Source organism: Monodelphis domestica, chromosome 1 (assembly GCF_027887165.1).
Source record: "Monodelphis domestica isolate mMonDom1 chromosome 1, mMonDom1.pri, whole genome shotgun sequence".
In the NCBI taxonomy this organism is placed as follows: Eukaryota; Metazoa; Chordata; class Mammalia; order Didelphimorphia; family Didelphidae; genus Monodelphis; species Monodelphis domestica.
The window spans coordinates 310714533-311701202 of record NC_077227.1 but is presented as its reverse complement, the minus strand read 5'-3'; the positions used below and the strand labels follow the sequence as shown (position 1 = coordinate 311701202).

General features: G+C 35.8%; 1 protein-coding gene, 1 non-coding gene and 1 pseudogene across 2 annotated transcripts; 1 reads left to right on the top strand and 2 right to left on the bottom strand.

Moving 5' to 3' along the window:
* Positions 1-121490: 121490 nt before the first annotated feature.
* On the bottom strand, positions 121491-978532 carry FSTL4 (follistatin like 4). Its single transcript, XM_007473404.3, has 16 exons — positions 978231-978532; positions 970475-970610; positions 922120-922153; positions 654255-654503; positions 447665-447855; positions 441971-442091; positions 246273-246439; positions 208605-208725; positions 182669-182830; positions 181222-181356; positions 178343-178369; positions 165728-165846; positions 151188-151337; positions 148226-148333; positions 133316-133428; positions 121491-132456 (listed from the first exon to the last, which is right to left on the bottom strand). Exons 2-16 carry the CDS (start codon positions 970598-970600, stop codon positions 131751-131753), a joined length of 2529 nt encoding a protein of 842 aa, XP_007473466.2. The 5' UTR covers positions 970601-970610; positions 978231-978532; the 3' UTR covers positions 121491-131750.
* Positions 638928-641250, bottom strand: LOC103102711 (cellular tumor antigen p53-like; annotated as a pseudogene).
* LOC130456655 (U6 spliceosomal RNA) lies at positions 649606-649708 on the top strand. Its single transcript, XR_008915720.1, has one exon. It is a non-coding gene; the product is annotated as a U6 spliceosomal RNA (small nuclear RNA).
* Positions 978533-986670: the final 8138 nt, after the last annotated feature.

Sequence of the window (986670 nt, the reverse complement as noted above, 5' to 3'; positions counted from 1 at the left end):
TCTCAGCTGAGAGAATGGGGAAAGAGGAGCCATGGGAGGTCTGAGGAGGGATGTAGAGAACTAGAAGAGCCTCTGTGGAGAGTGGGCTAATGAATAGATAAGGATATTTGGTAGTAGGATCCCATTTCCAGACCTGGCCCTCTATCCACCTGGCTCTTCCTCCTAGCTTTAACAAGATTCTCTTTGGCTGAATAACATATTAAGTATAGATTATATTACATGTGTAATGTGTAACATAGAATTAACAGATTAGGGAAAGAAAACTAGTTCCTACATTTTCCCTTGTGTCTTAATTTTCACAGTGTTCTCAGTGACTAGCATAGAGGTCTATTGTGGTCTTTCAGAGACATGTTTATTGTGGTTTCTACTTTGGGTTGCCAGATAAACTCCAGGTGGAGTTAGTCCCTGAACCCTGACTTCCACAGTCTTTTGTGTCCTGAAAGGTATCTCCTTGCCATTGTTCAATGTTGGGACAAGTGTAGGTTTCTTTTGCTCTAAAAGAGCAAAGGTACAATGGCACTGTAATAATTAAAATGGGTTTGGCAGATATAAGAATTAAAAAAAAATTGTTGTGGTCATTGTTTATAAAATTAACTCCTAAGTCACAAGGCTGTTAGCAACTTTAGTAACTTTATTACAGTAGGGCAGAGATAGTAAAGAGGGAAATGTAGGAAGGTGATAAGGGAATTGTCTAGGCTACCACTTTAAGCCTGCTCCAAAGAAATCTAGTTTGCTCCCTGACAAAGTTCCAATCTCTGGCCAGAGGAGTGGGAGAGTCTCAGCCTCCAAAGCAGAAGTCCTTCAATGCAGAGACACCAATGCAGAAGTTCTTCCTCAGCAAGAGCCACCAGTGCAGAGGAAGTAGAAGTCCTCCCTCAGCAAGAGCTAACAGCACAACAGAAGCAGAAGTGACTCAGAATGCTCTTAGCTGGCTTTTAATAAGCAGTTTTCTCCATGTCACTTCCTGTCTCTCTGGTTCCTCCTGCCTTTTCTATCACATCTCAGGAACCAATCAATTTGCCTGACATTACCCAGGGGTCAGTGTCTGTGGGATCTACCTCCTGGCCTCTGAGGATATGAACTCTTATCAAAAGGATTCACAAGTTCCTGACTGATTAAGTTAAAAGGGTGGGACACTCCAAGTACTTGATTAAGTTAAAAAAATTCCCTTTCACAGCACTTAGACTTAATGGACATGGCCCCCATAGTTTCCATCTGGAAATCAATGTCATCAAAGTTCTACAAATAATATGGTCTTATACGCACACCAAATCTAAGAGGCCTAGACTTTATATGGATGAGACTTATTATACCCAGAAGTTGCACCAAGGAAGTCAGGACCAGTTGCTTTCCAGGGGCACCTTTGTTCTGAGCATGTCCCTTGTTGGCTGAAGGAATAGGGCAGAAGGCTCTATCTTAGAAACTGAAGATGAAAGCTCCAGGAGGAGCTCCGCCCTCTCACATGTGACTTAACTCATTGTAAAATGTCCCATAAGATCAAACTGCTGAAGTTCTGCTCCCACAAATGAATAAAAAGTATTTTAGGATTTGACATTGTATGTCAACCTGCTCACTCTCTGCATAATCCTGATGTCAATACTGAACTCAGAACACAATCTGAATCTTGGGGCCCATTCATTGGTTAATGATGTCAGTCCCTAATAAGACAGGATACATACATAGACAACTTCCAGAGTGAGGCAAAGAGTGGCCTCAGGATTCAGCCTTCCTTTTCTGAGCCTTAAGTCTTCAGGCTAGGGCAGTCATGGAAGGACCCCCCCCCCCCCTCATTCACCCAGAGGAGTGGGGCACTTGGTGTCTAAATTAGAATCCAGATCTTTCTATCTGGTGTTACCTGTCTCCACAATTGAATTGAGTCTTTCTCCCAGTGTGCATTTCTTCCTTCCCTCTCAGATTTCTTCCAGGGGCTGTCATGGAGATAAATGGCCACCTCTTGTGTCTATATTTTTCTCAATTTTGTCTCTCGGGTATAAAAATGGAGACTTGAACCTGGGACTCCATTTCCCAGCAGTCCTTGCTAGCTCCCAGAATGCCCTCTAATCTCACTGAGATTTCCACCTGGGCGAGGTCAAAAAATTCTATTTAACCTGGCTGTAAAGGCTACTGGGGATCTTTTTCTACTTCCACTTCTGAGTACACACGGCTCTCCACCTAGCAGGCAAGATGTGAGTGGTTCTTTATCTAAAATTCTTCTTTAAAGGGAATTTAAACTTTGCAATTTAAAATAATATTATTTTTACACAGGTAGCAACCTATACCAATTTGTAGATTAATCTCCTGAGTTCCCATCTTGCACAATGTCTCAAACTTAAAGTCTCTCAGTGAGGCCTTGAGGTTGGCCTCTCCTGTTTAGCAGAATGCATCCCATGATGTTAGATGCCTTCCATTTCAACTTTTTGCTTGGTGACACACTTATAACCCCACTTTTATATAGCTCCCTATATGCATGGTTCTATCTCTTTTTTTCAAGAGGGCATAGTGAAATGAAGAAAAACTGTACCTGGAATGAGAGGACCTAGGTTCAAATTTGGCTCTGCAATTTATGGTTTTAGGCAAAAGACGTAATCTCACTTTCTTTAGCTGTAGAATGAGGGGATTAGATCTGATAACCTCCATCTTTATGATCCTCTCACCTGACAGAACCCCCTCTCCCCCCCCCCCCCACATACCTAGGCACAAATTTTATGGGATTCTGACTATTGCAACATCAGTCAGTCACTCAAGCATTAACCACCCACTTTTTGCCAGGCACTGTACCAAATGCTGGAGATACAAAAAAAGGCCAAAATAATCTGGCTGCTATAAAGGAGTTCATAATACAATGAAGACAACACACAAACTACTATGTTCAAACAATACATAAACTAGATATAGTTGAGAGAATCAACAAAGAGAAGGGATTAGAATTAAGAGCTTGAGGAAAAAGCTTGTGGAAGTTAGGTTTCAAGCTGGGACTTGAGGAAGCAAGGGGAGCCAGAAGGGAGAGCATTCTGGATATGGTGACAGCCAGCGAGGATTCCTGGAGTCAGGAGATGTGGTGTTTTCTTTGAGGAATAGCAAGGAGGCAAGTGTTGCTGAATATATATATATATATATATATATATATATATATATATATATATATATATATATACTTGGAAAGGAATAAGTTGTAAGAAGCTGATGTCAGAAGGCAAAATGAGGTCTTCTTGAAGGCCACAGTCGGCCTCCAACTGGCCATACCCTGGCAATAGTTTATATCCTGCAGGGGCAGGCTTCTGCTTCCCTTCATGCATATTCATGCATGCCCATCATTTTGGGATGGTTGCTTTGGAGATTAACTACAAACAGGTGTAGGTTGCTAGCCCAGAGCCAACCAGCGAATAGCTTTCTTGCCTCAGTAAGGGCAGCAGCTCATGATCCCTATGAGGAGAACCACCACTCCTCTGCCCCTGCCAGACCACTGACTTTGGCCCCACTACCATCCCACAGGGGAGAAACCCCAGTGGAATGTATCCCTACCACCCTACCACCAGCCAGCCAAATAAAAGGTTCCATAAAGGAGAGTGATGTGGGGGTCCACCGCCTCGGGCATCTGCTGGCAGTCTCCCCCCCCCCCACAATCCTAAGCTCAAGAGCATTCTGGGTAGTAGTGTTCCTGAGCCACAGGCCCTACCTTCAACCTGCTGGTGAAGACCTGGAAAAGAAAGTTCTTACTATCAAATGGTTAATTATCAGTAACATGATTTTAACAATCAAAATGACTCAAAAATAAGTCACCTGTATCTACACCCTAGCCGGACTAAATTACTTGCTGTCCAGATCATCAGGCTTTACCATCTGCCCAACGATTATTCCCTAAAGATCCCTGGGCATCGCTATCTGCCCTGCCACTGCATCCTATGGACCATCAGATCATAGGGAAAAAGACTTGTACAAGCATATTAATAGCTACACTCTGTGGTGGCAAAAATTTGGAAAATGAGGAGGTGTCCATTGATTGGGGAATGGCTAAACAAATTGTATCTGTTGGTGATGGAATACTATTGTGCTCAAAGGAATAATGGACTGGAGGAATTCCATGTGAACTGGAAAGGCCTCCAGGAAGTGATGCAGAGTGAAAGGAGCAGAACCAGGAGAACATTATACACAGAGACTGATACACTGTGGTACAATCAAATGTAATGGACTTTTCTACTAGCAGCAATGCAATGATCCAGGACAATTCTGAGGGACATATGAGGAAGAACACTATCCACATTCAGAGGAAGAACTGTGGGAGTAGAAACAGTAGAAAAACAACTGCTCGATCACATGGGTCGATGGAGATATGATTGGGGATATAGACTCTAAATGATCACCCTATTGCAAATATCAATAATATGGAAATAGGTCTTGATCAATGACACATGTAAAACACAGAGGAATTGTGCATCAGCTATGGGAGGGTTGGTGGGGAGGGGGAGGAAAGAAAATGAATCTTGTAACCATGGAAAAATATTCTAAATTAACATTAAATAAAATCCCCACCCCCAAAAAACCCCCCAACAGAAAACAAAACAAAAAAACTAAGTATGATCAGACTTTACTATCATCTGCCCTGAATCTTAGCCTAAAGACCTGAAACCTCTACCATGTGAACTTTAGATTACTCCACCCTATTTAGTCTAACAAAAATCAGGAAATTGTGATTTCAGATTACTCCTCCCTATTTAGTCTAACAAAATCAGGAACACCCATACTTAAGGATTAAATATTTAGGAATATGGCCTATTACAGACATGCGCTAGCAAATGACAAATCAGAAACAACTGACATACCCCTAGGCTGTCCTAAAGCAAGCCTAAGATATCATTGGTATGTGTGAGATGCAGGAAAGTGATGTAAAACTGTCTATATATTTCACGTCACTTCCTCTCTTCAGTCTCTGACAGCAGAGAGTTGGCTGGTAGCAGTAGGCCGAGCGTGTCGGTATCTTGGCATGATGGCTGCTAATGTTCGGGTTTAGCAGTGAGTTTTCCTTGATACCATACTGGAGGAAGCCTAGTAACCTAGTTCAGGTGAGGCATCTTCTCTGAGATCTCTTGGAGTTTAGGCTGATTTTTAATCTCCTTTACCTTCCAAACAATATCCTCTTAGAGAAAGCCTCTAATCTTCAAAGATCTCGCGGTGGAGGTCTTTGAACTCACCTGGCACAGGCTGGGTGGGAGAAATCCTATATCTTTCCCTCTCTCTTCTCCTTAATTTCTTCCCAAGAAATCCTATACTTTTCCCTCTTCTCCTTGATTTCTTCCCTATATATTGATTAAACCACCATATATTTCCAAACTGACTTAGGTATTTTATTTGGGATATCCCCTGGCGATCAAAAATCAAACTTAGATTAGGTCACAACCCTAAATTATTCTTACAGTCTGGTGACCATGAAGGGTGTGACAAGGACCCTCAAGTTTCTGTGAAATCCCTTTCCTTTATCTCTTTATTACTTGCTTAAGTCAGTCAGTCTTTTAAACAGCTAAGTTGGCTTCAAAACACAGCTGCTAGAGCAAGTAAGTATAAAACTTTTTTTCCCTCTCTTTTCTTCTTAATTTGAATTGAAAACAGCCATGTTTTTTTAAAAACCTAAAAGCGGCAGGAATGGAGAATCTGTTTACCTATGAATCCCCTTTCCCTCAGGGAACAAACAACCCAAATAGGCAAAATATTCAATGACAATATTGCCTAGATTACTCTTAATTAGCACTGAGAGGACTCTGAAGAAAGTTTTGGCTTTGTCCTGCTTTCCATGTGTTTTGTGAGGCCTGCTAGGGAAATAACTACAAAATATATTTACATAAAAATGAATACTACATTCTCCGACATGTATATGGTGGTTGAAGAATTAGGAATATTAAGGAAATCAGGATACCTCCAATTTCTTATGTTATTAGGTAATGTCATTTTTGTACTCGATACAAAATGCTATCATGAAAAAATTTGAAGCTGAAATGCAAAAAAACATGCAAAAATCTGAAGCTAAAATACAAGAAATTATGCAAAAATCTGAAGCTACAGTGCAGAAAAACATAAAAAAATCTGAAGATAAAATAGAAAAACAAAAAAATTTGAGGCTAAAATACAGGAGAATATAGAAAACCAAATGGATAATTTAAAATGCTTCTTACAGGATCAATTGGCAGATATCTACCTTACCAAAAATAGGTCTGAACCTGACAAACCTGTTTCTGAACTTTTAAATGAGGAAATTCCCTTCCCCGAAAAGGAGATAGAAAACACCTTCCCTATAGCTCAGCTAACAGACTGCTTCTCTCATGGTCTGCAAATCTTGGCTGAACTTAATCCCCAAAACCCTTTTCCTGAAACCCAAGCTTCTGAAATCCCAGTTTCTTCTGTACCTTCTCTTGCCCCAAAACCAATCCTAGCCCCAATGAAATCTCAACCTTCTAAAGAAACTCTTTCTAGTCAAATGACCCACAGATACCAAATTTAATTACAAGCCTTTTTCCTTAAAGAGAAGTACCTGAAATGGACGCAACAGGGATGTGGTGACTCTAAGGCACAATATGCCATTTACTCCCCAAGAAATAAATGAATTCACACAAAACATTCCCTCATACGAACAAGATCCTTTTTTGATAACGAAAAAGATGACATATATTTTTTCAATATAATCCGTCTTAAAAGGTGTTGAAAACTTGCTACAGGCTTTTTTAACTAAATGTGAGAAAAATAAAATAATTTCTCATGTCAATAAAACCCGGGGGTGCAATACAGCATACTGGCCATCTCAGGATCCTGAATGGGACTATAACAACTCTGAGGATTATCTACGACTATACCATTGTAGGGAGGCCATCTTAACAACAATGAGAGAGTGTGCAGACAGTACAGATAAGTGGTCAGAATTTGAACGAATTAAGCAAAATGAAGAGACACCCTCCAGATTCATGGACAGAATAATTGAGTTTGGGGGTCAATACCTGGATTTTGACCTTTCTAAAGAAAATTGCATAAGACGAGTTAGAAGGCTCTTTGTCAATAACTCTTGCAAAGTGATTAGGGATTATTTTAGAACACATTGCCCAAGATGGCTGGAGATGGACCTTGAAGAATTGTGGAAAACAGCTCTATATGTTTCAAAGGGAAACAAGGAAAAGTAGGAAGAGAATAATGATCTCATGGAGAAAAATGGAGAAACAATTGACATATTTAACAGATAAGATGGCTAAACTGGAAAGAGGGCATGATACTCAGCCAATTGCACTTGTCTCTCTCCAGAAATCTAATTATCGATCCATTACCTGCAATTCTGTGAGAAGGAGGGCCACAGAATGATAGAGTATAGAACTTTATTCAAGGCAATCAGGAGGAATATGCAGTTTAATAACAATTACAGAAGTGATCATTATAGAAATAACTATAATAATGATTATGGAAACCACAACTTTAGGAATGATAACTATAGGAATAGATATTGGGAAAATGATAACTCAAACCAAATGACTCCACAACAATATAACTTAAGTGGTACTCGTTCAAAAAATACTCAGGGTGCTAATGCTCTTCAGGGGGGTGCCCACAGAACTACCCAAATACTATGAAGGTGTCTAGGAATCAGAGTATACAACCTTTGATTTTCCAGACCCTGATGTCCTACTACCCATTGTTCCTATCCACTACCGCCCCTATACTGATGAGCCTCATGTTACCTTAAAGGTAGGTAACACCTATTATGATTGTCTTCTAGACACTGGAACTACCAAGTCTGTATTAAAGAGTACACCTGATTTACATTGCTATTCCATTGGCTCAGAGAATATAATGGGAGTGTCAGGGATATCCCAAAGGGTTAAAAAGCTTTCCCCTAGAATAGTGTCTGTAGGACCTCTAGAAGTAGAACATTCCTTCCTTTTGATGCCTGACTCCCCTTTAAATCTGCTGGGGAGGGACCTTCTTTTTTAAACATTTTATTTGGTCATTTCCAAACATTATTCATTGGAAACAAAAATCATTTTCTTCCCCCCCCCACCCCCACCTCTCCCATAGCCAGCGCATGATTCCACTGGGTATCACATGTGTTCTTGACTCGAACCTATTTCCGTGTCGTTGGTATTTGCTCTAGAGTGTTCATTTAGAGTCTCTCCTCAGTCATATCCCCTCCACCCCTGTAGTCAAGCAGTTGCTTTTCTTCGGTGTTTTTACTCTCACAGTTTATCCTCTGCTTGTGGATAGTGTTTTTTACATCCCTGCAGATTGTTCAGGGACATTGCATTGTCCCTAATGGAGAAGTCCATTACCTTCGATTATACCACAGTGTATCAGTCTCTGTGTATAATGATTTCCTGGTTCTGCTCCTTTCGCTCTGAATCACTTCCTGGAGGTTGTTCCAGACTCCATGGAATTCCTTCACTTTACTATTCCTTTGAGCACAATAGTATTCCATCACCAACATATACCACAATTTGTTCAGCCATTCTCCAACTGAAGGGCATCCCCTCATTTTCCAATTTTTGGCCACCACAAAGAGTGTAGCTATGAATATTCTTGTACAGGTTTTTTTCCTTATTATCTCTTTGGGGTACAAGCCCAGCAGTGCTATGGCTGGATCAAAGGGCAGACAGTCTTTTATCGCCCTTTGGGCATAGTTCCAAATTGCCCTCCAGAATGGTTGGATCAATTCACAACTCCACCAGCAATGAATTAGTGTCCCTACTTTGCCGCATCCCCTCCAGCATTCGTTACTTTCCATAGCTGATATGTTAGCCAATCTGCTAGGTGTGAGATGATACCTCCGAGTTGCTTTGATTTGCATCTCTCTGATTATAAGAGATGTAGAGCACTTTTTCATGTGCTTATTAATAGTTTTGATTTCTTTGGCTGAGAACTGCCTGTTCATGTCAGGGAGGGACTTTCCAATGCAAACTCAGAGCCACAATAGCTTGCTCCCCAGATGGTTCCTTATCATTGGAAGTACCTGAGGAATCTTTAAAATTACTCCCTGTACTTCTCTCAGATAGTCAGGAGGGGAAAGAGCACCCCACCTTTGTGATACCTGCAGATATACCAGAGTCTCTTTGTGCCACATCTTCCGATGTAGGCTTACTTAAGTCGTCTGTTCCTGTGCAGATAAAAACTAAATCTAGCCAGCCTCCTTCCATCCCTCAGTATCCCCTCCCAAAAGAGGTAATTGAGGGTATTACCCCAGTAATAAACTCATTAATTGACCAGGGAATAACAATCCCTTGTAAATCTGAATACAATTCGCCTATCCTGCTTGTTAAAAAACCAAAAATAGGGTCCAATGGCAAGCACTTCTATAGATTTGTACAGGATTTGAAGGCTCTGAACAACCACATTATAAAGAGACACTGTAGTTTCCAACATACATACAATTATTTCTTCTATTCCTAGCACAACTACATACTTTACAGTCATAGACTTGTGCTCAGCCTTTTTTTCCATACCCATACATGAGAACTCCTGGAATATCTTTGCTTTTACCTGGAAGGGCTCTAAGTCTAAATGGAGTTGTCTGCCACAAGGGTTCGTGGAAAGCCCGAGTTTATTTGCACAAATTTTGAGCCAAGACATAGGTAATATAAAATTTAAAAATAGTAAATTAATCAAATATGTAGATGATCTACTCTTGGCCTCAACAGATGCAGAAGCATGTCAGGAAGATAGTAAACACTTTCTTTTGAAACTACACAAAAGGGGGCGCAAGATCTTGAAGAATAAAGTTCAGTGGTGTCTCCCTAAAATAGAATATTTGGGGTTTATCCTGACTGCAGATGCTCTTTTTCTCCCAAAAGAATTGAAAATATTCAAAATTTAAGTGCTCCTACCACAAAGAAATAGTCGAGAGCAATTTTAGGATCAACAGGGTTTTGTAGACAGTGGATTCCTTGCTATGGGGAAATTACTAAACCACTTATAGCACTAACAAGGGATTCTGTCCCTGAACCCCTCAAATTAGAGCCAGAACAGCTGTTAGCTCTATCAGATCTAAAACAGGCTATCCTGTCTGCCCTGCTCTAGGCATCCCAGATTACAACAAGCCATTTACTTTGTATGTACATGAGCAAAGAGGGGTAGCTTCAGGTGTTTTAACTCAGACTTTGGGCCCTTCTCAGAGCCCAATTGCTTATTATTCTCTATATCTGGCTCATCCTCTATGTGCAGTCTTCCTCTGTTAGTATGTGAAATTTTTAAAGTAGAGATATATTCTTAGCAATGGCATAGTGCTTGGCACATAGATATTAAGTAATTAATTAGTTATTTTTCATTCATTCACTCATTCATTCTGGGCACTTAAAGACTCATGTGGGAGCTCTTTTAAAAAAAGTCCTGGGGGCAGCTGGGTGGCTCAGTGAATTGAGAGCCAGGCCTAGAGATGGGAGGTCCTGAGTTCAAATCTGACCTCAGATACTTCCTAGCTGTGTGACCCTGGGCAAGTCACTTAACCTCCATTGCCTATCCCTGACCACTCTTCTGTCTTAGAAGCAATACACAGTATTGATTCAAAGATGGACGGGAAGGGTTAAAAAAAACAAAACCCTGATGTCTATTTCATAGACTACCTTTCATAGTCTGAATTGTCTATAGGATTTTAGGCATTCATTATATATGGGATTTAATTATCTTGCTTTATATAGGAAGGCTGTACCTTACATGTAGCAATAGGATGTCATTGTGTGCCTCAAAGGAAGACAGAATAGATAGCTCAAGCCTCTTCTCCCCACCACCCCTTTCTCCAAGAGAGACTTTCTTTCTTGAAGCAGGAGATTGGGACCAGCAGCCTGGCTACTCTGCTCTCCTCAGAAAGTGGAGCTACCAGACTGGAATTATATCTACTGCTCCACTAAATAGTATTAATTATTATTGTTAGTCCAGGGCAGTGATGGCAAACCTGTGGCATGAGTGCCAAAAATGGCATACAGAGTGCTCTCTGGGCATCCAGCCCTCCTTCCCTAGTTCATTACTAGGAAGACAGAGGGACTCAGATGGACCTGCTCCCCTCCCCATCTCCGCCATGCATGATGACAGTTTTTCACATGCCTGGCCCCTCTGCCCAGCATCCCAAAGAGAACTCTCAGGGGATAAGGTGGGTGGCTCACAGGTGGCAGAGCTGTAGGGGAGCAGAGCACTAGGGCCACTCCCCTCCCCCTTTTCTACACTCACTGAGGACATTCCTTACTTCACCCACCTGCCCCTCTGCCTGGCAGCCTAATGGGAGAACCTCTCTCCCCTGTGTAGGTAAGCGGCGGGGCAGGGTGTGCCTAGCATTTGGTGAGGGAAGGGCACAGCCCAGTCTCTAAAAGGCTCACCATCACTGGTCTAGGGAATGTAGTTTTCAGCCTCAAGTTAAGCTTCTAATCACTATTTCTTGATGAAGAAGGAAGGCCACAAGCTTTTTGTTCAAGGCTTGACCCACTGAATGCCAGTTCCACATAGCAAGTAAGAGAGAGACCCATTCTTTCACATCAACAGCAAAACAAAACAGAAAAAGAATAGACTGGAAATTAGGTTCCAAACAATAAAGAGTACAGGAACTTTCCTATTGTGAGAAAAGTAGCAGAGCTCAACCAAGAGAGTCCTAATCTCACCCAAAGAGAAGTTCCCTGAAGTCTCTAGGGTAAGAAGCTGGGGGCAGGGGCATAATGGAGGCTGCTAGCTTCCTTCTTGTCTTTCCAGTCATTTATCTCCTTTTGGGGCAACTAGGTGGCTCAGTGGATGGAGCATTGGGCCTGGAGCCAGGAAGACTAAAGTTCAAATTCACCTTCAGTCACATACTATAGGTGTGTGACCTTGGGCAATTCAGTCATCTTCTCTTTGCCTTAATCTACTGGAGAAGGAAATGGTAACCTATTTTGCCAAGAAAACCCCAAGGATAGTATTGACATGCTATAGTTCATAAGCTCACAGAATTGGATGTGGCTGAATGACCAGACAACAACAATAACCATCTCTCTAAAAAGCTGAAATGTAGAAACAGTCACAGTTATCTTGAAGTCCAAAGAGGCAAGAACTTGAAGAGAACAAGTCTCTCTCCATTCTGGTTCTCACCAACTCTATTGCAGCCCTCATGCAGAAGGAGTGCAATGATTCTACCAAAGAAGTAAAAGTCCATACCAATGGACTTTGAGCCTCAAGTTACATTTATAGTTGGGAACCCATAGAAGGGTAGGGACAGGGATTGGGCCTATGATTTCACAAGTGCAAGGAACTGCCAGTTTGAGGAAAAGACCCCGTAGCAACATAGTTTAGAGTTTGAGAGTTGCCTAGAGCTCTGTGAGGTTTAGGGACTCTGCCAGAATAGCTAGAATGTCAGGAATAGGGTGTGAATTTAGATCTTAGCTCTGAGGCCAGTCCTCCCTCCATTGTAACAGGATACCCGTCAAAACAGAGCAAAACAAATGCTTTTATTCCATCTGTCTGGATCTCCTGATTCTGTTCATTGCTTCTCTTTAGATGCACTTTTCTCACCTCACCTTTACATAACTATCCCTTGGGTATGTGATGCTGTGGGTGAGGATTGCTCACAGTGTTTACAGAGTGAATGAAGGAGGCAACTCAGTATAATGATTAAAGAGGGCTAGAATGGACCAGGAGGGAGGAAGACCTTGTTTCCGCTTCATCTCTGACACCATCCGTCACTATGAGCCAAGTCAATTGATCATTCTTTGCTTCAACTTGCTCATTTGTAAAATGGAGATGATAATACCTCATGGTAGGAGTTGGAAGATTCAAATAAGTTAATAGAAGTAAAGCCCTTTGCAAACTTTAAAAGCATTTTAATTTATTTTAAAAAATTTTATTTTTATTGTCATGCAAAATGCACTTCCACATTGGTCATTCATGTAAAACCAAAGCCGTAGATAACCCAAGCCCACAATAAAACCACAAATACATTGATGTGAAAGACGACTGCAATAGTTCTTTCTCTGGAGGTGAACATAGCATTGAAGTCCTTCAGGATTGTTCCACATCAGTGCATTGCTGAGAGTAGCCAAGTTTTCACAGATAATCATTGCTCAATATTGCAATAAAAAGTGTTATTATTATGATCACATGCATCAGCTGATTATCCCTGATGGCCCTTTTACCTCCTTTGCCCAATCTATGATAAAAGAATAATAGAATAATAGGATTTGGGGTCAGAAGGGTCAATGAGCGATTCTCTAGTATTAGGGGTTTAGCCTTTTTTGTATCATTAAACCTCTTTGGCATGCTGGTGAAGACTATGGATCCCTTCCCAGAATATTTTTAAATGCATCAAATATATATAAGATCACAAAGGAAATTAATTCTTTAAAATATATATAAAATGTTATAATTTTTTAAAAGATAGAAGAACCCCTCAACTAGTTAAACTCTATCTTAAGAAAGAGGAAACAGGGATACTTCGAACTTCTTTGGAGTTGACATTGAATAATTAATAATTAAAGATCTTTCCCTAAACCCGTCCCCAAACCCACCAAGCTGAAACTATTGTCTAGCCTGCATGCCCAATCAAATCAAATCACACCATGAAAAAATGGGGAAATAGGCATTATATGATAATATATGTACAAACTGTGTAATATTACTGGCTTTCTTGGTGTGGGGTGGGAGGGAGAGGGGAAAAAAAAAGAATAGGACAGATTTCCAGACATAGCTTATGTGAGAATTTGTTTCTCTTGGAGAAGCATATTTTTATATTTTCTTACAAATTTATAACAAATCATGTTTTATACTATCATTATGCTACATATGATGTTATATATTAAAAAATGGCAACTTATAAAAACACAAAACCCGGGGGCAGCTGGGTAGCTCAGTGGATTGAGAACCAGGCCTAGAGACGGGAGGTCCTAGGTTCAAATCTGGCCTCAGACACTTCCCAGCTGTGTGACCCTGGGCAAGTCACTTGACCCCCATTGCCTAGCCCTTACCACTCTTCTGCCTTGGAGCCAATACACAGTATTGACTCCAAGACGGAAGGTAAGGATTTAAAAAAAAAAAACCCAGCATTTATTAAGAACGTATCCATCACAATAATGTTATAACTTTGTTAAACACTTCACTAAAATATAAGCAAGGCTATGAATGATTTTTGCTCTACCTGCCCAGTAATCCTGATGGAAAAAGTAATGAAATTAGTCTTATATGGTTGCCTCTTGGTGATCACTGCTTCCTTTTCTAAATATTCACAAAATGTTCCATTTAAGACATGCTCTAAAGATAGGCTCCGCAGAAGAAATGTAACAATATATTCTCATTCGACCTTTGCAGAGGTTGGGAGCCTGGAACCAAAAAAATTGATGCATTTGTTAGTTCTACTGAATTTCTTTTTTTCATCATTCTTTGTTACAAGAGATGGCTCACTAGGGATGGGAGAGACTACATCTTTGGAAATCAAAGTGATATAAAGTAAGTTATCAATACAATTTTATATCAATTTTAAAAAAGTAAAGAGGAGAAAACTGAGGCAAGAAGAGAGGAAGTACTCATGTTATATGTGGCAAATATTAGACTTGAACCCAGATCTCTTGACCCTATGTCCTGTGATCTCTAAGGGATAGATTGGGAGTGAGGAGAGCAAGGTCCTGGTCCAGCTGTGCAGATATATTTCTTGTGCACTTAAAACAAGAGGTTAATGAATCTGTACTAGAACTATTTGTACTTATCTTATTCGACCCCCTCCCTGATTATAAATTCTTTGAGGGTGAGACCATTTCTCATGTAGGATTATACTCTCTAACTTCAGCATCGCTTGACATGTACACAGAAATTCAAGTATTTGTTGAATTTTAATTGGTCCTCAGTTTTCCTCTCTGTGAAAATGGAACTCAAGGGTTGATCTGAGAATTAAATGAGAACATGCATTAATATGAAGAATTATTATTAATTTAGAATGTCTTCCAGAGGTGAATAAATGAAGAAAGGCATTGAATGAACAATAGTGAGAGGGATATTAGATTTAGTGGCAGCAAGATGAATTTCTGGGACCAGGAGAAAGAGCCCTGTCAGACGCCAAAAGAAATCTTGACAAAAGCTTTGGTGCTCAACTTCAAAGTCATATTCACATGGTTATTTCTTAAATCTCCATAATGTATGTAAACCATTTTATAAATTTGAAAACAATGTAGACAATATTGGTCCACATCTGTTTTCTTTGACTTACTAAGCTGCTTCTTCCATCGTGGATCTACAACTGTCCTCCAACTTAGAGTCCTAGCAAGCTGCCCAGGAGCACACAGCTAATATGTGGCAGAGGAAAGACCTGAACTTAGACCACCCTGCTGCTCTCCACCTGCTAGAGCCACTAAAGAGCCACTGCAACCTGCTGACTCCTGGTGCTACATTTCCCCATTATTTGTCCAATATTGGCTATTTGAGGGTAACTGTTTAAAAGAGAATTAAAATCACCTGGAAATTCACCGACTCTATGTGCATAAAGGAATTTTAGGAAGAATTCTATGTGCATTGTGACGATTAAGACAAGGCTGCCCACCTGGAAATCCCACTGAAGGAAATCAAATGCCACGGGACTGCCCAGAAACCTTTTGTTCAGGCTCTGATCTCAAAGATGCCACAGGGAGGCAGCATTGCCCTTCACTTTGGCTTCTCTGACTACTGGAAAACAGCATCTTGGAAGTATTGGTTGCTTTAGGGGTTCAGAGGCCCAGAAAATAAATTAACGACAAAATAAAAATTAACCTCTTTGCCATTTTGGTGAAGTGGGCAGTCTCTCCTCTGGAGTCTGAACTTGTAAGGACTTAACAGTGATTTATTTTATAGATTAGGAAACAGAAAGGAAGGCACTAGCCCAAGGCCACATGGTTAATTTAATCATGTTGGACCAGATCTCTCCCAGTGCTTTGACTACACAAAAGGGAATCTCTCTCTCTCTCTCTCTCTCTCTCTCTCTCTCTCTCTCTCTCTCTCTCTCTCTCTCTCTCTCTCTCTCTGTCTTTCTGTCTGTCCCTCTGACTCTATCTCTGCCTATCTCTGTCTCTCCCTCTCTTCCTTCCTCCGTCCTCTCTCTTTCATCCCCTCCCTCCCTCCTCCCTCTGTATCTCTGTCTCTCCCTCTTTCTGTCTGTCTTTCTCTCTGTCAAATATTGACTTTTTTATTTTTTTAAAAAACCTTTACCTAAGGGCTAGCCAATGGGGGTTAAGTGACTTGCCCACAGTCATAGCTAGGAAGTGTCTGAGGCCAGATCTGAATCTAGGACCTCCTGTCATAGAAGAACTGCAAGGGCTAGGCAAATAACTTGCCCAGGGTCATACAGCTGGGAAGTGCCTAAGGTCAAATTTGAATCCAGGACCTCCCATCTCTAGGCCTGACTCTCAATCCACTGAGCTAGCTACCCAGCTGGCCCCCATATAATGACTTAAAAAAACCCACATATTGATATTATCCAAGTTTTACTGTATTTTAAATTATTTTGTTTAAAATTTCCCAATTAATTTAAAACTGATTAGATTTTGGAGCTGCATGTTTGATTCCTCTGATCTAGTCTCATTTCCTCATTTCACAAATGAAAAAAACTGGTGCAACAATTTGCCTTGGGTAAGTACCCAAGCTAGGATTTAAATCCTGTTTTTCTGACTCCAGTGCTTTCTTTCCTCCTTTATCTTACTCTACAGCACTAATTATCTCCTCCAATCACTTGGCATTAAACATATACATTATGGGAAACCTTAGAAAGGGGTTCAGGGGCAGAGAAATTGAAAATGGGACCCTGCTCTGGAAGTTCCACATTTCTTCATCCCCCTCCCCCACCATCCCCTTCCCCAGAGAAGATTTAGGGGAGATGCAGGTGGAAACTATTATTGCCTGCCTTTGTGGGACTGACTCTGCTGTGTACTGGAGAGTATAGAAACAAATGGTCATGTCATACATTGGCTCTGATGAAATAATTTGCTGCCCTCCTCTGTCCTCCTTCGTGTCTCCTGTTTTGTGTAACTTGTCTGGGTGGTTCTCTTCTCCTCATACACACCAGTGTCTGCAGATGAATCTCCTTCCTGTGCCCTTCCAGCCTGAGACACAGAAAGAGCCACGATGGGATCTGAGGAATGAAGGCGCACATCTGGCAGATTTTCCCTAGAGCCAGGTGTTCAGATGCTCGCGCATGAGTTCCCGTGCTAAAGGGATGTGAGAGTAACTCCGGATACAATAATCCAGTGTGGTCTCCCTAACTGCATTCTTCAGGGACCAATCTTTTCCTTCCTTCCCATCCCCCACAGTGTGGCAGAGTCCAGGATTAGGTATATATAGATTCTCAGAAATTATTCTGAAGTTTGATCTTTGAGGACACTTGCAAGATCTCTTTACCACAATCTCTGCATGCAATACTTCATCTTCTCAACAAGAAGAGGGGAAGGGGATTTAGATAGGGTTTCACTGCTTCAAAGACTCCTTACAAATCAATATTTCATGCTTTAGTAATGCTGAATGAATAAATGAACAATTCTGTGTCCCCAACAGATATTGCCTTTGTACAGACAGGCACTGGGGGAGAGAGCTATATCTGAGTCATTAGTTAGGGTGTAATATCTAAACTGTACACAGAGTGGCACTCCAAGCTTAAGATGCCAAATACACCTAGCATCCTGGCTCTACTTGGGCAAGCCATCAGATGGTGCTCCAACTCCTAGCCAGATTGGTTTAATAGCTAAGCTTGGAGGAACCAGACCTAGCAAATTCCTCCTGGTGGGCTTCTCTGGGTTCTTACCTAGGATATGATTATTCTCAACAATAATTTCATAACTTATGGAATAACCTTAACCCCTATTCCAATAAGATCATATTCTCTATTCCAACTTTTTTGAAGAAAGATTACTCACGTAAAAATTAAGTAAATCAAAATGAACAAGATATAACTTTAAAAGAAATATTTACAGCGGCACTTTTTGTGATGGCAAAAAAATTGGAAATTGAAGGGACGCCCATCAATTGAGGAATGGCTAAACAAGTTGTGACATGATTGTGATGGAGTACTACTGTGCTGTAAGAAATAACAAGTCACTTCATTAAAAAAAAAAGCACAGGATCTACAAGAAATTATGAAGAGCAAAAACAAGTGGAACTAAGAGAACATTGTATATAGCAACAGAAATGTTTTTTGAAGAATAACTTATATATGTTGATATTCAGAGAAAGAAATGACAAATGGAAAGATGCAAGACATAATTTTAAATATACATATATCTTTTTGTTAGATAATGCTGTCTCTAGTGCAGGGAGAAGCAGGGAAGGAGATACCTAGGAACTTTAATGAAACAAACTAACAAATAAATTTAAAAAAAAATAGAAATTCTAGATGAGTAGAAAAGCCCCACTACAAACTCCCTCTTTATTTTTTAATATCCCACTAGGGATCAGTAGGGTAAGGATGACATCCTAACCAGCAAAGTGAAAAGACTGCTAAATTTGGAATCAAGAGACCTGAGTTCAAATTCCAGTTCTGCTGTGTGGCTTTAGACATATCACTTTCTGAAGCTCAGTTATTTATTTTTATTTTTTTGAAACCTTATCTTCTGTCTGAGAATCGATACTAAGTATTGGTTCCAAGGCAGAAGAGCAGTAAGGGCTAGGTGATGGGAGTTAAGTGACTTGCCCAGGGTCACAGAGGTAGGAAGTATCTGAGGCCAGATTTGAACCCTCCTGATTCCCTGTCAGGTTCTCTATACTCTTAGCTTTCTAAAATGCAAAAAGACTGGTGATAGACTTGATATCTAAGGTGGCTTTCACCTTCAATCTGTAAGAAACATTTCTAAATGTCTTCTGACATCAGAATTAGAAAAGGGAACATTCATGTCTTCATTGAGAAATCACTTTTCACTAAATGATAGATGATCTCAAACATTTTAAGAACAGTTCAAATTCAAAGAAACATCTAAATTGTACTGGGTTGATACAGGAACAAGGTTAACTAATGAAGCTACTTCCCGTTCATTTGAGTTTGAGAGGTAGCAGAATGATGCATTGCTTAGAGCCACAAAGCCTGGGAGACTTGGGTTCTATCCCAAGTGCAGTCCTGCCACATAGTGATTTTGTGGTTCTAGGCCAGTGATGGGCAACCTTTTGAGTTTGGTGTGTCAAAATTTGCCAAAAAACCAAGCATAACTTGGGTGGTATATCACTTTGAGAAAAAACCCCATAATTTTATGATATTTATAGTTTAAATAACAAAAATGTATAATTGTAATATATAACTATTTAATAAACCAAAAACTAATTATGTAACTTACCTGCTTAGTGACTTCTTTGCTCATCTGTCAGTCAGTTTCTTTTGTTGGTCTTGATATTATTTAACTTATGTGGGGTGCCATGAACTAAGATAAGTGAGGGGGAGGGGGAATTCTTTAACTAACCTGCCTATTAGTGACTTTTTTGTTGCTGAATTTCATTGGCTAAATCTTCAATTGAAGGTTGGTATTTTGTACACTTCAAGCCCAGGCAAGTGCTACTAACTTCATCTGTCAATCTGTTTCATTTGTTGGTTTTGATATTATTTAATGCTGAGAATAAGGTCTCCCAAACATACATAGAGGGAAAAATTGTGAGTAAAGCTATTGCTATATTTTTCAGGGTGCTAAAAGTGTCTGGTAATCAGTTCCAGGCACTCCAAACTTCCTGTTCATAGTGGCACTCCTCTTGATTCTCTAAGTGGTACCCATAGCACAGGCCCTTGCCTCTCCCAGCCTCCCCCTCACTTATCTCAGTAATGATGGTCAATTAGAAATCCCTGACCCCAGAACAGTAGATTGGATGATGTTATGTGGTTGCTGGTAATAGTGATCACAGGGCCCCCAGAAATGTGTCCCCTGTGGCATTCTGCTGCTCTCTGCTTTGCCAGCCGGAAGTGAGGTCAAAGATCAGATCTTGGCCTAACCAGGAGTCCCAGAACTAGACGCTCTGTGTCAGAGTTCTGATGTTTTGGCCTACAGCCCTCTGGCATGTAGTCTGCAGTCCACATGCGGCTGTGTGTCATTGAAAATGGCTACAAGTGTCAGTGCTGACATGTGTGTCATAGGTTTGCGATCAGGGCTCTAGGCAAAGCCATCTAAGCTCTCAGTACTCCAGGTAATTCTCTAAGGTTCAGAAAAGATGCCCACCTACAATGGTAGAAGGAATTTCCTCAACCTGGAGTTCTTTATACTAATGCAATTGTGGGTCCAGGCCTTGAGGCAATTAAACATGACAATGGATAGGGCACTGGACTTGAATTTTGAATAACTGAGTTAAAATCAAAGCATTTATTAGTTGCATGACTCTGGGCAAATCACTAAACTCTTTCAATTTCCTTAACTGTAAAATGGGAATAATAATAGTGTAAAATGGAGATTTGAACTCCAGACTTCAATTCCCAGAAGTCCTTGGGAGTTCCCAGAATTCCCTATAATATATATAAGGACCCTATATATATATACATATATATGGACCCTGAGTCCTCACCTGAGTGCAAGAACACAATTTGTATTTAAACTGACTCTCCTCCTACTTTGCCCCTCTCCCTGCTTCCACTTCTAAGCACATGTGTCTCTCAAGATGTAGAGTAAGTGGCTGTGAATGGGCTTTTCAGCCCTCCTAGACATGTGCTTTTCTTATTTTGTATTTTCTTTATTTCTTAATCTTTAATAAACCTCATAAAAACACAATACTTTTGGCAGAGAAACAAATTTTAATTGTTACAAAAGTACCAACTTCTAGGGTTGTGAGTCTCACATGAGATTATATCTACAGTGCCTGGCGCATAGTAAGTGCCTAAGAAATGCTTATGTCCTTCTCCTCTCTCCTTCAACTTTTACAGGATAAATTTTTCTTGGTCTCGCACTCCTTAACTTACATCCTGGCATTTAAAAAAACCATTAATATATTTAGGTATCTCTTTCACATCAGAGTTGGATGTGGAGCCCCTGTAATCTGGAAAATCTGCATAATTTTTTTTGCCTTTTGCATTCTTTTAGCAAAGTTTACTTTTTTCTTATTTTAACTTTTAAAAAGAAATTGTATATTTTTATGGAATTAAAAGTCAAAGTATATTGACTTTGTATAACACTGTACATATGTTTTATGCATTTCTGAATTCTAACTTTTTATTTGTCATCTACTGGTCTTTGTGTGTCATCTGTGGTTTCTGCAAAACTACCCCTCCCCTCCCCCGGAATCCCATTTGATTTCTTATGCTAACCTATGATATATTGAGATCGCTGTGGGAAAAGTCATGATGTGGAAGGGATATCTCTATCTTCAGGAAATATCTCCTTAGGGGAAGTCACCATCCTCTGTGGTTTTTACCTTGGATTCCAAGTCAGTTGGGGATACTCTGGTCATCAGGGCCAGGGCCTGAGAAAGTTAGAATTTGGAGATACCTTACCTATGGAATGATCTAATCTTGTTATTAAAATGGGAAAAGAGACTTGGAGAAGGGAAGAGCTGTATGTGAATGGGAGAGCCAGAACTAGAGTGTAGGACTTTTGCTTCCCAATCAGAATTGATAAGGCATTTACCATGTGCTAGATGGTACCACTAGATGGGAGACTGGGCCAGAATTAATCCTTATTTGTCAGTTGAGTTTTCAATCCTCATAGCCCTTTCATACATAAACAACTGAAGTCTGCTGCCCATCTCTTGACCTAGACACTCCTGGGACTCAGAGGGAGATTGACTTTGAACCATTGTTCACTCATTGAACTCAATATTTGGTGCCTGCACCGTGTAGACAGCAAAGGAAACCATAGACACCGTCTCGTCCGGGAGAGAGGGCTACTCTTCACCGAGAGGCCAGGTGGGAGGGAGAAAGGTTTGGACGGAGTCAGGGATCCTTGGTCTGTAATTACTCGGATCTCCTGGTACCCTCATTCCAAGGCTTCTTATGGGCCACATCCTGCTCTTACAACGAGCTCTGTTTCTTCTAGGGGTGACTGGGTGTGGCATTTGGTGGAAAGAAACCTGAATGCCAGTCCTAACTCTGCAAGTATTTAGTTTTTCTATGGTTGGTGAGAAGGTTGCATCAGAGGATCTCTGGAGTCCTCTCCGTGGCCAGTCCGATACTGCCAATCAAACCCCCAGGGGCCTGGCTATTGCATTCCTGCATGTGGCAGAGGCTGCTCTAGTGTGAGTGCGCTCGCAGGGAGGTAGGAAGATGTAGTGCCTCGCTCCCCAACTTGGGGCATGTACTGACATTCTGCAATACCACAGGATGAGGAAGTAGATGGGTGATTGGCCCTTAGTTGAACTGGGGAGTACTGAAAAGTGGCTAGTCAGCTAGAGTCCATCCGTAGCCTTTCCTGGAAGACTTGTTGCCTGGGTGAGAGACCATGATGCCTCTCCCTGTCTGAGGCTAACATGAGTGGCCTGTGAAGACAGGAGTCTGTCCTTTGCCTATTTTTTCTTTTTTCAAATCCCTTCCTTCCCTCTTCGAAGCAATAATAAGCATCAGTTCCAAGCCAGAAATGCACAAGGTCACACAACTAGGAAGTATCTAAGTCCAGATTTGAAACTAGGACTTCCGAAGCCTTTGCCAATTTTCATTCATTTTTTAGGGGAAGGCAATTGGAGATGGTTACGACTTTGTGGATTTTAAATGATCAGGAGGTCTAAGAACATAGACCTTTCAGGGGTTGGCAGCCAGCTTATCTAGCACTGATGCCCCAAGGAGCAACCTTAGAGACCCAGCCTGGTCGTAGTTGAGATTCACACTCATCTAAGTGTAATGCCACTTTTGGATACGAACTTGGTGGCTTTAATGCTATATAGAAATGGAATTAAATTTGAGTCCTTTCTTCCCAGAGACATAAGTGAGATGAGAGGGGGTGCCCCTAGGGACTGTGAGGCAGAATGTTTGCATAGCTGTTCTTGCTGGATTTTTCAAGTAAATATCCCATTGTAAAAGCGAATCAGTCAGTTAAAAACCACTTGTGAAGCACTTATGGAGTGCCAGGCATTGAGCTAAGCACTAGGGGTAACAAAGAAAGGAAGAAAATAGTCCCTGCTTTTTAGTAGGTTATAATCTAATTGGAGAGACAGCATGCAAAAATTATGTACAAACCAAATATGTCTTGGATAAATTTAAAATAACCAACAGAGGGAAGTTAATTAAGTGAACAGGGAGTGTTCTCACTGGCAAATAATAGTGGGAGGAAATAAGTTAGAATGCAGACTTCAGTAGATGGTATGAGAGGGAGAGATCATCAACCCCTTAAGAGAACTACTAGAGGGGCAGCTGGGTAGCTCAGTGGATTGAGAGTCAGGTCTAGAGATGGGAGGTCCTGGGTTCAAATCCAGATTCAGACACTTCCCAGCTGTGTGACCCTGTGCAAGTCACTTGACCTCCATTGCCTAGCCCTTACCACTCTTCTGCCTTGGAGCCAATACACAGTATTGGTATAGGTAAGGGTTAAAAAAAAAAAGAGTATTACCAGAACTCTGAGGCGGTACCCAGAGAATCCTAAGGGGGATACCCTGGAAGAGTAAGAAAATTATTATTTCATGAGATTATCATAATTTAGGGTCTCCAAATGGGCACTTTTGACAAATGCATACACATTCCTGACCTACTCTTTTCCTGTTTCCTCTGGAAGTAGGACTTGAGAGACTCCGTGTTTTAACATGGCGATTTCCCCATCACGGTTCAACCATTCTAAAAAAACAGAGTGCATGTAAGGGACTCCATTTGGTCTGTGAGCTCCCCGATAGGAGCCAAGATGGTTTTTGCCTAGAGATACCCACCAAACCCATAATAGATTCTCCTGTTGGTTGATTAAGTAAAAAAATAAGCCCACGACTACAGAATTCTTCAGGGATTCATGTCAGATAGCACACGGGACCTGACTGGGAACAAGCCTGTGCAATGTGATGAAAACTTTGTTTGGGAATTCACTAGCCAAAGGAAGGTAAGGACATACCCATTAAAACTTCATTCGGATGCCTGGGGGTCGCTTGGAGGGGGAATACCTTGGGCCTCAGAGCTTGTTGATATAACATAAACATAAACATTAATACTACAATAATATTAATAATCACCGACCCTTTCATGCACATGTTCTCATTTGATCCTCAACAACCACTCTGTATTGTAGGTGATGTTATCTCTATTTTAGAGATGAGGAAACTGAGGCAGAGAAAGGATAATTGACTGACCCAGGGTCATATAGCCAGCCAATATCTAGGGGATGGGGATAGGGAAGCAATATTTGAGCACAGGGTTCTTGACTCTTTTAAGTCCATATCTTTCTTTACTAAACCTGGCTGCTTTTGGGGAAATCTCATGTCTTTAAGGATAAGGAATTTTCCTCATTTGAGATCACTTGACTGGCGTAAGCCAGTGTGGATTTGAGATGCACATGGTTATCAGGCCTATAAAAGGAGGAAAGAAGATTTACCAGAGTCAGTTAAGAAAGATTCAGAAAGAGCTAAGTTAGACCAGAGACTTATAAGAAGACTCCCTCCACCTCAGCCCCAAATATGGCAGTCACTATAAAGGGCAGATCATTAGTGGAGAGAGTCCCTAAGCTCCAATGCAGATGAGACATATTTCCCTAGACCTGGTAGAAGAACAAGGGGCCAAGCCACAACATGGAATAACAAAACCAGGACTCTGTCCTCCACTACAAAGGAGGCTAGGTAGCCCATTGGGTAGAACCCTGAGCATTGATTCAGGAAGGCCTGAATTCACATTCAGTCTCAGACACCTAATAGCTGTGTGACCTTGGGTAAGTCACTTAATCTCTCTTAGCCTTAACTATAAAATGGAAATAATAACATTATCTATCTCCCAGTATTATTGTGAGGATTAAATGAGATAATATTTGTAAGACATTCAGCATAGTTCCTGGAACATAGTAGGTGCTTAACAAATTTTTTGTTTCTTCCCTACTATTAGTTGTTCAGATTCCAAAGTTCTGATAGTAAGATAAGTTTCCATTCTAGAAACTCAAGACTGTTTTTCTTCTGGAGTGTGTGTGTGTGTGTGTGTGTGTGTGTGTGTGTGTGTGTGTGTGTGTCTGTGTGTGTGTGTGTGTGTGTCTGTGTGTGTGTGTCTGTGTGAAAGAGAGAGACAGAGACAGACAGAGAAACGGAGACAGAAAGAGCACAGAGAGAGAGAGGAGAGAAAAAGAGAGAAGGGGGAAAGAGAGAGGAATAGGAGAGAAAGAAAGGGAGAGACAAAGATGGAGACAGAAATAGAGAGAGAGAAGAGAAAGAGAGAGGAGATAGAGACAGAGACAGAGAAGAGAAAGGGGTAGAGACAGAGATAGAAAAGAGCAAAAAGGGAGAAAGAAGAGGAGAGAAAGAGGAGAAAATGAGAGGGAGGAAGAGAGAGAAGAAAGAAGAGAGGAGAGAGAGAGAGCCAGAGAGCCAGAGAGAGAGAGAGAGAGAGAGAGAGAGAGAGAGAGAGAGAGAGAGAGGTAGGGAGGGAGAAAGAGAGAGAGAGAGGGGGAGAGAGGAAGAGAGAGAGAGAGAGAGAGAGAGAGAGAGAGAGAGAGAGAGAGAGAGAGAGAGAGAGAGAGAGAGAGAGAGAGAGAGAGAGAGAGAGGGGGAGAGAGGAAGAGAGACAGAGAGAGATCCAAACCCTTAGGTAACATTAATATCGGTTACTGGGGTATAAAGTAATACTCACTGGAGAGATGAAAGGAGAATATCTTGATTTTTTTGGACTCTTGTCCTTTGTGATTCCTGTATTATTTTTGTAGGTAAAATAAAGGCTGCCCTCAACTCAATAGACTTCCATGTATTTCCAATAGTACTTCTGTGGGAAGAGGACAAAGGCACATTGGAGCTCAGACTTAAATTTTCAGTATGAGCATTTATATCTTGGAAATGAGCAAATGCTAAAAATCAGATCTCGATTTTTTGTTTTATTGAGTGTCTAGACTTAAGAAAGTGAGAAAATGGGGACAGCTAGGTGGCTGGACTAAGATACCACCTGGCTGTGTGACCCTGGGCAAATCACTTAATCCCATTGCCTAGCTCCTACCTTGGAACTGCCTTGGAACTATTATTCTTTTGATTCTAAGACAGAAGATAAAGATTTTTTTTTAAAAGTGAGAAAATGTTAATGCAGATTAAACTTAAAAGTATATCCTGCCTTTTTAAAGAACTGGTTGTAATACACTTAATAGCATACTCCTGGATTGGGGGCCACATCGATGAAGAATTGGATCTGAGTTACGTTCTGAGTTGCTTAGAATGAATTAAATTCATAAAAACCCAGGACATGGGTTCTGAACTATATATTAGAGATGCACTAAGTATTTGGCATACTGAGCATCAGCAGTTGAGTTTTCCTTTTTTCCTTTTATTTTTTTTTCTGGATATTTTCTCTCTTCTTCTCTCTTTCTCCTGAGAGAACGTGAGGACAAAAAGGTGAATATCTGTCATTCCAACCTCCCCCACTCTGTTTTGGCTTGGGTCATGGGAACAGGAGTAAGAGAGAAGGAAGAATAAATGAGATAGAGTCTTACCATCTGTGATATTTCATACTCAACATTCTTTGCAGCATTTGGCACTTTGGCTTGTTTCTCCTCCTAGGTTTTACTCTCTCTTCTTTCTGGGATTTCATAACCTTCTCTTTCTTGGGTATTCTTACCTGTCTGATCCTTCTTCAGGCTCCATGCAGGACCCATATCATGCCCATTAACTGTGGGTAAAAAGGGCTTTGTCTTTATTCTCTTTTTTAGTAAATGATCTGATTAGCTTGAAGAGCAAAGTTATTGAAATGCAATTGAGTTCCAATTTGATTTATCCAGCCCTTTCTTTTTTTTAATTTTTAAATTTTTATTTAGAATATTTCCCCATGGTTACATGATTTATAATCCCCCTTCCCCACTATTTCCTCCCCACCTTCCAAAGCCGACAAGCAGTTCTACTGGGTTATACATGGATCATTGTTCAAAACATATTTCTATATTATTCATATTTGCAGTAGAGTGATCTTTTAACATCAAAAACCTAATCAGATCACTATTGTTCTATGTGATCGAGCATATATTTTTCTAATGCATTTCTGGTTCCACAGTTCTTTCTCTGGATATGGATAGTGTTTTTTCTCATAATTTCCTCTGGATTCTCCTGAATCATGGCACTGCTGCTAGTAGAAAAGTTTGTTACATTCAATTGTATCACAGTGTATCAGTCTCTGTGTACAATGTTCTCCTGGTTCTGCTCCTTTCGCTCTGCATCACTTCCTGGAGGTTGTTCCAGTTCACATGGAATTCCTCCACTTTATTAGTCCTTTGAGCACAATAGTATTCCATCACCAACATATATCACAATTTGGTCAGCCATTCCCCAATCAATGGAAATCTCCTCATTGTCCAATTTTTTGCCACCACAAAGAGTGCAGCTATGAAAATTCTTGTACACGTCTTTTTCCTTATTATCTCTTTGGGGTACAGACCCAGCAGTGCTATGGCTGGATCAAAGAGCAGACAGTCTTTTATCACCCTTTGGGCATAGTTCCAAATTGCCCTCCAGAATGGTTGGATCAATTCACAACTCCACCAGCAATGCATTAATGTCCCCACTTTGCCACATCCCCTCCAGCATTCATTACTTTCCTTTGCTGTCTTGTTAGCCAATTTTTTAGGGGTGAGGTGATACCTCAGGGTTGCACTTCTCTAATCAGGAATATCTAGTCCTTTCCCCCGAGATATGGTCCTGTATTATAAACTACTTGACACCTCAAACTTAATGTCCCGGAGGCATCGTAAAATCAGTACATCTAAAACAGAACTCATTATCTCTTCCCCAAAACTCACCCCTCTTCTAATTGCTGTGCAATTGTTGGTTGTCTCTCAAACCGAGGATGACGATTGTCTTTGTGTGTTTTTGTGCACAAAGACACCTGTGCATGAAGATTTAAGTGGAAAAGTTGATGCACAGAGAGTCCCACTCTCTCGGCGTTGGAAGCCTGGGTCCAGTGGCACGAAAAGTCGTTACACCTGGAGACTTCCTCAGTCGCATTGGATGGCTGTGTTGTCTTGTTGCTGTGTTGCTCCATCACGCCTTAAGCACTCCACAGTGCCTTGCTGCATTGCAATCTTAGCCATTGAACCTTCTTGTTGGTTTCTTCCGCCTGTTCCGCCGAAGCAGTCTTTACATGCTGGGTGAGCAAAGCCCTAGTTCTCCAGGGGTCGCCGTCGACCCGATGGCTACCCTCACAAGGTTTAGCCAGTCTGTTGAAGCCATTGCCCGGGGTGTGGCCGCTGCTGCATGCTAGCAGCTACTAGGAGCCACAAGTGAGAGCTGGGTGTCAGGTGAGGGTCAGCGGCTGGAGAGCTGCCCTCGGAGGGCACGACAAGCCCTCCATACCAGAGATATTACCCCTCCCTGAGCACCCCATACACCCCAACTACCATGCTTCCAGTAATCCAGATTTGCAACTCCAATGTCAACTTTTTCTTCTCTCTCTTTTCCATCCCATATAGCTAATTGGGTGCTGATTCTTTTCATATTTCTGTTCCATATCTCTTCAGTATTTCCCCCTTTCTTCACTAATATAGCCACCATACTAATTTCGGGCCTGAATAACCCTTGCTTGGACTATTGCAATAGATTCTTGATGATATTTCTTACCATAAGTCTGTCCCTGCTGTAATTCATCCCTCCACCCAGCTGCAAAGTGATGTTCCTGAAGTACAGGTCTGACTATGCCACTGTCCTATTAAATAAACACAAATAACCTTCAATTGCCTCTAGAATCAAATATGTGCTCTCTATTTGGTACTTATAGCTCTTCATAATCTGGCCTCTTCTTTTTTTTAAACTTAAATTTGTTACATTAAAATACCCAGTTAACTCCCTCCCCACTCTCTCCTCCCCCACCCCATTAGAAAAGGCATCATTTGACAAAAAATTATCTATCTACCTAATAATAATAACTATGTATAATGAATCTTTTTATCTATTGATCGATCTATCAATTGATCCATCTCTCTCCTGTCCTCTCCTCTCTCTCTTTCCCCTCCCTCTCTCTCTAACTATGTTTGGCCTCAGATACTTCCTAGCTGTATGACCCAGTGCAAATCACTTAACCCCAAATGCCTAACCCTTACCATTCTTCTGTCTTAGAGCACATATTTAGTATTGATTCTATGACAGAAGATGAGGATTAAAAAACCTTACTACATCTTATTTCTATTTATCAGTTCTTTCTCTGGAGGTGGACATTCTTTGAACAGTATTTCTATTGCTGTCTAAAATGTTCTCTTGGTTTTGCTCATTTCACTCTTCATAATTTCATGGTCTTTCCATAATTTTCCAAAATTAACCTTTTTTATGGCACAGTAGTATTCCATCTTCTTAACCTTCTAGTCTTCTTAAACCTTACTCCTCTCTACATGGACTTACCTTCTTGCCATTTCTCTATGATCTTTTCATTGACCATTGCCCACACCTGAGGAATGATTTGTGAGGATGGGCATACCATACTACTCACACTTAAACCTGAAATGCTCTTCCTTAAACCCACTGATTTTAGAATTCCCAGCTTCCTTTAAGACAGTGTAAGGATAAATGAATTATGACTATAATGATAATGAAATGCCCTGTAACTGTTGTTGGTCCTTCATTTTCGAAAAGAACCAGTGACATCATCGGTGCACTTGGACCTGCACTTGAGCTGGATTTAAGTGAGTCCAAAGTGGACAAAGTCATCAGCTTCATTTTCTATTCCAATTATCAAAGTCCAGAGGTAATGCAAAAGTCAGGATGACTGACAGTCGCCCAGGTTGCCCTGGATGACCTTGGTATCTTCAATGTCTGACCAAGCTCTAAGCATTCCATAGCATCTAGTTCAGCTGCCTTCACGGTGATTGTAACAAATTGTCCTCATTCCTCCAATCTACTGGAAGAAATCTTCATGTGCTTCATAAATCTTCATATCCCCCACCTAAGACACTGGCAATTATTCTCAACTTAGTTTAGTCCATCTGCTGATATTGTTTTTAGTTCATCTGCTGATATTATTTTCACTGGGGTATGATTGCTGCACATGTGATTGCTTCTTGGGGCCCCGGATGAGAGTGAGTGACAGTAGAAACTAAAGGTGGGTGGGTTGCTCTGAAAAGGGACCAGTAAGCCCTCACACCATAAGTGCTAGTCTTCCCTGTATACCCCAATGAAATGCCCTGAGAAATGAAGAAATTAATGGTTTCAGAGAAACCTGGGAAGAAGTATAAGAATTAGTAGCAAAGTAAGCAGAACCAAGAAAACAATTTTTATTATAACTATAATATTGCGAAGGCAAACAACTTTGAAAATCTTAACTCCAATCAAAATAATGACCAGTTACCTAGGTTGAAGCATGCTACTCATTTCCTGAGAGAGAAATGATGGACGCAGGGTACAGGAATTACATATTGGAGTAGATGTCCTCAAAAGTCCCTTCCAATTATGACCAATTCTATGAACAGAGTAAAAGTTAATGTGTTAGTTGAGCAAATGATTTGGAAGCTTAGGTTATAAATCTTTGTGTTTTTATATAGTATAATTATACATATTGAAATTCATTGTGACAAATAGATGTAGAAACCAGTTATGTATAAAACATTATGTTCCACCTTTCAGTCTATGGTTTCTACTTTAATTCGCAACTCATGGTTGAAGTATTTTAGTAAAGTGGATACTATACCAGTGATGGGCAACCTTTTGAACTTGATGTGTCAAAATTCACCAAAAAACTGAGCATAACTTGGGTGGTGTGTTACTTCAAGAAAAAAACAACATAATTTCATGATATTTATAGTTTAAATAACAAATATGTACAATTGTGATATATAATTGTATTTAATAAACCAAAAACTAATTATTTAACTTGCCTGCTTAGTGACTTCTTTGCTTATCTGTCAGTCGGTTTCTTTTGTTGGTCTTGATATTATTTAACTTATGTGGGGTGCCATGAGGGGGAAGGGGAATTCTTTAACTAACTTGCCTATTAATGACTTTTTTTGTTGCTGAATTTCATTGGCTAAATCTTCAATTGAAGGCTGGTATTTTGTATACTTCAAGCCCAAGCAAGTGCTACTAACTTCATCTGTCAATCTGTTTCTCTTGTTGGTTTTGATATTATTTAATGTTGAGAATAAGGTCTCCCAAAAGTACTTAGAGGGAAAAATTATGAGTAAAGCCATTACAATATTTTTCAAGGTGCTAAAAGTGTCTGGTAATCGGTTCCAGGCACTCCTCCCTTGCACATGGACTGGAGCCCCACCTAATCTTCCGTAGGCTCAGCCATGCCCCACCCCTCCACAGCAGGCTGGTCCAGGGGCTCTGTGAGAACAGTGGATACCTCCTGTCAGCCTGACTGCCCACATGCACTCCTTCCATGCATGCTCTTCATCCCTGTCCCTGGGAGCCCCATGTGCCCCAGCCACCTGGTGACCACCACCCGCTGCTTCCCCCCTACCCTTGCGGCCAGCGCATGGCCACAGTCACAACTGCAGGTGCGAAGTTTACTGGGAGGCCTCAAGGCACGCTGAGCCCACATGAGGCTATGTGTCATTGAAAATGTCTACACATGTCAGTGCTGACATAAGTGTCAGAGGTTCACCATCATGGTCACCATTTTATATATGCAATAACTAATAGGGAGGGGAAGGTAAGAGAGATTCTTGTACTTTCTTTTTTTTTTTCCATTTGAATTAGTTTATTTAGTCAATTTAGAACATTATTCCTTGGTTACAATAATCACATTATTTCTCTCTCTCCCCATTACCCACCCTTCCCACAGGCAATGTGCAATTTCATTGCGTATTACTTGTGTCCTTGATCAGAACCTATTTCCATGTTGTTGATGTTTGCACTAGGATGTTCATTTATACCAGTGTTTGTTTTTAATCAGTCGCCCTAGTTCCCACCCTTGTTTTACTTCCCTTTATACCCCCCTCCCTTATAATTCCCCCACTTCTTTTCCCTGTAGTCTTTCTAAACTGCCCCCCACCCTCTCCCTCCCTTGTACTGCTTCCCTCCCTACCAGTCCGTTTGTTACCCTTCTACTCCCCTATAAGGCGCAAATCTATTCTCTGCCCCAATGAATTGTATTGTTCTTCCCTCTTTGGGTCAATTTGAAAGCATGTAAGAGTTGAGTATTTCCTATCTCCAACCTCTTTACCCTTCCAGTGTATTGATGTTCTCTCCTCCTCCCGCCATGAGCTTTTTTGTGACATATAAATTTACCCCCTTTTGTTTCTTTTCCCATTTCTTTTAGTATTAACCTCTTTTTTTAGCTCTAGTTGTATATATATACATGTATATGCATTTATGCATACTTATACATATAAATATACCTATTTATGTCTTGTCATTTCATCCTATACAGTTTGTCACTATTCCCTCTAAGTGTTATTCTTCTAGCTGTCCAGGTGATAATAACAATTTTAAAGAGTTACCAATGACCTCTTTTCTTATAGGGATACATATCATTTTAACTTATTGAGTCTCTTAAAAAAAGTTTTGTTTTGTTTTGTTTATCTTTCTTTCCTCTTTTTAAATTACCTTTTGATGATTCTCTCGAGTTCTATACTTGGGCATCAAATTTTCTGTTCAGGTCTGGTCTTTTCTTTACGAATGCTTGGAATTCTTCTATTTTGTTGAATGACCATACTTTCCCCTGTAAGAATATAGTCAGTTGCTGGGTAGTTGATTCTTGTTTGTAGACCTAGTTCTCTTGCTTTCTGGAATATCATATTCCATGCCTTTCAGTCCTTCAGTGTGGAGGCAGTCAGATCTTACATTATCCTCACTGTGGTTCCATGGTATCTGAATGACTTCTTCTTGGCAGCTTGTAATATCTTTTCTTTGGTTTGATAGTTCTTGAATTTGACTATAACATTCCTGGGTGTTGTCAGTTGGGGATTAAGTACAGGAGGTGATCTGTGGATTCTTTTAATCTCCACTTTTCCCTCTTGTTCTAGAATATTGGGGCAGTTTTCTTGGATGATTTCCTGTAGTATTGTGTCCAGGATTTTTCTTTTGTCATGGTATTTTGGTAGACCACTGATTCTTAAGTTGTCTCTCCTTGAACGATTTTCTAAATAATCTTTTGTGAATGAGATGCTTCATATTTTCTTCAAATTTTTCATTCTTTTGGTTTTGTTTTATAGTGTCTTGCTGCCTTGTGAGGTTGCTCGATTCTAGTTGTTGTATTCTGGTTCTTAAAGACTGGATTTCATCCCTGACTTTTTGGTCATACTTCTCCTTCTGGTCTGATTTTCTTTGGAGGTCATCTTTCATTCTCTTTACATCATCTCTCATCTCCTTTACCTTGTCTTTCATCTCCTTTGCCTCATTTTCCAGCTGGTTTTGGCTTTCAAGACATTATTTTCTGATTCCAGATGACTTATCTTAGTTTTTAAATTCTTTTCCCAATTGTCTTCAGCCTCTCTTAATTGTGTTTTGAATTGCATTTTGAGTTCTTCCAAAGCCTGTATCCAATTCGCTGGGATTTTGGTTTTATTTCTTGCCTCGTCCTCTGTTCCGTTTGCTCTTTGTTCATTGCCTGTACAGAGGCTGTCGATTGTAATTTCTTTCTTTTTTTTCCTGTTGTTTGCTCATATTTACCCCTTCTTTACTCCCCGTATTTGTCTGTGCTCTTGCTCCTCTCATGTTTTGGTTTTGGGGCTTTCTGTTAGTCTCCCCTCTTGGAGCTTTGTCAGACCTCTCAGTGCAGTCTGTGGCAGAGGGGTGTTGGATTTTGAGCTTTCCTGTCCTTTGGAGGCTTTTGATTGGATTAAAGTCCAGCAGTCTGTGAGGGAGAGGTGTTGGAGATTGGGCTTCCCTGACCTCTGAAGACTTTTGATGGGATTAAATTCGGCTGGGTTGGGCTGGATGTGCTCTGAGGCCAAAACCTTGGAAGACTGGAGCAATATGGAGGGTCTCTGTTGCTCTGACGAGACTGCCCACTCTGCGCTTCCTCTCCAGCTCCTTCCCTGCTGACTATGTTTGAAGCTCTGAGTCTGGCACAGCCTTGCCCACAAGGTACATCCTCTAGATCAGCGCCTTTGCCTGTCTAGAGGTTTCCATTGCCACTGGAGGATTAGCGCTTTAGGTTGGGGGAGAGGGGTCCTGGGACCTTCCTTCTGCCTTCCCCTGAAACTCAAGTGTTCTCAGATTCTGGCTTTGGGGGGGGCGTACCTTTTATATTGAGTCCAGCAGGAGGGTTCCTTGGCTCTGTCTTGTTGTTAGGTTTGATTTTCAGTCACCTAGGAGCATTCAGTTTGTTATCAGTAAGGAATGGTTTTCAGAGGTCTGAACTTTTGTTGCTTCTATGCCGCCATCTTGACTCCACCTCTTGTACTTTCTTTAATTTAAAAATTTTGTTTTTTTCCCCTTTGCTTATTTCACTTTGTATCCTTTCATATAAATCTTTACACAATTTCAATTCTTCATATTAATTGATTTTTATAGCATAGTAACATTCAGTTATATGCACATTACACAATTTGTTGGATCGTTACCCCATTTATGGATATATACTTTGTTTCCCTGTCTTTGTAACTACAAAAAGTACTACTATGAATATCTAGGAATATTTGGAACTCTTCTGTCTTTAAGCTATTTATGGAAAATGTCTAGCAGTTGGATCTCTGTCAAAGGGTATGAATAGTTTAACCACTTTCTTTCCATAATTCCTAAATTGCTTTCCAGAATTGTTAGATCAATTTACAACTCTCCTAACAGTGTATCTATGTGTTTTTCTCAGTCCCTCCAACATTGACTATTCCCATCTTTTGCCATGTTGGTTGTAAGGTGAAACCTGAGGTTTTTGTTTTGTTTGTTTTTTAATTCAGATTTCTTTTATTAGTAGCAACTTGGATTCTTTTGAGAATTGTTCATATTCTTTGACCATTTATCTATTGGGGTTCTCTATATGTTAGTTTCTTAGGTAGTTTGCCTATTCAACCCTTATCAGAAGTACTTGATGTGAAGTTTTCTTCCCAATCAACAACTTCCCTACTTGTGTTGATTTTATGTAATTGAAATTATCCATTTTATCTTTGTGATTGCCTCTATCCCTTGATTAGTTAAGAATTCTTCCCTTAACCACAGCTGTAAAAAGTACCTGATCTTGTTTTAATCTATATTTTTTGCATTTTGATATGATTAAAGCCCTTCCCTGATCTTTCATGGTATCATGTAAATGAATCTTGTGATCTCATAGCTTAGAAGTGATTTGTGTTGATGAAAAAGGTAGGATAGTCTTTTCTTCTGGTTGATCTTGGAACCTTATACTGTCTTCTCATGTCTAAGTCATATTTTTTTTGTGTAGGGATGGCCTAATTTATAATTTCCTACAACTCCACATTCCCTGCCAAATGATTAAAAATATTTAGAGTTGGAAGAGGCCTTGGGCATCGTCTGGTCACTAGTTATTCAGGTTTACAATCTCAGTGCCAACCTGGATTCCGTATTCTTATTCACTCCAAGTATCCAATAAATTATTATTTTATTGATTTTTCCTCTCCAACATCTCTCATATCTGTCCTCTTCTCTCTGTTCACACAACTGCTACCCTACTTCAGTTGCTCATCTTTTCTGGCCTGGACTTTTCCAACAACATCCTGATTGATCTCCTTTACTTCCCGTCCTATTTGCCACACAATGAACAAAGGGATTTTCCTAAAGCACAAGTTTTACCAAGTTGTTCCCCTATTTTATAAACTCCAATAAGATTTTTTGGGGGTGTTTTCCAAACTTCCAAACTTACCATTCCCAGTTCATTACTTCTCTTGTTGCATTCTATGGTTAAAATGGCTTTCTTGCTACTCCTTACACACACACATCTCATCACTTTACAGTGCACCTCCTATCTCTGTGGCACTGCCCAAGCTGTCCCCCATGCCTGGAATGCACTCTGTTCTCCTCCTCACCCAGAATCCATAACTTCTTTCAGAATTTAGCTTACCTGCACCCTCATATATGAAACTTATCTAGGTTCCCTAGTCAATAATGTCTCCCTTCCCTACCTCCAGGTAATTACCTGGATTAAAACATAGATTATATAAAATAGATATTAAAATATGTAAATTGTATGTATACATATTGTCTCCCTCAGTAGAATATAAGCTTCTCAAGGACAGGGGCTATTTCATTTTTATCTTTTATCTCTGGTGCCCAAGACATGTGTTTAAGAAATGCATGTTGATGGGAAGCTGGATAGTACAGTAGATAAAGAGGGTTCAAATTGGGTGTTAGACATTTCCTAGCTTTTTGACCTTGGGTGAATCACTTAATCTCAATTACCTAGCCTTTACTCTGTGTCTACCTTGGAATAGATACTTGATGTAGATTCTAAGACAGAAGGTAGGGGTTAAAAAACAAACAAAAATAAGAAATGCTTGTTGTTTGATTGATAGTCAATTTACAAATGTGGAAATGAGGATCTTGAGAGGTTAAACGATTTGCCCAAGGTTATAGAGGTAGGAGTAGCAAATTCAGATTTTGAATCACAATCCTAGGACTCCAGAAAGCAGTCCAAATGCAGGAATTTATTCACTATGTCACAGAACCTCAATTCCACCTTCAAGAAAACTATTGAGTTAGTTGTGCATTGGCTGTGGGAGGGGGGTGGTGAGAGGGGAGGTAAAGAATATGAACCTTGTAACCATAGAAGAATATTCTAAATTAATTAAATAAAAATTTCAAAAGTAAAAAATTCTAAATTAATTAAATAAAATTATTCAAAAGTAAAAAAATTCTAAATTAATGAATTAGATATAATTTTTCAAAAGTAAAAAAAAAGAAAACTATTGAATTGATCTTTACAAAATTATGGAAGGGTCCCTAGTGGTCCTTGATAAGAGTGGTTGAGAGCTGAAACATGGAGAGATTGCTGAGAATGGAGACTGGATGGTGGGTGATGTTGGCTTAGCATGGGACAGGACATCTAGTCCAGTTTTCAGAACCTCAAAGGAGTTCTGGCACTTAGGCATGTTTTAAGCTTTTTGTTGTTTAGTCTTTTCAATTCTGCCCAATTTTTTGTGAACCCTTTTTGAGGGTTTTCTTGGCAGAGATACTGGAGCAGTTTGCCATTTGTTTGACAGATGAGGAAACTAAGGCAAGTAGAATGAAATGGCTTGCCTAGCATCATTTAGCTAGTAAATGTTGAAGGCTAGATTTGAACTTAGGTCTTCCTGACTCCAGGGCAGCTATTAGAGAGAGTACAGGGCTTAGAGTCAAGAAGACTCATCTTCCTGAGTTCAAATACTGTCTTAGACACTTATTTAGCTATGTGACCCTGGGCAACTCACTTAACCTAGTTTGCCTCCCTTTCCTCATTTGAAAATGAGCTGGAGAAGGAAATGGGAAGCTGTAGCATTTTTGCCAAGAAACCTCAAATGGGGTCAAGAAGAGTTGGAGATGATTGAAAGATAGCTGAAAAGAAAAGTCTTCCTGACTCCAGGTCTGGCACTCTGTCCTGCGAACTACCTAGTTGCCCTGGTTTTATGCCTAGACCCATAGTTATTTGTATGCCATGGTGGTGAGCTGTCTGTCACTTAAGAATGTAACAGCAAAGCAATTTTTTTCCCTGTGAAAGCAAGTGTCCAGCCCATTTACCTAAAGGCATTTCGTGGGTGTTCCCACCAGGAACTAGTATGTTGGATGGATGATTTAATGAATTAATTAATAGATTGATTAATGAATGATTTAATGTTTGCAATCAGCCAAGACCTTTCCAGGCAGCATAAAAAGACCAAAAAGGTCGATATGAGAAGAGGAGATAGAGAAACTGAATAATGCATAGGATGTCAGATAAGCTTTGAATGGGAGAACATATTTATTTGAGTGATTAAAAATAAAACAAGCAGCCAGACTCCACCGAAAGAAAAAAGAAAAAACAACAACAATTCCCAAATAGCCCATAACTTTTTGATTTAGAGACTACACATCTTCAGTCAAATAGTTGATGATTTGACTTTGATAATTTCCCCATTCTGGTTGATTCTGCCATTTTCCACTCTTTAGGACTAGAGCAGTTAGATGGTACAGTGGATAGAGTCAGGAAGACTCATCTTCCTGAGTTTAACTCTAGACTCAGATACGTACTAGCTGTGTGTCCCTAGGCAAGTCACTTCACCCTGTTTGCCTCAGTTAATGAGCTGGAGAAGGAAATGGCAAACTATTCCAGTATCTTTTCTAAGAAAGTCCCAAATTAGGTCACAAAGGGTCAGATACTACTGAAACAGTGGAAATGAACTCAAAGAAATGAATGTTGCCACCCACACAGATTGTCTTGAACCTAATTGGGGTTTGAGCCATGGAAATAGACTGCTAATTTTTCAGAATTCTCTTATGAGGTATTGGTCATTGGGATATTTTCCTTCTGTGCCCAAAAGTTTTCCATTGTTAGTAGCATTGAATGAAGAGGACAGTAAGACCTTCAGGCTTAGAGGAAAAAGGTTTGCATCTTAGTTCCCTTATAATTCACTACATTCAACCTTTCAGTATTGTTCCAATATCTTGTGGTTCTCACTCCATCTACTTTATGCTAATCTTTCTTCCATGGAATTAAGACCAGTCATGGTGGGTACATGAGATCAAAGAAAGAAGAGAAAAAAGGGAACTGAAAACTCTCTGGGGAACAGTGAATACTTTTCCCCCCTGGAAATTCATGAGACCAGGGAGCACAGTCTTGTGAAATTAGAGCTAGTTGCAAATAACCTACCACACACTATCCATGTTGATTAGTGGTCAAGATAATATCTATTCTGCTAACATTCAATGGAACTAAATTTTTGACTCTGATGGAAGTACACTTTCTTAGTCCAGATCTGGCCATTGACAAGCACCAGGAATTCCAGTCTCACCTAAGGTTAATGCTGGCTGCAGGCAGGGTGCTGGACCAAGTGACCTGTCTGAGCTACTTCTGTCTACAATAAAAATCACAGAATCTGAGAGTTGGTAGGAACTCAAAGGTCATCTGCTACTAAATTATACTTGAATTCCACTTAAAAAAAAGTCCATACAATCTTTACTTGAAGACCAACCTCTAGTGAGGGGGAGCCCATAACTTCCCAAGGGAAGCTGTTCTTCTTTTGGATAACACTAAACATAATATGCTAGTATCTCTGTGGAGAGAGCCCTAGGCATGGAGTCAGGAAGACGAGTTCAAATCCAGCCCCAGATACTTACTAGCTGTATGATCCTGGGTAATTCGGTTAACTTCTGTTTGTCTAAATCTGCTGAAGAAGGAAATGGTTAAGTCACTTCACTATCTTTGCCAAGAAAATCCCAGTGACAATATTGGTGTTATGTGGTCCAGGGGGTCACAAAGAGTCAGTGCAACTGAATGGTTGAACAACAACAATTATAACAAGATGGTTTTCCCTACATAGGTTCTTGGCACCTTTGGTCCCTGTTCCTAGTTCTGGTCTCTGGGGCAAAGCAGAAGTCTATTCCCTCTTCCAAGTGACAGTTCTTAAGATACTCCAAGATGGCTGTCACCTCTCTTTCAAGTTCTCTTTCTCAGAATAAGCACCACCAGTTCCCTTAACTGATAACATATGTAATAATTTGAAGTCTTTTAGTTCAATTCAAATTCAGCAAACATTAGAAGAAACAGAGTATAAGAATACTTCAATGGACCAAGCTGTGACAATTGATGCAATGTGTTATTTTTTTTATCCACCAGGCAAAGAAAGTGGAAACATTAGGTTAAAATTTTTTTCAAAGTAAAATTATAGTATTTTCCTGTCAATTGCTATGTCTGTCCTTTTGTTATTAAGGAGCTTTTCTGTGACAAATATATTTTACCATCCTGGGTCCCTATTTTTGAGTACACTCTAGTTTATTAATGTCTTTCCTAAAAATATAATGTCCAGAATTTCAAGGGAGTCTGACCTGGGCAAAGTACCACAAGGAAGAGTTCCCTAGTGTCAAATTAGCCAGTTGGTTTGAGGTCCTGGAGACACTATCCACTAGCAGAACACTTGAAGAATCTTCCAAATTCCAACATAGACTTTGAATTGTAGTATATCTTGTTTTAGAGTCAAGAAGGGACAGAGGGCTTGTGTTTACCACTTCCTTTCAGGATGGAGAAAGCTAAAATTCAGAGGCTCTTCTGGAGGTCACTCAGCAAATTCATGGCAGAGGTTAGACTTTGGACATAGTAAGTTCTTAATGGGTATTTGTCAAGCTAAGTAGAGTATGGACCTCCTGACTCTAAGTTTGGCTTCTCTTGACACTCCACCACACCTCTGGCCCTTTTATTTTATATAAGGGGAATAGAACATAAATGGGAACCACATGCATTTCAGTTAATTTCTGTATGTTTATCAGAGAAACAGGATGATTGCCAGGACAACAACTTTAAAAGCCAGTCCTAGCTTTGGACACAGGGGGCCCAAATTACAGAATTTTCAATGCGAATCTAGGTGCATTTAACATTAATGAGGAGCAATAATGGAATCAAGGGGTATAATCATAGTTGTTTCAAACCACACAACATACTTTACTCATCCTCTCAAACATCTGTTTCAAAAAGGAAGCAGAGTGTCAGATAATTGGGTTTCTTTTTTTTCACTTAGATCTATCAGTCAAGCACCATCAACTTTATTATCGATCCAAACTGATTTATTTGTCATCAACACTTGGGTATGGGTAGGAGTATGGCTGAATGGTAGTGGGGAATGTGAAGTATTACCTAGAGCTTTGTTGCCTAGAGTTTGAATGCAAATGTCTGACTGAATATGGATGTCAGGTGGCTGTAGCGTCCCCATGCATTAGACTTCCCTATTAATGGTACTAGAGGCTGCACAAGGCTATACTAGAGATGAGAAACTGTTCCTGACTCTTCTGAATAAGCCAAATGAGTGTCTTAGAAGAACAGAAACTGGTGTTCCTATTGCTAAGGCAAATTTAATTGAATGGAAGTGGGGGAGAAAGCTGTGGGAGCTTGAAGAGGACAGTCTGCCCTCCTATGTAGACACACTGAAAAACAAGGAGTTTCATTCTCCACATGCTGGAATCTGTTCCATGAATCCTTATTAAAGAGGAAGACAGGCCCTGGGAGAGAAGGAATGCCATGGCAGTGGGATTGAGGGAGTGTGCATAAAATGGAGATTTTTAAACCTAAGGACTTCTGAGGAATGAAGTCTAGGGTTCAAAATATCCATCTTTATAAAATATAATATTTTTATTATTAGAGATATAAATTTAATTTTTACAAATGATAGCCTGGAATTGTTATGCTATGTGGTATAGGAAGATGGATGATGTTAAGGGAGACCAGGAAAGGAAGTAGAACTCATTTTTACTTCAACATATACTTATTAAGCACCTACAATATATAGTTCTCTGGTGATACAAATGAAAAAATCAATCAATTAATCAAAAATAATTTATTAAATATTATTTATTAAATGCTCTAGACACCATTTCTAGGCACTGAAAATGCAAGGCAGCCAAGAAACAGCCTTTGCCTTCAAGGAGCTTACAAAATATAGGGAGATTATCTCTCGATCTACTGTGTCACCTACCTGCCCCAATTTCATTGTCTCAACTACCTATGATTTTGGAGGGAGATACCATTGAAAATCATATTATGATTTTAATGGTCACTATTTGGTCTGCCTTCGTCAAGTCTCTTCTCTCTCTAGTTTATGGTTGAAAAGGCCATGGATACATAATAAATACTAGACTGATTGTGGAGAATGGGGCAGGTGCTGGCAAATGGGGATCAGGAATGGTTTTATGCAGAAGATAGTGCTTGAGCTGAGCCTCAAGTGAGGGATTCTAAGACATAGAGGGGAAGAAGGAGAGCATTCTAGATATGGATTATGGCTAGTCTCCACAGAGTGGAGACAGAGCTGGGTGCGAGGACTAGTAAGAGGGTCATTTTGATTTTTTTTCAGTTTTAAAAAAAATTATTTTAAATTTATTTGAATGGAAACATTTTATTTAATTAATTTAGAATGTTTACATGATCATGGTTACATGATTCATGTTCTTTCCCTTCCCTTCCCCGCCTCCCCCTGTAGCCAATGAACAATTCCACTGGGTTTTACATGTGTCATTGATCAATATCTATTTCTATATTATTGATATTTGCACTAGGGTGATCATTTAGAGTCTACATCCCCAGTCACATCCCCATGTGATCAAGCAGTTGTTTTTCTTCTGTTTTTCTACTCCCACAGTTCTTCCTCTGATGTGGATATTGTTCTTTCTCATAAGTCCCTCAGAATTGTCCTGGATCATAGCAATGCTGCTAGTAGAGAAGTCTATTTCATTCTATTGTGCCACAGCATATCAGTCTCTGTGTACAATGTTCTGGTTCTGCTTCTTTCGCTCTGCATAAATTCCTGGATGTTGTTGCAGTTCACATGGAATTAAGAGGGTCATTTTGGTTGAACTTATCTGTGTATCTGATGGGAAGTGATTGTAATAAAATTAGGAAGGTATATGGGATCAGTTTATGAAGGCTATTAAATACCAAGTAAGAGAGTTCCTATTTGATCTTATGGGAAAGAAGGAGCATTTAGAGTTGAATTAGAATATCTAATCTTTAGAAAAAATCATTTTGGCAGCTAAGTGGAGAATGAATTGGTGAGAGGAGAAACTTTAGATAGGGAGGCCAAATAGTAGCTATTACAATTATAATGTGAATTTCTGTGGCATTTTCCTCCAAGATCATAGATATGTACTGAATTTTTAAGGGACAATGAAATTGGGAGAGCTAGGTGGCATGGTATATTGAGACTTGGGCCCAGAGAAAGGAGGTGTGGGGTTCAAATGTGGCTTCAGACACTTCCTATCTGTGTGTCCCTGGGCAAGTCACTTAACACTAATTGTCCAGCCTTTACTGCTCTTCTGCCTTGGAACTAATACACAGTATTGGTTTTAAGATGGGAGGTAAGGGTTTAAAAAAAAGACAATAAAATTGGGACAGCTACAGGTGGCAGAGTGGATAGAACATCAGGCCTGGTATTAGGGGAACCTAGTCACTTCATCATTGTGACCCCCGGCAAGTCACTTAACCCCCTTTGTCTAACCCTTGTCCTTATATCTTAGAGTTGTTATTGAATAAGAAAGTAAGGGTTTAAAATAAAGAGAGAGACAATGAATTTTGGAGTTATAGTTTAACTGTTATTCTAAGAAGAGTTTGTGAGAAAACTGAATGTTTACTTGTGATTCCAGAGAGACTGTTAACTTTGGTAGCTGAAGAAAAGAGAGAAAAAAATACTTAGAGAAGTTATATCTGAGAGAACTGAGTTTAACCCTTATTTTTTGAAAAAAACATGAATAGAATTTTTGAAAAGACACTTTTATCCTAAGAGAAATGAATTTTGGGAGACCATGTTTCCAGAACTGAGGAAAAGTCAGCAGATGTAGTAATGGTCAAATGAGAATTTTGCTGTGATTTTTCTCATAGCTAATATGTTATAAGTTTTTGTTTTATTGTTTATTAGATTACTAATAATATAGTCATTAACTGTGATGTTTTCTTAAGCTTAGGAGATTATGGGGCTGATAAAGAGCAATAGGCAAACAGGAGAAAAAAGCTCCAGTTTATTAAATAAACAGTATATGATAAACTAAAGTGGAGACTCATAACTAATAAATAAATGAAAGCTATTGTAATTTTAATAATTAATGTGAAGATATTAGAGCATTTCTCTTGATTATCTTAGAACCTTGGATGAGAATGAATAAGAAAAATTGCCTGGTAACAGGCTGGGAGAGGGTTAAGTACTCCACTTTAGGATACTTATGAAGTATTAGTAGGACTATGGCTATGTGAGGAGAGAAGAATAAATAAATGTGAAAGATGTTATGGAAGTAAAATTGGCAAGATTCAGCATCTGATTGGATAATGAAGGTGAAAGAGAAGGTAGGGTCAAAGATGACTTTAAGGTTTTAAATCTGGGTGACTAAGAAAATGTTGATATCCTCAACAGAAAAGAGGAAATTTGGAGGAGTAAGGTGGTGTTTGCTGATTGTTTCAGTCATGTCTGACTCTTAGTGAGCCCATCTGGGGTCTTGGGGAAAAGTTATCCTTGGCAGATGTTGAGTTTCCTCAGCAGTTCTCTGACATAATGGTCCTATAGCTATATCTGTTAATTTGTTTTACCTTACTTCATTGTTAGTTCTAAGAGGCTCTCCCGTCACCCACTTTTAGAATTAATCACCAGAAGCGTGTCTACACCCCACTTACCCGTAAGTATGGGGAGGTCTGTGACCCACGTATACTATAGTTGGTAATGAATCAGAAAGGACTGACTGCCTCATGGGCAGTCCTAAGAAAAGCCAAAGCTACAATTGGTCCATGTAAAGTGGAAGGAAAGCACAGAAAGTGATGCAAAGGAGCGTCTTTAAAAGTAGTGGCAACTTTCTGTGAAGTTCAGTTCTTTGGAGGTTGGAGTTGGAGTTGGAGGCTGGTGAAGGATGTGCTTTGTGGACCTGAGACTTAAATTTGGTGAGACTGTTCTTGAATATCTCCCTTTGAACTACCACATGGCTGAGTGAAAAGGCTGACTCCCTTTCCTGGCTTTTCTGGAAGTCCCTCATCTTGGAGGAGGCCTCGTGGCTAGACCCCTTGTTTAATTTACCTCTGGATTCCCTTTGCTGGGGCCTCTGAAGCCCTGCCTGGTTTGAACCAGGCCTGAGTAATTATCTATTCTCTCTCCTATTTCCTTACTTTCACGCTTTCTCCTTTGTAATAGGGGATTATTTAAGTAGAAATGATAATTTAAGATCAGATCTGCCAATTTCCTCCCTGCCTCCCTGCTTCCTCCCTTTCCCTCTCTGGTTCCCTCCCTTCTTGTCTGTCCTCCCTTCCAGTTAATTCTTCTATTGGTTTCTCTAAAATCAACTCAGGGCGGAGTTAAGATGGCAGCCTAGCAAGCAGCAAAAGTTCATACCTTGTGGAAGACCCTTCCTTACCAATACAGACTGAATGCTCCTAGGGCACCGAAACCCAACCTGAACAACAGGACAGAAGCGGGGAACCCTCCTTCTGGACTCAAATCAAAAGGTACGCCCCCCAAAAGCCGGAATCCGAGAATACTCAGGGCTAAGGGGAAGGCAGAGCGAAGGTCCCAGGACCCCTCCCCCACAACCAAGAGGGCTGAGCCCCCAGCAGCAGCGGGAACCTCTGAGCGGGCAAAGGTGCTGGTTTGGAGGGTCTACCTTGTGAACAGTGGGGCGCTGGGCTTGGAGCATCCAGCTTGGACAGCGGGGAGGAAGCCAGGGAGAAACGGACTGTGGCTGGGACCCTCCATTGGGCTCCAGTCTCACCCTTGCCTCGGGCACATCTAGACCAATACAGTTGAACTAATCCCATCAGAACTCCTCAGAGTTTAGGGAGGCTGGCAAAGGCACTTGCAGACAGCGGAGAAGCAGCTGGAGAGAACTGGAGAGAGCCTGGGCGGCCCAGCCTTCCAGGAGTCTTCAGAGCCTCAGTGCTTCATACCACATACAGCCCAACCCAATTGAACTCAATCCAATCAAAAGCCTCCAGAGGACAGGGAAGCTAACATTCCTCCCCTAGAGACTGTACCAAGAGATCTGACAAAGCTCCAAGAGGGGAGACTGACAGCCCCAAAATCAAAACAAAATGAGAGGAGCAAGAGCACAGCCAAATATGGGGAGCAAAGAAGGGGTAAACTTGAGCAAACAACAGAAAAAGAAGAAAGAAATTACAATAGACAGCTTCTGCACAGGTAATGAACAAAGAGTGAATGAAACAGAGGGGGAGGACTCAGCAAAGGAAAAATCAGAAATCCCAGAGAATTGGATACAGGCTTTGGAAGAACTCAAAATGCAATTCAAAACATAATTAAGAGAGGCTGAAGACAATTGGGAAAAGAACTTAAAAACTAAGATAAGTCATCTGGAAACAGAAAATAGTGTCTTGAAAGCCAAAATCAACCAACTGGAAAATGAGGCAAAGGAGATGAAAGATGAGGCAAAGCAGATGAAAGATGAGGTGAAGAAGTTGAAAGATGACCTCCAAAGAAAATCAGACCAGAAGGAGAAGTATGACCAAAAATTCAGGGATGAAATCCAGTCTTTAAGAACCAGAATACAACAACTAGAATCGAGCGACCTCACAAGGCAGCAAGACACTATAAAATAAAACCAAAAGAATGAAAAAATTGAAGAAAATATGAAGCATCTCATTCACAAAACAGAGGATTTAGAAAATCGTTCAAGGAGAGACAATTTAAGAATTATTGGCCTACCAGAAGATCATGACAAAAGAAAAAGCCTGGGCATTATATTACAGGAAATTATTAAAGAAAACTGCCCCGGAATCCTTGAACAAGAGGGAAAAGTGGAGATTGATAGAATCCACAGATCACCTCCTGTACTTAATCCCCAACTGACAACACCCAGGAATGTTATAGCCAAATTCAAGAACTATCAGACCAAAGAAAAGATATTACAAGCTGCCAAGAAGAAGTCATTCAGATACCAAGGAACCACAGTGAGGATAACTCAGGATCTGGCTGCATCCACACTGAAAAAAAGAAAGGCATGGAATACGATATTCAGGAAAGCAAGGGAACTAGGTCTACAACCAAGAATCAACTACCCAGCAAAACTGACTATATTCTTACAGGGGAAAGTGTGGTCATTCAACAAAATAGAAGAATTTCAAGAATTCGTAAAGAAAAGACCAGACCTGAACAGAAAATTTGATGTCCAAGCACAGAACTCAAGAGAATCATCAAAAGGTAATTAAAAAAGAGGGGGAAAAAGAAAAACAAAAAAAAAATTTTAAGAGACTCAATAAGTTAAAATGATATGTATCCCTATAAGAAAAGAGGTCATTGGTAACTCTTAAAAACTGTTGTTATTAGCTGGGCAGCAAAAAGAAGTATACTTAGAGGGAACAGCAACAAACTGTATAGGATGAAAGGACAAGATATAAATAGGTATATAGATATATGCATGCAAAAATACATATGCATGAGTATGCATATATATATATATATATAACTAGAGCTTAAAATAGGTTAATATTAAAAGAAATGGAAAATAAACAAATGGGGATAAATCTATACGTCATAAAGAAGCTCATGGTGGGAGGGGGGGAGAACATCAATACACTGGAAGGGTAAAGAGGTCAGAGACAGGAAATACTCAACTTTTATGTGCTTTGAAAGTGACTCAAAGAGGGAAAAACAATCCAATCCATTGGGGGCAGAGAATAGATTTGCACCCTATAGGGGAGTAGAAGGGTAACAAACGGTCTGGTGGGGAGGGAAGCAGTACAAGAGAGGGAGGGAGTGGGGGTTAATTTTAGAAAGACTACAGGGGAAAATAAGAGGGGGGATAAATAGGGAGGTGTGTAGAAAGGGAAGTAAAATAAGGGTGGGAACAAGGGGGACTGTTCAAAAGCAAACATTGGTGTAGAAGGAAATAGTGAAAGAAGAAAAGGCAGGAAAAGGAGCAGAAATCAAAATGCTGGGAAATACACAGCTAGTAATCATAACTCTGAATGTGAATGGAATGAACTCACCCATAAAACGCAAGCAGATAGCAGAGTGGATTAGAGTCCAAAACCCTACCATATGCTGTCTACAAGAAACACATAAGAGAAAGGTAGATACACATAGGGTGAAAGTAAGAGGGTGGAGCCAAATCCATTGGGCATCAACTGTGTGACAAGGAAATCACTTTAAAAAACTGATATATATATATTAATTTAAGGTTGCCAAGGAATTCAGCTATGTAATTCCTTAATGAAAACTCAAGTCAGCAGTCAACCTTTTATGGAGTTTAATTACAAACAGGAGGAAGAAAGGTATTAGAGAGAGAGAGAGAGAGAGAGAGAGAGAGAGAGAAGAGAGAGAGAGAGAGAGAGAGAGAGAGAGAGAGAGAGAGAGAGAGAGAGAGAGAGAGAGAGAGAGAGAGAGAGAGAAGGGAATAGGGCTTAAATACCCCCTCTGTTTAGGCTGGGCCAAAAGGCCCAAGCCCTTAGATAGCTGAGGCAAAGAAAAGAGATCAGTCCCTATCACTCATGTGACCAAAAATGGAGAAACAGTCTCAGGGGCCTCCACCTCCAGCTTCCTTCAGAGCAAGCTTCTCAGAGCACAACCTCTCAGAGCAAAACCTCTCCAACCACCCTTCAGTCCTCAGACCCCTCTATCTTTAAGGAAACCATCTCAGTTCCCTCCCCTCAGTTCTCACATCTACCAATCACTCTCCATGTCTTCCCTGTGCTAATGGTGGCTCTAGCTTAACCCAGGACCTCCCAGAGGTGTGTGGCTTTGCACATGTCTGTTGAAGGTCATATTCTCAAATAATTAAATCTTGATCCTTTGCTGCAGCCCTTCCTAAATCCTGTTACCCTGAGCAGAGTGGAGATTGGAAGTTCCAAGACCTGGCTCTGTCATTCCAAGTATCTCTATTGTATCAATTCTAAAATCAATCATGACTCAAAGAACTTCCTGTTCTATGCTTAAGCATAGGTCAAAGCCCTTTCCATTGTTCAGCAAAAGGTTTCTGTCCTAAAGTAGTCTTAGGTAGGGAGGAGAAGGACCCTCCCTACCTAATGTTGGAAATGGGGAAATTTCCAACATTCACAAGTCTAAGAAATTTTAAGGTTTACAACTGACAAAAAGAAGGTAGGAGTTGCAATCATGATATCTGACAAAGCCAAAGCAAAAATACACCTGATCAAAAGGGATAGGGAAGGTAAATATATTCTGTTAAAAGGGAGTATAGACAATGAGGAAATATCACTAATCAACATGTATGCACCAAATGGCATAGCATCCAAATTTCTAAAGGAGAAACTAGAGGAACTCAAGGATGAAATAGATAGAAAAACTATACTAGTGGGAGACCTAAACCTTCCTCTATCCGAACTAGATAAATCAAACCAAAAAATAAATAAGAAAGAGGTAAGAGAAGTGAATGAAATCTTCGAAAAATTAGAGTTAGTAGACATGTGGAGAAAAATAAATAGGGACAAAAAGAAATATACCTTCTTTTCTGCAGCACATGGTACATTTACAAAAATTGGCCATGTATTAGGGCATAAAAACATTGCAAAGAAGTGCAAAAGACCAGAAATAATAAATGTAACTTTCTCAGATCACAATGCAATGAAAATAATAATTAGTAAGGGAACAAGGAGAGGTAAATCGAAATTCATTGGAAATTAAACAATACAATTCTCCAAAACCAGTTAGTTAAAGAACAAATCATAGAAACAATTAATAACTTCATTGAAGAAAATGACAATGATGAGACATCCTTTCAAAACCTATGGGATGCAGCCAAAGCAGTACTCAGGGGGAAATTTATATCCTTGAGTTCATATATTAACAAATTAAGAAGGGCAGAGGTCAATGAATTGGGCATGCAAATTAAAAAGTTAGAAAGTGAACAAATTAAAAATCCTCAGATGAAGACTAAATTAGAGATCATAAAACTCAAAGGAGAAATTAATAAAATTGAAAGTCAAAGAAGTATTGATTTAATAAATAAGACTAGAAGCTGGTACTTTGAAAAAAACAAATAAAATAGACAAAGTACTAGTCAGTCTAATTAAAAAAAGGAAAGAAATAAACCAAATTGACAGTATCCAAGATGAAAAAGGAGAACTCACTTCTAATGAAGAGGAAATTAAGGCAATCATTAAAAACTACTATGCCCAATTATATGGCAACAAATATGGCAATCTAGGTGATATGGATGAATACTTACAAAAATATAAATTGCCTAGACTAAAAGAGGAAGAAATAAATTACCTTAACAACCCCATTTCAGAAAAAGAAATTGAACAAGCCATCAAAGAACTCCCTAAGAAAAAATCGCCAGGTCCAGATGGATTCACAAATGAATTCTATCAAAGTTGTTCAAAGAACAACTAATCCCAATATTAAACAAACTATTTGATAGAATAGGCCAAGAAGGAGTTCTACCAAATTCTTTTTACGACACAAACATGGTACTGATCCCAAAGCCAGGCAGGTCAAAAACAGAGAAAGAAAACTGTAGACCAATATCCCTAATGAATATAGATACAAAAATCCTAAATAGGATACTAGCAAAAAGACTCCAGCAAGTCAACACAAGGATCATCCGCTATGACCAGGCCGGATTCATACCAGGAATGCAAGGATGGCTCAATATTAGGAAAACCATCCACATAATTGACCATATTAACAAGCAAACTGACAAAAATCACATGATTATCTCAATAGATGCAGAAAAAGCCTTTGATAAAATACAACACCCATTCCTATTGAAAAACACTAGAAAGTATAGGAATAGAAGGGCCTTTCCTAAAAATAATAAACTATATATCTAAAACCATCAGCAAACATCATCTGCAATGGGGATAAACTAGAAGCCTTTCCAATAAGATCAGGAGTAAAATAAGGATGCCCATTATCACCTCTATTATTTAACATTGTACTAGAAACACTAGCAGTAGCAATTAGAGAAGAAAAAGAAATTGAAGGTATTAAAATTGGCAATGAGGAGACCAAGCTTTGCACTATTTGCGGATGATATGATGGTTTACTTAAGGAATCCTAGAGAATCAACGAAAAAGTTACTTGAAATAATCAACAACTTTAGCAAAGTTGCAGGATACAAATAAACCCGCATAAGTCATCAGCATTTCTATATATCTCTAACCCATTTCAGCAGCAAGAATTAGAAAGGGAAATACCATTCAAAATCACCTTAGACAAAATAAAATACCTAGAAATCTATCTGCCAAGACAAACACAGGAACTATATGAACACAACTACGAAACACTTTCCACACAGCTAAAACTAGATCTAAATAATTGGAAAAACATTGATTGCTCATGGGTGGGATGAGCTAACATAATAAAAATGACAATCCTACCCAAATTAATTTACTTATTTAGTGCCATACCCATTGAACTACCAAAAAACTTCTTTACTGAATTAGAAAAAACCATAACTAAGTTCATTTGGAAGAACAAAAGATCAAGGCTATCCAGGGAAATCATGAAAAAAAAAATGCAAAGGAAGGAGGACTTGCAGTCCCAGATCTCAAACTATACTATAAAGCAGTTGTTATCAAAACAATTTGGTACTGGCTAAGAGACAGAAAGGAAGATCAGTGGAATAGACTTGGCGTAAATGATCTCAGCAAGACAGTTTATGACAAATCCAAAGACCCCAGCTTTTGGGACAAAAATCCATTATTTGATAAAAAACTGCTGGGAAAATTGGAGGACAGTGTGGGAAAGATTAGGTTTGGATCAACACCTCACACCTTACACCAAGATAAATTCAGAATGGGCGAATGACTTGAACATAAATAAGGAAACTATAAGTAAATTAGGTGAACACAGAATAGTATACAGGTCAGACCTTTGGGAAGGGAAAGATTTTAAAACCAAGCAAGACATAGAAAGAGTCACAAAATGTAAAATAAATAATTTTGACTACATCAAATTAAAAAGTTTTTGTACCAACCAAACCAATGTAACTAAAATCAGAAGGGTAGCAACAAATTGGGAAACAATCTTCATAAAAACCTCTGACCAAGGTTTAATTACTCAAATTTACAAAGAGCTAAATCAATTGTACAAAAAATCAAGCCATTCTCTAATTGATTAATGGGCAAGGGACATGAACAGGTAGTTCTTAGCCAAAGAAATCAAAACTATTAATAAGCACATGAAAAAGTGTTCTACATCTCTTATAATCAGAGAGATGCAAATCAAAACAACTCTGAGGTATCACCTCACACCTAGCAGATTGGCTAACATATCAGCTATGGAAAGTAATGAATGTTGGAGGGGATATGGCAAAGTCGGGACATTAATTCATTGCTGGTAGAATTGTGAATTGATCCAAACATTCTGGAGGGCAATTTGGAACTATGCCCAAAGGGCGCTAAAAGACTGTCTTTCTGCCCTTTGATCCAGCCATAGCACTGCTGGTTTTGTACCCCAAAGAGATAATAAGGAAAAAGACATGTACAAGAATATTCATACTGCGCTCTTTGTGGTGGCCAAAAATTGGAAAATGAGGGGATGCCCTTCAAATGGGGAATGGCTGAACAAATTGTGGTATATGTTGGTGATGGAATACTATTGTGCTCAACGGACTAATAAAGTGGAGGAATTCCACGGAGACTGGAACAACCTCCAGGAAGTGATGCAGAGCGAAAGGAGCAGAACCAGGAAAACATTGTACACAGAGACTGATATACTGTGGTACAGTCGAAGGTGATGGATTTCTCCATTAGTGGCAATGTAGTGTCCCTGAACAATCTGCATGGATCTAAAAAACACTATCCACAAGCAGAAGATAAACTGTGGGAGTAAAAATACCGATGAAAAGCAACTGTTTGACTACAGGGGTGGAGGGGATATGACTGAGGAGAGACTCTAAATGAACACTCTAATGCAAATACCAACAACATGGAAATGGGTTTGATTCAAGAACACATGTGATACCCAGTGGAATTGGGCGTGGGCTATGGGAGAGGTGGTGGCAGGAGGGGAGGGAAGAAAAGAAAATGATCTTTGTTTCCAATGAATAATATTTGGAAATGACCAAATAAAAATAAAAAAAAAATTAAAAGTTTAAAGCCCACTAGCACATTTGCTAGGGGGCCATTTTTTTTGTTGTTGATTTTTTAATTAAAATTTTTTCTGTTTTTAAAAAAAATCAACTCAGAGTGAGTATTATGGTTTATCAAATAAATCACTCTTTTCTCTAAGATTAAGTAAGGGATTCATTGGGGAGAAAGGCAAAGACAAGAAAATGGAGGGAAAGAGGGTTTGGGGTTTCTTTAACACTAGAACAATTCCTAGGTTGCAGGGTGGTGGAATATAGTTCAGATTAGGGAAAATTGGTTAACAGGTCTGGAAATTCAGTTGCTGTAGTACAGCAGAGAGAATCAGAGAGCTGGACTTTTGTCCTTCTCTTTACTGTCTCCAGGCAGAGACCAAGATTTTCACTTTGCTTTTCCTTCTCAACTGCCTTTCTCCAGTCCTCATTCTATCGAGAATGCTCATCTTGGGTGACAGCTCAGCAGTCCCAGCTACTCCTGCTCTGTTGCAGACTTTTCCTATTTACTCTCCTCCACACCTTTGCAAATAAACTACCAGAAAAAGTCATCCTTACCTGAGTAATAATTTTGGCGACCAAATTTTAATATATTTAGTCCAACCTTTTAATTTTTTGCACTTACAGGGCAGAGGAGAAAGACCTTTTCCTCTGCCTTATTCCCTCTCAATGCAGCCATTTCCCCACGCGAGGAACCCTGATGCATTTTATTTTGTCTCTCATTTCATTAGAGCCTCTAAGGGTTGCTGTGAAGAATGACTGGCTGAAGTCTCTCTCCCTCTGGGGAAAGAAGTGAGCTTGAAGTCCTCACAGATCACTGTTCTCTTCCCATGTAGAGCCGGCTTATTGTGGGAGATTTTCTTATAGTCCATCTTAGCTCCTCCTTCCCTTAATTCTCATCCTTCGTGACCTTCTCCAGGGTAAGGGTGGAAGAAGAGCATAAGGCCACTTGCCCAGGATCATGTAGCTAATACCACATTAGGCTGAATAGAGTGCAACGTTTTTTCCCCCCACTACGACGTAAGTCGCATTTGCTCTATATTTGATCAATTCCAGCTTTGAAACCATAAGTTGTGTATTGTGCACCTCAGCATAAAGCATGGCTATCTCCTGGGGCAGGTGGGAAATGCTGACCAAAGGCCTGTTTGTTTTGATAGTCCATCAAATGTCACCATTAACACTAAAGGCAGCAAATCAGTGCTGATTAGAACTACTGGAAATGAGAAAACTAGAATGTGCATGATGTTTGCAGTCACAGCTGACGGGCAGGAACGTCTCCTTATGTAGTTTTAAGTCGTGAAACATTACCTAAGGAAAGGTTACCATCAGGAGTGATCTTTAGGGATGGATGAATGAAGAACTTGCGTTACATTGATTGAATGTGATCTGGGATAGGCATCCTGGTGTGTTACTGCATCAGAGAGGAATGCTGGTACTCTGTGTGTTCAAGGGTCACCTGACTGAAAATGTGAAGAAGAGAAGTGCTGAAATGCACATAGACCTACATAGTTGTTATCCTTAGAGGAATGACATCACAATTACAAGTGTTAGATGTAGTAATTAATAAGCCCTTCAAACATCATTTGAGGAAAGAATATAACCAGTGGGTGTTGGATGGAAACCATGAATTTACTCCATTGGGAAAAATAAAGAAACCGTAGGTTATTGTATTAAGGAACTGGATCAAAACCACTTGGAAAAAATCTCTGCCAAGTACATTGTGTTTGGATTTAAAAAATGTTGTATATTAAACAGTACGGATGGTAGTGAAGATGGTGTTTTGTGGGAAGAAGAGGGTGACAGCGATGAATCGAATGACGTTTCTACATCAGGAGATAAGGAAATAGAAGAGGGAGAAGAATATGATTAAATATTGGAAGGTAGTTTCTCACAAGTATCTATAAAATTAATACATATGTAATAGAAGTGTTGGCATTAAAACTTCTTTGACTTATTTTCAGGACCTTGAAAAAACTTTGAATATAAAGTGCCTGCATTATTCATGAGTTAAGAGAAAATTGTAATTTAAAAGGAGAAAAATAAAAAGGGTGTTTCCTCTTTCTGAGTTGCCCTTCAGAATACTTGGGATCACACTATATTCGGGGTCATATTATATTCAGGCTAATATGGTAAGTGTTAGGAGTCACATTTGAATTCAGAACTTCCTGACTCCTGTCTACTATTCCACCCTACCTATGTTTTCTATACCAGGTCTGGCAATTATACTGGTACTTTCCTTTTTTTTTTCTTTCCTCTAGGATCTCCTCTCTTCCACAATACCTGACCTATTAGAGACACCACAGTATTACTCCTCCGCTAAATTTTTCATAATGACTTACCTCTTAATGTCCTGCCTCCCTCCCAATCTTCACACTATTTCCAGAATTGTCTTCCTTATATAAAGATCTTTTTGTATTACTATACATATTAAATTATATATATATATATATTATATACTTATTCTCTATTTAAAACCACCAGTGGTCTTCTATTGCCTGCCAGGTTTGTACTTCTTTTCTTAGCAAAAGGTCTTCCACAATCTGGTACCCTCAGACCTTTCTAACTGGATTTCACATGGCTTTCCACTATCCCTACCACATGGCCTCCATCCTCTGCACCTTTCTCAACTATTCCTTCTGTGTGAGTGACCCTCCCTCTCTGTGTCTGAATGCTTTAATAAAGGTCTCACTCAGATGTCACCGTCTCCATCGATCTTCCCTTGATCAGCCCAGTCCCTTCTGAGCATTCTCTCCTGAGGCCCTCTTGAATGAGTAAATGAGTGAATGAATTGTGGTAACACACTCCAGGCACCTTAAGGAGCTTACTGGCCAATAGAGAAATATCCCAATAGCGATGGTCTGAGAGAGATGTTTTGGTTTGGAAAGTCACTGGGAGAGTGATGGGAACCTTTGGGGAGTGGATTAATTAATGTGCCTTTTCTAGTAACAATGACGGTACTGATTTGGAAAGGGGAAGATGCCCAGAGGATGATCTCTCTTCTGGCAGGACTGCAGGAGAATACTTTAAAAGCCACATCTGTGTGTCTGATCATCTCTGATCACCATCATTGATGGAAGGAAGGCGCCAGGATTTATTTAAACTTTGGATCTCTAAGTATCTCATCCTATTTTCTGTGCATAGTAGGCTCTTAATGAAGGTTCCCATCTTGAGCCTTTTGTCCCGTTTCCAAACTCCAGAAATGAAGATAAAAGAAATGACTGCCTCTAGGATTTTAGCACCAAGAACTCTCAAACAGGGGCTTTCTCGAGTTGTAGGAGAAATCCTGCTGACTTTGGTCAGAGGCCCTGGGTTTGATCCAGAGTCCTTGTCTTTTTAATTTTTTTTTTAATTTAAAAAAAAATTTTTTTTAAATTTTCCCATAAGGCAGACTTCTTGGGCTAGAGGAACTCTAAGGACAGACTCAAAATCTAAGATTTTGTCATCTCCTTTGAGACCAGTGTGTAGAGCCAAACAGGGTAAAAGGACACCCCAGTTAGAAGATGAGTAAAGTTCAGAACAAGCTCTATTGTCTTGACAATCTGAGTTCATGCTTCAGTGGGACCCTCTGGGGCTGCTGCCTGTCTGTCAGCTTGGAGCCTGAGGCCGGATCCAGATTGCCTTTCCTGAGTGGGGTTAATTAGGATGTGGCTAGAGTTTATTTGGGGATAATTAAGCAGCGACTGTGAGGCAGTTATTACTTGGAGTGGTGCCAGGCAGAGGCCACCTCTTAGCCCAATGACCCTGACCCTAGAGCTGCCACAAAAAAAGATGCAATTTGGAGAGTGCGACTGGTCCAAAAGATGGCAGAGTCCTTCTGTGTTCCCAAGTGACTTCATGCTGCTTGAGTCTCCTCCAGTGAGTTATTTTCTTTGAGTGTTTTGCACTCTATAAAGTAATGAAAGTAGGACTTGGAACTCAGAAGGCAAATTGCAAACTTGCTTCTCTTCTCCCTTGAGGGAAGGACCTCAGTGGGTCCTGGAGTGTCTCCCATGCATGGTACACCTCATGAGGTAAAGGGTTAGCAAAAGTGAGCAAATAAGATATGTCCACCATTTAGTAGGCAGGGTATTCATCTATAAATTGAGGGTAATGTTTGTATTGCCGATCTCATGAGGTAATTGTGAGATTTATAAACCTTGTTGCTGTTCAATCATGTCTATCTCTTCATGACCCCATTTGGGATCTTCTTGGCAAAGACACTGGAGTGGTTTGCCATTTCTTTCTCTAGCTCATTCTCATTTCACAGATGAGACAATGGAGGCAAACAGGGTTAAGTTGCTTGTCCAGGGGCAAACAGATAATAAGTAGCTTAGGCTGGATTTGAACTCAGGTCTTTCTGAATCTAGGGCTGGGGCTCTATCCACTGAGCAACCTAGTTGCCCTTTATAAATCTTAATGGTCTGTGGAAAGGTTTTTTTTATATTTCATATTATTTTTTATTCTTATATTATTTTATATTTTACATTATTATTTATTAATTGAAAGTAGAAGCTAAGAGATGAATATTATACTATTCAGTTCAACTACTAAGTCTCCCGTGTGCTCTTCTCTGAGCTAGTTGGTCATGAGGAGAAAGGAGAATGCTAATAGCAACTGACATCTCTATAGAGCTTTGAGGTTTTTCAAAATGCTAAATAAATATGGTTTTATTGTGTCCTCAAAACAACTGTGTGAGAATATTATCCCTTTTTTTACAGATGAGGAAATTGAGGTTCAGAGAGATAAAATGACTTGCTGTTAGTCACACAGCTGGTAAGAATTGGAGGTAAGTACTGATGTTAGGTTTTCTGCATTCTAAGTTCAATGTTCTTTTCACTATACAATGCTGAGTAGGAAGAGACGACTCTTCTCCTGGCAATTTGCTTTGTTGGAATTGCTTGGTTGGAAAGACAGCAAGGATCCTCATAGTAGATACTTAATGAATAGTCAAGTTGAAATGAACTAGACAGATTGGTACAAAGCAGAAATTTACCTAGAAAACAATGGTGCAATTTGGAATTATGCTGAGAGAGCTATAAAATGTTGTATATTCTTAGACCCAGCAATACCATTGCTGAGTCTATTTTCCAAGGAGAGCAAGGGAGAAAGAAAAGAACCTATATGTTCCAGAATAGTTATAAGAGCTCTCTTTGTGGTGGCAAATAACTAGAAATTGAAGAGATGCCCATCAGTTGAGGAATGCATAAACAAATTGTGGCATAAGATTGTGATAAAATACTACTGTACCATAAAAAATGATGAGTAGATAAATTTTTAAAAACTTGGAAAGAACTACACAAGATAATAAAAAGTGAAATGAGTAGAACCAAAAGAACATTATCTATAGCTACAGATTTAATATTTGAAGAACAGCTTGTAAATGTTCACCTCCAAAGAATGAACTGAAAAGTGGAAACATGAAAGACATAATTTATATCTACATATCTGTTTGCTGGATGATGCCTTTTCTGAAAAGGGGAGGGGAAAGAGGAGCTGAGATACTTGGAAACAAATTCTATTGATAAAAAAAAATGAATGGTGCCAGTCATGGGACTCAGAAGGAAGAAAGAATATTAATTTGAGTACAAGGAGTGCTTGATGACTAAACATGCCTTTCTTGGTTTTCCACTACTTAGGGAGAGAGAAAAGGAGACTCATGTCCTGTCCTTAGGGAGTTCACTATTTGGGGAAAGAGAAGCAGAACTGAATTTTGCAGAGGGAGTTCCAAATTTGGGGAAATTTAAAAGTGTGGACCTGAGTCATAACCTTGAAGGTTTTAGGTTGAAATGGAGATAGAAGAATAGTTGATCTAGCTTTTGTCCTTAAGTCTATGTCCAGGGCGTGGCTGGAAAGATACATAGGCATGGAACAAGGGAGGAAAAGGGAGAGGAGAGAGAAAAAGAGAGGGAGGGAGTCAAGGAGAGGAGGGAGACAAGGATAGAGAAACAAAGGATGAAGGGAGGAAAGGACTTAAGGAAGAAGGAAAGAAAGGAGGAAGGAAGGGAAGAGAGAAGAAAGAAAGTAGGAAAAAAGGAAAGGATGTAAGGAGGGAGAGAGATAAAAAAGAAAAAGAGAGAAAGGGAAGGAAGAAGATAGAGGAAGGAAATGAAGGGAAAGTTGGGAGGGGAAGAAAGGGGCAGAGAAAGGAAGGAGGTATGGATGGAAAGAAAAAAATCCCATTGTTTATGATAATCATTATCAATCAATAAACATTTATTAAGTACTTAAACTCTGTGATTACAAAAAGAGGCAAAAGACAATCCCTGCCCAAAAGGAACTTACAATTTAATGGAGGAGGCAACATGTAAATAAATAGAAATATAAACAAACAAATGAAATGGGGTAAATAGAAAATAATTAACAGAAGAAAGATACTAGAAATAAGAAGGACTGGGAAAAGCTTTCTATAAAAGATGGGATTTTAGTTGGGACTCAAATTAAAGCAGCCTGGGAAGTCAGCAGGCAGAGTTGAGGAGAAAGTATTTGAAGCATGAAAGTTAACCAGAGAAAATGTCCAAAACCAACAGATGTATCTTGTTTGTGGAACAGCAAGGAAACCAGGGCCACTAGTTCAAAGAGTTTGTGGGATAAGACTGAAAAGTTAGGAAAGGGCTAAGTTATGATAGACTTTGCCAAACAGAGCATTTTATATTTGATCCTGGAAGCAATAGGGAATCTGAAATTTATTGTATAGGGAAATGAAGTGATCAGACCTGTACTTTTTTAGGGAATTCATTTTAGTGACTTAATGGAGGATACATTGGAGTGATGAGAGATGCTAGTCAGACAAACCCACCAGCAGGATGTTGCAACAGTCCAAGCAGGGAGGGATGAAGACCTACACTAGAATGATGACCAGGTCTGAGGAAAGATGAGCATAAAAAATTACCAAGCCATGGCAACGGATTAGATATAGCAAGGTGAGAGATAAGTGAGAACAGGTTACTCCTAGGTTGCAAGCCCAAGGGTCTGGGAAGATAGTGTTATAGAGAAGGTAGAAGGGTAGGAGAAAGGTTTAGGTGGAAAACTAATGATTTCATTTTTATATATGTGGAACTATCTTAAATAAGCATCTTAGCTTAGTGGACATCCAGTTTGAGATATCTGAAAGGCAGTTGGAAATGTGAGACAGAGGAGTGGTCAGATAGATAGAAAGAGAACCAGGAGAAAATAGTGTCTCAAAAACCTTGAGAGAAAAAAGTATCACATTGGAGAGGGTGATCAAAATTATAAAGGCTATAGAGAGTTTAAGGAGAATGACATTAAGAGAAAAAAAGGCCATTGAATTTGGCAATTAGGGGATCATTGGTACCTTTGGAGAGAGAAATTTTGGTGGAATGATGAGATTTAAAGCTGGATTGTAAGAGACTTTTAAAAAAGTGAGAGGAGAGAAAGTGGAGTTCAGAATGTAGATGTCCTTTTCAAGGAGTTAAGCTGCAAAGGGTAGAAGAGAAATAAAATAATAGTTAGCAGGGATGGAAGGAACAAGTGAAGGTTTTTTCAGGATAGGTGAAATATGATTATGTATGTAAGAAGTAGGGAATGAACCGGTAAAGTGGGAGAGATTGAAGATAAGAGAGAATGGGGATGGCAGAAGGAGCATTTTGTTGGAGGAAATGGAATAGAATGACATCATTTGAGCAAGTAGAAGAGTTTGCCTTGTTAAGGAATAAGGCCAATTCATAATTTGAAGCAAAGATAAAGACCAAAAGCATTTGAGTGACTAAAAATGAGGAAGAGGGAAGAAAAGGGAGTTTATGGTTTTTATCAATTTTTTTTTTTTGTAAAATATATGGCAAGGAAGATGAAGAAAAGAGGAGCAAATAGCTACTAGAAGGGAAGTGGTCTGGCCAAGAATATAGGGGTCAAGAAATTGGAGGTCATGGTGTAGATGAAGAACTAGATGCCCTCTGAGGTCCTTTCCAACTGTTTTTTGTTTTTTGTTTTTTACCTTTTAGAAAGTGGTATTTACTAGGGTGGTATATTAAGAACAGTTGGTACAGAACATTCTAAATCTATGACACATTTTCCTAAGAATACATACAGAGTCAATAGGGAATGTGGACTCAAGTTTAGAAAGAATATACTGTAGAGACCCTTGGATTATCATTTTTTATCCTGGTGTGATGGAAGCACTGGGTTTGGGCCAAGACCCAGTCTTTGGTCCATCTTTATATGCATCATGTGACCTTAGGCAAATTTCTTCCCTTCTCTTTTTCCTTATCTGTAGTATAAATCTCTAAAGATGCCCTGAATTCTAAGAGTCAGAGACATAAATGCTGTGTGAAAGATGGTTAGTAGCAAAGTGAGACTCTGAACCTGAGTTTTCTGACTCCAAATTGGGTGTTTCTTTCCTTCTGCCATATTGGCGTTTTATGTATTACTAACTGATGACAGTTGAAATTTATGTGGTGCTTCTATAGCTTATGAGGTACTTTCCCATCATTTAATTTTCTTCTGTTTTTTAAAAAAATTATTTCTTTTTAAAAAATTCTATTTTATTGATATTTTGTCACCTGCATTACCCATTGTATTTCACTGTCTCCCTCCTACACTGCAATCTGTCAAAGAATAAAAAAAAACCCCAAAAATGAAAAACAGTTTAGCAAACCTAACCACCATTCTGGAAAGATATGAGATATGATATTCTAGAGAGTTGCACCACCATGGTTTTCCACCTTACATAACTCTTCTTTTGGGCCAAGTTTGATCATCACAATTTTAAAACATTTACTTTCATTTGCTTTCTCCTTGTTCTTTCCATTTACCTTGCTGAAGTCATTGTATATGTCACTTTTATGGTTCCATTTGCTTTATTTTACCATCGACTACCAAGAGATTTAATTTTGAGTAAGTCATTTAATCTTTCTGGGCCTCAGTTACCTTTAGAGTCAAATAGCTTGCATCTGTTCATAGAAATCATCTCGTGCTTTCTTATATGATTACATTTATCTTTTGATCACTTATTAGGGAATGACTTTTGATTCTATATTTCTATTCTTGCGGTTATAAGACTCTCACCATACAAAGTTGATACAAAGAATCCTCCTGCCCTGAGTCAATTGCTTTCTTTTTGTAATGGTCCGCACATGTGTACATCTAAGGAATATGTTTGATGTACGGGGATTGCATTAACAAAGGCATGGTCAGACCCATGCATGAGCAGTAAAGGTCTGACTTGGCCATGAGGCCTTTGTTCTCATTCTTAACATCCTTTGTCTTTCACAGGCTAGAGTTATCCACACCTGTCGTCATTTACATTTGAACCAATGCTATTCAACTATGCTTTGTTATTAGATACCACCCAGGACACACTCAAATAAATGCAAAGGTGCCTCGAACCCTTTTTCCCTCTTGGAAGCCTCTTCTCTGTAACTCTGATTTCTATCCTCAGGCTTGTGCTCTATTCCTGTCTAGGAATCTTCTATTCCACGCGTTCTTTGATGTTCATGTTTTCCTTCATAGAATACCCTCAAAAGGAAGATATTACAGGGGCACGCGCCGCTCCTTATTATAATTAATTTGTCTGTGTCTCTCCATTTATTATCCCTTTCTCCCGACTTCTTTCTCTTCCTCACTAAGGAGATTCTTTATGCAACAGTCGCTGGTCGCCCTTGTACTTTTTTACTCAATTGGCAAAAGTCTTTAAGAGTTACCTGAGGCACTGAAAAGTTTATTGATTTACCTAGTCTGTATATACCAGAGGCAGAACTGGAACCCAAGTCTTTCTGACTCTATTTGGTATGCTATGCGACTTCTATTTTGTCCTGAAAAAGATTCCTAGGATTATGGGTTTAGAGCTAAATGACCTGTGAAGTCATCAAACCCAACCTCATCATTTTGCAAATAAAGTAACTCAGGAACAGGGAGCAAAGTGATTTATAAACTCTTTGAGAGTGAAGATTGTCTAATTCTTCATATTAGTATCCCCAGTCCCAAACACAAGGCATGGCATATGATTGGTGTTTACTAAATGCTCATTGATTGATTGGTTGCACATGGTCACACAAATAAGAAGTGATTGAGCCAGGTTAGGACTCAAGACATTTGACTGCAAATATGCTCTTAACTTATAACGGTGTTTCAAATCTAGTTATATCTGGACCTCTGGCAATGATAGATTTTTCTATGGATCCTTTCTTGAGCAATGATGGGTTTGGATATTATCATATGCTTTCATTTATTTATTTATTTATTTGTTTATTCATTTATGCATTTATTTATCTATTTATTTATTTAGTTGTTTGTTTATTTTTTTTTAACCCTTACCTTCTGCCTTGAAACCAATGCTGTGTATTTATTTCAAGGCAGAGAAGAGTGGGAAGGGCTACGCAATGAGGGTCAAGTGACTTGCCCAGGGTCACACAGCTGGGAAGTGTATGAGGCCGGATTTGAACCTAGGACCCCCCATCTCTAGGCCTGGCTCTCAATCCACTGAGCTACCCTGATGCCCCCTATCATATGCTTTTAGATGGATGGAAGGATGGATTGATTGAAAGACAGATGACTAGAAAAATAATTTATTGAGCAATTACATTATCAAGGCAGTGTGTTAAGAGCTGTTGTTACAAATATTAGTAAGCAAGACACCTTCTACCTTCAGGGAAGAGAAATGTAGAACATAATACATAAGAGGGAAGGTATGGGGTAGAGTGGCAGTACAACCAGTATTGAGAAGTCCAAGAAAGTGAAGTGACAATCTGAATCTGGACAAGATGTAACCAAAACTGGTCTGCAAAAAGCTCAGGATGGTTCTAAAGGTAGATCATTTGATCTCAGATTCAGAGCTAGAAGGGACCTGAAAAATCATTTGGTCCAACCACATCATTTTACAAGAGAAAGAAGCTGAGGCCCTAGGAGCTGAGATGACTTGCTCAAGGTCACACAAGTTATGTATGACAGGACCAGGACTTGAATCTATTTGCTTTGATGCCAAATCTTTACCATTCTCTTCATTGTACAACCTGTCGTTACAGAGGTGAGAATTTCTTCTGCTTGCCAGAACAGAAGAAACCAAGGTAAAAAGCTTCTTTAGAGGCAATGGGAAATTAGAGGAAAGGATATCTGACTTGGAGATGGGACGCCTTATTTCAAACCCTAACTTGGCTGTATCACTTCTATCCATCCATTCCTCGGCTCCTTCAAGCCTCATCTGTAAAGTGATGATGATATATTTGGTGCTAAACTTCCAGAGTTCTTGTGAGGAAAGGTCTCAGTAATTTTAAAGTGCTAGATAAATATCAGGGTTTTTTTTTGAAGGAATGAAGAGAATGTTCTCACTGGGAGGCAAATAAATGTCTTAGCCAAAGGTGCGAACGGTGGTGTTAAGAACCTTGGTCTTTTTCTGGACTGTAAGGTTGTTACGAGGAGCTGATGAAACAGTTTATGTGGAAAAAAATTAAGTCCTGCACAGGGGTGAGACATTATTAGGATGACAAATGGGGAACTGACCTAAGTGTGCCTGGCAGGCTGCCAAATAAAGTCTGGTTATTTCCTGATTATTTCCAAAAGCTCCCATACCACCTTGAAAACATAATGCTGCTCAGCAATGCTGGACAGAACACAGAAGAAGCAGCACTGGTCTTGGCAAGCTACCTCACAGACTCATGTTTCTCACTGGTGTTTTAAGTGAGGAGAAGCACCATATATTATTATCTGGGGAGAGGGACTGGGAGGGGGTTGATATTCAGGACTCTCTGAATCCATCTTGCTTAAGCCTTGGCAGGAATCTGCAACCTGGAGGTTCCTAAGGATTTTCCTAAGGACTCTTTTTTTTTTTTCTGTTAGGAAGTTTGTTTGCTTGCTTTTTCTCCTCAGATTTGGCAAGAATTGGAAACTGGCAGCACTAAGATTTCTAGCTGGTCAGGAGATTCTTCTGCAAAAATATGGAATCAAAGTGACAATAGGCTTTGGCTGTATACTGGGCAAGAGGTACAAGGAGCCAAGATTTCTCTTAGATTCCTCTGACAAGAGGGTAGCTTTAAAAATAATAATAACAACTGGAATTTATATATTGCTTTAATGTTCAGAAAGCAGTTTATGTAGATTATGTAATTTGTTCCTCAATATATTTATGAGATACTAACTGTTGTTACAATTAAGCTCATTTTACTGTTAAAAAAATAAGGTTCAGGGAACCTAAGTGACTTGCCTGTGGCCACACAGCAAGTAAAAAATAGAGGCAAGATCTGTCCACCAGGCTTTAATAAGGATACCCCTGAGAAGCTGAATTTCAAAAATTGATTTTATAGGACTAAATTGTGTTTCCTTGGACTATCAGCTATCTTAGAGCAAGGACTTTATGTCTTTCTTCCATGTCTCCCTGTTTCTTATAAGGTATATCTGAATGATATTCTCTGGAGTGGAAGCATTAGTATTTATTTATTTATAATAAATTAAAATTTTTTTCCAAATTACATGTCAGTACAATTTTTGATATTCATTTTCTGATGTTCTGGAATCCATATTCTCTCTCCCACTCTCTTCTACTTCTCCTGCTTCCACAAGAAGGCATGTTATTGTTGTGAATATATTATTGTATAATACATATTTCCTTGTTCATCATATTGCAAAACAAGACACAGATTGCTTACACTAGAGAAAAATCCATGGAGGAAATAAAGTGATGCATAAGTTTCCATCTGCATTTAGACTCTGTTTGCGGCATTTGCATTTAAACAGTGGTCAAAGCCTCAAGTCAAACAACCTGAAGTCCCAAGAGCAGAATTTCAGGCATGTAGAGAGGTATGTAGGAGGAAGCTTCCTTTTCTGAATCCTTATAGCTTCTCTAGTATGGATGAATCTAGCAATAGTCTGAATTAAGATCTGAGTTAGCAAGATCCAAGCAGAATAGACACTGCAGGCAAAGAGATTTCATCCACCCCTCTGGCATGCTCTTGGGCAGAGAGCCTGCCACTCTATGTACCTCCCTAAAACAGACTCTGGTTAGGAGCCAAGAAGCCTGCCTGTGAGGGTCCCTAACCACCTGGCAGCAGCCAGTATTGGGGAGGCTTTCTAATGGATCTGAGCACTTTGGGTCCATTTTATGGTCTGTGTGTTTTTGAAGGTGAAGTGAAGGGGGCCTGGGTCATCTGGAAATGTTATCTTCAGAGAGAGAACTGCCATCTGCCCACCACAAACAAATCTGTCCCAGGAAAGTCTTGTTTTCTTAAAAACCTTGGATTTAAAAAACCCCTGGTAGGTATAAGCCATCTTGAGTCAATGTCAGGGACATCCGAAAAAATCCTGATTCCCCAGAAATCCTACCCTAACCTCTGCTGGAGGCTGAAATTCCACTCCTAAATTTCAAAGATTAATAGAGGAAGAACACTCAAGGCTATTCTCAGATTCAGCCCTCAAGGGATGAATGAAAGGCTGGATATCAGAATTTAGACAAAAAAACAAAACCAAACCAAACCCAAGGTCTTTTGGGCTGTTGGTTGTGGCATTTAAAGCTGTCAAGTCTTTGTAGTGACCCAATTTTCTACTACTTGGTTCCATTCATCATAGAAGTTGTAATGTAAAATATCATAGTCTTAGCTAAAAGCTGAAATCTCAGGGTCCCTCTATCTAGTCCAACCCACTTCTCCCCTAAATCTTCTCTTCTCCATTCTAAATATTCCTTGTTCCTCCAGCTGATCTTCCTAAACCTTCTTGAGGCTTTGAGACCTGATGGCAAAGGGACTATGATCAATCATTCTGTGAGTGGAATTTTCATCCTTTTGGCCACAGACAGTTGTGGGCTTCTCTTGAACACAATTGCACCCTCTGATTCACTTTCCATAGTGTAGCACTTTTCTACTCTGTCCCCTCCTACAGTTGACCTCCAGATTCTCTTGTAATTGGCTTCTGAGGATGAATATAATATAAAGACCACCCAAGCACCTGCTGTAGATGGACATGCAAAATTCCCTGTCCCTTCCACTCAGTGTCTATATGTTCTACTTCTTGATCACTTTGTGGCTGCCACAGGAACTTCTCCTCAGTTGGGTTCAGTGTTCCTATGTTCATTACAACTAATTATATCAAATCTTCTGAATTTTCATATTTCTGCCTTTTCTTTATTCTTAACTCTTCACTCAGCCAAAATTTCTTTGTCCACAATGTGAAAAAATGAACAGATTTTTATCAATCTTTTGTTCTTACATCTCCTATATTTCCCCTTGTATCTCTTCTTTTCTCTTCTAGAGACATCTTTTTATAACAAAAAAATTATGAGAAAAAGAAAAAAAAGTCAGCAGAACCACTCACCACAATGACAAAATCCCCCCAAATCCCAACTGCCAAATCTGATGGCCTTTTTCCAATCTTCATTCTTGACCTCCACAGCATTTGATACTGTCAACCGAGATACTCACTTTCTTACTTCACACTCTTTGTCATAACTCATATTTTCACATCTAAAAAACTTGGAAACTGAATTTCCTAACTTGTTAAATCTTTTAGATGAAGAATTTCATTGGTTAATGAACTCATTTGTTAAAAATATAAAAGTGGAGACTTGCGGTCAATATGGCAGCTTAGAGAAAGCTAAAGTTCAGAGCTCCAGAAACCCTTCCTTACTGATCTCAAACTGAATGCTCCTAGGGCACCAGAATTCAAAACAAACAACAGAATAGACCCCGGGAACACTCCTCCTGGACCTGGATCAAAAGGTATGGCCCCCCAAAAGTCAGAACCCAAGATCACTTGGATCTAAGGGGTAGGCAAAAGGAAGGTCCCAGGACCCATCCCCCCAACCCAGAGCGCTGAATCCGAGGCAGCAGCAGGAACCTCAGGACAGGCAAAAGGGCCTCAGGAGCCAGCTATTCTGAAGGCCGCACCCTGAAAACAACCTGAGCCAGTTGTGGGGGAACCCAGACAGCAGGGAAACAGAGAGAGACAGGAGGAGCCTGTAGCCCCCTGATCAGATCCTTCCATCTGAGTCTCACTGAAGGTCCCTGCCTCAGGGCATACTCAGTCTGAGGTCAATCCTATCACCAGCCCTTGGAGCTCCAGGAAGCCAGAGCCCCTCCCCCTCAGAGTGCAGGGTCCTCTGAAACAACAGTAACCCTCAGGGCTGGCAAAAGGGCCTTGGGAGCCTGCTATTCTGAAGGCCACATCCTGAAAACAACCTGACCCAGTCTTGGGGGCACCCAGACAGCAGGGAAACAGAGAGAGATGGGGGAGCCTGTAGCCCCCTGACCAGATCCTTCCATCTGAGTCTCACTGAAGGTCCCTGCCTCAGGGCATACTCAGTCTGAGGTTAATCCTATCACCAGCCCTTGGAGCTCCAGGAAGCCAGGGCCCCTCCCCCCTCAGAGTGCAGGCTACTCTGGCCAGCAAAGGCATTGAAATACACCTGAGAGTGTCAAGCCAGGCGCAGAGCATAGAAGTAAGGCAACAGAGAAACATTTGGAGGGAACTGAGGAGGGTAGTAACACTGAAACACCGAAACACCAGCAATTCCGGGCTTCCTGGGGAAGAGAGACAATTTACCTGGGGCTAAAACCACTGAACACCGGACAGATAACAGAAGAGCCAGCCCCCCTCACTCAGATAGAGATGGCAAACAGCACAGAAGCAAAAAAGCCTCAAAACAACAGGAAAAACAAGAAGGGGGAAACTTTGGAGACATTTTATGGAGCAAAAATACAAAATACAGAGGAGATAGAAGAGGAAACACAAGCAAATGCGCTGAAACCTTCCAAAGGAAATGGAAACTCTCCACAAAATTTTGAAGAATTTGAATCGAAAATGATCAAAAAGATGGAAGCCTTCTGGCAGGAAAAGTGGGAATTAATGCAAAAGAATTTCACGCAACTACAAAACCGGTTTGACCAAACTGAAAAGGAAAACCAAGATTTAAAGGTCAGAATTAGGCATCTGGAAGACAACGAGCAGGTAAAAGAGCAAATAAATAAAGCAAAGCCAAAAGATCAAGAAATAAGAAGAGAACATAAAATATCTCACTGACAAGGTGACAGACTTGGAAAATAGAGGGAGAAGAGACAACTTAAGAATAATTGGACTACCAGAAAAGCCAGAAATAAACACAAACTCGACATCGTAATACAAGAGATAATCAAAGAAAATTGCCCAGAGATTCTAGAACAAGGGGGCAATACAGGCACTAAAAGAGCTCACAGAACACCCTCTACACTAAATCCCCCAAAGACAACTCCCATGAATGTAATTGCCAAATTCCAAAGCTTTCAAGCAAAAGAAAAAATCCTACAAGAAGCCAGAAAAAGACAATTTAGATATAAAGGAATGCCAATCAGGGTCATACAAGACCTTGCAAGTTCCACTCTGAATAATTGTAAGGCATGGAACATGATTTTCAGAAAGTCAAGAGAGCTGGGTCTTCAACCAAGAATCAGCTATCCAGCAAAACTGACTATATACTTCCAAGGGAAAGTATGGGCATTCAACAAAATAGAAGATTTCCAACTTTTTGCAAAGAAAAGACCAGAGCTCTGTGGAAAGTTTGATATCGAAAAACAAAGAGCATGGAAGACCTGAAAAGGTAAAAATGATGGAAAGGGAAGAGGAGAAAATTGTTATCTTTTCATTTATTCAAACTCTCTTCTATAAGGACTACATTTATATCAATCTATATATCTATATATCTATATTAATATATGAAAAATGTAATGTGTAATTAGGGGGGAAAGAAAAATCAAATAGAATAATCTTTCTCACACAAAGATTCACACGGGAAGGGGAGGGGAAGAAAACTCCTATAAGAAGGAGAGGAAGAGAGTTTTTACTTAAATCTTACTCTCAGGGAAATCAACTCTGAGAGGGAAAAGCATCCAGATCCATTTGGATCTTGAATTCTATCTTACCCAACAAGGGTAGGGAGAAAGGAAAACCAAGGGGGGAAGGGGAGGAGGGAAAACAAAAGGGGAGGAAAGGAGAGGGGGCAGGGGGAGGGAACAAAAAGGGAGGGGCTAGAAAGGGAAACATATCAAGGGAGGGGACAAGGGGGACTGATTTAAAGTAAATCACTGGATTAAAAGGTTAGAGCTAAAGAAGAAAGGTTAGAATTAGGGAAGGATATCAAAATGTCAGAGAATTCACAAGTCACAATCATAACTTTGAATGTGAATGAGATGAACTCACCCATAAAACGTAGACGAATCGCAGAATGGATTAGAATCCAAAACCCTACCATATGTTGTCTTCAAGAAACACACATGAGGCGGGTAGATACCCACAAGGTCAGAATTAAAGGATGGAGTAAAACCTTATGGGCCTCAACTGACAGAAAGAAGGCAGGAGTGGCAATCATGATATCTCATAAAGCCAAAGCAAAAATGTACCTGATTAAAAGGGATAGGGAAGGTAATTATATTTTGTTAAAAGGGATTTTAGATAATGAGGAAATATCACTAATCAACATGTATGCACCAAATAATATAGCACCCAAATTTCTAATGGAGAAACTAGGAGAATTGAAGGAAGAAATAGACAGTAAAACAATATTAGTGGGAGATTTGAACCAACCATTATCAAATTTAGATAAATCAAATAAAAAAATAAATAAGAAAGAGGTAAAAGAAATGAATGAAATCTTAGAAAAATTAGAGTTAATAGACATATGGAGAAAAATAAATAGGGACAAAAAGGAATACACCTTCTTCTCAGCACCACATGGCACATTCACAAAGATTGACCATACACTAGGTCACAGAAACATGGCATACAAATGCAGAAAAGCAGAAATTATAAATGCAGCCTTTTCAGATCACAAGGCAATAAAAATAATGATCAGTAAAGGTACATGGAAAACCAAATAAAAAATTAATTGGAAATTAAACAATATGATACTCCAAAATCGTTTAGTTAGAGAAGAAATCACAGAAACAATTAATAATTTCATCAAGGAAAATGACAACGGTGAAACATCCTTTCAAACCTTTTGGGATGCAGCCAAATCAGTAATTAGAGGTAAATTCATATCCCTGAGTGCATATATTAACAAACTAGGGAGAGCAGAAATCAATCAATTGGAAATGCAAATAAAAAAACTCAAAAGCAATCAAATTAAAACCCCCCAGCAGAAAACCAAACTAGAAATCCTAAAAATTAAGGGAGAAATTAATAAAATAGAAAGTGATAGAACTATTGATTTAATAAATAAGACTAGAAGCTGGTACTTTGAAAAAACAAACAAAATAGACAAAGTACTGGTTAATCTAATTTAAAAAAGGAAAGAAGAAAAGCAAATTAACAGCATCAAAGATGAAAAGGGGGATATCACCTCCAATGAAGAGGAAATCAAGGCAATCATTAAAAATTACTTTGCCTAATTATATGGCAATAAATACAGTAATCTAGGCAATATGGATGAATATATACAAAAATACAAACTGCCTAGACTAACAGAAGAAGAAATAGAATTCTTAAATAATCCCATATCAGAAAAAGAAATCCAACAGGCCATCAAAGAACTTCCTAAGAAAAAATCCCCAGGGCCTGACAGATCCACCAGTGAATTCTATCAAACATTCAAAGAACAGCTAACTCCAATACTATACAAACTATTTGACATAATAAGTAAAGAGGGAGTTCTACCAAACTCCTTTTATGACACAAACATGGTACTAATTCCAAAGCCAGGCAGGCCAAAAACAGAGAAAGAAAATTATAGACCAATCTCCCTAATGAATATAGATGCAAAAATCTTAAATAGGATACTAGCAAAAAGACTCCAGCAAGTGATCAGAAGGGTCATCCACCATGATCAAGTAGGATTTATACCAGGGATGCAGGGCTGGTTCAATATTAGGAAAACTATCCACATAATTGACCATATCAACAAGCAAACCAACAAAAATCACATGATTATTTCAATAGATACAGAAAAAGCCTTTGATAAAATACAACACCCATTCCTATTAAAAACACTAGAAAGCATAGGAATAGGAGGGTCGTTCCTAAAAATAATAAACAGTATATATCTAAAACCATCAGCTAATATCATCTGCAATGGGGATAAACTAAATGCACTCCCAATAAGACCAGGAGTGAAACAAGGATGCCCATTATCACCTTTACTATTTGACATTGTACTAGAAACACTAGCAGTAGCAATTAGAGAAGAAAAAGAAATTGAAGGCATCAAAATAGGCAAGGAGGAGACTAAGCTATCGCTCTTTGCAGATGACATGATGGTCTACTTAAAGAATCCTAGAGATTCAACCAAAAAGCTAATTGAAATAATCAACAACTTTAGCAAAGTTGCAGGATACAAAATAAACCCGCATAAGTCATCAGCATTTCTATACATCTCCAACATAGTTCAGCAGCAAAAACTAGAAAGAGAAATCCCATTCAAAATCACCTTAGACAAAATAAAATACCTAGGAATCTATCTTCTGAGACAAACACAGGAACTATATGAACACAACTACAAAACACTCTCCACACAACTAAAACTAGACTTGAGCAATTGGAAAAACATTAACTGCTCATGGGTAGGATGAGCCAATATAGTAAAAATGACCATCTTACCCAAACTTATCTATCTATTTAGTGCCATGCCCATAGAACTTCCAAAAAATTTCTTTACTGATTTAGAAAAAACCATAGTTCATTTGGAATAACAAAGGATCAAGGATATCCAGGGAAATAATGAAAAAAAAATATAAAGGAAGGGGGCCTTGCAGTCCCAGATCTCAGACTATATTACAAAGCAGCAGTCATCAAAACAATTTGGTACTGGCTAAGAGACAGAAAGGAGGATCAGTGGAATAGACTTGGGGCAAGTGATCTCAGCAAGACAATATATGATAAACCCAAAGATCCCAGCTTTTGGGTCAAAAATCCACTATTCGATAAAAACTGCTGGGAAAACTGGAAGACAGTGTGGGAGAGATTAGGATTAGATCAACACCTCACAGCCTACACCAAGATAAATTCAAAATGGGTGACTGACATGAACATAAAGAAGGAAACTATAAGTAAATTAGGTAAACACAGAATAGTATACATGTCAGACCTTTGGGAAGGGAAAGACTTTAAAACCAAGCAAGACATAGAAAGAGTCACAAAATAATTTTGACTACATCAAATTAAAAAGCTTTTGTACAAACAAAATCAATATAACTAAAATCAGAAGGAAAGCAACAAATTGGGAAGCAATCTTCATAAAAACCTCTGTCAAAAGTTTAATTACTCAAATTTACAAAGAGCTAAATCAATTGTACATAAAATCAAGCCATTATCCAATTGATAAATGGGTAAGGGAAATGAACAGGCAGTTAGTTCTCAGCCAAAGAAATCAAAACTATTAATAATCACATGAAAAAGTGCTCTACATCTCTTATAATCAGAGAGATGCAAATCAAAACAACTCTGAGGTATCACCTCACACCTAGCAGATTGGCTAACATATCAGCTATGGAAAGTAATGAATGCTGGAGGGGATGCGGCAAAGTAGGGTCACTAATTCATTGCTGGTGGAGTTGTGAACTGATCCAACCATTCTGGAGGGCAATTTGGAACTATGCCCAAAGGGAGATAAAAGACTGTCTGCCCTTTGATCCAGCCATAGCACTGCTGGGTTTGTACCCCAAAGAGATAATAAGGAAAAAGACTTGTACAAGAATATTCATAGCTGCGCTCTTTGTGGTGGCCAAAAATTGGAAAATGAGGGGATGCCCTTCAATTGGGGAACGGCTGAGCAAATTGTGGTATCTGTTGGTGATGGAATACTATTGTGCTAAAAGGAATAATAAAGTGGAGGAATTCCATCGAGACTGGAACAACCTCCAGGAAGTGATGCAGAGCGAAAGGAGCAGAACCAGGAAAACATTGTACACAGAGACTGATACACTGTGGTACAATAAAAGGTAATGGATTCCTCCACTAGGGACAATGCAATGTCTCTGAACAATCTGCAGGGATCTAAAAAACACTATCCACAAGCAGAGGATAAACTGTGGGAGTAAAAACACTGATGAACTGCTTGACTACATGGGCTGAGAGGAAATGACTGAGGAGAGACTCTAAATGAACACCCTAATGCAAATACCAACAACATGGAAATGGGTTCAAACTAAGAACATATGTGAAACCCAGTGTAATTGTGCGCGGCTATGGGAGAAGTGGTGGGAGGGGGTGGGGGGAGGAAAAGATAATGATCATTGTTTTCAATGAATAATGTTTGTAAAGAACCAAATAAAATAATGTTTAAAAAGTCAAAAAAATGAAAAAAAATATAAAAGTGCAACACTTTCTGATTAGTTTGTAAGAACAATTTATTTGATTGACATCAGAGAAGATAGGAATCTACTAGTTGAATTTCAGCAAAAATCCTTGAATAATTGGAGGAATGATACTAACAAATGAGTATCAGGATTTAGTAACTAGAGATAGAGATACTTCTTTCATTTTTTTCTATGGATCTTTGTGAAGCATCTTTTTCATCTATGGCAGTCATGAAAACCAGTTATTAAAAATAATGAAGAATATTTAATCACAAGTCTCTTGCAAAATGATAATATCCCTTAAGGGCAGGTAATATTTAGTATCTTCTTGCCTATTTGAAATTTCTGTTCTCTCTTAGCCATTTTTATTTTGTCCTTTCTAGTCCAAAGATCACCCTCCTAGACAGACAAAAGATAAGCAAAATAAGAATTGAATAGTTTTGCTTTCTTTCTATTGTTAATTTTCATTGACCCATTGACTCCAAGCATTGGTCTCTTTCCTTCTTGAATTCTTTTCTTTTCCCCCTGAAAGGGAAAAAAATAGCTTTTATTTAGTTGTCCTAGCATTCTTCATGAACCATGGCATACTTTGAGTACTCTGACACCATTCTACCCACCTTCCCCCACCATTGCTCAGTAGCTATAAAACTATATTAATAACTTCTATTTTTATTTCATCATTTCTGAATATAAATCTCCTCCTTTTTCCAGACCAGTCTATAATTCCCCATATCAAAGATTTTCAAAGAAAGTGAAAATTCAGTAAAACCAACCAAAACATTAACTGAATCTGACAGTACAACATGCACTATTCCACACAGAACTCTCTAACTCTGCCATGATGGCAGAGAGGAAAGTTTTTTCAACCATTCTTTGGGACCAATTTTAGTCATTATACTCACATAGCATTCCTAATACAATTATACTCCTGCTTTCATCTCTTTTCCATGTTTATTGCTTTCAATAACTCCCTGCTTTTCTCTTTATTAAAATGATTGCTATTTATGACTTCAGAATATCATTCTAGTAAGCTTGGAGTAAGTCTCCTGGACTGATTTCCCTTGCAGTATGTTATGCCATTATCCTTTTTCTGAATCCTTTGATGTCTTCCTACCCAAATGGAGGGTGCATATGCCTGACTTTCTCCTCCTCTCTCTCTCTAACAAAATCTAAGATGGAATGGCCATAATTCCTTCTTTCCTACCTCTAAGAATTCCATCATAATTCCATCATCTTCCTTTTTTATTGGGAGAGCTACTTACCTCACTGGCTATTTCCTCTTATGAAAGAAGACATTATTAAACCTAGCCAACACTGGATTTTCTGTTTCATTTTGATTAAGAGAATGTTCCCACACATGTCTGGATAATTGAAATCCCCTTTCATTGCTATATCATATCCCTATTTCAGGTTTGCAATCCATTTCCCAAACTATTTTCTCCTTTTGAGCAGGTGGCCTATAGGACACATTGATGGGTAACTTGATTTTTGTTTCTACCTAACTCAGTTTCTCCCCTCTACTTTCTGAATTTCCAGGAGAATACAGTCATAATATATCTGTTCTGCTCACAATCCCAGCATCTTTTCTTTCTTTTGAAAAAATTATATTTTCCCCAACCCATATCTCAGTCAGGGGTCTTACCCAACTACATCTCAGTGTTCCTTTTTCATCCTGGCTATTATTTCCTAATAAGGTAACTTTTTGTTTTGACTGGCTCTCCCTATCTTGCCTAGACTCAAGGGGCAGAGGCCACTCACAGCCCTGATCTCACCACTGATTTGCATGGAAGCTTTGATCTGCTCCATTTCTCACTTGGGCTGGTTTTTTTCTTCCTTTGGTGACCTGATTCTCCAAACATCCCCAGAGAATTTATTGTATTTTATCATATACTTTTTTTACCAATTACAATTTTAATTTTAAGGATTTGCACTTCAGTTCTAACCATGAACCAGATTTTAGTTGGAGTTTTGATTGGTTCCTTTCTCCCCCCTCCCCCAATACTGCAGTCTATGGGTTGTCCCTCCTGCCTGGAATGCTCTCCCTTTTTTCTGACTTTCTGGGTTTCCTTCAAGTCCCAGTTACAACCTCACTTTCTACAGGAAGCCTTTCTTTACCAATCCCCCTCAAATTGGAGACCTCCCTGCTGTTATGTACCTCCAATGCATACTGTATAGAACTTGTTTGTACCTAGCTGTTTCCATATTGTATTTTCCATTAGCCTTTGGATTCTTTGAAAGAAGGGACTGCTTTTTGTCCTTCCATGCTTAGCACAGCGCCTGATATATATTTGGTACTTAATAATTGTTTGTTGACTGACTTGGAAGATCAATCTGGAGAAGGTAACAAAAAGTAGTAGAGGCTTTCAGACTTGCTGGCAGATGGCACCAAAGAACAGCAGCAGAGATTTCCAGCAGATATCTGCCAAGAGGAGAGCAGAGGACTTTAGTTGCAGCTGGCTGAGGACCAGACAGAGGACATGGGAGCCTCTCTTTGGAGGATTGAGGGCAGAGCACGAGGCTAGTTTCCTGTCCTCCCCATTTATTCAAAGGCCCTATGTGTCTGATGTTCTACCCTGGGTTCCCTGTGTGTTCTCTTTCTCTCCCTGGAAGTGTGTTAAACTCACCAATGGGTGCCACAAGGGGAGCATCCTTTTTGTTAGGGGTGTGTGTGTGTGTGTGCGTGTGTGCGTTCCTGTGTGTGTCTTTTGTGATGAATTAAAAATGTCCTCTTGTTTGGCTAAGAGTGAAAACACAGGAGTGGGGTCATGGGAGCTACATTTTTAGATAGATACTGACATTTGCTATAGGCATGGCATGTTGGGGGTGTAGTTTTCTGGGAGCTGACTTGAGGGGGATCACTGGAACTACACAGACTTATTCCTGAATATATTTCCTTGCCTAGTTTGGGATAACCATGAAATTATTCCTCTTTAGCATTAATAAGATCACAATTTAACAATCATTCCATTTAGGCTGTGCCAAGGGAATCTTAGTATTCCTCACACTCATTCCATGTCTTTCCCAGTGCCTAGAGGAGGGGTGGGTGACATTCCCAGGAATTTGCCTCTTCCTGGTGGGCCCACAGGAGCAGACTTTTGGAATAGGTGCTGTTGCTAACTCATTCTCCTTCCTAATGTGGCTACAGCCTCATTTGCCTGATTTATGTCTAATACTCTGCTTGGCTAATGTCTTTTCTCAGCAGTTTAATAATGAGCCATGAACCTGTCTCCCCAGGCCTGGATTTGCAAGGTCTAAATCTCTAAGGAACATTTTGATTTTATGAATTTTCTGAAATAACTGGCTTGTCTGAAATCTGTCCTGGCCTATATATATTTATGTATTTCCTAAAGAGGCTAGTTTGGATTTATTTTGCTCTCTGATGAAGCTGTGACTAGCTCAAAGGAAGGTGACCTTCTCTCACATACTTCTGCCATGTGAGGGCTGAGGGAAGAAGCAAGGAAACAAGACAGAAGGCCAAGGGCAGGTGGGAGTCATCACTGGGTGGTCTGGTGGATACAGGGTCTGCGAAGGGAAGGGCATTTCACCTTGGAGATGTCCTGGGAACTGAGCTGCTGCAGTCATTAGCAGTCAGATCTAGAATAAAAAAGCGTAGATTTTTTCTTGGTGCTAGGCAAGGAAGAAAGGCTGAGATCTTGTGGTCAGGGGTCCTGGGATAGCAGCAAGGTTATTTATCAATTATTAAGCTAGATATGAAAAGGGAAAAGAGAGGCAATGAAAAGTGAGTTTCTACAATAACTACAATAACATAAGCCAAACCGTTTAATTTTATATTAAATTTATTTTAAATTAAATTAAATTAAATTAAATGTATTTACTAAATATAAAATGCTTTTTGCCATTTAAACGATATTCTGGCTCCTCCCTTACTCTTTAATCCAGTGGACGTGGCCTCTTGCTCTTTTTTTTTTTAACCCTTACCTTCTGTCAGTATTAATTCTAAGACGGACCAGTGACAAGAGCTAGGCAATCTGGAGTTAAATGCCTTGCCCAGGGTTACATAGCTAGGGAGTTTATGAGGCCAAATTTGAACCCAGGTCCTCACTGTGCTACCTTGCTGTTCCTCCTCCTTACTCTTCTTGGTATACTCTCTCTTCTGATTTTTTTTTTTAATCTGGCTGTCCAGACTGATGCCTGGTATAATCTTATTCTCTTCATCTCTGCCTTCCCTGTCTTACTGAGTCTCCACTGAAGTCCTATCTACTTCAAGAAGTCTCTCCTGGTCCAACCATTCTGGAGGGCAATTTGGAACTATGCCCAAAGGGCTTTAAAAGACTACCTGCCCTTGGATCCAGTCATAGTATTATTGGGTTTGTACCCCAAAGAGATAATAGGGACAAACATGTGTACAAAAATATTCATGGCTGTGCTCTTTGTGGTGGCCAAAAATTGGAAAATGAGGGGATGCCCTTCAATTGGGGAACGACTGAACAAATTGTGGCATATGTTGGTGATGGAATACTATTGTGCTAAAAGGAATAATAAAGTGGAGGAATTCCATGGAGACTGGAACGACCTCCAGGAAGTGATGCAAAGTGAAAGGAGCAGAGCCAGGAGAACATTGTACACAGAGACTGATACACTGTGGTACAATTGAATATAATGGACTTCTCTACTAGCGGCAATGCAATGATCCAGGACAGGGGATATGACTGGGGTTCTGATGTTAAAAGATCACTCTATTGCAAATATGAATAACATGGAAATAGGTTTTGAACAATGATACATGTATAACCCAGTGGAACTGCTTGTCGGCTGGGGGTGGGGGAGGGAAAGGGGGAAAATCATGAATCATGTAACCATGGCAAAAAAATTATAAACAAATAAATAATAAAAAAGAAGTCTCACCTGATCTTTCTTAATCTTAGCATCTTTTCTCTTGAGTCTACCCTCAATTTATCTTATATATATATGTATAAGCGCTTATAAACATATATACACATATGTATAGGTTTGTACATAATTGTTTACATGTTGTCTGTCCCATTAGACTGTGAGCTTCTTGAGAGCAGGGACTGTCTTTTCCCTTTCTTTGTTTCCCCAGCATTTAGGCACCCAATAAATATCAGTCGACTTGTCTAAAAAGACGCCAGTCTTGGATCAAGTGCAATAACTAATTTCAGTCTTTGAGAACTGGCAGTGAGCTCCGTCTCCCACTTTTTCAAAGAGAGGCAATGGACTAGGAATGTGGGATACTGTCAAATGGGATCCATGTTATTTGGTTTTGATTATTTTATATTCTTCAGAAGGGAAGGTTCAATGGGGAGGAGGAATAGGAGAAGGTGATGATGTTGTAAAAATGTAAGATATCAGAAAGACTTTTTCTTTTAAACCCTTACCTTCCATCTTGGAATTAATACTGTGTATTGGTTCCAAGGCAGAGGAGTGGTAAGTGCTAAGGCAATGGGGGTTAAATGACTTGCCCAGGGTCACAAAGCTGGAAAGTGTCTGAGGTCAGATTTGAACCTAGGACCTCCCAACTCTAGGCCTGGCTCTCAATCTACTGAGCTACCCAGCTACCCCCATCAGAAAGACTTTTAAAAGAAAATGGTTTATCTGGCTTTATAAAGCTGAAACCTGCAAAGATGTCTTTTGCAATTCCTAAGCTGCAATCTGAAATACTGAAAAATGTACGTTGGACAGAGGATCACAGTGGAAAGAGCTCAGGGGTTGGAGTCAGAGTGACTAGGTTGAGTCTCAGCAATACCATTTATTATCGGTGTGACCTTGGGTGAGTCTCTATACTTTTCTAACACTCAGTTTCTTCCTCTGCTAAATGAGAGAGTGATATCTAGATACACAGACAATTTTGGTGTCTAAAACCTACTAAACTTCCACTTGACTACTTATAGCAGAGAGAAGAAAATTAGCACATATTTTAATTTCATTTTATACAATTCAATTTGTATTTTTATATCATCTATTTTCCATAAATACAAATGTCCCTAAAGTCTTTGTGCAGTTTAAACACTTAACTTATTTTGTCATAGTCTCTCGGTAACCGAGGATGACTATTGTCTTTGTGTGTTTTTGTGCACAAAGACACCTGTGCATGAAGATTTAAGTGGAAAAGTCGATGCACAGAGACAGTCCCACTCTCTCGGTATTGGAAGCCTGGGTCCAGTGGCACGAAAAGTCGTTACACCTGGAGACTTCCTCAGCTGCATTGGGTGGCCGTGTTGCCTTTTGTGCTCCAACACGCCCTGAGCACTCCACAGTGCTTTGCTGCGTCGCCCTCTCAGCCGTTGAACCTTCTTATTGGTTTCTTCCGCCTGTTCAGCTGAAGCAGTCTTCACATGCTGGGTGAGCAAAGCCCTAGTTCACCAGGGGTCCACAACGACCCGATGGCTACCCTCACAAGGTTTAGCCGGCCTGTCGAAGCTGTTGCCTGGGGTGTGGCCGCTGCCGCATACTAGCAGCTACTGGGAGCCACAAGTGAGAGCTGGGTGTCAGGTGGGGGTCAGAGGCTGGAGATCTGCCCTAGGAGGGCACGACAAGCCCTCCATACCAGAGATACTACCCCTCCCTGAGCACCCCATACACCCCTTAATATAAATATATAAACCCATATACCTATATATTTAAATAGCTATATATACATATTATTTCTATGTGTATGTATGTGTAAATACGGTAGGGTTTCACTTTACTTGAACTCAACACATGTGAATTCAGATATACACAATTGGCAAATGACAAAAATAAAGGCAGAAAATTGGTAAAATAAAGATTTTTTATTATATGCTAAATTTGCGCCATTTTCCCAAGTGTCATAAAGTCTCTCATAAAGCAGTTGGCCCAGTCACTCAGATTCTCTCTGAGAGGCACCAGAGTGAATCATTACATTGTTTTGAGGCAAACATTAGCTCCTGTATCAATCTTTGTCCAGAGTTCTCGCTTCTAACAAGTCATGTCCATGTCAGAGCAATGTTTCTCTTTATTTCATTAACACTATTTCATTATTAATAATGTCCCCAAAGTACAAGAGAAGTGATGCTGGTTAGCTCTGATAAGCCTAAGAAAAACCATGAAGTCCCCAGGTATGTTTGCATAAAAAATACTTATTAAATAATAACATTTGCAATTATATATGATTTTCAACTTGAATCTTAGGCCATATTGGCCACATAAAATGAGGTTCTACTTACTGTATGTGTGTGTGTATATGTATATGTATATACACACATATATAATGTATATAAATATATACATATACACATATATAGTATATACTACTATATCTATAGATCTCTCTTTATAATATGTATCTAACAGGGAACTTGGACTCTCTCTTGCTACTTTAAAGTAGCCAGAGGTATAGTAGAAAAAGCATAATGGATTTAGTTTGAATTTCAGATGGGCTCAGATTCCATCGCTGCCACTTGCTGGATGGTAATCTTGGGCAGGTAATTCAATTTTCCCAAGCCTCAATTTCATCATCTTTAAAATGAGAGAGAGGGCCTCTAAGAGACCTTCTTGTTCTAGATCTATATTCCTATAATCCATGGATTCCAATATATTTAATGGCATCTTCATTTTCAATCCCCTTTTGTTGATATTTTTAAATTGAATTTTGACCTGCCTAACTATAAACAATTTCCCAGCTTTCCCCTTTTCTTTCTTATTTTAAAAGAGGACATCTAATAATATCTGGTCATTTAGCAATGACAAAATTGAAAAATAAAATCATTTGAGGGGGTTAGACTCAATAATTTCCCAGCTCTAAATCAAGGATCAGAATGTAACTTGAGTTTCCAGCCCCTCCTGGGTATTTGGAATGAGACTCTTTTAATTGGTAGAGAGAATGCTGACCCAATGCTGCATGCCCGTATGATGGGAGAATAATGCAAGAATTTTAGAAATTGATTGACTCCTTCCTACCAGCCTGCCAACTAAGTGCCATCTCCTTTATTTAAGGGATAATGTCCAGGTAGCAACTTTTAATTTGAACTAATTATATCTTTAAGCCTCAATATTTATATGTAATTCTAGTCTAGTCTTCCTCTTAGGGAAGGATGCTTAAGCTTGTGTCCCTTCTTGTGCTTCCTTCAAGGCAAGAATTGCTATTTTCTTTGGCAGTGGGGGGTTGGGGGGTGGGTTAAGATTGCAGACATAGCTATCAATGTCTCTCCTCAAGTCTCCTGCCTGTAAATTTAGGCATTCTGTTTGCATATATACATTTTACATGGGCACATTATACTCTGATCTTAGGACAACTCAATAATGAAAATTCAATAATAATTTAGGGAACTATTACTTGTTTGATGCAAAATTTTACCACCAGAGACCTAGAATTTAATGAATTCTTCTTGTGCAGTGGTGTGCTGGTAAATGTTTAACAATCAGCTTTCTGTTTGTGTGTGTAAAAATATACATAAATACACAGATCAGTTTATTATAAATGTTACTGATATAAAGTAATAATATTGTATATCATAAATAAATAAAAAAGTAATAAAATGTTGACATTAAGACACACAATTTATAAATGATAACAAAAGATACAATATTCTTTATTATAAATTCTCTGTAGCTAATTAATCCTCACAGAATACGTTCAATGATTTTTGCCAAACTCTTGTATCGATAGCCAACCTAGGGTTTCAATTCAAAGTTGATTTGACAAATATATTTGTATCCTAATCTGTTAACTCTTTCCCTTGGGCATTTATTATCATTGAATCAAACATATAATTTACTGTTTTTTTTTTAAAATAACCCTTACCTTCTGTCTTGGTATCAATACTAAGGAAATTGGGGTTAAGTGATTTGCTTAGGATCATACACTTAGGAAGTACCCAGGACTTCTCATTTCTAGGCCTGGCTCTCAATCCACTGAGCCACCTTGCTGCCCCATATAATCTACTATTAAACTATTTTCTACTCTTGTACAAATTATATTCATTAACCTGAAAACTCCACTTTAGCACTACTGATTGCAGTAGTTGCTAGAGATGCTGGGATATTGTTTGATGCTTCATTATTAGCTACACAACCCCCAAATCATTCAAATCAATTTCATGCTTTATTTTATTAAGGCAAGACTGATCTGTGATGAGAATGAGAGATGATTTGAAAAATAATAATCTCTGCGTGACTGCTCTGTACTGAGGGTAGCAAGTCTCAGCTCCCTCTGCAGTGTCTTTCCCAATCCATAGCTCCAAAGCAGAGGCTGAGAAAAGTGGGATTGTATAGGTCCACTGAGGGAAGAGGCCCTTCTCTTATAAATCAAAAGATTTTGGAACTAAAAACTCAGCCCTGGCTCTCCCTCATCTGGTTGTCTCTCTTACTCTCCCGGGTGAGTCATGGTCTCTCTTGAAATGGTGGCCAGTTTTTTGGTTGTTGGAAAAAGCATCGTTAGTGCTAAGAATAGTAAATTTTCCTGCCTGGCAAAAGATGTACTCTTCTCTTTTATTTATTCATTGTTATGAATTGCAATCACAGACAGTTTAATGGTAAAGTTGCCATAAAAACTGTAGAAGACACATTTCTTTGGGTATTAGTTTTGTTTTAGTAAATTATAAAGTAGTGACTTCCTGTTCCACCCTCAGGATAATTTCTGCCTCTCAGGAGGATGATATAATCAACAAGATGAACTCTGGCCTTCGGTTTCCTAGAGCAAATGATAAATATTGCTCCTTCTCCCCTCCCTGCAGGTTCTAGTACAAGGTAAAATAAATGTGAATTGTGAGAGCTTCCCTTCCCTTCCAGAATGCACAGAGGACATTCTGGCCAATAGTTTGGGAATAAAATTTCTCAGTGTTGTGTGCTAGAGGAAGAGAAGGCAGATTGCCAAATGGGAAGTTATAGGGATAGGAGCTAAGGGACAGAAGCTCTGTCCTGATGGTTCAGGTGGGAATGAGTAGGCATTTCAATGGAAAAAAACAACAACTTCAAACATCTGTTGGATGAGGCCATTGGGGAATGTTATTGTTCAGTCATGTCCAACTCTTTGTGACTCTATTTGGGGTTTTCTTGGCAAAGATACTGGAGTAGTTTCCCATTTCCTTCTCCAGCTCATTTTACAGATGAGGAAATCGAGATGAATAGAGTTAAGTGACTTGCCTACGGTCACATAGCAAGTAAGGGTTTGAATTAAGATTTGAAGTCAGGAAGAGATGTATTCCTAACTCCAGGACCTGCACTCTATCTGCTGTACCACCTGTCTTCCCCCCTAGCTGGGGATATAAGGCAAAAATAAAATTGGATTGCTGCTCCAGGTGTTTATATTCTATAGGAGAGTTCAATCAATTGTATAGTTTGGTAGTTAGGGAACCATCCTTGAAATCAGGAAATTCTGAAAAAATGTTGTGTAACCTTGGACAAGTTATAAGTTAACCTCTGTGCCTCAATTTCCTATCTCTAAAATGAAGATGTTGGACTCAGTGATTTCTAAGTTCCCACTTCTAGCTTTAAATTGTTGTCCAATGAACAAACATTGATAAGTCCCCACTTTATTCAAAGAGCAAAGAGGTTGGGAGACAAATAGAAAAAGTGAAGCCATCCCTGTCGTCATGGAGCTTATCTTCTAATAGGAAGCAGGATATAAAACATCTTCTGATGAAATTAATATATGAATAGGCAGTTCTAACAACTTCCAGGAATTGATGCGGAGTGAAAGGAACAGAACCAGGAGAACATTATACACAGAGACTGATAGACTGATACACTGTGGTAAAATCAAATGTAATAGACCTCTCTACTAGCAGCAATGCAATGATCCAGGACAATTTTGAGGGACTTATGAGAAAGAACACTATCCACATCCAGAGGAAGAACTGTGGGAGTAGAAACAGAAGAAAAACAACTGCTTGATCACATGGGTCAAGGGGATCTGATTGGGGATATAGACTCTACACAATCACCCTGGTGCAATTGTCAATAATATGGAAATAGGTCTTGATCAATGACACATGTAAAACCCAGTGGAATTGCACATCGGCTATGGAAGGGATGGGGGAAGGAGAGAGGAAGAACATGAATCTTGTAACCATAGAAAAATATTCTAAATTAATTAAATACAATTGAATATTTTAAAAAATAAAGAATTCTATTGGTAAGTGTGAAAAATAGACTCGAATACAGGACTACAATCCCCATGAGCCTTTGCTCCACTTCCCCAGAATGCCTTGTAATCTCACCTGGGCCGAGATCGAGAAGGGATTTAAGCTCATTCAAGGCTTTTGAAGGGCTCTTGGCTTGGCTTTTTGGACTTCCGTTTTGGAGCAGACACAGCTCTTTCCATAATGTAGGTGAGGTCTAGGCCTCTGGCCTAGACACGTGTTTTTTCTTATCCTGTATTTTCTTTTAATCCTTAACTTTAATAAACCTCTAAAAAATATAATACTCCTTGCAGAGAGAAACTAATTTCTACCTGCCTCAGATGCCTCAGTCTCCCCATATTCCTAAATTTTAATCTTTACAGTTGGCGACCTAATGGAAAAAAGAACTTTCAGTCTTCTGATTTCTTTTCTGATCTTAAATTCAGTTTTAATATCTAGTACCTAGAAAAAAAAAATTTTTTTTTGAGCCATATCTCTCTGGCCAATGTTTTCTACCCTCGCAAAGCTGCTACAGGCTCCGGACCTGCCCCGCCGCTTCCTGCCTGCAGCCTGCAGCCTGATCATCCTCACCTGGTACCTGGTCCCGGCCTTGACCACCCCCACAGCCGCTCCTGCTCCTAGCCTCTCACTGGCCGCTGCCTGCCTATTTCTGTGCCCCAGACCCAGGAGCCCGACCCAGCCGGCTCATCACCCAGATCCTTGGAGCAGATCGCTCAGGACTCATTGCGACCAGCTGGTAACAGTATTGGCCATGTGGGCGGAGGGGAGAGACTAGAGGGAAAGGAGACCGGGCAATTTTCCCTTAGGCTAAGCCTCCACGTGGCTGGGGGTATTGGCCGCAGGGGTATCAGAGAGGGGAAAGAGAGAAAAGACTAGAGAGAAGAAACAGACTTTTCAAACAGAAACTTAATAGCAATGGGCTGTTTAAAAGGATTTTTGACTCTTCTGGCAATTTCATTGATTTTGCCTGCCTGTCTGGGAGCAGACTCAGCCCAAAGATTCAACTTTAACTTTGGGGAGGAAAATGGGTGGCCCAGCGAACTGGAAGCCAGGCCCAGAGACGGGAGGTCTCTAGCTAAAATCTGGCCTCCAATGCTTCCCAGCTATGGGGCCCTGGACGGATCTCTTGAACCCCATAGCCTAGCCTTTACTACTCTACCTTTGGACAATAGGCATTTAAATGGATAATTAAAAACAAACAAACAAACAAACAAAAAAACCCCAAGGAACTTTGAAGAGACTAAAGGCTATATTCTAAGGCATTTCAGACTCCAATGGTTTATAAAAAAATCTCTGTATTCTATTGCATTGTTTTGTTATGGTTTAACTTTGTGATTTTAAGTTCATATATTACTGGATTTCAATATTATTCTGCTTGAACTGAAGGTTGATTGAATTTATTTTGAATGTACTGAGTTTTGAAATTCTGTTGTTTTTCCCCTATAACTGTTGAACAAATATTGTTGTGAATAAGCCCATATATGAAAAAACAGCTTTTTTTTAAATTTTGCTGAGGATAGATGGACTTCAGAACTGGTTATAATTGTATTAACAACCTTGGAATTTTAATGTGCTAAATACCTCAAATGATTTGATTTTAAGGGTTTTTTTAATATGATTTTTGGAATTTTTTTTAACAATCTGGTTATTTTTGCCTGCTCCTACCACGAGGTAAGGCCCATTACAGTAGCTGAAGTGAAATGTATTTTATAACCCCCAACCTTCCCACATGTGAATGGAAGTTGGGCAGTTAATCTCAGGGCATTTGTATCCCTAAAAGCCTCCAAAAAGGAGCACCCCTTTATTTATACTCTTCAGCTCACTACTTTACTTGCACCAGAATGATATATAGATTCTTGATTATGTTCTAAACCCAAGATGAGTTTTACTTTGTTTAAAAAAAAAATATGTTTAAATACCCAGGTTGAAAGATTGCTATGTTTGTAAAAATTGTGACAAATGTCCATCAATTCATAGGTTTTAAAAATGTCATACAGCAACTTATGTGAAATATGAAAGTGTGTTTGTTTGCTATTGTATTAATTGGGCTATTGAGAATTTTGGGGATTTTGATATCTACATATTTGTACTACTATATTTTTAAAGATGAAAAAATTGTTAACTTTGTTCAATTCATTTGCCTTCTACTCACAGTGATCATGGCCAGATACAAAGAGGAAATGGATCTCAATTTTTGGTGAGAAAGCCTTGCATTTTATATTTTCTTAACTGACACAGAGTGTCAATGATTATAAGCTATATTTTTGAATTTTTAAAAGCTCTTTTATTATTATATTTTTCTTGCATGTGCAATATACTTTTTCAGTTTTTTTAAATTATTTTTTCTCTCCTTTTTATATTTGAAGCACATGTCACCAGTATTAAGATTTGCTTTAACCTTTTGATTTTTAAGTTTAAGATACATTTGCTAATACGTGCCCTAAAAGGCTTGTGACTATAAAAATGATGCCACTAATTATTTAAATAAATTATGGGACTTTGCTTAATGATTCTGTCTGATTCCAGGACAAGAGCTACACACAAGAGCCATTTCATAGGGCCAAAGAAAGGCCAATCTAGGATGGATTGATGCACTTCTAAGCCAATACAAAGGTCTTGAACCTAGTGTGAAGACTCAAGGTTACTATGTTTAACATGTGTTAAGACATAGGCTTTCCTTGTATCTACACTCACTCTGAAGATACTCACAGACCAGTATCCCCGAAACCTTGGCTTCTATAATCTGGTCCCCTTTTCTGCCTCTCATAGTGTGGTACCTTTCTGTAGTCCTGGCACTGACTGGGTAAATGCATCATTACTTAGATCATTTTGATTGGGCCCTGATTGAAGGACCTGTTATAGATTTATTTTTCTTCTACTTGGAATTTTTACATATAAGACTTTGATAGTCTATATTTTCATCCAGAAATTTTTCTTTTCTTTTGGATTTTCTGATGTCTTTTTTAATATCTCTTGCCAATTGATTCATATACCTCATACCTCAGCCATGCATCCCTAACTGATTCTGAATCTTTCAATCACCCACAACACGGGGGAATGTAAAAAAATATCATTATTTAAATTGCAAAGTTTAAATTCCTTTTGAGAAGAATTTTAGGTAAAGAAGATGCTACCTCTCTGAATCCAGAACTGAACTGTTGGAGAAGCCACCATGAAGAAGCCTCCAGACCACAAGTTGCACAAAATTGAACTTTGGGTGTGGTTGATTGAACATTTATTTGTATGTATACTTTTATGCCAAAGGGGACTGCCCCCTAACGGCTTTTTGCCAATGTGTTCAGAAATTATTGGTTTTATTCTTTTTTCTCTTATCCTCACACTATTGTAATCTTTTAAGTTGATTTTGTTTTCATGATCCTTTGGAAAAAAATTAATTTTTTTGCAAATGATCACACGGGGGAATGTGAAAAATAGACTCGAATACAGGACTACAATCCCCATGAGCCTTTGCTCCACTTCCCCAGAATGCCTTGTAATCTCACCTGGGCCGAGATCGAGAAGGGATTTAAGCTCATTCAAGGCTTTTGAAGGGCTCTTGGCTTGGCTTTTTGGCCTAGACACGTGTTTTTTCTTATCCTGTATTTTCTTTTAATCCTTAATCCTTAACTTTAATAAACCTCTAAAAAATATAATACTCCTTGCAGAGAGAAACTAATTTCTACCTGCCTCAGATGCCTCAGTCTCCCCATATTCCTAAATTTTAATCTTTACATAAGACTGCCTGGCTACCAGCTTTTAATAGTCGTAGTTGACCTGGATTAAGATTTTGAGTAGGGATTATGTATAAATCAAAAGTAAGATCTTCATAGTCCGTATAGTCATAGCTTCAATCATTGGTGACCTGTAGCTTTGACTGTTAGGTATGGGTTGCCCAGATAATAAAATACATGATACACAAAGATTATACAGTGTTTGGGTGAAGGAGGGCTATCAATAACTAGGGGAATCAGGAAAGACCTCTGAAAGGACCTGGTCTTACATGATGAGCCAGGACTATCAAGAGGTAGAAGTGAGTAAAGAACATTCCAGGCATGGGTGATATACCGCTTATACAAAGACATGGTGGTGGGAGATAGGATGCCACATACAGGAAGTGGCAAGTTAGCTGAAGTTTAGAGAGAGAGTAGGGGGGACAATTTTTAATCATCCCTGAAAGATAGATTGAAGCCAGACTGTGAACGACTTTAAGTTGTTTTTTTTTTTATCCTAGGGGCAACAGGCAACTATCGAAGCTTTTTGAACAGGATCAGAATAGTATTAATATCAATTGGATATTAAAATCAATATGGAGGATGAAGTGGATACAGGACAATTAGGAGACTCTTATAATAGTCTAGGCAAGAGGACTTTAAGTATGAGTTAAACAGAGTGGAAAGATGTCAATGGTGTTGAGAAGGTAGAATCAACAATAAGACTTGGTGACTGATTGGATATCAGGAAGTTAATGGTGAAGGAGAATGAGTAGAGGGTCTGCCTGTTAAGTTGTCTTCTACAGAAATTGGGAAATTAAGAGGAAAGATGACCTTGAGGAAAAAAATAATGAAGTTTATTTTGAGCATTTTTTTTTGTGTTAGAAAGTTTATGTTTTTCTTTTTTCATCTTTTATTTGAATAGTTCACTGTCAAGAAATGGAGTGTATGATCAGTCTTGTGAAGTCAGAACTAGGAAATGCCTTAGAAGCTCCTGAATTCAATCCCTTTTTACAGATGAGAAAATAATGGCTCAAAGAGGACCCAAGTGAGGGTTACACAGGTAGTATTAGTATCTGAGACAAGATTTGATTTTGGAATCCAAATCTAGTACCATATTTACCCTCAGTTTCTTATTCATTGTATTAGACATAGATCTTTTCACAGTTGTTTTCCTTGGCAATGTCATAGTCATTGTATATATATTGTTTTCTCAGTTCTGTTCACTTCCTTCAGAATTAATTCATGCAAGCTCTTGAAGGTTTTGATATTTCTTAGGGTGTAATAATATGCCATCACATTCACATGCCATAGTTTGTTCAGTCATTTCCCTAAGTGATGGGCACACACTTTATTTCTAGTTCTTTGCTACAATAAAAAATGCTGTCATAAATATTTTTGGTATATATAAAGCCTTTCACTCTGACTTTGATCTCTTAAGGCAGGAGTTCCCAAACTGTGGCCCACAGGCCACATGTGGCCCCCTGAGGCCATGTATCTGACCCCCACCGCACTTCCGGAAGGGGCACCTCTTTCATTGGTGGTCAGTGAGAGGAGCACTGCATGTGGTAGCACCTCAAAGTGTGGCATTGCTCACGTACAGTACTACTTCCAGTGACATAATCCTTTGCGTGACACCTTAGAATGAGGTTCCTTGCAAAGGATTATGTGGCTGCACAATGGAACTTGTCAACATGGTGAGCGGTGATCTGGGGGAGGGGATTCTGCACTGTGTATACTGCTGCCCAGTTAGGGTTAGGGTTAGGGTCAGGGTTAGGTCTTTATAGTTTTGGCCCTCCAACTATCTGAGGGACAATGAACTGGCCCCCTGTGTAAAAAGTTTGGGGACCCCTGTCTTTTTTTTTTGTTGACTCATTGAAATGGGTATTTAATTTATTTTATTAAAATATTTTGTCATAAAATTTATATTTTATAATGGATATTCATTTTATTTTATTTATTAAACATTCCTCTCACTCTGGGAGTCTTAATTCTAATTGGTACAATGAATGCTAAGCTTTATAAATCTCCCACACTCCCCTCAACCCAACACAGTTTCAAACAGCAAAATCATAGGCTCACAGCATTTCCAAGATGGCAGGGAGATCAGAAACTTCTAGCCCAATCCATAGCTGCATAGGAATTCCTGCTATAATATCACAATGAGTAGGTGCCCAGTTTCCACTTGATCTCTTGGTGGCCATGGAATGTAGTGAGGAAGTCCATCTACTTTTGTATAGCCCTCATTGGTTGGAAGTTTTTTTTTCTTCTACTTAGGTTGAGCCTAAATCTGTCCTTAGGTAATATCTAGCTATTGGTTCTGTCTTTACTTTCTGGAATCAAGCAAAACAGAATCTAATTTCCTGCCCTTAAAACAAACAAACAAACAAAATCCCTTACTTTTTCTCTTAGTATTGATTCTAAGAAAGTGGTAAGCACTAGGCAATTGGAGTTAAATGACTTGCCCAGGGTTACCCAGTTAGAAAGTGTCTGAGGCCACATTTGAACCCATGTCCTCCTGAATCCAGGGCTGGCATTCTATCCATTGTGCTACTAGCAGCTCCTAAGCTGAGTCCCTTTTCCGGACATATTTCAGCTTGTCAATATCACTCCTGAAACGTAGAACCAAGAACCTAATATAGCACTGGTAGTGGATACTTGGGAGTTAGGAAGACCTGAGTTCAAATCTGTGTAACCCTGGGCAATCACTTAATCACTGCCTGCCTCAGTTTCCTCATCTGTCATATAGGGGAAATCACAACACTTATCCTGCAGTAGCGTTGTGGTGAGGATAAAATGAAATCACATTTCTAAAATGTTCTGCTAACCTTAATGCACAATATACATGCTAGTTATTATTATTATTTCTCTAGGTGTGACCTGACTAGAGCAGCATCGAGCCTTCCCATTAGCTCTCACATCTGAATACTGCTCCTCTCAATGCAGCCTAAAATCAAATTAGCCTTTCTGGTTGCCATATCTTCCAGACGACTCATAATGAGCTTGCTTCCACTAAATATCCCAATCTTTTTTACATGAACTGCCATACCTCCCCCATCTTGTCTCATGGAATCAATTTTTGAGCCCAATTTTAGGATGTTAGATTTATCTCTATTAAATTTCATCTAATTAGATTTGGCCCATCATTCTAACCTATCAAGTTGTTTTTTTTTTTAATTCTTACCCTGCCGAGCAATATGTTATCTATCCCTCCCAGCTTTGTGTCATTTGGAAACTTGATAAGCATTCAAATCTTTGATTAGGAAAATACTGACCAGCATACAGCCAAGGAGAGAACCTTGGGCCACTCCATAGGGACCTCCCTCCAAGTTGACACTGAGCCATTCATTATAAGCAACTCTTTGGGTCTATTTATTCAACCGATTTCAAATCTAATTATGCTGCAGTCTAAGTGGATAGATGTCCATTGATTAGAGAATGACCAAGCAATGGTACCACATGAATATAATGGAATATCACTGTCCTGTGATAAATGAGAAGTATGAAGAATGTAGAGAAGCATGGGAGAACTTGGATGAAACAATAGAAAGCAAACATAAGCCAAACCAGGAAAATTATATACACATATATGTATATATGAGCGACATCGACATCTTGCTGCTGCGCGTGAGCGCTGACACCAGGCCACAACCGCACCTCCCATAACAACTGGCGTCCCATGCCCCATGTGCCACAAACTCTGAGCCTCAGCCTTTGGACTCCAAAGCCACATGAGGGTACACCGTAGATGAAACTGCACAAAGACAATAGTCATTCTCGGTCACCGAGAGACTACCACTGGTATATGTATATATATATATATATATTATATAGTGACTACAATGTACATAAAAGAAGGGACCCCTGTCTTAAGGTATAGACCTAATGATGATATTGCTGGATCAAAGGGTATTCGTAGTTTAGTAAAACTGATTTCTAGAACGCTTGAACCACTTTCATAGCTCTACCAAGACTATTTCTGTGCTTGCTTCTCAAAAGCTCCTTGAATAATTGTCTTTTCTTTTTCATCTTTGCCAATCTGAGATATGAAATAAAACCTCAGAATTTTTTTGATTTGCTTTTTTCTATTGTTATTCATGATTTAGAATATTTTTATATTTTAATTTTTTAATATTGCTAGTCTCTTTACAACTCTACATAATCTAATTTTCATATTCATAATCTATTGTCTTTTATTTGATAGGACTTCCTGTTTATATCCTCTAGTCACTTATCAATTGGGAAATGACTCTTGTTCTTATGTGTGTATTCATTAATTTTGGTTATTAGACAGCAGAGAAATTTGCTGCAAAGATTTATTTTTCCAGTTCAGTTTCCCTATTAATTCTAATTCTAATTCTTATTTTTTTTTGTGCAGAGACTTTTTCAGTTTATATATGTTTTCAGTTGTTTTATAATCAAAATTACTCCCAACTTTTCAGGCCAGATAATTGCCACCCATTTCCAATGATTCATATGGGGGACAAATGATATTGCCAGAAAATATTGTTAAGGATTTTGAAGTACTGAAGTTTATTGCCATTAAGTTGAAAGCCATGAAGACCTAGATAAGTCTGGCCTCTGGCATATATGACTGTGTTACCCAACATAAACCATTCTGTGCTCAAAGCTCTAGGACTCCAAGTTATTGAACTTATATACTGGTAAAGGTAATTTCCTCACTTGGAGGTTCTTGATACTAAGATCCAAGAATTCATTAAGAAACTGGTTTCTTTTATGACTTTTTCCCTATTTTGCTCCCTAGAACTCTAAATATATCAGGGATTATTTAAGGATATGGTAACCAAGGCTTCAGAGGTCTATAAATAAACAGGAGCCTTTGGAACCCCAAGTATGGAATAATGGAATAAGCATTTATTAAGTGCATGCTATGTGCCAGACACTGGGCTAAGTGCTTTACAAATGTTATCTCACTTGATCTTCAAAACAACCTTGGGAGGTATGTGCTATTTTTATTTATTTTACATTTGGGGAAATTGCAGATTGCACAGACTTGTCCAGGGTCACACAGCTATTACAATCACATTCAGAACTTCCCATTCAGTGGTCAACATTAAGTTTCAATTGACCAGTTTCTAGTTTTCATCAGGCTAGTGATATAGCGGACTTGGAAGCAGGTGATTCAGTAAGAGTAACTCAGGTAAACAGAACTAGTTTTCTATTTATTTGAGGCAGGACTCTATTAGATCATGATAGAGAGCAGTGACTCCCCACCTTAAGCACAGCTCTTTCTTAATCAAGGATTAAGTCCCAAATCCTCAAAAAATAGTCTGGACTAGGTTCAAGGCTGTTATCTTATGATACTTTTAATTATCTTTTTAATTTTTTTACTTATTAAAAATTTTTTACTTATTTTATTTTAATAACAAATTTCCACAGAAGTTTTGTGATCCAGATTGTTTCTCTTCCTTCTTCCCTTGCCACTCCCAGATTTGCAATTAATTGGCAATTCAATCTGGGTTATATTATGATACTCAAAAAAAAAAAAATCCCTTGCCTTCTGTCTTAGTATCAATTCTAAGGCAGAAGAGTGGTAAGGGCTAGATAACTGGGGTTAAGTGACATGCCCAGAATCCCACATCTAGTAAGTGTCTGAGGCTACATTTGAACCCATGACCTCTTGTCTCAATGCCTTATACTCTCCACTGTGCTGCCTACTTGCCCCTTCTCATGATATTTTTGTTGCATCTGACTCTTCATGATTGCATATCAGATTTTCTTGGGAAATATACTGCAATGATTTGTCATTTCCTTCTCCAGCTCATTTTACAGATGAAGAAACTGAAACAAATAGTGTTAAGTGACTTGTCTAGGGTCACACAGTTAGTTACTGTTTGAAGCTGGATTTGAACTTGGGAAGAGGAGTCTTCCTGATTCCAAGTCCAGTGCTCTATCCACTGAGCAATCTAGTTGCTCTTAAAGTATATTAAAAAGCCATAATTATAAAAATGGCCTAGTAATGGGAAAATAGAAAAATAAATGGAATCAGAAAGAAAATTCAGAAATAGAACCCTATAAATATTTAAAATAAAGATATTTATTTTAAAATATATATAACATGCTACATATTATATATTATGTTATGTATATATTTTGAATATATTATGAATATATATTATATATATTATGAATAACATAAGTATATATAGTTATATGTATAATATATTAATATTTGATAAACCCTTGCCTAAAAAGCACTAGAAAAAAGCACAAAAAGTCTAGAATAATTTCATTCAATAAAAACTATTTAGAAAATTAGATTACTGTATTGTGAAAAATGGTTTTAGATTCATACCCCACACCATACACTACACTACAATAAACTCTAAGTAGATCAATGATCTAGATATTTTTAAAAGTCATAAAAAAAGAAGAAAAACAAATTATATATTTATTTCAATTATGGGGAGGAAGAGCATCTTTGTAATCAAAGAAATGGAAAAAATAGTCAGTTCCCAATGGCTAAATAAATTATGGTATTTTAATAAGATAGAATACTATAGTACCATAAAAATATAGAAGGAAATATGGGAAGATTTACAAGAAGTGATGTCAAGTTAGCCAAGTGAATTGAGAACTGCACATGCATTATACTATATGTTTGTAGATAGATCAGGTATTGTTATCTTCTTCCTTTCTTGCCAGCAGCTGTCAGATTGGTGGGGAATTTCTGTCTTTCCCCGTTTATTTCTGTGTCCTGGAAATTTGCCCCCACCTACTTAGCCTGAAAGGGATTTGTGATGTTCTAGGGATAATTCAAAGAAATTAGGTCCTTCCCCCAAGCTTTTAAACCTGAGGGAAGTACATACATTGGCAGGAAATATCCCATGAAATGACTTTGTGTCAACTTGCTCTTTTCTGGCTTGACTAATTTAGAGATAAGAGGATTCGAATTTGGTTCTGACTCTAGGATGAACTATTGTTTTAAGTTCAGAAGTGAGGATGGGGTTGAAGGTGGAGGGAATGAAAGATGAATGAAGGCTTTAGAATATGAGAATCATGGCCATAGGATCACAAGATCTCTGTTTTGGAGTTAGAAGGGACCTTAGTGGTTATGTAATACCATTCCCTCATTGTCTAGAGGGGGTTTTTGGAGGTTGAGTTACTTGTCCATGGTAACACAATTAGTAAGTATTAAAATTAGGACTTGAATCCAGATTTTCTGACTCTAGAGCTAATATTCTTTTCACTGACCCACTGAGATGGATCCTACAATGGGTGACTAATTTTTAAAATTTAAAATGTAACATTTTTTATTTTTATTGTCATGCAAAGCACATTTCCATATTGGTCATTGTTGTAAGAGTAAACTCATACCTAACCAAAACCCCCAAATAAAACCATAAATACACTGATGTGAAAGATGACTTCACCAGTTCTTTCTCTGGAGATAGATAGCATTTCCCCATCATCACAGATCTACCTGCCCTCACCCAGGCTTCTGACAGGGAAGGGAAGATAATACCAAAGTTAAGCCCTGCAAGACAGAAGCTAAGAAAGCAATGACCACCAACATGCAGGAACTCAAATCCACTAGTGGCAAAAGGAATAAGCAGCAGCAATCTTGACTCTGGATAGTTTCTATGGAGAAAAATCAAAATATAGAAGCAACAGCAGCAGAGAGTGAAAAACAAGCAAACACATACAAACTCTCCAAAAAAAAAAAAAAGGGAAATTGGTCATAAGCTCTCAAGGAACTTAAAAAGGAGTTCAAGAACCAAGTAAGAAAGATAGATGAAAAATGGGAAGAAAAGTGGGAAAAAGAAATTAAAGTAATACAAAAAGAAAATAACAGTTTAAAAGACAAAATTGCCCATATGGAGAAAGAGGCATAGAAATCAAATGAAGTAATAAGCAAATTGGAGACCAAAATCGACCTGCTGGAAGCCATGAAAAGTGGGATAGACCAAACTGAAAAGGAAAATCAAAAGAGCATAGCCAGAAAAAACAAACAAACAAACAAACAAAAAACAGTCTTTAAAGAGTAGAATTGGGCAAGTAGAAGCTAATGATCTCATGAGACAATAAGCATTAATAAAACAAAATCAAAAGAATGAAAAAATAGAAGGAAACATGAAATATCTCATTGAAAAGACAACCGACCTGGAAAACAGATCCAGGAGAGACAATTTGAGAATCATAGGCCTACTGGAAAATCTGGAAATAAACAGAAACCATGACATTATACTACAAGAAATGATCCAAGAAAACTGCCCTGATATTCTTGAAGAAAAGAGCAAAATAGACATTTGTGATGTTCTTTGTGTAGCTGGTGCTTTAAAGCACTTTGCTGTGAGTCTTTCTTCCACAACTTTTGCCACTTAGATTTCCAGCTGCTCTATGTGTTTTGACCTGAGGCTAACTTTCTAGTCCTTACTTCCTCAGCTATGGACAGCAATGTTTCTGCCCAAGCTCCATGATCTGCTGCCCAAGCTCTGTGCTTTTCAGCCTGAATCTCACTGCCAAGGCCTTGAACTGCCCTTAGGGGTAAGTTGGTGGTGCTTTTAACCAGACCCCCAGAATTTAGAGATTGCCGCAGCTCTCACTGTAACTCTGGCAGTGATCAGCTTATGCTTTGATTAGTGAAGTTTTGCCTCCTTATAGCATGGGAATCTTTACTCACTGCCTAGCTTTCATGCTGTGTCCAGAGGGAAAGCACCTTTACTCAGCTGGTTTTGATTTCGGTCCTTTAGAGTTGCAATGATTGGTTGGAAGGAGATTCAGAAGGCTCCTGCTACTATGCTGTCATTTTGGCTTCACACCTCTCAGTATTTATTTAGCAATGTTGTATTTTTCCCCAATTTTATTGGGTTATGTGTTCATGAGTTAGCATTGACTTGACTTACTCTTTATAAACAGAAATATAAAACCAAAAACTTTAAGGAATATTAATTCTTTGATCAAACTTTTTCTTCTTATAATCCCAAATCAGGAAAGTTATTTTCCTTTTATCCACTAAATTTTCTAGTTAAAGCTTTCCATTTTCTCTTTTTAGGAAAAAAAAAAACTCCATAAAAAACTATTAAACTCCTTTACAAAAAAGTATTTTGTCAAGATTCAAATTTTCAATAAAATGGTTACTTACAGAGACACCCAGGCAACAAAATCACAAGAGCTGAAATGCACTTATATGCAGACAGACTTTTCAATGTTTAATATTGAGAGCATTAAAAAACTTCTTTCTTCACTAAAACCTTTCTGGGTCAGATTCTACATTGACATGTTTTCCAAAATCAGTCAAACACAAACTACTAAAATAAAAGTAGGGAAAGATCATTGAATCTTTGGAGAAATTTCTAAATTGGGTAGAGAAGTAGATAAAACTACAGATGGTAAAAAATAAATCATCAAGTTAAGTGCTTAAAATAGTAGAAATCTTAAATTCAGGAGCTGTGGTTGGTAGGGACACTCCTATAGCTTGCAACTTCTCTAAGATGTTCTAGGCTAGATGAGTACAAGAGTATGCTAGTAAATGTTTAAAAACCAGATCTCTGGGGGGGAAAAGCTACTTATGACATACTTTTTAATTTAATCTGAATTACTTAATATTTTCTCCATCATTTTGTTAAGACTAAATAATCATCAAAATGAATTAAGCTGAGATTTGTAGTGTTTATTGGTTTCTGAGGTGTAAATGAATACACTGAAAATCTACCAATTGGTTCTTTTAAGTGGGTTTAAGCTGGCTCCAGCACACCACAGCATACTTCTGGGGAAGGCTGGTCCTCAGAAGATAAGGACTGTCCTCTCCTAGGCCCAACAGAGGACCAGGCTGAACTTAGGCTCCTCCAGCAGAACTTTTGAAAAACCCTTTTTGTTCCCAAGAAGTAGTTGGAAAAAAAATTTAATGGAAGAAGGCACTTTTTATACTTCATGACATTTGCATTACAACTATTACAACCATCTCAGGGTTCAAGTAGAAACTAACACATTCAGTCTTTTTATTTGTTCAACATCGCTTGAATACAAGTATTTACATTTAAACTAGCTCTCCCTAAGATAATGTAAAATTTCCATTCAAAGATTAGCTGGAGAAGAGAACAGCATCCCTGCTTTCTTTGCAGAAGCAGTAGAGAGTGAGTGGGGAGGGATTTGGTTGTGGAATATTGTGTGCTATCAAACACCATAGGAATCACTATCCTTTTGTTGTATCCCAAGTTCATCACCGTTCTGCCCCACTTCCCTTCTCCCCATTTATGTACCCTCCTACAAAATTTACTTTAGGACTATCAGGGGCTTTAGTCCTCCTATCTTAACTTCTGTTTCTTTCAGTTCCACTGATTTTTAAAAATCCCTTTGTAGCCTTTTTTTTAAAATCCCTGGATAGGTCCCTCCATGTTCTTTTTATTGTTTCGTGAATTTGCAAGTTGTCTTTTTAAAAAAATGCATAAAATGACTCTCTTATGTTGAATATCCATCTTTTCCAATAATGACTAGACTCAGGTTTGTAGGATATGTCTTCTGAGGTTGTAACTTAAGTGCTTTTGCTTTTCAAAATATATTATTCAATTCTTTTTTAAAAATTCTCATGGCTGCAAAATAATTTTGTGTTATTTGAATCCCCCAATCACTCACTTTATGTTTTCTAACCCTTTGTCGGTAGGTAAGTCCCAAGGCTGGACTGTAAAATCCTTTTAGTTAGCTTTTCAAATGTGGGTTGTAGACTTCAGATATTAAAAATTCAGGTGCCTCTTCCATGCTGAGACTGGGGTAGGTTACAGGTGGTGCCCTCACAATGTGGGAAATCCTCTCTTTGTTACAGAGAAGTCTGAATTTTTTCTTTTTCCTTTATGGGATATTTGGAGTATCTTGTTGTAAAATTTGGGCTAGGAATTTGATCATAGGCTATAGAGTTTCTAAGCTTTTTCTGCAACATCTGCTGGCCTTCACATGACATCTGTGCCTTCCACAAAACTCCCAAATGAGCATTTAATTTCTGATGCTGAACTAAGTTGATCAAACCAGTATAAGATTGTGGACTTTAGATATTGAAAATATTATGTAGCCTTCACTGTATTAAGATTTAATTACAATGAAGTAGAATATGACTCATATGGGAATTTTAGGGGCAGAAGCCCCTGATTTCTGTTAAGAAGCTAACAACCCCAATAAGACTGGTTGAACTGGTTCTAGACAAAGCCCAACCAAGATATCTTGACCCGATAGTCTAATGAAAGTACCCTAAAGTGTCCAGACCTTCTCTTTTGATCTCTAAGGTGTCTAGAGCTCCTCCTTTGAAGATTTGGCAGCCTAATATTTGGTGTCAAACACTGTAGGAATCACTATCCTTTTCTGGTGTATCATCTGTTCATTATCCTTTTGCCTCACTTTTTTTTTCTCCCCATTTATGCACCCTCTTACAAAATACATTAATTTAACTTAGGAGTATCAGGGGCTAATTTAGTCTTTCTGCCTTCACTTCTGTTTCTTTCAGTTCCTTTGATTTTATTTAACCTTCTCTGTAAACATGTCTGGTCATAGATTCTCCATTTCTGATTGAGTTTATAACTTGGCCTCAACTATGAGACATCTGGCCCTAAGACTCAGTGGGTCATTGTATTGCTGAAACCTTGAGACTGAGTTACTTCATAGTCTTGCCATCTTATGTAAAAATCTGTACCAGAGATATCCAGACAGCCAGGCCAGTTTTCTGACACTGAAGTTCCCCAAACCATGTCTGTAGAATTCCAATGAAAGAAAAATTCTCTGTAACAGATTAGATTTCACTCCTACGGTAAGTTCACTTCTAGTGGGAAATCTCATAGTCCTTTAGCCTGCTCTGAGGTAACCAAAATCCCTTTTATTTTTTCACTGTGGTCTATCTTAAATAAATGTTCAGATTGTCATTATAATTCTGGCGAAGGCTTATGATTTTAATAGAAAATAAATTATTATTATTTTAACTCCTTGGCCTGGGTCCCTGTCCTGAGGGGGAATGAATGAGGAATGGGACTAGCTCAGGTAGGTTTCCGTCCTTTTTCCTTCAGCCTCAGCATCCTGGGCTCCCACCTCTAATTATGGAGAAAAATGAATTTTTGCTCTAGGACCTTAACAGTAGGGAGAAGATATGATATCTGCTTCTTCCCCACAAAGACTGTTTTCCTGACATCTCATTTTGTGTTTCTCTAGTGGTATGTGACACAATCACAGCCAGCAAATACCCTAAGGTAGTTTTCTCTTAAGGCTCACCTTCTACTCCAAGCCCCATGAAGATTCTTTGTAGACTCTAGTGGAATGTAAGCCATTTGTATCTCATTTTTGTATTTGTATCTTCAGCACATAATAGTGTCTGGCACAAAAGAGACTGGCTTATTTATTGGGTGATTGGCCAATCCATCCTGGTATTATTTCACCTTCACTGAGATTGTTCTCTCGCCTGGAAAGATTAATCTGTCAACCAAATTTGGTTCTTGTGAATGAGTTCGAGCTGGCAATTATGACTGTTTCTTAGTGACAAATCTGCTGATCTCCTCTGAGAGATCAGCTCATATTAAGCTTCCTCATTCCTTATAATCCTTAAATAGCAGATAAAGTTGATTACTACATCCTCTCAACCCTTCCTACTTTGTATGATTGTCAGAGTTTATACCAAAGAATGGCACTGCCATGAAAAATCCAGGGTTGTCTATGTGCCATGAGATATTAATAGGTTTTATGGAGGTTTGAAAAGTAACCTTACTTAAGAATGGGATCAAACCCAACCCCATTTGGCTCTGGTTGCTGGACTAATTACAAACACCTTTTTGGGAGTGAATCAAGCCTTCAGAACTGAAGTAAACAGGACCTGCACACCTTCTTAAGTCAAAGTTGTTGTATAGATCATGCCTTTGTATAAAAGGAAGAAGCTTTCTCAGAATCAGAGAAGGAGAGATTCTGGGCATCTGCATTTGAGAGTTTAGAGCAAGCATGAAGGAAAGGGAGGATCAAGCTTTGAGTGAGAAAGGAAATCTTGAGAAGAGTTCTTGCTTCTATGAGCATCAAAAAGAGGAGGATTTAAATTGAGGAAAATCCCAACAAAAGGTTGGCTCTCCAACTTCTTCTCCCAGTGCCTATTGATTCAAAAACACTATGATATAATCTGCCATTTTGTTACCCAATTATTTTCAGTAAACTGATTTTTGCCTCAAGTATAAAGATGCCAGATAGATGTAAATACTGTTTGGTTGGTTGTTGGTTGTTGTTCTTTGGTTGGTTGTTCTTTGTGCTACAAGAGGAACAAAATGACATCATGATGATGCCTTTTGACTTTCACATAAATTGGATATAAGTGAGGCAGAGATACATAAAGTCATTCGCTTCCAGAGTCTTTGAAGCTTAGTGTCAAGACAAAAAGTCAAGATGACTGATGATGTAAGGTTAGACAGAAAACCCAACCTCTGCCCAGGTTTTAGGAATTTTTTCTAACTAGGGGCCAAAGAGCTATTGTGTCTGAGCTAAATTTTTTTTATCTAAAATAAATTCTCAAAAGTCAAAAAGAAGGAAATGAAGTAGATTTCTAAAATGACTTGATTTTATTAAATTGTTAAACATATTTTAATTGATCAGTATTAAATTTTATGCTTATGAAGAAATGTCTCAAATCTAGGACTTACCTTAAGCTAGAGATATTGCAAACTGTGCAAAGTCAGGTTTTTGCCAGACTCGTAAAAATTGAGTTACCCTAAAATGTCTCAGCAAAGGGAAAATATATGATTCCCTTCTGAAATTTTTGGACTCTGCTGCTTATGACCTTTTGGGTAAGTGACCGATGATAGCTGCTTGATAGAATACCTGAAATATTTAGGAAAAATATTTCAATGGAGAAATTTCTAAAGCCATAAGAGAAAATAATGTAGGTTAACAGCATACCCATCCCTAATAGGCACTTGCTCCCTTTACCTACATGATATAGATATTGTGGGAATATTTAACTGTCCTGCAACTAGAAAATAGTATCCTCCATGTCAAGCCCCAATGAGATCCTGTCATTCACTGGAGACACTCCTGAAAGAGAAAATATATATTGACCCTGGCCAGGGGCTGTTAAGCTGTGGTCTTTGAAATTGTTTTTAAAAATATTTTATTAACTGCATTTCAGTATAACTGATTTTCTTTGTAACTTTTTATATCTTATTTTAGGCATTATCCATAGGCATTACCAGGCTGCCAAAGGTTCTCCATGTCACAAACAAGGTTAAAAAGTCTTGGCATAAGCAAGTGTTGACTTCACTAGCTATTTTCTTCCAAGAAATGACTTTCTGGAAGGTGGATGAGTTTCTTCCTCAAGGAAGCCTATAGACTTCCTGGCATCTGGACTAGGATTTCTAAAATAACTTCCAGATAGAAATCTTTATATTTTATTTTTAAAATTTTATTTGACTTGATATGCTTTGTTATTATGTCATCTACATTTCTGCATAAGCCACTCCCTAAACTCCACCTACTGAGCAACAAAGAGAAAAGAAACTAAATTAACTAAAAAGAAAGAGAAAAAAGTTATGCAAAAACAACCTAAATATTGACCATGTTTGATAGTATCTGTAATATCTCAAATCCATAGTCTGCAATCTCTGAGAGGAAAGGAAGTACTTTTTCTTCTTTAACATTTCTACTGACATTTTCTATTTTTGAATTGCTGTCATTTCCAATGCCTAGAGGTACCTAGATGGTACAGTGGATATAGGACTCACTTGGCCTGGAGTCAAGAAAATCTGAGTTTAAATGTAGTTTTGGACACATACTTGCCATGTGACCCTGGAAGAGTCATTTAATTTTAGCCTCAGTTTCCTCAACTGCAAAAAATGGGGATAATAACATTTATTATTGACCTCATAGGTGAGGCTCAAATGGAATAATATTTGTAAAGTGCTTAGTGTAGTGCCTGGTTTATATTAGCCACTTAATAAATGCTTGTTCCCTTCCTCATTATTATTCTTTCCCCCTATCCATTGGCCATCCCTTGAAACACAGAATACAAAAGGGGAAAAAAGCACGTGTTTTTTCTTATTCTGTATTTTCTTTAATCTTTAACCTTTAATAAACCTCTAAAAAATATAATACTCCTTGCAGAGAGAAACTAATTTCTACCTGCCTCAGTCTCCCCAATATTCCTAAATGTTAATCTTTACACAACCCATCAGCTGAATCTGACACTTTATACAAAAAATCCACAATCCTCTCAAAGAAGGGAGGGGCGTGTATTTCTCAACTCTTCATTGGGGCCAAGCTGGGGTATTATAATTATAGACCATTCAGGGTTTATTTTTTTTTCTATTTACATTATTATAATTGCTTTGTATATTGTTTTCTTCCTTCTGCATACTTCATGCTACATTGGTTTAAATTAGTCTTTCCATACTTCTCTGAGTTTTTTTTGCATTTGTTCTTTCTCATAGTACAATACTAATCCTTTGAATTCATGTACTACAATCTGTTTGGCCATTTGTCAATTGATGGGTATCTACTTTCTTTCCAATTCTTAACTAACAAAGAGTCCATCTGCAAATCTTAATCTGTACATATCTCATTGGTTTCTTCCCTCCATGACTTATACTTCTATGAATTCTCCTGACTAATCAGTAGGGTTGGGTTCACCTCCCCCCCATCCCCAAAACAGTTGTATCCCTGACAGTTCCCTACCTTTGTATCTTCTACTTCCTGGAACACATAAGAGATTGAGATTGAATAAGGAAGGTGGCCATGTCATTACAATTGCTAAGGACCTTGATAGCCTCTGTATTCCCATTCTGGGTAGGTATTGTAATGGTGAGTTGAGTATATATATATATATATATGAGGTATTGTGACTGGAGAGTGGGGAGTACCCAGTGTATATGGAGCAAGTGCTTTTTTGACTATGTTCCTTAAAGTCATTTTCTTGTCTTGGATACTAAAATGTTGTCTTTCTAGGGTTGTTTGGGGGCTGAGTGGCACACTCAGCAAGATGCTAGGTTAGCCACATTAGTGATAGCTTTAGTGTACTCCTGTAGAGAGTTGATGGACTGTTGTTGCACATCACAATGGTGGTTGAAAACAAGAGCAGAAGAGTCATCAAGAATAATAGGTAAGGAGGGCAGTTGGGTGGCTCAGTGGATTGAGAAGCAGTCCTAGAGATGGGCGATCCTGGGTTCAAATCTGGCCTCAGATACTTCCTAGCTGGGTGACCCTGAGCAATTCACTTGACCCCCATTGCCTAGCTCTTACTGCTCTTTTGCCTTGGAACCAAGACACAGTATTGATTCCAAGACAGAAGGTAAAGGTTAAAAAAAGAGGTAAGATGACAGTAAGAAGGGGTGAGTCAGAGGAACGTGACTCAGGAATGAAGCTGTCATCAACAAAATTAGTCAACAGGACAGTCTCAAGGTCACCTAGAAGCATAACGGACAGGCCAGGTTCTTCCCCTCTGCCTATTTTTTTTGTCAATTGTGTTTCTATCCCATTATAGGATAATCTATCATAATTTCTTCTATACTGTTTCCTGTACTTGCTGCTCTGACACATATGTAAATATATCACATACATATATACACGTACATACACATGTCTGCATATTTGTAGGTATGCATGCATATGTGTGTAATTCACTTATTACCCTTTGAATGTTTATTCCAAACCTTCACACCTGATTCTACTTAGAAGAGTTCCAAAAAGGTGGAGGAGATGAAAATAAAGCCTTTCTATGGTTTTGACAGAGAAGGCTTTCTGGGTGGACTTAGGAAAAAAAAAAGAGGAATGAAGTGAACCAGGAAAGTTATCTCTTTCCCTTCTTGAGAGGATAAAGACAGGCCCTTTTATCTAGGGGAATGACAACAGGGCTCTTGGATTGGAGTTCATGCTTCTCTCAGACTAAGAAAAGAAACCACCTCCTATTTAGACTTGACTTTGGGGTAAAGAAGAGAGAGTCAGTTTGAGTACAGTATCTGTTAGCTGCTGAAGTTAGTCACATTCCTTCTTCTCTATCCTCTCCTAAATGTGTTCAGAATATGGGCTAAGGGAGAGCATCTCTTTCAGGGTTTGGTGGACTTTATGATGAAGATTGCAGAAAGAAGGTTATCTAGCCATTCTTTTCACGGGTCTCTAAGTTTGTTTTTAACTATCATTTCTATTATTCAAGTATTCCAATTGTATTTAGGTACTGGGTGATACATTATTCTTAGACACAATGCTGGATAAAGGCAGCACAAAAAGTCTCATTATCAGTAGATGGATATTAAAACCACCCACAGAGATGAATCCCAAAGATTAAAATAATTTTAACTTTCTAATAAAAAACCTTTTACTTCATCTCTTTCAGAAATTCTAGTTATATTTCTCCTTAAGCTATTTTTAGTTGAGGTTTTGTTTATAGATGTTTTAGAGTCATTTTCTTCTTCTGGATTATATCAATCATCTTTGTCGCCATAAAATTTTTTATGGTGAGGTTTTTTGACTTGTATGCTCATTTTGCTAGCATGACTTTAGATTTCATATTAGGACTAGACTGCACTCTTTTGGAGGGAATTTCTGGACTAAGTTTGTGTTCTCTTGATTCTCTATGCTGCTTTCTTGGTAGTTATTGAGAGTTGTGTTATTCTAGGATCTTGGGGACAGCTCAGGGTAGGGTTCTGCAAGTTTTCTGAACTTCCAAAGTGGTTTCATACAAGGTAAAGTACTGCTCTTCAGGTCTGAACTCTTTAAGTTCCTGACCTGGGTTTGGGACTGAGCAACATACCTGTGGACTTGTCCTTGGCTGCAGTTCCAGTAGACTTCTGGATTTACCCACTGTCATCCAAATGGAAAACTGTAGTTTCAGAGTAACAGAAAAGTAGGCTTCTCATTGGTTAGGGATTCCTGCCTTGGCTATTCTCCTGGAGTCTTCTGACTGGCTTAGTGGTTGGATCTAAGATCCTACACTACTCCTGGAGTCAGACAACTGACTTCTGCTTGGCTTCTGAAAAATTTTTTTTTGTTAAGTATTCTTCCTAGGGGCCATGATTGCTCCTTAGCCTAGAATGTCACTCCTAGGTATAGGTCTCTTTCCCAGTCTTCCTTGGATATGTGATTGGACATTTCATAGTGAGTGACAGAGTTGCCAGTTGGCACCTGTTTATTCATCTTGCATAAGATCAGGCTCCTTTGAGTAGGTCTAGAATCTCTTCTAGCATGGTTCTTCCAATCGTTGTGCTGTGACATTTAATCTTCTCCTGGCTAGACTTAGCCCCCTGTATCTGACTGGATAAATAATTCCTTGTGATTTTCTTCCTGGATTCCTGATTGGGATTTGATGTGGTATGTTTTCTATGTCTTTGTGTAAGATTTATGGTGGGGAGCTAAGTTATACTTCTCTTTACCATTTTGGTTCTTTCTCCCCGTACTTTGAAAAACTTGCTATATAATATTAAAACCAATTTTTTTTTGGAATGTTTGATAGAATTTACTTTCCTGAATTTTCTCTTTAAGGTTTATTTACAGCTTATTCTGTTTCTTTTTCTGAAATGTGGTTATATGAGTCCTTTATCTCTTAATCTCTTAAATTGGGCATTTTCTATTTTTGTATATTTTCATATATTTCATTTAAGCAGTTAGTTTTTTCTATATAATTAGGCAACATAATTTCTAATAATCATAATTTCCTTTATTCTTCAGTATAACTGATCGATAACAGATCTGAAAATATTTTCATGGTACATTCATGGAGCTCCTACCTCTACAAAGAAGCAAGGAGAATGTCTTATATAACCTTTTTTTGGATTAATGCTTGTTCTTTGTAATTTTGCAACATTGTTTGCTTTGTAGTTGCTTCTATTTACAGTGTTGTAGCCATTGTGTGCATTGTCTTCTTGACTCTTCTTAGTTCTCTCTGCATCAGTTTATGGAGGGAGATTTTTCCATGGTTCTCTTATTCATCACATTCATCATTTCTTACAATGTAGCAACATTCCATTACATTCGTGTAAAACATTTGCTTATTCCCATTGTTTAGACCCAGTTGATGAGTGTCTACTTTATTTTCAATTCTTTGCTATCATGAAAAGTGCTACTATAAATATTTTGGTACATATGATTTTTTAAAAAATCAATGGCCTTCTTGATGTTTAAACCTAGTTGGATTCTCTGGGCCAGAGAGTATGAATATTTAAACCACTTTACATACATAGTTCCAAGCTGCTTTCCAAAATGGTTATACTGATTTATACAACTCCATTGGGCAATTGGTATGTGTGTCTTCTCACTACCCCTCCAATAATGACATTCCCATCTTTTGTCATTTTTCTCATCTTTGCTTGGAGCATTTCAAATCCAAATCTGGCACTTAATAAGGGTCTTCACAGTTAAGCTCACATCTTCTTTTCTAGATGATTTCAAATTATACCTCCTCATGTGTTTTCTGTTCTAATCAAATTGTCCTGCTTAGGTGTTCCTCATTTATGTCATTTTATCATTTACGTTTATGCCTTTGTACAAGTATCTGGACTGAATCTCATATCTTATCTTACAGAATCTATAACTTCCTTCAGTGCCTAACTCAGATATCACTTTCTTTATGGAAACTTTCTGACTTACATGGTTACTTGTACTTGCATCCAGTGAAATTTCTTTGTGTGCGCAACATTCTTAACTATGTGAATCTTACATAAAATGAAACTAATATTGTTGGCCCCAGAGAAGTGATGAGAAAAGGCACCACCCCATCTTCCATGCCTAGAAATGAGGCTTTATGAGTGTGGAACATTGTATATATTGTCAGCTGTTGATGACTGTCAGTAGGTTTTACTTAAATTTTTTTTCTTTTTATAAGGGAAAGTCACTGGGGCAAAGGTTAAGGGGTCATATCTGCAAATGACTGTGATATAAAAATAAAAAGAATCAATGCTGTTTTGAAAAGGAGTTATATTCTTGACATACTGGATCTATATAATCACGTTGAGCCAGGAATTTCTCTACTGCTCCTGGACTTGATGGCTTTCATTTCTCAAACAAAAGCATACATTTATTTGTGTGTTTTAACTTACTAAATGAACTGCAGGACACCTCCATCAGAGAACCTTAAGTGAAAAGAACATTGGCCCTTAGTGGATTTGGGTTATTACAGCCTCATTAACAGATGATAGATAGAAGGATACAGGCAGTTAGGTAGCTAGGTAATCGGCGGAGAAATCAGTCTTGTTAATACATAGGCCTATCAGTCCTGGCTGTGGCCATTATGAGAGTGACCTATACAACCCTGAAGTTAACTCCCCAATTCTGGGACTTATTCTTAATATCTGCAAGGGTTTCAGCCTTATTGTAAGTCGTTTGGAGCTTATCAATCATGCTGAACTCCATTGCTTATAGGCAACTCTAGCTTTGGTTCTATAAAAGGTTTCCCTTCTTAACTGTCCCTTACGTGGGTCACTGTACAACAACAAATCTTAATAGGTGTCTTAAAAAGGGGAGAAAAATTAAGAAGAGATTTCTTCTCAATCTCTTTCTTTGATGAACCTGTCAAAGGAAGGAAAAAATAATTTATTAAGCACCTACTCTGTGCCAGGGACAGTGCTAAGAGCTTTACAAATATTATCTCATTTAATCCTCACAATAATCCTGGGAGGTCACTGCTATTATTATGCTCATTATAAAGGCAGGAGGAGGAAATCAAGGCAGATAGAGATTAAGTTGATTTGCCCACAGTCATAGAACTAGTAAATCTGCAGCCATATTTGTATTCAGGTCTTTCTGATTCCAGACCCAGTTTTTAGACCTTAGCTTCTTTCTAATCTATAAAATTAGGGAATTAGACTAGATATCCTTCAAGATCTAAATCTGTAATCCCTATAGTTCAAGATACTTGCCACTAGTATTCTCTTATAAAGAAGAGTTCAACTACCTATTTTTTTTGTTCCAAAGCAGGCACAAAAAAAAGGAAAGATCAATTGGCCCTTCCTTCCTCCTTCCCTCCTTCCCTTCATACTCCCTCTTGTCCTCTCTCCCGTCCTCCATTCCTTCCTTCTTTCCTTCTTCCTTTGTGGATCCCCAGGTTAAAAAAAAAAAACGTTTAGTTGTCAATTAAATTGACAATTGTTAACATAGCCTTGAAAATGGTAGCTTTTGATGGCTTCTACTTCTACCTCAGGACCCCTTTTCTAAGTTTCTGGGTCACTACCTAAAATCATCTCCCCTCCCACAATCTCCTTTTTGTTGTAATCCCTAGAGAATTCTGTAAAACCAAAGAAAAGTTCTCTCTCCATGAACAGACGGTCCTTTAGCCAGCTTTAAAAAATTGTCTAATTTCTCTCTGAGAAACATTCATAAATTATCTGTCCAGTCAGCAAACAGAAAGTCAGAATTGACTAAGCAAACAAACCCATTTCCCTAGACCAGGAATGTCCTTATTTCTGTTCCCTTGGGCTTGTACAGCCATACATCAAGTCAGTGTAGTGTGATGAGCTCCAGGAAAGTAGAACCGAAGGTCTTGGTACTCAATCTCTCAGTGGCCACAGGCACTCCTTTCTATGTCACACCTGACTGGATAAAAAATGGAATTCGAATTATCAGGGCCTAGAATTGTCTGCCTATTAAATTTGAGGGGAGAAGTATAGCTATACATTTGCAAAGACAAACTGCATGGGCTCTCTAAGAACATATATCCCCGTCCCCACCCCCACTATGCTCTAGTTTCTGCAGCTCCATCTCATGCTCCGGTGTCTGGAGAACATCCTGGAAGGCATGCTAGCTCCCCCAGTGGTGCTCCTTCCTGGAAATAAATACACGACACAGGTGATTATCTGATCTTGCATTTAGAATTAATGAGAATAGAATTAGAGACTACATAGAAACTAAGTGTCAGAGACAAGAGATGAATCCAAATCTTACTGACTCCAAGTTTGACACTTTATCCACTAAAATTTCATCCATGCCTTCCTTCTCTTCCAAATTGGTGACACCAAAGACCTGAAAGAAAGAGGAGCCCCTAAATTAATTTGTTTTGCCCTTCTTATTCCTGACCTGACTTGCCCTTCAATATGTCTAGAGCCCAGGGCTCATCGTCAACAAGTAAATAGCTTTGGTAATCACCTCAGAATAGTGTATATTTGATAAGCATTTCACCAAGAAGGTCCCGCACTTTATCTTTATCCACTATTAGAATTTTATTCTTGTGAATCAAGTCCCATGTTAAATTATGTTTTTATGTAAACATTAATTGTAAATCCCTTTTTATATTTTGTTATTCTTTCTGCCTTGGGAAAGGAGACCCAGATCAGAGAAGTAACTTACCTGTGGTCACATAGCAGTTGGCAACAGTTCATAGGTAACCCACTGCTCTGGACCCCAAGTCCAAACTTTAATGTGACAAAACAAACAAACAAAAAATAAAGTTTCTTTCTGGTAATGACTTTGTACTTTCTAATATTCTTTTCCCTTCAGGCAGGTTTTAATATATCCTTTGAAATGAACTGATTCAAATGTTTGTCAAAGATGTAGAAAGGATTAAAATAGAGACAGGGACCAAATAGCCTTTAAGGGTCTTTTTAACATTAAGCTATTTTACACACACACACACACACACACACACACACATATATATATAATGTACCTCATACATAATATAGTGTGCTTAGTATACAATTATATATGATATTGAATAGTTTTAGAATTATATTTTATATAAAATAATATATATAATTTATATATAATGTTATAACATTATAGAAATATGATTTAATATATAATAATAGAATAAAATATAACCATATATTAGATATTCCTAACATAATATACAAAAGTTTAATTTTATAAAAAACTTTAAATTTAGAAAATTTAGAAAAACCTTAAGTGCCATTTGGCTCATCCCTCTATTTCAACCCCCTCTATAACATATTCAATGAGCAGTTAAATCAGCTTATTTCAAAGGCTATTTTAAAGCCTGACCCTGAAAGGCAAAGGATATTAGGAAGTACATAGCCAAGACCTGAAAGAAACATATATATTTTTCACATTTAAACTAGTTAATAGCCTTGGACTCCAGAAGCCTGAGTTAAGCAGTGAAATGTTGCCATTACCACATGATTGGGCAAGTCACTCTTCAGCTTTGGGCTACTTTGTCCAAGAGAGATGGTTAATGGCCTCCTGTGACTTCACAGGCACCTTTATAGAAGAGGTGACAAGGCTACAAAACAGGGACACGGGCATATTGGACCACGAGCACAAAGAGATGGCTAAAGAGGACCTTGGTGGAGATGAGTATTCCAGATCTGAGCCCTATTTTGTGTTTAAAAAATCTTCATATTTTTGCTTCATAATCCGTTTCTACTTGCTTCACACCTGCTTCTACATTTGCAACAAACATTTGAATCAGTTCATTTCTTTTTTTCAAAAAATTTTTTTATTTTTTAAACCCTTACCTTCCATCTTGGAATCAATACTGTATATTGGTTTCAAGGCAGAAGAGTAGTAAGGGCTAGGCAATGAGGGTTGACTTGCTCAGGGTCACCCAGCTAGGAAGTGTCTGAGGCCAGATTTGAACCTAGGACCTCCCAACTCTAGGCCTGGCTCTCAATCCACTAAGCCACCCAGCTGTCCTCTGAATTAGTTCATTTCAAAGGATATTCCTCTCTAGGGAAACCTGGATAGAGCCTAAACACTGGTCCGATTCTGAATACTGAGTCCTGTTTGAATACCAGGTACAACAAGTAAATGAGCCAAGAGTTGCCTCTGGACCCAGAAAGTGGTTCAATTGTCATAATCTCCCATACTAGACATTTGATCATCACATTAGTCATAGGATCATATAACTAGGGCTGGAAGGGACCCTGGAAGTTGCTTAGTTCAAATCCTTTATTTTATCAATGAAGGAAATGAAGTCACTTGCTCAGAGTCACAAAGCTGGTAAGTATCTGAGGCAAGATTTGAACTTATATCTTTCTGATGTCAAGCCCAACATTCTCTACTGTTCCACTTTGATGACAAATCACTTGATCTCAGTCTCCTCATCTATAAAATGAAGTAGCTGTTTAATGTAGGAACCCTATCTGCTTGAGATCCTTTTTCTTTTTAAAAATTTTATTAAGAATATTTTCCCATGGTTCCCATGGTTTCCCATGATTCATATTTCTTCCCACCCCTCTTTCCTCCTCCCTCCTGGAGCTGACAAGCAATTCCACTGAGTTATACATGTATTATTGTTCAAAACCCATTTCCATGTTATTCATATTTTCAATAGAGCCATCTTTTAACATGAGATCTTTTTTCTAATCATGACTTAGAATGAGATGAGAAAAGAGAGCACTGGAGAGTCTGCAAAAGCACATTTTGTTTCTACAGCTTCCCTATTTCTCAATGACCCAGAGATGATCAAATAAAACAGACCACTTGTGGACTTCCTGAATGCTTGGCCTCTGCAAAGGAACGGAATTGTCATCTTCATTGCAATCATGGCTTCTACAGCCTCATCTTTGTCTGTCCTTAGAGTACTAGAACTGGGGGTGTACTGGAGTGAAGGGTTCAAATTTGGCCTCAGATACTTCCAAGCTGTGTGACCCTGGGCAAGACACACAGCCTAGCCTTTATTACTCTTTTGCTTCAGAATCAATACTTCCTCTGGAGTCCAAGATGGAAAGTAAAGGTTTTAAAAAAAAGAATGGAACTTACAAAAGGGCTCCTTGAAAATAATGACAGGAATGGGTAGCTCTCCCCTTGAGACTGATCTATTCTCAGTTATTTACAGTCATGCAGGAGTAGGTTGCATTGATTAATGCATGATTCTTCTTGCAATTTCCACAGTTCTTAGCAGGCCGTGTTGAATCATTCCTATCTTAAGCTGTTTTTTCCCCCTATCAGCTACTCCTTGTTCCTCTCTATCCTCAAGAGTTGCAGGTTTTTGCCTACCGAGAATCATAAAGCAGAATTTTCCTTTCTTGTTGGGGATGGCCATGCTACCGTTCAATTGCAATTCCAGAAAAAGGATTTCCAGTCTTCAGCCTCTAGCTTGGGCTCTCTGCTATCTGACCTCATGGTATTTTACCTAGACCTGATGCAGGAACACAATCCGCCACTCTCAGGTAGAACTCGGAGATTTCTGACATGGATACCAGGTAAAGGTCTGGCCACCCCACAGCTCACTCGGATGCTCTCTTTTTCCCAGGCCTCTTCTTCCAGAGCCAGCAAGCCTCACACTTCTTATTGGCACTAGGCAGGGTTCTTGAAATTACCTAAGGCTGGGTAATCTAGCCGCTCTTCCATCACCACTCACTGGAGAATGGAGGGAAGTGAAAAGCAAATAAATAACCCAGCCACAGAACAATTCCTATTTCACAACCACCAGGAATTTCTTTGCATTCATGCCATGCAACATCGCCCAAAAGCCTCTCCTAGGCTCTAGTCAAAGTAATTAGGCATGTAGTATGAAAGGCATGCATTTGAGCTTGTATAATATATGATGTAATTATGTCCTATAATGTATGATACCAATCCCATATAATTAAATTCTATAATACAAGATATCAATCCCATTTCTGTTGGATATTGAAGAGTCAGTTCCATTCTCTGGGCTTTATGGAGCAGCCAGACAGGGTCGGTTGTGTGTCCATGCCTTTACCTTGTGGCAGAACTCCCCCCACACACCATTTGTCTTTACTCTGCAATTACTCTCGTGTGGTTTTCCATATTCTCTGCACAAGCTTATTGTATGGTAACCATCACTGAACACTCACGTATTTGATTCTAGTCAGACAGCCTGAGCCAGGGGTTTCACTGGGGAGAATGGCTCTGATACCGTGAGACCCATTTTATTCCACAGTAAATTCTAGAGAGTTTGTTCCATCTAGAAAGACCCTATGATTACCTAATTGAGTCCACCTGCTCTGGCTTTGTGCAATCAATTGCTCTCCCTCCTCTGATGGTTCTTCGGGCCTTTAAAAAACCTGCACTTATGTCTTACTGATGGTCTGACAGCTGGTCGAGGCCCAAAGAGCCGTGTTTTCCTGGGGAATATTTATTAGTTTTTGAATATTCATTATGATGCTGACACATTAGATGAGGATTTAAGGACCTCCTCCCACCACACCACCAAATGATGTTTTGTGTTGGAGACATGCAGGGCTAACTCAAATCATCATCATTGACAGCACACCCTTCACACTCACTTAAAGCTCACAGGAGGGATGGCTTTGCCAAGGTAGTAATTTACCTTTATGCTTATGGCAGGTCTAGTTTGCCTGCTAAAAATGAGCTGTTTCTCCCTCCTGTGACATAGCCACAGCTTTTGTGGGGAGCTCTGCTCTGGAAGGGAAACCCAGGGACCGTAATGGAAGAAATGTGTTCCCTTCAATCATTCAATCAATTAATTAGTCAATTCACAAGCTTTAATTAAATACTTCATTATGTCCTAGGTACTGTGTTGGATGCCAGTGAAACAAAGATAAAAATGAAGAAATTCTTGCCCTCAGGGAGTTTGTATTCTGTCAGAGAGAAAACATATACAAACATGTAACGGAATGATTGTAATACAGTTTGGGGTAATAACTCTAATTGCTTTTTATGAATCTATAAGGAGAAGAGAAAAAAATCTGTCATATTCTTTAGTATGGGGTGTTTTAATTTCCAAATATCTTATGGGAACAGGTCTCCCAGTCAATTTAAATTAATTTCCTTTTGTGAACGATTTAATGGGATAACACAATCATCACTTTCCACAATGGCAGGAATGGTACAGTGGAAAGAGCATTGGCCAACAAAAAGAATGTTTAAATTGTTTTTAAATGGAATAGAAGAAAAAGTAAAATGTTATTTTAAAAAAGTGTTAGACAGGAATTAGAAGGCCTGGATTCAAATCTAGATTTTGTCATTGATCTTGGGTGTGTGATCTTGGGCAAATAATTTGATCTCTATGGGCCTCAATTTTTTCAGCTGTCAAATAAATGGTCTAGTCCAGGTTCTTTTCCAGCTTGAAATCTATGCTTTGTTTAGTGCTTTCAAAACCCCAAATCTGGAATGACCTGAATGTATTCAACCTCCTTCCATTCTTCTCCCCACTTCCTGGCTCTGCAAAACACATCTGGCAAGAGTTCACATCTGCTGTTTCCAGTCATCAAAGTTGGCTCCCTATTTCATCCCAGGACAGAAGCAGTCCTCCACGAACTGGCATTTCAATCCTAAACTTTGGGAAAGGGAAGGGAAAAACCAGCAAGCCGTCCTCTATATCTCACTAATGACTCTAAAAAGGAATCCTAGACATTCCAGACTATTCATATTCATATTCTGAAGTTTCCTATGAAGAGTCACAGAACCATCCCTAAGCCAAATGTGATAATGAATTTTACAATATTTACTTGCTTTCCCAAAGTCCTAGAAACTCAAATTTACTAGCCTGAGTTCATAATCTTCTCTGGAAAACTGTGCTTCAAGCTTTTTTTTTTTTCTTCCTATTTTGGAAACAGCCTTTACTCTGTATTTTCTATGGCGATTTTGCCATTTCTTGCACATACCTTATAATTGCCCTTCTCTGACATGATTCTCTAATTTACCATTTACCTGACATTCACTAACCAAGGACACTTTGAATCAGACTCCTTCTTTACTTCTTTTAAATCCATCTATGATGTTCAGAGAACCATAGGATCTAGAGTTGGATAGGACCTCAGAAACCATTTTGTCTAGTCTCTTTTGAAAATGGGGAAAGAGAGGCCCAAGAAAATCTAGTGGCTTAACCAATGTCACATGACTGGTAGGATTTGAATTTGAATTCAGGTCCTTAGAACCTGAGCTCTAGTCCTCTGCTATCTGGACAATCAAAACATATGGCTAATGGCTTTATCTGGATGTTGTTTCCATCTCCAGAGGTGACTTTCAAGACTTTCAAAGAGGTCAGACCTCTTTGAAGAATGAATTGCACACAGCGGGACCTGGAAATCAATCAGTCCAGCCAAAGACTACCAAGAAGCTGCCATCTGATAAGTCAGGACCACCCGTCCCCCCAAATCTTGCAAACAACTTTGTTGCCCTTTAGGGAAAAATGAGCTTAACTCACATTGCAGAAGTCTGAGGGGGAATCCTAGTGGACATTGGTCCTATCACAGAGGAAATGCATGTAAAACACTTTGTATATCTTAAGGTACTGTATAAATGTCAGCTGCTGTCATCTTCATCCCCATCATATCTTTTCTTTGGTTACTTGTTCCAAAGGTAAATACCAAAATTCATTCATACCTTCTTCTCTTTGTAATTCTTGTACATTTTCTCTCATCAATCTGTCAAGGATTTAGAAGTGCTATTTAGAAGTGTTCCTCTAGTTTCTTCCATATTTCAAGGTTACCAGCACAACCCTGGGGAAATCACTGCCTTCCTGCATGACCAGCCAACTTGCTTATTTGATCATTCATTTCCTGTATCATATCATTCATGTCACTTTTTGTGCATAAGTTATCAATTGTTAATATGTTGCAACTTCTATATACCAAGGACTTAAGCTCTCTCTTGCCTTTCAGGTTGCTTAGAATTGAGATTCTTTGGAGGCGTGAGTGTTCCATGAGTGAGTGTTCCAATTTGTAGATTCTATAACATTGGGAAAATTATTTTCCAATCCAAGTGTAAAGTTAAAAGACACAGAAACAAACCAAAAAAACAAGCACTTTAATGGCCTTTTGCAGATTCTTGAGATGGAAATAAAATCCTCACCCCTTTCCTCTGAATAAGTTATGCTAGTTTTTCCTTAAAACATCATTGAGATTTAATTAGTTCAGGGAACCAAAAGGTTGGGGTGTAATACTCCTTCTTGCTCACCTGAGTACAAAATATCTGTTAGGAGCTCAGATAGTTCTCTGAGGCATGCAGGGCTGTTCCACTGTGATGGGCAACTCAGAGTCAGGAAAGGGTTAATTAGCTGAATCAATTTGTCATATCCTTAATGAATATCCTTGTTAAATATCTTTCCTTTGATTTATTCATGTAAATTTCCCTTTAAAAAAAGCAATGTAATAGCACAGTTTGTTCTAATACTGAATTTAAACTACCAGGGGAGTGGCCTGAGGTAGACTAGCCTAAAGACCTTGAACAATATATTTTTTTTGCATATTTATTTGCATATTTGCATATTTGTTATATTGGTTGCCAAGTTTATGGGACAAAATAATGGTGCCCTCTCAAAAAGAGGATTATGGACATTTTTTGACACCTCTCTACTATCAGTCATTAAGTTGTCGCATCCCATTTTGGTTCCATTCACAGGATGATACACAGATAAAAAAGCCCTCATCATGGAAAGCAATGTTAAACTCATGTATCTGTCTAGCCGTTGTGTCATGGCTCAGTGGCCAGTTGAATGGTTGAATGGTTTTCAGAGATGATTTGCTGCTCAATACCTGGTACATCTCGTCAGACACAGGTCTTGACTATGTTGAGAATTGGGGCTCCTCACCTGTAGCCTTCCAAGGTGATCTATTGCTAGGGCTAGGCTCTAGCTAGGGCATGAAAGGCCATCTCAAGCTTAAAATCTCACCACGAATGGGATTTCAGGCATCAAGAAACAAGTAAATGAATCCATCTAAGGAAGAAAGCTTACCCCACCCTATGCTAGCCAAAAGGAAAAGAACCCCCACTATCTTTAGGTGACTCCTTGGTGTCAATTGTAGTAGTCTGGTGGCCACAGGCTCTCCATATGTGAAGTAAGGTAATCGTAACCCTCAGAGAATGAACATACCCATGTAGAACAAACATATCCCTGTTGCATTTTGTCCATGAAAAATGCATGACAAAACTCAAGTGGATCCTGTGTGTCAGACAATGTGCTGTCATAGCAGTCCCTTATGATTTGGAGATCTAATTGAGAGCTTAGAACTTGGGCAATCAATCTTAGCAGCAAAGTTTTTTTTTTCCCCAGTTTCTCTCTGCAGATTTCTACCCACTATCCTTAATATTTTTTCCTAGTAATAGAACTCTGCTTAAAGAGTGTAAAAACTAAAATTAATGTGCAATAATAAAAATATTATATTTTGAGAGATTTATTAAAGAAGTAAAGGAATAAAAATGTAACACAATAAAAACCAGGCGCCCATGGCTAATCAGTCTGTTCAAATCCTTGCTTATAACCACCATGCTCACTGACAGGAAGCCAAAAAGAGGGCCAGAGCAGGCATGCCCACTGAATTTATCCCCTGTCTGCAGGAAGTACATAACAAAAGGAAGTCAGTAGGCTCCAGGGAAATGTAGTTTTTTTAGGGTAACAGATTTTCAATTATACAAGAGAATTGTTTGGTCCAACACACACACATACATTCCACTACAATCTTGTTATAACAAATTCATCCCAAGGAGAAAAGGAGCTTTTTTTTTGTTGCTTAGTGCTAAATGGATTTCCTTGTTTCAAGGAAGATACTCAAGGTCATTACTAAACTTGAGGAAGGGAACTCTCTCTCTTTAATGCTATTAGATCCTTTATGATCATGTATATCCCAGATCAAATTGCCTGCCAGCACTGGGAGGGGGAAGGAAAGGGAGGGAGGGTGACAAGTTTGATTATATACTTTAGGGAAACTTATGTGGAAAGTTGTTATTACATGTAATTGGTAAAAAATTAAAAATTAAAGAAAAAAACCCAGCAATAGATCTTGGCAACTGAAAGAGCCAAGTATTTGGGGCAGAACTTTGCTTTGAATCTTTTTGGGCCAGGGGCATAGGGGCAATAAATAACCATGCCGATCCCTTTCACTCCTCTCTATCCATGGGCTTGGAAAAGGGATGACCCCTAAGATGTAGGGCCAAAACAAAAACAACAGGGAAGCATATTCACTTGGCCTGCCTAATAATGACTGGAAGGGATTTAGCCCAAGAAGAGGTAGTTTCCTGGTATGGGTATGGAAGGTCCTGAGTTCTCATTTCAAAGGCATCAGAAAGAAACATTTGCATATTGAAGGCTATTACTCTGCCTTCTCTTTGAGGATTAGTAACACTGACAAGCTTGCTTGTCCTTTTAGAAAGTCTGAACAAAATGCATCAAAGTAACTATATCTTTAGGACTAAATTTAGGACTATTAAAAGTCTTAATAGTCACTATAGCCCATCTTATAATGAGAACAACTTGAATTTCAAAAGTTTGCTGGATTTGTGCCTAATAATCTGCAAAGTAGATATCAATCAATAAGCATTTTTTAAACTTGAATTTATTTGTTTATTCCATTAAAATACCCAAGTAACCTCCTCCTTCTCTCCCTCTCCTCACCCATTGGAAGGTATCATTTGACCAAAAAGATAGATGTATATATAAAACTATGTCTTGCTTATTGATTTCTATTTTATCAGTTCTTTCTCAGGAGGTGGACCTACACAAACCTTTCTTCAAACAATATTTCTGTTGCTGTATATAATGCTCTCTTGGTTCTGTTCATTTCACTCTTTGTAATTTCGCGTAGGTCTTAAAATGAGATTTTCAATAGTATGTGTTCACAGATGAGAAAAACAGTCTCACAGTGGTTAAGTGATTTGTCCATAGACACAGAGACCGTAAGAGTTGATGTTGGAATTCAGACCTAGATCTCAACTCAATTTTCAGAGCTTCTTCCATTATATCAGATTGTCTCTCTTGACAAATGAACCTGAGCTTAGAACCAGTCAGTTACCCCAGTGAGAAATAAACAATTGATGGTATAAGGAGTTAAATGGTCAGTAAATTAAAATATTTTAAAGCAAACTAGAATGGGAAGATGATATTGGAGGGTATATTTGATTGATAAATGATAACTAATGGATCTTCTTTTGCCTACCCTCCTCTCTTTATACCTCACTTCCTCCCTCGTCCAAATCTCCTTTCCTCCCCATTTCTACCCTTCAGTTTCCCCTTCCCCCTTCTTCAGCCTCCTTCTAAGGCACCCAGGGTGAGCTATGATGTTTCAGAGGAAATACTCTTTTCTCTTCTTTATCTCAAATAAGGATTTATTGGGGAAAACAGGTAAGATGGAGGATGGAGGTAAGAGGGATGGGAATTCCCTATTATCTACAGTGAATCTTAGGTTGGAGGATATTGAGAGAAATGGCAATCCAGTCACTAGTATGAAACAGAGCACATCAGAGAGAGAGATAAGTGGACTATTGTCCTTCTTCTTCTGCCTTCAAATCAGCCAGGTCACCTCCAACTTGATTATCCCAAGTCCCAGAGATAAACCCAGCTTCTTCCTTCAGTATCACCACCATTAGCCCAAAGTCCAGAAAAACAGTCACCATTGGCTTGGCTCCAAACTGCTTTTCTGGTCACATTCCAAATGGAATTTTCCTTTGATTGATAGTTGATCAATCTCCAGCTTCTTGTCTTTTGCATACATGCCTCTTCCACAAAGGAAAAGAGTAGTAATAGTTATAGAAAAATATCTGTAATTTTGTGGTAACTGGTTCATCTTCTTGTCTCAATCAAATTCAAACAGCAAGTATGGAAAGACCACAGAATTTAGCAATAGAAGTGACCTTTACGACTGTCTAGACTGACTTCATTTTATAGATGAGACAACTAAGGACCAGGAAGGATTAAATAATTTATTCAAGATCACATGGGTAGTAAGTGGCTCAGCTAGATTTGTAGAGAGGACTTTTCTTTTATAAACCTTTAACTTCTGTCCTAGAATACAACTAAGGCAAAACAGGAAAGGGTAGGTAAAGGGGGTTAAATGACTTGCCCAGGGTCACACAGCTAAGGAAGTATCTGAGGCCCAATTTGAATGCAGGTCCTCTTAATTCCAGACCTCATATTCTATGCACTGAGTCATCTAAATGCTCCTTACAGATGCTTTTTGACTCCAAATCCAGTATTTGTTTACTCTGTCCGCATTTACCTTAACATTAATGCTTTATATTATATATAACACATTAATGCTCTAGCCAAGGCTAATGGCTCCCTCTGTCTGGGACGTAGTCTGCCATTTTCATGGCCATGACCACAAATTATGGTAATAGAGAAAGTCAATAGCTTTCTGTTGGTCTCATAAAGAAAGATTCTCCCTCCTCTTCATCCTGGCATGAAAGTCCCATCCTAACCAATTCACACTTCTGATAAACAGGAATACACTTGTACAAGATAAAGGTAAAATCTTGACCAGTTTTATTGTAAAATTCTCAGAAAAAGAGCATTTACAATGACAATACTTTATGAGAGTCTATGATTCATCTTCTTTATACCAAGTGTTTCTGCAAATACATTATGTGTTCAATACCACAGAATACGGCAAAGGAAACACAAACAGCTCAAATGCCACATACTGATACTGTGTTGGTACAAAGTTCTACTAAAGTTGATGTATTAAAAATAATTTATATATTTTATAAATAAGGAAAAAGTCACATGTATAGTAATTACAGGAGGCCTTTTGAGAAGTACTGGTGATTACAGAAATATATCTATTTTGGAGTCTACACAACTGCTCAGAATAATGACATAAAATAGTTGAAAGATTTCTGAAGTGAGGGACAGGGCAAATCTAAACTGGAGACATGGTATATGGCCAGGTTCACATTTTCAGGGACTGTTCAATTAAATGATCCTAAGAAACTGTGAGACAAATCACTTCAGCAAAACTCCGTGACTGAGTCCTGTCTTTAAATCATAACACCTGGTAACTTCATAAAACATAATATAAAAGCAATATGCTAAAACTAATGACAAAAGAGCAAAAACTGGATGTCTTAAGAGAAGCTGCATGGAAAATGGTGTCAGGTCAACTGCAGCGAAAATAAAGGAGGCAGGAGAGGAAGAACAAGGAAGAGAGATGAGAAAGAAAGATGGAGAGAGTCATATTCAAAATATTCATTAATATGCAGTGTTTGATACTTAATTCATATGTGTCATCTACACTATTAGCTAAAAGTAATGAAGTAATGAAGCCACTGAAATGAGAACTGACCCACTGATGGCCCCCTGCAGGGATATTTTATTTTGGGAAGTCTTCTCTTTATAAAACTTAATCAATGAACGCCAAAGCAACTCATTCCAAGCTGAGCTCCCCTTGCACAAAATCTTCTCAGGTGAGGCCCACCCTCCAAACATGGACCAAGGTTTCAGCTGCCATGGATGAAGGGAATGTGTTTGTGTGGAGGTAGGAGGAGATGATTTTGCTTGTTACATTTTCAGAATTTCCCTTTGTGTTATGTTTCAAGAGATGCTGATTCTCCCATCTTTCCAAGTAAGGATGCAGGACATCTGTCAGGGTAGAAAATATTCTGATGAGGTCATGGAATTGGGGACAAAGGACAGGTGGCATTCTAGGTGACTCTGAGGACAGTTATTGCTTGACAGAGTACAAGACAAGCCCTGTAAAACCAGGGCCATTCCATTGACTCTAAGAAAGAAAGGAAAGGAACAATATTTCCCTTCAAGCGAGGACAGTTGAGCTCATTGAGTATTTATGCTCCAGTGGGTATCCAATTTCAAGAAGCCATCAGGACCCTGAGGAGGGGGTGCTTAAGAAATACAGAAAGGAAGGCTTCTCATTCTGCATCACATTCTGGTGCCTGCAAACACTGTGTGTATAAGCCACCTCTTTGTCCATGTAAACACATTTTCTATGCTCTAGAACAGAGGGAAAACTGCACTGATAATCCTTCTGAAAAGTGAATAATCATATCAACTCTCTTTCTTAATGAAAACCAAATTTGGCTAAATAGTTCCCTTTCCCTGCTGTAATCCTGATGCAAGAGAAGCTGCTTAGGTCCTTATGAAATTAGATAAGGCAAAAAGAATAGATTCCATGAAATTAGTAACAAGAACATGACACATAATGCAGGTGTAGACAGAAACTGACGGGGCCAGAAAGTTCACTTTTCATCTGGTTCTTTTGCTGTAATATTGATGAGAAACACTAGAGTTTGTATATTTTTCATTCAAGTTTATTTTTCACCTAGGGAGTTCTTTTTATGAGAGATAGATGGAAAATAATCCTTTTACACAAAAAAGCAATCAGCCAGTACCAGGGTATTTAAGAATACTCTGGCCTTGATGTTACTATACAAGGAGGTAGACATATTCTTTGTGACCTCACTAGAGAAACTTCAAGAGAACCAGGCAGAGAACATCAATCTGGCACTGACATGAAGAATCCATCAAGTTTGTCCTGTGGAAGCTATGTGGCAAATCAGAATCATCCAGAGATGGGGACTGCCTGGGGAGGTCTGGGCTGTCCCTCGAATTTCTGGTTAATGCTGAGGGGGTCTAAGGGGTCCCTCCAAAGCAAAAGGAAGAAAATAAAAGGAAGGAAGAAAAAGGGATGCAAAGAAAGCCAGATAGGAAAAGAGGAGAGAGAAAAACAAGCTAAGAGAAGTAGACAGAGAAGGGAAACAAATATCTTATCACAGGGACTGGAGAGGAGAGTTGGCAAAACTTCCAAGGAGAAACAATTGCCCAAACTTTTCTAAGGATGCTAGTTTCCCTCAGCTTTCCCCCACCACCTACCTTGATCAGAATACTGCCTGAATTGGACTGGACTCTGCTTTGCTTTGCAATGCTCTCTCCTTAATGGACACAGTGACACAGAGCCAGCTTTGTCCCTGTCACTTTTACTCCACCTGTCTAGAAGGATTGTAAATTATAGTAGACTATAAGCTCTTTGAGGGCAAGCCACAATTTTATTTTTCACTTATATTCCCACATATTTGCCATTTGGGGCACACACTGTAATAGGTACTGGAATTAAATTGAGACAACAGCATATTTTGGAGAAACCGCTATGTCATAGTTGCCCTGAACCCTAAATGTGGCCTCTCCTATGAGTTGAAAAATTCACCTTAAATGCTGTGCTTCTCAATTGAGTAAAGCTGATATAAATATGTTTTAAAAAGTGACAAAACAACCTCCCCACTTGTGAGAATAGGAGCTAGTCAGACTTAATGACCATATACACATCTCTACCTTCTTCCAGGGGTTCCTTTGGGGCTAAAGGGACATTTAGTTCTGATGGGGGTCACAATGACAAAGGGTTCAAAAAGTACCCCTAAATCTGGAAGCATCATTTGTATTTTTTCTTTCAGTGTGGCTGAGAACTGGGAGTCCATCAGTCCGTTTCTGAAGAAATCTGACCTTGTGATCTGAGCATCAAGTGCCTGAATTCATGCACTCTTTTATGGTTGACACCCCTGGAAAAGAAGTAAACCCTCAATATTAAAAAAAATAATGTCCACTTATCCTCCTAGGAACTGACACCTTTGGATACAAATGGCAAATTCATGCAAGTGCCTGTGTTTTAAACTCCTATTATTAGTATCTATAGATGCTCTGGAGCTGCTTTTAATGTTAGTGCCAAAGAACCCTCTTTATGATAAAGGGGACAGAACACATGATGATTTTGGTGGGTGCTATGAGGAGATCTGGGGAAGCAGAATGATCCATCCAATTCTGGGACTCATAAAGTCATGTTAAAATGAATTTCCACTCTAGAGAGTTACTCTGTTCAGGGTCCCTGGGTCAGGGAAGACAGGAAGACAGATGAACTGTCATCTGAGATCAACTGTTTCTATTTCCAAAGGCACTAATGTAGGCATGGAGGATTCTTGGAACAAGCTGAGATGTGGCTGTAAGCGTGAGGTAGATACATGTATGTGAATGTGGGAGGCCAGGATATTCTAGCAGCAGTCCCAGAGATCAGGTCCCCAAAGGTGGTGTTTGGGACTGAATGTATTCATGTATTCACTGTTGACAGAAAAAAAGGGGACATCAGTATTAATATAACCCTGAAACTTAAATTATATGTGCCATTTGGATAAAATGTGTCCCAATAAATGAATCAATACCTTCATAGCCCCCTTATTGAAAAATATATTCAGAATGACTTTGCTTCATTGCAGTTTTCCAGAGTCCTTTAGTTCACAGGTTTTTGGTCAATGGAAAAGAGAGGTCCCAAAGCAAGACCAAGAAGTGGTATAAATACATTGGATACTGCTCATTCTTCCTAACATGAAAACTTATTGACCTAGTTCTCCACAGTGATTCCATAAGGCCTTTTCATCTGCAGCTTATATGCCTCCAGCACAATAAAAGGCAATTTCGCTTTGCTTGGGTGGTTGACTGCCATTGAGATGTTCTGAGTTATCCTGACTAAAGCAAGAAAACCCCCCCTCAGAAAGCTCCTGAGAAGCTCAGAGGTAGCTTTCCTTTTTTATCCTCCTCAAGAGATCAAATCAAGGTTTCTAAGTCTCTGAATACATTGTAGTAATGGCTAAAAATCAGTTGCCTAGGATGTGCAATCCTTGTTTTAAAAAAATAGTTGCTTTTGTTTCTCCATCTCCTTTCCTAGAAATATAGGATGTTTTGTCTTTTGCTTTTTGGGAATAACCTAGCTGAGGTACTGTGACCTGAGATAATATGGGCCTGAAAAAATCTGGAAAGTAATAGATAAGGAGACAAGAAGGGAGATTGGAGAGTAGCATAAGTGGAATACCAAGCAGACTGCAATGCACTATAATGAATCAAGCAAGAGGAATGAGCATGTCCATGGGAGAAAGGAAGATGGATAGAAGAAGTAAGGGAGGGGTAGGTCCATCTAGTAATTTGAGGCCAAGACAAGCACTTAAAAATGAAGATCAGATCAAATGGGAAAAGATTTTTGCTTCAGGTTTCTTTGATAAGGATTTGTTATCTGATATATGTAAACTAATGAATGATATGCATTTGTGTGTATATGTACACACATCCTAAAGCCATTCCCCATTACATAAATGGTTAAAGGATATTAATAAACAGTTCTCAAAAGAAGCAATGTAAACTCTGAACAACCATATAAAAGAATGATCTCAATCACTAATAATAAGAGAAATGCCAATCAAAACAGCCCTGACATTTGACCTGTCACATAGCTAATTAGCAAAGATGACACAGTTAGCTCATTTTGGAAGGGTTGTAGGAAAATAGGCACATGGATTTATTGTTAGTGGAGCTATGAATCAGTACAGCCATTTTGGAAAGTAATTTATAATTGTGCAAATAAAGTGACTAAAATCTTCAAACACTGAAACCCAGAGATTTCATTAGTAGATTACTATTGATATCTTCTATAAGGGATAAGAAGAAAGTCCTGATATACACCAAAATATTTATAGCATCACTTTTTTATGTGATAGCCAAGAATTCTTAAGAAAATAAATTCCTATCAGTTGGGAATGGCTAAATAACTATGGTACGTGAAAATATAATGGAATATGATTGTGCATAACAAATGAAAAAATATGATGACTACAAAGAATCATGGGAAGATTTACACAACATTATGCTTCCCACATTTCTTTGTAGTCATCACAGAAAATGACATTTTCAATGACTATTGTAACAATCTAAATAGAAAGAAAACTGTCCAAGCAATTAAAAGGCATTGTGAAATTTCAAAGAACAAGCACCAAGAAGACCCTCCATTCCTTTCCTTTGCAGAGATGAGAGTTCCATAGATGCAATGCTTTCAGACTTTTTCAATGTATTAATTAGTTTGTGGGTTTCCTCTCTTTTTTGTTTAAAAATATTATTTGTTGTATGGGATGACTCTTGGGGGAGAGGGAAAAAGATAGTGAGACAAATAAAAACCCCAAAGATATCAGTAAAAATTCATTAAAAAAATCAGTGGCAACCAGGTTTCTCTGAGTGTGATGGATGACTTCTTCAATAAATCCAAGATGGAGAATACAAAGGACAGAAGTCCATATTGTTTGGAGATGGAAAGCCATACCTGCTCCTCAGAAATTCCTACTCCTTAGCCTCTAGTTCTATCTTTGGCTCAAAGAGGTCATAGTCCCTAAACTATAGATAGACCAGGGATCTGATGTGGGGATGGAAGGTCTTTCTATGGCAAGAAGAGAAACAGATTTTTACATAAACCTTAAAGAACTAGGAAGCAGTGCAATATCATGGGAATAGTCTCAAATTCTGTCTTTCATTTGTTTAACCTTAGGCAGCTAAACTTTACTGGACTTAAGTTTCCTCATTGAAGGGATTAGATTAGGTGGCCTCTAGTTCTATGACAAAGGCACCCATTGACAGGTTGGCTTAGAGAAGACATATATTTGCCCAGAGAACTCAAACCACATTCTTGGATCAATTACTTTGGGGGGAAATGAAATGTCCTAATAGCAGGGAACAATTTTATTTTTTAACATTGGGGATTGGACAGTGTCTTATAATCTTGTCCCAATCTCTGAAGCCTGACCCTTTCCAAGAAGTTGCTCTGCAGTCTTATTTCTTACTTCTCTTATCTCTGCAATGGGTAGTTGTTATAAAATAGCTTATCCTTAAAGGAGGGAAGGATTGTGTTAGCTGAGCATGGGTGTCTATGAGAGGATGATGGTCAGAGTGCAGAGGGCACAGCTTGCTTCCTGTCCTTTTAAGTTTCTAACCTTCTCTCCACAGGCACAGAATGGAATGTCAAGTGTCTGAAGCACTAACCCTTTTCTGGATAGATAAGGAAGAAGATGACAAAGGAACAAACAGAAAGGATAGGCCATCCAGGGAACAATCTCTAACGTTTAGGATTCTGTTGTCTCAATCAAAGTATTCTCAAGTTGTCTTCAGATATTGCTAAAAGAACCCTTTGTAAAGAAAAAGACTTCCTAAGCATCTCATTGCTGCCAAGGTGGTGCTTGAGGTTCTGTTGTCACCTGTTGTTTTTCAGTCATTTCATTTGTGTCTGACTCTTCACGTCCCCAGGTGGACTTTTCTTGGCATAGATACTGGAGTGGTTTGCCATTTCTTTCTCCAGCTCATTTCATAGCTGAAGAATGGAGGCTAATAGTGACTCACCCAGGGTCACACAGCTAGTAAGAGTCTGAGGCCAGATTTAATTTTAGGAAGAGGAATATTCTTGACTCCAGGCCTGGTGCTCTGTCTGCTGAGCAAACTAATTACACCTGTCATCCATCACCTGGCAGTGTTGTATACCTAGGAACTATTATTTCATTGATATAGGGAGCTTCCAGGTGAGGAAACCTCCCTTGACTAATGCAAATAGGACACATTTTCTACCACTTAGGGTTTTTAGAAGGTTTCCTAAAACAGTGAAATTTTAAGTGACTTGCTCAGGGCCACACACCAGAATGTGTCGGTGGCAGGACTGGAGGCAAGATCTTCCAGGTTTCCAGACTAGCTCTTTACCACCTATACCATGTGGTTTCTGCTTGAATTAATACTACTAAATAATAAAATAAATAATAATAATTATAATAGTTGCTAACATTTAAATAGAACTCTGAAGGATGCAAAGCATTTCATATAATCTGATTTGAACCCCTCAACAATCCTGTGTATTAAGTGTTACCGGTATTATTATTTTCATTTTACATATGAAGAAACTGAGGCTGAGTGTTTGGGTGACTTCTCTAAGGTCACATAGATAGAAAGTATCTGAAGCTAGATTGGAATCTTCCAGATGTCAAATGCCACTTTCTACTGACTATACTAAGGACTTGCTAACTAAATAATGTATTGGACAGCATAGACCAATACAGACTGGCTGGGTCAATTTACATGTTCTCATTTGAGACTGAATGACTTACAGATTTCACATACAGAAAAAGTGGTAAAAATCTCACACTGTTTAAAAGGAGAAAGGGTGGCAAGGGATCCTCCCTGCCTCTGTCCTATGGAGTTGGACGGCATCTCAGGACTCTAACTAGGTTTTGTTTTGCAGACTGCTAACTTCATGGCTGTCCTGCCATTTAAAGTGAACACTAACTTTATACAACAAACGTGGTCTTGAAAACTTGTGCGTGCGTGTGTGTGTGTGTGTGTGTGTGTGTGTGTGTGTGTACACATATTGATTTTGTGGATGCAGATTCGCATGAAGGGAATTCAGTATTTAAAAGAATCCTACAATGCATCCTCCTGAAAAGTGAATAATCATTTTGTCATGCCATGAATCTGTTTAGAAGACATTACCCAAAGAGGGAGGACAAAAGCCTCCATTCTTTTGGAGGAAAAAGGGACAGTGTAGTAGTGATACCCTACATGATAAAAGTCCTTTGGAATCAAGAGTGACATCCTATCAAAAGCTCTAAAACAAAGAGAAACAGGGGAGAGCTGTTAGGCAATCTTCCAAGTTGTCCAAAGAATAAACCTTCCCTTCTCAAAGTTATTGACCTCAATGGATATTTACAAAATTTACATTTATAAAAAATAAGAGCAAAAAGTCTTTTTTGTTTACTCCCGACCACACTAATTTTTTTTAAGTAAACACACTAAAGAACAGGGGCTACAGGAGGTGGTGAGACAGGAGAATAATGGCTGGGGCTCACAAACACCTGGGTGGGCAACAGAGGTAACAGATAGACACAGTTCGGGTTTAGAAAGGAATTGTGCATATTTAAAGAGTACTTTACAAAGTCCATCCCTTCCTTTCCCTGAAAGACATGATTCCTTGCAGTGATGAGGCAGAACAGAGGACACAGTCAAAGGTGAAGGCTATGGTCAGGCTTTTATGGCCACATTGGGATGATGGCAGGGCCTCATCCAACCTCCTATGGCTCATAAGATCAAATATTCTTGTTCAAGACTAACAGTATATAATAGGCAAGTTTCATCCCATTGACATTAAATAAATTGCAGGGGTCCCTCCTTCCTCACTGAGTACATTTGACTTATGATCTTTACAGAGAGAATTGCAATAACAACAACATTTTCTTAGTGGTGCATTTGCTTTGATGGATATCTAACATAGTCTTCATGCTCATCTGCCTCTCTTCAAAGGGCTACAATTTTCAGGAAATCATAGCTGGTGTCCCTTTGATTCTGACTACCCTGGGGCCACATGATGTGGTAATAACCAACATCTATAAGCATCTGGGGGAGAAAATGCCATCCTGTGGCAGCATCTGGTTTCACTGGGGTTCGGTGTCATGGCCATGAGGTTTCAAATCATGACATAAACCTGGAGCAAAATCAGGTATTTTAATGATCTCGAGGCACCCTAAGAATGAGTGATCTTACCATGTACCCATGGGATTGCCACAGAAAAATCTGCAAAGAATAGACTTAAGGATCGCTGTATTAGTCACAGCACATTCAGCATCCAGCCTCATACACTTTATCCACATGTGGATAACCTCATTCATCTTAGTAGGATGCCTGCAAAAATGTCACTCTCACAGGCTACAGGCACCTTCTTCAATAGTGAGATGCTCGGCTCATAAATAGACTCGCCATGAAAACCTTCTTTTCTTGTTGCCAGAAGCTCAGGGCAACTGAATATTCTCTCTGTAAACCCTTTACCAGAATCCTTTGGAATATGGTGATGAAGTGATATCCACCTTCCCAATATGGCAACTTGGTCTGTGAGGTGTTTGAAAAATGTGTGTAATGTCCACGTGGAATCATGGTTCTTCAAAGCTACTTCCTTAGACTGCCATTCTTTGCTAATATTAACAGTTCAGGGAATCTTTATTCTGGCTGTATGGTGTGGCATTTGGATGTCCAGGAAGCTGCCAGGGATCTCGTATAAGGCATGGAGAAATGTTGCTGTACCTTAGGAAAAACCCTAGTTCACTGGTGTGTGCAATTCCAACAATTTCAGTAAGTCAAGGGAATGAAATCTCCTATTCCTCTGAGTTACAATATGGATGGGACAGGTATTCTAGCCATGCTGGTTTTAAGGCCCACAGCAGCAGAAAGAAGAAAAAAAAAGAAGAAAATTAAAAAGTCAAATGCTAAAGGGAAAAAAAGAATACCTGATGAGGAGACCTAGAGGAATCCCCATAGAGGCTATGCACAGAAGCTTCTCAGGACCTAGCTACTACAATTTGGGGAGGGAAACAGTCCCACTGCCACCTGCCCATGGCTCTGAGAGTCTGCTTCAAGGGTTATGACCGCTTGGGGCAGAAGGTAGTCACATTTTTCTAGATCACTTCATCTCAATGTCCATGTTTCATCAGCTTCTTCATTTCTTCCACATTTCCTCTATTTTAAGGATCCTGCCCATAGGCTATAAAGCCTAAAGTTAAGAGGAGCTGGGCTGAGTCAGATGGAAAAAGAGACTGACCACTTGAGCACAATTGACAAGTTTATCAGCCCAGAAAAGTACAAGTTTTCAGTTGTATGACATCAACAAGTGGCTTGTACTTCAGCCCAGAAATGAGTCCTTTATGCAGCATATGTTCTCGTCACAGCTCAAGGCATAAATCATACTTCCTAATGAAAAGCCCCTAGGAATCCCCATTCTTGTTAGCAGAGCATACTTTATACTAGAAAATTTGCAAGGAGACCAGTGTTGCACCACAAAGCTTATACAGGATTTTTTCTTTCGTCAGTGTAAAAATATACAATGCTACTGCTTATTCATTGCAGTGTCAAGGTCCCATCATTTCTCTGCTTTGAGACCTTCTCATACCTCTCCGACCCAGACCACTGTATTACCTCTCTTCATGCCTGATACCTCACAGTGTAATGTTTTTTGTTGCCCGTTGATGAGAAACAAAGACTCCTTGGCTGATGTGATGAGGTACTGTCCAAATAATCCACTGTCTTTCACAATTCTCGTGTTGCTGTCCCATGGCCAGTCCTGGGCTAAAATAGGTTCCTTTAAGTTTTTCAGCATATCCACCCTCCCCGTTGACAACTCCATAAAAAGTAAGTCTGTTTGGAAAAGTGATGTGGCATAGATATAGTATTGGTTGCTTTCAGTAAATGATGGCTGAAATGTCAGATCACAGAGGTGCATATCTGTCTGTAGGTCATACATCAATTGGATTTCCCCTCTGGTGGTTATGGCCTGCACTTGGAGTCGGCCACTCTCCTCATCTGTGCTGACCAAGAAATGCCCATCAGGAGACATGTGGGGCACCCCTTGGATGTCCCCATTGGGGCCGATCACTGTATCTGTAACACTGTCAATCACAACCTGTGATGATGTAAGAAGGGTGGTTTGATTCTTTTTGCACTGGACAAAAAAATAGCCTCCTAAGTGGGTGTAGGCCATAGCATGGGGGATGCAGCTGTGGTTATAGAAGCTAATGGTTTTGACAAGCATCATTGTTTCAAGATCAATTTTGTGAACTGTCAAATTTGACTTGTTGAAGATGAAGCCAAACCTGGAATAGGAAGGACACTGAGATCAGAATTGTTGATAAGCTAGAACGACAGCTACCATTCATCCCATTAATTATGTGGAAGAATTTTCATTTTACAACTTTTGTCTGATAGCATAGACAGTTTAGTAGGTGGCTCTCTATTTCTTTCAACACTTCCACTGTTTGCCTCTTTGCTTCCTCATTCTTTCATAATCCTCAAAGTGGTTAATTAGTATTCCTGTTTTGCCTTCTTAAATGATAATTACACATTTGGGGGATTCTGTGCCTTTTAATGATAATGCCCTTACCTAACAAGGAAAGATTTGAGGAAACACAATTAGGTAGGAAGTGTTTTGGAAAGATCTTATGTAGCAGGTAATATATAAGCTTTTTTCTTTTTAAAACCTTACCTTTTGTCTTAGAATTGATACCAAGTATCTACCAAGGCAGAAGAGAGGTAAGGGCTGGGCATTTGGGGTTAAGTGACTTGCCCAGGATCACACAGCTAGGAAATGCCTATGCCACATTGGAACCCAGGACCTCCCATCTCTAGGCCTGGCTTTCTATTCACAGAACCACCTCACTTTCCTGATATTTTAACTTTGAAGGAAAGTAAGGATTGTAAGAGGCAGAGTTGAGGAGGAGGTAAATCAGTTATAAAGAGTGACTGACACGATTTCATTTGGTCCTTTCCCAACAGGACATTATCCCCTCATACTCCCTTTCTCCTCCTTTAGAATGCTGGGAAGAACCCAGTCAGGGAAAATGCTGATCCTTCATTCCAAGTCTACAGGAACTCAATTCATAGTCCTCCCTAGGAGTATTATGGTGTTTGTCCAGCAGATGACACTCAGAGAATTGTCTTGAAAGGGTATTTTACCTGATGTGATTAATAACAAGGTTTGTAGGTGGGATAAAGAAATCATCCACTCCTTCGAAGGGTACTCGAATGATGTGTGGTTGGCTTTCACCTACACTTGCTTCAGGTATTACCTGTAAGAAAGAGAAGACATTATTTTGAATTGATGAATAACCACAGTCTAAGGAACATTCTTTTTTTTTTTTAAACCCTTACCTTCTGTCTTGGAGTCAATACTGTGTATTGACTCCAAGGCAGAAGAGTGGTAAGGGCTAGGCAATGGGGGTCAAGTGACTTGCCCAGGGTCACACAGCTGGGAAGTGTCTGAGGTCAGATTTGAACCTAGGACCTCCCATCTCTAGGACTGACTCTCAATCCACTGAGCTACCCAGCTGCCCCCTGGAACATTCTTTTAGGAGAATCATGATGGGGTGCAATGAAGTGCCTTGGAGAGAACTTGAACAAATGCAGACTTTCTATAACTAGGGAGACAAGATCATTCTCATTATATATATACATAGTGCACCATAGGCCAGTCTCATCAGAGACTGTGGAGGAGGAGAGAATGTGAATTGTCTCCTCAAGGATTTGTGTGTGGTAAGCTAAGATCTAGTAAACCACTCCTCAGAGGAAGAAATAAGGAGATGAGCCTGTGCATGGAGCTGGGTGTGAGGATGTCCATATATCTGGAGTATGGTGTTCAGTTTTGGGCACCAAATTTTGGAGAAGACATTGACCAGCTAGAGAGCGCTAAAAGGAGAAACTCAATAAAATGAAATATAGCTTGAAGGAACTAGGGAAGTTTAGCCTGGAGAAGAAAAGCTATAGCATCCATTTTCAAGTAATTGAAAATTTTAGAGAAAGAAGAGTTAGACTTGTTCTTTTTCTAGATCCAGAAGGCAGAATTAAGAGCAACAAGGGAAACAGTATAAATAGAGATTTAGAAATGGTATAATAATGAAAGTTTCTTCATAAATAGAGCTAGGAAATAGTGGGTTGAACTTTCTTACAAAGGAATGGGTTCTCCCTCACTTGAATTCTTTAAATAACAGATGGATAACCATATTTAAAAGGGATTATATCAGGGGTGTTCTGGTAAATATTTAACTGGCTCTTTAAAATAAAAAGTATAAATGATACATTCTTAAGATTAATCCAAATTAATTGGTCAATACGGAAGTAGGGAAAAGTGATAAATGTTGGAGAGGATGTGGCAAAATTAGGACATTAATGCATTGCCGGTGGAGTTGTGAACTGATCCACCCATTCTGGAGGGCAATTTGAAACTATATCCAAAGGGCTATAAAACTGCATATCCTTTGATCCAGTTATACCGTTACCAGGTCTGTATCCTGAAGAGATTAAAAAAAAGGGGAGGAGGGAAACGACCTGTTTGTAAAAAAGTATTTATAGCAGCCCTTTTTGTGTTGGCAAAGAATTGGGAATTGAGGGAATGGCCATCGGTTGGGGAATGGCTGAACAAATTTGGCATATGATAGTGATGAAATATTAGTATATTGTAAAAAATGATGAATAGGATGATTTCAGAAAGCCCAGGAAAGACCTACATGAACTGATGCAGAATGAAATAAGCAGAATCAGAAGAAAATTATACATAGTAACAGCAATATTGTGGGATGATCAACTGTAAAAGACTTTGCTACTCTCAGCAATATAGTGAAGAAGGACAACTCTGAAAAACTTATGCCAAAGAATACTAACTCCTCCAGAGAAAGAACTATTGATGTCATATTATTTTTTTACTATAGTTTGTTTTTGTTTTATATGAGTATTCTCTTAAAACAATATTGAAATTTGCTTTACTTGATAATATGTGTATAATGCAGGTCAAATTGCTTACCATTCTTGGGAGGGTGCAGAAAAGGGAAGGAGGGAGACAATTTGAATCATTTGTAGTATATGGATAGTTGTTATTACATGTAATTGGGAAAATAAAATATCTTTGAAAATAAAAAAAGGTTAATTTGAATTATTAACATCATTTCTCATTTTCTTAAATCTATATAATTAACATAATAATAAGTCTAGACTTAATTTATTGTGTTTACTGATTTATGAGGTAGAAGGGCACATATGAAATTTAGCAATCAGCTCTAATTAATTTACATCAACTAGATCCGGAACACAACTTGGATTACTATTCAAGTAAAAGTTAAAGTAGGGGGCCTCCGAGGTACTTTTCAATTTTGAGATAGAATGATTAAATAATTTTGTTCCAGAAAGGAGTAGGATGTTGCTATGCACTGACAACACAGTATAGTTGTCCTATCAACATGGGAAGTAAGAAGAGAAAGGGGGGGCAAGGGAATAGGGTCACTCCCACAACAAATGGCCACAGTGGGGAGGCCCCGAGTTGCAAGCAGTTTGTGAGGAAAAGATTTTGGAGGCCACACTATATGGCTAGTCTCAGGCTAGAATTAATCAGTTAACACCTATTAAGCACCTACTAAAGGCCAGACACTGTGCTAAGTATTAAATACTGAGGATACAAAGAAAAGTAAAAGACAGTTCCTGCCCTCAAGGAAACATGCAAATAACCATGACAACCATGTACAAACAAAGCTATGTATGGCTTAAACTGGAGATAGATAACTGACAAAGGGAAGAGATCCAATTTAAGGGGGACTGGGCAAAGAATGAGAGAAAAGGAGGTCGAGGTGTCTATTGTAGACAGCTTTCTTATGAGGGATGATGGCTAACAGGGATTTTTGGATCAAATGAGAGGTTTCGGTAGACCTAGGCATGTTTGTGGGCAGTAGGCAGCAAGCAGCAGAAATGAAGAGACTGAAGATTTAGGAGATAATAGGGACGAGAGAGGAGAATAAGGGATAGAATGGGATCATCTGTGCATGTAGAGGGGTTTGTTTTGGAAAGGAGTTGGAATAGTTATTCTTTTTGTTTGAAATATCATCTAAGGCTGGCATTGCCCTAATTTTCGTCTTTTACTTATTGGATTCTAATAATAACAACAGCAATGTTGGTTAGGGAGTGAATAGAGTGAAAGACCTCGAGTTAGGCAGACCCGAGTTCAAATTCGCTGTGTTATTTATTATCTGTGTGATCCTGGGAAAATTGCTTAACTTCTGTATAAATTCAGCTTCCTCATCTCTAAAATGAGAATGATGGGCTTTGCCTTCCTGTGTTGTCTTGTAAGGATAAAATGAGATAATGCTTGGGAAGCACTTTGCAAATCTTTAAGTGCTATATAAATGCCAGCTATCATCATTAAAAGCATCATTATCATTATCACAATTTCACTATCATGGCAAACCTATCATTGCACCTTCAATACTGCTAGAGGGCTTGGCTTCAAAGAGAAATGGAGATACACAGAGGGAAGGAACGGCAGGAGCCAGCTAGTCAGCCAAACTACCGAGGTCTGGAAGCCCTAGAGAAAGGGCCAACTGTCTGAGGAGGGAATGGAGGGGAAATAGGGCAGAGAAATACCAGCTCAGGACCCTGGATTCCAACACCGAAGGGGAGGGGAAACAGATACGAATGTTTTTTGCCTAGTGAGTCCACTAGGCAGGACTGGAGCTGTGTATGAAGTCAAAGACCCAGAAACAGAAGGAAAACCAGGAGGGAAGAGTCAGCCACGAAAGGGCAAGTCTCCTGTCATTGACCAACAGAACTAGGATTAAGATAACTATACTATTTTTAGGATACTGGATAAGGGAAGAAAGAGAAAATTATAGTTTCCTTTTGACACCAGAGATAGCGATAGGGAATTTAGGCCACAGAACTGAGGGAGGGACAGCAAAATCTAGGAAAAATCCAAGGGCTGCTTGCTGGAAGAAAAACAGACAACTGACTTTTCTGGGCAAGACAACAATTGGGAGGATGGATTGAAAGCCACTCTTCTGTGTTCTGGGGTGGAATGTATTCAGGCAGAAAATACTAGAATAGTTTTGAGTGGCTATTGAAGAAGAAAGTAGGCATAAGCTGGCATCTTGGCACATTCAGGCTCTGTGATTTCAGAGGCTGCCTTCATTGCCATAATAAAGATCCATCACACAAGTGAGGCAACAATGTGACAGGACTAAATGTTCTTAACTAATGCCTTCCTTTCCAGACAGGAATTTTCTCCCTTATAGATCTCACTTGCATGTCACCGACTTAACCTGACTGCCCAGAAATCGGCTCCATGCCCTTGCTCTGAACCAATAAGCTTTTGACCCAGGCTGGCACCTTAGTGGATTAGAGGAAGAACCGCTAAGCAAGATCTGGTCCTTGTGTGTCCATCTGTGCTGATGGGTATTCTAGGACAATATAGTTCCCCACTACTGCCATGGAAACCTTTCTTAACATGTGAGCAGTATAATACAAATAAGTGAATGATTGAAAAAGTATTTGTTAAGTATTTACTATGTACCAGATATGGTACCCTCTGGGTTGCAAATGCGAAGGCAAAGATAGTCTCTCCTTGAGGAGTTTCCAATTTATTAGAATAGTCAACAGACATGAGAAAATAGTGGCTAAGGAGGGAGATTTTGGTCTGTGAAGTTTGGGGATGATAAGTGGGAACAAAAAGACACAAAACCCCTTTCTTGGCACAACTGTTGAGTTAATGTGATCGTGATTTAGGTACTGGAAAGGCAGGGATGGGAGAAGCAAGGTCCCTGCTGAGAAAATGGGAGAGGAGTTAGGGAGGAAAGGTTTTTTGGACTGGAGTTTTCTTTTCCTTTGATGCAAGGTGTTGTGGTTAGCACAGGAGGACTTTTCAACCATATATTGTTCTCAAAATAATATCCTCACACATTTGGCAAATAGGGGAAAAATCATGAAGGTACAGTCTCAAGTTTCCTGCCATGCCAGGAAGGCAGGGACAGAGATAGAGATAGAGAGAAGAGACACAGAAACAGAGACAGAGACTGCTGTTCCTTTATCACCAATGCCTCCCTGCCTCCCACAAAGTAGGGAGAATTAAGCCACTTGAATCAAATGAGTATGGTCAAGCATATACTATGACTGCCAGGACATGGTATGGTTTATGTTGGGACCTGGGCTCATTTTGCTCTAGAGCTGCACATTGTCCACTTGAGGAACAGTGTTTAGATCCCCTGTGTGTAAAGCCAGGGAAGGCAAATAACAGGCAGTGAAGGGGTCTCAGAAGGCAGGAAGGGACAAACGGAAGAGCAGAAGCCCTCAGACATTGTTTCTGCCCGGAAGCTTGTGTCCCCTCCACCACCCATTCGCACCTGGAAAGCTCTTAATTAAAGAGAAGCAGTCCTCACTCCTTACCTTTTTGAAGAACCCATTTTGTGTTCAACAAGCCAGTTTGCAAATTCAGGGGAATTACTGGCAGGCCAATTACTGATATAATTGCAGGACTACACACCAATTAACCACTTTACTAGAGATTTCCCTTAAAGTCATTCTCAATCAGTCAGTCACCAAACAGTGATTAAGGTCTTCTGTATGCAAGGCCCAGGGTAGGTGGATGGGACAAATTTGGAGAAGAGGCAGCACCCCCCCTAAGGCTTTTTTCAACTGTCCAGTCGGGGCAGGGAACAGGGGAAATGCTACATCCAGAGCTGGAGCAAGGCGCAGAAAGTCCTGGTGAAACTGCCATAGGACAGCTGAATTTGGTTGATAGACTGACTGGCAGGCCTAGAGTGATAAAATTAAAGTTGAAAAAAGAATTTATTGACAATATAACCCTTTCATCCCAGATGGGGAAATGAGAGTCTGGAGAAAATGGACTCAGGGGCAAAAATGGATAGCTCACTCACAGGACCTGCAGTTGGGGAGATCTGACAAGTGGTGTGACTCTGTCCAAGTCACTTAAACTCTGTCTGCCTCAATTTCCTATACTGTGAAATATGGATAATAATAGCACTACTTCTCAGGTTTGTGGTGTGGATAAAATGAAAAAAAATCACAAACTCTTCATAAAAGGAACAGATGGAGACTGAATGCGGATTGAAACTTACTATTCTTCACTTTATTTCTTCCATGAATTCTACTCTAGGGTGAGCAATATATCTCTTGTTTTGCAATATGATGAACAGGAAAATATGTACTATAGGATAATATATATAATATTAGCTGTTTTTTTGGGGGGAGGTGAGAGGATTGGGAGGGAGGGGGAAAAGAATGAGGCAGATTTTTATACATAACTGATGTGAGAATTTGTTTCTCTTGGATAAGCTTATTTATAACAATAGGTCTTAAATTATTATATGTTATATATTAAAAAAATAAATCTATGCTTTCAAAAAATACCTCTCCATAAACTTAAAGTATTGTAGAAGTGCTAGCTGCTAGTGCTAGAGTAAGAAATACTTGGTTTTAAAAGGTATAGTTTACAATTCTATCTCTATGTATGAGCCGTATGAATCCTATCCCTAATGACTGAAACACTCTCTCCCTTCTCCTGTACTCTTAGAATGCTTGGCTTCCTTCAAGGCTCAGATGGTGGACCACAGACTCCATAAAGCCTTCTCAGATCCTCCCAATACTCATTGTTCAAATTCCTACATCATATACTTATCTGAGTATATGTGTTATTCCTTGGTAAACTGCCAGTTCCTTGTGGGCAGAGACTTATTCATTTTTATCTTTTTTAACAGACTGGGTCTCCCCATTGCGTATGAACTAGAAGTTCAGGATCTACTTACAAATCTAATTCTACTACTGCTTGACATCAGAAATTTAAATCATTCTGTTTAGGACATGGTCAGTTTGCCCTTCCTTATGTGCTGTGAAATTTAGATTACTCCACCCTACTTAGATCCTACTTTATGGTGAAGATAAAATTGTAATCTTCTGATTGAACAATAAAGGTACTTAGTTCTTACTTTATAGTAAAGCTAGAACTTTAAGCTAAGTCTATTTTTAGATCTTACTACAAAAAGGTGGTAAGTAACTATAAAGGGTAAATTAATCACAAAAAGGTTAAGTAACTAACAAAAGGTGAACTTAACAAAGAAGTGTTAAGTAACTCAAAAGATATAATCTAATCAAAGAAGATGAGAACTAAAGAATGGGCAGTCCTGGAGAAAAGCCTCTGATGTGATTGGTAGACGTGAAAATTGAGAGGAGGGGACACAAGAGTAAAAGGTCTATATATTTTGCATCATTTCCTAGGGTCTAGCTCATATAAGAGTATTGGTTTTTAAGAGCTGGAGGGGACTCTATAGGTCATTAAATTCAAACTCCTTATTTTACAGATAAATAGGTAAATTTCCTAAGAGTAAATTACATAGCTATAATCCAAATCTAGCATTCTTTCCCTGATAATAAATTGCCTCACTGCATGGAAGCTTCATTTGAAACTTTTCCAGTTTTGTAGGACTTGTCAATGTTTATATTCTGTGGTGCAGCCTTTGAAAACTAAAGACTACCTCCATTTACAGTGAAGACTTGAATGAAGTGGGGATCAGAATATATATCACTCTCCAATGCAGATGTAGACAGATGAAGAGGCATTCAGCGTAATTAGATGGTCAAGGTACCTCAGAGCTAGGAGGGACCATAGGCCATCTGGTCCAACCTCTGAACCAAAGGAGAAATTCTTAGAATGATAAACTAGGGAGTGGGGCAAAATCAGAAAGGGAGGAGGAAGGGAATAAAGGAAGGAAAAATGCATTTATTAAGCACTTACTATATGCCAGGTCTTGTACTAAGTGATTTACAAATATTATCCTATCTGATCCTCACAACAACCTAGTGAGATTGGTGCTATTCTTATCTTCATTTTTCACTTGAGGAAACTAAGGCAAACAGAGGATTAATGATTTTGCCTAGGTTCACACAGGTCTAATGGACTCCAAGCCCAGAGATACCATATCACCTAGCATCAGGAGACTGGCAGTGGGCGTAAGAGGTCTGTGAGCATTGGGCTTTCACATTTCTTTCCCAAAGCAGAGAAGCAAGAAAACAAATTAGAGTTTTCTCTGAGGTAAATGAATTAATTTAGCAAATCTTTAAGGAAGACCTTTTCTATTCTGGCCTGTGTGTTGGACTATGCTGAAGGAAAGTAGGATCATAGAAAGATGAAGATACTTTAGGGTTATCTAGGCCAACCCTCTCATTTCATATTAAATGGGAATTGAGGACCAGCTCTAGGTCATATGAATAATAATGGATGTGAATCCAAGACCTCAGATGCTATTTCTACTGCACTTTGATGTCTCAAAAAATGTCATCATGGATTTAGACTTAGAAGGGATCTTAGAGTAGGTGCTCTTATCCCCATTGTTAAGAGTAGAAAACTAAGTCCTGGGGAGACTAAATGACTTGGCCAAGGTCATTTAGATAGTAAGTAGCAGAACCAGATTCTAAACCCTTCATAAACAAAATTCCTAACTTCTGTCTTCAAAGACAGAAAAATATAGTGCAATAAATAACATGTACACCCAGATTATCAGTAGTATAAGCACTTTGTGATAGAGGCAACCAGAGAGGCACAAATGAAGTATCACTACCAGATAGGGGCTTCTGAAAAAACCCTGAAAGGGTAGAGCAGAGTTGGAGAGCAGGGACTCAATCCCCTAGGCTTGATGGAGAAAGAAGATCGTGACCAGGCTTGAGAAGCATCTTCAGGGAGTTCTTACTTACAGCAGCACCCCTGGAATGGAGGGCTAGAAGAATCAAAGCTCCAGATCTGAAAGGGACCTCAGAGAACATCTATTCTAACCCCTTCATTTTACAGATGAAGAAGCTGAGGGCCAAGGAGATTAAGGCAGTGGATAAAGCCCTAGATCCAGAAACTTTAGTACAAATCTGGCCTAGGCAAGTGACTTAATCTCTATTTCTCTTGATTTGCTCTTCTGTAAAAAATGAGGATAATATGACTAATAGGATGAATTCAGAAAAATCTTGAAAGACTGATGCAAAGTGAAGTGAGCAGAACCATGAGAACAATGTATACATTAACAGAAATATCATATGATGATCAACTGTGAAGGACTAAATCATTATTAGCAAAAATAAGACTCCAACAGAAACTATATGGGACTCATGATGGAAATGCCATCCACAGCCAAAGGAGGAACTGTTGGAGTCTGATTGATGGCAGATCAAAGCATGAGTTTTTTATTGTATATGTAATGTCTCTTCTGTCACAACATGAGTAATATGGATATACGTATTGCATGAAAGTATTGGGTTATAACCATCAAATTATTCACTGCCTCAGGGACGAGGAGAAGGCAGGGAGGAAGAAAAAGGAATCCTAAAATGTTAGAAAACAATTGTCAAAAATGGTTTCTGCATGTAACTAACTAATAAATAATACAAATTTAAAACTGGGGCACCTACCTCCTAGGGTTCTTGTAAGGATCAAATGAAATAGTACTTATAAACTACTTTGACATCCTATACCATGCTGCTTCCAACTGAATCAGAGTCAATCAATGCTTGTCTGAAGCCTATCCCCAAGGTGTATCAAACTGTATTCACATCAGGGGTAACAATGCAACTTAGCAGAAGACACAAGGCCCATTTTTTACCTGCCTCTTAGTTTTCTCCCATTCTTATTCTCTCTCTCTCTCTGTCATGATGTCAGAGCATCGTAGATTTCAGGTGCTTCTTAGTCCCATTTCCTCTTCTTTCTCTTCTTTATAAACATAATTTGGAATAGGCTAAAAGTGCACATACTGACTCCAATGGCTATTTATTCAGCCTTTTTTTCTATCAAAAACATTTACTAAAACCCTGACAGAGGTGCCACAAAAATACCTCTAAAATCAAACTATAAATGTTGCTGGGACCTTACAGAGAGGTTCAGGCATTATAGTCACAGGAGATCCCCTCAGATTCTAACCTTTAGACTCACAGACTTTGGTTTTATCCAGAGCTATAATGAACTTTATAGTCTGGTTGCAACAGCTTAGAAATGTCAAATTAGAAGACCATGTGGACTGCTTGAGGCTGTACAAAGAAATGATAGGTGGCAGCAAGATAGGAGACAGAAGTATATAAAGCTGACTGCATTCCCAAAATATTGCCATGAGAGGCCATTTAGTCAGTGGCTAACAAGTTCTTGCACCTTACTATCCTGGAAATTATCCCTGTATTTTAAAGAAGCAATAACATTAATAAAAATAAATTAAAGTTCACAATTATATGGTTTTTAATTTTTACAAAGCACTTTATTCCCAAAAGCTCAGTAAAGTTGGTATTGTGAGCAGACAGAATTGGCCAGCAAATATTCCTACTATGTTCCTTTGCTAGGCTAGTATGGATAAAAAGACAGAAAAGAAATAGTCCCTATCCTCCAAGAACATGAGGAAAAAACAAATGTACACATGAGTATAAACAATATATATATTTATATATAAATAGGGTGATTTTAAGTGTGCAGATAGAAGAGCAAGAAGGGCTATAAAGTGGCCTTGAGCTGAGCTTTTAAGAAAGAATTGTAAAGGAAGAGCTGGGAAGAAGGAATATTAGAGGAATATTGGAATAGTCTATACAAAGGTTTAGAGACAAGGGATAGAATGTTATGTGTAATGAACAGTAAGCAAATTAGTTTGACTGGGTTTTAAAGTATGGATCATAAGGAAGGGGGGAAGTGAAAAAAAGCCCTATTTGTTAAGCACCTGCTCTGTACCAGGCATTGTTGCTAAGCATTTAAAAAATATTATTTTATCTGATTTCCACAACAACTCCAGGTTAGTTGCTATTCTTATGTCCATTTTAAGGTTGAGGAAACTGAGGAAGAGAGAAGTTAAGTGACTTGTCCAGGGTCATACAACTAGCGTTTGAGGCTAGATTTGAACTGAAATTTTCCTGACTGTAGGCTTAGTGCTTCATTCACAGCACCAGCTTGCTAGGGATTAACATGTATTAGTCTTTAAAAAGATAGGGAAAATGAAGTTCTGAGAGATTTTGAAAGCCAAAGAGTAGAGTGTTTTTTTTTTCTTTTATAGGCAGTAGCAGGGAAATGACATAGTTAGACTATGTTTTATAGTTATAGTTATGTGGAAGATGGTCTGGAGTTGGGAGAGACTGGAGATAGAGAAATTGATTAGGGGATTACTAGTATAGAAGTCCCCTAGAATCTCAGGTATTTGGTATCATTATAGTTCCTGGGAAATAAACTGTTTTGTGCTATTGCCATTGATACAACCTAGTTCCACAAACATCATTGGTGATACTTTTACTGCCCACTGTACTCTTCCAGGCTCATCCTAAAATTATGAAAAGAGAATAAGCAATTTGGTAAAATAGGAGCAAAAAACACTGAAGAGAATAACACCTTAAAAACAGCTTGGTCAAATAGTGAAAGAGAAATGAAAATTCAGTGAAGGGAAGAATTAAAAAAAAAAGTAGAATTGGCTAAATTGAGAAAAGGAGTATAGAAGCTTGCTGAAGAAAATAATTTCTTAAAACTTAGAATTGAGCAAGTACAAGCTAATGACTTCATGAGAAATCAAGAAACAATAAAACAAAATAAAAAGAATGAAAAAACAGGAGAAAATATTAAATATCTAATTGGAAAAACAACTGAACTGGAAAAAAGGACCTGAAGAAAAAATTATAAATTATTAGACCTCAAAGTCATAATAAAAATAAAGCCTAAACATATTTCAAGAAGTTATCAAGGGAAGCCACCCCAGTAGTCTAGAATTGTAGGGAAAATAGAAATAAAAGAAATCCATTTGTTATTTCCTGAAAGAGATCCCAAAAAGAAAACTCAAGGGAATATTATAGGCAAATTTCAGAATTCTCAGATCAAGGAAAAATATTGCAATCAATCAGAAAGGAATATTGTGGAGCTATTTTAAAGATCATATAAGATACAGCAGCTTCCACATTAAAGGACTGGGGGTGGGGTGTTGGAGTATGTTATTCTGGAAGGCAAAGGAAGTAGAATTTCAACCAGGAATAAACCTAAATAGCATAACTCAGTTTAATCCTCTGGGGGTTGAAATAGGGAATTTTCAAGCATTCCTGATGAAAAGAACAGAGCTGAATAGAAAATTTGACTTTCAGATACAAGACTCAAGAGAAACATAAAAAAATAAACAGGAAACATAAACCATAAGGGAATCAATAAAGTTAAAATATTTACTTATTATATGGGGAGATGATAATTGTAATTCCCAAGGACTTCATTATTATTAAGGTAGTTAGAAGGAGAATAGACAGACCATATAGATATGAGGTGATTATGATAGGATGATTAAAAAAAATAAAATTAAGAGAGAGATACTGAGAGAAGAAGGTAGAAAGAATGGGGGAAATTATCTCATATACAAGAGGTATGAAAGGAAGGGCTTTTACAATGAAGGAGAAGATGAGGGAGATGGCAGTCAGTGCTTGAACCTTACTCTCAGAATTGTCTCAAAGAGGGAATAACATAAAAACCATAAAAATCTATTTTACCTTACAAGGAAGTAGGAAGAGAAGAGTATAGGAGAATGGGAAGAAAGATAATAGAAGGAATGGAAGATTAAGATCAGAAGCAAAGCAGACTTTTGAGGAGGGACAGGATAAAAAGAAAGAGACAGAAAGAGAGAGAGAGTTAGAGAGAGGCAGACAGAGAAGGAAAAAATAATATGGGGGAAATATGCAGTGATAATCATAATTGTGAATGTGAATGGTATGAACTCACCCATAGAATGGAAGCAGATAGCAGAATGGATTGAAAATCTGAATCCAACAATAAGTTGTTTACAAGATACACAATTGAAACAGAGAGGCACATACAACAAAAATAAGGGGATGGAGCAGAATCTCTTCTTAACTTTCTAGTCTGGTTTTCAATCTCATAATTCTCCAATAATAGCTCTTTTTAAAGATATCAATGACTTTTTGCTAAATCCAATGAAATTTTCTAGATCTTCATCCTTAACCAGTTTCTCGGCATCCTTTAATATTTCTTTTTGATACTTTTTTCCCTGGATTTTTTTGTGGCATTATTTTCTCTTCATTCTCATCTGTTCTATCTGACCACTCCTCATTTATTTGATCTTTATTTAGGTCATGTCTGCTAATAGTGGATGTCCCACATGGCTCTCTTTTCTACTGCTATATACACTTGGGAATCTCATCCGGTACCATGAATTGAATAATCATCAATATAAAGAAGATTTTTAGATCTGTTTGTATCCCCTAACTACTCTCCTAAGCTTCACTCTCACATCTTCAACTGCCTATTGGCAAACTTAAACTGGATATCCCATAGACATTCTGAACTCAACATATCCAAAACTGAATTTCCCCATTCATCCAGGTTTGCAAAATTAGTGTCATCCTTCACTCGATAATATCTTTCAACTATATATATATATATATATATATATATATATATATATATGCGCTGCCATAAAGTCTTGTTAATTTATATTTATAAAATCTTTCATATACTCCCTTTTCTTTCCTCTAAAACTGTTATCACTCTGGTGCTGTTGAATTGTTTACAATCTATATAGGAAGATGATAATTATAATGTATAAAATATTTATAACAACCTGTTAGTTATTCCCCTTTCTAGAAATTTTCTCCTAATTAAGTCTATCCTCTACTCAGCTGTAAAAGTGATCTTCCTAAAGCATGGGTCTGATCATGCCCCTTTCTATGGAATAAACTCCAGTGATTCTTTATCACTTATAGGATTAAATATAAAATTCAATGTTTGGTGTTCAAGCCCTTCATAAGATGAAGCTCTTTTAACTTTCCAGTCTTTATATCTTATTTAACCCATGTGATCTGGTGATACTTTCTTGCTCTTCCTTGCACAAGATACATCATCTCCTGATTTTAGACATTTTCTTTGGAGGTCCCTCATTCCTGGAATGCTTTGTCTCCTAAAATCTACCTTTTGGCTCTCTTGGTTTCCTTCAAGTTCCAGTTAAAATCTCACCTTTAACAAGGAACTTTTCCTGGTCCCCTTTAATGCTAATGTCTTCCCCCTGTAGGTAATCTCCAATCTATCCTATATATTTCTTTTTTGGATATAAATGTTTGCATGTTACTTATCCAACTGAGTCCTGTTAGGGCTTTTGCCTTTCTTTGTATTCCCTGATACATAGTAGGCATATAATTACTGGTTGTTGGCCAACTCTTAATATTGGGAATATTTTTATTTACATAAATCCTAAATATACTTCTTTGTAACTTCTTGCTGCTAGTTCTGTCATCTGGAATGAATAGAACATCACAGTAATATTCTTTATAAATACACTTAAGCAGGCTATAAAACAAGGCCCTTTTCCCATGCTGATGCACTTGGATTTAATGTTCTGTGCTAGTGAATGATTTTCCACAAGGCTGGCCCTGCATGAATAACTCAATAATTTTAAAGAGAAAGGAAAGGCTCTGTTGTCACTAACTTCAAGGCTAAACTGAAAATAAGTAAGAAGTATCCATTCAGATCATTAGAAGCTGAAAGCTATTTGGACCTGGCCTGAAACTATCTAAGGAAACCATCTGTTCAGAGGGAGACCAATTCCTCAGAATCAATTCTAAACAATGTAGAACTTTGGTTATATGACAAAAGAACAGACTGTCCCAAATAGAAGTTGTCTTCCTATGGAATTTTAGATGACTCAGTCTATTAGAATGGAGGACATAAGGACAAGATGTGATGCAAATGTGAGAGAGATTTGAGGCAGATATGCAGGGGAAACAGAGCTGGAGAAAGAAATATTTAATGGAGTGGAATATGTTGGCAAAGAGAAAGGAATGGGAATTTGGGGGGCAGAAGAAAGAAAGATAAGAGGAAAATAATGGATATAGGGAGAAATATCAGGAGCAAGGGGGAAAGATGGGAGAAATAAAGTTAGGGACAAAAGAAGAAATGAAAAAGAGTGAGAGAAAGAGGAAGCAGAAAAGAGAGGAGGAAAAGGGAAGAGAAAGAGAAGATAGGAAGAAGGTGGTTGCAATTTCCTTTTTGTAATAAAAATAAAGAATTGAATTATCATTACATGCAAATATATGAGGATTTCACAAGTGTACCTGAAGGCTTGGCTGAGACTTCTGCATATCTCCCCAGCTTAGAATCCAGACTTGATCATGAGACTTGTCATAGAGCAGCTTAGCTGGTAGGGAATCTACACCTATGGCCTTGAAAAAAATGAAGCAAGATTCTGGTCACTGTTGACTTAGAAATCAACTTTAGAAACTAGGTGAGGAGGGGGGCAGCTGGGTAGCTCAGTGGATTGAGAGCCAGGCCTAGAGGGGAGATCCTAGGTTCAAATCTGACCTCAGATACTTCCCAGCTGTGTGACCCTGGGCAAGTCACTTGCCCCCCCCCCCCATTGCCTAGCCCTTACCACTCTTCTGCCTTGAAACTAATACACAGTATTGATTTCAAGATGGAAGGTAAGGGTTTAAAAAAAAAAAAGGAAACTAGGTGAGGTCTTCCTAATAGGCATATAGGGCAGTGATGGCGAACCTTTTGGAGACCTTGGAGACCAAGTGCCCAAACTGTAATGCTCATGCTGCATGTCACCCCTTCCTCCCCACCCCCCAGCCTTACTCCAGACAGGAAGGGAGGAAGAACTCCCATTGGGCTACTGGGCAGAGGCGTGGCTGATGTGAGAAATGTCCCCAGGTGAGTGTGGAGAGGAGGAAAGGAGCAAACCCTCCAGCATGAGTGCCATAAATTCACCAACACAGGTATAGGGGGAAAAGCAGCTAATCAGGAGTCAGGAAGATGTTCTGTTTTCACTTATGTCACTTATTGACTATAAGATTGTGGGAAAGTTACTTTCCCTCTCTGGGCCTTGGTTTTTTATCTGTAAAATGGGGGCAATGATAGGATTGCATAGGATTGTTGCATGGGAAGTACTTATGGCCTCACTAGCTCCTTATTTGGGCATCAGAATATTCTTCTAAAATGACAGATAATTTCTCATGGACTTTCCAGTTCTGAATTTTAGTAATTTTGGGATTCCCTTCAATTGACAAAAGCTCATGAATATGTCATATGTAGCCTCTCCACTGGCTCAGCTTATTTTAAATATTTTATTGAAGAGACTAGAACTGGCTTTAAGCCTTTATGAGCAGGTCAGATTCCAGTACTCAGATAAAAGAACCCTTCTGTGTGAGGGAACATAGTCTCCTAGAAATGTCCCTCTAACCCTAATCTTTCAGGTCAGATGCTTTTGAATGGCTGTTATCAACACTCTACTTGAAAGGGAATCATAGGATTTAAAGTTTAAAGGATCTTAGAAAATTCAACTCTCTCATTTTACAGATGAAGAACATAGGGACTACAGAAGTTGTAGAATCATGGGAAAATACATTTAAAGATAGTAGGGGCCATTCAGCAACTTCCTTTTACAGATGAGGAAACTTAAACTTGGGGAAGATGAATAACTTGCCTAATCTGACATATGTTGTAAGTAGCAGAGCTGGGCTGGAGTGAATGTCCAAGGTTAGGTACCAAACCCAAGTCCTAATGACTCCATATCTATTTTTCATTATAGTATAGTGCCATGCCCATTATCACTAAGCTATTGAGGACTTCAGTCCAATCTGCCTCCCCATAAAGGAAGAATTTTGGCATCCTTTAGAGGTAGGTCATTCAGCCTCTACCAAACTGTTCTACCAACAGAGAAATCAAACTTGTGCCATTACTGGGTAGCTCTACTTGTAAGGAAATCCTTCCTTATGCTGACCCACGAGAGAATGAGGGAACTGAGAGGCACCTGAGCCCCAGGAATTTTTTTCAATATTTGTCATTTTAGGATTTGATTCCTTCTACTCTATGTTATTGAATCTGGTGGGAAAACCTTTTCTTTAATCTCTGTCAGTGATAATCAGAGGATATAGGATACAGGGGGTAAAGATTTCCCTCTTAGGGCATATCCTAAAAGGCAGAGCATCTTGGTTCAAATTATGAATTAATAATTTCTGTTCAGTAAGCTGAGTGGAATAGCTTCTCAAGGGACCATTTATCTTGGCTTGCCCAGTTATGATTTTCAAACCTAAATGTTGCACCATTCTCCAATTAGCCATTCTATCTGGCCTGATTTAGTGGGAGGAGAGGGAGGCCTTACTACTGCTAGCAACATCTGGATTTGGCCCAAGCTTGAAATCTGCCCAACAATTCTCCTCAATATAAGTCACTAGGAAACTTCAGAGGTCCCAGGCCCTGAACATTGCCAGAGCACAAAACATCCATCCTGAGTCCAAAGCTCAATTTGTTAATCTGATGTGCATACAAACTGTGAATAGCTATCTATTTCAGAGAATTTCTGTTTGTAAAATTTATAGAGTCTAGATCAGATCAATCACTCTGAGAACCTACCAGAATTTGGAAATAGTTTGACTAAGTGTGTTAGAACAATGGACATAGGATGTCTTACATCTAATACTGTGTTCATATTGACAGGCTGGGATTGTTCAGCAAGCAATTATATTTTCAGGAATCAATACATATGATTTTCTATAATCGTGGCCTGAATGAGACATTCTTAAAGGCTAGGATTTTTCTTAGACTGGTCTGATGATCATTAAACAAAACAGTCTTTCGGGCCCAGATAAGGCTCTCTTTCCTCTGTGCTTGCCTCCTCTCACCACTTCCTGACATGTCTTTGCCACATAGATCCACTTTTTGTTTTCTTGTGGGGAGGGGTCCATGGAAGTGATGCCCTCCCCTCAAAAGCTATGACTACAGAACAGAGAAGGTGCTAACTCTTAAATACTCTGAGCTTCACAGGAGGTAGACCTCACCTCCAGCCACTGCAATACATAATATATCTGTGTGGGCAAAGAAGTCCTTTTGGATGGGGATCAAGGATGGAGACTCAGTATAGAGAGTTCTGTTCTGTAGTGAATAATATTTAGAGAAGCCTAGAGGAAGGGGGATAGAACAAACATTTATGTATATACTAGGTTCTTTGCTGAACATTTTGAAAAGTATTAATGTGCTTGGAGGTTCTCAGGAACCTGCATGTGAAATTATACATACCTGCTGGACTTTCTGGGTTTGTACATCTATCATGAGAATTCTGCTCAGTACTGGCTGGGCCACATAGATGTATCGGTTCCTGACGTTGACTGCAGATGCCCATTGGCAGGACTGAGTAGTTTCTCCTTCCATCTGAGGGCAGATTTCCTCCTGAAAATGAGACAGGTACTCAGTTTCATTTAGCTAATAATGCCTTCTTAGGCCCATCACGTGCTGGCTTAGGAAAGTTGGTGGTAAAAAATCATGTTCTAGAACTAATGGCTCACTTTTAACACACTGAATGTAGCAAAATATTTCAGTTTGGTGAGCTATAATCCTAGAGGATGCCATTTATATTCTGATCTTCATGGTGTAAACAGTTTTTCTGAGGCAGAAATACTTTTAAAGCAAAGAAAATTCATTTACATTTTTAAAAAGGTGCTAATATAATGCTTTAAAATTTGCATAAATGGCAACTTTGGGTAAATATTAGGGCAAAACCCCTGGACCTTGGAGTTGCCTGGTTCTGTGGAAAGTCCTGCTACATGGGAAGAGATCATATATCTTATCTTCAAGGGCATGGGTATTGGGATCTCCCTGCCAAATACAAAAAAAAAAAAAGAGTGACTTTCTTGGGTATATTGTATGTTGGGGACTCATGCGAACTAATTTGATCTTTAGTTCATGCATTTGGCTACTGACTTTAAAGCAAAGCGCTGTGGCATATGGAGAATTAAGAACCCTTAAATTAGGTTTAAGATGAACGCTTCATAAATAGAATTTTCTCTATAATGTACAGTGGTGGAAAGTTTGTGGTGCATTTCCCATGCATTCATCTGTTTAATCCCACAAACATTAACTCCTCCTATGGGCTACACTAGGCAATAAGTGGATTGCAGAGATGAAACAGACACTGCTTCTGTCCCTTGAAAGTCTATTAGGCGAAGTATAATCAAAACTACAATACCAGACCATCTAGTCCCATTATCATGTTGGCATTTTGTACCATGAATGAAATAAGGAAGCCAAGACATTGGAAAGTATGATGGAGACAAGCACATCAGTTTTGCATTCATGCAGAGAATTCCTATACTCCTAGTGTCCCACCAGAAATGGCTATGAGGCAGAAGAGAAATGGAATAGATGGGTTCAATATGGCAGGCCTGTAGAAAGGCATATTTACTTAGACATACACCAGAACTTGTTTCTACCTTTACAACACCTCTCCTATATTTCTTGTTCTCTCCACTTGAATAGTAACTATCATAGTTCATCTGTAGTTCAGATTCTCATCACCTTTCATCTAGAATTTTGCAATAAGACATTTTATATGGTCTCTCTGCCTGAATTTTCTCCCCTCTTCAATCTATCATCTACATAGCTGCTGAGATGATGTAGGTCTAAGCATATCAACCCCAGTGCTCTTAAAGCAATGTAACCAGTTGTCCTCTATTACCTCCAAGATCACATATGAAGTCCTCTGTGTGGCATTTAAAATGTTCATTAGTCGGTCTCTTCCTTCCTTTCATAGCGTAAAATGTACTCCCTTCCATTCACTCTTATGATCCAACAACACTGATCTAATTTCAGTTCTTCTCAGGGGATACTTCATTTTTTGGTCTCCCTGTTTTGTACTGGCTTTCCCTCCTTACCTCCATCAATCCTGTCTGTAGTTCCCTTGGCTTCCTTCTAGGTTCATCACAAATCTCACTTATGGATTATGTCAGACTCTGTGTTTGAATTGCCTGTATGTCATCATCTTTCATGACACAAAGAACTTGGGTGAGCACATCTCCATTTTATGTCTTAAGTGATATTAATAATCAGATTGTTAAACAAAGTTATCTCTGTCATTGCTTCTATTAAAGAATCTCATATAATATTAATATCAATGAAATAAAACATTTGTTAAACTACTATTATGTGCCAGACACTAAGCTACATGCTGGGAATGAGGAAAGGAGAGGTATTACAAAAACAACATAAAGCTCTCATGGGGCTTACAATCCATCAAAGGTAATGTATTGTTACATCTTTGGGAGGAAGCCCTTTATTCTTTATTTGTTTTGACAAATACAAATTCTTCTGTTATAATCATCAAACAAAACTCAGTGGGGTTCTGTGTTCTCTGGATCTTCCAGTCAATTATGAGACTTTAGTGACCTCCTCTAAAGGATTTTTTTGTGAAGGCTCAACTGTTAACTTTCATATTTTCACCATCAATTTGTATATGTGTTCTCTGCATAATGAGAAAGTGGTAAGTAGAAATGAGATAGTAGGTAAATGTGTTGGTAGTTATAGCTATCTCTAAAATAGGTATCCTTTTTTAATTTTTTCACCAATTTTTCTTTATTTTTCTCTCATTCACATAATTTGAGAATTGATGCTTCAAGAATTTTTTTGTTGCCTGCATGGACTTTCCTTGTGTATTCCTGATCTGATCCAGTTTTACTTTATACCATTTTTTCTCTTTAGTGTAATATCAAGTTTTTTTTTTATGCAAAACACTGGCAACTATGATGTTGGGGTCCAAATGCGGCAGCTCCACTCTCACTAATAGAGAGCAGAAATTATTATAGCTATCTCAAGATGTTATTTATTTATTTTTTTAATCTTCCTCTTATTTTCATCTTCAAGTGTTCTTAAGATGGTCTGGTTGGTTGGTCTCACACTAAGCTCTGTAGACATATTTCCCCCTCCATTGCATATCACTGTTTTATGAGACTAAACTGCTTATAATCCACCATCGTCCTTTGTATTTTTTTACAAATCAGTTTATTCCAACCAGTGATGTTCTTGGCCACTATATCTCTGTGCCTGGCAAGGAGATTGGGAGTTTGCTGGCTGTTTGTTGGAGGAATTGATTTATTCAAGATAAGCTACTGTAGGAAATGGCTTTAGTGTCCATTGCTGCCTATTCCTCTATGCATTTCCCATTTTTCTTTATCAATGTTTAAATAGTTCATACTGCACCTTTCCTGATTGACCTCATATCTCATTTTTTATTCTCCTAATGAGGTACTGACTTTGCTCTTTGCTCTAATAAATCAGAGGAGGGGGAGGGTTTGATTGATTCAGAAATGCCTGGTATATCATTAAGCAGACATTTTTGTCTGCAAAGATAGAATCAATTTCATTTTCTTATGTTGTTATTTGATGGCCACATGGTCCAATAGATAGAGGGTTAGTCTTGAAATCAGGAAAATCTAGTTTTAGATCTATCAAATGTAAGTTGTATGACCATAAACAAGTCAATTAATCTCTCAGTGGTCTGGGCAAAACTAAAAGTTAGAAGGGAATTGCCAATCTCCATCAGAGGAAGAGTATGTTTACTTTAGGGAATTATTTTTTAAAAAGCCAAAGACCTGGACAAAGGAAAAATATTATTTAGTATCTCCATATCTAATGCATCTAGCCTTTCTTTTTGAATGAAAATACTTATGATATATAAATAGGAGACTTGATCATCTACAAACCTTTGGCCTCTTTCATTTCTCAATCCTTACATATTTTTCTTCCTTTCCCAAAAATTATCTTTATGTACTTTGTTAAATATTTCACAATTACATGTAAATTAAAAAAAATCATTAATTTTTTTGTGTTCCAAATTCCCTCCCTTCCTCCCCTCATCCTCTTTGAAAAAACAAGAAGTTTGATTTTCATGTGCATTTTGATTTGCATGTTAAGGCCATTCAAAATATTTCCTTAATAGCTTCGTTGCTAAGAAAACACAAACAAAATAAAAACAAAATAATTAAATAAAGAAAAATATTCTTCATTCTGCATTCAGAATTCATCAGTTCTCTCTTTGAAGGAAGGGTAACATTTTTAACCATGAGTCTCAGAATTTATTTTGATTATTGTCTTGATCAGAGTAGCCAAATCTTTCATAATTGATCAGTGTTTTAATTCTGTGTTCTTTACTTTATGTCAATTATGTAAGTATTTTTAGTTTTTTTCCCTGAAAGCACCTGATTCATTATTTCTTAAAGTGCAATAGCATTCCCTCACAATCATATATCACTACATGTTTAGTTAGTCCTAAATTAATGAGCATTCTCTCAAATTCCAATTCTTTACCATCACAAAAATAGCTGCTATAAATATTTTGTATGCATTATTTTTAAAAAAATTTCTTTGATTTCTTTGGGATACAGATTATACTGGTATTGTTGAGTCAAAGTGTATGCACATTTTTATAGATCTTTGAGCATAATTCCAAATTGTTCCCCCAAACAATACCAGACAAGAAACCATTCAGCCTTTTTTGGGAAGACTTCCAGTGAGTGGAAAGCCATTATTCCCCCAAATGAGTCTATTCTGTTTTGGGGTAATTTGTTATTATTACTATCATATAATATTACTTTGATAGGAGATTCTTGTTATTATATGAATATACATATAATGACTTATATTTCCCCAATATCCCCCTAATTCTCCTTTTTAAGCTAAAAACCCAACAATTCCTTCAACTAAGGTTTATATGGCAAGTTCTCAAAACTCTTCACATTATTGGATACTCTCCCTTAAATGTTCTCCTTAACTTATAAAAGTCTTTCCAAAAACACTGAGTCAAGAACTAAACATAAAACTAGATTAGTTAGAAGAAAGCAGAATTGTGGGATTAACTAGATACTATACTTCTCTTGCTGTCGTCTAGCTTCCTGTTGATTCATTGAATTTGTATTCCATTAAAAGCCTCAAAACTTTCTCAGAAAAACTATTGTCTAGTGATACACACCGAAAAATGTCCATATCATCTTGTACTTGTAAAATGGACTTTTTGAATTCAAATGCATAAACTTTACACTTATTCCCAGTTAACTTTATCTCAGATTTGTTCCAATGCAGCAATCTGTATAGGCCATTTTGGATTCTGTCCTCCAATGTGATTAATCTTCTAGGAAGATTATAAAATAATGCCAACTTTCTGTCTTCTGGAGATTGTAAACATGATGATACCTTTCTCCAAGTCACTAAAAAAATTTTAAATAGCAATGGGGTCAGGCACAATGCTTTGTGAGTCTTTTTGGAGTATAGCCATTCTAGCAATTCTCATTTTTATATTCTTTCTTTGAGATTAACCTAAGAAACTTTGTCAATACATAGCTAAAATGTAGGTAAACTCTATTTACAAGATTCCTCTGATCCATTTTTCTAGGAAACTCGTCAAGAAATGAGTTTTGGTTGACATCATCTATTCCTGATGCATCCATGTTGGCTCCTTCTGATCATTATTTCATTTTGTACATATTCATTAGTCATTCATGTAATAATAAGTTTTAGAATATTCTAACCATTAAATTCAAGCTTACTGGCCTATAGTTTCTATTATATTCCCTTTTTTGAAAATCAAGACATTTGTTCTTTTCTAATTTTTTGGATCCTCTCCTGTTCTCCATGATCTTTATTTACAATGATTCAATAATCATACCTGCCAGCTCTTTCAGTCATTTTAATGGAGTTTATCTGGGCCTGTTTACTAAAAGAAATTGTTTAATCCTGTACTACTATTACTACTACTATTACTACTACTACTACTACTACTACTACTACTACTACTACTACTACTACTACTACTACTACTACTACTACTACTACCAAACATTCATATCACTGACTATGTACCAAGTACTTTGCTAGGTGCTTCACAAATATTATCTTGCTTTATTTTCACAAAAAGCCTGGGAGATAGGTTTACTATTATCATGCCCATTTTTTACAATAGGAAACTGAGGCAAATGGAAGTTGTGTTTTGTCCAGGGTCACATAGTAAGACCAGAAATGTAGACCTTCCTGATTACAGGTCAAGTGCTATATCTACCATACCTTTGTTAAAAAAATCTTTATATTAAAAGCAATCTCTGACTTTTCAATTGATCAAAAGAGATATTTATTATATTTACATACTGAGGATGTAATATACTGATATTATATTCAATGTATCAGTGATATAATAGATGTTAGTCCTTTTCTCCCTGGTACTAATTGGGTGGAATACATCCCAAATACCTCATGTTAATGCTTTATGTACTACCACAAATCCACAGAGAACTCAGCCAGTACACTATCAGCCTCATTTGAAAACTTTCCACTACAGTATTCAAGCTATCTGCAATAACTCATTTGCCAGTCAACATCCTTAACCGATTATAAATTTCCATTTAATGCCAATTCTTTCATGCAAGTCATTGCTGTTGTCATGCTGTAGAGAATTTATACCTAATATTTTATCTTGCTATTATTCATCTATAATTTGGATTCTTTAGAGATTGTTTTGTGTGTATGTGTGTGTTCAACTTGGTATCACTGAAATCCATTACAATGTCCCAAATGAAATATAGCTAACTTTCCCCTTCTTATTTAATTCCATCTGCATCTACTGTCAGTCATGTACACATTCAGGGGTTTATAGGGGAGAAAGAGACTAACCTTTTAGAGACCAAGTGCCTAAACTGCAACCCTCAGCATGTGACTTCTCTTCCTTGCCTTACCCCAGACAGGGGAGGGAGGAAGAGCTCCCATTGACTGCTGTCTAGAGGGGCAGTTTAGGTGAGAAATGTCCTCAGGCACAGGGGAGAAGGGGAAGGGAGCTGATCTCTCTGGCATGCTCCAGCACATGTGCCATAGGTTTGCCAACACAGACCTAGGCTATGAAATACTGCTGGATAGACAGCCTATGGATTTGACTTTTGTAGAACACATTTGATGTGAATGAATAATCTGAAAACCCAAAGGTCATAAAATGCATTTTATGGCAATCTAAATAATCACTCAGTGAAAGAAAAATGTTTGTAATGCCCATTAGATTTTAAGAAGCTGATAACATAGAGACTGACATTTCCTTCACCCTTCACCTGGCTCAGTTTGTTAATTGGTGGCACAGCAGAAAGATCCCTAGCATGGCCAGATCTGGATGCAAACCAACATTTGGCACTTATCCAACATGCTTAATCTCCACAGGCCTTGTTTTCTTCATTTGTAAAATGAGAAGTTGGAGTAGAAGTCTTCTCTGATCCCTTCTGTGTTTAGATCAATGATTGTATAAATCTTGTCTTAATCATGAGCTTTCCTAAAATGAGATATGAGAAGCCCTCTCTTACATAGCCTGGTCGGCTTGCCTTTTGGACACTCATTTGTTCATACAGGTTGATCACTCATTTAACCCATAGCTAGGGCTACTGAGAATGCTTACAGCTAAAGGGAACTCATGACAAAAATATCCACTTGTATCATGTTCTTTCTGAGATGGTCTTTGCTCCTGTGTTTTGATACAGAAGATATAAAAGGGCGTTCTGTCTGGAAATTAAATAGAACAAACAGGGCCACCTCAGGGCCCTTGACCTAGGATCTATTATAAATAGTCATGACAGGCAAACAAAGAGTAATGTTGTGGATTTCATGGCTTTGGCAGGGGTTCAGTTATTTCAGCACCTTGGGTCAGAAAATAAGGATGAAGAAGACAGGAAAGCATTTCATACCTAGGTGAATATTTGGAGCTGTATTATTCATGCTAGAGCACGATGTCATGTCATGTGCAAAGTGTGAACTAAAGGGAACTGATAAAAAGAAAAATCCTCATTGTTATGGGTACAATCAGCTTCATTCACCTCCTGCCTCCTAACACCTTCAAGTTACACCATCTGTCTCTAACACATTTCCTGCTGAGTCTCCTGGATTAGTCACAGCTGATGCTTGGCATGTGATATGCTTTTTAGTTCCTCATTTGTTCTTTTGGAAAAGGCTGGCAGAGAAGGGGTCTTAAGGGTTGAGAGACACACCTGAATGAATTTAGAACATGAATTTGGAAGGGTAGAGGCAGAAGATGGCCTCTGAGACTCCCTGGAAATCCCCAAATTCTAAGCATTTCCAAAGCTCCTACTGTGTGTCTGACACAGAATGTATGTTAAAGTGGTAGCAGAGGCAGAATGGTGTAAGAGAAAGAGAAATAGACTTGGGATTAGGAAATCTGTGTTGGATCTGGACTCTGCTACTTACTAGGTGCCCGTCTTTATAACTTTAATCTGCATTATTAGCATCCCCCCCTTTTTAAGTCTAAAAATAAAGAAAATAAGTAATCAAGCCCTGATTTGAAGCAATTGCTGATTTTGAAGATGTGTATCTGTACATGGAAAAAAAAATCTCTTACCTTCTATCTTAGAACTGATATTAAGTTTTAGTTCCAAGGCAGGAGTGGTAAGGGGTGGGTGGTTGGGATTAAGTGACTTGGCCAGGGTAAAATAGGTAGGAAGTGCCTGAGGACAGATTCGAACCAAGGATCTCCCATTTCTAAGTCTTCCCTGGAACACTGAAAAGTTAATATTTGGCCCCTAAGCTGACTTCAGCACATCCCGCAGATCAGAATATTTATACTATTTATCTCATAGGGATATTTTTGAAGGTAGCACTTTTAAACCTCTAAAAATGTGAACTGTTATCATTATTACCATTGCTGGTGTAAAATACAATCAGTAAGAGCTTTTTAAGCTTCTACTATGTGCAGGGCACTGTTAGTCACTGAATATGCAAAGAAAGGGGAAAAAATCCAATTACCATCCTCAAAGAGCTCAAAGTCTAATGAAGCCAACAACATGAACCCAACTAGGACTAGCAAGCTCTTGAGGATAAACAGTCTCTTGGTTCAAAGTAGCTCTTACTCCCTGAGCATGTGCATGGGGGACAGAACATACAAGGCTTGCGTGCTAGAAATATCTTCTTAAGAGCTCCGGGCTCATGTTCCTAACTTCTCATGCATGTTTTCACCTAGATATTTTTATCACCTTCCTCCATAGACCTGCCTGACCTCTCAATTTTTCAATTTGTGTTAATGGCACCACTATCTTCACAGATTCATTCTCATAAACTTGGAATTATCTTTGGTGCTCCTATCTTTCATTTTCCCTATATCCAATCAAGCTATTAATTCTAACTTTACAACATGGCTTCCTTGGGCATCCTTTTTCTAATATTTTTGCCCTTCTGTCTTCTCATTGAAGGTGCTGTAATGGTTTCTTAGTTGATTTTCCTCCTTACATTCCTAGAATTGCAGAATCTCAGTGTTGGAAGAATCTTCAGATGCCAACTAGTACAGCCTATAGATCAACAGGAATTTTCTTTACAACATACTTAATTAGGGCTTATTCAGTTGTTTTAATGAAGACTTCAAGTGAAGAACTCACTTCCTTCAGAGATAGCCTCATCTACTTTTGGATCGTTCTAATTGTATGGAGTTTTTCTTTGTATAAACTCTTTGCAATTTCCATCCTGTGACAGAACCAATATTTATCTGCTTTTTTCTTATGATATTCTTTCCCCTCACTCACAACATGGGATGTACCAGGTCATACCAATTTCCCTTCTTTGATAGGGATTAGCTTTCCCTAAACGGTGACAAAGATATTCCCAGAATGTGACTGGCCAAAAATTCCCTAATACATTCCCTAATACAAGTACTAATACTTTCTGATCACATCAAATCCTAGGTTGAGGCAAGTCTGGGTCATCCAACTTGGGTGAATTTCTGAAGGCAATGCAAGTCACCATGTTGTTCACAATATCTTGGCCTGGTGACCGTATGCATTTAATATGGGGAGGAGAGACTGCATTAGGAGACATTAAGTGCCACTGTATTAGGGCAAAACAAATCTCATTTTTGTCAACTGTCCAATGATTTGTGAATGCCTCATTTTGTCTCATATTGGAACCTGTACGAAGAGAACCACCTCAAACACATCCATTGTTCTTTGAGTAATGGTTAGGGTAGCTAAATAGTACAGAGGATAGAGTTTAGTTAAAGTCCAGAGTCTCTGAGTTCAAATCTGACCTGAGACACTAAGTAGCTATGCAACCCTGGACAAGTCACTTAATTTGTTTACCTCAGTTTCCTCATCTGTAAAGTGGGAATAGTAATAGCACCTGTTTTCCATGGTTGTTGTAAGTATTAGAGATAATAACTACAAAAGGCACTATTGGGACATAGTAAATACTACATTTTCATTAGCATTATGCTATCCTTATTCTACATGTCACCCCTTTAAATACAACAATGCAGTTTTCATGTGTGCCCCAAATCTTCTCTACTTTAGGCTAAAGCTATCATGATACTTTTATGACTAAAACTTAAGGCCCTTCACCATGCTGGTTAATTTCCTAAGGATACTCCTGAGCTTGCCAAAATCTTTCAATATGGTATCCAGAATGAAACACAAGACTTTAAATGCGGTCTGATGAGGGGAGAGTGGAACAATACCCATTTCCCTGATCCTGAACGCTCTGCTTCTCTTACTATAGTCAATTACTATTCCATTAATTAATTGGTTGGTTGCCATATTATACTACTAACTCATCTATAGCTGGCAGTTCTTTACATCTCCCAAATCTTTTTGCAAATTGCTGTCTGGTCATACCTTCCCCACCTTGTCTTTGTTATGTTAATTTTTGAATCAAAGTGCAGGACTTTACATTTACATTGCATCTTATTAGTTGTGGCCCAACACTGTAGAAAAGATCTTTTTGAATCCTGAGGCTGCCATCCAGTGTGCTGGCTATGACTCCCAATCTATATTCCTTTCTCCATTTATTATTCTATATGATGGGGTTATCTAGGTAGCACAGTGCCAGGGCTAGAGTCAGGAGGACTTGGGTCCCAATCTGTTCTCAGATATTTCTTAGCCCTGTGATCTAGGGCAAATCACTAAACCTCATTTGCCTAGCCATTGTCCTGTTTGAGTCATCTTCCTAATATACTGCTCTGATTTTATTACGCTATTCAAAGAAACTCCAGAGGCCCCATATTTTATGTTGAATTAAGTATTAAACTCCTGATTCTGGCATTCTAGACACTTCATGAACTGCCTCTAACTTCTTTTGTGTTTTTTTCCCCCTTCATAATCCTCTTTATATATTTTACCATTTAGATAGAACACATTATTTTCTCTTTTAAAAAAATTTTTATGAGCTCACCCTTTGTCTTAGAATTAGTACTGTGTTTTGGTTCCAAGGCAGAAGAGTGGTGAGGGGGTTGAGTGACTTGCTTGGTGTCTTAGAGCTAGGAAACATCTGGGGTTAAATTTGAACCCAGGACCTCCTATGTCTAGGCTTGGCTCTCAATCATTGAGCCATCCAGCTGCCCCCAGACTATTTACTCTTTATGTCCCCTTCTATTCGAATCCTCTTTCCTGTCTTTATATCATGCATGACATGATATTCCAGGCATACCTGGAATGAATGCAGTGCCATTTCTTTTCCTTCTAGATTCATTTCTTTCTGGATTCATTCTTCATAGTGTCATTTCCTTGAAGCTTTTTCAGCAGACATTCCTTTTATTGCTAACCCCACTGTCCCTTGTATCACAGTTATTTATGTATGTGTCTGTTAGATTATAAACTCTTTCGTAGCAGAATGTGGGTCATATCTATCTTTTTACCCTTCAGACTGAGCAGGGGATTCAATAAAATTATTAGAGATTTAATAAATACTTATTGAATCAAATTTGGAATCAAATCAAATCAAATTATTAGAGCTGGTAACAAAACTGGAATTGTTCTGAAGCAGGTCCACTAAGGATAGTTAGGCTGGGAGCTAGAATAAAAACCTCTCTTAATTATAACCACTTTACATATATACTGGTGGTTTATGTTTTCTTAAGCCTTTTCACTGAGTCCCTTTTCATTCAGTCCTCACAATGTCCACTTGAATATGTGAAAGACAAGTATGAGGAACATAATATATTGGACGATACATCTGACTCGGAGTCTGAAGAGTACTGGGTTGAAACATCACTCTAAAACTTAGCTGTGTGATCACAACTTTTTTTAACCTCAGTTTCTTGATTTATAAAATTGGGCTGTTAATACTTGGCTTATTGGATTATTGTGGCAGTCACAAGATATACTGAATGTAAAATGTTTTGTAAAACAGTTAAGCACTCTAAAAATGTCAGCTAGAGACATTATTAGGTGATTATCCTCAATTCACAGATGGGGAAGTTAAAACTGATTTTAAAATATTTATTAAGAATCTCCTAAGTTCAAGGCCCTGTGCTAATAAAAAAAAAAAACCAAAAGAATTCCTTTAAAACAAGAAACTTATTATCTCTTTGGGATGGTAACTATAATATGGGCCCAGAAACTAACTAGAAGGTGTTGTGAGGAAGGAGAAACTATGACCAATGTGGGGGAACGGAAGGTTCTGTGGATGAGGTGGTAAGGAGATCATGGGGTTGAGGACTTTTAGTACTATAGATGACCTTTGTGAATATAAGATGGTGGGACAAAGAATGTTTCTTGGGGAAACTCATCAAAGTTCAATGGCTTATCCAGTGTCAGTCAGAGGTAGGACAGAGGGCAAGATCATGGGCCAAGGATTTAGACCTGTGATGCCATCACTAAAGAGAACTTCTGGTGAGCAATTACCCTCTACCAGTACAACCTGGCAACTTTTTTGCAACTCAGAGTCATTAGCAAAATATGGTCCCTCCACTAGGAGGCAGTTGACTTCTGTCAAGGCACAGATTGGATTTTTGTTAAAATACACAATTAATACCAACAAAAGCTTTATATGATTATTTTAAACTAACTGATAAAAATTGATTAGGAACACTATCTCTAAATGATCTTACAGTAGTTAAGTAGAGGAAAAGTGTTAGTAGAATTTAGTGCATATTTTTTATGATTATTTCAAATTAAATAGACTGGAAAACTGCCTGATAACCGAATCTCAATTCACAGATAATAGAAATGCAAAATGAGGGAGATAATAAGAATCAACTGTTAATAATGACACAATCCAATGAACTCGCTTCTCTGTGGAACTCCAAGCCCTTTTGCTTAATTCAGATCATTTTTCATACTGTCTTCATGACACAATAGTTGGATTTGTAATTCTCATTTTCTCCCAGGTAAAACTGAGTCACGGGAAAGAGGAAGACACTTGCCTTGGGAAAGCATAGAGCAGGGAACATAAATATAAGGCAATGTGGTGTAATATAAAGAGTATTGGTCTGAGTCAGTTTTAGTTTCAGTTTCCTCATCTGTAAAATGTGGTAATGTCATCTGCCTCACAGGTTTGATGTGAAGCTCAAATGGGATAACGGATGTAATGTGCTTTGCAAACTTCAATATTCTATTTAAAGGCTAGTTATTATAATTATTACTTGTATCCTTGGGTTCTAGTCCCATCTGTCTCTTAAATCTAGAATTGGCTTCAGAATAGTCTCTTTTTCTAGCTCTTGATTTGGGTGAAGTTGGACATATTTAATTTTAAAAAGCAACTACATTCCTGAAATTTGACTGTACATGAGTTTAAAATGCCTGAAGTACACTTATTCTTTATGGGAACCACACATGGGAATTCTTTTGTCATGGGAGTGATTATTCTTTCTTTCTTCTCCCTCCTCCACTCCATGCCTTTTTTTTTAAATCAATTTAATATAATAATTTCCACTTTTCTTTTGTATCAGGTTTTCCTTAAACAGGACCTACTTGTAAGGAAAGGAAAAGGAAAGAGACTAAATAAAAACATCATAAACCATTACAATGGGGATACTGGGAAGCTTCTATATTAGATAAGGAATATCCACCATTGAATAAGATACCATTCAATTGTAGTTTTTCGAAGCCCTCCTTAATCTTCCCTCAGTAGAACCTAGCCTCCTTGCTCCTGCACATTCACTTTCTATTCTTGTCAAGTCAATCTCTTCTTTCCTTCAACACATCCCTGTGGGCTCTTTCCCACATCTGTGCCTGTTCAAACGCTTCTACTTTTGGGGAAGGCTTGTCCTATTTTCTCCACCTAAGAGTGACCTATCTTCCTTCAAGACCTAGCTCATGTGTCACCTCTTCTAGAAAGTCTTCCTAGATTGATTACTCCAGTTCTCATTCATTTTCCTCTTAGTTCCTACAGCTTCCCCTTAAAGTTACATTCCATCTCCTTTTTTATTCATGTGATTATTCACATGTTGTCTTAAAAAAAAAACCCAAACAAACCAAAACTCTTATCCTCCATCTTAGAATCAGTGCTATGTATTGGTTCCAAGGTAGAAGAGTGTTAAGGACTAGGCAATGGGGGTTAAGTGACTTATCTAGGGGTCACCACACAGCTAGGAAGTGTCAGAAGTCAAATCTGAACCCAAGACTTCCCATCTCCAGGTCTGGCTCTCAATTTATTGAACCAGAAAGGTGCTTCCACAAGTTGTTGACATATATTAAGTCCTTAATTAATGAATTTTGACTGGATGAACATATATGATACTTATGTGCTATCTTGAATCATTTTCTAATTATTTCATATTTTTAGTTCTGTCTTTTCACCTGCCTTATGATCTATTTCAAAATAGGAAAGGATAATGTCTCCTGAGTGCCTTCTGTATCCCCATCCTGTCTATTATACTTCTCGCACCCTTCAAGGTGATTTGTTTCAAAATGAAAAAAAAAAAGATGGAATTGAATCAAAGCCCACTCAAAGCAGACCCAACCCTTTGTACAGAATTGCTGGTTGATTGATTTTGAGCTTTTCAATTGCCATCGTGTCCCATAGTTGTTGCCTCCAGAACAGAAACTTACATAGCTTGCAATAATCTTTTCACCGGGCTTGATGTGTCTCCTGATCTCACAGTCAGTTGGTTGAATGATCGTGATCCCATCATCCGAAAAGACGTAAAACACGTTTCCCACACTGAGACCTTTCAGAAAAACAGGATGAGAAAACCAGAACAATCATTATGTCCTTTCAGCCAGTTTCCCGTGGACCATCAAAGATATTGCCTAACATAAAACTGGCTCTTTGATGTCGCTGGTGGAGTCACAAAATGAAACTTTGTGGCATGAGGAGGGGAGGAGAGGTAGAGAAGAAGATGCATTTGCTTGGTGGTGTGTATGGCAGGGAGTGATAAAGAACCTTGAAAGTCTCATGAATAAGTACCTTTAGAATTTGAGGGGTTCATATGATAAAAGGCTCCTTCCATCAAAAATTATTTCTCTCTCGCTCCAGCATCAGTGGCTTCTACTATTACTTTTCTAGTGAGAAACTAGCCTTTAGGTACATTTAACCGTCCCTCATGTAGAAGGAAACAGTTCCTTTCACCAAAGCTGATTACATTTTAGTAAACTTAATGTTTTGGGTTCAGTGGAAAGAGCACAGGACTTGGAATCATGAAGACTCCTCTTTCTAGGTTCAAAATTGACCTCAGATACTTACTAGTTGGGTGACCCTGGCCAAGTCATTTAATGATATTTGCCTCAATTCCCTCATCTGTAAAAATGAACTGGAGAAGGAAATGGCAATCCATTTTAGCACTTTTGCCAATAAAACCACATATGGGGTCACAAAGAGTTGGACATGACTGAAAAAATTTAATGTTTAAGTGTGGGAGAATAGAGACTCTGAAGAAAAGAGCTATTTCTTGCCCTACTCCTTTTCTTTTTAAATTTTTTTTTGCCTTGGTATCACCAATGCCTAGTATAGTGCCTCAGACATTCACAATGACTCTGCTTCTATCTCTGTAGAAAACTCCTAATATGGGAACAGCTTCCAACACAGATTGGATTCCTCTCTATGATTTAGAGATAAGAAGTTATCTGAGGCACCAAGAGGTTAAACTATTGGGTGAGGGTCACACCACTAATAAATCTCCAGGGTAGGAATGAAATCCCAAACTTCCTGACTCCAGCCTTCCTAGTACTCCATCTCCTCCACCGCAGCTGCTTCTTTATACAGTAGAGGCTTAATCAAGCTTTAGTGAATTGAACTGAATCTCTATAATGTGGTTCTTGGCATGGCAGCAACACAATGCTCTAATTAAACTGGGGCATTCCAGAGTTTCAGAAAAGTAATTTTAGAGGTGAATCTTCTATGAAGACAGACATTTTATTTTTGTGTGTTTCTTAGAGTTTGTGCCTTAAAAATTGACATCAAACTTCACTAGTTCTTCCGAAGAATGCATGCAAGAGCAATAAAGTTGTTTGTTTTTTATTACATTTAAGATCTTTTTGCTGTAATTCAGTAAGAAATGTCACCTGATTGCCTTCTGTATCCCCACCCTGTCTATCATACTGCTAGCATCCTTCACATTTTTTTTCCATATTGTTCCTAATTCCAAACGGCACAGCTGGTCTTGTCCTTATCTGCCAAATGTCCCAATCAAAGCAGGGAGAAACAGAATTACAGAGTGACAGAGCTAGAAAGATGACAAGTTTGTAGTTCTAGATCAGGAAGGGATCTTTGAGAGCAGCAAGTTCAACATCCCAACATACACCTGAGGAAATTATTTGTCCCACAGTCACACAGTGACTCCATCATCGTCCTGGGGTTAAAAACTAGAGGTGCTGACTTTGAATTGAATGTTCTCCTTTTTGGACCACACTACTTTCAAAAAGTCATAAGAATAGAGATTTGGAGCTAGAAAGAAGGTGAGAGGTCATATAGTTCAATACTCTCATTTTACAGATGGAGAAACTGAGGCTTAGAGTGAAATCATCTTGCCCAAGGTCACACAGATGGTAAATGGCAGAGCCAGGACTTCAATCCAAGCCACTTACCACCAATTCCACTGTATTATACTGCTGTGCAATAATATGGGTATCATGAAAGTATGGGTTTAAACTGTATCAGATTATTCACTGCCTCAGGGAGTCAGGAGTAGGAGAGGGAAGGAGGAAATCTGATCTTAAAATGTCAAAAAAACAATTGTCAAAAATTGTTTTTATATGTAACTGAAAAAATAAAAATTTGGGAAAAAATAATACTGGTATCTCTATGAAAACAAAACATTAAAAAACAAACCTGAGTTTTAAAGAAGTTTGGATAACTGTAGCAAATAAAAACTCTTCATCTGAGGCATTCTTAAAGAGTCATATTTAACACTTCTATATTTTAAAAAACTCTTACCTTCTATCTTTGAATTAATATTATGTATTGGTTCTAAGGCAGAAAGTAGAGTGGTAAGGGCTGAACAACAGGGGTTAAGTGACTTTCCCAAGGTCACAAAACTAAAAAGTGCCTGGGGCCATATTTAACCCAAGACCTCCCATCTCCAAGTCTCTTCTCTATCAAATCAGTCATATAATTGCTCCCTTATATCTATTAAAAAAAAACAACATAATTTTTCTATTATTTGACATAGCTATGTTCTTATTACTTGGTTATGCTAAGGATATGATATAAGAATTATCTTTTACCTTTAATATACCTTTGTACATTAAATTAAAAAAAAAAACATCTATTAAGTAACTGCTATGGACCAGATTAAGGGATTCCAGAGCTTTTAAAAACGAACCCATAGGGGGCAGCAGGGTAGCTCAGTGGATTGAGAGCCAGCCCTAGAGATGGGAGGTCCTAGGTTCAAATCTGGCCTCAGACACTTCCCAGCTGTGTGACCCTGGGCAAGTCACTTGACCCCCATTGCCTAGCCCTTACCACTCTTCTGCCTTGGAGCAAATACACAGTATTGACTCCAAGATGGAAGGTAAGGGTTTTTAAGAAAAAAAAAATGAACCCATCTCTGTCATCAAGGAGCTTACATTAAATTAGTGGGGAACCATATGGATACAGAAAACAAAGTTAAAATATACAAAATACACATTGAAAATTCCTCACTAGCTTTTATCATTCTCGTTAGTTATCATATTTTCCTTTTCCTTTATTCAAATTTCTTGAGAAAGTCATCTATACCCAATATTTTCACTTTTTCTACTCTCACTTTTTTTCTAAACCCTTTTCAGTCTAGCTTCTAATCTTATTACTTAACTGAAATTGCTCTTTCTCAATAATCTCACCAATAATCTCTTATTTGCAAAATCTGATAATCACTTTCCCAATCTTAAACTATCACTTCTAGATCAAATATAAACTTGTCTGCCTCGCATTTAAAGCCCCTTCATAACCTGGCTCTATTCTATTTTTCCAGATTTATTATACATTATAATCCTCCACAAACTCTACAATCTAGTCCTGTTGACCTTTTTTTTCCTCACATCTGGTGCTCCATTTCTCAACAACATTTGTACTAGAGATCCCCCATGCATGGGATGCTTTTCCTCTCTTACTTTCATCTTTAAGAATTCCTAGTTTCCTTCCAGATTTGGCTTAAGTGCTACCTTCTGCATGAGACCTTTCTTGGTCCTCCAACTACCTGTTACCTTCCTTTATAATGTTGTCTTGTATCTACTTAGAATATATTTTGTACACATACTCTCACAAACACACACACACACACACACACACACACAGATACACCAAACCTCAATTAGAATGCATTAAGAAAATAAACAATTTTTATTGTATAGAATTCAAAAGCTTTTGCACAGAAAAAAGACAATGCAGTGAAACTTAACAAAGGAAAGTATAGAAGGAAAAAATCTTTGCATTAAGTTTTGCTGATAAAGGTCTTAAATCCCTGATGTGTAGGGAACTGTTTAAAATGGTCAAGAACAAGAAACACTCCCTAATAGATAAGTGGTCAAAGGATATTCGCAGAATTTATCAAAAGGATAAAAACAAACCAACAACAAGCACATGAAAAATACTCCAGGCCACTAAAAAAAGTGAAGTAAGCAGAACCAGAACATTGATACTGTTACTACAGTACTGCCAAACAACATTAACAAAGATAAAAGCTTAAGCCTCCTAATCAATAAAATGACCCATCACAACTCAGATGATGCTAGCTACTTCTTGACAAAAAATGAAGGACAGAAAGTGCAGAATGAGATATATTTGCACACAAAGCCAATATATACATTTGATTTTACTTGACAGTGCTCACTGGTTAAAGGGAGAATTTTGGAAAATTTTTGAGAGGGACAGAATTGGGGTGGAGATGATAGGAATAAAATAACAAAAGAATGATAAGGGCCAAAGAAACACAAAAATGCACAGAAGAGGATTGGAAGTGGTTCAAAGGGAATCATAGATGAGTAGACTAAATTTGAAACAAATATGCTAAATTAACATAATTATTATCAGTCTCATATAATTGAATTTTGTGTTTTCATATATAATCCCATTTTTCTGTTCTTTGTTTCAGGAACTGCTTATATTTGATGGTGTGTGTCAAGTTCAGAATAAGAAAAAAATTTTTTAAAGAAGAGCTCCATAATAACAGATATTGTCTTAAAAAAACAACAAAACTCTTACCTTCTGGAATCAATACTAAGTGTTTGTTCCTAGGTAGAAGAGTGGTAAGGGCTAGGCAATTAGTCTAGTGCCTTGGTATTCAGTGTCACAAAACAACTATGTCTGAGGTTAGATTTGAATCCAGGACCTCTTGATTCTGTCTAATGAGCTATCTAGCTTTTCTAAATATTATCTTCATATTCATCTAATGCTTACCGAGAAGGTGGTGTTTAATAAATGCATATGGATTGATTAAATACAAAATAATTTTAGATCAGGAAGGCCCTAACTCTGAAGAAGTAGAAATTAGGTGTGCTACTTGATCTAGGACTTGAAGAAAACAAAAGATTTTAGAGGGATTAGGGGAGAAGGGAGTACATTCTAGGAATGGGGACTATAACTGCAAGGCACAAAGATGGAATGTCATGAACCAGGCATATAAAATGAACCTGTTTGGCTATAATGTAGAGTGTGTGAAGGGGAGCAATGTGTGATAAGTAAATCTGGAAAGGTTAATCTGGAGTCAAAATGTGAAAGGTTTTAAATTCTTTACAGAGGAATTAGAATTTTATCCTAAAGGAAGTAGGGAGACCAAGGAATGACAAGGTCAGACCTTGGTTTTAGGGTCATTAGTTTGACAGCTTTGGAGAGTATATACTAGAGAGGGATAAGAGTTGAGACTAGAAATCAATTAGGAGATTATTACGATGGAACAGATGAGTACAAATGGCAGCTTGACTTATGGTGGCATATTTAAGAGTGGAGAGAAAGGAATACCTCCAAGAGATACTATAGAGGTAAAAGATGTTTGTTAGATTGAAATGACCTGAATTGGATTATTAAATAGAATCACAGGAGTTAGCACTAAAAGTGACTTCAGTAGTCATAAACACAAAAGACCATAAATAAAGAGCTAGAAAGGACTTATTTTACAGGTGAGAAAATTGAGGGCAGGGAAAAGACTTTGAAGTCTCTTAGTGTGAAGATTAAATTTAACTTTCCCCTAATTGTGAAAATGAAATTAATTAACTCTCCCCTGATTGTAAGGATTAAATTGTAGCCCCTGCCCATTTTTAGATTTAATCACCAAAAGTGTAAACATCTCACTTAATCATTATATGGGAGGTCTGTGACCCATGTGTGCAATAGTGGGTGACAAATCAGAATCAATTGACTGTCTCCTGGGCAGTCCTAAGCAAGGCTTTAGATTATGATTTGTCCATGTAAAAAGTGGAAGAAGACACAGGAAGTGACACAAAAGAAAGTGTCTTTAAAAAGGAGTTACAACTTCCTGAAGGTAGTTCTACTGGCAGTTCTTCATCCTTTGGAGTGGAGGCTAGTGGAGAATCTGCTGACTGGACCTGAGACCCTGTTCCTGGTGAGGCTGTTCTAAAATCTCTTCCTTTGGACTGACACATGGTGAGTGAAAAGCTAACTCTTAACTGCTGGATTTTCTGAAAAAAACTAGCCTCAGGAGAGACTTTCCTCTTGAGAGAGACTTCCCCAGGTCTTCGGCTTTGCCAAGACCTAAGGACTAACTCTCCCTGCCCAGGGTTGGGAGTAAATTACTTAGTGCTTAAGCTAGATGTCTTACTCTAACCTCTCTCTGATTTTCTTATTTCACTCTTTATCTATTTTGTAAATAAATCTCTTTGGAATTAATATACATTCCTAGTGACCCTATTTATAAATATAACCCAGTTCAACCTTTTTATATAAATAAACCCCTTTCCCCTCTTACATTTGGATACAATAAAATATGATTCACACTTATATCCTACTTAACATTATTTTGGCTCAGATGATTCAGAAGTCATCTTAAGCTTCTGTCAGGATTCAAGGGTTGCAATTTTGAGTTTTCATTCTGATTGAATCTGGGAAGACCAGAAGAGCCAAGCTATCACAGCATTCTGGTGAAAAGAAGGAACATGTATTTCACTGTATGAACTTTTTGTTGCTTGTATTGGGAATGGTGTCCTGGATCACTGAGTCTGTGAATGATGTCACCATGGAAATCCCTGTTATATGGGTTTGAATAGAGAAGCGTTTCAGGGAAATGATGGCATAGGAAAAGATTATGCATTCATTCAATGGTAATATCACGGTGAAATTTTGACTTCCTTAATATTTAACGAGACCTTGCAAATATCCAGAGTTAGAATTAAAAAACAAATAGGTGGTTTGCTAAGCCCCGAGCTCTATGAAACCTGAAACCCCAATGTACTTAAACCATTAGAAAGTTTGTAACTACAAGGTAGGAGAGCTGTTATCTTTGAATCCTTCAGAATAAAATGCTGCTGGCAGATGCAAACATATAGCTCCCAGGTGAAATGGGAAGTTGATTAGGATATCTCATGCATCTCCTTGAGAGCAGAATGGTGAGGACTTGTAATGGTTATGACTGACCACTGAGAAATGGCCTGTCTGGTAGCAGGTATGACCTATATTTAAGTCCTTCCAGGTTTCATTTAGAAGGCAGAATTTTTGCCGAGGTACAATCATTGTTTATTTAAGGTACCTGGCTGCCCTCTTACACACACACACACAAACTTGCATACACACATACACACACATAATTTTTTTTGTACATAGAATTCTAATGACAGTATTTTGTTCTTATTGAAAAGAGGCAAAGTAGCATAATGGACAGAGAGCTTAGCCCTGGAGTTAGAGGTTGGGGTTCAAATCTAGCTTGTGTTACATACTAGCTTCATGATCATGGATAAGTCAGTTAACCAAAACACGGGTGTAATTATCTTTTTTAAAAAACTCTTACCTTCCATCTTAGAATTAATAGTATGTATTAGTTTTAAGGTGGAGGAATGGTAAGGGTTAGGCAATGGGTTTAAGTGAGTTGCCCAAGGTCTCATAGCTAGGAAGTGTTTAAGGCCAGATTTAAACCTGGTTTGAATGTCTTTAAAAAAAGTTGTAATGATGTATTTTTTTTGCATTCATAGCTTCTTTCTGAGAGGCCTCTTTTAACCAAGTAAAAAAGTTAACTAAAATTAATATGTGTGGATAGAATTTACTCCCCAGAATTCCTTTACCCAGCATCCCATTTGCATGCTTACACTTGTATAATTGAAAATCTATTACCCTAAAAAAAGAATTACATATTCCAAGAGCTCACTGACTTCTTGTCATTATGTAGACAGAGGATAAAGGGAGTGGGTGTTGAGACTCCTCCTCTCTTTGGGCATGATATAGCAATCAGCAGTGATGGTGGTGAGTGGGGATTTTGAAAAGGGCTAATCAGTCATGGGTACGTGGTTTTTATTTTGTATCCTCTTTATTCCTTGATTCCTAATGATCATTTAATAAATCTTATGTAATAGATGATATTTTGGGGTATATTTTGATGAATACTGACACTAATGGATCAGAGTTATTTTCTTTTTGCCTAACCTCCTCCCTTTTTACCTCTCTCTTCAGAAGCCTTTCAGCCTCTCCTCCCCTCTTCTTCAGTCTCCCTCAAGTCACTCAGTGTGAGCTGTAATGAAATAGTTCTTAATCTTCTTTGCCAAATACGAGGTTTATTTTGGGAAGACAGGACAAGGGTGGAGGATGAAGGTAAGAGGGATAGGGATTTCCCTATGTGCTATGTTGGAGGATATTGAGAGAAATGGCAATTCAGTCACTAGCATGAAACCAAGCCAGTCAGAGAGAAATATAAGGACTATTGTCCTACTTCTTCTTCCTTCAAATTCAGCCAGGCCACTTCCAACTTAATTATCTCAAGTCCCAGAGATAAACAATCAACTTCCTCCTTCAGGTCAGCCAGTCCAAAGACTTTCAATCCACTCAGTTGGCTCTTGCCTCCAACTGTTTTCCAGTCACATTCCAAATGGAATCTTCATTTGACTGACAGATGATCCATCTCCAGCTTCTGTCCTTTGCATGCATGCCTCTACCACACTCATAAAATATAATATTTTGTTATTAAGATATAATTTTAATTTTTAAGCATTGCATGCAAATGCTGTGTGAACCTATGGAGGATAAAGTTTTGGTGTGACCCTGCCCCTCTCTTTCTTTTCCTTGGACATGACTGTTGAAGTTGGCTGAAAGTCAGGAGAAGTTACACACCTGGTCATACTTTAGATTAAAAAAAAAAACAACAAAAAACCCTTACGTTCCATCTTAGAATCAACATTACGTATTGCTTCTAAGGCAGAAGAGTGGTAAGGGTTAGTCAAAGGGGATCAAGTGACTTGCCCAGGGTCACACATCTGGAAAGTATCTGAGGCCAGATTTGAACCCAGGACCTCCTATGTCTGGGCCTGACTCTCAATCAACTGAGCCACCTACCTGCCCCCTTTAGTTAGATTATTAAGCTTTGAACGTCTATTTCCTTTTTTAAATTTCTCCTACTTCAAGTGATTATTAATAAAATTTATAAAAATAATACTTGGAGTTATTGATTTTCATTTAAATCTTTCAATGACCTCATCTGAAAGTACAGGCACTATTTTGAGAAGGGAATTTGTATTTTTATTTGATCAATCAGAGACTTAACTTCCATTTGTTTTGAATTTGGGTCAATTAGTAACCAGGGAATTGATCCCACAGGCACTGCCCCTTGAGTGGTGCCAGGCTAATTGAGGACTTGTGATTGGTTCCTGGGGAGGGATGTAAGAGAGCTAGAGGGTGTAGTGAGGACTTATAAGATGAGATCCAGCAGGAAACTGGGAGTTGCGGTGAGTTATTTTCTGAGGCTGAGATTCAGCGACAGACACTGAGTTATTAGGCTCTGGCTTATTAGGCTAAGAAATTCATCACCTCCTTTCTATATTTCTCTCTTATTTTTTTTCCTTACTAATAAATCTAACTATTAACAGTCTTGTGACTTAAGGGTTAATTATAATTTTGGCTACCACCCATTCTAAACATTACAGTATTTTACATTTACATTAACCCTAGTTTTCTATTTAAACTCCCCCCACATAACTTAATGTTCTTTATCCCTGACTCCATTAAAAAAAAGGAAAAATTTTAAAATAAACATGCAGAGTCAATAAAAACACTTTTCCTGGGGCAGCTGGGTAGCTCAGTGGATTGAGAGCCAGGCCCAGAAGCGGGAGGTCCTAGATTCAAATTTGGCCTCAGATACTTCTCAGCTGTGTGACCCTGGGCAAGTCACTTGACTCCCATTGCCTAGCCCTTACCACTTTTCTTTCTTGGAGCCAACACACAGTATTGGCTCCAAGATGGAAGGTAAAGGTTTTTTAAAAAACAAAACACTTTTTCTCAATGGATGTATAAAAAAATGTATATTTCCTATTTAGTGCACTGTCTATGTAAAAAAATCCTCTGTAATGGATCACATGTTTCATCATCAAGCCTTTGGAATCACAAATGGTGAATTAAATTGTAGTAATTTTAGTTCTTCCTACAAAAGTATTTTTTTTTACATAGTATTGTTGGACTTATATAAATTGTTCTCCTATTTGTGCTCATTTCAAATCCAAGCACCACAGAATCCATTAAGAGAAGAGCTCTGGGTGCCAATGTGGGTGGGACACAATGGGCCCCTGCAGGATTTTGCTAAAGGGTAAAGCCGGAAGAAAAAGAAAAGGAAAAAAAAAACCCAACAGTTGGTTAAAGAAAGAAATGCTTTATGTTGCTGAGACACTGGGAATGGCTGAGAATGGTCCCGATACCTCATCTCCCTAATGAAACTCAGGTGGGACAATGCGTGGAAAAAGGTAGGGAGCTCTTGGGAATGGAGCCTTTCTCCCTACCAGGTTGGAAAACTTTCCAGTTTCAACATGTTTTTTTCAGGTCTCACTTTCTCTTAGCATTCAATCAGATCATCATAACAGTAACACCCAAGCCCTGTGGACAGGAGGTCTAGATGGTTGGTATAGCCAAAAGCCTATTAGTCTACACCCAACACAACTTTTCATGGAAGATTTTTATTTTAAATGACAAGGTCGTCTCTGAAGGAAAGACCATACTCATTTTCTTGAAACAATATTTATTTTCACTGACTCTTGAATGGATTTTCAAATTAAATCTTCAGGAAGCTAATGCTCAAAAATTTGAGGGAAATTTCTGCATGCCTTGAATTCAGCAAATAAATCATTCTAGGAAAGAGGAAGAAAGAAATAGCCTGAAGTTTTGTTCGCTTTTGCTTATCACTGGAGGCCTTTTCTTAGAAAACCTTCTTTCTTCTATAAAATTACAGGAGTCCTTTATATTGTCAAAATACTGGCCCTTCAAATAATTAAATCACAGATTTAGAGCTGAAAGAAATTGCAGAAGTCATTTTGTTGAACTTCTCCACTTTACAGATGAAGAAGCCAAAGTCCATCAACAAAGTTAAAAGGCAAAGCCAAGACTGGCCGGAAAGTCTTCAGATTTTAGAACTAGTGCGTTTTCTCCTCTGCCTCTCATTGGATGAGGTTTTGGTACAGCGTTTCAGGGAAGCTAGACAATCTACAGGATGCTACTATGGTTTCACAGTAGGGAAAACATTTTTTTCTTTCTGAAATATCAGATATGAAATTATGTTTCTATCAGAAAAATATATTATGTATTGCAATATTGTGTTATGAAAATAGGCTGTTTCCTCTATTTTCTTCCCAAGTTTCTCTAATCTTTATGATGAGTCTGTTTTGTATCTGTCAGTTTCCTGCAGTGATGAGCATTTATGGGATTATTTTAGAAAATAATCTTCTGAGTTAGTTGAAGCAAAGCACGAAACCTCATAGTGCTGCTCTGATTTTGCGTTTGGGAAACAAAGGGGAAAACCCCATTGTTTAGGCTTCTACTTTATCCTCATCATACTCAATTACACTTTTGTGTGTGTGGTTAGGCACAATATCTCCCCTTATGCCCAATACCCTTTAGTTTAGAAGTTCCTTGAGGGTAGAGATTATGTCTTTTTCATCTTTGTATCTCTAATATTCAATAAAGGACCTTGGAGATAGTAGACATTAATACGTTTTTAATTGATATCTTTTCTTTTTAACATAGTAGACACTTAACAAATATCTCTCAAATTAAATGAAATGGAATAACATGTTTTATGACCATCTCAGAAATAAAATCTAAAAGAAATAAGCCAAAGCAAAGTTAGTGATGGAGAATTATCATCTATTGCTCCTTAAATGTATTAAAATATTAAAAAATGTTTTAAAAGTGCTATCAGGTGGAAAAGAATAGGAAATAAAATAAAGGTCCATCAAATGAGGAATGTCTAAACAAATTGTGGTAGTAGTAAATGTATGTAATGGAGAATTACTGGGCTATAAAAATAATGAATATGAAATTTTTTTTCTGGAAACACAGGAGACATATGAATAGATACAGAGTGAAGGAAACAGAGTCTAGAAAACAACATATATATACATATATATATATATATAATAACTATGATAATGTATGTGGAGAGAACAAAAACCTCAAACTGAATGCTGTGCGGTTATGGTGATTATGCTTATTCCCCAAGGACAGATGAGAAAATGTATCTCCTCTCTTCTTTGAGAAGGCCTGCTGGGAGTGGGGGTGCTATAGGTATGGAAGGCTGAATATAAAGTCCCATTTGGGTGATGTATTATTTACCTTTGCTGACTTGATTTTTTTCTTCTCTTTTATTTTGTTATAAGAAATGATTCAGTGCAGAGGGGAGAGGGATACATATATCGTGAAATAAAGATGATTAAAAATAAAAAATGCTAAAATTAATAATAAAGAAAACAGTGCCACCACATTTAAAATATAGTAGGTGCTAGGGAGAATGGGAACTGAATGGTAGGCATTCTCTGGGGACCTTCTACTTACAGAAAAATGGGACTACTGTACTCAGGCTAATGCATTTCAATGCAAATTCCCTAATATGCACAATGCCCTAAATTTTAATGATTCCCCCAGCCCTAGAATCTATTCCTTCCCAGACTAATCTTTTGTGCAGCTAATTCTTTAGCGCGTGGGCAGATAGATGGTGGAAGCACTGAGGCTGGCAGAGGTGGGAGTGTCTCAGTGAAAGATGGCCAGTTATGGAATTTTTAAGGTTAATGAGCATATGGGAACAAAAATCAAAACCAAACGTGGGGCTTCAGTACCTTCCTCTCGCCAAAGTATGTTTGCGACTGTAGCAGCACACGGGCATTGGGAGAACCAGGAAGTCATCGAGAGCAGGAAAAAAAAAACACAACAAAGTCACATCAAAACTTTCATAAAAACAACTTCTTTAAAGCCACTATTTTAGTATCAAGTAATCACGTCTCACATAAACTACAGCATTAGATCTTTCTGTAAATGGCATAAGTACAATTATGGGAAGGAATTCCCACCTTCAGATGCACCAAAGTTTCCTTCTGGGTATACAATTACATCCTAGGAACATGTCAGTTTGATTCTAAGCTAACAGTACTCCCAATAATGCAGCAGTTTCTTGTTTTGTAAAAAATATTAATAAAGATTGAAGAACATCTATCTAGGGTCAGGAACTTCTGAATTCCCTTCAAGATATACTTATCTAACATGCAAAACCCAGTGGACATACACATTGGCTGGGGGGGGTGCGCGGAGAGGAGGGGAGGGAAACAACATGAATCATGTAACCATGGAAAAATATTCCAAATTAATTAATTAAATAATTTTCAATTAAAAAAAGATTTACTGATCTAAGAACTGAACACTGCACTTTTATTTAGGATCCGTTATTCTTTCAGGACATTTGTTTGCTCTTTGACATTTGTAACATTTTCAATTTGACAAAATTAAAGGGAGAATGGTTGATAATAAAGGAAGTCATTTTCATAGATGCTCAAAATAGAATAACTTCTGACCGAAACCTTATTGGGTTCATAGCAACTTCATTGGGGCAACTAGATAGCCCAGGGGATAGAGTGCTATTACTGTAGGGCCTGGAGTTAGGAAGATTCATTCTTCACAAATTAAAATCAAGCTATGTGACCCTGGGCACTTAATCCTTCTTGTCTCAATTTCCTCATTTGTAAAAATGAGCTGGAGAAAGAAATGGCAAACTCCTGTAAGATCTTTGGCAAGAAAACCTTAAATGAAGTCATGAGGAATGAGACATGTTTGAAAAACCACTAAAAACAATTAGTAATAACAATAATTATATAGAACATTCACGTTTGCAAAGTTTACAAATATTAACTCATTTGAAACTTGCAACAATGTGGGGAATTAGGTACTATTAATATCCTTATCCCCATAGATGAGGAAACTGAGTCAAAAAAAAGATTAAGCACTTTTCCCAGGGTCACAAACCCAGGAAATGTCTGAGGCAGGTGTTGCTCCTGGGGTTTAAAGCATTAAAAGAAGACGCTTGTCTATGTATAAGTCAAAAGAGATGCTAGTCCAAGAAAGAACCAGATTTAGCATCCTACTCAGAGCTTTCAAAACTCTGTATCTGGTCCTCTTTTGCACAATGACCACATATTAATTTGTATTTTGCATATCACATGCTAGGTACTGAGCTCCTTGGAATCACGCAGACTGTCTAATTCAAGGCTTTTTTTTTCCTTCTTATTCATCTTTTTACCTCTCACTACTGAGTATGGCCTCAAATATAACAAATATGGAATCCAGATCGGGTCTCATTGACTGGGAGTCTGAAGTTGGTTTGAAGCATTTGTAAAACGGGGAGCTGTGAATGTGAATTCAGGGATGCCCAAGAAGTGCTCTCCTTCCACTTTCCATGCTCCATTCACAAACATGGGTTCAGAGATTAAGTGCTAAAGGGACCACAGAGTTCATAGAGTCCAACCCCAGTTCCTTTGGCTTCCCATTTCCCATGGATTGCTGATACCTGAAATTCCACCTTTAGTAAACACCATCTCCATTAAAATGCAAATAATGGCTTTAGAGCCAGGAGGAGAAAGAGTCAAGGTCAAAACTATTCTGAGCCAATAACCCTTCAGTGTGACTGATTTTCAGATCAGTTTTTACCAAGAGAGATAAGGATATTTGGAGCTGCAGAGGAGACGTTCAACCTAGTGGGGAAAAGGCACAGAAGTGGGAGGCCAGAGGCACTTAGAATAAACTTTACTTGGACAAACATTGAATTCATCTTCTCAAGGGTGAAGAATGACAATGCTAGGTCTGATCTCGCATGGGGGTATGAAGGCCAAAAACATGTAGGGTAGCAAAGTCAATGGAAACTAATGCTAATAATAATCACTAGCTGACATTTATACAGTACTTTCTGGATAACAAAGTGCTCTTTTGACTAATTTTATTCCATGATAACCTTAGATTTGCAACTTGACATTGCTCAATCTATTTATTCAGGGGTTCTTAACCTTGGATCTGAGAACTTGTTTTATTTTAATTATTTTCTTTTTTAATGTTAAATTTTAATTTTAATGTTAAATTATTATTTCTGTATTTCAGGGTAATTGATTTAGTTTCTAATCTCATGGATTTTATTTTATGCATTTAAAATATTCTGAGAAAAGTCTAACAGGTTCCACACAGACACACACACAAACATTAAAAATTCCCTGGTCTACAATAGATAAATCATTCCAAGTGTGGCCAGCTCATAAACAGACATGAGGAGAATCTCTTAAGAATTTAGATGATGGGACTGTAATGGGTTGGACATATTTTTCTCATTTTCTAATAATTTACCTCTAAAAAAGACTAGCTGCCACAGCTCAATAGTGACCTGTATACAGATTTTTCTCAGTAGAGAATCACCTACTCCTCTCACTTTAATTTTCTTTATTGTTTATAAGATGGTTATAAAATCTGTAAGTGCATCCTATTTATCTTTTATGGTGATTCTCCTTCCTGGGAAATTTGAAACTGCTATAGTTAGTTCCCCAAAGAACATCTTTTCCCATAATTGTAAAGGCTGGCCTCTATTGTTCAGACCAAGACAGGTACTGGTTTAAAATCAAGCAAGAAACTATATCCTATGAACATATACAATTTCAAAAAAATTTTAAAAAAGCACCAAACTTACGAGTCTTTCTGGCTGAGTCTTCAATAAAGAGAGAAGAAATATCCTCATCAACACCCACTTCGTTCTTAGCAATGCATGTGTAGGCTCCTGTGTCTTCATAACGCACACTGTTGATGTGAAGTTCACTTCCATTGGCTAGTATTAAAAATAAAAAGTTAAACTAATCCAAGCCTTAGTAAGCCTTAGGCTTACCATACTTATGTCTGCATTTCTGAAAGGCTCTTTGTACTTAGTTAGGGCTAGAGACAAGTGAGAGAATTACTTCTGGTTACCTCTCAGAAATTCACTTCAGAATCTCATGAGAGCATAAGAGTTAAGTGGAACCCCAGAAGACCCATTTAAAAATGATAAAACTGAAGTTCATGTTAAAAGTGACTTGCCCAAGGTCACAGATGGTAGTAAGGATCAGATTTTAAACCAGGTCTTCTCATTCACAATTGCTTTATTATATCATATTTATGAAGCCAGGATTGGCCTCTCAATTTGATGATTAGTTGTTCAAAATCATTATGACTGGGTACAAAAAAAGATGTTAACAGACATTTTCAGAGGGTAGCTGTAAAGTGTTAGTCAGTAGAAAATAGTTGAGAATGTGACAAGATTATGCTTACAAATTCTTATTCAAATGCTCTAACACTTAAACTGATTGGACCACCCTTTTTGGGCAAGGTGCCATTAGAAGTCTCTTCCTTTTTTTTTTTAAGAAATGTCAGATGTTATTGTAGATTTTTAGAAAATATTTTAAAAATTTTATTTTAATTGATATTTTTTATTTTTATATTATCTTCATTTCCAATCAAAGCTGTCTGTATTTCTGTACCCATGCAAAAATATTTTAAAAAGAAAAAAAAAAGTTGCTCAGGAAAACCATCTAATACACCAGTAGTGTATGACAATATATGAAATATTCCATATCCTTTGTCTTCCATCTCTGCATAGAGGGGCAAAGGGATATGCTTACTCAGCTCTTCTTGAGTGTTAAACTTAACCTCACCAGAAGCACGAGAAGAAGCCATCTGTCCATCTAGGCATTTTTCTCCTTAAGAGAAAACTGTATTGCTTAAGACAAATTTTTTAAAAAAAGGGCAAAAGTTTTCCTTTACAAATTTCTACATATGGTTACAAAATATTGGTTCTTCTCATACTTGTAAAAGGAAACCTGATGTTTAGGTAAAGGAAATACAGGCATAATGGTAGGGGAAGTCATTGGAATGTTGGTTTAACAGTTTGGTTGTGAAATATTTGCTAATGTTGTAGAAACTTTCCTACTATCTTACTTCCACCCCTTAACACACCAATTTATCTGGGAAGGACCAAAAAGAAATTCTCAATAGTATAGGTGAAATTCCAATATGCAAATAAAAAAACAATTGTTTTCCCTACATAACAGGTACTCTAACTTGTTTCCAATTATGAAAGAAATACACAAACCCCAGCTGATTCTTACCTATGAGAGAGAGTTGCTTAGAGAGTTTAGGTCCCACATCCATGCCATTTTTTAGCCAGGTAATTCTTGGGGTGGGAATGCCTTCTGCATGGCATTTCAGACTGGCAGAGACTCCAGGTTCCTGGGCCTGAGTTTCTGGGTACACTCGGATCACAGGAGGCACTGTGGAAGGTAAGTATTGACGATTTTAACGAGCCAACTGGTCAGAGACAGACTCTCATACTGCCTTTTAATTCTTCTTTTTTTTTAAACCCTTACCTTCTGTCTTAGAATCAGTACTTATGTATTGGTTCTGAGGCAGAAGAGTGGAAAGGGCTAGGCAATGGGGGCTAAGTGACTTGCCCAGGGTCACACAGTTAGGAAGTGTCTGAGGTCACATTTGAACCCAGGATCTCCCATCTTTAGGTCTGGCTCTCTATCCACTGAGCCACCCCTCTGCCCTCATCCCTTTTAATTCTGATAAACTGAGTCTTGCAGAGTACATGTGAAAGGTAACATCAGACATCACAACCTTAATTGAACCCCAAATCAGAGTCACTGAAGGTCTAAAAATCAGTTCTCTCAGAATAATAATAAGAATAAGAATAAACCTTCAGAAAAGTCTTATTAGGTTCACTAACCACATCCAATCGGAACATTCCCAGAATAGAAGCTTACAATCACTAGTAGCCTGCTCATCATTTTCTTTACCCCATTCTCCCTGACACATGCAGTACCCAAACTGGAAAATATGTGGCAAACAAAAAAGCTAATGCAATCTTGGGATGCACTGAGAGCCATGCCTTTGAGGAATAAGGAGGTTATTGTCCTTCTGTACTGTTTGAGTCTGATTCCAGATATCCTAACAAGGTGTGCTAACAAGCCACTGATCATGGATCAGGATTAGGATGCCAGTGACAAGGCAGGGAGAGCTGACTCAGGGAGGGTCAGAAGACCAACCATTTGGCAAAGACTGAGGTAGGTCTTTTCTGATTTTGTTTCCCTGGTAGGACATCTCCTCTCATGGAGAACATTCTCACCAATCTCTGAATGCAGCTTGTTATCCCTAGGACACTTGTATGGAGTAGAAATCAGACCAGGGGATCACATTCCCCTTTGTCCTACTTCTGCCCTTCTTTTTCTTTGGTATTGCAATTTTCTATAGTCATGGCAGATGGTTGGTAACTGCAATATTGTTTCACCTGACATATCTGTTTATAGGATATGTTATCTCCATTAGAAAGTAGATAAGTATCGGGGACTAGTTATAATTAAAAAATGTTTTCTCTTATTTTTGTGAAAGATATGAATGTTATTTGGATGACATTTAATGCATTCTTAATTAAATAATTGACCTAGCCATATATCCCATACCAAGGCTATTGTAAAAGAATATATTCCATTCTGGAAAGTTATTTTGTGTTACTATCAAATTATGTAGGTGCTTGTATATAGGGTTAGATTCTTGGCAGTATCTCATCCTCCTGAGGGGAGATTGTGGAGCTATCCTAAAGATTCATAGGTTAAGATTTTTAAAAAAGCAATCTTGGTTGTGTGTCAGTAGTGAGAGGGGGTGGGGGAAAGGGAGGGAAAGAATATGATTCTTGTAACCAAGGAATAATGTTCTAAATTGACTAATTAAATAAAACTAAAAAATAATAAAATAAGGAAAAAAAGAAAAAATTCTAAATCTCAATAAAAAAAAATAAGAAGCAATTTTAGGGAAAGATATTGCCAGTGACTTGGACCAGGAATGCAGATCTTCTGAAGAAAATGCTGTAAAGACCATCATAATTCCAGATGGACTAAAAAGATGACAGCAAGAGAAGATGACTACAGAAATCAGACACCAAATCATGAGACTCTGAGTGAGCTTTTCGTTATAATGAACTGAAGTGTGGGAATTGGGCCATCTGTCCCTTCAGTCCTCCCCATGCTGGGCCATCCTCTTCATGCATATTTTATTTTGATTATAAAACCCTTGTGCCAACAAAAGGGGAATACCCTCTAATGGCTCCTCATCAAAGCCTCTATCAATGATTTTTTAATATGTCAAGAAACACCTAAATGTAGTTAGATCCATATATACACACACATGAATTTTTGGGCCTTTATGTATCCTGGTGAGACAATCCTGAAATGGATAGCTATTATATATGAAATGATTCATTGGGGAGATTAATATATCTCCCCAATGAATCAAAAGGGGGGAATTGTGGAAATTTAACACTAGTCCATAACCCTTTTTTGTGGTACCTCCAAACAATCTTTTTGATTTTAAAGCAAAAGATCTTACTTCTGAACCTCTGAACTGCATCTCTCTGAGGCATTGGGTAGAGTCCTCACTTCCATGCTAGGAAATGCTGTACCAGTACTGGGTGGCCATTCTAAAGACCCACCTCTTGTCTGTAGTGAGGTCAGAATCCTCCCAATCAGAGGGGCTTAGGAAAGAGATGTCAGGAGTAGCACAAATAGAATGGAGTAGGGGAAGGAATTAGGGGCTTCTGATCTTGGAATCACAGATGGAGGAGGAGGTGGCTAAGAGAGGTCTGGCATAGCCATGGTGCAGCTGGTTGGGGCAGAGGGACAAGGTGAGCCAGCTAGGAGAGCGTGGGTACTGTGCAAGGCTAGGGGCTGGCTAAGGGAGCCCTGGCACTGTGCTGTGCAGAGTCTGGCTTGGGGCTTGCTCAGTGGACTGAGAAGACAATGGCAGGCCACATGTGGCTGGTACTTTTTCTTTCTCTGGCCCACTTTTTATTTAACAAATATTTATTCATTAAGATAGGGTCTCTAGAGAATTTTAATCATAATAATACTCTGCCTTGATTGGATGACATCTAGGCTATTATATTGAGTTCTGAGACCCATAATTAAAGAAAGACAATGACAAGTTAGAGAATACACAGCGTAGGGAGGAGAAAGGGATTGAATCAAAGCCAAATGAGAACTGATTAAAGGAACTGGGAATCATTGGCCTGCTGAAGAGAAGACTCTGGAGGAACATTAAAGCTTCCTAGTATTTGAATGTTTATTATGGGGAAAAAGGATTAGATTTATAGATTCCTAAATGAAGAGTTGGAAAGAACTTCAGAAATGATGCACTCCAACTTTTTTATTTTAAAGATAGAGAACATTTTGGAGCATAGTTCCAAATTATTTTCCAGAATCACTGCACCAATCCATAATTACACTAATAGTGAATTAATGTGCTTGTTTTCCTGAAGCCTCTCCAATATTTGTAGTTTCTTTTTAAAATCAGTGTTGTCAATCTGATGTGTATGGGATGTTAAAGCTGCTTTAATTTTCAGTTTTCTAGTTATTAATGAGTTGGAGCATTTTCTTCATGACTATTAATAACTTAGATTTTTCCTTTAGAGAACTGTTTATGTCCTTTGACTATTCAGTAATTGGGAAATGTTTTTATAAATAGCAATCAGTTTCTTTATACATTGAAAATCAAATCTTCATCTGAGAAATTTGTTAAAAAGAATTTTTTTTCTCAGCTAACAGTTTCCTTCCTAATTTTATCATTGCTTTTTTTTTTTTGGTGCACAGAACTATAGACATTAAAAAAAATTTTAAGACCCTTACCTGTATTGTTTCAATGCAGAAGAGTAGTTAGGGCTAGGTAAAGGAGGTTACAGAGGTAGGAATGTCTGAGGTGAGGTTTGAACTTAGGGCCTCCTGTTTACAGGTCTGGCTCTTTATCCACTGAGTCACTAAGCTGCTCCCAATTTTTTTATTTTTGCAATTGTCCATTTTACCCTCTGTGATTCTCTGCCTTCTCTTTGACCACAAATATTCCTAGCTCATAGATATGAGAGCTAAATTTTTTTCCTTACTCTTCTAATTTGTTTATGATTTGTCCTTTTATATTGAATCTCTGTTTGGAGTTTACCCTGATATTTGGTGTGAGTTGTTCACTTTAAGCCCAATTGTTGCCAGGCTCCTTTTTCCATCCCCCCAACACCCCAGCATTTCTGTTGAAAAAAGAATCTTTATATTAGTATTTGGGGGTTGGTGAACATTAGACTTCCCAAGTGTATTTACTTCCATATGTTATTTTTCTAATCTCTTCCTTGGATCAACTATTCTATTGTTTTGATCAGCCAAATTGTTTTGATTACTACTTCTTTGTAGTAGAATTTGAGATATGGAATTACTAGACCCTTCTGCTTGCTTCTAACTTTTTTCATTTTTCAATTGAGATCCTTAACCTTTTTCTACCCCAAGAAAAATTTTATTATTACATTTTCTATCTGGGCAACTAGGTGGTATGTGAAAAGTGCTAGGTTTGAAGTAAAAATGATTCCGGTTCCTGAATTCAGATCTGGTCTCAGATCCTTACTAGTTGTGTGACCCTGGGCAAGTCACTTTACCCTGTTTACCTTTGTTCCTCATCTATCAAATTATCTGGAGAAGGAAATGGCAAACCACTCCAGCATCTTTGCCAAGAAAACCCCAAATGAGTTCATGAAGTATCAGACATGACTGAAATCGTTGAATGACAAAAATCTATATGAAGCAGACCTACAGTAGCATGATTGTTACAGCACTGAATAAGCATATTAATTTAGGCAATACGGTCATTTTGATTATATTGACTTTTTATCCATGACCAATAAATATTTCTCTAATTATTTAGGTTTGTATTTTAATAAACAGGATTTTGTAGTTGTATTCATATAGTTGCTGTGGGTATCTTGGTAGGAACACTCCCAAGTATTTCATATTTATTATAGTTATTTTGAATGAAATTTCCCCCCTTTCTTCCCGCTTGGTTTTTCCAGTTATGGAAATGCTGATGCTTTATATCCTGCAGGAGTCATTATTTCAGCTCATTTTTTAGTTGATTCTCTAGGGTACTCTAGATTACACAACACGGCATCTACAAAGGGCACTAAAGCTTGGATTTCAACACAAGCCCTGGGGTTCTAAATCCATCACTTTTTCCATTTTGCTGCTAGTGAAGGCTAACTGTATTGCAGGAAATAAACTTGGCAGTTTTGGTGTCTCTACTATCCCTAGTTGACTTTATTACTCTATTCATAATCACAAAAGACTTACAAAAATCTAAATATTTAATACTGCTCATCTCTTAGGGAGAAACAAGTAACAATAATTGAAATGTATTTCCTTCTGAATGACTCAAATACAGATAAATTATTTGTTATGGGAAAACAGTTGGAAGGGGATTTAATTTCTCCCAGGAACCTCTTAATGAGGCATTTGTGGGCACTGAGTATGTAGAGCTACTACTATGGTTGTAGCATTGCTTCAAATGAATCCATTGATTTTTAACCATTAAAGCATACATTGCCCTTTGCAAAAAATTCTATCTCTTGCTCAAATGCTTTTGCAAAATTGTTCTCCTCTGCTACTTGCCCCTCCTTATGTTCTGTTCTTACAAAAATTAAAACAAAATACTCCCTAACAGAGAGTTTTTTGTTTTAATTTTTGTATCCTCAGTGTCTGGCACACAGTCGACATTTAATGAATGCTTATTTGAGTTGTCTTCCATCTGGCACAATTGGATATGAAGTGCTAAATGAGAATAGGAATGAATGTACACATAGAACAACCCATCACCAATCTACAATCTTTTTCTGCTTCTTTTTTTTTTCTTTTTCTAAGGGGCTTCATTGGCATTTTGCAAATAATTCAAGATTTAGAAAGAGAATCCTGGTCTCCCTGGAAAGTAATCTAGAGCCTGGAGACATGCATACAGTCTATTTACAACCTCTGAGCTCTGGCCTGCTTGCATGGGAAGGAACTTGTTTTCGTCTAGTAGGGGAAATTTGGCCTGAGACTTCAGTCAGAGTGAAGTGAGCAGAAACAGAAAAACAATCTATACTATCACATCAAATTTAGAAAAATAAACTTTTCAAAGATTAATGAAAAATAGAATGAGCAGAATCAGAACAATTTATACAATTTTATAACATGGTAACAAACAACTTTGAAAGCTAGAAGACATAGGATCAGTCCAATGACCATTCATGATTCTAAAGAATGGATGATGAAACATTCTGTAACAGAGTGATGATGGACTTAAGATTCAGAATGAAACATGGTGTGTGTGTGTGTATAGTTCCCGGGAAAATTTGTTTTGCTAGACTATGTACATTTGTTAAAAGAAATTTGCTTTTCTTAATAAGAAGAAGTGAAAGGCATTTTTTAAATAGACAGGTGGGGAAATGCTATAGATGTGAAATGTTGCATGCATACTTAGATAAGGTCATTGTATATTAGTTTAAATTAACCATTTCACTTTGTTACCAGAGATCTCTCACAACAGAAGAGTAATCTGTAAATTCTTGTAATGTATAAACAAATGCCTTAATAAAACTGAAAATATAATAGAACTCCCTTAGATCCTAAGGTAATAAAGCAACCATCATTATTAAAAAGATTTGGGACTTTCATCTCTTTCCAAAGGAAGTTTCAAGCATATTCTCAATAATTTTTTTCTAGCAGGAATAAATTTTTTCCCTTTAAAATTGCTAATCTTGGGGGCAGCTGGGTAGCTCAGTGGATTGAGAGCCAGGCCTAGAGAGGGGAGGTTCTAGGTTCAAATCTGACCTCAGACACTTCCCAGCTGTGTGACTCTGGGCAAGTCACTTGACTCCCATTGCCTAGCCCTTACCACTCTTCTGCCTTGGAGCCAATACACAGTAATGACTCCAAGACCGAAGGTAAGGGTTTAAAAAAAAATTGCTAATCTCTCAATAATCTTCCTTTCTCCAAATCTACCAGTTACTTCCCAGCTCTCTTCCCCTCTCCTTAAGTAGCCATTATTTAAACCAACTGGCTCAGTCAACGATTGTCCTGGAGCTTTTTCCTTTTGAGATTAAACTCCTTGAGAAAGTTGTTTATAATATATAACTCCAGGGGGTGGAGCTAAGATAGCAGCACAGAAATCTGGAACTGCTGTGAAAATTCTTTCAAACCAACCTTAAAATAGTGCCTCAAAAGAAATACAGGAGCCAGAGAATCAACAAGGGCTTGGAGTGAAGTAACTTTCCTACATAAAATACCTTGAAAGGTAGGCAGAGAGCATCTATTTCATTGGGGATCAGAGGGGATCTGGAAGTAAAATCTTGCATAGAGGAGTGCAAACTGCCCACCCAGCACCTACTGTGGCAAGTCCTGAACCTGGACACAAGTCAACTTTGGGATCCTAAGACCCTGCCTAAGCCAGCAGCAGAGCACCCTCAAAAGACCCAAGCCCTGGCACAGGACTGAAGGGAGGCCCCAAGCTCTACGGAAGGGCAGTCCACAGTGCGCCAGGCTGGTGAAACCCCAGAGTGAGGCTCAGGACTTCTGTACAAACCAGCAGTGAAAACCGAAACCCCAGAACAGCCACAGAGCAAGGAAGTTCCTGCCTGGCTGGTGCTAGCTTAAGGGGAGGCCCAGAGTCCCACACTAAAACCCTAAGCCCCAGGATGAGGTAACTCCAGTGTATCTACCCTGTAGGTCCTGGAGGAGATTGAATCAGCAGCAGGAGGTGACTTCCAGAGCTCCCAGCCCACCTTGGAAGAACTAAAACTTGTAGAAACCCAGAAATAGAGCTGAGGTAGCCTCAAGGAAAAACTTAAGGTTGGTTTGAAAGAATTTTCACAGCAGTTCCAGCTTTCTGTGCTGCTATCTTGGCTCCACCCCCTGGAGTTATATATTATAAACAACTTTCTCAAGTCTGGAAAAATGAGTAAACAGTAAAAAAAAAAATCTCACCATAGAACATTTTTATAGAAACAAAGAAGAGCAAGGCACAGTCTCAGTAAGGGACAGTGTGATCAAAGCAAAATGGAAATTGGTCTTAGACTCTGGAAGAACTAAAAAAGGAATCAAAAAATCAAATGAGAGGCAGAAGAAAAATATGGAAAAGAAATGAAAATAATACAAAAAATAACAGTTTAAGAAGCAGGATTGGCTAAATGGAAAAAGAGGCAAAAAATCCAACAAAGAAAAAAATTAAAAAAAAAAAAGTAGAATTAACCAAATGGAAAAGGAGGTTCAAAACATCATGGTAGGAAATTATTCTTTAAATTAGAATTGGGGGTATAGGAGCTAATGACTTCATGAGACAACAAGAAACAATATATGTCTCTACTTGTCCCCTTATTCTTTTCTAAACTTTGTCCAATTTTGACTCCCACCTTTCCATTAATTTACTCTCTCCAAAGTTGACAATAATCTTTTCATTGACAAATGGAATGTCTTTTTCTTAAATTTCTTCAGCTTTTAACCCTATGGGACCTCTCGTCTGAATAATCTCTTTTCTAGGTTTTCTGATAAGGTTCTCTTGATTCTTCCCTTATTTGTTTGACTGCTCCTCCTTAGTCTTTTTTTTTTTTTGCTGAATTAAAAAAGAAGACATTTTATTATCCCAATTTCATGTAATAACAGTTTTCCACATAAATAACCTGGTTATGAGATCCAAATTGTCTCCCTTCTTCCCTTCTGTTCCCATACCTGGAGATGGCAAGCAATTTGATATGGGTTTTTCATGTATTATCATGCAAAATGCATTTCTATATTATTCATTCTTATAAGAGAATTCTTGCTATTGGATTCTCAGTGAGGTCATGGTCAATAAATATAGGTGACTCATAAAAGTCTGTCCTGGGTCCTTTTCTCTTCTTATTTGACATTATATTTAATGTCCCAAAGGATTAAATTATGATGTCTATGAAGATGACTTATGGATCTATTTGTCTAGGCCCAAGTTCTCTCCTGGCTGAAAATTTTGTTTCATCAGTTACTTCTTACATATTTCCAACTGGATGTCCTGTAGATGTATGAAACTCAGTGCTTCTTAACCAGAATTCATTATTTCCTCTACAATCTCCTCTCTTTCCAGTCTTTCTTGAGGGTGCGTTTATCTTCCTAGTTATAAAAGGTTTACAACTTAGGTGTTATCCTTGACTTCTCTCTCAAATTTTCTCCACATATCCAATCTATTATGAAGTCTTATAATTTCTGACTTCAGAGTGTCTCTCACGTAGACCTCCTTCTTTCCAGGCATATAGCAAGCCACTCTGGTATAAGACCTCATTGTCTCATTCCTGGACTATGTTAATTTTCGGATCAACTGAATATTCAATTGGTGGTCACCAGGGATTTAATTTCAAAATCCCAAAATGAATTACTCAATTAAATTGAATTTATAGTAATTTATTTTATAATAGAGGGAAGGTATTTAAGGAAGAGAGAGAAGGGGAGAGGGAAAGAGAGAAAGAAAAAGCTCTGGCTTCCTCTGAACCAGTTAGAAATTCTATGGCATCAGTCAGGGGAAAGGAATCTCGAGACCATGGGCCTTTCTTAGAGGTTCACAACTCCAGAAAGGCCAAGGAAAGAAGTCAGCCTTTACACTGACCACAGCAACTGTCTAAAAAGAAAGCAGTCTGAGGTCTTCTGCACAAGCTCCTCCAGGGGTCCAGTTCCACTGCCAAGTGTCTTCACTCCAAGTCTGAGTGTCTGTCTTCCAGTCTCTCCTCAAGTGTCTGTCTTCCCTCCAGCTCCGAGTGACTGTCTTTACTCCAATTTAGAGTGTCTGTCTTCTAGGCCAACTCAGAGTGGCTTATGATCAGTCCAACTCCAAGTGATTGATTCTGAAGTGATCACTCTAAGTCCGAGTCACTGATCCATCTCTGTGTGTCTCTGTTTCTACTATTTAAAGACCTTTTTCTCTTGTGTCACCTCCCCTAAATTTTATGTCTATCAATCACAGCAGACACTCCTCTCCAGGACTCCCTACTCTCTTTCACAGACCTCCCACTCAGTATATGAAATGGCTGTTCATACCTTTTTGTGGTTAGTTCACGACTTTTTGTGATTAATTCATACCTTTTTGAGGTTAAAATGGGTAGATCTACTTTAAGTACTGGGTTTACACTTTGGGGATTAAAATCTAAAAATAGTCAGGGGATTACAATTTAATCTTCACAATCAACGAAGAGCTAGGTACCTTCATTGTTACAATCATGGGAGAGCCAAATCCAATCTTCACAACTATTACAATAATATGTTGGTTGACATTACTGCCTGTCAGTATCCAAGTCCATTTTCCACTCAGTTGCTAGTAATTTTTTTCTTTTCTTTTTAAACCCTTAGCTTTTGTCTTAAGGCAGAAGAGTGGTAAGGGCTAGGCAAAATGGGGTCACATAGCTAGGAAGTGTCTTGGGTCAGATTTGAACCCAGGTCCTCCTGACTATAGACCTGGCACTCTATTCATTTGGCTACCTAACTGCCCTATGTGATTTTCTTAAAGCTGAGGCTTTCCTTCAAACCTCACTCAAAAACCCTATGATATTTCCTATTACTATTGCCTCTAGAATTGAATATGAAGTCCTGTTTGACTTTTAAAGATCTTCACAACTTTTCCTCTTTCCTACCTTTCCAATCTTCTCCAATTTACTTCCCTGAATGTACTTAGTGAATTAGCCTACTTGCCTAGTTGCCTACTACACTGGAGTAGAACTAAACTTACCCATTTGCTTTTCTTTGTACACAATCCATTTCCAGATTTTTCTTTTCTTCTAGCTGGGCATCTGGGTGGTGCAGTCCCAGTATTCACTGAGACTAAAGTCAGGAAGATTCATCTTTCTGAATTTAAATCTGGCCTCAGACTCAGAGAGCTGTGTGATCCTGGGCAATTCACTTAAGCCTATTTGCTTCAGACCTCAGTTATAATATGAACTGAAGGAAATGGCAGACCACTCTACTATCTTTGCCAAAAAAAAAAAAAAAAGCCCCAAATAGGTCCAAGAAGAGTCAGACATGAATGAAATTACTGAACAACAATTTGCATGTAATGCTCTCCTTCCTTATTTCTACCTCCTGACTTCCTTCAAGGCTCAACTCAATTCCCTTCTTCTCATGTCTTCCCTCTGAATATACCTCCAATCTACATGGAGTATATCTTGTATGTTGTTTAGTTTCTAGAATGTAAGCTCCTTGAGGACAGGTATATTATTTTGATTTCTTTTTCAGTATCACCAGAATTTCACACATTGCTACTATATAACTAGCGCTTAATAGATGCTTGTCAATTGACTGCCTGTACTTAGAATAGGGGGAAAGAAGAACATTAGGAATATCCCAGATAATCCACATGCCTCATTTAAATTACTTTGTGGCATAGTCTTTCTGTGTTCTGTTGCATTATTATTGTTCTTACTGTCATTGCTTTATTATTGCTAAGGCAGAAGAGTACACATTTCAGAGGAAGAAAAGATTTCAGAATCCTCTCAGTAAATTAATAAGGAATCCCAATAAGTTTTCATCCAAATGAAGACTTCTATTTGGGTGGAATCCATTACACTCCTAATAGCCCCTTCCTCTTTTGGATAACTAATCCATAGAAAGTTTTTCATTACATCAAACAAATTTGTCTCTTGGCGTCATGCACTCATCATGATGTTCTTTATTATAGTACTAATTATTATTATTTATTATCATTATATTTCTAATCCTTTCAATTATCAAGACTGAAAAAAACATGAATTCATTAACAAATCCTTCTTGAGTACAATCTTCCTTCTAAAACAACCTAGACTAGTCTTCCTTAGGTTAAAGTTCCTTAGTTCCTTCAACTGATCTGCTCATGGCATGTTCTCCATACATTTTATTATGGTGGCCAACATCATCTGGATGTATTTCAGCTTTCCAAGTTCTACTTTAAATTTACCATCCTAAAAAATGACTTGATATAAGAAATATGCAAAAGCAAAGAGTTCAATAAGACTATCATCTTCTATGTTCTTTTTTCTCTTTTTAGTCTGATCCTATAATCTTATTGGATGTAAGGTACTTCCCTTTAGGAAATTCCCTCTGTTGATATGGAATGGCTACTCTTTTGCAACTTATTATCTTAAAGAATTTGAATGGGACTACTGAGAAGTGAAATTATTTATCCTAAGCCTCCTGATGACACAGCCTCCCTTGACACCTTGCCAGTACTTGCTGCATTTTCACTCATTTTCCTTGACTAGCTGGTCAAGGTGGGGGAATTGGAATATTCTTTGTCCCCTATTGCCACTCCAAAGTTCCCCCTTCCTCTATCACTCAGTAACCTCTCTTCCCTTGTAGGCCATGCTATTCAATAGCTACTAGCCAAACATAATCCTGGTAGCAGTTGTCCAAAGACCTCCAAGTCACTCCCTTTCCTTCCTCAATGAGTTTGAAACAAGGAGAACTGAAGCCAGATGGGACACTGAGCTGGCACCAGAAAATGGAAGGTAGCTTGTGCATGGAAATGGTTGCTTTAGGGCATACAGAAGATGGAAGAGGAAAAATTATGAATTTATTTTCAGAGGTTGTGTTATCAACTCCAGGAATTCTAGTTGAACTTATACCTAAGCTGTATTTTTATTTGATGCTTTACTTGTTTATGTTTTTGTAGTCATTCTCTTTTTGGGTTTGTGTCTTGGTTGTTATTGTCACCATAACAGCTCTTTATGTGGTATTATTATTTTCTTACTCTTATTTGCTTTGCTTTTTGTGGCAAGGCTCAGATCCACTTAATTATTTCTCATTTCTATCCTTACTACACAATCATAGAGCCCTTTACTACTCTTTGCTTTGGATTTCCATCACTAGGTGAAAGTCTTCCTAGGGTTTTTGCAAGGAAATCTCTATAAACTGTAAATGTGGGTTCTTATTTTTAAAATCATGTGATTTCCATAGCTAGCCTCCAAGTTTAGGCCTTTTTATCATCTATTTCCTGGATAATAACAACAGCCTCCAAACTAATTTCCCAGCCTCTGGATTTTGCTCTCTATAATCTACTCTTCACATACTCAGTCAGGTAATTTTCTACATGGTGCCCTTGCTCAAAAGGCACTGGGTGTTTCCTTGCATCCCAAATGAAACATCAAATCAATACCCAAGCTTTTAAGGTCCTTCATCAAACTGTTCCAATCGACATCCCTTGTAGTCCTACTTCATTCTAATTCCAGCCAAATGAACTACTTACTATTGTGTTGCCATGTTATTTCCCTTTTGTGCCTTTTGTGCACTGTCCCCTCATTGATGAATACGATGCCTACCATTTCTCCAGTTAACATCATTCCCTTACCTCAGATTCAAATAGGCAGTTGGTGATGTGGGACTGGAGGGAAAGACTGCAGGGTTTTCTGGGCTCTGTGTTGCTCTAGGCATATTGAAGGTGGTGAAGACAAATTTAACTAGTATTCTGAGGGGCAGCCCTGCAAATGCAGACACGTCTCTCCCAGGAGAAAAAGAAATGCCTAGACCAAAATCAGAAGTGTCTCCAAACTTCCAGACTTATCTGAATAGCCTGGGCATGGCTCATTCCCTTGTTGAAGGATTGCCTAGGAATCTTCTTTCCCTCTGCAGGAAGCCTGTATAAGCATGCTATAAGAATCCCTCTTCTAAGGTGCAGCTAGATGGCTCAGTAGATAGAGAGCCACATATAGAGATGGAAGGTCATGGGTTTAAATCTGAACAAGGCTAACAAATCTAAGCAAGTTGCTTAACCCCCATTGCCTAGCCTTTATTGATTATCTTGACTTGGGACCAATGCACACTATTGATTCTAAGATGGAAGGTAAAGTTTTTTTTTTTTTAATCCTCACCTTCTGCCTTAGAATCAATACTGTGCATTGGTTCCTAGGTAGAAGAGCAGTTAGGGCTAGGCAATGGGGGTCAAGTGACTTGCCCAGGGACACACAGCTGGGAAATGTCTGAGGCCACATTTGAACCCAGGACCTCTCATCTCTAGGCCTGACTCTCAATCCACTTAGCCACCCAGCTGCCCCCAAGGTAAACTTAAAAAAAAATTAAAATGAAAGAAAAATAAAAGAATCCCTGCTCTAACTAAAGCATTCAGAGATCAGGAATGTATTCTGAAGTACAAAGCAGATGAGTTGTGTATAGTCCAAAGGGTACATATATATATGTATATGTATATGTATATATATATATATATATATATATATATGATAACTGTGGGATAGCAAATTCAGCTTGGCATTCTGGATAGTTTGGGGGTAGGAATAGATAGGTAGAATATGGACTGAGAATTATGGAAGTCAAGGGAAGGGGAAAAGGTTAAAAGGTATCCAAAGCCAACAGGAAAACTTGAGGGGGGACTTTGAAGATGGAGAGAGAGACAAGGGTAAATCCTATGCGGCTGTTATCATGGGAACAACAGTTATGAGCAGATCCGCCTAATGATCAGTTGAAGAGAGAGACAAAAGAGTGAAATGTGGTCCTATGGCCAGGCCACTTTTGTTCCAGATTTGGCTGGGGTGAGGACTGCTCCTTTACCCACTTTCTCATATTGAGTTTGGGATACCTAATCCCAGGCTGCAGAAATGCTGATTGTGACAGCATCATTTCACTCACTTGGTCCAAGGTGAGTTATTGCCATTGCCCATCTACTGGGTACTGCTCCACTACTGTTATTACATTGTTCCAATTATGGGAATGACTTGGCATGATTGGTTCAATAGAGGAGGCTCCCTCAAGATGAGGCTGAGACAGTGGCATGATTCATAACCCTCTGAGCAAACCTTCTGCCAGCCTTGCAGAGCAAGGAACTGAAAAGTCAGACTTAGATGATTAATCTATTAAATTTAAAAGACCCATGACCTCCCCACAGTTCAGATGAGCAGCCATTCATCCCCAAAACAACAGAGTAATCTACCAAATCTGTTTATTACTCTGGCCTGTGCTTTGTAGACTGTAGTTCTTACTTGGTGACATATTTATGCTGCCTTTCACCTTGCAAGCTTCACATTGGGGAATGAGGAATGCATTGCCAAGAAAAGAGATCTGCACCTTATATTATTTGCCTTTTTTTAACCTGAAGGTTTTGCAAGCTTAAGTGGAAACAAATATGCTTGTCTGCAATACCTTAATTAGGAAGAGAATTTTTAGTGGTGTTATGAACACCCAAAATATGAAAAGAATAAGTGACTTATTTAGAGAGTAGTTGAACAGTTTCCATGTTGAAGGGGGAAAAGAACAAAAGTCAGTTACACCTTTGTCATTTAGAGGACATTTTCCTCTTTTTCACTCAAGCACAGAAAAGATGAAAACCTGAGGAGGTGTGCATGGGGAATTTGCAAAGTGACACCATGGACAGAGGCAAAGTTGCAGTGGGAGGGTACATTTGAGATCATTGAATCCAGTGCCTTCATTTTATAGATGAGGATTTGAAAGCTAGAGAGCCTGGGTTTGAAGTCAGATTTTAGAGGCTGATACTTGAGTGGCCAAGGGAAAGTCACTTCCCTGATCATAGCCTTTGGAAGTCATTGGATACAACTTCATTTTACAGATGAACAGAGGCATAGAAAAGTTAAAATAATTTGCCTAAGGTTATATAGATAGCAATGGAGGCAGGAATGGAACATTAATCCTTTGGCTTCATATACATCAAGTTTCCAGATTTTCAGTTATGCTGCCTCCCAAATCTCAGGACCTTTATTTTACTTACCTGCAAAGAGGTTTAAGTGACTTATCCCTGATCAAACAGTGAATGCTTAGAATCTTTTGTCTAAAAACTCTTTTTTGACATGCTGCCTTTTTATTTTAATTAAAAAATTTTTTACAGGCAATAGGCGGGGGGTGGGGGTGGGGGTTGAATCTGGGTAGCTCAGTGGATTGAGAGCCAGGCCTAGAGATGGGAGGTCCTAGGTTCAAATCTGGCCTCAGACACTTCCCAGCTGTGTGACCCTGGGCAAGTCACTTAATCCCCATTGCCTAGCCCTTACCACTCTTCTGCCTCTACTGTGTATTGATTCCAAGACAGAAGGTAAGGGTTATAAAAAAAAGGTCAATGGGGGTCAATCCCCATTGCCTAGCCCTTACCACTCTTCTGCCTCTACTGTGTATTGATTCCAAGACAGAAGGTAAGGGTTATAAAAAAAAAAAGGTCGATGGGGGTTAAGTGACTTGCCCAGGGTCACACAGCTGGGAAGTGTCTGAGACCAGATTTGAACCTAAGACCTCCCATCTCTAAGCCTGGCTCTCAATCCACTGAGCCACCCAGCTGCCCCATACATAATGCCTTTTAAAGGAGAAATGAGACACTGAAACTTTACATAGTCTGGTAGAGCTGATGGGATTTGAACCCAGATCTTTTAACTCCCAAGTTAAGTGCACTTTCCATTTCATTGTATTGTCCTCATTAAATTACATTAATTTATGGTTCCATCTTCTCTCTCTTATTAAGCTTTGAGAGCAGGGCCTGATTCATCTTTTTACCTAAATCATATCTAGCAGGTTGCTTTGAAAGTACATTTTACTCAGTAAATACTTGCAAGATTTGAATGTCTTTTCTCTGTTGTAGCTTGATCTACTCAGCTTTAAAGGCAAAGCTCCAGTCTATTTCCTCTATGAAGCATTCTTTGATTACTGTATTTCAGACCATATCGATTTCCTCTCTCTCTGAATTTCCCAAGCAGTGAGAATCTTGTGAAGATTAGCCTATTGCTAGGCTCTCGCTGAAAAAAAGGTAATTCCATGTTTTACCTCTGCCTATTTGCTTTCCTAATATAATAGAAAGTTCTTACATTCCCAATGATTATTTTACTCAGGTCTGTGAAGGCAACGAATGTAGAGCTCTGCTGATTACAGTCAAAATTCATCTAATAACGGCGAGGAAACTGTCCAAATCACCTTGCCCTTTTGATAAATGGAAGAGTGAAAGGTGCACGTTTATGCTCCACTTGCTGATTGACAGACTCTAGGGTTCCCTCTCCTATGAATGGTCTAATTAATCTGCCCAGCAACAGCAATCAGATAGATATCAAGTCAGAGACCTGGCGCTCTGGGCTTCCCACCTGAGTCTCCCTTAAACTGTATACCTGCACCTTAGTCCATAGTTAAACCTTTGGGACTGAAGAGCTGGAAAGCCTTCTGCTTGCATGCCTATAAACAATACAGGGCTTGACGTGATCCTCTGAGTACCTCACAAATCCACATCCTGACCATTAAACCTCGAGTCCTATTTTATTATATTTCCGTGAGGTAATTTTGTCCTGTCGATTTTTCTTTTCTTTTTAAACTCTTAAGCTTCCATCTTGGAATCAATCCTGTTTATTGCTTCTAAGGCAGAATTGGGGTAAGGGCTAGGCAACCTGGTGAAGTGACTTGCCCAGGGACACACAGCTAGGAAGTGTCTGAGGCCACATTTGAACCCAGGATCTCCCATCTTTAGTCCTGGCTCTCAAACCAGCTGCCCTCAATTGTCAATTTTTTGAGAAGAGGCTAGAATACTATTTATTTGGTAAGTTTTAGTGTGCCTTGTTTTCTGGGTATAAGTTGGACTAGATAGCTAATGAGATCACCTCCAACTTGAAAATCCAGAGATTCTGTGAGCCCATGATATGCTCCTTTGACCAAACAGAGTCCTTGGGCCTCTTGGGGAAGCTACTTTGTGCAGAATCCAAAAATTCCCATGGGCCTTAGAATCCTGAAGGTACGGATTATTTTTCACTAGGCAGATATTCTGCCTTTCCAGATCTCAGGCCTGAGGTTAGTAGTTTTGGGAAATAATTTCCTAAGAAAAGCTGAGCTGCTCTTATCTCCTATTACACTGGTTTATACAGCATTTGTAAGGGGCTCACAGATAGGAAAAGGATTATGACTTTATGTCTTATTCAATAGGGAAGGAGCCAGTTTAGATATTAGTCCATTAGAGATATTCATACTAAATTCTATGCACCCTTACCCTGTTTCCCTGGCCCTCCATGATGTGAACAAAGGACAAATATATACGGACAAAATCCAGAACTACTAAATGGGATCATTTGTGGGGGTCCCTGAACCTAGATCCATGACTCATAGATGATGAAGGAGCAGGACAGGATCCCGTATGTGTGAGGAAGCAGCAGTTCAGTAATCTCTGCATTTTGTGTAGGGAAGGGATGGATACAGAGGAAGGGAGGGGAGTTTAGAATTCAATAATAATGACAATGTTAATGAAAATGTATGTAGTACTGTGTTTAGCACTTTAAAATCATCTCTTTCAATCCTCACAGCAACTCTGGGAACTAGGTGCTATTATCCTTATTTTAAGGCAAATAGACATTCAGTGACTTGCCCAGGACCCCACAGCTAGTAAGTATATGAGGTCATATTTGAACTCAGGTCTTCTCAACTTCTTCTCTGGGGTTCAATCTACTGTACTACCCATCTGCCCTTGTAAATGAGGAGAAAAAATGAATAACAACTTATGGAGAGATAGATTAATTGTCCTCCCAGAATTCACCCTCACAGGTCAAAAGGAGGCACTCAGAGATTTCTAACCTGGTGTCCTTGAATTTTTAAAACATATTTTGATAACTATATTTCAGTTTTACTGATTTCTTTTATATTTTCATGCATTTTATGTACTTTAAGACATTATTCTGAAAAGGGGTCCATAGGTCTACCAATGGAATCTATGACATAGAAAAGATTACACTTTCTAGCTTTCAGCTTTCTAGTAATTTTTTGAAGGATAAAGGGCTACACAGAAAACACAGTGTTGTGTATAAAAAGCTGGCAGAGGAGTCAGGAATATACTTGCTATATAATCTCCAACAAATATTACAGTATCCCTGGCAACTAAGCCAGTAAGTTTTTGTCTGGATGTTGATTGCATCCTAGATTTAGGTCCTCTGTACCTTACCATGTTGTACTTCAACCATTCTGTCCAATCTACCTTATCAGACAAACCACCACCACCTGGCAATGGACACCAGTGGAGACAGATCAGGACACAGAGTTCAAGAGGCCTAGGAATAGCAGGGCCCTCCTTGCTTCCCATCCCCACCCCCTACTCCCAGTTCTCCCACTGTCATCCAGGGAGTACATTTATAGAGGATGCAACCTATGAACTGCCTTTGCACAATCTGCAGCCCTTCCTTCCTATATCTACCAGAGATCCAGCAAAGAAAGTTTTCGTCCAGAGAGCTCTAATTTTATCAGGAGAAATGATATAAATAAAGATGCAATTTCCTCTGCTTTGCTACTACTGGCTGGGCTGTCTGTGAGGGAAAGATCCCTCTGGTGAGAAAAGGAGGTGTAGCAACTTGGACTGAGTTAGTACCTTGTTCTTTTCATTTCCTAGTTGGGCAGAACATATACCCTAAAGGAATACTGCAATGGTCCCCACTGGGTATCTTCTATTTGCCCAAAGGACTTCTCCCGATGCTGAGAGTCTATCTACTGTTTCTTTCTGCTGCCTCATTGCCAGCCAGTGAAACACCAATTCTATTTCCTGCTGTCAGTCAAATTTCTCAATCTGAATATAGAGAACCTCCAATGAAAAAGAGAACAATGCTCCCTTTGACTTCTGGCCTTCCTTCTCCTGCTGCTGTCCATTGAAGGAATAAGAAGAGCAAGGTTGCTAGTAAATGGGAATTCTGTTTCCTGATTTCAGTCTCCAGCTTTGCCCTTTTCTTGCCAAATCTACAGTCTTTTGAGGGATAAGGAGTTGTGAAGAGGGGCCTCCCATCTGACCATATGCCATCCATCTTATATTTCATTTGCCTACCATTCAGTTGCAAACCTTTATTGGAAAGAAGAAAAGCTGCCTAGACTCAAAGGTAGATATTCTCGAATTTGGTTAGACTTACATTCTAGTGACTCTAAACTCCTGTGGATAATCATAAAAAAAGTCCACCTCTATCTAAGAAATTCTTTATTCCTATCTCCCTTAATCCTGATAATTCAAAGATACAACCTAACTCTACCCAGCCATTTCTCCATGCCCTCCAGAATTCACCCATTCCACAGGCAATAAGCATGCCTTCATCTTGACTCTTTCCTCCTCAAACTCATTCTATTTTCTAGTTCTTATTGAAGCCTGGCTTCCACCTGATAACAGAGCCACCCTGGCTACCATTTCTAGTAATAGTTGCCTGTCACTCACTGACCTTAGCTAAGTAGGAGAGGTGGGGGAATTGGAATACTTGCTTCTTACTGTTATTTCCAAATTCTCCTCCCAACTCTGTCACCCAATATCATCCCTTCCTTGGAGATTCAGGTTATTTATTCATATATTTCACCCAATCAAGAAAAACTAGTGGTCTACAGACCACTAGGACACTCCCCTTCCTTTCTCAATTAGTTCAGTAACTGAATCAAAACGTTTCTCTTCTCAACCTCAGTTCTCATACTAGGGGATTACAACATACATATTAATTCACTCAAATACCCCAACTACTTGGTTCTTCAACCTACTTATTTCAAATGGGCTAAACTTCCATACAAATTTGCTCACACAGAAAGATAGTCAGACATATGGTCATACCATCACTCTCAAATGTACCAGCTCTATATTCAAGAATTTTGAAATCCCCTTATTTGACCATAATTTATTAGCTTTTTACTTCTCCCTCTTCCTTCCCTTATAAAACCCTAAATTTTGCCCATTCTATGACCTCTAATACCTTGAGTATTTATTTATCTTCCAGGTAATTTACCCTACATCAGCCACTCTCACTTCTAACCATCTTGACTCTTTGGAGAACAAGTTCCACTGTACTGATTTCCTCCATTAAATTCCTATCTTCCTTATCATTTTGCCAGTTGTACCGAGTCAAGTCTCAGCTTTGGTTCACTTCAGCCACCACCTCATCTATACACATGCTGTCGATGAAGATGGAGAAAATCATGTAATCATTTTGACAGGGTCCACCATATTTATATTACACAACCTCAATTATGACTTTATTGCACCTAGGCAATCCTACTATATCTCTCTTATCAGCTCATTATCATGCTCTCCATAGTGTCTCTTCTAAAACATTTTATCTCTTCTCAAACCTACCATGGATGGCTACCACAGCACCATCTCTCTCAGCTGAGAACCTTGCCTAATATTTGACAGTAAAAATCGAGGCTATTTGCCAAGAGCTCTTTCTTCTCCCCTTTTCCTCATCTCCTATCACTTAGATGACTTCTGCAACTGTATCTTTCTTCATCTGTATGTCACATGAGGAAATGACCTTATTCCTTACCAGAACTAACTCCTCCACCAGTTCAAGCGATCTCATTCCATCCCATCTCTTTCAACAGTACCCCTCTCCCCATCATGATCCCCACTCTCACTTATTTTCAATTTCTGTCTCCTGGTTTATTCTCTTCTACATACAAACATGCCCTTGTGTACCCTCCTTCCTTCCGAAAAAGACCTTCATTTGAGGCTATTATCAAAATTGCCTCTTCCATTTATAACTACATTTCTCAAAAAGGCAGTCTACAATAGGTGACTCCACTTTCTCTGCTTTCATTTCCTTCTTCACCCCTCATGATCTGACTTCTGATCTTATCATTCCACTGAAACTGTGACTGAAACTGCTCTCTCCAAAGTTACTAATGGTCTCTTAATTGCAAACATCAGTGTTTTTTTTTTCTTTATACTCATTCTCCTCAGCATCTCTAGCCTATGACCCTGTTGATCATTCTCTCCTCCCTGATAATCCCTTCTTTCTAGGTTTTTGGGATACCACTTACTCCTTGTTTTCCTACCTATCAGACCACTCCTCGGTTTTTTGCTAGATTCCCCACTGGATTACATCCTTGACCACAGATATTCATCAGGGTTCTGTTCTGGACCCTCTTCTCTTACCCCTTTATATAGTTTCAGTGGGTAGTTTCATCAGTTTCTATGAATTTAATTACCTTCTTTATGCTGAAGACACTCATATCTACCTATCCTGCTTCAATCTCTCTTCTCACCTCCAATCTTACATTTCCAAATACTGTTCAGACATCTCAAACTTCATGCCCAATAGACATCGTAAACTCAATATAGCCAAAATGGATTTCCTTTTTTTTTGCTCTTTCTTTCCCCTCACTCTCACATTCCTTATTGCTGTAATGTACAACATTATCATCCAAATCCCTTGGACTTGCAAACTAGGAGTCACACTGGAGTCCTCACTTTGTCTGATTACCAAAGCCTGTGGATTTCACCTTTGCAAAGTCTTTTGTACATGCCGCCTCCTCTCATCTGACCCTGCCACTTGTCTAGTGCCAGTCCTCATCATCTCTCTGCATGATATATTTTCTCAGATACATAAAGTGCATTTAGGTACATACTGTATATCATCATATAGTAATACTTTGAACTACATGCACCAGATACTGCACTCTGTGGTAGGGCTGCAACTCTGTACCCCAGCGCCCCCAATACAAGAGCATGTGACTTTGTACTCCCAAATACTATCAACTTATATGAATAGCAACTTCACTCATCATCCTTATGGTTCCATACATCTCTAAGGTAAATATGGCCAGATAGTCCAAACTTTTATGGTGACTTTTTTTGTGAATTGTTGCCTCATAATACAGACAGAGAGGTTGTGAAAATAAATTTAAAGTCACTTTAATTTTAAGGACATTTGGGTCTATGAGTTCTTCTTGAGTTCTTTACTTGCCAAATATTATTTATTGTATTAAGGGTGAGGTCCCATGTAAAAAGGAAGCCAATAAAGTCATCCATTCCTTTATCTGTGAAAACCTTCTTATCCTTTAAGACCATATCCTCCCTGAAGTCTTTCCCAAAGTTCCCAGCTGAAAATGATTTCTCATTATTTTTGTGTTCTCACCAAGTACAGTATAGTAGTAGAGTACAGTATAGTATAGTATAGGATATACACTAGAGTACCTTAAAAATATCCTGTGCATTTATTTATATTACAGTTGTTAGTATAACTTAGCTTCCACACTAGACTGTAAGCCCTTGGAGAATATAAAATTTATACTTCTTATAACACATAGCACAGAGTCTTGTAAAGGTGCTTAATTAATGTTTGTTAACTTGAATTTTGCTTCAATAATATTTGCATTTAAAAAGAAGCCTTCTTCCAAAAAGGCATCTCAATTAATTCTAATGGGGGAAGTTTTAGGCATTCTTTGGGGCAATGGATAACCTTGATAATCTTCAAATCAGATGGCTCCAGTGGCTGTCTACTGAAAAAGAAACAATGGCTGTGGTAGATATTATTCAACAATGGGAAAGTGAATCATCATCTATAATAGATCCCATTAGATTCTTCTCACTGCTAAAATCATAACTTTTGGGAGACAGACTAAAGTTCTCAAAGTAAGAACTTAATGAAAGATCTTAGCACTTATGGGGGGGGATCAAAATCTATAAATATCTCAAAATTTGTAGCAAGTAAGTAAAATTTACCCAAAGCTATGATTCTGCAGAATTAGAGCAGGAAAATTTTTTCCAGGAATAGATAATACCCGAAATCTTAAGAGCAACTTGTTGGATCAGAAATTCAATTTTGTGTATGTGTGTGTGTACATGTACATGTGTGCATGCACAAACATGTGTGTGTTTAAAGATGAACTTATCTCAATAAATTTCAGTGACCATGCTTGCTACTATAACCAAGAAAAAATTTTCACAATTTTCCTATGTGAATCATGGAATTTAATCCTAAGAAGGAATAGGAGAATTTAGAGAGTGATCAGCTGAGAGTCCCTATTCCCTAGATTTGTAAGTCAGAAAATTAAAACTATATTAAAGAAGAAATTTGGGGTCTGGATCTAAGAAAGTTCAAAACCCTTCTTTTCACAATGTGCTTCAATACCCAATAGTTAATATTATGGTGGGAAAATGGTAAGAAAGTTTCTTATAGTTTGGAAGATGTTGGGATGCCCTGACACTATGGTCCTTTCCTGTCTTACCCTGTTTCATAGGTTTTAGTAATGGAAAGGACCTTAGAGATGAAGGAGAAATAAAACATAATAAATTATTCATGGATCTGGGATAGCAGAAAGTCTAATCCACTATGATAAAAACCACTTAGTGTCTGTGGATAGGAGATAACTCATAGAGGGCTAGAAGCTAGCTTACTTTCACCAATGATCTTCTTGCTTTCAGAGAACAAATAAATTCTGATTAACAATTATAAAAGATATCTAGTCACTTACTATTTTCTTTCCTCTTGAACAAGACTGTGTCTTTTAGTTCCCCTTTCTTTTACTCTTCCTTGCACTATTAAAACAATTATTTGTTTTTTTGTTACATTAAAGTTCCCAGGTATTTCTATCCCTTCCTTCCCTATAGGCATAATTTGACTCCAAAAATGTATATATAAAACTATGTCATAAATGTTTCTATTCATTAGTTCTTTCTCTGGAGGTGAATAATTACAGTTAATCTTCAAAGAATATTTCTGTTATTGTATATAATGTTCTTTTGGTTCTGCTCACTTTGTTATTCATGATTTAATGTAAGCCTTTCCATGTTTTTCCAGAATTAACCTGTTCATTATTTCTTATGGTACAGTATGTTCCATCACAAGCATATACTACAACTTGGTTAGTCATTCCTCAACTGATGGGTATCCCTCAAATTCCATTTCTAGATGCCACTTACCTGACTTAAATTCTCACAACATGTTGCTACCACAGTATAATTGGCTGTGTACTCTAAGTGGATCTAAAGAAGTCATATAAAATAGCCATGTAAACCTTAGAAACTAAAGCTACTACTACTAATCAGTCTTCCATAGTACACGAATATATTGCTTTTCTTTCAGTTTAGCTTCTCACTTTATTTGATCTCTTGTCATCAGACCCACTGGTCAATGAGATACTCACTGGGTTCTCCAGGAACCAAGACTAAGAAATTTCCCAACAGAGACTCTCTAGTTCAACCCATTTTTTATAGATGAGACTTAAAGACATCACCCAGGAAGGAATTAGTGGTGCCAGGATTGGAACCTCAGTTTTCTGATGATGAATCCAATATACTAGGCAATACCGACAACCCCTATGATGTATAGATAGAGGAACAGGATGTGAGAGATGAAGTGACTTACCTAAAGCAAAATGTCTATGTAGTGGCAGTGATGGGATTAGAATCCAGCTCAAATGACTCCCAGCAGGGCTTTTTATTATTGTAACATTTTAATGTAATCAATAACTTAAAGTTTATCTTGCTATACATTTTTAGGTGCATTATTTCAGAATGTACAGTCAGAAAAGAGTCTGAGCATTCTTAGAAACTAATGAAGGTATTATTTTTTAAATTATCATTTTATATATTTTGGTGAGGAAGGATAATGTAAGGCAACTAAGGACTCAGCTGAGGACTGAGCTAGGAGAAAACCACTGCCATGTTTGGGTTGGAGAGTTATGAAACTAATCAACTAATCTCTTTAGATCTTCAGTTGCTATTTGGTACTGTACACTTCTTCCCAGTGCTAAGATAGTGCTAATATGGGCATGAATACATTAAAACCTTTGTGGGCCACTTAGCTTGCTCTCTAAACTCTGCTAAAGCCCAGGCTAGTTATGGGCATGTCAATGGAGTTTCTAGAGCTAGGAGAAGAGGGGTGGAAAAATAGTCATGAATAGACAGAGATCCATTCAGGTTCTGACTTCTAAGATCTTGCCTGAGGGAAAGTTGTCTGAAAAGCAAATGTATTTGATCCTTGCATCATTGCTGCCAGCAAAGACGGTGGTCTTTTCTTTTTATTTTAATTATTTATTTTTGGTATTTTCTTTTGAGATGCTACTTTAGACCCACAAATTGTATCTTAACCTTTCCTTCATTCCCTTTATTGCCAAACCTGTCACATTCTAGTATGTGCATGGCATGAGTCTATCCAAAAAAGGAACCATATGATATTACTTCTCACTCTCATCTCACCCAAGCAATTAACCATGGGGAAAAGTATAATTTGGGGGGAGAATTGTAGACCAATGGGAAACTCCTATTATTAGTCATTGCATAAATAGTACCGAGTTCCTGACATAAATTAAATGAGAATCAAGGTCTTGAGAACTCAAGTTGTCTTTCCATTGGAGAGGAAAAGGGGTAACTACTATATTTTGGGGTATGTGTGTATGTGCCTGCATGAACAAATGGAGTTCCCAGGAATATGTGCACAGGTAACATAACAGGAGTAACATTGCTTAAAAGAAGACTGTCAGCAGGGGAAGGGCTGCAGGTGTACCATTTACTAACCATTCACCTGAAGGATGTGAGTCTGGTACAGATCCTCATAGCCGTAGGCATGACAGGTGTAATTGCCCATGTGAATAGTTGTCACCTTGGTAATGTAGAGAGAATCATCTTCTCCAAAATCCTGCATTAAACACAAGAGAAAAGAACTGTCTCGTTAGTGAACAAACGATTTCAGCTTTTCCGTGATTACAGTTTGTATCCCCTGGCACACACACAGAAACCTTAGCTCTGAGGATTCTCTCCTAGTCATTGCCTCTGGTCAGATCTTGCCCCTTCTAACTTTATAAAATCTTTCCCATCTGCCACATTTTTCCCACTTAGACAGTCAGTGCCTCAGGTGAGCCCCATAGCATCTCTTACCTGGACAATTTCGGTAGCTTGTGAAATGGTCTCACTTCAAGTCTCTCCCTACTCCAGTTCATCTTCTAAATTGCAACCAAAGTGACTTTTGCTAAATGCTGGTTTGACTATGTCACTCCCCTACTCTATAAACTTGTGTGGCTCCTTTCTGACTTCAGGAGCAAATATAAACTCCTTTTTGGTACACAAAAAATACTTTACAAACTATATTCCACTCCAAACACATCACACCTCTCCATGTATACTGTAGTTCAGCAAAATGACTTTTTTACTGTTTCAATAAATGACATTGCATCTTTTGCCTACATGCCTTTTCACTGGTTCCTCCCTATATCTGAAATGCTCATCTTCCTCTATTTAAGCTCCACTTTCTACAGGAGTCCTTTGTTAATCTCCCTCAAAACTGATGTTCTCTAGTCTCATTCATCTTGCATCTACTTATTTTATTCCCTTATATGTATATGTTGTCATTCCTGGTTAGATGTAATCTTCTCTTAGAGGTATGTTTTGATTTTTTCCCCTTTATCTCTAGAACCTCGCAGAGTGCATCATGGATACTACATCAGTGCTTGGTGATTGATTATAGGAGCAGGCAAAAATCATTCTCACAATACCTTCCTCTCAAGCTCAAATCAAGCTCAGTCAGTCTCTTCAAATATCTCGTGCCTGTGTATCTTTGCTCATGCTATTTCCCCATTTCTGCTACTCTCTGCCCATGGAAATGCTGCCCATCTTTGCAGGTTAAGGGACGTGTTTCACTGATGTTTGTTATGCCCCCTCCTCCTAGAAGAGTATCCTGCAAAGAGGTATTTAAAAAATGGTGCTGAGTTTGAATTCAAGATTTAGCCACAGAACCACTTCCTCTAAGCATTGGAATCTTCCAGGCTTACCCACCCGGATCTCACCATCTTTGGAGCAACTTCAACATTTATTATCAGTGCCACATATTTTGACACTTGATTCTGGCCAAGCTATTTATACATTCTCTTTTTAACCCATTATTTAATGTTTGAAGTTCAGAGATCATCCAGGCAGGGAAGCAGAAAAAAAGGCATCTAAAGTGTCTTTGGAAGGCAGAGGAGAGGAAAAAAGTAGGTAATTAGATAAAGTCTTGCAGGTAATCAAATTTCTGTTTAAAACCTTAATGCCTAAAATATCTGAGGGTAGTTTCTGTTTGCATTAGGGCTTGGCAAGAATCTGCTAATTGGCAATCAAACGCAGCTTAGTGAGCAAGTGTCAGAAAAGGCAGGAAACTTGCTATAAATAGCATCTTGAGACAGGAACTGGCACAGGCTCAACAGGTAAGACAAAGAAGCAATTGGCCTTAGTGGTTTGCCTTAAGAGTTAGCCACAGGGCATACCAAAAATAGAGGAAGGACACAGCATATTGCTTCCATTAAGTCCATAGGGAAGTGGAATTCTGCCACTTTTAGGATTCTTTTGCAAATGGAATGTGACTAGGAAAGCATTCACTAGTTTGATTTTCCAACAATGCTATGCAACAGCTATGTATCTACAAATGGTAGCTTAGTTCCCGTCTTCAAGGATAAGGTGAAAAAAGGAGCTGGCCTAGTAATGCCTTTCTCTTTGACAACTAAGTGTTCCTTGAAATATTAGCTGCAAAAATGTGCTGGAAACAATTCTAACCAGTGGGAGAATTGTTGAATTTTTAGTGTGAACTTTTACAACTCTGAAATTTACAATGCTATAAATCAGGGCTTGATTTATTGTTCAGTTCATTGTCTAGACTTAAGAAAGTGTTAATAAGGCAAATTAAACTTAAAAAGTTTATGGGCATTCCCCCTGTCCTTAGCTTCCTCCCACTTTGTGAATTGTTTACCACTTGTATTGCTCTCTAAAGGTTGATTGAACTTAGAAGGAGTGTAATAGAAGGCTGAGAATGAAGTTATGATCAGTCAGGAATGGTGGAAACTCCAGACTAACAGTAACAACAACAATAAAAATAAAAATAACTGGCATAACACTTAAAATTATTTTAAAATGTATTTGCTACACTAAAATGCCCTGGTGACTCCCTCTCCCCACTAGAGAAGGCATCATTTGACAAAAATGATATGTGTATATATATAAAACTATGTCTTGCTTGTTTCTATTTATCATTTTTTTCTCTGGAGGTGGACATGTACAAGTCATTCTTCAAGCAAGTTGCTTGTGCTGTATATAATGTTCTCTTGGTGATGCTTGTTTCACTCTTCATAATTTCATGTAGGTCTTTCCATGTTTTAAAAAAAATAACCTGCTTGTCATATCTTACAGTGCAGTAGCATTCCATCATAATCATATACCACAATTAGTTTACTTTAGTCATTCCCTTCAATTTCCAGTTCTTTGCCAACACAAAGAGAACTGCTATAATTTATCATTGTTTCCCTGGAGGTCAACTTTCACAAGCCATTCTTCAAACAATATGTTTATTGCTGTATATGACATTCTCTTGGTTCTTAGGAAATGAGATTGGCAAAATTTTTTACATACATGATCTCATTTAAGACTCATATCAGCCTTACTGATGATACTTCAAGAAGGAAGCAAGGGAAAAAATGTGAAGAGGTAGAGAAAACTAGTGACCAAAGTCAGCAAATTGGAGGGGCAAAGAATGTGACATAGGAAAGGAGGAGCATAAGGGCACTGAATACTGAATGTTTAGACATAAATATTATCTATTGGCCCTAGAGTCAGGAAGAGTCATCTTTCTGCATTCAAATTTGGCCTCAGACATTTAATAGCTATGTGATCTTGGGCAAGTTATTTAACTCTGACTGTCTCAGTGTCCTGCTTTGTTCAAATGAACTGGGGAAAGAAATGGCAAACCACTCTCATCTTTGCTAAGAAAACTCCAAATGGAGTCAGGAAGTGTTGGACACAACTAAACAATAACATCGATAACAATAGCTCTTTCCATTAAAAAGGATGTTAGAACTAAAATTTCTCAGAGGAAAGCCTTTTCTTGGGCTTCCATCCTGTGGATCCATGGGCATCATCACAATAGAGGATAGATGAAAAGTGGAGGAAGAGATGGCTAGTTTTGTGTTGTGACTCTCTCATGAAGGCTTCTAAGGCAGCTTTATTGAACAGACAACCAAAAGAGTGGTCTGCCATCTTTCTTGGAGTATCTCTATGGGCAGAAATTTCCTAACTCTAAAGACTATTAATCACTTTATGATAAATGAAATGACACTTTAAAAGGAATCTCAAAAGAGGATGAAAACCTGAGCAAGAAATTGAAAACCTTAGGGTCAAAAGTAGTACTTTCATCAACAGGAGGGACACCTAGCAGGCTAAAATGAAGTTGTTTGGAAATTGAATTTGGATTCCTGGCCCATGGATTAAAATGTGAAGAAATTAGTCAATAATTATATGTTAAATATCCATTATGTGCTAGGTATTATGCCTGGCCCTGGGCATACTAGTAAAAAAGTATACAAGTTCATGCCTTCAAAGAGTTTCCATCCTATTAGGGGAGATATCCAAGTATATAGGTATATACAAAATAAATACAAAGAAATGCAAAGGGAAGGGTTGGAAGAGGGAGTTGTTAGCAGTTGAAGGATGAGGGAAGGAAGAACACAGAAAGAAGAACTTAGGCCTGAGGGAGCTTTTGGGGTTCTAAGAGATGGTGTTGGGGGCGGTAATTCCAGGCAAAGGGCATGTCAGTAGAAAGACTGAAAATGGGTTACTGAAAATGAGGGAAATTGGGAAGACAAAGTTGCTCAAGAACTAGACCTTGTTTTAATTTCTTAGCCTTATCTTTCCTTTAGAATAAGAACAGATTGTTGGTAGATATTATTTCATTTTTTTTTATCTGCAACCCCAATGCCTGGAATATAGTAGATCCTTAATAAATGATTATTGATTGAAGTCTAAAAAGGAGCTTCTTCAAGAAAACAAAGTTTCTTCCCTCAAAACCTCCTTATTCACAGGTTCCAGCCCCATCCTCACTACAGGAATACCATTTCCCTGGAGAGGGAGGATGGGAAGGAGGCATTACAGTTAGGTTAGGTTGGTTGGAGATTGTTCCCTTTCTGTCTCTCATCAGCATCTTCTCCACTGGACAAGTTAGGCTTCCATTCCGAGTCTTAAAAGAACCCATGCAAAAGCAATAGAGAAATGCCTAAAAATAGGGGTTCCTAATCTGTTAAACATGGTCTTCTTTAGATGCTTCTGGACTCCTCATAAGAGTGTTTATAAATACATAGCACAAAATAAAGGAATTAGTTATATTGAAATATAGTAATAAAAAGGGTAGGTAGGGAGAGAATTAGATAGTGCAAGGCCTGATGTTGGGAAGCCCTGAGTTCACTTAACTGTTTCAGTTTCCTCACTTGTACAATGAGAGAGAAGGAAATGGCAAACTTGAGTATCTTTGTCAAGAAAACCCCAAATGGCATCATGAACAGTTGGTTAGACCTGACAAGTGTGAACAACAAAGTAATGAAATAATATAAATAATATGAAAATAAAAAATGAGTTCACCATCCCCAAGTTAAGAACCCTTTCATGCTACAGGTCTGGAGGAAGGTATCATTAGCACAGCATCTAAAATGCTCTGATATTGCACTAAAAGGAATTTTCCTTAGGCTAGAGATGCTCATCATGGAAAGGGAGCTTGTATTTTTTATTTGTTTTGGAAAAAATAGTTGAAAAATGAACAATATGTGAATGCAGACTGCTTTTGGGGACATATATACAGAAATCTCACCTAACTGAACCAAATAGCTGGGCTAAATGCAAAGTGTTTGCACTGAAATGCTTAAAGGGAGCTGATACTAACAATGGGTATTAATCCCCACTAATAAAAATAAACCTGCAGGCAGCTCAGTTTGTCCTGGATGATGAAACATCCCTATATACCTGAGGAGAGGCTGGAGTTTCTCAAGAAAAGTTAATGTTGAGCCAATTCTTGAACTTCACATATTTCTGGTCCAGGTTATTCCCTGTGTCAAAATCCAAGGTATAAGAAAAGCAGATTTTCCTAAAGGACAACAAGGGTACTGCAACTTCATCTAGTCAATTGTCAGCAAGTGGGGGATTCTATGAAGCAAACTCAGGTGGCCTTCCTCCCCTGTCAATCTAGTGGGTTCCTTGGTGAGAGAGCCATCTTTCATAGGAATTCGGAGGCTGTATTATAGAGTCGTCAGAAAGATGTCAATGCAGCTTAATAAAGGAGTGTTGAATACAATTAACCAACAAGCATTTCTTTAGAATCTCCTAAATTGCTGGGACTCTTAAGTGTAGTTGATACAAAGGCAAAAATGAAACAACAAAAACATATTTACTTTATGCTAATTGCTGGAGATTTTTTATTCCCAGCACTAATTAGTAAAATACATTTATGATCTATTGATAAAGTCTCATTACTTGGGTTACTGACCAGTCCTCAAAAGTAACTCAATGAACACAAAGAGTAAATATTACAATGGCTGTTGTTCAGTATCAATTAATCATCAGGCATTTATTAAATATGCTCAAGGCACTGGACATATAAAGGAAAAGAAATTAAATAATATTTGCATCACATTATATACATTTAAATGTTTAATCATTCTCGGTCTGCCTACTTTATTTTCAAAGGAAAAGAAGAATTATAGAGATATAGAATAGTTGTCTTTGGTTAATACTGGGCGTAGAAAAAATATTTCTTCACTATTTCATTGGTCTGTGATCTCATCAAATGGAGTACACATTGCTTGTCTGCGCTGGTGCACATTGCAAACTATTTGTGCCTTATCATGTGTTATTGTCAATATTCTCCTATAAATCTGACATGAAGGGTCTACTGAAAGCAATCAAGGCTGTCTGTTGGTTCTTTTATTATTCTGTAGGCACAGGGGAAACACTCAGGCCATTCTGCTGTGATTCTTTGCTCGTCCTACATGATTGGCTCATCTCTTCTCTAATCATACATTAAACCACTTGTGCGATGGAGAAGAAAAATATCTACAATAGAAAGGAATTTATGAAAGTCTGCCTGTTCCTTCTAATCTTTTCATCAAGAATCTCACTAATATGTACAGTAGGTCATTCACATAAAGATTTTATGTAGATGAAAAAGTAGACATATAGGTAAATATTTATTAATGTTCTCAATTGTCTGTTCTAGAATGTAATACAGAGTGGTAATTACGTGTCTGTATCTATTTGTTTGGTATCAATATGCACATGTCTCTGGGCCTGTCTTCATGATGGTCTGTCAATGATCTATCCAGGGGTGCATGGGAGCCAGCTTTAAGCTCTATGGCCATTTGTTAAATGTTTAGTGTGAACATTTACATTTTAGAAATTCAAAATAATATAAAATCAGGGAATAATTAATTTTTATTGGTCTCTAGACTTCAAAAATATTAATAGTGAAGATTAAAAGTGGATATGCATACATTTTTAATTTTTATTGATTTTTAAAAATGTAAATTAATTTAGTTAGTCAATTTAGAACATTATTCCTTGGTTACAAGAATCACATTATCTCCCTTCCTTCCCTTCGCCCACCCTTCCCATAGCTGACGCACAATTTCACTGGGTATTACATGAGTCCTTGATCAAAAGCTATTTCCATGTTATTGGTGTTTGCATTAGGATTAGGAGTCTACATCCCCAACCATATCCCCTCAACTCATGAATTCAAGCGGTTGTTTTTCTCCTGTGTTTCTACTCCCACAGTTTTTCCTCTGAATGTAGATAGTGTTTTTTCTTATAGATCCCTCCAAGTTGTTCAGGATCACTGCATTGCCACTAATGGAGAGTTCTGCTCCTTTCGCTCTGCATCAATTCCTGGAAGTCATCCAGTTCCCATGGAATTCCTCCACTTTATTTTTCCTTTGAGCACAATAGTATTCCATCACCAACATATACCACAATTTGTTCAGCCATTCCCCAATTGAAGCCTATCCCCTCATTTTCCAAATTTTTGCCACCACAAAGAGTGCAGCTATCAATATTCTTGTACGAGTCTTTTCCCTTATTTTCTCTTTGGGGTACAAACCCTGCAGTGCTATGGCTGGAACAAAGGGCAGATAGTCTTTTAGTGCCCATTGGGCATAGTTCCAAATTGCCTTCCAGAATGGTTGGATTAATTCACAACTCCACCAGCAATGCATTAATATCCCATCTTTTCCACATCCCGTCCAGCATTCATTACTTTCTGTTGCTGTCATGTTAGCCAATCTACTAGGTGTGAGGTGATACCCCAGAGTTGTTTTTATGTGCATCTCTCTGATTTTAAGAGATTTAGAATGCTTTTTCATGTGCTTATTCATAATTTTGATTTCTTTAACTGAAAATTGCCTATTCATGTCCCTTACCCATTTACCAGTTGGGGATTGGCTTGATTTTTTGTACAATTGGTTTAGCTTTTTTATAAATTTGAGTAATTAGACCTTTGTCAGAGATTATTGTTAAGAAGATTGTTTCCCAATTTGTTGCTTCCCTTTTAATTTTGGTTGCATTGGTTTTGTTTGTACATAAACCTTTTAATTTGATGTAATCAAAATTATTTATTTTAAATTTCGTGATTTTTTCTAGCTCTTGCTTGGTTTTAAAGTCTTTCCTTTCCCAAAGATCTGACATGTATACTATTCTGTTTTTACCCAATTTCCTTATGGTTTCTTTCTTTATATTTAAGTCATTCATCCATTCTGAGTTTATCTTGGTGCAGACTGTGAAATGTTGATCCAAACCTAATCTTTCATACTGTCTTCCAATTTTCCCAACAGTTTTTATCAAATAGTGGACTTTTGTCCCAAAAGCTGGGACCTTTGGGCTTATCATAGACTGTCTTGCTGAGGTCACTTACCCCAAGTCTATTCCACTGATCCTCCTTTCTGTCTCTTAGCCAGTACCAAATTGTTTTGATGACTACTGCTTTATAGTATAGTTTGATATCTGGGATGGTAAGGTCTCCTTCCTTCAAATAATTTTTTTCATAATTTCCCTGGATATCCTTGATCTTTTGTTCTTCCAAATGAACTTTGTTATTTTTTTCTAATTCTGTAAAAAAGTTTTTTGGTAGTTCAATGGGTATGGCACTAAATAAGTAAATTAATTTGGGAAGGATTGTCATTTTTATTATGTTAGCTCGTCCTACCCATGAGCAATTAATGTTTTTCCAATTGTTTAGTTCTAGTTTTAATTGTGTGGAGAGTGTTTTGTAGTTGTGTTCATATAGTTTCTGTGTTTGTCTTGGCACATAGATTCCTAAATATTTTATATTGTCTAGGGTAATTTTAAATGGAATTTTTCTTTCTAATTCTTGCTGCTGTGATGTGTTGGAGATATATAGAAATGCTGATGACTTATGTGGGCTTATTTTGTATCCTGCAACTTTGCTAAAGTTGTGGAATATTTTGAGTAGCTCTTTGGTTGATTCTCTAGGATTCTTTAAGTAGACCATCATATCATCCACAAAGAGTGATAACTTGGTCTCCTCCTTGCCTATTTCAATGCCTTCAATTTCTTTTTCTTCTCTAATTGCTACTGCTAGTGTTTCTAGTACAATGTTAAATAATAGAGGTGATAATGGGCATTCTTGTTTCACTCCTGATCTTATTGGGAAGGCTTCTAGTTTGTCCCCATTGCAGATGATGTTTGTTGATGGTTTTAGATATATACTATTTATTATTTTTATGAAAGGCCATTCTATTCCTATACTTTCTAGTGTATTCAATAGGAATGAGTGTTTTAATTTGTCAAAGGCTTTTTCTGCATCTATTGAGATGATCATGTGATTTTTATCAGATTGCTTGTTTATATGGTCAATTATGTGGATGGTTTTCCCAATATTGAACCATCTTTGCATTCCTGCTATGAATCCTTCCTGCTCATAGTAGATAACCCTCATGATGATTTGCTGTAGTCTTTTTGCTAGTATCCTTGTTAAGATTTTTGCAACTATGTTCATTAAGGAGATTGGTCTATAGTTTTCTTTCTCTGTTTTTGACCTGTCTGACTTTGGAATCAGTACCATATTTGTGTCGTAAAAGGAATTTGGTAGAACTCCTTCTTGGCTTATTCTGTCAAATAGTTTGTATAATATTTGGATGAGTTGTTCTTTGAATGTTTGATAGAATTCATTTGTGAATCCATCTGGACCTGGGGATTTTTTCTTACAGAGTTCTTTGATGGCTTGTTCAATTTCTTTTTCTGATATGGGGTTATTTAGGTAGTCTATTTCTTCCTCTCTTAGTCTAGGCAATTTATATTTTTGTAAATATGCATCCATATCACCTGGGTTTCCATATTTGTTGCCATATAGTTGGGAATAATAATTTTTAATGATTTCCTGAATTTCCTCTTCATTAGAGGTGAGGTCTCCCTTTTCATCTTGGGTACTGTCAATTTGGTTTTCTTCTTTCCTTTTTTTAAATTAGATTGGCCAGTACATTGACCATTTTATTTGTTTTTTCAAAGTACCAGCTTCTAGTCTTATTTATTAAATCAATAGTTCTTTGACTTTCAATTTTATTAATTTCTTCTTTGTTTTTTAAGATCTATAATTTAGTTCTTCCTCTGAGGATTTTTAGTTTGTTCACTTTCTAGTTTTTTAATTTGCATGCCCAATTCATTGACCTCTGCCCTCTCCAATTTGTTAATATATGAACTCAAGGATATAAATTTCCCACTGAGTACTGCTTTGGCTGTATCCCATAGGTTTTCAAAGTATGTCTCATCATTGTCATTTTCTTCAATGAAATTATTAATTGTTTCTATGATTTGTTATTTTAATTAACTGATTTTGGAGAATTGTATTCTTTGATTTCCAATTAATTTTTGATTTGCCTCTCTATGTACCCTTACTAATTATTATTTTCATTGCATTGTGATCTGAGAGGTTTGCATTTATTATTTCTGCTCTTTTGCAGTTGTTTGCAATATTTTCATGCCCTAATACATGATCAATTTTTGTGAATGTATCATGTGCTGCTGAAAAGAAGGTATATTCCTTTTTGTCCCTATTTTTCTACACATATCTACTAAGTCTAATTTTTCTAAGATTTCATTCACTTCTCTTACCTTTTTCTTATTTATTTATTTATTTATTTATTTATTTTTTGGTTTGCTTTATCTATTTCTGATAGAGGAAGATTCAGGTCTCCAACTAGTATAGTTTTTCTATCTATTTCATCCTTGAGCTCCACTAGTTTCTCCTTTAGAAATTTGGATGGTTTGCCATTTGGTGCATGCAGGTTGAGTACTGATATTTCCTCATTGTTTATATTGCCTTCTATCAGGATATAATTACCTTCCCTATCTCTTTTAACTAGATCTATTTTTACTTTGGCTTTGTCAGATATCATGATTGTGACTCCTGCCTTTTTTTTAATCAGTCGATGCCCAATAGATTTGGCTCCATACTCCTACTTTTATCCTATGGCGTCTGCCTTCCTCATGTGTGTTTCTTGTAGACAGCATAAGGTAGGGTTTTGGATTCTAATCCACTCTGCTATTCGCTTGCATTTTATTGGTGAGTTCATTCCATTCATATTCAGAGTTATGATTACCAGCTCTTATTTTCCACCATTTTGATTTGCACTCCTAGTCCTACCTTTTCTTCTTTCAGTATTTCCTTTTATACCAATGTTTTGTTTTTAATTAGTCCCCCTAATTCCCACCCTTATTTTACTTCCCTTTCTTATTTATTATTCTTATTCTTATTATTCCCTCCCTTCTTATTCTCTTCTTATTTTCTTTACAGTCTTTTTTATACTACCCCACCCTCTCCCTCCCTTGTATTGCTGCCCTCCCCATCTGTCTGTTTGTTACCCTACCTATAGAGTGCAAATCAATTCTCTGCCCCAATGGATTGGGTTGTTCTTCCCTCCTTGAGTCAATTTCTATATCCATCCTCTTTACCCTTCTGGTGTATTGATGTTCTCCCCCCTCCCACCATGAGTGTCTTTGTGACATGTAAATTTACCCCTTTTTTTCTTTTCCCATTTTTTTAGTATTAACCTCTTTTTAAGCTCTAGTTGTATGTATATATATATATATTATACACACATATATGTTTTTATGCATACATATATCTATTTACATTTTTATGTCTTGCCATTTTATCCTATACAGTTTGTCACCTTTCCCTCTAAGTGTAATTCTTCTAGCTGTCCAAGTGATGATAACAATTTTCAAGAGTTACCAATGACCTCTTTTCTTATAGGGATACATATCATTTTAACTTATTGGATCTCTTAAAAAAAGTTTTTTTTTTGTTTTGTTTTCCTTTCCCCCCCTCTTTCTTAATTACCTTCTTATGATTTTCTTGAGTTCTGTACTTGGGCATCAAATTTTCTGTTCAGGTCTGGTCTTTTCTTTACAAATGCTTGGAATTCTTCTATTTTGTTAAAAGACCACACTTTCCCCTGTAAGAATATAGTCAGTTTTGCTTGGTAATTGATTCTTGGTTGTAGACCTAGTTCCCTTGCTTTTCAGAACATCATATTCCATGCCTTTCAGTCCTTCAGTGTAGATGCAGTGAGATTCTGTATTATCCTCACTGTGTTTCCATGGTATCTGAATAACTTCTTCTTAGCAGCTTGTAATATTTTTTCCTTGGTCTGATAGTTCTTGAATTTGGCTATAACATTTCTGGGTGTTGTCAGTTGGGGATTAAGTACAGGAGGTGATCTGTGGATTCTTTCAACTTCTACTTTTCCCTCTTGTTCTAGGTTGTTAGGACAGTTTTCTTGGATAATTTCCTGTAATATGTTGTCCAGGATTTTTCTTTTGTCATGGTCTTCTGGTAGACCCATGATTCTTAAGTTGTCTCTCCTGGAATGATTTTCTAAATCTTCTGTTTTGTGAATGAGGTGCTTCATATTTTCCTCAATTTTTTCATCCTTTTGATTTTGTTTTATAGTGTCCTGCTGCCTTGTGAAGTCACTTGTTTCTAGTTGTTGTATTCTGGATATCATCCCTGGCTTTTTGGTCAGCCTTCTCCTTCTGGTCTGATTTTCTTTGGAGGTCATCTTTCATCTCCTTTGCTTCATTTTCAAGGTGATTAATTTTGGCTTTCAAGGCACTATTTTCTTGTTTTAGTTCAAGTGCCTCTGTTTCCAGATTGCTTATCTTACTTTTTAAATTCTTTTCCCTGTTGTCTTCAGCCTCTCTTAATTGTGTTTTGAATTATATTTTGAGTTCTTCCAGAGCCTGTATGGAATTTGCTGGGGTTTCTGTGTGGTTTCATTTATTTATTTATTTATTTGGCTTGGTATTCCCTCATCCTTCTCTGTTCCATTTGCTCTTTGTTCATTGCCTGTATAGAAGCTGTATATTGTAATTTCTTTTTCCTTTTTTGCTCATATTTACCCCTTCTTTACTCCCTTCAGTTGCCTACACTCTTGCTAGTCTCATTTTTTTGTGCTTTTGGGCTTTTCTGTCAGTTTTCTCCCTTGAATTTTTGTCATCAAATCTCTCTGTGCAGTCTGTGGGGGAGAGGTGTTGGAGCTTGAGCTTCCCTGCCCTCTGAAGGCTTTGATGGGATTAAGTCCCACTGGGTTGAGCTTTATGTACCCTGAGGCCAAAACATCAGGAAGGGGGGAGCAATATGGAGTGTCTCCGCTGCTGCAACTAGGCTGCCCACTCTGCCCTCTGTGCTTCTTCTTTGACTACTTCCCCACTGCCTGTGTTCGACACTCTGAACCTAGCACCATTTTACCCGCAAGGTACTCCCTCCAGAGCAGGACCTTTGCCCACCCAGAGTTTCCAGCTGCTGCTGGAGGCTTAGCGCTCTAGGTTGGGTAGGGGATCCTGGGACCTTCCTTCTTCTTTCCTCTTAAACTCAAGTATTCTTGAATTCTGGCTTTTGGGGGTGTACCTTTTAAGTTGAGTCCAGCATGAGGGTTCCTTGGCTATGTCTTGTTGTTAAGTTTGATTTTCAGTCCCCTAGGGGCCTTTAGTTTGTAATTGGTAAGGAAGGGTTTGCAGAGGTCTGAACTTTTGCTGTCTCTATGCCACCATCTTGACTCCACCACCATACATTTTTTTAAAAGAGAGCAACAGTTAATGTTGGGAGTTAAAAATTTACCAGGACAAACTTGCATTGCTTTATAAACATTGCTTGAGGTAGTGTAAGGGTTGGGTGGAGCCAGGATGGCAGCTTAGTAGCAGTGGAAGGACAGGAGTCAAAGCAGGATGAGTGAGGGGACTCTCCCACTGAAAACAATGTGAAAGGAAACCAGAGTATACAGATTTCCACAATATAAGGGGGGGAACCAGAAGCAAAACTGCAAACAGAAAAGGCCAGGCTGACTCCTCCTTAGTGCCCCACTCCCCTAACCATGCCAAACTCAGAACCAGGGTGTATACAACCGTGGAATCCCAGGTCACCAGCTATACCTACAAAAGATTACCTCAGATCCATGCCTTGAGTGGCAGTGAGGTTTGGAGGTCCATAGCACTGGGTACTCTCAAGCCTCCTCAACAGCATTGAAGATAGCTCCAGGATAAAACCCTGTGAGCCAGATGCTAAGACAGAAATGGCTAGCAACATGCAGATTTCCCAGTCCACTGGTGGGAAAATGAGCAAAGAGCAGCAAAAAAAAAAAGACGATCCTTGAAAATTTCTATAAGGAAAAACGATCAAAGTATAGAAGCAACAGGAGATAGTGAGATACAAGCAAATCCATACAAAATCTCCACCCCTCTCCCTAAAATGGTGATTGGTTGCAAACTCTGGAAGAACTTAAAAAGGAATTAAAAAATCAAATAAGACAGGTTAAAAATGGGAAAAAGAAATGAAAGTAATGCAAAAAAGAAAATAACAGCTTATAAACATTGTTTGAATTTAGCAGGAATAGAGTAGGAGGCTCAGAATTTTAAGCCATCATTAGTTTGGATGCTTGATGATGTGAAGACAAAAAAAGCAATAATGATATCTGAAATTTATATGGATCTTTCAGGTTAGCAATCTGATTTATATAGATTATCTCTCTCCTTTCTCTTTCTTTGTCTCTCTTTCTTTCTCTGTCTCTCTGTCTTTGTCTCTCTCTTTCTCTATCTCTCTCTGACAGTGCGGTAGGGAGAACAGGACTTGCAGTGGGGCAGTTTGGTTGCCCTGTTGGAGTGGTTCTATACTTGACATTGTAAATCATTCTGGGAATTTGTGTTTCTATTTGGAGATAATGGTTAGACACTCACTTAAAGGTCTCTGGGGCTCCATTTTTATTTTCCATCTTTCAATGAAACTTTATCTTGTAACATTACTTGGAAGGATGTGTATATGGAGGTGGTCAGTACTGATATCACTTCATATCTTGGGGTGTATATACCTCATACTCTTCCTAGGTTGGGCTGAGTCAAGAGAAGTGACAACCACTGATTCATGTAATCAGAGTCATTAACACAAATGTGTTTTCAAAAGGGGTGAATTGAGTCACTGAGATTGTTGTTGTTCATCCATTTTGTTTTATTTTTAAAAATCCTAATCTTCTGTCTTAAAATTGATACTAAGTATTGGTTCCAAGGCAGAAGAGCAGTGAAATCTTCATATACTTGGGGTAGACAACCTTCCTAACTCACTGATAGGTTTGAGGACTGTCAGTGACTCCCATCCTGGTTTAGCCCATCTGCCAGAAAATTTTATTGGAGTGTGGTTGTTGTGCAAGGTATAGCTTCTTGGAGCCACAGAGAGCTGGGTGGCCCCAAAGATAGATGGGCTGCCCCAATAATGGCTCAGCAAGCTAGCACCCCAGAGATGCTAGTCCTCCCCAAGCACACCATACACGCCTGAGACCCTGATGATGAATTTCGATAAGTAACTCAAATCATATTTTCTCCCCTCAGACTTCCTGAAGTCTCTTGCTTTCCACTGCTTTTCTTTCTGTCTCTGAAACTTTGATGTTACTGTGATATAAGGCAATCTGAGGACTTTTTTAATGGTGCTCTAAAACCAAAGGATGGAGTCTATAAGAGGCACAGTACAATTTAAAGGAGAGAGTGCCAAATGCAGGTGTTTTATTCCTGACACTTTTTGTGTCTTTTGGTGCCAACTCTGAAAAGCCTTTGAACTCATTCTTCAGTTTCTGCACTTTTGCGAGAGAACTTCTTCATTCCAAAGGTGTGTTGTTAGGAGAGAAGGGGAGGTGAGGCAGGGAGCAATACTGCCAGTAACTAGGATGCTGCTTTCAGACCTGTATTAGCTCTTCAAGGACACATGGGGGCTGTTCAGTGTATTACTGTACTGTTTTAAGCACTAAGTAATTATAGGCAGTAACTTCAGCCCTGGGGATGAGCTCCCTTTGCCATAAATAAAATAATAAGGTAAAATGTCTTTGGGCTAAAACAATAGGCACTTTATAATTATAGAACAAAATGCATATTATTTATTGAGACATGAACACTAGCTACAGAAATCAAATCTACTTCAGTGGATGTGAGAAAATTACTTTAAAAATTGATTCATAAGAAGCTACATAAAAATGAAACGTGAAATCTTTTCTCTCCTGAATGTTCTCTAAAATGTGTCTGAATAATTCCATCAATGCTTGATTGCTTCTCTATAATTGTCTTTTTATGGATGGCTTTTTTCCCTCTGATGCATAGAAATATATTAGGAAAAGCAAGGTTCCTTTCAGAAATAAACAGATGCCAGATTACACCATTTTTGTATTTAGACACATTCATTTTGTGGAAAGAAGAAAATTCCCTTTTATAGGTAGTTTATACCTTTCCAAAGAAGCTATTTCCTAAACAATAGTCCTAATAAACAAAGTAATTAAGTGGGATGTAAGTAATAACAGACATTTAAGTAAAAGGAAGACTAGGTACTGTCAAAGCACGGCTAGGCAAGTTATATGCAATATTAAATAGGAAAGTTATATGAAAATGGGCACATAATCATATAATATTCAAGTTCAAGATAGTCGAGGCATTCAGAATGATATATGGGCTTAGCTTAGGCTAATAACATAGTTAATGTGGGAAGTTAAAATTAGGTTCAGAAATGATCATTCGTCACCTTTCTACTCTGTTGTTCAGACCTCTTCAAACCTTGCCTCTTTTAAGAAGCCAGCCTCTAGTAAATAGAATTTAATTTAATTCAACAGACACTTATTAAATAGCTATTATGTTCAGGGAGGACATTGGGCCAGTATTGAAGTCTATTTCTTAATCACTACCCAGATGTTTAGTCTCTAATAAAGTGAAATATCCTGTTTGCATAAACTGTTTTGGAAAATTCTGACTCTTTGAATTGAGTGTTAACCTCTAAACATGGCTGAACATTCACAAATGCAAGCAACACAATGCCATCTGTAAAAATTAGACCATAGACAAAAGAAGCATATAGTTAGAGCCAGAAGTGAGCTTTGAAGTAATCCAGTCCTACCCCTTTCTTTTACAACTGAGGAAATAGAGGTTAAGAGACTTGCCAACTGTCATATAAGTTGTTGAGTGGCAGAGGTAAGATTCAATTTTTCTGAGTCCAAATACTGTGCTTTTCCCACAGACCCTAATATTTATTCAAAGCACAAGGCAGAAAGGAACCTAACGACCATTTATTCCAACTTTTTAATTTTATTGATGAGAAAACTGAGTACCAGATCGGACTGGAGATGATTTGTTCCATATCATATTGTTTGTTAGGGGAAGAGAACAATAACTTAGAACCCACCTCTCTTTAATTCTTGTTTAAGGCTCTTTCCACTATGAATCAGTGAGAGATATTCATGCTTTTTTGTGAAAATGGACAATTTACCCTACCCCTTTAAGTAGTGCAGTGGATAGGATGCTGGACCTAGAGTCAGTAAGAACTGAGTTCAATCTGCTTGTAGATACTAGTGGCAAGACATTTAGTCATTGTCTTTCTCATTCATCTGGAAAATATAATAGTACTTAGAAAAAAATAATAGTACTTCCCAGGATTGTTGTCAGATATGAAATTGTATTTGTGAAGCAAATTTTAAAGTTTTATGTAATTGCTAGCTATGAAAATGATGATAATTCTCTTGAGTATTCTTTCCAATTCTAAAATTCAATGTGGCACCCATAAATACTTCTAGTACATACAGTATTATATATATATATATGTATATACATATATATATATGTGACTGCCTCTAAAATGCTTCTCCAATATTTTGATGAGAAAAGGAGCTGAGATATTATCTAATCACAAAAATACAATGAAGGGGTTAGGAAGAGCCCCATTGTTTATATTCCACAAATCTCATGTACACAAGAATTTTCCTCTAAATGTGACAAGGTGCCATTTTGATGCAGGGTGGTTAAACTTGATCCTTTTTTTCTGGGGAGAGAAGAGAGGAGGACATGTAGATAGCAATAAATGGAATGACTGGTGAAAATCCATCAGTGTAGTCTTTGACTACAAAAGAATATTATTAGCCCATGGCTTTAGTATCTTGCCACACTCAAAATAAAGATCAAGTTTCCCCAAAGGCAATGCCAAGAGAGTTCCATATCTGGGAAGTTTTTAAGTTCAGGCCCACATAGCATCAAGAAGCAGGCTAGCTAATTATAGAGAGGCTCATCATTAGATGTCTAGATACCAAATAATGACTGTCTGGGTCTAAAGCAACTCATGAAGAAAGACATTTGAATAAAGCATTGAGATATTGTGTATCTCTAACACCTAGCACAATATTTTGTATACAATTGATGCTTAATAAATATTTGTTTTGTATAAATGAATGAGAGAATAAGAAGAAATGCTATGGGTAATTAGAAGACTTGGAAAGTCTTGAAAGGTGAAAGGCCCAAGGGAAAAAGGGCAGAGTCCCTAAGACTTGTTCAAAGAGGAGAGGAGAAGATCAAGTCAAGTAAAAGTAATTGCATTCATTAGATCTGGGGTTGGATGAAACTTAATAAAATAGATTGATAGATATGATGCTAAGCCTACTATAGCAATGCTCAATTATAGCTTATAATTGTAATTAAAAATAGAAATCCAAAAAACTATTTTAGGTGCCAATGGAAACTTGAAGTCTAGATGTCTGGAACATTTCAGAGTCAGTGGCATCTGTTAACAAAGATCCTCCCCTTACCCCATATCCAGGTAAAAAATCCTTAAGGACAGGTCATTTACTTGGGAAGGGTCACTGAATCTGAAGACAAGTAGAACACTTAAATAATAAATATATGGAGCAATTGCCACAATTTATAAAATGCTGCTTTGTCCTTACCCACATATTGCATTTGAAGTCCACCTTGCACTTGTGTGATTGAAGGGGACACCTGCTACATTTGAGTGGACTGTTCTTCTTAAATGCTAGCCCAGCTTCTAATTTACATCTCAGGAAAGGTGGGGGCCTTTTGAGAACCGTCTAGTGGTCTCTCTGAGGGTCTGGGCTTACTCTGTCCAGATGTGACAATTCCAGTAGAATAATGGAGTGAGAAGCACTATGTGTCCAGTTCCACATACATAGGCATCACATAGTGTTCTGCCATGGCGTAGAGGTTTGTTTATTATATAGGCTTAGTGAGTACATAGTTCTTTGGCACACAATCAATTTTCTACATACATGTTTTCATGGAACTTGACAATAGATGCATAGCCTAAAGAGATAGTCAATGAAACATTGTTGCTATAGATGAATGACCTAAACAGGGTGATCTAGAGTTTAGTTCTCCCTGATCTAGGAGTTGACCAGTTAGGAGGATCATTGTTACTTTTGGTCAGCTTTCACAATCAATCACAATTACTTAGGAGATGGGTAACAAAACATTTCATAGCTAGGTACATGGTTAGAGGGTAATTTAATGACAGACCAGATTTGGAGTTTTCCTCAATTTCCAAGTCACATTTTTCTTGTGTTTCCCTCGGGTACTTGGAGATGTTGCTCTGGTTATTGTAACATGACAAACCAGCGAAGGGTGTCCTGTCGACCTGGGCTTGAAAGGTGATTGATGTTCTTGGCTTGCCTGGCTTGTAATGGGAGTGAATGTAACTCTGTGGAGAGGGAAAGGAGGGGGGGTAATGGGTATTGATCTTTAGGTTTTAATTCTGTGAATCTATTCTTTTAGGGTAACAATCTAGGTGGATTAAGGTGGGATATATGTTTGTTCTATAATTCTTTGCTCTTATATCATTTCTTTTGTATTGGAGAGAGAACAATAATTATCCATTAGTGAGGGGAATTAAAGAGAGAGAAGTCACAGAGGGGGATCAGTGAGGGCCTTATTTTCTGGGAACTGCAAGGCAGCCCCCATTTCCCTAGACTGTGACTGTCAGACAGCAGGGGTGATGGCTTTCCACAGGGGCCCCTATAACAGCTTTTCTTCAGTAAGCTTGCCATCTTCTTTGATCTCACCTATACCATATAAATTGTCCAGTGGTCCTGCCAGCTCTCTTGCCTTCTTTCTCAGCTTCCTATATGGCTTTAGCTCTGCCTCACAAATATCGGACCCTCCCAGTTTGCATTTCCCCCTGGCAATAAAGAACAGACTAATTCATTGGGAAATGGATTTAGAACTTCAGAGATGGCTTAAAGTGAACATTTCCCAAAGAATATGTTTTGATCTCAAATGGTTTTAAATCACTGTACTGGTTACAAACTAAATAGCTTTAGGCTTATTCAGAATGGTCTTCAGCAAGGGAGCAGTTTAAGGTGATTCATAGTTTAACTAACAGCCTGATACCTTGGTTGACTTTACTTATCCATTAAAGCTGTCTTCAGATATCTGTCTCTGCTCTTGGGGATGTGGATCCCACCTCCTCCCCATATAGGTCTTTCAAAAATATTACTATCAAGGGATAGGACTTTGGTTCACAGACATTCCTAAAGACCAGAGCTAATGCATCAGGGACCTAACCAGGTTTGCTGTGTTGCCTGTCTCTGAATTGACTGCTTTGGATTTGTTAGATTAGGACTGACAGATCCTCCCCTAGCAGGGATGAGATAGTCTCCCACCAGGAAACCTGGGAGGAGGTGTTTGAAGAACAGATGAAGTGTATTAAGGACATCTCTCTTTGAAAAAGGGATGAGAAGGAAAACCTTATCTTTCTAAGACTAGAAGGTGGGACAAAAGGATTATAATCTGGGAAATACTATGAACTCACTTTGTAGTCTTGGGCAGATCATAAGAGCTTTTGGAGGCTCATTTTCTATGTTTAATCAGTCAATAAACTGACTTTTTAGCTTGTTAATCAATTCACAAGCATTTACTATGTGCCACTTACTATCTTATGCACTGGGGGGTACAAATGAAAATGTAAATGGCTGACCTGAAGGAGCTTACATTTCAAATGAGAACACAATGTTGGTATATGCAGGGGTATAGAAAAAAGGGTATGTACAAGGTATATACAAAGTATAGTGTGAAGATTGGATGTAGCTATAGAAGAGGCAATCAAGGAGAAGAGTAAAGGAGATAGTGGGGTTGAGAGATGAGTGAAGGAGAGAAGAGGGAACATGATAATGGACCAAGTCTCCAGCTCCCCTCCTGGGGAATACTCTTGCCTTCCTGCTCAGAAATTACTTTTTTTTTTTACCCTCAAACCATGGTGCAATTCTATTTCTACTCAGCTGTCTATGCAGTCCTAAAACAGCCAAACAACTCTTAGCTACCATAAGAGGAGGGAGGACCTACAACTTTCTACCTGAAAAATAACAGATGATTACTGTTCTCTGTGGTTCCTGGTAGCTATTGGGGACTAAAATGACCCTCAGAGAAGAGCCCTAGAATCTATTCTACTTTTTGCCTTAATCAATCATTTAGTGCCTGCTAGGAATAAGGAAGGCAAGGGCTATACATCTTTCTATTCCTTAATCAATCACATTTTCACTTCAAAGAGAAAACAAGCAATATTCAAGCTCTCGCCGAAAGCCTAATATATTATCCTCATCAGTTATGAAGTCTGCCTTCTCAAGACGCAGAACATGAAGATATAACTGGATCAAATAAGATGTCAATGAGGTCCTTCATTTTCCTAAACCAATGATATAGTTTTCTCTTTTGCTGGGGTAATTCCTATCAGGGACTAAGATCCCTTTCTATATATCACACTGCATACAAAATTACCTATTGTATTTAAGACTTTCTCCTCTTATTTCTATGTTCAATGATAAGTATAAACTCTAAAGGTGGCTGGGTGGCTGGGATCATTTGGGCAAAGATATACTGAATTTTGCCCAGATACTTTGTGCTGTGTTGTCAGGGTAAAATGTCCATCAAGTCTCTCTTGGGATCATGAGGTAGAACAAGGTTTTAAAAAACAAACAAACAAACAAAAATCCTTACCTTTTGCCGTAGAATCAAAACAAAAAATTGGTTCCAAGGCAGAAGAGCATTAAGGGCTAGGCACTTAGGGTTAAGTGACTTTCCCCAGTTCACACAGGTAGGAAGTATCTGAGGTCAAATTTGAACCCAGGATCTCCTGTCTCTAAACTTAATTTTCTACCACTGAGCCACCTCGTTGCCCAAGAACAAAGGTTTTTAATCTTCTTTGTGTGTGTGTGTCATAGGCCCTTTGGCTGTCTGGAGAAATTTACAAATTCTTTCTTCAAATGTGTTTAAATAACTGAGGGAAATGGGAAACATTTGAAAGTCAATAAAAATATAATTTATTTTCCATCCAAGTTCATGGATGCCCAAAAATGTATCCATGGATTATAGATTTGGTTATAGATTTCAAATCAAAGATTTTAGAATTGAAAGAGAATTCTCATTCAATTCATTACATAATGAATGACAAGAGTCAGGAACCCCTATCTTTCTTGTTCCCCCCTAGGTTATCACCTCTATTTTGAGGTTTATTTATGCTTTGAGGAGCAGCAGAAACAATGAAGTTGAATGCCAATAGACACCTAGGAGTACATTGAACTTTTCACAAAATGCAAAAATACAGAACACAGAAACCTCTTCCTAAAGTTACCTGGCATAATATTCTCTCCACCAGTCACTATGTACAAGTAGGCTGAAAAATGATAAAGACTCCATTTTTTTCTGATTCCTTTAAATGTTACAGTTAAATGGAGCCTTTAATCAAAGTGCTAATAAATCTGTTTCTATAATGATTCATGTTTTCTGCAATCCAAGAAGGACAAAAATGTCTTGGGGAACTCCTTCCTTTTCTCTGCCATGCACATACTATGGCCAAGTCCCTTTTTGTTCTCCTACCTCAGAACTTCCCAATGTTCTCTCTGACAACAAATGAATGCTCTCTTGTATAGTGAAAAAGAGAGGTTGCCATTTCCTGATCATAGGGAATTCAAAATCTAGTTGTGATAATAATGTTGTTTGTCCCTTGTTTTTGAAAAGGATCAATGACATCATGGGGTGATGTCTTGACTTGTGCACAAATTGGATTTTAGCGAGGCAGAGTTGAATAAAGTTGTCAGCTTTGCTCTCTCTTCCAGTCATTGAAGTCTACTGTCAAGACAAAAGTTAGGATGACAGGGGTATAGCCCAGCATGTGGTGGATGACCTTGGCATCTTTGATTTTCTGACTGAGGTCTAAGTGCTCCACTGTTCCTGCTTCAGCTGTCTTCATAGCAATTGGAATAAATTGTTCTCATCCACTCATTCCACTGGGGGAAGTCTTTGCATGCTTGGAGTAGACAACTAACTAACTCATTGATGGTTTTGTGGTCCATTGGTTACCTTCAAACCGAGTAAACCCATATGCTGAGACAGTTTACTGGGGTTTTTCCACTGAGCATGCTAAAGTTGAGACATTAATTCACAAGTGGAATTATTTCAGAAGCAATATATGACCACGTACAAAATATTTTAGTTCAAACTGAGTAAGAAAGATAAGTAACTAGAGAACACAGAGAAGACATGGTAGCAAAAAAGAAAATGAAGGCAGCTTCCTAGAGATGGTAATTTTGAGTTGTGCATTTGGTAATGGTTTGGAGGGGGATAGAGAACTTCTAATGAGAGGATCAGAATAGGTAAAAGGACAGAAGTGGGGCTAATTGTAGATGACAATAATATGGTTTGAGTTGGAGGAGAATTAGCTTAGTAGAATGACGAACTTAGAAATAGGAAGATACGGATTTTTATCTTGCTTCAGATGTTTGTCTGCTATGACTAGGGATCAGACATTTAACTTCTATCATCCAGTTTCCTCATCTGTAAAATGGGGATAATAGCATCTGCCTCACATGAGGCTCAAATGAGATTTATATGTATATGTATATGTATATATATACATATATATATATAAAGTACTTTGCAAATCTTAAAAATATTTATAAAAATATTATTATTTGTAATGATAATAATAATTATCATCTATAAATGACTGGGGTAAATTCCAAGACTTTATTTCAATTAGGAAATGTTGCATGAGTTTCCATGATGTTAACTCTTATTTATAAATCTTATTTAGAAAATAACAATTTGAAGTCTGCCTAGTTTCAAAAAACACAGTTGTTCAGTTGTGAATACAAGCTTTAAAACCTAGTCTGTGGGAAAGAAGATCCATAGCTGTGGAGTCCATCAAATATAGTGTTTTCGAAGATTTTAAAACAAAATGTATCCAGGCATTTAATGAGATTATTATAATGCAGATCCAACAACAGGGAGATCACTTTGAAAATGGTTTCTCTACACTAATCAAAAGCCTCTCTTCCTTTTACAATGAATTCATGACTGATTCATAGAAAGACAATAAAAGTTAAATGAGTCATGAGCTCCAAAACCACTTTCTTCTAAGACTCGTTAATAATTCACTTCCAAAGACGAGTTGGCTGAGAACATATGCTTCATTAAAACTATTTGTGCTTGGTTTTATACAGTTTAAGCATTGAGAAGAATTTGATGCTTTTAACAAATCCTTCAAAATGCTTCTACAAATACATGTGATGGATTTTGTTTTTCTGCTTTTATCTCTGCACTTGGACTGCCAAGTTCAGAAAGCACCAATATGGAGACCTGGTGAAATATGGAACTAGAATTCTTTCAAGGGAATGGAAATAGGCTGGAGTGAAAAAGGGCTTATTGTGCCTCTAGTGAGATTTTGTTTTTATGTCACTGCAGTGTTTTCAATAAAAACAAGAGAAAAATGTATTATATTCCCAAGACTATATGGAAACAGAAGAATATACATGGTTCTTGGGATTTAGGGCATTTTCATACATTTGTAAATGAGAGGTCAGTGTCCAGTAAGAAATATTTTTTTAACTAAGCATTACATTCTTTTTCTAGGGCTAATTTGTGCTCTGTTTGGCATTAAGAGTCTAGGTCAGGATCAAGAAAGAAAGCCAGGGCTTAGGACATGGTATATTTTTTTGAAGCATATGGAATGAGTACTCCAAGTGAAAGGGGAACTATAAATTCTGACTAGATACTTTAACTTGTTGCTCCAATGTAACATCAATCAGATTTGTCCAACAACCTTCACTCATGGACAAATGTGTCACCTAGGACATCACAGACATTACTCACAGAGATGTGGAGAGCCCAGCCAATCATGGGCAAAATGTGACAACTTGGGAAATAAAAATGAATGATAATAACTGGCATTTATAGAACACATTAAAATTTGAAAAATGCTTTATGTGCATTCTCATTTGAGACTTAACAACAATCCTGAGAGATAGGTCCTACAGATATAAACCCCATTTTGCAAATGAAGAAATTAAGAATTGGAGAAGTTAAATGACCAGAGAATGAGAGGGGAATTGAAGTGAAAGAAATTTGGTGTAAATTTCGTACATGCTATTTGCTGTTGGTATGACTTTAGCTCCTGGTCCTCACTTCCCTCCTTTATGTAATGAGGAACTTGGATTGTCATCTTCAAGGTTCCTTCTAGTCCCAACTCTGTGATCATATTATCTTATTTCACATAGTGTGGAATTGTCTAAAATGGAACCTGAAGTTGGTTAAAGCACTCTTTTTCAGATGCCAGACTGTCTCTTTGAAACTGAGTTAAGTTTTTAATAATAGAATATTATGAGGGTCTGGGAAAAAAGCTCACTCAGCAACAAAGCAAAAGCTTGATCCTGGAATTTATAGAGGCTTTTAAAATTACCCACACAATTTTCATTATATTAAGCTTTTTTTTCTCCCTCTGGAGAGCTTGATAATGCAGGTTTCCTAGCCTGTAGTTTATTATCCCTGTACATATGCTTACATTAATTAGACATTAAATGTCCAATTGAAAGACTTGGAGTAAATAAATGAATGACTAACTCCAGTGAGACCAAAGAGTCAGAAGGCTTATTCATCAACTTTATATTCTCAAACTCTCTGCCAGTTATACTCACAGTAACATGGGACCTTGTTGCTCCCTTCATTCTGGAGAGAGTTCGTTAGTGAATATATACGAAAACCTTTGGCAAACAAGGCCATATTTTTTTTTTGATCCAACTTCTAGAATCAAACTAGTAGTTTTCTAATACTTTTCTTTCTTTAATTTTTATTAAATCTTTTTTGGTTATATTATTTTTATATAATCCTAATTTCTAAATATGTATCGTTCCTTACATTATCAACTGAGCCATCCCTTGTAGGAAAGAATAAAAAAAGACAAAAGGGGAAAAAGTAGATCAGAAAAACTGACAGGTTAAGAAAATCTGATAACATTTTAAACTTTACAGTCTTCTACCTCTGAAAGAAGAGATGGGGCTGCATTCTCTTATTTCCTATCTGGAAACAAACTTGCTCATCATAATGAAAGCAAATTCAGATTTTTTCATTATTGTTTTTATTTTTTCTACTCATATTTTAGTAGTTATTGTGGATATTGTTTTACTTAATTGTATATCAATTTATCTGTCTTCTTGCAAGTCTCTGAATTCTTCATATTTTTCACTTCTCATGGCATAAGACATATTAAATTATTTTCATGTTCCAGTTCCTTCGGTCACTCCTAAATCATTGGTAATTTGTTTTTTTTTCAACTTCATTACTAACAAATAAATGCTGTTACAAATATTTTAGAGTATGCAGAACCTTCCTTTCTGTCTTTGACTTATCCATGATATAAACCTAATAGAGGGATCCCTGGATCAAAGGAGACCTCCATTTTAGCTATTTTCTTAACATAATTCCAGATTTCTTTTCAGACCTGTTGGACCAATTGAGTTTTCCACAAAAAATATTAGTGTATCTATCTTTCCAAAGTCTGCCTTAGGATATTGTTTCTGTTATTTATTAGTGTTATCTATTTATTGATATAAGGTAAAAGGTCATATTAATTTTGATTTCTATTTTATTAGTAGTAATTGAGAGCAATCTTTTATAGCATTGTTAATGGTTTGCAATTCTTTAAAAACTTTCTTTTTCTCCTTTGACAATTTATTCATTAGGGAATTTGTTCTTGTACTCATATAATTGTGTAAATGAATTATATTTCTTAGAAATGGAATTTAATCATAGTTATTTTATATTATGATCCCTCCCAATTTACAAGATCTTGTGGGGGAACATTCTAAGTCTTTTTAATTTCATGATCTATTTTAGACTGATTGTTTCCATTCCTTGTTTGGCTAAGACCACTCCTCCTAGAGAGAGCTGTGAAACAGATCTTATCTCATTTTCTTCTAATTTTGTTTATGTGGGTACTTTTCAAATTCAGAAGATTTTTGAGCAGGTGAGTGACACAGGCAGATCTATGCCTTATCAAGATTATTCACATATAACTCTGTGTAAGAATGAAATGGAGAGTAGAGCACAGGGAGCACAATTAAGATCTTATGGCATACTATTGTGCTCAAAGGAATAATGAACTGGAGGAATTCCATGTGAATTGGAATGACCTCCAGGAATTGATACAGAGTGAAAGGAGCCGAACCAGACTGGTCACGGAATTGTTCTACCTCATTCTATTCCTGGTAGCCTTCCAAATGTTTAAAAAAAAACCCCAGGACCCAGAGAAAGGGGTCCTTGGCTGTAAGCAAGGTCTTAGACTCATTAGGGTCTGCCTAATAAATTGACTGATTATGCTCAAAGCTCTGTCTCAGTAACTTTTGTTTTATATTAGATATTTTTGACTCAATCCAACTTGTTCTTGAAGGCTTTACTTATGACCCCTTAAGATTTCCTAGATCAAAATACACTTCTCTCATAATTGCTCCATTCTTTGTGTTGCTTTCACCTATCAAAATGTAAGTTTCTCAAGGACACAGACAATTTTGATTTTGCATCCTGAGTACCTGGCAGATAGAAGACACAGATGGGTGGCAAAGAATCTCCACATTTGATGAGAACCCAGATTCCACTAGAGGATATTGATATGTGAGGGTATTTATGGCAACAAACTTCATCTATTTCAGGACCTACTATAATTTAGAACTTTCATTAGCTTGAAAAGGAACAAATCCTTCCCATCCTAATTACAATGAATCACCAAGATTATGTCCTATTGGCCTTTCAAAGAAAGGCTCATCTTGTGTTTTAGTATAAATCAACAAGCATGTATTAAGCACCAAGTACTGTGGATCAAAAAGACAGAAATGAAATAGTCTCTGCCAAAAAAGAGGGAGTCAACATGCACACGAATAAGCATATATAAAAACATACAAATAAATACAAGGTAAATGGTGATTGATTGGTACAACTATGGGCAGGGAGAGGTGTTAGGAGTTGCTTCATGAACAAGGTGGCACTTAGGCTCAGTTTGGAAGGAATTAAGTGATTCTAAGAGGCAGAGAAGAGGAAGTAGTGCATCCGAGCAACTGAGGATAGCCAATATGAAAAGAGAGGTGGGAAATGGTGCATTGGAAAGCAAGGCAGTAAGACAGTTACCTCAGGGCACCAGATGAGCCTGCAGGCAATCTCTATGTTAATTCCTATAACTTTGGCAAACCTCTCTCCTGGTGTATTTAACAGGATACTCCTAATGATAGATTCATAGAATCCATGAACTGGAAGGATTTCAGAGACCATCAAATCTGACATGTTCCTGTCCTAGAATCTCTGTGACAATATCTCTGATAAGTAATTATCCAAACTGTGATTAAATACCTGTAGGCAAGGGGTTCCCAGAATCTCCAGAGGCAGCTCTTTTCTCCTTGGGATGACCGAACTGTTAGGAAGGTTTTCATTTCAGCAAGTCTACATCCTTCTCTCTATAACTTGCATTCATTCCTACTAGCTCTTGTACCTGGAACCAAGTGCACTGCAGGTTTCTTTTATTCTTTCATTCACCTAAACTAGGAATTCGATGGATTCTACTAAATATAAATGTTTCAAAGCATGTCCTGGACCTTCTGCAGATAACAAAACCTGCTTCCATGACAACATTTAGGGATGAGTTTGATCCCAAGTAAAACTGGGGAGTTTTTCAGGGGCTGGGTCATTTCACATGAGGCTGACATTTGAAATTAAAATGAGAAAAGCAGGTTTCAAGGTTTGGGGGTGTGCTGGACAATATTATATGGCAATTATTTCTCTCACATTTATCTGTCACAGTAAATTAAATGGGTATACCTCCAGCTGAGGGATGAACAAATCACAGGCAGTCCCTTGGTAGATTTTGGGGGCATGCTCTTGTTTGGATATTATTGATTTTTTATTAAAACAACAACATCAAAGTATAAACTACAAGCAAAATATTCATTTTTTCCCTCCAACTAATTCCCTGAGGTGTCTTCTATAAGCCATGAATTGACTTTTGAGAGAGCTTTGAATTCATTCATAAATTATAGCACAAAATAGTTGGAATGTTTTTATTTCATCCAACATTAATGAGCAAGAAAATCCCTTCTAGGTAATGGTGCATAATGAACACTGGATCACCATGCAAGGACCATGCTATAGAAATGTAAATCTCTTGCCCCAGGGGCCTACTGAGCAAACTGCTCCCAAAACAGACCAGAAGGAACTCAGGAAGCTACATGATTGATAGGATGGAATCTGATTTTAGGAGTTTTTCTTCTTGAATTATGTACTCTTACACATTGTATTTGATAAAGACACTCAGGCCCAGATCACTATTCTACCTTTGATGATTTTCTTAAGCATAGATCTGCCCTTATCTTCACCTTTCTGACCCTTCTTACAAACACTCAATAAATGCCAGTGACTTCCTATTAATTCAATGAAAAAATAGAAACTCTTTTTAATGTTAGTTGTTTTTATAATATTGTTATGTTATAGATTATTCTCCTGGTTCTGGTCACTTTGTTCTTTATCAATTAATACAAGTCTTTCTAAGTTTTTCTGAAATGAATCCCTTTATATTTGTCATAAAATAATAGGGTTATATTATATCCATAAACTGTGTTTGGTTTAGGCAATTGCCACTAGAGGTGGAATATTTGTTACAAATATTTGTGTGCATAAAGATCTATGTTATTTGAGTGCTTTGGAGGTAGACAGCTATTTGTGGTAAATTTTGGTTAAAGGAAATGAGTAGTTCAGTGGCTTTTGGGGCATAGTTCTAAATTGCTCTTCAGAATAGATGGACCAATTCATAGTTCCACCATTTATCTGTCATTTTTCTATTTTAATCTATTAAAAAATCTGATAGTTGTGAAGTAGAACCTCAAAATTGCTTAAATTTACTTTTAAAAAATTGTAAGTAATTTAGAGCAAATTTCCCCTTCCCAAATGACTACTGATAGCTTGGATATCTTCTCTTGAGAACAGCTTGTTCATTTGCTTTGACTACCTATCAGTCAGAGGATGGTTCATATTCTTATAAATTTTAATTAGTTCATTAGTTAATGTTCATATCTTAAAAATGAAAGAAAAACATGCCACAAAGATTTTATTCCAAGTAAATCCTTTGCCTTCTAAACTTAATTACATTGGGTTTTTGGTGCAAAAACTTTTTTATTTAAATTGTTTGGCTTTTTTTTTAGTGATTTTCTGTATCTCTAAGCCTTCTCCATAGATATGAAAGGCAATTTCTTCCTTGATTCTCTAATTTATGATGTGACTAATTAATGCAATGACCAACCATTATTACAGGGGCCTGAAGATGAAGAATGGTATACACTTTCTAATTATACAGAATGAGACACATTTATGAGTAACATGGGAATTTGTTTGGCTTGATTATGCATATTAGTTATAAGTGTTCTTACTATCTTTATCTTTCCCCCCTTTTTCATTGGCAAAAGGAAATAGGAAAGAAAGAGTCAATACTTGTTAACTGAAAAAAATTAAAATTAAACTCAAACTTCTCTATTTAACCTTTAAAGAAAGAAGTTCACACTTAGCCCCAATCTATCTTCCTCACCTCCAATCATGCTAATACGCCCCATTTCTTGCTCTGTGATCCAGCTAAACTGGCCTTGTCTCAGCCCTGATACGCAAAACTCCATCTTCTCTCCCTGTTACTTTATTACAGCTATCCTCCATGTATGGACTGTATGTTTTCCTCAGTTTCACCTAGCATAATCCTTCATTGTTTTCAAGAGTTGACTCAAGCTTCACCTTCTCTGTGAAACATTTCATGATGCATGCACTCAAATTATAGTGCACCTCCTCTCAAACTACCATGTATTTAATTGTGCTTATTCACTATAATTTGTATTATTATAGAATTATTTTAAATCATTACCTTAACATTCTGTCTTTGAATTGATTCTAAGTATTGGTGCCAACTCAGAAGAGTAGTAAGGACAAGGCAATGAGAGTTAAGTGATTTGCCCAACATAACACAGATAGAAAGCATTTGAGGCCAAATCTGAACTCAGGTCCTTCCATCTTTAGGTCTGACTCTCAATTAAATGAGCCACCCACCCACAGGCTTAAAGTCAGTTTCTAAGCACCTAAAATCAGCCCTGAGGCTATGTCCTGATTTTCTTTAATGGGTCCTCAGAATTATAAATTGCCTGCATCTTTTGGGGGAAAAAACTACCTCTCATTTACTCCCCTCTTTAAATATATCTTGTACCAACCTGATTCAGATTCAGAAGAACAATCTTTGCAGTTTTGCAAGGATTAGTTTTGGGGATTTGCATTGTTTCATTTGTAAAATAATGGGTTTGGACTAGATGATCTGATGTCAGGGACAGGGAGTCTGCAAGTATAAGGTGGGATTTCCTTGGGATTTATGCTGGGTCTCTGTATTTTTGAACACAGAGCTATCAACTCCATGGCACTGAAGAGAAATTGAGGGGAAGGGCATTGGTTTGGATTCTGATCCTGGCTAGTCTTGGCTGTGCTACTCATTTGTGTGTTAGAGTTGGAGTCATGAAATTCTGTATCCCATTATGCATAGCCACTTACTAGCTGTGTCACCTTGGACAAGTTATTTATTTGATCTAATCATCAGTTTTCTGCATTGTAAAATGGTGTTAATAATATGCATACTTTCAAGTTATAATATAAAGTCCCTTGTGAACTTTAATGTTTTATTCAAATGCTAGCTATATTTATCACTATTCTCAACTTAGCTTTAGTTTCCTCATTTACAAAATGAATGGGTTAGATTCCATGGTCACCATTGTTTTTGATAGTCATAACATTCCCTGATTGGATGAGAACCAGCAATTTGACATGATACATGAAAGAGGCAGCTAGGTGGCACAGTGGTCAGCGTGCTAGACAGGGAGACAGGAAGACACAGGTTCAAATCCTGCCTGAGACACTACCTGTGTGACACTGAGCAAGTAACCTAACCTCTATTTGAATTTCCTCATCTGTAAAATGGGGATAATAAAAGCACATATCTCCTAGGGTTGTCATCAGGATAATATTAGCAAGAGTGCTTTGTAAACCTTAAAAAGAGACAAAAATTATAGATTATTATAATTGTCATTACTGTTATAAATAATTCCAAGAACCTATAGAGTGTGCTACAGAGTGAAAGAAGGAAAGTGTATTAGGGTATGAGCATGCATTTTACCAAGGAGTTGACAATTCTCTATCAAATTACCAGTGGGCATAGACAGGAGAGATGGTTTGAGGATATAGTTAAATTGTGCACATCCCATTTGGATTACCTACTCCTCTGAAATCTCTCCCAACATTGGCACACATGAGATATTCTACACTTTCAATGATATTCTACATAGTTTTTGTTAAGCCTCTAATAAAAATCTTCAAGGCTCTTGGACCCTCTGACATCGTTAGGTTTCTTGACCAGGCCCTTAGCTCAAGGAGAGAAACAGTAAATGCTTTTTGACAGTAATGTCTTTCTCCTCTGGAAGTTCATGTAGAGCGTTTCAATTTGTCTCCTGGCTAGCGGGGGGTGGGGGGAGGTTCATTACTTTCTGATCAAATACTGTTCTGGTGCTCACAGCATTCTTGATGTTTGCAAATCAGAAAAGTTTAATTACATGTGTCATTAAAATGACGCTCTATAATGGCTGTGTAACTGAATTCATTAATGGGATTCTTAACATATCAGACAAGACAAATTACTATTGTGTTGCTCCTGAAAGCTTCTCATTAAAAGAGCAGGGAAAAGTGATTAATATTTTGTTGCCAATCAAGATGTCTCATAAAAATGATAAAGAAAGGAGGTGGATAAGTCAAACAACTGTCTTCATTTTTCTCTCCTGGTTTTGTCATAAATCCAGGCTCCACCTTCTCCCACCCAGTTTTCAGCTTCAAATGATAAGGTAGAGGATCTTCTTTCATGTCCAATTTTGTATTTTCTTAGATGAATGTGTTTCTATGAAGCTGACACAGAACATGGCAGTAAAGCAGAGGCAGTGACAAGTCTCTGTGGCAGAGGAGGAAGAAGTACTGGAATTTGGATAAGAGGACATGGGACTAAGTCAAGGCTCTGCTCCTTACTGTATATGTGAATTTGGGAAAATCCTTTAACATCTCTGAATCTCAGTTACTTCACAACAAATTGAGAAGGCTGGTCTAGATTACTTTTAAGGTCAATCCAAGCTCTACGTCTATAGTTCTGGGCTCTACTGAGTTTGTTTCAATCAGGGTTACTCCATGTTTTTCTTCCCCTTATTTCCTACCTAATTCCTACCATAAGAGCTACAAAGTCCTTGGAACTCTGAATCCTTTTTGTCAATGGCAATGGATTATTCCTTAGATAGGAACAAGGTTGCCCGATCTGTTCTTTCTTAAAGTAGAGGCATCTTCTACAGCCCAACATGGACAAAGTCATAACTCTACTCAGAGTCAATTGGCTTACTAGATGAAAGTACAAAATCTTTAGCATGGCATTAAGGACCTTCCATAATCTGATCAGGCTTTATTTCACTGCCTGATTCTATTAAGACAAAATGTCTGTTTCAATCAATTCCCTGTCATTATCAACCTTAAAATAAGACTCTGTGTTCTTATTCATCACTCCTCTGAATGCCTCTCCTCTTCCTGACCCATCTAAATTTCAACTCAATCAAGGCCAAAATGAGGTTCTATTTTCCCAAGGAAGTTCTCCAGGATGAGCTTAGCACACTTTTCAGAACTTTTATAGCACTTATTATGTGGACCATGTAGATAGACTGAGTCAGTATTTTAGTTGATATAGGGAGTTCTAGGAGGAAATACTTGTGACCAGTGTAGGTAGGAAGGTTCTTTGAAAGTTAAAGTCTCAACTGGAAGAATTCCATGTGAACTGGAACGACCTTCAGGAATTGATGTAGAGTGAAAGAAGCAGAACCAGATACACAGAAGAAGAGAACCTTATACACAGAGACTGATATGCTGTGATACAATTGAATGTAATGGACTTTTCTACTAGCAGCAATGTAATGATCCAGGACAATTCTGAGGGACTTATGAGAAAGGATGCTATCCACATCCAGAGAAAGAACTGTGGGAGTAGAAACACAGAAGAAAAACAACTGCTTGATCACATGGGCTGATGGGGATATGATTGGGGATATAGACTCTAAATGATCACCCTAGTGCAAATATAAATAATATGGAAATAGGTCTTGATCAATGACACATGTAAAACCCAGTAGAATTTTGCATCAGCTACAGGTGGGGGTTGGGGGGGAGGGAGGGAAAGAACATGAATCTTGTAACCATGGAAAAATATTCTAAATTAACTAATTAAATAAAGTCCCCCCCCCCAAAAAAAGTTAAAGTCTCAGAGTAGTCGAGGGCACTGATTTGCCCATGGTCACCATTATATGATAGAGCTGGTACTTGAATATAGATCTTCTTGAATTCAAATTCAGTTCTCTAAATAGCCTCACAAGCCTCACTGCTTGTGTCATCACCTTCATTGACTTGTGTATGTCCCTGAAATTTCCCCAACATTGTTATGTGAACTGAGTGCTTGCAACATACATTATTATTTTGATTTCCTGATAACAGCTGACCATCTAATACAAGCCAATCCTAGCCAATGAACTTTAATCAGTGCTTAACAAATATTGACTGAATCATGAACTGGTTGGTTGCCTTGCATGAAGCAGGCTTTTAATATGTGTTTGTTGAATGAAATTGAATTTACATGCACTTTGTAATGAATTTCCATCAGCATGGATACCCTGTAATCTGCTTATACAGGATGAAGCATGTGGACACAAGGAATGTGCGTGGATTGTGATCATTCTGGAATTCTGTTCCTTCTTACTTATGTTACTTAAAGTTCTATGACGAGTTGAAGTGGTTCTTCTTCTCTGTTGTTCTAGTTCCTGGATTTGCTTCTCTACTTTGCTTAGAATTTATTCTTCCCTCTCAATTAAGGGGGACATTTAGCTCTCACCTCAGGAAACCCTGGGGGTGCACAGTTTGAGTTTTATACTACAAAAGTGTTATATGAAATGTCAAATGACATTATGTGCAACACTGAGCAACATCTTTAGAGAAACCTTCATATTAAGGATATGTAGTTCTGGTTACATTTCAGAAAAATGATGCTTCTAAGAAATGAAAATTAATTATAATTATTGAATAAATCCCCTGTACCTCTTGCTCAGAAAATTACTACCACAGTCAGGACAGGTATCATAGACTATCCAAACTATAGGCATCCTATTGAGAAATTTATTCCTGGTTCTGAGGTATGCCAAGGAAGAGGAAAAAAAAAACCTCCCCAATGTGGGCATATACAGAGGAGGCACTTTTCCACCTCCACTTCAGACTTCCAATCCTAATCTTAACCAGCCCTGGTTTATAAATCTAACCAAAGTCTACTCATGTTTGACCCTGAATAAGTCAATTGGTCTCATTAAGCCTCAGTTTCTTGATCAGAAAAATAGGCAAAGAAACACTTCCATAATCTACCTTAAAGAGGTAAATTGAGGAAAATTGTGCAAAATTAAAAGCTTTATAGAAACTGGAGTTTTTTTCCCCTGTTGTTCTTATTGTAGTGATAATGGTGACAGTAATTGTAGTTCTATATGACCTCAGAAACATCAGCATTAGCATTTAAAACCAGTAATACCTCCTGATTGATCTAGAACTTATGCAAAGTTATCTCTAACATTGACAATAGGTCAAACTGTTAGATTTCATGCATATTTGTGTATTAGTGGGAACTCCTGGTAAGGAAAAATTCTGTCAAAACAGAGAGGTAGCTCTCCTGCAACTTTTAGTCTTAGAGTTGCCTAGATTATTAAGAGGTAGGTAGATAGTACAGTGAAAAGAATGCTGGGCCTGCAGTCAGGAGGACTCCTCTTCCTGACTTCAAATCTTGCCTCAGACACTTACTAGCTGTGTGACTCTGGGCAAGTCACTTAATTCTCCCTCAGTTTCCTCATTTATAACATTATCAAGAGATGGAAATGATAAATTACACCAGTATCTTCTCAAAACAAAACAAAACAAAACAAAACAAAACAAAACAAAACAAAACAAAACCCAAATCAGGTCATAAAGTCATAAAGGACTGAAATGAATGAACAACAACAAAAAATCAACAACAAAAGAGCATTATGAGGTTAAGTGATTTACTCAGGGTCACATAACCAATTAGAGGAAGAACTTGAACTAAGTACTATCTAAATCAAAGTCTAGTTCTTTAGCCACTCCACCTTGGCTCTTGGTCTTCATTTAATTCATTCATATTCTTTTTAAAAAAGTAATGAATTTGGATTTTTTTTTTGTAATCCTATATTCCAGTTTTACTATACCACTATCCTCTCGCTTGGTCTCAGTTTCTTAATCTGTTAAGGGACAATGTTAGACTAGTTGACTTCTAATGTATTTTCTGTATGAGCCAACATCTCTTATTCAATTTTGGGATGATTGGAAAGGACTTCAAACAATGAGTTTCTAAGATGGAACCTATGATTTCATTGGTAGATGGAGCTCTCAGGGAAGGACTTTCTCCATCAGAGCATGTTGGTACCTCCCCTGCAAATTCTATTCTTACAGAATTATCTATAGCACTGAGGTTAGATGACTTGATCAATTTCATAGAAGCATTAATTATAAAAGATGGGGCCTTCAATATATCTTGGAGGAGTTCCAAGGTGTGAAAGGGAATTCTTTGCTCTCTTTTTCTATTTTGAGTTAACACTTGGTTAAACAATAATCTAAGTACCCCTACTTAGTACCTCACTAGATTGTGATGACAGGATTAACTCTCCTTTGTCCACTTTTGGATTCTAACAAAAGCTTGAACTAGATAGAGGAGTTTGTAAGTCACTTACTTTAATGGGTAACAATTCCAGAAACTTGTGAATCCTTTGATAAGAGTTTACACCTTCAGAGGATGAGAGGTATGGATTCCAAATTTGTGAATCTTATGATCAGAGTTAACACCTTCAAAGGCCTTTGATAAGAGTTCACCCCTTCAGAAGGTGAGAACTGGTTCCCACAAATACTACCTCAATGGGCAATGCTAGCACCATAAAAGTCATGAATCCTTTGGCTTGAATCAGTCTTGTGGAGATAGTCTCTTGACTGGAGAGAGTCTTGAAGGGAGTTTAGCTGGATCATGGTCTTAGAGCTCAACTTCAACTTGGACTCTGACTCCTGGACTACTTCATGGGGTGAGTGAAAGGCTGACTCCTTTTCTAGTTTCTGGAGAGACTAGCTTCCATCTTGGAAGAGGTCGAGTGGTTACTACTGGTCTTCCTGGTTGAGAGTTAATTAATCTCTGTCTGAATTAAGATAGGATAGATAACTTCTCTATCCCCTTCACATTTTACTACCTTATTGTATCCTCTCTATTTTGTAAATATTTGTAAATAAATTTCTTCTCAAGATATAATAAATACTGGTGACCACATAATTTCAGTCAAACAATTACTTTTTAATCCTTATAAAGGCCAACTTTCTACTCATTATATCATGTCACCACTTATGAATTTTCACTAAGAAAGGTGACAACTGATTGGAATTTAACATGATATTTGGATGTGGTCACCATTCAAGGCTCTCTTCAAATCTGGTATTCATGCATGACCTCTAGTCATTTACCCTAAACACAAGAAGTCTGCTTCTGTCTGACCAGTATATAATGCCTATTCAATCCAATTTTATTTATTGGGAAGTATAGCACCCTGAGAAAAGATTTGGGAGGCAGAATTGTTTTTGTTTTTAAAGAAACTGAAGACTTACATTGATATCTTCCAAATCCATGAAATTTAGAGTGATTCCATTACGCTCCCATATGATGGGTGGCCTGAGGGCCCCTTGAATGCCACAGGTTAATACTGTACTGAGCCCGACTGTCACTGTAGTAACAATAATCCTCTGTTCCTGAGGAAGACTCAGATGAACCACTTCTGCAGGAGAAACAGAAAAGAAAGTCATGGTCAAGGTCAGGGTCAAGTCTTTTATAAATAGTGAATTCAAATTCAAGGATTGAATTGCCATTATGTTTGTCTGGAGTACAATGGAACTAAGTGGTGATGCTGAGAATGTAGGACAGGTGGAACTGACATCTCTTACTTCTAACCTGAGGGGAAAGGCAAGTATTTGAACTTCAAATCTATTCTCTTGTTCATGCCTCAGGGACAGGTTCTAAATGAGCTTGTTTCATTGATTCATTAAATCATTTACTCCTTAGTTATCAAAATGATATTTTAAAACATTTATTAAATGATTCTTGCTTGCAGACACAGTGTTTAAGTACTGGGGGCCATAAATAAATAAGAGAAGATTTGGATACTGGCATTATGCAATTTATGGCCTAATCTTGATGCAAAAGAAGGAACCATCCTTTGCTTTTTGAAGCTGATAGGTCTCTAACCAATGGAAACAAATTTAAAGAACCTCCTGCCTAAATTCTGTGTTATGAAATCTCTTACTTTATAAAATCCAATGAGAAAACTTGCTTCCCTTTTGGAATCAATTGGAAATATACCCTTTTTGAATATTCTTGGGTATTCAAGTAAATATAAAAATGTCAAGTTTATAGAAATAGCACTTGATGATCAGCACGTGTTAACTGTAGGGGTTGGGGATTATGAATCATCATTGGAGAGTTGGGAAATCTATAGGCCATAGAGACACAAAGGGCCCAGTTCTCTATCTTCCAAATGGGAGTACTCTACTATTATCTGTGATTCTGTTAACCTCACAGATAGAGAAATCTGACAGAGTAAACATGAATACACTTTGGTTTTGTTCCTTTAACATATTTACATATTGTTGTTTTATGGTTACTTGTCTTTGTATCTTACTTCTATAAGAGATATAAGCTCCATGAAGAAAGGAACTCTGCCTTACTGCAAGTTAATCTTTCCCCTGGAGCCTAATACCATATTCTAGTCATAGAGCCCACTTAAGAGACAAATGGGAAATTAAACTGAGTTTGTTGGATCACAGTCCAAAATACAGCATAATCAGATGGCCAGCTAAATTATTTTGTAGATAAAATGGATGAATGGGAAAAATATTCTCTGTGTTAACCTTGAAAATATTTCCTATCTTTCATCCCTTAAGGAAATATTGTTGAAAGTGGATCCATAAGACTCTCACATTTCCAGAGAAGATATTTCAACATTCCTTGGCCTTCCCAAAGAGTTGGTGACTTATTTAGTGGGATTCTCCCAGAACATGAGCCATTCAGCCATTTTTCACTTAGTGAGTACTAATTAAACAGCTTCTATATATCAGATGAAATGAAACATATATATGTGTATATATATTTAACATATATAAGATTAAGAAAAAATACAAAATAACAATATAAGACATCATATGTTACAGTAATATCCAAGAGTTGATGTTAAATCCTATAATACTTGTATTGGAATTTAGAGAGAGGATAGATCTCTCTGATATGGAACTATCAAGAAAGATTTTGTGAAAATGGTGGGTATTAAAAGAAGAGTCTACTTCCTCTTAAAATCTAGTCTAGGTAGGGAAAGGAAGGCATCTTCTCCTTCCCATGGGTGATGCTTTTAGCATGGGAATGAAGATAGAAAATTACAACTTACGTAAAGAGGAACCTGAGTCCAAATCTAAGGTTTTCTCTTTATTTCTTATGTGATTTGAAGCCAGTAGTTTAAAGCTTCTGGTTTTCAGTTTACTCCTTTGTGAAATGGCACAGTCAGATAAATGGCATCTCAGGTCACTTCAACTTCAGATTTCTGCTACAATGATCATGATTTGTAATAAGCAGAAGCTAGACTAGACTGCTACAAGTCCTTCTGGCTCTAAAGCATGTGATGATATGTTCAAGGGACTCTAAAAGAACAGCCTGATTGAAGGACAAGGAGTTCACAGGATAGGAATAGAAAAGATTAGAGAGTTAGGGTGAGGTCATGCCAGGGTGATTATGAATGACAGGCTAATAAATTAAGACTATCATTTGAGACAGGAGGTGAAAGGAGAACTTTTCAAGGACAATATTGGGAGTATTCTCTTTAGGAACTTGTAAAACCAGCCTGATAGAAAGACATTAAATAAGGACTCTGACCTCAATGGGATCCTCCTAGGAAGTGGGAGGACTGTACTTCTCCCTTTATTTGCAATTATTATTTACATTTAAAGTTTTGAATACATTTCTGATAGTGTGCATGTAAGAAGAGATTTATTTTGTTTAGGTAAAGATGCCAAATATAAAGGCATGAATACTAAAGAATGATCAGAATTCTGTTCTTGCTAGCTATGTAAATATTAGCCTAAAAGTAAACATTGGAATCACTTAAGGTTTAATTAAATGAATATTTTATAGAATTATATTCCTATCAATATTCCCAGGAAGCTTTTAAAATTCTAAAGAGATTTGTGGTAACAGAATTCTCTTTTCCTTCTCCTTGTCTCCAAATATTTACCATTAAATAATCTTCAATAACCAAGCTCTTATACCCCCAAACAATGGGAAAATATAGGCTTAGCGACCAGCTAGGAAGATTACATTGAAGAAGGTGGGGAATGAAACCACATTGAGATCCTTAATCTCCAGTGAGAATGGGTAATTGGAAATTTCCTCTGGAGACTCTAGTAGTCAGTGCATTAAATCTCTTGTCTCTCAGCCACAGAGGACTTTTCTGGCCACAGGGATAAAGGGCTAACATTAATGATGAGAAAGAATAACTAGAAATAAATAGGGGAAGAATTCTACAATGTCAAATCTTATTGTCCTCATCCAAGTGACAGATATAAAAGATTGAGGAAAACAGGTTTAAGGGCATTCAAATTTGACATTGATTTGAATTGCCAATCAGCACTCCCTAGTTCTCTTAGGAGAGTTTATTTGTAAATCATTCACTGCAAGCAAAAACATTTGACATTTGAGAGTCAGAGATTGATATGGAGGTGCATGGAGGCATTGGCTTTGGGAAAGAAGGGGGCCAAGTCAGCCAATGACCCCACTGGGGTTGGGAGTGAATGGGGTCTATGGCAGATGGGTAACACAAAGGGGATTCTGAGAGTAGCCCCATGGGAGTAAGCAAGGAAGAAGGGTTATGTTATCTAGCACAGGACAATGGAGTCTGGGTACAGGCTAACATAGGGAAGAAATGCCTTGCTCTAGTTATGACCCTGGATTTGATTGTTTAACCAAATTGAGAGGGAGTCAGATTTGATGAGGCTGATTTGTTGAATTTCCATTTTAGATATAAAATATGGCTAAATGCAAATGAGATCTGTTAGAAGTGGGTCATTCAGAAAGGAATAGGCAAGCAAAGAAAGATCAAAACTAGGTTCATTGTAGTCTACTGTTAGAGAGGACTGAACCAGAAGAACCATTGTAACATAAACTTTACAGTTTTTATGTTGTTATCTCCTTACCACACAGTTTTTGCTGGTACTAATTTGTAATAGATCCCTTTTTGGCAGATGCCTCCTACAATCCTAATACAGATTAGGCTAGATTTTCCCTAAAAGATAACTAGCAACTTGATTGGTCAAGGCTCAAATTGTGCTATAGTTTCCTGATAGTCTAGCCATACTGATGTAACTTCATGGTCACTGAAGAGCATAAAAAGGCTTATGTAATAGGACTAGACACCTTCCTTTCCTAAGGAGATAAGGGTGAGGTGGGAGAATCTAAAAAGCTAAGCACAAGTATACCTTCCAAATCATGAAGTCTGTAACTCCTGCAATCTGGAAAATCTGTGGACAATTTTTTGGGTCTCCCTTCATACTAGAGAAGATGTCTGAATTTTTTCTTTTTCTTTTATGACCAATAAAAATAGTTTGTATGCCTTAATTACTAAGTTTTTAAAGATATCTACATTTCTAGTCTTTATGTGTTATCCGTTAGCTTTTGTGTTATTTTCATAAACATTAACTTTGCATTTTAACTTTAAAAAAGCAGCTGTCTATGTTTGTTGTATTAAAAAATAAAATAGGATGATATTATATACAATTATACATATGTTTTATGTGTTTCTGAGTTTCTAAACTTTTTCTGTGCTGGCCTTTAAGTCTCATCTGTGCCTTGGGCAAAACTTACCCCAAATTCCCATTTAATTTCTAAAGCTGACCAGGATGTAGTGAAACCACAATGGTGAAAGTTATGATGTGGAAGGACTATCTATACTTGAATACCCTTATAGAATAACTAAGAAAACCTTCTGTTTTAATATTTGAATGACTTAAGAGATCCCCTCAATTTAAACTAAAAGTGGTTATTGAGGGCCCAAGTCAGGTCTCTATCCCTAACACTTTTTAATATAGGGGAAGGGAAGTGAACTACATAGAGGATTAGGAAGAAGAGTGAAAGGGCAAAGAAAGAATCAGAGCATTAATTAGATATTTATTAAACCAGGAAACAGAAGGGAAATTGTGCCAGTGAGGAATAAGTAAAGTATACTAGGTGGTAGGATTCTGGGATTATTCTTGCTTAAAAGATATTAGATTCAGGTGTTACTCTTTCCTTCTCAAGTTACTGGGAGAACAGCAGCTATTGGTGGTGGGGACAAAGGGTGGGCCTAGATAAACTCAAAGGACCCATTCAGCTAAGATAACCTAGGATCCAACTCCTTTATAAATGTAAAATGTCATAGATCTGTAAGATTATTAATTATTTTAGTATTATCAATAAAAAGTTTCATACTGTACTAAATGGATGAAGGATATTCCTAATTCCTTTAACCTAATCTGATTTCAGCTTTATCCAAAAGGTATTAATAGCAGCTACTTAGTAAATGCTTGGTTGAATGAATATCATTAACTTTATTTTCCCATCTTGAGGATTTTTATCATTCCTTTAAATGTGAGAATTTAGATTCATCAGGGAAGTCTTGAATACCTTCATTAATTTACTTGGATCAATTCAATTCCACAATTAAATACTACTGATTTACCCAGTGCATGTACCTGAGTGTAGCCACTTTGATTTAATCCGGAGAAAGAATTATTTATTATTGTGGGCAGAGGTGTCTATTGAGGAGATAAGGCTCTTATGAGAAGAAGTTAATCTTATCAAAGAGGAAGTTAATAAGATACATTATTATTAAGTGATAAAAGTAGTGGCTTAGATAATAGATTTAGAGAAAGGAGAGAAAAACAGGGAAGAGATTTGTAAGAGAAGGTTTCTCCCCATCTTTCTGTGCAAACAATGCTCTTCCTCCTTATTAAGTTCACTAACTACTTCTTTTGCATTTTTGACCTTGGGAAGTCATCTCATCTAATCTCTCTGGGCTTCAGAGTCCAGAGAGAGCTCCAGTTCCTTCAACTGGAAAATAAAGACTAGATTATCTATCTGGTTCATTTCGGCTCTAAAATTCTATTCCTATTTTATCTTCAGCCTGTTGGTCACCCTCTTCTTGAAAAACTGCTTCTGCTTCCAAGAGACTTATGCCCTCCCAAACTGGCCTTATTCTCTGAATGTTCATATTTCACTGATTCATCTAAATTCTCTCCTCCCTAAATTGTTTCCTTTGCTCTTCTCTTTCTACACTCTCTTTATAAGTAATATTGAGTTATTATTTTGTTTCCCATTAATCCACCTATGTATGAGGGCTGTTTCTAAATCTCTTATTTCTAGACCAGGCCTCTCTCAAAAGGATCAATACTGATTAATGACCAGTTGATAATACTAGCTTCAATCATGATCCATTTCAGTAGAGGAAGAATCTGGAGGTGGGGAATCTCATAGCAGGGAATGGTCCCTGATATAAGAAGTGCTAAGAATTTATTCCAGTTTCTGTGGTTTCTAAAGGTTGAGTCTATAGTGAAGAATACCAACTTGATATCTGAAGTTTTGTGAATTATTTTGGATTTATCAGGTCAGAAACAATACCGAAGCCAATACCTTTCCAAACTCTTTCTCTTCCTTCAACTACTGTTTCCTAAGCACTAATGAAGTCAATAACTATTATGAATTACAAAACATGTTTAGCTGCACAACTATTCTTGACCTGTAATCAGTAAAAGGAATGAATAATACAAAATAGTAATAAAACAAGGTGTAAATAAATTTCCTGCTTGAGGGTAGAGTGGAGGCAATGAGACACCAATTCTCTTAGGACTTAGTAAATAATTGGTCCTCAAAGCAAGACTTCTAGGGAATGCATGATGAGTTTTACTCAATGCCACAATTCTAAACATATGAGTGATTGAGGTGAAGATGGAATAAATTTGGAACTGAGATTTTGACATGGATAATGAAATTGAGGAACTATAGGCACATGGAAATTAGTGCTTTTTCCAGTCTGAGTTGTCCATTTGCCAGCAGGGAACCCAAACAGATATGGCTAGCCCATTCAGGAGGGAGACTTCTGCCAGAAGCAGTGCTGCAATTCTAACCTCATATCTCTATCATCATCAGATACATCAGTAACTCCCTCCTGCTTCTTGATCAGATCCTTTTCTATGACTACTTCCTGTCTTGCAATGAAACTCAAGACTTAGCTACTATGTGCAAGATAGATGGTATCATTAATTATCTGCCAAACACCTCTGGATTATTAAATTGGAACTGAAACTTGGAATGTATGACCTTATGTTCCTCATCCTCTACCTCTGGCAAATCATTTCCCCAAGTCAAACTAATCAGCGCTCATCACATCAGATTTTCTAGTATTATACTGATTATGTCATATTTCTGTTAAAAAATATCCAGCAGTGCCCCATTACCTATTCACTTGTATAGCTATTGGATAATTTATCATTTTTCTGTTTGACATTCAAGGTATGCTACAATCTAGCCCTTTTACACTTATGTAATTTTACCTCCCCCTTTAAAAATTTACCTTTAATTTCAGGTAGGTAGTTTATAATGTCTGTGATACCCTCCCCACCCCCTCAGCTAACCCCTTATTGCATGCTCAGCCAATTTATTGTCCCTAGGTGGAATGTTGTCTCTTTTCCTCTCTAAGTTTTTGAGTGCTTTATATCCACTAAGTCTGAGCCCCAAGGATCATATGAGTTCTTGCTTTTCTGGGGCATGGTAGCTCTCATGTAAATATATAATTTTTTTTAATATAGTGAAAAGCAACAGAAGAAAAACAGAATTGGGCACCAATTGTGTTTGTCACTCTCTGGCCCAAAACTCACCCTTCTTTTAATGGTTTGACATTCTAAGACTAAAAAAACAGAAAGAAAAATACTGGGTGGTAGTTTGCAATTCAGTGATGAGAATTTGATTAGAATTCCAGCTGCTTCTCTAAAAATATGTCATTTCTGGAGAGGCAATTATTGAAGGATTATAAAATTAAGTATTTTAGCTCTATTTGAGAGCAAGAAGAAAGCATAAGGGAGGTTCAGAAAATGTATGTACATGACACCAGGATATCTTGACAATCTGCAACTACCATTGCTATTCTTACAAGAGGAATGGTCGAGGGTATATGAGATCTGGCATTTGGATGGGTAATGAGAGCAAAAATGAATTGCCTTGGTGAGCATTCACTTTGGTTCTGAAGGGGATGAAAGAGTCACTTAGCAAGGCTTCAGCCATATTCTAGGTATAGTAGTTAGAGATGAAAGAGACTTTAGAATTTATCTAGTTTGATTTATTGAAAAGGAAACTGTAGCCCAATAAGAAGTAAATTGCTTAATATCACTTAGTGGAAGTAAATGGAAGAAGCAGGATTCAAACCTTGATTCTCTGACTTTAAATCTAGCATACTTACACGATTCCATCATGGCTCTTCTTTTTTTTCTGGGAACAGTTCATAGCATGCCAACAGTGTCAGGCAAGTTAATGACTAAAATAAAGTCACAATACGGGCCATGTATTTTTAGAACTTATTTTGACTTAATAACAACCAGAGAAATAATAGAAAGTGAAACTATGCAGGGTAGAATTTACTATCCTGATAAAAGTCAAGTCCTCTATAAAGTCCTTTTTATACTCAACAAATGCAGTTATAACATCAAAATGGAAAGGAACATAACTTGTCTCAGGGAAAGCTTTGTGTATAAAAGCATCTTACTCTTCCATTCTTCATCTCTATGCCCTGTGAGAAGTTTATTGTAGGAATCCGCAATGCCCTCCTTTAGCAATGGAAAGTGGATAACATCATCATAATCTTTAGTGACCTATATAGTGATGACAATCATGGATCATCAAAACTGGAAGAGATTCTAATCATCAGAAAGAGAAGGAAACTGAGGCCAACAAGAGGGGAGATCTTTGTTCAAGGGAAAATAATGATTTAATTCAAGAATTGGGAAAACTCATATTTCCTGGTTGCCAGGGCAAGGTTTAGCAAAATGTGGAATGAAAAACTGGTAAATAACTAAGATACATTGACTTCAACCATTTTTCATTGCCCTGCCCCTAATATAAACAGTGAATGTTCACAAAGGATTCAATGAAGTAAACATTTACTACATGTTACATACAGAGGAGGAAGATATAACAAGTTTAGATAGGACATAGTTTCTGTTGTACACCTATTTGTTGCTTTCATATTTTATAGGATGGTAAGGGGTTAAGGAAAATTAGGTAATAAACAATATTATATGTTGCATTAGGATCATAGGATCAAAGGTTTTGAGATGGGAAAAACATAATCTACTCAAGTAGAAGCAAGTAAGGACAAAAGAGACTGGACTAAGGTCAAACAAGTAGCAAGGAAGAGAGTTGTGATTTGAACTGATGCATTTTGATTCCAAATCCAGTGCTGGTTGTGATTGGGTGTGGATGGGTTAGGACTATGGTAGGTGAAGTGGGAGGAGATTCAAGACAGTAAATAACAAAAGCAACAACAAAGGAGCAGCATCCTGGTGGGAATGTTTCAGAGGTTGGAGTGTGAGAGATGAAACTGGAAGAGTGAGGTCAGATGGGTGGAGGAAGGAATATCAAGCTGTAGAGGCAAATTCTTTGGAAGCTTTCAGCAAGAGCTTGAAGATCCCTTCTAGGTCTCAATTCTGTTCTGAATTTAGAAGGTGTGATTGATTTTCCTTATTCTATTCTGAATCCTGGAAGAATGGGAACTAAAAGTTATTAAAGACCCCCCTGCTGCAACGACCCTTAGGGAGCACATCCTTAAGTGTTCTTGGAAAGTAAAATCATGAAGAATAATAATAATGTGGCATTTTTATAGCACTTTAAAGTTTTCAAAATTATTAGTGTTGTCTAATTTTATTATTTATTATTACAAACCAAGGAGGAGGGTACTAATATTATCCCTAATTTACAGAGGAGGAAACTGAGGCCATATAATCTGCCCACAGTCTCATGAGTATTAAGTATCTGAAATTGGATCTGAACTGCAGCTTTCCTGACTCCAAGTCCAGTTCTTTCTCCATTGAGCTAAGTAACTGCCTCTCACTAAAGACCAAATCCTCAAAAGTATGATACATCAGGATCCTGGGGCAGTTCAATAATGTATACAACTTAAGGAAAAGTCCTGGGGATTTCATAGCATCGCAATCATACTGACTTCTTGCCATGAATGTTACACCTTTCTTATTCTCTTTCCCTGTACTTGACTATTCAGTAGAATTGAAAATTTCAATCATATGATCCTTGTTCTAAGGAATAACACCAGCCAGAATCTCATTATTCCTGAAGACCTGAATATGCTGGCTGAACACAGTGTCAGGACATGTGTGCACACTGGTGCATTCTGCTGGTACAATAGAGCTACCTGCTCTCTCATTGCCTCTATGTAGTTTTTACAATTTGCTAGCCATTTCTCCCTTTCAGAATGCACAGCTCTGTCCACACAGGGATGGAATTAATGGTTGTGGAATGGATTTGAACTAGATGTTTAGCAAGGAAACTATCCAATGAATATCATCTCCTTCCAAGTAATTCCTATGGGGATAACTACCATGAGCCCTGGGGAGAAAGACAGCTTTTCCCTGATGGACCAGGAGTGACTGAGCTATAAGAATCTGAGGAGAATAAAATATATTTCCTATGCAGTCATCAGAACAGGCCAAAGTGAATGGTTATTATCTCAATTCCTCAAGCAACAGAGATTCTAAACACCTTCATTTTCTTGTTGTAGTCTCCTTGGGACACTCATGTTTTAACTCATCGCCCTGGAGTGGGGAGTGCATTCTTTATAAAGACATTCCCTAACACAGCACTGATTCTCATACACAGAGGGTGGTCAGTAAATGTTTTCAGAGTAAATGACTTCTTCAGACATTTATAACACGTTGAGGGAGGCAGAGCACGGATTCCTGTTTCCATTTGCAGGAGGAGTGCAAAGAGCTTTAAGGAGGTAAAGTTCATACGTTGAAACATTGTCAGAAGGACTTAGAAAATGGTGTTTTTAATCCCAGGTCAGGGTTCTTCCCACAAGCTCAATATGAATTAGTGAAGAGGTTATAGTCTAATGACAGTGGAACCAAATAGAAGCACAGCGACAGCTTGCTCAGTGTCTCTGATGTCAAATGGTATGAGTTCATGTTCAATCTTTAATAAACATGTATAACCTTGGGCAAGTCACACCTTCCCTGAGTACCAAATTTTCCTACTTTGTTAAATTGAACTAGATAGCCTCTGAGGTAGTATCCCTTTCAAATCTAAATAAAAAACCTAGATGAGTTGTGATACTCTTTTCATCTCTACCAAAATTTAGACCCTATATTGAATTAAATGTTCTGTTTTTAGTGACAATTAAGAGAAAGAACTGGAGTCAATGTGGTAAAGTGAAGAGTACCCTGGTTCTGGTAAAAACAAAACAAAACAAAACAAAAAAATCCCACAGATTTGAATGTTCTTTGAAACTTTTGCTACCTCTATTCCATGACTGTCTCCCTGGGCTTCAAGTTTCTTGTCTGTAAAATAAAAAGGGAACCAGACTGGAAAGAACCATTCAGCTCTAAATCTAGGGTCTAATTAATTTTTAAGACTCTTATATAAAATAAAGCCAGTCTGGTCAACTTTTTTTCACATTGGGTAAAGGGAAGCCTACCTGCAATGAATATGATTGAGGGGGGAAAGGATAATGTGCAAAACCAGGTTTCTATTTAGTACAAAAGAGGAATGGAAAACTTCATTAAGTATCAAAACATTTCTCCAGTGCCTGAACCAATGGGCATAATCTTGCGATTTTATGAGGATGGAAGTTAGCACCTGAGAGCCAGTGTTTTGCCATTCAGTGTCCTTTTCCTAGAAGCTATATCCAGCTGCTTCTTATAATGACTATTTCATTCTTGCAGAGTAAAGTTTATTTTTTATTCTTATTTTTTAAAAATCCTTATCTTCTTAGTATTTGATTCTAAGACAGAAGAATGGTAAGGGCTAGGCAATGGGAGTTAAGTGACTTGCCCAGGGCCACACAGTTAGGAAGTGTCTAAGGGCAGATTTGAACCCAGGACCAATCCACTGAGCCACCTAGCTATCCCCCAGAGTAAAGTTTTAAGCAAGGGCAGACCAGAACCAGTGAGAAACTTTGCTCATCATTTAACCTTCTCTTTCTACCTTGAGTTCTATTATTTCCAAGTTCTTAGTGATAGATGCCCCTTCTTTCAATCTTTAGCTGGAGCCACCATTATTGTTACCTCAGTGTTATGATGCCTCCAAACATCTGTCTGCCATTCCTTTTATTCACTTTACAGTCTGAAACTTAAGGCATCATCATCCCTCATAGATAGAAGGAGAGAGGGTGAGAGGTCATGAGAGCACAACACAAAGAAAAATTCAACCATGATAGAAGACATGAACACTATGAAAACAAATATTCCTTAAAACAACCCCATGAATTAGGGAGTTCAGGTTTTATTTATTCCATTTTGAAATTGAGGAAAATGAGGTTTAGGAAGTTTAAGTAACTTACCCAAAGATATAAAGTTAGCAAACTTCTGAGGAAGGATTCAGACTTAGGAGTTGACTTGAAATCCAACACTATTCAGTAGAATATACAGATTACATAAAAATTAATTCCCCAAATATACATGATCTTTGGGAAAATCTTTTCACCATGGGAAAATAAAAAAAAATCATTGGATTATAGATTAAATGATTAGAAGAGAATTTAGGAGTTAAGATGACCTCTCTCATTGAGGAAACTGAGGCATAGGGAGTTTATCTGATTTATCTGACCACATTCATAAAGGGAGGAATTGACAAAACTGGGTTTTAAACTGAGGTCCTATGGCTATAGATTCAGCTCAATTTTCTTTGCACTATGTGGTTTCTCAACTGGTTATCTGCTAAATTCCAGGAGTAAGTCAATGACGGTTATCTCCTTTTAATTGTCCCCTATTGCCCTTGGTATTTCAGAAAAGCAGACAATTTTTCTCCCATTGCAGGGAAGATATTGAGGCAAGCCCTGCCCTTGCATTCTAAGTGAATTCTCAACGGGGGGTGTTTTCCAACACAAACTTCATTGAGCCTGCCTTTGGGCTGGATCAACAATGACACAGCACAGGCTGCACAGGAAAGTGATTTCTGAGACCACATAAAAATTTATGCTTCGCTTTAATATTAATGCAATTTATAAATCCTCAGTTCTACGTGCTGGGAACTTCAAGAAACTTTTCTCTGTAAATCCCCTATTAAGTCAGCAGCAATGCCTTCTAAATAAGAAAAAGGGACATGTTTAACTCTGGGAAGCAATTTAATACCTTAAAGATTGCTAGATCCCTAGGGAATCCACAAAGGAAGGAAGGACTGCTCATGATCTAACTATGAGGGGCTGCATATATAATGAATACAGGCAGTTAATACTAACAAAACCCAGGATTTGGGGCTTCATAAAAGGCTTATCTACCCCAACTTTCTAAATGGTATTTTTTTGGACTCAGTCCCTTAAGTAGAACAAATTGGTAAGTGACTGAAATTAGATTTTCTTACTTCCTCTTCAAAATCTCTTTTCTAAGACCACTTTTAGCTTTTATCTAATTTAAAGCCTCAGGCCCACACGACTTCCTGACCAACTTACCATTCAGACTCATGAGTAAGAGACACAAAGGTTTGAGCCTACAAAAGGCTGTATACCTTTTACTAGATAAGCTTAGAGAAGTATCTTAATCAAAATAAAAGTATAGTATTGATATGGAGAGATGGGGATATTTTTTTTTGAACAAGGGGACACCCTCAGGTTAATCCTATACCATATGTTGTAGACAGCTCAACTAGATAAGGTTCTGTCAGGTGAAGTGGGCCCCAGGACCAAAAGGGCCACTGATATTTTCTTCTGCATCTCTGCTTCAAACAATGTCCATGGAATAGTATATAATCTTTGGCTTTCTGTATGAGCCTCTAGGAAGTCAGAGAATGACTAAGAATGGATAGCCAAAGGCATATCTTTTCCTCTTTTTATGTGACTTTAGCCTCTGAACAATTTTACCAAATTAATTTGAAATACTCCATGAAAATTAGAAAATGTGTTGCTAAGGAGAGACATATAAGGCAGTTCAAAATATGAGCATTGACAGATTATCTGTTGAGTACAGTAAGGCTGTACCATTGAAGAGAAGGAAGACATAACTTTTGTCCATGGGGAGCTCAATTTGGCTAGATAAATGAGCAAAAAAAGTGAAACAATTAGAAAATGATACTATAGGATATCATTAAAGTATAAAATAAATGTCTTAGATAATAAGGGATAAAATCACAGTACCAGAGATTGAAAGGGTCTCAAGGAACATCTTGCATTTATTAATCATCTACAATGTGCTGGGCCCTGTGCTGAACAATGAGGATATGAAGGAATGGGAAAAAACAACTTTCACTGTTCTAAAAGAGTTTACAATCTAATGGGAGAGAATAAGATATTCAATAGCACTACTCTACTTAAAAGGAATTAAGAATGGCTTCCTTTAGAAGGTAGGATTGTGAAAAACAAAAATAAAAATAAAAACAAAAACAAAATAGGAGAGAGAGAGAGAGACATGAGGGAGGTAAGAACATTCCAGGCATGGGGAACAGCCAGAGAAAATATACAGAAGAAGGAGAGCAAGTGTTTTGTTTGAAGAATAGAAAGGGAATGAGAGTCACTGGATCAAAATACTGGGGAGATGAGATTAATGAATAAGAAGACTGGAAAGGTGGAGGAGGAAGGAGAAGAAGGTATGAAGAGTTTTGAATGCCAAACAGTATTTCACTGGGGTTAGTTGAGTAGGAGGTCAAGCTTTAGGAAGATCACTTTAGTGGGTGATTGGAAGATGGATTGGTGTGATTTGAAGCTGGAAGCAGGGAGATGAGTAAGTAGTTTGGAGAAATAATTAGGGCAGGAATGAGCTGATAAGGGATATAAGAAAGATGTAGCAAAGTCAGGAGAGAAGGGGAACAGGAGAAGTTCTATCAAGGTAAAATCAGCAGGTGTTGACAAGAGTTGAAAATGACACCCAAGTTGTGGGTTAAATGACCCAAATGACCCAGATGATAGTGGTGCCTTTGACACTAATTAGGAAACTTGTAAGGGGAGAGAGTTTAGGATGAAAAATAATGAGTTCAGTTTAAGGAATAATGAGTTTAAGTTTAACATCCAATTTGAGATGTCTATTAGGCAATTGGAGTTGCAATCTGGTGGTTAGGGGAAAGGGAAGTGCTAGATCTGAGGATAAAGACAATAATTGAATGTATGTGTGTAATTAGAATCTGTTACCCTAAAAAAAACTATGATTCCCAGCAGCCCACTCTCTTCTTGTCATTACATACTGACATAGACAGGATATAAATTCTGTGGGGTTTCATCTCTTGCTCTCTTGTCTTCGTTTTGGGGCTTTGGAGGAGTGGGATTTTTGAGCAGGTAGAAACACTTATAGTCACATGGTCTATTTTGTTAGATAATAAACTTTATAAAATATAATATTTAAAGTTTTAGACATTATTTTATTTTTTACCTATAAATATATTTATTTTTTTAATTTGGAATTTTTTAATTTAATTAATCACTTTACACGATTCATGTTCTTTCCATCCCCTCCCTCAAAGCCCCTCTTATAGCTGAATCACAATTCCACTGGGTTTTACATGTGTCATTGATCAAGACCCATTTCCATATTATTGATATTTGCACTAGGGTGATTGTTTAGAGTCTACATTCCCAATCATATCCCCATCAACCCATCAAGCAGTTGGTTTTTTTTCTGTGTTTCTACTCCCACAGTTCTTCCTCTGAATGTGGAAAGCATCCTTTCTCATAAGTCCCTCAGAATTATCCTGGCAATTTCAATTAAAAGATGAAAAGAGGATTGCAAAAAATTAAAAAGAAAGAAGATTGTGAATGCATTGTCTAATTTTAATGAAAAAAAGAATAGATATGAAATTGATGGATCAAATCAGGGTTTTTTTGTTTTTGTTTTTTTTTGTATGTGAACGATGGCATATTTGTAGGCAGGAGGGAAATAGCCAGTAGATACTGAATCTAATTAACAAAATAGGGATGATAGAAAGAACAATCTGATGGAGAAAATGGGATAGACTAGGATCACATTTACATATAGAGGGGTTTACTTTGGCAAAAAGAGCCAATTCTTCATGTGAGACAAGAGTAAAGAAAGAAATAATGGCAGAAGACAGTTGGGTGATGTGAGTTGAGAAAAATGAGAAATAAGAGAAATGAGCAATGGGGAAATGGAGAAAAGGGTTTTCATATGGATATCTGGTAGTAAAAAAACTACAATGATTTAAAAGGGTATGAAGGAGGCATTTTATTAATCATTGAGGAAAGAGTTCAAGTAGGTTTCTGTTTTCCATAGAAGTCTGGCCTCAGATTGCAGGCAGATCAGCTGAAGGAACAAATGTTGTGAGCTGAAATATTAAATTAAAAAAAATATTTCTAGTAGAAGGTAAGAATAAGAGCAGACTTGATGGGATAGAATGGGATTTTCTGCCCTTATCTGAAAGGGAGACTGGTAGCACCATGGGATGGCATTTTACTTTTCCCACAGGAGGCAGCTGTGCATGAAAGAGGCTTGAACATAAGGCCACCTAGGGCAGAAACTATTTCTTTATCTCTATGCATCTATGCTGCTCAACACAGTACCTGGCATGTAGGTATAGTAGTCTCTCGGTGATCGAGAATGACTATTGTCTTTGTGCAGTTTCATCTACTGTGTACCCTCATGTGGCTTTGGAGTCCAAAGGCTGAGGCACAGAGTTTGTGGCACATGGGGCATGGGACTTCAGTTGTTACGGGAGGTGCGGTTGTGGCCTGGTGTCGGTGTTCACGCGCAGCGGCAAGATGTCGATGTTGCTCATCTTCAAAGGTGATGGCGGCATGGTGAATGTGGGTTCGCCAGCTGCTTCTGTCAGAGGCAGCGAGTTCTAGTTGCTTTGTTGTAATGCCAGCCCACTTCAAGTTTGACTTTAGCTGATTCTTGAATCTTTTCTTTGGTCGGCCTTGTTTCCTGAGTCCAGCTGACAGTTCACCATAGAATACCTGTCTTGGTGTTCGCTGTGGGTCCATGCGGATGACGTGTCCAGACCATCGTAGCTGGGTTTTGAGGACCATGACTTCGATGTTGGTGGAGTTGGCTCTGTCGAGGACTTCCTGGTTGGTGATTCGGTCCTGCCAATGGATCCTCATGATTGACTGGAGGGAGCATTGGTGGAATTGCTCCAGCTGTTTCATGTGCTTCCAGTACAGTGTCCATGTCTCGCAACCTTACAGGAGCGAGCTGAGGACCACTGCATTATACACTTTGAGCTTCGTCACAGTGCTTACACCTCTGTGTTGGAGGACTTTGGAGCGCAGCTGCCCGAGTGCCTGGCTGGCCTTTTGGATCCTGGCATTAATCTCGTGGTCTAGGGACCCGTCGTTGGCAATGGTGCTGCCCAGGTACTTGAAGGTGTTGATGTTAGAAAGCTGTGAGCCATTGATTGTAATGCACGGCTGGTTAGTTGGCCTCCCTGGTGCAGGTTGGAACAGCACCTCTGTTTTGCTGAGGCTAATAGTCAGGCCAAACAGTTTTGTTGCGGTAGAGAAACCTGTCCACAATGGTTTGAAGATGATTTTCTTGGTGGGCCATGAGAGCACAGTCATCTTCAAAGAGAGCTTCTAGGATGAGTCTCTCTGTTGTCTTTGTTTTTGCAGTCAGGTGGCGAAGGTCAAATAGTGAGCCATCCAGTAGGTATTTGATGTAGACGCCCAGGTCTAGATCCATCACAGCATGTCGTAATACTTGGGTGAAAAATAGGTTGAATAGTACCGGAGCGAGGACACAGCCTTGTTTCACGCCATTGGAGATGCTGAAGCAATCGGAAGTCTCTCCACCAGATAGGACTTCCCCTGTCATGTCGACATGAAAGAGCTGGATCAGTTTGACAAATTTTGCTGGGCAACTGAGCTTGCTGAGGATCACCCACAATGCGTCCCTGTTCACTGTGTCGAATGCCTTTGTCAGGTCTATGAAGACAATGTAGAGACTCAGGCTCTGCTCAAGGTATTTTTTCCTGCATTTGCCTCACTGTGAAGACCATGTCGATGGTGCTGCAATCTGGTTGGAAGCCACATTGTGATTCAGGCAGATTCTGCTCTGAAACAGATGATAGGAGTCTGTTGAGTATAACACGGGCATGGATCTTTCCAGCAGTGGAGAGTAGTGAGATGCCTCTGAAGTTGTCACAGGCTGCTCGTGAGCCTTTGTTCTTGTATAGGGCTACGATGGAGGCATCTCTGAGTTCTGGGGGCATGTCTTCCTCTTCCCATATGCTGGTCAGCACTATGTGGAATGCCTGGAGCGCCTTTCCATTTAAGGCCTTGTATACCTCGGTTGGGATCCTGTCTTTACCAGGTGCCTTGCCTGCACTCATTTGTTTAATGGCTTTTTGGACTTCCTCTATTGAAGGAGGGACATCAAGTTGTTCAATGGAGTGGTTTTGGGGGATCTGGTCAAGGGTGCTTTGGTTGACTGAAGAGGGTCGGTTGAGAAGCTGACTGAAGTGTTCTTTCCACCTATTGCTGAAGCCTTTTTTATCTTTTATGAGAGTGTCACCATCAGAGGATAGCAAGGGAATGGTGGTGGGTTTTGATGGTCCATAGACAGTCTTGAGGGCACTGAAAAATTGTTTGTAGTTTTTGTATCAGCAAACCGCTGGATTTCTTCTGCCTTTTTTTCCCACCATCGGTCTTGCAACTTCCTGATCTCACACTGCGCCGTGGCTTGGAGAGACTTGAATCTATCCTTTTTAGGAGCAGAGTTTGGGTTATTTTGCCACTCCATAAAGGCTTTGTTCTTCTTGCTCAATAGGTCTTCAATAGCAGTGTTGTTCTCGTTGAACCAGTCCTGGTGGTTGCGTTGTTTTGGGTCTAGGACTGCCTTTGATGTTTCCTTCACTGCGTCTCTGAACTGGTTCCATTTCTCAGTTGAACTTCCAGTGAGTGGTCCCTTGGCAGACAGCTTGTTGTCCAGGAAGGACTGGAATGTTTGCAAATAAGATGGGTCTCTAAGACGACTGATGTTGTAAAATGCGCGAACTGTCTGGGCACATTTTGGATGGCGAGGCGCAATGCGCATTTGAAGAGTCGCTCTAACCAATCAGTGGTCTGTCCAGCATTCAGTTCCTCTCATGGCTCTAGTGATCTTTACATCCTGGATGTCTCGCTGGCGTACAATGATGTAGTCAATGAGATGCCACTGTTTTGACCTTGGGTGCATCCACGTTGTTTTATATTTGTTCGCCATTCTGAACACAATGTTCATGATGGTGAGTTCGAACTCTGAGCATTTGCTGAGTAGCAGTAGGCCATTGTTGTTTATTTTGCCCACGCTGTGTTTGCCGAGCACTCCTTTCCATCTTTCATGGTCCTGGCCAACGCGGGCGTTGAAGTCTCCCAGAAGTATCAGCTTGTCATTTGTGGGCACTGAATGCAGGATGGCACTCAGGTCAGAGTAGAACTGCTCGATGGTCTCCTCTGTGCTGGTCAGTGTAGGTGCATATGCGCTGATGATTGTGGCATACCAGTCTTTGCTGAGAGGCAAATGGATCTTCATGAGCCTCTTGCTGATGCCCACAGGCAAGTCTGGCAGCTGTTTGAGCAAACTGGTCTTGATGGCCAGGCCAACACCATGAATTCTGTCTTCATTTGTGGCTCTACCTTTCCAGAAGAAGGTGTATCCAGTGGTGGGTTTGCTGAGTGATCCCTCTTCTGGTAAGCGTGTTTCACTTAATGCTGTGATGTCGATGTTATATCACACCAGTTCTTTACTGATTAGAGCTGTTCTTCTCTCAGGTCTTGGGGTATTCTCTCTATCAAGTAATGACCTGATGTTCCATGTGGCATGTAGGAGGGACTCAATAAATGCATATTGATTGATTATCTCATTTGTTTCTTTTTGAATTAAAAAATCTGAATTTCAAATTCTCTCTCTTGCTTTCCTACCCCCTCATTTAGAAGGCATGCAGTTTAATATAGGACATGCATATGCACTCATGGAAAACAAATCAGTCATGTTGTGAAAGAAAACACAAACAAAAACTCCCAAGTAAAACAAAGAAAAAATTTAAAAAAAGTATACTTTGATTTGCATTTAGATTCCCTCAGTTCTTTCTCTGGAGGTGACCATCATTTTTCATCGCGAATCCTCCAGGATTATCTTAGATCACAGTATTTCTGAGAATAGCTAAGTAGTTCACAACTGATCAACACAATATTACTGTTATTTTGTACAGTGTTCTCTTGGTTCTGCCCACTTCACTACGCATGAGTTCATATTTCTTTTCCCAGGTCTTTCTGAAAGCATTCTGCTTGTCACTGCACAAGAGTATTCCAACACAATCATATATTACAACTTGTTTAGCCATTCCTCAACTAATGGCATCTCCTTAATTCCAATTTTTTGCCACCCTAAAAAGAATTATTATAAATATTTTTGTACAGATAGGTATCCTTATTTGCTTATGGTATCATCATTCATATCTAATAGATCCATCTTTACCACAGTACGGTGTGAGATGTTGGTTTATGTTTAGTTTCTGTCAAACTGTTTTCCTAGCAGATTATTTTGCATTTTTCCTAGCAGGCTTTTGTCAAATGTCGAGTGCTTGTCCTTAAAGCTTGGTTTTATCAAACACCTGCATGGAATAGTTTACTTTTCAGATATAAGGATAAGGGAATAATTTATAACAAAACAAGAGATAGTGAACATTATAGAATATAGAATGAATTCTTGAAATTTGCAGTCACAAAATCCTCTCCTTTGACCCTCACAAACAACCTTAGGGAAGAGATACTATTACCATCATCCCCATATTAGAGTGGGAAAGAGATAGATAATGATTATCTGCCCAGTATATGATATCTAGTAAGTTTCTGAGGCTGAAGTTGAGTAATAGTCTTCCTAACTTCACTCAGTGCAGTATTGTTTTTAACATTTAGATGCTTCTTGATTGTTATATATTAGCATCTGTCTTCTACTTCCTTCTTCCCTTTTATGTACCCTTGACATTTTGTATTTTAGGTGCATAAAATACTTAGATTTTCTGTAGATAAATTTTGAGAATTATAAATGATGATGTTTCAGGTCTGTTCTACTACAGATACTTCTCTGATTTCATTAAGAGTGCTTTTATTTTTATTTTTTCTTCTATTTTTAGAAAGAAATCTCTCATTGTTCATATGTTTTTAATTTACTTGAAAACCAACAATTTAAATCTTATAAATATTTCTTTCTTATTCCCCGAAATAAACTCTAGATATGGGATAAATTATTTTTTTATGTACTTTCCTTAGTAGGTATAATGATTATCCCTATTTTACCTATGAGGACATAGGGGCTGAGAGGGATTAAGTGACTTATCCAGGATCATTCAGCTATGATGTGTCTGAGACCAGTAGTACTCTGCTTATTTCGGTTATACTTCATCTCTTACCCATTAAAGAAATGACTCATTGAATGGTTGTTCATGGTTGTTCAAATTTCATCAAAAAAGACATTAAGGAATTAAGTAATCAAGGGTAAACATGACAGTCCTTTTTATTCCCTTTCCTACATGGCTGACAAGAGTGCCAAATAATTTTTATGTGTCAAACCATAGCCTGTAATCTGCAATCCCAGGTTTAGTGTCTGCAAAGGAGGATAATTTAATGGGTCTTGAAAGTACATTAATAAGTATAACTTGTTTCCTGCTTAATTATCCAATCTCTTGAGGGTGCTAAGTGATGGATTCATTATGTAAACATGCATAAGTAGACTGTTTGGGAGAACTGCTTCCAGAAATCTATTTGCTTTTATTTTTAATTCCAATCGCCAACTCCTTCTCAGAGTGTGTTATTCTGATTAATTCCTGATGAGGAGCTCCCTAGTTGTGCCAACAGTGCCCTGCATGTGTAACAAGGAGCACACGCTTTTCTGGTTAAGTTATTCATTGATGAGATGCACTTAGTAAGGGAGCAACGGCTCTTCCTAATTACTTCTCCCTCCATGTGCCACTGGGACACTTGACTCGCAGTCTGGCTGGGGAATAATTAATATTACCACATGCACATTCCATGAGTTCAGGAAAGCCATTTTGCAACTATTTTATACCAATAAGCTGAACTTTTCTGGCCTTAGTTTGTCTCGTTCCTCTGACCTGATACAGATCCCATGGCCTGTATCGCACAATTTTGCACTGTTTTAGGAAACACTGTTAGCAGCCTAAAGCTTCTGAGAGTAGATGAGGGCTTGAAATATCCCATATTTTAATGCTTAGTCATGTTTTCCAGAGTGTTTTGTTTAATGTTCTATAAATGCCTCTTTCACATGACAGTATAAAATATTAGGATATATGTGGATTTGGATTGGGAGATCTTTTCAAGTTCTTGGGGACTTAATGGGTCAGGATCATCAGTGAAAATAACTTCAGTTGATGTGTCAACATCTTGTAAAGACACATCAACTGAAGTTATTTTTATTGATGGTCTTTTGATTTCCATGAATACTCCTAAGAATGCCCAAGTGTTACTTGAAATGTTTTTCCAGCAGTTGTATAGATGATGGGATCAATATAGCTAACCTTTATTTGATTCTATGAGAACTTTGAGTTATCCTTCAAATTGGTAGTTGGGTCACAATAACACAGTAGACAAAGGGAAATAGAGGAATCTTTTCAGAGTTTAGTTTTTTATTCTACGGTAGGAGTGACAGAAGGGACATGTTAGGAAACTGATGAACTTTATATTCTCTTCTGCTCCCAAATTCATTGTTTCCTTGTCCTATAATAGCTTATAAACTGTCAACACACAATCCTACAATTCCCTAAGCTTTCACCTCCTCTACTCCTACTTGCATATGAATGAAATCACTCTGGAAGAAGTAAAAGAATAGTTTTTACTGGCTGTGTTCACTAGAAAATGATGTTGAGGATGGAGCCAAGATGGCAAAGAAGATACAGACTCATCTGATTGCTATCAAATTATCCTCCAAATAACTCAGATATAACATTTCAAAACTAATTCTGGAACAGCACAACCCACAAAAAGACCAGGTGAAATAAATTTTCAGTCTAAAATAACTGAGAAGGTTGGCACAAAACATCTATTTTGCCAGGGTGGAAGTGGAGTGCAAAGCAGCACATCAAAGTAGGCCCCACCATGGTGACAAACCTTGGGGTTACCTGAATCAGCAGCAAAGGCTTTAGGAGCTCTCAGCCAGAGATGATAAATGGGAGGGCAGGTCCAGACAACTGCTCAGAAGGACATTATGGCAGTCTTTGAGTGTATGACTTGTTAAATTGCCCATAGAGAGATCAAGGTCACTACTTGTGGCCACAGTGGAGCGGTAGACCACAGTCATAGTTCTAAGGGGGGAAAAGAGTGCCTCTTGTTGCTCATAGACCAGAGTGTAAGCTGAGAGAGTATTTAAACATATCTCTTCTTAGATCATACCACCTTGAAAGAAGTGAAAATGTCTAAATCCCAGAAGGCAACTGTACAAAGAACCCAAAGTTTGGAACAGTGCTCTCTTCACCACATGGACAGAATCCAACTGTACCAGTTTTTTTAAGTTAAAAAAAAAAAGAAAAAGGCTGGAAAATGAGCAAACAACAAAAATAGAATAGAAAGTAATTTTGGAAATAGTGACAACCAAAACAGATATTCAGAAATAAGAAATAAGACAACAAAATACTGCTGCAACCAAAATCTCTAAGAAAAATAGAAAATGGTTTCAAACCCCAAAAGAATTAATGTATGGCTTCAAAAAGGATTTTAAATATCAAATAAGAGAGGTAGAAGAATAACTGGGGATAGGGGGAAGAGAGGGATATAGAAAAATATGAAAAAAAGTCAAGAGCTTAGAAAAGAAGGCACAAAAATACTGAAGGAAATACTACCTTAATAGCAGACTAGGCCAATTTGTAAAGGAGGGACAAAGATCCACTAAAGAACTCCTTAAAAAGAAGAACTGGCTAAACAGAAAAAGATATGCAAAATTTCATTGAAGAGAAGAAGTCCTTAAAAGGCAGAATTAACCATATGGAAAAAAGAGGTCTAAAATTCACTGAGGAAAAGACTCTTCAATAAATAGAATTGGCTGAAGGGAAAAGAAGATATAAAAGCTCAATGAAGAAAATAATGCCTTATAATTAAAACTGGGCAAATGGAAGCTAATAATGACTCCAGGAGACATCAAAAAACAAAGTCAAAAGAATTAGGAAAAAAAGAAGAAAATTTGAAATACTTCTTTGGAGAAACAATTGACCTGGAAAATAAATCCAGGAGAGATAATTTAAGAATTATTAAGTTGACTGAAAGCCATGATCAAACAATGGGCTTAGACATCATCTTTCAAAATATTATCAAGGAGAACTGCCCTTCTTTACTAGAACCAGAGAGTAAAATAAAAATTGAAAGAATTCACTGAATACTTCTTAACTTATTCACAATTGTTCATTGTACAGTATTCGTGTCATTATGTGCAATGTTCTCTTGGTTCTGCTTACTTCACTGTGCTTCAAAGGAAAACTACCAGGAATATTATAGTCAAATTCCAGAATTTCCAGTCAGGGAGAAAATATTTCAAGCAGCCCAAAATAAACAATTAAAATATCATATAACCACCGTGAGAATAACACATGATCTAGCAGCTTCTATATTATAGTATTGGAGGGCTTGGAATATGATATTCTAGAGGACAAAGAAGTTAGGACTTCAGTCAAGAATTACTTATCCAACAAAACTGAGCATAATTCTTCAGAGGAAAAAATGGTAATTCTTCAATGAAATAGAGGACTTTCAAATATCCCTGATGAAAAGACCAGAGATAATAAAAATTTTCTCTCAGTCACAAGACTAAAGGGAAACATAAAATGCTAAACAAGAAAGAGAAATCAAGAGACATTCAGTAAAGTTAAACTGTTTACATATCATGGGAAGATGATTCTTGAAACTCCTAATAATTTTATATCATTATTAGGGCTTTTAGAAGAAGCATACATGATGTGATGATATCTAAAAAAAAATAAGGAATGAGAAAGAGAAATGCATTTGGAGAAGGGGAAAAGGGAGAAATAGAATGGAGGTAAATTATCTCACATAAAAGAGACATGAAAAAACTTTTACAGTGGAGGGGATTGATGGGGGAAGTGAGAGGGGAGTACTTGAACCTTACTCTTATCAGAATTGGCTCAAAGAGGGAAGAAAAGACACAATTGGGTATAGAAAGCTATCTTGCCCTACAGGAAAGTAGGAGAGGAAGGATTTAAGAAAGAGAGGTACTGATAAAAAAGAGGACAAGTTGTGGTTGTGGGCAGATGCTAAACACTTTTTAGGATGGACAGAAAGGAGAGAGAAAAGGATAAATGGGGGTGGAGAATAGGATAGAGAATAACATACAGTAATAATAATAGTGAAAAAATTTTGCAAGTCTCTCCAATAAAGGCCTCATTTCTCAGAAACATAGAGAAATGAGTTGAATGTATAAGCATAAAAGTCATTCCCCAATTGATAAATTGTCAAATGATATGAATAAACAATTTCCAGATGAAGAATTCAAAGTCATCAGTAATCATATGAAAAAAATATTCTAAATCACTCCTAATTAGAGAAATACAAATTAAAGCAATGCTGAGTTACCATCCCATACCTGGCTAGTGGACAGAAAAGGAAAATGACAAAACTTGGAGAGGATGTGGGAAGGTTGAAACACTAAAGTACTGTTGGGGGAATTGTGAACTGATTCAACCGTTCTGGAGAGCAATTTGGAGCCATGTTCAAAGGACTGTAAAACAGTACATACCTTTCAACCCAGCAATGCCATTATTAGATTGTATCTGAGATAAATAAAAGGGGAGGAAGGACACATGTGTACAAAAATATTTAAAGCAGTTATTTTTATAGGGGCAAAGAATTGGAAAGTGAGGGAATATTCATGAATTGGGGAATGACTAAGTTATAGTATATGATTATAATTGAATACTATCATTCTGTGAGAAATGATGAGGAGGAGCTCAGAAAAAACTGGAAAGGCAAACTGAAGGAAAGTGAAGTAAGCAGAATCAGAAAAACATTTTTCATAGTGATAGGAATACTGTACATGAAAAACTGAATTACAACAATACAATGATTCAAAATAATCCCAAAGGACTCATGACAAAAAAATGTTATCTCTGGAATCTGAATCCAGACCAAAGCAAACTTTTTCACTTTCTTTCTTAATCGTTTTTGGTTCAAATTTTCTTCCAGCAAAAGGATTTGTACAGAAAAAGGTTTTATGTGACTGTAAAATGTAAAAATATTTACCACGTTGGCTACCATCTCAGTAGCGGAGAAGGGGTGGTGGTAGTAGTGGTGGTGGTGGTGAAGAGAGATAAAGAGAGAATTCAAAACTCAAAATTCTTTTAAAAAATTGAAAGCTCTTTTCATATATAATTGGAGAAAAATAAAATAAAAAGAAAATGATGTTATCTAATCTCAACTATAGTCTCAATACCAGAAGGGAATTCACTAATTTTCCCTGATTGATTCCCTACTATATTCAATGAAGTGACTGTTTCAAATTTTCTGTTCTTTCTTCAAAAATATCAAAGGACCTCTTATGACCTCTCTCTCTCTGCTAAAAACAGATTTAATTGAGAAAATAAAGTGAATTTTTTTTCTGCCTCAGTTTTATCTCAGAATCTCTTGACATCACAATTTGTTAGCCTCCACATTTACTGGAGTCCATAATGAGTTTTCCTTTTCTCTTGCCAAGGCCTTTAACATAAAACTTCACATCTTTCCATCTCCTCCTATCTTCTCAAGGAGATTTCCAAACTTTCTGTAAATATACTCTACTCCCTAACCCCTACCAACTGCTTACCAAGTACTACTTTTAAAAAGTTCAATCTCTTCGGATCCATTGGCTCCTTCCCTATTACATACAAACTTGTGCAGGCTCTCTCCATCATTATAATGATAATGATAGCAACGAAAACCCTTCACTTGTCCATTTAATGCTCTCAAGTTTTACTGTTCTAAATTTATTGTCCTTTTCACAGAAAAAAATCCTAGAAAAAATTATCTAGAATTATTGCCCACCTTTTCTTTCCATGCACTTGCTTCTCAGACTCAAGAAACTGGGTTTTTTTTTACCTCATTATTGAATTAAAAATGATCCCTCCCACAGTTTTAGTAATCTCTTAAGCCACGAAATCCAATAGACTATTTAGTACTGACTGTTCTTGAATATGCTATGCTATAGCATTTGATGTTGCAGATCTCTATGGATTCTAGTTTTTCATGACAGTGACTCTTGTTTTTTCTCCTCCCCACAAGGCCATTCCTTTCTAGTTTACTTTGCTGATCAGCAACTGTATTAACACTGTGGATCGTGTAGGTATATCCAAAGGCAATGGCCCTTCTTTTAAAATCTTTTTTGTTTGTAACATCACCAGGTTTCATTGGCTCAATGGTTATATTATGCAGAGGGCATAAAAGATCTATACATCCACCCAAAGTTTAATCCTATTAAGCTTTAGTCCTACATCATCAATTATCTGTTGGATATTTCTAGGTGTATTTCCTTTATCCATTTCAAACTTTTCATTTTAAAAGCAGAAGTCATTACCTTTCTTTTTAAACCAATCAGTCTTCCCTTAAAAAATACTAAGTATCAATTCCAAAGGAGAAGAACAGTAAAGGCTAGCCAATTGGAGACTTGCTCAGGGTCACACAGCTAGGAAGAGTCTGAGGCCAGATTCAAACCCAGGACCTCCTGACCAGACCCTGGCACTTTATCCATTGAACCACCTACTTATTCCTGCTTTCATAAGTCTTAACATATTTATTTCTGTAAAGGGTATCAGTATCCTTCTTCCCATCCAGATATCCAGATTTACAATCTCAAGAGTCATTTCTGACTTTTACTTTTGCTCTTCCACAGATGTCCATAAGTAGTATGGACCTCCAGAAAATCAATTACATCTATGTACACTCCCAGTCAGAAGCCTTATTCAGGCTATCATCATGCCACTCATAGACAATTATAATGTCTTCCTAATTGATCTCTTTGCCTCCAATCCCTTCACTCTTGAATCTACCTTCCATACAACTACAAAATTAATATAATAGAGGCACAAGTTTGACCACAGTCTTCTCTGCCCCTGAAACTCTGTGCAGTAGTTCTCTATTGCCTTTAGTATGAAATACATTTAAGGTCTGTTGTCACCCTATTTTTGAGGTCTCATTATACATTACACCCTTTTGCATGTTCCATAAGGAAGTTCAAGAAGAGCGATGGTTTTAGGCTAAAAAAGTGAGTTCTGTCTTAGTTGTGTTAGTTTTGGGATATCAAAAGGACACCCAGAGAGAGGTATCAAGAGAAAAATTGAAGCTCAATAGAAACCTGAGTGCAAATAAATTGATTTTATGTCTTCTACTTAGGAATATCTAGATAAGTAAGAAAGAGAAGAAAATGAATGAACCTTTGTGAACCCTTAGTATCACTAACAAGGTAGAGTAGAGCACAGAGCCTAAAACAGACTATGAGGGATAGCCACAATTAGAAGGCGAATATTTTGACGGAAGGAGATTAATCAGAAAGGTGAGAGTGATAACCAAGATGGAGAGGAATCATATTTCTCTATCATCTAGTGGCTCCAGTTTCATATATTGGACTGCCATCATTAAAATGTGAATATTTGTGGCTTTAGTGCTGCCACTCTCAACTGACCTCAGAAGAGAGTAAGCATCTGAAAGATTTAAAAACAAACAAGGGATCTAAAAGGAGGGAGTAAAGGGGATGTAGTAATAAATACGCGCTGATCTCCAACTTCTCAGTTGTGACATTTGGCAATATACCATTTTCATTATTGTTTCTACACAGAAAACAAGTGTTTTATCATTGATGACTTTCAATATAGTCAGACAACATTGCCAAGTATAGGATAGTTTTCAGATCCTGTCTATGAGAAATTTCTTTTTGTTAATCAGGATATTTATTGCCCTTTTTATGATAGTGACAGTTTAAGATTATTTTCAAGAAAGAAGAATATAATGTGAGATTTATCCAAAGATAAGTCATTGTAGGAAAAAATATCTATGCTTTTTTTTTTGTATCTTTAGAAGTTTTAACTCAGGTTAGAAATCTTCAGATGTTGATGCTCCAGAAATTGTTTCTAGGAGGATCTATATTTTGAATTTTTAAAAATATGTTGATTTCCCCAAATAGTTTGAGTCAGTGTTCAATGATAGGGCTAGATGAATCCAGAATATATTTGTGGTTAGTTCATCTGTTTATTTATTTTTGATGTCAGAGAATTCTTTTTTGAGTTAATTTTACTTTTAAATTCCAAATTCTCTCCCTTAACCTTTCCCCCCTTAAATCTCCCCCCTCAATCCCTGATAAGGCAAAGAAGCACAACAGCTATCAATGCTAAATATATTACCATATTAGCCATGTTGCAAAAAATCCGAAGAAAAATGAGGAAAAAAGTCTTAATATTTAGTCAGAGTCCATATTCATTCCTATTTATTCTCATACATATTATTATGACCAGATATTTTTACATTCATTCTCTTAAAAGCTTTAATCTCATCCTCACACTATTATCTCTTGCCTCTACCCATTGGCAATGGTGTCTAGTAGTAACTTGCCTTGAAGGAGACTCCCATTGTAGCAGTCCAAGAGTTAATGCCTTAATCAGGCACAATCAAGGAAGTAGAGATACACATTGCTTACAAACACGGATAAAGAAGTGAGGAAGTAGTTCTGATAATGAAGAGGACAAAGCTGGCAGCATAGAAGCGAGTTGGATATGAACACTAGAAAGGGCTCTCACTGACAATTGAGAATTATGCTATTGAAAGAAATGGGCTCTGGGAGTTTATTTGAACAAGCCAGTAGAGAACCTGCATAGAAGGAGAACTCTGAAGGAATTTTACAGAGAAAGAACTTTTAGTTCTTGTAGAAGCCAGGGTTAGGGTTAGGGCTGTCAATTACTTTTGGCAACGCCTATATTATGCTTTAAGAAATGCTCTTGCAGACTTCCGGGTAATCATGGCTGCAATCTAGATGCCACACGCTTCCTCTCCCCGGCATCGAACGAAATAGACTACATCAAAGGAGCATAAAAATCACCTTTGGAGGAACAGAAGGACTCCCCAGTACTCACCAGTACCCCACAGAGGCAAAGGTACGTGGGGTTTGAACATTTCCACAATATAATAAGAAGGAGGAAAAGCTTGCACAGAAACATGAACTGAGCCGCCCTGCCCCCCCCCACCTCCCCCACCAAACCAGAGTGAGCTACCGGAGAACTCACTGGGACAGCAAGTGAGTGGGGAATGTTTCTGTCTGGGGGGGCACTCCAGGGTCCTTGGGATCTGGGGACTGTCAGGAAAAAACGTCTCAGGGCAGTTTCACGGGAGAATTCTGCGCTGAGCACAGGGGGACCAGGGAGCCGTACTCGGGGCGGTTTCACTGAGCATCTGGGTGGAGCTAAACACCAAGGGTGGACCACATGCTGATTATCTGAGTGGAGCTGAACACCTGGGCAGTTTGGCTGTGATCAGGGGCCCAGCTCTCTAAGAAACCTCAGAGGCTGGGAAGAACTAGTCTGAGGCAACCTAAATTCACAGAAAACCCGCCCATATCACCCAGACCCCAGACCAAAAAGGAAAGGGGAATAAGACCACCAAAGGGATGGCTCACATGGCCCAAAATCAAGCCTCCAGGAAGAAAGGGAAAAAGGTGACTATTGAAAACTTTTATGGTGGAAGTACCCAAGGAAAAGAAGAGAATGAGGATGAAATCCAAAAAAAATCAGTACATGCCTCCCAAAATGGAAACTATCAACGAGCTCTGGAAGATCTCAAACTGGAACTTACAGAAAAGATGGAAACCTGGAAAGAAAAATGGGAGAAAGAGATTAGCAGTCTGACAGATAAGACTGCTCAATTGGAAAAAGAGCTGGAAGCATTCAATAGAAGGGCAGACAAAGCTGAAAAGCAAAACCAGTCCCTAATGACGAAAATTAAGCAACTCGAAGAAAGTGAGATCATAAAACAGCAAGAATCAATAAATGGAAGCCAAAAAATTAATGAATTAGAAGAAAACATAAAATATCTCACTGAAAAGGTCACAGACTTGGAAAACAGAGGAAGAAGAGACAACCTCTGAATTTTTGGTCTCCCAGAAAAACCAGAGATAAACAATAAACTTGATGTTATTCTACAGGAGATTATAAAAGAAAATTGCCCCCACATTCTGGAGCAAGGGGGCAAAATAGAAATAGAAAGGGTTCATAGAACACCCTCTATACTAAATCCCCAAAAGACAACCCCTAGGAATGTAATTGCCAAATTCAAGAGCTTCCAAGAAAAGGAGAAAATCCTACAAGAAGCTAAGAAGAGTAGCTTCAGATATAGGGGGGCTCCCATAAGGATCACACAGGACTTAGTGGCTAACACACTAAGAGATCGCAAAGCATGGAACACGTTATTTAGAAAGGCAAGAGAGCTGGGTCTCCAACCAAGAATCAACTATCCAGCAAAACTGACTATATACTTCCAGGGGAAAGTATGGGCATTCAACAAAATAGAAGATTTCCAAGCATATGCTAAGAAAAGAACAGAAATTAGTGGAAAATTTGATATCCAAGCACAGAAAGCAAGAGAAACATGAAAAGGTAAATATGAAAGAAAGGGAAAAGGAGATAAATCTTATCTTTTTCTTTAAGTCAAACTCTCTTCTATAAGGACTACATTTACATCCAATTATATATATATATTAATATGTGGGGAAAATGTTTTGTGTAACTCTCAAAAATTGTATGCATCATAAGAGTAGTTAGAAGAAACATGCATAGGGAAAGATTGGGGCATTAAGAAGATTTGGGGAAAGTTGGGGCAAAGAAAGGAAAAGGGAGGGGGGAACCGTCGATAACACTAAGATTTACTTCAAGAAATAGGGGGGGACTTAATAGAATAATCTTTCCCATATAAAGATAAACATGGGAAGGGGAGGGGAAGAACTCTCATATGAGAAGTAGAGGAAGAGAGCGTGAAGTGGAATTACTTAAACCTTACTTTCAGTGAAATCAAATCTGAGAGGGAAGAACATCTAGATCCAGTGGGATCCTGAATTCTATCTTATCCAACAGGGCAAGAAAGAAAGAAAAATTAAGGAGAGGGGGAGGGAGTATAAAAAGGGAGGGAAGGAGAGGGGGAGGGGAAGGTAGCATAAAAAGGGAGGGGCTAGAAAGGGAAGCACCTCAAGGGAGGGGACTAGGGGGACTGACCTAAAGTAAATCACTGGTTCAAAAGGAGATAGCTAAAGAAGAAAGGTCAGAACTAGGGGAAGATATCAAAATGCCAGTGAATCCACAAATGACAATCATAACTTTGAACATGAATGGGATGAACTCACCCATAAAAAGTAGACAAATAGCAGACTGGATTAGAACCCAAAACCCTACCATTTGTTGTCTTCAAGAAATACATATGAGGCGGGTTGACACTCACAAGGTTAGAATTAAAGGTTGGATTAAGACCTTTTGGGCCTCAACTGATAGAAAGAAGGCAGGAGTTGCAATCATGATATCTGACAAAGCCAAAGCAAAAATACACCTGATCAAAAGGGATAGGGAAGGTAAATATATTCTGTTAAAAGGGAGTATAGACAATGAGGAAATATCACTAATCAACATGTATGCACCAAATGGTATAGCATCCAAAATTTTAATGGAGAAACTATGAGAATTGAAGGAGGAAATAGACAGTAAAAGCATATTAGTGGGAGACTTGAACCAACCACTATCAAATTTAGATAAATCAAACCAAAAAATAAACAAGAAAGAGGTAAAAGAGGTGAATGAAATCTTAGAAAAATTAGAGTTAATAGACATATGGAGAAAAATAAATAGGGACAAAAAGTAATACAACTTCTTTTCAGTACCACATGGCACATTCACAAAAATAGATCATACACTAGGTCACAGAAACATGGCACTCAAATGCAGAAAAGCAGAAATAATAAATGCAGCCTTTTCAGATCACAAGGCAATAAAAATATTGGTTGGTAAGGGTACATGGAGAGCCAAATCAAAAATTAATTCGAAATTAAATAATATGATACTCCAAAATCGGTTAGTTAGAGAAGAAATCATAGAAACAATTAATAATTTCGTTGAGGAAAATGACAATGGCGAGACATCCATTCAAACCTTATGGGATGCAGCCAAGGCAGTACTTAGAGGAAAATTCATATCCTTGAATGCATATATTAACAAATTAGGGAGGACAGAGATCAAGGAATTGGAAATGCAAATAAAAAAACTTGAGAACGAACAAATTAAAAAACCCCAGAAGAAAACCAAACTAGAGATCCTAAAAATTAAGGGAGAAATTAATAAAATCAAAAGTGACAGAGCTATTGAGCTAATAAACAAGACTAGAAGCTGGTACTTTGAAAAAACAGACAAAATAGACAAAGTACTGGTCAATCTAATTAAAAAAAGGAAAGAAGAAAGGCAAATTAACAGCATCAAGGATGAAAAGGGGGACCTCACCTCCAATGAAGAGGAAATTAAGGCAATCATTAAAAATTACTTTGCCCAACTATATGGCAATAAATATACCAACCTAGGTGATATGGATGAATATTTACAAAAATATAAATTGCCTAGACTAACAGAAGAAGAAATAGATTTCTTAAATAATCCCATATCAGAAAAAGAAATCCAACAGGCCATCAAAGAACTTGCTAAGAAAAAATCCCCAGGGCCTGATGGATTCACCAGTGCATTCTATCAAACATTCAAAGAACAGCTTTTGGGACAAAAATCCACTATTTCATAAAAACTGCTGGGAAAATTGGAGGAGAGTGTGGGAAAGATTAGGTTTAGATCAACACCTCACACACTACACCAAGATAAATTCAAAAATGGGTGAATGACTTGAACATAAAGAAGGAAACTATAAGAAAATTAGGAGAAAACAGAATAGCATACATGTAAGACCTTTGGGAAGGGAAAGACTTCAAAACCAAGCACGACTTAGAGTTACAAAATGCAAAATAAATAATCTGGAATACATCAAATTAAAAAGTTTTTGTACAAACAAAACCAATGTAACCAAAATCAGTAGGGTAGCAACAAATTGGGAAAAGATCTTCATAAAAACCTCTGACAAAGGTTTAATTACTCAAATTTACAAAGAACTAAATCAATTGTACAAAAAATCAAGCCATTCTCCAATTGATAAATGGGCAAGGGACACGAACAGGCAGTTTTCAGCCAAAGAAATCAAAACTATTAATAAGCACATGAAAAAGTGCTCTACATCTCTTATAATCAGAGAGATGCAAATCAAAACAACTCTGAGGTACCACCTCACACCTAGCAGATTGGCTAACATAACAGCTATGGAAAGTAATGAATGCTGGAGGGGATGTGGCAAAGTGGGGACACTAATTCATTGCTGGTGGAGTTGTGAATTGATCCAGCCATTCTGGAGGGCAATTTGGAACTATGCGATAAAAGACTGTCTGCCTTTTGATCCAGCTATAGCACTGCTGGGTCTGTACCCCAAAGAGATAATAAGGAAAAAGACTTGTACAAGAATATTCATAGCTGCACTCTTTGTGGTGGCAAAAAATTGGAAAATGAGGGGATGCCCATCAATTGGGGAATGGCTGAACAAATTGTGGTATATGTTGGTGATGGAATACTATTGTGCTAAAAGGAATAATAAAGTAGAGGAATTCCATGGAGACTGGAACAACCTCCAGGAAGTGATGCAGAGCAAAAGGAGCAGAACCAGGAAAACATTGTTCACAGATACTGATACACTGTGGTACAATCAAAGGTAATAGACTTCTCCATTAGTGTCAATGCAATGTTCCTGGGATCTAAAAAATACTATCCACAAGCAGAGGATAAACTGTGGGAGTAAAAACACCGATGAAAAGCAACTGCTTGACTACAGGGGTTGAGGGGATATGACTAAGGAGAGACTCTAAATGAACACTCTAATGCAAATACCAACAACAGGGAAATGGGTTCAAGTCAAGAACACATGTGATAACCAGTGGAATCGTGCATCGGCTATGGGAGAGGGAAAGGTGGTGGAAGGGGGGGAGGGGAGGAAAAGAAAATGATCTTTGTTTCCAGTGAATAATGTTTGGAAATGACCAAATAAAATAATGTTTAAAATAATAAAAAAAATGCTCTTGCATACTATGCACTATAGGAATATGAGTGAAATGTTTCTAACTCATATTTTTTTATGTCATCTTAGAAAATGCAATCACTGGGAACCAGTGAGGGCTTGTTGTATGAATGCTAGTACAGTCCAGAGAAGTACTCATGAAGGGTCCTATATCTATATACACTATGTATACTATACTTGTTTCTGATTAGTCAAAAGAAAAATTTTAGGATAAATGCATACTTCATAGTGTTCAGACAATTAATGTTTTTATTTTTTAAATTTAGAATTATATTGTAAGAAGATGGGATAATAGTTGGCAATGTGTTCCTGCAGGACAGATGTGAATTACATATGAAACTCAAATATATAGGAAATGATGAATAAAAAATAATAACAGCATGAAGGAATCTGCTGCTTTTTGCAATAAGGCATTTATGGCCCAATGCCTGGTTGCCAGTGAACTAACTAATGTACATACTTCCAGGACCAGCTGTAGATGGGGGCAGAATTTATTTTTATTTCATCTATGTCATAAAATTTGATTTCCTTATATTAAAATGTTACAGGAATCTGTCATTTGAAATAAACATCTCTATTTGGAACTTAGGAGATTGTAGTTAATTTCTAAATAACCCTTAGTGCTTATACATGAACTGACAGAGTTATAGAAGACTTTGCCAAATAGTGATAGAGGCAAATAGTAGTTTCTTCTGATCTCATTTATCAGCAACTTTAGTTTTCAATGAAAGACCTTTCCATCCCTCTAATATCCAGGGTCCTTAGATGCTACCAAGGATATAGGGAGCTACCCACTGCACCAATATCCTCAGGTATAACTTGCCCTGGATTCAATATGATACTCATTCTTCTGTTAGAGGCATTTAAAATGCACAGTGGATAAAGAATAGAGACTGGAGTCAGAAAGACATGAGTTCAAATCCAGCCCCAGACAGTTACAAGTGATATGACTATGGGAAAGTCATTTAACCTCTACTTGTTTCAATTTCTTCAGTTGTAAAATAGGGATATTAATTGCACCCACTCTACATAGTAGTGGAAATCGAATGAAATAATGATTATAAAATGCTTAGCACAGTAATTGGCACATACTAAGTGCTACACAAATGCTAGCTATTATGACTATTATTATTATCCTGGTCATTTAACCTGACTACCTCAAATATAAAATGGGGAAAGTAATAGCAACTATATTCCAGGGTTGTAATGATGATCAAATGAGATAATAAAGTTTTTAGCATACTGTCTGGCATATAGTAGGTGCTTAATAAATGCTTATTCCCCTTACTAACCTCAAGAAAATATCACATACTTTAAGAACTCTGACTCCTTGCTCCTACAAAGAAAAAAACCCTTCTAATACACCATTATTACCTAATAATCAGTTGATGAATTTCCTTCCCATCTCGATGTTTTTAAAGTAGGAACTGGCTATGCTAAAAGAACGAGACTCTAACACACTATGATAAGAAAGTAGGAGATAAATGGTGGTGGTGAAGTTTGGGATTTGGGCAAAATAAGGTCTTTAATGCCTACAAAATAGATTGATACAGAACATACAGACTTTAGAAATATGTGGCCAATAGTTAGGGTACAAAGACTTCCTAATAATGGGGAGGGGAACAAGTAGGAGCTGACTTGTAGACAATTGAGGGCATAGCATGAAGTCATTATGAATCTTGAAAAGAGCTATGCAAAGCAGTGATAGATCTTAATCATGAAAGTAGGCTCTGGCAATGTCTCTTGGATCTGTAGCTTCACATTTGAACATCACAGGCCAAACACTCATAGAAAGGTTTTGTCAAATCATAACCAGAGGAAGTGGAGACCAGAGAATGAATTTTATTTCTCCTCCTAATTTAAACAAACAAACAACAACAACAAAAAAACAAACAAGAAAGATGCAGACAAAATGAATTGTTACTTAGAAACTTTAGACTGATTAATGAGATCACCTAACCAGAAGTTTCATCCTAAGCTTAATAAGTAGATGATTAATAAGTAGATTAATAATTAAGTAGATTGATAAGTAGGTGGCTTAGTAGATAGAGTGCCAGCTCTGGAGTCAGGAGAACCTAGGTTTAAATCTGGTTTCAGATCTTTTTCAGCTGTGTAAGTTTGGGCAAGTCACTTAACCCCATTTGCCTAGTCCATGGTGAACCTATGGCATGGGTGCCAAAGATAGCATGTATAGAGCTCTCTGTGGGCACATAGCTGCCCTCTACCCTAACCTCCCAGAGTTCCTTACTAGAAAGGCAGAGGGACTTGGGCAAAGCTGATCCCTTTCCCCTCTCCACTAAGCCTGATGACATTTTCCCACTTCATTCACCCCTCTGCTCAGCAACCCAATTGGAGTGCATAGAGGGTAATATAGGCAGCTCACAGGTAGCAGAGCTGGAGGGGAGCAGAGCCCTCGAGCCACTCCCCTACCCCTCTTTACACTCCTTGAGGACATTCCTTTTTTCACACACCCCTCCATCAAGCAGCCCAATGGGAGCCCTTTCTCCCTTTCCTGTGTGCAGTAAAGGGGGTGGGGCACACCAAGCAGTCAGTGAAGGGAGGGGCATGACACTTGGTCTTGTGGGGTGTGGGTGGGGCTTGGCAGTCCTCTAAAAAGGTTCACCATCACTAGCCTAGCCCTTACTGTTCTTTTGCCTTGTAACTGATACTTGTACCAATTCGAAGGCAGAGTATAAAAGCTTGAAACAATAAAAATTTAAGATGCTACTAAAAAGTAACTTGTTGCAGAATAATACTTGGGTTTGTTGAATATATGATAATATATAGGTCCTGAAAGTGAGGGAGGAAGAGGGAGAAAGAAAGCAAAAAGGGAGATGAATGGGAGGCAGAGAAAAGGAGAGAAAAAAGAGGAGGAAGGAAGAAAAAGAGGAAGAACAGGAAGAGAATGATAGGAATTGGGAACAATCTAAGTCTTTCACCAAGGTTCTTAGGGTATGACTTGAAGAGACAATGCTTCTAAAGTCATTGAATACATCAAAGTGCTATAAAAATGTCAGCTATTATTATTAGTATTGTTATTATTATATAACTATGATTCCTAGTAAAAGAAAATTAGATACTTGAACATTTTGATTATCTGGGTAGTATCAGCTCTGTTCTTCCTGAGCAGTGGAACAATCACAAAGAGGTGGTCTCAGGTCTTTCTTGTCTAGCATTCATAATAGTTCTCATTCCTTAATTCTTAGACTGGTATTATTCTTAATAGGTAGGCAGTAAATCTAGCCTGGACTGAGTTTGTACAAATGAAATAGAGAAAATGTTATCCAGAGTGGAAATACAATCCATATCTATACCTAAAGGATAGAGACAGTATCTACTTAGTGAATCAGAACATTATTGGCTGTTCAGCTTCACCCACTGTACTTAAAAGTGTCCTAAATTTGCTTTTCTCTCCCTTGGAATTGCCAGCTTCAATTACCACTAACCAGGAGTAGGAGCAGCCTGTCCTTTCCCACTCACTTTTAAATTCAAAGAACATTTATTATCTACTATGTCCAAAGCCCAATGGGAGACAGAAGGTTAACTAAGTTATGAACCCTGAAGGCACTCATGGACTGTGACATGAGACAATAATGAGAATTTAAAGTAATACATGATGGATCCAACATAAGAGGTAGGAGATGGAGATCAAAGGAGACTTCATGGAGGAATCAGAATGTGAATTAACTCTTGAAATCTGAGTAGGGATTCAAAGAATGGAGGACAGAAAAGGGAAGAGGAGAGACTTTCAGGCATAATAAACAGTGAACAAAAGTACTGAGGGAGTGAGGGAAATATAGAAAACATGTTTCAGAGACAGTAATGAAGGCAGTTTGGCTAGAATGCAGAAGAATGTACTAGAGAATGTTAAGAGATGAGGCTAAGAAGTGTGGGTCTGTTATAGACAGTGGAGATATTTAAATGTTTAGGTAAAGGAGTGTAAATCTGGGAAAGACAATAGACAGTCATTTAAGTCATTTAAGAAAAGGAGAGGTACAAATAAAATGTTATTAAGTTCAAAGAGGGAAAGAACATTACTAAGTGAGGCTATTCAGAAAGACTTCTAGGAAGCAGTCATTAAAATGAATGTTGGGAACACTGGAAGGATGAAATGAGTTGGAAGTACAGGGACTGTTCAGGGAATTAAAAATTCCCATTCAAGTGAGATAAACCAAGCAGTTCTGTAAGACAACAGTGCAAAGGTAAGGTGGAACTAAATTGTGGAGGGCCTTGAATGTCAGACTAAGTTGACTGAATCTTATATGGCAGGCAAAAGGAAGACCTTAAAAGAGGTACAGTGCTAACTGTTTCCCTGGAATAAAAGGACATATGCTCAAATTCCAGTGATGATGCTTATAGCCTGCTTGAACTTAAGCAAGTCACAACCTCCTGGAAATTAGTTTGATCATCTTAAATATCAGCAAGGTTAGATTAGAATAGAGATTCTTAACCTTTTGGCTGGCTATCTGGTGACCATTTTCTCAGAGTAACAAACCCTTTAACATTTTTAAACATATAAAATAAAACACACAGAATAACACAGTATACCAATTATTTTGAAATAGTTATCAAAATATTTATTAAAAATGTACTCAGACCCTAGGTGAAGAATCATGAGAAATGGGGCAGCTAGGTAGTTCAGTGAATAGAGAGCCAGTCCTAGAGATGAGACATCCTAGATTCAAATCTGACCTTGTACTTCCTTGTTATGTGACCCTAGTCAAATCACGTAGCCCATCACTTAGCCCTTATAGCTCTTCTGCCTTAGGTAAGGTTTTTAAATAAGGAATCATGAGTTGAAACAGTCCTTTCTAGTTGGAGAGATAGGATACTAAAATATTTTGAGCAAAAACAGGACATGACCAGATCTACACTTTTTTTCCTTTGCTGTAGAAAGAGTGTGGAAGTTGGGAGAGTAGTTAGGTGATACTTCCTAAGCTAAACAGTTATGAAGGTTCCACAACATGAAATTGGCAAACTTTGGATTCTAGTTCCAGCAGACTTGCCTGGTGCCAGCTCTAAGAAAGACAAAGCAGTAGGGTCTTGAGGGCAGGAAAGAGACACAGCTAGATGTTCCTCTCCCCTTCCTTCCACTGCTTCGCCTACCATCTTTTCCCCTGCCACATTGCATTGGTGGGGAGGAGGGAGGCTCCTTCTCTCTGATCCTAGGCAGGTTAGAATCTCTCTGCTAGCTCATCAATTCAAACTCTCCTGTATGCCATCTATTGAAAACAGCCCCTAGAGAGGCTGAAAAGAGACTGGATGTTACCAGAGTCCATCTTTTCTTGCTCTTTTTTTATCCGAGCTCTTTTACAGTGGTTGTATCAGCTTCAGGGCAGTGCCCTTGAGCGATGTGGTCATCAATAAGTCATTGAGACAAATGGTATGTCTCCACAGGCACTATTGTGTATGCTTAGATCATTACTTTTTTTTTTACTATTAGTCAGCAGGGGATTTATTTCTAAGGATCATTCTTCAGGAGAATAACAGGTATAAGGAGGAAGATATGTTGGGAAAGATTAGATTTCAATAGAAGCAGCTCATTTCTAGCAGAGGAGGAGGGGCTTAGTTTTGTAGGGACTATGGATAATGGCAGGTTAAAGGAGGAAATACCTTTGGAGTGAAATTCAAAAGCCCAAATTTTGGGGGTTGCTGTGTGACCTTGGATGAATCACTTCTCTGAGATTCTCTTTCTTCACTTGCAAATAGGAATCATAGACTTGTCCTACCTCCATAAGGAGGGATATTGTGAGGAAAAAAAACCACTTTGTCATCCATAAAGTATTATTCAAATGGGAGCTATTTTCACAGGCTTCCAATAGAAAACAACTTCCCCCAAAATGGGGACAATCATAGACCATAGACACATAATAGGTTACTTTGGGAAATCAGACTATGTGAGGCTGGTGTCAAGGAAATGCCAAACAGGAAGACACCAAAATATACACTCAAATACACTTACCATACATCACAGTCCTTAATTGCTCCACGAGGGAAAGAAATCTAGAGTGACTGGAACACTTAGAAAGCAAGCTGAATGAAGAGCGTATATTAGGAGACTAGTAGGTATTGAATACCTTCTTGTGGCAGTCACTGGACTAAGTGCTATATAAATACTATTGCATTTATTCCTCACAACAATCCTGTTAAGTAATAGGCTATTATTGTTATCCCCATTATACAGTTGAGGAAAATGATGTTAAATGAAGCCTCACAGGTATTAAGTGTTTGAGGCTAGTTTTGAATGAAGTCTTCCTGAGAGCCACTTCAGTGTTTCATGCAGAGAACCCCATAGTGTCTGAAATAGTTCTACCATAATGAATATTTCCTATTTCCTATTTGCATATCATGTAAACATTTAAAAATGTTTTTATATTAATTGCCACATTTGATCCTCAAAAAGCTCATGTGAACCAGGAAGGGGAAACATGGTTACTCCCAACATCCCAGAAAAGGAAAACAGGGGCTCAGGTGGGAAGTAACTTGCTTAAGTTCATATGGTGGGTTACTAGGGGAGCTGAGACTCAAACCCAAGTGTCTAAATGTGCAGTCAAATATTCTTTATATCACATTACATTTTATCTTTGGTCAAAGCTTTATGGATTTTATAACTTCATAGATTTTAACTGAAACAGTTATAGGTTGAGACTACATGAGAGACTACTTTGGCCACAGGAGATACACGTAGGTTAGCATGTCACCCCAGGACTGCTAACACCCCTTTTCCTCTACCCTCTAGTGGCTGTGTTGTGTGAATAGCAAAGCTTCTTTATCTGAGAGATAGTAGTCACCAGAGGCAGGGATAGAGTATAAAGAGTTTATGAATATCAATTTTCTGGAACAGCTTTGGAAATGAAGCAGGTAAGAAAGAAACTGCAATTACATACGCTCTCAAACAAATGCCCCTAAGAGGGAACTGTGTGATCATGAGATGGGAGTTGGCAAGAGTGTGCTGGTAAATCATTAACAACATAAAAAGGATGCATGATGGACTTTTAAATTTCATCAGAATTATTAATATTTTCTCCATTAGTTTCTTTATTAGATAAGAAGACAATTAACCAAGTCCTGATTTGTAACATGTAAAAATTCTGGAGTTATTCTAGCTGGCTCCTTGGAATTACTTGTCCCAGCTTCCTAGGGAGGAAGTCAGAATTTTCTGGAGAACCTTGAGGTATAGAGAGAGACCCTTCTAGAGATGGGGGGGGGGGGGGGGAAAGATTCCTGTGCAGTGCTAGGCTATCAGGGAGAAGAGGATCACATGAATGTCCTAACTCTGATTGATTTACAAAAGACTGAAACATATGAAAAAGCAAAAGCCCTTTATTTTCCAATCCACAACTATAGTGAGTTATTTTAATAATGTAGATCTAATGGGAAAATAGATTGCCCCTCTACCCACCCGAGTGTATTTCCTTCCAGGAAGATCCACAGGACTGCAGATTTAGAGATATAAGCAAACTTTAAAAATCATCTAGTCCAGATTACTCATTTTACAGATTAAAAGAATATCAAAACCCAAATAATTTAAAGTATCCTGCCCAAGAAGAGAAGAAGCAAGTAATAAAGTTAAAATTTGAACCCAGGGTATCTAAGCCTAAATCTATTCCTCTTTCATTTATACTATGACAGCTCTTGAAGAAGTATCATGAGGCCAAATGCTTGTATGCATCCCTGGAGTAAGGAAGTGGTTCTTGAGAACGTCAAGCTGCTTCCTCTTCTCAGCCTAGTTCAAACCCTTATTACTTTCGTACCATAAGATAAGAGTACATGCTTGTTGTTGGTTCTAGAGATATCGATGATACTCACTAATATATCAGGGGGTCACCTTCCTAGTTTCTGTCTATTCCAAGAGGAGTCTAAGTCATAGAAAGGAGCAGCATATAAACATTCCAAGGGGAACTTTGATTCACTGGAAAGGGAAGAAAATTCCATCAGCTGCTTATGTGTTTCTGTGAGTCTTTTTTAAAAAAGCATTTTGTATGGAGTACAAAACAAAAACTGGTTAATATGTTTTTAAGTTACAGGCTTGGACAGGAATTGAGGACATTTTCACTCATGTCTACCGAGACCTAGATATTAACTATATCATATGCTTCCTAAAGGAAAATGTTTGAGGGTACAATGAATCATATGATATCATAACGAATCATAATGAATTTGAATTGAAGCCTTCTTGATTAAACCAAGCCAATATAATCCCAGAGTTTAGCATGCTGGGACACAATATACAACAGTAATGGCTTAATCTATTGACCCTGTCCTCATTTTCTCCCACCTCAAAAAATAGGCTATTATTAGTAGCATTTCAGCAATCATCAACAGGTTGCCAGGGGGAGCTACTTTGCTACTACAGTGGGTACCAATCAATCACACTAAAAGCCCATAATCTTCTTCAACCTATAACAGTTTCAGTTAAAATATGTCTATAAAGATCTGCTAAAGGTCTCTTAGCTACCTTTTATGCTCCCAACTTCATAGACATTAGGTATCACACACGATTGTCTAAAATAAACACATTAAATTTTATTTACTAATTTACTAATTCTTTTTTATGTAACAATTTATTTATTTACTAATTAAACAAATTTCCACGCAAGTTTTCCCAAGTTATATAATCCATCTTATCTCTCTCCCTCCTTTCCCTGCCCCATTCCAGTGTAGGTAGGTGGATTTGTCCATCATTAATTCTTATGAAGTGGGAATGTTTCTTGGGAGTAGAAAATGTGTTTTTTGCTCTTACTAAAATGCCAAAGGGCATTTCTGTATTGCCAAAAGGGAGAAACAAACTCCTCACAAAAAGACTCCTACTCCTATAACCTTATCAAAGTGATCAAGAAATTCCTTTAACAATCCCCTCCAATAGCTCATAAGATTATAGATTTGGAGAACATGAGCCTAATTTCTTCATTTTACAAAAGAGGACATAAGATCTGGAAAGAGTGAATTACTTACTCTAGAGTATAAGGCTGGAAATTGTCAGGTTGGACTTGAACTCAAACTAAAGGTTTTTGACTCCAAATTCAGTGCTTTTTTTCCATTGCAAAGACTGCCCAAAGTGCTGATTGTCACTTCAGTGTAAGCTAATATATAAACTCAATTCCCACTATGAACCTGGCTTTTGATAAGAAATGTAGCAGAGAGGACAACAGCCTAAGAAACGAAAGAATCAGTAGCTACAGGATGCAAGAGAACAGAGAAGGAGAGTGAAGGGAAGGGACAAAGCTGAGAGATAAGAGGAAGAAGAGGTTGGAAAAAGAAAGAGAAGGGAGAAAGTACAATACTAATCTTAATGAATAGTAGGTAGTAGAGAATTTATTAGGGGGCTTTCATCAATGGAATCTATATATCAGAAACAACGTGGGGATTAAAGATTTGCACTTGTAGCATGGTGGTTCCTTATCGGATTTATTTTAATGAAATTTTATTTCAGAAAAGGTTCCTTTAAAGGAGAAATAAGCTCCTGTGTACTAGTGTTGGGATTCTTGAAGGTAAAAAAATTTGCCACCAAATTTCCCATGTCCATATTGTCATGAAAGAATGTGTGCCACAAGGGTTATGTAAAGCTTATGAACCAATCAATTCCTAGAATCAGGTGGAGTATCATTGAGGTGTATTTTCACTTTGCGAAAAAACACTTTGGTCTGCAAATTGTCAGTAAACCATCTGATTGAAATGCCAGAAAAATTACATAAAATGGTAGAGTAATCCTCAAGGTAACACTTAGAATCTTCAGTTGCATTTGTCTGAGAAGTCCTCTGCTTTAATGACCATTTTTAAAGGTCATGTTAGTCTGTACTTTCTAATTCACTGCCCTGCCAATTCTTCCTCACTAGGAGTGAACTTACCCCAAGATGCCACTGTGCAAACTGATGTGGAACGACACTTGCTAAGAAGTCTAAGGAGCTGTGAATTTATGGCCCATGAAACAAGGGCAACTTTTGGGCAGGCATTCTAATTAACATTCAGTCACCAGTTCAGCTTGATAGTGCAGCTGTAGGAGGAGGTTCAGCTGCAATGTCCCAAATCTTCTAAGACAACAACTGGAAACACAATTCACAATAGGATCAAGGATTTTTAGAGCTAGAAGGCGATATGGAGACCAGCATTTTCCAACCTAAAATATTCTTATCACAATGCCAGCAACTGACAGTGCTGGAATTTGAAATGAGGTTTTAGAATCATAGATCAGGAGCTAAAATGGACCTTCAACATTTGTCCAACACTGTTATTTTACAGAGGTTAAGACTGAAGTCTCTTAAGGTGAAATTACTTGGCCAAATTTTTACAAGTAGTTAATGGCATGACCAGCATTCAAGTTCTTGGTCTAGTGATGCCATGATCAAAGCTTCTTATATTACAATATGCTTCTGACTCTAAGTCCACAGCTTTAACTAATACATCATGAAATGTCTAAATGAGGACGAGGAATATCTTTTTTCAATTTTTAAAATCTGGCTGTAATATTGACTGAGCTATTAGGATATTATCAATAATGATTTTAGTTTTCATTCAGGTTTTTATGTCTTCTGTAGACATGGCTTACATGTCAGTTGTCATTTTAATGGAAAGAACTATTTTGAATTATAGAAGAAAAGAGAGAAATGGGAGCCAATGGGCATATAAAAGTTTTAAAAACATGATGAAATAGTCCTTGACATTCTCCATTTATGAAATTTTAGAGCTTAAACAGGGTTTCCCCTTGAATAAAAGAGCAGAAATTATAGTGACAATGAGTTCTGTACATGATGGGTAATAAATGAAGAGAAACTTTGAAAGGGTTGATATATTTACTGAACCAACTCATCATAGCACTATGGAGTTCTCACTCACTAGAATTATTACTGTTAACCAAAGCTGAAGTATGGGGACATTTTCACAAATTTTCTGTAAAATATACATGAAATACATAGCCCTGGCATCCAGATCACCATATCTATGGTTGTCAATCTAAAATGCAGAGAAATTTGATAAAATGGTACAAACCTGTAGCATTTCTCTGGAATCACTATAGGTACCTACGACATAAAATTTTTGTTGTTGTTCGGTCATTTCAGATATGTCCTTTGTGGCTCCATTCAGAGTTTGTCATTTCCTTCTCCAGTCATTTATATTGGAGGAAACTGAGGTAAATGGGGGTTAAGTGACTTGTCCAGAGTTACACAGCTAGTAAGTAACTGAAGTAAGATGTGAATTCAGGTCTTCTCTCAGGGCCCAGTACTCTAACCACTTAGCAACCAACAGAAGCCTTTTTAATATGGAAAGGAAGTTGATGAGCTGAGAGAAAGTGAAAGGCTTACTGTTTTATTTCTAATATTGGACTAGCAAAAACTTTGTCATGACATTTCCCTGATATCCTCCTGACTTGAGAGCTGCTAAACTCTTTTGGAAGAACCCAAAATGTGAGGAACCGAAAGAAACCAGTGGAATTCTGAGGGTTTTAACACCCAAATTCAACAAGAAGAAAAGGAGCCCTTGTCTTCAAATTGATTCAGAAAGTCATCACCACTGCCCAAGGACTCTAGTTATATAAATGTAGACCTTCATTAATGCTTCATTCTACCCAGAGAATTCCTAGGGCCACCAAAATCTTATAAAGTCTGGAGGAGTTCTTATTCATTGGTATAAGGATTATAGTCTAAGAACCCTGTATGGGAGAGGAAAAACAAATAGAATTTGACACATTTGTGCTTGGGACTGTTGGGTCAGAATGGTGTAGGGAACTGCCAGTGAAGAAAATCAATGTATTTTTGCAGAACAGTAACTGAGTAACTGAATTACACAATAGTCATAAATTAGTGGGAGTGGAATGTGGCACTAAAAGACCTGCTCAGAACTGGTCTTGAAACTCATTTCTTCCTGATTTGGAAGCCAGCTTTCTATCCACTGAGATACCCATTTTATGTCTCTTTCAAGGGTAATTTTGTTGTCTGTCATTTTCAGTCAATTTCCCATTATTTCAGTCATTTTTTCATTATCTCAGTCATTCAGTCTATGTAATACCTTTTTTAGTTTTCTTTGCAAAGATACTAGAGTGGTTTGGCATTTCTGGTTCTAGATCATTTTACAGATGAGTACCTGAGGGAAACAGGGTTAAATGACTTATCCAGGGTCACACAGTTAGTATCTGAGGTCAGGTTTCAACTTTGAAAGATGAGTCTTCTTGACCCTGGGCCTGGTACCCTATCCATTGCACAACCTAACTGCCCTTTCTTGGGCAAAAGTAAATACTTTTTTTAATTGAAAAATCTTCATTTAATTAATTAATTTATAATATTTTCCCATGGTTAAATGATTCATATTCTTTCCTTCCCCCCCCCCCTTGGCTAATGCACAACTCTGCCGGATTTTATATGTATCATTGATCAAGACCTATTTTCCTGTTATTGATAATTGCACCAGGGTGATCCTCTAGACTACACCCCCAATCATATTTCCATCGACCCATGTGATCAAGCAGTTGTTTTTCTTCTGTGTTTCTACTCCCACATTTCTTTCTCTGGATGTGGATAGCATTCTTTCTCATAAGTTCCTCAGAATTGTCCTGGGGCATTGCATTGTTGCTAGTAGAGACGTTCATTACATTTGATTGTACCACAGTGTATCAGCCTCTGTGTACAATGTTCTCCTGGTTCTGCTTCTTTCGCTCTGCATCAATTCCTGGAGGTTGTTCCAGTCTCCATGGAATTCCTCCAGTTCATTATTCCTTTGAGCATAATAGTATTCTATCACCAACATATACCACGTTTTGTTCAGCCATTCCCCAATTGAAGGGCATCTCCTCATTTTCCAATTTTTTGCCACCAGAAAGAGTGCAGCTATGAATATTCTTTATAAATCTTTTCCTTTTTATCTCTTTGGGGCCAGCAATGCTATGGCTGGATCAAAGGGTGGACAGTCTTTTAGCATTCTTTGGGCATAGTTCCAAATTGCCCTCCAGAATGGTTGGATCAATTCACAACTCCACCAGCAATGCATTAATGTCCCAACTTTGCCACCTCCCCTCCAGCATTCATTACTTTCCTTTGCTGTCATGTTAGCCAATTTGCTAGGTGTGAGGTGATACGTCAGAGTTGTTATGATTTGCATTTCTCTGATTATAGGAGATTTAGAACACTTTTTCATGTGCTTATTGATAGTTTTGATTTCTTTATCTGAAAATTGCCTATTCATGTTCCTTGCCTGTTTATCAATTGGGGAACAAAGTCAATACTTAATATACTACTGATTGCTGAATTGAATTTTAATGGGTTGAGGCCTTAAGCTGGAATATTGGGCTATTCACTTCTTTGGTTTCTTTTGACATGAACTCTCTGAAGCCCTCCTTAATTGAGAATAGTGCCACCTTGGTGCTTGATAAAGAAGAAGACTCTTTTGAGGCTTTGCTGGGTTAATAACAATGGGACTAGGCCAATCCTGCTTTGCCCTTGAGCCAACCTTGGGAAAATGATTGTGACAAAATAATTGGCTTCTATAATTATAAGAAGAATGAGGCATCATCATCTCTAACATAATTTAGGAACTGGCTACCATGCTGCCTGGTTTTGGATTTTTATTGATATTAGTTTAGTGAATAGTGCATATTATTAAATTGATAGAGTGGGGAAATAACTTGAGTGGATAGTGGATTTGATGGACTTGGCAGTTCATTGAAAATTTACATATAGGAATTATCACCAGTATAATCATCCAGTTTCTTTTTCTCCACTTCATTTTCATGCATATGCACCATGTTTGGAATTAAGGCTCAACTCCTACAGGGCCCACAGAACAGCAGACCATGCCTGTGTGATGGATACAGGGTTCTACTCCATTATCTTCATAATCTAATACTGGGGCTCAGGAAGGGGATCATGAATGTGAGGAGCAAGTACAATTTCACAGGAGGCTTTAATGATGGGGTGAGAATACACACTGACCTCATGTAATAGGTGCTAAACTGCTACTTTATAAGCATGCCATTCATTTTGCTCTGACTGACTTTCCTCCTTCAATCATATGCTGGTGTCATTTTTATGATACAGATCCAGTGATTGAGACTACAGGACTGTGAAATGTCATATTAAAAAAAAAACCAATAAGAAAAAAATAAAATTAAGTTGCAAGCTGCATGCATTAGGATTTCAAAAATGTTCTACTGCATTAGACTTTTATTCTATCTCTGTCAAGGGGAGGCCAGGCTCTGCTCGCACTTTCCTAGAGTCATTGCTGTGGAATGAATTAACTCACCAACTCAGGAACAGAGGCTGCAGCTGAAGGGCATAGTTACTGCAATGGGGAAATACATTTTAGGTCTAAATGGGAGAGGACCCTAGAGCCAGGCTCCTCCTCCTCAGGGGACAGAGGAATGATTGCCTCTCTTCATTTTTTGGGTGATAGCAATATAACTCATGGGCTTTTTCAAAATTAATGCTTTGAGAATTTTTTTCCTTTGAGAAAAGAAGGAAAGGAAATCTATTGAGTCAAAGGAAATAATTGTAACTATAAAAAGTCAGGGCTTTGCTTTGTAGTTGTCAGGGTACACAGTAGGATTTCATGTAGTACATGATAATTTTTTACTACTGTACTAGGGAAGCACCTTCACCTGTTACCAGTTGCCTCCCTTATTGAAGAGAATGGAAGGAGAACTAGGCATGATGGTAAATTTCTTAATATCACTAACAGGCCAAAAATGCTCTTTTTTTTGAGGTTAGGTTCTGAGTGAATGTAAGGCTGTGTTCAGTCATGAAATTAGAAGGTCATTTATTTGTAAATTCCTAGGGGGCAGGTAGGTGAGAAGTCAAAGGATAGACTGCTATCTAATGGAATCAGGGTTGCCAGGAGGATGAATAACTTGAAGATTCTGTATGACTCTCTTTAAAGTTCAAGACTTTGATCCATTGATATTCTTGTGATCTAATTTGGAATCCAGGCAATAACTATTTATGAAGGCAGCAGGCTGAAGAAGACAGACTGTTGGGAAACCCATAAAAATATTGGCTTTGAAGCATCTACTACATTTTCTTGTTAATTATTTGAACAATGATTTGTTTCTATGAGTCAAAATTTTCTTAACATATCCTAATAGATTATTAAACTAAGTTGTTTAAATTTCAGATATACTTTATCTTGAACTTCAAAGAAAGCTGAAATGTTTTTCAGAGGACTGGGAGTATGGATAGAATCAGGATCTTTTTTATGGGGTTAGAGAACTTGGTGAGGAATCTTTGGGTACTGTCTGCCACTAACAATCAGAGAGTTTCTTGAAAGGTATTACATTAAGAGGCTGAATGACTGGCCCAGGACACCTTAGTTCTGAGGAAAGATCTCTTATCCCATGATGACATTTCTTCTTATCTTTATGAGATTTAAAATTTAATTTCACTGTGTTGAATTTCTGATCCCTCAATGATGGCAAAGTATATTTAGTAGCATTTTGGTAGGGAGAATCAGCTTTGAGGCATGGAGATTCCATTGTTTGATATCTTCAAGAACTGGATTCTCCAGAGACTCCTTGGGAAAATACTGTGAAGTCAGGTCAGGGAAAGTGAATTCTCAATATGAGATGTTTCATGCTACTAGTGGGAAACCTTTAAAGAGAACTTTTGCTGAGTTACATTTTTCCCAAGAATAGCTTGAGTCATAAATTTCCAGTCTGAATTTTAATGCAACTAGTTACTACTTGAACATGGGCTTGAACGATTTATGTAGTCCAATGAGAAATTACCTCTGTTATCTATGGGCTGGAGAAGAGGCTGCTAAGACTGCTAATCAATTCTAGAGGTACAGCCAAAGATATATAAGCAATTGGCCTAGGAATGCCATCTATTTGTTTTAAGAATGACTCAGGATTCAGTATACATTCAGGTCTTGCTTATTCCTTGGTCAGAACAAACACCAACTTCTACATGAACTCTCTTGTGATCTGTTTGATGGCTCATTCCCCCTCCCCATACTAGCCCTATTCATTTTGGAATATATGTGTGTTTAGTTATCTTCACTATTAGAATGTAAACTCCAGGTGAGGGCAAGGATTATTTAATTATTCCTCCTAGTATAATGCCTAGCAAAAAGGTCTTTTAGAAAGGCTTACTGATTGGATTGAATGCTTCTATTTATCTACATTCACGTTGATGTTAATAATCATGGAAAATGGAAATGAATTAACACAAATACAGATAAAATTTTTTAAGCAGGGATACCCCTATTTGGATTGGTATTTTTCTTCACTGGGCATTTTCTTTTTTTTTCTTTATAAATTTGTTTTCCAGGGACTTCTGGGTAAACATGGCAGCAGTCTAGACACAGGACTCTTCTTCTCCTCAACACCTACTGATATAGACTACCTCAAAACACCAAAAAACCCAAATTCATATGAAGGAAGGGACTCTATAGTAGGGTGCAGCATTGAAGGTACATGGGATTTGGGCATTTACACAGTGTAAGGGGTGAAAAAGCTTCCACCAAAACAGGAGCTGATCCACCTTCCCCCACCCCACCTATGGAGTCAGAGTCAGAGCCAGCATGTGCTAGAAGCAGTGAGTGAGCGAGGGGCATCTCTAGAGTGAGTGAGGGACACCTCTAGGTCCTTGGCAGCTGACTAAGACCACCAAGGACCTACCCCTGAGAGCCACGGAACCTGAAACCTGAGCAGGCTGAAGAGGGCAGACCATGGAGCCTGCTGGGAGATAGCACAGAGAAGGGCAGCAAACAGTAGAAGCTGCAGAGACTAGAGAGTTGGCCTCAGGCAAAATCCTTGCTCCTTAGCTCCATACACAGAGAGTCTATTCTCCTCACTCAGACTTCTGACTGCAAAGGGAAGAAAAAAACACCATAGTGATGGCAAACAGTAGCCAGGAACAACGTCACAACACCAAGAAAAACAAGAAGAAGGGCTTGACCCTGGATAATTTTTATGGAGGAAAAATCCAGACTACAGAGGAAATAGCAGAAGAGGAAATACAAACAAAGGCACCAAAAACTTCCAAAAAAATTGAAAATTGACCACAAGCCAATTCAATTTAATTTAATTTAATTTTAATTGGAGCTTATCAAAAAGATGGAAGCCTTCTGGCAAGAAAGGTGGGAATAGCTCAAAAAGAAAATAACAGTTTAAAGGACAAGAACTCCCAATTAGAGAAAGAGCTGGAAGCCATGAAAAGCAGGATAGACCAAATTGAAAAGGAAAATCAGTCTTTAAAGAGCAGAATCAGGCAATTGGAAGTCAATAATCTTGCAAAACAGCAAGAATGAATAAAGCAAAGTCAAAAGACTGACAAAATAGAAGAAAAAATAAAGTATCTTCCTGAAAAGATGACAGATCAGGAAAACTGTAGCAGTCCAGACCATAGGCATTATGGAGAGACAAGGAATGTGAGTGAGCTCATGGCCATCCTGTGCATGGCAATAAATTTTATTGCCAGCGTGGCTGAAGTTTAGGCGCGAAACCTGGCTTTCCTTTGTCTCACTCTCCCGGGGATAATAACCCCACCTTCACCTTGTCATAAGTTGCATTATCCAATGGGAATACCCCAGGTAACTCATCCATATGTATTGAGGTATCATATAACTGTTCAATATGTATTGAGCTGTCAAGACTATAAATAAACGAGCCCCAGCAAGCTCCCCCCACTTGAAGAGCATTCCCAGCTTTGGCAAGGGGCATCTTCTCCCCTGCCTGTCTCTCTCTCTCTCTTCTCTATCTTTCTCACTAAGGCCTGGCCTTTAGGCCAGGCCTGCCTTACTTCCTCTCTTTCTCCTAATGCTACCTAGCATTATCTACCTCCTGTAGTTTCTGATCTCCTTTCCATCTGAGCTAGCTTTATCCTCTGACCAGTATGGTGTTAAATCGAGATCATTGGGTGGTTTTAGCCTGAATAGTCACACTCAGTGGTCGGAGCTTAGCTGTGGCTCATACAAATAATATTTGTCTACTGACTCGGTTATTCACATCTCTAAAGTCGGCTCGTTCACGCCCTTCGCGGGATCAATACTTCTACTCTATTTCTATCCTCTTTCACCCCTTGCAGCCTCTCGCAGGCCGGGAGGCTACAAAAACCAATCATGAAGATACAATTTGAGAATCATTGGTCTACCTGAAAACCCAGAAATAACAGAAAACTTGACATCATACTACAAGAAATTATCTAAGAAAACTGCCCTGATGTTCTTAAACAAGGGGGCAAAATAAATCCTCAAAAGACATCTCCCAGGAATGTAATTGCCAAATTCAAAAGGTTCTAAGCTAGGAGAAAATTTTACAAGAAGTCAAAAAGAGACAATTCAGATCTTAAGGAGCACCAATCAGGATTACACAAATTCTAGAAGCTTCAACACTAAAGGACCACAAAACTTGAAATATGATATTCAGAAAGGCAAGAGAATTGGATCTTCAACCAAGAATCACCTATCCATCAAAACTGACTACATACTTCTGGGGGAAAGTTTGGACATTCAACAAAATAGAAGATTTCCAAGTATTTGTAAAGAAAAGACCAGAATAAGTGAAAGTTTGATATCCAAACACAGAAATCAAGAGAAACATAAAAAGGTAAATAAGAAAGAGAGGGAAAAGTTTTTTTTTTATTTAAGCTTTCTTCTTTAAGGGCTTCAATAAGATCAAATTGTTTATATTAATATATGGGAAAATGTTATTTGTAACTCTCAAAAATTATATTCACTATTATATTAATTAGAAGAATCATTCATAGAAAGAGATTGGGGTAATAAGTGGTATAAAATGTTATGCAAAAAAAGAAAAAAGGAGGGGGGAATCAAAGATGGAACCAAGAGAAACTTGAAGAAATAAGATAAGTAGGATAATCTTTATCACACAAAGGGACACATGGGAAGGGGAAGGGAAGAATACTATTATAAGAAGGAGAGGAATAGAGTGCTAATAGGTAACATTTAAACTTTACTCTCAGTGAAATCAATTCTGAGAGAGAAGAGCATCTATGTCCATTGGGGTACTGAATTCTATCTTACCCTACAGGGAAACTGAGAAGGGAAAATTAAGGGGGCTAGGGGCTGGGAGTACAAAAAGTGAGGGAAAGAGAATGGGGAGGGAACTTAATAGACCCTAAAACAAATAAGAAGTAGGGAACAAAAATGGAGGGTGAAAAAGGGAAGCATATTAAAGATGGGGATTAGGGGGATTGATTAAAAGCAAACCACCGGTTTAAATAGGATATAGAAAATGAAGAAAGGACTGAACTAGGAGAGGATATCAAAATGCCGGGGAATATACAAGTGGCAAACATAACTTTTAACATGAATGGGATGAACTCACCCATAAAATAAATACAAATAGCAGAGTGGATTAAAAACCAAAATCCTACCATACATTGTACTAAATGAAATACACATGAGGTGGGTAGACACTCACAAGGTTAGAATTAAAGGTTGGATCACAATCTATTGGGCCTCAACAGAGAGAAAGAAGGCAGGAGTTGCAATCATGATATCTGACAAAGCCAAAGTAAAAACAGATCTGATTAGAAGGAATATACAAGGTAACTACATCCTGATAAAAGACAGTATAGACAATGAGGAAATATCAGTAATCAACATGTGTGCACCAAATGGTATAGCATCCAAGTTTCTAAAGGAGAAACTAGTGGATTTGAAGAAGGAATTAGATAGTAAAACTATACTAGTGGAAGATGTGAACTTAGCACTATCAAATCTAGATAAATCAAATAAAAAATAAATTAGAAAGAGGTAAGAGATGTGAATTAAATCATAGAAAAATTAGAGTTAATAGATATATGGAGAAAAATAAATAGGGAGAAAAAGGAATACACCTTCTTTTTAGCAGCACATGTACATTCACAAAGATTGACCATGTACTAGGGCACAAAAAATGGCAAACAAATGCAGAAAAGCAGATATAATAAATGCAACCTTTTTCAGATAATAATTCAATAAAAATAATAATCAGCAAGGGTACATGGAGAGGCAAATAAAAAATTAATTGGAAATTAAATAATATGATTCTCCAAAATTGGTTAGTTAAAGAACAAATCATAGAAACGATTAATAATTTCATTGAAGAAAACGACAATGATGAGGCATCCTTTCAAAATCTATGGGATGCAGCTAAAGCAGTAGGCAGGGGGAAATTTATATCCTTGAGTTCATATATTAACAAAACACGGAGGTCAGAGGTCAATGATTTGGACATGCAAATCAAAAAACTTGAAAGCGAAGAAATTAAAAATCCCCAGAAGAAAACTAAATTAGAAATCCTAAAAATGAAGGGGGAAATTAATAAAATTGAAAGTGATAGAACTATTGAACTAATGAATAAGACTAGAAGTTGGTATTTCGAAAAAACAAATAAAATAGTCAAAACACTGATCAATCTAATAAAAAAAAGAAAGAAGAAAACCAAATTAACAGTATCATAGATAAAAAAGGAGAGCTCACCTCTAAGGAAGAGGAAATTAATGCAATCATTAAAAACTATTTTGCCCAATTATATGACAACAAATATGGTGATCTAGGTGATATGTATGAGTATTTACAAAAATATAAATTGCCTAGATTAATAGAAGAATAAATAGAACTCTTAAATAATCCCATATCAGAAAAAGAAATTGAACAAGCCATCAAAGAATTCCCTAAGAAAAAATCCCCAGGGCCTGATGGATTCACAAGTGAATTCTATCAAACATTCAAAGATTAATTAATTAATCCCAATACTATACAAAGTATAAAACTATTTGACATAATAAGCAAAGAGGGAGTCCTACCAAATTCCTTTTAGGACACAAATATGGTACTGATTCCAAAGCCAGGCAGGTCAAGAACAGAGAAAGAAAACTATATAGCAATCTCTCTAATGAACACAGATGCAAAAATCTTAAATAGGATACTAGCAAAAAGACTCCAGCAAGTGTTTACAAGGGTTATTCATTATGATCAGGTAGAATTTATACCAGGAACGCAACGATGGCTCAATATTAGGAAAACAATCCACATAACTGACCATATCAATAAGCAAACTAACAAAAATCACATGATTATCTCAATAGATGCAGAAAAAGCCTTTGATAAAATACAACACTCATTCCTATTGAAAACACTAAAAAGTATAGGAATAGAAGGTCCTTTCCTAAAAATAATAAACAATATTTATCTAAAACCATCTGCAAAAATCATCTGCAAAGGGGATAAAATAGATGCATTCCCAATTAGACCAGGAGTGAAACAAGGATGCCCATTATCACATCCATTATTTAACATTGTACTAGAAACAGTAGCAATTAGAGAAGAAAAAGAAATTGAAGGTATTAAAATTGGCAATGAGGAGACCAAACTATCTCTCTTTGTGGATGATATGATGATCTACTTAAAGAACCCTAGAGAATCAACTATAAATTTGTTTTCCAGATTACTCTAAATAATTTTTTTCTGATATTTTGCAATCAATATTCTCTCTCTTCTTCCTTCCCCTCTCCCCTCCCCAAGAAGGTAGATAATATGATATAGGTTGTACATATATTATCATATAATACATATTTCCATATTTTTCATGTTGTGAAAGAAGTCACACATTCATTGGGGAAGTAAAGAATGGTATGTTTGAATATGCATTTGGACTCTATTCCTTCTATGGCAGAGGATATCCTATTTTTGTTATGAGTCTTTAGGAGTTATTGTGGATCTTCGCCTTGATGATAATAGTTGTCATTCACAGTTGACCATCATACATTATTGTTATTACAGTGTATAATATTTTTCTGTTATTGCATCACTTCATAAAAGTTTTTCCAGGTATTTTTTTGTGATCATCTTGCTCGTCCTTTCTTATGGCACAATAGTGTTCCATTATAAGCATATACCACAATCTGTGCAGCCCTACAGTTTCCACCACAAAAAGAGCTGCTATACATATTTTTGTACAAGTTGGTTCTTTTGCCCTATCTTTAATATTTCTGGGTCAAAGAGTATGCACAGTTTGATGTATGATCTTCACAAAGGTCCTATCAGTTTCTTGCTCCATTAGCCATGTATGAATGTCCTAATTTTTCCACAGCCCCATTGGAATTTATCATTTTTCTTTTTTTGTCATGTCAGTCTGATGGGTGATGGTACCTTGGAACTGTTTTACCCTATGGGCACTTTCAATAATAGTATCCTATACAATCAAATTCTAACTACTACTGTCAAAAAAGGCTGAAAACACAGGAAAAAAAAAACAAGGGGAAAAAAAGTAACCTCCCAGGCTTAGTTTGAAATCCTCAATAAACAGAATGAATTTTTGCCAAGAAGCAATTGCTTTTGTTCCTAATACTTCATAAATCGTGACTGTATTGTTTGACCATAAAATGGAGTTCATGCCTCATGACAGTAAGGAGCTATTGATTGACTGCAAGCATGCAAATGGTGGTAACTCCTGGGTGTTTAGGGTTATAATGTAGATATACATTTAGTTCCAAGGCCATTTGCTAAAAACCACAACTGATTAATATACACAGTGCCTGTTCGTTTACCCAGTGTTATGTTTAATCATTTAATTTTGCAAGAGTCTTCAGATCTTTTAATCATTCTAATATTCTTCTTATTACAACATATTACTGAGCTGTTAGTTCAATTCAATTAAAAAGTGTCATCTGAAAGTAATTTATTTCATGAGCTGCATTAAGTGGATACTACAGAAAGGTCTGCATTTTAGGGTAATAATAACTCTTCCAATTGTACTAGTCAAAGAATGTCCAAGTACCTAAGAGAATATCTCAATGAACAATGACATCTGGAGGAAGGAAGGAAAACTTGTAATGGCCCATAATCTCAAAATACCTGTGGTAGAATGTTTATGCAGTATACATATTCAATAAATATCTTTAATATATTGCCATTGGATTTTCACAAGAAATATACTTGATCTTCTAAGCTTGACTACTTTTTCTTCCTTTTAAAAATAATTCCTATCTCATTCAAGTGAGAAGTGCAAAGTCTGTTCTCTAATACTATTAATAATCAACCTGAAAGCTTTGAATCAGTCTATTTCTGATTTAGGTCAGTTCAGTACTTCTTAGGGTACTTGTTTTCTCCCTGGCTTTCTAACTGGAGACTTACCATAAATATTAATTCCAAACTTAGTGTAGACACCTGATTGGTATAACCCATTCAAAATCACAGAGCTCAAGAGATTTGTGAGATTCAGCTCCACTAGTACCTGGGATCACAGGAGTCACACACCCAACTGATTCCTTTTTGTTCAATGAAAATATTATACATAAATCATGGTCATTCCTCAAAACCCACCACCATTCCCTTGCTATCCTCTGACGGTGACACTCTCATTAAAGATAAAAAAGGCTTCAGCAACAGGTGGAAAGAACACTTCAGTCAGCTTCTCAACCAACCCTCTTCAGTCAACCAAAGCCCCCTTGACCAGATCCCCCAAAACCACTCCATTGAACAACTTGATGTCCCTCCTTCAATAGAGGAAGTCCAAAAAGCCATTAAACAAATGAGTGCAGGCAAGGCACCCGGTAAAGACGGGATCCCAACCGAGGTGTACAAGGCCTTAAATGGAAAGGCGCTCCAGGCATTCCACATAGTGCTGACTAGCATATGGGAAGAGGAAGACATGCCCCCAGAACTCAGAGATGCCTCCATCGTAGCCCTATACAAGAACAAAGGCTCACGAGCAGCCTGTGACAACTATAGAGGCATCTCACTACTCTCCACTGCTGGAAAGATCCTCGCCCGTGTTATACTCAACAGACTCCAATTATCTGTTTCAGAGCAGAACCTGCCTGAATCACAATGTGGCTTCCAACCAGATCGCAGCACCATCGACATGGTCTTCACAGTGAGGCAAATGCAGGAAAAATGCCTTGAGCAGAACCTGAGTCTCGACATTGTCTTCATAGACCTGACAAAGGCTTTCGACACAGTGAACAGAGACGCATTGTGGGTGATCCTCAGCAAGCTCAGTTGCCCAGCAAAATTTGTCGAACTGATCCAGCTCTTTCATGTTGACATGACAGGGGAAGTCCTATCTGGTGGAGAGACTTCTGATCGCTTCAGCATCTCCAATGGCGTGAAACAAGGCTGTATCCTCACTCTGGTACTATTCAACCTATTTTTCACCCAAGTATTACGACATGCTGTGATGGATCTAGACCTGGGTGTCTACATCAAATACCGACTGGATGGCTCACTATTTGACCTTCGCCACCTGACTGCAAAAACAAAGACAACAGAGAGACTCATCCTGGAAGCTCTCTTTGCAGATGACTGTGCTCTCATGGCCCACCAAGAAAATCATCTTCAAACCATTGTGGACAGGTTTCTCTACCACAACAAAACTGTTTGGCCTGACTATTAGCCTCAGCAAAACAGAGGTGCTGTTCCAACCTGCACCAGGGAGGCCAACTAACCAGCCGTGCATTACAATCGACGGCACGCAGCTTTCTAACGTCAACACTTTCAAGTACCCGGGCAGCACCATCGCCAACGATGGGTCCCTAGACCACGAGATTAATGCCAGGATCCAAAAGCCAGCCAGGCACTCGGGCGGCTGCTCTCCAAAGTCCTCCAACACAGAGGTGTAAGCACTGCGACGAGGCTCAAAGTGTATAACACAGTGGTCCTCAGCTCGCTCCTGTACGGTTGCAAGACATGGACACTGTACCAGAAACACATGAAACAGTTGGAGCAATTCCACCAATGCTCCCTCCGGTCAATCATGAGGATCCGATGGCAGGACCGAATCACCAACCAGGAAGTCCTCGACAGAGCCAACTCCACCAGCATCGAAGTCCTGGTCCTCAAAACCCAGCTATGATGGTCTGGACACGTCATCCGCATGGACCCACAGCGAATACCAAGACAGGTATTCTATGGTGAACTGTCAGCTGGACTCAGGAAACAAGGCTGCCCAAAGAAAAGATTCAAAGATCAGCTAAAGTCCATCTTGAGGTGGGCTGGCATCACACCAAAGCAACTAGAACTTGCTGCCTCTGACAGAAGCAGCTGGTGAACCCACATTAACCATGCCGCCGCCACCTTTGAAGATGAGCGACGTTGACGTCTTGCCGCTGCGCGTGAATGCCGACACCAGGCCACAACCGCACCTCCCGTAACAACTGGAGTCCCATGCCCCATGTGCCACAAACTCTGCGCCTCAGTCTTTGGACTCCAAAGCCACATGAGGGTACACCGTAGATGAAACTGCACAAAGACAACAGTCATTCTCGGTCATCGAGAGACTACCACTACTAGCAGTAACATGAAAATTAATACCTTTGCTTTAAATCTTATTTCTAAGCCTAAAAGGGCACATAAAAACAATTACATTTACTTTTTAAATGAATTTTTATATTTATTCTCAATATAAATACCAAGAAGAATAGGCAATTCTTTGTAACTAGAACAAAAAAAAAGTTTTATGTGAAATATTAGGGTTCTATTTTGTAAAGTCTGCTTTGAAAATATGCATTTACATCAACTTACAACTTTCAAAATTGTCTTGCATATTGACTCTTTTCCCTGGAAGCACTACATTTCATAGGAACTATGTAGGTAAAGAAAGACAGTATGGCAAGGTACTTAGAATGCCGCCTTCAGAAAGACATGGGTTCTAATCTAACCTCAACCTTACTCTGGATTTAGAGCTGGGCAAATGAATTAATCTCTCAGTATCCTGAGGCAGCTTTCTGAATCTATAAACCAGCTATTTCTATAAGAGATCTACATTTGTAGGAGGACTTTTCTGACTTGGCTTTCCCAATACCACTGATATCACAGTTCTTGTCTTAGAAAAACAAACAACAAAAACATTTAGGCAACATAACATGATGAAAGCAAAAACAGATCACTTTTGCTCACTGGCAATAGAATTTCAGCAAACTTCGAACCACTGCAACTTTTCTGGGGAAAAAAGTAAAGATTTATGAAGACCAGTTAGTTATCAGGCCACAACAGAGAGAGGAAGAGGAAGAGACTTAACTTAGGACCCAGGCAGCTATTAATTATTATTTTTTTCTGATACTACTTGCAAAAATAAATGCCAAGCATAGAGGGTGGTGGGTGTAAATTGAAATATTAACACAAGTACACAGACAGAAACAAACACATATGGTGATATATCTATCTATGTCATATTATCAATCTATGTATAATGCCTCATTCTGTACTCATTTAAATTGAACTTAAGCATAAAACTTTATATTTATTCTTATTAACTTAATTTAGATTTAGAATTAGCCCCGTTTTTTATCTTGTTAAATCGTGATTTCTATCTGTTTTGTGAGCTATTCCTCTTAGCTTTGTCCTATTAATAAACTTACAATTATGCCTTTTATACTTTCAGCATTGGTAATAAATAAATTTGTTAAGAACTGATACAAATGGATATTCAACTAGAACCCTTACTTGAAGCTGACACAGATGCATATATACCTATATTAATTGGGTCCCAAATTTGTCTAATGACACTCTAATATAATCCATACCTCTTCATAAAATCATGTGTTATACATAGCATACCATACTGTCAAATACTTTCAGGAAAATTAATCATGGTAGATCTATGGACTTATCTTGACATAGTTACTCTGTCAAAAAAAGGAAATGAAGTCTATCTGCCCTGACCTGTTTTTTTTTTTTTTAAACCCTTACCTTCCATCTTGACTCCAAGGCAGAAGGGTGGTAAGGTAAGCTCAGTGGATTGAGAGTCAGGCCTAGAGACGGGAGGTCCCAGGTTCAAATCTGGTTTCAGACACTTCCTAGCTGTGTGACCCTGGGCAAGTCACTTGACCCCCATTGCCTAGCCCTTACCACTTTTCTGCCTTGGAGCCAATACATAGTATTGACTCCAAGAAGGAAGGTGAGGGTTTTAAATGCGGGTCAAGTGACTCTCAATTCACTGAGCTACCCAGCTTCCCCCCCCCCCCACTGACCTATTTTTGATGAACCCATATTATCTGTAATTGAGCACTGCTTCAATTTCTAAATACTCACAAATCCCTTCAATAATGTGTTTCACAATTTTGTAGGAATACAGATCAAATTCATGGGACTATATCTTGGAGACTGTATTCTCTTCTGATAAAAAAAAAAATAGGAAAATATTTGTCCTTTTCTGTTCTTGTGCAAACATATCTCTTATAGTCCACGATCTTTCAAAATCAACCAATAGAGAAAGGAAAGAAGGAAATGAACACTTAATAAATAGTTATCATGTGTCAAACACTGCTAAGAACTTTAAAAATTAACTCATATAATCTTTATAACAACCTTGGCAATTAGATGCTATTAACATCATCCTCATTTTACAGTTGAGTAAGCAGTAGCAGACAGAGGTAGCTCAAGTCTTTCCAACTCCAGGAATCATCCCTGTGTCTGCTGCATCATCAAGTTGCCTCTGGTGGCACAATAATCACATTGTTTAGTAGATAGCATTTATGGTGGAAAGAGTCCAAGACTGCAAACAGAATTAGGAAGTTCTGGCTTCACATTATGCTTCTGAAAATTGGTAGCAATGAATACTTTGTAAGTCATTTAAATTTTATGAGCTTCATTTTTTCCATGAATAAAAAAGGGAATGATAATAGTATAGAATTGTGAGTGTTATGGTAAGGATCAAATGAGTTAATATTATATATGATGATATAAATATATGAAAGTATATATTAGCTATTTGGATGATGGTGATAATACTGACAAACTTGCACATACCTAGAAAAATGTGGCATATAAAGATGAATAGAAAAACCTGGGAATAGTAAACCTAGAAGAAAAGATTTTAGTGGGATATGATAACTTTCTAGACAGTTTGGAGTAGTAAAAAGAATGCTAGATTTGAGCAAGGAGATTACAGCATTGTATTATAAGGATAAATGCAGGGATGGTTGAATATTAGGAAAACCATCAGCATGATTTACTGATAAATACAAATTTACATTTACAGTTAATAAAACCAGCAGAAACAATTTGATTATCTCAATATAAAAAGAAAAAGCTTTTGATAAACTACAACCATTCCTTTTAAAAAAAATTAGAAAACCCTGGAACAAAAGGAAATTTTCTTAAAGTGATAGAGAGTATCTATCTAAAACCATCAGCAGGCATCATTTGTATAGAATTCTTCCCAACAAGATTGGGGGTGAAGCAAGGATGCCCATTATCATCACTACTATTTTATATTATACTAGAAACACTAGCTAGAGCAATAAGAGCAGAAAAAGAAATCGAAGGAATTAGAAAAGGCAATAAAGAAGAGAACCCCAGAAGATAAAAAGAAAATGATAGAAATAATTATCAACTTTAGCAAGTCCAACAGTAAGAGGTAGAAAAGGAATTCCTCTTAAAACAGTTCTAGACAATATAAAATGCTTAGGTGTATATTTACCAAAACAAACATAGTAACCATATAAACACAATTACAAAGCACTTTTCACAGAAATAAAGTCAGACCATATAATAAAAATGATAATGCAACATAAATTTATTTACCAATTTAGTAACATACAAATCTACCCAAAAATTATTTTCAAGAACTGCAAACTTCATCTTGAAGAAAGGTCAAGAATGCTAAAAATGAAGAAGGCCTAGCTATACCAGATTTCAAATTATACTATCAAGTGATAATCATCAAAAAAATCTTATAGTGGATAAGAAATAGATTAGTATATCAATGGAATAGGTTATGAAATTGACAGACAGTAGTTAATAACAACAGTAACTTAGTGCTTGAAAAACTCAAAGATCCAAACTATTAGGGGAAGAACTCAAAATCTGACAAAAATGCTGGGAAAATCAGAAAATAATATGATAGAAACTAGGCAACAACTTATTATCTATCATACACCAAGATAAAGTCAAAATGGATACTTGATGTAGAAATAAAGGAGGATATCATAGAGAAATGAGGGGAACTTGGAAAATTTTACTTGTCAGACTTATAGATAAGCGAAGAATTTATGAATAAACAACACAGAGGACATTACAGAAAATGAAATTAATAATTTGATTTCATTAACATAAACTATTTATATAAACAAATAAAGATATTTTAATTTGGGAAAGAATTTGGGAAAGTTGGGAAAGAATTTAAATTGCAAGTCATCTCTGATGAAGGCCTCATTTCTCGCCTATGTAGAAAACTAAGCCAAATGTATAAACAAAACAAAGCATTCCCAAATTGATAAATAGTCAAAGGATATGAATAGGCACTTCTCAGTTGAAGGAATTAAAACTATCTATAGTCATATGAAGAAATGATTCAACTCACTATTGATTAGAGAAAAACAAATTAAAACAATTCTGAAATACCACTTCACAAATATAAGAGACTAATATGACTCAAAAAGAAAATGATAAATGTTGGAGGGGATGTAGGAAAATTGAGACACTAATGCACTGTTGGTGGAACTGCATTCTAGAGAACAGTCTGGAACAATTCCCAAAAGGGCATAAAAGTATTCATACCTTTTCATTCAGAAATACTTCAACGTGATCTGTATCCCAAAGAGATCAGATATAGGAGAAAAGGACCTACTTGAAAAAAGTATATTTAACTGTTCTTTATAAGGTGGAAAAGAATTGGAAACTGAGGAGATGCCCATCAATTGTGTAGAAGAGAGGAATTGGGAAGCATGCAAAAGACAGAATTGGAGGCTGACGACTTGTCAATCAAACGAAGGTTCCATTTGGAAGGTTACCCGGAGAAGCAGTTGAAGGAAGGAACTGACCAACCGAGGGATTATATTTTTTAACCTTGAAAGACAGTAAGGAGAGGTGGTTCTCTTGATCTTGGAGATTGAAGCAGGAAGGACAATAGTCCAGAGACATCTCTTTGATTTGCTCTGTTTATGATAGTGACTGAACTGCCAGACCTATCAATCATTCCTCTCAATTTGAACTCTATCCCAATATTCTCCAATCTAAGGCTTCCTGTAGAGTTAGGGAAATCCCTAGCCCTCTTACCTCTATTCTATATCTTTTCCTGTCTTACCCAAATAAACTCCTTGCTTAAGATAAAGAAGAGGAAAAGTATTTTCATTTGAGACACCACAAACTCACCCTGAGTGATTTAGAAAGAAGGGGGGAGGGAAGCTGAAGAGGCTGAAGAAGAGGGAGGCTGGGAGGAGAGGGAGGAAATGGGAGGAAGGGAGGGTAGGCAAAAAAGAAGATAACTACCTGATCTGTTAGTTATCAATTACCCATCAAATATAGTCCCTTATTATTATCTATTACAATTGGAGAATGGCTGAACATGATATGGTTCATGGTTGTAATGGAAAACTATTATACTATAAGAAATGATGATCAGGATGAGTTCAGAAAAACTTAGAAACACTTTTATGAACTGATGCAAAGTGAAATGAGTAGAACCAGGAGAATAGTGTGCACAGTAGCAGAAATACTTTTATGATGATCAACTGGGAAGGACTAAAATATTTTCAACAAAAAAAAATTCCCCGATAATCCCAAAGGACTCAGGATAAAAAAAAAATGCCATCTACAACTAAAGAAGGTATTGTTGGAATCTGATTGTGGAACAAAGAATGCTATCCTTCACTTTATTTCCTTCATAAGGTTTTTATTGCATATATGATATGTGTCTTTAGTTACAGCATGGGGAATATTTATTGCTTCAAGATGGTCGGAAGCAAGTGAGGGCAGGAGAGAATCTGAATTGCAAAGTTCCAGAAAACAATTATAAAAAATTGTGTCTATGTGTAATTTAAAAAAGATATAAAAAGGAGAGGTGGGGGGTTCACAAGTGGCTTGTTTGGGCACACAATCTCTAAAAGGTTTGCCAGCAAACTAGAGGGATGGAATGTGTTTCTAAGAGCAACTGAGATCAGGATGCAACCCAGAGTACCATATCCTGAAATTTTTTGCCTAAACATTGATGAAAAAAGATGAACGTTCAAAAAAAAAAAAGAGGCATTCAAAATGTTCTTTGGCAAGAAAACCTGATGTGAACAAATTATTTACTTTTCCAATAACTCAGACAGTAGAAATACAAGAAAGGTAAAGAAACACAGCAACCAAGGACAATAAAAATAGAGTAACAACAAACTATTAGAAGATTTCTTTCTCAATCTACACAAGGAAACAAAGGTGAAAGAAACAAAACAGGCCCGATGAAGGAGAAACAAGTCTGAAACATCTTGGACTGAACTTTGTTCCCAACTATAGATGAATGATTCACTGCTTTTGTGAGACTAAATCACAGAATACGACACATAAAAGGGAAGAGATAGGAGGAAGAAGATAGAGGGGAAAGTGTTATATATCCTATATCCTAATCAAGTCAAAAGTTAACAATGAAGGGAAAATGACTACTGTAGTCTCTCAGAAAAAAAGAAAGTATAAAATGAATGAAGTGACAAAGAGAAAAATTAAAATGGGAGTAAGAAAAGGAGAAGTCATTTCAAGAGTGCCACTAATCAGTTCTCCTCTAGGTGAAGAGTAATAATTTCTAAAGGGATATAGGGACAGTATAGCAGGTGTAATCTTCAGGGTTTGATTGCTTAGAGAGACCACTCATCATACCTCAGAAGAAGGGGGTGTCAAAGTGTCTGAAAGCAATTAACATGCAGAAGAATGAGAGGGTATGGACCCAGGAAAGAGATTTCATGTCAAATGAGGGTATTCAAAAAGATAGCTGTGAATCCAATCAGAATATCACATGTAAATTTAGCTATCCTTTCCTGAAAAAGAGAAGAGGTAAGCAAGTGAAAGTTGATATCTTTCAAAATACTATTTCAGTTCAATACATTCTATCTTATGGAGAATGTGACTATTCACATAAGTGTAACAAGTGACAGTGAAGAACCTCTAGATGTCCTTTCTGACAATGAACTGGATGGTTCCATTCCACTAAAATATGAAGCCAGATTCCAGTTTTCCAGTTCTGCAAGTGAATATCCTATTTCAATTGTGGCCATTGATACAGTTCCTGATGTTATTAACTCAACCAGTAACACTGGAAATGAAATATATGTTTTCTACTTCATCTGAAAAAGTGACCATATTCCTATACCAATGCTTTCCCTGAAAATTCCATTCCCCAACTTAACAGCAAATGAATATCCTGTACTCTACCTAACTGGATGGTCATCTTCTGATAATGTAAACTGCAGACCAAGGAGCCTTCAAGATCCCTTCAATATCAACCTTGGAAAGAGACATACCAAAATCTGGAGAACTCAAGAGAGGCACCATTTTGGACTGTGATACCTGAAAATATGCAATTATTAAGTGTAATGTGATCCCTTCTGATATGTCAAGTAAATTCAGAAATACTTCTACTTGATTTGTATCCCAAAGAGATCAGAGATAGGAGAAAAGGACCTACTTGAAAAAAATATTTTTAGCCATTTTTTATGAGGTGGCAAAGAATTGGAAACTGAGGAAATGTCAATCAATTGGAGAATGGAGAATATTCATCCTGTGGAAATCAACATTCATAAACACAAGTTTTTCCAGTTTAAATCTTACTATAAAGGCAGAACTTCAAAGTATAAACTCATCACTGGTGTTAAGTAGTGGTAATCAGAAAAAAGAGAGCTGGCCATTCATATATCAAAAGATCTTCTGCCATAATGGGTGATCCTTTTGAGTGCTTTTGCAGGATTCTTGCTTTTGATGATTCTTATATTAGCACTAAGGAAGATTGGATTCTTCAAAAAGCCACTAAAGAAGAAGATGGAGAAATGAAATTTCATACAGGAGAGAAAAATGGAAATTGTTCAATGATCTGTCCTCTAGTTTGCTTCAAATCTGTGACCAAAAAAAATTAAATGTAATTATCACCTATATGATCATATACTTTTGTTCCAACAAGGAATTAGTCACCCAGAAAAAAAAGAAAACAGATCAAGAATGAGCCAAAAAGGCAACCATAACTTTATATTTGTAAAATATCAAGAAATATTTTAAAATAATTACTCATTTTTTTCTGAGTAATTGAATTTAAGATTACAAAGTGTTTTGAATAGGAAGGACAACCTATTAAAATATGCGTATATATTAAATTATTATTCCAAGTTTTCTAGAATGAAGAAAAAGATGTTGTCAGACTCATGGAAACTTTTTTTTTCCTCCAGAAAAATACAAGTTAGACTTTCTTTCTCTGACCCCAGTGAAAATCTAGATTTTCAGACTTTGAAAATGCAAGTACATGCCAGGGTCACTTCCCATCATGCACAACTGAGCTCAAGGGAGAGAATGTTCTGTAACATGGACTCAAGATACAAAGGAGAAAAAAAATAGATGAAACAGGGTCTTACAGCAGGTAGCCTTTGGCTCAATCTCTATACATGGAAAAATTCATTTCCTAGAGTTTCTAGAAAGCAAGGTTTATCCAGCTGAAATTCTAACCCAAGTTGAGAAATGAAGATAAAAGCATTATTGTGTAGCAAACAAGCACACTGAATGGCTGGCTTTATCAGCTTTTACAAAGCATGTGAAACTTGGATTTTTGAGCTTTAAGAATCAATGTAAAACTTTATGGTAGCAAACAAAGCACTTAAACAATTTTAATCTTATGGGTACCTTTAAAATGTGATGTAATTTATCCCCAAAGAATGCAATGTAAAGGATATGATGAAATGAGTTTTGAAAATGGAATGTGGTTTGGCAAATTACTATGAAATACTTATTGCAGCTTTGAGTTTTGTTTTTGTTCAGTTATGTCTGACTCTTCATGACCCCAACTGGGATTTCTTTGGCAAAGATATTGGAGTGGTTTGCCATGTCCTTCTCCAGCTCATTTTACAGGTGAGAAAAATGAGGCAAAATTAAGTGACTTTCCCAGGGTCACACAGCTGATAAGTGTCTGATCTCAGATTTGAACTCAAGAAGAAAAGCCTTCCTGACTCTGCGAGACCCTGTGTTCTCTCTTATTCACTTATACCACCCAGCTGTCCCATTTGAATTTTGAGGGACTCAGAATTCTCTTTTCCTAAGGCAACCCAAAGAAGGAATTCTCTCAGGTCCTTGTTACAGGTTTGGTGAAAACCAAAAACCATTGTTTTTGGGGTTTTAATTTAATTTAATTTTGTTTTGTTTTATGTTTTTTTTTTCTATTTTGTTTCTTGAGGATTTGTTTTTCAAACATTTCTTAGATTCTGTAAAATATAAAATTCAATTTAAAAATAAAATTTCACCAAATAATAAGAATTTTTAGAACACAAGTTTTACATTTATATTAAGTAAGTAGATCATTAGAAATATAGTTAAAGCATTTTGAAAGCTAGCAACAAGAAGTCACTAATCCATGTTTATCTTCTTTGCTTTTGAAGTCATTTTCCTAAGGCAAATAGGGTTGACCAGATCACCAGCTGCCACCTATGAGATATGGCATAGAAGAAAGTTGGGGGGATAGGGATAGAGGAACACATTGAAAGGAAGTCTGACTTAGATAACCTTTGAAGGAACTTCAAATCAAAAAATTTTATAATGCTGTTGTGCTTATTGGGCATCAATTAAGATGCAAAAATGTAAAAAAAAATACATTATTTGCAACAAGACTAGGTGTTAAGGGTGCCTCACCCCATTTTAGTCTTCTTGAATTTGCATCATGAACTTTTTAAAATGACCCTTATGTATTGGATAAAGCATAGGCACTGGAATCAGAAGATTTCAGTTAAAATCTAAGCTCTGGCACTTAAAGGCTGAAAGGCCTTGAACTACTCATTTCCTCTCCTACATCCCTTAGTTTCTTCATCTGTAAAAAGAGAATAATACAATCTTCTTGTATAAACGTACTCATAGCATGTCACCAAGTATACCCAAGTATACTTGATATACTAGATAGTCTAGATACCCACGTATCTAGACAAGTTGTCTAGAATCAGTATAATGTTGCAGAAAGAGCTAAGCCACCTAATCCACCAATTTGTTCAGACTTCTACACAGGCTGAGGAGTTTATATTTTATCTTAAAGTAATGCATGGTTCATATGATGTTATCCAAACCCAAGTGTCCCATGCAACTCTCCAGCAATATTGTGAAAAAGGACAAAGAGAAAGGAAGTTTAGAGGGAAATACAAGCAAACAGGTCAGCTTTGGGAATAATACTCTGAATTTACTACAAAGTATGTATGTGTATCTGTGGTTTTTAATATATATTCACATATATTTACATGTATTTAGAATAAACTATAACTTAATTTATCATCTACTATAATGCAAGCTGTTTATACTAGAGATTTCCATTTTCACTTTAAATTCTTTTTCTATTCTTTATATATTAAAATGTGAATGTTTGTTCTTTCTTAAAGTTCAGAAATAAAATTTCAGAAACTTAGACCGTGAGCAGTAATGGAAGGTGTTTGAACAGGAGAATGATATGATATTAACTGTGGTTTAACTAGTCAGATTTAGATGTGTCTAGGACTTTATCCATGAAAGGGTCAATAAAAATAAGAAAGTGGATTCCATAGTAGATGAGAACTTAACTTTAATTATCAAGTCACATCTAGTATCTAAAGGGAAACTGCAGGTAAAAGGGACAAGATGAATCATACGCATATCTGTCACCCATCCTTTCCCTTCTTCTGTTGGTGTGTCAAGATAAACTCTTTCAAGGTTTCTGAATAAGCTTAGTCCTGCCTCTCCAGGGATCAGGTTATATCTTTATCTCCCAGGTAATGACAATCCTGCTGTATATTTGGAAAAATTTGTAGCTTAAACTAAATTGTAGGGCCATTTTATGTTTGTACATTAGCTCTGTGAACTTTTATCATCCATGTTACCTTTTCTATCAACAACTTAAACATTGTTCCTCTTGGGAGGTAAAATTCATTTCTACTAAGGATTAATTTTTAGCATCACTTACCAGGTCTATAATTCCTATAGAAATCACTAAATCCTTGCAGATTAAACATATTGAGACAATTGACATTTCAGGACCATAATATGTCCTCAAATAAAAAAAAAAAAAGCTGACTGCTTATTTTTTACTACTCCTTTTTACAAACTCTTCCTTTTCTACTCTCTCCACTATCAATTTACACAAACTAAGTTCCATGTTTAAAACAACTTGTTTGACTCAAGATCGGCTTCTCTCTTGATTTTTCAACTTGGCAGTATCTTATTTATTGCTCCCCCAAATTTCCTTGTTCTAACTTTAAATATGATTCCTACCTCATTCACTCATCTTCCTACCCAATAGGTTGTTTAGGGAAGAGTTTATATTTTATTATCACATCTACAGTTCCCAATATAATGCCTTGCTCATAGCAGGTTCTAGATAAATATTTACTGGAATGAATTGAATTGAATGTTTATACTTTTTGCTTCATATTTTATGAGAAAAGCACTGCTAAGGACTAAATAAATGTGGGCTGCAGATTTTAGTATGGTCATTTCATTTTGTTTTTGTCTTCATTTTCAACATAAAAAACATATCTCTATATAAATTATGCACTTCTTACAGTTGGCCAAAGATTTCAGATTCTATTATTTTGTATTAGTATGAGTGTTGGACACACAATGGACTTCCAGGAATCCTTATTAAGTTTTTTTTGAGTCACTTTTATTCCCCATGATATTAGATGAATTGGGCTTGGAAGATCAAGGCAGTTGTATTATTTTCCTGATATTGAGTTTGGTCCTTTCCAACAGATTCAGTCTTCATCAGATGATATCTAGAGCAATGTCACATTATACAAATGATGAGACTCAGTTTCCATTTCTATAAAATGAAGACGTATTAGCTAGCTTCTGTGGTCCCTTCTACCTTAACATCTGTGCTCATATGAGCCAATGAAAATATATATGTACTTGAAGATACAGGTGTTCATTTTTTGTTGACAATTATCCCAATCAAGAACAAGCTTATAGATTCCTTATACAGGAAGTGTGTGAGCTCTGGGAAGAGTGGAAAATATTGACTATGGTTTTACAACTGTGTGAAGTGCAATTCTGGTTTCATAGAACTTTAAGCAGTCAATTTCCTGTGTCTGTGACTTCTATTTGGGGCAGCTGTGGATCCTTGAAAGTGCCAAGCCAGGGAGTTATAGAGAGACCACATAAAATCTTAATGTTAATTTCTTTGCTCACTGTGGTTTTATTATTATTAATGTCACCCTTCGTGGAAAAGGCTATGCGTGCTGTTTTAGGAGAGTTGCAATAAAAAAAGGAATTAAATTAGCAAATCTCTATGAGCAAGTGATATACAAAGGTATCTTTGGAAACCCAACTTTATTCACCAAAGTAGTTTCAAAACAATAACTAAATCACATCTGGTCCAATTTTATAAAAGGCATCATAAATAACATTAGAGGTCAACAAAAAGGGCTGGCATCCATAGATAACTAGTGCAAGAGGACTTGAAAGACTGTGTACATAGCCTGCCATAGATGATTGGAGATACTTTCTTCTTCTGTAAATACTCAGTGAGACTTTACATCTTCAGCTGCTAGCATTAGTCAAATATATTTACTCACTGAAATGAGGTTACTAAGCTTCCAATTAAATAATGGAAAGATAAAGCCACATCCATTTAAAAATGTCAATAGGAAATTGTCTTCTATACCAATCTGGAAAACCTCAGCACTGCCTTTCATAGTGAGCTTCCTGAGAAAAAGTGATCCTGTTCAATACAGATGCTGGCCCAGGGGATGGAGAACACTGAGATTTAAATATATTTCAACTTCCTGTTCAAAGACTATAGAACTGCATCCATGATCAAAACGTAATCATTTTCAATTTTTAAAATACATTTGCTTTTAAAAATTGGATTCTTCAAAAAGTACTCAGAATGTAGAAGTTTTGTACACATTAAAAGTTTACAGGGCTCTGGTAAAGGAAATTACAAAGAGCCATGAAACCTAAGAAATTACTATGATGCTATTTGGTATGTTATGGAAATTGCAATAGACTGAGACTATGTTGACAAAGATTTCAATCCAAATCCTATCTGTTGTTCTCTGAGTGACCTAGATAAAGATGGTTCCTTTCTTTGGGAATGTATTTATGTCTTGAAAATGGAGACAATACCACCTACTTCATCTATATGGCAGGACCATATTAGAATGTGTATGAATTAAGTTCAACAAAAGCCTCTTGGATGTCTATTATGCATTGAACCATGTGTTTTCATCCTAAGGGTGACACAGAAAATAATAAAGAATGGCTCTTGTTACAGATCTGTAAAAACTATAAGACAAATATACAGAAAATTGCAATATAAGCAGGATATGATCTGAGAGAGATTACTAAATCATTTGGGGGTTTGGGGAAGGAAAGGGTATTAAAGCAATTTTTAAACTGTTAAGGGTACTTAGCATTCAACATTTAATCATCATTATCATAGTAATCTTTCCTGTAGGACCAGGAGGGACATGCCACTCTATCATGCTAGATACTGCTGCCCAGTGCCCCAAAGTCTCCACCATGAGATGAGAATCCTATGGATGATTTAAAGGTCCTTGAACTCATTTCTTAATGATTAACAAACATTGACCTCATTATACATTATTTATCCCAGTAATTCTGAACCACTAGATGTCATATTTCAAATTCCATTCTCCATTCCCCATTGCCTGCTATCTAATTATCACAAATTCAACCCTTACTCTCCTAGCCACCTCACCCTCTGCCACTGCCATTTCCCACTTGAAAGATATCAAACTCTTCCACTATGCTCACAAATATACTGCCACTCAACTAATGGTAGTGATAGAACTGGGATATACCTTGTCCCTTACAGGCTCTACCTCTTTTCATCACTTAATCTCTTCCTCTGAAGTTCTTTCAAGTCATACCTACCAATCAATTAAGATTATAGTACCTTTTATCTACTGAACTACAGGAAAATTCCCTTCTTTCTTCAGCAGTGAGTTTGGTGCTTGATTTCATTTCTTCCACTACATCTGTGACTGACTCTCTCTCTCTCTCTCTATCTATCTGATACCCATGCTTGGATTGCTCACATTATATTAACCAACTGGATTCTCTGTCATTTTTAAAATCAAAAATTAAAATCCCTCATTCTACAAGAAATCTTCCATGATTTCATGATAAAACCTACTTGTATTTAATTTTAGTGCCCAAAACTCTATTTTATGCTGTGTGTACTTTGTTTCTACCTAATTGTTTGTGTGTTAACTTACTGTTTTGACTATGACAAATACAAGTTATTTATATTTCTTTGTATCCTTAGTGTTTTCACAGTGTGAGTTCAATGACTTGCCAACTAATGACACTTGCACTATTGCAAATAGTCTTTAGACTGGTCTCATTACAACAGTCTAACCTCTAGACTGGCAAAGTAATCTTCCTAACTAAAGAGCAGGTCTGATCATGTCATATCTTTTTACATGAAAAATTCTGAGGACCCTACATCAATTCTAGAATTGTATGTAACATCTTCTATTTGGTGTTCTACTTCCCTTCTTATTTTGAATCCTCCTACTTTAAATTTTTTTCCCCCCTGATTTCTTTAATCCAATTATACTGTCTCCTTTGGTATTCCTTACCAAGCAACCGAATCTTTGTATTCAAAGCAATTTCACTGAATGACCCCCATGCCTGAAATTTTTCCCTTCTTATTTCTGTTTCTTGACCTCCTTGATTTTTTTCAATCCCAACAAAAATCTCACTTCCTACAGGAATCTTGTTCTGATCCTCTTTCATGTTAATATCTTCTTTGGGCTGGATATCTCCAAATTATCCTATCTATATATTTTTATACATAGCTGATTCCATATTTTTCCTCAACAAACTCTTTGAGAGCAGGAGTTGATGTTTTGTTTTTCTTTGTGTAACCTGAGCTTAGCAGAATGCCTGACACATAGTAATCACTGAATATATACTTACTGGTGGACTTCTCAACTAGATTGTAAATTCCTTGAGATCAATGGTGAAATTTCACAATCCTGTTTTCCTCTAACCACCAGCATATTTATGGACAATACAAATAGTAATACAACACATTTTTATTAAATTCTATTTTTGTACAAATGGGACCATACACCAGAAGTAATGCAAAGTTTAGTTAAGACAAGGCCCTTACCCTTACAGAATTCATTCTTTAAGATAGGAGAGATATAAACTGTTTGTGTGTGTGTGTGTGTGTGTGTGTGTGTGTGTGTGTGTGTGTGTGTGTGTGTGGTCATCTGAGAACCAGTCTTTGAAGCATGTAAAGATATTTCCTACTAATGCACAGGAAAGGCAAGACAATGCCAAAAATATTTATTAAGGAATTACTTTGGGTCAGACACTGTTAAGAGGTAGAGATACAAATATAAGTAAAAAAATAGTCTTTGCCATGAAGGAAATTATATTGATAGGATGGAATATAACACTCAAAAAGTACCAATAATACAGAGGAATGTAAATGGTACTCATTCTGGGACATATTGATGTCCAGAAAGTCAGATGAAGAGATTGTAAAGGAAAGAAAAATTGACTAATCTAGACCTTACCCAAAATGGGCCTAATAGAAAATCATGAATGGAAAAATGAGTCTGCTATGGCAAAAGAATGTTTCAGCTATAGGAGCCCTGAGGAAATGAGGGAGATTCCATGAGAGTTAGCAACTGATACATGGTGTTGAAGTCCAAAAAGTCAAAAGTAGATCCAGAATGGAAATGAGAGGAGGTCCAAGGAAGAATCCATTAATGAGAAAAGAGGCAGGAATGGAAGAGGGATCTTTCTGGGTTAAATCAGAGCCAATATGCCAATATGAAGAGAGGTCATGATTTTTCCAAAAATTGGCAAATATACTCACCCTAAGATTCCATATTGTTCCTGGGACTGAAAATAGAAGAGGATATCTAATCATTCTTCAAGGATTGGCCCCCAAAGGCAACTCCTTTTCCACATTTAAATACAAATTGTTACATGATTAGTTCATATAGAAATAGGTGCTTCCATTTTCTCTTCTTTCACTCTCTGGTTTCCAACTTCATTATTCCACAGAAATGTCTCCAAAGTTCAGAATTAATCTTAATTGCCAAATCCTCATTCCTCTTGGTGTTGCTACAGTCTTTGACACTGTTGCTTACACTCTTTCTTCTTGAGAATATCTTTTCTCTAGATTTTCAGGGTATTGCTTTCTCCTGGTACTCACTTTACTTATAAGACAGCTCTTTCTCTGTCTTTGCTAGTTTCTCATCCAAGTTTTGCTGTCCAAGCATAGATGTTCCTTAAGCACTCTACCGGGTCTTCTTCTTGACTCTCTCTATGCTATTATTTCAATAGGTGATCCTATTGGATACCATTAATTCAATGATTATCTATATGCTGATGATTCTCATATCTACATATACAGCCCTTAACTCCGAGTGGGGTGCCAGGTTCCCATTTCTAAATGAATTTTTGACATCTTGAACTGGATTATCAGTAGACATTTTAAAGTCCTCAGGACCACATTGGAACTCATGATCCATACTCTCAAACACAACTCACTTATTAGACTATAACTGTCAAGGGCATGAATATTCTTCCAAAGAGGCAGGTTTGAAACTAAGATGCCATCGTCAACTCTTCATTATTTTGGACTCTCCATTTCAAATCAGCTATAGGTCTCAATCATGTCCCCTTTTCATAGTTGAAATAAGAAAGTGGTCTTACAGAGACTTCAATATATTCTTCATTAAGAATTAAAAAAACCACAACCTATCATACCCCTACTCAATAAATACCAGAGACTCCCTATAACATTTAGAATCAAAAGCAAAATTCTGTTTGACATTCAAAGCCTTTCAGAATATAATCCCTAACATACTCCTCATCCCCAATTTCCACTCTTCATTGCAGGTTACTCTCTTCCCATATTTTTCTTGATCCAGTGATACTGGCATCCATGAAATTCCAAGAACAAAACCTTCCATCTTCTGGGCATTCCTTTGAGATGTCTTCATATCTGCTAAGCTTTCCCTCTTCATTTCTCCCTATTGGTTTTCTTCAAGTCTATACTAAAATGCCATCTTCTATAGAAAGTCCTTCTAATGCTTTCCCACTGTTAATTCCTATATAATGTTTATTTATCATTTTTTTCTGTGTTATCTATTCCATTATATTGTGACCTTCTTGAGGGCAAGGACTTTCCCCATATTTTTTTTTGTATCCCCAGTGCTTAGCATAGATGCAGGAACAAAATGGATGTTTAATAAACGCTAATTTACTGATTTAAATCATCATAAAGATACAAATTCCTAAGGGAGAGAAGTCAGCTCAAGATTATACACCTGTCAAGGTAATAAGTATTAAGTGACATTATGAGCTGTGCTGACCTTTAAACTCTGCTGTCCTCCAATATCAAGTCTCCAACTGCTTTTTAAATAATATTTTTACCAGGATGTCCAGGACACTCAACATGTCCAAAGTTGAAATAATTATCTTTCTGCCTAATCCTCAATCCCTCGTCTTCCAAAATACTGTAAAAGGGAACAGTATCCTCCAAGCCCCCTCAGGCTTGAAAGCTAGGAGTCATCTTGGATTGCTCACTATCTCTAATTCCCCCCAACCCCCACTGCATATTGAAGCTGTTGCCAAGGCTTGGTAATTTCAGATTTGCCACATTTCTCTAATATGTCTCATTTTCTCTTTTGCAGGCCCTTATCAATTGCACACTGGTTTGTCTGCCAGTCTCAAGTCTCTCCCAATTCCTATCCATCCTCCATTTAGCTACCAGAAAGTTTCCTCAAGCACTGATCAGAACATGTTACTCATCTATTAAAATAAAAACTCAAAGGATCCAATATAAAATGTTCTATTTGGTATTCAAAAGCTTTCATAACCTAGCATCCTTTATCTTTTGCCTACTTACACCTTGCTACCCATGAAATACTCCTTGATCCAGGGGCACTGGTCTTTTAGCACCTCCATGAATAAAATTATCTTTTGGCATTGAGGATTTTGTTTGACAAACTCCTGTGTCTGAAGCACTCTCTTTTCCCCAGTTTGACTTCCTGACTTTCCTGGATTCCTTCAAGTCCTAACATGAAACCCCATCATTTATAGTAAGCCTTCCCCAGTTTCTCTTAAGTCTAGTGTTTTCCTCCTGCTAATTATTTCCAACTGATCCACTATATAGCTTGCTTTGTTTATATTTCTTTGCATAATGTATCTGATTAGAATGTAAGTTACTTGAACACAGGAACTATTGTTTGCCTCTTTTTATATCCCTGTTGCTTAGCATAGTGACGGGCACAGTCATATAAATAGTGATTAATAGAGATCAATAAATAGTGATCAATTGATATTTGGTTGTGTTGTACCTCCATGAAAATATGTTCTTTGAGGTTGGTAATGACTTTATATATGTATGTATGTATGTATATATATATATATATATATCTGTCCCCTTGCACAGTGTTCAGCACTTAGTAAAATATTTTTTTAATTACTTTGAATAAAGTCTTGGAAAGAATGGAATCTGGGTAGAAAGAATGGGACAATCTCTTTGCCTAGAAAACATTCAGAAGAAGGGACACAGAAACCAGAGTAGTCAGCAAAACATGCTATATATATATTAGGATCAATTTAAAGAAGAAAGAAAAAGAGACATTCAGAAGAACTTGATAATTTGGTATTCCTAACTATTGTTACAAATTCCTGTCTTTGAGAAGACTATTGAAGAGAGAAAATACTTTTAGCAATGGAAATGTAACATAATTTTACCTTGACAGTGTTGTAATTTCTTTTTGAAATGTTAAAAAGTCATTTTACCAACAGGTGTTTAAACTGAAAAGAACTATTTACTGTGAGATTTATATGAAAGAATCAAGTGACCAGCTTTGGTTGGCAGAGTGAATATACTTTTGGCAGCATGACAGGAAGATGGGGAGGCCTCTAAGGAAACACATTTATTAATTAGTGTTTCTGACTTTGATCGGAGCATCGTTTTCAAGAAAGAGGCTGTTGTTCTCTTTGCACAGCAGGTGTCTCCCTTTCTTTCCCTTCAACAGAGCAACCATTATGCCATTAATGGGGGTGACCTTTCTAGTCCACTCCTTTGCAAGTCTTATTTGCTTATTCTCTCAAGGATAATAAAAACACCATTTCATGGTTAGTTGTACTGAATCCCGTGTGAAATTGGTAGTACTTTGAGGTGTACTAAGTAATGCCATTTGTAAGGAGGAGTGCACAAAATCATTACTATCATAGGGGTATTTAAAGACATAGAAAATTTGTGGAAAGATTCTGTCCCTGACAAGATAGCCCATTCTGGTCCAACACTCTCACTATCTCTACCTATCTTTGACAGAAGAAACCTCAGGTTAACACAAGATCAAGGGACAATTTAATACAAATCTTGGTAATTTTTTCCTTAAATTAACAAAGTATTTTCCTTTTGATAAATGCTGGAAGATTTACAAAGCACTCGAAAGTCTGTGAAGTAGTGGGTTCATTTGTCCTTTTTAACAAATGAGAAAACTAAAGTGTACAGAATTTATGCTAGCAGAGCTGATAAATGTCAGAGGTGAGATATGACCACAAAGTTCAGTGCTCCTTCTCTCATAGCTTTCCTTCATTTACAACATCTCAACTCTATTCCAGAATTTCATTTTAGCCTCTCAGAGACAACACAAGCACAGAGAGACAGGATTTAGGGTTAGGGAATGATTAGTTTCTCTGGAAGGGAATGAACAGTTTCTGAATTTGTGTAAACCTTCACTTCTTATTATTCATTGTCAAAACCTAATGGTGAGATTTTTGGAACCAACAGGAAGTTTCCTTATGCTGTCGACTCACAGATGACTGAAATTCCTTTCTCAGGAGAACCAGAGACTTTGCACTAATAAGGAAATGATGTGAAACTCTTTTAATTCTAATTAAATTAATTAATTCTAATTAAATGAATCATTTTAATTCTAATAGTTAATTTTAATTTCTAATAATTAACTTTTAATTCCATAGTGACATACTTGAGTTTAGCATTTATTTATTCAACTTTTCATTTGTGTTTCTTTTATGACAGAAGCATGATTTCCTAGCACCATCTGATTGTCTATGCACAAGCACACAGTATTTTAAAAACTCTGATGAAATAAAGGAATAAAAATGAGAGAAATCTGTGAACCAGAGTCAGAGGAAGTATGTATTTTTATTTTCCCAAGCTCTGCTGAACCCCATGCCATTTTATGCTAAAACATATAGTGTCCCATTCTCTTTTGTTACAGAAAAGGTTCCCTGGCTTTGGTGATTTTGATTTAGCAAATCTGTCTTCTGGTTCTCTGTCTCTCTGCAGTATTGTGAGTTTAGTATCTGTTAGGGACAACTTTCTTTCACATCTCAAATTTCATATTCCAAGCTTGGATTTGACTTCACCTTCTGAATACTATCAGACTGAACTGTTGGTTCTCAGCATTGGACTATACTCAGACAGGAAACAAAGTTCTCATCTCTATTCACTGGCAAGGGTTTTGGACAGGCCTCCTTTGACCTACATAAGACCATTTCAAAGAGAAGATGAATATATTTCTAATACCACTGGAGCTGTCCCAATACCCCAAAGCACGAGGAAGACAAATGGTAAGATATAGTAAATATAATGAAGATTTTAGACAGTTAATTTTCTCCATTAGACAGACCTCAAGCCTGAGAGAATAACTCCTCCAATGAGAGATTGTAGGCCATTTCATCACTGAATTAATTCCTGTCTGCAAGTCAGAGTGGTCTTATATGTGCCTCAGTGACTCACTTTTGTAGAGTACCACCTGGTGACAATGTAACCTTGGCTGAGATCCAAACAAGTACAAGGACTATCATGCTTAGAGATGATATTAGTAGGTAGTTGTTGCCACATTTTTAGAAAAGAGAGACTATTCCCAGAGGTGGGATTTTTGATACTTGACTATGACTAACAAGATTAAAGTGGGAAATGTGGAAATAAGGGTAGAAATTTTATGAGTGGGACTGAAGACAAAAAAGTCCTTATAAGACAAAGGATATCAAACCATCTGTCTCCTTTTATTTGCAAAAAGAGATTTGCTCATACTGAGGAACAGAGGGAGGCATTACTTTTGATGGCTGGGGAGGACTTAGAAGACTATTACCATGCATTATTACTATGTTTTAGACTTGCCAAAATACTTTCACTTACACTAAACTCATGAAATAATTCTTCACAATTCCAGTGGCATTCAGGGCACAGATAACCCTTAATCTCAAAGAATGAGATTATACTCTATTGGTGGGGGAAGAGGAATGGCTACCAAATTCTACTTTGGGGAAGGAGGTTACAGTGAACAAAATATTAAAAACAATACAATTTGATAAGAAAAAGAACACTAAAAATTAAGTGAATCAGGAATGTTTCCCAGTTGGAAATGTCATGTAGGTCGAGCTTTTAGGTATTGTAAGAAGAGTTTTATGAAAAAAAATTTGCTAGGTGATGGATACTATGGCGGATAGGCAGAGAAGTCAGAAAAGAAGCCATCTTAACTTTGAATGGTCTCCCAAGGGGGTAAGGATCTATTTCTATGAAACAATTGGAGGACAATACAGGGCAAAGGAAGAAATACTTAGTAGATGATAAATATCCTGATATGTTGGAATGGGGAAAGAGCTCAGGTAGGACTGGGCAGGGTTGCTAGGACTCAAGGTTATATGTGGGAAAAAAGCATTCTGCCTCTTCGGATTCTGCTGAAACATTATATTCATTCTTTTTTTTATCTTGAAAAAGTAACTTTTTTTTTAATGCACAGAAGGGAATAAAGGAACTCTAAAGGGAAACAGATAAACAGAACAGTTTAGGAATTAACATGTTAAATTTATTATATACTTAAAAATGAGTTGTTTGAAAATAGAGTTTCACAATTTCATGTCTAATTCTTTTCCTGAACTTTTTTCTTATTGTGGAAATTTCATATATTTCATTCCTCTTTCACTCCCTTTCTTTTTTTAATTTTTTTTGTTTTTGAAAAATTTATTTAATTAGTCAATTTAGAATATTTTCCTCTGGTTACAAGAATCATGTTCTTTCCCTCACCTCCCTCCATAGCTCTTCCATAGCCAGTTGACAATTCCACTGGGTTTTACATGTGTCCTTGATCAAAACTTGCTTACATATTATTGATAGGCACTAGGGTGATCATTTAGAGTCTATATCCCCAATCATATCCCCATCAACCCATTGGGTCAAGCAATTGTTTTTCTTCTGTGTTTCTATTCCCACAGTTTTTCCTCTGAATATGGATAGTTTTCTTTCACATAAATCATTCCAAATTTTTCTGGATCATTGCATTGCTACTAATAGAGAAGTCCATTACATTCAATTGTACCACAGTGTATCAGATTCTGTGTACAATGTTCTCCTGGTTCTGCTCCTTTCATTTCACATCAATTCCTAGAGGTCATTCCAGTTCACATGGGATTCCTCCAGTTCATTATTCCTTTGGGCACAATAATATTCCATCACCAATATATACCACAATTTGTTCAGCCATTCACCAATTAAAAGGCATCCTATCATTTTCCAATTTTTTGCCACCACAAAGAGCACAGCTATGAATATTCTTGTACAAATCTTTTTCCTTATTATCTCTTTTGGGTATAAACCCAGTAATGCTATGGCTTGATCAAAGGGCAGACAGTCTTTTAGCGCCTTTTGGGCATAGTTCCAAATTGCCCTACAGAATGGCTGGATCAATTCACAACTCCACTAGTAATGTATTAATGTCCCAATTTTACCACATCCCCTCCAGCATTCACTACTTTCCATTGTGGTCATGTTAGCTAATATGCTAGATGTGAAGTGGTGCCTCAGAGTTGTTTTGATTTGCATTTCTCTGGTAAGAGCTTTAGAACACTTTTTCATATGCTTATTAATAGTTTTGATTTCTTTATCTGAAAATTGCCTATTCATGTCCCTTGCCCATTGACCAATTGGGGACTGACTTGATTTTGTTGTACAATTGATTTAGCTTTTTATAAATGTGAATAATTAGACCTTTGTCAGAGGTTTTTGTTATGAATATTTCCCCCCAATTTCTTGCTTCCCTTCTTATTTTTGTTGCATAGGTTTTGCTTATAGAAAACCTTTTTAATTTAATGTAATCATAATTATTTATTTTACATTTTGTAATTTTTTCTAACTCTTGTTTGGTCTTAAAAATCTTTCCTTTCCCAAAGATCTGGCAAGTATACTATTCTGTGTTTACCTAATTTACTTATAGTTTCCTTCTTTATATTCAATTCATTCCCTCATTCTGAGTTTATCTTGGTGTAGGGTGTAAGATGTTGATCCAAACCTAATCTCTCCCATATCATCTTCCAATTTTCCCAGCAGTTTTTGTCAAATAGTGGATTTTTGTCCCAAAAGCATGGGTTTACCATAGACTGTCTTGCTGAGGTCACTTATAATCTATTCGCTGATCCTTCTGTCTGTTTCTTAGCCAGTACTGAATTGTTTTGATGACTACTGCTTTATAGTATAGTTTGAGATATGGGACTGCAAGTCCTCCTTTCTTTGTGTTTTTTTTTTTCATGATTTCCCTGGATATCCTTGATCTTTTGTTCTTCCAAATGAACTTTATTATGGTTTTTTCTAATTCAGTAAAAAAGTTTCTTGGCAGTTCAATGGTTATGGCAATAAATAAATAAATAAGTTTGGGTAGGATTGTCATTTTAAATGGAATTTCTCTTTCTAACTCTTTCATCTGAAATGTGTTGGATGCTTGTACCCTGCAACTTTGTTAAAGTTGTTGATTATTTCATTTAGATTTTTGGTTGATTCTCTGGGGTTTTTTAAGTAGACCATCATATCATCTGCAAAGAGTGATAGCTTGGTCTCCTCATTACCTATTCTAATACCTTTAATTTCTTTTTCTTCTCTAATTGCTACTGCTAGTGTTTCAAGCACAATGTTACATAATAGAGGTGATAATGGGCATCCTTGTTTCACTTCTGATCTTATTGGGAATGCATGTATTTTATTCCCATTGCAGATGATATTTGCTGATGGTTTTAGATAAATACTGTTTATTATTATTAGGAAAGGCCCTTCTATTCCTATACTTTCTAGTGTTTTCAATAGGAAAGAGTGTTGTATTTTGTGGAATGCTTTTTCTGCATCTCTTGAGATACTCATGTGATTTTTGTTGGTTTGCTTCTAGATATGGAGTTTTCCTAATATTGAACCATCCTTGTATTCCTAGTATAAATCCCACTTGATCATAAAGAATGAGTCTTGTGATTACTTGCTGGAGCCTTTTTGCTAGTATTCTATTTAGGATTTTTGCATCTATGTTCACTAAGGAGATGGATCTATAGTTTTTGACCTGCCCGACTTTGAAATCAGTACCATATTTGTGTCATAAAAGGAATTTGGTAGAACTCCCTCTTTGCTTATTATGTCAAATAGTTTGTATAATATTGGGATTAGTTGTTCTTTGAATGTTTGATAGAATTCACTTGTGAATCCATCAGGCCCTGGGTTTTTTTTTCTTAGGGAATTCTTTGATGGCTTATTCAATTTCTTTTTCTGATATGGGATTATTTAAGTATTCCATTTCTTCTTCTGTTAATCTAGGCAATTTATATTTTTTGTAAATATTCATCCATATCACCTAGATCTCCATATTTGTTATCATATAATTGGGCAAAATAGTTTTTAATGATTGACTTAATTTCCTCTTCATAATAGGTGAAGTATCCCTTTTCATCAATGATATTGTTAATTTGGTTTTTTCTTTCTTTTTTTATTAGATTGACCAGTACTTTTTCTACTTTGTTTTTTTTCAAAATACCAGCTTCTAGTCTTATTTATTAATTCAATAATTCTTTCATTTTTCATTTTTTTAATTTCTCCTTTAATTTTTAGGATCTCTAATTTAGTTTTCTTCTGGGGATTTTTAATTTGTTTGCTTTCAAGTTTTTTGATTTGCATGTCCAATTCATTGACCTCTGCCCTACCTAATTTGTTAATATATGAACTCAAGGATATAAATTTCCCCTGGAGTACTGCTTTGGCTGCATCCCATAGATTTTGAAAGGATGTCTCATCATTGTCATTTTCTTCAATGAAATTATTGTTTCTATGATTTGTTTTTTTAACTGATTTTGGAGAATCATATTGTTTAATTTCCAATTAATTTTTGATTTCCCTCTCCATGTACTTTTACTAATTATTATTTTATTTGCATTGTGATCTGAGGAGTTTCTATTTATTATTTCTGCTCTTTTGTACCTGTTTGCCATGTTTTTTATGCCCTAGTACATGGTCAATCTTTGTGAATGTAGCATGTGCTGCTGAAAAGAAGGTGTATTCCTTTTTGTAGCTATTTATTTTTCTCCACATAACTATTAACTCTAATTTTTCCAAGATTTCATTCACTTCTCTTACCTGTTATTTATTTTTTGGTTTGATTCATCTAGATTTGATAGAGGAAGGTTCAGGTCTCCCACTTGTATGGTTTTACTATCTATTTCATTATTGAGCTCCACTAGTTTTTCCTTTAGAAATTGGGGTGCTATACCATTTGCTGCATACATGTTGAGTACTAATATTTCCTCATTGTCTATACTGCCTTTTATCAGGATGTAATTACCTTCCCTATCTCCTTTAATCAGATGTATTTTTACTTTGGTTTTGTCAGATATCATGATTGCAACTCCTGCCTTCTTTTTCTCAGTTGATTCCCAATTGATTTTTGTCCAGCCTTTAATTTTTACCCTGTGAGTGTCTACCTACCTCATGTGTGTTTCTTGTAGATAACATATGGTAGGATTTGGGTTTCGAATCCATTCTGCTATTTGCTTTCATTTTATGTATAAATTCATTCCATTCTTGTTCAGAGTTATGATTGCCACTTGTGTATTCCCCAAAATTTTGATATCTTCTCCTAGTTCTGCCCTTTCTTCTTTCACTTTATTCTTTTAAACCAGTGGTTTGCTTTTACGCATTCCCCCTAATCCCCACCCTTATTATATTTCCCTTTCTTTCCCCCTTCCTTTTTGTTGCCTTCTTTGTCTATTTTTTTTTGTTAGGGTCTATTAAGTTCCCTACCCCCTCTCTTTCCCTCTTTTTTTGAACTCCCTACCCTCCTCCCCTCTTGGTTTTTATCTTTTCACTTTCCCTGTAGGGTAAGATAGAATTTGATACCCCAATGGATCTAGATGCTCTTCCCTCTCAGAACTGATTTGACAGAGAGTAAGGTTTAAGTATTATACATTAGCACTCTTTTCTTCTCCTACTTATAATAGTATTCTTCCCCTCCCATTCCCATGCACCTCTTTCTGCAATATAGATAATCCTATTCATTTTATTCCTTCAAGTTTCTCTTGGTGCCATCTTTTATTCCCCCCTTCCATTTCCTATTTTTGCATGTCATCTTAGACTACTTATTACCCCAATCTCTGCCTATGAATGCTTCTTCTTATTACTCTAATAGTGAATATAATTTTTGAGAGTTTACAAATAATATTTCCCCACATATTAATATAAATCATTTGATCTTATTAAAGCCTTTAAAGAAGAAAATTTAAACAAAATACATTTTTTCTTCTTTCCCCTCTCTTTCTTATTTACCTTTTCATGTTTCTCTTGATTTTTGTGTTTGGATATCAAACTTCCTGCTTAGTTTTGATATTTTCTTTACAAATACTTGGAAATCTTCTATTTTGTTGAATGTCCAAACTTTCCCCTGGAAGTATATAGTCAGTTTTGATGTGTAGGTGATCCTTGGTTGAAGATCTAATTCTCTTGCTTTTCTGAATATCATATGCCAAGCCTCGTGGTCCTCTGGTGTAGAAGCTTCTAGAATTTGTGTAATCCTGATTGGTGCTCCTTGATATCTGAATTGTCTCTTTTTGGCTTCTTGTAAAATTTTCTCCTTATTTGTAAGCTCTTGAATTTGGCTATTACATTCCTGGTGGGTTGTCTTTTGAGGATTTAGTGTAGAGGATATTCTATGAACTCTTTCAATGTTCATTCTGCCCTCTTGCTCAAGAACATCAGGGCAATTTTCTTGGATAATTTCTTGTAATGTGATGTCAAGATTTCTCTTTATTTCTGGGTTTTTAGGTAGACTAATGGTTCTCAAATTGTCTCATTGAGACTGGTTCTCATGATCAGTCATTTTCTCTGTGAGATATTTCATGTTTCCTTTTATTTTGTCAATCTTTTGACTTTGCTTTATTAATTCTTGCTATTTTGCAAGATTATTGGCTTCCAATTGTTTTCCACTATAATCTTTTGATTTTCCACTTTAATCTTTTGATTTTTCTCTCTAATATTTTGATTTTTCCTTTTCAGTTTGGTCTATCCTGCTTTTCATGGATTCTAGATGTTTAATTTTGGTCTCCAGTTTGGAATTCCTGTCTTTTAAACTGTTATTTTCTTTTTGCACTATTTCTCACTTTTCTTGCAATAATTCATCCACATTTCTCATAAGCTCTGTTTTAAATTCTTCAAGAGCTTGTGGCCAATTTCCATTTTTGGGGGGGGGGAAGGTTTGGATGCATTTATTTGTTCATCCACTTCTGCTATTTCCTCTGTAGTCTGGATTTTTCCTCTATAATAATTATCTAGGATCAATCCCTTCTTTTTGTTCCTCTTGGTATTGGGAGGTTGTTTATCCTGGGCATTGTTTTCCATCACTATTCTGGTTTTTCCTTCCCTTTCTAATCAGAAGTCTGAGTGCAGGCTCTCTGTTTATGGAGCTAAGGAGTGAGGTTTTTGCCTGAGGCTACCTCTCTAGACTCTGCAGCTCCTATGGTTTGCTGCCTGCCCTTGCCTACTCTATCTCTGTGCCCAAGGTCTGTGCTCTTCAGACTGCTGGGGTCTCAAGTCTAGTCACTCTCAGGGTCAGTCTTTGGTGGTCTCAGTCAGCTGCCAAGGACCTAGAGGTGCACCTCACTCACTTCAGAATTGCCCCTCTCTCACTCACTGTTTTCTAGCCCATTGGGTCTGACTCTAGCGCACTGTGTGTGGGTTGGGGAGGACTGATCAGTTTGTGCTTTGGTGGAAACTATTTCACCCCTTTATAGTGTGGAAATGCTCAAATCCCATGTACCTTAAATGCTGTGTCCCACTGTGGAGTCTCTTCATTTATTTGAATTTTGGTGTTTTTGTTTTTTGTTTTGGCCTTTTGAGGTAGTATTTATCAGTAGGAGATGAAGAGAGGAAGAGTCATGTGTTTACACTGCCACCATGTTTACCTGGAAGTCCCATTATATTCATTCTTGATTGATAAGAATGTAGGAGTCCTACCAAGTCCTGGGCTAAGACTGCTTGAAAAATGTAGAGTTTTATTTAGAGAGTACCAGTATAATTTCACTGACAGGCACATAAGAATACCAATTATTTCAGAGATGTGATTTGAAATAGTGTTCCATTAAATATGGGTTCCCAAGTAGTAATTTCACTGTTTCCAGTTTCAGGGAATTGGTAATACACATTTATTCATAAAATTCTGGTGCCTACAAATGCTAAGGTACAAAGCACATTTAGTGATTCATTTTCTATAAAGTCGTTGTCCAAGTATTTTGCCTTCCTCCCATTGAATTATTACCCCATGTGAGGTCTTCAACATAATCGAACAAGAATATTGCAATTGTCTTCTACCTCTATCCTTGCTTCTAAATTCTCCCCTTTCCATTGCATTGAATACAAGTTATCAGATTAATTTTCCTAAAGTACCACCTCTCTTTTCCTTCCAAATTTGATGATTATTTCATTCGGCAGATGAGACAGAAAGATACTAGACATATAACAATAATTTTTCAAAGAGTTCAGGAATTATATGAGTCAATCTTGCCATTTATCCTAGAAAGGGATGTGTCAAAACAATTCTATATGACAGCATTTCACCCTACTTATAGGACCCCTTATTTGGGAACACTTGCATAGGTGTGTTCATTTCCATTAAAATACAGAGTGCAAAGTCTCCTTTGTTTTTATATGTATGTACCCAAAATATAGCACCTTATTTGGCACACAGTAAGGACTTAATGAATCCTATTTCATTCATTCATTTATTAAAAACCTTTCAATGTTTCCCAATTGCAAAAGGATTAAGACCAAACTCCTTTGCCTGACATTAAGATTCTAAACAATCTGATGCTACCCAACCTTTCAACCCATATTTCCTCCGGCTTCCTACTCTATGTACTCAAAATGACAGCTAAATTGGAAAATCTGACATTCCCTACATACTTATATAGACTTAGAACACAGTAATCATTCAGTACATCCTTGGTGACTGATTTAACTGAACATTATTATTCTATATAGAAAGCATTTCCCCTCCTTCCCATTCTTTTCATGAATTCAGGGGGAAAAAGTCTAACCAAACATCTTGATGAATTTTTACACTGTTCCCATTTTTATACTCTGGTTGCCAACAAAGAATTTTAATTCTCCATTTTAGTCTAAAGCTGAGAAAATAATAAATCTCAGAGCACCACAGTTCTACATTGAGAAGAATTATCACGTTTCCAAAAGGCCCAGCTGAATGCTATACAACCTCAAATTTTCAGTATGGATGCTTTTTGCTTGATTGACTAATTCAGTCAAATCAATGGACAGCTCAAACCCAAACAGTTGAGATTTCACTGGGCATGCTGGGAGAATCCACAAGAGGAACAGGGAAACAGGTATTGGTAACATCCATTTTAGTGATGCAGTGTTGCTTCAGAAGAGCTTCCTTATATGTTTTTGAGGTATAAGAGGATTTTGAATTACATCTACATCAATTCCCTTATTTTATGGATGAGACAGATGTGGAGCAGTGAGGGGAAATGACATCAAATGTGAAATAGGTAATGAGTGGAAGGCTAGGGAAGATTACACAGATCATTCTTCTAAAAGCTATTGACAAGAACTTTAAGCATTAGGTTAAAAAATGAGGTAGAAAATTGGAGGGATTTTTCTATGTCTTTAATGCCATTTCTACTATATATTTCGGAATATACAGCTTCTGTTAAGGTGTTCCACATGTGCATAAAGGGGTGCTGGCTCCCATGGAAGCACACAAGCTAACAATATAAATGCTGTCCAAGAGATAGGAACTGGACAAATATTATTGTTGATAGAAAGAACTGTCAGATGAAAATATTCTCTCTTCCAAACAGATTGACACTTTCTCTATAATTTAGCATTTGAAAAGGGGACAAGAGCAGGGAAAGGTTACAAACAAAATAAATACAAAGTGATAGTTTTATTTTGGGGGGGACTAGGGAAGAGCAGAGGGAAAGTCCTGAAAGGACATTTTAGTTTGGTTGAGTCTTAAAGGAGCCATAGGGGAAAATATTTGGCACAGGAGGAAGATTTTGAAAGCAAGCTGAAAAGGATTTTCACAGATTTCTATAGAGAGAGGTAAATTTTAGACAGCCTCAAGTTCTGAGGAGAAGACTTTGAAAACACATGATCCTCAGTGCAACCTTGATGTTTTATCTTATAGATTCAAAGGTTGAGAGGTTGACTTCAAATTGCTTTGTTCTTTATATGGTGAGTTTCAACCCTTTGGGTTATAAAATTAGTGACGAAGACCACCTAGTCTATGAGGGAAGAGGGAAAGGTAGGATTCAACAGAAAGGGAACAATAATTTTAGTAACTCTGTATGGGTTATTGTGAGTCTATTGTACTTTTCCATTTTGGACATTAAAAAAAATACTTCATTCAAGACAATACACACTCTCAGTCCTTAAGGTAACATGCTACAACTGTAAGTTTGCATTTTACATTAGTAGAAAGAGTTTTGAAATTAAAAACTCTCGTACTTATCTTTACTACCAACTTCACAGGGTTTCTTCTATGACTAAACAATTTTGTGAACTATCATATGATAAAGACATGTGAGAAGTTATTACCATTGCTTTTCAACACTAATATTTACTAAAACTTCTTTAGAAATTTACTGATTGAGAGGTAATACAAGGAGTTATTTGGGAAGTCATCTGAAATGATCATGAATTTTTAGACATTCAGATTTTGAAGGCATAGAATAAAATAGGTTGGGGGAGGGAGATTTGCCAAAAGGTGCTGAAATTTAAAAACTGAACATTATTTCTTTAGCAGGTTGAAACAACTAAGTTTAGCAACAGGTCAGGAAAAAAAATGAGACTGAACAGAAAGATGGATATTCTTCCTCTATATGGTCCTCTCCATTAGAAATCGTGAGGTAACTAAGACTTTATGTCCATGGGATTTCTAACCACTTTCAAATTAACTTATTTAAAAAAAACCCCAATGATCATACTAAGTATCTATGTTCGATTAATAGTAATACTTGAAGGGATCCTTATAGAGAAAATATGGAAATCTCTTTTGTTGTACAAGAATTCTCTCTTTAACTTTCCAGACTGATGCCATTAATATCACTCAAGTTCTCTATGAATACAATGGTTTGGATTATATGTAAATCCAAGGATTCACCCAGCTCTGTCAGTCTGTGCTTCTATAGTAAGAATGATAATTCAGGGACAAAATTTTGGTGGATGAATTTCAGATATTGGCAAGGAAATAAAGAAGGATTTTTTTTTTTATCAAAGCATTGCATTTACCCCCTGAGATATATGTACAAGTTTCCATAATGGCATAGCTAACAGATATTAGACTTAGAGAATGAGATGTTGGATTCAGTCTTTTCTCTGATATTAGATTATTAATTATTCACTTCTTTCCTTATTGATCAAATGTGGAGAATAGTTAGACCCAGCTCACAGTATTGTTGTGAAGATTAAATGAGAAAATTTCAATAAAGTATTTTAAAAATATTAAAGTATTAAATAAATGAAAAACTTATCCCCTTTCAACTTGTTTCTTCAGTGGATTTCTTACTGTATTGAGAGAATTGTGGGAACTGCATGAATCAAACTGATGTCATCTTGTGACTTAATTATGGATACTTTATTACATTGTTTGAATCTAGCCTTTCAAGGTTTGGAAGCTGGACCGCTTCTACCTGTTTCTTGGAGATCCTTAAATAAGGCCACGTGTTTTGCTCTTTGGAAATTCAGCCAGATTTAAAGACTAATGCCAGGATTTTTCTCACAATGATAAAACCCAAGCAACTCATATGTCTCATTTGAAAAACTAGTCTTACACTAGTCACTTCGTTACTGCTTTCCTGTTCCTTTGATTAAATACAGACATTTGTGGGGTAAGTGGGACACTTCTTTTCTAATTTCAGGGAATTTATATCTGTTTTCTCTCCCCCTCCCAATTTAGAAGGCCCCTAATCTTTCCTCCATTTAGGAAGTAGATGGCCTAATCTTGCATCCTGGTAGATATTTTGTTAATTGTTTTCTTTTAATATATAAAAATCTCTCTCCCCTAGTTTTTGGGGCCCAGTGCCAAGCTGAGGACACTTTGTTATGCAGTGGCATGCATTGTTTTAATAAACTGATATGCTCAGAAGCTGAAACCTTTGTTTTATCAGTTGTTTCAGACCTGTTATACTATCAGACCAATCCTCGTATTCATCTTAAATTTCTCCCTATAGACTGGTTTTATCCCTAATATACCAAGTATGCCCATGATTACAAAAATACACAAAAAGTACTTATTTGATACACCAGTTGTCATTAAACAACCATTTAAATTTTTCCTCTTTTATTGCTCTTTTATTGATAAGAAGCCTATGCACTTGATTTCATCTTACTCTTTTCTTAATTCTTTGGTTTCCAAACAGCCTATTCACAAAGGTATTAAGGATCTCTGAATTGTTTAAATCCAACAATCTTAATTGCTAAATCAAATGAATGGCATTTTCTCAATCCTAATTCTTACTGACCTCCCCAAAGTCTCTGACACTACTGATAACCAAATAATTTTCTTTAGGTGTTTCTTTTTAGATTCACATGATACTATTAGTTATAATTTAGATATTCTTCTCTTTTCCCTCCATTCTGTTTCCTTCAGTAATTTCATGATCTCTCATAAATTCAATTATTATCTCTCTAGTAATGATTCTCTAATCTACTTAACTAGCCCTAACTTTTATGCTAACCTGAAGCTTCCTAACTCCAATTATCTATTGAACATCTTGAACTGGATTTCCCTCAGATATCATAAACTCCACATGCCCTAAACAAACATAATATTTCCCATGGAAAACTTTGCATCTACCTCCCTTTTCCTGTTAAGGGTAATGCCATATTCCCAGTCAACTAGGTCTTACAATTTAGGAATGATCTTCTCTATCCCTTTGTGTGTTCATTCTGTTGCCAAGGGCTGTTGGTCTTGCCTTTGTAAGATCTCTTAAATATAAGCCTTCTCTAATACCATCACAACTCTGGCACAACTCTTGTCAATTCACATAAGAACTATTGCAGTAGCCTTCTGGTAAGACTCTCTGACAAATGTTCCTAGTCATCACCATCATCATCATCATCATCGTCAGGAAAACAGTATTTATATAGCAACTATATGCCAAAAGATTTACAAATATTGTCTCATTTGATTGTCCCAGAAACCTTTCAAAGATGCTATTAAAATTATTCTTAATTTATAGTAAATAACTGAGATCAGATTTGAACTCAGATATTCCTGACTTATGGTCCAACCTTCTGTTTCCTGTAAAAGTTGGCTTCAGTCCATCACCCACTTAGCTGACAGAACGATTTTCCTGTAGTTTAGATCTGACCATATTTTCCTCCACCTTCACCAGAAATAAATAAACACTAGTGGTACTCTATCACCCACTAGATACAATTTTAAATGCATAGTTTAACTTTTAGAGCCTTTCATAATGTGTACCTAAATACTTTTCTAGGATTTGTGTATTTTATTCCTCTCCATATACTCTATAGTCTAATGACACTGGCTTCCATTTTATTTCTCATAGGAAAATCTCCATCTCTTTCCTTTGGCAGTTTTTATTTGCTGTCTTGTCTGCCTTGTTGAAAATTCTTTTCTTAATAATTTTCATCTCATGCTTTCTCTGTTTTCCTTCAAGACACAGCTAGAATCCTTTTCTAATGTCCCTTAATGCTACTACTACCTTCCCTCTGCTTATTTCCAATTAATCTTGGATATAGCTTGTTTGTACATAAGTAATTTTTATGTTGTCTTTCCCATTATACTGTGAAATTGAAAATAGGGGTCGTCTTATCCCATTCTTTGCATCACTAGCACTTGGGATAGTGTCTGCTATATATTAAGTGCTTAACAAATGTTTATTGACTGATTAGTGATTAGTGCTCCATGAACACAATATGAAGAAGAAAGAAGGGAAATAGGAGGTAAGTGCTTTAAAAAAATCTCCTTAGAAAGTTCAAATTCAAATAGGGTGCTTTGTGTACATTTGGGGTATGAGGATACTTATCAGAATACTCATGGAAGTAGAGTAATACAAAAGTACTTTCAATTTCAGTAAAAAATGGGAAGTATGTGTGCTTTTGAAAGTAGATTTTGCAGGGAATAAACATGAAATTCATTTCACAAAGGCTTTAAAACTGTGCTTATAAAGTGTATGGTTTCCAAGTGCCTGGTCTTACATATGAAGTTTATACAGATAAGGAAAGAGAAAGATAATTTTGAAACAACATATATTAAAGTTATACAAACTTTTGTCCTAAAGGCAGTCTACTCAGCTATGCTTCACATCCACCATACCTACTCCCATTAAATCTTTTTCTCTGGTGGAAAATATTTTTCTGGGGATGTTGGATTATCTTTGGGGAGGAACATGTATAATTACTCTAAGATATCAAAGTAATATTAGAAATTCAAATCTATATCCCAAAGCTACATTTTGAAATGATTTCAGAAAACTGACCTTGTAAAGGATTATTTAAAGAAATCAGGATATCAAAGACATATATTGCAATTTGGGAATGGACCCAGTCCATAGGCAAAGAGAACATATATTTTGTTCAAAGCTCTGAACAATTTATTTTTGCCACTTTTAAATTTATAAACAAATATAACTTTTCTCCTATCAGGAAAATTAATTTCTTCCCATATAGATTATATTACATTGTTGAGCATTGATCATTAATCACTGACACACATCTGCCTAGTTGTAGAAAGGGAATAGGGTCAGGGAAGAAAATAGGGACATTTAATGTTGACATTCTCAGAATCTGAAAAAATCCTTGGAAACCACTTTTCCACAATTTTATCATCACTGAATATTTTGAATAGCATTGGTGTGCATACTATAGTTTTCTAGCTATTCATCTAAGCTTTTTCATCTTGTGTCTTTTATTTCTCTTCCCCTATAATTGGGATCCATCCAATATAATGGTTGTCTTTCTTTAGATCTCAAGAAAGCATAGGAATCAATCAGCACAAATGCTGTCCACATGCTTCTTAAGGCTGGCTTGCCTTATTTTGTAGTCATATATAGGCTAATAGATCTGGTTCTAAATGGGACACCAGAGATATTTCTCCCTCGCTGTACTGATGAGGAAACAGGTAAAGGGAGGATAAGTGATTTGTTAATAGTTACAAATGCCATGAGTGCTAAGGGGCTCCACCCTTATTTGGGCCCAGATCTTTCATCTCTATAGGTATTGTTTTCTACTATATCTCCTTGATGATACTTTTTAAAAGGTTTTGGCCATGTAATTTATTTTCGGTAATATGCTCTAATCTATTTTATGCCAAGTATATTTCTCTCCATTGCCTTTTGATCAATTTGCAATTAAGTCCACAGAGACAGTGTTACTCCACAATGTGTACCATTTAAAAAAGAATAATCAATCAGTCAATAAACAAGTCTTTATTTGTAAATTGCTGGTATATTGGAGGCACTGCCCTAGGTACTATTAACACAAGCCCAAAATGAAACAATCTTTGCCTTTGCCATTCATTGTCTTTTTTTATCACTGAAAGAACTGTGATTTTTCCTAGATGTAATCCAGCTATTTTCCTCTTATTCTATTAATTGTTTACCAGTGGTACTTGACCAAGAAAGATGAGTTGAAGAATGAGATGCTCAGCAGATTCATTTAATTATATTTAGTGGAATAGACAACTGTCTTTCTTCATCCACCTGTTTTAATTCTATATGAACTTAGTCCCAAATACCTCATTTAGTAGGTTTAACAGTATTTGGAAATTAGATATAGTGAGTATTATTTCATCTGTAAACCGAAGCATTTGGAGAAGTTTATCATAAAAGAAGAAACTGCATTTGGATGTAATGCTGGACATCCTCTATGATAGTGACCATCAGGAAACATGGGCCATACTGGTTTTTTTTATTTTCACTTAAAATTGTTATTGATAGAAGATCAAAGTAGACTAAGGTAGAGTATTTTAAGAAATATTATGTGATCCTAAAATACCTAGAGAAATATATTGTTAGTGACTTATTTAAGGGCACATTTTAGCACATTAAATAAATTTTAATATCATGAATTACCAATAAAGACCAAGTACAATATAATTTTTAGTCATTTGAGTGACTATAAAGATGCAATGGAGAATATAATCTGTGAAAACTTGTTTAGTTTATTCTTACATGTTCATTAAGGATGTTCCCAATTTGTATAATTATTGCATTTCCTAAAGATTTTAGGGATGAGAAATGAGGCATATTGGTCTATAGTTACTGACACCTGCCCCATTGTTTTCTTATGGTTACATTAACATTTAGGATTTATTCAAGTAAAATTAAAACAAAATGTTTGTCATTAGATGTCAGTTTATTATTAATCATTAATAATATTTATAGCTTTTGAAGATTTCTGAAGTACTTTTCTCACAAGTTGTCTGTGAAGTAGGCATATCAACATTCCAGATTACTGCAAATAAAAGTGTTGAAATGGATACATAATCAATAGGCACTGTATGTTTATATTGAACTGCAATCAACAACTAACAGAATTTAAAATGTTAAAACTTCAAATACATGTGAGAAGTTCTTGTGATTGATTCTTTGTACTGTAAGATCCTACCTGTAATCCAAGTCTTGTCATTCCATGTCGAAAGATGAGGAATAAGACCCCAAAAGATCCATTAATTAGGTCATGACTACAGAACTAGAAAATATATGAGATAGGGTACATAAACAGGTTTCTTAATACCAAAGTGCCTACCTTCTACAGGGATAGGGATAGGAACTAGATGAGTGTGATTTCATTGGTATTTGGAAATCCCAGGTGAGGAAACTTTTAACAATATAAGCCTATAACTTCTCTACAACTAATAATTTAAGTTTCCTATACAGAGTGACACAGTCAGGATTCATTGGAATTGGATCTTGAAACCAGATCTTGCTGATTAAGAGATTTGTGCTGCTTTGAGATCTGTTTCAAATTTAAGAAACAAAAAAATGTGTCTCATAGAAATGTATTACTATTTTTTAAAAGACAAGATATATAAATATTATTAAGGTTAACATAGCATTTGAATTTATAAAAATAATTCATAGTAACTTTTTTCTTGTATATTTTTTAATGAGTAGATATTAATAGTGTAACTACTGCATTGTCAGGATATGAGAACCTGTTTAAAATTCTTTTTTAAAATTTGGTTTTCCGAAAATCAACTGAGAATTTGAAATAGAAGGTAACACTGATCTAACTATTTGCTTACAACTCCAATATAAAAAGCAGAACCACTCCACCCTCCCAATACCCAGACCCATGTTTTAATTAGGAAAACCAAAAAAAAAAATCACAGTCAATCATTTCTCCAGCCCAAATATATACCAGAGGGCACTGGAGTTGAGGGTCAGATAGGACCTGCTCATAACTCTGCAGAGGTCAAAAGGGAGTATCAGATCTAACACATAGAGGGACCAGACTTTGTACAAGGGATAGGAAGTGACATCAAAGGCAGCCTTAATTTTATGACTGTGCTGAATTATGCATCCAGATTATAAAGGACCAGGTCCCAAGGTTAGTGGTACAGGGTGAGAAGTGGTTATAACCCTTATCAGGGCAAGGTATATGGCAATGACACCAGTATCAGAATAAAGCCAGTCAACAATGGAATTCAAGGGAAAGAAGCCCATAAAATGGAGTTCCTATTCTATCACTGAATCCTAATAAGGTTTCCAGGTAGATTATTGCTGAATGAGGTCAGGAGCAGTCTATTGGAACTACATCCAGAGCAATTCTATAACTGTGGTACTCAAACTCATACCCAAGACAGGATTGCGCTGATATTCAACAAATGAGTTAAGAGCTCACACTTTCCCCAATATCAGATAAATCTGGGTATATTGAAAGCTTTCAGTTACTGGATCTGAGAAGACCCTGAAATGTTAGAGAAATGAATCATGAAATACAGGCAAAGAAGCAGCAACATGAAAGTCCAAGAAGTGAAAAATGAAGATTAACCATGACAATTATTGTGCTCCAGAAATGTATAGAATCCAGACTCAGAAACCAAATCTTGTTTAGTTATAAGGCAGAAAGAATGATCAAATAACCAAAAAGTCCTACCAGAATCCTACCTATTATGGTGACAGGGACACTCAGTATTCAAGTCCAAAAGAAGAATGACTTCAAATTTCTACAAGCAACAATTTAAAGAAAAATACAGCTGGGTCAGAAAGATATACACAATCTCTAAGAGATGAAACAAAAATTTAAAAAAGAGCTTAACATTATTAAAAAATGATAATGCTAGAGGAAGTAGGAAAAATAAGAATCATTGGGGGAAAGAAATGGAAAAACAAATGAACAGATTGAAATAAGATATGTAACCTTACAGCGAGGTGGCTCAGTGGATAGTGATCCAGGCCTGGAATGGGAGGTCCTAGGTTTAAATGTGGCTTCAGACACTTTCTACCTCTGTGACCCTGGGCAAGTCACTTACGCCTAATTGCCCAGCCCTTACCACTCTTCTGCCTTGAGACTGATACTTAATATCAATTCTAAGGCAAGGCAAAGTAAGGTAGTTTTAAAAAAAATCTTTACATTCCATCTTGGAATCAATATTGTATATTAGTTCCAAGGCAGAAGAGTGGCAACGGCTAGGCAATGAAGTTTAAGTGACTTGCTTAGGGTCACACAAGTAGAAAGTCTCTGAGGCCACATTTGAATACAGGACCACCTATCTCTATGCTTGGCTCTCAAATCACTGAGTCACCTAGCTTCCCCCATTTTTAAAAATATGGATGGAACAAACAGAAGTTAATGACAATATAAGAAGACATATTAAAACCAAGTCAAAAGACTGAATTAATGTAAAATTCCACACATGAAAAACAACAGACATGGAAAAAGATCAAGGAGAAATCATTTAGTATGATTAGAGTAAAAATCCAAGAGCAAAAAATAAGCTTAGATAGCATGTCTTAAGAAATCATAAAAGAAAAATGATGAGTCTCAGAAACAAAAAGCAAAGTGAAAATTTAAAGAAACCACTAGTCAATTCATGAAAGAAATCATGCCAAATTAAAAAAATCCATTTATAGCCCAAATCAAGATATTCCAGGACAGAGAAAAATAATACACATAGATTTTTTAAAAATCAAGGAAAGGAACCCAAATCAGAGGAGTAACTAGAATAGCAGTGCTGTTTCATCACAAAATTCCTCTCTGACCAAGAGTAAAATTTTACCACAAAACAAATACAGGAGTGAAAGAACCAACAAGGAAACAGAGTGAAACAATGTTCAGATAAAAGAAAAACCCAAAAGGTAGACAGATACCATCTGGGGAACTGAGGGGAGAGGGGAGAAGAGCTAGAAGGAGGCATAGCAGCAAGTGAAGAACAAGCCAAGAGCAAATTACAACTCCCACCCCACATCTGCTCTCAGGTTCTGAACTTAAGCCCTCCTACAGGCAGACCCTGAGATCCTGTCTGGGCAAATAGTGGTCCAAGTCAACTCATGCCCCTTAAAATTTCAAATCTGTGGAGCAGTCTGGAGTCCCATCCCAGGGCAATCTGGGCTGAAGGGAATTGATCTGCTTGGACACAGAGCAAATCCAGGAATCACAGTCTTGGCTTGGGATGAGTACATAATCCATGGTTTGGGGTAAGGACACAGTTCTCAGAGGGAACCTCCTTGGGATCTTTTTGCCCCAAACTAAGGGTAGAGCTCTAGGACTGGGCAATCAATGGTGTGCTTGTTTGAATCAAGAACACCTTTAGGCCAAAAACTTGAGCCTAAGCCTGGAGCAAAGATTTGATCAGCACCTGATCTGATCAAGTTCAGAGTGAGATCAAAGCTTATACCCAAGCCTGAGGAAAGCCTTTAAGTTATCAGCATTTAAAGGGTCAATTTAATCAGCAGGGGGAGGGGAATCTCAGAGTTCTAAGCCCCTAGAGCATCTGGTAAACTAGTAACAACTCAGGAAATAAGGCAAAAATATCATCAAGGAAGGACTAAAGTTTAAGAGGGTATCCCAACTTCCCAGAAAAAAGAGCTTAGCTATAATTAGATAGGAAAATGAGCAAACAACCAAAAAAGCACCTAACTCAAAAGAAATTTTTATGGAGGCAAAGAGCAAGGTGCAGACACAGAAGGGGACAGTGAAAGCAAAGGAAACACATGTAAAAGGCAAAAGAAAAATATGAATTGTACACAGAGTCTGAAAGAGCTCAAAAAAAAACTTCAAAAACCAATTAGAAGTAGAGGAAAAATGGGGAAGAGAAGGGAAAGTGATGCAAGAAGAAAGGAAAGTAATGCAAGAAGAAAGGGCCAATTGAAAAAGGAGAACCAAAAACTGACAGAAGAAAACCAGGCCTTAAAAATCAGAATTGACCATCTAGAAACTAATGATTTCCTGAGAAATCAAGAAACAGTAAAGTAGAATCAAAGAAATGAAAAAGCAGAGGAAAATATGAAATATTTCATTGGAAAAACAGCACCTAGAAAATAGATCTAGGAGAGACATTGGACTGAGAATTAATGAACTACCTGAAAGTCATGATAAAGAAAAAACCTTGGATATCATATTACAAGAAATTATCAAAGAAAACTGCTCAGAGATCCTTGAACAAGAAAATAAAATTGAAATTGAAAGAATTCACAGATCACCTCCAGAAAGAAATTCTCATTTGACAACTTCCAGGAATGTAATAGCTAAATTCAAGAGCTACCAAACCAAGGAAAAAATATTTCAAGCAGCTAGAAAGAAAACATTCAAATACCATGGAGCTACAATCAAGATCACATAGGACCTAGTGGCTTCTACATGAAAGGGTAATAAATCATGTAATATGATATTCAGGAAGGCAAAAGATTTGGGTTAACAGCCCAGAGTTACCTATCCAGCAACACAATACATTCTTTCAGGAGAAAAAATGGTCATTCAATAAGATAGAAGATTTCCAAGCATTCCTGAGGAATAAGCCAGATATAAACAAAATTTGAAGGCCAAATACAAGACATAAGAGAAGCCCAAAATGGTAAATAAGAAAGTGAAAATTTAAGGAACTCATTAAGGTCAAAATGTTTATATGTCTACATGGAAAGAGTGTTTCTGTAATTCTCAAAAATTACTCTCAGTAGTAGAGAAGATATAAGGAATTTACTCAGAAAGAGTGTGGAAAAGTAAGCTGATTATGATATGATGATGATATGATATATATGTAAATGTGATGATATGGAATGATATATATGTATGATATGATATGTATACATATGAAAGGCATGTAAAAATCAATCAAGGGCTGAAGGAGAGGGTTGAATTCAGAGAAAAAGGAAGAAAGAGATAGAATGGGGTAAATTATATAACAAAGAGGTGAGAAAAATCACTTCAGAGAGGGGAGGATAAGGGGGTGACGGGCAATGCTTAAACTTTATTGTCAGTGTAGCTGGCTCAGAGAGGAAAAAAGGAATATACTCAGTGGGCTATAGTATTCTATCTTACCTTAGAGAGAAGTAGAAGGGGAACAAGACAAGGAAAGGGAGTGATAATTGAAGGGAGGGGCAAATGGGGAGCTGAAAAAAAGCAAAATACTGGTGAGGAGGAACAGAGTGAAAGAGGTCAATGCACAGTTAGTAATCATAACACTCAATGTGAATGGGTTGAACTCACACATTAAATGAAAATGGATAGCAGAGTGGATTATAAACCAGAATCCTACTATATGTTGTTTATAAGAAACACATTTGAGGCAGGGTAGCACACACAGACTCAAGGTAAAAGGCTAAAACAGAATTTATTATACATTATCTAAAGTAAGAAAATCAGGAGTAGCAATCATGATACAAAACAAAGCCAAAGTAGAAATTGTTCTGATTAAAAGAGATAAGGAAGGAAGTTACATTTTGCTAAAAGTTACTATAAACAATGAAGTAATATCATTACTAAACATTTATGCATCAAATAGTATAGCATCTAGATTTCTAAAGGAAAAATTGAAGGAACTGAAGGAGGAAATAGATAGTAAGACCATAGTAGTGGGGGATTGCAATCTTCCCCTTTCAGAACTAGATAAATCAAAACAAAAAATAAAAAAGAAAGAAGTAAGGGAAATAAATGAAATGCTAGGAAAAAATAGAGTCTATATATGTGTGTGTGTGTGTGTGTGTGTGTGTGTGTGTGTGTGTGTGTGTGTATGGAGAAAACTGAACTGGGATAAAAAGTAATAAAACTTCTCAGCTTTGGAAATCTTAAAAATTAAAGGAGACATTAATCAAATTGAAAATAAAAGAACTATTCAACTAATAAATAAGATTTGCAACTGGTACTTTGAAAAAACAAATGAAAAAGATAAAGTACTGGTTAATCTAATAAAAAAAGAAAGAAGAGACTAAAATAATAGTATCAAAGATTGAAAAGGACAATCTCACCTGTAATGAAGAAGAAATAAAGGTATTTATTAAGAACTATTTTGCTCAATTATATGGCAATAAATATGACAATTTAGGTGAAATGGGTGACTGTTTACATTAATATAAATTGCCTAGATTAACAAAAGAGGAAATAAAATACTTAAATAATACCCTTTCTAAAAAACAAATTGAACAAGTCATCAAAGAACTTCCTAAGAAAAAGCCCCCAACACCTAATGGATTCAGAAACGAATTCTATCAAACACTTAAAAAAACAACTAATCTCAATATGCTACAAATTATTTGAAAAAATAAGCAAAAAAGGAGTTTTACCAAATTACTTTTATGATGCAAATATGGTACTGATTCCAAAGCGTAAGCTTAAAAATGAATATATAACTAAAATAGTATATTTAATAACATCTATTAATAATAACTAAAATAAAAAAGCTAGAGTATACAAAAGCCAGGCAGACCAAAAACAGAGAAAGAAAACTAAACTAGATGCAAAAATCTTAGAATACTAGCAAAAGACTCCAGCAAGTGATAATGAGTATTATTCACTATGACCAGAGGGGATTTATACTAGGAATGCAAGGATGGTTTAATAATAGGAAAACCATCCACATAATCGACTATATCAATTATCAAAACAACATAAATCACATGATTATCTCAATAGATGCAGAAAAAGCATTTGACAAAATACAACACTTGTTCCTATTGAAAACATTAGAAAGCATAGGAATAAAAGGGCCTTTCCTAAAAATAATGTATATGTCTAAAACCATCAGGAAGTATCACCTACAATAGGGATAAATTAGAAGCCTTCCCAATAAGATCAGGAGTGAAGCAAGAATGTCCATTATTACCTCTATTATTTAATATTGTTCTAGATATACTAATAGTAGTGCTTAGAGAAGAAAAATAAATTGAAGCAATTAAAGTAGGCAATGAGAAAACTAAACTATCACTCTTTGCAGATGTTATGATGACATGTTTAAAGAACCCCAGAAAACCAACCAGAAGGATAGTGGAAATAATTAACAACTTAAGCAAAGTTGCAGGGTACAAAATAAACCCACATAAATCACCAACATTTCTATATATTTCCAGCAAAACTAAGCAGTTGGAGTTAGAAAGAGAAACTCTATGCAAAATCACCCTAGACGATATTAAATACTTAGGAATCTATCTATCAAGTGTGAACCTTAAAAATTCCCAGACCCTACTTCATAAGATTGGATTAAGACCATTCCCTATTTGGGCAGTGAACTGTACTTAGATCAGGAATTAAGTCTGCCCTAGGGGAAGATAAAGTTGTAAACTCTTTTCTGAACAATGAAAAGTACTTAAACCCATACTTATAATAAGGCAAAAAGTTCTTAAGATAAGTACCTATAAAGGTCAAACAACTTGTGAATTTACAAGGAACAAAGAGCTGAGAAACTTACTCAGAGCTTTCCTGGTGTGAATTACTCAAAAATTTACACCTTCTTAGATGTGAACTAAGAATGGTTTGTCCTTTGAAAAACATCTACTGTGATTGGTAGATGGAAGAACTTAGGGGAGGTGACATAGGAGAAAATTCCCTATATAAGGAGATGACAGGCTCTTAAGAAAGGAGTCTCTAAGGAGGCTCTGAAGACAGTTTGAAGGAGGCTGACTGGCTGGAACTCCTTCTGAGGAGACTCTGTCCCTCTGAATCCTTGCTTGGACAGATCTTGTGGTGAGTGATTAAGGACTGACTGATCTCTCTCTTAAGACTCAGGTCTAGGCCATGTTGGCTTAAGGCCCTTCGTACTTATTCCTTTCTTATTCTCTCTCTCTCTTTCTTTAATTCCTCATTGTATTAATTAATTAAAATTCTCTATAAAACCCAGTTGACTTGGGTATATTTCATAATTGGGAATATTTCCCTGGCGACCACCTTATATATTGATTTAAAAACAAGACACTGTAGTGAAAACATTTTCTGTGGTCACAATTTACTCATCCACTCTTTTATCTACTACAATTTAAGTTTTCCACTATTTTTTTTAAACCCTTACCTTCTGTCTTGGAGTCAATACTATGTATTGACTCCAAGGCAGAAGAGTGGTAAGGGCTAGGCAATGGGGGTTAAGTGACTTGCCCAGGGTCACACAGCTGGAAAGTGTCTGAGGCCAGATTTGAACCTGGGACCTCTCGTCTCTAGGCCTGACTCTCAATCCACTGAGCTACCCAGCTTCCCCCTGTCTCCCACTATTTTAATCACTACAGTTTATGACAACCAACTATTTTAACTTTCACACAAGACAGACACAGGAACTATATGAACACAACTACCAAACACTTTTCACACATTTAAAACTAGATCTAAACAACTGGGAAAACATTAATTGCTCCTGGGTAGTATGAGCTAATATAATAAAAATGATAATCCTACCCAAATTAATCTACTTATTCAGTGCCATACCTATCAAATTACCAAAAAAACCTTTTTTATACAATTAGAAAAAAAATGTAACAAAGTTCATATGGAAGAAAAAAAAAGAATATCAAGGGAAATAATAGAAAAAAATGTGAAAGATTGTGGCCTAACAGTACCAGATCCTAATCTGTATTATAAAATAGTGGTCATCAAAATAATATTGTACTGCCTAAGAGACAGAAGGGTGGATCAATGGAATAGACAAGGGTAAATGATTTCATCAAACTAGTGTTTGACAAACCCAAAGACCCCAGCTATGGGCATAAGAACTCACTATTTGACAAAAACTTCTGTGAAAATTGGAGAACAGTATGGGAAAAATCAGGTTTAGATCAACAACTTATACCCTCTACCAAGACAAATTTAAAATGGTTAAATGACTTAAACATAAAGAAAGAAATCATAAATAAATTAGGTGAACAAAGAATAATATACCTGTCATATATATATATACATATATGTGTCTGTGTGTGTGTGAAAGAAAGGAATTTAAGACCAAGCAAGAGATAGAGAACATTGCAAAGTGTAAAATGAATGACTGATTACATAAAATTAAAAAGGTTTTGTATAAATAAAACCAATGCAACCAAAATGAGAAGGAAAGCAACAAACTGGGAGAACATTTTTTGACAAAACTCTCTGACAAAGATTTAATTCCCCAATGGATAAATGATCAAAAGACATGAACAGGCAATTTTCACATGATGAAACAAAAACTCTCAATAAGCACATGATAAAATGTTCTAAATTCCTCCTGAATAGAGAAACGCTAATTAAAACAATTCTGAGGTACCACCTTACACCTAACAGACTGGCCAATACACTGTTGGTGGAATTGTGTAATTGATCTAACCATTTTGGAGGGCAATTTGGAACCATGCACAAAGGGCTTTAAAAGAATGCCCTTTGACTCAGCCACACCAGTGTTGGGTTTTTACCCCAAAGAGCTAATAAGGTAATATTTATAGCTGTGCTCTTTGTGGTGGCAAAAACTTTGAAAATGAGGGGAGTGTCTGTCCATCCACTGGGGAAAAGGCTGAATAAGTGGTATATGATGGTGATGGAATATTATTGTACTGAAAGGGATAATGAACTAGAGGAATTCCATGTGAACTAGAATGACCTCCAGGAATTGATGCAGAGTGAAAGGAGCAGAACCAGGAGAGCATTGTACACAGAGACTGATACACTGTGGCACAATCAAATGTAATGGACTTCTCTACTAGCAGCAATGCAATGATCCAGGACAATCCAGAGGAAATTATGAGAAAGAACACTAACCATATTCAGAGAAAGAAATGTGAAAACATAAATGCAGAAGGAAAACACATGATCAATTATGTAGTTCAAAAGAATTATGATTAGGGTTTTGATGTTAAAAGATTACTGCAAATACGAATAACTTAGAAATAGGTTTTGAACAATGATACATGTATAACCTGGTACAACTGCTTGTCAGCTTCAGGAGTGGGGAGTAGGTAGGGGGAGAATCATGAATCATGGAACCATGGAAACATATTATAAAGAAAAATAATTAAAAATAAATAAAAAGTTAAGTAGCTGGGAGACACAGTCCGGATCGTATTAAGTATAGATGCCATCACAATAAAGGAATGCAGATCTTTGAATATGATATTCAGAAGGTGAAAGACATCCATTTACAAAGGAGAATAATTTACTCAGTAATCCTAGTATAATTTGACAAGGGAAAATTGGATGTTTAAAGAAATAGAGGACTTCACTTATTAAAATAAGGACATTATGAAAAGGACAGACTAACAATGAAACTTTGGATTGTGAATAGAGGAGTTAAAAGTAATATAAAAAGATAAGTATCACGGTAATCATAAAGCACTAAAAGGAAAACTTTGTACATTCTACTATGGGAAGATGAGAGGGGACATGTACCATTAGGAGCCATAAAGGGAGTCTTAAAGACAGAGGAAGAGTCCTTTTCTTGCAAATAACTTTTAATTGGTATCTCCTGTTTGTTTCTTGTATAATCAGTTATCTGTAGAATGCAATTTTCCTACCAGAGAACCCAATGTCTTTGGTACATTGAACTGATTGGTACATTGAAAAGGACAGAAAAACCATGCAATGTGAAATATCTATAAAGCAATTATCTCCCAAAGTGTTGGAATGGAGAGTGATGTCTTTTCATATCTTTTAATTTAATTTATTTTTGTTCTTTGTAGTTTTTTAATATGAACTAATGATTTTTTGGAGAGTAGTTTTTTTTCTCTGTTGTAGGTACTATTTCAGTTTTTTTTCCCTGGATTTACTCACTTAACTTTATATAAATTTATATAGATATTATTATAATTATCTATATTTGTCACATACATATTATGTGACAGTAATATTGCATCATATTCCTATAACACAATTTCTTTATCCATGCCTCAATTAATAAGCAGCTATAATATTTCCAATTCATTGCTACCACAAAAATATAGTTATACATATTTTGATATCTTGTTTTTCTTCTCATTGATGGGTTCCTTGTATTATAAAACCAGATATGGAATCTCAGATTCAATGGTACATAAATAAATTCACTATATTTCCATAATTTCAAATTGCTTTTCAAAGTTGTTGTACAAATTCACAGCTGCACCAGTCATGTATTAAGAGGCCTATAAATTCCACATTCCCTCTAACATTGACTTTTGCTTGGGAATACTATTGAAGTTTTGATGATACAAAAAGAAGAAAAAATGGAAGGGAAAAGTAATATATTGGGGGGAGGGAGGATGAAGGAAGAAGAAGAGTGGGGAAGATTATCTCACATTATTACTGAGGTAAACAAGTACAGGACAAAGAGGTGAATGGAACAGGTAAACTAGAACTTGTTTTTTTTTTTTTTTTGCAATAATCAAAGGAATGAAGAATATATAAACTGATGAGTGGACGCAGAAATACCTCAAGGAAATAGAAGGGAGAAGGAAGAGAAAGAAAGAGAAAGGATTCATTCCAAAGATAATAAATTTTAATTGTAGAGAACAAAGAGAAAAAAATAATTTAAAAGAAGAGAAAGCAAGGATCAAAACCTGTAATTAGACTTTAGGATAGGGGAAAAAATGTGTGAGAGAAGTAAAAGTAGGTGAAATAACGTAGACCATTAGTTCTCAATACAATCAACTCTCATCGTAATCTTTATAGAGCAGGAAATCAGAAATGTTGATCAACACAATAAAGAAGCATCATTATAGAGAGCTCATGATGAGGCATATTATGCAACTTTTAAATAATGTTGATAAAGTTAAATATATATGTATATATACTTGGACATGACAAAGAGAGGTTATTATTATAATTATTTTGTTTAACTACATTATGTAACTAGGGTTACATTTTTCTTTATTTTTCAAGGGGCCTTGTGGGACATAAAGAAGGTGAATTATTATTGAACAAAATAATTTTTAGTAAAGTAAAAGAGGATGTAAATGAATGCAATTATGTTTATAGGGGAAAGAGTTCACTAAAATTTTTTATCAAGTTTTTTTTTAATATAAAGGTCTCATTCATTGTATGAGGGACTGATTAAAATTTATAACAGTAAAAGCATGCCCAGTTGATAAATGTTCAAATGAGAAGAACACAAAAGTTTAGGAGGAATACTAAGCTACCCTTAGGAATAAAAAATGCTTCAAATTACTAATAATTAGGGAAATTCAAATTTCGATAAATTTGAGGTTCTACTTTATACCTCACATATTGTCAAAGCTGACAAAAAAAGGACAACAAATGTTGGAGGGGCTGTGGGAAAACATTAATGAATTGGTTGATCCAGTTATCCTCGAGAGTAATTTGAAACTATGCTCAAAAACTCCCTAAAGATTATGTATTTTTTGACTCAATTTTATGTATGATACCATGCCTACCCTGATAGAACAAATGCCTCAAATAAAGAAGAAAAGAATGTCTGTACAAGAAACGTTTATATAACAAGCTTTTTGAGTTAAATAGAAACTAATGGAGTGTTAATCAAAGATTGAACAAATGATGGTATATAAGTATAATGGAACATTACACCATAAGAAATGATAAAAGGGATATTTACAAAAAAAATTTGAGTGAAGTAATGTAGAGAAAAGTGGGCAAACCAAGAGAACAATTGATACAATAAGAATATGATAAAGCCAACAAATTTGAGAAATTAAAGAATTCTGATTAATACAATAACAAAAAATGATTTCAGAAGTCAAGTAATAAAGAGTGTTACATGTGGCCTCACAAAGACTCAGGATGCAAAATGAGGCATGCATTTTATAGTGGTCAATGTAGGAATTAATTTTACATTCTTATGCCTATTGATTTTTTGTTTTCCTAATTTCTAATGGTCAGTGATTAGAGAAAATAAATACTTGTTTACTGAAAAAATTTTAAAAGATCTTTATATTTGAAAAAGCATGAACCATTATTCTGGTCCAACATTTACATTTGGAAGTAGAGGGAAGCTGAGAGAAGGTAAAAGAATTTTACATTATAGAATTTCAAGTTCAAAGGGATATTAAAAGGTTTTGTAATTAAAAGATCACATTTTGTAAATTAGGTGAGGTTTAGAGAAGATAGGTGACTCATCTATGATCATAGAGGCAATGTAGAAGTATAATAAGATCTCTTTTTAAGGTCACCATTTAAGAAATAAATATTTCTCCACAATAAAGTGTCCCACAGATTTATTTTTAAGAAGAAAACCATTTGTTTACATAGATAAAATTGTAGGAAAACAATACTCAATACACCTTTTCCTCCTTTTCTAAAACTTTGCAGGAACCTGGAATTTTTCTTTTCATCTTAATTTTTAAAAATTGACAATTTTAAGACCCAGCTCTTTGGTTTCAATATGTTTATTTATTATAAAAGTTTTATTTTTTTCTAGCAAGGGGTGGGAGGGAGAAGGTCCCAGTTTTTTTTTTGGGAAAAGAGGGGTGGTATATGTAGATACAAAAAAAAAGCTGGCCTGCATTAATTATTTTAAAGGCTATAGGAATGGATTAAAGGTATTAAGAAGATGGGAGGGGATACCTTAATTTTTAAAAAATCACCCACTATAACCAGAACTGGATTGGATGGTATATGAAATAATTTTCTAAGACTTTGGTCTTTTCAAGTGATATAGTCAATCTTACCAAATGAAAACTGTCAATAGAACTTACATTAAAGTATCACAACTCTTCTTTCATGTAGAAAAACTTTCTTTTTTAAGAAATACTAAACATGATAACAATAAAGTGGCTTATTTGAATGTCATTTTCAAAGATGGGAGGAGATTTTTTCTCATTAATCAGAATAATAATTTCTATAGAATGATTTAATTAATAAAGATGCTTCTGGTTATCTTGTGACGTAAACCTAGAGAACAGTTGTTCTTTTTTCAATGAAGTAATATGTCAGGACTGTGATCTTTGTCTCCAAATCTGGGGAGAGAAATCTTGATATCTCCCATATCCCATTGTACTAAGTGGTGAGAGAAGTGAGACTTATAATGCTTATAAATACAATTCATACTGCCCAAATGCAAAGAAAAATTATTATTTATAACACGTGGCCTCTCCTACATTGCCTCTAATCCAATTTGCTTTACTTTAAAACTGGATTTGTGGAACAAAATCCAGATAGCATTTAATTAAAACAGACAAAACGATCATCATCTGCAAAGATGGGAGAAATTCAGGATAAAAGCTGTGCGTTCTGTCAGAGATGGCAACATGACCCCTGGGATGCTGCTGGTGGCTTCGGACTTTGAACATCTCCATATGGCCTATTGGTTATCACTCCAACCTGGAGTTAAGTCTGTGCCAAACTGCACTGGCAGAAAAAGAGTCATTGGCAGCTAGAGTAAATGATTTCACTTCATGGCATTTCTCACAGTATTTTATCCCTAATAGAGAGAAGCTGTCATTGAACATTATGTGATTCACGATGAACAAATCCTTTTAAAGTGAACTTTCACCTAAACTCTAACTCTACTAGGTTACAGAGTACTGCCATGTAGTTAAATTTTCTTTGTTAACAAATATTATATAATTAAAGCACAAAATGCTTTGTTTTAGTGTTTTCTAGATATCCAAAGACCAACATTCTCATTATCTTCATCAAGAGTATTCTAAAGATTTCTTTTCTTCTCTAGAAGAGTCTGATTGAAGGGTGGGAAGAAATTGAATGGGCAAAGCATGGTAAAGAAAAGATGCATGTGATTGGGAGGAAGGTTATGGCAGGAAAAAGAATTTAGAAGGTAAAAAAAGCCAAGATTAATTCTCATTAGTGCAGTTCCCTTGACAAGTAGCCTTAAGTGTCATCTCTCCACTTCAGATCAGAGTACCAGCAGTCTCCACAAGGCTAAGAAATTATTAGTGAAACATACTTCACATTTTAAAGAACAAAAGCTTTCATATGGCAAAGACTCTTCCATTCCAAAGGCATTAAAAAAAAGAGTGAATAGCATTTAACTAATCTTTGTGGTTCCTTATACTACTTATTTCCTGTGACTCTGTTATTTTGAAACTAATAGGAACATGGAAGCTAACAAGTTTTGAATCCGTTATTTTGAGGACAAAGAACTAAAATGGTTGGAATGTATTCCTACAAGACCTTGCTATGTGGGTTTCCTAAAAGAACTGAAGAAACCTAAAAGGGATGCAGTCTCTCTAAACCTAGACACTAGAAATCATTTATGATAAAATTCAATCCACCCTATAGTTTTGAGAATGCAGTTTTACTAGGGAATGCCCAGAGTCTTACTAGAATATCCTCTCCAGTTATAATTCTTTATGTTGGGAATGATATCTCTGCACTGTAGGACTAGAAATTTAGCTGCTGGGAGCCATCAGGCCACGACGCCTTGATAAAGTCATATGTAGTAGCTAAGGAGGCCACAGAGTGGCCCTTGGCAAGATGTGATTGCCCACTCTATCCCCTTTGCATAACCTCTCTCTTTACCTATGGGATTGATATGTACTATTACCCCCCATTCTCAGGAGGAATAATGCAAGAGCAAAATATCTGTACCCTAATTCTCTAAAACATCACCAAAAGATCAGACCCTCAAAACTAATCCCAAAAGACTACCATGGGTTAACTTTTACTTAGGTACATAATTCCCAGTAAAACCATAGCTACAAGCCAAGCCCAGAACTTTCCCAGAATAAGTTTCTGTGAATATTTCTGTGAATTATTCCCAGAATAAGTTCACAGAAACTTATTCTCATGAAGTCAACACACAAATCAATCATAAAGGCCCATACAAGACGTACAGGTACACTAAGCTCCAACATGCCTCAGTTACTTGACTTCACAAACCAGTAACTCACCAGTGAGAAACTCCCTGAAATCCTGAAACCCTGAAAAATGATCAGTCTAATATTAAAACTGAATTGTGTTCCCAGTACCTCTCACCCTCAATGATATGATTGTTGAATTTTCTTTTTAAAATTTCTGATTAATTATTCCTTTTTATAAAAATTAATAAGTAATTTTCCTTGATTGTAAGCTCAAAACTCCTCACAGGGTAGTGAGAAAATTAAGCCACCTGTGATGAAATAATTTATCTTGTGTGAAACCTTTATTTTGTCAAGAATCAGAAATCATAATACAAGAATATAGAATGTTAATCAAGTGATTTGTCAAAAGTTAATGTATCACTTTTCCAATTAACTCTTTTTAGACATGTGTGTTAGGTAATATATATGTGTGCCAAGAAAATGGGTATAAAAATAAACACCAAGGCTGGTGATGGTGGAGCAGCTATCAGATGCAAAGCATTCCCATGGCCATAAATATATAACTGTCTTCCATTTGTTATTTTCTTTACTGATCATTTGCCACCTGTTGGGAACCCCTGGAGTCACGAGTGAGACTGGACCTTGATGGCATTCAGCAAAATACCCATGCATGTGATGACACAGGATTATAGATGTAGAGTGAATAGAGACTTTACAGACTACCAACTGTAATCCTATCATTTTACAGATGAGGAAACTGAAGTAAGTCAGTTATTAAATATACATTTATTCAGATATACCATCTGAATAAATGTGTATATGCTAAGTTCTGGGGATACAAAGAATATAGTTGATACTCTCAAGGGGCACAAAATATAATGCAGGAGACCACATGCAAACAATCCTGAACAAACAAGTTATATAGGTTGTATAAATATGAGATAATCAAAAGAAGAATGATGCTAACATTAAGGGGATCAAGAAAGGCTTTTTGTAGAAGGCAGAATTTTGTTTGTGTTTAAAGTAATCCAGGTTAAAAGCAAGAAGTGGAGATAGAAAGGAAGAGTATTCCAGGAATTGGGAAAAGCCAATGAAAATTCCAAGATTCAAGTTAAAGAGTGTGATAGCAAAGCTGGGAAGGTGTGTGTTTCAAGGAATGGGACATACTTCAAGTTTAGGAAGATAACTATTATGGCTAATCAGAGGATGGATTAGAAGGGGGACAGGATTATGGTAAGCAGACCAACCAGCAGGGTATTACAAGATACTAAGTATGAAATGATGTGAGCTTACTAAAGGTTAGTGGCAGTGACAGAGGAAAGGAGCATATACAAGAGATCTTATTAGACTAGAACTGATAGGATGCAACAACAAACTGTATAAGCAGAGATGAGAGAAAATGAAGAATTGAGAATGGCACCTAGGTTGTGAACCTGGGTTACTAGGAAGATAGTGGTAACCTTGCCATGAAATAGAAGTTTGGAAGGCTGAAGGTTTGTGAGGAAGGATAATAAATTCAATATTGTGAATTAAGGTAAGGAGAAGACTATAGGACTTATAGTTAGAGATGCCCAATAGGCAGTAGAATGTGTAAGCCTGTAAGTCAGGAGAGTATAAGCACATCTGAGATAAATATATCTAAGAATTGTCAGAATAGAGAAAATTGTTAAATCTTTGGGAGTTGATGAAATCATCAATTGAAACAATGTAGAGATAGAAGAGCATGGTTCTTTCCCTTCCCCCTGACCCCTCCATCCCTGGACAGAGGGTGAGAGGTTTGGGAAGGTGGGGAACCCTGTTTAGCCAGTTAGCAGGTATGATTGGGATTTAGCAAAGGAAAGTAAAAAAGAAAAACCAGACATATAGGGAAAGCAGAAAATAATATATTACAAATTCCTAGAAAGGAATTGAGACTATCAAGGAGAAGAGGGTGATTGACAGTATCAAACCCTGCACAGAGATCAAGAAAGATGATGATTGAAAAAAGATCATAAAATCTGGCAAGAAAGAGATGTTATTAACTTAAAAGGGCTGATTCAGGTGAATGATGAGGTTGGAAGCCAGAACAGAGAGAGAGGAAAGGAAGTGAAAGTCCCTATTATAAATAACCAATACAAGGAGTCTAGGCATAAAAGAGGGAAGAGATATAGGATAATGATTAGTGGGGACAGATTGACAATTGAGGATTTTTCAAGGTTGGAATGCTTGTAGGAAGCAGGGAAATATCTAGTATACAAGGAAAGACTGAAGAAAAGTGATTGAATGGAGATGATAAGGCAATTTGCTGGAGAAAATGCAGTAGAATTGGATTACTTTTGCATGTCAAAATTTGGCAAAACCAAGGAAAAGGGTGGCAGAAGAAAGAAAGAGAAAATCAGAATTAGGAGGAACAGATAAGATGGAGGATTTAGTGGAAAGTCAAAATTTTTTCAGTAACATACAAGGAAAAGTTCTCAGTTGAGTGTGTGGGGGAAGAAGGATGAAAAGTTTTGGGAAAGACACTTTCTTTTGTTTGTTTATTTTTCCTCAACATGACAAATACAAAAGTGTTTTACATGGCTTCACATGTACCATAGATATCAAATTTCATACCTTCTCAAGTGGTTGTGGGAGAAAAGAGGGAGAGAATTTAGAACTTAAAATGAAAAGAAATAACACATTTTTAAAAAGAGCACACAGTTTTAAAAGAAGGAAGAAAGGCAACAAGCATTTATTGAATGGATGCTGAATGCGAGGCAAAGTACTAAGTGCTTCACAAATAATATCTTGATTGTCAAAACAAATGTGATGAGATTATTAATATTATTTCATCTTACAGATATGGAAATTACAGCAGACATACTTATTATCACAAATCTAGACATTGTCTGATTTCAGAGTCATCAGTTTAAGGCACTATGGAAGGTATTATACAAGTGAAGAAATGCAGTGTTTTGAAATTCCAAACAATGTTGACAGTTCACAAAATGATGAATTTAATTTTGAATCCTGTCAAAATGATAGAATGAATTAGGAAAAATTGACTAGTGAATATATACAAAAGGGTTTACAAATAGCAAGGATGCCTCTATAAAACAAAGTTATTGGACAGATGAACTAGACCTGAGGAATTCTACTGTTATTTTACTTAGATTTTAGCAAAATATTTATCAAAATTTTTGAACTTAGAGGAGGCGGAGTCAATATGGCGGCATAGAGGTAGCAAACATTCAGACCTCTGAAAACCCTTCCTTACCAATTACAAACTAAATGCTACTAGGATCCTGAAAATCACACCTAACAACAAGACAGAGCCAAGCAATCCTCCTGAAGGACTCAATTTAAAGGTACGCCCCCCCCCCCAAGCCAGAATTCGAGAACACTCGGGTTTAAAGGGAAGGGAGAAGGAAGGTACCAGGATCCCTCCCCCACCTAGAGTGCTAAGCCTCCAGCAGCAGCTGGAACCTCTGGGCAGTCAATATGCCAGACCAGAGTCAGACCTCTGGTCTGGAGGGAGTACCTTGAGGGCAAAGCTATGCCAGTCTCAGAGCATTGAACACAGGAGGTGGGGAAGAAGTTAGAAAAGGAGAGCAGAGAGGGAAGCCTAGTTGCAGCAACAGAGACCCTCCATATTACTCCCACCCTCCAGGAGGTTTTGGCCTCAGGGCACATTCAACCCAACCCAGCTGGACTTAATCCCATCAAAAGTCTTCAGAGGGCAGAGAAGCACAAGCTCCAACACCCTTCTCCCACAGACTACTGGAGTTTATTACGATCAGAGCCTCCAGAGGGCAGGGAAGCACAAGCTCCAATAACCTTCCCCTCACAGACTGCACTGAGAGATTTGCTGACAAAACTCCAAGAGGGAAGACTGACATAAAAGTACAACCCCCCCCCCCCAATACTAGAGGAACAAGAGCACAGACAACTGCAGTGAGTAAAGAAGGGGAAAATATGAGCAAACAACAGAAAAAGAAAAAAGAAATTACAATCAACAGCTTCTATACAGGCAATGAACAAAGATCAAATGTAACAGAGATGGGGGAGGGAACACCAAGCAATAAAATAGAAAACCCAGTGAATTGGATACAGGCTTTGGAAGAACTCAAAATGCAATTCAAATACAATTAAGAGAGGCTGAAGACAATTGGGAAAAGAACTTAAAAACTAAGATGAGTCATCTGGAAACAGAGGCACTTGAACTAAAATAAGAAAATAGTGTCTTGAAAGCCAAAATCGACCAGCTTGAAAATGAGGCAAAGGAGATGAAAGATGAGGCAAAGGAGATGAGAGATGAGGCAAAGGAGATGAGAGATAAGGAAAGAGGATGAAAGATGACCTCCAAAGAAAATCAAACCAGAAGGAGAAGGATGACCAAAAAGTCAGGGATGAAATCCAGTCTTTAAGAACCAGAATACAACAACTAGAATCAAGTGACTTCACAAGGCAGCAGGACACTATGAAAGAAAATCAAAAGAATGAAAAAAATTGAGGAAAATATAAAGCATCTCATTCACGAAACAGAAGATGTAGAAAATCGTTCTATGAGAGGCCACTTAAGAATCATTGGTCTACCATAAGAACATGACAAACTAAAAAGCCATGACATCATACTACAGGAAATTATCCAAGAAAACTGCCCTGATATTCTAGAACAAGAGAGAAAAGTGGAGATTGAAAGAATCCACAGATCACCTCCTATACTTAATCCTCAACTGAAAAAACCCAGAGATGTTATAGCCAAATTCAACAGTTATTAGACCAAGGAAAAATATTATAAACTGCTAAGAAGAAGTCATTCAGATATCATGAACCACAGTGAGGATAACACAGTATCTGGCTGCATCTACATGGAAGGACTGAAAGGCATGGAATATGATATTCTGGAAAGCAAGGGAACAAGGTCAACAACCAAGAATTAACTACCCAGCAAAACTGACTATATTTTTACTGGGGAAACTGTGGTCATGTAACAAAATGGAAGAATTCCAAGCATTTGTAAAGAAAAGATCAGACCTGAACAGAAAAGTTGATGCCCAAGCACAGAACTCAAGAGAATCATCAAAAGGTAATTAAAGAGGGAAAAAAGAAAAACAAAACAAAAACCAAACAAACAAAAACCTTTTTTAAGAGACTCTATAAGTTAAAATGATATGTATTGACTTCCGGGTAAGCATGGCAGCAGATTAGACATGGCTCTCTTCCCCTCCTCAGACCCAACGATACAGATGACCTCAAAAGACCCCCAAAAACCATCCTCATAAGAACGGAGGGAATCTACAGCAGGGAGCAACACTGAAGGTACATGGGATACGGGCATTTCCATACTATAAGGGAATGAAAAAGCTCCCACCCAAACCTGAGAGGTCCTACCCTCCCCCACCACACTATGTAGCCAGAGTTAAAGTCAGCTTGTGCCAGAGCCAACGATGGAGGGAGGGGTTCACCTGGAGTGAGCAACGGGAAGCTCCAGGTCTGGGAAGGTACTAAGACCACCAAGGACTTACCCCTGAGAGCAGTAACACCCCAAACCCCAGCAGTCTGACAAGGGGAGCTCAGACCTCGGGTGCTCAGAACCAGCTCACCATAATCAACAAGTGTGCAAAGTGCACCCATGAGGTGAACAAGGGGCACCTATAGGTCTTGGGAGTTAACTAAGGCCACCAAGGACTCACCCCTGAGAACAGTAACACCCAAAACGCTGGCAGGCAGGGGAGGGCAGACTTTGGGCTCCCCTGGGAAGATAGCCCAGCTGAGGAGAATTGAGAGTTGACCTGAGGCAAAAAGCCTTGAGCATTAGATCCATACACAGAGAGCCAGCTCTCTTCACTCAGATTCCTGCCTGGATAGGGAAGGGAAAACCATAGAGATGGCAAACAGCACCCAGGAACAACTTCCAAACACCAAGAAAAGCACGAAGAAGGGGTTGACTTTGGATAGTTTTTACGGAAGAAAAATACAGAATACAGAGGAAATAGCAGAAAAGGAAACCCAAGTAAATGCTCCAAAACATCCCCAAAGAAATGGAAATTGTCCATAAGCTCTTGAAGAATTTAAATCGGAGGTTATCAAAAAGATGGAAGCCTTCTGGCAGGAAAAATGGGAAATAATGCAATGAGAATTTAACAATCGGAGGGACAAGAACTCCCAATTGGAGAAACAGCTGGAACCCTCAAAAAGCAGGAAAGACCAAACTGAAAAAGAAAAACCAGTCTTTAAAGACGAGAATTAGGCAACTGGAAGACAATGATCTTGCAAAACAGCAAGAATTAATAAAGCAAAGTCAAAAAATTAACAAATTAGAAGAAAAAATAAAATATCTCACTGACAAGGTGACAGATCAGGAAAACAGAGGAAGGAAAGACAATCTGAGAAACATTGGTTTACCTGAAAAGCCAGAAATAAACAGGAATCTTGACATCATAATACAAGATATCATCCAAGAAAACTGCCCTGACATTCTAGAGCAAGGGGACAAAATAGACGCTGAAAGAGTTCCTAGAACACCCTCTACACTAAATCCCTAAAAGACAACTCCCAGGAATTCAATTGCCAAATTCCAAAGCTTTCAAGCTAAGGAGAGAATCCTACAAGAAGCCAGAAAGAAACAATTCAGATACCAAGGAGCTCCACTCAGGATCACACAAGACCCAGCAACTTCTGCACTGAACAACCGCAAGGCCTGGAACACAATATTCAGAAAGGCAAGAGAGCTGTGTCTTCAACCAAGAATCAGCTATCCATCAAAACTGACTATATACTTCCAGGGGAAAGTACGGGCATTCAACAAAATAGAAGATTTCCAAGTATTTGTAAAGAAAAGACCAGAACTCAGTGGAAAGTTTGATATCCAAACACAAAGATCAAGAGAAACATGAAAAGGTAAATATGAAAGAAAGGGAAAAGGAGAAAAATGTTTTTTTTTCTTTTATTCAAACTCTCTTCTATAAGGTCTATATTTAGATCAAATTATACATATTGATATGTGGGGAAAATGTTATATGTAATTCTCAAAAATTGTATGCATTATTAGAGTAATTAAAAGAATCACTCATAGGGAAAGATCAGGGCATAAAGATGATATGGAGAAAGGGGGGAAAAGAAATAAAAGGGAGGGGGAATTGATGATGGTATCAAGATATACTTGAAGAAATAGAAATAAATTAAATAGAATAATCCTTGTCACACAAAGATACACATGGGAAGGGAAGAAAAAGAATTCTCTTATAAGAAGGAGAGGAAGAGAGTGATAATTGGTACTAATTAAATTTACTCTCAGTGAAATCAAATCTGAGAGGAAAGAACATCTAGATACATTGGGATCTTGAATTCTATCTTATCCAACAGGGTAAGGGAGAAGGGAAAATTAAGGGGGAATAGGGAGAAGGGAGCACAAAAAGAGAGGGAAGGAGAGGGGGGAGGGAAATTAACAGACCCTAAAAAAATGAAAATTAAAAAAAGAAGGGAACAAAATGGGAGGGGCTAGAAAGGGAAACATATCAAGGGAGGGGACTAGGGGAACTGATGTAAAGTAAACCACTGGTTTTAAAGGTTATAGCAAAAGAAGAAAGATCAGAATTAGTGGAGGAGATCAAAATGCCAGGGAAGTCACAAGTGACAATCGAAACTTTGAACATGAATGGGTTGAACTCACCCATAAAACGTAGATGAATAGCAGAGTGGATTAGAATCCAAAACCCTACCATATGTTGTCTTTAAGAAACACACATGAGGCGAGTAGATACTCACAAGGTCAGAATTAAAGGTTGGAGTAAGACCTATTGGGCCTCAACTGATAGAAAGGAAGCAGGAGTTGCAATCATGACATCTGACAGAGTCAAAATAAAAAGAGACCTGATTAAAAGGGATAGGGAAGGTAAATACATCCTGATAAAAGGGAGTATAGGCAATGAGGAAATATCACTAATCAACATGTATGCACCAAATGATATAGCACCCAAATTTCTAATGGAGAATCTAGGAGAATTGAAGGAGGAAATAGATGGCAAAAGTATATTAGTGGAAAACCTGAAGCAAACACTATCAAATTTAGCCAAATCAAATAAATAAAAAAAATAAAAAAATAAATAAGAAATAGGTAAGAAATGTGAATGAATTCATAGAAAAAATTAGAACTAATAGATATATGGAGGAAAATAAATAGGGACAAAAAGGAATACACCTTCTTTTCAGTACCACATGGCACATTCACAAAGATTGACCATGTACTAGGGCATAAGAATGGCAAACAAATGCAAAAAAACAGAAATAACAAATGCAACCTTTTCAGATCATGAGGCAATAAAAATAATGATCAGTAAGGGTACATAGAGACCCAAATTAAAAATCAATTGGAAATTAAATAATATGATACTCAGAAATTGGTTAGTTAGAGAACAAATCATAGAAGCAATTAATAATTTCATTGAAGAAAATGACAATGGTGAGATATCCTTTCAAACCTTATGGGATTCAGCCAAAGCAGTACTCAGAGGAAAATTCATATCCCAGAGTGCATATATTAACAAATTAAGGAGAGCAGAGATCAATGAATTGAACATGCAAATCAAAGAACATGGAAGCGAACAAATTAACCCCCCCCAGAAGAAAACCAAATTAGGGATCCTAAAAATTAAGGGAGAAATTAATAAAATCAAAAGTGATAGAACTATTGAACTAATAAATAAGACTAGAAGCTGGTACTTTGAAAAAACAAAGAAAATAGACAAAGTACTGGTCAATCTAATTAAAAAAAGGAAAGAAGAAAAGCAAATTAAAGGATCAAAGATGAAAAGGGGGACGTTACCTTCAATGAAGAGGAAATTAAGTCAATCATTAAAAACTTCTTGCCCAATTATATGGCAATAAATATGCTAAGCTAGGGGATAAGGAAGAATATTTAAAAAAATATATAAATTTCATAGGCTAACAAAAGAAGAAATAGAATTCTTAAATAATTCCATATCAGAAATATAAACCCAACAGGCCATCAAAGAACTTCCTAATAAAAAATCCCCAGGGCCAGATGGATTCACAAGTGAATTCTATCAAACATTCAAAGAACAGCTAATCCCAATACTATACAAACTATTTGACATAATAAGCAAAGAGGGAGTTCTACCAGATTCCTTCTATGATACAAATATGGTACTGATTCCAAAGTTAGGCAGGTCAATGACAGAGAAAGAAAAGTACAGACCAATCTCTCTAATGAACATAGATGCAAAAATCTTAAACAGGATACTAGCAAAAAGACTCCAGCAAGTGATCAGGAGGGTCATTCACTATGATCAAGTAGGATTTATGCCAGGAATGCAAGGATGGTTCAATATTAGGAAAACCATCCACATAAATGACAATATCAACAAGCAATCCAACAAAAACTACATGATTAGCTCAATAGATGCAGAAAAACCTTTCATAAAACACAACACCCATTCCTATTAAAAACACTGGAAAGCATAGGAATAGAAGGGTCTTTCCTAAAAATAATAAACAGTATATATCTAAAACCATCAGCAAATATCACCTGCAATGGGGACAAACTAGATGCATTCCCAAGAAGATCAGGAGTGAAACAAGGATGTCTATTATCACCTCTATTATTCAACATTGTACTAGAAAAACTAGCAGTAGCAATTAGAGAAGAAAAAGAAATTGAAGGTATTAAAATTGGCAACAAGGAGACCAAGCTGTCACTCTTTGTGGATGACATGATGGTCTACTTAAAGAATCCTAGAGAACCAACCAAAAAGCTAGTGGAAATAATCAACAACTTTATCAAAGTAGCAGGATACAAAATAAACCCACATAAGTCATCAGCATTTCTATATATCTCCAACACATCTCAGCAGCAAGAATTAGAAAGAGAAATTCTGTTCAAAATCAACTTAGACAATATAAAATACTTAGGAATCTATCTCCCGAGACAAACACAGGAACTATATGAACACAACTACAAAACACTCTACACACAACTAAAAGTAGACTTGAGCAATTGGAAAAATATCAACTGCTCATGGGTAGGACAAGCTAATATAATAAAAATGACCATCCTACCCAAACTTATTTATCTATTTAGTGCCATACCCATTGAACTTCCAAAAAAACTTTTTTATTGAATTAGAAAAAAACATAACAAGGTTCATTTGGAAGAACAAAGGATCAAGGATATCCAGGGAACCTATGAAAAAAAAAAACACAAAGGAGTGTGGCTTTGCAGTCCCAGATCTCAAACTATATTATAAAGCAGTGGTCATCAAAACAATTTGGTACTGGCTAAGAGACAGAAAGGAGGATCAGTGGAATAGACTTGGGGAAAATGACCTCAGCAAGACAGTCTATGACTAATCCAAAGACCCCAGCTTTTGGGACAAAAATCCACTATTTCATAAAAACTGCTGGGAAAATTGGAAGATAGTGTGGGAGAGATTAGGTCTGGATCAACACCTCACATGCTACATCAAGATAAACTCAGAATGGGTGAATGACTTGAACATAAAGAAGGAAACTATAAGTAAATTAGGTCAACACAGAATACTATACATGTCAGATCTTTGGGAAGGGAAAGATTTTAAAACCAAGCAAGACTTAGAAAGAGTCACAAAATGTAAAATAAATAATTTTGATTAAATCAAATTAAAAAAGTTTTTTGTACAAACAAAACCAATGTAACTAAAATCAGAAGGCAAGCAACAAATTAGGAAATAATCTTCATAACAAAATTTCTGACAAAGGTCTAATTACTCAAATTTACAAAGAACTAAAAAGAACTAAATCAATTTTACAAAAAATCAAGCCATACTCCAATTAATAAATGGGCAAGGGACATGAATAGGCAATTTTCAGATGAAGAAATCAAAACTATTAATAAAAAACAAAAACATGTAAAAGTGTTCTAAATCTCTTATAATCAGAGAAATGCAAATTAAAACAACTCTGAGGTATCACCTCACACCTAGCAGATTGGCTAACATGATAGCAAAGGAATGTAATGAAGGCTGGAGTGGATATGGCAAAGTTGGGGCATTAATGCATTGCTGGTGGAGTTGTGAATTGATCCAACCATTCTGGAGGGAAATTTGGAACTATGCCCAAAGGGTGATAAAAGACTGGCTGCCCTTTGATCCAGCCAAAGCACTGCTTGATTTGTACCTCAAAGTTATAATACAAGAATATTCATAGCTGCACTCTTTATGGTGACAAAAAATTGGAAAATGAGGGGATGCCCTTTAATTGGGGAATTGCTGAACAAATTGTGGTATTTGTTGGTGATGGAATACTATTGTGCTCAAAGGAATAATAAAGTGGAAGAATTCCATGGGAACTGGAATGACCTACAGGAACTGATGCAGAGTTAAAGGAGCAGAACCAGGAGAACATTAGAGACTGATACACTGTGGCACAATCGAATGTAATGGGCTTTTCCATTAGTGGCAATCCAGTGATCCTGAACAACCTGGAGGAATCTATGAGAAAAAAAAAAAACACTATCCATATTCAGAGGAAAAACTGTGGGAGTAGAAACACCGAAGAACAACAACTGCTTGAATACATGGGTCTGTAAATGAAGGTCCTAATGCAAACACCAATAATATGGAAATGGGTTTTGATCAAGGACACATGTAGTACCCAATGAAATTGTGAGTTGGCTGTGAGAAGGATGGGGCAGGGGAGGGAGGTAAATAATGTGATTATTGTAACAAAGGAATAATGTTCTAAATTGACTAAATAAATTAATTTAAAAAATAAGAAACAAACAAACAAACAAAAATTTCTGAACTTAGCTTTGTAAAAAGAAGGAAAAATGTGGTCTACATTAGAGTCTATTACATAAGTTGGAAGTAGTGTCCTAGTAAATATTCAGCATGCAGGTAATTGCAATGAAAAAATGTAATTATAAGTTGTTGGAATATTTAACATTTTTCTCTATCATTTTCTGAAGTCTAGATAATCCAAGCATTGATTTTTAATATTTGCCAATTTCTGAGGTGAGAATGTTATTGCTGATCACCTCTCATCATCTTGTAGGAGGGACTCCATATATACTTGCCTGAGTAGATCTGTAATTGACTGAACATCTCGCAAACACCCAATTGTTGTTAATATTTCAATATAAATTTTAGAAGGCTATTTTGATTTGAGGGAGTGCCATGGGGAACTCTACTTGTCTCAGACCACTTTTTCCTTTTCCAAGTGGCAGAGATGGCATTTATATTCAAATTGACTATCACAAAGATCTGGGAAAGAGTTAACATAACGAATGACATATTTTGGATCCAAAATATCTCAACAGTTTAGAACAGTCAGGATATAATATAGTGATATTTAATGGGAATAACACTTGGTTAGTTAGCCAAAAGTGTAACAACTCACAAGTTTATGGTAGGGTGAGGATATGGGAGACAATAGCTCTGAAAAAAATCTAGATTTTTGATATATTGGAGGTAAAATCTGATAAAAGTGATAAAACCTGCAAGAAAGGTAACCTGATACTGAGCCTTATTAAGTGAGGGGTGTTATAGTCTAGTCAAGTCACACCTGGACTTCTGCATTCAGTTAGGGAAACCACATTTAATAAATTGGCATCAAGATGTTGGAGTGTGTGTGGAGAAGGCTGACAAGACTTGTGAAGAGCATTGACATCATGCAGTATATAGATAGATTGAAGTAATTCAGAAAGTGACTTGGAGAATAAAATTGGGATGGAGAGGGAGAGTATGATAAATATCTTCAAGTATTGGAAGAAATGTCCTGTGGAAGAGGAATTTTAGTTGTTCTGCTGGTTTCTGTAAGAATGAATCAATCAGCAAGCATTTATTTATTTCCTACTGTGTATGTGTCAGTCAGTGGGGATACAAAAACAATGAATGAAACAAGAATGAAACACCTTCAAACAAACTACAATGAGATTTAATTGTAATTGAATACAGGAGTATTACATGGAAGATGTAAACAAGTGAATTTAGATTAGAGAATAAGAAACATTGAGTAGGTAGGTAGTATAGTGAATAAAGAGCCAGACCTGGCATTAGGAAGACTCATCTTCTTAAATGAAAATTGGTCCTAAGATACTTACTATCTATAGGCAAACCCTGTTTGCCTCAGTTTCCCTATCTATAAAATGAGCTGGAGAAGGAAATAGCAAACTATTCTAGTATCTTTGCCAAGAAAATCCCAAATGAGATCATGAAGGAACAGATACTACTGAAAAACAAGAAACATTCCACAATTATTAGAGCTACTCAATAGTGGGATATATTGTCTTAAAAAGTATTGTTCCGACTGTCCCTCATTTCAATCATGAATTAAAGGTTTTGATGATGTTTTGCTAGAGATATTAGAGAGGGGATTTCCTGTCAACTGTAGGATGGCCCCAGAGATTCTTTGAATATTGATAGCTAAAGTCCACATTAGTTAGAGAAATGCCCCATTTGTTTGCATCTTGTTTTATATAAACATCATTTGCATCTACAAAATACTCTTTTGCATTCATGTGTTTCTTGCCTTAGACTGTCCAGATTACAGCTTGTTGCAATTTGGAAATGATCAATCCCAATTACTATTTGTAATTTCAGTCTTTTAAATGTAATCAGGCACATTTTTGTACATAAGCCCAAAGGTGCATGTATTGGGAATATTATTACCAATGTTTTTGATCCTGGGATTATAGATTTAGAGTATGAAGGGACCATTGAAACCACCTATAGAACACCCTCATTCTACAAATGTTAAAGCTGAGGCTAGTAAAGTAGATGAATTTCTTTGGCCAAAAGGATTTAGAGTGGGAGTGACTTGAGTTAAAATCTGGGCTCAGTCACATTTAGGCTGAGTCAACAAACATAAGTCACTTAATCATAATTTTGTTTTCCTATTCTGCAAAATGAGATTAATAATAGCACCTATAACACAAGGATCAAGTGAGATATTTAAAAAAATGCTTAGCTAACCATGAAGCAGTAAATAAATGTTAGTGATTATTCTTGTTTTTACAATTATTATTACTATTATCCTCCTTTCTGTTAACCTAGTGATAATAGAAGAGAATTATCATTTACTAAGAACCTAGTATGTAGCATACAATGAGCTACATGCTTTATAAATAGTATCTCATTTGATCTTCATAATCATTCTGGTTGGTATATGTTATTATTATTCCCATTTTTCAGGGAAGTAACCTGAGATAAGCAGAAGTTATTTGACATACTGAGGGTCATTTGGCTAGTAAGTGTGGTCAGAATCGAACACAGGTTTTGCTGATTCCAAGCTGAGCACTCAAACTACCCACCATTTAACTAGCTTATGGAGATGGTAAAAGAGCATGAACTCATAGCCAGAGTGAATGCTGTAGGGTATTTTATAGGAAAGGAAAATGACTAATAATATAATTCATTTCAAATGTTTAAATATAAAAATACAAATGTCCTAGAAATATATCAACTTCCTTTTTTAGTCTTTCAAGTTTCATTTAACATTCATGAAATAATTGAAATATATAATTGGAAAAGTTCATGGAAAATATTTAAGCCTGTTAGTGGCAAAATAATAGCCTCACAATTACTGTACTTCTTGTGAGATAAGAAACATATGCAATAGCCTGTAGTCACAATGATGTTCACCTTAAAACAGGAAGACAGAGAGAGAGGATCACAGGATAAGAAGTTAATAATTCTGTTTTCATAATGGTAATAACACCTGAAAATACTATCCATGAGTGGTGTGAGTTAAGGTATAGGCTGTGAAACTACTCCTCATCAATGGTGTCAGTTGAAAGGTAGGCTGCCTAAAGAGAAAGCAGGGAACAAAGGGCTCCCAATATGGCAAGTGAGGAGTAAGATATTCCATGTGACAATGGTAAGATGGATAAACATGGAGGCAAATAGCAAGAATACCACCCAGGGGTAAGAATGAGAGTCCTAATTAAGAGACAATTAGGATAACAGGATTTCAGACTTGAGAAACTATTCATAGATCGAGAACATAAACAATAAAGAAGATGATGGACAACCTTATACATAGACCTTTTTCTATAGACAGGATACTCTTTCCCAGACTTTAGGAACAATTATTCCTTTGTAGTAAACAAGCATTTTCAATTAAAAAATAGATTGAGAAGGTGGAATTCAAAGTAAAGAATGTTAAAAACAAAGTAAACAAATTTTGGCAAACATCTGGTAGCCTAAACATTCATCATCTTTCACTGACTATCAGAATGGGAGGAAATGTTAAAGATTATCTCAACAAAATATTTCACTGTTGCAGACATGTTAAGTGAAGCACACACAGCAAATTAACAACTAAGAGTCAAACCTGATTCTCCTGCCTCCCACCTTGCTACTCTGGTCTTCTCCCAGGTGTTTGCAGGGCAAGTATGATATGTTTTCAAAGTTCATATGATATTTCTCATATGTGCAAGGTCAGTGGAATAGGCAGTGTGTGGTTTTATGGGAACTGAAGGTTTCTTAGGATTTGGAAATGGCTATGATGTTTAATATAATAAATAGGTTTAACAATCTAATAATTTATATATAATCTAATAAATCTAAAAATCAATCTAACAAATCTCTAATTTAACAAATAAATTAATCTAATAAAACTCCCACATTTAGAGGTGGGTAAATTGAGGAGCAGAGAGGTTTTGCAACACAAAAGTAGGATATTGTGAAGACAAGATATCGTAGATAGAGATCTAGACACTAAAAAGAAGAAAGTTTACATTTTGTCTTGGAAATAAATAAATATGAGACCCTGGTCAATTCCCTTAAGTTTGCTGGGCTTTTGCTTCCTAATTTTGAAAATGAGACTACTGGACTAGAATTCTGGGTTGGTCGGTATGGCACGAGTGCTAGAGGGATGGCTCCATTCTCCCTCTCTAAAGCACATGAGGACAGTTTTTGCATGGCTCTGTCAGTCCAGTGTGAGCACATCCTATCTCTGCTATCTGGGGTAATGTTGAGGGCTCATGGGCAGCTTGAAGGTTCAGTTTGGGCATGTGATCTTGAAAAAGTTCACCAGTGCTGATGTCACCATCAGATATCACCAGATATCTAAGGCTAATGTTTCTCTGAATTAATGATCTTCTGGTTGCCTTCCTTGAAAACCAGTATAATTTGTTCTGCTCCCCAGAACCTCCTTTTAAGGTATTGCTAATCTTGGGGCAGCTAGGTGAATCAGCAGATAGAGCACCAGGCCTGGAGATGGAAGGTCTTGGGTTCAAATCTGCCCTTAGATACTTCTTCTCTATGTGACCCTAGAAAATCATAACCCCAGTTGCTGAGCCCTTATCAGTCTTCTGTCTTAGAATAGGTTCTAAGACAGAAGATAAAGGTTCAGTCAAAACATTCAAAACATTCTTAGTCTTATTTTCAAATCTATCATTAGAATTTCATTCCTTTTCTCTTAAGTATTGTACTATGTAGGGAAATCATTTTAAATTCTCTCAGTAAGGAAATTCACACTACATTAAGAAAGACTGAATATCAATTCACTTTCCTCCATGTTAGTGGCAGCAGAAATACATGGAGCACTAGAAGCATGAATGTATTTATAGGGTGAGATATACTAGGGATTTAAGAATTTTAATTTATTAAATTTAAGTAGGGATAATGCTTTTTGCATTTCTCTCTTTTCCCAATTTGCAGTCATTGGCATAGATTGGGTATTTGGTAGTCATGTGATGAACATTAACTGACTGAAAACCTTGGTGAGTCAATAAAGAGTTCAGGAAATAGGGAAGACAAAAGTTCATTAACTGAGACCTGATTTTGGCAAGTAGTAACCAGGAGAAACAATCACTGAATTGGAGGCCAACGCACACAGAATACTATTTAAAAGGAGAGAAACACTTAGAAGAGTCATACAGGGATTTCTCTACTGTCTCCTTTCTTTTAGCAGGTTTCAAACTATCTCTAAAACACTATTTCCTTGCAAGATTTTTGTATTTTTAGAGCTAAGTAAAGGTGTACTATAGGCATGACCTGATAAAAACTTTTGACTTTTCCACATATGGGAAGACTCAAAGAATCTTATGGACATTATTATCAGAACTGCTCCCCTTATGAGTTACTAATCAATCAGTATAACAACAACCAATTTAATCAGTTATCAGACCACTTTCAATCCATTTGCCTTAGGGCATGAATGGATATTGCCCAGAAAGAATTGGGCATTATTTTCCTTACATGGAAGATCTCAGTCATGCCATCTTGTCACTTAAAAGTAATTTAGTTATAAAATTTATAATTAAAAAGGGTACATGGAGAGACAAATAAAAAATAATTGGAAATTAAATATGATTCTCCAAAATCAGTTAAAGAAGAAATCATAGAAACAATTAATGATTTCATTGAAGAGATTGACAATGATGAGACATCCAATTAAAATCTATGGGATGTAGCCAAAGCAGTACTCAGGGGGAAATTTATTGAGTGCATATATTAACAAATTAGGGAGGGCAGAGGTCAATGAATTGGGCATGCAAATAAAAAAAACTAGAAAGAGAACAAAATAAAGATCCTCAGATAAAAACTAAATTGGAAATCTTAAAAAAAATAATTAAAATAGTCAAAGAACTGGTTAATCTAATGAGAAAAAGAAAAGTAGAAAACCAAATTAGCAGTATCAAAGATGAAAAAAGGAGACCTTACCTCTACCTAAGAGGAAATTAAAACAATCATTTAGAATTATTTTTCCAAATTATATGGCAATAAAAGAGCAATCTAGGTGATATAGATGAATATTTACAAAAATTAGAATTGCCTAGATTAATAAAAGAAATGAAATTCTTAAGTAATCCATATCAGAAAAAGAAAATGACCAAGCCATCAAAGAACTCCCTAAGAAAAAATCCCTAGCACCAAATGGATTCACAAGTGAATTCTATCATGAAGTTAAAGAACAACTAATCCCAATACTAAACAAACTACTTGACAAAATAAGCAAAGAAGGAGTTCTACAAAATTAATTTTATGACAGAAATATGGTACTGATTCCAAGGTCAGGCAGGCCAAAAACAGAGAAAGAAAACTATAGACCAATCTCCTTAATGAACATAGAAGCAAAAATCTTAAATAGAATACTAGCAAAAAGTCTCCAGCAAGTGATCATGAGGGTTATTCATTATGATCAGATGGGATTCAAAGGGCGCTAAAAGACTGTCTTCTTTTGATCCAGTTGTACCACTGCTGGGGATATACCCCAAAGAGAACATAAGGCAAAAGACTTGTACAAAAATACTTCTAGCTACACTCTTTGTGGTTGCAAAAAATTGAAAAATGAGGGGATGGCCTTCAATTGGGGAATGACTGAACAAATTATGGTATCTGTTGGTGATGGAATATTATTGTGCTAAAAGGAATAATGGACTAGAGGAATTCCATGTGAACTGGAAAGACTTCCAGGAAGTGATACAGAGTGAAAGGAGCAGAACCAGGAGAACATTGTACACTGAGACTGATACACTGTGGTATAATCAAATGTAATGGACTTCTCTACTAGCAGCAATGCAATTATCCAGGACAATTCTGAGGGACATATAAGAAAGAACACTATCCACATTCAAAGGAAGAACTGTGGGAGTAGAAACAGAATAAAAACAACTGCTCAATGACATGGGTTGATTGGGATATGATTGGGGATGTAGACTCTAAATGATCACCCTAGTGAAATAACAATAATATGGAAATACGTTTTGACCAATGATATATGTAAAGCCCATTGGAATTGTGCATTGGCTGTGGGAGGAGGTGAGAGAAAGATATGAAATCATGTAACAATGAAAAAATTTTCTTAATTAATTAAATAAAAAATTAAAAAAGTAAGTTAGTTCCATGTTGAAAATAATGGTCTCAGAGAATAGGTTTAAATATCTTTACCTGAGATATTCAGCATGATGAGGCATGCAGATTTCTTCCACATGAAGATATTAGTATGAAGGAAATGAAAATGACTCTTTTATCCTCAATTTACTCATTTATATGAGTGGAATTTTAGTGAGATGAGGTATTATGTTCTTTCTGGGCAAAAGTCCCTAATCCTGTGGGCTCTTGAATATTGTAGATTATAATCAAGACATAATTTCTTTTTTTTTGTTTTTTTTTTGATTTATTTTTTATTTTATTTTATTTTATTTTGCTTACAATACTCACTTTATTTCCTTCCCTGCCCTCCAATCACCCTTCACTCAGCCGACACACAATTTCAGAACCTATTTCAATGATGTTACACTAGGATGTTCATTTAGAGTCTACATCCCCAACCATATTCCTGTAACCCATGTATTCAAGCAGTTGTTTTTCTTCAGTGTTTTTACTCCCACAGTGTTTCCTCTGAATGAGGATAGTAGTTTTTCTCATAAATTCCTCCAAGTTTTTCAGGGTCACTGCATTGCCACTAGTGGAGAAGTCCATTACATTTGGTTGTACCATAGTGTATCAGTCTCTGTGTACAATGTTTCCCTGGTTCTGCTCCTCTTACTCTGCATCAATTCCTGGAGGTTGTTCCAGTCCCCATGGAATTCCTCCACTTTATTATTCCTTTGAGCACAATAGTATTCCACAACCAACATATACCACAATTTGTTCAACCATTCCCCAATTGAAGGCTATCCCCTCATTTTCCAATTTTTTGCCACCAAAAAGAGTGCAGCTATGAATATTCTTGTACGAGTCTTTTTCCTTATTTTCTCTTTGGGGTACAAACCCTGCAGTGCTATGGATGGATCAAAGGGCAAGCAGTCTTTTATTGCTCTTTGCGCACAGTTCCAAATTGCCCTCCAGAATGGTTGGATCAATTCACAACTCCACCAGCAACACATTAATGTCCCAACTTTGCCACACCCCCTGCAGCATTCATTACTTCCTTTTCTGTCATGTTAGCCAATCTGCTAGGTGTGAGGTGATACCTCAGAGTTGTTTTGATTTGCATTTCTCTGATTATTAGAGATTTAGAACACTTTTTCTTGTGCTTATTAATAGTTTTGATTTCTTTAACTGAAAATTGCCTATTCCTGTCCCTTGTCCATTTTTCAATTGGAGAATGGCTTGATTTTTTTGTACAATTGGTTTAGTTCTTTATAAATTTGAATAATTAGACCTTTGACAGAGGTTTTTGTACTGAAGATTGTTTCCCAATTTGTTGCTTCCCTTTTAATTTTGGGTGCATTAGTTCTGTTTGTACAAAACCTTTTTAATTTGATGGAGTAAAAATTATTGATTTTACATTTTGTGATTTTTTTTCTAGCTCTTGCTTGGTTTTAAGGTCTTTCCTTCCCCAAAGATCTGACAAGTATACTCTTCTGTGTTCATCTAATTTGCTTATAGTTTCCTTCTTTATATTTATATTCAAGTCATTCACCCATTCTGAGTTTATCTTGGTGTAGGGTGTGAGTTGTTGATCCAAACCTAATTTCTCCCATATTATCTTCCAAATTTCCCAGCAGTGTTTATCAAATAGTTGGTTTTGGTCCCCAAAACTGGGACTGTCTTGCTGAGGTCATTTACCCCTAGTCTATTCCACTGATCCTCCTTTCTGTTTGGGCTTGTTGTGCCCTTCTAGGGCAGCTCTCCAGCCTCTGACCCCTACCTGACACCCAGCTCTCACTTGTGGCTCCTAGTAGCTGCTAGCATGCAGCAGCAGCCACACCTCTGGCAACGGCTTTGACAGGCCGGCTATACCTTGTGAGAGTAGCCATCGGGTCATAAACCCCTGGTGAATCAGGGCCTTGCTCACCCAGCATGTGAAGACTGCTTCGGCTGAACAGATGGAAGAAACCAATAAGAAGGTTCAATGGCTGAGATGGCGATGCAGCAAAGCACTGTGGAGTGCTTAGGGCATGTTGGAGCATAAAAGACAACACGGCCATCCAATGCAGCTGAGGAAGTCTCCAGGTGTAACGACTTTTTGTGCCACTGGACCCAGGCTTCCAATGCCGAGAGAGTGGGACTGTCTATGTGCACGGACTTTTCCACTTAAATCTTCTTCATGCAAAAGTGTCTTTGTGCTACACAAAGACAATTGTCATTCTTGGTTACCAAGAGACTACTACTACCAAATTGTTTTGATGACCACTGCTTTATAGTACAGTTTGAGATCTGGGACTGCAAGTTCTCCTTCCTTTGCATTTTTTCCCATGATTTACCTGGATATCTTTTGTTCTTCCAAATGAACTTTGTTATGGTTTTTTTCTAATTTAGTATAAAGGTTTTTTGGTAATTCAATAGGTATGGCACTAAATAGGTAAATTAATTTGGGCAGGATTGTCATTTTTATTACTCATCCTACCCATGAGCAACAATGTTTCTCCAATTATTTAAATATAATTTTAATTGTGTGGAGAGTGTTTTGTAGTTGTGTTTATATAGTTCCTGTGTTTGTCTTGGCAGATAGATTCCTAAGTATTTTATATTGTCTAGGGTGATTTTAAATGGAATTTATCTTTCTAATTTTTGCTGCTGAGATGTGTTGGGGATATATAGAAATTCTGATAACTTATGCGTCTTTATTTTGTATTCTTTGACTTTGCTAAAGTTGTTGATTATTTCGACTAGCTTTTTGGTTGATTCTCTAGGATTCTTTAAGTACACCATCATATCATCCTCAAAGAGAGATAGCTTGATCTCCTCATTGACTATTTTAATACCTTCTATTTCTTTTTCTTCTCTAAATGCTACTTCTAGTGTTTCTAGTACAATGTTAAATAGAGGTGATAATGGGTATCCTTGTTTCACTCCTGATCTTATCGTGAAGGCTTCTTGCATCTTAAAGATGCAAGAATTCCCACCCTTATTTTACCCTCCCTTCATATTACCCACCTTATTTTCTTTGCAGACTTTTAAAAACTACTCCCCCACCCTCTCCCTCCCTTATACTGCTTCCCTTCCCACTAGTCTGTTTGTTACCCTTCAACTCCAGTATAGGGTGCGAATCTATTCTCTGTCCCCAGTGGATTGGATTGTTCTTCCCTCTTTGGGTAAATTTCAATGCACGTAAGAGTTGAGTATTTCTTGTGTCATACCTCTTTACCCTTCCAATGTATTGATGTTCTCCCTCCTCCATCCATGAATTTCTTTGTGATGTATAAATTTACCTCCCTTTTGTCTCTTTTCCCATTTCTTTTAGTATTAACCTCTTTTTTTAGCTCTAGTTATATATGTATATATACCCATGTATATGTATTTATGCATACATATATCTATGTACCTATTTATGTCTTGTTATTTCATCCTAAACAGTTTGTCACTGTTTCCTCTAAGTGTAATTCTTCTAGCTGTCCAGGTGACAACAACAGTTTTTAAGAGTTACCAATGACCTCTTTTCAGAGTTACCAATGACCAAAGGGTTACCAATGACCAAGAAACTCATGGATGGAGGAGGGAGAACATCAATACATTGGAAGGGTAAAGAGGTATGACACAAGAAATACTCAACTCTTACGTGCATTGAAATTATAAGGATTCATATCATTTTAACTTATTGAGTCTCTTAAAAACAGTTTTTTTGGTTTTGTTTTTCTTATTTCCCTCATTTTTAATTACCTTTTGAAGGTTCTCTTGAGTTCTGTGCTTGGACATCAAATTTTCTATTCAGGTCTGGCCTTTTCTTTACAAATTCTTGGAATTCTTCTATTTTGTTGAATGACCATACTTTCCCCTGTAAGTTTTGGTGGGTAGTTGATTCTTGGTTTTACACTTATTTCCCTTGATTTCCTGAATATCATATTACATGCCTTTCGGTCCTTCAGTGTAGATGCAGCCAGATCCTGTGTTATCCTCACTGTTGTTCCATGGTATCTGAATGACTTCTTCTTGGCAGCTTGTAATATTTTTTCTTTGGTCTGATCGTTCTCAAATTTGGCTATAACATATCTGGGTGTTTTCAGTTGGGGATTAAGTACAGAGGTGATCTGTGGATTCTTTTAATCTCCACTTTTCCCTCTTGATCTAGAATGTTAGAATATTTGGGCAGTTTTATTGAATAATTTCCTGTAGTATGATGTCCAGGATTTTTTTTTTGTCATGGCCTTCTGGTAGACCAATGATTCTTAAATTGTCTCTCCTCGAATGATTTTCTAAATCTTCTGTTTTGTGAATGAGATGCTTCATATTTTCCTCAATTTTTTCATTCTTTTGGTTTTGTTTTATAGTGTACTTCTGTCTTGTGAGGTCACTTAATTCTAGTTGTTGTATTCTGGTTCTTAAAGACTGGATTTCATCCCTGATTTTTTGGTCATCCTTCTCCTCTGGTCTGATTTTCTTTGGAGGTCATCTTTCATCCTCTTTCCTTATCTCTCATCTCCTTTGCCTCATCTTTCATCTCCTTTGCCTCATTTTTAAGCTGGTTGATTTTGGCTTTAAAGACACTATTTTCTGTTTTCAGATGACTTTTATCTTAATTTTTAAGTTCTTTCCTCAATTGTCTTCTGCCTCTCTTAATTGTGTTTTGAATTGCATTTTGAGTTCTTCCAAAGCCTATATCCAATTCCCTGGGATTTCTGATTTATCGTTTGCTCATCCCTTCCCCTCTATTCCCTCTCCCTTTGTTCTGTTGGCTCTTTGCTTGTTGTCTGTACAGAATCTGTATATTATAATTTCTTTCTTCTTTTTCTGTTTTTTTGATCATATTTACCCTCTAATCCCTGTATTTGTCTGTGCTCTTGCTCCTCTCATTTTTTTTTTGGTTTTGTGGGTTTCTGTCAGTCTCCCCTCTTGGAGCTTTCACAGAAGATCTCTCTCTGAAGTCTGTAAGGGAGGGGTGTTGGATTTTGAGCTTCCTTGTCCTCTGGAGGCTTTTGATTGGATTAAGTTAAAGTTCAGCAGTCTGTGAAGGAGGGGTGTTGGAGTTTGGGCTTACATGAACTCTGAAGACTTTTTATGGGATTAAGTTCAGCTGGGTTGGGCTGGATGTGCTCTGAGGCCAAAACCTCTTGGAAGGCTGGAGCAATATGGAGGGTCTCAGCTGCTGTGACCAGGCTGCCTGCTCTTCACTCCCTCTCCAGCACCTTCCCCTCCACCTGTGTTTGACACTCTGAGCCTGGCACAGCTTTGCCTGTGAGGTACTCCCTGCAGACCTGCGCCTTTGCCCACCCAGAGGCGCCCGCTGCCACTGAAGGCTTAGCGCTCTTGGTGGGGGGTGTGGAGTCCTGGGACATTCCTTCTGCCTTCCCCTTAAACCCAAGTGTTCTCAGATTCCAGCTTTTTTTTGGGGGGGATGTACCTTTTGGAATGAGTCCAGCAGCAGGTTTCCTTGGCTCTGTCCTGTTGTTGGATTTGATTTTTCAGTCCCCTAGGAGCATTTGGTTTGTGATTAGTAAGGAAGGGTTTTCAGAGGTCTGAACTTCTGCTGTTTCTAAGCTGCCATCTTGACTCCGCCCCTAGGATGAACTTAAAGACATAATTTCTTATTATGATTCTTATTTACGTTCTCCCACCAATTCCCTAGAACGGGTTGAAACATGAGCTAGTGGTTCCACTAGATTCTACCATGATATGGGCACCAATGCAGCACAAGGTGATCCATCATGGCTTCTCTGACATACATAGCCCTGATAATTTTTATACTGCTTCTTTTTAGCAATTTTTCATCTGTAATCTACTGCAGCATGTCTTTGCCCATAATGCATCTCTCCATTACCCTTCATATGATCTTCAATTTTGATTCTTCTCAAATTATACTGTTTGATGATTTATACTTATATAGCTTCATTTACAGGACATTGGAATTAAACTAATGGGACTTTTTTTTGTCAGGAGAATCTTGGATTTTTTAAAAAATCCCAATTCAGATTTCTAAATATAATACAACATGCTCTCTTCTTCCTATTCAATTCTGGATAGAGTTCACTATCGAATCTTCACTGCCTGTCTAAGACTTATATGTCGATAGATCAGAGCAAGTGGTTTTCCATCCAGCTGCCTGAACAACAAACATTCAAATTTTCATTCATTTATTTATTTATCCTGTAAATTGTTAGGTTGAATTCTTTTGAATGAGCCTAGAATATTTTTCAGAGGTTTGGCATTATTCTGGGGAGTTATGGTGATCAGTATATTAACATCTAGAAAATGATCACTGGGAGCAATTCAATATGTACCATGAAGGAATAGGTGATTATCAACATTTAATATATTTTTAAATCCCTTACCTTCCATCTTACAATCAATACTATGTATTGGTTCTAAGACAGAAGAGTGGTAAGAGCTAGGCAATGGGGGTTAAGAGACTTGTCTAGGGTCACACAGCTAAGAAGTGGCTGAGATCTTATTGAACCCAGGACCTCCCATCTCTGGACCTGGCTTTCAATCCACTGAGCAACCCAGCTGCCCCCTAACATTTAATATTGAAAAGAAGATTGTTGTAAGATCGAGAATTAGAGCAAGCCCAGTCTATCATCTTTAACTTAGCCTGAGAATCACTTGCCCAGGATCAGAGAAGTAACAAGCTATAGAGACAGGATTTTGAAATAAGCCATCTGAGTTGAAAGTCAGGTCATTTTTAAGACTTGAGGAGCAAGTTGAGGAAATATTTGCATCTTCTTGGCAACACCTAAATTTACTATCTTACAATTACTCCCTGACTTAAAGTCTTTGATTTGGGAGCTATTTCATCACAAAGACAAGACATTCCATTTCTTGCCTGTCACTGTTTTTTTTTTTTTTAGCTATCCCACGTGGCCAGAATGCTTGCCTTCCTAGGCTCAGTCTTGTCTAATATACCAACTTCTACAGGAAGCTTTCTCCAACGTTTCTTAATTACAGTGACTTGATTAAGTTCCCTTCATGATAAATATGGCTTGTTTGATATAATTGTTTTCATGTTGTCTGCCTCATTAGATTATAAGCCCCTTTGAGAACATGGAATATCTTTTGCCTCATTTTTGTATTGCTATCACTGAGTGGAGGTATCTGGTACATCCTTAGTAATAAAAATAATTTACTGACACTTTCTTGAACATTAGAAGATCATGTAAGGAATCTGAGGCTAAGAAAAAGAAATCTATAAAATAGGAAGTATAGAGACAACTTTCCAAAAGGGTTGATTAAAGACCAAATGAGATGATGCATATAAAGCCATTTTTTTCAAATTATTTGTATCAGGAAAAATTAGGTTGTTCAGTGGAAAGAAAGGTATAGCTAGAAATAGTTGGTCCTGGGTTCAAATCTGGATGAAGACATTTCATATCTGTGTGACCCTGCAAAATCACAGCCCCAATTGTCTACCCCTTACCATTCTTCTGCCTTAGAACCAAAACTTTGTATTTATTCTAAGACAGAAAGGAAGGATTTAAAACCATATAATTATGATATATAACCTATTGTTAGTACTACTAACATATACTGGGAAAGAGGTCTTGCTCAAGGACAAAAGGTATAGTAAGTATTTGTTTGGGTCTGATGTAGGGATGTCAGACAGTGATGGTAATGAAGATGTGAAGATTGATATGGGGTAGCAGAAAAAGCCATTTCATTTTTTATGAGAGAGAGGCTGGGGTTTTGTAGTAATTTAAGAGTGCCTAGAACATCCAGAAGTTCTCTTGTGGAGAAAGGGAGTGATCCCCTGGAATAGAAGCATTTTAGTTTAAGTGATTTAAAGCTCACAAAGCTTTTTCCCTTACAGAAACCAAGCTACATCCTTTGTCCTGCCATCTCATTGTCTCATAACTCTTCCTCCTGATTACAGCTAACCACACTCCACACTGTCATAGTAACAGCTGTAATGATTCTGCTTGAAGGCAGTGAAAATTATCTCACACCATAGTCACATTTACATTGGATGAAACTTCCCTGGTGTCATGGCACTTCTGCTTCTGTTTCCAAAAACATTAAAAGGGCTAACTTGTCTAGCTATATACTAGCCATACTAGTCTCCCCTCTGAGGAACAAAATAATGACCTCCGAATAGTCATTTTCTTTCAAAGAATGAACAGACCAATAAGGTTGCCTTTTCAGAATCAGAATTCTTATATATAAGGGCAGAAAGGTAGCATGGTCAGATGGAGCTCCAAGCCTGGAATTGGGAGATTCTAGGTTCAAATCAGACTTCAGATACTTCCTCTTTGTGTGACCCAGGGCAAGCCTAACCCTTGCCACTCTTCTGTCACAGAATTGATACTAAGACAGAAAGTGAGAGTTTAAAAAAGGGGGAAAATGGTATATATATAGAAGAGATTGTGGAGGTAATCAAACAATGTTCTTTTCTCAATTCTAATAGTGCTATACAAAAATGAACAATATGGAAATATGTTTTGTATAATAATACATGTATAACCCAAATTGAATCCCCTACCAGCACCAGAAGGGGAAAGGGACAGGGAGATAAGTTAAATATAACTTAGGAAAACTTGTGAGGAAATTTGTTATTGCATGGAATTGATTTAAAAAAATAGCAATTCTATTTTAGCACCAAGGGAAACAATTTCTAAGAGAGGAGGAAGAGAACTGTCTAAAGCACAAGAAAATAAAAGCAACCACTGAATTCAAGTCAAGATGATCTGCCATACAAGTACATCATTCTCCATGCCATTAGGATTTTAATGTTTTTTTCTGCCTATGCCCTAGCTCTGTTGCAACCAATCCCTTAGGACTTCAACTAACTCATTGACATTTTTCCTCATTAAATCAGTGTTTGTTGAAATTTATCATGTGTTTACAAAGCTGGTTTAGGGCACCTACAAATGAAACACTTTGTATTGATCTGCCCAATAAAAGAAATGAACAATCCCTGTGAAAAAGAGGATCATTTTCTCTAAACAGGGATCAAAGTTCTATGGAGCTCATTTGACATTTCGTCTCTTTTCAAAATGACTTCAATAGATGCTCATCAAATTATGTGAAGTAGTTTAGTAACAAATGCTCACTGAGTACCTGATAGCACAAAGACACCAGGTGGTGGTCACAGGTTAAAAGGTGACAATGTCTCCCTGACATTGAATGAACTGGAGAGGAAGCAAATTGCTTCTTTATTTCTCAGACATTTAAAAATATGCTCAAAATGGAATTGGGAATGAGAAGGGTCCTATATGATTTCTATCTACTTTTATTTAAAAGCAAAGAAAAGATAGGGGAGGGGAGAGATATAATAGTCTGCAGTGGATTATTTTTGATATAAGCCTGTTATTACAAAACAGTTAGGTTCTTCAGTGGATTGATGCTAGAGCTAGAGTGAAAAGGACCTGACTTTAAATCTGACTTTCAACCTTTACTCGCTGTATGCCTCAGTTTCCTCATCTGTAAAGTAGGGATAATATTGTTCAGTTGTTTCATTTGGGTTTGACTCTTAGTGACTCTATTTGAAGTTTTCTTGGCAAAAAAATGGAATGTTTTGCCATTTCCTTCTCCATTTCATTAATTGATGAGGAACTGAGGCAAAGAAGGTTCAATGATTTTCCCAGGGATACACATGCTAGATTTGAACTCAGAAAGATGAGAATTTACACTTAATGTAAATTTGTTGCACTATCCAACTGCCAAATAATAGCATATAAATGTAAGGGTTATTGAGAAAATGGAATGAGATGATAAAGTTAAACTATATAGAACAGTACCTGCTAAATAGTATATATTTAATAAATACTTGTTCCCTTCCCATTTCCCCCATATGACTCACAATACTCAAGGGAAATCACCTTGGATGGGTTTTAAATCAACCCACCACAAGTATTCAATTCTTTTTTTTTTAACTCTTACCTTTTATCTATGACTTGATACTAACTATTGGTTCCAAGGCAGAAGAATGGTAAAGGACTAGGCATTTGGGGTTAAAGGACAGGTCCAGGATCACACAGCCAGGAAGTATCTATTCTTAGTTGAAGTCACTAAATAAAAACCATTACCAATACCAGAAATTTGATAGGTTGACTATAGAAAACATGAAGCAAGGAGGTGCCATTTTTTGGATAAAAATAAAAAGGAGTGACATAAAGTTAGTTATCATTTTACAAAATGATCAAGAAATGAACTAGATTGACCACATAAAGATTACCTAGCAAGGGCTGAATCTAGGCAGTTTTTTTCTGAGCATAGTGAAGCTTTGAATTATTATAGGGACCCCTAAACAAACCAAATAACATAGTAAGCAAAGACAACACTAAATTTGGAGTCAGTAGAACTAGATTATAATTTCAGTTGTAATAGGGTCTTCACTATGCTTAGTTGACCTGACAAGGAAGAATCCAAAAACAAGTCAGGAAACTGCTTTTGAATGAAGACATTCTGTGTGTCCCTAACATGTGGATATGAATGATATCCAATGGTCATATAGCTAAAACAGACTGTGTCTTTAAAACTGCAAGCCTAGGGCAGTCTTGCAATTTTTATGGGGATGGTAAACGGGGTTCTTTTCTCTCATACTGTGAGCATCATAAACTGAGCACAATTCATTCAGCTCCCCAAATTTAAAGCCTCATGCCCCTAAGAATTGAGATTTGGGTATAGTTCACTTATTAAGTTCTATGCTTAGGTGATACAATTCTTGAACCTAGAAGTCTGAGAAAGAGTGACCTTAGAATCAAGATTCCAGATTAGCTGTTTCTAAATGGGTAGGAAGGAAGTCAATGTGCAGGTATTTAAGATTGAGAACCATAGAACCATAGAATCCATAGAACCTGATGGAACTATTCACAATAGGAAATGAGATAAGCTATGAATCTAATTCCATTCTCCTCCATATTGACTGCAGGCATTTGAGTTGGGGATGATGACATCATTCATTAGGTGTTGGGGGATGTTTGTAGTTGTTCTTGCTATACCTTTCAAGTAGATATTCTTTTGTAAAAGTTAATCTATCAAGAGGCTAAATTGAACTTAGGTATAGGGAAACTAATATGTTGTCTTAAACTAGGGAACATAATCAAGGAAGGAAATGGGCCGATGGCACTGAAACTAGATATTTTAAAATGCCTGTAAGGGTAGCAGAAAACTCCAGGGAAGGAATAAAATTTAATATACTTGACTCTGAAGCAACTGGAGTCTGGTCAGCCGGTGTTAACACACATTTGGTTTCTGCATTCAGTCTTCCTCTAATTTTTGTATATTAAAACCAAAGTATATGAATAGTTTCTGGACAGCATATTGAATAGGTTTATTCATTGAATCACAGAATCATCTAATTGGAAGTGGACTTCAAAGGACATTGAATTGGGCCTGAACACAAGTATTCTATATATCTTCATTCTTTACTTCTTTTATTTTTCAAAACAATCCACTCTGTATAGAAATAGCTAGCAATTCTTTCCTTACATCAAAAAAAAATTACCTTTGAAACTTATACCTATTATTCTTAGCGCAGATGAAACAGCCATTTTAAACTTCACTACAATCTGCCAAATTAAACCTTTTTTCTGCATAATTTCATCTGATTCTATTTCATGTGTTCTATGCTGGAGCCAAATTGGGCGGATCCCTTACAAAGAATCAATATTGGAGAAGGAACACTAGAAATACTCAAACATGGTTTCTTGATTGGTCAATATCAATGGAAGTGATATATAATAATATTAATCATCTTTCAAAAAACAAACTTTTTATGTTACAAAAATGCTTGATTAACCACCCAGCATAGATAGTATTAATAATAACCAGTTAAAATATTGTCTTCTAAATAAATGATTCTGTTACTGCACACTGATTCTTATCTATGTATCATTGCTTTCTTCATGGTAATAAATGACCTGACCTATTCCAATTCATATTAAACACTGAGTATTTCTTTTACCTTCCCTTCATTTTCACAAAAATATTTAATTAGAGTAAAAATAGACAACTTTTCCCCGTGTACCAAAGTAGCTACTATAAGTCAATGAATGTAAGAATGTGAGAACTGGGGGTCCCCTATTAATGGGGGAATCCCCAATTAATGAACTAAATCTGCAAATTTAGAAACCTCTCCATCCCAAATGTTCATATAATCTGTGATTGATTTGTCATAAAGTTTTAAAAATTTACATTATTCTGATGATCCATAGTATGACACACTGTACACTGCCACCATCATAGTGATGTCATTTTGGTCCTCTTCATACAAAGGACAACAATCAACTATCAATGAATCAAATACTCAACCATGAAGTCTTTTACAAAACAGGAACACTTCCAGGCAGCCAGTCTTGTGAGTTAAGAACTTTTTGTCTTTAGGGTTTTGATACAAGAAAAATAGCAATCATTTAAATCATGATCAGAGGCATCCTTTCACTTGATCTAAAGACTAATCTAGGAAAAAGAGAAGGAAACAGGTTGAGAGAATATAGATTCCTGTTGACTTTCATATGAGTAATAAGTTGTAGAGCCGGGAATACAAATTAGGTTTCTGGATTCTGTTGATTCATCTGATGACTAGAAGGGAATAGATTGAAAACTGATCTAGTCTAAATATAAATGTATTCATGTATATTATGGCATCTTAAAAAATAATGACCTATGGTATAAATGGATGAATGCTCATGAAATAAACCCATAAACTTACAGATTTTTCTTTATTCTGAAAGGAATTATTTTACAGTATCCTATCAGATACAGGTAAAATCATTCCTCATCTGCTGAATTTACCTGCTCATAAGAATGTATCCATCTTATGAGAGCTTCTATTGTATTTGTACTATGAACCATGCATCCTAATCCAGATTTTATATCTTCTTTTACTGCTATCAGTCATGTAGATGGCTTATTTGCCTGGCCATATTAGGAATTTCCCGAGATTGGTGCCTAGTTCTGGATTTCTATTTCAGGTCACCTTCATTGCTAAGGTAAATACATAAAAGTTTTTTGCCAAACCTTCAGTGATGGCCAGGAAACAAAGGTCCAGAAGTACAGAATGGGATGGAGGTAATGAGGGAAAGATATGCATACAGTATTTTGTGTGGTTATTTAATGGATTCTTATTGATTTTTCTCCAAAGGATGTAGGTCGATGGCATTCCATGAAATGCAGATTAAATAAAACTAAACATAACAGACACTGAAAGAGATTTGTCATCTACCTTAGCAACATCACAACACTGTTAATCAGTGTAGAGCACTTACCAGGTTTTATCTGAAAGGGTGAAAATTTTAACTGCCTAAAGCATTACCAACTACAACTTTGTGGTTAAGTTTTGATGAGTGAGCTGGACCAGAATTATTCAACCAATATTTGCTAAATATGTATGTCAAGTTATTTAACCTTCTTGGGTTTCAAAATCAGTATCTGTAAAAAAGCAGTTTAGGGCTAGATAACCTTCAAAGTCCATTTCAGCTCTTTTTCTGTGATGCTATGCAAGGAGAATAAGACGTGATCCCTGTCCTTATAACCTCACAAGAAGCTTAAGATGAATGATAACAATTTTTAACTTTGTGTATTTTGAGGACAAACAAATTGTTTGGTGTAGGTTTAGGGAGTGGGAAGAGATACCATCAAATTGGAGGGATGGATTCATTAACACAACTGCCTGAGGGGTAAAGGGTGAAAAATAAGAATAATTTTGACAGGTTGAGAAGTGAGAGGAGGGCAGTTCATGATGTTCTGATTGGAAATTATTTTTGAGCTATTTTGCTTTTTACTCACAGAATCTGTGGACACATGGAAGTTATTGGATACAGTAATCATCTCTTTCTGTTCTTAGAGCTCATTCCTTGCGGGGCTCGAATAAAACATTTTTAATCCCATAAAAGGAAAATCTAATTTGAGAAGTATTGATTCTAGATAACTTTTCATCTTTCTCACTTAAAAACAATCTCTGGGCTGTGCATGGCTCACGTCCTGCATAGAGACAAGTGCCTGGAAAACACATTTTTAAATCCACAAGGAAAAGCATCACAATTTCTTATGGTACAAACCCTTGGCTGAAATATGATTGGTATTTTGGAGGGTTGACAAATTCACAGAAAATATAAATATACAGGGATGTACAGATTAAGGTCAAATGTATTTTCATGGTAATACACTGATATCTAGAGTAGGCTCCTCTTTAAAATGGATTTATAGAGGAAGATATTAAAGAGTATTACACAATAAGAAGGTATGGAAAGATTTTGAGCCAGATAGTTGGAAGAAATTCTTGTATGAATAGGATTATAAATCCATTGAGAAATGAAAATGCTTTCATTACATTAGGAAAGAGATACACTGGTGACAAGGGGATTTGGACTTTCTTATTAGCACTGAGAGTAATTGGCTGTATGACCTTGGATTAATAATTTTCCCTTCCTGAAAGGCAGTTTTCTGTTGGGAAAAGTAAAGAGTAATCTCATATGGTTTTGTTATGAATATGCTGTTAGAATCCAATGAAAGAATATATAAAAATAACAAATTGCAGAAGATTATTTAGGTAAAGAAGGAGGAAATAAAGAAAGAATGGAAGGAAGAAAAGGCATGGTTTCCCAAAGCAAAGTACAGTGCAGAGTCCTGGGGATATAAACAGAAATACAAGACAATCCCTGACTGACGGAACTCAAATGTTCATTCACAAAGGGATGCAGTATAAGACTTCATATAAGACTTTAGCTGTAAGGTACATGGAAAGGTCCAATGACTGGTAGATTGCAACAGTAAAATAGTGGCTAATGGTTTCTTCTTCATTATCCATTAATAAAATAATGAGCAGCTAATAATACCAAGTATTTTGGTGTATAGGCTCTTTTTTTCATTGGTGCAATGGGCTCTAATGTCTCGAATTTCTTTCCAGATCCACATAAACTGTCTGGAAAAAAAGTAATGCCCAAATTTTGGCATGTTATACACAAGTACTATGACTGATCCAGATCTAAATGACCCAAAATCTCAATTAGTTTTAATCTTCAATTCCATTAAGAGATGTTTCTAGGTACCCCACTGATTTCTAGAGGAGGCCAGAGGAATCTCTCTTCATTTTCTGGAGAACCAGTAGGGGAAGATGTCTGTTTCTTTTATCTTTGTTTTTGCCTTTGTCTCTTTTTCTTACTCCTCTGGCCCTTTCATAGAATCCTTTCCTCTCTCCTAGATATAATTACCCCCAAAAGAAATAGTTTTTTTTCTGGGTTCTCTCATCTTATCCCATGTTCCCCCCCCCTTTTTTTAAACAAAGGAAAGTTCATAATGAGAAACTACAAAAACAATGAATTCTAGGATAAAAAAAGCCAGATATCTAAAGGTGGTATTTGAATTCCCACATTCCCTTGTAATTTAGATAACATAATTTGAAATAATTTTTCTTCCTGCAGAGTCTAATCCATTTTGTATATGTTTTCTTATCTGCTCTTACACTATCCTTATAGAATCCCAAGATTAATCAAAGCATAGCTTACATATCAAAACTTACATGCCATGCCTTTCTTGATGTACTTGGTTGTTAGCATTCACTCAATTTTTGAAACTCTTTTTACTTTAGCATATCCATTAGAATGTAAGCTTCCTGACTGGGGGCAAGCGACCTCAGCAAGACAGTATATGATAAACCCAAAGATCCCAGCTTTTGGGACAAAAATACACTACTCGATAAAAACTGCTGGGAAAATTGGAAGACAGTGTGGGAGAGATTAGGAATTGATCAACACCTCACACCCTACACCAAGATAAATTCAAAATGGGTGAATGACTTAAACATAAAGAAGGAAACCATAAGTAAATTGGGTAAACACAGAATAGTATACATGTCAGACCTTTGGGAGGGGAAAGGCTTTAAAACCAAGCAAGACATAGAAAGAATCATAAAATGTAAAATAAATAATTTTGACTACATCAAATTAAAAAGGTTTTGTACAAACAAAACCAATGTAACTAAAATCAAAAGGGAAACAACAAATTGGGAAAAAATCTTCATAGAAACCTCTGACAAAGGTTTAATTACTCATATTTATAAAGAGCTAAATCAATTGTACAAAAAATCAAGCCATTCTCCAACTGATAAATGGGCAAGGGACATGGATAGGCAGTTCTCAGATAAAGAAATCAAAACTATTAATAAGCACATGAAGAAGTGTTCTAAATCTCTTATAATCAGAGAGATGCAAATCAAAACAACTCTGAGGTATCACCTCACACCTAGCAGATTGGCTAACATGATAGCAAAGGAAAGTAATGAATGCTGGAGGGGATGTGGCAAAGTAGGGACATTAATTCATTGCTGGTGGAGTTATGAACTGATCCAACCATTCTGGAGGGCAATTTGGAACTATGCCCAAAGGGTGATAAAAGAATGTCTGCCCTTTGATTCAGCCATAACACTGCTGGGCTTGTACCACAAAAAGATAATGGGGAAAAAACATGTACAAGAATATTCATAGCTGAGCTCTTTGTGGTGGCCAAAAACTGGAAAACGAGGGGATGCTCATCAATTGGGGAATGGCTGAACAAATTGTGGTATATGTTGGTGATGGAATACTATTGTGCTAAAAGGAATAATAAAGTGGAGAAGTTCCATGGAGACTGGAACAACCTCCAGGAAGTGATGCAGAGCGAGAGGAGCAGAACCAGGAGAACATTGTACACAGAGACTAATACACTGTGGTATAATTGAAAGTAAGGGACTTCTCCATTAGTGGCGGTGCAATGTCCCTGAACAATCTGCAGGGGTCTAGGAGAAAAAACACTATCCATAAGCAGAGGACAAACTGTGGGAGTAGAAACACCGAGGAAAAGCAACTGCCTGACTACAGAGGTTGAGGGGACATGACAGAGGAGAGACTCTAAACGAACACTCTAATGCAAATACTAACAACATGGCAAAGGGCTCGAATCAAGAACACATGTGATACCCAGTGGAATCACGGGTCGGCTATGGGGGGTTGGAGGGGGGAAGAAAATGATCTTTGTCTTTAATGAATAATGCTTGGAAATGACCAAATAAAATATTATTTTAAAAAAATGTAAGCTTCCTGAGGTCAGGAACTATGTGCTTTTTGTCTTGATATCTCCACCACACAGCAGCGTAGTACCTTGGACTGGTAGGCATTTAATGCAACGTTTGCTTTTATCTGTGACAACCAGTCTTCTGAAACTCCCAGATTGACCCCCAAACTTGTCCTGATCACCCTAGCCTCTAGCTATTGCTTCTTGGCTCCCAGCCACCTTAGAATTCCCCTTCTCCTAAAATCTCTTTAAGTAACTTGCCTTGTTTTGTTTAGTGGAAATTCCCTGTAATGGGTTCTTTCCCAATAATGTGGTCTTCCCAGTGTGTTTGGCTCTGTGAGGAGGCTGTGATTATCACCTCCATTGTTCTGATTGTTTTTAATACAACTCTGGTAGTTATGAGTTATTTTTTAGGTTAACATCTGGAATGCCATCATATCCAGCCTTTGAGAATTTCTATTTGCATGATCCTTGACAAGTCAGTTAACATTTTCCCAAGTTTTCCCAATGATGGAATGAAGATTTTACATAAAACCAACTTTACAGAATTATTTTAAGAATCAAATTAGATAATTAGCACAATGGCTAAGACATACTAGTCACATTAAATTTTGGTTTCCTCTCTTCTTCTAATTATATGTTAATTTTGCCCACTAAAGGCTGATTTTTTTCCAGTTAGAATATAAAAACACAAGCCAATTATGAATATATTTAGCATATACTTTCTCAACATTTCCAAATTCTCTAGAGATTATATTTTAAAAAATCTAAATATACCCTCCAATTGTCCAGAGAATAGCAACTGCACACATTAATATAATATGCTGTCTAATCCTCTGAAAAAAATAATACTGACACAGTATGCAATGAAATGCTTATAATACATTGTGTAAGAATTTTCAGGGACAAATATGGCCAATTCTATCAAAGACTAGACTTAGAAAAATGTATTAGAATGGAATTGCATACTACAGTTTGAAATCCCACTTGTTATAGGAAGTTGTCTGCCTTTTAAGGAGGCTATCTGCAGAGACTAACAAAAGGCCCACATAATGAGAATAAAAGGCTTTAGAAATAAATAAAACCCTTCTAAATTTGTCCTTTTTCTCTGGTCTTCCTCCTAAATTAACTAACTGCTCTTTCTAACTCTCTATTGCTGGATTGTTATGGATTTAATTACCATCATTATGATGAAGATTTGCAATTCTACTTATTCTATTCCAACACCTATGCTAACATCCAATCTCCCATCACCCATTGCTTTTCATTTAATTCGGACAGAATGTCTAAATTAAATTGATCCAAACATATTCAAAACAAAACTGATTATTCCCTTCTACACTGCCCTATGCCCCCCCATCCCAACCAATTCCCCTGTTTCCAAGTAAATTAGGATACTTTTCTCAATTTTTTCAGTCTTTTGATTTTGTTTTATAGTGTCCTGCTGCCTTGTGAAGTCGCTTGCTTCTAATTGTTGTATTCTGGTTTTTAAGACTAGATTTTATCCCTGACTTTTTGGTTAGCCTTCTTCTTCTGGTCTGATTTTCTTTGGAGGTCCTCTTTCATCTCCTTTGCCTTATTTTCAAGCTGATTAATTTTGGCTTTTAAGACATTGTTTTCTGTTTCCAGATGACTTATCTTGCTTTTTCAGTTATTTTCCCAGTTGTCTTCAGCCTCTCTTAGTTGTGTTTTCAATTGTATTTTGAGTTCTTCCAAAGCTTGTATCTAATTCACTGGAGTTTCTGTGTTTTTGCTTGGTGTTTCTTCATCATTCTCTGTTCCACTTGATCTTTGTTCATTGCATGGATAGAACTGTTGATTGTAATTTCTTTTTTCTTTTTCTGTTGTTTGCTCATATTTACCTCTTCTTTACTCCTTGTAGTTGCCTGCACTCTTGCTCTACTCATTTTGTGTTTGATCTGTGGGTTTGGGCTTTTCTGTCATCCTTTACCCTTGGAGCTTAGTCAGCAAATCTCTCAGCGCAGTCTGTAAGGGAGTGATGTTGGAGCTTGAGCTTCCTGGCTCTCTGAGGGTTAGATGAGATTTTAAGTCCAGCTGAGTTGACCTTGCAGAGTTGGATGTGCCCTGAGGCCAAAACCTTATGAAGGAGGAGGGGGGCAATATGGAGTGTCTCTGCTGCTGCAACTAGGCTGCCCACTCTGTGCTTCTTCTCCAACTGCTTCCCCACCTCCTGTGTTCGATGTTCTGTGCCTGGCAGTGCTTTTCCCACAAGGTACTCCCTCCAGACCAGCACCCTTGCCCGGCTAGAGGCTCCAGCCACCATTGGAGGCTTAGTGCTCTAGGTGAGGGAGGGGTCCTGGGATATTCCTTCTTCCTTCCCCTATAACCCAGAGTGTTCTTGAATTCAGGCTTTTTTTTTTTGGGTGTACCTTTTAAGTTGAGTCCAGCAGGAGGTTTCCTTGGCTATGTCCTATAGTTAGGTCTGGCTTTCAGTCCCCTAGGAGCATTTAGTTATTAATCAATATGGAAGGACCTTCAGAGGTCTGAAAATTCCCTGCCTCTAAGCTGCCATCTTGACTCTGCCTCTCCCAAGTAAATTAGGATTAAATCATCCTCCAAGATCTGCAAGCTAACAGCCAAGGAGCTATCCTCACATGGTCACAGTCTTTCAACCTGACATTAAATGTGTTGCAAAGACTCTTCTATTTTATTTTTTGCAGCAATTCTCAAATATGCCTCAAATATCTCTAGTGATGCTGCTCAACTCTCTGCCACTATTGCAGTAGCTTGGTGATGGATCTGCATCATCTCTCCTCATTCAAATCCATTCTCCATATAGCCTCTAAAGGGATATTCAAGTTGCAGGATACAAAATAAACCCGCATAACTCATCAGCATTTCTATATATCCCCAACACAGTTCAGCAGCAAGAATTAGAAAGATAAATTCCATTTAGAATCACCATAGACAATATAAAATACTTAAAATACTTGGCAGATTCTATCTGCTGAGACAAACACAGGAACTATATGAACACAACTAGAAAACACTCTTCACGCAATTAAAACTAGATCTAAACAAATGGAAAAACATCAACTGCTCATGGGAACTATATGAACACAACTAGAAAACACTCTTCACACAATTAAAACTAGATCTAAACAAATGGAAAAACATCAACTGCTCATGGGTAGGACAAGCTAACATAATAAAAATGACCATCCTGCCCAAATTAATTAACTTATTTAATGCCATACCCATTGAATTATCAAAAATATTTTTACTGAATTAGAAAAAAACATAACAAAGTTCATTTGGAAGAACAAAAGATCAAGGATATCCAGGGAAATCAGGAAAAAAATACAAAGGAAGGAGGCCTTGCATTCCCAGATCTCAAACTATACTATAAAGCAGTGGCCTCCAAAATAATTTGGTACTGGCTAAGAGACAGAAAGGAGGATCAGTGGAATAGATTTGGGGTAAGTGACCTGAGCAAGACAGTCTATGATAAGTCCAAAGATATCAGCTTTTGGGGCCAAAATCCACTATTTGATAAAAACTGCTGGGAAAATTGGAAGACAGTGTGGGAGAGATTAGATTTGGATCAACACCTTACACCCTACACCAAGATAAACTCAGAATGGTTGAATGACTTCAATATAAAGAAGGAAACTATAAGCAAATTAGGTGAACACAGAATAGTATACATATCAGATCTTTGGGAAAGGAAAGACTTTAAGACCAAGCAAGAGATAGAAAAAAATCACAAAATGTAAAATCAATAACTTTTATTACATCAAATTAAAAAGTTTTTGTACAAACAAAATCAATGCAACCAAAATTAGAAGGGATGCAACAAATTGGGAAACAATCTTCATAACAAAAACCTCTGACAAAGGTCTAATTACTTAAATTTATAAAGAGCTAAACCAATTGTACAAAAAAAATCAAGCCATTCTCCAATTGATAAATGGTCAAAGGACATGAATAGGCAATTTTCAGTTAAAGAAATCAAAAGTATTAATTAGCACATGAAAAAGTGTTCTAAATCTCTTCTAATCAGAGAGATGCAAATCAAAACAATTCTGAGGTATCACCTCACACCCAGCAGATTGGCTAACATGACAGCAAAGGAAAGTAATGAATGCTGGAGGGGATGTGGCAAAGTCAGGACATTAATGCATTGCTGGTGTTATTGTGAATGGATCCAACCATTCTGGAGGGCAATTTGGAACTATGCCCAAAGGGCGCTAAAAGACTGTGTAACTTTTGACCCAGCCATAGCACTGCTGGGATTGTACCCCAAAGAGATAATAAGGAAAAAGACATGTACAAAAATATTTATAGCTGCACTCTTTGTGGTGGCAAAAAATTGGAAAATGAGGGGATGTCCTTCAATTGGGGAATGGCTGAACAAATTGTGGTATCTGTTGGTGACGGAATATTATTGTGCTCAAAGGAATAATAAAGTGGAAGAACTGGAATGACCTCCAGAAATTGATGGAGAGCAAAAAGAGCAGAACCAGGAAATCATTGTACACAGAGACCGATATATTGTGGTACAGTCGAATGTAATGGACTTCTCTACTAGCAGCAATGCAGTGATCCTGAACAACCCGGAGGGATCTATGAAAAGGAACACTATCCACATTCAGAGGAAAAACCGTGGGAGTAGAAACACCGAAGAAAAACAACTGCTTGAATACATGGGTCGAGGGAATATGATTGGGGATGTAGTCTCTAAATGAACATCCTAATGCAAACACCAACAACATGGAAACAGGTTCTAACCAAGGACACATGTAAAACCCAAAGAAATTGCGTGTTGGCTTCAGGACAGGTAGGGGGAGAGGAGGGAGGGAAATAATGTTACTCTTGTAACAAAGGAATAATGTTCTAAATTGATTAAATAAATAAATTAAAAATAAATAAATAAATAATGAACTCAACCATCACCAAAAAAATAAAATAAAAATAAAGTGATTTTCATACCACGAAGATCTGATCATGTCACATGTATGCATTACTGTTTCAATCTGCATTTGGATTCCACCTGTTCTTTCTATGGTGGTGGATAACCTTTTTCATTGAATCTCTTGGAGTTGTTCTGGATCCTTGCTTTGTTGATAATAACTAAGTCATTCATAATTGATCATCATATCTTATTGCTATTACTTTGTACAACATTCAGTTCACTTCACTTTGCATTGTTTCATGTAAATCTTTCTAGGTATTTTTTTGTGATCATCTTGTTTGTCATTTCTTATGGCACGCTAGTATTTCCCAAACATATACTCTTCTATCAACTCGCTCTGGCCTCCTGTCTATTCCATGTAAAAAGACTCTCTAGATCTCCAATCTAAGCATTCTCTTTGGCTATCCCCAATGATTGAACTGATCTCTCTCCTCAGATTTAACTACTGATATCCCAAGTATTATTTAAATTGCAAATGAAATTCATTTTTTTTTACTAGAAGCTTTTCATGACATCCCTTGTGCCTTCTTTTTGTTAATTATTTTCTGTTTATCCTCTATATCTATCTATATTTTTTTAAATTTTAACTCTGCAATCAGATTATGAATTAACTAAGAGCAGGTAGGGTCTTTTTCTTTTTTTTCTGTTCCCAATGCTTCGTAAAGGACATGCTATTTAGTAGGTGCATAATAAATGTTTATTGATTTCATGTTTTCAGAGAGTAAAACTGGGACTTCTATAATTTTAGAATAAATGTTTAATGATTTTTTTCTCTTCCCATTGCTTAAATTTCTTCCTGTACCTCTCTAAGAAAACCATACCATAAATCAAATAATTATTTCATGTTCTTTTAAAATGTTTAAAGGTATAGCAAATCAAGGTTCTTAGAAAATTATCAAACTTATAGAGACACTTTCCTCTGAGTTTACAGTAAATAAAGTGTCATCAAATTAAAAAAAAACTATTCTGACAATTAAAAAAAATATTTTTTTTTCAAATTTTTCTTTTATTACACGATCCTTGTTGTCTCCCTCCCTTCTCCCTCTCCTGTTTCAGAGTTGACAAGCAAATTCACTGGGTTATACATATATTATCACTCAAATTCTATTTTGATATTATTTATTTTTGTAATAGAGTAATTCTTTAAAACCAAAATCCCAAATCATATATCCATATAAACAGGTGATAGATCATTTTTTTTCTGCATTTCTATTCCTACAGTTCTTTATATATGGATAGCATTCTGTCTCATAAGTCCCTTAGCATTGTCCTGGGTCATTGCATTGCTATTAGTAGCAAAGACAGTCATATTAAATTGTACCACAATATTTCAGTTACTGTGTATAATGTTCTCCTGTTTCTGCTTATTTCACCCCACATTGGTTCATGCAAGCCTTTCCAGTTCTTATAGAAATCCTCCAGTTCATCATTCCTTATAGCACAATAGCATTCTATCACCATCACATACTACGATTTGTTTAGCCATTCCCCAATTGAGGGATACTACCTTATCCAATTTTTTTTGGTCAACACAAAAGTACAGCTATAAATATTTATGTATAAAGACATTCTTTCCCATTTTTTTTATCTCGTTGGGACACAAACCCAGTAGTGATATTTCTGGATCAAAGGACTTGCATTCTTTTGAAACCCTTTGGGCATAATTCCAAATTGCGTCCAGAATGGTTGGATCAATTTACAACTCCACCAGCAATGCATTAGTATCCCAATTTTGCCACATGTCCTCCAACATTTATTATTTTCCTTTACTATCCTATTGGCCACTCTGCTAGGTGTAATGTGGTACCTCAGAGTTGTTTTGATTTGCATTTCTTTCATTAAGACGGATTTAGAACAATTTTATTTAATTATTGATAGTTTTGATTTCTTCATCTGAAAATTGCCTATTCAAATCCCTTGACCTTTTGTCAATTGGAGAATAATTTGATTTCTTATGTATTTGACTTTGTTCTTTGTATATTTGAGATCCAAGATCTTAAAGAACATTTTGGAGTCTTAATGAGAATCATGATTTCTAACCTTTTTTATCCTGCTTGTCTAGGCCTACAGGAAAGATTCAGATTCCTTAATATTTCCCCAGTGAAAGAGCATGGAAATGGTGTGTCTATGCTTGCTTGATGGAATCTAGGTAAGTTTATAGTTAACTCAGTAGGAGTTTAGCATTGGGAAATGTTTTGCTCTTGGCATTGGTGAGATAAAACAAAAACAGTCTCAGCCTTTAAGGAGTTTATGTTCAATTGAAACTGACTCTTTCAACCAAACTGGACACCCCTTTTCTCTTTTCCTCATTCTGATATTGATAGTAGCAATTAATTTCTTCCATGATACTGCCACAAAATATCTCCTGCATTCTAAAGCATTGGCCAACATGTAGGTAAATTTAAAGAGTTCAGTTCTTAACTTGCTGTAATGCAATATCTACAGGTAAATCCTCTTCTTATGAAACTTTGTGGTGGTCACCTTCCTAAAATCTCTGGCTCTTCAATATATAATAATGGCATTTCTTGGCATTTGCTGTAGTCATAAATCTCCTTCCAGTGGAAAGATTGAATTTATGCTGAAATTTCAGTGTATTCAGCTCATACTGTACATAGAATTATAGATTTACTGCTGGGAGTAACCTTAGATGTCAGCTAATCCAAAGCCTTCTTGTTACACATGGGAAAACTGAGGGTTAGAGAAGCCAAGTGACTTTTCCAAATTCACAAAAAAGTGACAGAGCCAAAAACTGAACCTAAGTTCTCTAGATTCCAAATTAAATGAGTTATCAGGAGAATGATCTAAGTAACTGCTTGATTATCATATGGAGGGAGGCAGTATGCTGTGGAAGAAAGATAATTTGATTAAAGATAAATAGAGTTAGGTTATAATCTGGGTTCTGCCACAGACTCTATAAAAATGGGGAAGTAAATTCAGGCTATAGGTTCATCAGATTACAGCTCATTTTATAGAATAATAACAACTGCTCAGTTTTAACTTACATGACTGTTGTGAAAATAGGGCTTTGAATAAATTATTTCAGTTATAATCATTATTATTCTCACCTCCCATATAACACTGAGATTAGATGAGTCTATGAGATTACTAACACTCCCTGCTGCCAGTGTGATTCCTTCCCTACACATACATACTTTTATTAGGTCTTCCTAATTATAATTGTAATTCCAATGTATGATGGAGAATGGAAAGCTACTCACATGCCCAACATTTTTTTTCTTAAAGGTAAAGAGTAGAAAAGAGCAGTGACTACATATTACACACCACTAGTGTATAAGCAAAGCAAAGCATATTTATTTCCTTAGGGGGCATTGAGAACAAAGGATATTTCAGATATGGGAAGATGCTAGGAGATCATCTAGTCCTAAAAGTATCCCATGGATACCATTTAATATATTTACATTGAACCAATGACCTCCCAATGAAAACTATTGTACCTTTAGATAACTCTAATCTTTAGGAATTATATGTTTACATCACAAATATATTTTGCCCCTCAGAAATTTTTGCTCAATATTCCTAGTTTTGCCTCTTAGTTTTGCCAGTTTAACTCATTTTTTCAGTCACATGAATATTTATTTATTCAATTATTATTTAATTATTAATTTATTATTTGATGGTGGTTTGGATACAATGAACAATACTGATGTCCCCTCTAAGTCTTTTCTTCTCATAGCTCAGAGTTCCTTCCACTACTCTCTCATGGAATGGAAGCTACTGCACTTACTTTCCATCAATTTGTCAATATCTATCCTAATAGGTGCTGCTGAGATCTGAAAACATTATTCCAGATGTGGTGTTGAGAAAGAAAAAAATGCCAAAGAGATATCAAAACCATTGCGTAATAGGGTCAAAGGAAATAATTGAATTTCAATATTACATCTTCAGTCATTTTTAATATTTTCAGTCTGCTAAAATGTCAGGATGTTTATATTATTTTCCTTTTGTCTTTTGATCTATTATATAGTAAGATTATCCTTTTCAAGTTGATGTTAAATAGGTTATGATGCTGCACAATTGATGAAAATTGATGAAAAGATTCAATGAAGTGTGTAGGTCATTTTCAGTTTTCTAATACTGCCACCAAAATGTAAATTGTGGTAAGGTCTACCAAATTGGAAATGCATCAAGGATAGTCCTCACAACATCTCTTGGGTGTTGTCTGAGTACCAGCCTAGCCAAATAGGTGTTGACTAATAAATAATCAATCTTTTAGCCCTGGTATGTTGTAAAACAGATGAAAATACAAAATGGTCCTTACTGTGGTGTGGTGTTTATGAAGGACTTATGGAATTATGATTGAAAAGGGATTGGGAGAGCAGAGAATGGCTATTTTCATATTGCATATAAATATTTAATTATGGAGTGAAAATTCGTATATAGATGGTGGAATTGAACTATTTTTGTTTTAACATTCTTGGCACATATGAAACAGAAAGTCATAAGGAGGATGCAGGTAAGGACAGCAGATTACTCTCCGAAGGGTAAATGAAGGAATGGGTTTCATAGCACAAGAAGAAGCAAAGCTTTATTGGACCTTTGGTCACGAGAAGCATAGGAAAGGAGACTATATTGAAAGAGATTGTAAAGAAATATAAAAAAGAAAATTTTAAAGTTTCTTTTTATTTCCTGAAATGTTAATTATTATCCTGCCGTAATTCAGAGAACATTTTAAAGAATCCAGAGTCTTCTATCAGATTGAGACAATTTTTTTTTCTTTTATAGTATTTGATAATTTTTATACTCATTTAGATGTTTGGGTGTTCCTCTATCATTCTGTCTGAATCTTTACTTCTTTTTTAGTGCTTGTGATATAAGTTTTAAACAGTTTTTGGTCTTCATATATTTAGAACTTTTAGTCTATTTCTCTCATATATCCTCTCATTTTGGCCCCTTTGACAGCAGGTCCAAAAGGAGATGGAATTCAAAGCTGCCTCACCCATTTCACAAATCAGGGAGCCTCAGTTACCTGTAGAAAAGGACTGATTGAAATATTCATTCATTCAGACTGATGAAATTTCCCACACAAACAGGAACCTACTCCAGTTCCATCTGTTTTAATTTTTTTTTCCTGAGGAGGTACAATCACTGCTTACCAGCCAGAACACCCCAATTTTCTTATACCTTTTCCTTTGCCAAAATAAGGAAGCCTAGAGATATATCTATTGTTGTTAGAAAATGGTGAGGTGAGGAAATCTCTTTCTTCGTGTATGCAGTTTCCTCAAGTGTATGCAATGAGAAACTATGGCATCAACTAATTGGTTAAGAAGAGTACACAAGGCAATAAGTTGGGTTATGTGCCTGAACTGAATGTGGAGGCAGGTGGTGGAGTTAATACTAAATGATAAACTTAAGGATTAGTATTCTTTGCTTTTAGAATACTTAATGTTTTGACTTGCACATATAGTTGTCATTGCTTTACCTTTGGAAAATAATTTCTAATTGAGGGAGTCATGTTTTAATGAATCTGGAGACATTGGACAACTGATTCTTCTGGGTCATCTAAACCAGAAGTCCCTTACAGAAGGCCTCCTTAAAAATTAAATATATTTTGTTTTGAATTTAGTGATCATCCGAAAAATATCATTACCACATTCAAAATGGAAAAATAGGATAGCATGTTCAACTACTCATTTCAATCCTGCAATTCTTGCCATCTTTCCTGCATTTCATTCAAGGATCAACATGTACTTGATACTGGAATTAATGACCACTTCTTACCTCATCTCAGGTGATTTTGTGTTGTAAAAGAAATCTCAAGAGAATTAAGCCAAAGAGATGAGTGACCAATAGTATAATGTCTGGCATAAAGAGGAAGTTCAATAAAAACTGAAAGTTATGTTATAGGTTTAGAGAGTATTTTACTAAGACCTTGTCATTTGACTGCATCAAGGAATTATCACAGGAATTGTTATTGATATTTTATAAAAGAGGTAACAGAGATTCAAAGGAGTCAAGTGAATTGTCAATAGTAATACATTTAAGAAAGCAGACCTAAAACTTGATTCATCTTCCCTGACTCAAAGTTCATCACTCTAACCTATAAAGTAAAAAAGAGGAGGTCTCCTTTGCTAAAGATACCATGCCACTTGATGACACACTACTATGTCTTGGTTTGTATGGAGTGTCTAGAGAAGGCTAACTTCTTTGGTGTGAGTGTTTGCCCAGCCCTTTATGGGGCTGCTCATCTAACTTTACTGGTCTACCTTTCACTCAGCTCTCACATGTGGTCCAAGAAGCTGTAGCATGCTCAGTGACCAAATCCTGATAAAACCATCTAGGAAGACAGACTAAACCAGGTTGAGGGTAACTGATAGCCCTCAAACCTGCCAGTGAGATAGGGGGATGTCTGCCTTAAGCATGTGAAGACTTCTTTCAGCCAAATGGGAGGATGAGAACAATTTATTCCAATGGCTACAAAAGCAACCGAAACAGGCACTGTGGTGTGTTTAGAGATTGATTAGACACTGAAGATACAAAAGTCACCTGCTGTATTCTAGACCATTGCCACGCATTCTTTCTTTTGTCTTGTCTTTGGACTTTGATGACTCATAACTTTGTGCATCTCTGCCTCACTGAATTCCAAGTGTGCAAGTGAAGACATCACCATCATATCACCATTATGTCATTGGTCCAATTTGAAAATAAAGGAGGATTGACAACAATAAGAACAACAACTGTGTTTTTAAAAAGGCCAACACAGCACCCTTCATTAAAAACAAAACCTTTCATTCATTGCTATAGAGCTCTTTACTTCCTCCAGTTTTGGATGAAGAAAGTATAGGTTTTACATTACATAATGCTAAGAACTTCCATTACATCTGAAGAATGGGAGCAAGTAATTCCATCTGGAACTACTCAGCTACAGGTTTGTTTATTTCTACTCTTTGTCCATCTGCCCAATTGATGCAAAGGGGTAATGTAGCAGCATTTCCTGAAACAAAAAAAATTCATCTCAATTGCATTTGTATTCAAATGGGATACGATAAATCCTAGGCCCTCTCTTGATTTGTTGTTACCTACTTGAGTGTGCCTAGCATGCAGAATAATACTCATCCTTCCAAGATGAAAACCAAGATGAATAACGAGGGATCTGAACAAACCATCAGCAGTCAATTTGTCAAATAACACACAGGCTCTTTTCTTAGAGCTGGACGCAGCCAAGCCTTCCCAGGAAGATTTGTATCCTCCCGCCAAGGCTGCATGATGATTAATTATTTTGTATTAGTGTGAGAGAATATAAGGAGACTAAAGGAATAAAACAGAATTTTATCTCAGGTTTTTGGCTGCTAAGAAGTACCTTGCTCTGTTTTCCATTTTAAATGGACAGAGTATTTCAAAGCCAATCAATCGGATGCCATCTTCCTTCTATTGTCTAACTGATGATTTAACTCCTTGCTCCTTAAGAACCTAATAGTAGTAGCTGAACCAAAGCAATTTAAAATGGAGTAAAAATGCAGTACAAAAGATTGAGTTGGCCAGATAATAGAAAATTCTCTGTTCACAAATTCCCCAGTATTCCATTTTGGTTTGCATTGTTGTTTCTTGAACCATCATATCATAGGATATAGTACTAGGAGGTACCAAAAAAGATACTGATTTCAATGCCCTTGTTTTACATATGGAAAAACTGAGATCCACAGAAATTAAGTGACTTGACAAAGTTACAAAAGTATTCAGTATCAATACTAGAATTCAAATCTGTTTGCAAATACAATCCTCTCTTCTTTATGCTTTGCTGGTCTCAGTCATGATATACTCATTAAGAGATGTATACATATTCAGTTATATACAATAAATAGTGGTTTTTCAATTAAAATATTTCTGGAATGAATTTTTTAGGAATTTTTATTAGGAATTTAGGAATTTTTATTAAATATTAAAATATGCAAATATAGTTTAGTATTGAATGTTTGCATATCAACTTAGCAATCTGTGTCAATGCATAAAGGATGGAATAGATAAGAATGAAAGAAAACTTCTGAGCACAATCAAAAGTGATACAAAGGACTTCCAGGTAAGCAAGGCGGCAGTCTAGACGTGGGACACTTCCTCTCCCCAGCACACACTGATATAGACTACCTCAAAAGTCCATAAAAATCATTTTCAGAAGAATGGAGGAACTGTACAGTAGGGTGCAGCATTGAAGGTATGTGGGATTTGGGCATTTTCACACTATAAGAGGGTGAAATAGCTCCCACCCAAACATGAGCTGATCCACCCTCCCCCACCCCACTTACGGAGCCATAGCCAGCATGCACCAGAACCAGTGACTGAGCAAGGGGCACCTCTAGAGTGAGCAAGGGGCACTTCTAGGTCCTTGGGAGCTGACTAGGACCAATGGGGACCTACCCCTGAAAGAAGCTAGAATGGAAACCTAATCAGGCAGGGGAGCTCAAACCTTGGGTGCCCCTGGGAAGGTAGCACAGAGAAGAGCAGCAAAGGACTGGGGAGATTCAAGAGCTTGTCTCAGGCAAAATCCTTTCTCCTTAACTTCATACATACAGAACATGCTCAGCTCACTCAGATTTCTGACTAGAAAGGGAAGGTAAAACATCCATAGTGATGGATAATTGTGCACAGAAGCCTCAAAATCCTTAAAAAAAAAAAAAAAAGATAGTGACCTTGAAAATTTTTAGGGAAGAAAAACCCAGGCTACAGAGAAAATGCAGGATGAAATTCAAAGAAAGGCAAAATTTTCTAAAAGAAATGGAAATTGTCCACAAGCTCTGGAAGAATTTAAGTTGGAGCTTATTAAAAATATGGAAGCCTTCTAGCAAGATAAGTGAGAAATGGTTAAAAAACAAAAACAAAAACAAAAAACAAGAATGATAGCTGAATACTAAAAGGTTATTTAGCATACTAGGCATGTTGGCATCTGGGAAGTATGATTGATGTATTGATATTGTATTACCAGACACATGGCCAGACCTCTTAATGTTCATTATGTAATAAGGACAGTCCAGGGGACTAGCAAGGGACAGGCAAATTCTTGGGCTGGGCATGGACAGCCACGCTGCCTCTGCTCGGAGTAAGGTCATTAACATAGCGCAGGTACTTTCGCTCAGAGTAATGTCAAGTGCAGTTCCATGAGGGCATTGCCTGGCTCAGACTACACACATTTGCAAACCGCGGGGTTGATTTAATTCCCCACCTCTTTGATATTGTTATTGTCAATTTAACCAATGTTAAAACCTATGTCATGTTACATATATGTTCCTAAAACCCTCAATAAATACTGGAGAGCCAGTGCAAAACTCCTTGCTTTCTAACTCCTCTCTCTTTCTAACTCCTCTCCTTCTTACTCCTCTCTAACGCTCTCTTACCAGCTCTCTCAAACTAACTCTCTCACCCTTTGGTCTCCACTCTCTCTCTTCCTCTGTTCCCTCCTCTCCTCTTACCTCTCTTGCTTCACTGTATCTCTCTCCTAGTGAAGTGGGTGCCCCCAATGCCTTCTACTAATGCTCAGACTCTATTGTCTATAGGAGGCACCAAAGAGTTGAGTCTTCCCCACTTTTTTAGCGCCGCTGTCAACCCCAAAGCTTCCTATTGATGTTCAGACTCTATTGTCTATAGGGGTATCAAGGGGTTGATACCCCCCACCTGTTCTCTTGTTCCTCTTATTTCCTCTTGGTTTATGTTACTCCCCATGTATTTCTACTTTTGTCTTTGAGTCATTATTATTCTGCCATTTCCTTAGCCTCCCTCTCCCCACCTCATGCTATTCCCACAGATATATGTTATAGTACTCCCATGGGGAGTCGCTATACCTCCCATCAGGATGCTATAGGTTAAAGCAAAAAACCAGACCTTAAGGACAAGAATTGAGCAACTAGAAACCAATGATCTTGCAAAACAGCAAGAATTAATAAAGCAAAGTCAAAAGACTGATAAAATAGAAGAAAACATAACATATCTCACTGACAAGATGACAGATCAGGAAAACAGAGCAAGGAGAGAGCGATTTGAGAATCATTGGTCTACCTGAAAAGCCAGAAATAAACAGAAATTTGACATCATACTACAAGAAATCATCCAAGAAAATTGCCCTGATGTTCTTGAACAAGGGGGAAAAATAGACATTGAAAGAGTTCATAGAACACCCTCTACACTAAATCCCCCAAAAAGAACTCCCAGGAATGTAATTGCCAAATTCCAGAGCTTTCAAACTGAGTAGAAAATTCTAAAAGAAGCCAAAAAGAGGAAATTCAGATACCAAGGAACACAAATCAGGATCACACAAGACCTGGCAGCTTCCACACTAAAGGACCACAAGCCCTGGATCATGATATTCAGAAAGGCAAGAGAACTGGATCTTCAACCAAGAACCACCTATCCATCAAAACTGACTATATACTTCCAGGGAAAAGTATGGGCATTCAACAAAATAGAAGATTTCCAAGTATTTGTAAAGAAAAGATCAGAACTAAGTGGAAAGTTTGATATCTAAACACAAAGAGCAAGAGAAACATGAAAAGGTAAATATGAAAGAGAGGGAAAAGGAGAAAATGTTTTTTTTAAATTCAAACTCACTTCTATAAGGGCTAGAATTAGATCAAATTATGTAAATATATTAATATATGGGGAAATGTTATTTGTAACTCTCAAAAATTTTATTCATTATTATAGCAATTAGAAGAATCACTCATAGGAAAAGATTGGGCCTTAAGGGCTATAAAATGATATGCAAAAAAGAAAAAAGGTGGGGAAGAATAGTTGATGCTACCAAGTATCAAGAGATACTTGAAGAAATAAAATAAATAGAATAATTTTTTTTCACACAAAGATACACATGGGAAGGGGAGGGGAAGAATACTCATAAGAGGGAGAGGAAGAGAGTGCTAAGAGGTAATACTCAAACATTACTCTCAGTTGAATCAATTCTGAGAGGGAAGAGCATCTAGATCCATTGGGATCTTGAAGTCTATCTTATCCTACAGGGTAAGGAAGAAGGTAAAACTAAGGGGGGTATGGAGGAGGGAGTAGAAAAAGGGAGTGAAGGAGAGGGGGAGGAAACTTAACATACCCTAAAAAAACAAGAAGGGAACAAAAATGGAGGGGTCAGAAAGAGAAGCATATTTTGTCAATCTAATAAAAAAGAGAAAAGAAGAAAACCAAATTTATAGTATCAGGGATAGAAAGGGAGAACTCACCTCCAGTGAAGATGAAATTAAGGCAATCATTAAAAACTATTTTGCCTAAGTATATGGCAATAAATATACCAATCTAGGTGACATAGATGAATATATACAAAAATATAAATTGCCTAGATTAACAGAAGAAATAGAATTCTTAAATAATCCCATACCAGAAAAAGAAATTGAACAGGCCATCAAAGAACTTCCTAAGAAAAAATCCCCAGGGTCAGATGGATTCACAAGTGAATTCTACCAAACATTCAAAGAACAGCTAATCCCAATTCTATACAAACTATTTGACATAATAAGCAAAGACAGAGTCCTACCAAATTCCTTTTACAACACAAATATGGTACTGATTCCAAAGCTAGGCAGGTCAAAAACGGAGAAAGAAAACTACAGACCAATCTCCTTAATGAATATATAATATTCATATGTAATATAATATATGTAATATAACGAATATAATTGAATATAATGAAAATAGATGTAAAAATATTAAATAGGATACAAACAAAAAGACTCCAGTAAGTCATCACGAGAATTATTCACTACGATCAAGTGGGATTTATACCAGGAATGCAAGGATGGTTCAATAACAGGAAAATCATCCACATAATTGACCATATCACCAAACAAACCAACAAAAATCACATGATTATCCCAATAGATGCAGAAAAAACCTGTGATAAAATGCAACATCCATTCCTATTAAAAACACGAGAAAGTATAGGAATAGAAGGGTATTTTCTAAAAACAATAAACAGTATCTATCTAAAACCATCAGCCAACATCATATTCAATGGGGAAAACTAGATGCATTCCCAATAAGATCAGGAGTGAAACAAGGATGCCCATTATCACCTCTATTATTTAACATTGTACTAGAAACACTAGCAGTATCAATTAGAGAAGAAAAAGAAATAGAAGGTATTAAAATTTTCAATGAAGAGACCAAGCTATCACTCTTTGCAGATGATATGATGGTCTACTTAAAGAATCCTGGATAATCAATTAAAAAGCTAGTGGAAATAATCAACTTTAGCAAAGTTGCAGGATACAAAATAAACCCACACAAGTCATCAGCATTTCTATATATCTCCAACACATCTCAGCAGCAGGAATTAGAAAAAGAAATTTCATTCAAAATCACCTCAGACAATATAAAATACTTAGGAATCTATCTGCCAAGACAAACACAGGAACTATATGAACACAACTACAAAGCACTTTTCCACACAACTAAAACTAGATCTGAGTAAATGGAAAAACATCAATTGCTTATGGGTAGGATGAGCTAACATAATAAAACTGACAATCCTACCCAAAATAATCTACCTATTTAGTGCCATGCCCATCGAACTTCCAAAAAAATTTTTTACTGAATTAGAAAAAAAACCATAACAAAGTTTATTTGGAAGAACAAAAGATCAAGGATATCCAGGGAAACAATGAAAAAAAAATACAAAGGAAGGTGGCCTTGCAGTCCCAGATCTCAAACTATATTATAAAGCAGTGGTCATCAAAGCAATTTGGTACTGGCTAAGAGAAAGAAAGGAGGATCCGTGGAATAGATTTGGGGTAAGTGACCCCAGCAAGACAGTCTATGAAAAGACCAAATATCCCAGCTTTTGGGACAAAACCCCACTATTTGATAAAAACTACTGGGAAAATTGGAAGACAGTGTGGGAGAGATTAGGTTTGGATCAACACCTTACACCCTACACCAAGATAAACTCAGAATGGGTGAATGACTTGAACGTAAAGAAGGAAACAATAAGTAAATTATGTGAACAAGAATAGTATACATGTCAGACCTTTGGGAAGGGAAAGATTTTAAAACCAAGGAAAACTTAAAAAAAGTCACAAAATGTAAAATAAATAATTTTGACTACATCAAATTAAAAAGGTTTTGTACAAACAAAATCAATGCAACTAAAATTAGAAGGGAAGCAACAAATTGGGAAACAATCTTCATAATAAAAACCTCTGTCAAAGGTCTATTTACTCAAATTTATAGAGCTAAATCAATTGTACAAAAAATCAAGCCAATCCACAATTGATAAATGGTCAAGAGACATTAATAGGCAATTTTCAGTTAAAGAAATCAAAAGTATTAATAAGCACATGAAAAAGTGTTCTAAATCTCTTATAATTAGAGAGATGCAAATCAAAACAACTCTGAGGTATCACCTCACACTTAGCAGATTGGCTAATATGACAGCAAAGGAAAGTAATGAATGCTAGAGGGGATGTGGCAAAGTTGGGATATTAATGCATTGCTGGTGTTATTGTGAATGGATCCAACCATTCTGGAGGGCAATTTGGAACTATGCCCAAAGGGTGATAAAAGACTGTCTACCTTTTGACCCAGCCATAGCACTGCTGGGCTTGTACCCCAAAGAGATAATAAGGATAAAGACTTTTACAAGAATATCATAGCTGTACTCTTTGTGGTGGCTAAAAATTGGAAAATGAGGGGATGTCCTTCAATTGGGGAATGGCTGAACAAATTGTGGTATCTGATGGTGATGGAATACTATTGTGCTCAAAGGAATAATGAACTGGAGGAATTCCATGGGAACTGGAACAAACTCCAGGAATTGATGCAGAGTGAAAGGAGCAGATGTACCAGGAGAACAATATACACAGAGACTGATACACTGTGGTACAATTGAATGTAATGGACTTCTCCATTAGTGACAATGAAATGTCCCTGAAAAATCTGGAGGGATCTATGAGAAAAACACTATCCACATTCAGAGGAAAAACTGTGAGAGCAGAAACACCAAAGAAAAACAACTGCTTGACTACAGGGGTCGAGGAGATATGATTGGGAATGTAGATTCATAGTGCAAATACCAAGAACATGGAAATGGGTTCAGATCAAGGACACATATAATACCCAGTAGAATTGTGTGTCAGCTATGGGAAGGGTTTGGGGAGGGGATGGAGGAATGGAAAATGATTTTTGTATCTAAGGAATAATGTTTGAAATGGACCAAATAAAAAATAATGTTAAAAAAGCAAATACTAAAAAAAGTGATACAAAGACTATGTGGATATAGAAAGCTTTACAAGTTCTATACTAACTCCTACAAAACCTTGGGTACTGGGATTTCCTGGATTCTGATAATAACATGTGGCAAAGTAATGAATCCAAAAGGGTACTTAAGCAGAAAATCATGGAAGTTCAAGGCTAAAATGCTGGCCAGAGGTTAACTTGTTCTATGAAATTACTATTGCCATAGAATTACCATTCTATGAAATACTCCATTTGTAGCATCTCCTACATTCAGAAGTTTCAGCCTCTCCTTGAATACTTCAACTGATGTGAAAACACTCTGTGAAGTCATTCAAGCCATTTCACTGTTAGGCATTGCTAACATCTCTTCTTTCCATTAAACCAAATTTGATCTCTCTATATGAATTTTAAATTACCCCCCAACATCTTTACTGGTTCCAAATTTGTCCTTGAAGACACTTACAAAAATAATAGGTAGACTATCATGTATAGAAAGTAAAACATCATTAGATATCTAAAATGATAGAATCTAGTTTGCAGAAGCTCCAGCCCCATCATTGTGAATGCCACTCCAGAAACAGGTCACTCAGTATTGGGAACAGTGTTCCCAATATTTTTTGTCCAAGGCATACAACAGAGATATTGGTACCTCCTTCATTTAGGACACAGTATTATGAATATTTGTTCTATGAAATTCTTGCCAATGAGTGACACTAAAAATAAGTTTGAAAAATGAAAGTCATATATTGTGAGTTCAATGACAAAAAAGATAATGCTGCAGGAGATATAAGGCATGAGCTATTCATATAGAGAATAATAGCAAAAAATGTACAAATCGGTGCTGCCAGATATATCTTCCACCCAGTACTCAAAAGTATTTTAAGATTGTCATTTACTTGTAATATCTTTTGGGAGAAACAAAGATCTTTATTTCTGACATTTTATTTAAAAAATGAGGAATGTGGAGTTAATGATGTTACCCTTGGATTTTAGAACTGGTAGGAGCTGGATGAAGTGAGAGATAGAGAGCCAGGTCTAGAGACAGGAGGTCCTAGGTTCAAATTTGACCTCAGACCTCTCTTAGCTATATGACCCTGGGCTAGTCACTTAATACCCTATTTTCTACACTCTTCCACCTTACAACCAATATACAGGTTGAATTCTAAGACTGAAGGTAAGAATTGTAAGAAACCGTAGGGGTTTATTCAACAGAATTGCAATATTTCAGACAGAGAAGCTTTTTTATTCCTATTTTCAGAAGAAGCTACTGAAGCAATGACAGGCAAAATGTTCATGGTCATAAAATATGTAAATGGGCAAAATATTTGACTCAGAATATGGTTGTTGGAAAGAGGAAACCTATTATCTATTAACCAATAAATAAGATGTAACTGGGTTTCTACTGTGTGTCAGGAAAACTGCTGGGTTACAAAGACAAAAGAAAATAGTTCTTGCCCTCAAGGATCTTAAAATCAAGCTGAAGTAATATTAAGACATTGCTGTGGTTTGAACTACTGCTGTTCATACTTTTGTTCATACTACTGCCTTCTAGAGGAAAATATATTTCTACCCACAATCCTCATTCCATTCTCTTCATCCCCTATATCAAGTTTACTCATCCTTCATGGACTTATTCCAATAGGCTTCTTCATAATTTTTCCCCTGATTTCCTCAGAGAACATGATCTTCCTCTACTTTCACATCCTCCCTCTGCCCCCCCCCCCAAGCTCTCTTATGGCATTGTTCAGACATATTAAAATTAAAACTATTTTGGTATTTCTTATCTCCCTTGTTAAAAAACAAGCACCCAGAAGACAAAAAATGGGGCTTATAATTTGTGCTCTCTGCTTTACCAAATGTTCAATAAATGTTTATAGATTCAATTACAATGTCAGAATTCTTACCACTGACATTTTTGTAGGGATTTATGTTTTACAAAATATCTTCCTAGAACAACTACGTGAGGTAAACAAAAATAAGTATTTTTATTCCTATCTTAGAATAATACCTGAGCTTCAAACAAAACAAAAAAATCCATCCAAGGTAACAGAGACATCAGGAATGGTATCATCTTACTACTATGGATGGGGTGATATTAGTACTCATTATCTCAGATGTTTTTGATAATTTTATAATGAACTAATACTGAGATACTAGACTCGAGTTTTTTGAAATAATAAAAATAAAATAACAATAAAGTAATAATGACTAACAGTGCTTTAAATTTAGCCTTAACTAGAAAAAAGATCTCAGAAACCAATAGCCTTCACCTTCAAGTATACTGTACCAAAGAGAATGTTGTTTCTAAATAGGGTTGTTTTCCTTTACTTCAAAACCATGAACCTCAACATGATACTGCGAGGAGAAAGCTTTCTTAAACATTTGCTTTAAAACTGATGTACTTTTTGTTGGGAAAAATGTTCTGGAGGAACCTCTCCTAAGCATTTCATATTTGGTAGAGTTGGAATAAATGATATTATTTCTTATATACAAAAAGTTAGACCTGAGGCGTAAGCAAGAAGGATGATGAAAAGGAGAATGTGACCAGATTATAATAGAAGTAGCAAGTAAAAATGAAACTTAGAGATGCACTCTGGTAATTTTTTTGTCTCTTCGTTTAAGAACAAAGCAGAGACTTGGCAATTAGTTAATGCAGCAGAAAAAGGACTAGACCTGAAGTACAAAATACTTACTAAGTGTGTTGTTATCCTGGGGAAGAGCTTTCTGTTTGCAGTTCAGTTTTCTTATATTAATACTGATGTGAAGGGGATTAAAAAAATGGGTATTTATAAAAATATTTGCATTTAAAATTGCATTTGGGACAAATGAGTATTTGTAAAAAATATGCATTATAATAGTATGTGAATAACTGTAATTATTATCAATGGTGATGGCATTATTAATTCATTTCTGTTATTCTCTTCATGGAGAAAAAGGGATCATTCTGCTATTTGGTTCCTCTACACTGCAAGGTGACAGAATTGAACTAGGGTAAAGTGCCGTGCCATCCTTATAAAAGTAACTGTATTCATCATAACTTCAAGGATACTTGTGGTGCCTATAAAAAGAAAATAGCTAAACAATTTGGGGTAATTGAATAAAATGAAGTTTTATCATCTCATAAGGAATGAAGAATATGATGAATACATAGAAGAAAGAGAAGACTTGAAAATATGTCTAGTAAAGTTGCAAAATAAATTAAACAGAATTGGGAAACTAGTATTATCAATGTATACACATATGTATTAGACATTCTCTGCCCTGCCCCCCGCAAACACACACCATCATCTACCCACCCACCCACCAGTGTAAATGGAAAGATCACTAATAGCAAAACAAACCAGCTTCAATTATTAATGCCTCCACTACCTGGCTTTTCTCATTATCTTTCAACAGAAACTATATCCTTCAATAATATCTGTGACTTAATTAGAAAATCTCATTTCAATCTTTATCTTTCTATAGCCTTTGCTAATATTAATCACTCTTTCATAGATATACTCTTTTTATGAGGGTTTTGTGACACCCTTCTTTTACTTTTCCTACTTGTATTTTCCCTCCATTATCTTGTTTCCACAGAAAATTGGAGTAATCAAAGAAGATGCCTTAGAGTGAACAGAAAAACTTCAATTCTACTTAAAAGTCCTCATTTTGCAGATGATAAAATGAGGCCTATATAGAATGGGAAAGGGAATTGCTCATATTTAGAAAGATTGGCAAAGTAAGTTGTAACCAGATCTACTGGCTCCAAACAAAGACTCTTTCTTCTCATTTTATAAAGCAGAGACTTGGCAATTAGTTAATGCAGCAGAAAAAGGACTAGACCTGAAGTACAAAATACTTACTAAGTGTGTTGTTATCCTGGGGAAGAGCTTTCTGTTTGCAGTTCAGTTTTCTTATATTAATACTGATGTGAAGGGGATTAAAAAAATGGGTATTTATAAAAATATTTGCATTTAAAATTGCACTTGGGACAAATGAGTATTTGTAAAAAATATGCATTATAATAGTATGTGAATAACTGTAATTATTATCAATGGTGATGGCATTATTAATTCATTTCTGTTATTCTCTTCATGGAGAAAGTGAAGGATCATGTCTTAGAGTGTAATTTGGAACTATGCTCCAAGGGCTATACAACTGTGCATACTCTTTGATCTGGTAATACCTCTACTGGGTCTGTATATCAATGAAATTATAAAAAAGGAGAAAGGACTTACTTGTAGAAAAATATTTATAACAGCTTTTTGTGGTGGCAAAAACTGGAAATTGAAGGAATGTTCATCAATTGGAGAATGGCTAAACAAATTGTGATACAAATTTGTTATGGAATACTATTGTGCTATAAGAAATGATAAGGAAGATGATTTTAGAAAAAGGTGGAAATGTCTGAAGAAGCTGATGCAGAGCAAAAAAAGCAGAACCAGGGGGAACATTGTATACAGTAACAGCATTATTGTACAGTGATTAACAGTGAAAACGTGAACACTTTCAGCATATCAATGATCAACAATCCTGAAAGATTTATGACAGGGAATACTATCTATATTCAGAGAAAGAACTTTTGGAGTTGTCTTTCACATCAATGTGCTTATGGTTTCATTTTGGGATTTTGCTTGTGTATGTCCAACAATGTAACAATGACCACTACTGAAATCTGTTTTGTATGACAATAAAAAAAAAAAAAACTAGGGATCACAAAAGATAATGTTTGGTTTTTCAAGACTGGTGCATGAGAACTTACTTTAATATTAGTGATTAAAAAAGGGTAATGTAATATTTATTGTTTATTTTAGCTTATTATTACTTAGTTATTATTTTGACCAATTACCTGTAATTTCCATATAAGTTTTCCAACAATATATGCTCCAAATTGTCTCCCTTCTTTCTCCTCTCCCCCCTCCCAGAGGTGGCAAGTGAATTCTATCTGGGTTACATATGTATTATCATGCAAAACACATTTCCATATTGTTCACTTTTATAAGTGAATAATCTTATAAAACCAAAACATATAAAATATAAACACATATATAAACAAATCAATGAAAAATCATATGCTTTCTTCTGCCTTCCTATTCCAACAGTTTTTTCCTCTGGAGGTAGATAGGATTTTTTCATAAGTCCCTCAGAACTGTTCTGGATAATTATATTGCAGACAGTAGCCAATTCTATCACATTTGATCATTCCATAGTATTGCTGTGTCCAATATTTTCTTGGTTCTACTTATTACTGATACTCTGCATCAGTTCATATAGGTCTTTCCAGCTCTTTCTAAAATCATCCTATTCATCATTCCTTACAGCACAATAGAGTTCCATCACCATCATTTCTCACAAATTTGTTCATCCATCCCCAAATGAGGGATATTATTTTGTTTCCAATTCTTTGCCACCACAAAAAGAGCAGCTATAAATATGTTTGTACAAGCAGGTCCTTTCTCATCTTTTTTTTTTAAATCTCTCTGGAATATAGACGTAGTAGTGTTATATCAAGAGGTATGCATTATTTTATAGTCCTCCAGAATGGTTGAATCAGTTCACAACTACAGAAGCAAGGCATTAGTGTTCCAATTTTGCCATGTTAATTGGGAAATTACTTGTATTTTTATAAAATTGATTTAATTCCTTATATATTTGAGAAATGAGAAATTTACCAGAGAAATTTGTTATAACATTTTTTGTTTCTTGTTCTAATCTTGGTTGCATTGGTTTTGTTTGTATGAAAAACTTTAAATTTAAACATTAGTGACTTTTTAAATGATATATTTCAACTCCCTGTCAAAGGAAAAAATGCCTTTTCTTTTATTTCTAGGTCTTTGTTCTCCACTTGATTTTCAGGAAATAATTCTTCTCTATATGATAATTTTACAGAACTCTTTTACAAGTTATGAGAATGCTTTATTACTTTTAGGGTGAAGGTAATTTACTTTAGTGAAGGTAATCAGGATTAGATGAAGGCCTAGGGTACCTAGAAAGGAAAGATGTATCAAATAGAACTTCATACATTTTCAATTATGAGTTAAATATACTTAATTGTAATAGCTATCCATCTCATTAGGGTCCAGGAGACAATCTCCTGACCCTGGAGAAACCCTCTTTGAAGATAAATTCTTAGCTCCTATTCAGAATCTCTCAGATCTTTCTGAATGAAATATTTTCCATCAGCAAAATACCTTTATTTTCAGAAATTATGTTCATAGCAATAACCTTCATTCAGATGTTATGATTTATATTTTATTACAAAAGAATGAGACTAAAAGAAATAGTGTACTGAAAGAATAACACTAGATCTTTGGAGAAAGTCCTAAGGCATACATTTTAAGGTTCATAATTCTGCCATTTAAAAATATTTCCATCTATATTAATTATAAAGAAAGAATGCTGTCACAATTTAGTTTCAGTAAGGGACTGTATCTGATCATATTAAAAACAATTTCATAGAATCAGGAAAACTTAGAAATAAAAGAAATCACAGAGGCCATAAAGTCAAAAACATACCTGAACAAAAATCCATTCCACAACATCAATCAACCAATCAGTAAATTCATAAACATTTAGTAGGTACCTATTATGTGGGAGTGATAGGGTCCCCGTGAAGAATGCAAAGACCAAAAAAAAAGTCAATTAATTTCTATTCTTAAGTCACTTCTATTCTTTCAAGGGTCATAATATTTATACACATTCTTAAAAAGAAACTTTATATAAAAAGTAAATAAATTGAGTGAGGCAGTTTAAGGCTATTAGTCTGGAAAGAACTGGAAAGGGCCTAAGGTAAGAAAGAGAATTTGATTTGAATTTTAAAAGGTTTTTTAAGAAGCAACAATTAAATGCATTCTGGGAAGAGAGGGAAGATAGGGTAAAAGCACAAGAATTAGAAAGGGAATGTCCTATGTGAGGAAAAGTAATATGTTAATTTTAAGGGATTGCACAGTCCAGAAGGGGAAATATGGTACAATAAGCTTAGAAATGTGATTTAGAGACAAGTTTTTAAGAAGTTAAAATGTTGAATAGAGGATTTTTTTATTTCATCTGTCAAGAAGAGAAAGGGAGTTAGTGGAGCCTTTTGATCAGAGTACTGTTGAAGTCAGGCTCATCCTATAGTAATGACAAATTGCAGGCAGTTAGGGGATAGATTTGAAAGAGAATAGACATAAGGCAGGAAGTATAACTGAGTGGCTTTTCCAGGGATTTGGGTGAGTGTTAATGAGGGTCAGAACTACACTGGTGACTATGTAGAAGGACAGAAGAAAATGGTTATGAGACATGAATGGGATAGAGTCAAAAAGACATTTGGCACCTGACAGTATTGGGGCAAGGGAGAAGGAAGAGATAACGATGGCTTCAAAGTTGTGATCACATGAGACTAGAAAGATAATGGTGGCCCTTTATGGTAATATGGTACTAACATTGCCATAGAAGTGGAGAAAGAGATAATGTGATAATGAATTATTTTTTGGATATGATGAACTTAAAATGTTTAATGGATATCAAATTGTAAAAAGGTTTACTGTCAGGTGATAGTACTGGCTTAGAACTGAGCAGAGATGAAGGGTGAATTGGGGGTTGTAGATACGTCCATAGGCCCCAAAATTCAAAATATAGTAAATGGTGAGATTGTCCCCAACAAGCAGCTAGAGCTTAAAGAACTCTAGAAAGGGAAGATCAGAGAAAAGACATGTAAATAAAAAAATAAGTGGCAGAATAACGATACAAAACCAGGTTCTAAGAATCTGAATTCTTTTGTGGAGTATACTATATTTCATCCTATTAGAAGGAAATATTAAAACCTATTAAGCACAGAGGTAAAAAATACTATCCAGATTAAAATGTGTTAAAAAAATGAAACAGAATATAAATAACATTAATAAGTAAAAAACAGGACCTAAGGAAATCCTTATGTTTAAGTTTTGTGATTTCTCATTCTATTTCAATGACACCCTGAGTTAGTCCATTATAATTTGATTTTCTTTTATATTTGTCTTAAGATCTGAAAAATTATTATTCATATTGATTATTGGTTTTCTAATCTTTTTCAATAAATTTGCCAGTGTGTTTATTGACTCATTTGAAAGTAGCTATTTGTTTGATTTGTTAAATATATTGTTTTTTATTTCCTATTTTACTAACTAATTTACATTTCACTTATGGTCTATTAGTTTGTTCAATTTCTAATTTCTTTAACAACAATCATTGATTTTCTTTTTTGTTGTTGTTATATTTATGCTTCCTAAGACACCAACTCGACCCTGATTCCTGCTTTGGATGCATTCACATATTTACTATGTTGTACTGGTATTATATTTATAATTAATATAATGCTGCTGTTTATACAATTTCTTCAAGGGGCATGATTCAGTAAGTCCTTTTAGTTTCTATGTCTTTGGGTAATGTTTTCTTTATTTTATTTTAATTGGATTATAATTTATAAATTGCATGTTTAACATTTCTAATTCTTTAATTTTATCATTAACTCTTTTTGTGACCATGAATGTGAAATGTTTTTATAGATGTATTGTGTTTTAATAAGATGTGCATTAACTGCTTTTCCCCATCAGATTCTTTCCACATATTAATTATATTTCTTTATTGACCTACTAAATTCTTAAATTTCTTTCTAGGTGAACTTTTTAATTGCTCACTTTTGGAGTTGAAATTTCCATCAAATAATATAATGTATAATGGGACTTTTGTAAATGAAAAGGAACCTTTCATTTTCAGATTTTCATTTTCAAAAAGAAAATATTTCTAGGACTGAGATTGTCTCATAAATCCCTTACTCATACCATGAAGAATAGATTTTGAGAAATGTTGGTCTGGAAAATCTTTATAGTCACTTCAAGTTGCAAAATTCCATTGACAATGACCACAGAATAAGGGCTTTTAACTGAATTCATACTAGTGTCTAGTAAGCCCTGGACTCCTCTAAGATGTCTAAGAGATGAAGACTACTAATAATTCAAGGTGGAACAAAGTTCTAAAATGAGTTTTTCTTGTTATCAATAATCATTTTAACACCCTAGTTATATTATAAGCTCCACTATGAAACCTAGTTTATTAAAAAAGGAATTATTTATGAAGACCAATTAAATAAGCAACTCTGATAGAATATGAATGAACCACACCTCTGGTCACTAATTTTCCTACTAAACTAGGGAAATATATATTTTTTAATTTTTATTATTATTTTTTTTAAAAACCTTTACCTTCTGTCTTGGAGGTATTGGCTCCAAGGCAGAAGAGTGGTAAGGGCTAGGCAATGGGGGTCAAGTGACTTGCCCAGGGTCACACAGCTAGGAAGTGGCTGAGGACGGATTTGAACCTAGGACCTCCCGTCTCTAGGCCTGGTTCTCAATCCACTGAGCTACCCAGCTGCCCCCTAGGGAAATATTTTATCATCTATATTCTTCTAGTCCAAGAGAAGCCATTAAAATTAAATGAATAAAGGAAAATTGTAGTAGTGATATTGTTTTTATTGTGGTAATTATATATATGTTATTGATTTCTGTTTCTTTGCTTTCCAAAGCTTTCCTTTTAGAAATTAGAAATTTAGAAATCCTATTTAGAAATCTGAGTAGTCTGAGACTTTGTTAACGCTTTAAATCGAAAGATAGTTTTTTCAGAAGCTTAAGAAAACTGGCAGATGAGTTTCACCTAGCTTTCTTAATATCCTCTCTGGATAGGATTTCATTTCATTTTCTAATTAAAAAGACATATAACTATTAACCCTTCCAACTTAGGTTAACTAAGAAGAACAACTCAAAATGTTCGCTAAGACTGCTAAAGTATTAGGGGCAAAAGAATAATTTTATATGTAATATATATATATATATTATTAGTAAAATTATAGAATGTCAGGTCTGATAAAGAACTTAGACATTGGCTAGTCCAAATCCTTCATTATTTAGGTGAGGTACCAGAGGTTTAGAGATGTGAAAGAACCTAAGTAGGGTCACAATAATAGCCAAGAAAAGAACTAAAACTATAAGACTCAAAATCAAGGCATCAGCACATTGCACTATCCAGCCTTTCAAAACACTCAAAATCATCTTTTGGGAAACCTCAGTTTCCCTCAATTATTTCTCAACCCCACCACTGATACTTCAGACAGAATGAATCTCAGGCAGTGGTTTCAAGAAATACAGTTATTACCCTTTTATCTGTGAGAGTCAATTTGAGGTAGCAACAAGAGCATTCAAATTGGAGTATGGGAAAAAATACCATTTATTTAGTAGGAATGAGACAGACTCTGAATCATTAAGCAATGCATTTAACATGTCAGGGTCACTGTGACTACTTCTCAAAGATGTAGGGATTGTGTCTTTTTCACATCTAGATTGATGATCCTATAATCTCCCCCACACTTGGGCTGTATAAAAATAAACAAACTAAAGAAACAAAACTATATTATAAGAGATGGATGGAATGAAAGGAATTCTTACAAGTTTCATCGGTAACAAAAAGCATTGCTATTTTACCAGACTCCTTGAGTGACTGATGACTGAATTCCTATACTTTGAAAAGGCTGCATTTATTATTTCTGCTTTTCTGCATTTGTATGCCATGTTTCTGTGACCTAGTGTATGGTCAATCTTTGTGAATGTGCCATGTGCTGCTGAGAAGAAGGTGTATTCCTTTAGTTCCCTATTTGCTATACTTTTGAATTCTTTCTTTGTATCTCTTAATTCTTATAGGCAAATTAAATTCCTTTTAGAAGAATGATTTCCTTATGACAGCACTTTTGGAAATGCATTATAAACTTTCCTCCTCTAAGGAGAAAAACTGCCCTTCTCTCTCTTCCCCATTAATAACATTGTCTTCTTTCCATGTATGTTTACTCTGATAGTCTACCATATTTGAAATGAGTTATCTCTTCTACTAGACATCAAAATTTAGGCAAAGACAATCTTCAAATGAAGTTTTAAAAGGTCACTTTAATTGTGAATACCCTCCCTTTCTAAAAACCTTATATTTCTGAATATGATCAGACATGTACATGTTATCCTCTAGGCTGAAATGAAAGACCAATGACAAAAGGAATTATTTCATCTTTTTGTTTCTATATGCAAGGAGCCTGGTCTAGCCCACTTGGCACATGATTAACTTTTGATTGATAAAAGTAACAAACTTGATAATTCTCAATCTCCTCTTTTCTAAAATCAAAGTTATAAAATGGTCCCTGAGATCCTGTATGATCTACCATTCAGATGTAGGTTTCAATATGCCCTAAAATACAGATATTTCCCTGTCATGAGGCTACTATAACAGACTGTGATTTACACTAAAACCTCCAATTGCCTATGATACCAAGTTCAAGTTCACATTTATTATTATTTATTATTTATTAAGCAACACCTTTGTGTCAGGTATTGTGTTTGGTTCTAGGGGGACAAAGGAAAAACAGTCCCTGACCTCAAGTAGCTTATCTGACTGTTTTATAGCTAATAAGGACAAAACCTCACAAAATGTCTAAAAACAGGAGGGGAAGAGAGAGGTAAAGATTATGAATAATCCATAAAGCATATAAGCAGACCATGTTGGATAATTGGGAGATGGTGGTATGCTCCTCACCAACGACTCATAAGTCCAGAGCACATCCCCAATCTATGCTTCTCTGTAACAGCTTGAATATAAAACAGACCAAGTCTTTCCAATTAGTTGAAAATTTCCATAGTGTTTTTCATTTACTGGATGTCTTCCTTCTCCCTTCTCTTAAGGATTACCTCATCCATCACTCAAGATTTTCCAAAATCACCACTTGTACCCTGGTATGCATCACATACTCATGCACACACACAGACACACACACCCTTGGGCACAAAACAAGAGTAATGAGGTCCACTGTGATTTGATTTCAAAGGTGAAAGGAGACCATGGAGGAAATTAATTATATTCAAAACTATGCAAGGCATTATAGTATGAGAAACAGCATCTTTCATCTGTACTGGCTGGCATAATTCTATGGTGCTAGTCCCAGAGCTCACAGGTTCAAATCCCAATATTCTAGCCCTGAACTGTTTCCTGCGGTAGAGCATCTTCAACTGCTGATGTTCCAGATTAGGAATATCAGATTTGTATTTAAAACATCATGATTTCAACAATGGCTTATTCTTTTGAGATTTAAATGATCTTGAACAAATCAAAAACCATTCTGTGCTTCTGTTTTGTCTATCAGTTTTTGACTCAATCTCTTTCCAATTCAAAAATCCACTTTAAACACAAATCTTTCACCAATTTATTTATCAAGAATCATTTATTCCTTCCTAATAAAGATTAGGCCTCTTTGATCTTCTCTCTTTATTCACATTCCCATCTATATAATGATATTAAGGTTATGGCACTATTCTTGGAGTCAGCAACACCTGAGTATGTCTTGCCTCTGCCACACACTGTCTTTATGACTGTAAGATATTTAAACTTTCACTACCCCAGGGAATTCCCTAAAACTCTACGTTGCAGAATAAATATTGGCGGGCACTGAGAGAAATAATTTCCAAAGGGGGAGTTCATGATACCAGTGAAATCAATGCTGTCCTCAACTCATCCTGTAACTAATACAAAATTTAAAATTTGCATTTATGCATCCACTTTTCTGCTTTATGTCCATCTAAAACTTAACTATTCATTTGGCCACGAGCCATGACTTTTACAGCTCTTGTAGGCTTGAACACACTGATGATCATATAATAGATATTTATTAAATATTTGAGGAATTAAGTTAATCTCTACTTTTTCTGACCTTGAATATAAAGCCACAATTGATTTATTTGCCTTAATATTATTTATTTTAAACTATCCAAATGTAGTAAAATGCAAGGTCAATAATTAATTACAAATATTTTTACCACCTCTATTCAAAACAGGAAAAGAATACATTATTATGGAGACATGGATATTTTCTAAGAATCTTGAAAGTATGGAAAGAAGGTTAGAGTAAAACTGAAGTTGTCTCTGGATTTGGCTTCAGCCTGTAAAAAGGTATTTAGTTTGTGAGGATTTGTTATGCTTCAATGATAATGAGAACTAGTATTCATGTAGCATTTTAAAATTCACAAAGCACTTAATTTGTTATCTTATTTGATACCTTGAAGAGTAGGTGCCATTATTATTCTCATTTCTGGGAAAATTGAGACTGGGAAAGGTTAAAAGACTTGCCTAGGATCACATAGCTAATATGTTAATGAGAGAGAATTAAAAATGCTTAGCTAATTCCATAGTTATAACCACTATAACAACTAGTAAACATTTTATAATTTTTCTCTAAGAGTTTACCATCCAGAATCAGGTAATCTGACTAGGAAAATTTTGCTACTCTGGTCTAAACTAATGGGGGGAAAATCAATAACCTTTTAAGGTCTACTTTGAAAAATACAGTTAAAACAATACATTTTCATTTTATCTGAGGCATTATTATTATTCTAGAATTTTCTTTTTTCCAAAGTTCTCACTGAAGCTCATTCTAGTTTGATAAAGGAGCTATGATTCTATTTTTCTCATTATTTTTGAGTAAAAATTTCCCTGTTTCTGCAAATTTATTAGACAAAATACCTTATTAATAGGCCTTTTTCACTTCTTAACTGTCTCACTGAATAGTATATTAAAATGATGATGATGGTGAAGACAAATAATTTCTCAAATATGCTTTCATTTTTACAAAGTAATTAAATCTCATTTAAGACAACCGTATGGTGGGGAAAGCAGAGAAACAATTATAATCATTATAATCACTATTCAAAAAACAGTATAGGATCATCAATGTGAAAGGTGATATAATTTAAACTTCTCATTTCAAAGAAGAGGAGGCTATAGATAATGGTAATTAGATGACTCTTTCAAGGACACAAAGACAGTGGGTACCAGAATTGATATTCCAATCCATTTACTCTCCGCTGAAAATTGAATTAGCTCAATTTCAAAAGCATTTAATAAGTCTCCATTATATGGAAGATAAGATATTAGCAAGTGTACATACAAAGTAAAAAAATAGAAAACAAAATAATAGTTCCTACACAGAAGGAGCTTAAATTTTAATTCTTCAAGGACAAACAATTATTGTAGGTGAGAGGCATAACTAGACTCTAGATTTTTGAATGGCTATCCATGTGTTTGTGTATCATAAGGATTGTAGTATACATGCAAAATCAAGCAGAAATTCAGTAAAACAATAATATAAACATTTAAAAGAAAATTACATTGAAAATAGACAGCCCCAAATATTTCCAAATCATAGACTAGAAAAAGAACTTTTCTAGAAATAATTGAAATTAAAATTTTATATTTTTAAAAAATGAGAAGAGAGGAGTCTGATAAAATGGTGGTCTTGATTTCAATTACTTAGAAAATTCCAGAATGAATCAATAAAGAGACATTTGGTAGATCTCTAGCAATGGGAATTATAATTACAGTATTGACTTCCTGAAGAAAGGATCAATGAAAACCAATAATTCCTTTTTGAACAGAATTACTAGAATAATTACTGTTACTCTCTTTCTTCTTATGTGTAAAAAATAACAGACTATTTTGAGTACTTATACCCCAGTAAAGTTGGGAAATAGATACCCCCTTTTTTTCCTCTGCTACCAATACTGCACCCTGCCCTGAGCAGTTATGGTAGCTGTAAGTAGTATAAGACATCAAAAGCATGTGCTTTTCTTGCAGATATTCAAATTGGATTTGAAGTCTTGTATTCTCCCCTTTGGGGGAGATGTTTCTTTCTGGCTTCATTCCTAAGAATTCCTAATTCTTAGATGGATTTCCTAGCTCTGGTAACCATTTCATTAGCAAAACAGATTTTTGAGTCATCTTGATCTGAATGTAGGATAATCAGTAGGAAGTGATTTCTGCAACTTTAAGAATCCTGTCATTGCCAGGAGACGGTGAAAAAACAAGGACCTGTAGAAAAATTTAATTTTTTCCCTTTCTCATATCAAGAATTTATTGAGTGGAATGGTCGGTATACAGGCAAATCCTACTTTGGGAACTAAGACAGCCGGACTATCCCTTCCCTCTTCCAGGTCTCAGGGGTCTGGGGGGCAAGGGAAGGAGGACAGAGGGGAACAGTGGTGAGGGAATATGGGAGCACAGCTGGGGGTGAGGAGACAGTTGGTGAATTATTGAGATATTCTTTAAGAAAAAAATTATAACAATGTATTTACACTGGGGAGGCGGGAAAAGGACTTGAAGAAAAGAAGCCAGGAAAGAGGAGGAGTTTGAGGCAGGGTCTGGTCCCATTTACAAGGGACATATGGGATGGCAGGGAAGGGACCAAGACAGGGGTTGGTGAGTGCTCAGATCCCTGCTGGCAAGCCCAAGGGTTCTCTCTCCATCCCCACACTGACAACACCCTGTTAAAAAGCTAGTTTGGCAAGCCAGCTCAGTGATGGGGAATAAAGGGGTTGGGGGTACACCTTCTCTATTTCTCCTATGAGGTTTTTGCTTCTGTGATGGGTGCCTTGTTAAGAGGTAGAAGGGGAAGTGAGATGCAGCTTTTAAGTCCTATAAAACATTTCAGGTTTTAATGATTTCAATATAGACATAGGGGATAAAATACTGTTTCATATTTTAATGTTTTAAGGATTATACATTTATTTATAAGCATTTATTTCATGGTAGAATAATATAAGTACTATTCCCAATCTACTTGATATATTAAGAACTTTTAAAAAAGGGCATTAGTCATGGCATTAGCAACAGTCTAGACATGTATTAAGCCTAAATATTAAGATTTTCCCCAAAATTCTACATTAAATTACATTAAATTTATTAAATTTAATTACATTAATTACATTAACTTTAATTCTACATTAAATTAGATTATGAAGTGAAATAAGGAATACACTTTGAGGAAAGTTTGAGAGATTAATTTTTAAAGGGGACGGGAGGTGCCAGAACAAAACCTGGGTCTACATAACTGTAGTGAAGCAGATAGGTGGCTCAGTGGATTCAGTGGTGTGCCTGGAGTCAGGAAGACCTGAGTTCAAATCCAACCTCAGACATTTACTAGTTGTGTGATCCTGACCAAGTCACTTAGTCTCCCTTTGCCTCAGTGGCTGCTAGGTGACTCAGTGGAGTCTGAATTGGGCCTGAAATTAAGAAGAACATCCCAATCTGGTCTCAAATGTTCCCTATCAGTGACTTAACCCATGCAAATCACTTAACTTCTGATTGTTATACACTGGAGAAGGACATGGCAAAACATCCCAATACCCTTGCCAAGAAAACCCTGTATCGTCTCAAGAAGAGCAGAACATGACTGAATGACCGTACACCATCATCCTATAAACCTACTATGGGGCTACACATAGGAAAAAAGAACCTCCCACAATTGGTTATGAGCTAAACAATAATTATTTGGGTCAAATATTACACAGCAATTTTCTACACTCTCATTTCATTGAAGTGTGTAAGCTCATAAAAATAATTACATAAAGGAGATTTTGGCCAGATCTTCATTTGGCTCACTGAGATATGTTTTAGACAAGAATTTAAGGCAGATCTGAAAGGTCGGCTTCACAAATCACTGGCCTGTGGACCACAAGGAGGTGTCGTCATTGCTGGGATTCAGTCCATAAACTATCATCATTTGTGCCTCCCTGCGGTCACAAACTTCATTAAGAGGTTTGGAAAGGCCTGTGCTAATAGAGATAGATTAGCTAGCACAGGCCATGATAACAATATTAAATCTGGGTGGGAGCTCACAGGGCAGCAGTTTCACTCCTCAAATTGCTAAGGGCACGGGACACAAGCTCTGAATTTTCCTGGTGGAAAAGCTGCCTCCCCCACATGCTCATGATCCTTCCTGTTAACCCTGGTAGAGTGCTGCTCAGATCAATAGCCCTGAAAAGAAAAGGGAATTCTAAAAGCAAGAGAATCAGTACAGTGAAATCACCAAGTTTGCAATTAGGAAGAGCCAGAAGAGAAGTGCTTCATAGCTATGGTGTGGTGGCTATGAAGAAAACTAGTTTCTGGGAGAGAAAAGGAGAGAAAGAAAAATGTTCTCTGGGCTAAATAAAATTTAATTTTTTTTGACATTAGGATCACAGACTAAGAGCTGAGGAGTATATCACATTTCATTTGCTAATTTTACAGATCAGGAAATTGAGGTTTGGAGAGATTAAATCGCCTATCCATGGTGACACAATGATCAGATACTAGGGTCAGGATTGAAAACAGACTCTGAAAATAAATGTAACCTTGTTAACACTGAACCAAGATGAAATCTATAGTAGAATCTACAATATAGCCAACATGCATTACTAATGCAAACTAATTAGCAGAATAGCCTTTACTCTTAATTTTATTGATGCCTTAAATGTTCAACCATAATTTCTGCCAATTGAATGTCTGACATAAGCTAAAAGAACCAGCTCAAATGCCAGATTTAAAAAAAATCTTAACTTATGCTCTTGTCAAATTTTCTGATTATGAGTCATATCTGGGATTCTTCACCTTTTTATTACATGAAACTCATTAGAAGCCTGATGAAATTCTCAAGATTCCTTGTCACAATGATGTTGGTAAATGAATAAAATAAAAATATAGGAGTACACAGGAGACCAATATATTAAAATAAATATGTAATTTTTTTCTCTGCCAAGTTTATGGACCCCATACTTAGAGGATTCCACATACCTTCCTGTACCAGGTAATAAACCCTATTCCTTAGCCATTTGTTTGAGACTCAGGTGCCTATAATTTTAAAAAATAGTCAATAAATATGACAGTACTTACAGAAGTGACTTCAAAACCAAGGAGATCTGGTTTTAAATTTTCCCTGAGACTTGTAATGACTGAGTATGGAAAAGCCACATTCTATGAATGCTATATCAACCTTTCAACCCTATAAATGATGGAGAAATTTCTCTATGTATTTGGTATCTCTCTATACCCACCTTCCCACCTCTTAAACCTTTCAGTATTTGGCTGCTAGATTCAAAGCACATGTTCTAATTTCCAACACATGTGCTGGTGGGTCAATAATGATAATTCTGAATTCTATAGAGTTTGATATTAGCTCTTTTCACAGATCTCAGGTTACAGAGAATCATGGAATGTAGAGATTGGAAAGAATTTTAGAGATTATTAAGTCTAATTGCTTTAAAGGGAAGAAATTCTGTCCAGAAAAGTTATATGACTTGTCCAAAAGCATATAGTTAAATAAATGGTAAGAGTCAGAATGAAGCTGAGTTCTCTAACTGAAAATTCAGTATTTATTCTGTGGGATCAAGGGCTATGGAAGAACAGGATATTTTATTTAGAACTAGTTGTAAGTTCACTCTACATTCATAAGAATCTCTGAGTTTCCTTTTAGAACAAGAAGGCAATTTATGTAAAGGGATCAAGGACACATTAAAGGTAGGCATATCACATCTATTTTGAAAATATCATTTCAATGACTTTAAATATACCAGACAATTAATACTGTTTATAGTTGTTCAGCACAGATGTCAGGTTTTTGATGAACAACAAAGATACAGATTTAACCCAGCTTAAAATAAGAAGCTAGACAAGTATTGATTTGTAGGAAACCAAAACACACAATTGATAGATTTTGTATTGGAAGAAAAAGAAAATCATTTGATGTGATTTCTCATGAAAGTGCAAGTATCTATAGAGAGAAATGTAATGTTTATTTTTCTGATTTTTTTATGAGTGGGTTAAAAGGGTTGAAGACAAATGATTCTCTTCTCAGAGTATTGTCTTAAAGACATATGGACCCCATATGAGCCCAAATCATTTCCAATAAATGGCACTACAACATGTAAACATTTCAGAATATTACAAAAATATAAAAAGAAATGCAAGCTTTGCCACTTATATACACAGAGCATGTAACTGGTAGAGACTAAAGAGCCCCTCAAATTGGCCCATATCTCCATGTTGTCTTAAATCTGTTCCATTCTAGGAAGACCTATGTCAAAGGATTGTTTTAAAGGTCTAGTAAGATAAGGTATTTTAATACAGCAACAGTAAGAAATTATATAAACATGAGTTAAGCTTTTGCTAGAATGCAATCTCTGTTAGAAAAAAGATGCTCTTTGAAATCATTAATAAGATTGGGTCTGACATGCAATTTTTCCAAGTCTCATCTAGGGTAATTCACTAATAGCCAGATATTAAACAGAATATCTGGGTACAACCAAAGGGACTTTCTTCTCTAATATTGGCACATTTCCAGAAATTATTACTGAAGGGATCCTTTGTAAGCATTTAAAAGGGAAGGAGAAAATTGTTAAAAGTCAGTATGGTGTCAACAACGTGTCACATCATGCAAACATCATTTCTTTTGGATATATGGTTGTTAGATAATCAGGAAGGTGGTATAGTCTCCACTTTGCCTGAATTATTGTTCCTGGTTTCAATTTCATGGAACAAAATGCACTTCCCAAAATAAGACCTCTAATCTCATCACTAGACTGCTTATTCAAACCTTGATTGACACTGTCTCCTTTTCTTTCTGAATAGAGGACTGAGTACTAAACTCCTCCTAGTGCCTTCATTTATGGAGAGCAGAAGCTGGACAGCTCACTTGACTATGCATCTGCTGTCTTGCATTGTTTCAGGTTTGTGAAACAAGATGGATATACCTTGGTGTGCAGTCCTATTCCTATCCTCTTTCTTGCCTCCTTTTGTATTCTGTCTCCAAATTTAGATGACAAAATCCTGAGGAAAAGGATGTTTCACTTTTTAAATGTATTTACAGCAACAAGCATAGTGTCTGGCATACAGTAAATGGTTAATAAATGTTTATTGGATTTGGATGCCAGGAAAGTGGCATAGACATTTATTATTATGACCCAGACATTAGCAAGATATTTTAGAAAGACATATTAATATCCTTGGTACAACAAGAATTGAGAAGTTGCTTTGGACATGGGATTGGAGGTGGGGGAAAGAATTCAAAGCAATGGAGGTGTACTCTGCACCACTGTATTCTGTTCTGGTCAGCCTATGCCTGCAGTATTGTGGTGGGCTCTGGGTGCCAATATTATGAACATCAAGAAAGTTTTAATTTGTTATATACAAGGAAATTATTATGAGGACAGGACTGGATGACCTGGCATGTATAGATCAAATAAGCCCAACAAAGAGATGTCATGTCTTTCTCCAACAATCTGAAGAACTTTCACATGAAAGAGGGATAAGACTTGCTATGAATGAAATCAGAAGTCAATATGAACATATAGGAAATATTTAAAAAGCATAGAAAAAAGCTAGGGAAAACATTTTAATAAGATTGAGATTCAACAGTAGAAGGGAATTGTTCAAAAACAGTGGGTTCTCTTCCCAAGTGAAAGGTCTTCAAGTAAAAGCTAAAGGAACTCTGGTCAGAGATATTGGAGAAATAATAACTGGGCAAATATGACTCTGGATTTGCATTTTTCGGTTTTCTTCCAAATCTTAGGATTCTGTACATTTCAATGAATAAAACAACTAAGTTTATGCAAAACAATACTGCAGTAAAATCTTGTTTGAAGAGACAGGGAGGAAAGACACTATGAAGTGAGCATGTCTATAACAGTTTCATATATGAGGTGAAAGTTGTATTTTCTCAGGTGGGAATGAGGAGTAAGAGCATTCCAGTTATGAGGAGCAAGTGGTGGAAGTTCATGGAGCCAAGGGATGTGACATTGTGAGTTAGGAGCAGAGAAAATACATGATAATTAAGATGATAATAAAAAAACTGGAATTTAGATAGAGTTTTAAAGTATGCAAATTAATTTGCATGATACCACATTTAATCTTCAAAAAACTCTGTAATTTGATTATCATCATCATACTTATTTTACATTTTAAGAAACTGAGGAGGAAAGAGGTATTGTAAAATATAATGTCACACAACTAATACATATCTAGAGTTGGTTTTGAACTCAAGTCTTCCTCAAATCAAGTCAACCATTGCTTTAACACCATATGACTCCCAGTAGCATTCGGTGAAAGAGGATTCTTTGTCTATAGTAATTGAATAATAATTGAATAATTGAATCACCAGTGTGTTGTATAAGTGCTAGATCTTATCTTTATAATAAGGATCCAGAGGAGATATTTGGATCACAAGGTAAACATTACTCCCCGCTTTTCTATTCATTTGAATCTTTTGGGATTTTCCTCTTTTCAATATGATTTTTAGCTTCCCACAAAGAATTCTCCAATTATCCCCCATTCATCAAAAGTTTGCTTTGAGAAAGTATTATTAGTAGCTATACTTTGCAAAATCTCATAGTAATTAAATTTACTTTGCATGTGAAAAATGAATCTATTTGATATGAATCTGTGTTCAGATAAAATTATTACAATTTCCCAAGAATTAAGAAAGATGTCTTTCTTGAATGTAATAATTTCAATGCACATAAATATGTATATATGTATATATACACACATATATAGTAAAATTCAGCAAAGGACAGCAGAAAATAGAGGTGAATTTGTGGGTTTTCATGAATATGCCATTGTTTTGCTAAAAAACAAAACAAAACAAAAATGCAAACAAAATAGAGAGGGAAGAGATCAATGAATTGGACATGCAACTTAAAAAATTAGAAAAAGAACAAGTTAAAAATCACCAGTTGAAAACCAAATTGGAAATCCTAAAAATTAAAGGAGAAATTAACCAAATTGAAAGTAATAGAACTATTAAACTAATAAATAAGATTAGGAGTGGATACTTTGAAAAAACAAAATAGATAAAGTTAATCTAATAAAAAAAGAAAGAAGAGAATCTAATTTTTAAATCAAAGATGAAAAGGGTGATCTCACCTCTAAAGAAGAGGAAATTAAGGTAATTAAGAACTAATTTGCCCAATTTATAACAATAAATATGACAATCTAGCTGAAATGAGTGAATATTTACAAAAATATAAATTGCCTAGATTAACAAAAGAGGAAATAGAATACTTAAATAATTCCATTCCAGGAAAAAGAAACTGAACAAACCATCAAGAAACTTCCTAAGAAAAAATCCCCAGGGGCTGATGTATTCATGAGTGAATTCCATCAAACTTTTAAGGAATAACCCCAATACTATACAAATTATTTGGCAAAATAAGCAAAGAAGGAGTTTTACCAAATTCCTTTTATGGCACAAATATGGCACTGATTCCAAAGCCAGGCAGACCAAAAACAGAGAAAGAAAACTACAAACCAATCTCCTTAATGAACATAGATGCAAAAATATTAAATAGACTACTAGCAAAAAGATTTCAGCAAATGATCACAGGAATTATCCATTATGACCAAGTAGGATTTATACCAGGAATGCAAGGATAGTTTAATATTAAGAAAACCACCCTCATAATTGACCATATCAATAACCAAACCAATAGAAATCACATTACTATCTCAATAGATGCAGAAAAAGCCTATGACAAAATACAATATCCATTCCTATTGAAAACACTAGCAAGTATAAGAATAAAAGGGCTCTTCTTCAAAATAATAAACAATACATATTTAAAACCATCAACAAGTATCATCTGAAATTGGGACAGATTAGAATCCTTCCCAATAAGATCAGGAGTGAAGCAAGGATGCCCATTATCATTTCTATTATTTAACATTGTACTAGAAACACTAGCAGTAGCTATTAGGGAAGAAAAAGAAATTGAAGGGATTAAAGTAGGCAACGAGGAAACTAAACCATCACTCTTTGAAGAGGATATGGTTAAAGAATTCTAGAAATCAACTAAAAGGCTAGTGTAATTAATTAACAACTTTAGCAAAGTTGCAGAGTACAAGATATAAAACCACACAAATTATCATCATTTCTACATTTTTCCAACAAAACTCAGCAGCAGGAGTTAGAAAGAGAAACTCCATTTAAAATCACTCTAGAAAATATGAAATATTTATGAATCTGCTATGAATTTGCTAACACAACTACAAAATTTATGAATTTGCTAACACAACTACAAAATACTTTTGACACAATTAAAACTAGATATAAATAATTGGAAAAATAGTAATTGTTCATGGATAGGAAGAGCTAATATAATAAAAATGACAATCCTATCCAATTAATCTATTGATTCAGTGCCATACCTATCAAACCACCAAAAAACTTTTTTATAGAATTAAAAAAATTATGATAAAGTACATCTGGAAGAACAAAAAAATGTGAATATCAAGGGAAATAATGAAAAAAATGTGAAGGATGAGGGCCTATCAGTACCAGATCTTAAACTGTACTATAAAGCAGTGGCCATCAAAACAATATGGTACTGGCCAAGAGACAGAAGGATGGATCAATGGAATAGACTGGGGAAAAACGACCTCAGCAAGACAGTGTTCAATAAACCCAAAGATCCTAGCTTTTGGGACAAGAACTCACTATCTGACAAAAACTGCAGGGGAAATTGGAAAACAATATGGGGAAAATTAGGTTTAGATCAACATTTTACACACTATGTCAAGATAAATTCAAAATGGGTAAATGACTTACATATAAAAAGTGAAATTATACATAACTTAGGTGAACATAGAATAGTATACCTGTCAGATCTGTGGGAAAGGAAGGCATTTAAGAATGAGCAAGAAATAGGGAACATTGTAAAGTGTAAAATGAATGACTTTGATTATATCAAATTTAAAAGGTTTTGTATAAAAAACCTAATGCAATAGCAATTTGGAACTATGCCCAAAGGGTGCTAAAAGATTGCCTACCCTTTGATCCAGTCATTTCACTGTACCTGAAAGAGATTATAAGGAAAAAGATTTGTACAAAAATCTTTATAGCTGCACTCTTTGTGGTGGCAAAATTGGAAAATGAGGGGATGCCCTTTAATTGGGGAATGACTGAATAAATTGTGGTATCTGTTGGTGATGGAATACTATTGTGCTCAAAGGAATAATGAACTGGAGGAATTCCATGTGAACTGGAACAACCTCCAGGAAGTGATGCAGAGCAAAAGAAGCAGAACCAGGAGAATCTTATACATAGAAACAGATACACTGTGGCACAATCAAATGTAATGAACATCTCTACCAGCAGCAATGCAATAATCCAGGACAATTCTGAGGGACTCATGAAAAAGAACACTATCCACATCCAGAGAAAGAACTGTAGTAGTAGAAATATAGAAGAAAAACAACTGCTTGATCACATGGGTTGATGGGGCTATGATTTGGGATGTAAACTCTAAGTGATCATGCTAGTGGTGATCTCACCTCATGGGAGGTGGGTGGTCTAGGGGAGGAAAAAATATGAATCATGTAACCATGGAAAAATATTCTAAATTAATTAGTTAAATAAATTAAAAAATAAACCAAATGCAACCAAAGTTGGAAGGAAAGCATTTAACTAGTAGAACATTTTTATAGCAAAACTCTGACAAAGTTTTAATTTATCAACTATATAAAGAACTATGTCAAATTTACAAAAAATCAATCCATTCTCCAATCAAAAAATGGTCAAGGGACATGAAGAAGCAGTTTTCACATGAAGAAATCAAAATTATCAATAAGCACATGAAAAAGTGTTCTAAATCCCTCCTGATTAGAAAAATGCAAATCAAAACAACTCTGAGCTGCCACCTCCTATCTAGCCGCCTGGCTAATATGGCAGCAAAGGAAAGTGATAAATGTTGGAGGGGATGTGGCAAAATTGGGATACTAATCCACTGCTGGTAGAATTTGTGAATTGATCCAACCACTCTGGAGGGCAATTTGGAACTATGCCCAAAGGGCTATAAGACTGCCTACTCTTTGATCCAGTCATTCCACTATTAGGTTTGTACTGGAAAGAGATAACAAGGAAAATACTTGTACAAAAATATTTATAGCTGCTATGCTCTTTGTGGTGGCAAAAAAATGGAAAATAAGGGGCTGTCTGTTAATTGGGGAATGGCTAAACAAATTGTGGTATCAGATGGTGATGGAATACTATTGTGCTGAAAGGAATGATAAACTGGAGGATTTCTATGTGAACTGGAATGACCTCCAGGAATTGATGCAGAGTGATAGTAGCAGATCCAGGAAATCATTGTACTTAGAATGATTGCAGGATTCCTAGCAAATGAAAACAGAACATTGCTATTAATTAATATAGAATTCAGAAGCAGTTCAAAACTATGAAGAACATTGCGCAACTCTGTCTCACATATAATGCAATCATGTGAGGATAGGTTTTTAAAAAAATTACACATACATAACCTAGCCGCAGAAAATAGTTTTTAATACTAAGACTTTGAAAGTTTTATTCCATTTTATGGATCTCCCAAATTGCTAAGCCACAAAGAATAACATATTATGCTTTAGGATTACTATTCAAGTAAAATGGGTATTGGAAAATATAAAATATTTCCCATTTTCCAGACAGATGGTTGATTCCATTTTTGGAAGTAAAAATCTAAAAATTGTCTCTAAAATATTTTAAATGGTCATATGAGTAATAGTAAAATTTTAAAAATGCACATTGATTGCTGAGGTGTACATATAAAACTCATTTCAGTCACCTGTTTAAAATGTACAAAACATAAATCAATTTACAGAGTTATGAGAATGGAATTTGAAAATCCTGTGACTTTGAAATCCTTTGACCCATGTCCTTGATTGAACTGCACTTCAGACCATTACAGCTCAGTTAATTCATTTTACAGCTTTTGTAATTTATATGATTTCCAAAGGTATTATACATTTATTAGTAGGGTCAGGATATGACAAATGATATGGTTACTTAGTTCAAAAGAAGTTCTAGGAAAGATCTGACTAACATATTATGCTTTAAAAATGACATTATTCTAATATCAAATTATTGCAAATTTTCAAATTATTATTGAGGTTTACACATTCAACTATTCTTGGAAGGGGTTATATTGGAGAAAACTCAGGACAATCTCAGCTCTGGTATGGCTTCAGAAACTTACTAGCAGTGTGACCAGAGCTAAGTCAAGTAAACATTTGTCTCAATTTCCCCAATATTAAATTATTAACACCTACCCAAAGGAATGACATGAGGGACAAATCAGACAATATTTTTAAAGTCCTTTGAAGATGATAGTCATTTATATCGTCTATTTATTCATCCATCCGGATATCCATTCATTCTTTCATCCATCCATTCCTCTATCCCTCCATCTATCCCTCTTTGTTTTCTTCTTGCCCCTTCCTTATTTCATTCCTTTCTTCCTCTATTTAAAAAAAATATAAAGTAAAAAAACAAATTTAGTTTAATACTTTTCTTTTTACTCAGAACTGCTAAGCATGGTGTCTGAAATTTATTAGAAACTTAATAAACATTTGAGTATTGTTACTGGGTACAGCGTTCTGGCGTTCTGGTTCTGTTCACTTTACTTTGTATCACTGCATGTAAGTCTAGTTTTCTTTTTTTGTGATCATCTTCTTTATCTTTTCTTATGGCACAAAACTTTTCCATTACAATGGATTTTCATTTGATTTTCACCTGAGTTTCAATTATTTGATTTTCAGTTATTTTTATTTTCAATTCACAGTCAACTGTGACTGCTGCAAAGGGAAGGCATGCATTCTGTTTCTTCTTGACCTTTTTGGTGACACTATAGTTTATGACAGGAAAGTCTTATTGAGAAATGTTAATGGGAAAATCTGAAGGTCTCCTTGGCAGAGATATTTTGATTTAGTTAGTTCTGAATGATGCTTTCTTGAGAGGTCACCATTATGAGAACATTTAAGATAGAATCCCGATATAGTAAATACAAGTATAGGTAAGGAAAACATTCTGAATTCCTTCTCTATTAATTTTATTTTATTATTGATCTTAATTAATACTTCTTTACCCAGACATCATAAATTAAAAAAATAGAAAGGTCCAACTGATGAAAAGCATGGCAAAGTACATTTATTGAAAAAAAACATTGTAACTATATATTTATAGAATGACTAAAAATTGCAATATATACATGTATTAGGACATCTTCAAGTCATAAGAAGAAATGAGATCAATGACTATGAATTTCAATAAGGCCTATATGTGAACTGATGAAGTGTGAGCTAAAGAGAACAGAAAAGCAACATATACCATAAGTACATTAATATTGATTACAACACTATATAATAAAGTAGATCTGATTATAATAACCAATATTAGTCTTGGATAACAGATGATGAAGTATATCTTTCAATATTCTTAATGGGAGCTATTAGGAAAAAAGATATATAATTTAGTATTTCTATTCTATTTTTGAAATTTTTTTCTTTTCAGTTCCAATTTCTCTCACTCCCTTATCAGCTTGCTCCATTCATTGAGAAGCAGTAAATGCCACACCTATTACATATGTGAAATATTACAAAACACATTTCTGCATTAGATAAAACAACAACAACAAAAAAGAAAAGCAAGGAAGGGAAAAAAAGATTCTTCGTGTCTGTAAATCTGAGTCCACTGACACTCTCTTTGGAGGTATATACAGATAGATACAGATAAGATATAATGTGAATACTGGAAAGTGAGGAACAAGTAAGAGAGAGGCTTATTGTTCTAGTACCTACTTGAAAAAAAATTATCTCCACAAAAGCATTTGGATTTTTTACTTCAAACTATGAACATATATAGAATTCAAACATATATAGAATTGACAATAAATATGGGGATTCTATCAGTCAGTTCAGATTGGAAACTCATTTGTAATTAATAGTTGGAAAGAATTGCCTAGAGTTAAGGGATCTTGATTATGATAGTATAAATATCATATGTGAAAGGGAGGATTTAAACCCAAGTCTTCCTTAATCCATCATGCTTGGCCTTTTATTAACTACACAGAGTTCTTTCACAAGCATTTATAAAATTCCTACATACTCAAAGATTCATAAAGACAGACCATGATCTGATTCCTGTTTCAGAAAAAGAATGATATTGGTTTCTGTTTTGTTTATTTCAGGTAATTACAATTTTGATTTTCTGCTATAGTTTATTGTTAGCATTCATTCTTTCACAATCCTTACCAGTCTCATTCTGAATGATCAGAAAGATAATGGCTCAGAATGAAAACAACATTTTTTTTTCTTTTTGCAAGAGAAACTATCAGAGTCAGAGTAAGAAGCAGATAAACGAGAATGCTGAGAAAGGTAAGGTGTGACACTAAATGTTATATTTGGTTCAAATAAATAAAAATTTGCCTCATATGAAACATCAAAGTTTCATATTTAGTGATGTGGATGTAATAGGAATCATTCCACTAATTTATCCTTTGATTCTTTGTCCAAAGTTTCTGTCAAAATGTAATATTTCTTAAGATTTTAACAACTAAATATATCCTTAAATCCAAAATAAACTCACTCATCTTATTTGGGAATTCCTACCTTAGGCTTAGAGCACATTCAAGTGCTTTTTCATGTCTCTTAATAGAAAGCTAAATACATCTGCAAGTAATGCACCTTCCCATGGTTTTACATCACAAGTATTCCTCATTCACAAAATGAATGCAATTCCAGTGAATTGCATGAAAGAGACAACAATAACTTTTTCTGGATGTCATGGTAAACTCGCTATAGTCATTCTATGGAAAACATTAAGAAACAAACAAAAAAAATAAAACCACAAATAAGAACTTACAGCCAACAACAGTTCGGGGTACAACGAATCATATCAGACTGTTCTCTAATATAGAGATATTAATGAAGATTTTCCCATCTGAAAATTCAATTCAGCAACTTTTATGAATTTTAAATAAAAAGAATAATCACTAGGCCACAAAGGAAGATATTAAGCACAACTGACTGCATTTGGGAAAGATGTGGTTGGTGCTGTAGGGAAGGGATAATAATAATTTATCATTCGCTTTGATGACACCCTTCCCCCCTCCCCCAGAGTAGTGTCTGACTTACGGAAGGTGGTATAGAACTCCTGCAAACTGAGGGAACCATCATTGTTGTAATCATCAAAACGGAGTAGATCTTCCAGTGAACAAACAAGAAAATCATTTTCCAGTGATCCCTCCTTCATAAGCTATTAGAAACAGAAGACAAAGGTAGAAAGGTTTCTTAGAGTAAAATCTCAGAGTAAATCTCAGAGTAAAAAGGAACATCAGAAAAACATCATAAACAGAGAAGGGGATTGAATATTGAACCGAGAAAAGTAACATTACACTCAGAAAATCTGTCGACAAAATAGCAGACATGTCAAAGCCCTTACTCATAAGTATTTCAGGGAACTCTCAGAGGAGACACTTAGAAAGCTTTATGATTCTATTATGTCAGAAGAGAAGTAAGTCTAGGATCAGGTTACATAGGAGGAACATTTCCAGAGATAAAAATTTGACCCAAACCAGACATTTTGTTAGAAGTGCAAAAATTAAACTCTGAAGTCCCAGAGTCCAAAGAGGTTTTTCATTCTACTCTCACATAATACATATTTGAGAAACATAATTTCAGAAACAAAAGTTAAATAAAAAAATCATCCTTCTACCCCAAAAACATTTATACCAGGCAATATAATATAACATATTAGAGATAGGATGAAGATCACTTGCATTTATGAACTTGGAAGGTGTCAAACGTTTTCAGTGGCATCATGTATATCCCTTACCCATTTCATTGTCACGGAAGAAGAAATACCTCTTTTTTTCTTCCATAATACTAAGGGTAGTTGTTGTTTATGATGTTTTTAACATACAATGAATTATAACCATCTGGCTTTTGGTCATCTCCTCCAACTAGAATATATCACGTTGTAAAAGTTTTCTCCAAGAGGGCAGAATCAATAGATTAAATAATTCTGTACTTTCCTCACACAAGCACAGGGAGATAAAAATCCAAACCATAGCTGGATGGGAAGATAGTGGAAACTTAATAAATATTTATTGAAAGAATCACATATCCAGAGTTCTTATCAGAGCAAATCCTTTCTTTAATGCTTGATATTTTTTAATTCATCATAATCTTACTACACATATTATAACCATTTTCCTGTGTATGTGTGTGTGTGTGTGTGTGTGTGTGTGTGTGTGTGTGTAATTTCACTTGAAATTTAAGTGAATGCCCATTGTTGAAGATGAAAGATGAAGCATATGATGAAGATTCTTGTTTCACGCCAGAGAGGTCATGAACTTATGAAGAAACATTTTGAGACGTGGCCAATGTTGGAATATTATTACATTTAATATGCATATTTTGAAGGTTTTTCATTTTCTTTTATTTAATTATTCATGAATAGGAAAAATAAAACAGTTCTTTATAAGAACAAAACGAATACTACTGAGGTAGAAGTAGGATGGAGATTTTTGCTACTGTACCACAGAAATTTTTACACCAGATTTTCTATTATATGAGAATTCAAATTCTGGCTCTACTATCTGTTTGACCTTGGACAAGCCTTGACAATGCTCTGGGGCTCATCTTCCAGCACTGTAAAAGAAAAATGTTCTAATAGAGGTTTTCTGTCTCATTTTCAGTTATAAATCTGGTGATACAAAGACTGTCATGGTACATAGTCCAAAGGGCCAAAGGGCTAAATGAGAGTTAAGTGATGTGCTCAGTGTCACATAGATAGCAAGTGTCTGAGGTCAGATTTGAACCCAGGATGTCATCTTTCCAGGCTTGCCTCTCTATCCACTGACTCACCTAGATGTCTCTGTATCAATGTATTTTTAAAAAATTAAAGATATCTTTGGAAATAATATGGAGAGATACAATAAAGAAAAATACCAAGGATTTAGGTTTTCATAATGTTTTATGTATTTCATTTGACCATCACAATAAACTTTTAAGTTAGGGACTATTATTATTTTTATTTTGCAGATGAAGAAAAACAAACATACTTTGTAAATATCTGAGGCACAATTTTATTAAAACCTGTTTGATTTCAAATCCTGTACTTTATACTCAATAGATAATATGTAGATACCTTAGACATAACAGAAGTGATACTGGGGCTAGTACAGAGTAAAATTTAAGCCAAAAGAGTAACTAAACTACCATGATTCCTTATAATTTTAAGAATCACCCATCACTGGACAGTTACTAGTTAAATGTCATCAGATAGATATACTAGAAGGCTGGACTACTAGGGGGAGTTAACTAGATAAAATCCATTAGTTCATTCTAGGTCTGTCACTGTCTGATGGGTTTGAGTTGGTCCTCTCTTCAAAGGAATCACATTAAGACTGTGAAATAGGTGACAATGAGCTAAGTAACCACACTTGTCAATCTATGTGACCTTAGTTCTAAATTACCAAGGGACTGGGGATTCAGATGAGCAAGGGGAATTAGAGGATTGCGCCTGCTATTCATGTTCCTTACTGGCAGGCCAGATAAAGAGTCTTTTTTCTGTTCTCAAGGTATTTATGTTGATTTTTAGCATTAGAGAATAGATGAACTTTAGACATATTTTGCTGCTCTGACTCTAAGAACACATAAATGCGTGAGAAGAATAGGGAAAAAAAACCTAATTCCTTGGTGAATTTCAGGCCTTTGTAAAATGACAAAATAAGAAAAGAATTTGGAAAGAATTCCTGGAAAACGAGCCTATTGTGTAAACCACAAGCCCTGAAACTGGATAGGAAACATAAGGAAAAGGTTTACCTGGAAGAATTATGTAAAAAAGAATTAAGTAAAAACAATAATTTTGTATAGGATATGGGGTAATTTTTATGTGCTTATCATTCTCATCTTGACAAATTACTTAAAGTCTATTTAAAGTAATAGAAGTAGAGAAAGTAAGTCAATGAACAAAATTTCATGCAGTTAAGTAAAAAGGTTTCATTGAAAGTGAAATCAATCATAAGTTCCAAGATTAATCTTGGAGAGAAGGAAATATATATTTATTGATAACTGATTTACTATTCATAAGACTGACACATTTTTACTGGGTCATTTGATTTATTATCAAGAGAAAATCAAATTGGTATAGTATAATTTAGTTGCATTATATTCTAGAGATTTATAAATGGAGCTTTAAATGTGTTACATTTAAAGAGGAAATAAATAGTCCAATGGCCACACTCATGAATGAAATCTTCTTTTCACAAGGAGAAAATTTCTTTGATTTCAGAGGATGAGCAGCTCAATGAAGGCATCTCTTTTTATGGAAGTGAAATCTGACTTTACTGGGATTACAATTCTTAGGGCAAGAATTCTTTGAGCAAAAAGCAACCTGTATATCTTTATGAAATTTGTAGTAATTCTTAACTCTGAATGGAAATAAGAAAATTCTTTTTTTCTTATTAATCTAAAATAATGTACAAATTGAGATTCTTTTTTAGCCCAAAGAATTTTACTCATGTTTCCCATAAAAAAGAATATGCTTGAGATTCAAGAAACTTCAAAGACCTCTGACCAGTCACTTTCCCTCTCTGGTGCCTTACATTCCCAATTTGTAAAAAAAAGGCAAATAAGGAACAATGCTGTCTCATTGTGGGAATCAGATGAGATAATCAATGTGACATTGCAGGAACATGCCAATTGGGACACAATTGTGAGCACCTATTTTAGGATGGGAATCTACTGCACACAGATTTAAAATGTCAATGAGTGTTTAAGGACACTTAGTAACATTTTTTTAAGACATAACTGTTCTACAAATATTTTTTGCTTGACTTTTTGCTGAAAGTAAGCATGTAGCATAGAGGCAGGATCAGAGAATATAAGGCGTGGACCCAACAGATAATTCAACTGAAAAATTTCATTGGAAGAACTTTGGGTTTAGAATAAGAAGTCCAGGATTAGTATCTCTATGCTGCCACTCACTACCTCTGTAATTTTGGGAAAGTGGACTTCCATCTTTGGGCTTCTCTAAGAAATATTTGGAATCGTACGAATTGACTGAAAGGTTTTTTTGCTGATGCTAAAAAAAGTATGATATAATGGATAGGGCAATGAACTTGGGAGACAGAATGAATAATGATCAAGTTCTACTTTAGAAACCTATTAGATGTTTTGCTTTGGGGCAGCAATGGGGCACAGTAGATAATACTTCCGAGTTAAGAAATGACTTCAGATACATACTTACTATGGGAAAACTACTTAATCACTATTTGCCTCAGTTTTCTCAACTAAAAATTAGGGATAATAGTATCACCTAATATTGAAAGGAAATCTGTGGCAAATAGAGTATACTAAAAAGAAAAGACATCACTCTGCCAGCAAAAGTCCATGTTGTCAAAGCTATGGTTTCTAAAAAAAGTAAATGGATGACTCTAAGAGTTGGAATAAAAAGAAACCTGAGTACCCCAGACTCTTTCCTTTTGAATTATGGGGCTGGAGAAGACTTTTCAGAATTCCTTGGGCAAGAAGGAGATCAAATCTGTCAATCAATTCAGAAATAAATTAATTCAGACTTTTCATTGGAAGAACAAATTTAATCTGAAGGTTAAAATATTTTGGCCAGTTAAAGAAAACACATTACTTATTGGAAAAGACCCTTATGTTGGGAAAGATTGAAGGCAAAAAGAGAAGGGAATGGCAGAAAGTAAGATGGATAGACAGTGTTATGGAAGCAGTGAACATCAGTTTGGACAGACTTCATTAGATAATGGAGGATACAAGGGCCTGCTATGCTTTGGTCTGAGCTGTCATGAAGAGTCTGAATAACTGAATGATTGAAGAACAACCAAAAAATACCTACCTCCCAGGTTTCTAGTGTGGATCAAATTATATAATAATTCTAAAGATATTAGAATAGCACTAGGAATCTAATAAGCTCTATAGGAATATTAACTATTAGTTACTATTATTATTCTAATTTAAATTTCTCTGTGACTTAGTTTCTTCCTCTATTTAAAAAGGGATTGGATTTAAAGAACTTTAAGGTCTGATCCAGTTCTGCATGTATGATCTTGTGATCATATCAAGAAAGAAATTAAAGTACAAGAGGATAACATATTGAAATTGTGACAGAGACAGAGTTCTCTTGTCCACATGGAGTGATATTTCCATTGTACTATGCATACTATCAAAATAAATTCAGAAATAGCTTAATCTCTGCACTAAGGAAGGTCATTTTATTCTTCTTTGCTTTGCTGTCTCTAGTACTACTACCATGGTGAATTCAAAAGGTCAGGAATTGGTAATTAAAGGTAAAAGTCTGTAGTTTATCACATTTGACTTCTCTGACAAAGTACCTGTCAATAAGTACAAAGTGGAGAAGAAGGAACTATTATTTATTCTAGGATTATTTCCACAAGTAGGCAAGGACTTGAGGAAGAAAAGAAGTTCATTTTCTAATTAAAACACTTGAGAACCACTCTGAACTATGTATTTTGCTAGCTAGAATAGAAGGCTTTAGAGTATGTTTGCAAATAAGAACTGTGGGTAGTTGTTAGAATGAAGCAACAGAAACAATTTTGTCCCTTATAATATTTTGAACTGATCTAAATGAAGGATTGCCAATATCTGGGAGCAAAAATAGAAGGAACACCTCTTCCAAGAGAGATTTCTATATCTGTTTAACACTAATAAGACAGATAGTCAATATTTACCATTCACAGAAGAATTCAACTCTGTTATGTTTAATTTCCACATTGAGTAAAAATTGTTATTCCCTTTAAAATTCAATTGCCTTCCCAACCTAAACAATATACTGACCTGAGTCAGTTCAGAGCTGCTGAGATATCCATTGCTATTATAATCTAAGTGCTTAAACAGAGATTCCACAAGGAAATGCTTCTGGGAGGATGAATCTGGAACAAGGATGCTGTTCTGAGAGTGGCGGCGAGCTTGTAGATCTAGGAGGATGTGCTTTAGACGGTTGTAGTCAGCCATGGTACATGTGTCACCTGAAAGAGAATACTCGATTAGTGGATCTGGATTGATTTAAAAGAATTGCAGCTTCATCTGCTGAGAGACTTGAGGAAACATTACCTTTCAGCAAATCCTGACATCTCTTTACTTTCACCTAAAAGTTTAAAAGCAGGCAAACATATTCCCAGAAAGAACAACAAGTTTAAATCAATAATACTAAATTGCACTTAATTACAAGAGGTAAGCTTTCAACATAGAATTATTTAAAACTAGAAAAAAGGTATACATATTTATCATCAGGATACAGATGGGAATCTCTGGACAAACTCTTTGCTTTAGAAAAGTGAAAAATGACAACCTATATCAATCATTTGCTGTTTCTATCAGTGACTTGCCCAGTGAATATTGTTAGGATCATGAGGCATTTTGGCAAATGGAGCATGAAACAGACTATGACACTCAATGTTTTTTTTTTCCTGATTGGTGATGCATTCCAGAAGGAACCCTGAATCAGGTACAAGATGATAAATTATCCTCAGAATACTAATAGAGAGATGGAGTCACACTAAAAGAGAATGATGAGGCCAGGGCTGCCTCTTGTGCAGGAGGTTTACTGATGGAGCCAAACTGTCAGTGCCAAACTGGAGATTTGACTATTTTGTAACTCGTCTTTTATCACAAACTAAAGAAGCAAAAAGATTTTTATCTTGGAAGCATGACCATTTGGATGACAACTGGTAAGGTAAAAGTTTCTTGACTAGTACTCTATCTGCACAAGACTATTATTCCTCATTTCAGAGAATGTCTTTTGACCTAATAAGTATTTATACTGATTTTTGAAAGAGAAGGTATAGATAAGGAGAAAACCTTGATAAAAAATCAATAAATTGTGAAATACTTTTATGACTTCCAAAAATTCACCTTAGGTCAAACAATACTTTACCTTTAAATAAACTTTAAAAGATAAATTGATTCATGAAGGTAAAGATGTTGAGGAATCAGGTCCCAAATGGATGAAGACCTTGGAACTCTTCTAGGCTTCTATTAACAAGACTGTTAACTAGATGAATGGGTGGGCGCAATATAGTGGGATTAGATTTTAGAATCAAAAAGATTTTAGCTGTAGGTAGGAAGGGGGAAGTGAAAAAGGCTGATAAATAGTCCTATGCTACTAATCTCGAGAAATAGGTGATCATTTCAGGAATATATAAACTCCTGGAGTAATTTAGGGTTCTCAAGGTCTTCTAGACTTCAGGCTTCTGGACATATGCCCAGGTGCCTTGTTACAGAAATGCCAATGGAGATTTTGGTATGTCTTCACACCAAACACAATTAATACTTGAATTTCATCAATGTCCTTCTTAAAAGCTTGGCAGATGCAATAAATTTTTTGAGCCATATTTTTGGCCCTGAATTGAACCTCAAGTGAATTGAATAAGTTTGTCAATGTATTCCCTTGTGACCTTGTGAGGACTTTGTTGTGAAATTATTCACTAGGAATGAATCAGAATACCAGAAATTTTTGATTTTCTGTAATCAGTAAAGACCTCACCCACTCTATGTACCCTCTGCAGAATACTGTCATTAAAAATTCCTGAGAAAAGGTGACAAGAATAAACAATATATTTGAATAAACAAAAAATTAATTGCCTCATTTGATAAATTTAAGTCTCTCTGATAGTGTGTTAACATTAGTGACTCTCATCTTGATGCAACTATTGTTTTTTTTTAATTTTTTTATCCACCATATTCAGAAGGTCTATTTGGACAGTGCTGGTTCGGGCCTCTATATACTAAAGATACTTTGTGTCATATTGATAAGTAGCTACCAGATCTCCTGATAAGGTAATTCAGAGGTAAGGATAGAGGCTAATTTTGCATTTCCAAACACACCACTGAGAGCTGTACTTGGGGAAAATGAGCAGTATTCCTTGAATATGGCAATTAGTGGGTATACATAACAATTAATAAATCAGTAAACATATCAAACATCTATCATGTTCAATCATGTTCCTAAATACTATGATGGGCACCCAGGATTAAAAACAAACAAACAAAAGTCAGCATTTGGCCTCAGGGGGATTTATAATTCAATAGAAGAGAGAAGATTTAAACAAAAATATGAACAAGATGAAGATGAATAGGAAAATAACAAGGGAGGCACAGGAATAAGAATGTTTTAGGGGAGGTTTTCTGAAGAAGATGGAATTTTATTGGGCTTTAAAGAAAACTAGGTAGTCAGGAGTTGGAACAGAAGATGGAGATATTTCTTGTTATGGAAGAAGAACATAGAGAATATTTGGAGCTGAAAGATGGAGTGTTTTGGTTAAAAAAAAACAGGCAGGAGGCAAGTGTCATTGAATCAAAGATTATATATATGGGAATAAGGTGAAAGATAACTAGACATGTAGAAGCAGGCTAGATTATGAGGGCTTTGAATTTCAGACAGAGTATTTTATATTTTATGCTGGGGGCAATAAGAAGCCACTGGAGCTTACTGAGTATGGGTTAACATGACTGAAGGTAGGATGGATTGAAATGGGCAGAGACTTGAGGTAGGCCAACTCCCCAAAAAGCTTTGCAATAATTTCTGCATGGAGATGAGGTCCAGTACAAGAGGGGTAGCAGAGTCAGAGGAGAGAAGTGCAAAGGTGAAATTGACCCATTTTGGTAACAATGTAGGTTTGGGTAGCAAGAGATAATAAAGAATAGAGAAAAATCCTTAGGTTGCAAGCCTGAGACAGAGGAGAGTGTGATGTCTAATAAGAAAGATCAGACAAAGGTGGGATGGTCAGAGGGCAAGCTGATGAGTTTTGTCTTGGCTATATCATGTTTAAAACATTTGCCTGGCATCCAAGTCAAGATACCTGAGGCAGTGTTGGAGATGCCAGATTAGAAGTCAGCACAGAGATTGGGAAAGGAAACATAGATTTGGGAGTCATCAGATTAGAGATGGTAACTAAATCCATGAAAGCTGATAAAGTCACAATTGAAGTATTTGAATGAACTAAGAAAAGGGAATTCATAAAAAGTATAAGAAACAAGGGGTCAGCACCTAGGAAGCAAGAATAGTCCTTTAAAGTAATAAACTACTAAATAGGAGATATTGGGATGTATCCCAAATGTCCTGTGCACCTTAATCCATTATCTCTCACACCCCTTAGTCTTGGAAGCACTGGCTTTTCCTTGGTGTCCTGAGGCTTCTCTCTTTTCTCTGTCGAGGAGAGGAAAATTAATTATGTGGTGTTTCAGCTTCAGTCTGTTTGGGCCCCAAATTCTTGATCATTGCTCTCTCTCTTCTATTATTTATTTGGTCCTAAGGGACAGTGAAACTCTGGGGATGATTAATTGAATGCAAATTTAGGATTGCCATTAGAATTACCTTCACCAAATACCACTAAGGGAATGTTCAAAATGAAATTACCATGAAAGCCCTGGATGGCCGTTAAAGTATTTCCGAAAGGAAAATTTCCAAAGGAACATTCCAGGCACTGCCATTAAAGAAAAATGTATTCCTGAGATGATGGTGACCAATACTACAGGTATGATTTTTTATATGATGGCTGACTCCTTCTCTATTCCACCATTAATTTTTCTACCTTTGTCAGACCACTATATCATCAAGCCTCGGGATTTTAAGAGAGGTTGGACTTCCAGCTGCTAATTCTTCCATGATTAGAGTATTAAAAGGCAAGATCCAATTGTAAATGTTCACTCCAACAGAGGACTTGTTTTGTCACAACACAGAGGAGAGCAGCAGGCCTTCCTAGGAAGTGGTATTTACATACAGACATGAAGAAGCTGGCAAAATACACCTGCTGAGCTTTTAGGAGTTAATTGGGAATGTGAATGATAAACTACTCAGTAAGCAGTGTCCTGTTTCTCTAGGCTACCTAGAATGATAGGACTCTCACTACCATTGCAGAGCTTAGTTTCAAAATTCCTCCTATTTAATTTAGTGAATGTGGTTCAACATCCAAGTTTCCCATTGTATTTTTGGTGACCTCACCTGTCAAAAAACATGGAAGGACAAAGAGTTGCAAGCTGGCACTGATTGAATTCTCTTTCTTAGGCTTTGAACTCAGCAGTTTTCAAATATATTTAATTCTACTTCTTGTAGTCTTGTACATGGGATTTCTCTGCCATCAGGGTTAAAACTGCTCTGAGGAGACCTGGGAATCTGAACTGTGCCCAGGGGAGCTATTCAAATAACCACCAGGAATAAACCTAGAACCATCACAGAAAATGCATTACCTACTAATATTCCCTACCCAGATAACACAGACCAAGAATGGAGATTCACTTCCTATAAACAGATTTTACATCCTTGTTACATTTTTTATACTGCTTGATTAATCAATCAAAACATATTAAGCACCCATTATGGGTGAATCACAGTGCTAAGCTCAATCAGATAAACATATCTTCCTTTATAGGTAGAATTCTGAGCTGCCACTAAAGAAATATCTATGACCTGCACAAATCTACAATCAAGAACTTTATAGTTCTTTTTAGACAATTGGTCTCAGAATGAGCATTCAAAGAATTATGAGGAAGAACTGATGGAATGAGCATTAGAGACCTTCACAGAAAGGAGTTTTCATTTAAGCATTAGAATAACAGGAATGGAGAGGAAATGAATGGCTTTTATTTTATTAATTGTAGATGAATGAACAAAACGGGTTTGAGCACAGGTCATTTGATCATAAATTTAAAAAGAGAACTGGTCTTAAAGGGTTAATAAGTCCCATCCTCTCGTTACATATTTCAGGAAACTGAGATGGTGAGAGGTTAATTCAAAATCAACATACTTTACACTATCTCATACAGCCTTTATTAGGCATTTGGTTGCAGGTCGGAAGCTATTTCTAATATAAAGAATGAATCTCAGTGATAAACAGGAAAGTCCAATGCAGGCAATCTAAATGCAACCTATTCTAGATAGAGGAGGATAAAGCAGGGCAGGGTGAGGGATATCTGACATCGTGAGATGCTGGGGAGAAAATGAACATGAAGGAAGGAAAAATCAGACAAAAAACTTTATTTAAAGAATTTAGGAGTCTGGAAAATGTAAAGTCTCTGGGGTTTATGTTAGCTGTTTTTCACTATCCAAACCTTTGATATGATGGGAAGGCTTTTTTCCATGGAAGGAGAGATTTTCTGAGAGGCAGATTTTACCAACACAATGAAGGAAAAAAGCTAACAATTCAAATCGTCTAGAAGAAATATAAGAAATGAACATCTGACATCCAAAGGAAAAGATCCAATGAAGGGAACTGGATATATATTCTCATTTTATGTCAAGGCAATTTTGTAAAGATTTTTTCCCTCATATGGAGGCTTAACTTGAATAAAACAACTCAGACTGAACATATATGAATAGTGCTAGAGTGATAAGAAGGTACTTTCTGACTCAGAAAGCCTCAATGAACAAATACAGTTGAAGTTCTGTGCAAAGGCAAAGGTGACCAAAGATGGAAATCATGTACAGTAAGAAACTAGTAATTGATCTCTCTTTTGTGCGTGAACTTCAAAATATGGCTGTAGCACACCACTCCTGGGTTTAAACCCCAAAGAGATAATAAGGAAAAAAAACATGTACCAAAATATTCATAGTTGCACTCTTTGTGATGGCAAAATACTGGAAAATGAGGGGATGCTCTTCGATTGGGGAATGGCTGAACAAATTGTGGTATCTGTTGGTGATGGAATACTATTGTGCTCAAAGGAATAATAAACTGAGCAATACCATGTGAACTAGACAACCTCCAGGAATTGATGCAGAGTAAAAGGAGCAAAACCAGGAGAACATTGTACAGAGAAAGATATGCTGTGGTACAATTGAACGTAATGGACTTCTCAAGTAGTGGCAATGCAATGATCCAAGGAATTTCTGAGGGACTTATGAGAAAGAACACTATCCACATCCAGATGAAGAACTGTGGGAGTAGAGACACAGAAGAAAAACAACTGCTTGATCAAATGGGTCATTGAGGATTTGATTATGGATGTAGATTCACCCTAAGGCAAATATTAATAATATGGAAATAGGTCTTGATCAATGACACCTATAAAATCCAGTGGAATTGCTCACTGGTTATGGGAGGGGATTGGGGAAAGGGGAGGGAAAGAACATGAATCATGTAACCACGGAAACATATTCTAAACCAATTAATTAAATACAAATTTTCAAATAAAAAAATCTGGCTGTAATTCTGATTTGATTAGTGAGACTTCACCACAACCTTTAGTAGGGGCACTAATCCAATCAATAGTATCATATATTATATCATATTATATAAGAGTTCCACATTTGACTCCAGTGTTCTTTCCTTTGACAGAGAAGCTTCCAAACCCTGGAGGCTAATTCTAATCCTGAACTTCTTACAGCCCGGAAGCACATGCTGATCTTTTCTATCTTTTGGTTTATTGATTTGTTTTCATATTTTTATTTCATTTTTATTTCATATTTTAAAGAAAATGCCCAAGGCTAATCAGGCATTCTTCCATTCCAAGCTCCTCTGCCAATGATCTATTGCATGCCACAGCTCCCAACCCATATATGTTCCCACCCTCATTCTACTTTTGAGATCTCTTTAAAGGGTTTTTGTATCCCATTAGAATTTAAATATCTTTTGGAAAGGGACAATTCTTCATTGTATTTTTATTTGTATTCTCAGTGAAGGACACATAGTAAGGATTTAATAAGTGCTTCTTACTTGAGTTGGCCTGTGAAAATTAATTGAAGTATCCTCTGAACTACCACATCAATAGGAATGACCCTCCTTGCATCTTTATAGTTTTGAAAGAGTTATTCAAATATATTCTACATGTTTTATTAACCTACAGAAAGACAAACTTCCTAAATTCAGGGACAATGCCTCTCTTTTTTGTAATCCAAAAAAACCTCCTTCAAATCATGGCTTGCCCATCATAAGACCTTGGACCATTGCTCAGATATGGGTTATACTTTATGTATCAATTGTAACTGGCTCCCAAAAGATTGGCAAACTGATCTGTTCTCAGAAATAAAATCACTAGTGAGACTGAGGCATCTGAAAAAGATTGATAAGGGGATTCTGGGATGCTGGGTGGTGGGTTCAGGGGCTTTTTCCTTGGGATACCATGTCTTGCCAATAAATAAATCCAGCCATAAAGAAGAGGAAAACAAACAGGAAGGTAAGAACAGAGATACTGAAGGCAAACTACCCCATCATCAGAATTTTATTACAAGTTGGCAGGGACAACATCTCAGGGTACATGTCTTTATTACTTGTCTGTAGACAGAAAAGCCACGAAGCTGATGAAATTATGAAAAACTGTAACAATATTTTCTTTTCCTTCAATCATCCAGTGTCCTCATAACAGTGTCTAATAGTGAAGGAAGAAAATGTTCAAAATCCTTAAACATCTTAAGAGGTAAAGAGGCACAATATCTGAAGTACATACTACATGTAGGTGTATTATTTAAAAGGTTTTATAACTTGCCATTGTGTTTTCCAGTCATTTCAGTTATGTCCAACTCTTTGTGTCCCTATTTGGGGTTTTCTTGACAAAGAAAATGAAGCTGTTTGGCATTTCACCCTCCAGTCATTTTATGGAGGAAAACAGGATTAAGTGACTTGCTCAGGATTACATAGCTAATAAGTGTCTGAGGATGATTTGAACTGAGGTTATTCTGACTGGGCAACTTGAGGGCAAGGTGGATAGAGTACTAGCCTTGAGTAAGAAAGACCTGATTTCAAATTTAATTCTTGGAATCCTATTCTATATTGATTCTCGGCAGGTACAAGGATTATAACAGGCTGTGATTTGTTTTCTTTATTCTTAAAATCTGCTATATGGGTCAAAGGATTCAAGTGAAAAACTCAATTTAAGTATTCTGTACAATGGAAAGAAAAGTATAGATATAGCTTTAAAAGATCATATAACCACCAATAAATTTCAATAAGTATAGCACTGGGCATTAACTATTTAATATAGGTGACAAAACACTGGTCTTGAGATCAGAAGATATGGACTTTGGTACTTAGCAATAGGAATTCAGCAAATCACCTAATTTCTCCATGTGTTAGATTTCTCATCTGTAAAATAAGGAGATCGGTTTTTATATTACTTCTCACTTCATTAATATTATTGTGAGAAATATAACTTGTGAGCCATAAAACATCATAGACATTTGAGCTATTATTGTAAAAACTCATGAAAATGTCTATACTATAATTTTTGTGAGGAGAAGGCCTACATCTTACAGCATCCACGCATAAGAGCTTTGTATATAGTTAGGGGGACATTAATTTTTTTGAATAAGGATAGAGAAAAGATATTCATGGGATATTTGTGATAATAAACTGACACTAGATTAGTAAAGTTAAATTAAATAGAAAATTTAAATTAATTAAATAACTTTAAAATTATTTTCTCTAAGAGAACTAAGTACTAAAAATGAGGCCTGATTTAGGCCCATAACATCTAAAGATGGAAGTAAAATGCTTCAGAAGAATGGTCTGTTTGGGATTCTGTGAAAGAAAAGGAAAGGGACAAAGAAAAAAGAAATTAGGGTCATTTTTCAATACTCTTTCCCCAGTCTCATTAGAGCTTTCTCTACCATGCCATAAAAAGCACATTGAATGCAAAGCTAATTACATCCTTTCATTACCTCTCTGAATGTAAGTAACCTCTCTGCATGCCCTAACTCTTAACAGGTTAGCTCCTGCTTGAACTTTTTCTACCTTGGACCAAGGCGGTACTTTAATACTTCTCTTTTGTATTCCAATTCTTATGGTGCTTTTGTCAATGAAAATATAAGTTCCTTGAAGGGAGAAACTCGTGTTGTACTTTCTTTTATGTATGTATACGTGTGACACATAATTTATTTTATTTTTTAAAACATGATATTTTATTTCCCTCATTACAAGTAAAAGCAATTATTAACATTTATTTTAAAACAATATTTAATATTAACATTTATATTAAAACAATATTTGGGTTCCAAATTCCCTCCCTGCTTCCCACTGTCTCTCCCTCCTTCACATTCTACGTCTTTTCTAAGACAATGAATTTTCCTTTCTGATATAGGTTTTATGTGTGCAATCATGTAAAATATTTCACCATATAAATAATTTTGTATAAGACATCTGAAACAAAAGAAGAAAATAAGTAAAATATGGTATGTTTTAAATGCATCCAGGCTCCATCAGTTCTCTTAAGACAATGACATTTTTCATCATAAATCTCTGGGATTATCTTGAATCACTGTATTCCTGAGAGGAATTTAATTGTTCATTAAAAATATTTCTATTGGAGGTGGGGTCAAGATGGTGGCCTAGAAGGAACAGAAGTTCAGACCTCTGAATACCCTTCCTAACTGATCACAAATTGAATGCTCCCAAGGGATTGAAAAACAAACTTAATAACAAGACAAAGCCAAGGAACCCTCCTGCAGGACTTAATTCGAAAGGTAAGCCCCCTGAAAAACTGAAATCCGAGAACACTTTGGTTTAAGGGGAAGACAGAAGGAAGATTCCAGGACCCATTCCCCCTCCCACCCAGAGTCCTGAGACTCCAGCGGCAGTAGGAATTTCTGGGTGGACAAAGGTGCTGGTCTGGAGGGTGCACCTTGCGAGCAGGGCTGAGCCAAGTTCAGAGCTTCCAACACAGACAGTGGGGAAGGAGATAGAGAGGGAATATAGAGCTGTCAGCCTGGCCAAAGCTGTGGAGATCCTCTATATTTGCTCCAGCCTTCCAGGAAGTTTTGGACTCAGAGTACACCCAGCCCAAGTAAGCTGAACTTAATCCCAACAAAAGGTCTCCAGAACTCAGGGAAGCCCAGGCTCCACACCCATCCTCATTGACTGCTGGACTTTAATCCAATCAAAAGCCTCCAGAGGACAGGGAAGCTCAAACCCCAACAAACCTCCACCAGAGACTACACAGAGAGATCTTCTGTTAAAGCTCCAAGAGTAGAGACTGACAGAAGCCCCGAAAACCAAAAAAAATGAGAGGAGCAAGAGCACAGAAAAATACAGGGAGTAAAGAAGGGGTGAATATGAGCAAACAACAGAAAAAGAAGAGAGAAATTTCAATAGACAGCTTCTACCCAGCAAACAGAACAGAGGGGGAGAGATCAGCAAATGATAAATCAGAAATCCCAGCGAATTGGATACAGGATGTGGAAGAACTCAAAACACAATTAAGAGAGGCTGAAGACAATTGGGAAAAGAACATAAAAATTAAGATAAGTCATCTGGAAACAAAGGCACTTGAATTAAAATGAGAAAATAGTGTCTTAAAAGCCAAAATCAACAAGCTGGAAAATGAGGCAAAGGATATGAAAGGTGAGACAAAGAAAATGAAAGAAGAGGCAAAGGAAATGAAATATGAGGTCAAGAGGATGAAAGATGACCTTCAAAGAAAATCAGACCAGAAGGAAAAGGATGACCAAAAAGCCAGGGATGAAATCCAGTCTTTAAGAACCAGAATACAACAACTCGAATTAAGTGACCTCACAGGGCAGCAGGACACGATAAAACAAAACCAAAAGAATGAAAAAATTGAGGAAAATATGAAGCATCTCATTCACAAAACAGACAATTTAGAAAATCATTTGAGAAGAGACAATTTAAGAATCATTGGTCTACCAGAAGACCATGACAAAAGAAAAATCCTGGAAATAATACTACAGGAAATTATCCAGGAAAACTGTCCCGAGATCCTAGAACAAGAGAGGAAAGTGGAGATTGAAAGAATCCACAGATCACCCCCTGTATTTAATCCCCAACTGACAACACCAAGAAAAGTTATAGCCAAATTCAAAAACAATCAGATGAAATAAAAGATATTACAAGCTGCCAAGAAGAAGCCATTCAGATACCATGGGAACACAGTGAGGATAACACAGGATCTGGCTGCATCCACACTGAAGGACCAAAAGGCATGGAATATGATATTTTGGAAAGCAAGGGAACTAGGTCTACAACCAAGAATCAAATACCCACAAAAACTGACTATATTCGTACAGGGGAAAGTATGGTCATTCAACACAATAGAAGAATTCCAAGCATTCATAAAGAAAAGACCAGACAGACCTGAACAGAAAATTTGATGTCCAAGCACAGAACTCAAGAGAATCATCTATTCCGAAAAGGCGATAAAAGACTATCTGTCCTTTGATCCAGCCATAGCACTGCTGGGTTTGTACCCCAAAGAGATAATAAAGAAAAAGACAAGGATATTCAAAACGTTGTTCTTTGTGGTGGCAAAAAATTGGAAAAGGAGGGGATGCCCTTCAATTGGGGAATGGCTGAACAAATTGTGGTATATGTTGGTGACAGAATACTATTGTGCTACAAGGAATAATAAAGTGGAGGAATTCCATGGAGACTGGAACAACCTCCAGGAAGTGATGTAGAGTGAGAGGAGCAGAACCAGGAGAACATTGTACACAGAGACTGATACACTGTGGTACAATCGAACGTAATGGACTTCTCCATTAATGGCAATGCAATGTCCCTGAACAATCTGCAGGGATCTATGAGAAAAAACACTATCCTCACGCAGAGGACAAACTGTGTGAGTAAAAACACAGAGGAAAGGCAACTGCTTGACTACAGAAGTGGAGGGCACATGATTGAGGAGACACTCTAAATGAACACCCTAATGCAAAAACCAATAACATGGAATTGAGTTCAGATCGAGGACACATGTGGTACCCAGTGGAATCGCACGTCGACTAGGAGAGGGGTGGTGGGGGGGGGGGAGGAAAAGAAAATGGTCTCTGTTTCCAAAGAATAGTATATGAAAATGACCAAATAAAATGTTTAAAAACTAAAAAAAAAAAGTAAACAAGAAAAAATATTTCTATTATTCTGTACAGTGTTCTTCTGATTCTGCTGACTTCATTTTTATCAGTTCATGTAAATATTTCCAGATTTTAAAAAATCATTCTGATCATCATTTCTTATAGCACAATAGTATTTATACTGTATACAATACTGTATATAACAGTATACTGTAAATTGTTTAGCCATTTTCCACTTGATGAACAATTCTTTAATTTTCAATTCTTTGCTACCACAGAAAGATATGCTATAAATATTTTTGTACAAATAGATCCTTTCCTTTTGAGAAAAATATCTCTTTGGGATACAAACCAAGTAGTGGTAATTGTTAGGTCAAAGGATATGCAGCGTTTTAGAACCTTATGTGCAAGGTTCTAAATTTAACTCCAGAATGATTGGATCAGATCAGAATTCTACCAACAGTGCATTATTGTCTCAATTTTCCCATATCTCTTATAATTTTCCTTTTCTTTCATATTGGTCATTGGGATAGTTATAAGTTTTTAATTCAGAGTTGCTTTAATTTGCATTTTTCTATTCAGGAGTGAATTAGAGAATTTTTTTTTCATATGGCTATAAATAGGTTTGATTTCTTCATTGGAAAATTTCCTGTTCATATCCTTTGACCATTTATCAATTCTTATCACAATGCCTGACATATAGCAAAGGTTTAAAAGCTTATTGACTAATTACCTGAGAAAAACATTAGAGCAGGAAAAGAAGTATGAATTTTCAACAGAGCAGGGACTCTATATTTACCTAGGTGATCACAGATCTTAAAAGCCCATTGCTTGAATGGCATGCTTGAGAATTGAAAACAAGATGAAAATGGTTACAAAGAAGAATTCTACCTTTTCCGTTTCTGAAATCTTCAATGGAGCATCAAATGAAAAAAAGTAGAAATAGCATGAATGAAGAATGAAGGGAAAAGCACTAAAAGGGCAACATATTGTAGTAGTGTATGTGCATGAATAAATTATCAAACATCTGGCCAACTACATCTTCTTTATACAAAAACTAACCACAATTTCATATGTGTGTGTGCATGCTTTAGAATTATGAGTGCTTGAAAACCCTATTATTTTAAGAAAATTAAATAGTTCTTACACATTTTATTATAGTATTTGCAGAAAGATTATGGATTTTATTTAAGTAGAGACTAAATTGAAGCATTTTGAGTAGTGACCCAGACAACAAAAGAAAGGGCAGATGTTTTTCTTAAGCATCAAGTATGAGCAAGAAACTCTACTAAGCAATTTAAAAAATATAACCTTCTCACAAAAACCTGGGAACTGGATACTTTCATTTTCCCCATTCTATGACTAAAGAAAGTAAAGGCAACTAGAACTTAAGTGACTTTCCCAGTTATAATAACCAGTAAATATTGGAGAAAAGATTTGAACTTAGGTTGTCTTGATGGCATTATGGCGATTTTGCCATCCATCTGCTTTATGAAGTTCTTAACTGAAAGTCTTTATGGATATAATGTTCTTATCTCTTTCCACTAAACATCTCTTATATGTGGAAATATATATTTGCTGTGTCTTTACTCATATTGTTTCCACTACCTGGAATCTGGAATGCCTTTCTCTTCATCTTTGCCTCCCCTTTTCATTCTTCAAAAGTTTGCTCATCCTTAAAGGCCTAATTCAATTCACACATAATTAAAGAAAATATCTCAAATACCAGGTCAAAGGGAAAATTTTTTCTTGAAAAGGTAAATTACATATTCCTTCAATTATGGTTGTATACATATATGTGTACATACATTTCTCTTCCAAATTAAGCTATAAATTCCATGAAGAGAAGTATTATAATTTTTGTCCAATCTAAAGTGAAACTGATCATAAAGAGTTCATTACATATTTGTTGGATTAATGAATGATGTAGAAAAGGGTTCTGACAAAAAAAAATTTAACTTGGGAGATTTTACTTTTCACATCACTATGAACTAAATATGTAAATATGTAAAAAAATTGTTCAATTAGTTGGCAAATGTCCTTAATTCTTATCAATGATAATTTGGAAAAGTAAAAAAAAAAGCATGTGGTACAATGGAAAAGTAATTGAGTTTCTCATGCTTTGTTTCACATTTTCTCTGAATATTCTGAGTTATGAGACCAGGGCCAAGTAATCTTTCTGATTTTTAATTTCCTCATCTGTGTAAAATAGGGAAAAAAATTCCTCCTGTACTTAGCTAATAGGTTTGTTCTGAATCATAAAAGAGACAATTTATGTAAAGTGCATATGTGTGAATGTAAAGATGGTATATGTAGAATTCAAAATGGCATATAGATTAAAGGACTATATTTAAGTATCTTGAGGATTCTACATAAACATTTAGAGGGCTCTATAACAGAAAATTGACAGTTTCCATAAACTGAGAAGCAGATTGATTTTGTGCTAAGAGGCCAGAAGGGTTGTAGCTGAATGACTCAGTGGATTGAGAGTCAGGAACAGAAAAGGGAGGTCCTAGGTTAAAATCTGACCTCAGATGCTTTCTAGTTGTGTGACCCTGGGAAAATCTCTTACCCCATCATCACCTAACTTTTACCTCTCTTCTCCCTTGGAACCAATATATGGTATTGATTTTAACATGTAAGGTAGGAGTTTAAAAAAAGAGAGAGACCCTAGGGAAAAATTAAGAACAATGAAAATGCCATCAAGGGTACCCATCCAAATTTGAACTACAGGGAATTGTAGAGCAAAAAAAAAATACTGTTGATGAGCTCTTTTGCATTAGGCATTTCTCATTGTAAGAGTCACTATTTTCTGTGTTATTTTAGTTCATAAAAATAAATCTTTATTCTATATTATTGTTAATTCAGGAGGTAGCATAGTGCAGAAGATAGAGAACTGTCCTCTAATTCAGCAGTGCTGGACCTTTCTCTGAAAAATACTGGTAGTGTGGCACTGGCAAATCAATCATTTACCGATTTAGGGTTACAAGTAAATTTCAGACTTTTTAAGTATCAGAAGAGGTAGAGAGACTTACATGAATAGAGGAGTTTATTGCCTTAGGAGTTCCCTTTACTAATGAAATTATGGTTCCATTTCTATAATGATCACTAGGAACTTAGTGACTAGAGAGAGGCAATTAGCCTAAGTATAGAAATGGCTATAATGTTTCCCAGGTTAGATGAAGAAAGATTTAGAAAATCCCCTCATGATGTATCAGAGGCTTTGTAGCATGAGACAATCTTGAACCTATTATGTGTCCCATAAGATGAATTCTCTCCTAGGAGCAGCAGATAAACAACAATTTCATATTTATCAGATTGAAAGATTTGAATACCAAGAAGTTTAGAAAATTTACCCCTAGTGGGTTCATTCTTTGGGGGAAAATTCTAAAATTCCTGTTGGCTTGACCTCCAGGTTTACAAAATCAAAAAGAAAAGACACAGACACCGAAACACACCCACACCCACATCCACAATCTACAGCCTTTCCTTCTCTGCTTACAAGGATATTTGTGAAAGTAAATCTTTTTCCCACTGGCACCTCTTTAATTATCCTTTTATTACCTTGGGACGGGCAAAACAGAAATATTTTTGACAAATGGCTCCCAGAAGAAGTGTCTCCACTGTCCTCAAGGTTGAGATCATCATAGGAGCAGGGATTTTTTCCCCTGGTTAGATCAGACCACTTCTGGACCTTTTACTCAAACTTTTGCCATGTTTTGGCAGATAAAATATTGATCAGCCTGCCAAGAAACATTGAGTTTGTTCCCATTTTCATGTCAGAACTTGGTAATGAACTACATTTATCAAGCTGATTCTCTAGGAGAAAGGTCAGCAGTGAATCTAGCTAAGTTGTTATGACATCTCATTAATCTAGTTCCCTCAATAATTGTCCCTCTTTGAAGATTCTAATATTCTACTTTTCCAATACTAAATCTCTCTGAATTTAAGGAGATTATTATAGCAGGAGCTCAGGCACATCCTCATTTAATTTCTGAGCAAAGAAAGATAGGAAGCAGGTAGCAACTTTTGGAATTAAATGTCCATCAAAGGAACACTACCCATTTCCAAACAAAGGAAAGCAAAGGAGATATTATTAATATTCCATAAACCATTTATGGTGGGGCCATCTCATTGCTGTTTGGAGAATATATTAATTCTAGTCTCATTTTTTTTCATGCACTGAAAATCCTATAGTCCTAGAAGAGGATCCTCAGAGATAACGTGGGTTATCTGTTGATTATTTATTGAGAATTCACAGTGTTCTAAAAGCTATATTGAGTAAACAGACAGCTAAATCTGATTCTCTAGAGTCTTGTGTTTGAAATCACATTGAGGAATTGTATATAATTCCTTCCAGCAGCACTTAGAAACATCCTTTTTTTGGGGGGGACTGAATTTATCTTATGGAATCATTCATTCATTCACAAATATATTCCCTCATTCATTCCCTCATTCAGAAAGCATTTTCAGAGTACCTGCATCTGTAAATGTGGGAGACATTAAGATACCAAACTCAGTTCTTATTTTCCAAAGTTTCACAATCTCTTAAAAGATAAGAAAAATAATTTTGGGATACAGATAATTTTAATTTAAGATAATCTGATAAGCCCTGAAGATGCCATAAAGCAAAAAAATAACATTTCAATTTAAGAAAAACTTCATAGAAGGGAAGACAATTGAGTAGATCACAGAACATTTAGAATGATTGTGCAAAGGGGCTATGTACCAAAATCTTGTCCTCAGTGTTCTGCTGTTTTCACAAAGATTTTCCCCTGGAATATGATACAATTAATTTGCTGAAGGTTTCAGTTTTAGGTTTCTAAGGTTACATGGTACATCATTAAACTTAGTTGAATAGGGCTAGTGAACAATGCAGGAAATTTGTAACAAGAACTGCAGATGTCTACATGAGTGTTTTCTCATTCAGTCTAGTAAGGATTTAAACATTTAATTTAAAATATCATTAAATTAAATATATCACCTTTTATCTGCAAGATAAGCCATGTAAGATGTGGAATGAATTACTGAATCTAAATAGGTTATAAATCATCACGGTTATGTGTTGGTTAGATGAATGGTAACCTGAACATGAAACTTGTCATAGCAAAAACTTACTTGTCTCATCTACTTATGCAACCAGTTCAAAATTCTTTTTGGAGAGAGAACAGTAATACAGAGTTGGCAGGTAAGTGCTGAAAGGAAATTTAAAAAATGAAAGAGCTGTTCCTGCTATAGTTCCCAGAATAATCTTCCATTGATTGGGCCTCAAATATGACAGCAGCAGCCATATCACAGTACAAATCCTACACTAATGGTATCTAATTTAGCACAGGAGTGCAAAATAGAACAAAAGTTTAATGGCAGATGACAGAATTTAATATCATTAAAGATGGCTGTTAAAGTCTATCATCATGTGCCCTCTGAGTCTTATCATCTTCAATTTAAATATTCCCAGTTTCACCTTATTGAATTTAAACTAATTTTCGAGTCTGTAAAGACTTCTTGGGATTCTGATATAGTCATTCAGTGAGTTAGGAATTCCTTTAGAATTTGTACTACCTGTAAATTTGATCAGGATATATAACACCATTTAAATCATTGATGAAATGGTTCAAAAGAATTTGATTCTCTAAATCAAAATATGCCTTTAACTTCATTGTTGACAAGGAAGTCACTCAAGGAAAACATTTCTTGATTTCACACTATTATATACACCAAAGTATATCTCAAATGAACTTATTTCATGCATATTAAATTATAGTGAAAGAGGTCAGTACACATCCCCAATACTTTATTTACTCTTACATCTTTCAGACATCGCTTATTCAAGATGTCCCAAAAGTATTGGTTCAGCATTAAGCTTTATAGCTTAGTAGCTATTAAATAAATTTAATAAGTTTTAATAGTTTTCTAAGAGGATGCCTTTAGCATGTATGTAAAGGCCTACTCAAAAGCAAACTCTTTTAATGAAGCCTTTCTCAAATTCCCTTACCCATAATGACTTTACATTTTTACTCTCAGAATTGTACTCTGAATTTTCTTATCTTTAACATTATATGTTTATATATATTTTTATATTTTAATACTTTATGAGATATTGAGTGCTATGATAAAAGGGACATATGTTATCTTTTTAAATATATATGTGCATCCTAAAAACAATACTTAAGAAATGATTTTTGCATTTAATTGAATGGAAGTAAGGCTGCCTATTAATTATCTAATGAAACTCATAACTATATTTTGGTCATTAATGGACCAGTAAGTTAAATTTGATTCTATAAAAAGTAAACAAGAAGTCCAGTAAATAGGGAAAGGTAGCAAAGTCACAAGAAAATGCCCTGATGATCTGTTCTATCCAGAGACAAGATAAAGAAGCAAGTTACTCCCCTCTTTAGAATTAAAGGATTTTATGGGCACCGAAAGTATTCATATACATATATAATTGGGTTTCTTACATATAAAATCAGATGAACTCATCAATTTGTTTTGCTTAGGCTGTTTTTATTATCATAAGTATCTGTTTATTTGATATGAAAGGGAGCCAGTACATATAAAAAAAATGTTGATGTAACAAAAAAGTTAAAATATTTTTTTAAAAAAGAAGTTATTTTCACATGGTCTGTAACATGACATCTAACTCAGACAATACAATAATATATGAAAGCTTTTCTAAGGCTTTTTAACTTTGTCTGCCAGGAATATTTATTTTTTTTCAGTCTCAACCGCAATCTCTCTGTGGAAACAGAATTTCCTGCTGGCTTTAGCTATAAGGCAAGTGACAAACTCTCATACAAGAATGATTCAATCTAATTCCACAGTGCATTCCACACATACTGTGGCAGAGGGTGATACTATTTTTGGCTGTGAAATTTCCTTTGCTTTGAAATAAAATTTTATTAATATCTTTTGTTTTAATGTTAATTACATTTCTTCCATTTCCCCCTTATAATTATGCCTTACTGAGAGACATTCCATACAACAATGTCTTTTAAAGAAAATAATAAAAAGAAAACATCTGAGAAATATATTTTTAAATCCCCAAATAAATGAAATATTTGACACCTGTAGACATCCAACCTAGAAAAAAAGTTGTGTCTTCTCATCTTTAGAGTCATTTAAAAATAATTTTGTAACACTGAATTCTGGTTGTTTTTTTATTTTTAATTCTTTTTGTATACGTTATTATACATATTCAGTATATTATCTACATTGCATTAGATACATCACTCTCTAACAGATGATGTCTTTCCATATTTCTCTACACATTATTAATATTTATTGCTACTTACAGCAAAGCAATAATAAAATTAATTCACTTATTAAGTGCCTAATATACACCAGATATTGTGGTTAGGGGTGGGAATTAAAAAAAAAGAGGTTGGAAAAGATTTTCTATAAAACATGGGATTTAATCAAGACTCAATGGCTGATGCCCCCTGCTTTAATAGGTAAGTTAATCAAGGTCTAGGGTTTTTGGGGGAAGATATTGAGTTCAATTTTAGATACTGAGAATTTATAATTGTTTGCTAAATTCCTTTTGTACATTCCCTACCTTTCACAATTTATTTATCCCATAATTTATGAACATATCCTTTCTTTTAAATTCTTTGCTACATTTTTATTGTAAATAGAAATTTTGTTTCTAATTGATGATCTTATGGGATTCTATGATTAGAAGCAAAATCTCAGAGGAAAAGAGAGTATTACTATTTGGGGCAAATTGTTTTCATTGTTGCAAATTCTCTTCTAAAATGTTTGTACTAATTGGTAATTACATCAGCAATGTATAAGTGTGACTATCTTCTCAAAACTTAAACAATATTGGCAATTCCCATCACTTTGTTTCTTATTCAATGTTGAAGGTGTTAGGAAGAACAATTGTAAGATTTGATGTGCATTTCTTATTATGACTTATATGGTTCTAAATTATTGATATTTCCTTGATATTTTATATTTCAGATAATGATGTTTATTCACACTGATTTTACTTCTTATTTTTATGTCTTAATTTTTTAATATAGGACTCTCTGATTGCATGAGAAGGTGAGAAGGAAGGAGTCTCAAGGAAATAATTGTAATGAAAATTAAAGACATTCAAGGAAATTTTCTATTATTTTATGTATAATGATGATTAGGAGTTTTTGACCCCTGCAATTTTCAGAGAATGTATCTTGTCATAGATATCAATGTTTTCTTTAAATGGAAAATATGAATTATTTTATTTATATTTAATTTTGTTTCTCTTCTCATATATAGTCCTTCAGTTTTTTATATCTATACTCTCAATAAAATCATTATTGTTTACTTTTTTTAAAGAAATTTTCACATATAGTTCAGAGATTTTCTATTGTTCCTGACATCTCTTTTATGGAAGCTATAGATTCTACTTTTCTAAATCATCTCCCTTGAACCATTCAGAAATATGCTGCTTTGCTTTAATATTTTATTCTGTAGCCACATTGGTCTCTGTCGCATTGGTTTACAGTAAAATTCCATTATCTTAGAATATTTGTTAAGTGACATTTTAAGTCATTTAGATAGTTTGGTAACCATCTTTCCTTCCATTTTAATATCTTCATTATTTACTTAACTTCTTGTGTACTACATTTTAAACTGAGTTATCTTCCTCCTGAGATCATAACTTGTTTACCTCATATTCCTCTATCTCTCACTTCCTGGAACATTAAGCTTTTAAGGGATTCCCACAGAAGCTGGTCCAGTTATTTCTGTTCTTGAGTTCCCTGAATCAGCTCGATCTTTGCCAGCAGTGTGTTGATGTCTTAGAAAGAGAACATTGCCAAGCAGGAAAGAATATGCTTTGCTTACTTATATCTTTCCATCTTAAACAAGTATGTTGGGAGTGTTGCAACTACTATTATTTTGTCAAAATGGCATAAAAAGGGCAGCTGCAGCATTGAAGAAGAGTCAGTAACAACGGAACAGTAATTGACAAGAAGATTATAGAACATCAGTATATTTGATTATGTACCTTAACAGATAATAGGGGTGAAGGAGAGGCAAAGAAGAAAGATGTGCACTAAGAAATAGTGAACCTTAATCCCAACCTGGTTATTTTGGTAGATTTTTTTCTGCTGCTTTTACCTGTATGCAGGTCAAATTGCTTTACTTTGGTATACAATTTTTCATTTAGGAGACATTTGGCATTTGATAAACACCACAAGAAAAATCTGGTATTCAATCCTGTTACTAGATTGAACAATTAATGATCATTGATGGAGACAATAAGGGACACAGATACCTGAGGTATTAAAATATTAAACCCAAGACCATGTGTTTAAAAATTCACAATAATTTTAATGCTTTGTTCCCTGCAAGTGATGATATTATGCCAAATGGTTTGCATGTCAGCACATCAGCACGTAGGGAATCTTCTCATCCATATTGAAATCATTCCTTGTTCCTGAAATTTTGTACAATAATTGCATCAATACTTTTCATAATAATATTGTGTAGTTTTGATTAATGAAACCATGTAATTTTTTGTTAGTTAATTTGAACATTTCCTCATCTGCTTGGTTGAGTTGATAATACACTACAATCTGCTATTTGACATTTGCAGCATTCTAACTTATTTCTTTTAAAGAAAGGAAAATTGCTTGAAATCCTAAGAGAGTCAGTCAGTGTACACCTTTCCTGGTGGACTGGCATCGATCCTATGGTCTAAAGAGAGAAAATATAATATTTAAAAACTTTAATAAATATGAAAGACCTCAGGAATTAAGTAAATTTCTTTATAAAGTTGTTTGTTAAAAAGCAATAGAGAATTGCAGTTCCTAACAAGTCACCAATTCATCTTCAGTGAACACTCCTTGTGGGAGACATGATACATTGCGCAATAAGCTTGCTATCCTGACTTGGTATCCAAGAGAACAAAAATCCTGATTTTTCTCTCTAGCAAAATTTTATCATTTGATTTTTGTGGAACTCAGGTTCATTAGATTTAAGGCAAATTAGAATACATGACTTAAGCAATTGTTTAAGGCTTCATCTTTCCTATTTAAAAGATAAAGGTGTGGGACTGGATGTTGAAAATTGTCCTTTTAATTTTTGACATTATATGGCTGTATGAGTTAAATGCCCACTCTTCCTTGTTTCTTCCTTCCTTTATCCATTGAGCTGAAATGTAACCATAAGAATAGAGCAGTCTACAGGTTAACCTTGAGATAATTCACTAGTCACAAAAATTTCATTATCTATCCAAAACATTGACTAGGTTGGTTGGCACAATTTATCACCATCTCTGGCATTTAGATCACAGTATAAAAGGGATTAAATTCTTCTTTGTTTCATTAAAGGAATTTTGCATATGTAAGCATAAAAAAACATTCCAGTAGAATATTCCTGATCATATCACTTAAGAATTGGTTCATTTAGGGATTTCTACTCTGTCTCAACCACCAAAAATTAGTAAATCTCTTTTGAAGTGGATCAGTAGCCTAACCACCTGTGACAAATACAAAGAAGAACAGGAATATTTTTTCTAGTCTGTGGCAACTATTTTGCCAGTCTTACAACACATGGAACACCAAGTCTTTCCCTTGGAAATGGTTGCTGAGAATACCTTGAATGCATTAGAAGTGAGGTTAAATAATACATGGGAAAAAGTAGATGAGACTGAAATTTTCCTGGAACAGGAGAGAGAGAGAGGAGAGAGAGAAATATAAAGAGCAGAAGGCAAATATAGAGATTATGATAAAGGCTATTGTTTCAAACTAGTAAAATGTATGCATTTTTGAGGAGAGAAGAAGAGCAGCACCTACTTAGGTGGGATAAGAAAGAACAAAAGAGGGAGGCAGAATCAAGATGACGACACAGAGGCAGCAAAAGTTCAGACATCTGAAAACACTTCCTTACCAATTACAAACTAAATGCTTCTAGGGGACTGAAAAGTAAACTTAACAATAAGACAGAGCCAAGGAACCCTCCTGCTGGACTCAACATAAAAGGTACTTCCCCAAAAGCTGGAAGTCGAGAACACTCCGGTTTAAGGGGAAGGAAGAAGAAAGGTCTGGGGACTCCTTTCCCAACTAGAGCACTAAGCCTCCAGTGGCAGCTGGAACCTCTGGGCAGGCAAAGGCACTGGTCTGGAGGGAGTACCTTGTGGGCAAAGCTGTGCTAGGCATGGAGCATACAACACAGCCAGTGGGGAAGCAGTTAGAGAAGAAATACATATTGCCCCCCCCCCCTCCTGAGGTTTTGGCCTCAGGGAACATCCAGCAACCTAGCTAGACTTAATCCCATCAAATCCTCCAGAGGGCAGGAAAGTTCAAACTCCAACACCCATCCCCCATTGACTGTACTGAGAGATTTACTGACAAAATTGGAAAATTAGGAGATACCCTTCAAATGGAGAATGGCTGAACAAATTGTGGTATATGTTGGTGATGGAATACGATTGTGCTCAAAGGAATAATAAAGTGGAGGAATTCCATGGGAACTGGAATGACCTCCAGGAATTGATGCAGAGTGAGAGGAGAATATTGTACACAGAGACTGATACACTGCGGTACAATTGAATGTAATGGATTTCTCCATTAGTGGCAATGCAGTGACCCTGAACAACTTGGAGGGATCTATAAGAAAGAACACTATCCACATTCAGAGGGAAAACTGTGGAAGTAGAAACACAGAAGAAAAACAACTGCTTGATTACATGGGTTGAAGGGATATTGTTGGGGATGTAGACTCTAAATGAACATCCTAATGCAAACACCAACAACATGGAAATAGGTTCTAATCAAGGACACTTGTAATACCCAGTGGAACTGCGCATCAGCTATGGCAAGGGTGGGGGGAGGGAAGGAATATGATTCTTGCAACCGAGGAATAATGTTCTAAATTGACTAAATAAATAAATTAATTAATATCTCCAAAAAAAAAGCAACACAAAGAAGTATGATTTCAATGGAAAATATTAACAGAAAATACAAAATCCCTGGAAATCTGCATATAAAAACATGCATACTAGTTTCATTCTCTTTCATTTGATATGAGCTATGAGATGACAATTTTCTCCTCTCAGAACAAAGGAAAGAAAAACTAGGAAAAAGAGAGAAAGAAAATAATTATCTCAAATATAATGAACAGTTGAGAAAAAGTAATTGATACATTGGCTCTGTACAAGACACCGTGTTTTGTTTCCCATTTTAAGTGGATCATCTTCCTGAAGAAGACAGTAACCTATTTAAAATTCAGAATTTTGAGCTCTAAGTCATTGCACTGATTAGAGTTCAAAAGTCTTTAAGGTTTTTTTTGCATTAGAGTGAAGTAATCATTTTATTAATTATTTTCAGTTGATATAATTACATAGAGTTCTTCCAAATGTGACATACAATTGTTCATTTTATCATTTTAATAGCATTATTCTACATTAATATGCAATAATAAGTTTAATGATTTCCCATTTTAATGTATCTTATTAGTTTACAATTTTGACTACAATAAAAAGAGCTTTGATAAATATTTTTGTACATATGCATTTTTTTTCCGATTTTTTCATTTCTTTAGGATAAAGTTTTACTATAGGTATAAAATGGCTATGGAATATATGTTAGTTTTCCAAATGGGTTTCCAAATGTGTTTACAAAATAGCTCTACTAAGCCATAGATAAAGAATATAACTCTATAATTAGATACACAAAATGTTTTTGATGAAATACAATACCAATTCCAATAAAAAAACAATAGTAGAGAAAGAAAAAATGAATCTTTCTTATAATATTATTACATAAATCTAAAACTAAGAAATAGTAATATATATGTAGTAGAGGCAATCTAGAGGTCTCTGCAATAAAAACAGGAGTAAATGAACAATTTCCATTTTTATTAATAGTTGATATTATGCAAGAATTAAGAATGTAGACTTCCGGTCAAGATGGCAGCTTAGAGAAAGCTAAAGTTCAGAGCTCCAGAAACCCTTCCTTACTGATCTCAAACTGAATGCTCCTAGGGCACCAAAATTCAAAACAAACAACAGAACAGACCCCAGGAACACTCTTCCTGGACCTGGATCAAAAGGTACGTGACCCCCCAAAAGTCAGAACCCGAGATCACTCGGATCTAAGGGGTAGGCAAAAGGAAGGTCCCAGGACCCATCCACCACAACCCAGAGCACTGAATCTGAGGCAGCAGCAGGAACCTCAGAGCAGGCAAAAGGGCCTCGGGAGCCAGCTATTCTGAAGGCCGCACCCTGAAAACAACGTGAGCCAGTCGCGGAGGCACCCAGACAGCAGGGAAAAAGAGAGACACGGGGGGAAGCCGGTAGCCCCCTGACCAGATCCTTCCATCTGAGTCTCACCAAAGGTCCCTGCCTCAGGGCATACTCAGTCTGAGGTTAATCCTATCACCAGCCCTCAGAGCTCCTGGAAGCCATGGTCCATCCGCCTCGGAGTGCAGGATCCTCTGGCTAGCAAAGGCATTGAAATAGATCTGAGAGTGTCAAGCCAGGCGCAGAACATAGAAGTAAGGCAACAGAGAAGCATCGTGAGGGAACTGAGGAGGGTAGTAACACTGAAACATTAGAAATTCCAGGCTTCCTGGGGAAGACAGACAATTTGCCTGGGGATAAAGCCACTGAACACCAGACAGATACATGAAGAGCCAGCCCCACCTCACTCAGATAGAGATGGCAAACAGCACAGAAGCAAAAAAGCCTCAAAACAACAGGAAAAAGAAGAAGGGGGCAACTTTGGACACATTTTATGGAGCAAAAATACAAAATACAGAGGAGATAGAAGAGGAAACACAAGCAAATGTGCCGAAAACTTCCAAAGGAAATGGAAACTCTCCATAAACTTTTGAAGACTTTGAATTGAAAATGATCAAAAAGCTGGAAGCTTTCTGGCAGGGAAAATGGGAAATAATGCAAAAGAATTTCATGCAACTACAAAACCTGTTTGACCAAACTGAAAAGGAAAACCAGGCTTTAAAGGTCAGAATTAGGCAACTGGAAGACAAGGAGCAGGTAAAAGAGCAAGAATCAATAAAGCAAAGACAAAAGATCAAGAAATTAGAAGAGAACATAAAATATCTCACTGACAAGGTGACAGACTTGGAAAATAGAGGAAGAAGAGATAATTTAAGAATAATTGGACTACCAGAAAATCCAGAAATAAACAGCAAACTCGACATCGTAATACAAGATATAATCAAAGAAAATTGCCCAGAGATTCTAGAACAAGGGGGCAATACAGCCACTGAAAGAGCTCACGGAACACCCTCTACACTAAATCCCCAAATGACAAGTCCCAGAAATGTAATTGCCAAATTCCAAAGCTTTCAAGCAAAAGAAAAAATCCTACAAGAAGCCAGAAAAAGACAATTTAGATATAAAGGAATGCCAATCAGGGTCACACAAGACCTTGCAATTTCTACTCTGAATGACCGTAAGGCATGGAACATGATCTTCAGAAAGGCAAGAGAGCTGGGTCTTCAACCAAGAATCAGCTATCCAGCAAAACTGACTATAAACGTCCAAGGGAAAGTATGGGCATTCAACAAAATAGAAGATTTCCAAGTTTTTGCAAAGAAAAGACCAGAGCTCTGTGGAAAGTTTGATATCGAAAAACAAAGAGCATGGAATACCTGAAAAGGTAAATATGATGGAAAGGGAAAAGGAGAAAATTGTTATCTTTTCATTTATTCAAACTCTCTTCTATAAGGACTACATTTATATCAATCTATATATATATTAATATATGGAAAATGTAATGTGTAAATAGGGGGAAAAGAAAAATCAAATGGAATAATCTTTCTCACACCAAGATTCACATGGGAAGGGGAGGGGAAGAAAACTCCTATAAGAAGGAGAGGAAGAGAGTTTTTACTTAAACCTTACTCTCAGGGAAATCAACTCTGAGAGGGAAAAACATCCAGATCCATTGGGATCTTGAATTCTATCTTACCCAACAAGGGTAGGGAGAAGGGAAAACCAAGGGAGGGGAAGGGGGAGAGAGAAAACAAAAGGGGAAGGAAGGAGAGGGGGAGGGGAAGGGAACAAAAAAGGAGGGCCTAGAAAGGGAAACATATCAAGGGAGGGGACAAGGGGGGACTGATTTAAAGTAAATCACTGGATTAAAAGGTTAGAGCTAAAGAAGAAAGGTTAAAATTAGGGAAGGATATTAAAATGCCAGAGAATTCACAAGTCACAATCATAACTTTGAACGTGAATGGGATGAACTCACCCATAAAACGTAGACGAATCGCAGAATGGGTCAGAATCCAAAACCCTACCATATGTTGTCTTCAAGAAACACACACGAGGTGGGTAGACACCCACAAGGTCAGAATTAAAGGATGGAGTAAGACCTTCTGGGCCTCAACTGATAGAAAGAAGGCAGGAGTTGCAATCATGATATGTGATGAAGCCAAAACAAAAATAGACCTGATTAAAAGGGATAGGGAAGGTAATTATATTTGGTTAAAAGAGACTTTAGATAATGAGGAAATATCACGAATCAACATGTATGCACCAAATAATATAGCACCCAAATTTCTAATGGAGAAACTAGGAGAACTGAAGGAAGAAATAGACAGTAAAACAATATTAGTGGAAGATTTGAACCAACCATTATCAAATTTAGATAAATCAAATCAAAAAATAAATAAGAAAGAGGTAAAAGAAGTGAATGAAATCTTAGAAAAATTAGAGTTAATAGACATATGGAGAAAAATAAATGGGAAAAAAAGGAATATACCTTCTTCTCAGCACCACATGGCACATTCACAAAGATTGACCATACACTAGGTCACAGAAACATGGCACACAAATGCAGAAAAGCAGAAATAATAAATGCAGCCTTTTCAGATCACAAGGCAATAAAAATAATGATCAGTAACAGTACGTGTAAAACCAAATAAAAAATTAATTGGAAATTAAACAATATGATACTCCAAAATCTTTTAGTTAGAGAAGAAATCACAAAACAATTAATAATTTCATCAAAGAAAATGACAACGGTGAGACATCCTTTCAAACCTTTTGGGAAGCAGCCAAAGCAGTAATCAGATGTAAATTCATATCCCTGAGTTCATATATTAACAAACTAGGGAGAGCAGAAATCAATCAATTGGAAATGCAAAAAAAAAAAAAAAACTAAAGCGATCAAATTAAAACCCCCCAGCAGAAACCAAACTAGAAATCCTAAAAATTAAGGGAGAAATTAATAAAATAGAAAGTAATAGAACTATTGATTTAATCAATAAGACTAGAGGCTGGTACTTTGAAAAAACAAACAAAATAGACAAAGTACTGGTCAATCTAATTAAAAAAGGAAAGAAGAAAAGCAAATTAACAGCATTAAAGATGAAAAGGGGGCCATCACCTCCAATGAAGAGGAAATTAAGGCAATCACTAGAAATTACTTTGCCCAATTATATGGCAATAAATACAGCAATCTAGGTGATATGGATGAATATATACAAAAATACAAACTGCCTAGACTAACAGAAGAAGAAATAGAATTCTTAAATAATCCCATATCAGAAAATGAAATCCAACAGGCCATCAAAGAACTCCCTAAGAAAAAATCCCCAGGGCCTGATGGATTCACAAGTGAATTCTATCAAACATTCAAAAAACAGCTAATCCCAATGCTATACAAACTATTTGACATAATAAGCAAAGAGGGAATTCTACCAAACTCCTTTTATGACACAAACATGGTACTGATTCCAAAACCAGGCAGATCAAAAACAGAGGAAGAAAATTATAGACCAATCTCCCTAATGAATATAGATGCAAAAATCTTAAATAGGATACTAGCAAAAAGGCTCCAGCAAGTGATCAGAAGGGTCATCCACCATGATTAAGTAGGATTTATACAAGGGATGCAGAGTTGGTTCAATATTAGGAAAACCATCCACATAATCGACCATATCAACAAGCAAACCAACAAAAATCACATGATTATTTCAATAGACCCAGAAAAAGCCTTTGAAAAAACACAACATCCATTCCTATTGAAAACACTAGAAAGCATAGGAATAGGAGGGTCATTCCTAAAAATAATAAATAGTATATATCTAAAACCATCAACTAATATCATCTGTAATGGGGATAAACTAGAAGCCTTCCCAATAAGATCAGGAGTGAAACAAGAATGCCCATTATCACCTCTATTATTTAACATTGTACTAGAAACACTAGCAGTAGCAATTAGAGAAGTAAAAGAAATTGAAGGTATTAAAATTGACATTGAGGAGACCAGGCTATCACTCTTTGTGGATGATATGATGATTTACTTAAAGAATCCTAGAGAATAGACCAAAAAGTTACTCAAAATAATCAACAACTTTAGCAAACTTGCAGGATACAAAATAAACCCACATAAGTCATCAGCATTTCTATACATCTCCAACATAGTTCAGCAGCAAAAACTAGAAAGAGAAATCCCATTCAAAATCACCTTAGACAAAATAAAATACTTAGGAATCTATCTCCCAAGACAAACACAGGAAGTATATGAACACAACTACAAAACACTCTCCACACAACTAAAGCTAGACTTGAGCAAATGGAAAAACATTAACTGCTCATGGGTAGGACGAGCCAATATAGTAAAAATGGCCATCCTACCCAAACTGATCTATCTATTTATTGCCATACCCATAGAACTTCCAAAAAATTTCTTTACTGATTTAGAAAAAACAATAACAAAGTTCATTTGGAATAACAAATGATCAAGGATATCCAGGGAAATAATGAAAAAAAAATACAAAGGAAGGGGTCCTTGCAGTCCCAGATCTCAAACTATATTACAAAGCAGCAGTCATCAAAACAATTTGGTACTGGCTAAGAGACAGAAAGGAGGATCAGTGGAATAGACTTGGGGCAAGGGACCTCAGCAAGGCAATATATGATGAACTCAAATATCCCAGCTTTTGGGTCAAAAATCCACTATTCGATAAAAACTGCTAGGAAAACTGGAAGACAGTGTGGGGGAGATTAGGTTTAGATCAACACCTCACACCCTACACCAAATTAAATTCAAAATGGGTGACTGACATGAACATAAAGAAGGAAACTATAAGTAAATTAGTTAAGCACAGAATAGTATACATGTCAGACCTTTGGGAAGGGAAAGACTTTAAAACCAAGCAAGACATAGAAAGAGTCACAAAATGTAAAATAAATAATTTCAACTACATCAAATTAAAAAGCTTTTGTACAAACAAAACCAATGTAACTATAATCAGAAGGAAAGCAACAAATTAGGAAGCAATCTTCATAAAATCCTCTGACAAAGGTTTAATTACTCAAATTTACAAAGAACTAAATCAATTGTACAAAAAATCAAGCCATTTTCCTATTGATAAATGGGAAAGGGACATGAACAGGTAGTTCTCAGCCAAAGAAATCAAAACTATTAATAATCACATGAAAAAGTGCTCTACATCTCTTATAATCAGAGAGATGCAAATCAAAATAACTCTGAGGTATCACCTCACACCTAGCAGATTGGCTAACATGACAGCTATGGAAAGTAATGAATGCTGGAGGGGATGCAGCAAAGTAGGGACATTAATTCATTGCTGGTGGAGTTGTGAACTGATCCAACCATTCTGGAGGGCAATTTGGAACTATGCCCAAAGGGTGATAAAAGAATGTCTACCCTTTTATCCAGCCATAGCACTGCTGGGTTTGTACCCCAAAGAGATATTAAGGAAAAAGACTTGTACAAGAATATTCATAGCTGTACTCTTTGTGGTGGCCAAAAATTGGAAAATGAGGGGATGCCCATCAATTGGGGGAATGGCTGAACAAATTGTGGTATATGTTGGTGATAGAATACTATTGCGCCAAAAGGAATAATAAAGTGGAGGAATTCCATGGAGACTGGAACAACCTTCAGGAAGTGATGCAGAGTGAAAGGAGCAGAACCAGGAAAACATTGTATACAGAGACTGATACACTGTGGTACAATCGAAGGTAATGGACTCCTCCACTAGGGACAATGCAATGCCTCTGAACAATCTGCAGGGATCTAAAAAACACTATCCACAAGCAGAGGATATACTGTGGGAGTAAAAACACTGATAAAAAGCAACTGCTTGACTACAGGGGCTGAGAGGAAATGACTGAGGAGAGACTCTAAATGAACACTCTAGTGCAAATACCAACATGGAAATGGGTTCAAACCAAGAACACATGTGAAACCCAGTGGAATTTTGCACTGGCTATGGGAGAAATGGTGGGAGGGGGGCGGGGGGAGGAAAAGATAATGATCATTGTTTCCAATGAATAATGTTTGTAAATAACCAAATAAAATAATGTTTAAAAAGTAAAAAAAAAAAGAATTAAGAATGTATAGAAATAAAAAAGTTTGAAGGAATAAGCAGATAAAAAATAAATATCAATAAATTTATGATGGATTAGTTGCAGAAGCCTAAAGAATAAAGTACTAATTAATGGATAAAATTCAAACTTTAGCAAAACTGAAGGACAAAATTAAATCCATTAAATGTTTTTTTTTGTATATTACAAAGAAAGGCCATCAAGAAATTCTACTTAAGATAATTACTAAAATATGTGGAAATATTTGGGGTTCTAAGATCTAAGCAGAAAAGAAGAATTATGTGCATTTCATATGGAAGAAAGTAAGCCTATAATGGAGGGAAGTAAATGAACTTATGATATAAACTCAAAGAACTCATATACTAGAGTGATTAATACATCAGTATTAAAAAAAACATTTTGAAAAGTGTAAAACTGTCACACACATACTAAATATCAACCAGCGTGTCATAACATATAATAAGATAATTTTCAAATATATAAAAGGTGAGGTCATAAACCGCTTATAAGAAAAACAATTACCTTTCAAAACTATTAAATATTTTATATAAAAATATATATATTCGGGTTCAAAGAGGATAGAATGGGCATATTTAATAAAAATAAAAAAGTTTTTACACAAACAAAATTAATGTATCTAAAATAAACACTTAAGCAGGTAATTATGGGAAATTATTATATCTTACTTAATAAAAGTAACTTTTTCAATTTTAGAAGAATAAAATCTATTAATCAGTTCACAAAGTAAAATACCATAACAAATGAGTTTTGCAAATAATGGAAAAGTAAAAAAAAATATTAAAACAACTTTATAACATTCTACCTCAGCTCAATAGGAACAGCAAATTTGCCAAAAAAGGAAAACATCAAATATTAAGTAGCCAGGAGGAAAAAAAAGTTACATCAATGCACTATTGATTCATTGCAATTCTAGAAAGCATTTGGGAACTATGCTTATGATGGTGCAAAACCACATATTTTTTGGACTACTGCCATGAGTCATAGGCCTATACCCAAAAAGGAAAAATGATAGAAAAAAAAATATATACCAGTATATACTAAAATATTAACATTATTATTTTTTGTTTCAAAAAACTGACAACTGAATGATTAGTTCTCAATTAGAAAATTAATGATACATTAATGAAAAAGGGATACTAGATACAATTTTCTCTAAATATTATGAGATTGCCTCCTGAAAAACATGCTTTTATGAATCAGCATGATTTGATAGAGAACCTTTGATAAACCCAAAGATTCACATTTTGGTGACAAGAACTCAGTATTTGACAAAAACAGAAGGGAAAACTGGAAAGCAGTTTGGCTGAAACTAGGTATAGACCAACATTCACACTGAATACTATGATAAAGTAAAAATGGATATGTTATTTATGTATAAAAGATGATGACATAAGCAAAAAAGGAGAAGCATAGAAGAATTTACCTGTCATATCTATTGATAACAGAAGACTTTATGACCAAATGAGATAGAGAGAGCATTACAAGATATAAAAATGAAAAATTTGATTCTAATAAATTAAGGTCTTTGAACAAATTGAACCAATGTACCCAAGATTAGAAGAAAATCAGGAAACTGGGAACTGTGGCTGGGATTTTATAGCAAGTTTCTCTGATAAAGGCCTCATTTCTCACATACTTAGAGAACTGAGTCAAATCTTTTACAATATGAGTCATTGCCCAATTGATAAATGGTTAAAGGATATGAAAAGGCAGTTTTCAGAAGAAGACATCAAAACCACTTATAGTAATGTGAAAAATGTACCAGATCCCTATTAATTAGAAAAATGCAAATGAAAACAAAATCAGAAATACCACCTCAAATCTATCAGATTGGCTAATATGACAGAAGAAAAAAAAAGGGACAAATGCTGGAAGGGATGTGGTAAAAAAGGCTATAAAATTGTGCATACCCTTTGCCTCAAAAATCTCATTACTAGCTCAGAATCCAAAAAAGAAAAAAAGGAAAGGACTTATATGTACAAAAATATTTATAATAGTCTTTTTTAGGGTGGCAAAGAATTGGAAAGACAAGTGATGCCCGTCAAATGGGAATGATTAAACAATCGCATATATAATTGTGATGCTCTATCTATGCGGCTATCTATCTATCTATCTATCTATCTATCTATCTATCTATCTATCTATCTATCTATCTATGTATCTATCTATGTATCTATGTATCTATCTATCTAGTGCTATAAGAAATGATAAACAGAATGTTTTCAGAAAAGCCTGGAAAGACTTGTATGAACTAATGCAAAGCAAAGTGAGCAGGAGAATACTGCACACAATATTGCAAAGATGATCAACTGTGAATGATTTCGCATTCTCAGAAACACAGTGATCTAAAATAATTCCAAAGTACTCATGATGAAAAATTTTATCTATCTGATGACAAAGAACTGATGTTTTCTGGATGGAGTCTAAAGCAGATTTTCTTTTTATTTCTTTAAAATTAAAATGAATAGAACCAAGAAAACAATTTATACCATAAAAAAAAGTAAATGTGCCTTGGAGACTTAAGAAACGTAGTCAATCCAAAGTCCAGTTCCCTTTGTAATGGACTCATGATAAAGCATATTACTCCTGAAAAGAAATAGAATGAACTCAGAATACAGAAAGAGCCATTTTTTGGGGGCTAATAGGCATTAGTTTTGCATTATTATCCATTTTTCTTATAAAAATCTTAGATTTGCCTGAAAAATTTGTCGGGGGAAAAGAGAGGAAAGAAAAAAGATTTTTTAGTTCAAAATTGATGTAAAATCTAAAAAAGAAACTATGAATTTATGTAATATAAAACTGTTTTAAAACAAAAAAAACATATAAAGTTGAACAAAGTAGAAACAAACCTTATTTATGTTCTTTATGATAATATTTATGAAAAGTATTTGCATTTTTTATTATTGTTTATATCAATCACCATTTACTAATCCATCTCCCAAACTGATAGTGATAAAAGCTGTCACTTGCAAGAATTATGTATGTTTCAGCAATAAAAAAGAAAAATCAACATATTGACCATGTCTGAATATGCATATCTTAAAGTGTACCTCTACTCAATCATTTTTCTGTCAAGAAATTCAGGGTATGTTTCAACATTACAGTTTTGAATAATGACTTGTTTCTCATTTTATCCGTAAAGATCTGTCACATCTGATGCTCAGGATTCTCAGACTATGCTAGGTGTGTCTACAGACTTGTTGACTCTGCATGTCTCACAAGCAAATTGATGTCAATGCATTTGACTTTCTGCGATATGCTCAATATCATCATTAAAGTTAATTTGCTCAGAAGCTTTGCTCCCAGACTTTTTTCTTCACATGGATGAAAATCAGAGATCCAGAGAAGATGCATGATATGTGAAATATAGCTATAGAAGATATCTACAATTAAAAAAGGGGTAAGATATCAGAAATTAATAAGAAGACCAAGGGGAAAAGTTGAGAAAAGGAAACTGAGGAGATCATATTTTAGAAATCTTTAAAATCAAGTTGTTTTTTTAAAAATCCCTTCTGTTTTTTTATCTTATGCTTTTAATTTCTATCATTTTCCAAAGTGGTTATTTTAAAGCTACTTATGTCTTTGTTAAATTCCTTAACATTTACAAAATTAATTTATATTAATATCATGATATGATAAGAAAGGTGGTATCTTTTACTCTGTTTTAAGACCTCTTTTCTTCTTTGAACATGGATTCTTATGACCCACTGCAATTTTTATCCTGTAACAGTGAATTCTCTTAAACTATACAGTTTTTTATGTTCCTCATATTCCTTATTATTCCTAAACAATTTGGAGATTAAATAAAAAGTTGTCATTCATCTCATGGTACAGTGGAAGGAAGGCTTGATTTGCAGTCAGAGGACATGAGTGAGTCCCAGCTCTGACAATTACTAATGTGAGTGACCTTGGAAAGGGAACTACACATTTTTCCAAAGCTTCACATGAATTTTCTCAATAATAAAATAAGGGTTTTATATTACATAGTGACTAAGGTCCCTTCCAGCTCTAAAGGTTATTAAATTCTATGTGAAAATGTTGCTATATGACACTAACAACTTACACTCCCACTTGCTTTTACCTGAATGATAGAACAAACCATTTATTTAGGATTTGAAAAAAAAAAAGAAACTGAAATGAGAGATGATATGGAGACCAGATGAGATACTACCTGTCCCAGCTTGGATGGGGGAAAGCTGGTTTACATTCTCAAACTCTCCAGAAAACACTTAGCAGACTGGCTGGGAATCAGTTGTGGACTGAGGTGGGAATCCAGACTATTTTGCAAAGTGATTACATTTGAGTTTAGGAAATGATAGAGGAAATAGTATGCACATGCAGAGACATTTCTCATATGGTGACAAACTTGAATACTCAAAGAAACCTGTATAAGGCATCATAGTAGTTATGATGTTACACCACTACCACTAAAATGAAAAATGAAATCTGATAGAATTACTTAGGCCAGAGAATATGCTGCCTTGATAATAGGATGCTGCAGATTTAGCTTGGCTGGTCCTCATACAAAAAAAAAATCATTCAAATCACAATGAGATGGATAGTTATTGAATTTGCTGCTGGGATAGTAGCCTTCAAGAAAACAGGGTGAGCTCATAACAATGAAATATTAGAGACTTAAATGGTGGGGGCATCTAGGTAGCTAAGTGCATTGAGACCCAAGTCCAGATACAGGAAGTCCTAGGTTCAAATCTGGCCTCAGACTCTTCTTAGTTGTGTGACCCTAGGCAAGTCACTTAACCCCCATTGCTCAGCCCTTACCACTCTTCTGTCAATGCATTATATTGATTCAAAGACAGAAGGTAAGGGTTTTTTAAAAACAAACAAAAAAATCTTAGCCATTGAGATCACATTCTTCTATCTTTCTCCCCAACTATGCATGTTTCATAGTAATTTTTCCTTATTATCATCTAATATGCTAAAGTTGCCTCCCAACATGTACTATGAATTGACTTAATTTGTTTCCCTTGCTTATTTCTTTTGGGTGGAAATGAGGGAATTATAGTTTAAATACAGATCATTTTCCCTCCTTCAATGCATATCAATGACCATTCTGTTTTCATCTAACAAATTTCAATGTGTACTATAAAAAGAATTCAAGAATCTATGGTCCAACAGGGAACTGTTGTCATTTTTCCACTGTATCAATAGGAATTAGTACAATGCCTGACATATAAAGGATGAATAATAAATAAAATTACTCTTCAAACCAAGGCTCATACCAAGAGGATCATCAGTTTATACTGGAGAGATTTAGTAACTCGCCATAGATCACATAAAATATAGAGAGGTGCAGGAGGGGAGTGATTGCAGGTCTTCTGATTTCAGAAACAATAGTCTTTCATATCACACTGCTGTATTTCTTCTTGATAAATGTTTGATTTTAAATTAAAATTTGCAATGTGAGCATTATTTCCTTCAGAAATATTAAAACACTACAAATCAATGTTTGATTTAGTGTTTTCTTCATAGCCTATACTAAAGAAACTGATGTAGAAAATGCTAATAATGAAGATTAAATTTAAACATTTGTCATGAACAAATTTAAAAAATTAATAATTAGTTGTTAAATTTGCTATTAAACTATTTATCCCAGTATATATTTGTGCTTTTTATTCATTCCTCTCTGAAGTCCTCTTTTCTTTTGAACATAATTGTATGAATTAATTTATATATTCAAGTCATCCATTGTATACTTTCTACCCTTTATTCTGATGGATCTTCTGAATCTACCTGCCCCCTTTATAAGGCTTCATTTCTCCTTTAGATCTGCAGAATTTCACTATAATACTTTCTTATTCAGAAATCATGAGTGCCTCACTATTGTCTCTAAGATCTAACAGAATTCATGAATCAAAGATTAAAATTTGTCATTTTTTTCTTTCTAGTTCTTTTGAAGGTAAAGTTAAGGTATCTCATCCCTAAAGTCCTTTTGAATCAGGTAATTCCAGTTATCCATGCTGTCCCTTTCTTTAATTTAAATTTATTCATATTAGTATGAATTATAAATTAATCCTAATATAAACAATGCTTATTTATGTTAATTTTCATATATGTTAAATACTTTTAATTTCTATGTTTGTGTCTCTATTGCCTAAGGTAGTGATTACAGGTGAATTGGTGTTTTAATAAATGTCAATGGAATTTCGTGTAAGAATCTATAGTGAAACTATTGTTCTACTCTTTGGTCTTATTGCCCATGAGTTTTTCTAAAAATTTCCACCACCCTATTTCCAGTGGAGGCTGAATTTCTTGGCAAGGAAGCATTTAGTCCTATTTTATGTACAAGTGGTTTGTTGTCCCAGCTATTCTCTTTGACTTTATTATTATTCAGCTTTAGTGAGTTTATATTTTTTTTCTTTTTCCACTTAAATGTGAAGTAACAGAACTTTGTGATTATTAAACCCACTTATGAAAAACCATAGAGATGGAAGTGACTTTTGAGGCCATCTAGTATAACCTTCAGATTTTGTAGATGTAAAACCTGAGATAGGGGACAGGGTGGGGTGGGGGACAATCCAATGCCTCATAGCAATTCTTTTTCTTTCTTTGTTTCTTTCTTTCTCTCTCTCTCTTTTTTCTTTCTCACTCCTTTCCTTCCTTCCTTCCTTCCTTCCTTCCTTCCTTCCTTCCTTCCTTCCTTCCTTCCTTCCTTCCTTCCTTCCTTCCTTCCTTTCTTCTTTCTTTCTTCTTTCTTTCTTTCTTTCTTTCTTTCTTTCTTTCTTTCTTTCTTTCTTTCTTTCTTTCTTTCTTTCTTTCTTTCTTTCTTTCTTTCTTTCTTTCTTTCTTTCTTTCTTTCTTTCTTTCTTTCTTTCTTTCTTTCTTTCTTTCTTTCTTTCTTTCTTTCTTTCCTTCTTTCTTTCTTTCCTACTAATATGTTGGTTGGTTACATTAAAATTCCTAGGTATTTCACCCCCTTCCCTTCTCTCCTCACACCTTAGAAGGCATCATCTGAGAAAAAATGTATATATGGGTTATATAATTTCATTTATCATTTCTTTCTCTGGAGGTAGACATTCATATCTTATTCTTCAAATACTAATTCTGTAGATCTACATAATGTTCTTTTGATTCTGCTCTTTTTACTATTCACAGTTGATAGTAGGTCTTTCCAAATTAAAAAAAAAAGTAACTTTCTCATTATTTTTTACAGTATAGTAGCATTCCATTAAGGTCATATACCACAACTTATTCAATCATTTCCATTTCTCCCAATTTCTACTTTTTTGCCACCACAAATATACCTATAATAAATATTTCAGAACATATAGATGTTTTCCTTCCCCCCCTGATCTCCTTGGGAAACAGACCCAATAGTGGTAATTCTGGGTGTAAGGGTATACAAAATTTTATACTTATCTGGGCATAATTCTAAATTATTCTCCAAAATGGTTGGATCCATTCACATTTCAATAACAGTATATTATTGTCTCCATTTTTTCACATCCTTTCAACATTTGCCATTTTACCCTTTTATCATTTTAGCCAATCTGATATGTATAAGATAATTTCTCAGAATTAATTTGATTTACATTTCTAGAATCAGTGATGTTTTAAAGTCTTTTTAAAAATATGCCTGCATAGACTTCCGGGTAATCATGGCTGCAATCTAGATGCCACACACTCCCTCTCCCCAGCACCGAACGAAATAGACTACATCAAAGGAGCATAAAAATCACCTTTGGAGGAACAGAAGGACTCCCCAGTACTCCCCAGTATCCCACAGAGGTGAAGGTACGTGGGGTTTGAATATTTCCACACTATAATTAGAAGGAGGAAAAGCTTGCACAGAAACGTGAACTGAGCCGCCCTTCCCCCCCCCCCACCTCTCCCACCAAACCAGAGTGAGCTACCGGAGAACTCACTGGGACAGCGAGTGAGTGGGGAATGTTTCTGTCTGGGGGGGCACTCCAGGGTCCTTGGGATCTGGGGACTATCAGGAAAAAACATCTCAGGCCGGTTTCACGGGAGAATCCTGCGCTGAGCACAGGGGGCCCAGGGAGCTGTAATCAGGGCTGTTTTGCTGAGCATCTGGGCGGAGCTAAACACCAGGGGCAGGCCACAAGCTGATTATCTGGGCGGAGCTGAACACCTGGGCAGTTTGGCTGTGATCAGGGGCCCAGCTCTCTAAGAAAACTTGGAGGCTGGGAAGAACTAGTCTGAGGCAACCTAAATTCACATAAAACCTGCCCATATCACCCAGACCCCAGACCAAAAAGGAAATGGGAATAAAACCACCAAAGGGATGGCTCACGTGGCCCAAAATCAAGCCTCCAGGAAGAAAGGGAAAAAGGTGACTATTAAAAACTTTTATGGTGGAAGTACCCAAGGAAAAGAAGAGAATGAGAATGAAATCCAAAAAAAAATCAGTACATGCCTCCCAAAATGGAAACTATCAACGAGCTCTGGAAGATCTCAAACTGGAACTTACCGAAAAGATGGAAACCTGAAAAGAAAAATGGGAGAAAGAGATCAGCAGTCTGACAGATAAGATTGCTCAATTGGAAAAAGAGCTGGAAGCATCCAATAGAAGGGCAGACAAAGCTGAAAAGCAAAACCAGTCCCTAACGACCAGAATTAAGCAACTTGAAGAAAGTGAGATCATAAAAGAGCAAGAATCAATAAATCAAAGCCAAAAAATTAATGAATTAGAAGAAAACATAAAATATCTCACTGAAAAGGTCACAGACATGGAAAACAGAGGAAGAAGAGACAACCTCCAAATTATCGGTCTCCCAGAAAAACCAGAGATTAACAATAAATTTGATGTTATTCTACAGGAGATTATAAAAGAAAATTGCCCACACGTTCTGGAGCAAGGGGGCAAAATAGAAATAGAAAAGGTTCATTGAACACCCTCTATACGAAATCCCCAAAAGACAACCCCTAGGAATGTAATTGCCAAATACAAGAGCTTCCAAGAAAAGGAGAAAATCCTACAAGAAGCCATGAAGAGGAGCTTCAGATAAAAGGGGGCTCTCATAAGGATCACACAGGACTTAGTGGCTAACACACTAAGAGACCGCAAAGCATGGAACACGTTATTTAGAAAGGCAAGAGAGCTGGGTCTCCAACCAAGAATCAACTACCTACCAAAACTGACTACATACTTCCAGGGGAAAGTATGGGCATTCAACAAAATAGAAGATTTCCAAGCATTTGCTAAGAAAAGAACAGAAATTAGTGGAAAATTTGATATCCAAGCACAGAAAGCAAGAGAAACATGAAAAGGTAAATATGAAAGAAAGGGAAAAGGAGATAAATCTTATCTTTTTCTTTAAGTCAAACTCTCTTCTATAAGGACTACACTTACATCAAATTATATATATTAATATGTGGGGAAAATGTTTTGTGTAACTCTCAAAAATTGTATGCATCATAAGAGTAGTTAGAAGAAACATTCATAGGGAAAGATTGGGGCATTAAGAAGATTTGGGGGAAGTGGGGGCAAAGAAAGGAAAAGGGAGGGGGGAACCATCGATAACACTAAGATTTATTTCAAGAAATAGGGGGGACTTAATAGAATAATCTTTCCCATATAAAGATACACATGGGAAGGGGAGGGGAAGAACTCTCATATGAGAAGGAGAGGAAGAGAGTGTGAAGTGGAATTACTTAAACCTTACTCTCAGTGAAATCAAATCTGAGAGGCAAGAACATCTAGATCCAGTGGGATCCTGAATTATATCTTATCCAACAGGGCAAGAAAGAAAGGAAAATTAAGGGGGGGGGAGGGAGTATAAAAAGGGAAGGAAGGAGAGAGGGGAGGGGAAGGGAGCATAAAAAGGGAGGGGCTAGAAAGGGAAGCATCTCAAGGGAGGGGGCTAGGGGGACTGACCTAACGTAAATCACTGGTTCAAAAGGAGACAGCTAAAGAAGAAAGGTCAGAACTAGGGGAAGATATCAAAATGCCAGCGAATCCAGAAATGACAATCATAACTTTGAACGTGAATGGGATGAACTCACCCATAAAACATAGACAAATAGCAGATTGGATTACAACCCAAAACTCTACCATTTGTTGTCTTCAAGAAACACGTATGAGGCGGGTTGACACTCACAAGGTTAGAATTATAGGTTGGAGTAAGACCTTTTGGGCCTCAACTGATAGAAAGAAGGCAGGAGTGGCAATCATGATATCTGACAAAGCCAAAGCACAAATAGACCTGATCAAAAGGGATAGGGAAGGTAAATATATTCTGCTAAAAGGGAGTATAGACAATGAGGAAATATCACTAATCAACATGTATGCACCAAATGGTATAGCATCCAAATTTTTAATGGAGAAATTAGGAGAATTGAAGGAGGAAATAGACAGTAAAACCATATTAGTGGGAGACTTGAACCAACCACTATCAAATTTAGATAAATCAAACCAAAAAATAAATAAGAAAGTGGTGAAAGAAGTGAATGAAATCTCATAAAAATTAGAATTAATAGACATATGGAGAAAAATAAATAGGGATAAAAAGGAATACACCTTCTTCTCAGCACCACATGGCACATTCACAAAAATTGACCATAAACTAGGTCACAGAAACATGGCACTCAAATGCAGAAAAGCAGAAATAATAAATGCAGCCTTTTCAGATCACAAGGCAATAAAAATATTGATCGGTAAGGGTACATGGAGAGCCAAATCAAAAATTAATTGGAAATTAAATAATATGATACTCCAAAATTGGTTAGTTAGAGAAGAAATCATAGAAACAATTAATAATTTCATTGAGGAAAATGACAACGGCGAGACATCCTTTCAAACCTTATGGGATGCAGCCAAGGCAGTACTTAGAGGAAAATTCATATCCCTGAGTGCATATATTAACAAATTAGGGAGGGCAGAGATCAAGGAATTGGAAATGCAAATCAAAAAACTTGAGAACAAACAAATTAAACCCAGCCAGAAGAAAACAAAACTAGAGATCCTAAAAATTAAGGGAGAAATTAATAAAACCAAAATGACAGAACTATTGAGCTAATAAACAAGACTAGAAGCTGGTACTTTGAAAAAACAGACAAAATAGAAAAAGTACTGGTCAATCTAATTAAAAAAAGGAAAGAAGAAAGGCAAATTAACAGCATCAAGGATGAAAAGGGGGATCTTACCTCCAATGAAGAGGAAATTAAGGCAATCATTAAAAACTACTTTGCCCAACTATATGGCAATAAATATACCAACCTAGGTGATATGGATGAATATTTATAAAAATATAAATTGCCTAGACTAACAGAAGAAGAAATAGATTTCTTAAATAATCCCATATCAGAAAAAGAAATCCAACAGGCCATCAAAGAACTTCCTAAGAAAAAATCCCCAGGCCTGACAGATTCACTAGTGAATTCTATCAAACATTCAAAGAACAGCTAACTCCAATGCTATACAAACTATTTGACATAATAAGCAAAGAGGGAGTTCTACCAAACTCCTTTTATGACACAAACATGGTACTGATTCCAAAACCAGGCAGATCAAAAACAGAGAAAGAAAATTATAGACCAATCTCCCTAATGAATATAGATGCAAAAATCTTAAATAGGATACTAGCAAAAAGACTCCAGCAAGTGATCAGTAGGGTCATCCGCCATGATCAAGTAGGATTTATACCAGAGATGCAGGGCTGGTTCAATATTAGGAAAACCATCCACATAATTGACCACATCAACAAGCAAACCAATAAGAACCACATGATTATCTCAATAGATGCAGAAAAAGCCTTTGATAAAATACAATACCCATTTCTATTAAAAACACTAGAAAGCATAGGAATAGAAGTGTCCTTCCTAAAAATAATAAACAGTATATATCTAAAACCATTAGCTAATATCATCTGCAATGGGGATAAACTAAATCCATTCTCATTAAGATCAGGAGTGAAACAAGGATGCCCATTATCACCTCTATTATTTGACATTGTATTAGAAACACTAGCAGTAGCAATTAGAGAAGAAAAAGAAATTGAAGACATCAAAATAGGCAAGGAGGAGACCAAATTGTCGCTCTTTGCAGATGACATGATGGTCTACTCAAAGAATCCTAGAGATTCAACCAAAAAGCTAATCTAAATAATCAACAACTTTAGCAAAGTTGCAGGATACAAAATAAACCCCCATAAGTCATCAGCATTTCTATATAATTCCAACACAGCTCAGCAGCAAGAACTAGAAAGAGAAATCCCATTCAAAATTACCCAAGACAAAATAAAATACTTAGGAATCTATCTCCCGAGACAAACAGAGGAACAATATGAACACAACTACAAAACACTTTCCACACAACTAAAACTAGACTTGAACAATTGGAAGAACATTAACTGCTCATGGGTAGGATGAGCCAATATAATAAAAATGACCAAACTACCTAAACTCATCTATCTATTTAGTGCCATACCCATGGAACTTCCAAAATTTTTCTTTTACTGATTTAGAAAAAAAACATAACAAAGTTCATTTGGAAGAACAAAAGATCAAGGATATCCAGGGAAATAATGAAAAAAATACAAAGGAAGGGGGCCTTGCAGTCCCAGATCTCAGACTATATTATAAAGTAGTGGTCATCAAAACAATTTGGTACTGGCTAAGAGACAGAAAGGAGGATCAGTGGAATAGACTGGGGGCAAGCGACCTCAGCAAGACAATATATGATGAACCCAAAGATCCCAGCTTTTGGGACAAAAATCCACTATTTCATAAAAACTGCTGGGAAAATTGGAAGACAGTGTGGGAAAGATTAGGCTTAGATCAACACCTCACACCCTACACCAAGATAAATTCAAAATGGGTGAATGACTTGAACATAAAGAAGGAAACTATAAGAAAATTAGGCGAACACAGAATAGCATACATGTCAGACCTTTGGGAAGGGAAATACTTCAAAACCAAGCAAGACTTAGAAAGAGTTACAAAATGCAAAATAAATAATCTGGAATACATCAAATTAAAAAGGTTTTGTACAAACAAAACCAATGTAACCAAAATCAGAAGGGTAGCAACAAATTGGGAAACAATCTTAATAAAAACCTCTGAAAAAGGTTTAATTACTCAAATTTACAAAGAACTAAATCAATTGTACAAAAAAATCAAGCCATTCTCCAACTGATAAATGGGCAAGGGACATGAACAGGCAGTTCTCAGCCAAAGAAATCAAAACTATTAATAAGCACATGAAAAAGTGCTCTACATGTCTTACAATCAGAGAGATGCAAATCAAAACAACTCTGAGGTATCACCTCACACCTAGCAGATTGGCTAACATGACAGCTATGGAAAGTAATGAATGCTGGAGGGGATGTGGCAAAGTGGGGACACTAATTCATTGCTGGTGGAGTTGTGAATTGATCCAACCATTCTGGAGGGCAATTTGGAACTATGCCCAAAGGGTGATAAAAGACTGTCTGCCCTTTGATCCAGCTATAGCACTGCAGCGTTTGTACCCCAAAGAGAAAATAAGGAAAAAGACTTGTAAAAGAATATTCATAGCTGCACTCATTGTGGTTGCCAAAAATTGGAAAATGAGGGGATGCCCATCAATTGGGGAATGGCTGATCAAATTGTGGTATATGTTCGTGATGGAATACTATTTTGCTAAAAGGAATAATTAAGTAGAGGAATTCCATGGAGACTGGAACAACCTCCAGGAAGTGATGCAGAGCAAAAGGAACAGAACCTGGAAAACATTGTACACAGAGACTTATACATTGTGGTACAATTGAAGGTAGTGAACTTCTCCATTAGTGGCAATGCAATGTCCTTGAACAATCTGCAGGGACCTAAAAAATACTATCCACAAGAAGAGGATAAACTGTGGGAGTAAAAACACCGATGAAAAGCAACTGCTTGACTACAGGGGTTGAGGGGATATGACTGAGGAGAGACTCTAAATGAACACTCTAATGCAAATACCAACAATAGGGAAATGGGTTCTAGTCAAGAACACATGTGATACCGAGTGGAATCGTGCATCGGCTATGGGAGAGGGAAAGGTGGTGCGAGGGGGGTAGCGTAGGAAAAGAAAATGATCTTTGTTTCCAGTGAATAATGTTTGGAAATGACCAAATAAAATAATGTTTAAAATAAAAAAAAATATGCCTGCATACACACACACACACACACACACACACACACACATGCATGCTTGCTTTGATTTCTTCATCCAAAAATAGTCTGTTAATATGTTTTGACCACTCATTAATTGGGAAATAACTCTTATTCCTAGTAATCTGACAATGTCTTTTGTACATTTTGGATAGTAGATCACTGTCTGAGAATCTGTCAATAAAATTGTTTCCCCTGATGTTTTGCTTTTCTTCTCATCTTGTCTGCATTTATATTATTAGTACAAAAGCTTTAAAACTTTTAATTTAGTGTAATCAGAATGATCAATTTTATACCTCACAATATTTTCTATTTTTTGTTTATTCATAAATTCCTCTCCTATCTATAAATATTTTAATGTGTTCCCTGTTATTCTAATTTGCTTATGTCAAGAATTCATTTTGATATTATCTTAATGACTGGAGTAAGATATTAGTCTATACCATGTTTCTGCCAAAGTAGATCCTGTTCGTCTCAGCAATTTTTACCAAATAATGAGTTCCCATCCAAAAAATTTGTATCTATACTTTTGCCAAATGCAAAGTTATCATAATAATTTATTACTATTTTAAATGTCTGTTCTATTCTATTTTTCTATTTCTTAAGCAATACAAGATAATTTTGATAAATACACCTTTTTAATACAGTTTAAAATGTACTAAACCTTTTTCTTTTACATTTTTAAAAATTAATTCATTTGAGAAAACTAAAGGGAAGAAAAGACAGGATGAGCATCATTCCAAGAATGTGAAATAACCAGTGCAAGGTTAGGGGGAGTAATATTGAGTTTACTACCTAGATTAGATTTTAGAATGTATGGGAGTAACGTTGGAAAAGTGGAATGGGGGCAGGCTAGCCTTAAATGCCAAAGGCAAAACTTTATATTTAGTGCTAAGAGTAATAAAGCTCACTGACCATGAAGCTCATATGGTCTGACCAACACTAAAAAAACACAACTTAACAGCTATGTGGATAGATATGGGTAGTGAGATATTAGTGGCTGGTAAACAAGTTGGGAGGTTATTGTAATAGTACATATGTGAAGGGAAAATAAAAAATCAGAGTTTTGTGCTTGTGAATTAAAAGAAGGGGATTGATGTCATGAAGGGAGGAAAAATATTTGACAATGCGTTATGATCTGTGACAGAGTGAGGAGTTGGCAATGACTTCAAAGTTGTAAGCCTGTGTGATTTTGCAGTTGACATTAATATTGAAGTTTAGATAGGGTGCCACTTAGGAGAAAGATATTGAGTTGGATTTTAGACATTTTGAATATGAAATATGTTTGTAATATCATTTGAAAAAATTTAAAAAGACAGTAAAATGAATAAAGCTCAAGAGATAAAGGCTAGATTGGTAGAAAGAAGAGCTATGGATATATAGAGATAGCAATGTTTGGAAATCATTTTAATAGAGATGATGATTGAAATCATGGAAGCTGAAAAGGGCATAAAATATCATGATATAAAGAGAAAATATACAAGGAATCAAGACAGATGCCTGAAGGAAACATATAATTAATGATCATGAAATAGATGAGGAACAGGAAGATCATATATCATTGAGGGACAGGAGTTGAAAGGTGGATAAATAGAAGATATTTAAGAAGAAACAAAGATTAATTATGTAGCAGATATTCCTATGGAAGCAGTAGGAAAGGGCATTAAATATAAACATGGGCATGATGTTTAGAGGGTAAATTTAATGAACTGAAATGCATGGGTGCAAGAGGCCAGTGAGTTGGAGATGGAGATGTTTTGTATTTTAGCATCAGAGTATCCAAAATAACAGAGAGAGGACAAACAAAATTGCAAGATATTGAGGAATTTTTATGTTGTGGTGGAAGAAAGATTGGTTAAGGGAGGAATGAGGTTACACTTTTCAATATCACCTGTTGAGATTCATCCTCTTGGTAGTTAATGATATTTTATCCTTGAATAAGGCTGGCCTCATACTGGGCAAGGTGTGTGAAAGTATGGAAAATAGTAAGTGTGGAAGAGGTGAGGTTTCACATTCTGAAACCCAGTCTGGAAATTACACTAAGAAGTAATTTCCCTGGCTGGTTAAAAGAGAGTGGAAGTCAATGATATTTACAAGGACTTATTAATATTTTATTTTGGGAGGGGTAACTGCTGAAACTTTGAGAATGGAAAAGTAAGAGAGATGGTGATAGTGTCATTCCATGAGACAAAAGTCTTCTACTCTATTATGGTGAATAACACATTTAGGCTAGATTGTCATCTTTTCCATTTGTTCAATAAATTCAACTTAAATGATTAAAACATCCGATGACTTTGATTAATTTACTCTAATTAGATTCATTAAAAAGTTAATCACTTCTCTTTAATGAAAAAATACAGACAAGTCTGGGTGAAAAAAACATTCATTGATGGAGCTATAAAACGATTCGTCCATTCTGGAATGCAAATTTGAACTATACATGAAAAACCTATTAAGTGACCTTTAAACCAATAATACGACTAATATATTATTAGTTGAAAGATGTCAATGAAAGAAGGCCCAGAAAAATGAGTTTAAAATATTTATAGTAACTCTATTTGCCCTTGCAAAGAACTGGAAATTAAGGGGATGGCTATCAGTTAGAAATGGTTAAAAAATAATGATAAATAAATGTCATGGAATGCTATTATTAAAAAAGAAATGATAAAGTAGATGGTATCAGAGAATCTAGGAAGATTTGTAAATAAATTAAGTGAAGTAAGGAGAGCAATTTGTACATATCAATTAAGTCAACAGCATGATCAACCACAATTCTAAAGGACTAAAGATGAAACATGCTTTCTGAATCCTAGAAAAGAAGTGACGGAATCAAAGTACATATTGGACATGGATAAAAGGGAATCTATGTACTTTAATAAACATTTTAAAGAAGGAATTTTGGTTTTTTTTGCCTTCACAAAGAGAACTGGGGAGAAAGAATAAAGAAAAGCTGTCTTTATTTAAAAAACAATAGTTTGGAAAATATACCCTAAGCACTATTGTCTTTTACAGGCTAGACTGGGGGAAAAGGAGCATTTCCCCCCCCCCACCCCCAATGTAATGCATAATATCTAAAGTGACAAAAGTGTGGTTTCTCTTGAAAAATTAAAGAATGGGTGAAATTTTTTAATAAATCATGCCATTTTAAAAAGTATAAATATTGTATATTCCATGTATTTATATTATTTAATTTTATATACTCAAAATTTGTTTATTCACAGCAATTAAATGTCTTGATATATTAAAAAATTGTAAGGTTTATTGCCTTGAGTAAACATCAAATAAAAGTGACATTACTTAGAAAATAAATGGATATGGGAAGAATGAAGATGGAAAAATCAGGAGATGCAAGGTTCTAGACATGAGTCTCTTGAATAGTGCTCATAATTTCAAAAGAAATGAAATATTTAGGAGGGATTTTGGCTTGAAGGTTATTGCAGATGAGATTTATTTTGGAATGAAAAGAACTCTCATTAGGATATGTTAATTATCAGGTGGAAGCTTTAATCAGTGAATATATACTGAAGTTAAGAAAAAAAATATTAGAAGTAGTAAGTTAATTTTTGGAGTTATCTGCAAACCTGAAAAATGGCTGCACATGAAATAACCAAGAGTGACAGTGAGGAGAATGAAGAGATTAGCATCCTTAACATAATAAGTAATATTTATCTAAAACCATCAGCAAGTATAATCTACAATGGGGATAAGTTAGAAACTTTCCCAATAAGATCAGGAGTGAAACAACGATGCCCATTATCACCACTATTATTTAACATTGTACTAAAAATACTAGCTTCAGAAATTAAAGAAGAAAAAGAAATTGAAGGAATTAAAGTTGACAGTGAGGAAACTAAACTATAATTCTTTGCAGATGATATGATGGTATACTTATAAAAATAGTTGAAATAATTAATAACTTTAGCAGAGTTTCAGGATACAAAATAATCCCCCACAGATCATCAGCATTTCTATATATCTCCAACAAAACTCAGCAGCAAGAGTTAGAGAAACTCCATTGAAAATCATTATAGATCCATGGTGGCAAACCTATGATATGCATGCTAGAGGGGGGCACTCAGAGCCCACTCTCTGGGCACACTCCAACACAGAATTTGCCACAGTTCATTACTAGAAAGCAAGAGGGATGTGGGGCTAGGCTATTCCCCTTCCCCTTTCCACAGGCTCCTTTGGACATTTCTTATATCACCTCCCCCAGTAAAAGGCTTTCAACAATATAAAATTCTTGAGAATCTATTTGCCAAGACAAACACAGGAATTGTATGAATACAATTACAAAACACTTTTCACACAAGTAAAATAAGATCTAAACAATGAGAAATACATTACTTGCTCATTAGTAGGTCAAGTTGATATAATAAAAATGACAATCCTACCTAAATTAGTCTACTTATTCAGTGCCATACCAAGCAAATTAAGAAAAAAACTATTTCATATAACTAGAAAAAATAATAACCAAATTCATCTGGAAGATCAAAAGACCAGAATATCAAGGGATCTAATAAAAATGTGAAGGATGGTGGCCTAGCAACACCAGATCTTGAATTGTACTATAAAGCAGTGATCATCAAAACAATTTTGTACTGGTTAAGAAATAGAAGGCTAGATCAATGGATTACATGAGGGGTAAATTATCACAGTAATCTAGTGTTTGATAAACCAAAAGATTCTAGCTTTGGGGATAAGAACTCACTATTTGAAAAAAACAACTGCTGGGTAAATTGGAAAACATGGCAAAAATTAGATTTAGATTAATATCTCACAACTATACAAAGATAAGTTTATAATGTGTACATGATTTAAACACAAAGAGTGATATTATAAATAAATTAGGGCAACATAGAATAGTTTGCCTGTTATACATATGGACAAGGGAAGAATTTATGACCAAACAAGAGATAGAGAATTAAAAGATTTAAGGTGAATAATTTTGATTATATTAAATTAAAAGAGTTTTTTTTTTTAACAAACAAATCCAATGCAACCAAGATAAGATGGGGAAAAAACAAACTGGGAAAAATTTTGCAACAAATTTCTCTGATAGAGGTCTCATTTCTCACATTACATAAAGAACTAGGTCAAATTAATAAGAATTCAAGTCATTCCCCAATTGATAAATGGTCAAAGGATATGAATAGGCAGTTTTCAGATGAAGAAATCAAAGTTATCAATAATCATATGAAAAATTGTATAAATCCCTCTTGATTAGGGGAATGCATATTAAAACAATTCTGAGTTATTACCTCATACCTTTTGGATTGGCCAATATGACAATAAAGGAAAATGATAAATGTTGGAGGTGGTGTGGCAAAATTGGGACACTAATGTATTGCTGGTGGAGGTGTAAAATGATCAAATCATTATGGAGGGCAATTTGTAATTATGACCAAAGGGCTATAAAACAATGAATGCCTTTTGATCCAGTAATACCACTCCTGGGTCTGTAACTCAAAGAGATGAAAAAAATGGGAAATGACTTGTTTGTACAAAAATATTTATAGCTGCTCTTTTTGTGGTGACAAAGAATAGGAAACTAAATGTCCCTCAGTTGGAAAATGGCTGAACAAATTGTGGTGTATGAAGGTGATAGAATACTATTGTATTATAAGGAATGATAAACAGGATGATTTTAGAAAGAGTTGGAAAGAGCTACATGAATCGATGTGGAGTGAAATAAGCAGAACCAGGAGAAGATTATATGCAGTAATGGCAATATTGTGGAACAATAAAATGTGATAGATTTTGCTACTAGCAGCAATTCAATGTTCCAGGACAATTCTGAGGGACTTATGAAAAAGAATGCTATCCACCAGTAGAGAAAGAACTGTTGGAGTAGAAATAGAAATGAAAATAAATGATTTATCACTTATTTGAGTATATATTTGGGGGTTTTGGTTTTATAAGATTGTTAATTTTCAAAAGTGAACAACATGGAAAGATGTTTTGCATGCTAATTCATATATAACACAGATTGCATTGCTTGTTGGCTCTGGGAGGGGGAAGAGAGGAAGGGACATAGACAATATGGATGGTATAACTTTGGAGAACTTATGTGGAAGTTTGTTACTAAAATAAAAAAGAAGAAAAAAAATTAATTTGAAACCTGACCATTCTACTTAAAAAAAAAAATTCTTAGGAAAAGGTCCTGTGATTTCATTGTTTTATGGAGGTCATAATGAGGCCTTATATTAATGGAGATCAACTCCTTCCTACCTTATATAGCAGCAAATATCCTATTACTAATAAAAGCACATTAAATTCATTAATTCATTTAAGCTACCAAGGAATCTTAATAAACTATGATCATGGGCAACTGATTTAGCTTTTCTGAGCTGCCCTATCCTCATTTATAAAGTAAGATTAGTATAACTCAGGTCTCAAAAAAGAATGACTGATAATTTTCTGTAGTACTGTTCAAATCAGATTCAAATGTAATTGGTAAATACTTAGTAAATTAAAAACATGAAAATAAATATAATATTACTTTTAAAAATAAAAGAATATATAGACTTAAAAGATTCATATATAGAGATTAATATACATGTATTTTTGAGTTTAATAACAGGGCATTAGATGGATTCAAAGACCCCAATAGTTCTGTGACCATAAGTAAATATTTACAGAAATTTTTGAAAATGATTGCTGTATTCATGAACATCATAATACAGAACTGGTCATCTGTGAGAAGCAAATTAGACACATTCTTATGTAGCAAGCATAGTCTCTCTCTGCTGGGAAAGCTATCCAGAAATTTTGAATTCATCTTTGTGGCTAATGAGTGAGGCCAGGCACTGTAGTAGAAAGACTCTCTACTGGGATCAAGACAGAACTTATAACATATTCAGCCTTTGATATTAGTAGTTGAGAAAAAGTCACATACCATCTCTAAATAGAAGTTGCTTCTTAGAATTTTCTTAATTTAATTTAATTCTTAATTAATTTCTTAATTTTTTTCTTTAAAGATTCTTAAAGTTTTGACTTTAAGGAAAGGAGTTTTTCGGACTTCCGGTTAAGATGGCGGCTTAGAGAAAGCTGAAGTTCAGATCTCCAGAAAACCCTTCCTGACCGATCTCAAACTAGAAGCTCCTAAGGCGCCGAAATTCAAAACGATCAACAGCACAGACCCTGGGAACCCTCCTCCTGGACCTGGACCCGGTTCAAAAGGTACGGCTCCCCTTAAAAGCCAGAACCCGAGATCCCTCGGACGTCAGGGGTAGGAGCGCAGAGTCCAAGGCTCCCGGAAGCGGCAGCCGCGCCGGGCTCAGAGAGCAGGGTCTGAGGAACAACAACCCTCAGGGTCTTCTACCCAAGTCCCAGTCCGGGTGAAAGTTACTGCCTGGGGCTTCCGCTGCAGAGAGCCGGTTGGTCCGGGTGAAAGTTACTGCCTGGGGCCTCCGCTGCAGAGAGCTGGTCAAAACAACAGCAACCCTCAGGGCGGGCAAGACAGGCTCACGGGCTGGATCCTGCTATCCAAGTCTCAGTGAAAGTCTGTGCTCTCGGAGCTTGGGGAAGCGGCAGCCCATCCCCCCGCAGGCCGACGAAACAGCCTCACGGCCAGGGATTCTGAAGGCAACTTCCGGAAATCGAGCCAGGGGGAGAGTGTGGCCTCGTGGTCCGACCCTTCCATTCCAGTTCCAGTGAGGCATATTCAGTTTAACCCAGGGAAAACTCATAGAACCAACATCTGCCCAGGACTGCCTCTGAACACCAGACAGAGACAAGAAAAGCCAATCCTCCACGTTCAGAGATGACAAACTCCACAGAAGCACAGAAGCCCCAAAATACCAAGAAAAATAAGAAGAAAGGGGCGACTCTGGACACATTCTATGGAGCCAAAATACAAAATACAGAGCAGATAGAAGAAGATATACAAGAAAATTCTCCAAAATCTTCCAAAGGAAATAGAAACTCTCCACAAACCCATGAAGAATTTGAATCAGAAAGGACCAAAAAGATGGAAGCCCTCTGGGAGGAAAAGTGGGAAATGATGCAAAAGAAATTCACGCATCTACAAAACCAGTTTGACCAAACTGTAAAAGAAAACCAGGCTTTAAAGCAAGAACTAATAAAGCAAAGCCAAAACACCAAGAAATTAGAAGAGAACATAAAATATCTCACCGACAAGGTGATAGATCTGGAAAACAGGGGGAGAAGAGAAAATTTAAGAATAATTGGACTCCCAGAAAAGCCAGAAATAAACACCAAACTGGACATGGTGATACAAGATATAATCAAAGAAAATTGCCCAGAGATTCTAGAACAAGGGGGCAATACAGCCACTGACAGAGCTCACAGAACACCTTCTACACTAAACCCCCAAAAGACAACTCCCAGGAATGTAATTGCCAAATTCCAAAGCTATCAAACAAAAGAAAAAATCCTACAGGAAGCCAGAAAAAGACAATTTAGATATAAAGGAATGCCAATCAGGGTCACACAAGACCTTGCAAGTTCTATGCTGAATGATCGTAAGGCATGGAACATGATCTTCAGAAAGGCAAGAGAGCTGGGTCTCCAACCAAGAATCAGCTACCCAGCAAAACTGACTATATACTTCCAAGGGAAAGTATGGGCATTCAACAAAATAGAAGACTTCCAACTTTTTGCAAAGAAAAGACCAGAGCTCTGTGGAAAGTTTGATACTGAAAATCAAAGAGCAAGGAATACCTGAAAAGGTAAATATTAAGGAAAGGGGAAAAATGTTATCTTCTTTTACTCAAACTCTCTTCTATAAGGACTACATTTATATCAACCTATGTATACTAATATGTGGGGAAAATGTAATGTATAAATAGGGGGTAAAGAAAGACCAAATAGAATAATGGTTCTCACACAAAGATTCACAGGGGAAGGGGAGGGGAAGAAAACTCCTATAAGAAGGAGAGGAAGAGAGGGGGGGGGCTTACTTAAACCTCAATCTCAGGGAAATCAACTCTGAGAGGGAAAAACATCCAGATCCATTGGGATCTTGAATTCTATCTTACCCAACAAGGGTAAGGAGAAGGGAAAACCAAGGGGGGGAGGGGGAGAGGGAGAACAAAAAGGGAGGGAAAGAGAGGGGGGAGGGGGAGGGAACAAAAAGGGAGGGACTAAAAAGGGAAACATCAAGGGAGGGGACAAGGGGGACTGATTCAAAGTAAATCACTGGACTAAAAGGTAGAGCCGAAGAAGAAAAGGTTAGAATTAGGGAAGGCAATCAAAATGCCAGGGAGTTCACAAATGACAATCATAACTTTGAACGTGAATGGGATGAACTCACCCATAAAACGTAGACGAATAGCAGAATGGATTAGAATCCAAAACCCTACCATATGTTGTCTTCAAGAAACACACATGAGGCGGGTTGACACCCACAAGGTCAGAATTAAAGGATGGAGTAAGACCTTCTGGGCCTCAACTGATAGAAAGAAGGCAGGAGTGGTAATCATGATATCTGATAAAGCCAATGCAAAAATAGACCTGATCAAAAGGGATAGGGAAGGTAATTATATTTTGTTAAAAGGGACTCTAGACAATGAGGAAATATCATTAATCAACATGTATGCACCAAATAATATAGCACCCAAATTTCTAATGGAGAAACTAGGAGAATTGAAGGAAGAAATAGACAATAAAACCATACTAGTGGGAGACTTAAACCAACCATTATCAAATTTAGATAAATCGAATCAAAAAATAAATAAGAAAAAGGTAAAAGAAGTGAATGAAATCTTAGAAAAATTAGAATTAATAGACATATGGAGAAAAATAAATAGGGATAAAAAGGAATACACCTTCTTCTCAGCACCACATGGCACATTCACAAAAATTGACCATACATTAGGTCACAGAAACATAGCACACAAATGCAAAAAAGCAGAAATAATGAATGCAGCCTTCTCAGATCACAAGGCAATAAAAATAATGATTAGTAATGGTACATGGAAAACCAAATCTAAAACCAATTGGAAATTAAACAATATGATACTCCAAAACCGTTTAGCTAAAGAAGAAATCATAGAAACAATTAATAATTTCATCAAGGAAAATGACAATGGCGAAACATCCTTTCAAACCTTTTGGGATGCAGCCAAAGCGGTAATCAGAGGCAAATTCATATCCCTGAAAGCTCATATTAACAAACAAGGGAGAGCAGAGATCAATCAATTGGAAATGCAATTGAAAAAACTCGAAAGCAATCAAATTAAAAACCCCCAGCAGAAAACCAAATTAGAAATCCTAAAAATTAAGGGAGAAATTAATAAAATCGAAAGTGATAGAACTATTGATTTAATAAATAAGACAAGAAGCTGGTACTTTGAAAAAACAAACAAAATAGACAAAGTACTGGTCAATCTAATTAAAAAAAGGAAGGAAGAAAAGCAAATTCACAGCATTAAAGATGAAAAGGGGGACAGCACCTCCAATGAGGAGGAAATTAAGGCAATCATTAGAAATTACTTTGCCCAATTATATGGCAATAAATACACCAATTTAGGAGAAATGGATGAATATATACAAAAATACAAACTGCCTAGACTAACAGAAGAGGAAATAGAATTCTTAAATAATCCCATATCAGAAATTGAAATCCATCAAGCCATCAAAGAACTTCCTAAGAAAAAATCCCCAGGGCCTGATGGATTCACCTGTGAATTCTATCAAACATTCAGAGAACAGTTAACCCCAATACTATACAAACTATTTGACATAATAAGCAAAGAGGGAGCTCTACCAAACTCCTTTTACGACACAAACATGGTACTGATTCCAAAACCAGGCAGGTCAAAAACAGAGAAAGAAAACTATAGACCAATCTCCCTAATGAATATAGATGCAAAAATTTTAAATAGGATACTAGCAAAAAGACTCCAGCAAGTGATCAGAAGTATCATTCACAATGATCAAGTAGGATTCATACCAGGGATGCAGGGCTGGTTCAACATTAGGAAAACCATCCACATAATTGACCACATCAACAAGCAAACTAGCAAGAACCACATGATTATCTCAATAGATGCAGAAAAAGCCTTTGATAAAATACAACACCCATTCCTATTAAAAACACTAGAAAGCATAGGAATAGAAGGGTCATTCCTAAAAATAATAAACAGTATATATCTAAAACCAACAGCTAATATCATCTGCAATGGGGATAAACTAGATGCATTCCCAATAAGATCAGGAGTGAAACAAGGATGCCCATTATCACCTCTACTATTTGACATTGTACTAGAAACACTAGCAGTAGCAATTAGAGAAGATAAAGAAATTGAAGGTATCAGAATAGGCAAGGAGGAGACCAAGTTATCACTCTTTGCGGATGACATGATGGTCTACTTAAAGAATCCTAGAGATTCAACCAAAAAGCTAATTGAAATAATCAACAACTTTAGCAAAGTTGCAGGATACAAAATAAACCCACATAAATCATCAGCTTTTCTATATATCTCCAACACAGCTCAGCAGCAAGAACTAGAAAGAGAAATCCCATTCAAAATCACCTTAGACAAAATAAAATACCTAGGAATCTATCTCCCAAGACAAACACAGGAACTATATGAACACAACTACAAAACACTCGCCACACAACTAAAACTAGACTTGAACAATTGGAAAAACATTAACTGCTCATGGATAGGACGAGCCAATATAATAAAAATGACCATCCTACCCAAACTTATTTATCTATTTAGTGCCATACCCATTGAACTACCAAAATACTTCTTCACTGATTTAGAAAAAACCATAACAAAGTTCATTTGGAAGAACAAAAGATCAAGGATATCCAGGGAAATAATGAAAAAAAACACATATGATGGGGGCCTTGCAGTCCCAGACCTCAAACTATATTACAAAGCAGCAGTCATCAAAACAATTTGGTACTGGCTAAGAAACAGAAAGGAAGATCAGTGGAATAGACTGGGGGAAAACGACCTCAGCAAGACAGTATACGATAAACCCAAAGATCCCAGCTTTTGGGACAAAAATCCACTATTCGATAAAAACTGCTGGGAAAATTGGAAGACAGTGTGGGAGAGACTAGGAATAGATCAACACCTCACACCCTACACCAAGATAAATTCAAAATGGGTGAGTGACTTAAACATAAAGAAGGAAACCATAAGTAAATTGGGTAAACACAGAATAGTATACATGTCAGACCTTTGGGAGGGGAAAGGCTTTAAAACCAAGCAAGATATAGAAAGAATCACAAAATGTAAAATAAATAATTTTGACTACATCAAACTAAAAAGCTTTTGTACAAACAAAACCAATATAACTAAAATCAGAAGGGCAACAACAAATTGGGAAAAAATCTTCATAGAAACCTCTGACAAAGGTTTAATTACTCATATTTATAATGAGCTAAATCAATTGTACAAAAAATCAAGCCATTCTCCAATTGATAAATGGGCAAGGGAAATGGATAGGCAGTTCTCAGATAAAGAAATCAAAACTATTAACAAGCACATGAAGAAGTGTTCTACATCTCTTATAATCAGAGAGATGCAAATCAAAACAACTCTGAGGTATCACCTCACACCTAGCAGATTGGCTAACATAACAGCAAAGGAAAGTAATGAATGCTGGAGGGGATGTGGCAAAGTAGGGACATTAATTCATTGCTGGTGGAGTTGTGAACTGATCCAACCATTCTGGAGGGCAATTTGGAACTATGCCCAAAGGGCGACAAAAGAATATCTACCCTTTGACCCAGCCATAGCACTGCTGGGTCTGTACCCCAAAGAGATAATGGACACAAAGACTTGTACAAAAATATTCATAGCTGCGCTCTTTGTGGTGGCCCAAAACTGGAAAACGAGGGGATGCCCATCAATTGGGGAATGGCTGAACAAACTGTGGTATATGTTGGTGATGGAATACTATTGTGCTCAAAGGAATAATAAAGTGGAGAAGTTCCATGGAGACTGGAACAACCTCCAGGAAGTGATGCAGAGCGAGAGGAGCAGAACCAGGAGAACATTGTACACAGAGACTAATACACTGTGGTATAATCGAACGTAATGGACTCCTCCATTAGGGGCGGTGTAATGTCCCTGAACAACTTTCAGGGATCCAGGAGAAAAAAAACACCATTCATAAGCAAAGGATAAACTATGGGAGTGGAAACAACGAGAAAAAGCAACTGCCTGAATACAGAGGTTGAGGGGACATGACAGAGGATAGACTTTAAATGAACACTCTAATGCAAATACTATCAACAAAGCAATGGGTTCAAATCAAGAAAACATCTAATGCCCAGTGGACTTACGCGTCGGCTATGGGGGGTGGGGGGGAGGAAAAGAAAATGATCTATGTCTTTAACGAATAATGCTTGGAAATGATCAAATAAAATATATTTAAAAAAAAAAAAGGAAAGGAGTTTTTCACAGGGTTATTTTGGTTGGTTTGGATATATAATTAACTCAGTTTGGACCTTGGAGTAAGAAAACTCTATTGGTAATGATTTAGTATTCACTTACAAATTACATTCCTAATATCTGGAGAGTTGAGATGTTAAATGACCTACAGAGGATCCCCTAGCCAACATATGTAAAATATACTTCTTGAACACAGATCTTGCCTTGAAGGCTAGTTGAGTTTGAATTCAGATCAAATGAGAAAATGAATTCAAATTTCATTGACATCTCTAAAGTAAATAATACATAATGATTGCTATTATTAGTTGCAGGAAAGTAATCACTAACACTGCAATTTACCTGGGAATAAATGATTACAGATGTCTGGTTTTGAAATTATCTCCCAAAAAGCACAAAGAGAAAATGATTACACTTCATTTGCTTTTAATTCCCTTGTCCTCTGCTTACCAAGAAAATGAATGGTAACAAAGAAAAGAACGACCTAACTACTCTCTGCAATTGCTACATTAATTCTTAAAAGATATTACTTTTATTCATCATGATTCCTCATTGTACACTTCTCTTGGAGTGACTTTAGGGAGGGAATATGTTACTAAATGTCAGGTGCTAGAAAGGGATGATCTAAGTGAAAGAGAGAGAGGGAGAAAGAGAGAGAGAGAGGGAGAAAGACAGAGAGAGAGAGAGAGAGAGAGAGAGAGAGAGAGAGAGAGAGAGAGAGAGAGAGAGAGAGAGAGAGAGAGAAAGAGAGAGAGAGAGAACAAATTAAGTTATGATCCAATATAGAATAAAAAAAGAGACCTGATCATGTCCTTGTAAATCCGTAGTGATTTTTATTTACAGACTTCCTCATTCCTGGGAGAAGAAATAAGGAGTCAGGATAAAAAAGAAAATTCTTTTTTCTGATAACACTCATAAATTGAAGAGATATCAGAGACATGTTATCCAAACTTTATCAGAATAAGAATATCCTCTAAAAAAAAAGCAGATAATACTTGCTTGAAGGCTTGGAATGAGAAGGAACTGCTTGCTCAAAAGAGGAACCCAATTCTGGTTTTGCCACTAATAAATAGGGAAGTTTTTCTAAAAATCAAGATGATATTTGAAACTGTGCTTATAATTTACTACCAAAAGTGGTTTAAAAATCATCCTGAGATATTTAGTTTCTATTTGAAATTGTTTGATTGTGCTAGTCTAAATGACAATAATTAAACAAAATTTTACAGAGAACCTAATAAACACAACTCACTATGTTGAGTGAAATAGAGAAATGAACAAAGATAATGAATGAATGAATGAATGAATTAATTAATTAATTAATTAATGATTAAACAATGACTACAAAGAGCTTCTCTTGGGGGTGGAGGTGGTATAGTATGGAGATAATGAGGAAGATATAATTTTTTTTTTTTTATTGCATGAGAAGTAAAGCATTTAAGGTAAGGAATCTCCATACCAGTGATGGTGAACCTTTTAGAGATAGTGTCAGGCCCCGCACCTCCCCACCTCCCAAACTGAGTGCTGTGTGCCTCTCCCCCAAGATACTGCCTGTTGTGCCTCTCCTCGCTACTGAGTTTTGAGCACATCCAGCCCCCACCTCCTTACTCCACATATGGGAGGGTGTAAGTGCTCCCACTGTGCTGTTGGGTGGGTGCAGTGAGGAATGTCCTCAGTGAGTGTAGAGAGGGAAAGTGACATAAGCACTCCACTTCCCTCCAACTCTGCCACCTGTGAGCCGCTCACCTTATCCCCCTTCACTCCCATTGGGCTGTTAGGCAGAGAGGCATGGGGATGTAAAAAAATGTCCTTAGGGAAGGTGGAAAGGGGGAGAGGGTCAGCTCTGAGTCCCTCTGCCTTTCTAGTAAAGAACTCTAGCTTGGGGGGTGGATGAAAGGTTGGGAAGGGGACAGAGAGGGCAGCCATGTGCTCACAGAGAGTGCTCTGCATGCCATCTTTGGCACCCATGCCATAGTTTCACCATCACTGCTCTATACCTATCTGAATCATTTGAAAGACTTTGAAAGAGTTCATAGAACACCCTCTACACATAATCCTCAAAAGACAACTCCCAGGAATGTAATTGCCAAATTCAAGAGCTTCCAAGCTAAATAGAAAATTTTACAAGAAGCCAAAAAGAGACAATTCAGATATCAAGGAGCACCAAATCAGGATTACACAATATTACACAATATATATATATATATATATATATATATTCAATAAAATAGAAGATTTCCAAGTATTTGTAAAGAAAAGACCAGAAATAAGTGGAAAGTTTGATAAGCAAACACAAAAATCAAAAGAAACATGAAAAGGTAAATAATAAAGAGAGGGGAAAAGGGAAAAATGTTTTTATATTTAAATTTTTTTCTTTAAGGGCTTCAATAAGATCAAACTGTTTATATTTATATATAGGAGAAATGTTATTTATAACTTTCAAAAATTATATTCACTATTATAGAAATTAGAAGAATCATTCACAGTAAGAGATTGGGATAATAAGTGGTATAAGATGATATACAAAAAAAAAAGAAAAAGAAAAAGGGAGGGGGGAAATGAGGATGGCACCAAGAGAAACTTGAAGAAATAAGATGAATAGGATAATCTATACCACACAAATAGGCACATGGTAAGGGGAGAGGAAGAATACTATTATAAGAAGGAGAGGAAGAGAGTGCTAATTGGTCATACTTAAACCTTACTCTCAGTGAAATCAATTCTGACAGGGAAGAGCATCTAGATACCCTGGTGTATCAAATTCTATTTTACCCTAAAGGAATAGTGAGACAGGAAAACTAAGGGGAGGAGGTGGGTGGTGAGTACAAAAAGGGAGGGAAAGGAGGGGGGAAGGAAATTAACAGACCCTAAAAAATAAGAAGTTCCCAAAAAGGGAGGGGGAATAAAGGGAAACAAATTAAATGCGGGGATTAAGGGGACTGATTAAAAGCAAACCACTAGTTTAAAAAGGATATAGCAAAAGAAGAAAGGACGGAACTAGGAGAGGATATTAAAATACTGGGGAATAAACAAGTGGCAAATGTAACTTTGAACATGAATAGGATGAACTCACCCATAAAACGAAACCAAATGGCAGAGTGGATTAGAAACCAAAATCCTAACATATATTGTCTATAAGAAACACAGATGAGGTGGGTAGACACTCACAAGGTTAGAATGAAAGGTTTTAGCAAAACCTATTGGGCCTCAAGTGATAGAAAGAAGGCAGGAGTTGCCATCAGGATATCTGACAAAGCCAAAGTAAAAATAGATCTGATTAAAAGGGATAGGGAAGGTAACTACATCCTGAATAAAGGAAGTATAGACAATGAGGAAATGTCAGTAATCAATATGTAAGCATCAAATGGTATAGCATGCAAATTTCTAAAGGAGAAGTTAGTGGAGTTGAAGGAAGAAATAGATAGTAAAACTAGACTAGTGGAAGACCTGAAATTACCACTATCAAATTTAGATAAATCATAACCAAAATAAATAAGAAAGATGTAATATATGTGAATGAAATCCTAGAAAAATTAGAGTTAATAGATATATGGAGAAAAATAAATAGGGACAAAAAGGAATACATCTTCTTTTCAGCAGCACCTAGTACATTCCCAAAGATTGACCATGTACTAGGGCATAAAAACATGGCAAAAATGCAGTAAAGCAGAAATAATAAATGCAACCTTTTCAGATCATAATGCAATAAAAGGAATGATCAGTAAGAGTACATGGAGAGCCAATTCAAAAATTAATTGGAAATTAAATAATATGATTTTCTAAAATCAGTTAAAGAACAAATCATAGAAACAATTAATAATCTCATTGAAGAAAATGAAAATGATGAGACATCCTTTCAAAATCTATGGGATGCAGCCAAAGCAGAACTCAGGGGGAAATTTATATCCTTGAGTTCATATATTAAAAAATTAGGGAGGGCAGAGGTTAATGAATTGGACATGCAAATCAAAAAACTTGAATGTGAACAAATTAAAAACTCTCAGATGAAAACTAAATTAGAGACCCTAAAATTAAATTAATCAAAATTAATCAAAAGTGAAAGAACTATTGAATCAATAAATGAGACTAGAAGCTGGTATTAAAAAAAAAAACAAAATAGACAAAAGTACTGGTCAATCTAATAAAAAAGGAAAGAAGGAAACCAAATTAACCATATCATAGATGAAAAGGGAGACCTCACCTCTAATGAAGAAGAAATTAAGGCAATCATTAAAAACTATTTTGCCTAATTATATAGCATAAAATATAGCAATCTAAATGATATGGATGAATATTTACAAAAATATAAATTGCCTAGATTAACAGAAGAAGAAATAGAATAATTAAATAATCCTGTATCAGAAAAAGAACTCCCTAAGAAAAAATCCTCAGGGTCTGAAGGATTCATAAGTGAATTCTATCAAACATTCAGAGAACAGTTAATCCCAATACTATACAAACTATTTGACATAATAACCAAAAAGGGAGTTCTACCAAATTCCTTTTATGACACAAATAGAGTACTGATTCCAAAGTCAGGCAGGTCAAAAATGGAAAAAGAAAACTATAGACAAATCTCCTTAATGAACATACATGCAAAAATCTTAAATAAAACACTAGGAAAAATACATGTACAAGAATATTCATAGCTACATTCTTTGGGTTGGCAAAAAATTGGAACATGAGGGAATGGCCATTCAGCCATTCATGAGGGGAATGGCTGAGAAAATTATGATATATGTTGGTGATGGAATACTATTGTGCTCAAAGGAATAATAAATTGGAGGAATTCCATGTGAACTGCAATGACCTCTGGGAACTGATGCAGAGCAAGAGAAGCACAACCAGAAGAACATTGTACAGAGACTGATATACTGTGGTACAATCGAATGTAATGGATTTCCCCATTAGTGGCAACGTAGGGATCCTGAACACCTTGGAGGGATTTATAAGAAAGAACACTATCCACAGTCAGAGGGAAAACTGTGGGAGTAGAAACACAGAAGAAAAATAACTGCTTGATGGGTCGATGGAGATATGATTGGGGATGGAGACTCTAAATGATCACCCTAGTGCAAACATCAACAACATGGATATAGAAACATGTTCTGATCAAGGACACATGTAAAACCTAGTGGAATTGTTCATCAGCTATGGGAAGGGGTGGAGGAGGGTAGGGAAAGAATATGATTCTTGTAACCAAGGAATAATGTTCTATATTGGCTAATTAAATAAAATTTTAAAAAATTAATTTAATTAAAAAAAGAAAGCTGTACTAGGAGTTGGAAATAAGATCTTCCTTTCCTCCTATGTTTAAATCCCAACGTGTTGCTTGATCTTCAACTTGATTCTGGATGAATATATAGCCTATGACTAATAACCTCAACTTAACCCAGATGACTATATCTAGCAGTTGTTGCAATCTTTAATCAGTACTGTATATCTCATGAAGAATTAGTAAGCAGTAGAGCTACAAGTTGACATATGTGTCTATGCCTTGTATGAGTTTAGGTGCCTTTGGGATATATTTGGTGTCGTTTTTGCCCCTTTGGACAACTTCTCCCTGTGTAGTAATTCTCAATGAGTCTCTGTCATCAGATCAAATCTAATTCACAGTGTGCATTATTTATTACTATACTGTGGGAGAATGATAAAATGACTTCCTAGAATTTTTTGTTAGATTTTTCAATGACAAGATCAATTTGAAAGAATTTTGGAGACACAGCTTGCCTTGATTTATTACATTTGTTTTGTCAACTGATACAACATAGGTACCACTTTCTACACAGAGACTGTTTTGATCCCTCTAATATCTAGTGAACCCTATCTAAACCACTAAATATTCTATTTATTTGAATTTGCTTATTTCTTTATATTTTTTCTATCCATTCTTATTTGTCCTCTTTCAAAAAAAAAAAGGTACTTAAGAGTAGATTGTCATTTCACTCTCTCTTCATATTTCCAGATCCATGTGATATCTTGATAGTAATTTAGAAAGTAACAACAGCTTCATGTAGTTGGGCCTTTAGTGTCAATCCCTATTAGTGTTCATTAGGTTTGATTTAATTTTTAAGTTGTAATTATCTGAAATTTAGTATTTAATTATTATTCATTTAAGATATATAAACTGTTTAATCCTGAAAATCCATTGACAATCCATCTTAGAACTATAATAAGACTTTTTAATATATTGGTTCTGAAGGGAGAGAAGGAAAAAGGGTGACTGGGGTGGGAATTCATATCCTGATTTCTCCAATTTCTCCAATTAGCTATCAAACATCCTTTGCTAATAATAATAATATCCTGCTGCCTTTGAAGTAAAAACCATGCAGACAAGGGGCACAAAGAAATTAGATGAGTTAATCAAAAGCAGAGGACAGGCTAATTAAAACATTTAATTAATCACAGTCTTTTCAGTAATTGTCCATCTAAAACCAGGCCAAAAATGTCTTTGCATTTTCAAGGGCATTCAGTGAAATTTTAAAAGAAAATTGTATATCTGAGAAGGAAATGATCCTCTGAAGAGGCAACATCTTGTTCATAAGATGAAGCCAGTTCAAGAATTTCTTTCTAACACATACATCACTGAAGAAGGTGAGGAGGGTGCTCAAATACTTTATCATTTGCACATTTTGAAAAAAAATTGGAATTTATATAATACAATGACCTCATTTTATATATAGGGAAACTGAGGTTATAAAAAGGAAATGATTTGTTCAAAATCATATGCTAAATCAGAGGTAGGAGCATGATTCAAGCACAGATTTTCCTCTGAGGAAATTAATTTTCTAAAAAGAACACTACTATCAAAATGGAGCATTATTTGCAAGTGTTTACTTCTCATCAATCCCTACATTGGGACAGGATTTGACATGACTGCATCATGATTTTCAGACATAAATACCAGTGCAGAGGGGATTTGCAAGAAGCAAAACATTTTAATTTTTTAAATCCATGAAGTTCCTACCCTTCTAAGATCTCTACAACTATCTCAATCTTCCCTGAACCATCTCCATTAAGTTCCATTAGAGGAGGAAGCCTAAGCAGAGACTGAGAGAGTTAATGAGACCATGCCAGCTAATCATAAGGATTTGTCAAAGTGCAGTGGGGAGGGGAGCTCAACCAAGGTTGCTGTGGTCAAAGCCAAATTCTCTTCTCTTTGTAGGGATAAGGCGATGGTTATTATTTGGAGACTCTTTGGGTCAACAAGGCAATGTTCATAGTGAACCTGTATTTGTTCTCATCTTTCTATAATAGAAGAGTTTCTTTAAGTAATTCTCCAGGAAAAATGTCATGTATTTATGAAACAATGATACTTTTTTTTTAGTAGAAAGGATATATAGAATTCCTTGGTGGAAGACATTTTAAATAGCACCATTCTTAGCCTCAATGTAATATAGCAACCACTTTAAATCTCATCCTTCATATCCTTCCTTATTCACCCATTACTTGTGTTAATATATGTATGTACTAATAATAAATGTAAGTCTGAGCTTGGCTATTTTGCAGTTAAGATTTCTTTCTTCTTCATTCTCCAGAATGCCTTTATTCTGCTGACTTTTACAACTGTATCAGTACTTTGACTACTCAATGTAGTTCTATAATTTTTCTTCCAGGCTGAATATAACTTTCATTCTTAAGAGTATAATACTCTTTGTCAAGATTTTCTCATGTTAAGCATTCTGACTTTCTGTCCATTGACCTTCTATACAACTCTAAATCTTTACAAAGTGCTTTATTTTTCTTAGTTATTAAGCAAAACCTGGCCTTCATAATCCTTACATTCCTACTCCCATTTTAGCCAAAATGCAAGCTTATTGAGCTTTAGAACAAGACATTTTTCTCCCTCTTAAATTGCATGGGTTCCAACTTGAACAACAACTGAGCTGCCTGTAAGAAAAGGCCAAGAAGAAAAATAAAAATGTAGGAAAACAAAATATTTATGTTCAAACATCTTATAAGCCACCTAATTTCCAAGTGACTTATTTAACATATGAGGGAACTGAGGTCTATAGAAAGAAGATCTCTCCAAAATCACACAATTATATTGGGGACAAAATGGAAAAGGAATTTTAGATCTTAGGAGTCTGAGTCAATCTGGTATTCTTTCTCTGACAAACAGGCAGAGAGAGAATCAATTGAATAATTCACCATATGATTCCTTTTGTATCAGAACTATTTTCTTAGTGTATGTCTTGAATATGTATATAAGAATTAGTTACCTGAATTTTATTTTTAAAAATCTATTATGTGATATGATTTATCACTTATTTATTTGGGTACATGATTTGGGGTTTTGGTTTTATAAGATTATTCTCTTACAAAAATAATAATATTAAAATATGTTTTGAGCAATAATAGATGTATAATCCTGTTGGATTGCTTGTCAATTCTGGAAGGAAGGAATAGAAGAGGGAAAGGTAACAACATTAATCATTTAACTTTGAAAAGACATATAAATTTGTTATTTAAATAAAATAAAGATAAAATTTGATTAAAAATAAAATGTATTATGTGCATATCCATTTTTACTATATTCATATTAGTAAATATATCTTTCCTTCCTATTTTTCTCAGGGTTTCCTTTTTTATTACTCTTAGGATAATAGTATTACTTTATATTCATTACTTTAATCTTTTCAATTATGACATTTTGAATGACACCTTATTTTGCACTTTACCCTCAAAGAACATTTATGAATATTTTTGCACATGAGATTTGGTATACTTTTTTATCTTTTTGAAAGAGATGCCTACTGTTAGGTCAAAAATTTATTGATTTGAGCATCATTACATTTTGCTTGCTCATAAAACTGAACAAATCTATAACTCTACAACCAGTTAGTCTAGGTATCTATTTTTCCAGAGCTCCTCCAATCTTTTTCATTTTCATCTTCTTGACAAATTTGCTAATCTAACTATTGTTGGACTGAACCTGTATTCAAGGGGTAGTTTAATTATAAATGAGGGGTTCCATCTTTCAGTAGAGAGAGAAAGAGAGAGTGGAGACTCCCCTTCTCAAAATGGGGTTTAGGGGAAACAGCAGTTGTAAAGGGTTGGCTCAGAGAGAGGAGAGGGGGTTTGAACATTTTCCCCCTTCTGCCTTCTCTCCTTAGCTAAGGCTGCTCTCCTAGATTCTTCTGGCCCTCTTGTCCCCCCTCCATTGCTCAAGACTAAAGGGTCTCCCCTTGATCTGTTCACTCACACTTGATTCACAGCTTGGGGAAAAGTGTCAACTCAAACAGGATAATACAAAGGAATAACTAGCAGGGAAAGAATGGGAGAGGAAAATGGGGAAAAGGGGGTCCCTGTGTCTATCTAAACCCTTTCCCCTCCCTTCCCAAGTTTAGGGGGAACTCAGTCCTTGGCAGCCTGAGCCTCCTAAGAGAAAGTCAGGTTGACTCACCCTGAATTTGGCCGCTTCGCCACAATTCAGACTCAGGGCAACAGGAGCTAAATTAAAGTTGGACAGAGATTTAAAATGTCTTTCTCAGGTTTCCTCTTCAATAGTCTTTTTCAATTTGGAAATGTTGGGGGGAAGGATTTATAGCCACAAGCAGGGAAAGTGGGTAAATCTCAGGAGAATGTTTTATTCAACCTTCTCTTTTCATCTTTTCTAGACTGAGAGAGATCAACTCATCTCCCAGCCAGAATTTTCTCCTCCTCCAGATTCCCAACTCCTGAGGTCCCTTCCCCATGGAGGTGATCAGTTCCACACACTCTTCAGCCTGGCACTTTTCTTATTGCCAGTCTCTGTGGGGGAATGACTCATTTTTAGATTTGTTTTCTTTTCTAACATATTTTGGTAAAGGTGTTTTTATCAGAAAAAATATAAGAGAAATATTTTCCCCAGTTAATTGTTTCCTACATAATCTTAGCTACTGGATTTAAGGCAATTTTAAAAAAATGTTCTGTAATCAAAATGAGCTATTTTGCCCTGTGCAATTCTCTCTGTCCTTTTATTTTGCTCATGAACTTGTTTTATTTATATAGATTAGAAAGGTAATTTCATTATTCCTCAGAATTATTAGGTATTTTTTTGAATATGTGGTACTTCAAGTTCCCTTTGGTTCAATAAAATTTCTTTGAAAGTGTTTCTCATATATTTATATATCTGACCTTAGTCTCTCTATTTTCTTCCACTTTTAAATCATGGACTATTAATTAGACCTTTGGAAATCATATTTGCAACTCAGATTCAAAAAGGTCTAAAGCAAACTGACATTGATTTTAATGGAGATGAAAAAGGGAGGGGATGTGGCTAGATTGAATGTGTGAAGCTGTACATCTCTCAGGGATCTCTCTGCCACAAAATTTTCTCTTTTAAGGTCAAAATTCTTCTTATATCATTTTATGAAGCAATTTCCCAAGTCTTGGCACTTTCTAACTGCTGACTCCCAAATGATTGAAATCCTAGGCTCTTTGCACAGATTCAGTTTGAGCCACATTCAACAACGAAACTTTCCCTCCCCAGATTTTTAGTGACCTCTCTTCTAACTTAAGAGTAATTATGTATTTACCTAGTTGTTACTTTAGTGTTTACTCTGGTATACTTGCTTTTTTTAATCCTTAAAATGTAAACTCCTTGAAGGCAGGCAATTTATTTTTATCAATCCCTTATACATATAATGATGTGTGGCACTGAGTAAGTAGAGACTCTATAAATGCCTTTTTAATGAATTGATTTAAGGGTGTTCAATTAATTATTTTAATTAATTGATAATTGGGTACACTGAAGATAACAAACCTAAAAAATAAAAACCTGAGATATTTAAAATAGTAATATAAAATGCATTTTGTGGCTATGTAGGCTACTGTGTATGATCAGAAAAGACATTTGTGTTAGATAAAAACAAATAAACAAAGAGACATCAGATCAAAAAATGCAAGTTACCCACTTTGGTAAGGAGAAGACAGGACAAAGGATAAATAGCATGAATGTGACTATACTGCTTTTAATTAGGGGATTAAATACTAAATAATAAAATTCTGGAGAAATATCTTCTATTCTTATTGAGAACAGCACTTTATAGAGGCTAGTGTACAATAATGACAAGATTTGGAAAAATCAATATATGGGATATTGGTTTTTGACAACGGGAGATCCTGGGTTCAAATTTGACCTCAGATTGACAGTTTGTTAACGATGTGATTCTAGGGTGGTCTCATAGCCCTAATTCCCTAGTGATTGCTGCTCTTTTGCATTGGAAACAATATTTGTTATTGATTCTAAGACAGAAGGTAAGGGTTTTACAAAAGAAAAAAATAATCATTGAGAACACATTAAGCAGAAGGCAAAGGCATTATTCAAGATACTGATCAGGATTCAATGATAAAAAAGAAACTTCATGTATCATGAATTAATGGTATAATGGAGAGATATAAAAGGTATATAAATAATATTTTTAAAAGGCTGAGAGTGGTTATTGAATTAGAGAGCATATGTTTTGGAATAGATTATTTGTTTTTTCTAGGACCTAACGAAACATATGCTTATTAATATGAAGCTATCTCTAGCATGACTTTATACCACAGAGACAGAAAGTCTAACTGTATTAACATATTACGGAAAAAAGAACTATCCAAATGACAAATCCTTTACTCCTGTAAACTTCATAAGTCTCATACCTCCTCCCCAAGGAAAACAAAATGAGAACCTTAAAATGCTGTCTCAAAAACATTTCCATTTTGTGCATGGCTTATCTCAAGAGTCCATGAAGACTTTTAAGAACCACTGAGTATTGGCATAAAGTCAGTATAATAAAAATTGTTTGGGCCTAAGTTGCAGATAATTCTATCTGAACATTTTTGACAAAGACAAAATAACAACATAGCACAGATTTCCCTTCTATTAATTATCATGCAGAACCAAAGGATAGTACCAAAGAGGGGTCTAGGAGTTGGGGAGTTTGACACTGCTGTAAAAAGTATAAGAACAGAGGGAGGAGAGCAGGCTGGGAAGAAGATTTATATAAGGGCTTTCAACTGAATCAGTTGAGGGATTTCTGCCCTAGTGACTTTTTCTGAGTGACCTTTAAAAATATATTGCATAATATAATACGGAACATAACAATAACATCTATGATTTTTATAAATGTTAAAATTATAATAAATATGTTTAACCAAGAAAAACATATTCTCATATTAGCTTTGTCCAAAAATATATTTCCTTTTCCCCCTCCCTCTCACCTCCTTGACCTCTCCAAGAAGGATATGCCAAGATATATGTACATATCATACAATGATATATTTTATACATATATTATCATAAAATACATATTACTCTGTTTATAATATTTTAAAACACATATGCATTGCTTACATTTGAGAAAAATTCATGGAGGAAATAAAGTGAAGAATGCTATGTTTCAATCGGTGTTCAGACTCTACCTGTTCCCTCTGAAGTGGTGGATATTCTTTTTTGTTATGAATCCTTTGGAGTTGTTCTGGATCCTTGCCTTGCTGATAAGGATTAAGTCATTTACAGTTGATCATCATACATTATTGTTACTTTGGACAACTTTCTCCTGGTTCTGACCACTTCCCTTTCCATCACTTCATATAAGTGTTTACAGGTTTTTAATGATAATCTTGTTTGTAATTTCTTATGGAACAATAGTATTCCATTATAAACACATATTACAACTAGTTTAGCCATTCCCCAATTGATGGACATCTATTCAATTTCCAGTTCTTTGATACCACAAAAAATAATGATTTAGGTATTTTTGAACATATAGTTTCTTTTCCTTTTTCCTGATCATCTTAGTAAATAAACCTAATAATATTACTAGGTCAAAAGAAGACAGACTATATATATGTATATATATATGTATATATATATATATATATATTAGAGTTTTATAACTGAGTATAATTCCAGATTGCTCTCCAAAATTATTGGATCAGTTCATAGTTCTCCTAATAATGTATTAATGTCCCTCTTTCCCCACATCTTCTTCCACATTTGTTAATTTGCCCTTTTATTATTTTAGCTAATTTGATAGGTTTGAGAAGATTTCTCATAATTGCTTTAATATGTACTTCTCTAGTCAATAATGATTTAAGGCAATTTTCCACATAGTTACATATATCTTTGATTTCTTAATCCAAAAACTGTCTATTCATATCTTTTGACCATTAATTAGTTGGAGAATGATTCATATTTGACAAAATTCTCTATAGATTTAAATCTGATACGGAGAGACTGTCCCTACATTCCCTCCTTCCCCCCTGCCCCCCAACTTAATGCTTTCCTTCTAATCTTGGCTATATTAGCTTTATTTGTACAAAACTTTTTCAATTTAATATATTTTAAATGATCCACTTTACATTTCATGATACTTTCTATCTTTTCTTTATTCTTTATGTATTTATTAAAATAGAGGCTAAACAACACGTAATAGGTGAACAAAAGATTAAATTGAATGAATTTTGTTTTCTGATGAGATAAATCTCATCAGTTAAACTAAGAGTTCTTAACCACTTTTATCTCATGGATACTCTCAGCAATCTAGCAAAATTTGTAGATTCTTGTTCAGAAATATACTTTTAAATACATAAGACAAAACTCTTAGTATTTTAAAGAAAAGCAATTAAACTTTGAAATGTATTCGAATATTTTTATATTTTTAAAAATAAGTTCTGTGACCTCAGGTCACCTCAAAGGTAAGGGAAGTGAGTTAAACAATTAATTGTTACAGTCCTAAAATGGGAATTGCAGAAATAGTAATTCAGTTGAACAAATACTTACTGAATATCTACTCTGTACAATTGGATAGCAATACAGATTTGACATACAATTTCATCAACATAAAGAACTAACAACGAAGAAACTCACTTTAACACTGCAAGTTGTGACATCTCTGAAATTTATAGTCATAAAGAATAGCTAAGAGAATTATAAGGTGTGGTCAGGATCATTGAAACATGCTGAATACTGAAGGAAATTTAAAGATAAATAAAACTGGGTTATTGAAATCATCTAAAAGCTTTTCAGATGATTGATTAATATTTATCAATATTTTAATTTATTATATTCTAATGTAATTATAATTAACATAATAATGACCTTATTTTGGCAGAGATTATATGAATTATGGAACATTGCAGTCCCTAAACAATCAAAATACAATGTTTTAAATGATAATAACAAATTTTTTCTCCACTACAGCTTCCTCAGAAATCTGATCACAAGAAGGAGAAAGTGACATTGGATTTCTTAAGGGTATATCTGTAAGTAAGGAGATTTTTCATTATTAATGAGTTAGAAAAATTTTGTTTGAATCTGATGAGTGAAAACCTAGGTCTTCAAAAGGCCATCCAAGCTATGTTCAGAGAAGGTCGCTAACAAAATGTAAGCCAAGATAAAGGTATTGTATTTTCCCCCTACCCCTCACTTATAACATATATAATTACTGCTCAAAAGATGCCTCACCACTGTTCTATTAAAAACAAAAAAGATAACCTTCAGTCAGTCTTCATTATTCCTTATATACAACATTCTGTTACTTGAAGTCATTGAAAAAATTGCTTCAACCTATTTTTCACATCACCCAGTATGCCCTTCAGATAGCCTTTGATCTACTCAAACTAAAATAATTATTCTCCATTATAATTTCAAGAATTATTCTATTTGTCTTTTTTTTAAATTATATTTTATTTGATCATTTCCAAGCATTATTCATTAAAGACATAGATCATTCTTTTCCTCCCCCCCACCCCCCATAGCCAACGCGTAAATCCACTGGGCATTACATGTTTTCTTGATTTGAACCCATTGCTATGTTGATAATATTTGCATTAGAGTGTTCATTTAGAGTCTCTCCTCTGTCATGTCTCTTCAACCGCTGTATTCAGGCAGTTGCTTTTCCTCGGTGTTTCCACTCCCATAGTTTATCCTTTGCTTATGAATAGTGTTTTTTTCTCCTAGATCCCTGCAAATTGTTCAGGGACATTACACCGCCACTAATGGAGAAGTCCATTACGTTCGATTATACCACAGTGTATTAGTCTCTGTGTACAATGTTCTCCTGGTTCTGCTCCTCTCGCTCTGCATCACTTCCTGGAGGTTGTTCCAGTCTCCATGGAATTCCTCCACTTTATTATTCCTTTTAGCACAATAGTATTCCATCACCAACATATACCACAATTTGTTCAGCCATTCCCCAATTGATGGGCATCCCCTCGTTTTCCAGTTTTTGGCCTCAATTTGTCTTTTTTAATATATCTTTTAAATTTTTTTGAAAATTTACTTAATTAGATGATTTAGAATATTTTTCCATGGTTACAAGACTCATGTTCTTTCCCCCCCATATCTGACATGCTATTCCACTGGGTTTAACATGTGTCATTGATTAAGTTTGTTTGATTTTTTTTAACCCTGTATTAACAGAATATAGCCCAGTATCTGGCACACTTTAATTGATATTAATCACTAGTTTGGTAATTGGTCTATTGTTGGTGCTGCCATCTCCTATCTCCAAATTTTGAATGATAAAATGTACTGAATAGATATACTATTCATCAATTATTAAAATTCTTCCTGTCTTTTGAAGTCCACCATAGCTTCCACTTCCATAAAGCCTCTGCTGGTTACTGCTCCATCAATAACTATCCCTGTATTCTAAAACTAAAAGAAAAGTGGTCTTTGCATACTATTTTCCAGCATTTGGTAGAAAGCTTGATAAAAAGGCTTTATATCATTCTGTTCCCTGTATTCCAAGTGACTTAGAAATGACAATGCAAAAATATAATCTGAATTCAATCTATAAAGGTATTGGGATTTCAACTAAATTAATGAAGGGAATAAAAGCACTCAATAAGTTAAAATTTTTGAAAGATTAGGAAATGTGAAGTGAACTATTTTATCTGTTATATAATGAATGAAATTCTCTGGAGATTGTATTTTTAGTTGAAAATATTAATTCATTATTCTGCTACTCAAGATTTCTAACTAGCCAGTGGATGAAGAAATGCAACAGAATGATCAAAATTATCAGATAGGCAGTTGAGTTGGACTGGCCAAAAAGACTGACTTTCTTCTATCATACAAATCAATATATATCCTTTCTGATGTCATCACTCAGTCACTCCACTGTGCATCTCTGATTGGATAACAATAACACAAGGAGTGACTTCAGAGACCTCAACTTTTCTCTTACCAGATCCTCATAGGAAGAGGCAGGTTTCAGGAGAAATCCTCTTCCTCCCTGCCACGCAATTGTATACTTCCCAGCATGGTGGCTACCTAGTTGATTTTTATCACTTAATCAAGTCCTTGTTAACAGATAAATTGGGACCAGGTCTCACACCCTGTTTGTGACCCTGGACAAGTCACTTAAAGCATGCTTTTACAATAACAACACTCCTATAATATTTAACTCTGGGTGAGAGAATAAAGAAAAGAGGAAATGAGAGTTGTACTGAGGCATATGCGTGGGGAGGTAGTGCACCATCCAGTTTGAAGGAAATCAGACTGACATACAGCTGGGGACAGTTCTATCATCTCTTCCCATGAAGTCAATCAGAGTAGGACTGAGGTGCTGAAAAAGAATTCCTAAGGACGAGGGGAGTTTGGGAAACTTAGTCTAAGAAAAATCAGGAAATTGTGAACTTTAGATTACTCTACCCTACTTAGTTTAACAAAATCAGAAATGTCTACACCAATACTTAAGGATTAAGTATTTAGGAGGATGGCCTATGACAGACATGTGCTAGTAAATGACAAATCAGAAACAACTGATAGACCCCTGGGCTGTCAAAAGTCAAGCCTAAGATATCATTGATACATTTGAGATGCAGGGAAGTGATGTAAAATCATCAATATATTTTGCATCACTTCCTCTCTCTGACTCTTTTTGATGGAGGAGAGGTGGCTGGCGGCAGCTTGCTGAGTGTGTTGGCATCTTGGCATGGCAGCTGCTATTGTCCGGGTTTAGCGGTGAGTTTTCCTTGATGCCATGCTGGAGGAAGCCTAGTAACCTAGTTCAGGTGAGGCATCTTTTCTGAGATCTCTCAGAGGCTGATTTTTCTCTCCTTTAACTTCCAAACACTATCCTCTTAGAGAAAGCCTCTAATATTCAAAGACCTTGTGGCAGAGGACTTTGAACTCCCCCTGGCACAGGCCAGCTGGGAGAAATCCTATACTTTCCCCTCTCTCTTCTCCTTGATTTCTTCCCTATATATTGATTATACCACCATATATTTCCAAACTGACTTGGGTATTTTATTTGGGATATCCCCTGGTGACCAAAAATTAAACAACCCTAAATTACCCTTACACTATTCCACTTCTAATAACAAAGTACCTTCCATTGGAGTATACCAGAAAAATGTTACCTACAACACTAATTTTCATGGTGACTTCTGTTTCTGAGGAATCATATCCTTATAGTAAGGCATTTGAAAGGTGCCAGGGAATCCTCTTCACTCCTATGAAGATACCACTTTAAACTCTCACAAGACAATGCTACATAAAAAATAGTAGAGGCAATAGATACTTTGTTAAAGACAATTTAGGATAAGAATGTCGCTTCATCAAAGTCCTATAACATCCTCCAAGAGCTGTTACAAATGGTAATTGATAAATATAAAATTGAATTTGCTGAAGAAATACTCAGTAAGAGCATCATTCTGGAAATAGAGGAATTTGTAGGAGAAAAAAAAGAATAAAGCACAAGAATTTATTAAATAAATAATTTTTGATAACACTTTACCAATATATCATTTAATACAACAATGCTATGAGGGAGGTGATATGATTAGTTTCAATGCACAGTTCAGAATATTCATGCAAGAAGACAGAGATTAGATAAAATGTCCAAGATCACTGAGGTATTAAGTGTCTGATGTTGGATTTGAATTTTGGTCCTTCTAACTACAAGGTCAGAAATCTATCCATGGTACCAATTAGGTGCCACTAAGTACATATAATGGGGAAATAAGTTAATCTTTGACTTCATGGAGGTTGAGGACAAGTTGCAGGATAAAAGTTATCAGAAGATGTCTGAAGTCTATATACTTTACATGAGAGGAATTAGTTTGAGTGAAAATTGAAAATTTCTTAATTTGGTATGAGTAACATTCCACAGGGCAAGTTCATACTTAGTAGAGCAAATGGCATTATAAACCATATGGAATTAGAGGATGTTGGTGCACATGCTTTTTTCCTCCCACCAAACCTAATTCATATAAGTAACTAGAGTGACATATTAGTATCTTCCCCAGACAAAGTTAGTAGTTCTTTTATAGCTCTTCTGTGGACTCTACCAGTAACTGAAATGACTAATTAGTGATGAAAATAGAGACACTTAGAGGTACTGTTAAGTGGATCAGAATGGGATTTTGGTCATGGAAAGAAGTAAATTAAATCCAAGTTAAGACAAAAATGTGTCGTTACTCTGTGTACAAGATATGATTCCTTTCAAGTCAATTCAAATATTAGTTGCACTTGGCTTATAATTGCTTCTCTAGCCTCATAGAAGATGACAATTAATCATAATTCAAAGTAAGACATAATGAGTTCATGGAATATTACCATAGCATAAGAAATCAGTGGGAGGAATTCAGAGGAAAAAAACCTATAAATTGAAAAAGAGTAAAGATATTAGAAAAAAAATTACTAAAAGCAAATGGAAAGAAAGTTGGTGACAAAAATGATTTGAAATAAGAAAACTCTCAGTGCTTTCTGGAAGAAGAAGAGAACCATGAGTATGGAATAATATATAGTTCTGTTGGTTAGTTTTATAGAAATTTAAAAAAAAATTCCTTTTCTTTATAAATGCTTTATTTAATGGTTCCCTTGGAGAGATTATGGAAAAGAAATAAAATGAGAAATACAGGGAATATTAAAATTGCATTAATGATTGTTTTTCATTAAAATGCATTACTAATGCTTAATAAAAGTTTGAATAAAATTCTTTGTGAGAGTCAAGAGTTTTGAAAGTGATTCCTTTTTTGGAGATAACAATTAAAGAAGATTAAATTAGGTTGAATTGAGTAGGTAAAGGCCTGATTAACTAATAGTGGTAACTATTCTATCTTGAAAATGGGCTTCTCAACAAATGACCACCCTCAGGAGATGAAAAGTGACTCCAATATCATTTTTGAAATTGAGGCCATTCCCTAGTATGATTAGCTTGGTAATATGATCATTATTCTTCTTTATTATTTCTTCCATAGATTATTCTTCCATAGAGTTCATAGACAATTGTCTTTTAACTGACAGTCTTCATGAGAAATGTCACTGCCTGGTTCAGCATAGGCATTCTGAATGTGGTGTGCCGGCTGGTTTCTGTCATGCTTATGATGGGGTATATCCACTCTTAATTATATTTATGGAGTCCTGCTGTTTGTATCAGCACTCAAAGCAGAAGCAAGACTGAAGGCACCAGCTGTGATAGGTGCAGAATTCCTAATTGTAGACTTTATTGATCCTGAGCAGCTGTTAAAGTATGGCTTGGTTTAAACAGATTAGACAGCTTTGAGAGTGGCCAAAGTAATTTTGCAAGGCATAGCCATAGGTGGCTACAGACCAAGTTAGAATGACTCCAAATTACCACAAATGGACGTTTGTAATGTGCTCTAGACCATGAACTATTATTGCCCAATCCACAAAAAAACATGGTTTTACTCTGTATAAATCTCTTCCAAAGCATCCTATACAAAGGTTGTCCTGATTATCCTCTAAGTCTACCACAAAAAGAGAATCTATCATTTACTGATGTAGTCGATTTCATTGTTCCACAACTATAATTATAATGAAGGTCTTTCAGTAAAAATCTATCAGTCTTTTAACTCAACCCATTGGTGTAAATACCTTGAGATTAGCACCCAAAAGGATTTCTCTCCTTCCATGTAAAACAGCCTCAGATATGTGAAAAATGGAATCCAGTATGGCAAAAATCCATCTTCAGATGAAATATTTGAGTATAGTGACTGTAGATTGACACAAAGTAAAACATTTAGAAGAGATGAAAGTATTTGAATTCCAGCAGTGACAAGGAAATTTTTCATAATTGAGTAAGAAGCTAAAGACTACATTTAATGGACAGATGCCTTGTTAGAAATTCTCTTGCCTAGTCCTCTAGATTTCTCAATGTTTGCCCATTTTCTGCTATAATAACATTTTGATTTGAAAGTTGTTCTTATGCTAATTAAATGAGATACTTTACTATTGTGCTAAGGAAAAAAGTTTTAGATGAACATGATAGATATCTTTAATCCCTCATTTAGCTTCTTTCCATTATTTTTTTCTATGGATATATATCATCACTTTTCATTGGCATAAATTAAGTGACAGTTCCCTATTACTCTGAGGATACTACCATTTCCCTATACCACTCAGCTCAAAAAACTGTCATTCTTGATTCTACATTCTTAATAACTTCTAATATTCTATCTGGCAGCAAGACTTGCTGCTCTTAGCTACTTCATCTTCTCTCCTCTGAGTCAACCGCCACTTTGGTTAAGGTATTTATCACATTTTAACTGTAAAAATGCAACAGTCTGCTAATTGATCTGTATGGCAAAGTTCTCTTTTCACTCCAATCCGTACTCTAAATTCTGTAACAATAATCTCCAGAAAAACCTCTCTTTCTGTTTTCTGGTGAAGTAATATTAATTATATTGAACATTTTTTTACAAATTGGCAAATTTATATTAAAACCTTATAATAAATATCAATAACCATATTTTGAATGGTAGTATGTTTTGAAGATTAATGGAATATCACAACCTCAGAAGAACTAAAATTACAGATGAATTGAAGGGCAATGGAAAGACAAGTGGAAGTGTAAATAGGCTTTATCTTGACTAATAACAAAACCTTCTCTGTTCAAGAAGGGGTGTATAAACTATCTTGAAATTATATGACCAGAAAATGAGGTGGGCTGTATTGCTACAGTAGTTAGGAAATATTAAAAGACCCAGCTCCTCCACATAAGCTTTTATAGAGGGACACAGAAAATAATTACACAGAATGAGGAGGCTCAGAAAGGATATCATCATCAGTGTCAGATGGGGAAGCAAGACTGATTAAATTTGGGTTCCTGATTAAACTGCTCAATATGGAATCCTGCTTGGATTTAAAAAAATATTTTATTTTTCCCCTATCTCACGTAAAAACAATTTTTATGTTCATTTTAAGGTTTAAGTTACACATTCTCTTCTTTCTTCTGATGCTCCCTCCCTCCCTCTCTCCCTTCTGGAAATGGTAAGTAATCTGATACAGAGTTTACCTGGGAAATCATGTAAAACACTTTTCCAAATTAATAATTTTGTAGAAGAGATCTCAAATGAAAAAAGTTAGAAGAAAAAATGAAATAGAGCATGCTTCAGTCTGCAGTAAGCTTCCATCAATTATTTCTTGGAGATCAGATGGCATTTTTCATCAAAAGTCTCTGGGATTGTCTTGGATCATTGCCTTTCTGAGAATAACTAGGTCATTCACAGTTGTTCATCAAGAAATATTGTGGTCATTATGTACACATTTCTTCTGATTCTGCTGTTATGGTTAAATTTGATCTTGTATTGATTAGGGCCAGTTGATTGTCAGTTGGTATTGATTAGGTGGTATAGATTACGCTAAAGCTATTAGGGCCTAGCTAATTCTGGCAGTAGATGAAGCTGGCTAGAGACAAATTACTACAAGACCTATTTATTAATAACTATAAGAAGTATCAGTGACAGAATAAGGAAATAGAAATTGATTAGGAGATATATTACCCTAAGCTAAGATTTCTAACTGAAACCCCAAACCACTCTGTCCCTCACGGGACTTTTTCTTGCTTGATAAAAAACAGGCCTAACTTGACTACACTGTCTAAAGATAATACTATAACTTACCAAATCTATTCTAATTTATACATCTCTTATCTCCTTAAAATAAATATATAAACTTCACAGTTCTCTCCAAAGGTCCACCTGCCTGTCAGTTTGCACAGACATTGCTCTCTGCTGCCCCTGTGGTGTTCCAGGGAACAATCTCCATTATTCTCTTTAATTCAGTTGAACTGCTGTCAATCTTTTTAAATATAGAGATGTTTACAAAGATAAATATCACCAAATCCTTCAAAGATCAAAAGAGGAAATTCCTGACCACTTACCCCTGAAAGGAAACTCCTGAAAGTGAACTGTTATCCCCAAAGTCCTTTCCTAGGGGTTTCTGGGAATTCTTCTTAAGGAACCCCGACGAAGATTCTTCTCTCTCTTAAGTTGAACCTTCAAAACTCTTTCCCTAAGCTGGAAATATTTCTTCTAAGCAGCCATGCTCATTAATAAATCTAATTAACTAATTAATTCTTATAGCTCACTTCACTTTGTATCAATTCATGTGAATCTTTCCAGATTTTTCTGAAAACATCCTGCTTGCCATTTCTTATAGAACTATAGTATTTCATCACAACCATACACAACTTGTTTAGCCATTCCCCACATTTCCAATTCTTTGCAACCACAAAAAAAGCTACAAAAATATTTTTGTACAAATAGGTCCTTTTCCCCTTTAAAAAAATCTCTTTGGAGATATTAAGGAAAAATATTTGTGCAAAAATATTCATACTCACTCTTTGTAGTGTCAATGAATTGGAAAATGAGAGAGTGTCCCTCAGCTGAGGAATGATAGAACAAATTGTGGCATAAGATGGTAACGGAATACTATTGTGCTATAAGATCTGATAAATTTCTTGATTTCCATATGAGCTGGAAAGACCTCCATGAACGTATACAGAGTGAAATGAGCAGAACCAGAACATTGTACATAGAGACTTAAACACTGTGGGACAATCATATGTAATTGACTTTGCTACTGACAGCAACGCAATGATCTGGGACAATTCTGAGGGACTTGAGAAAGAATGGTATCCTCATAGAAAAAAGAACTGTGGGAATAGAAACGCAGAAGGAAAACAATTAATTTTTCACTTGTTTCTATGGGTACTGGATGTGGGTTTTGGTTTTTAAAAGATTATTACAAAAATGATTAATATGGTAATAGGTATTGATTGATAATACTTGTGTAATCCAGTGGAATTGCTTGTTAGCTCTGGGAGGGAGAGGGCAAAAGGGGAGGGAAAATACACGAATTATGTAACCATGGAAAAATACTTAAATAAGTAAAAAAAATTAAAATCTCTTTGGGATAAAGACCTAACAACACTGTCAAACGATATGCACATTTTTAGAGTCCTTTGGCCATAGTTCCATATTGCTCTTTAGAATGATAAGATCAGATCATAACTCCATAAACAGTATATTTGAGTTCCAATTTTGCTGCATTGCCTCCAACATTCATCATTTTCCTTTTCTGTCATATTAGTCAATCTGAAAATGTGTGATAGTGCTTAAGAGTTGTTTTAATGTGCATTTTTAGAACTATGAGTGATTTAGAGATTTTTTCATATGACTTTAGGTGGCATTGATTTCTTCATTTGAAACTCTCTTTTTGACTGTACCTTTTGATCATTTAAAAAATGAAAAATTACTTTTATTTTAAAAATTTGAATTGACTATCTATATATTTGAGAAATTATTCCTTTATCAGAGATTCAACAAGAATTTTTCCAAGCTTTCTGCTTTCCTTCTAATCCTGGTTACATTTGTTTTGCTAGTACAAAATTTTTTTAATTTAACAATCAAAATTATCCATTTCACATTTTGTAATGCTTTCTATCTCTTAGTGGACTCTAAATTCTTCCTCTACCAATATATCTGACAAGTAGCCTATTTATGGTATCACCCTCTATATTTAAAAATGTGGAAAGGAAACAAAAACAAGTTCTGAACTTTCTGCCACTGTGTTGGAACAAGCAACAATGGTAATATTAGAGAGAGAAGAAATTGACAAGACTGGCAGTTGGTGGGGGAAGGGGCAACTGGGCGTGGCAGTGGGTCTTGTGACGGGCACTTTCTTCCTGGTGTGGGGAGTATGAGGAGTTGTTTTTCCCAGTCTCTGGATTGAGGTGTCTCTATTTTCTTCAGCCCAAAGAGACAGGCCCAACTCCCTCTGAAAGTCAGAACTTTTCTTGTTGCTTGCTGTCTACTGAAAAAATTTAAAATTAAGAAAACTAGCACAGATATAGCATAGACAGGAATTAGAGAAACCCTCCACAGCCTGTGAGGCCTGACCTCAGCTCCAAAGCTGAGAAAGACTCCAAACTTATTTAGGGACATCCCTCTTTCCTTTTCCCAGATACCTCTCCAATCCGAACTGGTTATTAAAATCTATCTTATTTGAATATCGCAGTCAGATAAATGGACTATCTTTTCAGGGGCATAGAGGGAGCTGAACCTCAGGACAGACATTCAACTACAAAAGGTCCTTATTGGACCCCTGATGGGTGATCAAAGTCTGGGGAAAGGCTGGTCCCTCAGGAGGGTCCGTGTTTACCTGCTCTGGGGCATCTTTGGCATCAATCCAGAGAGAAGAGATCTCCGCAGGCTATCATAAGTGGCTCATTTCTTGGACACCCCATTTTATTAAAAATAGCCTCTTGGCACAGGGCATCTCTCTCCTTTGCCTCACTGGCAGTCATATTCCCCCTCTCCCTTCAACTCCTCCAGTCCCTGCTACAAACCGTCCATATGCCCTGTTCTTCATATCCACCCATCTTCCCCGATAAATATTACAGAAAATGTACTCATGTTGACATTATCTTGGTATACAGTATAAGATATTGGTTTATTTCTGGTCTCTTCCATTACCATTTTCCCAACAGTTTTTGTCAAACAGTAAATTCTTGTCCCAAAATTTTGTATCTTTTGATTTATCAAACTTGAAATAAATGGTTTTTTATGGTATTGTGTATCCAAATCTATCCCACTGATCTACCACCTCTATTATTTATCTAGTGCCAGATTGTTTTGAAAATGAGATCTGGTAGTCCTAGGCCCCTTCCTTCACCTTTTTAAAAAATTGATTCTTTTGATATTCTTGAACTTTTGTTCTTCCAAATGAATTTTTTCTAGCTCTATAAAATAATTTTTGTGCAGTTTGATTGGCATGCTACTGAATAAGTAGATTAGCATAGGTGAAATTATCAAAGTTTATTCTATTTGCTCAGCCCACCTTAAATGGACAATTAATATATTTCTGAGTGTTTACATCTTACTTTATCTATGTGAAAGGTGGCTGCTTGGATTTAAAAAATATATATAGAATTCTATAAGGGTACAGGAGATATCATGATTAATACCAGTTCCTCATTTATAAGGCCTTTTTTTGTAAGACTTTCTGAAAAATTCCAAGTTATTTCAGTATATTGAATGTTCAGATTCTCTATATAAAAAGGAATTCACTGTTGTCCATTATACCCATAGGTGCAGAATTCCTGTTCACTTGGCTAAAACACAACTGAGGCTGTTAAAATAAATTGTAAAAAATAGACTCGAATACAGGACTACAATCCCCATGAGCCTTTGCTCCACTTCCCCAGAATGCCTTGTAATCTCACCTGGGCCGAGATCGAGAAGATATTTAAGCAAAGGCTTTTGAAGGGCTCGGCCCCTTTTGGACTTCCGTTTTTGGAGCAGAGGCGTCTCTTCCATGATGTGAGGTTATTTTGTCTAGGCCTCTGGCCTAGGCACATGTTTCTTACTTGTATATTCTTAATCTTTAACCTTTAATAAACCTCTAAAAAATATATATATTCCTTGCAGAGAGAAACTAATTTCTACCTGCCTCAGTCTCCCCATCTCCCCTAAATTTTAATCTTTACAGTTGGCGACCACGAAGGGATGAGAACTTCTCAAAAAATTTTTAGCCTAGAGAATTTTTTTTTAAAGCCAAGGTTCTCCGAGATGCTCTTTAGAAAACCATCTTGATCAGCTCCTGCCTGCGGCCCTCTCCAGCTCCTGCTTCTTCTCCTGGCCTCTCACCTGGTGCCTGAGCTGTGCTCCAGCTCCCAGCCCAACCCACCCCGGCAGTCTGTCTCTCACCCATCTGGCTTCCGACCCAGCCGGCTCATCACCCAGATCCTTGGAGCAGATCGCTCAGGACTCATTGCGACCAGCTGGTAACAGTATTGGCCACGTGGGCGGAGGGGAGAGACCAGAGGGAAAGGAGACCGGGCAATTTTCCCTTAGGCTAAGCCTCCACGTGGCTGGGGGTATTGGCCGCAGGGGTATCAGAGAGGGGAAAGAGAGAAAAGACTAAGAGATCAGAAACAGACTTTTCAAACAGAAACCTAAAAAGCAATGGGCTGTTTAAAAGGATTTTTGACTCTTCTGGCAATTTCATTGATTTTGCCTGCCTGTCTGGGAGCAGACTCAGCCCAAAGATTCAACTTTGAATTTGCAAATGGGTGGCCCAGCGAACTGGAAGCCAGGCCCAGAGACGGGAGGTCTCTAGTTAAAATCTGGCCTCCAATGCTTCCCAGCTATGGGGCCCTGGACGGATCCCTTGAACCCCATAGCCTAGCCTTTACTACTCTACCTTCGGACAATAGACATTTAAATGGATAATTAAAAACAAACAAACAAGAAAAAACAACCCAAGGAACTTTGAAGAGACTAAAGGCTCTAAGGCATTTCAGACTCCAATGGTTTATTAAAAAATCTCTGTATTCTATTGCATTTTTTGTTTAAGGTTTAACTTTGTGATTTTAAGTTCATATATTACTGGATTGAATATTATTCTGTGAACTGAAGGTTGATTGAATTTATTTTGAATGTACTGAGTTTTGAAATTCTGTTGTTTTTCCCCTATAACTGTGTTGAAAAAATATTATTGTGAATAAGCCCATATATGAAAAAAACAGCTTTTTTCTATTTTGCTGAGGATAGATGGACTTCAGAACTGGTTATAATTGTATTAACAACCTTTGAAAATTTAATGTGCTAAATACCTCAAATGATTTGATTTTAAGGGTTTTTTAAATATGATTTTGGAATTTTTTTTAACAGTCTGGTTATTTTTGCCTGCCCCTACCACGAGGTAAGGCCCATTCTAGTAGCTGAAGTGAAATGTATTTTATAACCCCCAACCTTCCCACATGCGAATGGAAGTTGGGCAGTTAATTTCAGGGCATTTGTACCCTTGGGAAAAGCCTCCAAAAGGAGCACCCTTTATTTATACTCTTCAGCTCACTACTTTACTTGCACCAGAATGATATATAGATTTCTTGATTATGTTCTAAACCCAAGATGAGTTTTACTTTGTTTAAAAAAAAATATGTTTATTACCAAGGTTGAAGGATTGCTATGTTTGTAAAAATTGTGACAAATATCCATCAATTCATAGGTTTTAAAAATGTCATACAGCAACTTATGTGAAATATGAAAGTGTGTTTGTTTGCTATTGTAATTAATTGGGCTATTGAGAATTTTGGGGATTTTGATATCTACATATTTGTACTACTGTATTTTTAAAGATGAAAAAATTGTTAACCTTGTTCAATTCATTTGCCTTCTACTCACAGTGATCATGGCCAGATACAAAGAGGAAATGGATCTCATTTTTTGGTGAGAAAGCCTTGTATTTTATATTTTCTTAACTGACACAGTGTCAATGGTTATAAGCTATATTTTTGAATTTTTAAAGCTCTTTTATTGTTATATTTTTCTTGCATGTGCAATATACTTTTTCAGTTTTTTTAAATTATTTTTTCTCTCCTTTTTATATTTGAAGCACATGTCACCAGTATTAAGAATTTCTTTAACCTTTTGATTTTCAGTGCTACAAGTTTAAGATACATTTTCTAATGCATGCCCTAAAAAGCTTGTGACTATGAAACTGATGCCACTAATTATTTAAATAAATTATGGGACTTTGCTTAATGATTCTGTCTGATTCCAGGACAAGAGATACACACAAGAGCCATATCATAGGGCCAAAGAAAGGCCAATCTAGGATGGATTGATGCACTTCTAGGCCAATACAAAGGTCTTGAACCTAGTGTGAAGACTCAAGGTTACTATGTTTAACATGTGTTAAGACATAGGCTTTCCTTGTATCTACACTCACTCTGAAAATACTCACAAATGAGTATCCCCGAAAACTTGGCTCCTACTTGGCTTCTATAATCTGGTCCCTTTCTTTTCTGCCTCTCATAGTGTGGTACCTTTCTGTAGTCCTGGCGCTGATTGGGTAAATGCATCATTACTTAGATCATTTTGATTGGGCCCTGATTGAAGGACCTGTTATAGATTTATTTTTCTTCTACTTGGAATTTTTACACATAAGACTTTGATAGTCTATATTTTCATCCAGAAATTTTTCTTTTCTTTTGGATTTTCTGATGTCTTTTTTAATATCTCTTGCCAATTGATTCATATACCTCAGCCATGCATCCCTAACTGATTCTGAATCTTTCAATCACCCACAACACGGGGGAATGTAAAAAAATATCATTATTTAAATTGCAAAGTTTAAATTCCTTTTGAGAAGAATTTTAGGTGAAGAAGATGCTACCTCTCTGAATCCAGAACTGAACTCTTGGAGAAGCCACCATGAAGAAGCCTCCAGACCACAAGTTGCACAAAATTGAACTTTGGGTGTGGTTGATTGAACATTTATTTGTATGTATACTTTTATGCCAAAGGGGACTGCCCCCTAACGGCTTTTTGTCAATGTGTTCAGAAATTATTGGTTTTATTCTTTTTTCTCTTATCCTCACACTATTGTAATCTTTTAAGTTGATTATGTTTTTATGATCCTTTTGGGGAAAAATTAATTTTTCCACAAATGATCACACGGGGGGATGTAAAAAATAGACTCGAATACAGGACTACAATCCCCATGAGCCTTTGCTCCACTTCCCCAGAATGCCTTGTAATCTCACCTGGGCCGAGATCGAGAAGATATTTAAGCAAAGGCTTTTGAAGGGCTCGGCCCCTTTTGGACTTCCGTTTTTGGAGCAGAGGCGTCTCTTCCATGATGTGAGGTTATTTTGTCTAGGCCTCTGGCCTAGGCACATGTTTCTTACTTGTATATTCTTAATCTTTAACCTTTAATAAACCTCTAAAAAATATATATTCCTTGCAGAGAGAAACTAATTTCTACCTGCCTCAGTCTCCCCATCTCCCCTAAATTTTAATCTTTACAAAATGAAAGCAAATTTGCACATCTTCCAAGCTGAGGTCATTGAGTGACCCTCAAATAAATGATTCAGAAACTTTGCTGATTCTCATTCTGGGACTGATTCCATTCTTTAATCTTCTAGAGAGAAAAATACCTTTGCCTTAAAGTAGGTAAATCCTGAGGAAACAAGCACCAAAATGTACTCAGACCAGCACCCTTCCTCTTCTGCACCTTGACAGGTGAGTGGTATATTTAATAATTCTGAAAAGAAAACTTAAAAAATCATAAAATACAAAAGTTATATTAATATAACTTAATATATTAATATAACTTAAATAACAAGCTGAAATGCTAACTTGTGTCTGAATCCTCTCTGATATGATATGTTGAAAAACAGCTTTTACTACATAAGACATTGTACCTCCCCGAAACAATAAAAATATTTCTAGCTGCAATATAATTATATTATGAGGCACCTACACTTAGCCATATGACCCTGGGAAAGTCACTTAATCTTGCTCAACTCAGTTTCCTCATCTGTAAAATAATATGGAAAAGGAATGGCAAATTGCTCCAGTATCTTTGTCAAGAAAATCCCAAAAGGACTCATCAAACATCAGACACAACTGAAAATGGCTAAACAACAACTATTAAAGCATAATATCTTTGTACAAATGTTTTGTGCATATAATATATATTTGTTGCAAAGTGGATTTGAAGTTCCACAATGACAAAGGTTATGACACTTCTGGTGTCTACCACATAAGACACAAAGGACACTGCACACTTTAGATACCTAATAATTAAATGATTGAATAGATGAAAGGACAGAATGAAAAGAAATTAATATCTCCAAAAAAGATAGTCTGTCATTCTTTTCTTACAGCTACATTTCCACAAACTGGAGAAACATATGTCCTTAGCTATTACTTCCATTCTACTGATTTTAGGCTGTCTAAATGGATTTCAATTTTAGAAGAGTCAGAAAAAGTTGTTCATGTACAACTGTATTCTTGTGCTATTTTTATTTTCCTTGACTTCCTACTGGCCATGACAATGGTATCCTGATTCTTATTTTCAGTTGCCTCTTGTCTGCTCTCTTCCTTCAGTAGAATATAAGCTAGTGACTGGGTTGCTTAGTTGCATTTGCATACACAGTACTTCACACAATACCTGACTTATATTGAAGTAATTAAAATAGAATAAATCTATTGGTAAAAAAAATGAGATAGATGAAAGTGAAAAGAAAAAAAAACAGACTTTCAAGGGGGTAATGGTTGGAGAAATGATTTGCTTTATCTAAAAGTTTGGGGAAATCACAAAATTAAGAAAATGGTAGTATAACATTTTCTACATTTCTATACAAATAAAAATTCTCAGATAAAATAATTTTATATAAAATATATAGACAACAACAGTCTTATAAAACAAATAACAAAGAAAAATAATAAAATGACATCAGTCAACTGTAATACTTTAGAACACCATCTGAGCATCCCAACTCCTTATCAAGTCATATGGCAGCTTCAATTGCATATCAAATGGCAGACATTATGTTTATTCTGTCTAAATCAGAAAAGGTTCAGAAAGAGAATTTTAACATTAGGATCACTCAAATGATGAAATGCTATAATGTTTGGTAAAAGTCACAATGTTTTTATACTTCTATGATGAGTTGACCAATTTTGATTCTGAAATTGATTCTAGAAGTGATATTTTTCAATTATAATTTTATACCTCTTTTAATTAACAATTAATTCTTTTTCTATAGTTATCTTACATTGCTCTATTTTCCCCTCAATTTTTTCCTTTTTTTGCTTAGCACCCTAAAGAACATCCTCTGGATGATGATCAATTGGCAAAATATTGAAATAGATTAACTCTGTGATTATACTATTACCTCAATTTATTAATAAAAAATAGCAACAATTTTAGTCTAATATGTCCTGTTTTTTTATAATCACACTACTACAAAAATATCATTCCAAAATTTTGAAAGGAATATGACTGGAATTTACCAATCTATATATGAGGTTCTCTGCATTTCTTTTTTTTTTTAATTAAAATGCTTCCCTATCAATTCTCCAACAATCAGGAACAGTAGTAGACAACCATTTCATCAGTTCATTACAGATTTTGTAATGGAATTTGTTCAAGTTTTATTTCTTGAATTCACTAGTTGCAATTAGGTATGAATAGGAATTAGAACACTTACACAAAAGAGGTCAATGAAAAACAGAAAGAAAATTATATTCTAGTATTCAAACAAATTGAGAAAAAGAAAATTATAGATTTATACCTGTTACTAGGTTCTAAAACTACTTTTCTTTGCATTATGTTATATTGTTTAGGAAAATGTATCAGTTGTTGTATCCTAGGACAGTATATGATTAGCTTAGCAATGTTGGCTTAGGACTTAGTGTGCAAAGTCTCAGTTGGAAAGAGAAGTGATCAGTGATAAGAAGTAGGATGTTGAACCACCAGCAATGCTTTTGTATTCATTTTTATGACACCATGCTGTTTAGTTTCAAAGAAGCACTGAAATTGACCTGTATAATTATCATCCTTTCCCATGTGATTTCTAAAAAGAATAAAAATAATGTGAAAACAGAATTTATATTTACCACAGACAGAATCAAAAGGTAAGAGCAGGGGGCTGGACTTAGAAGATTAAGTTGTTAAGAGAGAAATGAGGAGTTCTTCATTTTTTGAAGGTGGAGAATGGAACAATTCTTCATGCTTTCTAGTTGAGGATGGTTAAGAGGGGTGGAAGGATCTCCTGACTGGACTTGAAATCCTGTTTTCCTGGTGAGGTTGATAAAGAATCTGCCGACTGGACTGACATGTGATTGGAGGGAGTCAAGATGGTGGCCTAGAAGGAGCAGAAGTTCAGACCTCTGAATACTCTTCCTTATCAATCACAAACTGAATGCTCCTAGGGGACTGAAAATCAAACCTAACAAGAAGACAGAGCCAAGGAACCCTCATGCTGTACTCAATTCAAAAGGTACACCCCCCCCCCAAAGCCAGAATGCTAGAATACTCAGGTATAAGAGGAGGGCAGAAGGAAGGTCTCAGGACCTCTCCCTCTGCCCACCTAGAGCTCTGAGACTCCAGCGGCAGCAGGAACTTCTGGGCAGGCAAAGGTGCTGGTCTGGAGGGTGTACCTTGCGAGCAGGGCTATGCCAAGCTCAGAGTGTTGAACACAGATGGCAGGGAAGGAGCTAGAGAGGGAACATAGAGCTGGTAGCCTGTCCAGTCTGTGGAGAGCCTCCATTTTTGCTCCAGTCTTCCAGGAGGTGTTGGCCTCAGAGCACACCCAGCTGAAGGAAGCTGAACTTAATCCCATCAAAAGTCTTCAGAACTCAGGGAAGTGCAGGCTCCACATCCCTCCCTCATTGTCTGTGGACTTTAATCCAATCAAAAGCCTCCAGAGGACAGGGAAACTCAAACCACCAACAACCCTCACCCAGAGACTGCACCGAGAGATCTTCTGTCAAAGCTCCAAGAGGGGAGACTGACAAAAGCCCCCAAAACCAAAAAAAAAATGAAAGAAGCAAGAGCACAGACAATATGGGGAGCAAAGAAGGGGGTGGATATGAGCAAGCAACAGACAAAGAAGAAAGAAATTACAATAGATAGCTTCTATAAAGTGAATGGAACAGAGGGGGAGGAATCAGCAGATGATAAATCAGAAATCCCAGTGAATTGGATACAGGCTTTGGAAGAACTCAAAATACAATACAAAACACAGTTAAGGGAGGCTGAAGACAACTTCAACAGCAAGATAAGTCATCTGGAAACAGACAACAGTGTCTTGAAAGCCAAAATCAATCAATTGGAAAATGAGGCAAAGAAGATGACAGATGAGGCAAAGAAGATGACAGATGAGGCAAAGAAGATGATAGATGAGGTAAAGAGGATGAAAGATGACCTCCAAAGAAAATCAGACTAGAAAGAGAAGGATGACCAAAAAGCTAGGGATGAAGCCCAGTTTTTAAGAAACAGAATAAAACAACTAGAATTAAGTGACCTCACAAGGCAGCAAGACACTATAAAACAAAACCAAAAGAATGAAAAAATTGAGGAAAATATGAAGCATCTCATTCACAAAACAGAGGATTTAGAAAATCTTTCGAGGAGAGACAATTTAAGAGTCATTGGTCTACCAGAAGATCATGACAAAAGAAAAATCCTGGACAAAATACTAGAGGAAATTATTCAAGAAAACTGCCCTGATATTCTAGAACAAGAGGGAAAAGTGGAGATTGAAAGAATCCACAGATCACCTCCTGTACTTAATACCCAACTGACAACACCCAGGAATGTTATAGCCAAATTCAAGAACAATCAGACCAAAGAAAATATATTTCAAACTGCAAGAAGAAGTCATTCAGATACCATGGAAACAGTGAGGATAATGCAGGATCTGGCTGCACCACACTGAAGGACCGAAAGGAATGGAATATGATATTCCGGAAAGCAAGGGAACTAGGTCTACAACCAAGAATTAACTACCCAGCAAAACTGACTATATTCTTACAGGGGAAAGTATGGTCATTCAACAAAATAAAATAATTCCAAGAATTTACAAAGAAAAGACCAGACCTGAACAGAAAATTTGATGTCCAAGCACAGAACTCAAAGAATCATCAAAAGGTAATTAAAAAAGAGGGAAAAAAGCAAAACAAAACAAAACAAAATTTTTAAGAGACTCAATAAGTTAATGATATGTATCCCAATAAGAAAAAAAGGTCATTGGTAACTCTTAAAAACTGTTGTTATCACCTGGGCATCTAGAAGAATTACACTTAGAGGGAACAGTGACAAACTGTATAGGATGAAAGGACAAGACATAAATAGGTATATAGATATATTCATGCATAAATACATATACATTTGTATATATATATATATCTACAACTAGAGCTAAAAAAAGAGAGGTTAATAGTAAAAGAAATGGGAAAAGAAACAAATGGGGGTAAATTCATATGTCACAAAGAAGCTCATGGTGGGAGGGGGGAGAGCATCAATACACTGGAAGGGTAAAGAGATTGGAGATAGGAAATACTCAACTCTTACATGCTTTGAAACTGACCCAAAGAGGGAAGAACAATCCAATCCATTGGGGCTGAGAATAGGTTTGCGCCCTATAGGGGAGTAGAAGGATAATAAATGAACTGGTGGGGAGAGAAGCAGAACAAGGGATGGAGAAGGTGGGGGTGTAATTTTAGAAAGACTACAGGGAAAATAAGGGGGGGAATATGAAGGGAGGGGGTAGAAAGGGAAATAAAATAAGGGTGGGAACTAAGGGGACTGATTAAAAACAAACATTGGTATAGAAAGAAATAGTGAAAGAAGAAAAGGCAGGATCAGGAGCAGAAATCAAAATGCTGGGAAATACACAGCTAATAATCATAATTCTGAATGTGAATGGAATGAACTTATCCATAAAATGCAAGGGAAAAGCAGAGTGGATTAGAATCCAAAACCCTACCATATGCTGTCTACAAGAAACACACATGAGGAAGAGAAAACACGCATAGGGTGAAAGTAAGAGGATGGAGCCCAATCTATTGGGCATCAACTGATAAAAAGAAGGCAGGCATCACAATCATGATATCTGACAAAGTAAAAATAAATCTAGTTAAAAGAGATAGGGAAGGTAATTACATCCTGATAAAAGGAAGTATAGACAATGAAGAAATATATGTACTCAACATGTATGTGCCAAGTGGCATAGCATCCAAATTTCTAAAGGAGAAACTAGAAGAGCTCAAGGATGGAATAGATAGAAAACCTGTACTAGTGGGAGAACTGAACCTTCCTCTATCTGAACTAGATGAATCAAACCAAAAAATAAATAAGAAAGAGGTAAGAGAAGTGAATGAAATCTTAGAAAAAGTAGAGTTAATAGACATGTGGAGAAAAATAAATAGGGACAAAAAGGAATATAGCTTCTTTTCAGAAGCACATGGTACATTCACAAAAATTGACCATGTATTAGGGAATAAAAACATTGCAAACAAGTACAAAAGAGCAGAAATAATAAATGCATCCTTCTTAAATCACAATGCAATGAAAATAATAAGTAAGGGTACATGGAGAAGTAAATCAAAAAAATAATTGGAAATTAAATAATATGATTCTCCAAAACTAGTTAGTTATAGAACAAATCATAGAAACAATTAATAACTTCATTGAAGAAAATGTCAATGATGAGACATCCTTTCAAAACCTATGGGATGCAGCCAAAGCAGTACTCAGGGGCAAATTTATAACCTTGAGTTCATATATTAACAAATTAAGAAGGGCAGAGGTCAATGAATTGGGCATACAAATTAAAAAACTAAAAAGTGAAGACAGTATGGTAGAGATTAGGTTTGGATCAATATCTCACACCCTACACCAAGATAAATTCAGAATGGGTGAATGACCTGAATATAAAGAAGGAAACTTTAAGCAAATTAGGCAAACACAGAATAGTACACTTGGCAGATCTTTGGGAAAGTAAAGACTTTAAAACCAAGCAAGAGCTAGAAAAAAACCACAAAATGTAAAATCAATCATCAAATTAATACATTTTTGTACAAACAAAACTATATCCAAAATTAGAAGGGAAACAACAAACTGGGAAACAATCTTCATTACAAATACCTCTGACACAGGTCTAATTACTCAAATTTATGAGGAGCTAAACCCATTGTACAAAAAATCAAGCCATTCTCAAATTGAAAAATGAGCAAGAGACACAAATGGGCAATTTTCAGCTAAAGAAATCAAAACTATTAATAAGCACATGAAAAAGTGTTCTAAATCTCTTATAATCAGAGAAATGAAAATCAAAACAACTCTGAGGTATCACCTCAGCACCTAGCAGATTGGCTAATATGACAGCAAAGGAAAGTAATGAATGTTGGAGGGGTTGTGGCAAAGTTGGGACATTAATTCATTGCTGGTGGAGTTGTGAATTGATCCAGCCATTCTGGAAGACAATTTGGAACTATGCCCAAAGGGCACTAAAAGATTGTCTGCCTTTTGACCCAGTCATAGCACTGCTGGGTTTGTACCCCAAAGAGATAATAAGGAAAAAGATATATACGAGAATATTCCTAGCTGTGCTCTTTTTGGTGGCAAAAAATTGGAAAATGAGGGATGCCCTTCAATTGGGGAATGGCTGAACAAATTGTGGTATATGTTGGTGATGGATATTTTGCTCAAAGGAATAATAAAGTGGAGGAATTCTATGGGGACTGGAACGACCTCCAGGAAATGATGCAGAGTGAGAGGAGCATACATTTACAGTGGCCCATGTGTTTACCCAAAGTATAGAGAGGTATTTGGGTTATGTATCCATACACTCATCATTTCTTACTAATTAACCAAACAGGACTTCACATCTTAAGTAGTGTGGCAGGGGAAATCAGAAATAACAACAAAAACAAAGATTTGGGCATTTGAGCATATTGATTTATTAAATAATGTATACAAAGTACACAAAAAATCAGTACCAACCCATCTCATTTGGCATCAGACCTAGAATAGAAGGGAGGCAGAATTTTTAATGAATTAAAAGAAAATAGGAAAAAAACAGGATATTAGATGACATAATCTGATTTATAATTTTATTTAAAAATGTTGTGTTTTCCAAATTGGAATGTGGAAGAATGAGTTTCAGGTGAGTTGGGAGGAAATGAATGTATTTGAATGTTTTTTCCTTTCCCAAAATTGGTAGATGCTGATTAATTGCCCCCTCCTGGTTTTTTGCAAAGTAATATATTGTATTTATCATCTATTTTCCCTTGAATTAACTTCAGATAAAGAACAAGACAGTGGATAATGCATATGGTAGCACATACAAAGTAGAATCAGTTTAGTTCCCTCAATTACCAAATTTTTCTCAATGGACATCCTAGTTTTTCTAAAATATCTAGTAAAAATGGTCAATCTATTCATATTTAATACAAAAATTAGGTCATCTATTCATAGTTAAATAGGATATGAACAGTATACTATTTTCATTATAAAGGAATGGTCCAAACTATAATTAGAAGTACAGTACACATAAATTTATAAAATTGCTTAATCTTGATTAAAAAGTTAAAATTTCAAATCAGATGGAAACAAACTATATAATATTATTTTCAAAAGATTAAGTAAATAATCATATATTAAGAGTATACCATGTGATATAAATGATATTAAACCCTAGTGACACACAGAGAGGCAAAAGAAAGTTCCCATTCTCAAGGAGCTTATTAAATAATTAGGGAGACAACATGCATACATATATGTGTAATCATTACATAGTGGATGAAAAATAAGAATTAACATTGTACTGCATGGAAGATAGAAAAAATGAAAGAACTGAGAGATAGACTGTCTTCTTAGAAGAGCAAGTAAGTTAGTTTCACTAGTTGAAAATATGTAGGCAATAAAAATAGTAAAAAAATAGGAAAGGTAAAAGGATAAGGTTCATCAAACACAGGATTTAATTGATCATGGAGATGATAGGGAACCAATGGAAATCATTGAGTTGGGGGACTGCCTGATCAGACCTTTAGGAAAATCATTTTGGTAGCTGAATTGCATATGGATGACAATTAGGAGAGATATATTTTCAGCATATCTACCAGTAGTATACTTGAATAGTCTAGCCATGAAGTGACTTCAACACAGAGTGGTTACAGTTTCAGAAGAGAAAAGAGGCCATTCAATATCTGTTACAGAGACTTCTGGGTAAACATGGTGGCAATATAGACTGAGAACTCTTTCTCTCCTCACCACCTACCAATATAGATTACCTCAAAAAGCCAAAAAACCCAAATTCATATGAACAAAGGGACTCCACAGTAGGGCATATCATTGAAGGTATGTGGGATTTGGGTATTTCCACACTATAAGGGGCTGAAATATCTTCCACCCAAACATAAGCTGATCAACCCTCTCCCACTCCAGCTATAGATTCAGAGTCAGAGTCAGTGCACTATAATCAGTGAATGAGAGAGGGGTACCTCTAGAGCAAGCAATGGGCACCTCTAGGTCCTTGGCAGCTGACTAAGATCACCAAAGTCCTACCACTGAGAGCAGCTAGACTTGAGACCCCAGAAGACTGAAGAGCACAGACCTTGGGCACCCGTGTGGAGATAGCACAGAGAAGGGCAGTAAATAGTAGAAGCTGCAGAGACTTGAGAGGTGGCCTCAAGCAAAAACCTTGTTCCTTAGCTCCATACACAGAGAGCCTGCCCTCCTCACTCAGACTTCTGAGTGGAAAGAGGAGGAAAACCACTATACTGATGGCAAACAATGCCCAGAAAAAAAAATTTCCCCACACCAAGAAAAACAAGAAGGCATTGGATAATTTTTGTGGAGGAAAAATCCAGACTACAGAGGAACTAGCAGGAGAGGACACACAAACAAATGCATCCAAACCTTCCAAAAAATGGAAATTGGCCACAAGCTCTTGAAGAATATTAATTGGAGCTTATCAAAAAGATGTTAGAATTTTGTAAAGAAAAGTGGGAAATAGTTCAAAAAGAAAATAATAGTTTAAAGGACAGGAACTTCCAATTGGAGAAACAGCTGGAAGCAATGAAAAGCCGGCTAGACCAAACTGAAAAGGAAAATCAAAAGATTATAGTGGAAAACAAGTCCTTAAAGACTAGAATTAGGCAATTGGAAACCAAAGATCTTGCAAAACAGCAAGAATTAATAAAGCAAAATCAAAAGACCGACAAAATAGAAGAAAACATAAAATATCTCAATGACAAGATGTAGATCAGGAAAACCAGTCTCGAAGAGACAATTTGAGAATCATTGGTATACCTGAAAAACTCAGAAATGAACAGAAATCTTGACATCATATTATAAGAAATTATCCAAGAAAGTGTCCTGATGTTCTTGAACAAGAGGAAAAATAGGCATTGAAAGAGTTCATAGAACACCCTCTACACTAAATCCTCAAAAGACAACCCCCAGGAATGTAATTGTCAAATTCAAGAGCTTCCAAGCTATGTAGAAAATTTTACAAGAAACCAAAAAGAGACAATTCAGATATCAAGGAGCACCAGTCAGTAATATATAAGATCTGGAAGCTTCCACACTAAAGGTCCACAAGGCTTGGAATATGATATTCAGAAAGACAAGAGAATTGTTTCTACAACCAAGGATCACCAACCCATCAAAACTGACTATATACTTCCAGGGGAAGGTATGGACATTCAACAAAATAGACTTCCAAGTATCTGTAAAGAAAAGACCAGAATTAAGTGGAAAGTTTGATACCCAAACACAAAAATCAAGAGAAACATGAAAAGGTAAATAAGAAAGAGAAGATAAACGGAAAATTTTTTTGTATTTACATTTTTTTCCTTAAGGGCTTCAATAAGATTAAATTGTTTATATTCATATATGGAAAAATGTTATTTTTAACTCTCAAAAATTATATTCACTATTATAGTAATTAGAAGAATCATTCACAGGTAGAGATTGGGGTAATAAGTGGTATGAGATGATATGCAAGAAACGAAAAAGGGAGGGAGGAATAGAAGATAGCACCAAGAGAAACTTGAAGGAATAAGATAAATAGGATAATCTATATCACACAAAGAGGCACATGGGAAGAATATTATTATAAGAAGGAGAAGAAGAGAGTGCTAATAGGTAATACTTAAACCTTACTCTCAGTGAAATCAGTTCTGAGAGGGAAGAGCATCTATATTCATTGAGATATAGCATTCTATCTTAACCTACAGGGAAAGTGAGAAGGGAAAACTAAAGTGGGAAGTGGGGTGGGGAATACAAAATTTGAGGGAAAGAGAAGGGAGGAGGAAACTTAACAGACCCTAAAAAATAATAAAAAGGGAACAAAAAGGGAGGGGGCAGGAATGGAAGTATTATAAGGATGGGGATTAGGAGGATTGATTAAAAACATACCACTGGTTTAAAAGGATATAGTGAAACAAAAAAGGCAAAAGTAGGAGAGGATATCAAAATGTTGGGGAATACACAAGTGGCGATCATAACTTTGAATGTGAAATGGGATGAACTCACTCATAAAGCAAAAGCAAATAGCAAAGTGGATTAGAAACAAAAATTCTACCATATGTTGTCACCAAGAAACACACATGAGGTGGATAGACACTCACAAGGTTTGAATTAAAGGTTGGAACAAAATCTATTGGGCCTCAACTAAGAAAAAGAGGGCAGGAGTCACAATCATGATATCTGATAAAGACATAGTTAAAATAGACCTGATTAAAAGAGATAGGGAAGGAAATTACATCCTGAGAAAAGGCAGTATGGACAATGAGGAAATATCAGTACTCAACATGTATCTACCAAATGGTATAGCATCCAAATTTCTAAAGGAGAAAGTAGTGGAGTTGAAGGAGAAAATAGATACTAAAATTATACTAGTAGGAGACCTGAATTTTCCTCTATCAAATCTAGAGAAGTCATACCAAAAATAAATAAGAAAGATATAAGATATGTGAATGAAATCTTGGAAAAATTAGAGTTAATAGATATATGGAGAAAAATAAATATGGAAAAAAAGGAATACACCTTCTTTTCAGGAGCACATGGTACATTCACAAAGATTGACCACGTACTAGGGCATAAAAACATGGCCAACAAGTGCAAAAGAGCAGAAATAATAAATGCAACCTTTTCAGATCATAATGCAATAAAAATAATAATTTGTAAGGGAGAGTAATTAGAGAGCCAAAACAAAACTTAATTGGAAATTAAATAATAAGATTCTCCAAAATCAGTTAAAGAACAAATGATAGAAACAATTAATAATTTCTTTGAAGAGAATGACAATGATGAGACATCCTTTCAAAATCTATGGGATGCAGCCAAGGCAGTATTCAGGGGGAAATTTATATCCTTGAGTTCATATATTAACAAATTAGGGAGGGCAGAGGTCAATGAATTGGACATGGAAATCAAAAAACTTGACAAATTAAAAATCCCCAGATGAACATTAAATTATGTATAATTGAAAATCTGTTACCCTAAAAGGGAACTGCATTTCCTGAGAGCCCAGACTTCCTGTCATTACGCACTTCCTGTAGATAGGGAATAAATATCCAGGGGGCAGTTATCTTCCTCCTCTTTTTGGCATGCAGTCAGTGGTGATGGTGGTAAGGTGGGATTTTGAAATGGTTTACCAGCCATTGGCACTTGGTTTTTATTCTTATTTTGTACCCTCGTTATTCCTTGATTTCTAATGATCATTTAACAAACTGTCTAAAATATAATATTTTTATTATTTGAGATTAAATTTTAATTTTTACAATTAGAGATTGTCAAAATTAAAGGACAAGTTAATAAAATTGAAAGTGAAAGAACTATTAAGTTAATAAATAAGACTAGAAGCTGGTACTTAAAAAAACAAATAAATACACACTATACTGGTCAATATAATTAAAAAAAGGAAAAAGAAAACCAAATTAATAGTATCAAAAATGAAAATGGAGACATTACCTCTAATGAAGAGGAAATTAAGGCTTTTGTTAAAAACTATTTTGCTCAATTATAGAGCAACAAATATGGCAATCAATATGATATGGATGAATATTTATAAAAATATAAATTGCCTAGATTAACAGAAGAAGAAATAGAATACTTAAATAAACTGTATCAGAAAAAGAAATTGAACAAACCATAAAAGTACTCTCAAAGGAAAAATCCCCAAGGCCTGATGGATTCACAAGTGAATTCTATGAAACATTATAAGAACAACTAATCCCAATATAATATAAGCTATTTGACATAATAAGGAAAGACAGAGTTCTCCAAAATTCCTTTTATGACCCAAATATGGTACTTATTCCAAAGCCAGGCAGGTCAAAAACAGAGAAAGAAAACTATAGACCAATCTCCTTAATGAACATAGATGCAAAAATGCTAAATAGAATTGTAGCAAAAAGATTATAGCAAGTCATCACAAGGGTTTTTCATTATGATCAGGTGGGATATATACCAGGAATGGAAGGATGGTTCAATATTAGGAAAATCATCCAGATAATTGGCCATATCAACAAGCAAACCAACAAAATTGTGTATACTTTACAACCCAGTAAATACCAGTGTCAACATGGAAAAACACAGAACCATTAAAATAGTTACAAAGAATGGGCAAGGACAATGGGCAATCCATCATTTGAGACTGAAGTGAATGAATAAAACTTAGTAGAATCTGTATAAATGATGTTTGATGGAGGAAAAATTAGTATCTCATAATGTATACAATATTTTTCTTAATGGGAAAGGGAAAGGGGGTACAGGAGACTTGAGGCTTTTTGAAAAATTACTACAGATAGTAAATCAAATAAGAATGAGACTTGTGTACTGAAGTTAGTATAGAGTACAGAGCAATCATAAAAATCATCAATAGTAGCCTTTTTCATCAATGAAGGAAGATTCTGGACTCCATGACCTTAGGTCATGGAGCTTACTTCTAATTTAAAAAATCATAACTCTATATATAGTACATTGTTATAATATATTCATTTAAAGATAGTTGAGAATAAACTTCAATGTAAAAAGCAAAAAAGATACAGGGAATATCATCAGAATATTGAAAATAGATGTCATGATTTAATCTGATAATAGTTTATGAGGAGAAAGTGACTGAGTTCAAGACATATGATTATTTTTAATGATGAATAACATTGAAATGGCCTTGGAAACCTTTGTGTAGGCAATGAATCTCATTGGCATACTAAAGAACTATATGGATCTTTAAATTTCAGTTAGAGAAAAAATGTAATGGTTTTCCTATTCATCTTCAACAAAACAACTGATATCTTATTTATAAGACCTATGGTGGTCTCTGAAAACCAAATTAATAACTCTTGAATAGGAAGATCAAATTTTATTTCTATTATTGATCTAAATTTAAAAAAATCAGTTAAAATGAGCTAAAAGGAAAGGGAACAATTTCAAAATTGTTGATTTCAGACTCTAAGACTAGAAGTTTTGCACTGTTTAAGTAATATAATCCCTTTGAAGATTTTCTTGGTTATTCTGTTCCCCAGTCTTCAGTCAGAAGAACTACTCTTGGATGGGGTTGCCATCATCACTCATATAGCCATATACTCATACTCTCCATTTAAAAATGTGCAACAACTGACATTTCAACAAAGACAACAAGAATAAAAGAGTCATAAATGCAAAGACAGCCTGACATATTGTAGAAACTAAGAGAGTGCAAACTGTGGAAAGGAAACTAGAAATAAGTTCTGAACTTTCTGCCACTGTGTTGGAATAATCAACAGTAGGAATATCAAGAGAGAAGAAATTGTCAAGACTGACAGTTGGTGGGGGAAGGGGCAACTGGGAGTGGCAGTTGGGTCTTGCGACTAGCACTTCCTTCCTGCTGGTGGGACTTCCTTCCTGGTGTTGGAGGTGGGAGGGTTGTTGGCTTCCCAGTCTGGATTCGGAGTGCCTCTTCTTGGTTCAGCCTGAAGACACAGGCCCAATCAGCTCTGAAGATTAGAACTTTCCTTGGTTGCTTTCTGTCTACTGCTAAGATTCTGAAATTGACAAAACTAGTGCAGAGGACAAGAGTGGGAAAAACCATCCTCCAGCCTGTGAGGCCTGGCCTTAGCTCCAAAGTGGAGGAAGACTCCAACCTTATTTAGGGACATCTCTTGCCTCTCTTTCCTGATACCTCTAAAATCCAAACTGGTTATTAAACTTTCTTATTTGAATTTGCAGTCAGATAAGTGGACTATCTTTTCTGGGGCACAGAGGGAGCTGAACATCAGTTCAGTCATTCAATGACCAACAGTCCTTATCGGACCCCTGTTGCTGCCTCTCGGCAGGGGGCATCTCTCTCCTTTGCCTCACCAAGCAATATTCCCTCTCTCCCCTCAACTCCTCAATACCCTGCTACAAACCTTGATTATCCCCTGTTCTTCATATCCTTCCCATCTTTTCCCAATAAATATTACAAAACAAAATAATAAAATTATAAAGAAGGGCCTGAAATAAATCAGAGAAAAATGTCATTATTAAAAATTCCTCATATTTCATCAACTTTGAGAGATAATGTTGTGTCTGTTGGTAGGGTTTTGACTTGTTTTCAGCAAGACCTCAGGTAAAATCTCACAACATTCACTAACTAACTTAATTGTGTACCCTTGAGAAATTCTTTTTAAATGTTTATATCTAAATCTAAATATTACAACTGGAGTGATACAAAGGAGTAAAACATATTTTGGGTCATCACAAACCTTATATAATGATGTTTGAAGGCAAAATGATGTGTTGACTTTATCTTTATGCCTACAACTATCATAAGAAGTGCTCTACAGCTAAACTTTGAAATATGTGCTGTGTTCCTTTATTAAAAATTTAACTTCTTTACAGGAGTCATTATCTTTTTTTTCCATAAAAATTAAAGGCTGAAATGGAAGTTTTCCTAGAGGAAAAGGCAACTTATCATTCTATAGAGAAATACATCAAGGTAAGGGTAGATGGTATCCTGGAAAAATGTAAGAGAATTTTTCTTCATGATGAGTAGGAACTAATCACCAATTTCCTTTTCACTTTTATGCATATTGGAAAATTGAATTATGATATATTGACTTTGTCTTCATTGATGATGTTCTATCAAATTATTTAGAATGATATGGAAATATTAATGATGTATAATCAAAAGAGTCCTGGACATAGAATCAAGACATCTGAGCATGCAAGATGACTAGGAGACTTAATGTCGTGAAAATTAAAATTAACATACAATAACTCAACTATTATATTTATAAGATTTATTAAAATAAAAAATTAGAGTAAAACCTGAGTAAATCCACCACAATCTCGATAAAAAAGAGAGAGGATGGAGACACCAAACTATATACAAATGTGACCATGCAAAATGATGGAGAGAAATTCTGGGAAATACTCAAGGACTTCTGGGGGATGAAGCCCAAAGATAGAAAATTTCTACTTATACATGTCTCAACCACAACTTTTATTTTAGATTGGACAAATCACTTGCTCTCAGGTATTTAATTTTATTCTCTGTAAAAGTGTAATATTATTTGCAATACCTACCTCACAAATGGGTAGTCAAAAAAATTCACTCTAAACATTGAAGTGCTTCAGAAATAGCATTTGACATTAGCAGAGAATAAATAATGATTTAATGAAGGCTACTTATCTAATAACTAGAAAAGCATAAATTTACATATGCTAATATATCATTAAACTTAGTGGGAATTTCAGGAATTTCACTGTGTCAACAGGCAAATCTCTTCACATGTTTATGCCTCACTTTCCCAAAGAATAAAAACAAAAATAGAGGGCAGCTAGGTGATTCAGCAGATCTAGAAACTAGAGGTCCTGAGTTCATGCTTCATAGGTGTGTGACCCCAATCAAGTCACTTAGCTGCCATGGCATATCTCTTACCCCTTTGCTGCCTTGGAACCTCAGTATTGATTCTAAGGTGGAATATTAAAAAATAGTATATAGGTCCCTTTCCATTCAAAAATAATATATTTTCACCCTAATTCCCCACTAATATGTTAGATTTGTTGTACAAAATTGATCTTGATTTAATAAGAATTTTCTCTGTTTTTTTTTTTTTTCAGAAATGTTTCATAATCCCTGCAAGGAATTTTAGGGATGCTAACACCATGAAATCAACATGCAAATGAGGCAGCATCTAAACAACTAACAAAATGTTGGCCTTGAGACAGAAACTCTCTACCATCATTCAACTACTCTGTGAAAAAAAAAGAACCTATACTAAAAGCAAGTTTTAAATTAGGATCCTACTCAGGGACTTTAGAACCACAGCTATCATATTACCTGTGAATGCCAGATTTGGATGTGCCCGGGAGACAGAATGAGGATTCATTCTAGAAGTCCTGTTAAAGCGGATAACCTTAAAAAAATATGCTGTACTTCTAACTAAAATACAGTTCCCAAGACCAAGGCAGAAGAGAAGTTGAAGAAATAGAGTGGATTGCATTGCACAGGCTTTGTATGGGTTCAACTCACGCTGAGTTTTAATTTCCAATGTTCTCCTCTGAACCCTGTGACACTACAGCAGATACCATCATTTCTAATGCACATTAGCAAACAGTATTTGGGAAATTACACAGTTAGAAGCAGGAGACTAAATGATCCCTGATAGAAATAGCACATTTTTTTAGCTACTTAATTGAATCTGTGGCAGCGAATCTTTCTGTCTTCTCTTGGCACTTAGAATTTCAATTTGCTCCATGGATTTTTTTTTTCCACCTAGCACCAATGAAAATTAGCATTTGTCCTGAATAGTTTATAATCAACTGTTCTCCAATGTATCTCTTTCTTATCTCACAGGGACATTAAAATCCTCAGGCTTAAGAGGTCTCAATAGCTCTCAAATGAATTTTCCACATCCTATTTCATTCCTTTAGTTTCCAGCATCCTTGATAGGAGCTAATCATATTCATTTTTGATGCTCATCTCCCTTTCTTAATCTTCTTAGTTTTCTTTTAAAGCCAATTCTCAATTTCTAGCTGGCTTTGCTAATCTCTTAAGGTTTCTTATAGATCATTTTTCATAGAGCAAGATATATGGAAAGTTTCCTGTCAAAACAGCTCATTTAGTACACAGTTTAATTGATGACTCTTTAATTAAATCAGTCATTTTTCTTGACTGGGGTTTATAAAATTAAATAATAAATTAGGCTAAAAAGTAGATTTTCTTTTATGAGGAATTAAAGATATTCATTGTTTTCTCAGAGACTGATTTCTTTTTTTTTTTTCAATTAATTATTTTTTAAAAAAATTTTCGTCAGTTTCAAATATTATTCCCTGGTTACAAAGATCATTTTCTATTCTTCCCTCCCCTCCCATAGGCGATGCATAATTCCACTGGGTATTACATGTGTTCTTGACCAGAATCCATTTCCATATTGCTGGAATTTGCACTAGGATGTTCATTCAAAGTCTATATTCCCAATCATATCCCCCTCGACCCATATGGTCAAGCAATTGTTTTTCTTCTGTGTTTCTACTCCCACAGTTTTTCCTCTGAATGTAGATAGTGTTCTTCTTGTGGATCCCTACAAATTGTTCAGGATCATTGCATTGCCACTAATGGAGACGTCCATTACATTCGATTGTATCAGAGAGACTGTGATTTCTAAGGAACAAATTTTATTATTAAAAGGAGAAGCATTAACACACCAACTAACAAACCACCAAATGTCCCTAATTCCAATTACACACACACACACACACACACACACACACGCCTGATATTTGCAAGACTTGGTTATGGACTTTTCATTAAGTAGTCATATAGGGGCCAGGAATTTTTCCTTTTCCTGACATTTTTAGCAAGATATAAAATGGTATTATGACAGACTATATAGAATTATACTGTACTCTTATGGGAAGGAGGTGGGAGATAATTTTCTCCTTTCCCTGTGTATGTGCAAGGGACATGAATGCCACAAAGAAAGACTTCACTATTGAATAAAAAGGGTCATCTGCTAATGAACATCTGAGACATCCTGTGGTTTCTGTAGTTCAACATTCTCAGAAACTGGACTGGGAATATACATATCCCTTTGCATTTCTGCCTTCTACACTCACTGGGATGAGATCTGCTAACAGCTACCTTTTTGTCTTCTTCTCTGGTTAAGACTTTATTGACATTTGTTTTATTGATTCTTTCATTCTTCTGATTCCAAATGAATCTAATCTGTTTTGCTGTTTTTGATTCTTGCACATTGATTTGTCAGGAGAATGAGATGTCTGAATTACAGGGCTTACTATGATTTGTAAGTTGGAGAACTCAGCTCTACCAGCCTGACCTTTTCAATATTCTGGTATTAGACTGGTTGGCCATTTCACCTTCCTCCTATACAGAGTGATGGTGAAGGGGCAAGACGGCAGTTAATCAGAACATGGAATACTGAAAAGGTCAAACTAGTACAGCACAGTATTAGCCTCCATAAGCCACATTAAAATTCAAGCACTGGGCCATCACCTGGGATTAAAGAGCACTGGAAGAAAGGACAGAAGAGGAGATTCTGATGAAGACTGTCATCTTTTCCACCTCCAGCTGCTCAATACTTAAATGTTCACTAAAGTTTTGATCCAACATCATGCTGAACAATTTCCCCTGAGATAACAATACAAACAGTCCCATCAGATACTGATTGGATTGAAAATGATATAGGCTTATTTAACTTTGGGAAACAATCACAAAACCTCTATCCAATCTAAAGATACAAGGGAATTCAGTAAGATAAACTGATCTATTAAAATGCCCCCCCAAATTAATAATTTCAAATTTTACACATATCTTTGGTAAGAGATAAAAATTGAATCTGAGGTTTCCTCTTCCATTTAAAATGGCAAATAAAGTGTGTAAACAAAATTTAATTCAAAATATATGAAAGGATATGGTGTATTTAGTGATGTGGATTACAGCTAGATATACTTCAAAGAATTATATCTAAATTGATAGAGGAAGTGGGAAGTTGTCATAAATGAAAAACAAGCTAAATTTGGATAAAACATCCAAGAACCAAATTCCACCTATATCAATTATATCTTGAGTGAAATTGGAAAACTCATTTAATCTAACTAGGAAGTACCTGCTGATTTTAAAAATGAAAGGGTTGGACTAGATATCCCCAAAGGACTCTCTTGGATCTTAATCAATAATTTTGGGACTAATAAATGATCTAGTTAGCACTCTCAATGTATATTTTAAGGAAAAACTGAAAAACAATAACAAAAAGAATGGTAAACATTTGGATATATTCAGATACTAAGCAAATATGAAAAAAGTCTCTAGAACATAGCATGATAATAAAGATAGCCATTTCTGGGGTATTTTAAGGTTCATAGTGTATTAGCTCATTGGTACATGAAAAGAATCATATGAAATATAGACTATAACCATTGCTTTCTCAATTTTCAGTTAAGAACAACAAAGTGACTTCTTAAGGTCACAAGCTTGTAAATATTGAGGTGGGATTTAAAACAAATACCTTCTTTTTTGTAGTTTTTTTTTAAATTTAAAATTTATTTATTTAATTAATTAATTAATTAAAATATTTTTCCATCATGATTCATGTTCTTTCCCTCCTCTCCTCCCTTACCCGCCTGGAGCTAGCGAGCAATTCTACTGGATTTTACATGTATCCAAAATACCTTCTTATTCCAAACTGAGGGTAAATAGCACAACACAATGTCATACTACTCCTAAAGTTTAAGAGAAATGAAGGATAAGTGTCATACACAATTGGGGTGTTTGATTGAATTATCATTTACACCATTAAAGGAAGTATATATATATATATATATACATATATATATATATATATGAATGAAAGAGATCATGAAAAAAGTGAATGTGTAAAAATGTAAAACAGGTATAGTACATATTCCATGATGAATCTAATGACAGGTGCCACAAATCTACAAAATGCAGTTAAGAAATGGTTCCTATGAATTGAAAATATATAAATATAAATAGTTATAATATACCGTAACACATGACAACTCCTCAGCCTCATTTCCACATATGCACATTATGCAGTTAAGATTAGACAATCTAAACGATTCCTGACAACTCTGAACCTGAGACTGATGATCCTTCTACAACATCCTTATATGTTTATAGTTCCTAGTATTCTCCCCATCTCCTCTGCCTCCTCCCAATAAATTAATTTTCAGAAAAACTTATTAATTCTCATTAGTGTGATTCATAGAAAGATAAATTGTCAGGGTTGGAAGCAGTTTTTCAAATCATTCAACTTACTCAAATAAAAGAGGAAGAACCTGAGAATCAGAGTAAGGTAACATAGTGAATAACAGAAATTAGACCAAGTTTTATAAACTTGGCCCCAAAGGTAAGTGATTTCAACTTTCTAGGGTAAGGAAATTTATATATTCAAAAACTTATCTCTGATTATGGGATGAATGCCTCTGCCCCATTAAAGTAACTTCAGGCATTTGACTTATGTGGAAGGCTTACCTTAACTTTAATTTCCAAACATTCTGCAATTTACTCAAGTCCTTCTGGTCATTTTCTGTTAAAAAGTAGCATTCAGGTTGTAAACTGAGTAAATGGCCAGTGCTAAACCTGACTATTTCTCAATGAAGGGATTTCCTAGCAGATGGCTGGTAGGTGATTTAACTACTTAGATGATGGAAAAGAGAAAGGATAAAATCTAAGTCACCATTTTAAAAATGAGAATGAAATAGAATTAGATAGTAGAAGATCTGGAATGGAAAGATGGACACTGCTGCTGGAACACTACAGTATAGATATAGAAAATGGCAAAGTCCTTTCTTGATAACTAGTGATTCACTTTCCTTGTGATGCTAATCTTCAAGAGCAAAATTCACTGCTGGCAGATGACAATTTAAAGAGCATTATGAATGTTTAAGAAATATTCAAATAAATTATATAAATTTTGTCATATTTAGAAAAGACATGAGATTAATACAGAAGTACATTAAGGAGGAACTTTTTCTTACCACAAAAATGTCTGTTGGCCAGGTTAATTACCTGCTGGAGGCTAATTATGCTTTTAGGTCTAAAGTATAGGAGATGAAAAGCCTAAAGTGTACAATAATACTTAGAAAATTAAAGCAATACATTCCTCACTATATTTAGAGAATTTCAGTTATGCTGCCCAAGGAAAAAGAGAATTGATCTTTAAGTAAGGAATATCAGGTTTGAAATCACACCTCTGACAAATACATAAATAAATACAAATAAATAAATATGGTATTCTAAATAAGTAAGTAATGGACTCTTAGTCTTCTATGTGGCTCTATAAGACATTACAGTTAAGTCTTAACTCTACATGGTAAAGAGGCATTTTCTCAATATAGAATTTCCAAATACCATTGTAATTACATATTCAGTCACATATCTAGTAGCTAAGATCAATAGAATCTGGACCATCATCACATAAATAGAAAAAATTGTAATGTTTATGAGGTCATGAAACCAACAAAGTTGATTAGTCAGATGAAAGAAGGAAATAGGCTATAAATGATCAAACCACTTATAACTATAAAAGAGTAAAGACAGCAATGAGTTACATTGGAAGGAAAACTATGGGAATATAGGATTAGGTAGATTCATAGTCCATATCTCTTAGGTACTCTGTTCATTTTAAGTTCTGAATATAAAATAAAATTCCACACACTTAATTTACAATCAGACAAATATCCTTCCTCATCAAGTCAGGCCTTGAGTCTTAGATTTTCAGAGACAGAATGGTATAGAGGAAAAATATGCCTAGATGTCTCATTATAGAATAAGGGCCTTAAATATCTATCTGTATTAAATTTAAAAGGTCACTTCTCTTTGCACTTGAATTTATTGATTGATGAAATAAGGAGTTGATATAATTGATAAATTTCCTTTATATGTCTGAGTATATGCACCTATGACTTTGAAAGGAAAACATAATCTAACTTTTCCAATTTATGTTTATTTTTCCATAGAGTCGATTACTACTTATTTTACCCCAGGTGAGGATTGACCACACTTCCAATGTCCCCAAGGATTTTTCTAATGACATATAAGTGCTAACATTATCACAATGCCACAATAAATGTGAGAGTTTGAGACTATTTTTAGGAATCCATGGACTTGGAGTTAGGGGATAATGATTAGGCCTTGGTTTGGTCTCATAGTTTCTTTCCTTCTTAATAAAATGTGTTTTGTCAAACTAATCAAAATATGTGATCCTTTGCACAATTAAAGTTCAATGATTCTGTAACTTGGCATAAAAGGCAAAATCTCAAAAAGGTAAAGCCAGATATAAAAAAGGAACTGAGACATTACAGCCTAATTTACCTTGCTGACATGGAAGACTGACATAATTTTTTAAATCTTTCATAAAACTATAACAATTTCTTCTTTATACATTTAAACTCTGAACATTTTACTGTAGTGGCCTGTTGTGAAATGATAAAAATATTTTCAAAAATAGTAGTAAGAGCACTTATATAAGTATGATCAGAGAATCAAAGTAATAATCCTTCCTTTGATACTATATGCATGATCATGGGAAAGACGCTTAAATTGATTGGGAGGATTGTTTTTTCATTTATAAATGAGGAAGCATGAATAAAATGTATTTTTATATTCCTGCTAGCTCCAAATCTATGATCCCCCAAACAAGACAGTATGCTCTTTTTGAGAATAGAAAAGAGGAAAGTAGCATTCTATTCCACTGGTAAAATAGGAGAATAGCATAGAGCATAGTACTGCCAGGTATACAAGCTAGGAATAAGCAAATTAGGTTAAATTTAAATCTGACCTCAGAACCACATAAATACTATTTTTTAATTAAATAAACAAAACAGTTCAAAAGGATTCATTTAACACCAATTAAATTACCATTCTGTTGATAAATAAAAGAATGGAATAGAGAATGTACGATCTGCCCTCAAAGAGCTCAGAATACATAGGTAAGGCAAGACTTTCAAATATAATAGGGCTATTTTATAACTGGTTTTCAGAATTGATGTATTACATTCATCATGATACATACATATACTTGCAAGCAAGAATAGATGTAAGTAAGATGTCCTGAGAAAGGATTAGTTTTGCACAGAATTTCTACTTCTTTCCATAAGATAATGGATCCTGAGGAAAATGACATCCCACTCGAACCCATTCATTCTACCTGGAAATGAAAGTGTTCATGTCTAATTCAAAGTTATTTCATAACACATAGAAGGAGATAAAAATGAAGAAACTGAATACTCTTTCTATAAAAATATAAAGTGAAATATCAAATGGAAATCTATAATGTTGTGCTTTACCTGAGAAGTTTAGTTTAAACAAAATTTAATAGAAAGACTGACAGAAAATCTGTGATTGCACTCTTATAGGAAAGTCAGTGAGGAAACTCATTCTACAAAAGTAGGGCAGAAACTAGTATATATTCTGTAATGTTGAGTACTTGTTAGAGGACTGGGGAATTCAATGACTTACCCAAGGTTGAAGACCAAGACATGCAACTAGAAACTCAGTTAGAAAAATATTTCTGAAGGAGTAAGGGCATATGGAATAAACATATTCACAAAAACAAGAGACCACAAAAGTAATATCATTCAATTCATTAAGAAATTAGGCTATACCCTTAAAGGCATTAAGAAAACTCCCAGTGAAAAGTCAAGAAATTACCCAATTTATAAAATCTCTTATTAAAATCATAGATTTAAAGATAGCAGCAACTTTAGAGGTTACCTTGTCCAATCCTATAGTTATCTCAATAAGGAAGATAATATGCAGAAAGATGAAGCAAAACACTGAAGATTCCACAGATTGGGAGTGGAATAATTGGGACAAGAATTAAGATGATCCAAAACTCGATTACACTTCACTATGAGGGAAACCATTCCTTTTCTGAAGTGATGCTTTCTTCCTTTTAACTTGTACTTAACTATGTAAGCTTTTCCCTCTGGAGTTGCAAATAGATAAACTAATTCTTTCCCTCCAAGAAAATAATTCACATATTTGAAGATAATTGACAGGGTTCAAAGTTCTTCTCCATCATACACAAACCTCAGTTTTGATGATATATTCTCATATAATATGCTTTCACTCATCCTAATTGGTCTTCATATGACATTGCTTCCATCACCTTCCACAATTTCATATAGGCAATGATACTTTGAAAATGTGGTAGTTAGAACTACAGAAAATATTCCACATATAATCTAATGAAGGCAGAAAACCAATGCATTCTATAATCCCTCTCTTTGCACATCAGATGACTCAGTCAATTATTTTTTTTGTTACCACCATAAACCAATGGATCTATGTTAAGCTTGTGGTCATGTACACAGGATAAATCTTTTATTGAATCAACTAAGCAAAGTCAGTTACTCATACAATTTTCACAAAACAACGTGGTTTAAAAAAAACCCATAAAAGACTTGATATTTGCACATTTGAAATGTTGTTTGAAATATTGGAGATTAGACAGTGAATGGGTGCCTCCATATCTTGATTTCAAATATAGATCCAATTCTACTGCTCTGATCTGCCATGGTGAAAAACATGAAGAAATATCAATGAGAAAGTCAGGTATTTTATGACGCTTTCAAGGTAAATGGAATGCCAGGTAGTCACAAAGATTCCTTCCAGCTTTAGGCAGCATTTAGAATCGGAATAATAAAAGCTACAGGAATGAAAGTCAGATGTTATAGTGTTAATGTCATTGACATGTGTGACACATTTTCAAGTTTCAGTTCCTCCTGAACAAGCTATTCATCACCTATTTATATCTCAGGTGGGTTCTAAAATCAGAATTTCAAATGTAGTGTTTTATGGCATTTAAAAAAAGAAATCCTGGTTCCACTAGGGAGGAATTGAGATTCGCATCACAGTGACAAGCATGGCCTTTTGGTCTAATTGTGCCCAAAGGGAGGGTTGTTTCCATGTAACATGCTAGTCTACCAGGATCTCTGCTGCCTCCAACAACATCTGCATTTCACATGAGCTTCTAAATCTGCTGAATGCTGTGTTTCATCTCTTGAAAAGAATATTTTTTGGAAAACCACTTGAACTTATCAGACAGATTCTGTTCTAACACAGAGACAACAACCCTTTCGTCTTTCTATACCCATGGAGATGTCAATTGGGCTGTAGTCACAACAGATGGCTTTGAAGGCCTAGGCCTTTCTGTTAATTATAGAGATTTCTGACACAGAGGCATCTGGATATTCAATTAAATAAACATCCTATTTAGTTAAAATGAAAATCCAAGGATATTTATAAAATATGAATAAGTAAAAAGGGTTAAATTGATATTTTCCTTATTGTTATTTTTCTATATATCACCAAAGACCAAAGGACATTCCAGAAATAATTTTGTACTTAGATGCAGAATATTATTCTTTATTTTATTTCAATAACAAATTTATACATAAGTTTTTCAAAGTGACATGATTTATATTGTCTCCCTCCCTTCTTTTCTCCCCCTCAAGGAGTTGACAAGCAATTCAACTGGGTTTTACATGTATTATCTATCACACAAAACATATTCCTATATTATTTATTTTGTAAGAAAATACTCATAAAACCAGAATCACAAATCATATACTCAAATAAATAAGTGATAAATTGTGTTTTCATTAGCATTTCTACTCTAAAAGTTCTTTCTCTACAGGTGGATAGCATTCTTTTTCATAATCCCTCCCTCAGAATTGTCTTTGATCATTGTATTTCCATTAATAACAAAGTTGATCACAATTGATAATCACACAATATTTATATTACTGTGTATAATATTCTTCTTGTTACCCTTATTTCACTCTGCATCAGTTATCATAGGTCTTTCCATTGCTTTCTGAAATCATTCCTTATAGCACAATAGTATTATATCACCATCATATACCATATTTTGTACAGCCATTCCCCAATTCCCTTTAGTTTCCAGTTCTTTGCCACCATAAAAGCATAGCTATAAATATTTTTGTACAAACAAGTCCATTCCCTTTTTTATCTCCTTGGGATACAAACCTAGTAATGGTATTGCTGGGTCAAATGATATGCATTTTCTTTATTCTTCATTCATTTATTTATTTTTATTTAATTGATTAATTTAGAGTACTTTTACAACGTTCCAAAAATAGATGTGGAATATTCTTGCTCTAATGCAAGCTGCAGAACTTCCTTCATAATTGAGCTTTGAAAGGCCATTTCATTTCTCTAAGCCTCTAATCCTCACTTTCTGTATGGCTAAAAATGCATCCTGGGTGATAAGAACTATTTTTTATATAATTCACATTCAGCTGACTAGTGGTGTTCAGGAGCCATTGGATCTTTGTTGGCTATATGAGTGGAGTATAGGTTCTACCACAATTTGAAGAGACTAGAAAGGTATTAAGTGCCACTGGACTATTTGTCAGTAGTCCAAGGAAGAGTAAGTTAAGTACAGACAAACTTTATATTGAATGAAATTTTGACTCTGAAAATATTTTTCCAGGACAGACTAATAACCTATAAAAGTACAATATGCATTGGCAGAGTTATTCTAACTACCTTTTCATAATTTATAGAATACACACACACACACACACACACACACACACACACACACACACACACACACACACACACACCTCTTACCTTCTGCCTTAGAATTAATACTGTGCATTGGTTCCATGGCAGAAAAGCCATAAGGGATAGGCAACTGGGGCAAAGTGAATTGCCTAGGGTTACATAGGAAGGTTTGATTGTGTGAGGTCACATTTGAACCCAGGATTTCCAATCTCTAGATTTGGCTTTCTAACCAATGAACAACCTAGATGCACTGAGAATATATATTTTCAAAATACAGTCATGAGGGAAATTTCATTTACATGACTGTGAATATGGCATAAGTAATTTGATTTCTCTCTCTTTTGGTGATGTATGGAGATGGAGGGAAAGAAAGTGCCCCAGTTTTTTTTTTTAAATATAGAGGTTGGGAAGTACAAAAGATGTGAAAGATGACATAAATGTTCAAATGAGGTCACAGTATTACTATAATATATAGTTAAAAGTGTCCTCCCAAAATTAGAATAATTTTAAAATATAATGAGAAATGAGTAAAACTAAGGTGGTAAATTTTTTCTTAAAATTCTAAAATAATCAATCTCTTGGGCTGGTGTGAATAATATAGTCTGTAAATAGTGATGCTCCATACCATAAAAGTGAGCCATTTGCTATAAACAAGAAGAATTAAAGTAATCCAGTAGTTTTTCAACACTTTAAATTTATAATTCTATGCCATATTTTCCAAAATAGTTTTTGCTGTGTGACAGTTATTCAGCTCTCTATTGAATAAACAAAGGTCAAAATGATAAAAGTATGAAAATGAGAGAGTAGAGTACAGAAGACAACAAAAGCAGTCACTTGTTACCAGCTGCAAATTGTGTCTGAGATTTATGTTATGGGAGCAAAACATTGTTCTTGGAGAACATATAGCATAAGAAATTAATCCTGGATTGTATGAAATCACTTTGGAGTGAAATCTTATGTAGTTGTGTCCAAAGACAAAGTTCAGAAACATGAAGGATGGTGGGAAGATTTGATTATTAATAGAGATAAAATCGGATGAAAAAAAAAACAGTTGAGATTGCAATGTTCTGGAGCAAGGTAGAGATCATGCTAGATTAATTAGGGGTCCTAGGTCCATCTGGGCCACCATGCAGTATTGTGGGCAATGATGAGTTGTCATTAGTTAGATTTAATTTCATTTCTGTGAAGCAAGTGCATAGTGGCTTAGTTAAGAAGATCTTATACTTTATCAAAGAATTTCTCTACTTTATCTTTTAGAACAAATATTGACTAATGGGTCACATAGGTTTTATTTGCCTTTCTCTGCTTAGTGGATAATTATAACAAAAGAATTCATCAACTAGTGGTTACATTGATGGTGATAATTTCCCCAATACAATAGTATTCTGGTGCTCAGAATGAGCCAGTCTCTCATCACCATACTTTATATATGGAACTGGAAGAAGGGCAACATAAATAGATGAGTGGCATGAACATGAAAATATTTCTCAAGTCCTCCAGGTGCAGAACTGATGAAAGAAATCATGATCTGGAACTACAATGATTTATTAGTAAATGATAAAGTATAAAAAGTATATAAGTGGATGAAAAGTAAGTGAGATTTGATCAAATAGTTTAACTATTCATTTCACTACTTTCACACATCTTTGATTTTACTAATATGGACATTCCTGCAATTGAACAAACATATATACACATTAATGCATTTATGTATGCATATCTATGTATAAATACATATATAAATATACATGTTTATGTATAAATATGCATGCCTGGGGGAGATGTATTTAATTAAATATTTATGCCTTTAAAAATAAGTGTATGTCTCAATTTTTTATGTTTTGTACACTATTGTGAAAAAAGAAATTGTAATGGAATGAACTAAAGATACAATACAGAATATAATATTTTCTTAATAAGTACATCTATGTATATTTTAATTTATATATGCACCCCTTCCATTTAGCATGTATATATATACATATACATATCTTATATGCATATATTATATATGTTAAATATATAATAGTTTTAGACCTTAGGAGTCATAACTAACCCTTCATTTTCCTTTATCATATATGTTGCCAATGGATATTGTCAATAAAATCATATTGTATTTTTGTAAAATCTATCAAATATGCTTCATTCTTTCCCTATAACATACCATTTCATGCCTATACTATCACAAAATCATGATTTTTCCCCTCTACCATAAATGACATCCTATTTCAATTCATCCTTTCCATCTGTCAAAACTGGTCTCCCTAAAAGGGTAAATTTCTTGATGTCACATCCCTATCAATACAGTGCAATATGTTCCCATCACATAAAGAACCAAACAAAAACTATTTTAGATACTCAACATTATTTGTAACCTATCTTATTACAATTATGCCTTTCAGTCTTTTAAAACTTAAGCCAAATCATATTATCTGGGAAATAGTTATTTTGGGCTCTTTTTAATTTGATAAAGAAGTCTCATTGTATTTCAAATCTGGGCATTTTCTCCAAGTGGCTAGCCATCTTGACTTTTAGCTTCCCTGGCTTCCTAAAATCCCAGAAAATTATCAAATGTTATATGAAGCCCTTCAGGATCACTTTCTTACCCTCTGTTTCTTATGGAATCCACTTTATTGATCACTTACAACTTATTTTTGTATAGAGCTTATTTGCTTACATAGATAGCATTTTGCATTTTTTGATATTTATGAGACTATTAGCTCTTAGAAAGAAAACATTGGAAAGTCAAAAGTAGGCTGAGATGGCAGAGTAGAAGCAATGAGAGCTCAAACCACTATGAGTATCCTCCTCTTCAACGAACCATAAAATAAGATCTTAAAATTAATACTGGAGTGAAAGAACCAACAATGAGACAGAATAAACCAACTTTTGTGCAGAGAACAATTTGAAAGGTAGGCGGAGAGGGTCTGGTTCACTGGGGCAAGAGGGGAGCACAGCCCACAGGAAGCAATACCAAGGACAAACTGTGCAAGTCAACATAACAAGCTCTTGGAACCCATATCTACCATTCCAGATTTTGATACTGGACCCAACACAATGTCCAGACACTGAGCACTTGCCTAAACAAAAAGCAGTGCAATCCTGTGCTCATCCCTTAAAATTTCCAGCCCCAGCCCAAGATTGCAGTAAGATTAATATCATCTTAGACTTACTTAGTACCCCAATCTCTTCCTATGAATAATTCTTCTAACTACTATAATAATGTATACAAATTTTGAGAGTTACAAATAACATTTTTCCATAAAGGAACATAAACAATTTGACCTTATTAAAGCCCTTAAAGAAAAAAATAGTTTTTTTTTCTTTATCCTCACTTTCTTATTTACCTTTTCATGTTTCTCTTGAGTTTTGCACTTGGATATCAAACTTTCCATTTAGTTCTGGTCTTTTCTTTAGGAACACTTGGAAATCTTCTATTTTGTTGAATGTCCATACTTTCCCCTGGAGGTATATAGTCAATTTTGATGGGTAGGTGATCCTTTTTGTAGAACCAATTCTATTGCCTTTCTGAATATCATATTCCAAGCCTTGTGGTTCTTTACTGTAGAGGATGCCAGATCCTGTGTAATCCTGATTGGTGCTCCTTGATATCTGAATTGTCTCTTTCTAGTTTCTTATGATATTTTCTCCTTAGCTTGGAAGCTCTTAAATTTGACAATTACATTCTTGGGGGTTGTCTTTTGAGGATTTAGTATAGAGGGTGATCTATGGATTCTTTCAATGTCTATTTGGCCCTCTTGTTCAAGAACATCAGGGCAATTTACTTGCATAATTTCTTGTAGTATGATGTCAAGGTTTCTGTTTATTTTCAGGTTTTCAGATAGACCTATAATTCTCAAATTGTCTCTCCTGGACCTGTTTTCCAAGTCAACCACATTCTCAGTGAGATATTTCATGTTTATTTCTATGACTTCTATGACTTTTGTCATTCTTTTGACTTTGCTTTATTAATTCTTGCTGTCCTGTGAGATCATTAGCTTCTACTTGCCCAATTCTGGTCTTTAAAGACTGGTTTTCAGCTATGATCATTTGCTTTACCTTTTCAGTTTGGTTTATCTTGATTTTCATGGCTTTCAGCTGCTTAATTCTGGTCTCCAATTTGCTTATTTAATTTGATTTCTCGGTTTCTTTTTCCAAATGGGAGTTTCTGTCTTTTAAACTGCTATTTTCTTTTTTAACTACTTCCCACTTTTCTTGCCAAGTTTCTTCTATCTTTCTCATTTGGTTCATCATCTCAAATTTAAGCTCCTCAAGAGCTTGTGACCAATTTCCAATTTCTTTGGAAGGTTTGGATGTGTTTACTTGTTTGTTGTTCTCTGCTGTCTACTCTGTAGTCTGGATTTTTTCTCTATAAAAGTTATTCAGGGTTAATGCCTTTTTCTTGTTCTTTTTGGTGGTTGAAGATTGCATTTCTTGGGAGTTGTTGGCCATTGTTTTGTTGGTTTTTCCTTCCCTTCCCAGCCAGAAATCTGAGTGAGAAGAGCAGGCTCTCTATGTATCAAGCTACAGAGCAGTTTTTGCCCTGAGGCTATTTTTAGGGTGGCTTCTTCTGTGTGCCATCCCTCTTTGCTCTATCTCTGAGTCCAAGGTCCACATTCCTCAGCCTCCTGGGGTCCCAAGTCTTGCTTCTCTCAGAGGTAAGTCTGTGAAGTTCTAAGCCAGCTCTTGAGAATCTAGAGGTTGCCCCTTGCTCACTCTGATTCTGGCATGCTGGCTCTGGCTCTAGCACTGTAGGTGGCTTGAGGGGGTGGGAGGGTTGATCAGCTCATGTTTTGGTGGGAGTTATTTCACCCCCTTATCGTGTGAAAATGCCCACATCTAACCTATCTTGAAGGCTGCATCCTACAGTGGAGCCCCTTTGTTCATCTGAGTTTGGGTTTTTTTTGTCCTTTTTAGGCATGTTATATTGGTTGGCAATGAGGAAAGGAAGAGTCTTGCTTCTACACACCATCGATCTTAACCCAGAAGTTTGCAGTAAGATTCAGAATCTGAGCACCAGACTATTTTCAAGGCACTCCTGATCTATGAAAGTCCAGGGTGAGGTTGGGAGCCCCATCCCAAGCTTATAGTGATGACTTGGACCCCAGAAGAGACAGTCTGCCTGAAATGCCTATACCTGGTCTGTGAAAGCCTAGAATGAGTTCCCGAGCCCCAGGACAAGATAGTCCATAGCATGCTGACCTCTGTAAGCTCAGACCAAGGCCTATAGATAGCTACCATTAAAGATCAAGGTGAAGTTACAAGCCTGGTGGCAAGGCAGTTCACAGTGTGCCTAAGTCAATCAAGTTCAGAGTGAGATATAAAACACCTAACCAAGCCTGAAACCAAACTTTGAGCTCGAGGTAGCTCATCAGTGCTCTGAGTAAGCCATCAGCAGTGTCAGGGGGGTTGAATCAAAAGTGGGAGGTAGCTTTCAGAACTTCCAATTCACAAGCCATCATACCATTTTGGAATAATGGGAACTTGCAGAAAACCAAAAATAGAGTTAAGGGTAGCAGCAAGGGAAATCTGAAGTTTAGGAGAGTGTCTTCTCTATGCTTAGAACAAAGCCCACTATTAAGATAACAATGAAAGTTAAGGAAAAGAAAGAAGTGAATGAAATTTTAGAAAAGTTAGAACTAATAGATACTTTAACAAAATCAAATGAGAAGAAAAAGGAATATACTGCTTTTCAGTAATATATGGCTTCTACACACACACACACACACACACACACACAAATGTGAAAGTGTCCTCCCAGTACCAGATCTCATTCTGTACTATAAAGCAGTAATCATTGAATCAGTTTTGTACTCACGAAGAAATTAAAGCTATCAATAGTTATTTGAAAAAATGTTCTAAATCACTTTTGACTAAAGAAATGCAAATGAAAACAATGCTGAGGTACCACCTCTCACCTATCAGATTGGTCAATATGACAGTAAAGGAAAGCAATAAATGTTGGAGTGGATATGGTAAAATTAGGACACTGATGCATTGCAGGTGGAATTTTAAACTGATTTAAGCATTCTGGAGGGCAATTTGGAACTAAACCCAAAGGGCTATAAAACTGTACATACCCTTTGACATGGTAATGTCACTAGTGGGTCTGTATCTCAAAGTGATAATAAAAAAGGAGAAAGGACCTACTTGAACAAAAATATTTATAGCAGCTCTTTTTGTGGCAGCAAAGAATTGGAAATTAAGGGGATGTTTATCCATTGGGGAATGGCTGAAAAAATTGTGGTACATATTGGTGATGGAATAATATTTTGCTATAAGAAAAGACAAGCAAGATGATTTTAAAAATGCTGGCAATATCTCCATGAACTGATGCAGTGTAAAATAAGCAGAGCTGGGAGAACATGTACCCAGAAACATTAATATTAATCATCTTTGAAAACTTGACTATCCTCAGTGTAACAGGAAGATGATGTTTGCAAAAGAACGGTGTAATGCAAACATTACAGTGATTGACAGGAGCATGTGACAGAGAGTCACATGGGATCCTAAGGGTCAAGATCTGGGGAAAGATTCAAAGGTCCCAACAGTCTTGGCACTTCTCTCCTGAAGGACTTTGGTATGGAGGTTTTATAACAGGTTTCTGGCTTTTGGTGATACCAACTGAAGAGAAGAATCTTTTGAACTGGCTGCTGGCAGCTAGAACAGAGGACTGAAGACCCACTTCTCCACTGGACCTGCTTTGGACAATTTTCATCTGAAGATCCTGGCCCATTTGATTGGATTCCACTTGTGAGATTTGGTGTTGGGGAAACTTATTGTTTTAGCTTAGATAAATTAGGTTAAGATAGGTTTATAGAAATTAGGGTTTAAGATTAATTGTAATAATCCTCCTTACCCCTTTTCCTTCTTCCTTTTCCCCCCAAAATAAGCCTGATTTTTATGTTTCCTTCTTATTCATTCCCCTACCAAATCCTACTATTATATCAGTAATGCAATGATCTCAGAAAATACTGAAATACTTATGATAAGGAATATAATCCACCTCCAGAGAAAGAACTGTTGAAGTCAGATGTATGTGGATCAAAGCATATTATCTTTCACATCAGTGCATTTATGGCTTTATTTTGGGATTTTGGTTTTGTATGAATGTATTTATAATAAAAATCAATACAGAAGTGTGTTTTGCATATTAATAAAAATGAAAAACAAATTAAAAAAGAAAGAACAGCCTTTTGCCTTTTTTTGCTATCTGCAGTATCAAGTGCTCATAGTAAATCCTAAATCAATTTTAATTGAAATTCATAGTTGAACTGATATAATATTAGAGATTTCCCTAAAGTTTTTAAAAAGAGATAAAAGCATTAACAGCAAAAACAAGTGGAGAAAATATGAAAAGATATTACCTATTTGGCTACTTTAAGTTCGAAAATTAAGATTATAAATAAATTATGAATGCCAAAGGTATCCTTGAAAAAATCTAAAAACAGAAAAGGGTAGTTTTTGAAGAATAATTTTTGACATTGGAACACATCGTCATAAGACATAATTGACTGAATTATATAAGGGACTTAGATGTCACTCTTTTGCTGTTGATTGCCAATGACAAAACAAACCCAAAAAAGCTCATGAGGAAGATTTTAACAAAGTAAAATAGAATGGGTTTATGAATTTATTGGCATTGTAAATTCTTATTTTATTCATAACAAATATAAAATGGTGAGATGTATTCTTACTTTTAATGGGATCACCAAGAAGGTATTGGATGTTCTATAGGTATTAACAATATATGAATTTCCAATTAAGAAAAATAATTTTCAAACCACTACTTCTAATTTCTTAATTTCACTTCATTAAGGTACCATCCTTTGGAGCACTGAGATTTACAATTTCAGAATCATAAGTGACTTCCCTATGTTTCACCATGTATATCCAATAAGTTATCATATTTTGATAATATTATCTCCATAATAAATTCCATATCCAAGCCATTCTTTACATTAATTTAGTTACCACTTTTATCAAGCATATTATACTTTTCAGCTTGGACAACTGCTAACAATCTGAATCAATTTTTCATAAATTAATTTTCTATCCTCTTTTATTTGTTGACTAGTATAGCTCTGAGATTTACTAATTACATTATAACATGCAAAAATGTAAAAATGCTTCCACGAGTTTCTGACAAAAATGGAAGAGGGATGTTTTCTTAAATATTTAACAATATGCTGTTGAAAATACATGACATTTCCTAACTTATCAGATTGGCTAATATGACAGAAAAGGAAAATGACAAATGCTGGTAGGAATGTGTAAAAATTGGGGCATTAATGCATTGTTGGTAGAACTGTGACCTGATTCAAACATTCTGGAGAACATTTTGGAACCATGCTTAAGGGGTTATAAAACTGTGCATATCCTTTGATCTAGTAATATTAGGTCTATATCCAAGTAAGCTGAAAATGAAGGTTATAGGAACTATATTCACAAAAATATTTAGAGCAGCTTTTTGTGGTAGAAAAGAATTGGAAAGTGAAAGGATGTTCATCATTTGGGGAATGACTAAACAAGTTGTGACACAGTGATAAAAAGAGATTTTGCCAAATAAATATTGCAGGATGAAAATGCAAAATCTAGCAAATGGTTAATCAAAAGAAGAGCACTGATTACACCATAAATATTGCATTTATATCCAGATAATATTAGAAGGACTCTGGGAAATTGAGTTGGTACTCTACAAAAGTTTTATGAAAGAACAGGGTCAACAATAACACCAAATAAGAAGGGGTGTAGGCTGAATGGAAGGAAGGAGTAATATACTCATGAGTTAGTAAAAAAAGTATTATCATCAATTCACTCATTCCTATGACTCTTGATACAGTTCTCTATAATTTCAGAAACATAAGGTAAGCAATATTTTCATGATTCTAAAAAAAAGAATTTAAAAAATTCATTTTTAAAACTCCTTTCATTTTTGACAAAAAGAGATATGAATTTAAAGTAATAGCTTTATCTTAGTTGAGCAGCATAATGAGAATTTCCACTAGGAAAAGAAAAGTTTTGTGATAGAGTAAGGATATACAAAGAAAAATGTATGAAATAAAAAATGTTGTTTATGAATCTATGAAGATGAAGGAAAAATGAATAGAAAACAGTTATTATTATTATTTATTAAAATATTTTTTCTTGGATCATGATGGAGAACTAACCTTCAGCTTGAATTACAATGAAAAGTCCTGCACTATAGGATATTCTACTTAAGTAAATTTTATGAAGTAGCCAGTGGTAAAATGTATACAGTGCTAAGTTTGGAATCAGGAAAACGACAGTTCAAAGTGAGTTCCAGACATTTATTACCTATGTGACCTTGGTGGAATCACTTATCATATTTTTGCCTTACTTCAAATTTAATAATAGGATAATAATTTCACCTTCCTCCCAGGTCTGTGGGGGGAATAAATAACATAATATTTATAAAAAGACACTTAGGACAGTCCAAGACATATAATAATCATTCTTCACATGCTTATTCCAGTTCTTTATTCATGTTTTCCCCTTAAACATTCAAAGAAAAAAATAAGTAAAAGGTATTAAGTGATTTTCATTCATTGCGATTGTAGCTCCAATTATATTATTGTGAACTTATTTTGGTGAAATAAAACTAAAACAAGATCTGAGATTGAATTTTATTGTCAGCCAGGGTCAGCCTTAAGTGTGTGTGTGTGTGTGTGTGTGTGTGTGTTTCTTATGTGAGATTTCCAGGGCATGAGGAAGGCTTATCTCTGTCTCCTAATGATATCTTGACAATGATAATACAATACTTCAGTAAGAAAAAAAAAAACCTCTTAAAATGTTTGATAATTACATAAATATGAGTAGTTAGTAATACTGTCAATTGGACACATGAAGTCTAACACCACAGGATATAGGGGTACAACTTTAGATTAGTTTCAGTAAATAAGTGAATAACAGGCATAATATCCATTAAAAGGTCACTAAACAATGTTTTATGTTTCCCAAGACACATTTTTGGCAGCATAAGGGCTTTAGATTCTTCAGGGGAGGATGCAGTTGGATGGAAGGAAAATAAAGATGCAATTAAAGGTAGAGAGGGTTAATGTGGAATTTCTCTACACTTCTGAATTTTTTTAATAGTCTAAATGGTTTACTCACCATCTCCATTCTGAGATTGATTTTTTCTGGCTTTTGTCCTTATAACAGACTACTCAAGATAAAAAGTCACTCTTTCTAATGTCTCACAGAATTAAAATACTTTTCATATTTAACTAAAATCTCAATTGTAATCATTCCAGTTAGAAAAGATTTTTCACGTACCATTTTCTATATATTTAGATTATAAGCTCCATGAGAGCAGGATACTTGAAATATAGATGAATTCTCAGAATATTTATTTTTGCACAGTAAAATAACAAATGTTTGTTGGAAGTATGGAATCATGGAGAAGAAAAGACATTTAGACTCATTACCTTTCAATTTCTGACTAAAAACTACTTTTAGTAGTTAAGTCAAGTAGCTTAACTCTCTAAACCTGTATTTCCTCATTTGTAAAATGATGAGACTTGGACTAGATAATTTTGAAGTTGCATTCTAGCTCTAAAATATTTAGATTATATGAAATTTATTTTTAAATCACTTCTATTTATTTCAGAACCACAGATAGCAACAGAGTAGCCCAGCACTAAAATAACAGAAGGGGCTAAAAGGGTGAAAAGGGAAAGTGAGTCATAGAATATTAGGATTGAAAAGAAAATTAAAATTAATATTCTTTACAAAATATAAAAACAAAGATAATGGGTAAAATTTATATAGTTAATATACTATTTTACATTGTGAAATATGATTGATGACATATATACAAAGTAGAAGTAATTTTTATTTTGACAGGTTTAAAAGAATAATATTTGATATATATTTTGATGATATAATTTTTAAAAATCAATAAATCATAAAGTGCTACATATGAAATATATTATTTGTGTTCAATTTAATATTGTCATTAAGTTATTATCTTTTAAAATGAGATACAAACTGTCATAGGGAAAGTCTTCTTATACTACTATTATTCTATTGTATTCATTGTTCTATGCACTACTGAATAAATGGATATAAAATATCATTTTATATGTAATAATGCATTGAAATATATAGTCATGCTATATAGGCTCAATGAAAGAAATTTCAAAAGAACTCCAGGAGCAGATGTGATAACAAAGATGTAATGTATCCCACATTTTCCATGCAATTTTGACCTATGTATCTATATATTTTGCAAGTTTCTGATTTCTATGTATCAAGGATTATTATTTGGGATATTATTATACATTAATGATCTTAAGATTAAAAAGAAAGAATCAGTATCATGTATAAGCAATTGTGGGCTGCATTTCTATGTGTGATAATGGTTGAGACAGTGCACTTTATTGATTGTGTTCAGGATATTTTGAAGTCTGTATTTGTGGCATAAGTTGTTACAATCTAAAAGTTTAAGAAATATAGTAAAAGTTTCATGTTGCATCACTCTACACCACAGTTTACAAGTAATAGGTGTGTGCTAAAATTTTATATCCTGCAGTTTATATTGCATAATCTCTTCATCATTGTGTCAAATTAAAAAAAACATACTGAAGAGTTTTGGTATCAATGAACTGATTCTTTTTGTTATTAACTCTTGCATCCTAAGAAAAAAAATCCACAGACAAAGCTATTTGCTGTACATTTCTTCAATGAAATATTTTGGAATGAAATCATGTAGAGATTATGAACAAAAAGGCCTTTTAATCCCATAGATTGATCTTTCTTGTTTTCTAAACTCCATTCAGGAATACACCACTTTGAAAACATTTAATGAATCTAATAATATGTACCTATAATCTGCTTTTAGTATTGCTTCACATAGTTTTCTCTTTATCAAAAAGTGTTGTTTTCTTTTTACAAATTTTGAACAATATGTGTTAGGTCAACTATGTTCTACTCTTTTGTTCATGTAATATAAATGTTATTCTTTTTATAATTTATGTATGTTCATAGCCACCAAATTATAATGTTTTTTGAAGAATAATTTCCCAATCACTTAAGATACTTATAAAAATCCACATGTACATGTTAAGCTTATTAATTGCTTTATGGTTCTTATTTTTATCAATATTTTTTTAAATTTACTACAAATCTCTTAGCTATTCAGCATTCTTGCCTATTGGAGCCCAAGCAATTTTTAGGTATCATTCTCAATCATTAGTTCATTAGGACCTGAAAAAATAAATATGAAATCTTTAGTAAATTAACATATGTTCATAATTATGTCCTTATATTTGTCAAGTGACATACATATGATACTAATGAAAACAATTATTATATGTTAAGGATTTAATTTTTTAATGGACTGGTAAGTATTATAGGCATGAATATGATGTATTAAATAAGATAGCTTGGTACATTTTTCTTCAATGACAAATGACACTTTTACAATATATGAGATACTATTGGATTTAAGCTTAGGCTAAAGGTAAAGAGGATTTAACTGTATCTTTTAAAATTTTTCTTTAAAAAACTTGTGTTTTAATGAATTATTCTTGGAAATTGTTTAATTGAAGATATTTTTTAGAAAAAACATTTTGTTCACATCAAATATTTTCAAGTCTCATCATACTTAAGTCCATTTAATTTAATTGTACTATATGCACAACAGACAGGGGGTGGAATTGATGCAAATGTCATGTAATAATCAACAAAGACAACATGTTATGCAATTTGTGACATTTTATTCAATAATTAGCAAATCAATAACAAGTTGCTATTTCTGTCCCAGGTACTTTCTGGCATACCCTTCTCTGTTGAGCCAATATACTGTTTTCTTATTAGTGTTGATCAGTAGTTCGATTCTATATATTGTGAGTGCTTGCTTTAAAGGATATAAATAAACTTTGCTTATTTTAGGAGGGATGACTAGTATTTTATGCTTTTGTATTAGATTTGTGATAGATTATTTTAAGAAAAGCAAATGAGACAAATGAAACAACTGGATAAGGCAAAACAATTAAAATTTGAAATTAACATGGATAATTGTGAACTGATTAGGGTCAGTCATTATATGTATTTTCTAGATCTTTTGTTTCTGGTTCTACAGAGTTGCCAGCATTTCATCACCTCCCTTGATGTATATTTACATTGAATATTTTTCCCTGTGAGATTAATCCAACTTGTGTAGTCACTGTGTCAGACAACTTACTGCAACATAAATATAAGTAATTTTCAAGATGCTCAGTCACTAGAAGATTAATATGGTTAATGATGACAAGAAGTATGATAAAAATTATCTATTTTGTTTATGAGAACAGTAAAGATAAGATTTCTAAGTGTATAAAGCTTTTGTGCAACATATGTAACTGACAAACTGAAAGGAAAATCTTGATTATGAAATGCCATGTTAACAATAGCTATATTTAAATTTAGTAAATGTGGATAATAAATCTAAGTTTGACCTACAAATCTAGCACCTCATCTTTGAATAAACTTGGGAATCACCTAACCTATTTTCGTCTCAGTTATTTCTTCAGTAAAATGACTGCTGAAATTAGACAAATTGTATGTAAATCAATAATTTTATGGGAAGGGAATACTTATTCAGTTTCAAACTGGACAAATAGTCTGTTCAGATCACATTCAATTAATAGGTACTGTGATTCTGATAATAATGGAACTGCATTTTAGTTTATCTGTCTGATTTCTGGAAAAAAAAAAAAACCTACAACATATCAACCTTCTTAAGAGCATTGACTATGCCTTGACTTTTTCTTTCTCTTCTCCAGGAGAGGAGTAAGCACACAATTGGAACTCAACAAATACTTTTTCATAAAAGTATTTTTTGCTTTGAAAAGTATTAGGATTCCAATTGGTTTCCAAATACTTTATTTAAAAAATTTTGAGAGTAAATTAAAAGATATATAAAACAACAAAATCAGGCAGAATTTTAAAGTAACTAGGACAAATGACAAAAGGTTTTGGGAGACAATGCATTTCTTAAGTATGACACAATGTAAATTGTGATCATCCTTCCTGAGTGAAATGAAAAGGGTGCATTTTTTCTGTTTCTGAAAGATATCCTGCAACTCAATTCATGTATGTTGTTCATGGTTATGAATATTCTCAGTCATCAAACAAGTGATTGGTATTCAAATAATTTTTATAAAAGGCAAATATTTCAATGCAAAGAATCCCCATTTCCATACATAGTTGTATGCATGAGGATATCACCATAATGTACACTAAAAGGTAATATCCTTTAAACAAGAAAAATAGGAAAATTATGGAGTGATAATAAAATATTCAAGCAAGTCCCTTTTCTGAATACAATCCTGGAGAAATGCAAGCCTAGAGAAACATACATAGTTACAAAAATGTCTAGTATAATAATGGATCTCTCAAGAGACAGTATGAATTCTTCTTCTTTCTAGAGATTATAACCTCCTGCCCTCTGCTGTGGAACATGCTATTCTGTGATGGCAGGCCTTAATAATTTTTCTATTTCATACTCCAACAGGTTGTGGCTGGGAAAGGATAGCTAAAGGGAAACTGTTTCTCCTTTATGAATTTTATAAATTGTAAGTCACGATGCAAATATGTAGGATAACTATATATTAATTAGATAAGAATTACATATTTTTATAACGACTGGTTAAATTCAGGAACTAAATAGATCTTGATACACATATCTTAGGAAACTGATTTTTGTAGATAGAGTATAAAGTAATACTTCAAATAATTTTAAAAAAGATTTGTAGTTATTTCATAAATGGAGCATTTAAAAGCAAGAAGCTTTTCTTTGATACATTTAATGATTTAACTGCTTTTGTCATGCAAAACCTTTCAAATTGCTCTAATTCAGAACTCAAAAAAGTTGTATGGCTTAAGAGTTTCTTTAATTTGCTTTGCAAATTCAGCATACATTATGGTATAGGGGAAATTTAGATTTGTCTATAATCAATAGGGCTCTAAATTCTTAATGATAAAACACTTTTTTTGGAAATAGCACATTTTACACCTAATCCCATGAACTCCAATATTCACAGAAAATAATTCCATCATCTATCTTAGTTTCTTCCCCAGTGCTTTACTTAGTACCATGTGTGCTTGGACATCCTCTAGGAGGATTTTGCTTAATGATTTTATTTTAAAAATTATTTTATAATGGAACTTCTGTAATAAAAAATCTTGTAATGGAGTTGTGTTCAACTTATTTACAGTAGTTTAATAAATATTTTACTCTTGATATTATTGAGAGCCAGGGGAGAGTAATACAAATTTTATCTCAATTAAAATTAATGAACAATTGAAAACAATGCTTACCTACTATGTGTTGGGAACTAGAATAGGAAATGAAAATGGAAAGAGAAATAAATAGCCCCAGTCCTCCAAGGATCCCCACTTTCCTTAGAGATACAATATGTACTTAGATGGGTAAGAAACAGATCAATTTGACAAGTGAGGGAACACAAAGAAGTGGGGACTGTAAGACTTCATTGAACATTTAAGGCTGATAGAAACTGTCAATAAACATAAGGACTGGGAGGGGTAATAGAGAAAAAAATGCTTTCTGGGCACAAAATGGCTTGTGTATATAAAAAGGCTAGAAATATAAGAAAAGAGAAGGGCAACTTGTCCAGTTTGGCAGAAATGTAAAATTTTAGAAAGGACTTTTATGGGAAAAAGAGGATGAAAAAGTATATTGGAGCTACAGTATGGAAAGCTTGAAGTGCCATGCTACATAGAATTGACATTTTATCTTCTGGGCCATTGAGAAAACTCAAAATTGCCTGAGTAGATAAATAAAATGGTCAAACCTTAGTACCATCAACTGTATTCAGAAAGGATTAAGGAAGTAAAATATTAAAGGCAAAGGGATGAATTCTTATTTTATTCTATGACTCTAACAACTGATTAGCTCCTCATGTAGAGTAATTGGAGATAAGGGGATGGATGTGAGACATCTTACAGATGTAGATTTAATCATAATGGGCTCTCAATTAGATGTGGGAAAGGATGTGAGAGGGACAGGGATGAGGCAAGTGTGACTCCACATTTGAAGCTGATAATCTTTCATAAAAAATGGGATATTCAGAGGCAGTGTGGTGTAGAGGGGAAAGGTGGAAGGGGATCTGGTTAATTTTTTTACAGTTACATGCTTCCATACAACCTACAGTTCCCTTATATGATATATTACTGCAAAAACATCATTCTATTGCTAACAAAATGCACAAGAATTTCAAAAGTTTGGAGAAATAGGAAACCAATACAATGGAACAGCAGACAATTTATCCATATAGTATTCACTGTATAAATTTTATAAACCAAAGAACTATGAGACAGATGCTGAATAATTATATTTGAAATCACAGGAAAAAGAATGGAGAATTCCAGTTAAATAATATCCTTATGAGGTAATATTAAAGGACTTTAATCTTTAAAACACTCATTCTAAAAGACTTTACCAGTTTCTTTGAAGCATGCACAAAATGATACAAAGATTTTTTCCCACAGTCCTCAAAAAGGGATCTTCTTGAACCTCTAAAACAGATTAAAAGAAATTAGAAAAGCTAGATCTTAAAAAGCAAGATGCCTCTAGGCAGAAATATGACATCAAGTTAGAGGTCTCTAAATCTGTATCTCACCAAAATAAACATCTAACCCTACTGCCGAGCTACAAAAAAAAAATGATAAAGACTAATTCTGTTTTAAAAAAGAGCATCAGAACCAAGCACAGAATTGCAGGGCAAGGCCAGCATTTTAAAATGCACAATGTTTGAAGAGGAGGGAAATAAATTTCAGTGAGACTTAAGCTTGTACTGCAAAATAATACTTGAGTTTTTTTTTTTTTATAAGACAGTAAGTACCAAATCCCCAAATGAGCAAGTAGCATGAATAGATTTAATGATCAGCCTTGAGAATTATTGCAGCAACAGAGTCATGAAAAAGGGAGAGAGAAGCCAGTATAAAAGAGAAACAGTAAAAGACCAAAAATCTTGAGAAAATAAAACTGAAAATAGTGGGGTCCTGGCACATGTGATAGCATGTAGAGCAAAACCTACAAGGAAGATTGAGTACTAAATTTTATAGGATGATACAATACTTGCTTAATGAACATTATAAGACAAAGCAAAGCAAAACAATTTCTGAGGATCACCAAATAGAATGGGGAGAAAAAGGGAAATTCAAGGCTCAAAAGAGATATAGAATCAATAAGAAAAGAAATTGAAGCAATACCTTCTTGAATGGTCCAAACTATGAAAGACCTATAAATCATTAGAATTTCTGTGTTGCTCATCTTTTGTTTTAAAAAAGAACAAGTGGTACCACTCAGTAATATCTAGCTTCATGCATAATTTGGATTTGACTGAGGCAGAATTTCATGAAGTGATTAATTTTCCTCTCTCTGTCTCTGTCTGTCTGTCTCACTCTCCATGCCACTCCCTCCCTGAGTCATCAAAATCCATTAGCAAGATAAAAGTCAGGACAACTCATGATGGCCTGGAATACTGATTCAATGTCTTAGGAAAGCTCTAAGCACTTCAAAGCATCTGCTTCAGGTGCCTTCATGGTGGTTGAAACAAATTGTTCTCATCTACCTACTCTGGCCAGGAAGTCTTCAAATGCTTGGGGTAGACAACCTCCTAATTCACTGTTAGGTCTGAGGCCTTTTGGTTACCTTCAATATGGCTTGACTCATCTTCTAAGACAGTCTTACTTGGGTTTGGTCACTGTACATGCTAAAACTTCTTAGAGCCACAGGTGATAGTTGGATGAAAAATGAACACCATGGTCAATGAGCAACCCTGAAAAGGGCTCAACAAGCCCTTAAACCAAATAGACTAGTGTTATCTGAATACCCTATAAAAAACCTCAAATTGATAAGAAGCTAACAAAATATGGAGGAAATCAATTAATACAAAATTCCCCATTGAAAAATAAAAACAAAAAAATGCATAAAATACTTGCATTTTGTGATGCCACACTATAAAACGAGATAAATTTTTGAAAAGATACAATTGCAGTAGACTCTTTAAAGAGGAAAAGAACAATTAAAAAGGTTATTTGGAACCCCTGGTTGGGAAACACAATAAAAATGATAAAAAATATTCCTAAATCTGTGCCTCCACTTATTCTGTCCCCAATACCTGGAAATTATTTCCTTTCTACCATCTGACTATTTGATTTCTGTTAAAGTTCCAATCCTACTTTCACTCTTCTCTAAAGCTTCCTTGGACCAAAAAGATCACCTCTTTAGTTATTTCTTCCCCATAAGTTTTACCTTATACCTATCTTTCACAATGTAGGAGGGGAGTTTTTCTTACTAGGAGGGTAGATTAAAATGAATACACTAAATGAGTTCAGCAAAATTCATTAACTGTTTAAAATCACTCAGTTACAGTGCACATCAAGACTGCTCAATACAATATTATCCTTTCACCCATTCCTCTATATAAAATCTCAGATGACCATGCCTTCACATTCTGGAGGGCAGATTAGCTTTTCTTCTCATCCTAGTATGTCCCTGATGATTAATTTTGAATTCTTCTTTTATGAGGAAATTTTCAACTATGTTCACTATCTGGCCATAGAGGGACAAAGGAGCATTAAAGAGAACATATATACATTTTTCTGAGTCTGCTTTTATTACATTAAATATATTAATTCCATTTTTTGAATGTCGACTTTTCTTTCTTTTTAAAGATTTTTTAAAAATTTAAATATTTTTCCATGTTTCCATGATTCATTTTCTTTTCTTCCCTTCTTCCCTCCCCCTTCCAAGAGCTGACAAGTAATTCTACTGGGTTGTACAAATTTATCACTTGAATATCTATATTATTCATTTTTGCTATAGAGTGATCTTTAAAAGCCTAAACCCCAAATCGCATACCTATATATACATGTGGTAAGTTATGCCATATGTTTTGTTTTTGCATTTTTATTCCTATAGTTCTTTCTCTCAATGTGAATAGCATTCTTTTACATAAGTCCTTCAGGAGTGTCCTGGCTCATTGCATACCTACTAGTAGCAAAGTCCCTTACATTGGATTTTTCCACAATATTTTTGAATGTAGACTTTTCAAACAAAAGGTTTATGCTTTTAGATAAAAGTTGCACCATAGGAGGGAACATACATTAGATTCCTTTAAAAATTTTATTTATAGATTGACTATATTACCTCAAAAAGAAATAAAAACAAAAAAGTGAAAAAGTATGTAGAGCAAAAACATTATGCGAGGATCAAATCTAATTAACTTTGCTCCTAATAGTAATGCAATGGTCCAGGACAACCCCAGGGGCTTATGAGAAAGAATGCTATACACATCAAGAGAAAGAAGTGTTGGGATAGAAACACATAAGGAAAACATTTGATTCATCACTTATTTATATGGTTATAGGATGTAGGGTTTTGGTTTCTAAAAGATTATTATGAAAATGAATAATACTGAAATAGGCATGGAGTGATAATGCATGTATAATCTAGTGAAATTGCTTGTCAGCTCTGGGACAGGGGAGAGAAAAAAACATGAATCATGTAACAAGGGAAAAATATGTAAATAAGAAAATTAATCAAGCAGTTCATTCCTTATAGCACAATAGTATTTCTTCATTATCATATACCACAGTTTGTTCAGCTATTCTCCAATTGAAGGACAACCCCTCATTTTTTCAATTTTTTGCCACCACAAAGAGTGAAGCTATAAATATTTTTGTACAAAATTTTTTTATCTCTTTTGGGTACAAACCTAGCAGTGGTTTTGCTAGATCAAAGGGCATACATTCTTTGAAAGCCCTTTGGGCATAATTCTAAATTGCCTTCCAGAATGTTTGGCTTAATTCACAACTCTACCAACAACGCATTAGTGTCCCAATTTTGTCCCCTCCAACACTTATTATTTTCCTTTTCTGTCATATTGGCCAATCTACTAGATGTAAGGTTATACCTCAGATTTGTTTTGATTTGCATTTCTCTAATCAGGAGGGATTTACAACATTTTCTCACATGATTGTTGATATTTTTGATTTCTTCATCTAAAAACTGCCTATTCATGTCTCTTGACCATTTGTCGACTGGAGAATGGCTTGATGGCTTGTACATTTGACTTAGCTCCTTATAAGTTTGAGTAATTAGACCTTTGTCAGAGAATTTTGTTATAAAATTTTTTCCTAGTTTGTTGATTCCCTTCTAATTTTGGTTGCATTGGTTTTGTTTATACAAAAAAAAACCTTTTTATTTTAATATAATTAAAATTATTAATTTAAATCTTGTAATGTTCTCTATCTCTTGTTTGGTCTTAAATCCTTCTCTTTCTTATAGATCTGACAGGTATACTATTCTATGCTCAGCTAATTTACTTATGATTTGCCTTTTTATGTTTGTTATTTACCCATTTTGAATTTATCTTGGTGTAGGATATAAGATGTTGATCTAAAACTATTTTTCCCCATATCATTTTCTAATTTTCCCAGCAGTTTTTGTCAAATAGTGGGTTCTCCCAAAAGCTGAGATCTTTGGGTTTATCAAACACAAGCTCACTGTGATCATTTATCCCAAGTCTACTCCATTGATCCACCCTTCTATCTCTTAGCCAGTACCATACTCTTTTAATGATCACTGCTTTATAGTATAGTTTAAGAACTGGTACTGCTAGGCTACCATCCTTCATATTTTTTTCCTTGATATTATTGATCTTCTGTTCTTCTAAATGTACTTTGCTATCGTTTTTTCTAATTCAGTAAAAAAGTTTCTTGATAGTTTGATAGGTATGGCACTGAATAAGTAAATTAATTTGGGTAGGAATATTATTTTTATTATGTTAGCTAATCCTACCCATGAGCAATTAATGTTTTTCCAATTGTTTAGATCTAGTTTTATTTGGGTGAAAAGTATTTTGTAGTTGTGTTATTATAATTCCTGTTTGTCTTGGAAGATACATTCCCAAATATTTTACAATGTCTAGCATGATTTTAAATGGAGTTTTTCTTTCTGACTCTTACTGCTGATTTTTGTTAGAAATATATAGAAATGGTGATGATTTATATGGGTTTATTTTGTATCCTGCAACTTTGATAAAGTTATTAATTATTTCCACTAGTTTTTAGTTGATTTTTAGGATTCTCTAAATATACCATCATCTCATCTGCAAAGACTGATAGCTTGGTCTCCTCATTGACTATTTTAATACCTTCAATTTCTTAATTGCTACTGCTTGTGTTTCTCATGCAATGTTAAATAATAGAGGTGATAATAGGGCATCCTTGTTTGACTCCTTATCTTATTGGCAAGTCTTCCAACTTATCACCACTGCAGATGATACTTGCTGATGGTTTTAAATATATTCTGTTTCTTATTTTGAGGCAAGACCCTTTTATTCCTCTACTTGCTAATGTTTTCAATAGGAATAGGTATTGCATTTTGTCAAATGCTTTTTCTTCATCTATTGAGATAATCATGTGATTTTTATAGTTTTCCTAATATTAAACTATCCTTGAAATTCCTGGTATAAATCCCACCTGGTCATAGTGAATAAACTTTGTTATAACTTGCTGTAGTCTCTTTGCTAGTATTTTATTTAAGGTTTTTGCATCTATGTTCATTAAGAAGATTGGTTTATAGTTTTCTTTCTCTGTTTTTAGTCTGCCTGGCTTTGGTATGAATACTATAATAGTGTCATAAAAAGAATTTGGTAAGAATACTTCTTCATAGTCCTGTAATTCTTACATGATTTCTCCTCAAGATATTTTCCAATAAAATATTTCATGCTTTCTTCTTTTTTTCTAAATTTTTGACTTTGTTTTATTATTTTTGGATGTCCCTGGGTCTTTTGGTTCCACTTACCTAATTCTAACTTTTAAGAAATAATTGCTTCAGTAATCATTCCTTTTTCCACTTAACCAATTCTATTTTTAAGTGCTTATTTTGAATGGTAAATATATATATTGGTAAATATATATATATATATTTACAATTTGACCAATTATTTTTTATGTTTCTATTTTCTTCAGTTTGTTGTTGTTGTTGTTCTCTTCTTGTTCTTGTTCTTTCTCTTTTCTAAATCTACTGATTTTCTTTTCATAATTTTCCTTTCATTTCTCTCATTTCCTTTCCAAAATTTTCCTCTATCACTCTTTTTTAGAAAAATTAATTTTTTGCTTTCTCAGGAATTCTTGTTGGACTTCTCTCCAGTATTCATTCCCCCCCCCCTTGAGGCTTTGTTTATATCTGCTTTGACATTGTTGCATTCTTCTGAGTTTGTGCCTTGATGGTCACCAAAGAATCTTTTTATTTAAAAGTTCTTTTTCATTTGAGTATGTTTCCAGGAAATTTGTTCACTTTGAAATTTACTACAAATTTGGGCTCTGCTCATATGAGTAGAGTGACAAAGTGTTTTTGCACTTGTGCTTTTTGTGTTAAGTTTGGGGATTTAGAAGTTTTGGGTTACAACTGATGGCAGAAATTGTGTTAAGAGTATTGTGATGGACTGCTGCTGTGCCAAAAGAAATGATGAACAAAGAACTATGTGAGATAATGAACAGTGAATTAAGTAGAACCAGGAAAATTATCCTTGGCTAGAGAACTAATTCTAGAAGAATAAAATAAGAGTGTTATCTGGAAAGGTGACAGAAAGATAAAACATGAAACAATTAATAATACATATGAACATTTTGGCCTCCATGATGATATCCTATGTGATGTGGGGAATGTGAGGTTGGATTGGGACACTACTGGGCAGGATCTATTAATTGATATGAATAAAAATAAGTTAAATGTATAAGAGATCTGTGATTTCATTCTGTATTATCTTTGTTTTCTTTATATATGGAAATACTTGGATTTTTTTTTTGGATTTGTAAATACTTAGAATAAAAAAAAGTAAAAATAAAAATGTAACAGTGCAGGGATCAGCTAGGTGACTGAGTAGATCAAGATTAAGGCCTAGAGATGGGAGATCCTGGGTTTAAATCTGGCCTCAGGCACTTTTTAGCTGTCTGACCCTGAGAAAGTTACTTAACCTTCGTTGCCTAGCTCTTACCACTCGTCTGCTTTGGTGCCAACACACAGTATTCATGCTAAGATGAAAGGTAAGGGTTTAAATTTCTGGAAGATGGACAGAATAAGCTTCCTCTTCCAAGATGCAACAGCTCACTAATAATAAAGACAGATCTGGCATTTGGTTCATTTTGGTTATATTGATATTTCATATTCAAGAAAATAATGACAATATTAATATCCAGATGTATTTGTTCTCAAATCCTAATAATAGCATGAACCCTTAATGAAAGAGCACCCTCACACAATTCATAATGGAAGTAGAATGCCCTTATTGTATCTATCATTAAACAAAATAGTTCTTGTTCTCTAAATTGCTAACTAGTGTGAAATTATTATTCTTACGTTAGGGGGAAAAAAAGAAAGATGTGACCTCAATGGTGATACAATTATGTGGATTCAGAACTGGGAATCATTAGTCATTCAATTTTAACCAAAAACAAAAAAGAAGCTTTTGGTGCTTCTAAAGTGATATGATCTCACAAAGGGTATGATCACTTCTTTTCTGGGCTATGAACTGATCTTTATTCAGGAAGGGCCCATGTTCCCTTATAATCAAAAGTACTACTTTTACTGAGAATCCCTAACCTTGTTACTGAAAGTTCTTTTCTTTGCACTGAAACTAAACAGAGAAGTGGGCATTGGGAACTGAGCTGCTAACCAGCACTGGATCCTAAAACTAGGACTATCAAAAGACCCCTATAATCTCTTTCTAACCAGCTACTCGGTCCCCTAACCAACTCTAGACCTGAGAGCTCCCAAAACTTCTACTGCTCCTGTAGCGACTGCCATTTATAAATGGTGTTGCTGCCACTTGTGTTAATGGGCTGGTACCAACTCCAATAACACATACCTCTCTTTATGACCTCTTAAATTGTTTTAGACTGGAAGAATGTATAACCTAGACTTTTTGTTAAGTCTGCTATTCCAGAAATTGAATTGAGGCAAAATTTTAAAATTATTTGGAGAGGAATGTTGGAGAGCTTACCTAAAGTAATTCCTCTGCCATCCTGGCTACTCTTCAGAAGTCTATGTATTAGATTCTAATGATTCATACCTATGCCATTGCAAACTATTTGTTTCCAAATAATATGTATTTGATATTTTACCTCAAAATTTGTATTTTATGACAATTAAAAGTATTAGTACCTCTTAAAACATTTCAGACTTTTTATTAGCATCCAAAATAACATGGGAGGAAACCAAAAAGGGAAATTTTGCTAGTAAAGCAGGCAATGTTGAAATATAAGTAATGTGAAAGAAATGTGGAATGAAGGCCCTCAGAATTGAAAGATGCAATATAACCAATATCTACATCTGTTTTTCATAATCTATTGGTGCCTACTTACATACAACACAAGAGTTTCAAAATTGTACAAGATGACAGAACCCATAGTATTTTTCTTTACAAAGATATAATTCCCCTCCAACACATTCCTAAGCAGATTAAAAGAGGATGATTCCTTGTTGCTTTTATCTCTATCAGTAGCAAACCTACTCCAATGAATATATTAAGCATTTAATAAATATTTGCTCATTGAGGTGAACAAAACCCAAATTCATTTGAATTGGATATCATCATCAGAAGTATTAATAACCCCAAACATTTGTAAAGCATTATAAAGTTGCCATTTCACGTACATTATTTCATTTGATTCCAACAAAAATGTTGAATTAAATGTTCATCTTATTCCCATTTTACAGGTGAAGAAATTGAAGTTAAATAATTTAATAAGTATAATACAACTAATATGCATCAAAGCCAAGATTTAATCTCAAGTTTTCCTAACTATAATTCTAGAGTTTTATTGATCGTGCCCTATATCTATACTTTGGGAGAGGAGGTGGGAGGGTGGGGAGGGAAGAAAATAAAATTATCTTTGTTTCCAATGAATAATGTTTGGAAATGACCAAATAAAAATTAAAAAAATAAATAAATAAAATAAAATGACAAAAAAATAATTAAGATCTTGACAATAACAAACACCTTCTATACATCATGGAACCTCAAACCCTTAAAGTAGGAAGATAGCTGCAATGAACCTGAATGGAATGATTAATTTTTTACAAATAATAACTAATTTTTCACAAATAAGAAATAAATATTCTGAAATGATGGGTTATGTCCAGTTCCACACAGGTATTAAATGGCATCTGGTATTACTATGAATATGAAAACCAGCATTCCATCTAAATACATCGCACTAAAAAATATTCAGAGAGAAGTTAAAATAGACAGAACCTTCAAGGCTGACAAGTGGAAATTAGTCCCTTCTTCTCCACATATATATCATTTACCACCTACTGGGTTAATAGCTTCTTGTGCAGCATTAGTAATAGGATTGGCTTAATGAGGCTATTCCTGAGGTTCATGTGTTCACTGACAGGATTCAGAAGAGAGGAAAAGAAGAAAAGTTTCCATTACACATTTTGCTATGCCCTGAATTTTTCCCTTCAGTGTGCCAAATTTCTAAGAAAGTAAGTGTTCTTGCTCATCTCTGTAAATTTGTCATTTTCCTTCTTAACCTGTAAAAGATTAAATAACTGCTATGTAATGGAGTCAATGATACCAGCAGTGTATATATGGGGAAGAAAGTTTCAAGTTAAACACTTGATGAGAAAATATAATTTTGGGGGGCAGCTGGGTAGCTCAGTGGATTGAGAGCCAGAACTAGAGATGGAAAATCCTAGGTTCAAATCTGACCTCAGCCACTTTCCAGCTGTGTGACCCTGGGCAAGTCACTTGACCCCCATTGCCTAACCTTTACCACTCTTCTGCCTTGGAACCAATACCCAGTATTGACTCCAAGATGGAAGGTAAGGGTTTAAAAATATATGATTTTACTTATTAGACACATGAAATCAATTAACATGATATATTCTCATACACATGAACATATGTATACAATACAAATGGATGTATACATATAGATGGGAAATTTTCTTATTGTACTGATTTAAGGGAACTGTTCATAGGGAAGTTTCTACAAATAAAGGTCAGTACCTTCTGTGCTTCTCTAGAATTAAGTGTCAATTTCTGTTGACACCTAAATTTTGGGCTATAAAATAAGTAAATGCAGTCAAAATATAGTTATATTAATTGTATTCCAGTGTCAGTGTATGAAGTCCTTCCAGATGAAAGCACTTACTGGAGTCTTTCCACTTATTTAATATGTATCAATGAGAGCCCTGATTCATTTTCAGGTCTCATAAAATGATATATAAACATATGTGCATATATGTGTATGTGAAATTACCTACCTGTGCTGTAATTGTATTTATTCCTTTAATAACTTTGTTTATTTTTTGCATTTATTTAATTTTGTTTGCATTCTGAATTCTCTCATTCTTTTAGTCCTTCCTCCATTCATTGAAAAGGCAAGCAACATGTTAATTGCATATGTAATTTCATGCAAAATATTTTTATATTAGTGGAAATAGGTCTTGATCTTTTATACCTTTAAAACCTAGTGGAGTTGCTTGTTGGCTATGGGAGGGGGTGGGAGAAGGGGAGGGAAAGAACATGAATTATGTAACCATGAAAAAATATTCTAAATTAATTCATTAAATAACATTTTCCAAATTAAAAAAAATAAAAAAACAACTGAAAAAAATTTCATATTAGCTGTTTTGCAAAACAACACAAAAATAAAGTAAAAATTATGGCCATACTTCAATATTCATTCAAAGTTCATTCATTCTCTTTTCAGTGATAGATAGTATTTTTTATCCTGATTCCATCAGAGCAGTCCTATTGATAAGATTAGCTAAGTCTCTTACTTTTGATCATTATTACAATATTGCTATTATTTTATACAATGTTCTCATTTTGCTCAATTTCCTCATCAGTTCAGAAAAGTTTTCCACAGATTTTTTGAAATCGTGTTTTATTATTTCTTTTAGCAAAATAATATTCCATCACCATCACATATTGTAACTTGTTCATTCATACCCCAGTTGATGAGAATTCCCTTAAATAAAAATTCTTCACCACCCCCAAAAGGTGTACTTAGACTACTTTTTTGTTTTTCTATGATATCTTTAGGATACAAATATAATAATGGTGTTGGATGGGCAATGGTTCTGATTGTTTCATATAATACTTTATATATATATATATATATATGCATATATATATATGAATAACAATTCATATAACACCAAGAGTACTGCTTCTCTAATCTTCATCTTATTATTTTGTTCACTAAGGTTTCTTGTTTGCCCATTTTAGTCTGCTTACTCATTTTAGCTTCTGTTGCCATTCTCATAAGTCCATGAATCTCAAAATTTAGTAAATATGGAATTTAGCTTTTTCTTATGTGAAGGAATAGTTTTTGAGAAAGTTATAGCACAAAAAGAATATGTCCATCATCTAAATACTAGATAAAGGAATATTGTCACTGTAGCTGTTATTGTGGAATCATGGAAAGATAGAAATATAATGGACCAAGAAAGTAATATTTTAATGTTATCTTCTATGGTGACTAGTGAACATAAAAGAAATTGAATTTATCTTTTTTATTCCATGACAAACATGCTGGATTACGTTATAAATTTGTTTAAACAATTATTAAAATTACTATAATGAATAGATAATGTAATTCCTAGTAGATTTAATTAGTTATTAGTATTAATTAATATAGATATTAATATCTGTAATAGAAAAAATGTGTGATAGCATTATAATTATAATCTCCAAATGGATGGTGGCCAAAATGCTTCACTAAAACAGTATATGTTTAATAGAATATTGAATCCCCTGATTTCCAAAGTTGTTTCTCATTCTGATGCAAAGATAGTCCTTGAGTTCTTAAAGTTCATATTAATGGGAAAAGAATCTTCAATAGAAACAAGATCTGGTAATGATGCCAATAAAAATATATGATAGTTTATGACTTTTTCATCTGAAAGCCAGCTGGAGAGTAGAAATTATCATAAATAGCCAGTTGATTATCAAATGATGGCTATTTTTGATTAAGAAATTGGCAATTATTTCAAAATACTTTTTTTTTTCATCTCAATAAGATAATGAATGAAGAACTATAAAAGAGTCATATTAAATTAGTACAGTTCATTCAGTAAGCATGAATTACTCTTTCTACAGCTAAGCTAATTCAAATTATGGGGTGATAAGAATTATCCAAGGTTACAAAGACATGAATCCTTGGAGATAGACTTAGAAGTCCAGAATAAGCATTCTTTCCTTTGAAAGGCAAATGTTTTACTTCTATATTTCAATGCACACAGAAAGGCTACTCTGAGAAGACATTATTAAACTTTTTTTCCCATTTGAATAAGTTTATTTAGTCAATTTAGAGCATTATTCCTTGGTTACAATAACCACACCTCATCAAACTTTAAGTAAAATGTATTCGAGAGGAATGTAAATTCCAACCCATAGGAAATAAACCTTTTTGTACAAGTTCAGGATCAGAACCCATAAAAATTGTTTAAGAATCATCATTGGGCAGAAAGTAGAAGCTCATCACCTAAGAGTTTGTAAATTTGTAATGAATTTTTAAAGGCTAAACAACATGTATCTAAAATAAATTTCCAGAGAAATAACAAAGGGTTAAATTAAGCAGTAATTCACCATTCGTGGCACCCATTCTCCAAAAGCATCTATCATCTCCTCCATGCCTCTTGGGAGTAGTATATGCAAGTAAAGTCTTTTTAAAATTCTATTCATGATAGGCAAAAAAAATCTCTGTAAAATAATCTTTGAATGCTCAAGGGAGCTATATCTGTCAAGCTAGCTGACACACCAATTAAATTACAGGTGCCTGAAGTATGAGAGCAGATGAGAGATAGTGAACTTCTGTTAGGTATAGTTATCTTGGGATTTTCAAGAAAATACCTTAACCCTATGTTTAAAAAGACACTACCTGTCAGTTGTGTTCAGCTAAAAAATCTCTTATCCTCACAATTTTTTTCCTCTCCACAGGAGGCCTTCTAGATTTTTTAAATTCCTCTGATACTCCCATTTCATAAGATATATTTAGCACTACAAGACATTCTCTAATTATTTGTGTTTTTATTAGGTTTCAAGCTGGACTTTGATATCTCCTAAAAGTGAGAACATATTTTATACTTCTGTGGTATCTTCCATAGAAATTTGAATGGGCAGACAAAAAGTATTTAATTTTGAGAAACTTGAGCTGATTAATCATATAATTTCATGTAGCACTAATTTATAAATTCCTACTGAGGAAATCATCTCTCATTGATAGCTTTAAATTAAAACAAAAATTGTAAGGAGAAGAGAAAAAAATAAATGTATTCCAAGAATCCCAATATTTAAAAAGACAGAATAGAGATGGAGAGTTATTAGAGCGAACCTACTAATGTTTCTGAAGTGCCTACTATGAGACAATTAATCGCTAAAGACTATTAAAAAGAAGGCAAAATCTAAACAGTCCCTGTTGTCAAGAAATTAAAAGTTGAATGGCAAAAACAATATAAACAACAATGGAGGAACAAAATATCAGTGGAATAAATTATGTATAATCTCATAGAGAAGGCACCGACATTAAGGACAATAGGGCTAGATTTCATGCTGAAGGTAAGATTTTAGCTAATACTTGAAAGAGTCAAGAGAGAACAGGAGGTGGAGATGTTAAGAGTATCATACACGTGTAAGTGTATATGCAAAGGCAGAGAACCGAGAGAAAATACTATGCCAGGTGTATAATGTTAACAGCAAGCAGATTGAAGTCAAATTTTGAAGATTTTGAAGATATTTAATGGAAGATATTTAATTTTGTCAGAGGGGCATTAAGAAGCCATTATAACTTCTTGATCTGAAGAATTAGTTGTTTGAATCCATTCTTTTTTAATAAAACATAAACTCTAGCACTCAGAAGTAAACCAAAAGAGAATTTCTATAGGATTCAGAACTGGTTTAAAATTATAGTACTTATTACTAGTGTGATCTTAAATATCATTTATATCACTATCTCTCTGAGAAATCTTTCTCAAATCTCTATACCTTTATTTAGACTCTTTTCCTTCAACTGAAAGGAAATTCTTTTATTCATGCCTGTGACAGCTCTTCCATCAAAAACCTTAACCTACCAATCCTATTTTGTGGTCCCTTCACTAAGAAAAGTCATTTAATTTACAAATTTATTTTAGCTTATTATCTAGAAACAATCCTCTCAATGTATATAACATTATCAAGTATAACAGTAATTTGTATATAATTGATCACTCCCAATAGACTTTTATGTTCTCTAAGAAGAGGGCAAGAAGTCAATCTATTTATGTAGCCTTAAAACAAGGCTTTCAATTGTTTTTTTTTTTTAGATTTTTTGTTGTTGTTGTTTTTTAAATATATTTTATTTGATCATTTCCAAGCATTATTCGTTAAAGACATAGATCATTTTCTTTTCCTCCCCTGACCCCCCCTTAGCTGACGCGTAAATCCACTGGGCATTACATGTTTTCTTGATTTGAACCAATTGCTTTGTTGATAATATTTGCATTAGAGTGTTTGTTTAGAGTCTCTCCTCTGTCATGTCCCCTCAACCGCTGTATTCAGGCAGTTGCTTTTCCTTGGTGTTTCCACTCCCATAGTTTATCCTTTGCTTATGAATAGTGTTTTTTTCTCCTGGATCCTTGCAAATTGTTCAGGGACATTACACCGCCATTAATGGAGAAGTCCATTACGTTCAATTATACAACAGGGTATTGGTCTCTGTGTACAATGTTCTCCTGGTTCTGCTCCTCTCGCTCTGCATTACTTCCTGGAGGTTGTTCCAGTCTCCATGGAACTCCTCCACTTTATTATTCCTTTTAGCACAATAGTATTCCATCACCAACATATACCACAATTTGCTCAGCCATTCCCCAATTGATGGGCATCCCCTCGTTTTCCAGTTTTTGGCCACCAAATTTTTTTTTTTTGAGCACAGAGTTTTTGAGCACAGCTATGAATGTTTTTGTACAAGTCTTTTTGTCCATTATCTCTTTGGGGTACAGACCCAGCAGTGCTATGGCTGGGTCAAAGGGTAGATATTCTTTTGTCACCCTTTGGGCATAGTTCCAAATTGCCCTCCAGAATGGTTGGATCAGTTCACAACTCCACCAGCAATGAATTAATGTCCCTACTTTGCCACATCCCCTCCAGCATTCATTACTTTCCTTTGCTGTTATGTTAGCCAATCTGCTAGGTGTGAGGTGATACCTCAGAGTTGTTTTGATTTGCATCTCTCTGATTGTAAGAGATTTAGAACACTTCTTCATGTGCTTATTAATAGTTTTGATTTCTTTATCTGAGAACTGCCTATCCATGTCGCTTGCCCATTTATCAATTGGAGAATGGCTTGATTTTTTGTACAATTGATTTAGCTCTTTATAAATATGAGTAATTAAACCTTTGTCAGAGGTTTCTATGAAGATTTTTTCCCAATTTGTTGTTTCCCTTCTGATTTTAGTTACATTGGTTTTGTTTGTACAAAAGCTTTTTAGTTTGATGTAGTCAAAATTATTTATTTTACATTTTGTGATTTTTTCTATGTCTTGCTTGGTTTTAAAGCCTTTCCCCTCCCAAAGGTCTGACATGTATACTATTCTGTGTTTACCCAATTTACTTATGGTTTCCTTCTTTATGTTTAAGTCACTCACCCATTTTGAATTTATCTTGGTGTAGGGTGTGAGGCGTTGATCTATTCCTAATTTCTCCCACACTGTCTTCCAATTTTCCCAGCAGTTTTTATCAAATAGTGGATTTTTGTCCCAAAAGCTGGGATCTTTGGGTTTATCGTATACTGTCTTGCTGAGGTCGCTTTCCCCCAGTCTATTCCACTGATCTTCCTTTGTGTTTCTTAGCCAGTACCAAATTGTTTTGATGACTGCTGCTTTGTAATATAGTTTAAGGTCAGGGACTGCAAGGCCCCCATCATATGTGGTTTTTTTTCATTATTTCCCTGGATATCCTTGATCTTTTGTTATTCCAAATGAACTTTGTTATGTTTTTTTCTAAATCAGTGAAGAAGTATTTTGGTTAGTTCAATGGGTATGGCACTAAATAGATAAATAAGTTTGGGTAGGATGGTCATTTTTATTATATTGGCTCACCCTATCCATGAGCAGTTAATGTTTTTCCATTTGCTCAAGTCTAGTTTTAGTTGTGTGGCGAGTGTTTTGTAGTTGTGTTCATATAGTTCCTGTGTTTGTCTTGGGAGGTAGATTCCTAGGTATTTTATTTTGTCTAAGGTGATTTTGAATGGGATTTCTCTTTCTAGTTCTTGCTGCTGAGCTGTGTTGGAGGTATATAGAAAAGCTGATGATTTATGTGGGTTTATTTTGTATCCTGCAACTTTGCTAAAGTTGTTGATTATTTCAATTAGCTTTTTGGTTGAATCTCTAGGATTCTTTAAGTAGACCATCATGTCATCCGCAAAGAGTGATAACTTGGTCTCCTCCTTGCCTATTTTGATGCCTTCAATTCCTTTATCTTCTCTAATTGCTACTGCTAGTGTTTCTAGTACAATGTCAAATAGTAGAGGTGATAATGGGCATCCTTGTTTCACTCCTGATCTTATTGGGAATGCATCTAGTTTATCCCCATTGCAGATGATATTAGCTGATGGTTTTAGATATATACTGTTTATTATTTTTAGGAATGACCCTTCTATTCCTATGCTTTCTAGTGTTTTTAATAGGAATGGGTGTGGTATTTTATCAAATGCTTTTTCTGCATCTATTGAGATAATCATGTGGTTCTTGCTAGTTTGCTTGTTGATGTGGTCAATTATGTGGATGGTTTTCCTAATGTTGAACCAGCCCTGCATCCCTGGTATGAATCCTACTTGATCATGGTGAATGATCCTTCTGATCACTTGCTGGAGTCTTTTTGCTAGTATCCTATTTAAGATTTTTGCATCTATATTCACTAGGGAGATTGGCCTATAGTTTTCTTTCTCTGTTTTTGACCTGCCTGGTTTTGGAATCAGTACCATGTTTGTGTCGTAAAAGGAGTTTGGTAGAACTCCCTCTTTGCTTATTATGTCAAATAGTTTGTATAGTATTGGGATTAACTGTTCTCTGAATGTTTGATAGAATTCACTGGTGAATCCATCAGGCCCTGGGGATTTTTTCTTAGGAAGTTCTTTGATGTCTTGTTGGATTTCATTTTCTGATATGGGATTATTTAAGAATTCTATTTCCTCTTCTGTTAGTCTAGGCAGTTTGTATTTTTGTATATATTCATCCATTTCTCCTAAATTGGTGTATTTATTGCCATATAATTGGGCAAAGTAATTTCTAATGATTGCCTTAATTTCCTCTTCATCGGAGGTGCTGTCCCCCTTTTCATCTTTAATGCTGTTAATTTGCTTTTCTTCCTTCCTTTTTTTTAATTAGATTGACCAGTACTTTGCCTATTTTGTTTGTTTTTCAAAGTACCAGCTTCTTGTCTTATTTATTAAATCAATAGTTCTATCACTTTCAATTTTAATAATTTCTCCCTTAATTTTTTAGGATTTCTAGTTTGGTTTTCTGCTGGGGGGTTTTAAATTGATCACTTTCGAGTTTTTTCATTTGCATTTCCAATTGATTGATCTCTGCTCTCCCTTGTTTGTTAATATAAGCATTCAGGGATATGAATTTACCTCTGATTACCGCTTTGGCTGCATCCCAAAAGGTTTGAAAGGATGTCTCGCCATTGTCATTTTCCTCGATGAAGTTATTAATTGTTTCTATGATTTCTTCTTTAACTAAACGGTTTTGGAGTATCATATTGTTTAATTTCCAATTGGTTTTAGATTTGGTTTTCCATGTACCATTACTAATCATTATTTTTATTGCCTTGTGATCTGAGAAGGCTGCATTCATTATTTCTGCTTTTCTGCATTTGTGTGCTATGTTTCTGGGACCTAATGTATGGTCAATCTTTGTGAATGTGCCATGTGGTGCTGAGAAGAACGTGTATTCCTTTTTGTCCCTATTTATTTTTCTCCATATATCTATTAACTCTAATTTTTCTAAGATTTCATTCACTTCTTTTACCTCTTTCTTATTTATTTTTTTATTTGATTTAACTAAATTCGATAATTGTTGGTTCAAATCTCCCACTAATATTGTTTTACTGTCTATTTCTTCCTTCAGTTCTCCTAGTTTCTCCATTAGAAATTTAGGTGCTATATTATTTGGTGCATACATGTTGATTAGTGATATTTCCTCATTATCTAAAGTCCCTTTTGACAAAATATAATTACCTTCCCTGTACCTTTTAATCAGGTCTATTTTTGCTTTGGCTTTATCAGATATCATGATTGCCACTCCTGCCTTCTTTCTATCAGTTGAGTCCCAGAAGGTCTTACTCCATCCTTTAATTCTGACCTTGTGGGTGTCTACCCGCCTCATGTGTGTTTCTTGAAGACAACATATGGTAGGGTTTTGGATTCTAACCTTTTCTGTGATTTGTCTGCATTTTATGGGTGAGTTCATCCCATTCACGTTCAAAGTTACGATTGTCATTTGTGGACTCCCTGGCATTTTGATATCCTTCCCTAATTCTAACCTTTTCTTCTTCGGCTCTACCTTTTAGTCCAGTGATTTACTTTGAATCAGTCCCCCTTGTCCCCTCCCTTGATGTTTCCCTTTTTAGTCCCTCCCTTTTTGTTCCCTCCCCCTCCCCCCTCTCTTTCCCTCCCTTTTTGTTCTCCCTCTTCCCCTCCCCCCCTTGGTTTTCCCTTCTCCCTACCCTTGTTGGGTAAGATAGAATTCAAGATCCCAATGGATCTGGATGTTTTACCCTCTCGGAGTTGATTTCCCTGAGATTAAGGTTTAAGTAAAAAACCCTCTCTTCCTTTCCTTCTTATAGGAGTTTTCTTCCCCTCCCCTTCCCATGTGAATCTTTGTGTGAGAAAGATTATTCTATTTGGTCTTTCTTTACCCCCTATTTATACATTACATTTTCCCCACATATTAGTTTACATAGATTGATATAAATGTAGTCCTTATAGAAGAGAGTTTGAGTAAAAGAAGAAGATAACATTTTTCCCCTTTCCTTAATATTTACCTTTTCAGGTATTTCTTGCTCTTTGATTTTCGGTATCAAACTTTCCACAGAGCTCTGGTCTTTTCTTTGCAAAAAGTTGGAAATCTTCTATTTTGTTGAGTGCCCATACTTTCCCTTGGAAGTATATAGTCAGTTTTGCTGGGTAGCTGATTCTTGGTTGGAGACCCAGCTCTCTTGCCTTTCTGAAGATCATGTTCCATGCCTTAAGATCATTCAGAGTAGAACTTGCAAGGTCTTGTGTGACCCTGATTGGCATTCCTTTATATCTAAATTGTCTTTTTCTGGCTTCCTGTAGGATTTTTTCTTTTGTTTGATAGCTTTGGAATTTGGCAATTACATTCCTGGGAGTTGTCTTTTGGGGTTTTAGTGCAGAAAGTGTTCTGTGAGCTCTGTCAGTGGCTGTATTGCCCCCTTGTTCTAGAATCTCTGGGCAATTTTCTTTGATTATATCTTGTATCACCATGTCCAGTTTGGTGTTTATTTCTGGCTTTTCTGGGAGTCCAATTATTCTTAAATTCTCTCTTCTCCCTCTATTTTCCAGATCTGTCACCTTGTCGGTGAGATATTTTATGTTCTCTTCTAATTTCTTGGTATTTTGGCTTTGCTTTATTAATTCTTGCTCTTTTACACGATCGTTGTCTTCCAGCTGCCTGATTCTGGCCTTTAAAGCCTGGTTTTCCTTTTCAGTTTCATCACACCGGTTTTGTAGATGCGTGAATTTCTTTTGCATTATTTACCACTTTCCCTGCCAGAAAGCTTCCATCTTTTTGGTCATTTCTGATTCAAATTCTTCATGGGTTTGTGGAGAGTTTCCATTTCCTTTGGAAGGTTTTGGAGCATTTTCTTGTATATCATCTTCTAACTCCTCTGTATTTTGTATTTTGGCTCCATAGAATGTGTCCAAAGTCACCCCTTTCTTCTTATTTTTCTTGGTATTTTGGGGCTTCTATGCTTTTGTGGAGTTGGCCATCTCTGAATGTGGAGGATTAGCTTTTCTTATCTCTGTCTGGTGTTCAGAGGCTTTAGTCCTGGGCAGATTTTCGGTTCTATCAGGTTTCCCTGGGTTAAATTGAGTATGCCTTCCGGCAATGACTTTCACTGGAACTGGAATGGAAGGGTAGGACCAGGAGGCCACACTCTCCTCGGGCTATCTGGGTTGGGTTGCTTTACGAAGTTGCCTTCAGAATAGCTGGCTGTGAGGCTGTTTCGTCGGCCTATGGGGGGATGGGCTGCGGTTTCCCGGAGCTCCCAGGGCAGTGACTTTCACTGAGACTTGGATAGCAGGATCCAGCCCGTGAGGCTGTCTTGCCCGCCCTGGGGTTTGCTGTTGTTTCAGACAACCCTGCTCTCTGTGGGGGGGAGCTCCGAGGGCAGTGACTTTCACTGGGACTCGGATAGAAGGCCCTGAGGGTTGTTGTTGTTTCAGAGGACCCTGCTCTCTGAGCGGGGTGGGGCTGCGGCTTCCCGGAGCCTTGGATTCTGCGCTCCTACCCCTTAGGTCCAAGTGATCTCAGGTTTTGGCTTTTGAGGGGGGCCGTACGTTTTGATCTGGGTCCAGGTCCAGGAGGAGGATTCCCAGGGTCTGTGCTGTTGATCATTTTGAATTTCGGCGCCTTAGGAGCTTATAGTTTGAGATCTGTTGGGACGGGTTTTCCGGAGATCTGAACTTTAGCTTTCTCTAAGCTGCCATCTTGACCGGAAGTTGGTTTTCAATTGTTTTTAAAAGTTAGAGCTAGAGTACTCCTCAGATTGACTATATGCTCTGATTCTTCTCTAGGACTAATCTTCTTGCACTCTCATGAATATAACAAAGAAGACAGATGGCCACAGGAGATAACCTTATTTTTTGAGTGTTTTTAGTAGGGGATGAGGAGGAAAAGGTGGAAAAATATTTTTAAAATTAGTTCTACATATGTGAAGACAATAGAATTAATTCTATACATCTTAAAAGGCTTAAAAAAGTCCAAAAACTAACTGCAGAATCTCACTGGGGGAAAAAAGAATAATAATTAATGTGGAGCAAAGATAGGGTGAGAGGTATATGAGTAACTCATTGATGATAAATATAATACCTAGGGCACAAAGCCAGTATTTCTTTCCAGGTAAAATCCATAAGGACCGAGTTAATTGCATGTGGCCACTTTAATTGTCTCCAGGCAAAGTAATTTAATTTGAAGAGTTTTAAAAACAAATTTACTTCCAGATATTATTTCTAAAGAAAGATAAGAAGATATATCAGGGAATTCTGTGAAGAGGGTCCCTTAGACACAGCAAAAGTCCAGACCTCTCTTAAAACCCTTCCACACCAATCAAAAACAAAGTGCTTCAAGGGTACAGAAAACCAAATCTAACAATAGGACAGAGCTGGGGAACCTCCTGGTGGATTCAACTTAAAAGGTACTCAAAAAAAAAAAGCCTGAATTCTTGAACTCTCAGGTTCAAGGGAAAGGAAGAAGGAAGGTCCCAGAATCCCTCCAACACCTATTGTGCTGAGTCTCCTGGAATCTCTGGGTGGCCAAGGATGCTAATCCAGAGGTAGTGTCTTGCTGGCTTAGATATATCAAACTAAGGGCTTTGAACACAGATGTCAGGGAAGCAGCTAGAGGAGAAGTTCAAATTAGGCAACCTAAACACTCCATATTGCTCCCCTCCCTTCTAGAGGTTTTGGCCCCAAGGCACATCCAGCTCTGAAGATCAACTCTGCCCTGCCTTAATCTTATCAATAGGGCAGATAAGAAACTGTCAGAGGTCAGGGAAGTTCAATTGTCTAACACTCCTCCCCCATTAACCCCAGAGAGCCTTGCTGACTAATATGGATGAGTAAATTGAAGAAAACCTGCAAACAGAAGCAATGGATAGAGGTTTGCAGAAGCTGTCAATCAAGGAGCTTTCCAGAAGAGAATGTGACCAGGAGACTGTTAAAAAGGAAACACTCAAGCTGTTGGAGGTCTCTTTCTCCTGAGACAAGAAGAAGTAAGGACTGAAAAGATCCTCTTTTTACTGAATTTCTCTCTATTGTATCAGAAAGTGACTCAAAGATCCTCAACCCTGTAAGTCACATCCCTCTTTCAAGACTCTTCAATATCACTCTCAATTTAGGATTATTTAAAATCAGGGAAACCCTAAACCCTCCCTCCTATTCAATTTCCTTTCCTCCCCTTTCTTTAAATAAACCCCTTGTTCCAACTATTCAGAGTGAGTTATCTATTAAATATATCAGGAAACCTACTCAGAACTGACTTCCAGTTGTCACCAACTGAAGAGACAACTGAAGGGGGAGGGAGAAGAGAGGAGGGAAACTAAGGGATGAAGGTTGCAGATCTGATTCCTCATTACCATAATCCTTAAGAACAACTACCTAATACACTAAGCTCTGAGGGCAAAGCTGCCACCACTAGAGAATACCAAAAAGTAACAGGATGGGAAGCCCAGCTCCCTTTAGCCTCCATGAATTCACATACCCTGTCAGCTTCTGCTACCAGCTGGGGAAGATCTGACCTCAGGGCTCATTAATACCATAAGTCTAACCTAGTCAATAAGCAGAGCAGAGAAGAAGCATCTTTAGGACATAATAGGCCAATCCCACAGATCAAGCAAATAATCATAGGAGCAAAAATATAGCCAATAACAAGGGTGAAAGAAGGAAGAAATATGTGTAAACAACAGAAAAAAGAAATTACATTTGACAGCTTCTATCCAGGTAATGAACAAAGAACACAGGAGGACCAAGGAACAACAAGGAAAAACACAGAAAATCCAGCAAATTGAACACAGACTTTGGAAGAACTCAAAACACAATTCATGAAACAATTTAAAAATACAGAAGAAAAGTAGGAAAAGAACTTAAAAAGCAAATTAAGTCATCTGGAAACAGAACATAGTGTCTAGAAAGCCAGAATTGACCAGCTTGAAAAACAAGTCAAAGAAGGTGGAGGATGACCTACAAAGAAAATCATTCCAGAAGGAGAAGGATGACCAAAAATCCAGGGATGAAATTCAGTCTTTAAAAATTAGAATCCAACAACTTGAAGCAAATGACTTCATAAGGCAGCAAAAATCTATAAAACAAAATCAAAAGAATGAAAAATTGAGGAAAATATGAAACACCTCATTGACAAAACCACAGTCCTTGAAATCAGATCCATGAGAGACAATTTAAAAATTATTGGACTACTGAAATATCATGACAAAAGAAAAAGTCTGGATATGATAATACAGGAAATGATCGAAGAAAACTCCACTGACATTCTTGAAAAAGAGAGAAAAGTGGAGATTGAAAGAATCCACAGATCACCTCCTGCATTTAATTCCCAACTGACAATACCCAGGAATGTAATAGCCAAATTCAAGAACTACCAGAACAAGGAAAAAATATTACAAGCTGCTAAGAAGAAGTTATTCAGATACCATGGCACAACAGTTAGGATAACAATGTATCTGGCTGCATCTACACTGAAGGACTGAAAGGCATGGAATATGATATTTCAGAAAGCAAGGGAACGAGGTCTACAACCAAAAGTTAACTACTGAGCAAAACTGACTATATTTTTGCAGGGGTAAGTATGGTCATTTTATAAAATGAGAGACTCTCAAACATTCATAAAGAAAAGTTTGGACTTAAACAGAAAAAAATTGATACCCAAACACAGACCTCAAGAGAATCACCAAAAGGTAATTAAGAAAGCTGAAAAAAAAACACAAAACTTTTTTTAAAGGACTGAAAAAGTTCAAGTGATTTGTATTCCTATGAGAAAGAATGATATTGTTAACTCTTAAAAATTGTTATTATTGGGAGCAGCTGGGTAGCTCAGTGGATTGAAAGTCAGGCCTAGAGACAAGAGGTCCTAGGTTCAAATCTGACCTCAGCCACTTCTTAGCTGTGTGACCCTGGGCAAGTCACTTGATCCCCATTGCCTAGCCCTTACCACTCTTCTGCCTTGGAGCCAATACACAGTATTGACTCTAAGATGGAAGGTAAGGGTTTAAAAAAATTTGTTATTATCATCAGGTTAGCTAAAAGAAGTATACTTAGAGGGAACAGTGACAAATTACATAGTATGAAATGTGTATATATATATATATAAATATAAATAAATAAATATATATATATAAAATCATATATATATGATTTTATATAAATATATAGAAAACTAGAGATAAAAAAGAGGATAATACTAAGAGAAATGGGAAAAGAGATAAAATGGGGGTAAATGTATATATCATAAAGGAGCACATGTCAGTAGCAAGGAAGAAAACAAATACCCTGGAATGGTAATGAGGTTGGAGATAGGAAATACTCAACACTTATGTGCATTGAAATTGACTCAAAGAGGGAAGAACAATCAAATACATTGGGGCAGAGAATTGATTTGCACCCTATAGGGAAGTAGAAGGCTAACAAACAAACTGGTGTGGAGGGAAGCAATACAAGGGCAGGAGAGTGTGGGGGATAGTATAAAAAGACCCTGAAGAAAAATAAGAGGAGAATAAGAAGGGAGGGGGTGGAAGGAAAGTAAAATAAGGGTGGGGATTAGGGAGGCTGATTAAAAACAAAACACTGGTGTAGAAGGAAATATTTAAAACAGAAAGGGTGGAACTAGGAGAGGATATATTATATAAGTTGGTTTTTTACTGTTTTTTTGGGGGGGGGATAAGACTACTTTATTTTGAATAATCAGATCTGAATGATTAAAGGAGACCATGCCAAATACTCTCTTTCAATAGCTATTGTAAGAAGCTATGAAAATGAAAATAAAGGCACTATGGTGGAGGAAAAGGGTCCTTAACCTTTTTTTTTTTTTTGGTCACACACCCCTTTGGCATTCTAATGAAGTGTTTTTATTTTTTATTTTATTTTTTCGAGCTAAAATGATTATTTTTTTCCATTTGAATTAGTTTATTTAGTCAATTTAAAACATTATTCCTTGGTTACAAAAATCATATTCTTTGCCTCTCTCCCCTCACCCTTCCCACAGCCAACACGCAATTTCATTGGGTATTACTTGTGTCCTTGATCAGAACCTACTTCCATGTTGTTGTTTGCACTAGGATGTTCATTTAGAGTCTACATCCTCAACCTTTCAACACATTATTCAAGCAGCTGTTTTCTTTGCTGTTTTTACTCCCATGGTGTTTCCTCTAGATGTTGATAGTGGTTTTCCTCGTAGATTCCTCCAGGTTGTTCGTGGTCATTGCATTGCCACTAATGGAGAAGTTCATTACATTCAATTGTACCACAGTGTATCAGTCTCTGTGTACAGTGTTTTCCTGGTTCTACTCCTTTCACTCTCTAAAAGTACATTCATCTACTTTTCCAGGTTTCTTACAGTATTAATGTCTTATAATGGGGAGGATGAGCTAACATAATATAAATAATATTCCTACCCAAATTAATTTAGTTATTCAGTGCCATCCTTATCAAACTACCAAGACACTTTTTTTAGTGAATTAGAAAAAAAAAAAACTAACATTGTTCATTTATAAGAACAAAAGATCAATAAAATCAAAGTAAATAATGAAAAAAAAATTGAGGGAGGGGGGCCTAGCAGTTCCAGATCTTAAACTGTACTATAAAGTGTATATAGTGCAAAGTATAAAGTATACAAAGTGGTCATCAAAACAATTTGGTAATGGTCAACAGATAGAAGGGAAGATCAGTGGAATAGACTTGGATAAATAACCTCAGCAAGACAATGTATGATAAACCCAAGGAACCTAGCTTTGGGGACAAAAACCCACTCTTTGACAAATACTGCTAGGAAAATTGGAAAACAGTATAGGAGAGATTTGGTTTAGATCAACATCTCACACCCTACACCAGTGATAGGAAACCTTTTGAGCTTGGTGTGTCAAAATTCTCCAAAAAACTGAGCATAATGCGGGTGGTGTGTCACTTTGAGAAAAAACACCATAATTTCATGATATTTATATTTTAAATAAGAAAAAATATAATTTTAATATATAACTGTATTTAATAAACCACAAACAAATTATTTAACTTACCTGCTTAGTTAGTGACTTCTTTGTTCATCTGTCAATCAGTTTCTTTTGTTGGTATTGATATTATTTAACTTGTGTGGGGTGGAAATTCTTTAACTAGCCTGCCTATTAGTGACTTTTTTGTTTCTGAATTTCATTGGCTAAATCTTCAACTGAAAATTGGTATTTTGTACACTTCAAGCCCAAGCAAGAGCTACTAACTTCATCTGTCAATCTGTTTTATTTGTTGGTTTAGATATTATTATATGCTGAGAATAAGGTCTCAAAAAGGTACAAAGAGGGAAAAATTTTGAGTAAAGCCAGTGCTATATTTTTTCAGGGTGCTAAAAGTATCTGGTAATCTGTTCCAGGCACTTCTCCCTTGCACATGGGCCTGAGCCCCACCCAGTCTTCCAGAAGCTAGACTAGCCGCACCCTGGCCTGCCCCTCTCCAGCCAGCTAGCTCAGGGGCACTGGGAGAGCAGTGGCTGCTGACTACCAGCCTGCCTGCCCATATTTGGATGTAACTGCTTTGATCTCACTGTTCCCTATTGAGTTCATGCTTTGCTTAATTCTTTGTCTCCATAGAAATTTTTTTTAAGGTTAGATATTTCTTTTGTTTGCTCATTTTCCATGTTTGTTTGTTTGTTTTTACTTTCATTTATATATGTTATATATATATATATATATGTATATATATATATATATATATGTACAAAAGGTAGACTCTGTTTTCTGATTAGAGGGTTTCTTTCTTTCTTTAACTTCAGTTTTTCTTTGCTGCTATCATCAACTCTGGTTCTGGTTTTCTGCAAATTTCGGATCTTCTAATGTGATATGATGGCCTGTGAGTTAGGAGTTCAGAAAGCTGCTGATTTAGTCTTCTCTAGGAACAGCTGATGGCTCGCAGGATTCAGAATTCTTTGAGCTATTTTTGCCCTGGGGCTATTGGCTACACTTAACTTGAACAAGCCAAGCATGGATTTTGGAGCATCATTGCAAGCTGAGCCAAAGTTTGGGACTTCATAGATTCAGCATGAAGTTGTAGTCTTTAACTGGCTTAGGCACTTAGTAAATGTTTCATGATTCTTTATTATCATGAAAAGTCAGGTATTAAATTTAGCAACTCAACTTTGGAGAAACTGAATGTATCTATGAAGCTGAGGGGAGCAAATACAATTTTGAATAGGCTACATTTTAAAGTAAAATGGCACTGTATGAGATCCCCTCATTAAGTCTTCTCTGATTCAGGCATCATGGCCAAGGGACTCACATGTTCTCATGGCTTGTGCCTTTTTGCTGTCCCAGAGCACAGAGTTTAACAGTTGACACAGAATCTGCCAAGGATTCATATTGCTAAATGAGTACATGTCATATTTGTTTTACACAATTAACAGGAGTTGTTGTTTAATTACTTTAGCAAGAATATGTTGATATGGACTTAGTTGAGGCTTGTCTCTGCTGGTCTTTCTATTAAGTTAAGTGTCTTGATGTTGCTCTAACTAAATGGCATTGCTTATAAGATATGAGGTCATGCAGCTTGCATTCTAAATGGAGATCATACAAAACAAAGTTATAAGTAGGCAAAAGGGAATAAAGTACCTGTGCTTGTTGATGAGATGAATCAGAAAAGTTCCAGAGTATTACAACTAGGTAGAAACTCAAATGATTGAGATGAGCTGTCTATAAAAGGAGGCTTGGAACTCACAGTTCTATCCTCCAATTAGTGTCAGAAGGGAGTAATGAGTCAGATTGATAAAGTTGATAGGAACATACATGATGATCAGGTTGTCTGTCCATATATTTGAATCCTGCACTTACTATTATTAACTGTAATTATTTTGTATATATTTTATATGTCAGGAGGGAAATAGTGAGAGATATATGGAAGGATTTTCAAGTTCTGCCTGTGATACAACTTGATTCACCTGAAATTTCATTATCAAAGGCTTGGGGTAGAGGGAATTTAATAAATTGGGAATTCTCCATACTGATGAAATTATGGTTTGAATTAAAGTTTAATACAAAATTAAAACCAAAAAAATGTTTTTCATTTTTACATGAGTATTTTATTGCCCCTTCTAGCTAACATAGTTGAATTCTATGTTAGGAGAGAATTCTAGGTAGGAGAGGACCTACCTTATTTGTATCTCTAAGACCTAGCTGCAGGCATGGGGAAGAGTAATGGTTTAAGAAATATTTGTTAAATTAAATTGAATTTCTTCTTATAACTTTACCTGCCTTACTCTCCCCTTGATTATGTGAATAACCAGAGACACATTCCCATCACAGATATTGTATTCTCTCTGGTTTTAAGGGATTAAAAAAATAGGTACCTTTGTATAATCCTCTATTGCTAGTGGTGTACTTCTGGGAACACTATAAAATATCTGAATCCAAACCAGTTACTACAAAAAAAAATTCAAATTTCCTTATAAAATACAAATAATCCTAGAGCAAGTTTACAAACCTTAAAGCAAACTATTTCTCTTAAGCAGCAGTAAAACTATGTTCCTTTCCAATGTGTAATCAAGATTTATTAAATACTGATGATGTTGAAGGAGAAGTAATGATTCAATAAGGGTGATTCCTGTTCTTTGGAGATTCTGGCAAAATAGCTTCATAGAGATCATAAGATACTATCCAAATGGGATGTATGCTAAAATGGAAAACATTGGAATAGCTGCATCATGACAATCATATTGCTTACAACAAATCATATTGATAAAGGATGCCTCTCTTGCAAAGTGGAACAACTGTGCCTAGTATTTTATGCCCTTCACCAAGATGAAATGACCAATTAGAATACAAAAAATATTTTTCTTTTAAGCACTAACATACAAAAAACTGGACATTTCAAACTATGATGGGTAAAATGCCACAAACAACAGTCAAAAGGCCAAGAATTATTTTTTATTCCAATGAATCCATATAGATGATTTTCTCTAACTTTTCATCTGGCTAAAGCTGACATCATAATTCTTCTTCAAGCTTTCTATATATACTGTCAACAGACAATATTTTCATCTGAAATTAGACACCTGTAATTACTTATTTCCCTGCTGAGCTGAATGTTCTTGATAGTCTAATTATATATCCATATAACAGTTAAAGACAGTTCTGTCACTCTTAGTCAGCTGGAGAACAGGCAGCCAGACATCAGTGTAGCTCTCAACACCTGTCCTACTTTATAAAAAGAAAACAAAACAACTTGTATTTGTAATACTGTTTTTGAAGCTGGAGGATTTCAGTTAGTAAAACAATTGCAAAGTGAAAATTTCTCATGTTGGTAAGTTGTTAACACTTTGTAATTACTAAAATACATTTAAGTCATTTAAGACACATAGTTTCTACTGGAGGATGACATATATGCTGTCCTGATAATGTGCTTACATATTTGAAATATATTCACACTATAAACATACTAGATCTGAATGAAATATTTAGGAAAACATTATATCTTCTAAGCAATTCTATTTTGATCTGCATTCAGATTCTTAAAGTGAAGTCAACTCAATGAGCATTTATTAAATACAAATCATGTAGAAGGGATTCTACTAAGAGCTAGGGAATACAAAGAAGTCCAAAACAGTCTGTATCTTCCAAAAGCACACAATAAAAAGGAGTCAACAGTCAGAAAACTATGTAACAAAGAAACAGTCCAGACTGGAAATATTCTTAAACAGAATGCACTAATAAAAGGAGGCCTATAAAACATTTCTTCCATCAAGGAGAAAACAGGGTATGCAAAGATTTAGGTTGAGCCTCAAAAAAGTACTGGGGAAAGAGTATCAGATTGTCATCTACACATGATGTAGGAATATATCCAAGATCTCTTACATACGTACTATGAAGTCATATACAAGAAATCCCCTCCCCCTTTCCCCTGGAACATACTCATCATCTAAAATTTGCTGATTACAAAGTTTCATTCTTATGGCAAAAGATATAATAATACCATGTTTAATTGAATTACTCATTGTTTTTATATATTTAAATATCAAATGTATGAATGAACGCAGTATATTTGATATTTTATATTCAAGCACCATGTGCAGAACTGTGATTGAGATATTATGAAAGAAGACTAATCAAAATAGAACAATATCTTGGTTAAATCAAGGATTAATTTGAATAAATTAAATTGAAAAGTTTTCCAACAAATAAAATAAACACTGCCAAGATTAGAAGGAAAGTAAGAAGGTCGGATTTAAAAAAAAATAGCCCCTCAGATAGAGGTCTCATATCTAAAATACATAATGAACTTTATCAAATTTATAAGAATAAGAGCCATCCCCCCAATCGATAATTGGGCAAAATATATGAACAGACTAAATGAAGAAGTCCAAGCCATATATAGGTATGTTGAAAAATACTCTAATTCTTGAGGGTTTGAGGCTAATCTTAGAGTCAGATATTTTGAATATTGCCTCATACACAGTAGAATGGCTAAAATAACAAAAGGGCAAAGTGACAAATTTTGGAGGGGATATGGAAAAAAAAGGAACATTAATGTACTATTGGTGGAGTTGTGAAATGATCCAACATTTTTGGAGATCAATTTGGAATTATACCCAGAGAGTTATAAAAACTGTGAATCCCCTTAGACCCAGCAATACCGCCCATCAGTTGGGGGAAAAGTTGAACAAATCATGGTATATGATTGTGATAGAATACTATTGTGCCATAAGAAATGATGAACATACTAAATGTTTTAAAAATAGAAAGAACTATATGAGATCATGAACAGTGAAATAAGTAGAACTCAGGATACATTACATACAGTCCCAGAACTAATGAAAGAAGAATAAAATGAGAATGTTACCACCAGAAAGTGAACAGAAAGATAAAGAATGGAAGATTTCATTTATATGACCTTGTTGACCTCCCTGACAATATCCTTTGTGATGCAGGGAGTGTGGGGAAGGACTGAGATATGTGTGGATGGAGTTTTTCATGTAGATATGAAGAAAAGAAAGTTAAAAATATAGGAGATTTGTTATTTATCTGTGTACTACCTTTTTTTTTCTTTGTATATAAATATGCTTCTTTAGGTTTGTAAACATTTGGAATAATAAAAAATTAGAAAAAATATAAAAGAAATTAAAACAATGGTTACAGCATGATATGGTAATTAAATCAAGATGAGTAGTATTGATTTTATTAAATGATCAAGGCTTTAGAGTCAGTAAATGGCAAGTTTCTGTTATTTCTAAGGGGATAGGTCATATAGCAGGGTTGAGGGAAAGGAAAGAAGATGAGTAAGACATCTGCAAAGACAGTCAGTCTACCAGAGGAAGAATTTTATTTGGGCTTTTATCCTTCAACTAACAAGATGTATTAAGCAGCTATGATTGTACTCAATTGGTATCTTCAACGAGTTAATAATTAAGGCATGGGAATGAGTACAATATTGGAAGAGAGAAAAGGAAAAATATCTTGGTAAATATTTCTGAATTATGATACAAACATGAACATACAGTGCATTATTAAGTAAGCAAGTGCCTATTTGATTTGTGTATAATGCACATATGTAAGTTATATGAGATGAAACTAATAAGAGAAAAAGTGGTAGCACTGAGGGGCTTGAGTAAAAGATAGAGAAGTTTGAATATTTTAGACACTATAATGACATGAAACATGTTTAAGGAGGGAAGTTAAAATAAGTAGGTCTATGAATACTAAGATGTAAAGTCTCTCTCTCTCTCTCTCTCTCTCTCTCTCTCTCTCTCTCTCTCTCTCTCTCTCTCTCTCTCTCTCTCTCTCTCTCTCTCTTCTCATTCCATCCAAAGTAGAAGAGTAGAAAGATCTAGGCAATGGAGGTAAAGGGACTTGCCCAGGCTCACAAAGCTAGGAAGTGTCTGAGACTAGATTTGAACTCAGAATTCTCCATCTCTAGTCCTGGCTCTCAATCCTCTGAGACATCTAGCTGCCCCTAATATTTAGTCTTTTATGATACCATGACACAAAGGTAGAAAAGAATGGACAAGAGAAGATGTTTTCATCATGGTTTCTGAAAGTGGTAACAAAGATATCTCCTAGGGTGATGACAACTGACAAAAAGAATGAAGAAAAGTAGAATATTAGAAACATCTTATTGGATGTATTGGCAGAGTTCATTAATGCATAGGATAAGAGAAATCAGATTGAAGGAAGAATAAGAGAACATAAGGATTTTTAAAATGGAGACTAAAATAATGATCACCATATTAATACCGAAACTATGAATTTAGAAATAGAAGCAGGTTGAAGTGAAAAGATAATGAAATTGTTATTATGAAATTGCTTATTGATTCATAAAAAAAACTGTTCTGTAAGAGGTGACTATGGTCATTGGTCTCTCATCTATTATGTTAGTTGAGCCAATAGATTATGCTTGGATTTTTTTAAGTCTCAGTTTCTCTTTACCTCAGATTTATTGTGACAATATTTAGAAATGGTAAATTTGAGATATTTATGCTACATCTAATGAAAAAATAGAAATCAGGATTTGAAGCACCTACAAATAAATGGAATTTAAAAGGATGGAAATAACCAGAGCATAAAAGCAGAGGGCGTAGAACCAGAGAATGTGAACAATTTCTAAAACTTAGAGTAAACCCTTATTGAAGAATTGAGAAAAGAATTAATAAGGTAGATAATGAACAATAAAAAGAAGTAGAAGAATGGGAAGATTATTTTATGTTTAAAAGTGAGGGAGAAGAAAGCAAATGTGAAGGTGTAGTTAATGGTTTCAAAAAGTTTTTTAAATAAGTAAAAGAAGCTGACAACATTAAAAAGGATGATAAATTTGATATTAGGAATAAAAAGAGTTTTTTTTTAAAAGTAGTTTCAGTAAAAGGATAATGGTAAAATTCACTATGCAAAGGGATAAGGAGATGATGAAAGAGCTTTTTGATATAATCAAATATTTGAAAGAATTCAGAACATAAGGATATGTCATGAGATGGAATGATGGCTAGATAAAACAATGCATTACAATAAATTTTCATTTTTCATACTTGTAGGATAAAAGAAAGGAGCCATTGGAAAAGATAATAGATTGAATTATAAAGGTATGCTTACAAACAGAGTATATAAATAATAGAATCATATACTTTGATTTTGAGTAGACTGATTGAAGTGCATATAAAATCCAATCTTGCATTTTACAAATGAGTAAATTGAAACTTGGAAGCTAATATATATGTCTTGCCAAGAATTACACAGGTATTAAGTGCCAATGAAGGAATTTGAATCTAAGTCTTTTGAATTCAATTCTATAAGGATGATATTAGAAATTAACTCTTGTAATATTAGTTTAGAGATAAGAAGTGAAGAAACTGACTTACGGTCAAGTTGGCAGCTTAGAGACAGCTAAAGTTCAGAGCTCCAAAAAACCCTTCCTTACCAATCTCAAACTGAATGCTCCTAGGGCACCAAAATTCAAAACAAACAACAGAATAGACCCCGGGAACACTCCTCCTGGACCTGGATCAAAAGATACCGCCCCCAAAGTCAGAACCCAAGATCACTCAGATCTAAGGGGTAGGCAAAAGGAAGGTCCCAGGACCCATCCACCACAACCCAGAGCACTGAATCTGAGGCAGCAGCAGGAACCTCAGGGCAGGCAAAAGGGCCTCGGGAGCCAGCTATTCTGAAGGCTGCACCCTGAAAACAACCTGAGCCAGTCGCGGGGGCACCCAGACAGCAGGTAACAGAGAGAGACAGGAGGAGCCTGTAGCCCCCTGACCAGATCCTTCCATCTGAGTCTCACTGAAGGTCCCTGCCTCAGGGCATACCCAGTCTGAGGTTAATCCTATCACCAGCCCTCATAGCCCCTGGAATCCACGGGCCCTCCCCCTCAGAGTGCAGGCTCCTCTGGCCAGCAAAGGCATTGAAATACATCTGAGAGTGTCAAGCCAGGCTCAGAGCATAGAAGTAAGGCAATAGAGAAGCATTGGGAGGGAACTGAGGAGGGTAGTAACACCAAAACACCGAAACACCAGCAATTCTGGGCTTCCTGGGGAAGACAGACAATTTGCCTGGGACTAAAGCCACTGAACACCAAACAGATAACAGAAGAGCCAGCCCCCCCTCAGTCAGATAGAGATGGCAAAAAGGACAGAAGCAGAAAAGCCTCAAAAAACAGGAAAAACAAGAAGGGGGCAACTTTGGACACATTTTAGGAGCAAAAATACAGAGGAGATAGAAGAGGAAACACAAGCAAATGCACTGAAACCTTCCAAAGAAATGGAAACTCTCCACAAACTTTTGAAGAATTTGAATTGAAAATGATCAAAAAGATGGAAGCCTTCTGGCAGGGAAAGTGGGAATTAATCCAAAAGAATTTCACGCAACTACAAAACCGGTTTGACCAAACTGAAAAGGAAAACCAGGATTTAAAGGTCAGAATTAGGCAACTGGAAGACAACAAGCAGGTAAAAGAGCAAGAATCAATAAAGCAAAGCCAAAAGATCAAGAAATTAGAAGGGAACATAAAATATCTCACTGACAAGGTGACAGACTTGGAAAATAGAGGAAGAAGAGATAATTTAAGAATAATTGGACTACCAGAAAATCCAGAAATAAACAGCAAACTCGACATCATAATACAAGAGATAATCAAGGAAAATTGCCCAGAGATTCTAGAACAAGGGGGCAATACAGCCACTGAAAGAGCTCACAGAACACCCTCTGCACTAAATCCCCAAAAGACAACTCCCAGAAATGTAATTGCCAAATTCCAAAGCTTTCAAGCAAAAGAAAAAATCCTACAAGAAGCCAGGAAAAGACAATTTAGATATAAAGGAATGCCAATCAGGGTCACACAAGACCTTGCAAGTTCCACTCTGAATGATTGTAAGGCATGGAACATGATCTTCAGAAAGGCAAGAGAGCTGGGTCTTCAACCAAGAATCAGCTATCCAGCAAAAGTGACTATATACTTCCAAGGGAAAGTATGGGCATTCAACAAAATAGAAGATTTCCAACTTTTTGCAAAGAAAAGACCAGAGCTCTGTGGAAAGTTTGATATTGAAAAACAAAGAGCATGGAATACCTGAAAAGGTAAATATGATGGAAAGGGAAAAGGAGAAAATTGTTATCTTTTCATTTATTCAAACTCTCTTCTATAAGGACTACATTTATATAAATCTCTATAGATTAATATATGGAAAATGTAATGTGTAAATAGGGGGAAAAGAAAAATCAAATAGAATAATCTTTCTCACACAAAGATTCACATGGGAAGGGGAGGGGAAGAAAACTCCTATAAGAAGGAGAGGAAGAGAGTTTTTACTTAAACCTTACTCTCAGGGAAATCAACTCTGAGAGGGAAAAACATCCAGATCCATTGGGATCTTGAATTCTATCTTACCCAACAAGGGTAGGGAGAAGGAAAAACCAAGGGGGGAATGGGGAGAGGGAAAACAAAAGGGGAGGGAAGGAGAGGGGGGAGGGTGAGGGAACAAAAAGGGAGGGGTTAAAAAGGGAAACATATCAAGGGAGGGGACAAGGGGAGCTGATTTAAAGTAAATCACTGGATTAAAAGGATGGAGCTAAAGAAGAAAGGTTAGAATTAGGGAAGGATATCAAAATGCCAGAGAATTCACAAGTCACAATCATAACATGGAACGTGAATGGGAAGAACTCACCCATAAAATGTAGACGAATCGCAGAAAAGGTTAGAATACAAAACCCTACCATATGTTGTCTTCAAGAAACACACATGAGGCGGGTAGATACCCACAAGGTCAGAATTAAAGGATGGAGTAAGACCTTCTGGGACTCAACTGATAGAAAGAAGGCAGGAGTGGCAATCATGATATCTGATAAAGCCAAAGCAAAAATAGACCTGATTAAAAGGGATAGGGAAGGTAATTATATTTTGTTAAAAGGGACTTTAGATAATGAAGAAATATCACTAATCAACATGTATGCACCAAATAATATAGCACCTAAATTTCTAATGGAGAAACTAGGAGAACTGAAGGAAGAAATAGACAGTAAAACAATATTAGTGGGAGATTTGAACCAACCATTATCAAATTTAGTTAAATCAAATAAAAAAATAAATAAGAAAGAGGTAAAAGAAGTGAATGAAATCTTAGAAAAATTAGAGTTAATAGACATATGGAGAAAAATAAATAGGGACAAAAAGGAATACACCTTCTCAGCACCACATGGCACATTCACAAAGATTGACCATACATTAGGTCACAGAAACATAGCACACAAATGCAGAAAAGCAGAAATAATAAATGCAGCCTTTTCAGATCACAAGGCAATAAAAATAATGATCCGTAACGGTACGTGGAAAACCAAATCAAAAATTAATTGGAAATTAAACAATATGATACTCCAAAATCATTTAGTTGGAGAAGAAATCACAGAAACAATAATTTCATCAAGGAAAATGACAACAGCGAGACATCCTTTCAAATCTTTTGGGATGCAGCCAAAGGAGTAATCAGAGGTAAATTCATATCCTTGAGTGCATATATTAAGAAACTAGGGAGAGCAGAAATCAATCAATTGGAAATGCAAATAAAAAAAACTAGAAAGTGATCAAATTAAAAACCCCCAGCAGAAAAACCAAACTAGAAAACCTAAAAATTAAGGGAGAAATTAATAAAATAGAATGTGATAGAACTATTGATTTAATAAATAAGACAAGAAGCTGGTACTTTGAAAAAACAAACAAAATAGACAAAGTACTGGTCAATCTAATTAAAAAAAGGAAAGAAGAAAAGCAAATTAACAGCATCAAAGATGAAAAGGGGGACATCACCTCCAATGAAGAGGGAATCAAGGCAATCATTAAAAACTACTTTGCCCAATTATATGGCAATAAATACAGCAATCAGGACTTCCGGGTAATCATGGCTGCAATCTAGATGCCACACGCTTCCTCTCCCCGGCACCGAACGAAATAGACTACATCAAAGGAGCATAAAATCACCTTTGGAGGAACAGAAGGACTCCCCAGTACCCCACAGAGGCAAAGGTACGTGGGGCTTGAACATTTCCACACTAAAATAAGAAGGAAAAGCTTGCACAGAAAAGTGAACTGAGCCGCCCTTCCCCCACCCCACCTCCCCCACTAAACCAGAGTGAGCTACCTGAGTGCTCACTGGGACAGCGAGTGAGTGGGGAGCGTCGCTGTCTGGGGGGGCACTCCAGGGTCCTTGGGATCTGTGGACTGCCAGGAAAAAACATCTCAGGGTGCTTTCATTGGGGAACCCAGCGGAGCTGTACTTGGGGCGGACTGCGCTGAACAACGCGGATCTGGGTGGAGCTGAATACCTGGGCTCGGAGGCTGAGAAGAACTAGTCTGAAGCAACCTAAATTCACAGAAAAACCGCTCATATAACCCAGACCCCAGACCAAAAAGGAAAGGGGAATAAAACCACCAAAGGGATGGCTCACATGGCCCAAAATCAAGCCTCCAGGAAGAAAGGGAAAAAAGTGACTATTGAAAACTTTTATGGTGGAAGTACCCAAGGAAAAGAGGAGAATGAGGAGGAAATCCAAAAAAATTCAGAACACGCCTCCCAAAATGGAAACTATCAACAAGCTCTGGAAGATCTCAAACTGGAACTTATCCAAAAGATGGAAACCTGGAAAGAAAAATGGGATAAAGAGATCAGCTGTCTGACAGATAAGAATGCTCAATTGGAAAAAGAACTCGAAGCATCCAATAGAAGGGCAGACAAGGCTGAAAAGCAAAACCAGTCCCTAATGACCAGAATTAAGCACCTCGAAGAAAGTGAGATGATAAAACAGCAAGAATCAATAAAGCAAACCCAAATAATTAATGAATTAGAAGAAAACATAAAATATCTCACTGAGAAGGTCACAGACCTGGAGAACAGAGGAAGACGAGAAAATCTCCGAATTATCGGTCTCCCAGAAAAACCAGAGGTAAACAACAAATTGGATATTATCCTACAGGAGATTATAAAAGAAAATTGCCCCCACGTTCTGGAGCAAGGGGGCAAAATAGAAATAGAAAGGATTCATAGAACACCTTCTATACTAAATCCCCAAAAGACAACGCCTAGGAATGTAATTGCCAAATTCAAGCGCTTCCAAGTAAAGGAGAAAATCCTACAAGAAGCCAAGAAGAAGAGCTTCAGATATAAGGGGGCTCCCATAAGGATCACACACGACTTAGCGGCTAACACACTAAGAGACCGCAAAGCATGGAACATGATCTTCAGAAAGGCAAGAGAGCTGGGTCTCCAACCAAGAATCAACTACCCAGCAAAACTGACTATATACTTACAGGGGAAAGTATGGGCATTCAACAAAATAGAAGATTTCCAAGCATTTGCTAAGAAAAGACCAGAGCTCTGTGGAAAGTTCGATATCCAAGCACAGAAAGCAAGAGAAACATGAAAAGGTAAATATGAAAGAAAGGGAAAAGGAGATAAATCTTATCTTTTTCTTTAAGTCAAACTCTCTTCTATAAGGACTACACTTACATCAAATTATATATATTAGCATGTGGGGAAAATGTTTTGTGTAACTCTCAAAAATTGTATGCAACATAAGAGTAGTTAGAAGAAACATTCATAGGGAAAGATTGGGGCATTAAGAAGATTTGGGGAAAGTTGGGGCAAAGAAAGGAAAAGGGAGGGGGGAACTGCGATAATATTAAGATTAACTTCAAGAAATAGGGGGGGAATCAATAGAATAATCTTTCCCATATAAAGATACACATGGGAAGGGGAGGGGAAGAACTCTCATATGAGAAGGAGAGGAAGAGACCGTGAAGTGGAATTACTTAAACCTTACTCTCAGTGAAATCAAATCTGAGAGGGAAGAACATCTAGATCCAGTGGGATCCTGAATTCTATCTTATCCATTAGGGCAGAAAGAAAGGAAAATCAAGGGGGGGGGGGAGGGAGTACAAAAAGGGAGGGAAGGAGAGGGGGGAGGGGAAGGGAGCATAAAAAGGGAGGGGATAGAAAGGGAAGCATCTCAAGGGAGGGGACTAGGGGGACTGACCTAAAGTAAATCACTGGTTCAAAAGGAGAAAGCTAAAGAAGAAAGGTCAGAACTAGGGGAAGATATGAAAATGCCAGCGAATCCACAAATAACAATCATAACTTTGAACGTGAATGGGATGAACTCACCCATAAAATGTAGACAAATAGCAGATTGGATTAGAACCCAAAACCCTACCATATGTTATCTTCAAGAAACACATATGAGACGGGTTGACACTCACAAGGTTAGAATTAAAGGTTGGAGTAAGACCTTTTGGGCCTCAACCAATAGAAAGAAGGCAGGAGTTGCAATCATGATATCTGACAAAGCCAAAGTACAAATAGACCTGATCAAAAGGGATAGGGAAGGTAAATATATTCTGCTAAAAGGAAGTATAGACAATGAGGAAATATCACTAATCAACATGTATGCACCAAATGGTATAGCATCCAAATTTTTAATAGAGAAATTAGGAGAATTGAAGGAGGAAATAGACAGTAAAACCATATTAGTGGGAGACTTGAACCAACCACTATCAAATTTAGACAAATCAAACCAAAAAATAAATAAGAAAGAGGTAAAAGAGGTGAATGAAATCTTAGAAAAATTAGAATTAATAGACATATGGAGAAAAATAAATAGGGAAAAAAAGAATACACCTTCTTTTCAGCAACACATGGCACATTCACAAAAATAGATCATACACTAGGTCATAGAAACATGGCACTCAAATGCAGAAAAGCAGAAATATTAACTGCAGCTTTTTCAGATCACAAGGCAATTAAAATATTGATCGGCAAGGGTACATGGAGACCCAAATCAAAAATTAATTGGAAATTAAATAACATGATACTCCAAAATCGGATAGTTAGAGAAGAAATCATAGAAACAATTAACAATTTCGTTGAAGAAAATGACAACGGCGAAACATCCTTTCAAACCTTATGGGATGCAGCCAAGGCAGTACTTAGAGGAAAATTCATATCCCTGAGTGCATATATTAACAAATTAGGGAGGACAGAGACCAAGGAATTGGAAATGCAAATCTAAAAACTTGAGAATGAACAAATTAAAAACCCCCAGAAGAAAACCATACTAGAGATCCTAAAAATTAAGGGAGAAATTAATAAAATAGAAAGTGACAGAACTATTGAGCTAATAAACAAGACTAGAAGCTGGTACTTTGAAAAAACAGACAAAATAGACAAAGTACTGGTTAATTTAATTAAAAAAAGGAAAGAAGAAAGGCAAATTAATAGCATCAAGGATGAAAAGGGGGATCTCACGTCCAATGAAGAGGAAATTAAGGCAATCATTAAAAACTACTTTGCCCAACTATATGGCAATAAATATACCAACCTAGGTGATATGGATGAATATTTACAAAAATATAAATTGCCTAGACTAACAGAAGAAGAAATAGTTTTCTTAAATAATCCCATATCAGAAAACGAAATCCAACAGGCCATCACAGAACGTCCTAAGAAAAAATCCCCAGGGCCTGATGGATTCACCAGCAAATTCTATCAAACATTCAGAGAACAGTTAATCCCAATACTATACAAACTATTTGACATAATAAGCAAAGAGGGAGTCCTACCAAACTCCTTTTATGACACAAGCATGGTACTGATTCCAAAACCAGGCAGGCCAAAAACAGAGAAAGAAAACTATAGACCAATCTCCCTAATGAATATAGATGCAAAAATCTTAAATAGGATACTAGCAAAAAGACTCCAGCAAGTGATTAGAATGGTCATCCACCATGATCAAGTAGGATTTATACCAGGGATGCAGGGCTGGTTCAACATTAGGAAAACTATCCACATAATTGACCACATCAACAAGCAAACCAACAAGAACCACATGATTATCTCAATAGATGCAGAAAAATCATTTGATAAAATACAACACCCATTCCTACTATAAATACTAAAAAGTATTGGAATAGAAGTTTCTTTCCTAAAAATAATAAACAGTATATAACTAAAACCATCAGCCAATATCATCTGCAATGGGGACAAACTAAATCCATTCCCATTAAGATCAGGAGTGAAACAAGGATGCCCATTATCACCTCTATTATTTGACATTGTATTAGAAACACTAGCAGTAGCAATTAGAGAAGAAAAAGAAATTGAAGGCATCAAAATAGGCAAGGAGAAGACCAAATTATCGCTCTTTGCAGATGACATGATGGTCTACTTAAAGAATCCTAGAGACTCAACCAAAAAGCTAATTGAAATAATCAACAACTTTAGCAAAGTTGCAGGATACAAAATAAACCCACATAAGTCATCAGCATTTCTATATAATTCCAACACAGCTCAGCAGCAAGAACTAGAAAGAGAAATCCCATTCAAAATTACCCAAGACAAAATAAAATACTTAGGAATCTATCTCCCGAGACAAATACAGGATCTATATGAACACAACTACAAAACACTTTCCACACAACTAAAACTAGACTTGAACAATTGGAAGAACATTAACTGCTCATGGGTAGGATGAGCCAATATAATAAAAATGACCATCCTACCCAAACTCATCTATCTATTTAGTGCCATACCCATGGAACTTCCAAAAATTTTTTTTACTGATTTAGAAAAAAACATAACAAAGTTCATTTGGAAGAACAAAAGATCAAGGATATCCAGGGAATTAATGAAAAAAAATACAAAGGAAGGGGGTCTTGCAGTCCCAGATCTCAGACTATATTACAAAGCAGCGGTCATCAAAACAATATGGTACTGGCTAAGAGACAGAAAGGAGCATCAGTGGAATAGACTGGGGGCAAGCAACCTCAGCAGGACAGTATATGACAAACCCAAAGATCCCAGCTTTTGGGACAAAAATCCACTATTTCATAAAAACTGCTGGGAAAATTGGAGGACAGTGTGGGAAAGATTAGGCTTAGATCAACACCTCACACCCTACACCAAGATAAATTCAAAATGGATGAATGACTTGAACATAAAGAAGGAAACTATAAGAAAATTAGGCGAACACAGAATAGTATACATGTCAGACCTTTGGGAAGGGAAATACTTCAAAACCAAGCAAGAATTAGAAAGAGTTACAAAATGCAAAATAAATAATCTGGATTACATCAAATTAAAAAGTTTTTGTACAAACAAAACCAATGTAACCAAAATCAGAAGGGTAGCAACAAATTGGGAAACAATCTTCATAAAAACCTCTGACAAAGGTTTAATTACTAAAATTTATAAAGAACTAAATCAATTGTACAAAAAATCAAGCCATTCTCCAATTGACAAATGGGCAAGGGACATGAACAGGCAATTCTCAGCCAAAGAAATCAAAACTATTAATAAGCACATGAAAAAGTGCTCTAGATCTCTTATAATCAGAGAGATGCAAATCAAAACAACTCTGAGGTATCATCTCACACCTAGCAGATTGGCTAACATGACAGCTATGCAAAGTAATGAATGCTGGAGGGGATGTGGCAAAGTGGGGACATTAATTCATTGCTGGTGGAGTTGTGAATTGATCCAACCATTCTGGAGGGCAATTTGGAACTATGTCCAAAGGGCGATAAAAGACTGTCTGCCCTTTGATCCAGCCATAGCACTGCTGGGCTTGTACCCCAAAGAGATAATGGACAAAAAGACTTGTACAAAAATATTCATAGCTGCGCTCTTTGTGGTGGCCAAAAATTGGAAAATGAGGGGATGCCCTTCAATTGGGGAATGGCTGAACAAATTGTGGTATATGTTGGTGATGGAATACTATTGTGCTCAAAGGAATAATAAAGTGGAGGAATTCCATGTGAACTGGAACAACCTCCAGGAAGTGATGCAGAGCGAAAGGAGCAGAACCAGGAAAACATTATACACAGAGACTGAGACATTGTGGTACAATCGAAGGTGATGGACTTCTCCATTAGTATCAATGCAATTACCCTGAACAATCTGCAGGGATCTAAAAAAAAATACTACCCACAAGCAGAGGATAAATTGTGGGAGTAAAAACACCGCTGAAAAGCAACTGCTTGACTACAGGGTTGGAGGAGATAAGACTGAGGAGAGACTCTAAATGAACACTATAATGCAAACTCCAACAACAGGGAAATGGGTTCGAGTCAAGAACACATGTGATAACCAGTGGAATCATTCATCGGCTATGGGAGAGGGAAAGGCGGGGGGGGGGGGGGGGGGAGGAAAAGAAAACGATCTTTGTTTCCAGTGAATAATGTATGAAAACGACCAAATAAAATCATATTTAAAAAAAAAAAAACCCTGCCATTACCCAGTATGTAAGTGGTCAAAAGGTATAAGAAGCTTTTAGAAAATGAAATACAGAGATGAAAGAATGTTACAAAAAAAAATAAATACAGCAATCTAGGCAATATGGATGAATATATACAAAAATACAACTGCCTAGACTAACAGAAGAAAAAATAGAATTCTTAAATAATCCCATATCAGAAAACGAAATCCAACAGGCCATCAAAGAACTCCCTAAGAAAAAATCCCCAGGGCCCAATGGATTCAAAAGTGAATTCTATCAAACATTCAGAGAACAGTTAATCCCAATACTATACAAACTATTTGACATAATAAGCAAAGAGGGAATTCTAACAAACTCATTTTATGACACAAACATGGTACTGATTCCAAAACCAGGCAGGTCAAAAACAGAGAAAGAAAATTATAGACCAATCTCCCTAATGAATATAGATGCAAAAATCTTAAATAGGATACTAGCAAAAGGCTCCAGCAAGTGATCAGAAGGGTCATCCACCATGATCAAGAAGGATTCATACCAGGGATGCAGGGCTGGTTCAATATTAGGAAAACCATCCACATAATCGACCATATCAACAAGCAAACCAACAAAAATCACATGATTATTTCAATAGATGCAGAAAAAGCCTTTGATAAAATACAACATCCATTCCTATTGAAAACACTAGAAAGCATAGGAATAAGAGGGTCATTCCTAAAAATAATAAACAGTATATATCTAAAACCATCAGCCAATATCATCTGCAATGGGGATAAACTAAATGCATTCCCAATAAGACCAGGAGTGAAACAAAGATGCCCATTATCACCTCTACTATTTGACATTGTACTAGAAACACTAGCAGTAGCAATTAGAGAAGAAAAAGAAATTGAAGGCATCAAAATAGGCAAGGAGGAGACTAAGCTATCCCTCTTTGCAGATGACATGATGGTCTACTTAAAGAATCCTAGAGATTCAACCAAAAAGCTAATTGAAATAATCAACTTTAGCAAAGTTGCAGGATACAAAATAAACCCACATAAGTCATCAGCATTTCTATACATCTCCAACATAGTTTAGCAGCAAAAACTAGAAAAAGAAATCCCATTCAAAATCACCTTAGACAAAATAAAATACCTAGGAATCTATCTCCGGAGTCAAACACAGGAACTATATGAACACAATTACAAAACACTGTCCACACAACTAAAACTAGACTTGAGCAATTGGAAAAACATTAACTGCTCATTGGTAGGATGAGCCAATATAGTAAAAATGACCATCCTACCCAAACTTATCTATCTATTTAGTGCCATACCCATAGAATTTCCAAAAAATTTCTTTACTGATTTAGAAAAAAACATAACAAAGTTCATTTGGAATAACAAAGGATCAAGGATATCCAGGGAATTAATGAAAAAAAAAATACAAAGAAAGGGGGCCTTGCAGTCCCAGATCTCAAACTATATTACAAAGCAGCAGTCATCAAAACAATTTGGTACTGGCTAAGAGACAGAAAGGAGAATCAGTAGAATAGACTTGTGGCAAGTGACCTCAGCAAGACAATATATGATGAACCCAAAGATCCCAGCTTTTGGGTCAAAAATCCACTATTCGATAAAAACTGCTGGGAAAACTGGAAGACAGTGTGGGAGAGATTAGGATTACATCAACACTTCACACCCTACACCAAGATAAATTCAAAATGATTGAATGACTTCAACATAAAGAAGGAAAATATAAGAAAATTAGGCGAACATGGAATAGTATGCATGTCAGACCTTTGGGAAGGGATAGACTTTAAAACCAAGCAAGACTTAGAAAGAGTTACAAAATGCAAAATAAATAATCTGGAATACATCAAATTAAAAAGTTTTTGTACAAACAAAACCAATGTAACTAAAATCAGAAGGGAAGGAACAAATTGGGAAGCAATCTTCATAAAAACCTCTGACAAAGGTTTAATTACTCAAATTTATAAAGAGCTAAATCAATTGTACAAAAAATCAAGCCATTCTCCAATTGATAAATGGGCAAGGGACATGAACAGGCAGTTCTCAGCCAAAGAAATCAAAACTATTAATAAGCACATGAAAAAGTGCTCTAGATCTCTTATAATAAGAGAGATGCAAATCAAAACACCTCTGAAGTATTACCTCACAGCTAGCAGATTGTTCAACATGAAAGCTATGGAAAGTAATGAATGCTGGAGGGGATGCATCAAAGTAGGGACATTAATGCATTGCTGGTGGAGTTGTGAACTGATCCAACCATTCTCGAGGGCAAAAGACTTGCACGAGAATATTCATAGCTGAGCTCTTTGTGGTGGCCAAAAATTGGAAAATGCGGGGATGCCCTTCAATTGGAGAATGGCTGAACAAACTGTGGTATATGTTGGTGATGGGATACTATTGTGCTCAAAGGAATAATAAAGTGGAGGAATTCCATGGAGACAGGAAAGACCTCCAGGAAGTGATGCAGAGGGAGAGGAGCAGAACCAGGAAAACATTGTACACAGAGACTGATACACTGTGGTACAATTGAAGGTAATGGACTCCTCCCTGAACAATCTGCAGGGATCTAGGAGAAAAACAGTATCCATAAACAGATGACAAACTGTGGGAGTAGAAACACTGAGGAAAGGCAACTGCTTGACTACAGGGGCTGAGAGGAAATGACTGAGGAGAGACTCTAAATGAACACTTTAGTGAAAATACCAACAACATGGAAATGGGTTCGAACCAAGAATTTATGTGAAACCCAGTGGAATTGTGTGCCGGCTATGGGAGAAGTGGTGGAAGGTGGGTGGGAGGAAAAGATAATGATCATTGTTTCCAATTAATAATGTTTGTAAATAACCAAATAAAATAATGTTTAAATAACCAAATATAATAATGTTTAAAAAGTAAAAAAAAAAAAGAAGTTAAGAAACTGGCTTGAGAAAGAATTGGAGTTTGAAACAAAGTTGAGACAGTGTCAGTTTCAAATGTTGACTATGTGTGGGAGGGGTAATGCTTTTTCTGTGGCAGTTGGTCTCTGGGAGTTACTCTTTCTCTCAGAGTTGTGGGAGCAGGGGACATCTTTTCTATCTCTCCTCACTGTTTGATGCAGAAGGAAAGGAGGGAAAACTCTGAAGGAGCTAAGTGATTTTCTTTTTCCAACTTGAGAAACACTAGTAACTGTCTATTGCTGTTTCATAAATTGTTTTTATATCTGAGAAGACCAAAGACAGACCTAGTCTTTGGTTTGGACTCTGAGTCTGTTAAGGCTCAGAGTCCTAACTTGGTTCTTGCTGAGGCTCAGCCAAATAGCCTTTGTTATTTTTATAACTTGGAGACAAAGTTAAGAAATATAAGAATAATAATGTTTAGTTTATTGTAGAATAGTGAACATTTGGGTTAGTAAGATCAGGAGGGATCAGTGTAGTGTGTGGAAACAGGAAAAGTAGTTTCTTGTAGATCCAGGGAGTTTTATTTGGGTGGAGTTAGAATCCCTTAGAGTTAGAAATTTTTTTTTATCCTTATACTCTCAATAAATAGTTTATTTTCATATATCAAGTGTCTCCTTAATGTCGTTGTGCCTAGCCCTGAAGAGAAGTTCACTTATGTGCTTCACTTCACTGATATAAACTGAAGATACTTTGTAAGCACAACAGAGTATCAAATCAGTTAAAATTAATAATTAATTCATTCATCTATTATTTTTACAATTTTAGCATTGTTTTCATTTTAGTGAGTAATAAAGATTATTATTTCATGATGGATTGAAAGGTCAGTGTTAATGATGAAAAATTCTGAGAATTAGTTAAGGATTCAGTTGGTAAGAAGAATAGGTTTGTAACAAACTAGAGAATGAAGTATAGACTTGGTAGTAATAAGGCAAAATAATGAAATATATAATTGAAAATTTAATAAAGCTAAATATGAGTAATGGAAATTGAAGAGTTGTCAGAGTATATATAAAATTAAACATTTTTCTTTATAAAATGCTTTAAATGATTAGGAGAAACTTAACTTTCCTTGTTTCTGTTAAGTCTAGTCTAACTGTAAGATTAATTATTCCTCAAGCCAAATGAGGTTAAGGTTGACAATGCCAAATTCTGTTCTGTTGAAGTTTGCAGGAAAGTAGATCCCAATATACCTGACTAGAAAGCACAATATTAAGATGGAGCTAATACCTAAAAGATCATATACCAAAACTAAACAGGGATGTCTGGATAAAGATGCCATGGTGACAATTGAAAAGATAGATTGGGGTTGAAAAAAATGATTGAATCAAAAGGAGAGAAATGGTAGAATGAACTGTGGAAGATGGATTAAATGAAATATTTTTATATCATCAGGAATGACAAATATGATAAAGTAAGAGGTATGTAGATTAATGGAAACAAAGCCAAGAAAACTAAATGTAAAATGATAAAAACATAAATATATTAATACAATCCTACTCTAAATTATTTCAGTGAGCTATCACAAACATATGCAAATTAAAGTGATATACTGATGACCCTTCCCTTGGTAATGAAGACAAGGCATTTGGAATATGGTGCATGATATCAGAAAAGTTACTACCTCTTGCACTTTTACCAAAATACTTTACTTTTTGTCAAAGAAAAATTATTTGGGTATTAAGGGGGAAGGGAAGACAAAATGAATGGAAAATGCCTTTTACAGAAAACAAAGTATTACATTAAGTAATTATATTGAAAAGAAGAAATGGGATGTTAAAACTAATAAATGAGGGAAAATTTATAAAAGTCATAAGTAAGAAGGAACTTAGAAAGCATCTAATTGAAGATTCTCATTTTACTTACCTTTACTTACTCTTATCAAAGAAGCAGAAGGAAGAAAGAATTTATTAACAGCATAGCTAGTCTCAGAACAAAAACAAGGATACAGGCTTCCTAAAATAAATTATAAAATTCAATACATTTCTACTTCATAACAAAACCTCTGACTCAAGAAAGGGATAAAGACTAACTATAGTATTATCTAATGAACTTAAGCAGGCTTGTGCATATGGCAAGACAACTCATTTAGCTTTTCTTCATACCTGAATCATATTTTCACCAGAATAACTTTACTTTTGACATAAATTTCTTTGCCCCAAATGGCAAGGAACAGAGAACATTCTCTTTGTAAAATATTAAATGTTATCAAAACCAGTCAATATATTATTTCTGATTTAGGGAGATATAAGTCAGTTTTCCCAGGAAATGATCTTCTTGGAAAAATATTCCCAAGATGTTTCTTTCACATCTAAAAAGTGAGGGATTCCACCAAAGCATGGAGATAAAACAGAAGTTACTAAGCCATAATCAATCATGATCATACATCTTGCTTTCACATTTCCTCAAAAAATGAATGATTAAAAAGAGGTCAGTGTTTTTAATATTTACTGAGATAAATTCATGGAATACATTAAGGATATAAGGAGAAGATGGGAGGTGAGGAGAAGGGATGGGATTTCAGAGGAAAAGAGAGGAAAAAAGAGAATAAGAGAAAGGCAGAGAGCAGACTATTATATAACAAAAATTTTAATAAAATGAATTTTAAAACTAAGTAATGACATTTTTAAATGCCTATGCTCCAGGTTACTGGCAATTTTCCTATGACATTGAAGGAGAAAAATAGAAATACAAATAAATTTGTAATTATGGAATACCTAAGTAAATGAAACCTGGTAAGCCAGAGATCCTCATTCCATACTCACCCTCACTCATTGATTCTGGGCACTAGTGGGTCAGGCATTATCAGGTATCTCTAAAGATATCATTCAATCATTTAAATGGATGAGAGTAAAAATAAATAAATAAATAAATAAATAAATAAACAAACAAACAAACAAATAAATAAACAAACAAATAAATAAATAAATAGACAAATGACAAGATGCTCAGAAATCTATTTACCATACTTGGCACTTCAAAGACAACAAAAATCAAAGTCAAATGTTCATTATCCAAAATTATAAAAACCATATATCCAGTATGATGAGTTATAAGCCATTCCTGGCCCACTCATCTGGTAGAGGCATCATTTCAAGGTACTCCCATCAGTTATCTTCTATATTTTGATTTATATATTATGCTGTATCCCTTATGAGAATTTAAGTTCCTTCAATTTTACTTTTTCTTTGCATTCCTAGTGGCTAGCATGGTGCCTAGTAAATGATAGTGCTTTTTAAATAATTGTTGATTGACTCCTCAACTGATTTATTAATTGATGATTTTAAAAACTTGCTTAAATCTGACACAATGCTAAGTGAAAAATGGGCCATAGAGTTTATTTCAGAATAGGACATTGTGTCCATCATTTGGGGAATGGTTAAATAAATTGTGGTATCACATGGTATTGGAATACAATTGTGTTATAATGATGAACAGGATGATTTCAGGAAGAACTGGAAAGACTTTTATGGACTGATGCAGTGTGAAATAATCAGAACCAGGAAAACATTGTATGCAATAATAGCAATCTTGTGGAATGATCAACTCTGATCAACTTAACTTATGACAAAGAAGGCTATCCACCTGCAGTGAAAGTACTGTTGAAGTCAGAATACAGATTAAAGCATACCATTTTTCACATGTTTATTTGGATTTATGTTTTGAAGTTTTGGTTTTATTAGATTACTCACAAAAATAAACAATATAGAAAGATGTTTTGCATGATAATACATGTATAACCCAGATGAAATTGCTTGTCAGCTCCAGGAGGGAGAAGACAAAGGGAAGGGGGAGATAAGGTTGATCATGTAACTTGCAAAAACTTATGTGGAAAATTGATAATACATGTAACTGGAAAAAATAAAAATATTAAAGTAAAAATAATAAAAAAGAAAGGAACATCAAGGTAACTTCTTTTGAGAGAATGAATTATTAAAAACCTTTTTTTTACCTAGATGACACATTCAACCTTTTCTTTTTTTTAATATTTTATTTGATCATTTCCAAGCATTATTCATTAGAGACAAATATCATTTTCTTTCTTTTCCTCCTCTCCCCCCCCCATAGCCGACACATGATTCAACTGGGTATCACATGTGTTCTTGATTTGAATCCATTGCCATGTTGTTAGTATTTGCATTAGAGTGTTCGTTTAGAGTCTCTCTTCTGACATGTCCCCTCAACCACTGTAGTCAGGCAGTTGCTTTTCCTCGGTGTTTCTACTCCCAGTTTGTCATCTGCTTATGGATAGTGTTTTTCTCCTAGATCCCTGCAGATTGTTCAGGGACATTGCATTGCCACTAATGGAGAATTCCATTACGTTCGATTATACCACAGTGTATCAGTCTCTTTGTACAATGTTCTCCTGGTTCTGCTCCTCTCGCTCTGCATCACTTTCTGGAGGTCTTTCCTGTCTCCATGGAATTCCTCCACTTTATTATTCCTTTGAGCACAATAGTATTCCATCACCAACATATACCACAATTTGTTCAGCCATTCCCCAATTGATGGGCATCCCCTCCTTTTCTAATTTTTGGCCACCACAAAGAGCTCAGCTATAAATATTCTTGTGCAAGTCTTTTTCCCCATTATCTCTTTGGGGTACAAACCCAGCAGTGCTATGGCTGGATCAAAGGGTAGACAGTCTTTTATCGCCCTTTGGGCATAGTTCCAAATTGCCCTCCAAAATGGTTGGATCAGTTCACAACTCCACCAGCAATGCATTAATGTCCCTACTTTGCCACATCCCACCAGCATTCACTGCTTTCCTGTGCTGTCATGTTAGCCAATCTGCTAGGTGTGAGGTGATACCTCAGAGTTGTTTTGATTTGCATCTCTCTGATTATAAGAGATTTAGAACACTTTTTCATGTGCTTATTAATAGTTTTGATTTCTTTATCTGAAAACTGCCTATCCATGTCCCTTGCCCATTTATCAATTGGAGAATGGCTTGATTTTTCAACCTTTTCTTAAAACAGAAACTAAGATCAACATTTCAGATACCTAAAGCTGGAAAGGACTTCAAAGTTCATCTATAATCCAATCACTGTTTAAAGAAGATGAAGTGGAGATGTAGGGATCTGAAATACTTAATCTGAGCAATGACTTGATCAATCTGGATTCAATACATTTTACACTGTATAACATGATCTCTGAGTAATTATAACAAGAATAAATTAGATTGAATTTATACATCAAATTTCATGAAGGAGTTTCTTGACTCAAACCCTCAGAGATCAGTAGAAAGGCCATATATTACCACATAATTTACAGATAAGGAACCTGATGTTCATAAAATTAAATGACTCCACAGGGCTAAGTAAGATGGTAGACCACATTTTATCCAGTTATCTGACCTTTAATTTGAGTATTCTTTTGAGTAGCAATATTCAGTCTCTAAGATAAGACTTGTACAAAATTGATCCATGTCTGCAAGTACTTAAATGATTAATGTTATTAGGAAAAATAGATATGATATTTGTCAAATTTGGATGAAGAGGATAGATATAGGACATAGAATTAGAAGTTTTAGAAAAGGGAAATAAATTGATGCACTCATCTCTATAATCAATAAATTCCGTATTGGTAGAATGGTAGAGAGGATTATTACTTAGGTATAGATTGCCTGTACAAAAGGAATTCAAGATAGTTGTATATGTATAAAAAGTAAAAATATTTCCATAGATTTCTTTAAAGTTTAAAAAGAAATTCAATGTTACACTGGAAAAAAGGCTCCACACAAGCAAAAAATATAAATACATACAACATTTCAAATTTTACTAACAATTTTAATTTTTTCAAATTAAAAGCCCATTTGTTCTTTCAAAAATCAAAGAAAAATAACTCAATCACTGAAGCCAATATTGCCCTATATCAACAATATCTTGCAACCAATTTGTATATTTTTGACAGCTGTCTAACTGCTTAAACATATTCATTTTTATTATAGAATTCGGGGTGCTTTGATCAGTGAAGGAGTTTTCAATGACTTGGTGATTTATTTTTATGAATGAAGACAAGTATTCTGTAATATACAAATTTTTAAAAAATACCCTTACCTTCCACCTTAGATTTAATACTATGTATTGGTTCCAAAGCAGAAGAGTGGTAAGACCTAGGTAATGGGGGTTATGTGACTTGCCCAGGGTCATGCGGCCAGGAAATGTCTGTGGCCAGATTTGAACCTAGGACCTCCTGTCTTGAGGTCTGGCTCTGAATCCACTGAGCTACCCAACTGCCCCCTGTAATAGAGAATCTTACAAGATCTCTTCAGGCACTGATGTTATGAGAATTGGTTAGTCCGTATTCATTTACTTAGCATGTGTAAAAAGCGAGCTTTAAAGTCATATTTCTCTTGCTTTTCATCCAGCTCTTTATCCAATAGACCATGCTGCCAATATCATTATTATTATCATTATTATTTCAAAATGGAGGAGTTTCTGGTTTGCTTATTCATTTATGTTTCTTTTTGTGATTTTCATTAGCCTAGGGATTTTAAAAAATCTAATAATTGACTGGCTCTATTTCAACATCATTCAGGCAGTGTAAATTTCAGAATTGTTTAAAACTGAGCAATTAATAAATTCTTGTCTTCCATAATTTCATGGGTCATTTGAAAAGCAATTTGACTCTTACTCAAGATAATATAGCCATGGCATTAGCAAAATATCAACTTATTTTGTGTGGATGGTAGACAAGATAAAAAATGCAATGAGAAAATATTCAGAAAATAACATGTTGAAACATAAATGTGAACAGTCTGTTAGTCTTTCTTTTTTATTGAAAAGAAAATAATTCTTTTTATATTAAAGTCAAAATGAATCTGAATAGATGTTATTTGATCTTCTATAGAAGTTTCCAAATGAAATATTTTTCATATTTTCCCTATGAATATGATTAAACATTAGTTTAATTTTTTTTTCATGTGGATGTGCAGGGAAAGGGCAATGTTATTTCATCAATATAAGGAATTTCATTCCCTATTCACAAAACCCCATTTATTTATGGAGATAGGCAAATACTTTATCACATGATTTTAGGAATCATAATAAGGCACTGAGATGCTAATGAAACAAGTAAGAATGAGAAATAGGTTTTGATAAAAAAGGCTTCCTGACTTTGATGTTCTTAATCTACTATTTTGTGTTGTTTCATATAACAACTTGAATTTCTATCATAATTTAGTGTTTACAAGATCCATCCTCACAGCAACTTCTTTGGAAAGATAAAGTATTGTTTCCTTGGCTTTGTTCTGAAAAAACAAAGATTTTAAATATCTTTGTCACAGTCACATTACATATGTGTGCATCTGTAGTCCAGCAACCCATCTGATACAAGACAGAAAATTTAACATGAAAATGGGAATATCATTAAGGAATCTCCCAGTTTATGACAGTGCCATTTTAGCTTTTTTATGTTTCTTTATATTGTGAATAATACATATATTGTGTTTATTATGTTGCATGAACATTGTACGTTATTGCTATAGTAACTAGCATGTGATACCATCAATGTGATCAATAGAACTTAAATTGCTCTCCTCTTTCACTACATGCTGTAAGTGAAAACACAGTTTATAAGGGGTGACTGACTTTAATATTAATTCAGTAGATTTTCATACTAGACAAATCCAAATCTATTATCTTGCTAAATCTTAATTGTGTGTGTGTGTGTGTGTGTGTGTGTGTGTGTGTAGGATGTTGCAAGATATGGTATAAAGAATACAAAGAATTAATTTCTCCTTTAAAAGAACAATACTAATCAGAAAGATAGCTGTATTGTGCTAACATTGCTTTTTGCAGAAAACAAAGTTTGTTATGTTTGAATTATCAAACATACCCAGGAAAACACCTTATTCTAGGCCAATTTTTATAAAATAACACTGTCCCACTGTGAGCTGAACATCACACTCAATATTAAGCTAAAAATTGAGTAGATAAAAAAGGAGAATGTTCCATGGATTCACTATTTTGATTCAGTACTACTTTAAAGATATATTATAAATTCTTGTAAAGTAATTAATAATAATACCCACCATTTATAAAGTAATTAATATGCACCAGGTATAGTGCTAAGCACTTTATACAAATTACCTTATTTTATATTCATATCAACACTATAAAATTTTTTAATCAATACTTTACTGATGAGGAAACTAAGACATAAAGTTTAGTGAATCACCTAGACACATAGAGTCAGTAAGTGGCAAAGCCAAATATGATCTCAGGGGAGACAAATTTATCTATTGGATTATCTAGTTGCCATATTATATCAAGGAAGTTACAACAAAAAGAAAAATAAATGAATATCTAAAGAAGCAAGGTTTACTAAGAATTCCTCAAAAGCATGAAACAAAGCAAGAGCATTCCCAAATGTTGTAGAGAGGAATGAGAATTACAAATGCAGAAACTGAGGCCTAAGCAATAGAAATAATTGGCATAAGAGGCACACCTGAATACCCAATGAAAAGTATTTCCAAGAAAATGAATGAAAGAAAAATGTTAGCATATGCAAACATCCATAATATGGAAGGACAAATCAGGAAAAACGTTGAAGAGAATAATTTTAAAAGAAAACATAACTTTGGGGAAACAAAGCATATTAATCAGGATGAATGGAAATAAATTAATGATCATTATTCTTACAGAATAAAATAAGGCAAAAACTGCAATACTATAAAATACTATAAAACAATACACTTAACACACGAACAACAAAAATTAAGAACTACAGAACACAGAAAATAGAAGCAAGTTAATCTAAAGATCTTAGTCCAAAAATTAAAAATGGAAACAAAAACTTCTGTAAATTACAAGACAGCAGTTAAAGTCAACAGTTCTAGTCATAATCCATAAGTTCTTCCAGGGACCAAGATAAAGATCTTCAAATACAAAGAAAAAAAAAGAAATTCAAATAATATTACTATCCTGCTTCCATCAAAAGAACAGAATTGAATTAAATATAAGTTTTGGTCAACAAAGGAACTAAATATAAGAGAGAAGTAAAAATGTCTGATAAAACTTTGCATAATCCTAGAAAAATTATAGATAATCAAAAAAGTTATTTGAAGCATTAAAAATTATATAAACAAATTGCCAATTGAAAAGAAATACCAATAAAAGTAAATACACAGAACAACTAAAGAAAGAATTAAAAAAAAGAAATTAGAAGAGTTTTGTTATGATTGAAAGAACAACAAAATAACAATAGAGTCCATTAAGACATTTTCCCTTAAAATTACACAATGCGAAAATAGTGAAAGAGAATCTTAAATAAAATAAATATTGGTCTAGGAAAAGGCTAAAACTATGAAACTTAAAACATACTACCTATAGATGTGTCATTTGTATGTGTGAAACACTAAATTATAGAAAAAGAAAGTGCATAAATTCCTAATGCTGCCTCATTTTAGAACTTATCAACTATTATTTAAAAAAAATTATCTTGTATATATCTAGTTTGTTCACTGTTGTCTGAATGTTCTTTTCTATTACACTATGAAATTATTGAAAGATGGCATTTTCTTTTGTGTTTCTCTGTACTGTCATCACTGAGTTAGGGACTTAATATGCTTTTTGATTGACTAACTAAAGAGAGAAAGAAGACAGATGGGGAATACAGGATGTTCCCCATGAGTTAATGTTGACAATAAAGAGAAAATAATTCTTAAAACTCCTATAGAAAAAATAATTGGAACAGTTGGCAAAGAAAGGAATAAAAAAACATCATTTTGGGGTGGGTGGGCAAGGGCCATACTCAAATGAATAGAAGACAATTAATGACATATCTGGAGAAAGAACTGTGGGAGTAGAAACAGAGAAGAAAAAAATTTCCTTGATCCCATGGTTTGATGGGGATATGATTGGGGAAGTAGGTTCTAAATGATTTCTTTATTGCAAATGTTAATAATATGGAAATAGGTTTTGACAGATGATACATATAAAACCTAGTTGAGTTGCTCATTGTGTACAGGAGGGGGGAGGGAGGAGGGCAGGGAAAAATAGGAATCATGGAATCACGGAAAAATATTCTAAATTGATTAAATTAATTAATTAATGTTAAAAGACTATTAATAAATTAAGTGGTTAGCAATTGTTTTTACAAAGGTGAAGAAGGAGACTTCTTGGGGTGGTGTCAAGATGGAGGAGTAACTAGAGTGGTAGCTCCATGTTACCACAAGAATGCTCTCTGACCAAGATTAAAATATTGCCACAAAGCGAATATAGGAATGAAAGAATCAACAAGGAGACAGAGTGAAACAACTTTTAAGAAAGAAAAATCTAAAATGTAGGTAGACAACATCTGGTGCATTTCGGTGGGAGGAGAGCAGAGCCAGCAAGAGGCTGTAGCAAGGAGTGAAGAGCAAACCAAGAGCTAACCCCCATGTTGTATTCAGATTTACAAGGGAATATTATTCCCAATCAACTAATGAGTAAATAACTGTGGTAATACCCTCAATCGCCTCCTTTGAGAGGGGATACTGAGGAATGGAAGGAGGTGGGCTAGATTTAGTTTTTATCTGCACAGGAACAGCAGATTTAAGTAAGCCTACATCAGAAGACAATGTGGCCCAAAGAGACTCCAGTATATCTGCAGGTATTACAAAAGTGGGAGGCTCTTTTGCCTCCTGGCTCTCTGAGAGAAGTACAGGGAGTAAATTTAAAGATTCCTCTGGTACTTCCAATGTTAAGGAACCATCTGGGGAGCAAGTTATTGTGGCTCTGAGTTTGCATAGAAGGTCCCTCCCTAGCAAATTTAAAGTGGAGTCAGGCATCAAAAGGAAGGAATGTTGTACCTCTAGGGGTCCTACAGACACCATTCTAGGGGGAAGTTTTTTAACTCTTTGGGGTATTCCTGATTCTCCCACTACACTTTGTGAGTCAGTGGAATAACAATTTAAATCAGGTACATTCTTTAATACAGACCTGGTAGCTCCAGTGTCTAAAAGACAATCATAATAGGTGTTATCCACCTTTAAGGTAACATGGGGTTCATTAGTATGGGGAGGGCAGTGGATAGGGACAACGGGTAGTAGGACATCAGGGTCCAGACAATCAAAGGTTGTATCCTCTGATTCCTGTGCCCCAACCCACCCAGATACCTTCATTGTGTTTGGGACATTCCTTGGGCACCCCCCTGAAGGGCACCCCTCTGAGGGGCATTAGCACCTCAAATACTTTTTTGATGAGCACCATTTTTTATATATTGTTGGGTATTATCATTTTCTTCATTTGGAACACTATCATTATTTTCCCAATTCCTATTTCTACAATTTTGATTCCTAAAATTCCTATTTCTATAGTCATTATTATAATTTCTAAAATCGTGGTTTCTGTGATTATTATCATAGTCATTGCTATAGTTATTATTTCTAAAGTTGTTATTAAACTGCATATTCCTTCCAATAATCATGAGAAAAGTTCTACTTTTTATCATTCTGTGGCCCTTCTTCCCATAGAAGTGGCAGTTTACTGATTTATCTGTGGATTCCTGCAAAGGGGCAATGGTTTCTCCCTTATTTTTCAATTGTCTCTTTAACATTTCAATTTCTTTCTTTAAGTCTTCCACTAACATATTGTGTTCCTCAGGTCTTTTTACACAACCCTTATAAACATAGGTTGCTACTCTCCTCAATTCTTCGAGGTCCATATAGTCTCAATTAGGACAGCTAGTTTTAAAGTGGTCTTTTACCACTGAACAACAATTCTCAATGAATTGTCTACATATTTGCCTAATGTCCCTTTCCTGGATAAATCAAAGTCCATATATGTATTTCCTATGTCAATAAGTCTGTTCATAAACTGGTAGGGGGTCTCATCAATTTCTTGTCGGGTTCTTTCGAATTTTGACCATTTTTCAGGTCTATATGAGCAAGCTCTCATGGCTGTCAATAATGCTTCTCTGGCCTGGTTGAGTTTTGTATGATCTGGTTCAACATTGGGGTTTCAATGTGGATCTTCAGTTGGCCAATAATGTCCTTTCCTACCTTGTTTCTGATTAGCCAGAGAGATGACATTATTTTTCTCCCTCTGTCAGAAATTTTTCTAATAAATTTTCAACATCTATCCAAGTGGGGTCAAAAGTTCTGAATATGTTCTCCAATCTTTTTATAATTAATATTGGTTCTTCCTCAAATGATGGAAGATCTTCCTTAAATTTATTTAAATCTTCAGGGTTAAAAGGTATACGGTGTCTTACAGATACCAAGTTTCCATTTTTATTAAAAGTTGGAACTTCCCTTAAAGTAAATAACCAATCTGAATTATTTGGTACTCCTGTTTCTGTTTCTAGGCTTCTTGATCCATTCTCAATGGTATAAGAAAGAGAACAGTTGGGCACACCGAGGGAGAGGGTTTGTTGTTGTCCCATAGTGCCAGAAGGATCAGAGGTAGGAAGAATCTGGGAATTGGATTGGGCAGGGTGGGAAGGAGGGGCAAAAGAAGAAGGGTCATTAGCTGGGGGAAAGGATACAGAGGAGTTAGGGTTGGATGAATAAGTAGGGTGTGAACTTAAGGTGGAAGCATTAGGATGGTCAGTTTGGGTGGGGTGTGAATTTAAGGTGGAGGTGGTACGGTGGTTAGCATGGGTCGGGTGTGAACTTAGAGTGGATGGTGTGGGATAGGAAGCATGGGCAGGGTGTGAAACTGGGGCTGAGCAGGTTGGGCAGGGGGCATGGGCAGCTGGAGGAGTGGGTTGGTTAGGAGTAGGGGGTTCTGAGGCTCAGTTGGCAGGGGGAGTAGTGAGTTGATTAGGAGGGTTAGTGTCCAGAGCAGGGTGGGATAGAGATTCTGATAATGTTCTTAACTCTCTTTTAATGTTTCTCATTAAAGCTATGATCTCCCCCAAACTTTCCTCCATAAGCTCAAACCGAGTATTTATTCCTGCATTTTGTTGAGTACTAGAAGGAACAATCGATTGGTTTGACTGAGAAGTGGGTTTTTTAAGGAGATACAATATTATGGCTATAACAATCAAAATCCCAAGGGGGAGTAGCGTGTCGATTATACTTTGCTATAAGCTCCATGGAATGAGCCAATTCAGAGAGACAAGGAATACGAAATTTACAAGTTTGGTCATGGAGCTGATAAGCCATTTGTTAAGTAAGTTGTGAACTGACTATAGCTTCATATTTCTAAAATAACCACTTGGGGAGCAGGACAAGGCCAAAATTTTCTCCAGATTTCCCTTAATCCTAATCTAGGCAGTTGTTCCCTAAAGGAAAGGAGATTTAGAAACATCTCTCCTAGCCAGGACCTTAGGGCCCTGTTGCTAAGATTTAAAACAGCTGTGTTCTATTTAATTTAAGGAGAAATCAAAATGTTTTTTACTCACCTGCTCTTGCAGCTATGTTTTGAAGCCAAGTTAGCACATTTAAAAAGACTGACTGATTTGAGCAAGTAATGAAGAGAGAAAGGAAAGAGTTTTCACATAAATTTGAGGGTTTTCGTCACAAACTGACGTGGTCTGCCAAAACTGTAACCGTGAAAATGTTGTTTGCCAAGACTGTGAATTGCCAAAACTGTAAAGGTTTTAGCCAAACTGTAAAGATAATTTTTAGTGTCTTGATTTTTAAAAATCTAAAATTAAGTGGTTGCCATGGGAAAATTCCCAAATATGAAAATACCCAAGTAAGCTGGGTTTTATGGAGATTTTAATACAAATGAAGGAATTAAGGGAAGGAGAGAGAGAGAGAGAGAGAGAGAGAGAGAGAGAGAGAGAGAGAGAGAGGGAGGGAGGGAGCACAAGACAGTCTTTGCCTAAGACAGAGCAAGTCAGTCTTTATCACTCACCACAAGATCATCTTCAAGCATGCTCCAAACCTCCGAACTCCAACTCCAACTAACTTCCAATCCAAAAAACTCACTCCAACTCAATAAGTCCCTTACTTTTAAAGAAAATTTCTCTTATGTCACCTCCTCTAAATTTTCACATCTAACAATCACAGTAGATGCTTTTCCCCCCAGGACTGCCCATTCTTAGTTCTCATCTTCTTTTGTTCTCACCTTCTCTGGTTAGATTAAATCTACTGAGTACTTCACATATCTTTTGTTATGCTTGCCTTTTGTAAGTTGCTTGACCTTTTGGGTACTAATTTAACCTTTATAGGTACTGAGCACTTTTTGTTTTGATCTAAAAATAGACCTAGCTTAAGTTTTAGCTTCACTATAAGTATGAGTTAGGGACTTTTCATTGTTCAATCAGGAATTTTCACCTTTATCTTCCCCTAAGGCACTGTCTGAGTAGAGTGGAGTCATTTTAAAAGTTCTCAATACATTCCTGACCAAGTACCTCCATTGTTAAAAATGGGGAATAGTTTAAATCTTCTGAAGTAGAGTCTGAGCAGTTTTAAGATTCACAGTCAGGAACTTCATTTTTCACCAAAAGTCTTCAGCCTCGACAGGTGGTAGAATCTCCTCTCTTGTACTTCAGTTGGCTGCGGTGGGGGCGGCTCCCCTCAGGTTCTTTCCTGTTGTGAGCTTCTTTCAGCTCCAAGGCTTCATTTATCTCCTGAAGCAGTTAATAGCACTGTCGACCTCAGATCTGAAGAGTGAAATATTCTCCTTCCACTGGCTTCTTTTTGGCCTTGGGGGTGCTACCAGGGGTTGTGGGCAATGCACTATTATTGTTCTCAGATGATGTCTGTGCACTGGGATCTCCCTTCTTGTGGAGATTTCCCTCTTCAGTCCGCCAGTCTCTTCCAGGGCAGGCACATATGCATACTTCAAAGTTTCAATGTCCAAGAAGTTGACTCCTGGAATCTACTAGGGTGATGATGGTCAGGATTGGGCACTGGTTCATGCCTCCCATGCAGGAACTGTTACACATCTAGTTGTAAAGAATTGTGGCATATTCACGGCCGACCTGTGGACACCCAAAGGGCACAGACACTTTCTGTCGCTTGGTGGTGGCATCAATGAGGTATTCAGCCTGTAGGTTACCTTCCACCCAGATCAGATGCTATGGGGGTGTGAGGGTCTCTTTTTGCTGGGTGCATTGTTCGTGGTGGGGACAGTGCTTAACCACCTCAGTCATGTGTTCTGATTTCTTATAAATAGCCGTAGCACAGACTTGGGAACCAGTGGGTGGCGCTGAGTTGACCCAGAGCTGAACGGGAAAGGTCTTGACCAGCTGGCAAAACAGCTTGTTGAGATCAGGGGGGTACGTGCAGGTGACAGACTTGGCCATCCCAGACTGTAGAAAACCGATCTGAAACCATACTCCCCAAGATAGTCCTTATGGGATTATAGCAAAAGAGAATAAAACTCATGCAAGAAATGATTGACAGGATGTGAGACTTGAAATTCTCCCAGAGCTGTCAGGATTCTAAACTATTGAAAGAACAGTTCTCCAACTGTCTCTTTTGGATCTGAGAGAAGGAGGAGACAGGAGTAATTTTGAATCATCTTGAGTCCATCCATCAAACAACAGGCCTTGAGGATCTTCTAGCTGTGGTGGAAGAATATCTCCAGTCTTCCTGGTGGATAGCCAAGGTGGGGAATAGAAAACTACTCTGCTGGGACATCTGAAGACATCAGCTGTTTCTGACTCATCAAGGACTCTTTATGAGAAACTGATTTCATCCCCTGATGGACTTGCTTTTTAGATAATTTAGGGTTTAGTTTAGAGTAAGTTAGATAGAGTTTATATAGTGGGTTAAATAATTTAGATTTTCCCTTTTCCCTTTCCTTCATCCCTTCTATGTTAAAATAAATTCAATATTTATATGTTTATCTCACTGTATGACTTTCTCTCCCCCTATCCAAATTATATTTACTTTTAATGAGATGGAATGGTGCATGAGGTGGGCAGGTTAATTGGGAGGACAGATGCATGGGTTTTGGTCTTCCTTCCTCACTTTCCCACCAGTTCATATTCACTGGTGAGGCAAACTATATATTATCTATGCTTGATAAATCATCTGGAAAACTGTTCCATTGTAAACTCCAAAGGTCTGAGAAGGACAGCAATTCATCCATGGTTGGTCTCAGGAAGGAAGTTTTGTGGCTTGGAAGGCTTGGAAATGGTTGAATTGCTGGCCAAAAAATCACCAGAAGAAAACAAGGCACACTACTTGAAGCTGTGAATTGGTCCACTTAATCTCCTGCTTGTGTACATGCTACTCAGGAATGTACATCTTGAACTACATGCACATAGATATTGTAAATCCAGTGTATTAAAATGTGACTTACTATCTTTTCCCCTAAACCATCCCACTTGCTAACTTCCTTATTACTATAGAAGGCAACAGTATGCTCCAAATCCTGAAAGACTGGACTAAAAATTCTCACTATGTTTTACGTATTATGTAAATCAGTATCTAACTTTATAACATCTGTAGAATATACCCTTCTGATAATCCCATCACTCTACTCCTGGTCCTTATCTCCCCACATCTAAAGCATAATACAAGTTTTAAAGTACAGGTCCAGTCAATATCTGTCCCCTACTATTATCCTCCAACATACACACACACACACACACACACACACACATGCTTGCATACTAAATTAAAGTAGCTTTCCACTGCTTCCAACATAAAACTGTAAAGATTAAAATTTAGGAATATGGGGAGACTGAGGCAGGTAGAAATTAGTTTCTCTCTGCAAGGAGTATTATATTTTTAGAGGTTTATTAAAGTTAAGGATTAAAGAAAATACAGGATAAAAAAAACACACATGCCTAGGCCAGAGGCCTAGACAAGACCTCACCTACATTATGGAAAGAGCCTCGTCTGCTCCAAAAAGGAAGTCCAAAAAGAGAGAGCCCTCTAAAGCCTTTGCAATCAGCTTAAGTACCTTCTCGATCTCACCCACCTCAGAATTCTGTGAGATTAGAAAGCATTTTGGGGAAGTGGAGCAAGGACTTGTGGGGATTGAAGTCCAGAGTTCAAATCTCAATTTTACATTACTCCGTTTGATCCTCTGGGAAGAAGTCCTTCCCCAAAGGATCATAAAAACATAATCAATTTAAAGATTACAATAATTTGAGGATAAGAAAAAAAAAACAATAATTGCTAAATGCATTGACAAAAATCCAGTTAGGGGGCAGTCCCCTTTGGCATGAAAGTATACATACAAATAAATGTTCAATCAACCACACCCAAAGTTCAATTTTGTGCAACTTGTGGTCTGGAGGCATCTTCATTATGTCTTCTCCAACAGTTCAGTTTCTGGGTTCAGAGAGGTAGCATCTTCTTTACCTAAAATTCTTCTCAAAAAGCATTTAAACTTTGCAATTTAAATAATGATATTTTTTTATATTCCCCCCGTTAAGAGGGTGATTGACAAAACAGGATCACTTAAGGATGCATGGCTGAGGTATGATGTATATGAATCAATTGGCAAGAGAAATTTAAAAAAAATCAGAAAAATCCAAAAGAAAAGAAAAAAATTTCTGGATGAAAATATAGACTATCAAAGTCTTATGTGTAAAAATTCCAAGTGAAAAGAAAAATAAATATATAACAGGTCCTTGAATCAGGGCCCAATCAAAAATGATCTAAGCAATGATGCATTTACCCAGTCAGTAGCCAGGACTACAGAAAGGTACCACACTATGAAAGGCAGAAAAGGGGACCAGATTATAGGAGCCAAGGTAGGAGCCAAGTTTGGGGATACTCATCTGTGAGTATCTTCAGAGTGAGTGTGGACACAAGGAAGGCCTACATCTTAACATAAGTCAAGTATCGCAACCCCAAGTCTCACACTAGGTTCAAGACCTTTGTATTGGCCTAGAAGTGCATCAATCCATCCTGGATTGGCTTTTCTTTGGCTTTATGCAATGGCTCTTGTGTGTATATCTTGTCCTGGAATCAGACAGAATCATTAAGCAAAGTCCCATAATTTATTTAAATAATTAGTGGCATCGTTTTTATAGTCACAAGCTTTTTAGGGCATGCATTAGCAAATGTATCTTAAACTTGTAGTATTGAAAAATCAAAAGGTTAAATAAAATCTTAATACTGGTGACATATGCCTCAAATATAAAAAAGGAGAGAAAAGATAAAAAAAAACCCTGAAAAAGTATATTGCACATGCACAAAAAATATAATAAAAGAGCTTTAAAAATTAAAAAATGTAGCTTATAATCATTGACACTCTGTGTCAGCTAAGAAAACATAAAATGCAAGGCTTTCTCACCAAAAATGAGATCCATTTCCTCTTAATATCTGGACATGCTCACTGTGAGTAGAAGGCAAATGAATTGAACAAGGTTAACAATTTTTCATTTTTAAAAATACAGTAGTACAAATATGTAGATATAAATATCCCCAAAATTCTCAATAGCCCAATTAATTACAATAGCAAACAAACACACTTTCATATTTCACATAAGTTGTATGACATTTAAAAGCCTATGAATTGATGGATATTTGTCACAATTTTTACAAATGTAGCAATCTTTCAACCTTGGTATTCAAACATATTTTTTAAACAAAGTAAAACTCATCTTGGGTTAAGAACATAATCAAGAAATCTATATATCATTCTGGTGGAAGTAAAATAGTGAGCTGAAGAGTATAAATAAAGGGGTGCTCCTTTTTTGGAGGCTTTTTAGGGGTACAAATGCCCTGAGATTAACTGCCCCAACTTCCATTCACATATTTAGAAATGTGGGAAGGTTGGGGGTTATAAAATGTATTTCACTTCAGCTACTATTGGCCTTACCTCGCGGTAGGGGCAGGCAAAAATAACAAGAGATTGATAAAGAAAAATTCCAAAAATCATATTTTAAAAAACCCTTAAAATTATTTGAGATATTTAGCATATTACATTTTCCAAAGGTTGTTATATAATTATAACCAGTTCTGAAGTCCATCTATCCTCTAGCAAAAATAGAAAAAAACTGTTTTTTTTAATATGGGCTTAATTACAATAATATTTGTTCAGAACAGTTATAGGGGAAAAGCAACAGAATTTCAAAACTCAGTACATTCAAAATAAATTCAATCAACCTTCAGTGTAACAGAATAATATTCAATCCAGTAACATATGAACTTAAAATCACAGTTATATCTTAAACAGAACAATCAGGAAATGCAATAGAAATACAGAGATTTTTATAAACCATTGGAGTCTGAAATGCCTTAGAATATAGCCTTTAGTCTCTTCAAAGTTCTTTGGGTGGGTTTTTTAAAAAATTATTAATTATCCATTTAAATGCCTATTGTCCGAAGACAGAGTGGTAAGGGCTAAGCAATGGGGTCTGAGCGATCTGCTCAGGGCCCCACAGCTGGGGAGTATCTGAGGCCAGATTTTAACCCAGGACCACATGTCTTTATGTCTGGCTCTCAGTCCGTTGAGCCACCCATTTGCCCCTCCAAATTTGAATCTTTGGGCTGAGTCTGCTCCCTTACAGGCAGGTGAAGTCAATGAAATTACCAGAAGAGTCAAAAGGTATCCTTTTAAACAGCCCATTGCTATTAAGTTTCTGTTTGAAAAATCTGTTTCTTCTCCTCTCCCCTTTCTCTCTCCCCCTGCTCTGATACCTCCTCCAGCCCCAGTCCTAATCTTAGCCTAAGGGAAAATTGCCCATTCTCCTTTCCCTCTTGTCTCTCCCCTTCACCCACTGTTAATACTGTTACCAGCTGATAGAAATGAATCCTGAGTGATCTTCTTCAAGGATCTGGATGATGAGCCAGCTGGGATCATGCTCGTGGGTCTGGGGTGCAGAAACAGGCAGGCAGAGGCCAGCGGATGGCTGCAGGCAGGAACACAGGCAGGCAGGGCCGATGAGAGGCCAGGAGCAGGAGCTGGAGCGACTGCCTGGAGCGGCTGCCTGGAGCGGCTGCCAGGGTGGGCAAGGCTGGGACCAGGTACCAGGTGAGGATGATCGGGGCTGTAGGCTGCAGGCAGGAAGTGATGGGGCCAATCCGGGTGGGGTGGGCGGCAAATGCAACAGGTCCGGAGCCTGTAGCAGCTTTGTGAGGGTAAAAAAAAACCTTGGCCAGAGAGATGTGGCTCAAAAAAAAAAATTCTAGGTACTAGATATTAAAGATTAAATCAGAAGATTGAGAGTTGTTTTTTTTTTTTTCATTAGGTCGCCAACTGTAAAGACTAACATTTAGGAATATGGGGAGACTGAGGCAGGTAGAAATTAGTTTCTCTCTGCAAGGGGTATTATATTTTTAGAGGTTTATTAAAGTTAAGGATTAAAGAAAATACAGGATTAAAAAAAACACATGCCTAGGCCAGAGGCCTAGACAAGACCTTACCTATATTATGGAAAGAGCCACGTCTGCTCCAAAAAGGAAGTCCAAAAAGAGAGAGCCCTCTAAAGCCTTTGCAATCAGCTTAAGTACCTTCTCGATCTCACCCACCTCAGAATTCCATGAGATTAGAAAGCATTTTGGGGAAGTGGAGCAAGGACTTGTGGGGATTGAAGTCCAGAGTTCAAATCTCAATTTTACAAAACACAAAATGCTCTGCTTGGTATTCAGAGCCTTTAATAATCTAATGCTTTTTAAACTGTGTATTCCTTTTTCATTTTACCCCCTTGTTTTTGGGAAAAAATTTGAATAGAACTGTGGAGGCCAGAAACTTGCAAAAGATATACACTAGTCAAAGAATGAACACAAAAATTCTCATTTTGGTTATTAAAATTCACACCATCATTTTGGGGCATGGGGAAAATTAGACTAAAAGCATAACATGATCCTCAGGGCATTATCAGTCACTTATATGTAGGCTCATTTATATTTTTTAGAGCTGAAAGTTACAGAATCATAAACTATTTTTCTTACAAGAATCTCTATAGTCCTGCCACAGCTAACAAGCACACACAAATTTTATTAGTATGAGGATCTCCAATAAAATGGTCAAAAGGACCTAAAAGACACCAATGATCCCACATATTAATATAGCAATGATATCAAGTGGGCAAAAAAATCAAACAACGCAAAGTAAAATAAAAGTGAAACATAAAGTAAACATTTTCTTCTAGAAAAACACTGATGTAACCTGTAGCCATATGTCAAAAGCCAATTTGAAAGGCTGGTTCAAAAAGAATCCAGCATGAAATTAAGTGAACAGGCTAAAAGACTGGCCCAGAAATGGGTCATTAAGAAAGAAAATTCAGAGGAATACTCTGAACAGTGGTATTTAGTGGTGTGCAGAAAGACTATAGAATTCTGCCTGACACTATTTTGCACATATAGATACCAGGTGTGAAATAAACCAATGGAAAAAGTGTACAAAACCAGGTTAGGATCAAATATGGCATGAATAATCTAAGATTGTGAGAATTTGCAAAGCTTACCATGAACATAAAATCAGAAATGAGGGTCTCAAGGTAGATATATGAGCAAAAGGAAAAAAGATAATTAATACAATGAAGAAATCATTTAAGAGTTATCTAAAATTTACAAAAACAATAAAGAGTCCCACAGAGAAAATGTGTTGTCTTGGCCATGATAACAATAAGAGTACCTAAAAGATAAAAGGTTTTTTTAAAAAGAAATTTTAAATTAAAACAGTTTTCCAGGAAAAAGAATGTAAATGAAAACAGTTTGTATGCAAAATTATAAAACTTTGCAAAAATATTACCTCTATTAAAATCACAAAGTAGCAAACACATGAACATAACATTACAAATGTAGTTCAACACAATTGTATGATAAATGATAACAAAATGATAACATAGAAGACAATTTTAAATGTAAATGTTGATCTTATATCAAACAGTTGGCTTTAAAAAGTATTTAATAATTATTTAAGAATCATCGGATTACTAGGAAACCATAAGAAAAAAAAAACCCTAAAGAAACCAGGATAGCTCATTTCCAGAAATCTTAAGTAAAAAGTGTAAGTTTACTAAATAGTTTCTAGCTATTTCATCCTAAAAGAAAATACAGAATGAACCAAATAAGAAAGTTATATGCAAACTTTAGATCTTCTTGGTCTAAGAACAAACATTGTAAGCAGTCAGAAGCCCCTTGAGAGTACACAGTCTGTAAAACATTCTTTCTCTGAGGCCTAAGTAAGAAATTTGAAGAGAGAATCTTTGATATAATTCTAAAAGTTTTTTAGAAGGTAGAAACTAGAATATAGGAAATTATCTTATGTCTAATACGTCCAGTAAAACCAAACTGACTCATCAGCATCTTCCATCTGCAAACAGGAAAAATTGTTCCCTTACAATGACTAGTCACCATAATTTTTCCTTGTTCATTTTTGAATTGTTTCATAATGTTCAGAATGATTTCTCAAGTACTGCTGTCTAGCTCTTATAAGTACAATCATGAACATGTCTCTGGTTGTTCACATCAGTGAGTACATGAGATTTCTCAATAATTCTTTCTACTTGACAGCACATTAAGGACTTATTAGTCTTACAGAAATACATTTGGCTTTCTGTTGTCATCCTTCCAACTACAAGAGTAACATGAGAATACACGTGTAGACCAGGGGTAGAAAGGAGATAAAATCCCACAGATTCTACTGAATATTTTTGAGGAAGGGAGATCATCAATATTAAATTCCTCAGTTTCCAACTAGGGACATTGAGGGCCAAAGAATACATCAACTAATGGGAATAACAAATATTTATTACGAACTGATGTTACATTGTGTTTAAGGTGAGAATTCAAAAAAAATATGAAACTGTTCTTGTTTTCAAAAAACATACATCAGGGATGAGAACATAGAGAATTATACATAGATATAAATATTTATCTACATGCAAAGACAGATAACATTCATTTATATACTTCTTTATATGATTTGACAAATACCTCTTTTTCACAATGTACAAGAGTGGAAACTATAGGAAAGGGGAATGAAACAACTCATCCAGGGTCACTCAGATAGCTTATATCTGTGAGAAGATTTTAACTCATAATTATCTGACTTCAAGTCAAAATTTTTATAAATTATTATATTTAAGAGTCTCCAGCAGAGAGATGGGCAGGTTGGTTAGACTATAGATTTTTGAGAAGGAGAACAAGAAAGCATAATGCTGTAAAAACTAGCTTGTGCCCTGAAGTGTTTTAAAAAGCCAATTTTAGAAATTTCTATTATACCCTTGAGACAATAAGGAATAATGGTAGTTTTTAAGTAGTGGGAGACTCACATAAGTTTTAAGCACCAAAGGCAATATTCAAATGCATTATCTCTACTTTTAGATCCGAGTCTTTTGAACTAACTGAAAATGTCATAAATAAAATAAGTTTTCCTTACAATCTCTCAATTCCATGGGTTTGAACTCCTTAAAAATATAAATCACATTTTTATACAGATTTCATATTTTAAAGTCTTAAAGTCTATAATTATCATCTGGAATCTTAATTTCATTACCAATAACGGATAAAGTTTGTCAAATGAAAACATGCAAAGCTTCATGCTACAGAGACTTATATGTGAGATAAATCTCCTTCTCTGAGGATAAGGAAAATACTTCCCTAAAACTCAGGTTGGTAATATGCTGCTATAATTTAATATCTAGAAAATATTAAGGTGGGAGATCTGGAATAATGGTTCTGTAACAGTTGCCTTGTAGTAGTAGTTTTTATTTTTCTCAATTCAGAGATAATACTCATTTCTTGCCAAATTTACTTTCCCCCAAAATATTGTGGTGGAAGCAGTAATGCTCTCAAAATGTAATAGAGATGCAGTAAGTCATTACTGCTCTCCTGAAATAGCCCCTTTACTCATAGTGCCTGGTTTCTACTATATTTCTTTTTCAAAACATAAGAAGCAATTTTTGTTAATTCTAGAAGAATGTGGTTGTTCTCCATCCATTCAGTTATCAACAAATCATCCAGATATAATAGTCCTTTCAAATACAATCACATTAACAATGTTAGGGTTTTTTTTTTATCAATATGAGGTCTACCTCCAAAACAAAAACCATGGGGCAATAACATAATCAATAATATACAAGATTTGAAAGCATGAAGACCTCAGTTTAAATCTTCCTGCATTACCTGTTGACCCAGTAAATATATCATTATTAATTTTATATACTGAAGAGATTTAAAAAGAGAGGGGAAAAGACATAAATACAAAAATATTCATAGAAGCCCTTTTTTGTGCTGGAATGAAATTGGAAATTAAAGGGGTGCCCATCAATTAGAGAATGGTTGAGAAAGTTGTGCTAAAAAATTGTGATGGAATACTATTGTGCCATAAGAAATGAAGAGCAGAAAGCTTTCAGAAGACCCTGGGAAGACATACATACTGATGCAAAGTGAAGAAAGCAGAAACAAGGAGAACATTTTACATTGAAATGGAAATATTATACTGACTGTGTAAGTCAATGATTTACCTATACAATGATATAGGGCCTATGATGAAAAATGCCACCCATCTCCTGAGAAAGAACTAATGGAATCCAAATGTAGATTGAAACATACAGTTTTTTTTTTTACCTTCTTCATTTTTCTAGTTTGTGTTTTCTTTTACAACATAACTAATTAAAAATATGTTTTGCATGACTACATATGTACAAACTTTACTAAATCTCTTTCCTTCTCAAAAAGGAAGGGAGAGGGGTGAAATTTAGAACTGTAAAAAGTGAAGGGAAAAAATGTTTTTTGCAAATGATTGAAAAAATTTTTAATTTGATCTTCATGCATACACGTAATAAGGGTGATTCTGAGAAAGTCACATGTTCTTTAGGCCTCAGGATTCTTATTTATAAAAAGGAACATGAATCATTTCTATTTTATTTGGCTTCTATAAGCAATAAAATGAGATATGACTTGTATAAACATCAAAGTGATTATGAGGTATTGTTTTATTGTTGTAATTATATATGTTTAAAACATTTTTGGTAATTTAACTGATGTTATTTCAAGTTTCAAGATAAAGAACTCTACACTGATTAGATAACTCTGCCTTTATATTCTTTGGCAGGACATATACTAAAATTTGAATCATATGAAGAAGTTTAGCATGGCACCTTCTTAAGGATGACACAGAAATTAATGAAGTATTCCGTATTAAACTTAGGAAAAAATTTTAAAACAAGTTTCTCTGATAAAGGCCTCATATATCAAACATGTAGGGAGCTATAACAAATTTATACAAATAAGAAAAACTGCAACTGATAAATTGTCAAAAGATATAAATGGGAAATTTTCAGATGTAAAATCTGTCAAAATCCACAGGAAAAAAATTAAAAATTACTATTTATTAGAGATAAGCAAAATAAAACAACTCTGAAGTAACATACTCAACCCCTGTTAGAAGATCTAACATTACAGAAAAGGAAAATAGTAAAGGCAGGTGAGGAAGTGGAAAAGTAGGGACACAAATGTATTGCTTGTGGAGTCATGAAGTGGATCAACAATTCTGGAACTATGGTCAAAAGCTTACAAAACTGTGCATACCTTTTGTCAGAAACAGCAGTATTAGATTTGTATCCCAAAGAAATGAAAGGGGAAAAGATCTATATTCATAAAAATATTTAGCAGTTCTTTTTTTGTGATGTCAAAGAATTAGAAATTGATGTGATACCCATAAATTAAGGAATGGTTTAACAAGCTTTGTTATATTATTGTAATAGGATACTATTGTGCTATAACAATATCGAGGAGGATGTTTTTATAAAAACCTGGTAAGCCTTATATGAACTGATACAAAATGAAGTGAGTAGAACCTGGAGAAATTGTAAATAGGATAAACAATTGGGAAAGACTTAGCTATTCTAATCAAGACAATCATCCAAGATATCTGCAAAAGACCAATGATAACAAATGTCATCCCTGTTTACAGAGAGAAGTAATGACCTCTGGGGACTGATTAAAGCATATCATTTCCATTTAGTCTTTCTTTTCTGTGTGTGTGCACTTTCTTTAAAACAACAAATGTGGAAATATGCTTTGCATGACTTTACAAATATAAATGATATCATATTGCCTACCTTTCCAATGGGTATTGGAAGGAAGTGAGAAAAATAGAGAATCTGGAATTTAAAATTATATAAAAACAAAAAGTTAAAATATTAAGGTAATTGGAAAAGATAATTAAATAAAATATATTTTAAAATAATACATGGTGTGTTGGAAATAGTACTGACTTATTACATTTAGCACAATTTTAAATGAGTTACTTACAAATACCTCCATGTCATAATTCAATATATCTTCTGCTTATATTTTCACTCTCACCAGTTGGCAAACAACAACAAGAACAACAACAACAACAAAAAACCCCACCAGTTCTAACTAAAACTATTTAAGGAAATAACAAGTTAATAAAAAATAAGAGCAGGATATTCCTCTCATAAAATGTGAGGCCTCTATTATAAAAATGCACCTACCATGATGGGGAAGAGTAGAAACTTGTAGTAGTTATTTATGGAAGGAATATAGATAACTATTAGACTCTAGGCTTATATGACTAAATCATATAAGTACTTGGAGACTGGGTACTTAGCTTATCTTACATTCAGGATACTTAGTGGCAAGACACTTGAATATACTTTAAATCCAATAGATTTAAGGTCAAATCCCCGAATTATCTTCCCAATAAAAACTACCAACTACACCTATTATCCTTCTTATAGAACTGATTTCCTAATAGATTATTGCTCTACTCTCAGTGTGAACAATTGAAATGTCATAGATATCATCCAAAACAATATTAATTAACTTTTAAAAAGGAATTTTTATAAGAAGAAAAGATTATAGATAGTAGATCATTTTTAGATCACAGAAGAGGTAATTTTGAAACTCAAGAGATACTTAGATTGATAGATCAAAAGCAAACGAAAAGGAAAAAACTTCAAGCCTACGTAACTGGAGTAAAATATTTGTAGATACCACCAAATATTTGGAAGTTTCTTTGAAGAAATTTCCTTTCTCCACCTACAACAATGACATAATGGGTTCAAATCTTGCTTTTTAAAGGTATCTACAATAGGGAGATTTTTCAACATATTTTTCAACCTAGAATTCAACACTTCAAGTATTTTTCAACATAAAAGTCAATTAAAATCAACAAGCAAAGAATGGGAAGTACTTGGATCAAAGAAAACCAAAATTCTTAAACATACATCAAAAACACAACAGAGAATACTAAAAAAATAGAAATAGGGAAAAATCAAGGAAAATAAAAACAAATAAAGTTTTGTATAAGCACAATTGAAATTAAAATAGAAAAGTATATAGAAACTGAGTCTGATGAAAAAGAAACAATAAAAAAGAAAAAGCCCAACAACAGATATACCAAAAGATGTTATAAATATTCTACACTCAATAAAAGCAAACAAGAATTTTTTTTTTAAATCACAGGTGTAAGTAACAATTTCAAGTTAAAAAGAAATTTAACAAAAATATTTCTAAAAATAAAGCATGAAGAAAATTAATGACATAAGCAAATAGGATATAAAAATCAGGACATATTTCCCAATGTGGAAAGTGCAGATTCACAACACAAAGAAGTGGGAAACTGAAAAGAAAGATTCTAAAATAACTTGACTTTTTACATTCCTATGAATTAATACTTTCAATGACCAACATTGATGATAGATCATAAAGAAAATCTGTTTTAGGATTATGACATTGGGAAAGAGAATAACAATGGGAACTGGACACTATATTTCAGGTAAATTTCAAAGATACCTTCTTAGAAATACAAATAGAAGAGAAAGAATATATGCAAGCAGTTGGGTGGCATAGTGGATAAAGTGCCATGCCTGGAGTTAGTAAAACTCATCTTCTTCGTTTCAAATCCTGTCTCAGATACTTAACTAGCTGTGTGATCCTGGTCAAGTTATTTAATCCTGAGGCAAGCATGCCTCAGTTTCTTAATCTGTAAAAATGAGCTGGAGAAGAAAATAGCAAACCACTCCATTATCTTTACCAAGAAAAATCCAAATGAAGGCACAAAGAGGCAGAAACAACTACAAATGAACAAGAATCTACAATTTAGGAGTAGCTAGGCCTGGGTTCAAATTTGACTACATATACTTCCTAGCAATGTGACCCTGGGTCCCAATTGCCAACTCTTGCAACTCTTCTGGTTTAGATTTGATACTGAGACAAAAGGTAAAGATTTAAAAATCACAGTTGAACTCCAAAATTGCAACAATTAAAAAAAAAAGCAAAAGACTGTGAGATCATATTCATTCTGTGAGACTCAGACCGACAATTTTCAGGTGAGATATTCTCTATATTCTTGCTGAAATGGATCCCCTACCAGACAGTAAGTGGTGACAGAGAATAGAGGATCCTGCCTGTTTAGGTAGTATTTATCCAACGTTAAATCTCAGAGATACTCACTAATATATTTCCTTCATTGATAATCAATTTTATATCACTTTAGGGAAAATTTCTTTTTTTTGAACGAGGATATAAGAAGAACATTCCATTCAGAAGTCAGTGACAAATTGTCCAAAAAAAAGAGAGTTCAGTGTAAATTAGACTCAAGATGGAGGGCATATGTGGCAAAGGAAGAGCTCATCACTATCAGAAAGCTTTTTCGGTTATGTTGGGATTATTCACAAAATTTCTTTTATTGATGGACTCTTTGTACAAGCATGAAGTTCTCATTTGACACTGGCCCTATTTTTTTTCTTCTTAGCTCCCAAGGTAGATATAACTATTGCAGTCAGAACCTCTACAGTTGCAAGGACAAAATAAAAGCAAACCAACGAGAAGAAATTACATAGATATGATACATCCAAAATTTTCAACTATGAAAAACTCATTATATGCATTATGAGAAAAAGAGATGGGTATCTGGGATGCAGATTTCCTAAGATTTAAAATAGAAATGAAAACTCCAAGATATTCTTCAATTGTAACAAAGCTCCCAGTTAAAAATTAAATATTTTTAAAAATTCATATTTCTGGTAATAATAAAATTGAGGAATTGTTAAAACCTTTGCAACATTTTACTGACAGAATCACTCAGCTTTTCAGAATGGAAAAACTACTGATAGAGAAGGAAAAAGAGGCAAATAATTCCAAAGCTAGGATTCTTTCTCTGGGTAAAGGAACCCCATTTTAAATAATCTACATAATTATTGATATTAGAAAAAACTCTATTTAGAGTGGTTTTGTTATGCTGAGGTCAATACTAAGAAAAATACAAAGAAAAATGTCTTTTAGATATAAAGGATGTAGAAAATATAAATCTAACAATTGTAATACTAAATGAACATAGAAATATTTGGAAACAATATAATTATAAAATATTTGTTCAGTTCTCCAATGGATATTTGACCTCACTGATAAGGATAATTCCTCCCAAGCAAGGCACTATTTCCCATGAAAGAATGACAATTAAAAAAAAAACTTTTCTACACTCCTAAATTAACTCCTATTTACATTTTTTTTTTCATTTTCAAGAATATATGTCCAATAATAAATATTACTACCCCAGGACAAGAATTGAACTATCCTACCATGGCATGGAGATGGTCCTGGATTCAAGATGATTTGGTTAAAGAACACTGGAAAATTTAGGTTCTCAAAAATGACATTTGGATAGCCAGGCAAAACTGGTGTTGTCCAAATAAAAAGAACTAAAAAAGCATTTCTTACCTTTGAAGAAACAGTCCTTGCTATGGACAATGTAGATTTTCTTTTTCTGCAGACAAGAAGCCCGATGGAGCTCACAGTGGTTTTCATAAAATTTGCCATCAGATCCACATATTGGCATATAGGTAGGCTTGCAGCCTTCCAAACACTGACATTCTGGCATCTGGGTCTCTTCATTTACAATACAATGACTCCCTCGACCACAATGCTTATTTTCACAGGATGTATGTAGACCATTATGGCCAAAATGCACTAAAATGGAAACAAAAATTGCAAAGTATTTTAAATACTATTTACTCAAGCTAATATATTTTCATATTTGGTGTCTTTTAAAATAGTCAGAAAGATGGGCACTGCTTCCCTATTGCACTGGGGATGCAAAGAAGAGTTTACCACAAAATGTAGTAGTAATTCAAAAAGTGTCTCCTTCAATTGATCCTGGCCTTGCAAATACACAATGATTACAGAAGGTATTTTCTCCTTAAGCCCATTAAAATATTTTCCATTTATCACTTGGGGAATGGTTTATATTATTCATGTTTTTGACAACATTCTCTATATAGTTTAGATATGAAACTTCTTTCAAAAGAAACTAAAAATTTCCCCAATTTACTTGTTTATTCATAAATTCTTCTATACATAAATCTGAGGGGTAAAATTTTCTCTGCTCTGATTTGCATATATCTTCCTTATTACCTAGGTCATGTTTCCATTTTGATCTTATCTTGATAAATGCTTAAGACACTGATCTATATCTTTAAATCTTTTTGTTGTTGTTGTTGTTTAAGGGTTGCCAGATGGCTTTCCAGATTACCCAACAATTTTTACCAAATAGTGAATTCTTATTCCAAAAACCTGGAGCTCAACTTTTGTTGGACACAAGATTATTAAAATCTTCTACAACTATTTGTTGCATATCTGTTCCACTGATTTTTTCCCCCTATTTCTTAGCTAGTATGAGCCATAAGAAATTATGATCAGGTTAATTTTGGGGGGGAAAACATTGAAAGACCTACATGAAATTATGAAGAATAAAATAAGCAGAACCAAGATAACATTATATATAGCAACAGAAATAGTGTTTGAAAAATAACTTGCATATGTCCACCTTCAGAGAAAGAACAGATAAATAGAAATAAATAAGATATAATTATATATATATATATATATGTCAAACTATGCTCTAATGGGGGAAAGGAGTGAATGAGTGAGGGAGCTAAATGAATCTTTAATGTAATAAACAAAAAATAATTATGAATTTAAAAAAATATTTTCTACTTAAATCTTAAAAAAAAAACAAAACAAAAAAACCCTTACCTTATATCTTGGAATCAAAACTGTGTATTGGATCCAAGGCAGAAGAGTAGTAAGGGTTAGGCAATGGGGATCAAGGGACTTGCCCAGGGTCACACAGCTAGGAAATGCCTGAGGCCAGATTGGGATCTCTGGGCCTGGCTCTCAAAGCCACCTAGCTGGTCCCTCCCCTCAAATCTTTAAACTCAGCTAGAGCAGGGAGGGATAAATGTCCCTTCAATTTCTATTTTACTTACATTATTATTTTTCAGCTTACTAGACTATTGAAACAGTCTAGGGCTTGGTATTCATTTCCCAAGCCTAAAGAAACTTCAGTGCCTCCTCAAAGAAATTGATAGATACCTTACTAAAATCCAAATCTGCCCCCAAATCCTTCATTCCTATTTTTAAATCTCTAGTGATTCATTATATCTTATAGAATAAATATTAAATCCTCAATTTGATATTCACTCTTCTTATACTTTATTCCTGCTCTATTACTTTGAGATCCATTGAAATTAGATTCAATGCTATTCCTCAAACAAAAATGCTTTTTATAAAATCTCTGATAATTCTCACTGGTTGGAAAACAAAGCTATGACTCTTTTTTTTTCTCATCTACTTTCTTACTTTCTAACTTCCTCTGCTTTCTTCAAGGAACAATTAAAATCTCACCTATGAAATGAAGACTTTCCTAAGTCCTGTTCTTTCTAGCCCCTTGCCAGAGAGATTATCTACAATTGAACCTGTATATAAATCACTTGTGTGTACTGTGTTTCCACATGCAAGTTCCTTTAGGGTACACTTTTATTTATATCCTGATTACTTAGCACAATGCCTAGCAAGTGGTAAGTGCTTAATAATGCTTATGAATGATTTGCAATGGAAATCAGGGTCTGCTTAACAGTGTTTTTCTTTTTTTGTCTTGGAAACCATTTATTAAAAATTCTTGGCTTAAACACATAACAAGGAGTTTTTTCTTTAAAATATTTTTATTTACATTATTTAAATTAATCAATAACAACTACATTTTAATAATATGTCTCTTTCTGTATCCAATCATGAGAAAAGTAAGCAAAGAAAACAAAAATAAAACATGAATCCCCTCCCTAAAATCTAAAGAAACCTTTACTAATGGAGAAATCCATTACATTTGATTGTACCACAAGTGTATCAGTCTCTGTGTACAATATTCTCCTGGTTCTGCTCCTTTCACTCTGTATCAATTCCTGGAGGTCATTCCAGTACCCATGGAATCCCTCCAGTTTATTATTCCTTTGAGTACAATAGTATAAAATAAAAAATAAAAATAAAGTCCTATCTTCTACACAAAGAAGAAATAAAATTTAAAAAAGAAAACTTCAAAAGAAATTCACCCATTGTACATAGAGATAGATAAAAGCACCTTATAGAGAGACATTGATAGATAGATAGATAAATAGATGATAGATAGATAGATAGATAGATAGATAGATAGATAGATAGATAGATAGATAGATAAAGAGTGGGATTGTCTCTGTGCATCGACTTTTCCACTTAAATCTCCTTCACGCACAAGTGTCTTTATGCACACTCATCTATACACCATAGATGAAAACGCACAAAGACAATCGTCATCCTCGGTTACCGAGAGATTACTAACCAACCAGATAGATAGATAGATAGATAGATAGATAGATAGATAGAGCAAGCAATCTGTAGGCATTAAAAGTTAATCATCCCTTTGTTGGGAGTTGAGTGAGTTTCATATTTGATTTAATTCAAAAGTCATTTTAGACATTTTCATAATTAACTAAAATCTTTTTTAGTTCTCAACTTCTTTAATCATTCTGATATTGATTGCCCTCCTACTAAATTTTCTTTTATTCTAATAGCCTTCTGTATAGCACATTCTCTTTATTCTACTATACATCTAGCCAAGATTTTTATGAAAAAGAGCTAAAAGCTCTTCATTCTCATCTTTAACCTATTTGACATCTTCTATCACATTTGGTAAACTTTCACCCTCTGAAAAATTAGCCAAGTTCTATCTTCCAGTAAATATATTACTTCCATCAACAAACTCAATTTTCTTACCAACTTGGCAAATATATTTATACTATTCATTCAGATGATTCAAAATTAATACCCATAGCCATTTCCCAAACAGAATATGCTCCCATTTTCAGGTGCCTTTATTCCTTTCTTAGGCTATTCCTTACAACTGGAATGTACTCATTCTATCTTTTCATTGTTAAACTCTTAACAATTCCTTAAAGTCCTTAAAAGAATGCATGCCCTTTGACCTAGCAATACCACTACTAGGTTTGTACCCCAAAGAGATAATAAAAAAGGGTTATACAAAAATATTTATAGCTGAACTCTTTCTGGTGGCAAAAATTATAAAGTAAGGGGGTGTCCCTCAATTGGGAAATGACTGAACAAATTGTGATATATGATGGTGATGAAATACTATAAGGTGCTCTAAGGAATGATGAACTGGAGGATTTCTATATGAACTGAAAGAAACTCCATGAAGTGATGCAGAGTGAAATAAGCAGAACCAAGAGAACATTGTACACAGAAAGGGAAGCAGTATGGAATGATTGAATATAATGGACTTTGCTACTAGTAGCAATGGATTGATTCAGGACAATCTGGAGGGACTTATGAGAAACAACACTATCCACATTGAGAGTAAGAACTGTGGGATAAGAAACAGAACAAAAACATATGATGACACTTGTTTATGTGGACACATGATTTAAGGTTTTAGTTTTAAAAGATTTCTCTATTGCAAAAATGAATAATATGAAAATAGGTATCAAGTGATAACATTTGTATAACCCAGTGGAATTGCTCATTGACTCTGGGAGGGGAATGAAAAAAGGGAGGGAAAGGAAATGAAGCATGTAAACATTGAAAAATATTGTTAAAAATAAATAAATAATTCCTTAAAGTTCCACTTAAATACCACTTCTGCTGAGCCTTCTTTTAAAAAAAAATTATCTTAATATTATTCAAATAACAAATTTACATATACATTTTCCAAAGTTACATGATTCATGTTGTCTCCCTCCCCTTTTCCTTCCCTCTTCTCTCTTTCCTCCCAGAGCTGACAAGCAATTCCATTGGGTTATACATGCATTATCACTCAAAACATATTTTCATATTATTCATTTTTGTAAGAGAATAATCTTATAAAAACAAAACCCCAAATCATATACCCAAATAAACAAATGATATATCATATGTTTTCATCTGCATATCTATTCCAAAGGTTCTTTCTCTAGCTAAGGATAGCATTTTTTTTCATAAGTCCTTCAGAATTGTCCTGGTTACTTGTATTGCTGTTAGTAGCAAACTATCACATTTGATCATCCTACAATATTACAATTACTGTGTATAATGTTCTCCTGGTTCAGCTTATTTCACTCTGCCTCAGTTCACATAGGTCTTTCCAGTTCTTTTTGAAATCATCTTGTTCATCATTCCTTTTAGCACAATAGTATTCTATCTAGTGAGCCTTTCTTGATATGCATGGTGGTTCATGATATTTTCTCTCAGAATTATATTTGTAAAGTTTAATGACTATATAAATATCAGCTATTATCATCATTTTATTAGCATTGTTATATTATCAATACTTTAAATTATAACTTCATTTTATAATTACTTCATTTCAGTAACTGTTTTTCCTTCAAGTGGGCACTTCTATCACTACTAAATATTACAACATAATTAAAGGAAGGGAGTTTCAAGCTTCAACTAGAATCGGGTTCCATTTTATATAAAGTATAACAGGGCTTGAATTTGATTTGATTATTAAGTATTCATGAAAGTCTTTATGACACGGGAATATGGCGTAACATTAGACCAAGAATAGTGTCTTTATGTTTAGAAAGCTATAATTTTATTATATATCTTTATATTGACTGATAGATTCTTTTTTTAATTTACATGTTTCCTATCCAGTTTTAGCAATTAGTTATCACATTGGACAGAGCAAGCACCAGTGTCTGCAACACCGGAGTTCAAATCATGCCTCAGACACTTACTAGCTATGTGACCCTGGGAAAATCATTTAACCCTGTTTTCTTCAGTTTCCTTATCTATCTGTAAAATGAACTAGAGAATGAAATAGCAAACTATTCCACTATCTTTGCCAAGAAAATCCCAAGTGGGGTCACAAAGAGTCAGACCCAAATGAAATGATAGAACAAATATCCATTTTAAATGAAATTAGTTGTGCAAAAAACTTAAAGCTAGAGAGGTGGAGTCAAGATGGCGGCATAGAGGCAGCAAATGTTCAGACCTCTGAAAACCTTTCCTTACCAATTACAAACTAAATGCTCCTAGGGAACTAAAAATCAAACCTAACAACAAGACAGGCCCAAGGAACCCTCCTGCTGGACTCAACTTAAAAGGTACACCCCTCAAAGTCAGAATTGGAGAACACTTGGGTTTAAGGCGAAGGAAGAAGGAAGGTCCCGGGAACCTTCCCTGACCTAGAGCACTAAGCCTCCAGTGGCAGCTGGAACCTCTGGACGTGCAAAGGCGTTGGTCTGGAGGGACTACCTTGTGGACAAAATTGTGCCAGGCTCAGCGCGTCCAACACAGACAGTGGGGAATCAGAGAGAGGAGAAATGCAGAGCACAGAGTGGAAGGCATAGCTGCAGCAGTGGAGACACTCCATATAGCTCCACCTTCCCGAGGTTTTGGCCTTAGGGCACATCCAGCAACTCAGTTGGACTTAATCCTATCAAAGCCTCCAGAAGGCAGGGAAGCTCAATCTCCAACAATCCTCCCCCATAGACTGCACTAAGAGATTTACTGACAAAACTCGAAGGGTGAAGGTGGAAAGAAAAGCCCAAAATCACACACAAAAAATGAGAGGAACAAGAGCTCAGACAAATGCAGGGAGTCAAGAAGAGGGTAAATATGAGCAAACAACTGAAAAAGAAAAACAAAACTACAACTGATTGCTTCTATACAGGCAATGAACAATAGCAAATGGAACAGATTAGGATGAGGGAATACTAAGCAAAAAAACAGAAAATCCAGTGAATTGGAAACAGGCTCTGGAAGAACTCAAAATACAATTCAAAAAACAATTTAAGAGAGTCTGAAGACAACTGGGAAAAGAATTTAAAAAGCAAGATAATCATCTGGAAACAGAAAACAGTATCTTGAAAGCCAAAATTAATTACCTTGAAAATAAGGCAAAGGAGATGAAAGATGAGGCAAAGAAGATGAAAGATGAGGCAGAGAAGATAAAAGATGACCTCCAAAGAAAATCAGACCAGAAGGAGGATGACCAAAAATCCAGGGAAGAAATCCAGTCTTTAATATCCAGAATACAACAAATAGAAGCAAACTACTTCACAAGGCAGCAGGACACTATAAAACAAAATCAAAAGAATGAAAAAATTGAGGAAGATATGAAGCATCTCATTTACAAAACAGAAGATTTAGAAAATCATTGGTCTACCAGAAGATGATGACAAAAGAAAAAGCCTGGACATCATAATACAGGAAATCAGCCATGAAAACTGTGCCAATATTCTAGAAAAAGAGGGAAAAGTGGAGATTGAAAGAATCCACAGATAACCACAATTAGAAGGGAAGCAACCAACTGGGAAACAATCTTCATAACAAACACCTCTGAAAAAGGTCTAATTACTCAAATTTATAAAGAGCTAAACTAATTGTACAAAAAAATAATCAAGCCATTCCCCAATTGATGAATGGGCAAGGGACATGACTAGGTAATTTTCAGTAAAAGAAATCAAAACTATTAATAAGCACATGAAAAGGTGTTCTAAATCTCTTATAATCAGAAAAATGCAAATCAAAACAGCTCTGAGGCATCATCTCACACCTAGCAGATTGGCTAACATGACAGCAAATGAAAGAAACGAATGCTGAAAGGGATGTGGCAAATTTGCGACATTAATGCATTGCTGGTGGAGTTCTGAATTGATCCAACCATTCTGGAGGGCAATTTGGAACTATGCCCAAAGGCACTAAAAGCCTGTCTGCCCTTTAATCCAGCCATAGCACTGCTGGGTTTGCACCCCAAAGAGATAATAAGGAAAAAGACATGTACAAAAATATTTATAGCTGTGCTCTTTGTGGTGGCAAGAAATTGGAAAATGAGGGGATGCCCTTCAATTGGGGAATGGCTGAACAAATTGTGGTATCTGTTGGTGATGGAATACTATTGTGCTCAAAGGAATAATAAAGTGGAGGAATTCCATAGGAACTGCAATGACCTCCAGGAATTGATGCAGAGTGAAAGGAGCAGAACCAGGAGAACATTGTACACAGAGACTGATACACTGTGGTACAATCGAATTTAACGGATTTCTCTAGTAGCAGCAATGCAGTGATTCTGAACAACCCCAGAGGGATCTATGATAAAAACCACTATCCACATTCAGAGGAAAAACTGTGGAAGTAGAAACACAGAAGAAAAACAACTGCTTAAATACATGGGTCGAGGGAATATGGCTGGGGATGTAGACTCTAAATGAACATCCTAATGCAAACACCAACAACATGGAAATAGGTTCTGATCAAGGACACATGTAATATGCAATGAAATTGCATGTCAGCTGTGGGAAGGGTGGAGGTAAGGGAGGGAGGGAAATAATGTGATTCTTGTAACTGAGGAATAATGTTCTAAATTGACTAAATAAATTAATTTAAAAACTGTAAAACAAAAACAAAAACAAAAACTTCTGCACAAATAAAGCATTTAGCATTGAGAAACTAAAAATTAAATAAAAAACTTAAAGCTAAGTAAAATAAAATTCAATATTTTGATGTCATTTCTCAATGACTTGTAGCAGTTCTCTAATGCCTACCTCCTAAATTCAAATGTCTTTATTTCTTAAAGACTTGGTTGATTTCTGCCTCCTCCATTTTCCTTTAACATCTTAATTCATTGTCCTCCTTACACTTTAAATTCCAACTAAATTAAGCTTATCCCCTCTCCTTTCTAATGAGCCATCCATTATATATTTCTATAAAGATTTTGCAATTTATGGTACCATTCTAATTTAAGATGCCTTGGGTCTTTACTCTCCTTTTATGACTGTATCAACTCCTATAGACCCAGAAAACACTGAATAGAGAATGTACTTTTCTGTGTATCAAGACCTATAGCCTATTCTGAGTCAAATTTCCAAACCAACCACTTACTAAATATTTGTTCTTAAATATAGCATAGGTAACAAAAATGCCAATCAGAAAAAAGTAGAACTCTATATTTCCTCCTAAACAGATCCAGTCTTTCAAAATTCTGTTGAAGTTGACATATACAATGATGTCCCAGTACCATGGCAGAATCTTCATTTACTTCAATTGTTCCCTCAAAACAACTATTAATCCTTTGTTTTGTCAATTTGGCTTCTGCCACATCCCTCACATTCTCTCTATGCACGACTACTACTTAGTTCAAGTCATGTCTCTTATCTCTTCTTATGCTGAAAAAAGTTTCTTGCATTCAAATCTAAGCTCTCTATAACTTCTAAAATGATATTCTAAAAACAGAAGCCTGATCATGTCACTTTCCTGCTCACTGAACTTCAGTACTTATTACCTCTAGGATTAAATGAAAAGTACTCTCATATTCAAAGCCCTTTATATGCTGAATCTACCCTACTTTCTGGTATTGAGATAAAATACTCGATTTCCTGCACACTATCATCCAGGCAAAGTGAAATTCATGCTATTCTTCTCACATGATATTCCATTTCCCATATCTTTACTTTTACTTATCTCTTTGCCTAAATTAGTTTTCTCCTCACTTCTGCATCTTATTCCTAGTTTACTTCCAAACTCAGCTCAAATGCTGCTCCCAGCATAAGCTTCTTGGAATTTGCTAGGCTGCTAATAAGTCCATCCAAAAGAGCAGTTTTATTGATTTTTTAAATGTTTTCTATGTACTTATCATTGTACATGTTGACTTCAAGCAAAGACTTTAACATCATTGAGGGATAGGATTTTTCCTTCTTTTTTTTGTATGCAAAGAGCCAGATGCAGAGAAGGAACCTAAAAAATTCTTATAGGTTAACTTTTCTGTCTTTCCTGTTCTTTTGATACAGTTCTTTGATAGCTAGGAAAAAAAGATTAAGTGGATATTATTCACTTTATTCTCATAATTCTACCTTGTTTTACAAAAGTGATTAAACTAATCCAAATGAGAGGCTTGCTTGTCTTTCCATAATACACAAACTTTATTTTCATATTTTATCATATTTACCAATTTGTTGGTTATGAGGTCATGCCTCAGTGATTTTGATTTCATATATTCTTTTTCATAAATATGGAAGAATATTATGGGTTAATAATTCAGAAGTCTTCCTTTTGTAAACAATTTAACAGAATCCTTCTTAGGACAAAATACTATTCATGTGGAAATCTCATATTCTTTGTGTGAATTCTAGGTATATTTTTAATTGTTTGTGTCCAAATCTAATTTTATTATACCATGCCATAAGAAACAAGAAGAGAAGCAACTTCATCCCCCAAATTATAACTAAGTACAAAGCTTCCAACATAAAAACATGCCCCCTGAATGCATTAATGTTTGTTTAATAAGACAAAAAAGGTAGATTCACCTAATTTCTCAAAGAAATTCTTTTTACAAATTGTCCCAACCTATATGATACAATCTGATCTAACTAGGCAATTTAATGGAAGAAAATGCATCACAAATCTCATAAACTGATTATAAGAATGGCAAATGAAAACTAATTTCTTTTTTCACTATTTTGACATCAGTTGATGAGAATACTGTGAATATGTATTTGATCTTCCCAAACTGGATCATTTCCATTATGAATGCAATGTGTAGATTTTTTAAGGAAAGTCTGACAACATCCAGGATATTGGTATACTTTTCCCTCTCTTGAGTGAAAATACATGTTCAGTTTTGCCCACATACAAGGCACTTGCCATCTGGCTGTAGTACATAGTGTAGATCCTGTGATGCTCATGGGTAAGGCATGTAGTACAAAAAGACAGAAATCAACTTGGGATACTAGAAGCACATAAGCAGTGACATAAATCCAGTTTAAATAAGAAATAACATAGAGAATCTAGTTCACAATAAAACAATGGTCATGATTGAAAGATGACTGATGAGAAGATAGCTTTGTCTCATATGTTATCAATATATTACTTTGTATGCCCTGAGAATTTGTTAACTATTATACCTGTCACAATAAGTAAAATACAGAAGACAGAGACTGCATTTTGATGTTTCTAATACAGAATGAAAGGACCAGATATGCATGGGACAAAGTATTATTTGTTTTTCATTTTTACTTATTTTTTGCACTATGCCAAAGATTCTATAGTGGGCAAGGATGTGAACTACAAATATCTAATATAAAGAACATATAGAATTCTACTAGGGATAAATTGGAAGGGGAGCTAGGGATATAATTCCATTCATTTAGGACAGAGATAACTTGAATTTATGAGTACTTTATCTTCATCAATTCATTTACACATACTCCCATCTGTGCCAAAATCACCTCAGGAATGAACTATTACAATAAATAGTATGTTGGTTAGTATCTCTGCCTCAGTTCTCTTACAGGGCCAGTCCATCCTCCATTTAGTTATGAAATGATCTTGCTGAAGTCCAGATCTAGCCATGTCAACTATCTACTCAACAGACTCCATTAACTATCTGTCATGATCTAGGGTCAAATATAAAATCCTCTGTTTCACAAGCAAAATCCTTTATACTGTGATCCATTTTTTCACTTCAAATCTTCTACCATACCCTCCTTTAACTACTTTGTGATTCAATGGCACTGACCTACATGCTTTTCATCTTGCAAGGCACAATTTCAGCTCAGACATTTTCCCTGGCTGTCCACAATGCTTGGAATGATCTCCTTCCTTATTTCCTTCAAATCCAAAGAAAAATCCCTTCTTTTAGATGAAGAATTTCCTGATCTCCTAAATCTATAGATTGTTGAGAATTGTCTGCATATTTTTTTTTATCATTCTTAGAATCTCAGTAGATTAGAATAATGCCTGGAATGCAATAGGTGCTTATTCAGTCTTAATCAACTAACTTTCATTAGACCAAAAAGGAAGGAAGGGGAATGAACTTCTGCCTTCACAGTTAATTTTCCTATGCCATATTCCTTATGCCATATATATGTGTATATAAATACACACACACACACACACACACACACACACACACACATATATATATATATATATATATTTATATATATATATATATATCTGTATGTGTTTGTGTGCTTAACTTTATTTCATATCAGAGAAGCACAATATCAGGAAGAGGAAACAGAAATGGCTTTAAGTCAGAAGACCTGAGTTCAACACCTGCTAAGCTATGTACTACATCTGCCACATTAGGTAAATCTGTCTCCATCTCCAAGTCTCAATTCATGCTTTCATAAAATGACAAGGAAGGAATTACCTCTGAGGTCTCTTTGAATACTGAATCTTATGATATAGTGTAATGGCATCTGGAAGATACTCCAATACATCTTCCAAAATTGTTTCCCCATTTGATGGGCAACTAATTTGATGGGTGTACATATGCCAAACCTCTACCATATTCCTTAAAGAAATCAATAACTATTTGCTGACTTTTCATCTTGGATAGAAAACATGGCTACCCCTTGATTTCATTCCAAACAAAAGAATGTATGACATTAATACAGGTGCAGTTTATAACACTATGAGAGCCATCTGGAGGCTGAATAAATAATTTTGTTTTAATGTTTTTGAAATATAAGTTCAACAAAATATTATGTTTATTTTTATAAAAATTCATAATAAGAAATAATAAATGCAAAATGTTTTCAATGTCTTGACTTTTGTTATAAAAGGAATAAAACTAGAAATCAATATTCCAATGACAATAACAGGGAATATACAAAGTTAATTAATGGAATCACTGTAAAAAACTATAATGTAAACACTTGCTTTAGATGAAAAGCTCAGTTGACCCTTAACAATTCACCAGATATTGATTTATTACATCCTGCACTTACAGGATCACTTCTAAGATATTTCATTATGAATGAAATCATGTACACAATGCATCATGTTTTACAATTTCTTTCCATTGCAAAATTCTCTTTCAAAAAGATTCTGACTATGATTATGTACAAACAAGATATTCTTAACCTGGATTTTTTTTTTATCTCTTCAACTTTCCTCTATCTGATTTAACCCTTAAAGAGGAAATCATCATTCAATCAAAAACAATCAGATTTTCTTCCTCACTATCTCAGGGATTCCTTCTGGAACTGATGAATTATTTTCTCCAAACCTTTCTATTTCACTACGAGGCCTGGATTATTTCCTTTTACTTTGATTCCTAAAAATGATAAAGAAGAATGTAGATCCATTTACATGCTATATGCACAGAATGCATCCAATCTCCAAAAACATAAAGCATAATCAATTTACTACTTAACCCTATTATTCACTCAAAAATGGAGTGAATTTGTCTTCTTAGGGAGCCTTCATGATGAGCATCTAGTAGGAAAGGTGCAAAATATAGGTGCTCAATAGCTATAGGTTTTCAGATAAGGAAAATACTTTCTTGGACAGGAAGGTTCTATCTATGTCAGAATTAGGAAGTGGAATTAACTAAAAAGCAACATTTAAAAGTATTTATTTTTAGAAGTGTGATAACAATCAGGGCTATCAATAGAGATCCTAGAGAACTGAGTCATAAAAATAGTCTTCTAAGCAATCAAAATGAGCAAAAATTTAGGTCCTCTAGAAACTTGTAGTTTCAAAATCAATTATACCTAAATACGCTACACATTTATCTATTCCACATTTTGAAAATATTCCCTTAATGACCCTCCTAAATATAAATTTTATTTTAAAAAAGGACAAATGCCTCAAGCTTATCAGACAGAACATATGAAGGGACATTAAGGGTAAAAGATTTTTATGGATTCTATATGATCACTAATACTAGTATATTCACTTATATTGAGACCTATCTTCTTTATAATGAATTATATTTAAATAAGAGAGTTTATTAGAAAAGCATTTACAAAAAATCATTATGACTTCCACACCACATGATTACAATGATGAGACTTTATTATTCAGTGGTTTATTAAATGGATTATGGCAATATCTGGAACCGAAGCATCCATCACTGTAATATCAAAGCTCTCATATGCTCTGTTAATAAGTTGTTGTGAGGTTCAAATAACATTAATATAAGACATTTTTATAAACTTTAAAACACAAATAAATGCCATTTCTAAATATTAGCTGGAGGAATATTTGAAAAGCAATGATATTTACACCATCTGAAATAAATGTTCAATAATCCTTGGCTTGAAATGGAGAACCAGGTTGCAGTTTTTTTTTTAATTTAGAATATTTTTCCATGGTTACATGATTCATGATATCCACCCCCCCCAATCTAACAAACAGTGCCACTGGGTTATACATGTATCATTGTTCAAAATCTATTTCCATGTTATTCATATCTGCAATAGTAAGATCCTTTAACATCAAAATCCCAAGGCAGCAGTTTTGAATTACTCTTATTTTAGAAGTTTTTCCTCTCAATTCCTTAGCAATAATTGAATGTTAGGTACATGATGACAAAGACTGCTTCATTTTTGGCTTGCAGGTAAAGGCCCACAGATGATACAGAAAAAGTTTAGAAACATAGAAATACATAAAAATAGCATATGACCAAATATTTAAGTCATATTTTAAAATAAGATATTATACAACAAGGTACTATAAGCATCATATACAAGAAAAAGTTCAGACTTCTCTAGCACAAAAGAAGGACCAAATAATTTTATGAAGATTTTACAGCTCTTGGGAGTATTGTACCATTAACCCCCTAGTTATGGAAGAGATACCTGCATTTGTTTGATTGTTGTTTCCATTTATATTGTTTCTGTCATATTGCTTTCCTGTTTTTTTATTATTTCAATTTTTATTTGTTCTTAACCATTTACCTGTTGTTGTCTTCTAATTAAATTTTTTATTCCACCATGCTAGAACTTTTCTATCATATTCATGTTGATTTTTAACCTATGCATGGAGAATTTTGCAGCCTTTTCTAGTTCTTTAATATAAGGATAAATACTTCTAAAAGTATTCTAGTTTATATGAGGCCTTTCTTTATACAACTGAGTTCCTTGAGAGACACTGTTTAGCAGAATTTTTGACTGTTTTATTTTTTATCTTTTTTGTGTACCCAAACATGACCTCGAAGACAGAGACTGAATCTGGCACATGGTGGTTTCCTCCAAGAATTGCAATATTAAGAATTGCTAGATAAATGCTTAATGGGTTTCTATAGAACAAACTCTTCCAAAGATTCAATCTACAATTATCTACACAAGAATGGATTGTTAAACACTTCCAAGTAGGCAATCACTTAATTTTTCCAATCCCAATTCTTGAAACAAATAACTGCAACATTTCATAGGACCCTAATAAAAGTTTCATGATAAAAAAATACAAATTTTCTTCAGAGTAGATTAGGAAATGTAGAAACCCATTAAATTAAATTAAACACTTCTCACCCAAGTTCCAACTTTGTAATAGACTTTAAAACAGTTGGATTAATGAGCTTCCAAAGGCAAATAAAAAATCATTGTGGAGTTTATTTAATTTCATTTCTCTGTACTAAAAAATGATTATAGGTTGGTAGAAGGATGTTTGCTTTGTACTTCTCAAATGATGTCTTTAATCAGTGATGCTTTTAGCCCTGTTCTTAGTACACATAAAGGGAGCATAGAGCACAGCAAAGCTTATGATCCCCTTGACCACTCTTTCAGATTGAGCAATTTAAACTTTACTGCCTATATTTTAGAGAAATGAATGAAAGAGGAAATAAGTGCCAAACTAGTTATTACATGATTGAATCAGTGTGTCAGTAACTAATCTGATCTTCAAAGATTAAAATGTTCTCCCTATTCTAGATGAATGTGTTTCAAAGTACACATCATAGTAAAACCCAGTAGAGACTACAAAACTTATGTGAGATTAGAAATCTGAGACAAGGCTAATCACTGTATAATCAGAAATAAATTATAATTCAACTTTTCCAAGTGACACAGTATTTCTTACAGGCACAAGTTAGCACCATTGAATTTTGTCATTTGGAAGAAGGTACTTAAACTCTACCAGGAAGGAAACAACTAAATCTTAGGTGAGAATCCTGGTAGATGGCATTTTGACAAAGAAAACTATATATTTGAAAGGGTAGAGCCAAGATAGCATAGGAGCGGGCATTTTAGTTTGAGTTCTAGTTGAACTCTCCCAACATTATTTCATTTAAATTTAGTTTTGTCTGAGATAATTACTATCCTTACCATTTTTTTTAACTTCATATGAAGCATAATAGATTCTGTTCTAGTCCTATATTTTAATTCTATATATGCCTGTCTGTTGCAATTATGTCTCTTATAAACAACATCATGTTGGACTAATTTCTAATCCATTTTACAATTGACAAATTTAGGGGTGAATTTATCCCATTCTCATTCCCAGCTGATTACTGTGTATTTCCCTCTTTCTTATTTTGGTATATTTATTTTTTACTTAAAAAAATTAAAAACCCTTACCTTCTGCCTTAAAATCAATATTGTGTATTGGCTCCAAGGCAGAAGAGTGGTAAGGGCTAGGCAATGGGGATTAAGTGACTTGCCCAGGGTCACACAGCTGGGAAGTGTCTGAGGCCAGATTTGACCCTAGGACCTCTTGTCTCTAGGCCTCTCAATCCACTCAGGCACCCAGCCACTCCCTATTTTTCATTCTTGTTTTATCCTATCCTTCCCTCAAGTCCCTTATGCTTTTGATTAATCTACTGTCCTTTTGTCATCACTCTCACCCAATTATTTTATCCTTTTACTCTCTTATTTCTATATAAATTTCCACATCCAAATGAATGGATATATATTTTTCACTTTTTGAAGCAATGCTTTTAAGTGAGGTTTAAGCAATTCTAAGACTCTCCACATTTTCCCTTGTGACAAGGAAATCACTTTAAAAGACTGATATATATTAATTTAAGGTCGCCAAGGAATTCAGCTATGTAATTCCTTAATGAAAACTCAAGTCAACAGTCAACCTTTTATGGAGTTTAATTACAAACAGGAGGAAGAAAGGTATTAGAGAGAGAGAGAGAGAGAGAGAGAGAGAGAGAGAGAGAGAGAGAGAAAGAGAGAGAGAGAGAGAGAGAGAGAGAGAGAGAGAGAGAGAGAGAGAGAGAGAGAGAGAGAGAGAGAGAGAGAGAGAGAGAGAAGGGAATAGGGCTTAAATACCCCCTCTGTTTAGGCTGGGCCAAAAGGCCCAAGCCCTTAGATAGCTGAGGCAAAGAAAAGAGATCAGTCCCTATCACTCACGTGACCAAAATGGAGAAACAGTCTCAGGGGCCTCTACCTCCAGCTTCCTTCAGAGCAAGCTTCTCAGAGCACAACCTCTTAGAGCAAAACCTCTCCCACCCCCCTCTGTCCTCAGACCCCGCTATCTTTAAGGAAACCATCCAAGTTCCCTCCCCTCAGTTCTCACATCTACCAATCACTGTCCATGTCTTCCCTGTGCCAATGGTGGCTCTAGCTTAACCCAGGACCACCCAGAGGTCTGTGGCTTTGCACATGTCTGTTGTAGGTCATATTCTCAAATAATTAAATCTTGATCTATGCTGCAGCCCTTCCTAAATCCTGTTAGGACTGAGTAGGGTGGAGATTGTAAGTTCCAAGACCTGGTTCTGCCATTCCAAGTATCTCTATTGTATCAATTCTAAAATCAATCATGACTCAAAGAACTTCCTGTTCTATGCGTAAGCATAGGTCAAAACCTTTTCCATTGTTCAGCAAAAGGTTTCTGTCCTAAAGTAATCTTAAGTAGGGAGGAGAAGGACCCTCCCATGCCAAGGGGGGTTTCACATTCCAATAGACTATCAGTAGGAAATTTTTCAAGTATGAAATTTCCCAATGGTGAAATTTCCAACATTTATAAGTCTAAGAAATTTTAAGGTTTACACCCTCTACTATAAAAGTTCTTCTTTGGAAGTCTCTTTTATGTGAGAAAAACTTTCTTTATCCCACCTCTCCCTTCTCCCAAAACATACCTCTTTGATCATCCCTTCATTTTTTTTTTTTTGATTAACCTAAGAAAATAAACTTATAAGCATGCGTTTGGCCTACTTAGATTTCTTCTCACTGACATAATAATGATAAAAGTTTTTTAGGAAATATGTGTTTCATCTTATCCCACTGGAAGGGGTTTCATGTTTAACTTTTAGATTTCTTTTGTATTTTGTGTTTGGATGTCAAATTTTCTATTCAACTCTGGTCTTTTCACCAGGAATGCTTGAAATCCCTCTATTTTAATGAAATATCAATTCCACCTCCCATCCCCCTGAATGATTATATAGACAATATTTACTTCATGTACTTGGGCCATTCTAGAGAACTTTTTGCAAAGTGATTTTTACCTAATGTAAATTTGCTCAGAGACTTGAGGGGAATAAAAAGAGATCTATGAGCCCCTGGAGGGATAATGTTGCATATGGGAGGATGGAACAAAGGAGAGAAGGAAGAGTAACATGTGGGATCAGGGGCTAGCCATGAATAGACCTGATCAGAAACAAGAAGACCAACACATGGTAGGGGGGCAGACATGTATGGGTTGGACAATGACACAGACAGAAGACAATAGACAATGAACAAGGAACACGTGGTATCCAAGTACAAGTATATCTTGGAAGGTCTGAATCTTAAAAACTACTCAGACTGTATTTTAGAAGATTTGATTTAGCTATTTCCTTATTGTAACAATGGAGATACTTGGTCTAACAAGAATCAGGAATGTCTTGGGAACTTTACATTACTCCACCCATATTTAGACATACCTTAGGGGAAAGATAAAGTTGCAAACTCCTGATTGAACAATGAAGGTACTTAACTCATACCTTATAGTGAAGCTAGAAACTTAAGCTAAGTCTATTTTTAGATCTAATACTAAAGGGTGTTAGATCTAATACTAAAGTACCTATAAAGTTTAAATTAATCACAAAAAGGTCAAGTAACTCACAAAAGGTGAGCTTAATAAAGAAGTATGAAGTACTCAGAAGATATAATCCAATTAGAGAAGATGAGAACTAAAGACTGGTGAGAACTAAGAATGGACAGACCTGGAAAAAATGTCTATTGTGATTGGTAGGCATGAAGATTTAGGGGAGGTGAAATAAGAGAAAATTTCTTTAAAAGGAGGGGTAAAAAGTCAGTTCAGGCAGGCAATTCAGTTCAGAGTGGAATTGGAATCTGAACTCTGAATTCAGGAGATTGAGTTCAGTGGAGGACTGGAACCCAGCTTGGAGATGGTCTCCTGGTGAGTGATAAGACTGACTCCCTTTCCCTTAGGCTCAAGGAGGACACTTTGGCCAAGTCCTTTAACTACTGCCTGGCTCAGCCTGAGCCAGAGCAATTTAAATTAACTCTCCTCTCTCTCTCTCTCTCTCTCTCTCTCTCTCTCTCTCTCTCTCTCTCTCTCTCTCTCTCTCTCTCTCTCTCTCTTCTTTCCTTAATTCCTTTTCTCTATATTAATTAAATCTCCATAATTCCCAGCTGACTTGGGTATTTTATTATTTGGGAATCATCCCTGGTGACCAATTATTTAGATTTTAAGTCAAAACACTAAAATTATCTTTACAAAGGGAAAGGTGGGGGAGCATAGTGGACTCTTAGGCAAGTGGGTGGAGAGAGGCAAAGGTCTTCTCTCACCATATCTACTGTTTCAGAAAACACACTTGTTCCAGTGGTAGCAGTAATCCATTTTTCTTCTTTCACCTGGTAAGATGTTTTTGTGGATTTTTTTGAAGGGAAAGTAAAAAATGGGAAGAACATACAGTGCAGAACTGAGTGGAAGGAGCTAAGAGAGAAAGCATAATAATATTCAGGACATTTAACCTAGATTTCTTTTTTGGACTGCAGATTTATTTCAACTTTTTATAAAGTCAAATTTGTGTAATGCAAGAACTATCTGTAATCAGCTTTGCTGAACTTAGTTCCTTTATATCCCGGATTATAGTAGTTCAAGTCCTTAATTCCTTTAACATGCAAGCTGCTAACTTTTGTATAATTCTGACTGATACGGCATGATATTTGAATTATCTCCTAGTAGCTCCATGCAATATTTCTTTCTTGAACTAGGAGCTCTGGAATTTTTCTATAATCTTTCTGGGAATTTACATTTTGGGATCTCTTTCAAAAGATGCTTGTTTGGTTCTCTCAATTTCTATTTTGCTATCCATTTCTAGGATACTGAAGTATTTTTCCTTGATAATTTCTTTAAATATGTCGTCTATACTCTTTTTTTTATCACAGCTTTCACTTTGTCCAATAATTCTTAAATTATTCCTCTTCTAACTATTTCCAGGACAGTATTCTGTGTTAATATATATCACATTCAAAAATATACTTTTATTTTTATTTCACTTTTAACTTGATGTCTTCTAGAGTCATCAGCTTATATTTGCCCATTTTAATTTTTAAGTAAACATTTTCTTCAGTCACCTTTAGTACCTTTTTTATTTTTGGCCAATTCTTCTTAAGAAGCTATTTTATTCAATGAATTTTTTTTTATCTCTTTTACTATTGTCCAAGATGTTGTTTAAGAAGTTATATTCTTCATTACTGTGCTCTTTGTGGTGGCCAAAAATTGGAAAATGAGGGGATACCCATCAATTGGGGAATGGCTGAACAAATTGTGGTATATGTTGGTGATGGAATACTATTATGCTAAAAGGAATAATAAAGTGGAGGAATTCCATGGAGACTGGAACAACCTCCAGGAAGGGATGCAGAGTGAGAGGAGCAGAACCAGGAAAACATTGTACACAGAGACTGATACACTGTGGTACAATCGAACGTAATGGACTTCTCCATGAGTGGCAATGCAATGTCCCTGAACAATCTGCAGGGATCCAGGAGAAAAACACTATTCACAAGCAGAGGACAAACTGTGGGAGTAAAAACACCGAGGAAAAGCAACTGCTTGACTACAGGGGTTGAGGGGATATGTCTGAGGAGAGACTCTAAATGAACACTCTAATGCATATACCAACAACATGGAAATGGGTTCGAATCAAGAACACATGTGATACCCAGTGGAATAGCGTGTCAGCTATGGGAGGGAGGGGGCGGGGAGGAAAAGAAAATGATTTTTGTCTCCAGTGAATAATGTTTGGAAATGCTCAAATAAAAAAAGAAGTTATATTCTCCAGTATTTTTGTACCTTTTTAAAAACCAAGCTATTAATCTTTTTTTCTAAAGAACCCAGGCATAGTTTCCTTGGAAATAATGAAGATCAGGGTTCAAATTAAGAAGATAGTAAAATTTAAACATCTACATTTAAAACTTTAAAAGAAAACAAAAAATGGACACAAGCTCAAAAAGACTTCTTGGAAGCACTTTAAAAGGACTTAAAAAAAAACAAATGGGAGAGGTTGAGTAAAAATTAGAAGAAAAAACAAAAAAAAACAAAAAGAAATTCAAGAAAATTATGATAATTGTGAAAAAGGTCAACCAATTAGAAAAAGAGATCCAAAAACTTACTGATGAAAACAATTCATTAAAAATTAGAATTAGAAATAATAAGCTAACTGAAAAAAATAGAAAAGGATAGTAAACATCGTATCACAAAAAAACAACAGACTTGGAAAAGAAATTGAGAAGTTACAATATAAGAATTCTTGGATTGTGTGAAAGCTTTGATTTAAGAAAAGAGTTTAAGTGCTATACTTCCTGAAGTTATTAAGGAAAATTGCCCTGAAGTTTTGAAACTAGAAGATAAAGTAGAACTTGAAAAAGTTCATCAATCACCATATCTAAGAAATCCCAACATGAAAACTCAGAGGAACATTATAGCTAAATTTCATAACTCCCAGATTAAAGAGAAAATAATACAAGTAACTAGAAAAGAATAGTTAAAATATAATAGAGATATAAGTAATATAACAAAAGATTTAGCCTCTTCCCCATAAAACAACAAGAAAGGGCAAGGAATACAATATTTCAAATAACAAAGAAGCTTTGTTTATAACGAAGCATACTGTACCCAGCAAAGTTGAATATCATCATAAAATAAAAAGATTATTTAAAGAAATAAAAGCCTCAATTAATTTAGTAAAGATCATAACTGAATGGAAAATGTGATCCTCAAGAATGTGAAGAAACATAACATGAAATAACATGAAAGAACAATATAAAGAATTTAATAAGAAAATTATTTTCTTCTCATGTGGGAAAATAATATATTTAAACATTTAGAATGATATTATTAATTGAGTGCATTAAAGGAGCATTTATTCATAGAAACTATAAGGTTGAATTGAATAATGAATGGGTCATAAAATAAAATAAAATTGGATAGGGAGGAATAAAATGGAATTATCTCATAAATAAGAGTCATGAATGAAAGAAATGTTATGATGAAGGGAAGAAAGGGATGGAGGGCTGGTAATGCTAGTACCTTATTCTCACTGGATTTGGGAGGGAGAGATAATGATTAAGAGAGCAAATCTTAAAAGGATATATAGATTAAGAAAAAAAATTAAAAAAAAAAAAGAAAGCAAGTGGATAAGACAATAGAAGGAACCAGAGAGGTTATTTATTTTAACAAATAAGAAGGTAAGAGAGGGATGAAGGGAAGACTCATTAAAGAGTAAATTGATTAACAACTAGAAGGGTAAGGGGAAAAGATAAGGGAAGGAACTTTAGAAGGGTTGGGGAGAAAAATAAGGCAGGGATTGAAGAAAGGGTGGAGATTGGAGACATAGCAGTTAAAGGAAAATTAGATTTATAAGGAGGAATATGATAAAAAGAGAGACAGAAGGAAAAAAAAACAGTGAGATAAATAGAAAGGAGAGAAATATGAAGCTAATAATTATGACTTTGACATTCAATTTGATGAATTCATCCATAAAACAGAAAGATAGTAGAATAAATAAAAATCAAAAACCCAACTATATAAATAACTATATGAAATAAGAATTTACTATTTTGAAAAAATAGTTTGAAAAATTGGAAAGCAGTCTGGCAGAAACTAGATACAAACAAATATTGCTCACCATTTACCAAGATAAGGATCAAAATGAATACATCATCTTCGCTTACATGGAGATATCATAAGCAATATTTCCTATCAAATTTATGGTTAGGAGAAGAATTTATGAATAAACAAGAGATAGAAAGCATTGTGAGATACTGAATAGATAATTTTGAAAACATTAAATTGAAAAGGTTTTGTACAAATAAAACAAATATAGCTAAGATTAGGGGGAAAAGCAGTAAGTTTGAAAAATTTTGTAGACAGTTTCTCAGAAAGAAGTCTCATGTTTAAAATATATAGAGAATTGTTAGATTTTTAGTAATATGAGCCATACCCAATTGATAAATGAACAGACCATTAGAGGATGAAGAAATCAAAGTTATATGTAACTATATGAAAAATGACTATAAATGATTTTTGATTAGAAAAGTGCAAATCAAAAAAATCTGAGATAATCATCTCATAACTATCACATTGGCTAAAATGATAAAAGTTTGAAATGATAAATTTTAGAGGGGATGTGGAAAATGGGGACCCTAATTTTAATTTGGATTCCTAATTATGCAGTTAATACAACTATGAACTGAACCAATCAAATTTTTAATTTTAATTCTATTTTTATTACTAGTTTATTTCCAAGTATAGAAAGTATCATCTGGGAAACAGATTTGCATATATAGATTATGCCTTTTTTATTCCCATTTTTCAGTTCATTCTCTGAAGTTGAACTTTCACAAGTTATTCTTCAAGCCTTAAATCTGTAGTTGTACATAATGTTTTCTTTGGTCTATTTATTTCACTCTTCATCATCTCATGTGGTTCTTTCCAAGTTTTTAAAAAATATATCCTGCTCATTGTTTCTTATGGCACAGTAGTATCCCATCATAATCATATACCACTATTTGTTTAGCCATTCCCCAACTGATGGACATTCTGTTTAATTTATTCTTTGCCACCACAAAGAGAGCTGCTATAAGTATTTTGGAGCATATAGGTTCTTTTCTTTTTTCCCTGAACTCTTTGGGAAACAGACACAGTAATGATATTGCTGGGTGTAAGGATACACCCAATTTTGAAACTCTCTGCACGTAATACCAAATTGCTATCCAAGATGGTTGTATCAGTTCACAGCTCCTCAAACAGTGTATTAGAATCCCTGATCAAACCATTTTAGAAATTAACCTGGAATTATGTTCAAAGATTTATAAAACTGTGTATATCTTTTGACGCAAAAATATTAGGTTCATTTTCTAAAGTGATCAAGGAAAACAGAAAAGGAATTATATATTTAAAAATATTTATGCCAGCTCTCTGTGTGGTGGAAAAGACCTGGAAATTGAAGGGATATCCATCAATTAGGGAATGACTAAACAAGTTGTGGCATATGTTTATGATGGATTATTGTTGTACCAGAAGAAATAATGAACAGGTTAATGAAAAAACATGGAAATACCTACAAGCTGAACTGTCAAGCATGCAATATCTGCTGAAGAGAGCACAACTGAGATGGACTGGACATGGTTTTAAAATGTCAAACATACAGAGAACTCCCACAAGGCAGGCATTGACATGGAGGTCAAAAGAAACAATTCAAGGACACTCTAAATATCTTTCTTTTAAAAAAAATTTAAAAACCATTGACAATTCTGAAGGACTTATGACATCATGACAGAGAATGCTAGCCACCTCCAGAGAAGGAACTGTTGGAAGGAACAGATCAAAGCATACTATTTTCTACATTACTTTATTTACAGTTTCATTTGAGGGTTTTGGCTTTATATGAATTTTCTCTTACAACAATGACCAATATGGAAGTATGTTTTGCATAATAATACACATATAACCCAGGTCAAAGGGAGACAATTTGGATCTTGTAATTTCAAAAATATATGGTGAAAATTGTTATAACTGGGAAAATAAAATATCCTAGAATAAAAACAAACAAATAAACAAAAAAACCCTTTTCCTTCTGTGTTAGAATTAATATTTTACATTAAATTACATTAATTTATTAGAATATGAAAACGATTTGTTTCATTTTATACACAGGGAGGAAAGGGAAGGAGAGCAGGTGGCGGTGAGCACTGCCCAATGCTTTAGGAGCCTCCTCATGGCTAAGAGATTTCTGTCAGGGGCAGTGAGCTCACCTGGGTGAGGGAAGATGGTGGTGAGGGGCAGCCTGGCCAGGGTGTGTGTGTGTAGAGGGGACACAATATTATTACACAATCACAGTGGGGGAATGGCAGGAGCCTCAGACCCTCTCCTTGGGGTTCCTAAGCTGCCCCTGACCTGAAGAACTTGGCATCAATTGTGAGACATGGGAGGCACTGACACAAGACTGTCTTTCATGGCATACCCAAACCAAAGAAAGTATTGTATTCAATGCATAAAGCAGAATTATGTTAGCTCAAAAGAAACATGAGATCCACAAATTTAAAAAAAATCTCCATCTAAAATCTTCATACAGCTACAGTTCCAGACCTGTAGTAAAACATCTTCTGAGCTTCTATTGGCCAGATTAGTCTCACTTGCAATTCATTGAATTAACACAGCAATGCCATTTTGGTCCTCTCTGAGTATAAAAGACAACAACCAACCAACTGACCAACCAATAAATTAAAAATTCTAACTCTAACAATAAATGAAAAAAAGAAATTGAAGGAATTAAAAATATTCAGAGTAAAACAAATCACATTATACAGATGATATGCTACATGAAGAGATATAAGAGAATCAGCTACAAAACTAGTTTACATTAATTAACTTAAAGCCAAGTTGTAAGATATAAACTAAACTCATATAAATCCCAGAATTTTTATATTTTACCATCAAAACTCAGCAGGAAGATATAAAAAGAAATTACATTTAAAATAATTGAAGACACAGCTCAGCAGCAAGAACTAGAAAGAGAAATCCCATTCAAAATTACCCAAGACAAAATAAAATACTTAGGAATCTATCTCCCGAGACAAACACAGGATCTATATGAACACAACTACAAAACACTTTCCACACAACTAAAACTAGACTTGAACAATTGGAAGAACATTAACTGCTCATGGGTAGGACAAGCCAATATAATAAAAATGACCATCCTACCCAAACTCATCTATCTATTTAGTGCCATACCCATGGAACTTCCAAAAATTTTTTTTACTGATTTAGAAAAAACCATAACAAAGTTCATTTGGAAGAACAAAAGATCAAGGATATCCAGGGAAATAATGAAAAAAATACAAAGGAAGGGGGTCTTGCAGTCCCAGATCTCAGACTATATTACAAAGCAGCGGTCATCAAAACAATTTGGTACTGGCTAAGAGACAGAAAGGAGGATCAGTGGAATAGACTGGGGGCAAGCAACCTCAGCAAGACAGTATATGACAAACCCAAAGATCCCAGCTTTTGGGACAAAAATCCACTATTTCATAAAAACTGCTGGGAAAATTGGAGGACAGTGTGGGAAAGATTAGGCTTAGATCAACACTTCACACCCTACACCAAGATAAATTCAAAATGGGTGAATGACTTGAACATAAAGAAGGAAACTATAAGAAAATTAGGCGAACACAGAATAGTATACATGTCAGACCTTTGGGAAGGGAAATACTTCAAAACCAAGCAAGAATTAGAAAGAGTTACAAAATGCAAAATAAATAATCTGGATTACATCAAATTAAAAAGTTTTTGTACAAACAAAACCAATGTAACCAAAATCAGAAGGGTAGCAACAAATTGGGAAACAATCTTCATAAAAACCTCTGACAAAGGTTTAATTACTAAAATTTATAAAGAACTAAATCAATTGTACAAAAAATCAAGCCATTCTCCAATTGACAAATGGGCAAGGGACATGAACAGGCAATTCTCAGCCAAAGAAATCAAAACTATTAATAAGCACATGAAAAAGTGCTCTACATCTCTTATAATCAGAGAGATGCAAATCAAAACAACTCTGAGGTATCATCTCACACCTAGCAGATTGGCTAACATGACAGCTATGCAAAGTAATGAATGCTGGAGGGGATGTGGCAAAGTGGGGACATTAATTCATTGCTGGTGGAGTTGTGAATTGATCCAACCATTCTGGAGGGCAATTTGGAACTATGTCCAAAGGGCGATAAAAGACTGTCTGCCCTTTGATCCAGCCATAGCACTGCTGGGCTTGTACCCCAAAGAGATAATGGACAAAAAGACTTGTACAAAAATATTCATAGCTGCGCTCTTTGTGGTGGCCAAAAATTGGAAAATGAGGGGATGCCCCTCAATTGGGGAATGGCTGAACAAATTGTGGTATATGTTGGTGATGGAATACTATTGTGCTAAAAGGAATAATAAAGTGGAGGAATTCCATGGAGACTGGAACAACCTCCAGGAAGTGATGCAGAGCGAAAGGAGCAGAACCAGGAAAACATTATACACAGAGACTGATACATTGTGGTACAATCGAAGGTGATGGACTTCTCCATTAGTATCAATGCAATTTCCCTGAACAATCTGCAGGGATCTAAAAAAAAAACACTACCCACAAGCAGAGGATAAACTGTGGGAGTAAAAACACCGCTGAAAAGCAACTGCTTGACTACAGGGTTGGAGGAGATAAGACTGAGGAGAGACAGTAAATGAACACTATAATGCAAACTCCAACAACAGGGAAATGGGTTCGAGTCAAGAACACATGTGATAACCAGTGGAATCATGCGTCAGCTACGGGAGAGGGAAAGGCGGGGGGGAGGGGTGGGGAGAAGGGGAGGGGAGGAAAAGAAAACGATCTTTGTTTCCAGTGAATAATGTATGAAAACGACCAAATAAAATAATATTTAAAAAATAATTGAAGACATTATAATATATGTGGGAATCTACATAGCAAGGCATAAAAAGGAATTATATGAATCAAAATAGTAAATGCTATTTGCACAAAGAAATGCAGATCAGAACAACTAGAGAAATATTTATTGATTATGGTAGGTTGAGCCAAAATTTAAAAATGACAATTCTATCTAAATTCATTTACTTATTCAGTTCTATACCAATAAAACTATCAAAGAATTAAATTATAAGGCTAGGAATACAATAACAAAATTAATCTGCAAGAATAAATGTGTAATAATATCAAAAGAATCAAAAGAAGAAAGTGAAAGAAATTAGCTAGATACTACCATATTATAAACTGTATTACAAAATGATCATCAAAAAATTCAAAAATCTGGTAATGGCTAAAAAAAGAGTGGTATATCATTGGAATAGGTTAGGTACACAGTATAAAGAAGTAAATGATAATTGTAATTTAGTTATATTGAAACTTAAATTCAAGCCTTTGAATCAAGACCTCATCACAATGTCTCACATCACATACAAAGAAAGGATCAAAATGATTTCATAATTTAAACTGAAAGGATTATATTATCAGTGAATTGCTGACATGTGGAAAAAATTACTTGTAAATCTTTGGATATGGAATGATTCAAGGGAAGATTTTAGGACCTAACAGAATAAAATGTATAATGGGAAGTAATCTTGAAAATTTTGATTAGAAGAAATTAAATTTGCTCTAACAAACAAAACCAATACAGTCAAGAATTAGAAGACAGAAAATCAGGAAAAAAACACAATAGCAAATTTCTTAGATATAATCTATATTCATCAAATATATAGAGAATTGTGACAATTGATAAAACAAAGAGCCATTCCCCAGTTGATGATGGTCACAATATGAAAATGTAATTTTCCAAAGAAGAAATCAAAACTATCCATATAAACAATTATTTATTAGAGAAATGAAAATTAAAACAACCCTGAGGTTCTATCTCACAACTCTCAGATTGGTTAATAGGACAATAAAGGAAAATGAGAAATAGAAAATTGGGAGGATGCCCATCAACAAACAAATTGAGGCATATGATTGATATATAATACTATTATGATGTAGGAAATGATGAAGGAGATGGTTTCATAAAAACTGATGCAATAAGAAGTGTTTAGAACCAGGATAATTTTGTACACTGTAAAAGCAAAATTATACTGATAATAAACATAATGCTGATATAAATAAACAAATATAGAATATAACATATATAAATTATAAATAAATAAAACCTATAATTAATCAATACAAAGATCCATGACATTCCAAGTGAATTATGTTGAAAAATAGTCTTCTTCCACAGGAAGAACTACTGAACTCGTAGTGAAGATTGAAACATTTTCCCCATTTCTTTATTTTTCATGCCTTTTTTCCCAATATGAATAATATGGAAATGCTTTGTATGACTGCATTTCTAAAAGGAATCATTATGTTGCCTTGTCAATGAGTGATAGAAAGGATAGAGGAATAGAGAGAATTTGAAATTCAAAATTTTAAATTAATATTAAATCTTTAAAAAGAAAAACTATATTAAGACTATTTTTTGTTATATCATGATATTTTGCCAAATATTTCCAACATACATTTTAGTCTGAATCTGCAGTGTTGACTATACAATTCTATAAATCTTTTGTAGTGTATATAGAGCAACCAATCATGAGAATTACTGGAACTGATCCTTACACATTATATATTTTAACACATATCTGGCAAATAATCCTCATTAAAAATATGCACAACATAGGTTGATTCAACTTTTGCTTTATGATCTTTTCTGAAAAGATCAGTAGATGACAAAGCATATTTACCAGTAAAACTTTACTTATGAATTTGAATCCACATCAAGGGGACTATAGGGGCACAGTGGATCAACTGCTGGATGTGGAGTCAAGAAGACATACACACTTTCAATTCTGGGATCAGACAATTACTAATTTTATGACAATGAGTAAGTCATGTAACTTCTCTTTGCCTCAGTTTCCTTATATATAAAATGGGAAGAATAAAAATTCCTACTTTTCAAGATTGTTGTAAGGATCAATGGGATAATAATTACAAAACATTTAGCACAGTGTATGGTCCATGGTAAGCACTATAAAAATGCTACCTATGTATAGCTATTCTTATTTTCTGTACAACTTCCACCCATTCCTCCTTGTGGCCTCTGGGAACAAAGAGATGAAGTCTAATCCTTTCCCAGGACAGCACTCTAAATACTTGAAAACAGATATCATGTCCCACCAAATTTTCCATGTAAAACACCTCCACTTTTTTTAACTGATTTTCATATATAGATGTGTCTTTAATCCTTAATAATAATGTGTCAGTAAACACTGTGGGTCAGGATTTTCTTAACATATTATTAATCCCCTTACTAAAATGGAGCATCAAGAATTGAAATTTAGTACCCCAGGACTGGCCTGAAGAGGTCAGATTTCAGAATATCTCTTCTCCATTTCCCTAGTCTTAGACTTCAGACACCATCTATTTTCAATGATACATAAGAATAAAAGTTTTCACTAGTTGTCAGAGAACTCTCCTAAAGTATGTCATTCTCTTTGGAGATGCCTAACTGTTTTCAACTTTATCCATACATTCAGCTTACATTTGCCTTTCACATTTATTATTTACCTGCCATTTTTCTAAGCAAATTAATCCATTCTATCTTCTAGCTGAAATTCCTATAAGTCCTGAATGACAAGAGTAGGCACAAGCCTACATAAGGGATTAATTTCCTTTAATACTTGAAGCTGGCAGAAGAAAGGGAATTTTTTTTTCTTTCGCCATCATCATTAAAAGGTTAAACAACTAACAATAGTGACAAAATCTCCATGTGAGGATTCTTAGTAAAAGAAGTCCTCTGTTAGGTCGTCAGTTAAATATTGTAGAATTATTCATTAATTGATATAATAGATATTGGGTGAAAAAGAGGCTTTTTGGGAAAAGTAGAAGAAATAAAAGCCAAAATATATTTTAATGCATTAAAGAAAAAGAAATTGGGACAAAGCAATTATTCAATTAGAATGATATTATAAAGAAAAGGAGGGCAAATAATAGTGAGATCAATGTATCCTCAGATGCAAAAATTACTACTTTGACCCCCAAATGAATCTCTCAAATCTCCAAGCATCAAAAGACACTAAATATTAAGATTTTATCTCTGAAGTCATAAATGCTGAAGAAACTACTTCACTTTTTTACTATGCTGGAGAAATTAGTGGACATTATGTGGAAGTTAGCACATAATTGACCAAAAGTCACTGAGGGCTGAACCCATTTGTATTCAAGAGGAAAAAAAATAAATCTATTAATCTTGGAGGCATCTAAGTGCTCCAGGGGATAGAGCACTGAGCTTAGAACTAAGAATTCAAATTCAGGCTAAGATAATACCTATTGTTTGCAGTAGACAACACACTTAAGCTCATTGTACTTAAAATAATGCTTAATATCCCAATGGGATTGGTGTAAAGATAAAATAATATTTATAAAGCTCTCAAATCAAACCTTGGAATATAAGAAGTGAAAATAAATGCTTATTTACTTCTTTATTATATGCCTTATATTTAAAAGAATTTTTGAACAAGTGCATGTCATATATTAACCACTGAATAAATTGTTTTTTGCTTGTATAACATGAAAGAAATGTATTACTAGATGGGGTCAAGAGCAAGATTTGCCTAGGTGTTACCTTAAAAGAAAATATTGACATTAAAAAAAAACATTTAATCAAAGTTGTCCTTTTTCAAATCTGAAATAATAATAATAAGCTTCAAAGTCAGAATTTTCACAGATTTCAATATCATATATTGCATTATGTTGATACTCTTCTCCAAAACTTACTTTATCAAGGAAATTTGTTTTTACACATCAGAACTCTAAACTAAAACCCTCTATAGATTACACTAGCAAAACAAATTAAGGGAGGAAGAAAAAATTCTCAAAAGCTTTATTTAAAGCTATAAGGATGAAAGAAGATGAAAGCCAAGTAGCTTTAACATAGGATATAAACAGCTGAACATTGGGGAGATGTACAGAAAGGGAAAGAAAAGAATAATGAATGACATCATAACCAATCTTCTCTCTCAACTCCTTCCAAATATTAAAAATGGCATAAAACCATGAGTCAATAAAAGATACAGGTAGAAATAGAATAAAACTCTCCTAATTCTTGACCTATATTCTTTGTACACCACTGCAGTAGCCTATCTACAGAAGGAGTGTAGATAAATTCAAAATTGGCCTTTTCTCATTACAGAAAGAGAAATATCAAAAGCAAAGGTTAGATATTGCTCAGCTAAGATGACAACATAGTTAACATAAATATTGATTTCAAAAATACAGAAATTAGGCTAAATTCATAGAGGTAGTAGATTTATTGAAGGTCTTCAAACAAAGGTTGGATTACAGGTAATGATTATAATTTAAAAAATGAATATTCTTAGTATGAAATAAGTTGGAGCCAATGACCTCTGGCTACCCAATGACTCTTTGGGGAGGAATAAGAACTCTGGGAGAACAAATACTTTTCAGGCCAAGAGAAGAGAGGAGACTTTTAAAAGCATTAAGAACACAATGCACAGGATACAAAATGCTTCCCCCATTGCAACCTCTAGGGGAAACATTACTCTAGAAATAAATGCAATATGGTCAACATGTGAATTATTGCCTCATTACATATCAAGAGTGAATTAATGCCTTATGGCTTTGTGATGCTAATTCTTATCAGAAATCATGCTTTAACTCTAGGGAAATGTGACTTACTTTAAGCATATGGTGCATTTTGAAAATCATAGGAATTCAAAAGGAGGACACATTTAACCATTCATTCAGATTGATTCAATTACATGCTACTTCAGCTATGGATGTGAGCATTACATCTCATAATGTCAGGAAATGTTATGAGCTAATCATGTCAACATGATGGAAGCTCCTAGCTGAGATGAGTTGGCCATTCATGGAGTTCAAAGGGAGTTCATTCATAACTGACATGCACAGAAGGAGCTTTGGAGGGAAGGAAAACAGGTCCTTATTCAATTCATTAACAATATAAGTATAAAGTATTTTCGGAAACAAAGGAACAGGAATTTATTTCTTTTTATGTAATTTTTATGGATTAAATTAGTTTTTTTCCTGCTTGTATTTTATAGATGAAGTTCTTTCTTCTATTATTCAAGCACCAAAACAGAAAATAAAAAGAATGAACAACTCCCCTCCCCTGTGTTACAAGGGAATCACTTTAAAAGACTGATATATATTAATTTAAGGTCGCCAAGGAATCAGCTATGTAATTCCTAAATGAAAAACTCAAGTCAGCCGTCAGCCTTTTTGGAGTTTAATTACAATAGGAGCAAGAAAGGAATTAGAGATATATATAGAGAGAGAAAGGGGAGAGAAGGGAATAGGGCTTAAATACCCCTTCTGTTTAGGCTGGGCCAAAAGGCCCAAGCCCTTAGATAGCTGGGGCAAAGAAAAGAGATCAGTCCCTTTCACTCACGTGTCCAAAATGGAGAAACAGTCTCAGAGGCCCCCACCTTCCGCTTCCTTCAGAGCAAGCTTCCTCAGAGCCCAGGAACCACACCGACCAAAACTCAAATCTCCTCTCGAGTCTCCAGACCCTCCTATCTTTAAGGAAACCATCCAAGTTGCCTCCCCTCAGTCCTCACATCTACCAATCACTCTTCATCAATTTCCCTGTCAATGGAGGCTCTCGCTTAACCCAGGACCGCCCAGAGGTTTCTGGCTTTTGCATATGTCTGTTGAAGGTCATATTTTCAAATGATTAAATCTATACTCCTTTGCTACAGCCCTTTCTAAATCCTATTAACTTGAGTATGGTAGAGATTGGAATAATTAAATTTTGATCTAGGCTGCAGCCCTTACTCAATCTTATTAGGACTGAATAGGGTGGAGTATCTCCATTGTATCAATTCTAAAATCAATCAAGACTCAAAGAAATTCCTGTTCTATGCTCAAGCATAGGTCAAAGTCCTTTCCATTGTTCAGCAAAGGGTTTCTGTCCTAAAGTAATCTTAAGAAGGGAAGAGAAGGAACCTCCCATGCCAATGGAGTTCCCATTCCAATAGACTATCAGTAAGAAATTTTCCAAGTATGAAATATCCCAATGGTGAAATTTTCAACAATTATAAGTCTAAGGAAATTTGAGGTTTACAATCCCCCCTGATGATCATTGGGAGACTAGTCTCCCCATTGATCATTTAACATAATCATTTTGTAGTTCTAAATTCACTTCTAACTAAAGATATACACAATACTCAATTTTCTAAGAGAAATTAGAATAGTGAGAGAGGAAATAGAAAAGAAAAGAAAGCAAAACCAATGTTTGCTAGGCGCATTGACAGAAAGCCAAATTAGGGGCAGTCCCTTTTGGCATAAATGTTACAATAAATGTTCAATCAAAAGTTCAGTCCAATCAATCACATCCAAAGTTCATTCTTGATCTTCTTGATGAAGTGTAGGTTTTTGGCATCTTTCTGCAACAGTTCATTCTCTGGATATAAAAGTTTCAAGCTTCTTTCTTGAAGATCTTTTCTTGAACAAATCAAAATCTTTGAATTTTTTATAAAAGTAAAATCTTAAACAAAAGTCTTGGATTTTTATAAAAATACAATCTGAAACAAAAAAAAATTCAAAAATTCTTAGATTTTAAATTAAAATACAATCCCCCCTGAAGTAAGTATTAAAAAAAAATATATCAAGTTTAGCTCAGAATGCAATGTTCAGTTATGGGGGTGTATGTGTCAATTATCAAAAGAATAGAAAAATAATCAAAAACATAAGAAAAATTCAAAATAGGCCTTGTATAGGTCCAGTTTAAAGTAATTTCTATCCCACAAGTATGTAGGACAGAATACAGTAATATTTCACTTAGCCATTTGTAGCCAAGACTACAGGAAGTTGCCATAATATAAGAAGGAAAGAATTAGAATTCTATTTTGATGGGGAAATGTCATTCCCTTGTCTGATTTTTTTTTTCAGAGATATAGGGAGCCAGCATGATAGTCAAGCTTTGTACTTGTTTGCTGACCATTCAGTGGCAAATTCTGAGACTACGGCAGCTCCAGTGTAACGTATGCCATCCCTCATAAAAGAGGAACCATCGGTAAATAAAATCAGATCTGCATTGTCTAAGGGAGTGTCCAAGAGATTATCTCGAGGCTTTTCTGCCATGGACACTAATGTTTCACAGTTATGTAGTGGTTCTCCTGAAGTGGGTAAATCTGGAAGCAAGGTGGCAGGGTTAAGAGTTGAACAGCGTTTCAAGGTAATATTTTCACTATTTAATAAGGTTATTTCATACCTTGTAATTCTCTGATCCGAGAATGCCTGTGTTCTATGTTTTACCAATAATGCTTCAATCTCATGTGGGCACATTATTGTTAATGGACATCCCAATACTAAATCAACGGTTTTTGTTACTAGTAAGGCTGTAGCAGCTACTCCTCTAAGGCATGGTGGTGCTCCTGCTGCTACTGGGTCTAGTTGGGCAGAATAATAAGCAATTGGGCGCTGAGAAGGTCCCAAAGTCTGAGTTAACACACCAGAGGCTACTCCTCTTCGCTCATGCACATATAAAGTAAATGGCTTGTTGTAATCTGGGATGCCTAGAGCAGGGGCAGACATGATAGCCTTTTTCAGATCTGTTAGAGCTGACAAGTGTTCAGGCTCTAATTTGAGGGGTTCAGGAACCGAATCCTTTGTTAATGCTATAAGGGGTTTAGTGATTTCCCCATAGCATGGAATCCATTGTCTACAAAACCCTGTTGCTCCTAAAATTGCTCTCAGCTGTTTCTTAGTGGTAGGAGCACTCAATTTTTGAATGTTCTCAATTCGTTTTGGAGAAATATAACGAGCACCCGCAGTCAAGATGAATCCCAAATATTCTACTTTTTGGAGACACCACTGAACTTTATCCTTAGAGATTTTATGTCCTCTTTTGTGCAATTCCAAAAGAAGGTGTTTGCTATCTTCTTGACATGTTTCTGCATCTGTTGAAGCCAAGAGTAGATCATCTACATATTTGATTAATTTGCTATTTTTAAATGTTATATTGTCTGTGTCTTGGCTCAAAATTTGCTCAAATAAGCTCGGACTTTCGACATAACCCTGTGGCAGCCGACACCAGGTATATTGTGAGCCCTTCCAGGTGAAAGCAAAAATATGCCTGGAGTTTTCATGTATTGGTATGGAAAAGAAAGCTGAACACAAGTCTACTACTGTAAAGTATGTAGCTGTGCTAGGAATAGATGAAATAATAGTATGTATGTTAGAAACTACGGAGTGTCTCTTTATAACATGATTATTCACTGCCCTTAGATCCTGTACGAATCTATAGATGTGTTTGCCATCGGGTCCTTTTTTTGGTTTTTTAATTGGCAGGATGGGCGTGTTGTATTCAGATTTGCAAGGGATTATTATTCCCTGTTCTATTAATGAGTTAATAACTGGTGTAATACCCTCAATTGCCTCCTTTGAGAGGGGATACTGAGGGATAGAAGGAGGTGGGCTAGATTTAGTTTTTATCTGCACAGGAACAGCAGATTTAAGTAAGCCTACATCAGAAGAAGATGTGGCCCAAAGAGACTCTGGTATATCTTTAGGTATTTCAAAAATGGAAGGTTCTTTTGCCTCCTGGTTTTCCGAGAGAAGTACAGGGAGTAATTTTAAAGATTCCTCTGGTACTTCTAATGATAATGAGCCATCTGGGGAGCAGGTTATTGTGGCTCTGAGTTTGCATAGAAGGTCCCTCCCCAGCAAATTTAAAGGGGAGTCAGGCATCAAAAGGAAGGAGTGTTGTACCTCTAGGGGTCCTACAGACACCATTCTAGGAGGAAGTCTTTTAACTCTTTGGGTTATTCCTGATACTCCCATTACATTCTCTGAGCCCATAGAATAACATTGTAAATCAGGTGTTCTCTTTAATACAGACCAGGAAGCTCCGGTGTCTAATAGACAATCATAATAGGTGTTACCCACTTTTAAGGTAACATGGGGTTCATTAGTATGGGGAGGGCAGTGGATAGGGACAACGGGTAGTAGGACATCAGGGTCTGGGAAATCAAAGGTTGTATCCTCTGATTCCTGTGCCCCAGCCCCCCCCGGGCACCATCATTGTGTTTGGGATATTCCTTGGGCACCCCCCTGAAGGGCACCTCTCTGAGGGTCATTAGTACCTTGAGTAATTTTTGGACGAGCGCCATTTCTCATATATTGTTGAGTATTATCATTAAAATTTTCTTCAATTTGAGCATTGTCATTAATTTCCCAATTCCTATTTCTATAATTCTGGTTTCTAAAGTTCTTATTTCTATATTCATTATAGTTATTTCCATAGTCATTATTATAATTTCTAGAATTCTGGTTTCTATAACCATTATCATAATTTCTATAGTTATTATTTCTAAAACCATTATTAAACTGTGTATTCCTTCCAAACATCTTAAGAAAGGTTCTACATTCCATCATTTTGTGGCCCTTCTTCTCACAGAAGTGGCAAGTAATGGATTGATAATTGGATTTCTGGAGAGGGGCAATTGTCGTTGGTTCATTATCATGCCCACTTTCTAATTTAGTTATCCTATCTATTACACATCTCATTTTTTTCTTCATTTCCTCCATGTCATCATTATTCTCTTTCTCCTTTTCTTCGTTTCCCTTAAAAACATATATAGCTGTTTTTCGCAATTCTTCAAGGTCCATATCTGACCATCTTGGGCATTGTGTTTTGAAATAATTTTTAATTACTTTGCAACAATTATTTACAAAGATTCTTCTAACTTGTCTTAAACTATTCTCTTTATTTAAGTCCCAATCTAAGTATCTGTCCCCAAACTCGATAATTCTGTCCATAAATCTGGAGGGTGTTTCGTTTTCCTTTTGCTTAATTTTTTCCAGTTCCATCCACTTATCTGTACTGTCCGCACATTCCTTCATGGCCGTGAGGATGGCCTCTCTACAACGGTATAGTTGTAGATAGTCCTCAGGATTATTATAGTCCCATTCGGGATCCTGAGATGGCCAATGTGCTGCATTACGCCCCCGGGTTTTGTTGACATGAGCAATTATTTTATTTTTTTCACGTTCACTTAAAAAAGCCTGTAGTAAGCTCTCAACGTCCTTGTAAGACGGATTATATTGAAAAAATATGTCTCCCATCTTTTTTGTTACTAGAAAAGGATCTTGTTCATATGTGGGGATATTTCGTGTAAATTCATTTATTTCTTGGGGACTAAACGGTATCCTATGTCTTAAAGTCACCACATCCCCATTTCGTCCTATTTCAGGTACTTCTCTTAGAGGAAACAGGCCTCTAGTTGAATTTTGCACCTGTGGGTCAGTTTGACAAGGACAGGTTTCTCTAGGAGGACAAGATCTCCCTTGCATTGGAATTTGGTTTTCTGTAGGAGAAGGAACATGAGAAGCTGGGATTGCAGGGGAAGGGTTTTGGGGATTAAATTCAGACAAGATTTGCACTGCACGAGAGAAGCAGTCTGTTAAGTGGGCTATAGGGAAGGTGTTTTCCATCTCTATTTCAGGGAAGGAAATTTCCTCATTCAAAGGTTCAAAAACAGGTCTGTTTCTGGTAGAGTGGGTGTTTGCCCATTGATCCTGTAAGAAACATTTTAGATCTTCTAATTGGGCTTGCATTTTTTCCTCAATTTTTCCTATTTTATCTTCCATATCTCCCATTTTATCCTCAATATTTCCTATTTTATTCTCAATATTTCCTATTTTATCCTCAAGTTTTTCTATTTTATTCTCAATATTTCCTATTTTATCCTCAATTTTTTCTATTGTATCCTCAATTTTTTCTATTGTATCCTCAATTTTTTCTATTTTATCCTCAATATTTTCTATTTTATCCTCAATATTTTCTATTTTATCCTCATTTTTTTCTATTTTATCCTCAACATTTTCTATTTTATCCTCAATATTTTCTATTTTATCCTCATTTTGTTTTATTTTATCCTCATTTTGTTTTATTTTATCCTCATTTTGTTTTATTTTATCCTCATTTTGTTTTATTTTATCCTCAATATTTTTTATTTTTTCATCTCTAAATATAGTATTGAGGAGTACAAAAATGACAGTACCTATTAATATAAAAATTTGGAGGTATCCTTCATTCCTCAATGCCCCTACTTCTTCAGCTGCCATATAATTGTCAAAAAATGTAGTACTCATTTTTATATGTATATTTTGTAATTTCACAAAACACGTGGGGAGCAGGGCAAAGCAACAAACTTTCCACAGGGTTTTTTTTTTTTTTTAATCCAGGAAGTTGTTCCTTAAGGGAAAGGATATTTAGAAACAGTTCTTCCAGCCAGGACTTTAGAGTCCTGTTGCTGAGATTTAAAAACAGCTGTTTTCTGTCTATCAGAGTCACACAGCTGGGAAGTATCTGAGGTCCGATTTGAACCCAGGACCTTCTGCCTCTAGGGCTGGCTCTCAATCCGCTGAGCTACCCAGCTGTCCCTTAAGATTAAAGGGAAGAAAAAGAAAAAACTGCTGATTCCAATTTAACTTAAGGAGAAAAGAGAAAAAGGTTTTTATACTCACGTGTTCTAGCAGCTGTGTCTTTAAGCCAAGTTTTTTTTTTTTTTTAAAAAGGACTAAGTGGTGAAACAGTATAGTAAAAAAGCAAGGAAAAAGTTTTATTGAGAGGATTCTTTAGACTCCCGTGTGGTCAGCCACAATGTTACAAGGGAATCACTTTAAAAGACTGATATATATTAATTTAAGGTCGCCAAGGAATCAGCTATGTAATTCCTAAATGAAAAACTCAAGTCAGCCGTCAGCCTTTTTGGAGTTTAATTACAATAGGAGCAAGAAAGGAATTAGAGATATATATAGAGAGAGAAAGGGGAGAGAAGGGAATAGGGCTTAAATACCCCTTCTGTTTAGGCTGGGCCAAAAGGCCCAAGCCCTTAGATAGCTGGGGCAAAGAAAAGAGATCAATCCCTTTCACTCACGTGTCCAAAATGGAGAAACAGTCTCAGAGGCCCCCACCTTCCGCTTCCTTCAGAGCAAGCTTCCTCAGAGCCCAGGAACCACACCGACCAAAACTCAAATCTCCTCTCGAGTCTCCAGACCCTCCTATCTTTAAGGAAACCATCCAAGTTGCCTCCCCTCAGTCCTCACATCTACCAATCACTCTTCATCAATTTCCCTGTCAATGGAGGCTCTCGCTTAACCCAGGACCGCCCAGAGGTTTCTGGCTTTTGCATATGTCTGTTGAAGGTCATATTTTCAAATGATTAAATCTATACTCCTTTGCTACAGCCCTTTCTAAATCCTGTTAACTTGAGTATGGTAGAGATTGGAATAATTAAATTTTGATCTAGGCTGCAGCCCTTACTCAATCTTATTAGGACTGAATAGGGTGGAGTATCTCCATTGTATCAATTCTAAAATCAATCAAGACTCAAAGAAATTCCTGTTCTATGCTCAAGCATAGGTCAAAGTCCTTTCCATTGTTCAGCAAAGGGTTTCTGTCCTAAAGTAATCTTAAGAAGGGAAGAGAAGGAACCTCCCATGCCAATGGAGTTCCCATTCCAATAGACTATCAGTAAGAAATTTTCCAAGTATGAAATATCCCAATGGTGAAATTTTCAACAATTATAAGTCTAAGGAAATTTGAGGTTTACACCTGTCCCTTACTGCAAAAGACATTAATATGTAGCTGCAAAAAAAAATGTAAAAAAAAATCCTTACATTGACCATATGCAAAAAAAATGTTTTTTAAAATTGAATTCTAAGTTCATTGCCTCTTAAAAACAAGTGGTACAAGTCATTAGGATTCTTTTGGACTCATAGTTAATAATTTCAATAATCAGAGATATCGGTCTTCTTACTTGCATTAGTTCACAGAGGTTTGCCTAGTTCCATTTAAAAAGATCTACTTTTATCACCTTGTATAATGTGACAAAGTTCCTCACTTTCATTTTTCAAACTTTGTTTAGCCATTTTCAAGTTTTTTAGCTATCAAGTAAAAAACAAAATGAAAGCTTTTGGTGGATATAAATCAATTTACTCTGATTTATTTGGGTGATAAGAGTAGTATTTGTATATTTGGGGAAATGGTAATGCACATTTGGAGCAATGAGTATTTCTGAATCAGGTACTTTGGGGACTATATGACTTTTAAAGTCTTTACTAAATGTGTCATTCTAAGGCGGCATATAAAAAATCATGATAAGGGTCAAGAAAGCAAACTGAAGTAGATAAATTTATCTTTCCAATAAAAAATATTCAAAAGCATTAAGTATGCTGCCTAAAAATATTTTTTAAACTATACTATCAAATGAGAATTCCACAGTGCAAAGTATCCTTACAGCAAACAGGACCACTGATCTAATTGTGGACTTGGATGGTTAGAATCCAGTCTAATTGTACAAATCTTTCAATATGTGATAAGTTTTATCATATTTGTTCTGTCTCTTTTTACATTGCTTACTTGCTTGCTGTGATGGCCTATTTGACATGTCAAAAAATATCCTGTGCATATTCTTAAAATCACTGTAACCAAAAGAACCCATTTCTTTTCTCCCTCAGTTTCCAGTCTTTGTAATGCCATGATTACATTCAAGTGTGCCATTATACTCATGTCACAAGATTCTCAGTTTCACACAGTCTCTCACTTCTCCATATCTAATCATCTGCCTAGTTCTGTTGTTTCTATTTCTGTAATTCTGCAAATGTTCAACCCACTATCTGATATTGCTATTAAATTGATGAAGCCCTTCAATCAACTCAAATGGTTACATATTGCAAGAAATTGTTTATTATTTTACTTGTCTCAATTCTCTGCTAACTCTAACCTGTCCTCCATTCAGTTTTCAAACCAATATTTGAAAAGCTCAGTTTTACACATATTTGAAAAGCTCAGTTTTACACATATATTATCTCAACTGTCAGTGGAATTAACTCAAGTGATTTTTAATATGACCAGTATCATATATAAAATGCTCTGTTTGAATTATAAATCCATTAACAACATGGAACTTTTCTACTTTTATTTTTTTCAAAATATTTTTATATATTATTTGAACTTAATGTTTTTGCTATAATGTTTATAGATTTAAAAAAATATTTTATTTTATATTTTGGTTACAATACTCACTTTATTTCCCTCCCTCCCGTCCACCCACCCTTCCCACAGCTGACATGCAATTTCATTGGGTATTATTTGTGTCCTTGATCAGAACCTATTTCAATGATGTTGTTTGCACTAGGATGTTCATTTAGAGTCTACATCCCCAACCATATCCCTTAAACCCATGTATTCAAGCAATTGTTTTTCTTTGGTGTTTTTACTCCCACAGTATTTCCCATGAATGTGGATAGTGGTTTTTCCTGTAGATTCCTCCAAGTTGTTCAAGATCAGTGCACTGTCACTAATGGAAAACTCCATTACATTCGGTTGTACCACAGTGTATCTATCAGTCTCTGTGTACAATGTTTTCCTGGTTCTGCTCCTCTCACTGCATCATTTCCTGGAGGTTGTTCCAGTCCCCATGGAATTCCTCCACTTTATTATTCCTTTGAGCACAATAGTATTCCATCACCAACATATACCACAATTTGTTCAGCCGTTCCCCAATCCAAGGGCGTCCCCTCATTTTCCAATTTTTTGCCACCGCAAAGAGCACAGCTATGAATATTCTTGTACAAATCTTTTTCCTTATTATCTCTTTGGGGTACAAACCCAGCAGTGCTATGGCTGGATCAAAGGGCAGACAGGCTTTTAGCACCCTTTGGGTATAGTTCCAAATGACCCTCCAGAATGGTTGGATCAATTCACAACTCCACCAACAATGAATTAATGTCCCAACTTTGCCACACCCCCTCCAGCATTCATTACTTTCCTCTGCTATCATGTTAGCCAATCTGCTTGGTGTGAGGTGATACCTCAGAGTTGTTTTGATTTGCATCTCTCTGATTATTAGAAATCTAGAGCACTTTTTCATGTGCTTAGTTTTGATTTCTTTAACTGAATATTGCCTATTCATGTCCCTTGCCCATTTATCAATTAGAGAATGGCTTGATTTTTTTTTTGTACAATTGTTTTAGTTCTTTATAAATTTGAGTAATTAGACCTTTCTCAGAGGTTTTTGTAGTGAAGATTGTTTCCCAATTTGTTGCTTCCCTTCTAATTTTGGATGCATTAGTTTTGTTTGTATAAATAATTTTAATTTGATATAATCAAAACTATTGATTTTACATTTTGTGATTTTTCAAGCTTTTCCTTGGTTTTAAAGTCTTTCCTTTCCCAAAGATCTGACAAGTATACTCTTCTGTGTTTGCCTAATTTGCTTATAGTTTCCTTCTTTATATTCAGGTCATTCACTCATTCTGACTTTATCTTGGTGTATGGTGTGAGATGTTGATCAAAATCTAATCTCTCTCATACTGTCTTCCAATTTTCCCAGCAGATTTTATCAAATAGTGGGTTTTGGTACCCAAAACTAGAATCTTTGGGTTTATCATAGACTGCCTTGCTGAGGTCATTTATTCCAAGTCTATTCCATTGATCCTCTTTTCTGTCTCTTAGCCAGTACCAAATTGTTTTGATGACCACTGCTTTATAATATAGTTTGAGATCTGGGACTGCAAGTCCTCCTTCCTTTGCATTTTTTGATTTCCCTGGATATCCTGGATCTTTTGTTCTTCCAAATGAACTTTGTTATGGTTTTTTTCTAATTCTGTAAAAAAAGTTTTTGGTAGTTCAATGGTATGGCATTAAATAAGTAAATTAATTTGGGCAGGATAGTCATTTTTATTATGTTAGCTCATCCTACCCATGAGCAATAAATGTTTCTCCAATTGTTTAGATCTAGTTTTAATAGTGTGGAGAGTGTTTTGGAGTTGTGTTCATATGGTTCTTATGTTTGTCTCAGCAGATAGATTCCTAAGTATTTTATATTGTCTAGGGTGATTTTAAATGGAATTTCTCTTTCTAATTCTTGATGCTGAAATGGGTTGGAGATATATAGAAATGCTAATGATTTATGTGGGTTTATTTTGTATCCTGCGACTTTGCTAAAGTTGTTGATTATTTTGACTAGTTTTTTGGTTGATTCTCTAGGATTCTTTAAGTAGACCATCATATCATCCTCAAAGAATGATAGCCTGGAATCCTCATTGCCAATTTTAATACCTTCAATTTCTTTTTCTTCTCTAATTGCTACTGCTAGTGTTTCTAGTACAATGTTAAATAATAGAGGTGATACTGGGCATCCTTGTTTCACTCCTGTTCTGATTGGGTAGGCTTCTAGTTTATCCCCATTGCAGATGATTTCCAACACATCTGTACAGCTAGAATTAGAATAAAATTAAATTAGAATAGAATTAAATTCAATTTAAAATCACCCTAGACAATATAAAATACTTAGGAATCTATCTGCTGAGACAAACATAAGAACCATATGAACACAACTCCAAAACACTCTCCACACTATTAAAACTAGATCTAAACAATTGGAGAAACATTTATTGCTCATGGGTAGGATGAGCTAACATAATAAAAATGACTATCCTGCCCAAATTAATTTACTTATTTAATGCCATACCCATTGAACTACCGAAAAACTTTTTTTTACAGAATTAGAAAAAAATCATAACAAAGTTCATTTGGAAGAACAAAAGATCCAGGATATCCAGGGAAATCATGAAAGATCTCTCCCTGCAGTTTGTGGGAGATGGGGGCTGGAGTTTGAGCTTCCTTGTCCTCTGGGGTCTTTTGATTGGATTAAATTAAAGTCCATCAGTTTGTGAGGGAGGGCTGTTGGAGTTTAGGCTTCCCTGTTCTTTGAAGACTTTTAATGGGATTAAGTTCAGCTGGGTTGGGCTGGATGTGCCCTGAGGCCAAAATCTCCTGGAAGGTTGGAGCAAGATGGAGGGTCTCAGCCATGGTGGCCAGACTGCCTGCTCTTCACTCCCCTCCAGCTCCTTCCCCGCCACCTGTGTTTGACACTCTGAGCTGGGCACAGCTCTGCCCACAAGGTACACCCTCCAAACCAGTGCCTTTACCCGCCCAGAGGTTCCTGCTGCTGCTGCTGGCTTAGAGCTCTAGGTGGGGTGGGGGAAGCCATCCTGGGACCTTCCTTCTGTCTTCCCCTTAAACCCGAGTGTTCTCAGATTCTGTTTTTTTTTTTTTTGGGGGGGGGGGAGTGTACCTTTTGGATTGTGTCCAGCAGGATGATTCCTTGGCTCTGTCCTGTTTTTAGGTTTGATTTTCAGTCCCCTAGGAGCCTTCAGTTTGTGATGGGTAAGGAAGGGTTTTCAGAGGTCTGAACTTCTGCTCCTTCTAGGCTGCCATCTTGACTCTGCCTCCACTTTTCTACTTTTAAAATCTTCTTACCTGTTACTAACTTAGATATATTTTGTGAACCAGTGATAAGAGTCTTTTACTACTTCTCCAAAAAGATACTCTAAATCCTAAATCTAGAACTTTTTACATGCTACCTAGAATGTTCTCTCTCTCTCTCTCTCTCTCTCTCCTTAACTTTATCTCCTGACTTACTCGGCTTCCATCAGGTCCTACCACAAATCAAAGTTTCTAAAATTAGTCTTTCTAAAGAATACCAATAATTCCATATATTTTACCTTACATTTATTCTTATACATTTTTTCTCCCCAATTAGACTTCTTTTTCTATACCCAGTTCTTAGAATAGTACATGGAACATAGTAAGTGCTTATTAAATGTAAAACGATTTCATGAGAGGAAAAAGCATTGCTTGGATAAAAGGAAGATGAGATTCTAGTTCCAGTTCTATCACTGACTTGCCAATTATCCCTTTTTTTTCTAATCCTCAGTTTCCCAAATCTATAAAATGAGGTGTTGGACTAAATATTTTGGGACTGCCTTCTTATATCTAAAATTCTCTGGTTTATGATTTTGCCTCACCAGAAAAACTTGACCTTAAAAAATGAGGAGGAAGAGGGCAGGAAAGGTCACATTTTGCCTGCAGAATAAGAATCACATACCATAGCTTGTTCCTCATTTGTAACACCATCTAAATGAACAAGAGTCTGCCCTTGCTCTGCCCTCCTAGCCTTAGTATCTCTCTCTCTCTAATTGGAATAGAGAAAGAGACTTGTGTTACTAATCTTTCCGGAGCAGTCTGATGGTTCTGACCCCTCATAACAATGTACCCTATGCCAATTAAGATCAGATGAAAATGTGCAGGCTGGACCCTTGTTTAGATCCAGATCAATATCTGAATCTCCTCACAGACATCAACTCTTTCTTAGAGGGTAAATCACTGCTGACACCTCTATTTGGGTATTTTCTAGGGAAGGCATAATAGCAGCAATATTCATTTATATCATGTTGCCCAATAGCACTTTCCACAATACAGACTGACAAGAAAAAATGTGCAAAAATTATTATCCATATGTAAGATTAGAGGAAATTGAGGCATAGAGAGGTAAAGAGAATAAATTGCCTAAGGTCAGAAAGTTCCTAAATTGAAGGGCCAGGACTTAAGGTCCAATCTTATGCCTGCAAAATAATGCAAAATGGAAACTTGAATATTCAAAATTATGGATTTGGCAAACTGATTTCTGTTTAATCTTTTATCTAACTTCAGTCATAACTGGCATTTGGATGAAGAGAAAAGTCAATGTTAACAGATTGATCATCCTCATAGGTGTCTTTAATTACAATGAAGCATTGCTGCATATAATATTACATACACATTAAGTCCTTATCCAATACTTTTCACAATTCTGCCATAGAAAACTCTTTCCAAGCTATTTGCCATCCTATTCATTACTCCCCAAATATACCTACACTTTTTTCCTTTTGTGACTTTGTTATATATATACAAATGCCTTGAATATTATAAGGAATTTCTTTAAAAATGTGTTTTTGGGGATGTAGAAGAAAGGAGAAATAGTAGGAGATAGGATTAAAAAAAAGAAAAAAGGGATAAATTAATAACTTTTCTGAGATGCACAGTAGAGAAAGAAGAAAAGACAGAAGGAAACAGAATAGTAGAGTAGCTTAGAAGTCCCTATTGAATTTCTTATATACATAAAAAGAAAATTAAGCTATTTATGTAATAGATTCATGGTTTCATGTACAATGAGGGTTGCTGATTCCATGGTATATAGAAATCCTGGTTTTAAGTTATTCTTAAACTTTAAAAGAAGCATTGATGAATCAGAATTTGGGTAGTAATGGAAAAGTCAAATGGAGGGAACTAGGTCTTGAAAGAATGATTAAATTTGGCTAGTTCAAGACATGGCTAAGAATGTTATTCCAGAAAAGGGAATCAATGTATAGGAAATCACAGGTCAAGACAAGTACAAAGAAAAATGATGAGAACAATCTAACTTTAAGGAGAAGATAGGTTTATTGGCTCAATGTGGGATTTGGGGATTTTTCTGCTATGCCCACTATCCTAGTCTTTAATTCGTTCATGGTATATTCACTCTTCTCCAAAAGATCACAGTCTCCAATTCACTCACCCACTATGATTAATCTCCCAATCTGGACAAGACAATGGGAATGATTCACTAGCAAAAGTCATCTAGGCATTTCTTTGTCCATTGAGAAATTTAATATCTCAACATCTATCCCCATCCTACTCTTCAAACATACTTTACTTCCACACACTATATATAACATTCAAGCTGTCCTTCATGCATGAAAAAAAATGTCTTCAATCTGCAGTTTTGTGCTAGTTGTCCCAGAAAACTGGAAAGTACTTCATTATCTTTGAGTTTTGCAATCCTTGAAACCTACAAGACTATGTCCTAAGGGCTGATTTCTATATGAGAGTTTTTTAAAGTAATTCCAGGAGATAACAAACCTTCTGAAAATCCTTACAGTTATCTTAAATGTATTTTGTGTATGTTTTCTTTAGAGCCATATAGGCATATTTTTTTTCAATTCTATTCTGTCATAAACTCCTTGAGGCTAAGAACTTTTTTTCCATTTATATATCATAAGTATATGATACATTTCCTGGTACATAGCATGTGGTTAATTAAAGTTCAAGGATTGATAGTATCCTTTTCCACTTGCAAAAGTAGCATGTGAAACAGCAATTCAGATAATACAGGTGCATAGTGAAATCTTTTTGGAAGCTTATTGGAAAGAGATCAAAAGCTGGAAGATTTACACCCCTAAGGCAGGCCAGTTTTGAAGAATTTGAGAGCCACTGCCAACATCCCACTGTCCTGAGCTCCTGTTCTTTTGCCTTTGTTCTCATCTTCATAGCACACAGTGAGGGACCAAATGCCAATACTCATCACCATACATTCTGACTGACTAAGCCTGCTACTTAAAAAAGGGTTTGGGGAAGGAAATGTAGGGGGTCTCCAGTCTGTATGAAGGAGAAAGAAGTTTAAAAAAAGTTTAAAAAACAAAACAAAGAGAAAAGTAGTTGAAATGGGTTTTGTAAAGGCAATTATTAAAATTACGTACAGAAGAAAGGTCATAAATACTACCCTGAAATGCTGAATGTAATTTCAGATAACCAAAGAAGATTTTATAAAGTCTCTATAATGTAGCAGGCATTGATGAAAGAGGTGAGAATAAGATAACAAATTGGAAATAGACATTGAACTGATGTTCCACAAGTAAAGAATATATAGATGATGTTTTCGCAAAAAGAGATGGTCTAAATTAGAGATAAATAGTCACTAAAATCAGGAATGAAAAAGAGAAAGGAATTCAGGTTTACATGAGATCAAACTTCCTCATTTTAAAGAAAGGAAAACTAACTGAAACTATTAAGGCTCAGGTCTAGGACCTAAATCCAAATACTTTGTAGTTAAAATGCAAAATCATTTTTGCCAGATCAAATAACCTTTTACATTTCTGTAATTCAAAGTTCATTCAAAAGTACTAGGAAAGTTCAAATAAAATAAAAATAATTAAATAATAATAAATTATATATAATAAAATATACCAATAAAATAATATACCAATAAAATAATGAAAACTTTGGTAAAATAATAAATTCATTTGTAACTGAAATAATAACTTCCTATTTCATTTGACAGGTAATATGAGTTTTCTTCTGTGTTACAGGCTTAGAGGGAAGCAGTTGGCAATAAGAGGTGACAAGAGTCAGGCAAGTGCTGGCAGCTTCTAACTATTCCTTAGCTTATTTAATGATAGCAAAACATCTGCGTCTGCGGTGCTGGTGTCAAAGACGTTGTAAGAGAAACTAGCACGGGGGTAGAGTCATGGGATGAATGTGCTTGAAGAGTGTTTTCTAAATTGTGTCAGTAAAGAATATAAGTAGGAAAAATCAGAGGGAAAAAGATAACATTAACACTAATGAGAGAAAAGAAATGGTTTATGTGAAAACATTTGATAACCTGAGTCCCGTTTGATTATATGTAAGAGAAATATTCATCTTAAAAGAATAAATCTAGATCAATATAATAAAAAGTGAGAATCTGTTAGCAATTGGGCTTCTGGGTATGAATTAGAGACAGTAAGCTTGAAGAACAGAGAGAGGTTTGGTATGAAGCAATGTGGAAAAGGTTAGTGCTAAGGCAAGTGTGAAATATGGAGTACCTTCTACTCATGCATTAAGCACTCTAAATTCTGTGAGGAGAAAGCAGGGGTCAGTTTCAGAAGCAATGATGAGTGGCCATTAATCAAAATTGGTCTCCTACCTGGATCATTGCTTTCTGAACACTCTGTGAGTTCAACATAAGAAAAAATATTGCCCAACAAGAAGCAGGCTGAAGAAGAACTTAAGGAGGGATTTGAAATGATTGGATATATTAGAATTTGCTAAAAACAAATACTATGAGGAATTTAGGGGGATAATTACATTATATCATAATGCTAAATGCCCAAATTTTGAAGAAACAAGTTCAAACTACAAGTTATTTTGCCTATATAGACAGAGCTCTGTAATTAGATGTAGGGAGACTTGGGTTCAAATGCTTCCTCAGAAACTAAGATGGAATGCTAGAGGATTCACTATCTTTGCCCTAGCTGACATATATAAAATGATAAGGTTAGGATTAATGTACTCCAGGGTCTGCTTCCTACACTAAATTTGTGATTTTATGATACCAAAATGATCTCCTTGTCTATTTTGAAGGAACAAACTTTGATGTCTGACAAAAGTACCACCTGAAATTCAGTACATAATAACACATTTTTCAATTGGAATTTACATACTATTGAAATTGGAAGGGGTCACTTTTGAGTTGGTGTCCAAAATACTGACATAATGAATTTGAAAAGGCAATTCTATAAATGTTTTCTAAATCTTATAGAAGTCATATAATTGTAAACCTTAAAATTTCTTAGACTTATAAATGTTGGAAATTTCACCATTGGGAAATTTCATACTTGGAAAATTTCCTATTGATAGTGGGAATTCTATTGGAATGTGAACCCCATTGGCATGGGAGGTTCCTCCTCCTCCCTACTTAAGACTACTTTAGGACAGAAACCTTTTGCTGAACAATGGAAAGGGCTTTGACCTATGCTTAAGCATAGAACAGGAATTTCTTTGAGTCATGATTGATTTTAGAATTGATGCAATAGAGATACTTGGAATGACAGAACCAGGTCTTGGAAAATACAATTTCTACCCCCCTCAGTCCTAACAGGATTTAGGAAGGGCTGCAGCAAAGGATCAAGATTTAATTATTGAGAATATGACCTTCAATAGACACGTGCAAAGCCACAGACCTCTGGGCGGTCCTGGGTTAAGCTAGAGCCACCATTGGCACAGGGAAGACATGGACAGTGATTGGTAGATGTGAGAACTGAGGGGAGGGAACTTGGATGGTTTCCTTAAAGATAGTGGTGTCTGAGGACTAGGGAGGTGGTTGGTTGGAGCGGTGGTGCTTGGAGAATCGGCTCTGAAGGAAGCTGGAGGTGGAGGCCCCTGAGACTGTTTCTCCATTTTGGTCACGTGAGTAATAGGGACTGATCTCTTTTCTTTGCCTCAGCTATCTAAGGGTTTGGGACTTTGGCCCAGCCTAAACAGAAGGGGTATTTAAACCCTATTCCCTTCTCTCCCCTTTCTCTCTCCCTCTCTCTCTCTCTATCTCTAATACCTTTCTTCATCCTGTTTGTAATTAAACTCCATAAAAGGTTGACTGCTGACTTGAGTTTTCATTTAGGAATTACATAGCTGAATTCCTTGGCGACCTTAAATTAATATATATATATCAGTCTTTTAAAGTGATTTCCTTGTCACATAATTCAATCCTTAGCATCAAGCAGAAGACAGGGCACATTCTGTAGTATTTAATGAAGTTTTTATATATAATAGATGTTTTTGGAATGGGAAAAATGGGGTCTTACTGGAAACATTGAAATGGTCCTAGAATTTCATGCCTGCTCTGAAGGGTACCATGCCCCTAGCAATGAATAGGTTTAATGAAGTACATAGGATTCTTCAACCATTTAACTGATAAACAGGCATTTATTATGTAAATACTAAATATCAATATGTTACTGTGAAAATTATGAAAAAATAAAGGATAAAAGAGTTACTGCCCTTAAGGAACTCACAATCCAGTAGGGGAGAAAACATGTAAATAACTATATGGCCCAAGGAGAAAGAACTTTGAAAGCAAGTAGATATGAGGAGTATTGTGTGTATTCTTTGCAAGAAATAAAAAATAGGCCAGTGTAGCTGAATTGAAGAGTCCATGAAAGGGAGAAAGAAGTAAGAATATTAGAGAGATAGACTAGTCTATGAAAGACGTCAATTTGTAAATAAGATAATTTTATATTGAATTCTAAAGATAATAAGGAATCATTGAAGTTTCTTGCATGTATATATTTACAAGTGCATTTGTGAGTTGGGCGTTGATGAAAGTTTGGGTGGACATGATAAGACCTATTCTTAAAGAAAACAAGCTAGAAATGGAAAGGCCTTAGTTGCTGAATCATATGACTCATTCATTTTGCAAATGAGGAAAGTGTGGTCCAAAGAGGTTAAATTGGAGAAGTGGCAAATGAACTCATACTTCAAATTATCTTTCCTAATTGAAAAAAAAATCTTTGATGGGAGTTAGGGATACTTGAGTTCAAGTGTTTCCTCAGATACATAATAGTATTAAGTCACTAATTACATAGACTAGATTCACAATACTGACTCGATTGTAGGATGAGGTACTTTGTAATGTATCATTATCCTAGATGATATATTACTACAGATAAGGGAATAAGGGAATGCAAAGATAAGGGTTAGGGAATGGAAGGGTGGTAGGAAATGCAACCATTGTCTAAAGTCTTAGCAATTGCAGAACAATGGTTCAATAGGTTGTATACTATTGATCCCAATGCCATCTAGCTAACTAATGATTCAAGAAGTTAGTTACATGTAATATTGTGAATTTCTGGAAAATTGTGATGGGATATGGGAGAAGATTTGAGAACAGAATCACTCAGACCCAAATTTAAAGTCATTTCAGTCCTAAGTTTTTAACAATGGGAACTTGACTAACCCACAGGCATAGTTAATTAAGTCACAGCCTTATGAGAAAAGCAGGATGTAGGGAGTCAAGATGGCAGCTTAGAGGCAGTGAAAGTTCAGACCTCTTAAGGCCCTTCCATATTGACTAATAGCTAAATTCCCCTAGAGGACTGAAAACCAGAACTAACAACAGGACAGAGCCAAGGAATCCTCCTGCTGGACTCAACTTAAAAAAAATACATATCTCAAAAAGCCTGAATTCAAGAACACTCTGGGTTAAAGGGGAAGGCAGAAGGAAGATCCCAGCACCCCTCCCCCACCTAGAATACTAAGCCTCCAGCAGTGTCTGGAACACCTGGGTGGGCAAAGGTGCTGGTCTGGAGGGAGTTCCTTGAGGGCAAAGCTGTGCTAGGCTCAGAGCATTGAACACAGGCAGTAGGGAAGCAGTTGGAGAAGAAGCACAGAACAGGCAGCCTAGTTGTAGCAGAGGAGACACTCCATATTGCCCCCCCCCTTCCCAAGGTTTTGGCCTCAGGGCACATCCAGCTCTGCAACTCAGCTGAGCTTAATCTCATCAAAGCCTTAAGAGGGTAGGGAAGCCCAAGCTCCAATACCCGTCTCCCACTGATTGCACTAAGAGATTTGCTGACTAAGCTTTAAAGGTGAAGGCTGACAGAAAAATCCCAAACCGCAGATCCAACACAAAATGAGAGGAGCAAGAGCACAGGCAACTACAGGGAGTAAAGAAGGAGTAAATATGAGCAAACAATAGAAAAAGAAAAAAATGGAGAAATTACAATCAACAGCTTCTATCCAGACAATGAACAAAGAGCAAATAGAACAGAGAAGGATGAAGGAACACCAAGAAAAAGAAGGAAGGAAGGAAGGAAGGAAGGAAGGAAGAAAGAAAGAAAGAAAGAAAGAAAGAAAGAAAGAAAGAAAGAAAGAAAGAAAGAAAGAAAGAAAGAAAGAAAGAAAGAAAGAAAGAAAGAAAGAAAGAAAGAAAGAAAGAAAGAAAGAAAGAAAAAGAAAGAAAGAAAGAAAGAAAGAAAGAAAGAAAGAAAACCCCATGAATTGGATATAGGCTTTGGAAGAACTCAAAATAAAATTCAAAAAAAAAAATAAGAGAGGCTTAAGACAACTAGGAAAAGAATTTTAAAAGTAAGATAAGTCATTTGGAAACCGAAAACAGTGTCTTGAAAGCCAAAATTAATCATCTTGAAAATGAGGCAAAGGAGATAAAAGATGAGGCAAAGAAAATGAAAGATTAGGCAAAGAAGATGAAAAATGACCTCCAAAGAAAATCAGACCAGAAGGAGAAGGATGACCAAAAAGCCAGGGATGAAATCCAGTCTTTAAAATCCAGAATACAACAATTAGAAGCAAGTGATTTCACAAGGCAGCAGGACACTATAAAATAAAATCAAAAGAATGAAAAAATTGAGGAAAATATGAACCATCTCATTTACAAAACAAAAGATTTAGAAAATCATTCCAGGAGAGACAAGTTAAGAATCATTCGTCTACTGGAAGGCGATGACAAATGAAAAAGTCTGGACATAATACTACAGGAAATTATCCAAGAAAACTGCCCTAATATTCTACAAAAAGAGGGAAAAGTGGAGATTGAAAGAATCCACAGATCACCTCCTGTACTTAATCCCCAACTGACAACACCCAGAATTGTTATAGTCAAATTCAAGAACTATCATACCAAGGAAAAAATATTACAAGCTGCTAAGAAGAAGTCATTTAGAAACCATGGAACTATAGTGAGAATAACACAGGATCTGGCTGCATCTACACTGAAGGACCAAAAGGCATGGAATATGATATTCTGGAAGAAAAGGGAACTAGGTCTACAACCAAGAATCAACTACCCAGCAAAACTGAATATATTCTCAAAAGAATCATCAAAAGGTAATGAAGAAATAGGGAAAAGAGGAAAATAAAACAAAACAAAATAAAAACCCTCTTTTTTTAAAGAGCCCCAATGAGTTAAAATGATATGTATCCCTATAAGAAAAGAGGTCATTGGTAACTCTTAAAAATTGTTATTATCACCTTGGTAGCGAGAAGAATTATACTTAGAGGGAACACTGACACACTGTATAGGATAAAATGCCAAGACAAAAATATGTATATAGATACATGTATGCATAAATACATATATATGTGTGTGTATATATGTATATATACAAGTAGAATTTTTTAAAAAGAGGTAAATACAAAGAGAAATGGGAAAAGAAACACAATGGGGTAAATTTATCTGTCACAAAGTAGCGTATGGTGGGAGGGGGAAAGAACATCAATATAATGGAAGGGTAAAGAGTTGGAGATAGGAAATACTCAACTCCTACGTGCATTGAAATTGGCTCAAAGAGGGAAGAACAATCAAATATATTGGGGCAAAGAACTGATTTGTTCCCTATAGGGAAGTAGAAGGTTAACAAACAGACTAGTGGGTATGGAAGCAATACAGACAAGGGAGAGGTTGGGGGTGGGTAGTTATAAAGACTGTAAAGAAAATAAGAGGGGAATAATAAGGGAGCGGGGTAGAAAGAGAAGTAGAATAAGGGTGGGAATTAGGGGGACCAATTAAAAACAAAACACTAGTGTAGAAGGAAATAGTTAAAGAAGAAAGGGCAGGAGTAGTAGGAGTGGAAATAGAAATGCTGGGAAATACATAGCTGGTATGTAAATGGTATGAATTTACCCATAAAGGCCAAGCAAATAGCAGAGAATATTAGAAACTAAAACCCTACTATATGTTGTCTACAAGAAATGAGGAAGGTAGACACACATAGGATAAAAGTGAGAGGATGGAGCCAAAAATATTGGGCATCAACTGATATAAAGAAGGCAGGAGTCAAAATCAGGACATCTGACTAAGCCAAAGTAAAAATAGGTCTAGTTAAAAGAGATAAGGAAGGTAATTCATCCTGATAAAAGGCAATATAGACAATGAGGAAATATCAGTACTCAACATGTATATACCAAATGGAATAGCATTCAAATTTCTAAAGGAGAAACTAGGGGACTCAAGGATGAAATAGATAGAAAAACTATTCTAGTGGGAGACTTGAACATTCCTCTATCTGAATTAGAGAAATCAAACCAAAAAATAAATAAGAAAGAGGTAAGAGAAGTGAATGAAATCTTAGAAAAATTAGAGTTAGTAGATATATGGAGAAAAATAAAAAGCGACAAAAAGGAATACACCTTCTTTTCAGCAGCATATGGTACATTCACAAAGACTGACCATGTACTAGGGCATAAAAACATTGCAAACAAGTGCAAAAAAGCAGAAATAATAAATGCAACTGTCGCAGACCACAATTCAATGAAAGTAGTAATTAGTAAGGGTACATAGAGAGGCAGATAAAAAATTAATTGAAAATTAAACAATATGATTCTCCAAAATTGGTTAAAGAACAAATCATAGAAACAATTAATAATTTCATTGAAGAAAATGACAATGATGAAATATACTTTCAAAATCTATGAGATGTAGCCAAAGCAGTACTCAGGGGGAAATTTATATCCTTGAGTTCATATATTAACAATTTAGGGAGGACAGAGGTCAATGAATTGGGCATGCAAATTAAAAAAACTAGAAAGTGAACAAATTAAAAATCCTCAGATGAAGACTAAATTAGAGATCCTAAAAATCAAAGGAAAAATTAATAAAATTAAAAATTAAAGAACTATTTATTTAATAAATAAGACTAGAAACTGGTACTTTGAAAAAAACAAATAAAATTGACAAAGTACTGGTCAATCTAATTAAGAAAAGGAAAATAGAAAACCAAATGACGGTATCCAAAATGAAAAAGGAGACCTCAACTCTAATGAAGAGGAAATTAAGGCAGTCATTAAAAACAATTATGCCCAATTATATGGCAACAACTATGGCAATCTAGGTGATATAGATGAATATTTACAAAAATATAAATTGCCTAGACTAACAGAGGAAGAAATAGACTACCTAAATAACCCCATACCAGAAAAAGAACTTGAACAAGCCATCAAAGAACTCCCTAAGAAAAAATCCCCAGGACCAGATGGATTCACAAATGAATTCTATCAAACATTCAAAGAACAACTAATCACAATATTATACAAACTATTTGACAGAATAAGCAAAGAAGGAGTTGTGCCAAATTTCTTTTATGACACAAATATGGTACTGATTCCAAAGCCAGGCAGGTCAAAAACAGAGACAGAAAACTATAGAACAATCTTATTAATGAATATAGATGCAAAAATCTTAAATAGGATACAGCAAAAAGATACCAGCAAGTGATCACGAGGGTTATTCATTATGACCAGGTAGTATTCATATCAGGAATGTAAGGATGGTTCAATATTAGGAAAACTATTCACATAATTGACCATATCAACAAGCAAACCAACAAAAATCACATAATTATCTCAATAGATGCTAAAAAAACCTTTGACAAAATACAACACCCATTCCTATTGAAAACACTAGAAAGTATAGGAATAGAAGGGCCTTTCCTAAAAATAATAAACAGTATCTATCTAAAACCAGCAGCAAACACCATCTGCAGTAGGGATAAACTAGTAGCCTTCCCAATCAGATCAGGAGTGAAAGAAGGATGCCCATTATCACCTCTATTATTTAACATTGTATTAGAAACACTAGCAGTAGCAATTAGAGAAGAAAAAGAAATTGAAGGTATTAAATAGACAATGAGGAGACCAAGTTATCACTTTTTGTAAATGATATGATGGTCTACTTAAAGAATCCTAGAGAATCAACTAAAAACATAGTGGAAATAATTAACAACTTTAGCAAATTTGAAGGATTTAAAATAAACCCACATATGTCATTAGCATTTCTATATATTTCCAACACATCTGTACAGCTAGAATTAGAAAGAGAAATTCAATTTAAAATCACCCTAGACAACATAATATATTTAGGAATCTATCTCCTGAGACAAACATAGGAACTATATGAACACAACTACAAAACACTCTCCACACAATTAAAAGTCGATCTAAGGAATTGGAGAAACATTGATTCCTCATGGGTAGGATGCGGTAACATAATAAAAATTAAAATCCTACCCAAATTAATTTACTTAATTAGTGCCATACCCAATGAACTATCAAAAAACTTTTTTACTGAATTAGAAAAAAATCATAACAAAGTTCATTTGGAAGAACAAAAGATCCAGGATATCCAGGGAAATCATGAAAAAAAAAATGTGAAGGAAGGAGGCCTTGCACTTCCAGATCTCAAACTATACTATAAAGCAGTGGTCATCAAAATAATTTGGTACTGGCTAAGAGACAGAAATGAGGATCAATGGCATAGACTTGGGGTAAGTGACCTCAGCAAGATGGTCTATGAGAAGCCCAAAGATGCCAGATTTTGGGACCAAAACCCAGTATTTAATAAAAATTTTATTTCATAAAACTGTTGGGAAAATTGGAAGACAGTATGGGAGAGATTAGATTTGGATCAACATGTCACACTCTACACCAAGATAAACTCAAGATGGGTGAATGACTTGAATATAAAGAAGGAAACTATAAGCACATTAGGTGAACACAGAATAGAATACGTGTCAGATCTTTGGGAAAGGAAAAATTTTAAAACCAGCAAGAGCTAGAAAAAAAATCACAAAATGTAAAATCAATAATTTTGATTACATCAAATTAAAAAGGTTTTGTACAAACAAAAGCAATGCAACAAAAATTAGAAGGGAAGCAACAAATTGGGAAACAATTTTCATAACAAAAACCTCTGACAAAGGTCTAATTACTCAAATTCATACAGATCTAAATCAATTGTTCAAATGGGGAAGGGACACGAATAAGCAATATTCAGTTAAAGAAATAAAAAGTATTAATAAGCACATGAAAAAGTCTTCTAAATCTCTTATAATCAGAGAGATGCAAATCAAAAGAACTCTGAGGTATCACCTCACACCTAGCAGATTGACTAACAAATTGGCAAAGGAAAGTAATGAATATTGAAGGGGATGTGGCAAAGTTGGGACATTAATGCATTACTGGTGGAGTTGTGAATTGATCAAAACATTCTGGAAGGCAATTTGGAACTATGCTCAAAGGGGCACTCAAAGACTGTCAGCCCTTTGATCCAGCCATAGCACTGCTGGGCTTGTACCCCAAAGAGATAATAAGGAAAAAGTCTTTTCAAGAATTTTTATAGCTGCGCTCTTTGTGGTGGCATAAAATTGGAAAATTAAGGGATACCCTTCAATTGGGGAATAGTTGAACAAATTGTAGTATATGTTGGTGATGGATTACTATTGTGCTCAAAGGAATAATAAACTAGAGGAATTCCATTTGAACTGGAATGACCTCCAGGAACTGATGCAGAGTGAAAGGAGCATAACCAGGAGAAAATTGTATAAAGAGACTGATACACTGTGGTACAATCGAATGTAATGTAGTTCTCTATTAATGGCAATGCAGTGATCCTGAATGACTCAGAGGGATCTATGAGAAAGAACACTATCCACATTCAGAGGAAAAACTGTGGAATTAGAAACACAGAAGAAAAACAACTGCTTTATTGCATGGGTCGATGGGGATATGATTGGGGATATAGAATCTAAATAATCATCCTAGTGCAAACATCAACAACATGGAAATAGGTTCTGATCAAGGACACATGTAATACCCAGTGGAGGGAAATAATATGATTCTAGTAATCAAGGAATAGTGTTCTAAATTGGCTAAAAAATATTTTTTAAAAATTGAAATTAAAAAAAAAGGAAAAAAAAGAAAAAAAAGAGAAAAGCTGAACATTTTAAATTGCATTAGAATCGGCTAATCAGATGAGAAATGGTAGTGGTGAAATATCCATTATGATTCATCCTTTTAAACTAGATTCTAAGTTTGAAAATTCAATGAGAAAGGGATAAAATTGGAAAATAAAAATTGATCAAGTTCTTACTATGTGCTAAAAAACTTCAATACAAAGTTCTGGAGGATATTAATAGCAATGCAAAAAGCTAAAATTCTAAATAATGGTGACAGCATATATAGAAAGAAGGCTCCCTTGTGTCCAGAAGAAAACTGAGGTATTGATAAGGAAGGACATAGATCCTGGAATATCAATGGGAAGAAACTAGGAGATGCATTTATGATGACTATGTGGAGAATACATAGAATAAATCTTGCGAGAATAGGAGGACAAAGTTAGAATTCTATGTTTTTGCAACTCTACTCAGCCATTGAAGAGAAGAGTAACTTGAATGAACAGAAATGAAATAGAGAGGGTAGTTGTCAAGACCTTTCCCCATGAAGTCCCCAGAATATTAGATGGATACCCATCTCACCACAGATGTAATAGGAGAAGGAAAAGTGTTTCAGATGAAGAGAGTACAGCCCTGGGTTTCAATATGCATGACTGTAAGAATGAGGAACATAGGAAATCTAAGAAGAAATAAATGCAGGGCTGACTTAACAAAATAAAACTGATAACAACCAAAAGGATGGAAAAGATTAGAGAATACCATTGTATAAAGAGGTCTGCAAGGTCTACAGAAAGAATGATGTATAGAATGAAGAATGCAATATAGGAATAGGAAAAGGAGAGAACACTGAGAATGTCCATGGAGTAGTTAACACAGGAAAAAGTCAGGAACAAAACTTAAAAGTCATCAAAGATAGAAGATATGTGTGTGGGTGGGGAGGAGGGTGGTACTGAGAGAAAAAAAGATGAGAAGCAGTTGCAGAAAGTTGAAAAAGTAGGTGTGTCCTTTGAAAGAAAAAGATGATGCTCTAGGAATGAATTGAATGAGAAAAATTTAAAAGCCTGAGAAAGCTAATGGATTTTTGAAATATACAAAGAAATATATACAAAAATATACAAAAGAAAAACACAATGAAGAAAGGTATCCAGTAATTCAACTCTAAAGCCACGATTTTGCATTCACCCATGCTTTTAGTGGAAGAGGAGTAAAGAATAAAGTCAACAGCTGAGAGTATCTCAAGGAGGAACAGCTGTGTGCAGGGTGTAAAAAGGGATTGCAAGTATCTATAAAGACCCATTATTAATCAACAAACATTGATGAAGTTTCTAATATGTGCCAAGCACTATGCCAGACATTGGGGTAGGGACTAACATAAAACATTCATTAACAGAGGAACTACTGGAATAGAAAACTCTCTCTACCAGTAGAAGTTAGCACTGTCTCTGCATCTTTAGGCTAAGAGTTGGTGCAGCTGGCCTGTTGTGAGAAAAACTTGAGTTCAAATGTGACTTCAGATCCTTCCTACCTCTGTGACCTTATGTCAGTCACTTTATTTGTTTTCTTCAGTTTCTTCATCTGTGAAATGAGGATAATAACAGAACCCACCTCCAAAGGTTGTTGTGAGAATCCAATGAGAAAACAATTTTAGTATTTAGTTAGGAACCTGGCTCATAATAAATATTCTATAAATGTTTAATATAGGATACTTTCTTGAAAGACTAAGAGGTAACAGACTTAATCAAGGTCACACAGCAAGTATTTTGGCATAGGTAATACTTGAGCACAACTACATTTGACTTTCAGGAAATCTCTTTACCCACTATGCCATGTGTGACAATGGGAATACAAAGTAAGAAATGTAATAGTCTCAAGAAACATAGATTTCATTAAGGAGGATAACATGCAATTATGTAAAAAGATATTATAATTATTATTTCAGGTTAATTTTAGGGCAGTAACAAAATGCATTTAACTCTCCAAGAATCTCTCTCTTCTGCTATAGGAAGTTTATTTCATAATAAAACATCCCAAATACTGAACAATCAATTTGGAGAATACTTAATATTTAGGAAGAAGTTGGGTTCTGAGCAGAACTGGAATGGAAGTTTTGAAAAGAGGCTGTTTTCAGGAGTTCCCTTCACCAATTTGGGTCACTTTATAAACATGTATTAAGAAACTCTTTATGTGGTTCAGGCAATGCTAAGCTCTGGGATACAAAAAAAGAGATTCTCAACCCCCCAAAAACTCAAAATCTAATGAGGGGAGAAAGCACACAATAAAAAACTGAGAAGGGAAGGAAAAGTACTAGAAAAGGGACATGATGGAAAAGAGCCAGGTGGGAAGGGCAGAGATAGACAACATGGGCCCATTTCCTTAATGGCTAATCTGGAAGTCTTTCTACCACCCATCCTTTACCTTCTGACCAGAGATGTCCCAAGGGAAGCAGGCACAAGCGTTTACTGCTCTACAATGTCTACAGAGTCAATGATTCTCCTAATTTTCTCTTTTTTTTATTTTAGAGTACCCTTGAGGTACTCAAACTCTAACTCCAGGAATCTCTTTTGTCTTGATATAGTTTCAAACAAATTTCTGAGGGTATGACTAAGACTTACCTGATTAATGAAAAAATGTTTACAGATTACAGAAAAAAAATGTTAGGTACATATTAGATGCTCTATTTCACTGCATGGTATCTTACACAGTTAAATTATTTAATCTAAATGTGATATCAAAGCTAGTCTACCAATGAACATATAAAAATGTAAAAAAAAAGAAATTTTGTGGGAAAGATATTGGAACATTAAGATAGGTATAGAGAGATGATTTTTTGAAATGAAGATAAACAGACAAGATAGAAACACAGAAAAAAAAAGAAATAGGAAGATAGACAAATAAATGCATAAATAATAAATTAAGTGCCAGGCACTGCAAAGAGAAATTTCACATAGGGGCAGCTAGGTGACTGAGTGGATTGAGAGCTAGGCCTAGAGATGGGAGGTCCAATACAGTTCCAATACAGAAGGTAAAGGTTTAAAAAAAGAAAAATGAAGATTTCACAAAGCACAAGGTTTCAAGGGCCCCAGTTGAGGAGAGGATACTTTATACACCTGGGGATGGGAGATAGAGTGCAGAGAATCAGAGATCAGAGATGGCCTATTGTCCTAGAAGAGCTTTAAAGAAGCCCATTTGTCTACAGAGAATAGAAAGTAAATTGAAGAAAAAAAAATAAGGCTATACATCAAAATCTATAGTGTTGTGAAGGACTTTAAATGTAAAACAATGGATTTCCTTTTTAATCCCTGAGGTCATAGGGAGACACCTTAAGATAAAGATAAGTAACTTAATCAGAAATGTTATTAACATAATAACTTAGCCATTTCTAATTTTAAAACAAAAAAACAAACTTGAAGATGATCTTAGAAGAATCATTTAAATAGAAAACTGCTTTGGGAATACGTTTTGAATATATTTCACAGATATAGATAGTGATTTGGGGAGTACCACCAGATTACATATAATTCCAGTGTAGAATCTGGAGGTGGCTGGAAATTTAGAATCCAACTAATCTAATTCTCTTTGATAGTTAAGGAAAAATTCATTTGTCTAAGTTAACACAGGTTGTATATAGCAATGAGAGAAGCTGAAATCAGGTTAAGTTCAAGGTCCTTTTCATTGAAGGACCATGGTTCTATGTCAACAAATTCCATGTCTAACAGGGTTATGACAAAGAAATTCTTATGAGAGTTATTATTCAATTTGAACAATCTGGCTAACTGATTACAGCTCTTTACAAAGTTTTCCTCCCAGTGGTCCAATTCCAAATAACCATGGAGAGTTGAAGGGATTTTTAATTTCAAAGGTTCTTTGTTTTTCAACATTCTATCCATTAACTTTAAAATTACTTCAGTGTAGTTCCCCCTTCCCTTTTTTTTTTGTCCTTTCTGGCTTAAAGAGAAGAAACATATGGCCTAAAGGAACTTTTGATGGGAACTAAAGGAAGAATCATTTATATTCAAATTGACTTGTGAAACTATTTTTTGTAAGAACCTTACTAGCATTTCAAACACTGTGTATTAAACAGTCAAATGAGTCTACCTGCAAATACTTCCAGACTCACAAGTCTCTCCCTCTTTATTTAAGAGATTTGGTCTTAAATACAATGCACAACCCATTAGGAAGTGCAACATTGACTAAAGCTGTCATACCAATAACTATCAGGGTCACATATTATTTCTCCTTCAAAAGCTCAAATTATTATAGAGATAATCCTGGGTTCTGGATAGCTATGCCAGTAGAAGTAAATAGAAGAAAAAATAGAAGTAAAAAATTTTTTTTTTTCTGAACATAGATCACACCTGAAAATGTGAGCAAAAGGTCAAGTGACTGACCAGTCATAGGGCTACATAGCTTCTTACCCGCAAAGCATGATGCTTTAAATAAAACATAAAAAATTGTAATGTATTAGACACATTCTGGGGGGGTGGGAAGGAAGGAGCAAAGACAGACATAAAGGTAAATCATGCCTTCTAAGAGGCATGATTGCAGAAATCTCAAGATGGGATTAAAGGTAAGGAAAGAATGTGTGTGCTTAAAGGTAGGCTTATAGCCGAAATAACAGTTAATGTTGGTTCCATGGATGTAAAAAAGTGATTCTCAAGGGAAGAAAACTAAAATTTAACAGGACCAATGAATATGTGAGTAGAGAAGAGAAACGGATTGAATTAAAATGATGAGAAATGGCAGTTATTGAAAGAGGGTCAGTTACATTTAAGAATGAGGTCTGTAGGTCCAGGATGTGTATGAAGACCTTTGTGAGAACATATCCAATGAGAACTTGAACTCTATTGTGGGTGCAACTTCAGACAACCTACACAGGGAAATCTAGTCCAGAAGGTTGTTTTAGGACAGTCATGATGTGAAAATAAGTCACATACTGTAACTTGAATATCAAGTTCCTAAAATCCCTTCATTTTCCTAAGAAGTTGAACAAGTTTCAAGGATGGGAGGGGAGGGAAGTAGGCTGTGAGCACAGGGCCTGAGTAAGGTCAGTATAAAAGGACCCCCAAATCTAGATTAACCTGGAAAATCTACTAGGTATTTTATGAGGGATTTCTATCTGTCACAGAAGGACCAGATTCCCTAAAATTAGGGAGAATTATCACCAGAAGGTTTTCTTTATTTACATTTCTTCATTTCCAATGCAATTCATCTATAACAATCAGTGTAAGCTTAAATTAATATGCAATAACTCCAAATATTATATTTTATAAGATTTATTAATAATAATTAAAATAAAAAGAGTAAAAAGAGAGCTAACAACTACAGCTGGGAGAGAAGAGAGAGAGCAGGTGGAGTTACAGAAACTTATATACAAACAATGTAAGCATGCAACTTGGGGATAATAAGGAAAGGGATGCTGGGTAATGAAAAAGAGTTTTGCAAGATGGATTCCAAGGGTTCGAGATTTTTAATTATACATTAGGGAGCTAGAATAAAAGATTTGCATAATATCTTCCAGATTAAAAAAAAAATCAATGATCCATCTGCTTCAATTTAAATACAGGCGTTAGGTTACAGATTTGGGTATTTATAAGGAATCTAAGCCTAGAACAAAACTGTTAAAGGTAGGAAGTTGCATATGCTGTATACCTATAAAAAAATCAACAAGACTACTAGGAAAGGCTTTAGTGAATAGAATGGTAGAGAAAGTAGTCACTATGAATGAACATGGTTACTACATTTCAAAGTCTAAAGGAAAAGGTAAATCCCTAGAGAATAAATCTAAATTTATTTCTAACAGAAGCTACATATATATATATATATGCATATATATATATATATATGTACATAAGTATATATGTGACCTTCAAAAAGTGACTTCATTTTTTCCCCAATTTTTCATACTTAAAAACTGCATCAGTTAGATGATCTAAGAATGGAATGCTATATGCTATAATATCCCACAATTCAGTAATTCTCTATTCTCCTTATCTCAGAAAATAATCTATTTTTTATTTCTCTGTGGAGAAGACTTTTATATTTTCTGGAATTCCTGTGGAAAGGATTAACTAATACCTCTTCCTTTGAGAGACCTTGATTCCTAAGTAACTTTGTAGAATCCAACAGCACATATATACAAATATAACTAAATAAGGTAAAGAATTTCCATTTATTCTTTTTTAAGTTAATTATCTTAACAAACACTTCACACATGTTAGTTTTCCCATTACTGATTAACTATAACTCATCAATCTCAAATACAAGTAGCAAAACACCATGATCTGAAACAAATAAATAGGTAATATAGGAAACTTAAAAAAAAAGTCAAGAAAAATCATATTCAACAAGTATTACTACAGCTTTTATAACAATGCATTATCAAATCTTGAATACAAAGTAATTTGGCTTTTGAAAATAGTTTAGAAGAAAGATTTTCTAATTCAGATGGAGAGGCTAAATATGAAAAAATAAACAGGAAAAAACAGTTTATTTAATTGCTTTTACTTTGCATGCTCTCAAATGTATCTGAAACTCATCCCCCCCCCCCATACTGACAAAGGTTGTAGTTAGACTTCTTATACATGGAATTAGACATATTCTATGGGTTGTCATTAATAAGGATTTATAAGGACAAAGGCCAGGATTTTTGTATCAATAGGAATGAATAAGAACATCTTGACTCCTTACTATTTACCCAATGAGATGTAAAGGAGAGCGATAGCTAAGAGATTCCTTAAGAATCTAGTAACATGGACCAAAAACTGAGAAAGAAAACTACAGACTAATCTCCTTAATGAATATAGATGCAAAAATCTAAAATAGAATACTAGCAAAAAGATTTCAGCAAGTGATCATGAGGATTATCCACTATGAGTAAGTGGGGTTTATACCAGGAATGCAAGGATGGTTTAATATTAGGAAAATCATGCACTTAATTGACTATATCAATAATCAAACCAACAAAAATCACATGATTATCTTAATAGATGCAGAAAAAGCCTTTGACAAAATACAAAACCCATGCCTATTGAAAACACTAGAAAGTATAGGAAAAGAAGGGCCTTTCCTCAAAATAATAAAGAGCATATATTTAAAATCATCATCAAGTATCATCTGCAATGGGGACAAGTTATAAGCCTTCTTGGTAAGATCAGGAATGAAGCAAGGATGCCCATTATCACTTCTATTATTTAACATTGTTCTAGAAACACTAGCAGTAGCAATTAGAGAAGAAAAAGAAATTGAAGGGATTAAAATGGGCAATGAGGAGACTAAACTATCACTCTTTGCAGATGATATGATGGCTTACTTAAAGACTCCCAGAAAATCAACTAAAAGGCTAGTGGAAATAATTAACAACTTTAGTAAAGATGCAGAGTACAATATAAATCCACATAAATCATCAGCATTTCTATATATTTCAAAAAAAAAAAAAACTCAGAGCAGGAGTTAGAAAGAGAAACTCCATTTAAAATCACTCTAGATAATATGAAATATTTAGGAATATTTGGAATTATGCTCAAAGGGCTTTAAATGAATGCATGCCCTTTGACCCAGCCACATCACTGCTGGGTTTGTACCTCAAAGAGATAATAAGGAAAAAAGACTTGTACAAAAATATTTATACCTGTTCTCTTTGTGGTGGCAAAAACTGGAAAATGTGGGAGTGTCCATTGATTATGGAATGGCTGAACAAACTGCGGTATATGTTGGTAATGGAATATAATTGTGCTGAAAGGAATAATGAAATAGAGGATTTCCATGGGAACTGGGATGACCTCCAGGAATTAATGCAGGGCAAAAGGAGCAGAACCAGGAGAACATTGTACATTAGAAAAATATATACTTGATCATATAGTGTGGTAGTGATGTGATTAGGGTTTTGATGTTAAAGGACTCTAATGCAAATATGAATAACATAGAAATAAGTTTTGAACAATGATATATATATTCCAGTAGAATTGCTTATTGGCTTTGGAAGGGTGAAGGAAAGGGGATTATGAATCATGTTACCATGGAAAAATATTCTAAATAAAAATTTAAAAATATAATAAAAATAATTTAGTAATGTGGATACTAATCAAGTATAAGAAAAGAAGATGGAACTGATAATCTGGCAAGCCTTATTAAAAAAACCCAATATACTATAATCCTTCAATACTTGCAAAATGATTATGGGAGAAGGAGGAACTGCTATGTCTTGATTTTGGCAGACATTTAAGAATAAATGCCTTAATACTATCTAGTCAGTATATGCCATTTGTATCCTGCCATTTATCAGGAAAGACAACTTAGTTAAATTTCCATCTGCCATTTGCTGCATCCCTTTTTCCCTTTGGGAATAGCAACTATTAATGGCCACTATGTGGGACGTAATTACTCTTGCAATAGTACTCCTAAATGAAATTGAGCTATTCTTATTGCTGAATCAGAACAAATTCACTTACCTTTACTCTATCCAAGACAAACCTCAAACCTCAAACCACCCACCACAACTCATCCAACAATCCACTAAAACACTGGAGCCTACCTGAGAATATTATAATCTAACTTGCCTAACTCTACCTTCTTCTAATTTCCTCCCTTCTCTACAACTTTTCCATTTAGCTCTAAGAGCAATAATTATATTGGTAGAATCAATTAAATAAAAAGGGAATGATTATCGTCACTTGGTATCCCTGTCTCCCCAGTTCAAACTTTCATTCATTGACCATAATTTTTCCTATATGTATATTACAATCACTAATTAGGAATTTAAGCAAATTGATGGTAAGGTTTATCTCACTCTTCAATTTATTTCCTTGAGTGTTTGTGAAATGTCTCACATATAGTAGTTACTTAATGAATGTTTCCATATTTATTTGTTCATAATAATAATTAGATAGCATTTCTATATCACTTTAATGTTTGAAAAGTGCTTTACATAAGTAATTACATTTGATTCTCCCAACAACCTTATGAGTGTGTTATTATTATCATTTTACAAATAATGAAACTGATGCTTAAAATGTTTAAATGACTTACCTTGCATAATATAGCTAGTAAGTATCTTGGGAGGGATTTGAAACTTCCTGACCCTGTTTAGCACTCTATCCTTGAGAATGATATTTCTTTCCTTTAACAAAATTCTGTTACATGATGTTACTTACTAAAATGCTATAACTTCAAATCTCCCAGTAAGACATATTCTGTTAAATATAGGCACACCTGTAACTAGAGAGTATGCTCAAGTTCAAATACAGTATTAAATATCTTACATTCATACAATAAGAGATTCTTCCAGACTTAAGGTTCCTATGAAAGATATGATTACAGTATAAAAAGGAAATCAGTTCTCTAGACTTATTCTTTACATTCTGTACTGTGCAAAGTCCTATTCTTAAGGGACATACAATCTAAAGAGAAAAAAATATGATCAACTAGGCAGTAAGGAAAAATGCACAAAGTAGGAAAATGCACAAAGTTGATTCCTATTAGGATCATTTGCGAAAAGAAGAGTCACTTCCAGTTGAAAGGATCATTGAAGAGGTGGCATCTATGTTGAACTTTGAGTGGAGCAAGTGATTTTAAAAGGCAGCCTAGTGTACTTCAAAGTAAAGAGGTCAGAAGGGAGAAGAATTATGATGAAGAATGGCATATAGTCCAGTTTGACAGAAACCAGGACAGGAAGACAGGGAATAGTAAAAAAAAAAAAAGTTGATAGAGCCAGATTGTGGAATACCTTGGGTACAAGATCAGGAAGTCATCCTGTATTATCAAAAATGCATCCTAAAAAGCAAGACAGGAAACATGCTCTATGATAATGCTTCACATGATCCAAGGTCCCTTGGCAGTCTCTGAAAAACTTTCAGAGCTTCAACAATGTCATAACTATTTGAGAGTAATAGAAATTTTATTTCTAATCAGGTAAATATCTATCAATATAATCAACAAACACAAAAACTTTTGAGGAAGGGAAGGTATTCTTGAATTTTCAAAGTTTAAAAGCTGCTTGAGAACAAAAATTTGGCAAACTCATATTGTAGAGACAGGGTCCACCCTCAGAATCAAGAAGTATAGGGGGTTTTGTCCTGTTTTTGACTCGTTATCTAGGTATGCATGGGTAAATAAATTCTCAGTGTCCCAAGTGAAAAAAGTATATAAAAGAGTAATTGGTCAGCATCACTCAAGGGGGAATTGCCTAATACTGATGTTATCATAGGTATAGGATCAGAAATTCAACCAATAATTTTACAGAGATGAACTGATAGAAAAAGCATCATTTACAGTCAGAGGAGCTGGGTTCAGATACTAGTTCTGAAACATATTATCAGCATGTCCTTAGGCAATTCTTTTTGTAATTCTAGATCTTAGTTTTGTTAGAATAGATTTAAAATAGATTACTATGGTTCTTTCCATCTTTAAATTATAATCTATAAATTTGCTGTGTGCTAAAGAACTGGAATGGACATTCCCAAATTTCTTCTCCCTCTCTGTGTTGCTGAATTTAATTTAAGAAGTACTCATAAAGAGCCTAATTCATTGTAGGCATTCTATTTAATACTTAGAATATAAGACCCAAACAAATCAGTCAGTCCCTACCTTCAAGGATTTTATACACTGTTATGAGAAAACAAGTAAACATACAGATGAGTAAATTCAATTTTCAAAGAAATTATTTTATTTTGACACACATATGAAAAATATACTCCTTGTAACTGTGAAAATACCATATCCTTACCATTAATTGACTATGATGGATTTTACTATGGAAAAGAGAGAGAGAATGTGCTTTTAGAAATCCAATTCAATAGGAGATGATTGACTGGCACAAGAAGGTGGTTGTCTATATCTCTAACTAATCATTATGATCAACTTGGACATAAACAGTTGCCCACCTAACTAAGTTGCCTCTGTAACTAAGGGAAAAGAAGGAGGATGCTGGGATGTACTGTGAAGATTGGATTTAGCTATTTCCTGTTTGAAACAATAAAGATACATAGTTTAACAAAATCAGGAATGTCTTGGGAACTCTAAATTACTCCACCCTACTTAGACCATACTTTAGGGGAAGATAAAGTTGTAATCTCCTGATTGAACAATGAAGATACTTAGTTCTCACTTTATAGTGAAGCTAGAACTTTAAGCTAAGTCTGTTTTTAGATCTTAATACAAAAAGGTATTAAGTAACTATAAAGGTTAAATTAAATTAATCACAAAAAGGTCAAGTAACTCACAAAAGGTGAACTTAACAAAGAAGTGTTAAGTAATTCTAAAGATATAATCAAATCAAAGAAGATAAGAACTAAAAGTATGGGCAGTCCTAGAGAAAAGCCTTTGATATGATTGATAGATGTGAAGATTTAGAGGAGGAGACACAAGGGTGAAAGGTCTATATATCTGGAATTTTTGCTCTCTCCGGCACCTTATTGGCGGGGGAGAGTTAGCGGAGAGCAATGTGTTGAGCCTTCTGGCATCTTAGCATGGCTACAAGCTATTTGTCCGGTTTGGTGGTGAGTTTCTGGCTGAGTTTCCTCCTTTACTTTTCCAACTTTATTCCCTTAGAAGCCTCTAATCTTCTTCAGAGACCTAGAGGCGGGGATTTTAAACTTCCCCTGGCACAGGCCAGGCAGGAGGAATCCTATATCCTCTTCCTTCCTTCTCCTTAAATTCCTTCCCTCTATATTAATTAAATTACCATAAATTTCCAGACTGACTTGGGTATTTTATTTGGGATTTTCCCTGGTGACCAATTAAATCTAGATTTAAAGTCACAACCCTAAACTTATCTTGACAGTACTATGCTGAGAAATGATTAACCTAATATGTTAAATATGCATTGAGAACTAGAAAATAGCATTTGTACCTTCATAGTCTAGGTCTAAAATAGGAGCACATTGGTAATTATTTGTTTGTATGGTATTCACCAACTCCAGCATGATTTCTTCAAAGGATTGCAACAGCTATGGAAAAATTAATTCAAAAGCACAGGATACCGTGTATGCAATTCTATGCATCTCTCTAAAATCTATGTTGTTTTGTGGTGGTCGTTGTTAGATACAGGCATTCTTCCATATACCAGCTGATATTGAGATTCAACAGAAGTATGCAAGCTTTTCAAAAGAACACATATAGATACCTTCTATTATATAAATTTATTTTTGTAAAGTTCTACACAAAACATTCTAGCATTGACCAACTGGAAATAGCATAGGCCAACTGGAAATCAGCACATGACAACAAGAGAAAAAAAATGAAGACAACATTTAACAAAATAGGCTAATTAATTGAAGATGACTTGGAACTGATGAATACAAAAGGTACAAAAATACTGGTGTTAAGATCAGATTGACTGGCTAGAAAAATAAAAAGGAAGTAAGAACTGATTTGAAGGCATCTGCAGTTACAAAGAAAATATTTGATTTATAGTGATAAGTGCATATTACTTGAGAATAATGGGTATAGCAACTCCATGGAAAATAATGAGTATTTATTAAGGGTTAATGTACATACAAAATCAAAATTAACCATAATATGTGGACTTAAGAACCTTAGAGTAAACTATGTAGATATAATATAGGCATTTACATTAAAATTTCAAGAGTTAGAGAAAACAAAGAAGACCAAGAAAGGCTTCCAAGAAGAGGTTGCACATGAGTTCATCAGAAAATCAAAGAATATGTGGTGGTAGATATACAGAGGGAGAGAGTATAAAGGCTTGGAGGTCATAGATAGGATGCAAAGTTATTGGAATAGCAAGTAAGTTCATTTAGGAAGAATCAATTAATATATTATTTAATAATGAAAAAGACACTTTAATGATAAATTCTTTGTTACCTATCAAACTGATTTATGTTCAGATTGGAGAAAATAATGATCATAACATTTTTATTGATAATTAAATATGAAATGGTGATGAGTGGGAGAGTTTTAGAAAAGGAGCATCAATTCTCCCAATCCTCACCATTTCATGACCCATAATATATCAAAACTATTATGAGGAAGTTGTGATGTGGAAGGGATACTTATATAACATCACTATATCCTCACAATAAACAAAGGTATCATACTTGATTTTACAGGTAAAAAAGTCTTCTTGAAAGAGGATTTAAGTGACTTGTAAAAGACTGCCCAGCTCTAAAGTATCTGAGAGCAGATTGGAATCCAGGTTTTCTTGACATGACTGATGAGGAGTAAGTACATCCAACTTTTTTTGCAGAAATGCAAGCCCCTGACACTTCATTTCCTCTGAGTGAAAGATGAAATTAAAAAAAGTAACATTATGTATCCAAGTCTTTTCCAAGTTGGTTCTACTGATTAAAAAGAATACAGTGACATCTAAGAGAAGAGAATGTATAAGATACCCTAGTATGTCATTGATGCTGTGATTGCTATTCACAGTATATTTGACTAAGATTAGATATACCTAGTGTTTCCCTACTAAAGAGTGACAAAAGTAGGATTTTTGTCTACCCAGACCAAACACTAGCCCTTTTATTTATTTTTATTTTATTTTTTCTTTACATTTTTAATTTCATTAATCCCCTTGATATTTTTTTCCCATTTGAATTAGTTTATTTAGTCAATTTAGAACATTATTCCTTGGTTGGAGTAATCATGTTATTTCCCTCCCTCCCCTCCATCCACCCTCCCACAGTCAACGCGCAATTTCATTGGGTATTACTTGTGTCCTTGTTCAGAACCTATTTCCATGTTGTTTACACTAGGATGTTCATTTAGAGACTACACATCCCCAACCATATCCCTTCGATCCATGTATTCAAGCAATTGTTTTTCTTCGGTGTTTTTACTCACACTACCCCTTTTAGAAGGTACTGCAAGAGGTATTGCTATACATCCGATGCCAATAATTCTTCTATATTTATCATCCCAATTGCTATTTTTCACTTCCACAGGATTAGACATACATTTTATTGAACCTCTTGAATTGTCTTCCTCTAGAGTTACTGGATTGATATATTTTTTATTCCGTCTTATTTCTTCATGATTATGCAAGGAAAAAATATCCTGGTATATTTAAAGCCAGGAACCCCAAAACAAACTAATACAACAACTAATAAACAATTTTATGCCATACAAACTCCATGATCCTAACCTAAATCCTAACTCAAAAAAAAAAAAAAACAGAAATTGTGAAAAAGTTATGAACAGTCTTTTAAAGGCTTTGGGCAGAATTTCAAATTGCCTTCCAGAATGGTTGGATTAATTCACAACTCCACCAGCAGAGTATTAGTGTCCCAATTTTGCCACATCCCCTTCAACATTTATTATTTTTCTTTGCTGTCATATTGGCCAATCTACTAGGTATGAGGTGGTACCTCAGAGTTGTTTTGATTTGCATTTCTCTAATTATGAGATATTTAGAACACTTTTTCTCATGCTTATTGATAGTTATATTTCTTTATCTGAAAACTGCCAAATCATGTTCTTTGTCCATTTATCAATTTGGAGAAAGGCTGGATTTTTTTTGTACAATTGATTTAGCTACTCATATTTGAGAAATTAGACCTTTGTCAGGAGTTTTTGTTACTTATTTATTGAACAACTGACCAATTTACCTCAGCATTTGATAGAGTCTGAGATTAAAATATTAGGTAGAGTAAGAAATAGAGATTTAGGACAAAGAAGTATCATAATGCATTTAGTTCATTCTTTACACTAAACATTAGCAAATGGGTCCAAAGGGTCTTGTTGTGGGCACACAGTTTATGGTATTTCTAAGAATAGAACCTAGGTCTTTTAATTCTGAGTTCACTAAAATTTTCCTTACTTAGGAAGATCATAACTATACTTAGTACCTTTTTTCCTGACATAAACCTTTTCAGTAAAATTCCCAATTTTATCACTAGGACAAAAAACCAATTACCTAAAGAGAAAGCTTGAATCACACAGTCAGTTCAAAAGCTCTATTTCCCTATTTTACATCTAACAACTCTTTTTCCTGCTTTGATTCAGTTGCACAGATGGTAGATATCTTGTAGCATTAATTGATGGCCTGTGTTTTTTATTCAAGGATGAACAAGGGCTATTAAAGCAAATTGGATGATTTTTTAAAAGAGTAATCCATTTCAAAATTCAATTAACTTGAAATTAACCTCAAAACACGGACTTCACTATGAAAATGTTAAATTCTTGTTTAGCATAGGCCACCATAAATACCAGTTATTTCTTAACAAGCACTTACAGAATGTCTTTTGTGATATTTCATTTACTCAGTACACTTTTCTGTTTTCTCTATATATTTTTGGAGTCCAGCCCTGTCTTACAATACTGTAGCTAGTCCTTGAAGATTGGTGTGCCCTGCAAATTTTATGACCCTGCCCACTATTTCTTTGTCCAAGACATGGATAAAACTGTTCAACATCAAAAGGCTAGACCCTTGAGACCTAACTCTAGATTAAACAATATCCATTAATGATTTTTAATTGGGTCATTCCATTAAATTCTTTTTTTTTTATAAGCAAATGAGATAAAATTTTAATTACCAAGCTTTACTCCAAAGATATATCAGAAAATACTTCTCCCTGGCATCCTCAGATACTTTTGTTGTTGTTGTTGTTGTCTAGGGTTATTTAATTTAATTAATTTATTTTACTTAATTGATTAATTTAGAGTATCTATCCAGGATTACAAAAATCATGTTTTTTCCCACCCCTCCCACCAACCCTCTCCAATAGCCCACACACAATTCCACTGGGTTTTACATGTGTCATTGTTCAAGACCTATTTCCATATTATTGATATTTACACTAGGGTGATCTTTTAGGCTTTAGAACCCCAGTCATATTCCCCTTGACCCATGTGATCAAGCAGCTGTTTTTCTTCTGTGTTTCTACTCCCACAGATCTTCCTCTGAATGTAGATAGTGTTCTTTCTCATAAGTCCTCCAGAATTGTCCTGGATCATTGCATTGCTACTCACAGAGTAGCAATAATGTTCAATTGTACTACAATGTATCAGTCTCAATGTACAATGTTCCCCCAGTTCTGCTCCTTTCACTCTGCATCAATTCCTGGAGGTCATTCCAGTTCCCATGGAATTCCTCCCCTTCATTGTTTCTTTAAGCATAATAGTATTCTATCACCAACAGATACCACAATTTGTTCAGCCATTCCCCAATAGAAGGGTATTCCCTCAGTTTCCAATTTTTTTTGCCACCACAAAGGGTGCAACTATGAATATTCTTGGATAAGTTTTTTTCCTTATTCTCTCTTTGTGGTACAAACCCAGCAGTCCTATGGCTGGATCAAAGGGTAGGCAGTCTTTTAGCACCCTTTGGGCATAATTCCAAATTGCCTTCCAGAATGGTTGGATCAATTCACAACTCCACCAGCAATGCATTAATGTCCCAATTTTGCCACATCCCCTCCAACATTTGTTACTTTCCTTTGCTGTCATGTTAGCCAATCTGCTAGGTGTGAGGTGGTACCTCAGAGTTGTTTTGATTTGCATTTCTTTGGTTATAAGAGATTTAGAACAGTTTTTCATGTGTTTATTGATAGTTTTTCTTTCTTTATCTGAAAAATTGCCTATTCATGTCTCTTACCCATTTATCAATTGGGGAATGGCTTGATTGTTTTGTTTAATTGATTTAGCACTTTATAAATTTGAGTAATTAGACCTTTGCCAGAGTTTTTTGTTCTGAAAAAATTCCCCAATTTATTGCTTCCTTTCTAATTTTAGTTTGATTGGTTTTGTTTGTACAAAAACCTTTTAATTTAATGTAATCAAAATTACTTATTTTTGCATTTTATAATTTTTCTAACTATTGCTTGGTCTTAAAATCTTTCCTTTCCCAAAGATCTGACAAGTATACTATTCTGGGTTCACCTAATTTACTCATATTTCCCTTCTTCATATACAAGTCATTCACCTATTCTGAGTTTATCTTGGTGTAGGGTGTAAGATGTTGATCTAAGCCTAATGTCTCCTATAATGTTTTCCAATTTTCCCAGAAGTTTTTGTCAAATAGTGGATTTTTGTCCCCAAAGCTAGGATCTTTGGTTTTTATCATAGACTGTCTTGCTAAGGCTATTCCACTGATCCTCCCTTCTTTCTCTTAGCCAGTACCATATTTTTTTTTGATGACCACTGTTTTATAGTATAGTTTGAGGTCTGGTACACCTCCCTTCACATTTTTTCCCCAATATTTCCCTTGGTATTCTTGATTTTTTGTTCTTCCAAAGGAATTTGGGATAGTTTTTTCTCATTCAGTAAAATAGTTTCTTGGTAGTTTAATGGTGATGGCACTAAATAAGTGAATAAGTTTGGGTAGGATTGTCATTTTTATTATGTTAGTTCATCCTACCGATTAGCAATTAATGTTTTTCTAATAATTTAGATCTAGTTTTGATTGTGTGGAAATAATTCTGTAGTTGTGTTCATATATTTCCTGTGTTTGTCTGGGCAGATAGATTCCTAAGTATTTTATATTGTCTAGGGTGATTTTAAATGGAATTTATCTTTCTAATTCTTGCTGCTGAGATGTGTTGGAAATATATAGAAATGCTGATGACTTATAGGGGCTTATTTTGTAATCTATAACTTTGCTAAAGTTGTTTTTATTTCCACCAGCTTTTTGGTGGATTCTAAGAAATTCTTTAAGTAGACCATCATATTATCTGCAAAGAGTGATAGCTTGGTCTCCTCATTACCTATTTTAATACCTTCAATTTCTTTTTCTTCTCTAATTGCTACTGCTAGTGTTTCTAGTACAAAGTTAAATAATAGAGGTGATAATGGGCATTCTTGTTTCACTCATGATCTTTTTGGGAATGCTTCTAATTTATCCCCATTGCAGATGATGCTTACTGCTTATTTTACATATATACTGTTTATTATTTTTAGGAAAGGCCCTTCTTTTCCTTTACTTTTAAATGTCTTGAATAGGAATGAATGTTGTATTTTTTCAAAGGCTTTTTCTGCATCTATTGAGATAATCATGTGATTTTTGTTGGTTTGCTTGTTGATATGCTCAATAATGAGAATGGTTTTCCTAATATTAAACCATTCTTACATTCCTGGTATAAATCCCACTTAATCATAATTAATGACTCTAGTGATGACTTGCTGGAATCTTTTTGCTAGTATTCTATTAAAAATGTTTGCATCTATATTCATTAAGGAGATTGGTCTGTAGTTTTTTTTCTCTGCTTTTGACCTGCCTGATTTTGGAATCAGTAACATATTTGTGTCATAAAAGGAATTTGGTAGAAATCCTTTGCAAATTATGTCAAATAGTTTGGATAGTATGGAGATTATTTGTTTGAATGTTTGATAGAAATTCACTTGTGAATCCATCAGGCCCTGGGGATTTCTTCTTAGGGAATTCCTTGATCACTTATTCAATTTCTTTTTCTGTTAATCTAGGCAATTTGTATTTTGCTAATATTCTTCCATATTACCTAGAGTGCCATATTTGTTGCCATATAATTGGGCAAAATAGTTTTTAATGGTTGCCTTAATTTCCTCTTCATTAGAGGTGAGGTCTCCCTTTTCATCTTTGATACTATAATTTGGTTTCCTTTTTTTCCTTTTTTTAAAAATTAAATTGACCAGTACTTTATTTTGTTTTCTTCAAAGTACCAGCTTCTAGTCTTATTTATTAATTCAACAGTTTTTTTCAGTGTAAATTTTATTAATTTCTCCTTTAATTTTATAGGATCTCTAATTTAGTTTTCATCTTGGGATTTTTAATTTGTTCCCTTTCAACTTATTTGATTTGCATGCCCAATTCATTGATCTCTGCCCTCCCTAATTTGTTAATATATAAACTCAACGATATACATTTCCCCTGAGTACTGCTTTGACTGCATCCCATAGATTTAGAAAAGATGTCTCATCATTATCATTTTCTTCAATGAAATTATTGATTGTTTCTATGATTTGCTCTTTAACTGGTTTTGGAGGATCATATTATTTAATTTCCAATTAATTTTTGATTTGGCACTGTATGTACCCTTACTAATTTTTATTTTTATTGCATTATGATCTGAAAAGGTTGCATTTTATGTCCTAGTACATGGTCTATCTTTGTGAATGTACCATGTTCTGCTGAAAAGGAGTATTCATTTTGTCCCTATTTTTTTTTCCACATACCTATCAACTCTAATTTTTCTAAGATTTCATTCACATCTCTTACCTCTTTCTTATTAATTTTTTGGTTTGATTTATCTAGCTATGATAGAGGAAGGTTCAGGTCTCATACTAGTATCTATTCCTATCTATTTCCTCCTTTAACTCCATTAGTTCATCATTTAGAAATTTGGATGCTATACTATTTGGTGCATACATGTTGATTAATGATATTTCCTCATTGTCTATACTGCTTTTTATCAGAATGTAATTACCTTCTCTATCTCTTTTAATTAGATCTATTTTTACTTTGGCTTTGTCAGATATCATGATTGCAACTCCTGCTTTCTTTTTCTCAGTTGAGGCCCAATCGATTTTGATCCAACCTTTAATTCTAACCCTGTGAGTGCCTAATTGCCTCATGTGTGTTTCTTGTAGACAACATATGGTAGGACTTTGGTTTCTAATACACTCTGCCATTTGCTTTTGTTTTATGGATGAGTTAATTCCATTCACATTCAGAGTTATGATAACCCCCTCTGTATTCCCCAACATTTTGACATCCTCTCCTTGTTCTTCCCATTCTTCTTTTGCTATATCTTTTTAAACCAATGCTTTACTTTTAATCAGTCCCCCAATCCCCACCATTATTATACTTCCTTTTCAGTCCCCTCCCTTTTTGTTCCCTTCTTATTTTTTTGTGTCCATTGATTTCCTCCCCCTTTCCCTCCTTTTTTGTACTCCTCACCCCACTCCCCCCCCTTTATTTTTTCCCTTCTCACTTTCCCTGTAGGTTAAGATAGAATTCTATACCCCAATGGATCTAGATGCTCTTCCCTCTCAGAACTGATTTCACTGAGAGTAGGGTTTAAGCATTTCCTATTAGCAATCTCTTCCTCTCTTTCTTATAATAGTATTATTCCTCTCCACTTCCCATGTGCCTCTCTGTGTGATATTGATGTTCCTATTTTTCTTATTCCTTCAAGTTTCTCTTGGTGCTATCTTCTATTCCCGCTCACTTTTTATTTTTTGCATATCACCTTAGACCACTTATTACCCCAATCTTTACCTGTAAATGATTGTTCTAATTACTATAATAGTGAATATAATTTTTGAGTTACAAGTAACATTTTCCATATATTAATATAAATAATTTGATCTTATTGAAACCCTTAAAGAAGAAAATTTAAATAGAAAAGCATTTCCCCCCTTTCCTTTATTTTTCTTATTTACCTTTTCATGTTTCTCTTGATCTTTGTGTTTGAATATCAAACGTTCCCCTTAGTTATAGTCTTTTCTTTACAAATGCTTGGAAATCTTCTATTTTGTTGAATATATATATATACTTTCCCTTGGAAGTATATAGTTAGTTTTGATGGGTAGGTGATCCTTGGATGAAGACCCATTTCTCTTGCAATTCTGAATATCATATTCCAAGCCTTGTGGTTCTTTAGTTTGGGAGCTGCCAGATCTCATGTGATTCTGATTGGTTCTCCTTGTTATCTGAATTGTCTCTTTTTTGGCTTCTTGTAAAACTTTTTCTTTAGCTTGGAAGTTATTGAATTTGGCAATTACATTCCTGGGGGTTATCTTTTGAGGATTTAGTGTAGTGGGTGATCTATGTACTCTTTCAATATCTATTTTCACCTCTTGTTCAGGAACATCAGGGCAGTTTTCTTGGATAATTCCTTGTAGGGTGATTTCAAGGTTTCTATTTATTTCTGGGTTTTCAGGTAGACCAGTTATTCTCAGATTGTCTCTCCTAGGCCTGTTTTCTTGGTCAGGCATCTTCTTAGTGAGATATTTCATGTTTCCTTCTATTTTGTCAGTCTTTTGATTTTGCTTTATTAGTTCTTGATGTTTTGTGAGATTATTGGCATCTAATTGCCCAATTCTGGTCTTTAAAGACTGGTTTCCACTATAATATTTTGATTTTCCTTTTTGGTTTGACCTGTCCTGATTTTCATGGCTTCCAGCTATTTACTTTTGGTCTCTAATTTGTTTATCATTTCTCTTGATTTCTGGTCTTCTTTCTCCATTTGGGATTTCCTGTATTTTAAACTGTTGTTTTTTTTTTTAAACTATTTTCCACTTTTCTTGCCAATATTCTTCCATCTTTTTCATAAGCTCTGATTTAAATTCTTCAAGAGCTTGTGGCCAATTTCCATTTTTTTGGAAGGTTTGAATGCATTTATTTGTTTATCCTCTTATGTTATTTCCTTTGTAGTCTGGATTTTTCCTCCATAAAAATTATCCAGGGTCAAAGCCTTTTTCTTGTTCTTCTTGGTGTTGGGAAGTTGTTTTTCCTGGGCTTCTTTTGCCTTCACTATGCTGGTTTTTCCTTCCCTTTCCAGTCAGAAGTCTGAGTGAGGAGGGGAGGCTCTCTGTGTATGGAGCTAAGGAGCAAGGTTTTTGCCTGAGGCCATCTCTCCAATCTCTGGAGCTTCTACTGTTTTCAGCCCTTTTCTGCACTGTCTCTGTACCCAAGGTCTCTGCTCTTCAGCCTGTTTGGTTCTCAAGACTACCTGCTCTAAGGGGGTAGATCTGTGGTGATCTTAGTCAGCTGCCAAGGACCTAGAGGTTCCCCTTGCTCGCTCACTGGTTCTAGTAGTTGCTGGCTCTGAGTCTAGTGCACTAGCTCCATATGTGGGATGAGGGAGGGTAGATCAGCTCACGTTTTAGTGGAAGCTATTTCACCCCTTTATAGGGTTGAAATTCCAAATCCCACATACCTTCAATGCTGTGCCCTACTGTGCAGTCCCTTCATTCAAATGAATTTTTTTTTTGGCCTTTTGAGGTTGTCTATATTGGTAGGCAATTAGGAGAGCTAGATTCCTACATCTAAACTGCAGCCATGTTTATCCAGAAGTCCAATTAAATTCTTATTTTAATAACAAATTATGTTTCTTGATATCATCCAAGAGTATCTACTGATAGATTTCTAAGGCATTTCCCAGTTTAATCAACTCTAAACCTGCCTCTTCCAAAAAGTGGGAGTGGGGCTTATGAAATCAGGATTTTCTCAGGAAACACACATTGAGTTAGAGACATGCTGACTGTTTGTCATTTAATTCTGAGTATAGCTTTGCCTTGCTACTCATTAATAATTAAACCTTGTTCATTTAATAAATTGAAATTCATGGGTATACAACATGAGGCTCTGAGTAGCAGCAATTAGAATAGTAGACTGGATATTGGGGAAGCCTTAGGTTTCACCTTTACTTATCAAAGAGAATTATTAGTTGGTCACCTGTACTTATCTTAAAGAATGAAGAAGAGACTGCAAGAAACCAAACATAGAATTTGGATTTGTGGTCATGGATTTGATCTGGTCTAAAATTATGAAGGATTTCTAAAGAACAAATGTGACATTCCCTAGTGAATAGTGATGGACAAGGAGTCAATAATATTTGAGTTGAACTATAGACTTATACACTTATAGTTGTGTGACACAAAGTAATTGATTTGGTTTGCCTCAGTTTCCTGAAATTTAAAATAAACAGTACTAATATCTTGATAGAGATATGAGGAGAAAAAAAGCTAGTACTTACAAAATGCTTAGCATGTTACTTAGCATAGCACATAGAAGGTGCTCAATAAAGGCCCATTTCCTCCTTTTCCCAGAATACAACTATCTTGTAAGAAAATTCTCTAATCTCTTTATTTTTCTTCTCTCTTAAAGGAGAGAAGACTCTGACTGTTTGCCTACGTGTAATTAATAAATGACTGCTTTTAAAATACATTTATTTCTATCTTTATTTTGAAAGATGATTTCTCTCCCACTGTTGCTTCTTCTATATCCTGTGAACAAGTGGACCATTCATCAATTGGGTGAGTGACCTTTCATAGGAAGACAACATTTGCACTGTTTTTAAAAGTTACTTATCTCTCTAAAGCATTATACCAAGTGTGTTGTAGAGATTCTGTTAGTCTTGAGATTCCAGGTATCCATTTTTATATAATCAGATGGGTCAAGATCCTGCTTACTGCCCACTCCCCTTTCTCTTCTTTTTCTGCAAGGAACAGAAGAAATTTTTTTTTCCTGACAGGTTGGAAAAAGGATAGAAAGTTGATTTCACTCTATCCTATGTTCAACATTCACAACTTTTAAGAGGATGGCACTTTTAAAGGAAAGTGTTGGAGGTGAAGCCAGAGGATCTACCCTCTGTAGCTTATTATCTGTGTACCATAGCACAAATCCCTTAATCTTACTATCCCTTTCAGTTTCTTTATTTTTAGGTTGAGAGTATTAGATTAGATCAGTAGGGGATAATAACCTGATCCCATTAGAGAGGAAACAGTAGAGTCTGCATTATATCCCACCTTTCCCTAGATAGACAATTGTAGGGCTGATCTCCAACTCAACCACATCTCCCTTAGGCATCAACACTCCTCAACTTTGATTCAATCACCCACCCATATTCATACCTTTGATTGTATTCCTCCTGTCCCTTAGATTATTTTATTAATAAGGAAGGTTTGCCTTAAAGGCACTCCAAGGCAGTGACCAGTGAGTGAGAGAAACTTCTTCCAATTTATTGTTGAGGGATATGATAGAGACACAGGATAAGAAAACATTGATAGAGCATATTCCACATTACAATTCTTTTTTTAAAAAATATTTTATTTGATCATTTCCAAGCATTATTCAATAAAGACATAAATCATTTTCTTTTCCTCCCCCTCACCCCCCATAGCTGACATGTAAATCCACTGGGCATTAGATGTTTTCTTGATTTGAACCCATTGCTATGTTGATAATATTTGCATTAGAGTGTTCATTTAGAGTCTCTCCTCTGTCATGTCCCCTCAACCGCTGTATTCTGGCAGTTGCTTTTCCTCGGTGTTTCTACTCCCACAGTTTGTCCTCTGCTTGTGAATGGTGTTTTTTCTCCTAGATCCCTGCAGATTGTTCAGGGACATTACACTGCCACTAATGGAGAAGTCCATTACGTTCGATTATACCACAGTGTATTAGTCTCTGTGTACAATGTTCTCCTGGTTCTGCTCCTCTCGCTCTGCATCACTTCCTGGAGGTTGTTCAAGTCTCCATGGAACTCCTCCACTTTATTATTCCTTTTAGCACAATAGTATTCCATCACCAACATATACCACAATTTGCTCAGCCATTCCCCAATTGATGGGTCCACATTACAATTCTTAAGGAATTATCTTTATTGCAAAATCTATCCTTCTTCTAAACGTTCCTTATTACTGTCAAGGGTATGTAGGAAGTTAGCTATTGTTTTAAGTCAGTATGTTAAAGTTCATTAAAAAAATCTCAATTTTAACATGGAATAACAGGTAGGAATCCTGTATAGGATGGTGGTAGTATAAGCTCACTAGCCCAATCTCATTTGAAATGAGGTCTAATCCAAAGACATAGAGAGGTGGCATTAATTCCAACTCTTCATGATTATAAGATTTAATCAAAATACATTTGCTCTTCTATGGAAGATATATTTGTTGTTCACTCTTTCAGAACTGCCTGGCTCTTCTTTACCACACAGACTATGGCATGAACAGAATCTTCCATCTTTCACTATTTCCTAAAGCCTGTCTAGAAAATGTCTAGAAACCAATACTATATATTGGTTCCAAGACAGAAAGAGTGGTAAGGGCTAGGCAATGGGGGTCAAGTGACTTGCCCAGGGTCACACAGCTGGGAAGTGTCTGAGGCTAGATTTGAACCTAGGACCTTCCGTGTCTAGGCCTGGCTCTCAGTCCACTGAGCTACCCAGCTGCCCCCATTAAGATCTTTTCTAATGAGTCCTATTTTCTCATTTTATGGCCAAAATATTTAAGCTTCAGTTTCAATATTTGATCTTCCAGTCGCTAATCTTAATTAATTTCTTCAACTATTGACTGATTTGATCTCCTTTCTCTCCAAGGGACTCACAAAAATCTTCTCCAGAGCCACCATTTGAAAGTCTCTATTCTGTGGCACTAATTTTCTTCCTAGTCTAACTCTCACAGTCAGCTGTTGCTATTGGGAAAAAAAAAAAAACAAGGTTTGACTATATGAACCTTTACTGACAAGATGATACTTCTGATTTTTGGTATGTTGTATAGTTTTGTCATAGTTTTCTTTCCAAGGAGAAAGTCTTTTCATTTCATGGCTGCAGTTGCATTTTGTCTGTTTTGAATTTTGAGCCCAAGAATATAAATTCCAACTCTGTTTCCATTTTCCCTTCATCCTTTTTACCAGGAAATAATAGGTTCAGTAGTCAAGGTCTTAGTTTATTTATTTTTTTTAATGTTAAAGTAACAGTCAGCTTTTATACTGTTTATCAAAAGGTTTCTTATTTCTTTATTTTTTGCCTTCAGGGTGGTATTGTCTATATATTTCATCTTTCTTCTGATAACCTTGATTCCAGCCTTTGATTCCAATAGCCTTGACATTTCACATGATGTACTTTGAATAAAAGTTAAAAGAAATAAGATGACAGTGTAGAGCCAATTGGTCATTCCATGTTTGATTCCAACTGTTGCTTCTTGGTCCATTTATAGGTTCTAGAGGAGACAAGATGACACAGGACACCACTTTCTTTGAAGATTTGCTACACTTGTGTTGTGATTCATATAGTCAAAAGTTTTAGTATCATCAGTGAAGCAGAAGTAAAATGAATAATATGGAAATGGGTTTGGAGTTGAGGAGGAAAGAGGGGAGGGAAACAATATTTGTTACTGGAATAAAATAAAGAAAACAATTAGAAATACCCTTGCTTTCTCCATAATCCAGCAAATGTTGGCAACTTGGTTTTCTAGTTACTCTGACTCTTTGAAAACCTACTTGTTCTTCTGGTAATTCTCAGTTCACATGCTACTGAAGCCTAACGTTCAAAATCTTTAGCATAATCTTGGTGGTGAGTGAAATGACCAGTTATTCTATAATTTGAACATTCTTTGGCATTCCAATTCTTTAGGATTTGGACACAAAACTGCTCTTTTCCAATCTCGTTGGCCACTGTCAAGTTTTCCAAATTTGGTGGCTTTTAAGTCACTCAGCTGGAATTCCATTAGTCTTAATTAGGTGACTGTTTCATAAGTTATACTTGTCTTCATTCTTTAGGATGTTTGGCTCTATATCAGTAACTACATAATCATGGTTATCACCAAGGTCAAAGTCTTTCTGGTATATAGTTCAGTGTATTCTTGCCACCTCTTCTTAATCTCTTTTATTTCTGTCTTTTTTATTTTTGTCTTTTATTATTTATTATTATTATTATATTTTTGCATGAAAAGTTCCCTTGATACCTCTAATTTTTTTGAAGAGATATCTTGTCTTTCCAATTGTATTGTTTTCCTCTACTTATTTACTTATTGAAGAAAAATTGTCTTATTATTCATTACTGTTATTTGGAATTCTGCATTCAGTTAGGCAAGTCACTCTTTTTCTCCTTCCCCTTTATTTTCTTTCATCTTAAGCTTCAGAAAGCTATATTGCTTTTTTTGCTCTTCTTTTTAAAATTAATCAATTTGCTATTTTGTCACATTAAAATACCCAATAAATTTCTTCCTCCTCTCTTTTCCTTCCCTCCCCCAATTAGAGAAGGCATCATTTGATGAAAAGATATATGTTTTACTTTTTTATGTTTTTCCTCATTTATTAACTTTTGCTTATGTCTATTTATTAGTTCTTTCTCTGGAGATGGACATACACCAGCCATTCTTCAAACATTATTTTTGTTGCTGTATATAATCTTCTCTTGTTTCTGCTCATTTTTTGGATGAAGAAACCAAAATTATGTATGAGTATTGAAAAAATGGTCTGTCATTGATCAGAGAACTGCAAATCAAAGCAACTCTGAGATATCAATGTGCTCTTCTTTTTGGGGGATGATTTTTGGTCCTGTGTCTTACAAATATTGAGAATCTCTGTCAATAGTTTTTTAGGCACTTTAACATCTTTAATCTCTTAACTCTTTTCATCACTTCTATTGCAAATTGATAAGGGATGTTATTTAGGTTATACATTTCCTTTTTGATGGTTTTCCTTACTTTCTTCAATTTGGCTCTAAATTTTGCAGTAATAACCTGATGATCTGAGGAACAGTCAGCCCCAATCTTGTTTTAACTGACTGTATAGAGCTACTCAACAAATGACTGCAAAGTATATAATCAATCTGATTTCAATAGTGGCCATTTGGTGATGTTCATATGTAGTCTTTTGAGTTACTTAAAAAGAACATTTGCTCTGACAAGCAATTATCTTGACAAAACTCTATCAGTCTTTGGTCCTGCTTAATTTTATAAGTCTGAACTTACTTGTTTTTACAATTATCTTTTAATTTTCTAATTTAACATTTCAATTCCCTCTGATGAATGTGAGGTACTTTTATTTTGGCTTTATTTCTAAAATATGGGGTAGCTCTTCATAAACCTGATCAACTTTGGCCTCTTTGGCAATAGTGGTAAGAGCCTATATTTGTATTACTGTGACATTGAACAGTTTGCCTTACTTTCAGTATCATTTAGGCATTTTTGAGATCATACTCCATTACTACTTTTTTCACACTTTTATTAACTCTGAGGGGGTACTACAGTTCTACTTAGGGATTTTTGCCCACAGTCGTATATGTAGTGATTATCTAAATTAAATCCACCCATTTAGGTTCTGACAAAAAGATGATGATGTTTAAACTTTATATCTCCTGTTTAACCACATACTGTTTACCTTGATTCACAGAACTTACATTCCAGGGTCCTATGCAATATTGATCTTTACAGCATCAGACTTTCCTTTCATTACTGGACACATCTGCAGTCAAACATCTTTTTGGCTATGGTTCAGTCACTTCATTAATATGGGATTTACTTGAAACTTTTCCATGCTCTTCCCCAGTAGTGTGCTGGATACCTTCCAAACTGAGGGACTTATCTTCTGATGTTCTTTTATCATTATCAACCCTGTCTATAGGGTTCTCCTGGCAAAATTACTGGAGTAGTCTGCCATTTTCTTCTATATTGATTCACAATTTGTCTGACTATCTACTATGACTTGTCTATCTTATATAGTCCTGTACAGAAGACTCATAGTTTCATTGAGCTAATCAAGCTCTTCTGCTATGAAAAGGCAGAGATTGATGAGGAGATGGAAGACCCTTATACTTTCTATAAAAAGCAGGGCATGGGGAGCAGCTGGATAGTTCAATGGATTGAGAGCCAGGCCTAGAGATGGGAGGTCCTAGGTCTGACCTCAGACACTTCCCAGCTGTGTGACCCTGAGCAAGTCACTTGACCCCCATTGTCTAGCCCTTATCACTCTTCTGCCTTGGAACCAATACACAGTATTAATTCCAAGATGGAAGGTAAGGATTTTTAAAAAAAGCAGAGCACAATTTGAATCAGACTGGGTACAACCAATACGTTTGGAAGTTGAAGAAAATCCCTTAAACTTGTTAAGCTTGCCTCTCTAATTGGGTTAAGAGTTTAAATAAGAATTTCTTTTAAAAGCTATTGCACTGCTTTCCCATTTCAAAAGTTCATATTCTGAGTTTTCATTCACCAACATATCTAATCAGTTGCTGAAACTTATTATTTCTTCACCACCCAACACTCTTCATATGGCCCATTCTTTCATATACTCTCCACCCTGATTCAAGTTAACATCACCTCTTACTTGAATTATTATAATGATTCCCAATTACCTCAAGTCTATCCTTCAGTTTATCTTCTATGGTTATTAGAGATCTCCCTAAAGTTACAGGTTACCTTTCTTAACAGAATGATACTCTGTTCAGTTATTTCAGTTGAGCATCCAACTCTTCATGACTTCATTTGGGGTCTTCCTGGCAAGGATATTAAAATCATTTTCCATTTCCTTCTTTAGTTCATTTTATAGATGAGAAAGCTGAGGCAAGTAGGCTTATTACATGCCCTGAAACACACACCTAATAAGTGTTTGAAAGCCACTTTTGAACTCTGGAAGATGAGTCTTTCTGACACCAGGCCTGGTCACTCACTGAACCATTTACTTGTCCATAAAAATTATACTCCAGTGGATCCCGTTTAATGACAGGACCAAATACTATACATAATATGTCATAGTTTCCAAATTCTGTTTTGTTCTATCACTTATAAAGTAAATCATTATGAGTAGTTATGTAATACACATCGTCTAAAAACAAGAAAATATCTATAAATTGGGAGGGGCTACATTTTCCTTTAAAAAAAAAAACTAATAGAGATACAGGAACAAAACTCTTTAGATTACCCTGGAATAGATCTAAGAAAACTCTCCTACCTCTATTTATATGAAAAAAAAAAGATTTTCAATGTCATCAATACAACAGTATTAAAGGAATCTAAAACAAGTTAGCATAGGTTTATGGAAATAAGAAAGATAAATGGTTTCATAGCACTAAGCCAATTTATTCTTCTTGTTAAGTTGTTTTCATTAATATATGAGTCTTAATGACCCAATTTGGGGTTTTCTTGGTAAAGATGGTAGAGTGATTTGTCATTTCCTTCTCCAGATCATTTCCTCAGATCAGGAAACTGAGGCAGAGTTAAGTGGATTGCCCAAGGTCACATAGCTAGTAAGTGTCTAAAGCCAGATCTGAACTAAGGAAGATGAATTTTTTTTTTTTACCCTAAGCCTAGCACCCTTATCTCCTGCCCTACTTAACTGCCTCAATACTAGGTCAATACTGTCGCTTTAATCATCTGAAGATTGCATGTAAGACACCTCTCAGATATAGAATATTTTCTTTTTTGTAAACTTTATGTTCACTTCTTACAGATACAAAATTTTTAAAGCTTCAAAAAATTCTATTAGTCACATATTGTTGTGCTGAGTTATAATGAAGTAAGCAAATTAGACACAGCAGATATAGTCCCACTGTGCAAGACACTTGATGCAGACAACACAAAAATACCCTATATAAAAAGAAAAATCCCAAAATAACCAAAAGTGTACAAACATTACTTGTTATTATAAAGCATAGTCCTTTAAGATGAGTATTAGTTCAATTGGTATTTTCCCAGTGAAAAAAAAAATGAGGGATAACTATCACAGACCATTCTTTTAACTACCTTCTCAAAGTACTTTGTAAATGATATTGTTTAACTTAAAAAAAAAATTACTCTTGTCTCTACCAGCATCCATCACATATCCCATTGAAGGGAAAAAAAAAACTCTGAAAAAGTAGCTTAAATAGAAAAATACATTATTTAGCACAATAGTTTATTGGTCAGTATTTTCAGTCATGTCCCACTCTTTGTGACCCTATTTTAGAATTTTCTTGGGAAAAATACTGGAGTGTTTGCCACTTCCATAAGTTCATTTTACAGAAGAAGAACCAAAACAAACAGGCTAAAATAGTATGCTCACCATCACACTGTTAGTAAGTGTCTGAGGTCAATTTGAACTCAGGAAGATGAGTCTTTCTCATTGAGACCCAGGGATCTACCCATTCTACCACCAAGTTGGCCCTGGCAAAATAATTTACCACATGTAAAATGCTTTTAAAAATTATTCTCTTCAATGTAAAAACTGATTGTGATACATAGAGGAGGCAAATAACATAATATTCATTGCATAGATGAATAAAATGAGGAAAAGTTAGACAAATTGACTTGTTTCTGGTCATACCACTTGAAAAAAAGGAATCAGTCATTGAGTCTGTGTAATGACAAAAATGATGATTTCTAGTGTTCCTGCAAAGGTTTATATCTATAATCTGAAAATTGTATGAATCTTGTTTTCCTCACTCCCAAGCTAAGTGCTCCTTCCTAGCTTTCCTCATACCTAATAAGAGCTATTCACTCTCAGAGCCATGAAGAACACAAGGAGTTAGTAAGCCTTTGGTGTTCTTGAAGAGAACTCAAGGATCAAAATCCAGGGAGTTTACTGATACAATTAAGCTTTTATGTGCAAAACAAAAGTCACTTCAGTTTTACTTTGACAGAAGAAGTGACATCTGCTTTTAAAAAATAAAGAAAGGATGGAGTGATCTTCATGTACTCTCCAGGTCTAGAGGGATTTTGTCTGAGAGTTCAGGCAAGGGATAAAGCAAAAGGCATGAATTCTCAATTAGATCACAGTACACAGTGCCTCCTGAGCCATTCACCTCAAATTCCTTCACCTAAGGAAAACATGACCTTGTTCATAATGATTTATACTCCATATGATCATTAGATGAGTGTTTCTCCCTACCCCATTCCCCAGGTATTTAAGCTAAATTTATCCCTCGTTTAGAATAGGATAGAACTCACAGTTACCTTTGTATTTTTTTTATTGTCTCTTTTTTTACCACAATTCTTTGATGTAAAACTTCCCTGATGATCCACATATATGTATACATATTTCCCCAACCCAAACATCATTCTTTATGCTCAGTGAGGCCACCCTTGTAATAACAACCCACAAATAAAGCCCCCGCCTCAATATATATACACACAGAGTTTAGCAAAATCAAACATTACCAGTGACCCGTGTCAGACAGGATATGCAGCATTTTATACTCATGGTCACATACCTCTTAAATGAAAGGAGGGACATCTATATATTTGTTGTATTTCTTCTTATAAACCTTCTATAAATAATTTCTCCAAGACCAAAAAATTAATCTGCATATTATCAAATATATGGCAAGAAGTGGTCCTCCAGGACTTGTAACATACCTTCTACAACTTGGTGCAGAGAATTTCAAGGACTTCCTATATTGTGTGACTTACAAATGTTGACTTTACCAAAAAATGTGGCTCAGTTTTCTATAAAACATAATTTTAATAAAAATGAAATAATTACAAATAGGAAAACAAAATTATCTTCCGAGATTTCAAAGGAAAAAATACATGTTTTGTGCTTTGGCTTTGCTGGCTCCTTCAGAGAAAGGGTAGAAATTCTGCTGAACTGAAAGAAAAATCATGTCTTGAATTCCAGTTATGTTTGTGGCATTTTAAAAGTCATTTAAACTCTCTTCATTCCTGTTCATCAGGAAAGGATTTAACAAGCTGGTTTCTAAGGCCCTGTTGAGTTCCAAATCCATGACTGTATCTCCTACATTAAAATAATAAAGGGGAACCTCCTACAAAGTGAGACACATAGAAATGGAAACAAAATGACACTTAGTAGTATAGGACCAGATGAGCTAGTGTCTGCCCTGCTCTTTTTTGGGGATTCTATGGGCCTCCTCAGCAGAATATTTTCAAATTCAGTGTCTGTACATCTCTGTACTTCTTGATGAACCAGAGAACTCAACAACTAATATTTTGTTGTTTAGTCATTTCAATCATGTCTGACACTTTGTGATGCCATTTGAGATTTTCTTGGCAATGATATTTGAGTAATTCATCATTTTATTTTTCAGCTTATTTTACAGATGAGGAAACTGAGGCAATCAGGGCTAAGAGACATGCACAGCTAATAGGATTCTGGGGACATATTTGAACTCCAAAAGGAAAGTCCTTTTGACTCCAAGCCTAGAACTCTATCCTCTGGGCCACCTAGATGCCCCTACAACTAATGTTTGTGCTCTTGATTATATTTGAATTAATATTTAAGTGTTTATTATTTAGCACTCCCTTTTTAATGTGAACTTTTTTTTAGATCATTATATCTGGGTCCTTCTTTAAAATGAATATCTAATTTCATATCAAACTTTCTACTAAAAGCATTGAAAATAAGTATTTTTGTTATTCAGCTGAATCTGATTCTTTGGAAATAGATGAACTTATCCATGGACTTTCCTTGACAAAGAAACTCAAATAGTTTTCTGTTTCTCTAGGATGTTCCTATTTTTATTGATGAGGAATTGAGGCAAACAGTGCCATGTTAGGTGTCATGTCCAAGGTCACACAGCTAATAAATAAATTGTCTTAGAGGCCAGATTTGAACTCAGATATTCCTGATTGCAGACCTGCTGCTTTATCTACTGTATCGCTTAATTGTCCTATTGGGCACAGTATTAGGAAACTTTAACAGTGGACAATAAAAACTGATTTAATTGCATTTCCTTTAGATCCTTGAGATGTGACCTAGGAGTCCCACTGAAACATCTCAGACTTAGGATACCTAGGAATCTGATTATGGCCAGAATGCATCATAGCAATTTCAATGAATGGAGGGAGAAAACAAAACAAAACAAAACAACAAAGGACTAGGTTCCTTTTTTTTTTTTAAGCTAATGTTTACTGAATTAACTCCTGTTTTGCTATAGACTAAGCCATACAACTTTGACTCATGTACTTTCTTCTATAAACTGAATATGAAAATCTAACTCAACTACGCCTATTCGGTTTATGTTGAATAAACAAAACAGATTGAACAAGCCATTGTAAATGAAATACACTCTATCTTCCTTAATATATGCAACTATTGAGTTTTCCAAGAATTGACTGGATCCCATTGGCCCATTAAAAGATGTTTGCTAAGGGGTATACTCTAAGCAATTCTGAAAAAGCAATACAAGACAAATTTGTTATCCTAGAAAGGAGAGACTTCTACCAATAAGCACTATCCCTTAGCACACAGATAAATGTCTATTCATTTCAGTTTAGGTAGTCATTTCTTTGGACCTTCCAACATGTGGAAGGGCTGTTAGCAGAGCTTCTCCCTGAGCTTTTAAGAAATACAGACCAAGAAATTTCTTAACACACATAACATATTTTTGATAGAGCACTAAGAATTTAAGAGGCTGGTTGTCTGAAAGCACTCTTACCCTCTATCATTATTCCAAGTTAGAACTATTCCAGTATGTTGGAATTTGCCAGAAACGGAATGCTGATGGTATTACCTACAAGAACAGGTTATCTACTAAGCATTTTGGGGCATTGGCATGGGATTTAAATAGCATACTATATGTACTTAATATACTTAAATAATAAATTAAATATGCCATATATAAATGTAAATTAAATTAAAATACATATACTCAAAGAATGAAAATATTTATGAAAATATTTAAAGTACATGAAAATATTTAAAGTAGATTTATATCCTTTCATTCCAAATGAAGGAATGATAAGACATGAGGCACTCCCTTAGATTCTCCAAAGTGATGCCTGTCTACCACAACCTTATTATTAATAGAGGGAAGTTTGCTTACTTCATCACTATTTGAAAGAAAAGTGAAGGAAAAAGCATCTCTTTAAACAACTCCTATTCTGAAAGGTTATAAAATATGTATAATTTACATAAGAGAGCAGATGGCTGCTATGGTACTACTCTATTCCCCAATTACACATGTCTTTAGGCATTTTTAAAATTTATAGTAAAGATTTAGACAAGGCTTGTAAAAACTTTTAAACTGCATTTCATTAGAGTCAGAAAGAGATAATAACAAGAGCATTTAGTGAGGTTGCGTTTTGCCTGATAAATATATCAGGTCCTACTTCAGCCAGTCCTTAGGCAAGAGAAGTGATGATCAGGAGGTTAGGGACAAGGTGGCAAAGAGAGAGAAGCTTGAAGTAAGTAAAATTGATTGGAGAGCAAGTTTTCTTATGTAGGTATTTCAGAACCCAAAGATATTCCCATCTTGAGCAAATATTTCTACTACTGAATCTGTTCTGGACCAAATGTACAAACACTTTACTTTTACATACACCTGAGAAGACCTTTTTCCATAGCATCATTTTCCTCAACACCCATAATGGATCCAATGAAATATCAAGGCAAATAGAAGAAGGCATTATTTTACAATTGTCTTATACAAATAGGAAATCCTTAACAAGGAAACTAAAAATAATGTGGAATTAAGTGAGAATTTATATTTAAGGAGCTATTGGCTTTTGAAATATTGATAATTTTCTTTCAAAAATTACATATCCTAGAAAGTCTATATATGTTCTTTTTGACTAATGAATTTCATGTGTTCTCTTGAGGGAAAATAAGATATTTCTTACAAAACTTTCCTTTTTTCCCCACTTTGTTTATTTTCTTCCCAGAAGAATTTTTCACTCCACTGTCGTATATAAAGAGAAAATGTCATTAGACAATTAAAGGGAGGAAGGCAGTTAAGATGAGGGTAGGAAGAATATCAAAAAGCACAATGTACTACCTTTGTTCACACTTCAAATTCAAGGAGAGAAGGCACTTTAAATTAATCTCCATCAGTAAACAGTAATTATAAAGAAGCATAAAGATATCATTCTACTCATTTACTCCTGTTGAAACCATATGTTACTTCTAGTTTTTCAAAGAATTCCTTAAATTGTGTTTACTTGGGCTCTGAGGAACATAATTACTAAAAGCATTTGTTAAACTCCCTGAGGTAACAGTAGTTATTTGTTATTTGAGTCATAGAGAAGAAATTGGGTCATTAAAGCTGGGGGATTCTTTAGACAACACCACCTTGCCCAGCACTCTCCTATGAAACGACAAAAGATCTGAAAAGGAGAATGAATAGGTCATCTAGTAAGTCATAGATTGCAGAGTTGGGACTAGTACACAGGTCAACTTAATCTTTGCATTGAAATCCTTCTATATCATGACAGTGTTTCTTTCATTTCCTCCAAAGCAACCAGTGTCTCCATAACATCCTCGTTTCTATACCTCCATGAAATATAAACAAATAAGAAATACGGGAAGGAGAAAATAAGACTTGCCTGAGAACCTTTATAAGATTACAACAATCTGTGATATACTGCCCCAAGAAAAAAGAGAGCTACAATAAAACCAATATCAATTTTTCACCATTTCAAAGTATTGAATTAACTTGCTATAGCCCTTAGTTTTCCTTATTCTCTTGCTATTATATTAGTTCTATTTATATCACATAATTTTTCATCATGTCATATTTTCTAATGCTTTGTGTAGATTTTTTGTTTTTTGAGTCAGCTTATGATTTCATTATTCATAAGGAACTCTTGATGAAATTTGTTCTCACCAATGCAGATGGGGACCAGTTAAAACTCTTAAGAGAGTGGTATAGGACATTAGTAGGTGATCACTTTTGTAGAGTCACACATGAATCAGAATTATCATAATTAGCTCACTTCCCCACCCTCTCTCTGGATAAATTCCTTCTATTTTTTCTACTACTAAGAGTGATTTTTGAGAATTACAGGTATCCTCTTTCCATGTAGATATTTGGACTTTAATAAGCCCCTTAAATTTTCTTTTTCTTATTTACCTTTTTGTGCTTTTCTTGTGTCTCATGTTTGGACTTCAATTTTTTTTGTTTTGTTTTGTTTTGTTTTGTTTAGGTCTGGCTTATTCCTCAGGAATGCATGGACATTTTCTATCTTGTTGAATGCTGATTTTCCTTCCTGAAAGAATATACTCAGTTTCACTGGATTGGTGACTCTGGGTTGTAAACTGAAATCTTTTGCCTTTCTGAATATCATATTCCATGCCTTTTGATCCTTTAATTTAGAAGCCATGAGGTTCTATGTGAGTTTGATTATAGTTCCATGGTATTTGAATGTTTTTTTTTTTCTGTCTGCTTGAATTATTTTCTCCTTGACTTGGTGGCTTTTGAATTTGGCTATTACATTCCTGGAAGTTATCATTTGAGGATTTCTTTCTGGAGGAAATCTATGAATTCCTTCAATTGCAATTTTATTTTCTTGTTTGAGAATCTCTGGGCAGTTATCTTTGATAATTTCTTGTAATATGATGCCCAGAGTTTTTTCTTCATCATGGATTTCAGGTGGTCCAATACTCAAACTGTCTCTCTTAGATCTATTTTCTAGTTCAGTTTTTTTTTCAATAAAATATCTCATGTTTTCCTCTCTTTTTTCATTCCTTTGATTCTGCTTTATTGTTTCTTGGTTTCTCATGAAAGAAAGCATTAGTTTCTAGATGGTTAATCCTGATTTTTATTTAGAATATTTTCCCATGGTTACATGATTCATTTTCCCCTTCTACCCCCTCTTTCTTTCCCCCTTCCAAAGCTGACAAGCAGTTCCTCTGGGTTATGCATATATCATTGTTCAAAACATATTTCTATATTATTCATATTTACAGTAGTGATCCTTTAAAATCAAAACCCTAACCACATCCCTGTCATACTATGTGATTAGGCACATATTTTCCTAACTCATTTCTGGTTCCACAGTTCTTTCTCTGGATGTGAATAGCTTTCTTTCTCCTATGTTCCTTTGGATTGTCCTGGGTCATTGCATTGCTGCTAGTAGAAAAGTCCATTACATTCAATTGTACCACAGTGTATCAGTCTCTGTGTACAATATTCTCCTGGTTCTGCTCCTTTCACTCTGCATAAGTTCCTGGAGGTCATCCCAGTTCACATGGAATTCCTCCATTTCTTTATTCCTTTCAGCACAATAATATTCTATCACCAGCAGATACTACAATTTATTCAGCCATTTTCCAATCAATGGGTACCCCCTCATTTTCCAATTTTTTTTGCCACCACAAAGAGTGTGGCTAGAAATATTTTTGTGGAGGTCTTTTTCCTCATGGTTCTTTCACTCCTGTATTCATTTTGTGGTAATATTTTATTCTCGGTCGGAGAGGATTCCCATGGTGGCACAGAGCTGCTATGGTTTACTCTGCCATGTTGGCTCCATTGAATATCATACTTAAAGCAGCTGCTAATTCAACTTTCCATTTAAATTCCCTTAGAATTGAATATATTTTAGAAATGGCAACTATTTTCAACAAGGTAAGGATCCAGGACAACTCCAAAGGACCCATGACAAAAAAGTATATCTGCCACCATAGAAGGAACATTTGGAGTGCAAATGCAGATTGAAATATAGCATTCTTCACTTTATTTTCTCCATAAATTTTTCTCTGTTGTAAGCAATACATCCCTTGTTTCACAACATGATGAAAAGGGAGATATGTATTGTATGATAATATATGTACAACCCACATAATATTATCTGCCTTCTTGGGAATGGAGGAGGAGTAGAAAGGGAAAAAAGAATCAGACATAGGTTTTTGGACATAGCTTATGTAAGAATTTGTTTCTCTTAGATATGCATATTTATTTTAATTTATTACATATTTATTACAAAAATGAATTCTGTTTTCCTAAGGAACATGCTAATAGAATAATAGAAGTAAGTTACAATACTGAGTTGTCTACTGCAAATGAATTAATTTTGCTTTTTTCTTGATTGATTCATATTATAGGTTCATTTCAAAGTATATTATAACATGTTACATAGGTATCAAATATTTTTAATAAACCAAGAATTAAAAAAGGAAAACAAGAAATAGCTTTTAAAATTAAATGAGAAAATTAGATCTTATCTCTTTTCTTTTGGATGGAGGTGGGGTGTGAAGAGGGACAGTAGGTCCATATAGCTAACCTCAGGCTTGAAACATCAGCTGTTGGCAGGACATCTTGGGCAAGTTAGCTTAATCAGCATGTTATCTTTACCTACTCAGTCAACTTTCTGGCCTGGGCCAGTTGACCACTTCTTTGTTGGACTGGTGGTTTATTGCAGGGACTTAATGGTATTGTTGCCAGGCTTACTGTAGCTATTCAATATACCTCAGCCCCACTGCAGCTCAGAGTTCCAAAATTCAAGTAATACACCAGCCTCTGCCTATTCAGTAGTATTGATCAAAAAGGTTTACCATACCTGGCAGTAATGGGGTGTGCCAGAAGAGGCAGTCATTTTAATGAGGCTCACATGATGTCATCTTCACTGAAGAAAATTTATAGCAATTGAACAACCTTCAAAACCTTCCTCAGCACAGATTAATGGGCAAAAGGAGAGCAAAGTCATTTCTAATAAACAGTCCTCCAGGCTAACCTAATCACCCCCATCACAGAACAGAAAAAAAGTGCCTAGAAATCATTGCAAAAAAAAATGCAGTTCTCCTTTAATGCTCCTTTAATGCGAGGGATCAAGCCACTTCCATTTCAGAGGAAACAGTGCTAAGATAAGATGCTGAATGTTAAAATCTGCAAACTGCATTTTAACCACCTGACATGATTAACAAACTACCTCTATCATCACAAAACATAAGCTCCAAAAAATGAAACACAGTGGAATTGATAAACCTGATGTTGATTTCATTCTATTGATGACAAAATGTGGATCCCCCCAGAATACAAAGCCAACAATACATAGCTTGCTAAATGTTACCTCTAGAGAAAGAATGAAAAGCAATCCTGCAGTACAGTAGAGAAAGCACTCTCTTAGCTGTCAAATGGTCCAGGTTTGATGGCAACCTCTAATTCACAAGATTACCTTAGGCAGTGCATTTTGTCTGAGCAAAATCTTTTTGAGGCAAAAATTAAGGGATTTAAGATAGATGGTCTTTGAGACCATTTCTAGCTCTAACAGCCTGTAATTCTATTTAGAACTTCAAAAATCTCCTTTCTATTGGGTCTTTTTACAAAAGGGAGGTGTACTGGATCTCCATAATTTAGGGTTAGAGTCTGAGCTGAGAGAATTTCCTTCCATAAGAAGGATGCACATTGCATTACAGACTTGCAGATGCCTCCTCACACACTTGGAGCAGAGACAGGCTCAGGGGAGCATTAAAAGCCAATGCTGGCCTTGTCCATCATCCATAATTCAAAAAAATCAGGGTTAAAAAAAGTGCATGAGCAATGGCCATCATTTATATGCTGAAAGTGGAAGAGTTGGCAGTCTCTTGCATCATAAAGTTTCATTGATGGTAGTTTCACAGCAGATGTAACTGCAGCTGTCCTGAGTGTAACACCATTAGCTATATTACAGCATGAAGCAGTACTTTTCTCAGCTCAGTATCACCAGGAAAACATCTCACCTGTCAGCTCAGCTCCACAAACAACTGGCAATGCAAGATTTTACCAATGGCTTCTCAAAATAGATCAAAGAGCTGGGACACTCCCGGGAAGAGGGAGACAAAGAAAAATGAGACTGCTTTCAGGGGGAGGGAGAAAGGTACCTGTCAGAAAATACCTTGTTGGGGTAGCAGTACTACAGGGCATTCCATTCAGTAGAAGGGATGATGAGAGGTCTTAGATATTCTCATAGATGCATGAGATGTCTCAGAAACCTCAGAAAGTGACTTGCCAATCCCTCCAGAGCAGGAATCCTTTCTGCCACAGAGAGGGCAAGCAGACAGGAAGGTTTATCTTAAAGACTTCCAATAACAGGAACTTATTATTTCAGAAGGCAATCAAGTCTTAGGATGATAGAATTGCGAATTTATTTAAAATTTAAAAAAAAAACCTTATATTCCATCTTAAAATCAATAGTGTGTATTGATTCTAAGGCAGAAGAGCAGTAAGGGCTAGGCAATAGGGATTAAGTGACTTTCCCAAGAGAATTGTGAACTTAGAGGTGAAAGGGAACATAAAGATCTTAAAAAACAAACAAACAACCCTTTCATTTTACACTTGAGGAAAAACTGAAGTCCAGAGAGGCTTTGGCTCATTTCACTTGTTACATCAAATATATATGCACATACATGATTCATCCATTCAAATGAGCAAATAAGTATTTATTAAAATATCTACTATAAAAGTAAATAAGCGTGGAGACAAAAAGATGAAAGAAAAAGTCTCTGCTCTCAGGAAGTTTACTGTCTAAAGAAAGAGAGAGATTATATAAAGATTGTATACAAAATGGGGGCAGCTAGGTTGGTATAATGGATAGGGTACTAGGTCTGGAGTTTGGAAGACCTGTATTCAAATGTGACCTCAGATACTTCCTAGTTCTGTGACTCTGGTCAAGTCACTTACGCCTTTTTGCCTAGCCTTTGCCCCTTTATGTTGAGTTGTTACTAACACAGAAAATAAGGGGTTTTGTTTTGTTTATAGAATATATACAAAATGAATCCATGGTAGCTTTTAGGAGGAAGCACACCAGTAACTTCAGAGGACAGTAAAGGGTTTCAGGAGGGGAGAAGTTGAAGAAAATCAGAGATTTTCCATGCACAGGGGTGGGGGTGGGGTAAAAACTTGCAAAGGGACAGAATGGTACTCAGATTGTCATGTCTGAGGATGAGCAAAGAAACTACTAATGGGAAACCACAGAATATGTGTTTAGAAGTAATGTGCAAGAAGAATGAAAGGAAGGAAAAGAGTAGGTTGTAAAGAGCTTTACATGTCAAACAGGAGTTTATACTAAATACTAGAATAACTACTGAGTCAAGGGAGGTGAATGAAGAAGGGAATTAGAAATGTTTCAGGGCCATCAATTTGATGGCATAGTAGAGGATGCATTAGAGTGGGAAGAAACTTCAAGCAGGTAAACAAATTAAGGGACCAAGTGAGTGATCATCAGAACCTAAATTAGGGAAATGGTTAAATGACTAAAGATAAAGGAGAAGTTAGTGCCAGATTTCTTTTCTAGACTGAGAATCACCAAATTCTCTAGGTAGTTTTTGTATCATATAGTCCACATCCCTGTACAAAACTAATGATTCGATTTATTATTGCCTAAATTAAAATAATAATGCCACTTTTCATTTATGTAGGCTTTTGAAGTTTTCAAGAGCTCTTTCACATTTTTTTTCAAATAAATATCATAAAATATTTGTAAGATGTTAATTTCATATACTGTTATACTGATTTTACAAATTAAAAAATGAACTTTTAGAGACTAAGTGATTTACCCCAAATCACACTAATTACTAATGGGATCTTAAAATAAAGAGGGATTAAAAAAAAACACTAGTTACGTTCAGGCTTATTTTCTCTCAATTTTTTTTCTCTTACCTATAACATTTCCCTAGTCATTTACTCATTCAGACATATTGGCAAAATTCAGGAAAATAACATATCATAATTGCTACATAGTATATAAAGTATTTCTCCTATAAGACAGTAAATTGCCTGGTGACAAGAATCTCTTTCTCAGCCATTAGTTCAATACCATCTGGTAACTAGACTAGGAACTAAGCAAAAATCTAATTTTAAAAATTGCAGTGAATGAACAAAAAAAAACAGCATAGTGGTGTTGTTGGTGGTAGTAGTGGTAGTAGTGGTAGTAGTAGTAGTAGTAGTAGTAGTAGTAAAATCAAAGAAATAAAATGCTAAAAGAAGACATACAAAGACCCTTAATGTAATCTCATTGTTCCTTTCTTTTTTTAGAATGGATCCATAATTTTTATCAAGGTGGTGAGACATTTCCTCTACTAAAACATATTTACATTTATAAAGTTCCTTCTACTCATTGGTCAACAACTACACTACATTTGGACTTCTCTCTCAACTCTTACCTTTGTGTGCCTTCTTTCGCAGAGGTTCATTTTCTTTATCTGGGTAGTAGATACACGGTTTGCTCCTTGAGCAGAAGCTGTGATTGTTTTTAATTATTTCTATATGCTTGGCACTTACCACAACATCAGGCTCAACAATGTTTATTCACTGACACTTAAACTTAGGCAGCTAAGTTGTGCAGTAGATAGAACACAGGACTTGGATAAAGGAACCTACAAGTTTGCATCTGGACTCAAACACTAGCTGTGAGACCCTGAGCAAGTCATTTAACCCCAATTTGACTCAGTTCCACATGCATAGGATGGGGACACAATTGAAGAGGAAATGGCAAACCTGTCCAAGTATCTTTCTCAAGAAAACACCATGGACAAAGTCCATGGGGTCATGTAGAGTTGTATAGAACTAACAACAAAAGTATTATTAATTCGATTGGAGTATTGAAATGAGAAATTACTTGCTCAGAATCACAGAGGCAGGATGTGATAAATGTAGAATTTTCCTCCTCATGCAATTCTCAGAATTCTATCCACTTTAGAATGAGTATTTCTAAACTATCAATTGTTATTTAGGACATATTTAAAAAACCCATATTTATCTACTTGAAATTAGTTGCTTATTTAATTGACTTCCTAGAATTTATTATATATTTTAATCATATAAGCTCCACATAACCTCCATCAGCCCCCCCAAAAAACATCAATTGAGAGCCTGTTCATATCATCTAAAATAGTGTAAAGAAAACAAAACAGAAAAAGAATAGAAAAATACCAGCAAAATTGGTCAATAATTGTAAAAGTCTGAAAATGTTATCATGTACTATAACCATGGACTTCCCATATCTGAAATTAAGTATTGTGGGGGCATTTTTCATATTTTTTCATTGGGGCTATGTTTATTATTTGGAATTTTATGACATTCATTTTAAAAATTATTGTGTTAGGGTTATTTTTAAAAATAAACATTGTTGCAATCATAAAATTTATTATTTTTTCTTCCTGCTTGCTTCATTCTTCATTAGATGTTATAAATATTTCCATACTTGCCAACTGCCAAATTACCAGGAGACTTTATCAAATAAGAAGTTCTGTCCTAAGTAATTACTATTTGGGGGTTTATCAGATAATGGCTCATTGAGTTCCATTTTTTGAGACTCTAAGACTGGTTTCTAACATTTATGAGAGTCAGGGCAAGTCATTTAACACAGAGGTTAAATGACCTCTGTGTCCTTTAATATTTTCTTTGGCAAATTGAGAAAAGGTAGCACCTATCTCCTAGCATTCTTTTTTTATTTTATTTTATTTTTAACATTATTTTATTTGGTCATTTCCAAACATTATTCATTGGAAACAAAGATCATTTTCTTTTCTTCCCTCCCCTCCCTCCCACCACCTCTCCCATAGCCAACGGGTGATTTCACTGGGTATCACATGTGTTCTTGATTCGAACCCATTTCCATGTTGTTGGTATCTGCATTAGAGTGTTCATTCAGAGTCTCTCCTCAGTCATATTCCCTCCACCCCTGCAGTCAAGCAGTTGCTTTTCATCAGTGTTTTTACTCCCACAGTTTATCTTCTGCTTGTGGATAATGTTTTTTAGATCCCTGCAAGTTGTTCAGGGACATTGCATTGACCCTAATGGAGAAGTCCATTACCTTCGATTGTACCACAATGTATCAGTCTCTGTGTACAATGTTTTCCTGATTCTGCTCCTTTCGCTCTGCATCACTTCCTGGAGGTTGTTCCAGTCTCCATGGAATTCCTCCACTTTATTATTCCTTTGAGCACAATAGTATTCCATCACCAACATATACCACAATTTGTTCAGCCATTCCCCAATTGAAGGGCATCCCCTCATTTTCCAATTTTTGGCTACCACAAAGAGCTCAGCTATGAATATTCTTGTACAAGTCTTTTTCCTTATTATCTCTTTGGGGTACAAACCCAGCTGTGCTATGGCTGGATCAAAGGGCAGACAGTCTTTTATCACCCTTTGGGCATAGTTCCAAATTGCCCTCCAGAATGGTTGGATCAATTCACAATTCCACCAGCAATGAATTAGTGTCCCCACTTTGCCACATCCCCTCCAGCATTCATTACTTTCCATAGCTGTCATGTTAGCCAATCTGCTAGGTGTGAGGTGATACCTCAGAGTTGTTTTGATTTGCATCTCTCTGATTTTAAGAGATGTAGAACATTTTTTTTCATGTGCTTATTAATAGTTTTGATTTCTTTGGCTGAGAACTGCCTGTTCATGTCCCTTGCCCATTTATCAATTGGAGAATGGCTTGATTTTTTGTACAATTGATTTAACTCTTTGTAAATTTGAGTAACTAAACCTTTGTCAGAGGTTTTTATGAAGATTGTTTCCCAGTTTATTGTTTCCCTTCTGATTTTAGTTACATTGGTTTTGTTTGTACAAAACCTTTTTAATTTGATGTAGCTAAAATTATTTATTTTATATTTTGTGCCTCTTTCTAAGTCTTACTTGGTTTTAATATCTTTCCCTTCTCAAAGGTCTGACATGTATACTATTCTGTGTTCCCCTAATTTACTTATAGTGTCCTTCTTTATGTTCAAGTCATTCACCCATTCTGAATTTATTTTGGTGTAGGGTGTGAGGTGTTGATCCAAACCTAATCTCTCCCACACTGTCTTCCAATTTTCCCAGCAGTTTTTATCAAATAATGGACTTTTGTCCCAAAAGCTGGTGTCTTTGGGTTTGTCATAATCTGTCTTGCTGAGATCATTTAGGCCAAGTCTATTCCACTGATCCTCCTTTCTGTCTCTTAGCCAGTACCAAATTGTTTTGATAACCACTGCTTTGTAATATAGTTTGAGATCTGGGACTGCAAGTCCTCCTTCCTTTGCATTTTTTTTTCATGATTTCCCTGGATATCCTTGATCTTTTGTTATTCCAAATGAACTTTGTAATGGTTTTTTCTAAATCAGTAAAGAAGTTTTTTGGTAGTTCAATGGGTATGGCACTAAATAAGTAAATTAATTTGGGTAGGATTGTCATTTTTATTATGTTAGCTCGTCCTACCCATGAGCAATCGATGTTTTTCCAATTGTTTAGATCTAGTTTTAGCTGTGTGGAGAGTGTTTTGTAGTTGTGTTCATATAGTTCCTATGTTTGTCTTGGCAGATAGATTCCTAAGTATTTTATATTGTCTAGGGTGATTTTAAATGGTATTTCTCTTTCTAATTCTTGCTGCTGAAATGGATTAGAGATATATAGAAATGCTGATGACTTATGTGGGTTTATTTTGTATGCTGCAACTTTGCTAAAGTTATTGATTATTTCGACTAGCTTTTTGGTTGATTCTTTAGGATTCTTTAAGTAGACCATCATGTCATCTGCAAAGAGTGATAGCTTGGTCTCCTCATTGCCAATTTTAATACCTTCAATTTCTTTTTTTTTCTCTAATTGCTACTGCTAGTGTTTCTAGTACAATGTTAAATAATAGAGGTGATAATGGGCCTCCTCCTAGCATTCTTGTGAGGATCAAATGATATAATTATACATAATTACATATAATAGACAATTATAAGATAACTGAAAAGCTCTTAGCTCAGTAAAAGACACATAAGTGCTTTATGTTAGTTATATTTTGGGGTATTAAGGTCAGTTAGTTCCCTTTCACAACCTCTTCATGTTTTAACCAATACCAAAATATTTTGATGATTTATTCTTTGGGATATAATTTGAGATTTCAAAAGTCCTAATTTCTCATAAAACTTGCCTTTTCCCACCATATCACTTGATATTCTAGATCATTTATTTCTTTGGTTGCATTTTTTGCTTTTCTTTTCTGAGTCTGGAAAGTAATTATTTTAAAGTTAAATTTATATGACATTAAAAATTAAAAATTATACATTAAAGCATTGCCATTTTTATGCTATGCCAACTGGGAGCACTTAATATTTTTACAAATCCCTATCTGAGTTACTCTATTCTGTTATGTAATTTAATTTCACTAAATACATTTTGTTTTTTAGTAGATTGATACCCAGATATTTTAAACCTTTGTTGCTTATTTTGAGTGAGATTTCCCTTTTTACTAGCATCTCCTTGGTTTTTTATGACATAGAAATGTTGGTTTTTGTGACTTTTGCATCCTACAACTTTGTAGAAGCTATTAATTTCCTCATTAGGGTTTTCAAAGTAAACCATTATAACAAGCATATTATTACTCTTAATTTTGTTCCCTTATTGCTTTAAGAACTGCAAAAACTATATTGTTTATCTGGGAACTGGTTAATATTATTTATAAGAAAGTCTTTTTAGTATATGTATCTAAAACCAACTTTTGGTTTTGTCAGCTTTTTTGGTGATATTAAAAAGTTCCATCTTCTTAGTGGTACATGGCACATTTATAAAAATTGAACATACATCATTTGACTTTAGTCAAATTTTAAAAAAGCAGAAATATTAAATTCATCCTCTTTGCATAATAATACTATAACATTTTCACTTAATAAAGGAACCATGAAAACAGATTATAAATTATTTTGAAACTCAATAACCTAATTTTAAGGACTGGATAGATAAAAAATTAAATCTGACTTCATGGTGTTTCAGGATTATTCCTTTACCATCTTTCATATATTTTTCTTTTAACATTTTAAAATTTTATTAATGTATTTTGTTTTTAGAAAATTTCATATCTGTATTACTCTGACCATTCTATATTTTAAAAAATAATAATTTTACTGGGACAAAAATGAAAAGACCAAATTCCTTCTAGCACACATACACACACACACACAATCAATTAAACAAAATGAATCTCCTAAATGGCAGTATATCAAAAAAATATTTTGATATGTAACATAAATAAATCACCACTCTATAAGAATCAAATTTCATGGTGCAGTAATTGGTACAATTAATAAAGCTCAGGGGGAAGCTGGGTAGCTCAGTGGATTGAGTGCCAGCCTAGAGACAGGAGGTCCTAGGTTCACATCTAGCTTCAAACACTTCCCAGCTGTGTGACCCTAGGCAAGTCACTTAACCCCCATTGCCTAGCCCTTACCACTCTGCTGCCTAGGAACCAATATTGACTCTAAGGTAAGGGTTTAAAAAAAAGAAACAATTAATAAAGCTCAGAGCCTAGATTTAAGAATGCCAAAGAGCCAGTATATTCACAACCAAAGTTTTGTATATATAAAATGGGATTAAAATACCTCTAAATCATCATGTTGCTGTGAAGATCAAATGAGATAATATTTGCAGTACACTTAGGACAGTGCCATGCACAAAGGAATTTCATAATGAATGCTTTTTCCCTTTCCTACTTTGTTAATCATCAGTTTTCTAGATTTATTAATGGTCATTGTATTTATAATAAAATAAATAGTTTTAACAGTTTAAACAATTTTGTTATAAATCAAAGATTCTACTTTCAATCCTTTCATTTAACTATTTTGTTACAATGCTTACTTAAATAGTTTTAGGGGGAAAATCACTTAATGCTACCTGTGGCTATGAGAGTGTTGACTTGGCATTGATTTATTTCTCTTTATAGAGTTCCCGTCCCATTTCAGAGGATATATTGTTACAAGAGCATTCTACCTTATAATATTTCTTTAAATTTCGTTGTTTGAAGTATTTCAAAACAAATAATATATTCTTGTATGCACATACCCACATATGTGTGCATTAGTAATTATATTCAGGTTGGTAGGACATATGATCCTGTTTTTCATTATTTTTTCATACTTTTTTGTGAGTAATCTTGTGTTAATGTGTTAAGTGAATTTTCTTTCCTTTATATTTGAATGTCTTTCCCCTGGTAATTTGCATAATCTGTCATTGGAATTGCTAGATGGAATTCCTATATGTATTGATGTTTCCAGCATGTTGCACTCTCTATATATGTGTATTCTTTCAATAAGCACATTGTTTTCTATGTTCAAAATTTTCTGGAGGTTTCTTGTTAATATTTCATGACACATATCGCCATCAATACAGAGATTATATAAAGATCATGTGTTCTATTGATACTGCTTTTTTGTTCCTCTTCCTTCAGAGCATGTTCCTACTGATTTATTTTTATGATATAAACTCAAGTTTTTCTACACTATCAATTATTGCTGTGAAAGGAATGATTAGATGTTTTCTCATTTATGTCTTGCTGGGTTTTTAGTGCATGCAAAAGGCCCTCTTTCTTATTGAATTAATTAATTTTCCTCCTATTGGAATATTTCTTCAGAGATACTTGGACTTCTTTAGATGGGTCCTGAATGACTTTTTTTTGTTGTTGTTGTTTCCTGAGAATTTTTGTAATTGGAGCCTTTAGACCAAGAATTTCTCTAAAGTTACATAAATTCTGACTCTTTGATTTCAGATTACCCAAGTGTTTTACTTAAAAGCTTTGTCAGCTTCCTTCCTGGCTAAAGATTAACTTTTCAGTGACCTCAATCCAACCCAAAATGATTTGTGCTAATCAATAGAATTGTACTAATTTTCTTGCTGAATTTAAAGGGGTACAAAAAGCTAAAAGTTACTTAGTAGGACAAAACTCTGTATCTGAATTAGACCTTACTTCAGTCCTTTTCTAATACTGTTGAAGATTCCCATCCAATCTTTTCTAAATGGATGCTAAAGAGAACCTATACTATCATGTGCAGTTAAAGCTAACTTTACTGGCTACGTGTACATAATTTATTCTTGAGGAAACCTATTTTACTTTTGCCCACTTGAAAATGTGAAAGAATTCTTCCTTTCCTCAAATATAATCCTACCTATGCAGCTTCTATACATTTTATTACCCTATGGCAGAAAGCAAGACAAATAAACCCTTTTAGCCATGGAAGTCTTTTAGAAAGTACCTTCATGTTTTCCTTCTAGGCCATTATTTCTATCACTTAAATAAGCCCAGTCACATAGTTTGCTCTCTAATTTTTTCACTATTATGGGTCCCTCTATTATACTTCATGTTGTCTTATGTTCTTCCTAAAATGATGAGCATTAAGCTGGATATAGTCATCCAAATTAGAGCTGAGTAGGGCAGAGTAGCAAAGAAACATTATCTCTTTTGTTATCAAAACAGTGTTTTTCTTAAAAAATAATAGGATGACATTAATTTTTTGTTCGTTTCCATTTAAACTACTGTCTTATTTTGAGCTCACAGTTCAAAAAGGAACTCATAGGATCCTTCCCTTACATTATTTTCTATTTGACAATTTCTTAAATGCCAAGATTTCACCTTACAGTTATCTACATTAAATTTCATCTAATTTTATAAAATTCATTATTCAAATCTGTTAATATTTTTGAATTCTGATTCTGTTATCCAGTATAGTTCCTCTTCCTCTCAGCTTTATGTCATTAGAAAATCTGTTAAGTTTGCCTTCTTATGTAATTTTATTGGAACCATGAATAAAAATGTTAAACAAAGTGTCAGATTCTAATCTCCTTCCAAGTTAATGTTATTTCATTAAGAAGTGCTCTTCTGATCCAGTCATTCAATGACTTCCAGATCAACTAGTCTGCAGGATCTTAATTTTGTCACCTCACATTATTCTTTCATGAAGAGAAGGACATATGAGAAACTTTTTTAAATCCCCTGCCAAAATTTAAGTATACCATGCCTAGGGCATTCACATACATAAACATTCATAGCATCATTTGGCATGATGCAAAGAAAGGGAAATAAAAAAATATCCATCAATTTGGCAATGACAAAATAACTGTTGTACATTAATATATTATAATATAATTAAACAGTTAAAATGGTTTCTGAGAATTGTTTTTAAATAGAAAAATCTTTCCAAATAGTTTGAGGGCTTCTCTCCCCCTACCCCAAAGAGGCAGAGTAAAGATAGAGAGGGAACAGGCAACTTCCTGATCTCTTCTAATTACCCTTCCAACAACTTTGATATGTAATGCCTAAAAATCAATTCTGTAGTGGCAGAACCCACAAAAAAGAAAGTTGAAATTATTTTTCAAGCCAATACAATTTAGATCAGCAGAAAAGGTTCATTGCACCAAAGTGGTAGAGGAGTGGTAGGTATACCCAGGCAGGCCACACTTCAGTAAGCCAGTGAAAGCTTTAGGGGCAGCTTCATCAGTAGTAACACCTTCCAGAGTTCTGAGTCACAGATTTAAAATCTGTGTCTAACTATTAGCCAGAAGGATATTACAACAGAATCTTTATGGGTTCTGAATGCAGAACTCTGTTGTAATGCCCATATGAATATACACATCACAGCCCCAGGTTAAAACTCCATGGCAAGGAGAAGTACTAGCACACGCCACTGCATGTGATGCCAGAGGAACAGGGGATCCTAGTCATAGTTCCAGGGTGGAAAAGAGCACTTGTGGTCCCTCACAGATCAGAGCATATGCCAGGAGAGTATAAAACACAACACTTAGAACCTATGACTTTGAAAGAAGTGAAAACTTATAGATCCCCAAGGCTAACTCTGAAGGCATCTGTGTACAAAACCTAAAGCTGCTAACCACAAGAATGCCCAGTTGCAACAGTTTGTAAGTGAAAAGACAAAAAAGGACTGAAAAATTAACGAACAACAACAACAAAGAGTCTCAACAAAGAACGTTATTTTGGTGACAAGGAAGACCAAAACACAAAACAAACTAAGAAGACAACAAAATCAATACTTCTGCATCCAAAATCTCAAAGAAAAATATGAATTGCTCCCAGGCCAAATAAGAATTCCTGGAGAAGCTCAAAAGTGATTTTAAAAATTAAATAAGAGAAGTAGCAGAAAAATTGAGGAAGAATTAAAATGATGCAAGAAAAACATGGAAAAAGAGTTGAAAGGAGGCATAGGAAAAGGAGGCATAAAAGGTACTAAAGAAAATAATACTTCAAAAGTCAGATTAGGTCAACTGCTAAAAGGGACACAGAAGTCCACTGAAGAGAAGAACTCTTTCAAATAAAAAGAATTGGCCAAATGGGAAAAGATATATAAAATTTCACTGAAGAAAAGAATTACTTTAAAGGTAGAATTCTTCTCATGGCAAAAAAAGATGTACAAAAATTCACTGAGGAAAATAAGTCTATAAAGTAGAATTAGCCAAATGGAAAAGGAGGTCCAAAAGCTCATTCAAGAAAATCATATTTTAAAAATTAGAATTAGGCAAGTGGAAGCCAATAACTCCACGAGACACCAAGAAACTGTAAAATAAAATAAAAAACAATAAGAAAATGTGAGTTATCTCATTGGAAAAACAAGTAATCTAAACAAATAGATCCAGGAGAGGTACTCTAAGAATTATTGATCTGCTTGAAACTTATGATCACAAAAAAGGCCTAAACATCATCTTTCAAGAAATTATCAAGGAAAACCTCCCTGATTTTCTAGAATCAGAGAGTTGAATAGAATTGTAAAGACTCTATTTATCACCTCTTGAAAGATATCCCTAAAGGAGACTCCAAGTAATATTATCAAATTCCAGAATATTCAAGTCAAGGAGAAAGTACTGCAAACAACTGAAAGGAAACAATTTAGATATAATGGAGCCACAGTCAGTATAACATGAGACTTGGAATTTTTTTAAATTAAGGGATCTGGGAAGATGATACTTGTGCCTGCTAAGAACTTTACATTTATTGGGACAATTTGAAGGAGTACACATAGAAGTCAAGATTATAAGCATGATTGGATAATATCTAAAAAATTAAAATTAAGGAGTGAGAAAGAAAACTGCATTGATAGAAAGGAGAAGAAGAATGGGATAAATTATCTTACATTAAAGAGGCATGGAAGAGCATTTAAAGTGGAGGGAAAGATGAGGGCAGTGGAGAGGGGTGTGCTAGAACCTTACTCTCATCAAAATTGGCTCAAAATGGGAAAAACATACACATTCAAGTATGGACAGAAATCTGTCTTGTTCTATAGAAAAGTGAGAGGGAAAGAGAATAAGAGAAGAGTATGGGGCTGATCAAAGGTCAAACTGTAGGAAGTAGTAGTCAGAAAGAAAACACTTGAGAATGAACAGGACGAAAAAAGAAGTAAGATCAAAAGGTAAAATAGAATGTAGGATATAAATAGCAATCATAAGGGTGAAAAAAATTTAAGTCTCATTTCTCAAATACATAGGGAAATGTGTCAAATATGTAAAAATACAAATTATTTCCTATTTGATAAATGGTCAGAGGATAGGAACAGGAAATTTTTAGACAAAGTAATTCAAGCTATCTATAGTCATGTGAAAAAATGCTCCAAATCACTATTAATTAAATGAAAATTAAACCAATCTGTGTATGTTACAATTTTTAAAATATATGAAAGACTGATTTCTGAGTAAGAATAGAAATGTCTTGATTAGGATAGAATTTAACAGATAAATTAATAAGTCAGCAATATTCTCAGTGATCAAAGAACAGGAAGTTCCTTCATGCAGGTCTGTATATACAATTTGGTATTTCATTATTCAATCCCTTTCTAGGACATCCCAAGATGTCTCTGCTTGTTGAATAGCTATTGAGGAGATGCATTAATTCTTTAGAACTAATTAGTTCTTTTAGACTTTAGTTCTTCCCACATCACAGTGAGTCTTTGTCTAAATAAGGAAAACTACAGCATAACCTTTCTTCAGCCACTTGGTTGGTCCAATGTACTTTCAAATAGGTCAGAGTTTAGCATGGCTGATCAGTCCTGCCTTTAATCATTTCAAAGTCTTACCAAAAGACAAAAGCTCAGTATGAAAGCATACAGGGCTAGGAGTAATCTTAGCTTGGAAGTAGGTTGTTTCGGACTCACCTTAGAAAGTTAAGAGGAAAATTATTTTGTACAGAAATATTATTAATAAATAATACAATTCAAAATTAATTTCCCTCCTGTACCACCTTATACCTTATATACCTTATACCTTATATATACCTTATACCAACAATATCACATTGGCTATTATGACTAAAACAATGACAAAATTTGGATGGCATGTGAGAAAATTAAGACACGAATGCAAATACTGGGGAAATAATGAACTGATTCTACCACTCTGGAGAGCAGCTAGGATATATACTCAAAGGCCTATAAAACTATATAATATATATATATATATATTATATATATATATATATATATTTGGCCCAATTAGATTTGTCCCAAAGCAATAAAAAAAAAGAAAAGAAAAAGGACTTATTTGTAAAATATAATAAAAGATTTTAGCTGCTCTTTTGGGGGTGGCAAAGAACTTGAAGTAAGGAGATACTCATCATCTGGAGAAAGGCTGAGTAAGTTGCAGTTTATGATTATAATGGAATATTCTTGTGCTATAAGAAATGATGAACAGGAGGATTTCAGAAAAACCTGGAAATGCTTACATAAATTGATGTGGAATGAAGTAAGCAGAACCAGGGGAACATTGAATGCCATAACAGCAATATTGTAAGATGAATAATTGTATAACTTAGTTATTTTCAGTAAACAAAACAATGATCCAAGACAATCCTAAAGGACTCATGATGAAAAATGCCATCTCTTTCCAGAGAAGTAAGTGAAGGAAACTGAATCAAGACCAAAGCATCCAATATTTGACTTTCTTGATTTTTTTTTTTGTTTGAGGTTATTCCACAAAAAAAGATTAATGTGGAAAAATGTTTTAGAAGATTCCATATGTAAAATCTATATCAAATTGATTATAATATCAGTGAAAGGGAAGTGGAAGAAGGGAGGGAGAAAATCTGGGACTCAAAAAAAGTTCAATTGTTAAAAATTGTTTTTATATGTCATTGGTGAAAAATAAAGTATTATCATATAAGAAAGAAAAACAAAGAAAAAATTAAGTCCAAGGAAAATGAACAGAATTGGGAAAAGAATATACACTATTAATAAATAAGAAATATAAAAATACTCAGAAAAAGAAACTGAACATTATATAATTTTACTGACGAAATTTGGCTACAAAGTAGAATGGAAAAAATGAACTACCCTTTTTTCTCTAGAGAGAAAGGGATAGGTTATGCCATTCTGTTTATACAATCATTTAAAGGTGATTATGTTGGTTATTTTGCCTTTGGAAAAGTATCTATAGAACTGACAGTAAGGAGACTTCCGGTCACGATGGCGGCTTAGAAGCAGCAAAAGTTCAGACCTCTGAAAACCCTTCCTTACCAATCACAAACTGAATGCTCCTAGGGAACTGAATTTCAAACTTAACAACAGGACAGAACTGAGGAACCATCCTTCTGGACTCAAATCAAAAGGTACACTCCCCAAAAGCAAGAATCCTAGATCACTCGAGTCTAAGGGGAAGGCAGAAGGAAGGTCCCAGGACTCCTCCCCCCCCAACCCAGAGTGCTGAGCCCACAGCAGCAGCAGCAGGAACCTCAGGGCTGGCAAAAGGGCCTCAGGGCCGGCTCTTCTGAAGGGCGCACCTTGAAAAAAGCAACCTGGGCCAGTCTCGGGGCATCCAACACAGAGGGCAGCGAAGCAGCCTGAGAGAGATGGGGGGAGCCTGTAGTCCCCTGGCTGGGTCCTTCCATTAGAGTCTCATCCATTTGCCTCGAGGCACATGCAGACCAACCCAGATAAACCTAATCCCATCAGGAACCCTCATAGCTCAAGGAGGCCAGGACCCTTCCCGCATTAGAGTGCAGGGCCCTCTGAAAAGACGGGAATCTCCGGGCAGGCAAAGGCACTGAGGTACCTTGCAGACAGTGCTGTGCCAGGCTCAGAGCATGGAAGTAAGGCAGCAGAGAAGCAACTGGAGGGAACTGAGAGCAGTAACACCGAAAATGCCGGCAGGCCGGGGGTGGGGGTGGGGGGGCAACCCTGGGCTTCCCCAGGAAGACAGCGCAGTTGCGAAGAATGGACAATTTGCCTGGGGCTAAAGCCTCGGACAATTAGACAGATACACTAAGAGCTAGTCCTCCTCACTCAGATTTCTGACTGGAAAGGGGAAGAAAAAGCATAGAGGTAGCAAACAGTACAAAAGTGCAAAAGCCTCCAAAGACCAAGAAAAGCAAGAAGAAGGGGGTGACTTTGGACACATTTTATGGAGCAAAAATGACAAAATACAGAGGAGATAGAAGAGGAAACACAAACAAATGCTCCAAAATCTTCCAAAGGAAATGGAAATTCTCCACAAACTCTTGAAGAATTTAAATTGTACAGAACATTGTACATAGAGACTGATACACTGTGGTACAATTGAACATAATGGAATTCTCCATTAGTGTCAATGCAATGTCCCTGAACAATCTGCAGGTATCTAGGAGAAAAAAAAAAAACACTATCCACAAGCAGAGGACAAACTGTGGGAATAAAACCACCGAGAAAAAGCAACTGCTTGACTACAGGGATTGAGGGGACATGTCTGAGGAGAGACTCTAAATGAACACTCTAATGAAAATACCAACAACATAGAAATGGGTTTGAATCAAGAACACATGTGATACCCAGTAGAATCATGTGTCGGCTATGGGGGGGGGGGGGGAAGAAAATGATCTTTGTCTCCAATGAATAATGTTTGGAAATGACCAAATAAAATAATGTTAAAAAAAAAAGAATGTGATCATGGAAAAAAGCAAAAAATAAAAAAATAAAAAATAATCCCCCCCCCAAAAAAAAGAACTGACAGTAAGTTTGGTTAAGGGAGCAAGAATTTTATTTGGAAATACGTTGGATATAAAAACAATAAGCATTAACACTCTAAGTTTGACAAAAATAATGATTGATGCTTTTGTCAGATAAGATCTCTTTCCTTGCTTACCTTTTATAGCTGTTTAAAAAGAACATTTTTCCACTGAAGGGAAAGTATTGGCTTTATTTTATGTAAACAAGTAAAACAGACATACTCTCTTTCAAACAAGGAGTACATCTTGGAAACATTTCTCTCTATCCAACAAAATGATATGTTTACAAACATTTGTTCTGTGGCAAGCACTATGCTAGGTGAAAATGTCATGGAGGAACACAAATATAAGGGAAGTTTGCTTGGATGCTACACTGAGAATTTCAAAACTTAGGAGTTCTTTTCTCCCTCTTTTTTGAACCTGGACAGATATGAAACATGAAATTAGATTACTTTCTAGTCCTCAACATGTCTGGAGGAGAATTAGGCCAGCCCATGTAAAGCTTTTCAACCTTTCTATAGGAGACTAAGAATGAATGGCCAGAGCTAATAACTGAGCAGAGGCTTCTTCAAATCAAACTTCAGAGAGGAAGGTGGAGGACTTGAATTTATCTATGAGGCTGAGGAAACAAATATTTTTCCATTCATCCTCACTCCTTCCCTGGACTTCATTACTACCAGTCATTTTCATCCAAAATCTCCAAGGAAAATATTAATTTCTCTCAAGCTCCCCAAAATTAATGGAGGATATAAAAATATTTTATAAAACAAATGAGAAAGGTAGAAGAAAAAATGGTAAAGGAAATGAGAGTGATACAGGAAAATCATGAAAAAAACAGAGTCAACAGTTTGGTAAAAGAGAAAATGCCAAAAAAAAAAATTAAGAAATTAATAGCTAAAAAGACAATATGCCAATTAGTAAAAGAGGCTCAAAAATTCAATGAAGAGAAAAAGTAAAAAAAAATTGAGTTGACCAACTAGAAACAGATAGATAGAAATGCAATGAAGTGAACAACTTCTTAAAAGACAGAATAGGCCATATGGAAAAAGAGGTACACAAATTCACTCAAGAAAAGAACTCTTTACAAAGTAGACATGGCCAAATGGAAAAGTAGGTATAAAGCTCACTCAGGAAATCAAAATTAAAATTAGAGTTGGGCAAATAGAAGCTAATGACTTCATGAGGCATCAAGAAACAATCAAAGTTAAAAGAATGAAAACGTGGAAGAAATTGTGAAATACCTCATTAAAAAGAAAACTGGACTAGAAAACAAATCCAGGAGATAATCTAAGAATAATTTGACTTCCTGAAAGCCAAGATAAAAAAAAAAAAAAGCTTAGACATCATCTTCCAAGAAATTATCAAGAAAAATTCCCCAGATATTCCAGAACCAAGTTAGAAATGGAAAGAATCCACTGATCACCTCCTGAAAGTGAGCCCAAAAGAACACTTAAAAATAGTATAATTAAATTCTATAATTCTCTGACCAAGGATAAAATATTGCAAGTAGCCAAAAAGAAAAAATCAAATATCATGGAGTCACAGTCAGGATAACACAAGATTTGCAATATCTACATTAAAAGATCTAAGGGCCTGGAATATCATATTCTAGATGGCAAAGGAACTAGGATTTCAACCAAAAATCACCAGGCAAAATTGAGCATAATCTTTCGAGGAAAAAAAATATGAGTATACAATGAAATAGAGGACTTTCAATGATTCCTAATGAAAAGAACCAAGCTGAATGGAAAATTTGACTCTCAAAAATAAAAGACTCAAGAGAAACATAAAAAGAGAAATCAAAAGATACTTAAGAAGGTTTAACTGCTCCCAGAATTCTTTTTCATTACCCAGCATCTCTTTCCTTTTTGTCCCCAAGTTGTATGCTTACATTGTTTATTTATAAATTTCGGTAACTCCACCTACTCTTTTCTTTTGGGACCATGACTGAGTTAATTCTCTTTGCTCTAGTTTTTATTAATAAATCTTATTAAATATGATACTTGAGGTTATTGTATATTAATTTTAAAGTTTTCAATACACATAGATAGAAGGGGCAAGGATGTGAGGTGAATGTGATGGGATTATATAAAAAAATATAAAATTAAGGCATGAGAAAGAGGAAGGTATTGGGAGGATGAGGAAGGGGAAAATAGAGTTGGGGTAAATTATTTACATAAAAGAGTTTTTATAGTGAGGGGTTGAATCTTAGAATCTCAGAGAAGGTAAGCATCTCAAAAATTCATGTTGCAGCACTTCCAAGGGGTAGATTCAAGATGGCAAAGTAGTGCAGAGAAGCTCAAAATCTCCGCAAGAATACCCTCCAACCAATATTAAAATACTGCTATAAAATGAATAAAGGAGTGAAAGAACCAACAGGGAGACAAAGAGAAACAACTTTCAAGAAAAAGAAAGACTTAAAAGGTAGGCAGAGAATATCTGGGACCCTGGGATGAGAGGGTAGCATGGTCAACAAGACTATAGCAAAGAGTAAAGAGCAACCCAAGAGCAAGCCATGTACCCCCACCCCACATCTGCTGTGCCAGGTTCTGAACTTGAGTCCAAGCCAACATATAATGAAAGGGAAGATGTAGGAGATAAGAAGCAGAACATATGAACCTTATTTTCATTGCAATTGGCTCAATGAAGGAAGAACATACACAATCATTAGGGTATAGAAATCTATATTATCTACAGGAAAATAAGAAGAGAAGGGGATAAGAGAAAAGTTGTAGGGTTGATAGAAAAGAGGGCAAATTGGAGGAGGTGGTGGTCAGAATCTATACAGGGGAAAATAGGATGGAGAGTAATACCCAGGAATCAAAATGGTGTAGATTATTTTCACAAATTTTTCTAATAAAGGCCTCATTTCTCATGTCCATATAGAAATGATTCAAATATATAAGACTAAGTCATTCCTCAACTGATAAAGAGTTAAAGGACATGAACAGGCAGTTCTCAGACAAAGTACTTAACACTTGATTCAGTTATGCAATAAATACTCTAAATGACTATTTATTAGAGAAAAGATAAATTAAAACAGCTCTGAGATACTACCCCACACCTATCAGATTAGCTATTGTGACATAAAAATTAAATAAAGTTTGGAAGGGATACAGGAAAATTGAGATACTAATACACGTTTGGGGAGTGGTGAACTGATTCAATCATTCTAGAAAACAATTTGCACTTAAGCACAAAGGGTATAAAACAGTATATACTCTTTGACCCAGCAATACCAATACTGGGTTTGTATCTCCAAAGAGATAAGAAAACAAAAGGCTTATAAATTTAAAGAAGTTCTTTTTATAGAGCCAAAGATTGGAAAGTGAGAGGATACTCATCAATTGGGGAATGGCTAAGTAAGCTATAGTATATGATTGTAATGGAATATTATTGTGCAAGCGGGAACATCTCAGAAATGCTTGGAAAGATTTACATGAACTGAAGCAGTGAAATAAGCAGTACCAGGAGAACAATGTACACATCAACAGGAATGCTTTACAATGAACAAGTGTGAATAACATAGCTGTTCTCAGTAATACAATGATTTAAAACAAATATAAAGGGCTCATATTAAGGGATTTGCTTCCAGAGGAAGAGAACTAATAATGTCTGAATACAGACCAAATCAAACTTTTTTCATTTTTTCCTTAATTTCTTTTTCTATTTTCCTTACACAAAAGGATTAATGTGGGAAAAAATGTTTTACATGATTGCAAATGTAAAATCTGTATGAAATTGCTTACCTTCTCAAAGAGGCAAGCAGAAAAGATTGGAGAGGAAACGAGGGAGAGAATTTGAGACAATATTCTTTGGAAAATGATAGAAACTTGTTAACATATAATTTGGGGAAAATAAAAGAATTGTTTAAAAAAAGTTGTTTGGGAATACGGAAAATCCTTAACTGTGGTACAGGAAGGCAAATGTGAACTCTTAAAAAATAAATAATTGAGGCGCTCTTTTGCTTGGAACCAATACTTAGTATTGATTCTAAGATGGAAGGTAAAGTTTTCCTTTTCATTTTTTTTATTTCATTAATCTCCACATCAATGGAATTCTAAATGGAAATTGTATATAGGTTTGGGAATAGGAGAGAATTGTTTCACTCCAGAGTAGAAGCCTGTTGTGGTGGCTGATTAAATCTCTAGTTCATACTTGAGCAAGGGAGAGAAATGGCAGAGAAGGAAAAGTCTCTATCTTCTGGGAAAGGAAAAAAAAATAAGAGCATCAATTAAAGTTCAGAGGGAATATAAAGGTAAATATAGTTTGGCAAAATTAGCTCTCTATTGTGACAGCTGTTGTTTACATGTATATGTCATGATGTTCCTCTCCAAGTTTCTGAAGATGAGGAATTCAGGTTTAATGTATTTACTTATGCATTGTATATTCCCTTGCAATAAGTACAAAGCATACAGTGCTTCTTTTATTTTTAAGTTTAATTTTTTTGATTAACAAAAAATTAGTATTCTCTCCCTCTACATTCCTGCACTCATCAAAAATGAAAAAAAAAGTTGATATTCAAGCAATATAAATTCTCCTAATTGCCATATTTTTAAAAAAGTCTCAATCCTCACCTTGAGTCCATGGCAATTTCTTCATCAATAGGAAGATAACAGATTTCATTATTGGTCCTCTAGAATTATGATTGGTTATTTGTCTTTTAAATTCTGCTGTTATTTTTTTTAATATTTTGATGTGGATTTTTCTCAAATCATTTCTATTGTCATGTTTTTGCTGCCCACCTTTTATTATAATCATATATATCTTAATTTCTTGAGTAATTTCACAATGTATGAAGACAGCATTAGTTTCAAGTTTTTTGTCATTACAAAAAGTTATTATGAATTTATTTTTTCATTTATCACCTTGTTCCCGCTTTCTTTGAGTCTAAGAGAATAGACTCTAAGAGAATAGTTATTACTGAGAGAGAATGTATATATAATTTAGTAAGTTTGGGGACATAGTTACAATTGCAGTACTCACAATGTCTAGATCATTTCATGTTTCACCCAAAATAAAATGACGTGTCTGTTTTCTCAAAGCCCTTCCAAGAATTTCCGTTTTTCTTTTTACCTACTCAATGTCATGAGTATAAAGTTGCTTTATTTACAATTGTTAGTGTGAATTGAACCATTTTTCATTTGGCTTTTGATAATTTGGATTTCTTCCACTGAAAATTACTTTATAAATCCTAATCATTAATTGTGTGATAAGAAGATATAATTCTTGCAAATTTGAACATATTCCCTATTTATCATGGAAATCAGATTTTTCTAAGAGAAATTTACTACAAAAAAATTTTTCCCCTTTTTTGTGCCTCATTCCTAATTTTCTGGACTTGGTTTTTTAAAGTAAAAAAAAATTAAATTTTATAAAATCAAAATTGTCCTCTGTATCTTCTATAATATCTGAATATTTTCTTTAGCCACACACTCTTTCCTTATCTAATACAAATACAAGAAGCATTCTTTCCATGCTCTTCTAATTTATATTTGAGTCATTTGTTAAGTCTAAGGTAAGTGCTTCTTTGTAGCTTTTCTTGGTATATAGTGGGTGATGTTGGTCTATACTTTGTTTTTGCCAAACAGATTTCCAATTTTCACAGCAATATTTACAGACTTCTAAGTTATTTAAGCCTAGGATTCTCACTAAATGTTTTATAAAACTTATTCAAACTCTGGTATTGGCAAAAACCAAGACTATAAAATTACTCTGAAATTTTTTTTCTTTTGGAAGGTATATTTACTACATTTAAAGATTTATTATGAGTCTTCCTAATAATAAACCTCCAGTAGAGTTCTAGTTGATGGTTCTCCCTGGTAGTTTGTACTACCAGATGATAGCAATATATCATAAAGTGTAGTAGGGTTTACCAAATTAGAAAGGCTTTAAGAATGGATACTTCTTATAAAGTCTGAAAATATGTCTCATCTGAAGACCAGCTAAGTGAAGGGAATTCTCAGCAAAAGACTGGATAATAGATAATAAAAGAGAAAGAAAGGAATATCAAAGCAACTCATCGAGATTTGTTAAGAAGTCATGAAGCAGTTGTCTTCTTGACCAGTGAAGGGAGTGAAAGCAGAGGCTATAACATGCATTCTACCTTGTAGGAAGTTTAATTTGTGCTTTTTAAAAATAACAATCTATTGGTTCTTATAATAAAAAAACATGGAATTTTCTTTGACAGTCATCAAGTGGTATTGATTCTTTGTTCATATTATCTCAAGTGCCACCCTACAGAGGGCCTCTTTATACTATAGCTGGAATATTAAAACTTAATTAAAGGTCTTTGAACTGTCACTTTCTTCCTCAATAAAATATATATTTGACATGACTGAAGTCACAATATTCCTTCCTATGCATATAATTTGTTTGTCACAGTTGAACAGTTTCATATTAATCTTTAGGTAAAGTTTGAATTCCAAAGCCCCTTAAGTATCTATATCATCAGGACCTACCTTATCAGACATTGTCTCCACATATTTGCCACTTCCTTCAAACTAAACAGTTCTCTGTCCCTTGAATATGTCTTTAAGTTCTCTACATTCCATCTTGGAATATTAAATTCTTACCCAACTTTGAAATTTTAAAATAAGGGCCATCTCTTCCAGAAAACTACCCCAATCCCTATTTCCACCAACCAATTCTAATTTTCACTTATATAGCTCAAAAATGTCTATTTTGAAACTCTCTGAGACATTGTAGACACCTAATTACAAACATGCTGAGATTTCACTCAATCGTTAGAAATATACAGTTGATTACTCTTACTAATTAAGCTGATTACTCTTCCCTCTCTTGCTACACAGTGACTAAAAAGAATCATCTATAAACTTTTTTATAAATCTTTTCCATTTTCTCTCCACCTATATACACTTTTCACCCCTTTCGAATTTGATACTGAACCCCCAATAATTGAATGAAACTTGTCATATGAAAGTTAACCAAAATCTTTTTATCAGCTAAATTTGAAGGTCATTTTGTTACTTCACAACTTTTGATGCCTTCTCTATACTTTAACATTAAAGACCATTCTCTGAACTGTTGAACACTCTTTCTTCCTTTTTTTTCCAAGAGAGCATTCTCTCCAGCCTCTTCTCCCACTGGCTAGAGGTAATCTTTATAAACCTCTAAACTTAGATTTTTATTTGTATTCTGTCATCTTAACAAAGGCAACATCCAGGTTTCTCTAAGGTTATTTTCTATTCCTTCCCTACATTCTCTTCCTTCATAGTTTCAAATGTTCCTATAGGTTCAAGTATTATCTTCCAAATCTATACATCCATACAATATTTCCCTCAATTTTATTCTGAAAAAAAGCTACTTATTAAGCAAAAATGATATCAAATAAGCATCTGAAACATAAAATTCACAAATCAGATTCATTACCATTTTCCTTGAAATGTGGTCTTTCTTCATTATTTCTGGTTTCTGTTGGAGATAGCAAAATCTTTCCAATTTCCTTTGTTCTCAATGTTAAAATGACCCTCAAATATTCTTTTTTCATTTATTCATTTTATCTAATCAATTTATGAGTCTTCTCACTATCAATTTCACAATGGATTTCCCATATATATCTCCACTTTCATGGGACACAACTGTAATTGAGCTACATGTGGACTCTTGTGGTTAAGTGTAATAGTCTCCTTAGCTTCTTTGCTAGTCTATTCTCTCTTTCTTTCATCTTTATTGTAAAATAATCTTTCTAAGAAGCAAGTCTGAGCATGTGACTTCTTTGCTCAAAAGTCTTTGGTGAACTGCTATTGCCAAGAGCATAGAACACAAGCACTTCAACATGGCATATAACTCAATTCATATCCTATCTACTTTTTCATATTTCACTAATTCAACATTAGCCCATCAGCTGTTCCTTGACCTGGACATCCCCTATCTAATCTCTCTTCATTTGTATAGGCTCTACCCTGTGCCTAAAATAAGCTCCTCTTTTTTTGGAATATTTGCCTTTTTTTATATTCAAGTCAGAGTCTATATCTATGAAATTTTTTCTACTTGTCCCAAGTGCTATGTCCTTCCTGAATTTTTCTTTTACAGTCATTGTATTTCTTGTATGCTTCTTGAAAAGAAAATACAAAATAAAGTACTAGAGATGGGGGTTATTTCTTTTTTTTGTCATTGTATCTGAAGTATCTACTTGACCTTAGTGATAGTAGCTTGATGCTTAATAGATGTTTACTTAATTTAATTTAATCATCTTATTCTAATTCTATGAATCATATGGTTTTGAAAGCATGTTTGTCCTTTGGTAATATAGACACTGACTCAAAAAGGTAAAAAGAATGTCATATCTAAATTTTGTTTCTTGTTTATAATCTTATATCAGTGTTCTGAACACTTTAGTTAAGGAGTTAAGTTTTCAAAGCATTTCAATTAATGTTTAAATTCCCATAAGAAAGATATTTAGATCCATAATTAAATAATATCATCTATAACAATAAAGATAATGTACTCTCATCCTTTAAGAAATTGTGCTTCCAAAAGTGAAGTGAATCCTTCTATTGTTCTTTTAACCTACTGTGGTGGATATATATTTGTATATACCAACACATGAGCTCAAATTACTGGCAAAGTTTCAAATGGCATATAGTGCTATTTACAATGCTTATCAACAGGATTCATGATGGGAAGAATAAAGAGGCAGAGGAAGGATAATGGGGGAAAGAAATAGGTTTCCTCTTCCTTCTTTTCTATGACCAACATTTCCCTGCAGCATATGTAGCCAAGGGGCACTATATGCATACATAATAAGAGAAGATTATCTACTCCTACACTAATCGACCATATAGGCACCTGACACTAAAACAACCACCTATTATAATCCAGCCAATTTCATTTTTAAACAAATCACTTTTTTTTTCAGATTAGATTGTGAGTAGAAGCCAAATAAATACTAGTCAAGACCAGGAATAAATGAACATGATGAAGGGGCTGAGATGGAGAACTGAGACTCATTAGGACAAGTTTAAAAAGAGGATGGTATTAAGAGAAATGGGAAGAGAGAAATAAAATTGGGTAAATTATACCACCTAAAGAATCAAGGGGGTGGATAATACTATTACAGTGGAGGGAAGGATGAGGATAGAAACAGGTAGTATTTTAAGCCTTATTCACAATGGAATTGACTCAGAGAGGAAAGAACCGCCAGATTCATTAGGGTATAGAATCCTATCATAACCTATTGGGGAGGTGGTGGAGAGGATAGCAATATAAGTGAGGGAGAAGTGGAGGGTGTGATTAAAGGACCCTGTAGAGAAGTAGGAGAGGGTTAAAAAGGGAGGTGGTGGGAAGGGAAGTAATATGAGGAAGGAGAAAGGAGGGGAATGATTAATACTGGTGTAGAGGGAAAGATTGAAAGGATTGAAAGGTGAGCATCACAAGAGAAAATCAAGATGGAGGGGAATACACAGAGAGTATTCATAACTGTGAATGTAAATGGTATGAACTCACCCATAAAACAGATGTAGAGTGCAGATTGGATTAAAAACAAGAATCCTACAATATGTTGCTTACAAAAAAAAAAAAAAACAACCCACATTTGAGGCATGTAGATACACAGAGTAAAGGTAAAAGATTTCTAGTTCTAAGGTGATCACACTTGACCAAAGTGCTCTTTCTTCTGTTTTATCAACTATTACTTCAACCTCAAGAAGAACTCATTGGCTTTAAAAACAAACAAAACAATATTAATATTATTAATCAATTTGGTGGCAGCTAGATGGTGCAAGGGATAGAGCATTGAGACTGAAGTGAGGAAGATTCATCTTTCTGTGTTCCAATCTATCCTCATATACTTCCTAGCTTTGTAACCCTGGGAAAGTCATTTAACCCTGATTGCCTCAGTTCATCTGTAAAATTAGTTGGAGAAGGAAATGGCAACTGCCTTCTCACAAAGCACCAAATGGGGACAAGAAGATTCAACACAAATGAAATGGTGAAACAATAAAAAAATAATCAATTAATCCTACATTCAATATATCAAAAATAAAAGGAGAACCTTTTGAGCAAATATACATTGTGTAATTCAAAACTAAAGGTCTGCCATTAGAAACTGAGTCAAAACACAAGGAGAAAAATAATAACTGAGGGCACTGAAAAGCTTTCTATGGCTGCCTTTTCCTATAATATAAACCTCATACAGACCAGTGATGTCTGGCATTTAAAGCCATATGCAATCAGGTTCTACCATAACATTCAAAGTTTTATGTAACTTGTTCTTTCCCATGACATATTCCATGTTTTCATTTAAGGGAAAAATCATTCTCTTATGTTGCTCTGTAATTTCCCATTTATATGCATTTGCTTAGAAAGAAGATCTCTGGGATAAGAAGTATTTATCTCATCAAGAAGAGTACAGATGTTCAAAGATTCATTCTCCCCACCTAAACGTCAGTCCACTTGAACAGATGAGGAAACTAAGGCTGAAAGCAAAATGCACATAAACACTCTCATCATGTCAAGCAACAAGCATTTATTAAACCTTCATTGTGTTGGGAAATGTGTTGAAGTTCAAAGCAAAAGAACAGATTCTACCTCCTTCAGAAAGCCTTTGCTAATTTTCATGGAAGTGAAATTGATCTCTTTTGCATCATGTTTTTCTACTTCACTTAGGCCTCTCTTCCTTTACCCCTAACACATTTTTCATCATAGGTTACTTATATGTAGATGTGTCTTAACAATTCATTACAAGATAAATTCCTTGAGAACAAGCAATGTGTTGTACCTAATTTTAGAATGTAGTTCTTTATTCCAACCCCTAAACCATAAAATGAGAGACATAACATAAACTTTACTCATTGCTTTTGGATGATACAGAAGTTGTTTTCAATGAGTCTAAAAGATGTTCACTTTAATTATAACTCCAAAAATCAATTATTTCACCAACCTGTACATTAAATTAGCCTAGAGAAGGGACTGCTTATTTCTTTAAAATAACCATGTTTTGGGAAAAGAAGTTCAGAACAATGAGAGATCCCTATTTGGTAGGGGATGGGGGGGGTTATAGTTAGTTGTTGTTTTTTTTAATAAATCACCTACAGGTTAAAAGGCCATTAATCATCAATATTCTGTAGAGTATTTTGTGCAGTGCTTTCCATGAGTTTACCTGTGGCATTCTAATGGGGAAACTTATGAAGTGGCTTAAAGGTAAGATCACATAAGTGGCAAGAGTGATCAATGGAGTGAGATGCCTATAATCTCTTATTATATATATATATATATATATATATATATATATATATATATATATATATATATACATACATACACCCTAGATTGACTAACACAGGGTTTCCAAAAAATGGAGGGAAGTTCCCTACTGTGGACACATGGGCTAGGCAGGGGAAATTTGAGGTGGTTCTTATTTCTTTTTAGAGTGGCACATTCTAAACTTTGGTGGGGGTTTTTTTCAAAGGAAATTTCCAAAAGGGTGCTAAAATCTTTCTCATTTTAATAATATTTTCCCTTGTATATATGTACACATGTTTATATCATTTTCCTTAAGAATATCAAGCTCTGAAACACTTGAAAATATGAATTAAATTTTCTTTCCATTTCTTTTGACACAATGCAGTCTGTGCTTTAAAAACAAAACAAAGCAAGTTAGAATATTTCCCTCTTTAAGATAACTTAAGGTCAATAAACATCATAAGCAGTGCAAACAAACCTATATTGTTGCCATCCTGACTTTCTTCTATGTGCTCTTCTTCTGGCTCAGATAAAATTTGTTGACTTCATTTTCCTAACAGAAAAACAAACAAACAAACCTTTTTTTTTTCCATATTGATATCAAGAACATCAATATGGTTGAGATTCTATTCCTTGGGCAATATATCTACTGCTACTGTAGGGTCATGGGGCAAAAATCTCACAATTAAGATTATTAGCAAGTAAATTTATTTTACAGTTACTATTAAAAACCCTGTGAATCTTAGAACCTTTGACTTTCTTTGCTGCAATACTGCCATTAAAAGCAGCAGTGATGCTCAGAACAAACTGAAGCAAATTGTGCATTTTCCATTATTTGAGGTCTGACTTGCTATTTACTGGATGCACTATTTGTAGCTAGGCTAATTTTTGAACAGCATGCTAAATTTTCCACTAGGACCTCATTCATAATAGAACATGGGAAAGCTTGAATTTAGCTGACAAAATTTTCAGGAACCTACAGCTCCATGATTAAGCACAGATGGAGGAAATATCTGAAGAGCCTTACACATGACTAAGTAAAAGTACTGATATGAATCTAGATCTTAAAATCTCCAAGGTTACTTAGAATTCACCACTACTGAAAAGTTTCAAAATGTGAAATACTTCGAATTTCACATTTTGGGACTTGCAATTTTTCTGCCTATTAATACAGAGAACTACTTTGTTTAATAATTCTCTGGATTATAAAGTGAGGGCTGGATTAGATCTGAAAAGACATCAAATCTGAACTTTTCATTTTATTCATGAACAAACTGAGGATCATAGAAGTTGTATAATTTGTACAAGGTAAGAAAGATTACATCCTGGCAAGATTCCGATTCAAATTCAGTTCATCTAACACTAAATCTCAACAATTTTTCATGAAGCATGCTATGCTCTCATTATGAGAACTGATCAGTTGTCCAACTCTTACTATTTTCTTGCTACTCAAGATCTTTTCACTTAAAATGTCATAAAAACATAAAACTAGAAATAAGAGCCCTCAGGGACCATCAAGTCCAGACCTTTCCATTTCCAAATAAGCAACTGGTATATAAAGAGGTTAAATAACTATTTCAAAGTAATACAGATGATTAAATCATGAGAGATAGGATTTGAACCCAAATCACTCACTCTAAAGACAATGTTCATTAAATGATATCATCATATAGTGGAATGATCTGGGGTTTGACATATAGTCCACTAACTTCACTGTGTCATTTCTCATTCTTTGTCTGCTCAATATGAGATCTTTCAGCTGTATTAGGTTTTCAGTTTTCAAAACAGGGACCATTTAATGACAAAAAAAGAAAACTAAGTTTCCAACTTCATCATCCTCTGAATGACTCAATACTTACAATATTTACAGTTTATAGAAGCACTTTTAATTGTAGTGTTTTTATAAAGGATTACATGCTAAACCTTTGCTCTGTTATGTTATTTCTACATACATATTTCACAAAACTATAATTACTTATTATGGTACTTGATCAGCCATATATACTACAATATTATTTCTTCAGATCGAAGAATCCAGAGAACTAGGATTTTTGAAGTAAGGTTAAAACAATTCATTGTTTCAGTTTTCAGTGATAAAGAAACAATACTGACATAGCTGGATGGCTCAGTGGATTGAGTGCCAGACCCAGAGATGGGAGGTCCTGGGTTCAAAACTTGCCTTAGACACTTCCTAGCTGTGCGACCCTGGGCAAGTCATTGAACCCCCATTGCCTAGTCTTTACTGCTCTTCTGCCTTAGAACCAATACACAGTATAGATTCTAAGATGGAAGATAAAGGTTTAAAAAATACTCACATAGCCTCAGTGGAAATGTATACAAAATTTACTTTATTCTTCCCTTTGGCAGGTTATAATAATTACAGTCAAAGGAACTGCTATGCCATCATGGAACAAGAATCTTGCTGAGAAGTAAATAATTTTCCAAAACAATCCATTTTATTCTTGGCCTAAAATTGGGACAATATGAAGTTCTGTTCAGCATATTATTCAGCAATCTGTTGTGGCAACCTGTTCACATTGATGGTATATATTAAACCCAAATCATACAAAAGAGAGACCTCTCTGAAAAAATGTGCAACTACAACCTTAAGAATCTCCTGCAAATTTGACCACAGACATAAGATATCTCTTACTCAATCATCAGTACCACCAAAGCTAAAGGTGCTTTATATTAAGACCTTGGACGTCCATATTATCCATGAATTTGATATTGTTAAGACCTCCAAAGGAATGCAGAAAAGTCATGTGATCATACTGTGAATAGAGCTTGGCTCCAGGATACTGACATGTGATGAGGCAAGCTTTCCTCCCAGGAAATGTGCTTTTCTTCCACCCAAGGAACCTATACCTGCCACCCCCATGACTGGCCTTACAATCCTTTAAAGTCTGTGGTACCTTTAAGACTCTTTAAGTGATACATTGTCCCTCAACATCCTCTGGTGCCAAATGAAAACCGTATTTTGTTCTACTTCAATCCATCTACTTATCCTTCTACTAATATAAAAATATCATATAGGAAAGTATAATTAGTAGTAGTAGTAGTAATTTCATAATGTGGATACAACTCGAGTTATTAAATTTTAGAATTCTGCCTTTCGCCTTTAACAAAATGATTTCTATTTCTGCTGACAGTGCAAGGAATTTTCTGTACTAAGACTGAGGATGAAAAAATAAACTAAGAGTCAGCCTGGGTCAACATTGTCAATTTGCTGAAAAGAAATTGCTTTCCCTTTCATAGAGAAATTTCACTATTTCTGCAACAAAGCCAGTTTTCCACAGATAAATGTCACCTGCAAAAGTGCTTTTCACTACCATCAAAGGACCCAGCAAAATGAGAAAACAGTTCATATGTTCCCTGAATGGTATAAAACATAAACCTGTTTTTCTACACCCTGTTGCCTTTCTTTTGTTTAAGTGGTTCACTGTGTTAGGAGATAAAACTCTCATCCTGTTAGGAAACATCCTGTAGAGGAAAGCTTCCCATGGATCACAATGTAAAGGAATTATTGGGGAGAAAGATGTGGTTTCTATTCATTTTGACAACTAAAAGATCTGGCTATGTACAACAAGGGATAAGGAGTCTGAGACTCCAGATATGGCAAGTGCTACAATTACCTGTGTCTCAACAGGCTTAAGAGAGAAAGAAGTTGAATAAAATGAAGATTATTTTGTTTTTCCTTCATCTCCACTATCCTAGCAGGTGCTAATGTTAGAGGCGGAAGATAGTTTCCCATAAATTTTATTCCCATAAATAAATCAGAGAATTCTGGAAAGAATCAATTTGGATTTTGGAGTAATTTGAGTGACGATTGAAAAATCAACTAGTAGAAGATATATAGAACTTGACATATTATAAGGTAAACATTTTAGCTTTTTTAAGCTTCAGAACTGGTGCAGCATTCATTCTAAGGGAGATACTTCCTAGAAATTAGGGGAAGGAATTATATTGGATATTGTAGACACCATGTCTCAATATTGGATGGCTAACTTGCTTTGAGGAGTGATAAAGTAAGGTTCTGATTCGTACCAAAAATGAATTAAAAAAAATCCAATCAGAGAACAAAACAGAGACTTGACAATGTAGTGGCCTTTGTCTTCTAGATTTTTAAACTGTTATAAAATAGGGCATTTTCCCTTGCCAATTTTGAGTAATGAAATAGGGATCTATTTTTATTAAAGGGTTCTTCATTTCATTATTTTGTCCAAGCACCATTAGATTTTATTCCTCTACTTTTTGAACTATGTGCTTACAAAAAAAGGGGTTATAGTAAAGAGAAGGGTTATAGTAAATATGTTTTCCTTTCCTGATTGACACAAAATTTGAGCTAAAAAATGGAATTAGACAAATAATGAACATGTATGGATTTGACATGAGACAAAACTAAAGTTTATACACACAAATAAATAATGCTTCTTGCTGTAAGAAAAGAAAGCATAAGTCAGGTCTCTGACAAAGCAACATAGAAATATTAGACATAAAAATTTGAATATGAATAATAGCCTTCTAAAATAATCATGTGGCTGTTTGAAGGTATAAGGCTGTGCTAGTGATGCTAATGACAAGAAAACTAGATCAAAGGGAAGTGGTAATGAATCTCTGAAGGGTCTGAGGCTTCTCACACAGAGCCTGCTCACCTCTGTTGAATCGGCTGTCACATGTGCTGGAGGTCAGTATGAAGGAGCTCAGTGGAACAGAGAGATAGTTGAAGAATGTGCAAATATATGGCTTCTGACAGGTTTTCTTTAGATGTAGAGCCAAATTTTTTATGTTTTTTTCTAAGCCACCTGGTTCTCTTGGTTGAGAAATAGAGGACAGAGTGATTCATGCCATCTTTTCACTTTTAATCAGGAAGAATAAGACAATTTGATAGGAGCTTTTTAGAATCTTTAGAATAAATCTAAAGCTCAAGCAGAATATTTGAAGGGTTCCCCTTCATATATTCATCTTTATCCATAAACATAGATGACCTAGAAATGTGTCTATTTTGCATCAATACAGAAGACAAGGGAGATAGCTAAAAGAATTTCCTGAAAACAGATACAAAGAGATATGAAAATACTTTACTCAGTTCTAGGCTATATAGTAAGCACCCGTATAGGACATGTTATGAGGCAATTAATCCCTTCAACAACATCATGTATTGACCTCCATGTAAGATGTCCTAGCGCTACTCTGCGGGAAAGATGAAATAGAATAATGTAAATGGATATGAACTGCAAAGTGCAAAAGCTGTACAAATATTATTGTTACCCAGTTTTATCCCTACCAGAACAGCGATTTCTTTGGTATAAATATTGTCTGCTAAGTCACAACAATACAATTTACCAATAAAGCTTAAGATGGATTAAGTAACTCATGACTTTTAAATTTTTATCAAGTCACCATGATTTGATATAACTTACATAGAGTAAAAAGTCCTGTATATTACAGAAGTAGGACTTCAACATAGCCTTGTCAAATCAGACTTCAGGGTTCTAAACTTTATATAATGCTCCCTTTCTAAGATATAGTTATGATATTTTAATAAAGAATACTTTACTCAGTCAACATTTTTAAAAACAAAACTAGGTACACAGTATATTTCTAAAAAAGAAATAATGTTTTGAATATAAGAAATAAAAATGGAAAATGAAACTAAAATATTCTATATCTATTTAACAATAACAACCACAGAATGTGAAAAAAATATAGACAGTATTTAAATTATCCCTATAAAAGATCAACAGGTACTTCATTATCAATTAGAAGAAACCTAAATAATTACAATCTGTAATTATGAGGAAAAGGAATTACCTTTATTCATACAATTTTAGTCTGTATATTATCTTACTTCCCTTAATGTTCCATGTATCTATGCCTCCTTCATCTAATGTCACACATAATACATTTTCTTATCCAGGTTTCATATTTCTAATTTTATGAATTCACAAATCAGACCATGTTCTTTCATTATTAGTGACAAGATGTCAAGGATTTGCACACAGTACCAAAATTCAGTTAGAACAGTTTTGGGTGTAGTCCCACTCAGAACGAACATAAGCACAGGCAAAGCATATATAGGCTATTTTACAAATTACCTATCAGTGATTCCATAGAAGTTGTGGAAAGTAATATGAATCATCTTCAAATATTTTACCACTGTAAAGAGAGTATTTGGAAATTTAATGACAATATTAAATTGTCTAGGAAATAAACAAAAGTATTCAAGAAACAAAAATACAATATCTGGAAAAATAGAAGAACCTGGTTGTCAAGAGAGCTACTGGAAATCATATGTAGATTGAACTCAAGAATGATTCTCAGTTGCTACATTTGAAGCATTTTTGTCTCTAAAATGAAGATATTGATAGTACCTGACTACCACAAGTGTTATAAGGATTAAGATAATATCAGATAATATCAGAGAAATGTTAACGAAATACTAGGTATAATCCTTTACTATAGTAGCTATTAAACACAGAAACTGAATCAGTTACTGAATAATGCTATAAGAACTCCAAAGATAGACCTCCAACTACTCTCAAAATCTCATACTTGTTTGTTTTCTGTGCTTCTATTAACTGGCTAAAATTAATTAGCTAATAGTATTTCCAACTTGATATGCCCCACCAAAAAGAATATAAATATATAAAGCAAAGTTTGAAATATGTTGTAGATGTAGGCACTTTCAAAATGCAGCCATAGCCTTCTTAGAAAAAGGAAAAAGGAAATGATTAATTTATATATATATATATATATATATATATATATATATATATTTGTAAAGGATAATTTTAGCGTTTTGTGACTTAAAATATAAAATTCAATTGGTCACCAGGAAAATCCCAAATAATAAAATACCCAAGTCAGCTGTAAATTTATGGTGATTTAATTTAATTGATATAGTGGAGGAGATTATGAAGAAGGAAGAAAGAAAAACAGTAGGATTTCTCCCACCTAGCTAGTACCGGGCAGGAAGATTAGGAGATCTAGAAAGTAAGGTTTTTTGAAGAGTAAGGAGGAAAAGAATCTGCCTGAACTCCAAAGGGCTCAGCCAAGATGCCTGAACCTGAATCAGGTCAAAGGCAAACTCACTGCCAAACTCAGACAAATAATTGCCACCATTCCAAGATGTCAGAATGCCTAGCATGCCGTCAGCCAGAGTCGCCTCTCCAGGAAAAAAGAGTGAAGAGAGCCAGTGATATGCCTTATATAGATGGTTTTACGTCACTTTCCTGTGTCTCATCTTTACCAATGATAGCTTAGTTTGACTCAGGACAGCCCAGGGGTCTGTCTGCTTTTTCTGCACATGTCTGTTGAAGGTCATTTTGTCAGATACGGAATCCTTGAGTTTGGTGCAGACCTTCCTAATCTTGTTAAACTAAGGAGGGTGGAGAAATGTAGAGTTCCCCAGACCTGATTCTATTAGTCCAAGTATCTCTATTGTTATTGATCAGGGAATAGCTAAATCAGATCTTCTAAAGTAAGGTCTGATTAGGGTGGAATAGTTTTAGAATTCACATATACAAGTCTATCCTTCCATCCAGTTACTGATCCTTATCTTACACCTAGAGATGCCATTAGATGTTGGGCTGATCCAAACTTTCAAAACAAGAGATTGTTCCTATATCATTAAAAAATGGTGTGTTGGGGGTAAGTGGGAAGTGAAAGGTTTGTAGCAGGGTATGGAGGAGTTTAAAGGGAGAGAGGGAATATTGCTGCTGGTGAGGCAAAGGAGAGAGATGGCCTCTGCTGAGAGGAAGCAGCAGGGGTCCAGTAAGGACTGTTTGTCATTGAATAACTGAACTAATGTTCAGGTCCCTCTATGCCCCAGAAAAGATAGTCCACTTATCTGACTGCAAATTCAAATAAGATAAAGTTTAATAATCAGTTTGGATTGGAGAAGTATCAGGAAAGAGGGGCAAAGGATATCCCTAAATAAAGTTGGAGCCTTCCTCAGCTTGGAGCTGAGGCCCGGCCTCACAGGCTCATGGAGGGTTTCTCCCATGCTTTAATATTTATTGGGAAAGGAAATAGGATTGGAAAAATGGGGAATAATGGGAGGTTTATAAGGGGTATGGAGGAGTTAAGGGGAAAGAGGGACTATTGCTTGGTGATGCAAGTGAGGGAGATGCCCCCTGCTGAGAGGAAGCAGCAGGGGTCTGATAACGCCTGTTTGTCCTGGAATGACTGAGCTGAAGTTCAGCTCCCTCTATGACCGGAAAAGATAGTCTACTTATCTGACTGAGAATTCAAATAATATAAAGTTTAATAACCAGTTGGGATTGGAGTTCTTTCCTCAGCTTCAGAGTTGAGGCCAGGCCAGAGGCTGTCAGAGGGTTCTCCCACTTCCCTCTACTCTATATCAGTCCAGTTTTGTCTTTTTAGAATCTTAGCAGTAGACAGAAAGCAAACAAGAACAGATCTGACCTTCAGAAGCCTGTGTCTTCTAGCTGAACCAAGAAGAGCATGCCACTCCAGACTGGGCTGAACAAGCTCCTTCCTTCTCCAACACCAGGAAGCAAGACCCATATGGCAGGAAGGAAGTGCTAGTCACAAGACCCAACTGCCACTCCTGGCAGGAAGGAAGTGCTAGTCACACTTTCCACAATGCCCATCCTTTGCACTAGTTTTGTCAATTTCAGAATCTTAGCAATAGACAGCAAGCAACCAAGGAAAGTTCTAACCTTAAGAGCTGATTGGGTCTGTGTCTTTGGGCTAAACTGAGAAGAGGCACTCCGAATCCAGACTTGGAAGCCAACGCTCATCCCACTCCAACATCAGGAAGGAAGTCCAAACCGGCAGGAAGGAAGTGCTAATCACAAGACCCAATGCCACTCCAGTTGCCCCTTACCCCACCAACTGTCAGTCTTGTTTCCTTTCCACAATTATCCCCTTTTTTTGTTGTGACCTTCCCAAGGTCACTTATTTTTATTATGGTTATCAATTTACTAAATCTTCTCTAAGGAATTCTTTGCAGGAAAGTTTGGGTAAGGGTAGTTTTGGGTTTTACAATAAATTCAGTACAATAAATATTTGAACAAAACCATTATAAGAAATTCAAAGCTTAATGCTAATACTACTTACTCTTGCTAAGTTAACTAAAACAAATAGTTTTCCTATTTTATATATATATATATATATGTTATTATTTGCAGACTATCTTTTCTATATATATTTCCATTAAACACAATTTCAGCATCAGCTTTACAATAAGCAATTAAAAGTTGACTAAGTATCTGAAAATGCAGCTTAAGTCTATTCCTATGTATAACTAATTGTCTATGCTATGTTTAACTTAATTTACTCCTAATCTATTCCCTACTTATTATAACTATTATCAAAGTCTCTAGTCTAATGTACAACCTAATCTTATGTACAACATATATACATGCTATGCTAAATATTTATAGACTCTATCATTATGTTATTAACCTAATTATAATATATACATTATGTATAGAGATTATTTACATATAATACAATAATATACATTGTTCCACATCCTGACATCAGTCAAATAAAAATATCTATTGATCTTTCTATTTGCCTAAGACCTTGTGGAGCTAACTATATACATATTTACATTTTGCAATAAATACAATTTCGGACACTTGTTTATTTAAACACGATCTCCCAATATGTCAGTTTGTGATTTTGTTTTTTGTGTCTATAGTGTTGTGTTGAATTAATACTTATCAAGTTTCCTCAGATTTCCACTTCTTATGTTGACTAATGGATCCCTTCTTTCTTCCAAGTTATGTAGTTATACATGCTATTATCCTAATATGTGAAATTACTTTTGTTTTATTATTTCAACACACAGTCTTACATATATGTCTCGTTTCCCATCTGTCCTCTTCGTATATAAACAAATTTACAAAGTTCAAGTCTTAGCTGTCCATTTCAGCTTTTCCTCTGGGTTGCTTTTCCTCTGGGATGTTTTTCCTCTAGGCTGGGAAGTTGTCTCGAACATTATGTGTCATTATTATGTACTTTTTATGTTAATCAGTTTTTGTTTTCATTTCTCAGCACCATTTTTTTTGGTCTAATTATCTTCTATGTCTGTTACAGTGATGTTGAATTTTTCTGGTTTCTTGTGGGAACAATAGCTGTTGGTGTAGTAAGCAATACTTAATGTGATCCAGTTCATTTTATGTCTATAGCCAATTTTCTATTGAAAAATTTTAAGTATACTATGTCTCCTGGTTTGATGTTGTGCAAATTGTAATACAGGGGTATTTTTTGTTGTATTAATCCCATTTCATTCAACTCTGCTATTTTTGTTTGTAAAGCTTGTATATATATATATATATATATTAATTGATAGTCTCCACCTATCATAGCAATGTAAGCTGGTTTACAAGTCCTTCCTTGCCAAGTTGCATGTCCATATAGCATCTCAAATGGAGAAATGTGCAAATCTCCACTGGGTCAAGTTCTAAGATAGAACAGAACTAATGACAGAATGTCTGTCCATTTTTGGTGTGTTTCTGCACAAAATTTTCCTATCAATGCTATGATGTCTTTATTTAATCTCTCCACTTGCCCTGAACTTTGTGGATGATACAGTGTGTGGTATGTTGCTTGTATTCCTAGATTTTTATAAATTTCATTTAATATTGATTGAATAAAGCGACTTCCATGGTCTGAGTCTGATTTTGAGGGAATCCCAAATCTAGGTATTTTTAATAAGATTTTTACCACAAATGCCATGTTGTTCTTTTTGGCAGGAAAAACTTCTGGCCATCTAGTCCATCTGTCTATGATGACAAGGTGATACTTAAACCCTTTGTCTTTTGGCATATTGATAAAATCTATCTATATGCATTCAAATGGAGTATATGCTAAGGGTTGACCTCCTAACCCTTTGGTCTTATAAACTCCCTGATTGTACTGCATCCAAATTTTACATTTTTGACAAACTCTTATGGCATATGAAGATATTTCTGGTGCAATCCAAAATCATCTCACTGAATTAATCATGGCTTGGGTTCCATAGTGCCCTTGTGCATGTATTGCATTGCACACATGATAAAATAACATTCTAGGCAGGATGGGCTTGTGTAGTTGTGAAAACCATATACCTCTTATTTGCTTTACCCCTAAGTTCTTTATCTATGATTGAATTTCCTGTTCATTGTAGGCATTAGTTAGATTGTCCTGTTCAACTATTGAGAAATTCAAAACATGTAGAGGTCCTTCTCTAGCTTCAAATTTTGCTGTAATGTCAGCTTTATGGTTTCCTAAGGACACATGATCATTAGCCCCTGTGTGTGATCTACAGTGGATTATTGCCACTTCCTTGGGCAGTTGTATGGCCTCAATAAGTTGCATTATTACTTTGGCATATGCGATCTCTTTGCCTGCACTTGTCAAAAATCCTCTATGTTTCCAAATTTCTGCTGTGGCATGAATTACTGAGAATACGTACTGGGAATCTGTGTAAATATTGACCCATTTATCTTTTCTGATTTGCAAAGCATGTAATAAAGCAACTATCTCTGCCCCTTGAGTGCTCATGTGCTTTGGTAAGAACACATACCATAATGTCTCTGTTTGTGTTACTACTGCTGCTCCAGTGTACCTTTCTCCATTAACTATCATGCTTGAACCATCGATATATATTTCAATTTCGGGTTGTTCCAGGGGAGTGTCTTTTAAATCATTTCTTGTTTTTTCTACTAATGATATTGTTTCTTGGCAATTATGTATGTGTTCCCCTTCCAACAACAGATCTGGAATCAAGGATGCTGGATTCAATGGTTAGCAACATTTTAAAGTGATGTTTTAATTGTTTAGTAACACAATTTCATATTGAGAAAGTCTTTGCTGTTGTAAATGACATTTCTTCAATATGGATTCTAGTTGGTGTGAAGAGTAGACATTAAGCTCAATCCCAATACCAAATCAGATGACTTTTGAATCATGGTTGCTGTGGCTGCAATTGCTCTCAAACAGGGACTCATTCCTTTCTTGATTATATCCAGCTATGTACTATAATATGCCATTGGCCTAAAATTGGGTCCTAAAGTTTGGACCAACACTCCAGAAGCTATGCCTCTTGCTTCATGTACAAAGAGATGGAATTCTTTGTTGTAGTCTGGAATACCTAAGGCTGGAGCTGTTATGATTGCTTCTTTGAGCTGTGCCAAGGCTTGGAGATGCTCTTTTGTTATTTTCAAAGGTTCTGTGTCTGTATTCTTGGCTAATTCCGTAAGGCATTTTGTTATTTGGTTATAGCCTGGGATCCATTGTCTACAGAAACCTGTCACTCCTAAAAAGGCTCTCAGTTATTTCTTAGTCTTTGGCACACTGAGCTTCTATATGTCCTCTACTCTTTTCTTGAAAATCTTTCTCGTTCCCTTTTCCAAGATAAATCCTAGGTATTCCACTTTAGGAATGACCCATTGTAGCTTTGATTTGGAAACTTTGTGGCCTTTCTTATATAACTCCAAGAGGAGTTTTTTTTTACTGTCCTGGTAACAAACTTTAGCAACATATGCCACAATTTGTTCAGCCATTCCCCAATTGAAGGGCAATCCCTCATTTTCCAATTTTTTGCCACCACAAAGAGCACAGCTATGAATATTCTTGTACAAGTCTTTTTCCTTATTATCTCTTTGGGGTATAGCTCCAGAAGTGCTATGGCTGGATCACAGGGCAGACAGTCTTTTAGTGCCCTTTGGGCATAGTTCCAAATTGCCCTCCAGAATGGTTGGATCAGAAATTCCAGTTTTCAAAATGGGGAAAGTAGGGATAAGAGAACTGATTTACTAAATATAATACTAATTTTACAGTTAGAAGCAGATCTGTAACTAACAAAAGGGCAAAAGAACTCCCTCTATCACCTATACTTCTAACTAGGACCCAGGGATTACTCTGTCCTTAATTACTTCTCCTCTGTCAGTCCCCTGTTTCATCATCTGACAAACATACTCAGTGGAAACACCTTCTAAGGCCCTCCTATCTCAGAATACCATTCCCAATTTATTCTCTAAAATAGTGCCCTTTTTTTCTACTTTTTTTTTTTCATTTCTAGCTTTATTCTCCTTGGGTTGAAGGCCAGAGTTGTGGGTGGTGAGCTGATTCCTATGAACACACAAAGCAAAATTTCTCCAAATTTAATTTGCACCAAGTCCCATAATTTCTAGTTATGGCTTTGGTGAAAAAGAAACAAGCCAAGACATTTGACCCTTAGTTGCCAAATTTTCAAAGTTATAGTAAGAGATAAGAACCTGGGTGTATCTAATTGAAAGCAAGGAAAGAGGAGTGGCTTATAAGTCATAGTTGGTTCAGAAAAAGGAGAAAGAGAAACACATTCCTGGATAAAATTGCTGAACAGAATCTCTATTCTTAAAAAATATCGTTGCCCTAGCATACAGAAAGAGATAGAAATAAAAAAAGTAGAAAACAACCTTTCACCCTTTAGAAACAGGACTATGAAGGAGATCACTGGCATTGGATTAATTCGAGTTGACCTAAAATGCCAGCTTTCATGTTTACCATCTATATTACATCTCATTGGTAAAATAGAAATATTAACAACTTGTACTACCTGAGAGGCATAAAATTTGATATAAAGCTTCACTTATGACTGAGACCAGATTATATAACTGGGAAATTTTAACAAAATAAACATACAACATAGTGTTACTTTGTGCTTTTTAAGTTTATGTTTAAGTTTGAAACCACTGACCCAGATGGTCTTTAAAATACCTTTCTTGTAATAAGGACCTTTAACCATCAAAGGGAAATTGGGAAGAAAGTATTAAATCCTTCCAAAATCATGAAGTAGTAGTCATAATAGTATCAAGCAATTCCTTTTTATTTAAAATTGTTATTTAATTAATTAATTTAGAATATTTTTTCCATGGTTATATGATTCATGTTTTTTCCCTCCCCTCTCCTACCCCCTCCCATATCCAATGAACAATTCCACTGGGTTTTACATGTGTCATTGATCAAGACCCATTTCTATACCATTAATATTTGCACTAGGGCTATCATTTAGAGTCTATATCCCCAATCATATCCCCATCTACCCATATGATCAAGCAGTTGTTTATTTTTCTGTGTTTCTATTCCCACTGCTCTTTCTTTGAATGTGGATAGTGTTTTTTCTCATAAATCCCTCAGAATTGTCCTGGATTATTACATTGCTGCTAGTAGAGAAGTCCATTACATTCAACTGTGTCACAGAATATCAGTCTCTGTGTATAATGTTCTCCTGGTTCTGCTCCTTTCACTCTGCATAAATTCCTGGAGGTCATTCCAGTTCCCATGGAATTCCTCCACTTTATTGTTCCTTTGAGCACAATAGTATTCCATCACCAAAAAATACCACAATTGTTCAGTCATTCCCCAGTTGAAGGACATCCTCTCATTTTCCATTTTTTTGCCACCACAAAGAGCGTGGCTATAAATATTTTTTGTACAAGTCTCTTTCCTTATTATCCTCAAGCAGTTCTTTAAAGGAGTCAGAGACTGAAAGCAGCAAATATTTAATGTAACTCTTAGAAGAAAGAGAAATTATCAGTCAATTCTGGTTCAAACTGACAGCAATTAGATTAAAGCAAGTACCCAAAAAATATCCTACAGGGATCCATCAATAAAGAATAATAGTCTTATCATTTAAGTTCCAAATTATGTTACAGTTTATGTAAAATAAATACCAAAGAATTATTTCTGGCCAGATTAGGAAAGGCTTTATGAAGAAGATAGAACTTATCCTGAGCCTAGAAATGAGGTAATGACATTTCTGATTGGGCATAGATTCACAATGAAAAAATCAATGTTACATTATAGAAAGATAAGATAGTAATTGAAGGAATCCAGTGACTTCACCACTCATTGAAATCACATGTCAAAACATCTCCCTTCCACACCAAATTGTGAAGTGTATTCTGGCAGAGTTCAGTAGTCTATATGCAAATGTCCATTCAAATATGGACAAGCAGGGACTACATGAATTAGATATAAAACTTTTTCCTCCAAAATTTATAAAATCTTTCCTAGGTCATTACACAGAATATTAACTACCAATGTTAATAAGTAGGCCATTGCCCCTACACCTCTTAGCACTACAATGAAGAATTCATTTTATTAAATTAAAAGGGAACTGAAGAACTCCTCTGATGTCTAAAAGAAGGATAATCCCAAAATCAGTGATTCTTATCCTAATAGGCAGGGGATCCATGAAATTTTTTATAACAATGTTTTTAAAAATATGTTTCAATGTCATTCATTTCCTTTGTAATCCTTTTTTGTGCATTTAAAAACATTCAGAAAAAGAGGCCCATAGACTTTGTCAGATTAAAAAAAATGGACTAATAACACACAGATATTAAAAATCTCTTTGATGAGACCTAGTTACTGGTCTTCATTCTGTATAACATGAATAAAGCACTGAAGTGGGAGTCAAAGCACAAATCACAGCTTCACCACTTATTCCTCTGACCTTGAAAAAACTCTATATTGAATTAAATGACCTCTGAAACCTGATCCAACTGAAACTATCATCTTATGAAGAGCAAGAGAAAAGCATTTGGAAAATTAATTTATAGGGGAAATCTGCTATGCTCTTGCATTCCTTCCCTACATCAAATCTTACCTTAATGTAATATTTTATGGTTCAATCACTTACTAAAATAAGAAAATATGCTTGAGCATATTTGTGGGAAGAGAAGGAGAGAGTTAGAGGAGAGAGTTTGATTATGATTCACTTTATAACTCCAATGAAATACTTTTTAATTCATTATGCCAGATGAGGCCCTAGTAGCAAAGTCCTCAATAATTGTCTGTCATGAAGAGAAAAATCTCTTGGGCAGATGGCTCCAAAGCAAGATAGCTGTCCTTTGGGGTAATGACTCCTGAAGATTCTGTTCTGGGATGTCCAAGGTAATGCACACCCAATATCAGCTAGCCTTGCTTGTCATGAGGCTATTACTAAATCTGATTTTCCACATTCATTTCATTTAAATCCTTCATGGAAGTTCATTACTTCATTTTTCTGAAGCAAAATTTTTCCATTATATTAAACTTTTTATCAGAACTTTTATTCACGCTGAATGTCTCCTTCCACATTGTACTTATTGATATCATACCCACCATACCCATCTTTCAAAGAAGAGGTCACACAACAGCTCTTCCATCAAAGTTCACCAGGTTCCATTTTTGGAAGGGATATTTCCCCACTAGATATTACTACTCAGTTTTTGTATTTAGGGAAGCACTGGTAGCATTCTGTATGCATACAATATAACTGATGTATGTATACTGTATAACTGGGCTCACCTCCCAGATAGGAAGACTTGGGCTTAAGTTCTATCTCCAATATATTCTAACTGCATAATTATGGGGAAACCACTTGGTCTAGAGAAAGCCAACTCTAAAGCAAAAAATAGAAATTATAGAAAAAAATGATACAATTTACTGTGTTCTATCTTTTAGCACAGACATTTCTATGTGAATCATGTTAACCTAAACATCTCAAGCTTCATGCCTTGTTTATCTTTAAATTTCTGGTAATAATGACAGCACTTCATATCTATTTAGTAAATATTTTGAAAATGGTTATGAAATTAACTTTTGAAAACTGTTTCAGTTTGTGGACCAAAATTACTTCCATTTTTTTTTTTACCACCTAAAGACTTCCCTGGCTTCATTCAAGTACAAGTTAAAATTATAAGCATAATTTTAACTTGTACTTGAATGAAGACTTATTAATTCTAGTGTTGCCATTTCTAATATAGTTATCATATATGTTGTCTCCTTAATTACACTGTCAACTCCTCAACAGAAGAGATTGTCCTTTGCCTTTGTTTATAACTCTATATCTAAGTATAATGTATGGCCCATAGTAGACACATAATAAATGTGTACTGACTGAATATTTGAATCTACAGCTTTACCAAGTATCATGTATAACTTGTTGTCAGTGAATACATGTTGATTTGTTTTTCTATTTCTAACTGAATACCCCCGCCTTTGAACCAAGTATATGGCAATATGATAGGTACTATTATTGTCTATTTTTCAATCCCAGTATTAGAGATGATAAACACAGCCAATTACCAAGACAGTTGATATAATGAAAGAAAATTCTAGACTCTGGGGTCAGGATGGTTGTTCAAAAATTACTTCCATGCTATACCTTTCTTAGAGGACAGAAACAAGCAATAAGTTCCTATTCAGAATGGTTATGTATTATCTTAAAAGACTCAATCTTGCAGTCAACATTTACAGATATATTAAATGTGGACCCTCCAAATACTCAGGGAATGAATTAGCCTTAAAGAATCAAACACACAACCATAAAACCATCCACTTTTTTTTTCAGCATCATAATAGTTATATGTTATATATGCTTTCAAGAAACAGTGATTCTGACAAAATACCCATATTATAAATTTTAATTAATTTCTACAAAAGTTTCTTTGAACCAAAACTCATCCGGACTGCTTTCTTCATCTCTTCATCTAAAGTAAAGGATTGTTGTAGATGATCAATAATCTCTAAGGTCCCTTTGAACTGGAAAATGTAGAAGTAACTAGGTTTTACAATCAGCAAAACTTCAGGCCTGGATTCAAATCCAGACCAGGTTCAAATCCTACTTTTAAAACATAGTTCTGGGCAAATAATTTTACTTACCTCTGTTTGCCTTAGTTTCGTTTTCTACAAAATGAAGAAAATAATATCATGTACATCTCAAGATTTTGAGGATTCAGTGGGATAGTATTTCTTTCTATTTTGTCAATCTATAAAATGCTTTATAAATGATTGCTATTATTGCCAGGTCTCAGTGTGAATATTGGAGTCAAGAATACCTGGTTTTAAACACTACCTCAAAAATTTACCTGTCACAAACCTTCAGGCCAATGACCTCACTTTTATCAGTTTGTTTCCTCATCAGTAAAATGTGGAAATTAGTTTAAATGACTTCTAATACCTTTTCTGGTTTTAAATTTTTTGTCCAATAAATACCAAGAAATAGAGAACAGAGATGGGAGGAGGCTTAAAGGGGTAAAGAGTAACATAAAATAAGTTACTATAGGGCAATTTGGTAAAATATTATGGGAAGTTGTTCAGTTTCCCTATTAAAAAATTTTAGTAGAAAACTGTATAAAATGGAGGATGTTTATTCTAGAGTGGTATAACATTGTAAATTGTTTACTTGATAACATTAGTTTTGTAAAAAATCTTTGTATTTAAAACTATTTTTATGGTTAATTCAGAAAAAAAAAAAACAGGCACCTAGGGTACTAGTAATAATATAAATAAAACTGGTTACATTTCTTTTCCCTCTCTAGGTTTTGGCTTATTGATGTTCTTTTTTAACCTCTGAATAATTTAGTTCCCTTAGTCAGGTCCAAGATGAACTTTAATGCCCATTTTTGAGAGTTCTGCTAGTCTTTATGAAATTCTAAGCATTTATTTCTGCTACAGGCAAAGTCTCAGGGACAGGGAGCTTTTTGTATGACAAACCAAAGTAATTATTTCTCTTTATTCCCCTGAGATAAAGAATAAGTAATAGTCCAGTGAGAATTATCTATGGATGCTTCCATCCCAGGTTTCTAGTGATAATACAAACCTGAAGATTAAATTTGGAGTGGTTTGCATAATCAGTTTTTTTTTCCGTCTTCACTTCAAAAATATGCCAGGGAATGAATGCATCTGCATTCCTGAACCACATCTCTTTCAAGTTTCTACTCTGAGATTCTGCTTTCTGGAAAATAAGAGTAGTAAATATTTCCTTTAGTATTCATTCCCTGGGAAAAGACTAGGAGAGCTATCTACAAATTCTGGGTTTAGAACCATAGAATCCTACATATTTAGTTTGAAAGCTGATTACTCAGTAAGGAGAGAAAATGTGTCCATTACCATGCATGTATTTGTTGGCAGAGCCAAGAATAATATAGAACCTTGGCTACTTCTCCATATCCTATAACTCCAAGTATATTGATTGTCCATGTCTCTCCCCATTTACTTAATAAACAATAAGGGGTTACTATTGCCTCCAAGGTAAAATAAAACCTTTTCTATTTGACATTTAAAAGTTTCTACCTTTCTATCCTTATTACACATCATTTCTCTTCAAATACAATGAAACTAGGGGCAGCAAAGTGGCACATTAGAAAAAGCACCAAGCCTGGAGTCTGGAGGACCTGGGTTCAAATATGGTCCAAAACACTTCCTAGTTGTGTGACCCTGGGCAAGTCACTCAATTTCATTTACCTAGTCCTTGTCCTGCTGTCTTAAAGTTGTTCGTTAGGCAGAAAGTCAGAGTTTAAAAATGCCACAAAGTCTACCTTCTTATAATTCCTCCTATTGGAACTCTAGATTTTCTATCCCTCTGCATTTGCATAGTTATCCATGCTTGGAATGCTTTTCCCTTTTTCAACCTTAGTGTTATTCAAGAATCTGCAAAAACCAAACAAAAAAAGCATTTCCTTCCCTTCCCAACTTACCTGTATCACCTTCCAAAATCACCTTTCCTGTATAATATCTATTTATATAGAAATATATTTATAAACTGGCATAGATGTAGATATACACACACACATAAATATATGTATTACATCTTTCAACAAGTTGTATACTCCTTGAAGCCAGAGGCTATTTAATTTTTATCTTGTGTTCCCAATGCCTGATATATTAAGTGCTTAACTAATTACTCTGATTTGAGAATTAACCTTCTAACTCTCTAGTTAGAAGAACAGGAAAAAATATTCTATTCTGGCATGTACCACACACCAAAAATAAGTCACCATAAAAGAGAATGAAAGGAAATAGCTAAGAGACTAATTTGATGAAGGGGGAAAAGATATAGAATATAAGAAGAGTTAAAATAAATTGTGGAAAATTTCAAGCCAAATTAAGTCCATAAACTTTTGAATTTTTTTTTTTTATCATTTGGCTTAAGAACATTATGTTAAGTTCAATTACCAAAAGATCAGATAGCACAGTGATGATGAACCTTTCAGAGACAGAGTGCCATACCCTGTCCCCACTCCAACTCCCAGACCAAATGCTGTGCCACCCACCCCTCAAGACTTTGTGCACTGTGCACCCCCCTTTATCTTACGCAGGGGAGAGAGGAAGCATTTCCATTGGGTTACTGGGCAGTGGGGTGGGTGATGAGAGGTGCATGTGGAGAGAGGGAGGGGAAAGGCCCAAGTTTCCTGCTCCCCTCCAGCTCTGCTACCTGTGAGTCACCCACCTTACCCCCTGTGTGTTCCCATTGGGCTTCTGGGTGGAGAGGTGGGGGAATGTGAAAAAATGTCATTAGCAAAGTGGAAAGGTGGAGGGGAGGAGCTCTTCCTGAGTCCCTCTGCCTTTCTAGTAATGAATTCTGATAGGGGGAGGGTGGCTATGTGCCTACAGAGAGCATTCTATGTGTCATTTTTGGCACCTATGCCATAGGTTTGCCATCACTGAGATAGGAGATAGAACCGTGATTGATATACTAGAAGAAAAGACTTAAATCCCTCCTTAAATTCCTTAGATCCTCATTATAATTTAGTGTTTGCAAGGTGGTTGGAGGGGGGAAGGGAAGAAAAGAAAATGATCTTTGTTTCCAATGAATAATGTTTGAAAATGACCAAATAAAAATAAAAAAATAAAAATAAAAAAATAATTTAGTGTTTGCAGATACTGGTCTTGGAAGATTGAATGAATTAAAGTTCTGATAATAGAGTTTAATGGTATAATAGTAGTATACTTGTTTTTGTACTTAAAAAAAAGTTATTACTTAGAACAATGTCTCTCCCAAGCACAGCTGTCTTCACATTATCATCACTAAGCAGCATTCTAGTAGTTTGATAACTACTTCCAGGACTATTAAAAGTGTATTTTAAAAAGACAAAAAAGATAATAATGAAAACAAAGGAAACCCAAAGTTCGCCAACAGTTTTATACTAGTGGATCAATCCATCAGTGAAGTAAGTCTATATCAAATATGTAGTAGGTTGAAGGCAATGGGGACAGAAAAAAAAATTAACTGAAATATTTTCTTATTTGTCTTGCCAAGCTGAACAAGGGACTAATCTCCACAGGACTTGCTCTAACATTCCATAAAAATTTCTTCCCTGGAAGCATACTCCACTCCTGGATTGTTTCTCATATTAAATATACTTTGGTCCTGTCCTCGCATAAATTTCCTCTGATTGGCTGGTTTCTCAAAGAATCTTCATTTTAAGGAGAAAGTTAAGGACTATTATGTCTTTATTCCTCTTCAGGTTGCATCACTGACTCATCTGGGCAGCTCTCTCTCTACTGCTCTACTCAGTCCACCTCCCCTCTTCTCTTTATTTTCCCCTAGTAAAGGGATAGAATAATGTTTCTGGAGTGGAGTCACTATCTTTCTGTTTGTACTTGTCCTAGTGTTTAACACATTAGCTGAGGCATAGTAAACATTTAGTAAATGTTTGCTAATTTCATTAGATAATTAAAAAAAAAGTGACAGACCTTGACTTCAAGAAGCTAGGATTTTCATATAACTGAAAGTGGTTTACCTCAGAACAGAACATATGAAAAAGTTAAGATCTTAGAATATAGCTAAAAGCTACATTGTGGCCAATATTCACATAGATTTAAACATGAATATATCGATTAAAAAAATTCAGCTTTTTAGCTTTGTCTATTTTGAGGCGGTTATAATACCAATTAAACACCAGGTTATTATAATCAGAAATTACAAAAATATGATCATTAAGTAGCCCTGACATATTTATATGAGTAGATTATGCATTAAGGAAGAAGCCAAAAAGAGACAATTCAGATACCAAGGAGCACCAATTAGGATCACACAAGACCTGGCAGCTTCCACACTAAAGAACCTCAAGATCTGGAACATGATATTCAGAAAGACAAAAGAACTGGGTCTACAACCAAGAATCACCTCTCCATCAAAACTGACTATATACTTCCAGGGGAAAGTAAGGGCTTTCAACACAATAGAAGATTTCCAAGTATTTGTAAAGAAAAAACCAGAACTAAGTGGAAATTTGATATCCAAACACAAAGAGCAAGAGAAACATAAAAAGGTAAATAAGAAAAAAAGGGAAAAAGAGAAAAATGTTTTTTTTCTTTGTATTCAAACTCTGTTCTTTAAGGGCTACAATTAGATCAAATTATATATATTAATATATGGGGGAAATGTTATTTGTAACTCTCCAAAACTGTATTCATTAAAATAGTAATTAGATGAATCACTCATAGGAAAAGATTGGGGTATTAAAGAATATAAGATGTTATGCAAATAAAGAAAAAGGGTGGGGGGGAATTGAAGAGGGTACCAAGAGATACTTGAAGTAATAAAATAAATAGAATAATCTTTTTCAAACAAAGATACACATGGGAAGAATACTCCTATAAGAAGGAGAGGGGGGCAGCTGGGTAGCTCAGTGGATTGAGAGCCAGGTCTAGAGACAGGAGGTCCTAGGTTCAAATCTGGCCTCTGACACTTCCCAGCTGTGTGACCCTGGGCAAGTCACTTGACCCCCATTGCCTAACCCTTACCACTCTTCTGCCTTGGAGCCAATACACAGTATTGACTCCAAGATGGAAGGTAAAGGTTTTTCTAAAAAAAAAAAAAGGAGAGGAAGAGAGTGCTAATATATAATACTTAAACCTTACTCTCAGTGAAATCAACTCTGAGAGAGAAGAGCATCTAGATTCTTTGGGATCTTTAATTTTATCTTATTCTAAAGGGTAAGGGAGAAGGGAAAACCAAGAGGGGTAGGGGAGAGGGAGTACAAAAAGGGAGGGAAGGAGAGGGGCGGAGGGAAGTTAACAGACCCTAAACAAACAAACAAACAAAAAAAAAAACAAGAACAGAACAAAAAGGGAGGGACCAGAAAGGGAAGCATATCAAGGGAGGGGATTGGGGAATTGATTAAAAGTAAACCATTGGTTTAAAAGGATATAGAAAAAGAAGAAAGGACAGAACTAGGAGAGGATATGAAAATGCTAGGGAATTCACAAGTGACAATCATAACTTTGAATGTGAATGGTATGAACTCACCCATAAAACGTAGATGAATAGGAGAGTAGATTAGAATCCAAAACCCTACCATATGTTGGTTGTCTACAAGAAACACACATGAGGCAGGTAGATACTCACAAGGTCAGAATTAAAGGTCGGAGCAAGACCTATTGGCCTCAAATTATAAAAGAAGGCAGGAGTTGGAATCATGATATCTGACAAGGCCAAAATAAAAATAGAACTGGTTAAAAGGGATAGGGAAGGTAAATACATCCTGATAAAAGGGAGTATAGAAAATGAGGAAATATCACTAATCAACATGTATGCACCAAATGGTATAGCACCCAAATTTCTAATGGAAAAACTGGTACAATTGAAGGAGGAAATAGATAGTAAATCTATACTAGTGGGAGACCTGAACCTACCACTATCAAATTTAGATAAATCAAATCAAAAAAATAAATAAGAAAGAGGTAAAAGAGGTGAATGAAATCTTATAAAAATTAGAGTTAATAGATATATAGAGAAAAATAAATAGGGACCAAATCTCCTTAATGAACATAGATGCAAAAAATCTTAAATAGGATACTAACAAAAAAGACTCTAGCAAGCGGTCAGGAGGGTTATTCACTATGATCAGGTGGGATTTATACCAGGAATGCAAGGATGGTTCAATATCAGGAAAACCATCCACATAATTGACCACATTAACAAGCAAACCAAACAAAAATCACATGATTATCTCAATAGATGCAGAAAAAGCCTTTGACAAAATACAACACTCATTCCTATTAAAAAATACTAAAAAGTATTGGAATAGAAGTTTCTTTCCTAAAAATAATAAACAGTATCTATCTAAAACCATCAGTTAATATCATCTGCAATGGGGATAAACTATATACATTCCCAATAAGATCAAGAGTGAAACAAGGATGTCCATTATCACCTTTATTATTTAACATTGTACTAGAAACACTAGCAGTAGCAATTAGAGAAGAAAAAGAAATTGAAGGTGCTAAAATTGGCAGTGAAGAGACCAAGCTATTGCTCTTTGCAGATGATATGATGGTATACTTAAAGAATTCTAGAGAATCAACTAAAAAGCTAGTGGAAATATTCAACAACTTTAGCAAAGTTGAAGGATACAAAATAAATCGACATAAATCATCAGCATTTCTATCTTACTCCAACACATCTCAGCAGCAGGAATTAGAAAGAGAATTTCCATTCAAAATCACCCTAAATAATATAAAATACTTAGGAATCTATGTGCTGAGACAAACAAGAACTACATGAACACAACTACAAAACACTTTCCACAGAACTAAAACTAGATCTGAGAGGGCAGCTGGGTAGCTCAATGGATTGAGAACCAGGCCTAGAGATGGGAGGTCCTAGGTTCAAATCTGGCCTCTGACACTTCCTAGCTATGTGACCCTGGGCAAGTCACTTGACCCCCATTGCCTAGGCCTTACCACTCTTCTGCCTTGGAGCCAATACACAGTATTGACTCCAAGATGGAAGTTAAGGGTTTAAAAAAAAATACTAGATCTATGCAATTGGAAAAACATTAACTGCTAATGTGTAGGATGACCTAACATAATAAAAATGACCATCCTACACAAACCTATCTATTTATTTAGTGCCATACCCATCAAACTTTCAAAAAACATTTTTTACTGAACTAGAAAGAAAAAATAACAAATTTCATTTGGAAGAACAAAAGATCAAGGATATCCAGGGAAATAATGAAAAAAAAAATACAAAGGAAGGGGTCCTTGCAGTTCCAGATCACAAACTATACTATAAAGCAGTGGTCATAAAAACAATTTGATACTGCCTAAGAGACAGAAAGGAGGATCAGTGGAATAGACTTGGGGTAAGTGACCTTAGCAAGACAGCCTATGACAAGCCAAAAGATCCCAACTTTTGGAACCAAAATTCACTATTTGATAAAAACTGCTGGGGAAATTGGAAGACAGTATGGGAGAGATTAGGTTTGGATCAACATCTCACACCCTACACCAAGATAAACTCATAATGGGTGAATGACCTGAATATAAAGAAGGAAACTATAAGCAAATTAGGCAAACACAGAATAGTATACATGTCAGACCTTTGGAAAGGGAAAATTTTTAAAACCAACCAAGACTTAGAAAGAGTCACAAAATGTAAAATAAAAAATTTTCACTACATCAAATTAAAAAGGTTTTGTACAAACAAAATCAATGTAACCAAAATCAGAAGGGAAATAACAAACTGGGAAACAATCTTCATAACAAAAACCTCTGATAAAGGTCTAATTACTCAAATTTACTCAGAGCTAAATCAATTGTACAAAAAAATCAAGCCATTCTCCAATTGATAAATGGGCAAGGGACATGAATAGGAAATTTTCAGTTAAAGAAATCAAAACTATTAATAAGCACATGAAAAAGTGCTCTAAATCTCTTATAATCAAAGAGATGCAAATCAAAACTACTCTGAGGTATCACCTCACACCTAGCAGATTGGCTAACATGACAGCTATGGAAAGTAATGAATGCTGGAGGGGATGTGGCAAAGTGGGGACATTAATTCATTGCTGGTGGAGTTGTGAATTGATCCAACTATTTTGGAGGGCAATTTGGAACTATGTCCAAAGGGCAGTAAAAGACTGTCTGCTCTTTGATCCAGTCATAGCATTGTACCCCAAAGAGATAATAAGGAAAAATACATGTACAAGAATATTCATAGCTGCGCTGTTTGTTGTGGCAAAAAATTGGAAAATAAGAGGATGGCCTTCAATTGCGGGATGGCTGAATAAATTGTGGTATATGTTGGTGATGAAATATTGTTGTGCTCAAAGGAACAATAAAGTGGAGGAATTCCATGGGTGCTGGAACAACCTCCAGGAAGTGATATAGGCGAAAGGAGCAGAGCCAGAAGAACATTGTACACAGAGACTGATATACTGTGGTACAACCGATTGTTATGGACTTCTCCATTAATGGTAATGCATTGATCCTGAACAACCCAGAGGGATGTATGAGAAAGAACACTATCCACGATCAGAGGAAACACTGTGGGAGTAAAAACACCAAAGCAAAAACAACTGCTTGGTTGTATGGGTCGAGGGGGATATGACTGGGGATGTAGACTCTAAATAAACATCCTAGTGCAAATACCAAGAATATGGAAATGGATTCTGGTCAAGGACACATGTAATACCTAGTGGAATTGTGTGTTGGATATGGGAGGGGAGGGGAGGTGGGAGGGATGGTAGTAATAGAAAATGATTTTTGTAGCCAGGGAATAATGTTCAAAATTGACCAAATTTAAAAAAAAAATAAAATAAAAAATTATGCAATAATGGGGTCGAAACTGTGCAATATGTTACTGATGGTTACAAAAGTCAGAAGCTGCCAAGTATTCAGAAGATACTATTATATGGACAGAAATATGCACCAGGACCTTGCTAACCTTGATCAGATATATTACAGATATAGTACTATACTATAAGTATGCAAAAAAACAGTGAGAATTCAATAAATAAACTACATTGCAACCAAAGTGACATTATACAGACATAAATTGCCCCAAAGTGCTTAGATATACCCTAGATTTATACAAATTTAAGAGAATTTTAATGGATATTGCCATACCAAATACTCATATTTTCAGAGTATTTGTCACAAAAAGTATTCAGAATTTAGAGACCTATCTGAAGAATATGAGAGAAAAGCAAAAGGTACATGCCATCTCTGTCTTCTTGTCACTTGGTAGAGTTGTCTCAAAGATCATTGTAATGAGTTTATAGAAGATGACCTTATATCCCTTATATATATATCCTCATATATTATATATATATAATATAATAATGAATTTTTGAAATAGCTATTTTATCCAATTGCATGATAGTCCATAGAACAAAATAAAATAAGGTAACAACTTGCACTAAAACAGCTTCTATCTGAACAACATTTAAAAACATTACAGGATAATGATGATGAAGATGATGGTAAAATGATGTAAATGATATTGAATATCATTGGAAAGGCATTAGAATGATATCTATATGATATATCAAGCAGAAAATTCAAATTCCATATTGCCCAATTTATAGCAATGAAAAAAGAAGCAAACACAAATTAACAAAGAGCAAAAATTTTATATTCTCCATATTAGCAACTGAAATCTAAAGCTAAATAATTAAAGTGATATAAAGTGTAAAAGCTAAGCAAAGAACAAAATAAAAAATATAACACCAATCAAAAACATTGCAGAGGTGAGAGAATGAATTAAAAGAAAACAAAAGTAAGAGAACCCTTGGAGAAGATAGGGAAAAAATTTTTACTCTATATGGTCACAATAACAAGTAAAAAAGGTAAATTGGGCCAAAAGAGAAAAGAGAAATCTTAAATTATATATATATATATATATATATATAAAATGGATGATGGATGACAGCTAGGAAAAGTGTCCTTTTGGCAAACTCTTGCTCTTTTCTAAAACTTGGAAACCTTAATGTCAGAAAATATCTATTAATTACTAGCTCAAATTTTTCATGGAAGCATATTTTACTTTCTTCCTCTCACATGCAAGTCTCTAACTGCTTTCTTAATTGAAAGCATACAATGTTTCAAAAATATAAGAAAATATTAGTGAGAATTCAATAAATAAACTACATTGCAAAACAAGTGTCATTATACAGAAATAAATTTCCCCAAACTGCTTAGATATACCCTATATAACTGCTTAGATATACCAATCCCTGATAACTACTATGCAGCCCTTTTAGCTAAATTCCATAAAAGGACTAACTAAAATGCTTCCACTTTCTTGTTTCTCATTCTTTTAAGGTCTTACAATTGGGCTCTCTCGCAAATTAATGATCTCTTTGTTATCAAGTCTAAAGGTCTTTTCTTTCTCAATTTTCATTGATATTGACCTCTCTGTAGTCTTTGGCATTGAAGATCACATTCTGTTCCTTGATATTATCTCAAGATTTTCAAAAGATCACTTTTTCCTGTTTTTTTTTTTTTCTCCTACGTATCTAATCAATTTTTCTCTGTCTCCTTTGCTGGATTCTTCTACAGATCACATCTTTACCTTAGATTTGTTCATTAAGACACTTCTCTTTGTGTTCTCATTAGTTTCCATGAATTTCATTACTATATAGTGATGATTCTCATATCTACCTTTCCTGACTCAGTCTCTACTGATATAAGATCTCTAATTTTCAAATGTTTTTCAGAAATTTCAAACTGGATTACAGCAGATATGTCAAAAACAATAAGTCCCAAACAGAACCCATTACCAATCCATCTAAATACTACAAGGCCCCTTCCTGCCTTCACTATTATTATTGATGAAACACCATTCTCCCACTCCCTCAAGCACTTGAATGAGAATTCATCTTGGATTTCTCATTCTCTAACCTGCCCATATCTAAATAGTTGCCAAAAGCAATTGATTTTGCCTTTGAAACATCATTTAAATATGGCCCCTATCTCCTATGACACTTCTACCACTGTAGAGCAAGCCCTCATAGGCATACTTTTATTACTGCAATAGCAGCCTGATGGCATATCCCTGCATCAAATCTCAGAACAGTTGATTCCATTTTCCCACCATACACCCAAACAGCTACTCTTCCATCCAGTAGTACTTACCTGGCTGTTTCACAAACAAGACAATCTATCAGATTTGGACATTTTTATCTGCCTATCTCCCAGATCTGAAATGCTCTCACTCTTATGTTTTGATTACTGACCAACTAAAATGCCATGTCCTATAAGAAAGTCTTACCTAACCCTTATTACTTCTAGTGACATTCCCTCTTTTAGTAATTTTCTACGTGCCCTCTATGTAGCTCACTTTGTACATGTATATTTGTATATAATCTTACCAATGAGATTGTAGGTTCTACAAGGATAGGGATTTTTTGCCACTTTTTTCTGATTCCAAACCTTAGCACATTTCCTGGCATCCAATAATGCCATCCAATAATGATGAGACACCCTCCAAATTCATGGATAGACTCATTGAGTTTGAGGGTTGGTACCTAGACTTTGATCTTTATAAAGAAAAGGATATTAGACAAATTAGAAGACACTTTGTCAACAACTCTTGCAAAGTGATCAGAAATTATTTTAAAATGCATTGCCCAAGGTGGCCTGATATGGATCTTGACAAATTGAGGAAAACTGCTGTATATGTTTCAAAAGGCAACAAAGGAAAACAGGAAGAGACTAATGATTTCATGGAAACAATTCGGAAGGAATTGAAATATTTAAGAGAGGATTGATAAACAGGATAAAGAGCCATGATACTCAACCAATGGCACTTTCCCCTCTCTGAAAATCTAACTATTGATCCATTACCTGCCACTTCTGTGAGAAGAAGGGCCACAAAATGATAGAATGTAGAAATGTATTCAAGGCAATCAAAAATAATCTGCAGTTGAATAAAATCTACCGAAATAATAATTATAGGTATAACTATAATAATGATTATAGGAATCACAACATTAGGACTGATAACAATTCTAGGAATAGAAATTGTGAAAATGATAACTCAAACCAACTAACCCCACAACAATATAACTTAAGTGGAGCTTGTTCATGCAATACTCAGGGTACTATTGCACCTCCACGTGGAGCAGAAGGTGGTGCCTCTTAGACTTTATTAATTTTGTTGATATTAACCCTTTTTCAGTTTTGTCTCCCCTCCACATGGTAGCAAAGAAGAAGAAATGAATTTTTCAATATGGTACCTCTGTGATTGTAAAATATACACATTTTTAACATTCTTATTTTTCTTCCTATATATGCCATACAGTATTTGATTTTTTTCTCTCATTTTTGTTTTTTGCATTTGAACAACATGTCATCAGTATTGAGAAGATTTTATTTTAATTATTTTTGATTTTTGCAATATAATAAGTTAAGCTGTACATTTGCCTAGCATACAAATGCATACCCAAAAGCTTTAGACTATGGAAACCTGGCATTTATTGATAAATATTATGGGACTGTGATTAATGATTATGTCTAATTCTAGGAAATGATATCAAAAAAGGAGCACAGACTTCATAGAAGCATGGACTTAACTTAAATAGTGCCAGAAAAAGAGCACACAGGTGAAAAAATAAACCAGTCCATGTGAGATTGAACTTCTATGTCAATACAAAAGGACTTGAACCTATTGTGAGACGAGGTTGTGGTGCTTGACATATATTAAGATGCAGGACTCCTTGAACCATACTCCCTGTAAAATACATTTAACCAAAGTACCTAACAATTGGCTGTTCTGGCTCCCCTATCCCTGAGAAATGATGAAAGATCAGACCTGGAAACGATACTTCCCAAAAATATAGTCCTTTTTTCTCTCTTATATTATGGCAACTTCCTGTAGCCCTGGCTTATAATGGGTAAATACCATATTACTGCATTTTTCCTACAAATTTATGGGACAGAAATTTACTTTAATTGGACCCTAATAAAAGGGCCTGCTATGAATTTATTCTTGTTTTACTCAGAAATTTTATATACATAATTTTTGATATTTTGATTCTGACTTTTGAATTTTTTATTTCTCTCAATTTTAATTTTTTCTTCTGTTTATTTTTGTTTTTATGTTTTTGGTTTTTCTTCTGATAATTGACTCATATACCCCCATAACTCAACCATGTATGCTGAGCTGATCCAGGTATTGGTGAATACTTTCTAGGGAGGGTTATATTGTATTTTTATAAAAATCCAAGATTTAAAATTTTGTTTGAGAAAAATTTCAGAAAAAGAAACTTGCTAACTCCTTGAATCCAGAGAATGAACTTTTTGGAGAAAGATGCCTGCATAAACCTACACTGCATCAGAATATCCAGCATGAACTTTTGGGTGCAATCAATTGAACTAAAGGGGGTTGAACATTTATTGTAAATGCACACTTTTATGCCAAAGGGGACTGCACCCTAATTGGTTTTTGTCAATGCACCTAGCAAGACAATGGTTTTGCTTTCTCTCTCTTCTATTTCCCTCTTATCTCTAACTATTGTAGTTTCCTCTTAGAAGGTAAAATATGGTATACACCTGTAGTTAGAAATTTTTAGGGGTACAAGATGATCATAAGAGGGTTGTGAAGATTATATTAAATGTCACCCCTTATTGTGAAGATTAAATTAACTTCCCTGCCCATTTTTTAAGATTTAATCTCCAAAGGTAAACACCCCATTCACACTTGAGTGGGGGAGGTCCGTGACCCACGTTTGAGATAGTGGATGACGAATCAGAATTGACTGACCACCCCTGGTCAGTCCTAAGCAAGGCTTTAGATTATGATTTGCCCATGTAAAAAGTGGAGGAAGGCGCAGTAAGCAACATAAAAGAAAATGTTATTAAAAGGGAATTACAACTTCTTGTGGAGGAGATTCAACTGAGACTCATGGGAGAATTGTGAGAGATGGCAACTTCTTCTGGAGCTCTGAGTTTGAGTTGGAGGTTGGTGAAGAATCTGCTGACTGAAACTGAGATTCTGTACATGGACATGTACAAGGACAGTGAGACTGTCCTTGAATCTCTCGCCTTTGGACTGAAACATGGTGAGTGAAAAACATTAACTGCTTTCCTGGATTTTCTGAAAAAAAAACTAGCCTCAGGAGAGACCTATCATTTTGAGAGAGGCTCCCTGTATCCCCAGATCCTTGGCTACAAGGGTCAAAGCCTCTCCAGTTCAGGACTAAACTCCCCTGTCTGTTTTTGAGCCTGGGGTCAGAGCACTTAAGTCACTTAACCCTTATTTCCTAGCCCTTCCTTGGAACCAAAACATGGTATTGATTCTAAGATGGAAAGTAGACATTTTAAGTTTCAAAAAAATTTCATCTTTTTCCTAATATATTTCTCATTCCCTAAACTCCCAGTCACCCCTCATAAAAAATTTAAAAGAAAAAAAGTTCCGCAAAACTAACCAAGATATAAAAAGACATATCTAGAGCTGAACATCTACCTATACAAAGAAGGTGGGGAGGGGACCACCCATGTTCATCAGAATTGCATCTTCATCCTATCATCACATTTACAATCCCCCCTAGCATATCTTCTCTAAGATTTGACTTTTTATCTGAGAATAAGATGGAAATTAGTTCAAAACTTAGCAAATCTTGAGATTTTACTATTAAAACTTGTTATCAAAATTTATTATCAAGAATAATAAAGTGGATTGGGATGCAGCAGGAATTAGGGGATTCTTAAAGCAAGGGGAAGGGTGACTCTGTGTCGGATTTTTTTTCTAGTGTAGATTCTTTTTTTGACAATAGATTAGATTAGATTAAATGGTTGCTTGGGTCTCTTCTAACCATAAAATTCTGTGTTTCCATGAATCACAATCCTTACTGAAAGCAATTCAAATTATTTCATGCTTCATTATTGTACCTGTAGGCCGTCAGTGGAGATGACACTTAAACAAGATGGTGATGGATTAACACACTAGTGGCTCGATTTCCACTTTCTGACCTTCACTCCACATATCTAATCATACAACTTTGCTTAATCAGTTTGAAACCCATGTTCTTAGTACTAGAGAATGTTCCTCCAATTTCAGTGAATTAAAAAAAATGTTCTTTTGACCAACTATTTATTATCCATGTGGAGATTAATTATATATCAAATTTGGATACTTTTCCATTTTTGTAATTACATTTCTGGAGTGAAAGGAATATTTTTTTCCATTTGAATATCTCCACCCTCACAGCAAGTACCTGGACCTTTACCTTAACATACCTCAATACATGGAGACACTGTATAAATAGTTGCACTATATTTATTTGGAATCCTGTTGCTATTGGGGAGATAGACATGTCAAGGCTTCCTGGCTGGTTTACTTGGATGTCTTGGCTTCAAACAGTGATGACTGTTGTATCTTAACAGGGATGGAAATAGATAAATAATGCATTTTCAGAAGATGACCCTATTTCATTGCAGTTCTTCAAATGCATTCCAAAAATGTGATTACAAATTAAGTTGTAATTTTTTTCCCTAAGGTTTAAGATTGCAGTTAGATCCCTTGACTCTTGAAAATGTGCAGTTTATCATCTGCCTTATCAACAATGGCTGAGCTCACCAAACTTGCCTCAACTGTTTTCTTTATGACTTTTCCATTAGATCAAGCTCTCTTTTAATTTTTCATGCAGAGCAAAACTGTGTCTTTTTATACATGGTTAGGTAACTAGGGTAATTTACCCTTCAATATTAATGCTGTTTAACTGGTGGTTAACTAGTCCCTTCAAACTTAACCCTATGTCTAGGTATGGAGAGAGGCTTCCTAATTAGAAAATGGCCTATCACCTCTCTACTTAGTGTAATCTTTTCTCCTGTGACTATAATATCAGGGTTTGTGAATAACCAGATGGAAAAGGTTAGACTTCATTAAAAGCTGCATGAGGCTCTGAAATCACCTAGAAAGATATGCCTGTTATTGTCTCAATTTTCATAGTGCTGAATTATAGTAATATAAAGTGATTCTTTAACCTTGAATTGGAGACTTCTTTTGTGGCTCCTCACCTTTATTTCTCTACACCATTGGAAAACTTCCCCAAGTAAAAAAGAAATAAATGCATGGAAATGAAAAAAGGAAACTATATAGAACATGTATTCAAAAAGAGAACCCACTGAATAACAGGAATGTCTTCTTAAACTGAAGGACAAGAATACCTAAAAGAAGTCTGGATTCGAGTTCTCACTCTTCTAATAATTAACATCTCTTCTTTTGCATCATTTTTTTTCTCTAAAGGTAGAATGCAAAGGAAAGGGATTTTTAAGGTACAAAACTTTTATATATGTAGCTTGTAATTAAAATATAATACTAGAAACCTGAGGAATTATTACAGCTTCATTCAAAATAAGATATATTCACTGTCCTAACTTGTTTCCTGTGAATTTTACAATCATACTGAATATGCAGACAGGTCAAAATTCCAAGTTCCTTAATATGATAGTCTCCAAACACAGGAAATAATAGGAGATAAATCAAGGAAGTCATTCATGTTTGGGATTCGGTATTTATTATATTTGTAAGTTTCCTTTTCCTATCATATCTATATTCAACTAAAATTTAAATTATTTCTATGTTTTGATCATATCTATTAGCATAAGAGATAACAGATTTCTCATAAATCCAGTCAAAAAACCTTGTTTTATTTCATTCAAGTGTGCTTGCATTAAAGAAAGCCAAATAGGGTTTCATAAGAGTTTTTTTTTTCACCTGAATATCCCCAGAGAAAGCCTATAAGCATAATTTCTAGTCATACTGCTGGGGTATATATCATTTCGATGACATACTGGAATAGCTAAGAACAAATATTTCAAGAGCTCTTAAATGTTGTTTCCAGGATAATTTACTGAAGTGCCACTGTACTGAAAACCATTGCTACCTTAGTTCTGCCCATCTGAGCAAGAGAGGAAGTCAACTCTTTCCACAAGAATGGTTATTGGGGGATAACTAGGTGGATCAGTGGATTGAGAACTGGGCTTAGAGATGGGAGGTCCTGGTTCAAATCTGGATTCAGACATTTACTAGTTGTGTGACCATAAGCAAGCCACTTTATTCTAATTGCCTGGCCTTTACCACTCTTCTGCCTTAAAACCACAATATAGTATTAATTCTAAGATGGAATGTAAAAGTTTTTTTTAAAAAAGGATGGTTTTTGGTATTTGAAGTCTGAGACCATGTCATTTCCTCCTTCCAATTCTTCTCCAGGAGAAACCACTTTAAATTCTTTCAACTAATCTTCATATAACATGGTGTCCAGTCTTCAGTCTTCTTATTACTCTATTTGGGATGCCCCAGAGCTTGTCAAACTCAATTTTAAATGGCTTAAAATTGATGAAAATATTCCAGATGTGGAAGGAGAAGGGCCTAAGTCACTTAACCTGATCACTATAATTCTGCTAATTTTCTTTTACATCAATTTGTTTTCTGATACTTCAGGTCTTATCTTTTACATAAATGTAGCTCCCATATGATTAGAAAAAAATTGAATGTAATACTTTGGTGCTTAAGTAGTAATGAAAATTGTTTGGGGATTTGGGTTCTTATTTTGGTCAAATATTATAATGATAGAGTTGGCAAGACCTCAGGGAGCAAGGAGTATTTATAGAAGAGGTAAATAAGGTTTAGAGAAATAAAAAAAAATTGTCATTTTCTCTTGAGGTAACAATTTCCATCAAAGGAACTTACCAGTAATAGTTAGCCATTGTTTCAAATGACCCAAGCACTATAGGAAATTAAATAAAAAATACCATATGATTAGTAAAGACTTCTCCAATGAGTAATATTGAAGTTGCTTGGGAGGGGAAAAAAAAGAAATACCACAAATATTTATCTAAGACAGACCCTTAAGGCAAAAATAATTCACTAGAGAGAGGGATAAGAGTTGCCAAGGAGGTGAATTGGATCTATATTCAGGAAGGTGTCTAGTATTACAAAAGGAGAGTAATTTCAGATGTCAAATGCAGATGGCATCACTTTTTTTTATAATATTCACAGACCTCATATAGTGCTTGGCACATAGTAGGACACATACCTGTTGAATGACTAAAAGCAAAGAAAGGAGAGTGAAGTTGAATGAGTCTCTGGTATGCCTTGGTAACATGAAGCACTGAAAAGTATCCTTGTGTATTTAAGACATATAAAATAGCAAGAGGGTAATTTAACAGGAAGTGGAATTGTTTCTGTAAATCCACAGAGCATGAGCACAGAGTAGGCTGACTTTCCTGACCTCAATAAAGTCTATTTAATGAACAATGACTGAACTTCCCCACAGAGAGAAAACATAAAATTGCGTTTGAAAAAAGGACAACTCAGACACTTCAAATTAAAGAAATACAAATAAAATGTAGATTATATAATCTTGGTTAAGATTGCTCTTTCCAGTGATGTTTATTATTTTCACACAGAGCAATCAAAACAGAATTCCACATTAAATACAAATGTATTCCTTAAAAATATTAGTGAAAGTGAGTAGAATGGAGTGAGGTATGATTGTCAGCATCTTAAAATTGAAAGGTGCTGCATATGACAGGAAAGACCCTAGCCTAGTGGTGCCAGCTTAGGATAAATGATGAGATCAGAGACTTAGAGCTAGAAAGGACTTTTGAGGTCACCATGCACAAACCCCTCAATCTATTAATGGGGAAAATCAAATTCACTGCCATTCAGTGAATTGCCCAAGGTTAACCAGTGAGCCACAGTCAGGATATCAACTCAGGTCATCTGACTTCATGTTGAATATGCTTCCTTCTATATCATATTGCTTTTCTGGAAAGTAATCTTGTATAACATCCCTATTAAAGTTTTTATTCCACTGTATTGTAGCTTGTACACCATTTTAAATGCAGAGTGGGCAGCATTGAAAGGTTTGGGAACAAAGTGTCTAGGAAAACTGTATAGAATTGTTTTTTTGGAAAGTTCTGTGCTCAATAGAAAGACACTAAAGGCAGGACCAAGAGTAAAAGAACAGTTCACCTCCATCTTGAAGACATGTAGTATATGCAGAGTAAAACATTTACATTTACGTTTTTCTTTTCCCAATCTAAACATCCCTGAGAAGAGTGTATATTGTAGACCACCTCATAACTTTGTAGCCTCAAACCTGAAGACTGGGTTCGTGGGAGGGGTGGGAATGTCTCTGTCTCTAAAGACAGTTTTCTTCTCCCAGATCTACACTGGGGAGAAGTTATCTAACATCACTTGCTCTACTCAAAGAAGGTGCAATGCAGGAAGCCTTAGTTTCTTCAGCAGCTTCAGTGAATCCATGGAGCCATACCCACAACAGTTGCCCTTTTCCTTTAGAGCTTCTATATATTTCCTTTTGCTGTTGAGTATTGACTTCTATATAAAAACAACAAAACATAAAACAGTGTGCTACTGTGCCTTTGCACTGTTTCTATGCTATGCGAGTCAGCAATTTTAAAACAAAATGTGTACTTATATGGTGCCTATTAGAAGACAAGTAAAGTCCAAGCCAGAACAGGTTTGGCTCCAGGTGAACACTTGCTGGTATTCCCCATCATTGCCTTTTAGTAAGCACAAGGTAATAGAAAAGGATAAAGTCCAGAGAGAATTTTAATTTGAACTTTCATACTCTAGACAAGCTATCTTCATACGTATATCATTTTTAATGATACCAGAAGACAAGGACAAAGAGAAGAGATAGGAGAAGAATTGCTACAGAGCTCTTCTATCCCCGGCAATCAGCTCTCTATGCTAAACTTGGGGACTTCACTCACTTCCTGCTATATATGCCAAATGCTACATTTGAATAACAATATAGTAATAAACACCATTATTTTCCCAAGACTGAACCCTAAAGGATTACAGATTGGCTCCTAATAGGCACAGTATGTGTTATATTCTTATATTTTTGTCCTTATATTTATATATCCTTAATATTCTTATATTTTTCTTTCTCAACTTAAACATCTCTGAGAGAAGTGGCTATTGTAGAGCAACTGTCCCATAACTTTGTCACTATGAGTCTCAAATGTGAAGGACTGGGCTGGGAGTGGTGACTCCTTCTGAATCGAACTGCAAGAGTAGGACTGATCTGGAGGCAGGCAGAGATGATGCTGAAGACCGAAAAGCTTCCCTTTCCACAATGACCACTTTGAATTTGAGAAAATGAGGATTTGGCATAGTTAGAGTGATTAAGGCAGAGTCTCCATGAGTCCCAAGACTAGAGATGCAAAGTATTTTGAGAAAAATTTTACAATTTCGGGAATCAAATCAAACTGAAGATAGACACTGATGATTCCTCTTTTTCTTTCACTTTCTCTCCAAGAAGAAGAGGCTTAGGATATAACCCTCACCCTCACCCCAAAAGCCGAGCAGCTTGCTTTTGAAGTTTAAAAGCTTCATTTACATTTCTGTTTTTCATTATACTTTTTTTTTAAACCCTTACCTTCCATCTTGGAGTCAATACTGTGTATTGGCTCCAAGGCAGAAGAGAGGTAAGGGCTAGGCAATTGGGGTCAAGTGACTTGCCCAGGGTCACACAGCTGGGAAGTGTCTGAGGCCAGATTTGAACCTAGGACCTCCCATCTCTAGGGCTGGTTCTCAATCCACTGAGCTACCCAGCTGCCCCCATTATACTTCTTAAGCAACAAATTATGATGAAGTTGTAAACTGACAGAACTACTAAATTGTATGTGCAATTATTGGAATTCATCATGAGAGGAGGAAATTGGGTACAGCCAAGTGAGGGAGATAAATTTGTCTCAGATAGATTTCTGGCAGGGAGCTCTAGTGCCAAGAATTATTGATTCATCTTTACAAATTAACTGGACAGAAAGAATACATTTAAGAGGTTTCTCTGGCTAATGAGTAATTAAGAGAGCCTTCGCACTTGCACCTGGGTTGCAGTTGAAGCAGAAATCTGCTCCAATGTGCCTTCTGCCATATTTGTCCTCACAGTGTTAGACACAGGCATTCTTTCCTAGTGGCTATAAATTAGTCATTTCCACCTCTTCAGGCTGAAGAATATTCAGAACATTTCATCATTTTACAAGTACAAGGATAGAACAAAGGGATTTGTTACTTTATCAGAACTTTTGTCAAAACCAAGGGAAAAACAAAAATGGCTGGGTAAGAAAAGGCTGAACCAGGCAGCATTTATGTCTAGCATTCTAATCACCATGTTAGCTATAGTAACTAGTGAAATCACATAATACCAGGGTACCCTAGTCAATGGAATAACCTAGTTATCCCTCTTCCATCACTTGAATACATTTACCTTCTGTAAAGTTAATGGCATATTTACTCTGTTCATTTCTTTTTTTTTTAACAATTATTGTTTTCCCAGGATTGCCATGCAATATAGCAACACTTGTAATGTGTTATTATTTATAAGAATATGATTAAACCCCAAAACTTTTGTTTCTACAGAAAACTCAGTGTTGTTATAGTATTGTTGGAGTTCTTCAAATAAAATCCATCTGACTCTAGAATGCTTTGCCAGCAGAGCATAAGCTCAAGCAGATTTTACTATGCTGGAAAGACTCTGAACATGGCCCAACCGAGAGATTCATACTTATTTAGCTAAATTAGCTAAGCTAAGTGATAAAGATGGTTATCAACAATAAAAAAAGTCATTTGTTGATAAGATTTATTGGCATTTATAAGTCATGAAAAATTAAAAAAAAGGAAAAAATATGAAAATGGCCTTTGTATGATCCTATTCATGGCTACATTCTTGTTCTGCAGTAAAGATGGCAAAGGGATCAAAAAAAAAGGGCAGGTGTGTTAACCATACTAAATAAATGTTTATTATTATTATTGTTATTATTATTATTATCCAAGAAGTATTATAAAAGCCAAAAAGGAGAATCTGAAAAAAATTCAAACAAGACACAAAGGATAAATTCCTCAAGAGAAGCATTCTATGTTGTCTTTTATTTTCATCTTTTACTTGAAAGTTTCAATACATTTATATTACCCTTGATGGTCAAACTGAAGTATGGTGCCAGATTAAAAGTGACAGGTTAGGCCAGTTGGTGCCTTCCTAGAAATTCTGCAATAACATTTCAGCATCTCCATGGGACCATGGAAAGGATTTAGGAGTCTTCCTACAACAAGGGATGCATTATGTATAAGCTCACATTTGTATACTATTCCTATTATTTTTATAATTAATAATAATAGCCAAAATTTTGTAGCACTTTAAGATTTTCAAAATACATTACATGTATTAATTCATTTGCTTTTCCTATCTACTCTGTGAAATGGTTCTGCAGGAATTATTATTTCCAATACTAGTAAACAGATGGAGATTCAAAGAGGTTGGATGATTTTGTACATGTTAAAACAACTACAGAGCATAGATTTGAACCAAGGCCTGTCCTTTCTATTTTAATTGGTCTGTTAGCAGAGTGCTGATCATTTGCAAAACAGAAGCAACTCCACAAATACTAGCATAATCCTAGCATGCTACACAAAAGAGACTTTAATTTTTATCAAATATATAATACAAATATACAAAAATATGCACACAGAAAAATATTTAATGTGAGAAGTAAATGACTGTGAGAAATCAAATCATAACAAGATTTCTAACTCACCCACTTTAACTGTATGGAAACTTTGTCAGGAGGTAGATAGTAAAAAAAAATGATGAGTCAAAGAATTGTGGAAACCTGCATAAGTAGCCTAAGATCTTGAGTGATAGTAGGGGTAGGGAGAGGGCAGGGTTTGGGATCTGGAGCTCACAATACTTATGAGGCTAAAATCTCCCTGAGAAACTAAAAGAATTCTACATGAATTCTTTTTATAGAAGACAATTGAGACCATAGTAGAACAAAGAATGTCTGAACTAGAGGAAAAAGGAGAGTACATGATGGAAATGCTTTAGTGAAATGTAAGAACATCAACCTAACAACTGTGAGAGCTAAGGAAAGCTCATAATGTAGAATATCAAGGCTAGTAGGGAACTTAGGACATAAAATAATAGAAGGTGAAAAAGCACCAAAATGGAGCCTGCTGGGTAGCTCAATGGATTGAGAGCCAAGCCTAGAGGTAGGAGGTCCTAGGTTCAAATCTAGCCTCAGACACTTACTTCCCAGCTGTGTGACCCTGGGCAAGTCACTTAACCCCATTGCCTAGCCCTTACCACTCTTCTGCCTTGGAACCAATACACAGTATTGATTCCAAGATGGAAGGTAAGGGTTTAAAAAAAAAGCACCAAAAGACAGAGCACGAAATATCAGGAATTGTACCAGAGTATGGCTACTATCTTTACTTGGTAGCCAGTATTTATACAGTACCTTCAGGTTTATAGAGATTCCACATAATAACCCTGTTAAATATGTGCTATTTATTATCCCCATTTTACAGATGAGTAAATTGAGGCTGAGGTAAATGACTTATCTTGATCACAAAGGTAGCAAGTGGTTGAGTCACACTTTGAATTCAGATCTTATTGGCTCAAAGTCAAATGCAATATCCCTAGATGGATGGAAAGTCACCAGATCAAAGCCTGGAAGGGGCATAGAGACCATCAAGTCCAATCCCTTCATTTGGCAGAGCTGGACCTGAATCCTGGTTCATGTCAAAAACAGCTACTCAACTAGTGTTGCCAATGTCAGTCTGCAAGGGCTCTCAGATACCATGCTTAGGGAAGAACAATAGGAATTTATAATTTCACAGTAAGTTAAAATGTGTAGCAATCCTAAAAAGAAGGTTAGGTAAATATTCATTGACATTGGGCACAGAAATGCTCTTGAAGCAATTTAAAAGCATATTGTGGGTTACAGAACCATTCATCAAAAAGACATGATTTTAGATGCATTTTATTATTTTGACTATTCTAAAGGCACCAAGACATAACTCTGGGTGTTCACTGACCATGTCAAGCAGTTTATAATACCCAAATACTAAATAGAATAAATGATCCTTAACTTCTTTCTACCCCAAATAATACAAATGCAGAAACAATTATGCACAGTAAAGGCTACAAGGTGATGAATTAAGTGTCACTTCTTGCTTTTCTTTATCTTATGCTGCAGTCTAATACATTGCAATCCTGCCTTCTAAGGGAAGAAATTTTTTCTAACATGTAACATCTTTAAAAAGGTCTATGTGATAAATCTCTCACCCCTCCTTCTGAGGTTGCATCATTTGCAGAAAAGAAAATGGGATGAAGATTCTGCCTAGATTCTGTCCTCACTGAAGACACTAAAAATCTTTGGATGAAACACATTCATATTATTTGTATTATTATCTCTTCTGCTTCCTAGCAGTATGACCATTACCATGGGCAAGTCAATCAACTTCTCTGGGTCTCAATTTCTACAGGTTTTAAAAAATAGAGATAAGGGTCAGCTAGGGAGCAAAATGGATAGAGTATCAGGTCTGGAGTCTAGAGGACCAGGGTTTATATCTGGCCTCAGACACTTCCTAGCTAGGCCACCCTGAACAAGTCACTCAACCCCCATTCCCTAGTTCTTGATGCTCTTTTTTCTTTGAACTGATACTAAGGCAGAAGATAAGGGTTTTATAAAAAGAGAGATAAACAAGATAAAGAAATGACCGAGAAGAGAGAAGGAGGGAGAAATAGAAGAGGAAAAGCCTTTACTTACCAACTATGTGTCAGAAATTGTTCTAAGCACATTAAAAATATTAGCTCAGTTGACTACAGAACTTAAGTACAGGCCCAAATCCTTACTGACTGAGTCAATATTTTAACTTTAGTGTCCTAGGGAACTCTCTCTCTCTTTTTTTTTAAAATATATTTTATTTGATCATTTCCAAGCATTATTCGTTAAAGACATAGATCATTTTCTTTTCCTCCCCCCCACCCCCCATAGCCAACGTGTAAATCCACTGGGCATTAGATGTTTTCTTGATTTGAACCCATTGCTTTGTTGATAATATTTGCATTAGAGTGTTCATTTAGAGTCTCTCCTCTGTCATGTCCCCTCAACCTCTGTATTCAGGCAGTTGCTTTTCCTCGGTGTTTCCACTCCCATAGTTTATCCTTTGCTTATGAATGGTGTTTTTTTCTCCTGGATCCCTGCAAATTGTTCAGGGACATTACACCACCATTTATGGAGAAGTCCATTACATTCGATTATACCACAGTGTATCAGTCTCTGTGTACAATGTTCTCCTGGTTCTGCTCCTTTCGCTCTGCATCACTTCCTGGAGGTTGTTCCAGTCTCCATGGAATTCCTCCACTTTATTATTCCTTTTAGCACAATAGTATTCCATCACCAACATATACCACAGTTTGTTCAGCCATTCCCCAATTGGTGGGCATCCCCTCGTTTTCCAGTTTTTGGCCACAACAAAGAGTGCTGCTATGAATATTTTTGTACAAGTCTTTTTGTCCATTATCTCTTTGGGGTACAGACCCAGCAGTGCTATGGCTGCATCAAAGGGTAGATATTCTTTTGTCGTCCTTTGGGCATAGTTCCAAATTGCCCTCCAAAATGGTTGGATCAGTTCACAACTCCACCAGCAATGAATTAATGTCCCAACTTTGCCACATCCCCTCCAGCATTCATTACTTTCCTTTGCTGTTATGTTAGCCAATCTGCTAGGTGTGAGGTGATACCTCAGAGTTGTTTTGATTTGCATCTCTCTGATTATAAGAGATTTAGAACACTTCTTCATGTGCTTGTTAATAGTTTTGATTTCTTTATCTGAGAACTGCCTATCCATGTCCCTTGCCCATTTATCAATTGGAGAATGGCTTGATTTTTTGTACAATTGATTTAGCTCTTTATAAATATGAGTAATTAAACCTTTGTCAGAGGTTTCTATGAAGATTTTTTCCTTGTTGTTTCCCTTCTGATTTTAGTTACATTGGTTTTGTTTGTACAAAAGCTTTTTAGTTTGATGTAGTCAAAATTATTTATTTTACATTTTGTGATTCTTTCTATATCTTGCTTGGTTTTAAAGCCTTTCCCCTCCCAAAGGTCTGACATGTGTACTATTCTGTGTTTACCCAATTTACTTATGGTTTCCTTCTTTATGTTTAAGTCACTCACCCATTTTGAATTTATCTTGGTGTAGGGTGTGAGGTGTTGATCTATTCCTAGTCTCTCCCACACTGTCTTCCAATTTTCCTAGGGAACTCTCTTAAGACTATAAGTTGGTATTGTGCTATAAGGAATGATGAACAGGATGATTTCAGAAAGAGCTGGAAAGACTTTCATGGACTGATACAGAGTGAAATAAGCAGGAGCAGGAGAATATTGTACATAGTAACTGAAATATTGTGGAACGATCAAATGTGATTGACTTTACTACTAATAGCAATACAATGACACAGGACAATTCTGAAGGACTTATAACAAAGAATGCTATCCACCACCAGAGAAAGAACTGCTAGAGTAAACATGCAGATGAAAACATATGATTTATCATTTGTTAATTTAAGTATATGTTTTTAGGTTTTGGTAATGAATGATCTGGAAATATGTTTTACATGGCAATACAAATATAACCCAGATTCAATTGCTTGTCAGCACTTGGGGGGAGGGGAAAGGAAAGGAGACAATATGGATCACATAACTTTGGAAAATTTATAGAACTTTGTCATTGAAATAAAAATCCAAATTAAAAAAAAAACTACTACAATTTGGAAAGAAGGTAGAAATCTGCATTGACAAAGGAATTTCCCAAGAAATAATGTCATCTTTATTAATATCAATTAAGAGGGCTTACAGATCATATAATATAATTCAATCATTGTACAAATGGGCAAATTTTGGTACAAGAAGGCTAATATAATAATTTATGAAAGTAGGTAGCATCAAACCTAGAATTAAATCCAGGTCTATATATAAATCAGTTGTTGTCTGAAAAGAATTAATGTTAAACCTAAAGGTTTAAAACCAACTCCAAATATAGTTGAATAAATGCTAAAAACTTTATTTTGAATGACACTGTTCAGAAAACTTTTGTATTTCAAAAGTTAGGCTAAATGAGATAATAGGTATGAAGAGACTCCAAGGCTTTAATCCAAGGAAAAAGCACCATGTAGATATGATTATTGTGAATTTCCCTACCACCTATGGTAGCTGCAAACAGGCATTTTAATTTAAATTGTAAAAGAGGCTTATCAACAAAAATGTTCTTTAAAACTGAAAAGTTAGGGGCAAATGTTAAAAACATAACAATTGTCGTTCCTGGAGGATATAAACACATACATATATTAAGATCTTGTATATGAGGACTTGCCAATGGAAGTTTTCAATCTTTAATGGATTTCTGAAGACTCAAAGATTCAAATAAGAGAATTATAAAACATCAGTACTTGAAAACTTGTGTAGCATACAGTTCAAGTCCATCATTTAAAAAAATGTGGGAACTGAGTTCCTGATAAGGGATTAACAAAACTATAAAGTTAATCAACAGAAGACCTAGGAGTAAAAGAACAAAAACTCATTTAGAGCTTTAAATTTTGTAAAGTATTTTCTTCCCATTAACCTTGAGTGACAAGTAATAAAATTTAATTATTTGAAGAAAGGGGAAAAGATACTTGTATATAGGCACATATCTAAGTAAAAGAAACAGGAATTGAACCCAAGTTTTCTGCCTCCAGATAGATATTTTTGTTTATAATGAGTCTATAGTCTGCATAACTTTTTTGTTATGCTAACCTTTCTACTAAAATTTGCAGATTTGTCATTTTTGTTCCCTGGACAAATTAAAGACCATTTTGGGTCAATAGTGCCAGAACTCTGAAAAATGCAATCATCAGAATTTTTTTATGATAATGGTAAGAGGCCTTTGTTTTGGAGTCATTCTTAAATTAACCTGAAAGCTGGTTCTTACTTGTCATGAAAAAAAAAGTTGATCAATCAGTCCAATTTGGAATAACGAATGAAAAACTGAACAAATGGCAGAAAAGCAACATGGAGAAGTAGAAAGAGCCCTAACTAGTTTTTAGAATACCTGGATTTTAGCTCTAGATAAAAAAACACTTCATTTTTTTAAGTGTTCTCTTATATATCAACTGAGAAGTTTAAACAGACTCACCTATACACAGAATGAGAGAGAGAGAGATAGAGAGAGAGAGAGGGAGGGAGAGAGACATACTACATATTCCTCAGGCTATTATAGGAGTAGTTTTTTGGTTGTTTTTAGTATCAAATAACTAGAAAAAAGTAGAAGCTCATTAATTAGAGAATGGCTAAAGGACTTGTACTACGTGACTCTGATTATTCTATGACATAAGAAATTACTAGTATAAGTTTTGAGGAAAAAGAGAGAGGGGAAAGGAGGATCAAGATTCAGAGTTATCACTCCATATAATAATAGAATAGAAGAAACCATAGACAAACAGGAAATCTTTTTAACTTTCATGTTGGATTCATTATGCATTTGAAAAGAAAAGAAAACTCTTAATTGAGGTTCATAGTTTCACATGCAATATTCCTTCTCTATTTCAACATGGATTTGGGAATTTTATTCACTGCTTAAATAAAGAATAAAAAAATAAAGGGAAATGGGGGGGGGAGGAATCACTGAATATAGAGAAGCTTACATGATGACAAATTTAAGTGAACAAGGAAATAATTCACATAACAGTATAAATGAATGGGAAAATGAATTCTGCATAATTATGACTATTATTGCACCTGAAAAAAATGTTCCCTTCTCAGTAGGTGAGGGACAAAAAGATTTCTTAGGTGGTCTAACATATACAACATTGACAAAATAGGCAGAAAAATATAAAGATGTTTTAAATTCCTCATTCAAATGAAATAAAATTTTGAAGGTGGAGTCAAGATGGTGGCTTAGGAGCAGCAATAGTTCAGACCTCTGAAAACCCTTCCTTACTGATCACAAACTAAATGCTCCTAGGGGACTGAAAATCAAACCTAACAACAAGACAGAGTGGGGCAACCCTCCTGCCAGACTTAATTCAAAAGGTATGCACCCCCCAAAAAGCCACAATCTGAGAACAATTTTCAACAGTTACAAATAACATTTTTCCATATAGGAATATAAATGATTTGGCCTTAGTCTAGGCCCTTAGAGAAAAAAAAATAAGACCCTTCTCTTTCTTATTTACCTTTTCATGTTTCACTTGGTTTTGGGATTTCAATGTCAAATTTTCTGTTTAGTTATGTTCTTTTCTTTACAATTATTTGGAAGTCTTCTATTTTGTTGAATGTCGATATTTTCCCTTGGAAGTATTTCTTCCAAATTTCTTCCAAAGACTTCCCTTGGAAGTCAATTTTGATGGGTAGGTGATCCTTGGTTGAAGATCCATTTCTCTTGCCTTTCTGAATATCATATTCTAAGCCTTGAGGTCTTTTAGCATGGAGGTTGCCAGATCCTGTGTAATCCTGATTGGTCCTCCTTGATATCTGAATTGTTTCTTTCTGGCTTCTTATAGTATTTTCTCCTTAGGTTGGAAGTTCTTGAATTTGGCAATTACATTCCTGGGGTTGTCTTTTGAGGATTTAGTGTATTGGGTGATCTATGGACTCATTCATTGTCTATTTTTGCCTTCTTATTGTAGAACCTCAGGGTAGTTTTCTTGGATAATTTCTTGTAGTATGGTATCAAGGTTTCTGTTTTTTTTCCCCAGGTTTTCAGGTAGGCCTATGATTCTCAGATTATTTCTCCAACTTCTATTTTCAAGGTCAACCACCCTTTCAGTGAGATATTTTTTGTTGCTTTCTAATCTGCCATTTTTTGACTCTGCTTTATTAATTCTTTCTGTCTTGTGAGATCATTGGTACTGCTAGGCAACCTTCCTTTGCATCTTTTTTCATTATTTCCCTTGATATTCTTGATCTTTTGTTCTAGCAGTACCAGATCTTACACGGTTATATAAAGTAGTGATCATAAAAACCATATGGTGCTGACTAAGAGACAGAAGGGAGGATCAGTGGAATAGACTTGGGGTAAGTGACCTCAATAAGACAGTCTATGATAAACCCCAAACTCCTAGCTTTGGGGACAAAAATTCACTATCTGACAAAAACTGCTGGGAAAATTGGAAAAAAGTATGGGAGAAATTAGGTTTAGATTAACATCTCACACCCTATACCAATATAAACTCAGAATGGGTGAATGACTTGAACATAAAGAAGGCAACAATAAGTAGATTATGTGAACACAGAATAGTAAACTTGTCAGATCTTTGGGAAAGGAAAGATTTTAAGACCAAGCAAGAGTTAGAAAAAATTACAAAATGCAAAATAGATAATTTTTATTACATTAAATTAAAAAGATTTTTGTACAAACCAAAGCAATGCAGTCAAAATTAGAGGGGAAGCCACAGATTGGGAAAATCTTTATAACAAAAACCTCTGACAAAGGTCTAATCACTCAAACTTATAAGGAACTAAATCAATTGTAGAAAAAAAAATCAAATCATTCCCCAGTTGTTAAATGGACAAGGGACAAGAATAGGCAATAATTTTCAGATACAGAAATCAAAACTATTAATAAGCACATGAAAAAATGTTCTAAATCTCTTATAATCAGAGAATTGCAAATCAAAACAACTCTGAGGAATCACCTCACCTCTAGGAGATTGCCCAACATGACAGCAAAGGAAAGTAATGAATATTGGAGGGCATGTGGCAAAATTGGGATATTAATTCATTGCTGGTCAAGCTGTGAACTGATCCAACCATTCTGGAGGGCAATTTGGAACTATGCCCAAAGGGTGCTAAAAGACTGTCTTTCCTTTGATCCAGCCATAACACTGCTGGGTTTGTACCCTGAAGAGATAATAAGGAAAAACATGTATAAAAATATTCATAGCTGTGCAGTTTCTGGTGGCAAAAAATGGAAAATGTGGGGATGCCCTCCAATTGGGGAATGGCTGAACAAATTGTGATATCTGTTAGTGATGGAATACTATTGTGCTAAAAGGAGAAATGGAGGAAAGGAGAAATTTTGCTCAAATGGAGGAATTCCATATTAACTGGAATGACCTCCAGGAATGATGCAGAGAGAAGCAGAACCAGGAGAACATTGCACACAGAGACTGATATACTGTGGTAAATTCAAATGTGATGGACTTCTCTCCTAGTGGCAATGCAATGATCCAGAACTATTTGGAGGTACATATGAGAAAGTGTGGGAAAATAAACACAGAAGAAAAACAACCATTTGCTCACATGGGTCAGTGGGGCTATGACTGGGAAAGTGGACTTTAAAAGATCACCCTAGTGCAAATACCAATAATAAGGAAATGGGTCTTGATCGATGGCTCATGTTAATCCCTCCACTCCAGTGGATTTGTGAGTCATATATGGGACAGGGGTTGGGGGGAGGAAAGGAACATGAGTCTTGTAACCATGGAAAATTATTCTAAATCATCTAATTAAATAAGACAAAAAATTAAAAAAATTAAGTTTTAAAAAGTATGCTTCAACTTGCATTTATAGTTTTGAATTGTTTTGGATCATTTTATTATTGAGATTGTCTTTTACTGTTGATAATCATTAAAGCCCTGCTGTTATTATGTTATTATCTTTTTTACTTCACTCTGCATCAATTTGTGTATATATTTCTGAGGTTTTTTTCCCCCTCTGGAAACCATCTTGCTCATCATTTCTTATACCACAAGTGTATCCATTTACAATCATATGTCACAATTTGTTCAACCTCCCCAATTCATGGATATCACCTCAATTTCCAATTTGTTGCCATCGTAAAAAAGAGTTGCTATAAATATTTTGATACAAATAAGTCCTTACCCCTTTTCTCTGACCTTTTTGGGATACAGTCCTAGTAGTGGTAAGTCAAAGGGAATACACCATTTTATAGCCCTTTCATTGCATTTCCAAATTGTTGTGCAGAATGGCTGGATCAATTTATAACTCCACCCATCATGCATTAGTGTCCCAATTTTTATACATCCCCTTCATCATTTGTCATTTTTCTTTTCTATTATATTAGATAATCTGATAGGTGTTAGGTAATTTTTTAAAAAAACCTAGAAAATATTAATTAATTAATTAATACTATTTTCATGGTTACAAGAATATTCATGTTCTTTCCCTCCCTGTGCCCCACCCCTCTCCCATAGCCAACACACAATTCCATCGGATTTTACATGTGTCATTCATTGATCAAGATCAGGTAGTATTTGAGAGTTGTTTTAATTCTTATTTCACTAATCCATAGTTGATATGAAGAATATTTTTATATGACTATTAATAGGCTAGATTTCTTTCTCTAAAAATCATCTGCACATATCTTTGATAACTTATGAATTGGGAAATGGTTCTTATTTTTATTTATTTGGCTTATTTCCTATTTATTTGAGAAATGAGGCTTTTACATCAGAGAAACGTGATAATTTTTTTTTTCTTTCTCAGGATTTCCTTCTAATTTGGCTGCATTGCTTTTGTATGTGCAAATGCATTTTAATTTGCTTCAATCACACTTATCTATTTTACTTCATGTGATGATCTATACTCTTGTCTTTTCCATAGATCTGACATTTTTCCATGCTCCCATAATTTACTTGACCATTTATGTTTAAATTATTTACTCATTTTGACTTTATTTTGCTTTGTGGTATAAATGTTGATTTATACCTAGTTTCTGACAAACTGCTTTCCAATATTTTAGCATTTTTTTCAGATGGTCATTTCTTGTACCAAAAGTTTGGATCTTTGTGCTATTAAATACTAGTCTACTATAGTCAATCTAGTTAATTAATCCAAAGTTATTTTATAGTTGGTACTAAATTGGTTTCATGATGATGCCCTTTGTATTATAGCTTTTAAAAAGTACTAGGGGAAGCTCCCTTCCTTCATAATTCTCTATACTCATTATGTTGATATTCTTGACTTTTAGTTCTTCTAGATTAATTTTGATAATATATTTTATAGTTCTGTAGAATAATTCTGTGGTAGTTTGTTATAGCACTGAATAAACTAAATTAATATATGTAGAATTTTTATTTTAATTATATATTATCATATATACACATGTGTATATATGGCTCAGCACAGCCATCAGCAATGACTATACTTCTAATTCTTTAGATGTGTAGATCTTTGAAAAGTGTTTTATAATTATAATCCTAAAGTATTTCTTTGTTTTTGGTTTTTATTTGGCATGTATATTTTAGAGATTTTATATTGTCTGCTCTGATTTTAAATACTGATCCTTTTTTGTTGTCTATTTTTATTCCTCAGAATTCTTTTTCTTGTCTTATTGCTATAACTACTATTTTCAATATAAAATTCAATAATAGTACTGATAATGGGCATCCTTTATTCACACCAATCTTATTAGGAAGGCTTTGAGCTTCTCACCATCACTGTACAAATAATGCTTATTTGGGGTTTTAAGTAGATATGACTTATTTTAAGAAAGATTCAATTGATTCCTTTGTTTTCTATTGTTCTTAATAGAAATGGAAGCTGAAATTAGGGGAGGAAAGCTTTTCTCCACATGTTAATATAATCATATGATTTCTGTTATTTTTGTTAACAATGTGGTCAATTATGTTGAGAGTTTTCCTAATATTGAACTAGCTATTCATTTGTGGTGTAAAGCCAAAGCTTGCCATAGTGTATGATCTTTGTGATATATTGCTGTAATTTTGTTGCTAATATTTTATTTTAAAGTTTTGTTATAACATTCATTATGAAAACTGACCTAAAGTTTTCTTTCTCCATTTTTGTTCTGCCTGGTTTAGAAATGAAAACCACTTTGTTTCATAAAAGGAGTTTGAAATAGTGTCTCCAAATGGTTTTATATTATAGAGATTCATGTTCTCTTAAATGTTTGGTAGAATTTAGTTGAAAATTCATATAATTGCTGGAATCTTTTTCTTATGAAGCTCATTGATAGGTTGTTTATTTTTTCCTATGAGAGGATTATTAAATTATTCTAATTTCCAATTCGGCTAACCTGTGTAGTTTATATTTTTCCAAGTTTTCATTCATTTTCCTTTATTAACATTTTAACTGGTATACAAATGGGGAAAATACTTCAGAATAACTTCTTTAATTTCTTCTTCAAAGGAGGTATAGTCATCCTTTTCATTTTTGACTCTGGAAATTTTGTTTCCTTCTTTACTTTTTAAACTAATGGTTATTTTTAAAGTGTCCGCCCTCTCCCATAAAACAAGCTCCTTTTTATTTATTGTTTCAATAGTTTTTTTTTTCAATTTTATTACTTTCTTGAGTTTCAGGATTCAATTTTGATGTTTAATTGGGAATTTTGTCATTCCTTGTTTTCCTGTTTCTTTTTTTATTTGTATGCCTAATTCATTGATTTGCTTTTTCTCTCTTTTATTGATGAATGCAATTACAGATATATCTTCTCCAAAGTGATACTTTAGCTTCTAGTATGTTGTCTCATTGAGGTCACTCTAATGAAATTATCGAATATTTCTATGATATTATTTGACCCATTCATACTTTAGGATTAGATTAGTTTCCAATATATTTTTAATCTATGCTTCCATGACCTCTAATTGAGTATAATTTTTTATTGCATTATGATCTCAAAATGGTACATTTAATACCTCTACTTTTATGCATTTGTTTTGTTTATGAAGATTTTATGCCAAACACATGATTAATTTCTGTGAAGGATCTATGAACAGTTGAGAAAAAGTGTAATAGTTTCTATTCTCATTCAGTTTTCTCCAGAGACATATCATATCTAACTTTTCTAAACTTGTATCCATCTCCTAAATCTCTTTCTTTTTTATTTTATGGTTAGATTTATAGTTAAGGTCCCCACAAGTATAATTTTACTACCTATTTTATCTGTAATTCATTTGAATTTTCCTTTAAGAATTTGGAAGCTATGGCTTTTGATACATATTTTTAGTACGGATATTAATTTATTCTCTATGATACCTGCTAGCAAAATGAAGCTTATCTATTTATCTCTTTTAATTAGTTCTAGTTTTCCCTTAGATTTACCTAAGATGATGATTGCTACTCCTGCCTTTTCTGTCTCAGCTGAAGCATAACAGATTTTACTACAGCACATTATTTTAATTCCATGTGTATGTCTTTCTGGTTCAAGTATATTTCTTGTAAACAACATATTATTGGATTCTGGATTCTAATCAGTTATGCACCTCATTTACATTAACAGTTATGAATCCCAACTTTATTTCCTATAACTTCTTTTGCTTATACTTCTCTCTTTGTTTCTCTCTTATTTCTTGTCAGAGATTTATTTTAATTCAGACCACTGCCTTTTTTATCTGCTCTCACTTTTACTACTCCCTTTTTTCTTACCTATTCCCTTTACTTCACCATTGGAAGAGATAGTTTTGAATCCTGGTTGTCATAGGGTCTTTGTATTCTCTGCCTTCTGAACCAATTCAGATCAGAATGAGGTTCAAGTACTGACACTACAATTTTTTTTTAAAAATATTATTTTATTTGGTCGTTTTCATACATTATTCACTGGAAACAAAGATCGTTTTCTTTTCCTCCCCTCCCCTTCCCCCCCTCACCCCCCCCCCCCCGCCTTTCCCTCTCCCATAGCCGACGCATGATTCCACTGGTCATCACATGTGTTCTTGACTCGAACCCATTTCCCTGTTTTTGGAGTTTGCATTATAGTGTTCATTTAGAGTCTCTCCTCAGTCTTATCTCCTCCAACCCTGTAGTCAAGCAGTTGCTTTTCAGCGGTGTTTTTACTCCCACAGTTTATCCTCTGCTTGTGGGTAGTATTTTTTTTTAGATCCCTGCAGATTGTTCAGGGTAATTGCATTGATACTAATGGAGAAGTCCATCACCTTCGATTGTACCACAATGTATCAGTCTCTGTGTATAATGTTTTCCTGGTTCTGCTCCTTTCGCTCTGCATCACTTCCTGGAGGTTGTTCCAGTTCACATGGAATTCCTCCACTTTATTATTCCTTTTAGCACAATAGTATTCCATCACCAACATATACCACAATTTGTTCAGCCATTCCCCAATTGGAGGGCATCCCCTCATTTTCCAATTTTTGGCCACCACAAAGAGCGCAGCTATGAATATTTTTGTACAAGTCTTTTTGTCCATTATTTCTTTGGGGTACAAGCCCAGCAGTGCTATGGCTGGATCAAAGGGCAGACAGTCTTTTATCGCCCTTTGGACATAGTTCCAAATTGCCCTCCAGAATGGTTGGATCAATTCACAACTCCACCAGCAATGAATTAATGTCCCCACTTTGCCACATCCCCTCCAGCATTCATTACTTTGCATAGCTGTCATGTTAGCCAATCTGCTAGGTGTGAGATGATACCTCAGAGTTGTTTTGATTTGCATCTCTCTGATTATAAGAGATGTAGAGCACTTTTTCATGTGCTTATTAATAGTTTTGATTTCTTTGGCTGAGAATTGCCTGTTCATGTCCCTTGCCCATTTGTCAATTGGAGAATGGCTTGATTTTTTGTACAATTGATTTAGTTCTTTATAAATTTTAGTAATTAAACCTTTGTCAGAGGTTTTTATGAAGATTGTTTCCCAATTTGTTGCTACCCTTCTGATTATGGTTAAATTGGTTTTGTTTGTACAAAAACTTTTTAATTTGATGTAATCCAGATTATTTATTTTGCATTTTGTAACTCTTTCTAATTCTTGCTTGGTTTTGAAGTATTTCCCTTCCCAAAGGTCTGACATGTATACTATTCTGTGTTCGCCTAATTTTCTTATAGTTTCCTTCTTTATGTTCAAGTCATTCATCCATTTTGAATTTATCTTGGTGTAGGGTGTGAGGTGTTGATCTAAGCCTAATCTTTCCCACACTGTCCTCCAATTTTCCCAGCAGTTTTTATGAAATAGTGGATTTTTGTCCCAAAAGCTGGGATCTTTGGGTTTGTCATATACTGTCTTGCTGAGGTTGCTTGCCCCCAGTCTATTCCACTGATCCTCCTTTCTGTCTCTTAGCCAGTACCAAATTGCTTTGATGACCGCTGCTTTGTAATATAGTCTGAGATCTGGGACTGCAAGACCCCCTTCCTTTGTATTTTTTTTCATTAATTCCCTGGATATCCTTGATCTTTTGTTCTTCCAAATGAACTTTGTTATGTTTTTTTCTAAATCAGTAAAAAAAAAATTTGGAAGTTCCATGGGTATGGCACTAAATAGATAGATGAGTTTGGGTAGGATGGTCATTTTTATTATATTGGCTCGTCCTACCCATGAGCAGTTAATGTTCTTCCAATTGTTCAAGTCTAGTTTTAGTTGTGTGGAAAGTGTTTTGTAGTTGTGTTCATATAGATCCTGTATTTGTCTCGGGAGATAGATTCCTAAGTATTTTATTTTGTCTTGGGTAATTTTGAATGGGAATTCTCTTTCTAGTTCTTGCTGCTGAGCTGTGTTGGAATTATATAGAAATGCTGATGACTTATGTGGGTTTATTTTGTATCCTGCCACTTTGCTAAAGTTGTTGATTATTTCAATTAGCTTTTTGGTTGAGTCTCTAGGATTCTTTAAGTAGACCATCATGTCATCTGCAAAGAGCGATAATTTGGTCTCCTCCTTGCCTATTTTGATGCCTTCAATTTCTTTTTCTTCTCTAATTGCTACTGCTAGTGTTTCTAATACAATGTCAAATAATAGAGGTGATAATGGGCATCCTTGTTTCACTCCTGATCTTAATGGGAATGGATTTAGTTTGTCCCCATTGCAGATGATATTAGCTGATGGTTTTAGATATATAGTGTTTATTATTTTTAGGAATGACCCTTCTATTCCTATGCTTTCTAGTGTTTTTAGTAGGAATGGGTGTTATATTTTATCAAATGCTTTTTCTGCATCTATTGAGATAATCATGTGGTTCTTGTTGGTTTGCTTGTTGATGTGGTCAATTATGTGGATAGTTTTCCTAATGTTGAACCAGCCCTGCATCCCTGGTATAAATCCTACTTGATCATGGTGGATGACCCTTCTAATCACTTGCTGGAGTCTTTTTGCTAGTATCCTATTTAAGATTTTTGCATCTATATTCATTAGGGAGATTGGTCTATAGTTTTCTTTCTCTGTTTTTGGCCTGCCTGGTTTTGGAATCAGTACCATGCTTGTGTCATAAAAGGAGTTTGGTAGGACTCCCTCTTTGCTTATTATGTCAAATAGTTTGTATAGTATTGGGATTAACTGTTCTCTGAATGTTTGATAGAATTCGCTGGTGAATCCATCAGGCCCTGGGGATTTTTTCTTAGGAAGTTCTGTGATGGCCTGTTGGATTTCTTTTTCTGATATGGGATTATTTAAGAAAACTATTTCTTCTTCTGTTAGTCTAGGCAATTTATATTTTTGTAAATATTCATCCATATCACCTAGGTTGGTATATTTATTGCCATATAGTTGGGCAAAGTAGTTTTTAATGATTGCCTTAATTTCCTCTTCATTGGAGGTGAGATCCCCCTTTTCATCCTTAATGCTATTAATTTGCCTTTCTTCTTTCCTTTTTTTAATTAAATTAACCAGTACTTTGTCTATTTTGTCTGTTTTTTCAAAGTACCAGCTTCTAGTCTTGTTTATTAGCTCAATAGTTCTGTCACTTTCTATTTTATTAATTTCTCCCTTAATTTTTAGGATCTCTAGTATGGTTTTCTTCTGGGGGTTTTTAATTTGTTCATTCTCAAGTTTTTTGATTTGCATTTCCAATTCCTTGGTCTCTGTCCTCCCTAATTTGTTAATATATGCACTCAGGGATATGAATTTTCCTCTAAGTACTGCCTTGGCTGCATCCCATAAGGTTTGAAAGGATGTTTCGCCGTTGTCATTTTCTTCAACGAAATTGTTAATTGTTTCTATGATTTCTTCTCTAACTATCTGATTTTGGAGTATCATGTTATTTAATTTCCAATTAATTTTTGATTTGGGTCTCCATGTACCCTTGCTGATCAATATTTTAATTGCCTTGTGATCTGAAAAGGCTGCAGTTAATATTTCTGCTTTTCTGCATTTGAGTGCCATGTTTCTATGACCTAGTGTATGATCTATTTTTGTGAATGTGCCATGTGGTGCTGAAAAGAAGGTGTATTCTTTTTTGTCCCTATTTATTTTTCTCCATATGTCTATTAATTCTAATTTTTCTAAGATTTCATTCACCTCATTTACCTCTTTTTATTTATTTTTTGGTTTGATTTGTCTAAATTTGATAGTGGTTGGTTCAAGTCTCCCACTAATATGGTTTTACTGTCTATTTCCTCCTTCAATTCTCCTAGTTTCTCTATTAAAAATTTGGATGCTATACTATTTGGTGCATACATGTTGATTAGTGATATTTCCTCATTGTCTATACTTCCTTTTAGCAGAATATATTTACCTTCCCTATCCCTTTTGATCAGGTCTATTTGTACTTTGGCATTGTCAGATATCATGATTGCAACTCCTGCCTTCTTTCTATCGGTTGAGGCCCAAAAGGTCTTACTCCAACCTTTAATTCTAACCTTGTGAGTGTCAACCCGTCTCATATGTTTCTTGAAGACAACATATGGTAGGGTTTTGGGTTCTAATCCAATCTGCTATTTGTCTACGTTTTATGGGTGAGTTCATCCCATTCACATTCAAAGTTATGATTGTTATTTGTGGATTCGCTGGCATTTTCATATCTTCCCCTAGTTCTGACCTTTCTTCTTTAGCTTTCTCCTTTTGAACCAGTGATTTACTTTAGGTCAGTCCCCCTAGTCCCCTCCCTTGAGATGCTTCCCTTTCTATCCCCTCTCTTTTTATGCTCCCTTCCCCTCCCCCCTCTCCTTCCCTCACTTTTTGTACTCCCTCCCCCCTCCCCCTACTTGATTTTCCTTTCTTTCTTGCCCTAATGGATAAGATAGAATTCAGGATCCCACTGGATCTAGATGTTCTTCCCTCTCAGATTTGATTTCACTGAGAGTAAGGTTTAAGTAATTCCACTTCACGCTCTCTTCCTCTCCTTCTCATATGAGAGTTCTTCCCCTCCCCTTCCCATGTGTATCTTTATATGGGAAATATTATTCTATTGATTCCCCCCCTATTTCTTGAAGTTAATCTTAGTATTATCGCGGTTCCCCCCTCCCTTTTCCTTTCTTTGCCCCAACTTTCCCCAAATCTTCTTAATGCCCCAATCTTTCCCTATGCATGTTTCTTCTAACTACTCTTATGATGATACAATTTATGAGAGTTACACAAAACATTTTCTCCACATATTAATATATATAATTTGATGTAAATGTAGTCCTTATAGAAGAGAGTTTGACTTAAAGAAAAAGATAGGATTTATCTCCTTTTCCCTTTCTTTCATATTTACCTTTTCATGTTTCTCTTGCTTTCTGTGCTTGGATATCAAACTTTCCACAGAGCTCTGGTCTTTTCTTAGCAAATGCTTGGAAATCTTCTATTTTGTTGAATGCCCATATTTTCCCCTGGAAGTATATAGTCAGTTTTGCTGGGTAGTTGATTCTTGGTTGGAGACCCAGCTCTCTTGCCTTTCTAAATATCATGTTCCATGCTTTGCGGTCTCTTAGTGTGTTAGCCGCTAAGTCGTGTGTGATCCTTATGGGAGCCCCCTTATATCTGAAGCTCTTCTTCTTGGCTTCTTGTAGGATTTTCTCCTTTACTTGGAAGCTCTTGAATTTGGCAATTACATTCCTAGGCGTTGTCTTTTGGGGATTTAGTATAGGAGGTGTTCTATGAATCCTTTCTATTTCTATTTTGCCCCCTTGCTCCAGAACGTGGGGGCAATTTTCTTTTATAATCTCCTGTAGAATAATATCCAATTTGTTGTTTACCTCTGGTTTTTCTGGGAGACCGATAATACGGAGATTTTCTCGTCTTCCTCTGTTCTCCAGGTCTGTGACCTTCTCAGTGAGATATTTTATGTTTTCTTCCAATTCATTAATTATTTGGGTTTGCTTTATTGATTCTTGTTGTTTTATCATCTCACTTTCTTCGAGGTGCTTAATTCTGGTCATTAGGGACTGGTTTTGCTTTTCAGCCTTGTCTGCCCTTCTATTGGATGCTTCGAGTTCTTTTTCCAATTGAGCATTCTTATCTGTCAGACAGCTGATCTCTTTCTCCCATTTTTCTTTCCAGGTTTCCATCTTTTGGATAAGTTCCAGTTTGAGATCTTCCAGAGCTTGTTGATAGTTTCCATTTTGGGAGGCATGTTCTGAATTTTTTTGGATTTCCTCCTCATTCTCCTCTTTTCCTTGGGTACTTCCACCATAAAAGTTTTCAATAGTCACTTTTTTCCCTTTCTTCCTGGAGGCTTGATTTTGGGCCATGTGAGCCATCCCTTTGGTGGTTTTATTCCCCTTTCCTTTTTGGTCTGGGGTCTGGGTTATATGAGCGGTTTTTCTGTGAATTTAGGTTGCTTCAGACTAGTTCTTCCCAGCCTCCGAGCCCAGGTATTCAGATCTGCCCAGATAATCAGCGCGAGGTGTTCAGCGCAGCCCGCCCCAAGTACAGGTCCGCTGGGTTCTCCAGTGAAATCGCCCTGAGACGTTTTTTCCTGGCAGTCCCCAGATCCCAAGGACCCTGGAGTGCCCCCCCCAGACAGAGATGCTCCCCACTCACTCGCTGTCCCGGTGAGCGCTCAGGTAGCTCACTCTGGTTTAGTGGGGGAGGTGGGGTGGGGGAAGGGCGGCTCAGTTCACTTTTCTGTGCAAGCTTTTCCTTCTTATTTTAGTGTGGAAATGTTCAAGCCCCACGTACCTTTGCCTCTGTGGGGTACTGGGGAGTCCTTCTGTTCCTCCAAAGGTGATTTTATGCTCCTTTGATGTAGTCTATTTCGTTCGGTGCCGGGGAGAGGAAGTGTGTGGCATCTAGATTGCAGCCATGATTACCCGGAAGTCTGACCCTACAATTTAATTTAACCTTCCATTGTAAAATTTCATCTTTGTGCACTTCTTTTATGTGAGATAATTCGCATGTTCTTCCTCTACATTCCCTCTCCTCAAAAAGCATCATACTTTTTCATCCATCTACTTTTTTAGATCGTCTGAGTATAATTGACTCACTTTCATTCCCTCTGCCTATGTGGACTCCTAACTCCCCTAATAATGATAAATTTCTTACAAATTACACTTCATTTTAAATAGGAATGTAAACTGTTTAACTTTATTATCTTTTTATACTTCTCTTAAATCTTGCATTCAAAATTGAATTTTCTATTCAGTTCTGTTAAATTTTATTTCTATTTCTATTAAATTCAATTCCAGTACATTTCCTATTCAGTTTTCATGAAGACTATTTGAACATTCTCTATTTAATTAAATAACCATTTTTCTCTGAAGATTTATACTCAGGTTTGCTGGGTATTTTATTCTCAATTATAATTTTAGTTCCTTTGCGTTCTGGAATGTCATCTTCCAAGGCCTCTGGTCATTCACCGTGGTAGCTGATAAATCTTGTGTATTCCTCACAGGACTCTATGGTATTTGAATATAGTCTTTTCTGGGTATATCAAGTATATTTTCTTTGACCTGGAAGAGGAGTTTTGAGGATCTCTTTCATGTGGTGATCAGTGTTTCTCAATTTCTGTCATCCCTCCTGATTCTATGATATCAAGCCAGTTTTCATTTATACTTTTTTGAAATATAATATATCGGTTCTTCTTTTTAGGAGTATGGCTTTGAGGTAGTCAAAAAATTCTTTACAAATAAGTTGTTTTGTGAGAAGATATTTCATATTTTCAGTAGTTTTTCAATTTTTTAAATGTTCTTTTATTGTTTCTTGATATCCCATGGAGTCATTAGCACCCACTTACTAACAGTGAAGGCATCATTTATTCATTTAGCTTTTATAACTCTTTTTCAATTTGGTCAATTCTACTTTTTGAGGATTTTTTCATTATGCCTCTTTTGCCATTTGAACAATGCTGTTTTTTTTAAAATTAAAAACCCTTACCTTCCATCTTAGAATCAATACTATGTTTTGGTTCTAAGGCAGAAGAGTGGTAAGGGCTAGGCAATGGGGGTTAAGTGAATTGCCCAGGGTCACACAACTAGGAAGTGTCTGAGGCCAGTCTTGAACCTAAGATCTCCCATCTCTAAGTCTGGCTCTCAATCCACTGAGCTACCCAGCTGCCCCCAGCAATGTTGTTTTTGAAAGTGTTATTTTCTTCAGTATTTTGGTATCTCTTTTACCATTTTTTAAATTGCTTTTCATAATTTTCTTATATCACTAATCTCTTTTTCCAAGTTTTCCTCTGCTACTCTTGATTTTTAAAAAGATTTTCTTGGCTCTTTCAGGATTTCTTTTTCAGTTTGTATACCATTCATATTTTTGAGGCTTGTACATATTTTGACTTTCATTTTCTTCTAAGTTTGGTGTCAATCTTCTTTTTCACCAAAATAGATTTTTAATGGACAATTTTTTCTTGATAAATTTTCCAGCCTATTTCTTGACTTTTAACTTCATAAAATTTATAAGTTTATAAAATTTGGGAATCCTCAAAAAATTGGAGAATGCCTGAACAATTTGTAGTATAAGATTGTAATGGAATACTGCTATGCCATGAGAAATGATGAGTAGGTTAAATTTCTATATATGTGTAATATATATTTAATTAATATTTGAAGAGTAATTTGTGAATGTCCATCTCCAGAGAAAGAACTGATAAATAGAAACATAAATGATATAATTTATATATGTATATATATGCATTATATAAAAAGTATAAACATATATGTATACATATATACTTTTGGGGGCACAGGTGATGCCTTCTATGATGCATGGAGGGGAGAAGGAATGAGATATACAAGTAATACTTTTTAAAATTGGGGTGTCTTCGAGATCTGGGGTTAGTTTTTTCCCACTGATGTTTTTAGATTTAGTACTAAGGGTTGGAAGTTTTCTGTGTTTCTATGGAATTGTAATCTGGGGAGAGATGTATTCCCTGGGCCATTGTTCCCTTGAGAATGGATATGATGCTATTCCTCATGGTTCCTCATCTCTTTGGATTGCAAGGAATACTTCTCCAAAGTTCTGACTGAAAGTGGTACTGATCCTCAAGGCCTCTTGTGACCAAAAGCTCTTGTCTCTACTTAGCTGGGACAGAAGGTTTAGGCAATGGAGTTGCCAAACAGTATCTGGTCCTGTGTTCAATGCCAACATACAGATACCCTGTTAATGTCTTTTGACTAGTTGACCAATCCTTTAATGACTCCAGCTTGAAAGCTCCCAATACTGCTATTGCAACCACCACAAAGACCCACCACTGGTGTTGCATCCTTGTGGCTTTGAGGCAGTCTATACTCCTGGGTCACAGACCATCTCTATCTGAACTTCTATGTTGTCTTGAGGTGAAAAAAGGTCTCATTCTGAACTTTTAGAAGAATTACTGCGCCAATATTTTATTTGAGTCATTATTTTAGAGTTGTTTGCCATCTATAATGCTTTTCTACTCTGCTATCTTAATTCCATATCTTGGCTCCATTCTTAAAGTCCCAACTATCTCTTATCTGTTAAATTTCTCATAACATGGTATCCTACTAATTTTCTATTATTCTCAGACATATTTTCTTTCATGTAGTCTTAGATTTAATAAAACTGACTGCTTTCTTTTTCCTACAAAACAACACTCCTCCTGTCATTGGGGCATTTATACTGATTTTTCTCCATGCCTAAAATTTTCTTTCTTCCTCCCTGGAACTCTATCCCTCTTCTGCTCTTCCTCCTTAGTTTCCTTGATTCCTTCAAGTTTCAGGTAATATCCTTCCCTTCTACAGCCCTTTGCAGTTCTCATTAATCTTGTGAATTTTATTGAGATTATCTACCTTTCTAACAATCTATTTATCTACTTATAGATAAAAATGCAGTTCATTTCATATTATCTCCATTACTGAATCTTTTGCCTTTCTTTATACTTGAAATAATTTAGCACAATGCCTGGCATATAATAAGTGATTTATAAAAGCTTTTTTGACTATGTAAAGAACTGACTTCAGAAGGGCAAGTCTGGATTCAAGAAGATCCTATTTAGAAATTTTTGTAATAGGTGAGCCAAAATGTGATGAGTAACTGAACCACAATTGTGTCAGTGTGAGAACAGAGGAGGGAGAAACATTAGATCTAGAATTGACAGCATTTGGCAACTTATTTTAAATGTAAGGACAAAGACAAATAGAAGAGTAAAAAATGACTAATATTTTGAACCCTGATGACTCAGTGGATGATTGAAAAGTCTTCATTCTTTACATTGAATAACATACACTCAACTCTGTGCAGAACTTTAATCATGGTTATCTGGATATTTATTTTGGCAGGCTTTTCCCTCTGCCAATGAGTACTCCTGAACTATGAGCTTATACATGGAAAAACAAACAGGATTTAAAATCACATACTTTCCTCTGGAAATGAGCATTCAAAACATCCTCTGGATAAATAAAATTTTCTCCTATTTCCACACATGTTTTTTTTTCTTTACTTGTACTCATGTCCTTTCAACTTTCCTAAAAGAACCTCACTCCTCTACATAGCATGGAGCATCCTTTCTTAAACATGCTGGTAACACCTAGTCCTTCATGGAAGTAAAAAAAAAAAGGCCATATACATAAAGGGATGGAAAGGTATGTCTCTCTTGGGGGCTGTGTAAACCAAGGAAAAGGTGGGTCAGAATTAATTTAGGGATTATTTTGATTAATTAGGAATAGTGCAGGGATTATTCTCAGTGTGATGACTATACCTAGCACAAACTTATTTAAACACTCATCTTACTTCTATTCCATTGTCCCTCTTGATTTCATGACTATGTCATAACCTAACCCTCCTTCATTAGACAATAAATTCCTTAATAGCAACGACAGTTTATTGACTTTCTTTGTATCCTAATCACTTAGAAGAGTCCCTGGCAGATATCAGGTACTTAAACAGCATTTACTGACTTATTGAATGCTCAAATTATAAAGCATGATAACTCGTCTGGGTTCAAAATGGTAGTATTAATCAGAGATCTGACTTGAACTCAGATCTTCTTACCTGCAAGTTCAACTCTAGTCACTATGGCTCTCTTAGACCATGTCATTCAAAATCAAATAAGCAAAAATAAAAAACACATAGATCTCAGTTTGGGAGAAAAAGGAATAATATTACAAAAATAAAATAAGTATTATGCTAAAATAAGAATTATAAAATATTTAAAAATAATAACTTTGTTATAGCCCTTCAATCCAGATTCTAAAATTAATTGCCTCCAAAAAAAAGGCATAGGCAGATAACAGTGCAAGTATTATCATCAGCAGATCACTCTCAAAATGTTGAAAATGTAACACATTATCTTATTTTCCATTCCCAGACATACCACTTGTTGTACTCATCCTTCCAGGTACCCATACCCATAATCTTAAAATCATCCTTGACTTTTATCTCTTCCAAACCACCTATATCTATTATCTCTTTCCTCCTCTTCATTTACACAATTACTAATCTTAGACAAAATTTCACCTATTTAATGACAGTTGCTAATACAGTACTATTGGCTTCTCTGTTCTACTTCCAAAATGTATTGGTCCCTGAATTAGTTCTTTCATGTTTTCCAAATATTTAGTGTATGACATTTTCTTTTAGGATAAAATAGAAACTTCTGAAGGTGCAATTTACAGGGCTTTGTAATCCAATTCTAAACTACCTTACCAGGTGTTTTATAGTAATCCCTTTCAGGACTTTCTTTTCATTTTTAAAATGATCTAGTAGTAACTGGAAGAATTCAGCATTGTTCATTACCTTGCTACACAAGCTATCCTCCATGCCTGAAATGAGCTCTCTCCTTTCTCTATATCTCTCAGAAATCTCAAGTCAATTGCCATTTGGAATGAGAACTCTCCCTGCATCCCTTTCTGTGGCACATGCTCCTTCTACCTCTACCTAAGTGTTAATGTTCTGATCATCCTCAAATTACCTTGTATTTATTTATATAAATGTCTATCAAAGAAATTGTTTAGAAATATGGATTGGTTTTACTTTTGTCTTTGCTTCACCAATACTTTACATATAGTAGATGTTTAATAAATGTTTGTTGATTGGCATCAACAGAGGGCAATCAGGAGTATATCTGGTATTGAACAATGTATCTCATACAGTCTTACCTCTGATAATTGCTACCTGTTATAAACTCCAGTAACAGCTATATTTTCTATCTCATAGGCATTTTTAGAGAATTGAATAAATAATGTTTGTAAAATATTTTTTTAACTTTTAAATGTTATATAAATACTATTATGATGATCTGTCAACATCACTCTATATCTTTGTGGTCAGCATGATAATATAAGTTTTTGGATTCTGACCTTGTTGAATGTCTGGATACCAACACAAAGTCAACAATAAACAGATCAATGTCTGTATCTTTGTTCTAATCCACCTATTATCAGTGACTTTAAGTGAGTCACAAATGACTTCCTTAACCAGATAACATACCATTAAGAGAGAGACAATGTTAGGCAACAGATTTGAACTCAAAAGAGATCTCATCATAATGTAAACATAGGATAAAATCTAAGAGTGAAGTCCTATACTTGACTTTAAAAAACCCAAACAAGCCTTTATGTTCTTTTTTAGAATCAATACTAAATATTGCTTGCAAAGCAGAAAAGCAGTAAGGGGTTAGTCAATTGGAGTTTAAATTACTTGCCTAGGTAACACAGTTAGGATCCATATTGGATTTAAAAAAAAAAAAACTATACAAGTAGAGAATAGAGAACATGTGGCAAAAAAATAATTCATATGAGAAAAACAAGTTTTAGTGAACTTTGAAATCTAATCAACAGCATGACATGACAATGAAAAAAACAATGCATAGTGTCAAAGACCAGTTTAATGCTCCTATATATCATACTCTGCCTGGAGCAGGCCACATCAGAATTTCTAAAGATTTTTTAATTAGGAAAATGAAAATCTATCTAGAGGGAAGTGAATAACATAGTAAGAAGAGAAAAGCAATATAGTGTTCAAGTATTTGAAGACTTTCATATCTATCTAGGAAGAATTAGACTTTTCCCGCCTTCTCTTCACACACCCAAAGAAAGTGAAAATGTACATAAAAAATATATACATCTTCACAGAGGGAGTCACTGGCCAATTAGTATTAACTTACTATATGTTTGTGTGTGTGTGTGTGCTAAACACTACAATAAGTGCTGAGGATACAAATACTATTACAATGTCTCACACATGTAAATAACTAGGTACATAAAAGATATATTCAGTTATCCATATAATCTCAAGGAGCTATGCCTTAAATGGTTAAGGAGGTTGGGAAAGGACCACAGAAGAAAATGAGATTTGAGTTCTCTTGAAAGAAGTGAGAGAAAGTAAAGGAGAGAAGTAAGGAGGGCAAAATGGTACAGGCATAGATAGCAACCAGAAGGCATAGAGCTAGAAAGCAATTTGAAGGGAGGGAGAGTCAAATGCAAGGGTCATTGGGTGGTTTCACTAGATGACAGATTTTTGGAGGGAATTAACATAAGAAAATTGCAAAGGCAGGAAATGACTAGGTTAGGAATAGTTATTAATCTCAAGCAGGAGTATATATTTGAGTATTTAATTAGAAATGTTTCATTCAAGACTTTCTATTTGTATTGACAAGCTCAATGCCTTGAACATAATAGACATTTAACAAATGTTTGTTGAAATTGAATTAAGGTCACTAGTCATTAGTGTAAAAGGGTGACCCCTTTATAATTCACATGTCTTTGGCATAAAAGTGCTTAGGATTCTAAGAAAATTTCTGCTCCAAGATCACCAGTTGTGATTTGAATAGATTGACTCTAGGACTTGAGAGTGAAGAAAACAGTCTGTTTCCATGTGTAGATGATTAAGTGGGTACTTTTAGGATAACTGGGGAGATACTTAGACCAGAACTGAGAAAGGAAAGAGAAATAAGGAATAAAAGAGAATGGAAGACAAATAAACATACTTTATTACCATCTATTAATGATAAATGGAGGAAGCACAAAGGAGCAGGGCTGTAGAGACTTTTGCCAACTTTAAAGAAATCTAGTCAGCATGATTTCAAATGTATAATTTATATTATATTGATTGCCTTCACATTGGTCAAAGGAGGGACTTCAGGAAGAAAAAGTATTTGTAACTTGAAAATATTAAATGAATGTTATTTTCAAAGGATAATGTTTATTGCCTTTTTCTGAAAAAATATAAATTTCAGCTGAAGGCATCATTAGTCCTCAAGTTGGAAATGGATACTACAGTTGCTATCAAGAAGTTAAGTCCATCTCAGCAGAACATTAGAAACAGAGAACTAATAAAGTAGCCAAATAGATAATCTCTTCCAACTAAGAGACATTGTAAATAGAGGTGTGTTTTTTCAAAAGTGGGTGGATCAAAGCATTGTCGCCAAGACATAGAGCACAGGCATTTTCTGATCAAAGACTCACTAGGTACAAGGTAACCTTGTTAGGCAATGAAAATATTACCTTAAAACAATGTACAGTTCTTAATTCTGCAACCTTGCTTCCTTATTTGCCAGTCACAAGAGAACCATTGCACAGTTGTGAATCTCTTACCCAGCATCCCATTTGTGTGTTTATCCTACTTGCTAAAGTAGGGAGGATATAATTTGGGTGTAACCCCGCCTTTCCCTCTCTTCTTTCCAGAATGTGGCTGTGGAAGCTGGGGAGAGAGCTTGGCAGGAAAGTTTACTCAGGTAGTCATACTTAAGCTTTGTACTTCTATTTTTTTTTATTTCTCCTACTTCAAGTGATTACTAATAAATCTTATTAAATATAATACTTGGAGTTATTGATATTAATTTAAATCTTATACTGCTACTTAATCTGAAAGATTTCACTCAGCTTTTATATGAGTGGGCTACCCTCTACCTCATAAATCTCTGGAATCAGCATCAGGCACTTTGCCACATGAGGGGAATCTAATGACATTCAAAACCTCTTATCAATTTAGCTAGACAGGAATTGACTTCATACCTGAGACAGAGAATCAATGGCTTTAGCATTGGTTAATGGTCTGTTGAGAATACCAAGGAAGTTTTCAGCCCACCTCTCCAGGACAGTGTTCTTTGATCACTATGTAACACCATTGGGTCTTGGGGCCATAAGTATACTTCTTTAGGTTATTACAGTTTTAGTTTTACAACTGAATTTCTTCTGCCTTTTCTAGGCCCCAAATCCTGCATCTCTCTAATCTTCATTTACACTTTACTTTTACACAGAAGGCAAATATAGAAGATGACTTTAGCTACTTACTTACAGCTAAGAGCAGGAGAGAAAAGGACAAGAATTCTGAGATACAGAGGTGAAGAGTTAGAACATTTCAGTCAAGGGGGACAGGCAATGTAAAGTCATATGAACAGATGACACTTGGCATTATCATACATGAGAAACATCAAATAAGTCAGTAGACTAGATGGTATAGTGTGAAAGGGGAGGATTTTTTAAAAGGAAAGGAAAGATAGGAAGGGGTCAATTTCACTAAAAAAGGGGGTGGGGAGAAGGCTTTGCCAGTTTTTCAGTACACTTAACTGGATTAATGAAGTAGCTTAAAACACAGCAATTATTTTCTTTTTATAAAAGTTTTAAATTTTATTTAATTGATTAATTTAGAGTATTTTTTCAGAAATACAAAAAGCATGTTCTTTCCCTCCCCTCTCCCCAATCCCCGCCTATAGCCGACATAATTCCACTGGGTTTTACATATGTCATTGGTCAAGACCTATTTCCATATTATTGATATTTGCACCAGGGTGATCATTTAGGGTTTATAACCCCAATCATATCCCGATTGACCCACGTGATCAAGCAGTTGTTTTTCTAAAACACAATAAATATTTTCAACAGATTTTGTATAAAGGAGGAATCCTACATATAGCATATTTACAACAAATTCAGATAGGCAATGTCCAGCTCAGAACAACTTTCTGATAAAATTAAGGGCCATTCTAGGCTCATTTATTAAAGACAGAATGCACTTAGAAAATGTAAGATCTTGATGCTCCTTTGTACAGAAGCACTTTGGCATCATTTATATTCTTAACTTTATATTGTTTATCCTTTAAAAAATTGGAATAGAGGAACAACCTCCAGGAAGTGATGCAGATCGAGAGGAGTAGAACCAGGAGAACATTGTACACAGAGACTAATACACTGTGGTATAATCGAACGTAATGGACTTCTCCATTAGTGGCGGTGTAATGTCCCTGAACAACTTGCAGGGATCTAGGAGAAAAAAACACCATTCATAAGCAGAGGATAAACTGTGGGAGTGGAAACACCGAGAAAAAGCAACTGCCTGAATACAGCAGTTGAGGGGACATGACAGAGGAGAGACTCTAAATGAACACTCTAATGCAAATATTATCAACATAGCAATGGGCTCAAATCAAGAAAACATGTAATGCCTAGTGGATTTACATGTCGGCTATGGGGGGTGAGGGGGAAGAAAAGAAAATGATCTATGTCTTTAATGAATAATGCTTGGAAATGATCAAATAAAATATAATAATAATAAAAAAATTGGAATAGAATGTCTTCACTGTTTATCAAATGATTACAACTAATGAAGGACCTGTGGAACATCTATTGAGGTATCTAAATGATCCGTAATGTGAAATGGTTAAATATACATATTTCCACCACACAAAACAATTATTTTTAGCAAATTTATTGATTAGTGAGGCTTTATTCAGGTCTCCATAACAGAACAAAACAAACAAACAAATCAAGTTTAATCAACAAAGAGCTTTTCCTGCTGCAAATTTCTAAGAAAAGTTTTTATTTTTTTCTGACTTGTGACCAGTTTTATGTGATACCCAGAACATGTCTCTGGGGCACCTTGAAGGATTAAACATTTTCAGTAGAATTAAATGAGCAGTTGCTCCAGGTAAGCAAATATGAACCTAACAGTAACTCAATCTATTGGTAGGAACAAGAGCATTATGCTTACGGGTTGCAAATTTTCTAAGCAGCATTTTAACTAGATTATTTAGTCTACAATATTGAAGATATCATACCCCCAACATATAATACCTGGAAGCACCAAGATGAAAGAAATGCTAAGAACCATCCATTTATCCCTACATGATATACAAGGTGGTTCTAGAATATTACTTAAATGTAGACAATACCAAACATCCATCAAACTGCAAATTTAAAAGCATTTCATTTATCTAGTATACATATAGGCACAGAGGTAGGTATGAAGGGACAAATAGTCAATTTAAGGAGTTACAGAAGCAGTCATTGGAAAGGGAATCAAAATGTCTATATATTGAAAGGTACTTTTTCCTAAGTAAATAGTTAAAGATATAAATTAGTTTAAGTGAATTTGCTCCATTAGATGTACTTTTTATAACATTTTTCCATGTGCAGTTCTCAGTTCTTCTTCACATATAGGATACAGACAGTCATAGAATTGCCTGGTAATTGCATAGTCAGCATTACAAAGATATATTAATTTTCTGTGTTACAATTCAATTCTATCCCACAAACAGCAAATTACACACTGTTCATGTGGCAAACACTATTGGAAGTGCTGGGCTACAAATACCTTTTTAAAAAGTTGTCCTTTATGATGGTCTACTTAAAGAATCCTAGAGATTCAACCAAAAAGCTAATTGAAATAATCAACAACTTTAGCAAAGTTGCAGGATACAAAATAAACCCACATAAGTCATCAGCTTTTCTATATATCTCCAACACAGCTCAGCAGCAAAAACTAGAAAGAGAAATCCCATTCAAAATCACCTTAGACAAAATAAAATACCTAGGAATCTACCTCCCAAGACAAACACAGGAACTATATGAACACAACTACAAAACACTCGCCACACAACTAAAGCTAGACCTGAGCAATTGGAAAAACATTAACTGCTCATGGGTAGGACGAGCCAACATAATAAAAATGACTATCCTGCCCAAACTTATTTATCTATTTAGTGCCATACCCATGGAACTCCCAAAAAATTTCTTTACTGATTTGGAAAAAAGCATAACAAAGTTCATTTGGAATAACAAAAGATCAAGGATATCCAGGGAAATAATGAAAAAAAAACACTAATGAGGGGGGCCTAGCAGTCCCAGACCTCAAACTATATTACAAAGCAGCAGTCATGAAAACAATTTGGTACTGGCTAAGAGACAGAAAGGAGGATCAGTGGAATAGACTGGGGGAAAGCGACCTCAGCCAGATAGTATACGATAAACCCAAAGATCCCAGGTCTTGGGACAAAAATTCACTATTTGATAAGAACTGCTGGGAAAATTGGAAGACAGTGTGGGAGAGATTAGGAATTGATCAACACCTCACACCCTACACCAAGATAAATTCAAAATGGGTGAAAGACTTAAACATAAAGAAGGAAACCATAAGTAAATTGGGTAAACACAGAATAGTATACATGTCAGACCTTTGGGAAGGGAAAGACTTTAAAACCAAGCAAGACATAGAGAGAATCACAAAATGTAAAATAAATAATTTCGACTACATCAAATTAAAAGGCTTTTGTACAAACAAAAGCAATGTAACTAAAATCAGAAGGAAAACAACAAGTTGGGAAAAAATCTTCATAAAAACCTCTGACAAAGGTTTAATTACTCAAATTTATAAAGAGCTAAATCAATTGTACAAAAAATCAAGCCATTCCCCAATTGATAAATGGGCAAGGGACATGGATAGACAGTTTTCAGATAAAGAAATCAAAATTATTAATAAGCACATGAAGAAGTGCTCCACATCTCTTATAATCAGAGAGATGCAAATCAAAACAACTCTGAGGTATCACCTCACACCTATCAGATTGGCTAACATGACAGTTATGGAAAGTAATGAATGCTGGAGGGGGTGTGGTAAAGTAGGGACATTAATTCATTGCTGGTGGAGTTGTGAACTGATCCAGCCATTCTGGAGGGCAATTTGGAACTATGCACAAAGGGCGATAAAAGAATGTCTACCCTTTGATCCAGCCATAGCACTGCTGGGTCTGTACCCCAAAGAGATAATGGACAAAAAGACTTGTACAAAAATATTCATAGCTGCGCTCTTTGTGGTGGCCAAAAACTGGAAAATGAGGGGATGCCCATCAATTGGGGAATGGCTGAACAAATTGTGGTATATGTTGGTGATGGAATACTATTGTGCTCAAAGGAATAATAAAGTGGAGGAATTCCATGTGAACTGGAACAACCTCCAGGAAGTGATGCAGAGCGAGAGGAGCAGAACCAGGAGAACATTGTACACAGAGACAAACACACTGTGGTATCATCGAACGTAATGGACTTCTCCATTAGTGGTGGTGTAATGTCCCTGCACAATCTGCAGGGATCAAGGAGAAAAAAACACTATCCAAAAGCAGAGGACAAACTGAGGGAATAGAAACACCAAGGAAAAGCAACTGCCTGACTACAATAGCTGAGGGGACATGACAGAGGAAAGACTCGGAGCGAACACTCTGATGCAAATACTAACAACATGGCAATGGGTTCAAGTCAAGAACACATATGATACCAGTGGAATCACACGTCGGCCACGGGGGGTGGGAGGGAGGAAAAGAAAATGATCTTTGTCTTTAATGAAAAATGCATGGAAATGATCAAATAAAATACTATAAAATTAAAAAAAAATAAAAAAAAGACATATCAAAAAAAAAAATAAAAAGTTGTCCTTTGAAGGAGCATATCTTTATCTTAGCAGGAAGGACAGCAACAGCAGGTAGGTAAATAAAAATTGCACATGAAATACTGGTGGACTAATTAATTGTAAGAAGCAGAAGTAAAAGCACTAAGATCTAGACCATGGATTGTCAGAAAGTGATCCATACATTCCCTAAGGCGTCTACCAGAGGTAAAGCAAGTGGTCAAAACTATTTTTATAACAATGTATTTGTCTATTAAAATAGTCCCCCCTTTCCCTAAATATCTATGTGAGTCCAGATTTGCTATAAAAACTTCAAACAAAAATATATTGCAACAGATCAAACGCAGAAACAAATATGAAAAACTGGCGCTCTTCCACTAAGATATATATTAAAGAGATTTGGAAAACTATATAGGTGCCACAAGCTTTTTTTTCTTTTTATCCTTTTATCACTTACTTATTTTTAATTAAAAACTTTTCCAGTTACACTTTTTTACAACTATTTTTGACTTTTTAAAATTCAGATTTTCTTTTTCTCTACCCTACCCACAAGTTGTGAATAGACTAATATAGGTTATACCAGTACTTTCATTTCCATATTCTTCATTTCATGATAAAAAATACATATCACACATACAATAGAAATCTCATGAAGGAAATACAGTGGAAGGAGGCATGCTTTCAGCTGCACTTAGATTCCAAAAGTTCCTTCTTTGACTATGAATAACATTTTCATCATGAGTCCCTTGTGGTTATCTTGGACACTTGTTTTGCTGCTAATGTTTTAGTCCTTCACAGTTGATTATAGTATAATACTTCTAAGACTATAAATATTGTTCTCTTGGTTCTGCTACTTCACTTCGCATCAGTTCATATATGTCTTTCTAGGTTTTTCAGAACTCATCTTGTTTATCATTCTTTATTGCATAATAACATTCTATTACAGTCATATACCATAACTTGTGCAACCATTCCCCAAGTAATGGAAAGCTCCTCAGTTTCCAGTTCTTTTCCACTAAAAAAATAGCTGCTAAAATATTTTGGAATAGGTACGTCTTTCCCCCTTCTTTCTAATCTATTTGGGAAAAAGAATCAGTAAGGTATGCATAGTTTTATAGCCCTTTGAGTCTGGTTCCATTTTGTCCTCCAGAGTCCTTGTATCAGTTTACAGTTCCACCAACAGTGTATTAGTGTCCCATTTTTTCCCCACATCCACTCCAACATTTATCATTTTCCTTTTTGGTCATGTTAGTCAATCTGGTAGGTGTGCAGTGGTAACTCAGAAATGTGTTAATTTGCATTTTTAATCAATAGTGATTAGGAGCATTTTTCATATGACCATGGATAGTTTTTACTTCTTCCTGTGAGAACATCCTATTCATATCCTTTAATATTTTTTGATTGGGAAAGGGTTGGTATTCTTATACATTTGCCCCAGTTCTCTATATATTTGAGAAATAAAGTTTTCATCACAGATACTTGCTATAAAACTTTTTTCTCCAAATTTTTGGTTTCCCTTATAATCTTGGTTGCATGGTTTTATTTTTACAAAACCTTTGCAATTTAGTGTAATCAAAATCATCTATTTCATTTTTCCTAATGTTCTCTATATTTTGTTAGGTCATAAATTCTTCTCTTATCCATAAATCTGACAGATTAACTTTTCTATGAGCCCCTAACTTATGTGTCATCCTTTATTTCTATATCAAGTATCTATTTTCCTTTATCCTGTTATATGGTGTGAGACAGTGGTCTATGCTTACTTAGTCTTTGCTATACTATTTTCCAGTTTTCTCAGCAGATTTTGTCAAATAGTAAGTTCTTTCCCAAAAAGCTTGGATCTTTGTGTTTACTGAACTAAGTTCCTATGAACATGAACTGCTAAGTGTTAATTACCTAAACTATTCTAGTGATCCATAATTCTATTTCTTCCCCTGCCTTATTTTCTTTAGATTTCTAATATTTGTTATTTTAGTAACATGATATAATCTATTGCATTCAAATATCACAATCTATTCAACCATTTCCCCCATTTATTGTTTTTGTATTTCCACTTATTTCATCATAATAAACAATGCCTCCATGAATATTTTCATACAAATGCAGCCTTTTAACATCCATAATAATGTCCTTAAGGCCTAACCTTAAAAATAGGATCTCTAACCCCAAAGAAATAATAAGGAAAAAGACATGTACAATAATATTCATAGCTGTGCTCTTTATGGTGGCAAAAAAATTGGAAGATGAGGAGATGCTCTTCAATTGGGGAATGGCTGAACAAATTGTGGTATATGTTGGTGATAGAATACTATTGTGCTCAAAGGAATAATAAAGTGGAGGAATTCCATGTGAACTGGAAAGACCTCCAGGAATTGATACAGAGTAAGAGGAGCAGAACCAGGAGAACATTATACACTGAGACTGATACACTGTGGTACAATTGAATATAATGAACTTCTCCATTAGTGGTAATGCAGTGATCCTAAACAACTCTGAGGGATCTATGAGAAAGAACACTATCCACATTCAGAGGAAAAACTGTGGGAGTAAAAACACCAAAGCAAAAACAACTGCTTGGTTGTATGGGTGGAGGGGGATATGATTGGGGATATAGACTCTAAATGATCATCCTAGTTCAAACATCAACAAAATGAAAATATATTCTGATCAAGGACACATCTAAAACCCAGTGGAATTGCACATTGGCTATGTGAAGGCAGGGAAAGAATATGATTCTTGTTTTCAAGGAATAATGTTCTAGATTGACGAAATAAAAAAAAAAGCAACAGGATTTCTAGGTCAATGAGCATGGATGGCTTCACAGCTGTTTTTTAAAAAAAGTTCACATCTTCTCAAGCAATATAATATTAGACCTATTTTTCCATTTTCCTATTAGCTTTTATGATCACTTTAGCCCATCTGGTTCTCAATTAACATGTATTATCAGGACCATATTTTGCTAGTCATAGGCAGCAGACAATCTGTTACCAGGGTCATATACTATTTCCCAAACAAGTCTTTCCAGCTTAGTCATACTCATTAGAACTTTTGTTCCAGTGCTACAACCCCTTAGGGATAGAGAATTAACTCCATAGTATAATGAGTGTTAAGATTAGACTTTTGCAATATATTTATTCTCTCTAAGCCTTGTTGTCCTACCAGAAACTATGTTTGGATTATGTGTATTGTGAAGATTGGATTTAGTTTTGTAACAATTGTAACAATTGTTGTAATAATGCAGGTACTTAGCTCTTCCTTTATAGTGAAGCTAGAATTGTAATCCACAATCTATTTTTAGATTTTAATCTACAAAAATGTGATAACTCAGTATTTTAAGAACATCTACCCATTTTAACCACAAAAAGGTGTTAAGTAACTACAAAAGGTGAATTTACCAAAAAAGGTGTTAAGTAACCCAAAAAGATATAATCTAACCAAAGAAGGTGAGAACTAAAGAGTGGGAAATCCTGGAGAAAAGCATCTGCTGTGATTTGGAGATGTGAAATTTGGGGGAGGTGATAAAAGAGAAAAAGATCTTTAAAAAGAGGACAAAAGGCCAGAAGAAGATTATTAGAGATATATTCGGTTTGAGTTTCAAGTTGAATGAAGGATCTCTGACTCAGAGTTGGACTTCGAGGAGAGAGGAGACAGACACTTGAGGAGCAACCAGAAGACAGACACCCAGATTTCTTTTCATTTAGATGGTCATCATTGGTGAGTGAAAGGCTGACTTAGTGACCCGGCCTTTCTAGAGGTGGTAAGCCTCCAGGAAAGGCCCATCATCTTGAAACTCTCTTCCCCTGGCTGGGGCTTAGAAATTTCTAACTGGCTCAGAGGAAGCCAGAGTTTTTTTTTCTCTCTCTCACATTCCTTAATATCTTCCTTCTATTGTATATATTGTAAATAAACTACCATGAATTCCATTTACTTTAGTAATTCATTTTGGGATTTAGAAATTAAATCCCTGGGGACTACCTATTATATATTCAGAGTCCAACCACAAATAAATTTTACAGTATACTTGGGCTTAGATCTAGTAACCTCATGCAGGTATGAGGGCTCTCCAGAAATCTATCTTATTTATCTTATCTAAGGTTCTACTCATCTCCTTAACTTCTTTCATCTTTCTTATTTGGTTAGAATTATCCAGTTCTGAGAGGGGAGAATTAAAGACTGCCAACATGATTATTTTGTCATCTATTTCCATCTGTATCTTATTTAGTTTTTTCTTATAAATCTGGGTGGCTTAACACTTGGTGCATACAGGTCCAATATTGATAATGCTTCAATACCCATGGTAACACCCCCCATATCATAATATAGTTACCCTGTTCATCCCTTCTAATTATATCCATTTTAGCCCCAACTCTGTCAGAGATGATAACTCTTAACCTTGTACCACTCTATTTCTTAGCCAGTACAAGATTGTTTTATGATTATCACTTGCCATAATAGTTTTTGAGAAAGTCATTTCCACAAAAGTATTATTTATTGTAGCATTTAATGGGGTTATATAATTATTTAAGTCAGTTAATAAACACATTTAAATGATATCAGTTTTAATTTCTAATATAGTAAATATCTACAGATATAAGCCATATGAATAATATTATCTCAGATCATTTAGTAAATTTTAAGAGAGTGAAGGGGTTCTGAAAACAATAATTTAAAGTCATTGACCTAGAAGAAGCCAAATGTCTTGACATTGTAAATACTTAATAAATAAACTGTCAGTTAAACTTAAATTGAATAATCAAATAACAGCCTTAGGGATTAGTTATAGAGAGCTTTGTGACTCACAGCTGATAGCTTTTTGAGGGCTTGTATCAACTCTGTATGATCTTTCATAGAGAAGAGAGGATTGGGGCAATACTTTTATTTCTCACAGCAGAAGGCATCTGCTTCTAAAGCCATACACAACATTCAATTTGCTGCTTCTAGCTGTGAAAGTAGTAAATTTGGTAGCAGAGCATCTAAAATTATATTAAATAGGTAGGAGTGAGAGCCTAAGGAGCTACCTGATGAGTCAAGAATGTTCTTTTTAGGGCATGGGCTTTGTAAATGTTCCCTTTGACTGCTTCGAGGTTTCTTTCCATCTTAACTCTTAGCTTCTTTACAGCAATAAATTAGGTTGCTAGATAACTGAACAGTTAGCATACACTTATGATGGGGAGATATCATTTGAGTCTTTATTGGCAAAAGATAAATAATACTATAATGATTGCACTATAAGACATGGGAGTGAGAAGAACCAAGTTTAAATCCCACTCCTCATGTTTACTAACCATGAATAATGTAGACATTGAAATTCTTGACACTCAATTATATAGGCTAATAACCTTTAATCCCTATCTCATGGGAGATTCAAATGAGAATTTGAAAATGAGCATGAATGATGTAATCATTGATTTAGATCTTGAAGGGAATTTGAGTCAGAGTCCAATTTCCTCATTTTACAGAAGAAAATATTACTGACAGAATTCATTGTCCTGAAACTCAGAAGTAATAGAGGGGAAAAACAAATTTAGGTCTTCCTAAAATCAAATATAGTCCTTATTCACTGTACCTAGTGACCTACCTCTGTAGGACAACTCATTCCCTTTTAGAAAATTTAAATTTCCATGTCATAGTCTAACAGACTATTAAGAAGAACAATACTACATTAAAATTCTTCTTAAAAATAAAGAACATTTAATATGACAGAACAATAAAATGAAAAATGTTAGAGAGTGTATGGGAAAGTTAGAACACTAATGCTCTGTTGGTGGAGTTGTGATCTGATCCAATCATCCTAGAGAAAAATTTGGAACTATGCTTGAAGGATTTTTAAAACTGTGTATACCCTTTGATCCAGAAATATCACTTACTTCTAGATCAAAATCCTAAAGAGATTTAAGAAAGGGAACAAGACCTTTTTGTACAAAAATATTTATAGCAGCTTTTTCAATTGAAATTTGAGGGAATGGCTGAATAAGTTGTGATATATGATTGTAATGGAATACTATTGTGACATAAGAAATGATGTGAAGAATGATTTCAGAAAAACCTGGAAAGACCTCCATGAACTGATGCAGAGTGAAGTGAGTAGAACCAGAATATTGTACTCAGTAGCAGCAATAAATTGTGTGCTGAACAAGTGTGAATATTCTTAGCAATACAATGATCCAAGATAAACTGCAATGACTCACAAAGAAAAATGCCATCTACTGCCAGAGAAAGAATAAATGAAGTCTTAATACAGTCTGAACATACTATATTTCACTTTTTTCTTCATTTTTTTTGTTTGAGTTCTATTCACAAAATGACTAATATGGAAAAATGTTTTACATTATTGCACATATAAAATCAATATCAAGTTGCTTGGTATCTGAAGGAAGAGGGAAAGTAAAGTGGAAGAGAAGGAGAAGTGGAAGAGAAGGAGAGAATTTGGCTCAAATTTTTATAAAAAGGTTAAAAGTAGTTCTTAAAAAATAAAGAGAGCACTCTACCAGATGTTTATTATAATATAAATAAAAATATAATATCTAAATAGGGAAAATATAATGCAAAAGAGAAATATAAAAATTATTATGAATATAAATTCAAATTTTAAAAATAAAATCCTACCAAAAACATGACAGAAGTATATCTAAGCAATCATTTGCTGTAATAAAGTTGGATTTGTATGAGAGATGCAAGGATGTTACCTTTTAAAACTGATTAACATAACCTATTTGAAAGCAAAACATAAAATTGACTGATTGTCTCAATGGATGTAAATCAAAGACTTTAATAAAATGCAAAACATATTTTGCTTAAAAATATTGAGGTTATGTTTATCAATTGGGGAAAGGCTTTTCATATCATAAAAATACCTACCTAAAATAAAAAGAAAGCATCTTGAATAAGAGAATGCTTACTCTCACCACTTTGATCTGGGCTATACATGTATTAACATACAAAATACACTTTCATATTGGTCACTGTTGTTAAGAGCACAACTGAAACTCCAAAAGAAAATTGCAAATAAACTGATGTGAATTCTATCCCAACAGTTCTTTTTCTGGAGGTAGATAGCATTCCCTGTCATTAGTCTTTCAGAAATGTCCCACATTATTGCAGGGCTGAGAGTAGTCAAATCTTTCAGTCAATCATCATACAATATTGCTGTTACTGTGTACAATGTTCTCTCATTTCTGCTTATTTCACTCTGCATCAGTGCATGTAGATCTTTCCAGCTTTTTCAGAAATCATCTTACTTATCATTTCTTATAACACAGTAGGTATTCCATCACCAACATGTACCGTAATTTGTTTCATCATTCCCCAATTGTTGGACAATCCCTCAATTTCTAATACTTTGCCACCACATAAAGAACTGCTATACAGAACCAGGAGAACATTATACACAGAAACTGATACACTGTGGTACAATAGATTGTAATGGACTTCTCTACTAGCAATGATCCAGGACAATTCTGAGGGATTTATGAGAAAGAATGCTCTCTACATTCAGAAAAACTGTGGGAACAGAAACACAGAAGAAAAACAACTGCTTGATCACATGGGTCAATGGGGATATGATTAGGGTTATAAACCCTAAATGATCACCCTGGTGCAAATATCAATAATATGGAAATAAGTCTTGATCAATGACACAAGTAAAACCTAGTGGAATTGCACATCAGCTATGGGGGAAAAAAAGGACATCAATCATGTAATCATGGAAAAATATTCTAAATTAATTAAATAAGAAAATTTTGCAATAAAAAAGCTGATGTGTGTGTATGTGTGTGTGTGTGTGTGTGTGTGTGTGTGTGTGTGTGTGTGTGTGTGTAAAACAAGTAGGTCCTTCCCCCTTTTTTATGATCTCTTTGGGATACAGATGAAGATTATGGCTTTTGGGGCATGTTTCCAAATTGTCCTCCAGAATGGTTGGATCACATCACAACTCCATCAACAATGCATTAGTGTCCCGATTTTATACCCCCACCAACATTAACTGGTCCATCTTAATACAGTCAAAGGGCAATACTATCAAAGAAAGTATACTGGACTTCCAGGGGTTGGAGCCAAGATGGTGGAGTAATCCAGAGCAAGTTGTTCTCATCCACCCATTCTGCTGGGGCAAGTCTTCACATCCTTGGGGTAGACATTCCCCTAATTCTCCAATAGGTTTGAGACCTGTGGGTTACCTTTCCCATGCTATACAACTCCTTGGAGCCATAGGTGAGAGTTGCTTGAAAGGTAAGCTCTGAAAAGCCTATGTGTATATGGACACATACATATACAGAGAGAGATGCATATATGTGTGTGTGTGTGTGTGTGTGTGTGTGTGGTGTACATGGCTATATATATATATATATATATACATACCTACATCACACACATATATACACATATTCTACAACTGTGTTCTGCTGAACTGCCACTTTGAAAAGATATTAGGAAACACACTAAATACTTCCAGAAAAAGAAAGTGCAAAGCAGATGCTTTGGAATCCCTCCTGGGTTACAGCAGGTGGCAACAGTTTCAAATGAATCATGTTTCCAGGTTTAAACGAGATGTTACATGCCAATATATCCATATGCTGAACCCTGCTGGGGGCTCTTGGGGCTTCCAGAAATTATAAAAAGTCCTGCCTTCCTGCCTATCTTCCACTAAACTTGATGTGGACATAAAAATGAAGTCTTCTTCTCTGTCTGATGGTGACGGCTTCCCAGAGGAACGGATAGGCTAATCTGATTGGAGAATTGTTTCCTAGAGGATAAATTACAAAGTGTATCTAAGGAAAACTGTCCAATTTGTGAAAAATAGAACAAAATATTGGACAATGAAGCTGAAAATTGAGAAAGAAGAGAAGCCAATCTCTTGGTTTTCTCCAAAAGGAAGCAACTTGGTACAATTCGAAATAGAGAGCTGGCTTTGTAGTGGAAAAGATCTAAGGTTCAAATTCTGCTTCTGCTTATTACTGCATGTATAAACCTAAGCAAGTCCCTTACACTCTATGGGCTTTGGTTCCCTCATATATAAAATGTGAGCAATAGGTTGGATAGTTTCAAGGAAACACTTTTCAACTTTAAATCTCTGATTCATTGACTCATCTATCAATCTAAAGGTCCACCTGTGAAATAGATTTATGGTTGTGAGATAAAAAGATGCCTTCAGAAATATGGATGAGATAGTCAGCAAGCATTTATTTCTGCCAGGATTTATTTGTGCTAAATGTAGTTGATAACAAAGAAATGGGGTGGGGGGGACTGTCTTAAGGAGCATTAATTGCTAATGGGAGAAGACAGAGTAAAATAAAGCAGGTTTCTCATATATATACATATATACTATGTATGTCTAGATATATATATATATATATATATATATATAGTAAATGAGGGGGAGGAAAATGTGTGCATGTGTATATATCATATATAAATGCATATTTATATATGGGGAATATGTATATATAAATATTTCATATATTTATATATTACTATAAGGATTATTGATCCTTATAGATTATAGGTATTGGTAAAGGTATTTCCAATACCTCTGTTCTGAGTGGACAGGATGTTGGTTTGACCATTGGGAAAGATGGCTTCCCAAACAGTTTAAAAAGTTCCAGCTCAGGCCAGGTTATATAAAAAACAATTTATTGGAAGTATTAAAAATTAAGAAAAAGGGAAAGAAGAAGGAAACAAAATAAGAATAATATTTACCCTAAATCTAAATTTTCTAACTGTACCCAAACCCCAACCTAAGGTTTGCAGGAACCCACTTTTCCTTGATAAAAATCAAGACTAACTTATCTTCCTATCTGTCTATTAACCCAATTCTAACTTTCTACCCTAAAACTAAAAAAAAAAAAATTATAACTTATCACAATGGGAAAGATTGAATTTCTTTCCTGCTGTTTAGATGGGAAAACAATTCTCACAGCTTTGCTCTCTTCTGCCACCACTAGCAAAGCAATGATATTGCACCACAATCTCCTTCCTTCTTACTTGGATATTTCTCAAGTAGAAATTTCAACAGACCTTCTCCAACTTCCAACTCTCTGAGCCAAAAACCCTTGGACCTATTTCCTTGAGTCAGGACAGACCAAGAGTGAGTAGTCATTGGTCTAACTGTCCCTTTCAAGAATTTCTGAGGAATTTTTTTTTTATTTCCCAGGATCTTCTCTTGAAAATTCTATTTTGGTTTAAAGAAATGCAGCTTTCTCAAATTTCTATATTTATCTATTACAATCAACCCTATTTCCTAATCAACTCTTAATTAACAAATATCCTATTACAATATACACACATTTACTATATAAGTAGACACACATACAGTGGTACTTTGATACATGAGCACCTTGAGTCACAAGCAATTTGAGATAAGAGCAGTCACTATCAGGATTTTTTGCTTTAAGTCATGAGTCGATATATGAATCACAAGCTTCTGCCACCCTCCACTGTAGAGCCTCCCCAAACATTCAAGTTTGACAAGTTACACAAGGCTGCCTCATTTAGTTCAGTGTTTATCTGGCTGTGTGAGTATCTATGTTGAATTGCTTTTGCTTATACCTTTATTTTTGTCTTTAATAACAGTTTTGAGGGCAAATTTTTTAACTTTTAACCATGTGTCCTGATAACAGAGGAACTTAAGAAGTTACAGCTGTACAAAATTAGTGGAGAGGAGCCCAAGGTGGATGAGGTAATCAATTCAAGGGAGATTAAGGAAACATTGAAGATTTGGAGGGAAAAAATTAAACAGTTTATTGAAAAGATACATGCAGAAAAAGTTGCAATAGGTCATGAGTGGGCATTTCACACATCATCAAAATTTTCTGAAAGGGAGGAAGAAACAAACTTCCATGGAAAGGTTTTTGTTTAAAAGGCCTCTAAGTGAAATCGAGGAAAGTGTGGCAAAACAGCCAAAATTCAATGAATAAAATGATGATAAATAAGCAAAATAAAAATAGCAATTAAGTTTAGCAATAAAGTTATATAGAAGTAATGAGTAAGTTCAATTCTGCATTTAAATGTAGCATTACAGGTGTAGAGAGTAAGTTATGTGATAGCGCATGAAATGAAAACCTTCTCTGCCAGTATCTTTGCCTGACCTTGAAGGTAAATAATATTTTATAAGCAAGTTTATTTTTTACATTCTTTATTATTATCTATAAATATATTTATTTGTTATTTATAAAGTTCATTTTCCTATTTCAAAGCATATATAATAAAAAGGACTGGAATGGATTAATTGCATTTCTATTAATTTAAATGGGGAAGTTCAATTTGACACCTGAGAAAATTGAGTTACGATCTTGGCCATGGAATGAATTAAAGTTGTGTGTCAAGGTACCTCTCTTCCTCCCTCTTTCTCTGAGAGAGAGAGGGAGAGGGTGAGGGTGGGGAGGAAGAGAGAAGGTATTATTAACTAGGAAGAATATGAGAAGAGCTTCTACTAGTAGTCTTTGAAGTGTACCATGAAAAAAGTCAGGATAACTAAGAGACAGAACATTTTAGGCATAGGTGACAGTCCTATAAATGAAGAAGGAAGGAAATCAACATTTGTTAATTATTTTCTATTTTTTAGGCACTATCCTAAGCTAAGAGGCAGCAAGGTAGTTAAGTGGATAGAGCACTGGGCCTGGAGGAAGACCTAAGTTCAAATCCACACTACTTGTATGACCCAGGACATATCACTTGTGAAGATTGGATTTAGCTATCTCCTGACTATAACAATGAAGATACTTAATCTAACAAAATCAGGAATGTCTATACCCAAATGAAAGGATTAAGTATTTAGGAGGATGGCCTTCAACAGACATGTGCAGAAACAGCTGGCAGACCCCTGAGCTGCCCTAAGTCAAATATAAGCTATCATTGATACAGATGAGATGCAGGAGAGTGATGTAAAACCATTTATATAGGGTGTGTCACTTCCTCTCTTCAGGCTCTTTTTCCCCCAGCGAGGTGGTTCTGGCTGGCAGTGTGCTAAGCATTCCGACATCTTGGCGTGGTGACAGTCCAGTTTGGTGGTGAGTTTTCCCTTGATACTATACTTCAGGTTCAGACATCTTAGCTGAGCCCTCTTGGAGTTTAGGCTTGGAGTTTAGCCCTCTTGGAGTTCTCTTTGGCTTCCAAACACTATTTTTTAGAGAAAGTCTTTAATCTTCTCCCTGGCACAAGCCAGGCAGGAGAAATCTTACACCTGTTCTCTCTCCCTTCTCCTTAATTTCTTTCCTCTATATAAATTAAAATCACCATAAATTTCCAGCTGACTTGGATATTTTATTTGGGATATCCCCTGGGGATCAATAATTAATTTAGTTTAGGTCTCAACAATAAAATTATCCTTTCCACATTTGACCTCTGTTTTCCTTTATGTACTGTATAAGGAAATGGCAAGTCCCTCTAGCATCTTTTCTTTTTTTTTCTTTTTTTTTAAACCCTTACCTTCCGTCTTGGAGTCAATACTGTGTATTGGCTCCAAGGCAGAAGAGTGGTAAGGGCTAGGCAATGGGGGTCAAGTGACTTGCCCAGGGTCACACAGCTAGGAAGTGGCTGAGGCCAGATTTGAACCTAGGACCTCCCGTCTCTAGGGCTGACTCGTAATCCACTGAGCTACCCAGCTGCCCCCTCTAGCATCTTTTCTAAGAAAACCCCATGGATGGTTTTGGTGTGCTATGGTTCACAGTGTTAGGGTTAGGGTATAGTCACTAAGAGTTGGACACAACTTTACAACAATAACATTAGTAATCAAAACCATCTGATATTTGTTTAAAAATAGTTAAGCAGATGGATGGAACAAAATAGACAATGGAGAATCAAATGCAGCATAATCCAAGGTTTATAAAGCAGAACAGATATACATAAATTGTTTATGAAAAGACTCACTAATTAATTTTGAAAAACTGCTTAGAAAACAGACTGACAGAAATTAGGTTTTAAACAGAAACATAAACCACATACCCGGAATATATTCTCAAGGGATATATCAAATAATCATACTATTAGAAAAGTTAAAAGCAATACCGTGTAAGTTGAAAATCGTACATAATAATGAACCCCATTATTTAATAAGTATTTCTTACATGAATATATATAGGTACTTTATGACTTTTCTTGAACTTATTAGAGCTACTAGCATCTCTACTTTTGTACTGTGGGGCCATTATTAATAATGAAATAACATAAAAGGAACCAAAAGCAGCATTGCTTTGACAAAGATGCGATTTGTTTCAAGTGAGAACTCTGGACAAAGATTCATGCAGGAGCTAATGTTTGGCACAAAACAATGTGATAGCTAAGGTTTCTCAGAGTAAGAATGAGTGTAATCTTATGTGAACTTTTGTGAGGCTTTATGATACTTGAGGAAATGGTACAGATTTAACAAGAAGTTAATTTTTTTATTTTACATATTTCTCTACCTTTATTTTTAGATTGCTAATCACACATACCTAAATTTGCATGTGTTGAGTTCCCATAAATTGAGGTATTACTGTGTATATTCATATATATATATATATATATACATATATATATATATATATAACCAAAAGCCATTTCCAAAGAGGCTTAAAGATATGAAACATTCTCAAAGGAAGAACTGAAAAATTTTAACAAACACATGAATAAATTCTTTAAAAGAAAAAAGAAGCACAAATCAAAACAATCCTAAGATTTCACCTCACACTGCAAATTGAAAAATATCACAAAGGATGAGAATGATCAATTCTAAATGGAATTGTGAGAAGATAGAAAAATGAATACAATGTTGATGAAACTATAAATCAGTAATAACATTTGGGAAAACAATTTACAATAATACAAATGCACGACTTTTGAAATCCATACCATTTGATCTGTAGAATCCATTACTAGATTTATAGCCCAAAGGACTATAAAACTGACTGATAAGTAATTAATTACTAATTACGCCAAAATATTTATATTAGCACTTTTGCGATTAGCAAATAATTAGAAATATAGTAGATATCATCGATTGGCACTTACTAAGCTAATTTTAGTACAAGGGTGTAATGGAATATTATTGTACTGTAAGAGATGATTAAATATGAGTACAGAGAAGCATGGAATTTTATGTGATCTGATGTAGATTGAAGTAAGCAAACAACATATATAATGGCAACCACAAACCAATCAAAATTAAAATTTGCAAAATTACAAAGAATAACCATTATTCCAATGTCGATCTGTGAGGACATACCTCCACACTACTCTTTTATAGAGGTGGGAAGTTCACAACTGTGGACTTGCAAAGTCATAATAAAGGAAAATATTGGTGCTAGAATCAGGTAAAAAATTAAAATCATTTGACATTTTTCAATTGGTAGTTTTGTTTGAAAGATTGTCAGAAACCAGATTACAGAAAGTTTAGAAGTGAGTGAGAAAAGTATAAGTGGAATCAAAGAGTACAGAAATAAAGTCCATAGAGATTAAATAACACCTCCAGGGTTTCAGACAGATGCAATATTTTGAAACATCATTCCAAATGTAGGATTTTTTTTCTTTCTGCATCATTCTGTCTGTACTGCTCATATATCATGGTTTAATCAAATGCTTCAGATAAATAAAAACTGGATTACCATAGATTTATATCTTTAAAGGATATTAAAGGATATTTAATCCTAACATTCTTACTTGTTTTACAGATGAGGAAATTAAGGACAGAAAAGAAGAAAGAATATTTTTATGATCACAGGAGACTGATTTTCTGCTTCCAAATTCAATGCTTTTCCTATTTTATTTTGACACCCACAGTCCCGTTAGCATTGTTTAGCCTCAAAGTTTAAGGTTTATTTGATTTAACTATTTATGATGATGAAAAGTCTCTTGCTGTGCTTTTATTTTGTTTCTCAGAATAAAGCCACCTTTGAACCATCTTTGGGATTATTCTGTTGCAATAGCAATTTGGTATGAGGCACAGACTATGTAGCTAAATCAGTTATTGAATTCCTTAGCCATTTGGTAGGTATAGTTTCCACAAAAGCCACTCAGATAACTCCAGGGGAAACGCCATCCTCTGGCCATAGCCTGCATGGCCAATTTCATACTGCTTCAAGAATATAGATGATTCAGAGCATTCCGCCATTACAGTTGGAGACACAATTCAAGACCTAATCTTCCTTTAATATGCAGATCATCTTTGCATTTCAGAGGAAGTACACTTTAAATTTTTGTCAAATTTTTGAGTTTATAAATCAAAAATGATAGTTTATAAGTCTAAGTAAAGAACATGATGAACACAAAAGAATCAAAATTGAATGAATGAGTAATAGGAATGAATGAAGGAGTAATAGAAAGGTATAATGTGGGTAATGGAACTATTGTATATTGCTGGTTAAAACTTTTGAGAGAAAGGAAAGGTGGCTGAAGAGATATAATTAGGACAGCCTTGAGTTCTAATTCCATCTCTAAGACTTATTAATTCTGATACTAGTGAAGTCGCTTGACCTTTCTTAGCATCATTTTCCTTATCTGTAAAATGATAATAATTTTAGCATCTATTGATAGAGTTATTGTGAAGCTCAAAGGAGAATATACACAAAACACTTTGCAAAAGTGATGAGATCAACCATAGAGATGGTGATGCTGATGACAATTATAGTGAAGGTGATGGTGATGAAAAGGATGTGCATCATTCATCTAATAAAAATAAGGGATATGGTTCTAAAGTTGCTCAAGTTGTGGCCACATTATGTGAACACATTGGGTAAAATCTATGAAATATTTAGGTAAAAAGATGGAGAGGAATTTTCCCTATTTGAAGGTAATTCTGTAAAGTACATTATTTAAAGAAATAAACAAATATGAAACCATAGCACTCATTCACCATTTACTATATAAACCACAAATGCATTAAGCAAACCAATATCCAAAAGAAAGATTTTCTCATGATAAATTTGGTTATCTAACCATTCCATATTTAAAATTTATATAAATAATTGTGATAATCTGACATTATTTTCCTGATGCAGAAAGATTCCCTAAGAGCAATTAAAGAGTAGAAAGAACAGGATTATTAAATTATCCATAAATATGATAATACTGCCAAGAACAGTGTTTTCCTTCATTACAAAAAAGTGTTTTTAACTTTTGACTGAATTTTCTTGGTGCTTTTAAGATTTAAGTACCATATAATTTCCTCAAGTTACAGATAGAACATAACCATCACTCTCAGCATGAAAGAATCTCCCAGGGCACAAGATAAAAAGCAGGCAGGGCAGGAAGCAAACAGATAGGAAAGGCCATAACTTGAAATTGGACAAACACCTGCTGGGGTAAGTAATAGTTATATATATGGATAAAAGAGTAGAAACAAACTTCCTTCAACCGATGTGACAAGAAACAGACTAGTGGAGGTAAGAGGATTGCCTTCTTTCGAGATAGGGTTTGGGCTTGTGATTTCAGAAACCCTTGGATGAGAAAACTTAATTTACTAGCACAGGATAGGACCTTCTCTACAACTAGTGGTTTTTGAAAATGACCTAGAACAGATGTCAAACTCCTCAAATAAGATTAAAATCTAATTGAAAAGTGTGTAGTCAAATAAATAATAATACAACAGACTAAATGTTAATTTGTAGTTCTCTAAATTAATGTGGCCTGAGGGTATCCAGTTCTATTTGAGTTTGACATCAATGGCATAGAACACCAAGAGATAAAGTGATTATGTTCCTGCATACAGTCAGCTTATTTCAAAGGTGGGATTTTAATTCCAGCTTTCCTGATTCCAAGATAATCTTCTTTACAATCTTAAAAAAATGGGAAGGGGGAAAGACAAAAGAAACAAACTATAATATGTCTTTTTCTAGTGGTAATAAAGAAGGTGAATGAATAATATTCATTTTTCAAACTCCTAAAGAATGCTGTAAGTTCACTTGTACCAATCCATATCTTAATCAAGTTTATTCAGATTTTACCTACTATACACCTTGTGCTAAAATGAAGATCAGATACAAAGAACAGGACAAAGGTCATGAATGGAGGCATCTCAGAGTCTAAGAGGGAAGATGTAGAGAAGACAATAACCAATAACATATAGGATGTTAAAAAGAGTGGGGGAGGAAGAATTAAGAAGATATCTCTTTTAAAACAGGTATTGACTTACTATACATATACAACACTGGATAAATAGGGAAAAGTTGGGAAGTAGTATACAGTGAGATTGGATATAAGCTCTAGTCTGCTTTTGTGGTGTTCAATCAAATTGAAAAGGCAAAATTAGCATAATAAGCATATAGCACAAGTCACAAGTTGGTAGATGGAGAATAGAGAAAGAACCTTCAGGATCTAACATTTTAATCTCCTTGTTTGACAGATGATAGTTGGCAGAGGGTAGTTCTGAACACAAGAGCAATTTGATTTTAAATCCAGTTCTTTTACCACTTCACTACACAAGTTAAGGTAGGTCCATGCTGAAAGTATGAAACTAGAATCTTAGAATTATTGCATCAAAAATTTAGAACTAGAAGGATCATTAGAAAGCAATTTGGTCCAATATCCTTATTTTAAAGGGGAAAACCAAGAAAATGCTTACCTTAATCAGAATCAAACATTTAGTGTATGTCTAAGGATATCAAACTAGATCTTGATGACTAAATCCATCTAGCTTCCTGTCTACCACACTATGTTATATCATTAAGGAACTTTCCATGAAGGGTTTGAACTAAATAGGTTAGCCATTTGGAAAGCAAACGGAAGAAATGATGACTTCTTGAATAGTACATTCAAAACAAAAATGTACATCCATATTTAGAGGAAATGAATAAATCAAACATCCTGCCACCAGCAGGGAAGTGTGAAGATTGTATTTAGCTATCTACTGATTGTAACAATGAAGGTACTTAGCTCTTCCTTGATTATGAAGATTAAATTTTAATCCCCTGATTATAACAATGAAGATTTTAGCTGTTCTTTTATTGGGAAGATTGAATTGTAATCCCCAGTCTATTTTTAGATTTTAATCCCCCAAAATGTTAACTCAGTATTTAAAGTAGATCTACCCATTTTAACTACAAAAAGGTATGAACTAACTACTAAAGGTGGGAACTAACTACAAAAGGTGTGATCTAACCAAAAAAGGTATAATCTAATCAAAAAAAGGTGTGAACTAAAGAATGGGACGTCCTAGAGTGAGCATCTTCTATGATTGGTAGACGTGAAATTTAGGAGAGGTGACACAAGAGGAAAAGATATTTAAATAGAGGACCACAGAGGCCAGAAGAGATAGATGGAGGAATTCTGACTTGGAGTTGGACTGGAGGATCAGTCTTGGAGGAGAGATTGGAAGACAGACACTTGAGGAGAGACTGGAAGACAGACCCTCGGACTTGGCTATGGAACTTGGCCCTGGAGGAACTCATGCAGGAGACCTCAGACTGCTTTCCTTTTAGATGGTCACTGTGGTGAGTGAAAGGTTCACTTAGTTCCTTGCCCTTTGTGGAGGTGTGAACCTCCAAGAAAGGCCCATCATCTTGAGACTCTTTTCCCTGATTAGGGCCTTAGAATTTTCTCTTTTAGAGTTTTCTCTCTCTCTCAATTGCTTAATATCTTCTCTCTATTGTAAATAAACTACCATAAATTACATTTTACTTTAGTAATTCAAGTTGGTATTTAGAAATTAAATCCCTGGCGACCAACAATTAAATATTCAGAGTCCAACCACAAAAAAAAAAAATTAACAGAAGGCTGTCAGGATATGAGTTCCAGACAATAATGGGAATTCAGTTATCAAAACCATTGCCTAAAGCATACCAACCTGCTATATGGAGCTCTGAGAATTCTCCTCCCTAATAGATAAATTGAAAATTTCCCCTTTATCTTTGACTAAGCCAGAAAATCCAAGAGATAAATTGGAGAAACAATTGGGGAGGAAAAGCTATCCTTTCAATTTCTTTTTAATTAATATTGCTTCTTCACCTCCCTACAGAAAAGAGATTACTGATCAGGAAACAGTTTTTTTGCTATTTAGATGAAGATATTTAGGAAAAAAATAGTAGTATTTTAAATGAATTTAATGTAGGGTTACATGGGCTCTATAAAGTGATGAAAGTTAGTACAGATATAAAAGGACATTTGCTCTAAGACAAAGCAATAAATTTAATTTCACATTAGATGAAGACCAATGATGTTGTTTATCATTCTAATGCTCAAGAATATTGTCAATACTATAGTCAGAACTATACATAATTTTCAAGAATTAAAAATTAAAAAGAGCAAGATAAGATGTGAGATAATGCACCTCTTCTTCATCTTGACCCAGCTGATGTTAGTCAATAATCTACCCTTTGTTTCTTTTAGTTGCTTATAGAGCCCCTGAGAGAAGCTTCATGGTCAAGTAAAGCTAATTTGTGAGTCAAAGCTTGGTCCAAGGCTGAGCACAGTATTCTGTGTCCTTGATGAATACCCTTCCCTTTCAATTTCTTGTTCTACTTTATCTATCATTATGTATATGAAGAAATGTAGTTCCATTTGGAGGAGCTGGGGTTTTTGAGCTACAACTTACAAAAATCATTTACAACTATCTGCAAACAGCAACAGTAGAAGGAAAACCAATGCTAGTGAAATAATAATGACTACTTGAAATATTTTCAGATTAAATTAATAGCCATTCAATGGGAATGGGAGGCAGAGGGCTGAGAGGTAGGTAATCTAATTTTACTGGGCTAGCCTCCAACTCCAGGAGAAAAGTGCTTTAATCAACCCAAATAAACCAATGTACTAAAAAAAGGGTTTTTTATGATCACCTTTGTCATTGTAATTGTGTTTAGTGACCCCTCACTTAGTGACCAAGTTATGGACATTCATATTGGAAATCTCTCTTCTGTTTCCACTACTGAAAAACTACTTGGCCTTCACAGATTGAATTAACATATTTAAGGTTTAAATTAGCCCTTTCAAAGCTTCAAAGGCCTCAAAGATTCAGTGAGAACCTGAGTTTGTTTTTAAGGATCAGCTTAATTGTGGAGACCATCACCCTATGTGGAATCTTGGGAAGAAGGCATTGAACTTAGGAGAAAGGTAAACTAAGGTATGAAAACACCTCTGTAAACTCTTTGCACCCAAGCAGATCACTTCACCTCTCTCAGATATGATTTGCTTATCTCTTAAACCCAAATGATAATAACTATTATTATCTTCTTCAGAGGATTATAGTGAAATTCCAGTAAGATGTCTTAAAAACAAACAAACAAACAAACAACCCTTATGTTTACTCTCAGGATCAATACTGCATATTGGTTCTAAGGCAGAAGAACAGTAAGGGCTAGTCAATGGGAGTTAACTGGCTTGCACAGGGTCACACAGCTAATAAATGTCTAAGTTCAGATTTGAACCCAGGACCTCTATGCTTGGTCCTCATCCACTGACCAACCCATCTAGCTGCCCTCCAAGATAATATCTTCAAAGTCCTTTCTTTGAAAAGCTTGATGCATTATGGAAATATCAACTAATGTTGGTTTTGTCATCATCCTTATATCAAACACCACCTGAAGTTTGTTTCTTTGAGTGGGGAGCACAACAGAATATCACTGAGTCCCACAAAAGAACTGAGACCCTCTTCATAGCAAGGCTAGCTACACTAAAGCAATCTGATCTTCTAAAGCATTTGAAATCTGCTTTCTAGAACTACATAGCAGTAAATTCATCAGGAGAAGCAAACTGTACTCCCTCACAACTACCATAAAGTAGGTAGCACAAGTAGTTGCTATTATTATTATTATTATTATTATTTTAATTTTACAAATGAAGAAATTCAGATTCTTAGAGGAAAATGACCTGTCTCAATTCAGCTAATAGAAGGGTCAAGAACTGACCTCAGGCCCTTTTACTACAAATCAAATCAAATGATTGTGTGTGTGTGTGTGTGTGTGTGTGTGTGTGTGTGTGTTAGGGATGTATGTGTGTATGTTTTAAAGATAGAAATGCAGAAAAAGGAAGGTTAAGAGAAAGGGGAAATGGTTGGAGTAAATTATAGGACTGAAGATAAAAAGCCAGAAAAACAGGTAAAAGCATATAATAAAATCCTCTCAAGCAAATAGATGGGGCTTCAGCTCCAGGCATTAACAGGAAAAGTGACTTTGGATAAATGTCTTTATCTTTCTAGGATTCAGTTTCTTCATGCACAAAGGAAGGGGGTTGGGGCAGAGGGCCTCCAGCATCACTTAGAGCTCTAACTCTGTGCCTATGTAGAACTGCATATGTAATTTGATACTTCTCAACCTGAACCCAGGTACTAGAAAGCTGACCTAAGTCTGCAGGATGCAATAACCTGTCTGCTCTTACCCACTTGCTTACCTTCTCTGTGGACTGAAAGGCTGAGATTATACAGAAAAGATTCTTTTTATGGCATCAGGGTATGAGGAAGAAGATACTATCTTGTATCTCATTTAAATATAGTAGTGAAAGAAAATCATGGCATCCAAATGATCACTGCACATGGAACTGAAAGGGGCCTTAGAGATCATGTAGTCCACTTCTTTCCTCTCCTTTTACAAATAAAGAAACCTGGATGTAGAAAATGAATAACTTGCTCTGTGTTACAAACATAGTAAGCAGCAAAGATAGGATTCAAAATGTAGTTTTTTGGGCAGTAAATTCAGTGTTATTTCTACTCTATCCCATGTAAGGGGGAACCAAGAGAAAAATATTAAAGGGTCAGAGTCCAACTCCCCATTTTAACAGAGGAAGAAATTGAGATATGGAAGGAGAAAAGACTATTCCCAAAGGCATACATGTAGTTAGGGGGAAAACAAAAACTAAAACTGAGGTCAACTGACTTCCACTTCAGAGCATTCTTTTTTCACATCCAGACTGCCATAGATTATACAAATGCCCTAACAGACAGAGAGCAAAACTCCTCTGTAGAAGGTACTGACCTGGCCTGAGCAAACCTTTCTCTCAGGAGGTTAGTTGAATTTAATACTTGATCTTGCTGCACAAAAGGCTATTTCTCATGAAATGAATAGTCCAGGTTTCCCTGGGAATGAACTCATTTTTCTCCTTCTGAAGGCCCACATTAAGAGCACTGAAATGACTATCATCTATGTTGTTAATACTAGGTTCTTTGTAGAACTGATAAATTATCATAATTATTTTTACCATTATTATAAATTGAAATAATAATGATCCAATTCCATTATTCTCTCTTGACTGTTTTGTATTTTCAGAGGCTCAAGAGAGTAGTTGAAGAGAAGGTTAAGGAGAGATCCATAGTTTACGAGAAGTGGGAAACAAAAGACTGACCTTTGCTTTGTTGCTGAGTTGTACTATGACCTGTCAGGGCCCTCTTTGTCCATTTATAAGATAGATGAGTAGAAGCACTATTAGCTGTCTCAGAAGCATTAAAGATAAGAATCTTTACAATAATCTCAATAAAATAAAAGCAATGGACTATATCTCTTTTGAATAAAGAATGTCAGCTAATCATTAGAAGAATGACTAAGTGGTTACCTTATCCAATAACTCACTAGAAAAATAAGATTTTTCTTATTTCTCAAATCACTCTTCATCCATAATTTTGCACAGAACCATGAGTATTTGCAAAAGGTACTGACCCAGAAAGAACAAGACGGGAGGAAATATTGAGCAAGGTCCTCACCTGTTACCTGGTAAGAAATTACCTATCAAAATCCCTTGGCAGCCCCATGAATATTCCCAGGGCAGGCTATGCTTACCAAAGGACAATCCCTACCAGCTTCCCCAATTAATTTATTATCCTTGAGTCTATTCCTAGTATCACCTAACCAACATCTCAGTTCCTCCCAGAGAACAGACCATATAGCCTTTCAGAAAGATGAATTTTACCCCAAAAGAAAAAACACAGACTCAGCTCCCCATATTGATATTATCATCTGCTCCAAGGGAGTTAGAAGAAAACAAAACATTGTAAAGGCAAATTGGGATAAAATTGATAGTCTCTGTGTTGCTAAGTGTATTGTCTTCATAGGTCCACAAGGAGTGCTTTTTTATTTTTGCTGGTTCAAAACCATAAAACAGAAAGTATACTTCAGCTAGAAAATTGGACATTCTTTTAAAAATCTTGCTAAAATGACTCAACTATCATTTTTGTTAGCATGGATGCCATCAAACATATAGGGAAGCACAAGTCAGACAGCTATTCTCTATACCCAAATGGATAAGATTTTCATTTTCTACCACACCCATAACATCTGTTGGTGGTGCAGACCTTTCATTAGGGTTAACAAGTAAACTTCTTGTCCAATGCTTTGAGTATCTTAGAAAGAAGCCATTATAGTGGGTCCAAAGGAAAGAAATCAAAATGTTGGAAGGTTCAAAGTCCATGCCACATACAGATGAACTGATGAAAGTTGGGGTGGTTAGCCTGAAGAAGAAAAGACTATTGGTGTCTTCAAGTATTAGAAGGGCAAAGGAAGACATAGACTTGTTCTGTTGGCTCCAGAGGAATGAATTAAGGTGCAATGGTTAGATTTTGCCGAGAGTGCAAATTTAGCCTTGGAATTAGGATTTCTTTCTTAACTATTACAGCTGTGCAAAGATGAAGTGGACTAACTTTTGAAAGACAGCATTTTTGTCTTTATTGGAGGTCTTGGAATAGACCATATGACCACTTTTTGGGTGAATCCTTACTAAAGTCTCTCTTTTGTATATAAATTGGACTCCTCCTTAAGAAATTTTGTCTGTAGAGAGGAAAGAATAATGGGTCTGGGAGTCAAGAGACTATAGTCTTAGTCTTCCTTCTTCCATTAACTTTCTATGTGATGTTGACAATGTGAGGGGCTGGAGCTTGGAGGTTCAAATTTCAAATATCTGCAGAAAAGGAAAATAGCATTGCTTTTTAGATAAATCAAACAAGATGCTGACTTAAAAAAAAACAACTTCTTTCATCATAAAAAGTGCTTCATGAACATTGGTACTTAACAAAGCCTTTGACATACTACATCTTGGTTAGTACCCACAATAGGGCATATCAAGAAAGAATACTAGATACGGAATTAGAAGACCTAGATTTAGGTCTCAGTTCTGCTACTTACTGGTTTGATTACCTTGGGCATATCACTTTAATTCCTCTAATACTCAAACTCTAGCTTTATTTAAATGGCATATTTATGTACCTTATGAGATTGTTGTGAGGAAAGTGTTTTGCAAACCACTCCAATCAGTTCCCTTTTAAACCTAGCACAACCAAAAAGACTAGATCACATCTTACCTATGTTCTTACTTAATCCATATCTTCTCCTTGCTTCACTTACATGTCTTTAATTTTTTTCCAGATTACAGAAAACAATATTTGTTTTCTGACATTTTGCCATCTATGTTCTCTACTTCCTTTCTATTGCTCCTCCTCTCCAAGAAGGCAGGCAATGTGACATAGATCATACATATGTCAGCTTACAATACTTATTTCCAAGTTTGTCAAGTTGTGAAACAAGACACATATTACTGACACTAGAGAAATATTTATGGAGGGAATATATTGAATAATGATATGTTTCAATCTGCATTCAGACTCCATCTGTTCCTTCTATGGTAGTGGATATCCTTTTTTCATCATGGGTCTCTTAGAGTTGTCCTGGGATCCTTGCCTTGTTGATAATTGTTGAATTCAAATCTTCTAGATATCTATGATCCATACCCGAGGTTTCCCCATCTTAATTTCTTAATATTCACTTTTTTCAGTATTCTATTCATGAGTGAGCTCCCTACCAAAGTCTTCTCAGATTAGACACACTTAATTCTAACCATTCCCAATGATTCCTCCTATCTATTACTAAGCTGCTTATGTATGTGTGTGCATTTGCCTATGACTGTATCTGTGTCTGCTGGATTATAACAAGACCCAAAGTATAACCTAAATATCCCATAATAACTGAAAATAATTCTTCTGTCAGGGTAGGGTCTTGTCTTTAAAGAAATGAGAAATGTGAAATTTTACAAACAGGTATATGTTTAAATGCATTTTTTTTCAAAATGATTTTGTCAATGAAAATTCTGACAAAAGTGTAATAGGTATACTTCTTCCCATAATTTTAATTACATATTGGACTTTTAAAATAGAGGTACATTTTAAGATTTCCAGATCCATTTATCATCTAAAAATATTTAATCAGTTTACCCAAAATGGTCTGCAGCAGGCTCTCATGAAAGGAAGAGGCAAGCAAGCCTGTTTTAGAGGATTTCCACTTCTCTAGGCCACTGTTTCTACCTAGAAAATCTGGGAAATTCACACAAAAAAATAATTGCAGATTTGTAATGGAACTTAAAAGTCAGTTATTTCAACAAATATGTATATAAAGAATACCTTCTATAGTGTTCCCAGTAATTGGATATGACTACATGTAATGTAAATTCACTAATTTCCCATTCAAGCAAACAGTTTGAAGAATGCAAGAAAATTTAATTAGTAGTTAGAAAACTGAGAATCACATAATTAATAATAATAATTGCCAACTTTAACTAGACATCCTTGATGGATTGTCACTTTTATTAATGCTATATATGACTTCCTAGAATTCAAGGGGTTGTTACTAAGGTGTGTAAACCAGAACTTTAATACCCAGTAAAGAAATTCAGAAGGTGCTTAAAGCATTTGTATTCCATCAATCTATAAAAACAATTGAATTTAACATCTAGTAAAACTACCTTTTAAATATTGACTACTAGATGGTACTGGCTTCCCTCCCTTACAATCTGGAAACTCTACTGAAAGTACCTGCTCTACCATGTACTCATCTTCTAATAATGCTCTGCCCAGAAATAGTCTATGTCTCCCTCTCTTAAAATTTTCTCAAAAAATTGTGGAAATAAGAATACCTTGTACCTATGCAGTAATTTTTATCCAATAACTCTAACTACTTTTCAAACCCAATAGTCTCTTCTACTCTGCTTCCCCCTTATTTCTTTATCCCTCTATCAAAGGAGCATATTATGGGAACTTTTATGACATGATGTAAATCATTTCTTCTGAAAAGCAAACATAAGTGTTCATATTCAGAATGAGTCTTTTCCAAGGCTCTTGCAATCTGAGAAAAAACTCACAATTCCTTTGACCTGACAAGTCAGGGGCATATGATTTTGAATATAATTAGAATAGTTAACATAGAGGAGGTTGGTGTTAGTAGCAAGAAGGTGTAGCAGAGAGGCCTCAAGCAAAATTGTCAAAATTAACTTAAACTACAAAAACACTTAATAGTAAATAAGAAGCTAACATATGTACATGGTCTCAGGACAGCTCAGTTCCTGGGCTGTGAGCTACCTGGAATCTTACTCATTTCTCTCTCCACCGCAGTGCTAAGCATAGTATTGGGTAGAGTTGGAGAAAATAAATGGCTGAATTTTGAGTCAGAGAACCTCACCTTGAATCCAAGTTCTGCCATTTATGTGATCTTCAGGTAAGTCTGTTAACCTATCCAAGACATATTTTTGTCAACATGAGATAATTGGAGTAGGTGACCACCAGAATAATTTCCAGATCTAAATCTATGCAAAGTATAGAATGAATGGAGGACTTAGTGACATTTGATATGACAGCATCAATAAATTCAAAAGGTGGATATTATATATCACCAATTCAAACTTCATTGAAATCAAAGGCCTAGACTTCCGGGTAAACATGGCTACAATCTAGACGTGAATCGCTTCCTCTCCCCAGCACCGAACGAAATAGACTACCTCAAAACAGCATAAAAATCATCTTTGGAAGAATAGAGGGACTCTCCAGTACCCCACAGAAATGAAGGTATGTGCGGTTTGAACATTGCCACACTATAAGAAGGAGGAAAAGCTTACACAAAAACGTGAACTGAGCTTCCCTTCCCCCTCCTCCCCCACGGAACCAGAGTAGGGGCTCAGAGCTCTCACCAGGACAGCAATTGAGTGAGGAACATCTCTGTATGGGGGGGCACACTAGGGTCCTTGGGATCTAAAGACTGCTAGGGAACGACTGCTCAGGGTGGTTTCACGGGAGAAACCTGCTCACTGGAGAGCACGCAGACTGTGGGGCCCCTGCAAATGGCTAACAGTGTGGAGTCTCGAAAAACTGTAGAAACTGCCTAAGGCCGAAGCGCCACTCCTCCCTGTAGTGGGGGGGGGCATGCCAAGCACCCTGGAAAGTGACAGGGACTACCAGAGATCCACCCCTCAGAGCAGTTTTACAGGAGATTCCTGCCCACCAGTGAGAAGAGACCACAGAGCACGGAGGCGGGCATGCTAACAAACCATGGAGGGTGGGAAGAACTAGTCTGAGGCAACCACAGAAAACCCGCCCACATCACCCAGACCTTGAACCAAAAAGGAAAGGGGAAAAAAACCACCAAAGGGATGGCTCACAAGACCCAAAATCAAGTCTCCAAGAAGAAAGAGAAAAAAAGTGTCTATTGAAAACTTTTATGGGGGGAATACCCAAAGGAAAGAAGAGAAAGAGGTTGAATTTCAAACAAAATCAAAACATGCCCCCCAAAATGGAAATTATCCACAAGCTCTGGAAGAACTCAAATTGGAGCTTACCCAAAAGATGGAAACCTTCTGAAAAGAAAAATGGGAAAAAATTCAGAAAGAGGTCAGCAGCCTGACAGACAAGATCTCATAATTGAAGAAAGAACTGGAAGCCTCTAACAGAAGGACAGACCAAGACAAAAAGCAAAACCAGTCCTTAAAGACAAGAATTAAGCAACTGGAAGACAGTGAAATTGCAAAACATCAAGAATTAATAAAGCAAAGTCAAAAAATTAATGAATTAGAAGAAAGCATAAAATATCTCATCGACAAGGTGACAGACCAGGAAAACAGGAAGGAGAGACAACTTGAGAATAATTGGTCTGCCAGAAAAACCAGAGATAAACAAAAACCTCGATGTCATACTACAGGAAATTATAGAAGAGAATTTCCCCAGTGTTCTCAAGTAAGGGAGCAAAATTGTAATAGAAAGGGTTCATAGAACACCCTCTATACTAAATCCCCAAAAGGCAACACCCAGGAATGTAATCGCCAAATTCAAGAGTTTCCAAGCTAAGGAGAAAATCTTACAAGAAGCCAAGAAGAGGAGCTTCAGATATAGAGGAGCCCCCATAAGGATCACACATGACTTAGCAGCAAACACGCTAAGAGACCGAAAAGCATGGAACACGATATTTAGAAAGGCAAGAGAGCTGGGTCTCCAACCAAGAATCAACTACCCATCAAAACTGACTATATACTTCCAGGGGAAAGTATGGGCATTCAACAAAATAGAAGATTTCCAAGTATTTGTTAAGAAAAGACCAGAACTTAGTGGAAAATTTAACATCCAAACACAGAAAGCAAGAGAAACATGAAAAGGTAAATATGAAAGAAAGGGAAAAGGATGAAAATGTTATCTTTTTCTTTTATTCAAACTCTCTTCTATAAGGACTACATTTATATCAAATTATATATATATATATATATATTTATGTGGGGAAAATGTAATGTGTAACTCTCAAAAATTGTATGCACCATAAGAGTAGTTAGAAGAATCACCCATAGGGAAAGATTGGGGCATCAAGACGATTTGGTCAAGGGGGGGTTAAGAAAGAAAAAGGGAGGGGGGGAATAGTTGATGATACTAAGATTTACTTCAAGAAATAGAGGGAAAAATAAACCAAAAAAAAATAATCTTTCCCACACAAAGAATCCCATGGGAAGGGGAGGGGAAGAATTATCATATGAGAAGGAGAGGAAGAGAGCACAAAGTGGTATTACTTAAACCTTACTCTCAGTGAAATAAACTCTGAGAGGGAAGAACATCTAGATCCATTGGGATCTTGAATTCTATCTTATCCAACAGGGTAAGAGAGAAGGGGAAATTAAGGAGGGAGAGGGGAAAGGAAGTATAAAAAGGGAGGGAAGGAGAGGGCAGAGGGGGAGGGAACAAAAAAGAGAGGGGTTGGAAAGGGAAGCATCTCAAGGGAGGGGACTAGGGGGACTGATCTAAAGTAAATCACTGGTTCAAAAAAGGTTATAGCTAGAGAAGAAAGGTCAGAATTAGGGGAGGATATCAAAATGCCAGGAAATCCACAAGTGACAATGATAACTTTGAACGTGAATGGGATGAACTCACCCATAAAACGTAGACAAATAGCACACTATCCACAAGGAAAAGACAAATTGTGGGAGTAAAAACACTGAAGAAAAGCAACTGTTTGAATACAGAGATTGAGGGGACATGAATGAGGAGAGTCTCTCAATGAACACCCTAATACAAATACCAACAACATGGAAATGGGTTCGAATCAAGGACACATGTGATACCAAGTGGAATAGTGCTTTGGCTAGGGGAGGGGTTGTGGGGGCGGGTAGAAAAAGAAATGATCTTTGTTTTCAAGGAATATTTTATGAAAATGAACAAATAAAATAATGCTTAAATTGAAAAAATAAAGAAATCAAAGGACTACAGCTGAGTCTGGTGAAAAGAACCCTGACCTGGGAGTCAAGGATCCTTAGCATCTAGTCCTGGACCTACCAAGAATTTGCTGTGTGTCCTTGGGCAAGCCCCTTCAACCATCTGGGCTTCAGCTTCCTCTTTTACAAAAATTAAAGGACTTGACTATTTGACCTCTAGGATCTCTTCCAATAGATCTAGTTCTATATTAAGTAATTATAAAATCACATAGATGGAAATAAATGCCTTTTGCATAAAAGCCCTGAATGGGTTTAGAAGAAGACAATTGCATTTTTAAGTTAGGGAGAGATAGGAGAATAAAGGAGTCATAGAAAATTGTTTGTGCAATGAATGAGATAAGGTCCTGACACTTTTGATAGAGGAAACAATGCCTAAAAATGTTAATTCAGCAAAAATTATATCTATGTTTTTACAAAGTTTACAAAAATGTAAAGAATATGAATGAATGGGTACAGAATGGAGGATTTTATTTTTCATTATTTGTTTATTCATTTATTCATTCATTTATTCCTTTGTTTGTTTGTTTGTTTTTAATCCCTTACTTTCCATCTTGGAATCAATACAGTGTATTGGTCTGGGAAGTGTACGAGGCCAGATTTGAACCTAGGGCCTCCTGTCTCTAGGCCTGGCTCTCAATCCACTGAGCCACCCAGCTGCCCTAAGGATTTTATTTTTTAAAGGAAAGGCAACCCACGAACATGTGGAAAGGTAACCATATATACATGAGCAAGTGAATAACTCCTAGCTTCATTTAATAAGCAATAGGTTTTGTTTCAGTTTTCACTTACATTCCAACCAAAGTCCACAATCATGAAGACTAATTGGCACCATAGCTTAGAAGCTAGAAAGCTGGGTTGGGGAGGCAGGAAAAGTTTGGTTCCAGTCTAGCTTCTATTACCTACTTGTTGATTGTCCCTGGAAAAGTCACAATCACTCTGTTTTGGTCCTTTTTGGTTGCATTAGAAAAGGGAGATCCCTATAGCAATGAAAAGGCAGATTGTGGGAAGACATTTGTTAGCTAGGCATTTCTCACAAAGAAGTATACTGTATCATCATATACTTTAAGAAGTCTTCTGATTTAATTACCTGTATCTATGCAAATAAATTAATTAACATATTAAAATCATTTGTCATTGTGCATACCACACCTGAGGATACAAGAAAATCATCTCCCTAAGCTTGTCTAGGTTTTCTGTTATCTGGCAACTTGTTTATTATTGGCATTTGAACCCAATTCCTCATGTTGAAGCCTCTTACAGAGAAGCAAATTATCTGCTTCAACTGGTACCATTCCAAGAAGACAGTTGCTAAATTCTCCCTTTACCTGGATGTTTTAATTTAAAGCAAAACAAAAACAATGAACAAGTCTAACATCCTTTTCCCCCCTTTCCTTTCAAGAGAAATTTTCATCACTTTTGCCACCTCTGTTTCTTTATTTGGATCCTCTCCAGTTTCTTTACAACCTTTTAAAAAGTTAAAGACAAGCACAAAAACAATTGCTGAAATTAAAAATGCCTATAAGGCAACCAACATCCTGGAGGACTCTTAAATATCACATCATCTAATGAGAATGTCAGCCACCATCACTTAGGTGATGAGGCTCATTGACTATCCAAGACCCTTAGCATATGGTATTGTACCTCTTTCTCTCATCAATTACCATATCCATGTTTCGGCCTCATTTAAAGTGCCCCAGATGCTCTCTGAAGTAACATCCAACACAATGAAAAAGCTTTCCTAGTGGTTCTGCAGCAGGTCAAGGCTCTCCACAGGCTGATTTTTATCTGAGGTTATTACTTTAGTTTTGCCAGAGCCATACTGGACTTTCTCTGTCCTAAATACACACATTCAACTGTCTGTCCTCCAAATCTTTTCTCATACTGTTTCTGCACCTGAAAATTTTGTTGACCTTGACAAATTAGATGCATGTAAAGTTTCAGAGCCTTTTTAACCTGATCTGACATGTCTTTCTCTTTCTCCAACCAATCCTTTATCATACAAAAAGAATATTCTTATATAGGTCTGAATATGTCAACTGATCAATAAAAACCCAATGATTTCCTACTGCCAATCTCCTCTGACATTTAAAGTCCTTCACACCTGGACTCCATGCTTACTTTTCAGGGCTATTCAATCAATTAGTGAGCATTTATTAATATTCCTCTATGTAGTCATTGTATAAAGTGAAATGTGCTAAGCAAAAATATATGGAATACACATTTCCATAAAGAATAGACAGAAGGAAGCCTTAGAGAAGGAGGCACTAGGACTAGGTAGGGAAAGAGAAAGGCTTCTGAGAGGAGGTGGTGTTCTAGTTGAGTCTTCAAATAAGCCAGAGATTCAAAGAAGAATTTAGAACGGAGGGAATTCTAGACAAAGAGGATAGCAAGTGCAAAGGGAGAGAGGTAGTGAAACAAGGAACAGCAATTACACCAGAATGCTTAGGCCATAGCTTTAGTAGAAGATAGTAGTGTATAATAAGAATAGAAAGTCCAGCCTAGTATAAGCCTGGCCAAAACCAATACCTGAGGTAAAATGAAAGTCAAGAAGTCCTTTTTGTCTCTGTTGGAAACCTAACAAAAGAGTAGCCCTTGAGTTCAGCAGAAGAACCTCAAGGGCAGCTTACATATGAGGGGAGTTCCCACTCTCCTATGGCTAGAGGGCAACTTAGAATGTCCAGTCTCAGAGCAACACCAGAGTCCCCAGGAAGAAGGTCTACTATGCTCAGAAACCAGGAAAGGTCAGCCTACGCTTTCAGTTATGGAGATGAGGGTCAGACTAAGTCAACCCAGATAGATACTAAGGTGGATGAGTTGAGCAAGTCAATATCAAGAGGAAATATCTTAGTTTGAGAGACAATCAGGGGATAATCCCCAATTCCATACGTTAGTAACACTCCAAAAAATACAGGTAACACCTCAGATAAAAAAAATGACCTGGCCACATAGCCTGGAGAAATAATTGAAGCAAGAAATACCGAATGAAAAAGCAAGGAAAAAAGAAAGCAATAAAAAGATTCCTTAAAAAAATACCTCAAAATTTTATTGAATTGGGGGCAGTCAGAGGAGGGACCTAAATGCCCTGAAAATTGGAAGAGGCCAATGAGAAAATAATTATTTAATAAGAAAATATCAGACTTCAAATGCTTAGAAAAACTTCAGAAATTAATATCATATGAAAATAATTAACAGTTTGCAGTTGGAATGGAGTGAGTAGGATATATGCAATGAAAGTTTTTGTTTTCCATACATATGCTCAATTTGTAATAGGGGGCATATTTTTCTTGTTTTCTAACTGGGGATTGAAGGGAGATAAGATGGATTTTCATTGACAAAAACCCATATTTTTTTTTAAGGAGAAGAAAAACAATTAAAAAAAACCAACTACCCTGGAAAGCAGGTCAAGATTGAATGACTTAAGAATTACCAAACTGTATAAAAACATTTTAAAATACAGATACAATATTCCAAGACAATATACACAAAAATGCCTAGAATTCTTAGATTAAGGGGGCAAAGGGAAAATAAAAAGAAACTACCATTCATCTCAAAAGAAATTACTAAAATGAAAGCTAAAAATTCAGCAATGCCAAGTCAAAGAAAAAAATGTAGAAATAAAGGAGGTCAAGTATGAAGGACCCACCATAAGGATCACATAATATTTAGCAATTACTAGTAAAAAAATGACAAGTTTGAAATAGGAAATTATAAAAGGTATATAACAAACAATAACCTAGCTGAAAAAGTAAGTACAATCTGAGTAGGGAAAAATTAGGACTTTAATGGAAGAGGATTTCCAAGGATTTCTTTTAAAAAGTTAAGATACAACAAGGCAACAAATATTTATTAAGGGTTTATTAAGTGCTAAACACTATACTAAACACTAAAGATAAAAAAAAGCCTAAGGAAAAATAAAAGGCTCTACTCGAAAGTAGCTTACATTCTAGAATAAAAGCCATAAAAAGTATTTGAAAAGTTGAGGTAGGGAGAAGAAAATATCCACAAAGAAGAAGAATCTACAGAATCTACAAAAATCATAATCTACAGAAAATCAGAACTATAGCCAGAAGGAGAATGAAGCATGTCCAGTCTGGGCTTGTCTCCAAAAGTGAGTCTCCTGAAATGAACTCAGGAATGGGAGATCTATACATGGTGGAAATATATTACAGAGTGGAAAAGCTCCAGGTGATGAGGGAAGTTCTAAATGATAAAGGCCACTCTTATTATGATGGTAAGAAGTGAGCAAACTTTGTTAACTAGGACCCAAAGAAAGAGATGCAGGGAGGGATCAAGATAATCAATTATTTATATGTTAATAAGAAAAAAAGAAAGGAATAACTTCCCAGAACATTCCTCTCTGTAAGAGTTAGAAAAAAGGTATTAGAAGACTTAAGTGGGAATATGGGGAACTATGAAAAGTGAGAAAAGAGGAAGGAGAGACAAATAGATATGAAGTTAAAATTAGGAGAGAAGCATCTCATGAATCTGCTTACATGTCAGGAGGATAAAGGAAAATGCAATACTTGTCTATTCCCATCAAAATATATACACATAGTCAAAAACAAAACTTAAATGTTGGTGGAAAATGGGAGATTAAAAGGAAAAAGAAAACTTACATAAAGTGATGCAAAGTAAAGTGAGCAAAACCATGAGAATTCTGTTCACATGTACGTATGATGATCAACTGTGAATGTCTCAACTATTATCAGCAATATAAGGATTCAAGATAACTCTAAGAGACTCATGAAGGAAAAGGCTATCCACCACCTTAGAAGAAATAATGAGAGTTGGAATACAGATTGAAACATGTCATTTTTCATTATTTCCTTCTTGAGTTTTTTCTCATATAAATGGCATATGTTTTTCATAACACAATGAACATGGAAATATATATTGCATAATAGCATATGTATAACTTACATCATATTGCTACTGTCTTAGTGAGTTGGGGAGGGTACAGAGGGAGAGAACATGGATCTCAAAATAACAGAAAATGATTACTAAAAATTACAAGTACATGTCATCCAGAGAAAACATAATAAATATTTTTAAATAAAAAATATTTTTAAAAGAAAGTGGGGAAAGGGTAAAAACCTATAACTATGGGGGGAATATAGGTAAGAGAAAAGCTATGATAAAAAGAAAAGAAGATATTTCATTTCTAAGGTCAAAACACCTGAGTAAACTCCCTTGTTTTCAACTATCTTCTTCACCTCTCTTCATCTACTTTCTTATATATGAAGAAAGAGGGGGGAGAGGCAAAGTGGAGTGCAGTGGATATGCCCTTTTAAATGACTTTTTAAATGTCCTTTCTAATAGATATAAGATTGTATCTCAGAGTTATTTTAATTTGCATTTCTTTACTGGTGATTTAAATCATTTTTCATATGTATCACAGAAACTTGAAGTAAAAAATGTTGATGGTACTTCATTGTCTGTGATACCTTTAGGCAATTTAGTTTCCCTTATTTTCCTTTTGAATTGGGTCTATTTTTACTTTTTCTTTTCTGAGATCATGATTGTTGCTCCTGACTTTTTTACTTCAGCTGAACCACAATGGACTCTGCTCCAACCCTTTATTTTCATTCTATGTGCATGTTTCTGTTTCATCCATGTAGCTCTTGTAAAAAACATGGTGTTGGCTGCCAGTTTCTAATTGATTCTGCTATCCACTTCAGTTTTATGGGTGAACACTTCTCATTCCCATTCACAATTATGATTACTTGCTGTATTTCCTTCTATCCCACTTTCTTCTGTTTACTTTTTTCTCTATTTTATACTACACCTCCTCAAAATTCTGTTTTGCTTCTGATCACTGCCTCTTTTAACTTTTTACTCTTTTTATCATCCACCCCCCAACTTTCTAATGCAATTAGATTTAGAAGGGAAATGTAATTAATTGGAAAAATAGTTGTAGCATATTTCTCAGATAAAGGTTTTATCTGCAATATTTATAAAGAATTGCTTCATTATATAACCAGAAGTTTTCAAAGGAAAAAACAATCTGTCAATAACTACATGGAAAAAATGCCTTAACTCACTACTAAGTAGAAAAAAGCAAATTAAAGCAACTACTGGATTCCAGCTGACACTAATCAGTCAGAATTGCAAAACATAAAAAATATTAAATAACCAATGTAGAGGGATGATGTGAAAAAGGTATCCTAATGAATTGAACTTGGAGCTATGAGTTGGTCCAACCATTCTGCAATGCAGTTTAAAGCTGTGAATACTGTGATACTCTTGATCAAGCTATACCTGTACTTCTGGAATATATCCCAAAGAAATCAAGAAAGAGGATAAGGATCCATATGAATTATTTCCCTCCTAATATTGCTTGATGCACACAATGATATTATTGTAGTAATAGAAAATTTGAAAGACTTTAGAAGTCTGAACAATTATAAACTACTAGTTCAAAAAGCATGAAAATGAAATTTTCATCTCTTGGCAGAAAGATAATAAAGTTAAACTAGAAAAAAAGATATAAAGTTTTGAATATGGTCAAATTGGATATGCTTTTGGCAAACTAAGTATGATTGTATTGACGGATTTATTTTTCAGAGTGCTTTCTTTTGCCCCAACATGCATATTAGAACTGGATCTGGTGGTAGAGAAAAAATTTTAAATAATGAAATAATAAAAATAATTGGGGTCAGGGGGGAATACACAGAAGTATATAGAAGAAAGTACAGAAGGAAGTATAAACTATTTGGAAAATAATTAATGAAATCTATTATATACAAAGCATCATGAAATAAAAATTCAACAGTTCATTCAGAATCCTATTTTTATATTGTGATATATATATATATATGAAAATGTTCTTTTAGTACTTATATTACCAGTAAAAAAATAAAGTTTTAAGAAAAAATTTAAAGGTTCATAATGAAGTACCTATTTAATAGAATAGTAATTGTTATATTAAACATTCTATCAGGAAGTGCTTAAATCAGAGTTTGTACATTGACATCATGTGGTGGCTTCTCCTTAAAATAACAGCCCCCTAAAATTTCTGCCAACACAGTTAATTTATGCTTTCCCTACCTAATCCACATGACTAATTTTCCTCTCATGTTTTTTTTTTTGGACTATTCCTTTCTCTTCCATTCCCTCTTATTCTGTTTTTTCACAGAGGGTGACTGTCGATAAGCATATTCCTCAAGCTATGCTCAGCAATATTTCCAAAAAATCTGAACAGAATGAAACCCAGAAACAAAACCAATTTTATGAAACTAAAACAGATTCCTACACTTCAGCCTAAAAAATCAAATACACGAGAAGATGAGGGTGTTCACACTGTAAAGAAATTCTATGTAAAACAAAAACATGAACTAATAATGTGAACATGTTTCTAGAATGAAACAAAAACTTCCTGGCTATATAATGCATGTTCTAGAGATGCTCTCTCAACTCTTGTTCTCTCTGACAAGCTGTTTCTTCAAAATATGGTTAGTACTCTTTCCCTAAGGAACTGGTATGAACCTCCAATGGTGTGCTTTTGAGAATTATTGTATTGTATAATTTAGTCACCTAGGCAATTAGCTTTTAGAAAGGGTTATTTACTTGACAGTTAAAGTACGAACAGTTGGTCCAAAACATCTACATAAGCACACATACACATACATCTTTAACATATTCTAACAAGTATATAGAGTGCAGGGGAAGGAGGTTTAATTGAAGAATATATAAAGGAAGGTCTAGGGGACTCAAAGCACCTGGAAGTTGTTTTCCAGAGATAGAATAATTTATCTACTGGGCTCTTTGCCAAGTCTGAAATCTGTCTTTCCTCAGGACAAGGTTTTCCATTCCACCAAAGAAATTCCTTCTCAAGGGCTTGGCTGAAGGCTTTTCTCCTAACCTCTTCTCATCTTTAATTCCAAACTGGCTTCCTGGTTTTATACAAGTCCCAGAGGGCATGGCCAAGTCTTTTATCCATTCCAAATAGACTTTCTTCTGATTTCATTTCATTTCATCTGATGTCTTTTAAGAATTTCTTTAAAAATTAATAATAATGCTTTATATTTAGTATTTACCTTTTAATTAATCCAATCAAAGTGTTTAGGACTTTATCATATCTAGTTCATACCTCTGACTTTATGGACTCTCTTGTTCAGTAATTGTTCAGTAATAATATGTTTAGTACTCTAAATATATAATATTGTAGGATTTTGAAGAATTTTCAATAAATTGACCTGATTCTCTAGGTTATATATGCAGTTTTAAACATGACACTTTGAGAGAGGTTTTGAGAAATTAAAAAAGTGGGAGGTATCTAGATGACTCAGAGAATTAAGAGCTAGACCTAGAGACAAGACGTCCTAAGTTCAAATCTAACCCCATACATTTCCTCAATTGTGAACCAGGGCTATTCACTTAACCCCCATAGTCTAGCCTTGCTGCTCTTCTACCTTAGAACAAATACACAATATTGATTATAAGACAGAAGGTAAGAGACATCAATTTTTTTTAAGTTTTGGAAAAATGTATTTAATTAATTAATTTAGAATATATTCCCATGGTTACAAGATTCTTGTTCTTTCCCTCCCCTAGTCCCACCTCCCGACCATAGCCAACGCACACTTCCACTGGGCTTTACATGTCATTGATCAAGAACTATTTCCATATTATTGATATTTGCACTAGCATGATCATTTAGAGTCTATGTTCCCAATCATATTCCCATCCACCCATGTGATCAAGGAGTTGTTTTTCTAATGTGTCTAATGAGTCTAATTTTCTAATGTTTCTAATGTCTATTCCCACAATTCTTCCTCTGAATGTGGATGGTGTTCTTTCACATAGGTCTCTCAGAATTGTCCTGGATCATTACATTACTGTTAGTAGAGAAGTCCATTACATTTGATTGTACCAGGGTGTATCAGTCACTGTGTACAATGTTCTCCTGGTTCTGCTCCTTTCACTCTGTATCACTTCCTGGAAGTCCTTCCAGTTCACATGGAATTCCTCCACTTTATTATTCCTTTTAGCACAATAGTATTCCATCACCAACATATACCACAATTTGTTCAGCCATTCCCCAATTGAAGGGCATCCCCTCATTTTTCAATGTTTTGCCACCACAAAGAGCATAGCTATGAATATCCTTGTACATGTCTTTTTCCTTATTATTTCTATGGGGTACAAACCCAGCAGTGCTATGGCTGGATCAAAGGGCAAGCAGTCTTTTAGCGCCCTTTGGGCATAGTTCCAAATTGCCCTCCAGAATGGTTGGATCAATTCATAACTTCACGAGCAGCAATGCATTAATGTCCTGACTTTGCCACATCCCCTCCAGCATTCATTACTTTCCTTTGCTGTCATGTTAGCCAGTCTGCTAGGTGTGAGGTGGTATCTCAGAGGTGTTGTGATTTGCCTTTCTCTAATTATAAGATATTTAGAACACTTTTTCATGTGCCTATTAATAGTTTTGATTTCTTTATCTGAAAACTGCCTATTCATAAGAGACATCATTTTTAAAGAAACCAAGTGTCCAAAAGATTGTTAGATAGTGAATAAATATGCTTAAAAGAATTTATTGCCCCTGAAAAAGAAAATACATGTGACAGATGATTGCTACTTTGAATTCTGCACAATGGCAACATGATTTATAAAGGGAGCACTGGGATCAGTGGGTAGAAGTCATAAAATGAACTATCTCAGCCCATTATGAAGAACAATTTCCCAACAATGAAAAATACTTTATCACAAAATGAAAAATACTCACAAAATTGTATACCTTCTTGTCTCTGGGAGTACCCAAAGCAAAGAATGAGTGAGAATCCTTGTCATATGCACTGAAAAGGAGAATTGAAGTTACTTTCCAGGTCTGAGATTGATACCAGACAATCTACAGTAGATACCAAAAAGAATGTAGTGAACTAACAATAGCACTAGAGGAATTCTGATGAAGCCAGGATTGTTCTGTTCTAGCAAAAATTGATAGACTCAATTGGTGGACACCTTACAAATAAATCTAGTACAAGTTCTCCTTTTATAGGTCAGGAAACAAGTACAGAAAAGTGAAGTGCCTTCCACTTTCACATAGGCAGTGAATACAGAAGTAAATCAAATTCACCTTCTCCAGAGTTAGAATAGTTAAGGAAGTCTTCAAGGAGGAAATATAATCTGAATACACAAAGAACAGGAAGCTCTACAAAGACTGTATTTGAGGCATTCTATACACCCTCTATACACACAACAGACTCTCACTTCCTGCATATAAAAAGTTGGAAAATAGTGAGGATATACCTGAAACCATTAGAAAATAGAATGTAGTTTAATTCTTCTGCCAAGCCCAGGCAGATGGACAAAAAATGCCTCCATTTAAAACAAGTTACCTAAAAGAAACTTCATTCTAAGTAGGTCTTTTGGACTCCAGGGAACATAGTGATAGAATGAACACTAAGGTTTACTTAGGTAAGATCTATGACTTATACTTGAAATAAATCAAAGTGAGAAATGAAAAAGTGGAAAGAGAAAGCAGAGCACTTTCATATAGTCAGTAAGCTTTCCCTTTGCTACAAAACAACTTCAGTGATCAAATTGAAAACCATTAGCCTCTTTTGTTATGGTGTCATTGTCAATGAATGATATTGAAATGCATTCCAGGGAGCTGTTAATCACAGTACTCCAGAGCACTTTAACAGTCTTCAGTTTTTCTATCTGGAAAATAAAAACTAGCACTTAAAAATCTTACTATCCAAAGGAAGTAACTTATGAATTCAACCATTTGCATATACATTTTTATGTGTAATATCTCCTTTTACAGGAGAGAAAGTTCTAGGGAAGATTTCTGCAAAGATTTATTTCTAAAGCAAACTTTTACCATAAGAACTAGGAACCTCTTTTATCTTTCACAACCCACACAAAAGAGAATGATATGGAATCTTTTAGTAAGGAAAGGGTTAAGAGGCTACCCAGTTATTTTCATTTCTAGGCACTACAAACCCACCTACCTGGGCTGTGATGCCTATTTGGAATCAATATCTGTTCCTAGCAATTTCTACCCATTTAATACTCCTACAACATCTTTTCAACTGACTGTTCTAAAACACTCTTATTTTCTATAGTGCTTAGCCATCTTCAGAAAATGCTTTTCTCATAATACCTTTGTGAAATAAGTAGCATAAATATTATCATCCTCATTTTTCAGATGAAGGAACTGAGGCCCCAGAGAATGAAGCAATTTGTTCAAAATCATACTGTTTCTGGTAAGAATTACTCCAATATGCCTTTACTCCTCCAAAAATCACATTTGGTAGAATTTTTTATCCTCTTAAAGGATCCCAGAATTGAAGCCTGAAAATTTTTGATTGCAATCTTGCTCAGTTAATTATTACCTTTTTGTATTCTCTATGACTCACAATTTCTTCACTTGTATAATGAATGAGGGATTAGACTAGAAGGTCCCAAAAGACTTTTCCAACCATAAACCAAAGAAATGCATCAACATTTGACCTGGGATCCCCCTGGGTGCTGATTCCTAACACATACAGGGACCTAATCTGATAACAGTGGAATAAAAAGATAGAAAATAAACTTTCCATGATTTTGTCTTTTAATACTGGAAATGCCATCATTGATGATACTAAGCTTACCAATTAAGATTTTGAAGGTAATACCTTTAAGATTATCAGATCATCCCATTCAACATCCTCATTTTAGAAACAGGAAACTGTTACCCAAAGATATTAAGTGATTTACCCAATGTCATAGTAGTAACAAGTAGGTGCTATTATATCCTTGTTATAGTTGAGAAAAGTGGTCACATTGTTGATAAATGTTTGAGACCAGATTTAAACCCCTCTTGGGGTAGTACATTCTACTTTAGCATAGCTCTAATTATTAGCAAGACTTTTCCTTCAAATAAAACCTAAATTAATTTCTTTAGAAAATTTATCACCTGCAAATTCATGACAATGGCATATCATGATAGATAAAATTGACTGGATTATATGGAATTTAAAGGATTTGAAACAAAACCAATGGAGTTAAAATTAGAATGGAAAAAGGTAAATGGGGGGAAATCTATTAAATTTTCTGATAAAAGTCTTATGTCCATGGAACCAATTCATATTTATAACAAGACTGTGTTTTTTTCTAATTAAGAAAATTTCTTTGACTTCTCCTCCAACCTCCCTCTTCTTACTAAAAACAAAAAAGATAGGGAACCCTTAAACAAATATGTAAAGTCAAGCAAAAAAAAATCTCATGTTGTGCAGGTCCCAAAATGTGTGCCTTATTCAATATCTTGAGTCTATCACCTATCAAAAAGAAAAAAAATTCTTCATTAGTCCTTAGGATTCATAATTAGTCACTGGACTGACTAGAATTCTTCAGTCATTCAAAGCAGTTTGACTTTACAATGTTGTTATTGTATTTTTTTCTGGTCTGTCCATTTCATTTAACATCAGTTCATAAAAATCTTTCCATATCTGTCTGAAACTGTCCCTTTCATCACATCTCATAGCACATTAGTATTCCATTTTGTTCATATGCCACAATTTATTTGACTATATTTTTGGTTGATGTGCATCCTTTTGGCACTTCTCATTTTTTTACAAATACAAAAGAGCTGCTAAAATATTTTCCTACATATGAAATCTTTTCCTCATTCACTGATTTCTTTGAAAGTACGGATCTTATAGTGGTGTTCTCGGGTCAAAGAGTATGCAATTTAATATGAATAGTCGGTTTTCAAGGAAATTAATGCTTTATCAATACCATATAAAATGGACTAAATTATTAATTATTAGAGAAATACAAATGAAAGAAACTCTGTGGCTCTACCTTATATTATGATAGGCAAAGATGACCAAAAAAGTTATATTATAAATACCTGTGTGGAAAAAAGCAGGAAAATTAATGTATTTATGATGGAACTCTAAATTAGTCATTCTAGGGGAAAAAATGGAACTATACCAGGAATGTCACTAGACTAAGCATATCCTTTTACCAAGCAATATTAATACTAGAACTAAAAAAAATAAAAAGACCAAAAGAGTTCAACTGTACAAAAACATTAATGAAGGACGTATATATGGTATATGAATGGTATATGGAATGGAAGAATAAGAAATGATGAAAAGGGTAGTTTCAGAAAAAACTCAGAAGATTTATATGAAGTAAAGAGGAAAAGAACCATTTATACAATAACATTATATAGAATTTAAGAACTCTAATCAATATGGTTCTTGGTCAGAGACTCAAACAAGCAATGATACTCCCTACATCTCTTAACAGAGAGGAGAGATTCACAATCAAAATAATACATACAATTCTGGCCACAGCTGATGTGAGAATTTTCTTTGATTAATTAGGTACATTTTTTGAATTTTTTCTTTTCTTTTCAATTCTCTTATTGTTCAGTTTAAGGTATTAGAATATTGAGAAAATAAATTTTTTAACTAAAAAAATGGAAAATTAAACTTAATTTTTTCATTCTTTGTTCTTAGGTTCTATGCTGTGAAAATAATTGATTTCTTGATTCATGACTCATCCATAGTCTGATAAAATCTATCCCTAATTTATTTCAGTATTTATCATTTTAGTGTGAGAGATTGGTTGATTTACCCATATTAATATGTAGTCAATCAAGTTTAATCATATAGATATTGATCCATATACCCACATTGGGGTAAAGGGATTCTTTCTTAAAACAGACTTTTTTAGGCTATAAGAAACAGGTTTAAGACTGCTTTAAGACTATGAGCCATGTGTGTACTTGTTTAACCATAGCAATGTCCAAGCTAGAGGACCTCCATACATGTGGTATGATGAGTAAATGCCAACAAGAGGAAAGGGATCATCTGGACCCTGTGCCCTCTGGCATTTTCCTCTCCCCAACCTGGGAAGATAAGCAATCCATTGTCCATTTCATGATACCTGCTAGTAAGTGATGGATGTGCATCTTGCTTGTCCTGTGGCCAGACATGACCTTTATCTTGCCCTTTTTTTGACCACCCATGGAATGTCCAAAGGTTATTTTAGGAGTCCCATAACCCTTTGTCATTTCCCTTGATTGCCCATCTTTGGGGGTGGAATTCTACTTGATGATTACCCAACTTCTGCCCATTGCTAGGACATGGGTAAGGATCAGCCTTGAGGACCACCAATGAGAATTTGTATTCTATGGTACACCATCTGGACTGTCTGGGACCTGAGGGTTATAAAATCAGTACTGCAAGGGAGTATCTCAGATTGTTGGAAAGATCTGAGGTCCCATTCATTAAAAAGAGGACCAGATGATTTTAAGTGCAGATTGGACAGATTTTTTTTTCATGATAATAGGTCAAAACAGAAAAAAATCTAATCCATCATCAAAAAAAAAATCAGCCTTCAGAAACATTTGAATACAACTATCGAAATCCCCAATTTTCTCCTCTCCTGGTTAAATAAACATCTATTATTCAAGATGACTTAATACATCTATGTCATTTTCATTACTTTCATTTAGATACTCTAGTTTATCTATATGTTGCCCAATAAAATATCATATTCTTATCTCTGGAAGATGTGCCTTTTTTAATGTATCCTAGTATCTCATTAGTTGCTTTTTGGTGGCAACATCACATTATTGACTCATATTGAACTTAGAGTCCACTAAAACCCTCAAGTCTTTTTCAAATAAACTATTGACTAACCAAGCCTCCTCATATTGTTCTTCAGAATTCCATTTCTGAGATATCTGTACATGATTTCATATTTATTACAATAAAATTTCATCTTATTTTATTGAGCCCAATGTTTATGACTATCAAGACCAATTTGAGGTCCTGACTGTCATGTAGAGACACCTAACACACTATATAACTAAGTCAAGACCTATAGAAAATCTTGACAAGAGAGAGGCTAACTTCAGGAAGCTCTTTGGACGATTTCTGAAGCTGAATAGTTCAATGGTTTAAATACAATTTGCTGTACTATACTCTATAAACCAAGTATAAGCCTAGAAAAGCACACCATCCTATATTCACAGTGTATAAAGAACTTCCCTCCCATCTTCATCCTTGACAGAGCATCTGTTTAAGCTGCAATATCTCTCTGTACTTTTGGATTTTCTGATTTCCTTAAAAATTTAGTTCCATTAAGTCAATTCTCCTCTTGAATAGCTGCCAAGATATGAGGACTGGCCATTTGGAAAACAAGAGTCACAACAATCTATTCAAAGCTTCATTGACTCTAAGACAAGCAAGGAATCTTTGCCAATGCATTTGCTTCTGCTAACCAAGTTTGGAACATAAGAGGAGAAAAACATAAAGATGGGTTTTATAGAAAGGCTAATAAAGAAATAATGGGAGCTAAATAAGCAATAATTAGAGAAGCCCAGAGAAATCATGAAAATAATTAAGCAGATGAATGAATGTACAAAGTAAACAATTACTATGATTTCATTAAAGTAATATTTATCATTCAACACACATTAATTTCCACAATACATGCTTAATATCTATGCAGAGTCTCCTAATTTCACGCATTACAAAACATATGCAAAGAGGTCTGATGCCCTTTGGCAAGTCCCTTTACTTTATTGAGCTTCAGTTTTCCCTTTTGAAAAAAAACAGTTATACTCAATAGACTTTCTAACCCATGACTTTCTGTAATCTCAGTTAATTCTTTCCTTAAAATTAGTGTCAGAGACCAAATTAAAAATTATCCATGTTTGTTAACTATTAAGTATTAATTTAACTTTCACCAAAAGTTTTAAGTTTTCTATGTTTCGTAAGATATGGTAACTAACTGATCATAAATTTCAGGGTTAAAATTTATAGTACATGCAGCATGATTCTTTTATTTTTAAATATAAGGGAAACAGGTTAAATGACTTGCTCAATCATGTAGCTTGAACGTGGCAGAAGCACGTTATAAAGCCAGATTGTTTCTTCTTCAAGTTTGCTACTCTGTGGACTATACTAACCTGTTCCTGTCTCCCACTTGACTGGTTACATCATGAAGTAAATGTGTATTTTTTTTAAAATTCCAACTTTTTTAATGCCTGAGGGACAAAACTATCCTAAAGCAAGTCTACTAAATAGATCAAGTATATGTTTAAAGGGAAAATGTTGGTAACTTCTTTAAAAATAATTATATTGAAAATTATTTAATGCTTAAAGCAATTGAATAATTTTAAGAACATACCTTATTGTTCAATCATTTTCAGAACTCTTCATGGCCCATTTGGGGTTTTCCTGGCAAAGATCCTAGAGTGGTTTGACATTTCCTTCCCTCCTTCCCCAACTTATTTTACAGATGAGGAAACTGAGGCAAACAGAGTTAAGGGATTTGCCCAGTATCCCACAACCAGTAAGTACCAGAGTGAACTTGGATCTTCCTGACTCCAGATCTGGTGATTTTTCTACTATACCACCTAGCTGCCCAAGGATATATTTTAGCATAATTCAAACATTAATTAACTACTGAAAGTTACTGAAAAACTCATAACTGGGGGGGGGGGGAGCTAGGTGGCTCAGTGGATTGACAGACAGGCTTACTGACAGAAGGTCCTGAATTCAATTTTGGCCTGAGATATTTTCTAGCCATGTGACCCAAGGCAAGTCACTTAACCCCAATTGCCTAACCCTTGCCCTTGTGTTCCAGAGTTGTTACCAGGACAGAAAGTAAAGGTTAAAAAAGATGGTATTATGAAATAAGAAACATTTTCATTTTTAATCAAGAGTCTTTCCAATTCCTCACTTTAAGTATTATAAAAATATATTATTTGGCCTAGGATGGTAACATATTAGCTAAAATGTTCCTAACAACTGGAAGTTTCCAAAAGTAGAATAAGCAATCTGAGAAGTTATGTATATCCCCTAGCTAATGGTCTTCGGGAAAAAAAGGAAAAAATCACCTTGGACAAAAGGAATTTTTCTTTTTCAGGTACAAGTGAAACTATATGGTGTCTAAGGTTCATTGCAATTCTGGGATTCAACTATTATATAAAAGGATGCCATTAGGCACAGACAATCTTGGGAAGGTGGCCCCCTTTAGGTTAAATATATATACAAATATAAAAATAGGTAGCATGACTGAAGTACTCTATTATATCCCACAATAAGCAGATACTTAACATTAATCATAAATTGTGTCCATTCAAATCAGCCACCAGATTATCACAATGTTATTGAACAATGTTATTGAAAGAATACATTAAATTTTCTTAAGGGAATATACTGCCCAATGCTCCCTACTGGAGTGAAGAGAGGCTAGGTAGGGGGTAGTCCTACACACACAGATGTGAGTTTTTCAGAAATGATATAAAAGACTAATATGGCACATTTGTACCAGGATCCCTTTACCACAATTAAAGGAGTATTCTATATTTTGAGCTATGGAAAGAGTCAATGGACAAATTTCCTAATTTAATGTACAAATTAGACAAACCTTGCACATAAAATTAGTAATATGAATTTTTTTAGACCCCAAAATGGAAAGCATGGATATAGTAAGATGGCAGAAGGTCCAACTTGCCTGATAGGATGATATCTTTCTGGCAATTGAAATCCCCCTGTGTGGCACATCAGGCTAAAAGATCATGTCAGTGGCTGTTTAATTTCAGTGCTAGTATTTCCTCTCAATACGAGTAAGAGGCTATAATTGTCCCCATAGTGAGGGTAAAAATAAGAACACAGATGCATCATTTGTGTGTAACCCCATAGTAAAACTCAACAGTGTTGAGGATGTTATCACATTTGGAAAATGATATTAGGTTCTATATTGAATTCTACATTTTTGTTAAGAAATTGATTAGCTGGAAAGAAATAGAGATGTCCTGAATCATTGTTATTTAGAAGTCTAGAGTAGAGAAGGGGAATGAAGGTTGCTTTAAATATTTGAAGTGTGAAAGAGGGAATAGATTTCTTCTGTAGAGGAGCAGAACTAAGGAGTAATGGGAAGAAGTTGTAGAGGTACAAATTAATTCTTGATGTACAGCAAATATTCTTAATAAATTAAAGACACCCAAAAGTGGAATGAGCTATCTACAGAGGTAATAGAAGTTTCCAAACAAAGATTAGAGAACAACTTGAGCAAGAGAGGCTCTTTATTCACATATATATTGGACTAAATAGAAACTGAGGTTACCTTCAACACTAATGTTCTTTAATTACGTATACCTAATACATAAAAAAAAAACTTCATCATATCCTATCCTTTACGTGAATGATTATTTATTTCTTTTTGTGGACCTCTTATTTCTTTGGTATAAGGCAGTGGGATCAAATTCAGTTAGCAATGGGATCCTCTAAAATGTACACAAAATTGTAGGTCCTGTGGGCACATTCTGACTTAAAAAATCTCCTTTACTACCTAACATAGTATTTTCCACATGGTAGATAGACATTTAATGAATTTTTGTGGTCATATAGATCTGACATATACTAGTTATAATATTAATGCTAGCTATAATGTAATGTGTAGGTGGGAAAATCATCATGTTACAAGATAGAATGTCTCAAGGATGGAGGAGAGATCCAGGTTGTTTTGGACAAAATACTATAAGCCTCAAGCTGGAAAGGAGCTCAAGGCCATCTAATTTAAATCCATTATTTTTTCAGAAGAGCAAAGAGAGGCTAAAAATTGTTAAATGACTTCTCCAAGGTTACACAGGTAGTAAGCATCAAAAGAGGAGATCTGAACCAAGGTCTTCTGACTCATCAATAAACTTTCTACCATATTATACTGCTAGAGATAAAAGAAAACAATTTTTCTAATACTATATCAGAGTGATCCTATGTAAAATCTTTGCTTTTCCAGCAGCCTCTGGAAGGACTAAGTGGTATACAAGTTAGTATTCTCAGAACCTGATCATAGCTCTTTTTCTCAGCCCAGCTGCCTAGACATCTGTATGTGTCAGGAAGCACCATGCAGTCATCTGTCTAGACTCATCTGTATTTCTGGGTTACTTTAATATGGTACCTGACACTAGCTAATGAATTGATTCTCGATCTCTCCCTCACTCTCTTTTTTAAGCTGTCATCATTTTAAACCAAGAAATATGTCAAGTGATAATTAAATCTCAGCAAAGACAGGTTGTGTGAAAATGATTAACTTCTACCATTTCCTCCCACATTTAGAGGATTCCAAGTCCAGAAGGTGTTGGGTCATTACACTGACTATGGGGGAATAAGTTACTTTCATATTAATTTTTTTGAAGAAAGTGAGGAGGGGGAAATGAAGAGATCTGAACTCCATGATTTAATTTTATTTTAGTTTGAAAACTGGAAATATAAACTTATCCTTAGAGAGGATCCACCCAAGGAAGCACAGCTAAAAGTCAGATTTCAATTTGAGTTTAAACTATGCCAATAATTTGTTGTAGGTGGCTTCTCTGTGAAATTCACTCTCCTTGTCGGTAGAATGGAGATAATACCTGTTTTGCCTCCCTTCACAATGGTGTTGTGAGACATAAGTAAAAATACTTTAGTGAGCAGGTGGGTAGGGGCTAAAATGCTATCGAAATATAAGTGATCATTATTCAAAATCATTCAGATGAGATATAAAAGCTTTTCAGGCTTCAAAATCTCCCTTCATTTTTTCCCAACTAAATTTCAAAACATGAGATTAGGTCTGACCCCATCAAATAAGTGTCTTCTCTAAGCTACAAGACTCCCATTATGTGCCCAAATATGCGATGACTCACAGGGGAGAGGCAAAATCAAACAGAACAGATGAACAGCTGGAGAGCTACAGTGATCTGAATTCTAACTTTCAGTAAAAAGTGAAGGCAAATAATTGCTAAAATTAGTAAAAATAAACAGTTTTAAATGCATTTACCACCCACAGCTAATTTACGGGTCTAGATTTTGTTCTGATGTATTGTTTCCTCATTTCTTTAAGTCTATATTTCTTTCTAATAGCAGCTAGAAGTAAGATTCTGGGGTCTTGGAGAGTCTCCTGGCCCCAAGATAGTAAGACCTAGAAAAGCTTGAGACTGGCCAAGTCTACTGACAAAACTATCTCCTGGTTTGCAAGGCATCACCTACAATTGTCAGCATGATGTATCAGCTCTAAACAGGTCTGAAGTCAGTGTCATTTGTCATTTTGCTGGCATCAGAGTAAAGGATCCAAAAAACAGATTTACAATGAGGTGGTGGGAAATTATTATGTTCCCAATTCGGATGGGGCAGGGAAACAAATGATTAATGAAATAATAGACAAGGCTTAATCCAAACGGGTAAATCACAGATCAGGGAATGATAGTGATAGTAAGGACCATAGAAAACATCTAGTGAAATATAGTGGAGCTAAAGAAAGAGTACTGAGTTACCTCTATGAACCTGGATAAATCTCTAAGGATTTCTTCACAATTTAGTTTCTTCATCTGTAGAATGAAGGCACTGGATTAGGTGATTTCTAAAGTTACTTCTAGTCCTTGCTGAATGAACTTAGTCTTAAATTCCCTCAATTTTCCTCATACTTAATAGTATCATTGTCCACATTTTACAGATGAGGAAATTGAGTTTCAGGCAAAAAGTCATACCCAGTCACACAGATAGTAAATTACATAGGTTACATCCAAATCCTGAGTTCCTAAGTCCAGTGTCCTTTGTAGCCTAGAACTATTACTCATTTAAATCTAGAAAAATAAAATAAGTATTGAAGGGTGAAGCAAATTTACATGAAATTCCATTCTTTGTGTGAAAAGATGATTCACATAATCACCATCAAAACACAATTGGCACTGAACACTCAATTAATTGGACTTCCAGACCTAATATGGATTTACAAACAACCAGAATCTTAACCCAAGATGTTTTTCACCATCAACTCCTTTGTTCTTTTTCATATGATGCTAAATGAAGATGGAGAAAAATAAATATGGGTTTGCACAACTATAATTTTTTTGGTATTTCACTTCACCTGCATTTTCACTATAACAAAGTAATCATTGTACTACTCCTTAATTGATTTTTCATCCTACTCTCTATAGGGGCTTCCAAAACTTCTCAAAACTCCCACAGATACTCTATACTCACTCTGCTGAAAAAAATTATCACTATTTTTAGCTTCTTCATCTTAAATCAATTTAGACACCTTCCCCCAACAAATTCCTCCTTCACTATTGTCAAAGGAAGAAGTACTTCCTCATTAAAACCAGCATCTCTATATATACTTTTGATTCTGTCCTCTCCTACCTTCTTTTTCTTTTTAAACATTATTTTATTTGGTCATTTCCAAACATTATTCATTGGAGACAGAGATCATTTTCTTTTCCTCCCCAAACCTACCTCTCCCATAGCCAATGCGCAATTCTGCTGGGTATCACATGTGTTCTTGATTCAAATCCATTTCCATGTTGTTGGTATTTGCATTAGAGTGTTCATTTAGAGTGTCTCCTCAGTTACATCCTCTCCACCCCTGTAGTCAAACAGTTGATTTTCCTCGGTGTTTTTATTCCCACAGTTTTTCCTCTGCTTGTGGACAGTGTTTTTTCTCCTAGATCCCTGCAGATTGTTCAGGGACATTGCATTGACACTAATGGAGAAGTCCATTACCTTCTATTGTACCACAGTGTGTCAGTCTCTGTGTACAATGTTTTCCTGGTTCTGCTCCTTTCGCTCTGCATCACTTCCTGGAGGTTGTTCCAGTCTCCATGGAATTCCTCCACTTTATTATTCCTTTTAGCACAATAGTATTCCATCATCAACATATACCACAATTTGTTCAGCCATTCTCCAATTGAAGGGCATCCCCATATTTTCCAATTTTTGGCCACCACAAAGAGTGCAGCTATGAATATTCCTGTACACGTCTTTTTCCTTATTATCTCTTTGGGGTACAAACCCAGCAGTGCTATGGCTGGATAAAAGGGCAGACAGTCTTTTATTGCCCTTTGGGCATAGTTCCAAATTGCCCTCCAGAATGGTTGGATCAATTCACAACTCCGCCAACAATGACTTAATGTCCCTACTTTGCCACATCCCTCCAGCATTCATTACTTTCCTTTGCTGTCATGTTAGCCAATCTGCTATGTGTGAGTTGATACCTCAGAGTTGTTTTGATTTGCATCTCTCTGATTATAAGTGCTTATTAATAGTTTTGATTTCTTTTTCTGAAAACTGCCTATTCATGTCCCTTGCCTATTTATCAATTGGAGAATGGCTTGATTTTTTGTACAACTGATTTAGTTCTTTGTAAATTTGAGTAATTAAACCTTTGTCAGAGGTTTTTATGAAGATTGTTTCCTAATTTGTTCCTTCCCTTCTGATTTTAGTTACATTGGTTTGTTTGTACAAAAACTTTTTAATTTGATGTAGTCAAAATTATTTATTTTACATTTTGTGACTTTCTGTCTTGCTTGATTTTAAAATCTTTCCCTTCCCAAAGGTCTGACATGTATACTATTCTGTGTTCACCTAATTTACTTATAGCTTCCTATTTTATGTTCAAGTCATTCACCCATTCTGAATTTATCTTGATGTAGGGTGTGAGGTATTGATCCAAACCTAATCCCTCCCATACTGTCTTCCAATTTTCCTAGCAGTTTTTATCAAATAGTAGATGTTTGTCTGAAAAGCTGGGGTCTTTGGGTTTGTCAAAGACTGTCTTGCTGAGGTCACTTACCCCAAGTCTATTCCACTGATCCTCCTTTCTGTCTCTTAGCCAGTACCAAATTGTTTTAATGACCACTGCTTTATAATATAGTTTAAGATCTGGTATTGCAAGGCCCCCTTCCTTTGTATTTTTTTTCATTATTTCCCTGGATATCATTGATCCTTTGTTCTTCCAAATGAACTTTGTTATGTTTTTTTCTAAATCAGTAAAAAAATTTTTGGAAATTCAATGGATATGGCACTAAATAGATAAATAAGTTTGGGTAGGATGGTCATTTTTATTATATTGGCTCATCCTACCCATGAGCAATTAAAGTTTTTCCAAATGCTCAAGTCCAGTTTTAGTTGTGTGGAGAGTGTTTTATAGTTATGTTCATATAAGTCCTGTGTTTGTCTCGGGAGATAGATTCCTAAGTATTTTATTTTGTCTGAGGTGATTTTGAATGGGATTTCTCTTTCTAATTCTTGCTGCTGAGATGTGTTGGAAATGTATAGGAATGCTGATGACTTATGTGGGTTTATTTTGTATCCTACAACTTTGCTAAATTTGTTGATTATTTCGACTAGCTTTTTAGTTGAATCTCTAGGATTCTTTAGGTAGACCATCATGTCATCCGCAAAGAGCGATAACTTGGTCTCCTCCTTGTCTATTTTAATGCCTTCAATTTCTTATTCTTCTCTAATTGCTACTGCTAGTGTTTCTAGTACACTGCAAAATAATAGAGGTGATAATGGGATCCTAAAAATTAAGGGAGAAATTAATAAAATCAAAAGTGATAGAAATATTGAACTAATAAATAAGACTAGAAGCTGGTACTTTGAAAAAATAAACAAAATAGACAAAGTACTGGTCAGTCTAATTAAAAAAAGGAAAGAAGAAATGCAAATTAACAGCATCAAAGATGAAAAGGGGGAATCTCACCTCCAATGAAGAGGAAATTAAGGCAATCATTAAAAACTACTTTGCCCAATTACATGGCAATAAATATACCAATCTAGGCAATATGGATGAATATTTGCAAAAATATAAACTGCCTAGACTAACAGAAGAAGAAATAGAATTCTTAAATAACCCCATATCAGAAAAAGAAATCCAACAGGCCATCAAAGAACTCCCTAAGAAAAAATCCCAGGGCCTGATGGATTCACAAATGAATTCTATCAAACATTCAAAGAACAGCTAATCCCAATACTATACAAACTATTTGACATAATAAGCAAAGAGGGAGTTCTACCAAATTCCTTTTATGACACAAACATGGTACTGATTCCAAAGCCAGGCAGGTCAAAAACAGAGAAAGAAAATTATAGACCAATCTCCCTAATGAATATAGATGCAAAAATCTTAAATAGGACACTAGTAAAAAGACTCCAGCAAGTGATCAGAAGGGTCATCCACCATGATCAAGTAGGATTTATACCAGGGATGCAGGGCTGATTCAATATTAGGAAAACCATCCACACATAATTGACCATATCAACAAGCAAACCAACAAGAATCACAATAGATGCAGAAAAAGCCTTTGATAAAATACAACACCCATTCCTATTAAAAACACTAGAAAGCATAGGAATAGAAGGATCGTTCCTAAAAATAATAAACAGTATATATCTAAAGCTAACATCATCTGCAATGGGGATAAACTAGATGCATTCCCAATAAGATCAGGAGTGAAACAAGGATGCCCATTATTACCTCTCCTACCTTCTTCAGAAAACTGTCCCTGACATTATCTCTACTCTCAGTAATCTATATGCTCTTCCAATCTATTGTCTCTGAGAGACACTCATGTAACCCAATCTTAAAAAAAATGCTCATTTGCTACAACCAGCTTATATAACTCCCGCATTTCTGATAAACTCTTAAAAAAAACCATTTTGCACAGGAATGGACTCATCTTCCTATCCTACCATACACAATTCTATGTAATCAAGCTTCCAACTTCATTTTTCAACTAAAACTTTTCTCTTCAAAGTTAAGAATCATGTCTTATTTATTTCTATTTCAGGAGGTAGGTACCATGTTTTATCACTAGTCTTTTAGAATCATGTTTGGTGATTTATTTTTTTCTTTGACCTGAAAACTCTAGATTTTGACTATGATGTCCTGGATTGAGATTACAAGTGGATTCTATTTCCTTTTTGCCCTCTGCTTCTAAGAGATATAGAAAGTTTTCTTTTTAAAAATGCTTTTTTGAAATAGTATGTTTAGGCTCTTTTTTTTTATTTGACACTCAGATAGTTCAATAATTCTAAAGATTTTTCTTCACATTTTATTTTCCAGGTCATTTGTTTCTGTTATGAGATATTTTTCATCTTCTTTTTTCCCAGTATTTTTACTTTGTTTCAATATTGCCCATTGTTTATGGAGTGATTTGCTGCCATTCTAATTGTAAAAGACTTAACTGATTGGACAAGATTTTGTACATCTTGTGCCATGGTATTAATTCCCTCTCCAATTCTTTTTCAATAGTTCCTATTTCTCCATTTTCTCCTCAAACCCTCCTTAAGTCATTAATCAAAATATTTTAACTCTTTTAAAAAAACTCTTATTTTCTATCTTCCTGGAATTCTAGTTGGATTTGTGTCCATAGTATGTTTTTCTCTGAGGCTGTTTTTGTAGTTGCTTTAAAGTCATTTTCTTACTTTGTATGTATGCCCCAAAGATCACTATCATAATAGTAGCTCATTAGTATAGGATTGTTTTTGAATATTCACTCTTCCAATCTATTTCCTGATTTAGGACTTCATTTTAGAGTTGGGCTAAATAGAATTTCTGGAAGGCTGATCCCATTGCTACTTTCTTAAAGCATTATTGAGTGTTATTTTAGGATATCAGAGAAAGACTGTTGACCAACAAGCTTTCAAATCTCCTAAAATGGTTTAATATAGGGCAAAATCAGATTGCAACTTTCCCCAAGCCCCAGTTCTGCAAGTTTATAACTTGTTTTGCAGTCAGAGCAACAATAGACTGCTAATAGCCCCTTTCAGCCAGATAAGATTTGCTGAGTAAGAGTGACAGATTCCCATGCTCCCCTTTGGTCTTGAATTTATTTCCTTGTTATTCCTTTGCGGACTGAGATCACTCTTTACTTCTGAGCCAAAGTGCTGTTGCTACTTGCTTCTGAACATTTTCTTTTCTAGGCATACCACCCAAGGTCTCCCAGGGCTTCCAAAACAAGAAAAGACTTCCACAGACCATGGATCTGTGACTAAGAACTGGGTAGTAGATGGAAAAGCTTCCAGCTGGCACCTGTCCCTGTCATGGTGCCTTGATATGACTCTAGGACCTTCTCTTGCCTTGGCATAGGCCCTGGACACCTGCACACACCAGTCAGTCTCTGCTCCAACCTAATCCCCAGTTTCAGCAATTATAACTCCTAATGCTGACCTGAGCCTGATCTAGTTATTTTGCAAAACAACTTAACTCATCTTTATTGCTGCTTCTCCTCTTTTGCTCCTGTCTGGTACTTCTGGACTTTGGTGCTGTAGAACTTCAAGGTTCCGCTAAAATGCCACCTTCCACAGGAGACCTTTCCACCTCTGTATCTTGCATATACCTTATCATATACACATTTTCCACCTATTAGAATGTGAGCTTCTTGAAAGCAAGGATTGTTTTCATCATTTGTTTATACCCCTGTACTTAGCACAATTAGAGATACTATTTTCTCAATAACCCACCTCTCAGTAGTTCACACATCTTTAATTGACTGGCACAGTGTGTAAATCATATGTAAAATACTATATCACATTGTTTTCCCATAATTTCTCCATAATTTCTTGTGACCTAATAATTCTCTTGGTGTCTTGAAGACTGTAAAGTTTTGGGACTTCCTTAGTAATAAATGTATTGTTTTAGATTTGGAGTCAGGAAACCTGGATTCAAATCTCATGCTTCTAACTTCTAACGCTTAAGTAGTTTTGTGACCACTTTCAGTTTCAGTTTATTTATCTGTAAAATTTGGATTATACTAACTATAACTTCTACCTCACAGGGTATAAAGTAGATAATAAAGTACTGTATAAATGAGATAATGCATACAAAGTGTTTGCCAAAATTTAAAGTATTATATAAATGTCCTATCTTGTTGTAGTTATTGTTATTAAATTGAATTAACTAAAAACCTGAGCTAAACAGTCTCATTATTCATCCTATTACTTGATGTGCCTTTCAGAGAATGGGAAATGTTCTCAGCAAATGTGATAAAGCTGATCAGGGTTGTCCCATACAATTTTTCTGGAAACTAAACAGAAGACGACAATTTTCCAATTAAAAAAACTAAAGAGTGAACAAAAGCTATGGCAATATTATACCTCGAATGGAACTTCATTCTCAACATAACTCTTACAAATATTCTTGGAACTCAGCTGAAGTGTCTGCCAGGAAAAAGGTGATCATCACAATAATGAGTACATAAAATGCCCAGCTTCATAGTGTATGTATAGCTCACAAGGTCACAAGGGCTCACCAACAACAGAAAATGGAACAGTGAACATGAAGGTACTTTCTACAAGTACAAGTTAATACACGACAGAAGGTATAATTTTAAGCCTTTGTGCACAGTAATGGGAGAAAAAAATGCATTAAATGATTCCAAAAACCATTTATATGTAGCACCTCTCTGTAAAGGTAAAGAGGATCCCAGCATCAAAGGATTTAATGTATTATCACAATATAAAATGATACAAACAGTATCATTTTGCAGAGGAGGAAAGTGATATTCCAAAAGAGAAACACACATTTACCAGGGGTCACCATTCAAAAGTCTTTGTTTCCCTACTCACATTGGGAAAGATAGCAGGGTGTACAGGATAGACTGATTAAGAAGCATCAAGCACTGGTTACTCATTAATCTGGTACTTCTAGCTGGCATTTTAACTTCTGCTTAGAGCAAACAGCTGGACCAAAGGTTCAATTGAGAAATTGGCATGGGCGGTAACAGAAAGTATAGATGAGACTGTTTGAGGTTTTCTATCCCTCTTGGATCTTTGAAAGATAAACTTGTTTTAAGGTCAGAAAGAGGATTAGAAAATAATGGCCAATGAAAGTCAGCCAGATTCTTCACTTCATCTCTTAATAAAGAAAAGTTGGTAAAAGGCAATTCATCAAAGCAGAGACAGAAACAAATGGTTTTCATAACCTAGATAATTAACCTCAGAAGTTTGCCAAGGCCAAGAGAATATATATGTGCTATAGCACAGTGCAAACAGCTTAAGGAGGCTGGAAGGCAGAGTTCCTGCCTAAGAAGGAGAGAATCTATTGTGTGCTTCAGGGGCAAATATCTTCTGTCTTCAACAACAAAAATAAATGTGGCAAGGACAATGCATTATAATTTTAACTTCCTCTAGGAATTCAGTAGATATTTCTTTCCTGCTCTAAATTCTATAGTCTAGCCTAGAATATAGCCACCAAAATAATAGTTTAAAATTTTTTAATAATTTGATTTAAAAAAAGCATAGAAACTATTATTAACTCCTAAGGCTGTATAAAAATAGGCAGAATTGGTTTGCCAGACCTGATCTAGCCTAAGAAATTTTTCCTAAGATTTTGACTGAGTTCTTTAGGTTTTCCAGTTGTATTTGTACTTGGCACCTAGATCATGATGACTATTATTATCATTCTTACATTTCCCTCCCTCTAGAAACAGAAGCTAAGCTTTCTTAGAATTTACTGTGTATAATGATATCTTGGCAGTTTTCTAAACACAAACCAAATCATAAATGCTATGTCCAGTTCAAGTTTATAATCAATCAAGAATATACTGGGCACCTGGTATTTGCCAGCATGTACTACCTGAGGGAGATTCTTATGGGAAATAAAATATGAGACATTCTCTGTTCTCAAGGAACTTACAATCTAAGAAGAAACTTTCCCCCTGGTATTGTACATGGGCTCCATACCAGTACTTCATCACACCTTAGTTAAAAAAATTATCACAAATTTCTAGGTCTTTGATGTGGTTTGTTCTTGCCTTTAAAGAAAATTTTAGCAGGCGAAATGCGCAAGTTCATTATATGGGAACCTCAGTGACAATGGCGATTAGATAAGTTATGCTTTTGCAGTAAAACAGTATAGTAAAAGAAAAAAAGGGGAAAATAGCATCTAAAATATTCTGGAAATTCCAATTAACTACAATCCTAATAATACCCAGAAACCTCAAGAGCCCTGGGGTCACATTTCTAATATCAAGCAAACAAAGATAGGAAATTTGCTATAAAAGCAAAAGCCTAAAGCATAACTAATAGACAAGTTGGGGACTTCTGGATGCCCATTTCTGCAGAATCAAGAGAAAGAATAGAAGTCTCTGTCTTTAGAAAGACCTAGGTCTAACTCTATAGGCAAAGTATCAATGTGGAAAAGAAATATAAAATTAAAGCAGTAGATCTATAGAAGTGATATCACAATGTAGTATGAGATAGTGGAGAAATGAGAGGCAGATACAATCGGGAATGTGTGCTCTACTTAAAAAAAACTCATCATAACAATACTATTGAGCTACTGAAAAACTTTGAGAATCTGTAAAAAGGACATTACATAATGTTCAGTATACTTTATGTATAGCATAGAATGTGAAGTTCTGATAGCCAAGAGACCTGGTTTGGAGTCCTAAATTTGCTGTTGACTGTGAGATCCTGTGAGATCAAGTCATCATTTGGAGATTTTAATTTCTTAATTTTTAAAATGATGTTAATCATAAGATATTTCTACTTTGAGACAACAGTGACATTTAATACAACCACTTAATTTTCAGGTGAGGAAACAGAGATCCTAAAAAGGAAAGTAATCAAACTAATATTAGCTTATTTTTCCTCATCAAGTTATAGTGATGATGAAATGAAATATAATCACATCATTTCAGAGCTGTATAATAAACACTTTGCTAAAAAAAAAATAATAAGTCTGGGGGTCAACTGGGTAAGCTCAGTGGATTGAGAGCCAGGCTTAGAAATGGATTTTGCTTCAAACACTTCACAGATAAGTGTGAGCTGGACAAGTTCCTTAACCCCCATTGCCTAACCCTTTCCACTTTTTTGCACAGGAACACATACACAATTTTTTTTTGAAATTTCTATTTAATTATTTTAGAATATTTTTCCATGGTTACAAGATTCATGTTCTTTCCCTGCCCTCCTCTAATCCCCCTCCCATAGCCAACACACAATTCCTCTGGGTTTTGCATTTGTCATTGATCAAAACCTATTTCTATACCATTAATATTTGCACTAGGGTAATCATTTAGAATCGATATCCCCAATCATATCCCCATTGACCCATGTGATCAAGCAGTTGTTTTTCTTCTGTGTTTCTATTCCCACAGTTCTTCTTCTGACTGTAGATAGTGATGTTTCTCATAAGTCCCTCTGAATTGGCCTTGATCATTGCATTGCTGCTAGAAGAGAAGTCCATTACATTCGATTGTACCACAGTATATCAGTCTCTGTCTACATTGTTCTCCTGGTTCTGCTCCATTTACTCTGCATCAAGTCCTGGAGATCATTCCAGTTCACATGGGATTCCTCCAGTTCATTATTCCTTTGAGCACAGTAGTATTCCATCTCCAACAGATATCACAATTTGTTCAGCTCTTCCCCATTTGAAGGGCATCCCCTCATTTTCCAATTTTTTTGCCACCACAAAGAGTGCAGCTATGAATATTCTTGTACAAGCCTTTTCCTTATGATCTCCTTAGGGTACAAATCCAGCAGTGCTATGGCTGGATCAAAGGGTAGGCAGTCTTTTAGTGCCCTTTGGGCATAGTTCCAAATTACCTTCCAGAGTGGCTGGATCAATTCACAACTCCACCAGCAATGCCAAAATAAAACTTTAAAATGGAAGGTAAGGGTTTTCACTTGACCAGAAAGGGAGGTAGGATCCATCACAGAATAATAAATACTTTAATGGATCTTTGTTCTCATCAATGTTGGTTGTCCTTCCAATGGTACAAAATGCAAGCCATCAACGTCATCTCTTTTGTGAAGAGAAGATCAGGATGGACCATATATCCTAGAATGTAGGCTTCTTGAGAGCAAGAGCAATCTCAATTTAATGTTTTTCCCCCCTGGCACTTAGCACAGCACCCAGCACATAACTGATGCTTTACAAATTTATTGGAGGTTGTTCAGTTGGGAAATTGAACATCATTTTGAAGTCACCCAACCTGATCTATGACACTAAAAGAAAATTTTCTTCAGCATATTCTCCTTGTTTTGCTATATGTCTGAGATTCAACATAATCTGAAAGGAATAAAAAATTTACCCAAAGTTCAAAGGAACAATCCATGCAGGGGTAAATAGGCTACCAATTATTACTAATAATAACTTCTATGTGGGAGATGACAAAGATATATCTTGAAATTTAAGAGTCAGAAATGGACCTCAGTGGCCAATGGAGTCCAACCCATATACAAAAGGAACCCTTATTATCACCAGCAGAGAAGTGACAGTACAGAATCAAGGATGAACATTATCAGGAAAGCAGATAGATCAGAGAGAGAACAAGAATGAGCAATAGAAAGTCAACAGGCAAGGTGTTAAACTAGTATCTATGAATTATGTAAAGTCTCAGAGGGGAAGCATTCAGCCCCATGAGTACTTGAGGAGATCTTCCATGTAGGATTTATAAAAGATATACACAAGATAATAAAACATAATGCATTTCTAATATTTGTACCACTGACAGGATTATCAAAGTGTAGAATAGGGATTACAAAGCTATTAATGACAATGAAGATTAAAATTTAAGGGTTTATGAAAAGCATAAGGTTTCTCATAAAACTGTCAAAGGGTAGAATACCTTGTGAATAAGTAATCAGTAAAGCTTTATTTGTCCTTCCCTCTCCCTTTAATTTTATTGCCTACTAGCACCTGGTCAAATTGCATAAGTAGATGCATATATACAAGATATACAAGATTCAAGACTAGAACTAGAGAGGAAATACAGAAATAGAGAACAAAGGGTCACTCTTAGAGATGGGAAAACTTATCTCTTACATATATTGATTCAGTGATACTGAACCAGTCACTTAAACCTCTCTGAGTTCTAAGCAACTCTTTATGACAATGTTATAGAATAGATTCATATCTACAGTGATTTAATTTCCTTATAACAACTTCCATCTGCTATTGATTCATACATGTGACTATTTGCATAAAAATGTATATGAGAAAAATGCTCTTCTTTTTCCTTACCACTGAACATGCTAGAGGGAGGCAACATGGTGTAGGGGGAAAGATGTCTGAACACGGTGTTTTAGGACCTGAGCTTAAATTCTAGTTCTACTCATTATTTGTGCCATCTTTAGGAATTTGCTTCATCTCTTTTAGGCATAGGTTTCCAAGTTCCCTATGAGAGTTGAATTGGGTGATCTAAGATCTGTGATGCCATGAATGCTTCTTGATCTACAATCATATGACATTGGCTTAATGTAGAGTAAGTACAAGGAACACATAATTTACAATTAGGAATCCTCAGAGATTAACAAAACACCCCTGGAACAAATGATCTGTGTGTAGGCAACAAAAGAGAACTGAGACACCTACAATCTGCCCTTCGACTCACTTGTACCAAAGCTTTCCAGACTAGACAAGTTCTATAGTTTACCTTCTAAGAGCCCAGTGGAAATCATATGGCTCAAAAACTGGTATATTTTTTACTTTTTCCATTAAACTAGTCAAGCCTTATGTTTAAATGTGTGGATTCACAGTTCCTTTCCTTAAACTCACAAACTAGTCACCTGGATAGACTTATCTTCTGGATATAAAACCCACCTCTGATGCATAGTATATATTTAACTTTGAATGTCAGTTAACTTTGGGTAAGACTAGTAAACTAATTTAGACTTCCATTTGATCATCTTTAAAATGATGGGACTAGGTAAGATGACCTCTGACATCACTTCAGTTATACATCTGTGATATACAGTGATTCATTCTCCATTAAAGCAATTTTCAAGCAAAAAAAAAAAAAAATTAAACCAGCCTGAAGAAGGACAGATGTAAACTATGAATTGGTCACTTCAGTACCTGTCATGAGGGCAACTATTGGTGGAAGTAATTTCAAAATAAACTAAAAAAAAACTGAAATGTTAATCCTTGGCCGTTATTGTCAAGTAAAGCAAATCTAATCATTGTTCATCATGACAACTCAGATATTGCCATTCTTTCATTAAATTATGTTTACCATCAACTTGATTACTCTAAATCATAACCTTCCAAAACACAAAAAGGAGAAATATTGTCTAAAAATACATTTCTCTTTCACATTCTAAGAAAAATATATAAACTTTAATGTCACCTTTGTCTTTTTATTTTCTGTGAATTCTCCTGAATTTGTTGCTTTTATTGACAAAGTTGGAAATTATATGTATAATGTTCTTGTTACTGCTTTTTTTACTTCATAAGTCCTTCTAAATTTCTTTATGTTTCTCATATTTGTCATTTATTATGACTCAAAAATATTTTATCATATTAATACCACAATTGGTTTAGCCATTTCTCAGTCATTGGATATTGGGACTCTTTCTAAATTATTACTATTGTAAATAATTCTGCTAAAATTACAGATTTCCCCCTTTCAATAACATCCTTAGGATATGGTTCCAATAATGAGGAAACAAAGTTAAAGGACACAAGCAACTTTATAAAGTATATCATAACTCAATACTACTTTCCAAAAAGATTGTAGCAATGTACACCCCCTGCAGGGAGCTGCATTGCATGCCTGTTTCTTTACACAGCCACACTAGATTTGAGTTTCATTTTTAAACCATTTTGTCTCTTCTCTAGGAAACCTGTTTCCAAGTTATTTTAGTTATTGCTAGTATTGATTCTCCTAATGTTCAGGCCAACCTCCTCTGGATAAGCTCTTACTTGTCATTATCCTTCCTAATATGTGACACCCAGAATATTGTGCAATAGTTCAAAAATGGTCCAAACAGGAGAGAGTACAATGGAACTATCTTTAAACTTCTATCTATTCCTGCTTTCAAAAACTATACCTAGAGGCAACTAGGTAGCACAGTGGAAGAGTGCAAGGTCTGGAGTCAAGAGAACCTGGCTTCACATCTGACCTCAGACATTTCCTTAGCTGTGTGGCTTTGGGCAAATCACTTAACCCCAATTGTCTAGTCCTTACTGCTCTTCTGCCTTAGATGCAATTTATTTGAAGGCAGAAAGTAAGGATTTAAAAGAATTTTTTAAAAACCTATACTAAATATACACAATGTATTAATCAAATGCATGTATGCCTTAACAATGGTAAAGAATCATTACCAATAATAACTAACAATTGGCCCATCAAAACTGTTTGGTAAGGGCAGCTAGTATTACTTGTCAAAAGAACCCACAAAGTCATTCTCTAATCAAATTATCTAGAATTAGAATAATAAGGCTAAAAGTCTAGTGACCTAAGGTTTATTCCCTGCTTTGACACTAAAGAACTGAGTAACCTTGGACAAAGGGAAGCAATATAACTTCTCAGAGGTTTAATTTAGTAAAAAAAAAATAAAGCCTAACTAGCAATTCTGTTTTGACATATTCTGTTCATGAATACACATACATCACTTATAAATTGTAATCTTATTTGTTTATTATAGGAAGCCTTGTGTGGTAGATGGTGTAAGTACTATTATTCCTACTTTACAAATGAGAAACTGAGGCTCAGATATATGACTTTCCTAAGATCATATAGCTAGTAAGTGACAGAACTAGACTTCAAACCCTTAGGCTCTCGTTGCAATTAATACAGTCCAATTTTATTGTATATCTAGTGCTATTGCACTACACAATGCTGTTTCCCAACCTGTAAAATAAAGCGATTGAGCTGGATGATCCCTAGGACCTCTTTCTTTGGCATTTAGGGATTCATGATTAGTTGATTCATTCTATAACAATTGGTTCTGAACTTCACTTCCAGAGCTTGTAGCAGTCATCTGGGAAATTAGGGTAACATTTTTTTAAGTTAATTTAGGAGTTGGGGGAAATCAAGGTGGAGGGAAAGAAGTCAGCCACATCTCGCTCTAGTGCAGAGACCACAGGGGGTATCTTCATTGTTCCAGGGAGGATGAGTGAGAATGGAAATGAGGTGCAGCCTATTTTCCCAGATGGTAACCTTGATTTGAAAAAGGACCTTCGATGGCTCCAGGCGCCATCAAATCTGGACATTTTACAACCTCCCTCTTTAAATACCATATATTTGCAGCAGTAAAAGATGTTACCCATGAAGAATTAGGGAGCTTATTAATCTGTTTCATGGAAGATAGTTAGCCACTTCACATTATACCAAGATAGATTAGGTAAGCAACTGTGAGATCCAGGAAACATCTGCTAAACAAAATCAAAATTAATGGTAAACAGAATGGGATTCTTAATGGCTTCAGCTCATCCAGATGCAGAGAACAATAAAAGAGCTATTAGAGACAGCTGCCAATTAGAGACTAATTCCAAGTGCTTTCAGAAAGGAAGGTTTGAGCTCGTGTCCCACGTTCTCATGAATTGCTATGCCAGGTTGGTTTAGCACTTACACACCTCTGAACAAACCTTATAACTATCCTGGCTGCACCCGTCTGTCACTCTGAGCCTCTCTCCTTTTCCAGAGACAGAATCACTCCCCCAGCTGTGACCTGCATCACCATAAGGCAGAGGCTGCACCTACCTGTAAAAGCACATTGAGCAGCTTCCTGAGATGCTGGGTCATGCAACCTGGCATTAGTACCTGCCCACGCACTTGCAGGCTCTAATCACAGAGCAATCCAAACCAGCTAGGATAGCTCAGAGATAACCCCTTGTTCTTGAGAGGCAGATGACAAGAACTAAAATTGAAGTAACCACGTTCTCAGCTGTCTGGAGGGCTCCCTGCAGCTGTAATTGAGGGGGATGGGAATCAGTTAGAGGCAAGTATTGGTTTCAGGCAGATGGATTCTGGCAATTAAAATCACTATTGGCCTCTCACTTCTGGCACTGTAAGACAAGGAAGGGTTCACCTTGGCTTCCGCCTTCGGTCTAATCTCAAGAAAAGGTAGAGAGTCAATTTTAGGGCTAGATGAAGAAGTTATGAAAATAATAGGCATTAGAAAGAACACAACTGCTCATCGCATCTGGGGAGAGGTAGGGGATGGAAGAGGGATGGTATTAGAGGTTTAGATACAAAACCTTATAGGGTAAGATTCCAGATGATTGTGAGAGGAAGTAATTATTGAGCTTCTCATTGAACTTTGACAAATATTTAGTAATTATAGGATGCAGAGATAAAAATAAGGTAATCCTAGCACTCAAGGAGCTGACATTCTACTGAAGGAAAACCAAATGTTTATTAGTAAAATGTAAAGTAATTTGGAATTGATCTCAGGAAAGGTTCTAGGTAGAAAATAGGCTTGAATTGAGTCTTGAGGGAAACTAGAGACTCCAAGAGGCATTGATGAGGAAAGACAGCATCTCAGATTTGGAATAGACCAGGCAAAGGCAGAGAAGAAGGATCTGGATCATTTACTGGGAACAATAAGAGTACTTAGAAGGGCAGCTAGATGGCTCAGTGGTTAGAAATTCAGACCTGGAAACAAGAGGTCTAGGGTTCAGATCTGTCCTTAGATACTTCCTGTGACCCTGGACAAGTCATATAATCCCCAAAGCCTGGCTCTTACCACTTTTCTGCCTTGGAACTGATATGTAGTATTAATTCAATTCCTTGCAAGGATGAGAGAGACAGACAGACAGACAGAGAGTGCATAGAGTTTGATGGAATGTCTTTGATTCATGTCAAAATTTTCATAACCTTTACCTAAAGTGTGCATAGCATATATGAGGAAATAATGAGAATTCATTACGGAAAAGAGGCTTGAAACAAATTACAGAGGGTTCTTAAATGCAGTTTCTATTTCCTATTCTTCTCATCCTACTTAACCATTTCTCAGATTTCTCATTAACCCTACAAAACCTTCCAAATCTAAAAAAGAAACTGAGTCCCTGGACAGTGTTAGGAGACAATATTCTTCTAGCAGACAGGTCTAGTAGGTAGCATTTGTGCTCAGAGAAGCCTTTTAGATGAGATGAAGAAAGCAGAGTTGCTAAACAACTTCCATCAATTAAAGGTTTAATGAACCTTGCAACTATCATCTCAGAGAAAACTCTTGTTCCTACAGCAATAAGTCAAGCCCCTTGAAGGCACATATTTCAACTCCTCTTGCTGCTCTGATCCTGTCAGTGCTAATGAAGCTCTGATACCCCAGGTTAACCACAGTTATTTAAAGCAGCAAATCTTGGAACAACAGTTTCTCATTGACAAGTCAGGAACTGAACTGAAAGAAAACCAGCAAACAGAGAAACAGGAGGCCTCTGCATGGAATACAAGCTCCTTGGGAGAAGAGGCTATTTTGTTGCTGTCTTTGTGTCCCTAGTACACAGGGCTCTGCCTGACACATAGGAGCTATTTAATCCTGTTTGTTAATTGATATAGCATGTCAACTTGCTAATGGAGTAAATAGCCTGCTACAACTAGATTTGCACAGGGACTTTCAGCCAACCTGTGGTCTACCACTAAAAGCACTCACTCATGTTCACATAATCTCATGAAGCATATTTGAATGACTGATGTGAGAATGTCCTTCACCTGACCTAGAACTACTTCTGTCATCCTATAAATGTCAGAAACAAACAAAAAAAAGGTAGAAATTCTATAGCTGACCAAAAAAGACTTCTAGAAAGTCAGAGAAGGACCTAATAGTGTTTCTAAAGTTTGCAGGTAACTTGAAGAAGGCTAAAAGAGGGAATGGATCATAAGACACAAATATGTTCAGTTCTACCTTCCTTGTCCTTTTAAGGTCTTGATCAAAGGCCTAAAATGGGTCATCTGGTTCAATCTCTTCTTTTTACAGATGAGGAATCAGAGGTCCAAAAAGGTCAAATGATTTACCCAAAGTCACTCTGGCAGTAAGTGATGGAGATAAAATTAGAACCTAAGTTCTCTGACTCCAGAGGCCAATGAATTTTCTGCTGCGCCCTGCTTTCTCCCCAAATCTCAGAACCTAGGGGAAGGAAAGCTGAAGCATAAAGTTTGCCTCCAACCTAAGGCATTTGTTGCTAGACTGCAATGACTAACTTTCATTTGATGATATTCACACTTCTTTCCTTCCACTTTTTCCCCCCTCTTTGCATACATACACTGTGTGTGATCTTGAGAAGATTCACAGCCTACTGCCCAAGGCCTTGAATTCCTAGACACCCATACACTTTAAGAATGCCTGTGGTGATATTAAAGGAAATGGTTTGGCTGTTCCCATATTCATTCCAGAAACACACAATAAAGGAATGATATGATCTTTGAGCAGAGAGGGGAAAATGTTATAGAACATCAGGTCACATTTGCTGGAAATTTGTGCTGAAGGGTGGTCAGCCATAAAAACAAGATCATTTCTAAGCAAGGGGAATATCATGACTAGAGTGCTTTGAATTTCCCTTTGCAAAACCACATTCTAGGGGTAACTGGGCAGCTCAGTGGATTGAGAGCCAGGCCTGGAGACAGGAGATCCTGGGTTCAAATCTTGCCTCAGACATTTCCTAGTGTGTGACCCTGAGCAAGTCACTTAACCCCCATTGCCTAGCCATTACCACTGTCCTGCTTTGGAACCAATACATAGTATTGATTCCAGGACAGAAGGTAAGGGTTGAAAAAACCACTGCATTCTTTAAGAGTTTTGGTGGCAAAGGGAGGAAAGTGCACTTAATCCCTTCTTGATGCCTCTTGTGTATCTCCGAGCTGGGGCTTCTTTCTCAAAGCACAACCCCTCATCCCTGTCACTCAAGACAGATTTCTATTTCAAAAATTAGCAATTCAGAAGACATTAAATTTACATTCAACACAGTAACAGAAGCTGTAGTTTCATTAATATAGGAAACCCCTAGATGAAGGAACTCCCTCCACAAAGGCATGTCAGCAACTCTTCTGCAACTTATTGTCTTTAAAAGTTGCTTTGAACCCTGACAGGATAAAGTGACTGCTCAAGGTTGTAGTATTTGATGTCAATTAATCTTGAACCCAGGTTATTTCTCATTGCTAGCTTAGCTCTCAATGCACTATGAAATACTGCCTTTCATACTTGGTGTACAAGACACAAACTTAGGAAATGTACCCTCAATGATATCAGACCAACAGCAGTCACAAATCTCCTTTGTCTTGAATATCCTCTTCCTTCTCCTTGTTTATGTGGAGCCCTTTGGACAACATTCTCCTAGTCAAAGAACCATGCCACAAGAAACATACCCCTAAGGACAGTTCTCAGTTAGTTGTAATGCACTGGTCTACCACTAAACTTTATTCCACTGACATAGCAAGAACTTCTAGTAACACAATGGGAAATGTAGAATCAACTCAAGTTAGTCAGATTTGACCTCTTCCCAGGGGGAAGAACAAGAGACATATTATTAGAAACAGCCAGAAGAAGTAGTAAGTCTATCGAAATGTAACCATGAGGCAACAAATAAATTGTACTGATTTGGGGTTTGCATTTTTATCTAAACTTACATAAATGGCGAAGTTATTAAATATAGTCTAATACTCTTAGAGGAATATATTTCCAAGGAGATGGCCAGGTCCTGGCTATACCTCATCTGTACTGTGGAAATCCTTGAATCAAGATAAAAGGTTGGATAGTGATGTCAGAGACATGCACATGTTCTCACTGTATCTTTTTTAATGTACGGCATACAGATATAGATATGATATACACAGATGTAGATGTCAATGAAAATGGTTTGGTTGATTCCTTGAACTTAGTGTGTCATGCCCCTTCCTAAATCAATAACCAGACCAATAGAGGGTAGGACTGAGAAAGGCAATCCTGGACCTCATCCTTCCCTCCCTCATGAACTCTCTGGTCTCTAGACACAATGGAAGACCAGCAGGAGATCCTGTTTTGGGCACTTCACAGACTTAGAGAGGAAGGTTTAAGTCATAGAACTTGTCAGGCTTTGAACATGTCATCCCAAAAAGGAGTGTTTCTTTCAGTGTCTCTCATTCTGTAACTAAATTATCCAAGCTGACATGTCACCCGGAGATTGACTGAGTTAGATGAAAAGACACCAGAGAAAGTCAGGCTATCACAAAGAATAAGCCAGTTCTCTCTAGTTCAAACAACTTTAGTGGCAGGCAAGGACAGTAGTAGGGAAGTTCTCTTAATTTTGCCATTGGACTTTTATGTCACCCAGTTAGTTGTATATGCAGGAGACATATGTCCAGAAAAGAGAATAACTGACGTCTAAAAGCAAAAGGACAGACATTTTACACGAGTATGGTGGGTACTTATGAATTATCTCAATTGTCATATGGTATATCATGATGATTTTTCATTAAAATCAAAGGCTATAAACTCTCGAGGACAGAGGCAGAAAAATTTGCAATGTATCCAAACTAAAGATTTAGGAAATTTTTCATCACACACACACACACAGAATGGAAGAGACCTTAAAGGTCATGTTGTTCAATTCCTTTTCTCTCTGTATAGGAAAAGATAAAACTCAAGAATTTAAATGACTTGTACCAGATCTGATGAGTAATGATTATCAGAGTCAGGATCTGAGCTCATTAGGTCTTTGGTCACTAAAACTACTGCTTTTCCCCCCATTGCCACAATACAATGTCTCAAAAATCTTAGGACACTAAGAGTTTTGAGATACCTTATATAATAATAAATAATTTGGTGCAATAATCATGATGCTTAAGGAGAGGGGTGGTTTTTCTTACCCACCTTAGGATCTAGTATCTTAAAGATGATGATGACAAGACTGTTTATCTCATGTGTATTTATGACATGACTGTCTCTATCTCTCTGTCTCTCTGATTCTTGCTTTCTCTTTCTCTCTCTCTCAAAAGAGGGCCTTTGATGACTAAAAGGATTTAAAAAAAAATAAATAAGAATAATCCTCTTGTATAACCAGAAGATTGCATAGGACTAACACTCATGCGATTTCTTCTCTAAGAAATAAGTCCTGCTTGAAGCAATAATGGAGGGTAAAAGAGGACATTATTATGCTTTCTTAAGAAGTAAAATAAATCAGTTTAGAGACAATTAGCTTTCCCTTTCCAGTTCAAATTATTTTTTTTTCTAGAAGTTTCAACAAGCTTCAGGACAAATATTTTCCATGGTACTTTCCTAACTTTCCTAGCAACTGAAATATCTTAAAGTGCAAGCAGAGATCTGTGTTAGGAATATTCTTCCTGGTTGAAGCTCTGTTATTATTTTACCACTTTCAATCTGGAAGCTAGACAGTTTATTCATCAAGAGGATTTCTAATCAACAATGCTAGAACTGGCTCAAAAATGGAGACTCGGACTTCACTTCATTCCTCAGAAATGATACCAAGAGAATATGATTTTTAATGAAAACTCCTGGAGACCAGTTCACATAAAATTATAGAGATCAGAGACATAAGTTCACCATTCCCTCCAAAAAGAAAAAAAAGATATGAAATTCAAATGAGAAACAACCATAAAATCTGAAATCTCCTTTAGCTAGAGCAAGTGACTTCTACAATGACAACAGCTGAAAAAAAAATTGCTTTCCTACCTTTTCTTCTTGTGACTTCAAGGCTTCTAAATTCCTGCAAGGCAAGAAAAAAAAACAGAGCTTATAGTTTTGAAATCCATAAGAATAATACATGTGTCCATATCCCTGCAAATATTGTGAACAGCTTAAGGCACTAAAGAAGTCATCTAAAAAAATTGAATTGCTGAACATATAACAAAAAAAATGCTGGAATATTCTCTATAGGGAGGGGAAGGGAACATATCAGGAAATGGCTATTCCTTTAAAAAAAAAGGATTAAAAAAACTTTTAAAAATAAACTTTCACTTTTATTAAGCATAGACAATTTTGTCAACAAATAAATGAGTACTTATTAAATACTTACTATGGCTCAAGGTACTGTGCTAAAGGTTAAGGATAAAAATACAGTAGGGAAGCACTTCTTGCCTTTAAGGTACTTTATATCCTATCAGTGAGGTAGTGCAATGGATAGAAACTGAGCCTAGAGTCAGGAAGACTCATCTTCCAGAGTTCAAATCTGGCTTCAGGACATTTACTAGCTATTAGACCCTGGGCAAGTCACTTAACCCTGTTTACCTCAGTTTCTTCTTCTGTAAAATGAGCTGGAGAAGGAAATAAGAAACTACTATAGTATCTTTGTCAAGAAAACCCTAAATGAGGTCAGGAAGAGTTGAATACAACTGAAATGACTCAAACCCAACAATAATAACAGCCTATCAGAAGAAACAAAATGCATGTAAAGAGAGTATACAAAATATTTTTTAAAAAATAAAAGTAAATTTAATTGAAGAGGGAACTGGTAGCTGGGGGATAGTTCAAGAAAGGCCTCATGTATTGCTGTAGAGTTCTGAAGGAAATCAGGAAAGATACTAAGAGGCAGGGGAGGTGTGGAAGTGAATTCCAAGCAGAGAGAAAAATAAATGTAAAGGTTCAAAGATGGGAGACAGATTGTAGGGACTGACAACCCAAAATTTCTTCTTGCCATCATCTAGATTTAATCAGTGGTTAAAATTTCCAACCTTAAGGAAAGTCTATTGCATTACCTAGCTTAAAGATATTATCTGAGCAAAATCATGTTCTCTCCTAATGCAACACTGTCTTAAGTTCCCATGATTAAAGAGATAAAATGGTTCAGGCAATTTGTATGGGGTAATATGATCTTCTCAAAAGGCACCTACCCAGTCCTTTCCTTTAGAACATCAACATATTTATTGTTAGTCCTCATCATTCCGAGTCATTATGTTCTATAAGGTCTCCAGGAACATAGCATCAGAATCTACTGAACCAATGTGAAATCCAGGGATAAGTGTCTGCAAGATTCTGGCCATGACAGTTACTTTAGCACTTTCCAAAGTAATATGGCAACTTTCCTTTTCACTTTCCATATTGCTGATTCATTAATATTGAACTCAAAGCCATCAACACTGTAACTAACTCATGCCTGAATAAAGTTTATCTAACACAGATATTTCCTCTAACACAGATATTTCCTCTGTAAGGTATATTGATATAGCTTTCCTCTTATAATTAGGACAGAACTTCAATACTACACATAGAAGCCATTTTAAAGATCAAAATCACCAACAAAATCACAAAAATATGAAAAATGTGGCACTGCCCCAGAGGATACTACAGGTATCCCTTTCACATCATGACTTTCCTCAGTATAGTTTCAATATATTATAGGTTAGCATGGGAAATTAATTGAGAATTTTTGAGGAGTTTTGCAGGAGCCACAGATGACACAAGAAAAAATTTAGAAACTCAAAAATGCATAAAATATATGTATGGGAGTATATGATATTAACATATTTTATCTTTTAATACCATACATTATCATATTATATACATATATAAGTATATATAATTCTTTTACTGTAAGTCCTCTTATAAAATAAAAAGAAAAACTTCAGACTTTTTCTCTAGTACAAAGTGTAAAAATAGACTCCAATTCAGGACTCCAATCCCCAGAATCCTTTGCTCCACTTCCCCAGAGTGCTTTGTAATCACACTGAATTCTCCCCTGGGTGAGAACACAAATGATTATTTAAAGGAGTTCTCCGCCTACTGAGGGGGCTTTTGGACTTCTGTTTTGGAGCAGAGGTGGCTCTTTTCATAATGTAGGTGAGGTGTCTAGGCCAGAGGCCTAGACACATGTTTTCTTATCCTGTATTTTCTTTAATCCTTAATCTTTAATAAACCTCAGAAAAAATATAATACTCCTTGCAGAGAGAAATTAATTTCTACTTGCCTCAGTCTCCCCCTAAATTTTAATCTTTACAAAAGAGAGGGCCAAAAATTTTTATGCAGATTATCAAATTGTGGGGATCCCAGGACCCACTGCCAAAATGTGGAAGAGATATCTGTATTTTACATTATGAGAATTGAAACAAGGCAGAGTATTGCTTTGTTTGACTCCTAGCCTTATCTGGGAACATATGCATCACTTGTGGCATTGTGGTATTGATTTGGGGGGTTATGAGTTCTCACATTTGTACTTAAACCTAGTAATGAGCTACGGTGTTCACAGCTGGGTAATTCAAGTCAGAACTGACTTCTACAGGACCAGTTTGACCAAAGGGTGAAGCCTAGGTCAGGGGTCATTGGATCTAAATTATCTCACTTTTTTGTATTCTTCATTGACAGTAGGGAAATGGACAACTGATCAGAAAGAGATTATAGGGGAATCCCTGTGCTAGCATTGGTCACAGGACTGTTCCTGTCTGACAACAAAAATTCCTCTTAGGAAGAAAGTTATTTTTCTCATTCTATAAACATATATACAATTCAGTCAGACCTGCGTTCAAATCCAGCTTCACTTACTAGCTGTATGAGTCTGGAAAACTCACTTGGTCTCTATTTGTCTCAGATTCCTAAACTGCTAAACAAAGAGAATAAAAGCATCTATCTCCTGATTTTTTGTTAGAATCAAATGAAATAAAATTTGTAAAGTGTTTAGTACAGTATCTGGCATATGTATAATAGGCACTATATAAGTGTTCTTGCTTGTTGTGAGTAGATAAAAGACAAATGACAACATCGTCCTATAATTCAAAGAGACAGAAATGATGACAAGGGGAATAATGTAGTAAAGTGCTTAGGAGAAATACAGTTATTGAAGGAGGGGGGAATTGAGAAAAGATAGGAGCTAAATGATACAGTCGATGGAGCAACCTGGATTAGGACTTAAAAGGCCTGACTTCAAATTTAGCCTTAAGACATTTATAGGCTGTGTGATCCTGGGCAAGTCACTTAACCCTCTTTATAACCAATTTCTAACTTACAAGAATTTACAATGACAAAAAAAAATAAAAATCCAACCTCCAAACCCTATTTGCTTCAGTTTCCTTATCTATAAAATGAGCTAGGGAAGGAAATGGCAAGCCATTCTAGTATCTTCTCCAAGAAAATCCCTAATGGGGTCACAAAGTATTAGACAGGATTAAAAACGACTGAACAACAACTGAAGGAAAAGATATCACTTTGGGCTAGAAAAAAACTTTAGGCAGACGCTTATTCCTGTTTAGGAGTTGAATAATCTGAGACAAATAGAGGCTGAGTGAGTTTCCCAGACTCACACAGCTAGATAAGTGGAGCTGGACCATGTCATCTGGTCCTTGAAGGATGGGAAGAATGTTAACGAGTTGGAAAGTGGAAGATGTTGATAAGGTCTAAAGACATTATTTCAAGCATAGTGAAAGCAGAAGTAGAGAAATGGGGGGAAAATGGGTTGGGTTTTCAAATTCAAGCAACTAAAATCAACCCCTAAAATGTCTTTTCTTTTATTAGAACCTTTGCTGATGAGTTGACTGGGGATGTAGATTCTAAATGATCACCCTGGTGCAATTATCAATAATATGGAAATAGGTCTCAATCAATGACACAAGTAAAACCCAGTGGAATTGCACATCAGCTGGGGGAGGTGGGCGGGGAGAGGGGAGGAAAAGAACATGAACTGTGTAACCATGGAAAACTATTCTAAATTAATTAATAAATAAAATGTTTCAATTAAAAAAAGAATCCTTGTTGAGTATATCAGTGAAATTATCTATCATTATCAATAAAATAAAATAAATCTTTTTGCTCTATTTTAATTTGTCAATTTTTGGAGGCAATCTATATGCAGTCAATGACACCAATAATTGAAGGCAATAATCCTAGATGGAGTGTGAATACATCATAGGATGTGAAATTAAAAAAAAAATAAAAGGACCTTAGGAACTAATCTTATCCAGTCCTCTTGCTTAACAAATGAAAAAATTAAAACCCAAAGAAATAAGTTTTCCTACTGGAGATCCTGATTTCAACTCTGGCCTCATATACTTCCTCCTAACTGTGTAACCCTGGGCAAGTCTCTTAAATCCCATTGCCTAGCCCTTACTCCTCACCTGCCTTAAAATCAATACATAGTATTGATTCTGAGACAAAAGGTAAGGATTTAAAAAATAATAAATTGTTCAAGATGACACTGTAAGGAAGGAAATAAGCATGTATTTCTTACTATGTGCCAGGCACTGTGCTAAGCTTTTACATATATTTAATTTTATTCTCACAAAAATCCTGGGAGATAATGTGATCTTATTATCCCCATTTTGCAGTTGAGGAAAATGAGAGGTTAAATGATTTGCCCAGGATCACACACCTGGGAAGTCTCTGTGATCAGATCAGAACTCAAGTCATCCTGACTCCAAGGTCCAGAACTCTAATCACTGTGCCATCATCTGCAGAACCATGAAACAAGCCTGAACTCTGAAAATTCATGATTCTTTCTGCTATACCAACTAGAAACTGGATATTATTTGGAGAGTCAAGAAATATCCTACCATGCAATTATCAATAATATGAAAATAGGTCTTATCACAAGTAAAACCCAGCGGAATTGTGCGTCAACTAAGGAGGGGGTGGGGAGGAAAGAACATGAATCATGGAACCATGGGAAAATATTCTAAATTAATTAAATAAATAAAATTGTTCAATTTTAAAAATCCTACCAATATGTGTGGATGAGACGATTACAGACTGCATTTCAAGTACATATGTGCTAAAGTTTCTCAGCTACGGCTGTAACAAGATCAATATTGACTTAAAAATTGACAATATAGAAGGGACAAACTATGTCTCATCATCTAAGTCTCTCACCTTCCCTTGTGTCCCACAGGCTGAGTGACCTGATTCTCATGAGTTTAGAGAAACTACAAGCAGGTGGCCCTTTCTACCATCAGGACAGATCTTCCGTTCTCACTTTCATCTATTTTGTTTTTAATCCATGGACATAGGGTCATGCCACCTTCCCATAGGTCTGTTTAAATCTCTTTGATTTCTATATCACCTTCAGACCTCCAGAGTTTCCTTCCATCCCTGATTCTCAGAACCCTGGGACATCTCAGAAACCCTGGGGAAAACATGGTCTAATTCCCAATCACCAAGAATAAGTCATTATACCCCCCCAGGCTTACAGCACTTTTTCTGATTTCCTAGCAAGATGCTGGTCTTACAGCTTAATATGTTAGAGAATAGAAAACCTAGACATTTCATTTGTTTTTCAGACAAGCTCTAGGGAGGTATTAACCTTCCCTGCAGAGAATAGACCCCTGAGTCAATAGGATGAGATTGTTGTGTAAGTGTTCCCCAGTTGCTTATATACAAGCACAACATCAGTTCAAACACAGTTAGCTCTTGTGGTACAGTCTAGTGACTGTTATAAGATCAACACACTGTCTCAGAAATTGTCAATAAGAGAAGGAGACAATCAAGTTTTCTGCCAACTTATTTTGCCCCAGAAAAAGCAATGTGCTCTTTCTCTCTGTCATTCCTTCCCTCACCCAGATTAAAACTATCACCTTACTTTCTCCTTTCCTTTCTATACTCAAGGCTAATTTTCTACCACAGAGCCTTCTCTATTAAAATGTATCTTGATCCCAACAAAGGTTTGGAGTGGAGAAAAAAAAAAGCTTCATATGTCACCTACTGAGTCCTTTCCTGTAATTTCTTTGTTGTTAGTGGTCCCCATCCTACCTTCCAAATAAATAAATAGGTAAGTTGACAGATAAATGATTTATGATATATATACATACATACACACATAATTATACTTATAAATAATGTACTATGCACCGGCATTGTGTCCTAGACACTGGGTATACAAAGGTTTGTAAACAATAGTCGTTCATCTCAAGGGGAAGGGAGGTGAGAAACACACAAGTAGCTAATCTAGTAAAAATTTTAAGAGTAAGAGATGAGGTAAGGGGCAGCTGGGTAGCTCAGTAGATTGAGAGCTAGCCCTAGAGATGGGAGGTCCTAGGTTCAAATCTGGCCTCAGATACTTCCCAGCTGTGTGACCCTGGGCAAGTCACTTGACTCCCCCCCACCCCCATTGCCTAGCCCTTACCACTTTTCTGCCTTGGAGCCAATACACAGTATTGACTCCAAGATGGAAGGTAAGGGTTTAAAAAAAAAAAAAGAGTAAGAGATGAGGTTCATCTGAGAAGATCAGGGAAAGCTTTAAGGAAGAGCCACAGCAAGAAGTTAAACAGAGGTCTGAGTGTTTAAAGGGTGCTCTGCTTGTGTACTGATGTCATCAAGGATGATAATAGAATGTAGAAGGTTGGAGAAGATTGGGAGCTAATACAACAGTTTCTGAGGACGGTGAAAAGATATCATGGAGACTACTGCTGGGTTTGTACCCCCAAAGAGATCATAAGGAAAAAGACTTGTACAAAAATATTTATAGCTAAAAGTAATAATAAACTGGAGGAATTCCATGTGAACTGGAAAGAGCTCCAGGAATTGATGCAGCGTGAGGAGAACATTGTATACAGAGACTGATGCACTGATACACTGTGGTACAATCAAATGTAATGGATTTCTGTCCTGGTAGCAATGCAACTCCAGGACAATTCTGAGGGATTTATGAGTATGAGAAAGAAGCTAACCACATCCAGAGAAAGAATTATGGGAGTAGAAACTCAGAAGAAAAATAACTTCTTGATTACATGAGTTGATGGGGATATAATTGAGGATATAGACTCTAAATGATCATCCTACTACAATTATCAATAATATGGAAATAGGTTTTGATCAATGATACATGTAAAAACCCAGTGGAACTGGGCATCAACTACGGGGGGGGGGGATGAGGGGGAGGAGAGGGAAAGAACATGAATCATGTAACAATGGAAAATATTCTAAATTAATTAATTAAATAAAAATTTCAATTCAGAAAAAATAAAAGAAATACAAGAAACTAATATAATTTTCAAGTAAAAAAGGATATCATAGAGGTCAGTGGCAAGGATTAGGTCACATGCCTAATTATTAGCAAAAGATACTGTAAGCACCTTCAGGCAAGGACTTGCCTTATATATCTCTTTAGCCCCTATGCATTTCACTATGAGGTAGGTGTTCAATAAATCTTTGACAAATTATTTAATTAGCCAAACTGGGTCCCAGAGTTCTTGACTCAGTCCCAGAATCCTCTCTAATGCAGTTCCACAGAATACTTAACTTACCCTATCATAAAATTCTACATACTGCATTTGGAAAGTTTCCCCTTCCTCACTATCGATATTTTCTATATATGGGGGAAGCAGATACACAATTAGACAATATAGGATGCAACAAAATTCTACAATGAGGGCAACTTGCCCCCTTAATGGATCAAAAAAAAGCTACCTATACATAAAGGACAGAAGACACTAGATGTCTCCATTTTAAGCAATGATGGATCAGACTAATGGCAATTTTATCAGCATTTTCATTTTTGTTTCTGACCATAAATATTATAATGTACTTTAGAGGTGATCCTTATGACAACACATAACTGACTTTTACCTTAATTTTAGTGAGTTATTTTTTTTTCTTTTCAAGTTTTAAATATTCAAAAAACAGGAGCAACAGAGATATTTGCCCCCATTGCTGTGTTAGACAAGGGACATAATGGTAACAAATATAGGGTATATTTATTATCCTATTAGAAATTATACTGCTTCCATTTCCAGCTCACCCCCTAATGCTTACCTAGCTATAGACTCAGTTTGGACAATCAGGAAACATGGAACAAATCAATTTAACAAAAAATTTAATTAGCACCTTCTACTGATACTGCATTGTGCTGAGATGAATGACTGAATGTTCTTGGAGAAATAGGAAAAAAAAAAAGATAAGAGCGCTTTTCTCAGATAACTCTGAGTCTTATATTTCCACAAGTTACTGATACTAAATACAAATCAGTGCTGCTTTCACAGTAGGTTTTGGAAATACTGCAGGAAAGGGGCTGACTGAGATAGATTGAGACAAGCTAAGATTCAAATGCACTGCCTAAGGAAGAAATCATTTTCTGCAAAAGCTTTAAATTGAATGGATATAAATGAGAGTTAGTGGATAGACATTATTTAATGACGGTAAATTTCTTTAACTAAATATCTAATTTTATCATGGCATAAATCAGGGTTTTTTTTTTTCTGAAGGAGGGAATTAATTTCAAATCTTTCATTCACCATTTATAACCTTTCTCTGAATGTGACAGCCAAATAATTTTAACAGTCATTTAACCAATACAACATCTTTATTTCTTTATTGTGGCCTTCCAGAATCTATTATCTCCCCATTAATATATTAGGGAAACAAGATAAAAATTACAGTCCAATAAAACTGAGTTTATTGTACAGTTAACCTGCAAAATCTTTATTTTTTAATCAATAATGTGAATGTTGAATAATATGGGTTTATGATTCAAAATTGTATTGTAGATTTTCAACTACTGTTGAAAACTGTTTCTTAACAGTTTGGTAGCTGGTAGGATAGTTGAGACAGTTTTCTTGATCATATGACAACCTTCCTCCCCAATCATGTCTTCTGCCATTTGGAGAGCTATATGTGAAGACACTGAAGTGAAGTTACCCTTTGAATTTTTACAGCAGTACTAAAGAACATCTAAGGACTAAACAATATCCCAAAAAGGCACTCATGCTGTGAGGGTTCAAGCAATGATTTGAGTGCCCATCAATGGGAAGAGAAGGTGAAATATACTATTGATGCTAGCATTTAATAATGCAAGGTGAATATAAGTCAAAAAGTACATGAAAAGAGACAAACACCATGCCTATCTTAACTCTAGTGTCTTCCCTCATTTATTTCTTATTTAGCTTGAATGTCACTTATTTGTACATTTTTGTTTGTTTATTGTCTTCCCCATCAGATTATGAACTCCTTGATGGTAAAGACTCTCTTTTACCTTTTTTATATCCCTAGTGTTTATCGCACAGTGCCTGGCATATAGTAGGGGCTTAATAAATGTTTATTGATTGACTGACTACATAAGTTCTAACTTTTCTGATATTGAAAAGAATTTTGAACCAAAGAAATTGAGCACACCTGTAATGCTCAACAGTCTTTTTCAATGATTTTTAATTAAAAAAGAATTGCTGACTTGCCAGGTAGGATATACGCTCCTGGAACTGGTGGAAATCAGTTTGTCATTCAAGTTCATTGGCTTCCAAATACCAAAATTAAGCATAAGAACACAAATACAGAATATTTCCCAAAATTTTTAATAGCTTAAAACTGCATTAAAACTTAGAGAACTTAATAATGCTTGGAAATGATCAAATAAAATATATTAAAAAAAAAAAACATGCCATCCAACCTCCAAAGAGAAAGGTGATGGGCTCAGAGTGCAGCCTGATTATATATATGTTAAATGGCCAATGAGGGAATTGATTTTGTTGACTATACATGTCTGTAATGGTTTTGTTTTTCTTGCTTTCTCAGTGGTATGAGGGACAAATAAAATTGGATTAAAAAAAAAAAACTTAAGAGAACTTGTATTTTCATACTGGTAAAAATGGGGATCTTGAAAATATTTTAAAACCTAAACTCTTAATGACATCAAATTTGGCAAAAAATCTTGGATTTTTCTTGCCCCTGAAAAAGTCTGAAATTTGATTTCCTATGATAGAGTTCAGTGAACATTTATTCACTTAAAATTCAGGCTCTTTAGTTTGTAATTATTACATTATTTCTTCATACTCCTAAAGAAGGGATATGTGTGGTGAGAATTAACTATTGATCCTGTATTTTATATTTGATTTTACTCTGTAAATGACTTTATTCTGTAGTGCTACATAAAAAGCCAAAGCCTTTCCTCTTGTCTCTGAGTAAAAAAACTAATTAGAGTTCATGAATTCAATCTTCTCTCTCCACTTTAAATGCCAAAAGTTCAGTTTCCTTACTGATCACTTTTATTTCAAAAGAGCTGTGAGCTAAAGTTTAGAAACTCATTTCTCTCATGAAACATTTTAATTCTATGGGAATTGTTATATCAGTACCACCTGCAAATCATTCTTTGCCAAGGGACACATCCCATATAGCTTTAGTTCCTGATAAACTTCATGGCATTTGTGTGTCATCCTTGCAAAAAGGCAAGCTGACCCTGTCTCTTAAACCTCATCCTTGCCAGTTAAAGATGGCTTTATTTCATTCTTAGGTGCCTGTGAGCCTGCTACTCCTGGTTCATTATCAGCAACCTCAGGAAGGAGCTGGGTCCCATAATTCCATAAAAAACATTCATTATAGATAGAGAGGGTTCTGGGTCTCAAGTGTGTATAAATAAAAACCTTTCCTTAATTGTAACCAATCATAATTCCTCACTTTCATGATGGTGCCAATCCCATAATCAATTAAATTATTTCTGTTCTGTTCTTTGTTCTATGCTCATAAAAATGGATTGCATCACCATCTCTCTGTCTTTTTCTGGAAACTGAGGCAGTCACTGACTCTAACTGTTCTCTGGTTTATGCTCTATAAATAAAATGTTATCTGGCTAGGAGAAATGTGCCTCACCTTATCTTTTTTGTTAAATTTAATTCTCAACAATATGAAATTAAACAAAAGGAAATATGATCATATAAAGGGGCTCATGGGATTTAAGAGTTGATCCAACCTCCATTTAGGCAAACATTCTCTTCACAACTGTCATTCAATCAACAAGCATTTATTGATCAATGACTATGTGCCTAATACTCTGTTGGGTATTGGAAGCTTCTCTAACAAGTGATGATGAGCTTTCTCTTAAAATATCCACAATGACTGAGGGACCATTTCCCAAAGTAAATCATCCTATTGTTGGATGCTTCTAATTTTCATATTATTTTCTCTAATAATTAAATGGAAAGTTGCTTCTCTGCAACTTCCAACCAAGGGTTTTAGTTTTGCCCTCTGGGACCAAGCAGGATAAATCAACTCACGATTCGATCTCACAGTACATCAAAAGAGAGATCTTATCAATGAGGTCCTAGTCCTTAGGCCATGTATTATCTACTTGTTGCAAATCCAAAATATGAAACTTCAAGGAGTCATTTTCTGGCCAAGGCTGAGCAATTATATGTCAATGAAAATTCATCTGGTTAGCTGGGCTCAATTAGACTCAATAGAGCTGAGCTGAACCTGAGTATATATGTAAAGTTCGATTAAAGCCTTTTTCAATGACTTTTAATTAAGAAAGAATTGCTGACTTTCCAAGTAGGAGAGTTCCTCCTGGGACTGGTGCCACCATTTCTTTGGAATTTCATGTTTCATGATCTTAAGTGAATGAACATCCTGAAATTGAATCAACTAAGTAATTGTGTGAGATCAGAAGCATCATCGAAAAGGTCCCCACCACCAGAAAGATAAAAATCAGTAGAAGCAATAGCTGGCTCTATTTAAAGCCCAGGAAAGAAGGAGTCCAGGCAAGTAAAGAAGTGCCTTGCTCACTGGCTGTGCCACATCCTGAAGTGAACTTGCTAGTGGATTCTAAAAAGGGGGAAAAGGACTCTCAGGGCCAGGAGGAATTGCTCATTTCCATATATTCTCTACAGAGGTATCTCAATGCCTCTGTTCTGAAACTGAGTCCATTTTGGAGCTGCTACGTCACACAGGCCTGGAGTTGGGATGATCTGGGTTTAAATCTGGCCTCAGACACTTCCTAGCCATGTGACTCTGCCAAGTTATTTAACCTTGTTTGCCCAGCCCTTGATCTTCTGCCTTAGAGTTGTTAGTAGGACAGAAAATAAAGGTTTATTTAAAAAATGAGCCCATTTTACAAGGGAAAGTGAACCTCAAGTTGGGAGTGGAATAGTAATGATTCAAAATTTGTACTGTAAGATTAAAAATTGATATACAATCACTCCAAGTATTACATTTTATAAGATTTATTAATAATCACTTGAAGTAGAGAAGTTTATCTGGACCTTGAAAGCAGGAGAAGAGAGAGAGAGAGGGCAGGGGTTCCATAAAACTATCTACAAAAAGTAAGGACATAACATGGGACAAAAGAGGAATGCTGAGAAATGTAGTTCAAGGGTACAAAATTATAATTACACAGTACCAACCACAGGTGTGTTAAGAGGGGAAAGTGATCCTTCTCCCAATAAACACACATTTCAGGAGGATATATTGTACTTCTGTGCTTACTATACCTTCTCAGTAAATATATTTTTATAAAATCTACTTCATATTGGCTAGCATTTAAATTAACAGCTTTATTAAGAACAATGTGCCAGGTATTGTGCTAAGTGGTGGGGATGTAAGTATAAGCAAAAGGAAAGATGATACCTAGAGGAGATGATATTCTATTAGGAAAGAAGACAACAAAAAAGAAGGAAAAGGTACAGAGGGAGAGGACAGATATGGTAACAGAACTTGGAGAGTCAGACACAGATCTGGGAGGTGAGTTAAAAATGTCAGTCCTAGGTTCTTTCTCAACTAGAGAGACTCACCAATAAGAAAAGAGAAATGCAGAGGTGGTGAGATGTTCCACAGCAGAAATTCACAGAGCTGAGGTAATTTCTAGTGTGAGAAGGCATCATAAGCAAAGGGACAAAAATATAGAGAGTCAGAAGCAAAGCTAGGAAAGGAATGAAGGACAGCTGGTCTAGAACTTCCCTCATAATGGAAGGTCTGTAAGGAACTCACCATTGGGCAAAGAAAGATGTGGGGATGGAAGAATGTATCTAGGGTAAGATATTCAGAAGTGCTGGGCTAACTTCTAGGATGAGAAGACATCTGGGAAAAAGTGGCAAAGTCCAGAGCAAAGGAAGCAGAACCAGGAGAAAAATTCAATTGGTTGGCTGATATATAAAGGAGGCATCAATTGATTAGATTGATAGTAAGGGGAAATACACTGGATAGGGGATAAAGAGTAATAGAGTTATAAACCACCACCCATTGGGAATTAACCCTAAAATCTTGAGGGATAATCAGCCACTCTTTGGGGGCTCAACTTGCCAGTGTAAAGGTTAAGAGAGTGACCTCAGATAAGCTACAACAACTTTGTCAGCTCATATTATTCATCCTTATCAGTGTTTTAAGTCATCATGTCCTCTCAATTCTTATCCAGACTCCACATCTCCAAATCTTTTGATTGATCCTCAAATATCAGGTCTCTAAGTTCCACATAATCAGAGTAGAGGTATACTTTTAGCTTGTCAATATCTTTCCTGAAAGGTTGTGCCCCATATGAAACAGTGCTCCAAATAAGGCTGAACAAGGCAGCAAACAGTCTCACTGTAATCGAGAGGTTTTTCACATGACATTCAGAGCCTAAAAAAATACATCTTCATTTCACTAACTCCTAACTTTAAGGTTTCAATTATTTAAAAACTCTGTGAGGGTGTCAAGAGATTTCATGAGACTTCCAAAGCAGTATATGACACAAAACAGATGACTATGACTTTTCTAAACACTACACTTTGACCAAATGCTGAACTAAATTATCCAGGAGGCCGTACAGCTTGGAGTATGAATGATCTAGCTAGAGATGCTTGGTCATAGATCTATCATGCAAACCTCAGTAAAAACCCACCATTTAGATCACTGGCTTTGACAAAATGATACTAGAGAATTCAATTAAAAATGGATGTTGTATTGTAGATGGAATAAGAGAACTGAACACTCTTGGATTACATTTGTTTGCATACAAGAACATGTGCTTTAATATACATCAAATTAGGGAGAGGGATAGACAGCACTGATTAAATCACGAAATTCTGAGACTTGGGCTGCAGTGAGCTTCACACACTAACCTGGTTCTTTCATCATCTGGCACAACTCCTGCTGAACAAGCTGATCTGACCTTTGTCATCATCTTTCTTTAATTAATGCCATTTTCTCTAAACTAACTACTAGAAAGCAGCTGGTGTGGGGTGTGTAGTACAAGCACACTCCTTATAGTTATGCCTCCTCTACACAGCTGTGCAATTTGTTTCTTTGCAAAGTGGACAAAAAAATATGAAGGTGAAGGCGGGGGACAGATCATTTTCTGCTGCAGAAGGAACAAGCAGTACTCCAGTATTCATTATCTTGGTCCTTAAACATGGATAGATTTAGCTAAAAAGTTCTAGCCTCCTTATGTTCTCCCATCTAATAATGAATGGGGTTGGAAGAACACAATGCTGTGGAAAAGTCTAAAATAACTGAACCAGAGATTTTTTATGAGGCAAAAGGGAAGATTTCTTAGGATGTTTTTTATAGCAGCTGAATTGTTTCTACTGCTCTAATTCTATCTCTCTGATACACAAGAGCACCTTAGTTAAAAACAAGAACAACACCAGCAACAAACCCACAATCACAAATCCACAGATGCAGAATGTGAAATAAAGTTTTAAAAAATTCTGTGCAGCTATAACCTATCTTCAGATAGAAATAAACTGAGCAACTTACTGGATTTTATACTTGCCCAATAATGAATAATAAGAGCAAACTTAAATAAATCACCTCTTTCTACTCACTTGACAAAATGCCATAAGGGGTAGGGAGAATGACATTAGGCCTAGGAACAAAGAAAGGGGCCCTCAGAAAAAGAATATGGCCAAATCACCAGATAAGTTGGATAATTACTAAGTAGGAATTTTTATGGGATGAAGGGAACAGGGAGAGGGCACTAGATTTGATTTCATTTAGAGAAGTAGAATACTGTTATACAGCTCTTACCCCTTAAAATTAAATGACTCAAGAGGAACAACAAAAAGGTATAGTGCATGTTTTCCCCAAGATGTTTTCACATTTAGAGCTCAAAATAATTTTCTTGTGTAATTGTCTTCTTTTCTGAAATAGACTTGAATAAAATGTGAAAAAGTATCATTTTTTAACCAAAGTGCACTTGACAATTTTTCCTCTAAAGTAATTTTATATATGACTTCAGATGGCTGACTATTTGTTTCTGGACATTCTCTATTTTCTGTGTTTCATGATAGTACTTTTTCTTGTTTCTCCTCTTAAGTGTCTAATTATTCTTCCCTACTCCAAGGCATGATCTTGGAGAATTTTCTTTTTATACTCTCTCATTTGGTAAACTCATCACCTCCATGGATTTCATTTTTATCTATATGCAGATTACACCTACATAGTCAGTACTAGTCTCTCCTAAGCTTGTCTCATAACAACAATCTATCAGAAGTTTCAAACTATTATCTCATAAACAAACTCAATATATCCAAAACATATCTCATCTTTCAAAAAGAAAACAAAAACAAATCACCTCTCTCCTAAATGTCCATATTTCTGACAAAGGTGACACCTCCTTCTCAGTTTCCTAGTTTTGTAACCTCAGCATTATCATAGACTCCATTTTCTCAAGCTAACTCTTAACATATTAATGTTCTTTCTCTGATACTACCCTTGATTTATCCTGACTATATCTTATTTGTACATAATTTTTTGCATATTGTCTCTCCCAGTTCTGGAACAGCACCTGGCATATAGTAAGTGCTTAATAAATGGTAGTTAACTTGACTATGTGGAAAGGAGAAAAGTGAAAGAAGCTTGGGAAGGTAAAAGGAGGCCATGATACAAAGAAAAAAGATTAAACACAGGATTTTGCATTTGATCCTGGTCATAATAGGAGCAGGGTGATATAGTCAGATATGAGATTAAAGGAGATGACCTTGACAACTAGAGGACGTAAGTCTGGAGTGGGGAGCAAGGTACATCAAGAAAACCAACCATAATGCTCTTGCAATCCTCCAGGAGTGAGATATAGTAATTTGTGGCAGAGTAGCAGCATAATCAGAGGAAAGAGGGATTGTAAAGATATTATGAATAAAGAAATGACAGGACTTAGCAACTGATACGATATGGGGCGTAAAAGTGAGTGAGGAGTAAAGAATGAGACTTAGCTTGGAAGCCTGGGTAACTGGGATTGTGTTATAATACGGAAATTAGGAAGTGGGCAAGGCTTGGCAGGGAGATGATAATGAATTCAGATTTGTACATGTTGCATTTAAAATATCTTTAGGACATCTAGTTTGAAGTATCCAATAGGCAACTAGAATTGTAAGAATAGGTCAAGAGAGAACTTATAGTTGGACAAATAGATCTGAGAATCATTTGCACTGAGAAGATGGAATTAAGTCCATTAGAGCTATTAAGATCATCAGATGAAAATAGCAGAGAGAGATAAATCCCAGGACAAAGCTATAGGGACTCCAAGATCTCCATTACAGGATCTTTATCTACTTAACTAATGATTGTAACCATTGATCTTGTTTATACAGGGTTGTCTGAATGCTGTCTTCCCCATTAGACTGTGAGCTCTTGAAGAATTAGAACCTTTTCTAAGCCTTTTTTACTGTCTCTTCACTGCCCAGCATGACCCACACATAATAAATGTTTGTTGACCTCATGTTACAAGACCTTTAGATTTCACCTTTCCAGCATCTCTTGGATATCCTGAATACAAATCTTTCTCTTTGACACTCTAGCTACCCTACTTTAGACCCTCATCTCCTCAAGCTTGAACTATTTGCAATAGCCTGCTCATGGATCAGGTTACCACAAGTCTTTCAACCATAGTCCATTCTCAATTCAGCCACCAAAGTGCAGGTCCAGTTATTTCATCTATTGTCACACTCAATAAACTCTAATAGTTTTCCAATAACCGCAGGATCAAATATAAAATCATCTGGTTTGATATTCAAAGTCTTCTATAACCTAGTTTCACATTGACTTTCCCAAGAATTTTACTCTTTGTTGGAAGAGCCTATTTGGTTCTTAAGTGTAGTACTAGCTAGCAATTTTAGTAGCACTTTAAGCTTTGCAAAACTAAGTATATGTTATTTCATTTAATTCTTATAATAATCCATTAAGGTAGGTATTATCATTATCCCTATTTTATAGATGAGGAAAAGGAGACTAAGAAAAATAAGTGATTTTCCAAGGGAGCTAATATTTCAGTAAGGAAAGATTCAGACTCAAATCCAGACTAAATCCAGGTACAACTATTCACTGACTATACCACTGAGATCTTTTATAAATTCCAATAAATTGATGAATAATGCTTAATGAATGTTTATTGACTAATTGATAAGTTTTTCTGCAAAAATGAAGGCATTCTCTTAGAAACAATAAGATGATCTGTATTGAGATCCAATAGAAATAATATACAAGGAGATAATTAGTTATCTCAATACCTAAAACAAGTGGTGGGAAGTGGGTCAGAGAATAGAATAGTGGTAGGCTCACTTGGTACATGAACACTAAAGGAAGGGAGTTCTTCCTGATATTTTTGAAAGGAGCAAAGAAGAAAGATCTGGAACAAAGTCTAGTAATTTCACCTTACAAAGTGGTGGTTTTGAATGCAAATAAATCTTAAATTACATTCAGTAAAATAAATGCCTTTAATAACCTCCAATCAATTAATTCACCTTGTGAAACAGAATTGTCTGCACATAAACCACACCAGGAAAGAAAGAGACAGACACTCTACAGTCTTTAATATCTGGTAAACTAATGAATTAAAAACTAATTAACTTCTTGATTTGGGAGGGAATCCATGCTCCCTCCCTCTGTACAAGCAATCATCATGTCCTAGAGTGTCATAATTGTTAACAACTTGTAGATCTAACAGTAGGCCCTGAGGGGGTTCTCCATTAATGTCTTCATTTCCACTGAACAGCTTAATGAAATGAGACTATTATGAGTAGAGCTATTTAACTACACAAAGCAGTGTTTCTGCTGTGAGAGATCCATCCATGAAGATATCAATGAGAGCAAAGTCTTCCTGAAATCTACAATTATGTTTCTCATAGAATTACCAAAGAGCAGATTTGGGAATGAGCTCAAAGATCAAGAAATCTATCCAGAAATGGAGTGAGGAATCTCTTCCAAAACATGCCAACAAATTATTATTCAGTTTTTAGTTGAAGACTTCTAGTTAGGAGAAACCGAATAGATAGTTCAATTTATCACACACACACACACACACACACACACACGATAAATATATGCAAGGTGTTTATCAAGTGCTGGGGGGGGGGGAAGAGAAGAGGAAGAGGAGGAGGAAGAAGAAAGAGAGAGAGAGAAAGAGAGAGAGAAAGAGAGAAAGAGAGAAAGAGAGAAAGAGAGAAAGAGAGAAAGAGAGAAAGAGAGAAAGAAAGAAAGAAAGAAAGAAAGAAAGAAAGAAAGAAAGAAAGAAAGAAAGAAAGAAAGAAAGAAAGAAAGAAAGAAAGAAAGAAAGAAAGAAAGAAAGAAAGAAAAAGTCTGATTTCAGAGTCATTCACATTCTACTGGGGGTATCCAATATTTACACAGATAATGATAGGTGTGATAAAGGATGAAAAGGTTTGCAATTTGCAAAACTGTGCAAAAACTGAAAAATGCAAACTTAGGAATGATTGACAGTGGCATGTGACCAACAGTCACATGGGAGCCTGAGTCAGAAGGATCTAGGTGAAGATTCCATCTGCCCAACTGACTTGCTTCTCTCCTGAAGTAGTTGAGATGAAGTCTTGAAGAGATTTTCCCTGTGATCAAACTGAGGAAGGAGTTTTTCCTGTATCTGGCTGCTGGCAGCATCAATCTTACTTGGACAACATCAGGACTTACTTGGACATCTAACAACAAAAGATCCTGGCTCTATTTTATTTTGTACTCCTGCTGTAAGATTGGGGTATTTGGTTAAGTTTTTAGTTTAATAACAGTTAATATAGTTTAGTTATTTTTAAGAATAAGAATAAATATATCCCTAAACCTTTATTCCTTTCCCTTCCCAAACAATAAAGCAGATTTATTTATATGTTTTCCTCTTGTTTCTCCCTTACCCCAAATCCTACCCTAAGATAGGAGATAGACTAGACTTGTGATTTTCATCTGCACAGGGAACTCTTGACGAGGAAACTCCATCATTGTATATTAGTGCCTTCTTTGTTATTTGCAATGTTGAAATTTGCCTAGGGAACAGAGAGAAGTAAATTGCCCAGGATCACAGTACATCCTTAAGGCAGAAGGTGAGTGCAGATCTTTGTTCCAAAGATAGTTCTGTATCCATAGATAAAGAAATGCAACTGTAATTCTAAATACAGGTGTTCCCTTCACATCTCAACTTTCTCTATCATGATTTCAATATATCATGGGTCAGTATGAGAAATTAAATGGGAATTTTTGGAGAACTTCGAGGAAATCACAAATGACATGCAAAGATCAGTATTCAACACAGAAAAGTTTAGAAACTCAGAAATGCATAAAATATGCATTATTATATAATATAAACATTTTATCTCTTAATACTGTAAACATACCTAATTTCTTTTGAAAAGTAAAGTAAGTAAAAAGTTAAAATTTGTGAAAAGAATTCAAAAGCCAGTACACAAAGCACAAAGGCTAGAAATAAAGAAATATCTTAAAAGTTTAATAACTTATAAATGCATAAAATATATGTTCTATATGTGTATTATTACCTCTATAATACGTATTTTTACTCCTTAATAACATAAATGAACAGCCATACATTTTTTCTTAAAATTACATTGGTAGAAAAAGAATTTTCATGTTTATTTCATATTTTTAAATTTTATTTTTCATGTAGTATTTTTACTTAACGTTGACCTACAGATAGTCTATGACCAAACATGTAACCCAAATTTTAAAACAAGATACTATAAATACCCCATAAAAGAAAAAGGGAAAAATCAGACTTCTTCTCTGGTATAGAGACAAAAAATTTTACTTGGATTATCCACATGGGAGGATGGGCACCCCTATAACCCCCATGATGTCAAGTGTAATTTCAAGGGAATATAGAAAGTTAAAAACTTGAATGATGAGGAAAGCCCTCATTTAGGAGATGGCACCTTAACTGTGCTTCAAAAGAAAATTGAAATTATAAGATGAAGAGAGAATGCATTATAAACATAACAAGCAGCCTGAACAATGGCAGAGGAGGAGGTGTAATGCCTCTATAAGGAGCAACTAGTGAACTAATTTGATTGGATTGGAGATCATTCATTTCACTTTCTCCTGTTTCCAATTGTTAAGAAGGTTTCCTTAGATCAAGGTTAATTTTCTTAATGAAGACCTGACCTTCTAAAGTTTCACTGCTCTTGGTTTTCATCTGTGGGTTCACACTAATCCCTCCTTCCACATAACAATCCTTCAATATTTCCCCTCTTAAGTCTTCTTTTCTCCAAACTAAATATCCCTAGTTGCTTCAAACAATGATTCCCATCCCTTCTCACCACTTTGTCATTGGGTCCCAGAACCAGATGTAGATGTGGTATGTCAAAGGCAGAGATCACTATTGCCATCCTTTGTTCAGATACTTTGTTTCTATAGATGATAGAACCATTCAAATATTTCTCTAATATTTTTATGATAGAATCAATTCTTAGCCAGTACAGTCTATGCTGGATAAACACAAACTATAGTAGATCCTATCAGCTTTAGAGCACAGGCATAGTAATGAATTATCTTTCAACCAAAGACTCTGGCTACTAAGTACAGAAGTAGGTTGCCAGAAGTTTGGCCACCAAATGATTTCTTCAGCTACAGCAGCTCATTAAAGATTACAACATAAAAAGAGTTGTGTGACCTGTTTCAACTAAATTTTATTTATGGAATTTTAGAACCTTGAAATATTTTAGTTGACCACATTCATTTTCCTTGACTCACAACACTGAACTGGAGGTTCACTAAAACTTTGAGGTCTTTAAAAAAATTAATTGCTATCTGTCGAGCCATGCTTCTCCTACCTGTACTTGGATTTATCCCTCTTTATTGATATCCCTTTAACTTCATCCCACTAGTCTGAGCCATATCAAAAGACTTGATACAGAGGTTTAGGAGAAGAGGGGATCTGAAGACTTGATGACTGGGGGAAGGGAGAAGCAGGCAGGATCTCCAATGGGAAGCATATGGGACAAGATAATAGTATGAGGTGTATATTGGTCACCTGAAAATATGTGAAATGTTACTGCCTTCTCATTGCTACCTTCTCCATAAGCCTTTCTGATATTCAGGATTAGAAAACAGCATTCAGTGAATTTGTTCCCAACTATCATGTTAAAGAACCACCTTCTATGAAAACAGTCAACAGCCTCTCTTCTTTTCAAAATTAACTCCATCCCTGCTACTGTCATCATTGGCCCTCCAGGTCACTCTCTTTACTTTTTCAGGAAGTTCAGTCTTTTTGGCTCACATTCTTCTTCACCTTGACCACTGTTCCCTTTGAACATCCTGGCCTCATAATTTCTCATTCTCCTCAGCTCCAGTGTCCTCTACCTCTAGTCTAATGCAACCTTAAAGTGTTAGACCTTAGACCCTAAAGGGGTTCCTTAGATCAATATGCAGCTAAAAATTCTAGAATTTCTAGTTAAAATGGTCTCTTACCCATTCAAATTTCCTCATCTGGCTCTCTTCCTTCCCACCGCCCATTACTCTATATTTTAATAATGTGTAATTACAAATCTTGTACCTTTGAATTACATTACCTAGGAGCCCACTGTAGGAGAAGAAACCCAGTTCCTCTACTCACTTTAAAGTTCTGAAGTCCCTTCATGTTGTCAATTATGTGAGAGTTAAAATGAATGAATACTCCAAGTATTTAAATTTATAGGATTTAATAACAACAAAGTGAGAGAGAGAAAGGGTTCCCTCAGCCAAGTGAGTAGAGCATAGAGCCAGAGACCCACACCTGCCACACTCAAGTCAAAGCAAAAGCCCAAAGGTCTCCCAGCAGTGTGGGTTTCAGCAAAATTTATAAACAAACCACACCAGGGTGCAACACAGGTATACAAGACAAGGGGACTCTGGGAAGAGTAAAAGATGCTGGGAAATGAAGTCCCCCTGGCCATAATATTTTTTAAAAAACCCATACTAGACATATCTGTGGACATGCTCTATCTCCAACAAAACTTAGATAGGTAACAAGAGGGAAAGTGTCAGTCTACCAGTTTTCCCAGTATACTTAATATATACGCCTCATAGGATTGTTCTAGGGGTCATCAATGAAATTGATGCATGTTACATGTTTATGTAACCATGAAGTGTTATATAAATGTTACCCATTATTTATTACTAAGAAAAAAAACAATATTTGATAAAGAGGGGCTTAGAAAAAAGAGAGTGATGGATAAGATGGGTAATGTCCTGGGAAAGAGGAGAAAAAGGAATAGAATTTTTGGTACAGTGAGGTACCAATCAATAAACTCTTATTAAGCCATTTCTGTAAACTGGGAGAGGAAGTAAAACCTAGGAGATAGAGAGCTGACCTTGAAGCAAGAAAGAATTAGTTGAATTCCTTGCCACTAATCCCTCAAACTCTCAGTGCTCTAGATAGTTAGATAAGACTGTTTACCATTATAGAATAGATACCTGCCTCCATTTTGTGGAGAACCTTTCTTCATTCAAGAATTCTTTATATCAAAAAAAGTTAGTCCCTATTTTAGTATCAGAGTAACCAGTACTGCGGATACAAAGATGAAAATGAATTTCTCCTTGTCTTCAAGGAACTTGCATTTTAGAGGAGATTAGATGCATTTTGCTTAATATCAGTCTCAATATTTAATACGAAGACTTCATTCATTTGGGGCTCTTCCTTCTGCCAACCTAAGTTCTAGGTGAAGTCTTTCTCAAAGGCAGACATCTATCTCCAGCATGGGCTCAAGTTAAGATACCTTTGCTGGACACAATAGGACGAGAATAATAATGAGATGACAACTGATGCTAATATTTACAAACCTCTCTCAAAATATGAAGGCCTACCTTGGATGACTGAACACTCCTTGAATATAAATGAAATACCTGCTAAGTCCATATTGTTTTTTGTTCTTCATTTTGAAGAGGACCAATAATCATAGGATGATTTGACCCCTGCATGAATTGGATTTAAGTGAGGCAGACTTGCACAAAGTTGTCAGCCTCACTCTCTCTTTCAGAGCCATCAAAACCCAGCAGAGATAAGTTAGGACTATGGGCTTTGAATGGTGTTTGAGTTCTGAATGAACTGATGCTTTGAGTTCTAAGTGCTCCACAGTGCCCTGATTCAGTCCCCTTCTTGGCAGTTGAAACAAATTGTTCTCATCTGCCCATTCTTCTGGGTGAAGTCTTTGCAAGCTTGGGACACTCCATTAATTTATCATCAGTTCTCCAGAGATGGTTGAAATGGAATGTGGCACTGAACATACTATATAACTTTTTGGAACCACAGGTGAGAGTTGGGTGAAAGGTATATACCTAAGATGGATGAGTTGCTCTGAAAATGGCTCAGCAATCTCTTACACCAGAAGATCTAGTCCTCCCTGAACACCTCTACACCCCTTACCCCATATATATGTGCTCTCTCTCCCTGCTCTTGACCTTTGAGCTGTATAGCCTCCCACCCCCTTAAAAAACACTCCCCAAAAGTGGAAGTGAAAATAAACCTGGTGAGAAGGGTTGGGAATCATTGAGATTTACTTATTTATTTCCTTGAAGTGGGACAGGAAGAAGGCCAAAATGAAGAGATATTGTTGAGAGATGACAATAAAAACCTGATAAAAGATGGTAAGAAAAAATTTCTCATCATTTCCTATCACCTCACCTTTATAGAACCTCAAACACATTTTCTCTCTCAGTCAGATCCTCTCCTGACTTTCCAGTTTCCATGAGTGGCACAAACATCCTCCTAGTTACTCAGGTTCATCTTTACCTCTTTTCTGTGACTGGTCGGTAAATAACATTACTCCTTGGCCACCACTAGGTCCCTTTAAAATATAAACTCTTTAAGGGCAGAGACTATTTTTTCACTCTTTCTTGGTATCCCTAGGAGTTTGGTAAACCCTTAGTAAAAGCTTGATGGATACGTTGATCTCAAATTTAATCTTACAGCTAATCAGCTATTAAGTCCTTTTCATTATTCATTTTCTAGGGTTCAAAACCCATTAACTAAAATAGATCAGCCTTCAGTTTGAGTAAAGTTTTGTTGAATTTTTGGTTTTTGGTTTTGGTTGTTTTATTGTATTTTAAAATGTTAAAAATTATTCTTGGCTCCTAGGAGGTATATAAAAATTAGAAAAGGTCTTTAGCCATCGTGGCTAAATACCATTATAATACTGTTCACCTGACTAGTCTCCTTCCCCTTCTTCCCCTACAAACTTCAATACAAGTTAACAAAGGCTGATAATTTAATATTATTAAAATTCAACTCTAAAGTTGTCTTCTTGATCAAAAATTATTCCAACAATCCATTGTCTGTAATATAAAGTTCCAATCTTGGCTTCCTGTAATTTGGTCCCTATTGCTGCACTATAAAGAATCTTTTTCTCCTCTGCCATTCAGGCACTATTCTCCAGAATATGCAAAGCCAAGTCAGAGCATTCATGCTATTGCTATTCAAGTGGAATGACTTTCTACATACCCTCTCCTCTACATATGTAAATATTCAGTTTTCATATCTATAAAATGGGAATAAAAATTATTCTAGCTTCAACATCACAGATTAGCTGTGAGGTTCTATGAAACAATGAATGTAGAGAACGAGAGCAGAGTTCAGCTCTAGTTTCTTCCACCTCCTTTCTAAAGTATTTCAGGTTCACCTCAACTATTTGTGAGCTCTCCTTCCTCTGAAGTCCTTTAACTTATCTATACCATAAAACAATATCATGTTTAAACTACCAAGGATTTGAGAATTTTAGTATTTTCCCCTCATTACTGTGACATTATGACGAAGTTTGGCCCCAAAGAGATCAAAGAAAAGGCACCTGAATTTTCGTGAGGAACAGTGAATATAAAATTGTACTGAACTTTGTTAGGGTGATGGAAATAATAATTGGTATTATCATTTAGATCACACTAAGTACAACAAAGTAGTTAATAGTAGTAGTATTGATAGTATTATTGAAAGGTAGCTGAGTAATAGTGATTAAATAGCAGGTCCCTGAATAAGGGGTATCTAGCTCTGACTTCACTAATACTGGTGGCTGTGTGTGTACCCTCAGCAAGACCCTAACCAACTCAGTACCTCTAAGTAATTCCATCTAAAAGAATACAAAAGGTGAACAGTTGCTGATTAAAATTGGTGAAAGCTCTTCCAGCAATCACTATTATTCCAATGAAATCAGAAGACCAAATGCAAAATACATATTACTATTATTCCCCATTTTTACATAGCTAGAAGATATCCCAGGGGGAATTCACAGCTGGATGCCCCCACAGAAAGTCCAACATGCTTTCCACTAATCCACTATAACAATAATGATGACAATGCCTCTCCCCACCTGGTTTGTGTTTGTGCTTGTGCTTGTGTGTGTGTGTATGTGTAGTTGTCTTATGTCCCTAACAAATTAATCTTTTGGAGGAAGAGATCATCTTCTAATATAGTTTGTTCATATGAGTACTTCATGACTAGATCAGATTACATTATTTGAGGGTTGGAAGAGATAATCTAGTCCCATCTATATAAGAAAGCAATCTCTCTCATGTAACCTCACATATGGTCACGCAGCCTTTACTTGAAGGCTTCTAAGGAGAATATTCATTAACTCTGAGACATTGCAGTCTACTTTTGGCAAACTCTAATTGTTAGCAAATCTTTCTTTATATCAAACCTGTTTGTAGTTTCTACCCACCACACCTGCTTCTGCTCTCTGAAGATAAACAAAACAAACCCATTCTCTTCTTCCACTTCAACCTTCCAGCCTTCGAAGGCACAAAGACAGCTATCACAGGTCTTTTCTCCAGGGTAAATATTCTCACTTCCTTCAACCATTTCTCATATGACAGATTCCTGGTCCTTCACCATCCTGGCTGCCCTAACCCACAAGAGTGCCCACACTCTTCAGCTTATCAGTGTCTTTCTAAAACTGTACTATCCAAAATCAAATATGGTACTCCACGTTACAGAGACAGTATTACAGAACTTCACATGCCTATTCCTGGAAGTTATTCTTAGCTTAATTTTCTTTTTGCAACCCCAAATTCCAGAACTTTTTTCAGCTGCTACAATATTCTGTTTACTCAGATTGAATTTGTAGTCCCAGACCTTTTTCAGAAAAACTGCTACCTAAATATACCTCCCCTTGTCTTGTGAAATTCATTTTTGAATTTGTTTTTCAAACTTCACATTTATCTTTACTGAATTTCACCATATTAAATTTAGCTTTTCATGTATGTATGTAGCATGTAGCCTTTGAAGACTTTTGGATTATAGGATAATGGGATAATAAATTTATAGCTAAAAGGAAACTTAGAGGTCAGGGAAGGTAATTCTCACATTTTAAAGATGAGGAAAAGCAAAGTTAGAGAAGTTATGAACACAGCTCAAATATCTGAAATGGAGTTTGAACTTGGATCTTTCTGACTCTCAAGTCTGATTCCCTATCTCCTTCACCACATTCCTTATCATCTAATGTGTTAGCTGTTCCTCCACAGTTTTGTGTCATCTGAAAACGTAATAAGCTCCTATGCCTTTTTCCACATCATTGATAAAAATGTTAAACAGTAGAAGGACAAGCTCTGTGTGAACCCACATCATTGGTGTTCTCCACTGGAAGAATTCTTCCATGTTGACATTGAAGCAAACTTTAACTACTAACTATGGGCCATGTAGCCTTTTCTGAATAAGTTAAATGTATTCTCATCTAATGCTAATGATAGCAAAATTAGAGAAGAAAAAGAATTTGAAGGGATTAAAGTACGTAATGAGGAAACTAAAGTATCACTTTTTGCAGATGATACGATGGTCATATTGATCCCCAGAAAATCAACTCAAAGGCTAGTAGAAATAATTAACAACTTTAGCAAAGTTGCAGGGTACAAGATAAACCCACATATCATTAACATTTCTATATATTTCCAACAAAACTCAGCAGCAGGATTTAGAAAGAGAAACTACATTTACAATCCCTCTAACTAAATAGTTAGGAATCTATTTGCCAAGACAAACACAAGAATTATATGAACACAACTACAAAACACTTTCCACACAATTAAAATTAGGTCTAAATAATTGGGAAAATATTAATTGTTCCTGGGTAGAAAAAGCTAATATAATAAAAATGTCCATCCTACCCTAATTAATCTACTTATTCAGTGCCATACCTATCAAACTAACAAAAAACATTTTTATTGAATTAGAAAAAATTATAACAAAATTCATCTGAAAGAACAAAATATCAAGAATATCAAGGGAAATAATAAAAAAATGCAAAGGAAGGTGGCCTTGCAGTCCCAGATCTCAAACTATAGTATAAAACAGTGGTCATCAAAACAATATGGTACTGGCTAAGAGACAGAAGGGAGGATCAATGGAATAGACTAGGGGGTAAATGACCTCAGCAAGCTAGTGTTCAATAAACCCAAAGATCCCAGCTTTTGGAACAAGAACTCCCTATTTGACAAAAACTGCTGGTAAATTGGAAAACAGTATGGGAAAAATTAGATTTAAATCAACAAAAAAATGAGTAAATAATATTCTCTTCATTTACTAATTTAATTTAAACCTGAAAAAAAGAATTTGAGATTTTGATATGACTTGTTCCTTACTAAGTTAGACTGGCTCTTTATGACTTCTCTTTCTGCATGTTTACCATTCATAGTTTCAATGATCTGTTTTAGAAGAGCCCTAGATAATGATACCACACTCAATGGCCTATATTTTGAAGGTTCTGTTTTCTCTCATTTTTTGAAAATAAGATCTTTGTCCTTCTCCAAATATGTGGCACTTAACTTGTTTTCCATAATCTTTTAAATATCACTAAATAATAATATTGAACTCGCCATCTGTACCAGCTAGTTGCTTCATTTCCCTATGGGTAAAGTGACGTGAATTAATAAAGCACAACTAAACGTTCTCTTCTTTAATCCAAACTCATCTTTGGGATCAATTTTCTATTACGAATTTTTGTTTTATCATTCCAATGCAGAGATCAACCTTCTTGGCATAGAAGATAAGCAATAAAAGATCGGAGTAGTTTTTCCTTCTCTTTCTTGGCACTTATCAGAATCCTATTTGCTCCAAGCAAAGATCATATCCCCTTTTTATGAAGCTCATTTTATCTCCATATATAACTTTTCAAATTGTTCTTAATACAGTACCCCTTTACCTCTTTTATTTTTAATAAGGTATATCATTGTAGCCCCCAGTAAACCATAACTTAGAAGCAACTAGACACGGAGCCTTGGCATCACATGAGGCCCCCAAACCTCTCCTTTCTAACCTCTCCGTGCTGTACTTTGTCAAAAATTGTATGTTCTTCCAAGAAATTACTGATACAGGAATTCTGTGAGAAGCTTGGTTAGATGGTTACACATTGACATGCTAATTTATTATCCTATAGAAATCTCTAAGATTCAGTGAGGTAAACTAAGTCATTGTACTAATTGTAAATCACTACTAACCATTATCCATGTAAAAAGCTCATCTAATCCCTTAGCCTACATCACTTTCTCTATAAAATACAACCTGAAATCAATAAAGTTTGTCACTGATTGGCAAGAGACCTTGAGTCTGTCTGTAAGTCTGTCTGTGACCCTCCTGGTCCCAACCACATTTCTCTTATCCTCTTCTATGACCCACAAATAACTTGACACACCATCAAAAGTTATGCTATTGTCCAGTGATGGGTTTACTACTATCATACAAATCTCAGATTTGTATGTCAGATTTGCCTTCCTTTTCTTCATGCTTATTGTCTAAACTTCAGAAATTCATGTAAGGCCCTAGATTCTTAATATTTAATTCTTCAATGAATTGTAGGTACTTTGAACTTCAGAATGCCTTAATGACTATTTTTGTCCTTATTTGTAATTAGTCTCTTCAGTATCCAACTTGAAAGACATGATATAAATAAGGAATTTATAGATATTACAGGATTATAATTTTCTTCACCATGTAAGCATAGAAAAACATTGTTTTGGGGGACAACAAGGTGGTTTAGTGGAATGAAAACCAAGACTAAAAATGAGAAGTCCTGGATTCAAATCTAACCTCGGATACTTCCTAGCTATGTGACCCTGGGGAAGTCACTTAACCTTTATTTAGCCCTTACTGCTCTTCTGTCTTGGAAGCAAAATACAGTATTGATTCTAAAATGAAAAGTAAAAGTTTTTTTTTAAAAGAAGCACAATACTATGGATTAAAGATATTTAACACAATATAAAATGAAGCATTAAAAACTTTTAGAACATGTTTTAAAATAAGATTTAATTTCAGATTCTTTTTCATTTAGTTAAACTATGAGAAGGCATCCACTATGTAGCCTATCTACAAAGGTCTCTAGTTGACAAAACCTTCCTCAGCAACCTGTGTATAAGCGTCTCCTCGTGCTGGGCACCATGGGATATGGGGGCAAAGGGTGAAGGTAGGAGTCTGGCATTCAAAGCACTTAGACTAAAGCAAGGGAGAATTAAGACACATACCAAACAAAACAAAGTGGATTATTAAAGCAAGGCAGCTAGGTAGTTCAATGAATATAGAGTACTAGGTCTGGAGTCAGGAAGATCTGAGTTCAAATTTGGCCTGAGTGACTCTTAGACAAGTCACTTAACCTGTTTTTCTTAATCCCCTGGAGAAGTAAATGACAAGCCATGCTACTGTCTTTGCCGAGAAAGCCTCAAGGACAGTATTGGTGTTTTATGGTGTACAGGATCACAAATGATTGAGCAACAAGAACCTACCAGGTGCAAGTTTCCCCATGACAGTTCACAGGAAGGAGGATGATATATCTAAATAATGTTCTAGAGTAGAGGTGTAAAGGGAGTCTACAATAGCTTTGGATGCAAGGTACAGACAATACAAAAATAAAACCTCCCTAGTCCAAGAGTCTGGCTTTAGCCATTCAATCATTCTCCCTGCTTTTGCTCAATCTCTGCATTGGGAAACTGCTAGTAAGAAAATTAACCATTCGCACACTGTCATTCTTGAAACATGACTTTATCCACGATACTGCAAATTAGTCCTCTGCTGAAGCAGTGAATGCTGAAGAGGGGACTAATGGGAGAACTGGACAAGTTTCATTTTTTAAAAAATCTCTATCCTTTTTTAGACTAATATAACCAATTCTCCCTCAGTAAATAAAGCTTTGCTTGCTTCTTTCTTGCACTCCTCATCCTGTTACAATCAGCCTATCATCATTTCTCATCATGATTCAAGATGGCAGGAAAAATACACTGTCACTAGGACAATGTCGTGGTCTCAAACAGATGTTCAGGTTTCATATGGCATCCTAGATGCCTCAATGGGATGCACCTGGGATGGAAGCACAGAAAGACTGCTGGGCAGCACCAATCTGTGTCTGCCAGCAGAGATGTAATGAACCCTAAAGGACAGTCCTGACAGCTCTAGCTTCTCTTTCCATTAAGGAGAGAGATGAGCACAGTGATGCCTAAATCATATCAGTTTCTTGCAGTTTTAGATACGTGCAGAACCCTCAGTGACACACTAACTACTGCTTTCCTCATGTCTAGTCACGTTGCTCCTATGCTCAAAAATCTTGAATGCTTTTCCCTCCTCTTTCCCCAAACCCCAATATTCACCATGGACTCGAGGTAAAGAATTTTATACTTTTCAGACTGACATTCTTCCATATTCTGACTCCTAAACTATCTTTACAACTTTCTCATGACTTGGCAAAATTAACTACCCCTCCCTTTCCCCTTTCCTCTTTTTCTTAAACCCTTGTCTTCTGTCTTAGAATTGATAAGTATTAATTCTAAAGCAGAGGAGTGGTAAGGGCTGGGAAATTGAGGTTAAGTGGCTTGCCCTAGGACACATAGCCAGGAAGTATGTGAGGTCATATTTGAACTCAAGACCTCCCATCTTCAGACCTATTCATTGAGCCCCATCCTCTTTGCTCTTGTACTCTTCTGGTCTATATTCCAGGTTGACCTTGTAGGTTTTTTCTAAACCTGGAAGCTCCATCCCTTCTAAAAGAAGTTTTCCATTTTCCCCAAACAACTTCCCTGGAAACACATTACATCATGACCTCCATAGAAGTTGCCATTGTTACTGATTTAGTAAATCTAAGAATGCCCAGACCTAATTTCCACCTGTTGCATTGGAGATGAGACTTGCATAACTTGTTCTGTATGGCTCCTCAAAGAGCTAACACCTTTCATACACTTTGAAATCAAATTAATTTGGAATTAAACCCAAGACAGAACAATAGACTTTGAAGTAGATATTCCCTGGATATCTATTTGCAGACAGAAATTGCTAGAAAACATGAATGTAAACTCCCTGAAAATACAGGGCTTTTTAAATTTAAGCCCTTTCTATCCAGGACATAGTACACAAGATTATTGATGTTTAAGCAGAGAAAGTGAGTGGATGTCATATATTGTAAATAGAATGTAAGCTTTTTGAGGAGAGGTACTATTTTATTTGTGCCTCCTAGACACTTAGTGAATATTTATTAGAATGAATTTCAATCAAATCTATACAAGTTTTAACTTTTTAAGGCAGAAATGAATAGGCCACCTAGACTAAAAAGCATTGCTTCCACTGGTCCAGAATGAAGCCATCTCTTTATTCTTATTCCAAAATTACATTCTAATGTTCCCATCTATACAGATACTTACAATGATCACACTGAATGTCTAGTCAGCTTTACTCACTAACTCTCTAACACACATCTATTCCAGTCAGGACTCTTCACTATCTTCAACATAGCAGACTTATTCCTCCCTAGTACTGTGTTTCCTGCCTGAAATACTCTCCTCTCCTCCTATCTAAATTCCAACTACCCTTCTAGATTCAATTCCTACCCCCTCCAGGAAATCTTTTGACTCCTGCAATCCCATATTACTCTCTTCCTCTTCTGAAAAGGAAAAAAAAAGTGAAAAGCAAGGACAAAAAGAGTCAAGGTAAAAAGAATGATCTCAAGAAGCTAAGGGAACAGAAACAGTGTAAAAATAAGGAACATACTTTTATTCAGCAGACAACCAAAGATATAGAGAATTTTCTCTCCAAGGGGGAAGAGAGAGCCTGTCAGAATTACTGAAATTGGAAAGAACTAAAGAGGTTTATTCCAATCAACATGAATGTTCTTCGGTCTGACAGTCAACAGTGGATGGCTGAAACAGGTTATGAAATATATTGCTCATATTCTTTTTCAAACCACACACATTTCTGTATGGCAACTGGTAGGAGCAGAGAGAACATTTATCTTTAAAGTTGCTATTAAGGCCTGGGGGGAAAAGTCAAGGTTGGTAATGCATGATATCATAAAATGATTGAATCTCAGGGCAGGAAGGGGACTTTAAGACATTTTAGGTAAACCCATACCTGAATGAGAATTCCTTCTACAACATACCTGGCCTAGTGATGATCCAGCCTTTGTTTCAGTGAAGGGGAAACTCCCTTCTTCCAGAGATGACCAGGGAACTGAATTTGTCCCAGAGTACTGAAACTTCAACCCATCTCTTAGTTGTGCCTTTTTGAAAATAGCTTCATGTCTCCTGAACCTTTTCTTTTCTAAGAAAATAGCCCATAAGCCTTGCAACTATCCTTTAAAATGTATTTCCAAAGGATAGCTGAGAGGATTCTTCTAATTATCTTCTGTTAGTTGTTTCTAATCCTGACCAAACTAAAAACAAAAGCTGTCAAATCTAACAGCATATAGCTAAGGAGCTATACTCTGGGTCCAAGTCATCTGAAAGGAAGAGGAAAGAGTTAACCCCTCAGCCCATTGCTATTTGCCTCCTTTCACAGCACTGGAAATAAAGTAAAGGCTTTTTTAAAAGGCTGATCCTCATCTAAAGTGAATATAAAAGCCTAGGAGAAATCCTTATTTTATCACTTAAGAAAAAAAAAACTCTCAGGTTGGCAGTAGCTTTGCAAAATCAGTGTTTTGCAGTTAACAAAATATTTTTAAAAACAAGTATTTTAAATATTTGAATGAATATCTCAGGTATTTTAAAACACTGATATGTAGGCTGTTCCTTTTCTCATATTTATGTTTCATTAAAAATTCTGAATACTGAAATTCAACAGTTGATGTCCAAATAGGTTGCCTGGTCATTTCCTATATCCCTTTCAATTCTATCCTCCCTTCTGGCTTCAGTATCCTGTAAAGGATATTTTGGGGCAGCTCCATTCTGCAGTGGATAGAGTACTGGGCCTGGAGTCAGGATGACTCCTCTTCCTCAGCTCAAATCTAGCCTCAGATACTTACCAGCTGTGTGACTCTGGGCAAATTACTTAACCCTGTTTGGCTCAGTTTCCTCATCTATAAAATGATTTGGAGGAGGAAATGACATGCCACTTCAAGATCTTTAGGAAGAAAATCCCAAATAAGGTCACAAAGACTGAAATGACTCAACAACAAAATACGTCTCTTATCCCCTTTTGTTACACATAGAAACTGAGACCCAGAATAGTAAAGTTGACTTATCCAAAGTCATGCTGAATCATCTCTTCACATAAATAGCAGCTGAATCAGCTTGCTACAGCTAATTTTATTCTCTCTTTTTTAGAGCTAATTACTATTCCAGGTAAAATATCAAGCAGCACATCCTCCTCACAGTAAGATTATTTCTTCAAGGAGAAGAAATGGGAAGAGAAAGCCTGATCTGTGATTTCAACAACTGAAAGAATCTGTGGCCAGGAAACTCCTTCTACCAATTCAGAGCAACAACCTCATTTTGGAACTGTACCTATATCTGGGAATATTGAGTGCTTAGATAACTTATCTTGGGTCACCCAACCAGTATATCAAAAGAGAGCCGTAAACCCACATGTGCCTGACTCCAAGACTCTCTTAGAGATTATTTAAAACAAGCCCCACAAAACCAAAACTTATTTTGCTGATTCTAGATATCTAAAAGAGGTTTTTGTTATACCTCTCTAAAGCTGATAAAAGGTACATTATTTGGATACTAGCAGGGATATGGTGACAACTTAAATGAGTTTTTTTTTCCTCAGAAATAGAGGGAAAATCTTGTCTAAAGGTTAAGTATTATATAGACCATCTTGTAATGAAATATTTTCTTAGCTATGAAGGATGACAGAGCTAATAAATAAGTAAGAATTCAAACTCAAGTCTTCTGGACTTCCTACTTTCCCATAAAGACACAAACAAAACAAAACAAGTACTTACAAAATACGATGTAGGTCCAGAGGAAGGAAAAGTTCACTCTGGGCTAAGGCAATTACTACCTATTCTTGTATCCATCTCCAGCAGTTAGCACAAGGCTGGGAATATGAGTCTTCTTGTTTGTAAGGAGTCTGAGACTGGTGGGCTATTCTGATTGCAACCATTGCACTGAGCAGTTCCTCATTAGACTGTGAGCTGCTTGATGGGAAGACTGCCCTTTGCCACTTATTGTATCCCAAGTACTTAAATATTTAATAGACTGCCCATCCACTTGGAAATATGGTACAGACATGGCAAACCCCATCTCAGACATCTTGGACAAGAACTTGGTGGCTAGATCAATTTGGTACAGGATTAAAAACCAGATGGCATGAAATATATTGTGGTCATTTCTTTTGGCATGAGGCAGGAGAATTAAAGTTCCTGGCAATCTCTGGCCCAGTATCTAAAATCCAAGTATTTCTGGAAAATTTTAACCAGTCAATTCTCCTAACAGAATCCATTGAAAGTTAACTTATAAAAACTTTCTATTTACATGTGAATATATAGTGCCTTGTATTCTTCTGTTCACTTAATAGGAATGTATGAGTGATGAGAGAATTCTTCCTGGCTAAATTGTGTATGCCTTCATCCTCAGACATTTTTATTTCATTTCCACAAGATCCTATGCCAGAAGAGGGAATGATAATTTAAAAAAATAGATTAAATAGTATTTATATAGCATTTTAAGATTTGCAAAGTGCTTTATATATTATCCCATATGATCCCCACAACAACTCTATGAGGTTAGTATTTTTATTAATCCCCATTTTACAGATGGGGAAACTGAGGATGGGAGTTTAGGAATTTGTCCAGGGTCATACAGCTCACGAGTAACTGAGTAAATATTTAATCTCCAGGCTTCCTAACTCCAAGTCTAATTCTTTACCCATAAGACAGCTTATACTTTAGTTGATGGAAGAGGGGAATTAAAGTGTAAGAAGGCTATAAATAGAGGAGGGAAAAGATGACTTTGCGATAGGGCAGGTACTATACCATCAGATAGCTTAGGCTAAGAATACAAGAACCAATTCAAAACATATTGAAACTGAGTTTGATTCAATGTTACAACTCTAAAAATCAGCACTTGCTAGTAGTCATTTCATTTCCTCTAGAATGGGACCCTCCAATGTGAAACAAAGCAATCATAATCATTTATAAGACTATCTTTTCTAACAAATTAAAATTAAAACTAATGTAGTATCATCTGACATAGAATTAACAGTACTTACCAAGAGCTAAGAGTGCACTTAAAGAGATTTACATCAGTGCTTAAGTTAATGAATAATATTCAAGTTCCTATGTGCCAACATCTTATCCATTTGGAATAGGAGTTCTAAAGTCATGACTGGTGGGAAGCTTGAAAAAGGAGGTTAAATGTGTTACTTTCAATCTAATTATTGAAGTACTCTTAACTTTGGTTAAATATGTAAACATAGTACCTAGAGCTACTCATGGCCATGTCCGCCTAACTCCCAGGTACCATAGTCTGTGAGCAAAGATAAGAATGATACCAATAAGGATAGTATTTCAGGAAGGACAGTTGAAATAGCAAGATAAAAATATAAGCAGCCTTGTTTTTTAAGGCCCTACCTAAGGATATCAAAGATACATGAAGGAGGGACTCCCAAATTAATGAGTGAGTATGCTTGCTTGTAAGATAGGACTGTAATTAATGTGGGATGATATTGGGAAATGACAAAAAAGGCACATGAATGTAATGGAATATTTCTGCACTAAAAGAAATGATGAATATATAACTACAGAGAATACTGCAACTTATATGATCCAACACAAAGAGATATAGGCAGGACCAGGAAAACAATAAAAACAATAACTGCAAGACTAGAAATGCAAAGGACAAAAACATAACTGAAACTGAATCCTATCAAATTATAATGGCTAGACTCTGCCTCAAAGAAGAAGCACCCCTTTCTCATCTTTGCATATGTGGTTGATTAAGGACCAAGGAAGAAAAGCATTATTCATGTTCTGAAAAGAAATAAAGGTAAGAGTTTGCAATATCTTCTACTCCACTGTTTCCATACTGCCCCTCTCCCCATTGAAGGCTGTTTTATACATATCCTAGTCTGAGGACAAGATATTGATATGTATAAAACAGTCATTAATAGGTAAGGGAGGTCTGTGAAAGATGAGTTATTTAATGATCTATCCAGCATCAAAGCCAGTTCCATACAAGCAAAGTAGGAGGAATAAATAAAGATAATAAATTGCCCACCATTCTCTTTTTAAGAACATGAAAGGTTTTCCTTTCCTCCTATTCAGGGTCTTTGAATGCTCTAAATTCTCTCATACTCAACCTACTAGCATCCCAAAGACAGAAACACACACACACACACACACACACACACACACACACACACACACACTTTTAGATTTATGTTTCTTTGAAGCACTTTTCTTAGGAATCACAAATAAAATACCTTGCCCAGGATACTTTAGAGAATATTCCTCCTTTGGACAATTTAGATTAAGTTAACTCCTGCCCTTCCCAACTCTTAAGACATTCTGACTGTTCCCTTCACATCCCTTCAATCTTTCCAAATCTAGCATGCTATATACTTCAAGAGCCTTCCATGTGAAATTTAAGTAACATCTTGACTGGCAATATCAAACATTAACAAGTATTTATTACATATTGCTATATACCCAGAGGATATTAAACATACTAGATCACTCAAAGACCTGGAAGACATTTTAAAACTTAATCTCATGTAGCCCTCTAGTTCTATGATTCTAAAAGATACTCTATTAGAAATTCTACCTAAATGACTATTAAATGATTTGTTTATATGGGACATGAAAACACATTCAATAGCAATTTGGAACAAAGTCTTTGAGGAACCTCTTAAAAGTACGCTTCTTCCCAATGGAGCAAGAAGCTGGACAAAAAAGAAAAATGCTGCTTTTTCCTCAATTAAAAGCTGTCAGTCTTAATTCCAAGCTGACAATAAACCACAGAAGGGAACATTTTATAAGAAACCTATAAATGCAGAGGCAACCATAAACCCATTTTGTGCTTTGTAAATTCCATCGTCTTGTACTCTGTGTCGGATTACCTCATTTTCTAGGGCACAATATACCACACACATCCTACAAAGAAAAGGACTGCAACAAGTCCCATTCCTGTTAGTCTGTGTTTATCAAAATGTTAAACTGCTGAAAGCTATTTCAACTATTCTCTTTGCACATAAAACATTCATTTAATAAAATTCACATTTTCTATAATTGCTTTACAAATCTTTGAATAAATACGCTGGTCATTTAAATCATTTTTACCCTTAGGATATTCAAGTAATTGGTATAATAACTTTAAAAGCTAAGTCAAATCTCATTACTTCCTTCCAAGTATTTTCAAATAAAAATGATGTTAAGTCAATGGATTATTTTTTAAAATATTGCTACCAGGGGAAAATAAGTCAAAGTAAATCAACATTCATAGAAGTTCCCAGGAGCTATTTTCCAGCCTATCTACATACACACATGCATGCACTCACTTATGTTTGACTAGAGCTTTCCTCCTCTTCTGCCTCACCTCACAATGAAGTGGAAGCAACACAAGATTCTTAAGCAAAGCCTATGCCAGTGAAACACAAATTATGGCAGGCTCTATACCCAGTTGCTAAGGTTTTTCAATACATATTTTTTTCTAATCTGAGACTAATCTAGATAAACTCAAAGAATCATTACATTTGTGATTTACAGCAGTGAAAAAAATGCCCACCCTAAAGAAATTCACATTTTTGAAAGTTATACATGCATTTGTGCATAGGTATGCCTACCTGGGATATTTGATAGGATATTTATCTATGAGTGAAGATAAGAATATAACTATGAGAGGTAGATATTTCAGGAAGGCTTGTATATCCAAGTATTCTCTACTGATTCTTTAAAATATAGATGAATATTTCTCAAAGCACTCCTGTTCCATAGTATTTTATTGGCCAAACACAAACTAGGATTTCTGGTACCTGGGGCAAATTTAGTTGAGAAGAAAGGATAATAAGAAGAGTACAAGGTGTCTTCCCTTCCATTTATTGCTAAGATAGAATAAAATCAGGGGTAATAAGATTTGAAGAGACTGGGGAACTTTAAAGTCAGGATATTCAAAGTGGAGGGGAGTAGAGAAAGAGAGAAAAAATATTGTTAGCAAGGGTCAGAACTTATTGGTCATAAGGAGAGTGATCTAAAGTCCCTAGATGATGGCAACAAAGATCTGAGAAAGCTGGACTAAATTTTAAAATATGTGAGTATTTAGTGATGGTGGCAAAGGGAGGCACTGAAAGTGGTGGCGGCAAACATGGAAGATGTCAATTTGTCCACCTGACCCTGTGTCTCAAGAAGGGGATGGATAAGAGATAGAACTGCCAGACTTGGAAAGAGTGACAAAAGATTGAGGTCTACAGGGGGAAATATATAAGTATTTATTGAGGAAAAGAAAAAAAAGAATATGAAAGAAAGAAATTTAAAAACAAAAGGAGTTTGTAAATAAGGGGAGAGGGTTCCAGGGAGAACAGAAGGAAAGGGAAAAAAGAAAGTTAGGGAGAGCAAGGCCTGAGCATATCATATAACTCAAAGAGACACTGGGACCATTAAGCTTTACAAAAGGATCCCTGCTGACTCATATTGATTTAGAAAACATCATATTAGCATTATCTAAGTTCTATTATATTGTTTAATTAAATATTTCCAAATTAAATACTAATTTGGTTGCTGGCTGACTGGTGTTTTATACCTCTTTTTAAGGGATGGGAGAATCCATTGTCATGCACTACCCTTTCCCCTAGTCTTCCCAGAATTCTGCACTTAGTAGTTATTCTGTGTCATTTCAGTTATTCAGGCTTGAGAAATGGAATGCAATGAAACAATAATGGTGTTTAAAATGCAATAAAAACAACTTCATTTAAAACAAAGGATTTAAAGAATATTATTAAAAACAAATATTGTTCTCTTCTTATTTTTTCTTTTATATTAAACTTTTTTTGACTAATATAAATGTATTTTTCTATTCCACCAAAATTGGCAAAAGAAAAAGAAATCCCTTGTAATATATATGCTAATTCAAGCAAAACCAATTCTCTCACTAGCTGATCTTAAAAAAATATGTGTAGGTTCATTGTGCACCCTGAATCCATCACTTTTTGATCAGGAAGTAGAAAAGAATGTTTCATGATTGCTCCACTAGAGAGCCACTAGAGAGCCAATGTATTGATATATGCTTTCTTTAAGGGCAGCAACATAGTAAAATGAAGACGATCTGTGTAAAATTAATGTGTTTCTTAACATAGGACTTTAGAAGGATCATAGAATTATTCAATTAAAAAGGATGGTTCCTTATTATTTAATTATATTGTTATTTTCACATCCCCTAGTGTAGAGAAATATTCATTCGTTAATTAAGAGTTCATTAGGAAATAGAGTTAAGTAGTGTGATTATTGATAGATACATAAGAGAGATTAATTGGGTTTCTTTAAATCTGAATGGAATTTCAGGGATTGATGGGAGAGGATTTTCTCAAAGAGCTTTGAGAAAGGCAGTTAGATCTAACTGCTCACTCTTTGGTCTTACTTAAACAAGAAAGGTGATCCAAAGAGAGTGGCTCTGCAAGTTTGGAAAATCTCGGTAAATTTACATCCTGAGAATAACCCATCTCATCTGGCCAGAGGAGTTTGTTGGGTGCTGTACCTGTGACTGCTCCAATAGGTGGCAGTAAAGTCTGACCTGTTGAGTGGAGAAGGCAGTGGAATCTCTGACCAACTGGAAATCACATTTGAGCAGCAGGAAAGAGAAATGACTTATTCTTCTTGTTTATAAGTTTATAATTAGATTAGGATAGATAGGTAAGGATTTGGGGGTTTTAGATAGAATAGGAAGAGAGGTTAGCTTTGACTTAGTTGAATGAGAAGATAGTTCTTGTGGACAAGTGGTTATAGTAAGATTTATTAGAATAGTGATCCTCATAATTATAAGAAATACCTTTCTACCTGTTTTTCTTTTACTGTCCCTTCTTCTAAATTTTTTATACCAACAACAAATATATTTTATATAACTGTCCTGAGCCGGAATTCTTTAGGTATTGTTTAGAGAAGCCATCTTTTTCAACAGTCAAAACAACAGCCTGTCAACTCAGGACACAGGCATTAGAAATATCAATAATCTCTAAGGATCAATAATCCTTATTACATTAGTTAAGTTGTGCATTAGGAAGTTTCTGCCATAATGGGGAGGCACACTACAAATTGGTGGGATATTGGTTCTTAATAACTATTGATTAGAACTGTTGGAGTGAGAATACAGATCAAAGCATACAATTCTTCAATTTATTTGTATTTGTATTTGGGAATTTTGGTTTTATATGACTATTCTCTTACAAATATGAATAACATGGAAATGTTTTCCATGATAATATATGTATAATCTAGGAAAGGGAAGGGAGGGAGGAAGATTATTTAGATCATATAACTTCAGAAAATGTGTAGAAAATTGTTACATGTAATTAGTAAAATAAAATTGGTTTAAAAAAACCATTCAATATATTCTTTAACTTCCATTTGAGTGGTACAGGAGACAATCACCTCCTGATTAAGAGCAGTAGAGATATGAACAGAAGATCAAGAACATCAAGGAAAATAATGGAAAAAAATGTGAAGGATGGGGGCCAAGCAGTACCAGTTCTTAAACTGTACTATAAAGCAATGGTCATCAAAACAATATGGTACTGACTAAGAGACAGAAGGGTAGATAAATGGAATAGACTAGGGGTAAATAACCTCAGCAAGCTAGTATTCGATAAACCCAAAGATCCCAGCTTTGGGGACAAGAACTCACTATTTGACAAAAACTGCTAGTAAAGTTGGAAAACAGTATGGAAAAAATATGTTTAGATCAATATCTTACACCCTATATCAAGATAAATTCAAAATGGGTAAAATGGCAAGGATAAAGAGTGAAATCATAAATAAATTAGGTGAACATAGAATAGTCAGATCTGTGGAAAAGGAAGGAATTTAAGACCAAGCAAGAGATAGGGAATGTTACAAAATGTAAAAAGAATGGCTTTGATTACATCAAATGAAAAAGGGTTTATACAAACAAAACCAACGTGACCAAAATTAGAAGGAAAGCAACAAACTGGGAGAACACTTTTCTAACAAAACTCTGACAAAGGTTTAATCTCCCAAATATATAAGGAAATAATTCAACTATACAAAAAAAGCCATTAGCCAATTGATAAATGGACAAGGGACATGAATAAGCAGTTTTCACATGAAGAAATCAAAACTATTAATAATCACATGAAAAAATAAATCTCTTATAATTAGAGAAATGAAAATCAAAACAACCTTGAGATACCACTTCATACCTAGCAGATTGGTCAATATGACAGCAAAGGAAAGTAATAAATGTTGGAGGGGATGTGGCAAAATCAGTACACTAAATACACTGCTGGTAGAGTTGTGAATTAATCCAACCATTCTGGAGGGCAATTTGGAATGATGCATAAAGGGCTATAAAAGGCTACCTGCCCTTTCATCCAGTCATACCACTGTTGGGTTTATACTCCAAAGAGATAAGAAAAAATACCTGTACAAAAATATTTATACCTGCACTCTTTGTAGTGGCAAAAAAAAAATGGAAAATGAGGGGGTATCCAAAGATTGTGGAAGTGTTGAACAAATTGGGGTATGTGTTGGTGATGGAATACTATTGTGTTAAAAGGAATAATAAACTGGAGGATTTCTATATGAACTACAAAGACCTACAGGAATTGAAGCAAAATGAAAGGAATAGAACCAGGAAAACATTGTACACAGAGACTGATACACAATTGAATGTAATGGACTTTTCTACTAGCTGCTCTACAATGACCCAGGACAATCCAGGGGAACTTATGAGGAAGAACACCATCCACATCCAGAGAAAGAACTGTGGGAGTAGAAGGAAAACATAAGATTGATGATGTGGTTCAATGGGAATATGATTGGAGTTTTGGTGTTAAAAGATCACTCTATTGCAAATATGAATAATATAGAAATAGATTTTGAACAATGATACATGCATAACCCAGAGGAATTGCTTGTCACCTCAGGGAGGGGGGAGTGGAGAGGGATGGGGGAAATTGTGAATCATGTAACCATGGAAAAATATTCTGAATGAATAGTATAGGTCATAAGAGTTAAAAGTGTTAAGAGGAAGGGTCCATCAGTATGGCTTAAAGCCATAGGGGATACGAAGAGATGATTTTTACCTTTATTACCTAAATGGAAAATATGGGCATTGTGCTCAGATTTTAACATAAATGGTAAGATAAAGATAGGAAAAGGAAGTGGGAGAGGGAATCCATATGGAGCTTGAAAGCATCCACAAAAGCAGGAATTTACAAGATGTGTGAAAAATTGTGAGTTGACTAGTTTAGCTGAAGCAAAGCTTTTGAGAAAAGAATGGTTAATTATCAGTATTCAAAAAAAGGAACACTTTCATAAATTGAAAATAAAATCTTCATGGTAGTATGTGCCAAAGCTCTCAGTCGCCAGTTCAGAAGTGATTTGTTTTCAAAATCTTCCCATGAAATAAACAATGAAAATGATAAGGACACATCCTGAGAACTATATTCAGAGAAATAAGATTATGTAATCATACAAGACCAAAAAAAAAGCATAATCAAGAAAATATTCCCTAAGAGATAAAATGATTTGCTCAAGAGCAAGTTTTTTTACTCTACAATATTGTTTCCATGGTACTAGACTCCCTTCTTACCCCCAATCCAGTAATCTTTCCATGGGATCATCATGCTACCTTTAAAATAAGAATTTGATTAAATTCTTCATTCATATGGACAGTTATCCTCACTTTCTTTTCAGGATACAAAACATTAATAGTAATTTAGAAAATAAAAGAACCATACAATATTAACTTGCCTACAGTTCGTTCCTGGGGTTAATGTCTGACAAACTCTGCCTTGATGTTTTAATTAAATATAAGGCATGAATAGGACCCTACAGGGAAAAGATTTATGGTTGTTATTTTACTATTACACACTAAACATGAATGATTTTAATAGCCTATGAGTGAAGGTCATAAGCCATGTGAGCATAGTGATGGGAGGAGTGGGAGGAGAGAGCTATAATTCTTAAAAGCCATTGTTCTAGATTCTTACAAAAGAGTTTTAAATAAGTACCATGCATGGAGTTAAATGGAAGGCACAGTATTTCTATTTAATCATACTGTCACTACAAAGACATTTAATGCTAACTTCAACAGGGAAGGTATGCATTAAATTATTCCTGAAGCTCCCCAAAGATTAAGGCTTGTACATTCAGGATTAAATTACAATTAAGTAATAAGGAATGAGGAATCATTGCTTTTTATAAAACAATTCAATGATCCTGCCGCCTATTGTGGTAAGGGAAAAAACATTTATTTAATGTGGATTGATATAGTTTCTATTATAGAGGCAAGGAGGTTGTCCTTAGTATTTGATTTGTCAGAGGACTAAGGTTGTAAAAAATCCAGGTTCTAGTGAGTTGGTATTCCCTAAAGCTTGCCCTGAGAGGTATCTTTCTGATCTAACCATTTCATTTCTAACTCTTCCCCAGGAATGAGTCAATTTTTATTTGTGTTCCACGTGAAAAAAACACAAATACCAAAGTCATTGACATAGATAAATGAACATTAAATTGCAATTTTTAGAAATGGTAACTAATTTTTAAATCTGGACCTGCAATTTTGCTGGTATGAATGAATTCCAAGTGGGTAGATTGACAGCTACTTGGCAACTTATAGTCTTAAGAATTGCCTGAAGTACTAAGAAGTAAATGACTTGGCCAGGGTCACTCAGTAGGGGTCAGAAACAGAGCTTGCATTCAGATTTTCTTGACTTAGGTTAGATCTCTCTGTTCATTAGACCATGATACCTCTCATCATATACTTTTGTAAATTCCACATCAATGAAATTTAACTTACAAATTTGAGATTCCCAGGACATAAAGATTTGGAAAAGAGAAAGAGTCCCAGTAAAAAGTCATTTCAGTGGAGGTTTAAATACTTGAATAAACTTTTCAAGCTTCAGAAACAATTACATTTATAAGTTTATTAATGACTTTACATATTTATTAAAGCATGTTCTTTAGAGGGTCTCTAATTTGATTAGACAGGAAATAAGTATTTATTTAGCACCTATAATACTCTTGGTTATAGATTTTGTCTAGTCATTGTAGATCAAGTGACCAGAAGGCTGGAAGCATTTCCTGCGACCTGAGCCACAACGGATTTTGTTGCTAAAGTACTTTTAAAAGAAATTATTCCTCTCTTTGGACTGCCAGCAGGTGTTGATTCAGATAGAGGAAGTCATTTTACTGATTCTGTCCTAAACCAGATATATTCTTGCTTGGGAATAAATCCCAAATTCCATGTTCCATATGATCCTCAGAGCTCAGGCCATGTGGAAAGGATGAACAAAGAACTTAAGACAATGACTGGAAAATTATGCACAGAGACACTTTTAAAATGGCCTGAAATTCTTCCTCTAGCCCTATTTTATCTCAGAAGCAGGCCTGGAGGAGAGCTACACATCTCACCATTTGAGATGCTTTTTGGACATCCGCCTATACAGGCTAAACCTTTTTCCCTTGCATATACATCAGTATTAGGGGGGAGATACTACCATTGCTTCCTATATACAGGAATAACAGCACAAACTACATGAACTTCATGAATCCGGAGCTGCAGTACAAGCCAGACCACTAGCCTTTTCTCCTCATGACCTGAACCCAGGAGACAAAGTGTATATTAGGAATTTCAAACATACTGGAGCAACCCAGTCTTTGTGGGAAGGACCATTCCAAATATTATTAACTACTCAAACATCTATAAAGGTTGGAGAGAAAGATTCCTGGATTCATTGCTCACATGTGAAGAAAGCATCTTCTGTTGAGACTGATTGACTGTACCCTATCATATGCATTGGAGATAATAATCCATTGACAAGTGGATGATGGTTTTCAAGAACATATTGAATTTTTCCTTTTTTTCTGATTGATTTTCTTTCATTTTGATTATAATATTTGATGTTTTTATTTTTTCTCACTTCTTGTACTAAAGGTACATATAACTACTATTTTTTCTGCAGTAATACAAGTTTAATATATACTTATATATATTCTTGGTATAATATCAATGCATACCCAAAAGCTTTAAACTATGGGAACCTGCCATTTATTGAAAAATGTTATGGGACTGTGATTAATGTTTGTGTCTGATTCCAGGAAACGGGATAAAAAGGAGCACAGACTTAACCTGAATAGTGCCAGAAAGAGCACACATGAAATACTAATGTGGATTCAAGGTTGTGACGCTTGACATATGTTAAGTCATAGGACTTCCTTGTATCTACAGTCTTTGTGAAGTACTCATTTGAGTACAAAATTTGACTATCATGCTGGCTCCCTATATCCCTGAGAATGTCAAAATCAGAGGAGGGAATGACACTTCCCTATCAAAATAGAATTCTAGTTCTTTTTCTTCTTATAGTATGGCAACTTCCCATAGTCTTGTCTTCAAATGGGTAAGAGAAATTTTACTGCATTCTGTCCTACAGACTTGTGGGATAGAAAGTACTTTAAATTGGACCTATCCCAGGGCCTATTTTGAATTTTTTCCCTTATATTTTTGGTTTTGTTTTTCTCTTCTTTTGATAATTGACTCAAACACCCCCATAACTCAACAATGCATCCTGAGCTGAACTGGGTGTTTTTTAACACCTACTTCAGGGGGGATTGTATTTTAATTTAAAATCCAAGATTTCTGATTTTTTGTTTGAGATTGTATTTTTATAAAATTCCAAGATTTCGATTTTGTTCAAGAAAAGATCTTCAAGGAAGAAGCTTGCTAACTCCTAAATCCAGAGAATGAACTGTTGCAGAAAGATGCTGGAAAATCCACACTACATCAAGAAGATCAAGAATGAACTTTGGATATGGTTGATTGAACTGAAGTTTCATTGAACATTTATTGTAAATGTACACATTTAGCCATAGAAGGACCTGAATTAATTTTAACATTAGCCACAACTGATGATTTAAATTGATCACTTTCCTGTAATGAAAATGAAGTGGAAAAATGGAAACAAAAATTCAAAGCAAAACAGATCAATGGAGTATGGGTATCATCTGAAGGAAAACCCCTACTCCCTAGACATTTCTATCATCAAATTTGTCAATCTATTCATAAGAATGGTCATTTTGGAACCCAGGGCATTGTGGACTCTGTTAAGAGAGTATGGCTAGCCACTGGTATAACTACTATAGCCACTAAAGTGTGTTCAGCCTGCTCTATGTGTTGAGCATATGACCAACATGCATTCTGTGGAAAAGCCTTTGGTGGGCGTCCTCTGACTTACACACCTTTTGAATATCTACAGATAGATTTCATAACAATGGCTTTTCTGCCATGGACACTAATGTTTCACAACTGTGTAATGGTTCTCCTGAGGTTGGTAAATCTGGAAACAAGGTGGCAGGGTTAAGGGTTGTACAGCGTTTCAAGGTAATGTTTTCACTACTTAACAAGGTTATTTCATACCTTGTAATTCTCTGGGCGGGGTGTAGGGGGTGTTCAGGGAGGGGTAGTATCTCTGGTATGGAGGACTTGTCATGTCCTTCTAGGGCAGCTCTCCAGCCTCTGACCCCCACCTGACACTCAGCTCTCACTTGTGGCTCCTAGTAGCTACTAGCAGTGGCCACAGCCCGGGCAACAGCTTCGACAGGAGGCCAAACCTTGTGAGGGTAGCCATCGGGTCGTCGAACCCTGGTGAACCAGGGCCTTGCTCACCCAGCATGTGAAGACTGCTTCAGCTGAACAGACAGAAGAAACCAATAAGAAGGGTCAACGGCTGAGAAGGCGATGCAGCAAAGCACTGTGGAGTGCTTAGGGCGTGTTGGAGCACAAAAGACAACACAGCCATCCAATGCGGCTGAGGAAGTCTCCAGGTGTAACAACTTTTCGTGCCACTGGACCCAGGCTTCCAACGCCGAGAGAGTGGGACTGTCTCTGTGCATGGACTTTTCCACTTAAATCTCCTTCACGCACAAGTGTCTTTGTGCAAAACTCACAAAGACAATCGTCACTCTCGGTTACTGAGAGACTACTACTACTACTAGTACAACACTCGGTATTGTGCTACGTGCTTAAATATTATCTAATCTGATCTTCAAAACAAATCTGTGAGTTGGATGCTTTTATTATTCCCATTTAACATTGAGAAAACTAAAGGAGACAGAGGTTAAGTGACTTGCCAAAGGACACATGACTAAGTAAATGCATGAGGTTGGGTTTGAAGTCAGATCTAAATCAGTTCTTGTTATTTCTTTTTAGTGAATATCCATTTTTTAAAAAGAAATACAAGAGAGTGAGGTTGCTCAGTGGATAGGGAGCCAGGCCTGGAGACAGAAGGTCCTGGGTTTAATCTGGCCTTAGATACTTTCCAGCTGGGACTCTGGGCAAGTCACTTAAGCTTAATTGTCTAGCTCTTGCTGCTCTTCTGCTCAGGAACTGTTACTTAGTATTGATTCCAAGACAGAAGGTAAGGATTAAAAAAAATTAAGTACTACAAAGATAATGACATCACTAATTCAAATTGTTTCTCTAATTAATCTAAATTTTCCAGGCTTTTTTGACATTAATAAAGTCAGTCATTGTGTTATCTTTGCAAAGAAAAGAGACTAGTTAATGCAAGTTGTCGTTTGGAGTAAAAATAAGGAGAAAATCTTTAGGATTTTGAGGGTTCAGAAGTGGTTCAGAGAAAGCCTAGAAGATTTATCCTAAAATGCTTGCTCTTCCAAACCATCCTGCCTCCCACTTCTTAAAGAAAAGATGATAAGTAAACTTTAAAATTCACCTTGCCATTTACTCTCAATTCTAAAGAGACATTACTTGAGAGTTAGCATTGGAAAGAATTCAGAATCTGAAATATTCTCAATAAACAACCAAGTCAAGATACCTTTTTTTGCAGCCCTCCCATGTCTGAGGGAACACTTCTGCTTGTTTCTGAATGTATCCATCCCAGAGTGGTTGACAAATAAATCTCAAGCAGCAAGAAGAACGACCCAAAATTTCTTGATTTCATTATCTTGAGTCTGTGAAGAATAAGACAGCAGTCAAGTCATGCTACTTGAAAAAAGGGACACAGATTACCTACTGTGATCATATTGTAGCTTCAATTAGTAATAATAACAAAACCATAATTGCCAAGTTGAAAAGCATTCCTTAGGAACTTCCTATGTGTCAGGTACCATGCTATTCACCTGGGAATACATGCACACACACACATGAAAAACATGATTGCCTACCCTTCAGAATCTTATATTCCAAAAAACAGGACAACATGCAAATAATTACGTAGATGGAATGTAAACTCAGAAGGAAGGCACTAATAGTAAGGGTAGGAGTAGGCAGGTGGTGAGGAAAGACCTTTCCAGACCTTTTACAGACATTCCTGAAGTAGACCAGGTGGAAGAATAGGTCATTGTTGCTGGATCATTGAGTGTTCAGAGGGGAATAAAGTGTTTAAGACTGGAAAAGTCAGAGGGGGGTAAGATAAGATAAGATAAGGTAAGAAGGGGGCTTTAAAAAAAACAAAAAAAATGCATTTTATAACCATATAATGTCAAGAACCTGGGAATCCAGGACCTTAGAGACTTTAGGAAAGTTACTTCATCTCTCGGTCTCCCCTCAGTTTCATCAGCTATAAAGGAGGGATTATCATATCTGCCTTTACCTAAGTCACCAGATGACTCTGAAGAAAGAATAAGAAAATTGTGAGAATACTTTGGAAAGAGAAAGGCATAAAAATGTACAAAAAGAACCACATATGAAGTGACAAAATACTGAAGATAAATTTACATGTTAAAAGTACATAAAATCACTCAATTATGACTGAAAACAATCTAAGGATAATTTTCCAACCTACCATTTTCTGCAACTGATATTGAGAGACCTTAAAATCATGACCTTCCCAGAAAAATCTGTCCCCAAAATAACAATAAGAATAATTTAACCTCCCTTCCCTGAAGCTAATTATATAACATCCTCTTTTCTTAAGCAAGCATTACCATAACATAAAGCAGATTCAACACTCAGGTTCAGATGACTATGTCATACTGAAAGAGACAGGGAATGGGAGCATGAGAACAGAGGCTAAAAGGAAAAAATCTTCCCATTAGTAGAGTCCTGATAAACTATTAGCATCAAAACATTTCAAATTCAAAGTTTGAAACCATGTGTATGAGATAAAGCCAGCATCTTAATTAATCATGCCCTTGGATAACACATAAAAAAACCAGGATCTTATTAAAGGCTAAACTATTTCTTGTCTGTTCCTAGCTCCATGAAAGAAGGAATCATGTCTTTACTTCAACCGTAGCTACCTCAGTGCCCAGCAAAGAAAAAAAGGTATTTCTTAGGTATGTGTCAAACTTTTGTTCTGCTTCTTTGTTAATAAAGCTAAGAGGTTTTTCTATTTTTTTCATTTCAGTTTAAAGTGATCATTTCAAAATGCCTACCATATATGAGGCATATGTATGAGACTGCATAACAAAATGGCTAGAGAGTTGTTCTCAGACCCCAAAGATCTAGATTCAACTCCCAACTTTGACCTACTGATTGTATAACCCATGACGTTATTTAACCTCTCCAAGCTCTAGAGGCAACTCCCTTTGACTATAAAATAGAGAGAAGTTGCTGCATTGATAGAGAAGCTTGATCATCCTAGAATTCTCTAGATCAATTAAATTGTATATCCAAGCTTTATCTCCCTATCCATGTGTGACAGAATCCAGACTACTATTTAGTTGACCTGGCTCAGAGGAGAGATCCATTTACCAACTGTGGTTGGTCTTTATATCTAAGTTGATGCTATATACTGTTCCCATAAAACCTATATACTCCCTATAGCCTCCAAGTTTCTTCAAGCACCCTTTTCAGCCCAGAATAAAGTTACCTACCATTCCTGATTTAAAGGTCTGCCTTGTACCAGAAACTTCTGCAAAGCCCTACATGAAATTAAAACCATAATGCTAAAGTACTAGCCTCTGTGGACATAAGGACAAATAAGAAATCATTGGCTTTAAAGTCTGAGTTGTCCTGAAAGGGCAACGTATATATACTAATATAGTTAGATGTCATAATATATCTATATAACTAACAATATTTAGTATAGACACACTGCCATTGATCACCTCCTGCATACTTCCACACAACTTAGAACCCCTTCTAAAAGCAATTTGCTTTTTTAAACTACATTTAAACCATACACAGGCAAATAAACACAAGGTAATTTGTAGAGAAAAAGAACAGTAAAACTTATTGTTCAAGTGGGTCCTGATATTCACATCTAAGAAAGATCTTATTCTGAAAAGGAAAAACGAGGAAGTAAATCCAGGGTTAAAAACTGAGATTTGAACCAAGATCTTAACTCCGAATTTGATATTCTTCCAATTATGACATTTTGCCTCAGTATTTTAACTGATCAACAAGTCTAATACAAAGCCTAGAAAGGACATTAGACAGAGACAACACTTGTGTACCAGACAGGAAGTATGCTAATGAATGATTTTCTGACCTTAATCATCACTTATTCGTGCTGCAAATGTAGATGAAGAAATATCTACGATATTAAGTCAAATAGTTTCACAGTTAGCAGGAGACATCCATTCATCTTTTAAGTACCTCTAACCTTCAGAGAGAAAAACACACTCACATTTCTGCTACAGTCTACCATTGATCATATTTCATATACTCTCTTACTACTTAGAACATCTGATAAAAGTAATTTGGATTTTAAAGATACTGTTAAGCCCTACTATATATTACATATTATAAATAAATTTGGTGATAGGCAGAATTATTTTCTGTCATTGAATACTTATAGTTCCTTCTTCTTATAGACAATTATAAAGTTCTCAAACCATAAAACCATAAAAAAATTGTCACTTGATATTTGAGGATGATCATCTCCCAGAGTGCTCTATAGCAATTTTTCAAATAGTACTTCATTTTTAAATTTAATATTGAGCTAAGGAGGGGCTTTCAACTGAGGTCAAAGAGTAACTAAAAAATTAGTTTAAAAATGGTCCTTCTGTCTACCCTGAGTCCCTTCTTTGTGGATAAGAATTAGGTATACCAACAACTCTACCAACAAATATCCAAACATAACAAAATATGTATTGAGTACCTATTGGATATTGTTCTTGGTGCTGGCAACACATAGTCCAAAAAGAAATTATCCTTTCCTTCAAGGAGTTTATATTAAAAAGTCAAAGATATTACTATTCTCTACTTCTGATTTTTCAAAGCAATTAGGTATCAAATGTGGCCTTAGACACTATGTATGACTCTAGGGGCAAACAAGTCACTTAACCCAGTTTGTCTCACTATCTATAGAATGAGCTGGAGAAAGAAATAGTAGACCAATCCAAAATCTTTGCCAAGAAAACACCAAATGGGGTCAGGAAGAGTAAGACCTAATTGAAAGATTTGCTCCTGACATGTAAATAGGCCACCAACTACCACATCTTGACTCAAGGTAACTAGATTTGCATAGGCTTTAGAGTTGTAAGAGACCTCTAGATTCTATCCCCCTATTTTGCTTATGACCCAGGAAAGAAGAGGAATGATTAAGGCCAGAGAAGCAAGACCAGGAATAAAACCTATGTTATCTGGCTCAAAATACAATGCTTTTTTATGATATCACAACACTAGTAATGATTTTAAGAGTTCCATTTGAAACTTCATTTACTTGCTCCTGAGAATAAAGTTATATTCTTAGAACTCTGTTTATCAGTTTGACACCATCATATGCCCTCAAATCAGCTAAGATTGCTTAAGGTTAGTCCAAATAGACTCCATTCACTCTATTTATTTGCTCTATTTCTCAGTCATCTCAGAAATGTGAAAATTGGATGCTCACTCACCATCTTGATGAGCTGCCTGGCAACTTTTATTTTTATTTAGGAAGAAAGAGAAAGAGGAATATTTGGGTTATAAAAATCCCTAACATTGACCCCCTAGCTCCCTCCTGCAGTCTTCACAGGAAGTTTCTAATGATTATACCAGCCCAAAGAAATTAAGCATGGCAAGAGTTTCAAGCTAACCTTGCAGCAAACCATAATGAAGTTAAATTGCATTTCCTAGTAATTATCTACTCAATCTTTGATTAATACTTCCAACATTTGATAAATGAGGTGCCTAAATGATTCTATGCATAATATTTAAGTCTATGACATTCCAATTACATTGAAGTTACACCATGGAGAGGGGGGTCCACCCCATCTACACATCTTGAGAATAACTTTCAGTTTGTCTCCCTTTTCCAACTGCTTTTGGTTTAAATTAAAATACAATTAAAATACAAAAAACAATTGAAATAAGTTACCATATTTCTGAATCTCATCTTCACATTGAAAAACCAGGTAGCTCAGAGGAGCGAGTTAAGAGGACTTTATTTTAAGCCTTTCATTTAATATTTAATAGGTATTTATGACTTTGGGCATTTGGACAAACAAGAGGCTCCTCCCAAGTTCTATATCATTGGCCTTCTGAATCTAGAGATTTTGATTCCTTGCCTGCCTCAACAAGAATAATTTGTTTACTTTATTCCTTATGATCTTTGTAAGAGATTTTTGTAAAAAGACCAAAATGAAGTTCTTCCTTCTTTAGATGAAAATCAGAAAGCAATGACAAGTGATTACAATATTTTTTTCAATCCAAATACACTCTCTCTGATCAGATCCATAGAAAAAATGTAAAAGCTTCTCCCAATCCAAGATGAATTGTAGAAATGATATCCAGAAATATTCTATTCCTCTGAGGCAAAGTTGGTTATATAAATTAAAGTAAAAAGGATTTAGGATAGTGGCATAAATTTTCAATAGCCCCAAAACAACCCACCGCTAAGTGTCTTACATAAGCAGTTTAAAGATATTTTGCCTAGTCAGCATTTTCTTGCCTTCCTTTTTGGGTAACCCCATTTTCCTATAAGAACAAATGTGAATCCTCAAGCACATAGGGTGAATGCTCTATGGAGGAGTTATGGAAAACATGAAATACCCCTACCCCCTCACCCACAAACAATTTGTCAAGATTAATAATTGAGGAAAGGTTCATTCAACACCAGTAAAAGGGTATCCAGAAACCATAGATACATCAAGTAGACAGATCAGTCTTAAGTTTTATTATTTTTAAGAAGAAATGGAAAGGAAAGCAAGAAGAGATTGTCTAGTAGAGACAACCTGGAATCAGATGACTTGTGGCTACCACAAACTGGGTAAGTCATTTCTACACTTTCATTTTCTTCCATCTATAATGAGATGGCAATCCCTTTTTTGCTCACCTTATAAGGGAATTATGAGGATCAAAAGAAGTTTTAGAGATAGCCCCTCCCCCATCTGCATAAAAAGAAAAGTCTAACCAGTTCATTACACTAGCTCACTCAAAGTCATCTTAAAAGCTCAATGAGATAGAATGGGGGGTGGGGGTGTCAAACACAAGATGGCTGGGATTGTTATCAATGTCATCTCTCAAGAAAGTTTATAGAATTTAGAACTGGAAAGAAATTTAAAATAATTAAACAAAGAACTTAAAGATCACAAAACTAAGTCAATAAGTCATTTTGAAGAAAAATAAATTTATGCCTGCTGAGAGTAGATGACTTCCCCAATGTCCCACCCCCTAGTAATTCACAGATTTTCTAAATTATATCATGTTGTCTTTCCATCATATCATGTCACCTATAAAAAACCACAACTCTTCAATCTTGAGAATGTCCCTTGTACCCTCTGTGTCCAAGTTCATCGTCCTATTACTTTACATTTATACATTACATTAAGGTTTGCAAGATACTTTATTCAGATTATTTCATTTCATCTTCATAACAATCCTATGTCAAAAGTATTATAAAATTATTATCTCCCATTTCAGGTCATGAGAAACTGAGGCTCAGAGAAATTAACTGACCTGCTGGATCACATAGCTATTAAGGCTTAGAGGAAATATTTATACTTGAATTTCTTATTGACTTTAGATCCAGCACTCTTTCATCATTCTTGCTTTCTATTCAGTGATATCTAAGATCGCTTTTAGCTTTTAAAAAATTCTAGAATTCTAAGACCAAAGATGTAAGAGACCCCTTTTCATGAAGGAGACTTAACTATAGAGTGTTTATACAAAATTTAGTCGTGTACGAGAAGCAAAAAAAAAAAAAAAGAACTTTGGTCATTTTTGAAGTTTTCTTAAAGCAACAGGCTTCGTGCTTTAGTAACACAAGGGGGTTGGGGAGGAGGGGAGAAGGGAAAAAAATACACGCACGCGCGCGCGCGCCCACAGACACACACACACACACACACACACACACACACACACACACACACACACACACACAGCAGAAGCGACATCTAGAGGATCAAAAAGCAGGCAAGTTAGCTTCAGATACATCTCAGCACCAGGTATCTGGACAGCTCATTTCAAGAGCTAGCTTTCACTCACCCAGCATAGGTATTTGCTGCTCAATTCTTCTGCCTTTCTTTCCCTAAAGTACCTAGAACTAATTAACAGTTTGTTTGGGGGGTCAGTGTGTAATCCTAGTACTTGCTGAGAGCGAGTCCATTTCTGGCTGGTTGTGTCTAGGGAGAGAGGTCTTAGGCTGGTGTGGTTCATAACTCTCACATTTAGGCTGAACTCTAATGTGGACTGCTCAGAAAGGGTTTGGGAACATTTCTGGACGTTTCTTAGGATACGTGGTTTGGTGAACATAATCTCTATTCTCTAAGGTCAAACTTCCTGCGCTTAAGTCTGAGTAGCAAAGCTACTCACCCTACACCACCCACCGCGTTGGCCCAAGCAGGGTGTCTAGCTCAAGTAGGTGAAGAAAGACTGCAAGAGCTATGAAGCCAGAGTTGAACCTTGGGTTTTTGCTGAACCTTGGGGTTCAGCAAGGTGGTCTTAAAGAGGAAACTCCGTTGGATGGTTACCCGATTAGAGTCAGAGCCTGCCCTGCTTGAGCTCACGCTGACTTTTTTACAGTTTTGCTTACCTCTGAGCCAGCAACAGAAACCAAAGAGAAGTTATAAGAGAAAGGGACCACCATAACCAAGAGCCCTGGCCAAAGAGTAAAAGAGTAACCCTAAAGCACCTCCAAGGCCAAGAAGATAAAGGAGCTGCTACTAGCGCCAAATCCTATCTCCTGAAGCTAGTGCTCCCCACTCTGTCGGGATCAGCCTCCTGCCCCGGACAGGAGCTAAGATCTCTATTCCTGCAGCCGCCGCTGGGCTCAGCTGGTGCTGCAGGGCACTGCTCCCGCCGCTCTGCGACAGGCAGGCGCGGGGCTCCTCTGACTTCAGACCCCTGCGCTCAAGCACTCCGGCGCCGCTCCAAGTCTCCCTTTAGTGTAAGCCCAGCTCCACTGCCAGGTTGACATGTCAGACCTGCTTTCCCCCTCTCTAGCAGCCCCTGCGCACACCTAGCAGGGCAAAGGTGCTCACAGGAAAAAAGGCTCTCAGGCTGTGGGTGGCCTCCACTTGGCTCCGGTTGTAGGTTTTGCTCCCTGAGCACCAAACTCGGGGAGGTCATCCTCTGAACAGAGGACCAAAGCGTTAACTGAACCCATCGCACTTTCAAATCCCAACCCTAAATTCGTGCCCCGGCTCTGAGCCCTGCTATCCTGGGCCAGGTTGCGCCGCAGCGCGCACAGCGGCCCCTCTTACCTGAAATGTCCAGGGCTGGAGGAGCCGCGGGACGAATGTGCAGCAGGGAGAGAGGAGGAGGGACCGAGAAGAAGGAGGAGTAGAGGGGGAAGCAGAGAACCACCTCCAGCACGCGTCGGGTTTGTTGTGGTTCGCCTCTCCTGGGGAGGGAGCCGCGACCCGTTGCCCACAATAGCTGAAAGAGAGAAGCCAGCTGGTGCTCACTTTGGCTACTCGACTGACAGAAAGCGGACCGGAGAGAAAAACGCTGCTGCCGCTGCTAGAAGGCTGCCCTATTTCTGCTGGCGGGCCCAGAGCTGCGTGACGTCACCGTGTACAGGCCCCGCCCAATGGCTGACACCTGTACGCGGTGCTGGTACTCGGGGGCTGTCCTGCGGTTGGGAGAGCAAGCGAGGATACCGATCCCCCTGTCTCAAACCCTGTCTTTTTAGAAAAGAAAAGGAATTGCAGAAGCGGCCCTTTAGAGACGCATCTCTAGATGAGAGAGCTTAGAAAGAGTGCCTGGGCCAGGGGTCCCTCCAGGAGCGGAGCTGCCCACTGCCCACTGGTCTCCGGCGTTTGCGCCTCTGGCTGCACTCTGGTTCTGTTCAACTTGGGTCTGGGCTTTGGACTGGCACAATATCATTGAGAATTAGTTACCGGAATATAGTTTCCCCGTGCTATACTGTCCTGGGTGGAGTACCGCCCTAAATCAGAAATCCGCAACAGAACCTTAAACCTCATAAAATTTCCGATTCACTTGACTTCCTACTCACTTCCCTGACACACACAACACATGAGGAAACTGAGTCCAAGAGAAAGCAGGGGATTGCCTCAAGTTCGTAGGGTGAATAAAATAGCTCGGCCAAAACCAAAATCTAGTTCTCCAACAGCAATACCATGTTTATTAAGCACCTCTTTTGTGCAAATCACTGAAGCACTCAAATGCTTCAACTTGGCCTAGTGGTGCCCCTAAATTCACTATTCCTTAGCGTGGCCTAGAGGTGACCCTGAGTTGCCTATGCCTTACAATGACCTAGAAGTGACCCTGGATCCCCAAATGCCTCACCATGATCCTCCAGAGGTGACCTGGGTTCTCGAAGTTTATGAATCAACAGAAAGGCTTGGAGTACAGAACTCAGGAGTTTCTTATCTGAAGGGAAGCCACCACGTGATGAATGTGATTAGTTTTTCACCTATATTAACTCAGGAAAAGAGTAAATGGATTGTAGCTGGCATCCCAAGAAGAAGCAAGGCATGGATGAAACCCTTAGTAGTATTGAAATAACTGTGCAAAATCTTCTGCTGGGGAAATATGGGAAATATGGGGAAATATGACCAAAATAGGGACAATATTTGTGCACTGTTCTAGGAAGCTCAGGAACATTTGTAAATATCTATAGGTTAAGCAGAAAGCTCTGATTCCCAATCTCCATCCCCTATTCCTAGTTCTACTGGGCAATTAATGGATGAAAGATGCTTTGAAGTAGTTTTTAGTCTAGTTTACCTAACAAACTCCCTAAGGGCCAGGATCCCCCTCTGCTCCTTTTCCCTTCCCTTCCCTTTTTTAAGTATCCCTTCCCGTCCCTATTGATTTACAGTAGTGGAATCAGGATTTGAATCCCAGTCTTGTGACTGGAAATCCAATATGTATTCTGCTACTCCATATTGTTATATTTGATAAGCAGTTGCTGAATTTGATTAGATTTAATTTTTAATTGACAGGGATTCTAATAGCTATAATTTCAAATCTAGTGTTCTTTACACTACTGTGAGCCTTCATGGTTCCAAAGAAGAATATTAGTTGAGACTGATGGTTTCTGTCCTTTCTATTTGAAGAGAATTAAATTGATGTTGCTATTTTGTATGTGGTACAGAGTGTCCAACTGTGGGTGATCAGACCAATGCATGTGCTCAGAAGATTCTACCATAGGTTGAACACAAATAGCCAGTAAAAACATTTAGTATGCGGACGTCACCAAATTTGTATACTTCATATTTCTTTTGGGTGACTATTATTCTGTTTTGATCATAGAGCACAGTGCCTTCTTCAATTCAGACATGCCATGCTGGATAATCCTGTGCCAGTATCTCCCATGTCTCACAATTGATATCAAAGTCTTTCAGAGAGACCTTAAGAGAGCTTCTGACCTCTGTGTGAGTACTTATGAGTTCTTAATAAAATAGTCTTTTAGACAAATATGTATTTGGCATTCAAATTATGTGACTTGTCCCATAAAAGCTTCATTCTGCAGAAAGGTTTGAATACTTGGCAATTGAGCTCAAGAATGGACCTCAGTGTCTGGTATTTCATCTTACCAGATACTCTTCAGAATCTTCCTAGAATACTTGAAATGCAAATGATTGTTTCCTAGAATGGCAACTGGTAAACTGTCCAGGTTTCATTGGCATACAGCAATAAGGTCAGCACAATGACTCTGTAGACCAGTGGTTCTCAACCTTTCTAATTCTGTGACCCCACAATACAGTTCCTTATGTTGAGGTGACCCCAAACCAAAATATTATTTTGGTGACTACTTCAAAACTGTAATTTTGCTACAGTTATGATTCAGAATGTAAATACCTGATATGCATTATGTATTCTCATTGCTACAAATCAAACATAATTTAAACATAGTGATTAATCACAAAAACAATATTTAATTATATGTTGAGAAATATTAATCCAGCAGGAGGCAGCCTGAGCGCTGGAGTGGGAGGTAAGTCCTGTATGGGGAGGAGGTCCGTAGATGCTGCCTTCTTCTTCCTGTCATCTCCCTCCAGCTCCTGCTGAGGATTCGCTTTGCTGGGGTTACTTGGCTCCATTATCTGCTCCAGGACTCATTCTTAACCCCTCCAGAGCCAGCTCCTGAGTGCTGTCTCTGGGTCTCTGTTTGAGTCTCCAGACAACAGGGTAAATCCATCGCCCCTCATAGGGGGAGGACTGCTGATATGTAACTCATATTAGTACAATGTGTGGGCAACAGGGTCCCTATTCTTTCTGAGATCTTGCTGTAAAGTAGCCCAATTTCTCAGCTTCTAAAACCATTGGAAATATGTATTTTCCAATGGCTTTAGGCAACCCCTGTGTTTTGGTCGTTCGACCCCCACCAGGGTCACGACCCACAGGTTGAAAACTGCTGCTATAGAACTTCAATTTGGTAGGTACTCTAAAACCTCTTCTCTCCCACCCTTTCCTTTAAAGTCACCCAAACACTGAACTAGCTCTGGTAATGTGTGGGTCAATCTCATTACCTACATGTACATGTCTAGAAAAATATATGCCCAAAGTAAATTAACTTCTCCACAGCATTCAGAATTTCTCCATTTGTTGTAAATGATAGTTCCACATATGGATAGTCCAGTTTTGATAGGTGGAGAATGAACCTCTGTTTTTTTGGTTAATTGTTAGGTCAAAATTAGCACAAATGGCATATCGTATTAACTATTGAATTGTGAGGTGACCTCACTTCTGATCTTTTGTTGCAGTCCCCTCGTTGATTCTCTGGGAATCTCCCAACTTCCTGTACTCCTCTTCTTGAAATAGAATTAATTACCTGCCCCAAATTAGATTGCTTCAGGCCAGGTTCTTTGAACATTCTAAGGTCACAATTACTTAATTTAACCAGCTATACTAGATCCTCTAATGAAGGGGGTGGTTCCTAACTCTAGGAAGGATATACTTTTTTAAAAATTTAGAATATTTTTCCATGGTTATATGATTCATGATTCTCCCCCCTTTCCTACCCCCTCCTGGAACTGACAAGTAATTCCACTGGGTTTTACATGTGTCAGTGTTCAAAGTCTATTTCCATGTTATTCATATCTTCAGTAGAGTGATCTTTTAACACCAAAACTCTAATCATTTACATATTGAGCTACATGACTGATCATATGTTTTCTTCTGCATTTATGTTCCCACAGTTCTTTCTCTGGACATGGATAGCATTCTTTCTCATAAATTCCTCTGGATTGTCCTGGCCTATTGCATTGCTGCTAGTAGAAACTCTATTACATTTGATTGTTCCGTAATGTATTAGTCTCTATGTACAATGTTCTCCTGGTTCTGCTCCTTTCGCTCTTCATCAATTCCTGTAGGTCTATCCAGTTCACTTGGAATTCCTCCAGTTCATTATTCCTTTCAGCACAATAGCATTCCATAACTACCAGATACCACAATTTGTTCAGCCATTCCCGAATCAAAGGGCATCCCCTCATTTTCCAGTTTTTGCCACCCTATAGCCACAGCTATAAACATTTTTTGTACAAGTATTTTTCCTTATTTAGGCGACCCCTGTATTTTGGTCATTCAACCCTCACCGGGGTCACAACCCACAAGTTGAGAACCACTGCTGTAGACCTTCAATTTGGTAGGTAGTCTAAAACCTCTTCTCTCCCACTCTTTCCTTTAAAGTCACCCAAACACTGGGTACAAACCCAACAGTATGGCTGGATCAAAGGGTAGGCATTCTTTTAAAGCTCTTTGCGCAGTTACAAGTTGCCCTCCAGAATGGTTGGACCAATTTACAACAACACCAGCAGGGTATTAGTGTCCCAATTTTGCTACATCCCCTCTAACGTTTAGGATACACTTTTCCAAAGGTCTTCTGGTAACACTTCCCTATTTTCATTGTCCATCCTAGAAGAGTGCCTTTGAATGATGTATTGATCAGTTGCCCTTTAATGTCCCCCAAATTACAAAGGTCAGTCAGACACCCTGGGTTTGGCCCATTTGGTTATGAATTTGGGCTTTGTGGGGAGGAGGTATGTCTGAAGATGGAAGACACCTAACCAGATATGAGAAAGGAAAGGGAGGGAACAAGGTGGAAAAATAGGGGGGGGAAATAGCATTAGATACAAGTCCGGAGACTAAGTTGTCAAACCTTTTTTATTGACTTACTGTATGACTTTGTACAAATAACTTCTGTAAGAGAGGAAAGCAGATTCATCATGCTGAAAGACCAACTTGAGCAGGGAAAGGACAGGAAGGACTTTCCTCTCTTACACTTCATTTTTCTGAGCCTCAGTTTTCCCTTTTGAAAAGTGAGGTTTTGAACTCAATGACCTCTAAGGAAGACCCTTTTAGCTCTGAATTATACCACTTCACCCTCAGTGGTCAAGTGGCATAGAAGAATTGAATAAGCCTCTGTCTTTTGCTAGAGTTCACTTTTCTAAAACTAATGACTGAAGCTGTAGAGAAGAAAAGTTTTCTTTAATTGCTTTTTTTAAAAACCCTTACCTTCTTTGATCCCAAGGTAGAAAAAAGGTAAAGGCTAGGCAATTGGGGTCAAGTGACTTGCCCAGGGTCATATAGCTAAGAAGGGTCTGAGACCAGATTTGAACCCAGGACCTCCTGCCATCAAGCCTGTCTCTCTATTCACTGAGCCTCCTAGTTGCCCCCTCTTCAGCTGTTTCTGAAGAAGGTATTATAAATTCATTTTTGAATAAGAACTGAGACTTGAGTTGGCCAAAGAAGAGAAGTGGATAAGAGCTTAAGAAAAGAAGGGGAAGAGAATCTGTGAAAAAAAAATATTTTGGACAGCTTCTATTCTTACTCCTGAATTTTTATTTACATTCTCATAGAAGGGGTGAGAGCCATAGGCTAGAAGCTGGGATCAGGTTTGACTGCAAAATCATTGTGACTTTTAAGTCTGTTTTCTAGATCCAAGTACAGCTATTATTTTTAGATTCAGCTTCAATGATATTAAAAAAGATTCCTGCATTTTATTCTGAAATCATGACCCTGGATTATATGTAAATGAAGGGCCACAAAAGGCTTCAAATCTGTACTGTTTAAAGAGTTAGGTGAGGATTCAAATTAAAAGAATATTTGCTCCTTTCCAAGGAACAAGAGGAAATGTAGTTGCTGGAAGCCATATCTCAGAAATGTTTTTCTGAGGTGGTGTTAATAACAGGAGTGGGATATTGCTTATCTTTGACAGTCTGTAAGAAGGGAATTGAAAGTTACCTTGGAATGGAAAAAGATGAAGTGAGGATAACAAGTCTTTTTGAAGATTCATAAAGATGCTAGTAGATGTTAACACCGCATGGAGATGCACTACATTTTTCCCCTTAGGAAAGTTATTGGTTTAAAGATCCACCCCAAATTAGAAACTGCATTAGGAAATGAACAAAGAATACATTTTTATGCAATTCCCTTACAGAACTCTTAATAAAACAGTTGTTAAATTGAACCTCTGGAGCAAAAACCTCTAAAGCCTTTGGTCTTAACTCAATGAGATGGCACTGAAATATATCAAAGGGAAAATCCAAATGTAAAGCCAATGTTCCAAGAATTTCCTGGTAGGTAAGAGGCAACTGGTATTCTCTAACCCTGAGGAAGGCTTTAGAAGCCTTCAGCACATATTTACATAACTTTCCTCAACCCTTAATCCAGATTGTGTCATAAAACCTAGGTGTGAAGAATCTTAGCTTTGGAAGGGACCCTATATGTCATTCAGCCTAACTCATGAATCTTCTGTACAACAGACCCAACAAAAGACCATCTAACGTTTACTTGGAAGGTTAGTGAGGAGGAAGCCACTACTTCATGAGGCAACATGTTCTACTTTGAACATCCCTAACTGTTTGGAAGTTTGTTCTTACTTCATCTAAATTCTCCTCTTTGCAATTTCCACTCATTTCTCCTAGTTCTGTCTTCTAGGGCTAAGTGGAACAAGTCTATTACCTCTTCCACCAATCTTTAAAATACTTAAATCAACTATCATATTCCTTTTAAGTCATTGATAGTACAAAAAATGATAGTATAAATTAGAAAAGGTGATGTAGAAACACAAGTTTCTAAGATAAAGTAAAATCAATATCCATTATGAAAGCTTTTAAAAAATATCTGCAAAACTTTCATTGGTCCATCTTTCAGCCCATTTCCATAGCACCTAGCAGCAAGGAAAAACATTAACGAAAAGTCAGCATTGGCTTTTTGACTGCCCTCCAGACTGATCCTAGTAGCAGACTTTCAAACCAATTAGATATGGAGTTTAGGCTGCCAGAAGAAAGTTTAGTCCCCCAATGATTGGACTTTCTTTGTTTTTCTTTTTTTCCTCAATTTTTTGTTTGTTTGTTTTGTTTTTCTCGATTCTCCTCCCCCTTTCTACTACCAAGACCCTATGAAGCCAGGAGACATTGCCCTTAGTGTATCAGCTTATATATCCTCATAACATTCATCTGGAGTGCTCTCCTATAAGCTGGACTCAATGAGTCTCAAGTCAATTTTCAATTATACACTTAAATCTCTTTAAATCAGAAGTAGTGAAAGGTTGGAGGAAATTCCTGAAACCTCATGTTACTCAATATTATTCTTTCTACTCAAGTGACATTTTGGTAAATCTTCTACCAGAGCAGTACATCTTAGTATTTATAGTGCTTAAGTTTATGCTATGTTAAAAAGATCTGTAAAGTGACAGAAGATTTGCTCCAAGTCTAATATTAACAGCAGAACTTTTTTTTGCATTCATTTAATACTGTAGGAGGCAAAGTCAAATTGCAAATTTTCTGTTTACATATGCAACATACTTATCTGAAATCATTATTTTAAGCTTTGATTTCTAAGGGGAGAGATATCCAGTTTACAGCTGAGACATTCGAATGATTTGGGGAAGTAACAGGGCATATTAAAAGAGCACCAAACATCAGGATCAAGAGAACAGGATTCAAATATGAGAGCTGGTACTTACTAAAGATGGTATTGTGGACAATTCAGTTGATGTCTCTCAAAGCTTCAGAATCCTCACTATAAAATGGTGGTAATAATCCTTCCATTTCTTATCTAACAAGGTTGTTGTTGGGGAAATATTCTGTAAAGCTTGAAACACTATAAATATATGAGATATTGTTTTCTATTTTTTCAGAAGATAGTAATGTTTTCCACAGAGTAAGTGATTAATTCATGAATGATTAAAAGATCCATTCCTTTAAACATTTCCTAAGGCCATGAAGTTTTTTTTTTAAGTCATATAAGGGTATTTAGTGATATTAATGTCCATATGAAGTCATGAAAATGGGAAATTAATTTTGATTGGGAAAGAGTGGAATCAGTAATGAAATCCTTGCACTAAATGATACAGAAACAAAAGCTGTATCAAATTCACTAGGATCTGTGGGTTTAAATCAGTGCCATAATCAAACTAGAAAAATACTGATGAGGGGAGAAAATTAAAGTTACCATAAAGGCTGTAGTATATTGAATGGAATATAAGTCCAGAGTACCTTTGTTTGATACATACTTACTGGCATCAGCCTTGGGCAAGTCACTTAACTTCCTTGAGCTTCATTTCCCTAATTTACAAAATGAAGAGGTTAGAATAGAGGGCCTCTGATGTTCCTTCATACTCTAGATTTATGATGCCATAACTAAATGTGAGTAAAAAGAAATTTTTGAGGATTCAATAAGGTCAGACTTTACCAATAATCAAGAACAAATAGGTGAAGAGAGAGAGAGGTA

Excerpts from the sequence above, each read along its gene's own strand:
- FSTL4 (XM_007473404.3), bottom strand. The coding sequence starts at position 970,600 with ATGAAATCAAGAAATTTTGGGTCGTTCTTCTTGCTGCTTGAGATTTAT. Across the intron at positions 442,092-447,664 it reads GCAGCTCTGAACTGACTCAG|CTTATGAAGGAGGGATCACT; the intron begins GTCAGTATATTG and ends TGTTTCTAATAG. Across the intron at positions 181,357-182,668 it reads TAAGCAACTCTCTCTCATAG|CCAATGGAAGTGAACTTCAC; the intron begins GTAAGAATCAGC and ends TTTTAATACTAG.